Below are 1,153,433 nucleotides of genomic sequence, written 5' to 3'. Positions count from 1 at the left end.
ACATTGTTTACAATAAAAACCGTGTGCGAAACTTTAATACACGCATGTGCGGACGATTATGTCTTATGTTCTTATATCAAACCCAGACAGTAGAGAAAGTGTATTAGTGTCTACGTGATGACGAACAGTGAAAGAACGTTTGCTGTACGTGGAGAAGGACCTGAAACAACCATCTATTTTAATCCGCCAATCGAACTTGGTTATCAGCCGCATAGTCTTGGACTAGTATCGTTTGAAAGCTACAATAAAATCTATAATGTGCGTGATGGTTTAAACAAGTTCTATTACGATGAGTATGTGCTAACACTACCCTCAGGTAGTTATACAGTAGATGATATTCACGACTATATTGAAAGTACGTTAATTGATCAGTTTGGGGAAGATAGTTTTAGTAATCATAATTACAAGTTCTCAATCACTATAAGCAACATTACGCACAAATGTGTTATTGAATCATCATTTAAGATTGACTTCAAATCACAACCTGATTCGATTGGTCCACTGCTTGGATTTTCATCGAGGGAGCTCCTACCGAACGTACGTTACGAGTCTGATCAACCTATAAAACTCTTCGATGATTATAATGTGAACATTACTTGTAATATTATTACAGACTTGAATAGTAATCTACAACCTTCGCACGTCCTGCACGACTTTATTGTTACAGAGGAACGTGAATATACTATTTGTGAGAAACCAGCAGTAGTTCTTTATCATCCTGTGTCTGTAAAACACATTCGCAACATTACTCTTAGACTTGTAAATAAACATAATCAGCTTATTCATTTAGATCAGCACGCGTACGTAGCTTACAAACTACATCTTAAACCAGTATGAAAACCATCTATAAAACACGGTGTACATTCCGAAGGCATACTACATGTGTGCAGAGACTCATCGAGTTAACAGATACCCATAAGCAGATACTCCAAGATTTAGGATATACACTACTACAACAGAATGGAAGAAATGCTAGACATTACGAATACAGTAGAAAGTCGTGAAGGTGTAGTACGAAGTGAGCTTCATTCTTATCAACCTTTTACGTTTGGATTAAATAACAATGATGAAATTCATTTTATTATTAATCAACAAGATGTTTACACCTTACCACACGAAAGCTACCTCTATATTGAAGGACGATTAGAAAAGTCTGATGGAAGTGGACCAAGCACTTCACAACTAAACAACCATGCTCTAGCTTTTCTCTTTTCTGAAGCGCGATATGAAGTAAATAATGTTGAAATAGATCGAACGAAGAATGTTGGTATTACAAGCGCAATGAAACTCTACCCTTCTTTCTGTGATGAAGAAAGTAATCTTTTGCGGATGGCTGGATGGTGTCCAAAATCTACTAACAACTGGATGATTAATGAGGATGGAACTTTTACGGGTATGTTATCACTGAAACATATTTTTGGATTCGCAGAAGACTTTACACGTATTATAATCAACGTAAAACAAGAGCTTATTCTAATCCGTGATCGAAGTGATTACAATTCTCTTAAAGCAGTAGAAACACCTGTAGAATCGAAAATAACACTGCATCGTATACTGTGGCGGATCCCACATGTAACCTTATCTGATCGTGAAAAACTTCGATTGCTCAAGATTGTAGAAAATGATACACCATTACCTATACGTTTTAGAAGTTGGGAGCTGCATGAATATCCTGTGTTACCACCTACAAACAAGCATAGCTGGGCAGTTAAAACATCACGTTTTACTGAGAAGCCCTTGTACATTATTTTTGGATTTCAAACTAATCGTAAATTCAATCACGAAAAAGATAGCTCACTGTTTGATCACTGCAAATTAAGACACGTTAGACTATATCTCAATGGAATTACGTATCCCTACGAAAACATCGACATTAACTTTGAGAAAAATAAGTTTGGGATGCTCTATGACATGTTTTGTAAATTTCAATCATCGTATTATCAGAAAGAAGATCGTCCGCTATTTACACCTCAAGAATTTAAAAATAAAGCACCGATTGTAGTTATAGACTGCTCTTATCATGAAGAATCTATAAAAGAATCTCCAGTTGATATTCGTTTAGAATTTGAAACATCTGAAAACATTCCTGCTAACACAGCAGCCTATTGTCTTATTATTCATATGAGTGATGTTACTTACCATCCGCTAACAAATATTGTTACGAGACTATAAATAAGAATAGATCTTTATCATTTTCATTAGTGTGTGCTTCGACATCGTACGCTATGGAACAAAACTGTAAATGTGCATGCTGTTTGCATGCTCATACGCAACATCTTATTTATGTTTCACGAGTGAGTGAGGCTATTAAGATGTTCTATAAACGTAGATCATCGATGCCGAAACATCTTATTCAATACTTACCACCAGGATTTTTATATACGTACGCTGCCTCTTACGTACATAATTTTTGGGACATCCTTCCTCTACACAGTAAGATGTCAATCGAAGTAGCTTTATGCAGAACTTGTGAGCGACATTACAAGCATCGAGGAGAAAATGGTGATGATGATTGGGGTGGACCAAATCCGAGGATTGAACACTGTACACAGTGTATGAATGAACTTTCTCTAGTACTTCATGATGATGATGATGATTCCGAAAAGGAATAACAGCAAGGTAAGAAGTACATGATCTTCTCTGTAAAGCATAACATACTTAGTATAATATATTTCTAAATGCTTTGTTTAATTTGAATGTTGCAGGAGGCATTTCGGAAGCATACGTTGTTAAGAAGCACACCAACCTTGTCAGCAGCAAAAACGAACACTGTTGTAGTACATTTGTAAATAAATATTTGATCGCATTCAAAAAATGTTGTACTTATTGCATTGCTTTACACCGACTTACTCTTAAGAAAAACGATCAGGTCTAAACATGCACAATGACGTCATCACAACAGCACTTGCTTACTCTAGCTTTCCCGATGTATGTTTAAACTCGTTCGAATTTACCGCTACCACATTCCTTTACATCGTCTTACTCTTAAGAAAACGGACAAGTCTAAACATGTATGATGATGTCATCACAACAGCACGTGCTTACTCTAGCTTACCCGATGCGTGATTAAACTTGTTCGAATTAACCGCCACCACATAGAGTGCAGCAGCGAGGTAAGCGATGTAAGATGGCGGTAGCTAAAGATGGCAGCACGGTGCTCTGTTGATTAAAGATGGCTGCTTGTCAAAAAGATTTTTTCAAGTTATCCGCCACCACATAGAGTGCAGCACTGAGGTTTGCGATGCAATATGGCGGGTGACAGCTTGTCAAAGGTAAGTAGCTAAAGAGGGCAGCACTAAGGTTAGCAATGCAAGATGGTGGATGACAGCTGTGACGTAAAATATTACCCGCAAGATAGCACCACGATGCCCTTTTCATTAAAGATGGCAGCTAGAATTTTTCAAATTAACCGCCTCAAAGGTAAGTAGCTAAAGAGGGCAGCACTGTTCTCTCTGGATTAAAGATGGCAGCTTGTCGAAAAGAATTTTTCAAATTAACCGCCTCAAAGGTAAGTAGCTAAAGAGGGCAGCACTGTTCTCTCTGGATTAAAGATGGCTGCTTGTTGAAAAGAATTTTTTCAAATTATCCGCCACCACAAAGAGGGCAGCACGGTGCTCTCTTGATTAAAGATGGTAGATGACAGCTGAAGAGCGAGTAGAATTTGTTTCCAAATAAGAGCACGTAGAATTTGCCGCCACCGCATAGAGTGCAGCACTGTTCTCTCTAGATTAAAGATGGTGGATGACAGAAAAGCGCATAGGTTTGTAAAGCACGTAGAATTTGCCGCCATCGCATAGAGTGCAGCACTGTTCTCTCTAGATTAAAGATGGTGGATGACAGAAAAGCGCATAGGTTTGTAAAGCACGTGGAATTTGCCGCCACCACATAGAGTGCAGCACTGTTCTCTCTGGATTAAAGATGGCGGATGACAGCTGTCAAAAAAGCACGTGAGTATGTTTTCAAACAAGAGCACGTGGAATTTTTCAATTTGCCGCCACCACATAGAGTGCAGCACTGTTCTCTCTGGATTAGAGATGGCGGATGACAGCTGTCAAAAAAGCACGTGAGTATGTTTTCAAACAAGAGCACGTGGAATTTTTCAATTTGCCGCCACCACATAGAGGGCAGCACTGTTCTCTCTGGATTAAAGATGGCGGATGACAGCTGTCAAAAAAGCACGTGAGTATGTTTTCAAACAAGAGCACGTGGAATTTTTCTATTTGCCGCCACCACATAGAGGGCAGCACTGTTCTCTCTGGATTAAAGATGGCGGATGACAGCTAACGAAATTGCCCGCATGATAGCAGCACAGTGCTCTATTGATTAAAGATGGCGGATGACAGCTGTCAAAAAAAGCACGTAGCTTTGTTTCCCAACAAGAGCACATAGAATTTTTCAAATTGCCGCCACCACATTTCAAAGGTATCTAGCTAAAGAGTACAGCACTGTGCTCTGTTGATTAAAGATGGTGGATGGTAGCTGTCAAAAAAGCACGTGAGTTTGTTTCCAAACAAGAGCACGTGGAATTTTTCAATTTGCCGCCACCACATAGAGGGCAGCACGGTGCTCTCTTGATTAAAGATGGCTGCTGTCACGTGGAATTGTCTGCTACCACAGGTATCTAGCTAAAGAGGGCAGCACTGAGGTTTGCGATGCAATATGGCTGCTGTCAAAAAGCATTTTTCAAATTATCCGCCACCACATTTCAAAGGTAAGTAGCTAAAGAGGGCAGCACTGTGCTCTATGGATTAAAGATGGCGGATGACGGCTGTCAAAAAACACGTGGCTTTGTTTACCTCGCGCTAGTTAGGTTAAGTTGGTAGCACTAAGGTTTAGACCCGTCAAGATGGCAGCACTGCCGATGACAGGTGACGAAAGAGGGCAGCACGGTGCTCAAAGATGGCGGATGGCAGCTGTCAAAAAGCATGTGGCTGTCAAAAAGCACGTGGCTTTGTTTACCTCTCGCTAGTTAGGTTAAGTTGGTACCACCGAGGTTTATTCCCGTCAAGATGGCAGTACTGAGGTTAGCGATGCGTTGTTGTCTGTCAAAAAGCACGTGGCTTTGTTTACAAATCTGTCAAAAAGCACGTGGCTGTCAAAAAACACGTGGCTTTGTTTACCTCATGCTAGTTAGGTTAAGTTGGCACTACTGAGGTTTAGGCCCGTCATGATGGCAGTACTGAGGTTTGCGATGCGTTGTTGTCTGTCAAAAAGCACGTGGCTTTGTTTACAAATCTGTCAAAAAGCACGTGGTTGTCAAAAAGCACGTGGCTTTGTTTATCTCGAGCTAGTTAGGTTAAGTTGGAACTACTGAGGTTTAGGCCCGTCAAGATGGCAGTACTGAGGTTAGCGACGCGTTGTTGTCGATGACAGCTGTCAAAAAGCACGTGGCTTTGTTTACAAATTCAAATTTCGCGCTAGTTAGGTTAAGTTGGCAGTACTGTCGCGCTAGTTAGGTTAAGTTGGCAGTACTGGAAGAGGCCACTGGCTGAGGTGGAGGTGGCCACTGGGAGCCGGAGGTGGCGGTGGCGGCCGAACCATCCAATTATACTACTTTAATCATTGTCCCGGAGGAGTGCGACAGGCTTCGGCAAGAGGCACAATTCCTACCCTCGCCGCTAAATGGAGGCTTCATTCTTTCCATTCCTGACCCGGTCGAATGACTGGAAACAGACTGCGAATCACAATTTTCATTTCAGTTACTGGCAATGGTTGCGAGAAAACCAGGACCATTCACCTCTTCTCATTTCGATATTTGTTGACATTCTGACGAGAATTTGAAATCACGTTATTCTTGGTTGTTAAATGAACTTGTCTTTACCGTCTAGGCTAGGCGGACAAACTGTACATATTATCTTCATTCTATTTCAGAAGAACGGGCAATGTCTATAAATAATATATATATAAATATATAAATGAATGTATGTTCTCGTATGTATGTTTGTTTGTATGTGTGTATGTAAATGACACATCTCCTCCTAAACCACTGGAGCAAAATCAACGAAACTTGGTACACTTAAAACTTACTATGTGGATACGAGTACTATGGGGGTAAGCCATCCCCAGCCCCCTCAGGGATTGGGGGGTGAGAAGGAGTGACATATAAAAGTATTCGAAAATAGTGTCGAATCCATTGATTTCGGGGTCGCTGAGGTGAATATTCACACTAGGATATTTTTAAAAATCCAACTTCTCCCACCTTTGAGGTGGGGAGTGAGAGGGGAGTGATACCTAAAAATTATCGAGAATAGTATCGGATCCATACCTTCCGTAGTTGCTGAGATGAATAGTAACACTCCAGAAATTTTTAAAGTACAAGTTCGGCCCCCATTGGGGTGGGGGCGTAAAAATGGACTATTACCTACTGTCTGGAAAAAGTACTGCAGGGAAAAAAGGCTCCTAGAACCCCTAGGGAAGGGGGTGAAATAAAATGTACATTAATAAATGGAAGTCGTATTGGAACTATATATATGTATAAAAAATGAAAATTGACTTGAATTAATGAGGCATTTCCAGGCAAAATAAAAATTAAAACTTGGTACCAGAAGAGCTGATGACTTCAGGATCCGTAGAAGAATCGAAAATTCTCAAAATACCCTGAGGGGGCCTCGCTGGGAGTCTCAAATTTGGGGCTCAGCATAAGAACGCAGTCGAATATATTTATCCAAAACGATAACCTACAGGTCTCATGGGCTTACAAGTTTCCTGAAAGTCCTATATTATACTCCCTCCCCAAAAGCAATACGCCGGCACAATTTGCCAGAGGAGCTAGAAAACTGAAATTTGTCAAAATTATAACTTTTGGCCTGTAACCCAAGGAATAATTCTAACATGTTTAAATTATTTACTTTCTACCCCCGAAAAATGTAGAAATACGGAGACAAATTTAATGAAAATGCAGACATTCTGTTCGGATTATTTGGTGGCTAAACGGTAAGTCGTGTTACAAAATGGATGGCTCACACTTTGTTCAATTTTGAGTGATCTACGACTTTGGCCCTATAAATTTTTGTCATATCCCTATCCCTTATACGTTAAATTTGGCTGCATTTATGGATTGCACGTGAATTTTGCAATTTTACACGTATAATTGATGGTATGAATCACTTATGGGAAAGATAGCATCATAAAATTCTATACAAACATTGGCCCACCTGGTAGCTATATGTGCCAAATTCTACTGTATGTTTGTAGCTGTCACATAAGTATACGAAATGAATGCACAGTCAAAAATGCTTACCCATAATTCACCCTATTCAACGACTCTAACTCAGTCTTATCCATAAATAGATGACATACGAGCAAATGTCGCAGGACCAGCCATTTAGACCACTAAATGTGGAGTTTTATCGTACAATACGGTTGTCGATATGATGTACCGTTTGGCAGAAGTTAAATTTTAAATGGAGATAAACATGCATATATTTTCCTATGTTAATCAATATTTATTCATTGGAGTGTATTTGTAACGATCTATAAAGGATGTGTGTGCCATTGTAATTAATACTTTACAAATCGATAATTACTCTCAACGGTAGGGCGTCTGCTATTGTAATCGGTATTCCCCACATCGACTTTGACTGGCAGTAGGAATAGAGTCTTTCTCCAACTCATGCGTACCATTGTATCTAATAACTTCCTTCTCGATTTGACTGGCAGAAGGCTAGGAAACATGCAATATTTTTCAAAACTCCTTCACCTGATTGTGCTTGGCAGTAGGAAAGGGTGCCCGTCATCATAAACTAACTTACTCATCTAAAATGTGACTGACGTTAGGCATAGTGGCCTGCTATTACAATGGAAACTCATCAACTCGGTGTGACTGGTAGTAAGTTGACTGGAATTAGGAAAATGAGCCTGTGATTATAATGATAACAGCACAACTCAATTTTGACTGGCAGTCGGGAAGATGCCTGCTATTACAATAAAAATTCCTCAACTATTATCTATCTGGAGGTATGAAATTTGGCCTGCCATTGCAACTAAAACTCTCCAAATCGATTGTAACCGCGCAGTATTCAATGAGGCTTGCCAATATAATGAAATTTCCCGACTAGTTTGTGAATGGCAGTAATCAAGTCGAGCAACCGATATCATCACAACTCAACAACTCGCACTTAACATTGGATACAACGTATGTGGACCTTCCTATGCTGTTTCTCTAGTAACGCTAAGAGACGTAGAATTAAAAAAAAATCCTATTCACTGCATGCACAGTAGTTTAATTCGATACCCGTATACAATTTAGAATACCGTAGTGAAGCACGGGTATATATGCTAGTATAATTACGTTAGTCGTCAACATGCAAAGATGACAAATAAGATATTTCAGTCGTATTATTTGTTTTCATGCGGTCTCTGTATATATTGGTTAGATTGTCTTCAGATAGGTTTCAGTTAATCGGACGTCGAATGTATTGAGCGTAGTTCCTTACGAACTGAAATATTCAGTAGTTTGAAACATTAAAACAGAGTTCAGAGAGGGAACGTCCGCATACTGCGGTGCTATAGGTAAATGTCAAGGATCCACCCCCTCCTTCTGCAACAGCTTATATTAAATTACAACCGTGCAATGTGCCTGGCCTGAACGTTTAAGTTCAATATTGCATTGTATTTCTGCAGTTGGAGTTTTATGAGAAATACCCTCACAATGAAAGCCACATTAAAGCCCATCCTTTGCTCGGGTTTAATGGCTAGTAACACACACACACACACACACACACACACACACACATGCACGACCCGTATCTCCCAGACTCTCCCTCTACTCAGCTCCTTGGTGTGCCGGCCGGTCTGCAGCTTCCTACTGTTCGATGGACCTCAGAAAGTAACTCCCCACTGCATGAATCATCACCAGTAAAGCTCACAAACCACATCCTTACTCGGTATTGGTATTACATATCTCACCACTGTGATGTACTGAATTACATTCTCCCTATTCAGATCAATGATCTGTACGATAGTGAAGGTGCATTTGAGGCTGGAGATCGCAGAGTACAACAGCACAAAGGACATACTCGCATGTACAAATATACTTCTTGTACAGAGGTATTTAACATAAAATAAAACGTAGGATACAATTATTCAAGCCTTACGTTGTTGCAAATTAAAATCAAGATTTACATTTCATTAATTTAATCATATAGAAGTAATAATTTAGACACATTTTATAGCAGATGCAGCTGGAACAGTTGTGATTCAAGCTTGTTTTGCGTTTGTTTCCCATTTGAAGACTGGTTTATTCTTAAGATATCCCTAATTGTGTCCTATTAATTGCAGAATACAAGTATAACTAAATGAAGGATGCACATCCGTAGCTGTTGAGCTTCATTATGTTATATTGAGAATCGTGTAATTATAATACGTCTTACAGCGCATCCATCCTTCATTCGAACTTGGTGGATATCAGCTTATGATCCGAGACTTCTTCTTCCTCTTCATTCTTGATAGAGGCTCTGACGAACTCCTCTACGTGCCCTAGCCATTGATGGCTTTCTAATGCTTTTAGATTCGCCCCTTCGCCATGTCTACGTATTCTTCACATTTCCCGGGTTTCGGTACCATGATATCGTCGTTGCCGGGACAAAACCTCCTATGTGATAATATTTTTGGAGATATACTGACATGAAACACATACATCATCAAGTGCGAGAATGCTTTGACTATATTCACACAATGACAGAACCTTATCGGCCAAAGTTTGAGCAAAAATATTTCACATAGGAGGTTTTGTCCCGGCAGCGATGATATGATTTACGGGTGAGAAGTGAACGCGTGCTTGTTATAAAACTAACAGATCGTGGTTTATTATTTCTCGTAAACATACAGTAAGCTAGAGTCAACTGTTTCTTCAATATCAACATCAACTATCAACATTCAAAACTAAAATTCTCTATTTGGTAATGATCAGAATCTACAACAGTAGTGCACCAAGTTACCCTATATACAGTAACATCTTTTGCTGCTTGTATAAGTTACTAGGAACATTGTTCCGTTCACTGACATAGTGAACCTAGTCACTAGTTCATCTGCCGTCCCACAGTTTTCATCTTTGTAAAGAACAAATGTAGAGAGTTTTGGCTTTTTTCACAGCCATGCTAAAACTAGTCCATGTTGTATACTACAAATACAGTGAATCAAATAGCTAACGGAAGCTAATGTATCTTCTGGTGAAGAATATCTTCCCCACTCATCATTTGAATCCTTAACTGAATTCAATAACGTAAAATAACCTCGTATCCACATACTCTTACAGGAGGCGAGGTCCTTTTTAACCACCTAGGTGATCTGCGAGTTCGTTTCTTACCAGTACCACCTACCTATCAATCCAAAAACCCTGGTAGTATCTGGAATCGAATCCAGGTCTCCATGGACGACAGTTAATAACGATAATCGTTATACTACGTAGAAAACATTTATCATTTTAAGTGACATTATTTTAATTTCATTGATAAGTTAATTTGCACATTTCGAATATAAGGCAGTGAGGAATTACGATTTTCACTGCACATTACCATATTTATACTTTTCCTAGAAAATGTACCCGTGCTTCGCTACGGTATTCTACATTGTATACGGATATGCGTGCAGTAAATGAGATGGTTTTAAAATTGCTTGTATCTAGGCCTTATCCGAGAAATAGCATGGGGAGGTCCCCATACGTTGTTTCCAATGTAAAGTATGGGCTGAGGAGTTGCGATGATAACGGCAGGCTCACTTGCCTACTGCCATTCACAATCGAGTTGGCAAGTTTAGATTATATTTGCAGGCCCCGTTTCCTACTGCGCGGTCACAATCGATTTGGAGAGTTTTAGTTTCCTACTTTCAGACAGATTAAAGTTGAGGAGCTTTTACTATAATATCAGGCAACTTCCCTACTACCAGTCAAAATTGAGTTGCGCAGTTATCATTATAATGACAAGCCCTTTTTCCTGCTGCCATCCAGCTTACTGCCAGTCACACAGAATTAGTGAGTTTCAATGAAAATAGCAGGCCACTATGCCTAATGCTAGTTACATTTTAGATTGGAACATTTGTTTATAATAGCGGGCACCCTGGCCTAGAGACAATCACAATAGGATAGGAGACTTTTGAACAAAACTGCATGCTCCCTTGCCTTCTGCAAGACAAATCGAGAAGTGAATTATTCATTACATTGGAAGGCCCTCCTTACTAATGCCTGTTACACAGGAGTTGTGGAAGGATCACATTCCTACTGCCAGCAGTCAGAGTCGGTGTAGGGAGTACTGATTACAATAGCGGACACACTCTTTCTCGATCGCTACAAATCGACATCAATGAATATATACAGACGGACATACGAAACTATATGCATGTTTACAATATTGCAGACCTTCATTTACAGATTAACTGCTGCAAATCGGTACGTCATATCGACAAAGGATTGTACCGTAAGGCGCAGTATTTAGCGATCTAAATGGCTGGTCCTATGATATGTTCTCGCATCTCATCTATTCACGGGTCAGATTGAGTCAGAAACGTTGAATAATTTGAAATTTGTGTAAGATTATCTTACATTGCATTACTTTTCGGATAATTACATAGCATTTGGCTCACGTATGGGTATTTGGTGGGCCAATGTTCGTGTAGAGTTTGATGATACTATCTTTCATGTAAGTGACTGAAAGTATGAATTATGTAGGTAAAAAGTCCTAATATACTTAAAATCGAGAAATAGAGACGAATCTAAAGTATACGCGATACAGATACGACAAAAATTCATAAGACCAAGGTTGAAGACCACTCTTAATTGAACGAAGATTGTGCCATCCGTTATGTGATATGACTTCCCGTTTATCCCACGAAATAACTCAAAACGAAGGTCTGCACCATCATTAAAATTTTCTCCATATTTCGATCTTCTTCGGAGATAAAAAATTTTAAGATCTTCGAAGTTTTTTGTCCGCTACAGGCTGAAACGTATAATTTTGCCAAATTTCAATTTTCTTGCTCGTCTTGCAGATTATGCTGCAAGCTGTATTTTGGATGAGGGGGGTAAAAATTAGGACTTTCAGGAAATTATACAAAAAATATACAGATGATCATGATTATCCCTCAAAGGGGTAGCTATACGAAAATTTCATCAAAATAGTCAATGTACAGGCAGACACAGACGTTACGATTTTATTTATATAGATAGATAAGGAATCTGCTCTACGTACAACACCTTTTGGCTACGTCCGCTGGACTTAACCTGCAAAACCATCCGTTCATGTTATCTCACTTATTAATCCTCCTGTCGAAAAATTCACATGTGAAAAAAAGTTTTAGAAATGGATTTCCACTAAGGATTAATTGAGGATTAATTTCGGATGTGCATATTTTGAGGAAGTGCAAAATCATGGTTCCCATTTCGTATAAACCACCAGTAAATTTAGGTATTCAGAAATAATATTGGCCCTAAAACCTACACAAGGACAGGTGGATTCTAAATATCAAGTTTGGTAGAAATATATTCAGTAGTTATAAAAACTCATACAATCAAACCGACAAACAGACACCAAAGATAAGAAATATGCAGATGGTCATTATTACAACTGAAAAGGATAACTGTACGGAACTTCCGCCAAAATAGTCAATCTACAGACGGACGTTCGTTACGATTATATTTATATTGTAGATGACAGATAAGCACGGTCAAGTTTGTAAGTGCAAACCTTCATTTCGAGGTGTCCCTTTTATCGCTCTACATGTTTGGTGTTAAAACATTGTCTCGTATCTCAAATATTTATGGGTTCAATTGAGTTACGTTGTTTGAATGGGGTGAAATTTGGGTACATTTTTATCATTTTACATTATTTTTCACATATTATATGGAAGCTAGAATCATGAAATTTGGTTCTCATATAGCCATTAGTCGTGTCAAAGTGCGTGCCATATTCGATGACACTATCTTTCTTATATGTGTGTCAATCTAAGTAACAATCCTCTAAAAAGCACAAAATTTACGAACAATCGAAATATACAGATAAATCTACCCTATAAGGGAGAGAGAATCGACAAAATATCACAGGACCAAAGTTGTAGATCACAGAGACTGTGCCATCCGTTTTGTGATAGGACTTACCGTTTAACCGCCAAATACCTCGAAACGAAGGTCTGCACCGTAATTAAATTGCCTATATTTCGATATTCTTCGGTATAAAAAGTGAAATATTTAAAGATCTTGGACGTTTTCAGTAGGTTACCGGCTAAAGTGTGTAATTTTGCTTAATTTAAATTTTTCAGCTCGTGTGACAGATTGTGAGGCAGTCTTGATTTTAGGCGAGGGGGGCAAAATTTAGGTCTTCCAAGAAACTATAGCTAAAATATGCAGATGGTCATTATTACCCCTTAAACGGAAAGCTGTACGAAAATTTCACCAAAATAGTGAACGCACAGACACACGGTCGTTACGGTATGATTTATGTAAATAGATAAGGTATCTGCTCCATGTATAACACCTTTTTGGCTATGTCCGCTAGACTTAGGCTGAGAAACTGACCTTTCATGTTATCTCCCTTATTAATCCTCCTGTTGAAAAGTGCACATGAGAAAAAGAAATTAGAATTGGATTTCCAAAAGGTCTGATTGATTTCCAGTCAGGTTGGTCTTGTACTTTGTATATTGTGGGAAATTAAAATCACCATTTCGGTCCCCTACAAAACCCAAGCCCATTCCGGGAATTTGAAATGCTATTGACCTTAAAACCTACCCTTGGAGTGGTGGATGCTACATATAAAGTTTAATTCAAACATCTTCTGTAGTTTTCAAGTTGTAAGAAATACGCTTTATATGCACCGGTGGGACTAGTACCGAAAAACGGTCCATTAATGACAATTCCGTTATTAATCCTGGTATAGAAATGATGCTCATGAGGAAAAAAGGTTTAGAAATTAATTTCCAAAGGCAGATAGATTTCCATTAAGTTGGGTTGTATATATTTTGATGGAGGACAAAATCACGGTTTCTGTTTCGTATAAACCCCCAATCAGTTCAGGGATTTAGAAACAATATTTGCACTAAAACCTACCCAAGGACAGGTGGATTCTAAATGTGAAGTTTGGTGGAAATATATCCAGTAGTTTTCAAGTTATAGAAAGACAGACAATCAGACAAACAAACGAACGAACAAACATACTAACAGACACCAATGAAAACTACCCTTTGACAGATGGATGCTATATATAAAGTTTGGTTCAAATACCTTGAGTAGTTTTCAAGTTGTAAGAAATACGTTTTACACGCACCCGCTCTTGCGTTAAGTCCGCTGGGACTTGTGCCGAAAAACGGTCGGTTAATGGTATCTCCCTTATTAATCCTGTTATCGAAATGATGCGCATGAGAAAAAAAGGTTTAGAAATTAATTTTCATTAAGGCAGGTAGATTTCCATTAAGTTCGGTTGTGTATACTTTGAGGGAGTGCAAAATCACGGTTTCCGTTTCGTGAAAATCCCCATTCAGTTCAGAGATTTGGAAACAATATTTGCGCTAAAACTTACCCGAGGACAGGTGGATTCTAAATATGAAGCTTGGTGAAAATATATCTAGTAATTTTCAAGTTATAGAAGGACAGACAAACAGACAAACCGACAAACAGACACCAAAGCTATAAATTATGCAGATGGTCATTATTACACATGAAACGGATAACTTTACCTAAATTTCGCCAAAATAGTCAATGTACAGACACACAGTCGTTAGGATTTTATTTATATAGATTTATATATCAATGAGTATGCTTTCTAATAAAATCTTCTTGGATTCGTTTCATCGTATGTTCTTAGGGACATTTGTTTTTGAAGGGGATGTACTATTCACCACTGCCTTCTACACACACAAGAAGGAGATAGAAGGCATAGAGGTTGCAAACGTTCTCTGCCTGCTGTAGTTTTTCAAATTGTTATCACAAACTCTTCGAAAGTATGGACGTATTCTTATGGATTTTTTACTTTACATTACGAGTGCTCGTAATCAATAACGACGTAATCCGGAAATATTGCACCACATTTGCTGTTGCACTTACACCATCAAAATCTCATTCCTATTAAACAATGTCTACACTTTCAATACATATATGTATGGTGTTAAGGGTATACGTACAGATATTTTTCTAGTCCGTAAAGAAAAGTAGGCCTACATCTCACAACATATGCTATGTACGTTTTACCTTCTCCTGTTAGTTTTCCTATAAACGAGCCGAATATTTCAGGACCTAATGTGTTTTGAATTGTCGTAGCAGGAAACGCCGGTTATGTCGTACTGTCTTCGTGTCGTTGAGTCGCGTCTTCAACTACAGTAGCAGAGTATAGTGGTTGTCGAACCTCTTCGCTATACTTGGCCAACTCATTTTGCTGTGCTCTTCCCCTACTCGCTAGGGAAGGGGGGTGACAGCGCACGTGCGAGACACGGTTTTGCTGTACTCTTAAACTGGTCTAGCTTTCGTAATAATAATAATAATAATAATAATAATAATAATAATAATAATAATAATAATAATAATAATAATAATAATAATAATAATAATAATAATAATAATGGTATTAGGTTTTACGTCCCATGAACTACTTTTGAGGATCTGGGAGGCACCTAGATGCCATAATTTAGTCCCACATCAGTTCTTTTACATGCTACTAAATCTACTAAGGCGAAGCTGACGTATTTAATCACCTTCAAATCTCACCGGACTGAGCCGGATCGAACATACCAAGTTGCGATCGAAAGGCCAGCGCTCTACCTTCCAGGTCATCAACCTGGCATTAAAGTATCCATTTCACCATATTTAGGACAGTGTAAAACTCTTAAGATCCATAGTTATAAACGTTGATAAGTTTTTTCAAGGCAGAGCATGAATTAAGAGTACTCAATTCTTCTGTTCTTGTTCTTCTAATTATTATTATTATTACATATGACTTCGCTCCGCTGATTCATTCCAAAATGTATCACTGTCTTCATTTTAAATGTGCTATGCTTTAACCTCAAGACACTATTAACTCTACGTATACCAATCAGGTGTGGAAATGATCTGACGCAGCTGTTATGCAAGCAATTTGAATGGTGGTACACTCAGTGGTGGTGCGTAAACAAGCGAATGCAGCACTGGATGTAGGCTCCACGCTACCTGTTCCACTAACATTGCTGGCAAGTAGCCGCTGCCTGCCCCACAGTCATGGTACAGTTGTAGAGCTAACACAATTGTAGCCCAATTATTACATAATGGAAACATTAACATATGCAGAATTAGCTGATGTTCACCTCGTTCACAGAGCAGCTGAAGAAACTGCACATGCGGCGCGGAAGCTGTATTTCAAATAATCGAACGTTCGTCGATGTGTACAGGTGGCTCCGGGACTCAGGCTCGCTTCATCCACGGATCGAGTGTCGTGGACCGCATCGCGATCCATCGGAGCTTCGGCGGGAAGAAGGAATGTTTTTAAGACTTCTCGAAGAGAGACCGACCATAAGCACAAGGAGCTTGGCAAGACAAGTAGATACATCTAACGAAACTGCAAATCGTACATTTCGTGAACAGCTATTGTACCCGCAGCAGTACCAAAGAGTTTACCATCTCACCGAGCAACTAGCCGCATGGTTTGGATCACGTAGCTATTAGCTTTCGTTCGGGGGGTAGTGGATTCGAACCCCACTTTCGGCAGTCTTGATGTTTGTTTTCCGTGGTTTCCCACTTTTACACCTGGAAAATGCTGGGGTTGTACCTTAATTTAGGCCACAGTTGCTCCTATGTTCGTGGATCGCTAGAAGGCCGTTACCCCAATCAGTGGTTTGGTCGGTATAGTCGCGTCAGGTGGCTGGTCCTCTGATTAAAATCCAACAGATTTTTATTTCTATGGGCAGCTAAAAGACTCTAAGAGAACGTATTTGGGATGCTGTCGCAGCTGTAAGAGTGGTGTGGAGGCGGGTGAGGGTTTTATGATGTCACCATATGGATAACTGTCATCTAGTTAACGGAGGACATTTCGAGCATTGAAGGAACAGAACATTAACATCGGACTTCCATGTACATGTCCCAGTAATTTTGGAGTCATGTTCAGAGTGATGATTAATAATTCGGTGTTGTTGACATTTCACTATTTTCTTTTTCCGTCTATTCTGACAAATTAAAAAATATAAAGTTTGAGTGTGACGGTTAACTTTTAATTTAATAACAATAATAATAATGCTATTTGATTACGTCCCACAAACAACTCTTTTCGTTTTCGGAGACTCAGAGATGCGTAAGTTTGTCCGAACACTCCGAAGTTCCGGAATTTTGTTCCACATGTATTCTTCAACGTGCCAGTAAGTCTACTGTTAGGAAGCTGACGCATTCGAGCAGCTTCAAATACCACCACGCTGAGGCGCGATTAAGCTTGCCAAGTGCTTTAACCGTCTGAGCCACGCAGCTCGTAAAATTATATTTTGTTACGGTTAGAAGCACTGCAAGCGCAGCAGCAACTTATAACGGTTTATTTTACCATTATAGATTTTCTTTTAGTTTGGAATGACGAACTGTAGTTAGGATTAATTTATGTAGTTTAATAACATGTGCATAATCCGTTTGAAACAGAACGTTCGATGTGCTTTAACAATTCACTTTCAATAGTGCTCATTTGGATATTCTATCCCATGGATTATTTCCTTGACGCAGGGTACACTGTTTACGTACACGTCAGCATAATTTAGCCTTGTTCATTATCCCTTTATGCAATGCAAAACGTGGATAGTAGCATACTTCATGTCCTGGAGTGCCTATCCGAAACCTACGCCCAAATAATTATAATACCACACAATCTTTCACACCCTGTACCGACACCGATGGTCAGACCACTTGCACACTTACTAGAGCATGGGGCTTATGACCACAGATATCCCAATCCCCTAAAGGACCTAACAGGAACAACTGTTATTCGATGCATCTCCATTAACCGAGGTCAATGACCAAGGGTGTCTGAAGATCTTGAAACCGGAACAAAATGCTGACAATTTGTCGTGGAAATGCTGCCCGTAAATAAAACTGGTTTGGGAAGAATGTTATGTACTATATCATGAACCAGTAGCACCAGTATTCAGCTATTATCTTGGACTGGATGCACATATCCGTAAACTAAACCGATTTACTAAGAATTGTGCATAATTTTCCATGATCAAGTAGCGCCAGCCTTCAGCTGTTATCATGGAAAGGCTGCCCATATAGCCTACAGTACATAAACAAAGCAAAGCTATCAAGTTATATCAAAGAGGCGTATTAGCTTCTCTAAAATCATCATATACCTTTACACACGAAAGTAATTTCCGAAGATTACTAACATTTCGTCAAATCGTTCTCTCTTCCTACAAGGAATATCTGCACGTATACACCTAACAGCCTGTATATCAAAGACACACAGCAGCATAGTATTATAAAAACATTCGTTCAATTTATATAACTGTATAGTATCACGCATAACCTACATAAACTTTATCTGATTAATGTGTTCAGAAAGGCATTTAGGGTGATGATAGAAATTATTCTAGGCAGGAAATTGATAATTAATGCTACTGTAAACACAGTGCATCGTCTCTTACACTGCTAATGTTAAATGGTTCAAAATGATTTTGACGCGTTCAATTCATGCCAAGTGTAACTCAACACATCCCAGAAATTGAGTGAGATTTTACATTGCTAATAATATTAATAACACTATGCTTATGTCGTGCGGACTGAATGTAGCGCTGATACGCTGAAAGCACCAGTATTTATCCTAAATAAGTGATCCTGTGTTAACTTTATGTTCAAGTAGTATTCTGTATTGTTGGAATGCGGAGTTAATTCACTTAATAATTTGAGAGACACCGTCAGGTACTCATAAACAATTTTAGGGATCAGGCAGTTCAGATGACAATGACCCTGAGCGACAACACTTTTGATTTACAGTAAGTGCCACGAAGGTGCGTCAATTTCTAAATTCTCCCCTTTTCATCTTGATTATTACTTTTCTCTTTTATGATTATGCATCAGGATAATGAGAGTGTATCATACACACTTGTTTTTGTTTTCCCATTAGTCCCGTTCTTGACACGGGGTCGGAGATGTTGTGAGATATATTTATATGGCAAGATTTTGAGGCCGAATGCCCTTCCTGACGTCAACCTCAGTTCAGAAGCTAATGAAAATGAAATCGATGGCGAATGAAAATGGATAAGGAGGAGGTAGAAATCGGCTCCTTGGCTGAATCATCAGCGTCACAGCACTCGGCTCAGAGAGTCTCAGTTACTTTCCACGGTGGGTCACGGACTTAAGGCGCATTTGATCAATTTATCTGAATTGGGGACTGATTATGTTCATATGAAGTAAACGCACCACTAAACGTTACCAACCACCAGGAAACCATATAATAACTCCTTATGCAGTTGACGTGAGGAAAGTCACCTGGCCGGAAAATACAACCAATTGCATGTGTGCGACTCTAATCGGACACACAACCCCACAGCCTGTAGGAAACGCAGCAGAAAAATAAGGAGAGAAACTAAATAAACTTGTATTTACGTGCTGCCATTGATGCTTTCACGGCCCGTACTTATTGATTTGATACTTTCCCTAGTCTTTTGGGCTTAGTATACGCCGTGCCAAGAAAATCAGGTGAAATTCTTTACTTTTCGCAGAGAACTGTGCTCCTTATCATCAGAAGAAAATCTCGCCTGTCCATGAAAAGGCTTCTTGTTTAAGAAATTCACATTATTTTCTTGTATTTACGTGATTGTACATGTCGTGATCTTACACATAATGCCCCATTCTTACGTGGAATACTCGCCACAGGGATGTGACGTTTCATATTAAAGTCCAGAAATGTTGATAAGGAGCAAGCAACAATGGCAATCTGTTGTCATATCCCTAATAAAAGATAAATCTTTAATCACATACTACTGAGGAAATTTAAGAGAGTGGAAGTTTCTGAAACCTTATCTTCTGAAAATCAATCAATCAATCAATCAATCAATCAATCAATCAATCAATCGATCAATCAATCAATCAATCAATCAATCAATCAATCAATCAATCAATCAATCAATCAATCAATCAATCAATCAATCAATCACTACTGATCTGAATTTAGGGTAGTCACCCACGTGACAAACACCTTGTCAGTTGTTTTCCTAGACTTTTCTTGAATAATTTCAAAGAAGTTAGAACTTTATCGAAAATCTCCCTTGGTAAGTTATTTCAGTCCCTAACTCCTCTCCCTATAAACGAATATTTTCTCCAATTTGTCCTCTTGAATTCCAACTTTATCTTTCTATTGTGATCGTCAATTCCTTTAAAAACACCACTCTACCTTATTCTTCAACTAATGTAAATCCTCGCCTCCTAGGCTCTGACAGCTCGGAACATACCGCTTGGTCGAGCAGGATAGGTTCATATTAACTGCTACCTCACACTTAAGACTATCACTGCAAATCTTCGATGAACAAGGCAGAATGTGTAAAGGTTTTATATAAAATAACATGTCCTGACTGACTGACTGACTGATGCATCATCGCCGAGCCAAAACTCGCGGACATAGTGAAATGAAATTTTGGGGATACATTCACATTATAATGTAGCTGCTCAATAGGGGAGGATTTTCGGATATTCCGTCGCTAAGGCGGTTAAAACGTGGTTGAATTTTTAAAATGAATGTGTGTGTATCTCGAAAACTGAACAGTTTAATGGCATGAAAATAGGTATTCGGAATCATGAAAAAACCAAAGAAACACGTACATTTTGTTTTTGGAAAATTCTTTAAACAGGAGTGAAAACGAGTGAAAACGTGTTTAATACCTCTTATGGGGATACTGATATCTCAAAAATGATTATATAATCATGAAAAGTTATTGGTTAATGTATATATGTATATACAGTCGTTTACTGTTTTTCGTCTTTCATCGTTAAGTCTGCAAATATTTGTAAACTAACTAGGCGCCTCGAAAATCCGGTGCATGCAATCTGCAATGTAGCCTCCTTTAGTTTTACACCACTTATATTTCAATAATTAGAAGCTGATCCTAACCATTTTGTTTTCTCCGCGCTTCGGTTTACACTGAAATTTATTATTCAAAATTTTACATTTTGGAGAATCTACTGTAAGCTGAGCCTGTAAAATACACCCTCAGTTCGCACGTCAAACGGTCTTGGGGGAACGATTACTTACTTTTCTGATCTAACACTCATTTGAACCCTGCATCTCTTACCATCCATGTCCGAGTTAATTTCCAGGGTAACCTATTCTCCTCCACTGAACTTGCATGATCCTAAATTCTGAAACTGGCTTACAAGCACATTCGGCCATCAAGGCCATAATTTTTCTCTCCTCATTTCTTCCGTCTTTACAGCTGCTTTACCAAAAATTTCTCCTATTTTCATGTGTGTTACTTTCAAATTATCAGCAAGATATCTAAACGAAGCCAGCTTCCGTTCCTATTTACCATTCTAACATAATATTTACCATTGTGTAGACGTACAGTTTTATTCACTGAAGATGTAGTAAGGCACAGTGTAATGCACAACATCTAATATACAAAGTTATATATGTGTTTTGAACACAATATCCATATGGTTTGACCATATGATGAAATTTGATTTTCGGCACTTAACGTAAACAATCCTTACTAACTGTTCTGTACACACTGTCAATCTAGAATTTAATCACAGGAGAGTAGCAGCCTCTCGCCGAACATTTAAGCATTTTACAAAAACTCGTTATTTGATCCCAACACTTGCATTACAAACCACATGGAAAGGGAAATATATAACTGAGGATGGATGTGTTTCGAAAAGTTCGATGTTGGTTTTAGCTACACCAAATCCGCTATAACAGCAACAGATTATCAGTGCCGTACCACAGAATCTGGAGAAAGGAAGTTATCTGAAATAATGCGTCTGTGTTTGATAATATCGTGTATCCGATAGAAATGAGCATATTGATAACGCTAACTGCTTACAGAGCTGACAAAGAGAAGGATTACACGCACTATATAAAGCATTATCCGGATTTCACTGAGTTACAAGGTACGAAATCTGACGGCTTTTGTTCCACGAACTGTGATAGGTATTGAAATTATGTGACGAAGAGAACAGCTACTGAGCCATATCGTAAAGCTCAAAGGGTTTTGATTTTCTACATTAAAATAGCACTTTAGGCAATCAATACGGTCTTATTATAATGTGAATAACTACATAATACGTACATACATGCGAACGTACATACATACATACATACATACACACACACATACATAGATATTGTGACCATTTTGCGGTTCACTACACGCGAGATGTAACAATATGTCTATATGCACTGATAAGCTAGAACATTATGACCACCTACCTAATAGGAGGTATGTCAAACTTTGGCACGGATACAGTGGCGGAGCGTCTTGGCATGGGAGCAATGAGGCCTTGGTAGGTCACTGGAGGGAGTTGGCACCACATCTGCACATACAAATCACCTAATTCGCATAAATTCCGGGGAGGGGTGCGATGAGCTCTGATGCCACTTTCAGTGACATCCCAGATGTGTTCGATCGGGTTAAGATCTGGCGAGTTGGAGGGGGAGAGGGGGCAGAACATCAACTGTAATTCGCCACTGTGTTCCTAGAACCGCTCCATCACACTCCTGGCCTTGCGACATGACGCATTACCTTGATGAAAAAAGAAACTGCCGTTGGGAATAATGATCGTCATGAGGGGTGTACGTGGTCTGCAACCAGTGTACGATACTTCATGGGCATCACGGTGCTTTGTACGAACTCCAATAGACCCATGGACGCCCACGTGAATGTTTTCTAGAGCATAATTGAGCCGTCGCCAGCTTGCCTCCGTCTCACAGTGCAAGTGTCAAGGAGCTGTTCCACTGGAACACGACCACCAGCATGATGACGAAGGTATCGGAATTCATTAGACCACTCAACGTTTTGCCAATGCTCCAACGTCCAGTGAAGATAGTTAGGTGTCCATTTCAGTCATAGTTGCCGATGCCATGGTGTTAACATTGACACATGCATGGTTCGTCTGCTGCGGAGGTACATCCTTAGGAGTGTTCGGTGCACTGTGTGTTTAGACTCACTTGTACTCTGCCCAGCATTAAAGCCAGATATTAGTTCCGTCACAGTTCGCCGCCATTTTTTCTTTTCCGGTCTGCCTAGCCTATGACGTCCAACATCTGTAATGATGGGTGGACACCCAACTCCTCAACGTATGGACGTGGTTTCACCTTGGTTTCGCCACTTGTTGAAGATACTCACCACAGTATTTCTCGAACACCCTACAAGTCGTGCAGTTTCCGAAATGCTCGTGTTGAGTCTCCGGGCCATCTCAATCTGCCCTCGGTCAAATATAGATAGATCCCGTGCCTTCCCCATTCTACACACGGACATCACGCTCACTGATAATACATGCACCGTGCGTGTATCTGACTACCAGTCATTCCTCGTCAGGTGGCACTCCTAACGCCTGGACGGTTTTATATCGATAGCAGGTAGGTGGTCATAATGGTCTGGCTAATCAGTAATTTTAAAATAAGAGTTTTGTCTGTACATTGCTCATAATTTGAAAAGGATGGCATTTCCGTATCAGTTCTGATCACCGTAACAAGGAAATGCACTTTTTAAATTCCCGTAATGTCTGTCTGTCTGTCTGTCTGTCTGTCTGTCTGTCTGTCTGTCTGTCTGTCTGTCTGTCTGTCTGTCTGTCTGTCTGTCTGTCTGTCTGTCTGTCTGTCTGTCTGTCTGTCTGTCTGTCTGTCTGTCTGTCTGCACACGCATCACGGGAAAATGGCTGAAGAGAATTTAATGAAAACCAGTTTAAAAAGTCGGGGAATAAGTCGCTACGATCTAGGTCATAAATAATTGTATTCACGCTGACTAAACGGGTAGGCCTAAGATTTAATTCTCGAATAATTATATTATCAGTGGTCGTATCTTAACGAAAATAGGTAGGCAAAGTCGGGGAATAAGTTGCTATAATATAGGCCGTAAATAATTGTATTCACGCTGAGGCCTATAATTTAATTCTCAAATAATTATGTTATTAGTTATCGTATCCTAATGAGAAACAGTATGCGAATTCGGTGAATAGTCGCTGTTTTCTCGGCCATAAATAATTGTATTCAAACTGAGTCCTAAAACTTAATTCTAAAATATTTATGTTATTAGTGGTTCTGTCCTAATAAAATTCGGTACGCCAGTTCGGGGAATATGTCCCTATTATCTCGGCCATAAATAATTGTATTCACCCTGAGGCCTAAAATTTAATTCTCAGATATTTATGTTATTAGTGGTCCTATCCAAATCGAAATCGGTATTATCTAGGCCGTACATAATTTTATTCACGCTAAGTGAAATGGTAGTTTAGGGGAAGGCATAAAATATAATTCTCAAATATTTATGTTATTAATGGCCGTATCGATAAATACTACATAACTAAAGTGGTATAGTATTAAATTTCCGATAATATGGGTCTTACACATTTTACCGTACCTGCTATGATCACAGAGATATTCATGAATTTGTTGTTAACTAAGTCCATACCAGCGCCGAGTCACGAGAAAATGGGTAAGCAGAATTGAATGATAATCGTTATGTAAAGTCGGATATTTAGAACTACAGTCTACGCTATACATAATTTTATAAGACGCCCTAATATCACAGAGTCGAAAGAAAACTAAATGTGAAGGCCTACAATACAGGAAGTTCATAGAATTGATCAACAATAACATTACACTGACCATTGTTTGTTGTGATGTGCTTTGTGTCTTCTGTTGCCACTCACCTCCGATAAATAGGATTACTGCTGCGTACCGAGTATTTGTTTAAATATGCCTTACGTTGCATCGACACAGATAGGTCTTATGGCGACAATGGGATAGGAAAGTTCTCTAAGAGTGTGTAGGAAGCGGCCTTGGCCTTAATTATGGTACAGCCCCAGCATTTTCCTGGTGTAAAATGGAAAACCAAGGAATGTCATCTTCAGGCTACCGACAGTGAGGTTCGAATCCACTATCTCTCGGATGGAAGTTCACAGTTGCGCACCCCTAACCACACGGCCAACACGCCCGGTCGTACCGAGTGTAACAGCCTGCCTGAATACTGGCGGGAAGTAGCTGGGGAGTTAGCATACCGTCGTTGCCGGGACAAAACCTCCTACGTGATAATATTTTTAGAGATATACTGACCCGCAGCACATACATTATGAAGACCGAGAATGCCTTGAAAATTTTCACACAATATTGGACTTTAGATGACAGAACCTTACCGGCCAAAGTTCTAAGCTAAAACATTTCACATAGGCGGTTTTGTGCCTGCAGCGACGATAACTTTATTCTTCAGCATGCAATTCCTCTGGTACATAAATTTTCTGATACTACTGGTACGTAGCACACTGGTTCATCATGGCAATCGAGCTATTCAATATCTACTCTGAGGCAATGACTGGGATTAGCACTGTGCATATTTAACGGAATAACGGCAGAGGAGTGTTCACGGCTATCTGCGGTCTGGTCATTCCAGCTCTGGAACTTTGGACTGTTAAATCGGCAGCGTAGTGGTGTACGTTACAAGTGAGAAAATGCGCTGTTTTTAATTTGATCGATTATTTTATATGATAACATTGACTTTAACCGCTACTTTCCCACTGGCGTCTTTGTAATGACCTATGTTGACTTCAGTTAGGAAAACCACAAAGTCATTCTGAGAATCCCGTAGCGAAGCACGGGTACATCAGCTAGTACTGTGTACATAAGATGAGGGCCAAGCTTAATATCAATGCAGACAAACTTATAATGTATCTATAAGCATCAAGATCCTAGGGTGCATCGAAATTACGTGGTCAATACTCCACCACACATATGAGTGTAACAATGAAAAGTAGTGATGAAGTGGCCGTATCGCTCCAATCAAACACACATCATCATAGACTACTCAGTGAATACCGTTAGTTCAATCATACAGTCAAATACGAGAGCAAAGATTCCATCTCTAGGGAGTAAGATTCTTAGCGGTAGGCTACGGCAATCCCTGAATGATGAGCATTATAATTCTAATATAAAATTCTCATAACAGTGCTGATATCTACGAACAAACTTAAAAACCAAACAACAGTTCATCAACCTACTAAATAACAAATAACGTGTATTATTGTGAAGGTGGCTTATCTGCTTAGTCATTAAACGGATGTGAAAATGAATCTCCTTCTTCTACCGCTTTTCCGACACCTGTTGGGGTCGAGGTTGCGAACTGTGTCGCACTTGTGGATTTGGCCCTGGTTTACGGCCGGATGACCTTCCTGACGCCAACCTTATGTGGAAGAATGTAATCACTATTGCGTGTTTATGTGGTGGTTGGTAGTGTAGCGTTTTGTCTGAATATGAATAGGAAAGTGTTGGGAAAAACACCCAGTCCCCAAGCCAGAGGAATTAATCAAACACGAGTAAAATCCCCGGCCCGGGCGGGAATCGATCCCGGGACCCTCTCAACCGAAGGGCTCAACGCTGACCAGTCAGCCAATGAGTCGGACGAATGTGAAAATGAATGAGGACATTATAATTGCTTGTGTAACCAAGTATTTAACAATAACTACGGCCAGTGGGAATATCATCAATTCAGTCTGGATAAGACATTTAATATTTCAAATAAGAAATCAACATAAATTGTAAATGATAACTCACATCACGACGAAATAAAAATACACTGACGTGATGATAATGCTAAAATCTGTCCCACAAGGTCAATGCAAATATACGACATTCCATAACGTCAACCTAAAAACAATCTGTACCTAATATGTACTAACTAACCTGTATATTTATCAGTTATAAATACTCTCAGCAGTACTAAATTCCTGAAATACATCGACATTTCAAGGTATATAATTTCGTCTCATGGATGTTTCTTTGATATGCCCAGAATAATTTTTTCTATATAAATAAAATCGTAACAAATATAATAATGACCATCTGCATATTTGTTCGTTTTCTGAAGGTCCTCATTTTTACCCCCACCCTCCCTCCCCTCAAAGTAAGATTGCGGCACATTCTGTCAGACGAGCTAGAATATTGAAATTTGCGAAAATTATATTTCTTACCCTGTAACTGACGGAAAGATTCCAAGATCCTTAAGTATTCCACATTTTTACCCCCGAAATATATGGTTATATTAGAGCAATTTTAATGTCGGTGCAGACCTTTCCTTCGAAGTATTTCGTGGATAAACGGTAAGTATTTCAGAAAACGGATGGCATAATCTGCATTCAATGTGGAGTGATCTACAACTTTGGTCCTATGACGTTTTGTCCTATCCCTATTCCATATATGTTAGATTTGTCTCTATTTCTCGATTGTACGTACATTTTGCACTTTGTACACGTATAATTGATACTTTGAATTATTTTTATTATTCTCGTATCAGAAACATGCATGTTGTACACAGTTATAATTACTATATTCCATTTGCCCAAAACATGGACACTTCCAGTGGATTTTTTGATGCTTGATATAGTTCATCTTTGTGTACAGCAGGCTGTACATATTCAACATTGGAACATATGTTGGACGGTCTGGTCTTCTCTGCAGTCACATTGTTTGTTTTCTTGATCTATGTAGCCCCATCTTGCCAAATTAACTTTCGATCTGCCCACTCCAGATCACAGTCTATTCAGGGACTTCCAGATAATCCATTCGTTGTGGCCAGGAGGTAGAGTTTCAGAATATCTTATCCAGCCGGGTGAAAGCTAGAATGTAGCCTTCCATAACTGCAACTTGGCATTTTTTTTTATTGCTAGGGGCTTTACGTCGCACCGACACAGATAGGTCTTATGGCGACGATGGGATAGGAAAGGCCTCGGAGTTGGAAGGAAGCGGCCGTGGCCTTAATTAAGGTACAGCCCCAGCATTTGCCTGGTATGAAAATGGGAAACCACGGAAAACCATCTTCAGGGCTGCCGATAGTGGGATTCGAACCTACTATCTCCCGGATGCAAGCTCACAGCCGCGCGCCTCTACGCGCACGGCCAACTCGCCCGGTACTTGGCATTTTCAGCAGTGGTTCTAAGTTCCTTCGAAGTTCTAAGAAAACACTTCCTTGACATAATCGTTACAGATGCGGTTCATGCCCATGTAGAGAATGGGTCATTTCCTGTTCCATTGTATTTCCTTCCTTGTTCGCAGCTATTTCTCTTCGAACAGAAAGAAATGCTATTCTTGCAAGGTGGTAGAGCCATTCCACTGGAGTGGATTTCAAGAAACCTTTTATAATTCCGCAAGTGTCGTTGAGAGATATATCCACCTGTTTGGCATATGTTGAATTATACCAAACAGGACATGCGTAGAAGGTCGTTGTTTCGTTGTGTAGATGCTTGTACATCACAGGGTGTAAAGTTAATATATGAAAACCTACAACCTGTTTTCCAGTCATTGACCGTGTCAGGGATGGAATGAATCAAGAAGATATAGGCTATTAGTACGATGGGGTCGCCGCTCCCAAAGTGCTTTATTAATGACTGATGGATGCTATGAAATGAGAATGGAAAGTGTTGCTGGAATGAAAGTTGACAGGGAAAACCGGAGTACCCGGAGAAAAACCTGCCCCGCCTCCGCTTTGTCCAGCACAAATCGCAATGGAACGACCGGGATTTGAACCACGGTATCCAACGGTGAGAGACTGACACGCTGCCGTCTGAGCCATGGAGGCTCTTAAAGTTAATATAAAGGGAATACATTATATTAAAAGCTTCTATATTAAACTCATAATGTAATGAAATGAATTTATAGTAGGAAACATGAAGTTAGATTTTACCATGCATTCGTATGAGTGTTCACTTCTTTTACAATATTATGTAAATACTTCCGCTTTCCAACCTGCTAGGCACGTAATAACGTTAGTTTAATACTTACCTCAATCTTATCCCATGTCCCAATGACCCAGACCTGTCCTGTTCACCAAGAACAAGTTTATCGTTTACATATTGAGCCCGGTAGTTGAATTTCCATCTCCCGAGTCCAGGTTTACTTTGCATACCAATTCTAAATGCCATGCCACGTCAGCACATTATTTAGAATGTTCACATCCTCATAGAGGTCCTCGACTGATGGATATCTCTGCACTCTTAAAACTTGCTAAAATATAGTTCTAACTGCTTATTCATTATTGAGTTTCTGCTTCTTATTAACTCGTACACTTATTGTACTGTAGTTTCAAAACAATGTCATAGTTCCGTCTCTCATAAAAAGTCTACTGTTCTCGTGCAAAATGTCGAACATTTCTATGATAATAAAGTTCTCACCCTAGAAAGTTCATGCACCTTGATAATGCCGAATATTTTAATTATACGCACCAACACAAGACTTCTGTTCGCGTTCACGGAAAACACTCTTCACAATATAAAACATTCCCTGATTCAACTCATAAGACATAAGGCAGAATCAGATTCAAAGCACAAGAAATCAGACGCTCCCTAGTTCTAAGCAAATGATATGACACTCCCTGGTTCAAAGCGTGTGATAAAACTCTTTGTCGTTCCGTGTTAGTGCTTTTATTAATTGACATACGTTGTCTTATCACACTCGATCGGGGCACCAAGTTCGTCCTGGTCAAATCATTTCTAAATATTGGTATGACGCTAGACGATTATTTGAAACTGGCATATGTACCCGTGCTTCGCTATGGTATTATACATTGTATACGGATTTCTCCGTTAATTACTGTAAAGACAGTATGTAAGATTATGCTGAATTGCCAACAAAACAGGGAGGACACGATACGTCGTTCCCGATGTAAGGTAGGTATTTGGGAAATTTGTTGACAATGACAGGCCACATTTCCTGCTGCCAATCACAATCGAATTCCATAGTTTCTACCCTAAAGGCAGGCTCACTTTGAAACTGCGATTCATGGTAGAGATGGAGAGTTTTCATTATAACCGAGAAATTCAGTGCTATATAACGTCCTATGAGATTTTCTCCTTTCTCCTACACTTACGTGTTATGTTGAGTTGGAATCATTGACTAGGATGAAATTAGGTACAGTTTCCATATATATTACTTTATTTTTGGATACTCATGTGTCAGCTGGAATCAAATAAATATAATAAATGCGAAAAAAAGGAATAGGACCAAAGGTGTAGATCTGCACAAACTGAACTGCGATTGTGCTATCAGTGTTTTGATACTATTTACCGTTTAGAGACCAATTATCCCGAAACGGAGGTCTGCACGAACATTAAAATTGCATCCATATTTCAAAATGTTCTGGCGTCGGAAGTAATACATTTGTACAACTTGGAAATTTTCGTTATACAAATGAGTTTACAGGTTTCAGTATTAGAACTCGCACACATACGGAGTAATTAAGGAAGAAAGTAATACTGTTATGGAAGTTAAAATCAATAGAAAATACGATTATAACTGAGGACAGGCGTATAGGACAAATATGTAAACACCAACTGGATATATTTGAAAAGTTACGGACATAAGAATGCGATAACCGAGAAAAAATGTAGGTGCAGGGATTCTTAGTTAAACATGTAAGAAAATGACTTATGGAGTTATATAAGCCTAAAGAGGCAAGGCAGAGGCAAGAAATTAAAGCGGAAAACAGAAGTAGAAGAGAAGTACAGTGAAATTTATAGAAAATGCCAGAAAACACCTTACGGTGTTAAATAATGGGCAACATTCCCCGGTACTGTTCAAATATTAATAACGCCCCTTGGTGCTATTTCCAGGAAAATTGTAACTTCCAACGAAATTCCGCCAACATACCGCAGAATGGCCGATCCATACCTCTCTTGATTTCTACCCAAGGAACAACTACGAGTTTAGAGGAGTGATGACGAAAATGGCAATACGCTATTTCCTTGCTAGCAATCAGTCAGACACGTTGGCATGGTGATCTGCACGTCCGTTCTTGGTCTGTCGGTCTCTCAATGCAGAGCATGAGACCCGCAGACAATAGTAATTTTCTCCGTCATATGAAGATTAATCGAAACTAGGCCTATGTACCTAACAAAACTTATTTAAAATATAGGGTCGTTTCACATATCGTCCACGGATTTTACAGAAAATAAATAGCATACCAGAAAATGGAAGAAAACTGCTGTAATTTTCCGATAAACCCCCGTCTATTCAGAGATATTAAAATTTTGTGCATATCAAAGCTTTTCCCGGGATGAGTATACTCTAAATATGAAGTTTGATCAAGATCTATCCAGCCATCTCGACGTGATGGCGGAACAAACAGACAAGCAGACACGAAAAATAAAAACCACTGATACGGTCTTGAGTTGACCTAAAGCGGATAAATATCCGAATAAATATTAAAGCAAGCGAACAAAAACTTTATGTATATAGATCCAGTCCCTCCGCATTCTGTGGAATCAGATCAAGTTTCTCCAACAACTAGCCTCCTACCAGGAGTCAGGAGCGTGGCGACGCATTGGTTCCGCTGTTATTCCGGGCCTCTCCCCTCGCTTAAAGTATAGCTTCCTCGAGGTCACGTCAGCTTGAGCAACAGCTCCCAAAGCCTTTCTCTTGTATCAGAAATACACTTGCCTAATCCTTTCGCTAGATATTAGGCGCCGTCCATATCATGCCAAATTTCAACATTTGCCACAGAATGAAACAAAATTATGAAGGCAATTTTTTAAAATATTTTGGTAAGTTACCATTCAATTTTTCCATACTAATTGGCATGGGCACTGAAAAGGAGCTTAATATCACTCGTGGGTTGCAATAGCGTCACAACTCAATAAATACGAATTTGGAGTTAGTGCACACTCCGACATTGCATATTTGTCTTCCTTCCAGCAGCAACAGCTGCATTACCTTGTTGCTCAATATAGCACCAACAAAGGGCAGAACTGCTGCTGTTGCAATCTCTGCTTTGTTGTTTACATTGGCTCCAATACTGGTTCTTCTCAGCTTGCTTCTAGTGTTCGACAGAGGCGTAACGCATTCTGTTCATCAATAGTGACACACTGTTAGTTGTGCAAGTGCTGGGGAAGAATTTATTTAATGTCTGCGTTCCGTCAGAACATTAAACACCTATCTCAGGACTTTTTAAATTGTTTCAACTTGTAATCCTGTCCGATCTATTTGGCTACCTCCCATAATGTGGTAACTTGTATGATATGATATCAGGCTGTCTAGTTGTCTCAGCGAGTATGGCCACACGATTAGAAGGTTGATTCACCAGTGAAAATCACTTCCGAAGAAAAATCCATCTCTCGTGAACATAATTCAACATAACCTCCTAAACTCAAAGCTTAAACTAAAGCGCGGCTTTCAATGGATGACATTTCGTATGCTTGAATTTAGCCTTCCTAAACGTTCTCTGAACCAGTTTCTTGAATCCTTTGTTCTGCCGAACGCCTGTCTTTCGACTTGTCAGATAGCTCTACTGCTTATTGCGATATTATATACTTGCTGTGTTCACTAACAGATGCGACTGGTCTGTTTCCATTTCTTCGAGACAATGTGGAAGAATGTGCATATAATGCTGGCGGGGAATTAAAACGATTGTTCAGTCCGTTCATATCTTCACTCTCAACTCCATTTCACCATAGTGTCGCTGTCCACGTAGCTGAGCATACGCAAAGCATTGCCTTACATTACAGCCCCACGAAAAGCTATCTTCAGTGCTTCCACAACGGGGTTCTAACCCACTACCCCCAGAATGCAAGCTATAAGTTACGAAGCTCCCCCCCCCTCATTTGAATATCCGTCTTTTTCATTTACGAAAGTAACCAACCTAACTCCGAAGAAAATAACAACAATGCCGACATGTTACTGACAATTATATTCTTTCTGGCCTTCTCCAGGAACTTTGTAGAATTTTTCCGAGTTTTACGGTCAGATACCTTTCCTGATTCCGACCTTGTGTGGAGAGATGTATTCACTAATGCGTGTTTCTGTGGTGGTTTGTCGTGTTATGTGCTATATATGTAAACGAATATGTATTAAGAGGAACGCATGCACCCACTACCTCAACTAAAGGAATACACAACATTCTGTATAAGGGAAAATGAAACTGAACATCACCATACAGTACTGTACTGCAGGTGTGCTTGTTTGCGTGACGTATTTACACACTCCTACAGTATACTGTAAATAAGGTTAATTTTCCTTTACACCAGACAAAATTAAAATCCACGACCTAGCTGGGATTTGAGCCCGGATCCCTCTGAACTGAAGACCACTAAGGTGACTGGGAAGAAAATGACCGTGTCCTTAATTACGATAAAGCCCCAGAATTTTCCAGGTGTAAAAGTGGAAAACCACGGGAAACAACCTTCAGGTTTACCGAAGTGGGGTTCTAACTCACCATCCCTAGAATGAAAGCTAACAGCTACACAGTTCGAACCGCGCATCAGCTTCCTCGCACACATAGATAGACACTTATATTCCTGCACAACGTATTACACATTTTTCAATATGATATTATTTTCAGACTGATGAAAACAGCACATGAAACAAGTGCACAAAGGACGATGTTTGAACAACGATGCCAATAAGGTTTGAGAAATTACAACGAATAACAAGAACTCGGGCGTGAATTCTTCAAACCTTATTGGCATCGTTGTTCAAACGTCCTTTGTATACTTGTTTCATATTTACGTTTTGCACATCTGATCGGGAAGTTTAGGGGAACGCGCTAACTATACGCAGCATGGTAGCTGGCGCAGCTCGTTACAGCCTGGTTGGTTCACGTCCGCTGCTTCGCTCCTCCCTACCTCTCCGCCACACCCCGATACTCCCGCGGCACTTCTAACTTTACGGCTATTTATTTGTTCAATTTTGGCGTTTAAACTTGCGCTGGGCACATGCAGTTTTCACCTTAGCATTATACTTCCTCCCACGAATATTCCTACCAAATTTTAACCGAATCCCAGTGTAACACATGTATGTGTTCCCTCGTAAGAAACGAGTAGACAGTAAAGAGACTGCTAGGCGGACGAATTGCGCGGCAAGTCGGTGAATCAGTGTCCATGATCTTGGCAAAACTTTATACCCCTGGTACCCTTTCTCACAGCTTATGCGAGGTCCCCACTACTTGCTGTGGCGCTATGAAAATCAGTTAGCCGCGACGAGCGACATTTTGTGCGTATTCCCGCTAATAATTAACGAAAATAAAGTAAAGAATTAGCTGATAAGAAAACAGGGCTTGTACAAAGTACTTTTATAAAAAAAAAGTTACTCCTATATTCCTAGTTTCAGACGGCTAAAATGGAATAATTTTTTCTACACGAAGTGGGGGGCGACTGCCCCCCTCCCCCCACTCGCCCTCCTCCCCCCACTCGCCCCCCTCCCCCCACTCGCCCCCCTTTGTCGCCGCTACTGCTCTGATCTTCTCAGCTCGGAAGTTAAATCCATCGGATGTAAGAATATATGGGGTGAAATACTTACACCAGTATGCTGGTGATACTTTAAACCGTCTAGATCTAATCATACATAGAAAATAACTACATTTTGGTCGATGTTAGTCAGCACCTTACCCTAGTAACTCCCTCTGTGATCTATCTGGATTCCTATCTCTCTCTCTCTCTCTCTCTCTCTCTCTCTACATATATATATATATACACTTCAGTAATGAGTATGTATTAATAGCAAGGTAATTAACGTTGCCGCAGAAGAGAGCTTCAAATAACCCTGCGGTGAACCTCGCACACCTTCACGAAAGACGTACCCGCCAGGAATGTGAGCTATGTCAACAAAGTGAACACTTTGTCACAAGAGAGTGGGGTTGGGATAGGAGATAAATCGCAAAGAGATTCCTCGATCAGATCGGCATCTCTAACCCTCCAACGCCCCGCCCCTGTTGGCCTATTTGATGACGCTGGGGAACTACAATGCGGCGAGCTATTTGAAGGAAAGGTTGTAATGGTAGCATGTCACAGGAAATTCCTAACTCACTGTGAAGAAATAACTTCATTGGACAGCAAGTTAAGTATTGCAACCACAGTGTGTTAATTTAGAAAGAGACGTAAATAAAATAAACAGAAAATCGAGCATCCTGTGAGGATTAGCATGACATTTGACGAAGGTTCATTCTGATTGGGCAAAAGCTGTATCTGCAACTACCTATCAGAAAGGGACAGGAATAATTTCAGAAAGTATAGAGATATTTCATTTACCAGTATACCAGTAAGGTGATTACAGGCATTCTACTGTAGAAAAGAGACCGCAATCAATATTGGGGATACTGTTGGATGAAAATCTTGTGGTTTTAGACCAGGAGTGGCCGTCAGGACCAGATTTCCAGTATACGTCAACTACTTGAGAAAGTTCACGAGACGAATAGATAGTTACGCTCATTCTTCGTAAATCTAGAGACGACGTATGGCAGAGTAACAAGGGAAATGACAATTTCCACACTAAATGAGTATGCAGACAGCAGTGTAATATAATAGGTAACAAACGTATATTTCTGTTAGCTGTTACCTTGCAAAAATCTACAGTATTTGTTAAATGCAGACTTATACAATTAAGTGAACACTCTTTATTTTCCTTTCGCTGTTTATCCGGTATTTATATTACATTTTATAGTTTAATTGCTGTGATATTATATTATCAATCAACTCACTCAACTAAATAACTAAAGACCACCCTCCCTGAATTCTGATATCTAGGGTTGGATTTGGACTTTTAAGGCGGTATCGCTGTTATCAATCATGACTACGTATTTCCGCTATTATTTGGATGTGACCACGTGACCTATTGTGGTTTAGTTGCACTCGAATGTTATTATTTGTTATTCGGTATTTCCTAGTTCTTCGTGAAGTCCAGTTAAAGTATATAGGCTGCACTGGGCCAGAATCAAGTTAGTTACATTCAGCGACTTAATTGTTTGCTTCGGCAATATATTAAAATGGCCGAGGTCTGAACGATCCTAGTAAATCCGTTCCTTACACAGCCAGTCCCTACGAAAATATGGCTTGTAGGATCGGTACGTGGATACGTTTTAGTGAAATTTGTAGGTTGTTAAAGCAATGCCTCCTTTATTTTCAGTGAAATCACTAACGGAAATACTTCAACCCAGGCCCTCGTATGGGGAATAATGTTGGATGTTGATAATCCAAATAGCCTTCCTGCTAAAGTCTGGAGATTCATTAGGGTATGTGTGGTTTCTTGTTAATTCAGTTATTAAAAGACTTCTACGTCCCTAGGTGCACGGCCTTTTGAGTTTAGCCATAGTTTCCTCTACCGCTAGTATCAATGTTTCTTTAATGTTTCCTTTTTCGACTGTAGTGAAACGTCACACTAACTTATGATTGCTAATGTTTTACAAGTTGTTTTGCGTCGCACCGACGCAGATAGGTCTTATGGTGACGATGGGACAGGAAATGTCTAGGAGTGGGAAGGAAACGGCCGTGGACTTAATTAAGGTACAACCCCAGCATTTTCCTGGTGTGAAAATGCGAAACCACGGAAAACAACCTTTAGGGCTGCCGACAGTGGGATTCGAACTGGAGTACTGGATTGGAAAGACACCGGACATGGGCTTAATTGAATAATTTATTTCATTTATCCACTCTTTTGTGACTGTATGAGGTACGATGATTAAAGACGAATAAAACTACCTTTATGGGAAGAAAAAACATATCTAAAATTATCTATGATTTATAGACTCTTTCAAAATTTCAGTTTGCGTCTGTATTCACGAAAATACTAGTAACTCGTGTACGTTCAAAAAGTGTAGAAGTGCCCTTTATGAAACAAATGATTATTTTAAGGTACAGCTCCAGCATTTTCCTGGTCTGAAAATTGGAAGCTACAAAAAACCATCTTCAGGGCTGCCGAAGGAGGTATTCAAACCGACCATCGCCCGAATGTAAACTCACAGCTACGCGACCATCTCCGCGCGGTCAACTCACTCGGTACTGTTCATCTGTCTAATATCTTCATAAATTCTGAATTTGTAGCTTCCACAGATCATTATCCATATCAAACCATCACTGTAACGTAGAGTTACTGTTACTACTTTTTATTCTATTTCACGATCTAATTTTATTTCAAGAATCCTTGTCCAATCCGACCTTCCCGTACTAATTATTGGAACAATATCAGAAGATTTGAAATGTTTAATGATATTATTACTTCCAGGTATCATCTCACCTTCACTTCAAACTTGCTATTGATTCCCAAACGTAATGGTACACAATGTCTCTAAATTATATGATTAACACTAGGCCTGTGATAATTTGGAACCATCACAATATTCTGTCGTGGCCGCAATGTTATGACCGGATACCCTTCTTGACGTCAACCTCATCAGAAGAATTAATGAAATGAAACGAATGATGTGATATATGTGCCTCGTGCCGGTACATAGCCTAGTCCTCTCGAATAGCACCAAGGGGCCCGCTCAAGCTTTAACGTCACCATCCGACGGACGAATCACCATCAACAGCGTCATTTGTCCTTAGCCTAATCCATATGAGCACTGTGGAGAGGTTTGAAATTTAATCCAGGCTTTTGGAACGCAATAAAGTGATTGCCGGCCAACATTCTGACGGTGAAGTTTTTTCGACCAGCGGAACTCGAACCAGCAAACCATGGTGCCAGACCGTTTAGACTTCAACGCCTTAACGATCACGGGCACCAAGCGGTCTCCATTACAATATTCTGGTTTGATAAAATTGAAATACGAGGTACAATAGCTACCGGCAACTGTAGAAACCTTCAATCAACTACACCATAAGGCAAAATTTGTAGAGAACTCCATTATAAAGCATGGCATTCGTAATTCCTAGAATAATTATTACTAGGAATATATTAAAATTCAAGTTACAAGGGCAATTGAATCCTTGTTTCTACATACAAACTATGGCCTGAAACAGTACTTATAGTCAATGTAAATTATATTTCCAAATTCTGGTTAGAAGGGCTTTGTGTCTTTTGACAATTGGCTTTACGTCGCACCGACACAGATAGGTCTTATGGCGACGATGGGATCGGAAAGGGTTAGGAGTGGGAAGGAAGTGGCTGTAGCCTTAATTAGGGTACAGTCCCAGCATTTGCCTGGTGTGAAAAAGGGAAGCAAGGAAAACCATCTTCAGGGCTGCCGACAGTGGGGTTCGAACCCACTATCTCCCGGATGCAAGCTCCCAGCTGCGCGACCCTAACAGCATGGCCAACTCGCCCGATCTTCGTGTATTTGTTGACGATATGTCTGAGTAATGTAAAGTAATGTATTGTGTTTCCTTTGTAATCTTAACACTGAGATAGTTCTGGCTTTCTTGGCTGAAGTTGATGGAATCGATCCCTATTCATTCAGTGCAATTTGAAGGTGCTCAAATATACCATCCTCATGTAAAAGAACACGGAGAAAAATTTCCGGCACTTCGGCGTCCCTGAGAACTCTAAAATAAATTAGTAGGATGTATAATCAATAACAATATTCATTTTTTCGGTGCCGGGTTGTGTAGCTCAGACGGTAGAGCACTGGCCTTTTGAGCTCTAGTTGGCTAGTTCGATGCTACCTCAGTCCAATCATACTTGAAGGTACCCAACTGTATCCACTTCATGTCGGTAGATTTAATGCCACGTAAACAAATCGAGAAAATATTCCGTCCGATCTTTTTTCTGCAAAGGTTGTAGAATTAATTCGTAGAATCTAAAACCTTTATTATTATTATTATTATTATTATTATTATTATTATTATTATGCATTGCAATTCCTCGATAAAAGAGGATCATGTGTAAAGTACAATGACATGGGTAGGAACGTCGCTATAGAATTTCCTACTAAAATTCACCACGGCAAAGTTTGTCTACTAGTTGTTCAATGACGTACCAAGACACGCTGGGAAGGAAGAGAGCTAGGACTGAAAAGTAAGTGTCCCTGGCCTTCATTAGGGTACATATCAAGTAGATCCCTGGGGTGAAAGCGGAAAACCATGGAAGACCATCGTCAGAGATACCGAGGATGTTCCTGGAATCTATCATGCTCCGAATGTAAGCTTAAAGCTGCATGGCCTATGCTCCGTAGACACTTTTTTTGCTATTTGCTTTACGTCGCACCGACACAGATTACGGCGACGATGGGAGAGGAAAGACCTAGGAATGGGAAGGAAGCGGCCGTGGCCTTAATTAAGGTACAGCCCCAGCATTTGCCTGGTGTGAAAATGGGAAACCACGGAAAACCATCCTCAGGGCTGCCGAGAGTGGAGCTCGAACTCACTATCTCCCGATTACTGTATACTGGCCGCACCTAAGCGACTGCAGCTATCGAGCTCGGTGAGACACTTTGTTCCGTATGGCCGACTACTTTCCATTTCCAACAGAAAGTATTGGTAAATGCGCACATCATTATTCATTATACGGAGTTGTACAGCTGCCTCTATTCATCATCATCATCATCATCATCATCATCTGTTTACCCTCCAGGTTCGGTTTTTCTCTCGGACTTAGCGAGGGATCCCACCTCTACCGCCTCAAGGGCAGTGTCCTGGAGCTTCAGACTCTTAGTCGGGGGATACAACTGGGGAGTATGACCAGTACCTCGCCCAGGCGGCCTCACCTGCTATGCTGAACAGGGGCCTTGTGGAGGGATGGGAAGATTGGAAGGGATAGGCAAGGAAGGGGGAAGGAAGCGGCCGTGGCCTTAAGTTAGGTACCATCCCGGCATTCGCCTGGAGGAGAAGTGGGAAACCATGGAAAACCACTTCCAGGATGGCTGAGGTGGGAATCGAACCCACCTCTACTCAGTTGACCTCCCGAGGCTGAGTGGACCCCGTTCCAGCCCTCGTACCACTTTTCAAATTTCGTGGCAGAGCCGGGAATCGAACCCGGGCCTCCGGGGGTGGCAGCTAATCACGCTAACCACTACACCACAGAGGCGGCTGCCTCTATTCACTCAGCGTTATGCAACACGCAGATTAAAGTCTAACCTAAAAGCATTTAACTTGGCTACTCACAGCGATGTCTGGTCTTACTACGCTTTCTATAATTCGTTTATCCGTGTCAACAAAATCAGCATTAATGATAAAATACCGAATGATACTAAAAAAGCGTGAAAATTCTGTATCAAACAAACTTCATCTACAGAGAATAAATGGATAAATAGGTAGAAGTAGCGTTGATACAACATCAGCAAATGACAGATAGTGATAGCCGTGTGTGCTTAAAGTTACAGGAGGTAAGCGGTGCTCGTTAGTCGGAGGTTCGAGTCCGATATAGGACGGCTTTTTTATTTCGTTGCTAAATGTTCGTGTGAGTCGTGTTCTTGAAGACAAACCTAAATCATGTTCAGTTCTCATGTTGCAGGTACTCTGTTTTCGTTTCTAAAAAGAGCTATTCGCAGTAAAATAAGCTATTACCGACAGAGGAGCAATGGGCTTGTGAATGGGGATCCGATTAATGAAGGAAATATTAAAAATGACCACCTCCTTTGTTAATGCAAATCTGAGCACGCCAGAGATGAGTCAATCTTGCTTTCTGCAGCGTATGTAGTGGAAACTGCCTGCACTTTGCTGTACATATTACTATGTGCTGTTTCATGTTCCGTACGTATGTAGTCCAGTCGTGCTTCGAGTCGAACTTGCACAGTTGATTCGTTGAATGGGTGTATCATAATGCTGAAAATAAATGCAGCGCGCTTCATACGTTTTAGCCGTTTTCCATGAAGAAAGTCGCATATTATTATTCTAGTATCATGTATGTTTTCGTTTTAAAGGTGAAAAATAACTTCAGAGACTTAAGGGAGTTAAAACATAATAAGTTAAACCTTAATTATGAATGCCTTTAAGAGTATAAACGAAATGAATAGCTTGTAGCATGATTCGAACTCTGAATATGGCGAAAATACAACATGCTGGCTGCAATTAATACCATGTATCCACTACAAATGACTAGGAGGAGGTCTTGCATCCTTGTACTAATGGAATTATCTACGCTATTTCTTCGAATATGATCTTGTATGTTACAATTTCTGACATGCGCAAACAGGTTTACTTTGATGAAAACACCAGAGTATGTTAAAGAATAATGTCTCTTTTAAGCCTAGATAGTTGCTGTTATTCTTGCTAGTGGCTTTACGTTGCACCGACACAGATAGGTATTATGGCGACGATAGGATAGGAAAGCCCTAGGAATTGGAAGGAAGCGGCCGTGGCCTTAACTAAGGTACAGCCGTAGAATTTGACTGGTGTGGAAATGGGATACCGGCAGTGGGATTCGAACCCGCTATCTCGCGGAAGGATGAATCCACCTGTATGGACACCTCGCTCGGTAGATAGTTGCAACTATTCCCTACGCGTAGAGTTTGTACCTATTACTTGGTTAAATGAGTCCAGCAAAATGTTTCAGGTGATATTCACAATAAAGTTGTCCGTAGTCGGTGCTTCCGTGGCGATCATTATCATTTTATTATAACGTCCTTGGAAGAAGATATCAGACTTCAGAAAAGTCTATTATTCGTAAAACTGAGCTTGATAGCTGCAGTCGCTTAAGTGCGGCCAGTATCCAGTAATCGGGAGATAGTGGGTTCGAGCCCCACTGTCGACAGCCCTGAAGATGGTTTTCCGTGGTTTCCCATTTTCACACCAGGCAAATGCCGGGGCTGTACCTTAGTTAAGGCCACGGCCGCTTCCTTCCACTTTCTAGGCATATCCTATCCCATCGTCACCATAACACATATCTGTGTCGGTGTGACGTAAAGCAAAATAGCAACAATAACAACAAAATTGCTATAAGATGTTGCGTAAGATAATACTAAGATACGTTTAATTTCTAGCTGGTTGTATATGTTCGGAAAAAATAGGTGCAGCTGTACCACCCGGTAGAAACAATGATTACACCGATTTTTTTATCTGGGAGATTCCACAATTCAAAGTCACTAAAATGAAGCTAAAGCACCAAATACTACCGTCTATCATCTATTCTTCTTCTTATTATTAATCTGTTTACCCTCCAGGGTTGGATTTTACCTCGCACTCGGCGACGGATCCCACCTCTACCGCCTCAAAGGCAGTATCCTGGAGCGTGAGGCAACTTGGGAGAAAAACCAGTACCTCGCCCAGGTGGTCTCACGTGCTACGCTGAATATGGGCCTGGTCGGGGGATGGGAAGATTGGAATGGATGGACAAGGAAGAGGGAAGGAAGCGGTCGTTGCCTTAAGTTAGGTACCATCCCGGTGTTTGCCTGGAGGATAAGTGGGAAACCGCGGAAAACCACTTCCAGGAAGTCTGAGGTGGTAATCGAACCCACCTCTACTCATTTGACCTCCCAAGACTGAGTGTAACCCGTTCCAGCCCTCGTACCACTTGTTTAAGAATTTCGTGGCAGAGCCGGGAATCGATCCCGGGCCTCTGGGGGTGGCAGCTAATCACACTGTCCACTACTCCAAAGAGGCGGATCTATCATCTACTCAGGGTTCAAATTGAGGAGGGACAGAGGGAGGAATTGCTCCCACTTCTCGAAAAATATGTCCCCGTCTCGTCATAGAAGAATTCCTTCCCTAACAGAGAAATGTATTTGCCCTATCACCGGACATATTTTTTCTCGAAAGAATAGCCTACATAACGCAATTCTACATTGTATTAACAAGCATTTCGGTACTAAGCATGTGACCGAGATGAAACAATGGAAATAACCTTTTAAAAATAAGTAAAGTGCACCTTTTCAGTACAAGTGGAGAGATTTAAGCACGAAGGTTAGCCAAGTACTTAAATTACACTATGTAAAGAAAAGCTCACGCCGCACAAGTTGCATACATAACTTTATCTATTTCCGTCAGGGAAATAACAATTCTATGGATAGAATCATTAAAATCCCGAGCTAGTTGACCGTGCTGTTAGGGTCGCGCAGCTGTGAGCTTGCATCAGAGAGATAATGGGTTCGAACCCCACTGTCTGCATCCCTGAAGATGGTTTTCCGTGGTTACCCATTATCACACCAGGCAAATGCTGGGGTTGTACTTTAATTAAAGCGACGGCCGCTTCTTTCCCATTCCTGGGCTTTTCCTGTCCCATCGTCGCCATAAGATGTATCTGTGTCGTCGAGACGTAAAGCAAATAGCAAAGAAAACATAAAAAATGGAAGTAAGTTTGTATAAAAGACAGTGGAATTGCTGGGATTTCTTCCTTTACAAAGGTATAGTAAGTATGTTGTCCTGGGTATTACGTATTAAAATTATGCGATTTTTGAAGCACATGGAAAAGGCTATGAAGAACATTAGACCATGAATTAAGGAGGGGAACAGAAAAATTATATAAGTTCTGAGAGCCGAGGGTAAGATTTTATGTATGAGTTGTGAAGGCCGTGAAGTGTGCGGTAAAATTATTTTATCGCACATTTCACAGTGTCCAGTAAAGTCATACTTATCAAACACAAGCCAACGGCCGTAGCCGTGTTGAAACACCGGATCCCGTGAGATCTACGAAGTTAAGCAACATTGGGCGTGGCCAGGAGTTGGATGGGTTGCCACGCGCTGTTGGTGGGGGGTAAGGGAATGGAGGAGCGGAAAGGAACTGGCCACCCTACCGCACGTAAACTCCGGCTCAGGAACACCTCTGCGGAGGTTCGGATCTGCCTTCGGGCAGAATAACACTTACCTACCTATCAAATACAAAACTGTTCAGGAGACGCAGCGCTCTTGTTGCATTAGTAGATAAAATAAGTTTATTCCTCACTGTTCTAAAAAGGTCTAATTTTCAGAGAATTGTCCGTTTAGAAGACGCCTAGTTTTGTGATACGTAATGCAGGTCTCTCTGAATTTAAGTGCGTACCAGACTTATTTAGTAGTCCTGAATATAGTTTCTCTAGTGACTTGATGAACGTTAAAACGTACGCATTTGCGATAAAATAACATAAAATGAGAGTATCGAATGGTTTATCAACTGAATGAACGTCAGCCGTCATTCAACAACAGGCGCTTCAGAGGAATTCACACCAGGAAAATATACCTTAATTAAGGCCCCGGCCACTTCCTTCTCACTCATACCCTTTTCCTATCCCATTGTCACCATAAGACAGTGTCGGCGTGACGTAAAGCAACTTGTAAAACTATAAGTAGCAAAGAATGTAAAGAAATATCATCACATCAAAACCGACCATTCCAGTAGATTCGGCATGTGTATCGTATTTTCTATTACCGGTTTTTACAATATGTACAGTGATTCAAAAATATTTATATATGCTAGCATTCCCTAGGCACTTGGTATTTTTCTTTTTTTTTTTTTTTTTGTTAGTTGATTTACGTCGCACCGACACAGATAGGTCTTATGGCGACGATGGGCCAGGAAAGGCCTAGAAAAGGGAAGGAAGCGGCCGTGGCTTTAATTAAGGTACAGCCTCAACATTTGCCTGGTGAGAAAATGGGAAACCATGGAAAACCATATTCAGGGCTGCCGACAGTCGGGTTCGAACCCACTATAGTCCTATATTGCGCGCTTGTAACCACATGGCTAACTCGCCCGGTGCAACTGCCATTGTTTATTTTTATATATGAGTTTAAAAATGAAATGAAATGGAATGTCGTATGGCTTTTAGTGCCGGGATATTCCAGGACGGGTTCGGCTCGCCAAATGCAGGTCTTTTTATTTGACGCTCGTAGGCAACCTGCGTGTCGTGATAAGGATGAAATGATGGTAAAGACAACACATACACCCAGTCCCCGTGGCTGGGAAATTAACCAATGATGGTTAAAATTCCCGACTCTGTCGGGAATCGAACCCGAGACCCCTGTGAGCAAAGGTCAGCACGCTAACCACTCAGCCATGGGACTGGACAGTTTAAAGATAATTAGGTTCGTTTATTGTCATTAATACTTCAATTGGTCCCCCACCCTGCCCCACCAGGAGAGCATTTGGCTCGAAGCCCGGATCTAACGTTTTTATCATAAGTATATTTCTAGGGACTAGGCTATACGTTCCCTAAATGATACGAAGTAATTCCATGAATGCTGAAATGTAAACCTGAATGTTTGATAAAATGTCCACCTGCTCGGACTGCGAGTTTCTCTATAGGGGTGAAAGGTGACACAATGTTTACTCGGTCCGTGACAGAGCGAGCTGCGCCCTTCGCGTTCTGGCTGCCGGTATTGGCCGGATGGAATGTCACTAATAGGATGAGGAAGGCGATCGAACAGCCACACGACTCTGCTGAATGGGAGATCCGTGGAGACCAGGAGAGTAAAAGAAGAAAAAATTCCCAGCCAGGGAAAAGAAAAGGGAAGAGGTAGTAAGCGAGGGAGGGAGAAAACGCAGGAAACACACGGATAAATCAGGATCGTGTCCGAAGCAAGAACAGCTCGCGACCAACCACGTTCAGATCCATATCTCAACTGCACGGAACCAATAACAGATGGAGTCAATATGATTTTCCTGCTCCGATCTACACAAGCGTAAAGCTAGAGCTGTATATCGCGAAGTGGTGTGGTGTGGTGTGGGGTGGGGTGGGGTGGCGAGAAGTATCTGGTCTGCACCACAAACTATATACATGGAGATATAAAAACAACTGAACTAGAGTGGCATTGATAGAGAAATGATACATTTAACTACTCCCGTATGGGGAACCTAAAGACAATAGTTCGACATAAATTATGTCTTGGGAATGAAATCTAGGCACCAAAATATGTCAATAGGCAACTACGTGTTTAATGAACACTGTTGACAGGATGATAACAGTTCTTTACTTTACTGATGTACTTTGAGGCTCGTATGCAAAACTAAAGACTTCGTGTAAGGGGAGCTCAGTTCATTTGAAGTTTAATGTACACAGTTGAACAATACTTTAAAATTACAGACAGTTAAATCACGCCATTTGTTTCTATTTAAAATTTCGTAGAAAGAGGAGAATTATTTAAGATCCTTACGTAAAAGTGGTTTATGCTCTATTTGTTTGTCGTCTATTAATACCGACTGATTCCCACCTGTTTGTCATGATAATTCCGGCGTCGAGTCTGAATGATCTGGCACCATGGTTAGCCGGTTCGAGTCCCGTCGGTGGAAAAATACACCATCATAATGTAGGCCGGTAGGGTGAAAGTGGTGCCCGTATACAATTTCTAATCTCTAGATTGCGTGTCAGAAGCTTCGATTCCATTACATACCTCTATGCAATGTTCATATGTAGTGAGTGCATATGACGTTATTGATGCTGATTCGTCCGTTAGATGGGGACTTTAATCTTTGTGCAGATCCCTTGGTGTTATTCGACAGGAGTAGACTATGTGCCGTAAACCGACTTCAACCTCTCTCTACCTGAATGATATCATAATCGCACATCCAGAATGGCAGGTTACCCACGGGAGTCAAATATATTATTATTATTATTATTATTATTATTATTATTATTATTATTATTATTATTATTGGCTCACGCAACTGTAATTTGGTGCGACACGAGGCTGACATTTTTGAACTAGTGTTCAGAAGCGGAGCGTGTAAGTTGTTCAGTGTTTCGGGTTGTCTACGCACGCAGCAAAGTGTTGTTATTAGTTGCTATCTTTTGCAAGTCTAACGCAGCGTTGAAGCCGTCGCTGGACTTCATCTGTAGAAAGTGTTTCTTTCTGGATAGGTTGTAAAAAGTTTTCGGCTGACGTGCTCTGTTGGGTGGAGTCCAGAGCAAAAGCAAGTTCAAAATGCTCGGTTGCTACTTGAAAAATATTGTCAATTCCGTTAATAAAACCTCCTATGGTTTGTAGTTTTCAGATGAATTTCTCCTTTACTTCCACCGTTCTCTTTGGCAATGTGGTATAACGACAACTTTTCGTCTTCTTCTAAGGAACGAATACGTGTGCGTGCCTGTACAACCTATATATCGTCGTTGCCGGGACAAAACCTCCTATGTGATAATATTTTTGGAGATATACTGACCCGCAGCACATACATTATGAAGAGCGAGAATGCCTTGACCATATTCACACACAGGGCCTCTCAGGGTGCATGCGCGTGGTGCATGCACTGTGCACGGTGCAAAAGACGACTTGGCTTGGTTGACCAGAGTGCAGACCTCCCACTCCTCGATTTGGAGCATTAGCGCTTACTCTCTCTTTCCTCACGCCTGTCTCGCTCGCTCCGCCTGTCTCCCTCTGCCCCACTTGCGCCGTAGCGCTCCAAATCCGGGCTGACTTGAGCCGAGCTTAGCCGAGTAGCCCAGAGACGAAGCGTTGATCCGAGCCATGCCGAGCGGCAGCGATGCACAGTGCATGAAGCTCTTGCGCCTCTATCTGCACGCGTGAGATTTTGGGCGTTTGAGAGGCCCTGTTCACACAATATTGCACCTTAGATGACGAACCTTTCCGGCCAAAGTTCTAAGCTAAAATGTTTCACATGGGAGGTTTTGTCCCGGCAGCGACGATATCTTCTTCTTTCATTTGACAGAGTACATGTTTAATTTCTGTTCATTTATTCTGTACGTCATGTCCATGCTGTTGCGCACGACTGTAGTCATATAAGGGTTGTTTGCAGAATTTCCGAGTGTGCTTTCGTTCCAGAGATTTATGAAAATACCAATTTCGGAAGAAACACAGTATGCGAGGTTTAGCCGCATGAATCCACCAGAGGAGTTGTGAGGAATAATTTCTTTTCCTGTCGACTATTCGTTCCCACATCGTGTAAAATTCTTCTGTAGCATCTAGAGTCTTTAAAAGTTTATTGTTCAACTTCCAATATCCTCTTCCTATCACTGGGACATACACGTCAACACGTAATTTAAAGAGTACTGTATGGTGGTCAGAGAAAGGGACAGAGATGACGGATACTCTGTGTGTAATTGTGGACATTGAATAAGAGAGGCAAACTCTGTCAAGTCTGAATGCTGAATTATGGCGGAAAAATGTGAATTCAACACAAATCTCGTGTTTCATTTCCCAAGCCTCTCTTAAGCGGAGCTGCTGGACGAGTTCAGAGGGCACTAGCGAGTTCTTAATGTCGGTTCTGGTTTGATCCTTCGGGTGGAGGATTCAGTTGAAACCACCTGCAAGTGTAGTATTCTTTCCCCGTGTGAGACGGATGTTGAGGTCTTCTAGAAAAAATCTTTTCTCGTTTTACGCTCCTGATGGACTGTATATACTAATGAGTACAAAGTGTTCATAGTGAGTGGAGAGCACTTTACCGTTTGGATGTGCAACCAAGTCGTGAATGTCAAGACCAGGTCTATATACAGTACGTGTTCCTCGAGTATCCTCTCCTAAATTAACATAGTATTCGTATGGGCTTAACATATCTAAATTTTAGGTACACACTTCTTGGAGAAATAAAATATCGATGTCATTGTCTCTGAGATAGTTCTTCATGAGTAACCACTTCGTTACACTCAAAATGAGACTGATCTTTGCCGTAGCAAAAGTACGCAAAATCAAGTGTACGAAGTAGGCGTCACATGTGCTCTGTACATGAGTAACGTCAAGATGAAATCGTGAATCAGTCGTGTTGGTATACTAGTGCTTAAACGCCATGGCCAGGAGGCTGAAAAGCGCGAACAAATGGCAGATCCCAAACATAGTGAGACCTTGATGATTTGAAAGGTATTATTCCTACATTTTACAACTATTAACTGTATCCAATTCTTCAAGTACCGATCCTTGCGTGTCCTTGGTCGTAGGGCTTTTGGTGGGACTAGATTTATTTCGAATCGCTGAAGGTGTATTTCCTTTATATAACCGCGGATCTTTAGGATGTTGCGATTGTCATTTACTAGTTTGAGTTGTTATAGTGCACCCTTGCAGAGCTCCTTCGGTGTAGATTAGATGTCAACGTTGCCTCGGCTGCCCTAAAAAAAAAAAAAAATACTTACCGAAGGTGGTGAGGTCCTCTTCTCAGGCGCGATCAGTCCCTGTCGTCGAATCAGGATGCATAGGGATAGCGCATTCGGTAAAACTATTGACTACAATGACTTATGACTCAGACTGACTTGAGTTTAAATATGTATATAAACTTTCATTTATAAATCAAAAGAGAAAAGTAAATAAATTTTATAAATGTAAAATAAGATTGGTTAATGTTACATTATTACCTTATGAGACTGTACAACTAGAATTCACAATAATGACACACATGACTACCTCATTAATCCCTAAAGAATAATATTTATAATTTTCCATAAAATTATGTTTTAAATGATGTTTCCCATATTAATTCATCCAATTATATAATGTCTGTGTAACTGTACATATATACTAGGATAATGTTGTTTATAAACCAGGTGGATCAATTGAATAACAATATAATCATGAGAACTCTTAGTGATAATAATAATAATAATAATAATAATAATAATAATAATAATAATAATAATAATAATAATAATAATAATAATTGAAATAATACGACGATTTTGCGCAGATCAAAATCTAGGAATGTCACTACTAACTTCTCAGATATGTGAAATAAGTTTGCAAACAAACATACCAAAAGTTACCATAATATAATAATTAATTAATTTTACTAATTTGATTGTACTCAAATTTATTAATTACATAATTAATTGCCTAACTGACCACTGGAAATCATTATCTTGTGACTCAAATCCTCCAATATAGTGATATCAGTGAATTTACAATGCATCGAGATGATAATAATAATAATATTGTAATAACAATAATAATAATAATAATAATAATAATTGAAACGATAATAGTAATATCACTTAATGAATGTTATTTCTATGTTGGATATCATAAAAAAAATCCTAAAGAATTTATAATCGCCTACCAAAATCCAATACTGTTGTTAACCAAATCGTAGATAAATTGAATTAAAAAAATATAAAATGTAAATTATTTAATTAATTAATAAATCCACAATTGATTGACACAAGTGATTAATATGGTATTCATCAAGACTCCCTAATTGCTTGTGAATTGCATTGGTAAAATGTTAAATAATAATATTCAATATTAATATTAATAATAATAATAATAATAATAATAATAATAATAATAATAATAATAATAATAATAATAATAATAATAATAATAATAATAATAATAAATAATAATATCTTAACATGACCTGTAATTACGGTACTCTTGATCCACCATCCTGATAAATTGTAGTATGTTTATGTCAGTTATCTTAGAACATTCATTTGCCATGAGTAACACCATTTGAATAGAATCTTTCTTAACAGTGTTTATTGGGTTTTCTTTATCTATAAAACCATATTTGCCATAATTTAATGAAATACCTAATCCACTGTGTAAAGGCATAACCATGAAATTCTCATAATAGAGTTCACCAATATTAATAATAATAATAATATTTCTCTTATCAAAACCGTTACTGAGTTCCCATAATTTCAATATCTTCCTTCTAGGTGCAATAAACAATACTTGCTTTAACCTGAGAATTCAGTAACTTTAACTCACATAATGGACCTTGGTTGTTGTTGCACACAAATCTAAAGCTTTACTTTCGATATATGCGAGTGACCCTTACTTAGATATCGTAAAATTAATCTAGAAAAGACAGACTCTCCTACTTTAAATAAACATACACTAATTTATGCTAATATGTACACCGAGCGAGATAACGCAGCCAGAAATCCTAACCTAATACCTAAAGTTCCACTAATATATACATATATGAACCTTGTCATCAGCACACACCACACTTTTGGCTTATTTCAGCGTCTCAACATATTATAATTCGCTGAAATATAGCCATGACCCATTGCAAATGTTACTGTGGTTTCTTCAGAATAAAATGCATAGACAATGCACAGACAATAAGAGAATGTACCTAAATGATGGCTAATACGAGGCAAATAAAGTAATAAATATATTTAATATTAATAATAATAATAATCATCTTTTAAAACCAATAAAATAGTTCCTACTGGCAAGCATCCACACCAGCCCAGTTGTGTGATCCATATTACCAACCTAACTTTAAATTATCATTCAAATGCGTACTATAACTTTCTCTGAATAAAACGATATTGTGTCACGGCTAAACCATTTACATGTATCATCTGGTCCTTCTAACTTGTATACCTTCTTTAACTGGCTTATTTATTTCCTCACATTTATTCATTTACGACGTCATCATCATTTCTTATTCTGCACGAATTCTATTACCTCTCAGCTATCACGCTGATACTTATATTTCCATTTTTATTGAGAATATGTTCACCATACTCTTTGTTCTCCATAATTATCTTCAGGTAAATAACCTCATGTGTTACCATATACTCTCAACTACGGACCTTCAAACATCTCAAATAAATTACCGTTGCTCAATATCGTTCTCATCATTTGACAACACCTTGTTTTACCTGAGCCAAAATAAATCCTTTTATTTAGCATTGTTCACTCAACTGTCCAACCGCGTTACTTGCCATAGCAACCAATATGTGGATGTATCAGTGTTACTGTCGTCCCAACAGAATTCTCGACAGTAACTATTGAATATATATATATATATATATATATGTTTTATTATCATTAATTGACTTCATCACTCCCCCACCACGATAACTGTGCTTGCGTGAAACAAAAAAATTCCGCCTAAATGCAATACTGACAATGCTACTGATAATAATAATAATAGTGCGGGTATATGCGAAACACCATTATAATTGCCTCAAAAATATAACTTGTTCGATACTAACAGATCAAATTTAGTACACACACGATTAATAACAATAATAATAATAAATATTTACACTACTCATAAACAGAATTATCCTAATTTTCTGGCTGTGTACTCGGGTTTACAGTTACATCATCGTCACTCGCATACCTATCTAAATAAAGATACCATTATCAAAGGAAAGCTTTAGATTTTTAAATCAAACATGAGATTGTGTACTCACATTGATGCCATTTCGGGATCACCAGGACTAAAGGCAGCCATGTTGTCTTACAGATTCATGACCATCATGTTAATATCATTGACCATTCTTGCTGTATCCGGCATTGGCTTATATTACTACTTTCCACTCTCGCTTGACACTTTGCACACGTTTATTTCCTACCCATAATATTAAACACGACAACTTGTTTTAAAACTAGACATTACACTGTAATACATATATACACACATACGCAGTACTCAGATATTTTGGAACTTAGGCCGGATTTTACGTACTCTGCTTTAACACACTGCTGCTTCTCACGAAGCGAAGTCTTGCATGGGTTCAACGGTTTCCTTTGTAAAGCCCCAGCCGCGGGAGAAAGTGTCCACCCCCACTCGACCTAAATACTTATAGAGAGGGAGAGTATTTCCTCCGCTCAAATGTTTCAAACATACTAACAGCTCCGCGGTAGCAGGCTAATTGTTCTCCACCATTTACGGCTTACACATATATTTTAAACTGTTTGGGTTGCTCTGCGGGCTACACACTCTAACTGCGTCACCTAAGATGCAACCACTGCATAATTCAAAGTTTCGTCTTCGCCCTGCATAGACTGAACACTCGTAAAATCTGTCAATTTAATACTCCACTCACTTGGGTGGTTTTAAATACCTTAACAGCCCAACTACTGTTTATAAAGCGTATTTCCACCTCCACTGTAGTAATAAATACACACAATTCTGTACCTTTGTACTTGAATACGGAGCAAAGTTAAGACACGTCTGACCGCCACAGGACTCTTGATGATGACTGACCCGTGAGAAGCCACTACTCGGGGATGTTGGCGCACTAATCGGCGTAGGAACGATAATTCTTGCCACTAAAAATCCCATCCCAAAGGAATGCTGGGTAGCTCCAAAACAAAGTTACCAAAAACATGAAATGCTTTGTACACACAAATTGCATCAATTCTTGTTACTGCCATGATGCATCGTGACTCTAAAATTGTTCGTAATTTCTTTTACAATACAGTAGGCGTTAGTTGGACTATATCTTCTGCCGCGCTGATAAACCACTCTCCACGCTGGCAAGGGGTTCCCACTGCCGGTGATAACAAACATCTGGATACACAATATTCCAATCCATTTGCCACAAACCAATAAGTTAGTTCAGAATTACTATAATAATTACTGACATCTCCTCTTAATATAATCTTCCTTAAATACTGACAGGGATTAATTACAAGCCACATATCATTTGGTCGCGCTAATTTTGAAATTATTTAAATGCAGCAATCTGATTGGAGCACATACTCCGCTGTTCATCTATATGGACGAGTTCATTCCAAAATAAGGGGATTCGGGTATTTAGAACCATGATTCTCCATCTCAGTCACTCCTGCCAGTACTTTTCCATTCTAACTACGCAGTTCCAAAAGATGATGTAATAACAGGTGTCCCAATAATTTATTTTTAGCAGAGAAAGAAGCGTGGGTTCCTATCAAGGCTTCATTCTCACGAGCTTGCTACCATTAATTTCCAATGCTGTCCCTTTGTTTAAGAACGCTGGCTATTACTATTTATTAACAAATACAATTATTAAAATGTTGCCAATCAGACTCATCCGATGGGTGCAATAGAGCTATCGGAATCTTCTGATAGATGAGCTGGTGTATTTACCGTGGCGGTGTTAACTTCCTCCACCAATTTAATTTTCTTGTTTGTGACGTGCTCTTTATTTTATTGGGAAGTATTCTAAGGGTGTTCTTGTATTGCGGAATGATCTACTTTCATTTGTGTACCTGCATGTTCTGTAACTTCCATGTGTTGGTCTGTAGTTTGTTGTGGTACGAGGCTTGAAGCGGACTCTGGTGTGGTGAGCGTGTGAATTTCATCTCTTGACACATTAAGAGGTGTCTCCGCTGTCAGGTGCGAGTTGTTCCCCAGGTTTACTCAGGTTGCGGCTGTGAGTTCAGTGTGGCAAGGCCATCTGTGTAAGACTTGATCACGAGTTGAGGCAACGTTCCATTCATCTGCTCTAAGTCAGATTGGAGAGTGGTTGCTGTTGTTGTGGGTACACAGGGGCGAAATAGTGTGGCAAGTGATACTGGATGTCTCAAAACACTGCCCGCAGGCAGGGACAGTCAATTCTCAGGTGATCCGGGGCGTTGCATATAGCACAGGTTTCTTCGTGTCCTCATATGTAACTTGTCCTCTGTACCTCTCTGTGGTTACGAAGGATGGAATCTGATGTTTTAACTGAATTTTTGTTTGCCGAGTACCATTTGAAACTGGTAGACGGTATAACTGAGACCATGATTCATCATAAATAGCTTTATCATGACCGTATTTCGTGGAATAATTTCGGAATTTTTCATTGGGCTATTCGGGGGGAATATAATACAGAAGAACTCTTGTCGCCTCACTTCCAGCTGCTTCAATAATTACCGGTACTGTCCCCCCACTAAAATGTTTGAGTGTGCAACCTGTTTCAAATTTATGTAATATTGTCTCCATTGTGGTTGATGATATTACCTTGATATACTGTATATAGCATTAGCTGGGGTATCCAGTTGGAGAACTGCTAGCTGGTCGATGTATACTGGTAGTGTTTCAGAAACCCAGGTGTGTATTTCCGCTGCTGTTGAAATGTCGTATGGCTTTTAGTGCCGGGATATCCCAGGACGGGTTCGGCTTGCCAGGTGCAGGTCTTTCTATGTGACTCCCGTAGGTGACCTGCGCGTCATGATGAGGATGAAATGATGATGGACAACACATACACCCAGCCCCCGTGCCATTGGAATCAACCAATTAAGGTTAAAATCCCCGACCAGCCGAGAATCGAACCCGGGACCCTCTGAACAGAAGGCCAATACGCTGACCGTTCAGCCAACGAGTCGGACTCCGCTGCTGTAAATCTTGTGTGACTTCGCCGGAAACTGAATTTCTACGTGATTTTTTAAGTGCTTTTCATGGTTGCATTTAGACTTAACAGTTAACTAAATCAAAACACTAATATCTCAGAGAATATTAGAAAAAGTCCGTAGTAAGTAGTCACTGTTCACTGCTGTGTTCTGAGACAACACTGAGACGTCTAACTCACACCGCTCTCTGTGGACAACTGTACCTCTTGCAACTGGCGCTCGTATTCCTTACCCATGCTGAACATGAAAGTCGTGTCCAGCGTGTAGCAGTGATGCCGTGCTTTCAGCTACGACTTGATAGGGAAGATCATTGCATACTACAGTACAGTGACTTGTGTTCTCAATTTGTATAATCATATGTGGGGGCATAATGTTGATGATAAGGCCGAAACCGTGGATAGTGTGATGTACAATTTACGCGATGATGTTGATTCAATTACAAATATGGGTCAAATGACAAAACGTAACACGTGGAAATTTTCTGACGACGTAATAGATACTTCAAATAAAAAGCGTTAACAATTTTGAAGATATAAACGAACAACTTTATGATTTCAGAAATGATTAAAATGATAGTACATTTGTACTTGAATTCAGGAGAGAGTGAGTTCGTTCCCTATTGTCGGCAGCCATGGAATTGTTGTCCCTATTTTCCTGTTTCCTTACCAGACAACCGCTGGGGCTGTACATTAATTAAGGCCGCGATCTTTTTATTTCAGTCACTGTCGTATCCCGTCGCCACCGTAAGACCTGTCTGTGTGGCTACGATGTAAAACAAGTAGGAAAATCTTCTTCTCCCTTAAAAAAAAATATTGTTAGTGTACGTTCAACGTAAATGAATGTTTTTTTCTTGCTAGTTGCTTTACGTCGCACCGACACAGATAGGTCCTATGGCGACGATGGGGCAGGAAATGGCTAGGAGTGGGAAGGAAGCGGTCGTGGCTTTAATTAAGGTACAGTCCAAGCATTTGCCTTGTGTGAAAATGGGAAACCACGGAAAACCATCTTCAGGGCTGCCGACAGTGGGGCTCGAACCTACTATCTCCCGAATACTGGATACTGGCCGCAATTAAATTAATGTTAAACAATTTAAAACACATGGAACATAATAGCATTTAAAATCAAAACAATTAAATAAAATATCTACACATTTTTCGGTGTCGAGGATGCGAAATCAAAAAGAAGGTGAATAAGTAATATAATATTCAAGGATTAACTCATTGTAATTATTTCCTAATCTCAATTATAAACAAAGATCGTCAGCTAGAACATGTTTACTTATTCAGGGAGTCCACGGGTACACGTGCCGACCATTGTGCTTTTCCCCTCTCCACGCGGTTCAGAACGCATTCTACCTGTGTGGTGAGTGCAATTCCAGCGTAGTATACCTGCACAGGGCGAGAGGCGAGTCGAGACTTCGCGGGTTTTGGGAATGAACAAGTTCGGTGAGACGAGTATTTATCCATCTGGCAAGATTTTGGCGTGTAAAAAGAGCTGGTTTTAATCTCTAATTTTACCGGGCGAGTTGGCCGTGCGCGTAGAGGCGCGCGGCTGTGAGCTTGCATCCGGGAGATAGTAGGTTCGAATCCCACTATCGACAGCCCTGAAAATGGTTTTCCGTGGTTTCCCCATTTTCACACCAGGCAAATGCTGGGGCTGTACCTTAATTAAGGCCACGGCCGCTTCCTTCCAACTCCTAGGCCTTTCCTATCCCATCGTCGCCATAAGACCTTTCTGTGTCGGTGCGACGTAAAGCCCATAGCAAAAAAAAATCTCTAATTTTAACATTTTCAGATAGCACTGTATTTAGTCAGGACTGAGCCTGCCGACTTGTCCTGCGTCCGGACTACACAGTCTGGTATTATTATTATTATTATTATTATTATTATTATTATTATTATTATTATTAGTAGTAGTAGTAGTAGTAGTAGTAGTAGTAGTAGTAGTAGTAGTAGTAGTATCCGACTTTTGTGACGAATGGTTAACATCGAGGCCTTCGGTTCACAGGGTCCCGGTTTCAGTTCCCGGCGGGGTCGGGTATTTTAATCGGTTCGGATTAATCCTTCTGTCTCGGGAACTGGTTGTTCGTGTTTGTCCCAACCCTTTCCTCTTCATATTAAGGCAGCATGCTATGCAACCAACCACCACATAAACGCGCAATAGTTCTTACATCCATCGATATAACGTTGGCGTCAGTAAGGCTATACGACCGTAAAACAATACCAAATCCACATGTGCTACACAGTTCGCATCCGCGACCACATAGATGTGGTAAAAGTGGTAGAAAAGTACCGAAAAATGTATACGTATTTGTAACATCTGACATTCTTGATTTTAGTTGGTATTATATTCTATGTGTTTCAAATTTCATTCATTCATTCATTCATTCATTCGTTCATTCATTCATTCATTCATTCATTCATTCATTCATTCATTATTTATTTACCATATACCTTTACAGTATCTATGGAAGGCCAGGCGAAAAGGACAAGCCCCCTACACGTGGTGCCCCCTGACCTTTGAAATAATTACCTAAATCCTAAAGTAAAACAGTCATATACACTATTTACGGTTAAAGTAACAAAGTATAGCCTAATATATCGTCGTTGCCGGGACGAAACCTCGTATGTGAAATATTTTAGCTTAGAACTTTGGCCGGTAAGGTTCTGTTATCTAAGGTGTAATATCGTGTGACAGTTGTCAAGGCATTCTCGCTCTTCATAATGTATGTGCTGCGGGTCAGTATACCACCAAAATATTAACACATACGAGGTTTCGTCCCGGCAATGACGATATACATATTTCTCATTTATACAACCGTTCACTCCCTCGTTCATTCTTCCACATATTCACATGCATTTTCTCACCGTATGTGCTTCCTAACATAACATTTAACTATATTTACATTTCTACATTTAATGTTATCTTTTATATTATTATTATTATTATTATTATTATTATTATTATTATTATTATTATTATTATTAATAATATTATTACGTATAGATGTTGATCAGTTAAAACACTGATATTTAAGGATATCTGAAACGTTAACATGGAAAAATTAGTTTCTAAGCACCTTCTGTTAATGAACAATAATTTTCTGTATTCATTTCAAACTAATTAATAAAATCTAAAATATTCCTCCTCCTCCTGTGGCATTTATGAATACCATTAAGAGCCTTAAGTTATCACAGCAGGATCGTCTACAGATATCGGAGTCTCAGGTGAGGAATGTATGGACAAACGTAAGCCCTATTGGCTTGGCTTTCTTGATCGAGTGCATTGCCTCTCGTTTCAGACCGTTCCTCAGTTGACCTCAGGAGACTTTGAGTTGCCCATTCGAGCCCTCAGTCTATAATTGCAAACTTTACTTGTAACAAACAAGAATCCAACCAGGGGCATGTGGGTAGAAGGTAAACTAATATAGATATTCTTAATCTAGGGTATATACTGACAACTGAATAAGAATTTATTTATATATACTGTAGTTCCTTAAAACACAGGGCTAGGAAACAGTATCAATAACATTATATACGTCTACATCCGGTCTTGAGTAGCAACCAGTCTGGTTCAAATTTAATTTTCCCTTTAACGAAGAAATTTTGTTTCATAATTTTCCTTTCATCCGGATGTGATTATGGTGATCATGGTGTAAATGAAGTGGGATTAAATGAGCTTGAATATTTTAGAGTACTATGTACGTATGTTGACGTAGTGGTACAAGTGATTTCCAAAAGTAATTTACTTTAACGTGAAGACATGTCTATGGCCACAGGCATCTCCCATTATATTATTGCCAGCTGACCGGGTTGGAAATCGGCCCACAACGTTGAGTACAGTTAGCGATAACGTACCCAACAATCGGGGCTTCTTTTTTAAAAGCAGGCATGCTACCGCTATATCAACTATCTGGCTCTTGTTTTTCACAGGTGTTGGTTTTTATTAACAGAGTTATAATGGACTAGCGTTAATACTACACAGACCTGTAATCGTCCGTATATAGTACACCGATGGCTTGTTGTGAGGGATATAAAACATTTTGTTACGAAAATATGGGTAACAGAAAGGTCATAAGTTATGATTTTCATTTCCTTGTTGACGTATAACTGATATAATATGAATTAATTGAGGGATGTTCCTCCAATGCTAGGACGTTCTGTAAATATTCATGTGTATTACGTCATATAAGCCATGTCAAACATTGCAAATATATTTAAGGGCAGATTTCATATTGATTGTTGTGAAGATGGTTTGATTTATTTATTTACCGTGAACTGATGATGATTCCAAGGGAATCGAAACCGGTTTTCACTTAATAAACATTATGTATTATATATTTTGTTGAATGGTGGAACATCGCTCAATTAATTCCTATTATATAGCAGAAAGAACCATCATATTTATATATTGTTAGACTCATCTTATTATGACTCCTGGAAGGCATTGTGTTATAACGGGATTCTTCGAAATAAACTTTTACTTTATTATGATTGTATTGCATTTTCGACAAACTCAGAAATGTCTGATATTAATTAAGTTTGATCAATTGGTAGTTAATGTTATCAAAAATAAGCTGTTTAAATCATCTTTATATACAGTAGACGCTGAGATATTACACGATATCGAAGCACATAAGGAAAATGAATGAACACCTACAACCTGGTTTCCAGTCAGTGACCGGGTCAGGAATGGAATGAATAAGCCCCACCTTGCGGTGAGGATAGGAATATGTACCGGCTGCCGAAGTCCGTCGCAGTCCTCTGGGGCAATGATTAATGACTGAAGGATGAAATGAAATGATAGTGGAGAGTGTTGCTGGAATGAAAGATGACAGCGAAAACCGGAGCACCCGAAGAGAAACCTGTCCCGCTTCCACTTTGTCCAGCACAAATCTCACATAGAGTGACCGGTATTTGAACCACGGGACCCAGCGGTCAGAGGCCGACGGGCTGCCGTCTGAGCAACGGCGGCTTATATCGAAGCACATAAGCTCCTATTTTAAGTCGGCTCTAACTCCAGGTCCGGTTTTAGGCAACCCACCGCATCATCGATCCCTTTTCAGCACGCATGGTGTGAACTGCTACCCTATGGCGTTAGTTTCCTGCACAACAATTTCATAGTAGACCGAGATAATAATCATTTTGTGGACTCCTATGTCTTTCAGATAATGATCCTCATGAATTGTATTGCTTATAAATATCTCCTGTTCTGAATATTTCTTAAATTTAGATTTAAGTCTACCCGTGCAAGTGGAGCAATTCTGAAAGTATTTAGAAAACGTCTAGAATTCATATCGAGAAACGGAATTAATTCCGTACATCAGCTTGAGATAGTATCTCCCTGCGACGAAAAGAAAAAAGAGACGAAACTTTTCTAGTCAATATTCTGACGACATATCTCACAGATGTGGCGTATTTGACACATTAGTCTAATAACGTAAAAATGAGAAATTAAATACTTTCATGAGAACTTATGACTCCATTCGTAATTGTTTAAATTCAATTTAAATTGTGATCATTTTCACGGGTGCCAAAACCAGCAGAGTTCGTTGTGCTAATTGAAGCGGATTGTCCTCTGTCTACGATGAATATATGACGTAGTTGGTTTTATTTTACAATTACAGTTTTTACAGTTTTAGAATATACATGGCACCGGAATTTCTCCCCGCAGTAATGCTTCAATATTAATGTACAGCCACGAGAAACGTTTTAAAGTATCACCGGTTTTAATCGGTGCCAAACGCGCTAAACTGAGCTGGGAGAAATAGCATTCACCTGCCTAAATCACTCCGACTAAAATTGTCTATACAACCACGCGTTGAAGGTAATGGTGGCCTTTCGAAGGCAAATCGAGTAATTACTTCGTAGTATGAAGATAATTATAAGAAAAAGAGCAGAAAAGATGAAGTGATGAATCAATTTTAATAAATAAGATGTCGCGAAAACAAACAAAATGGCTATAAGAGATGAGGAATGCCTTTCATCGTCCGACTCGTTGGCTGAACGGTCAAAGTACTGGCCTTCGGTTCAGAGGGTCCCGGGTTCGATTCCCGGCCCGGTCCGGGATTTTAACCTTAATTGGTTAATCCAATGGCACGGGGGCTGGGTGTATGTGCTGTCTTCATCATAATTTCATCCTCATCACGACGCGCAGTTCACCTACGGGTGTCGAATAGAAAGACCTGCACCTGGCGAGCCGAACTTGTCTTCGGACACTCCCGGCACTAAAAGACATACGCCATTTTTGTTCATGTCCTTCTACCACTTGGAATTTATTTACATTCTTACAATTTACTTTACGTCGCCGCGACGCAGATAGGTCTTATGGCGATGATGGGTTAGGAAAATGCTAGGAATGGGCAGGAAGTGGCCGGGACCTTGCATAAACTACAGCCCCAGAATTTGCCTGGTTGAAAGAGGGAAACCACGGAAAGTCATCTTGAGGGCTGGCGACAGTGGGGTTCGAACCCACTATCTCCCGAATGCAAGCTCACAGATACATCCCCCTAACCGCACGGAAAACTCCCTCCGTCACTAGGATTAGGAATGTTAGATCAGGCATGAATGACGATGCAAACATACGGAATCAATTTCAGACCGATTTGGTACGCTGTGAATATCTCATACGTCTCAATATACGTGGACCCCTGAAGAACAATTTAGATACATAATAATCGGTTCTTTCCAGCTCAGGTGAGTAAAAATCATAAGATAAGGATGGGCACTGCTGTTATTTGGTGAATCAAACACTTGTTGAAAAGCTTACAAAATAGAACTGTAGTCCAGTATGGGGATGGTAGAGACGTTGACGCAGACACGAGCTAATGATCCTATAGGTCTCTTCATAAATTCCAGAACTAAGATCTCATTCTCCAAGATATCAGTACTCGTTACCCACTCTGATATACAAAGGTGCCGGGCTGAGTGACTCAGACGGATGAGGTGCTGACCTTCTGACTACAACTTGGCAGATTCGATCCCTGCCTCAGTCCGGTGGTATTTGAAGATCCGCATATACGTCAACCTCTTGTTGCTAGATTTACTGGCACGTAACATAACTCATGCGGGGCAAAATCCCGGCACCTCGGCGTCTCCGAAAACCTTCAAAAGTAGTTAGTGGTACGTAAAGAATATAAAATTAATTTATATCAATAGGGAATTCCAAACGAACTACGCAAATATTTAGACCAAATTCTCATCGATCCATTCCGACCTCGAAGAAAGAAACTCCTACCACCCACTCAAACGTTCAAGTGGACTCTATCCGCGAAGAAACATACCTCATATACAACATAAGGGACCATAAACATGTCAGATGCAAAAACAGCATTATTTGTGTGACAACAGTACAGTGAACTAAGCAGAAATGCAGCCTGATACAGGAAGGGGACTGGTAGAAAGGTACCCGTCCTAGGGAGCAAGGCTTACACAGCTGAGGTACGAGAGTAAGACCGCTATGTCACTCTCAGTCAAAGGTAGACATCCGATTAATTTTAGGGGTGCATACATAAAATGATATAATCTGCGAAATTTAAATTAATTTCTTCCGCTACCTGTTTAAATAATACGTCCACCGAAGTAATGAAATTTTGAGGATATTAAGAAAGTATAACTGATTATCTAAATAAAATGGTTTTTAATATGATGACCGGCACTGTATATCATTTGGCCACTTTTGTCAAAATACCTCCTTTTGCCAAATAATTTGTTTTTAAAAGGAATTATTCTTAACCTTTCGGAACTTGGAAATAGAATGGTGTGGTCATCTGATATTAATCTTATATTTAACCTATCGTTCGGCTATTTTTCAAAATAAGATTTTAATACATTTTCATCAAAATCTGGATGAAACGCTCAAGAGCTAATAAAAATAGCTGAATGTTTTGTCGCATGAGTTTCTTGTCTGTGAAGGGTGTTTAAAATACTCTCACCGATCTCGACAGCTGCAGTCGCTTAAGTGCGGCCAAGTATACAGTATTAGGGAGATAGTGGGTTCGAACCCCACTGTTGGCTGCCCTGAAGATGGTTTTCAGCGGTCTCCCATTTTCACACTAGCTAAATGCTGGGGCTGTACATTAAATGAAGGTAAAGCCCTAGCAATCGCCTGGTGTGAAAATGGGAAACAACGGACAACCACATTCAGGGCTGCAGTCGGTGGGATTCGAACCCACTGTTTCCCGAATACATGCTCGTAGTTGCGCGACCCTAACCGCATGACCAGCTCGCTCGGTTAGAAGGATTTCCTTCGCTCATCAAACTCGAAATATTGCCAGGCAACCGAGGAATTTCTCAGCATACCATTTAATATTTCAGTAAAATAAATGCAGGAAATGAAAAGAAAAACGCGAAACTGAAATGCAGAATAAAATCAATGATAACGAAGACAATTAATTCAGAATAAATCGCAGAGTTTTGATTGTGCTGAATTTATGTGTCAACCCAAAGAGGATGGCATACTACATTCCGCGTATATTTTTCGAATGCTGCTGAACCTACGACGAATCTCCGATTGAACATGAGAGATCGGTTGAATATAGGTGTAATTTTAGGTACTATATTTACTACCGGCTCACACATGGCAGCAACAACACCGAATCACAACACTACGCTCAAGGCTAAACTCAACAGATTGCGTTCGCAGCTGATATTCCAGAGCTAATACAACTGTGAGTGGTTACAGGTCCAATATATTTAGCACCGAACACCACCACTCAAAGTGTGAGATACCTGAACAGAAACTTACCTGGGTAAAATACAAAGGTAGCCACGCAGCCTCATTTCCTGGCTATCCCTACATCAAGGTGGTAATTAGGAGGGAAAAGGGGACTACGCATCCCACCACACGAAGTAAATAAAGACATACCCCGTCGGCTGGACATGCTGATCTCTAAATCACCCACAGACAACCATATAGAAACGATGTCACAGGTCCTGAAACTATAGACCAGTCTCATCAAAATGTAGTAGAATCAAACCTGTATCGAGGTGGGTGTAAAACATTTTAAAAAAATCAAAATTAAGGACAAAATAATTGAATTGAAATTATAACCACAGTTAATCAGCACTATATTTTTATGAATGAGTGTGTGTCAGTGTGTCAGCACATTCTGATAAAGCTGTAGCAGGCTCCTGACTTCTCAGACAGAGCAAGGATGCCGCCTGGCTCAGAAAACTGCTAAGATAGTCCCGAAACACCATACAGATATAAGGACTGTGAGCGAGTACCAAACACACGCTTAGAAGTCAGATACTAAAACTAGTAATAAATTCTAAACTTCATAACTCTAATTAAAAGCTGAAAATACGGTTAGTTTGCTGCATTGGGTCACCTCCATTGGAATCTCGGTAAGGCAGAAGTGTTTTCCATTCAGCAAGTTCTTCCCATTGTGGAAACAGGGTGTAGTTAGATGCTTCGAAAGAAAAGTAACCTCAAATTCGGGCAAAACATGGACCGAAATTGGAGCACTTTATTTACCAGCTACAGTGAACAACTTCCAACACCTCTGGGTAGTGCGATTGTTAGGGTTAATGCTATTAATATATGGTGTAACGAAACAAAAATCAACATGATTACCACTTTATGAATTCAAACCGTCAGCTATGTAAACAGAGGTTACTGAAAATATATATATCGAAAGTAAGCCTGTGAAATACAGGGTGTTTAAATAAAGGTGTCCGATATTGCGACAGGGGTAGGAATTGGCCAAAAAGAGAAGAAATGTTCTTGTAAACATATGTCCATAAATTGATCCCCGTTGAGATATGAGCCATTTTATTATTTGTATTGCGTATTTATACTTTAGGCAATGGAACGTCATCCTACCAGATACTTCTAATGAACACATGACGGTCACACACGTTGCACAGAACACGCGTTGTGCAAAGGGCCACGAACACCACCAGCCAGGAGCTGTGATGATGTCAGGCGGTCTGTCCGCGGACACCATCTACACGTTACGGGAGATGCTCCACATGGTTGCCACGCATTTGTACACATGCTTTGGCACTTCTTCGCAAGGAATCCCGAACTCGTCCAGTCACGCCTGGTTGTTCGCGTATGCATTGGTCACACGCTCCTGTAATATCTGGACATTGTGTATGTGTGTGGCATATACCGATATCGTTAAATGTTCCCATAGCCAGAAATCCAATGGATTGAGTTCCCGCCATACTACTGGACCTACTACTGTCCAGGAAAAGTTTGGTTTAAGTATCGTTGCACGATACTTATAAAATGGGGTGGTGCCCCGTCATGCATTAGATTTCTAGAAGCACAACGTGCTCCAACAGTCCGGGTAATTCACCGCGCAGGAATCGATGATAAACAACACCTGTTCGGTAAAATGCATAGCTCTCTTATTTATCACCCACAGTTCCTGCCCGCATATTGAGGCAAAAACGATGCTGATGCTTCGACTCCTTGACATCTCGAGGATTTGTATCCGCCCACACGTGCGTGTTGTGGTAAATTACGATGCCATTTCTGGTGAATCCTGCCTAATCCGTAAATAAAATTCAGGCTGTAAATTGTGGATCTTCTTCCCCCTGGCGTAAAAGCCATTGAAAGAATTGTGTTCTGGCAGGGTGGTAAGGAGGCCGAAGAACTTGCACACGTTGTACATAGTACGGATACAATAAATGCTGATATAGTACAAATTATGAAAGAGCATGGTCGATAACTTCAGCGGCTGCAATTCTTAGTACGAACAATACGTGGTCTACAGCGATCCGTTATCCTGGCGGGAAATGAACCCGTTTCTTCCAGCCGCTGGAATAGCCGAGCGAAAATTTTTTCCGATGGAGTGTTGCGGTTTGGATGTCGTTGTGCAAACATGATACGGGGCTGTCGTCCACTACCGATGGATACTCCATAGCAGATGGCCATGTCTTCCATTTCCCTCGAGGAATACCCCATCGCACATCGTCAACAGAGCACGGGAGTCCGGTTTGGGTACAGCACTGCAATACCAGCACAACCGCATTCTATGACGCAACATCAGAATCGTGCAAAGTTCTTCAATGAAAAGACGCACTGCCAGCACTACCACATACGATGAGTGAACGTCCGACACATACAAAGACCTTCAACCACCGAACACATCGCTCCTCCAAGCGGGTACAATGACGCATATCTCAAAAGGTATCTGTTTTCGGACATATGATAGGAACATTTCTTCTCGTTTTGACCAATTCCAACCCCTGTTGCAATATCGGACGCCTTTATTTAAACACACTGTATGTTTCGTTTCCGAGTCTGTGGTTCTTTTTAAGGACATGTAGTATACAGACTCCTTTAGCATGCAATATGACACAGAAAATCCTTATTGCCAGCCACTTGTTTAGGCGTAACGCGTCTGCCTCATGTCCGGAGGCTCCATTTCCATTCATGGATGGTACAAGAATGTTAATACTAGTTTTATTAATGGGATGGAGTTCACTCACAAGAAAAAGTCACGCTTATGAGATCACCGTTTTCGTTCAAACATTCAGGGATTGATCTACGTCAAAAATAAACAAGCATGTGTCCGAGGATTTGCTCCGTTGTCCACTATTTAAACAAATTAAATGGCCTTCAAATATTACAACATGCATGAATGTGGGCAATTTGGGTGGCAGTATCTATGGCACCGCTGATCCAGAGGTCAGCATCCATGATTTTAATACGGGCTTCTCGGGCTCGGGATCGACCAGTGCCTCATTTCTTGTTCCTTTTCTTCCCATTATATTATATCTGTATTTTTCTTTTTCTATGTGAACTAGGAATTGCGCGGGATAAATGAATGGATGAAAACCATAACGGTATAAGTAGCATTTTGGTCATTCAGAGAAAAAGGCATTTAAACATCTTCAACACTCATATAAAGCATGCTATTTGTAGTTATACCACCCATCACTAGAGCGCAGAATATCACCGCTATCACTTGCATCTGTTTACTGGTGAAAGGATACATCCTCCCGGAGTTATATCCTGCACTTAACTCATTTTTTAAAAAATGTCACTTATACCGTTATGGTTTTCATCCATTCAAATATAAAACTGCATCATAAACTCGTTTGCTTTCACACTATCTTGTCACTCCTGGTTGAAATTAATTTTATAGCCAATACTGACTGGAGTTATGGTAAGAGATGGAGAGGGAGTGAAAGTGTTTACATTTTACGAAATTAATTAAAAAGCGCCTCTGTAGGCTAGTGGTTAGTGTGATTAGCTGCCAACCCCGTAAGCACGGGTTCGATTCCTGGCTGCTCTGCCACGAAATTTAAAAGTGGTACGAGGGCCGAAACAGGGTTCACTCAGCCTCGGTAGGTAATATGAGCAGAGGAGGGTTCGATTATCACTTCAGCAATCCTCGAAGTGGTTTTCTGTGGATTCCCACTTCTCCTCCAGGCAAATGCCGGGGTGGTACCTGACTTAATTCCACGGCCATTTCCTTCCCTATTCCTTGTCTATTCCTTCCGATATTCCTATTTCCCCACAAGATCCCTGTTGAGTACAGTAGGTATGCCACCTCGGAGAGATACTGGTCCTTTTCCCAGCTGTATCACCCGAATCCACTCACGCCCCAGGATACTGCCCTTGAGGCGGTAGAGGTGGGATCCTTCGCTTATTCCGAGGGAAAAACTAACTCTGGAGGGTAAAATGATTAAGAAAGAAGAAGAAGAAAATAAGGAGAAGAAGAATTCAAAGTAGGACGAAAAATACTGTTTTCGCATTTCATGACAATAATTTATTATGGAAAAACGGTCACATATAACTTTAAAGGAAATAAGAAATTAAGAGTGAGGGGTGCCTCGAACACGATGCGTCCATGCGGAAATCAGCGTGCTGCACGCACTCACATACAAAATTGCAGAAATTTATTAACGCTGTTAAATTTAAAGATGTACGGGCTAATAGCACACAACTTAAGACACATTTCCGACGTAGATCAAGCTCCCAAATTTTGAACTAAATAATTGATTCCATAGTTGTCGTTTCCCCGCGTTAGACACGCGAGACCAACTGAGAAGCAGCTGACTCCATTAAAGGATCTAAACAGTGTCGCTGAGCTTGTCATAACTGACCACACAGCATCATAAATCTGCTCATAACCTGCCTGAGAAGCTCTCTTCTTTTCAGGTAAAGTCACAAGCCACAAAACTTTCTTTCGTTTGTTAAACACACAATACTGACTGTGATATTTACTCAGCACACATGTTATAGCCATACAAGGTAACAGTTCTTAATAGTAAATTGGGCCAATGACATTAGATGTTAGGCCTATTTAAACAACGAGCATTGTTACTAATGAAATGCTATTCAACTGCATGGCTGGATCTACTAAAAATTTTGAATGCATGGGTCGATTTCCTGGCGTATTACACCGATACTGACGACTGAAATGTGAAATTAGTGCCACTAATGTGTCTTATGCTCAGTCAGTTTATGACGCAATGGAGCTTCACTACCCGGTAATCACATGAACATTAAGCATTCCACTCAGTCACGGCACAACACTGGACCATGTCACTTCTCGTAATGACATAGAGTGGAATCAGATATACATCACAATCTCACTTCCCATCTGCGCAGGAGTTACATATTCTCCCTGTTTACTCTGTATTACAAGCTATAAATCTAGAATTATGAACAGTGGTAACTTTCTTATCCAAACCTAAAGCTCACTTAGAGTGGGTGTGTTTACTGAGGGTAGAATTTAAGTGCATAATCTGTCTGGTTGTATTCCAGAATCACTGTGAGGAAACAAATCTCAATTGTTGATTCTGTTTGACTATTCAGTCATTTCCCGCTACTTATGTGCACCATATAGATTTCCCCTTAGATTTAGCTTAGACATTTTCATCGCTTCCAGGAATACAATCAGCTACTTATGAATGATTTTCGTTAGAAATTTTCTTAGTTGGAACACACAACAACCGTAATAAGAAAGACAATTTCATCGATGCGTGCCTTGAAGTGTAATATTCACTACATGCGTAAATTGCTCACAAAAGTCTTAATATTCCCAGTTATATACTATGGATTAGCTGTGTAAAATAATTTATCTGAAACATGTAATATTAAATTGCAGAAAGTTCAAACTGTCTGTGTTCATTACCTTCTGGGACTTAGACGTAATGAATACATCGTATTTTATTGTGTACAGCTTCAATGCTTATATTTTCAGGTGGTAGGCAATTCTCAATTATTGAGCAACTTTCATACTAAGATCCTATGATCTCTCTGTAACCTATTCCGAATTATTAACATATCCATGATAGAAATAACGGATATACAAAATCTACACTTCAGATTACCATACATCCTACTGTTAAGTACAATAAATCTTTCCACTACACAGAATCACGGCATTATGATACCATTGACTTTATCCGATTTACGAAATCTACCAAAACCATGTCTCACAAAAACACTTAATGAGCTGTTTTCTGGATCAATACAACAAAATACGATCACTAACGAAGGACAATTTTGCAATATTAGACACTAAATGATCTCATTTTTCATAAGGAACTGACGTTCTTCTTAGTAGCTTCTTTCCCTTTTAAATAGATTCCTTACGTTTTGTCTAACTCTTCATTAGTAATCATCTTAAACCCTCATTGCAAACAAGTTAACCGATTTTAATTGTCTGCAGCACTGTCTATTATTTTGTGTAGTTTATGCTCTAACTCATTTTCTTCATATTTCGAATTTAATTTAATATAATGTATTCTTGTAATTGGTTAATAGATATTTCCAGTTAAGTCTCTCCATAGTACTTTTTCTTGTAATTATAGTGTTCTGTTCGTTGTTTCCTATGTGCATACTACATAGAGGGGCTCGTTAACCTCAATGGTACGCTTGAGAACAAGAAATTCAATTCACTTCAATAAAACTTATATTAAGCAGTAATAAACAGTAGTATCCTTATCTTAGAAATTTAAAGCATTCTTGCTCGTAATAAAGCATAATGTCACTTGGTTCTTAACCACTTCCTACGAACCGAGAGAGATGTTTGCCGGTACATGCTGTTGTAAGATATTAGGGAGGTGATCGATTCAGTCCATGCAAAAGAGGTATCAATCACGATGTTCACGAAATGGATTAGCGCGAAATTTCTATATATATATATATATAGGCCATAAATAAATTTATTTTTCCACGGATAAATTACTTCCGTCGGCACCTTACAAGTTACTTATATGCGGGGGTAAGTTTCCCTGCGCAATGCAAAAGGATCTTCAGTCAGTGACTAAAGCCCTTTCTGTTTGGAAGGATGTTCAATAGAGTCTTATTGAAGTACAGTGCTGATAGAAGCGCACAAACTGAATGAATTATTATAAGACAGAGTGCAGTTTAATTCCGAATGTGTCAAAGTTAGAAGAACGTGTCATTTGCCTTTTGGATATTTACTCCATGCAGTTTGTAGTGAAAGATTCGTATAATTAATTAATAATTTTCCTCTTGCGTTAATGATGGACACGAATGAAAACAGCGAAGCAAAGAAAAGAGATGGTACTCTAAACCAGTGGAAAGGAACTCGATTTAAGTTCGACTTCCAAACAAAGAGCACTTGGGCTATAAAAGTAACGTTGTGTCATCTAAAACAATTGCATCTACTCGCAGGTAATAACTTAAATGAATAACTACTGGTAATGGTAGCAGAAAATACAACTAATATTAGCATTATCCGGATCCTTGACTGAATGATCAGCGCAGTGGTAATCGGTTCATTGAGCCCCACGTTCTGTTCCCGACCAGGTCGTGTATGTTATTCGCGCTTTGGTTAATTTCTCTAACTCGAAGCTGGTTATTTGTGACCGTGTTAATTCATATATTCATTTACATACAAAATGTCACACAAGCAACCACCACAGTAACATGAAATGTCGAATGAATACATCTTTCCATATCAGGCTGGTATCAGTAAGGACATTATTTCGTAAAACTATGCTCAATCTAAGAACGCAGTATTAGCATTGTTATAGTTAGGCAACATTTCCTGCAATCTTGTTACTGAAGAAATGAGGTGCTTCTAGGTAGCAATTTATTGAAAGTGCATATTTCAGCAATTGTTATACTAAATGTAATATTTTAGCTTATCCTCATCTGCCTATTAGAACACACCATTGCATCTCAGCCTCCGGGGAGCTAACCTATCAAGTGAGCCGTGTAACTGCCCTAAGCGAGAGAGATATGACGGTGTAACTGAGCAGCAGGTTCAGGCAGTCGTTCACCGCAAAGAGAAATTGTCTCTCATAACATTATTCAGATAAACACATATATTTAAACATAAAGTGAACTTAAAAGCGTAAATCAAAATATTTCTTCCAAAATCAAAGTAAATTTTCAATATTTACGATTTGAACACATGTATAAACAAATTAATCTTTTTATCCCACAAAATGATTGAAAACTTGTTTTAGAATTTTAAACAAGAGAAATTATTTAAAGAAGTATATGAACGGAACTGATTATATCTCACATATTGAAAAGAAATTCAATATTTAAAATTGAACACAAACAAGGGTAAATATTATTTTTTCTCTCACACACAATCCCGCCAAAATTTGGGTATTTTTGAAGTAAAACTATCTTCTTTATCTATTTGAAGCAAAAAATTAGCACCGCCTGGGCATTACCAGTTTAGTTACGTTGAAACAAAGGTTTACGCTGATTGGATGCGTAATAAAGTGTCCCCGTTTATATAAAATTATAATGTGCACTGGATGAGACCTGACTCCAATTGTTCCCGGTACTAGAATTTCCTTAAATTTGTCGAGGATTCCTACACACGGGAAATATATTTTCGGATAAGGAAAGCCCAGTGGCAGACTAATGTCCAATATGTGCAAGTGTAGCCCGTACTAGAAACTAGATGGACGGATTAGCCTGGTAAAATTTGTGATTTCGCTATTGAATGCATATAGGGCGTAGGATTCTCTCGTTATGTATGTGTTTATTCCAGGAATTACCGATTTGATATTCATTTGATGTTATCAAGGAGTGTCTTTGATGTTTGGCCTGTATTATTGTGGTGCCTTTAGTTGTATTTACTCATCCGAGGAAGATCGATTGTCACAGTGATTATTTCCTACTGCAGTGATTCTATAATTTTGTTTTGTGTTGTGTATGTGGTAGATGATTTAATATTTTGGAAGTGACGTTCGTGATTTATGATTTGAATAAATGATTTGTTGACTTTCTCATAATTACTATGTTGACATTCTTTTTGATATTTTGTTATTCGTGCATACTTTTTGGTGTCGAAAATTAATTGAGGTACGTCAGTGTTAGTTACGTTACAGTCAGGTGATTTAAAATTGTGTTAAGTTCGAATACATCGAAATTTTAGTTTAGATTAGTGGGTTGAAAAATAATTTATGAAGTCCTTCTAGTTACATTTTCTTTGATTTTTAATTATCTTCAAATTCCGAGTGCTTGATAATTTTCCTTCCCTTCCAGAGTCACGGGATGTAATTTGTTTACATTACAGTTGCTCTTTACATCGACTATTGTTCGCTCTGATGCGATTTGGTCTTGGCCAGCATGCATGCAGTAGGTTAAGTCCCATGGGATTTTTCGTTCATTTGTTTCGCTAGTTCCCTTATGGGAGTTGCCATGTACTGGCGGACATGAAAACGTCAGTTCGTTTATTAAAGCTGCCAGCAGTGAAATAAACTGAATGCCAGACACACACGGGCATGCTTATAATGTCATTAGGATCATCTACCTATTGATGCAGTGAATGTGGCTGACTAAATTCTGGTCATTTTTTGCTATAGGATAAAGTTACAGGATATCCCAATTTTACGGGGAGAGCCCATGGATTTTGATTTTTGTTCCAGGGGAAATTCACCCCAGAATTTCTCCGGATTTTGTCGTAAGAAATCCAGGAATTTCCAGTGTACATTATTCGTAAAGTTTTTGTGAGCAATAACTTTCTAGAACTTTTAACCCGTCATGCTTATAAAAATACACGGTGAGCATTTATGGCGTCCCTTCAACGTGTTCTCTGATTGCGCTTTCTTTGTCTATGCCTTGGGATAATGTTTAATGTGTTCTTTCGATGCAAGTGAATATTGGTTCAGCAGCGTGTAACTTTCGTTTAATTCGCAGCAGTTTCTCGTGTCTGTAAGCACATCGTACGGATGCATGGCGATGAATTCTAATATAGTATTTTATGTAGAGAGAACATTTCTAAAAATTGAAAGTATTCAGTAAACATTTCGATGCTGAAGGAGTTTCTCATCATTATCAGCATCATTACCACTGACTTGCGTTTAGTGCTGTCGTTCAGGTTTCACTTCTCCTGTTTAAATATAAATGAATCCGCTGACGTTTCTTCTTTATACAAAACAAACTTTAATGATGGGAAAGGTGGAAAAATCTCCGCTAAAGAGCTAAGTGAGACAGAAAAGCATGAAAGTTAAAGTGATAACATGAAATAAGTAATTAAGGTGTAGTATGTACATATTTTCATCCTTTGAAATGTGAATAAAACAATGTAAGCCCAGCACAATACAATAACATATTTTAATTTCGTTTATATCTTTTCCCAGAAATGGTGAAAAATTTGGTAACCTAACTCTAGGACTTTCAGTATTCATTGAAACCAGAGAGTTAGGAAGTTCAAAGCGCTAGCTTATATTCCAGCCTCAAACAAAATTATGCACCGCTAAACGAAATCTGAAGCTAGTGTCAATATCCATTGAGGGAAGACCGGTTGAGTCACTTTGAAGATGCCAGCCAAGCTAGTTGAGTGAATATGAGCGAATATTAAAGCTATCCATATAACCTATTCTAGTGAATGTGTAGGTGGCCGTCGAAGCCTATATTAAGACATACACTGAAGTTCAACATTCCTTGACCATTCCATGACATCTTTCTTCATATATTCATTTTCTGTGATCAATAAATAACAATACTATAACTACAACTATGGTTTCGGTAGACGTCAGGGAGCCAGAATATTGTCCCACTGAAGTTCTTTTAAGTGTCAGGAAATCGACCCTTTTACGGCTGGCGTACTTGGGCACCTTCAAATGTCATCAGCAACTTGATATCAGAAGACGTGCACTCTTTCGCCTTAGCCATTCATTCCGCCATAAACCATAGCCATGGCTCAATACACTTCACATGGTAAGATGGCATACCTAATTTGCTTGCGAACCTATCATATATTTTATTAACAGAGCATGTGTAGGACCATTAGAGATCGTGGTCTGACAAAACAACTGCTGCTCAGAGAGTTAGCCTGCAGATATTTGAGGTATATGTAAAAGCATGGCGACGTCTTCCACTGCACTACCTAGCTTTCGTGACAAGGTATGCTGACACTTGAATTCAGTCAGTATGCCTCACAAAGCTGACTGAACCCTGTTCGATCCCTCAGTCCAGAATTGTAGACTTTGGATGAGTCAGGTACCGCTCTCGTGGTATTCGGTTAAGAGACAAGAGCCCTGTATAGATGTTTTAAACATACACTTATAAATAGATCTGAATCGACGAGTTTATTACTCATTCTATTTGAAGAAATTAACGAAGTAAAATATTCACTGTGGTTCTTCCATGGGAGTTTCTATTCTTCCTCTGAAAATAATTTAGTACAACATTATATCAATCTATTGCCTTTTACAACATGATTAACAATACTATTCCCAAGAAGTTACAGGGCTACTTCATAGTGCAAGGATCGTTTGTTGTTAATTGTTATTAAAAGGGGCCTAACATATAGGTCGTCGGCTATAATGCAAAGACTTAAGACACGAGACACTATCATAACACGTATTTAATACACAAAATATATGACCAGAGTGTCCATACCTCAGAAAACAAGAACCTATGAAGGAGATGCCGAGCACAATTAAATAATGTTGATGATGATAATAATAATAAGAAGAAGAAGAAGAAGAAGAAGAAGCAGAAGAAGAAGAAGACGAATGTACGTGCGATCACGTCTAGTTCCTTGGTTAAATGGCCACAATACTTTCCTTTGGTTCAGGAGGCCCCGTGTTCGATTCCAGGTAGGGTCGGGGAATTTAACTTTATCTGTTTCATTCCCCTAGCTTGAGGGCTGTGTACTACTGTGTGCATATCTTAATTTGCATTCAGCGTATCATACTACTGTACAAACAACCAGCGAAACACGCAGTAATGAATACTTATCTCCACATCGAGTTGACTTCAAGGAAGGTATCTGGCCGTATGAAATGGATAAATCCATACAAAGTGCCTTCCATGTATTTCAGGAAAATCCAGGAAGAAGAGAAAAAAGAAGAAGAACCTGCTTATGTTCATATCGTCACCTAAGAAACAATACTGAATATCTGTCAATGCTCTTCTTGTCCATTATTCTCCTTAAATCTGGTCACCCCTCCCAACCACATGTCCATCAGAAAAACGTTCATTTTCCTGTTCCATAGTGTAAAGGAAAATGAACCTTACCGTACCGTACGGTGAGTTTTCATGACGAATTTGCGAACTCTTACAGCAGAGTGTATTTACGATTCGTTTCCCTTTATAATTACGCAGAAGAAAATGGCACAACGAAATGTTGTAACTGTGATTCAATCTATAACCCATGATCGTCACTGGACAAATATTTTTCTGCATACATGTTGCAGCAATCCTTGTGTTGGCAGTGCAAATGTAATATTTATTTTGTTGTCGAGAATATTTTCAAGTATATGAATAACATTCAAGTCCCCGATTTAGAAACGAATATGTATCTTTGTTTGTTTCTTGCGAATGATCTGCCAATATTTAATCAATATGGCTTTTCCAGTCGACTGCTAAACTTTCGACATTCTGGTTTGTTCGTATAGGCGCAGTACAAAGTACGTATATTCGACTTCTTTCCCACTCGTGATAAGCAACTGCCACACAAGCCACTCTAAATTTCTGGTATAAACGACCGATGTTACTTTAAGACTGAGAGAAGTGAATAATACATTTCATATTGTCTGGGAAGTAATAACCATATATTCGCTTCATGCAGCTTTCTGTTTGAAATTGAAAACATGAACCGAATGAAATTTAACTAAATTATCGCATGAATATCCCCTTCTAGGAAAATAGAAAATTTAATCAATTTTGTAAGTAAGCAAATTGCAATTTCTTTATGGAACATATAATTTTTTTACTAATGTCGTTGTCTGAATATTCAGTAACTCTGATTCAATCTATAACCCAATGGTTTATTTTTCTGCATACATGTTGCAGCAATCCTTGTGTTGGCAGTGCAAACGTATTATATATTTTGTTACAGAAAACATGTTCAAGTCTATGAATGAAGAAAGTGTTGAATTACTAAACAAGTTAATTATGAAGTTTTACATGCGGGAATAATGCCTTATTTTTAATAGTTATTTATCTTCGTGTTCTAAAATAGCTGCAAATCATATTACCGACAGTACGTAGAAAATATGAATTTGTTTCCTGTAGAATTTACAAGTCCTTAAATATAGTAATACTTTGTTTTCACAACTGATTTCCTTTTGCTGGAGGACGGGATTGAGCCGTCTCTTGTATGACATGTGAACTACGTGAAAAGGGCTGTGTAAATAGGTTTCAATAAGTTCGTGGAGAGAGTAACATTTTGCGCTGATAATCCTTTGTTCACACAACATAAAACGTACAGATTGTGAAGTTTATTAGTTCAAACGTTCAGGGTCCCCCGTAGAGCATGCATTATGTAATGTGCAGTGGAGTGAAGTTGCTCTGAACTGATCGTAAGCTACTGTTTATGCAGTGCATATTGTTAGAACATGAGTTATAGCCTTGTGTGAAGACGATAATCTCCTCTATAACAGCATTAATTAATTATGTTGAATTTGTTTAATTGCCCAAAGGCTTGTACACGTACAATGACACGTGCTAAACAATTAGGTCACTTGATCATGAGGATTACGCGCTTACTATATGCACCTGCAGTGCCCAAACTGCCGATTAAATTACCCTACATGTCAAGTTCTCATATCGCCCCACCAATCATCGTTGCATTGCCAAATTTGAACGTACCCATTTTCCAAGTTCATTATATATTACCTACTTCTAGTGGTGACTTAAATTCTTGATATGAGAAAGACCTTTCAGTGCACTCTGGCATAAAAATACGTTCAAATTGTCTGAATCCGACTACGAACGGAATTATTAAAACAATTAAGTTATTTATGGTAAGAATTGCGATATAAAATAATTTGCTATGCTCTGTAGCTGTTGATGTTATTTTTGAATTTCTATGGTTAGTATATTAATATATCGTCGCTGCCGGGACAAAACCTCCTATGTGAAATAAGTTTAGCTTAGAACTTTGGCTGGTAAGATTCTGTAATCTAAGGTGCAATATCGTGTGCATATTGTCAAGGCATTCTCGCTTTTCACAATGTATGTGCTGCGGGTCAGTATATCTCCAAAACATATTATCACATAGGAGGTTTTGTCCCGGCAACGACGATATCATGAATAACATAAAATTGCCTGTAAACCAAAATTTTTATGCAGTCAATATGTGTGTGTCCTTTAAACTAGGAACTAGGATGTGAGGAAAAAGGCCTGACAGCGAAATTTGAATTCACAGGAAACTAATAACTCTGGTATAGCCTGTGATGGTATAGGAACCTAACTCACTGTAGATGTTTGAAATTTAATCTTAAAGGAAATACAAAAATGATATCCTAGGGATAACCAGCAGCTAATAATGGATTTTTTTTTACTAAATACATTTTACACTTTATCCATAAATTACTAGAGAGAGAGAGAATGTCACTACTAATTTTAGGACAGTTAATCAAATCTCCAGAAAATGTAATTATTTTTATTAATATTACTGTTAATAAAATCAGTAAAAATACTCAATGATTACTTTTGCTATAGGGTAACTCGGTGGAAGACAATATATTGGGGAAATGCAAGCCTCACACAAATACCACTGATTCATGTAATGTGCAAATCCACAACAGACTGCGAGGTAGCACTGTTTACATGTCATTTTGTACAAAAAATTTCATTATCCGATCAATAAAACTGTCCAAATCTCCAACAAGCAGTTTTACAAGTTCATTTTTGTAATCTATCTTACATATGTTCACCACTAAGGAATTGTTAAAAGACGTATTCAAAGAAAGAATTATCTGAATTGTCGTTTTTCCCTTATTCCTTTCTGATGAGAAATCATAATGTTTCATAAAATTGAAATATTTATTGAAATTATTTACTTGGTAGTAATGCCGCGGATGATAATGATGATGATGATGAAGATAATAATTTTTGTTTTAAAGCGTCTAACATTCTGGTTATCGGCTTCATAATAGCAACTGTAGTACAAATTTAATAAAATTGTACCAATATTGAATTACTGTCTGTCATTGTAAGGACATAAATTATTGCTGGGCATACCGTAAGGCTGCGAGCTCGAAGTTGTATTACGTCGCACCGACACAGGTAGGTCTTATAGCGACGATGGAATAGGTCAGGGCTAGGAATGTGAAAGACTACGTCTAACATCGATGCCTTCTCATAATAGGTCTATAAAATGTTAAGAGTCAAATTTCCCTACAATACTTCCAACATATCAAAAATCGAGCCAAAGAATAAGAAAGAATACATTTTGCTATAAGGAATTAAATTAATTAAAAACTTTACCTCATACAGGGACACCGGTGTCCCAAAATTAAAAAACCACATTTACGAGTAAATGAATATTTTGTCTTAAAATTGCAACTCTAATAGTTTTATTTAAGCCTATGATACAAAATATTCGTTTCAGTTAAAACATACAACAGAGTAGTCGGGATACACGTTTCTGAAGGAAGCACTCCAAAAATGTGAAATAAGCGCGCATTCAAGAAAGGCTAGCTATTGGCTTTACGTCGCTCCGACACAGATAGGTCTTACAGCGACGATGGGACAGGAAAGGGCTAATACTGGGAAGGAATCGGCCGTGGCCTTAATTAAGGTACAGCCCCAGCATTAGCCTGCTGTGAAAATGGGAAACCACGGAAAACCATCTTCCGAATACTGGTTACTGACCGCACGTAAGAATATCCTTGTATACATAGTTGACTGCAATAACAACCGCTCATTAACAGCATAGATACTTTAGAACACATGTGCATTGTTTTCAGAGATGTCATAATACGTGCTTGGATAAAAGAACCAAGCAAATTGTTGGGACATATGCGTCAAAGTGTTAAGGTACAGGTCTAGCATTTTCCTGGTGTGAAAATCATAAATGACGGAAAACCATCTTCAGGGCTGACGACTATCTCACGAATGCTGGATACTGGCCGCTCATAAATGACTGCCGCTACCGAGCTCAGTCGGTACAGTCTCTGCTATAATGAATCTATGATCTATTTTCATTTAAGTGTGTTTAAGAACCATAATATGGGACTTAAAGAAATGGAGTTATTCGTGCTACGAATACTGTATAACAGGCCGTATGTTCCATAGTTTCCATAGTTAGTGGTCAGCATTGCGTAGTTGCAGGTAACTAATGAGTCCTTTCACTAGTTTTCTAACGTTGCAGTAACACAAGTAATTTAAGGACAGGCCCTGGATGGAAAATGTTAAGACTCTGAGCGTAATTATCGTGACCTTGATATTTAAGTATGGCTTCGGTATTTATCTGGGATGAAAATCGGATGTCATGCAATCCCATCCTGGTCTTCCAAGGACGAGGTTCCAACTAATCATTCCCAGAATGAAACTGCACTTGTAGTAAAAATGTACTTAAAAACATGTAAAATTAAAATACCTTGCTGAACTTCCGTTGAAATAATGATTTGTACTTTCACTTGCATGAGAAGTTTAAGTGCCAGTAACAGGACATCTCGTCTTCGTGTCAACGGTTTCAGTTAAATCCTATGAGCAATTAAAGGTTTTTGAAACTCTGTTGCAAAACGACATGTTCCTGATTCCCCAAACATGATTTAATTCACCGCTAATTTAATCAGATTACAGAAAAATGTAGAAAAGTTAATATGGTCGACCTGCAGTAAGTAACTGTTCGGTGAGTAGGTACACTTAGCATAGAGCCAGTTAAGATCCAGTTTCATGTACAGGAGGTGGAACTAAATGCAAGGTATTCTGGGTCAGTATGCAATGTAAAGTGGCGACAGAGCTGTTTTGAACGTTCGGAGAAATATGAGGTAATATTATCGAGCAATAAATGCTATTATTAGTACTTGAATGTAAAACAGTGTAAAACTTTGACAACTGTATTTCTCTTCGAAGTTTGCATCCAGTAACATGCACTGTAATACAGAAACCTGTCTTCATACACATCCCGGATGCATCCAATGGATATGAGATTACTGTAAACTGTTGTGTTTGATCATCGTACTCATCTTTGGAAATAGGCAGTAGTCCACAGTGTTTAAAACCACTTCTAATTGCATTTTGATAGTCCGCGTGTGGAATAGATGCGGTCACTCTCCCGTTTTCTGTGAAGCTCGTGCCCCGAATGGTGTTCTTGATACTAGTTGACACTTTGATGTAAAATACGTCTACAGATTCTTTCCAATACTGGTTCCCAAGGTACAAATCCACGTGCTCCAATAGAGTGTACAATAGACTTCCTTCAATAATTTCATGACTATAAAATATAGCAGAAGTATAAAAACTGGCCTGAAAAGATGAAGTTCTGATGGTATAAGATCAACGAGCGCACCCGCCACTTTTTGGAGAAATCACAGCAGCCGGAGTGCGCCAAAATTAGCACAAATCAGGACCACGATGTAATAACACGTAGTATCACGGGATATCATTAGTTCCGTCTATACGGTAACCATCGATGTATGTAATACTATATGTGCGGAAACTTTTCTAGCAGAGTGAAACATTGTGAAGTAAGTCAGAGTTTTGTGAAAATTTTCGAAATTTCCAAATAGTTTAAGGGAAGAAAAAGGTTACTGAAAATGAAAACCAGTAGAAATAATTAATGAGAATAATGCAAGTCCAATATAACCGAGACTGGACGTAAGAATGCCTATGTACAAACAACCGGAGAAAACATGGCCGGCAAAGAAATATTTAATTTTATATATTTCCCAAACGCGACGATATTCGTAATCTGTGGATTGCCGGCGGCCGAAGAGATGATACTTCATGTACAATGTAATCATTATGTTTCAAACAAGACGATTTTTAAGAAAGCAATCTTCTGCGACGGCCAAATGTTATACGTTTGTAGAGCGGCCAAGCGCTACGAGACGGTACTGGGTAGATCTTACCTTACTGCTTCCGTCTAGTCTATGGAGATTAATAAGCCCGAAAACCCTAAAAAGATTCTATCGTTTCGTAGGTGATCAGATATCGAATACACAACATTCGCAAGGGAAGACTAGAGTCTGAAAAATATATGCCCCTAAAGCTCAACTCCACGCATTTCTTTGTATCACACACTTAACACCCACGTGACGTATTTTACGCCCAAAAACCTACGGCCGTAGTTCCAGCACAGCATCCTAACATCTATTCCCCTTTTTTAAATGCTATTTGTTCGTGGCGTCGACCTAGAAAGATCTTTTGCACCTACTTGCACCATATGTTATGAACCTGCATGTATTTTGAAATTGCGGACCTGTAAAGTGTTGAATGTGGGGAGAGGAACGTTAAGGACAACACAAACGTCCAGTATCCAGGCTAGGGATATTAAATATTTACAACTAAAAACCACTGAACCGGCCGGGAATCGAACCGGACTCATTGCCCCCTACGCCGCCGGGCTAGACTCTCTTTCGCTTAGGATACCAAAAGGTGCTCCCTCGCATCTTGCACTGGTATCAGTTGCTGTACACAGACGCGATATGCATGCTCGTAGAGACCACCGAACTGAACTGAACTGTATACGTTTCTTCCCGCTTTATTGTATTTGTCCGTGGTATTACGTAGACATGAAGAATTCTTGAGCATGGTGAGCACATTTCAAGGTAATATTCATACGTATTGGATCATGTCTCCAATGCGTGTCCATGCTAATCTATTAGATGGCAACATCGTCTTATTTTCTCCGAAAATGAACATGAAGCGTCTATACTGCCTTGTCTTCAAATACATTTGATAGGAAATGATTACCCGCAAATTTCAGTGGCCGAAGAAATCCAGATATCCCCTTTCTGTTAGACGGAAGAAGTTGTATGACTTCATGTTATATTTAATATAATCCATTCTATAACAAACACTTTGGCCTCATTTACTAGATACAGAGCTTTTAAGAATTACTAATTTAAAATTAGCTCAATTTTACCATACTTATAATATAAGAATAAAATGGTTGTAGGTTTCATTCATAGACTATGGAAATGAACTAATCACTTTAGGAGCGAGAGAAGCGGTATGGATCGATCTGAAACTCGGGGGGAAGTCCCTGTGAGAGCTGGAGCTCGGCCAGCTGTTCATTACGGGAGCGCAATTATATTTTACAATTGCATAAATCACACATGATAATACGGATAATGATGGAGTAATGATGTCTTATTTGATAGCGGTTTTCTCTCACGGTATTAGCGGACCATCTGCAGCTCATTTCATTAACAGTTCTTTACGACCTTAGCGATAGCACAGCCATCTACTAAATGCATATATCATTTTGTTATAATACAATATCGTTATTAACCTGCTTCTGAAGAGATATTCCGGTTCATAGAGAAATTAACTGAATCATTATGGACAAATACATTAGAGAACTGTATTAACTAAAACTGAGACGTCATTTTCGGGATCAAAATTTCTAGCGTACTCTTATGGTCATAACAGCTCTGCACCTAGCGTCAAGATACTTGGTAAGCGTTGACATTAATACACGTAATACTTGAAATGACAACTTACTCTCACGTTAAATCACCCGTTTGTGTCTAAAATACATCCCCTTTCTCATTATGAGCCACATTTTCAACTATTCTGCGTTTTGTTAAAGTCGTTATCCTTTGTCTTGTTCTCCCAAATAATTTTATTATTATTCTACTTGTCAATCTTACTTTTCTCTATTTATCATACTTATTTTTCCCATTGAAGACGTGATAGCCAAGTGCATTTGTCACTAATTTCTCAACAAGGTGCCCACGGTTCGAATCCCGACAAATGCTTGTGGCATTCTGGTAAACGTGTGGTAATTTTCAATTGAAAATTCATATTATTGTGATTCGTATTCAACGCAAATTTGGAGGTGTCGTTGCTATTATGGCGACACTAACAGTCACCTAAACATAACTACTTGCTTCTGTTCTCTTTTTCTACTTCTTCATCCCTTCTTATTACTCTGCTTCCTCTGTTTCCGCTTCGTATCCTCTTCTCCCCAAATTTCTAATTTTTCTACGGAAGCTTCAAATTCTTTCTCTTCCTCTTATTGCTCCCCTTTCTACTCCTCCTTATGGGCATCTTGAAAACTACAATCATACACTGTTCAAAATTTGAAAGACTCAAATCAAAAGCAATTAACAAAATTATTATGTACCCATGCCGTGATCCACCAACGATTACAGATTGGAGGACACTCAGCAATAAACTGTAGGACAATTGAGTCGTCCACTTTCAAACTGCCGTTCAGCAATTTTTCGAAATTGAGATATTAGTACCAGCGAAAAGACCTTAGCGCGCTGTGGGATTTTTCCACTTGCGAACAATTAGCTTAAAACGGACAAAATTAAGTTCCATTGGCATGCAAAATCTGTTAATACTCAGATGGATGCAGATGCAAAACCTGTTAACCTCACGAACAAACATGTTAATGTTATTAAATCTAGGACAAGAGTATATTCTTTGAGACTGGAGACACTGGTCAGAGAGTGTTTTTAAGGTATCCGGACAGTGGATTTCCAGTTTCTAAAAGCTATGGAACTTATGATAACGAAGGAGTAAAGTAGGACGCTTTGCCTCGTAAAAGTAGAATCTATATGATGGTATATTCTTTTTTGTTTGCTAGGGGCTTTACGTCGCACCGACACAGATAGGTCTTATGGCGACGATGGGATAGGAAAGGCCTAGGAGTTGGAAGGAAGCGGCCGTGGCCTTAATTAAGGTACAGCCCCAGCATTTGCCTGGTGTGAAAATGGGAAACCACGGAAAACCCTCTTCACGGCTGCCGATAGTGGGATTCGAACCTACTATCTCCCGGATGCAAGCTCACAGCCGCGCGCCTCTACGCGCACGGCCAACTCGCCCGGTATAAAATTCTTAATTCTGTCTGTGATTCTCATCGACATCAAGAAAACGAAAAAACTCAACAGATGAAATTGATGCCAGCTATAGATTTCTGTGTATTCTTTACAAGAAAAATGAAATGAACCTCTCGCAACCAATACTTTTATAGTTTTTTGAAGAAAAATACCATTCGATCAGCGAAGTCGTGGCATATTCGCCATGATAGCGTAAGTACACAGCTATATCCATCGGCATGGTGTTGTGGTTAGTGTGATTAGCTCCCATCACCCCCTAGGCCCGAGTTCTATTCACGGCTCTGCCACAAAATCTGAAAATAGTGTGTTACGTGGGCTGGAACGGCGTCCGCTAAGCCGCAGGAAGTCAACTGAGTACAAGAGTTTCGATTCCTACCTCAGCCTTCCTTGAAGTGTTTATCCATGGTTTCCCAAATCTCCTCCACGCAAATGCCGGGGTGGTACCTAATTTACCACCTTGTCTATCCCTTCCGAACTTCCCATCCCTCCACCAGGCCCCTGTTCAGCATAGCAGGTGAGGCCGCCTGGCTGAGGTACTTGCCCTTCCCCCTAGTAGTATCCCCGACCCAAAGTCTCACGCTGCACGACACTGCCCAGGAGGTCGTAGAGGTGGTATCCCTCCCTGTGTCCGAGGAAAAAACCAACCCTAGTGGGTAAACAAAATAAGAATGAAAGAATGATGTCGAAATTCGTATAACCTGGTTTCTGTTATCTTCCGCAGATGTATTCAATGGTACCAGACAAGGATTACAAGAACAATGAAACTGTTTAGTGAAATATAATATCTTTCAGCGAAATGAATGAATCCTTTTTTTAATTCTTTGTTTCTTTCTTTCGTTCCGAAGTTTATCAATAACACTCTGTAGACCATCCCGCCTGATGGCCGTGACCGTTAAGGCGTCAAATCTCTATGGAAGGACACCGTTGCTACAAGTTTCAAGTCCCATCCTTTGAAAACATTGTTATCATCAGAATGTTGGCTGGCCGGGTAGGGGAGGTTGTGTTGTATAATTTAAAATCACTAGGATGCGTGCCAAAAGCCTGGTTTAAATTCCAGACCTTTACGCATTGCTCGTGTGGAGTGAAGTCATATAACGCTGTTAATTGTGATTCATCCGTTGAGTGGAGACGTAAAGGTTTGAACAGACCGCTTGGCGCTATTCGGCAGGAGTAGGCTATGTGACGGGCAGCAGGCTCCACCCTCTCCCTTCCTATCTTGTATCACGTCATGCATTTTATCTCATAAAATCCTCTTATGAGGTTGACGTCAGGAAGAGCATCTGGTCGTAAAAATTTCCTACGAATATTCATCTCACTTCATAGCCGACCACGTAGAGAAACAGGACAAGTATTGAGCACGTACAGAAAGTTTTCCGCTGAGTTTGAGGAATGACATATTAACCCTGGACAGGTGGTGCTCGTTGGTGCAACGTGAGAGCTGGCATGGGGTACATTCTGACCACTATGTTTGAACTAGCTTTAATCACAAAATTACTAATTTTTATTCAACATATAAAAGTATTCATATATTAGATTTATAAACTCCACTAGCTGTAGTACCGGACGATGCTCGGGTAGGTTATGAATGTTTAGGTTTAATACTTGTATTATCATTTACTTATGTATGAAGTGAATTTTTTAACATTCCTTTTTGATTTGCTGATTAATATTTCACGATATATTACGTACTAGCAAATGTACCCGTGCTTCGCTACGGTATTCTACATTGTATTCGAATATCCAAGTAAATACTGTACAAGCAGTAAATAATATTGTTTTAAAATTGCATGTCTCTTAGCGTAATCCGAGAAACAGCATGGGGAGGTCGCCATACGCCGTTTCCAATGTAAAGTGTTTATTACGGATTTGTGATATAGCGGCAGGCTCACTTGCTATCTGCCATTCGCAATCGAGTTGGGAAGTTTACATTATAATTGCAGGCCCCATTGCCTACTGCGCGGTCACAATCGATTTGGGGAGTTTTCGTTACAATATCAGCCTCCCTTTCCAACATACAGACAGATAACAATTGAAGAGTTTCTATTATAATGGCAGGCAACTACCCTACTATCAGTAGAAATTGAGTTGTACAGGTATCACTATAATGTCAGACCTCTTTTCCTACTGCCATCCAGATCACTGCCAGTCACACCAAGTTGGTGAGTTAAAACAAAATAGCAGGCCACTATGCCTAATGCCAGTCACATTTTAGATGAGGACATTTGTTTATAATTGCGGGTACCCTTGCCTACTGCCAAACACAATCGGGTAGGGGAGTTTTAAACAAAACTGCACGCTCCCTTGCCCTCTGCAAGTCAAATCGAGAAGTGAGCTATTCATTACAATGGTAGGCCTTCCTTACTAATGACAGTTACACAGGAGTTGGAGAAGGAACCCTTTCCTACTGTCAGTCAAAGTCGGTGTGGGGAGTACTGATTACAATAGCAGACACACCCTTTCTCGATCCCTAAAAATCGACATCAGTGAACATACATAGATCGACATACGGAAGTATATGCGTGTTTACAATATTGCAGACCTTCATTTACAGATTAACTGCTACTAAACGTACGTCATATCGACAAAGGATTATATCATAAGACACGCCGGATTTAGTGGCCTAAATGGCTGGTCCTATGATATGTCATCTATTCTTGGGTCAGATTGAGTTAGAAACGTGGAACAGGGTAAAGGTTTTGTAAGATTATCTCACATTACATTACTTTTCGGATAATTATATGACAGCTACATACATAGCATTTGGCTCACATATGGCTACTGGGTGGGCTAATTTTCGTGAAGTGTTTGATGATTCTGTATTTCATATAAGTAATTGATAGTATACATTATGCATGTGAAAATTCCAAATGGACTTAACAACGATTAATAGAGAAAAATCAAACGTAAAAGGGATACAGATACGGCAAAAAGTCATAAGACCAAGGTTGTAGATCATTCCAAATTGAACGGAGATTGTGCAATCCGTTATGTGATAGGAATATCCGAAGGTCTGCACCATCATTAAAATTGCCTGCATATTTCGATATTCTTCGGGGATAAAAAGTGAAAAATTTAATGATCTAGGATGTTTTCCGTTCGTTAAAGGCTAAAACGTATAATTTTGTCAAATTTCAATTATCTTCTTTTTCTTCTGGCAGATTATGCCGCAATCTGGATTTTGGGCAAGGCGGGTAAAAATTAGGACTTTGAGGAAACTAAAACAAAAATTATGGAGATGGTCATTATTACCCCTTAAACCGAAAGCTGTTCGAAAATTTCACCAAAATAGTCAGTGTAGAGGCACACAGTCGTTACGATTTGATTTATATAGATAAGGAATCTGCTCCATGTAAGACACCTTTTTGGCTATGTCCTCTTCACTTAACCTGCAAAAGTGACCATTCATGATATCTCCCTTGTTAATCCTCCTGACGAAAAAATGCACATGAAAAAAAATGGTTTAGAGGTGGAATTCCATCACGTTTGGTCGATTTCCAGTCAGGTTGGTCTTGTTCTGTATATATTCTGGAAGAGTAAAATCACCATTTCGGTACCCTATAAACCGTTCCGGAACATGAAATGTTATATACGTTTAAAACCTACATTTGGACTAGTGGATGCTAAATATAAATTTTTGGTTCGAATGTCTTCAGTAGTTTTCAAGTCGTAAGGAATACGCTTTAAACGCACCCGCTCGTGAATTAAGTCCGATGGGACTTGTAGAGAAAACCGGTCAGTTAATGATATATCCCTTGATAATCCTCGTATCCAAATGATGCACATAAGAAAAACGGTTTAGAAATTAATTTCTACCAAGGTAGGTAGATTTCCATTAAGTTTGGTTGTGTATATTTTGTGGAAGTGCCAAATCACTGTTTCGGTTTCGTTTAAACCCCCAGTCAGTTCAGGGATTTAGAAACAATATTTGCCCTAAAACCTATCAAGGAGAGGTGTATCTATATAAATAAAATTGTAGGGGGTCCGCTGTCTGTAATTTCTTTTGTTTTGCCAATTTTTCAGATATTTATCCGTTTTAGGTCAACTCAAGACCGAATCGGTGGTTTTTACGTTCCGTGTCCGTTTGTCTGTCTGTTTGTCTGTTCCACCATCACGTCGAAACGGCTGAATAGATCTCAACCAAACTTCATATTTAGAGTATACTTATCCCGGGGAAGGTTTTGATATGCATATCGTTTTAAAATCTTTGAATACACGGGGGGTTTATAGGAAAACCAGAATGGTTTTTCCACCATCACGTCGAAACGGCTGGATAGATCTCAACCAAACTTCATGTGTAGAGTTTACTAATCCCGGGAAAGGTTTCGATATGCATATCATTTTAAAATCTTTGAATAGACGGGGGTTTATAGGAAACCCAGAAAGGTTTTTCTATCATCACGTCAAAACGGCTGGATAGATCACAACCAAACTTCACATTTAAAGTACACTCATCCCGGGGGAGGTTCTTATATGCATATCATTTTAAAATCTTTGAATAGACAGGGGGTTTAGTGGAAAACCTGAATGGTTTTTCCACCATCACTTCGAAACGGCTAAATAGATCTCAACCAAACTTCATATTTAGAGTACATTCATCATGCGGAAGGTGTCAATATGCATATTGTTTTAAAATCTTTGAATAGACGGGGGGTTTATAGAAAAACCAGAATGGTTTTCCTCCATTTTCTCTTATACTATTGATTTTCTGTAAACATACTTTACCGTACGTGAAACGTCTCTTCATTATAAACAACTTTCGTTATGTTCATAATTTACCTTACTCTTCACATGACGGAGAAATTTACAATTTTCCGCTGGTATCATGCTCTGAATTGAGTGACCGACAGACCGGCAACGAACTTACAGGTTACCATGGCATCGTCTCTGACTGCATGCCAGCAGGGAAGTAACGTATTGCCATTTTCCTCATCATGCTGTTAAATTCGTGGTTGTTCCCTGGGTAGAAGGCAAGAGAGGCGTCAATCGGCCTATCTGCGGGATATTGGAGGAATATTGTTGGATGTTATAACCGCCCTCAAATAGATTAAGTAATGACACCATTAGTCATATTATTATTTGTTTACCTAGGCGGTTTATAGGGAATCGAAATGGTGATTTTACTCTTCCAGAATATATACAGAACAAGACCAACCTGACTGGAAATCGACCAAACGTGATGGAATTCCACCTCTAAACCATTTCCTTATGTGCATTTTTTCGTCAGGAGGATTAACAAGGGAGCTATCATGAATGGTCACTTTTGCAGGTTAAGTCGAGCAGACATAGACCAAAAGGTGTTTTACATGGAGCAGATTCCTTATCTATATAAATCAAATCGTAACGACTGTGTGCCTTTACACTGACTATTTTGGCGAAATTTTCGTACAGCTTTCCGTTCAAGGGGTAATAATGACCATCTCCATAATTTTTGGTTTAGTTTTACTGAAAGTCCCAATTTTTACCCCCCTCGCCTAAAATCCAGATTGCGGCATAATCTGCCAGCTCGTAACGAACGGAAAACATCCTAGATCATTAAATTTTTCACTTTTTATCCCCGAAGAATATCGAAATATGCAGGCAATTTTAATGATGGTGCAGACCTTCGGATATTCCTATCACATAACGGATTGCACAATCTCCGTTCAATTTGGAATGATCTACAACCTTGGTCTTGTGACATTTTGCCGTATCTGTATCCCTTTTACGTTTGATTTTTCTCTATTAATCGATGCTAAGACCATTTGGAATTTTCACATGCATAATGCATAGTATCAATTACTTATATGAAATACAGAATCATCAAACACTTCACGAAAATTGGCCCACCCAGTAGCCATATGTGAGCCAAATGCTATGTATGCAGCTATCACATAATTATCCGAAAAGTAATGTAATGTGAGATAATCTTACAAAACCTTTACCCTGTTCCACGTTTCTATCTCAATCTGAGCCAAGAATAGATGAAATATCATAGGACCAGCCATTTAGGCCACTAAATCCGGCGTGTCTTATGGTATAATCCTTTGTCGATATGACGTACGTTTAGTAGCAGTTAATCTGTAAATGGAGGTCTGCAATATTTTAAACACGCATATACTTTCGTATGTCGATCTATATATGTTCACTGATGTCGATTTTTAGCGATCGAGAAAGGGTGGGTCTGCTATTGTAATCAGTACTCCCCACACCGACTTTGACTCGCAGTATGAAAGGGTTCCTTCTCCAACTCCTGTGTAACTGTCATTAGTAAGGAAGGCCTACAATTGTAATGAATAGTTCCCTTCTCGATTTGACTTGCAGAAGGCAAGTGAGCATGCAGTTTTTTTTAAAACTCCCCTACCCGATTGTGTTTGGCAGTAGGCAAGTGTGCCCGCTATGATAAAGAAATGTCCTCATCTAAAATGTTACTGGCATTGGGCATAGTGGCCTGCTATTTTGATGGAAACCCACCAACTTGGTGTGACTGGCAGTAAGCTAGCTGGCAGTAGGAAAATGGGCCTGGCATTATAATGATAACTGCACAACTCAATTTCGAGTGATAGTAGGGTAATTGCCTGCCATTATAATAGAAACTCCTCAACTGTAATCTGTCTGGAAGTAGGAAAGGGGGCTGCCATTTTAACGAAAACTCCCCAAATCGATTCTGTCCGCGTAGTAGGCAATGGGGCCTGCAATTATAATGTAAACTTCCCAAAGCGATTGTGAATGGCAGTAGGCAAGTGAGCCTGCCGTTATATCACAAATCCGTAACAAACACTTTACATTGGAAACAACGTACGGGGACCTCCCCATGCTCTTTCTCGGATAACGCTAAGAGACATGCAATTTTAAAACAATCGTATTTACTGCATGTACACTATTTACTTCGATATTCTAATACAATGTAGAATACCGTAGCGAAGCACGGGTACATTCGCTAGTTCTAAATATGAGTCTTGGTGGAAATACATCCAGTAGTCTGTAGCACTCACGTACACTGACTGACAGAGCAAATGCAACACCAAGAAGGAGTGGTTCGAAAGGGATGAAAGTTGGGGAAAAAACAGAGACGGCACGGACGAATAATTGATGTTTAATTCAAACCGATATGCAGGTTACACAATGCGCACGGCATCGACCTAGTAGGATGTAGGACCACCGCGAGCGGCGATGCACGCAGAAACACGTCGAGGTGCAGAGTCAATAAGAGTGCGGTTGGTGTCCTGAGGGATGGTTCTCCATTCTCTGTCAACCATTTGCCACAGTTGGTCGTCCGTACGAGGCTGGGGCAGAGTTTGCAAACGGCGTCCAATGAGATCCCACACGTGTTCGATTGGTGAGATATCCGGAGAGTACGCTCGCCACGGAAGCATCTGTACACCTCGTAGAGCCTGTTGGGAGATGCGAGCAGTGAGTGTGCTGAAACAGAGCATTGGGCATCCCCTGAAGGTACGGGAGTGCCACCGGCCACAGCACATGCTGCACGTAGAGGTGGGCATTTAACTTGCCTTGAATACGCACTAGAGGTGACGTGGAATCATATGCAATAGCGCCCCAAACCATGATGCCGCGTTGTCTAGCGGAAGGGCGCTCCACAGTTACTGCCGGATTTGACCTTTCTCCACGCCGACGCCACACTCGTCTGCGGTGACTATCACTGACAGAACAGAAGCGTGACTCATCAGAGAACACGACGTTCCGCCATTCCCACATCCAAGTCGCTCTAGCCCGGCACCATGCCAGGCGTGCACGTCTATGCTGTGGAGTCAATGGTAGTCTTCTGAGCGGACGCCGGGAGTGCAGGCCTCCTTCAACAAATCGACGGGAAATTGTTCTGGTCGATATTGGAACAGCCAGGGTGTCTTGCACATGCTGAAGAATGGCGGTTGACGTGGCGTGCGGGGCTACCACCGCTTGGCGGCGGATGCGCCGATCCTCGCGTGCTGACGTCACTCGGGCTGCGCCTGGACCCGTCGCACGTGCCACATGTCCCTGCGCCAACCATCTTCGCCACAGGCGCTGCACCGTGGACACATCCCTATGGGTATCGGCTGCGATTTGACGAAGCGACCAACCTGCCCTTCTCAGCCCGATCACCATACCCTTCGTAAAGTCGTCTGTCTGCTGGAAATGCCTCCGTTGACGGCGGCCTGGCATTCTTAGATATACACGTGTCCTGTGGCACACGACAACACGTTCTACAATGACTGTCGGCTGAGAAATCATGGTACGAAGTGGGCCATTCGCCAACGCCGTGTCCCATTTATCGTTCGCTACGTGCGCAGCACAGCGGCGCATTTCACATCATGAGCATACCTCAGTGACGTCAGTCTACCCTGCAATTGGCATAAAGTTCTGACCACTCCTTCTTGGTGTTGCATTTGCTCTGTCAGTCAGTGTACATACGGCGTAATTAAGGAAGAAAGTAATACAGTTAAGATAGTTGAAAGTAATAGAAAATGGATTATAAATGAGGACAGCCGGATAACGACAAATATGTAAATGCCAATTGAATGTATTGGAAAATCAAATGCCCCTCAATAAATTATGCTAGTGTGAGTTATGGATATAATAAAGCGGTAACAGAGGAGAAATTTAGGTCCAGTGGTTCTTAGGTAAACAAATAATAAGAAGATGACTAATGGTGTTATTACTTATTCTATTCGAGGGCGGTTATAACATCCAACGATATTCCGCCAATATTCCGCAGATAGGCCGAGTGACGCCTCTCTTGCCTTCTACCCAAGGAACAACCACGAATTTAAAAGCATGATGAGGAAAATGGCAATACGTTACTTCGCTGCTGGCATGCAGTCAGAGACGTTGCCATGGTAACCTGTAGGTTCGTTGTCGGTCTGTCGGTCACTCAATGAAGAGCATGATACCAGCGGAAAATTGTAAATTTCTCGGTCATGTGAGGAGTAAGCTAAATTATGAACATAACGAAAGTTGTTTATAATGAAGAGACGTTTCACGTACGGTAAAATAAGTTTACAGGAAATCAATAGTATAAGAGAAAATGGAGGAAAACCTTTCTGGTTTTCCTATAAACCCCCCGTCTGTTCAACGATTTTAAAATAATATGCATATCAGAACCTTTCCAGAGATGAGTGTACTATAAATATGAAGTTTGGTTGAGATCTGTCCAGCCGTTTCGACGTGATGGTGGAAAAACCATTCTGGGTTTCCTATAAACCCCCCGCCTATTCAAAGATTTTAAAATGATATGCATATCGAAACCTTTCCCGGGATTAGTAAACTCTACACATGAAGTTTGGTTGAGATCTATCCAGCCGTTTCGACGTGATGGTGGAAAAACCATTCTGGTTTTCCTATAAACCCCCCGTGTATTCAAAGATTTTAAAACGATATGCATATCAAAACCTTCCCCGGGATAAGTATACTCTAAATATGAAGTTTGGTTGAGATCTATTCAGCCGTTTCGACGTGATGGTGGAACAGACAAACAGACAGACAAACGGACACGGAACGTAAAAACCACCGATTCGGTCTTGAGTTGACCTAAAACGGATAAATATCTGAAAAATTGGCAAAACAAAAGAAATTACATACAGCGGATCCCCTACAATTTTATTTATATAGATTAGGTAAGGATTCTGCTCCACATAAAACACATCTATATAAATAAAATTGTAGGGGGTCCGCCGTCTGTAATTTCTTTCTTTTGCCTATTTTTCAGATATTTGTCCTTTTTAGGTCAACTCAAGACCGAATCGGTGGTTTTTACTTTTCGTGTCTGTTTGTCTGTTTGTCTGTCTGTCTGTTCCACCATCACGTCGAAACGGCTGGATAGATCTCAACCAAACTTCGTATTTACAGTATACTCATCCCGGGGAAGGTTTCTATATGCATATGATTTTAAAACCTTTGAATAGACGGGCGGTTTATAGGAAAACCAGAATGGTTTTTCCACCATCACGTCGAAACGGCTGGATAGATCTCAACCAAACTTCATATTTAGAGTATACTCATCCCGAGGAAGGTTTCGATATGCATATAATTTTAAAATCCTTGAATAGACTGGGTTTATAGGAAAATCAGAATGGCTTTTCCACCATCACGTCGAAATGGCTGGATAGATCTCAACCAAACTTCATATTTGGAGTATACTCATACCGGAGAAGGTTTCAATATGCATATCATTTTAAAATCGTTGAATAGACGGGGGTTTATAGAAAAACCAGAATGGTTTTCCTCCATTTTCTCTTATACTATTGATTTTCTGTAAACTTACTTTACCGTAAGTGAAACGTCTCTTCATTATAAAAAACTTTCGTTATGTTCATAATTTACCTTACTCTTCACATGACGGAGAAATTTACAATTTTCCGCTGGTATCATGCTCTGCATTGAGTGACCGACAGACCGACAACGAACTTACAGGTTACCATGGCAACGTCTCTGACTGCATGCCAGCAGGGAAGTAACGTATTGCCATTTTCCTCATCATGCTGTTAAATTCGTGGTTGTTCCTTGGGTAGAAGGCAAGAGAGGCGTCAATCGGACTATCTGCGGGATATTGGCGGAATATTGTTGGATGTTATAACCGCCCTCGAATAGATTAAGTAATAACACCATTAGTCATCTTCTTATTATTTGTTTACCTAGGAATCACTGGACCTAAATTTCTCCTCTTTTACCGCTTTATTATATCCATAACTCACACTAGCATAATTTATTGAGGGGCATTTGATTTTCCAATACATTAACATGGCATTTACATATTTGTTGTTATCCGGCTGTCCTCAGTTATAATCCATTTTCTATTACTTTCAACTTTCTTAACTGTATAATTTTCTTCCTTAATTACGCCGTATGTACGCGAGTGCTACGAACTACTGGATGTATTTCCACTAAGACTCATATTTAGAATACACCTGTCCTTGATAGGTTTTAGGGCAAATATTGTTTCTAAATCCCTGAACTGACTGGGGGTTTATACGAAACCGAAACAGTGATTTTGCATTTCCACGAAATATACACAACCAACGTTAATTTAAATCTACCTGCCTTCGTAGAAAATAATTTATAAACCTTTTTTCTCGTGTGCATCATTTCGATACGAAGATTAATAAGGGAGATATCATTAACGGACCGTTTTTCTGTACAACTCCCATCGGACTTAACTCACGAGCGGGTGCGTGTGAAGCGTATTCCTAACAACTTGAAAACTACTGAAGACATTCGAACCAAAATTTATATTTAGCATCCACCTGTCCAAAGGTAGGTTTTAAACGTAAATAACATTTCATGTTCCGGAATGGACTGGCGGTTTATAGGGAACCGAAATGGTGATTTTACTCGTCCACAATATATACAGAACAAGACCAACCTGACTGGAAATCGAACAAACATGATGGAATTCCACATCTAAACCTTTTTTCATGTGCATTTTTTCGTCAGGAGGATTATTAAGGGAGATATCATGAATGGTCAGTTTTGCAGGTTAAGTCCAGCGGACATAGCCCAAAATGTGTTTTACATGGAGCAGATTCCTTATCTATATAAATCAAATCGTAACGACTGTGTGCCTCTACACTGACTATTTTGGCGAAATTTTCGTACAGCTTTCCGTTTAAGGGGTAATAATGACCATCTCCATAATTTTTGGTTTAGTTTCCTGAAAGTCCTAACTTTTACCCGCCTCTCCCAAAATCCAGATTGCGGCATAATCTGCCCGAAGAAAAAGAAGATAATTGAAATTTGACAAAATTATACGTTTTAGCCTTTAACGAACAGAAAATATCCTAGATCATTAAATTTTTCACTTTTTATCCCCGAAGAATATCGAAATATGCAGGCAATTTTAATGATGGTGCAGACCTTCGGAAATTCCTATCACATAACAGATTGCACAATCTCCGTTCAATTTGGAATGATCTACGACCTTGGTCTTATGACTTTTTGCCGTATCTGTATTCCTTTTACGTTTGATTTTTCTCTATTAATCGATGTTAAGTCAATTTGGAATTTTTACATGCATAATTCATACTTTCGATTACTTATATGAAATACAGAATCATCAAACTCTTCACGAAAATTGGCCCACCCAGTAGCCATATGTGAGCCAAATGCTATGTATTTAGGTGTCACATAATTATCCGAAAAGTAAGAATGTGAGATAATCTTACAAAAACGTTACCCTGTTCCACGTTTCTAACTCAATCTGACCCAAGAATAGATGACATATCATAGGACCAGCCATTTAGGCCACTAAATCCGGCGTGTCTTATGGTATAATCCTTTGTCGATATGACGTACGTTTAGTAGCAGTTAATCTGTAAATGAAGGTCTTCAATATTGTAAACACGCATATACTTTCGTATGTCGATCTATATATATTCACTGATGTCGATTTGTAGCGATCGAGAAAGGGTGGGTCTGCTATTGTAATCAGTACTCCCCACACCGACTTTGACTGGCAGTATGAAAGGGTTCCTTCTCCAACTCCTGTGTAACTGTCATTAGTAAGGAAGGCCTACAATTGTAATGAATAGTTCACTTCTCGATTTGACTTGCAGAAGGCAAGTGAGCATGCAGTTTTGTTTAAAACTCCCCTACCCGATTGTGTTTGGCAGTAGGCAAGGGTGCCCGCCATGATAAAGAAATGTCCTCATCTAAAATGTGACTGGCATTAGGCATAGTGGCCTGCTATTTTGATGGAAACTCACCAACTTGGTGTGACTGGCAGTAAGCTGGCTGGAAGTAGGAAAATGGGCCTGGGATTATAATGATAACTGCACAACTCAATTTCGAGTGAGAGTAGGGTAATTGCCTGCCATTATAATTGAAACTCCTCAACTGTAATCTGTCTGGAAGTAGGAAAGGGGGCTGCCATTTTAACGAAAACTCCCTAAATCGATTCTGTCCGCGTAGTAGGCAATGGGGCCTGCAATTATAATGTAAACTTCCCAACTTGATTGTGAATGGCAGTAGGCAAGTGAGCCTGCCGTTATATCACAAATCCATAACAAACTCTTTACATTGGAAACAACGTACGGGGACCTCCCCATGCTCTTTCTCGGATAACGCTAAGAGACATGCAATTTTAAAATAATCTTATTTACTGCATGTACACTATTTACTTCGATATTCGAATACAATGTAGAATACCGTAGCGAAGCACGGGTACATTCGCTAGTTCTGGGCTATGACTGCTGGACTTAACCTGCAAAAGTGACCATTCATGCTATCTCCCTTATTCATCCTCCTGACGAAAAAATGCGCATGAAATAAAAGTTTTAGAGATGGAATTCCATCACGTTTGCTCGATTTTTAGTCAGGTTGGTCTTGTACTGTATATATTGTGGAAGAGTAAAATCACCATTTCGGTTCCCTATAAGCACCGGTCCATTCCGGGAACATGAAAAGTTATTGACTTTTAGAACCTACCTTTGGACGGTTGGATGCTAAATACAAAGTTTGGTTCGATTATCTTCAGTAGTTTTCAAGTTGTAAGGAATACGCTTTACACGCACCCTCTCTTGAGTTAAGTCCGATGGGACTTGTACGGAAAAACTGTCCGTAAATGATATCTCCCTTATTCATCCTCGTATCGAAATGATGCACATGAGAAAAAAGTTTTGGAAATTAATTTACATTAAGGCAGGTAGATTTCCATTAAGTTTGGTTTTGTATGTTGTGTGGGAGTGCAAAATCACGGTTTCGGTTTCGTATAAACTCCCAGTCAGTTCAGGGGTTTAGAAAAAATATTTGCCCTAAAAGCTACCCAAGGACAGGCGGATTCTAAATATTATGTTTGGTGGATATCCAGTAGATTCTAGCACTCGCGTACATACGGGGTAATTAAGGAAGAAAATAATACAGTTATGAATGTTGAAAATAATAGAAAATGGATTATAACTGAGGACAGCTGGATAACGACAAATATGTAAATGCCAAGTGAATGTATTTAAAAATCAAATGCCCCTCAATAAATTATGCTAGTAGTAAAAGGGAAACGAGCATAGTTGACGATAGCAAAGACTAAACCGCTTCGAGCATCTGTATATCGCAGTACGTTTTGTGACAATATTTCATGCTTATTTTGTAACCTTGAAACCTATTGTTGTATCCCATTATATGGCCATCTGGCTGCAATAAATTCATATTAATAAAACGATAACAGAGGAGAAATTTAGGCGCAGTGATTCATAGGTAAACAGATAAGATGACTAATGATGTTATTACTTAATCTACAGTATATGAGCGCGGTAATAACCTCCACCGGTATTCCGCCAATATCCCGCAGATAGGCCGATTGACGCCTCTCTTCCCTTCTACCCAAGGGACAACCACGAAATTAAAAGCATGATGAGGAAAATGGCAATACGTTACTTCCCTGTTGGCAAGCAGTCAGAGACGTTGCCATGGTAACCTGTAGGCTCACTGTCGCTCTGTCGGTCACTCAATGCAGAGCATGATACCCGCAGAAAATAGTGAATTTCTCCTTCATGTAAAGAGTAAGTTAAATTATGAACATAACGAATGTTGTTTATAATGAAGAGTTGTTTCACGTACGGTCCACGGAGTTTACAGAAAATCAATAATATAAGCGAAAATGGAGGAATACCGTTCTGGTTTTCCTATTAACACCCCATCTATTCAAAGAGTTTAAAGTGATATGCATATCTAAACCTTCCCTAGGATGGGTATACTCTAAATATGAAGTTTAGTTGGCATCCATCCAGCCGTTTAAATGTGATGGTAGAACAGACAAACTGACAAACAGACAGACACGAAAAGTAAAAGCCACCGATTCGGTCTTGACCTAAAACGGATAAATATCTGAAAAATTGGCAAAACAAAAGAAATTACAGACAGCGGACCCCCTACAACTTTATTTATATAGATTTTTAGAGTTATTTAGATTTGACTTCAAGTTTTATATTATTTCATTTTCAAGTAAAAACATTGTCGTTGTGGAAGCAAGAATTGACTGAGTAGTATTTGATCCTTTCAAAAAAGAATAAGTGATAACTGTATATATTTACCTATCGCGGTTTGGATATAATGTGCACGATTTCAACTGTTATTGAGACTGTCACCAATCAGCCTTGCGATTCCAAAATCAGTGGATTCAACACTACTAATTTCTTTCATTTTAGACTGTTTACTTTTAAGCCCCTCTCAGCCTACATTATTTTTTTCAGATAGTAATACATATGTGTAACAATTTTTTATGAGGGCTATGCTGGAAGAAATACACATCTTCTTCTTCTTAATCTGTTTACCTTCCAGGGTCGGTTTTTCCCTCGGACTCAGCGAGGGATCCCATCTCAAGGGCAGTGTCCTGGAGCTTCAGACTTTGGGTCGGGTGATACAACTGGGGAGAATGACCAGTACCTCGTCCAGGCGGTCTCACCTGCTATGCTGAACAGGGGCCTTGTGGAGGGATGGGAAGATTGCATGGGACAGGCAAGGAAGAGGGAAGGAATTGGCCGTGGCCTTAAGTTAGGTACCATCCTGGCATTTGCCTGGAGGAGAAGTGGGAAACCACGGAAAACCAATTCCAGGATGGCTGAGGTGGTGGCAGCTAATCACGCTAACCACTACAGCACAGAGGCGGACAGAAACACACATACATCGGCAATTTCTATCATTTTGAACATTTTATTTTCCACCACTTCTCATCTGCATGCCGACGGGTGCTGAACAACGACATCTGGTGTATCATTATTCGCCTCAGCGACTCCACAAGCTATGAACTGTACATTAATATTTGTCGTTGTCTACTATTTTATATTTCACCCATCTTTCTGTGTTCTTTCATAATCCATCCCCGCCGCTGTGGGTGCAAAGTGTATCTTACCCCATAGGTATGCTACAATACACACGTACGTCCTTAAACCCCGTCACTTTGGACAGTTTCTTTTCTTCATCCGTTCTCATCCCCCTGCCGATTGCGACTGAATTTTATTTTAAACGGCTACCAGAGTATCACAGTTCGTCTCAGCGGCCCCGAAAACTATGGATTAGACACATATATCGGTCGTTTTCGGTTAAATTATACATTTCGCCCCTACTTTAGTTTCTGGGGGTCTCTTACCAGGAAGGTATTTTTTTTAAGATAGTAAGTCCAATTTTGTTTGAGCGATGTGCTGGAACGTGCGCACATACGTCCATTATCCATGTCATTTTCGAAATTTTTATTTTCACTTTTTCTCTCCCCTACGTGAAAGGAGGCTGATTTGGACTTCTGTAGGCCTACAAGATTACTTGTACAATCAGTACCATCCAATTAAGATGTATAGAAGCGCGTTCAGTGGGTCTACAGCACGATGCAAAGAGGTAAGAGGAGTGAATACTAGGCACACAGAGATATACTATTTCCAGTACAAATACTCACAAATGAGAATAAATACTTTTCAACATGAATATAAATCGATTTCGAGTAAACTAAGAATTTTATTGGTTTAGTTCTAAAAGCTTATTACCGGGCGAGTTGACCGTGCGGTTAGGGGCGCGCTGCTGTGAGCTTGCATCCAAGAGATAGTGGATCCGAATCCCACTGTCGGCAGCCCTGAAGACGGTTTTCTGTGGTTTTCAATTTTCACACCAGGCAAATGCTGGGGCTGTACGTTACTTAAGGCCACGGTCGCTTCCTTCCAATTCCTAGGCCTTTCATAACCCATGGTCGCCATAAGAATTATCTGTGTCGGTGCGACGTAAGGTCACTAGCAAAAAAAACCGCTTATTCTTATAACTTCATTGACTATTAGTATTCTGTAATCGATCCGTGTCCCGTTAACTAGGGGCGTGAGAGTCTGACGCCTGGAATACAGAGTGCCGAATCCATCGACTAGGAACACCGGAGTCATTTTGCACGAAGCTTCGCGACTCCTAGCTGGACAGACGCATACCGTGGAGCCGGGCGGAAATATTACTCGAATAATACAAGGAATGTTTTTGCTTATTTTCACTATGGGATTCAAAGAGTGTTGTAGAACAAACTATTGTTAAAAAAGGCGACGAACATAATGTTTAAATACAACGAGTCATGTCAGAAAGTCGGCCTTTTTATACCGAGATCTGGAAAAGGGTAAATAGATATCGATGCTAAATCATCAAGAATTTAACATGGTTGCAACGACTAGAGATGAAAGTAAATCTAACCTGGCTAAATCCATGAAAAATAAACAAAATTCTAATACAGACAAAACCATCAAAATTAAACACAGCGGTTGAAGTCTTAACCAAGCACGCCATTGTTGACTCTCATACATGCTGGTGACTACACACTGTCCAATAAATAAAATTGCGCCGAGTAAGTGGCTGCGCGGTTTGAGGCCATGCAGCTATCAGCTTGCATTCGAGAGATAAGGGGTTCTAACCCCCTATAATAATAATAATAATAATAATAATAATAATAATAATAATAATAATAATAATAATAATAATAATAATATAGAGAAGTGGATGCGCGGTTTCAGTCACGTAGCTAATAGCTTGCATTCGGGAGATAGTGGGTTTGAACCACACTGCCTTGAAGATGATTTTGTGATATTTCTCATTTTCACACCAGACATAAGATGGGATATACCTTAAATAGAGCCACGCTTCCTTCTTTCCCACTCCTAGCCATTTCCACCTTTGACATAATAGCTGTGTCGCTTCTACGTAAAGCATGTCGTAAAGTAATAATAATAATAATAATAATAATAATAATAATAATAATAATAATAATAATAGACTATATTAATTTGCCTTGTTTCAAATGGTGAAGTTAGGGCGTCTGGTCCTTTCTTACACTTAATGTTATTGGCTTTACGTCCCACTAACTACCTTTACTGTTTTCGTAGGCGCCGAAGTGCAGGAGTTTTGATGTTTTTCCATGGTTTTCCATTTTCACACCAGGCAAATGCTTCGGCTCTACCTTAATTAAGACCACTGTCACTTCCCCCGCACTCGTAGCCCTTCCCTGCACCATCGTCGTCGTAGCACTTATCTCTGTTGGTACGACATTGCAAAAAGTAAATAAATGTATTAATAAACGAATTGCAACAACGAACACCATTAATTTTCTCCCCATAAGAGAAAATACGCGAATGATCAATATGAATGACACCCAAATTATCATTTGTGCATGTTCCACATTTGATAGTAAAGCACTTCCAGGCTATGAAAGTTACCGGGTTCATCTTCTTCTTCCTCTTCTTCTTCTGATTATTATTAACAATAACTGATACACAGTTATTGTAATACTATAATTTATGCACTCGCCAGATTTTCCGTTTTTGAGAAATTGAAGTTCATATTTGCCATTACTTAATGTGATTATTTAATATAAAAAGCCTCATTCAAGTCAGTCGACTGGGTCATAAATGAAATGAATGAAGCCGCCATGCAGCGGCAAAGATAGGAATGGTGCCGGTTGTCGTAGTCTGACGCACTTCTCTAGGGCAAAGATTAATGACTGGCAGGTGAAATGAAATTGTATTGGAGAGTCTTGTGAGAATGAAAGATGACAGGGAAAACCAGAGTAAGCGGAGAAGAACATGTGCCGCCTCCGCTTTGCCCATCACAAATCTCACGTGGAGTGACCGGGATTTGAACCAAGAAACCCAACGGTGAGATGTAGGCCCGTTTCCGCCTGAGCCGCGGAATGTTATTAACTACAATTTGTCAAACATTTGTCGAGATATTATATTTAATGCAATCACCGATTTTTGTCCAGCTCCATGGCTGAATGTTTAGCGTCCTGGCCTTAGGCCACACGGGTCCCGGGTTTGATTCCCGACAGGGTCGGGAATTTTAACCTTAACTGGTTAATTTCCCTGGCACGGGGACTGGGTGTGTGTGTCGCCTTCATCATCATTTCATCGTCATCAAGACGCGCATGTCGCCTATGGGTGTCAAATAAAAAGACCTGCACCTGGCGAGCCGAACATGTCCTCCGACACTCCCGCCACTAAAAGCCATACGCCATTTCATTTTATTACCAATTGTTTGTTTTACGTTCACATTAGCGCTAATTTATGATTTTTCTGTAAGAATATATTATTATTGTTATTATTAATGAGCGAGTTGGCCATGCGGTTAAGGGCGCGCCGCTGTGATCTTGCATTCGGGAGACAGTGGGTTTGAATCCCGCTGTCGGCATACATGAAGATGGTTTACCGTGGTTTCCCTTTTCTAAGTACACGGCCACTTCCTTCCCACTCCTAGCCCTTTCCTATCCCATCGTAGCCGTGTGACCTCTCCGTATTTGTGCGATGTAAAACCAATTGCAGAATTGTTTCTATTATTAATATAATGTATATATGAAATAACATGTCCTGACTGACTGACTGACTGACTGACTGACTGACTGACTAACTGACTGACTGACTGAGCCAAAATTACTGGACATAAAGAAATGAAATTTCAGGGATACATTTATATAAGGGTGTAGGTGCTCACTAAGGGAGGATTTTTGGATATTCCGGCCCTAAGCGGGTGCAATGAGGGGTGAAATTTTAAAATTAAGACGTTTATCCAATACAACTCATGGACAAGATACACATCTAACGATATATTAATAATAATGCCATTTAACCCTTCCATACCAAAGCCACAAACATGCGATGGTCGGGGATGCATTTAGTTCCGGCTTCATATTTCTCGCTAGCCAGTTCAAACCTGTACTGCAAGTTTCTGTAGGCTTTGCAATCTCGTTTTCAACTGGCCAATATTCCAGTAATTGCCAAGGAGATGAAAACATTGATTGTGAAATGTTGAGATAATAATAGTGTTATTTGCTTTACGTCCCAATAACTAATTTTTTACGGGTTTTGGAGACGTTGGGATGCCGGAATATAGTGCCGCAGGAGATCTTTTACGTGCCACAAAATTTTCCGACACGAGGCTGACGTATTTCAGAACCTTCAAATACCACCGGATTAAGCAAGGATCAATCCTGCCAACTTGGGGTCTGTAGACCAGCGCCTTAACCATCTGAGCCACTCAACTCGTCATGAAAAGTTGATGTGTATTGGTCCCTATCAAGTGGTGAAGAATGTTTCAGAATATTTCAATGAAGCACGGTATTCAAGATGTCATTTAACTGTCAAAATATACATTAGTGTGTATTTTAACTTTCAAACACATGCATACAGATATTAAAAAATCTCATGTAGTGAATTAAATTGTGTGTCACACTTTAAACTGATTGACTTACATAATATGCGCCATAAAATTGTGAAAATATTGCTTAATCGAAATTAAAATGAACCTATTTTAAAAACATGAGACATATTATGGTTATGATCCACATGACAATACCAATGATTTACAATCAAAGTTGGCAAACATATCGTCGCTTAAGAAACAATACAGCATGTGTGACGATGCCCTTCCTGTCTATTACGTGCCCTAAGAATGGTCACGCCTCCCAGCCACGCATAGAAATGCAGTCTATCAAAACTCTTTTCGTTGTGTGTATTCTCCTCTGCCTACTTGTAAAGGAAGATGATCTTTACCGTATCATACTCTAGGAATGTACGTTCGCATGATGTATTTATGCACCCCTACGGTATATTGTATTTAAGTTTTGTTTTGCTTTACACACACGCGTAGGAAATTGAACACAACGAAAAATTGTTCTGATTAACGTCTGTATGTGGCTGGAAAGCGAAGAAATCTTTGAGAAAAATAGTGGATAGGAAGAGCATTATCACACAGGTGGTGCTGTTGCTTAACATATGATATTGTATTAAATTAGTAAAATATTTTTCCTCTCTGATTTTTTCGAACATGAAAATACAGGGTGTCCCAAATACACCGAGTATGCTTAGTATGTTGTGCTAGAAATCAAACAGATCTGTTTTCATGAAGGAACCCATATCCAGAAACGCACGGCTCGTTCGCTGTAGCGCAATCGAAATGTGAGATGGGTGTGCGTTCCGCATGTCGTCAATAAACCTAACATGAGTAGCAAATAGGGCTCATTACAAACGAGGTTCGAACTGTGTACATCCTACGTCATTGCATAGCCTAAATCAGCGGTGCTGAACCTCACGCACATGACCTAATACGTGCGTTTTTCTTTGAAAAGTCCAATCGTTCCGTGAACTCGAGCAATAAGGTCCTCCGCTGACATTACAGGAGTGTCATACACCATACTCTTCATACTCCTACGTGGAACTGTCCGGCATCTCTTAGTCGTCTGTTTGTAAAACGTTCCACATACAGTCTAGCAACAGCTGTACCACTGCAATCCGCTTTGCCGTATGCAAGCACCATGCCGGTCATTTCCGCAACTGTGTATGGTACATGTCGCACGTTACTGCACTGGCAGACTACAGTACACAAGTAAGGCAGTAGGATGAGCATCTAGGACTCTGCGGAGAAATGTAGCGCATGCGCAGGAATGTTATTAGGCTGAAGTCGTCCATCCGCAGTACACAGATGGCTAAGGGATTGTATACCTTTTGTATTAAGACACCAAATCGGAACTCATTTTCACAACCGTCCTCAGACTTCGACGCTCTCCAGCGCCCAAACCGTGCATTTCCGGACAGGGGTGAAAACCGATCAGTCCGCCATCCCGCACAACATACTAAGCCTTGTCTGTGTATTTTGGGGACACCCTGTGTGTAACTCATACTTTTTGTAAGAAGTGTTCACTCGATTCTTAAGTGATTAAAATGTTCAAATCTATATTTGTGTGTTTTTATCTGTGGGTGCTCACATTGAACGTAAGAACACACGCTACTTTTCTATACATAAGTTAGTCGTTTGCATTATCTTACTATACTCTCACTTCTCTACGCTCAGGACTTTAATCTTAAACCATGTCACTCTGTAGAAAGAAACCTCCTCGAACCCCACTTCCATAATTCTCTTGGAAATATTGACATCATACGTGGCAGTTTCATTATCAAAATGGTGAACTTCTCTTCACGCAACTTTATAAATATTTCAACATTTTCTTTGCAAAAAAAACAAAAAACAAAGTAAGATGGTAGCAAAAGCTCCGCTATTGTTCTTTCCAGACGAATGCTCTCTTTGTGAGCCTTGTGAAAGGAAAAGAAGATCCTTTCTTGTCAGCAGAATAAGACGAATGTCCATATGGGAGATTGAGGCTAGAGAGAAATGAATGTCAGGGACAATGGTTTGGGTAGCTGCGATTAAATCCAATAAAACCTTACGCTTCCCTAAACTCTTCCCTCTCTAGTGCAACGAATCGTAAAATAAAATGCTCTTTTCAGAATCTGTGAGGCAGCCAGTCATTTTTATCTGTTACCTCACTAAATTCTACTTCTCCAATATCGAACAAGGAAATGTCATAATACGGAACAGTTATTGCAAAAGGTAATGTTACCTTACCCTTTATATTAGGAAGCAAAACCCTTCTTACTCGCTAGAGGCCAAGTACGACGATTCCTGAGGATGATGTTGGTCTAATCTGCATAACGTTCTGGCTCAGACTCCTTTGACCGTACACTAGGCGTGGCGATTCTCTTGATACATATACTTTTTATAGTAGGTAAGTGTGTTCCTCATGTAATGAGGCGTTGTACTATTATTACTCAATGAACATCAAACCCTGAATGTAAGGTATGCATATGTATTGGTACCATATTGCGGAAATGGTATTGATATACAGCCTAGGTTGCTAGAAGTTATTCATAAATCTAGTTAAAAGTAATTAATTTTGTGTTGTCCGTGTGGTCATCAGCATGGAAGATGAATATGTTCAAATTCACTTGACATTAGCACCCATCTGAAAATAATAACTTTTTTCGAACTCAGAATATCGTACACTGTTTGAGAAACAGTGATATTTGAATATATCGTCGATGTACCTAGAGATACGGCTATGTGATAATATTTCAGCTTAGAACCCTGACCAAGAAAAGGTTCTTTCCTCTAAGGTTCAGAATTGCATGATTTAAATCAAAGAATTTCCGTTGTGATACGTGTGCTGCAGGGCAGTATTTCTCCGCTTAACATTGTCACCTAAGGGTATTTTGTGACGCAATGATGATATCCCCTAACAGGGACACTGAAATCAGAAGCACAGAATCAGAAGTGGAGTTTTAAAAAAGTAGCACCATAAGAAGTGTCAGAAAATACTTCGTGTCATAGGTAAGGAAGCATAATTGAGAGTGGCTGACTGCTGCTAAAGTTTTATGGGTGTATTAATTGCCTTGCAATACTGGCTTTGTTGAGATGGTTTTGTTGGTAGTATTATGACGCTAATAATATGCGTAGCCAATAATCAGTTCATAATATTAAGGGTATTAAGTTACTTATTGAAAATGGAACGTATGTTGCCTATCATTACGAACACCAGCTGAGAGTTAAGGCAGGCCATCACTGCATCGTCTCCAAGGGGGTTTAGTTGATATGCAATGAATGAATGATTTTTCGATAATAATTGTTAAATCTATGTCGTATGTTGTTCAAATACTCTTCAAAATAAGTGAAGAAATTAAAAACTTTGTAAAATTGAAACCTTGCTTGCTCCCTTTCATATTTTCAATCCACAAGATAATGGCAAATAATAGCAATGAGTCCACCAAGGGTGATGTACCTTTTCAGTTCGTTTCAATAATATGTGATTCTCATACGCAAGTTATATTTCTAATTTATTATGATAATATTTAATGGTAATTTGCAGTTTGTTTACCTTGTTTCTCCTTCTGGACAGTCTTTCAGACAAATTAGTATGCCTGGATTAGGTCATATTTAGTCTAGTGAAGAGATTCCTTGAAGATAATCCCCTCGTTCAAAAATTCTCCAGAAATTCGTGCCGCTTCATAACTTGATTTGCAACTAATTATCTCCTAGTTGAAGGAATAAAGGCATTTCACTTTTTATTCCAATAAATAGAAAATAATTATTTGACTCACGGGGTTTAGGCCTAAGTTATTAACAGGTGTATGCATACGTCTTTTCCAGTTACAATAAGAGATGGCGCCAGCGAATCGTACGCAGCGTATGAATTTTACATATCGATGGCCTAGAATGAATACCTCGTATCTCACAAAGTGCTTCCAATCCATTATTGCACTTAAGACTGGTCACGCCTTCCAGCCACATCCGGGTATGCAGTCCATTAGAACAATGTTCGTTGGGTTTATTTTCCTATGCTAGCTAGTAATGGAAAATGAACCTTATAAAAATTATACTCTAAGAGTTAGTAAATAAGTCACACAAACATACTTTCCTATAGTACGGTAGAGTCAGGTTCATTTTCCTTCAGACACCGGCATAGGAAACAAGAACTCAACGTACATTGTTCTGATGGGCTGCATATCTATGTGTGGCTGGGAGGCGTGGCGAGTCTTAAGGGAAAAATTGGATAGGAAGAACTTTGTGAGGTACGAGGTATTCATTCTAGGCCGTCGATATATGTCAGTTTGCTCGTCTGACATCATCCTATCAACGCACACAAGTTGAGTCCGCCAAACACTATCGTCTGTGTTGTATCGTTCAATTATCACGTTGACGTTTGTGCCTGAAAACGATCATTTGCGGCAAGCATTACTTTTCTTATTTAACCCAAAGAGAAAGGCTGTGTAAAGTCATCGTTTGCTGGTAGAAAAATATGGTGAACACGCTCGTCTATTAGAACATGTGAGACTTGGTTTCGACAATTTAGAAGTGGTGACCGAGACGAGTAGTGCGAAGACGAGAAATTGTAGGCGTTACTGGATGATGATCAAATTCAAACTAAACAGCCACTGGCACAAGCATTAATTGTGTCACTAAAACAATTGTCAGACGTTTACGAGCAATGGGGAAGAACAATAAACACTGTAAATACGTCCCACGAGATTTGAATGAACGGCAAAAGGAAAATTGCAGTCACTTGTGAAATACTGCTTCAACACCGCGAAAGAAAATAATTTCTGTACTGAATTGTGACGGGTGACGAAAATTGGATTTACTTTGAAAACTCGAAGTGGAGAAAATCATGGCTGTCTGGGCAAAGCCGGTCCTTCAACACCAACGCCAAATCGCTTCGGTGGAACCAGAGCAGTATTTTGTATTATGAAATCATGAAGTCCGGAAAAACCGTTAATGCACTACTCTTTCGCCAAAAAATTATTCATTTAAATCACGCATTGATTGAAAGACAACCGGAAGAGCCATAAGAAAAAACAAAGTGATTTTGTTACACGAAAATGCACCATCTCTCACAGCAAAACCAATGAAACGCACCTTGAAATCACTTGGATGTGACATCCTCCGCACGCGCCGTACTGCCCCGACCTGGCGCCAGCTATCACCTCTTCGCATCAATGGGACAGGCTCTCACAGAGCAGCACTTCAGCAATTTCGAGGAAGTTGGAAAATGGCTCGAAGAATGGTTTGCAGCAAAAGATAAGCAGTTTTCCTGGCATGATATTCATAACATACCTGAAAGATGGGCGAAGTTTGTGGAAGAAGAAACCAAGATTTTGAATAAACAAGAAACGAATATCCCTTCAACATTACGTGTTTTCCTTGCCACAAAACTGGCGAAAACTTATGCATACACCTGGTATCTATTCTTCCCAACAAGAGAAGCAAACAAACGAGCCCATGGCATTTAGATAATAATACAAGCGTTTGCCTGCCAAGACGAGCGCTGGTTACAAATATTGGAACGTCACGTGGTCAACGTGCAACGGATGCTGAGCACAGGCTAACCGGGAATTCACTTGCTGCATCCCATACGAAATTTGGTGACTCCTTCGATGTTTGGCTGTGGCGTGTAACTGCTGTGTGATTCGCAATGAAAGGCTCATACTGCACCCATCAGATGACTCTGCAAGGGTGCAATACACCGAACCAGGCAGACCACTCGTTTTACTGCTGAGTATGTATCGAAAGCACCTGGTACACGACACATAATATCAAATACTCGTAGCCTTCGAAATGTTTCAACGGTATCATCAATATGAAGTATTATTATTTGTATTAAAATTCCAATCCACGCGTGATGAATGTTAATTAGTTTGATTTGAAATATCGTGTGCAGTAAACAGGAAAATAATTATATATTTGATTATGCTGTATAAGTACAGGATTGATCCGTATGGATGTCTGATTGAATGCGTAAATTAATGAATAAGTGATAGGATGGTAGTAATCTTCAATAATGAAATAAATAATAATTGATCATGGAAGGAAACTCTGTCCGATATTGATAGAGCGTAATTTAATAAAGAGCTTTTTTTAAATTAAAAAAGAGTTATAGGTATTAGTAGGTAAATAAATAAGTACAGAAACGTAAATTGAAAGTATAAATTATAACCCTATAATCCGATCTCTATTGAAAATTGCTGCAGTGAATTAAATTTTAATCGTAGAGAGCACTTACATAGAATTAACGCCAGGATTTTTAATACGTAAAAGAGAAAGAGATTTCAATGGCATCAAATTCGTCGTTTCCAATGAACATAACCCTTTTTTGTAGCGTATAAAGAGACACCTAATTTCAAGCTTTCTTATTTCTTGGCATCATTTAAAGAAGTTAGTAATTTCATATTCTAGACGTCAATATTTGGAACGAGTTCCGTGGAATAAAACTAGTTACTAATGATTCTGAAGTGTATATCATTATAGGACCGTTTGGAATCTGAAGCGAAATGGGCACAGGATCAGACTAAGACTGAATTGTGTTTTTCAAGTTCACAGAGCCCAAGTTGCTTGTTTTGCACAAGACTTAATATGACAGAGTGGTCCTGGTACATATCGTCACTGCGGAGCCAAAACCAAGAATGTGACAATGCTCTTCCTATCCATTCTTTTGCCTAAGACTATTGACACCTCTCAGCCACATATTAATACGCACTCCATTAGAAAATAAAATCGTTGTGTTAATTTACCTGTGCTAATGTGTAAAAGAAAGTGAACCACAAACATGTTTTAATTGGTGATGGTATTGGGTGTAAACTCAGATAATGGTTTGTGACATAACTTGATTCAAATAGCCCGAATTCTGATATATTACTAAGTACCAAAACAACTAAACCCCATGGCGCAACAGCCTCGAAGGACCAGGGCCTACCAAGCGACCGCTGCTCAGCCCGAAGGCTTACAGGTTACGAGGTTTCGTGCGGTCAGCACGACGGATCCTCTCGACCGTTATTCTTTGCTTTAAAGACCGGGGCCGCTATCTCACCATCAGATAGCTCCTCATTTGTAATCACGTAGACTGAGTGAACCTCGAACCAGCCCTCAGATGCAGGTAAAAATCCCTCACCTGGCAGGCACGCGATCCCTTCACCGCGGGGCCGGCATTAACTTAGTACCATATTTTAGAGTAGTGAGAAATTAAGCAATAATAATAAGAAGAATCAATAAGCAGATTTCGAGAAGCGTGTAAAAATCTAAATTAATAGCCCGTATACAAAGTATATTGACCCACAACTGAATACCAGCATGCTACCTGACATACGAAGATCCAGTGCTCTTATTCGAGAGTAAAACAAGATCTGCAAGAATTCTCTGCTACCCGTTCTAAATAACATAACAGATCTTAGTCTCCAAAGACTGAAATCACGACATCCACCCCTTTGTGATGCTGCTTTGTAGGCGTCCACTAACTTCAATGCTTTGGAGGAGTGGAAAGGCCGCTGGAATAACTCTCCTGACTTGCCTCTGGATAACATCTACAGAGGGGGGAAAATGCAAATGGATCCCAACTGCCACGTGCAACTTGGTCCAAACTGAACAGAATCAGAACAGGTCATGGAAGGTGCAGGAATTTTGTGCCATCTCCAGAATGTGACTGTGGAGTCCCTCGCCAGACTATTCCCCACATTGTAAGCGGGTGTCAACTACGGTAGATTGGAAGACTTCCTATTTCCAACAGCGGAAGCACTGCAGTGGATTGCAAAGTTGGACATTCAGATATAACAGATAATACTAATGCCTGAAGTGAATCAATGTTTTTGTTATTGTGTATATATTGTATATTATGTATATATTTTCCTTGCCATATGCTATTAATAATAATAATAATACCTAACTTGACCTACATCTCTTGTTTCCAAGTACCTTCCTGCCATTGTCTCTTTTTCTTTGTACTTGCAGTCATTCTTGGCACTTTCATGCACGTTACTAAATTGTGGATAATGTAAACTTTTACTCCCATGCACCAAAGTTGGTCTGAGAACAGACTGCTGTAGAGAGTGTTTAATTAGGGAGCTGACTTCTTTCTTACAGAATAGGGGTGATTACTGTTGCGAGCTCACAGCTTTAGCATTGACACACCTTGATACAACTTCACATAGTATTCTATAACCCTAGAAGAATATAGGCTACATCCTAAGTACTTGAAGTGATTAATCATTTTAAGTTTAATCTCCAACCTGACATTTAATCATCGTAGCTGTCTCCCATGCTGATACCATTTTAGTCTTAGAAATTCTAATTTCCATCATACTCCACTTATTTTCAAGTTCCAAAATATCGGATTGCAGTAATACTGTACAGTCTACCAATAAGATCAAATCGTCGGCATTGACTAAGCAGCTTTAAATTTCCACATAACTGGATCCCTCCCGGTCATCATTTCGGTGAATTATCCATGCATCACCACTCGGCCAGGATGGCAACATCGTTATAAACAGCCTATCGTGTAGGTCAGATAAGCTCCTAGGAAGCAATATATATGAGATAGACCAAGAGGCACTATTACGAGAAATAGTGGGTTTGCTGGTGATTCGTGTGCACAGATAATAATTATAATATATATGATTTTTGTCATTCCTCTTTTAGAGGAAATTCAAATTATCCTAAGTACTAAAAGCAAAGCAGAGTCACCTCCGTACAGGCCATGAAGGCCCTTGGAGGAGTGGAAGGTAAAGGCTTCCACCATTGTTAACCTCGGCTCGTGAAGTGGTAGAGTGGTTAGCTCTACGCCCGGCCGCCTTTGCCCCCAGGAATTAACCTGGTACTAATTTTTGGTGTAGGCTGAGTGAACCTCAGGGCCATACGCACCTCCGGAAGTTTCTTAAATTTCTTTCGTGTCTTAAATTTTACGACTTCCTGACGGGGATTCGAAGCCACGTCCTTCCGGGCGAACCGAGCACGCCCTTACCGCCTCAGCCCGGCAGCCCCTTATCCTAAGTACCAGACAAGGGATTAAGCCCGGACGTTATTGCTGCATTAATATTTCACAATGTGTTATTAATTTATACAACAATTTTATCGTAATGGACAATCGTTATTTACCCTAACAGATTATACAATTCTCAAACTTGTAAACAAAAACAATTATAATATATACAGCAAAAAGGGTTATGAATTACACTCTGACGTTATATGTAATAAAATGTTAATTATGGCCATGGTAGAGTTCATGCATGTTATAACACTGTCCGTGTGTCTTTTTAACGAAATAGGTCCTCCCAAACACAGCATTTTAAAAAGGATTTGATCTGATTGCAAAGGGATTAATGTACGCGTAACTTTCTGTCCATATGTCCAGTGACCAACATGTGAAGGTGATCGTTCCTTAAGGCATCCAAGTGTGCAATATGATAGACGCTGTACTAGTTCAGACTGGTAGCGTTTCCCTACCGCCACGTATCTTGTGTAATCTGTCACACGGGGATATTTATGGCCTGGACCGTAACACAATTAACAATATATCTGTGTTGCATGGTGGACTCACTTGGCCACGGACATGTGTTGGGTGAGATATATAGAGGGAGTGAGTGGCGGGAGTATAATGAAAATAATATGATGACAAAATGTTGTTAGCTTCGTTACAAGCTTCCTTCACTCATAATATATTGACAAAATTGAGCGGCAATATACCGGCCTTCATGATTCCGCTAAAGCCTGGCTTACAATGGTGATCATAATAACGGTGAGGGTAATGATGACCAACACATGGTAAGGTAATACGCTGCTGTTCGAGGGCACCTGGATTCGATCCATTGATATGTCACTTGTTTTGTCATATAAAGTAACAACGCTCTTTTAGAAAAATTATATAAAACTGCGCGGCATTCCACACTGCATCAAGGCATGATCATCTTCTTTCTTTCTTTCTTTCTTTCTTTCTTTCTTTCTTTCTTTCTTTCTTTGCATAGCTTACTGTAATTACAGACGAATACAGCTTTTGTATGGAACGCGATTTGTTTTCATATCTGTGTCTGGTAACGACATGAAAAGGTGAGTGTGTTTCTCCCTTTTCCTTTTGTTATACACCGTCAAACAGGTCTGCCAGCATTCCCGATAATTAGCCAGCGTCATATCTCTGAATGACTGGAAAATGTTTCTGTGTCGTGTGGTTAATTCTTGAGTGGATTCAAGAGCAATACGCGAATTGATGTGGCACACGTTTCTAGACGGCAACCATAGTACTCTTCTTCATTTGCCCGTATTTTGCGCACAATGCTTGTAGTAGTATCTAGAGTTGACGACCATTAGTAACGTGTAGAAATTGCACCAACTAACAAACCCGGGACACAAAATATGCCCCTCCCCTTTAAATCAAGATTTAAGAGGCTGAGATGGTAGAACGCCAGAGTTTTGGGACAAGGTTTATAGGTTACAATGATATTTGATTGTGCATAAATATGCTGATCTCGTGACGGTAAATTCACTGGCATGTAAAACATCTCTTGGCCAACTTCCAGCATATCAGTATCTCTAAGAAATAAAGTAAAGGATAGTAGCACGAGTAACGAATTACAACAGAATTATTGTCTTTAATGACTGTACTATATAAAAATACATTGCAAGCTAAAAGCTGATGAACATTATCTATTTGAACAAGTTGTTAACGAATATATCTTCCCTTCTAGTCTGTGTTGGAACATACGCTCTACGATAATGTAAGCATTTTACTGTCAGAGCTACACGTTTTGTGGCAGAATTCGTTACCATGCGTGAACGACATCCAGTCGAGTTTACAGTGCTTCGTTATCACACGTAAATAAAATGCATTTAAGCTGTGCTATTTATTAGACACTGTTACACCATCTCAGCGGGGTTCTCTCTTGACAGTGGGTTGCAATACTATAATTGGATTGTAATGCAGGTTTAGATTTCGGGAACAAATTAGAAAAATATTTAATTTGAGGTTAATGGTTTCTGCACTATCTGACGAGAGAAGTAAAATTATTCTACATGGGTTAGGTAAGTATCCTTCACTTATAGGAGAGTTATTTAAACATACGATTCCTCAAGGGTGGTGATGATTGTTGTTTAATTGTTCCTAACATCTAACGAAACCATCCTTTCTTTACATCAAACAGACGAAGAATGGACGAGATCCGACCTCTAAAAGAAGAACGGTACTGGCAAAAGTGGGGGACGAATAACAATGGACGTTATAAAGTGAGGGACCCTTTGAGGCTTTTGAATTTAATATCGTAAAAATATGAAGAAAACGAGAGTTTACCAAAGGAGATCGTTTTGCAGAAGTAAGTGAAGGACATGCCACCAATATGTGCACGTAATATCAGACAAAGCTACAGTAATTACCCCGTGGTTGCCAACCTACACTTCCAACGTAAAGCCCTCAGGAATTTTCCTTTGACACCTATCTTCTGACAGGCAGGGGATATCTTGAATTTACTCTGCCACCCCTACCCACAAGGAAAAAAGGAGATCTTATCGTTGGGTTATAGTACAGGACAACGGATGCTTGCAAACGGGCCTGTAAATGACTTTATAATGTTTAATAAAAGCGTGAATTTATTGTTATGGACTTCAACCTATTCCATCTGAGATATATTTGTTCTGTTCGTCTCTGAACTAGTCCTCCTAAATGAACAAATAGCTATTCTTGATTTCACTCCGTAATTCTACTCTGAAAGTTGTGCTTCATTGAACTCACCTGTAGAGCACTGTCCAACTTTTCTGGGGCAGACCATATTAAGCAGCCGGCGACAAAACTACAGTTCCGAGTTCATACTCTGGAGCCTCACCTGTTGCCTTCAAACTCCCAACAGCCATTACAGCACTTCCTTGTTCTCTTCTCGAAGTTTACATCTCTCCTAATATAACAGTAAAGAAAACGTTGTGAAATGAATCTCAAACTAGTGTAATGGCTGCTAGTAAGAGTTGGAGGAAGTTGGTACGAAAATAACTTTTGTAGGAGGACATTAAATCGGAACATCTAAAACAACTCTTCTCTTTTCGATGATAATGTCAAGCACCGGTTCAACAGCAAGAATGTTGGTATTTCTATAGAAATATGAGCATAAATATCTCAGGATTTCTTTATTGCATTAAGTGTCGATAAGTAATCCAGTCTGTAGATAATTTTCGACGGAAGAAAATGATTTCAAAAAGCTTTTACAGGGAAAGACATGAACTTAGTGAGCTAATTGTGCAACTTCATTTCACTACCGGCCCCACGGCTTAATGGTTAGCGTGCTGTCCTTTGGTCACAGGGTTCTTGGGTTCATTTCCCGGCAGGATCGGGAATTTTAACTAGCATTGGTTAATTTCTCTGGCACCAGGGCTGGGTGTTTGTGTAGTCTTCATCATCATTTCATTCTCATCACGACGCGCAGGTCGCTTACTGGAGTCAAATCGAAAGACCTGCACCTGGCGAGCCGAACATGTCCTCGGACACTCCAGGCACTAAAATCCATACGCCATTTCAATTCATTTACTACCACTTTATTCATCAAATGCAATTCCGGTTTTAGGTCGTGTCAAGGAAATATAATCAAGGGTATGGAATGTTGCCGATATAGAATCGGTTGTCTATATTGGTAAAGAAATGCTACAACACCTCTGCCCAAAGCAGTGACAATCCCTTCTGTGATACTAGCAGTTCTCTTTTGTTGATTGGTAGCCTACCACATTCTCCGTTCGCGTTCTGCAGATACAAGTTTCAATGACTATCGAGGAGAAGAGAGCTAAAAGATCAAGTTATGACAACTTGATAGGCTGGAATATTTAACCAATTTATGAAATCGTATATTTTCTTTTAATTACATTGCGGGTTGTTTGCTAGAAAAGGAGTTGAAAGCGAATATATCAATCCGTTTCACTCAGTGAGAAATGCTTTTTTGTCAGCTTTCCATTGAGGAGTTTAGACCACAAATACAAGTAATATACACAAACAACATTAATCTAAATCAATTCAGGTATATACAAACATTGGCATAAACTAAAGAAACTAAAAGTAATGAAACTGAAGTCGTAACACGAAGAGCAGGTGTTTAGGTATCCCGTTCCGCAGGTCTAACGTGGCCAATTTACAATGCAGGGCATTTCTACATCTCAGGCTAACTTGTATTTTACTCCTTCGCTTTCACTTCTTACTTATAGCTGACCCGTTTTCATAGAATGGTGTTTATCTGCCAAAATTTACTTTAAGCAATAAGAGTCAGGCCATTAATGAGTTCGTGTGGTCGACAAGTGATAAACAGCATGTGAGTGAGAATGCCGGAAACTATAAGAGATGCATCCATGATTCTTACTAAACATGCTTAAGTACTGAGCAAATACGACCTTCCGAAGGTCGGAGGGACAAGACCTCGCAGGCACCACCAAACTACTGAAAGACTGTTTGAAGAAACGTGGTTGTATAAGCTGTATATCCTACTATAATCGTCACACAGGGCGATCGGAGCGCTGTAATTTTTTTCTAATGTTAGTACGAGACATAAAGCTAAGGTAAGATCCTAACACAGGAGAAATGGCGTAGCTCACTTGGTATGGCATCATACATAAAAGCCTATGGCTGTAATTTTGGGTTCCACTGGTCTCTACTTGGCTACTTTGTTCGCTAATTAACATTCCTGAAAAGTAATACCCCGTATGTTACAAAGCTCTTCCTGTCCATGATTTTCCTGAAGACAGGTCACTCCTCCCAACCCCGTATTGAACCCATAATTCTACGATGATTCTTGTTTTTTTCAATATATATTTCAAATAAAAGTTACTTGTTTGAGAGCGGCCATGTTTGCATTTCATGAGTCTGGCTGTCTAGTGGGAACGAGTTCACCGTGTCGAGCCGGCCGCAAGCTCGTAAAACGCCGGGACACTTCGGTGGACTTCGAATATTCAACAATTTTTCAAATTCAAGTAATTCTTCGTAACTAGAGATTTTGGCAACACAGTAAATCCAGAAATAAAGAATCTAAATTATTCTTAAACCCTACGTGAATACAGAACCCACGGGGTAAATATAAATGCAGTTAAGCCTAGAGACGAATCCGCGTCCGACCCGCGAACTAGCGACACGTACCAAGGTCGAGGGATGAACAAAACCCGCGAAACGCCCGGGGAGAAATAATTAATTTCGCCTGTTGTGAGTATGGGAAAATGAAGAAATTAACACCAAAATAAATCGTACGTCTGTCCGAAGTTATGGAACAAATTTCTGGAAAATCGGTCTATTGGATGCTGAATTAGCATATTACATAACCAAGCTTCATGGTGTGAGTAGCGTCATCCCATGGAGTATAAAAGAAATATCCCTCCGTATATTTGACAGTCTCTGTTTGGTTACTGCAGCGGCGGAGCCCGCGTCATTCGTCAGCAGAAAAGTGTGAAAATTTGGTCTCCAAATAACTTATTACATGTTCGTGGCTATGGTTCAAATATACTGTTAGAAGCGGAAGATGATAGAAATTTTCTGAGCTGCTGCTAATGGAAACTTTGAAGGTTTAGAAGTAATTGAATTTCTCTCGGTATTCAGTGTGTGTCTGTTAAAGAGGATTTTGAAGTTAGACACTGTGTCTGGTTTCTTATCTGTTGGAACACCTGGCCGTAGTCGGGCGAGAAGGGGACAGTCTTGCGAACGCAATGGACGTGATCATTTGAGAAGAATGCTCGTCGCCTGGTAAACGTTTGAAAGTGCGTTGTAGAGTGTTGTGTAATTTACGTTATCTGTGTAAATATAAGAAGAAATCCCAGATAGCCATGGGAGGCTAAAATAAACGAGGTTTGCTGGCTAGATGCAGCCAGAATCCAGGACGATGGCTACGATCGCAGGTCTGTGAATATTTTGTATCAATGTTATAGTTAGATTATTGTTTGTCCCTACCATTTTTCATTGCGTGTGTTGGGTTGATATTTTGTGATGATCAGCAAAACGTATTATATTTCTGGTCAGCGTGTGAAAATCTTTAGGGTTGTAAAATTCACATAAAGAAACTATAAAATGCGACGTTTAAATATTGTGTTAATATTATTTGAGATATTGTCCGAAGTGAGGAAAATTATGAAGGTGATAATGATAACGTAGTCGTGGAGAATGTCTTAATTTCGAACATCGTTTGAATTCATAAAATGTTTGTCGAAATAATAATAATAATAATAATAATAATAATAATAATAATAATAATAATAATAATAATAATAATAATAATAATAATAATAATAATGTCTACCGCGGGATAAAATTTTCCTAGGTTAAAAAGTGGATTTAACAAGTATGTTCTACAAGGTTTGTAGGTGTCTAGAAAATTCCAGTGTAATCAGATAAAGTTATGTTTTGTTCACGGGAAGTAAAAAGTTTGTGACGTCGTGTATGTCGATGATATAGGAAATCACGGTGTGTTGTTGTATTCTCGAGGTCCGAAAGTTGTAGTAACAGTAAAATAAAAAAGTATATTTTTATAAAAGTTGTTTGTCACGAGAGGATCTTGAAATATAAGAAATGGATTGAGAGCGAAGAATTTATATATGTGGAGATAAGAGTTGTAGAAATGTTGAAGGCAAAGGGAGTCTGGATTTTACGTAATACCGCCATGAGAAGGCGCTGAGAATGAACTTTTGAGACAGGCTATATTTGTAGAGGAAGAATTTTTGAGATAGGCTGTATATTAAATATGAGATTTATGTGGCAGGCTGTAGTATATTCCGCTAACAATCCGAAAGCTGGGACCTGGAGAAGATTGGTTCGAGAATTATTGTGTGAGGCACAGTAAATTTCAAGTAAGATCCCAAGTGAAACACGATTCTAGTGAAGATTGTAAATCTTAGTAGTAAAAATCAAATGACTAGTTACGTAAAGTCAGTATAATTAAAGCTAGAATAATATGACGTCGAGGATAGAATAGCATTTTGAATACACGGTTGGTGTTATTTGACTGTAATGACAAGTTTCCAATGAGTAAAATTCATAAATTACAAGGCGGTAATTTATCATTAAATCGGAAACATTGTGGGATGAGATATTGGACGTTATTAAAGCGAGATGTTTGTCTGTGTAAATTTATTGAATTTCGTTTCACTGGATAGTCATGGATACGAATATTTGGAAAATGACGGTAGGCGATTAGAGGGCTTCACCCTAAAACTGCAGTATGGATTTTTGCGATTGTGATGATTATTTTTGGGCGATAGTCAAGTAGTGTCAGACGTGTGTTGGAAGACATTATTCTTTTCTAAACTCATTGGGCATGCTGAGATCGTGCTTGAGTTGTGGATTGTTCGCCAAGCGATATTTATATTTCAATTTCACGTTTTAGTAACAAGATAGGGGCTCGTTGCATTTTCCCGACTTGCGTTCTTTCTGTGGCAAGATTTGTTTCGTTGTGTGCTATTAGTTTCGACCAGATTTACAGCGTAAAATATCAGAGTGTGTTTGAAATTACGATTTTGCCTGATATGCTACAGGAAGCGTATACGACCCAGTTTCCGCTCGACAATAGATTTAGGACGTCACATGTTATCCTAGGAGTATACTGATGATGAGACGTCCTAGTTCACGCTCAACGATAGAATTAGGAAGGTATGTGTACATAGAAGTTATTGTTAGGGTGTACAGACGTTAAGTAGGCCCGACGATAGGTCTGGGATGTCAGCTGTACATACTCAAGTCTTAGATTAGATGTTTTTACGAAGTGCCCTTATCGAAGGTAATGTCTGCAGTAGTATACGCAATGTGAAGAGGGTTAGCTCGGTAATAACGAGGCCAAGCTTGTGTGCAGCCCTCAACAGCTGGAAGGTGTTTACGTAAGTTTATGGAACCACTATCGGCATATGAGTGTTGTCCAATATTGGATACTGAGCTAGCGGTGATTTAATACTTGTTGCAGTTTGCCATGCGTATTTGAGTTTAATTAATTTCAGTATTTTATTTTACGGACCTAATATTTTTGTCGTTCTGATGTCCGTTTTTGCTTTGGCAGCATGCGTGTTGACACTCATCGTATGTGTGTGAGACTTGAGTTACGAATGCGGATTCGATTCGTCAGCCGGTAATATATTTAATTTCAATCTTTTTCGTTCTTTCCTTTTGTATACGGAGTTGAGTTCGATCAATTGATAACTTTGTAGGTAATGTGTTGGGACAAATAATAAGTAGATGGGTCTGTGATGGTAGTCATTGTTAAGTAGGAAAGAATTCTGTAATTTTGTTTTATTTTACCATGTCGACTTGTAATTTTATTAAGCGTAACGTAACCATTTATAACCTGAAAATCGGTTTGATAATAATATTTTTCAAGTGATTTACCACTTTTTAATTAACTTCAGTGTTTGGCATTTCTTATAAATGCGTAATGAATAAGTGTTTCCTGCATTTCGCAGTTTTGTTCCATCAGAACGACGTAACGTAAGATCCTCGCGGATCGTGTTGTTGTTGGTTCCTTCTGAACAGCTGTTTGGGGTGATCACGTTTAGCATCGGGATTATTTTATAACTTAAGGGTGTCATGAAATGACAAATACATGGTGGAATTTTGTTTCAATTGAGAATGCTGCTGTCAACACTTAGTGAACACCATGCTTTGCAAAAATATTTCGCAACCTATCCAAAGCAACTGATAGTCAATTTGGTTCGATTAAGGGCCATTCGGCGGGTGTTCCGTATCCGAAAGTGTATTCGACTGGTGGATAACCTTAATTAAGCGTAAACCACGCGTTCGACTAGCTGAAGGTCAGATTTTCCACGGATCGTGTGGATTAATTCTCAGTTATCGTTTGGATTAATAGGTGCCTGATTTTTCAGGTTTTCCTTTCTTTCTTTTTCAGTTTCGCTGTCCACTAATTTATGAGATACCTATGTTCTCCGAAGAAAATTCTTCGATATTATGATAAATGAATTAACGCTATGCAATGTGACTGCGTTTGAAACATTTAATAATTAACAATTAACTTTTTTATATAAATAAACTTTTTCTTGTGCCATTTAGAATTTAATAAAAGTTAGTAAGCACATATTTGCTCCTCATTTCAAGTAGTTAGACTCTCTTCTGAACCCCATCGTTTGGTTAAGATCGTGACCGAAACATTCCCGCAACGACCCCAAGATTTAAGAGTTCAATATTTCTCTGCTGTAGCAGCTGTGGCCGACCAACGATGGAATGGTAAGTCAAGGGTTCAGTATGGATATGCAGTCAAGCAGAACAATTTTCGTTATGTTCATTTTGGTATGCCTGTGTATAACCGAAAATCAAGATTACTTGCAGTGTACTGTAGGAGTGCGTAAATACGTCATGCAAACATACATCACTAGGCCTCGAATTCTCTAATACCGTCGGCGTCCGAAAGGAACAGGTGTTGACCATCAGAGGTCGGATAGGATTGATGAAAATGAGGAGCCTGTAGCAAGTGGAAGCAATGGCAGGACTCAGCTAAGGTTCCCGTGGTCATCACCGCACGCTCTCAAGTGATTTGATTATATGCACTTGATAAGATCAAATTCCTGAAATAATTTTTGAACAGTATGCGGCCAATATTTTACTCTGTTCCGATCTTGGGTTGGTAGAAAGAAGAAATTATTTTTTTTTACTTAAATATCGGTAGATCTGTTGATAGAGTGCTTACTAAGACATGATATCGTTGCTGAGGGAACCAAACCTCGTATGTCACAATGCTCTTCCTATCCATTATGTTCATAAAATGTGGTAACGCCTCCCAGCCACATGTGGATATGCAGTCCATGATAACAATGTTCGTCGTGTCATTTTCGCATGCGAAAGAGTAAAGGAACTGAACCCTAAATGTAGTACAAGTTAGTAAATGCGTAGCGCAAACTTGTATTCCTACAGCACGGTACGGTAAGGTTAATTTCTTTTTACCCATAAGCGTAGGAATATGAACACAACGAAAATTGTTCCGATGGACTGCATATCCATACGTGATTGAGTGACGCGACCAATCTTAAGGAAAATAATGGATAAGAAGAGCATTGTGACGTACGGGGTTTGTTTTCTTGAAGGACTGTACTAAAAGGTGTTGTGACTTCCGCAGAGTTTACATTCATACAGGAAATACACCGCGTATCTCCAAAATAAATTCGCCGGCTCCACCTATCACGAAGGAGTAATTTCTGAATATAATACGATATCCTTGTAAATTGTATTTGAATAATGAAAGTCAACTGAATTTATAGTATTTCATTGGCGAAATAGTTTACAGTCGTTGTATCGTTATCGTCTATTGTCGCTTTTCGTATTTTAATATTGCATTGTTAGGTACATATGGTTGAGGACACAGGATATAGTGTAGTCAAGAAAACAAAAATAATAATCAACTGGTTCCTGTATTCCGATAATTTAATTGTTGTTCTGAGTAGGTAGTTTAAGTCTCTGGCGTAGTGTATACTTGCGCTCTCCATTTTTCGGCATTTAAGAGCAGTTTCCATTTCTGTTAGCTTGTAGAAATAAAACGAAAATGCTTTCTAATAAGGATTCAGTATTAATAACATTTCTGTCGTTTCAATTAACCAATTTTATTTAGGATACGTCTAAACGCAGTTTAGAATCCTTGAAGTGCAGTTATACTTTTATAACTCACCATGCTTACTGTACCATTGCGTAATATTTGTCTAGTAGGATGAAAATCTCTCTTCTGTTAGTGCGTAGGTTGAAGAATAACCGGACTAAGTACAAATTGCTTTAGTATTAAATCCTGTACGATTGTTTCATTTAACCAGTTATAAATAGGATACGCCTAAGTGATGTTGAGAATTGTTGTGTAGTCATTTTACTTTGCCTTCTATATTCCTGCGTTGTCCCTGTGTACGGTAGCGCTTGCGATATTTCAGTATTTAAGTACACGGCAGATTTCATTTCTTTCACAGCAGAGTAAGGTAAAATAATAATAATAATAATAATAATAATAATAATAATAATAATAATAATAATAATAATAATTCATTCGGAATTCTGAAATTGTCTGCTACGGAAGTAGACAGCATACAAAGAAAACCGAGAACATTGCTCATCACCTATAGATTACATCATCCAAATTCATGCATGGAAAGGGTCACTCTTCCATGAAAATTAGGAGGCTGAGGAGCACTGGATCTTCAAGTCATGCTCCTGAATCAGATAATGAACCTAAGGAGATATTTCCATAAAAAGCAAGAAAGCAGCATTCTCCATAAAGCTGTAGTACATGCTGACAAGTACTCTGTTCTGTATCCATACAATGCCTATGAACCTTATACAAATCACCAAGTACCCCTGCAGGATAAGAAAGGACCTGGTGAGAGAAGACCTTCCACGGAAAATACTACAGCAAACAAAAACAACAGAGCATAGACAAGAATGCGTCGTGCATGTGGTTACAAAGTGGGCGTTTATTTGGTGATATAGAGGGATTTGCAGTTGCTATAGAAGACCAAGTAATAGTTGCAAACAATTACAAAAAGTACATCATCAAATATACCAGCGTACTCTCCGACAAATGCAGACGATGCCCCGTTCATCTCGAGACCATCGACCAAATCACTGCGGGCTGCCCAGTACTTGTCCCCGTGGAATACACGTGACGACACAATCATGTCTCGGGAATTATACACCAGGCACTTGCTCAGGGAAAACCAACTAATTTAGGAGCGTATCCCTTATTACAAGTACCATCCGACACCACTCGTGGAGAACTAGTCGATTAAGCTTTATTGGGACACTGCTGTAGTGACTGACAAAACAGTAAACCATAATAGACCACACATCATACTGGTAAACAAGATAACTGGGACAACTTTCGTTATTGACATGGTTATCCACAATGACACCAACATTGACAGGAAGTACCAGAAAAAATATACAAGTACCAAGAACTTGCAGAAGAGATCAAGAGGATCTGGAAGATGAAACTGGTACGGATAGTTCCTGTGATTCTGTCAGTCAAAGGCCTCATTCCACACACACTTCACAAGAATCTGCAAGAACTGGGCCTTCCACCGAACATCTACAAAATTATGCAACATTCTGTCCTCCTGTCAACATGCAACATTTTGCGATCGTTCCTCTCGCAAGAATGAAGATCCCGTGATCTATAATTTTGTACATCAATATTTGTACTATAATGTGTAAATACTTAAATTATTTTAAGGCAATTGGTGCATCCCGTGCCCCGTTACTACCCATATTTCCTGTGGAGAAGTGTATGAATAATAATAATAATAATAATAATAATAATAATAATAATAATAATAATAATAATAATAATAATAATAATAATAATAATAATAATAATAATAATAATAATCTGTCTATAAATTTAGATTTGATGTGTAATCCTTGAGTAGTTCTTACGAATTTCAAATTTCAATCGCAATTTTCGTTTCTGTTTGCACCTAATGATAACGAACTAGGCCACATTTTAATTAAGGTCCGTTTGAACGCAGTTCAAAGTTCTTGTAGTGCAGTTATTTTATTACAAATTATCGTGGTCATTTTATTATTACGAAATATTTGTGTAGCAGGAGAAATCTCTGTCCAGAAACTTTGATCTTTCTAGAATCCTATAGTTGTAATTAGGATACGTTTAACTGCAGTTTAGAGTTGTGTAATTCTTGTGTTTTCCTTTATACGAATAAGGAATATTGTAGTATAGATAGTATATTAATTACGTTATTTTCATTTGATCTATGTGTACTATCCTAGATATTATTTCTTTTTTTGATATTTTTTTCCACAGAATAAGTTATTTTACCGGGCGAGTTGGCCGTGCGCGTTGAGGCGCGTGGCTGTGAGCTTGCATCCGGGAGATAGTAGGTTCGAATCCCACTATCGGCAGCCCTGAAGATGGTTTTCCGTGGTTTCCCATTTTCACACCAGGCAAATGATGTGGCTGTACCTTAATTAAGGCCACGGCCGCTTCCTTCCAACTCCTAGGCCTTTCCTATCCCATCGTCGCCATAAGACCTATCTGTGTCGGAGCGACGTAAAGCCCCTAGCAAAAAAAAAGTTATTTTATCCTTGCCATTCTTCGATTATTCCATAAAGAAGAATAAGTACTATTTAATTTAATTTCCGGGTTGAACCGTGTTGTAATGTACGCACAGTACAGTTTGCCGACGTTTCGAATACATTTCAGTATTCTTTGTCAAGGCGACTGAAATACCCCTACTCGATCCGAGGTAATCAGTCTCCCAGGCAGAAATTACACCAAAGAGGATAGAATAGAATAGAGATGAAACTCAATGATAAATTTCGGTTCCAAGTCACTTGGCGCTAGTAGTTTTAGTCTCTTTTCCGAGATAGCGCCACAGTGTGCATTCTGCTGCAATACCTTAGTATTACTATCAACAGATAGCGCGGAGAATTAACATCCGGCGCAGTGACGCACATCCGGGTATGCTTACGGGTCCTCCCCCCTCCTTTCCCTGCCCCTCGCCTACCCCGCAAACGGAGATAATAATGCAGTTCTACTACTTCCATGCCCAATACATTGTAATTCATATATTTTTATTTCCAAGTACTTACTACGTTGTAAATAATGATCTGATACCCCTAGTTCGTATGGCATACTATGTTACTGAGAACATAACCACACACCTCAAAGCAGCTTTAACTTCAAATGAATGATTGACACATTAACACAAAGCTGATATTATAACAAATTAGAAATCCCTTCGAAAGCAAGACAACAGAGCACACCATATGCAAGACAATGGGGTATCACATCAATATCCAAGTACCACATGAAAATAAAAGTAACAATTAAATGCACTGAGACAGGAAATATATAGAACTACATTAATAGAACCATTCAGCTTTCAGCCCCTGATGTGTACTCAAACAGGAAATACAGGATTTCAGGAGGACTGGCGAAGATATATTTCAAATAAACAAGCACAAGGAACTAAGATTTACATCACAAGCACATGAGCACTTGGAATTCAAACAACACAAGTACTGTAGCATCATGGGAACTATCGATTAAAATCGATATAAGTTCGAACAAGGTTAATCGATTGGGTAAAGTCGAATTCGATGCAATTCAGCAATATTATCTCCACAATGCTTGACGTTTTATGACTAATTAATTTGTGAGAAGTGCCCACTGATTGAGGTTAGACTTGAAATACTTTAAATACTTCACTTCGAGACAAACTGCCTTTAATTATTAACAACGCCCATTTCATGCTTACTTGCGTGCCATCTACAGAACGTGTATATAACTATTTACACGTTATGAATGACCTCCAGCGCCATCTAGAAAAAGAGACTGAAACTACCTGAAGCTAGCTACAGATTGGAACCAAAAGCCCTATTAGAGTTTCACCCCCCTGAATTACACTACTAGAGTGGCCTTGATCTTGGCCTTTTATATCCTTGCCTTTCTGGCTGACGTAAGTCCAGACTGTCTCGTGAGAATTCTGGAAAGTATGTGTCACAGGCAGGTAGTGGGGTCTTGCCCGCGCTGTTATGTAATAGGGTTGCGGCCCGTGTTTTTATGTTGTGGTCTGTATGTCTTAAAATATGAATGATAGGCATCCAAGAATTACTGATTTTATATCCTTCTTCTAAATTTATGTTGTTCGGATGTTTCTTGATTTCGATAGCCTCGCGAATTTTCCTTTCCAGATTCCAAGGGATAGCTGCTAGGATCTTGGTCTTGTCAAATGATATTCCGTGCCTAGTTTCGTAGGAATGCTTGGCTACTGCTGAAATATATGTGGTTTGGTTCTTGGTGTGACGGATATGTTCTTTTAGGCGGGTGGAGATCAGACGTTTTGTCTCACCTACATCACAAGCTCCGCAGCTACATTCAATGTGATACACTCCAGGGGCCTGTAATTCTATTGTGTCTTTTACTGGTGGTAGATAACGGGCTAGCTTCCGGTGAGGTTTATAGATAGTTTTTATGTTGTATTTGTCCAGTATCTTGCCGATCCTGTCTGTAGGGTTTTTAATGTATGGCAGTATCGCTGTTTTCTGGCGGGTCAGTTCTTCTTTCCCGTTGTTTTCTCCTGCGGTGGTCTTTTCTTTGTTCTCTTCTGATTTTTTAAGGACTCGTCGGATGTTATTGAATGAGTAGCTATTTTTCCTAAGGGTTTTCGTGAGGTGTTCTGTCTCTTCCTCGAGGTGTTCTGCGTCAGATATCGCTATGGCCCTGTTCACCATTGATGTTAGGACAGCCTGTTTTTGTGATGGGTGATGATGAGACGAGGCGTGTAGGTACCTGTCTGTGTGAGTGGGTTTCCTGTATACTGCGCGACTCAGCGTCCCATTGGAGTTGCGTATTACTAGCACATCCAGGAACGGTAGTTTTCCGTCTACTTCTATTTCCATGGTGAACTGAATATTTACGTGTATGGAGATGAGATGGTCGAGAAATAGCTGTAGGTTATTGCTCCCGGAAATACTTCTGTTAGCGGCACCTTGGTGAAAAGTGACGTGACGTCAAAGCTTACTAATAGGTCCGTACTTTCAATTGATTGGTCCTTAAGGAGCTGGATGAAATGTCGGGAGTCCTTCACGTATTAGACCAGAAACTTCCAGAATACCTGTCAACACTAGCTAAAGAATGCCTTAGCGCCACTTATTTCTATTTCAACGGGGAGTTCTACGAAGAGACAGAAGGGGCCGCGATGGGGTCGCCACTCTATCCTATAATAGCAAACATGTACATGGAACACTTCGAACGGAAAGCCTTAGCTACATCTGCCCTGAAACCGAAATGTTTTCTCCGCTTTGTGGACGACAGTTTTGTAATCTGGCCTCACGGGAGCAATAACCTACAGCTATTTCTCGACCATCTCAACTCCATACACGTAAATATTCAGTTCACCATGGAAATAGAAGTAGACGGAAAACTATCATTCCTGGATGTGCTAGTAATACGCAACTCCAATGGGACGCTGAGTCACGCAGTATACAGGAAACCCACTCACACAGACAGGTACCTACACGCCTCGTCTCATCATCACCCATCACAAAAACAGGCTGTCCTAACATCAATGGTGAACAGGGCCATAGCGATATCTGACGCAGAACACCTCGAGGAAGATAAAGAACACCTCACTAAAACCCTTGGGAAAAATAGCTACTCATTCAATAACATCCGACGAGTCCTTAAAAAATCAGAAGAGAACAAAGAAAAGGCCGCCGCAGGAGAAAACAACGGGAAAGAAGAACTGACCCGCCAGAAAACAGCGATACTGCCATACATTAAAAACCCTACAGACAGGATCGGCAAGATACTGGACAAATACAACATAAAAACTATCTATAAACCTCACCGGAAGCTAGCCCGTTATCTACCACCAGTAAAAGACACAATAGAATTACAGGCCCCTGGAGTGTATCACATTGAATGTAGCTGCGGAGCTTGTTATGTAGGTGAGACAAAACGTCTGATCTCCATCCGCCTGAAAAAACATATCCGTCACACCAAGAACCAAAACACAGATATTTCAGCAGTAGCCAAGCATTCCTACGAAACTAGGCACGGAATATCATTTGACAAGACCAAGATCCTAGCAGCTATACCTTGGAATCTGGAAAGGAAAATCCGCGAGGCTATCGAAATCAAGAAATATCCGAACAACATAAATTTAGAAGAAGGATATAAAATCAGTAATCCTTGGATGCCTATCATTCATAGTTTAAGACATACAGACCACAACATAAACACATGGGCCGCAACCCCATTACATAACAGCGCGGGCAAGCCCCCCACTACCTGGCTGTGACACATACTTTTCAGAATTCTCACGAGACAGCCTGGACTTACGTCAGCCAGAAAGGCTAGGATATAAAAGGCCAAGATCAAGGCCACTCTATTAGTGCAATTTCTGCCTGGGAGACTGATTACCTCGGATCGAGTAGGGGTATTTCAGTCGCCTTGACAAAGAATACTGCAATGTATTCGAAACGTCGGCAAACTGTACGTGATGTGCGTACAAGTACAACACGGCTCAACCCGGAAATTAAATTAAATAATTCTTCACGCCGTGGAAGCTTCACTTCTAAAATAAGAAGAATAAGTAATGGCTAAGGAATGCAAGTGTAGGAATTGTGGACATGTCCACGCATTACGGAGGATGAGCGAGGAGTTGGAGAGCTTGAGGGAGTTAATTACTATTCTCACGGAAGAAGGAAGGAAGGAAGGAAGGAAGGAAGGAAGGAAGGAAGGAAGGCCACCTTCAAATTATGTACGGGATATAGTAGGAGTCCAGGTGGAAGGGGGAGGGGAGGGGGTTGTGAAAGGTAGGTGGTCTATTGTTTTCAGGCGAAGGAATTTGGAGAATAAACGCTGTGTTCAGGAGCAGAATTCAGTGAAAACTCGGTACGAGTCACTGCAGTAATATGCAGCCGTACATTATTGTTACTTCCTGTAGCCTCTATCCCACAAAGGCCGTATACACAATACACTGAGCCTGTATTTCTTCTTTATATACATCCGTTTGTCGTCGTCCTGTTCTACACTCACTTATTTGCCACACATTCTGACTAACCTATCCTCCTCCATTCACCTCACTTGACCCCAGCAACAAAGCCAGTTTATGCGTGCAGCTTCTACCATCGAGTTCATTCTTAACTTAGCCTTCATTTCCCTATTCCGAGTACCCTCTTGACATTGTTCCCATCTGTTTGTACAGGCAATCATCCTCTCTACATAACTAACTATAATTTATGAATAATATATTAGAGGTCCACCCAGCTTTCACTCCCATAAAGCAAAGTTGGTCTGAAAACAGACCGATGTAAAGATAGTTTAGTCCACGTGCTGACATCTTGTTCAATAGTTATTAATAAAAATTAATATCATACAAACTTTACAAAGGACAAAAATATACAACTCTTTTTCATATTTACAGTGCACAGATAATAGGATATGCAAAGGAAAGTTCACTCAAATACAAGAGAAGATAGAGAAGTGGAAAAATTAAGAACCTGAAAGAGAAAATGAAGTTAAGGATACGATAGCAAGATATCTGGGTTCCTGTTGAGAGATAAGGTATTAAAAATTCCTGGAATAGAATTCGTTAGAGATTTACCTTTGGATGATATAAAGTTAGGAGTAGGAATATGGAAAAGGGTCTTCATTCTGTTACTGTGGGAAGGGACGTGGATGCGGAAGAAGGTAAATATTTCAGGTCACCTAAATAGACCATTAACTGCTTTGTATTATAGTATCTTTAATTCCGCTATTTTTCTCCGAGATGAACGTGTTCTGAGGTTTAATTTCCCAAGCACTTGAATAGTGCTCAAGTTACGACAGACAGGGACTCTGGCTCTGACGGTTGCAAAGAACAAAGATTGCATACGGTCAAGGTGGCTGAGATTTAAAGAAAAAGAATGAGAAGAAGATGCAGAATTGGACTGGACTGGAGAAACGTATTTGACAACCGGTAAGACACATGAAACTTACAATGCCTTGAGAGCATTTACAGTATGCTTGTGACGACAGAAAACCTGTATAGTAAATTAAGGAGTGAAATCGCAGGTCAGGTAGGGTAATTCCGGGAGAGTTGCCGCACTTTTTATGTCTTTTGTTATATCTCGGTATATTTAGTTTAAAAATTGTTGCAAATTCATCGAGCATAATTTGAAAACATGTACATTTGATCAGGGATGAACAAAATATTGCCAATTGAAAGTAAATGGGAGAAAGGAGTGAACATAGGAATTGTTGCATCTGCGGCGTCTCTCCCTGGATCCCGGTATAGATGCCGACTTTGCTCGGGCGAGATGCCGCGAGTAAAATAATTAATGACAAAATCAAATTTAAGCCAATTTCTTCAACGTTAATATAACCGAACACTAGAACGTACTATAAGACAATTATATCCACATAATATAATCATTCAATGGAAAAAATCTATCTGATAATTTACAACATTAAAATCATATTTTAATTTCGATTTACTATAAATGTGCATGTGCAATGGATTCTTCACTGTGTTATATAAAACCCCATGGCACTTAACACCCTTGAAATGGCTTTGGCCTGCACAGCGACCGCTGCTCAGCCCGAAGGCCAACTATCAGGGAGAGACGCCGCACCCTCTTGTTTTCATACCTCAAGGCTATCATGGCCCAAAATTAGCTTACTCTCAACTACAGTTATGTTTCTGACGTCTACTGTACTAAAAACGTCTGATTTAAGCATTTGAAGCCAACTTAATATACAATAAATTAACACACGCAAAAACTTTGTCAGGAGGAAACATGTACTCACCTCATGATATCGGCTATAATTGGCGTAATATACGAGCAAATTTCGTCACACTCGCAGACAGTAGTTCTTCCTTAGAAACTGAAAAACCACACATATTGCCATCTAGCTGTAACGATGGGAACCTTTAGCTACAGTGTATGCGGCATCTCTACCGGGGCGGCATCTGTCCCGGATTTACCTTCACCCAGTTTATATGGAAAACAGACAAAAAATTACTATTAAAATGCACTCCCAAGTCTGTTTTGGTTTTCAACATTCGAAATCAGTTGGTTCATCGAAATAAGTGGAATTCAGAGGACTTGAAGTATGAACGAACAGTTGGAATAAATGGAGGGCTTGGGATTATGACGCCATGTAGAACACCAATGTGACAGTGAATCAGATGCATTTTTCATATAGATCGTATCTGTAAGAGAATCGGTCTTCCTGAATATTTTACAATCATCTGCAAAGAGAAGAATTTCACATGAATTGTGGTAAACAGTACCTATAAAGTCATCTATAAACAAGGGAAGAAAAAGAGGACCAAGGGCACTGCGCTGCGGAACACCAAAGAGGCTGTGGTGGAAGAACTAAATCCATCAAGGACCACGTGCTCTAATCATTCACTTAGAGGCTTCCCATAAACGATGAAACCTTCAGAAAGTTTGTGTGAGCGAAGTGCGTGATCCACTGTATCGAATACAATTCAGTATTGCATACATGAAGAAGAGAGCCCGCGTGGATGGCAGACGTGGTATGATGAAGTAGGACAATCAAGTTAGTTACGGAAGAGCTTCCAGGGAGAAAACAATGCTTCTGGGGGGATGTGTATGAAATGGTAAACGGAGGTAAAACGCTGAAGGAAGATCCTTTCACGAATAACTGATAAAGCAGGCAATAGCGTGATCCGGCGATAATTTGTGATATTCGACCTCTTTCCACTTTTATGTACTGATGTGATATTTTTCAAGTTTGCAAGACCTCTGAAAGTAGCCGACTGCGAAGCATCGATTGCACATCACACTAATGGCGTATAGATTCCTAATGAATATAGTACTGACACCATCCGAACAGGTGGGCTTATTTTCTAACAGAGGCGTAAGTATAGAGGAGTAGAAAATGTTACTGAGGCTACACTAGAACAATATTCCCATTAAACTTCACATAAGGCTGATGTTATGCTAGGATGTTTCACTTTAATATGACGTGCAAGACTATCCCGTCTTGTGAACGTAGCCTCACACTGACCGCAGGGGGATATAGTGTGACTGTATTCAGCACCATTATGTCTGGAAATACTGTCACTCCTTACAAAGGATTAGTCCAGAGATCACACCTAAACATATTTGATACTAATGAGTACTTTAGCTAACTGCCACAGCTTGTTGAACCCCTGCAAAATAAATAAATAAATAAATAAATAAATAAATAAATAAATAAATAAATAAATAAATAAAATGATTGTTCGAAGGCTTCCTTACGGATGAGACTCCTAATAATACACTTTATATTCTTTTTCATACCTAGCAAAGTAGAAGCACTCTTACAGAAAACGATGGACGAGGATGTGCCGCTGTCAACTTGAAATAATTTCAGCTAACTGCTACGATACAGTTGGAAACTCCGCTCTTGAATGTCCTTCAGTCGAGGTGCAAGTTTAAACTAGAGGAAACCAAAAGTCGATCAATAAGATTCAGACACAGTTTCATTTTGAAGTTAGAAGAGTACAGCAATTAATCAATAGAGATTAGACGTGCGAGTAAGGAGTCAGATAATTGCAAACTCAAAATTAGGAGAAAAACAAAACTAGATAAATAAATGTAGGAAGTTGTTGCGAGTTTGAAGTTAGTGGATAACAACAATTCATCAATAGGGATTAAACCTAAGAGGCAAGAGTCAAACATAGTTGCAAGGTTAAGACTATGGTCGGACATAGTTGCGAATTTGAAGGACAACAGTTCATCAATGGAGTTGAAATGAAACAGTAAATATCCCAAACATAGTTGCAAAGTTAAAATAGTAAGTCACCAAAAGTTGAACAATATAGGTCGGACTCAGTTGCAAGTTTTTAAGTTAAAAAAAGAACAACAGTTCACTAATATAGGTTAAACGTAAGAGTAAATATTAAAACTAGTTGCAAAGTTAAACGAGGAAGAAACCAGGAGTTGACCAGTAAAGTTCGGACATAGTTGCGAATTTGAAGTTACAAAAGTACAAGAATTCATCAACTGAGATTAACGTACGAGTAAATAATCAAAAGAGTTGCAATGATAAAATAGGAAGAAATCAAGAATTGGCCAATAAAGGTCGGACATGCTTGCAAGATTGAAGTAACAAAAGAACATTAATTTATCAGTAGAAGTTAAGCGTAATAGTAAATAATGAAAATTGTTGCAAACTACAAATAAGAAGAAAGCAAGAGTTGACGATAAAGGTCGGACATACTTGCGAGTTTAAATTTACAAAAGAAAGCAATTCGTCAATAGAGATTAAAGTAAGAGTAAATAATAACAAATGGTTGAAAAAGTAAAATACGACAAAGCCAAGAGTTGACCAATAAAGTTCGGACATAGTTATGAGTATGAAGTAACAAAAAGGAACAATTCATCAATATAGCTTAAACCTAATAATAAAAATTGTTGCTAAGCAAAAATAGGAAGTAAGTAAAGAGTTAACCTGTAAAGGTCGAAGATAGTTGCGAGTTTGAAGTTACAAAAGTACAATAGTTCATCAACTGAGATTAAACGTACGAGTAAATAATAAAAATTAGTGCAAAGTTAAAATAGGTGGAAACTGTGAGTTGACCAGTAGAGGCCGGACATTGTTGCACGTTTCATGTTACAGCGGGACAACAATTCGTCGATAGAGATTAAACCTAACAATATATAAATTCAAAACAGTTGCAAATTTAAAATATGGAGAACCAAGATTTGATCAATAAAATTCGGACATAGATGCAAGGTTTAAGTCACAACTAGCAGTACAATTTATGCCTCGAGATTAGTCGTAAGAGTAACGAGTCCATGTTAGTCGCAATGTTAAAAGCGTATAGTATGATTCAGTAATAATAATAAGAAGAAGACGAAGCAGAAGAAGAACGTTCCTCATCAATTATTCACGACGAACTTCCTGGTGAGTAACAACAGACACACAGTAGATAGCCGCCGTCTTTATATACCAACTCAATGTTCAAACGTATGCATATTTTGTCACACGCAGACCGTGGCGATGTCATGTACGAACACCTGGCTAAATATTTAAAAAGCTACAGTCGCAATTTTTTTCTAACAGTTCTAATGATTTCTGCGCACATCTAGCTTGTGAGGTACGAAGAAAGACGTAACACGAAACTTCCTCTTTGGTTGTCAGCATTACGTTTGCGAGCCTAGTAGTTAGAAATAGAGTTATCCCCTTCGTCTCTGACTATGGAGTATATAAAAACGTATTTGGTTCAGAACTAGCACTTGGCTTGGTAACGATTGAATATAACAGAAATGACGTGCGCGCGAGCGTGTGTGTGTAGGTGTATAATCTAGACTGATTTAAATACTCTAGATTTTGTCATTCCCTGCTGGGTTCGGGATTTTGTTCTTTATTTGGTAATTCTGATAATACGCGAACTCCTGCGGAACTAAAATCCGGTGCCACATATTTTCTTATTGGTACGCATTTTGTGCATTCAGTACGAATTGTGCATTACTGTTATCGATATTATTATTATTCTTATTATTCTTATTCTTATTCTTATTCTTATTCTTATTCTTATTCTTATTCTTATTCTTATTCTTATTCTTATTCTTATTCTTATTCTTATTCTTATTCTTATTATTATTATTATTATTATTATTATTATTATTATTATTATTATTATTATTATTATTATTATTATTATTATTATTATTATTTTATTACGCGAATTCCTGCGTAGCTAAATTCCATCATCAAATTATTTTTCCTTATTTGTTACGCACGTTTAGTATTCGCTATACGCAAATGCTTCCAAGTCTAATCATCTTGCTCGTGCATACAATTTTTTAGCTGAAATGCACACACTGTCTAGACCTTACTTCAGCCGCATTCTCACTTCGTATCCTGCAATTATTGTTATGAATTCTAACTTTTGTGATTCCCAGCTGGGTCGGGGATTTTTATTTATTCGGTAATTCGAACTCCTGAGGGACTAAATTCAGGCACTGGATAATTTTTGTTATTGGGTACGAATGATGAGTATTCAGTAGGACGATAGGTTGGATCCTGCAGTTTATTATTACTGTTACTATGCGAACTCCTGTGGAACTAAATTCCGGCGCCACATTATTTTCTTATTGGGACGTATGTTGATTATTCAGTACCAAGGTGGGTTGGATCCTGCTATTTATTATTATTGTTGTGTATGTGTGTGTTCGGCACTTAATAGTTCAATTTTGGGGCTGGGTACCTTAGTTGGTTAAGTCCCTGGCCTTTTTACCCCTACTTTGCGGTTATAAACTAATTCATGGAAACAAGTGAAAACTACGTTGAGGATGGCGCGCAGCCCATCTTAGTAGATTTACTACCACGTAAAATAACTCCTGCAGAACTGAATTCCCGCACTTCGGCGCGGTGGACTTACTATCACGTAAAAGAACACATGCAGGGCTAAATTCTGACACCTCGTCGCCATAAGACCTATTTGTGTCGGTGCGACGTAAAGCCCCTAGCAAAAAAAAAAAAAAAAAAAAAAAAAAAATTCTGACACTTCATGTCGGTAGATTTATTGTCACGTTAAAGATCACTTGCGAATCTCACCACGTGAGCGTCATCGAAAACTGTTTGAAGCGGGGATTGCAATTTCAGCACTTAGCAAATTAATTGCTGAGCTGAGTAGCTCAGACGGTTAATGTGCTGGCTTTATATTTTTTACTGGGCATGTGTGTTGAGTATTCAGACTGAAGGCACGTTGGATCTACAAAATTATTATTATTATTATTATTATTATTATTATTATTATTATTATTATTATTATTATTATTATTATTATTATTATTATTATTATTATTATTAGCGGCTGCCTGGCCGAGACGGTAAAGGCGTGCTCGGTTCACCCTGAAGGTTATGGGTTCAAATCCCCGTCAGAAAGTCGTAAAATTTAAGAAACGTGATGTCCACTTCCGGAGGTGTACATGGCCTTGAGGTTCACTAAGAGAACACCAAAAAATAAGTACCAGGTTATTTCCTGGGAGCAAGGGACGGCCAGGCGTAGAGCCAACTACTCTACCTCATCAAGTGCCGAGGTTACGGACAGTGGAATCCTTTACTTTCCACCTATCCAAGGGCCTTCATGTTCTGTACAGATATGACTTTGCTTATTATTATTATTATTATTATTATTATTATTATTATTATTATTATTATTATAATAACCCCACCTCGAACGTAATTTGAAATTAAGGTGTTTCAATTAAACATAAAAGATTTTAGTGTATGTCATGGTGGTTTGCTGTTCAACTAAAGGAGCCACCGGTTCGATTGCTACTCGGGTCTGCGTCTCGCGCAGTCAAGATTTTGCTGATATGTGCATACTATTGGTATTTCATGTCTACACAAATACTTTCAAGTCTAGTGAACTTGCTCGTGTATACATTTTATGCCGATGGGCACATACTGTCACGACTTCACATTAGCTGCATTCACACTCCGTATTCAGTTAGGCCCTATCGTACTTTGAACTAACACTTCACACTTAGCCTTCAGTGAAAGAAAAGCTCGCCAACGAAACGTTGAGTGTTTTTGAATTAAACAATAGCACTTCAGTTTTGTGTCCAAGTAATCTCCAGGTTCGAATCCCAATTCTGTCGGTGATTTTTAATTTTGTAGTGCAAGAATGTGTTGTTCCAATTAAGCACACAACCGTTTAACGTACACTCATGCCGGTTTGCTGCCCAAGTACAGGAGCCACGGGTTCGATTACTAGTCGGGCCTGCAAATTTTTAAATTTCTTGCAGTTCGAATGTTGGCTGTTTTGAATTTAGCGCACAATTATTTCGTTAGTATGATAGTGGCTGTCAAAAGGAAAGAGTGCAAATTTCGATTCCCCGTCGGGATGGATATTTTTTATTTCAAGAAACTCAAACATTACTTGTTTTGAATTGAACGCACGCTTTCAAAGCTCAGTTATTTACTTAGCATGATACTCAGCATTCCAAAGGTAAGATCCCGGGGTTCCATTCCCCGTTATATGTAACGGGAAATTTTTTTCAGTTCTGAACACAAAATTTAATCTCTAAGTGTTGTAAACAATATTTCAAGCTAGTATAAATCTCTGAGGTTCAAATGTATAAGCTAGAAATGTTAAAAATAAAAATTAAGTGTTCCAAACACTGAAGACCAATAGCGCGTTACGCATCATTTCTCACTCCAGCGTATTGAACTCCGCAGTCCCTTAGCTTCGAGCCTCAAAATGCTTCCCAATATTACGTATATAGGATTAAAGCATATGTATTACGCCTTAGGCCATCTCCTTAGTCCAATTAATACAATGTTTATAGCCGCAAACTTGTGCCAAGCTCAGCTCCTAAAGCAACTGGACCATGTCTTATCTTGTCTAGTTAGGTTAAGCCTGGGATCGAATCTCAAACATGAGACTGTAACGCCCTTGTAAGGTTAAGCCTGGCGTCAAATTCGTGCATGTTAGTTTAAGCTAGCACTCTTGTCTATAATCACGCTTTCAGTTAGGCTAAGCTAGCATTCTTGGGTAGCAAACTAGGGTCTGTAAGGCTAACATCCTCGTAAGATTAAGCCTAGGGTCTAATCCAGGGCCTGTGAGGTTAAGCTGGGAGTCGAAACCATGCCTGTTAGATTAAGCTTGCACTCTTGACCACAATCGCGTTGGTAGCTTAGTCCAGCTTGCACATTTTTGACACCAAACTTGGGTCTGTAAGGTTAACGCCCTTAAGCCTAGGGTCGAACCCGGTGTCTGTGAGGTAAAGTTTGAACACGTAGCCATTTGAGGTTAATGGTGCACTCTTAGCCAACTGCCTTACATTTTAAAACGCCCGCCAAGTAAAATCGTGTGAGGTTAAGGATGCACTCTTTATCAGCACATTCCATGTGGAGGAGGCCTCTGTCAAGGGCGTGTTGAGGTGGTGACCGCGGAACCATCCAATTTTATCTACTCGTGTCAACTCTTGGTGTGCGAACAGTTGAGGTACACTGGAAAAAATCATTACTGCTGAATACATCAAGCTGAGTGCTGACACCTGCAAAGTGTCCGCAATGGCATAATGAAGATTCAGATTGAAATATCTGAATCCATAGCGGTTTTTAAAACAATTTAAAAGTATAATTGCTTATAGATATCGTAGGCCATATATATTTTTTTGTCTAGAGTTACTTGAAGTCTAGTTGCCCTTGTGGAAGTAAAATACGTAGGTAACATTACCATTCAAAGGGTGTGAAATAATGTTCCTTTATGGGGATGGTTCATCCCATACGCCCCCCCCCACCACCACCACCACCCCCCACACACCCCTATTTCAAATCGCACTCTGTTCAAACTTTATGCTGTACTTCAATCAGTCTCATGAATAAAGGTGTTAGAAAGCACTGCAGTTCATCTAGAGAACTCCACGTCTGAAAAGGAATTGACGGTCGAGTGCTAAGAGCATCATGAATGTATCTATTAGAGGACAGAACAGCTTATCTGATCTTAGCCATTATCAAATAATTAATTACCTTCCATTTGGGGAGTTATTCGGTACAAAGTGCTTCTTTTCCCCGCATCCCTCGATGCATTAATAGTCGTCAAGTGTGATAGTAACCTGAGTGACGTATAAATGAGCTAAAGTTCGTAATAACTCGATCACTGTATATAAAACCAGGGGAAATTAGAAATTAATACGTTATTTCTTCTGTTTTGAGAGTAAGGAGAATAACATTCATGCTTCTTTCTACGTTTAAAATAATTTACCTCTACTAAGTTGACTATTGATAGAAAACAGAAGCTACCAGGTATTGACCTAGAGAGTATGTTACGAACTGAATTAAGGTATAACTGTTTCGAGCATGTGGCCATGAGGTTAGGGGCGTACAGCTGTGTGCTTGCATTCGGGTGATAGTGGGTCCGAACCCAACTGTCGGGAGCACTGAATATGATTTCCCGTTGTTTCCCATTTTCACACCACTAAAATTCTGGGGATATACTTTAATTAAGATCACGGCCGCTTCCTTCCCACTCCTAGCCCTTTTCTCTTCTATGGCACAAGACCTGTCTGTGTCAGTGTGGTGTAAAGCGAAAAATAAAATCAAAAACCTGTAAGCAATCTTGCAGTTTTATTTCACTACCGTTGATATCGATATCACAACGTCGCGGCCTCCACTTTTACGTGGAATTCCACCGCGAATCCTTGATTTTCCCCGTGAAATAAAAACGAATTCAAGCTTTATACCTAATAATTCCTCTCAGTTCTAGGCCCTGTCTCACGCCATACTTCATCTGCACGCTTCTTCCAACATATTTGGGCTGATGACCTAGATGTTCGGCCCCTTTGAACAACAACTATCATCGAAAAAATTTGCGAATACTACGCTTGTGGAGCTTTTCAATCATCAACCATAAATGATACGCATTGGTGCTGTTACCTAGGTGGCTAATTCCTATCCATTGTTTACCTAGACTTTCCTGAAATGCTTTCAATGAACTTGGAAATTTATATCATGGTGTCCAGACTTCCATACAGTAAACTACAACAACAACTACTACTACTACTACTGCTGGTGCTACAACAAAAAATGAACTTTAAAATAGGTGTATTGCAAAGGTAATCTCAAACAATAAATTTTAAATAAATGGCATTAATTGTTGTGACTCTCAATATTTGAGGACCTAAGGTTAGAATTTCCATTTGAAGTATTAACAGTACATGACATCAGGAAGGACATTCAGCCGTATACACTATATTAGCTGATGACGAACTAGGTTTGTTCCAACGAACTCATAGTTACGTAGGATAAGCTGAATGTAATAATAACAATGTTATTGACTTTATGTTCCATTAAATATTTTTATAATTTAAGGGTATGTTGAGATGTCACAATTTCGTCTTACTGGGGTTGTTTTAAGAGCCAAAAATTATCGAGCAACTTCATATACTATCTCATCGAGCCGGGATCGAATCCGGCAATTTGAGGTCCGAAGGCCAGCGCTATAGTGTATGAGTTACTCATCCCAGCCCTTATAATATAATATAATATAATATAATATAATATAATATAATATAATATAATATAATATAATATAATATAATATAATATAATGTAATGTAATGTAATGTAATGTAATATAATATAATATAATATAATATAATATAATATAATATAATATAATATAATATAATATAATATAATGTAATGTAATGTAATGTAATGTAATGTAATGTAATGTAATATAATATAATATATAATATAATATAATATAATATAATATAATATAATATAATATAATATAATATAATGTAAGTACATCTAAATATATAATGTATATGTATTTTGTTTGTTTGTTTGTTTGTTTGTTTGTTTGTTTGTTTGTATATCTGTCTGACCAAGCTCGATAGCTGCAGTAGCTTAATTGCGGACAGTATTCAGAAGATAGTGGGTTCGAACCCCATTGCCCGCGGCCCTGAAGATGGCTTTCCGTGGTTTCCAGTTTTCACGCTATCCATTTAATCTCCCATCATCGCCAGAAGACCTAAGTTATATGTGTCTTCTCTAGGCTCATTAGTTCCCCCCAAGATTTAGACCATAAGCTATCATGTAAAATCTAAATTTTACTGAGGAGTTATTCTAGAGAAAGCTAGCATAAGATCGCATTCGTTACTTTTCCCATTGATCCTATTTTTCTATTATCTATCAGTACGCTACTCTTACTGAAACCTGTGTTATAAACAACACCAGAAGTGACACCTTCGTACTTTTTACCATGATGTGATGCTTGTTGTTTCAAGGGGCCTAACATCGAAGGTCATCGGCCCCTTTTTACCATTTGACTGGCTCCATAACGGACTGCCGTAATGGTACCCATCATACCTCATCCATTGTCTTAATATCGAAACAAAATATAAAACTAAAACTAGTTATTTAAAGTGACACACTTGTCCTTTATCACACAAATAGACGTACGGCATTGCTAACATTGTTTTTCACCAGATATGGGTCAGATCTTCATTCATATTTGATTTGTTGTAATGCTGTGTTATCTAATGTTATGTGATGATGATTTGCATAAGATGACAGATCACCAACGCTTCTCCAACGGTTCGATGGTATCCTGTCCCAACGTAATATAAAAATGAAATAAATGTAATAAATGAAATAAGGTCCACATGGAATATATCCGTACGAACAACAGGAGATCTTGTGGGCCAGGCACTAACATATACAGTATGTACCTATTCTATTCGTACGGTCTGTTTACTTTAGTACCTCAACGCACTGCCGGAAAATAATAAACTGTACAGGATTTTATTCACTGAACATATATTCAACAAAGCCTTCAAAAAACATATACCCTCTATATCTGTTTGCAACCACGTCAACAAAACATACAGCTTCTAATAAAGAAATGCGCGCCCATAAACTGGTATCTTTCCTATTCGTACAAGAAAACTGAATACTTGAAGTAAACAAAAAGTAAAGGGTTCCTGGAACATGTTAGTATCTAGTGGAACGGCCCCTAGCCTTTGTAACTGCCTTACACGGTCGCCTCATAGAACACGCTAATTTCTTGAACAGAACTGAACTGATATTCTGCCATTCCTGAAGAATCACACATTAATGTTCCTCCTTTGTACGCACACTTTGGGCTAATCGCACGGTCCTCGTACTGACAACGCATCTTTCGAATGTCTGCCTTATCAACTGTCGATGGTAGGTTCTGCACCTACCATGGTTGTAACGGGTAACGGGAATCAGGGTTCGATTCCGGAGAAGAAGCCTGAGAATCGGCTACCACATCCAAAGAAGGCTGCAGGTGTGCAAATTACCCACTCCCGGCACGGGGAGGTAGTAACGAAAAATAACGAACGACATGAAGATCTTGGGGAAAAGCCACTAACATATACAGCAACACACTGTACACCACCGTATTTTACAGTTGGGAGTATTTTTTCTGGCACTCTGCTTCACGTTTGCCCTGGGATTGCATTACAGTCCTCCTTGTTCATTATACCGTCAATGAAATACATCGTCCCAGTTCTGCCAAAACGGCGAATGTTACAATGCTCTTCCTATCCATTATTTCCCTTAAGACTGGTCACGCCTTCCAGCCACATATGGATATTCGGTCCATCAGAACAATTTCCGTTGAGTTCATTTTCCTATGTGCGTGTGTAAATGAAAATGAATCTTACTGTACCATACTGAAGGAATGTATGTTTGCATGATATTTACCCACTCCTAGAGTGTGTTGTATTTAAGGTTCATTTTCCTTTACACACGCGCATAGGAAAATGAACTCAACGAAAATTGTTCTAAAGGACCGCATATCAACATGTGGCTGGAAGGCGTGACCAGTCTTAAGGGAAATAATGGATAGGAAGAGCATTGTTACATTCGCCGTTTTGGCAGAACAGGGACGATATGATACCCACACCTCTGGCTAACATACAGCCCCAAATCATTACAGACCCACCACCGTAGTTTACAGTTGGGAGTGTAGCCATGCCGATACAGGATCCAAAATCTTCGATGGGATTTAAATCAGGAAACTTGGGAGGCGTTCCTAGCTGCTTAGGAATGTTCCATATCATGTTTTGGGTCATTATCATGTTGGAACATATAAACAGGTGGCATCCCCATTTTTGGAAGTGTATTTGCTACATCAGTGTCCGTACCAATTTTTCTCCATATTCTGTGGATGCCATCTGACCCGAAAAAGGTTCATTTTTGTCTCATGCCAGATAACGTCATTTCAGAGTTCGTTCTGCTTATTTATATGCTCCTTATCGAATGTCAGTCTAAGCCGTCTTTTTTTTAATACTTACGTATGGCCTTTTTCCGTGGGATTCTTCCACAATACCCATGCCGATACAGGATCCGACGGATGGTGGAGTTGCTGGTTTTCTTTCCAGGTCGTTCTTCCGTGAGTTGCATCAATACTGGTGCACTTAGTTTTGAGTCTGATTTTAGCAGCCGAACAAAAAATGTTCATCCCTTTCAGTTAAACACTTTCTACTGGGTTTCCTTGGAGTGTTCTTAATAGTGTCTATTTAAATCTATCAACCACATATTGCACCGTGGAGTGTATTCTATTGACCAGCTGTCCAATTTTTCATTATGAAAATCAATTGAAGTGGCAGTTGATGTATAGTGTTCTTAAGGTCGGTACTTAACTCTTCGTTCCTACCCATGTCCACCACAGATACACTAGGAAGGAGACTAACACACTTGACTGGTCGTACGCCGTCACTGAAACTTTTCCGTGCATCGCAAACAAATGGTGCGCATCATCCTGTCCATGTTTACGAATACAACTGGTACACATGTTTGTCGATTCCGGCATATTCATGTAAAATCTTACTGCCTGTATGTAGACAAGTATGGTTTTGACTAACGAATTATCATTGACAAATCATGTTTTTACCCATAATGTACGTTTTATTTCAGTTTTTCAATCGTTAATGTGAATATACGAGACTTGATAAGAAATGAAGCCTGTACGAATAACACAGCCACATACTGTATAAAATAACAATGGAATAACGCACTGTAATGAGACAAAATGATTACCACCGCTGATAGCGGCTTATCGTAAACCATTGGGTAATTAAACTACATTAGTACGTAAACACTGACGAGGGGCAATTGTTATGCGGAGATGCTATCGAAATAAGAATGTCTTGTAAGTCACAAAAAAAAATACTAGGCAGAAGCTGATTATTTAAAAGATACTGAACTTGTTGCAGACACAGTCTACTGATAACTTACCGCAATTTCTTAAGTAGATTGTGAGAACGATTACATCTTAATTGTTTGTGCTATTGAATTTCATTACAGTAACTTCGTCGTAATTTTTGTGTCATTCGTTTATCTTGACATGAAGGAATGGGCTCATGACAGACACATTGGGTTCTCTATCAAAACCTGTTTACGAAATATCTCAAGTCCCCTAGATGGGCCTCAAATTTACATTGTCTTTCCTAATGCGAATATCGAATGCTTTCATCACATACTGATGTTAAATGCCACAGCAAAGTATTATGACTCTGTAATTCCCTCATCGGACCTTGGTGCATCATTTCACCTTGATATTTTCATATGAATGTTTAAACGTAGCTTATCTTATTCATGTTAAAAGTCACAGCTGTTTAAGATATCAACAGACCGCATATTGGACGTTGACGTAATATTTGGCCTACTGTACTTTCAGGACGAATGAGCAAGATTGCGTCAAACAGCACAGTAGTTCGTAACGAAGTGTCGGAATTTCTCACGTTAGGCGATGATGTTAGATTGAACCTGTTCTCGATTGAGAATCAGCCGATTTCTACTATGATAATGGATATGGGCACGGTAGTTTCTATATGAGAGGAAATATCTACATATCCCATATTATTGTGAAGTGAAATAGTTTTCCTCGCACTGGTGGGGTCACTGGTTTGTACTGTGCTACACACATATGTGGATTTGACCCGATGTTACGGCCAGATATCCTTCCTGGCACCGACACTTTGTGAAGCGGTGTATTGATTAATGGGTGATTCTTTGGCGGTTGCTAGTGTGATGTCCTCAGTCAATATGAAGAGAAATGTGTTGGGACAAGCAAAAAAGTGCAGCCCCCGAGCAATGGAAATGAACGATACGTGGTTATAATATCCGGCCAGGCTGGAAATCGTACCCAGAGCCCTGAACGTTCAGCCAAAGAGCCAGACTCCAAGGACTAAGAGTATAAAGGTTAAAATGACTAGGGACAGCAAATTAAGGAGGGAAGAGACACGTATCCGATTGCCTATGTCTGGAAGCTTTGCTAGTAATATGAGAGTTACTAGCAATTTCTATTATTAGAAATCACAACCATAAAATCGTAATTCTATTTTATTATAAAAATCGTGGATGTTCCTAATTGGTGTTTACTAGCTTGAATAAATAATCGTATTGTAAAAATATGAGTCGCCCGCCTCTGTGGTGTAGTGGTTAGAGTAATTAGCTGCTATTCCCGGAGGTCCAGTATGGTTTGCTGCACTGCTAAGAAATTTAAAAAGTAGTACGAGGACTGGAACGGATTCACTTACCCTCGGGAGGTCAACTGAGTAGATCGGGGGTTCGATTCCCGCCTCACCCATCTTCGAAGTGGTTTTCTGTGGTTTCCCGTTTTTTCTCCGCACAAATGCCGGAATAATACTTAACTTAAGGCCACGCCTCCTTCCTTCCATCCTCCTTGCCTATCCCTTCAATTTTCCTATCCTCCCACAGGAACCCTGTTCAGCATAGCAGACGAGGCCACCTGGGCGAGTTACCCATCCTCCTCCCCAGTTGTATCCCCGACCCAAAGTCTCACGCTCCAAGACACTGCCCTTGAGGTGGTAGAGCTGAGATACCTCACTGTGTCCCGGGGAAAATCCAGCCCTGGAGGGTAAACGGATTAAGAAAGAAAGCAAGAAAAGAAAAAAAATTGAGTTCCTTCATGGGATGTATAAAATTAAAACTTAATTTATCATTCTATAATAATAATAATAATAATAATAATAATAATAATAATAATAATAATAATAATAATAATAATAATAATAATAATAACAATAATAATAATATAATTATATATTATTAGATTAGATTAATATACTATATTATTTATTATTATTATTATTATTATTATTATTATTATTATTATTATTATTATTATTATTATTATTATTATTATTATTATTATTATTATTATTATTATTTAACGTTCCACTAACTACTTTTACGATTCTAGCAGACACCGAGTTGCCGGATCTTTGTCCCGCAGGAGTTACTTCATATGTCGATAATTCTACCGATATACAGGAGACATATTAGAGCACTTTCAGATACCATCGAACTGAGCTAGGACTATAAAATTATGTGTTCAAAATTGACTTCATTACACAGTTACAGATATTCGATATTTCCAATATCCCGCCTGTTAGGCCTACTATATGAATCTGAATATAAACCTCGTTTTACTATTTTCAAAACTATATATCAAATCGTTACGGTCGTACTTCTGTACATTGATTCTTATGACGACATTTTGTTATAGTTATGTAACAATGACCATATAGAGATGTTTTACTAATTGTGACTACTTGTTTGTTTGTCTTTTTTGTTTTTGTTTCCGTATTTGAGTACTTATAACTGTGGTTCATCGTGTACGTTACTGTAGTCACGTGCTAGTTCATGAACCAGGGGCAACGGCTGAGTGGCCCATTAAGTGGTCCTAAGAGTCGGGATACCAGTTGCTATGGAATGGGAGTGGGCATCTCGGACATATTCTGAGTCATGTGCTCAGGCGGTTAGGGCAATAAAATCCACCGGTGATACCTAACCCGTTAGAGGAGAGATCTTCAATTGGACTATATGCAAGTAGGGTAGCATCCTGCTTCATGATCTTACCGAGTTCAGAAAATTTAACCAAGCCTCGGACTTATGGGAGTAACGGACTCCCACTCCCATTTGACAGGCGAGGGACTCCTTGGAAACAACTTGGCGAACGAAATCGAATTTGATGGGGAGTTATTAATATTATTGGGTCTTATGGAAGAAAGAATGTAAAATTCGGTGAGTCAGCAAAGAGAATGCATCTGGATGTGCTAGGAGTAAATGATATTCGGGTAAGGGGAGATAACGAAGAACAGATTATAAAGTGTACTTGACGGGTGTTAAAAAGGGAAGGGCATAATCTGGGTTAGGGCTGTTCATCAGAAATACTATTGTACGCGACATAGTTTATTTGGCACGTAAACGAGCGAATGATTTGGGTAGATTTGGCAGTTGGAGGAATTAGGACGAGAATTATCTTCATGTATTCACCATATGAAGGTGGAGATGAGGATGGATTTCACAGGTTTTATGAAGCATTGAGTGGCATCGTAATCAGGGTCAACAGCAAGGATAGGATATTTCAATGGGCGATTTCAATGAAGGAGTTGCAAATAGAAATGAACGATACGAAAGGGTGATTGGTAAATGTGGGGAGGATATGGAAGCTAAAGGGAATGGGAAGCGTCTGCTGGACTTCTGTGCTAGTATGGGATTAGCAGTTACGAATGCATTCTCCAAGCATAAGGCTATTCATCGCTACACATGGGACGGTAGGCGTACCACATCCATAGTAGACTATATCATAACCGACTTCGAATTCAGGAAATCTGTTAGGAATATACGGGTTTGTCGGGGATTCTTCGATAAAACAGACCACTATCTGATCTGTAGTGAACTAAGTATCTCTGGGCATAGGATAGAGAAGGTGAAATCTGTCTGAAAACGAATAAGGATGGAAAACCTTCAGAAGGAGGAAATTATCAGAAATACATGTATATAATTAGTTAGAAGATCCGAACAGTTGACAGTAAGTAGGTTCACGGGAGAGAAAGAGAATGGGTGGCATAAAGAGATGCTGTAGTAGCAACAGCAACGGAATGCCTAGGAACAACAATGTCTAAAGATGGGAAAAAGAGAAAATCTTGGTGGAATAATGAAGTGAGAGCACCTTGTAAAAGTAAAAGGAAGGCTAATCAGAAATGGCTCCAAACAAGTGTTGATTCAGAGGGAAGTGTACATAGTGAAAGGAAGAGAGCGAAACAGTTGTTGAATCCAGAAATGAGTCGTGGGTTGATTTCGGTAATAACCTGGAAAGGCTAAGTCAAGCAGCAGGGAGACCTTCCTGGACAGTAATAAATAATCTTAGGAAGGGAGGGAAAAAGGAAATGAACAGTGTTTTGGGTAATTCAGGTAAACTAATAATACCTTCCCAGGGAATCACTGGACAGGTGGAGGGAATATTTTGAAAATCTTCGCAACGTAAAAGGAAATATTCATGGTGTGTCACGAACAACGGGGCTCATGGGGAGGAGGAAAATTATGTTGGTGAAATTACGCTTGAGGAAGTGGGAAGGGTGGTAAATAAACTCCGTTGTCATAAAGCAGCAAATATAGATGACATTAGACCTGAAATGGTGAAGTATAGTGGGAAGGAAGGGATGAAATGGTTTCATAGAGTAGCAAGGTTAGCATGGAGTGTCGGGAAGCTACCCTCAGATTGGAAAAAATCAGTAATTGCACCTATCTATAAGCAAGGGAACAGGAAGGATTGCAACAATTATCGAGGTATCTCTTTGATTAGTATACCAGACAAAGTATTCACTATCATCTTGGAAGGGGGAGGGATGCTATCATTGGTTGAGAGGAAGATGGATGAAAACGAATGTGATTTCAGACCACAGAGGGGCTGTCAATTTCAGATTTTCAGTATGCGCCAGGTAATTGAAAAATGCTACGAGAGGAATAGACATTAGTTCTGTTTTTATGTTTCCTGGATATAGAGAAATCATATGATATGGTACCGAGGCAAAAGATGTTCGCCATGCTGAGCAACTATTGAATAAAGGGTAGATTATCAAAATCAATCACAGGCATTTATGTTGACAATTGGGCTGCAGTGATAATTGATGGTAGGATGTTTTCCTGGCTCAGGTTTCTTACAGCGGTTAGACAAGGTTGTAATCTTTAATCTTTGTTGTTCGTAGTTTATATGGATCATCTGCCGAAAGGAATAAAGTGGCAGGAAGGGATTCCGTTAGGAGGAAATGTAGTAAGCAGTTGGTCTATGCTGACGACTTGGTCTTAATGACAGATTGTGCCGAAAGCCTACAGTCTAATATATCGCAAGTTGAAAATAGGTGCAATGAGTGTGATATGAAAATTAGCCTTTCGAAGACTAAATTGATGTCAGTAGGTAAGAAATTCAACAGAATTGATTGTCAGATTGGTGATACAAAGCTGAAACAGGTAGATAATTTCAAGTATTTAGGATGTGTGTTCTCCCAGTATGGTGTTATAGTAAATGAGATTGAATCAAGTTGCAATAAAGCAAATGCAGTGAGCTCGCAGGTGCGATCAACAGTATTCTGTAAGAAGAATGCCAGAGACCGGACGAAACTATCTTTACATTGGTCTTTTTTCCGACCAACTTTGCTTTACGGGAGCGAAACCTGGGTGGACTCAGGATATGTCATTCATAAGTTAGACGTAAACAGACATGAAAGTAGCAAGAATGATTGCTGGTACAAACAGGTGCTAACAATGGCAGGAGGGTACTCGGAATGAGGAGATTAAGGCTAGGAATTAACTCGATGGATGAAGCTGTACGCATTAACCGACTTCGGTGGATGGGTCATGTGAGGCGAATGGAGGAGTATAGGTAGCCTAGGATAATAACGGACTCTGTTATGAAGTGTAAGAGAAGTAGACCAAGACGTCGATGGTTAGACTCAGTTTTTAACGATTTAAAAATAAGAGGTATAGAACTAAATGAGGCCAGAGCAATGGTTGCAAATAGAGGATTGGGGCAACATTTCGTAAATTCACAGAGGGTTGCACAATGAATGCTGAAAGGCATGTATGATGTATGTATGTGTGTATTTCTTATAACTGAAAAATAAATAACTGAATATATTTGAACCAAACTTCGTATTTATATCCACCGATCCAAAGGTAGCTTTTCAGGTTCACATTATTTTAAAATTCCTGAAGGGCTGGGGCTTATGGGAAGAACGAAACAGCGACTTTACTTTTCCACATTGTATATGTGACCAACCTCAAGTAAATCAACGAATCCAAACTTCATTGTCATGTTCTGTTTTTCGATAGGAGGATTAATAAGGGAGAAATGATTAGCGGAATGTTTTACAATACAATGTAAGTGTTAGTGGACCTAGCCCAATAGCGGATGCGCGTGGATTTGATTTCATATAACTGGAAAAATATAGCGCACATTTCAGCTACCGTCGTACTGTGTGTGGAAGGGGCTGCCTTGCCGAGACAGTAAAGGGGTGCTCCGTTCACTCGGAAGGACGTGGGTTCGATTCCCTTTCACAACGTAGAAAAATTTGAGGAACTAGATTTGCACTTCCGCAGGTGGTTATTGCCTTGAGGTTCGCTCATTCTACACCGAAGATGAGTGCTATGTTAATTCCTGTGGGCAAAGTAGGCCGGGCATCAAGCTGACCACTCTACCCCACCAGGTGCCTAAGTTACGGATAGTGGAAGCCTTTGCCTTCCACCACTCCAAGGGCCTTCATGGCCTGCACGGAGATGACCTTGCTATTCTCATATTTGGAGTCCAATTATCCAGAGGTAGGTTTAAGCGTCTATATCATTTCATAATTCCTGAATGGAGAGCCTCTGTGGCTCAGACGGCAGCGCGCCGGCCTCTCACCGCTGGATACCGTGGTTCAAATCCCGGTCGTTCCATGTGAGATTTGTGCTGGACAAAGCGCAGGCGGGACAGGTTTTTCTCCGGGTACTCCGGTTTTCCCTGTCATCTTTCATTCCAGCAACACTCTCCATTCTCATTTCATAGCATCTATCAGTCATTAATAAATCACTTTGGGAGTGGCGACCCCATCGTACTAATAGCCTATATCTGCTTCATTCGTCCATCCCTGACCCGGTCAATGACTGGAAAAGGTTGTAGGTTTTCATTTTTCAATTCCAGAATGGACTGGGTGTTTACTGGATGACCGAAACATCCTATTTTACTCTCTCACAAAATTTGCATGATCAGCAATAATGGACATCTGTTACTAAAACATTTCAATTACTCTTTTTCGATAGGGAGATTAATAAGGGAGATATTATTGCCGGTATGTTTTACAATCAAAGTCCTAGAAGATATAGCCCAAATGCGGTTGCGCGTTCAGCTGATTCCTTATAACTTAAATATAAATCTATTCGATACACAATATTTCAACGAAAGTTAAAATTTAGAATCCACCTACTCCAAAGGTAGCTTTTAGGTTTTATAGGATTGCGATTTATAAATTGATTGTATAGACTGGAGCTTTATAGGAAGACCAAAACCGTAAATTTCCTCCCCCACAAAATATCCAAAGCCAACTTTAATGGAAATCCAACAACCATAATAAATTGAAATCTATTTCTAAAACTTTTGCCTGATGCACACTTTTTTCGATAGGCTGGAATCAACCAACAGAAGGAACTCCACTACGTGCTTCGCAATCTTGGCTTGTCTGGAAGACCCTGAATAGGATAAGAATTGGAATGGCTAGAACCAAATCTACACTCAAAAGACGGTGTTATACACCTTTAGACTCTACAGTAGACAACAGAAAACTAACTGACATTATTTCTACGCACTTTTTTTTACTGTAACTGTACTTTCATTCTGATTAACCCTTCATACGGGTAGGTGCAGTTAGTTTCATGATAAACTTAATTATTTTCATCATCCACAGCCAATTAAATCATTATACTTCAGTTCTAACTTGATCTCCAAATCCGGGTAATTTAAACAATAATGCACAACAATATTACGGTCTAATAACGTACCATTCAATGATATAGGAATGGATTTTCTTAACCCAGAATGCTATTACATAATATTTTGAATAAGAGAAGTTCTCCCTTCTAAATATATCTACCATGTTTGACCTTACCCCTTAACGACAAGCAGGCCATCGGAGTTATTTCTCCAATCGTTCATTCATTACTTGATTTCTTTTGCCAAATTGTTTCTCATATAAGGCAAATTTCCATAAAATTTTGGATATGAATTTCCTTTTTTGATAGATGTTTAATTATGATATACAGTACTTGCAAAGTTTGTTTGCTTTTCTCACAGAAGATTGCACTCTGATTTATTTGTGGGCTAAAAATAATACCTATAATGTCTGTTGACAATTATGACAATGTTGATTTTTAAGGTCCTATGAAATACAAAACATAGGACTATTTCGTTACAATGAACAGTAGCAAGAAAACTAATATATAAAACCTTCATAATTATGCATAGCTCCTTTTGCAATTGAAAATGAGTGTCCCAGTTTCGATTAACGATAATCATAAGATTTCTTTGTTTGAACAACGTATATATTTTGTGTTTTTCTGACAAACTGCAGGTATATTGCAACTTCTTGTGAATTAATTGATTGCCTTACAATTTATTGGTGATTTCTTTAGAAACTTCGGAGATCTCTGGTGAATAATCGTGCACATTCCTGTGATGATTTTGAAGGGAAAAAACAACGACGTTGTCAGCTAGAGCTATCCTTTGTGGAATGGTGAATATGAAGATGTCCGACACCACGAAGAATAAAGGCATAATTTAATGCAAGAAAAAGTGTCATAAATTTCTACCTCGCAAATCTTATGCTACCAGGCTTGAATAGGAAAAAAACATTGAACAAGGGAGGCCAAATAGGAACCCTAAAGTGAAACGCCTAGCAGACATCAGCGTAATAAATACTAATCTTAGCTGCAAACTCGTGGTCGACAAACATGTACGGTTTAGTGTTTTTAGTGATTTCTTTACATGTTGCTCTATGTCGCATCGACACAGATAGGTCTCTCGGCGACGGAGGGATAGGAAATGTCTAGGAGTGGGAAGAAAGCGACCGTGGTCTTAACTAAATAACGAAATAACTTACTATGAAAATAGGAAAACATGGATAGCCATCTTAAGGGCAGCCGAATGTTTGGCTCTAACTCAATATATCCCGAATGCAAGCTCACAGCTGTGTGCTCATAACCATACGGCCAACTCGCTCGGTTTTTAGTGATACAAACTTTATCAGTATATATACTGAGCTTTTGGGGGCGAGTAATAAGAAAGGATATGAAAGATCTGAATGAATCACGAAGATACTTGCAACAGAGATAAACTCAGCAAAAGGAAGAGAACTGCGGGCCCGGTCGGATGAGAAACAACGCTAGAACACACACACAGCATTGGGAAGTTCCTAGTGACAGTGGTAGCGGAGTGTGAATTGGAAACCTAGAAAAGGCATCTCCTAGGCTGTCAACGGTGAAGTTCGAAGCCAGCCTCTTCCGAATCGAAGATAACAACTCCAGTATACTTAGTACGTAGTGAGACCGCTTGGTAGGCTCTAACTAACGAGGACTGATGCAGTGTTGGTCTCTGTTTACCAGCATTACGACTTCATTTTTTTACAAGTAGCTTTACGTCGCACCGACACAGATAGGTCTTATGGCGACGATGGGATAGAAAAAGAGTGGGAAGGAAGCGGCCGTGGCCTTAATTAATGTACAGACCCAGCTTTTACCTGGTGTGAAAGTGGGAAACCACGTAAATCCATCTTCAGGGCGGCCGACAGTGGAGTTCGAACACACTATCTCCCGGATGCAAGCTCACCGCCGACCAGATTACGGTTTTAAACCCGGAAAATTTAACCTGGTTCGTGAAGGAGAGAAGAAATGCCATTGAACATGCTATGCCGTACCAAGTTGTAATGTGAAAGAGCTGTGCTGATACCTCTGGTGTTTACGGAGATTAAGCCACGAGTCTCCCAAGAGAGTTCCGCTTTTACTGCTAACTGGTAAAATAAAACGGAACGTTTGAAACAAAGACGACCTAAATGGTATCGAAACTAAATACTTGCACTCGGTAGATAAGTTAATTATAATAATATAATCTTTGAATTCTTCAGGAAGAAAAAGACAGAGCTGAAGTGAGGTTGGACTTGATGAAGTTGACGGTTTTGGAAAATTATAACATGGACAGAAATCAGTTTAGACAGCTCGTCAAAACGATCCGTGGTTTCCTGGACACCGGAGAAAAGCTAGTGTCAAAAGGGAGGTCCTGTAGAGAATGGCATAGACTAAGAAGGAAGTAGGAGAAATGATGAAAAGATACTGGCAGCGAGTGAAGGCAGAGAAAGCTACAAAATACTGCAAAAAATGTCAAACGTTGTTCATAGACGGCTGAAACGTAAATTAATAATAATAATAATAATAATAATAATAATAATAATAATATACTATGAGCTGTCTCCAAAATAATGTTTACAATTGTGAACGTATGTGTATGTGTGTATTTGAAGTCTATGTTTAGTGTACGTAGCTATAATTACTTCGTCCTCAAATTGAGAATGATATCTGATGTCTTGAAACAAATTTATGTTGGATATATAGACTAGATAAAACCAACCACAGAGAAAATGCTCTCAATACTGCGAGTGAAACATCGAGTCTTCAAATTGTCTTATTGTGGCTCAACATGCTCTCCAAAGGGTTAGTGAATGTGAAGCTAACTCCCCTGATTTAGTCACAATTAGCAATGACACTCATGTATGGAATTTTCTGCAATACTCTTTTCTATTCGAATTAAGGAAATGCTTTACAGGGCTTTTTCTTCCATAATGTCTGCAAGAGTTTTCGTTGGAGATGTTAGCGTGCGGCAGGGACACCTTGCTGCCAACACTTTTCGCGATGTATGGCTGGTAGGCACGCGGCCTCTTAACGTCGATACGGCTGCACCCAAATAAAATATGATTTATTGCGACGCCCTTATCTCGCTGCTGCCTGCATACATTTACACGCCGCATTGACCGCAACATTCCCAGCTTTCTACATCGCGTATAGTCTTGCTCTCTTCTGTCTATAGTGACCTGAAGCAATTGCGAGTAAATTTCAAACGGAACTGAAACGTATTCACCAAGTATACAGAGCGCATTAGAGTGTGGTTGCATAGCTGTACTCTGTCCAAACGCGACAATCACCATAACCGTACAGTACATTAAAACAACGTCTATTCGGACTTCTGAACTATGTGAATCATTTCTCAGTTTTCTGCCCCACAAACAAAACAAAGCAAGACCGCTACTGCCCAGTTAGATCGCCTTCAGTATTCGAGTTCGAGCTGGTCAGTGTGGCTTATCAGCCTAATTGCTTAGACAACTTAGCCAAAGGCACATGGTGTTCGCAAGTGGTCTCCGTTTTAGGTACTGGTCATGCCCTACGGTACTGCTGATAAGATGAGAATCAGTATATTGAACAAGTTATGCCTGCTGGCATCCTGTTCCACAGAAAGCCATACTACCATCCAGCTACACTTTACTGCAGCTATTGGGAGTACATTTCGGACAGAAATTGGTAGGCCTATAGTGTGAGCTACAAAGTGTACATAATATCAATATTTGACCGATTATCTTATACTTATGGTGGTGTTGTTAGTAATATTGTTAGAAGAGGAATAAACCACTTTCATAGAGGTTCCGGAAGGCCCTCTAGGGAGAGGAAGATAATAATCTCCACCTCTCATATCCTCCGCACTATGTGGGATAGGGTGGTTAAACTCTATGCCCGGCCCAGGAATTAACCTGCTTCTAATTTTTGGTGTGGGTTGACTGAACCCCAGGGAATGGTGTATCTCCAGAAATTGATATCTCGCATCTAAATTAATGACGTACCTGACGGAAATGCCTTTGCCGGCGAGATGTAGTGTTTACAAGTGCACTGTATCTTCTGACATGGGCTGGAATAAATTTGTTACTTTCATTGACCTGTCTCAGTCTCCTCCTTGGCTTTGACAATATGAAAGTGACTGAGGTACGAGCGTTGCTAGTAATACTATTCCTTATGCAGCAAGTCCCTGTCATGAATGGTGTGAAAATATCGCGACATCGGTTGGTGCATTCATTTCAATGGGCTTGGCAGGCTGATATGGAATAGCAACTTCTGGCTCAGTGAGGAAAGAAACGGGAAACTTACCTCGCTCCTCATTTTCCTGGTATGCCTCTTCACTGACACCTAGGCTATCTATGACAGCTTTTGGTGAAGCTGTGGAGGATCAAACCAGCCTTCGGGCTGAATACCCAACATGCACAGCTGACGGAGAAGCGAAACCACGTCATTCCGGGTGAACCGAGCAGATCATTATTGCCTTGGTTCGGCAGACCCCTGTTTTAATTACTTATTAACACCTGTCATAGGAGAAAGGCGAAGATGAATAATCCTTCAAAGAATGAAGAAAACTGAAGGAATGGGTACGAAAGGGGTGTGATTGCAAACCTTCCAAGGCATCCCAAACGTAAGTACCGTTGTATCAGGTCAGAACAAGGGAAATGCAAAAGTCATATTCGAAAGATGAAAGTAAATAAGGCAGCACGCGAAGATTTATGCTCCGTGAGGAGGTTTTTCTCAATATTTTCACGTGATAGTAGTTTCTACAAAAAATAATTGATTCAATCAAATACAGCCGACGTGGCTTAGATGTCCACTGTTCACATCATGTAAAATTCACACGAGATCAGCGAAATACAACTTCACGTTCCTCTTGCTGAAAAGTAGCTGTGAAATGCTTATGTGATGGTGTTTTAAATGTCAATAATAATGAATGATGAAGAAATGACTTGCCATTTTGAAAACTGGTTTGACCGGGCGAGTTGGCCGTTCGGTTAGGGATGCCCGGCTGTGAGCTTGCATCCGGGAGATAGTGGGTTCGAATCCCAATGTCGGCAGCCCTGAATATGGTTTTCCGTGGTTTCCCATTTTCACACCAGGCAAATGCTGGGGCTGTACCTTAATTAAGGCCGCGGCCGCTTCCTTCCAACTCCTAGGCCTTTCCTATCCCATCGTCGCTATAAAACCTATCTGTGTCGGTGCGACGTAAAGCCACTAGCAAAGAAATGAAACTAGTTTGTTATTATCTATGACACCTCGTTTGCACTTCAGCTACTAAATATTGATCCATTTCTATCCTTGCTGTCCTGGTGCTTGCAGAGTTTGTTGATTTAAAGGACGAATTCGCGAGATTATGTTCACCAACTTGGCTCCCGATTGGATATCAGTCTTTCCTCATTTGGTAATATGAGTTTTGCTATAGATGAAAGTACTCAGAACTTCTGGAGGTCAGTGCAGTTCACTGCACGCACGTATAGGCTAACACTCAGTTGGTTTACTCTCTTGTGAAGACATCCGATGTAGAGCAAGATGAACGCACGATATGTAAAATATGTCTATTTCAATATTTTCAACTTTGTTTTAATACATGGATCTTCCTTCGAAGGAGGTGAGTAATGATCTAGTAAAGTTTGCCCGTCATTTTTTTCTGTGTATGGTGTATGTGCTAGGGCGTATGGCCTCCGAAGAGGCCTGGTGCAGGTCTTTTTCTAGTAGACGGCCTATTAGGCGACGTGCATGTCTGTGAAAATGAAGATGAGGGCCCTACATAGGATGATTTCTAATGTTGAATACGCCACACTCACCCAGCCCCCGAGCCATGGGAATTAACCAAGTAATGTTAAAATCCCCGACCCGGCCGGGAATCGAACCCGGGACCCTCTGAACCGAAGGCCAGTACGCTAACCATTCAGCCAACGAGTCGGACAGAGAATTCGGTAATATTTGTTGTTTGATCATACCTTTATCAAGTTTTTACTGTATGTCGCATCTCATTCTCATCTGGGAGGGTCATGCATACCTCATATCAGAAGTTCGAGGAGTCGGATTATGGTTAATAATAATAATAATAATAATAATAATAATAATAATAATAATAATAATAATAATAATAATAATAATAATAATAATAATAATAATAATAACGTGGCTGGCTGGCTGGCTGGAGCAGAGATACAACACGATGTAATGTTTGTGCTTTGTGCTTTGTTAATGATCATAACAATAGCATGATGAACATGGAATTGCGCAGGAATTCTTAGGTTATGCCATGTATATCATATTATTATTATTATTATTATTATTATTATTATTATTATTATTATTATTATTATTATTATTATTATTATTATTATTATTATTGACCCTCATCAGGCTTCATGAACTTTTGGCATGAGGTTTACATAAACATTTTTAATACCTATCTATGCAGTCTTCATGCGATATACGTGGCATATGCCTGCGTTACAATTTGGGCGCTCCACTTTGCTCCACCAGATAGCAGAGAAACAGATCTTTGTTGAAAGATCTACGACTGAATACTTTCTATGTAACTAATCAAAGGGTCAACGAAGATCTTCCACAAGCGGATATCGTACGGCATGGAGGGTCGAATAGCCACGTTCTGGCGTTTTAAAGTATAACTATATCTGCTAGGTTTATACCAGCGACCTTAATATCTGAGGGCTGGCATTGTGCCACTGATCAAGAGAAGGGGCTGCTATTTGTATAGACTACTAAACAATTGTAGCTATAAACAGATAATAATAAAATATTAAATAATAATAATGTTATTAGCTTCAAGTTCAAATAACTACATTTCAGGAGACGCCGAGGTGCCGGAATTTAGTCCCGCGGGAGTTCTTTCACGTGCCAGTAAATCTACCGACACGAATCTGCGTATTTCGGAACCTTCAAATACCACCCGACTGAGCCAGGATCGAACCTGCCAAGCTGGTGTCAGAAGGCTAGCGTTTCAACAGTCTGAGCCACTCAGTCCGGCTTATATATTAAATGTTGGCTCTGTATCCTAATAGAAATTTCGTGTAAGTCACGCGCCAAGAAGTACATTGTTTTTTATTCGTATTTTCGGTTCACTACTGGAAACTATAGGCATATTTGGCCTACTTAATCCTGATGTCACAGTTCTATATTGTGCAAAACACATTTTAACCCGTGTAATAATTAACTTTTAAAACCTCAACTAGTATATGGTATGACGGAAACATTCCACTTCGCAAATTATGTACTGTTGCAGTGGGGACTGGCTTCTACATACAATATATGTTATACAGCGCATTTTCAAGACATTAATACCCTTTCGGTATCAGCGATATTTTTTATTACATGATGCCGCTTTATTCACATATCGTCGGGACGAAACCCCCTATGTGATAATATTTTTGGAGATATACTGACCCGTAGCACATACATTATGAAGAGCGAGAATGCCTTGACAATTGCCACACAATATTACACCTTAGATGACAGAACATTGCCGGCCAAAATTCTAAGCTAAAATATTTCAGACCGGGCGAGTTGGCCGTGAGCGTAGAGGCGCGCGGCTGTGAGCTTGCATCCGGGAGATAGTAGGTTCGAATCCCACTATCGGCAGCCCTGAAGATGGTTTTCCGTGGTTTCCCATTTTCACACAAGGCAAATGCTGGGGCTTTACCTTAATTAAGGGCACGGCCGCTTCCTTCCAACTCCTAGGCCTTTCCCATCCCATCGTCACCATAAGATCTATCTGTGTCGGTGCGACGTAAAGCCCCTAGCAAAAAAAAAAAAAAAAAAAATCACATAGGAGGCTTTCTCCCGGCAGCGACGATATGTTAGATTTCAAACTAACAATGCGATGTTTTAGAATTGAGAAGGATGGCCGTTGTTGAAAATTTAGCCTAGTTCTCTTCTTCCTGTTCTCAAGAGCTGAATACAACGCATACCAAACCATGAAACCTGATTTAAAATTGTGACATTTAGGATCGAATTCCAATCAATCAAATCAACCGAATGGCAGTCGTAATTACATTGGTTGGCGTGATATAGTCATTCCTTCACATCGTATTCAATGTTTACTCATGTGAAACTACTAATTTTACAGTAGGCTATGACTTTAATGACCGGCTCCTTGACAGAATGGTTGGCCTCGGAGCCCTTCGGTTCAGAGGTTCCCAGGTTCGATTCTTACCCATATCTGGGATTATAACCACGTCTGTACCCTCCAGAGGCGGTAAAGGCGTGCTCGGTTCGACCGGGGAGGACGTGAGTTTGATTCTCTGTTTGGGAGTGGAAAATTTCAAAAAACGAGATATCCATTCCTTGAGGTGGACAATGCACTGAGGTTCATTCAGCCTACACCAAAACATGAGTATCAGTTCAATTCCTCGGCCAAGGGCGGTCAGGAATAGAGCTAACCATCCTATGCCGCTTAGTGCCGAGGTTACGGATAGTGGAAATCATTACCTTACATTCCGGCAAAGGCCTTCATGACTTGTACGGTGATTACAATTTTCTGGCTGGTTAATTGCTCCTCTTCGAGGACTGGGTATTTGTATTTGACTCAATATACACCACGTAATTTACGCACAACATATACTAATCACCACAGGTATTAGCTAAGGGAATTTTTCAATTGGCTTTACGCCCCACCGACACAGCTTGGTCTTATGGCGACGGGAAAGGCAAGGAGTGGGAAGGAAGTGGCCGTGCCCTTAATTAGCCCGGTGTGAAACCGGAAAACACCGAAAACCATCGTCGGCTTTGCCGACAGTGGGATTTGAATCCATTATCTCCTGAATGCAAGCGCAAGGCCAACTCGCTCGGTGAGATCAAACACCATGAAAAGTGTGTAAATGAAAGACTCACTAGAACTCTTACATCTAATAACGTCGGAAATGAAGCTTGTTTTCCAAGGGAACTCACATTATGATTACGATTGAAGCCATGGGCATTTATAACCTAACATTTATGAATACCGTCCTGTTAAGTATTGTGATTTATTACAGCAAGTCATTATTGCCTTACTGTTTCGAATCCATTATTTTTTAAATAACTGAGCTCGAGGTTATGGGCAGAGGAAATCCAGATTAGAAAGAAAGGACAAATACGTGGATTTTGACTGACTTCATTGAATTAAAATGAATTGAGAACAGATTTTGGATTTTGTCTAATGTCATTAGATTGAAACGGATTGAGAACTCTCTTAGACTATGATCTCCGAATAAAAAGATCAGCTCTTGGATCTCATTACTTTATCAATCTGTAATTTTTAAGGAATTGTCTTTGACTGAGTTCTGAGACCATATTAACAAGGAGTTTCCAACTTTGAACGAAAAAGCATGGATGTTCATGATTAATTTCACAAAATATTATTAGCACGAATAAGGCTTTCCTGTTTTGGAAGTAATTAAGTGAAACTGTCGTTCAAAATTAAATATTACAATATTTGTTCTCAAAAGGAGTCCCTCCCTTTAAGCTGAATTTTGGTAATTTAATATTATTTTTCCCAACAGACGGAAATACATACTACTTTGAATCAATTTGAGTAGGTTTATGTTGGGCAAGGACAAATGTTAAAACGGATTATATATTTCAGTTATAATATTCGATTACATAACCGATATCTGTAAAAAAAGAAAGCAAATTAGTTCTGTTTCCGGACTGACTTTGTTGTACGGGAGTGGTATCTGAGTGGACTTGGAATTTCTTAACTGTAAGTTTAAAATAACAGACCTAAACACATCGGAAATTATTGCTAGTACAGCCAGGTGAGATCATAGGCTGTAAAAGGCAAATTAGGAATAAACGTAATGGATGAAGCTGTACGTGTATACCGTCCTCTATGCTGGAGTCCCGTGAAACGAATAGGAGAATAATGGACTCGGCCGTGGAAGGGAGGAGAATTAGAGAAAGGCCAGGTTGTCGATTGCTAGACCCAGTTTTACATGATTTGTTGTAAAAAGTTGTGGAACTAAGCGAGGGCACAGCGCTAGATGAAGATTGAGAATTTTGTAGGTGTTTTATTAATTCACAGTGGCTAGCAAAACTGTGCGCTGAAGACATGTCACTCTATAACGAATATATATATATGTATGTGTGTATGGATATATGTATGTTGAATCTTGAAGAAAAGTGAATAAAGTGTAAAACTACGACTTCCGTTCCGACTAGAAATTAGGCTGACGAGAGGAACCGTGACAGAAATTTTCGAGCCAGGGTCGAGTGATGTAAGGACAAATGTGTAAGATCTATTGTCCTATACGAAAAACCTGTGTTGTCATTGCCTGGATGTTATTACATTAACTACTCACCCACTTCAGACATGGGTAACTTAAAATAAGTCTTGAAATGGCATGTGCCCAAATTCTGGATTAAAACCATAAAGACACATAGATTCGAATCCCAGTCTTGGTTATCCGTTGAGTGATTTCCGGCAGTAACACCCTTAGATTCCCGTGGAATGCTGATATAACTCTTAGAATACAGACCAAAGCTTTCAAAATCACGCACGCACATTCCATTCCAAATGTTATAAGGTGAACTTCACATGCACTACAAATTACGGAATTCTCTCTCTGTATTATATTGTCCTGAAATACCTCTCTGTATTCATATATTTATGTATGAGGAAGACAAGTATAAAATGAGGGAGACAGAAACAATGAGATAGAGAAATTAAAATAAAGGAAGGAAAATAAGCATAGAGGGAAGACTGATGTAATAGCTGAAGCAAGGATGGAAGTGCCCCTTTCCCCAATCTGATGGCACTGAGTACGGATTTCACTGCAGGCTCAGATCACTAACGAGTGCGCTCAGCAACGGTAACAAAGGCACTTACCGTTTTTCTTGGAACACCCACTGCATTGATATGGAACGAGCTATCGATTTACATCAGGGAGAGCACGCTCATTTTAATATTTTAAAATTTTCAAAAGGATGTTGCAGCATATTAAGTTGGGCCCCTGTTTGTTAGTATCCATTAATTATTAGACTCCCTGCGGCACCCAAGTAGTCTTTGTGCCGAGAGCAGACGCGTCGGCTTGAGCGTTGTGTGGCCACTGAGTGACGTTCGTTTTGACATACATTCATTAGTATCTAGTACACGTGGTGCTGTCAAAGACTCCTTATCCTCCATAGGTCCTCCATGATTCACGGGAAATGTACAGGGTTGTCGGATACATGAGCGTTAGAGTGTTGGTCATACTGATCGGAAACTTGAAAAAAAAATAGATCGATACCTCGCATCATTGTCATTTTATCAGCAGCTGAATTAGCCAATCAGACTGATCCGCGGGCACGGGCTTTACAAGGCTGTGTTGCTAAGTTTGCACATGGCTTGGTTGAACTTGAGAGCCATGCCGATGAATGAACATCAAACACCAACAGACTGTGTGTTCCACCCAATGCCACCGTAAGGTAAGGATACCAGTTTATGACAGGGTCACCATTTGTTGATACTTAAGCAATTTATTAAGTGTAATAAGCCAAATGACGGCATAGAGGTCTCTAAAACTTTCTGAGGAGCTACAGCAGAACGCCAGAGTGGCAGTAACCAGGGGCCCAAGGCACTATGGGTTGATTTACGAGGCAGTTTTGTAATGGCTTTCATTGTTTACTGCAGGAATTTGTTGTTTTCTTTATCCAGTTTGATAAGAAGGTATGATTCAAATAAATACAAGTGTTCCCTACTGTAAGTCATTTTGACACAGCCAGTGTTGTATATTAGATGTTAGATAAGTATGTCAGATATACTTTATTCATTTTTTGGTAAATGCATGCATTTTGGTAGGTTACTTGGGATGTTGAAAACTGGTTCACCAAACTTTTTGTTCCACCAGATATTGACAACCCTGTCAAAAACTGGTGTTTTACTAAATAGCTTATATTTATGGCCAGGCGACATCTTTCTTTCATATGCTGCAGTTTGGTAGCGATTTCGTTAAAATCAGATGACTACTACCAGTTGTCGACCGTGGTTGTCAAGAACTGGTGTGTCTAGATGTCAATAAATGGTGAAGGATTCATGCCCCAATTTAAATTATTTTCATTATTCGTTTAGGTTACTACCAATTAATTACACACCATTAGCGTATACCTTTTGTGATTAGTGTTATTTTTTATTGCTTAGTAGGTGGTAGAAACTGGGACCAAAGTTGAACAGAATACTTAGTTATTCTCCTGAACAGATGGTACAAACACTTGAAGATGTCTGTTGCTTCAGCTGCTAAACGACATGGCATTCCGAGAATTAGTCTCTTATATCCAAAAGGTCTTAGCAACTAAAGGTGACATGGAAGTGTGCCCGAAAGATAATCCTGATGAGGAGTGCCTAACTGTTTTGACCACAGCTAATGCAGATAGTCTCTTAGCCCCTCTTCTATTTGTATTTAAGTGTGAGGGTATTCCCAATGATATAGTTACCAAGCCTTCCTGAAGACAGGGGAATTGGAAGATCTGAGAAGGGTTGGATGACAGGGGCTCTGTTTTACGAGTTCATAACAAACATTTTTACCACTAAATCTTGAGAAACAAAATCATATTACCAGTAAACTTATTCTTGGATTGGAACTGCTCTTATCTTACTGTGTACACTAGCAAGTTCTGTGCAATGAAAGGAATAATACTGATAGCACTTGTTCCCTATGACACATTTTGCAACCCATGGACGTTTCAGTATTTCGATCATTAATGGGTCGTTGGAAAGATGAAATTCGTAAATGGAGGCTGTAAAATATTGAAAACCCAGTGTTGGAAAAGAAAAAATTTGCCCCCATTATGAAAGAAGCCGTTCAAGATGGTTTTTTGAAATGTGGCCTATAACCGTGGGATTCCGATGCCATTCCTGTTGGCTCTACACCCATAGACCAAAGTACAAATGAAAATAACACGAAGGAGGATCACACGAAGGAAAATGACGTGCGTGAGATCCAGATAGGGCTGACGGTAGTGGAAGACATTACCGGAAAGGAAAAAGTAGAAATATTTGAAAAGGGTGCTGTTTAGAGTGGAGAATTTGAAGATACTTCTTTATTCAAGATGTGGAAAAATGAGAGGCATGTGCAGGGAATTTGGATTTGATGGGAGTCAAAATCGTTCATTAGAGTCTTAAGCTGCTTTAGTGAGACCGCTCAATGGCAACTTCAGTACGGAAAACCCCGGATATGAAGGGAATTTCCAAGAGAACGATATGCCTTCTACAAGCGGAGCAAACACGTCTATGAATATTCGTGGAATTATACCGATCCCCTTTAGGAAAACCTTCTTTTGGCCGAAAGATTATAATGCCAAAAAGAAACAAGAAAACGAAACTCTTCCTTCGGTTGTGACATCGAAATCGTGGAAAGATTACTATAAAAGTAAAGCAAATAAGAAACTTGAATTAGCAGAAAGCAAATAACAAACAGCTGCAGAGAGACAGATAATGAAAGATCTTAAGGAAGAACTAGAGTTAATGAAAGAGAAAGAGGGAAAGAAAAGGAAAGCAGGAAAATAAAGGAATGCGGAAATATTTTCTTCTGAGGAAGATGAAAATTGGGTACCTTCATGCAATAACATGGACAATGTTGTCAAGCGATTCAGATAACGTAAATTTCGATGTTGCAGCTGAAATGAACGGAAACACTAGGACTAAAGTTCCTGATTCAGATAACAGCAACAAATACCAGGAAGACAATAACCGTATTCGCCTGGTTCAAAACAGGATTCGCATTCATGAAGAAGACACTGAACAACTTAAGTCAGATGACTCATACAAGCATTTGGAAAGTTCAACAACCTGTCAAGAAGAAAAAGATTCCAGGGTAGTTCTAAAGAAATCTGAACATTTTAAAGAAGGAGATGTTGCGTTGTGTGGTGTGAAAAAGCTGAATCGTAAACGGGCAATAAAACATGCTGTACATGTAACCGGAGTGCACAAGCCAGATCGTGTTCTCGCCGTTACACGAAATTTTCTAAGTTGCTACACTATATCTTTCAAGTCACTTAAGAAACTTTTTAATAAAACACGAGAATGACATCAGGATAACTTTGGTGACTGAAATCATTGAATTTTTTACCATCACCACTGATTTTTGCTTCAAATTCAGGAAGGTGGTGCCAGTTGCCTTGCTCACTAGATATTAATTGGTAATTTCAAAGTCTCATTAAAACTCCTATTAAAACACAACTCAACCACACCATCAAGAATGCCTCTTATATACCTATATGTTGCCCGGCCAGGCATCTAGAAGAATATGTGACAACATATCTTCTCGTAAATTCTAGAGTACCTAATAGCATATTTATAATGTAAAGAACTCTGTACAACTATCTAGTGTCAAAGATACGTTATTCCGGATATGACAGTACGTTATACAATGTTACTTTGGATTATACGTGATATACAGAGGTAATAATAAATTATATACTGTTAATTACGTGTTCCTACATTAACTAAAGTCATATTAATATATATAGCATATGTCTCATGACATCACCTCACAAATAATACGATCGTCCGACTACGTAAATGATAATAACACTAATACTAATAAATGAATGTAAAAACTTCATAGCCATACATCAATAATAATAATAAGAAGAATAATAATAATAATAATAGTAATAATAATAATAATAATAATAATAATAATAATAATAATAATGGTTTTGAATCACTATTGCTATTTTTAGCAACCGCTCAAAGGTCAAATTTTTCTGCACATAAGTTATTTTACATGCCGACAAATGAACAGTCACGAGAGTACCGTACATGATTACCTTCAAATATCACTGTACCGAGTAGGGATCAAATTCGCCAACATGGGTTCAGAAATTTACCGCTAGACCGTCTAAAACAACAATCACTACCATCATCACTATTTTTTTAAAACTTGAGTTTGGTCGCACTTATATTCGCGATATAGTGAAGTGATGGTAACAAGGAAAGCGACTTTCCTGGAACTTCGTTGACGGTATGGATAGGAACACTTTGTACCAAAAATCATCTGGAAGTTTATAACGGGAAATCGCGGAACCGAGGCGGTAAATATCGAGTGATACCGTGGCTTGTGAGCAGCTTGGAGACTAGAGGTCGCTTGGCAGAAGTATTGCAGACAGGTGAGGTCAGGTCTTCGATTTACATCGTTTATTCGGGCATGAGAAACTGAACAGGTAACAAATATACTGACTGACAGAGCAAATGCAACACCAAGAAGGAGTGGTTCAAAACGGATGAAAGTTGGGGAAAAACAGAGACGGCACGGACGAATAATTGATGTTTATTTCAAACCGATATGCGGGTTACACAATGCGCACGGCATCGACTCAGTAGGATGTAGGACCACGGCGAGCGCCGATGCACGCAGAAACACGTCGAGGTACAGAGTCAATAAGAGTGCGGATGGTGTCCTGAGGGATGGTTCTCCATTCTCTGTCAACCATTTGCCACAGTTGGTCGTCCGTACGAGGCTGGGGCAGAGTTTGCAAACGGCGTCCAATGAGATTCCACACGTGTTCGATTGGTGAGAGATCCGGAGAGTACGCTGGCCACGGAAGCATCTGTACACCTCGTAGAGCCTGTTGGGAGATGCGAGCAGTGTGTGGGCGGGCATTATCCTGCTGAAACAGAGCATTGGGCAGCCCCTGAAGGTACGGGAGTGCCACCGGCCGCAGCACATGCTGCACGTAGCGGTGGGCATTTAACGTGCCTTGAATATGCACTAGAGGTGACGTGGAATCATACGCAATAGCGCCCCAAACCATGATGCCGCGTTGTCTAGCGGTAGGGCGCTCCACAGTTACTGCCGGATTTGACCTTTCTCCACGCCGACGCCACACTCGTCTGCGGTGACTATCACTGACAGAACAGAAGCGTGACTCATCGGAGAACACGACGTTCCGCCATTCCCTCATCCAAGTCGCTCTAGCCCGGCACCATGCCAGGCGTGCACGTCTATGATGTGGAGTCAATTGTAGTCTTCTGAGCGGACGCCGGGAGTGCAGGCCTCCTTCAACCAATCGACGGGAAATTGTTCTGGTCGATATTGGAACAGCCAGGGTGTCTTGCACATGCTGAAGAAAGGCGGTTGACGTGGCGTGCGGGGCTGCCACCGCTTGGCGGCGGATGCGCCGATCCTCGCGTGCTGACGTCACTCGGGCTGCGCCTGGACCCCTCGCACGTGCCACATGTCCCTGCGCCAACCATCTTCGCCACAGGCGCTGCACCGTGGACACATCCCTATGGGTATCGGCTGCGATTTGACGAGGCGACCAACCTGCCCTTCTCAGCCCGATCACCATACCCCTCGTAAAGTCGTCTGTCTGCTGGAAATGCCTCAGTTGACGGCGGCCTGGCATTCTTAGCTATACACGTGTCCTGTGGTACACGACAACACGTTCTACAATGACTGTCGGCTGAGAAATCACGGTACGAAGTGGGCCATTCGCCAACGCCGTGTCCCATTTATCGTTCGCTACGTGCGCAGCACAGCGGCGCATTTCACATCATGAGCATACCTCAGTGACGTCAGTCTACCCTGCAATTGGCATAAAGTTCTGACCACTCCTTCTTCGTGTTGCTTTTGCTCTGTCAGTCAGTGTACAATGATTCACCCAGCTTGTCTGTCGGGTGTGCACGATCTATTGTACACAGTCCGGACTTTACTTGGACTAATCAAGCCGGCTGATACAACTGTCACTTCTTATCTTGCATTTTTCCACATATTTCGATGTCAATTTCGAAAAATTCCAGTTAAAATTTGCTACTAACTTTAAGTAGATATCCGTTTCATGGTACGTAGATATTATGTGTAATATTTCAGGTAAAGGTTGTTGTGATCTCTCTGAAGCTGCACTTGCAAGATTTTAATTTAAGTGACATATTAAACAAGTTCATGGTTTAGCTCGACGAAAGCATGACCGTGTCAATGAGTCCCTGTTGAAATCATTACACATCCTGACATCAAAATTGGTAATTTAACAGTTTACGTACGAATATCTTCATCATATGTTTGATGGATTGAAAGCGGTTCATGTGTAGAATTAACCCAGTTGAGACTAACTTTCTGAGTTCGAACCTGTTTGATAATTACTGAATTTTGTTTGCCGAGGAGTCACGGGAAATTTATAATGCCGGCGATAATGTATGCCGGACAGCAGCGAGCAATACAGTACTGCTGATGAATTATTTAGAGTTGTAATAAGGAAGCTCATAAAAGAAGCTAAAAGGTGAATAACAGTAGAGCAGGCTTTCAAAGTGATCTGAAAGTGGAATATACTTGGATCTCCCATTGACGAATGTTAGGACTGGAACAAATGAGTGTCAGTCAGTTTTGAGTGAGTCAGCGCGAATGAGTGCATGCAGTCACGAGTAGATATAGAATCCGTGACGAGTCATTCAGTGAGTTCAGTGTAGCTTGTTGGAATGTGAACTGCTTTAAGTACAACTGTGCTCTGGGAGAGACCGGTTGGAGAACATGAGTTCAATGCTCCAGAATGCTATGGGTTTGAGTGTGTGTGAGAAAAGAATATTGCTGAGTGTAAAACTCAGATGTGAGTTAACTTGCAAATAACTGCAAATAGTAAATTACATCTTCTTTGACTCGTTGGCTGAATAGTCAGCGTTGAGGCCTTCGGTTCAGAATATCCTGCGTTAAATTCTCGACTGGGTCGAAGATCATAATTATCTACGATTAATTCTTCTTACTTGGGGACCTTATGTTTGTCCCAACACTCTCCTATTCATGTTCAGACAACACATCACACTACCAACCACCACAAAAGCACGCGATAGTGATTACATCCCTCCACACACAGTTGGAGTCAGGAAGGGCATCTGGCCAAAAGATAGTACCAAATCCACTTGTGTAACGCAGTTGGCAGCTCCCCCTAGTAGCCCATCAGAATATATTTAAGCGGTGTTATTCTTCTGAAGCATTTGGAATTATTTCATTTTATTATTTTGACCTATTGAAAATCTCTCCTGCAGTCTCCTATGTTTTGTTCTCTATCTTCAGGATCATACTCTTAGGAGATGTGTTGTTTTAGTAACATCGTTAACAAGGTGGCTGCGGTTCGACTCGTGTCAATGTACGGGGGTCAATTCATAAGTGTTCCACATCCGATAACGTTACAGCACGGGAAATACACTATGCGTGTTGGAAGGTCAAGGCTTGTACGCTTGAATCAAACAAGGGACAGGAGCTCTCAACACGATGACAATCGAATGATAAGCGCGTGGAAAGTAGTGTGATGAAATGTCGTATGGCTTTTAGTGCCGGGATATCCCAGGACGGGTTCGGCTCACCAGGTGCAGGTCTTTCTGTTCGACACCCGTAGGTGACCTGCGCGTCGGGATGAGGATGAAGATGATGATGAAGACAACACATACAACCAGCCCCCGTGCCATTGGAATTTACCAATTAAGGTTAAAATTCCCGACCCGGCCGGGAATCGAACGCGGGTTGCTCTGAGCCGAAGGCCAGTACGCTGACCGTTCAGCCAACGAGTCGGACAGTAGTGTGATAATGTTTTATTACGCACAAAATTAACACAAATTTGGACTACAAACTACTAACATCCTCCGAAATAGACTTAGGACGTCAGAATTTCGTATCGAGCGATGGAGATGACAGCGAATTCCACCGGCGATGATGGTTGCAACAATGTGTGCCAGCTGTCTCCGATTTGCCGTTAAGACGGCTAACTTGTCTGCAAAGTGCATCTCACGTAACAGCTTACCGAGTGGGTTCGAACACCACTGCAGGCAGCTCTCAAGGTGGTTTACTGTGGTTTTCCATTTTTTACACCAGGCAAATGATGAGGCTGTTCCTTAGTTAAGGTCATGATCCATTCCTTCCAACTTTTAACCTTTTCCTATCCTATCGTCGCCATAAGACCTACCTGCGTCGGTGCGCCGTAAAGAAAATTGTTAAAAAAAAGTAACTGGTTCCTTCGTTCGATCATATAGAGTGAGATCTGGTGAATACGGAGGGTGTTGGTGGCCTTCGGCAGTGTCTAACACATAGTCTTCCTGATTTACTGCTACATGTCATGACGATATTAGAAAGCTTCCATGACCTATGCAGTAAAATACGTATGATTGCAGTATTTACAACATAGGATATCAGGTCTTTACGATTCAAATTTTTCCGAAAACCATAAAAGTAGTCAGTGGGACGTAAGGCAAATAACACTATTTTTCGTGATTCAAATTAAGGACAAAGTTAATTCGTACCCTCGTCCTCAGGTGGTGCAGCTCTTTTCAGGAGCTTCCCCAAAGGAGGTGAGTTGCGTGTACCATTTTAAGCACATGATACACCTCCTGCCATTTTGAAATTTCTGGCAGTACCAGGAATCAAACACGGGCCACCGAGAGGACGGGAGCTAATGGTGATAATCATTGCGCTACGGAGGCAGACAAATTCCAGGTAAGTTTGGATGTTACATGAACAGTCAACTCAAACTACATCTTGCTTCTTTGCTTGTTTACTTGCTGGATACTCACATTACCATATCACTCAGTAACCGAGCTTGTACTTTTATATGAAAAACCGTTGTTTCTACATAAATGTACTTTTATATCTATACGCCTTTTGGAACTTTCATCAAATAGCAATAATTACTAAGAATCATGCGTATGGAGAATTTAAATTAGCTATAGAATTAAAGCCCAGATTCGTCCGGCTCATTGGCTGAATGGTCAGCGTCGAGGTTTTGGGATCAGAAGGTTCCGAGTTCGAATCCAGTATGTTCGGGATATTTTAATACACTCTAGTTAATTCTTCAGGTGGGGGCTAGGTCTTTGTGCTTGTCCCAGCACATTCTAACACACCACACGACAAATCATTACAGAAAGCGCAATAGTGTGAGACGGACCAACTACCGGATAATAATATCCATCAATTCACACAATTAAGCAGAAGAAGTGATCACAGGCACAACAGAAGAAGTAGACTAAGGCACTGTCAGAATTTGAACTCAGTTATCCCTAGTAAATAAAAACATACATACATATATATATCTAGGGGAAGTCAAGCTACTACTATATGAAAGAGGAAGATTTAAGCATGAAGTTTATTAAAAATCAAAGAGGAGCAGGTTATATCAGTCCCATAAATTAAGTAAACAAAGTGGATAGGTCTCAGACAACTCGTAAAGAAGTATACAGAGTTACTCACAGCAAAAACAGTTTGTTCCGTAAGATGGTGGAGACACAAACGCACATCCGTATTATCGATGTAAATTTAGGTCTACGTGCAGTACCCTCAGACGCCAGCAATTTCCCAAATTGGTTCGATTCTAACAACAATCACGTAATCTGATGAATCCAGAGAGGATCTAAAAATGTATAAAAATTCGGATGTTGTACAAATTTCACACTATTCCGTGCAACACCCACACTGGAAAGTGAATAAGGCCTCCGCCAACAATTAATTTCCCTCGGAATGTTAAAATAACATTATAAGACAAACGAAAATGGAACATGATGCAAAAACAGGGCAAATTGAGGACAAAAAATTTCGGCCTGCGCTGATGAAAGTCATAAAATTGGGGTCACGTGAACATAATAAAGGAAGTTAACTAAACGAAGTTCCATGGTGTCCAGCATAAGGAAATAACGAGAATAATGTAATACAGAGCTAGAGGAAAAGACTAAAATATAATTATAATATGTCCGCCTCTATGGTGTAGCGTGAATAGCTGCCACCCTCACAGGCCCAGGTTCAATTCCCACCTCAGCCATCCTCGAAGTGGTTTCCCGTGGTTCCCACTTCTCCTCCAGGCAAATGTCGGGATGGTACCTAACTTAAAGTCACGTCCGCTTCCTTTCCTCTTCCTTGCCTGTCCCTTCCAGTCTTGCAACCCTCCACGAGGCCCTTGTTCAGTACAGCAGAAGACGCCACCTCGGCGAGGTACTGGCTCTCCTCGCCAGTTGTATTCCTGACCCAATGTCTCGCGCTCCAGGACACTGCCCTTGAGCCGGTAGAGTTGGGATCTCTCGTTGAGTCCGAGGGAAGAACCGACCCTGGAAATTAAACAGGTTAAGTAAGAAAGAATAATTCTAATATGAGAAAAAGTGAGAAAGACAGCAAACAATTCTCACCGGAGGGCGAAAAGGCATAATATGATTTTAATATCAATAAAAATCCACTCACAACTAAGGAATTGCTGTCATCTGGTGGGAAAGATGTGACGCAGGCCTACATAAGGAAAGGAGCGTAGCAATGCAAAATAAGAAAGTTACTTAGAATTGAAACTAACAAAGCAATTTTCAAATCGAGACCGCAGAACACAAAACACTGAGTCAGTTGAATCCATTCAAACAGAATTACCATCAGGAAGGACATTTAGCCACAAAGCATGGTCAATATCCTATGTTTGAGACAGTTTGCACGCGCAACCCCACCATGATGTGGGACAAGTGATAGAAGAAACAGAAGAAGGGCCAGACCTGCACCTGTTGTGACTGTAGTGTTTACCATGCATTGCACCTCATGAATAGCATGGTCCAGGGCAAGTTTGTTGCTTTAATACATCGGTTACAGTCTCAATTTAGCTTTGATGATGTGAAAGTGACTGAGTAAATGACATGAATAGTGCGAATATGACACTTACAGGGAGATTCTGTTGGTGTAGGCTTTTTACTGCATTTCACCATATAGATATGTAATAGTGACTCGCTACTATTTCCGTAGTAGACCCCTTCAATTACGTCTAGGATAGATATGATAGCTAACGTTCAAGCAGTCTTTGGGTGTGCATACTTGACCCATATGCAGTATAAAGCTCTTTTTTATGGACAAAGTTCACAACAATTTTACATTCTCTTGTCGAACGTTTTACCATGTCTTTCCCTTGCAGCAGCAATCACTATTATCACTATATTCTATTTAGCTGTTTATTAAGGGAGTAGACATAAGGTGAGCTCGATATGTTGAAACACTTACAGTCCAATCTCCCTTCCGTGAGAGGAATCACTCTGGGAAACACGCTATCGTACATGACTGCAAGATTACAGCGTGCTCTTAGACAATGAAGAATAGCACACTGTAGAACATACACATTAATGCATAGAAGATCAATACTTAAATGTCTAACGGAATTTTAAGTAACTATTCATAACGTGCTAATTTATTCAAGTAGGTCCAAAATGTTCAGTAAGATACCACAACCTAAAAGAAGATATGTTTTCCAAGTTGTTTTACGTCGCACCGACTCAGATATGTCTTATAGCGACTATGGGACAGGAAAGGGCTAGAGGTCTGAAGGAAACGGCCGTGCTGTGAAAATGTGGAACCACGGAAAACCATCTTCAGGGGTGCTTACAGAAGGATTCGAACCCATTGTCTCACCAATACTGATTACTGGCCGCACTTAAGAAGTGCTACTTAGCGTCCCTTCATTGAACAGTGGTATGCCTAGCAAGTGCTGAACTCTGATTACGGTACCAACTTTAAACACAATCTGTTAACATGAATATCTAAATGGAATTTGAAGTTATCTTCCGAAACACTTTAATTTACACCAATTCTGTCCAAGATGTTTAAGAATACATTCACAGAATAAACGAAATCCTTGTAAGCATTCCTAAATTCAATTGGCATGTGATGCTCTCTCAGCTTCAATATCAATCTGAAAAGTCTCTTGTGTACTTTTCATCGAACGAACATGTCTACAATACAGCAACATGAATATGACGATATTTCTTTATAACAGAGAACTTAAGAATTCATTAAAATTGACAATAAACCTTCAGTGAATGAAATAATATCAGTAAGCTGCAAACGTTCGCAATAAATTCTAAATTTTCGGACACAAAGTACGGAACATGTGAAGAGAATTGGGATCACTAGAAATACAAGTCACTTACTAACAAGAGTGTGTTGGGAGGAGGATGCAGGGCGACGTCGCAGCTATGGGGTTATCGATTTAGTTTTCAATTTGGTAGATTATTCTAGGTCCAAAAGTAAACAGTTACATTTCCTAGAATTTGTGCCGTTGGTTCCTATTTAGTCCAAATATGGCCCATTAAATTTAAAAGCCTTCATGCCTATTGGTATTTGGTGAATTAGTTTCAGTAACATCACTGGCCTTGTGGTCAACTTCCAGGTTATCACTTGGCCGTCAGGGATTCAAGATTTATCTCTTATCTATGATATCCTTCTCCATGCAGTATAGAAAATACACAGAAATATACAATATATACCATTACAAGCACTTTTATTTTTATCCTAAATTGCGGCATCATTTTTAATTCCCTACCCCCAACCCACTACTTTCTCTACTTTTTGAACAATAATATAAAAGGCAAAATATCTCTTTTAAAATTCTGCATTCTTCACTCCACTAGTCAGCTCATTCTCTCTGCAGTTTGCGAATCGCTGACTTACATACAGAGAATCAACTCATATTAAATCAATCAATCAATCAATCAATCAATCAATCAATCAATCAATCAATCAATCAATCAATCAATCAATCAATCAATCAATCAATCAATCAATCAATCAATCAATCAATCAATCAATCAATCAATCAATCAATCAATCAATCAATCAATCAATCAATCAATCAATCAACTTTACAGCGTGCTGAGTAGCATTAGTCTTCTTAACTCAAGTTCGTGCGCTCGATCTCAGCTCGAAAAGAAATGGAATTTGAAGGTGCTCAAATACGTCAGCCTGTCCGGCCCCGCGGTGTAGGGGGCAACGCGTCCGCCTGTCACCCGGCGGCCCTGGTTCGATTCCCGGCCGGGACATGGGTTTTTAATTGTAAATTATTAATATACCTGGCCTGGTACCTACGTGTTTGTGTCGTCCTTAATGTTCCTTTCCTCACATTCAACACTTTACACTTCCGCCATTTCCAAATACACGCAGGTTCACAACATAGGGTGAAAAGTAGGGGCAAAAGACCTTCTTAGGTCGACGCCCCGAATAAATAGCATTTAATCTACGTCAGCCTTCTATGGTGCGGTCTTTAGAGGGCACTTTATAGCTGACGCCTATCGGCGACCTACACGTATGTGATGTGTACTGTATGTGTGTGTGTGTATGTGGTAAAAACGAGGCAGGGAGAGGGTGGTACCCGGTGTCGGTACATAACCTACTCCTGTCGAAGAACACCAAGATGTCTGCGCCTTCCGACAAAAGAATCGTGATCACCACTATGTCCGAATCGTTGGGTGAATGGTCAGCGTACTGGCCTTAGGTTCAGACGGTCCCGGTTTCCATTCCAGGCCGGTTCGGGGATTTTACCCTTCATTAGTTGATTCCATTGGCCGGGGTGCTGTGATTTGTGCTGTCCCTAACATCCATGCAACTCGCACGCCAAGCATAACGCTACCCTCCAAAACAATAGCACGCAATTACCTACATATTGCAGATGCGGCCCATCCTCATCGGAGGGTCTGCATTACAAGGGCTGCACTCGGCTAGAAATAGCCACACGAAATTATTATCACCAGTATCATACACATTCACTCCATATGAACACTGCAGACTATTTAATTTTCACCCCATATCAGCTCCTGTCCCAGTGGTGGCTGAACGTGGCTTAAACAGTATCTGGAGAGCCGCAATTAATCTCACATAAACAACGGATTCGAAAAAATATAGGTTACCTCACATCCATAGTACTTTTTCTCTTTTTCCTGCGTTTAAGTCATATGTGTACCACGTTTAGTTGAGAACTATGCCGGAACATACATTTTGATCATTTTGGATGTTTTCAGTCTCATCACCTCTCACTTCCCATCGGGATTGTACTTGGAGTTAGACGGCATCCGGAATGTCACTGTTCATCACAAAGACTACGAAGACAACGGGAACGAAAACAATATTGTTCATTTTCGATTATTCTTATATGTCATCCCCTTACAATCCCCACCCCTAGGGGTGCTAGGAATATCTCACACCCACATAAATTTTTTTGTAGATAGTAAGTCAAATGTGTGCCAAGTTAGGTTGAGAGCTATGCTAGAACACACTCACACAAACATCCATAATCTTGGCCATTCGGGACGTTCTATTTCTTCTCAAACCCCATGCCTATGGGGATAATCCTTTACTTAAGCGGTAACTCGAGTGTCACTATTCAGCACCCGCGAGAACTATGAATTTGGCACCAATGTAGTTCGTTTTCGATTATCTTTACATTTTTTAAATGTTCATTACGTCTCATGGATACAGACAGGGACTACCCCCTAAACTATGGATTCTACACTGATATCGGTCATTTCCGGAAAGGCCTTGGAGGGGGAGGGAAGCGGCCGTGCCCTAATCCAAGGTAGCCTACAGCTATGTTGGAACATACACATGTCCATAATCTTTATAATTTTTGGTGTTTTCCTGATGTGAAAATGGAAAACCACGGGAAACCATCTTCAGAGCTGCCGACAGCAGGATTCGAACTCATCTCCCGGATGCATGCTGACAGCTGCGCGCCCCTAACCGCACGGCCAACTCGCCCCGTGACTATATTTTACATTTTACTCCCTCCCCCAGGGTCGCTAAGGGTATTTAACCCCCACAGTATTTATTTCCATATAAGAAGTGATATGTGAACCAAGTTTGGTTAAGAGGTATACCGGAACATACACCGATAATCCCGGTTAATTTGACATTCATTTTTACCCCTTCCCAACGTCCATTCCCACTGCGGCTGAAGTATAACTTAACCGGCCTCCAGAGTGTTACAGTTCAACTCAACCATCTGGAAAACTACGGATTCTATATATATATTTCTTTTTTTTTTTTTGCGAGGGACTTTACGTCGCACCGACACAGATAGGTCTTATGGCGACGATGGGATAGGAATGACCTAGGAGTTGGAAGGAAGCGGCCGTGGCCTTAATTAAGGTACAGCCCCAGCATTTGCCTGGTATGAAAATGGGAAACCACGGAAAACCATCTTCAGGGCTGCCGATAGTGTGATTCGAACCTACTATCTCCCGGATGCAAGCTCACAGCCGCGCGCCTCTACGCACACGGCCAACTCGCCCGGTAGGATTCTATATTAATCTAAGTCGCTTTCGATTAATTTTATATATCCCCCCCCCCCCCCTCCCTATGGATGCTTAGTGTATTTTACCCCCACAGTAGTTTTTACCAAGTTTAGTTCAGAGCTAGTCTGGAACATACACACATACAGACTTAATCTAGATAATTTTGGATATTTTCTCTTTCGCTCCTCCTCAACCCCCATGTCAATGGGGACTGAACTTGTAGTTAAGCGATATCCGGATTGGTAGTATTCATCTCAGTGGCTCCGGAAACTGTGGATTCTACATTAATATGAGTCGATTACTATTATTTTTTTTATATTTTATCCCCTTTCCACTCCCGCCCATACGAGTGTCTTACCCACAGTTTTCTTTCCCGAAAAATAAGTCATGTTTGGTTATGAGCTTAGCTGGTACATACTCAAGTACATCTATAATCTCGGTCTTTTTCGAATATTCTTTTTCACCCCATCTAATCTTCATCCCGATAGGGAGTTAATTTTGACTTAAACGGCATCCGAAGTGTCACAATTCATCTCAACTACCTCCAAAACTATGGATTCTACACTAATATCGGTCATTTCCGGAAATTTTTAAATTTCACCCCAATCCCTTAGGAGTGCTAGGAAGGCTCCTACAGTAATTTCGCCATATAGTAAAATATATGTGTATCAAGTCTGGTTGAGAGATATACTGGAACATACAAACATTCATCCGTAAACTATGTAATTTTCGACATTTTCTTTTTTCATCCTTTCTCACCCCCTATATCGATGGGGACTGAACTTGGACTTAACGACATCCGGAGTGTCACTGTTCATCTCAGCAACAATGAAAACTATAGATTCGATTATTTTTATATGCCACCCCTACCTATCCCCATCCCTAGGGTTGTTAGGGGTGGCTTACCCGCACCGTGTTTTTCTCCAGGCATTAGTGTACGATGTTTGGTTGTAATTACTCCAGTTGTTTAGAAAGAGATGTGTAATTTATACTCATAGCCTCCATACTTCCATTTTTATATTGAATCGCTCTTTGTGATGGGGGCTTCGCCCCAAACCCCCAGTTGCTCTTCGTTAGGAGCGGCTGGTAACTCAACATTCCACTGACGATATTCTACATTTTTCACAGTTTCTCTAATATTTTCTCACATGTAATGCACAGATTTATTCTTCAAACTTGGCAGACCAATCAAATTTGGTCCTATGACATGAAAGTACATAAATATCACGGCATTTCGATTGTTATTTCCAAATAACAAGCATTACCATGAATATCGTATGAAGAAAGGTACTTCTTAAAACATGACGGCGTGTTCCATCCTCCTATATACAGCGTTTCTCACTGGACTATCATGATACAATCCGTCCATCAAGTCGACTCAATTTTGGTGTGGCTTCGCAATTAAATTCAATGCATAAAATACTACCCTTCGGATTTAGAACAAACGACTTCCTAAACAGTCTCAGCAGTAATAAGGAGAAAAGTGAAAATTTCTGCGAAATCGGTCCTTGCGAGACAAACACACAGTATCATTTTTAATATGTAGTTACTTAAGTAGTAGAGTTACCAACTGCAGCATCTCAAAATGTGGTCTTCCTGCCACAAAAAAGGAAATTTCCAATAAGAAAATCACCTATTTTTAATTCACTCCCTCTCTTTTACACCAATAGGGCTTGAATTGTCTTGAAAGTTGAAGGTTTCCTAGATGTTACTTACAACATAAGAGAAAATCTCTCTCAAATTACACTGTGATTGGTTTGCTGGTACAGAGAAATCGTCGTGCTTGAGCGGTAATTTGCAAATTAGTACTGCACTATTATGTGCGTCATTGCCGGTAAAATCACTTATCATGCGGGTAATTACATTTTTCACGACCCCTCGAGTTGATTCTCAAACTCGGAGGTACATATATGGACATGGTTCTCCCTTCACCGGCTTTTGACTTAATCCAATCCTGTTTCTCTCTGTCCTTTTGCTGCTGATAATTTTTTGGAGTAATTCTGCTCTTTTATTTGATCTGTTTCTTTCTATGGATTCATGGATAAGTGGTTAGCTTACTGGTCTTTGGTCACAGGGGTCCCGGATTCGAATCTTGGCAGGGTCGGGAATTATAACCATAATTGATTAATTCCCCTGTCACGGGTACTGGGTGTATGTGTCGTCTTCATCATCATTTTTCCCTCGTTACGACGCGAAGGTTGCCGGTGGGCGTCAAATCAAAAGAGCAGCACGTGGTGAGACGATGTCCTCGGACATATCCCGGCACTGAAGGCTACTATGGCTTTACGTCGCAAGAACACAGACAGGTCTTACAGCGACGATGGGACAGGAAACGCCTGGGAGTTGGAAGGAAGCGGCCTTGGCCTTAATTAAGGTACAGCCCGTTGTGAAAATGAGAAACCACAGAAAACCATCTTCAGGGGTGCTGACAGTGGGATTCGAACCCAATATCTCCCGGATGCAAGCTAACAGGCACTCGCCCTCAACCACACGGCCAACTCGCCCGGTGGCATTAAAAGCCATACGTCATTTCATTTCATTTTCATCTCTTCCTTTCAGTATAAAAACCAAGTATCAGGTTAATATTGAAAAAGTAGACAACAGACGGATTGTAGAAAATCTTCACAGCGATGATCGCCATAGCGAATCTCCATGAAGGTAGTTATCGGCTCTGATATTGCCCTTATGTTTTACTTTACATCGAAAAGTGTTAAAGTAATTATCTAAATACAATTTGACGTGAGTTATTTTCCTCTAACACCAACCATGAAGAAGATAAACTGAGTTGAAAGTTTAAGGACCCACGCACACACACACACACACACACACGCGCGCGCGTATAAAGGGAGAGATAGAGACATACACAGGCAGGCAGACAGAACCTTACATAGGCTGTTATTATCTCTGTCTGGTATATAAACCAAATATCAGGTTAATTTCCAAAATGTACAGCTGGAAATATAAATAACTACTGTGTTTTTAATGTTGAAAATGTAATAAGATCATTTTTAACCATGATGCAAATACTTAAATTAGCATAACGTCTGTGATCAATATTATTGTAAAAGTTTTTTTTAGAAATTATTTAAAACTGAGGGTCAAAACGACAATTGTTAGAACCATAAATAATATTCCTACATTGAAATGGAAATGGCGTATGGCTTTTACTGCCGGGAGTGTCCGAGGACATGTTAGGCTCGCCAAATACAGGTCTTCTGATTTGACACTCGTAGGTGACCTGGGCGTCGTGATGAGAATGAAATGATGATGAAGACGATACATATTCTACACCCAGTCTCCGTGCCAGCGAAATTAACTAATGGTGGTTAAAATTCCCGACCCTGCTGGAAATCGAACCCGGGACTCCTGTAACCAAAGACCAACACGCTAACCATTTAGCCATGTAGCCGGACATATTCCTACATTAACTGATACTGAAAGGCGATATTCAACACTGTCACGCACCTTCTCCAAGTAAGACCTAAAGGAGCGTAAACAACACTCTCGACACTCATTCAATTATCTTGTAAGATATTGATGTTGTGGAAGAGAAATTGCAGTAGAGTGACGGATAATTTCAGATCGGGTAGTAGAAGTGCCGTCGTGATTGATAGCGTGGCGATGCCGCTGCGGCGCTCTCAACTCCATTAGCTCTCACTTCATCTGTGTGATGAGATAATAGGCTGGCCCCGCAACAACATCTTACATTCAACACGCATAAAGAAACCTTCATTAGTTCCATATGCAACCCTCGGTCTCCGACAGTCTGCCTCGTAAGTACTATTATGCCTAGTACTCCCTTGTAAATAAAGTTCAAGGTATCCTCCATTGAACTTGAGCCTCATTGTCCGTCCCACTCTAGACGGCTACGAAAAGAGTATAATCTACTGTTTATTATAATTTGGGTCAAATGAATACAGACGCTGCTGCAAATATGACTATATTAATCATACTCTGTTTTGCTTAACCCTCATGTGTATGAGTGTATTTTCTCTATTAATCAAGAGTCTTTTCAGGAACTGACGTAATTAATATCTTTCGTGCCGACTAAAATGATGTCACTGTCATACCAATAGGCTGCTTCACGGAATAATAATAATAATAATAATAATAATAATAATAATAATAATAATAATAATAATAATAATAATAATAATAATGGTGTTCTCCCGCTATTTGATTTACGTCGCAGAGACACACACAGGTCTTATGGCGACGATGGGAGAGGAAAGGCCTAGGAATGGGAAGGAGGCGGCCGTGGCCTTAATTAGTGGTGTTCTTCTTACCAATAATTCTCTCACGATTTTGGAGGACAGAGAGGTGTTGAAAATTGTCCAGCAGGAGTTCAGTTACGTGTTAGTAAATTTAGAGTCAGTAAATTGCCTCTGGACTGAGGCAGGATCGAACCCGCCAACAGAGTAAAGAACGTTTTCCTTTCTTGGTATTTATTTTACATCGCACCGACACAGACATTACTTATGGTGACGAAGGGATAGGAAATGGTTAGGACTGGTAAGGATACGATCATGGTCTTAATTAAGGTACAACACCAGCATTTGCCTGGTGTAAAACCACGGGAAACGATGGGAATCCATTTCAGAGTCTCCGAAATTAGCGTTTAAACCCACTTTTTCCTGAAGCTGACTGCCACGGGACCCAATTTCTGTTTTTTTTTTTAAATTTCGTGTGGCTATTTCTAGCCGAGTGCAGCCCTTGTAAGGCAGACCCTCCGTTGAGGGTGGGCGGCATCTGACATGTGTAGGTAACTGCGTGTTATTGTAGTGGAGGATAGTATTATGTGTGGTGTGTGAGTTGCAGGAATGTTGGGGACAGCACAAACGCCCAGCCCCCGAGCCACTGGAATTAACCAATTAAGGTTAAAATCCCCGACCCGGCCGGGAATCGAACCCGGGACCCTCTGAACCGAAGGCCAGTACGCTGACCATTCAGCCAACGAGTCGGACATCTCTGTAGTAAACGGATGCGATGATCTCAGAAGCCCAGTACTTCAGGGTTTGAGCTATTCAGCCCAGCGATTCTATGTATTCTAGCATGTTATTTACAGTATGTACTTATTTCTTGTTTTAACGTAAGTGATTTTAAAAGGGCCAGTAGCAAGTAACTTGGTGACTACAAGCTTACATACCCTACAGACATGAACCTTGCTCTATGCTGATATAATGCTTGCCAAAAACTCCAGCCACAATATTGAGGAAGCGTTAAAGTAATAGAAATGGTGGCTTGAAAAATTATGCCTACTGCTTAATTTTGCAGACAATGAATACGTACAGTGTGATGATGAAACAGACAGCGTGATCGAAATCGACGGAACCGGACTTAGGAAATCCTAAGGCTCGTGTCCGTTGACGGATTTTGATGGACCTACCTCCTGTTATAATAGGACATCGGCTACAAATGACTGGTACAAGCCATTGTGCTCAGGATGTTATATCATTTAGTTTCTCTTCCTCTATGAGGCATTCCTAACGAGTACACGGTGCAGAACATTAATCGTAATTATTTAATTTTATGCACATTTTAATTGAAATACTATTTGCAGATTGTCACTTGTACTCTGCCATAATGTTTCACCGCCGTGTCCTATTACATTTTATATATCTAAATCTCACACCGAGCTCGATAGCTGCAGTCGCTTAAGTGCGGCCAGTATCCAGTATTCGGGAGATAGTAGGTTGGAACCCCACTGTCGGCAGCCCTGAAAAAGGTTTTCCGTGGTTTCCCAATTTAACACCAGGCAAATGCTGGTGTTGTACCTTAATTAAGGCCACGGCTGCTTCCTTCCCACTTCTAGCCCTTTCCTGTTCCATCGTCACCATAAGACCTATCTGTGTCGGTGCGACGTAAAGCAACTAGCAAAAAAATAAAAATCTCACACCATGAAAACGCCTTTTAAATGACACTTTAATTAAACAAAAAATCCCCTATGCCAATTGAAATTTCTTGACCTTCTGCTGATGAGTTGAAAGGACATACACATTTTGTATTCACGTTATGTCGAAACAGTTATAATAACTACCAATGATTCCATATTTTTACCTTAATACTCACTAAATCATTAAGTAGTAGTTGTTTTCCTTTTGAAAATATTTTGCGAAATGACATATACTTTCAGCATTTTTCATGGTATGGATAAGGTGCAGATTAATCAATTATGATACCCATACGTCCATCTCCATTATTTTATGCTTTATCTTCTGCAAAGGACCGTAGGTGAGCTCCAGCAGGCTGAGAGAGGGAAGGCTAAATGCTTCCGGATTCACTCGGTGGAAAGTGATGAATTTTGTATGATGCTGCCAAGTGCTGCTTTCCATTTTTGCACTATTATTATCATAGTTATGATTAATTTTATATTAACGGATTTCTCGGATAACGGTACACATTACATATACCTCACACCTTCATCTGATAACATACATTTGGAATTATTTGAGATTTGACGAAGGAATCGAGAAGATATATTATTAAGAAAATATTGATATGTTGAGAATATGGTTATGGCCAGAACGAGATCTTTTTGTTTCTAAACTATATGAACTTCCGCATAATGAATACACTTCACATGAATTTCTTCCCTGGTGTACTGATTCTTTAATATTAGCGTCTTCTTACTACAGGCATTGAATTGTACTAAAATACATATATTTCATTCATCTTCGTGTTTTTCTTCAAAATCGCCGCACAGTTTGTTTGTGAGGTACTCGTTATGTAGCTGTAAGCTTTATATCTGGAGACAATGGTTTCGAAACCCACCATCAGCATCCTTGCATACACGTATATCTCGCCCCTCCTTCAAACTCTTCTTGATATTCTGCTTCTATAAATCACATATCAAATCTTTTACTGAACTGTTAATGATTATACGTCCTGGTAACTCATCTCATATTGTTTAGAGATGATGAGGTCCCTGGCCTTTTGTCCCACTTAAGTTATGTGCTGGTATATCTCTGACACGAGCCCGGCGTATTTGAGCAACTGCATATACTGCCGGAATGCCAAGCAATAATTTTGAAAGGGTCACATAAAGAAGTTAGTTGTTTATATGTAATCAATAAGCTTCGGATAATTATACATTTGCATATGCGTATTTGGAACACTTTTGCCTTTACAGTGCATATTTTGGGGTTTTCTCCTGTTCAAAACTATTTTTCGTCTTGAAAGCAGACATCACATCCTGCAGGACACCACTGGAAAATTTTACATGTATGTGAGATAACTGAAGGTCAGCAGCGTGTTTAAATTGAGCAGCACCACCTCTACATCCGGTCAGCGATTTGTGTACCTGCAATGCAATTAGGTGGGTACTGATTCTTGGAATTTTCCTTAGAGCACGTCTATCTTTCCCTCATTTCGTACTAGAAAATTTCATGCACTATTGGTTCTTGTCAGTCTTGCTTTGGTTGAGTTGAAACAACTACTATTTAATGGAACATAATTAAAATAATTATTCCCTACTTGTTCAGTTTGAAAAGATGTGAAATTCATGATATTCTCTATCTCATCGTCCATCTCCATGGCTAAATTGTTAGCGTGCTGGCCTTTGGTCACAGGGGTCATGGGTTCGATTCCCGGAAGGGAATATTAACCATAATTTGTTTATTTCGCTGGTACGGGGGCTGGGTGGATATGAAGTCTTCATCATCATTTCATTCTCATCACGACGCGCAGTTCGCCTACGGGCGTCAAATCAAAGGACCTGCACCCGGCGAGCCGAACATGTCTTCGGACACTCTCGGCACTAAAAGCCATACGCCATTCCATTCCATCTCATCGTCAGATAATTCATATATTTTTCTTATTTTAGCTGAGAGGACCATGGATCAGCCTTCAGATCCTTGTAAAATTTAATGACCTGGTTGAGAATCGAACTCGGTGGCTCTGGGTAAGAGGCATACTTGATTCCCCTTAAACAGTGGGGTCTGTATAATATACAGAAAAATCGTTAGCTCAGAGGACCTCAGGCCAGCCTTCAAATCCAGGTAAAATTTTCTGACCTGACCGAGAATCTAACCCGGTGTCTTCGATTAAGCCGCAGACTCCATAACCATGGACGGCAGGGTGAGTATAATGCTCAGACACAATGTAAATTATATATGCAGATACGGCTTATTAACTGCGCACCAGAAATATAATCTAAAAATTATTTTTCTGATTTCGAAATGGTTGTGGCTGTTATGTTTACATTAACTAATGCTGAAACAAGGGATATATGGAATTAACTTTGAAATATATATTCTATTTACACTGTTACTTTTCTTGTCTGCAGACCTGTTCGTAGATAACGAATCCAATGATTCTAGAAAGGAAACAACGAACTAAATCATTATTGAGTCTCATAGAAGAGGCCATTTTTCTACTATGAGTACTAACAACATGCGGATAATCGCCCACAACTTCACATTTGTTCGCATCAAATTACATAGCGGCCCTCGCTCGATAATCGAATATAGAATTCCCGCCGTAATGGCATTGACGGCACACAAACATCTGCGTCCATAAATACGTAATAAGTTGTAATTAATTAATAATTCATTGTAATTACCCTCATGCAAATGGGTAATGGAGTTACACCATGAATATCATGAAGACTGTTTGGAGCTAGTGTGATATTCATACTTGCAAACAGCCACAGCAGTTCCATGTTCAGTTCTAACAATATCGCCAAATTACTTCCTATTGCTTGGTATTCTTATCGAGATTATAAGCCTACTCAGTTTCCTTAGTAAACACACTAACAATTGATTGATATTTTCCCAGAGTTTATTGTAATTCAAGGGGTTTGTCATTTACATTAGACAGACAAAAATAATTTGAACTTGAACAATACCAGAAATACAGTAACTCTTCATAGTACGCAACATAAATCTTCAACGAGAAGAATTATTCTTCAAGCTACCGTTACAGATCTAAATATGGTTCTCTGTGATTTTCCACTTTCATATCCGCAAAATACTAGGGATGTGCCTTAATTATGGCCACGTCCCTTACCATCGACGAGTTAGTGTGACGTTGAACTCTAATATCAAGTATCTGCCTGTCAAATTCATATCGTCAGCTTACTTCTAAAACCTCGTATGTCCCGATGCACTTTCTACGCATTATTTTCCTTAAGACTGGCCACGCCTCCCAGCCATATATAGAGTTGCAGTCCATCAGAGCAATTTTCATTGTGATCAATTTTCTATGCTGTTGTATAAAGGAAAATGGACCTTGCGATACGGTATAGTAGAGATGTTGTTTTCATCACGTATTTACTCACTCCAAATCATAATGCATTTAAGGTTCAATTTCCTTTACACATTAGCACAGGAAAGTGAACACAACGAAAATTGTTATGATGGTCTGCATATCAATATGTGGCTGGGAGGCGTGACCAGTCTTAAGGAAAATAATGGGTAGAAAAAGCATTGCGAAATACGAGGTTTTAGAAGTAAGCAGTCGATATGTCAGTTTTCGATTTACGTTCTCTTTCAGTTATTTTCTGTTTCCGACATGAACAATTTCATTATGCAGGTAGAATTTCAGTTCCATTATGAAGCAATATACTTACCACTGTAAATTGTACACTTAAAGGCTTGGCATAGTTGTTTAATGTGAAAAATTATATATCTTTTAGGTATTTTGACCGAAACATTATCATTTTAGCTCTATTTCCTTTGAGGAATTTGAAGATTTACATTTCCTTGTGAGAGGTACACGTGCAATCAAAGGAAGGTCAGATCTAAATTGCTCGAATATACGAGTTACCTTCCCCTTAAATTTCTCGATTTACAGCCTACTTCTAACACAAGTAACACGATCATCCGCGGTCGTTTAGTAATCTCTGGTATTTCACCTAGGTGTTGTGAATGTCACTTGCAGGCGATAGTAGGCGCTAGTGCTAGATTGCTTTATAACAACAAGACCATTGTCAAAATGTGCATTGCTTCAGTAAGTTACATAATACATTGGTCTGTCAAAAGAAAAGGGTAAGACGTCGTGCAAAATCAACTCGTATATGTAGTGGGATATAAAGGTAATGTTTAATACGTTGATAGATAACCATAATTTGGTGGGATTGCTGCAACCCTTGTAAAGTGGACATTGTGACGAGCGTGGGTGACATCTGCCGTGTTTAGGAAACTGCATGTTTGTGTGGCGGAGGATAGTGTAGTATATGGGATGAGTTTCAGGAATGTCGGAGACAACATGAATATCCATCCCCAAGTCAAGTGAATTAACGTTATAAGTTTTAAATCCCTCGACAATCGAATCCGATCTGGGTCCTCAAGGACCGAAAACTAAGACTCTGATCGCTCAGCCATGGTGCCAAACTGAAGTCATGTACTCGGATTCATCGAGGAGGTGCAACTATTTTCGGGCTCATTCTCAATAGAGGTAAGCTTTGTATTCCGTTTTTAAACATACGACAGCTTTTCTGACAATCTTAAATCTCTTGAAGTACCAGAAATCGAACCATTACACTACGGAGGTGGACGGTATAATGATGTGAAGCTGAAGTGACTTGACGAAACAGTGGCAGATGTATTTTAGCAGGAAAAATTCGTGTGATGAACACTCAAATGCTGGAAGTTTTACGGTCCACTGGAGGTCGGAATTCAATCAGAGAGTAATAATAATTATATCCACATTCGGAGCTACGATGAACAAACGCATTACTGTTTGTGCCATATTTATCCGGTATGATGTCTTTGTATTGGGATAAGTAAATTTACCGCCTCACCCAATCGGTGTATGGCCTTAGCGGTGATTTTTCCATTCCTTCACCATGTACTTAACAAACGAGTACTTTGAAATGCTCTTCATTTACAGTGAATTAGGAATCTTTACCAAGGAATTTTTTTACACACACACGTCAACAGATCGAAAATATACTTACAACTGTTTAACGACAGTTACTTTAATAGCGTCATTTGCCCAAATACCTCTTGTTAGGGAGTCTCAATTGACTTCTGCTGCTGTTGCAAGACGCTAGTTACGCTATCTGGGATGATCCTCACATGAGCATACGTCAGGGCACAACAGACTAATCGATTCAGCCGTTCTTAGCACGAATCTTGCAGTTCATGCTTATTGCTTGCACCCTTAGTACAAGGATCTCTGTGGGGGTGCGTATTTCGAAGCCCGAGTAGATTTATTTTAATAGATAGAGGCAAGAGAAAAATGATAGGGAGATCACAATTGAAAAAAAAAATGGCGCCGTGAATCACCGTAATATGAACTGCAATGGGTGAGAGAGGCAGAATTTTACATACGACGGGGAGTTAATGTATCGTAACTACCGAATTGGCCAAACTTTCCTTGAGGTCCAGGTAACACGTGCTCACTTGCTAAATTTTCCCCTTAATCTACCACCACTGTTGTTAGAGAATTTGTACCTGGGATAGCGTGCCAACCGAGCGAGTTGTCTGGAATCGAATTCAAACATCGACAGCCCATAAATCTGTAACGATTGTGAAAAACCGGGTAAGTACTAATGCATTTCCCAGCCATTATTTTCCTTAAGACTGGTCACGCCTCTCAGCCACGTACGGACATGCAGTCCATCAGAACAATTGTCTTTGTGTTAATTTTCATAATTCTTACGTGTACAGGAAAATTAACCGTACGTACCTGGTAGCATAGGTCTGCTGCGGAAATGTATGCATGATTCCCTCCTACAGTATAATTCCTGTAAGGTTCATTTTCCTGTACACGTTGGCATAGGATTATGAACACAAGGACAATTGTTCTGATGGACTGCATATCGGTACCTGGCTGAGAGGAGTGACTAGTCTTAAAGAAAATAATGGTTAAGAAGTACATTGTTAGTTATCCGGTTTTTCACAATCGTTACAGAAATATGACTTTAATTATTTTCCCATTTCCACACTAACCAAAGACCACGGTCACTTCCTTCTCAACCCGCGATCACTCGCGCATCGTCAAGTCATGCGATCACTCGCGTTGTTAGGTGGAACCCAATATCTGTATTTCTGTTATAAAATCATTAATTCCGCATGTCTCTTTTCGCTCTTATTTTATGTTAATGCTTTATTTGCATACTGATAATTTTAACATGTTTTATTATTTATTATTGAATACGACAGACAGTTAAATATTACATTTATTTCTAATGAAATAGCACCAACTGATAAAAGTAGCCTATAAACGTATCGGCTTACTTACTAAATCACAAGTACAATTTCGAATATTAATGACGTCTACAGTATATTGGTTTACGGTCTAAAAGGTAGGTTACATTATCCTATGGTATTAATGTCATTTTCAGCATTTTCACACAAGCAACACATATTTATTCCCAGGAAAACTCATGTGATCAACGTAATTTTCATCTAACAACTAGCTAATAATTTGCTGTCTTTGACTTACACTGATATTGCCTGTTATAACAACAAATATCAATCAAATTTTTGAAAATCAGACACACATTATCACTCACGCTGTTAGGTCTCCCCTAACGCTACTCACTGGTTACACAAACACGACCTCTCGCGCTGTGAGATAGCAACTAACACAACGCATGACGCGCTCTTTCTCCCACTCTTTCCTCTTGTCCAAAATAACACAGCTACTACACAGATACATCACGGCGTGCTCAAAGGACCGAATGAGGCATTTTCAAGTTGTCATCGATTCAAAGCTGAAGGACAAACGAGTTGTAGCAAAATTTGTATAAATGTTAGATATAGCGCGAGTGATAGCGGGTTAATCTCAGGCCTTTCTATTTCTATCGTCAGCCGTCGTCCACAACGACCTGAATGAAAGGAGTAAAACTAATTTAAGAGCATCATTACGATATATGTTACAGTTACAATGCTCCAACTCACCAGCGTGCCCATCCTGCTACGTACCCTGACTGGCATTAATCGAGTGTGTCATCAGTCCGATCCCTTACATCGGCATTGAACTCGTGATCACATACCTGTGTTCCCTTAAATTGTCTATTCTGTCCTTTCCAGCCCTGATTATCGAAAGAAAGTTATGAAGATGATATATAACATTCAGCCTATTTGCGACTCTTGTGAAATAAAGGGAGATAAGTAAATGCATAAAACTGCCTCATCGGGGAATCGAACTTGAACCCAATTGCCCTAGTCGTTCACTATCCATAATCCCGTTCCAATGGAGGCAGCTATGGACCTGTGGGCTATTGACTGATTAAAGATCCAATACTCTACGCGTCGACCCAATATATAGGCCTAATTCCCCTTATACAAGCCTTTCATCCGTGGTCTCGATAAGTTAACATGTGCAATTATTCCAAAATTCACAGCATGAAGCCTCCCGACACCTAGATCCCTGAAGATAGTAAGTACTTACAAACTAGCAGAACTCTATGTTTGTAGGATTTATATACATTGTATGGCCCTGAAACTGGGATATATGGGTCAGTAGACTCATGGGATATAAATACTGTTCTTTGTCAGTGCTCAATATAGAGGTAGCCACCAAATTTTACGCCTTCATCCATTGAGTAACAATGCGACATTTAAAACTTCGTTTCCCAATTGTAATGAGAAACGTTTTTAAACAGGGAACCTTGGGAATCAAACAGCCGATGTGGTCATTTATTTCACCAGTAGAAACGTGTACCCTCACGTTGAACATTAGGTTTATATCGTCCCCGCAGGAGCAACGTCGGTTATCTCACAATAACCTTACTATTCGTTGCTGTACATAACATTGTTCACGCCTCCCAGCCACATATGGATTTCAGTCCATCAGACAAATTTTCATTTTTTTTACTTTCATATGCCGGTGTGAAAAGGAAAATGAACCTTACCGAATCGCACTGTAGGAATGTATATTTACATGACTTATTTATGCAATTCTACAATATAATGTACTTACGATTCATTTGCCTTTACAATCCAACATAGGAAAATGAACACAACGAACAGTTTTCAAATGGACTGTATATCCATATGTGGCTGGGAGGCGTGACCAGTCTTAAGGAAAATAACTGGTAGGAAGAGCATTGCCACATTCGTGGTATTAGAACTAGGTCATCGGTGTGTATTTAATTTGCGCGTGTGTGTGTGTTTATGTGTGTTTGTTTGAGCTATATAAATGTACGGTACACGATTTTAGTTACTTTTTGCAAGTCATAAATACATTGTGTTAGCATAAGGGAACTCTGATAAATTATATGTTATTGTATCAGCAGAAAGTGTTGTAAATATGGTTAAGTGCAATAGCGGAGCGGGTGCCCTAACTTCACATCTTGAAATTAGTTAAATAAATAAATAAATAAATAAATAAATAAATAAATAAATAAATAAATAAATAAATAAATAAATAAATGATGCGAAAGGCCATGTACTGACCTTTGGACACTGGATCTGAATGAGCTGACGTGAAAGATATTTGAAACACAGTTTTGATAACATCTAGCCACAGTATGCTAATAAGACACAATTGAGAATTTCTAGGAATATCAAATAAGAGCATCAGACTGTTATATTGAATATTGGTTGAAATGAATTACTGTTATAGATTCGAAAGAGTGCAGTGATTTGTCCTGTTTTGCTGTAAACAACGTACTGTGACTAGCGTGACGCACGGTATAAATCTGTGAGGAGCAAGAGAATGACTTCTCCCTTCTTTGTGCAGCGGAAAGACAAGCCTTAATCTTATCACAGACGGAATATTTCATTGGGGATGCATGGTGTCTTCTCTCCTTCCTTAGCGACCATCTATACTGTAGTAGCAGATGCTACCCCAAACTTGGACTTAGCAAGCAGAGAATCTGTCCTGGATACTGCAGAATACACTTCTTAGGCATTTTAAATGCAGATGGCTAGAATTTTACGTAACTACCTTCATGATAGACTGTTATGCCTTTCAGCGTTGAGGGGGCAAACCTATGTGAATAAACTACGCAACTCGATAATCCTCTATTTTCAGCTTACTATGTGGTCTCGTTTATCTCTATACCTCTTACCGTTAATTCTCCGAAAACTGAGTTCGACCATGGTCATGTTCGTTTCCCTCTGTTTCTCATAGCACCATAGCCGAGTCCATTTTTCTCCAGGTAATGTGTCTTCCTCCAGTTCGCTCACACGAACCAAACACCCACAACATTTTATAAGAACTGGTTCATAATATGAGTTTTTCAGTAACTTAGTTTCTATCTCCTCATTTCGATTTCCCTCTTGCTGTTGTTTCAACCTGTTTGCCCAGCAGTCATTACCGCTGCTATCCTTACTGTACCGTACTGTAGGAATGTATGTTTGCATGATACAGTTACCACTCCTAGAGTATGATGTATTTAAGGTTCATTTCCCTTTACACACATGCGTAGCAAAATTAACTCAGCGAAAAAAAAATCTGATGGGCTGGAAGATGTGACCAGTCGTAAGAGAAATAAGGATAGGAACACGACTGTCATATTCGTGATCTTGGCACAGCAGAGACGATATGTGAGTGTATCATCTTGTCTGTATGGTGATACATTTCGATGCCGTGCAGTTTGGCGGTGGTGGTGGTGGTGGTGCCGGAGAAGAAGGAGAAATACAACCTGATTACAATCTTCTCTTAACACCAATCAAAACCAAAAAGTAAGCTGTTCAAACGTTCGATGAATGAAATCATCGGCGAAATTAAGCGAATAGCCACATGAAGCGTGAAAATAAGTCTTGGCCTCACGAACGTAATAGAATCGGCGCCTCCGAGCGAGTCGGATGCACGATTCGGACCGTGCACTTGTTTTTACTCGGATTATTGTGGGTTCGAACAGCGCCGTCCGCTGCACTGAAGATGAATTTCCGTGGTTCCCCATCTTCACAGCAAGCAAATGTTGGGGATGTACGTTAATTAAAAAATTCTCTTGAATTCCACTCCCAGCCGTGTTGTATCCCATCGTTCTCACATGTCAACAGCAAAGAGAAGCAATCTAAGTAGCAAAAACAAAAAAACAAAAAAAAAACTAAAAACACAAGAGCCCAAAGATGAAAGTGATGAGTCTTGCACAAGTAAGAGGATGAATACATGCCAGACTAGGATAGTGACCTCACGATTGTTGCCCCACGCTCTCAAATAGAAAGTTCCTGGAGGGTTACAACGTTTAATGTCCTCCTGCAAGAGAGCGGGATATCGTGACTCTGTACTATTCCCCATCACAGAAGTATTACGTAGGTTCCATTGAAGTGTACTAGTCTACATCTCCGTGTATCTGTTGTCTGTGTTAATTCTATATAATTTTATGGTTTTGTTTATTTCTTGGTTTCATTTCAAGAGTCTCTTTCTATTTTATTGGAGCCACAATAGAAAAACTGGAACATTTACTCTCCATCGTGCTTGAAACGCTGACTGCCTTACCTAGAGGATATTTTCAATTCTTCATTAGTGCATATTATGACGGTTCACAGAGCCATTGTTTTGAAATCGTGCCTCGACCGAAAATTAAATGTGATAAAAACGCGGGATCATTTGCCACTTGCCTCAGTATCCACGCACAGAAATGAACACGAGTTTCGAAATCTCGTCCGCGGAGTTCTTGATGTATTTGCAGGTGATACGGACGATGAAACCTGAAATGCAATATTCTTACAACAGACGATTGGCTGATGTTGTCCTGTTGTGCTACTGCCCGGATACTCGTGTGAGGATTCTCCCGGAAAGTGTCCAAAACCATCTCAGCAGTTTCAGACGTAACTGGTGCCTCTCTAACAGAACCTGTTCGCCATCAGTTTGCCACTTAGATTTATAGGGAAACTGCAAAAACCAATGGCAGAGCTCAAATGAGGCGTACTAGGCAAGATGAGGAGTGAGGTTGTTTGCCATTGCTTTCCTCACTGCACCAGAAGGTGCTACTACAGCACGACTGACCCTATGAGCAACACATTTCATAACACTCAGACATACTGGTCGTGTTCTGACTGTCATTAATCAGCACCACTCATACCCCAGCAGCTGCCATATTTTCACAACCATGGATGAGACTGGGACTTCGGTGGAAGCTACATTTTGCTCCGGCCTGTCTCAAGAGACGGATACAAAAATACTGCATCCATCAAGATAAGGCAACAGGCGGATGGGCTGCTTATGTGGATGTTTTATAAGCAGCGCTGGACGAGGAGAGAGTGGTTGGGGAGTTTGAATCCGCTTGACTGAACAACAGCTGTTAGTGCAGTATGTGTACGAAAAGATGGCCTTCTGCAGTAATGCACGTTTCAGCACGCCGTTGAACTGTCTCGGGCTCATTGCAGCATTGCACGTGTTACGGATTCACAGGCTTCCGCAATAAGTTTTCGAAGGCTTTGTGGATTTTCCGGCTATTGATCGTACACTACATCCTTCAAATAGCTCCAAGGGAATAAGTCCAGTGGCGTCAAATCAGGCGATCTAGTAAGCCAGGAGACAGGTCCTCCCCTTCCTATCCATTGATTGGGATGTGTAACATTCAGGTGGTTGCGAAAATCCACTAACATGTGTGGGGAAGCCCCGTCGTGTTGATTCCACATGGTTAGACCCTCATACAGGAGTACATACTCTAGCAGCAATGATAGTTGGTCTTGAAGAAACTGTAGGTACCGGGATCATGTCAAATGATCCTCAAAGAAATGTGGTCCAATTAGGTGAACACCGAATATACCACACCAGGCATTTACTCTCCACCGTGCTTGAAACGCTGACTGCCTTACCTACAGGATATTTTCAATTCTTCAATAGTGCATATTATGACGGTTCACAGAGACATTGTTTTGAAATCGTGCCTCGACCGAAAATTAAATGTGATACAAACGCGGGATCGTTTGCCACTTGCCTCAGTATACCCGAACAGAAATCAACACCAGTTTCTAAAACCTCGTCCGCGGAGTTCTTGATGTAGTTGCAGGTGATACGGACGAATAAAACTGGAATGCAATATCCTTACAACAGACGACTGGCTGATGTTGTCCTGTTGTGCTACTGCCCGGATACTCGTGTGAGGATTCTCCCGGAAAGTGTCCAAAACCATCTAAGCAGTTTCAGACGTAACTGGTACCTCTCTAACAGGACCCGTTCGCGAAAGTGACGAAGTTATACGGAAACGTCGCTCCACCCTCCTAAACGTATTTACGTTTGGTTGTTGTCTGTGTCGACATCTTTCCTGATACAGGCGCTGTGCTTCCTGTGCGTTCTGTCTTGCTTCGCCGTAGACGAGGAGCATGTCAATATGCTCATCTGATGAATTCATAGTGAAGAAATACCCAGGACTACTGAGCTACACCAGGTGTCCGGCCACCACATGTTCAACATGCATGTTATTGGTCGAATGTGGCACGAATGGCCTCTTATTTGATCCTCAAAAATTTAAAATACGAGTAAGTTATGTAGCGCTCGTAGGATTCAACTCACCTACCAACGCCACATGTGTTAACATGTCTATGGCTAGTCCACTACACCACGGTGACTTTTGCCTCCAGTTTATCAGAAAGCTCACTTGGTGTAAAACTACGTCCCGCTTCACAAACTCACACACGTTTTCTATCAGTATGCCATCGCTTTTAGCGATAATTTCGTAACCAATCGAAAGTTTATAACTGGCACGTACATTTTACATAATCATATAACAGTTTGATGTATTGTGTAAATACCTATCGCACAAATGTTTTTGCAAAAGTCGTGCAGTGATGACGCAGTAAGTGTTTTAAAGCGACTGTAGCTTGGTATACGGCAAAGACAAATCGACCATCACCCCATTGCCATTCGTTGGGATGCCTAAAAGCAGGAACGTCAGGCGTGGCTGGCTCACCCGGTATATGAAATCATTTCATGAAACCTTTCCACTATAATTCATCATTTGAGGTCAAATTTCAACTATTCCTACAGATTTATGACAGTTGTATTTATTTACCACCCTTTACACTTCCTACAGCGTAATTTCAACACCATCGTCCGCATGAGCTCGTACGTTCGTGACGTCACCGGGAAGATTTTCTTTTACGTTGAGAAGATTTTCAAACAAATTCCCTGTATCCGTCCACTAATTCCCTGGGGTCTATCGTGAGTTCACCTGATTACCCAAATCTGTGTTCATTTTCTTTTTCCCTTCCGTTTCTGTTTCCGTTTTCCTATCAATTACTGTCTAAAAATATTTCCTTGCCGCTAGACCACACCTTTCCAGGTTATTACCGAATAATATTCCCATGGCTTCTTCTTGGATTCAACAATTATTTGTTTTATTCCGTTCCTCCCTTCTGCGTACAGTTCTCTGTATACATCAGCCCTTGTTTGAAGCCATTTAATACCCCTTATTTTCATATTTACAAACTGCTGTCACTTCACCATTCCACCATGATGTTCGTTTTCACCAGTTTTACACACAGTTGTTAACAGGCCTTCCTTGCAGTTTCTACTGCAGCATCCCTGTATGCCACTCATTCTCTTTTCTATATCCTGAATCTGATTTCTGTGTAAGGTTTGGAAATTTTCACGTATCATATCGTTGTACTTCTGTGAAATTAGCTCGTCTTAGAGATTTTTTACGCTTGTTCATCTGCACGCATCTTTCATTTTTTCTGTCATAAGCCTAGAGACACTTAACTCCCTACTGATCAGATAGGTCTGTATCCTCAAATAATACCCGAAATATCCGCAATTTTCTAATAGATTCCTTGAGTTCAAAGTAGGTTATGATATGGTATATTATGTGCCTGGTACCCCTACCCTCCCATGTATAGCTTTGAATAGTCTTACGCTTGAAGAATGTGTAATTAACTGATAATTCCATATTAGCACCGACGTCCAGTAAACACTTATCATTCCTGTTAGCTTCCATATATTTCTCACATTTAATAATCATTTCTACTTCTACTTCTACTTCTACTTCTACTTCTACTTCTACTTCCAACTCCAGCATTTAAATCGGCTGCTTGCACTATCCTGACCTTCGTGTTGACTCTGACTACGATATCATTCAATGTTTCAACACAAGTGTGAACTTCATCCTCATCTGCACCCTCACATGGTGAGTAGACTGAGACAATTCTCGTTCCATTTCCTCCAACAGCTTAATCTAACACATCAATTGCTTATTTGCGTGCCTAACAGAAACTCTGTTCGTTGCAATAATATACCTGAAGAACAGTCCTATACCACAATATGCTCTTCACTATTTTAATAACTGTTTAAAAAATTTGTAATCTGCAACCTCTTCCAGACGCCTATTATTTGCTTACACAGTCAGTTCTTAATTTTTTTCCTTAAGCCCCAATCACATCGAATTCCGTTTGATTCGCTAATTTTATTTCCAAGGAGTCCCTTGCCAGTGGAATGGAAGTGGGACGCCATTACTCCCATAGGTACGAGGGTTGCTTAAAATGTTCTAAGCGTGCTCGGTAAAAATTATGTGAAACAGGATGATACCCTGCTTTCACATTTTCCCTGTCAGGATTTCTAACGGTTTAAGCACCACTAGTACTAGCCACCTGAGCACAAGGAGTGCCAGGTCTCAGAATATGTCTGTGATGACCACTCCCATTCCATAGCAACTGGTATCTTGACAGTCAGGACCGTATTCTAGGTCACTCAGCCATTGGCCATGGTTCACAAAGCTATGACGTAACTACAGTAACCCACACCGGGAAGGAACCTCCATACTTACTAATATATAAAGAGACACTGTGAGCTCGTGGCTATGTAAAGGGTAACTACTGGACAGATTTACAAATTTATTTCAACCTTTTGAAATATAATTGCAGTTCTCAGAAAAATGTTTCTAAACATTCCTTAGTAATTCTAACAATATTCCAGAAAAGGGTACTTTTCTGTGTTTTACTATCACCCTGCACTGAGTAGCCAAAAGTCACAGGAAGAGGTCTTCCATGAGAAAATGTGCCGCGTACGACCCCTGAGCGTTGCAGCTAGCAACGGCTGAGCTGTGCAGTCTGCCACAGTCACCAGTGTCGTGAAGAAGGCAACACGTCACGAGTTAACCGACTTTGATGGAGGGATGATCATCGGCACACGGTGCACGGGAGATAGCATTGCGGAGATTACACATGAATTAGGGTTTCCGAGGTCAACAGTGTCGAGGGTGGATCTTCAATATCGCAGAGAGAATGTTACCACCCGCGTAAACCACCGCATAGGAAGACCACAGGTGTTTAACGAACGGATATCACGTCGCCTCCACAGAACCATACAACTGGGCGCACGACGTGCTACTATAAGTCAGATCACCACCCAGTTGAATGTTGGAAGTCAGGAACCCATTTTTACCAGGATTGTAGGGAGGCAAGTGCACCGCTTAGGTTTCACCGCCGACGACCAACTCGTGTCCCTTTGCTGACACATCACCGCTGAGCTCAACGAGTTGAATGGGACCGGGTACATCGGCAATGGACCATGGAACATTGGCGGCGTGTATGCTATGGCCCGATGAATCCCGCTTCTACTTCTATGAAGCTGATAGGCGCCTGAGGGTGTGGCGTATGCCCCATGAAGTTATTGATCATGCGTGTTAATAAGGTTGTATCCAGGAGGGAGGTGGCTAAGTTCCGGTCTGCGCGGCGTTCTCATGGTCGCAATTAGGCCCAATTGTCCGGCTGCAGGGATCGCTCCAATCGTGCATTTATGGAATGCTGTCGAAGTTGGTGTACGCTCCATGTACCAACTACACAAGACCAATGTTGGGTAGCAGTGCAAGATGCGTAGGTCCAGATTCCTCCAAGATGTCTCGAACACCTTGTAGAGTCGATACCTCACCATATTGCTGCCGATTTGAGGGCTCTCGGAGCAGCTACTCATTACTAACAGTGTCATTCCATGACGTTTGGCCACTCGGTGCATTAACTAAGTGGGTCATGCAGCGAAAGAAACTCATTGAAGCAAGTCAGATAAGAAAATAAGCCTGGATACTTAAATGTGAATAATTTACCTGAACTTTTTTTCCAATTAAACACGTTAACAGACCAGGTGTACTTAAGATTCGATTTCCCAGAAGAAATGTGTATACATTTTTTTCATGATTCAGATGTTCAAAGAAAACCAGTGGTTTAATACACTACTTGTTGGCACGACTGATATTATAGGAGAATTGTGTGCTGATAGGGTGGATACTGTAGATATTCAGTGTTTTCTGAAGATATCAATCATTATAATTGATATACTTTTATAGTTAGGCCTACTCCATTCGTGCCACTTTTGACATTAGACAGAGTGGCCCACAATTTGATACAAATATCCTGGGAACATGGGAATCTAGAACTAGGGAGTCTTAACATGTTTTGGCGCACACTTTTCACGATTCGAGTGTGATTTCCTTACTTTGAACGAATAAAATAAGCCAGAGATTAGCAGAAACTGTACGAGTTATTTCTATGATTGTTACACGCAGTCGTGTGTAATTCACGGCGCTCACTCATCCTCTCGCCTTTTCTTTATTTTTCGCAGTAACTAACTACAAGCAATACACAGTCCAACTGACTTTGCTTCAATTTGAAGACAATACATTAGCATCACGTGCGAATCAATCTTATTTTGAATGTCTGTGATTTACAAGAAACGTGAATAGATGAAACAAATGGCTAAACTAAAACAGAAACACAATCGGTCAGCTGTCACGGCATGGATGTTCACTGCAAGGTACAGCACTAATATAATACAACAGAAATTGTTTTGTTTCTCGCTCAGTTGCAGCCTTCCTTAGTCTTAATATTTTCCAGGTTGTTACGGCAAATTTTAGCGACCTGTCTTGGAAAAATACTGGTCTTTAACCCAGGAGAACTCGCACTGATATTTTTTCGCCAGAACTCGCGCGCGGTCTTTTCGACCGAACAGAATCCATGGGCCATTATTTAATGCACAAATTACTTTTTCGAAAACAATACATCGAAATGTCATATAATAGCTTTATTACGCAAATGTATGTCTAATCAGCTGAGAAAATATTCTACAAGACATTTCAATTGACTACTTTGAACATCTGTCCGTCAGAACTTATGGCTGCCGATGTTCAAAAATTGAACTCTGGAAATGTAAAATGTAAACAATAATAAACATTAAAGAATGAAAACTCACTCAAGTCCCAATGCACCAGTCATTAGTAATTTTTATCACCTATGGCTGCTTCAAAACAAATCTCGGAACTTTACACTGAGTTACAGCCACTATTCTCAGAGGTCCCGGGGGACCAATGAGTGATTATAGCCCTTCGACCGTTATTTCAGGCCTTGAGTGCTATTTCGTAAGCCAAAGGTAGTAGTAACATAACGGAAAACCGTTCAGAACTTGCCAGATCTCACAAATGCTGAAGAATTTAGTCATCATCCCCCTCCTCCTGTACGATTTCAACACTTTTCTCCGCGCACTGGACATGATGGCCATGTGTGCTCTTTACATATGAAACGTGAACGTGAACATGAAACGCATTTAGTAATGGTTTTCCGATTCTTCTTTCTGTCACAATAAGCACAGCGACCATTGTCTGTCTGATTTACAGTTTGGTGATGTTGGTCCTCTTTTTCAATACCCAAAATGCTACGCAAACGTATCTTTACGGAACACAAACAAAAGAACAACGACAAACGCAAGGCCTCGCGCGCGGTGGAAAAGACCGCAACTTCCGTCGAGGTAAGAGTTTGTTCCTCCCTGTAACAATGGACAACAAATTTAGATCAACTGTTACTGCACTAGCGTTGTCAACTCTCCAGCGAAGGATAACAGAAGCAAGAGCAAGACGAGATGTAAGTTCATTGCAGATTACAAGTGAATAAATGAATGTGCGGTCGAAAAGACCGCGCGGCGAGACCTCGCGGGTTATAGAAATTTTTTACACGATAGCTATTTGCAGGCCAATTATCCTATCTATGTATTCCAATGATAAATTAATATAAATTATTCATATTTTCTTTGAATTTGTGCTTACGAATACGCGCATTAAAATGCGCTTTTTGTGTTAATATTGCTGTTCGTTTTCTGTCCGTTGGCAAGTCCTTTCAGACATTGAAGAAAGCACAGGGAGAGCTTTTATGGGAATGGGAAAAGAAGGCAGGTGTAAAGTGAGTGTTTACCATTATAGGATTAAAGTGCCCGATTCAGTTGTGACTGGCAATAGATATGTGGGCCTACCATCATAAAGGAAACTCTCCAGCTCGATTGTGACTGGCAGTAGGCAAGGGAAATTGACAATAAAATAAAAAATCCCCAAACCCGGTTTTCGCATGAGAAACGACCGGACAAGTAGGCCGTGCGTTTAGGGGCGCGAAGCTGCGAGCTTTCATTCTGGAGATAGTGGGTTCGAACCCCACTCTCTGCAGTTCTGAAGATAGTTTTACGTAGTTTCCCATTTTCACACCAGATAAATGATGGGATTCTACCTTAATTAAGATCACGACCACTTCCTTTCCTCTCCTAGGCTTTCCCAATCCCATCATCGCCATAAGATCTAAATGTGTCGGTGCGACATAAAGCAAATTGTAACAGCAAACAACATGAGAAAAGACGTATGGCGACCTCTCCATCATGTTTCTCGGGCAACGCCAAGAACTATGCAATTTAATAAAATCTTAGTCAAAACGTGTAAGTCTACACTATTTCACCTACAATTCTGTATACAGTGTAGAATTCCGTAGTGAAGAACGGGTACATCGGATGGTATGTTAATGTAAGTGAATAAAACAGATCAAATACAGATTTGTTTGATTATTTTATGTCAAGGCCAGGCTGTTACCTGTTCAGAGAACTTACGGCCACATTCTGTCAATATGTCGGCTAACGTCTTCATCACAATGACAGGGTTACGTCCCTTAGATTGTGCACTCCGTGGTAAAATGTATGATCGAAGACAAGTTATGCCCAGGTCAAAGAAGCTGTAAAGGAATCTCAGTATGGTCCTGACAAATGTATATAAAATAAGGACAGATAAGTGCTATAAATGAAAGTGATAAAAAAATATGTGTCAAAATACAGGCAACTGTGATCGGTTGAAATTCTCTACATTTTCATATCGGATTGTTTCATGATAAGTAGTCCGTCAAAAACCACAATGAGCGGCTACTATATCTATTCACTTTATTTACGATAGGTTTTATTGCTGGGAATGCCAGAGGCTAGCTTTGTACAGGCCTGCGCGTCTGGTGTAATATAATTATGATAATGAGCTGAAACGTTATGTTGGCACATAGCGTGCTCCTGTCAAGAGACAGCAAGGGGTCTGCTCGAGCCTTATGGTTTCCGTTTGACAGATGAAACACTATAATTCCAGCAACAATGTCATATGCCCTCATTACAGATGAATAGCTCATAGATTTTTGGAATTGAATGTAAGCTTTTTAACGCAAGCTAGTGGTTATAAATTGTATACCAGCACCTCTCCTACCCTGCGAGGCAACATTCTGATGTTAATTCCTTTCTTCCACAAGCAGCACTCGAACCGGTGAACCACTTGATCATGTCCTACAGATTTCATGCCTTAATGCTCATAGCACCAGGTGAGCAGGGGCTATTATTATATGAAATCATTGATTTGTTTTAATGACTTCCAGTGCAAGTAGGTCTAAGAATTTAAAGCAGATACCAGCATGTTGAAAAACAGAAGTAATTTCTGACGAAGTTTTCATTAGCTGTTGCCTAACATGCAGAAGCAATTGTAGTTTTTTTGCTACTGGTTCGTAATGACATTGTGTTAATGAGTAAGGCTATCGATCTTGTCTTCATTACGTTTTTGTGCTCTTCTATCCTACCCTTCGCCTCAGGCCATTACATAAACGACAACAGCACTATCACTGGAAATCTTAAATTCTATTACGACTTTGTGGAGAAATTTAGTTTAAGATTAGTAGACAAGCAAGCAACTTCATCTATATAAAGCCTCCATTTCGTTTACTGCAATGGCTTGGTCTCGTTGGTGGAGACAACAACCGCAGACCCGTTAAGAAGCTTAGCTTCCGGTATCTTCACAATACTTAAAAAGAAAGAGAATCTATGAATAAAGAAGGAACCTTAATCTTGTATACTTTAATTTTATCTTTCTTTTGTATTCCCTTCCTTAAACTATGTAATCCACGATTTTAAATGAAGAGACTGCGTAAATTTACTCTCCATAAAACTCAGTCTGCTAATGAAATTAAAAGGAAAATGCAGCCAATTCACTGCGAGAAAGTACTTTTCGAGATTAAATCCTCCTTCCAACTTTACTCTTGTATGATATATCTAACGAGGTATCATTTTCTATGAGAAGGTCGTTCTTTATCATATTCCATAGAAATGTCTGCTCATTACTTTAAGTACGCCATATATCATACTACCAGTATTCAAAATCTAAATTCTGTTAGTGATTCTACTCTACACCTTGAGTGATTTTCCTGATCAGTTCTCTCGTCATATACGAGTACGTTCCTCATAATTCTCTAAAGAAGGTATTAAATAAAATTTTCTATATAATAACACAAGATGTAACACAAAAAATGTTTACTGTCTGTCACAAAGCAATTTCAATATAAATTATAAAACTATAAACATATCTTTAAAAATACACACTATTATACAAAGAATGACATGTTTTGATCCACAAGAACGTCCTCAGATTCTAAAAAAATCACTTAAAACATGAATTTATATGTATAGTATTGTCTCGTTACGTACGTCTTAAGTGATTTGATAGAATCTGAGGATGTTCTTGTACGAACGTCATTCGTGTACCTTTTACAGATATGTTTATAGTGTTATAATTAAAATTGAAATTGCTATGTGTTTGACAGACTGGAAAGTGTGTACGTTACATTTTACTATGTTGACACTGGATAGTATGGCTTCCTTCTTAAAAAATCATTACAGAATAAGCAATATATTTTCCTATCATACCTGCATTGACATTCCACTGCGTTAAGTATCATACGATGGATAGTCTCGTTGAAGGATAATAATGATATATCATTCACGTGACGTATAAACAACCACAAATGATATTGACCATTGAATTTTCATGTACTGAGTTGTTCTCACGAACCATTTATACAGTGTCCTTAGAGCAAGAAGTGTAGGAATTACGTCCTGCAGGAGATATATGACTGTCGATATCATTATCATAGCCATATGACTTACAGATTTACGTGTAATCCATCCGAACCATTCAATCAACACAGTAATGTGACATTCGATTACAAGAACGCCACTTGCATTAGCCAGTAATTCGAACCATGGATGCCTTGGTGAGTCACTGTCACTTTGCCATCTGAAATACCACTTGACATAGCCGGAGAGAACCTGCCAACATGGGCTTAGGACACCAGTGTTCAACTGCCTGCGTCACTCAGCCCTGCTTTCAATGTGCATAAAAATACACTCGTAAAATGCAGTACACAATATGTATATAGGACACAATTGTTTCAATTGGTCGTATTCCTGCACACTAGGTTGCTAGGTTAGGCTGGTTTGGAAACAGAGTTTATCCCGTGTGGTGAGTTCTCCATGATTTGAAAACACATATGGTTTTTGTATTTCGAAACACCGTTATGCGACAATATTGAGGGGATAAATGCCGATCCGCAGCACACGTATCACTTATAACGTTAATTCGTTTATATCTAATGTTGGCATTGATGCTTTCAAGGCCCACGCGTAGCGAAATTCTCTGCGAGACGTCAAGTTTTTCATCTTGTTTCCTTGACACGGCATACGCGCAAAAGCATATAACATGTATATTCGTTTATAAGTTTAATGCATTTATGTATCTTAGATGACAGAACCTTTTTGGTCAGAGTACTAAGCTGAAATATCACCCCATAGCGTTTTTTCTAGGCAAACGACGATTTCGTCGGTTAAGAATAATTACCTCAAATGCCACAATGCTATTCCTATCCATGATATTTCTCATAGGACTAGTTACGCCTCCTAGCTACAAATGGAAATGGTGCTCTTCAGAAAAACTCAGTCTTAAGGAAAACAGTGCACAGGAAGAGCATACGAGATTTTGCTACTTCAACGACGATGTATACCTGATACATCATATTCTTGCTTTAACACTGCGAATTGAGACTGTGAAATATGGACAAAAAGTAAATGCAAAGTAATAAAGACTTACGCCATAGACGTACATGCTCTCGAACACATCTTAAGCGAACACAAGGTAGAGATACAATTCGTTACTTAGAAACTGACTAGGTAGCAAATATAATAATAATAATAATAATAATAATAATAATAATAATAATAATAATAATAATAATAATAATAATAATAATAATAATAATAGAATTTCCTGAATACTGTGACCCCTGGTAGAGACTTACTTCAATTTCTGTTAAAACAATAGGCAATGACGGCGATAAAATAAGTAACGTTATTTCATAAAAGTCAGATGTTAACAAGAATAATGATTGAAAGTCGTAGAAAATTATTAGTGTTAGCAATAATAATATCGAGCTGCCATGTGTCAAAGTCCGCCGATCTCTCCATGGACCAAACACATTATCTTGAAACAGAAGGGAAGCGACCAACATACTGCGACGCTAATGTCACTAGAAGTTATATCTCATCCAACTGTCTAACACCAGTCTATGAATGAGAGGGAATATAATAGGTAAGCTACGACATAGGAATGGACAGCAGTAATGTTAAAGAAAACAGCTAACATTAATATGTGCCCTATGCTATGAAAACATAGTTTGAACTAACCATCCTTATACACATTGCAAGAAACCTGTGTGCGTTGATTGCTCTCTAATGTTGAAGAACATGTTTGTCCTTAAAGCACCAGGTATTTTATCACCTTGCACTTCATACCTCTTCCTCTTTTCTAGTAATTTATTAGTATCGGTGCGTTCCTTGTTTGTTAATTATCTTAAAAGACTTCTGTATTTCAGTTACTAGTCAATACAAGTATTTTACAGAGGAAATGAATCTCGTACATTAAGTTAATTACTGTCTTCTGGCACTATACAGAAAAAAAGTGGTGAAGTTATGAATGATATGCAACATTCCTTCGATTTAATGAAGGGAAGTCTGTAGCGTGAGACGTCTGTCAGAAGAACTGGTTCTGCGACGATAAGTCAAAAAGTAAGCTCTCCTGTTTTATTGCTCACCAGCTGCATAATACGGCGCTGGCCATATACTTTACTGAATGTTTAATTTTAGGAATTGTGTTGCCGGGCAATTATTGGGGAAGCGAGATTTTGTAAATTTCTTTATTGTGACGTTGATTGACATTTGATGAACTATTTTATAGCTTTAGGGTTATTGTTAAGTGTTTCATTTCAAGTTTTAGTTTTTCGTTGTTTCGTTTTATGTTTGTTTTTGCTGCAGCCCAGTTTGTCTGGGAAGTGGATTGCTGTATATATTTACGCGTCGCGCTAAGGATGGGATGTACACGATTCCAACTGTCACTGTGTCTGTTAATAATCAGCTTAGTGACCACGGAAATATTAGATTTAACACCAATATCGGTCAGTTTGGACATTTCCTTCTTCACCACTTCTTACCCCGATGCCGGCGGGGCTGAACTTGTAACTGAGACGACATCCAGAGCATCGCACTTATCTCAACGATACCAAAATATATGGATTCGTTACTAATATTGGTCATTTTCGGTAATATTTATGTCATCCCCTCCGCTAATGTTGCTTGGGATGTCTTGTTCCTCAGTGCTTGTTTCGAAAAGTAAGTCATACGTGTACCAAGTTTGACTGAGTGCAACTTTGGAAACTACACCCACACATGCATAATCTCCACCATTTTGGACATTTCCTTTCTCACCACATCTCACGCCCCCATGTGGATTGGGGATGAACTTCGACTTCAGCGGAGTGCGAGTTATCCCGAAAGCTTTGGTTTCGACATTATTATTATTATTATTATTATTATTATTATTATTATTATTATTATTATTATTATTATTATTATTATTATTATTATTATTGAATTTCCCATTACAAACACTATTTTACAAGTAGTATGTTAGGGCTATAGATAGTGAGACTAATACATAACAATTGAATTAAAATAGAGATGACTTAAAAATGAGATGGCGAAATTTAACAAACACTTTAAAACAGCATCTTCTCTGAAATACCATAGTAAGAGGTGCTTGGTATTCTATATTACACATGTTTAAATGCATTAATAATTCATATCCACTCCTGTTAAAAATCTGACACTCAAATAAAAGATGAGGAACAGTTTGTTGCATCACAGGTAAAGCAATAGGGCTTGTGAATACTGGTTCCATACCTCTCGAAGTATGATCCAAACGTTCCATGTCCTGTCAGAAACTGAGTTATAATATGTTCATGCTGCAAAAACCTACTTTGTAGTCTGTCTTGAATATTTGGAAAGAACAGCTCCCTTGTTAGCCGGCCATTAGAGCTCGTGATCCATTGGTTGTTCCACATACCTTGTGTATACTCCCTCAGTTCTTTTTGTACATGAGACATAGGGGACTTTTCATATATCAACAAGGCGTCAGAAGAAGTAGTAGCTTCATCAGCTCTCTCATTTCCTTCTACTCCGTCATTACCTCGGACCCATTTCATGCAGATATGGTTACTGTAACCCAATATGTGTGATCTTTTAACAGATACCGGATGAAAGTTATATTTTTCTTGGATATTGGTCGTTTTCATTTACTTTTACATGTCATCACAAGCCGTAGGAGTGCTGAAGGTGTTGTACGCCTACAGTATTTTTCCTGGTAGTAAGTTATATTTGTACATAGTTTGGTTGAGAGAAGTTCTGGAACACACATCTGTAATTTAGAACAATTTGGACGTTTTATTTTTCATCGCATTCTCACTCCATGCCACTGTGGTCTGAACTTGGACTTACATGACATCCGGAGTGTCACTATTCAACTTAACGACTCCTAAGGCTACTGATTCCACACAATTATTGGTCATTTTTGATTATTTCGATTTCGCATCCCCACTCCTAGACGTGTTAGAAAAACTGTTCTTGATTAGATATGTGAATAATCTGTCTAAATACCACGTTCTAAATCCCTACCAATCTGGCTTCAATAAGGGCCATAGTACTACTACTGCTCTGCTGAATGTTTCAGATGATATACGCGCGGCCACCGATAAGAGGCACCTTACTATCTTATGCCTCTTTGATTTCTCTAATGCATCCTATTCCGTTAATCATGAGTTGTTTCTTGCTAAGCTGAAGTCGATTGGCTTCTCTCAGGGTGCTGTGTCTTGGTTTGAGTCCTATCTGTCAAATAGATCTCAAAGAGTCACGTTTGTTGACGGGCGATCCTCTAGCTGGGAATCAATACACTGTCGCGTACCATATGGATCAGTCCTCGGTCCTTTAGGATTTTCTTTTTATATTAATGACATATCTGAGTCTTTAAAAGCAGTACCATTCACATGTATGCTGATGACTTACAAGCTTACTTTCACTTTAGTCCCACTAACGCACCTTCTTGTGAGTTACAATGCTTTTAAACATGACATCTCTCGATTGATCGCATGGAGCGCAAATCTTAACCTTCAATTGAATGTGGCAAAAACCCTCTTTATTTGCATAGGTTACACAAAACTCCTGAAAACTGTTGATTTCAAATTCTAGATACAGGTATCCATTATAGTGATACCGTCAACGATCTAGGTCTAATATTCGGCAGAACCCTATCCTGGTCTGATCATACGTCAAATGTGATCCGAAAAGTTGTGTCATCCATGCATATTTTGAAACGTAACGTGTCATTCACACCACCTTTCATGCAAAAACTACTTATTCAAAGTCTTGTATTCCCAACAATTGACTATTGTTTAGTCGTATACAAGGACATATTGAACATAAAGCTATAGAGGGTACAAAACGCATGTGTTCGTTACATGACAAGTGCCAGACGTGACGAACACATAACACTCTATTGCGTACAGCTGCAGTCGTTGAAACACCATGAACGTCGAGATATTTCAGTAGCTGTTGCTACGCACAAAATTCTCAAACTGAAAACCTCATCCTACCGTTATTTTGTGTAAACCTAAGATCGAAAGGGGCGCAAATATTAACCTTCTATTAAATGTGGCTAAAACCCAGTATATAACATACCAGAGATAATAGGATTTAAAAAACCACTCTTCAAATTCCTCTTCAAATTTAACAAATCGCAAATGACACGAAATATACCCAACTAAAGCAGTCCTTAACATCTATCTTCTTGGAGGAGTACGCAAGGGACTGAGATCAGTCATTCATTTGTCTAACATTCAGAAATATACAGATATATTTACCCAATAAGAAAATTTTTTCTTCGTTTTAGCTTTATAATCTTTAGATTCTTCTAGTCTAAAATAATACATAGGTTTAATGATTTACTTTCTTATTTTTGATATAATGTATGTTTTAATTTTACTGGATTTGGTATCTGTATTTTAAATGTTTAAGTTTAATGTTTAATCTGATATTTTAATATTATAAATATGTAGCTAGTGTGTTAATAAACCTCTATTGTATCATGGGAAGAGGCTACATAAAGCGGCATCCCGATCGTCACTTTTCATCTGTGAGACCCAGACAGCTGTGGTTCGACACTAATATTGGTCGGTTTTATTACGATTTACATATGAAATTCCCCTCGTTAGATTTTTAAGTCGATGTTTTGCCCCATCGGCATGGGAGCGTGAGAAGGGCTGAAAATGAGGATGTCAACAGTGAGGGATATTATACACACAAATTTGTAAGTTCCAGAACAGCTCTCAATCCTACTTAGTACGAATATGACCTGCGAAGTACCAAGGTGCAAAATATCCCAAACAACCCTAGTGGAGGGGATGACATAAACATATTCGAAAACAATCAATACTAGTACCGAATCCATAGTTTTTGTGATCTCTGAGATCTAAACCTCCACTAGAATGTCACCCGGAGTGTAACTATCTACATCAGCGACACCGAACATTATGGAATTTTTACTAATATTGGTCGGTTTCTATTATTTGTGTATGCCCCCCTTTATACTAGTGTTGCTACGGGTGTCTTACCCCAGAGTATTTCTTCCAGATACTAAATATGAACAAAGTTTGATTGAGAGCTCATCTAGCACATACACACACATCCATAATCTCGTTCATTTTGGAGATTTTGTTTTACACCCCTTCTCATCCCCCGTGCTGGTGGGGGCTGATATTCGACTTTACGGCACCTGGAGTGTCACTTTTCATCTCAGCGGTCACGATAACTACGGTTTTATCATTAATATTGGTCGCCATCGATTTTATTTGTATATTTCACTCTTCCATATAGTCAGTTATATGTGTAGCACGTTTTCTGGAAATTACACGCATATATCCATAATCTAGGTCATTTTGGACAATTTCTTGTTTACCTCTTTTCATCCCGCATGGAGGTGGAGCTGATCTTAGAATTAAATGACATCCGGAGAGTCAGTGTTCTTCTCAGCTGCCCCGAATGGCCGTTTTCATTCAATTCATATACACATCCTCTCCTAGGAGCGTTAGGGATGTCTTACCACCACAGTATATTATCTAGATTGTAAGCCGTAAGAATACCATGTTTGGTTGGGAACAGTTCTGAAACACAGAGACAAGCATCGGTATGTCATAAAATTATCGTTCAAGACATATTATTTTTCCAGAACTTCTGATCAACCATGACAATAGAGACTGAAAGTCTTATGAAACGGCATCTGGAGTGTCGCTATTCATTTCAGCAATCTCTAAAACTACTGATTCCACAGTGATACTGGTGTTTTCAGTTATTTTATATGACATCTCTTCTCCACCCCCACCTATGTTAATGCTAGCGGAGTCGGGGGCTGAACTTCGAAATAAGCGGCATCAGCTATTTTTAAATTGTGGAATCCACGCTAACATTGTTCGTTTTCATTTAATTTTATATGTCATTACCTCTCCACCCTTTTTCCTAGGAGTGCTGGGGGTGCCTTCTATCCGCAGTAAATTTTCAGTTAGTAAGTTATTCATGTGTCAAGATTGGTTGAAAGCTATGCTGGAATATACAAAATACATTCATAAAGGGAGTGATTTGGACTTCTTTTTCACCCCTTCTCACATCTCCCCCATGCCAATGGAGGTGGAACCTATACTCAACCGACATCCGTTATGTCACTATTCATCTCAACGACCCCGAGAGCTATGACTTCAACGTTATTTTTGATTATTGTTATATGTCACACCCACCCAACCCAGAACTCCAGAGATGTGAGGGTGTCTAAACCCAACAGAGTCCGGATCTATGGCTAAATAGTTAGCGTGCTGGCCTTTGGTCACAGGGATCCCTGGTTCGATTCCCGGCAGGGTTGTGAACTTTAACCATAATTGGTTAATTCCTCTGGCGCGGGGGCTGGGTGTGTGTGTGTGTGTCGTCTTCATCATAATTTCCACACTCATCACGACGCGCAGGTCGTCTACGGGAGTCAAGTAAAAAGACCTGCATCTGGCGAGCCGAACTTGTCCTCGGACACTCCCGGCACTAAAACCCATGCGCCATTTCATTTTTTAACCCAAACATAATTTTTTCAGATAGTAAATAATATGAGTACTAAGCTATATTGAAATCGGTCCAGTGTTTTAGGAGAAGATGTGAAACAAACCCTCATACATACCCACCCACGATGACTTATAAACAAATCGACGGCGCTCGCTCGACATATAGGTTTATCCGATAGTTTGTAGTCCCACTGATAGATTGCGCATAAATGCACACGCCGGTAAACCAGAACCTTGGCACAGTGACAGTTTCTAAATGGTGAAATTATTGAGTGCATGGTCATAGGCGGATGACCGTAGAATGATCGGTGAGAAAATAAATGGACAATTGAACATTCACTGAAGGCCTGTGTCCGTATGCCAAGTGAAGGTGATGGCTGCCCAACTGGTGTTGAAGTGGTTCCGGGAATTTGCAGAGGATGGGATGGCTGAGAAATAAGAAGGGTGGCGTGACCGTCAATTAACAACAGACTCATTCGTTAATGCCGTTGATGAAATGGTACGGGGTAACAGTCGTGTAACGCTGAGTGCTCTGCGAACAGAACACTATTTTCTATCGCCTGGTAAACGAGTTGGCTACGCGGTCTGAGCCGGTAACCTATTAGCTTGCATTCGGGGTATGGTTGGTTCTAATAACAATTTATTCGCTTTACGTCCCACTAACAACTTATACGGTTTTCGGAGACGCCGAGGTGCCAGAATTTCCCGTGCGAGTTCTTTTACGTGCCATTAAATCTACGGACAAAGAGGCTGACGTACACGAACCTGCCAAGTTGGGGTCAGAAGGCCAGCGCCTCAAGCGTCTCAGCCTGGCATGGTTGATTCTGCCTCCACTATCGGTAACCTAGAAGATGGTTTTCTATGGCTTCCCATTTCCACACCTTTTAAATACTGGGCTTTGTCTGAGTTAAGGCCACGTTCACTTCATTTACAGTCCTAACCCTATACCAACTCATCGCCACCGTAAGACCTGTCTGAGTCAGTGCGACGTAAAATGGACAGTAGAAATAAAGACATGCTAATTTTACGCTGTGACAATTGCTTAAATAACTTCAGTGAATACGTTGAAAAATTGAGGAGAGATGGAGAAATAAGGGCGGTATTCTTCACAGCGAACTATCTTTAGTTGTCCATCTATAAATCATAGGGAAAATTATGTTACTACTTACCCTCGTAATATGGCAAAAAATCTACCTTGAGCTACACTACTAAAATCTCTTAGCTGAAAAAGTGGCTAATCCTACGAAATCGGTTAACAACGCCGGACTTAGGGGCATTTTGATTTCTAACACTTATCTTTCTAATTGTACTGGTTTTATATTCTTATAACTTTACCCAGGCGTGACAAGCAGGAATACATTTTCAGCCATATTTAAGTTCTAGCAAGTATTCTTCTCCTCGATAAACCTTCACTATGCGTAATCAGTATGTCTTGTAAAGAGTTGCAGAAAACTTTGATGTGCCGTTGCCTCACTCCACCCCCAGGCACTTGCGGAACTCACGTCTCCTTCAGCCTGATTGCCGACAACTTTCTACCACACGACCTGAGCTAGCTGGGACACAACTCTTGAATATAAATTAAGTCAGGGTTTAAATAAAATTGAACCTGAAAGAAGCAGTCCTTTTCTCCATTCGATGTCTGACAACTTGCCTCTCCTTTCCTTTATTTCCCCTTCACTGTGCGGGAAGATTTTGTTCCTTAATTGCTTAATGGATATCAAGTTTAGGAGCTGCCTTAACACTAACGATTATGTGTTTCAGTTTAATGAATAACTCAAGATCCAAACCAAATCAATTCCCATTCGAATTTTTTTGCCAGTGGCTTCATGTCGCACCGACACAGACAGGCCTTATGGCGACGATGGGATAAGAATGGGCTAGGAGTGGGAAGGAAGCAGCCGTGGCCTTAATTAAGGTACATCCCCAGCATTTTCCTGGTATGAAAATGGAAAACCACGGAAAACCGTCTTTAGGACTGTCGACAGTGGGATTCGAACCCACTATCTTCCGGATGCAAGCTCACAGCTTCGCACCCCTAACCTCACGGCCAACTTGGCCGGTAAATTTTTTTAGAAAAGTTTTTATTCTACTTCCTCTTCGCATTCGTATTATTATTATTATTATTATTAGTAGTAGTAGTAGTATAGGAAAAATACATGATATACACTGATCAGCCAGAACATTATGACCACCCACCTAATAGCCGGTATGTCCACGTTTGTCACGGATAACTGCGGAGAAACATTTTTGTATGGAAGCAATGAGGCCTTGGTAGGGCGCTGGAGGGAGTTAGCACCATGTCTGTACACTCGAATGACCTAATTACAGTAAATTCCGAGGAGGGGGCGATGAGATATGACACCGCGTTCAATCACATCCCAGATGTGTTCGATCGGGTTAAGATTTGGCGATCTGGGGGTTCAGCAGATCAATTGCAACTCGCCAATTTGTTCCTCGAAACACTCCATCACACTTCTGGCCTTGTGATATGGCGAATTATCTTGCTAAAAAATGCCACTACTGTTGAGAAACATGATCTTCATGAAGGGGTTTACGTGGTCTGCAACAGGTGTACGGTATATCTCGGCCGTCATGGTGCCTTGCACGAGCTCCACTGGACACATGGATGCCCACGTGGATGTTCCCCAGAGCATGATTGAGCCGCCGCCAGCTTGTCCCCGTCCCGAAGTACTGGTGTCACGGAGCTGTTCCCCTAGAAGACGATGGATTCGCACCCTCCCATCTGCATGATGAAGAAGGTATCGTGATTCATCAGAGCATGCAACGCCCTGACACTGCCCTAATGTCCAGTGTCGATGGTCACGAGTCCATTTCAGTCGTAGTTGCCGATGTGTGGTGTTAACATTGGAACATGCATGGGTCTTCGCCTGAGGAGGTTCATCCTTAGGAGTGTTCGGTGCACTGTGTGTACAGACACGCTTGTACTCTGCCCACTAATAAAGTCTCATGTTAGTTCCGCCACAGTTCGTCGCCTGTCCTGTTTTACCAATCTGCCCAGCCTACAACGTCCGACATCTGTAATGAACCACCCAATCTCTCGACGTTTGGACGTGGTTTCTCCTTGGTTTCCCCACTTATTGAAGTCACTCACCACAGCACTCCCCGAACACCCGACAAGTTTCCGCAATGATCGTGCCGAGCCTCCGGGGTATCACAATATGTCCTCGGTCAAACTCAGATAGATCGCGCTCCTTCCCCATTCTACACACGGACAGCACGCTCACTGATACTACATGCACCGTGCATTTATTCTGACTAGCAGTCATTCCTAGTCAGGTGACGCCGCTATCGACTGGATAGCAGGTACGTGGTCTTAATGTTCTGGCTGATCAGTGTTCAATTTTTGAGGTAACACACTGTTATTTAACTACTACTATGGGAATTAAACAGACTGACTGACTGACTAAGTAATATGTTATGTAGGCTAAAGAAGGATAAATTGAACATAATGGAAGTTGTACAAAATACATGGTAAGTGAACTCGCTGCTACTTCAAGAACAGAATGACTTATCGAAATCATTTTTCTGAAATAAGGTAATGCAGAGATATGGACAATAGATACGGGGCTAATTGAGGAGTACTAATTTGAATATATTTATATTCTTTCCTCCTACCTATGAACCTATGAGTACTTTTTAAACCCAAGTACTAAAATTCTGCTCTAGTTATCGATAAGAAATGATCAATAATGTTTAAATACTGGATATCCTTTAACTGGAATATTTTAAAATATATATGTGGACGATATATAACAAATAAAATAATTTTTAAAAACCTTATAGCAACGTGTTTCAAAGGTTGACTTGCAATAATAAACTGAACGTTCCAGTTCCTTCAATATAATAATTTAATAATTGAGTAAGTATTTTCATTTTTATATATTCCTAAACTAATTCGTTCAACTTTGTCTTTTGGAATCCATACAAGTTTCATATTCCACAACCTATTTCTCACATTTTAGCTCTAAGCTGTTTGGACGTATCTCCCCTGGTTAAAGTAAATGAAATAAAATTAAAACACGACACACAGGTGACGACTTGCCTTGGCCTAGACACTCGAGGTTGTTCAAAGCCGACCGGCTGGACAGGTTTCTCTCACGCGGCGGAGAAAACTACATTCTCACTGGTCCACACCGCCACTGTAATTCACGTACTTAGTTAATGTGACGGCGACAATACTGTACATACATACATACATACATACATACATACATTGGTGGCGGAAGTAATAAGAACGTAGTCAATTCTCGCACTTATAGTTTAATTGGAGTTATGAATATAAGATCAATTTATTTGGATCTGACGGGAAAGCGTACATCAGAAGGCCTAAAAATGCCAAGTACCACCCCAAATATACAAAGAAGGCCGTTAAATTTGGAGGAGGAAACATCTTGGTTTGAGGTTGCATTTTCTGTAATGGAATAGGTCCCATACCTTAAATTCAAGACGTGATAACAAAAGAGATTTTCGGAGACATTTTAAACGATACCATGCTATCATATGCGAGGGAAAATATGTCAACTTTTTTTTTGCAGGATGGCAATCCGAAGCACTCACTGAAGTCGGTAAAGATATGGTTTGAATAAAACCGGTGTACATTATACCTTGTTTAGCACAGATGCCTGAAATTTCCTTTAAGTTTTTACTATAATTCTTTTTCAATGACTGATGCTTTTCATGTTTTTATCATTCTTTCATTTTTTGTTAATTTTTACTTAAGGACGACACATCACACCCAGTTCCCGAGCCAGTGGAAGTAACTGATTAAGGTTAAAGTCCCCGACCCGACCGGGAATAAAACCCGGGGCCCCTTGAACTAAACGCCGGCAAGCTAACAATTTAGCCAAGGAGACAGTAAATCTTAAACCCCATTAAAATGTATGGGGGTAGTGAAAAATCTCTACCGATTGCTAAAGTTACTAGTCAAAGTCAGTTGTGGCAAGACCAGAACACTTGGAACATTGATGCAAAGGAAATTATGCGAGTGTTAGGTAGATTCCATGAATCAGAGGTGCAAGGAAGTGGTATAAAACAGGGAAAGTGCTACCAGCTTTTGACTTGAAATAAATGAAAATATTGTAGTCAAATTTATTTTTCGCTCTTCATCATGTTTGTGTCAGTGTTCTTACTTTTTCAGGCTGGCACTTGTAAAAATCCATGATTTTTTAGTTGCGAAATATGTTGAACAAGGTATACCTATTTTCAATGAATCATAGTAGTCGCTTTATCAACCTGCAAGTTGAATCGCTGAGAATGTTCCCCAATTTCTTGCATCGTTTAAAAAATTGTCTATATGTCGTCGTTTTTATTATATATTATGCCAACACTATATAGCTCCATTTTGTGGTTTTATGATTTCAGCGTTATGTCTACAAGCCTCTATAATTAACGATTTGCCTCCACATACCTAAATTTACAACGAGCTTCATGGCCTCGCCTAGTTCTACACATCGTTCACTCATTAAAATCAGAGTCTATTCATCGTCCTCTTCTAAATACCCTAAACACCAGCATTTGCCTTACAAAATAACACCACTTTTCTCACACCTGTGGGGTTCGCGGGTATGAGCTGCGTCACACATGTGAATTTTTCCTGTTTCACGGCTGGATGCCCTTCCTGTCGCCAATCCTATGTGGAGGGATATAATCACTCTTGCGTGTTTCTGTGGTGGTTGGTAGTATGGTGTGTTTTCTGAATGTGGAGGGGATAGTGTTAGCACGGACACAAACACGCAGTTTCCGAGCCAAAATAATAAATCAGAAGTGATTAAAATTCCCGACCCTCTGAACCGAAGGGCAGTACGCTGATCGTTCATCCAAGGAGTCAAACCAAATTAAACTTTCAGTACATTTAGCACAATTCAGTGAGATGTTAATACAGAACAAATATGACCCACTGGAAACAAGTGGGATCCGAACTCACAACCTTCTCTTCGATAATATGTTCTTTACGTACTGAACACGATCTAATACAATGAAAGTTTATTTCCAGTATCGGTCGTGAAATCTAAGAATTTAACCTATTGAATAAGGCCAAAAACGGGAGACTTGTGCCCACTGGATAGTTGTGATGTTAGCTGTGCCTGACTCGTAGCTTACATCATTTCCTACAGAAAGAAAAATGACGTAGGCCACCATACCTCAGTTATAAAAAGCACCCGATGCGAAACCGGAAATTTGTCAATTTGGGTTACACTGGTGTTTGATTGGTCAGTTTTTGTCTACTTAACATATATTTAATATGTCTTGTATGTTTCCAGCACGAACTAATTCATTGAAAGTTTATTTTGAGGATAAGGCGGTCGCGAAAATTAAGAAACTAAAGACACATGTATGAGAAGGATATGGATACTTGGGATTCTTTTGAGCCTATGCATATAACAATGATCTCTAAGGACAGACTTTCCCACTGGATGAGAAATGCTTACGGTTGCATACTTACGCTGTTTCACTTCTGAGCTCCAACCACCAACACAGTTCAATCATTTGGGTACTTTCTGTTATCTATTATCTATTTCTCTGGAACATATTACACATTCCGTATGCCAGGGAGAACCTCGTTAACTTTTGTCTATTTTCAGTTGTATACCAGCATCAGTAAACTCTAATTTCCATTTATATATATATATACATTTTTTTTTACTATTGGTTTCACGTCGCACCGACACCGATAGGTCTTATGGCGACGATGGCATAGTAAAGGGCTAGGAGTTGGTAGGAAGCGACTGTTGACTTAATTAACACACAGCCCCAGCATATGCCTTGTATGAAAATGGTAAACCACGGAAAACCATCTGCAGGGCTGCCGACAGTGGGGCTCGAACTCCAGTTATTAACTGAGGCATGCAATCTCGATAAACTTCAAATATTCCTCTTGTTCTCAAACAGTTTCTTATACACGGGACTGTTGAACATAAAGTTCGAAACGTCGTACATCAAGCAACATCAAGTACAGCAACCACCTATGATGAAATATCGTTACATGAAAACACTTATTTCTTAAATTTGACTGGTGAATGAAATTCAGTATCACGTATAAGCGAATATAGTGCATTTCTTACGGTATACTCACGATCCAGGACATTCAAAGTAATCTTCTTTGCTTTATTCTTAGCATAACAGAAAGCTTTTGTTCAGAATGTATCCTTTGTTTAGCTTTTCCCACATTGTTTTCCGTATCAGTTACATATATCCACAACTACTCTTCCCAGCTCCAACGGAATGCTGATATACACAATCCTTTATCTCAGTTGGTTTCTCAGGATCTAATGTTTTCCACGCTTATCATAGTTTCAAGTTTCTCTTCCTAACTTTTGTGTAAATCAGCTTGCGTGATAGACCTTTGAAAGCGAGTGGTTAGATACGCACCGCAAGTTACAATGTTTATGGATAGGAATTTCAATTTCCATTTTAGATGTCACCTATATTGTGTTTACTTTCTTTGCGTTAAGTTATACCACATCTTTTTCAAGCAGATTCCTTCACATTGTCTCATTGTGAATATTGGAGTTTCCGTATTGAACCTGTGTCTAATGATACAATTAGGTCAGGTACTAGAGCTCTAAAAGGAAATCTACCAATGGACTAAAAAGATTTATCCTCGCAATGCGCTGACGACCAAAGGTGTGGCCATTTTTTGGAAATGAAGTAGGTCAACAAATTAACTACAATAAAATTAGCAACCGAATTTTTTGGCGTTACTTATTTTAATCAATTTTTAATACTTTAATATCACCGTTGTTATTTCCTTTACATTATAGTTAAGAACAGTATATCGGCGGCTTACTTCTAAAACCTCGTATCTCGCAATACTTTTTCTACCCATTATTTTCCTTAAGACTGGTCACGCCTCCGAGCCACATATTGATATGCAGCCCATCAAAACAATTTTTTTTTGTGTTCATTTTCCTATGTTAATGTGTAAAGGAAATTGAACCTTAAATGCATTATAGTGTCGGAGTGCGTAAACACGTGATGAAAACAACATCCCTACTGTACAGCATGATAAGGTCCATTTTCCTTTACATTTCAGCATAGGAAATTGATCACAATGAAAATTGTTCTGATGGACTCCATATCCATATGTGGCCGGGAGGCGTGGCCAGCCTTAAGGAAAATAATACGTAGGAAGTGCATCGGGACATACGAGGTTTTAGAAGTAAGCCGACGATATACAAAGTTGTGTACCTACTTCAAGTAACTGTCCACCTCTTACATAACGATTAAGTTAAAAACATCATTTAGTTCCAATACTGATACCAAACTAAAATACAAGTAGAATAATGTTAGAGGTTATAAAATACATAGTGCATATTGAAGAGGTGTATAGTACAGAACAAATATGCCCAATCGGACAACATGAGGTTCCGAATTCACAATCTTCTATTCTTTGTGTATGGCTACTATAGCAATGAGTTATCACTTATCTAAAAAAGGCACGGATTAAAAGCAGGACGATGTTAGTAAACTGTTGTCTGTGAACTAACATTCTCAGTAAAAAAAATCATTATTTATTTTACGTGGTATTTTTAAAATAGTGTCTAATAAGCAATTAGTTATCTCTGACCTCATTCATAACTCACAGTGACATTGTAAGCAAAACGTCGTAAAGGGCGGAAATAACACTACAATTATTGGTCATCATCATCATTCCTTGTCCGGTCAGCATTTCCAAAATGTAGCGACTCCGATGGCCTTGTTGTTCGCCTCGATCAGGTCCTGTGTAGTGCAGGGATGTTCTAGTAGGGGACAGATGAGCAGGTGGTTCGGATTTTGTGTTACACCACACTCGCAGGATGCGTCTCCATCAGCTGGAAGTATGGCCCATTTTTGCATGTTGGTCTTGCAAAGAGGTACGCCCACCCTAAGACGATTAAGTGATCTCCAAATAGGGTAGGGCAGGTCATTTCCTGGAGCTAGCTCTTCCTTTGCAGGAGTATCAGGCGGCAGCACGCTCTTCCACCTGGTGATGCGGTTAGACTCAGGTGTTCCTACCAGTGGTTGAGTCCTGGTGATGAAGCTCTTTCTCGACTTCAGTCGACAGACTACAGCCTGGTGATCATGCAGTGGGTGGCGAGAATCATTAGTCTGTTTTGTCCTCTCCGCATCAGCAGCAACAACCCTTCTGATAGCGGGGGGAGCTATTCCAACAATCGGGTAGAATTTGTCAACTGGGGTTGGCTTCAGACATCCCGACAAGATACGTACAGTCTCGTTGATTGCAATGTCAACCTCCTTGGTGTGAGTGGATGCACTCCACACAGGTGAAGCGAACTCTGCAGCGAACACACACAAAGCAAGAGCAGAGGTTCTCAGGACGTGAGGGCTTGCTCCCCAGGTGGTGGCTGTGAGCTTTCTCAAAATATTGTTGCGTGAACTAACTTTCAGCCTGGTGTTGTGGCAATGTTTCTTGAAAGACAGTGTTCGGTCAAGAGTAACACCTAGATACACAGGTGTTGGACAATGTTCTAGTCGTTTGCCTTGCCATATAATGTCCAGTTCCCGCCGAACTTCTCTATTCCTTAAGTGAAATGCGCACACCTGAGTCTTGTTGGGATTTGGCTTTAGATGACTGTCTTCATAGTAAGAGCCAAGAGTATCTAGTGCAGAAGTCAACTTTTCCTCCACCTCTTCAAATGTCTTTCCTTGGGCAGCCACTGCAGTATCGTCGGCATAGATGAAAAGCCTGGTGTGTTCCATTATGGGCTGATCATTAGTGTAAATGTTAAAGAGCACAGGGGCTAGCACACTGCCTTGAGGTAAACCGTTCTTTTGTACGCGCCATCTGCTCTTCTTACCATGGAAAGAGACTTGGAATCTTCTATTCTGCAGGAGAATGCCAATAAGAGATGTTAGTTCATAATCATTAGTGAGGTGGTAAATTTTCCTCATTAACTTCCTGTGGTTGATGGTGTCATAGGCAGCTGTTAAGTCAACAAAGGCAACTCCAGTTACCTTACGCTGTTCGAAACCATCCTCGATGTGTTGAGTAAGGTTCAGGATTTTACTGCAGCATGACTTTCCAGGTAGAAAACCAGCTTGTTGAGGAATGAACTTTCCTTCGAAGATGCCACTAATTCGGTTAAGGATAAGGCGCTCGAAGATCTTGAAACAATGACATAACAATGATACTGGGCGAAAGTTTTTAGGATCGTTTGGCTCCTTACCAGGCTTAGGTAGTGCAACCACTCGAGCTTTCCTCCAGAGCTTGGGAATATAAAGCTTATATACACACTCATTAATCATTGTAAGCAGCCATTGCAGAGTAGTCCTGCCGAAGTTCTTGATCTGTTCTACTCTGATATCATCGATGCCAGCAGCCTTATTTAATTTCAAGGTGGAGATGACAGACTCTAGTTCATTCAAGGTGAAGGGTTCTTGGAGATTATGGTTCTCACTTCCTGGGGTTCGTTCCAGTTGCTCCCGTGTACTCCGACCTTTAATCTTCCCGTTCATGAGTAACCGGGTTGCAATCTGGTCTGCTGTAATTGTGGTGAAGTTTCTAGGTTTTGTTGGGTCACCGCTGAGGTTTTTCAGGAGATTCCAGGCTCGCCTACTATTCAACTTCATGTCCAGATTCTCTACCAGTGAGGTCCACTTTGAGATTTGCTGAGATAGTTTGCAGCAATTCCTCACCAACCTGGATAGTTTCATCAGCAAATGGGTCAGCCTCAAAAAGATCTTTGTAATGGTTCATCAGCTGTTTGCTGTCATCAGTCATTCCTGGTATGTAATTTGTTCTACAACCTCTTGGAATGGTCCTTCTAGAGGCTGTCTGGACGCATTTGACAAATGCCTCGTACATCTCAGGTTTCGGTGGGATCTTGGCAACTTCTATATCAAGCTCGTTTGTGAATCTCTCCCAATTGGCCTTCTGAAAATTAAACCTTCGCTTGAAAGGTACCTCCTCTGGCACTACCATGGCATTCACTTTGCAGATTACAGGTCTATGTTGGGTAGATGGGATGGGCTTACCCATCATCTTCACACAACTCCCAGCAACTTTTGATGACACGAAAATATTGTCAGGGTTATAGCCTCTCTTCCACCGACCGCTATTGAAGGATGCTGGTAGCTTTGGATCATGAATTAGATGAAGATCATGATTCTCTGCCCAGGTTTCCAGTTTATCTCCATTGGTATCTGAATCTGGGTATCCCCAAGATGTGCTTCGACAGTTGTAATCACCAAGGATGAAATTTACGCCCTGGTACTTAAAGTTAGTAGGTTCTTCAAACGTGAAGTCAACGTTAGGAGGCTTGTATACAGAAGTAACACTAAAGTGTGGCGTACATACAGAAAGAATCTCGAAGTCATCCCTTTCAGTTAGTGAGGTTGATGTGATATTTAGGTTTGGTCTGGTGAAAATGGCACTACCATATTTATCATGGGGCCTTTCCAGAACAAGCTCCATGCCTGCGATTTTGGGTTGATGGCTGTTGTAGCCCCGGTGAGTCTCTTGCACTAGAAGAATGTCACATTTACATTCCTTACACAAGTCAGCCAATAAGGTCTCTTTGGCACACGAAATACCCTCAATGTTTATCGAGACTATAACAAGTGGTCTTAAAAAAGACCCTTTAGGAGGATTACTACTTCTGTGTTGACCGGTAGTGGAAGAATCCGCCGCTGCTAATTTGCAACGTTGCCCAGGGTGCGCCGGATTGTACTGATTTTTCATAGCGTTATTTATACAATCTTCGGGGAGGCTTCTTCCGTGCACCCCACAATTATTGGTAGAAAAATATGTTCATTCCGAAAGTCGAAGATGGATGGTATCGATAATGTATTTTGTAGTTTTAATCATTCAAAGAGAACAGGGTCGTGTCACAAGCCAGCTGCGCAAGAAGTCTTCCACATTCTCGTCATCTTCAAGTCGTTGCTGTCCTAGAGATTTTTTAAGCGGTCCTAACAAATGGAAATCGTAGGGAGATAAGTCCCAGCTCTAAGGAGGGTGATCAGGAGTAGTCCAGTGCATTTCCTGTAGCTTAAGGACAGAGTTGCAGTATGAAGCCGCGCATTGTCGTGGAGGAGGATGACCTTTCGATTCGGTTGGTGTCCTCTTTTGCGGCGATATGCAACCCTCGCCTGGTTCAACAGCTCGCAGTAGTAAGCAGCATTGATTGTGCGTCCCTCACGCAAAAAATCTGTCAGCTATAATGTCCTCCGCACGAATGTTTTCGTCTGTAATGCTGGTCTGAGGACGGCGATCGTGTTGGCGGTTTTCCACACATTCTCGTCTTTCCCTGAAATTTTATGCCAGGCAAACAAATGCGTCCTTGAAAATGTTCGATCATCGAACTGAGCAGTCAATCTCTGGCAAATTTCCTCCGCTGTAACTGCTTTACGAGCAAGAAATTTTATAATACTGTGTTGCACAGTGGAGGGATGCACCTGTTGCCCCGATATCGTGAGCGTTGCTGAAGAAACGTCGAGAAATATCTAACAGAACGTTCTCCACTTTCCTAACGGTCCCGCCTAAGCATAGGAGGAGAGCGGGGCCAGTCCTACCAACTGTTGATGTTCAGGAACAAAAATCCCGTTTACATTTTATCGAACCTCGTAAAAATCAACAATTACCAACTCCCTAGGTGGATACTTGCTTTCACGCTTCGTATCCTGAAGTAAATATATACGTAGCCTCGTTGCATATAGCTTCTGCCAGTATACACTGACTGACAAGCAAATACAACACCAAGAAGGAGTGGTCAGAACTTTATGCCAATTGCAGGGTAGACTGACGTCACTGAGGTATGCTCATGATGTGAAATGCGCCGCTGTGCTCCGCACGTAGCGAACGATAAATGGGACACGGCGTTGGCGAGTGGCCCACTTCGTACCGTGATTTCTCAGCCGACAGTCATTGTAGAACGTGTTGTCGTGTGCCACAGGACACGTGTATAGCTAAGAATGCCAGGCCGCCGTCAACGGAGGCATTTCCAGCAGACAGACGACTTTACGAGGGGTATGGTGATCGGGCTGAGAAGGGCAGGTTGGTCGCTTCGTCAAATCGCAGCCGATACCCATAGGGATGTGCCCACGGTGCAGCGCCTGTGGCGAAGATGGTTGGCGCAGGGACATGTGGCACGTGCGAGGGGTCCAGGCGCAGCCCGAGTGAAGTCAGCACGCGAGGATCGGCGTATCCGCCGCCGAGCGGTGGCAGCCCCGCACGCCACGTCAACCGCCATTCTTCAGCATGTGCAAGACACCCTGGCTGTTCCAATATCGACCAGAACAATTTCCCGTCGATTGGTTGAAGGAGGCCTGCACTCCCGGCGTCCGCTCAGAAGACTACCATTGACTCCACAGCATAGACGTGCACGCCTGGCATGGTGCCGGGCTAGAGCGACTTGGATGAGGGAATGGCGGAACGTCGTGTTCTCCGATGAGTCACGCTTCTGTTCTGTCAGTGATAGTCACCGCAGACGAGTGTGGCGTCGGCGTGGAGAAAGGTCAAATCCGGCAGTAACTGCGGAGCGCCCTACCGCTAGACAACGCGGCATCATGGTTTGGGGCGCTATTGCGTATGATTCCACGTCACCTCTAGTGCGTATTCAAGGCACGTTAAATGCTCACCGCTACGTGCAGCATGTTCTGCGGCCGGTGACACTCCCGTACCTTCAGGGGCTGCCCAATGCTCTGTTTCAGCAGGATAATGCCCGCCCACACACTGCTCGCATCTCCCAACAGGCTCTACGAGGTGTACAGATGCTTCCGTGGTCAGCGTACTCTCCGGATCTCTCACCAATCGAACACGTGTGGGATCTCATTGGACGCCGTTTGCAAACTCTGCCCCAGCCTCGTACGGACGACCAACTGTGGCAAATGGTTGACAGAGAATGGAGAACCATCCCTCAGGACACCATCCGCACTCTTATTGACTCTGTACCTCGACGTGTTTCTGCGTGCATCGCCGCTCGCGGTGGTCCTACATCCTACTGAGTCGATGCCGTGCGCATTGTGTAACCTGCATATCGGTTTGAAATAAACATCAATTATTCGTCCGTGCCGTCTCTGTTTTTCCCCAACTTTCATCCCTTTCGAACCACTCCTCCTTGGTGTTGCATTTGCTCTGTCAGTCAGTGTATATACGTAGCCTCCTTGCATATAGCTTCTGCCAGTATATATCTTCATAAATTATCCCTTACTACTTCATTATTGATACCTCCCTGCTATAGCTAGAACCAATTTGTACCATTCATGCTGGTTACATGTGTTTTATAACTATTTTGTAAGTGCAGTTGGTATTGGTAATGCTAAAAAGCAGACCAGTGTAAACGAAATTTTGCCTGGGAAATCATGTTCTTCAGCGCATTTGTAACCTACTTAGCAAAATGGCTACGAGGTTTGGCCGCGTAGTTGCGAGCTTACATCAGGGAGATGGTGGGTTTGAATGAAACTGTCGGAAGCGTTGAAAATACGATTCCCGCTTCCAAAGAATGCAAATGCTGCGGCTGTACCTTGGTTAATAACTTAGTCGTTTCATTCCCACATCTATCCCCTTCCTATTCCATCGTCATAATAAGACCTATCTGTATCAGTGTTATGCAAACAAATAGCAACTGGATTATTGATATCTCTGCGTAGGCTTTCTATTTCTCGATTAGGTCTCTTCTCTTATAGTTACGGATGGCATTCCGGCCGCGATGAAATCTTTGTTTGGTCACTTAATATAAATCAATCAATCAATCAATCAATCAATCAATCAATCAATCAATCAATCAATCAATCAATCAATCAATCAATCAATCAATCAATCAATCAATCAATCAATCAATCAATTGTTTGCATTTAGGGCAGTCACCGAGGTGGTAGATTCCCTACCAGCTGCCTACTTGGCCTCTTCTCAAATGGAAATCTATCAATTATTTTCCATGTAAAAATATTCCAATCCCTTCTTCCTCGTGCTACAAACGAATATTTGTCCCAGTTTTTCCTCTTCAATTACTACTTCTTCTCAAGCTGATTCGTCAACTAATGTCAGTCAACTCTTTCTGTCCACTGACAACTCGAAATACACCACTTAGTTGAGCAACTTCTTTCCTTACTTCCAAATCTTAGATTTTCGTAAATCTAATATTTTGTTGGAAATCGCCAAGAACAAATAGTGCAGTGCTCCTTTCGAACTCTTCCAGTTCTCGTAATAAGTAATCACGGTGGGGTTCCCATACTGTAATTCGCGTTTTATCAGGGACATAGGCCTACTCCTTTACATCCTTAATACAACCCCTAAACACCCCCCATGGCACTACAGCCCCGAATGGCGTTGGCTACCAAGCGATCGTTGCTCAGCCCGAAGGACTGCAGATTACGAGGTGTCGTGTGGTCCGCACGACCAACCTCTATCCCGTTATTGTTAGCTTTCTAGACCGGGGCCGCTATCTCACCGTCAGATAACACCTGAAGTCTAATCACGTAGGCTGAGTGGACCTCGAACCAGCCCTCAGATCCAGGTAAAAATCCCTGACCTGCCCGGAAATCTAATCCGGGGCCTCTGGGTAAGAGGCAGGTACGCTACCCCTACATCACGGGGCCGGCTAATACAATCCCTGAACACCCTCATAATCACGTGCAGAGATCTGTAACCTTTCATAAACAACTTCGTTATTGTGATTACCACAGTTAATATCATTCCTTAAGTTAACACCTCGGTGCTATCACCCCTTCAACACTAATTAAAACTGAGAGAACATTTCCTTTTGGTGAAACTTACAATCTGACTTTTCATCCATTTGGCCATCATAACATTGTCTGCTCTCGATCTCATAACAGTGCCTACGTCTTTTTTAGTTGCTCAAAATCCTGTAACTTATATTCTACACAGCATAACATTATCCGCAAAAATCCTTAGCTGTGATTCCAGTTCTGTACTCATACCATGCCTGTCTGTCTGTCAGGTCATCAGCTCAGAGGCTGGGTGGATCCTCAAATAGCATCACCCAAGGCTATGCAGTTATAGGGAAACCACAAAAACCAATGGCAGTTCCAAAATGAGGCGTACTAGGCAAGATGAGGAGTGAGGTAGTTTGCCATTGCTTCCCTCACTGGGCCAGACAGTGCTATTGTAGCACAACTAACCCTATGAGCAACACCTTTTTTGACACTCCTACACAGAGGTTGTGCTCTGAATGTCATTACTCAGCACCACCCATACCCCAGCAGCCTCCATATACTCACAGCCATGGATGAGACTGGGACTTCGGTGGAAGCTACACTTTGCTCTGGCCTGTGCCAAGAGATGGATGCAATAGTACTGTATCCATCAAGAAATGACAGCAGACAGAACTCATACCATATATATAAAAATTGTAAACGTCCAATAACGCTGCCCGGTAGGACACCCATCGTAATCATTACAGAATCAAATACAGTTTTACTAACTCTAATTCTGTAAGTTCTACTTTCTAGAAATTTAGCCACCCATTAATACATTACAATTAGTCCATTAGCAATAATTGTTATCATTATTCTCCCATTAACCACCCTAACAAAAACCTTGTTTCGGTCAATAGCGATACGGTCAATACAGACCTCCTGAATCCTTCTGCAATATCTTTCTGGAATTCCATAAGTTCAGCATCACTGAAACAACCTTTCCGAAACCCGAAAAGCCCTTTATAAAACCAGTTAGTAATTCCGCAAATGTGCTTAATATTATCATGTATTGTTTACGAACAATACATGCCATGCTGACTGACCTTTAATTATCTGCTAAATGTTTATCAATCTTTCCCTAATACTTTTGTAACTCTCCATTTATTTGACATCGTCCCTTATGAAAACAGTTATCAAATAAATATTTCAGATATGGCACCATAACCCAATCCATTGCCATTTTTATATTCGCGGAAATAATATCATATATTTTGATTTGTTATCTTGAAACTTTTGTACCTTTTCACAAATGTCTTTTTTACCACAGTAAAATTTCAGTAATACGCTAGTATTAGTAGCCTCCTCTACCTGAAAATTATTCTTCTATCCAGATCATTTTACATATTCCTGATTAAATACTTCTGTCTTCTGTATGTCTTCACATATACACTGCCATTGTTCTTATATTGATTGTCCTTTCTGGAACTTGTTTCTGCAAAGTATCTATAAATGATCAGTTCTTTTACTACTTCCGTTACAGATTCAAAATTATCCAATCTCATAATCAAAAAGTCTTTCTTTATATAAGTCATGTATCTACGTCTCAGTAACCATACCAGCAAGGAAAAGACCTCGACGAATTATAATTTTATACCTATAATGGGTTCTTCTGGTTGCAGTGTATAGTTGTGTGCCTTCTAGCCCATAGGTCGATGGTCAGTCCAAAGTGTCAAACGTAGGAATAAGTAATGGAAATGTCAAAAATAGTATATGAGCTAATTGATCTTGAAGCTACAGAGGTAGATGAACGAAGAACCTCCTTTGCACCATGAGATATCGGTGACTGTGGTAATGTTAACTTAAGTACAACCCCTCTTTTCAGTGACCGATTTTTAACGAACATGGTTTGGCAAGATTGCAGGGTCTTGACCCTCTGAGTTGCCATTTTAAAACTTAAGAAGTGTGTAGTGGCATCATACCGTAATTCCCTCGACGGCCTGCCTACAGGCGTCCCTTTTTTGGGCATGGCGGATTGCTAGCAGTAGGCCCATTCCAGTAAGTCACTTGATCTCGATCATCCATTGCGATAATGCATGTCCTCTGATTTACTGGCCGACTATATTGGACTATATTTTTTATAATTCCATTATCACTGGTCTCCGGGAAGTGTGACTAAAGGTGACTGAACTGACAGAGTATATTTTGGCTGATGACGGTCAACTGATTTGTTCTGACGACTGGCATGTTTAAGAATTGGTTAATTGTTCGTCCGAGGCAATCGGAGTAATGTTCTATAGCACCGCATTTTAGAGTATCAATTCTTCAATGATTAGTCATCTTCATCATTCATGTTTCTTCCACATAGATCACTAAACGGAAGAACAACTGGTATTTTATCATTGTCCGCAATATGATATTGTATGAAGCCGTAATTTGCATAACACTAAAAGGACGTAATTAGATATTAATTAGACACCTCCATATCCACATTCAAATGTTAGCTCGACTTTGACTAATATAAATGGCCCCTCTGTACGTCGTATGCACTGGAAACATCGAAATTGAAGGTGGTCGGGATCAGATACCGAGAAAGAAATTGTATCTACAATCGGCACAAAATCAGTATGCAGAGATAAGAATGAAGGCTATGAAAAAAGCAACAATCCAGAAAGGCGTAAAACAATGCTGCAATTTGTACCCTCTCCTTTTCATTGTTCATATAGAAATGGAGTCAAATGAAATCAAAAAAGAATGTGGAAACTTTATCAGAATCCACGGATAGTAAATCAAAACTCTGAGATTTGCCAATTATATTGTTGTTTTGTCTGAATTGGATTTGTTCATTCGGTATTTGAGGAAAGTGTCGGTGGTAAGAACATTATTATTATTATTTTCTTTTTTTTGCTATTTTGCTTAACGTTGCACCGACACAGATATGTCTTATGGCGACGATGGGATAGGAAAGGTCTAGGAAGTGGAAGGAAGCGACCGTGGCCTTAATTAAGGTACAGCCCCGGCATTTGCCTGGTGTGAAAATGCGAAACCACGGAAAACCATCTTCAGGGCTGTCGACAGTGGGGCTCGAACCCACTATCTCCAGATTACTGGATACTGGCCTCACTTAAGCGACTGCAGCTATCGAGCTTGGTGTAAGAACCTTAGAGGTGAATCAAGAAATGGAAAAGGACAACCAGAGTAGCGTAGGGCAGCATAGATGGCTGCATCAAAGCAATCTATGGACTGGTGTCCCAATCAAAAGCATATGTACAAAGCGAATGATTAATTTTATGCAGAATATATTAAGATATTTAGACGATGTAAAATGTGCAATGAAACAATTAAATAATTCAGTTAGAAGAATATGTACCCTGAGTAATAAGCTGGTTGGTTAACAATTCCGGTGTGTTTTGTTCATACCTCCTAAACACATGTTACATGGTCGAGAACAAGAGAATAACACATATGACAGTATAATCTATGAACTTTGTGAACGGGAGATGAGCGTCAAGGTATGTCACAAGTCCAATCAGCCGTAAGCTTTGCAGATATCATTCATTGGGCTGTTATTATCACAATTATTGTCATTTTCCTAATCACGGCATTTAGAATACATCAATAGACATCATAATTATGCACCAATGTTCAACAGTAATTACACGAAAGGATAATGCCACAATTTAAAACAGTTAATTAAGCTTAAACAGAGCACAATCGATCGCATGAACTGTTCAAAACAGGCCACACTTTTTCCTCTCATATCGCTAGATATTACATAATTTCAGCAAATTTTTCATTGAATGTGTATTGATTCGCTACATTTACTTGCTGTGTTTTTGTGTATCGCGCTGAGTTCGTAACTTTGATAACTCAAATTTAATGAGTGGAAGCACCTTCATTGTTAAGGCTACATCGATATTAATTTAAACGTTTGTATTCATAATCCGATGATAAAACATTTTTGATATTATGTCATAGTATCATATAAAGGACGTATAATTGAAATATTTCCGTATGTAAAATCATTGCATTGCGTGATGTTCGACAGCGTAACACACACAATATAACGAGTGTTACTTCAGATTACATGAGCGCGTGCGTGTGTGTGTGTGATATTCGGAATACCACACTATAATATGTGATAAGGTAATTCGTTGTCGAGAGTTCCCCTGGTCAATTGCATGGTTTGGTTCCAACGATCCATTTAGGATCTCGCATATATTTCTTCTACTGAGTGTTATTTAAATGTCAATCATGTACATATATGCTGACCTCTTAACCAGTAGACTGCTTGGTTCCCCAAAGATTGAGGACGTCGCTTGAAAATCACTTCATCGTGTAATTTTATTTTTGTCGACCACTTATCGGTTTGGTTCATGCCTCTGGTAGGACGTGTTACGTTCATCGGTTATTGAGAAAAATGACAAAAATGAATGTATTCAGTCATTCACTTCTTCAATGCAGTTCTTACATATATGTATCAGGGAATCATTGATGCTAGTAATCATTCCTCAAATAATGTGGTGGTGATGGTGGTCGTGGTGGTGATTATTGTTTTATGAGGATATACGACTGGACAACTATCCTCTTTTAGCGCTAATTAGAGAGAAAATAGAGGAGGCCTGACATTTCGTACAGTCAAGGTATCGGCAAAAGAAGGAGAAAATCTAGAAAGGGCATGGAAATGATGGACACCCTAGACCTCGGGAACCTATTGTAATTCGCCGATCTTTGAACTACAGAAACTATACGTACAGTAGATCTGTTGTGCTGTGTCAAGAATAATTCTCATAATTTCCTTACTCATATCCCCCAGTGAGATATAAAATATTTAGAGCCGGTTTCAAGGTATGAGTGAGGGAAATTTATCTGGATTTTGTATAGAGTATCGCAATGAATATTTGAGAGTTGTGAGTCAATCCACGCGATAAGAGAGTGACATATTATTTATTCAAACCTTTTCGTGGGCTACTTGCGAAGCTCCAGTGCCTCTGTCCTCAGCAGCAACAGTTTATGGTTAATGCTCGAGCCGAGTCTTCCAATCCAAGGGCGTATCATACTCGGCGATGTTGAATGTTTAAATAGGCATGCCTGTGTGGAATAATGGATGCCACTCGCAGGTAGTGTGAGCTTAGAATTCTATAAGGTGAGAGAGATCCCAGTAAATAACACATTACTTTACATTACAAATAGGAGGAAAACACAGATTTCGAGACTGATGGGTTCTATATTTTAAGTGTACTGTCATATTGTTGTAATACTACATGCCGCACCAGAATACAGAGACATTTGTACGAGATATACCCAATTCCTCCTGTTCAAGCAGAGGATTTGTGATGTACAGTTTTGTGTATGTAAGGGGGTAGAAACACATTTTTCTATCTTCAGCTAAGTAAGACTTACGCTTTTTATTGTACTGCATTTAAAAATGTACAAAAATGTTCATGCTCAAAACATTAATTCATTACCATTCATGAAATAGTGTTCAGAATTTTATGAAGTCTGGTAATTTCCTGGATATATTGTACCCGTTATGGGTGAGCAACAGCGATTGAACAGTTTTCTTTTATTTATAAGCTGCGTTACGTCAAACCGACACAGACGGGTCTTATAGCGACAATGGGAGATGAAAGGGTGAGGAGTAGGAAGGACGCTGCCGTGGCCTTAATTAACGCCTGGTGTGAAAATGGAGATGGGGTTCGTACCCACTATCTCCCGAATACTGGATACTGGCCGCACTTGAGCGGCTGCAGTTATCGATCTCGGTCGATTGAACAGTAGGACACCTCAGGGGTGCTCAGTAAAGAAGTGACAAGGCTCAATAAAGATCATGTGGATCCAGTGGAAACGATAGAAGTTAAAGATAAATAAACGGCGCAGTAAAATTTAAAATGAACTACACAAAATCATTAACCATTTGTCATCCTGGAGAACTATGGTAATGTTCATGATAGCTACGTTAAATTTAAATATTCCATTTTACATAAATGAGGATAAACAAATGCGATGTTATAAATATATTTACTAACCATTCTAACAAATTCTCCATAAAGACATCAGTGGTTTTGAATTTAAGTTTAAAATGAGAATTTTATCTGCAAACACTCGATGTTAATTTAAATTCTTGTTACAAATCTGGAAAATATTAAATGTTATTTAATTAAAATGTATAAAGTAATTCAATCGAAATGACCAATTTTCTAGTTGCTTTACGTCGCACCGACACAGGTAGCTTTATGGCGACGATGGGACAGGAAAGGGCTAGGAGTGGGAAGGAAGCGGCAGTGGCCTTATTTAAGGTATAGCCCCAGCATTTGTCTGGTGTGAAAATGGGAAACAATGGAAAACAAGCTTCAGGGTTGCCGACAGTGGGGTTCGAACCCACTATCTCCCGGATGCGAGCTCACAACTGCGCCCTCCTAACCGCACAGCCAACTCGCCCGGTAATGACCGATTTGAAGCTCATTAAATTTACCATGACAATTATCTTGAACTGTAACAAGAAAACACAATTGAAATTAATAAATTGTGAATTAAATGCTTTTAATTTAATCTGACTCGACAAAATTGTCTAAAATCTGTTAGGAACAAATTCACCTTTCTCTTCTAAACATGGTGACTTAGAGAAAAAATAAAATATTTCAGCTCTCGCCCTTAGAGAAAAATCCCAGTATTCAACGCCGAAAATAATCCAGTGACGTCGGTGACATAAAATACAGTAAACCACAAAATATGGAAATCGTATAAATGTCACAGTTCACTGCTAAAAGAAAGATACGTTACTTGGCTCGAATATAATAACACAATCGAATAGCTACACTCTCACCAACTATCGTTTAGTGCATGGAAAAAATATGCAAGAAAAATATATCTAAAAGCGTAAGGGGAAAATATCCTGAAAATATGTACACGACGCGACATCATGAACCGCCATAAACATCTGTTAGAGATCGATATACTCCAGATAAGCTGTAATTTCTTCATGAACGTGAGGTTTTAAAAATGATGATGGCAAATGTTCGTGGTAACATAAACGCCAATACTGTGACTTAACATGAAGAATCTGAACATAATTAGGCATCTCCCTCGAGAACATACAAGGAAAGACACACACATAAGGTAGAAAAATATGACAACTCATCAAACCGTTCATTCTTACGAGAATACATTTTACTACATCACAAGATCTCTTAATTCATTCAGATTCCTTCTTAATTACTTCATTACTTCGCATAAACTGGCCCATTAAATGTATGTTTGAAGGCTAGTAACACAAACAACACACCACTAATTTCCTCAAATATTCATCATCAACACACTAAGGTCAACTGTACCATATTACCGCGTGAAACACACATCTAGGATACCGTATCATCAACACAAACGGATCTCAACGAGAAAATAGACTTTTAATATCTGTAAATATTCGTCATCAAAGACACTAACGTTATCATACATAATACATCACAACGTCTCTCAAAGACAAATGCAAAACATCACGAAGCATAAACCACATAGATCTAGCACGATTTTTATTGAGTCCTCTAACGAAGATTATAAATTATGCATGGCTAATCAATTATCATGATGATTTAAATGCCGATAGATCGTCCCACACTAAGTCGAAATATTTACATTATGATGATCCTCTAATCATTACACACCACGTGGTAACATATTTTGAAGATATTATTCAATTCATGAAATCGAAAGAAAGAAAGAAAGACGGAAAGAAAGAAAGAAAGAAAGAAAGAAAGAAAGAAAGAAAGAAAGAAAGAAAGAAAGAAAGAAAAGAAAGGTAATAAATAATAATGTTATTTGCTTTACTTCCAACTAACTACTTTTACGGTTTTCGGATACACCGAGGTGTCGGAATTTAGTCCCCCAGGAGTTCCTTTACGTGCAAGTACATCTACCGACAAGAGGCTGACGTATTTGAGTACCAGCGGACTGAGACAGGACCAAACCTGCCACTCAGCCCGGCAAAGAAAGAAAGAAAGAAATATAGAAAGAAACAAAGAAAGAAAGAAAAAAGGAAGAAAGAAAGAAAGAAAGAAAGAAAGAAAGAAAATGGATGGCAACAAATTCAGCATAGTTAATTAAGTTATTATTCTCAAATATATAGCGGATGGACTTATAATTTTTATTTAACGTATCTCTCTCTCTCTCTCTATCCTATCGTTCCTTCAGTTCTGATGACCGTGATGTCCGAGGAGGCTATTGCTCAGTTGTCTCCATCTCTTGCGGTCCTCGCCAAGACGTGCTGCAACAAGGATTTTCTACCCATTTATATTCTTGACAATGTTCGACCATCGAGTGGGAACTCGTCCACTACCTCTCTTGCCGGGAACATTTGCAAGAATGATATTTTTTTCTATATTGCCATCCCACGTCAAATAGCGTGTCCAAAGAATTGCAAAACTCGTCGTTTACATATTTGATGATAAATGAATTCCGAGGTTTAAATGGTTTATAACGGAGTTACTGGTGCGAAATATTGCCCAAGGTATGAGTAACATTTTTTATCAGCAGAACATTTCAGAATATCTTTTTTCTTCACATCTTCAGCACGAAGGGTCAACTTCTCGTCTCCATAGACGAAAACGGAAATACTAGACTGGATACTGTTCTCAGTTTCGGTGGTAACTATACAGAGCGATCTTTCCATAAACAAATTCGTTAGTTTATTTTTTCCATACCTGTACTTCTCTTAATCACAGGAGCACAGCTTAATGAAGGAATAGAATTTCTGAAACGTTCTCCAATTCCTTGAAGATGTCTCTGCTGGCTAATTTCTCGGCTCTATCAACAATCATTATTTTAGTTTTGTTCATGTTAATTTGGCAGTCCCATTCGAGCACTGGCATTTTTGAAATGTTCTTAGATCCCATAGTGCGCTTCGAGTGGCAAATTGTCCAGGCCGAAGAGGTGGATGCCGATGGTAAGTCGATTTACCAGACAACCTTCAACAGTTATAAGTGCAAATATCACCTAGACAACACCTGCGTCCATGTATTCATGATAGGCGCTCGAGGCAAAATCTCTAAATTTATAGGACATTTATGGATCTCCCTTGGTCTCAACCACGCACGACTTCACGACATCGCTAACGCCGCAATACGATGTTCAGTATCCATACTCCGCATTCATCTATATAGCAACTGACGAAACGTACATCATGCCATATTTCAAATTTATTTCTGAACATCGTGATTGTTGTTATTTCTATTTGGCACACTATCAAATTCACCAATGACTTGCAAAGACATAATATTGTTTAGTGGATATACTTTGTCCTTGTGGCAGCCTCCTCATGGGGGTAGTTTTATTAATAACGTCGCTTCACCGGTAAAGGGTTGTAATCCACAAAGCTCTTCCTATCGATTATTCTCCTTAAGACTGGTCACGCCTCTCAGCCACATATGGATATGCAGCCCATCAGAACAATGTCCGTTGTGTTCGTTTTCCTATGCCGACGAGTAACCGAACCTAACATGCATTATACAATAGGAGTGCGTAAATACGTAATGCAAGCATACATTCGTATAGTACGGTACAGTAAGGTTAATTTTCCTTTACACATGGGCATAGGAAAATGAACACAACAAAATTTGTTCTGATGGACTGCATAACCATATGTGGCTGGGAGGCGTGACCAGTCTTAAGGAGAATAATCGATAGGAAGAGCTTTGTGGATTACAACCTTTTACCGGTGAAGTGACGATAAGAAATGATCTCTGCCATTTCTTTCTCACCACTAGCTATGAGTTCAGTATCATCTTGCGTAGGATTTGCGAAAAAGGGTATACAAATTCACCACTCCTGTTGTCGTTGGATGAATGGTGAGCGTACTGGTTTTCGGTTCAGGGGGACCTGGGTTCGATTCCCGGCCGGGTCGGGGATTTTAACCTTAATTGGTTAATTCGAATGGCAGAGGGGTTGGGTGTATGTTGCTGCTTTCTTCATCATTTCATCACGACGCGCAGGTCGCCTACAGGCTTCAAATAGAAAGATCTGCACCTGGCGAGCCGAACCCGGTCTGGGATATCCCGCCACTAAAAGCCATACGACATTTCATTTTTTTACCAGACCTATTGGTCAAAATATTTCTACCATGACAATAGAAAAGCATTTTTATAATTTAAAAGAGATATTTACGACCTACTGTCATTATTCAGTATAATCCTCATATTAAAGCGTATGTAAAACTTTCAGTGTAATATGTGTAATAGTTTCTTTTTTATAAATAGTCCTTGGAATCATGTCCGTGTAGCGCGAGTCTATACACACTGCCAAATCAACTTAATATTATTCCCTGAGAATCAGGAATTAGGTTTATCGACCACTTCACTATACATTGATGTAAGATATTTCGAGTAGTGTTGCACTGTAACGACTTGTCTAAGAATATTTGCAGAATCGAGATAATTTAAGAATAAAAACCACGTCAGTTTGTTAGACTTCCAACAGCATTCTACCTATCATGCAATATTACAGTATTCTCTAGTTCTAGCTTCCGCGGAAAACAAGGTGGTGGCATAATATTATAATGATGGAGACTACGGTTCGATTTCTATCGTAACAAGGCAATTTCAAGTCACGCCAATGTTCTTCAGATTTGAAGATGCTGGTTCTATTATTGGATGTGAGCACGCGACGTTTCTTTTCCTCTCAATTGTCAAGAGGAGACCACGGTAAGTGCACGTTTAACATGTCCTGGAGTGTTCAGCAGTATGCTAACACAATCAGAGTTGTATAACGATTACGTACTTGTAAAATTGCTTCGTTTTCTGAATCGTAATAGTTTAAAGTAATCGAAAGGGTGTAGCAGCCTTTCGGAAGTTGAAGGGCGGCAGTCTGTATGAATGACTGATATGGCCTTGTAATAATACTCAACATGGCTTAGCTATGTTGATAGTGCTACAGGCTGAAATCAACGGGAAACTACAACCATATCTAACTCCCGGGGACATGCAGCTCTCTCTGTATGAATGATGTACTGATGATGGCTTCCTCCCGGGTAAAATATTCTGGAGGCAAACTAGTCCCCAATTCGTATCTCCGGGTGGGGTCTACACGGGAGGGGGCGATCATAAGGAAGATTGATACTGACATTTCGCGAGTCGGAGCGTGGAATTTTAGAAGTTTGAATCGTTGTGGTAGAATAGGGAATCTGAAAAGGGTGATGGATATTCTAATGTTAGATGTTGTTGGTATAAGTGAAGTACGTTGGCAGGAAGAACAGGATTTTTGGTCAAGCGACTACCGAATTATCAACACAAAATCAAACCGGGTAAATGCAGGAGGTGGTTTAATAATGAATAAGAAAATAGGGCAGCGGAAAAGCTACCACGACCAGCATAGTGAAAGAATTATTATCATCAAGATAGACACCAAATCAATGCCCACCACAATAGTGCAGGTCTATATACCTACTAGCTCAGCGGATGTTGAGGAAATCGAAAGAATATATGAAGATATAGAAGATTTAATACAATATGTAAAAGGTGACGAGAATCTAATGGTTATGGGAGACTGGAATGCAGTGGTAGGCCAAGGAAGAGAAGGTAATACAGTAGGAGAATCCGCATTGGGACAAAGGAACGAAAGAGGGAGTCGGCTGGTTGAATTCTATACTGATAATAATTTAGTCCTTGCCGATACTTGGTTCAACACCACAAACGACTGCTTTATACGTGGACGAGACCTGGAGACACTGGAATGTATCAAATAGACTTTATTATGATTAGGCAGAGATTCGGAAACCAGGTGTTGGATTGCAAAACTTTCCCAGGAGCTGACATGGACTCTGGCCACAACTTGTATGTCTTGAAATGCCACCTGAAGCTGAAGAAATTGAAGAAATGAAAGAATGCAAAAAAGATGGGATCTAGACAATTTGAAAGAAAAGAGTGTGAGGGATTGTTTCAAGGAACATGTTGCACAAGGACTAAATGAAAAGGCTGAAGGAAACACAATATAGGACGATGATGATGATGATGCTTGTTGTTTAAAGGGGCCTAACATCGAAGGTCATCGGCCCCAATATAGGACGAGTGAATAGTCATGAAAAATGAAGTTAGTAGTGCTGCTGAAGAAATGTTAGGGAGGAAGAAACTATCAACTAAGAATCAGTGGATAACTGAGGAGATACTAGACCTGATTGATGAACGACGAAAATGCAAGAATGCTAGAAATGAAGAGGGCAGAAAAGAATACAGGCGATTAAAGAATGAAGTGGATACAAAGTGCAAGGTAGTTAAGGAAGACTGGCTGAAGGAGAAGTGCAAGGATGTAGAAGGTTGTATGGTACTAGGAAAGGTCGGCTGCACACAGGAAAATAAAGGAAACCTTTGGAGAAAGGAAATCTAAGTCTATGAATATTAAGAGCTCAGATGGAAAGCCACTTCTAGGGAAAGAAGACAAAGAAGAAAAATGGCAGGAACATATCCAACAGTTGTATCAAGGTAAAGATGTAGATAATTTGGTTCTGAAACAAGAAAAGGCTGTTGATGCTGATGAAATGGGAGACCCCATTTTGAGGTCAGTGTTTGACAGAGCTGTGAGTGACCTAAATAGAAACAAGGCACCTGGAATTGATGAGATTTCCTCTGAATTACTGACTGCCTTAGGAGAAACCAGCATGGCAAGGTTATTTAATTTAGTGTGCAAGATGTATGAGACAGGAGAAATCCCATCCGATTTTTCCCAAGAAAGCCGGTGCTGACAAGTGTGAAAACTACCGCACCATTGATTTAATATCTCATGCCTGCAAAATTTTAACACATATTATTTACAGAAGAATGGAAAAACAAGTTGAAGCTGAGTTGGGAGAAGGTCAATTTTTTCTTCAAAAGAAATGTAGGAACTAGTGAAACAATCTTGACTTTACGTCTAATCTTAGAGTATCGAATCAAGTAAGACAAGCCCACGTACATGGCATTCCTAGATCTAGAAAAGGCATTCGATAATGTTGATTGGACCAAGCTATTTAAGATTCTGAAGGTGATTGGGATCAGATACCGAGAAAGAAGAATTATCTAAAATCTGTATAAAAATCAGTCTGCAGTGATAAGAACCGATGGCTCTGAAAAAGAAGCAGAAATCCACAAAGGAGTGAGGCAAGGCTGCAGTTTGTCCCCTCCTTTTCAATGCTTATATGGAACAGGCAGTAAAGGAAATCAAAGAGGAATTCGGAAAGGGAATCACAATCCAAGGAGAGGAAATCAAAACCTTAAGTTTTGCCGATGATATTGTTATTTTATCTGAGACCGCAGAAGATCTCGAGAAGCTGCTGAATGGTATGGATGAAGTCTTGGGTAAAGAGTACAAGATGAAAATCAATAAGTCCAAAACAAATGTGATGGATTTCAGTCGAACGAAGGCAGATGATGCAGGAAATATTAAATTAAGAAATGAAGGCTTAAAGGAAGTAGATGAATATCCTTACTTTGGTAGTAAAATAACTAACGATGGCAGAAGTAGGGAGGACATAAAATTAGCACAAGCAAGGAAGAGCCTTCTTAAGAAAATAAATTTCCTCAATTCAAACAATGATATAGGAATTAGAAAGATGTTTTTGAAGACTTTCGTGTGGAGTGTGGCATTGTATAGAAGTGAAACATGGGCGATAACTAGCTCAGAACGCAAGAGAATAGAAGCTTTTGAAATGTGGTGTTACAGAATAATGCTGAAGGTGAGATGGATAGATTGAATCTAGTTGGCGAGAGGAGATCGATTTGTCCAAATTTGACGAGAAGATAGAATGATAAGACACATCTTAAGACACCCAGGACTTGTTCATTTGGTTTTAGAATGAAGTTTAGGCGGTAATATCGGTAGGGGTAGACCAAGGTGTGAATATGACAAGCAGATTAGAGCAGATATAGGATGCAATAGTTACGTAGAAAATAAAAGTTTAGCACAGGATAGGGTGGCATGGAAAGCTGCATCAAACCAGTCTGTGGACTGTTGACTCAAACAACAACATTTATATTGCCATAAAGTGTTATGTGGACAATACATATCTTAATTAATTGTGCGGCTCCATAGCTAAATGGTTAGCGTGCCTGCCTTTGATCAAAGGTGTCCCGGGTTTGTTTTCGGTAAGGTGGGGACATTTAACCATTATTGGTTAATTTCGCTGGCACGGGGGCTGGATGTATGTGTCGTCTTCATCATATCATCCTCAACACGACGCGCAGGTATCCTATGGGTGTCAAATCACAAACATGAACCTAGCGAGCCGAACACTTTCTCAGACACTCCAGGCACTAAAAGCCATACGCCATTTGTTTTCCATTTCTTAATTTTGGTTTCATGTTGGCCCCCGTAGGAGGTAGCTACTAATAATGGTGTGTGACCCCTTGAGAGGCCTGTTGCCCAGAGGCAATCTGTGTATCCATGAGAATGGGGCCGTACCTGTGATGAAATATAATGTTGATAACACAAATCACCAGTTCCCGAGCTAGAGGAAGTAACCCATTAATGAAAATATCACTTCCACGCAGGCAAGGAGATGGGAAAGAAGGTAATGCAAGGTATTTCATACTTCGGGACTAGTTCCTATGTCAAGGGAACATTTTACCGTGTGTTCAACATCGCTAGGTGTTTGAAGGGAGAGTGGATGGAAGGAAGAATGTTCATGGATTAGTTTTCTTATTTTAACCCACCTTCTTCTTCTTCTTATCCTTCTTCGTCTTCTTCGTTTTATTTTGTCTTCCTGGCCATTTCCCAGTTACCTAAGCTCGGCACTTTGTGTATATTTGGTCGAGTTTTACGGCGGGTTGCCTGTCCTGATCCAAAATGAGCGTAATTCCACAAGAATGGGAAAGCCCACACAGGCCAAGAAATGAAAGAATATCTAGGCCTTGCAAACATTGTACCATTATAACTGAAGAGAACTAAGGGAGGTCGAACAGGAGAGATGAGTAGCCTGATACAGCAATGTTAGAATAAGCAAGGTCGTCAACTCACACTCCGAAGTAGAAACCCTTGACGGTAAAAGGAAGGAACTTACGACGTGGTGACCGTTGTTTTAAGATGAATTACAAATGGCCAATCATCTTCTCTTAAGACCAGTTCAAACACGAAAGATGAAAGGACCGAGTGAGTTGGCCGTGCGGTTTGTGTCGCGCAGCGGTGAGCTTACCTTCGGAAGTAGTGGGTTCGAAACCCACTGTCTGCAGCCCTGAAGATAGTTTTCAGTGGTTTCCCAATTTCACACCAGGCTGGGGCTGTACCTTAATTAAGGCCATGGCCGCTGCCTACCTACTGCTAGCCCTTTGCTATACCAACGTCGCTATCAGATCTACTTGTATCGGTGCAACTTAAACAAATTGTAAGAAAGAAAGGAAGGAAGAAGAAGATGAAAATGAGGGGCGTGATATTTGTAAGTGGAAGCAATGACAGACTTAGATCGGAGCTGTGTGATCGCCAACTCATGGTACCATTGCCGTCAAGTTGGGTTGATACGTCCTGGAAGTCACCTTTTTTGAAAGGCAGGAGAAAATAGGGATGAATCCTAGCGCCTCCAACAACTGATGACACCAAGCAAACGCACGTTATCGGACATACTTATGCAGACAAACACTTTAATCATCTTATTCCAAGCTCATTACGCGAAAGAACACGCGACTTCGATGTTGTTGAGTATTGAAGAGTGTCAGCGCCTTAATCGTTTCTATACGTTTTGTTCTTGTTTTGGTTTTATGTTCTTTTGCTAGTGTTTTATTCTCACCCTAACACATAGAAGGTCTGACGACGAAAATAACATACCTTTCATGGTTAAGGTGAGGCACTAGCTGAAATATTACAGAATTGTCCCTATTCCAACATCATTCCCCATTTATTCAATTACTGTATAATGAAAATGTATACACTTATTTGAGGCAGCTCAGTTTATAGGATGCAGTGGTTAACTTCCAAAGAAAAACATCCACCACTCTTATCTACCTTGTATTAATATTATATATTAATTAAATATTAAGCAGGAGACTTCAAATTAATCACAAGCAGAGAATAATGTACACATTAAAACCCAACAAAATTTTCTTTGTCTTTAATTTAATTTTTTAATTTCACAATGAAGAAATCCGAGTAATTTATTGTTCCTTCATGTTCTATGAAGAGTGTAATTCTATTGTTGATCAATTCAGTCCACAGCCACCGATCAATGTAACATAACAATTTCAAGTTGATTGAAGCAGTTCTTTTCTTTTTGATATAATGTTTCGTAGAATGTTAGTAACCATTTTGATATTCTGAATGGTTCACTAGGAAAATTGGATGAGTTATCACCGAAAGGTTACATGTCCACACTTTTAGCAAATCGAGTTACGACAGCCATCATATTCGTCTTAGTGTGACGCACCGTTTGCTGAAGAAAGGGCACAGTTACTTGCATTCGTCTCTGTGTGAAAGCGTAAACCATTTTCACGTTAATATTGAAAGGCCATGTGTCCAGGTCATGTGACTCATCAATAACAAAGTTCCTTCTTCTCACATCATTCCTTGCAAACCAGACAAACCCCATGGCACTACAGTCCTTGAACGTCCTTGTCCTACCAAGCGACCGCTGCTCAGCCCGAAGGCCTGTAGATTACGAGGTGTCGTGTGGTCAGCACGACGAATCATCCCGGCCGTTATTCTTGGCTTTCTAGACCGGGGCCGCTGTCTCACTGTCAGTTAGCTCCTCAATTCTAATCACGTAGGCTGAGTTGACCTCTAACCAGCCCTCAGGTGCAGGTAAAATCCCTGACTTTGTCGGGAATCGAACCCGGGGCCTCCGGGTAACAGGTTGGCACGCTACCCCTACACCACGGGGCCGGCCATCATTCTTTGCGTTAGGTAAAAAGGAAAATCCAAAGCCAGTTTCCAGTCATTCGACAAGGTCATGAATGGAATGAATGAAGCCCCTTATCTAGCGACAAGGATAGGATTTGTGCCGGCTGCCGAAATCTGTCATATTACCTTGGGGCAATGATTTTTTACTCAACAGCACAAATCTCATATAGAGTAATCGGGATTTGGGCTGCGGAAACCAGCGGCGCTCCGCCGCCTGTGAAACGGAGGCTTCTTTGCGTGAGGTACAGTATGGTAATCCATGATATCATTGTTTGCTTGGAGCAGTTACAAAATGGCGAGTAGTGCATCTGAACAAGTGTCTTATGAAGTAAACCATAACGGTAATATCAGTGAGCCTAAATGTGAGACAGGAATCAGAAACATGGAAAACTACAAACCGGAGAATATAGAAAGGTAAGGCTTGAAGGAAACAACTATACAAATTACAAATGACTGCATATTATCAGGAAGGAACTGGCTTCCACTTGAATGTTGGCTCGGCGTCATTAAAGCGTGTTTGTTACGTCGAATATTTACATTTTGTTTTGTTCCTTAATAATATGCACTCAATAATATGTTCATTAGGCCTAAGCTATAACGTGTTGCTAATAACCACATGACTGAACAATGTACTAAGCATACTGTTCTGGTGTGTAGACTCCCTCTGTCTTTCTGAGAAAACGTTTCATTGTTCCAAAAGTCATATCATAAAGGGGAAAATTAAGCCCCCGCACTATAAAATACTGAAAATTATTTGAGAATATGCCTGTAACGCTGAACACAGAAAGAAATCTAGCAGAAAAAACATACTGCATTTGATTAAACATTTGTAAGAACATAAAAATGATTAACTTCCCGTTTATTATTAAAAGGGCACCAATTCATCATAAAGATTATTATTTTAAAATTTCGTTTTAGTAATTTTACCATTATCTCATGCATGTAAATGTAATTTTACGCCTCTGTCGTCGAAGAACAAACATCTTATTACAGTACAGGGTAAGTTTTACCAATTAAGGAGCTTTTTCTTCTTCTATTGTAAAATTGACAAACATTGACATGTGGCCAATCAAAGATAACCGATCCAATTATATTATTAAAAATTAGAATCACTAGTGAGAGTCCGTGGCATAAAGTTAACAGGGATATGTTTCATCTAAATTGGAGTTTGGTATCTAAATCCGATTGTAATCAAAGCGATTACATCTAGTTATCACGCCTATACCTAATAATTCATCATAAAAATAATCAAACTAACTCATATACAGAAAAGTAGAGATGAGCTATTTCTCGTAGTTTTCAGAAGTTGGATTACTTCGCTGTTCTTTAATCGTGAACACACATTAAATTAAAAATAGGAATATTACGCTGATTTTATTATGAGAAATTCCTCTTCCCATTAACCAGTAGACGTCTAATATTTCTCCCCATAACTCCTAAACCTTGCATATGGCATATCTCCAAGCCAACCCATAAATGTATTTTAAACTCAGTTTATAAGTTTAACACCTGTTTTAATTACTGTGAAAACGGAGCGACAGCTCTTTTGTTCTCACTTGTGAACAATGTGTCAGCTGGAGCGGAAATAATTATATTTAAATTATTGTTTCTCACCATTTCAGGGTAATAGCTTTTTAAGTAGAAAGGTCTCCACAGTATACTCTGCAAATCCGATATTATTGCTGCATGTGTTGTGTGAATCTAAACAGCTCATTGCTAATTGAAAAATGTTAAAGTGCTCATTCGGCTCTATGTTTCTTCCACTAATTTCCTTGTGATATAAGATGACCAATATTTGGCCACAACATATGTTTTGTTAATGCGCTACGGCTATGGATCCATTCTTTACATTCGGGAGATGAGTGGGTTGTAACCCCATCGCCAGTTGTCCTAAAAATTGTTTATAGTGGTTTCCTATTTTCACTTCCAGGAAAATTGTGGGTAAGTCCTCTTTATAGCTCACAGTCTCTTCATACCACTTCATTTCCAACCCATTTCATTATTGGCTGGATCGAGGATTTAAGCTACGTCTGTTTAATTCCTCTGACATATGGAGTGGGTGGGTTTACCTCTTCATATATATAAAACAAATAACTCCACCAATCACCACAGAAACACGCAATTAATTTTCCCCACATAGGATTAGAGTCAGGAAGGTCATCCGATGGTAAAACAAGTTCACGTCCATATATGCGACAAAGTTCACTCCTGCATCTTTACCGATATTTGTGAAAATCATCAGATGAAGAAGATTAAGAAGAATATATTATTTATTTTTAGTCCTTGCTTACTTGTGGCTACTACTAGTACGTCAAATCAGAGCCATAAAGGTATTTTCATTCTATTCCTCTACATCAGTACGTTCATGTTGGCAGCCTGTACAAACTCCGAATCAGGAAAGTATATTAAACTATATTAAGTTGTAGTATAGTAGTGTTTAGTATTGAGAGCAATGGAAGTAACGAGAAAGATTTTTCTCCTCACCTCTTGGAAAATATCTTCAGAAATATGCGATTTATTGACTGAATAGGCCCACTAAAGCTTTCATCTGGTAAACAAAAATGAAGACGTTTGAACAAGCACTTTGCAGGCAAAGATACTGTCGTCACAAAGGAGATGCATGTTGGCTCGTTTTTTCATGGTTCGAATTCAATTCTGCCCGCAGTCGTGTGGAAGAGGAAGAAAGAGACGGAGAGAGAGGAAAAAAGGGAGGGTTTGTCTAAATCACTCACATCACCCGCCAGCTTTGCCAGCGCCACACACAAGTTGAGCATTCAAAATAAGGTTATTACGTTGTGTACCAATATCGTCGCCAGTGAGGATCTCGATGTTACATCAACCTCTTCATGTAAACAAGCCGATTAACCGTTTCAAACGTATGGGATAAGAGTTTCACACCGAAAATAAAAAGGAACTGAGGCATGCGACATTGCAGAGGACAGTCGTCACTGTAGCATTGAGGGCATTATCACGAGAGCTTTATCATCACGTAGTTATGCAGCTACAAATACTACATTTATCTCACCGTTAACTATGCGATAGAATGTAAAAAGTGCAGTATACTGCGTGGTACATCTGCCCCTATACACTCAGTTTTATGCAACCCGCATAGTATGGTCTAAAGAAGAAATATTGACCTTTGCTACTCACACCAATGTTTCGTCTTACTATTCTTTCTTTCTTTCTTTCTTTCTTTCTTTCTTTCTTTCTTTCTTTCTTTTTTGCTTGCTTGCTTCTGCTCCAGGGTTGGCTTTTCCCTCGAACTCAGCGGGGGATCCCTACACAATTAGTTTATTCGTGTCAAACAAATATGCATTAATGATCAAGTACGGCTGAGTGAGTAAATGTAGTATAGACATAATAGCGCTCGACGACAACTCGTGATAGCCGAGCATAGTTGAAGTTAGAGGAGGAAATCAACGCTCGTTAGTCCAAGGTTCGAGTCCATTGTCGAACGAATAATTTTTATTTTCGTGTGAGTAGCGTTGCTTAAAACAAAACTAAATCATGATCAGTTATCATATTGCATGTACTCTTTTTCTTCTTCTTCATAATCTGTTTACACTCCAGGATCGGTTTTTTCCTCGGACTCACCGAGGGATCCCACCTCTACCGCCTCAAGGGCAGTGTCCTGGAGCTTCAGACTCTGAGTCGGGGGATACAACTGGGGAGGATGACCAGTACCTCGCCCAGGCAGCCTCACCTGCTATACTGAACGTGGGCCTTGCGGGGGTGGGAAGAATGGAAGGAATAGACAAAGAAGAGGGAAGGAAGCGGCCGTGGCCTAAAGTTAGGTACCATTCCGGCATTTGGCTGGAAGAGAAGTGGGAAACCACGGAAAACCACATCCAGGACGGATGAGGTGGGAATCGAACCCTCCTTTACTCAGTTGACCTCCGAGGCTGAGTGGAGTAAAATTTCTTCTTCTTCTTCTTTATCAGTTTACCCTCCAGGGTCGGTTATTCCCTCGAACTCAGCGAGGGATACCACCCCTACAGCCTTAAGGGCAGTGTCCTTGAGCTTCAGATTTTGGGTCGGGGATACAACTGGGGAGAATGACCAGTACCTCGCCCAGGCAGCCTCACCTGCTATACTGAACGTGGGCCTTGCGGGGGTGGGAAGAGTGGAAGGAATAGACAAAGAAGAGGGAAGGAAGCGGCCGTGGCCTAAAGTTAGGTACCATTCCGGCATTTGCCTAGAGGAGAAGTGGGAAACCAAGGAAAACTACGAGGATGACTGAAATGGGAATCGAACCCACCTCTACTCACTTGACTTCCCGAGGCTGAGTGGACCCCGTTCCAGTCATCGTACCAAATTTTAAATTTAGTGGCAGAGCCGGCAATCAAACTCGGGCCTCCAGGGGTGGCAGCTAATCACGCTAACCTCTACATCACAGAGGCGAACGAATTAAAAATTTTAATTTTCTTTTTGGAATAACTGTTCGTGATATCTCTACTTTCATGCAGGTGATATTCACACAAAGTTTCTTGAAAATCGATGCATTTAAAAAAATATCTTTTATCTCCGGAGTGTCACCTTAATAGCATTCTACTTTTACGTGAGATCCGATTTATTGGGACATATTTCATTTAAACATTCCATACGTTTTTCTGGGTTTGAACAGTTGCACTATTGATGAGGAGCCAGTGACGAATCTAACAGAACTATTTTGTAATTCTATATTAAGTGTATTATTATTATTATTATTATTATTATTATTATTATTATTATTATTATTATTATTATTATTATTATTATTATTATTATTGAATTATAATCTGTATTAATCATATACTTATGTTACTGTCATAAATCTCTGATTTTACGTACACGTTTCCTTTCATAATATATAATATTTTAACGTTTGATGTTTGTAATAGGTAGCTTTGAGAATGGTGAACTTACATTTAGAGAAATGATTTCACTTAGAATGACAAATGTACATAAAATGACAATAATGGTTTAATCCAACTATACAGCGCCGTGCAGGACAATATTAATTATGCTTTGGGGGTTGAGATTAAGCAGTGAATATAAGAACAACACATCTCACCTGACATTGAGGATGTTTATACCAAAGTAGTTAACACTCAAAATGAATGATGCCATGAGAATGGATATGAAATTTCCATTATCCCTGACTGATAACAGCCGTGTTATTGAGATGCTACATGTGTCATTTTCATTATGCCGTTAATTACCAATTGCCTTATTGTCTACTATCTAACCGTAATGATGATCGATTATCATTCAGAATGGATGAGCCCAATCATGAAGTAGGCGGCTATTTGTATCAATATCAGCGATGACACCCTTGGTGATGTTGTTAATTTGGCTTGGGTCATCCAATCACGCAAGCACACTCGAGCTGGTTTGGAATTCATAACGGTAAACACCTGATAGGCGAGAAACGTTATACACGTATCAGCATTTCGTGTCCACTCGCACAGAATCTGATTTAAATATTCCCAATTTTCAGATTGGATTATTGACTTTATATTGTTCAAACCATGAACATGCCATAATCTAAGTGTGATACTATGTAAATCTTGGAAAATGTGTAGGCATATTGTTACTATGGTATAAAAACAACCATTTAGAGGACTAATGTGGAATAACTAATGAGGATGTCCTTTTAGAAGATTAAACACCAGGTCCAAATGGTTTAATTTTAAGGAATGAGCTATTTCTTCTTTGTTGGGTTTAGAAACGTGTTTAATATGTGGTGGTGTTAATGATTATAATTATGTTGGTAAATAATAAAAGAATCATCCCTCACAACTCTAGTCGTATCAGGATGAAGAGATCTGATCCATCAAGAGCTAAAGGTACGGAAAAAGAAATGGCAAAGTTTATGACCGGCATAATAAGTTAAACAAAACCAAGGTCTCGCAAATCTAAGTGTTAACCAGGCCAGGCCAACAGAAAAACTCAAACGGAATTTACATTCAACAGTGTTATTGCTGTACACCATGCTTTCAAAGCTATCTTGTTGTACACAAACGTTAGGGGACTCCAGATAACTTATTCAAGAACTGAAGGTAACAACAGCGTTGATTGCCTACGAAGTATTGGTGTCCACATGAGAGGGTGACTAAGTATAAACGTAATTTAAGTACTAAACTATTTTTAGGACGAAACACGTAGACGTAAGAAATCCATAGTTCAAACACAGGATCTCACAGAATGAATATTGGAAGCTTAGCAGGAAATGCACTCATGTATGTATGTATGTATGTATGTATGTATGTATATTCGTCGTCTTTATCACAAAAAGTTTTTTTTTTTTTTTTGCTAGGGGCTTTACGTCGCACCGACACAGATAGGTCTTATGGCGACGATATATCACAAAAAGTCAAATAGAGTTTGTTTATTGGTAAGACTAACGACTTTCCTCCCAGCTTTCATGAAGATCCCTGTTGTGTAATTATTAACACGTAGGCCTATATAGTCTAGTTAAATTGGCCTTGGGGTAGATGCATCAGAACATCAAAAATTAACAAACTAATACTCCACCTAAAGGACGTACGAATAAAGGATAGGCCTAATCACGTAACTAATCAATGTATGTGATAAATTATCAAATACGGAAAACGATTGGAATAGTAGTGAAGGGTTTCTTTAATTTCACAATGTGAATGTGCGTGTATGTAAGAGGTCAAATGCGGCCTTGCGATGGACTAACCAGTCTATCCCACTTTGTACGGATATTTATTTGCCTTTGCTTGTACGTACTGTATATTGTTCTAATATTACCAGGGATTATGATCAACTGAAGACGTGTAAGAACAGTCAGAAACGTGAAAACTAAGACGTGGTAGTGATTATTGATTTAAGGTGAAGAATAAGATTACTCTCCCTTCATAATGCTATTCAGATGTTGAAAACCCTCTAAAAATGATGGTTTCGGCAGAAGACGGGAAAGCACATAAATAGTGTGAACATGGAAGATATCCTAGTTCTCGTAAACCTAATTCCATCGTGGTCGGAAGAAAACAAGGGGTGACTTAGGGGGATCGGTTAGGAAAAAGCTAGGAACTTGGAAGAAGTAAATCACACTCATCTATGGACCCCATGGTCGTCAGCCCACGCTCTACAAGCTGAGAGACCCTAAGGGTTACTCTTTTTAATCGCCCAGTATGGCAGACAGGGAATATCACGGATTTATCACTCACAGGACATAACAAAGTAAATAGTGTTAAGGAAGTTGGGTTGAAAGGTATAGCCTTAAAATATGAGTAAAGGATGAGGATTATGGTCAAATATCACATATTACAGATTGTTTGCACATAGGCGTTCTGTTTGTCATCTTACGAAATAATATAATGATGTAAAAGAGCTAATTCTTGTTTTTCAATTATCGTTATTTAAATTTCAGGGAATATATATACAAAGAGCGTTTGGAAAAATAATCGTTGCATTACGTACAATATATCCATGGAACTGTAGAAATTTTCTGAATAGGGCCTGAGTAGTGGTAGTGATTACTGTTCTAAGAGGAAGGATCCTTCAGCTGGGCGTCAGCTTAACCGTAATTAGGAAAAGAAAAAAAGGAGGAGGTCATGTAGGGAGTGGGAATGAAGGCCTCCCTAGGCTCCAATCTTAATACCGTCGAAGTAGCAAGAGGATAAGCATTGACAAAGGGAGATCGCATAGAAGAGTTATAAGCAATAGGTTTACTAGAAGAGGATAGATGAAATATCGGACTCAGCTATGGGGCCCATTGTCGCCATGCCATGCTCCCAAGGTGAGAGCCACACCAGTCTCCGATTTTATTCACCATTTATGACAGGTAGGGGATACCGTGGACGTGTTATACTATCCACATCTGAAGAGAAATAGGACCTGAGTAACTTGCTCAATGAATTCTTTGCTTAAAATGGCTTCCGTAATTACCTTTGAACTGGAGATAAGAAATGGTCAATTTCTTCGTCTGTGCTATTGACTTTTGTGTGTTGGTTGTGCATGGTACATGCACGGTTAACTCCGTCCGTCGATTTCAATACAATCCTTGTCTTCGCGACGATGACACTTCTAACCTAGAATATATACGATCTATGATATCTGAGATTGCGTAATATCAAGTGATTTGAGTACAGAGAACGTCCTCGCGTATATTTTTGCTAAGTGATATTCCAACCTTATGGAAACTCATATGAGGAATAAGATGAAAGGGAAAATATTATTGAACGGACCTGACAGTTGGAATAGAGATGCTAGGCAGTATTTGCTTCAGAATATCTTTCTAAATTTGGTGCAATATTGATTCTGAGAGCTGAGTCAGCAAATGTAGAAAATAGGATTCTGTGCTTGGTCAGTGGTTGTATGAATGTGTTCAGCACTGTATTGTGGAGAAGAAGTATCCGCACTATTTCTCCTTTTCATCATGCCAAAAGCCACATGCGACCCGCAGCAGCTTGCCACTGGACTTCATCCAGCTGACATTTTTTGTTGCTGTAACGCGGCCCGAAAGCGCTGCGCTTTGTTCTTTCATGCCACCCACCACTGCAGTACAGTGCAGCCGGGTTGGGTTCGTTTTAAAATGCTGATACAGGATTATATCCTCAGCATTATTTACAATGCAAAAGCCACAGTTAAGAATGCATTATGTAAAAAGAGTTTTATTATGCACTAAGAATGAGATGCTCTTTAAGAGAATTGCATTGAAATTTCTATGCACAAACACAAGAATAAATTGAAGATAATGGTACATTTCTTCCTTTCGAGCGTCTTACTATTACATCCGTGATATAATAATAATAATAATAATAATAATAATAATAATAATAATAATAATAATAATAATAATAATAATTGTTACGGAGCTTTCCGTGGTAGGTAGAGGTGAAAGAAGGTGCGGGTGTGAACGGGTCTCGAGCTACGAAAGTAAAATTAATTTAAAATTTAACAAGGTTATATTTTCTTTTCAAAATAAGGAAATAACAAGCATGGCAGGTACAAAGTAGCAAGTCAAAAGGGTAGTTACAATATTTACAGGATTTGGGCTTCGCGCCCAGACTTTACAATGCTTGGGCAATCAGCTCAGTTTTACCCCAAACACAAGTTTCAACAGAGGGGCAGAAAACCCCATTCATGCCTAGGAGCCCTTGCTCCAAATTACACTGAAAAGCCTCCACGAGGCATACAACACTCAATTTTCAAAAAGAGCCACTCGCTCTCAACTCTAAGCCTCTCCCAGGCCACACCAAACTCCACCTTCAAGTTGTCCTCACTGGACATAGACACAGGGGTAAAATACCCAACCTACTGAGGTCTATTAAATGAAAAGAAGGTTGATTACATGACCTCCAAAATAACCATTTGAGAGGAGGCGATCTGCACTCCTAATACACTTTATTTTTAAAACCTACTTGGCACTAGGCCATTAATGCAAGGGCTAATCCCATACTACAGAGGTGACTTCAGAAAAGAACAATTTACATTATATTAACGAAGAATAGGTTGAGAAAAATAAGTTCACCTCAAAACAATATGATTGGGAGCTCGAGAGGGTTAAGCACTCTCTATCCCCATATGCAGTTCAAAAGATGAAATAGATACAAGTTTCTTTACATTTTAAGGAAGGTTACATAATGGAAAAAGCTTCGGACCCGCCCCGAGAGTTAAACTGCTGAGCAAGCAAGAAAATAAGTAATTAATCGGCCATTACCTGGTGTTGAACAGCTGGAGAAGAAAGAGGCGCTTCCCGCCCCCTGCTATGTACTTTACACACTGAAAGATGGACCAGAAGTGGCCCAGAGACCCTAAAATGAGCAGTTTACATACACTCGCGGAAGGTTCTAGGCGTTAGGGGAATGAGAACACCCGCCCACAATCACTTTATTGGAGAATAAAGAGAAACCCCTACACAAGATGAAGAAGAAACACATTATTGGTGGAAAATTAATTTCAGAAATTCGGGATTGGCTAGTTTTAAAACAAGGGGAAAGAAAGGGGTAATATTGCCAACTTAACCAATGACAGAAAGAAATTTAACAAAGAACAAACTTTTGAAATAAAATTTTCTCCAAAGAACAGTTCTTTTTCTTCGCACTAGGGTGCACTATTGTAGTTCTTCAGTAGTGTCCTCTAGAAGAGAAAGTTCACACTTCTTACTTCAAGCAAAACAAAAACACATCAAAAATGACACAGTTCTAAAATTCCGAAATTTACAGGTAGTGACATCTTCTGAGAAAGTAGAAAATTAATACCGTCAATAAAGTTCAGACTTCCTCCAGCAGAGGAGTTTCAACTGGCGCAACTTTTAAATTAGCGGCGTGGAGGTGTACCGCCCGGTACAATAATAATAATAATAATAATAATAATAATAATAATAATAATAATAATAATAATAATAATAATAATAATAATATAAGGAATTACAAGTTGACAGAAAAGCAAGGGCGTTAATCAAATAACCTCTAACCAACACAATAGCTGGAGACAACTTTCTAGGAGACTTTCTCGAACCATTCTAAATGGTGTCTGAGCAGGAGACGGTTTTTCTCCACTCCTATTCAATCTGGTTTCGAGAAAGAGTGGTTTATGAATGGGAAAGAGATAAATCTTTCAAAGTTCTTAAATACAATATTCACATGGAGTGCCTAGCTTTTTCATATGTCCTTAACATTTTTCCATGAATAGACAATAAGTTATTCAGTCCATAGAATAAATTCTTGAGATAGCGGAAAAAGTTAAATTTCATTCGTAAGGACACTGTAGTCTATATGAAAGAATTAATTAAAGATCATACAACCAAGCGTTATCTCCGAATAAGGAAAAATCATTCCAAGTACCTAGGCGAAATTATTCAAATAGCAATGATAACTTACAAAGTAAACAAACATGGAATTGCCAAATTACAAGTCCTTAAAAACAGATGGAATGAATACAAATAAGAATCTATGTTAATGACGAAAAATTACGACACAACAACACAGTTATCAATCCAACGGCACATTAGACATTCAAAACTCTGATAACTGGTGGCAGGTCATAATTTAAAAGCATTGAAATACAAGAGAGGAGAATTCTCAGAAACTTCTTAGGAAAAAAATGCGAAAATTGAATTTGGGTGAAGAAAACGCAGGAGATTTATCAATATATAAAAGAAACGAAAGATACACTTAGGAAAAGGTGATTGTAACTGTACCTACAGTTACACATACTTACTTACTTACATACTTACTTACTTACTCCATGGCTCTACGGTCCTTTAAGGACCTTGGCCTCCTTGACCACAGCTCTCCAGTAGTCCCGGTCTTCAGCACGCCTACGCCACATCCTGACTCCAACGGTCCTCAGATCAGTCTCCACATCCTCCAGCCATCTCATCCGGGGCCGACCCCTCCTTCTCCTGCCCCCAGGGAAGGAGTGCTTTCCTTGGAAGTTTTCCCTCCTCCATCCGTTGTACATGCCCCAGCCATCCACAGTTACACAGAATTAATAAAAATAGACTAAAAAAGATAAACATAGCTTTGTTCCAGAAAATCTACAGCAATTGGTTAGTAGAAATAAAGAAAGATCTAAAAGAAATTGCTATCACCGAAGAAATCATTGAAGATAGAACAAATTTTTGGAGCAAAATAAGCAAACGTGCATTTCCTGGAAAACGAAATATCGTCGTTGCCGGGACAAAACCTCCTATGTGATAATATTTTTGGAGATATACTGACCCGCAGCAGATACATTATGAAGAGCGAGAATTATTTGGCAACATTCACACAATATTGCACCTTAGATGACAGAAGCTTATCGGCCAAAATTCTAAGCAACAATATTTCACGTAGGAGGTCTTATCCCAGCAGCGACGATATACAGCATCGACAGAATAATGGGAAAAGAGACGCAATGAATGATTGATGAAAATGGGAAGGAAGGTAAAAGCATTGCACTCAAAAATTTCAAACATACACATGACATTACCTCCATTGATAAATTATTTCCCTTATTTTTTGCTTTATCGTAAAGATAAGGTATGCTGGCCCCGAGGTGTAGGGGTAGGGTGTCTGTGTTTTACCCGGAGGACCCCAGGTTCAATTCCAGGCCAGGTCTGGGATTTTGATCTGGGTCTGAGAGATGGTTCTAAGTTCGCTCAGCCTACATGATTACAATTGATGAGCTATCTGATGGTGGGATAGCAGCCCCGGTCTTGAAAGCCGAAAAGATTCGGTCTTGCCTACCGCACGACACCTCGTAATCTGCATTCCTTCGAGTTTAGCAGGGGTCACTTGGTAGACCATGGCCTTTCTGGGACTTCGCACCATGGGGTTTGGTTTTGGAAAAGACATGTGCTTTTTTCTTGTAACACTATAATAATGATATATTGACATTTATGTTTTGGCCCGTTTTGAAGCTCCTCTCCTGGTGAAACGTTTTGAACAACTTCAGAGTAAGGCCAAGTAGGACTTAGATACTGGATATAAACCGACTGGCATGTCGTGCTTGAAAGCAATGATATAATATGAAATGCTCCATCAAATGAAAAAGCACATTTTCTCACTTTTTACGTTCAGAACTACGCTGTTGTTCTATCAGGTCCAAGTTCCGGAGTTTGGGAAGAGCCTGCCACATATAGCGTTGAACACTGTTCTGCCGTGTCCTACATTTCCATCAGCGACTGGAATACTATGATTAACTTACGTGTCTCATACCAGTATTTACGATAAAAACAGTGGAATGGCATGCTATAGAAGAAACTAAATGGCGTATGGATTTTAGTGCCGGCAGTGTCCAAGGACAAGGTCGTCTCACCAGTTGCAGGTCTTTTGATTCAACGACCGAGGCGACCTACGCGTCGTGATGAGGATGACATGATGATGAAGACAACACGAACACCCAGCCCCCATGCCAGCTCAATTAACAAATTATGGTTTAAATTCCCGAAACTGCCAGAAATAGAACCTAGAAACCCTGTAACCAGAGGCCAACACGCTAAACATTTAGCCGTAGAACCGGACGCTATAGAAGAAAGACTGTGTAATAAAAAACGATCTGCAGTTGTGTTATGTATAACAGATACTTTCCGGAGATACCCTGGCAAGCTGTTCTATTCGGTTGGGTAACTCCCTTAGATCACGTAGCACGCAGTTCTGTTAAAATTATCAAATACCGCTATAAATATGCCTACGAGGGGCATAATTCCGCATCCCTTAAGTGGCAACATGAACATAGTAGCCAAACTTCGATTCTGATGACATTCTAATATTCGTCAAGTAACGTGGAAATAACGTGGAGATCCAAGGAGCAAACCATGCTAGAGAAGCGCCAGTTTATTATCTCGACGACAAAATGTTTCACTAACAAGAGGAACATCAGGTTATAGCAACAGCTTCTTCAAAACATACAGTGCTACCTGATTGGTTTGAACTTAAAGTTATGAATAAAGGCATATCCACACGTACACAGACATACCAAATTACTGATTATGGTCGTTGCTTAAAGAGTATGCTTATAACATCCAGTTGATCGTTTCCATACCGAATTAATATTTGTACAATAAAATGGAAATGGTAAAACCGTATATGAATATGAATTGGAAGAATGGCATTAGACAGTATGCAGGATAGAGAATGACACCTTCTGTGAATGTTGTTAACAAGGGAGAAGGGAGATAAATGATTACGTATGGGGTGTTATACAAGACCTATCTAGAAGCATGTAAACAACGTGGAATTATATTAAAGAGAAGTTGTGATCATGCTTTATTTAAAGCAAAGTTGTTTCCAACACTCTGTGGTTTAGAGGAACCATAAAACATTACCATAATGGGGTGCCAAAATTGAAATACAGCATCTGAAAATTTATACACAGATTTTCTGAAGAAAATGGCCGGTTGCAGGCATCCATGAACTCTCTGATTCTGATCTGAAGAAATTTAATTTACCAGGCGTAAAGCAGCAGGTGTACAGTATAGCAGCGTACCCTTCTGATACCGTACAATAGCAATCTAGGCCAACATAAACTCAATGAAGAACTTAGTCCGTGATGAAAAATAATTATGAAAACCAAATACACACATTGAAATAGAAATATGTCTTTCTAGACTGACGAACAGGTAAAAGTCAAACGTTACTGTTTATTCTCCTTTCCTACATACAATCAGACGAAAAGGGTTTCAAGCTACTGCATTAGAGTGCATCGAACTAGCAGCTGCACTTTTATATTGTGGTGAAACCACTCGGTCTGTTCACAAAATACTATTGATTTTGAATGCCAATTCTATCTGCAACGTACAGAAAAATATATCTGAATAGAAAATCCACCCGTATAGAAAATTAATGGCGTGAAATGAGGCTCCAATGATGCACCTGAACTTTTTTAGCAGTAGACAGACTTCACAACTCTAACGAAACGTGTCGAAGTTTTCGGTGATAATACCGTATGTCGTCGCTTAATAAACATTACCACGTATCGATATACAGTGTAGAGTAGGAATGCGTAAATTTGTCACGCAAACATAAATCCCTACAGTACCGTACGGTAAGGTTTATTTTCCTTTACACGTTGCCATAGAAGAATGAACACAACGAAAATTATTCTCATGGACTGATTATAAATATGTGGCTGGGAGGTTTGAGCAGTTTTAAGGATTATAACGGGTAGGAAGACCATTGGGGCATAGGAGGTTCTAAAAGAAAGCCATCGGTATATGATTTATCTATTTCCCTGTATACTTTTGAATAGGAAAATGAACACTACGAAAATTATTCTGATGGACAGCATATCGTCGCTGCCGGGACGAAACCTCCTATGTGAAATATTTTAGCTTAGAACTTTGGCCGGTAAGGTTCTTTCGTCTCAGGTGCAATATTGTGTGAATATTGTCAAGGCATTCTCGCTCTTGATAATGTATGTGCTGCGGGACAGTATACCTCCAAAAATATTTTTACATAGGAGGTTTTGTCCCGGCAGCGACGATATCCATGTGGGGCTGGGAGGCGTGACGAATCTGAAGGAAAATAATGGATAGGAAGAGCGTTGTCAGAAGGGCAGTATTGTTTCTTAAGCGAAATATCCTACTCGGTAAATATTTCCGTTGAAACATGCCAACAGTAGTGAAAGGTTCACGTTCTTTGTTTGTTGCCATCTGTTTGTAGAAGCGTAAACTTTGAAATGAATTCAGTGTGCTGACAAACACCCGAAACATGCCTGTCTGAATTTTGAGAAATATCTTTCAACATTGCCCTTAGAAGTAGGAGAAGGTACGATACCTTTAAAATTCTACCCTCAAATGCAAGATTTATTTCAACGACTACATGGTGATGTTGACTTCATAGTCGTCAACGCTCATCAACATGAAGGATGAGTGTTTCTTACTGTTGCTATTGAATAAAATCAATCGCGTACTTCAAACTTTATCAGCTTTACCTGAAAATGAGAGAATCTACAGATGTGTAGATAGCACTTTGTGCTACCATAGAGAAGATCATCTTGCTTACACTTAATAATTTCGTATCGGTTCAATACCAGCAGGAATACCTCCACGCAAACTGAGAGTAAGAACGGTGTTTTAATCATGTCAATATGAAATTTAATATCATTCAGAGATGTCTGAAATGGTAAAAACATACAGTACAATGTATAACACAGGAATGAGAAAAACTGCTTTTATATTCAGAATAGCAAAATCACTGACGAATGGATGTCTTCTCAATTTAAACGAATACAGTAGGGTTAGCTTCCTGACTAAGTATCAAGGTCAAACGTTTAATGCTTATGAACACACAAAAATTCCGTGGAATATCATAGGACTTCGACACTTCTGAAGGATTCATTCGACTGGATCTTCCAGCATTTTCTGCTTCCACCTTCTTTCTATATCCCAACTCACATTTTAGATGTCTATAATTATTATGCAGCAACTAAAACTACTACATTTAAAAGTTATTTGTAAAATTTAAGAACTTTCCTGTGCATTATAATCTGATCAGAAAATATGTCTTTATAAGGGTATGGAAGAACAAGTATAGAAGAATACTTAAAATAGTTTATTCTGTTTTATAAAAAAATGTGCAAAAAATATAACCGTGTGTACCGTGCTAATCAAAAGGGAATACATTCGCCACACTTCTAAAAATACCCAAAACAGGAGGAGATTGCTAACACACAACTCAACACACATAAAATATGACGTTAAATGTCAACTATTGAGGGTGTATTCCAAAATACATGTTATTATTATTATTATTATTATTATTATTATTATTATTATTATTATTATTATTATTATTATTATTATTATTATTATTATTATTATTATTATTATTATTATTCAACAACCGAAGTAAAAGTAACCTGGCATTAAATAATAATGACCATCAGACACTTAAGTGTGTTTGATTAACCTTTCCTATGGAGATAATATCAGTGCTGGTGAAATACTTATATGCCATATACGGGTGGGACTACATCGAGCACATTTCCTCGCAATGAAATAACAATTAATTGTTTTCCTTGATTAAAAAAAACAGAGTAGCCAGGATACTTAATCACAGGAAAACATTGATCAGTTCCCGAGAAAATGCCAATCGAGTAAGAGTGACGTGTTAGCATCTTGCAAGTGCATGGCATCACATGCTAATCCTCCTGGAAGACGAACATATGTGACGTTGCCCTGTTTTTCTCTTCTTGTTCAAACGTTAACTTATTCCCATGTCATGCGAAATTCTAATGATCGTAAGTATACAAATACTTTCATTCTTACGGATACAGGAACGTTAGCTGGTTACGAGGGTTTTTGTATGATTTTAGCTGAACATTAATGATAATAGATAATAACAGGGAATTTATTAAACCCGAAAATGGCTTGAAATTATTACTGTACATTTATTTCAACAGTTTTTCAAGCACTTTTCCTTTATGTAAATTTACCACGAATTTGTTAACTTTGAATATTCGTAGGCACGTCTGAATACATGAGTAATTAATGAAAGCATTGCAACAGCGTGCTAAATGTGCTTGAACATTTGTTTAGCTACTGAGTTTTCACCCGAGATGGCCGAAGATTGAGCTTAATCGATATTTGCAGTTGGAAAACCGCGTGGGATCAGTACAAGTATTCAGCTTTACATCAGCAGGCAAAACTCAAAATTATTCAAAGTTGCTAAAACATTCCGAAAAGAGTCTGCGATAATCTGATGCAAGTTTAAATATATATGGTAGCAAGAAACAACTAGGTGATACATTCTGAAAATCACGATTTTGTTGCTGATGCTTGCTGTTTTAAGGGGCCTAACATCGAAGGTCATCGGCCCAATCATGATTTTGTAACGCTCACCGGCCGTAGTAATGTTCCAAATTTATTCATGTATTCTACGCGCCTAAATATTTCAAAAGTAACATGGTATCACGGATTGTGTATCAATCTTCTGCTTTCCCTGAGTGACATTATACGTTCAACACCCGGTATGTCTACATTAAACTCTCATATCGTGTCCATGGGAGGACCGTCATAATTTGAAAATTGTATAGTTCAGTGTGCCGATTTAACTGGAATTTCAGTTTGTATCAATATAGTTCAATGCATTTTAATTCTTTCATAGAAATCCGTATCTGTTCCATGTGAGTGAGGAACTACTTTAATTGATGCTTAATTTATAGAGAAACCTGGCGAAAAGTGATCGTGCGCTGAATCCCTACATACATAGGTTATACAATGAGCATGCACATATCTAGGGAGTTGTAATCCCAACAATGGAAGTCTGATCTGTGTTAAACAGGGCAGAGGAAGAGTAGGCATGGCAGTGATCACGAAACAAGAAAAGTGCATAGTGAGTCAAATCTGACGATTCACATTTTCTCCACTGCTGAAGTCGATTTTGATGATGATGATGATGATGATGATGATGATGATGATGATGATGATGATGATGATGATGATGTTTGTCGTTTAAAGGGCCCTAACGTACAAGTTCATCGGCCCCGAATGTAGATTTTAACGTTGGAAATATTTGTATTTTACGATAATATATTTACTTACCGGTATTTCTTTTGTAGCGTATTAACAGGTGATTTACTATGATATATCGCGCTGGCTCCAAGATTTAGGGGTAGCTTGCAAGGAACGGAAATGATATATTCTTAAACGTTTGTTTTATACAGTATTGTGACACTCTTAACGAATATACTGAGAATGATCTTCCTACAAATACCAACTCCATGTAATTACCATGACATAGTATCCATCTGATAACACTATTCTGAGTGAGCAGAATCCAAATAAGTAGTATACGTAGTTTGGTTGAAATAAGACCAGCAGTTTTTCGCTGTTAGAAATGCGCAGATACATAACGGGACAGACAGACATCAAAGGGAAAGTTTCTACCTCATGTTACCTCGGCGATCAGATAAATTAGGTGGGGGTAAACTTAAAGGCGAGGGAAATATGATTTTTTTTTGCTATTTCCTTTACGTCGCACCGACACAGATATGTCTTATGGCAACGGTGGGATAGAAAAGGCCTAGGAAGTGGAAAGAAGCGGCCGTGGCCTTGATTAAGGTACAGGCCCGGCATTTGCCTGGCGTGAAAATGAGAAACCACTGAAAACCATCTTCAGAGCTGCCGACAGCGGGGCTCGAACCCACTATCTCCCGATTACTGGATACTGACCGCACGAAATATGATCCATCCACTGATTTTCTCCTGTTATGGATCCTTCAAAAGACTACGTCTGCGAGGGTGTCCTTCACCGGCTGCAGAGCGTGAATCCCGTAAAAAATAGTATATTTCTCTGTCATTTGAAGAGTAAGCGCAATTATGATCATAACAAATATTGTTTCAAATGAATAGGTGTTTCACATGCAGTATACAGATTTTACATATCGTCCCTTAAGAAACAATACCGCCTATCTGACAATGCTGTTCTCTTCCAATCGACGGCTTACTTCTAAAACATCGTATCTCACAATGCTTTTTCCACCCATTATTTTCCTTAAGACTGGTCACGCCTCCCAGCCACATATTGATATGCAGCCCATCAGAACAATTTTCGTTGTGTTCACTTTCCTGTGCTAATGTGTAAAGGAAAATGAACCTTAAATGCATTACACTGAAGGAGTGAGTAAATACGTGATGAAAACAACATCTCTACTATACAGGATGGTAAGGTCCATTTTCCTTTACACATCGGCATAGGAAATTGATCACAATGATAATTGTTCTGATGGACTGCATATCCATATGTGGCCGGGAGGCGTGGCCAGCCTTAAGGAAAATAATGCGTAGGAAGTGCATCGGGACATACGAGGTTTTAGATGTAAGCCGACGCAATATTTCCTTTAAGTCTGGTCACGCCTCCGAGACACACATGGTTATGCAGTCTGTCGGAACAATTTGCGTTGAGTTCATTTTCCTATGCGCTTGTGTAAAGAAAAACGATCCTTAAATACACCATACTCTAGGAGGGTGTTATAACATGCGAACATATATTTCTACAGTTCCATACAGTAACGTACATTTTCCTTTACACAAGCGCATAGGAAAATGATATCAACGAAAATTGTTCTGATGGAATGCATATCAATATGGGGGGTGGGAGGCGTAATCAGTCTTAAGGAACATAATGGATAGGAGGAGCATTGTCATATACGCAGTGTTGTTCCTTAAGGGACAATATAATCAGTAGTGTAAGAGAAAATTGGACAAAACTCCTCTTGGGAGCTTCCTATGAATTCCCAGTCTATTCAGTGATTTTTCAATGACATGCAGATCGAAACCTGCTCCTGGGTGAGTAGACTATAGATATGAAGTTTAGTGGAGATGTAATCAACAATGTAAGAAAATGGAAAAAAAAAGATAACTTCTGGTCTTCGTGTGAACCCCCCAGCCTATTTAGTGATTTTTAAACGATATGCATATTTGAACTTTCTCCTGGATGAGTAGACTCTAAATATGAAGTTTGGTCGAGATATGATCAATCGAGTAGGAGGAAATAGAAGAAATGTATATTGTAGTCTTCCTGTAAACCCCCAGTCTGTTCGGTGATTTTAAAATTATATGCATATCGAAACCTAATCGTTGATTAGTAGATTATAGAAGTGACGTTCGGTTAAGGTATAATCAATAATGTAAGAGAAAATTGAAAAATCTCTTCTAGTCTTACTGTAAACCCCCAGTCTGTTTAGCGATTTTTAAATTATATGCATATCTAAACCTGCACTTAGATAAGTAGACTATAGTTAAAAAATTTAGTGGAGATTTAATCAATAGTGTAAGAAAATGGAGAAATAATTCTTCTGGTCTTCGTATAAACCCCCAGTCTATTCACCGATTTTTAAGCGATATGCATATTCAAACTTTCTCCTGGATGAGTAGACTCTAAATATGAATATTGGTTGAGATATAATCAATAGTGTAAGATGAAAATGAAGAAAAATGATTCTAGTACTTCTGTTAACGCCCAGTGTGTTCGGTGATTTTAAATGCTATGCATATCGAAACCTGCTCCTGGATTAGTGGACTCTATGTATGGAGTTTGGTCGAGATATATTAAGCAGCTTACCAGTGATGCTGGAACAAATAGACAAACAGACAAACCAACAAAGAGACATGAAAGCTAAAAACTGCTGATGCCATCTTGAATTGATCTGAAAAGGATAAATATATATGAAAATACAGACAACGGATTCACTAGAATTTTATTTAAAACATTACAGAAGATACAACAGTTTGACGGTAATGTTCTGGAGGGTTGTTTTCGATCTCTGGTACCAAATCGTCTCTTAAGAAACAACTCTGAGTATCTGGCCATGTTCTTCCTATCCATTATGTTCCCTAGGACAAGTTACGCCTCTCAGCCACATATGGGTATGCACGCCATCAGAAAAATTTTCGTTGAGTTTATTTTCCTATCACGTGTGTAAAAGAAAATTAACCTTACTGTACCACAATGTAGGAATATATGTTTGCTTGTTGTAACCCGCTCCTAGATTATGAAGTATTTAAGCTCCCCACCCCCTTTTTACACAAGCGCATAGGAAAATGAACTCAACGAAAAGTGTTCTGCTGAGCCCGGGGGCGTGACCAGACTTAAGGCGAGAATTGGACAGGAACATAATTTTCAGATACGCTGTATTGTTCCTTAAGGGACGAAATATGACTTTATTCCTACCACACGAAATTCTTGTCTCCATCACCGACTATGTTCTATTTGTTGTCGCGACATATGAGTTTTCTCTCTACACCACAGCTTCTATTAGAGCAGCCCTTTTTAGTGCAGTCATGATCAAACATTTCACTCGTATTTAGAAGGTTTTCCATTGGTCATCTGTAATACCAGGACGCCACTTTCTCAATGTCGTTTCCGAGAATCAATAGACAAAAACATCCATGAAGGAGGCAACAGGAGATTTTTATTGGAATGTCGTGCAAAGGAATATCACGTATTCCTGCTTCCTGTTTCCTGCTCCATTATTTCCAGTAATACGAGAGTTAAACTAAAATGTGACTGGAAGCCTTATTCTGATGAATGCAGGCTTTTATGTGTTCGTGTGTCAGAACTTCAAGCTAATAATACAGGGAGTTGATTTGGGCGCTCGTAACTGCGCGTGAATTGTCACTTTCAAATTCTAATAGTAATCGCGATGACCGTAAATTCCTTTGAGAAACTTTCCTTGCATTCTGTATCCCGTAAATTGTATGGGGTTTGATGAAGTAAACATAAGCCTCTTTCAATGTTACAACATTTTTCCCAATTTCCCCTGTCAGATGGTTTTCATACAATTTCTTACTGTTTGTGTGGCGTAATGAAATATGACGAGTCAATAATTTATTAACTCAACTCTTGTAAAGAAATTTCCTGTGAAATTCCTATTTTTATTGGTACGTACAGATTCCGGTTAAGTGCCTCCCCCCAAAATAATTGTGAAATTTATTTTGAAAATGGAAGTGTTCCATAAACTTACTTGTTACATCATTTCTTCGGTGTTGCAATTACATTTTAGCTTTCTGGCGCCCATCTTGATTGTGAAGAACACCTACGTGTCAGAGTTAAGAGCACATGTTTCAGCAGCAAAATATGACGAAATTACAACAACAACAAATAGAAATATAAATTTTTGTGCAGAACGTATGTCATTTAACTGCCAGTACATGGCAGTGAAATCCATAAATGTGTTGAATAAAGAAACACCAGTTATACTGACATTTGCATTAAGCTTAAGCTGGAACTATCACAAATATAGACTCTTGATTAATATTGAGTTATCCTGAGCTTTTCCAAGGCCATCGAAATCCTTTCATGTTCATTTCAAGGCACTATGCGCTACAAATCTTGCCCCCACAGCGGTGTGTTTATATTATATCCCCAAACTGTATACTGAATTATATCTCGTTCAAATAGAGTATCTTCTATTTATTCAACCCCAAATATTCTAGTACTCCACCATCAGGATACAAAATGAAAGCTAGCCGCGAACAGTCAGTCATTGATGGGAATAGTTGGACTGCAACGGTATAAGTGTTGTCGTAAATGTCCCATCCGATTCCGAGTTTTAGGAGTTGTATCGTATTTTCGGGTGAATAGTTCGACTGGGACAGCAGTAGTATATGTGTACTGCCTTGGAGTACAATGTGTGTGTACTGCCGTGGAATGTAGAACGACTTAGAGACTGTGCTTTGAACGGTGATGTGAGTAGAATTGCGAGGGTGTTAATTGGTATTGTTGCGAAGAATATTGTATTGCTCATTAGCACTAATGAGCTATTGCTCTTTGGTTGTCATAGTTAAATAATTCACTGCGTGGAGCGGCCGCGTGAATTGCTGTGTTGACCATGAGAGTGCGGACTCTGTCTGGGATAGAGCCAAGGGACAGTAATGTGTTGTGGTGGCCAGTAGCCCTGTGTCTTATCTGTCTGTGTACAATTGCTGCTGAAGGGATTGAGTGTGTGACATAATGCGAAAGTTGAAGCCTGTTAATAAGGAATATAGCCAGTCCAGGCAGACCCCCTAGATGCACGCCCATTGTGAGGAAGACAGAGAAATTTATACATACAGCATTAGTGGAGTGTGATCATTCATGGTTCAATATAACTACGTGCGTATATACGTGTGTGTATCAATTTATTTCATGATAAAATTAAATTAGGTCGTTAAAACCAGACAGTGTTTTATTCGTAACAATATATTTTCCTGTTTTATTTATTTTTCTATCCTAACATACTTCCCGCTGCTCGAGTAAGGTAGCTGCAGTGTAGCAAATGTCAATAGCAAGGAATATCGAAATATCAACATAGGAGTTCTCATTAAAGTTTCGTGGCTCGTTTGCTACGCATTGCCTCTCAGACTTAACTACAGTAAAAACAAATAAAATACACCATTATCAGCTGCTGCAGAGACTCCGGGAAACTTTTAGTATGGATTCCATCCTTCGTTGCGTTTCAAAGTGCGCCCAAGAATTTCCGTTCTTCATAAGATTTTGTGAATGTTTACATTCCTCTGTTTGAGCGGAGTACTGTGGACTAAGAAATGACTGTCATTATCAAATGTAAATAATCTGATCTGTTTGGATATTCACAAGCGGAAGGCCTATTCGGTAAACATTGTTGTATTATTCCCTCCTTACATATATATTACTTGTTTTACGAAGCTATGTAGAGTGGATAACGTTTTAAGGACTCTAGTTTATTTCTTTGATGTTAATGAAATTCTGTTTGTAGTAAGCAATTATTTGTTGACTGTTCATTATTATATAATTTCACCCGCGAGCTGACTTCTTTCTCACAGAACACTGCTCATCGTAACCACGAGCTCTTTGCATTGGGTTTGCTGCACCTTAATTCAATCTCACTTACTACCTTAGGGAGAATATACCTGAAATGAGATACCTGTACCAGTTTTGTATTCCCAACCTTACATATAGTTGCCTCAGGTTGATTCCCTACTCATACCTATTTACTCTTCAAAATGCTAATTTTTATATCACACTCACTGCTCCTATTTTCATTTTCCAGGATATTTGATTTCAGGCTTTCATCACTGTCCGTCATGAAACTCAAGTCGTCGGTAAACTTATAGGCCAAACTGCTTCCTATATTTCCACCAAACTGAGTCCATTCCTGCCAGTTTATACCTATTATTAGATAACCGAGGTAAACTGTTAACAGCAAAGTTGAAATAATAGAGATTTTTCTTCAGAATCCCTAAGTACTGGGTACATTAACGGGCGAGTTAGTCGTGCGGCAAGGGGCGCACAGCTGTGAGCTTGCATCCGGGAGATAGTGAGTTCGAACCCCACTGTCGGCAGTGCTGAAGATGGTTTTCTGTGGTTTCTCATTTTCACACCTATATGAGTCGGTAGAGTAAAAAAGAAATACATTGAACCAATAGGTCACCACCAATTCTCACTATAGCAAAAGTGTCAACATACATATTTTAATAACCCTCCTTTAATCCCATAGTCCCTCAGTACTGCTAATAAAGGTACTTTTTCATAAGACTCTGTCATAAGATAAAAACAACTGCCTACTCCTCTCGTAGCGCTTTTTAATTACGCGGTGTACACAGAAAATCTGGTCCTTACAGCCCCTTTATGGTCCGAAACCAAACCGGTTTCCATCCAACTTACTTTCAACCATTAATCGCATCCTCTCTGCCAAAATGCTAATAAACATCTTGCCATGTGGGTCGGCAGATGCTAAGTGGGTCACGGCTTATAAATGTCCACAACTGGTCCGTGGTACACCAGCTCTGCTCTCTGACCGGGCAACCGAGCAGAGGAGGGGTGGCCACGGCTCTACCGTGGCTCTACGCCTCTGCATTCGCGAGACGGTACAAGGCTGGACCTCACGGCTGGCACCAACCGTCGGCTGTACTGACAAAGGTTTTGCGTGATTTTCCATTCTCATGTACTAAGGCGAATACCGGGACAGTTCCTAATAGGCCTATAGGCCACGTCCGCCAACCGTCTCACCTTCTCCGAGCATCTCCTCCACCGTAACGAATCTCTCGGCCTGAGAGAAGGGGCCACCTTCTAGGAGGCCCGCCTCCCACTTCAGGGAAGGAATGAAAACTTTTTTAGTAATAGTAGCTTACTTGTGTGCTGATCATCGTAATACCTCGATATTTGTTGCAACCCTTCCTGTTCCCTTGCTTATATATAGATGATATTACAACTGTCGGAAGGTACATTACTAATATTCCATATTCTGCGAAGCTATTTCATCTCTACAATCCCCCTATATTTCACTATTTCAGCTCTAATTTCATTTCGACGGCTTACTTCTAAAATCTCGTATCTCACAATGGTTTTTCCACCCATTATTTTCCTTAAGACTGGTCACGCCTCCCGGCCACATATTGATATGCAGCCCATCAGAACAATTTTCGTTGTGTTCACTTTCCTGTGCTAGCGTGTAAAGGAAAATGAACCTTAAATACATTATACCGTAGGAGTACGTAAATACGTGATGAAAACAACATCCCTACTATACAGTACGGTAAGGTCCATTTTCCTTTACACATCAGCATAGGAAATTGATGACAATGAAAATTGTTCTGATGGACTGCATATCCATATGTGGCCGGGAGGCGTGGCCAGTCTTAAGGAAAATAATGCGTAGGAAGTGCATCGGGACATACGAGGTTTTAGAAGTAAGCAGACGATTTGTTCCTCCTGCTTTATGAAAGTGGAATATATTTATCATAATTTCAACCTCCTCAAGAGTAATTTTGCTGTGATCATTGTTCTCGTCCAGATATACTCAGTTGTCCACGACGTTAACACAGAGATTTCTTCTTACATTGAGAAGATTTTCAAAATATCCATCCACCTGCCCAGTAATTCCCTGGGATTAACTATGAGTTCACCTCATTTGGCTCAAACAAGTTTCTTTTCCTTTTTCCTCCCTTCTTAAAGTGCTTCATTACTGTCCAAAACTATTTCCCTGCCACTTGACCTATATTTTGCAAGTTATAACCGAAATCACCCGATAACTTCATCAACATTTCAGCAATAATTTATTTGGCCCTGTTACGTTAAATTCTCTGGCTGCATCAGTACTCCTATCAAGTCATTCTGATACCCCTTATTTTCACGATTACAAGCTGCCTTCTCTTCATCATTCCACCTAGATATTTGCTTTTCCAAACTTTACACACACTTGTTTCTAGGAGTTCCCTTGTTGTTTCGACTAAAGCATCACATATGCCACCCTCCCCCTTTCTATATTCTGAAAAAAATTACTTTCTATTCTTTGAAACTCGTGTTTGGAGTATTCATGCTTGTCACCTGTCGCAATAGTCAAGAACTGAGTAATGTGAATCTATGTAGAGTATTTCTAAAATCTATATTCCTCTGTGCATGATCATTTAGTAATCTGCGATATACCTGGTACAACATTAATGGCGTTTCATGAATATCAATATTTTGATTCCAGGGTTGTGTACATCTCGTCACGAGTTATTTCTTATAAGGATAGTTCGTTTTTCGACTTTATCAACGAACTCCTTGATAGTAGGCTATACACACGGTCTATTGCACTTAGAGCATTAAATAACGATTGGGGTCGGTGAATGTCGAGTAGGTTCCGGCCTGGAAATGGTCATGGTTGGTATTTGGTCCAACATCTCTGTACTCCGTCCGACCAACCGAGCAGAGGAGGTGGGGGGACTCTAATGTGGAACTACGCTTCTGTATTTAGGAGACGAAGGAGGCCGATCTCCACCGTCGGCTGTCCTGAGGGTAGTTTTTCGTAGTCTTTTATTCTACTGCACTAAGGCGAATGCCGGGACAATTCGTAGTTTAAGCCACGGCCAGCAATCCCCTTATCATCTTCGCGCATCTCCTTCACCGTAAAAAGTCTCCTGGCCTGAGAGACGGCATTACCCTTCAGGGGACTTGTGTAGTAGTAGTAGTAGTAGTAGTAACGAAAGGAATGCGACATACATACATACATATATATAAGTAGTATATAAATTAAAAGCTTAGACATTTAACAATTGTCGAAAATCTGCGTACGAATCTTGCCTAGAATGGTTACAAAGCCACTTGTAATAACATATTTGTGAATTTGTACATTATGATACTGGATTTAGAATGTTAAAGTAGTAGTATTTCATGTAATATTTTATTACCATGGAATTGCTTTTTGTACATTTGTTGTTGTAAGTTAGTTGTTGTGTAATTATATTTTAACTTTACGTTATTAACAAACTACTCGAAGTGACCATTGCCACCGAGATCATTCCAGAGATACTTGCGATGTATTTGTTAATAATAATAATAATAATAATAATAATAAGAATAATAATAATAATAATAATAATAATAATAATAAAATTTGCGTCTTATTAAATTACATTATATGCTCGTTGAAAAATATCGCCGTTGCTGGGACGAAACCTCCTATGTGTTAATATTTTTGGAGATATACTGACCCACAGCACAAACATTATTAAGAGCGAGAATGCCTTGACAACTGTCACACAATATTACACCTTAGATAACAGAACCTTACCGGCCAAAGTTCTAAGCTAAAATATTTCACATAGGAGGTTTTGTCCCGGCAACGACGGTATACTATTATAGATCTGGTCCCCCTACAACCCCGTCCTCCGACCATATGTACCCGTGAATATCCGTATGCTTGAAGAAAGTATTCTTAACTGCTAATTGCATACTGGCCCAGAAGTTCAGTAAAAGATTCTTCCTGTTAGCTCCGTATCTTCGCTTACACTTACCCTTCATCTTCTCAAACCTTCTCTTCTGTTGGCAACAGAGGCATTGAAATCACTTGTTAGCACTATCCTATCATTGCTGTTGACCTTGACAACTATCTCACTCTGTTATTCATAGGAATTATCAACATCATCCTCATATCTACGCTATCAGGTGAATTCCCTGATACAATTCTCATCCTAGTTCCTCAAAGTGATAAATTTATGCACACATTTCGCTCATTTACGTGCCTGAAATTATGTTACGTGCAATAGTATTCCTGATGGACGGTCCTATCCCACAATCTGCCCTCCCTTTTTTTATCAACTGTTAGGAACACTTTATAATCTCCTACCGCCTCCGCGTAATCACACCTTACCCGAAAATCATTAATGCTTAGCAGATCCAGTTACGTCCTCTTTACTGACTCACCAGTGTATCTACTATAAGCTCCATTAATGTTCATAAATCCCCATCGAATTCAATTTCGTTCAACAAGTTGTTCCCAAGGAGTCCCTTGTCTAAAAATGGAAGTAGGACAGAGTTTCTGAGCTCAGTAATTTCGGTGAAGCAAGATGCTATCCTACTTGCACAAAATAGTCCCAGTGAGAATCTCTCCTTTAATGGATTATGGACCACCATTAGATTATACAGTCCTAACTGCCTGAGAACAATGTGAAACATGACTCAGAATATGTCCGAGATTCTCAATCCTATTCCATAGCAACGGGTTTTCTGAATCTCAGGACAACAATGTTAAGCCCTCTAGCCGTTGCCCATGGTTCACAAACAAGGACGTGACTACATTAACCGACACCATAAACCATTTAATTAATTAAATTCGAGAAAAATGACATTTCAGGTATTAATCGCCTGAAAATAAGTATTACATTTCAATTTTACGTTAAACATTCTGTTAAATAACATAAATAACCATTAATAATGCTTCATATATGATAAAAATAAATATCTTATTGCCACGTTAAATAATACATCTAAGGTTTAGATCAGTGAAACACGCCCGATTTTAACATCGGTTTTCTCAAAACCTACCTTTGCACAACAACGGTGAATTATTCCAACAATATAAGTCACAAAACTCGCCATTACAGTAAATGATCCAAACATTTCAATACATGCCAAAACAACAATGAAAAGTATCACACGATAGGCTGGAATAAGCTGCATATGACGCATAATTAGCGCATCTAAATATATTAAGCCAAAAAATAATTAAATTAAATTAGGTACCCTCATTTATTCTTATCATCAAAAGTGAACAAACAGATCGTCAAGTCATGCAAAATCTAAGTCTCGAATGTTCATGGTATGATCAAATTAAGGCTATACTGTAGTAATCGAGTTATTTGCCTAGATCTGAACTAATCACGAACTGTGGTCATAATTTTCATAAATTATTTATTATTTAGCGTATGGCTTATACAGAGATAATCACTAATATATATACATATTTACAGCTGAAAAACAAAGTAATTTGTGCTTCACAATTGAATATCAAGTTTTTCAATACAACGTAGAGATAACAGCAGGAAGTCATCTTCATCACTGTGATAGGCTCGAATCTTACATTCCCTGACTATGTGACAAATGGTCTGGAGAGGAGATCCGCAATCACAGTCTGGATTAGGCAGCTTTTTCCACTTATGGAGAGCGGCTCTGCACCGGCCATGTCCTGTTCTGATTCTATTCAGGGCACTCCAGGTCTTGCGTGGTAGGTGGGATCCACTTGGAAGTCTAGGACCTGAGAAGAAGGTATGAAGACGCACATCCATTGCTGCTTCCCATCTATTTTCCACTCATCAAGAGATTTAAAATTCTTAGCATCCATGTTATCAGCATCACGCAGAGTTGGATGGCGTGATTTTAGTGTATTAAGATTCAGAAGTGGCAGGTCACTATTCACGAGTTGACTAGGATTTCTTGAGTTCTTGTGGAATTCCTTCATAAGGGCATTAGATCGGCGTAGATCAGGTGGCATTATACCAGTCAGCAGTGGAAGCCTATGAACTGGAGTAGATGTGATTGCGTCAGATATGATGCGCATTGTTGTATTAAGATGGGTGTCAACAAGCCTTGTATGATGACTGCTCACCCAAACAGGTGCACAATACTCAGAACTTTAATACACCAAACCTAGGGCTGAAGATCGCAACGTGGTTGCTGAAGATCCCCAGGTAGTTCCACACAGTTTATGAAGGATGTTATTTCGAGACTTCAACTTTTGTGCTAAGTTCAGGAGGTGTTGTTTGAAGGATAGGGTACGGTCCAAGATGACACCAAGGTATTTTGGGTTCCAGATATGGCAAAGAATTCTCCCTCTGAAACTAACATTCAGTTTCACGTTCGCCAAACGATTATTTAAATGAAAGCAAAACACTTCTGTTTTACTTGCACTGGGTTGAAGTCTCCAGATCTTGAAGTAATTTTTCAGTAAATATAGGTCTTTGATGATAATCTCTTCAGTCGTCTCCATTACCTGATATTGTACAGCTAGAGCCAAGTCGTCGGCATAGCAGAATTTCCTGGATGAAGTGTCAGGAAGGTCAGAGAGATATAAGATGAACAGTCATGGTGAGAGAACTGATCCTTGGGGCAATCCGTTGTTTAGCTTCCCCTCCTTGCGTATCTTGCTTCCAGTGATTACTTGGAACTTCCGATCACTTAACATTCTGTTAATCAATTGAGCCATTGTTCTGCATGGTATGATACGAATAAATTTGTAGATAAGGCCTCCCCTCCATACAGTGTCAAAGGCGGCAGTGAGATCAACAGAACAGCTTCATTTGATATCCTGCCTCAATGAAGGATGTAAGAGACAATACTTGGTCACAGCAGCTAAGTCTTGGTCTGAAGCCTGCCTGTTCAACTGGAATAAGCTCAAGGATTGTGCTACTTATTCTGTTATATATGAATTTTCAAAACGTTTTTAGCAGCAGCTAAGAAGGGCGATGGGTCGATAGCTTTCTACCTTGTTGCTGGGTTTTCCGGGTTTCAGAATAGAAATTGTCTTTGAATTCTTGAACTCCAATGGAAGTTGACCAGTCATCAGGATGTCATTGAAGAACTCTGCCAACCATTTCTTAGCATATCCTCCAAAATGAATCAGAAATTCTGGATGGATGCCATCGAAACCAGGTGACTTAAAAGGTTTAAGGTCCTTCAGTCCCATGTTAATGTATAAAAGTGTGAAGGGGCGTGAATATTCAGATGAGGGATATGTTGTCTTCTTCAAGTCACGACGCTGTCGTGTGATATGTTTGGTATGTTTCTTTCGGGAGGCACGCTTGATGTGGTAATGATGTGGGAAGCAATTTGGTCAGGTGTTACTCCTGAAGGTTTTCTGCATACTGATCCACTTCCTACCAATCTACTCAGAAGGTTCCATGCTTCTCTGCTTGAGTGGGTAAAGTCCAGACTTTCAACTGTGTCTGTCCACTTCTGGGTTCGAGATAAGTTTAAGCTGGTCAAAAGTTCTCTAGCTATCTCTTTGTCACTACTATGCTGGAATTGTTGGTACAGTGTTTCACTTTCATCACTCCATCCTGGGATATATTTTTTCGATATGCTCTTGGTATACACTTTTTAGCTGCTGTTGTTACTGCACCGATGAAATGATGTTATTTCTTATGAGAAGGAGGGATCCAGCGAATGCACTTATCCAGTTCACTTGACAACTTTGCCCAGTCAGCTTTCTGGAAGTTCCATCGACCATGTGGAGTTGATCGTATGACAGGGACCGTGCAACCAATTTGTATTATTACAGGTCTGTGCTGGCCGTGGGGGAAGGCTTCTATCACTTTTCTTGTGGCATTGATCGGGGGAAACCTCTGTCATTGCAGGCAACAAAACATAAGTCAGGATTAAAATCCTTTCCCCAAGCAGTTGACCTGAAAGTACCTTGATCTTTGGCATCGAACACTAGATGAAAATTGTTCACTTCAGCCCGTTCTGCAAGCATCCTTCCATTTTCATCATTGTCAGAGTATTTCCAAAATTCATGGTGTCTATTGAAGTCCCCTATATAAATTGCAGGATTTTCTGCAGTTTGAAAGACAAAATCTGGCCAGGGTGTCTTAGGTGGCTTATAAACATTTGTTACAGTGATATCATGCACTTGTATGACAACCGTATGTATATATGTATTAACATAAATTAGTGAAGCCTCATTTAGGTTGCTCCGAACATACGTAGCAATACCATATACTTCGTGATAAGTTGCACCAAGAGCAGTATATCTAGGAATTCGACCTCTGCTTTGGAATGCTTCTTCGTTGGAAACATGAGTTTACTGAATGGCAATATTGTCGATGTGATTGTCCAACATAAATTTGGACAAATAGTCACACTTTGCTTTCTTAATGCTCTCGACATTCAGTTGTAAGAGTCTGATAGATGGACCAATGATTCTCGTTAATGAGTTCTGAGAAGAACTGTTTCTATCATTTCGTCGAAAAAATGTTATTGCCAGGAGATCCTGTGGATAGTCTGGCTGCCTGTTTTCACTGTTGCTCAGTTAGCACCACCCAGGAGGCAAGTGTAGTTCAATTAGAGGTTAAACCTACGGACAGTAAGAGAAAATCATGTGAAACTTTGAAACTGAACAGTACGATAAGCTCATTAGTAAATGTCATCATAAATTCGTTAATTCCTCTTTGAATGAATAGACACTAGTCCCTATAGTATCCTATATGCAATCCCATCTTGTACAAACGGGACAATATTAATAAATTAATGATAATCGCAAATTTATACTCAAAATATCTCCATCTGAACAGTGTAATAGGCTTGAAGATTTAACGGCGAGTTCCGATTTATTAAGATATTTCTAAAATCGACACAGAATACGAAGTGAGAACAAGTTGCAAACTGTCTGTGATTATGTTCCGGTTATCTTTTATATTGTTCGTAATGGTGCGTGATTTCTTTATTGTCTTCCCCACTGGTTTCTACACATTGTGCCAAATTTGAACTGAACACACAACGCCAAAGTACGGTAGTATTTTCATTAAATATTTACAGTGAGTCAGACGAAAGCAAGAAAGGTGAAACTAATCGGGCGATGAATTCACAACACCCGGAGAATCTGAGTAGTAGGCCTACAAAGAACACACAAGCCTAGCTGAGTGGCTCAGACGGTTAAGGCGCTGGCCTTCTGACCACAACTTGGCAGGTTCGATCCTGGCTCTGTCCGGTGGTATTTGAAGGTGCTCAAATACGTCAGCCTCGTCTCGGTAGTTTTAATGGCACGTTAAAGAACTCCTGCGGGACTAAATTCCGGCACCTCGGCGTCTCTGAAAACCAAAAAAGAGTAGTTAGTGGGACGTAAAGCAAATGACATTGTTATTATTTAAGAAACACAAAATTTTCAGCAAGTGTGAAATTACGGAAATGAAAAGAAAAAAATTCTCGCCATGCGCAATGTTTCTATGGTTAAATTATGGGCAGTTTACATCTTCATGGAACGATCTAGAAATGCGTTGGTTCGATTGCTTTACAACAGTACAGATTACGCAGATAACTGTACCTAGATGGAAGGAAAGTATTAGCCTCACATTATGATAATAGGTAGGGAAAATGAGGGACCTACCACTCTTCGGAGAATTATAGTATCAGCTAAAAAGTGGATGGAGCATGGAAGGCGATTATATCACTTTCTGAGGTTCTAATAAATCTAATAAATAAATCTTGTAATAAAAATGGTTTGAGAAGGATCGCAAAAGGATGTGTATGGTAAACGGATGTGTAGTAACAGACTAATGACTGTAACTACATCTTGTATTAAACTTACACGATGGAATAAGCAAGTCCTTGGAATCCAGTAATAACCATGAACACGGATTTGTAAGACTAGATTTCTAATAGGATTATATTTAAAGGATCACCCTTCATTTTTTTAAATATACATTCAATGCTAATGAACTTATTTAGTGTATCTGTAACTAGCATTGTAAAACAGACCCATCGACGATGGTGGGCAGCATCTGCCGTTCACTGGAAAATTCGTGGTGGTAGGGGATAATGCTGTGTGTGGTGTATGAGTTACATGGAATATTATGGACAGAGAACAGTCCCCGAGCCATGGGAATTAACCATTTACGAATTTGTCGGATATCTAGCCCAGAGCCTCTGAACCGAAGTCCACTACGTGGACCATTTAGCGAAGAATGTATATTTACGTCGTTGTCCTGAATTGGCCCAGCTCCTTTTAGGCACAGTCTGAATAGATTTAAGCAGCGTATACCATTTGACCATACACAAGGCCGCCTGCCAATCTTAAAATTCAGCCTGTACCGGGAATCAAGCCCTATTTCCCCGAGAGTGTCAGTCAATAGCGATAACCGTTACACAACGAAGGTGGATATTTATATTGATGATGCTGAGAAGGATCAGTCAAAAAAGTTAGCGTTCGTCTTTTCAGACATGAGAAATACATACGACCTAACTGAATGTGGCTAAAAGCTCAGGTCCGATTGTAAGACTGCCAAATAGAGAGCCAGATAGATAGATTTTAAACTGGATTCATTATCGCTCCTGAATACGTTACAAAAAGAAATGGCTGGGATTATATCAAAAGTAAATGTTAATAAAGAGGAATTTACTGCAGTACACTCGATATACGTGTGATGGAGTTCATGTCTCACCAAGAGAGAGTGATCCCCTTAGTTCGACTCAAGTGTTTGCAATTAAATGTATATTCTAAAAAGTTGATTTCCACTTAATGCATTCATGCTTAATAACGACCTTGTACTTTATGAACAATGAGACAATTATTATTCAAGTGGCATTACTCACAAAGTAACTTGTCGTTAGTAGATACGGGTCGAATAAACCATTTAAAAAGCAATAAAATAATGCGATTTTCTATAATTTACTCAGAGTAAAGTGCATCTGTATCATATTTCTCTTGACGCTCGTCTAATAAGCACGGGTATGGATAAACCGAATCTCGGCACTTACGATAGTTCAAGTGCTGGAGACCCGTGTCAGTATAGTTTCTCATCTCGTTGAAGGCTCATTTTCAGAGTATGATTCCGGTACTCATAAATCACTTAGAATCTATACAATAGGAAGAATGTTTTAAAAATATCAGATTGCTTCACACTGCCTCTAAATTTGTAAGTGAATATTTCAGCCTGGATGGTAGCATCATTCTGATATTCACTATCAGGTCACCACAACTAAGCTCTACCACGTGTCAGGAGGCGCCGCTCAGACGGTGAATTATTGCCCTTATGACCACAAGTATGTGGGTTCAACCACGGCTCATTCCAGTGGTATCTGAACGTGTTGAAGTATGCTAGGTTCGTGTCAGTAGAAATGCCAGCACGTAAAATAAGACCTGTGGTGTGTAACTGCCTAACCCTGGCTTTCCCGAAGACCATTAAAGTAGTTAGACACGAAATTAATAACATTATTATTACAGATACTGCCAGGTAAATTCTAACCTTAGTAGTTATATTTCACGCAGAGTCACTAATTCTATAGCCTTTTGTTGATTTTAGGTGCCTCTGGAAACTGATTACGTCGGTTCGAGTTGAGGTCTGTCAGTCACCTAAACAAAGAATATTGCAATGTATCAGAAACGTCGGCAAATTGTATGCAAGTTACATAAAACAACAACGTGTGTCAAGCCCGAGGAAGAGCTAAATAATTCAACAGACCTTGGAAGCTTAACATCTAACATCAACAATTCGCCAAGTGACATTTGACTTTCTGATTCCACTGTTGCCCGCAGTGTCGTCCACACAACTGAAGTGATATATGCCGTGAGACTTCCGGAGAGGAATGGTGCAGGTCTTGCCATTAGACACCCATGGGCGACCTGAGCGTGTGGGAGTGTGGTGAAGAGGATAGTGATCTAAGGATAAGCCTACTCCTGCAGAAAATCACAAAGTGCTCTGATCAAGGTTCTCATCCGACAGACGAATCATCATCAACAGCGTCCTACGTCCTCACAGCATAGGAACATTGGGGAGAGGTTTGGAACTGAACCCAGGATTTTCGCACGCACCTAGTGATGAGAAATTGTATACCAACACCTCTCCTAACCTGTCGGCCAACATTCTGATGGAGAAAATATTTTCCGGCAGCTGGACACGAACCAGCTAACCAATGTTTCAGACCACGCACACTTGACGGCTTAACGGTCGTGACCATCAGGCCGGATAAAATCGAAGTTGGTTTTGCTGTAGGTACTCTTCACGCACAAGAAATAATATAAATCTCTGGTCATCTGAAGTTAAAGTGTTACAAACCTTCAATGCAGGCATATCTTCTTTAACATGATAAATTCCACACCAATCTCTCCAGCAGGTTCAACCGTGAGATTCAGGCCAAAGAGCGAAGAGTTTTAAATCTCGGCTGGCTGCACTCTAGAGACGGCTGTAAGAGGATTAACTCGGGCTTAAGTTGTCACAAGATATGTCCTCCGCCTAGACAACTTCTCCGTTATTTCTATAATTGTTCGAAATACATTTTCTACACGGAATGGGCTAGTGATCTAACCGCAATCGTAACTTGGAAAGGATGTATTTGTACTACCACTACTACTAGGCTTTTTGCGTCAAGCGAGCTTACTTTCAGAAAATGGTGGACTCACATCCCAACATCGACAGGTCTGAAGATATTTTTTGGTGATTTCTCATTCTCACACTAAGCACTGTACCTTAATTATAGTCACGGTCACGTCCTTGTGAGTATTAGACCTTTCCTAACCCAAAGACACCTAAACACCTGGATCAGTTTCACGTAAAAACTATTACTACTAACAGTAATAACAATAATAATCATAACCAAAATAATAGCGTATCAAATGTATTCAGATACCCGGTTTCAGACCTTATGGAGAGCTCTAATATACGTGGTCTGTGCATCAATCTCATGGTTACAATTTTGCTGTCATCTAGTGAACAAAAGGGACTCTACTGAAAGCTTTCCAAGAATGAGTATGTGTTTGTCCACTGGATAAGGATTGCACAATGAGAGGAGTGTACTCCACAATGAATGGGTACATTGCCCAGTATCAAAATACTGAATTATGCGGGAGATGCCACAAATTACGTACAATGAGGCAGACTACGTTCCCTGTACCTATAGTGGCATATGTACTGTGACTGTTAAATTTAGCATCATTAAACGTAATTATCGATCTATCTCTTGCTTTACAATTTTTATATTTACTTATCCATTAAAGAAACTGATGGGCATCGTGTTAATAGGCCTTGAAGTTAGTAAAAAAATAGCGTAAGCTGTGTATGCGACTCGCCGCAAGTTTCAGGCCTGACAAAGTCACCATGCAATGTCTAGTGAAATGAAACGCATGTATCGAATGTAACAAATGAGTAGTCCGCTTGCAAACCCGGCCAACCGACATTTCTTTTAGAATTGGAATTATTAATACTAATGGAAAGCTTTCAGCACCCGCTATATGGCTGTGAAATTTGCCATTTGCAAACGCTTATAAATATCATGAAATAGCCTAAAAAATATTCCGCCAAATCGCAAACCCCGCAAAAGTTTTGGTGGATGCAGATGCAAAATCTGCTTTATATAAAACCTTGTAAAACCTGCTAATTTGCATTCACAACATGGCCGATCATTATAATACATATGAAAAACCTACTATTTCTTTTTTCATTTCAACATAGTCGGAACACAACGTACAGCACCTTAATGCCTGTATTAATGTAATGAAAAAGCATGCTAAGGTTATAAATGTAGGAAGAGAATGTATTGTTCGGGGCTGAAAACACTGGTCAAATAGTACCTTGAAGGAAAACGGACAGTGCCATTTCCAAATTCGAAAAACTAAGAAAATGATAACAAAGAACAAAAGTAAGGCTGTTCGCCACCCGGTGGCCTCGGGTTCGATTCCCGGCCGGCTCAGTGTTTTTAATTTTAAATTATTAATATCCCTGGCCTGGGGACTGGGTGGTTTGTGTGGTCCTTAACGTTCCTTTCCTCACATTCAAAACTTTACACATCCGCACTTCCGCCATTTACATAATACACGTAGGTTCCTCAGATATGGTACAAGTAGGGGCAAAATATCTTCATAGGTCGACGCCCCGAACAAGTAGCACTTTTACAACAAAAAAAGAAAAGACCTTCGCCTCCTTCAAGGAAAATTGCATTATGATTTCCAATCCGGGCATTCGAAGAGAGCAAACAAAAGAGGGGAGTATATTTGGAAGAAACTTCTTCTTAATTCCATCCCCAAGGGCATCGTTCTGAAGATCAAAATATGCAATGCCTTCCAAACGTCACTCAAAACATAGTACGGAGGCAAATGTGAGAGCTGGAATATCTCTAGTTATTTTTGGACATTTCCAAGGAATAGGACCGTCTAGTTGGAAATGAAGATAACGAGTGCGGAGACATGTTTGCTTTGATGGACGCTGAATACGTTGAGATTACTTGATCATTTTGAACATTGTCAGTACGACTTTAATATGAAGTTTCGACTGTTACAAAAACGTCCTTTGAATTGAAATTTGATAGGCGTTTCAAGTCAGAATGTGATCAAGATGGCCGTCAATGTAGATGCAAATCCTGCCAAATTTTACTTCCACTTGCAAAACTTACAATCTGTGAACTCTAAATGATTATAATTCGAAAACATTTTGGTGAGATTATACAGATCTTAACATTAAAATAAGCTACTACTTTCTGACTTATAGACGTTTCTGACAATTTCCTCCCGTATGTTTAGGATGTGATAGCAGGGCTTCCAGATGGATGACTCAAATTTCACGGAATAAATTGAATGAAACCCAAAGTTAGCCCTCTATAGCTGAATTCCCGTGGCCACACTGGATAAACTAGGCGCGTCACAAGATGTCGGTGCAGGAAGCGTCATATAAACGTCGGACGTACTGTGATCATATTGTTGAGTAAATAATTCTTGAATGGACTGAGATATCTCGATTATTCTTTGGGCATAATTTTTTAATTCATAATGTCTACATATATTCGGTAATTCGTGATATGCAGTAGGAACGGAAACATGGGCCTTGACGATCACTTTCATCCTAAAAATTCAATTTTCACGTGGAATTAGTAACACAATATTGTAGAAAGCAGCCTACCGTTTGTGGATATTATGTATACTTTGGTTAGAAATGATACCTGTAACAAATCAAACAAACGCCATATGAGCTAGAAACAGCAAGTCAAACGGTGCTGAGTGGACGCTCACACCACGTATCGTAAGCGACGGGTCACTCCCACACCTGTGGGAGTAAATGAGCATGTTTCAAACAAGTGAGTCATCGAGTTAAGAAGAGTAGCTACGTAACGGCATGGAAACAATTGTTCTGAGGTTTATAGAAACAGAGGAGTAGGCTGTTATGTTGAGATCCCTTTCATTGCATGATGTTTCAGTACGTATAATCTTTCGGGTGAATGCGAATTAAGTCAAAACAATGACGAATAATTAACTCCGTATTTGCCAATACAACGGATGCTGCAAAAGGTAGCTTTCTCCTCCTTCCCTATTAACTGAACTTTCCCACTAAGGCTTACAATGTAATTGATCACAAACTGATGGCTGACGACTTCCGTCAGTAGTCTTAAAAGATAAAATGAAGAACGTAATGAAATGTTGATTTCTGGGTTATTTCTTGTCAGATGAATATTTAAAAAACAAATCCTTCTCCAAAGATGGAGCCTCCGTGGCTCAGGCGATAGCGCGCCAGCCTCTCACCGCTGGGTTCCGTGGTTCAAATCCCGGTCACTCCATGTAAGATTTGCGCTGGACAAATCGGAGGCGGGACAGGATTTTCTCCGGGTACTCCGGTTTTCCCTGTGATATTTCAGTCCAGAAACACTCTCCAATATCATTTAATTTCATCTGTCATTCATTAATCATTGCCCCAGAGGAGTGCGTCAGACTTAGGCAGCCGGCACAGTCCCCATCCTCGCCGCTAGATTGGGGCTTCATTCTTCCATTCCTGACCCTGTCGAATGACTGGAAAGAGGCTGTGGATTTTCATTTCTTCTCCATAGAGATCACGAAATCTTGTCCCTTGCTCATTTCTCACGTAAGCTAAGTTTATTATGGGGCCATGTACATATCCAGAAGCAGACATTTCATTCATTAATGTTTTTATTGCCTGAGAGGGAATCCAACCCATGAACTGAGCATACCCTCATCACCCTGATTAAACATCTTCCTTTGCCAGATGAGTAAGACTGTTAAAAATGGATATTAAGTCATATGAGTATTTCTTCCCGGTTTTGATTTAATAGAATGGGAAGTTGGTCAGATACACGGTTAATTACACAAGATTACCAGTAGCTATAAGAGGGAGAAACGAGAATAATGAATAGTTTATTGGGATGTAGGAATTTTAAAATAGTCCGAGGATGGGGGGTATTGGCTGTAATGAAACATTCCGTATTTAAGTATAAGTATAGTAAAACACATTATCAATTCTTAGACATATTGCATATTTAGGGTTCGTTAAGTGGATGGATTCCATGTTCCGTCTTTGATTGCTCTTGAAGCAAAACACTTTTGGAAATTCTAACAACACCTTGTACAGTATTTAAGGGATTTGGTCCAATTAATTTGAATTCCCTTTCATTTCCCAGTTCCCACTGGGTAAAGTTAAGAGACGTGTGGAACCATGATCGCTTACACACATACAGACGCACGCGGTGGTTCTCTTGTCCTACGATCCGTAGTCGGGGAACAGCCTGCCCATAACTTCTCTTCGACTACCACAATTTTCATATAGTTCGTATCTGTTATTTCCATGCCCACATTGAACGCAACCTGGTCCTGGTACGACAATTGATGCGTTTTTAAAGTAAGTTCTTTGCTCTTATGGGGAGAATGTGATTTTTCTAGTGGAAGACACTACAGGAAACACAACAAGAGAAATAAGGAGGTAAATCTGTTCTAATTTGGTTCGTGTTCATAGTGGAGCGGAGAGCAAAGGGGCGAGAAGTTCACAGTCCAGTAGTGAACAGTGGACGAGTTGTTGTTACTGGAAAATTCTGAATTACAAATCGGGTATTTGCTGCAAAACGCAGATACAACGAAATTATTTAATTAGTGAACAAAATTTAACCTCCAGCATTCTTAAGTATATCTGTCAGTGACTAAATAGTCTGGTGAAAAATATTAGATTAGCTGCCCCACCTATACGTATTCTTGGAATAAATTGAAAGGAATACTTATTTGAGATCACCGTCACGGGATGTTCAAGGACAAGTCAGAATATAAATTTATGAAACATATTCCTATGTTTCCTCGTACATATGTGCATATCAGTGACAAAAGAAGCCGGGCGCGAAAGATTATCCAACAAGCCTGAATGTGACTCCACATCCGCGGCGTCTCAATACAAAAGGATTACCGAAAAGGAAATCAAACGTGGGCTAATTATGTTTTAAATGTTATTCTAATATTATTCATTAGACTGACCTAGTTTACCGTGCGGTTAGTCCTGTGCACCTATGAACTTGCATTCGCGAAATAGTGGTCCAAACCCGACCGCCAGCAGCCCTGAGCATGTTTTTACGTGGTTTCTATTGGCACGCCAATCAAATGCTGGTGCTGCCATTGATACTTTCACGGCCCGTACTTATGGACATGATATTGTATAGGCTTATGGGCTTATGCCGTGTCAAGAACATTCTTTAAGTTTCGCAGAGTTGCATAGTGAGGGTGAGAACTGTGCTCTGCGAAACGTAAAGAATTTCCCCGTATTTTCTTGAGACGGCATAAGCCCAAAAGCCTATACAGTATCATGTCTAAATGCTGGTGCTGTACCTAAATTAAGGTCACGGCCCTTACCTTCTCATCCTTCCGGCACGGTAAACCTTCGATTTGTCAGTGCGACGTTGAACAAGTAGGAAAAAGTCTTTACTAATAACGTCCATGTCCTTAGTGTAACGGTTAGCACTATTAGCTGCCGTCCTCGGGAGCCCAGGTTCGATTTCCGAAAAGATAGAAATTTAAGATTGGCAAGAGGGCCAGTATGTGGTTAAAACGGTACATGAAACTCACCTTTATTGACGGTATACCTGAAAATAACTGCACCACTACAGTAATAACACTAATACATTAAAACGATTGCAGTTTCATCGTTGTTCAGCAATTAAAATACACACATTTCAGTAAATACGCGCACTTTAGAACTGCTCACCCAATGAATGTGAATGAATAGCGTATGGCCTTTAGTGCCGAGAGTGTCCGAGGACAAGTTCGGCTTGCCAGGTGCAGGTCTTTTGAATTGACACCCGTAGGCGACCTGCGTGTCGTGATTAGGATGAAATGATAACGAAGACGAGACATGCACCCAGCTCCGGTGCCAGCGAAATTAAGCAATTAAGGTTAAAATTTCCGACCCTGCCGGGAATCGAACTCGGGACCCCTGTGACCAAAGGCCAGCATGCTAACCATTTAGCCATGGAGCCGACTGCTCACCCAATAGATGATTGTAAGTGATTTAAATCCCTGCCCTTAAAAGGTTGTGAAGATAAGGAAGAAGAAAAAGAAGAAGGTGGAGGAGAAGAAGAAGAAGAAGCTCTGTTTGGTTGTTGTATGGCGTAATCTGTCCTACTCGTTGGCCGAACGGTCAGCGTACTGGCCTTCGGTTAAGAGGGTCCCGAGTTCGATTCCCGGACGGGTCGGGGATTTTAACCTTAGTTGGTTAATTCCAATGGCACAGGGGCTGGGTTTATGTGTTGTCTTCATCATCATTTCATCCTCATCACGACACGCAGGTCACCAACGGAAGTCAAATAGAAAGACCTGCACCTGGCGAGGCGAACCCGTCCTGGGATATCCCGGCATTAAAAGCCATACGCCATTTCATTTCATAGCGTAATCAACTTGTATTCTACATAAAATATGACACGCAATTACTTTATTTTTGCTATTTGCTTTACGTCGCACCGACACAGACAGGTCTTACGGCGACGATGGTACAGGAAAGGGCTAGGAGTGGGAAGGAAGCGGTCGTGGCGTTAATTAAGGTACAGCCCCAGCATTTGCCTGGTGTGAAAATGGGAAACCACGGAAAACCATCTTCAGGGCTGACGACAGTGGGGTTAGAACCTACTATCCCCCGAATACTGGGATGCTGGCCGCACTTAATTAAGCGACTGAAGCTGTCGAGCTCGGTCACGCAATTACTAGAGATGCATGTGTTGACCTTAATAACTCCCATTTCATAAATATACTTTTACCAGTCATTGTCGCATGATATGATACATTACAGATTTTCAATTCACGTAGAAGAACAAGCAATTAAAGCCCATTATGTTGGATTTAGACGGGTTATCCCCTTATGATTGTATTAAGTTACCTTAATTTCATGGCACATGCAAAATCATTGAATAAACACCGCAGTATTTATTTTATACCGTACTTATTTTCCTTTCTGCAGTAACTTCTTCATCCCTAACCTTATCAAAAACAAAGCGATTGTGGTGTTGTGCATCCTTCTGGTTCCACAGAATATTATGAATTAAAATGACACTAGTCACTAATTAATGGATATATACAGGGTGTCCCACTTAAACCTTTCACCCCAGATATATCTGGAACAACAAGAGATGTTGAAACATGACTTTCACAGGCATGAAGGCAGGGAAGGGGCTAATTAAAGTAAATACTATGAGCCAGTCAAAAACGTAGGAAAGTAGTATTTTCAACATCAACTTACGTTTTTTTAAATGGATATCTTTACTATTTCGTGCGCAATCGTTAACATGGAAAATCACATAAGTAATGGCGTTTCTTTCATCGTAATAGATCAATTACATCCAGAGATATTGCAACGTGAAGTTGACGCTTGAGATAAACGAAACGCGCAGCAGTTGCACATCCCGAGAGTCAAGCGCGAACCTCACAGTCCTCTTACTCACGATATAATTGCCGTACTACGATGCGACAGGCGCTGTACTTAATGCTATTTGCACTGTTATCAAGAGGGGTGAAAATAAGAGAAGGGTTTCCTGCCACAGCAAAAGGATATGTAAATAACTGTTTCTGCCTTGCGTGTTTTATTTACCTACACAGTACATTGCAGTACCCTGTACTGTACTACTTCAGAATGTACATAATTCGTACAACAAAGTTACTGTAACGAAATTCTCTTATTTTCATCCCTCTTGATAGCAGTGTCGCATTGTAGTACGGCAATCATATCGCGAGTAAGAGGACCGTGAGGTTCGCGCTGGAGTCTCGGGAAGTGCAACTGCTGCGCGTTTCGTTTATCTCAAGCGTCAACTTCACGTTGCAATATCTCGGGATGTAATTGACCTATTGCGATGAAACAAACGCCATTACTTATGTGATTTTTCATATTAACGATTGCTTACGAAATAATACAGAATGTCCATTTTAAAAAAACGAAACTATTTTCCTACGTTTTAGACTGGCTTATAGTATTTACTTTAATTAGCCCCTTCCCTGCCTTCATGCCCGTGAAAGTCATTTTTCAATATCTCTTGTTGTTCCAGATATATCTGCAGTGAAAGGTTTAAGTGGGCCACCCTGTATATATTATTTCCAAGGTAATGGAGCAGCGATAAGTGCAGCGAAATAAAATTATTTTGAACGCTCTGCTTTGCTCTCTGCTCTAGACAGAAGTGACGCTCTGCTCTCCACTGCACTATGCAAGCTCCAACATACAAGCATGAGTTTGATTCCGATGTTCCCCCCCCCCCCTCCCTGCTCGCCGCTCCACTATGTTTCCAGCCGTACATGAACACGTGGCATTCCCACTGGCTGTTCACCATTGAGGGACTTTCTGTTCGAGCTGTGGGAGTCATGGAGTGACTATAGTTCATTCCATGTTAAGAAAAAGGTATTGGTCTTACGACAACAGGTTTGCCATATCGAACGGCATGCTTAACACCATCACGGAAAAACGGAGGCACTTAAATTTATGAAATTAATTATTTTAAGCTGAAGATAAAAAGCGGAAGACACAATGCTGCATTTTACTTTAGAACTAAAGGGGATGGAGGGTTGGTTTGTACGGAATCAGAGGTACACTACACCACATAAAATCTCAGTATTGAAGTGTAAGACAAATTGGGGAAGAAAATAGAAAAATTTCCCCAGGCAACGGGGGTAACTATGTGTGCTCACAAAAACAATAGTAAAATTTAAATGAAGTGGTAATATTAAAACGTGCTTAAGAAAGAACAGCTAAATAACAAAACAAAGCCCAAATAAAACACACGGCATTTTTTATCTGTGCAAGTTATGCCATGGCGTATCGCTGCACACCACAACACCAACATTTTCAGTAATAATAATAATAATAATAATATTCGTAGGCCTCAGCTACCGTGTTCAGATATTTCAATTTGACGCCATCTGCCTGTCTGCTCGTCAATTTCGATGTTCCGTTTTGCTCTAGGCCCACTAGATGGCAGACCGAGTAAACCGAAACTCTCTTGGATGTCTATGGCTGAGATTTAATGAATTTTGTCGGGCAAACACCAAATGTGTCACTAGAAACAGTTTGCATGCCGACATCGTACGACATGGAGTGTCGAATGGACTTAATTAAGCCCTTAAAAATCCCACTACCTCTGCCGGGTTTGAAGCCCGCAATCCTGAGATCCGGAGGCCGACACTCTACCACAGATCCAGAGAGCTAGCTAATTTTCAGGAACAACTTATGTACAGTATGAAAATGGAACACACACAAATAGTGCGCAATATACAACTAACTCTCACTCAACAAAAGTAAGCACAGATTTAACGCCTAAAAACACACACGCAACAAATAAATACTGTAGATGACGGAAGTGAGCGGATTACAGAGTGAGGGACTACGCGATGCTTGTACCAGAGCTACACAGAAGAAAAATGAAGGAAGGCAACGAAGCGATGGCTCTTCTTGCCATTGTGCTTTCTCCTTGCGAATATATTTATGAAAAAGAAAATGTTATGTAGTTATTTTAATAACTCAGGGCAAAAATGTCTCATCCTTTTTATCTGTCTTTTACAATACATTGAAAACTAAAGTATCATGTCCCTTAATTACGAGGAATTATGGGTGTCTCAGAGAGGGGGATGTTCACTCTTTGTAGGTCCGTAAGAGCAATAGTGTTTTCTTAACGTGGAATGAGCTATAACGATGAGAGGTCCGTGACGTTGATCTCACATGGGCATGGACTAACCACACTCTATTGTCAACCATTTCTTCAATATAGCCCAATGTACTCTTGTTCTTTTCCTTCTTCCTGACGTTATTCCGATTTTCTTGGGGTCTGCGCTTGATCTGGATTGGGCAGAGCTTTACGCCGGATGTTGCTCCTGACGCCAACCCTACGTGGAGAGCTAATTCACTATTGCGTACTTCTCTGAGAGCTGGCAGTGTTGTGTAACGTGTAGACGAAGAAGAGTGTATTAATAAGAACACAAAAATACCTCATCCTAGATGGAGAGGAATTAACTAATCGCAGTTGAAATCCACCGGGACTATTTTCCAATGTGCTGAGCTTGTAAAAATAAACCTTATAGCACAACTTCGGTTAGGCGTTCTGATTTTGGTGAAAAATGAGCGTATAGTCATTGGATACAACATCCTATAATAGAAATCAGCATTTCGTCGTTGCCGGGACAAAACCTATGTGAAATATTTTAGCTTAGAACTTTGGCCGGTAAGGTTCTGTCATCTAAGGTTCAATATTGTGTGCAAGTTGTCGAGGCATTCTCGCTCTTCATAATGCATGTCCTGCGGGTCAGTATATCTCCAAAAATATAAAATAGGTTTTGTCCCGGCAACGACGATTTGTAATGTGGAACTTTCGGTATTTCAAATTACATTCCTCTGAAAAACTTTCTCAGTACCGAATGTCTTTCTGTATTATGAGCCGTACTGCTACACGTACAAATCCAATGAGTTTTATTAACAAAATTGACGGTTAAATGCAAGCTGTAAATTGTGTTACGTAAAAATAGGCTTAATAAAGAAACAGGGGAAATAGTTCTTCGAATTAAAGGTCCAATGTACGTTCCACAAGTTATGAACATGCCCACATTACTTTTCTCTATAGACCGAGAAAGATGGCTAAGCAGTTTGAGGCGTGCTGTTGTTGGTTTACATCTGGAAGATAGTGGGTTTGCACTCAACTCTTCCTCTTCCTGAGTCGAAGCAACGTACAGTAAAAGAAACCGAAAAATGTATTTTCCATAGGTTTATTTTATGTTTGCGTTATTTTAAGGGTCACTACTCGTGATTTTTCCTAAGAGTATGTACCTTATTAATTTAAAGTCCTACTGAGTGAATAAATGCTTACGTATGCTCTTTTGCTCCTGAGCAAAGGAAGGAGCTTATCACAAATATGTAACGGGTGTTCCAGATTTTATTAAAAATTTCGGGAACAGTGATGTTACGTAAATGTATTACTGAAGAAAACTGACGCATTACAGTAAACAGGTACCTAGAAAGATATCTGAGTGCGCTATTCTGATGAAACAGAAAATTTATTTAATTTCGCTGATACAGTATGTGATGAAAATGAGTGCCATCACATCCAACACAGTGTTCATTACGTTTCTGAAGATTATTGAATATGTCGATGAATAGAGGTTGTTGTTAGGACACAAAAAATGACGCAATATTCTCGTGTGAATTTTTTCAACATGCCCCATACGCAGGCATCTGGGTCCGTGAGATCGGGGTAAGAGGAAGGTTATGGAAATGGAGTTTCACAAGAAATTACGTGAAGTCCAAAGTGTCTTTGCAGAAAAGTTACTGATTTCCCGCGGTGAGGGGTGTAGATCCATCTTTTAGCATCCATTGTTGTTCCTGGCGCCAAAAAAATCCGCTCCAATCCTGCATTAATTGGGTAATAATTAAGTCTCTGTATACTTCCTTTAAAAATTCCGCTGAACAGACCTATCACTCAAACCGCGTTCCGGCGATGGACGTCGTAGACTACGCGTTGGAGATATTAAAATCTGTTAAAGAATTCCAACATGATTCTCATTGGTGATGGCGGTTCATAGGCGTACTGTTGTCCCCTATCTTTGACGTAAGACTAAGCCTGTATGACGGAATTTGTCAATGATACCTAGCATTGTTCTGTTATTTGGTACGCATTAATGCGAAGCAAACTCGGCACATTCTGACAACCCTTTCCGAATGACCTGAAATAACACTCCTGGCTAAACACCTTCTCCTCTGCAGTGAGAATCGTAATGTCAAAAACCAACCAAACAGCGAATAAAATTTCAAACTATTACGTAGACCTATAAATAAATATTTGGTTATACTAAGGAAACGTGGACAGCAGATGAGCAATAATTTCAATGTCGTTTGTTTTTCCACATACCGTAAAATGGAAGTGCACGTAGGTGCGATAATTAGAAATAGATCAATTTATCGCTCAATACAGCTGTTGATTGACTGACGTTCCTGATTTTCTTATACGTTTGGTTATTTGAGCCAAGAGTCAAATACTCTTCAGTAGCTATCTCCAGTTTTTTCCTCGGCATCCCCTCATGTTTTAATGTTGAACTCTATTTGAAATTTCAGGATGAATTTACGCCCACTGAAATTATAATATTATCGCTTTGGAGATCAAGTTTCCTGCTGGGTGGTTAAATTATTATACTATTTTGCTTCCAAACCACAATTTCAAACACTCCTCTCCTTTTCCCAGTTCAGTCCCGGTAGTTTTAGAAATTTTCGACATTTCACAGTATTCTGCGTCTATCAGGTTCACTTAAACGAAGTTTGCAATTATATAGGATGTCTGAAAGTACTCCATCATCACACGTATACAACAGGAACTCCATATTTTATCAATAAGTGTTGGTTAGTGTGTGAATTTTAGTGAACTTGTCTAGCCGAGTGGGGAAATCAACGATAAGTTACCCACTGTTCATTCACATTTATATCTACCTAATGCTTGGTCAGTTTGACAGGCAGTAATGTTACGTTTAGTTTTCTAGTTAGATATTGTTTATAATGAGGTAAGGCTTCGGGTATGGACTACACCAAATCTGCTACATTGACTTGACCCAATCTCAAGCCTAGCTTTAACAACGAATGAATTGACTGAGGTATGAACAATTATAGTAATGGCATTCCTTATGCAGACAGTCCCTCTTGTGAATGGTGTAAAAGTATCACCCTTAGAATTGGTTAGTGTGTGAATTTCAGTGAACTTGTCTAATCCAGTGGGGAAAGCAACGGTAAACGATATTACTGCCTATTTTCCTAGCACTCATTTTCAGAAACGCCTGGGCAACGTGTCGAAGCCGATGGTCGAGCTATTGGAGATCCCATAATTTTCCAGATTAATGAATAATCATTCATTAGTAGATACATATATACATACATACATCGGCACGTTTTGACTTCCATTTGTTGATACAGATAAAATTGTTTGTGTTCCAGCCTTCTCTTTCTAGCACTGCACCACAGAGTTTAATGGGAACTGAGTTAGTTCAGTAATTAAGTTGCTGGTGAAAATGATACTCATAGTGAGTGAGAATCTAACTCAAGACTGCCTGGTGCATAAACTCCTGATGGAGACTATTTGTGTGCGAGCACAGTGGCATCCGATAGAGGGTCAACACATAGGCTGGGTCCGCCGTAAATGGCAAGCGTCGAAGTGTAATGAATTATCTAAGGCTTTCCCGGGAATAATTCATAGCTTGCGCGTGAAGTTGACTGACACTTAGCAGGCGAGATTGGAGGGACCACGGATCGATTCGAGCGTGCTCGAAAGTGATCCCTTTGCTCACCGGCTCAGAGCATTAAATATGGCTGTGTCATGGCACTCGAGAATTTCGATGATAGTCTTTATTATATTTTCAGAGTGATATTTGCTCCAGTATGGATTCAAAGTTATTATTATTATTATAATTATTATTATTATTATTTGAGAATGAGCCCATTAGGACTACGCAAAGTACTTAGAAACACGCATTTGCCTTTCTTTGTGCCCACACTTCCTTCATTCGTTTGCTGTGTGTTTCTTTTCTTTCTTGAGACCATGTTGTTCCGGTCCTCTTCCTTGGTTCCTCCTCTTGGTCAACTTGCCACTTATGAACTTTGGCTCTGAAGATAACCTGGCTTTGGATGTCTTCAGGTGTAATTCCTGCCAGTTTGAGATCTGTTTTAATTTCGCCAATCCATTTTATTGTGTCCGTTTTCGCTTTACTTCGGTTTTCATAAAATTCAACTATTTGCTTGGTAAGTCTATCTGGGTTCATCCTTTTTATATGTCCAAAGAATCTTAATCTGCGTTTTCTGATGTCGCTGTGAATGTTAGAAAATGGTTTGATTTCCTGTTTCCCTCTAAGGCGGTACTGTTCATCTACGAGTTGTTATTATTATTATTATTATTATTATTATTATTATTATTATTATTATTATTATTATTATTATTATTATTATTATTATTATTTCGATGAGGCCTGCGAACGACCATGTGACAATTTCAATTCAATTCTTCATACTTTGCATTTTTTCTCCTCCATTCCTTCCAACATTCTTTCATCCTTTCATTATGCTGATTCTTTTTTTCCTCGGTCCACTTCGCACCAGGTTCCTTGTTCAATTTTTCTCGGAATGCTTCCATACTTACTACTCTCTTTCTAAAATCTCTCTGTCCATAGTTTCTACTTCTCTTACATTATTTATTTCTAAATCTTTCTTTACTTCTTGAATCCGGCTAGTTGTTGTCTTTTTGTCCTAAAGGTAATTGAAAATCCTTTTTGTTAATCTGGGATCACCCATTTTTTAAGTATATCCGAAAAATAGTGAACTACTTTTTCTTATTGTTTCTGTTATGTATTCTAAGTTCCTATATATTGCATCATTAGGTATTAATTTCCATACTTCTGTCGTTTTCACAGGGCCTAAGATTTTTCTCATGATTCTCCTTTCTAGTACCTCAAGTTTATCTAATCTATAGTTAAGTACCAGGCATTCAATTGCATTCCGGTTTCACCACTGTCGTGTAGTGCCTCATTTTCAGATTTTTAGATAGACAATTTTTGTTATAATAAATTCTTTGTGTTACCTTATGCTCTTTCGATCTTGTGTACCTTCTACTGCAGGCATTCTATTGCAGGTACCATCTACTGCAGGTTTGTCTAAACCATTTTCTCGAATTATTTTTCCCAGATATTTTAATTTCATCACTCTTTCCACTGGACCAATATAGGTTGCCAAACATTTTGGAGCGTTCCTGATGTTCGCAATCTATTTTCTTCTTTCTACGAAGATTCTCACACCTGTCTTGTTGGTTATTTCTTCAAAGATATTGATTGATGTTGTTGCACTTGTTAGGTTTTCTAACAATATAGCAAAATTGTCTGCAAATGCTAGGCAATTTATTCAAATTCCTTTGTCTTTTCTCCCCAAAGTTACCGGCATAATATTATGTTCTTTAAGGTTTATATGTCAAATTCTAGAAATTTTCTCTAGAGCACGGTTGAATAGAGGGAATGACAAACCGTCACCTTGCCGTACCCCTGTATTTATCTTAACACAATGCTGTCCGCTCACGTATCAGTACGTGTTTGCAAGCATGGTGCTCTGCAGCCGATCACGTATGAATACGTGTTGGTGCAAGTCTGTCTTCTGGTGCCATCTAACGGTTATTGAGGAACTATTTCGAGATTATCGTTGATCTACCTAAATGGTAGAAAATCTCCGCTTCTTTTAGTACTGGTTTTGCCCGTTTTAGTCCGTCAGTGGCATTTGTTTTTGCCTTCGAATATCTTCCGTGTATCCATCAATGCTAGTAAACAAAAATGGCAGTGCCGGTAAACAAAACCAATGGACTGACTCCTGGTGATATTATACATGAATTATACCCTGATAATTTGTCATATGTTTTCCGTGATTGTGAGAAGAGTGAATATGAATTGTCTAATGATAATTCTAGTGCCAGAGAAAGTGATGCGGTGAATGACACGTTTCTTGCACCATGTGAACAATGACCTGTTCCTTCAGATTGCAAAGATGGTCTAGATATAAATACTATTGATAATATTCTCCCTATTTCTGGCAGTGAGTGGCCTAACGGGATATTATACTGTTTTTGTAGTCTTTCTCGTGGACGCCTGGCGTTAAAATTTCGCCGTGTGAACCTGAAAATATAGCTAGGTTATGATGTCAAGTTGTTCATTTGTAATGATTTATTGGCGTATATGGTGGAGGAATCAAACAGATATCATTACCAGAATGAACCGAAATATAAAATCTCACCAAAAACATTAAAGTCGACAGATATAACTGTAAATGAACCCAAAATTATTAAATTATGATACCCTGCAATAACTCCATGTCTCTGCCAAAAACTTCCGGCCACAGGGGCCAGTTATACGTCAGATGGGCCGGACAGCAATGTGTTAATACGTTCCGATGGCTCATTCATAAATTTCACCCTTGAAATTATGTCAGTAAGTGTTTCACCTATTGGGATAGCAAATTTAGTTTTCACTCCAAATTCACGAATTATTCTATCTATGGTTTCTCTATTAACCGAGTCAAAGGTATTTTTTAAAATCTAAAAATGCCACAACAATGTCTTTTGAATTCAATATCCAGTGGCGAATTATGGATTTTAAGTTAAATATTTGTTCTGAACAAGATCTACCTTTTCGGAATCCAGCTTGATACTCACCCAGTTGCTTGTCAAGTGATATTTCTATTCTATTCAGCAAGATTTTTGAGAATACATTGTATGAAATTTTCAGAAGAGAGCTCTCTAGCTATAAACCTTTTGTTTGTCCCCTTTTTTATGCATAGAGCCACTTTCCAATCTTATGGAATCCTCTCTGTTCTCCGGATGTCTTCGAAGGTTACCTGCAGCTCTTCAGTGATTTTTGAATGAGACCATTTCAAAAGTCCAACTGTTATAGAGTCTTCTCCACTAGGTTTTTTATTTTTCAGATTGTAAATTGCTTGTTTAATTTCTTCAGCAGTGGGTGGTAGGCCTATATCATCTTGCAGTTTTTCAGTTGTTTGAGAGAATTCCAAATTATGGTCGAGTTAAGGGCAGTTTAAAAGTTGATCAAAGTGCTTCGCAAGTATTTCACAATATATTCTCATCATTGCTGCACGATGCGCAGGTCGCCTACGGGAGTCACATCAAAAGACCTGCACCAGGACTCTCCGGTGGCCACACGCCATTATTATTTTATTATCGTTGCTTAGGCCAAGTCTACAATTTTCATTCTTAAAGCATATGCTAGGCTCTTGATGCCCCTTTCATTTACTCTTAACAGTCTGGTAGAAGTTTCGGGAGTTATTTTTAATAAAGTTGTATTGCAGGTCAATAAATTGTGATTTTTCCAAAGGTATTTTAACTATCCTTAATATTCTAGCAGTGTCTGTCCATTTCTGTTTGAATTGGTCATAGTGCTCAATCTTTCCAGAGGATTTCCACTTCATCCATTGTTTTACTCTCTCTCTTGTAACGCATCCTCACATGTTTGATTCCACCAAGGTTGCTTTTTATGTTTGACTGTTCCCAATGTTTTCCGGGCTGCATTGGTTATTTCTTTAGATACATCTTGCCACTTCCTATGATGAGATACTTTTATTTCTTCCTGAAATGTTTTCAACGTCTCTCATGTAATTTAGCAGTCTATTTGTGTTATATTTGTTTACTCTTTCCCCTCTTTTGTGATGTCTGTTGGGTAAGAATTTTAGTTTTATTTGAGACAAGTAGTGATCTGAATCAAATTCTCTGCTTCTTACTACCTTGACATTCATAACTTTCATGTTTCTAATGGATATAGCTACATGATCCAGTTGAAATTCACCTAGTAATGGATTTGGAAAAATTCATGTTGTAGATTTTCTTGGCAATTTCTTGAAGAAAGTTGATATTAAATTTAGGGAATGCTTTTACAGATTGTAATTAATCTCATTCAATTGATGTTTGTCCTTTCGTGTACAGTATATTCTCCCAATATTAGTCTAGGATTTATCTCTCTTCCTGCTTGAGCATTTAAATCTCCAAGCAAGATCAACACATTTGATTTTGGAATTTCAGATAATATATCATTCAGGAGTGTCCAGAATTCCTCTACTTTATTTGGGTTCCTTTTGTCTTCGTTTATTGTTTTAGGACAGATAATAAAAGTATAATTTTTACTTTTGTAATTCATTGCTAAAAGAGATATCCTTTCTGAGAGGGATTTGGATTCAGTGACATTGTCTAACAACCTTGTATGGACATGGCTGTCCCCAAGAGCGGCATTCCTTTCATAATGGTAATCGCAGGTTTACTTCTAAAGATTTGATAATATTTCTTTTCTGCCACATTCTCTTTCAAAATTACTAAAATTTGAACTTCGTTTCAAAATGTTTCTGTTTACCAACCTTCAACAAAGAATTTACATTCAAAGTGCCTGGAAAGAACTTCTGTTTAAACTTAAGTCTGGACGGATTCCGAGGATACTCCGCCTCATCCTTATTGCAGAGTTTGGAAATCCCCAAAACCCGATACATTGCATAACGCAATGGTGGATTACTCTTCCGAACTGCCTCCTGTGGTAATGCTTTCTTTGCTTTCCATTTTGAAATTGAAATTTTGTGTTTAAAGGGTAGGAACATCATTCAAAAGTAAGATCAGCTTGTTAGTCTGAAAAGATTTTTCTTTTGTGGTTGAATCCACTAGGTTCTTTCGCCCTCTCAGCCGCTGAGAAATGAAATTCTTCTTCCGCCTTTAAGACTGTTGGCCATTTTTCTTTTGAACCTCAGTTGATCCGCGGGTGCTTATTTGGCATTGCCTTATTTACACCTGTCCCGCATATCTAGAGGAACTTCCTCTATCAGCCATATGGGACGCGCCGTGTCGGAGTTGAAGTCCCCCACCCCAGTGTCTTGTGCAGGGTTATATTTAGCCCCTAATCAATTCAGAGCCGAACCCCCACACAAACTAACCAGGCATTATTATTTTTGCCGGACTGAGTGGCTCAGACGGTTAAGGCGCTGGCCTTCTCACTCCTACTTGGCAGGTTCGATCCTGGCTCAGTCCGGTGGTATTTGAAGGTGCTCACATACGTCAGCCTCGTGTCGGTATATTTACTGGCACATAAAGGAACTCCTGCAGGACTAAATTCGGCACCTCGGCGTCTCCGGAAACCGTAAAAAATTAGTTACTGGGACGTAAAGCAAATCACATTGTATTATTATTATTATTATTATTATTATTATTATTATTATTATTATTATTATTATTATTATTATTATTATTATTATATTGTTGTTGTTGTCTAAAGAAGTAGCAATTTGTGTAATATTCCATATGAGGAGATAATGGCTAAGTTAGGAATGCGAAGTTGTGTATGTAAACCAGTTACGGTTGTAGGAATATTTGAGACAAATGGAAGAGGAGAGGCTACCTAGAGGAATAAATGATTTGGTTATAGATAGTAAGAGAATAATAGCAAAAATGATGACAAACGAGGCCACAATGCATGTTGGAAAACGAGGATTTTTGAAGTGCTGCATTCATTCAGGTGCTTGTAAACTAAACTCTGGAAGGTACTACTGAGTGTAGTGAAGTAGACATGTATACCGAGTTGCAGAGAGACTGAAATAGCCCATTGTGAGAAAGAAGTAGAAAAACTTTCGAATAAGAACGTATAGGTAAGTTCGGAACGAAACTCTGCATCAGGGCAAGTTTAGGAATGCCAGAAACGGCAAAATAGGAAATGTATTTGATATATTTTCCAAAATGCTGTATATTCCTTTAAAGGAAGAACTGACAATGATTTTATAATCTTTTGCTCACGTAGAGAGGTTCTACACTGGATAATGATTGTTATTAAGCCGACGTCATGTGTAAAGGAGAATGAACCTTACCGTACCGTGCTGTAGGAATGCACGCTTGCGTAGCGTATTTACGCACTCCTTCAGTATACTGTATTTAATTTGCATTTTCCTTTAGACTTCCACATAGGAAAATCAACGCGATAAACATTGTTCTGATAGAATCCTTGCCTATATGTGGCTGGGAGTTGTGGCAAGTCTTAAGGAATATAATGGATAGGAAGTCATACCGACGATATGCTACTGATGAAGGCGATCAAAACTCAGATACCGTGTGCCAGAGTTCAGCCCATAACATCCTATTACTGGAGGATGAGTTCGTTAAAGCCCTTGAAGAGCTAGTTGAACAGATCGAGGACAGTTACAAAACCAAGAATGGTGATGATCTGCTTGACGACGTGGGTAGCTGTGTAGCTTTTATGGTAAAGGAGAAGAAACTTGGCATAGAAGGGTATTACGGAATGAAAACAGATCAATCTATAACAAGGGGTAGAAATTGGATTTCAAAGAGGTCTACAGGCAATTTAATGTAGCCTACAGAGAGATGGTAGAACAAAAATGTAAATACTTCGGTGACTGGACTGAGCCCATTTTGTCAGAGAAAGCAGCCCTCTCCGCGAGAGTTGCCAAGATGTAACTGGCTAAGAATACCTACAACAAGCATTGCCCGTCATTAAATATCGTCGCTTCACCGGTAAAAGTTTGTATTCCACAAAGCTCTTCTTATCGATTATTCTCCTTAAGACTGGTCACGCCTCCCATCCACGCATGGATATGCAGTCCATCAGAACAAATTTTGTTGTGTTCATTTTCCTATGCCCATGTGTAAAGGAAAATGAACCTTACTGTACCGAACTATAGGATGTACGTTTGCATTACGTATTTACGCACTCCTAGTGTATAATGCATGTAAGGTTCATTTTTATTTATTCGTTGGCATAGGAAAACGAGCAGAACGGACATTGTTTTGTTGGACTGCGTACCCATATGTATCTGGGAGGCGTGACCAGTTTTAAGGAGAATAAAAGATAGGAAGAGCTTTGTGGAGTACAACGTTTTACTGGTGAAGCGACGATATGAGTATGATACACTACACAACAGGCATGCACCCGGAAGACCTGTGTGTCAAAGAGTTTATGTAAATAATTAAAAAAGTTTAATTCAAGAACTTGCAGTCAGAGAGAGGGGAATTCTCGGAATGATCCAAGGCCCAGTACTGGAAGATGGGAATACCGGAGATGTGAAAATTCAGAGTTCAAATTCCAGATAGAGACGCTCTCTGACTGTTAGAAAAATGAGTACAGCCTTGAATGGTCATGTGCTAAGGTTTTCCCCCCAACAGCCTGTCAAACAGCCTATTTACCTTCTGGAAAAATGAGAATGGCCGTACTACATGGCAGACGGACAATAAGAAGGATTTTTATTAACTGGGGCAGACAAAATAGACAGCTGTAAGAGAGATCCCAAAACAATTTCTGGGTTTTCAGTAACAATTTCTGAAGAATAAATGCACCCCCTGATCGGAGGAAAGAAGGAGTTACACACGGAGAAAGTGAAAAAATTCCGAATTAAGTTTAAATCCCAACATGAAAATATAAAATACAACAATATAACAATATAAAATGCCAAAGTCTAAAACTGCCACTGCCACAAACACAAGTGTGCCAAGAATTGTACTGCGAATGTAAGCGAAAGAGTATGGGAATTTTGGCTGGAATTCTATAGCACAGACGTCATATCCAAGGAAGCAAACTACGAACTGAGGCAGGTTTTCAGTACACGTGTTTAATCAGAGGGTAAGTCGTATCGAGCGTTTCCATGAGGCATCGGTGGGCTATACGTACTGTCCATGTGGCGAGAACCCCAACAGATACCATGTTATCGATTGCGCAATATGATCTTTGTCGCTACTGCAGTGGCGGGATTTGAACAATGTAAAAACACTAGCTTGATATATTTTATCACTCTCTTCACTTCTTACGATTTCTATATATATATTGTCGTTGAAGAAAGAAAATCTCGTATGTCCAAATGTTCTTGTCCATTATTTTCCTTAATACTAGTCATGCTACCCAGTCACATTTGGATACTCAGTCCATCAGAATATTTTTCGTTGAGTTCATTTTCTTATGCATATTTGTAAAGAAATTGAACCTTAGCATACCGCACTGTACGAATGTATGTTTGTATGGAATATTTACGCACTCCTACAGTGTACTGTGTTTAAGGATAATTTTCTTTTACACCTCCGCACAGGAAAGCGAACACAACGAACGTTGTTCTGATGTACTACATATCCTAATGTAGCTAAGAGGCGAGGTTTTGACACAACAGTGACGATATGTAGATAACTGCTTAGTGATACGTAAATGTACTTATGCTCGACGATGCAGAAATATAAATATGATATGCCAGAAAACTGAATCTTAATTAGGCTTAATATAGTTCAAGTTCAAGTTGTCCATCAATCAGAGTTCAGATTTTTATTAGGATACAGGTTCTCCACCTATCACAGTTCAGATATTCATTACGATACAACTGTTTGACCAATTAGGTAAGGATAACATCGTATCTGGGCTCAACGCACTTGCATCGCACTTGTTTCCAAAATCAAACATGTCGGACACACATATTAACAATGCACCTTCTACTTCCAATATTCCACAACCACACGGCACCTTCCCGCAAATTCACTTCACCAATTGTAAAGTATACAATTTGTATTTGAAATAAAACTAGGTTATGATAAACTCCTATCAAAGATTTTAAAACATATGACATTGTCACGGTCTCTGATCCACTCATGGAAAATCAATAACCCAGCTCATGCGCTCTGAGCTCTGTTCAGTAAACTCAACTGTCTAGCCACATCTCGACATAAATTTATGCAACTCACCTATAATCGTAATTAAGACACTCGTTTGGAAATTATAAAACTCGCTTCGCTCGTTTTATAAACACACTCTTGTCTTAAAGCTTGTTGCATAGTTTACTATGTGTCTGTGTGTGGAGGTAGGTGTAAGTTAGGATCATAGCATTCTGTATAGTATTTAATCTTGGTTTAGCGTAGGAGAGGGCTTTATAGCCGTAACCGCGCCAAGTAAAAAATACATGATAAGGAAAATAATAAATAAATAAATAAATAAATAAATAAATAAATAAATACATAATTAAACCATCAGGCTATTACTATTAAGCTTGATAAACAAGATATTCTACATATTTATTAAAAGTACCAAAAGTTGTATTTTTCATGTACCTGTTCATTGATATTTTATACGTAGATACGTCTTTCGTAAGGAAATATGTCATTGGTGACCAAGTAGCGTACATTCAACGCAGCCTACCTGCTTTGACAGGGTTATAAGGTTGCCAATGATACCTGAAGCTAGACACCTTTGAAATGAGCCTAAAGCCACAAGGTTTGTATTTATTACAGTGGAGCTAGTGTTTCACACTGTGCAGAGTCTATGAACACGAGTTCGTAATGAGGTAGGTTGCAACCCGGCTCTTTAATGGTCGAGCAAGCTCACATTTCCACCCTAATGAAACTTTAACGTGCGCATGCAACTGGAGCAGTGGTGTTCACCGTCGTGCCTTACATGCAAATATCTGTAGGGACGATTGCTTAAACATCGTTTACCACCATCTCCTCTCACTTTTGTGCAAGTAACACTCAGTAAAACGGACCACAAAGCGAAGAGGTACATGTGTTAAATCTCCATTGGCTCATATTACCAACCTCAAGCTTCAAACAGATAGCATAAAGTGAGAAAAAGTCAGGTCCTGAAAGCTACAATCACCATACCTCCAAACTGCGAAATCAGCACAAAAATATAATTTATTGCGTACGTGTAATATACTCGTGAAGTAGCACAGTGGTAAACAGCATTTTACTTAGCGAAATATACATTTTTCAAGACCTGTTTCGAATGAGAGTCCTGATTTTTACATGGTTACTCGTGCCAAGGAGAAAAAATATTTCCAGTATTAAAATATCCTAACTACAAATCAAAGCTTGTGTTGCTTCAGTGCTGATGGACTTCGGGCATTATTCTTGGCTTTCTAGACCAGGGCCACTACCTCACCGTCAGAAGGCTGCTCATTTGATCTCATATAGGCTCAGTGGACCTTGAGCAAGTCCTCACATACAAATAAATATTCATCAACTGGCCAGGAGTCGTATCCAATGCATCCGATTATGAGGTAGTCCCACTATGCCTAGACACTTGATAATACTAAGTACTGTTTTATCCATTCTTTAAAAAATACAACTAGTTTGAAAACATTGTTTCTGATTTTTATTTTCATACGGCTAGTGTTTTATTTCATTGTTTCACGATTTTGATGTTTCTCGGGCTATGTGTATCCTAGCATCCCATTTCGGATTAATTATTTCTGGATAAGATGACTCTTCTAATTCCCAAACTACAAACATTTTGCTGCCAAAATATTCAAAACAATGGTTGATGACTTTCTTGCGCATTTGGAGTGTCCAGAATTGTAGCAAAATTACCGAGAAAGTGGTCATGTGGTTTGGGTCACGTAGTTCCCAACTTGCATTCAGGGGATAGTCGGTTCTAATCACGCTGACGGCAGCCATGAATACGGTTTTGGGTGGTTTCTCATTTCACAACAGGCGAATTCTGGGACCATACATTAATTAAGGCCATGGTCGATTCCTTCCCACTCCTAGCCGTAACCAATCCCATTGTCACCAAAAAACCTATCTATGCCGCTGCGTCTGTATCAGATTGTGAAAATAATTATAGAAATTTAGGATTATTTTTCACATTCTGGCACGAAAGTCTCCATTTTCCAGATTCGTTCCACTAAATTAATAACAAATTTATTAGTTTCCTCAGTGGATCAGCGGTTGAGTATCGGACACAGGATTCCAAGTTCAAGGGTTCAATCTTTATTTTTCTGAAATATGCTCCAAAATTGCGGCACTTCGTACCATGGCTGTAAACAGATTGTAGACCTCTCTTCGTTCACTAACTCTTAACCGACAAATTAATACAGGCATATAAACCATCCAGTAAAATTACATATCGTGTTTAAGAAACAATACCATATACCCCGGTCACATCTCCCACCTACATGTAAATATGCAGTCCATCACAGCAATTTTCATTGGGTTCATATTCCTACGCAGGTGTAAAGAAAAATGTTCCTTACCGTACCGTACTCTGGGAATGTATGTTTGCATTGTATGTTTACACATAAGCATAGGAAAATGAACACGACGAAAGTTGTTCTAATGGACCACATACCGTGCATTACTGAGAGGAGTGACTAATCTTAAGGAAAATAATGGATATGAAGAGCATTATCAGATAAGTGGAATTGTTTTAAACAGAGATATTCACTCCTAGATAGGAATATAATCGGAATGCATAGATTGGTAGGCCGACGTTCTGTGTGGATGTCATAATTTCAGATTGTATGCAACTTGGTAGCTGAGACCATGCAATTGCGATTATTACTGGTTTAGGCACTGATATAAAACAGGAGGTTTAAACATTTCACTAGCAGTGTGCTGATTCAAAAACTCGATATGGGTTGAATTTTTAAGACACGCTACGTGAGTTTGAGTGATAGATAATTAAGTCGAATCTTAGATCTCGTACCGGCAGTGAGATGGATAGGCAGTCTAGAGACATATGATGGTAACGTGACAGCGCACAAGCGATGCGATATGGAGGGGCTGATCCATTCTGTTCAGTTCGTTGCCCTGTTTATAGTTAATTGTTTAGACAAGTCAAGTGAGAAGATGAACGTCAAAGTATGAGACTGTTATTAAACAGAAAATAATAATCACAATTTCTTCCAGTAGAATGCACATGTTTTCATCTCTACGTTCATATAAACATCCACACAAGAAACCTAACTCAGACGTGTCCTCTAACATATTTTCACTTACACTGACTGACAGAGCAAATGCAACACCAAGAAGGAGTGGTCAGAACTTTATGCCAATTGCAGGGTAGACTGACGTCACTGAGGTATGCTCATGATGTGAAATGCGCCGCTGTGCTGCGCACGTAGCGAACGATAAATGGGACACGGCGTTGGCGAATGGCCCACTTCGTACCGTGATTTCTCAGCCGACAGTCATTGTAGAACGTGTTGTCGTGTGCCACAGGACACGTGTATAGCTAAGAATGCCAGGCCGCCGTCAACGGAGGCATTTCCAGCAGACAGACGACTTTACGGGGGGTATGGTGATCGGGCTGAGAAGGGCAGGTTGGTCGCTTCGTCAAATCGCAGCCGATACCCATAGGGATGTGTCCACGGTGCAGCGCCTGTGGCGAAGATGGTTGGCGCAGGGACATGTGGCACGTGCGAGGGGTCCAGGCGCAGCCCGAGTGACGTCAGCACGCGCGGATCGGCGCATCCGCCGCCAAGCGGTGGCAGCCCCGCACGCCACGTCAACCGCCATTCTTCAGCATGTGCAAGACACCCTGGCTGTTCCAATATCGACCAGAACAATTTCCCGTCGATTGGTTGATGGTGGCCTGCACTCCGGGCGTCCGCTCAGAAGACTACCATTGACTCCACAGCATAGACGTGCACGCCTGGCATGGTGCCGGGCTAGAGCGACTTGGATGAGGGAATGGCGGAACGTCGTGTTCTCCGATGAGTCACGCTTCTGTTCTGTCAGTGATAGTCACCGCAGACGAGTGTGGCGTCGGCGTGGAGAAAGGTCAAATCCGGCAGTAACTGTGGAGCGCCCTACCGCTAGACAACGCGGCATCATGGTTTGAGGCGCTATTGCGTATGATTCCACGTCACCTCTAGTGCGTATTCAAGGCACGTTAAATGCCCACCGCTACGTGCAGCATGTGCTGCGGCCGGTGGCACTCCCGTACCTTCAGGGGCTGCCCAATGCTCTGTTTCAGCAGGATAATGCCTGCCCACACACTGCTCGCATCTCCCAACAGGCTCTACGAGGTGTACAGATGATTCCGTGGCCAGCGTACTCTCCGGATCTCTCACCAATCGAACACGTGTGGGATCTCATTGGACGCCGCTTGCAAACTCTGCCCCAGCCTCGTACGGACGACCAACTGTGGCAAATGGTTGACAGAGAATGGAGAACCATTCCTCAGGACACCATCCGCACTCTTATTGACTCTGTACCTCGACGTGTTTCTGCGTGCATCGCCGCTCGCGGTGGTCCTACATCCTACTGAGTCGATGCCGTGCGCATTGTGTAACCTGCATATCGGTTTGAAATAAACATCAATTATTCGTCCGTGCCGTCTTTGTTTTTCCCCAACTTTCATCCCTTTCGAACCACTCCTTCTTGGTGTTGCATTTGCTCTGTCAGTCAGTGTAATAACAATAACACATATCTGACAAAGTTCTTCCTAACCATTATGTTTCTTACGACTGGTCACTTTTCCCAACTTTTGTTCTGTTTATTGCCTATTCTTACGTGTAAAGGAGAATGAACCTTACTGTACCGTACTGTAAGTATGCATGTTTGCATTACGTATTTACGCACTCCTCCCGTACCGTATGTTTGCATGACGGATATGTATTCAATGCTCAGTTTCCTTTATACTTCAGTATAGGAAAATTAACACAACGTAAATTGCTCTGATGGTCTGCATATCGACAAGTGGCTGGGAGACGTGACCAGTCCTAAGGAACATAATGGATAGGAAGAGCATTCTCAGATCCAAACCAAAAAGGAACCCCCATGGCACTACAGCCCTTGAAGGGCCTTGGCCTACCAAGCGACTGCTGCTCAGCCTAAAGGCTTGCAGATTAAGAGGCGTCGTGTGGTCAGCACGACGAATCCTCTTGGCCGTTCCTAGACCGGGGCCGCCATCTCACCATCACATAGCTCCTCAGTTCTAATCACGTTTACTGAGTGGACCTCGAACCAGCCCTCAGGTGCAGGTAAAATCCCTGACCTGGCCGGGAATCCAACACGGGGCCTCCGGGTAAGAGGGCAGGCACGCTACCCCTACACCACGGGGCCGGCGCATTCTCAGATAAGCGGTATCAGTTTCTAAGGGACGATATAGCCGAAGATGTCGTGTTCGAAGAAAACACTCATGGTGGAAAGCCTGGCGTGAGTGGACAGGTACCGATCATGCAGCATTCATGAAAATGCCGAACAAAAATGAATCCTTGTTGTCATGTCATAAAATACTGAACATGGAACAGTGCACTTAGTATGTGTTCAGAATGTTTTGACTTTAACCAGGTAGGTTTAGAAGTCGTATTTTCCATATATCTTTAGTTAGGCTTAAAATAGCCAGGTTTTATATTTCCTTGGGCGGTAAAATGAAATGTCGTATGGCTTTTAGGGCCGGGATATCCCAGAACGGGTTCAGCTCGCCAGATGCAGGTCTTTCTAATTGACCCCCGTAGGCGACCTGCGCATCGTGATAAGGATGAAATGATGGTGAAGACAACACATACACCCAGCCCCCGTGCCATTGGAATTAACCAATTACGGTTAAAATCCCCGACCCGGCCGGGAATCGAACCCGGGACCCTCTGGACCGAAGGCCAGTACGCTGACCGTTCAGCCAACGAGTCGGACGCCTTGGGCGGTGATCAATTTGAAGAAGTAGTATCAGGACTCTTTCGAGAAAATTAAAAGCGACGGCATAAGTAAACTGGTAAGAAACTATAATGAACGATGTGCAAGAGTGCAAAATAAAATATCATAAACATGGAAGAGAGAGACGTTAGTCAGAAGGAGGATTTTATTTGATAACCTATTTATTTTTCTCTTGTTTTCATCACTTGGTTTAATATTGGTAGACAGAATATATTTAGAACCCATATTTAGCAATTTTTCCTGCTTGAAGCTTTAGTTGGTGGATACAGATGGATTTGAACGTTGTAAGATATTCAAAGGCTAGAAACGAAACTAAAAATAAAGTCGATTGCATAGGATGTTTTAAGAGACTGAAATTGTTGAAATTTTAAATTAAAAGGAACGGGCACGTAGTCGAAATAGATAGAGAGATATTATAAGAAATACGTTAAAATGTTAAGCTGAAACATAGGATAGCTTACAAATTGGGAGTCTTTTAAAAGACTGAACTGAACACATCAGGTTATTTGGTCGGTATATGTTTCTAAATTCTTAGACTAGTAAAGTTAAAGATGAATTACAGCTTCAGAGCATGCCTTAGAATGTATAGTTAATTCATCCCGGATGCACTCAATCCGCTGCAAAATTGTGAATTTTAATCCGTATCCCTATGGTTAAAGTAATAGTGTATTTTGATTAACATACCACATTCCGATGATGTCTGTATTTAGTAAATTCACTGCCACTCTTTCGGGAAATGTCAGCTGAACACAGCCTTCATAATTTTTAACAATATTTTCCCCTCAATTTTCAAATATTAGGCCATAATGAAGGTGTAGGCGAGCTAAAACTAATGCCGTGAGATGGCAATAGTGACCAAATGTCTTTTACTCACAGAAAATAACGCCGATTTTGACGTACAGGTCCGAAGGCTGGTTATACTTCGGATATGTTATTTATGAGTAGGAAATAACGGCATGCAAGTAACGCTAATGATTGCTGTTTAGAACAAGTGCGCACTATTGTAGTAGGGCCCTCGCAATGTGTTGAGAATGCTACGTTAAGAATGAACTTCATGAAGGGATATGTCTATCTACTGGCTTTGATGATATGGGTGTATAAGATGACTGGGTGAGAATATCGGCAGATAATCTAGGAAAATATTGTATTCGGCTATGGGGAGGTGGAGGGAGGAACGGAGGGAGGAAGACGCGATTAAGGTTAGACTAAGGTATTCAATTTTTCAGAGTGAGGAGTGGAAGCAAGTTAGGCCAATGAGTTAGTTGCAAATACAGTTAACACTCCTTACTCGGAATTTCATTTATTCTGCATTCGCGAAAACTCAGACTGCTTTTCATCACATGGTAAAACATTGCAATACTGCACCTGCCTTCGAATTTGTCTCAAGGTGAAAGAAGAAGGCAGATGTTTGCAATAAAAGTAATAGAAAATTTAAAACTCTGAAGTATAAGAGAAAATTCGTGTCTCTTATAAGTTTTACTGACATTAATTCAGACTACGAAAAGTATTACCTTACGCAAAGAGAGATCCAAAAATAAATCATTGCTTAAGGAACAATATCGCGTATCTGACAATGCTCTTCTTACCAATTATACCTGTTTAATATCCCATTGAATATTGTAATATTTACTGTGTATAATATGTGTGATAACATTTGTTGCCTTTACATCAAGTATATAGTGGTTTGTGCCAGCCTTACATTTTGGGAAAAGGCTAGAAGGAAGGTGAAGAAGGCACTGTGCTGTGCTATAAAGCATCCTGAAGAATATTACGTAGCCTTTTATAACCACTACACACATACATATATACATACTAACGTCATTATAAATTAATTTTTATAGCTTCAGAAAACGTTTATATAATACGCACTTTTACTCATTACGATCAGGTATCGCCCCATTTGTCCTAAATAATGAGTCTTTACTGCAGAGAGGCTTAGTTAATTAATTATGGCTTGCAGGCTGAATGCAGAAACGCGTACGACCATAAAGAATGAATTATACATGTAGAGATATGCACTGAGACTGGCAAGTATAGACACTACACACGTGGTCGATTCTCCTAGAAGGATGTGGTTTCGATTATTCTATGGATGTAGGAGAATTTATGCAGATCCATTTTGAAGAGGCAAAATGCACTCTAGTTCTCTGAGCCTTCATTACAAACGTGTAAGGGGTTATTTCGTGGGAGAATAGGTGGCCGGACATTGAGCAGAATACACTATCCTAGTTAGGGTTATGTTTAAGGATAGTTAAAGTCTTTACTTTCCGCTCTTCCCGAAGTCCGCTATGGCCTCTGCGGAAATAACATTTTTTTTATGTATATGTATGTTTAGATTTCAGATCTGTCCTCATGCAGTTAGATTAGATTATATTGTCGATGAAGAAACAATACCACGCATCGCACAATGCTTTTCCTACACATTACTTTCCTCAAGAATGGTCACGCCTCCCAGCCACACATAGATAAGCAGGTCATCAGAACAATGCTCGTCATGTTCATGTTCCTGCGCTGGTGTGTAAAGGAAAATGAACCTTGTATGCATTATACTGTAGTACGTAAATACAAATTGAAACCTACCACCTGTTTTCCAGTCATTGACCGGGTCAGGAATGTAACGAAATGAATAATATATAGGCTATTAGTACGATGGGGTCGCTACTCGCAAAGTGATTTATTAATGACTGATAGATGCTATGAAATGAGAATGGAGAGTGTTGCTGGAATGAAAGATGACAGGAAAAAGCCGGAGTACACGGAGAAAAACCTGTCCCGCCTCCGCTTTGTCCAGCACAAATCTCACATGGAGTGACCGGGATTTGAACCACGGTATCCAGCGATGAGAGGCCAACGCGCTGCCGTCTGAGCCACGGAGGCTACTCTGTAGTACGTAAATATTTCGTGGAAATTTATACACTCCTACAGTACAGTAAAATAAGGTTCATTTTCGCTCACTAGTGGGCATAGGAAAATAAACACAACGAACATTGTTCTCATGGACTGCAAACTCATGTAAGGCCAGCAGGCATGACCATTATTAAAGAAAATAATGCATAACAGCGTTTTCAGATACGTTGTATTAGAACTAAGCCACCATTAGTTTCTTCAGTAAGTCGAAACTAATTTACGACTAAACTTAGAAATTTCAAAATTAATAATTTCCCCTTTTTAGTATAATCCTACTGTAATATACTTTTTCATGTAGTTTCTAAATTAATTTCGACAGACTGAAAAACCTAACAACTATAAATTAACTTGGCCGGGCTGGGTGGCTCAAAAGTTTGGGACTCTGGCCTTCCGATCTCAACTTAGCAGGATCGATCCTGGCTTAGTGCGGTAGTACTTGAAGGTGCTCAAGTAAGTCAGCCTCATGTCGGTAATTTTACTGGCACTTAAAAAAATTTCCCGCGGGACAGAATTCCGGCACCTTGGCTTCTCCGAAAACCGCAAAAATGTAGTTAGTGGGAAATGAAGGCAATAATATTATTATTCATTTAACTGAGTCGGAACTGAAAAGAATTGGCTTCAATTATCACAATAGTCTGTATATGGCGTGTTCTATGTGTGTTAATATTTGAAAATATCAATTTGAAATGCCATTCGAAAATAAACGTAAGCAGACAGATTCGGTATCTTACGAACGGAAATCATTATTTGTTGATTACGATTTCAGGAACAGTTACGTACATAAAAACGGCTGATATGTAGGTACATTACTGTGAGAATTATTTCCAAGGCCTGTCCCGTTAGCGAGAATCTGCAACACACCAACTTGTTATTTCATGGCATAACTTGATTTATTTTATTCTGAGCCTACGCTCTGAACATATCAGAAATGCACAAACCACGCAGTGAAGCGGAACATTCATTGAGCAGGAGTTATAGATTCTGTTACCTGTGAAGTATAAATTGTATTCCATTGTAAGTGATTTTATACATGCAGGGTAACAGATTATCGAGTTACCAACAAAAATGTTTCTCGCTCAGGTTGTTTAGAAACTTTACACTGTGTTTATGTTGAGGATACTGCAGAAAATATGGCTCATTAAAAGTTTACTTCAGCATTTCACAATAGACTTCAGAGTATTTTTGGACCATAATTGGCAAATAACTTTATACCTCTGCTTCATTAGTCGAGTATCTTTACCTATACCAGAATTAGTTCTGCAACGGGATCATAAATCCATTCGTAACATTCCATATCGATGGCCTACATTGAATACCTCGTATCTCACAAAATTCTTCCTATTCATTACTTCCCGTAGGACTGGTCACGCCTTCCAGCCACATTTGGGTATGCAGTCCATCAGAACAATGTTCGTTAGGTTTATTTTTGTATGCCTACTAGTAAACGAAAATGGACCTTATAAACATTATACTCTAGGAGTTAGTAAAACGTACTTTCCTATAGTACGGTACGGTAAGGTTCATTTTCCTTCACACACCGGCATAGGGAAAAAGAACACAACGAGCATTGTTCTGATGGGCAGCATATCCATGTGTGGCTGGTAGGCGTAACCAGTCTTAAGGGAAACAATGGATAGGAAGAACTTTGTGAGATACGAGTTATTCAATCTAGGCCATCGATATATTTCATACCGATCTAACAATAAGACTTGTTTTCACTTTTCTATGGTGAATCCAAAGCCCAGATTCATCCCTTGTGAGGAACAGTGTCAGGATAGACCATCATCATCTTGTATGCGCCTGCGAAAACCGCTATGTGATAATGGTTTGCAAAAATTCCGACTCGCAACTGCATATCCATGTATTCCTGAGAGACGTAACCAGTCTTAAGCAAAATAATGGATAGGAAGAGCACTGTGGGAACCGAGGTATTGCTCGCTCAGCGGCGATATAGTAACAGAATTATACTTGAAAAAGGAAACAAACCGTAAAACAATTAAAATTGAATTACATAGCTTTATTTATTTATTTATTTATTTATTTATTTATATATTTATTTACTCAAAATTAGTTTAAGCAGAATGCAGAACATAACAGTTATAAATCGGTCTTGGATCACGTAGCTGTCAGCTTGAATTCGGGAGATAGTTGATTCAAACCCCGCGTTGGCAGACCTGAATAACTTTCCCAGTGGTTTTCCATTAACAGAAAAGGGAAAATGCTGGGGCTGCGCCTTAATTAAGGCCACAGTCAGTTCCTTTCTGATCATAGTCCATTCCTGTCTCATCGTAAAGGAAGGATTAGCAAATTTATCTGAATTAATGAGGAACTTCCACGTACCATGGAAATATAATACTTAGTGCTAGAGAACATTATAGCTATAATATCCCTCGATAAATTCTAAATATTCTCCGAGGAGGCGGAACTGGTGCTTTGCAATTGAGTCTGGGAAGGAAACCAGCGATAAGATGCTACAATATGCACTCGGAACGCATCTGATTTAATCGTGTGAGCTGGCCGTGCGGTTAGGATCACGCAGCTACGAGCTGGCATTTCGGAGATAGTGGGTTCGAATCCCACCGTCGGCAGCCCTGAAGATGGTTTTCCGTGGTTTCCCATTTCCTCAACAGACAAGTGCTGGAGCTGTATTTTAACCACTTCCTTTCAACTCCTAGCCCTTTCTTATACCATCGTCACAATAAGACCTATATGTATTGGTGCGACGTAAAGCAAATTTTAAAATTTACATGTGATTTACTTTAATCAAAATCACGTTATCGTTTACATCATTGCATGAATATAAAACCGTTTCAGGTGAGCGTGATTCACTAAAAGAACGATACCAACGGCGAAAGCTTTTAACAGTAGAATATTCAGAGAAGAAGAGAGTGTTATTAGCATTTCAACGCTGCATGAACTACAAGAGTGTAGGGTTTGAAAATTACATGCTATTGGAGATAATAAAGTTTGATGCTTCTGCATGCTGATGTAATGTGAAAAATAACGGGAATGATAGCCTTAACATTAAATGCCGGAGAAATACTACGAGGTCAGACATTTCACGAAGGAAGGAAGGAGGGAAGGAAGGAAAGAAGTATCGAGAAAGAAAGGGGAAAGGCCAAGAGGGACGTAGCAAATCGAATGTCGTCCTGGCTACACACTGGAATAGGAAAATAAGCAAAACGAAAATTGTTCTGATGGACTGCGTATGTGACTGGGAGGCACGACCTGACTTAAGGATAATAATGGACAGCAAGAGCATTGTCAAAGAGGTGGTATTGTTTCTTTAGAAAAGACATGTCTGTGTAGATAAGAGGTCGGGTACCGTAGGTACAGTATAAATAACGATAATTGGACATTACATTACTACACTTTTTAATTTCGTGTGGCTATTTCTAGCCGGGTGCAGCCCTTGTAAGGCAGACCCTCCGATGAGGGTGGGCATTACTACACTGAATACGTACGTCAATATGAAACCTCTTTCTAACGTCAAGCATAAAACTAGTATACACTACATGCAAGTGAAAATCCTTCCGATATTTATGGCAATGGATTGAAGAATTAAGTGACCACCTGGAACTTGTGAGTTTGAATGCTCATCCACCAGCAATACAATTCTGCGCCAAAAAAAACTGCACTCTTAAATGACTTAATTCATTTCCTTCTTCCTCTTCAATCTTCTTGATGTGGAAACTGTTCTCCCAGTAACTTCATCTCTCATTTCTCTCTCAAACTGCTTCCACCAGGTCTCGGCCGGCGGCAGCACGTTTGTTTCGAAGAGCACAACTTGTAAAAGTTTACAAACAAGATATGAAGTTCCATAATATAACAGCAGAGTTCAAATATTTGGATGTAGGACACAACAGCAGAGACAATGGAAAAGGAAGGTAGATAAATGATACTAAGGATATAGAATAATTATTTGTAGGCTATCCTCGACACATTTACTGAGCTCTGAACATACTGTATATATCAGTGGTAAACTGAGGAACCAAACCAGGTAAGAAGTATTACGAAATGTGTAGGATAAATGGTTACCAATAATAACAGCTCTTGATAAACGGAATAAGGACAATTAAAGTGGGAGGGGGATATTAACTAACCCTGTAGGTTGCAATATTCATCCAGTTTCGAATGGGTTCATTAATGTAATATCGTTCTGGGCCATGGTTGCGCCGAAAATGAACAGGAAGGAGACCCCACGACTTCTTAAATCACAGCGATGTTGCCAAAACCATGTATTTAGATGTCTAGTGATAATTAAATGTCAGTATCCGTAATAAAGAACGTGGTAGGCTGTACTAGGTATAGCTACTAGAATTAGGTACGTGAGACGCCTCATGTGTATTGCGATTAGTAGAGGACGTGTAATCAAGCAGTTATAATACAAAATAATAATAATAATAATAATAATAATAATAATAATAATAATAATAATAATAATAATAATACATACTGGTAGGAAGTGACATTAAGCCAGCTCTTCCACAATGCATAGAGAGAAACATTATTTCTAGGGTTTGTACTAGGACTTACCCCTAATATTTATGAAAATTTCATAGCAGAAACGCTTTGCAGGCTACAGGACAATTATTACTAGCTTCGGTAGGTTTGCATTCTAACCTACAGTATTACCACCTAAACCTCCGGGCTCTACTGATTAGGAATGATTAACAAATTCGAAATTTACATCGTTTATTCATTCATTTATAACTTTTTACTTCCACAGTGTTTAACGATCATCAAAATTTGATTGAACAATTGTGAATTATGTGAGAAGAAGTATATTATACAGGGTGTTAGGTGTATACGTGCAGATATTTATTGTAGAAATAGAGAACGATGTGACGAACCACTATATATCAAACTTTTAGTAATCCTCGGAAGTTATTTTCGAGAGCAAAGGGGTACGATGTTTTTAGAATAGGTAGTATGCCTTGTTCTTGTGAATGAATAGCTTTTCTTTGATAACAGGCAAGTCACGCGCCATCCCTGCCAAACTGGTTTCTGTTCTGTTTATGTTAAGAGCAGCTACTGTGACAGCTGAGCGCTCCCTAATCAATGCCACGAGATGTTACGTAATATACTTGCCAAACTGGTTTTATGTTTACGAGCAACTGACCTACGGTAACAGCTGAAGGCTACCAGTCTACAACATGTTACGTTACATTATCGCCAGACTGGTTTGTTGTTGTTAGTATTTAGTTTCCGTCTTAGGGGTTTCAGACAACACTAGTTATCGGTTTCGGACCCTGGAGATGTATTGAATTCTCAGCGTTAATACTGGTTCATTTGCTGTTACGTCCTTTAGGGGATAGGGATATCTGTGGTCGTCAGCCCTGTGGTCTAGTGAGTATGGAAATGACCTGAAAACCTGTGCCGGTGCGCGACCTGTACGAGCGTGTGATATAATTATTGGTTGGGATACGCACGCCGGGACGTGAAATGCGGTACGATCCCCGTTGTGCATTGCGTAAAGGTAGAAGAAGGAAGACAGTTCCTTGCGCCAACGAACAAATGCATGGCATAGGATATCCATATGAGTAGAATCAGAATTGAATTATCGAAGCACATCGAACGTTTTGTTTCAAACGAAAAATGGACATATTATACAACTAAGTAAATTAAACGTACCTACATTTCGTGCTTCCTGCCTGGTTGAGTGGCTAAAACGGTTGAGGTGCCAGCCTTTTGACTCCAACTTCGCATGTTCGAACCTGGCACCGTGCAGTGGTATTTGAAGGTGCTGAAATACGCCAGCCTCGTGTCGGTTTATTTACTGGTACGCACCGATACAGATAGGTCTTATAGGACGATGGGATAGCAAAGGCCTAGGAGTTGGAAGGAGGCGGCCGTGGCCTTAATTAAGGTACAGCCCTAGCATTTGCCTGGTGTGAAAATGGGAACCCACGGAAAACCATCTTCTGGGCTGCCGACAGTGGGATTCGAACCCATTATCTCCGGGATGCAAGCTCTCACCCATGCGTCTCTAACCGCACGGCCAACTCGCCCGGTAATAATAATAATAATAATAATAATAATAATAATAATAATAATAATAATAATAATAATAATAATAATAATAATAATAATAATATTTTTTGCTGCCGGGCAGAGTGGCTCAGACGGTTGAGGCGCTGGCCTTCTGACCCCAACTTGGCAGGCTCGATCTTGGCTCAGTCCGATGGTATTCGAAGATGCTCAAGTAAGTCAGCCTCGTGTCGGTAGATTTACTGGCGCGTAAAAAGAACTCCTGCGAGACTAAACTACAGCACCTCAGCGCCTCCAAAAACAGTAAGAGTAGTTAGTGGGACGTAAAGCAAATAACATTACCGGTATTATTATTAACAAGTCATTAGGAGCTGAAAGGCAGGGAAGAAAATAGTAAAATATGCGTGGTGTAGGAGGAAACAAGGTGAAATATACTTCACCCGTGCCTACATCGCTCGCAGTAGTTTACTACAGGATAGTATGCGTAAGTCCAGAACCAGGTCTCTTTGCGATGAGTCAGGTGTATTTTCGTATTGTGGTTAGCACTAGAGGACAAAGTGTGACAAACAGGTTTTGTGTATAAACATCAAACATACACACGCAATGTACCCAAACCGGTACAGTGTAGAATGAAAGACTGCCATGCTGTGTTCAAGGTCAATATCTAGCGTTTTAACAAGCACGTCTTCCGTGTGTTGTGTTCAGCTTGCGCCACGTACAAGGCAATCGCGAACTGAAACTCTAGATTTATAATTTTTGTTAGCGGTACTTCAATTTTTCTGCTCGGATTTATGAGAATATCGAACTATCGAGACTCAAAATACTACATCGATTGAGAACTGAACTCCCAACTCAGTACGCTGCAGAAATGGTGTAACATCTGACATAGCAATGTGAAACACGTAGCAATTGTTCAAGTTACCTCCCTGGACTACTCTGCAGGCTTCACTTCTCCGTACCCGGCGAGTTGGCCATGCGGTTAGGAGCGCACAGCTGTGAGCTCGCATCCGGGAGATTGGGGCTTCGAACCCCAATGTCGGCAGCCCTGAAGATGGTTTTCCGTGGTTTCCCAAGTTCACACCAGGCATTGCGGGGGTTGAACCTTAATTAAGGCCACGACCACTTTCTTACCATTCCTAGGCCTTCCTTGTCCGATTGTCGCCATAAGACCTCTCTGTGTTGGTGCGACGTAAAGCAACTAACAAAAGAAAATCACTTCTCCGAATCCAGTCTTCCGTAATATCCATTGGAGATCTGGCGGGCCAATTGATGGGTCCATGTCGTCCTATTCGCCATAGACCAAAGGACTGATCCAAATGATCACGCAGTAAGCGGCTTATATCAGGTGGTGGACCATCGTGTAAAAACCACATGTTTCGGCGTAGTCGAAACGGAGCATCCTCTGAAAGCTCTAACAACGTACCTATGAGGAACTCCAGGTAAGATACCCCTATGAACTGTGCAGGTAAGATGATGATAATAATGTCATTGGCTTTACGTCCCACTAACTACTTTTCACGGTTTTCGGAGACGCGGATTTGCAGGAATTTAGTACCATAGGAGTTCTTCACGTACCAGTAAATCTACTGACACAAGGCTGACGTATTTGAGCACCTTGTCAAGACTGGACTCAGAAGGCCAGTGCCTCAACCGTCTTCCCGCTGTGGGTGGGGGCGGTAGAATAACACCCACGGTATCCCCTGCCTGTCGTAAGAGGCGACTAAAAGGGGCCCCAGGGGCTCTGAACTTTGGGTCGTGGGTTGGCGACCACGGGGCCCTCAGCTGAGTCCTGGCATTGCTTCCACTTACTTGTGCCAGACTCCTCACTTTCATCTATCCTATCCGACCTCTCTTGGTCAACTCTTGTTCTTTTCCGACCCCGACACTATTAGGTTTGCGAGGGCTAGGGAGTCTTTCATTTTCACGCCCTTCGTGGCCCTTGTCTTCCTTTGGCCGATATCTTCATTTTTCGAAGTGTCGGACCCCTTCCATCTCTTCTCTCTGATTAGTGTTAAATAGAGGATGGTTGCCTAGTTGTACTTCCTCTTAAAACAATAATCACCACCACCACCACCTCAACCGTCTGAGCCACTCAGCCCGGCAAGATGATTGGTGGAGCACTGCGTAAAGTGCTGGCCTTCTGAACCCAACTTGGGAGGCTTGGTCTTGGCTCAGTCCGGTGGTATTTGAAGGTGCTCAAATACGTCAGTCTCGTGTCTGTAGATTTATTTGCATTAAAAAATACTGCGATCAAAAAATTCTGGCATTTCAGCGTCTCCAAAAACAGTGAAACGTAACGTAAAGATATTATTATTATTATTATTATTATTATTATTATTATTATTATTATTATTAGTAGTAGTAGTAGTAGTAGTAGTAGTAGTAGTAGTAGTAGTAGTAGTAGTAGTATTTTTACCGAAGTTCTAATTAAACGGGTCCATTACAGTCATCATTTTACCTATCGGTACTTACTGTTCAGTAATAAGCCTTCCGTCCGCCTCTGCGGTGCAGTGGTTAGTGTGATTAGCTGCCACCCCCGAAGCTCGGGTTCGATTTCCAGCTCTGACAAGAAATTTGAAAAGTGGTACGAGGGCTGGAACGGGGTCCACTTAGCCTCGGGAGGTCAAATGAGTAGAGGTGGTCCGATTCCCACCTCAGCCATCCTGAAAGTTGTTTCCCGTAGTTCCCCCCTTCTCCAGGCAAATGCCGGGATGGTACCTAACTTAAGGCCACGGCCGCATCCTTCCCTCTTCCTTGTCTATCCTTTCTAATCTTCCCATACCCCCGCAAGGCCCCTGTTCAGCATAGCAGGTGAGGCCGCCTGGGTGAGGTACTGGTCATTCTCCCCAGTTGTATCCCCAATCCAATGTCTCACGCTCCAGGACACTACCCTTGAGGCGGTAGAGGTGGGATCCCTTGCTGAGTCCCATGAAAAACCAACCCTGGAAGGTAAACAGATTAGGAAAAAGAAGAATAAGCCTTCTATTAGAAATGCCCGGCGGCAATTCCACAGTAGGTCTTTTTCCTTCGAGCAATGTTCACGATGATGCAACTGCGGTTTTTGAAATTTGTCTCATTAATAAAAATTTCACTGAGTACTTATAGCCTTTTCTTTCAGTGTCCACCGTCCTTTCAATGACCTAAAAAGTTTATGAATAAGCATAGACAACCCGCATTATCTATTGCCAGAAATTCATCGTAGACTGTCGCAATAACAGCACAGAAATGTTGCGCCCATATTTCATTTACTTATTAACCATTTCCTTTCATTTTGTCAGCTTGGATCACTGAGTAATGCCATTGACGTCTTAAAAATCGCACACAAATACACAACACTTGATTCGCACGTATGTGCTTGTACGGATCTTCGACGTCACTGTAAGGATTCTGTGTACTTTTCACACAGAGTACCCTACACCGGTTTTCGAGTACAGGAAGTAACCTGGCACGTGAGTCATCCTCTTCTACTTGCCAAGCCTTCAGGGGAAGTGCACAACAACATGTGTTGGCCTGCGATAAGAAACAGGTTCAACAAGCCCTATACTCGGCTACTGTACTTCCGCTACGCGTGGACAGAAAGACATCACCGGCGTATCCTGCTATGGCCGTTCAAAACACATTAGGTCCTGAAATATTTGGGTCAGTTATGGGCAAACTAATAGGACAAGATAAAAAGTACATAGCATATATTATGAGATGTATTTTTCTTAGCCGACTAGCTTAATATCTGCACGTATACACCTAACACCCTGTATAAGATATTTTATGTGCCAGGCCTTTGGTAGCCTATTTCGGTACTTCGAGGAGAGGGCTAGTGACTGACGGGACCTGAGATCTCCCAGCCGGCCTGAAGGGCTAGACCGACATTTCAGTGTATTGTCGGCTGGCTTACCTGTGAGATTCTAGGTGATTCAACGGGAATAATCCGCTAGCCACCTCGCGAAAATTCTGACTCAAATCACTTGAGCTATAAGAATGGAGGATAGCCGCTAGCAGTTAGTCACAGTGTCGGGCTCCGTTGTGGAGTCAGAGTTGGTGCTGGACTGGGGGTCAGTATAGTGCTCCGTGGTGGGGTCAATGTGAGACTCAGTGTATTAAGGTTCGCTGGCTGAGCTGAGGGCGACGGAGGTGCTGGCTGTCGCTAGTGACACACCGATCTCTGAACGAGGAGCTGTTGTGGTGGTGTCCGAGAGACCAGTGAGTGGGTGGGCTGGAGGCGACGGAACGGAAGAATGTACTGTGTGTTCGTGTTTTTTTTTTTTTTTTGCTGAGGTTCGGCGTGAGTCAGCGAGGGAAGCCGCTATCGTGAGTGTTAGGATGAATGGACCTGTTAATATTTGCTGTTGTGAGTATTATCCTGCTGTTACCGTTGAGTTTTTTATTTGTTCACTGCATGCGACTGTGTGACTGATGGACTGGCTGTGGACAGTAGAACCAACGAACCGTCGTCGTGTGTCGAGTGGCCCGTAGCCCTTTGTTCAGATCCAGCGGTCTACATACAGCTGCTGTATGAGGTGACTGGACCTGGCGAAGTGAAAGTAAGGATTAGAGTCCCAGGTATAGCAACGGGCTGGATCGCCTGCTGTGCAGTGAGGAAAAGGAACTTGTAAATCTACAGTAATTAGTAAGTGTGATCATTCATATCTAACGAGAACTGTGTGGGTGTGTGTGTGTGTGTGTGTGTGGGTGTGCATTTATTGCGTCATCCTGAAATAAAATGGAGTAATGAAACAGATGGAGTTTTATTTGTAACCATATTGTTTGAATTGCGACCACTGTAGGCTCAAGTTCTTGATGCGTTCGTAGCCGTCTCGTTCGTTTCACAGTTGAATTTTTTTCCTATTCGATATCATATTGAGTCTAGTTTCGTTGTGCATATGTTTTACATATATTTTTATACGTATAGTTGGATATTTTAGTGATGCATGGCGAAATTCGTCAGTTTTCAGTCAAAACCTCTAATATTTTGCTTTGTTTACGATGACGTTCTATTTTTTGATGTTTTCTGATAGATCTCGCTCACACACACACCAAATAACACCGTATTTGACATCGCACAACGTATACTCACCAAGCTGCATTGGATGGTAAATATTTCGACTGCCAAAAATATACCTAAAATTGGCGGCCTTCCTGTGATAGCGTCAAATCAAGTCAAAATCGATTTGTTTACAAATGAGATCTCTACCTCGTTGGCAAATGATACATAAAAATTCATTATTATCAAGTACTAAATTTTAAAATTGAAAAAGAAGTACTTTTGCTAAAATGCAATTGGCCTACTAAAGAATTTAAATTTACAATGTTTTGTATTAAACACACAGCTCATCCTCAATAGGTGTGGCGTGGTGGTAGGTAGTTGTGCGGCGGTGAAGCTCCCTCAAATTTTGTAATTTCAGTGTGTTATACCGTGTGTATGCTGCTAGGTAGGTATGTACTTTTAACAATTAGCATTTTCATATCAGATTTACAAATACGTGTGCATCGAAATTCTGAAGGAACAGTAAAATTCCAAATAAAGTGAGTACGAATTGTGTAGGTTAGATGTAAACAAAGAGTAGTGAACGCACTGTTACCGACAGACAACTTCAAACTTAGGAAGTACTATCGCTCTTGAACCGTTTCGCAAATTCTCCACTTTGAATTCATGTGTCAAATGTGGTAAAACTATTGGGAAACCGAATAGTTCGCAGAAAATTAAGTGGAGAGCATGCCAGGGTTGGTACCATAGTAAATGTGTTGATTTAACAGAACAGGACGTGGACATAATAGAATCAGAGGGACGATTATGGAAATGCAAGACATGTCAGGTTGTAGCCAGTTGTGATAAAGCGCAGGCGCCATCTGTTAGTGATATCTACCAACTAATAAGAATAATAATAATCGTATGGCCTCAGCTATCGTCTGCAGACATTTCAATTTGGCGCCATCTGGCTGTCTGCTCGTCAATTTCGACATTCCGTTTTACTCTAGGCCCAGTAGATGGCAGACCAAGTAAACCGAAACACTCTTGGGCGTCTATGGCTGATATTTTTAATGAATTTTGTCGGGTGAACACCAAATGTGCAACCAGAGATCTTTTACATGCCGACATCGTACGACATGGAGTGTCGAATGGCCTTTCTTCCGCCCTTCAAAAATCCGACTACCTCTGCCGAGTTTGAACCCGCTATCTTGGGATCCGGAGGCCGATACTCTACCACTGATCCACAGAGGCAACTATCTACCAACTACTAACTGAGTTGAAGAATGAAGTAGTGAAAGTTAAAACAGAGATGAAAAGTGTAAAGACTGAACTAGAGAACGTGAAAATAAAGAACATGGAAACCGAATGGGAACTAGGCAAGAGTTTAGAATTAACTCATGAGAAACTTGATACCGCCGCGGAGCTAATTAAGCCACAATCAAAAGAAATAGCGCTGTGCTTAGAAAACATTGACAAACTGAAAGAGGAGAACCTTCAACTTAAAACCCAGCTTAATGATGTCCCATTGCAGCTTGACGATTTAGACCACTTTGGTAGATGGAATTCCATTGAAATTCATGGAACTCCGGAAACGAAAACAGAAGACACTCTGGAATTAGTGAAGGTGTTAGGTCTAGCATTGGACATCGAAGTGAACAACGAAATGATCAACACCTGCCACAGATTAAAGAAACAACCCCATCAGTCTTCAGAGGGAATCATTGTGATGTTTGTGCGGAGAACAGATAAAGAAAACTTTATACGGAGACGTAAAGTGAAGAGGAATCTGAACTCATCCCAGCTTTGGTTTCCAAGTAATGGAATAATCTACATAAACCAGAACTTAACTCCTTATCGTAAGAAAATTCTTGGGCATGCGCGCAGATTGAAGAATGAGAAGAACTACGCGTATTTGTGGGTTGATCCTTCAGGCAACATAAAGCTTCGCAAGCGGGAAGAGGACCAGCACGTATATAACCTAAAAAGACTTGGAGACGTCAGTTAAATTAAAATGACTTATCTTTCAAAAACACGATGGATTCGAATATGATTTCTATTTATTATCAGAATGTGAGAGGACTCAATACCAAATTAAATGAATTTTGCGTAAATAGTACCGATTCAGAACATGATGTATTGTTAATTTCCAATACATGGTTAAGTAGTAACGTCAGCAATAGTAAACTCTTAGATAATAGGTCTAATGTATATCGTAGATATAGAATGGGTACCAAGAGGGTGTAATGGGATACTTATAGCTGTTAATCAGGAGATTATGTCACAGGATTTAAAATTTAAGGATATTGAGGCAGTATGTGTTAAAATAGTGTTGCACCATCATGCATACTACCCTGTATCTGTATACTTTCCACCTGCCAGTGATCTAGAAACATACATAACATTTTATAATTTATTTGAAACTAATGAAAAACTTCAAAGCCAGGATATCATACTTGTAGGCGAATTCAACCTTCCGTTAATAGTTAGTTCAGATTATGATATGTTAAATGGTGTAATCGCATACAAGTCCCTAGCTAATTTTATGTCTCTGTGTCAATTGAAATCTCTTAATAATGTTTTGAAATTTAATGATGGAACTCTTGATCTCGTTTTAACTAATATGAGTGGTGTAACTGTGAGCAGAGAGCAATATCCGTTAGTCCCAGAAGATGCACACCACCCTGTACTAACAATTATTCCAAAACCAAGAGATGAACGTGACCGAATAAAGCAAAATCGTACTATATCGTATGATATTTCAGAAACCAATATAACAGGTTTGTCCCTAGTGGCATAATTCACTACAAAGATCTGCTGAAAGAATTTAACTTCACTTCATTATTAAATAGACGTATAATAACTGATCAAAAATACCTCCATAGAGTTATCAATAATGTGGAGGATAACAGTTACTTTCTACAACAATTCTCGTTCAATACCAGGAAAGGAAGTTTAGGATACAAACAGCATTTTATAGAAGCTCACCGCTGTTCAGAATGTACACTACATGTAATGTCACAGTTCATAAATTTCCTGATCTTGATTTAGACTTTGCTGTAAGATACGATTATTATGTAAAATTATTGAAGAAGGCACACAGTTAAAGTAATGGTCGCACTATGCTCGGCACCATTTCTGAAGGTTTACCCTATAGATGTATATATGCACTATATTTATACTTATTTCTTGGTTAATTTGTGTTTCATTTTAGTATTTTATTTGAATTTATATAACGTAAATGTAAATAAACAAAATGTAGGGAAAACTGCAAACAAATTGTCTACTAGTGTCTATTTGTACTTAAGATTTGGTGTGCTATTCATACTGATTGCCACAACTCACGTCTTACCAAACATATATATTTCATGCCTTACTTTCCATGATTTTCTTTTTATATGTCAGTTGCTTTAACTGGAGTCATTTCAAGATTAGAGTTATTTCTTTTGTAGATACTAATTCTTAGTTTATTTCATGTTTCTGTATTTCTACTTTCATTTTATTCATTTTTAGATATTAAGTATTTTAGGTCATAAGTCCACTTCGAACTTGAAAAAGTATTAATGTGCTGTAAATTCCGTTTGCTACTTATTAATAATGTTGTGTACTTTTGTTTTTAGATATTAAGTCCTTTCTGACATTTGTTACTTTTAATAATTAATGTATAGTGACTAAGCCACCTGTAATTGGAGAAACATCTCTGTTGGTGTAAATAAATAAATAAATAAATAAATAAATAAATAAATAAATAAATAAATAAATAAATAAATAAATAAATAAATAAATAAATTCTACTCATAATATCTTATGTACTTACGCAAATAATCAACTCATATAGAGTACGTAGAATCACTTCAAATAATACAATGCAACTGCTGTAAGATTTAAATGTATTCATTTAAGCAGTTTAGGTACCTACAATGCACAACGACCTGTTGCATCTTAACCAGATCCCCATTTTTCCACTGCTTTTAAGAGTTCTTGAAGGCTCTACACAGCTAACGTAGCGGTCCCTAAGCCCTCGAAGTCCCCACTGTACTTCACCCATACAGCCAGTTCGCTAGTTCGTCTAGTCAATCTCCATAGACAAGGATCGCTGAGAGACACCAAACAACACCGTATTCGACATCGCGCAACGTATACTCGCCAAGCTACATTGGACAGTAAATGACTTTAGACTGCCAAAAATAGCTAATATATTCAAAACAATTCCTTAAATACAACAAACTGCAGAGGTCCGATTTCATTTTTTTCTCTGTTGCTGTTTATTCTTTTCTTTATTACCCGTGCAGGTTTTGGAAAATGATCATACATTTCCCCTGGTAAACTGTTCCACTCATTCACGCCCTTCCTGATGAATTAAATTTACCTCAATCGCTTCTGTTAAAATCAAGACTAATTGAGTACTTGAGGTCAGTCCTGCCTATATAATTATTTTCCAACTGAAGCATACGGATTTCACCCCCGTGCTTCCTTCCCCATGCGTCATAGACATGACCGTGTTCACGTATTGTGCATTAATTTTTCTACTTTCAAATAATATACAAATCAGTTTGATATATCTAATACTTCCTGAGCTATATTTTTGAAGCGTTCCATGGAAAGTGTTTAATCAATTTTTCACTTGCGAGCTACAAATCTGAATTTGAAAGACGTTTCACGTCAAAACCGACGTCACATTATTGCACCAATACAATACCATCGTCACCCGCACCGTTGTTCGACAAAGTAAATCGCACTGAGACTAAGCAGAACGATCGTGGGAACTCCTGCCCAATAAATGATTCTTGCAAGACGACATTACCTCATTTTAAATAATTACGTGAATTTTAATCAATTTGCAAATATTAGATGGAACATACCTTGAATCTAAATTCAGCATAAAGTACCACCCACGTTTCTTTATATCTCGTAAATTTAATTCATTAAAACAGAGCGTAACGAACGCCGCCTGGTCTGCCTCTACTTCTCTTACCCACCAAGGCCTAAGCCATTGATCCTCTACGTACCACATCCCCTCCATTCGTCTTGCATGGCCCCCATTGTCGAAGCCACCTGATACGGGCAACATCATCCATACAGTTTTGGTCACAATTTACCCTTTATCTCCTCATTTCGACTACAGTCGTCTCCCCCGAATCCCCCTCCCCCCACGTATTTTACCAACAATCATTCTTGCTAATTTTATGTCCTTTATATTTTCAGTCCACCCAGGTTTCACTCCCACACAGCAAGTTCAGGATAGAAACAAACCGATGTAAAGACAGTTCTTTTTCCGATAGAGTAGCAGCTGCTTGTTTGTTTTATGTGTGTATAAAATGATCAGCCAAAATCTGCAACTATATATGTAAGGATTCTATAACGCTTTTAATCTGGATAGCTTCAAATTCTACAGGTACCGGTATGTGCTTGGTATCACTATTTTCAAAGTTTAATATACGAGAGATAATTCGTATCGCACAATGCTCTTCCTATCCATTACTTTCCTTAAGACTGGTGGCGTCTCCCAGCCACACATGGATATGAAGTACATCAGAGCAATGTTCGTTATGTTCATTTTAGTGTGCCAGTATGTAAAAGAAAATGAATATTACCTTACTGCACTGTAGGAATGCATATTTTCGTGTATATGTACACCTACAGAAAAATGTATTTAAGGTTAATTTTACATTTACACTTTAGCACAGGAAAATGAACGCAGTGAACAGTGTTCTGTTGGACTACCTCTATGGATTGACAGAAGGCAGTTTGGGTTTAGGAAAGATAATTCCACTGAAGGTCAACTTGTAGGATTCCAGCAAGATATAGCACATACTTTGGATTCAGGAGGTCAAATGGACTGTATCGCGATTGACCTACCAAAGACATTTGACAGGGTAGATCATGGGAGACTACTGAAAAAAATGAATGCAATTGGACTTGACAAAAGAGTGACGGAATGAGTGACTGTATTTCTAGAAAATAGAACTCAGAGAATTAGAGTAGGCGAAGCTTTATCTGACCCTGTAATAATTAAGAGGGGAATGCCTCAAGGTAGAATAATTGGACCTTTATGTTTTCCTATATATATCAATGATATACGAAAGGAAGTGGATTGAGAGATACGGCTTTTTGCAGACGATGTTGGTTTGTACAGAGTAATAAATAAGCTACAAGATTGTGACCGACCGCAAAATTACCTCGGTAATCCTGGTAGATCGACCGTAGGCAATGGTATGACGATAAACGGGTTTAAAAGTCAGGTTGTGAGTTTAATAAATAGGAAAAGTCCTCTCAATTTTAAATACTGCGTTGATGGGGTGACAGTTCCTTACGGGGATAATTGTAAGTAGGTGTTAATATAAGGGAAGATCTTCATTGGGGTAATCACATAAATATGATTGTAAATCAAGGGTACAGATCTCTTCACATGGATGAGGATGTTTAGGGCTTGTAGTAAGAATGTACAGGAGAGGAAATATAAGTCACTGGTAAGACCCCAACTAGAGTATGGTTTCAGAGTATGGGACCCTCACCAGGATTACTTGATTCAAGAACTGGAAAAAATCCAAAGAAAAGCAGCTTGATTTGTTCTGGGTGATTTCCGACATAAGAGTAGCGTTACAAGAATGTTGCTAAGGTTAGACTGGGAACACTAGGAAGAAAGGAGACGAGCTGCTCGTCTGAGTGGTATGTTCCGAGCTGTCAGCGGAGAGATCGCATGGAATGACATCAGTAGACGAATAAGTTTTAGTGGTGTCTTTAAAACTAGGGACGATTACTATATTAATATAAATTTGGAATTCAAGAGGACAAATTCTGGCAAATATTCGTTTATTGGAAGGGGAATTAGGGATTGGAATATCTTTCGAAGGGAGATGTTATATAAATTTCCAATTTCTTTGCAATCATTTAATAAAATATAGGAAAACAAATGGGGAATCTACCATCTGGGCGACTGCCCTAAATGCAGATCAGTAACGATTGATATCCATGTCTGGCTGGGAGGCATGACCAGTCTTAAGGAGAATAATACATCTGAAGAGGATTGTGAGATAAGAGGTATTGATCGCTCAGCGACGACATTCATATAGCATTTTGAAGTTATAAATGACAAATAACAGGATTTGATCATTTTAAATTTCATTTTTTCCAGACTTCAGTGAAGTTTAGGGGCTTTACGCACTCTTTGAAATTTCTTTGTTAGGAGTCTGAGTTCAATTCGGAAGGATAAATTACTAGTGAGTATTTCTGGGGTATGAAACATCTGTACAGGTAAACGTACTTTCACAACGCTCGGCGATACACAGACACCAATATGTCGGTCTTCGCATTCATATAAATTAACAAATGTCATTGCTATTGTTCCGTAACAATGGTACTTGGTCTTGGAGTAAGCTGTCGCGCGACTTTTAGGTAAATAATGGCAAAAAACCTACTTTAATGTCTACATTTTGAAATAAAAACATTTTCAATCATGTTAGAGATCCATCAGCTGCCTCTGTGGATCAGTGGTAGAGTGTCGGCCTCCGAATCCCAAGATAGCGGGTTCAAACCCGGCAAAGGTAGTCGGATTTTTGAAGGGCGGAAAAAAGTCCATTCGACACTCCATGTCGTACGATGTCGGCATGTAAAAGATCTCTGGTGACACATTTGGTGTTTACCTGACAAAATTAATTAAATCTCAGCCTTAGACGCCCAAGAGAGTTTCGGTTTACTCGGTCTGCCATCTAGTGGGGACCTAGAGTAAAACGGAACGTCGAAATTGACGAGCAGACAGCCATATGGCGTCAAATTGAAATGTCTGCACCCGGTAGCTGAGGCCATACGATTATTATTATTATTTATTAGAGATCCATCGAAGCATGTTTGTGCGAAACTTCTTGAAATTCCGTCCAGCGGTTTTGACGTGATACCATTTTTGAAGAAAGATGGACAGACGTCATTTCATTTATACTGTATCTATAGAGAAGTAGTCCGACTCGTTGGCTGAACGGTCAGCGTACTGACCTTCGGTTCAGAGGGTCCCGGGTTCGATTCCCTGCCGGCTCGGGGATTTTAACCTTAATTGGTTCATTCCTACGGCACGGGGGCTGGGTGTATGTGTTGTCTTCATCATCATTTCATCCTCATCACGACGCGCAGGTCGCCTACGGGAGTCAAATGGAAAGACCTGCACCTGGCGAGCCGAACCCGTCCTGGGATATCCCGGCACTAAAAGCCATACGACATTTCATTATAGAGAAGTAGAAGTTAGAAAAGAAATTAAATTAACAACTGGAGACTAGATACGTGGGAATGCACTCAGCAGTAATGGTTGTCCTAGGCGTCACTGAAGATTCTCATAACGGAAATGAGTTAGGTAATCTTGCCTCGCTTTCCTTCTTGAGCAGTAATGTAGTGTAATCTGTAAGATATATTTTCGCATAGTTAATAAGAGGTACTGGTTTCATAGGGAATAACATTACTAGCATGTCTCCTACGTCAGTCACTTTCATATTTTCAAAGTCAAAGATAAGGCTGAGAGAGGCAAATTAATAATTTATTCTATTCAATACCAGAACACAAAGTGCACTATAAACACTAGATCACGCCAGCAAAGGCAGACTACACACACTACAAATCGTCGCTTTTCGGGTAAAAGCTTATATCTCACAATGTTCTGCTCATCCATTATTATCCTTCAGACTGATCACGCCTCCCAGACACACATGGGAATTTAGTCAATCAGAACATTATTCGTCGTGTTCACTTTTCCTTTGCGTGCGTGTAAAGGAAAATGAACTCTACCGTACCGCACTCCAGGAAATCATGTTTGCATGGCTTATTTAAGCACCCCTACCAATATCATGTAATTAAGGTTCATTTTCCTTTACACATTAGCATGCGAGATTGAACACAACGAAAATTGTTCTGATGGACTAAATATTCTTATGTGGCTGGGAGGCGTGACAAGTCTTAAGGGAAATGATGGATAGGAAGAGCATTATGAGATATAACCTTTTTCCCGATGAACGACGACATATCGATGGCCTATTTCTAATAACACTTATATGAAACATCTCTTCCCATCAATTCTTTTCCTTAAGATTGGCCATACTTCTCAGCTACATACGGATACGCCGCCAATCAGAACAATTTTCTTTGTGTTTATGCCGTCGAGTAAAGCAAAGTGAACCCTAATGCATTAGGTGTGCGTAAATACGTCATGCAAACAAATATTCCCACAGTACGTTACGGTAAGGTTTATTTTCCTTCACAAGTAATCATAGGAAAATGAACACAACGAAAATTGTTCCGTTGGACTTCATATCCGTATGTGGCTCGGGAGCATGACAGGTAATAACGAAAATAATGGCTTGGAAGAGAATTGTGAGATACGTGATATTAGATCTAGGCCATCGACATGCATATTTGTCAAAGGATATCAAGAAGTTTAATGGGTATATCGAAAATAATATTTTGAAAATAATTTTCAAATTATGGTAAGGAACATTACAATGAAGTGCATCCTAGTTTGTAGCTCTTCCTGCCTGGTATCCTTTACTTATAGGCCAAAGACCTATTTGATGCAGAGCCTTCGGTGAAATGACCTATTGGTATTTTCCTTTACCTTCAAGCGTTTTCTACTCAGCCGGCCGGAACCTTCTGCTGTTTAGCTAACAAAGGCGATATCTTCCTCCTTCTTGAATGAGATACACAACAGGCTTCTATCGATTGCTTATTGACTCTCTATGGTCCTGGACGTGCGTGCGGTGTGGGTCTGTCTTCATTTAAAATTGACTTAGAACTCTCGCCCCTCCTCACACAAGCACTCCATTAAATCGATTCCGTCTAGCGAGCGGGGATATACCTGCAACAGGTCTGCACATTGCTACTTCTCTTTTACCAATCAGTTGATTAGGTTCAATTTTAATCCTTTTCACGAGGGAAACATTCTTCAATCCCTTCGCAGTATTTAGCCCGAAAATGAAAAATCCACGCTGTCAACTCAAAGAGTAATTTTAGGAAAATTCGATTTCGAACGGGAAGTGACACTTTCAGTGTTGTAAGTTAGATCTCTAAGTGAATCGTAATTTAAATTTCACTAAAAGGTGCGGTGATGCATCACATTTTCATAAATTCTGCTTGAAGTACCGAAATGACTGCTTAAAATATGTGTACTCGAAATAATATTTATAACACTACGCTAATATTAAAAGTGAATAAAATGAATTCTTACTATGTTAAGGAAATAAAGTTCCTAAAGCATTTAGAATTAGGTGTTAATGCATACAATGAACGACAACTATGCTAAAGAATCGAAGCTTATAAATGAAATCTTATACAAAAGAGCGTAAACTCTGTTTCCTCATGAATAGTTGACTTAGTGCCTTAGTATAACGAGAATGACCCTGTGAATTATAATCATTATAAAATATCAAAGCTCACTACGTAACCCTGAGGTGACGTAACATCATGTGCTTGCAGTGCGGTTCCGTACTAAAGCTGAACGCTCGTTAGTACTCGACCAACAGCCTGAGCACGAAGGAAAGCCAGCCTTAACATGGTATGTCCATAATTTTTACAACAACATTGTAAGTTTACATGTATTGATTTCATAATTTTAACACTTGGTTCCTTTTTTCTCATTTTACAGTTGATGTCAACAGGACTACAATTTTATACTCATTTTTAACTCATTTTGACGACACACTTATGTGAAATTAAATTTAAATATTAACACTGATGATGGACCTTAGTGTCCGAAAACCGGTTATGTTTTAAAAACGTGTGTGCTGATACGACTGTATATATCAATAATAATAATAAAATGACCCTGTGAAGCCACAAAGTATGAAATTAATCTGGTAGTTTGTAAGAAGCAATTTTAAATATAACTCGCAAGATCTTTTAGTTGTTTCTGTTGTACATTTAGTTACCCATAACACTGGTTATGCAATTACATAAGTGAATATAAATACGATACTGAAATAAAAAAGTAACAAGACATTCAAAGCATGTTTGGGTAAGCAACGTTCAGAAAGACTAAGATGAGAAAACATGCAAACACTTTCATAGAAACTACTACGAAAGAACCGAATTTCACCCCATTGCAAACGCACCAGATGTATTAATATTTTACACATACGACTCGTGATATTGACTTCCTCACCGTGTTGTATATTTCTTGCTTAGATTTGTAATTTGAAGTAGAAACCATTCTATGTATTACTTTCCGTCTAGATAAGTAGTCATTGATTGTGTAGTTCAACTTCGGATTGGTTTACCGATTATCTACAACAAATAAACAGATAGTAAGAGGTTTAGTTTCACCATGACGAATATAAGACCAAGTATGAGGACTCAGCCATTATAGCATGGTAGTTAGTGGTCCTGCCAACACGTGCGAACACTTCCATTAAGCAAAACTTTTCGGTTCAAAATACAGTAAATATCGAAGTTCGGAAAAGCTCTGTACCTGAGTTTGATAGCGAGGTTCGAAACTCTTCAACTGAGAAGTGTTTAGTGTACCATTTGGCTGGGTACATTGTTAATCACGCTTCTAAATTCATTTAGTGTTCGCCCTGTGCCCATTCTCTACGTGAGAATAATCAAAGCAAATGTTCAGTTCTCACCGAAATAAAATACAACGGTTCAAGCAAAAATGAAGTATTTTCAACACGTTCTTCGAAAAGTGTATGTTACATTCTTTTCCAAGCCGAGAAAGTCATTAATGGAAAATTGAACTCAAAATCGATGTGGAGCGAAATATTTTTTGATGGGATCGATTCCATAGAACAAATTCAGTTGATCATTCAGGAGCTGGCTGTTGTCTTCAACATGTTATGGATATAATCCCCTGACTTTTTATCATTATATAAAGTGCCGATTTTTTCAAAATGAAGGAAACCGGACATCCGCCAAATTTACACGCAAGCTTTCGGAAGTCCAGTAACCGACAAACTGAGTTGTTAAGTAGAGTATTACCTTTAAATATTTCATAGGTGTTTGTTTTCATATGCTGGGAGTTATGTGCTATACATCTGCATATGTACACTCCAGTAACCTGTGCTTTTCCCAACATGTGATGACGGCCGTAGCTCTCATTTCCATGTATGACTTTTTTCCATTGTACCCTGACGTGGTATTTTAATTGTAATCCGTCATTGTTTTTATAAACACAGCATTTATACGTATCAGTTACTCTGCATCATTCCTAAGACAGGCTGATCGGTACTGTGGAGCTTGCCCGCTCTAGCGCTGCCTGGCGGGGCACGCTTGAACTCGAGGAGTCCTCACACTTGTTCTTTTATTCGTCATGGTTCATGAAAAATTGTTGTGGCATTATTTAAAAACGTTTAAACGTCCGACTCATTGGCTGAATGGTCAGCGTCAAGGCCTTCGGTTCAGAGGGCCCCGGGTTTGATTCACGGCCAGGTCATAGATTTTAATCTTCTCTGATTAATTCTTCTGGCCCGGAGACTGGGTGGTTGTGTTTGTCCCAACGCTTTCCTCTTCATATTCAGACAACACACTACACTAGCAACCACCAGGTAAACACGTAATGGTGATATATCCCTTCATATAGGGTTGGCATCAGGTAGGGCATCCGTCCGTAAAACAGAGCCAAATCCACATTTGCAACAATGTTCGCACCCGCGACCACAGGTGCGGGAAAGGCGGCAGAAAAAGAAGAAGATTTAAAAATATAAACCCTAAGAAGAAAGAGACATCTGGGCACGCATACGAGTCACCTCATTATTCATCTACAATTACCTTAAATATCTAATTTCGTTACTGAAAGTAAGGAAGTTGGCTAAGTAAACGAGAGTAGTGGCCACTCTACGAGGTGCACCTTAATATTAAAGAGGAGGTGAGAGGCAAAATTTTGCTCTATACTACTTGTCATGTAGAGAATCGGGCCACTAGTGGGAGTTTCTAGAGCTATATATAAACATAACAGCCTGTGCAACAATTACTTGATCCATCCCATATAATGTAAACTACATATTAGACATTATGTGTGTTACACATATTAAACATAGTAGATATGTTTGCCAAATTAATAACCGATTTGATAGAAGGCAATTCCGGTTAGGAAAGCTTATTCCATTGAAGCTCTACTTGCAGCATTCCAGCAAGATGAAGCAAATATCCTAGATTCAGGAGGTCAAATGGACTGTATCGTGATTAACCTATCTAAGGCATTTGATAGAGTATATCATGGGAGACTACTGGCTAAAAAAGTGCATTTGGACTAGACAAAAGAGTTCCATGAACCTAACTATGCCATAGTGTAGGAATATATGTGCGCATGATGTATTAACTTTGCTTTACACGTTAGGTCCTATCATTTATTTATTTATTTATTTATTTATTCATTTATTTATTTATTTATTTATTTATTTATATATTTATTTATTTATTTATCGATCGATTCAAAAAATTGAAATATAAATAAAGCAATCCAAACAAACTTAAACCATTTTATGATCATTGTCTATTTGTTTTTTAAGTTTCTTATTTTTGTTTATTGTGGCTTTAATTTTGGTAATTATAGGATTTTTACTGTGAAGGGAAATTGAAAAAGTTGAAAATAAACTTTTAGAAAAGTAAATTGATATTGTACCTTGTGTATCAGGGTTTATTAAAATTGGAATAGAGATTGATTGATTGATTGATTGATTGATTGATTGATTGATTGATTGATTGATTGATTGATTGATTGATTGATTGATTGATTGATTGATTGATTGATTGATTGATTGTAATTATGAACGAATATCCTATATATGACAATAAAATCCAAGCTGCGCTGCTCGCATGGCTTAAGGAACAATTAAATAATGATTATCAATCGAACTATGGTTCTAATTGCTATTGGAAAGCAAGTTTACTTCCTTAGACGTAAAATTCTATAGAAATATCTGTATCAAGTGGAAGGTGCTACAGCTGAAGATGGGTGGAAGGGGGAACATGAACGTCTGGTTTAAAACTGAACATTTTGCCCAGTGCTTATTAGATGCTGTGGATCATGTTGGTCGATAGCTTCAACAATCATTACAATAATCGCATGGGTGTTTCTTGTCCCAAGACCCGGTGAGAGTACTTGTGCCATTGTTAATGCTTAGTTTCTTGTATTATGTACGTTAATTTGGTAATTACCGTCACAAGATAGCTATATATTGTGGTTGAGTATGTAATATTCATTACTGGAGCCGAGATTGCTGCTAGCCACCCTCCAAGTGTTTTATGTCCAAGTACAGAACCCTGTAGGTCGCGCCCTATTACTTCAGCGCCGCTACATCTGAACTACAATACACATAGCTCACTGCTGAATGCCAGAATGAGCAATAACTTTACTGCGTGGGGCACAAGTTGAATACAATGCTGGGAGTTTACAAAACAGTAGCACAGATAAGCTAACAGAGATGTTGGTGATGCTCAAACCTTGGAAAGTCATAGTCAAACGTCACATGTACTCAGTTGATCCCTCTCGATTTAGTGCGTATATGCACTTGTTAGTAACAGTGTTGGCAATTTTTGTGAAGTAAACAACGATTGTATCATCGCTGCGCGAGCAATACCGCGTATCTGACGATACATTTCTTATTCACTATGACTAGTCACGCCTCCCAGCCACATGCAGATTACAGTCCATGAAAACAATTTTTCTTTTTAGACAAGATATGGGCTTTTGTGCTTATGCCGTGTCAAAGAAAATCTCGACTGTTCACGAAGAAGATTTCTACAACAATGAGTGATTGAATTAAAAAATGCTTGATTGTTGGAGCTGCAGTGATACGCGTCACCAGGTGGCTGGGTGGAAACCGTACGGCTCCATAGGACATACTGTATATCGTAAGCCTACCCACACAAATCGTTATATCGATGTGGATTCTTACCACCATACAGCACAATAATAGGGCATTCTCACGACAATCACCACTAGAGCGACGTGAATTTGTGAGCCATCAGGAAGAGAGGAAGAGGTGGACACAGTAAAAGTCACGTTCAAGGGTAATTGGTAGAATGTACGGATTCATAGAATATTGCATCCCTGGGGGACAAATAAGCAAAGCTCATAGAAAGAAGAAGTGAAGGGAACTGCCGATCTGCCTTACATTCACAAAACCACAGACCGAATGTAAAAGGTTTTCCAGAAGCACAATATAAAAAAACCGTATTTGACACCGTCAAAGAAATTGCTCACAGTTCAGGTAAAAGTAGGGATAATTTGTCCCCATTATTACACCCTGGAGTATACAAACTTCCCTTTATTGCGATAGGGTATACATTGCCGAAACACGCCGGTCCATTGGGACTCGCATCAAGGAACACCAAAGAACTCAACCAGCTAGGCAAGTCAGCAATAGCTGAACACGCCCTATCGTCAGGTCATGACGTCGTGTTCCAAGATGTTTGAGCTCTTATACACACTAGACACTACAGGTCTAGGATTATACGGGAAGCTGCGGACTTATGTAAAAATCCTAACAATTTCAATAGGGCACTGGCTATCAACTAAGTAATACGTGGTTGCCAGCCATAAGGATTTACGTAGGTAGGACTCTTCCCTGTCCTTTCTATATTGTTGATTCGTTAGGTGTTTTCCAAATTCGTATGTTCGTACTCACCAGATGGTTCATTCCAGGCTATATGTTATGTGTTACGTGTCATACTTTCATAACGTTTGTACACCGGTTATGATCCCCCCCCCCCCTCCCACATCATTATCATCCTCTGGTTTTCTCCTCATTCTTCCTTTCCATTCTTTAGCTCTGCTCTCTTCTATCCTGGTGCCTTTCGTTACATTTTATTTTATTAATTTCTATTTATTTCTTCTCCCTGTTACTTCTCACGCACACACGATGTGATATAACATCCTAATTGGAGCTTAATGTCAGCTCCCGCTTGGAGCGCTGTGCCTGCACACAGCAAGCCACCTGGTACGAATGAGCGTACCACTACTCTAAAACTCCAACAGTAAAGCATTCTTAAATTCCATCCCTCATGATCGTAGAAGTCTTCCTCGTGAACAGCCGAGATTTTCTTCTGAATACGCGGACCAAAGTTCTGTGCGAAACGTTTTCTTGACACGGCATAAGCCTAAAAAGCCCATATCATCTCTCCAAGTACGGGCCGTGAAAGCATCAATGTTACAATTTTCGTTTTTTAGTTCATTTTCCTATACTGGTCGGTCGGTAAAGGAAACTGAACGTTAAGAACATTAAACTGTAGGAGCGCGTAGATACGTCGTACAAACAAGCATTACGGTAAGGTTCATTTCTCTTTTAGACATGAGCATAGAAAAATGAACACAACCAACATTGCTCTGACGGACTGCATATTCATATGTGACTGGGAGGCGTAACCAGTTTTAAGGAAAATAACGGCTAGGAATTGCCATATACGCCGCATTGCTCGCGCAGCGAACTTATACATTATGCCTCTCCCTACAAATACGTCATGGAAACATACGGTATTGTAAGTTCATTTTCCTTTACTCGACGGTATAGAAAAATGAACATAACGAAAAATTGATTTACGTCGCAGCGACACAGATAGGTCTTATGGCAACGATGGGGCAGGAAAGGGCTAGAAGAGGGAAGAAAGCGGCCTTGCCCTTAAATTAATGTGCAGCCGCAGCATTGGCCTGGTGTTAAAATGGAAAACTACTGAAAACCACCTCCGGGGCTGCCGACAGTGGGGTTAGAACCCACTACCTCCCGAATACTGGACAATGACCGCACTTAAGCCACTGCAGCTATCAAGATCGGTGAAAATTGTTCTGATGGACTTCATACCCATGTTTATCTGGGAGGCATGACCAGACTTACGGAGTATAATGGACTAGAAGAACATTGTGAAATGCGTGGTATTATTTCTTAAGTGGCGGTATACATTCACCGTGATTCGAACCGTAGTCATCTTTGCCAGAAGCCAGTGAAGTGACTACTCGGCTTTCACGCTGCCCATTTCTTTTAACTGGGAATACACACATTTTGTTGGAGCACATGCACAGTCCTATGTTCTATCATTGCCATTCAAAAGTAAATTTTGGCTAACCTGCTAAATTTACGTCGTATCTCGTTCATATATTATATGTGTTAGGCAATATATCTACTTGATAACCAAAGCAATTACTCTAAAATGGAACAAAAATGGGTAAAGAGTGTTTTTATTGCCTTCGAGAGAACCACAGTTTGAAATAAATGTGGCCTATTGGCGGGTGTTTTATTGCTCGACCAAAGCTCGGTTCAACCGCAAGGCACTAAACTTTAAACCTCGATGAAGCACTTTTTTGTTTTGTGTGAATTTCTCTGAAGGTTTGTGTTCACGAGATAAACTCTTCAAGGAGGAACACTCGATTTGGATATGACACCAGCGCCCATGATCAACTGCTTCTGATCTGCTTAAAGAACGATGTTTGTCATGTATGAAAACAGAGTTAAATTCTTCGAGATTTAGTGGTATAAGTTACATGATATCCGAGGCTAACGGACTGGGGGAGAGTATAAAGTTTATGTTAAATGACAAAACTAGTTAAATATTGAAAATTTGAATGTTTGAAATATTTTGTTGTGTACAACATTCACAACAAAATCAGCACTTTGTCACGCAGTAAGAGTGTACTAGGGAAGAATTCATCCCACTGCATCGAATAAGCCAGCATATATGTCAGCGGCACATATATTAAACAATTTCATTCACATGTATACGAGGTATGAGATCATTCGTTGCCACATATCGTCACTCCAATGCCGAAACCAAGAATGTGATATTGTTCTACCAGTCCATTATTTCCCTTAAGACCGAGATCGATAGCTGCAGTCGCTCAAGTGCGGCCATTATCCAGGTTCGAACCCCACTGTCGGCAGCCCTGAAAATGGTTTTCCGTGGTTTCCCATTTTCACACCAGGCAAATGCTGGGGCTGTACCTTAATTAAGGCCACGGCCGCATCCTTCTCACTCCTATCCCTTTCCTGTCCCATCGTCGCCGAAAGACCTATCTGTGTCGCTGCGACGTAAAACAAATAGCAAATATATATATATATATATATTCCCTTAAGACTGGTCACGCCTCTCCAGCCACATATCGTCCCTTATGAAACAATACCGCGTATCTGACAATGCTCTTCCTGTCCAATATTTTCCGTAAGTCTGGTCACGCCCCCGGGCACGTGTAAAGAAAAATGAGCCTTAAATACATCATACTGTAGGAGGGGTTATGTCATTCAAACTCGCATTACTACATTACGGTAAAGTAAGATTCATTTTCCTTTACACCCGCGCATTGGAAAATGAACTCAACGAAAATTGTTCTGATGGACTGCATACCCATATCGATGGCCTAGAATGAAAACCTCGTATCTCACAAAGTTCTTCTTATCTATTATTTCCCTTAAGACTGGTCACGCCTCCCAGCCACACATGAATATGCAGTCCATCAGAACAATGTTCGTTGTGTTCTTTATTCTAAGCCGACGTGTGAAGGAAAATGAACCTTACCGTACCGTACTATAGGAAAGTATGTCTGCGTGGCGTATTTACTAACTCCTAGAGATAATTTTTATAAGGTTCATTTTCCTTTACATGTCAGCATAGGAAAATAAACCCAACGAACATTGATCTGATAGACTGCATATCCAAATGTGGCTGGGAGGCGTGACCAGTCTTAAGGGAAATAATGGATAGGAAGAACTTTTTGAGATACGAGGTATTCAATCTAGGCCATCGATATGTAGCTGAGAGGCGTGATCAGTCCTAAGGAACATAATGGATAGGAAGGGCATTTCGAATACGAGGTTTTGCCGATACAGTGACTATAATTTTTCAGGAATTATTTAGGTTATAGAAGGGTTCTTCAGCCTATAAATAACAACTAGGGTTGACTTTCATTGGAAGGAGATTCCGATTTAATGATAATAAATACCAAATAAAGGAACATAAGCTCTTTACAACGTGGGTAGACAATTAGTATAAATTATCCATTCCCATTCCCTCAAAACTAAAATTATTATCGCATAAATGGGCGATTCCTAATTAGCAACCTGAGCAGACAAAACAACCAATATTTACAACGTTGTTGAACCTGTAAACGGAATGAAATAAACCCGTAAACCAAAACAAACCCCATGGCACTACAGTCCTTGAAGGGCCTTGGCCTACCAAGCGACCGCTGCTCAGCCCGAAGGCCTGCAAATTGCGAGGTGTCGTGTGGTCAGCACGACGAATACTCTTGGCCGTTATTCTTGGCTTCCGAGACCGGGGCCGCTATTTCACCGTCAGATATCTTCACAATTCTTATCACGTAGGCTGAGTGAACCTCGAACCAGCCCTCAGGTCCAGGTAGAAAGCCCTGACCTGGTCGGGAATCGAACCCAGGGCTTCCGGGTAAGAGGCAGGCACGCTACCCCTACACCACGGGGCGGGCGAAATAAACACATACACAAATAAATCGGGCCCATGTGCCAGAATACTCCATAAGTTCCATCTAGATTGCCATTATGACACCCGTATCCAATGCGGAAGAGTAATGCATTAAATTTTCGGCAACAGCTTCCTAAAAACAATTACATTTTACGAACCAAAATATAAACAACATGGTCATATAGTTCCGTTTCTATGAGTTTCGACATGACAGTTAACCGGAAGTCAGACATTGGTGCCAAATTGTTACGAGTACCAACAGCTGATTCACAACACACAACACGAACGGAAATGTATACTGGAATATAAGCCCAGAATTAATTATTCGTTGTAGCAACATACATAACTCACATAACATATTCAGGATAAGTCTACAAGATAAAAACGGATCAAGAAATTGAAATTTCTACTCACCATCTAGAAGAGCTTACGTTTCTTATCAATTCAGTTCCTCCTAAGGAAGGAGAAATTCCTCCAAAGGGAAATAAGGGAATACACTACTCATTTCTGAGTCACCATCGGCTGTCATCGTCTGTTGATGTTTCACTCTCGCTTGATCGTAACGAGTGGCAATGGCATAGTGGAAGGCGAACTACGTTATGTCCATGCCTTCTGGCTGTTACATCCGCCACGTAAACTGGGTATTAAGGCTTGTTTTTTTTCACAAGATGCATGGGATTCCCCATTCCTCATGTTATCGCCAACCAAAATATTGTGCTCCTTCAACCACTCAATCAACTAATTATTTCTAGCCGCCAGTGTTGGTGTTTTGTTAAGAATGACCGAGTGAACTTGACAAAGGCGGCGAAAAGAACTGAGCACAATAAAACACACAGCTGATAGCACGTGGTTATAGTAAACGACACATCGACAATACTGTTAACAGGAACTAGAGTCTAACGCGCTCTGTCTGAGGGATCTGCTAACTATGATTGGCTGTTTATTAATTCACTTAGCCTCCGTCAAAAGGCAGCGCTCAAATGTCAAGTAGAAACTCACAGGAACTGAACTCTAGAAATCGACATAATTATACATTGAATCTGAAGATCTTCATCGTTCGCCTACCTTCTCTCTGAATTCAGACCTACATGAAATAACACGCACAAATACCACAACTACGATTACGGAAAACAAATTGTACATCGCTGAAGACATGTACCGTAATTGTAGCCTTAATCTCGGGCTACTTTATTTTATTATAAATCTTTGTTTGATGAGGTTCTCACTGTTCATATGTTCAACTTTGTTACAGAAGATCAGTACAGTAACTACATTTCACTCATAGGAATCTGGGAGAATCATTTCATTTGAAGACTTCAATCATTTCCTATACCAACCACGATGCCTTTAAATTTTTATCCTGCCTGACTGACACAAAATATCACACATGAATCATATAAAAGACACATTTTTCCACAACATTTACTAAATAATATCAATCTCGAGATTTGTCGGAGATCATACCTTTTTCTGTAACGTGTGTACTCCCATAAATAACTCCTGTACCATAGACCTAGCCTTCATTAACCTGGGTTTATTTACGACGACGTTAACTTATCAAACAAACCCCTTGGTCCTCAATAATACAGTTACGCAAATACAATAACATCCTCAATAAATGCATAGGCTCTCAATATGAACATTAGAAGAATCATTCTCTCCTTTCGTCATCGCACTTACACGACTGTCCAAAATAAGCCCGTACTCTTAAGGACCTTATATTTAGAAAACATGGCCAGGCCATTGTGTAATTCTGGGTCTTCTAAAGATATCTTAAATCTCCTACAGCATAACTACACATGCATAGTGTTGCATCGATAAGACATGAAATTGAAATAACATTGAGAATATCAATTCATACACACAATTAAGGTTACTCGTACATTATGACGATCGGCTATAACCTAGCGAAGCTTTCTAATGTGCTATCTGCAATTTATAATGCGTAAATTCATTTACGATGACCTCAGTTTCACTGATGATTAATTAATTCTTTTAATGGTACTATGCGTCTTAGGCCTTTGAAAATAAATTAAGGTGACTCTGTGGTTATCGCTAAAGTTACACCTACACAATAAGATAAATCACTCATAATGAAAAGGAAAACAACATCTAACGTACATTCTACAAGAAATAGTTATAAAGTGACAATACTTTGTACTTAGCTAGTGGTGATACACTGCTACCTGTTATTGTTGGCTGCTACATCCTTGTCGACCTCAGCATTACATAATCCACACAATGCTGGGTTAATGGATTCCTGTCCGTCTTCCAAACATTTTAAGAATCCTTCACTTTTATTGCCTCATGTTTGCAGTAATACACATCCCCACAGAATAAGACTTCGTCACTTCCATTTTGATTGCATCTGAAGTTGGGAGAACAAATATAAATCTCTTGCTACAACCATCGGAATGGACAAGAAATATTCTGAATATACACTCGCAGTTATAGATATCTAAATTTCACACCCAAATGTTAATTTAAATAATACTGTCTAATGGCAAATTTAGATTGCTTTTAATTTCAAAATGTACAGCTTAAACGACATGTTTCACATTTTCGGCCGGGCCGATGTCCTAGATGTTAGGCCCCTTTAAACAACATGCAACAAGCACAGTTCCGGCCCCTTTTTCGTCACTTGTGCATTGTTGAGAAATGCTTGGCTTCCTCACGGCAACTACTTGAGGATATGTGATATACAGCTTCACTCTACGACGGCATATCAATGGGCAATGCGTCGTTTCCTAACGTTGTGAGATTGAACGGTGGAGGACCTTGCCAACAATGGAGCGCGAGAATAACACACATCCGTTCTCACAACACTTCAACTCGCAGTCGATCTCGAACGCGGCGGCCTGCTGTTTATTTCATTGACTCGTTCACACTAAAATATGGGTTAACAACTATGACATGGCTCTCATTCTTTAAAAAACAATCAATTTTCAAATATTTCAAAAACAACGTCATAAATTCAGCCATAAGAAGCAGCATTTCGTAGTACTACCCAAAATCGTTTCCGTGTCGTCCAGCTCCATGGTTAAATGGTTAGCATGTTGCCTCTGATCCAGAGGGTCCTCGGTTGTATTCCCGACCGGTCGTGGATTTTAACCATCGTTGGTCAATTCCGATGGCTCGTGATCTTAGAGTGTGTACTGTCTTCACCGTTAGAATTTACCATAGTTAGGGCCGCATCCTCACAGCCACGCATGTCTTCTATAGAGCATCAACTCGAAATACCTGTACTAGGAATCATCGGGGACCACACGCCATTATTATTATTATTATTATTATTATTATTATTATTATTATTATTATTATTATTATTATTATTATTATTATTATTATTATTATTATTATTATTATTATCACTATTTCCCTGTCATCTAGGATTTTATTGTCTACCTGAAGTATCACATAAATTTCAATTTCACCAAAATTCCAGTTCGTTAATTTAATATAGACCACAAGATTCTAAGCCGAGAAAATTTTCATATTTAAAAATCTTTCTTTTCATTTAAATACACATTTGTACAGATTGTTCGGAATATCTATTAAGCTTACTTCCGTGTATAGGGCCTATAACTCGAATGTTAAAATGCCATCTGTGACAACAGCTGACCTTAACGGAGGTACGACGGAATCATCAAATGCCGCCTTGGATTTAATAATCCTCGCATATCTGACCGCATAATATAGTAAAATGTTAGAATATGAACTAGACGTTGTCAACATATTAGAAAAATCGACGGTAAGCGAGAAATACCTTGTATCCCATAATGTTCTTCCGATCGATTATCTTCCTTAAGACTGGTCACGTCCCCCCAGCCACACATGGATATGCAGTCCATCAGAATTACGTTCGGTGTGTTCACTTTCCTGTAATACCGTGTAAAGGAAAATAAACCTTAAATGTATAATACTGTAGGAGGGGGTATATATGTCACTCCAAAGTATATTCCTACAGTACGGTACAATATGGTTCACTTTCCTTCACACGCATGCATTGGAAAGTGAACATAACGAACATTGTTCTGATGGACTGGATATCCATGTGTGGCTGGGAGGCGTGACAATTCTTAAAGAAAATAATCGATACGAAGATCATGTTGGGTTACACGGTATTGCTCGCGCACCTTCGATATCGTTCATTAAAGGAGAAAATATTTTGGACCCAGCACAGAACATCGAGAGTCTTCAATAGGTACATCACTCCAGAATGATAAATAATCGCCCAAATTTACTCTCTGATACCTATTCAAGAGGAAAGAATTGAACCACTGCACTATATCATTGGCCATGTTGAGGTTTCTGTGCTTTGAAATAAGATCATGAACTACGCTGTGAAAAGCACGACTGAATTCAATTACGGACATTAGAGTTACTTTCCTCTAATCTATACCTGTGTCTGTTTTGACGTAAACAAGGTCTATGCAAGTACTATGTTTGCGTCTGACCTCCGCCTTGAAGAGGTCTAGCATATTGCCTAATTCGGTAGAAATTGTCACATTTGTGCATGGTAAATCCGTTTTAAAACTTTGGAGGGAGTGGATTCGTTATTAATAGATCGATAATCTGAGAATGTCTTGGGAGTTTTGAACGTAGGTATGGGATGAATGATAAAATAAAATACAACAGAATACTCCCCTCCCCACATTTCTGGATCTCCAGAAACTGAGGAGAGAGTATTCATTTTATTGGCAAATAGGCGTTAACCTATTACGGCCAAAACAAAACCAACCAACATTAGAATAAATAAACTAACATAATTTCAAAGTAATATACATGAAAATAAATAATTTCCAACTATTAAGCGCCTAACGTCCGAGTATTACGTATAGTTCATTCATATAGATTATGTTAATCTCGTACATTAATGTTCAGCACACGAGTCTAATAGGAATTACAAAGCCTCTTTCTCAGCACGTATACAAATGATAACGACTATCAAGTTTTGTTCCATTGTTGTATTCACCCGGCTATACAGAGCACGGTAAATGTTCAACTCAGTGTCTATTAGCTGGCAGACAAACGCAGCTGATTGGGTGAGCTGGACCGAGTTCAGATTGCCATCGTCGGCTAGGCTTCTCCCAGGAGCTTTCTGTTCCAGAGAAAGCGCCGTGGCTGAACGCTTGTGGCATGGCGTCGAAGAGCGTCGCTCTCTTGGGAGTGACTGCTGTACGGCCGTCGCTTCTCAGCCGTCGAATGACGTCATTGGGTCTCGTGAATATTCTATGTCCGAGGTACGATCGTCTTAACTGAGTGGTTGCACTTGAAGCGGATCGAATTGACGACGCGCACATTGGGATATATCATGGCTTGTTTCAAGCCATCAGAATCACAAATTGCTATTCTTTCCACACTCGGCACAGATGCCGTATTCTGTATTTGGAGATGCACTAGAGAGTATCAGAAGAGTATGAATACTGCAGGTGAAGGTTAGAAATGCAAGAACGTGAATGTCACTGCGACATTGTCAATACATGTAATTTACTATAGGTAACTCGTTTCAACCATTCCCCTTGAATAAATGAAGTGCATGTTAACGCCTAAACAAGTAAATGTAAACATACTATACAAGCTGTTTTTGAACAATTATACCACACATCACTATGTCCTCCATTGTTCTTCCTTAGAGTTTTCTGAACCTTTCATTTTACTGAACGTCGGAAGTCTTCTTTATCGTCATTTCTGGTTTAATAAACTGAATATCATTATCTCTTTAACTATATTAATAGTAATAGCAGCACCACCATCTTTAACGGGATTAGTTTATCAATTAATAAGGACGATTTCACCGCAGCTTTCTTTGTAAACAAATTAAGTTGTCGGAGTGCTCTCAACCGACGGTATGCGGCCATCTTCAACAACTTGTTAATGCAAGTACTACAAACGATGGAAGTTCTCAATATCATCCCTTAGTAATTCTAGCCATCAATATGCATTATACGTTATTACGGAAGAACATGATTTTTTGTTATTTGATATTTATTTATTTATTTCTATTTTTTCTGCTACTTGTTTAACTTCGCACTAACACATCGAATATTTTCGGAAATGAAATGATGTGAATGGGCTTTGATTGTTGGGGTAGTGGCCCTGTCTTGATTTAAAACATAACCCAATAATTTGGCTGGTGGGAAAATGGGAAAGCACTGAAAATCATCTTCAAGGCTGCCGACGGTGGGATTCAAGCTCAACGTTTCCCGAATTCAAATTCAAAGCTGCATCCCCTAGACGAACGGCCAATTCGCTCGGTAATTTTGATTTTTCCCTTAAGGGCGTCAAGACAGTCTTCAATATCATAAAATGAAATTTCGCAATATTTTCCCATCGAAAATGATAAAATGCCAGCAATGTGTACGTGAAAAATATTAAAGAAAATGAATTCAAATATCTGCTAACTCATTTCAGTCCTGTGTCCTATTATGAAGACAGTATAATGAAGATGAGCGAGAATTTGAAGCAACCTGAAAGCATTTCGCGGGAGGGACAACCTGAAGTGTATAATAACAATTGAGTCTAACATTACATGTTAGATTTGCGTGGACGAGGGAGTCTTTCACATTCACGTAATTCAGGATGCTCTCATTAATTTCCCAAACCCGTGCATTATTTGAAGTGATTACAACTTGATTCTTCCTGTTTGAACCAACAGACTCATGTCCACAATGGGGATTGAGCTGAGCATAACATTGCTTCCACTCACTTGCGCTGTGACTTTACACTGTCTTCGAGACTACTTCCCTTTCTGCCCTTCAAATTTTTTATCCTACATCCTCATTATTTGACTGTTTAGAATATTTCTCTTCTGCTTTTCCTTAATAATATTGTCCCTTATAGTATATCATCCTTAAATGCCGTAATAAAACATTTAAATAATAGAATACCAGATAAGAATATGAGACTATCCCGAAGGCATCAAACACTTACTCCCCTTCGTCTGAGTTGATTTAAATAATAAATTAGGGAAAAATGTCGTTGGTGAAGAACGGTACGTCGTATGTCACAATGCTCCTTATATCCATAATTTTCATTAAGACTGCAAAGGCGTAAAGGAGAATACTATAGGATGCGTATATATATCATGCAAGCATACATTCCTACAGTATGGAACGGGAAGGTTCATTTACCTCTGCAAAAGTGCATAGGGAAATGAACACAACGAAAATTGCCCTGAGGAACTGCATATCGTCGCTGTCGGGACAAAACCTCCTATGTGAAATATTTTAGCTTAGAACTTTGGCCGGTAAGTTTTTGTCATCTAAGGTGTAATATTGTGTGAATGTTGCCAAGGATTCTCACTCTTCCAAACATATATTATCTAAGGTGTAATATTGTGTGAATGTTGCCAAGGAATCTCACTCTTCCAAACATATTATCACATAGGAGATTTTGCCTCGGTAACGGCGATATACAAACGTGGATTGGAGGCATGCAAGCCTTAAGGAAAGTAATGGATACGAAGAGCTTTGTGACATACCAAGTTTTTCTTCAACGGTGATGTTTTCCCCTTGATTCTGCAAAATAGGACGAGCACTTGCATTTTTGGATAAGCAAATATATATTTTCGGTATTTGAAATGTAGTTAAGAATTATGACAGGGTACAAAATAGAGTACAAGCTCATGTTGTAATATCCAGAATATAAGTGCTCTGTTCACATTCGCTGCCATCGACGATTTAGTTCTTCAAATTTCCGTGAATTCTTACAGGCCTACCGGTAAAATATTATTAGAAGGCCGCAACAAAACATATAAAATTCAAGTTATTATTGATTTATTAAATTTCTTCAAATAATATAAATTAAGTAAAAACAATCGTCTGAAGCATTATTATTATTATTATTATTATTATTATTATTATTATTATTATTATTATTATTATTAAAGTATCAAACATTTTCGTCTGTCAGTGCACTCACATTATATACGAAAAAGATAAGAACTTTCCATATGAAACCCAAGTTTTTGTGTACGATATCGAAATAAAACTAGTGACACACAAGTGGAAGAAACAGTTCATGATCCAACCTGATCTTTGCATCAGGGTACAATAATGCCAGACAATTACAGTAAAACATTTTATCAATTTTAAGATTTACCCGTCATATTATCTATTCACTGACATTCAGTAGTTTGAATGTATTTCTTCAGCTAAGTACACGAAACCCACTTAGTGCTAAAGATCAAAATTTTTGACAGTCCCGAGGTCTTTAGATTCTGTAGACTTATAATCATACTTATCGTTTCGTCGTACAATGGCACTTAAGCATGTGTTTTTCTCCTTTGAGTGTGATGATCTTCGCAACGTAGGTGGCTATGAGGAGGTTAAACATTCCTTACTGCGGTTAATAATGTAAAACTGCTCTTTTATTCACAATTGCTTCTTTGCAAAATGCATTTCAACTTCTCTGAATGGCCCCTGTGTATAACTTACGCTCAGAGGATTCTGGGTTCAATTCTCGGCCAGGTAGTGGATTTTGGCTATTTCCTCCAGCGTAGGGACCATGTGTTCATGTTCGACTTAATACTGTACCGCACTGTAGAAAAGAATCGACGGCCTAGTTGTAATACCGCGCATCTAATAATGATGTTCCTATCCACTATTTTTCTTAACGTTTGTCAGGCCTCCTAGCCACATATGGATATGCAGTCGATCAGAACAGTTTTCTATCCTTAGGCTCTAAAAGAAAATGAATCATAAATATATTATTATGTAGGAATGCCTAAATACGTCATGCAAACATCACTTCCTACTGTACGGTACGGTAGGAAAATGAACACAACGAAAATTGTCCTGATGGAATGAATATCAATATATGGTTGCCAGGTGTGACCGATCATAACGAGAATAATGTGTAGGAAGAGGATTTTCATGCTTTGTATTAGAACTAGGCCATCGGTATGCTCGCATAACGTATTTATGCACTCCTACCGAATAAAACATTATTGAGGTTCATTTTTCTTTATGGGTCAGCGTAGGAAAATGAACACACCAAAATTGTTTTGATGGGATGCATATCGTCGTTGCCGGGATAAGACCACCTATATGGTAATATTTTTGGAGATATACTGACCCGCAGCACATACATTATGAAGAGCGAGAATGCCTTGACGATATTCACACAATATTGCACCTTAGATGACATAAAGTTACCAGCCAAGGTTCTAAGCTAAAATACTTCACATAGGAGGTTTTATCCCGGCAGCGACGATATTCATATATAGCTAGGAGGCGTGACAAGTCTTAAGGAAAGTAATGAATAGAAAAAGCATTGTGAGATAAGCGGTACTGTTTCCTCAGCAATTATATGCTGTTTGATTAGCACAAATAAAGAAACTGCCCAATTTTGTTCGAAATCACTCATATTATCATGTTGTTTACAGCCTATCCAAAGAAAGAAAAAAAGATAGCGCAGGCACGCAGTGATGTTCTGATTTCCAAATTGATCACCCTAGTAATTCTCTGCAACCGGTTAGGACTAATATCAACATAGTGAGAAACTCAAACTATGTGCGAATAACTGAGTCAAGTTGCGATTTATAACGCCTAAGCGAATCAAGTATTTGGGCTGATGTCCCAGATGTTAGACCCCTTTATACAACGATCATGATCATCATCAATTATGAAATTTTACATTTTTTCTACATTAGAATTGAATTAATTTATTTCATATGAGATAGTATTAACGTATTTAATCATAGTACCACATGTCCGGCTCCATGGCTAAATGGTTATCGTGCTGGCCTTTGGTCCTAGGGGTCCTGGGTTCGATTCCAGGTAGTGTCGCGAACTTTAACCATCATTGGTTAATTTCGCTGGCACGGGGGCTGGGTGTACTCGTATGTGTTGTCTTCATCATCATTTCCTCCTTATCACGACGCGCAGATCACCTACGGGTGTTAAATGAAAACCTGCACCTGGCGAGCCGAACATTTCCTCGGACACTCCCAGCACTAAATGCCATACGCTATTTCATTTTCATAGTACCTCATAACTTAAAATTTTAATTTTATTTCAGATTACTGGGCAGAATTTACTCTCATAGTAGATGGGTAGCTTGTATTACGAATGAAGAGATGCTGATTTGAATTATGGGAAGAGAACGATTTGATGAAATTTGACCAGAAGAATAGATATAATCTTGGGTCATATCTTAAGACTCCCAGGAATTGATCAGTTAGTTTTGTCGGAATGTAAGTGGTACGAAAAGCAGGGGTAGACTAAGGAATTCATATCATCTTTGAAGAAACAAAACATCGTATGTCACAATGCTCTTCCTAAACATCATTTTCCTTAAAACAGTTCAGTCCTCCCAGCCTCGTATGAATATGCAATGCATTAGGACAATTTTCCTTGTGTTCATTTCCTATGAATGGGGTGTAGAAAAAATGAACCGTACCGCACCGCACTGTAAGGATGAGTTGACGTGACTTATTTACGCACTCCTACATTGTTCTAATGGACTTCATATCCATATGCGGCTGGGTGACGTGACCACTCTTAAGGGACATAATGGATAGTAGGAACATTGTGACATACGAGGGATTGTTTCTTCATCGAAAATATTACAAACAGGTCAGAGTAGATGTAGGGTGTAGCAGTTACCTAGAAATGAAAAATTTAGCACACAATAGGGGACATTAATATGACGAACAGGTTATAGTAGAAATGGGATGTACTAGAAATGAAAAAGATGGTGCACGATAGGGTGGCGTGGAAAACTGCAACAAACAAGTCTATGGAATTATGTCCTGTAAAACATGTACAGGGACTTAAGATTACGGTAAACTGAGATTCATTGAAAAATAATAATTATACGTTGAGTAACGAAGTGAATTTACTTCAACACAATTTTCTGTCACCGGTGGTAGAAGACAATTTATAAATCATTATCCTGTTACAGTCTTATATAAACAATTTCTATTTTTATTTTCATCCCAATTTCATCTATTGGGAAACAGTTTACAATGGCTTATGTTACCGGTTAAGAAATATTTGTTACTTTCCTAGATCTGACTCCATCTCGTCCTTGTCTCTGTCGATATAAAAGTGGCAGTAGTATGATAAGCAAATACAGCCAGTTACTGTGATGAGTTGTGTGGAGTTGTCATTTGTATATTCAACTGATGTATGAATTTCAATTGACTTGCCAGAGTGGTAACACAAAAATTCTTCCAATTTGGTGTGAAAAGCAGCTATCAAATACCTTACTTCTCTTTTCCCTGGTACGTCATTCCAAGATGTTGTGAGTTTCTATGGCTACAGATGATAACACTGTTGTAACGAACGGTACGATCAGTATATGAGTACATCGAAGTTATATGTTAAAGGAGAACACACACGTGCCAGCTTTGAGTGTACATGAATGCAAACATTCAACCCTGTTCTTCTGATTTCCCTAGTATGTCTTTCCATGTTGTTGAAAGTGTCTGTGGCAGCCAATGATAAAACTGTTCCACGAACAGTACCATCAATGTATGAGTACGTTAATTTAGATGTTAAAGGGGGACACACACGTACCAGCTCTGCGTATATCTGAACGCGATCATTCAGCAGAGATTTGGTTAATTATGCCATTCAAATGCCATTCAAATTTTATTATGAATAGCATCCTTTCCTCTCTAAAATACATCCACCTCTTCTACTTTAAGGCAGTTTACGAAATTAGAGCTCCTGTATGATATGCAGCCTGTGTCCCTCGACTAGGTTATCGATTGTTCTGACATTCTCTAGCAGTAACGATGTTTCGTTACGGTTCTCGTTAGCCTTGCGCTCCTTGACGGTCTCCTCTCGCTTGGCACGTGCGTTCTCGTTAGAACATGACATCCCCATCGGTAAGAGAAGCACGCTTCCTTTGTGGTCCTTTACGTTATAGCGAACGGAGGATTATCGCCTATAAGGGAGATTTTTACCTTTCCACTCAATAAGTGGCTTATAAAGTAAGTTTGCAAGATACGTTGCGCCCAATGACGGAGGAAATTGATTTATTGTGTGAATGGCAAAACATTTGCAAAACAAATATTAAAATACATTTTACTTCTTCGTTTGTACTATTACTGTATTTTAACCATTATTTTTTTTTACTTAGGCCTATTCTATAATTATTGCTAAGAATATTTCTTTTGCTTCCATTGTTTTAGGTTCGTGCCTTTTCTAACGACAATAGTATCCATTCCACTTGGCTAGATGAATATTCTAAGGTAGTTTACGATTTATAGGGATATGAGGTAGAGGGTAAAGAAGTACGGCAACATTATTTTACTCAACCATCGCTCTTGCTCGCGATGTTCTGAGGAATTTCCCTGAAATATGGTAGGAAGAATGATCATAAAATCCCAGCTGGGTCTGTTTTCCATCCGCTCGTACGTTTTGCCTGAAATTTGCGAACCTTCTGAATATCAAAGGAGCCTAAACTGATAACGTTTGCGAGGGGTTATGGATGCATTTACTTTAGTCTTCAGCATCTTACACTGATCAGCTGCCATAGATCGCCTAAATGACAATGACTAAGCGTACGAGGGATATGTGGAATGATGTCATTTTCGTAGAGTTCGTTTTAGAGCCAGCAGGTGCTTATACACCTGATTGTGCACAGAACAAGGAAATACATAAAACAACCAACCTTATAATCATCACGTTCACACCATGTCGGTTTGAGTGTATTGAGAATCTTGTTACTGTCATAGCTCATACCTCAGTCATGTTCATATAATCAAACTCAAGAACAGACTGATACAAGTCAAAGAAAGGAAGAAATTTGTTCTTCTCTACACCAGAAGATAGAGCGCATTGCGTTTTTTTTTTTGGTGATATTTGCCTTTGCTTGAGACCTTATGTATTTTGAGCATTTGCTACTCTGGTATTTCCTTTATTTTGCACCTGCATCTTAATACCTCTCATCCGATACCATGAAGAAATACAATTCCTCCATAATATTCGCGAGGCTTCTCCTAGCCAATACATTTCAGCAGGACAGCATTAGCAATGCGGCCCATGTTACATGTTATATCTACCGGCATGCAAATGAGTACTTTAAAGAACTGTGTGTTAATTTTATTTACAAGTTGCTTTACGTCGCACCGACAGGGGCAGGTCTTATGGCCACGATGGGACAGGAAGGGGCTAGGAGTGGGAAGGAAGCGGCCTTAATTAAGGTACATCCTGGTGTGAAAATGGGAAACCACGGAAAACCATCTTCAGGGCCGCCGACAGTGGGGTTCGAACCCACTATTTACCGAATACTGGATACTGGCAGCACAAGCGACTGCAGCTATTGAACTGGGTACTGTGTGTGTTAAAACATGCTCGTCGAAAATCTAAGGGATACCTAAGTAATTTCAACATCAAAAGGCAAACTATTATTAATAATTTAATTTCCGACGGCTCATGGTCCAGGTATTAGTGTATGGCAGGTGTGCGTATCAGCAAATCATTCTATCTCACTTACAGCTGAAAAGTGAATGAAAAGTGGAAGACTACCCTTCATGTATCATAGAGCCTCCATGGCCTGGCACGAAGTAGGAAGTTTAATATTCCTATCCATATACTAATGCATCAACCCCTCCCGTGGCCCTAGAGCCCTGATGGACCCTGGACTACCAAGCAACCGCTGTTCTGAGTAGGAGCCTACAGATTACCTGTGATCAGTGCGACGAATGCTCTCGGCCATTACTTTTGGCTTTATAGACCGGGGCCGCTATAGGACCGTCAGACAGCTCCTCAAATGTTCTGTCATAAGCTAAGTAGACAATGAGCCAGCCCTGATATCCAGGAAAGTATGGATAAACAGTCCTTGAGAGCAATTTTCGTTGTGTTCATTTCATGAATTACAAATCAACGGTGTAGTTTCTAGTAAATGAAATTAAGATTTCTCTCATCTGGTTTTCACCTTATATCTTGAAATAATGATAGAATATAGCAAATTCTCTTTTGTAAAGAGGTCTCATTAACCTACCTATATTACATTCATTAAAATTAACCTTTCATCACTTAAATATTACAAAGAAATTAACATCTCTGGAAGACTCTATCATTGAAAATATTCTTTCCGTAAACTGCCTGCAACTGCTACTTCTACATAAGTACTCTTAATAACGTGAAGGAAATACTGAACAGCGATGAAAAATACAAGCCATAAACTTTGCTTCCATCGTCGCTCTAATGACTCCCTCCTTTACTATGACTGCTACTTGACATCCGTAACGGTGCCACGAATTCAAGTCCTCTCTTCTCTTCTTTGTTTAAAATTAGCTTATTTTCGAATCAGCACAAGTCTGCTTGCATTCTCCCGCTTCAACCTATCGTTACCTTTTCCCTACAGCCGCTGCACTGAAATGATGTTCAATAAAATAAATTGGTTTTTTCTCTCTCTCTTTCAGAGGCGGCGCTGCCACGTTTTGCCGAGCCCATTCCCAATGTGACGGTAACCATTGGTAGAGACGCCCTCCTCGCTTGCGTCGTAGACAACCTACGAGGCTACAAGGTAAGAGATGAGATCACGTATTTGTATAAGTATTCACAGGTGTTTCACAAGCATGACAATCATGATCGTTAATTTTAACGACCATCACATCAAAGTGCCCGGAAAGAACTTCCAATATTTTAGAAAATTTCTGACTACAAAGGTTTCTGAAGACATAGAAAACATAAGCAATATCTATCTTCCGGAAGAAGAGAAGACAAAATTATGTTACATTTTTTATGTGAAAATAAAATAATATACTTAATTGAAAATAGAAAGTAAAGAAACGTACAAACAAACGAACAAACAAATCGAGCAGAAATCTGGCAATGAGCGGTTGGAAGAAGTTGAGCTTATAATTATACCCTAATGGTGGAATCCTGCAATGTGTGGGAGCGGAGTAGGTATGTACGTAATACATTGGTAGAAGAAAAAAATACAATACAAATATTACTCTAAGGTATTTAATAATGTCCAGGTAATAGGCGTGAAGTGAGAAGGGTCCTATTTTAGGAACCTGAATGCACACTCCGAAAGAGTAAAGGGAACTTAATATAACGAGTTTAGGAGTAAATAATAATAATAATAATAATAATAATAATAATAATAATAATAATAATTCTGCAAACGAACTTCTTACACTTCCTAGATCAGAGGCTTTTTTTCCACTGTAAATTTAGACCCCAATCAGATATCAATCTACAAGAATATTTCCACTCCATGGCTTAAAGATGAATATGGAAGCATGAAAGTAACATCTTCTCCATGGGAAATACCACCACGAACTGGATCAGCCCCAATCAAGAATCCAGCGGCAAACGCTTAGCTGACGAACTCTGGTGTTTTCCCAGAAACAGACGGATTTATTTTGGCCACCCAAGATCAAGTAGTCACTACACGGAACTACCGTGCATTCATCATGTATGATCCAACAGTTTTAATGAACAACTGCCACTGGTATTCCAGAAATACATAGAGCATACAGCACGCCATCGCTGGGTGCCCACACTTGGCCAACACTTATTATTAGCACCAACATGATCAGGTAGCTAAAATCATTCACCCAAAACTTTGTGTAAAATGCGCATTTCTCCAGTCATCAACTGCATATTGGAAATACACATCCGTACCCGTTCTCGAAAACTCTTCATACAAGCTTCTATGGGACCGAGAAGCCATACCGATGTCACGCTCAGCAACAATAGGCCAGTTACTATTCCAATCGATAAATCAGAAAGATCCCCACCCCTTATACAAATTGATTGTCCAATCACCTCCAATCTGTAAATAAGAATAGCCACAAAGTTATCAAAATACACAGACTAGCCATAGAAACAACGTCTATGAAAACAGTTCCAATAGTGATATGATATAGTGGTGTTTTTCTGGATAGCTTGTACAGCTCTCTGGCCACCTTGAACCCGTATAACCACACGTACGTTGAACTGCAGAAAGCCACCCTCGTCAGTACCAGTCATATTGTGAAAAAGTTTCTGAGAACGACTTTTCCTTTGAGCTACATTAACAGCAAGAAATTTCAGATGCCAGTTCCAGTGATACTGAAGGACAGATTCCCAAAAATCGGTAGATGAAAAGAGTGTTATGTGACATAGGCATCATTTGTGCATATTGGTTTTATATATGCACGCTGTAATTATTTATTTTGTAAATATATGTAAATATCTCTAAAATGTCATAATATAGAGGGAGGATTCTTGCTTAACCTAGTCTGCCTATTTTGTTACCGGCTCAAGTCTAGCCTTCATAAATTGATGTAATGAGAAGGAGAAGGAGATAATAATAATGAACTTTCCGTCAATTTCTGTAAGTTTTAAAATACAGTTGAATTTGGAATTATTGAAATGATGTTCCATAATATGCCAGGAAGCCTGCCCAAGAAGCTCTCTCGGGTTTCAGTAGTATAAAATGTCAACCAACTGTATAAGAATTTTACGCCGCTACCTCATGCACTGAATCATTATTGAGCTTACAAGAAGGTGCTAAATGTACATGTACTGCAATTTCTTTCATATTTGAATAGATATAAACATGGAATTTAAGAATTTAAAAAATATGAAAGTAAACTTTACTACTACTACTACTCAAATAATAATAATTTCGCTTAGCTCTCGCTAGCCTGTTGCAACCCCTGTAATGCAGACCCCCCGGTGAGGATGAGCGGCAGCTGCTGTGTATGGAAAACTGCGTGTTATTGCAGAGGAGGGTAGTGTTGTTTGTGTTGCTGGAATGTAGGGAACTGTAAAAGTGCCCATTCCCGAGCTAGTGGAATTAAACATTTAGAATTAAAATCTCCTACCCACTCAGATATCGAATCCGGGGCCCTCCAAACCGAAGGTAAAGCTGAACATTCAGCCAAGGAGCCGGATGAAAATTTACTGGAAGTCACTTTCAAACTAGTTTCGTCGATTTACCTGAATTGGTTAACGAGCGATATAGAAAATTACGGTGAACATACGGAAACGTCGTGTAAGAAGAGTCTTTATTCGACCTTCAGGTCCAGAAATTTTAGCATCAATAATATAATAGTATCTCTGATTGGTATCGCCGGCCCCGTGGTGTACGGGTAACGTGCCAGCCTCTCGCCCGGTGGCCCCGTGTTAGATTCCCGGCGAGGCCAGGGATTTTTCTCTGGACCTGAGGGCTGGTTCCTGGTCCACTCAGCCTACGTGATCAGAATTGAGGAGCTATCTGACGGTGAGATGGCGGCCCAGGTCTCGAAAGCCAAGAATAACGGTCGAGAGGATGCGTCGTGCTGACCACACGACTCTTCGTAATCTGCAGACCTACGGGCTGAGCAGCGGTCACCTGGCACGCCAAGGCCCTTTCAAGGGCGTTAAGTGCAGGAGGCGGGGGGCGAGGATTGGTATCAATATAGCCAATTATGGACTAAAAACCGATAAATTTGACTAGTGAAAGAAACAGGAAACAAAGATTCTTCCTAAATTATTTTTCAGAGAAGAAGATTCTTGACCTGTTACGACCCCAGAAATTGTTCAGTCAACCAATTCTTTTGGATAATCTAATTGCAACCGTCTTCTTGTACTTGAACTCTTGGAATGTTTTTTGAGAGAATAACCAGTCAATGACCATCAGAAAATGTTATAAAGAGAATGTTCATCACTGCGAATGATGCATCTGCATCAGAAGGTACCGGGCTTCGGTTTCCAAATAATAAAAGTATTTACAGGTTATTTAACTTTTACTATATTATTATTATTATTATTATTATTATTATTATTATTATTATTATTATTATTATTATTATTATTATTATTATTATTATTACATTGTGGGTGAGACGTAGTATTTACAGCTCAATATGTATTCTAATGTGAGCCGCAACAAATTTGTTGATATCATTGTCCTGTCTCAGTCATATCCTTGGCTCTGACAATATGAAATTGACAGAGGTGTGAGCGACACTAGTAATGTAATTCTTTGTGCAGCGACTCCCTGTTTTTAACGGCAGAAAATATTGATCATAGGGTAGATTTGTGTGTGTTTTTCAGTAGACTTGCCAGACTGATATATAATGGCAACTTCTGGTTCGGTGAGGGCTACAACAAAGAACAGTTTCACTTCTCATTTCCTTGGTACTGTTCTAGGCCACCTATGACAACTGACGGAGGATCTCTTGAGGTTTCAACCAGCCTTTTGGGAAAGTATACAATGTAAACAATTATTATTATTATTATTATTATTATTATTATTATTATTATTATTATTATTATTATTATTATTATTATATCGGATCGTGTCAACTACCTGAATACAATGAATCTTGTACCTAGTGATTCGACTGCATTGTATAGGTCGCATTCATTTAATCTTTCATTCTGGAGATAGTTGTTTCGAATCTTATCATCGGTGATGCTGAAAACGGTTTACCGGGGATTTAGATTTTTTTTTGCAACCTATTCTCTATTTCCTCTACCATGGTCTCTAAAAACCAAACCATATAAGAGTGGCTTTATACAGAAGTAGAGTTGAGTTCACAGAACAATTTATCGTTACGTTCCTCAGTTTTCAGGTAGCATTCGCTCTTTACGTGTGAAAATTGTTTGACTGGAGAAATTTTATTCATAATGTGGAGGTAGTTGACATACATGTGTGAAAGATTGCCGGTGCTGATAGATGAGAGTAATGATTGTAGGATATTTCGTCGCTGTTCGAGCAAAAGGTTATATCTCACAACGTTCTGCCCATCCATTATTTTCCTTAAGACTGGTCACTCTTCCCAGCCACATATTGATATTTAGTCCTTCAGAACAATATTCGTTGTGTTCATTTACCTTTGCGTGCGTATAAAGGAAAATGAACCTTACCGTACCGCACTCCAGGAATGTATGTTTTCATGACTTATTTACGCATTCCTACAGTATAATGTACTTCAGGTTCATTTTACTTTACACGTTAGAATACCAAATTGAACACAACGAAAATTGTTCTGATGGACTGAATGTTGATATGTGGCTGGGAGGCGTGACCAGTCTTAAGAGAAGTGATAGGTGGGAACAGCACAATGAGATATAACCTTTTGCCCGAATATCGACGATTTGGGATGAAGATGTGTATAAATGTCGTTAAGGTTCTTACTGCCAATCGATACTGGTATTGTTTAATGCTTGTTAATTATCGGGATTATATCATGTTTTGTGAGTTCTCGTACCTGGCTCTATATGCATGTGGCAAAATAAAAATAATGTGAATATTTTGATAGATTTCTGTTTAAACCTCGTATGTCTCAGTGCACTTCTTGCCCATTACTGTATATTCCTCAAGACTAGTCACGCCTCCCAGCCTCATATTTGTATGCAGTCCATCAGAATAATTTTCGTTGTGTTCATTTTCCTATGCTGGTGTGTAAAGTAAAATGTATCTTAAATCCTTTATACTGTAGGACTGCGTAAATTCGCCATGCAAGCAACTTTCTTTCGATACGATATGGTAAGGTCAATTTTCCTTTACACTACCGCATAGGAAAATGAGCACAACGAAAATTGTTCTGATGAACTGTATATACATATAGTCGTTGGGTAAAGAAAATCTTGTAACTCTTTGAGAGTACACATAATAGAATAATTCAAAAACCGAACGGTCAGCAACGACCGAAGAAGTGTTCCTGGCATTTTCATCGTTCAATAATAGCCCAGTTATTCGACCATTCGAGTCTTCTGTTCCCTTCCCGGACAACGTAGCATGCCTTCACAAGGCAGATGGAGAAACGTGCTTTTCCTGTGAATGAAATTACGCTTTCTTCATTGCCTACCAACGATATGTGGGTGAGAGGCGTGAGCAGTCTTAAGGAATATAATGGGCAGGAAGAGCTTTAGGACATACGAGGTTTAAAAAGAGTGCCACCGATTTGAGTAATTTGGGATGTGAAGAATTCGCTAAACATTTCTTTCGTTAAACGTGAAACAAATTGGCAATAAACGGATTCAAAATATCTGAAAAAGCTTTATAGGGAATACAGCAGTTTGTGAGAATTATATTTTTTTCAAAATAACTATTTTTTGGCGTAAAACGGCTAAGCTTGCTTGTTATTTAACGGGTCTGATATCGAGGTCATCGGCAGAACGGCTAAGCAAAAGCGTCTGAAAATTATGTTGGCTGAGAATCGCAAGGCGATTTCCGAGTGCTGAGCCACAGCCGAGCACATTTTACTGGGGGGGAAAATTATTTGAGGATGTGTTAGTTTGTTTAGAATTACGAAATAAAGTGTTAAAAACATTTCAAACCTATTATTTACTTTATTTTCCCGGTTAAACCGTGTTGTTGTTGTGTGTACATCAGGTACAGTTTGCCGACGTTTCGAATACATTGAAGTATTTTCTGTCAAGGCGACTGAAATAGCCCTGCTCGATCCGAGGTAATCAGTCTCCAAGAATACTGCCATGTATTCGAAACGTCGGCAAACTGTACGCGATGTACAGACATCAACAACACGGTTCAACCCGGAAAATAAACTAAATAGTTCTTCACAACGTAGAAGCTTCACCTCTAAGATTTGAAAACTATGTGTGGTCCGGTGAGCACAACAAAGCACGTATGTTTTAAAGTCGAAATAAATTCGAGACAAAACGTTGCATTGTAAACATAAGAGACCATTTTACCTAGTCACAAGAAACTTAGCTCAGTATGACGTCACCGGGTGGATAAATTGCGCCGTCAACTTAAGGAACCAAAACCGCCGTGCCGCGTAGCTAGGAATTAATGTCGATCTGGACTCCGCAGTGGCGATATATCTATGAGATATCGTTTTCTTTGGGTCATTATGTTCTAAAAGTAGACGGGAAGAAAAATGAAATAGTGAACCTTTTAGAAAATTGTGGTGCGAAGAATTGCGAAATCATACTTCTTCCACAATATGTTGCAACACACAAATAAATGGCGTAAAAAATATAAACTTACCCATACCAGAATATATCGTCGTTGCCGGGACGAAACCTCCTATGTGATAATATTTTTGGAGATATACTGACCCGCAGCACATACATTATGAAGAGCGAGAATGCCTTGACAATATTCACACAATATTGCACCTTAGATGACAGAACCTTACCGGTCAAAGATCTAAGCTAAAATATTTCACATAGGAGGTTTTGTACCGGCAACGACGATATAGCGGCTGATCAGAACACAGAAATAATCCAAAATCATCAACGGAGTGCGTTAAGAGGTTTACTGGGACCGTCTCAAAGTAAATGTGGCGAGTCTCAACGAATATTTCAAAACCCTGCCGGCTCGATATTTTTCCGATAATACCTATCATGTAGTCGTATTCTACGTCGAAACGTGCTATTGTGATCCCGACACATCTCAATTAAATTTTTTACACGCACATGTTTCGTATTGTTAAATGTCTTCTTAAGTGCTTAATTCTTTGCATGAATACCACAATAGTTAAATGTAAAACAACTTCCATAATAATATACAGAAGTTTACTCAAAATAACTTCGTACATTCTAATAATCCTAGCATCAAATTAAAATTTAAATGTAAGAAAATTATGCCAAGGATTTATTAAATCGGAATATAATTCAAAATAAACCTAAAATTATAAACAGGAGACTTAAGGGATTTGCCTTTTAAACTTAGATTTGTCTGTCCAAACTAGCATATTGACAATGCACCTAGAAAATCAGCTATGTGATAATATTTCAGCTTAGACCTCCATTCAATATTTCATGAACAATTTCAACGAATTTTGATTGTAAGAGGTACATGTGCTGCGAGTCAGTATTTCTCTCTTCAACATTGTCATATAATGGTATTTCGCGGCTCAATGCAGATATATTGACTGTATATTGCATATCATCACTTAAGAATCAACTCCGCCTATCTGGCAATACTCATACCACCCATTAACATTATTCTTAACATACGTCATACCTGCCAGCCAAATGTAAACATGCAGTATATCCAAACAACCGTTATCTTCATTCTCCTATGGATGCATGTCATGGAAATTGAACCATACCCTTCTGTACTGCAGGGATGTATGGTCGCTGCTTGAGCAATAACTCGTACCAACAATATTCTTCCTATCCATTGTTCCCCTTAAGACCGGTCACGCGCTCCAGCCACTCATGGATATGCAGTCCATCAGATCAATGTTCATAGTGTTCATTACCCTACGCCCATTTTCAAAGAAATATGAACCTTACTGAAGCGTATTGTAGAAATACATATTTTCATTAAGTATTTACGCACTCCTACAGTGTATTGCACTTAAGGTTCATTTTCCGTTTCACATCAGCACAGAAAAATAAACACAGCGAGCGATGTTCTGACGGACTGAATATCCTTGTTTGCACGACGTATTTACGCTTTCCTACAGTATACTGTATACAATGTTCATATTCCTTTATAATAATACGAAAATGAAAACAAAAAAGTTCTGATGGTTTGCTTTCCCATATGGGGCTGGGAGGTGTGACTAATCTTAAGGAAAAGTAACGAAGCGCATTGCCAGATAAGTGATATTGTTTCTTACAAAATCAAATCATTCTTTTTTGTCAAAAGTATGAAATTAGTAACTTAAATCGGTTGAATATAATGATTCTTGATTGGAATTTGTTACGTGAATGAAGGAAAATGATCAGTCATTATTAATACTGAATATCAGGTTTGTTTCACTGGTGGAAATTGAATAAGTCTTGGTGGATATTTTGAATCAACATTAATCTATACCTGAAGTCTAATTATATAATATTGTAAATTAGTGGCATATGTACCCGTTCATCGCACAGGAATTGACAACAGATTTAATGATTACTTCATGAATTGATGTGAAGTTACATACCTGTATTCAAACGTTTATTACGGCATGCAAAACTGGTATTCTTCTACAAAAGCAAGTGGCAGTAGTCTAACGTGAAGTACGATAAAACTGGACAAAGCGGAGATAGAATGACGATGATTACAGAGTTTATTGAGTGGTACAGGTCATTGTCTGAAGTTTTGCTTAATTCTCCCTATGTCTCGATTACATATTGTTGTTCATCTGATACCGGGAGTGGCTGTGGCTGAACATTCATGAAACCAATCGTTGACGAAAACCTCTCTTATTACCAGCTCTATCTAAAAGAGTAAAATGGCTCTTTACTTAAGATGCATACCACCAAATAGAGTTCTATTACGTTTGTTTGTGTGTACTTTGCGGGAGTGCAAAATCACGTTTACATATAAAGCGCCAGTCATTTCACGGTTTTAGGAAGAATATTGGCCTTACAACCTGCCCAAGGACAAGTGGATTCTAAATATGGAGTTTGGTAGAAATATATCCAGTAGTTTCCAAGTTATAAGAAATCAGACAAACAGACACCAAACCGAAAAAAATATGCATATGATAATTATTACACCTGAAACGGATAAGTGAATGCAAACTTCGCTAAAACAGTCAAAGTACACACGGCCGTTACGATTGTATTTATATAGATAAGGAATATGCTTCACGTACAACAACTTTTGGGCTGTGTTCACTGGACTTAGTCTGTAAGACCGTCAGTTAATGATATCTGCCTTATTTCCTATATAAAAAGTGCATATGAGAAAATGTTTGGAAATTGAATTCCAACAAGGTTGCTTAATTCCTAATCTGGTTGGTCTGGTATATTTTGTGGAATAGTAAACTCACTGTTTCCAGTTTCCTGTAAACCCCCAGTTCACTCCAGTAATTTGAAATGCTATGAGCCTTAGAACATACCATTGGACACTGGGATGCTAAATTTGAAGTTTGGTAAAAATATTTCCCGTAGTTTTGCAGTTATAAGCAATATGCTTTACATGCACCCGCTTTTAGTCTAAGTCCGCTCGAACTTAAGAATGAAAAACGGTGCCTTAGTGAGATCTCCCTTATTAATCCTCGTATCGAAATGTATCACATGAGAAAAAAGGTTTAGAAATGTATCTCCATTAAGGCAGGTAGATTACGTTAAGTATGGTTGTGCATATTTTGCGGCAGAGCAGAATCACAGTTACGGTTTCGTATAAAACACCAGTCATTTCAGGGATTTAGAAACAATATTGACCCTTAAACATACCCAAAGACAGGTGGATTCTAAATATGAAGTTTGGTAGAAATATATTCAAGAGTGTTCACGTCAAAAGAACTCAAACCAACAAACAGACACCAAAGCCAAAATTATGTAGACTAGCAAGATACCCGTACTTCACTAAGGTATTATACTGAAATTTATAATTGAATGCTGAACATTTTATATATAATCCACCAAAAATCCTGATCTGATGGCAAAGTTCCTCCCATTTTTCACTCTTTCTTTCAGGCAATCGACAGGTATACCGCCCGGTCAATTGGGTCCCTAAGTCTTTGCCATCTTTTCCTATAAGCATTTTTAATATGGATCAAATCCTTGAGGAGATTCGGCGTGGTGTCGTCTTGGGTGCCTTGGCGGTACTAAACGCGCGGCCGGACTGCATTCGTAGTCATTATCCGGTCCGCACATTTTGACGACAGCCCAAAATATTATTATTATTATTATTATTATTATTATTATTATTATTATTATTATTATTATTGTTATTATTATTATTATTGATATTCTTGACCCCGCAGCAAGATACAAGGCCGCTACTTGGCGTTAAATTATATCTGCTGCCATTGTCAGACAATGTGACCAACACCATTGTCGTGCGTAGGCAAGTGCGCGGGATTTCTGGCGATACGAATGATATACTTCCGTGCATTATTGACCTTATTATAGTGATGAACAATTGCACAGTCAATATCATTCCTATCGTTTATTTCAAATGTGTCAAAATTTTTATTTATATGCCAGGAGAATCTACTGTAATCTAACTTTAAGTTCTCCAAAGGAAAAGATGGCCCTTGAAAACGAACCCAGGAAAGATTAAAAATGATCGGATTATGATCAGAATCAAGTACATTATGAAGAGAAAATCAATTGGTTTCAAGTCCTTTTTCACCCCACCGCCCAGTAAGTTGATTCGCCCACCCACCCACCAACCCGTAAAGAAGGCGTGTTACTTTTCGTTTAAAGGATTCACCTAATACCAATGTTCACATCTGTTACCTTCAGTTTTGAAATACATGTATTCCCATAAATGGAGTTCACTTTCTTCGCTTTCTTTCACACCCACGCCTTAAGTGAATTTTCCGAAAAAGAAATACTTGTTTCTTTATGAGCAAAGGATCTTCAAAATATCTATTATCATGACTGTAACATCTTCAGTTTTTGAGATATGTGTTCTCATTAAAGGAATTGAAATCCTTATCTCTACCGCACCCCTCCCCTACATGATGATTCTCCCCAAAAAATGCATTTTTCTTTGTTTTAAAGGAGATCCAAATACCAATTTTCGCTTCTGTAAAAACTATAGTTTAGGTTAGGTGTAAGTATCCTCATACTATTAATTCAATTAATTTTTCAATTCGTGTACCCCCTCCCCTCCTTTCATTGGATTTTCCCAAATCAACTTTTAAAGCAGGCTCCAAATAATAATTTCCACGTCTGCAACATCTTTCGTTTTTGAGATATTAGTATTTTCATACAAATGTGTCAATTAATTTTTAATTTAAGTTAATTCATTTTTCATTCCCCTCCCCCCTTTAAGTGGATTTCTGAAAACAAAAAAATCGTGTTTCTTTATTTTTAAAGAAGATTTTAAATACCAAATTCCACGTCCGTAACATTTCAGTTTTTGAGATATCAGTACCCTAATAATAACAATTCAACCCCATTTTCAGTCATGTTTCTTTATTTTCAATGGAGATAGAAATACATTTTTTCACTTCTGTACTATAATAAGTCTTGAGTTATACTGTAGAAATGCATTTTAAAATTTCATCCCGTTGTTAGTTCCACTTAAGTGGAGTTTCCGAAAACAAATCACCTATGTTTCTTTGCATTTACAGGAGATTCCAATTACCAATTTTTACTTCTGTAGCATTTTACGTTTCTGAGATGTACTGTGGATATAGGTAGTCTTTCTAAAAATTCACGCCATTTGTCACTCCCGTTTAACCCCCATTCATTGGATTTTCAAAAACAAAGAAATACATGTTTCTTTATTTTTAAAGGGGAATCAAAATACACATTTTCAGGTCTGTAATATCTTCAGTTTCTGAGATATAAGTATCCTCATTAAAGGCATTCACCCCTCCTAGTGAGACGTTCCGAAAGAAAAACAAAAATGTGTTTCTTTATTTTTAAAGGAGAGTTTTGAGATATAGATGCACTCATTTCAAAAATTAACCCCCCCTTTTTTCGCCTTCTTAGCGACGGAATATCCGAAAATTCTCCCTTAACGAACACCTACATTGTAATATAAATGTATCCTTAAAATTTCATTTATTTATGTCGAGTAGTTTTGCCTCGACGATGATGAATCAGTCAGTCAGTCAGTCAGTCAGTCAGTCAGTCAGTCAGTCAGTCAGTCAGTCAGTCAGTCAGTCAGTCAGTCAGTCAGTCAGAGAGGACATTTCCTGAAGTACCCGTGCTTCGCTACGGCATTGTCAGAAAGGCTGACTTTGTGGTTTCCATAACTGAAGTCAACATAGGCCATTACAAAGACGTCAGTAGGAAAGTAGCGATTAAAAGCAATGTTATCATATAAAATACACGATCAAAGGAAAACCCGCACATTTTTCACTTTTAGCGAACAGTACTACGGTGCCGATCTAACAGTCCAAAGTTCCAGAGCTGGAATGACCAGGCCGCACACAGCCATAAACACTCCACTGCCATTATTCCGTTAAATATGAACACTGCTCATTCCAAGCAGTGCCTCAGAGTAGTGTGTTACGTACCAGTAGTATCAAAAAATCTATGAACCGGAGGAATGGCATGCTAAAGAAGAAAGTAATCTAACTCCCCAGCTACTTCCCGCCAATATTCAGGCAAGCTGTTACACTCGGTACGACCGGGCGATTTGGCCGTGTTGTTAGGGGCACGCAGCTGTGATCTTGCATCCGGGGGATACTGGATTCGAATTCCTCTGTCGGCAGCCGTGAAGATGGTATTCCGTTGGTCCAATTTTCACACCAGACAAATGCTGGGGCTGAACCTTAATTAAGGCCATGGCCGCTTCCTTCTCAGTCCTAGCCCTTTCCTATCCCATCGTCACCATAAGTCCTATCTGTGTCGGTGCGACGTAAGGTAAATTTAAAAATTCTCGGTACTCAGCAGTAATCCTGTCTATCAGAGATGCGTGGCAACAGAAGACACAAAGCACATCAGAACAAACAATGGTCAACGTAATGTTATTGTTGATCAATTTTATGAGCTGTCTATATAGCAGACCTTCACATTTAGTTTTCTTTTGACTCTGTGATATTAGCGCATCTTATATAATTAAATATAGCGTTTACTGTATTTCCTTATTCTCCGAATTTACATACCGATTTCACTACATTCTCTTTACCCTTTTTCTCGCGACTCGGCGCTTATATGGACTTAGTAACAAAATAAATTAAATTCCCTAATATCTCTGTGATCATAGCCGGGATGGTAACAATGTATAAGACGTAAATGATCGGATATTGAATACTATATAACTTTAGTTACGTGGTATTAATCGATACGACCACTAATAACATATAAATTTGAGAAATCAATTTTAGGCCTACCCCTAACCTACCATTTCACTCAGCGTGAATAAAATTATTTATGGCCTAGATTATAGCAACATATTGCCCGACTTTGGATACCGATTTTCATTAAGATAAGACGAATAATAACATAAATATTTGACAATTAAATTTTTGGCCTTTCCCTAAACTACCATTTTTTCTCATCGTGAGTACACTTATTTATGTCCTACAGTCTAGCGACTTATTCCCCAACTTTTCCCACCAATTTTCGTTAATTTACGACCACTAATAAATATTTGAGAATTATTATTTGAGGTCTTCCCCTAAACTACCATTTCACTCAGCATGAATACAATTATGTATGGCCTAGATTATAGAGACTTATGCCCCGATTTCGCATACCGATTTTCATTAAGATATGACCACTAATAATATAAATATTTGAGAATTAAATTTTATGTCTTCCTCTAAACTACCATTTCACTGAGCGTGAATAAAATTATTTATGGCCTGGATTGTAGCGACTTATTCCCGGACTGTGCATACCGATTTTCATTAAATTCTTTTCAGCCGCTTCCTCGTGATGCGTGTACAGACAGACAGACAGACAGACAGACAGACAGACAGACAGACAGACAGACAGACAGACAGACAGACAGACAGACATAAATAACGGAAAATTAAAAAGTGCATTTTCTTGTTACTATGGACACGAATGATACAGAAATACCGTTCTTTTTAACTTCTGAGCAATGTACAAAAAAAACTTATTTTATTCTATTCCGAACAACCGCGCCGAAAGCGCAAGTGTAATAAAACAGACTATAGAGATGAACGAGCAAAACAGAGACCAAATAATCGGCAGTCTTTAAAACTCTAGTGTGATTAGTAAGAATTCATGTGTCAGCAATGCAACGCGAGTTTAACATTTCTGGAAGCGTTATATGTAGCCGTCTAAACACCCATAACAGGAAAATTTAATGTACTTAGAAGGTAACTCAGCGTACATTTACACAGTTTAAAATAATCACCGTTGGCTGCCGTGCACGTCTCTGAAAGTTGCTTAACCTTTTGAAATAACTCCTGAAGATATTGCCAGTAAGATCCTGTAGGCCTACATCTGTTCTCATGGAAATTGTGATCCTGTAGGCCTACATCTGTTCTAATGGAAATTATGATTTCCACTGCGAAATAGAAATTCACCCAAGTGTGCTTTCAACTGGGGATATATATTAATCGCATAGTGCGAGATCAGGTGAAAATAGAAGTTGTGGATAAACGGTAACATGTCTTATCAGCTCCACTTGGACAAGTAGAGAGCTATGTCAGGGGCGCTGTCGTATGGCAACGGCCTATGCTCAGAATGCTACGAAGAATTCAGTCGCGTAGATGGTGAAGGATCTCCTTTCAGTTGTTATTATTTACAACTGTTCCTTGTGGGATGAACACCACTTTGTATGTGCACAGTTTGCAATAAGTCAACGCAGCACATGCACCATGTTGCCCTTTGAATTTTCTTGCGGTTTAGTTCAATCATGGCGAAATATCTTAATCATGGGTAACGTTTCGCTACTGATTTGCCTAATTTGTAGAAGGAAGTGACGTTTTCTCGTTGCTCGAACTGCTATATTCTCGTGTTCCGCAGATCACATTCATCTATATGTTGCGACGAGAGCAGCTGTGTTACAGCGCCATCCTGTGTTGCAACCTGTCCACAGTAGTAAACGGTGACACTATGTGGTTAGCCCTCGAGGATAAAAACTCTACTATGTATTTGTGTGTGTACAACTGGAATGGCAAATACTTCGTGTCCATGTCGGAAATAAAATCACATCTTAATGACACGGATCGCATAATCTTACTATAGAAGAGAAACAACGTGGTACAACTATATCGATGCAAATTTATTTACTGACTACTATGATAGACGGAAAACGATATTTACGGGTACGTATATTACAATGCTCTTCTTATTCATCATTTTCCTTAAACTGTTCACACATTCCAGTGACATACGGATATGCATTCCATCAGAACAATGTTTATCGTGTTCATTTTCCTATACTTGAGTACAAAGGAAAATTAATCTTACTGTACCCTAATGTAGGAATACATGTTTTTCTAAAGTATTTATGCACTCCTACAGTATAATGCATTTAGAGTTCATTTTTCTGTACATAACAGCACAGGGAAATGAACAGAACGAATATTGTTCTGATGAGCTGCATATCCTTATCGCCGTTGCGCCTTGAAATATTTCTGTGAAACAATGTTATCGGGAGAAATACTGACCCGTAGCACAAGTATCACTTAGAACGAAAACTCGTTGATATAGTCCATGCAATACTGAACCTTAGATGACATAAACTTCTGGTAGAGTTCTAAGTTGATGTGTTACCGCATGGCTGGTTTTCTAGGCGGAACAACGATATGTGGCTAGGAGGTTTGACCAGTCTTAGGAAGAATAATAGATAGGACGAGCATTGTGGGAACGTGATTTTCCTTGCACAACGACGGTGTGGTTTTCTATGAAACCTTAGTGGCCCCATACCATGTGAACGGAAATCTGTATCCACAACAAATGTGCGTGAAAAAATGGTGGAGATGTAGGTATGGATTTTGACAAACCCTGTGAAACGATCTACTCAATTTAGATGAATTATACACTACGGGCTGCCTGGAACCAAACGAATGTCAGTGTGCTTCATTGCGGCCCGCACCTGTGACAGACTATCTAAATGGTGTACGCTGACAAGCCGAATAATCCACCATTAAAGTAACGAAAGGAACAGATTATTTTAGTTCAAGGATATTTCAGTAATGAGAGTGAGAGACCGGGTATCTGACAATTCACTTCCCAACCATTATTTTCCATAAGACTCGTCATTCCTCTCAGCAACGTATGGAAATTCAGTTCATCAGAACAATTCTTTGCTATTCGGGAAAGAGGTCATAGCTCACAATGCTCTTCCTATTCATTATTTTCCCTAATACTGGTCACGCCTCCCGGCCAAATATGGATATACAGTATATCAGAACAATTTTCGTTTTCATTACCATATGCTGATGGACTAAGTATATATACAGTATGTGGCTGGGAGGCGGACAGTCTTAAGGGAAATAATGAATAGGAAGATCATTTTGAAATACAATATATTCCTTGCGCCCCGGTGATATATTATATTAGTTTGATCATTGAGTTTGCTTAACGATACATGCTCCAATATCGTAATGTGAAAGGTATAATGGTACCGGTGCTCCATGCTGTGGAAATATTGCAATAATATTTACGTGAGTAGGAGGACCCAATGGGGAATTAATACAACAGTTAACTAATTAATATGTAACTGCGAGGAAAGGACTAAATCTTGTTCATTCCTCGTATTCATGAAACTTCGAAATATATCGCGCTTCCTGGTCAGAATGTATTCATTCTTAGTTAATGGGGTAGATGGTGGAGGTTTCAGACGCGTTGACGTAAAGAGCAAACTACTTCTGGCAATGCTAATTCCACATACCCTACGATTTTCTTCCTCTGCCGCTGTTCTCACAAGCTGATGTAGTCGCGGGTGCGAACTGTGTCACTTATGTGGACTTGGTTCAGTTTTACGGCCGGATGACCTCCTTGACGCCAACTTAAATGGATGATTGTATTCACTTTGTCATTTATGCTGTGTTGTGTTGTGTTGTGTTGTGTTGTGTTGTGTTGTGTTGTGTTGTGTTGTGTTGTGTTGTGTTGTGTTGTGTTGTGTTGTGTTGTGTTGTGTTGTGTTGTGCGTGTTGTGTTGTGTCGTGTTGTGTCGTGTTGTGTTGTGGTGTGCTAATATGAAGAGTGGTGTATTGGGACAAACGCAAAGAGCCAGTCATCGAACTAAGAGAATTAACTAAATACAATTAAAAGCCCCGACAAAGACGTGAATCAAATGCAAGGCCCTCTCTACTCAACCATCAGAACGTTGACCATTCATCCGAGTAGCTGAACGCGTCACCTACAACTTTATCAACTCAATCCATTTGTCTTCAAGGTACATTAAATTAACAAATTTTGGACGGAACCATATATTATCTTTGTTGCGCCTGGAAAACCGCTATGTGATAAAATTGTTGCAGAAATAATGACCCGTAGCACACATATCATCAAGAGAGAGAATTCCTTGAATATACTTGCACAATATTGAACATTAAATGACAGAATCTTACCGGCCAAAGTTCTAAGCTGAAATATTTCGCATAGCAGTATTGTATTCATGTATGGTTATTCATTTACACAAACTGAAGACATGCAATCTAACAAATGACAATATAGAAACCATACGGCCCCTTGATCATTATTTCTGTAAAAACAACACTGATTAACGTGTACTTAATCTGTGGATTACTAAGCAAAGGGGGCTTCTCACTTGTTTATACTTTTCAGGAATATCAAGTAGTCGAGAACACCTCGTATGTCCCAATGATCTTCCGATCCATTATAATCCTTAGGACTGGTCACGCTTCCTAGAGACATATGAATATGAAGCCCATCAGAACAATTTTCGTTGTGTATATTTCCTCTGAATATGTGTAAAGGAAGGAGCCTCCGTGGCTCAGACGGCAGCGCGTCGGCCTCTCACCGCTGGATACCGTGGTTCAAATCCCGGTGACTCCATGTGAGATTTGTGCTGGACAAAGCGGAGGCGGGACGGGTTTTTCTCCAGGGTACTCCGGTTTTCCCTGTCATCTCTCATTCTGGCAACACTCTCCATTATCATTTCATAGCATTTATCACTCATTAATAAATCACCTTGGGAGTGGCGACCCTATTGTAATAACAGCCTATATATGTTTCATTCATTACATCCCTGACCCGGTCAATGACTGGAAAACAGGTTGTAGGTTTTCATTCATGTGTAAAGGAAAATGAACCTTAAATTCATGTGTAAAGGAAAATGAACCTTAAAAAACTGGAGGCGTTCGTACATTCGTTTGACCGAGCTCGATAGCTGCAGTCGCTTAAGTGCGGCCAGTATCCAGTATTCGGGAGATAGTGTGTTCGAACCCTACTGTCGGCAGCCCTGAAGATGATTTTCCGCGGTTTCCTATTTTCACACCAGAAAAATGCTAGGGCTGTACCTGAATTAATGCCACGGCCACTTCCTTCCCACTCCTAGACACTTAGTGTCCCATCGTCGCCATAAGACTTATCTGAATCGGTGCAACGTAAAGCAACTTGCAAAAAAAATCGTTTGCAAACAACATCCCTACAATACGGTAAAGTAAGGTCTACTTCCTTTACGTGCTAGCACAGGAAAGTGAACACAAGGAAAATTATTCTGATGGGCTACATGTTAGTATGTGCCTGGGAGTCGTGAACAATCTTAAGGAATGGGTAGGAAGAGCATTGCGGCCTACAAGGTTTTAGAAGTAGTAGGACCCTATTTATATTTGAGGTAAGCAATATGGTAATACGTTTTGAACTGTTTTACTCTAACTTGAAAGCATGGGTTGAAATAAAAATAGGAGATAGACCTTACAACACAGCTTAACGTTAAAAAAAATCAGCGTAGTGGCGGGTCTTTGATTTGTTCGTCTTTTTCATATTCAGCCGTATCATTTCTCATTATTTCCATGCTTAGGGATGTGCGGAGATCGTGAGAGGGTTGTCGGTCCTATCTAGGAACTGTCCCGGCGGTCTTCTTAGTGCAGGAGAATGGAAAACCATTCTCAGGACAACCGACCAGCCCCTCACCGTCTCCCGAGTGCTGCGTCGTAGAGCCGCGAAAGTGACGCAGCCACCCTACCTCTGCTCGGTTGGTCGGTAGGAGTGCAGATCTGTCGGACCATGGAGCGGCCTTGACCACTTGTAGGACAGAGCCTGCTCTACAAACGCCCCCAAACAACACACTGAGAAAATTCTTAAGTGACCAAAGTTCTCGTAGTCCCCCTTGATATCGTTATTCGTAGAAATCATCTACACTTTTCTTCCATTATTTACTGAATCTTCAAGCCGTGTTTAGAGTTAAGATCATATTTTATTAATTTATACGTGTGTTTATCTCCTGGTTTCATTCTCACAAGTTGGGACGGATGAACACACAGGTACGTCGCTTAACATATTATTAAGTGGCTCCATTTGTTGATGAGAGGTACAGTGCCTCCGGATACCTAACAACAAGAACAACAAGAACAACAAGAACATCAACAATTTCATAAATTATTCATAACTATTTCGTTCACTGACATTTAAACGTTGTTAACATTTCTAACGTACACTGAAAAGTTAAGATGGTCTGTGGTATTATCCACTCTTAATTTCTTACTCTGCATTATTTAACATTCATCAAAAATATATCGTCGCTTCACCGGTAAAACGTTGTATCCCACAATACTCTTCCTGTACATCATTCTCCTTAAGGCTGGTCACGCCTCCCAGCCACATATCGATACGCAGTCCATCAGAACAATGTCCGTTGTGTTCGTTTTCCTATGTCGACGATTAAACGAAAATGAGCCTTACATGCATTGTACACTAGGAGTGCGTAAATACGTAATGCAAACGTACATTCCTACAGTACGGTACTGTAAGGTTCATTTTCCTTTACACATGGGCATACGAAAATGAACACAACAAACTTTGTTCTGATGGACTGCATATCCATACGTAGCTGGAAGGCGTGACCAGTCTTAAGGAGAATAATTGATAGGAAGAGCTTTGTGGAATACAACCTTTTACCGGTCGAGCGACGATATATTAAAATAGAACTATTCTGGAACCTGTCTTTTCATATGAGGGCACATGGTGAGCTAAGAGAGCTGTTATCTGAGAGATACGTATCATTGCTCTACTTCGTGTATTCAGTTTTGTATCAAGCCTTGTTACCTTCATGGCGTGCTAAGAAACCTGTAATTACTTCATCCTTTCAACTCCATGCGGACAGGAATCGCAGGCTCAGATGTTTCATTCATGAAATTTGATTAACAAATTAATGGACGCAATATATCATTACCTGAATAAATATTTACACCAGTGCCGTGATATAGCTGCCCTGAGAGAAAGAAATATATCACTTGTTGGAACGTGCGTGCTGCCATTTATTTTGAGTACGTGCATTAGCGTTATTCGCAAAGTGAAGTGCGATTGTTGGTTCAACACAGGGAAATCAAAGTTGCCCACGTTTAATTTGATAACCATTTTCCCTTTAACGTAATAACAATTTTACAGGAAATAAATTTCAATTTTTGAATTTAATTTTTCCTTGATTTCGGTAGTCTATCCACAAACATAATCGATATTAATTAAGTTATGAAATGTCGTATGGCTTTTAGTGCCGGGAAATCCCAGGACGGGTTCGGCTCGCCAGGTGCAGGTCTTTCTATTTGACACCCTTAGGTGACCTGCGCGTCTTGATGAGGATGAAATGATGATGAAGACAACACATACATCCAGCTCCCGTGCCATTGGAATTAACCAATTAAGGTTAAAATCCCCGACCCGGCCGGGAATCGAACCCGGGACCCTCTGAACCGAAAGGTAGTACGCATACCATTCAGCCAACGAGTCGGACATTAATTATGTTGAAAAGAATAAAATGATATAGGTAGCTGTGTCTAATTTATTTATTTTGTATATAGTTGGTGAGGAAACAAAACCTTGTATGTCTAAATTTCCTCCTGCGCATTATGTTACATAAGACTGGTCTCGTTTCCCGATCGTATATTTATATGCAGTCCTTCACAATAATTTTCGCTCTGTTCATTTTCCTATGCTAGTGTGTAAAGGAAACTGGACCTTAGCGTACCGTAATGAACGGATGTTGTTTCATTGGCGAATTTACACACTCCTACAGCATAATGTATTTAAGGTTCATTTTACTTTATACAACAACATAGGAAAATAATCATAACTAAAATTTGTCGCTGTTCGGGCAAAAGGTTATATCTCATAATGCTCTTCCTATCCATCATTTCCCTTCCTTAAGACTGGTCACGCCTCTCAGTCACATATGAATATTTAGTCCATCAGAACAATTGTCATTGTGTTCAATTCCGTATGCTAATGTGTAAAGCAAAATGAACCGTAAGTACATTACACTGTATATGTGCGTAAATAAGTCATGCAAACATATATTCTTAGAGTGCAGTACGGTAAGGACTAAATATCCATATATGACTGGAAGGCGTGAACAGTTTTAAGGAAAATAATGGATGTCCAGAACATTGTGAGAGATAACATTTTGCCCGAACAGCGACGAATTATTCTGATAGACTGCATATAAATATATGATTGGATGGCGTTACCAGTCATAAGAAATATTATGAGTAGGAAGAGCATTGGGACTTACGAGGTTTTTAAAAAAGCCATCGATATGAACATGCAGGCCATCAGAACTATTTTCGTTGTGTTCAATTTCCTATACTAATGTATAAAGGAAAATTAAACTTTACATACTGTACTGTAGGAATGTATGTTTGCGTGATATATTTACTCACTCTTACAGTGTAATATGTTTACGTTCATTTTCCTTTACACGCTCACATAGGAAATCGAACATTGTTCTGATGGACTGCAAAGCCATACGTCGCTGTGAGACGTGACTGATCTTAAGGAACAGAATGGATAGGAAGGGAATTTGACATACGAGGTACTGTTTCTTCACCGACGATACATCTTTATCTGTAGTGAACTTAAGGCACACGACCTCGTATTTCACAGGGTAATGCAAGTCATTTCGATATCCAATTGCAATGAACAAGTTAGCTACGCATCCAACGGAGAACTGTGCAATAGTCGCCGGAACTCTCAATGATAGAGTTTAAACCGGTGATGGGTTAAAATGAAACAAGTGTAAAATATTACTTTTTGCAACCGCCCGTAACCCATGAACAAGGACGAATCATCCGGAGAGTGCGCGCAACTACAAATAGCGCCATTCACGGTAGAGCCACCCTGTAGGAACGCTTTGGGTCTTGTTGTGATAGATTTCGATAGTCATTGTGTTGACCTGGTTATTCTGTGTTACCGTCTGAAGTAGCGAAACGCTTAACGTAAATTTGTGCTCATATCATGTGTTCATCACTGCGTGAGATTGCTGAAACAACTTCATAATGACACAAAAACCAACACCCACACACTGTATGCGTTCCTTTTGTACACTTCCAAGTTTCGTTTAACCAAACATAATATATCGGTATTGTAAATAGTATATTCGATAGTTGGTTGTATATACATTATAGACACCCTGAAGCCCAACTTGCGATCTTTGCGCCGGGAGCTGCGGGCAGTTGCAAAACTTAATACTTAACATACTGTATACTGCGCTGGAACCATAATGGTCCTGAACTACAAGTTTCGTCTAGATTTTCGCGGAACACTGTTCAACTCTCCCATGTCATCAACAGACTGAAGAATGGAAATAAATGCAATGCATAATAAACAAAGAAATATCAAGTGCCTTGGGATGTAATCCAACGTTGATTACACCCTGTCTTCGAGCCTCAAGAAATAACCAGTTACGATTGAAATCTCCTAACCGGACAAGAGTCGAACCCGGGACCCCTTCAACCAGGGTTAGCATTCAGTTTGCTACAGAGTGAGTCGGACAATCATAATATTCTATATATCACAATATTCGCAATGAAAACAAATAAAATACGACAGTTCATGTGCGAAAATAATACATAATTACGAAAACAAGCGTGAGGGAAAACTTTGACATTTTGTACTTACATTTTGTACAATTGACGTATAAGCTAAACATCGTATTCGTACACGAAATGACAATTAAAATATACATAAAATATCAATGCTACTCATCTGTGTACCGTAAAAACACAATCACACATCTTACAATATATCACCGGTCACAAGAAACAGCGGTAATCAGCAGGTAATCTCTACATACAATCTTACATTGTTTTAGAATCCCTGCCGTCTATTGTACACGGAAGAAAGGTTGATGGGAATAGTGAGGGAAGTGACGGATTTGAGTTACAGAATTATGTAATGAGGACAACATGAACATCACTTAATAGTCATTAATGCACCAGAGTCCACTATTAAGAAAAGAAAAAGATTTTCATAGCAGTTTGAAATATGCTTGCCAGTGAATACATAGTATTTTATGGCAGATGTAAGAAAATTACTGTCATAACTTATCTATTGCCATCCTTCTTAAATGTTTGTTGATAAATGGTTCTAAATATCCTTATCAGTTCTAACATAAGTAATAAGTAATATTAATCGAAACACAAGTGTTTTCATGGATATGAAATTGTAGAACAGACTCATGTAGCTAACATAATGAACTCTCCATCCCAAGTTCTACAGTTGTACTACTGGGCGAGTCATGATCACATTTAAACACAACGTCGGCCTCTTCTTCTGGCGCCGTTTATTCACTTGAATTGATAATTGAAAATATCAAAGAAAAGGAGCACGATTTTTCTGGGCGATTTCCAACAAGGGTAGTAATGTAAAATGTTACAAACTTTGGACTGGGAAGACTTGGGAGTAAGGAGACGAGCTGATCGACTAAGTTGGGTATTCCGAGCTGGTAGTGGAGAAATAGCGTGGAATGACGAATAAAGTTGAGTGTTATTTTCTAAGTAGGAAAGGTCATAGTTTTAAGATAAACTTGGAATTCTAGAGGACAGCTTGGGGTAGATATTCGTTCGTACGGAAGATGAAATTGGGATTGGTATAATTTACCAAAGGAGATGTTCTATAAATGTCTACCTTCTTTGAAATTATTTAAAAAACGAATTGGTAAACAACTACTAGGGGATCTGCCACCTAAATTCACTACAGTGGTTGATTGATTGATTGATTGATTGATTGATTGATTGATTGATTGATTGATTGATTGATTGATTGATTGATTGATTGATTAAGTTGACCAAGTCTAGGATCCTCCTAAGCCAATCCACGTTTAATTCATCAACACGAACCAAACAACACCTCACATGATGCGTTACCCTTGCCAAAGTCCAGAATTACACCTTTTATTAGATGAGTGGAACGGCAATATTACAGTACCTCAAGATGGCGGCAATATTGCACCATACGACGACATCATATCGAATTCAAACATTTGTTGCTGGATGCAATGGTCCTTCTTCATTACAATGAGGTATTTCCACACTGGCAACAGACTTGTTATCTAGTCATTATTTTGATTTCTTAAAGTTCACGTTTTTTAACGGTCCGCGGCCCAAGGACGGTTCTGGAACTTTAGATGTATTCTACGTCAGATGTAGTCGAAGGAGAATAAGAATAAGAGTAGTGTGTCAAGAATTTTGGTGTTAACCGATGCCACCTAATTACATTCGTATTGGATGCAATAGATATTTATTGAGAGCCCTGTCATCATGTTGTAGTAGGTGGCAAAGTATTTTCGTCTGTGACTAGATCGTTGCTGTTATGGCAAAAGATCATATCTCATAATGCCCTTCCTATCCATTATTTGCCTTAAGATTGGTCACGCCTCCCAGCCACATGTGGTTATGCCGTCTCTCAGAACAATTTTAGTCGTCTTGAATTTCGTATGCTAATGTGTAAAGGAAAATAAACATTAGGTACATTGTACTGTAGGAGCGCGTAAATAAGTCATGCAAACATACATTTGTTGAGTGCGGTACAGTACGGTACATTTTCCTTTACACGCAAGCATAGGAAAGTGAACCAAGTGAAAATTGTTCTGATGGACTGCGTTGTGAGATATGACCTTTTGTCCGAACAGCGACGAAATATTACCATCCATGACTACACATTTGCCGTCTTTCTCTCTGTCTGTCTGTCAGTGTGTTTACTCTCTGGTAGTGTTTCACGGCGTCATCTTATGAGTGGAACAATCGGACAAGCCCCACACGTCCTGATCAAGTTAGACTCGACTCGACTGGGCGTCACAGAGAAAAAGAAAGAAAAAGAAAAACACAACACAAGCAATGAATTCAGTTCACGGAGACTATCGTCCTCTCCTCTTTCTACTTTGTTTTATCTTTCTCTCCAGCCTACTCTTTCTAATGTAATGACATTACTTTTTCGTCTATCTATGTAATCGATTCCAAATACAATCTTCGACTAAAACGCGTTTTTCTTTTGCTTCTTTTTGTCGTAAGCGAAAGAGCCTCTGCAGAGGTCAAGTTACGTGCAGTCACGTCAGAGAGCTTTCCACTATAATTTTATGTCCTCTTAATTTTAGAGTTTTATTTTATTTTCCCTCTCTCCCAAGATCTCCACTCAACTTGGATTGCTCGATAATGGATGTAATTTAATTCAAAATTCATCTTCATTTAGCGAAGTTCATCATTGTAATTCCACATCGTGAGAAAAGTTCTGATTAAATTTCAAGTACACGATTTCCGGTAATCATCAAAGATTTTCATTGAATATCTGACGATGAAGTAATCGATTATTCCAAAGTTATTACTCTCGTTGTCAATAAAAGTTCGCTGTGTTTTCACTGCTTTATGTTTCCTAGGGAGTAATGCGACAGTAACACATTTTACCAAGTAATAATACTTAAGTTTACAGAAAATTGTTTACATATCACTGTTGATTTAACTAAACATCGCATGTCACATTGTTCTCCTTATCTATTATTCTCTTTAAGACTGGTTATACTCCCAAACCATATATTGACATGACATCTATCAGAACAATTTTAATTTTATTCACTTTCCCATGCAAACGTATAAAGGAAAAATAATCTTTCTGTACCGTACTGTAGGAATGTGTGTTTGCAAGATGTACCTAGGTGTTTAAGCACTTCTACACTTTAATTTGTTTAGGTTCATTTTCTTTTATATGTACACGTAGGGAATGAAATTAACGAGCATTTTTCCGACGGAATCGCTCCACGAGTAACACTTCGTATCCCACAATGCTCTCCGCACTCCTTAAGTGGTCACACCTCCCAGCGACACATCGATACGCAGTCCATCAGGATAACTTTCGTTGTGTTAATTTTCCTGTGCTGTTGTGTAATGTAAAATTAACATTAAATGCATTATACTGTAGAAGTGGTTAAATACTTCACGAAAATATACAATCCTATAGTACGGTACAATAAGGTTAGTTTTATTTACCCAGGGAGGCTTTGAAATAGAATACTGTAAAATGAAATAGTCTTCAACGAAGATATGTTGTATGCATGGATATATAATACCAGTCGTCTCTCCTATGCCAAAACTACGAATTTGTCAATGCTCTTCCCATCCATTATTTCCCTTAAGACTGGTCACGCCTCCCAACCACGTATGGACATGCAGTCAGGACAATTTACGTTGCGTTAATTTTCCTATGCTAATGTCGAAAGGGAAAGAACTTCACCCTTCGGTTCTGTAGGAATGAACATTCACATGACGTATTTACACACTCCAACAATATAACATATTTAATGTTCATTTCCTTTACACCTGTGCTTGGAAAATGAACACAACGAAAATTGTTCGGATGTAAACCATATCCATATGTGGCTGGACGTCTGACCAGCCATACGTAAAATACTGGTCTGGAAGATCATTATGGGATACCAGGTTTCGCTTTTTAAGTAACGATATTTATGTAGACATGTTACAGTAATTCTGATTTCTGAGACTATGTACATGAAGTTAGAAATAGGTATATTTTAGATAGAATAATACTTGTAACAATTATAATATTTCGAAGTTTTTCGTTTTATGAATGAGCAAAGTGCAATTTACTACAGTACAGCCGAGGTACTATATCTCATTACGCGAATTACATCAAATATTTCCCACAGCCATCCATCATCGGTAATTCAACAGCTGACGTTTTGATTTTTCTTTTTTCTAAGTACATCCCCCTTTTAAAAATGAGAGAACTAGGATCCTTAAGTGTCAGTTAAAGGCAATATTGAAATCCAACTTCTCTAAAATTATATTTCCTGATAAAAATACCGTAAATGCTCAAGCAATACCGCGTATCTGACAATGCTCTCTATATCCTTTATTTTCCTTAAGACTCGTTACGCCTTCCAGCCAGATATTTTCCTTACCATACAGAATTATAGGAATATATTTTGGCACGACAAATTTACGCAGTCCTACAGTATAATGTATTTTAGGTTCTTTTTTACTTAGACTTCAGCATAGGAAAATGAACACAATGAAAATTGTTCTAATGGACTACATATCGTCGTTGCCGGGACGAAACCTACTATGTGTTAATATTTTTGGAGATATACTGACCCGCAGCACATACATTATGAAGAGCGAGAATGCCTTGACAATATTCACACAAAATTGCACCTTAGATGACAGAACTTTACCGGCCAAACTTCTAAGCTAAAATATTTCACATGAGAGGTTTTGTCCCGGCAAGGACGATATACATATGTGTCTGGGAGGCGTGACCACTCTTAACGGAAATGACCGTTAGGAAGAATATTTTCAAATGAAAATGAAAACCTACAAACTGTTTTCCAGTCTTAGACCGGGTCAGGAATGTAAGAATGAAACATATATACGCTAGTACTACAATGGGGTCGCCACTCCCAAGATGATTATTAATGACTGATAGATGCAATGAAATGATAATGGAGAGTGTTGCTGGACTGAAAGATGACAGGGAAAACCGGAGTACCCGGAGAAAAACCTGTCCCGTCTCCGCTTTGTACAGCACAAATCTCACATGGAGTGACCGGGATTTGAACCACGATATCCAGCGGTGAGAGGCCGACGCGCTGTCGTCTGAGGCACGGAGGCTCTCAATATTGTTAAATATGTGGTATTAATAGCATAGGGACGATATTACTTTAAAACTACATAAATTAGAAGATGAATGTATCCACAAAGGATTCTATAGATGTACCTCAATATTCTTCAATGAGTCGGACTTTGAGGAATGAGTCCCTGGAGACATTTTCTCGAAGATAATAATGCCAAAAGAAGGGTATTGTTCCCTTCGAGACTGTACAAAATGTTTAGTGAATTTATAAGAAAGAATAATAATTTCTTCACACATACATGGATATATGGTTTATCGATATCAGGAGAACATGTACTTCTCAAATTCAGGTTACTTAAAAATAATATAACCAGAGGTTCATCGGGTGTAGTGTCAGTCTTGTAACAATCCTGCAAGCCCGATGCCACACTACACGAAAAGCTATTTGTTTGACAATTGAGTAACCTGGTCTTTTAGGTTTGAAGAACTATATCGTGGGAACTATCAAGAAATCTCCTACACTAGTAGTATACTCGGTTAGCTGTTACTTTTCTATTCCAAAAATAGAGGGTTCGAACCCGGATGAAATCAAAGTTACGGAATTTGAAGTTTTAACGTCTGAAAACTCCGTTTCTAGAGCATTATAAAACTCCAGCCTGACAACGATAAAATATCCTTGAGTCTAGTAAAATGTGTATAGATTCAACGAACATTAATTTATTACTATTATTATTATTATTATTATTATTATTATTATTAAAACGATCATTATTATTGTCTCTAACAAATAAGCTATTCATATTATTATAATATATTGTAAGGGAAGTATTACGTTTTCTTTCAATGTTTCTTCGTAATTTGTATTTCTAATTAACCCTGAATTATTTGCTTCCAGTCCGCAGCACTGGTCAGTATGTTTTCTGAAATAATTGCCGTATTAAGGTGTATTATCAAGAGGCACCAATGTTTCTCCAAACTACGTTTCGTTGTCGCTGTTAATATGTAAGCGAGTGTATCGTAGGTACAACTCAGGTTAATAGTTAATCAGCATCACGGCATGCAACGAACAGTTAAGTGCTTCTTCCCTAGCCCCTCTCCAGCTCACCAGCTGACCCGACTACCAGAGAGGTCACTTGATACAGATTAATATTAATAGCGTTTGTGCTGTAATCCTGGCCATTCTGAAATTATCCTCGGTGTCCACTTCCGGTTCTCCTTAACACAGGCAATCACCGGTGACCTAAGGTAGAGGATGTTGGAAAATGAGCTTAATTATTTGCGGCTATCAATTAGATAATTTTAATGATACTCAGATGAAAATATGCAGCAGGAGAACATTTCTCACCTTTGAGAGGGCAGAAATCGACTCAAAGAAGAATTCTTGATAAAATCAACTGTTAGAAAATTTAACGCTCTTGCTACTACGACGTAAATACGTTGTACATACTGTGCCAGTCCGGGGCTTCAGTGCATAATAATAATAATAATAATAATAATAATAATAATAATAATAATAATAATAATAATAATAATAATAATAATAATAATAATAATAATAATTCGTGAGCGCATCGGCCGAATGGAAAATACGTGATGAGATCTTCGGCGAACGGCCCTAGAATCGAAATCTCATCATCATCCCTACTTCAGAATAACCACGGCTATAATATTAGAGCATTCAGGTCAATGGTACGTTCGGACTAATAGGCATTAATAAATTATTTATAAGTAGGGATCTTAATATAGAAGAGGAATACAACGTCACTACAAATCAGAAGAATGATGTTTTAAAGTTTTATGAATATCAGATTTATTATCAACTGAGAAAGAACATCCATAACTAAAACGAAATGTGTCGTATAACATTTGATCACCAATTTAAAAAAAAGAAAACAAAGCGGGATTCATATTAATGAAATTATCATTTAATTGTCTTGTGGATTTAGTATTCCACGCCAATAATCCCGACATTTAGAAGCCTTTCACTTGTTACTACCTCTATTATTCACAACATTGTTATTAATTAATTAATTAATTAATTAATTATACATAATAATCGGCACCATAATGATCACCCTTTTGATATCATCCCAGCTTTCTATACACGAACTGGAGTTTTGAAATATTATAATTTCTTGTGATCATATTATTACGCGATCAAGGATTAAGACAGTATGTTAATTATGACAAGCACATTCCAAGATATCTGAAAGTCATGTTGAGCCCTAATAACTAACTTCATTATTATTTACAAAGGTGTAACTAATCGCATAGGCATGTTTCGCCGGGATTAAAATAAAATACCATTTGATCAATTAACATATAATAATACTGGGCTTATGGATGACGCGTGGACAATAACATGACATTTTACATGTAATAATACACTCAACTACTTCCAAACATATAATATGACCCTTTATCATATATACAAGATTATATGGAGGGAATTACCGAAAATAATATCAATGATACCCGTTGCCCTGGATGGGGGTCGAACTCATAGTCTTCTCACTGCAGGATGCATGTTTTAAATTTCTAGATCGGATAGAATGAACAAAATAAATTGGGAGGAAGTCTATTGTTCCTACTATATTAATTCAGTCGCGGTGACAATTAGCTACTCTATGCGTAAATGTCCGTCGGATATTGTTAAAAAGTAAATATCCATCGAACACTCCACTGTCAAGGCTTTTAACGTGCCCACAGATTCCTCAGCCTTTGTATCCAGCTGGCACTTTCTCTAGCGTAACGGTACTTCCGCACGCCTCCCTTTCTACAGTCGGGGTAAGGTATCTCTCTTTAATAAGCTGCCTCGATATAAATTCGGGCCAACACGGCTTCTTCAAGCTCAACGCTAACATGTTAATTCTCACATGGTTCTATTCAACCTAATCTCAATATAACTAGCGTGGTACAATTCTTCACGCTTTGTATAAATTATCTCTGGCACATATTTATATTGCCTTGATTATCAATTGACAGATATTCACCGACCATCACTTCCAACTCAATACCACGAACACTCGCATATAATTACATAAGGGATATTAATTCTATCCACTCTATAAAAAATTTACATATTAAATTCACGATCTAGAAATTATACTCGCATCTAAAAACACCATTTGAACTCCTCATATGCTCCGTCTTATACATGACATACAAGTCATCCTCGTACTTTTTTGAAGAGGCAGAGCATTTCATTTTATCATAAGATCTGGGGTTACCTAGATGGATACCATTTCCATCCATCATAACACTTTTTGAAGACAAAAATAAATTATTGCAGGAATCTTATAACTAACATGCATTACTTTCCAAGGGGTTTAAATTAACTGCTGGTCATCATTGCCAGTACAAACTTCCTATTACACAAGCTAAAAATTTTAATCCCTTCGAACAGCCCGCGATCATCATTCACATTTTTAATCTACTTGACATGCTAATTCTAACTATTTACAGGAGGGAAAATGACTTTCAAACATAGTAAACTTGAAAATGCACTTATCTTAGGGTGATCATTCTTGTCCGAGGCAGCACACTCATAACAGCTTAAGCCATCATCTTGCTGCCTTTGATGTCGTGAGGTCCTTGGTTCGTTTCCGGGATGAACTCCATCTTGTAGACTTCACCACGCATAATAATCCTGGAGGTATCCAACACAATGAGATGCTGGATAGGTAAGTGACTCGTTTATCCTCTTCCCAGACCAGCGATCACTCGTTCCAATATGCAAAGGGGAAAACACTATGGTTATAATTGGGTCAACTTGTAACACGCACTACATTCAGGCATGGTTAAATTTATCCCAGTATTGCTGAACTATCACGTATTCACTTGCACTGTAATCCAACGTTAAGGGTCACTAACTTGCTTATTTCACATCCCCTCACAATGTAAGACAACTCACATCCACGTTTGTACTTTCAGCAGACGCTGCCCAAATTATTATTATTATGCGTGAATCGCAATTTCCTGAACCAATTCACTTTTTCAACATTCTAATTGTAATTCGAATTGGGCTCCCACAACACAACACTGTATTTGACTAGTAGTGAATTAATCCAGCCACACACGAATCCATCGAACATATATTACAGTAGCTTGAATGCTACGCAGCTCATAACAGGTGGGTTATTCCTCGTTCACTATCCTCGTTGATTACACCATGATACAAAATGTTATAAATACACGAAATTTACACAATAAGTGCACGTCAATAATCACTGCGCTTAAATAATGATTTATGCAGTATTTCTGCTAGTTAAATCTCACAATTGCAGAACTTCATCACTTGATGAAAGTATTACACAATCTCACAAGTCGTGCAAAATATTAATACGTCTGAACAGCACGGAGACACAGTAGATAATGGGTAAGTAGTCTCCTGTCCGATTTCTTTTGTAATACAGAGGAAAAAACCAAGAGTGGGGGTAACTACGCCCTCATGTCGGGGGTCGCTTCCGTAAAAAGCCGTTTGTCGGCGTTGATCTGCATATCAAAAGATAGCTCTGACCTTCCATATTTTACTGATCGAATCTTATTCTCTTAGGATCGGCGGTTTAATTATAATCGTCAAAGCGTCATTTACCACTTGTGCAATGATTGACTTACGTCTTGCCAAACTCCAGGATAGGCTCACCTCGCCAGACCTGTGACGACGTTCTGTAATTCTCTGCACCGATTCAAATCACGTAATCAATGATAAGTTGAATAACTGGAAGATGTTTCGTTGTCATCTTTAACTAAATAATTCCTTGATCACGGCAAGCTCTTATTCATGAATATTAGATGCGTAAGTCAATAATCACATGATTCTTATTATTGTTATTAATATTGAAAATTCTGAAACAAATGAAGGTTTTGGTTGGTATCACTAAAATCGCCAACAAATATTTAGGGAGTTACTTCTCCCTAAGTTAACCCGAATTATGAAGCATGGCTCGCGGGCTGTCACATGACCTTCTACTCCTTCCAACTCACTCGCACAGGAGAGAGAAACATCCTAATTGCTGGCTAGCGTATGACTCGCCCTTGTCATTACGCGCACAGAGCCTCTTGTCCTCTAAAGTAGCAGCGCATCGTTCGTATACCGTGCAGCGCTGTGGTCTGCTAGCTTTGCGGCTAAACGTCGTAGAATGACGCGGAAAACGGCATATTATTGATATGGGATGTCACGATATGGTATCTAAAGTACCGTGAACGGTCACAATATATACTTCTCATGTTTCCACTAATGTTCACTCAGCTAACTTAGCTTCGTTCAGGGATATAATTCGCTCTATGGATCATTGGTAGAGTGTCGGATACCATATCCCAATATTGCAAGCTGAAGCCCAGCAGAGGTAGTAGGATTTCTGTGGGGCAGAATAAATCCTTTCTATATACCGTGTTGTACTATGCCGGCATGCTTTGATCAAAATCAATTGAAACTCAGCCACAAGTCGGCTAACAGAGTTCTAGTTTCCTCTGCTATGTGACATAGTAAAATGGAATTGCTACGCACGCAGTCTAAATTGCTTCAGAATGAAATGGCTGAACACAGTAGTTGAGGCCATGCGTATTTACCCTGAACGTCGTTACCTTGTCTAATGAAATGAAAGGCCGTATGGCTTTTAGTGCCGAGAGTGTCCAAGGACAATTTCGTCTCGCCAGATGAAGGTCTTTTGATATGATGCCCGTAGGCGACCTGTCAGTCATGAGTATAACATGATGATGAAGACGACACAGACACCCAGCCCCCGTGCCAGCGAAATTAGCCAATGCTGGTTAAAATTACCGAACCTGCCGGGTATCGAACCCGGTACCCCTGTGACTAAAGGCCAGCACGCTAACCATTTAGCCCTGGAGCCGGACGTCTAATGAAATGAAGGGGCCTATGGCTTTTAGTGCCGAGAGTGTCCGAGGACAATTTCGGCTCTCCAGATGCAGGTCTTTTGATTTGAGTCCCGTAGGTGACCTGCGCGTCGTGATGAGGATGACATGATGATGAAGACGACACATACACCCGGGACCCCTTGTGACCAAAGCTCAGCACGATAATCATTCTGCTATAGAGCCGGACTCCACTTGTCTAATATATTTATTCTTATTATCATCTAAAGATGAATTCATAAGACTTTCTGATGCACATGGATACCTCCACACAATCCCAGCACCAAATTATGTTATTTAAGTTAATTGGTTTACTTCGATCAGGGCTGCACGATTATCTCTTCATGCACATTACCCTTCGAATATTATTTCCCCTGATGTTACTGGAGAGTGGCCTCACTATTTTGCATTATATCCCTCAGCCTACACTGCAAATTATCTGTACAAAATTACAAGGACTTACCAAGGAGCTGAAAACTTCTCACAGAAATTTCAAAGCAGTACCGGTATATAATTAATTGCCATTCAATCTATGTACTGTACATGATTGCCTAGCACACTATTGTATTAAACTGTGCTTGTCTTCTAACTAGAATACTGTCATTCCTATGTATGCTAACTTTATTACCCGTAGGGGAAAAACTTAGCAAGTGCGTGATTACATGTTTTTCACGCCACATACTGTACTCCCAGACTTTGAGACACATGCCTCTACCTGTTAGCGACTTCTTGTGACGTACTCGTTTCCTTGCTCTCTGTGGCCCTTTGCACTTTCATGTTCTTTGACCGGGCGAGTTGGCTGTGCGCGTAGAGGCGCGCGGCTGTGAGCTTGCATCCGGGAGATAGTAGGTTCGAATCCCACTATCGTCAGCCCTGAAAATGGTTTTCCGTGGTTTCCCATTTTCACACCAGGCAAATGCTGGGGCTGTGCCTTAATTAAGGCCACGGCCGCTTCCTTCCAATTCCTAGGCCTTTCCTATCCCATCGTCGCCATAAGACCTATCTGTGTCGGTGCGACGTAAAGCCCCTAGCGGGTCATGTTCTTTGCATTATTGCCGATCTTGATCTGATCCCTTCCATTCTGTATAAAGGGTTAAAATTTAAATACTGTTTTAAAACGTTGCCGGGACGATCAACATAGCAACCATCCTTGCAGTCTGTAGAGTTAGATACCTGCTCTTGGACCCAAGAATTCACACGATTGCCACTGATATTCCCTTACGTTTGGTTGTACCGGAAAAACTATAAAACGAAAAATCGCCATGAGCTTCTTTCGTCTAAAATCCAACTTTGGGAGAGATACATCAAATTTTATACTTTAGGCCCCTTATGAAGCACCCACTCTGCTGAAATTTTTAAACAACTATTAGCTAAGGTCACTAAAAATCCACAGCCTGTTTCCATTCATTTTACCGGGTCAGAAATGTAATGAATGAAGCCCCCATCTAACGGCGAGGATAGGAATTGTGCCGTCTGCCGAAGCCTGTCGCACTCCTCTGGGTCAATAATTAGTGACTGACAGGTGAAATGATGCTGGAGAGTGTTGCTGGAATGAAAGATGGCAGGGAAAACTGGAGTACCTGGGGAAAAACCTGCCCCGCCTTCGCTATATCCAGCAAAATTATCAAATGGAGTGACCAGGATTTGAACCACGGAACCCAACGATGAAAGGCCGAAGCCACGGAGGTTCACTTAACCTCATTCTAAACCGAATACCAAGCTTCATTGAAATCTACGCATCTGTCTTTCCCGTGATTCTGTAAAAGGCACAAACAAACATTAAACTGAATTCGACATCGGTCATTACAATCGCAACAGTATTCGTGTCAGAGTACAATACTATATCGATTGGAACGTCGTGTTTACAAGCGATACAGTTTCCCTTTCCACGTTGTATGTACAGTCTAAAATACACAGTCGAGAATCTCCTTACTGATGAAATGGCATCCTGTTGACAGGCGGAAAGACGCCAGCGCTCGCAGCGACCAGCAAGCTACAACTGTTAGGAACAAGGTCTCTACCGAACAGTTGAGTGTACTTCTCACGTAAATTGTAAATTGTAAATACACGAAAAACTCTATTAAACGTACATTTTAACAAAACATGTTTATACAAGGGAGTACTTTTTGCTAAAAACTGGTAATAATACAAAAGGAAAACTACAATATTTCATTTTCTAAGGACCAGCTGATCACACCAATATAGTTAAGGCCATAGCCTTTTTTGAAATCTTGTGATTGAGCTGAATTTGGTAATTTCAGATATATAAGAAAAATAGTAATCAACTAAAATCAATTAAAATAATATTCAAAGATCTCAGCAATCAAAATGATTGAATTGTTTTTTTATATGGCAGTGAAAAGTTTCATTGCAAAACTTGAAGATTTAATATAAGTTTCACAAATAATTTCGACAATAATCACTTGGCACCTCTCAAAGCATTTATGTGGAAAATCAGGTATTTCCTTAAGGGAATCAACAGTGAGCTTTTGAGCGTTCTCCTTAAACATACCTTACAGGAAAGCAGTAATAACAGCCCCTATTCTTTCAGCGTTCCTCGACTTCATACAAGACAATTTCTGCTCCTTTGACAATAACTTTCGTTGTGAATAAACCGGCGATTTATTTGGAATGATACTCCATTCTTCTCTGCTGACATAAACTGGCTGTCTTCAAAATGATTCCAACATCGCTTTATGATATTGTACAAATAGTTCAAATTTATCTTCATTAAATCAACCTGGCTACTATTTACAAGCTATTTTCTACACTTGAAGAATTAAAACACCACTACGTGTTAGAAGCTGCGATTGCGTTAACACGTTATATTATTTCTTTCTTTCTTCTTTGTTAAGCTGCTTACTCGCCAGGGTTGGTTTTTTCCTCGGACTCAGCGAGGGATCCCACCGCTACCGCCTCAAGGGCAGTGTCCTGGAGCGTGAGACGTTTGGTCGGGGGATACAACTGGGGAGGATGGCCATTACCTCGTTCAGGTGTCCTCACCTGCTATGCTGAACAGGAGCCTAGATGGGGAAAGGGAAGATTGGATGGCATAGACAAGGAAGAGGGAAGGAAGCGACCGTGGCCTTAAGTTAGGTACCATCCCGGCATTTCCCTGAAGGAGAAGTGAGAAACCACGGAAAACCACTTCCAGGATGGCTGAGGTGGGAATCGAACCCACCTCTACTCAGCTGACCTCCCGAGGTTGAGTGGATCCCGTTCCAGCCCTCGTACCACGTTTCAAATTTCGTGGCAGAGCCGGGAATCGAACTCTGGCCTCCGGATGTGGCAGCTAATCACACTAACCACTACACCACAGAGGCGGACTCCATTTCATTTCTTAATTAGATGAATTTCCCATTGAGTTACATTTATGGATCATTGAGAAACCAAATAACTCCACATCTTCACAATCTTGTTCTAGTATCCAAAAATGTAAACAGTAGTTCAAGCTTTACCTTTAAGAAACCTAAAGAATGATAGCTCTGGTGTCTTCTTGGAATTGAGAAGTTTATTGCATTATACAAATCTTCTTTCGTAAATACCATGTTAATTTGATAGGAAACCAATCATCTGTAATGGCATTACCTCAGTTACCACACGATTACCTCACTGAACGTACACCAACGTTCACATCCAAGTAGACCAGTAGCTTGTTGACTACGCGCAGCGCTGTAGTCGCATGGATGAAGAAAATTAGCCGAGCTTCGCGACTGTGTATATTAGACTGTTGTGGTTAAGTTTCAGAGCTGGAAAGACCTCTACACAGACAGCGGTGAACACTCTTATGGCGTTTCCCATTAAGTGCGCAACCGCCCATTCCTGCCAGCGCCTCATAGAAAGAATCGAATAGCCGGAACACTATGACGAACCCATGTGTCACTTACCAGTAGCTATCGGAACGTGTATGAAGCAGAGGAATTGTATGATATAAAATAAAGTTAACTATCTCCCCATCTACTTTCCGCCAATATTCAAGCAGGCTGTTCTACTGAGAACGCAGCAGTGACGCCATATGTCGGAGATGAGTGGGAGAAGAGGAGAAAAATCACATCACAACAAGCAATGTTATTGTTGAAGAGTTATATGGACCTGCGATTTTTATTTTCCTTCCGACTCCGTAATATTAGGATATCCAATATAAAGGGCGTAATTCTTCTTGCTTTCATGATTTCCCTCCACAATTTTTCATAAATTTGATAGTCATTTTTACAATTTTCCCTGCCGAAATGGGCTGTTGACCTTGCAGTATCCACCTTAAGATAATCATCATCAGTTAATGCGGTTGACCAATGCGGTGCGATGCAATGTTAGAAACAAAAGTCTAAATTACGAATATCTCTGTTATCATAGCCATACGGTAAAACCGCATAGGAAATAAATAATCGGAAATTGTATTATCTGTAATTATCTATTTTCTATAACATTTGTTCTGTAGTATTTATAGATTTGAGCACTAATAGTATACTGTAGATATTTGAGAAATGCACTTTATAACTTCCCTTAAACTACTAGGTATTTTATCTATCGTAAATAAAATAAAATAATTTTAGCCTTACATTTAGTGACTTATTCTGTGACATTGTATATAATTTTTTATAAAATGTTGTTCTGTCATTATCTCGTAGGTCAGCGTTGATACGGACTTAGCAACAAAATTCTAAATTCATGAATATCTCTGTTATCATAGCCGGTACAGTAAAACTGCATTTGACATAAACGGTAGCAAATTGTTTTGCTATAACTTTTCTAATCGATCGGACAACTAATAATATATATATTTGAGGTTTAAAACGTAGTCCTTCCCTAAGCTACCATTTCATCCAGCGTAAATACATTATTTATAACCTAGATTTTAGAGCCTTTTACCCAGAATTTACATACGGATTTTAATTACATTGATCTTAGCGCTTTTCTCGTGATGTGTGATCATACAGGCCGACCTACGTCATCATGCGAACAGAAGACATGAACTTCGCTGACAGAAACGTATTTTTCTTTAGAAGTCGTGGTTATGAGCTGTTCGTTGTATTTGTCTTGTGGACAAGATATAACTGTCTATATGTGGTGCCAATTTTAGCTGTTAAAACATTCTTGTTTTCTCAATAACGATTTTAATGACATCAAAAATAGGGATTTTATATGGCGTTGTTGTTTGGCTCATCACTCCATAAACTGTTCTGATGAAGCACTCCATGCCGACCTATCCTATTCTAATAATTTCTTTTGTATGTAACTATTGCATTTTATATCCGCTCTAATCTGCTCGTCATATTCATACCTTGGTCTATCCGTACCGTTCTTACCTCCTACACTTCCCTTAAAAATCAACTGAACAAGTTCTGGTTGTCTTCAGATGTGTCCTACCATTCTACCACTTCATCTCTTTAACTTTAGCCAAACCGATCTCCTCGATTCAGTATCGCATCATTCGTGATTCAATCTTCCATCTCACCTACAGCATTCTTCTGTAACACTACATTTCAAAAGCTTCTATTCTCTTCCGTTCTGAGCTAGTTACTGTCGATGTTTCATTTTCATACAATGCAACGCTCCAGAAGAATGCCTTCTAAAACATATTCATAATTCCTATATCAATGTTTGAAATAACTAATTTTCTTCTTAAGAAAGACATTCCTTTCCTGTGCTAGTCTGCATTTGATTTTCTCCTTACTTCTGCCGTAGTTAGTTATTTTACCATCCAAGTAACGATATTCATCTACTTCCGTTAAGACTTCATTTCCTAATTTATTATTTCCTGCATCACCCTGACTTCGTTCGATTACATTACATTACATTTCGTCGGCTTACTTCTAAAACCTCGTATGTCCCGATGCACTTCCTACGCATTATTTTCCTTAAGGCTGGCCACGCCTCGCGGCCACATATGGATATGCAGTCCATCAGAACAATTTTCATTGTGATCAATTTCCTATGCTGACGTGTAAAGGAAAATGGACCTTATCATGCTGTATAGTAGGGATGTGGTTTTTTATCACGTATTTACGAAATCCTACAGTGTAATGCATTTAAGGTTCATTTTCCTTTACACATTAGCACAGGAAAGTGAACACAATGAAAATTGTTCTGGTTGGCTGCATATCAATATGTGGCTGAGAGGCGTGACCAGTCTTAAGGAAAATAATGGGTAGAAAAAGCCTTGTGAGATACGAGGTTTTAGAAGTAAGCCGTTGATTTGTTTTGGACTTATTTATTTCCATCTTGTAGTTCTTCCCCAAGAATCTGTCCATAATATTCACCGATTTCTCCAGCTCGTCTTCAGTCTCAGATAAAATAATAGTATCATCGACAAATCTCAGGGTTTTGATTTCCTCTCCTTGGATTGTGATTCATTTTCCAAATTACACTTTGATTTCCATTTTCGCCTGTTCTGTATAAACATTGAAAAGGAGGGCAGCGGGCATACTGCAACCTTGCCTCACTCCTTTCTGGATTGCTTCTTCTTGTTCAAAATCCTTGATTAATATCACAGATCTGTATACAGATTGTCGATAATTCTTCGTTCTCAGTATCTGCTCCCGGTCACCTGCAGAATCTCAAATAGCTTGGTCGAATCAAGGTTATCGAATGCCTTTTCTAGACCTACGAACGCCATATACCTGACCTTGTCCTTATTAATTCGATCCTCTAATCTCGGACGTAAAGATAGGATTGCTTCATATATTCCTGCGCTTTTCCTGAAGCCAAATTAATCTTCTCCCAACTCATTTTCCACTTGTCTTTCCATTCCCCTAAAGGGTAAGAGAGAGCCATGAGCCCTAATTTCATCACCAAATAAAATTTTAAAAATTATAATACGTGTTAAAATTTTCAGGCGTGTGGTGCTAAACTAATGGTGTGGTATTTTTGACACTTTACACCACCGGCTTTATTTGGAATAGGTGCACCAATATTCTGACGAAAATCAGATGGCACTACTTCTGAATCATACATCAGTCACTTTAAATGGAATAACCTCGCCATACTAGTTTCTCATAAAGCAGTCAGTAATTCAGAGGGAATGTCCAAATACATTTATTAAATATTATGTTACATTAACTTATCCCTTGTATATCATGATTCAACTGTGGCTTACGGACCCTGGGATGCTCATTAATTTACCTCCTGAACGAGTGCAGGATATCGTCCCTTAAGGAACAATACCGCGTATCTGAGAATTCTCTTTGTAGGCCTACCCATTATGTTCCTTAAGACTGGTCAAGCCTCTCAGCCACATATGGATATGCAGTTCATCACAATTTTCATTGCGCTCATTTTCCTCTGCTGATGTATAAAGGAAAATGAACCATAAATACATACTAATCTAGGAGTGCGCAAATACTACATGCCAACATACTGTACGGCATGGTACGGTAAGATTAACTTTCCTATAAACAGCGGTATAGAAAAATGAACAAAACGAAGATGGTTCTCATGGACTACATGTCTATGTATGGCTGGAAGGCGTGACCAGTCTTAAGGAACATAATAGATAGGTAGAGCATTGTCAGATACGCGGTACTGTTTCTTAAAAAAAACGTTATAATATGCATGTATGTATGGAGTTGCATATAAAGCAGGGCCGAGTAGTTCAGACATCAGATCACCAGGTTTCTCAGTCCAACTTGGCAGGTTCGATCCTGGATTTACCGGGCGAGTTGGCCGTGCGGTTAGGGGCACGCTGCTGTGAGCTTGCATCCGGGAGAGAGTGGGTTCGAACCCCACTGTCGGTAGCCTTGAAGATGGTTTTCCGTGGTTTCCCAATTTCACATCCGGCAAATGCTGGGGCTGTACTCCTAGCCCTTTCCTATCCCACCGTCGCCATATAGACCTATCTGTATCGGTGCGACGTGAGCAACTAGCAAAAGATCCTGGCTTATATCGGTTGTATTTGAAGGTGCCCAAATAGGTCAACCTCGTGTCGGTAGATATATTATTAATAAAAATAATTCCTGCGTGACAAAAATACGGCATCTCGGCGTCTACATAAACCATAAGGTATGTATTGATGTATTGATACTTATAAATGTACACTCAACAACATGAGATCTATGTCCAAATATATCCCAATCTTCAAACATAATTCATCAACTACAGTACTTTATTCGAGTAAACTGTTGTAGAAAAGTTGTTATCGGTATAAAGAAAAGCAAGGGTGATAACTCATTGTCTCAAATTTGTGATATAATTTCAGGATATTTGAATATATAGAATTAATATTACTTTGTGTGTGTTCTGTACTGTTTCATAAAGAACGAATTGAAGCTTTATAGGATACGCGCTTTCCTACAAATTTGAATGCTTTGCAGGGAAGTTTTGAACATTTTATATATCTCAACGAATTCTCTGCAGCCAAATGGAAGTTTCTCCAACTCCTAATTCATCCTGACGTGAGGTCTGTTCGAACCAGTCAGGCCGCGTTAAATAACTGGGAGAACATTTCTCTGCACTGCCTTCAGCTCCATTCCGAGGCAGGGAGTTGTTAGGATATTACGTTCAGTTCCTTATTTCGCACGTAGCTCCTGAATTACTAATAAGGGAAACAAACACGTCGTTTGCCAATGACAAGCAACAGTGTGAGTCCAAGGAATTTCATCTCAAGTTTGAGATTAATATCACACCTTTCATTATTAAATTACATTCTCCGAACAATGTTGTCTCGATGCCCAAAGTCTGATCTGAAGTCCACTGACTCGATCTCCATTGAGTAACATATACATACATACATACATTATCAGTATAGACTGTTATGCCTTTCAGCGTTCAGTCTGCAAGCCTCTGAGAATTTACTAAACGTCGCCACAATCCTCGATTTGCAACTAGTGTTGTGGCCACATTTAGTTGTGTACCTCTTATCTTTAAATCGTTAGAAACGGAGTCTAACCATCGTCGTCTTAGTCTACCCCTACTACTCTTACCCACCATAACAGACTCCATTATTCTCCTGGGTAACCTACCCTCCTCCATTCGCCTCACATGACCCCACCACCGAAGTCGATTTATGAGTACAGCTTCATCCATCGAGTTCATTCCTAAATTAGCATTTATCTCCTCATTCCGAGTACCCTCCTACCATTGTTCCCACCTGTTTTTACAAGCAATCATTCTTGCTACTGTCATGTCTGCTGGCCTTTGGTTACAGGGGCCCGGATTCGATTCCCCCCAGGGTCGGGAATTTTAACCTTAATTGGTTAATTTCGCTGGCCTGGGGGCTGGGTGTATGTGTCGTCTTCATCATCATTTCATCCTCATTAGGACGCGCAGGCCGCCTACGGGAGTCGAATCAAAAGACCTGCACCTGGCGAGCCGAACTTGTCCTCGGACACTCCCGGCACTAAAAGCCATACGGCTTTTTTTTTTTTTTTTTTTTTTTTTTTTAAGATCCACGAAACATAAACACAACTGCCTATTCTTCTCATAGCATTTTTCAATTACCTGGCGCATACTGAAAATCTGAACCTGACAGCCTCTCTGTGGTCTGAAACCACACTGGTTTTCATCCAACTTCCTTTCAACGACTGATCGCACCCTCCCTTCCAAGATGCCAGTGAATACTTTGCCTGGTGTACTAATCAATGAGATACCTCGATAGTTGTTGCAATCCTTCCTGTTCTCTTGCTTATAGATAGGTGCAATTACTGCATTTTTCCAATCTTCAGGTACCTTACCAACACTCCACGCTCATTTTACTACTCTATGAAGCCATTTTATCCCTGCCATCCCACTATACTTCACCATTCCAGGTCTAATTTCATCTATTCCTGCTGCTTTATGGCAGTGGAGTTTATTTACCATCCTTTCCACTTCCTCAAGCGTAATTTCACCAACATCATTTTCCTCCTCCCCATGAGCTTGGGTGTTCGCAACACCACCGGGATGATTTCCTCTTACATTGAGAAGATGTTCAAAATATTCCCTCCACCTCTCCAGTGATTCTTTGGAATCTTCTGTGAGTCCACCTGTATTACTCAAAACACTGTTCATTTCCTTTTTCCCTCCCTTCCTAAGATTCTTTATTATTGTCCAGAAAGGTTTCCCTGCTGCTTGACCTAGCCTTTAGAGGTTATTACCAAAATCTTCCCACGACTTCTTTTTGGATTAAACAACTATTTCTTTCGCTCGGTTTATTTCATCTACGTACAAATCCCTGTCTGCCTCGTCCCTTGTTTGGAGCCATTTCTGATAAGCTTTCTTTTTACGTTTACAAGCTGCTCTCACTTCATCATTCCACCAAGATGTTCGCCTATTCCCAACTTTACACACAGTTGTTCCTAGGCATTCCCTTGTTGTTTCTACTACAGCATCCCTGTATTCCACCCATTCTCTTTCTATATTCTGAGCCTGCTTACTCTCCACTGTTCGAAAATTCTCACTAATCATATCCATGTACTTCCGTCTAATTTCCTCGTACTGGAGATTTTCTACCCTTATTCGTTTTCAGACGGATTTCACTTTCTCTACCCTAGTCCTAGATGTACGTAGTTCACTACAGATCAGATAGTGGTCTGTGTCGTCGAAAAATCCCCGAGAAACTCGTACATTCCTAACAGAATTCCTGAATTCGAAGTCAGTTTAGATATAGTCTATTATGGATCTGGTACTCCTAGCCTCCCATGTGTAGCGGTGAATAGCCTTATACTTGAAGAATATATTCGTAACAGCTAAACCCATACTAGCACAGAAGTCCAGCAAACGCTTCCCATTCCCATTAGCTTCCATATATTCCCCACATTTACCAATCACCCTTTCGTGTCCTTCAGTTCTATTCCCAACTCTCGCACTGAAATCGCCCATTAGTACTATTCTATCCTTGCTGTTGACCCTGACCACGACGTCACTCAATGCTTCATAAAACTTGTGAAATTCATCCTCATCTGCACCCTCACATGGTGAATACACGGAGACAATTCTAGTCCTAATTCCTCCAACTGACAAATCTACCCACATCATTCGCTCATTTACATGCTTAACAGAAACGATGTTGAGTGCAATGGTATTCCTAATAAAGAGCCCTACCCCAGACTCTGCCCTTCCCTTTCTAAAACCCTTCAAGCAAACTTTATATTCTCCTATCTCTTCCTCGTTATCTCCTCTTATCCGAATATCACTTACTCCTAAAACATTCAGATGCATCCTCTTTGCTGACTCAGCCAGTTCTACTTTCTTTCTTCCATAAGCCCCATTAAAATTGATAGCTCCCCATCGAATTCCATTTCGTTCACCAAGTTGTTTCCAAGGAGTCCCTCGCCTGTCAAATGGGAGTAGGACTCCGTTACTCCCATACATCCGAGGCTTGCTTAAAATGTTCTGAGCTCGGTAAATTCATGAAGCAGGATGCTACCCTACTTGCACATAGCCCATTTGAGGATCTCTCCTCTAACGGGTTATGGACCACCGCTGAATTGTATAGTCCTAGCCGCCTGAGCACAAGGAGGGCCATGATTCAGAATATGTTCGAGATAACCATTTCCCATTCCATAGCAACTGGTATCCCGACTCTCAGGACCACTTACTAGGCCACTCAGCCGTTGCCCATGGTTCACGAACTAGGACGTGACTACAGTAACCCACAAATATGAACCATTGATTAAGAGGGCAGCGTAAAATGTTGTCTCTTCATATCACTGTTGTGTGAATGTTTATGTTCTGTGGACGAGCTGGGTGGATCAGACGCTTACTGCAGTGGCTTTTAGATCCCAGGCTGGCAGGTTCGATCCTGGTAGAGTAAAATGTTATTTCAAAATGCTCAAGAACTTTACTCCCATTTCGGTAGATTTACTGGAACATAAAAGAACTACTGCTTAAAAGATGTCGGCACCTTTGTTTAGAAAGTTAGCGACCATATCCTTAATTAAGGTAGAGAACTAGCATTTCGCTTAGTGAAAACGGTAAATGACAGAAAACTTGAAAATAACAATTGAGGAATACTACCTTAAGGGCTGCCGAATGTGGGAATCGAACCGACCATCTCCCGAAAGCAAGCTCACATTTGCGCGGCCATAGCCGCATATCTGACTCTCTCGGTTTGTGTATTTAAGGACATATTAGATTTCTTATGCTGCTGGGAGGTATAAGTCTGGACACGAAATCCGACGTCCTGATCACTCGCAATGGATCCTTAATTGATCGAAGGTACATTCATGAAATCGTAGTGCCACATGCGATTCTTCACGTGAGGCAATTTGCAGGAAACGCAGTGTTCAAGCATGACAATTCTGGAGTACATGTTTCCATCACGTCTGGAGATCCCTGTAAGAGCACCAAGTATAACGAATGGACTGGCTATCCAGAAGTCCGGTCGAACAAGTCTGCAACTAACTGGAGCAACACATCCTTGCGAGAAATCCAACAGCCGAAACACTTCAAGCCCATGAAGACGCCCTTTCAGAAGAGTCTTCCTCAACTGAACTCGACGCAAATGCCAGAAATAAGAAAATACGTTGTGAAGCCGTTGTCCATGCTAGGAATAACATATTTTATTACTATGAAACTCACTTACGACGTGGTCAGTTTGGTATACGACCAAGGACTACTTTGTTTGAGACACGTTGTACAATGACGTCGTGTACTGAATGTGCGAAGAACGATTTTCATTTCAAATTGAAATTATTGCAAAGAAGAAGTGTTCTTATTGCGTCTTTTCTTTCATTTCAGTATGTATGTGTGTAAGTGAGATATGAACAAATGAAAAAGTGGAAATATTTCCTCACTGGGCAGAATTTTAACTAATTTTGCTCTGAGAGCTGTTAAATTTATGAAACTATTATTTATACAGTCTTGATTTAGAAGCCTTTCTATATTTAGTTTTAAATGTCCGCAATTTTTAAAATACAAAGTTGATTTTCTGCAGTTCTCTGTCTAACTTGACATAGAATCTCTCCAGATGGGTAGCGTATCTGTGGACTGTTGTGGAATCTCACGTTATCTTTTACATATATATAAAAATATTCGCTCTCTGTGAATACATAAAAGAGGGTGAAAGTGTTATCGAGTGACTGAATTCCTGTTCGAGTGAAAATATGTGAATAATGTAATCATTGTAAATATTGCCTTAGTGGATCTGTGAAACAGCTAATGTAGGTGGGGCTTCCCCTTTTCATGTAGGCCATGCAAAAACTCTGTATAATGTATATAATAACATACATACATACATACATTATCATTATAGACTGTTATGCCTTTCAGCGCTCAGTCTGCAAGCCTCTGAGAATTTACTAAACGTCGCCACAATCCTCGATTTGCAAATAGTGTTGTGGCCTCATTTAGTTCTATACATCTTATCTTTAAATCGTTAGAAACAGAGTCTAACCATCGTCGTCTTGGTCTCCCTCTACTTCTCTTACCCTCCATAACAGAGTCCATTATTCTCCTAGGTAACCTATCCTCCTCCATTCGCCTCACATGACCCCACCACCGAAGCCGGTTTATGCGTACAGCTTCATCCATCGAGTTCATTCCTAAATTAGAATTTATCTCCTCATTCCGAGTTCCCTCCTGCCATTGTTCCCACCTGTTTGTACCAGCAATCATTCTTGCTACTTTCATGTCTGTTACTTCTAACGTATGAATAAGATATCCTGATTCCACCCAGCTTTCGCTCCCATAAAGCAAAGTTGGTCTGAAAACAGACCGATGTAAAGACAGTTTCGTCTGGGAGCTGACTTCCTTCTTACAGAATACTGCTGATCGCAACTGCGAGCTCACTGCATTAGCTTTACTACACCTTGATTCAATCTCACTTACTATATTACCATCCTGGGAAAACACACAACCTAAATACTTGAAATTATCGACCTGTTCTAGCTTTGTATCACCAATCTGACATTCAATTCTGTTGGATTTCTTACCTACTGACATCAATTTAGTCTTCGAGAGGCTAATTTTCATACCATACTCATAATAATAATAATAATAATAATAATAATAATAATAATAATAATAATAATAATAATAATAATAATAATAATAATAATAATGTTTTATTAGTCGTGGTAACAATTATTACTGCATATGCGAACATTGGGATACAATATTCAATGAGAGGATTCAAATCCCCAGGTCTATTAAATCTCGTTTTCATCTGTCTACCACGCTGAAAGGCCAACACTTGATTTCTGAGCCCAAGTTGGCGGGATCGATCCTGGATCATTCTGACGGTATTTGAAAACCAGCCCTATGCCTGTACAATATATTTACTGGCTCGTAAATGAACACCTTCGGGGCATTATTCTGACCTCTCTGCGTCTCCGAAAGTCGTAAATGCATTTAATGGGAGGTAAAACGAATAACATCATTGTATTATCACTTCTACATAAGTTGTGTGACACAATCCTAATGCCAGAAGTGATGATATCAGACGGAAGTTAAGCAAGCTTGTGGACGATGTGTAATGAATTAAAATAAATTTCATTGATCTCTTAATACCTTAATAATGATATTAGTTGAACTTTTCTTCAGCAACCATAGTTACGGAAATCATTGGGCTGAAACAAATTTACTTCATTAGTGCCTTAATTTTGTGAATCATCAAAGCAGAAGTACAAAGATTGTGTCACTGAGGTTGGTTGTGTCGCATAAGTTCCCTTGAAGACACGTTTGCATGATTCACAGGCCTAAACACTATTGAAAACGGCATATTGCTTCATTGAGACATCCTTCAGCATGATAGTCACGTATTTTAGTAAGAAGGCGCACTGGACTGGGTTTTGTAAATAGTTTAGTAAATGAAAATTTGCCGTACTTTTGTGTGGATCCTTAACTGAATGGTAGGTTCAGAGGGTTCGGTTTCGATCCAAACGAAAGAAGCGGGATTTGTCTTTGGTGGTTAACGAGAAAGGTACAGTGTTACTAAAATTTTGCAAACTTTGGTCTGGGAAGACTTAGGACAAATTAGATGAACTGCTCGACTAAACAATATGTTCCGAGCTGCCAGTGGTGGTGTGGAGTGACTTTAGTAGAAAACATATGACTAACTGGATATTATAAAAGTAGTATGAAGAAAACGTGGTAATTTAAGGGGATGAAAGTGAAATGGCGTATGGCTTTTAGTGCCGGGAATGTCCGAGGACATGTTCGGCTCGCCAGGTGTAGGTCTTTCAATTTGCTGCCCGCAGGCGACCTGTGCGTCGTGATGAGAATGAAATGATGATGAAGACAACACATACATCCAGCCATCGTGCCAGCGAATTTAAACATTGATGGCTAAAATTCCCGACTCTGCCGGGAATCGAACTCGGGTCCCCTGTGACGAAAGGGCAGCACGCTAACCATTTAGCAATGGTGAAGGACTTTAAGAGGATAAACTTGGGTAAATACTCCTTTATTGGAAGGGAATCAGACATTAAAATAATTTTCCAAGGGAAGTTTCCGATAAATATCCAAGTACTTTGAAATCATTTAAGGAAACCAAGGTAAACAACTAACATGGTATTTGCCACCATGACGACAGCCATAAATGCAGATTATTGATTGATTGATTGATTGATTGATTGATTGATTGATTGATTGATTGATTGATTGATTGATTGATTGATTGATTGATTGATTGATTGATTGATTGATTGATTGACATACATTTCTCATATTGTCATTCTGGAATTTTCAACGAAACAATCCATTTTTGATTTACAAATTTGCACACAATTTGAAGTTTTTTATTCGTTCGTTTAATTGTTAATTTTTCTGTGCTTCTTAAATAGTTATATTCCTATTTGTTGCTTGAATCAATGCCTAAGGAGGTTTTTTACATTGGGACGTAGGCCTAATTATATTTTCAGGAGACTGAAATGGCTTAAATTGAGCAACGTTTCAATATTGTCATTTATTCCAATGATTTCTGCCATTAAGGTGAAGGCTAGTAATTTATGAATATCCTTTACACTTGAAATTCAAAAGTCGGTTTCCAGTCACTCGACCGGGTGAGGAGTGGAATGAAGCCCCATCCTGCGGCGAGGATAGAAATTGTGCCGGCGGCCGAAGCCTGTCGTATTCCCCTGGGGCAATGATTAATGACGGATAGATGAAATGATATTAGAGAGTATTGCTGGAAATAAATATGATAGCGAAAATCGGAGTAACCGAAGAAAACCTGTCCCTCTTCCGTTTGTTCAACAAAATTCTCACATGGAGTTACCGGAATTTGAACGACTGAAACCAGCGATGAGACGCTGGCGCGCTGCCGCCTGATCTAGGGAGACACCTTCATGTACAGTTACATAATAATAGAAAATTGCCGTGCTCTTTGGATTGTTTTATGCATCATGGCCTGTTTATACGCTTATACTGAAATAGTTCCTCTATCCTCACCTCTTCACAGCATATGCATACTGTGTGCTCCTAAGCTAAACAATGAAATCGGAGAATTGGGTGCAAGTTATAAAAATCACGTTATTGTTTCATTTCAGGTTGCGTGGGTGCGTGTAGACACGCAAACCATCCTCTCAATCCACCACAACGTGATCACGCAGAACCCGCGCATTTCGCTGTCATACAACGACCATCGCTCTTGGTATCTGCATATCAAAAATGTGCACGAGGCCGATCGTGGCTGGTACATGTGCCAGGTGAACACGGATCCCATGCGTAGTCGCCAGGGATATCTTCAAGTTGTAGGTGAGTATTTCATTTCCGTATGATTGTTATGTAATTTGTTATTTATCATGCTTTTCAATGTACACTCAAAAATAGTGTGTGAAAATTTTCCTGTAGCTCAAACATAATTAATAAAATCAATACGAAATTAAAGAGCTTAACAAATACATTACTTAACATAGAATGTCATGTTTCATCAATCATTTATATTCTCTTAAATTTATTAAAATATCTCATTGGAATATATGAGGTAGTTGAAGCCAAAATGGTGTAAGTCAGATTATAATTGTTCTGAGAAATAGTAAATTGGGCCTTTATTTGAATTGTAATAAAATCATTAAAATACAGGTGTGGACAGGTAAGGAACTGTCGTGCCTGGTTTTTGTGACAACGTCGTGCGACGAAATCTTACCTAGAGTGAAATGAAGGACACGTCAGATAGTCAGTTCAATGGAATTTAAATTGCAAGTGTCGAATGATAACTGCTGTGAAAGAGGAACGCCGTCGCAACGGGTAAGATGCCCCTTGCGATGATGTAGATGAGCGTCATTGGACACCGTTTGACACGGATGGCTAATTAGACCCTATATGGCCCGAACATTCGTGAACCGTATCACTCCATATTATTCCGTACCTGTTGGCGCGTGGGTTCAAGTAAATCTCATTATTCCGTACGTTTACAATTCGTGAAGTTCAAGTCTTAGAAGAGTTACGATGCTACAGTTAAATCTTATTCGAATTTTCGTGTCTGATAATACAGAACACCATGCAACGTCTGCCCTAATTTTCCTAAATTATTGACATGTTACAACTACTTTCATAGCGTGAGATCCTCTCCTTAATGATAAACACACATAATGAGCTAGAATTTACATTCAGAAGCCGGTAGGCTGTGAAGAAAATTATGAAATTCACACACTTTCATCCCCTACATAACTTTATTCTTAATAACTGCAAAGCAACCATTGTGGTAACACGAAGAGTCAGAATTGGTATTTAGGCCGTCAAATTGCCTATTTTTCAAAACATTTTCCAACAAATTTAAAGCCACACTTTTATCATTTTATTACTTTATGTATCGGACCATTGCGTTATGCAAATATATGTTCTTGTTTGAGTCATCAGTCTATAGACTGGTTTTATGCAGGCCTCCATGCCACCCTATCCTGTGCTAGCCTGTTCATTTCTACATAACTGCTGGACACTACATGTGTTCTAATCTGCTTGTCTCTCAAAACCCAACTGCATTCTTCTACAACCACTTTTCCCACACAGGTGGGGTCACGGATGCGAACTGTGTTGCACATGCGGATATAGCCTGTTTTACGGCCGGATGCCAAACTTATTTGTAGAAATGATTTTACTATAATCTGTTTTTGTTTTGGTTGGTAGTATGGTATTGTGTGAATATGAAGCGGAATGTGTTGGCATAAACACGAATACCCAGCTCCAGAGCCGTAGAAATTAACCATACACAGTAAAAATCTCCAGCCCCGTCGGGAATGGAACTCGGTAAGCTATGAACCGAATGCCAGTAGGCTGACGATTCAGCCAAGGAGGAGGACAGACAGATTTATTGCATTTTTCCTCAAATATTTGACGTTTCCAAAGATATATCGTCGCTGCTCGAGCATTACCTCATATCCCAAAATACTCTTCCTATCCATTATTCTCTGCTGAAGCCTCCCAGCCAAACACGGATATCCTTCATGAGTTCATTTTCCTGTGCATTTTACTGTAGGACTGCGTAAATACTTTATGAAAATATGCATTCCTACACTGCGGTGTAGTAAGCTTCATTTTCCTTTAAACATTCGCATAGGAAAATGAACACAACGATCAAATATTCTGAAGGACTGCATATCCATGTGTGGCTGGGAGGCGTGACAAGCCTTAAAAGAATATTGGATATGAGGAGGTTTATGGGATACGAGGTACTGATCGGGTAGCTACGGTGTATTCCCAGGGTCATCAGACCTGACCCCTTCATAAATCCTGCGAATAAGTGAATATATTCCTTCGTACATATTGTCGCTGTGTGAGTAGTACCCCGTATCTGGCAATGCTTTTCCTATCCATTATTTTCCTTAAGACTGGTCACGCCTCCCAGCCACATATGGATATGCAGTCCATCAGAACAATGTCCGTTGTGTTCATTTTCCTATGCAAATGTGTTAAGGAAAATGAAACGTCATACAGTATACTGAAGGAGTGAGTCAATTCGTAGCACGAACATACTTTCTTACATTGCAGTACGGTAAGGTTCATTTTCCTTTACACTTAAGCGTAGGAAAATGACCACAACCTAAATTGTTCTGATGGACTTCATGTACTTATATGGCAGGGATCCTCTAAATGTAAATGATGGATAGGAAGAGCAATGTGACAAACCGGGTTTGATTTCTTCAACAATGATATGGATATGCAGTCCATGAGAATAGTTTTCGCTGTATTAATTTTCCCATTCCTCTGTGTCAAGGAAAATGCACCCTACCGTACCGCACCGCACTGTAAGAATGCATGTTTGCATGACATACCTGGGCACTTGTACAGTATAATGTCTTTATGGTTCATTTTTCTTTACATGTCAGCATAGGAAAATGAAAACAACGAAAATTGCTTTAATGAGCTGTTGGGAAGGAGCGACCAGTTTTAATGAAAATAATGGATAGGAAGGGTATTGTCATTATACGTGGTATTTCTCGCGCAGCGAAGAAAATATTTTTTCTAACATGTCCGTCTACAGGTTTTAATTTCTATTGTTAACACGTGAATTGCGAGACATCCTTTTTACGGAGGGTGATGGCGAAGGTATTTGTTAAGTAATGTTCTACAGTCTTATACCTACGCCGTTTAGTTCTTCCCATTTTGCATCTACGATTCAGTTTTTTACAGGCCTTGTGGCAATCAAGTGTTAAACATGCCGACAGTTAAAAAAGTATCTGTGTGAAGTTAAAACAGATTGTTTCGCAGTTCACGACGCTGTGCTTTAAAGTGATTGCATTAATTATTTGTGATAAAACGTTGCTGTATAAGGGAGATTCATTGTTGACTAGCATGTAAATAGAGGAAAATACATGAAAGCATGGACAGTGAAATATGCAACAGATGCTTCTCGAGCAGCTCAGCGATACAAAATAATTAATTTTACATTTTTATGAAGATGTATGTTAATCCTTTTCCTCTGGAATGTATTTCTTTTAATAAAATTAAGGACATTACATGGCAGCGTTTTGTGGAGAAGTATAGGCCTACTGAAAATTCTATTCCAGATGATTCGACAATATGATCAAACCTTGAACGGCATTAAGACCCAATCGGAATTAGAATATAAGTGGACAAGAAAAATATCATGGTCTCAATTGACGGGACTACAGTTTCTCCATATCGCTGAGTCTCGAAGATAATTAACTGAATAATGAATGACGAGAGTAGTTGCAAAGTTTTCTTGTAAATTGTGAGACCTTGGAAAAGGCAAACTACTCTACTATAAGCGAATTGTTTGTAAAACCAATTAATTACCTGTGGCTTTATGGTACCCAGCGCGATTCTGTGCGGAAATCCTTTTTTAAGAACTATTTAATTAAAAATAGAAGAACGATTCATTTCGGCGTTTTCTAGAGAAGTACATGGAAATTTCTAGCATTTTCTGACCTTAACTCTTCACAATTTCAGGAAATACGTAAATACTTTCCTTGCCTACATATTTTGTTTCTAGCATTGAGTGGTCCGACTACAATTTAGCAGTCAACACCCTTAAAGGCGGCGCAGTCAAACATTGTTCGAAACCTAGTTGATTACACGCCTGCCATAGTGTTGTGGAATAAAATAGCAACAACCTCCTATATGTAGGCAATTTAATAGAAAATATGAAAAAAATATGTATGAAATTGCCTTGCTGTTAAAGACGAAGCCCCTAGGATTCTCCTTACATCAACCCCAGAGCTCACTGGTGGGGGAAAATGACTGGCTGCCTCCAATTATTATCGTTAATATTTTGTAAAAAACCCTCTTATTTCATATTGATAGTGCAATATCCATAAAAAGTGTATTCCTCCTAATCTGAAATGGAAAGCGAATTGTCATTTGTGCCTGGTTTCATAATGTCCATGGAACAAGCTGGTAGCACGATTTCAAATAAACTAGACGGACTAAAATCAGATGAATGGAAATTTGGTCGTGTAGAAGGTAAAACTGGTGAACCTGCGTATCATAAAATGTCAAGAGTTTGGAAAAACTTTCAATTTTCCATTTCATCGGAAATCCCAGTCTTTGGACAGGAAATAATATCTAGCTCAAGTGAACTCCTGTTCAATTATATTCATGTAATTGTCATCGATGTCACCGAACAACACTGCTTTCATTAGATTTATGGCAATATTTCAAATCCTGTTGGGACTAGTACGAATGCTGCAATACATAACACATTTTTCTCTTGGAACTCTCTTCTTTTTCTTACGGGTATTCCAGAAACACTGCAGGGTTCGCTACTTAGCAAGCCATTCTCCATTTGGTCCTCTTAAGGGCATCGTCAGTTCTGACAACCACGATCTTCATGTCTTCCTTCAGACGACCGTTCCTTGGTATGGCCGCTTTCTTCTGGGTTGTACTGCTTGTTCTTGGAACTCTGCTTGAACATATTTAATGATTGTGGACGTAGTGATTTCTCGTGAATCTCTAGACATGATTGCTCTCATGAACATTTGTTGATCATTATTGATTGTATTATTGCTGTTATACATTAATATATTTTAATTACACTATACTTACAGATACCCACTAGCCATCACCCCAAACCTCCTACTTCACTTTTCGTAAATCTTTCTTTCTTTTTTGATAATGTTTTGATAATTTCACATAATTTCCGTCATGTTATTTTGGTGCTAAATACCTATATTTCCCGATATCATTTGCTCTAATAATTAATTTATTACACAATGTCTTCGTTTTGAATCTCTTTATCCCAGTAATCTTCCATATTCCATGTCGCATTCATTTCACCTTACAGTACTTAGCGTATAATAATCCTGTAGATGTTTCATCGAATGTCAGTGGAACGTAAAGCAAATAACATTATTATTATTCATCTAATGTTGGCATATCCTTTGAGCGTAGGAAACCCTCTATGAGATAATATTTCAGCTTTGAACTCTGATCATAAACGTTCTGTCATGTAAGGTTCAGTATTGGACGAACTACCTCAATGAATATACGTTCTAAGAGATGCTGCGACTCAGTATTTCTACCCTCATGATTGTAACATAACGGTAGTTCGAGGTTCAAGGTACATATGCTAAATTTAATATTTCCCCTGTTAATATAAAACAACATTTACCTACTTATATATATATATATCAGATTGTATACTTATAACACACAGAATTCAAACCGCACTATTGTCTGTACAGTCTATAGGGGCCTATTCAGCATTTGGCATATTCCGCTCCAAATAACTCGAGCTAGATAAGGCAACCAGTCCTTTCACTTTCGCTCGTCTTACTTACTCGTTCTTCCACTTGTCATTAGTTCATAGTATTATTCATACATAATTTATTGACTAAATTTAATTCTACACCTTCTATCCACAATAATTCATTTTTTCTTTAGTCCGGTTCCATTTATTAGTTACCATAACTTTTTTTCTTATCGTCGCTTCATCGGTAAAACGTTGTTTTCCACAAAGCTCTTCCTATCAATTATTCTCCTTAAGACTGGTCACGCCTCCCAGACACATATGGGTACGCAGTCCATCAGAACAATGTCCGTTCTGCTCGTTTTCCTATGCCAACGAGTAAATGAAAATGAACCTTACATTCATTATACACTAGCAGTGCGTAAATACGAAATGCAAACGTACATCGTATAGGACGGTACAGTAAGGTTCATTTTCCTTTACACACGGGCATAGGAAAATGAACACAAGAAAATTTGTTCTGATGGACTGCATATCCATGCGTGGCTGGGAGGCGTGATCAGTCTTAAGGAGAATAATCGATAGGAATAGCTTTGTGGAATACAACCTATTACCGGTGAAGCGACGTTATTATTTGTATTCCAATTTGTATCAGCAGTTCTGTGACGCTTCATTACATACCATTCTATGTTAAAGAGAACATAATAATTTCGACTGCAAAAACTAGGTCACAAATATATTTATTGTTGAAACACGGGCTTGTCATGTCCTTATATCCTTCATTTTCCCGAATGTCGTTAATAAAATATATGAAGAATATGGGTTCTGATTTTCTCCCCTTCTCTCCCTCCCTTAAGTAATATTTTACTTTAATGGGACATTTAACCACTGAACACATTCATTTCATGGCATTAACCATTTTTATTGACACCCCCTAGTTTAACTATCTTCGCAACCACCGTCTTTATGCTTATAGAATCCAAAGTTTTCTGTAAGTCTATGTTACAGCATGGAGTCGGAAATACTATTCTTCCGCCCTTTAAAACTCCAGCTACATAAGTCAGGTTTGAACTCGAAAGTTTAGGATATGCATGCCTATGCTCCACCATCGATTCACAGATGTAGCTTAGAAGCTCGGAATAAACTTATTTGTACAGTAATTTTAATGATCAGTAACGGGAAGAATGCAGATGTAGATGTTTGATCTCATGTTGGCATCGTCGTAGAGCGTAGAAAACCCGCTATGAGATAATATTTCAGCTCAGAACTCTGACCAGAAGTTATTGACTATACGTTAAGTAAGAATGAAATACATTGGTTTATAATTTCCATCCTCTAAAGAAACACCAATTCCATTTAAATAAAAACATACGCAGACAAATGTCTGTAAAGGTCGACTGGTAAGGAGTCTGTCCGTCGAACAGTATGTACTATCGTAATAAATTTTGCCACTCAAACTACTTAACTGTACTATTGAACCCATAATTCTACGGTGAGAAAAATTTTTATTTTTCCCAAATATTTATTTGGTATTCAGAAACTACTGTATGTTTGAGGGCAGCCATTTTGCGCTCCCAAGAGCCCGATGTTGCGTGGGAAGGTTCCCGCAAGGCGAGCTCGTGGATTGCCGGGACACCTCGGTGGAACTCGAGTGCCCGACAATTTTCTAAATTAATGAATTCTGCACAACGAGGGATTTTGACAAGATAGTAAAGGAAGAAATAAATAAGCAAAATTATTCATACACCCTCTGTGAAGGTAGTGACACCAGGGACAATTTTAGATGCAGTTAAGCCTAAGTGTGTGTTAGCGTGAGAACAGCGAGCTAGTTACACGTGCCAAGGTCGTGGGCAGAAGAAAACGCGCGAAACGCACGGGCAGAAACAATTTATTTCTCCTGTTGTGGGTGTAGGAAAATTATAAAATTAACACCTAACATAAGTGCAAGTCTGTCCGGAGTTCTGGGACAAATCTTATCAAAATTGGTCTATTAGAAGCAAATTTGGCAGATTTCACAACCAAGCCTCATAGAGGGGATAGCGTCCTTCTGGAAATTATAAAAGAAACCCCCCACCGTAGATTTTTCAGTGTCGATCTGGAACTTGAAGCCGCGGGAGCTCGTGCCCGTCGTCATTAGAATTTCGCGCCAGATTGACCGACAATAATTCAATACATGCTCGTGGCTAAAGTCCATATATTTAGTTAAGAAGAAAAGTGATTGGAGAAGCTGTGAACGTTTGCAGACGAACTGGGAAGGTGTAGGCTGGTTGAAAAATACACAGCAGAATTTATTTTTATCATTTCCTGTACTCTTGTAAGTGAAGAAGGTCTGGGGGAAGCGATTCAAAATAGTTCTACTCCCTTATCGGCCGAACACCTGTTCTTGTTGAAACAACGGGGAGAGAAACCACTCTGGGAGGCGCATCAGGCAGTTAGAGTCGACTGCAGAACGAGGGAAGTTCGTGGTGCAAGTTACAAAGAAAGTGCATTATTTATGGTAATTTTAATCTCGTGTGTGTGTGAAGGGTAGTGTTTGGATGAGTGAAATGTTGAAAATGAAAATGTTGTCTGTGAAAATGAGTGGTTAAGTACGAGGTTGCTGGAGATGATGTAATCAGAATGCTGAGAATGTCACCAATGTGCAGGTCTGTCTATTTTACATTATGTTGTAGTTAGTTAGTTAGTTCCTGTCTGTCCTAACAAAATTTCCAGATGATTGTCGGGTGATATGCGTATTATCAGGCGAAAGGCGTTGTAAATTTTGGTCAGCGTGTGAAAATTTCAGTGTGTAAAGTTCATGTCAAGAACGGTAAAATGCGACGCTTAAAATTTTGTGTTGAGATGAGATATCATTCAAGTGCGGATTGGTGAACGTTATAAGTGTAAATTTGTCGTGGCGAATATTGTAATTTCAGGTGTCAGTTGCATTCAGAAATGTTGGTCAATAATAATAATAATAATAATAATAATAATAATAATAATAATGATAATGTTTACCGCGGGATAAGGAAATTCTTCTCTGTTAAATTACATTTAACCAGTTATTTCTACAAGGATCGTAAGCATATTTAGATAATGTCAATAAAATTTGTTAGAGTCACAGTCGTTAATGGGAAGAAACTTTTGAGACATCGTGTATACCAGTATTGCGAAAGGTCGAGGTGTGCTCTTGGATTCTTGAGGTCTGAAAGTCTTAATAATAGTAAGGTAAGAGATGTGTTTAATGATGGTTGTCGTTTTCATCAGGGGATCGAAGTATGAAAAAGGGTCGTGAAGGAAAAGGGATTGAAAGCGATGGATTTATACGTACGTGGAGATGAGATGGAAGTAATGCCGCTGGGATAAAGCGAGGAGAAAGTGTGTTGAGACAAGTTGTATTTTTGTAGAGGAAATATTTAGAAACAGGCTGTGTGAAACAGGCTGTATTGTTTTCCGCAATCAATCCGAATTTGAGATGACTATGATGTGAAGCATTGTGAAATTTATAGAACGATTCCAAGTGAAAACGACTCTAGTAAAATGTAAAGGTCTGGGTAGTAAACATCCAGTGATTTTTGTTAAGATAATGAACGATCTCCAGGATTAAAGAGCACTTTGGACACACGGTTTGGGTTATATTTAATTTGTTCATTGGGGAGGTCATGGATAAGACGGTTGGAATTGATGATAGGCGATCTGAGAATTTCGAACGCGATGGCGATGATTATTATTTTGAAGGCGTCCACTAAAAGGGTACCCGTGTGTTGGGAATTTTCATTTGCTTCCCTGATACGTCAGTGCACAGGCTGAGATTGCGTTCGAGGTGGAGAACCGTTCGTCACGTTTATTTATTTTTTTGAGTTCACATATTATAATGATGTAGACACTTACTGTATTTTTTCGAGAGGTAGACACTTGCTGTATTTCGACTTGCATTCATTTGATAATAGAGACGTGGGTTCCGTCGTGCGTATTTGTTTGACGAAATCTAGTGTTAAATATCAGAGTTGTTTGAGAATTGCATTTCGCCTGATATGTTAAGGGAGACGTAGTACGACCCACTTTGACGCCCGACGATAGATTTAGGACGTCACGTGTTTATTCTTGGAGTCATTGATGATGAGACGTCCTAGGTCACGCCCGACGGTAGGATTTGGAAGGCATCATGTACATACTGATTAGGTTTAGGGTGTACAGATTTCAAGTGAGCCCGACGATAGGTCTGGGATGGTGGCTGTACACACTCAAGTCTCAGTTTAGATTTTTTTTCTTCTTTTGTTTCTTTTGTGAAGTGGCCTGGTTGAAGGTAGCCATTACAGTGCGATATGATTTATTGTAGAGGGTCTATGCGAAGCTCCCATTGAGATAACGGGACTGCTGTTGACAAACGAGGGCTGTCCAAGTGTGGGACATCGACCCGATCTAGATTATATTTTTACTGTGTTTCTTCGTGCGTGTTAAGCTGTATGACTTCGAGATGTTAATTTATTTTTTTACGGACTTTATTGTTTCCTCGTCTTGACGTCCGTTTTCATTGATAGTGTGCATTATTGACACTCAGTGTTTTAGAATGAGACTTGAGTTGCGAATGCGGTTTCGATTCGTCAGCCAGTAATTTTATTTTATATTTTAATCTTGTCGTATTTTCATTCGTATTCATAGTTAGAATAAGTAAGTAATCACTTTACAGGTAGTGTGTTGGGACAGACAGTAAATAGAGAGATCTGTACTGGTAGCATTGTTGTCAAGGGAAAGAATTCCTTAAATTTGTAGTAAATTTCTAACCTGAAAATCGGTTCAATAATAATATTTTCAAGTGACTTTTCACTTTTTGATTAACTTCAGTGTTTGGCATTTCTTCCAAATGCATGATTAGTAAGTGTTTCCTGCATTTCGCAGTTTTGTTCCTTTAGAACGACTTAACGTAAGATCCTCCCGGATCATGTTGTTGTTGGTTCCTTCCGAACAGTTGTTTGGGGTGATGCACGTTTAGCATCGGGATATCGTATCACTTAAGGGTGTCATGAATGACAAATACATGGTGGAATTTTATTTCAATTGTGAATGATGCCATTAACTTGTAGTGAACACCATGCTTTCCTATAATATTTCGCAACCTATCCAAAGCAACTGATAGTCAGTTTGGTTCGATTAAGGGTCCATTCGGCGGATGTTCCGTATCCGTGAAGGGTATTTGACTGGTGGATAACCTTAATTAAGAGAAAATCAGGCGTTCTACTTGTTGAAAGTCAGATTTTCCACGGATCGTGTGGATTAACTCTCAGTTCTCGTTTGGAATGATAGGTGCCCGGTTTTCAGGTCTTCCCTTTTTCAGTTTTTCAGTTTCGCTGTCCACTAACATATTAGCTTCTCTGAAGCAACTCTTCGACATTGGAAGAAACGAAGTGACGTTATGTAATGTGACTGTGTTAGGAACTTTTCAAAAATCAATAATTAAATGTTTTTATGTTTTGTGGCAAGAATGCATATTAAATTAACGATGTTATCGTGCTCTTTCAGTTTAAATAAAAGTTAGTAAGCACATTTTTGCTCCTCATTTCAAGTAGTTAGGCTTTCTTCTGAACCCCATCGTTTGGTTAAGATCGTGACCGAATTTATTCCCGTAACGACCCAAGATTTAAGAGTTCTAAATTGTTCTACTATAGCAGCCGTGGCCGACCAACGATGGAATGGTAAGTTCAAGGGTTCAGTAGAAGTGGCGCCATCAACTTTGGGGCCTTAATGTCACGATAACGATGAAGAGCCCAAAGTCACGATAACGATACGATGCCACGATAACGATAATGAAATTATCCATTGAAAATAAATGTTAGAAAAATATAAAATAATGTTGAGGCCTAAGCCACATTATAAATAATACAAGCGGGTGAGAACTATGGCTGAGCCACAGTTAAACGAATTATGCCCAATGAGAGTGCTAGATATTAACACGTTTAATGAGGAGCGTAACTACTTGGTAGATAATAATAATAATAACAGTCACAATGCATTTTAGGAAATTAGTAATTTAAAGCTATATTGAAGCTTATGTCATGTTGCCAATATAAATTTTGGAAGTGGTAACGCTGAATTACATTCAAAGTTTATGCGTTAACATGTTCTTTGTTTAATTAATTTACGGAAGCGAAACTATTTGGGATATTTATCCAGAGTAACTTATTAACTTTAGAATTTTCTTTTCATTAAACAATTTTGTGATACCAGCCATGTAAACAAAATTTTATGAGACAACTGTTGGAATGTTGTCAGTTTCGGTATTAAATTATAATAGCGTTTGTATGTGAAAACGCAGTAGATAGTGAATTCTTTCCTTGGTAGTTTGGAGTATTCTGGTTGCATCAACAGCCAGCGTACTCATTATTGTATTCTTTGTGGTATTGTGACATGGAGTGTCAGGCGATGTTGGATCTGCTAATGCAGAGGATGGAAGAAATGAGTAGCAATATGAAAGTCCAGAATGAGAATTTGAGGGAGGATGTGAGAAGTCAGAGTGATAGTTTGAATAGTTTGAGGGAGGACACGAAAGCCCAGAGTGATAGTTTGAATAGTTTAAGGGAGGACACGAAAGTCCAGAGTGAGAATTTGAGAGAGGACATGAAGGCTCATAATGAAAGTTTGGATGGTAAGATTGAGGAGTTGCAGTCGAGTTTGAAAGACACTAGTGACGAGTTAAAGAGTAGTATTGAGGATACCCAGGCTAGGTGTAAAGAGTCTAGTGATGAGTTGAAGGCTGGATTGAAGAACGTAGTTCAGGAGACACACTATGTGCACCGAACTTAAAGAGGAAGTTAGGGGTGAGATAGGTAAACTCAACCAGCGTTTTGATGATAGCCGAGTGGAAATTAGGGATGAAATTGACAAACAATTTGCGGAAGTGCAGGTCAGTTTAAAGAACGATTTTGATAAACAATTTTCTAAAATCCATGACAGTTTAAAAACCGATATGGACAAGCGTTTTGACGAAAGCCACGACATGTACAATAGGTTATGTGATAGTCAGGATGAGATGAGAAAGGAACTTGACAAGCATTTACTGGAGAGCCAGGCGGCGCATAAGCAGCTGATCGACAGTCAGGTTGAATTTAAGGACGACATTACACAACAGGTCGTAGAGATGCGGATCTCCAGTGATAAGGAAAAGGGGAAAACGCTAACCATAATAAAGGAACAACGTCAAATATTATCTGCGGACATTCAGTCACTGAACAACAAGGTAGATAAAATTAGTGCGGAATTGGAGAGTCAGGTATTGTCAAAAACCGAAACCATGGAGAAGAAACTGTTGCAAGTTAATGAGGAAGCAATTAGTAAACTCCAAGTGGCTAATGAGGACTCCGAAATTTTAATTAAAGACATTCAAGAGGAGTTAGTTGAAATGAAAAATGAACATACCAGGGAATTCAATGACAGGCAAATTAGTATAGAACAGGACTTAAGGGAAATCACGTCAGCCCAGGAAGAGACAGACAAGAAAGTTGGGTTCATTAAGAGCGAAGTGAGTAGTTGGATTAGCAGCGTGGTAGATATGCAGTCCAAGGTGGACAAAGTATTAAGTCAAACCTCGACAGCTGTTAACTCTGACCTCAGTGGTCAATTGCCAAATATCAGTCATGTGAATAGCAACAGTCAGAGCTCAAATGTAGATACCAGTCGATCTCAAAGCTCAGGGGTCACCAACGTTATTAACATGATCAAGTTACATGAGGACCAGCCCAAGAAATTTAATGGAGGTCCACATACCACGCCGAAGGGGTTTCTTAAGGATCTCAGGGAGTACATCCGGGACGCCAAGATTCCTGAGGAACGTCAGTTGAGGGTAGCTGAAAGATATTTAGAGGGGGCACCACTTTTATGGTTTAAAGGCTTCCGATACCACTTTGATACCTTTGATGAATTCCAGAGGGCGTTTCTCAATAAATTTTGGAGTACGGGAATTCAGCAGAGTCTTAGATTAGAGCTATACTCACGTCGGTATAATGCAATAGGCCCTACAAAGTTCAGTGAATACTTTATTGCCCAAATGGTAAAGTTCAGAGAACTTGAGGCGCCGCCCTCGGAGCAAGAGTTGGTGCAGGCCATCCAAAAGCAGCTACCTCCCGAAGTACAAAGGATGCTCATTGCATCAAAGGTAGAGACCCCAATGCGGGCAGAAATGATCCTTAGGCAATTGGATCATACCCATAATCAAATAGCACCCAGAGGGGGACGATCGCACGAGCAACATGTAAACACTGTTAGCCAGGTCCCAGAGGGAAGTCAAGAGGTACCTGAGCAGGGGAAACCACAGCCGACTGAGCGGAGGCGTGAGTTTCGGAATAACTGGGAACCCTCGCATCCACGAAATGAGGATTGGAAAAGGCGTAGGGGTAATTGGAATTATCCACAAAGGAGGAACCCTTACTGGAGGCGATACGATGGGGACAGAGAAAACCAGAGGAATTTCAGGAATGGACTTAATAACCGCAGGGACTGGGGAAATAATCGAACCCAGAACTTCCGCCGTGATGAGGATGAACGGTACCGTGAACGTGTTCAGTACACCGACGGGTTAAGGAAGGACCACGAAAGAAAAAAATGGCAGGGGGCTATACAGCGCCAGGACGTCAACACCGATTGTTTCGGGGCTGAAAGTTTGGAATTCCAGAAGGCACATAGGCAAGACCAACGAAACTCCGGTCTGAACCCGTTTGCGTCGAATTTCGAGCAAGAGTCAATGTCGACTCTTGATAAAAAAAAAAACTTCAAATTCCCAGTAGGAGATTTTTCAGAGTCTCTCATCCCAGATTCTGAAGAAGAGACGTCAGATGAGTGGGTGGTCGCACAGATAGATTCGTGGATCATTACCTCTGATGACTTGGTGGAAGACCACTTAAAACAGGAGAGCAATCAAGTAAAGAAACTGCCTTTAATAAATGTCCGCATCTGTAATTTTCATGTCAAAAGTTTGGTAGATACCGGGGCCAGTATTAGCATCATCTCCCAAGCTCTTTTCGACGATTTGAGACAACGAAATAAATTGCCAATTATTCCGGTGTCAAATGTAAAAATTCGAGGGGTCATTCCTGACAAAATTGCTGTTTGTAAGGTACAAACTTATTTGGACGTACAAATTGGAAATTCCACTTTCGCTCATGCATTCGTAGTCATGTCTAAAATGCACTACAATGTGATTTTAGGGGCTGACTTTATCCGTGAGACCAACGCAGTCATTGATTTGAGCAGGAACCAGATAAAGTTCAGGAAAGAAGAGGGAGCAGAAGTCATTACACTAAACGAGGAATTGGGAGAAGATAGAACATTAGAATATGGCGAAGAGGAGGCCCAATGTGTAGACTTTGTAAATTCATTAGAGGGAGTGGCTGGTGAAATTGACAGTGTAGATGACGAAGGGATTCATCATGAAGAGTTACATGACGTTTTGGAAGCTGAGGTCGACACTGATTACGAGGCCTTAATTGGGTTAAAGGTCGCGGAATGCCCTGGTACTGTAGAAGAGAAGGAAAAACTTAGAGCTCTCTTAATGGAATATATATCTGTGTTCGATTCCAAACCGGGTCTAATCCCTAATTTCACATACGCACTAGCTGTTACGGATTGGACACCGTTTAAGAGGAGACCGTACCCTATACCGGACAAGTATTATGCTCAAGCTGCAAAAATTATTAAGGAAATGGAGGAGAACGGGCTAATTTCCAAGCAGCCCACTCCATATTTGAACCCGTTGGTCGGGGTTCAAAAACCGGACGGGTCTCTGCGCGTGTGTTTGGACGCTCGTGCCCTCAACGAACGCCTAGTCCCCGAGCATGATCATGCCCCTCCTATTAAAGAGGTTATTAAACGTTTTAGAGGAAAATCACGTTTTATTAGCGTTGATTTGACGTCCTCATATCATCATATCGGTTTGGAACTCAAGTCTAAATTGTTTACTGGCTTCCTTTTTGACCAACAGACGTATGTCTTCAATCGTCTCCCATTCGGGTTGAAAAATGCCGGTGCAGCTCTCATACGCGCCCTAGATCGATGTCTAACTGATGAAGTTAAAGCCGCTACAACTCGGTATGTCGATGACATCTTGCTAGCTTCATCCAGTTTTGAGGAAAATATCAGGGATTTGAGGAAACTCCTGGAGAATTTAAGGGCATCAGGTTTTAAAATCAACTTGAAGAAGTCACATTTTTGTCAAAAGGAAGTCCTATTTCTCGGCCATGTCATTGATGGTGAGGGAGTTCGCCCGAACCCGGTGAAGCTCCAAGCCATAGACAAGTTCCCAAGACCGCTCAAAATTAAGAATGTCAGGCAATTCCTTGGAATGTGCAATTTTTTTTCGGACCACTGCATGAATTACAGGAGGTTGTAGCCCCACTTCAGAGCTTGCTTCATAAGAATAACAGGTGGAAATGGAGTCCCGAGCACGAAGAGGCCTTTAGGAAGACCAAAGAGCTCTTGCTAAACAGCGTTAAGCTAGGGTATCCAGATTTTGAGAAACCCTTTATCGTACAGACTGATGCATCGACCGTAGGAATCGGGGCACTCCTATATCAGGAATGTTTGGACCAGCCTCATAACAGGAATTATTTATCTTTCTACAGCCGAAAGTTGAGATCACACGAAGTCAAATACAGCGTGACCGAATTGGAAATGTTGGCTATTGTTCAGGCATTGCAACATTGGAGGAAAATGATTTATGGTTTTCACATAATCATTAAAACCGACCACAAGGCGCTGACCTTTATAATGAAAACAGCTGTCGCTAGTGAACGAGTGGCTAGGTGGGCCCTGTTCATACAACAATTTGACTTCGAAATTGAGCACTGTTCCGGAAAATCAAACATCTTGGCAGACCTGTTAAGCCGAAATCCTAATGAGGAAGAACACGCCGTGAATCATTTGGACTTAGTTCAGGAAGACCACGATTTCCTATCAGAGTTGAGACAACTGGGAGACTTGCAATTGAGAGATCCTTTCTGCGGAAAAATGATTTCTTTCCTCCGAGGGACACTTCCGGCTGACGATCCACGGTATTTTGCCATCCAGAAATTGTCAAATAACTACTTGTACGTGAATAACATGTTGGTAAAATTCGTGGACAGCGATCACGTGAAATCCCGAATTTTGGTACCACCGCAGCTGCGGAAGGGATTAATCTGGCACGTACACAGGGTTATTGGTCATGGAGGGATTGATAAGGTTGTGTCAACCATCCAAGAAACGTTCACCTGGGTAAATTTGAGGGAAAATGTCAGAGACATCATCATCACCTGCGATACATGCCAACGGGTCAAGGCAAACCCTTATCTGATCAGGCAGGCGCCTATTCCTCTCTTACCTTCACAACCTAAAGAGCTGTTCGCGATGGATATCTATGGGCCGCTCGTGAAAGGAAAGCGTGGGAACAAGTTCGTGCTGGTAACCATCGATGTTTTCTCCAAGTATACGACTCTGTTTCCCATGCAAAAAGCTAACACCAAGCTAGTCTTGAGGTGTATTTCCCGAAATATCATTCCGGAAATGGGCACACCGAAATTCCTTCTAACAGATCATGGTCCCCAGTTCACCTCTGCGCAGTTCAAAACTGCCCTTCAGAATATGGAAATTCATCACATCCTGAGCAGCGTGAGACATCCTGAGGGAAATCCTAGCGAAAGGGTAATGCAAGTAATTGCAAAATTCTGTAGAATTTATTGCGCCCAAGAGCATTTCAAGTGGGTTGATGTGTTACCCCTAATAGTAACTTGTGTAAACAACACCATACACGAATCTATTGGGAGGATTCCATCTATCGTGCACTTCAATAGGTATCCTGTGAGATCTTGGCATGGTGTCATCCAGTGTCCCATCGATCCCCGCCCGTCACAGGAATTATGCATTCAAAGTACGGCAGAACATCTACGTCGGCAGGCAGACCGCAGGTTGCGTAGGGTGAGGAACCGGAGATTCCACCGTCCCTTAGAGGAAGGCGAATTGGTGCTTGTTAGGAGACCCATGATGTCAAAACCGCAGGAAAACATCTATGCTAAATTTGCTCCCTTGTATGTTGGGCCTTTCAAGGTGGTCAAAAGTTTCAGGAATAATTCCTACAGAATTCAGAGTCTGGATGGCAGCAGCGAAGCTATATTCAATGCCGCCAACTTAAAGGTCTATCATAGAGCCGAAGAAAGAATTCCACTACAGGATGACGCAGCCTTACCAGCTGGGGAAATGGTCACCGAAGAAGAAGAAGAAGAAGTACAACCCGTAAATATGATCGTCACGTCGAGAGAAAGACAGGTCGAGGCACCACTCCAAGGACAGGCAAGCAGTGGGAGTAAAGAAGAGGAAGACGCTGAATGTTTACAATGTTCATTCTTAAGAGAAGACTTTGTTGATGACATCTGTAACGCAATTCTATTGTTGGAAGAAGAAAACAGGGAAATACGTGAAAGTAACAGAGCCCTACGTCAAGAGTGAGATCGGCTGGGAAATTTTACGTAGAATCATGGTTCATTTGTATCAAAATTCCCATGTATAATTTAGAATTTTGAAGGAATATATCTGTTTAAATATTTCCCCTTTCTGGGTAAATATTTCGTCGTTTGTAGGTGGATTATGAACCCATAATTCTACGGTGAGAAAAATTTTTATTTTTCCCAAATATTTATTTGGTATTCAGAAACTACTGTATGTTTGAGGGCAGCCATTTTGCGCTCCCAAGAGCCCGATGTTGCGTGGGAAGGTTCCCGCAAGGCGAGCTCGTGGATTGCCGGGACACCTCGGTGGAACTCGAGTGCCCGACAATTTTCTAAATTAATGAATTCTGCACAACGAGGGATTTTGACAAGATAGTAAAGGAAGAAATAAATAAGCAAAATTATTCATACACCCTCTGTGAAGGTAGTGACACCAGGGACAATTTTAGATGCAGTTAAGCCTAAGTGTGTGTTAGCGTGAGAACAGCGAGCTAGTTACACGTGCCAAGGTCGTGGGCAGAAGAAAACGCGCGAAACGCACGGGCAGAAACAATTTATTTCTCCTGTTGTGGGTGTAGGAAAATTATAAAATTAACACCTAACATAAGTGCAAGTCTGTCCGGAGTTCTGGGACAAATCTTATCAAAATTGGTCTATTAGAAGCAAATTTGGCAGATTTCACAACCAAGCCTCATAGAGGGGATAGCGTCCTTCTGGAAATTATAAAAGAAACCCCCCACCGTAGATTTTTCAGTGTCGATCTGGAACTTGAAGCCGCGGGAGCTCGTGCCCGTCGTCATTAGAATTTCGCGCCAGATTGACCGACAATAATTCAATACATGCTCGTGGCTAAAGTCCATATATTTAGTTAAGAAGAAAAGTGATTGGAGAAGCTGTGAACGTTTGCAGACGAACTGGGAAGGTGTAGGCTGGTTGAAAAATACACAGCAGAATTTATTTTTATCATTTCCTGTACTCTTGTAAGTGAAGAAGGTCTGGGGGAAGCGATTCAAAATAGTTCTACTCCCTTATCGGCCGAACACCTGTTCTTGTTGAAACAACGGGGAGAGAAACCACTCTGGGAGGCGCATCAGGCAGTTAGAGTCGACTGAAGAACGAGGGAAGTTCGTGGTGCAAGTTACAAAGAAAGTGCATTATTTATGGTAATTTTAATCTCGTGTGTGTGTGAAGGGTAGTGTTTGGATGAGTGAAATGTTGAAAATGAAAATGTTGTCTGTGAAAATGAGTGGTTAAGTACGAGGTTGCTGGAGATGATGTAATCAGAATGCTGAGAATGTCACCAATGTGCAGGTCTGTCTATTTTACATTATGTTGTAGTTAGTTAGTTAGTTCCTGTCTGTCCTAACAAAATTTCCAGATGATTGTCGGGTGATATGCGTATTATCAGGCGAAAGGCGTTGTAAATTTTGGTCAGCGTGTGAAAATTTCAGTGTGTAAAGTTCATGTCAAGAACGGTAAAATGCGACGCTTAAAATTTTGTGTTGAGATGAGATATCATTCAAGTGCGGATTGGTGAACGTTATAAGTGTAAATTTGTCGTGGCGAATATTGTAATTTCAGGTGTCAGTTGCATTCAGAAATGTTGGTCAATAATAATAATAATAATAATAATAATAATAATAATAATAATAATAATAATAATAATGATAATGTTTACCGCGGGATAAGGAAATTCTTCTCTGTTAAATTACATTTAACCAGTTATTTCTACAAGGATCGTAAGCATATTTAGATAATGTCAATAAAATTTGTTAGAGTCACAGTCGTTAATGGGAAGAAACTTTTGAGACATCGTGTATACCAGTATTGCGAAAGGTCGAGGTGTGCTCTTGGATTCTTGAGGTCTGAAAGTCTTAATAATAGTAAGGTAAGAGATGTGTTTAATGATGGTTGTCGTTTTCATCAGGGGATCGAAGTATGAAAAAGGGTCGTGAAGGAAAAGGGATTGAAAGCGATGGATTTATACGTACGTGGAGATGAGATGGAAGTAATGCCGCTGGGATAAAGCGAGGAGAAAGTGTGTTGAGACAAGTTGTATTTTTGTAGAGGAAATATTTAGAAACAGGCTGTGTGAAACAGGCTGTATTGTTTTCCGCAATCAATCCGAATTTGAGATGACTATGATGTGAAGCATTGTGAAATTTATAGAACGATTCCAAGTGAAAACGACTCTAGTAAAATGTAAAGGTCTGGGTAGTAAACATCCAGTGATTTTTGTTAAGATAATGAACGATCTCCAGGATTAAAGAGCACTTTGGACACACGGTTTGGGTTATATTTAATTTGTTCATTGGGGAGGTCATGGATAAGACGGTTGGAATTGATGATAGGCGATCTGAGAATTTCGAACGCGATGGCGATGATTATTATTTTGAAGGCGTCCACTAAAAGGGTACCCGTGTGTTGGGAATTTTCATTTGCTTCCCTGACACGTCAGTGCACAGGCTGAGATTGCGTTCGAGGTGGAGAACCGTTCGTCACGTTTATTTATTTTTTTGAGTTCACATATTATAATGATGTAGACACTTACTGTATTTTTTCGAGAGGTAGACACTTGCTGTATTTCGACTTGCATTCATTTGATAATAGAGACGTGGGTTCCGTCGTGCGTATTTGTTTGACGAAATCTAGTGTTAAATATCAGAGTTGTTTGAGAATTGCATTTCGCCTGATATGTTAAGGGAGACGTAGTACGACCCACTTTGACGCCCGACGATAGATTTAGGACGTCACGTGTTTATTCTTGGAGTCATTGATGATGAGACGTCCTAGGTCACGCCCGACGGTAGGATTTGGAAGGCATCATGTACATACTGATTAGGTTTAGGGTGTACAGATTTCAAGTGAGCCCGACGATAGGTCTGGGATGGTGGCTGTACACACTCAAGTCTCAGTTTAGATTTTTTTTTCTTCTTTTGTTTCTTTTGTGAAGTGGCCTGGTTGAAGGTAGCCATTACAGTGCGATATGATTTATTGTAGAGGGTCTATGCGAAGCTCCCATTGAGATAACGGGACTGCTGTTGACAAACGAGGGCTGTCCAAGTGTGGGACATCGACCCGATCTAGATTATATTTTTACTGTGTTTCTTCGTGCGTGTTAAGCTGTATGACTTCGAGATGTTAATTTATTTTTTTACGGACTTCATTGTTTCCTCGTCTTGACGTCCGTTTTCATTGATAGTGTGCATTATTGACACTCAGTGTTTTAGAATGAGACTTGAGTTGCGAATGCGGTTTCGATTCGTCAGCCAGTAATTTTATTTTATATTTTAATCTTGTCGTATTTTCATTCGTATTCATAGTTAGAATAAGTAAGTAATCACTTTACAGGTAGTGTGTTGGGACAGACAGTAAATAGAGAGATCTGTACTGGTAGCATTGTTGTCAAGGGAAAGAATTCCTTAAATTTGTAGTAAATTTTAGCGTGGACTGGTAAATTTATTAAGCATAATAAACCCATTTCTAACCTGAAAATCGGTTCAATAATAATATTTTCAAGTGACTTTTCACTTTTTGATTAACTTCAGTGTTTGGCATTTCTTCCAAATGCATGATTAGTAAGTGTTTCCTGCATTTCGCAGTTTTGTTCCTTTAGAACGACTTAACGTAAGATCCTCCCGGATCATGTTGTTGTTGGTTCCTTCCGAACAGTTGTTTGGGGTGATGCACGTTTAGCATCGGGATATCGTATCACTTAAGGGTGTCATGAATGACAAATACATGGTGGAATTTTATTTCAATTGTGAATGATGCCATTAACTTGTAGTGAACACCATGCTTTCCTATAATATTTCGCAACCTATCCAAAGCAACTGATAGTCAGTTTGGTTCGATTAAGGGTCCATTCGGCGGATGTTCCGTATCCGTGAAGGGTATTTGACTGGTGGATAACCTTAATTAAGAGAAAATCAGGCGTTCTACTTGTTGAAAGTCAGATTTTCCACGGATCGTGTGGATTAACTCTCAGTTCTCGTTTGGAATGATAGGTGCCCGGTTTTCAGGTCTTCCCTTTTTCAGTTTTTCAGTTTCGCTGTCCACTAACATATTAGCTTCTCTGAAGCAACTCTTCGACATTGGAAGAAACGAAGTGACGTTATGTAATGTGACTGTGTTAGGAACTTTTCAAAAATCAATAATTAAATGTTTTTATGTTTTGTGGCAAGAATGCATATTAAATTAACGATGTTATCGTGCTCTTTCAGTTTAAATAAAAGTTAGTAAGCACATTTTTGCTCCTCATTTCAAGTAGTTAGGCTTTCTTCTGAACCCCATCGTTTGGTTAAGATCGTGACCGAATTTATTCCCGTAACGACCCAAGATTTAAGAGTTCTAAATTGTTCTACTATAGCAGCCGTGGCCGACCAACGATGGAATGGTAAGTTCAAGGGTTCACTATGTTGGACCGAAAAATGTGGTAGACTTTAGCTTGAGGCACATGGTTGTGTAATTTGACCAAGTCTGAGCAAATACGTCTACGAAAGTTCTCCAACTCATTACATTCAGATAGCTTCCGCTTCTATTTAACTAGATCAGAACATCTCTTGTTGCGAGTTTCCAAGGACCAGAAATAACCGCAAGTGACTGGCTTGAAGTGGCCGAAACACTGCCTTAAGGTATTAAGTATTCTTGCATTCACGTAAAACTGTAAACTGAACATTTATATTATTTTGAATATCACTGAGCATTGCAGGTTGTGAATAATAAATGCTTCTGGCGAAATACAGTTAAGAAATTTCTACAATAGTCCGGTAAGCAATGCAAATCAGCCTAAATTTCGCAAACGTGTATTTGCTCAGTATATATTGTTATTTTTTTCGTAGTATTTTCAGATGTAATCTAAGTTAATTAACCTACCAGCTTTCTTCATCTGGTAAAAAGTAAAGTAAACTCCTGTCCTCAGCCCGAGGTAGTGCAGCTCTTTTCAGGCACACCCCCATTGGAGGTGAGCTGCGTGTACCATTTAAACCACATACCAGCCCTCCTTCCATTCTTAAATTCCGGGCAGTACCGGGAATCGAACCCAGGCCCCCGAGGACGGCAGCTAATTACACTAACCGTTACGCTACGGAGGCGTACTCTTCATCTGGTAAACTGAACACATCTTTACCAAGTCTATCGGAGCACGGAGTGAATGGCTAAACATCACTGTGTAAGGCCTATGTGAAATATAATAAATGGTTAAATAGCTGTCAAAAAGAGATATGATGAGATTATTTCACAGTTTGGATACAACAGGTTGGGTGGTCTTATCTGAATGAATGAGTGAATGTATCACCTACGGTCGTAGGATAATTAAACATCGATTACTTCTAAAGTATGAATTTCACAATGGAAGTTGACAAGGCCAGTAGCTTAAGAGGGGATTGTTAGACTGATTTTTAAATAATTTGAAGGTAAGAGAAATAGGACAAGGATAATCTATCTTGGAATGGAGAATTATTAAGGCGAATTGATCTGTAACAGAGGCTAGGAGACAAGACTGAAAGACAAAAGATACTAGGGTTTATTCACCCTACACTTTCCCCATTAATCAAAGTATAATATTTAGTTGTTTAAAATTGTGAGTATTCATCAGTCTGTTTGTGTTATTTCTGCCCGTTCCTCTCAGGAGCTGTTACTTCTGAAGACGTAGACCTCTGAAAGCGATGACTGCAATGTTTCATAAGACACCAGTCTGTGGAGAAAAAATCCTCCAGAAACCCATGAAGAGGCAAGACACGGTCCTACGCACTTCCGCTCTTAGAATGATGACTCAGATTTTTTCTAAAGCGTTGTTGCTCTAGTAATATGGATGGCACGAGGCTGCCGACTGGGGTTCGAACTAACTCCCAAATGCTAGTTGTTTTACGTCGCACCGACACAGATACGTCTTACGGCGACGACGGGACAGGAAAGGGCTAGGAGTGGGAAAGAAGCGGCCGTGGCTTTAATTAAGGTACAGCCCCAGCATTTGCCTGGTGTGAAAATGTGAAACCACGGAAAACTATTTTCAGGGCTGCCGACAGTGGGGTTCGAACCTACTATCTCACGAATACTGGATACTGGCCGCACTTAAGCAACTGCAGATATCGAGCACTCCCAAATGCAAACTCACAGACGCATGCCCCTAACAGCACGGCCTGCTCGCTCGGTACAGTACGTTCCGAAATTGACCGTTGAGTATATTATGTGGTCTAATGAAGTATTATATTTTATGGCAAGTTTGTCAGTCCTTCGCCGGCCCCGAGGTGTAAGGGTAGTGTGGCTGCCACTTGCTCGTAGTCCCCGGGCTCGATTCCAAACCAGGTCAGGGAATTTTACATGGATCTGAGGGCTAGTTTGATATCCAATCAGCCTACGTGATTACACATGAGGAGCTTTCTGACGGCGAGATTGCTGTCCCGGTCTGAAAAACCAAGAATAACGGACGTGAGAATTCATCGTGCTGACCACACGGCACCTCGTAAACTGCAAGCCTTCTGGCCGAGCAGCGGTCGCTTGGTATGCCATGGCCCTTCGACAATGGGGTTTCGTTTCTTTATGTTAGTCCATCTGCTACTGCCATTTGTTGCCAAGCCGTGCATTTCTTTGTCAGTGCTTAGGTTATTGTTGACCTAATTTTGTGCACTGTACGAGATAATCTAATTTTGAAAGAAAACTTCTTTTTTTAAAACAAGCTCAGAGGCAATTATAAACAACAACAGTTATGTCTATATGTGTTTTGCATGTTCGAACTCAATTTACTCTAACTGCATTCAGGTGAAATGGGAATAGGTTCAAATTATCTCAGTGGTATACTTGTCTTCAATCGCCGGTTCAATTATATGGACTCAACTGAGGGGATCAGTACCATAACAAATAGTAAAATCATGTCACGTTTCATTTACTGACATACTGGATGATGAATTTATTCGTAAGGATAGTTATGTTTTCACTGTCCTTACACTATACTCGCGGTCCAGGGAGCCAAGAATAACGGCCGAGAGGATTCTCGGTGCTGACCACACGACACCTCGTAAACTGCAAGCCTTCGGGCTGAGCAGCGGTAGACCAAGTCCCTTCAGGGCTGTATTGACATCGGGTTAGTTACTCTACACTAGTATTAGCTTGTTTTAAAATATTTTAATACCAGCACATGCACCCGTGCTTCGATACGGTATTCTACATTTTATACGGATAACGAAGTAAATTACTTTACATGAAGTGAATAAGATTTTATAAACTGCATGGCCCTTGGCGTTATCCAGAATCAGCGGGGGAGGTTCCCATACGTTGTTTCTAATGTAAAGTGTGAGTTGCGGAGTTATGATGATAATGGCAGGCTCACTTGCCTACTACCATTCACAATCGAGTAGGGAAGTTTTCATTATAAAGGGAGGCCCCATTACCTACTGCGCGGTCACAATCTGTTTGGGGAGTTTTCCTTATGGTGGCAGGCGTCCTTTTCTACTTTTAGACAAATTACAGTTAAGTAGTTTTTATTATAATAGCAGCACCTCACCTACTGCCAGTCAAAATTGAGTTGTGCTGTTGTCATTATAATGACAATCAATCAATCAATCAATCAATCAATCAATCAATCAATCAATCAATCAATCAATCAATCAATCAATCAATCAATCAATCAATCAATCAATCAATCAATCAATCAATCAATCAATCAATCAATCAATCAATCAATCAATCAATCAATCCTGATCTGCATTTAGGGCAGTCGCCCAGGTGGCAGATTTCCTATCTGTTGTTTTCCTAGCCTTTGCTTTTCGTAATGTCTGTCAAACCGAGTTGGTGAGTTTCCATTATAATAGAAAGCCGCTAAGCCAATCGCCAGTTACATTTTAAATAGGTAAATTTGTTTATATCGGCGGGCACACTTGCCTACTCCCAAACACAATCGCTTAGTGGAGTTTTGAACAAACTTGCATGCTCCCTTGACTTCCGCCAGTCAAATCGAGAATTGAATTATAAGTACAATGATTACAATAGCAGACGACCTCCTGCTCAGAGTCACTCTCGATGTAAAATATTAAGTATTATGGAAAACATGGCCTTTCAGCATCGCTAACATCGACTTCAATGAATATATAGATCGATATACGAAATTATATGCATGTTTACAATATTGCAAACCTTCATTTACAGATTAACTGCTCCTAACGATACATCATATCGATAAATGGATTGTACCAGAAGACGCCACACTTGGTGCTCTAAATGGCTGGTCTTAAAATATTTTCCCCTATATAATCTATTTGTGAGTAAAATTGAGTTAACAACTTTGAATAGGGTGAAATTTGGGTAAGGTTTTCTTACAGTGCATTACTTCTGGGTACTTATGTGACAGCTACAAACATAGAATTTGGCTCACGTATGGATACTGGGTGGGCGAAATTTCGTGTAGAATTAGGCGATCCTATCTTAAGTATAAGTGATTCGAACTATGAAATATATGTGTAGAAAGAGTAAAATGTAGGTCTAATCGACAAATAGAGACAAATCTAACATGTAAGGAATGGAGATTCGACGAAACGTCGTAGGAACTAAGTTGTAGATCACTCCATATTGAACTGAAATTGTGCCGTCCGTTTTGTGATACGACTTGCCGTTTATCCACGAACTACCTCGAAAATAAGGTCTGCACGGACATGAAAATTGTCTCAATGTTCCGATGCTTTTCAGGGGTAAAAAGTGAAATATTTAACAATGTTGGAATCTTTCCGTCGTTACGGTGAAGGACATATATTTTTTCCCGAATTTCAATTTCCTAGATCGTCTGGCAGTTTGTGCCTCATCTTGCTTTTGGGGGAAGGGGGGTATAAATTAGGAATTTCAGGAAACTGAAGTTAACACATGTGCAGGTGGTCATCATTACTCCTGAAAAGGAAAACTTTACGAAAATTTCGCCAAAATATTCAATGTACAGACACACGGTCGTTACGATTCTATTTATATATATAAGGAATCTGCTCTACGTACAACTCCTCTTAGGCTATGTCCACTGGAATTAGCCTGCAAAACAGACCGTTCATGATATCTCCAACGTTATTCCACCTATTGAAGAAATGCACATGGGAAAAAAGTTTTTAGGATTAGATTTCCATCAAAGTTGATCGATTTCTATTCAGGTTTTTCTTGTATATACTGTGGGAGAGTAAAATCATCTTGATTCTGTATAAAACCCCAGTCCATTCTGGGAATTTGATACGGTTCGGACCTAACAACTTACCTTTCGACAGGTGGGTGCTTAATATGAAATTTGTTTGAAATATCTCCAGTAGTTTTCATGTTGTAAGAAATAAGCTTTACACGCGCCCGCTGTTGAGTTAAGTCCGATGTGGCTTGTGCTTTAGAACGGTCCGTTAATGATATCTCCCTTATTAATCCTCGTATCGAGTTGATGCACAAGGGTGAAAAGGTTTAGAAAATGATTTCCATTAAGGCAAGTAGGTTTTCATTAAGTTTGGTTGCGTATTTTTTGTGGGATTTTAAAAAGACTGTTTCGGTTCTTATAAAAATCCCCAGTCATTTCAGGGATTCATAAACAATATTATCCTCAAAACCTAGTTTTCATGTTTTAAGAAAACAGACAAACAAACAGACATCTTAACTAAGAAATATGCGGATGGTCATTATTACACCTGAAACGGAAACTGAATGAAAATTTCGCTATAGTAGTTAATGTACATCACACGGTCGTTACGATTTTATTTACATAGATTCTTTACAATATTATACAAACTGCTACCGGTTTTACTACAATACTTTTTATGTTGGCGACAAAGTCTCTGTACTCCTTATCATCTTGCTGTGAAAAGGTAGCATGCTCGAAAAATTTTGAAGCCCCCTGCAAAATTAAAATTAAACAAAATATTAATTTTGTACGAATAAAGTTTCCAAAATGTATTATAGTATGCACGTTATGCTTTGAAATGAAGTTGTTGTTGTTCTTACCTTGATGCCACACTTGTGTTTAGTTCCTTTCAGAATCGTCATCAGGCACTGTAAAGAAGGGTAAAAGTTCACGCATACACTGTCTACAGTTAACAATATTCGGGTTAGGTCCTTCCCAATCAACACGATGTTTACTTTGGTCCTTGTAATATCGTCGACAGAGTCTGCATGAAACTACATCGATCGACATCTTACTCAGGAGAGGTAGAATGTCCCAGAAATCATCTACGAAAGCAGCAGCGTACGTAGATAAAGATCCTGGTGGTGAATCAGATGTTTCGGCATCTGATATAAGGTTCTATGTAAATAGAACATCTTAGTAGCCTCACTTACTCGAGAGAGGTGTATAAGATATAGCGTATTAGTTTCGCTGGTAGGAAAACTGGTTGCATATTCACAGTTTAGTTTGTTATCAAGACGATTGTCTTTAAGCGTGCAGACTTTATCTTCTTTCCGCTCCATAGTGATCGGTGTAGAAGTACACACTGATGATCATGATGTAGGCTTACCTTTATTTATAGTCTTGTAACGATTTTCGATATTTCATGGTGACGTCACTCATGTGAATAATAAGACAATAGAATGTGGTGTTAGCAGGAATAATTTCAGATGTTTCAAATTCTAAACGAATATCGACAGTAGATTCTTTTGTAGATTCTTCATAATAAGAGCAGTCTATAACTGCAATCGAGGCTTTGTTTTTAAATTATTCAGGAAAAAATAGCGGTCGATCTTCTTCCTGGTAATACGATGATGTAATTTATATAACAAGTCATAGAGCAACCCAAATTTATTTTTCTCAAAATTAATGTCCATGTTTTCATAGGGATAATTAGTTTCGTATTTACATAGTGCTGTTTACTGGACTAGCAGCATTAGGGTCCCTGCTGGGTGGGGCTAGTGCAGTATCAAGGACTGTTAAGGCTGTTTGGGAAGCGAAGCAGCAGTTGAAAGAGAGTGAACGCCATAACAAGACAATAGAGGCAATTGCATTGCGAGGCAAAGGCGTACACATGAACCTAGCGCCATACAAAAAGGTTTCGTATCTACATATCACCAAAAAACTTCTATTTCATGCACTGACACATCGAGGTCTAACCCACGAAGAAATTTTTACGTTTGTTAAACAACTAGGAATTCATTATTTTCGCGGTGTGTATATGCGTAATCAACTACTAACATATCCACCTGAAAGTGAAAGTGCGGTAACCAGCTTAGACAACAGTCGCGGACCCGGAACTAATTACGTTGCCTACGTAAAACGTATATCTAAAGTATGGTATTTCGATAGTTATGGACACGTTCCTCCTCCATTTGAGCTCATACGTTATTTCGGAAGCAGTGCAGACATTGTCTACAATAAAACCGCTTTCAAATATTGAATACACGCATGTGTGTTCGATTATTTCTAATGTTATAATATCAAACGCAGACAGTGGACAAAGCGCATCAGTGTGCACGTGATGACCAGCGGTGCAAGAACGTTCGCTGTACGCGGAGAAGGACCTGAAGCAACCGTCATCAGTAGTATAGTCTTAGGTTAGTGTCGTTTGAACGCTACAGTATCATCTATAACGTGCGTGAAGCGATAAACAAGTTATATTAAAATGAGTATGTGATAACGCTACTTTCAGGCACTTATTCAGTAGAAGATAATCATGCCTACATTGAAAGTACCTTAACTGAACAGTTTAGCACTAAGAGTTTTAGTAATAATAATTAAAAGTTCTTAATTACTGTGAGCAACATCACACATAAATATGTTGTTAAGTCTACATTCAAAATTAACCTTAAATCACAACCTGATTCGATTGGGCTATTGCTTGGATTTTCACCAAGAGAGCTCATACCGAACGTACGTCATGAATCTGATGAACCTATAACACTCTTCGGTGATCATTATGTAAACATCTCTTGTAATATTATTACAGACTACAAATGTATCCGTGCTTCGTTACGGTATTCTACATTGTGTACGGATTTCTCCATAAATTACTGTAAAGGCAGTGATGAATATTATATTAAATTGCAAGTCTCTTACCGCTATCCGAGAAACAAAACAGGGAGGACGCCATATGTTGTTTCCGACGTAAGATGGGCATTGGGGAACTTTTGAGGATAATAGCAGGCCACAATTCCTACCACCAATAGCAATCGAGTTTGGGTGTTTCTACTACAACGGCAGGTTCACTTGGCACTGCCATTCACAATAGAGATGGAGAGTTTTCGTTATAAATACCTAATGTCAGTCACAATGGAGTTGGAGAGATTCGATAATTATAATCGAGAAATGCAGCGCAATCTAAAGTATCGAAAATCGAGACATGAAAATTAGTTGTAGGACCAATGTTTCAGATCTATGCAAATTGAACGGCGATTGAGCTATCAGTTTTTTAATACGACTTCTATTTAGCCACCAATACCCCGGAACGAGGGTCTGTACCGTCATTGAAATGCATCCATATACAATTATTATACATTTGAACAGCTTGGAAATTTTCCTCAAAGAAAAGAATGTACAGGTTTCGGGATTAGCACTCGCATTCATAAGGGAGTAATTAAGGTAGAAAGTAATACAGTTAAGAATGTTGAAATCAACAGAAAATAGGATTATAACTGAGGACAGTCCGGCAGGAAAAATATGTAAATACCAAGTGGATGTATTGAAGAAAAATTCCCTCAATAAACTGTGATGGTACGAGTTACGGATATAAGAATGCGGTAACAGAGGAGAAATCGCAGGGATTCTCAGATAAACATATAAATGACTTACTGTGTTATTACTTAAACCTTTACTGCATTAATTACTTTTTTGTTTCCGTTTGTTGAAGAAAATTTCAAGCTTCAAATTCAACTTTTGTTCAATGTTGTTGATGTACCAATAACGTTTAACTGGAGCTAATACCTTAGCTTAGACTTTAAACATTCGGAGAACGAGCATTACTGCCTACTGGCCATTGGTACGTAAATGCAAATAACAATAATACTTGCACGACTGTAGGTCGGTAACGTCTTTGAGGTTGAGCCAGAGGTACTATTGAAGTCTGTGGCAATGTGATGGGGAGGGCTCAGGTAAAAACACACGGTGGTTGGTACGCGTGGATGTTGATGGGGTGGAAGGAGTTCATTCGGTTGTAGGGGTGTTTTGTCATCTGTTATGTAAGAAAAAAAATGCACCACTGGTATATGTGTTAGATTGAGTGTACAGTTCCATGTATATCATAGAACTACCTCTGTCCACAATCTCCATCCATTTACACAGGTGAAAAGTTTTATGCCGCCTAATGGCAACACTTGGAAGCAGAGGTCCTAAGAGGCAAAGCGGAGGCAATAAAGTAAAGCGGGAAACATAAGTAGGATTGAAATACAGTAAAAATGATAGCAAATGCCAGAAAACAATTTGCGGTGTGAAATAATGGGCTACACTCTGCTATACTGTTCAAATTTTAACAACGCCCCTTAGTGCTATTCGAAGACGATTGTAACCTCCAACGGTATTCTATCAATATCCCGCAGAATTGCCGAATAGCGCCTCTCTTGCTATCTACTCAAAGAACAACCACACGAACTTACAGGAATGATGAAGAAAACGGAAATTCGGCACTTCCCTGCTGAAAATCAGTCAGAGACGTTTCCAAGGTAACCTGTAGCTTCTTTGTCGGTCTGTCGGTCACTCAATGCAGAGTATATTACCCGTAGTAAATAGTAATTTTCTCCGTCATATGAAGAATAAGAGAAATGTTGAATACAACAAAAGCTACTTATAATGAAGGGATGTCTCACACACAGTCGACGGATTTTAAAAACTCAATATTATAAGAGAAAATTGAAGAAAACTCTCTTGGTTTTCCTGTAAATCGCCTGTCTCCTCATAGAATTTTAAATCATATGCATAACAAAACCTTTACCGGGATGAGCAAACTCGAAATATTATGTTTGGTCGAGACCTATCCAGCCGCCTCACCGTGATGGGGCAACAAACAGAAACAGACACGAAAAATAAAACCCACCGATACGGTCTTGACTTGACCTAAAACGGATGAATACTTGAAAAATTGACAAAACCAATGAGACTGCAGACAGCCGACCGCGTAAAAATTTATTTAGGTGTATAGATATGCATGGACACGTCTTTAAGTGCAGACATTTATTTCGCAAGTTACTGCTTTGAAATTGTACCACATATTGCTTGATTGACAAACGAATTTCACTAACAGACTTCTCATTTAGTGTTCTACAAGGTTGGTCCTATGACATTTTCTTGTATATCTATATTTATGGGTTGGATTTTATTAGAATCGTTGAATAGGGTGAAATTTGGTGCAGTTTTCACATATTATTTTGTTTTTTAATACTCATGTGACAGCTAAAGTGAGTGAAGTGAGAGCAGTTTTCAGAAAGAAGGCTTATCAGAAATGGCTCCAATGCATTGTCCGATGCAGACAAGGAACTATACTTATATGAAAGAAACAGAGCAAAACAAATAGTAGTTTAATCCAAAAATAAGTTGTGGGAAGATTTTGGTAATAACCTGGAAAGGCTAAGTCAGGCAGCAGGGAAAGCATTCTGGACATTAATAAAGCATCTTAGGAAAGGAGGGGGAAAAGAAATGAACAGTGTTTTGGGTAATTCAGATTAACTCATAATAGATCCCAGGGAATCACTGGAGAGGTGGAGGGAATATTTTGAACATCTTCTCAATGTAAAAGGAAATCATCCTGGTGGTGTTGCAAACAGCCAAGCTCATGGTGAAGAGGAAAATAATGTTGGTAAAATTACGCTTCAGGAAGTGGAAAGGATTTTGAATAAACTCCATTTTCACTAGACAAAAGAAATAGATGAAATTAAACCTGAAATGGTAAGGTATAGTGGGAAGGCAGGGATGAAATTGCTTTATAGAGTAATAAGATTAGCGTGGAGTGATGGTAAGGCATCTTAAGATTGGCAAAAGCAGTAATTGCACTTATCTATAAGCAAGGGAACAGGAAGGATTGCAACAACTATCGAGGTATCACATTTATTAGTATACCAGGCAAACAATTCAATGGCAACTTGAAAGGGAGGGTGCAATCAGTTGTTGAGAAGAAGTTGGATGAAAACCAGTGTGGTTTCAGACCACAGAGGGGCTGTTAGGGTCCGATTATCAGTCTGCTCCAGGTAAGTGAAAAATGTTACGAGAGGAATAGACAGCTGTGTTTATGTTTCGTAAATCTAGATAAGTATATGACAGGGTACCGAGGGAAAAGGTGTTCGCCATACTGGGGGAGTATGGAATAGAAGGTAGATTATTGAAATCAATCAAAGACATTTACGTTGACAATTGGGCTTCAGTCAGAATTGATGGTAGAATGAGTTCTTGGTTTCAGGGTACTTACAGGTGTTAGCTATAAAGTGGCAGGGAGGGATTCGTTTAGGTGGAAATGTAGTGAGCAGTCTGGCCTATGCTGACGACTTGGTCTTAATGGCAGATTGTGCAGAAAGCCTGCAGTCTAATATCTTAGAACTTGAAAATAGGTGCAATGAGTATGGTATGGAATTTAGCCTTTCAAAGACTAAATTGATGTCAGTAGGTACGAAATTCAACAGAATTAACGTCAGATTGGTGGTACAAAGTTGGAACAGGCAGATCATTTCATGTATTTAGGTTGTGTGTTCTCCCAAGATAGTAAAATAGTGAGTTTGAATCAAGGTGTCGTAAAGCTAATGCAGTGAGCTCGCAGTTGCGGTTAACAGTACTCTGTAAGAAGGAAGTCGGATTCCAGGCGATACTATCCTTAAAGCGGTCTGTTTTCAGACCAACTTACCATTGTTCTAATCCTTATGTGGCTGGGTGGCGTGACCAGCCTAAGGAACGTAATGGATAGAAGTGTACTATCAGATACACGGTACTGCTCGCACAGTGACGATATAGGCCTAGCTCCCTTGGTAAGGTCACTCGCAGTAACTCTACATAAAACGACACTGTGGGGATATAAACGTTGCCTATTTAAACTTTCACGTCTTTAGTCTTCCCTGTATGATTTTCGAGTCGGATGGTCTAGTCAATTATGTAGCCTTTGTTGTTGTTTTGTTTGTTGGTGTTGTATCAAGACATTATATCAATGCGCCTTGCGCTGCTGGCTGATTATATATACTGTGGACTTCATCGTGCAGGTGAAAAACCTTCTTCTGTAGTTCATTAGAAATTAAAGGACGGATATTGTTATTCTTATTTTAGTAAACGTTAGTAGCTATAGTAAATCATCGTTGCCGGGACAAAACCTCTTATGTGGTAATATTTTTGGAAATATACTGACGCGCAGCACATACATTATGAAGATCGAGAATGCCTTGACAACATTCACACAATATTGCACCTTAGATGAGAGAACATTACCGGACAAAGTTCTAAGCTAAAATATTTCACATAGGAGTTTTGTCCCGGCAGCGACGATATATTCTTAGTTCAGATACGTAATATTTAGTTATATTCGGCTTGAAAACTTGTTCTTGAAGTGGTTATGTATGTTAAAAGACGACATGGGTCCTTTTGTGAACTGAATTCACCACTCAGCGGTGAGTAGGATTACTTTTACCGGGCGAGTTGGCCGTACGGTTAGGGGCACGGAGCGTGAGCTTGCATCCGGGAGAGAGTGGGTTCGAGCCCCACTGTTGGCAGCCCTAAAGGTGCTTTTCAGCTGTTTTCCCATTTACACACTAGGAAAATGCTCTCACTGTACCTTAATTAAGGCCACGGCCGCTTCCTTCCCCACTCCCAGACCTTTCCTAACCCACCGTCGCCATAAGAACCGTGTCGATGAGACTTAAAGCATATTGTAACAGGATTACTTCTGAATTCTATTAAGTGCTCCTATATTGGTAATACTAAGAGTTTACTTGTTCTAATTGACTTCACATCCATTTGTGGCTGGGAGCTGTGGCCAGCCTTAATGGAAACAATCTTAGGAAATCATTGTGACATATGAGGTACTGTTTCTTCACCGACGGTATATAGGTACTATTAGTAAGTATGGATATGAATTCAGATATATTCCCTATAATACAACATATGTCTCCAAGGCATCAGGTTAATATCATTGCAGGAGGGCTGGTATGTGGTTGAAACGGCACATGCAGCTCACCTCCATTGGGTGTGTGCCTGAAAAGAGCCGCACCAGCTCCGGATGAGGACATGAATTTAGTTTTTGTATTGACCATTGTAAATTCTGTAACTTCTTGAGTCTGGAGTATAAGGTTTAATTTCTCCAATGAACTTGTACTTAAGCCGATACGCATTATAAAACGCTTTTATTGCGTTGATTTTACTGTCATATTGGTTTTCAGTCCGTTGGCAGATCATTTAAAAGTTCGGGAAAAGCACACAGACGGTCTTTGTGAAGATGTAAAAAGGCCAATGGAGAAGGAGGGCCTGCCATTTTAATTAACTGCCCAACTCGATTGTAACGGGTAGTAGGCAATGGGGTATGCCATTAAATTGACAGTAGGTATGGCGGCGTTCCATTACAATGATAACTCCCCAACCCGTTTGTCACGTTAGAAACGACGCATGACGAACTCCCCATTGTGTTTCTCCGGCAGAGGCTAAGAGCTATGCAATTTAATAAATTAATCTTACTCATAATGTTTACACTATTTCACCTAGAATTCTGTATACAATTTAGAATTCCGTAGCGAAGCACGGATACATCAGTTAGTACAGAATAAATAAATACTTGGTTAGCGGAAACGTGGACAACAGATGAGGAATAATTGAGCTATAATTTCACTATATTTGGTTTATATTGAATATCGTACTTCTTGGAAAGGAAAACGGGAAGCGGCAGAAAGGATGCAGATATATACGATGACTTGGCTGACTTGTCTGAGACTACATACAGCCGTACTAGCAACCTAAAACAGAGAAGCCTGGAGAATCACCGCCGAGGCAGCGACGTCATTATGCCACTATACTTCACGAGATAATGGAAAGAGAGAGTATATGCGATTAGTACCTTACATATCGTCGTTGCCGGGACAAAACCTCCTATGTGATAATATTTTTGGAGATATCCTGACCCGCAGCACATAGAGGAGAGTCGTATAATATGGAATACCATTTACTTTTGGCAGTATAACTTCTTACCGAAATGAGTTATGAAATATAAATAAATATGGTTTGAAAATTCAAATAATTAGCCAAGATTCTCTATTTTTTTAAACTGTAAATTGTTAATGTCTTCAAGTCAAAGTTATTTCTTTCAAAAAGTTGCACTTGGTGGGTAATACGGAATAGTCGGCTAATATGGAATAGTAGAGTAAATAATACGTAAATTAAAATACAGCTTCAATAAATTCTTTCAGTTATATTTAAGGAACGTTCTTACAGGTGGACGTACAGAAATTTTAAAAAATCGAAAGAATAAAATTGGTAATTAACTTAAATGATAATCTGTATACACTAATTATTCAGAGTTTTCTTTTTACAGTCACTTGTTCATTCAGTGACAAAAGTCACAGATGCAGAAACTGAGATCTATAGGTAGTTACATGTTATAATATACCAGGATTAATGCAATTATTTTTAATTAATTTTAAACGTCATTTTACTTTGAAACTAAAACAGTATTCCATATATCCCGACACACCATGTTTGAATCAAAGGATTCGTCATGCCATAAACTTTGCACAACAAGGAAGTGATACTGGTGTAGCAATATAAGCAACTCTTGTACAATATATAACATTGGGTTTCCCAGGACTAAACTCAGTGTTGGTAATTAATACAAGCTTTAAAAGAATTACCTGCAATAGCTTTTCAAATATGAAAAACAAATATTCTTGCTCCACGCACTAACCTCACTCACGAGCATGTCGAAACTGAATACAAAGCATCATGAGAACATTTACCGTAATTCGACGAGTTTCCACCTGAGAGGAGTACGTTACAGGCAAGATATTGTGGTATTCCTTATTGCCCGACTATTCCATATTACCCGATTCTCCTCTACATTATGAAGAGCTAGAATACCTTGACAACATGCAAACAATATTGCTCCTTACATGAAAGAACCTTACTGGCCAAAGTTCTAAGCTAAAATATTTCACATAGCTACGATATTTTCTTAGGGTGGTGATTGCTCAGCCACGTTTGTTGTGGTTAAAGTAGAATATTATTGATAAAAACAATGGTAGAATATTTATGTTACGATGCAGGCAGAAAATGTGGGCGAAAACAAAACTCCGCACTCAGTGTAGCCAAAAAATTTCAGTGGTACTTTTCTGGATGTAGTCACTGACTGTTCGCACCTTCGTGAAAAAAAAACGTTTATCAGTGCACTTTTTCTCAGCCACACGTTTGAGATCTGTATCGTCATTCCTTGACATGAATCGCCTCTTGGCTGAAAAAATTCCTACACCGACTGTAAAGGAGAAAAAACAAATGCTGGAATGTTGTACATACGAGTGTTATAATGACAGATATTATAAATCACCTCATTCCAGACATTGGTCCTTTATTATTATTTCCGCCGTGTCTTTGTCTAAAGTTGGTAAATGGCTGATGTTGATTTTTATATAGAGTGTGTGTGCTGATGTCTCCAATACTGTATCGGAATATTCTCCAGTATCTTCGTTCGACTGGCTCTTCAAAGCTACCAATTAAATCCAGCCCCAAATACTATCCTTCAAACGCAACGCTATCAGCTACACTGGATAGTAGTAATCTCTCCCTTTCTGATGAAAACGATAATGAGGTGGCTGATAATCCATGACAGCGAGTGATGCGTGTTAAAGGGACTGAGGGGTGAACACGCTGATAGTAGGATGTCCTGTAGTAAGAGCCTCATTTAATGGCCTGGTTATTGTATCCAGCTTTTGAATAAACCAACACATCGCAACAGTGCTGGTACCAGAGACTCTGAAACAATCTCAGCCAAAATGACTCATAACTGAAAATATAAGTTGTAGACCAACGAATTATTAATCATTTAGTTAAAACTCAAGTGATCTCTAAAGTAACAATAATTTGGAAATTTGGAAACTGCTGAGGTATGGGTGGTGATGATTGATGTCATTCGGGGCACGAGTAGTTTTATGAAAGGTGCTATTCATAGGCCCCATCATGCTGCAATAGCACTTTCCTGTGCAATGAAAAAAGCAGTTGTAAACTGCACCATTGCTCATCATGCACCGCCATCGGTTTCTGAGGGTTTAATTAAAATTACATACAATTGCTATTTGGGGATCCAACCAGCATTTAAGCTGAAGACTTAACAGTTAATAATAATAATAATAATAATAATAATAATACCGGCCGTAAAACAGGACTTGATCCGAATGTCTTGTCGACCCCAAGAATTTAGCCCTAAAAACATTATCCCTCACAGGAATGTACAGTACGTGCCGTGTGTAGATACTCCGAAGTTCCGCCAATTATGATGCTTGCCAGTCACTTCTGTTTTTCTTCTGACAAAATTGGAACTCCATACAGGGGACAACTTATTACTCATTTCTTAACTGGCTATCCCAATCAGCACTGAATGTTTCACCAGAGATATTTTACGTGATAACAATGTACGGCAAGAAGGACACTGCAGGAATCATTAATGTACAAGGAGAGTGTGTCTGGGAGAATATTCAGAAGGCAGAACTATTCAGTCAGACGTGTGTAAATATTGTTGATTACGGTGATAATGCCCAGATAGAGGAAGTGGCTAATGCTAAAAAGGTATTAAAATTTATCTATGATAAAAATGACATTTACAATAGGATACAAAAGATGAAAAGTAGAAAAGGGGCTGGAATTTGTATGATTTCTGGGGATATACTAAAGTACACTGACTGACAGAGCAAATGCAACACCAAGAAGGAGTGGTCAGAACTTTATGCCAATTTCAGGGTAGACTGACGTCACTGAGGTATACTCATGATGTGAAATGCGCCGCTGTGCTGCGCACGTAGCGAACGATAAATGGGACACGGCGTTGGCGAATGGCCCACTTCGTACCGTGATTTCTCAGCCGACAGTCATTGTAGAACGTGTTGTCGTGTGCCACAGGGCACGTGTATAGCTAAGAATGCCAGGCCGCCGTCAACGGAGGCATTTCCAGCAGACAGACGACTTTACGAGGGGTATGGTGATCGGGCTGAGAAGGGCAGGTTGGTCGCTTCGTCAAATCTCAGCCGATACCCATAGCGATGTGTCCACGGTGCAGCGCCTGTGGCGAAGATGGTTGGCGCAAGGACATGTGGCACGTGCGAGGGGTCCAGGCGCAGCCCGAGTGACGTCAGCATGCGAGGATCGGCGCATCCGCCGCCAAGCGGTGGGAGCCCCGCACGCCACGTCAACCGCCATTCTTCAGCATGTGCAAGACACCCTGGCTGTTCCAATATCGACCAGAACAGTTTAGATTTCAAGAACATATCGTACTCCTTAAAATATCACCGTTAATATTCCCGTAGCTGCACAGCAAGATGTACGGAGTAATATTTGAACAAATATTATTTCAGACCTTTTATATTCCATGCCTGTGCCTATTTACTGTAGAAGGAGTTATAACGACGATATTTACGATTGTTACATATTTCTCAAGATTTCAAACGTCTTCAGAAATATAGCTCTAGCTATACATATGATCAAAAATATATTCTTCAGTTTTATAATACGATCTGGAATAACGGATATAATAAAGAATTTAGGTGCTTGACACCAAGTCCAAGGAGAGGTAGGTAACATTCTGAGGTATACGCGATGATGATTTTAGTTATTTTATCCAAGTCTGCAGAGTGTTTGTAGAAATTGTTGGGTGTTATGGACAGAGTCTAGGTGATAGAGTACAAGATTAAATAAGTCCAAAATAAAAGGTAACGTAGTGCGTTAGAACAAAGTCGGGTGATTCAGGAAATATTAAAAAAGGAAAATAAATCTTAAAAGAAGTAGATGAATATTTTTACCTGGGTACTAAAATACGAGGGCAAAAAAATGCGGACTAGCACAAGCAAGGAAGGCCTTACTTTAGAAACGGAACTTGCTCAATTTGAATATTGATAGTGGATCTTTACAGATATATTTGTAGATTTTCGTCTGGATACTGGCATTATATGGCCCTGAATCATGGACGATGACTAGCTCAGAGAGAAAGAGAATAGGAGCTTTTGAAATGTGTTCTTAGAGAATACTGTATGTAAGATGGAAAGGTTGAATCACGAATGAATAGATACAAAATCGAATCGATAAGAGGAGATCGATTTGGTTTTTTGAAGAGAAGAAGGGATCGAATGATAAGTCACATTTTAAGATACCCAAGATTTCTCCTGTTGGTTTTGGTGGAAAGTGTATGTGGTAAGAACGGTTTGGGTAGAAAAATATATGAAGATGACAAGCAGATTAGAGCACAAATAGGATGTAGTAGTTGCGTAGAAATGAAAATGTTAGCAGAGGAGATTGTCTTGAAGAGCAGCAGAAAACCATTCTATTGACTGACAACCTAACAACAACAACAACAACAAAGACAACAACAACAACAACAGGCTTACCCACTGGTCACTCGGCATCATAATAGACTTCCTTGGGTTGGAGGAGATTGGTGTGATCATTACAAGCAGTAAATCTGCGTTATCATTAGCGCCTATAGATCAGTAAGATAATAAATATGGCTACAGAAATGAGAAGAATATGATGAAATGGTCACTCGAAGGATTAGTTTTTATTATTGAGCGTGTAGGTCTGTGTACTGGGAGTGTCCTAGGACATGATTGGATCACCTTGTTTTTCTACTTGATGTCCATACGCGACCTCTCGTCTGGATGTGACACGATTAGAGTTATGTGATGGGTTTAGGGTGAAATCCTGTGTCAGCACGTAGCCTTCTCGTGTCGAATAACACCAACAGTCTCCTCAATGACTTAACATCCCAATTCAAAGGAGAAATCACCATCTATAGAGTCATATGCCCTTATTCAATCTGAACGCTGCGGAGAGATTTGGAATTGAAACCAGGCTTTCGATACGCAATCTATTGATTAGAAATTGTATACCACCACATCTCCTACCCTGCCAGCCAAAGATGGGATTGTGAATTTTTTCCACCAACAAGACTCGAGCCGGCTAACCAAGGCGTCACACCACACAGACTTAACGTCTTGACGAGTATGGTCACAAGGCGGACTCAAGAACGAGGTTGAACGCTATAAAAAAGAGGGGGTTGAAAGTCTAGACCTCGAATGTTTTAATATGAGAGGGCCAACAATATCTTGACTTCCAAATTCTTATCAAAAAAACATTACAGACACTGAATACTGCCGTTTATTGAGGTGTGCTCCTATTCCTCTACGAACAACAATCCCCCGTAGATAACGTTAATGCTGCTATTATATGAACAAAACTAGCAAATGTACCCGTGTTTTAAAATTGCATGTCTCTTAGCGTTATCCGAGAAATAGCATGGGAGGCCCCATACTTTGTTTCCAATGTAAAGTGTGGGTTGCGGAGTTGTGATGATAACGACAGGCACACTTGCATATTGCAATTTATAATCGATTTGGGGAGTTTTCGTTACAATGGCAGGCCCCATTTCCTACTTACGGAGAGATTACAGTTGAGGTGTTTTTATTATAATGGCAGGCAACTTCACTACGACCAGTCAAAATTGAGTTGTGAGGTTATGTTTAAAATGACAGGTTTTTCCCTCCTGCCAATCAGCTTACTGCTAGCCACAGAGAGTTGGCGAGTTTCCATTAAAATAACAGGCCACTATGCCTAATGTTAGTCACATTTTCACTGGGTACATTTGTTTATAATGGCGGGCACCCTGGCCTACAGCCAAACACAATCGGTAGGGGAGTTTTGAACAAAATTGCATGCTCCCCATCCTTCTTCAAGTCAAATCGAGAGTGAATTATTCATTACAATGGTAGGCCCTCCTTAGTAATGTCAGTTACACAGGAGTTGGAGAAGAAGCCCATTCATACTGTCATTCAAAGTCGGTGTGGGGAGTACTAATTACAAAAGCAGACACACCCTTTCTCGATCACTACAAATCGACATTAGTGAATATATATATAGCTCGACATACGAAATTATACATGGTTACAGTATTGCAGACCTTCATTTACAGATTAACTGCTGCTAAACGGTACGTTATATCGACAAAAGATTGTACCATAAGACGCAGTATTTAGCGGCCTAAATGGCTGGTCTTATGATATTTTTTCGTATCTCACCTATTCATGGGCCAGATTGAGTTAGAAACGTTGAATAGGATGAAATTTGTGTAAGATTATTTTGCATTGCATTACTTTTTGGATAATTGTGTTACATAGCATTTGGCTCACATATGGGAACTGGGTGGGCCAATGCTCGAGTAGAGTTTGATGATTCTATCTTTCCTGTAAGTGATTGAAAGTATGAATTATGCTTGTAAAAAGTCCGAATTTACTTCAAATCGAGAAATAGAGACGAATCTCTTGTATAAGGGTTGAAGAACACTCCAAATTGAACGGAAATTGTGCCATTCGTTATGTGAGAGGACTTTCCGCTTATCCCACGAAATACCTCGAAACGAAGGTCGCACCGTCATAAAAAATTTCTCCATATTTCGATATTCTTCGGGGATAAAACTGAAAAAAATTTAGATCTTGGAAATTTTCCGTCCGATACAGGCAAAAACGTATCATTTTTTCAAATTTCAATTTTCTTGCTCGTCTGGCAGATTATGCCGCAATCTGGATTTGGGTGAGGGGTGTAAAAATTAGGACATTCAGAAAACTACACCAAAAATATGCAGCTGGTCATTATTACACCTCAAACGGGTAACTGTGTGAAAACTTCACCAAAATCAAAGTACAGGCACACGCAGGCTTTATGATTCTTTTTAAATATATATAGATAGGTAAGGAATCTGCCCCACATACAACACCTTTTGGTCTACGTCCGCTTGACTTAACCTGCAAAACCGACCGTTCATGATATCTCACTTATTAATCCTCCTGTCGCAAAATGCATACGAGGAAAGGTTTTAGAAATGGATTTCCATGAAGGATTGCAGAATACCATTAATTTCGGATGTGCATATTTTGAGGGAGTGAAAAATTATCGTTTCATTTTCGGATGAACCCCTAGCAAATTTAAGTATTCAGAAATAATATTGGCCCTAAAACCTACTCAAGGACAAGTGGATTCTAAATATCAAGTTTGGTAGAAGTATATTCAGTAGTTTTAGAGTTATAAGAACTCATACAATCAAACAAACAGACACCAAAGCTAAGAAATATGCAGATGGTCATTATTACACATGAAACGGATAACTGTACGGATAATCCGTCAAATTAGTCAATGTATAGACACACGGTTATATGTATATAGATGGCAGGTAAGCATGGGCATATTTGTAAGTGCAAACCTTCATTTCGCGATTTACAGCTCCTAAACAGTAGACCATATCAACAAACGGTTTTCACCATCAGACGTTCCTTTTATCGCTCTACATGTTTGGTCTTAAAACATTTTCTCGTATATCCCATATTTATAGGTTCGATTGAGTTAGAATATTTGAATGGGGTGAAATTTGGGTACATATTTAATATTTTACATTATTTTTCACATACTTATGTGAAAGCTAGGATAATGGAATTTGATTCGCATATAGCCATTGATCGTGTCAATTTGCGTGCCAAATTCTATGACTCTATCCTTCCTTTATGTGTGTCATATTAAATAACATACATGTAAAAAGCACAACATTTACGAACAATCGAAATATACAACCAAATCTACCCTATAAGAGAGAGAGAGAGAGAAAGAGAGACGACAAAATGCCACAGGACCAAAGTTGTAGATCACTCCAAATTGAACGGAGATTGTGCCATCCGTTTTGTGATAGGACTTGCCGTTTAGCCACGAAATACCTCGAAACTAAGGTCTGCACCGTCATTAAATTGCCTCCAAGTGAAAATATTAAAGATCTTGAAATTTTTCCGTAGGTTACCGGCTAAAACGTACAATTTCCTTAATTTCAATTTTTCAGCTCGTGTGGCAGATTGTGAGGCAACCTTGATTTTGGGCGATGAAGGTAAATTTAGATTTTCCAGTAAACTATAGCTAAAAATATACAGATGGTCATTATTACCAATGAAACGCAAAGCTGTACGAAAATTTCACCAAAATAGTCAGTACACAGTAACACGGTCGTTACGATTTGATTTATATAGATAGATAAGTAATCTGATCCACGTATAACACCTTTTGGGTTATGTCCGCTGGACTTAGCCTGAGAAGCCGACCTTTCATGATATCTCCCTTATTAATCCTCCTGTTGAAAAAATGCACATGAGAAAAAAATTAGAACTGGATTTCCATCCACTTTGGTCGATTTCCAGTCAGGTGGATCTTGTACTTTATATATCGTGGGAGAGTAAAATCATTCCGGTTACCAGTCCATTCCGCGAATTTGAAATGGTATTGATCTTAAAACCTACCTGTGGACAGGTGGGAGCTAAATATAAAAAGTTTCGTTCAAACATCTTCAGTAGTTTTCAAGTAAGAAATACACTTTACACGCACCCGCTCTTGCGTCATGTCCGGTAGGACTGGTACCTAAAAACGGTCCGTTAATGATATATCCGTTATTAATCCTGTTGTCGAAATGATGCACTTGAGAAAAAAATGTTTAAAAATAATTTTCATTAATGCAGGTATATTTCCAGCCGGCCCCGTGGTGTAGGCGTAGCGTGCCTGCCTCTTACCCGGAGGCCCCGTGTTTGATTCCCGGCCAGGTCAGGGATTTTTACCTGGACCTGAGGGCTGGTTCGAGGTCCACTCAGCCTACGTGATTAGAATTGAGGAGCTATCTGACGGTGAGATAGCGGCCCCGGTCTAGAAAGCCAAGAATAACGGCCGAGAGGATTCGTCGTGCTGACCACACAACACCTCGTAATCTGCAGGCCTTTGGGTTGAGCAGCGGTCGCTTGGTAGGCCAAGGTCCTTCCACGGCTGTAGTGACATGGGGTTTGGTTTTGGTTTGGTTTTAGGTATATTTCCATTAAGTTTGGTTGTATACAATTTGAGGGAGTGCAAAATCACGGTTTCGGATTCGTATAAATCCCCCAGATATTTCAGGGATTTAGAAACAATATTTACCCTAACACATACCCAAGGACAGGTTGATTCTAAATATGAAGTTTTTTGGAAATATATCCAGTAGATCTCAAGTTATAGAAGGACAGACAAACAGACAAACTAGCAGACACCAAAGCTAAAAATTATGCAGATGGTCATTATTACACCTGAAACGGATAACGTAAATTTCGCTAATATATTCAATGTACAGACACACGGTCGTTGAGATTTTATTCATATAGATAATAATGAGTCTTATACACAAATGTATGTCTCGAATGGACTCAAAAACTACTGGACCGATTTCGCTGAAATTTTCACTATTTTCCCTATTTGTTCTTATTACGCCTGGGAGGTTTTAGGAAGTAGTTTGAACGAAATGCGATGTTTGGTTTCTTATGATGAGTAATTATATGTAATTTAGTTAATTATTGCACGCCGAATCAAGATTGGATCGACCTGATGGACATATTGTCGCTAGCTGACAGCAGCTTACGCTATTTCATGATAATCCGGTGAGAAAAACTGTATATGGGAGGATAGGAACACGCCGCCATGTTTTATAAAGTACCTGTATTGCCTGGAGGTTCATGACCCTGCCTGTTATTTGGAAATAGCAATCCAGCATTCCGTCATCGAGATGTACATTCATGTCATAAGACTAACATTGATAGCTGCATGATGCGTGATTTTTTTAAGAAAGTGTGAAAAATATATCGTCGGCTTACTTCTAAAACCTCGTATGCCCCGATGCACTTCCTACGTATTATTTTCCTTAAGGCTGGCCACGCCTCCCGGCCACATATTGATATGCAGTCTATCAGAATAATTTTCATTGTGATCAATTTCCTATGCTGGTGTGTAAAGGAAAATGGACCTTATCATACTGTACAGTAGGGATGTTGTCTTCATCACGTATTTACGCACTCCTACAGTGTAATGCATTTAAGGTTCAATTTCCTTTACGCATTATCATAGGAAAATGAACACAATGAAAATTGTTCTGATGGGCTGGATATCAATATGTGGCTCGGAGGCGTGACCAGTCTTAAGGGAAATAATGGGTAGAAAAAGCATTGCGAGATACGAGGTTTTAGAAGTAAGCCGTCGATATGGAAAGTGGAATGACACGAGTTATCACCCACTCCTAACGAAGAGCAACTTCGGATTCCCAACAAGCAATGTCGAGTCTATGTAATCTCTACATCTCAATATTAAAAAAAACCATTGTATATATATAGAGAGAGAACAAGGGTTGGACAAGGGATACGTGACAAGGGTTGAACAAAAAACACAAAGAGGCCATTGTATGTTCGTGTGTGGGTTTGTACCACATCTCCTCATAAATCACTGGAACGATTTCAGTCAAACTTCTTACGGTTACGACTTAGTATCAGGACACAAACCGCGTGTGATGAACGTACCCCAAGCACCCGTAATGGTGGCGGCGAGGGGTGAGATATAAAAATAATTTAAAATAGTGTCGAATCCATACTTTCGGGATCGCTGAGATGAATAATGACACACCGGTTAATGTATCCCTTAGGGGGCGGGGAACGTGCGGCAGATATGTGAAAATAATCGAAATTGGTATCGAAAACATATTTTTCGGGGTCGCTGAGACGAAACGTAACACTCCGGATTTTTTAATCCCTAAGTGGTGGAGCGCGAGGGAACTGAGATATAAAAGTAATCGAAAATAGTGTCGAATACATATATTTAGGGGTCACTGAAATGAACAGTGACTCCTAGGATGTAGTTTATGTCCATGTTGAGCCCTGATCAGCAGGGGAGAGAGAAGGGGTTAAGAAAATAAAGTCGAAAATGACCGAGATAATGCATGTTTGTGCGTAGGTTCCAGCATAGTTGTCAACTAAACAGCACAAATATTACCTATTATCTGGAAAAATACTAGACTATATATACACTGACTGACAGAGCAAATGCAACACCAAGAAGGAGTGGTCAGAACTTTATGCCAATTGCAGGGCAGACTGACGTCACTGAGGTATGCTCATGATGTGAAATGCGCCGCTGTGCTGCGCACGTAGCGAACGATAAATGGGACACGGCGTTGGCGAATGGCCCACTTCGTACCGTGATTTCTCAGCCGACAGTCATTGTAGAACGTGTTGTCGTGTGCCACAGGACACGTGTATAGCTAAGAATGCCAGGCCGCCGTCAACGGAGGCATTTCCAGCAGACAGACGACTTTACGAGGGGTATGGTGATCGGGCTGAGAACGGCAGGTTGGTCGCTTCGTCAAATCGCAGCCGATACCCATAGGGATGTGTCCACGGTGCAGCGCCTGTGGCGAAGATGGTTGGCGCAGGGACATGTGGCACGTGCGAGGGGTCCAGGCGCAGCCCGAGTGACGTCAGCACGCGAGGATCGGCGCATCCGCCGCCAGGCGGTGGCAGCCCCGCACGCCACGTCAACCGCCATTCTTCAGCATGTGCAAGACACTCTGGCTGTTCCAATATCGACCAGAACAATTTCCCGTCGATTGGTTGAAGGAGGCCTGCACTCCCGGCGTCCGCTCAGAAGACTACCATTGACTCCACAGCATAGACGTGCACGCCTGGCATGGTGCCGGGCTAGAGCGACTTGGATGAGGGAATGGCGGAACGTCGTGTTCTCCGATGAGTCACGCTTCTGTTCTGTCAGTGATAGTCACCGCAGACGAGTGTGGCGTCGGCGTGGAGAAAGGTCAAATCCGGCAGTAACTGTGGAGCGCCCTACCGCTAGACAACGCGGCATCATGGTTTGGGGCGCTATTGCGTATGATTCCACGTCACCTCTAGTGGGTATTCAAGGCACGTTAAATGCCCACCGCTACGTGCAGCATGTGCTGCATGTGCTGCGGCCGGTGGCACTCCCGTACCTTCAGGGGCTGCCCAATGCTCTGTTTCAGCAGGATAATGCCCGCCCACACACTGCTCGCATCTCCCAACAGGCTCTACGAGGTGTACAGATGCTTCCGTGGCCAGCGTACTCTCCGGATCTCTCACCAATCGAACACGTGTGGGATCTCATTGCACGCCGTTTGCAAACTCTGCCCCAGCCTCGTACGGACGACCAACTGTGGCAAATGGTTCCCAGAGAATGGAGAACCATCCCTCAGGACACCATCCGCACTCTTATTGACTCTGTACCTCGACGTGTTTCTGCGTGCATCGCCGCTCGCGGTGGTCCTACATCCTGCTGAGTCGATGCCGTGCGCATTGTGTAACCTGCATATCGGTTTGAAATAAACATCAATTATTCGTCCGTGCCGTCTCTGTTTTTTCCCCAACTTTCATCCCTTTCGAACCACTCCTTCTTGGTGTTGCATTTGCTCTGTCAGTCAGTGTACACAGTAAAGGTAGATCGCTAGAAACCGACTTCCATTTATTAATATACGTTATACTTCACCCCCTTTCCAGATATTAGATAATATGTGTACTATGTTTAGTTGACAGCTATTCTGGAACCTACACACAAACATTTGTAATCTAGGTCATTTTTGACTTTTTCTTTTCTTCACCCCTTCTCTCCTCCTTGACGATTAGGGCTCAACTTGGACTTAAACGACATCTGGGGAGTCATTATTCATTTCAGCGATCTGGAAAGGGGATGTCTGTTATTATAATTAATACTTTAGAAATCGATAGTGACTGACAGTAGGAGAACACCTGTTGTTGTAATCAATACTCCCCACATCGCGTTTTAGTAGCAGTAAGAATGGTCTGCTTCTCTAACTCCTGTCTAACTGGCATTAGTAAGGATAGCCTACTATTGTAATGAATAATTCTTGATTTCACTGACAGAAGGCAAGGGAGCATGCAATTTTGTTCATACTTCCCTTACTCGATTAAGTCTGGCAGCAGTCAAGGGTGCCCCCTTTGTAAAAAAGATGTACTCATCTAAAATATGACTGGCGTTAGGCAAAATGGCCTGCTATTTTAATAGAAACTCGCCAACTCGAGTGTGACTGGCAGTAAGCTGACTGGCATTAGGAAAAGAGGTCTGTAATTATAATAATAACAGCATAATTCATTTTTGACTGGTAGTAGGGAAGGTGCCTGCCATTATAATAAAAACAACTCAACTCTAATGTGTTTGGAAGTAGGAAAAGTGACTGGTATTGTAACTAAGACTCCCCAAACCGATTGTGTACGTGCAGTAGGCAAGGGGGCATACCATTTTAATGAAAACTTCCCGAATGCCAGTAGGCAAGTGAGCCAGACGTTATAATCACAACTCCGCAACTCGCACTTTACACTATATAAAACGTACTGGGTCGTCCCCACGCTGTTTCTCGGATAATGCTAAGAGACATGCATTTCGTCGCTGCCGGGGCAAAACCTCCTATGTGAAATAGCTTAGAACATTGGCCGGTAAGGTTCTGTCTTCTAAGGTGCAATATCGTGTGCTGTTTGTCAAGGCATTCTCGCTCTTCATGATATATGTGTTGCGGGTCAGTATATCTCCAAAAATAATATCACATAGGAGGTTTTGTCCCGGCAACGACGATTTTTAAAAGTAGTTTTCACTGCATGTACAGTAATTTGCATCGATATCTGTATACATTGTAGAATACTGTAGCGAAGCACGGGTAAATTTGCTAATAAACACATAAACGACTACGTGTACTACAGCTAGTTCTTAATATCGGCGGTGAAGGAACAATACCTCGTATGGCACAATGCTCTTCCTATACATTACTTCCCTCAAGACTTGTCAAACTTCCAGCCACACATTGATAGTGTAAGTCCATCAGAACAACGTTCGTTTGTGTTCGTCTATCTATGCGCATGTATAAAGAAAATGATCCGTAAATATAGTACACTGTAGGAATATATACGTTACGCAAACACACATTCCTGCAGTACGCCACGGTAAGGCTCATTTTTCATTACATACGTGCACAGGAAGATAGTTTTCAGTGTCGACTTAGTTAATATCAATTTAAGACGTTTCAGTCTGTCGATAACAATAATTATAACGCTAAAACATACCCGTAAAAGTGCGTATTGTTATGCATATGTCATGTAGATTTCTTTCTTCTTCTTCGACGACATATTGTCGCTGCTGTACCAAAACCGCAAATGTGACAATGCTCTTCCTACCCATTATATCCCTTAAGACTTGTCAAGTATCCCAGCCACATATTGATATGCAGTCCATCAGCACAATTTTCCTTCAGTTTATTATGCCATGTGAGTGTTAAAGGAAATTGAAACTTACTGTGCCGTACTGTTTGCATGACGCACTCCTAGAGTATAATGTACACTCCTGCCTGGAGAAAGCGAAACACTCAGAAGCAATGGTCTGAAACACACCAAAATCAGAGGTGTGTAGAACAGCAGAACCATAAGAAGTGATTTAAATTGCAGAGAGTTGGCGTGCACGTACGCCCAGCATTACCCTCCTGTGGTGACCGGCCAGGGCAGTGTTACGCAACGCTCAGTTGGTACGGAGCCATCATACGAAGTGGAAACGTGTACCCAAGTGCCGCTATGCCTAGCCGACATTACAGGGTGGGATAGCAGCATGTGAGTGCGTTCGATGGGGCAGAATGATTGGGCTCGGGAAGGTGGGCCTGTCGTTCCATGACGTTGCGGCTCGTACAGGGCAGGCTGTTTCAACAGTGAGGTGTATATGGAACCAATGGGGACAAGGGCCGTACACAGCGCCAACCGGGTACTGGACAACATAATGTGACCACAGCGCGAGATGACCGCCATCTTGTCCGCTTGGCCATAACGGATAGAACAGCTTCTTCCACAGTGTTGGCTCGACGTCGGTACACTGCAACGGGTGTGGACATGTCTTCTGAGGGCTAGATTGGTTGCACCAATTGCCATTTCATTGACCAGCAACCACCAACACCTCAGAATGCAATGGGTACGTAAATACGACACTGGAGTGCTGAGTGGCAAAATGTAATTTTTTCGGACGAGTCTCACTTCAGCTTGTCCAACAGCGATGGAAGCATACGCGTTGGACGCCGCCGGGGTAAATGTAATCGGACAGACTACATTGTTGAGTGGCATAACGGACAAACGCCAGGTGTGATTGTTTGGGGCGCCATTGCCTATAACACGCAATCTCGCCACCTACGTCTTGAGGGCAATCTGAACAGCTACCACTACGTAGAGAAGGTTTTACAGCCCGATCACTTCCCCTCCTGCAGGCAGTTCCACACGCTATATTCCATCAGGACAATGCCCGGCCGCATGTGGCGAAGAAAGTGCAAGCCTTCTTCGAAGAACGACGGGTAACAATTATTTCCCTAGCCTGCCCGTTCGCCTGACATATTGCCCATCGAATATGTCTGGGATATGTTCGATTGGCAAATTATTCGTTCAGGTCCTCCTGCAGCCACTGTTGATGATTTCTGGACGCGCCTACAAACCGTGTGGCGGAGTGTTTCCCAGCAGCATATTCAGGTGCTCCTTGATTCCATGCCACGACGTCTAGCGGCTCCGATTGCAGCGCGTTGTGGCACTACGCCGTACTGAAGTTCCACAGTCACCGTGCATGTACAGGTCGGTAATTGTAATCATTTGTGTCTTGTCATGTCCCTAATCTGTGCAATAAATTGCATTGCGAACACAGCTCTCGGTCTTGGGTGTTGAACGTTCTCCAAACAGCAGTGTATTTAAGGTACATACATACAAAAATACATAATGTGAATATGGTATGTCAAAAAGACTCATCAGAATACGGTTCATAGATTCGATGAAGGAGATATGCCCAATAAGGAGTCATTAAAATTATGAAAAAATGAAATGAAATGGCGTATGGCTTTTAGTGCCGGGAGTGTCTAAGGACAAGTTCGGCTCACCGGACGCAGGTCTTTTTACTTGACACCCGTATACGAGCTGCGCGTCGTGATGAGGATGAAATGATGACGAAGACGTCGCATACACCCAGCCCCCGTGCCAGAGAACTAACTAATTATGGTTAAAATTCCTGACGCTGCCGGGAATCGAACCCGGGACCCCTGTGAACAAAGGCCATCACGCTAACCATTTAGCCATGGAGGCGGACATTAAAATTATGATTTACAGTAATTATGTGAAGCAGCACTTCCATTTAGGATATTTCATTCTGTTCGTCCGCTCAAGAAGGCTCAGAAATTAAATAGAGAGTGTCACATGAATTCAAACATTCGTCTTGGTTATTCTTTATTTCATATTTACATATTTATTTATTCCCGTTTCTATATTGCTCAAACTTTATTGCTCACCTTTGTTGGAAAATGAGTGTCACGAGATGAGCAGTTTACCACAATATGGCTTTTGTATCCTATTCTCAGTTATTTATATTAGGCTCCGAAGAATCATGTCACCGTTCGCTTTGACAAATTAATTCTAGAAATATATTGATTACAGGGTCCAGTTTACAATATCGGATAAAACTATTAAAAGCTGGGCACGTCCTAGACACGCGTACTGCTGAAGCGTTTTTCTCAATCATTATTGCGGTGACATTTATATTATATTATATTATATTATATTATATTATATTATATTATATTATATTATATTATATTATATTAGATTATATTATATTATATCGTCGCTGCCGGGACAAAACCTCCTATGTGAAATAATTTTAGCTATGAACTTTGGCTGGTAAGGTTCTGTTATCTAAGGTGCAATATCGTGTGCATATTGTCAAGGCATTCTCGCTCTTCACAATGTATGTGCTGCGGGGCAGTATATCTCCTAAACATATTATCACATAGGAGGTTTTGTCCCGGCAACGACGATATTATGTTATATTATATTATGTGGAAAACATTGGAAATTAATATAGAGAATTATTGGCATGATATTTGAGTATTTTCGTCAGGAGCTTAGCGATGTATGGAAGTGGAACAAGGACGAAAGGGAGAAAGAGAATAGGAGCTTTTAAAATGTGATATTTCAGAAAAATTCTGGAGGTGAGGTGATTAGGTCGAATCACGAATAAAGAGATATTGAATCGAATTGGTGAAAGAAGAACTCTTTGTCGAAACGACTCTAAAAGGAGAGACAGAATATATTAATATATTTTAAAACACCCAAGACTTCTTCATTTGGATTTTGAGGGAAGTGGAGGTGTTATGAATGTTAGGGGTATACCATATTGGGATATGATAAGCAGACGGGAGTAAATGTACGCTATAGCAGTTACGTAGAACTGGAAATTAGAGCACCGGATTGGGTTGCATGGAGAATTGCATCAAAACAGTCGATGAACTGATGACTTAACAACAACACTTCCTTTATATTTTATTTCAATTCCATAGAAGCCTGTATAAGTTTTGAGTTATTTCTGAATTCAATATAAACAGGTAATCCAAACTAATTGGTGCTAGATTTACTCAGATTATAAATCCATTGGGATTATAAGAGTGCATTTTTGTGTAGATAAATACAAACTTATATACCGTGGTCTGAGTTATATCTGCATTTAATTGGTGGTACATGGATATAATCAGGATATCAATAGTCAATTAAAATACTACATGCTTGCTTGATTTTGAATTGACTTTGCTTTAAAATCGCCATTTATACTCTAAATCTGCGACTGGTATCTCGGTGGTTAATGGAGTCCGGCACTGATTACTGTTTATTTTCTCACAAATTCATATTAATTATATAATTGTCGGTTCCCTTTTTTGTGCTAATTATTTAACATCGTGCAACGCAGTTAGGCTTAATGCGTTGAAATGGAATGGCGTATGGCTTTTAGTGCCGGGAGTGTCCGAGGACATGTTCAGCTCGCCAGGTGCAGGTCTTTTGATTTGACTCCCGTGGGCGACCTGCGCATCCTGATGAGGATGAAATGATAACGAAGACGGCATATACACCCTGCCCCTGTGCCAGCGAACTTAACTAATGATGATTAAAATACCCAAACCTGCTGGGAATCGAACCCGCGACCCCTGTGACCAAAGCCAGCACGCCAATAATTTAGCCATGGAGCCGGACGTTTACTGAGATAGAATAGGAAAGCCCTAGAATTAAGAAAATAGCGGCCATGACATTCATTAAGATAGAGTCCAGGCGTTTTGCCTCTTTCAATAAGAATTTTCACAAAAAAATCCGTCTAAAGACCGCCGAAGTTGTGGTACTAACTCGAATATTTCGGCGTAAACTGTACGGGTCTTATTGTGCGTTATGTTCTTAAATAAACGATCTGAATGATTGACACAGGCAGGTTTTATCAACTGATATGATGTTAATGAGATGATGGTAAGATCAACACGCCGGGTGGCCTTAATCTTTATGACGTCAAACATATTCCTGGAAAAATTGCGGTGTGATAATTATGTGGCAGAAATATTGACCCGTAGCAAATACATCGTCGCTGCACGAGCACTGATGGACTTCATATCAATCTCTGGCTGGCAGACGTGACCAGTCTTAAGGAAAGTAATGGATAGGAAGAGGATGTCATTAAGGGTAAGAGTTGCTTGAATATACTAGCACAATACTGAAACTTGAATGACAGAATCTTGCCGGACAAAGTTCTAAGCTGAAATATTTCACATGGAGCTTTTGCAGGCGGAACGACGATATGTTTTGGCACCTTTATTAGCCGGTTCAAATACTGTTGATTTAAAAATGTTGCCATCAAACTGTTCGTCGTATAGGTAGGAGAGGTGGTGGTATACACTTTCTATTCACTAGATTGGATGCCGCAAGCCTGGATTCAATTCCAAACCTCTCAGCAGTATTCATATGGGTGAGGACATATGGCACTATTGATGGTAATTCGTCCGCGGATGGAGACATTAAGCCTTAAACAGACATATTGGTTCTATTGGACTGGAGTAGGCTATGTGCCGACACCAGATAGTATCCTCTCCTTACCTATGTATAGTAACCACCTAACACCTGGAGGCCCAGATCACCCGTAAGCGTAAAATGGAAAGAACTGCGGCAAGTTAGCCGAACATTTCCTCGGACAAACCCGGCACTAAAATAAATACGCTAATAAATTTTAAAATATAAATAAGATGGCCAGATATTGACATCTCTTCATGTCGTTAGAGTTTATTTTAATCATACGGAAATACTGTGTGATATTTAGCTCAAGACGATATCTGATGCAACTGAAAGATTCGTAATTTTCTGCGATTTTTGGATTCGTTTCCTCAGTTTTTAAATTGTACATGTCCGATTCATTCACACACCTAATATTCTACTTAGTTTTAACATCTTGCATATTCAACTGATATCTGAACTATGTCATTATTACTACGGCACTGTATGCTTAGGATGCAAAATTGTATTTTCAGTGAGAAGATACAGATATTTCTCCAGCAGAAATCCGAAGAGCATTACGCTGAACGTCCAGCTAAAGAACCGGACAACGATGAGATGAGCCACTTGTTCATTTTACAGAAACATTGAAGGGCCAAGGTTTCCATTGCTGTCTGGGTCGGAGATATTAACTTTTATTGGTAAATTCCCTTGGCTCGGGGGTTAGGTATTTACGCACTATTCTTCTCCCCATATATCTCCGAAACTCACAACACTATCCTCGACGACAACACCACCACGCAGTTTCCTGTACACGGCAGATGCCTCCCACCCACATCGCGGGGTCTGCTTTTCAATGGTTGCACCAGGCTAGGAATACTCACACGAAATTGTTATTTCATTAACTGTCTTTTGGTCTTTTTGCAATCGCTTATGCTTGGCAATTTCTTTCTATTTTCCAAGTTCTATGGCCAGGTACCGTTTCTGACCACAACCCTATGCGAAGGAATCTATTTTCTACAGCTGATTATTACGGTGGTTGGTAGTGTGGTATATTTTGTTGAATAGAGGGCAGTATATTAAGGTGAACAAAAGCACACATATTCAACAAACATAGCTAAAATCCATGGCCCAGTGAAGATTAAAACTGAAGGCCACGCTCGGCCAACTGATAATTTTATATTTACCATCCATCCATGAGTACAATAGACACCGCGGTATTCAGTACTGTGTCGCAATGTCTATATTGTATATGAACCATAATACGATCAGCTCGTTGTTAGTGTTTATATAATTGCGTCAGTAATATCATCAAGCAGAGATGAGTGTCAACAGACTTAATAACAATAGTCCGTCAGGGTGATATTATTGTTGATTAGTTTTAGGGACTTGTGACATTTAAGGTCATTACGTTCTGTTTTGTTCGGGGTCGGTGATTTAGATCATTCGAGATCTAGGCTTCGAGCCACCTCTTCTTTTCATTATATTATATTATATTATACTTCAATCTTCAAGTTATCTTTCGCAGTTTCCTTTTTATTTCAGTCGTCATCATCACCATATTCGTGATTTGTAATGGCTAATGACCACGAGTGTGTGTATGTACAACCGTTGTCCAATTTGTCTACGGGGTCGGATATGAAGTGAAATTAACCTTTGTAACGATTTTTTACGATGGATGCCCGTCCTGACATTAACTGCATCAGAAGAGTTGGGGTGTAACCCGGTTTTGGCAGATAGCCTATCCTGCCCAACAAAACCAAGTGATCTGCACATGGTTAAACGTCACGATTCGATGGTTGAATCGGGATAAGAAACCCCATATGCCCTCACTTCTTATAAACACTGCAGAGAGATTTTTAATTGAATGCGGGCTTTTGGCACGGAAATTGATGATTATAAACGATATACCACCACCTTCCCTACCTGCCGGTCTACATAATAATTGTAACATTTTTTCGGCCAACTGAACTAGAAGTGGCTAACCACCTTGGGAAAACCTATGGTCTTCACTCCTTAACGATCATGGCCACAAGGTAGTTTGAATAATGACCACGTGTATTTGCAGCTTATTAGAACAATAACAACAACAAATTACCTTTGTCAGCAGTTTGGTTACCGTGATAACTGAAGCAATATTTTCCTGTCAACGAAGCTTATGTTGTTGGACTTAGTAATACGAATTGAAATTCATTAATTTCTCCATAATTATAGCTCATTCTATAAAATGTATAAGAACTGATGAATCATATATAATATTTTTATCCTTTTTGTTTAGGTACGCATTTTAAATGGAATCAATATTCTCGTAGATATTTCAACTTTCTTGAATAACTCTGGCATTATTCCCCGTGTGATAAAAGAAAACGCATGGAATATAAAATATCGAAAAATATATTTTGTACATTTTTATTACGTATAGTTTTCGATGCAGCTGATATTTGAAATTTCCTATTTTAATTCCCATCGTATTGCTACGCCTCTCTATGACAATCAACGTATGAAATCAGTATATATATTACAAACTGCATTCTAGACTTTTCCGATGTTTCATACAACTAACAAATTCACGATGCTAAAGCGTGCAATTTGTTAAAAGTAAGTTTTAAAAATAGAAATTGCGATACTTAGTGACATATGCGATATACTTTACCCCTGAATACGACCTAGAGCGATTTCTTGATATCCCTGAACTTGAATATCGACAGACCATAAAGTACTGTTGACAAGCCATTCTCCTGTGCTGTTCAGGAAAACCTCCATACAAAAATTGAAGTGAATACAAATTCTTTATATATCTTTATAATTAATTCGAGAAGAAAACAAAAAAATTGAAGAGTAATGAGCAGAAAACGTAGATTAATGTGGTAAATGACACTAGTACTAGTATAACAGTTTTTCTAATTCAAAATTTGCAGTAATGATTAGATGATAAATACTATAAAACATTAGTTGAATTCTACAACCTCCTCTTTATAACACTATTCTGTGCTACTCAGTGCAAGTATATTCATCGGCAGTTTTCAATGAATGAATGAATGAATGAATCAATCAATCAATCAATCAATGCTGATCTGCATTTAGGGCAGTCGTCCAAGTGGCAGATTTCCTATCTGTTGTACTTTATTCCTAAATGATTTCAAAGAAATAGAAAATTTATTGAACATCTCCATTGTTAAGTTATTCCAATCCCTATCCCCTACATATAAACGAATATTTGCACCAATTTGTCCTCTTGAATTCCAATTATATCTTCGTATTGTCACATTTCCTACTTTTAAAGATATCAATCAAACTTATTCGTGTACTAAAGTCACCCAACACCATCTCTCGGCTGACAGCTCGGAACGTACCAATTAGTCGAGCAGCTCGTCTTTTTTCTCGAAAGTCTTCCCAGCCCAAACTTCACAACATTTTTTTAATGCTATTCTTTTGTCATAAATCACCCAGAAAAATATCGAGCTGCTTTCCTTTGGATTTTTCCAGTCCCTGAATCAGGTAATCCTGGTGAGAGTCCCATATACTGGAACCATACTCTAGTTGGGGTCATACCAGATACTTATATGTCCTCTCCTTCATATCCTTACTACACAACCTAAACACCCTCATAATCATGTGGATAGATTTGTACCCTTTATATACAATCCCATTTGTGATTACCCTAATGAAAATATTTCGCTATATTAACATCTAGGTACTTACAATGATCCCCAAAAGGAACTTTCATCCCATGAAGTCAGTAATTAAAACAGGGAGGACTTTTCCTATTTGTGAAACACACAACCTGACTTTTAACCCCGTAAATCATCACATGTTTGCCTGTTGTCCATCTCACAACATTATCGAAGTAATTTTGCAGTTGCTCACAATGTTGTAACTTTTTTATTACACTATACAGAATAACATCATCCGCAAAAAGCCTTATCTCTGAATCCACATTTTTACTCATATCATTTATATACATATGAGAACATGAAGGTCCAATAATACTGCCTTGAGGAGTTCCCCCTCTTACTGATTAGAGGGTCAGATAAAAATTCGCCTACTCTCATTCTCTGTAATCTATTTTCTAGATGAATAGCAATCCATTCAGTCACTCTTTTGTCTAGTCAAATTGAACTCATTTTTGCCACTAGTCTCCCATGATCCATTCTATCAAATGCTTTAGACAGGTCAATCGCGACACAGCCCATTGGACAACCTGAATCCAAGATATGTGTTATACCTTGCTGAAATCCTACAACGTTGAGCTTCAGTGGAATAACCTTTCCAAAACTCGAACTGCCTTATATCGAACCTGTCATTAATTTCGCTAACATGTCGAATATAATCGGAAATAATACCTATCCCAAAGCTTCCATGCAACGCATGTAAAACTTACTGGCCTGTAATTTTCAGCTTTATGTCATTGACGCTTTCCTTTGTACAAGGGGCTACTATAGCAACTCTCCATTAATTTAGTATAGCTCCTTCAAGCTAACAATAATCAAATAAGTATTTCAGATATGGTACTATATTCCAGCCCATTGTTTTTAGTATATCCCCAGAAATCATATCAATTCCAGCCGATTTTCTAGTTTTAAAGTTTTTTTATCTAATTGTAAATGCCCTTGTTATCACATGTAATTTTTAATACTTCTTTAGTATTAGTCACCTCCTCTATCTGGACATTATCCTTTTAACCCAAAATCTTTACATAATGATGACTGAATACTTCTGCCTTTTGAAGATCCTCACATATACACTCCCCTTGTTTATGAATGATTATTGGAATGTCCTTCTTGGAACCTGTTTCTGCCTTAAAGTACCTATACATACCCTTCCATTTTTCACTAAAATTTGTATGATTGCCATCACATTATAATTAGCTGGTTTCTTTGCTGGTTTCGTATCATCCATCAGGAGAGAATGACTGCAGTAGATTAAAGCCTAGGATGGATCTAAAGATATAAAAGTTGATTCAGTGCGATGTATACAACCCTTATCAATGGAAATCACTTCACTGTTGAGACTTGGATCCTTCAATAAATACTATATCTATGACGCGTGGCATCCAAGGAGCCCTGGCGCAGATCATCCGAGCTGATGCCCTGTAGGTGACCTACGGTCTGAATCAACTGAAGTGGGAAGTATTATTTTGTGAGAGAGATAGATACTTTACTAATTTGCATGGATACAGCAAGTACTAGGCATTTCATGAATTATTGCCGATGGAAAAGCGTGAATACTTTCTAGTTTACTTCGGATTTCCTCGCAGAGGAAAGTTCTACGCTGTGCGATAGAATCGTTAAAGAAAATGTTGTGGGAGATGTAACAATAACGTTCAACGGGTGATTGTTTGGTCCGCCCTGTCAATATATTTTAATATTTGAATAATTTATACGTACATGTTTCAGGAGCCGTAACTCCATTCGTCAGCGTACTTACATCAAAATCTACCTCACCTAAGTCTCAAGCTATTACATCTTATCACATTAATATTAAGCATTATCCTTTCTAACCTCAACTCTAGATACTATATGTACACTTCGCATTTTTGTATAATAATGCCTGTTGTAGCCCTACGTGTAAGGCATGGGACATTTCAATAACACTCTTGAATCGTCCACTCATTCCTCCTGTCTTTTGCACGCATCCAACGTGTATCATTACCCTGGATGGATCCACTAGCTGTGTCGACTACTGATAAAATAGTACTTGTCACTGCTTGCATTGTGTTGTCACTATGAAGCTATTATCTTACGTCCAATTTGACATCCTTGGAAGTAATAACACTTTGTTGCACTGAATATGGTCATCGTTGTAATATATATTACAATATTACAATAATATATATTACAACGATGACCATATTCAGTGCAACAAAGTGTTATAACTTCCAAGGATGTCAAATTGGACGGAAGATAATAGCTTCATAGTGACAACACAATGCAAGCAGTGACAAGTAACATTTTATCAGTAATCGACACAGCTAGTGGATCCATCCAGGGTGATGATACATGTCGCATGCGTGCAAAGGACAGGAGGAATGAGTGGACGATTCAAGAGTGTTATTAAAATGTTCCATGCCTTACACGTCGGGCTACAACAGACTTTATTATACAAAAATGCAAAGTGTGCATATAGTATCTAGAGTTGAGGTTAGAAAGGATAATGTTTAATGTTAATGTGATAAGATGTTATGGCTTGAGACTTAGGTGAGGTAGATTTTGATGTAAATACGCTCACGGAAGGAGTTAAGGCTTCCGATACATGTACGTATAAATTATTCAAATATTAAAATATATTGACAGAGCGGACCAAACAATCACCCGTTGTACGTTATTGTTATTACGAGCCAATACGGACCAATTAAGGACCGATATGGTCAAGTTCGTCGACTGCGGGAGATGTGCCGACGAATGTGCTATCTTGCAGGAGAGAGGGCTGTGAGTTCGCTATATATGTTACAAACTGCATTCCAGTATTTTCCGCTGTTTCGTACAACCAACACATTCATGATGCTAAAGCGTGCAATTTGTTAACAGGAGGTCTTTGGAATAAAAGTTGCGATTCTTAGTGAGGTATGCGATGTACATTACTCCCGAACACGACTTAGCGTACTTAGTACGCTGCCAGTAATAGGTAGTGAAAAATTGAGACACCGAGATGGGGAAACGTAACGAAGGAAATCTTACATTCACAAAGCAGGAAAATAATTTATAAAGATCTAAAACTTTTAAAAGCAGATAAGAAAGAGTGGGGTTTACTTTTCCTGTTAATAAAATAAGTGCACTGGTAGCAAAACCTGTGATCATGATTGAGAGAACTACTCGAAATAATAATACAAGGCCCAAAACAATGAAACACAAGTAGAAAGCTCGCAGAAGTGATCAACACAGTTCAAGAAAATCGATCTTAATGAATTAGGTAAATCAGTTGCTTGGAGATCATTTCTGAATAAAAAATTCTGTCCAGAAATTAATTAACACTGTGAAGTAGGGTATAAATTTTGCCAGAAAGAAAGTGATAGTTCGAGAATATTGACGGGAACGAGGAAGAGTTATCACTAATTGTATTTTCAGAAGTCCATAAAATTACACATTTTTCAAATTGACAGCATTTTAATCAAACAACCTTACGAGTACCAGAAAGAAAAAGAGAAATATGCATGTCCTTTGTTAACTGACTGTATGAGAATACAATTCTTTCATAACGTTCTCCCTTCTCTACAGGAATTCTATGAGCTCCGACTCATGACATGCACACATCGTACACTCTGTTATCAGGAACTTATCAAAATTATCAAAAGCTTAATCCGTATGAATCAATCGGAAAGAACTGGAAATGTAGACACATACCTAATTCACAACCTCCCATCAAAACGGCAATGATTCCTGAAATGGTTAATTCATATTTCGTTATCAACATACCTTCCTGGTTTCATTTCTAACTTTTTATCTTATTCGGTTCTGTTAACGTTTGTTTATCTCCTATATCCACCCACAAAATATTATAAACTGAAAGATTGAAACGAATTCTATACGCAAATGTACTCTCTGCGATTCAGTTATAGATGAAAACCCCGTGATTAAAATTACGAATCTCAAATTTTAACTTTGAAATTCTGGATTGATTTAGGTTTGAACCCCAGGTCATTAAACGCTTTCAACTTAACATTGTTAATTTTCCTCGCCAATGTGTAAAGGAAAATGAGCTTTGAATATATTATACAATAGCATTGGTAAATACTTCATGAAAATACTCATTCATACAATACGGTACAATAAGATTCATTTTCCTTTACAGACAGGCATACTGTAGGAAAGTGAGCTCAAAGATCATTGTTCTGACGAACTGCATACCCATGTGTGGCTTGGAGGTGTGACCAGTCTCACGAAAAATAATGGATATGAAGAGCATTGTGGGATACGAAGAACTGGTCGCGCAGCGACGATCTAGATATCATGTCGTGGGGTACACTGACTTCCTATTTAACCTGTCTGGAAGAAATTTAATTAAAAAAGGACATACAAAACATAAAAGTACAGAAAATTGAAATTATAGTACTTAGTTACAATAGCCAAGATATAAAACGTGGCGTCAGGAAGAGCATCAGGCTGTAAAAGCATGACATATAATTCCATCTCTTCTCATCTGCAAGCTCGTATCAGGAAAGTGAACTAAGGGTAAACACACACTCAAGTATAAACTAGCCTTTTTTCAGCGTTGCCGAAATATTTTAAACTTTCTCTTAAATATGGTGTTACGTGGTCTAACATTAACATGATTTCTGCATTAATACGTATGTCGTGGAATTCAACTGGCATACGAGTAATTTATGGTGGATTAATTTAGTTTGATATTAAATACCACTCTATAACTTGAATACTCTGTAGAAGTTTAATCAGGTGAATGCACATTACACTTATATAATTGAACTCGATTTTAAAATACACATTTTTGAAATGCTTCTTTTATGAGTTGCTACGTTCAAATCCAGTCAATTTCATTTTTTCTTATCCTTCTACGTGGTGATAATTTTAGGGAGACATGAGATACAAAGTCTCATAAGTTCAACATGACTGATTCTGTGTTAGCATAAACTTTTCTAATTATAATACAGAAATCGCAAAGAGTAAAGTATGTGATAATACATAATGAACCTCGTCGAACATTTTTTAACAGATCGGACAAAATTACACCCAAACCAAGTATAGGAAATGTAAAGAAACTTACAAAAAGCCAGATAAAAACATTTATTGTAATGAATGGATGGCTGAGATAAATATGAGTTGATATTTTCAATGCTAACTGGATACCTGGGGTATATAATTGTTTAGATGAATTTATGCTGAGTTTTCTGGTTCTAAGAAAATGCTTTAACCACGATAAACGCAATGCAATCTCCTTATATCTGGGGTTAAAAAATACCACGCATCTGACAATGCTCTTCCTATCAATTTTTTTTCCTTAAGACTGGTCAAACCTCCCAAACACATATGGGTACACAGTCCATCAGAATAATTTTCCACGTGTTCACTTTAGTATTCGGATATGTAAAGAAAAAAATAACCTTAACATCCTGTATAGTACTCTAGAAATCAATAAAAAGAAAAATATTCTGATGGACTGAGCAATTAGGTGTTAGGAAATCTTTCCTGAGCCATTCATCTAAGAAATGACAGTCATGCTGGATACCTGAAACTAATTCATAATCAGAATTTTATGAATATAGCAGTGAAGCATCATCTTCCAGAAGTGATATTTTACCCTTCAAAGACCACAAGGCTTTGCCGTTAATATACAAAGGAAACCAAACTGTACCGAATATGCAACCCTGCGGTACACCAAAGGAGATCTTTTTAGTTTAGTTTTATGTATGCCGATCTCAACATATTGTAGTCTATTTGACAAGAAATCCTTAAACCACTGCAATGAGAAACCTCTCACCTTTTCCCTTTCTAGTTTGTATATCATACGTTCATGGCTAATGTTATAGAAACTCTTTATAAAATCAATAAACAACCCAGCAATCTCGTAAATTTTATCAATGTGAATTTGAAGTTCAGTTATAATACCCATTATAGCAGGATTTACCACAGCCTCCTCTCTGAATCCATTTGAAGTTTGGAAAAGTAATTGAATCTTTCGAGATAGCTAACGAGCTTAACTTTAACAAGAGTTTCTATGATTTTAGACCTTTCAGGTCGTACTGAGATGGGTCGGTAATTTTTCCCAGGTGTTAGCTGGGTACCCTTATAGAAATGTTCGTCTACTGAAGTGTATATCGTTGTTGAAGAATCAAAACCTCGTATGCCACAATGTTATCCCTATCCAAACCATTGTCTTGCTTAATACTGGTCACGCTTCCGAGCCACAAACGAATATGCAATCCATTACAAAAATTTTCGTTGTTTTAATTTTCCTACTCTAATGTGTAAAGAAAAATTAGCCTTCATTACATTTTACTATAGGAGTGCGTAAATACGTCATGGGAACGTTCATTCCTACAGTGTGGTACGTAAGATTCATTTTTTACCCGTAAGCATGGGAAAACATGAACTAGGAAAATTGTTTTATTAAGCTGCATATCCATTAGTGGCTGGAATGTCATTGCCCGAAATGAGGTATTTCTCGCACAGCGACGATATGATGCCATGGACTGAAAACACTTGTTGCATAAGTTGGTTGGGAAGCATTGAATGATCCAATACATCAGATACGTTGGAGCAGGACTGGAGTGTGGAAAGTTACGGAGAGAGAGGATGAGGAATAAAGGATCGACGTGTTCCTCTACCTAGTTCCTTCTGCATTCGAAATATTGATTACGGTGAGCAAGAAATATGAATATTTGTATAATTTCAAAATGTGTTCTATACACCGCGCGAATGAAACACTTCTTAACGGAAACACAGTAAGTTAGAAACTCTTCCTCATTCTATTCTTCTGAATGTATCAAAGAAACACATACTGTATATACATATATTTTAATGTTCCTTCAGCAAAATTTATTCAGGCGTTGTCTATATTGTAGCTATCACCTGCGAGTGACAGCCTGAAGGGAACCTACATATTTACCAAACCTGTCAACAAGTGTACAGAGAGAGAAAGTGAGATAGATAGAAAGAGAGATTGAGTGGGAGGGGGAATGGGGAGAAAGGAAGAGAAATAAATGGAAAGAAAGGGAATGAAATTATCAAAGGAATAAATGCTGTTCTTACTGCAATATCTCTTCATGCAATTTTTACATAAAATAGATACCTACAATATGAGTTAGAACAAAGAACATAATCTAATAGATATCTGATATATCATTGATAAAAACTAATTTTACTTAATTCTAATGTACATAAATGCATCTATATTTTTTATTCAAGTGTAATATAAGGCCCCTAATTCGTAACGAAATGTAAATGTAGGGTTTTTAAGAAAATCCAGACAGCCCGCCTCTGAGGGTATTTCACATCGAGGCAAAAATTATTTCGATATGTTCATCAATAAAATTATTAGGAATAGCAATTTGTAACACTCTTCAGAGGAACACGCACACGGTGGAAATAAAATGCAAGAATTTTATGATCCTTGGAATCATCCGGTGGAGTCTACATAGATCCAGGATTCTTGCCCTCCACTTCGTACACATTTCAATGGTAAAGTTCATAGTGTCGATATTACTACCAAACACCCCACCAAACTTGTCGATATGAACAGGCTGTAAACAATTCAAGGACGAGCAGAGCGACTAACCTTTAAATCAGATAACGAGGTTAGAAGATAAAAATATACTCCGAAAACCGTAAAAGAGAAGTTAGAGGGACGTTAAGCCATTATTATTATTATTATTATTATTATTATTATTATTATTATTATTATTATTATTACGATAAATGTCACTTATTGCATGAATATAGATACTAATTTCAACAGTACATCGATAGTCAAATTAATTAACTGAACTGTCTCACTTTCATCGCCGCAGGTTATCTCACCGTCCTGCACAAATGGGAAAGGTATACCCGTCTTATATCCTTCCGCAAGAACTGGACGTATTTTCAAGATTTGACTGTCAGAGCGTAGGTGCGTGCTTGCTTGCGTGTGCATGAATGTGTTTGTGCTGCGCATGTAAGGAAGAGAATGCTTCAGTGATTTATATTAATTGTCCAATAATGCATATAATCACTAACTTAATGTTGATGACGTATTTGTGGTATGGACAGAAGGTCCTGAGAAAATTCATCTATTTTTAAACCACCTATAGCAGCAACATCCTTTAATTACATTTATTACGCGAATGGAGTCGGATGAATGCCTTTCTTTCTTGGATGATCTAGAAAGAAAGAAACCTGACGGTTCCTTAGGTCATTCCGTCTATCATAAGCCTACCTACAAATCTCACTATATTCATGCAGTTTCTTACCAACATCCAGAACAAAACAAGTCATTCTCACGACACTCGCCAAGAGGACGATATGAATTTGTGAGTCATCAAATATCTAGGAGGAGATAGACACACTCATAGTCACGTTCAATTGTATTGGATACAGCGGTGTTCAGATTCATAGATCCCTGCATCCGAGGGGGACGACCAAGAGAACCTCACAGATAGAAGAAGTGAAGGGAACGGCCTACCTGCCTTACATTCACAACATTACATTTCAAATTGCCAGGGTCATCCGCAAATAAGATATAAAAACCGTGTTTGGCACCGTCACTAAAATTGCTCACAGTCTAGGAAAAGCCAACGACCCACCTTCACATTTTGGGGTATACTTGCGGCAAGTTATACATTGGCCAAACATGCCGGTCCATTGGTACTCGTATCAAGGAACACGAACGAAATATTCGTCTCAAAGAGACGAACAAATTACCACAAGCTGAGCACGCCCTATCGTCGGGCCATGATGTCGTGTTCCACGATGCTCCAGCTCGTATCCATACTAGACACTACAGGTCGAGGATCATACGGGAAGCTGTGGAGATACGTGGAAATCCTAAAATTTCAACAGAGACACTGGCTATCAATTAAGTAATACGTCGTTGCCAGCCATTCAAGATTTACGTAGTTAGTTCCTCATCATCAGATGTTTCATTCCATGCTTGTGTTAGTGTCATACTTTCTTAATATGTGTACACCTGTGATGTGATCCACTCTCAGACTGATTCTGTTGGTAACGTCAAATTCCGCTTCGAATCCTAGCGCTGTTCCGCATACGGTTAGGTCATCTGGTGACGAATGAACGTACCACTACACTTCTATTAGTAACATCTAAATTCAAACTCATTCTTGGAGAATTCTTCGCGGTGAACAGTCGGGATTTTCTTCTGAAGTCGCAGAGCAAAGTTCACTGCAAAACGCAATGAATTTCACCTCTTTTCTTGACACGGCATAGTACGGGCGGGAAAGCAACAATGGTAACATTAATAAATCTTAGTACGCAGTTTATTCACGGGCTCACCCTTTCTTCATCTTATCATAATTTTCCGTATATAAATATATGTATGTTAAATCTATCAAATTATGTTTTCATTGTTCAATACAAATGTTAAATCTGACATTCTAACTAATTAATAATGTCCTATGCTTTCCTCATTTGCATCATGTCTAAAATAAGTATATATCGAACTACGACATCGAATTTTAGACAAGTAACCTTTAACTAGACAAGGAGTAACCTTGAGGACGTGTAAAATACCTAACACAATGTCGAAATGACACTGATTGTTCTTAAATGCGGTGCATTGGTGTATTAAATAGAGTGATAAAACCAAACCAGAACCCATGGCATTACAGCCCTTGAAGAGCGTTGGCCTACTAAGCGACCGCTGCTCAGCCCGAAGGCCTGCAGATTATGAGGTGTCGTGTGGTCAGCACGCCGAATCCCCTCGGCCGTTATTCTTGGCTTTATAGACGGTTAAATATAGTGAGAGGAACCTTTATAATCGATTTTAAAACAAATAGATATGTTCTGAGGATCACTAACTTGTAAGAAGTCTTAAGCAGAAAATTTGTTAATTGTAGGATTTTACGCATTTTGTGCGTTTATAGTTGTTAAAATCTGAGTAAAAGCATAATATACAATTCATATTAGAATTTCAAACAATCGTAGCATATGACTGATATACGATCACTGACAAGTAATATTACATTTCCAACAAACGGCTTTCGTGTGTTGATAAGAGTAGGGAACAGCTTTTGACTATATTCCAATCGAGGCTGCGTCAAAGTCAGGCCGTATGTTCTGATGTAGAATACGTGTAATGTGTTACTTCACCAATTGCGCAACAGAACCGAAGGCGTTGGCTTACAATCTTCGTTTTATTCACTTTATTATGATAATGCGTAAAGGAAAAGTAACATTAATTACATTATACTGTACGAGTGTGTGAATTCGCCATGCAAACAACATCCCTATATTACGGTACGGTAAGGTACAGCCCGAAAGGTTGCAGATTACAAGGTTCCGTATAGCCAGTTATTCTTGGCTTTCTAGACCGGCGTTGCTATCTCACCGCCATGTAGCTACCCAATTGTAATCACGTAGGCTGAGTGGATTTCGAACCAGCTCTTTACATCATATCGATAGCATTATTTTAACACCTCGTATGTCCTAAAACTCTTCCTACCCATTATATTCCTCAAGACTGGTCACGCCTCCCATCCACACATTCAGAACACTTTTCGTCAAGATGTGTGTTACGTGCTGAAAAAAGTGAAGTCACCACGTCAAAACATGACCAAAAGTGAACTTAAAGAAGCTGATGTACTTCGAGAAAACGATAGTATAATGGTAATCCCGGCTGAGCCCCATCGTTACATATGCGAGTGCTAATCCTTAAATCTGGACACTCTTTCATCTGAGGAAAAATTCCAAGTTGAAACATGGAAGCAATTTTAATGACGGTACAGAGCTTCGTTTCGGGGTAATTGGTGGCTAAACGATAAGTCGTATCAAAAAATTTCTTCCGCTTTTGTACACTGACTGACAGAGCAATTGCAACACCAAGAAGGAGTGGTCAGAACTTTATGCCAATTGCAGGGTAGACTGACGTCACTGAGGTATGCTCATGATGTGAAATGCGCCGCTGTGCTGCGCACGTAGCGAACGATAAATGGGACACGGCGTTGGTGAATGGCCCAATTCGTACCGTGATTTCTCAGCATACAGTCATTGTAGAACGTGTTGTCGTGTGCCACAGGACACGTATATAGCTAAGAATGCCAGGCCGCCGTCAACGGAGACATTTCCAGCAGACAGACGACTTTACGAGGGGTATGGTGATCGGGCTGAGAAGGGCAGGTTGGTCGCTTCGTCAAATCGCAGCCGATACCCATAGGGATGTGTCCACGGTGCAGCGCCTGTGGCGAAGATGGTTGGCGCAGGGACATGTGGCACGTGCGAGGGGTCCAGGCGCAGCCCGAGTGACGTCAGCACGCGAGGATCGGCGCATCCGCCGCCAAGCGGTGGCAGCCCCGCACGCCACGTCAACCGCCATTCTTCAACATGTGCAAGACACCCTGGCTGTTCCAATATCGACCAGAACAATTTCCCGTCGATTGGTTGAAGGAGGCCTGCACTCCCGGCGTCCGCTCAGAAGACTACCGTTGACTCCACAGCATAGACGTGCACGCCTGGCATGGTGCCGGGCTAGAGCGACTTGGATGAGGGAATGGCGGAACGTCGTGTTCTCCGATGAGTCACGCTTCTGTTCTGTCAGTGATAGTCACCGCAGACGAGTGTGGCGTCGGCGTGGAGAAAGGTCAAATCCGGCAGTAACTGTGGAGCGCCCTACCGCTAGACAACGCGGCATCATGGTTTGGGGCGCTATTGCGTATGATTCCACGTCACCTCTAGTGGGTATTCAAGGCACGTTAAATGCCCACCGCTACGTGCAGCATGTGCTGCATGTGCTGCGGCCGGTGGCACTCCCGTACCTTCAGGGGCTGCCCAATGCTCTGTTTCAGCAGGATAATGCCCGCCCACACACTGCTCGCATCTCCCAACAGGCTCTACGAGGTGTACAGATGCTTCCGTGGCCAGCGTACTCTCCGGATCTCTCACCAATCGAACACGTGTGGGATCTCATTGGACGCCGTTTGCAAACTCTGCCCCAGCCTCGTACGGACGACCAACTGTGGCAAATGGTTGACAGAGAATGGAGAACCATCCCTCAGGACACCATCCGCACTCTTATTGACTCTGTACCTCGACGTGTTTCTGCGTGCATCGCCGCTCGCGGTGGTCCTACATCCTACTGAGTCGATGCCGTGCGCATTGTGTAACCTGCATATCGGTTTGAAATAAACATCAATTATTCGTCCGTGCCGTCTCTGTTTTCTTCCCAACTTTCATCCCCTTCGAACCACTCCTTCTTGGTGTTGCATTTGCTCTGTCAGTCAGTGTATTAAGTAATCCCCAATTCGTCTTTAACTGGCAGTATGAATGGAGTCCTTCTCCAACTCCTCTGCAAGTGGAATCAGTAAGGAGGGCCACCATTGAAATGAATATTTACCCTCTTGATTTCACTTGCACAAGGCAAGGGAGCACACAGTTGTTTTCAAAACTCACCTACCCGATTGTGTTTCGCTGTGAGCAAGTGTGCCCACTGTTATGAACAAATATATCCATACAAAATGTGACTGGAATTGGACATAGTGGCCTGCTATTTTATACGGAAACTCACCAACTCGGTGTGACTGGCAGTAAGCTGGGTGACATTAGGAAAAGGGACCTGTCTTTAAAATTGTAACAGCTCAAGTCAATTTTGACTGGCAGTAAGGAAGTTGTCTGCCATTATAACAAATGCTCCTCAACTGTAATCTGTCTATATATAGGAAAGGGGCCTCCGATAGAGACTAAAACTTCCCAAGTTGATTATAACCTCGCATTATCCAATGGTGCCTGCCATAATAATTAATCAGTCGATAATCATCTTAATTTAGGACAGTCGCCCAGGTGGCACATTCCCTGTCTGCTGTTTCCCCAGCATTTTATTACATGATTTCAAAGAAAATGGATATTTATTGAATATCTCCGTTGGAACGTTGTTCCAATACCTAACTCCCCTTCCTATAAACGGATCTTTTCCACAATTTGTCCCCTTGAATTCCAACTTTATATTCTTATTGTGCTCATTCCTACTTTTGAAGATAACACTCAAATGTATTCGTCTACTGATGTCCTCCTACGCCATCTCTCCACTGACAGCTCGGAACATACCACTTATACGAGTAGTTCATCTTCTTTCTCCCAATTCTTCCCAGCCCAATCTCTGCAAAATTTTTGTAATGCTACTATTTTGTCGGAAATCACCCAGAACAAATCGAGCTGCTTTTCTTAGGATTTTTCCAGTTCTTGCATCATGTAATCCTGGTGAGGGTCCCATACAATCGAACCATCATTTAGTTGGGGTCTTACCTGAGACTCATTATGCTTTCCCCTTTACATCTTTACTACAACCCCCAAACACCCTCACAACCATGTGCAGAGATCTCTACCCTTGATTTACAATCCCATTTATGTGTTTACCCCAATGAGGATCTTTCCTTATATTAACACCTAAATACTTACAGTGATACCCATAAGGAACTTTCACCCCATCAATGCAGTAATTAAAACTGAGAAGACGTATCCTATTTGTGAAACTCACAACCTGACATTTAACCCCGTTTATCTTCATATCATTGCCTGCTCTCCATTTCACAACATTATCGAGGTCACGTTGCAGTTGCTCACAGTCTTGTAACTTATTTATTACTCTATACAGAATAGCATCATCTGCAAAAAGCCTTATCTCTGATTCCACTTCTTAACTCATATCATTTATGTACATAAGAAAAATTAAAGGTCCAATAATACTGCTTTGAAGAATTCCCCTCTTAATTAATACAGGGTCAGATAAAACATCACCTACTCTAATTGTCTGAGATCAGTTTACTACAAATATAGCTACCCATTCAGTCACTATTTTCTCTAGTCCAATTGCACTCATTTTTGCCATTAGTCTCACTTGATCCATCCTAGCAAATGTTTTAGACGGGTCAATCGCGATACGGTCCATTTGACCTCCTGAATCCAACATATCTGAAATATCTTGCTGGGTTCCCACCTTTCCTAAACCCGAACTGCCTTCTATCGAACCAGTTATTAATTTAGCAAACATGTCTAAGATAATCAGAAGGAATGCTTTCCCAAAGCTTATATGTAACGTATGTCAAACTGACTGGCCTGTAATTTTCACTTTATGTCTATCATCATTTCCTTTGTACACAGTGTCTATTATAGCAACTCTTCATTCATTTGGTATAGTTCCTTCATGCAATCAATAATCAGATAAGTACTTCATATATGGTATTATATTCCAACCCATTGTCCTTCGTATATCCACAGAAATCTAATCAATTCCAGCCGCTTTTTTAGTTTCCAAATTTTGTATCTTATGGTAAATGTAATTGTTATCATATGTAAATTTTAATACTTATTTAGCATCAGTCACCTCCTTTATCTGGACATTATTCTTGTAACCAACAATCTTTACATACTCCTGACTTAATACTTCTGCCTTTTGAAGATCCTCACATACACACTCCCCTTGTTCATCAATGATTCGTCGAATGACCTTCTTTGAGCCTGTTTCTGCATGAAAGTACATATAAATACCCTTCCATTTTCCACTAAAATTTGTATGACTGCCAATTATACTTGCCATCATGTTATCCTTAGCTGACTTCTTTATTATATTCGGTTTCTTGGTGAGTTCCTTCAATTCCTCCTTACTTCCACAGCCATTTCTCACTCCATTTCTTTCCAATCTGCACCTCCTTCTTAGTCTTTTTATTTCTCTATTATAATAAGGTGGATATTTACCATTCATTACCACCTCTAGATGTACAAAACATTTTTCACATTCCTCAACAATTGCTTCAAACCAATCCCAGAGCCTTTTTACATTTTTATTTGCCGTTTTTCACCTATTATATTTACTTTTCTTAAACTCCTTCACGACTGCTTTATCTGCAATTCGGTACTGCCTAATAGTCCTACTTTCAAGACCTTCCTTTCTATGACATTTATTTTTTACTTCGACAAAAACACCTTCATGATCACTAATAACATCTATTACTCGGTTTCCCTATAGAGCTCATCTGGTTTTACCAGCACCATGTGCAGGTTATTCTTCCCTCTAGTTGGTTCCATCACCTTCCTAATCAGCTATCCTTCTCATATTAACTAATTTGCCATATGCTTATCATGCTTACTGTCGTTCGCATTACCTTCCCAGTTGACATTTAGTAAATTCAGTTCTCCCGCTACAATCACATTCCTTTCCATGTCGTTTCCCACATAGCTGATTATCTGATCAAATAATTCTGAATCAGCGTCAGCGCCTCACTTTCCCGATCTGTACCCGCCAAAGACATCAATAATGTAAACTTCCCAACTCGATTGTGAATGGCAGTAGGTAAGTGAGCTGCCGTTTTCATCACAAGTCCGCAATTCACACTTTACATTGGAAACATTGTTTTTTTTTTTTTTTTTGCTAGTTGCTTTACGTCGCACCGACACAGATAGGTCTTATGGCGACGATGGGACAGGAAAGGGCTAGGAGTGGGAAGGAAGCGGCCGTGGCCTTAATTAAGGTACAGCCCCAGCATTTGCCTGGTGTGAAAATGGGAAACCACGGAAAACCATTTTCAGGGCTGCCGACAGTGGGGTTCGAACCTACTATCTCCCGAATACTGGATACTGGCCGCATTTAAGCGACTGCAGCTATCGAGCTCGGTGAAACATTGTTTAGGGACCTCCTCATGCTGTTTCTCAGTTAACGCTAAGAGACTTGAAATTTTAAAAAATGTTATTAAATGCATGTACAGTAATTTACTTCGATATCCGTATACAATGTAAAATACCGTAGCAAAGCATGGGTATATTTGCTAGTCAAACATAGAAACGCACCTGACCATGGGCATACACTACAATTGGTCACTTACAACCATGTATTTGCAATACTGTTTGCGTTGTTTAACTTATCAATTACTGTGAATGGGTTATATTATTAATAATTGTGATAAATTATATTAAACGTTAACATCTGTTATTGACATTTTAAGAAAAGTGGGAACATATGCTATAGTTTAAGAATTCTCCGACTCCACATGATTGTTATGTCCAGTGTCCAAATCTGGACTCTGTTATCAAAGTGTTTTTTACTCATGTACGTTGTAGTGTTCTACGTTTTACATTTAGTGCTTCGAGAGACCGATAAACGCAAACGTTAAATTCATTAAGTCGATACTGAAAGAGAATGGATTTTTTAGCAAATCTAATAATTATGCTTCATTTTGATTCAACAAAGATCTCCACCACCATAACACTTGTCATCAATCTGCATTTATAAAAGTATAGAATCATAATAAATTAACGTAATAATTCCCCTATCCGTACATCCAGAAGTCGCTACCTTTCCCACAACTCCTTTGGTTCACAATCTACTTTAACCTACACTGTCTTCCTCCTCGTCATTTTACTGGGCACTAAAGCGTGATTTACTCACCATTAGTAATTTCCTTGTACAGCTGTTAGTTCTCATCTGCTATTTCGGAACTAATGATCCTTGTCTCTCTTGTAATTTCGTCTCGCGAGATTCAGATAATCTCAGTTAATGCGGCTGTCACTTTCCAACGAAATTGTTAGTCTAAATGTGGCTCAGAATACTGAAATTATGTCAACGTTCTCCGTTCAGTTCTTCTCTTTTGTACAGAACTTGAATTTGTATCTCAGTGTTTGCTATACATTTCTCCTTTGAAAATTACTTAGAATTTTAGAACCAAACATGTCAAGATATTCTACCATTAAATTACAATATCCGCTGTTGTTATCGTCCTTCCAGAACTTGAAATAACGTTTCTAAATGTCCATACTTCCTGTCGGATGATCGAAACAATATCCTAGTGGGTAAACTAAGTTCATAGTCAGCATTTCGATCAGGCTTCCCACAATTAGGTAAATGCAGTTAGGGTACATTCGTAACCAATGAAGAGAAAGGCATTTAGAAGCTCTAATTAATTAATTATAACGTTTAATTTTATTCCGTAAGTTTCTGAGTATGGAAAGGGAACAGCGTAAATTTAAAATCCTACTCGCTCCGGTAGGCCTATTTGAGTTAGTTTCAAGTAGTTCATAACATTTATGCCTAATTTGATCGCCATTTTCAATTTCTTATCGTTCATGTGTAAATTTCTGATTATATTTCCTTTTTTTCAACTCCTTTCAACATCTCAGTAAGCTCAAAAAATCATAATACTAAACTTTTGTATTTTCTTTAAACGCCGCAAATTGATCAACAGTCTATAATATATTTGTTCAAGGACTATGGCGGCCACGCGTGTACATTTCCTTCAACTCTGAGAGCATATTGGTGATGTATTCTATGTTATTGTCTGCCCGTTGCCTGGCAGCCATGGCTATGCTGATATGGCGACGGGCACAGAACTCAGCTTCCGTGGTCAAGTATTATTCGCAATATCATTGAAGCTCCGTGCTCATGAGGACCCACTACAATGAAGGTTCAATCCTCATTTCTTAGATATCGCATTCCACAAGCAGTAACTCCAATACATCACATAGTACTTGGTTCAGTACCGGAAATTTATGCATTAAGACGATTAAAATATCCATCAGTCTAACCTAGTCAGCGATCGGGGACGGACGTGCTGAGTTGAGGTGCCGGCATAGCCGGTGTGGAGTGTGACCGATGAGTGGAAAAGTAAGACGGGAGGGAAGAGGAATATGATTGGTGTGGATCAACATCGGGTAGTTATTGGAAGATGGCAGGGGAGATGGAAGAAGGAAACAGCCAAGAATGAAGGAGGTAAAGTGGAAACAAGAAAGATGGGCGAGATGATACTGGTGGCAGCGGTGATTATGGCACTGCTAGCTATAGGGGATGTGGAGGTAAACCCCGGCCCGACTTCCAGTGGCAACATGAACTGGGAATACGTGGAGGTCATAAGAAGAGTTGTTAAAGAAGTTGTGGAAGAAGTATGTCCGTTTGAGCAGATTAAAAATATGATGAAGGAACTAGATAAAGAATTTGAACATATGAGGCGTTGAATACAGGGAAAAACAGACGAAAGAATGAACAAAGTTGAAATCAACGGGAGAGAAATTATATCACTCAAGGTAAAAATAAGGGAGATGGAAGAAGTGGTGAAGCTGAAGGCAGAAATTGAAGACAATAGCCAAGAACGCAGGAACGCTTATTTATATATGGAATGCCGGAAGAAACAGGTGAGGACAAAGTGTTGACAACCTACAAAGTTTTGGAAGTCATCCAGATAATGATGAAAAAACTTTAGTGAAATAGATATTGATGATGTGAAAAGGATAGGTAAAAAACGGGGTAATAGGCCGATAAAAGTGAAGCTGTTTTCCACCCTGATGGCGGAAGAAGTGATAAGAGGCGCAAACAGTATACGGAACACAAAAATTTGGATTAAAAGAGACATAGGAAGAGAAGGGATAAGTAATATAAACGTTCTGAAGAAACATTTGGTCAGGGCTAAAATGCAAGGGTTAAGAGCCTATATTAAGGGTCAACAATTAGTGGTAACCAATGGACTATGGACCAGATTTTGGACAGCGATGAAGTTACGAGAAATGGAAGAGAATATGAAGAACGAAGTGGTAATGGGGAAGAGAGTGGACGAAAGGCAATTTAGATACAGTAAGGATGGTGAAGACGGGTATGGTGACAAAGAAAGAAACAAAGAAAATGGGGTATTAGAACAGAGCTTGCAGCAAGAAGGAATTAGCAGGACAGAGGAAGGCGTGCATGCTGTCTTCGAATCGATCGTAGAAGGAGCCAGGGAAGCAGCAACTGAAATGAGGAGGGAGATAAGGAAGGAGACCAGGGAGACCAGGACATTAGTTAAGGAGCTGAGGACGGAGGCCAGTATGAGAGGACAAAGGAAGATACAGGGAGGGATTGTGGGGCGGAAGCACAAGATGTGACAAGTACACTTAAACGAAGTGAAAATACGGCTTGGAAGCAGGAAGAAGAAACAAGAGTTGCCTTGGCGAAAGAGAGAAGATTGAACCTGAGAGAGATGTGGGGTAAGAAGAACAAATTGGAGGAAGGCATAGTAACAAAAAAAATTAGCATTAGTAAGTAAATTGTTTAAACACATGAGAATAGTGTAGTGTGTGTATTATTCGTAACAGTGACAAGAGCGATTAAGTATTTAAATTAGTAGGCGGTAAAGTGTGTCCATTAAGTTCTGTCATTAGATGGTATTGGAGGCTGTAATTAAGATGAGGCGGGTATTTGGTTAGTGAATAAGGAAGAGAGTGATTGTAAAATGGATAGGTGGTAAGGGTAAAAGCTGATGGTAAGAATACAAGTGGTTGCAGGATGATTGGGATTCAAAGTTGCAATGGCATGTGTGGTAACTGTGTAAAAATCGTGAGCTTTCGTGATAAAGCTAATATGTGGAGGTGGATGGTATATGAGCTTATGGCCTAAGTTAACGGTGAGTGAATAAGGTAGTAGAGTGGATGTAAAAACTGTGATGAGTTAAGTCTGTCGGATGAATAGGGAGATAGTGATGTTTGGTTGGTAATGTATGGAATGGCAAGAGATATGGTTTCATTTAATGTGGAGAGTTGTCTGGAATATTAAAAGATAATAAGTGTAGCGGACAGTGGACAATAGCAATGAAACGTAAGGAGAATAATTGCACACCGGCACTACAGTGGATGAAACACGAAGCCAGGTTTGCAACTTAAGTAGAGCAACAGAGAGATCAGTGCTCAGGAAAGATTGTGCTGAGTTGCAATCCCGGCAGGAGGTGATATACACTTTGTTTAAAGTGCAGATGCCGTCTGCCGACACTATTGTACTCCACACAGTAATATGGTATTGTTTTAGTTTCTTATTATCATACTGTATACTGCCTTATGCCATGGCCAACAGACCACCAATAAGGGTTGATCCTGGGCCAGGCGACAGTGTTTATTCTGCCTCATTGCCATTTTATTATTATTATTTATATTATCATTGCCTTTTTCCCTTGTGTTCATTTATTGCTGTATTATCATGGCTATCAGCTTTTCGTGAGGGAGATGTTCGTGCGTCAATTGGCAGCAGGTACAGATCATGTCAGTTCTATTTATTTTACGAGAATTATTCTATGTGTATGTCAGCGTAAGCTGTCTAGGTTGGACATTATTATTTTTCTCCTTTTAATAGATCAATAAGGTATCAATACTGTAGATCTGGAGGAAAATATAGATGATATGATATGATATGATATGATATGATATGATATGATATGATATGATATGATATGATATGATATGATATGATATGATATGATATGATATGATATGATATGATATGATATGATATGATATGATATGATATGATATGATATGATATGATATGATATGATATGATATGATATGATATGATATGATATGATATGATATGATATGATATGATATGATATGATATGATATGATATGATATGATATGATATGATATGATATGATATGATATGATATGATATGATATGATATGATATGATTAAATATCCATGCAATTATGAACCAAAATGCAGCAAATGTGAATTAAAATTGAAATATATGCACTTAAGAATAAACAAATTTTAATCACTCGCGTTATACATGTATCATTTACTGCGGAATGAAGCATCACAATAGATAACTGCAAGTTTTTAAATGTATTCTGGAGACAAATTACGTCTCTTGCCTATCAAGATATATGTATAGGCCGAAAATACATTTCAACGTTAACTGAAGTGATGGGAAAACATGTATACACCGACGCCGAAGGTACCGAAAGTTCATCTGACAAAGAGAACCTGATTCCACTCAAGAACTAATTGTTTGAATCTCTTTATTCCTGGGATATTATGGTTTACACATTGTTTCTTCATGAAAGATTGTAGAACTGACTTTTTAAATTTATTCCGCAGAATATTTCTGCATAATAAATCCCTATAAGATCGGGTGAAAATATATCAAGTGGGGGCTTCGGTTTTACATGCTTAAGTAAAAGTTGTAGGTGTTCTGCTTTCCTTCCTTTGCCGAATTACACGCAGTCGTTTTTGCTTTGTTATTCAAGTTGAAATTTGTTTTCATATTTCACTTCCTTCCGGAATACTTAGCAATAAACGGCAACGCCATCAGTTAAAAACTCACTATTACCTGACACCCACGGGTTTAATAATAACTTTCTGCTGATCTCCTTTTGGTTTATTTTGAATAAAGTATTTGCAGACTCAGAATAAAGTAACACACTAACTCAAGAAACTCCTCAAAAAACTAACCCCGGGCTACTTGTTGCCCAGATGGTAAAAAGAATGCCCCAACCCATCCCTTGTTTGAAATAACCAGGCAGTGTGCTTGCGTAAAATACTGTTATATCATTATCTGTTACATAGTAAGTTGCTTACCAGGGATGACCAACAAGCAGGCGAAACCAAATTTGTTCGAGATATTTTCTATTTCAAATATATATGCTGAAATATGCTGTTATGTTTCGAATATCGACAGCCTAATTCCAACACCACGTACCCCGCAATGCTGTTCCTATCCAATATTTCACTTAAGACTAGTCATGTCTCCCAGAAACATATGGATATCGAGTCCATCACAACAATTTTCGATGTGCTCACTTTCCTATGTTAGTGTTTAAAGGAAAATGAATCTTACCGTACCGCACTGTAGGAATGTTTTGTGTATGGTTCATATGCATTTTCAAACAATCCCGTAACTATGTCAGTAGATTCCATGTGAAATAAAATGAAAAATTGACCTCACTGAATAAGACGTATTCCATCGAGAAAGAACCAAGCATGCGAAGAATGTCGTAATCACATTTCTACCACAGAAATGTTATAATGAAGCACCCACGATTAACATTTGTTAGTTTAACTCCCCGATGTTTGTGGCAAGAGTTCTATCGCGTTATTGTTGGCTGAGGCCAGTATCATTGCGTGTGGAAAACTTTTTTACTTCATTGCGAGTTGGTATTTTTCACTAAACAATTCAAAAATAATGTTTCTCAGTGTATTGTTTTTGTGACCTATGCCTTGCGTAAATATCACCCTTCCAAATGTTCTTGTTTTCTGAGAATTACTGCTGAGGGTGACAGAACTCAAGAAATGACATAGTTGGACCTCATGCAGGTAGGTGAAACTGTGTGTGTCAACGAAGTGAATATGGCGCAATCGATTTATCCAATGAAACGTAATTTTTAATCAAAGTAAAAACAATGGTGCTGTGAGAGTCTTTTTTAATTCAGCATATACAAGAGAGAGAACAACCTGTATCTGGTGCCGGTTTCAGCTGTTGAACATCGGCATAGGAAAATTAACCCAACGTAAAATGTTGTGATGGACTTTGTAAAAATATGTGGCTAGGAGGCGTGACTAATCTTGAGGTAAATAATGGATATAAAGGGCATTGGGAGATACGAGGCTTTCTAATTAGGCTGGCGATATGGATACACAGTCCGTCATTAAATACATTATTCTGTAGACTGAAGGATAGAAATGAGTTACGGCTAACGACCCATAAAACAGTTACCTAGCTGTTAGATAGATTCTGTAGCAAGCCATGGTTTTCGGGATAAAACAATGAAGAAGAAAGGTATCCCTTAAGCCGAGGAAAGAATGCAGTTACACCTTGAAAAGATATGACAATGCTGGGCAAATATAAAAGATCTAGGTTGAACAAACGACGCCCCAATAAGCCTATTCACACTAATAAGAATAGTTGAATAACAATGGAGATAAATATATCGACACCTCCAACTAATAACATCGTATCTGTATGAAGTAATTTTTTGAGGAGAGCAGTTTCAAATTTGAAATTTTCCAACAAATTATCGATTATGGGCGGTATGCAATTAATTTCGTGCCTAGTTTATTTTACCCCATGAAGGGTGATTATTTTATTAAATAACCCGTTTATGTGTAGTTATGTAACTCCACATACGACGTTCTTCATTGGTGGTGTGTGAACACCTAACTTTGTGTCAAGTTATGATGTTATTGTTTGGACATTGCAATCCAATAATGACCACAAACTTCAAGTTATAGTGTTTACTTAAATTTAAATTTCATTTTTACTCCTTAAAATGAGCTGAAAGAAAGAAGTTGCTGAACTGAATACTCTTGAGATTCTTGTCTGTAAAATCATAGAGTTATACATCGACGCTCCACCGGTAAAACGTTTTATTCCACAAAACACTTCCTATCGATTATTCTCCTTAAGACTGGTCACGCGTCCCAGACACGTATGGATATGCAGTCCATCAGAACAGATTTTGTTGTGTTCATTTTCGAAAATGCGATGAAATTTCATTAAGGAAAATGAACTTTCAATACATTATACCGTAAGAGTACGTAAATACGTCGAGTAGACATACATTCCCACAGTTCGGTGAGGTAAGATGCATTTTCCTTTACACAGAAGTGTAAGAAAATGAACAGAACGAAAATTGTTCTGATGGGTGCATATCCATGTGTGGCTGGGAAGCGTGACCAATCCTAAGGAAATTTCTGTATAGGAAGAACATGGTCTGATACGTGGTACTGCACACACAGCGAAGATTTATTGATTGAACTGCTAACAGGGTTTGTGGTCTGTGCTTGTGCACTATCTGAAATTTTGTCTTTAGTTGCTTGTAGCCTTTATTCGTAATTTTTTCTTGGCAATTTCAACGAGTTGAGGCTGGATAATTGTTGTTGTATATAAGTTTTAACACAATATTTCTGAACTTTCTTCTTTTCCATAATGTTTCTCATTTCCTTCTTGTTTTCCTCTTCTCCATACACTAACCTTCTTCATAGTCAGGATACCAGTCTGTGTCAAGTTCAAAACTCTAGTTCATTCTGGCAGGAGTTTGCAGTACTACGTTCAGGTTTTGTCGAGTTTGAGAATAAGTTTTCTTGTTCAACAGTTACTCTAGTTTCACCATTATTATTCCTCTAAAAACTGGTTTCGTATTCATTATTCATCTTGATGTTAGCTACAGACTTTTAATTTCTTTTTCTACCTCTTTCCTTATTCTTATCCTGTGATTTTCGATTATCTTCGCTACTGCCTTCACTATGAATTTTTCACACACTTTTTAACATCTCCTGTCCAACCCACTGCGTCAAGCCTGGTTACTTCAAGATTTTCTGATAAACCCAACACATTCCTTGTAATTTCTATTACAATACCGTTGCCGCGCGAGCAGTACCTCTTATCTCACACTTACCTTCTTATCCATTATTCTCCTTAACACCGGTCACGCCTCCCAGTCACTTACGGATATGCAGTCCATCAGGACAATATTGGTCATGTTCATTTTCCTTACCAGGGTGTAAAGGGAAATTAACCATAAATACAGTAGCCTACACTGTCGGAGTATATAAATACGTCATCCAAAAATACATTCCTACAGTGTGGTATGGTAAGGTTCATTTTATTTACAAACATGCCGAGGAGGATGAACACAACGAAAATTTTTCTGATGTACATACATACGTACATACATACATTATCATTATAGACTTTCATGCCTTTCAGGGTTCAGTCTGCAAGCCTCTGAGAATTTACTAAACGTCGCCACAATCCTCGATTTGCAACTAGTGTTGTGGCCTCATTTAGTTCTATACCTCTTATCTTTAAATCGTTAGAAACCGAGTCTAACCATCGTCGTCTTGGTCTCCCTCTACTTCTCTTACCCTCCATAACAGAGTCCATTATTCTCCTAGGTTACCTATCCTCCTCCAGTCGTCTCACATGACCCCACCACCGAAGCCGGTTTATGCGTACAGCTTCATCCATGGAGTTCATTCCTAAATTAGCCTTTATCTCCTCATTTCGAGTACCCTCCTGCCATTGTTCCCACCTGTTTGTACCAGCAATTATTCTTGCTACTTTCATGTCTGTTACTTCTAACTTATGAATAAGATATCCTGAGTCCACCCAGCTTTCACTCCCGTAAAGCAAAGTTGGTCTGAAAACAGACCGATGTAAAGATAGTTTCGTCTGGAAGCTGACTTCCTTCTTACAGAATACTGCTGATCGCAACTGCGAGCACACTGCATTAGCTTTACTACACCTTGATTCAATCTTACTTACTATATTACCATCCTGAGAGAACACACAACCTAAATACTTGAAATTATCAACCTGTTCTAGCTTTGTATCACCAATCTGACATTCAATTCCGTTGAATTTCTTACCTACTGACATCAATTTAGACTTCGAGAGGCTAATTTTCATACCATACTCATTGCACCTATTTTCCAGTTCCAAGATATTAGACTGCAGGCTTTCGGCACAGTCTGCCATTAAGACCAAGTCGTCAGCATAAGCCAAACTGCTTACTACATTTCCACCTAACTGAATCCCTCCCTGCCATTTTATACCTTTCAGCAGATGATCCATGTAAACTATGAACAGCAAAGGTGAAAGATTACAGCCTTGTTTAACTACTGTAAGTACCCTGAACCAAGAACTCATTCTACCATCAATTCTCACTGAAGCCCAATTGTCAACATAAATGCCTTTGATTGATTTTAATAATCTACCTTTAATTCCATAGTCCCCCAGTATGGCGAACATCTTTTCCCTCGGTACCCTGTCATATGCTTTCTCTAGATCTACGAAACATAAACACAACTGCCTATTCCTCTCGTAGCATTTTTCAATTACCTGGCGCATACTGAAAATCTGATCCTGACAACCTGTCTGTGGTCTGAAACCACACTGGTTTTCATCCAACTTCCTCTCAATGACTGATCGCACCCTCCCTTCCAAGATGCCAGTGAATACTTTGCCTGGTATACTAATCAATGAGATACCTCGATAGTTGTTGCAATCCTTCCTGTTTCCTTGCTTGTAGATAGGTGCAATTACTGCTTTTTCCAATCTGAAGGTACCTTACCAACACTCCACGCTAATTTTACTACTCTATGAAGCCATTTCATCCCTGCCTTCCCACTATACTTCACAATTTCAGGTCTAATTTCATCTATTCCTGCTGCCTTATGACAATGGAGTTTATTTACTATCCTTTCCACTTCCTCAAGCATAATTTCACCAACATCATTTTCCTCCTCCCCATGAGTTTGGCTGTTTGCAACAACACCATGATGATTTCCTTTTACATTGAGAAGATGTTCAGAATATTCCCTCCACCTCTCCAGTGATTCCCTAGGGTCTATTATGAGTTCACCTGAATTACTCAAAACACAGTTCATTTCCTTTTTCCCACCCTTCCTAAGATTTTTTATTACTGTCCAGAAAGGTTTCCCTGCTGCTTGATCTAGCCTTTCCAGGTTATTACCAAAATCTTCCCATGACTTCTTTTTGGATTCAACAACTATTTGTTTCGCTCTGTTTCTTTCATCTACGTACAAACCCTGGCTGCCTCGGCCCTTGTTTGGAGCCATTTCTGATAAGCCTTCTTTTTACGTTTACAGGCTGCTCTCACTTCATCATTCCACCAAGATGTTCGCCTTTTCCCACATTTACACACAGTTGTTCCTAGGCATTCCCTTGATGTTCCTACTACAGCATCCCCGTATGCCACCCATTCACGTTCTATATCCTGAACCTGCTTACTGTCTACTTTTCGAATCTTCTCACTAATCATATCCATGTACTTCTGTCTAATATCCTCGTCCTGGAGATTTTCTACTCTTATTCGTTTGCAGACAGATTTCACTTTCTCTGCCCTAGGCCTATAGATACTTAGTTCACTACAGATCAGATAGTGGCCTGTACCATCGAAAAATCCGCGGAAAACTCGTACATTCCTAACAGATTTCCTGAATTCAAAGTCTGTTAAGATATAGTCTATTATGGATCTGGTACCCATAGCCTCCCATGTGTGGCAGTGAATAGCCTTATGCTTGAAGAATGTATTCGTAACAGCTAAACCCATACTAGCACAGAAGTCTAGCAAACGCTTCCCATTCCCATTAGCTTCCATATCTTCCCCACATTTACCAATCACCCTTTCGAATCCTTCAGTTCTATTCCCAACTCTCGCATTGAAATTGCCCATTAGCACTATTCTATCCTTGCTGTTGACCCTGATCACGATGTCACTCAATGCTTCATAAAACTTGTCAACATCCTCATCTGCACCCTTACATGGTGAATACACGGACACAATTCTTGTCTTAATTCCTCCCACTGACAAATCTACCCACATCATTCGCTCATTTACGTGCCTAACAGAAACTATGGTGCGTGCAATGGTATTCCTAATAAAGAGCCCTACCCCAGACTCTGCCGTTCCCTTTCTAACACCCGTCAAGTACACTTTATAATCTCCTATCTCTTCCTCATTATCTCCCCATTTCTGATGCCCTGCTTATTAAAATGTAGCTGGGAGGCGTGACCAATCTTAAGGAAAATAATGGACAGGAAGAGCATTGTGACATATGAGATTTTGTTCTTTCCCAACGATATTGCGAATTAGGATGGGCAAATTTTCCAGTTGATAGATAAGCGTACATGAGTACATGATTAGCGAATAATATCAAAATCAGAAAAATGTCAGTTATGATGTTCTTAATTGGAGTGTTCAAATATTTCCTATAATTTGCAGTGTTTGCATTACGGCTCCTTTAAGAAAATTTGGCCCAAAATTAGTCCTATGAAAATTAAGAATCAAGTCTTTGACCGATTAACACTGACAAAAGTTGGTATTCATATTATATTTTAGATATCTGCAATTGAAATCCATATCTTAAATCTTAGAACAGACGGCTTTACATAAAAGCATGATTGAAATAACCCCACAATACCATTTCATTTTAATCGATGTCTGGTGAATTGAGGTGAAATAGCCGAGACTTCATTTCCTAAATGGTGTGGCTTTGTGCCTGCATGCACAGGGGGTGAACCTTAGAAAGTTGGAGCGTGAAGTAACAAAGCATAATGAAAACGCAGAGCAACAGTCGTATTGGGGGCGAGAAAATTAAAACGCATTTCTCAAAGGAGATGCTGGGACCTGAAAGATATTTCAAGCCTTACTTATTAACATTTCCATTCTACGGGCTACAAATGAAGTACAATAGCTACTTATTCCACACGAATAAAGGCAATGTAGAAATAAGGGAAGATAATAAACGAAGGAAGAGTTCTCCACAAATCCAGACAGCTACTTGACGTTCACTTTATTAATTAATCCTATCTTTCTTGAGGAATATTTCGCATTGTATCATAGCAGTCATTAGTTCTTCTTCATAGCCCAGCAATTATTCTAAATTATAGAGAAAGTTATAGTTACTTAATTTTCTAAAGAGGAATGATGAGTGCGAGTTTGGTCCTAAATTACGAAATTGAGCTTCACGTTTAACTACCGAGACTTCTATGAACTGCTTACAAGGACCTTTGAATACTCCTCTTGATTACATGTGACGCATTAAACTCGTAAAATACGTGGTGTCTTAAAACATACGAGCTTCCAAACACACGAGTACCAAATCATACGAATTCCATTTAGAGGTCTAGTAACTGTTGGGTTATTTATCTGAACAAGTTTCAAAACACACGAGCAGGCTGACACTCTTTTTAATGAGTAGATGTTCCTACTTTTCACATGGTTTAACATGTGACCTTAAGGTGAAACAACGATCCCTACACACGTAATATAAAGTTAAGTTTTAAGGTGATACATACTGGTTAAGCAAAAGTACATTTTATAAACACGGTTAAAAGTTAAAATTAACCATGAATATTGTGAACATGGCTCTTAATGCCGTCAGTCGGAAATGTGAGCCCTCTTGTAATTTGCATCGAGACGTGGATATATGGTATAGCTTTGCACATTATGTACGTGGCAGGGGGTTGAGGTATACTACACAATTTACATAATTACAAACTGATCTCCAAATACAAACTTAGATATGTTGCCCCTGAAGGGGTTTAATCTATCTTAAGGATGAAAGCATTTAAAGTTTCAACGAAATCTCCAATCTCCTCTTACTTTCTTCAATTTTGTTCTATTCGATAGCTAAGTCTGGAGATTTTTCTTTTTGTAAACCCTTGAGTATTTATCCTCATTCTATAAATTATGATGTAGGGGGTCTGCTGTCTGTAATTTCATTTATTTCGCAATATTGTCATATGTTTACCGATTTTAGGTCAAGTAGAGGTCGTATTAGTAGTTTTTATCTTTCGTGTCTGCTTGTTGGTTTGTCTGTTCTTTGTTCCACCATCACAGTTAAACAGCTGAATAGACTTCGACCAAATTTCATATTTATAATTTACTCATCCAGGATCAGGTTTAGATGTGCATCTATATAAAAAAATTGTAGGGGGTCCGCTGTCCGTAATTTCGTTTCTTTAGCCAATTTTTCAGATATTTATCCGTTTTAGGTCATCTCAAGGCCGAATCGGTGGTTTTTATTTTTCGTGTCTGTTTGTCTGTTTGTCTGTTTGTTTCAACATCACGGCGAAACGGCTGTGTAGATCTCAACCAAATTTCATATTTAGATTATACCCATCCCGAGGAAGGTTTTGATATGCATATCATATAAAATTCTTTCCACAGATGGGGGTTTATAGGAAAACCAAAACGGTTTTCCTCCATTATCTATTATACTATTGATTTCCTGTAAACTCCGTGAACCGTATGTGAAACGCATCTTCATTATAAACAACTTTCGTTATGTTCATTGTTACCGTGTTTTTGCGGTAGTTATGCGTGAAAGAAGGTGCGGGGTGGTGAACAGGTCTCAAGCTACGAAAGTAAAATTAATTTAAAATTTAACAAGGTTATATTTTCTTTTCAAATTTAAGAAATAACAAGTACGGCAGGTACAGAGTAGCAAGGCAACAAAAGGTGCAATTACAGTATTTACAGTATTTGGGCTTCGAGCCCCGAATTCACACTTCTAGGGCAATTAGCCCAACTTTACTCCAAAATAAGTTTTACCAGAGGGGCAGAAAACCCCATTCATGTTCAAGAGCACTTGCTCCAAATTACACAGAAAAGCCTCCTCGAGGCATACAACACTTAATTTTCAAGAAAGAGCCACACGCTCTCAAACTTTAAGCCTCTCAAAGGCCACACCAAACTCCACCTTCAAGTTGTCCTCTTAGGACATAGACACAGGGGTAACATACCCAACCTACTGAGGTCTATTAAATGAAAAAGGGTAATTACATGACCTCTAAAATAACAATTTGAGAGGAGGCGATCTGCACTCCTAATGTATTTGTTTCAAAACCTAATTTGGCTCTAGGCCACTAATACAAGGGCTAATCCCATACTACAGAGGTGACTTAAGAAGGAAACAATTTACATTACGTTGAAGAAGAATAGGTAGAAAAAAAATAAGTTCACCTCAAAACAATATGAGTGGGAGCTCGAGAGGGTTAAGCACTCTCTATCCCAATATGTAGTTTAAAAGATAGAATAGATACAAGTTTCTTTACATTTTAAGGAAGGTTACATAACGGAAAAAACTTTGGACCCGCCCCGAGAGTTAAACTGCTGAGCTAGCAAAGAAAGAAGTTATTAATCGGCCATTACCTTGTTGTTGACCGCTGCCGACGAAAGAGGCGCTTCCCGCCCCCTGCTATGTACTTTACACACTGAAAGATGGAACAGAAATGGTCTAGAGACCCAAAAATCAGCAGTTTATATACTCTCGCGGAAAGTTCGAGGCGTTTTAGGGAAGAAAACACCCGCCCAAAATCACTTTATTGGGTAGGATACAGCAACATATTCAAGTTGGGGGAAGATACATCAGATTGGTCAGAAATTAATAAAAGAAATTCGGGATTGGCTAAATACAAAACAAGGGGAAAGAGAGGGGTATACAGCCAACTTAAACAATGACTGAAAGAAATTTAACAAAGAACAAACTTATGAATTCAAAATTTCTCCAAAAAAACAGTTCTTTCACTCCGCACTAGGGTGCACTATTGCTGATCTTCAGTAGTGTCCTCTAGAAGAGAAAGTTCACACTTCTTACTACAAGCAAAACAAAAATACGTCGAAAATGACACAGTTCAAAAACTCCAAAATTTCCAGGTAGTGACATCTTCTGAGAAAGTAGAAAATTAATACCGTAGATAAAGTTCAGACTTCCTCCAGCAGAGGAGTTTCAATTGGCGCACATTTTAAATTCCCGGCGTGGAGGTGTACCGCCCGGTACATTCATAATTAACATTCCTCTTCAAATGATGGAGAAATTTACTATTTTCTGCGGGTATCATGCTCTGCATTGAGTGACCGACAGACCGACAACGAACCTACAGGTTACCATGGCAACGTCTCTGGCTGCATGCCAGCAGGGAGATACCGCACTGCCATTTTCCTCATCATGCCTTTAAACTGGCGGTTGTTCCTTGGGTAGAAGGCAAGAGAGACGTCAATCGGCCGTTCTGCGGGATATTGGCGGAATATCGTTGGAGGTTATAACCGTCCTCGAATAGCTCAAGTAATAACACCATTAGTCATCTTCTTATCTGTCTACCTAAGAATCTCTGCGTCTAAATTTCTCCTCTGTTACCGCTTTCTTATATCCATAACTCACACCAGCATAATTTATTGAGGGGCATTTGATTTTCAAATACATTCACTTGGTATTTACACATTTTTCGTCATCCGGCTCTCCTCAGTTATAATCTATTTTCTATTAATGTCAACTTCCTTAGATGTGTTATTTTGCACCTTTAATTACTCCTTATCTATGTGAGTGTTAATCCCGAAAGCTGGACACTCCTTTCTTTGAGGAAATACTCTAAGCTATGAAAATGTATAACTTTAGGTCCCCGAAAATTTCGAAATATGGATGCAATTTTAACGACGGCGCAGACATTCGTTTCGGGATAATTGGTAGCTAATCGGTAAGTCGTATCACAAATCAGAAAGCAACATCGCCTTTCATTTCGGAGAGTTACAACTTTGATCCTATGGCATTTTTCTTATTTCTATCCCTTATACTTTAAGTAGAGCTGTATTTTCTCGATTTCAAGTTAATTTTGTACTTTTACACGTGTATGTTATCATTTGGCACACTAATAGGGAAGGACAGAATCATGACATCCGGTTCGCACATTAACATGACCAGTGGCCATGTGATAGCCAAATTTTATGATTCTGTCACATGAGTATCAAAAATATAAAGTAGTTTATGAAAACTGTACAAAATTTCACCCCATTCAATGAATCTAACTCAATCAGACCATAAATATAAGAGATACGAGAAGGCGTCATGGGATCAGCCATGTAAAACACTGAACGAGGCATCTGATGGCGAAGTCCGTTTGTAGATATGTTGTACAGTATCAAAGCAGTAACTCTCGAAGTGAAAGTCTGCACTGCTCGACGTGTCCATACTTATCTATATAAATACATTTGTAGGGGTTCCGCTGTCTGTAATTTCGTTTCTTTTGCCAATTTTTCAGATATTTATCCGTTTTAGGTCAACTCAAGACCGATTCGGTGGTTTTTATTTTTCGTGTCAGTTTTCCCGTTTGTCTGTTTGTCTGTTTGTTCCACCATCACAGCGAAACGGTTGGATAGATCTCGACCAAATGTTATATTTAGTGTGTACTCATTCCGGCGACGGTTTTGATGTGCATATCGTTTTAAAATCTTTGAATAGACGACAGGATTATAGGAAAACCAGAACGGTTTTCCCACATTTTCTCCTACACAACTGATTTCCTGTAAACTCCGTGAACTTTATGTGAAACTCACCTTCATTGTAAACAACTTGTGTCATGTTCAAATTTACCTTGCTCTTCAAATGAAGGAGAAATTTACTATTTTCTGCGGGTATCATGCTCTGCTTTGAGTGACTGACAGAGCGAAAACGAACCTACAGGTTACCATGGCAAAGTCTCTGAAACATGCCACCAGGGAAGTAAAGTATTTCCAATTTCGTCATAAATTCTGTAAATTCGTGGTTGTTCCTCAGGTAAAAGGCAAGAGAGGCGTCAATTGGGCATTCCGCGGGATATTAGCGGAATATCGTTGGAGGTTATAACCGTCCTCGAATAGCTCAAGTAATAACACCATTAGTCATCTTCTTATCTGTTTACCTAAGAATTCCTGCGCCTAAATTTCTTCGATGTTACCGCTTTCTGATATCCATAACTCACACAAGCATAATTTATTGAGGGGCATTTGATTTTCAAATACATTCACTTGGTATTTACATATTTGTCGTCATACGGCTATCCTCAGTAATAATCCATTTTCTGTTAATGTCAGATTTCTTAGATGAATTATTTTGCTTCCTTAATTACTCCGTATGTATGCGAGTGCTAATCCCGAAAGCTGGACAGTCTTTTCTTTGAGAAAATATTCTAAGCTATGCAAATGTATAACTTTTGCCCCCCGAAAATATCGAAATATGGATGCAATTTTAACGACGGTGCAGACCTTCGTTTCGGGATAATTGGTGGCTAATCGGTAAGTCGTATCACAAATCAGAAAGCAACATCGCCTTTCATTTTGGAGAGATCTACCATTTTGGTCCTATGACGTGTTTCTTATTTCTATCCCTTATACGTTAAACAGAGCTGTATTTCTCGAATTCAAGTTAATTTTATACTTTTACACGTATATGTTATCATTTGGCTCACTTATAGGAATGATAGAATCATGACATTCGGCATGCATTTAATATGACCAGTGGCCATGTGATAGCAAAGTTTTATGATTCTATCTGTCACATGAGTATCAAAAATATAAAATAGTATGTGAAAACTGTACAAACTTTCACTCCATTCAATGAATCTAACTCAATCAAACCATAAATATAAGAGATACGAGAAGACATCATGTGACCAGCCATATAAAACACTGAACGAGGTGTCTGATGGTGAAGTCCGTTTGTAGATATGTCGTACAGTTTCAAAGCAGTAACTCACGAAATAAAGGTCTGCACTGCTCGACGTGTCCATGATTCTCTATATAAATAAATTTATAGGAGGTCCTCTGTGTGTAATTTTGTTTGTTTTGCCAATTTTTCAGATATTTATCCGTTTCAGGTCGACTCAATACCCAATCGGTTGTTTTAATTTTTCGTGGCTGTTTGTCTGTTTGTCTGTTTTTTTCCACCATCAAGGCGAAACGGCTGGATAGATCTCAACGAAACTTCATGTCTAGATTATACTCATCCCAAAGAAGGTTTCGATATGCATATCATATTAAAATCTTTGAATAGACGAGGGGTGTATAGGAAAACCTGAATGGTTTTCCTCCATTTTCTCTCATACTGATGATTTTCTCTAAACTTTGTGAACCTTATGTGAAACGCATCTTCAATATAAACAACTTGTGTCGTGTTCAAATTTACTTTACTCTTCAAATGACGGAGAAATTTACTATTTTCTGCGGTTATCATGTTCTGCATTGAATGACCGACAGACCGACGACGAACCTGCAGGTTACCATGCCAACGTCTCTGACTGCGTGCCAGCAGGGAAGAACCGTATTGCCATATTCCTCATCATGCATTTAAATTGGTGGTTGTTTCTTGAGTAGAAAGCAAGAGAGGGGTCAATCGGCATTCTGCGGGATATTGGCGGAATATCTTTGGAGGTTCTAACCGTCTTCGAATAGCTCAAGTAATAACACCATTAGTCATCTTCTTATCTGTTTACCTAACAATCCCTGCGCCTAAATTTCTCCTCTGTTACCGCTTTCTTATATCCATAACTCACACCAGCATAATTTATTGATAGACATTTGATTTTTAAATACATTTACTTGGTATTTACATATTTGTCGTCACCCGGCTGTCCTCAGTTATAATCCATTTTCTATTAATGTCAGATTTCTTAATTTTGCTTCCTTAATTACTCCGTATGTATGCGAGTGCTAATCTGGAATCCTGAACATTCTTTTCTTTGAGAAAATATTCTAAGCTATGCAAATGTATAACTTTTGGCCCCGGAAAATATCGAACTATGGATGCAATTTTAACGACGGTGCAGACCTTCGTTTCGGGATGATTGGTGGCTAATCGGTAAGTAGTATAACAAAAGATCTCCTTTTAATTTGTCATGTGTCATGTTCAAAATGTTCAAAGGACGGACAAATTTAGTATTTGCTGCGGGTATCATGCTCTGCATTGAGTGACTAACAGACCGTAAACGAACCTACAGGTTACCATGGCAAAGTCTCTGAAGCATGCCACCAGGGAAGTAAAGTATTGCCATCTTCGTCATAATTCCTGTAAATTACTGGTTTTTCGTTTAGTAGAAAGCAAGATAGGGGTCAAATTCTGCGGAATATTGGCAGAATATCGTTGGAGGTTGAAACCATCCTTGAATAGCTTAAGTAAAAACACCATTTTTCATCTTCTTATCTATTTACATAAGAATCCCTGCGCCGAAATATATTTTCTGTTACCGATTTCTTATATCCATAACACATACCAGCATAATTTATTGAGGGGCATTTGATTTTCCAATACATTCACTTAGAATTTACATAGTTGTACTCATCCCGCTGTTCTCAGTTATAATCCTATTTTCTGTTAATTTCAACTTTCTCAACTGTATTACTTTCTTCCTTAATTACTCCGTATGTATGTGAGTGCTAATCCCGAAACCTGGAAAATCTATTCTTGGAGGAAATACATCTTCCAGGGCATGGAACCGTATAACTTTTGGCCCCGGAAAATATCGAAATATGGATGCAATTTTAACGACGGTGCAGACCTTCCTTTCGGTATAATTGGTGGGTAAACCGTAAGTCGTACTACAAAAGGTCGCGTTTCAGTTTGGAGATATCTACAAATTTGGGCCTATGTCATTTTGTCGTATCTCTATCCCTTATTCGTTAAGTAGTACTGCATTCCTTGCGTTAAAATTAATGTTGTACTTATTACACGTGTATGTTATTGTTTTGCGCACTTATAGGAAAGTGCAATCATGACATTGGGCAGGCACATTGACATGACCAGTGGCATTTGATTTTCCAATACATTCACTTAGAATTTACAAAATTCGAAAAATTTTATGATTCCAGGGTCACATGAGTATCAAGAAAATAAAGTAGTACGTGAAGACTGTACCAAATTTCACCCCATTCAGTGAATCACTGAATCTAACCCATAAATATAGGAGATATGGGAAAATGTCACAGGACCAACCACGTAGAACACTGAACGAGTCGTCTGATTGTGAAGTCAGTTTGTAGGTGCAATTTAATATGGTATTACTCACTGTATTTACGGTAATTTACGGAGAAATCCGCTTAAAATGTAGAATACCGTAGATAAGCTCGGGTACATTTGCTAGTATTATATAAAAACTGTCTGGGGGGGTTTATAGGAAGACGATATATTTTTTTTGGTTTTCTCTTTCACTATTGATCATATCACGACCGCAGTTCACATTTAGAATATACGTATCGAGGAGCATGTTTCTACATCCATATCATTTAAAAATCACTGAACAGACTGGGGATTTATAGGAAGACTGGAAGAGACTCTTTTCAATTTTATCTTTCACTGTTGACTATATCTTGACTAAACTTCATATTTAAAGTATAATTACCTAGGAACAGGTTTCAATATGCATACCATTTAAAAATCACTGAATAGGCTAGAGTTTATAAGAAAATCAGTAGAGGTTTTTCAATTTTCTTTTACACTTTTGATTATATGTAAAATCTGTAGACTATATATGAAACACACCTTATTTTTTTTTTAATGTTACGTACATAATTTCGCTTACTCTTTAAATGACGGATAAAATTACTTATTTGCTACAGAGTTCATGCTCTGCAGCCAGTGACGGACATCCTCTCAGATATGCAGTGAATCTACGGGTTGCCATGGCAACGTCTCAGTCTGTTTGCCAGTAGGGTAGTTACGTAACACAATTTTTGTGATCATTCCTGTAATCACGTGGTTTTTGTTTTTGTAGTAGCCGGGAGATGCGTCAAACTGATATTCTGGTATATATTTGCGGAGTACCGATGGAGGTTACAGTCGTATTCGAATTGTGCTAACGGTTGCTCTCAATATTTTTATAGTACCGCGGAGTGCAGCCCGTCATTTCGCACTGTAAGGTGTTCTCTGGCATTTTCTATAATCATTATTGTATTTGTCCTCTACTTCCAGTTTCTTATTTAATTTCTTACGTTTTCCTTGCCTCATTAGGCCTAAGAAATAACACCGTAAGTTATCTACTTATATGAATACTTAACATGCCCTCCGCCTAAATTTCTCCTCTGCTATCGCTTTGAAAAATCCGTAACTCATGTGGTCAGAATTTAGTGGAGGACTTCTCATTTCTCCAATACATTCGCATGGTATTTACATATTCTTCCTATATGTCTGTCCTCAAATATCATCCTGTCCTCAGTTATAGTCAACTTTCATAACTATCCTAACGTCCTCCTTCATTTCTCCGTATGTATGTATGAGAGTGCAAATCCTGAAACCTGGACTCTCCCTTCTTTGAGTCTTATTATGCACTATTTCTTTCATGCATGTTTCCTTCTCAGGAAACTTATTTAGTGCAGTGTTGATTATGACACTATTGAGAGTTGGTACCTTTTACTATGGCTGCTAAAATTTGAGCTGGCCTTGGTAAATCATCGTTCAACGCTTATAAACACCACTTCGCGTATAGGGCGTCTCAGAATGCTTCTGAACGCAAGGCCGGTTGGAATGTAATCAGATTTATAAACCTCTTCAGAGAGCGATGCTGATAGCAGGCCAGGTTTAGCTCGCAGAGAGAACGTCATTGTAAATCTACTGCAGGGCTTCCTAGGTTGCTTTAATAAGGTTGATTTATGTCCCAAGGTTTGCGAAGGCGCGGAGGAGCCGGGTATTTTGTGCGGCAAGAGTACATTTATGTACAGGTAGATCTAACGACATGAGATTTGCAGGTTTCCAAGAGCGGCACCACTTCATATACCATCGAACTGAAGCAGGATCAAACTCAGTCACCTTGGGAACAGCTAGCCAACTCTACCTTGCTCAGCAAGAATACTTCATAGAGTGAGGCCTGGCTTTTTCCCCTACCGATCTAAGGAGAGCGCTGATCGATATTCATTGTGTGATTCTAATCGTAAACCAAATTTATGCTCTCATAGGATAAGGTAATACCGATTAAGTGAACCATCGTTGGATGTATTCAATAAAACTGGTACGTTCTTTTAGACGAGAAGACCAAACTCCTGTGGATTATTTCCTGGCGTTAGCAGAACGACAAACTAGTTATACTTCGGCAAACGAAATACATATTGAGCAGCAGAAATAGGAAAGGAGTCCAGCTCAGTAACGCAGATCAGAGACCATACTTGTAAATCACACACGTTTAAAAGGAGACAGAGCAAGATTTGCAATTTTTAGAAAATGGAGCTCATCCCCAACTGAAGTTAGATATCTTGCTGACCAATGGTGCGAAATGCATAGAGGGTGAAAGGAAGTTATCAATCACTACTGATCTGCATTTAGGGCAATCGCCCAGGTGGCAGATTCCATATCTCTTGTATTCTTAGCCTTTTCTTAAATGATTACAAAGAAATTGGAAATTTATTGAACATCTCCCTTGGTAAGTTATTCCAATCCCTAACTCCCCTTCCTATAAACGAATATTTGCCCCAATTTGTCCTCTTGAATTCCAACTTTATCTTCATATTGTGATCTTTCCTACTTTTAAAGACACCATACAAATTTATTCGTCTACTGATGTCCTCCCACGCCATCTCTCCACTGACAGCTCGGAACATACCACTTAGTCGAGCAGACCGTCTCCTTTCTACCAAGTCTTCCCAGCCCAAACTTTGCAAATTTTTTAACGCTACTCTTTTGTCGGAAATCGCCCAGAACAAATCGAGCTGCTTTTCTTTGGATTTTTTCCAGTTTCTGAAACAAGTAATCCTGGTAAGGGTCCTTACATACAATGCAAGCTTTGGGAAAACATGCAGCCAAGTTCATTAGCATATTACCCTCTCAAAAATGGCATTCAGCACCTCAAATTAGATCTCTAAAGAAAACATGAGTCAGAAGTAATTTTCAATTTCTATGGCAAAATTAATTGGATTCCATGACGGATTCATCAGAATCTTAAATTTATCTACAAACAAAAGTTCCTTCAGTCTGTGAGATCCTACAATTGCACATCCCATTGCATACATGGGAAGTAGCGGAAGATGGCTAGAAACCATGCAAGTTGAACAACTAGTGTTTATTTCGTCAAGTGTTTGATCATTCCTGGGAAGACATTTGTTTGAAGATAAAATCAGTAAGGTCAGTCCATACAAGAACTCACGAAATGTGCTGAGCAATACCTTCACATGAAATATCTTATAAGTCAGGACTGCAAATTTCCGTGCGATGAACGATTACAAATGCTAGTTATTTAATATTTCTGCTTATTGAGCGAGTGGCTATGAGTTTTGTACCATGTAGCTGTCAACTGCTTTTCGGGAGAAAGTTGTTACGAACCCCACCGTCGGCAGCCATGGACGTAGTTTCCTGTGGTTTACAATTTTCCTACAAATAAAATGCTAGGATTGTACATTAATTAAATTGCCATTGCTGTTTCCTTCTCACTTGTATCTCTTTCCCATTCCATATTCGAATAAGTACTCTATTTGAGGTTGAGGTCTTCCAAGAACATTATTGCCACGGTGATTCCATCTTCTGACAGAATTGATTGTTCTGTGTCGTTTTATAGCAATTCCGCATTTTCTGGGAGACTTGAATTCAATAGCCATTGCTCCACATAATAGTCGAAGAACTTTTCAGGGTGTTGCTGTGGATGTAGACTCATCCTTATTATATACACTCAGGTGACAGAATCCACACGTATTCCAATTGTAAGTCGGATTTCTCGATTAATCATACACATTTCAGTGAGGCAGACTTCCCGAACCTTTCGCTAGAAACTTTCTGTTAAACGGAGAAAAGCATCTCTGCACTTCTAATCTTCATTATTTGATGCAGGTTACCTAAAATTCGATGTCAGCTTCAGTTGGGACGAATTCTTGTATCTCTAGTTTTTCAACTGTATTGAGCAGTCTGATGTATGTACAAACTGTATTTTTTGGGAAGAAGGGCAAATGCAACAGGCGTTTTATTTGTCTCGGTCCTAGTACTTCAAAGATGTATGGTATATAGTTGTGAAAAACTTTCTTCTGGAACTTTAGGCCTCCCGTCCGTAATAAATTAACTATCTGTTTTGAGGCATTCTCTTCCCTTTGTGCTGTAATTCTCTCAGAGAAAGTTATTACCATTAGTCGCACCTAGAGTGTTTTCGTTTAAATTAATATCTTCTCCATGTTTTGGTTCCTTTTAGACACTCTGTGATTGATTTCGGTGTCAGTACAGGGTTGCTTTAAATTTAAGAATTTCTTTTAGCACTATTTAGGGTTAGTTTTTAACTTTTGACCGTTAATTAGAAAATTTATTTCAGTTAACCAGTTAAATCGACACAGCAAAATATGGCTTCATTCTAAATAAATTAACCAGTGTGTATCGCCTTAAACCAGCGTTCTAAATCATCTGGATAGAGGTCGACATGTATCATCTTACACACACCTTATAAACTTAGGTAGGTTGAGTATTTATTCACTGAAAAGAGTAGCCTGGCCCGAGGGTTTCGAAGCTAGCCCAAGTAAACCATCCAACCTTTACTGACCGCGAATGTTTGACTTCTGTGACTTAGAGGCTGAGCATTTTCCCTGTGCTTGCAATTTCTGTAATTCACAGACAACATGATTCCTTTGCAGGGCGTTTTCTTCTATAGCAAATGTCACGCATCCTCATCGTAGTGTCTGCCATACAAGGTCAACAGCGATACAAAATTATAAAATAATTGTGTATTGGTGTGGAATAAAATGTTATTCCTGAAGAAATTGAATTAATTAGAGCTCTATAAATCATTACTGCAGTGGAGTGCAAATGGTTTATTATTATTATTATTATTATTATTATTATTATTATTATTATTATTATTATTATTATTATTATTATTATTATTATTATTATTATTATTATTAATAATATTAATGTAAATTTTATTAATATATGTACTATTCTTATTTCAACGTAAAAATGCAGGCTACTTATGGTATTTTCTCATTCTGTATAGGGTATGACAATAAGCACACATTATTTACACTAATGTGAAGATAATATGTTATTTCTATGATAGAAATCATTTTATTCAACCATATACAGTACATGTATCATGTGAAACCCACGAGAACAGAACGTACCAGCATTTCTTATATGAAATATTCCAAATGTCCTCCGTTGGCACTGTTACATGCAACAACCCACTGTCGAATTGACACCAGTGCGCCCGAGATTTCTGAGAATGGCTACTGGATATTTGGTAACTGTGGATACAGTATGGTTCTCAAATGCATATCGTCACTGCGCGAGCAATACCCCAAATCTGGCAATGAATTTCTTATCTTTTATTTTCCTTAAGACTGGTCACGCCTCCAAGCTATATATAGATATGCATTCCACGAAAAAAAATCGTCGTGTTTATTTTCCTATGCTTACGTGTAAAGGAAAACGAGTCTTACCGTATTGCACTGTAAGGATGTTTGTTTCGATAATGTATTTATGTATGTATATTTCAGGTTCATTTTCCTTTACACGTTGGTATAGGAAAATTAACACTACCAAAATTGTTGTAATGTGTGACTGGCAGCCGTGACCAGTCTCAAGAAAAGTATTGGTTGGGAGGAGAATTGCCAGAGAAGTGGTACTGCTCGCGCAGCGACGATGTGATATTTTCCAGTGAACGAAAATTCGTATTTATTCCGTTCGAGATATAAAGCAGACCAGTCACTTTTATATCTTTCATCTGAAATGTATCAAAGTAGTACAGTATAGTTGGCTGATAAATCTTCTGCTTTGAACTGTCCACATATTTCCGTTTCCGAGTAGAAATTTGTGATAATGTCAACTCGTTTGTTATTTCAGTTACATTTGATAATGAACTTCAAATTTAATATAGGAAGTGTTTTATGAAACTAAATTAACCAACGTAAATTAAATTTTCTATTTCCTTGTGATATTTGTCATCTTTTTACAAACTCGGCCGTGGTTCAGATCCCAGTCTTTGTGTCAGAGATTTGGATAAAGAAACTCAACGTCCTTGTAGTAAAGATTCCGCTCAGTTTGTATATATTGTGCCTGGCGTAGTGAAATGAAATGAAATGAAATGAAATGAAATGAAATGAAATGAAATGGCGTATGGCTTTTAGTGCCGGTAGTGTCCGAGGACAAGTTCGGCTCGCCAAATGCAGGTCTTTTTATTTGACTCCCATAGGCGACCTGCGCGTTGTGATGAGATTGAAATGATGGTGTAAACGACATATCGTCGTTGTCGGGACGAAACCTCCTACGTGATAATATTTTTGGAGTTATACTGACCCGCAGCACAAACATTATGAAGAGCGAGAATGCCTTGACCATATTCACACAATATTGCACCTTGGATGACAGAACCGTACCGGCCAAAGTTCTAAGCTAAAATATTTCACATAGGAGGTTTTGTCCCTGCAACGACGATATACACCCAGCCCCGTGCCAGTGAAATTAACTAATCATGGTTAAAACTCCCGACCCTGCCGGAAATCGAACCCGGGGCCCCTGTAACCAAAGGCCAGCACGCTAACCATTTAGCCATGGAGCCGGACGCCTGACGTAGTGTGATTAACATTCACCTAGACCTCCAGGCTTGTTTGAGTTTCACCATGGGAATGAATGAAGCCATTTGTATTCTCAGCGAACGCCCAATTCAGTTTCTAAACGTGCATTTGTAAAGCTCCCCCTTAAAGCACCACTCTAACGTGCGTATCGCTTTAAATATAGAAAGTGACGGTAAAGAATGTGATGCATTTTCACATATATATTTCTTGCTGCATGATTCGAGATATCCATTTAAATTTCACGCTCCAGAGCTGGAGTTAGAAGACACTTTAGTTCCATTTTAGGGAGGTAGCCTTTCTGACAGTGACTAATAACATATCCATGCTCTCTCATTGAAGAATCAGACGATAAAAACACATCTATCAATTTGAGAGTGTTTTGCTGTGAGAATGAAACTGTTGAGATAATATATTAAATACATTATACGAAACTGTTACAATTGATATTCTATTGAATGTATGCCAATCATTGTACTATTTACTCTCATTATGTGATATTACTTCATCATCTTCGGGCATACTCGTCACGTACGGTTCATATTGCAGTGCTGTTGTGGATGTATACTCCTTGTTCAAATGCCTCAAATGGTATATCATGTAGAAGAATTCATTCATTTAATACAAATTGGTCATATCTTCTCGTAGATTTGTGTTAGTTATGGTTACAATGTGCGACCTTTTAGGGAAATACCAATTAATTGTTATTATTATCTGATTGAACTATCATCAATACCTCTTAAATAGGAAAGTCTTGTTCATGACCAACATGTATGTTACAAACGTTAAAAGCAACTTGAAACGAATAGGAGTAGAACATAATTGTTGTTAACTTGAGTCAAGAAGGAGACAGTAGCTTGTGAATAAAAGCTTTTTAGCGGAAGTTATAGCACATAACGATTTCTATTGTCTGTGAAGATGGATAAGTGACGCTGGTAATTTTAGATATTGAGTGTTTTAGGCACTTATCTAAACTGCTAATAACTCCGTCGCCTTTAACAACTGCTTCCGGACTATGGTCGTGAGGTTGACATGTAGGTTAAGTACAGAGACATTTCCATAAGTTAATAAGGTGACTGTTGAATGCCACTACAATCGTAATTTGTAATTACTTGTTAATAGTATCATCAACTATCAGTTATTAGCACGTATACTAAACCTATACAATATTGTACATGTATAGTAATGATTTAAAGCGATGTTATAGATTCTGACGAAACATGTCATTCTTTGTTTAGTACTGTGCATTTTTACAGGTATATTACTGTGTTATATGTGCTTTTAGTACTCTAGGCATACTGAAAATCCTTGAAGTTTGGTCAGCTTCGATACCAGGTACTGCACATGTATTTCATTTTAAGATGAAGTGTATGTATTCAAAGGTTAGCCTGGTTTGGAGAACCATCCTGATATTAAAGCTGGGAAAATAGTGTACGTGGATTCCGTATAGCAAGATTTCAAAAAAGGTTGTGGCTACGCTCGCGATGTCAACGGTCTTTTACAACAAAGATATTACTTTTGTTCCGAATGGAAAATTAGTCAATAAATATAAAATATTAGTTCATCCTGGTTGGAAGCTGTAGTCAGAACACCTAAATAAAGGAAAGGCAAAACCTGCTTTATTAATAGTGAATTTAGGACATATTACGTAGAGGAAACACATCGAAGAAGTAATTGTTGAATTTAGAAGGGTATTGTTAAAGTCCCTCGGAATAGTTCTCGAGACGTTAGGTGAAGAATCACGGAAATTATTATTGAGGGTTATAACTAATATTACATTTTGAGGATAAAGAAATAATCAGCTTTATTTAGAAAACGAGTTAAATCTCCTCACACCTAAAAAGGACCGTAACGATGGAGTACATATTATACGAAATTAACATACTAGATGTAAACGTTATATCAGAGAACTATGTTAAATGTAGACGAGTTTAGAAATATAATCAAAATTTGGGATGTGTATAGCACCGTACTAATGAACGGTTGAGTTCTGGAAGAGCACGGACTTCAATTGGTATATGATTGTTTGGCACCGACTTGATAAAAATACATACAAATTAATTTACGGTATATTTTAGATCCTTGAACAATAATTAAATTAGGAAGATGTTATAATTATGTAGTAACCATAGCTTTTTTTCATACGTGCCCCTTCTACAAGCAGAACGATAACACGGTACAATAACACAGTACCGGTACCTCATACTTCGCTTCTATTGCATATCACTAGCAGTAATTTTTTAACCTAAAATATAGCCACTGGTATGCACCTATAACTTTCAGGGGAAATTTAGTAATTAATAACACGAATAAATATGAAAACTGAAATAACTGCATTTAGTTTACATTGGGGGCATACATTTTAGTAGAAAATGAAAAGTACGAGAAAGGCGATGATTGCAAGTTTTGTGAAATAAGAGTATGTGAGTAGTGTAAAATTTACGGAAATTCAGTGTGTTAAGTACCATGTTATCTTAAGCTGTTCTACTTCAAAAACTGGAAGTTCTATTTAAGCAGGACTTCATATAAACCTACGGCAGGACAAAGCAAAATTAAGAATTTTCGAAGACCGTCTCGGTTTTCTAAATATGAATAATTAAATCATGTGCGTCTCTCTGTTGTATATGCATTAGACTTATTGACATTGTGACTGGTGCGGGATCCTCAGTATAGGATTAAAGTAGGTGCAACGGCTATGGAAAAACGTGAATGACTTGCTGCCCTATCCTACAACAATATCAGTGAAAGAAGCTTATACATATGGCTCATTCATATGGTGTAAATAATGGCACACAAAATATAATGAACGCCTTTGCGAACATGAGGTCAATGATTAAAAACAAATTTCTTATTTAACTCTTACTGTTCACTTCGTTGGTGTGAACTATACTTGGGATTATAAAGTGCTCTTACAGTAGAATTTATGCATGATTGTAAAACGTCCTCAAACATATGATCCGAACTCAATGAACATTAATTTCACAATGATTGCAACAATAATTTGCCTGAAGTAGTGCCTGTAACGGGCCGGCCCCGTGGTGTAGGGGTAGCGTGCCTGCCTCTTACTCAGACGCCCCGGGTTCGATTCCCAGCCAGGTCAAGGATGTTTACGTAGACATGAGGGCTGGTTCGAGGTCCACTCGCCCTACGTGATTAGAATTGAGGAGCTATCTGACGGTGAGATAGCAGCTCAGGTCTAGAAAGCCAAGAATAACGGCCGAGAGGATTCGTCGTGCTGACCACACGACACCTCGTAATCTGCAGGCCTTCTGGATGAGCAGCGGTCGCTTGGTAGGCCAAAGCCCTTGAAGGGCTCTAATGCCATGGGGTTTGTTTTTGTTTGTTTTGTGCCTGTAAAGGAACGAGGTTGTAACATATTCAGTGCCTTTCAGAGCAGTACTATCAATATCTCGTCTGCTTACTTCTAAAACCTCGTATGTCCCTATGCACTTCCTACGTATTATTTTCCTTAAGGCTGGCCACGCCTCCCGGCCACATATGGATATGCAGTCCATCAGAACAATTTTCATTGTGATCAATTTCCTATGCTGATGTGTAAAGGAAAATGGATCTTATCATGCTGTACAGTAGGGATGTTGTTTTCATCACGTATTTACGCACTCCTACACTATAATGCATTTAAGGTTCAATTTCCTTTACACATTATCATAGGGAAATGAACACAACGAAAATTGTTCTGATGGGCTGCATATCAATATGTGGCTCGGAGGCGTGACCAGTCTTAAGGGAAATAATGGGTAGATAAAGCATTGTGAGATACGAGGTTTTAGAAGTAAACCGTCGATCTGATGAACTCAAGTAGGAGCTGTTGAAAGAACGACTTTTACACATTAAAATATTGATAACACAGGTTAAACAAGTGGTGAGACACATGATACAAGTGAAAAGTACAAATATTTTGATGCGAATTACCACGATATTGATAATGTGCTATTGAACGCCAAGATAAATCATAAATTCCAAATATTCAGCAAGACACACTGACAGTTCTCATCAACTTCATTGAACCATTTACGAATGAAAACTGGTATTTATCTCGTATGATTTCAGATGAGCCCGAAGACATTTCCTAAGAGAAAAAAATTGTCATCTTATTAAGGCACACACTACTCGCTTCGAATATTCTTTCTCCGCATCTTGAAGTTTTGCCATCTGACGGAAACTAGGCCAATGAAATCAAAGAACTTTATTGAAAGAATGAACATAAAACGCTAGTACAATATTATTCAACCGCTCCGCATTCTCTTTTCCTATGGGATTACCCTGTTCAAATGTGGTTAGTGAATTGTACCACAATATCAGCGAAATTGCAGTGCAGAGTATGTGCCTGCTTCTAGATGTATATCGATGGCCTAGTTCTATTACCACGTATCTCGAAATCTTCTTCCTCCCCATTATTTCCCTTAAGACAGGATAAACTCTTTTCTTGTTAAGGATCACACTACTCGCTTCGTATCCTCTCTCTCCGAGGCTTGATGTTTTGCCAACTGATGGAAATTAGGCCAAACAAAGCAAATAACTTTATGAAAAGGATGAACGTAAAACTTTCCTTTAAGGAACGCTAGTCCAATATCCTTCAACTGCTCTGTGTCCACTTTATCTATATGATTACCCTTATAAAATCTAGTTATTAAATTGTACCACAATGGCAGCAAATTTGCAGGAAGATTATGTGTCTGCCTCTAACTGCAGGAATTAAATTCACTCCCTTACAGCTTAGTCTGGATCGATGCTCTTGAATCGCCAATCCCGCTGCACTTAAATTTCTTTCATCACTGCTTTCGCTTGATGCTGGTACACATAAATGTTTCCTGGCTCGTCTTGACAAACAAGTAAATTTCTCCATTAATAGATGGATTTTATCGATTTAGGAATGTCCTTATTTTTCAAGACTAGCCAGAGAATGTTTATGTATACCTGCATCAAACTAAAGTAGTGAATGAAATTGAAGTACCTCAGGATTAGTGATTCAAGTATGTCGAACCAGTCTGAGCCGCAAGAATGTAGATTTAATTACTATTTTCACATCGATTTGAGTCAACAATAAGCACTGAGCACATACTTTTGCCACTCGGCCTGGCCTGTCCGTTTTACTAAAATTTTACTCGAAATACGTCTACATTTTAAACAAAATGTTTATCGATTGGAGTTTGGTCATTATTTTAATTATATTGTTGCTATGAAGGCACGTATTTATGCGTCTCAAGAAGAAACAATTGGTAATAGCTTACAGTTTATCCTCACTGCTTGCTGATGGATCAAACTGATGTGAAAATATGATTTAAATTCACATTCTTACAGCTCAGACTGGTTCGACGTTCTTGAATCACTAATCCTGCTGCATTTAAATTTCCTTCCCTACTTTCGTTTGATGCTCATATACATAAACATTGTCTGGCTAGTCTTGACAAATAAGGGCGTTTCTGTGCGTAATTTTATCACCATTACAGAAGATAGATAATGTTCACAGATCCATAACATTAGTTTAGTACTTCAGCAGGTGGTTTCTGATTTCACTTTTTCCAGTATCCTCACCTTCAAAGTAGATAAAATCCATCGAGTAATGGAAAAATTCATTAATCTGCCACGAATAGACAAGAAACATTTATATGAAGCAGCAACAAGTGAAAGCAGTGATGAAAAGAATTTTAATACAACAGGGTTGGTGACTAAAGAGCGTCGAACCAGTGTGAGCTGCAAGAGTGTGGATTTAATTCCCCCAGATCGAGGCAGACACATACTCTCCCTGCAATTTTTCTGCCATTGTGGTACAATTTATTTAGCACATTTGAACAGGGTATACGCATAGGTAAAGAGGATGCGGAGCAATTAAAGAATAATTTACTTGCTTTTCTTGAAGCAAAGGTTTTATGTTCATTCTTTTAATACATTTCTTTGCTTTCTTTGGCCTAATTTATATCAGTTGACGAAATATCAAGACTCGGTGAAAGAATATACGAAGCGAGTAGTGTGTTCCTCAACAAGAAGACAGTCTTTCCTGTTATGAGGGAAATAATGCGGAAGAAGAACATTGTCAGTTACGTGGTATTAGAACTAGGCCATCGATATACTTGCTAAATCATTCAAATCATGTGTATGTTCCAATTTATTAATTCCAATTTCGGGTGTAATTTTCTCGTTATGCCGCAAAACAAACATATATCTTGAAAATTGATATTATTCTTGTCATTCCTGCTGCAGTTCCCATCAAAATTGAACATTTTAGGCACTGTACTTTATCATCATTATAACATAAAAGTCATAATATCACTAGAATACAAACTGATAACTGGACTATCCAAAAAATTAATCCAATTGTAAGTAATATATGCAAAAATTGTTTAGTATGGGACAATGCTATTTACTTTCAGATAAGAACTCGTTGTGGCATCAACTCTCATTACAAAATGATAATTAACCCATGGGGATTCCTATAGTGATACCAGTGTTGCAGTAATCCATCAATACAACCAACTGCCTGCCATTCATCTGGATGATATATTGTACCAGGTATCTAGATGTATAAAACAAAGTATGAAACAAGTAACCATGCTGTGATATAAACAGCTCTGCTTTTCATACATATAATTATCATAAACTAGTTAACTCGCCATATTTCTCGTAGATACCTTACCTAAAATACTAATCAATAAAATATGTCCTTATTTTTTAATTCTGTAATTACCGATATCTTATAAAATGTTTTCATGATGACACACTCGCATCGCACCATGTCGGTAGGTAGATAGCAGATCCAATGAAGCATTGTTTATAGTTTTATGCCATCACTAGTTGCTGGAATTGCCCTCTCCTTCAGTACAGGTGCGTCCTTGCCCATCGGGATATCCAATCCAGAAACAATTCTCTCACATAAATACTTGAGATATTTGACCAGCTTACAGATTTGTTCTGAATACTGATCATTTCTTCGTCCTGGTTGAAGTGTCCTGGAAAAATGTCACCGGAAAACTTCATTTTCTTCATCGCTCCCAAATAAATTTTCTAAATTCCTCACAAGGATGATGGTACTGTAATCTAGAAACTCATGCGGGAACACCTCTCCCACTGGAATTAGTTCTCAAAAGGTGTCAAAAGTTTCAGTTTTGAACATTTCTGCCTTGTGCACGTACGGCTCTGCATACAGTCTGATGCAGAACACTTCAACTCTCCCCTAGTTTCTAGAAACGTGCTGAACAATACTGGCTCATATTTCTCACTATGCGTGACAGCAAGTAAGACAAAGTGGAGAGTTACATTCTGAATCGCACTCCTACAGTATGATGTATTTAAGGTTCATTTATCCTTTACATGTAAATATAGGAAAATTAACACAGCGAAAATTGTTCTGATGGACTGCATTCCCATATGCGGTTGGGGGACGAGACCAGTATTAAGGGAAAAATGGATAGGAATAGCATTGTCAGATACGTGGTATTAGAAGTAGGCCATCGACGAACATCGTAGATTATTCAAATTATATGCATATTCTAATTAGTTGATTCCAATTTCGGGTGTCGTCTTCTCTTTATGCCTAAAGAAAAAATAAATATCTTAAAAATTGATGTTATTATTATCATTCATATCATTCATCAATCATAGTATCACTATAATCCAAATTGATAACTGGACAACCCAACATATTAATGCAACTGTAAGTAATATCACAAAAGAATTAAGCACGGTACGGTGATTACTCACTTTAAGCAAAGAACTTAAACTCTCATTGCAAAATGGTAAAAAATGTTGGGGCTTCGATTTCCTATAGTGATATCCTTTGATGCAGTAATCCATCAATACAATTGCCTACCATTCATCAGAATAATATAGAGTTTTCTAGTTGTATAAAACAAAGTACGAAACACATAACCATATTGTGATCGGAAACAGCTGTGGTTTTCATACATATAATTATCCTCAACTAATTAACTCACCACATTTCCAGTAGATACCTGCCCTAAAATACTAATCAATGAAATATGTCTTTATATTTTATTCTGCCTTTCCGAAATCATATATTAATTTTTAATTTGGCCCCAGTGGAACCCGGTAATAGGTTTTATATACTTTAAGCTATTATTGCTTGCTTTTTCTTAAGGCGAATACATGAAAGCCTTCACTGCAACAGTTTAATTTATAAAATTGACCACAATCCATTCCATAAGCATTTGATTAAATGCAGACATATATCGTGTAAAATGCTAGACAAACGGGCAGGCGAGGCCGAGTGAGTAACTAAAACTTATTACCGGGCTCCACTAGAAGAAAAATGAAAACACAAATAATCGTCACTACAACACTGTCATCAAAGCAGTATCGCTGTGTGCATCTGAATGCCTTATCCTGTCAGAGAAATATTTGCTTGCGGATTTAGAGAGGAAGGAAATAAAGATCCTACACACCATATTTGGCCCAAACTACAAAAATGGTATCTACATTAGAAAATCCAGAGGTATAATCTAATATAGAGAAGATCACGGACACAATGCGTAAAGGCAGAGTTCGCTTCTACGGTCATATACGACGGACGATCGACTCTCGATGGACGAAACCTATCTTCAGTATATTTGACTCAAAACCGAAAACGGAAATGGAATTGTACGTTAATGTCAAGAGAGACCTTAAACAACTGGTCCTACAAGCAAAAGATGTACAAGACCAAAATCTTTTCACAGCAGCCATCAAGACTGTTGGGACTTTCCGAGACGAAAAACGGGCAACTGGTGCTAAATGGACAGAAGAACGTCGTGCTAATGAAGACGATGTGGATCAAGCGAAAAATGAACAAGTAGCAGAATGAAAAGTGAGGCTTATCGTGGTCCCTAGTTGGCCGATTAATGAAGTTGAATGAATGAAACTATCAAAAATAATGGAAATAACAAATAATCGAGGCATGACTCGAACTGTAAGTTAGGTGACGCAAGACTTTAGACTAAATCCTATTAAGATACCACCGACTTGATACATTTATCATGCACTTTATCCTATACGGTGCCTTGAAAATAAAAGATTTATCACTAATCTTCTAACTTAGGCAAAATAAAATATCTCCAAAACACTTCCCGACCTTACGTATATTCATTAAGTAAAATTAAGAAGTGTTAATCATTCGCTTTCTTTCATTGGAACGATATCGAGGTGGCAATGATCTCACATCCATTTAATGACGCATGGTGCTGAAACACCGTTCCGTTTTACAACACTTAAGAGTTTTGAAGTTTATGGTTGAAGTGTGTAAATGTATTGGAATTAGCACTGTTATTTATGTTTATGGAAGTCGGCTCGTACAGCTGGAGCTATAATAGTCCGTCCCAATGAAATTACTTAGTAATTTAGACCATTCTAAATAGACTTTCAAAGAAATTATGCGATATGATGAACGTCATATTTACTTCGGTGTGTGAAATGAGCTGCATCTTCAATTACTCAGCTGAGCTACTCCTGATGATACTGAATATATGCGTTATCGCATAATGGGTATGAGTTTCTAATTGAGGCGTATCAGTTTAATCGACTACTGATTTATGTTCCAATGGGGTAAAACTTGCCATTATTTTTCTGCATTTCCATGCCTTTCTCACGATAATAGCTGAGATCAAATTTGGACTTCTTGTGCTAATTTCGTTTATGAAATAATACAATTACTGAGGAGATCGTACTTTTATTTTGTGAAATCGTGTGGGCTACTTGGTTTAGTTTCCCAAGGCACGTAGTACTGATGTTGTGTGAATAGAATGGAGCTATCAACAGTGAATAATAATCCTGATTTGGATTACGATACATCCAAGGAAGTAAGAGATCGATAAGCAAGGCGAATTTTATCAAGCATTTACTTTATTCGGAAACAGACTTTTCTAATAACGTTGTATGATCTCAGTTAAGAAAAGAGTTGTAATAATTTCCACCATAAAATTAGTTTCCTTTAAAGGACCAAATTGGATTGTTAGTTATAGTTTACTTAATGCAAAGGGACTATAATGATTTAATGATTGCATCTTTTAGACTTAACATGTTTTACTATTCCTTTCTTGAACCTCAATGCCTTCGCACACCCAATACCGATCCTGAGAGAGTCGTTGTAACGGGTTCAACACACATGGTGGGGAAATCAAAATTCTGGACGAAGGAATTTACACGGGTTTTCAGGTTTTCTCAAATAATCTCTTCCTGTTCATTTCAAAGAAATATTATGCAATTCCTTCCATTTAAAAGTTAAAAAGTGAATCAGAAAAAGTATCAAATTTGTATTTCTTTTAGAGGAATATATAAATGTTTCATCTTAGGGTTGGGGTTTTAGGTCAATATATCAATGGTCCATAGCTTTTTGTTGGATGTTCAGGAATACAAATATCTTGAAAATCTTCAAGAAACTGTTAGTCCAGCTATTTTCAATATTGGAGACCAGCGTCGTTGACACCAACAAAATAGCTGATTGTAAGAAGGGTTGCTTTCCGCTGGTCTGTCCCTTAATGACCATTTTCTTATGGTGTCATTTGCAAACAAAAAATGTACAGCCATAATGAAGCCTTCCAAAATATTCATGTTCTAAAGTAAACTTTAATCACATTATTGCGTCCCATAATATTACCAAATGTGAATACCAAAAATTAATGTTATAACCGATTAGGATATCGTTTTGGTTCCGAATGAGGCTTACTCGAACATAAAAGTAAAATCATCTCCAAGTATAATTAAAATTTGCTGTGGTGCTGAACTTAGATTATGCATATCTCTGTCACAGAAAATTATTGAAGTTCTAACATTTTTATGGCTCATTTTTACGTTCACATTTTGCTCAAAGTAGTATTTGTGTATAGTATTTTATAAGAATTTATTTTGTGTTAAATTTCTATTACCAGAGTTTTAATTTTCACGCTGCATATGTTGTATCTTCCTTCATTGTAAAATAAAATAATTGAAGACTGGATGACTTTTAAACTGACTTTCTGAATAATTAATTGCAGTTCAAAGATAATTAGGGCATTGTGTCCTCTAAAGAGTTGAAGTTCCTTACGGTAATTATAACCAACGAGCGAAATAAGCCCAAGTAATAAAAAGTTTTTGGTCTTTTCTGCCGTGAAATACGCTCGAAGGAACTTGGTAGCTGGAAGAGACATATTTGAGGATTAATGTTTCTCCCTTTGTTTCGTAGAGCAGCAGGAAACAGGACTCGAACCAACCAAAAGAAGTGCAAAGGAGAGAATATGAACACGCAAGATTAAGTACCATAATTACCATGAATCGCCTTTCTCCCGGTCACACTTCGCAGTAAGACAGCCGTCCTTGTCACCAAGTGTATACTTTCGTTCAAATATTAGGATGAAAATATATTATTTACTCCATAAAATACGTGGTATTGTCTCATAACCCTCAATATGTATATATATATATAATTTTGTTGTGTTCATTTTCCTATCCTAAGGAGTAAAGGATAATGGACTTTACATACACTATATTCCAGGAGTGTGTAAATGTGTCAGGTGAACATACATTCCTAAAGTACGGTACGGTAAGGTTCATTTTCCTGTACGGAGCAGGATAGGAAAATGAACACAAGGAAAGTCGTTCCGATGTTCTGCATATCCATATGTGGCTGAGAGGTGTAACCAGTCTTAAAGGAGAAAATTTGTAAGAAGAATATTGTCACATTCGTGGTTTTGGCTCCACAAGGACGGTATATAAATAAAATCATCACGTAATATTATTACCATTACTACTATTGTTATATTATTATTATTATTATTATTATTATTATTATTATTATTATTATTATTATTATTATTATTATTATTATTATTATTATCATTATTATTATTATTATAGTATAAAATTTGGTATTCCTGACAGCATTACTAATTGCGTTGACATGTTCTCTATTTGAAGTCAACTCCTTAGAGGTGGTTTTATTTCAGAATATTCATCCTACTGTTTAATGAATGGAAGGAGGACATTTCCGCTTGATAGGTGCTTGCGCCACACCCGTTATTGTGCCGTCATCACGTCCCCGTCCCTGATAACATCTGACGCTCGACGGTGTCACCTGCCGTCCCCTCGGAGCGTTAAAGTAGGGAGCATACAATTTAAAAATAAATTGACTGGCATTCGCATAAAAAAGGCATATAGTTTTAAAGTACATTATGAACCGCGCTCAAGGGGAGAGAGGAGTGGTGTTTCTGCTTCTGACATCCTCTATTGTTCTTCATATGTTTTTTCGACGCTATCTCCTTTGTCATTTCACGCGCTTTTGTATCTAAGTAGCATTTAACCTGAAATCCGAGAGGCAGGTTTTGTTTTTTCTCCAACAAGAGAAGTTAAACTCCCATTTTCTGTCTCTATCTCAACTGTACTGTTCTTTTATGAAGTTCAGCGCACGTTCAAATGACCAAGATTATCTCACGGTCAGAGCTAGTGTATTGGTAAACTGGCTGGCTTTAACAAGTGAACTATTATTTAACTGGGCATGTTCAACAAACATCATCAACTAATGTTGGAAACTATCGAGTTAACGTACTGCAACGTGACCGTACGTTGTAGAAAATAAACCCAAATGTTAGAGAAATAAGACCAAGACATGGCTGGAATTTAAGCTGACAAAAATACTCTCTTGAGTTGAAGGAGATATGAAATTTCCTGTTTCACCAATGATAAAACTGCCAAATGAATATAATTACTTGTATTCATCTGCAGGTAGACTTTTGACTGCCGGGAGAGTTGGCCGTCCGGTTAGGGGCGCGCGGCTGTGAGCTTGCATCCGGGAGATACTGGGTTCGAATCACACTGTCGGCAGCCCTGAAGATGGTTTTCCGTGGTTTCGCATTTTCACACCAGACAAATGCTGGGGCAGTACCTTAATTAAGGCCGCGGCCGCTTCCTTCAAACTCCTAAGCATTTCCTACCCCATTGTCGCCATAAGACCTACCTGTGTCGGTGCGACGTAAAACCACTAGTAGTAGACTTTTGACTTTTAGGGTTGATTTGTACAAATGTTCTAAATTCACAAGTGTCAGTTATCATTATGATTAGAATAAGATTTACAACTTAACTTGTTTTCACAGTGCTGTATTTCAATTACCTTCATTACCTTTGTGTTCGATCATACAATGTTATGCTAATAACATGCACCGTTACTGTATCTAAATAATACACACCAAACTATGTCCGATATCGATTAATATCGAACGCGGAACCATCATCGAGCCTTGAAAACAGCAAGAGCAAGAATCCAAAATGTCAATGTGACACTGATTTCAAATCACTAACACTGCCAAAAATTGCGGCAGACACCTTGAATGTTAGTTGCAAAAGTCAAGGACGATGTATGAAACGTTCTATGTGCGTCATTTTTTTTTATCTGGTGGATATGATTTAACCTCTTCAGGCACAAAATCATACTAAATGAAACAAAAATTATTTTAAATTATAGCAACCAAAATTAGCTGGTTAATTGAAGCGGAAAAAGCATGCTCAGTTCACTTTGAAAGAGAGTAGTTCGATTCCCTGTCAGGAAGCCAAAACATTTCAGAAACGAGATTTGAACTTCAGGAGAAGCACATGGCTCTGAGGTTTACACAGCCTCAGTGACATGCTCGTACGCTGAGCGTCCCCGTTGTTTTTGTGTGTTTAATTGTTCTATAATAACTTTAACGCAGGGCAGGTACTTTCTTTAGCCAGTTACTAGTGTTTCTTCATAGGTCGTTGTGCTGTCCAACAGTAATTACTTAAACTAGCAACGTATACTTTACAAACCAGTCCGTACGTTCCGTCTTACCTGCGTGTGATGTGACTTCCCAGTTCCCTACCACGAACCCCTCACCTATCGCCCCTGACATTCAATTAGACCATACGCTAACATACGCGGGTAGTGTGAGTGGGTTTCTGAATCAGTGGTACTGTTGTGCCGAAGTGTCAGTGTTTCCGCGCGTTTGAATTACTTTTGTGGTGTAGCAAAGTGTTATTCATTTCATAACAACGATTGGCATTCCTGAAATATTAGATTTATTAAGCATGTTACGTTAAGACCTCTATCAAATACCAATCTAGTTGGCCGTGCGATTAGGGACGGTCAGGTGTGAGCTTGTATTCGGGAGATAGTGGGTTGCAACCCCACTGCCGGCATCCCTGAAGATGGCTTTCCGTGGTTTCCCATTTCCACACCATGCAAATGCTGTGGTTGTACCTTAATGAAAACACGGCCGATTCCTTTCCATTCTTAGCCCTTTCCTACTTCATAGTCGCCATAAGACCTATCTGTGTCGGTGAGACGTAAAGAAACTAGTAACACAAAGAAAAAACTCTATCAAATTACACTAATGAAGAACGACGCGAGTTTAAAGTGGAAGGGCCTACTCCAAAATTAAAAATGAAGGAGCTTAACACAGACCAATAGGTAAATTTCAATCGTCGTAGTATGAGAGGTTCTCCTGGCTTATCAGCAGTTGTGAAAAAAGCAAAATATGTTGCTACCTTTGCATCATATTCGATGAAAAATTGTTAGATTGGTGTACACCAGACATATTTCAAGTAAACTTACTAAAATACAATCAAACATCAAGAATCAAAGGTGAATTTGTTAGATACTGAGAAATTTTAGCTCCTCGGAACACATCGGTTTAAGCATGTTATTTTACATAAACCGCATGTCTTCAGACAAATAAGCATAATTAACAGGTAATATCAAATAGTCAGTTTTTGGGTGTATAATTCTAAACAATCACTTTTCTCTAAACAATAAATGCCGTTAGGTGCCCACGGAGATGATGACGTATTAAATAACAGGGGCAATTATTTAGAACTTTTAAGTTTATTTGCTCAGAATGAATGGTTTTGGCGAGACAATTTACAGCCTGCACCAACAAAGGGATTTCATTAGAGATTCAAAATGAAATTGATGAGATAATAACTTCTGTTGTTAAGGAAGAAATTAAGTCTGATATTTAATAGTGCTATCTTGTTTTAGTATAAGCCAACGAGACCGTAGACGCGTCTTGCAACAGCCAAATATGCATCATTTTCGAGTACTGTGTTCAAGATACGATTAAAGAAAATGTCGTAGATTTTTGCGATGTCTCAAGTGATAAAATCAGCGCAGGCATGTCAGGTATCATTCGTATGTTTTTTTACTAGTAGCTTCACGTCGCACCGACACAGATAGGTCTTATGGCGACGGTGGGATAGGAAAGGCTGCCGACATTGGCATTCGAACCCACTATCTCCCGGATGCAAGCTCACAGCAGCACGCTCCTAACCGCACAGCCAACTCGCCAGGTCGTATGGTTTGGAAGAGTCGAATATAGATAAAAGTAAAGTAATTACCCTGGTTTACTGGGTAATAGCAGGCCAGCAAAGGGGTTTACAAAATACTGTAAAGTGGTTTAGCCCTCACGCGATCTTTATTCACTGCTACCTACACCAGTTGAATCTAGTGCTTTTATATGTTTCGAAAACAAGAAAACACGTACGTTTATTTATTTTTGATTTAACGGCGTTTCAGTGTGTTTATTCCAGCGGGTCGTCCAAGCGCACTCTATTGTTTCCTGAAAAGGAATTTAAGGTGCCGCAGTTCTGTTTTACTAGATGGACCTTTCACTCGAGGGCCGTCATAACTGTATTAATTTCAAGGAATTGTATCATGATTATAACGCAAATGTCGACGAAGAACATTTTCACCGGGACTACAATCGTGGAAGAAGACTGATTAAGTAAAAAGATGACGCAAATGTTTTGTGCCTTGTGTGCGTTGCGAGGTATGCTTTATTCACATCGACGCTTTGTTAACATTTCTGCAGTCAGCAGTTAATATAACTTGGCATAATAAACTACAAGTTGCAAATTGCAAATATAAAAACCCTAATGCCGAAGGCTTCCATTAATGAGTGTATGAACAATTTCGTCGTATTTAATGAGAATATAAGTACGATTTTAAGTGCACAAACACGAGATTCAATTATATGGGTGAGTCACACGTTTAACCGGAAGAGGCTGTAAGTTCAATCAAGACTTCACTTATGCAAGGTCCAATGACGAGAATCAATTGTAGAAATCTCAAGATTCGTATCAAGGAATAGCATGCAAGTAGTGTCGTAGAGATTCATTTTGAAGTCTAGATTTATATATAGTCCGCCTCTGTGGTGTAGTGGTTAGTGTGATTAGCTGCCTCCCCTAGAGGACCTGATTCGATTCCCGGCTCTGCCACGAGTGTGTCAAAAGTGTTACGAGGGCTGAAACGGGGTCCACTCAGCCTCGGGAGGTCAACTGAGTAAAGGTGGGTTCGAATCCCACCTCATCCATCCTGGAAGTGGCTTTCCGTGGTTTCCCCACTTCAGCAGCCAAATGCTGGGATGGTACCTAACTTAAGGCCACGGCCGCTTCCTTCCCTATTCCCTGTCTACCCCGTCCAATCATCCCATCCTCCGCAAAGCCCCTGTTCAACATAGCAGGTGAGGCTGTCTGGGCGAGGTACTGGTCATCCTCCCCAGTTGTATCCCCCGACCCAGAGTCTGAAGCTCCAGGACACTGCCCCTGAGGCAGTAGAGGTGGGATCCCTCGCTGAGTCCGAGGGAAAAACTACCCTGGACTGTTAACAGATTAAGATGATGAAGGAGAAGTAGAAGAAGGAGATGATGATGATTTAAATATATAATTGCTAAATTATCCCGAAGATTTTTAGCATCATACCCAGTAACCTAAATAATCTAAAGTATAAAATTACCTACATTGTACAGATTGTCACCGATTATTGTTATTTACTGGCGTTAGTAAAATATTATTCTCTTAATTAATACGCATTTTATGTGTACTTGTCTTCAAGACAATTTGAATGAACTAAATCATTATGAAGAACTGAAGATCAAGAGGTGCTGTCCGCAGTCAGCTGTAGTGGCACGACCTGGTAGTGAAAACGGAGGATCAGAAATGATACTCAAGTAGTCCAGGTGGCATGAATTCAAAAGTCTTCAGCTGTGGTTACAAAATATTTATATTAAACATTTATAATCTGATGCCTTCAGTACGTCACACCTCACACTGTTCCATTTTTTGTACGTCACCATTTCATAATAAATATCAAAGTAGCTTTTATACCTACGAAACCTCTCTTGGAATAAACTCAGTTATCATATACATGATTAAACTGATCTTTATAGTGTTTATATACCTTATAAAATGTGTAACCTTATGTTAAACTGAGGGCTATCTGGCCTTAACCTTGCCATAAACTAAAATTCAGATCAAATCTCCTCTCCAGCTGCCATTAACTCTATTTTTATAATAAATGTACAGTATGTGTTTCTTCGTGTGTGCAGTGCCGCCCAGTATCGTGGATCGTGAGACGAGTACGGATATGGTAGTGCGTGAGGCAGCCAACGTCACCCTCAATTGTAAGGCGGTAGGCTACCCCGAGCCCTATGTTATGTGGAGGAGAGAGGATGGCGAGGATATCAACTATAACGGCGAAAATGGTAAGTCACATTTCATGCTCTCTTTCAGTACACTACTGACTTCAAAGTGATCTTGTCTTGATGGTGAAATGCATCATAAGTAACGAGATGAATGTAAACTTGTTTTTGTTCTGTATTGTGCTCCTTACCTATGCTTAACTGCGAACCGAAGAATTTATACAGTACAGGAAGATACAGATGACATAGAAGTTCTAATATAATTTCCCTGGTTCACTTCTTAACGCAAAAGGACGATAACGGTGCCGTAGTCGATTGTGACCTTGCTTCATGCTCTACTCTTTCCTACCCGAGTTGCCTTGTTCAATTTTTGTTCTTTTGCAGCACTCGTTGTACCGGATGTGTGATGAAGTTGCTCCTCTTCCCAACTTCCACGGACCGTTGCTTTCTTTAGCTATTGCTCTCATTCTTCAAGGAGTCACCCATCATCTTCTTCCTAAGAGCAGTAATTATACGGTGAGCCTCGCCTCTGTGGAAAATAATGAGGATGTGATTCTGTAGGTTCTAAACAAGTTAGCAAAGCCAAGATATGGTCTATTTTATTACCGTCCCTGTATTACAAATGCACGTGCTGCGAACACAGCAATTGCGAACCCAGGCCTCTATCTGACGATGCCTGAAACTGACAGTCCTTAGTAATATTCATAACCTACAGTAGGTCACAATTTAAGCGTAAGTGTGAATAGTGGGTGTATACGAGATTTTCGTACCGCAATCTGTGGGCAGGCTGTTGATTGTGTGTTTGTCCAGTCTACACTAGGCTGGCCGAACAACAACGTCACAGCAGTTGTTCGAAGTGACTACCGCCGGCAGCACATAAACTTTAAAGCACCATCGGTTGTAGAGAACAACGTTTCTTACCGCACCTGTAAACGTTGATGATTGATATTGCCTACAGAATTGCGTATAGGCTATGATTGAGAAAGTCTTCACGGAAACGAACTTCCGGGACATGGATTGTTTCACTCATAAAATTCCAGCGAAATTAATCCAAAGTGGTTAAATCAGGGGAGGGGACAGGCCGATGTTCCATTTTGGTAAATTCATCTTCCTGGAAAGTTCACGATCAGCCATTGACGAACATCGCGGGAGTGATTGGTAGGTGCACGGTCATGTTGAAACCACATCCGAGTGCGTACATTGAGAGGAATCTCCTCCAACAACTTCGGCAATATCTCTCCAAGAAAGTGAAGATAGTGTTTACTTTTTTGTTTTTGCTAGTTGCTTTACGTCGCACCGACACAGATAGGTCTTATGGCGACGATGGGACAGGAAATGGCTAGGAGTGGAAAGGAAGCGGCCGTGTCCTTAATTAAGGTACAGCCCCAGCATTTGCCTGGTGTGAAAATGGGAAACCACGGAAAACCATTTTCAGGGCTGCCGACAGTGGGGTTCGAACCTACTATCTCCCGAATACTGGATACTGGCCGCACTTAAGCGACTGCAGCTATCGAGCTCGGTGACAGTGTTTACTAGAGAAGTAATTTTCATATAAGGGAGGAAAAGGCTCTGAGAATATATATAAATAAAAGTGCACAGATGTATTTCTGTAAACATTTTATTAAGGTTTAAAACATTTACATAATCTTCTTTACTCCATTTAATACTGGTTTCTTGTAATTAATAAAGATGTTATATTGGATTGTACACAATACTTCGATGTTTTTGACAGCATGTCGCTGGCGCTGTGATTTTAGCAGATCCTTATGGAGGCTACAACTAAAACATTTTTTTCTTTCCCAGTCCGTTTACCTATTTAGTATTAAAAGCTTCATTTTTTGTCGGTATTGACTCAAGCTTTTCAATGCTTGGTAAAGCTAAAAAATAGGTGGAACCTTTAGCTTTACCAAGCATTGTAAAATACAGTCCGTTTACCGCCCAGGGTTGGCTTTTCCCTCGGACTCAGCGAGGGAGCCCACCTCCACTGCCTGAAGGCCGGTGTCCTGGAGCGTGAGACTTTGGGTCAGGGGAATATAACTCGGGAAGGGGACTAGTACCTCACCTTCTATGCTGAACAGAGGGCTTGTGGGGGATGGGAAGATTGGAAGGGTAGACGAGGAAGAGGGAAGGAAGCAGCCGTGGCCTTAAGGTAGGTACCATCCCGGCATTTATCTGGAGAAGAAGTGGTAAACCACGGATAACCACTTCGAGGATGGCTGAGGTGGATATCGAAACCCCTCTACTCAGTTGGCCACTCGAGGCTGAGTGGACTCCGTTCCAGCCCTCGCACCACTATTAAAATTTCGTAGCAGAGTCGGGAATCAAACCCGAGCCTCCGGTCAGGGCAGCTAATCGCACTAACCACTTCACCACAGAGGCGGTCGTATCTAAATTATACCGACGGAAAATCAGGGATGCTCTTCGTGTTATATGAAGAAAGACTGCGCAATCGGATTGGCGAAGGAAACGTTTTATTTTTTAGAAAATGGTGTTACATTTTAACTTCCGGGCGCGCGATTCAAATTGACGAATTCGCCGTAGTATTTGCTGTTCCAGAAGGCAAATCGATGCCCGCTGCTGCGCTACGGGGAAGGAAGCGAAGGTAGAGTTTATGTTAAACGGGGAGAGAAATAATGTTCCGAACGAATGCCCAAGTTTCTTTAGATTTAATTCGAATCTGTCGTTAGCAAATCCATAAAGGTTGTCCCTAACACACATCAACTTATTCCGCTGCTCCTCCTTTTCCATGTCTTCCTTTTCTTCTTCCAAAAAAATGAACCAAAACAGGCAAATATTTGTTGCCATGCAGTGCAAAAAGTTTCAACTATAGGTCTTTGTTAAGCAATTGTAGGTGGATATGCTCGATGGTTGCTGCATCTGTAAAGTCTAGGACACATATGAAGCGTTTGATTTTATAAAATTGTTCATATCGATGGCCTAGAATGAAAACCTCGTATCTCACAAAGTTCTTCCTACCCATTATTTCCCTTAAGACTGGTCGCGCCTCCCAGCCACACATGAATATGCAGTCCATCAGAACAATGTTCCTTGTGTTCTTTTTTCTATGCCGACGTGTGAAGGAAAATGAACCTTACCGTACCGCACTATAGGAAAGTATGTCTGCGTGACGTATTTACTAACTCCTAGAGATAATTTTTATAAGGTTAATTTTCCTTTACGCGTCAGCATAGGAAAATAAACCCAACGAACATTGTTCTGATAGACTGCATATCCAAATGTGGCTGGGAGGCGTGACCAGTCTTAAGGGAAATAATGGATAGGAAGAACTTTTTGAGATACGAGGTATTCAATCTAGGCCATCGATATGCGGAAACTGCGCATGTTATCCAAGTACCAAAACTTGTAGTGACAGGAAATTGTGGAAGGTGGAACCCAATCACTTTTTGGTGCATAACTTGATGATTGGGAGCCTTTACGAGAATATTTTTCAGGGCAGAAATTAAGTCTCTCACCCTGCTGTAATTCTCCCTGATACTTTCACATACACGGTGTAGTCGATGTGAAATATATGTCACATGGCTGAGGTAGGAGTAGGTGACTAAAGTCGAAAGCATGTAGCGTGCATGATTAGTCACCACAAGCCTGACATTTTCGTATTGTATGCCCCTGGCCGTTAAAAAGCCTAGGTTTCACCCATACCCGAGATAATGGAAATACCAACACATGGAAACAATACCTTCGCAGTTCGTCAGTAGTTTCGCCTAAAATGAATCTCACCTCATGTTTGCCGAACACCTCTTTTATTTTTTAAAGATGTTATCATAAATTGGCTGCATGCTTTTTTCTCGGAGTACTCTCATCCGGTGTTAACTTTTGTGTGTACTTCTCAAGGAATTATTTTAATGCAGGATCGTTTATTTTGCGGAATGGAATTCTTCTCTGGATTAATGCCATGGCATGATCCACAAAGAACTCGTGCAATCATCGCTGATTTTTGTCCGGCTCCATGGCTGAACGGTTAGCGTGCTGGCATTTGGTCACAGAGGTCCCGGGTTCGATTCCCGACAGGGTCGGGAATTTTAACCATCATTGGTTAATTTCCCTGGCACGGAGAGTGGGTGTATGTGTTGTCTTCATCATCATTTCATCCTTATCACGACGCGCAGGTCGCCTGCGAGAGTCAAATCAAAAGACCTGCACCTGGCGAGCCGAACCCGTCCTGGGATCTCCCGGCACTAAAAGCCATACGACATTTTATTTCTTTTTTTTATCGCTGTTTTTCAGATCCTGAAGCGAAGTTTGTTTAGGTTCCGACTTGCAAAGTACAATGTTTTATAATAATTATGTTTGCTGTACTGGATACGGTAGTTTATTCTGTTTCTTTGGTGTTTGAAAACGACTACAATATTTACTCGTAGACGGAACATCGAAGAGTGATGCCATCTGTTCCGATAAACGGCGTCTTGAATTCTTCTGAAAGTGCATGCATCTCCTCTTTCTTAATTTTAGGCATAATTTGTGTTGTGAAATATACGTTCTTGTCCGGAATAGTAAATCACTAACATGGCCAACAAGAGAGTACACAGTGGATGGGAATAACCATTAAATTCGTGATATTATCAATTAAGCTTATTTTAAACTGTTGCAGCATCCTATTTAAATTTAAATTTTATTTCACAGCTGCAGATTGGCCTTCTTGCTGGTGGTTTCTATAAATCAAACTTTAATGTTTATTTCTTGGCTATTTTTGACTTCTGATTAAAATAAAATTTAAAAATCCGTTCATGAAGAGAAGAAAAATATGTCTGATTTATTTTAAAACGCAGATAAAAGTGGGGGAAAAAGTGCTGAAGTATGAAATAAAAGGGGAAACATGTCAAAATTTAAGGTATTACAAGAGGGTGAAAAAGATGCAACAAAATATGTATATTTCGCTTCATTTCATGTCCCCAAATACATGTATTTATCTATCTGTATGAAAATAGATATATTTCTGGAAAGGTCATTGACCAACATTCCTCTTACTAATGATCACCGTGGGACGTCCTTCCAGTACATATGGTCCAATCAAAGTATCCCTCCAAGTATTAACTAAAAAACATTCCTAGTTTGTGCAACATGGCTATAGCTTCCAAAGTAGTCAAATTCAAGTTCACCTGTTTTGCTTGTTAGAGTCAATGCAATGCGCGTTCTCTTCGAACATTGATAAACTATAATTAACAAACGATGTTAGTATACTGAACCATACTTCTTGGCTTACTGTCCTCTTAATCATCGCCCTGTTCACCTCGCTGCGTCGTTTTGCGAAACAGGTCTTATTAAATGTTCCATAAAATTAATTGATTAATTCAATTATAAATATACGTGAATCGGCATGCTATCATTTAACACAGTTGTACGGAAACAAATGACGTATTTAATTTCGTGAAACCTTTAGGTACTGTGTCTTTAGTATATAGGTGTAAATAAAGGAACTAATTTAAATGAGTCAGTGGATGTTTCCGGTTTAGCCAATTTTTCTCTCTTCGATTTTATCGTAATTTTAAAAACAATGTTATTGTTTTATAATTATAATCATCATATTGTTCATACTCTAACTGCTGATACTACCACCCTATATTTCCTGAAATTATGAAACCAGTGATTTATTATCTAAATTGAAATAGTTAAATGCACTCTGTTATAACCAGTGCTAGTGTGTGAAATATAGCGCCTCAAGTTCATGAGATGGATCCTGGAAAATGTAGTCGGATTTTTGGGGGGTTGTGTCGTTCGATCTAAGCATGTATATGATCTCTGGTAGGGGCTTCCTTGCTGTGGCAGCTTGGTTCACCAGGAAGGACATGGGTCATTCATAGCCTGTATGGAAATGACTTTATCGTTTTCCTCTGCTACAAGATCTCGGGGATGTATTTGGTGGTAATCCAACAAATCAAAATAGTTTAAAGCGAAAGAAAGTGTTTATTCAGTTTGTATACCGCAAGAGGAAGATAGGCCATTTTAAGTTTTGTTCGAAAGATTAATAAAAAAAATTCGAAACATAGTGAAAGCCAGTAGTGATATATAGTAATCTAGAGCAATTTTGTTACTTTCATTGATCTGTCTCAGTCTTATCATTGGCTTTGACAACATGAAAATGACTGAGGTATGAACGATGCTAGTAATGCCATTCCTTATGCAATGATTCCCTGCTATGAATGGTGTGAAAATGTTGCTCATAGGATCAGTTAGTGCATGCATTGTTGACTGGCAGCCTGCTTTGCAGACTGATATGTAAGAGCAACTTCTGGCCCAGTGTGGAAATTAACGGGAAACAGCCCCACTCCTCTTTTCCATAATACGCCTCTTCAGAGATACCTAGGCCATCTATGACAGCTAACTGTGGAGCTGTCAAGGATCCAACCATACTTCGGGTTGAGGTCTGAATATACATCAAGTAATTCATTAACACTGTTAGTAATAAGCTCGGAAACAATGGGATAAATAATATTTATATGTATTATTAAACGAAATATTTAGAGAGCATATTGATATTGTAAGAAATTTTATTAGGTCCGCAATACTTGATTACCTTGATATTCGAACATTAAGTCATTTTCCAGTGAAATCAACAATGCGCTGCGAGAAAGAGTATCATCGTATGTTATCTTAAGGTTAGTGGTATAAAGAACTAACACAATTATAACTTTGATGTTGATGTTGAGATCTGTACTAAATTTTAACACTTAGAATATACACATCACAACTTTTAAAATTATGTTTTCTTCAAATGAATTTAAGTCTAGTGGTAACCAGGGATTATTCGGTGGACACAGCTACTGAGCTCTCATTATACTCAACGTAGAATACAGTTGGTATAATCCTTCACACGTAATAAGTATCATTATCATTGTTTGAAATTAGTGAATAGGAAGAAAGGAAACACTTGTTTCAATTCCCTGTGTATGCATATCCTTTCTGTTCGAATCAAAACAGAGAGTAAATGGTATCAGAGAAGTAGAATCCCCTCTAGTTGAGTCCAGCAGTGTATCTCCAACCAACGGGAGGCCCGTGTCGTTTGGACAGGAAGCTGCGACCAGGGAAAGCTTGCATTCGATCAAATCCAATCGCTTCACTCATCCTGCCTGTCCACACGGTTGACTCTCAATACCTTTCAGCAGTGCCGCAAATAGCCAAATAAATCACTCTAGCATGTTCAACACCCTAGCACATCACAAGTAATTTCCTCATGAATCTTATAAAAATAATACGTCTATAAAATATGTATATATCGTCGCTTAAGAAACAATAGCGTGTATGTGACAATGCCCTTCCTACCTGTTATTTGCCGTTAGACTGTTCGCGCCTCCCAGCCACATATGGATACGCAATTTTCGTTATGTTCATTTTTGTATGTGGATGAATAAAGGAAATTGAACCTTAAATACACTGCGCTATAGGAGTGCTGAAATACGTCATGCACACATCCTTTCCTAGAGTACGGTACGATAAAGAAGTTAGGCTTCTTGGCAGAATTGCCGGCATAGTGCTCTTTGGTTCAGAGTGACTCCGCGTTCGATTCTCAGCCGGTTCGTAGATTTTGACCTTAAATAAATTCCTTGGGCTCGGAAACTATGTCTTCCTCACATATTACAAAATGATAATGACAGATAGTTCACTGTTGGTGTTATTAAGGAGTGTATTAACATGTTGCCACACTCCGAGGCACAGGCTGTATTGCTCTTAGGGATTTCACAAAAAAGCTTGGCTTATTATGTTCGTTGGCTTTTGTAATACTGCGTTTTACAATTTCGCTGAAGAGCGCAAGCCATATCGTCGCTCGACCGGTAAAAGGTTGTATCCCACAATACTCTTCCTATCCATTATTCTCCCAAAGACTGGTCACGCATCCCAGCCACATATGGATACGCGGTCCATCAGAACAATATCCGTTGTGTTCGTTTTCCTATGTCGACCATTAAACGAAAATGAACCTTACATGCATTGTACACTAGGAGTGCGTAAATACGTAATGCGAACGTACATTCCTACAGTGCGGTACTGTAAGGTTCGTTTTCCTTTACACATCCGCATAGGAAAATGAACACAACAAAATTTGTTCTGATGGACTGCATATCCATACGTGGCTGGGAGGCGTGACCAGTCTTAAGGAGAATAATTGATAGAAAGAGCTTTGTGGAATACAACGTTTTACCGGTCGAGCAACGATATTATAGCAAAGCTAACGTTTTCTGCTTTAAAGACGAACCGACGTTTTTCTACAATAATACCCTGGGACGTATACCGGATGACTCACCTGCCTTTATTTCTTCGGTGTAAGTATATGGCTTGAGATACGTTTACTCGTTGCTGACAAATAAACAATAAGGGGACGATAATTAACTAAAGCATAGAACGATAAAATGAACACTCAGGTGATTTCAGTATCAAAACTGATGACAGTAGAATTATTTCTATGCATGTATTTCAATCCTACTACATGATCCGTAAGAATTAAGACCAATAGCGCTCATCACCACATACCACGTTCAATTGCACAATTTTTACCATGCAATATGCTCCTTACAGACGCCTGGATGATATTCATGTCATATCGTCGTTGCCGGGGAAAAACCTCCTATGTGATAGTATTTTTGAGATATACTAACCCGCACCACATACATTATGAAGAGAGAGAATGCCTTGACAATATTCACACAAACCTTAGATGACAGAACCTTGCCGGCCAAAGTTCTAAGCTAAAATAGAGGTTTAGTCCGGGCAGCGACGATAAGCTGTGACTCCTGACTTTCTGAGCGGATTGTTCTTAATTGCATTATGTGCAACTCCTCCGTTATTATCAAACGACAGCGGTGCTCTCCGAAGGACATCGTTTCACCCTGGCACCTCTAAACCCTTTCGAAACGTACCCGAAAACGGTAATATTCGTCCATGCAATTGTTCATTGCATATGCATTGAGCTTCTAATTTATGTATGTCTTGCTTCTCCGTCAAGTAAAATCATACTTACGTTCTCATCACATTTCGCGTAGTGGTTGCCTGTACAATAACTATAACTCAAATGTACAGACACTGTCCTGACCCTCTTATATTCTTACGTTATAAAATTAAAAAAAACCTTCTATGTGTAAGTGCGACGTTAAACCACTACCGAAAATAAAATAAACAGTCAGATTTTCCTTCCATCAACCACAGTGTGTTGAATCATTCCCCTCTTAATGCCTTATGCTGGTAACCATTCTCAATGAATGGAGTAAGTCGCTCAAAGAAAAAAAAATGAAGAAGCGTAAGTATATCTACGCATGCGGTAGTCCATCCACGCGGTTTATACGCTCCTGAAAACAGTTTCGCTGTATGTATAACGTTTTTCGATTGTTCTGGAAAATTTAATTACTTAATGTAAGGTATTCAGGTTCTCGCTAGCTCTTGCCGGGCTGAGTGGTTCAGACGGTAGGTCGCTGGCCTTCTGATCCCAATTGGCAGCTTCGATCCGGACTTGGTCCGGTGGTATTTGAAGGTGCTGAAATGCGTCAGCCCTGTAGCAGTAGATATACTGGCACGTAAAAGAACTCCTACGGGACAAAGTTCCGGCACCTCGGCTTCTCCGAAGACCGCCAACAGTAGGCCTAGTTAGTGGGACGTAAAAACAATTACTTATTAAGTTATTATGATCGCATTAGATCTGACTAATCCGCACAACTCAGGAATACACATGTCGCCTGCAATTAGGTTTATCTCTCCTACACCGAGCTCAATAGCTGCAGTCGCTTAAGTGCGGCCAGTATCCAGTATTCGGGAGATAGTAGGTTCGAACCCCACTGTCGGCAGCCCTGAAAATGGTTTTCCGTAGTTTCCCATTTTCACACCAGGCAAATGCTAGGGCTGTGCCATAATTAAGGCCACGGCCGCTTCCTTCCCGGTCCTAGCCCTTCCCTGTCCCATCGTCGTCATAAGACCTATCTGTGTCGGTGCGACGTAAAGCAACTAGCAAAAACAAACTGTCTCTCCTAGGTTTGTAGTAGTATCCACAGCTGACAATTTCCTATATGTGATAAGTGGCTTAGACGGCTAAGTCATAGCTAGACATAGAGAGATCAGAACATAGCGAGTTTGATTCCCGTCCATCGCATATGACATACTTACAGTAGCTTAACAAATCATAGATTTGGCACGACATCTGATACCAAAGCGCACACAAGAATATGAACAGAAAGAATATTTCAAATATACTTACCTTTTTACAAGGTCCTAGTCGTGCATCAAATGTATCAAAGTGAAATTAAGTCACGCCAGAAGGAGGTCAAGTGGATCAGGGAGACTTTATAGAAACGAGAAAATGCAGCTGATCTGAAACGGGAAGACCAATTTAAGGATTAATTTTTGAGTAGAATACAATCTTAGGCAATATAAATATATATTGCACCTGTCCAGGGCTCTAGTGCATAATGATTTATTTTGAGTCTGAAACGCGATGGCTGAATGGATTGTCTTGGAAGAGATAACACCGTAATCGGTCCCATCACCCTACTTGACTAGTATGCACGGCCAAGCTCGTGAACATACGGGTCAATAGTCTGTCCGTAAAAATGGGCACTAAAATAATGTTGCAAGAAGTAGGGGAATTTAATTGTGAGAGTAATGCGACTTCACTACCAAATGACAAGAATGGTTTTCCTTACTTTAAGACACATACTTTAATAAACTGAGAACACGTGTTAAATTCCGCGCGAAAGATATGCTTTGAAATGTATACATAGAAAAATATATGACTGACTCATGATAAGCGAATCAATGTCTTTCAGTCTCTGCCTGACTCTGCATTCTTCACTTCCTAACTTCATAACATCAAAAGGGCGTCCCTTTTGAGATTAATTAACATTCGCTGACACTCATTATATAACACACTGTGATAAATTAAACAAACACAGTTAATGAAAATATCTTACAACGGTTCATTATTCTTATATCATGATTTTATGTCGAACGATTTACAGACAGCGGACCCCCAGCAACTTTATTTATATAGATAGGCATGGACACGTCTAGAAGTACAGACCTTTATTTCGAGAGTTACTGCTTTGAAACTCTACGACATATCTACAAACGGACTTCACCATCAGACGTGTCTTGCAGTGTTCTACATGGTTGGTCCTATGACATCTTCTCGTACCTCCTATATTGATGGGCTTGATTGACTTAGAGTCATTTAGTGGGGTGAAAATTTGCATAGTTTTCACATACTACTTTAAATTTTTGATACTCATGTGACAGCTAGAATAATAAAATTTGGCTATCATAAGGCCACTGGTATGGCAATATGCGTGTCGAATGTCATGACTCTATCTTTCCTATAAGTGTGCCAAACGATAACATATACAGTACGTGTAAAAGGTACAAAATTAACTTAGCTCGAGAAATTCAGTTCTATTTAATGTACACTGACTGACAGAGCAAATGCAACACCAAGAAGGAGTGGTCAGAACTTTATGCCAATTGCAGGGTAGACTGACGTCACTGAGGTGTGCTCATGATCTGAAATGCGCCGCTGTGCTGCGCACGTAGCGAACGATAAATGGGACACGGCGTTGGCGAATGGCCCACTTCGTACCGTGATTTCTCAGCCGACAGTCATTGTAGAACGTGTTGTCTTGTGCCATATGACACGTGTATAGCTAAGAATGCCAGGCCGCCGTCAACGGAGGCATTTCCAGCAGACAGACGACTTTACGAGGGGTATGGTGATCGGGCTGAGAAGGGCAGGCTGGTCGCTTCGTCAAATAGCAGCCGATACCCATAGGGATGTGTCCACGGTGCAGCGCCTGTGGCGAAGATGGTTGGCGCAGGGACATGTGGCACGTGCGAGGGGTCCAGGCGCAGCCCGAGTGACGTCAGCACGCGAGGATCGGCGCATCCGCCGCCAAGCGGTGGCAGCCCCGCACGCCACGTCAACCGCCATTCTTCACCATGTGCAAGACACCCTGGCTGTTCCAATATCGACCAGAACAATTTCCCGTCGATTGGTTGAAGGAGGCCTGCACTCCCGGCGTCCGCTCAGAAGACTACCATTGACTCCACAGCATAGACGTGCACGCCTGGCATGGTGCCGGGCTAAAGCGACTTGGATGAGGGAATGGCGGAACGTCGTGTTCTCCGATGAGTCACGCTTCTGTTCTGTCAGTGATAGTCACCGCAGACGCGTGTGGCGTCGGCGTGGAGAAAGGTCAAATCCGGCCGTAACTGTGGAGCGCCCTACCGCTAGACAACGCGGCATCATGGTTTGGGGCGCTATTGCGTATAATTCCACGTCACCTCTAGTGCGTATTCAAGGCACGTTAAATGCCCACCGCTACGTGCAGCATGTGCTGCTCCCGGTGGCACTCCCGTACCTTCAGGGGCTGCCCAATGCTCTGTTTCAGCAGGATAATGCCCGCCCACACACTGCTCGCATCTCCCAACAGGCTCTACGAGGTGTACAGATGCTTCCGTGGCCAGCGTACTCTCCGGATCTCTCACCAATCGAACACGTGTGGGATCTCATTGGACGCCGTTTGCAAACTCTGCCCCAGCCTCGTACGGACGACCAACTGTGGCAAATGGTTGACAGAGAATGGAGAACCATCCCTCAGGACACTATCCGCACTCTTAGTGACTCTGTACCTCGACGTGTTTCTGCGTGCATAGCCGCTCGCGGTGGTCCTACATCCTACTGAGTCGATTCCGTGCGCATTGTGTAACCTGCATATCGGTTTGAAATAAACATCAATTATTCGTCCGTGCCGTCTCTGTTTTTTCCCCAACTTTCATCCCTTTCGAACCACTCCTCCTTGGTGTTGCATTTGCTCTGTCAGTCAGTGTATAAGGGATGTAGATACGACAAGAAGTCATAGGCCGAAAGTTGTAGATCTCTCCAAATTGAAACGCGATTGTGCCTTCTCTTTCGTGATACGACTTACCGTTCAGCCACCAATTATCCCGAAACGAAGGTCTGAACCGTCGTTAAAATTGCATCCATATTTCGATATTTTCCGGGGCCAAAAGTCATACATTTACATTGCATAGAATATTTCCTCAAAGAAGAGAGAGTCCAGGTTTTGGGATTAGCACATGTATACATACGGAGTAATTAGGGAAGAAAATAATGCAGTTATTTAAGTTGAAATTTATAGAAAATAGGTTTATAACTGAGGACGGCCGGATGGGACATATATGCAAATACCAAGTAAATGCATTGGAAAATCAAATGCCCTTCAATAAATTATGCTGGTATGAGTTATGGATATAAGAAAGCGGTAACAGAGGAGACATTTAGGCGCAGGGATTATTATGTAAACAGATAAGATGACTAATGGTGTTACTTAAGCTATTCGAGGATGGTTATAACCTCCAACGATATTTTGCCAATATATTGCAGAATGGCCGATTGGCGCCACTCTTGCTTTCTACCCAAGGAACAATCACAAATTTACAAGAATGATGACGAAAATGGCAATACGCTACTTCCCTGCTGGAAAGCAGTCAGATACGCTGCCATGGTAACCTGTAAGTTCGTTGTCGGTCTGTCGGTCACTCAATTCAGAGCATGATGCCCGCAGAAAATAGTAATTTTCTCTATCATTTGAAGAATAAGGTAAATTATGAACATAACGGCAGTTGTTTATAATAAAGAGACGTTTCATAAAAGGTACACCTAGTTTACAGAATATCAATAGTATAAGATAAATTGGTGGAAAATCGTTCTGGTTTTCTTATAAACCCCCCGTCTATTCAAAGATTTTAAAATGGCATGCATATGAAAACGTTCCGCGGGATGACCAGATCCTTAGAAGCAGGTTCTTGAAGTGTGACACCCTGGGTTGCCCTCTTCCTATTTTCACGGTAATTTCTCCCTCAACGATGTTAGAAATGAATTCCTCATGCCGCAGAATGTGAGCAATAAATTTTATTTTCCGTTTTTATGTTCCATTTTCTTCCTGTCGCTCTGCACACTTCTGTATTGCTCTTCATGTCAGCACAACTTATCATCTGCACTCTCCTACAGATCCACATTTCAATTGTCTCTAGTCTTCTTTTCCTGCTCCCAAGAAAATGGCACAATACAAAGGTTTTTGTAAAGGCCTTCCGAGTTTGAATATCTATATGTTTGTTGGCCAGCAGATGCTTTTTATCTTGGAAGCCCCGTTTTGCCATTGCTACCCTTTTCCTGACTTCTGAGACGCTCCGATTATCACTCGTGATTATGGTCCCTAGGTAGCAAAACTCTTTTACCTGTTCAATTTTATCAGGGTCAATTCTGATGTGCGTTATATGCGTTTTCTTGGATTTACATGTTGTCATGGTTTTGGTTTTCTTCACATTAATTTTGAGATTCCATTTGCCTAAATTTTCTGCTATGTTGGTCATTCTTTGCATGCTAGCAGAAATAGGAAAAAGTATCAGGAGACGGCTGGCTATGGGACTCAAATCACTCAGCATCCGATTGTAGCTAACATGCCGTAATAGCACGCTACTGAGAATTGCGCATTAAGAAACAATACCATAACTTGGACACAACTATCCACCCTTGAGGATACGAGTGCGATCCCAATCCGGGCGATGTACTTTTACACTAACAACTGCATTCTCATGGCACGGGGACTAAGTACTTCTATCATCTTCAAACTTGTACGAATGACACTCACCACCACCACATTAATATGCAGCATTTATTTTCTAATGGTTGGCGTCAAGGAGGGCATCCAGAGAGACCTATTATTTAGAACTAAACAGGCATATTCCACCATTCAGACCTTATTCACTATTTTCAATTTTATACATAAACTAGAAATTTTTAGTCATGAATTGTGGAGAAATAACCAGTTAAATCGGTAAATATCATACAACCCCTGACCCCACAGAAGAAAACGGGATAAAACGGGTGTAATGGAAAAAATCCAAGTGCTATAGCTGCTCGTTTTTCACCAAGTCATTTCGGGTTTCATTGCCGGTCAAAGCATATGGAATTTACGGAAGGAAATGCCACATTTTATGGGTGGGATACCACATAATATGGAGATCCCGTGAATTATGATCACAAAAGTAAAGTTCACGTAAAACTCTAAGAGTAGTTTACCGTTTCCAATAGGAAAATGAGAACAATGGCAAAACATTTGTATACCTTTTGGAACTACATGTGTGTTGGATATAGAGTGGAACATTCTCTAGTAGTAGTAATAGGCGACATTCCAGAAACTGTAAACAAGTTCAGTCATCGTATGGCGTAATACCGCAGGTCCTGTGATAATGTCTCCCAACATCCTTATACAAACATTAATGGAAAGCTTAACTTGGTGGTGGGATGAGGATTGTTCTCCGACCACGCGTGAGTTTTGTGAAAATTAAAGATGCCACTCCTCGTAAACGAAGCCTCTCGGCAAAATGTGATTAATGAATTCTTCGTGTTGACGTCGGACCCATTCCCAAACGGCCATCCGTAGAGCATAAATCCTTTTCGATAGCTACTGAACACGTCAGACATGTCAGACTATGAGCTCGGACAGACAAACTCTCACTGAAAGGGACTAAATGAAGGGATGGGAAGACTTGAGGGTGAAGAGACCATCTGATTGACTGTTCCGAGCTGTTAGTAGAGAGGTGGTTTGGATTCACATTATTTCGACGATTATACTTGAGCTGAGTTTTTGAAGTAAGAAAATTCATAACTATGAAGATAAATCTGGTCTTTAAGAGGGCAATATTGGAGGAAATATTCGTTTATAAGAGAGGAATTAGGGATCTATCTGTTTCGATGTGACGTAAAGCAAATTATAGAAAGAATATGTTATTTTCTTTACGTCCCAGTGACTACTTTTACGGTATTCGAAGACGATGAGGTGCCGAAATTTAGTCCCGCAGGAGTTCTTTTCCGTGCCGGTAAAACTACTGAACCGAGGCTGACGTATTTGTGCACCTTCAAATACCACCGGGCTGAGCCAGGTTCGAACCTGACAAGTTGAGGTCAGAAGGCCAGCGCCTCAACCGTCTGAGCCACTCAGCCCGACCTACACCACTGATAGGCAATTTGCCACCTGGCGACAGTCCTAAATACAGATCTGTGGGACCTAACTGAATGATTGATATTTACGTAGGAAAGATAAAGAATGAAAATAAAGTTGGGATTCGTGAGGACAAATTGGGACAAATACTCATTTATAGGAAGAGGAAACGGAGTGGAATAATTCATCAAGGGAGATGTTGAATAACGTTTTAGCTTCTTCAATTAAGAAAAGTGCAGGTAAACAAATGAAAGGAAATCGTTACCTGGGCGACGGTATTAAATGCAGATCAATGGTCACTGATTCACTGTACGCTGATATGGAGAATTTCTTCGTGGAAATCGTTCAGCATACATCTCCACTGCTGCACGAGCATTCTGTCCTACTTCGTCGTAAATTAAAATCATCTCCAAATATTACCTCTATGTGAACTCTGCAATCACACACCAGTATTTCCCGGATTTTAAACATTACGCCATAGTTTTCTCCACCCCTCCCTACGAGGCTGCCTACCTCGTATCATCGTAGCTGCGTTGCAGCATTTTCTTTGCTACGCTTAAAGTCTAGGGCCCTATTTAAAAAAGGCATATCCGCATATCGATGGCTTTCTTTTAAAACCTCGTATGTCCAAATCTTCTTCCTGCCCATTATATACCTTAAGACTGGTCACGCCTCCCGGTCATATATTTGTATGCAGTCCATCAGAATAATTTTCGCTGTGTTCATTTTCCTTTGCTAATGTCTAAAAGAAAATGGACCTTACCGTACCGTATTGTAGGGATATTGATTGCATGGCAAATTTACACACTCCTACAGTATAATGTGCTTAAGGTTCATTTTCCTTCGGTCCCACGCTCTGGGGTACGTGACGTCAGCCACACGTGTCAACGGCGGAAGAATCTCAAGTCATTTTTGTGAACTATTTCAAAGCGCGTGTACATGGCGTGATCCAAGCCAAGTCAAAATATATAGTGCCTATCAAAGGAGGTCAATCATCTCGCAAATCGAACCCGTAAAAATTTTAAATGTCCATGAACAATACCGCCAGAAATGTAGCAAGCATGTAGTCACTTTCAAAACCTTTGAAATTACAGTTTAGGTAAGTCAGAAAATTTATAGAAATTTTCTTGGCGGCAAAGGGAGAGATCCGAAGAGAGGGGGTAACTGCTATAAATATGAAGGGACGCCATGCCGAAGTCTCCTTCTCCGGCATTTGTGATACAAAGCGGACGAAAAATTGTTGAGCTGCTCTGCGAAATCAAACCAACAAAAGCAGACTGAGTTCAACTGCAGATTTTAGCCATTATGGCTAGGTCTTGACTCCATGAGGAGATAGTTTTCTTGAGTGAAATAATTGTACCAGATAGGACGGTCAAAGTACTGAATAAATTCTAATGTGATTAAGTAATTCGTGTGCCGAAATAATTATAGTCCATCGTGTGCGCCCAGCAAACAAGTGAAGGGTATTTTCTTTTTTTATGCTTTATTCCAGGAAACCTGAAGAAACATAATGGTTTTAAAGCCATGAATGTAAAAATGGCTAAATAAAATGCCAGGGTCGCAGGTGAGCCCTATGACGAACACTGGCTTGACTACTTGTGGTAGGTGACTTTCCATCTTACTACCTCTTATATCTTGTCTCATGATCTCAAAAACTGTATTTGAATGGGGATATACGACGCAGTGGTCATCCCTACTAAGTTTTGTAAATGTGAGAATACGACTAAAAGAGTCATTTGTTTTATTTTCCACTTGGATAAATTTTTGAAGTCTTGCGAGTGCCGTATAATGTTGTAAAAAGTAATTGAATAGGGTTTCGAAGTGATATCACGTCCCATGTAGATCGTCATCCGTGTGAGTGTACTGCCTATATTTTGTGAGGTCAAATTAAGATGTTCATTCGACGTAAAATTTTTCTGTCTGCAATTTGACATTAATAATAATAATCCATGGTCACTCATTTTCAATCGAGTGGAAGCGCGCTGTCGGGTGAGAACCTAGGGTGATGAATTTGGTCACGGAGAGAAACGTTTTTTCTATGCCCATTTTAAACTGTGTCTGACTGACAATAAAAAGATCTAGTAGAATGTTTCAGTCATTTTGTTCATAAAAATCAAGTTATTAAATACGATCTCATTTATGCGAGGTTATTCATGAGTAATGCATTGTGCCATATTAGACGTCGAGATTTCTAGTAACTATTTTATTCCAGTTCTTTGTCGATGATAATTGTGGAGCTGGGAAACAGGGGTTAGTTTTGTTGTTATGAGATTTGTGAATCAGGTTGGACCTGTCATTGAAGCCGGGACACGGAAGCCCGAGGAATGTTTTATATGAGTTGAGATGAGATGTGCGAATCAGGTTAGAGTCCTGTCATTGAAGCCGGGACATGATAGCCCGAGGAATATTTTATAATGTTGAGAATGGAAAGAAATTCATAGAAATCCATAGCGGTATTAATAGGCGACGCGTATAATTAGTGTGGGCATCTTGAAGCATAATCTGTGCCTTTTTTTGGTTAGAATATCGTATTTGTTTAATTATGTCGGCAGAGTTTAAAGGGAGCATTTTGAGAAGTCAGTCAGGTAGAACGAACCGGGTGTTTCATGTAACTGCCAAGCGAACTTGGGGGGTGAGAGGCCTCAACTGTGGTAACGGGACAGGCGTGGAATTAAGATTGTATTGTATTTCTCGGCCAGGGAGAACGTTAAAATGCTGGATTTAGTTGAAATTCATAGCCGGTAATGATATGAGTATTGTGAAATACTGTAATTGGGGACGTAATGAACATTTGAAATCACGAACTTTGAGTATAAGGAACAGAGTAACCAAAGTCAGGGTTGTCCAAAATATAGAGCGATGGTTGTGATGATCGGTTTGTCTGTGAGGGGTGTGCAAAATTCATAAATGGTAATGACGAGATATGACATCGCAATTATATGGCGAGTTGTTTGGTTTGTACGTAGATTCATAGGATATCCAAGTTTTAATAATGGTTAGGACTAGATTAGATTTTAAAGTGTGAAATCACGAGACAAGATATATAACTGGACATGAATTATGTAACAATTCTTTTCCAGCCAGATAAACATCGCAATATTGAATTTACATCACAGCTGCGTAGAAATTTGTGAAGAAACCAGAGTCCGCGGAGATAAGATTTGTTGTTCGTTAACATTTCGTCAAATCATTTAAATTTATTTAATTATTAAATTCAGTGAAACCGCATTTTGAAATAACTTTAATGAAGCGAATAACTTGGAGATGCATTCTGGAAATTTTAGTTTGTTTTCTGGGGAATAAAAAAATAAAGTAACGATTAAAGGGACATATCCGAAGGAAATGGATTTTACTGCCACAAAGTTTGTGAGCGCAGTGAATGTGCTGGGATAGTAAAGTGGAAACTTTGGTCATCAACCGATGTAACTTAATTGTGTTTAGCCTTCAGCCTAGAAACTTGGATGGTCAGGGGGTCATCAACCTCGGTGACTTAGATTAGGGCCATATGCCATTGTAGCATCATTTCCTTGCGGTCATCATCCACAATGACTTTAAAGTAACTTAGAAGATTAGATGTCGGTCCATGACATAGACGCAGGTCACATCGATTCAATTAAGGGTCCATGCCGTAGAACCAGTGTGTGGCACACACCGATTGGACGGCCTTAATCATACCCAGAGTCCAGAGTTCGTGTTATGAGGGCTGGACCATAACGAATCACTATGATGGTACATGTGGTCTCACATGGAAGCCGAATTTAAGGATTTCCAGACTTTCCTTTCTTAAATGATTAATAATTGAGACAATGGTTTCTAGTATGAATGCCCGTCAGGCAGTTACGTTAAAGTCTCACACCAGTGTTCTGACGTTTATGTAAAAATGATTGTGGTGTCCAGTGGACACAATTGACTTCTATGACACCTTTGACATATCTGATTGCTTCAGAATTTTCCTGAATAAATAGGAATCTTTTAAATAGACCTTTCATTCCAGTACATAGATTAGAATTACTGAACCCTACCTTTACCTCAGCAAGTGACGAAGAACCCGATACGACCCAAGAGACAGATCTCATGAACTTTGCTGATAGGTAAGGAAGGTAGGTATCCCTCAATATGGACCTGAAGGGTTCAATATATAGATATATTTTCTCTTATGTGCGAACGATTATGTAAGATTTTTGAATGAAATGACAAATATAATGAACTCTGTATATATTTTACATCTCTTGGCAACACAAGAAGTCTCCCCTGATCAAGGACAGTGCTTCCAGTGTCGCAGACGGATAATGACCCTTTCCACAACTACCATTTCCTTCTTTCTGACAATTCCAATCCATAAGCAACAACATAAGTAGAATCAGGCAGTCTTTGCCAGAATAATGTTCCAAGCAATCAGTGGCAGTGTACAAGTATTGCCTAGTTACGTGCGTCGACGTACAACGATCATTTTCAGCGTATAAATTAATTCTGTCCATCAACAGAAAGTCATTGACCGCTGAAAATATTGGAAAACTATTAATAACCTACTACCATGAATCATTTTACAAGGAATGACACATGTCTATCAATTTAACACTGAATTAAAATTAAATAATGCGTTTGGTAAGTGTGTTTTGTTTTATTTCAAGTGCATATTTTCGTGCATATTTTCAAAATTTTTAGTGCATATGTGCATGCATATTTTTGGAGATTTTAGTGCATATGAATTCGGGCCCTGGTCATAACCTTTGAATTTTTATTGCTAAACGCATCGGGATACGTAATAAATTACAAATAATCATTTGTCGTTACACTTATTCCTAAGTGTTTGTACAATCCATCGTCTTGAGATTCTGGCCATTTATATCGCTGATTTCTTTTTGATAAAATAGCATGAGAGTGCAGGTTGCAGATATGAAACTTGCAACGATGTCATCTTCTTTCCAAGATCTACTATTCGTGTTAACTTTGTACATCAGTTACCTATAACCTATAACCTGTAAAAGGTCTCTCTAAATCGCTGATTCCATAACATCCTCCCAAAGACGATGTCAGTGACAAAACTTTTAGTTAACTATAGAAAAGGAAGAATACGAAACAATAAAATGTTAATGAATCTTAAGTGACAGGCAGGATAACACTGTACAGAAAGACGGAATGGGGCACGCTAATGGACAAGACGGAATCAATTTTAAGAAAACGAAACAGTAAAATGTTGATGAAAATTAAGTGACAAGCAGGATTCTACTATGCATCAAGAGTGAATGGAATACAGTAATGAACATAGGGAACCATGAACTGTACTGAGGTAGAGGAGTGGTGTGTCTGATAACTGAGAAGGTAAAGCTACACCACTCACTTTCGCTTCCCTACTCGTGTGACTTACCTTGGCTCACCTCAGCCCCCTGGATGAGTGGGGAAATGCCGTCCAGATGTCACTTTCACGGATATTCAATCAAATGTTGCTCAGCTTGCCGATTTAACTAGTTATTTCGCCACAGTTCATGACCACAAATTTCCAGTTTATGAACAAAATAGTGGATGAGGTCTCATTGATGAAATATGCCTGTTTACATCTAAATAATTCGTCTCTCCAGAATAGGTGCTAACTTCCTGAAATACTCGAAAGTTCGCCCGAAAGCTACTTTCTGAGCCCTTGTTAAATTATAAAGTGAACCTTTAAAATTCATTTAAATGTAACTTATCTTATGACAAATGTGACCTAGCAGCCAAACAATACAAGGAAATATGTTTCCACAAAACTGACCTATAAGTATAAAAACGATGTTTAGGTGCTATCTTGAGTTTATATATTTTAGCTTTCTAGTTTTTTTTCAATTTACCGTATCATAATGTTAATAGCAAATTTCAACTTTTCGTCCAATAGCACTTTGCCATAGGCTATCGAGTTTCGCTGACGTAATAATAATAAAAAATGAAATCTGACTTTATTAGCAGCCATCTTAAATTTGATGTTTTAACTTTATCAAATGGTGGATGAGAGTTTAAGACAGACTGACACTTATTAGCGCTTCACTTAAAAGTTTCAATGAAATACGCTCAGCCGTTTTGTTGCAAAGGAATTAAGTCTTTGTCCAAACAGTTAATCATGTTTTGGAACGTCCACCATTTTTTCCCGAGATCGCAGATATCAGTTGAATGTTACTGGTAAACATTTCTACGGGTATAAATGACAACAATAAAAAATTGATTTAGCCGTTTGTCTGTGAAAAGCGAACAAGATCAGAAAAAGTAATAAAATCGGTTTTTGGATCCTCCAGCATTTTCTTAGATGGCGGATGACAGTTATATTGCTGAAAGCCTCTCTATAACAACGGAAAAAAATTTCATTGAAATCGACTAGGCTGTTTTATTGTGAAAAGTGAGCAAAGTTAGATCTGACAGCGTAACAAACTTAGAGGCGGAGATTTGGAAGCTACCGGTGCTTAATTCACCAAACGTAAAGATAAAGTTAAATTACTTGATTCTAAGCCATGAACAGAGGAAAGTATTAGTTTATTTATAGGATGATCGGAGAAGGAGTAGCCTCGGTATATAGTCAGTAGAGGAGTAAGAAGAAAAATCGCAATACACGACAAACAAACCTCTGCAACCATCTGGGAACAGATATTAATTAATTTTATAAAATCAGAAATTCGTCCTACAGTAAATACGTAAATCTTCATTGTACTCTATACTTTTCTACTGTTGAGTGTCCAGTGCAAGTTGTTGTGAATTAACTAACCGTCTCTACAACCCTCTATTTAGAACTAGCTCCATGACCTCGTTTTATTCCTCTCTTGCTACCGCTAAATCATTAACAACCTAGTATAACCGCTGTCACCGTGTTCTCCCTCTGATTCTCTTGCCCTCCATGTCCGATTCTATTATTTTTCTAGGTAACCTATACACTTACAGTCACCTTATGACCCCATTACCGAATGTGGTTTATGTGTACACTTTCATACATCGAGTACATTCATAATTAAGCCTTTCTCTTTTAATTCCGTGAACTCTCTAGCCAAAATCCCCACCTATTTGAACCCAGCATTCATTCACGCATACCTTCATGTATGATACTTCCATTTTAAATAAAATATCCAGAGTCAACCCAGCTCTCGTACACCTAAGTTGTTCCTGAAAAGAAACCCCTTTTGAAAAATGTAAGTTTTACTGTATTACAAAACTGCATCCTGATCAACTGTGGAATTCCACATGTTTGATAAGTACATCTTGTGTATATGAAGGGGATTTTACGGCACCGTTCTCTCCTTTTATATAACCAAAGTCTCTGTTAGCGCCGGTGTGTCCCGTGCGCCGGTCGTTACAGAACAAATGACACTTTGCTGCTTCATAACCCTCCAGTTGAAGGAGCTCTTCTTTTGAAAGCACTTCTTGTCCTCACGCCCCGTCCCATCACTCTCACCATGCAAATTGTGAGGTTCACTGTTTGCGCAGCCAGGCTCGTCTCCTGGTCTTAGCACTCAATAAAATATGTTCCGTACCCAGAACAGAGTAAATCATTAACTACCAGCTAACTTTAATAAAGAAGAAAAGCATGGTGGTGTAAGCAGAGGAGACCAGAGAATGCTCGTTTGTAAAAATATACAGGATGTTTCTGAAACTTCGTGTAGTCGTCTTTAATATGTAACTGACTGGCAGCAAACGTGTATGCAGCTCGATTTCATGACGTCCTACGTATATTTTTTAAGTTCTGAAAAACTTCATGAGATTAATGCATTGGTCGCTGTCTTCAGGGTGTCCGGGGCCATGACTGAGTGGTCAGATATTGGATTTTGTTTCATAGGATCAAGTCGGCTTTTTTAGCCACATAGGCCTATGGCTTGGGGACTGGGTGTTAGTGTCGACCTTAATACAAATCCCTCCATCTACACACAACATATCGCACTAACAACCCTACATACATAAGCAATACTGAGTACTTCCTCCATACTGGGTTGGCGTCAGGAAGGGCATTCAGCTGTAAAACTGACAAATCTGTATGAAGTATAGAACCCAATAAATTGGGTAAAAGACCACGAAGATTAGACGTCTGGGCCTTAATGATGCGCAATTGATGTAGATGTAATATCTCCGGACAATTAGATCTACTGTTTCAGATACTTTTTTGTCTTTGTATAAGCTCGTATTTTACCCTTCGGGACTATCTCACCAGGGAATTTTTCAAGAAAGACTATCCATGAATATTTTAAGGCAGGGACCACCCTATCAAAAGTTTTACATTTGCCTTTTTATGGGTTTAGCCAATATGAAATGCGGACTGCAAAAAGTAAAGTGTGTCAGAGGATGATAGTTGGACTAATATGAACAACGTACGGTTCAACATTGGTTAGTAATGCATGAGAATTTTTACTTTCTTATTTCACACTTGATGAAATCCCGTTATGGTTTTTATTTCTACATCCAATTTCCATTCTTGCATTAGCTAGCATCCTAATTAGGCCTGCTTTAATTTCAGTTTTATGTAATGCGCATATGACGCATGTATTATCATATAACATGTTAGGTTCTATGCGACAAAATGTATTCCTGTTTTTTATTTTCATGGCAGGATGTATTTCCTTCTGCTTGGGTATACACTGCTTCAGATTGAGGGCGTTAGTAACTTAACTAAGCCATTAATATATAACGTATATGTCCCACATATAATCCATTCTGGTAATCAGTAATATTTTTCGGATGTATACCAGTTTAATACTATGAAAATAGAGAAATGAATGAATATAATCATAAAATTATCACATATTTTGGCTTTAGGTAATGGATTAGCACTGCATAACGAGAATGGCCGGGCTGAGTGGCTCAGACGGTTAAGGCGCTGGCCTTCTAACCCCAACTTGGCAGGTTCGATCCTGGCTCAGTCCGGTGGTATTTGAAGGTGCTCAAATACGACAGCCCCGTGTCGATGGATTTACTGGAACGTAAAAGAACTCCTGCGAGACTAAATTCCGGCACCTCGGCGTCTCCGAAGACCTTAAAAAGTAGTTAGTGGGACGTAGAGCAAATAACATTATTATTATAACGAGAATGCAACTATAACTTTTTCATCCTGTAGGATACTTAATAAATTATACAGTAATAATCGTCATTTTAAGTGTTCTAAAGCATCTAATATTTTGTTAAGTATGCTCCCCGGCATACGAGTTTCAATTACATTTTTAGAAATTATGTTCAGTGAATTCAACATAGATTTAATAAACATAAATCGTGGCGCATCTTCTTACCAGCACCAGGTCAGTAGTCGTCAACCGTTATCATTCAACAGTCACAAACTACATAGAAAAGAAAGAATTTGGCATGCAGTGGAGTAATTGCAAACACCTCACATACCGTGTCGGCAAACAGTCGAATGGAGAAATATTTTACCAATGAGACTCGAACCGGCTAAGCACGATGTCAGACCATATAGACTTCTCGCCTTTACTATCACCGACGCCAGGTGGGTTATTTTAGGAGTGATCGTTCTATTACGTTTCTCTTCTCATTCTGACTGTGATCTTCTTAAATAATACTTTTGCAGCTTTTATAGCTTATAAACAGTCGAAATCCCAATTGGTGGGCTTATCAACAAACATCTAAATCTGTGAATATCTCCATCTTTATAACTTGTATTGTGCATTCTATCCTATGTAAAAGGTTTAAAATTAGATTTTCTATAAATTATGTTATGTGTAACTTCACATAGCCTATAACTAAATATTTACAAAGTTAATTGGAAGTCGGTGATATCTACCTGTCTATCCATCTATATCAAAATATATGTACGTATATGAGTGTCCCAGTTCTTTCCAAACCACTGGAGTAATTACAACCAAACCTGGTACACGTACGGCTTACTATCTGGATACGAGCACTGAGGATGTAAGGCACCCCTAGGAGTGAGGGTGGGGAGGTGTGCCTAATAAATTAATAGAAAATAGTGTCGAAACCATACCTTTTGGAGTCACTGAGATGAATGGATATCAAATCTAAGATCAATCCCCATCGGCACAGATGGTGAGAAGAGGTGAAAATAAAAGGTCCAAAACTGACTGATATTGTGGATGTGCTGTATGTGTATATGTTCCAGCATAGCTCTCAACCAAACTTTGTACAAATATTACTCATTATCTGTGAAAAATACTGTTGGGATAGGACATCCTTAGCACCCCTCCAGGAGCGTGTGAAACGTACACATAATCAAAAATCCAGTATGAGTGTCGAATCCATAGGTTTCGGGGTCGCTCAAAAGATCTGTGGTACTCTGACGCCGTTTAAGTCAAAGTTCATCCCCAACTGGAATGGAGGTTAGTTGAGGTGAGAAAGAATGTCCAAAATTTCCGAGATTATGGATGTATGCGTGTTTGTTCTAGCAGAGCTCTCAACCAAACGTGGTGCACGTATGACTTAGCATCGGATAAAAATACTGGGACCTTAAGACCCTCCTATCCACTCCTATTACCCCCAGGGATGGGGTGGAAACGGGGTGAAATATACAAATACTAGAATACGTCCAATGTTAAAATATAATCTGTAGTTTTCGGGGTCGGTAAGGTAGTGATACCCCGGATATATTTTAAGTCCAATTTCAGCCCCCAGCGGTATGAAGAGTTCGAAAATGACCGAACCGAGCTCGATAGCTGCAGTCGCTTAAGTGCGGCCACTATCCAGTATTCGGGAGATAGTAGGTTTGAACCCCACTGTCGGCAGCCCTGAAAATGGTTTTCCGTGGTTTCCCATTTTCACACCAGGCAAATGCTGGGGCTGTACCTTAATTAAGGCCACGGCCGCTTCCTTCGCACTCCTAGCCCTTCTCTGTCCCATCGTCGCGATAAGACCCATCTGTGTCGGTGCGACGTAAAGTATCTAGCAAAAAAAAAAAAATTGATCGAGATTATGGATGAATGTGTATATATTCCAGCACAGCTCTCAACCAATAATGGTACACAGATGACATACTATCTCAAAATGGTCTGCTGTGGTAAGTCGCCAGGGTAGGGAATAAAATGTAAAAATTATGGGAAACGACTTATATTCATGTCGAATCCATAGCTTTTGAGGTCGCTGAGAATAACTGTGACGCTCTTGATGCCGTTTAATTCCTGGTTCAGTCCCAGTTGGAATGGGAGTTGAAAAAGCATGAAAGGGATGTCGAAAATTACTGAGATTATGGATGGCTGCGGGTACGCTCCAGCATATCTCTCAACCAAACATGGTGCATAGAAGACTATCTGAAAATGATAGTCTGGGGATAAGAGTCCCTTAGCAGAGGTGACATAAAAATAATCAATAACGGCCTATGTTAGTTTCGAAGCCATAGCTTTCGGGGTCGCAGGGATGAATTCTGACATTCTGGGTGCTGGTGAAGTTATTCGTTTAGTCTCCATCGGCATGTAGATTGAGAATGGTTGAAAAAATATGCCCAAAATTACTGATATAAGTGTTGAATCCCCAGTTTTGGGGCCGCTAAGCTGACAGCCTGAATCGTGTACACCATACCTATAACGCAAAGCGTAAATATATAGGGTTATAGCTTACGTTCATTATCTATTTGAAGGAGTCATCTGCTTTCCAGACAATTTCGGCAGCCACAAGGACTATGTTTAACGCGAAACTAAATGATCGTAAAAGAAAACAAAAACAAAGATTTCTAAAAATATAAATCAATCTCACAATAAAGAAATCTACAAATATGCAATTCGAACAGGTAATAATATAATGGCGTATGGCCTCCGGGGAGGCCTGGTGCAGGCCTTTTTCTCGTAGACGGCCCATTAGGCGACCTGCACGTCTGTGAGGATGATTTCTAATGTTGAATACGCCACACACACCCAGCTCCAGAGCCATTGGAATTAACTAATTAAGGTTAAAATCCCCGACCTGGTCGGGAATCGAACCCGGGACCCTCTGAACCGAAGACCAGGTACGCTGGGTATTCAGCTAACGACTCGGGCATTTGAACAGGTAACAGAGATTCTTAAACTAGACATTCAGGAGAGTACGCGAGCTGGGTCGGCTATGGTAGGTAGTGAATATTAGTATTACCACTCGCAGTATGGTAAATTTGCATGAAACATAAAATATCAGAAATTATAACTTGCACTGTTTTCTAATGTATTGTTTGACGAAACAGCAAGTATCAACACCTTCTCTTTTATGGATCGAGTATTGTTTCTACGTCACGTATACTAATATAATGTAGAGATAAGTGGACAACCCGGCTATTCCCGAACTTAAATACTGAGGACAGAAACATTCGGTAGAGTCATTTTCCCCTGAGCTTCTTAGCCTCCCAGCCCATAAAAAAACCAACATACCAAATGGTCGACAGATTGATACATATTAAACTGAATTTATTTTCGAATTTTAAATATCAATTCGAAGATGGTAATAAAGTATGGGGGAAAATGTGTAATTTGATAAATTGATTTAAATTAGAATAAGAATAAGAATAAGAATAAGAATAAGAATAAGAATAAGAATAAGAATAAGAATAAGAATAAGAATAAGAATAAGAATAAGAATAAGAATAAGAATAAGAATAAGAATAAGAATAAGAATAAGAATAAGAATAAGAATAAGAATAAGAATAAGAATAAGAATAAGAATAAGAACAAGAATAATGCGAACTTACCGTCATTTACGGGCCGAATGACAAACGTCTGTTTTGTAAGTTGCTATTTTTCTTGTCTCTGCAATACGTAATTTAATACGTAAATGCAGAATTTCTTGGAAACTTACGAAGGAAATGTATAGGGCCATTCCGGTGTTAAACTGAATTCTAAGTCCAAACTGCGCCCTTCATTTTTATGATAGGGTTAACCGATGAGCCATTCTTTCGTTTATGTCGGATAAAATGTACACAAAATCGGCACTTACCTGCATATAAATGACCGTCATCTTGGAATGAACCTAGATATTGAAATGAAAATTGACTTAAATGTTAACCGAAGGTACCAGCTCTAAGCTTGAAAACTGAGCTTGATTAGTCAAGTCTTCTTCTTATGACGCAGTCTCCCTCCGAAGGTTGGCGATCCAATTGATTATGATTACAGGCGAAACGGCAGTACGGAAGATTTCTATCGACTTATGTCCATACCACCGCCGCAAGTCTTTCAGCCAGGAAATTCTCCGTCTTCCCACAGACCTTTTCCAATCAATCTTTCCTTGAATGATTAGTCGGAGAAGTTCGTATCGTTCACCTCTCATAATGTGCCCGAGGTAGCTGAGCTTACGCTCCTTGATGGTTATGAGAAGCTCTTTCTTCTTGTTCAAGATGTTGAGGACTTCTTCATTTGTCTTCTTTTCGACCCAAGATATTCGGAGTATTCTTCTGTATAAGTCAAGTAGCTTTAAATAAATATAGACAAGCAGATCAACATTCCTATATAATATTAGCCAGGGTACGCATGGGGTATCACTACAGATGTCTTAGAAACATACACGCTATAAAAGACTTAATAGTAAAGACACACAGCATATGAGATGTGGTGCGGCGACGTAGGTTATGAATACCTCTGTACAGAAAGGAAAAGGGATCAACTGCACATTCTGATACAACAAAGGTACAACGTTGATATCCCTGATTAAGGGAAAACTTAGGTGACAACGCATCCGTCTGTCAGCCGGCGGCACCAGGTTCAAATCCCGACCGGGTCACGGAATTTTTATTTGTAAATGATTAATATCTCTGGCCTGGGGGTTGGGTGTTTGTGTCGTCCTCAACGTTCCTTTCCTCACATTCAACACTCTACACTTCCGCAATTCTAATTACACGCAGGTTCCTATCATATGATGCAAGTAGGGGCAAAAGATCTCTTTGGGTCGACGCCCCGAATAAATACATTTTATATTTAAAAAAAAGGAAAACTTCTCGGCCACCTAATAAGACATTCCAAAGTGTGCACCACGCTAGTGGAAGAATGTGTAGAATGCAGACTAGCCAGAAAGAGACCCAGTACATCATAGCATAACACAACCTAATACAATATAAAACAAGGACGACCTTATCAAGAAAACAAACAACTAGCTGAAATAAGATAGCCATAGCAGTACTGTACTTACATATTTCCCATCAATCATTGGGTTGTGGAGAGTATGATGACGAGTAACCTCGGTAACAAATTTTTCCCAGTTATAGCACTGCGATTTAAACTTACTTGGCAAATATTTGAGTGACTATAATAACTGTTTCATAACATACTGTATGTACACTGAGATATGGTACCAAAAAGCATATGTTTCTCTCCGGAAGACACGCACGAGGAAAACTTATCGGAAGGATGGCTTGCTTGGGTTACGATAAATCATCCCGAGAGTTCGCTGACAGTGAAATGTGCTCTAGCCGGCAGTTCCGGTGGCTGACTGTGCTTGCTGACTTCTCACCTGCTGATTGATTAGATCCGCTTTTCCTGCCGGTCTGTCTAGTAATAGTCAAAGTGGTGGCCATTCCTTCTCCCAATCCAGACATTCATCCTTGCAAACAGTTCTCCATAAATTTATAGCAACATCTAAGGGAAGGGTCACAAGGGTGAATAGAAATGTACGAGAACTAAGTGGAAGGCATATCGAAACTCACATCCTGGAAATTTTCCATTGCTTCAGTTGGAATAGCGACTCAGGAAATCAGTCTAAATTAGTATTATTATCATCATTATCATAACTAATGACACGACATTTGACTTAATAACGAATTGTATATTCTACCTACTATCATATTTTCTCATACAGTGTAACCCTCCAATAGCGGACATCAGTCGTTCTTCCGAAAAACTGGCCGTTAGTAGAGGTTAACTCTTTATTAATGTAACGGAATTTTGAAATCGGAGAAAAGGTCTATTTCATCGTCTGATTAGCAATAATGGGACCAATGGTATATTATAAGGAACATATGCATGTGTTCCCCGGCCAACACCATATAAATTTTATGTATATTTCAGTAAAAATGCTTACGCATGTACTAGAAACTGGCAGTACGTTACTATGTATTTTAAATTTACTGCTGAACGAAATTTTCTCAGTTAATTTGATTTGAAATGAAATTGTTCAATGGGGATTGTTTTTTTAGTATTTCCACATGTCGTTTTCCGTGCACAAGTTTATTAAGGTTCTAAAGGTTTATAGAGGTGCAAGCATATATACTTGCTGTGTTGTCTATGTTGTAGCTCTATGTTGAGTTATTCACGTGTCACCTGGCGTATTTGAAACTTTCCGGAAGTTTATTTCAAGCAATTCCTTTCTCGATTTCTAGAATCACTTTTCATATCCCCTCCAATATTAAGGTTCATTTCACTTTACACAACAGCATAGGAAAATGTGCACAACGAACACAGTTCTGATGGACTGCATACCCTTACGTGGGTGGGGGAGGTGACCAGTAGTAAGTAAATGGATACGAAGATCATTGTCAGATAAGTGGTTCTGTTTCTTAAGCTGCAATATATTAGCACTCCAATTGCCACTAATTTTCACATTTGCTGTACTGTACTGATACTGTAATTTTTCTTGCATTAAGAAAAATCTATAGACATTTCGGTCATCGAAATATGTCCACTCAGTCTGAAGTTACTGCGGATACCAAATCAAAACGACGCTGCAATCGTTGCTATGCTGTGATCACGTGATCGGTTGATATAACTAATATGTTATCCCGTTGATAATTATGTTGCGTACACGATGATGAATATCACTTAAACCATGTCTGTAAGGGGATTTTGAAGAAATGTTAATTTTGATTGGAAGGTACGAATAACTGAAAATATTCATATTCATTTTAATATAAGAGCATAGAACAAAAAACACACATTCGCTCGTTGGTGGCTTATGCAGACTTGAAGTCATTCATCTTTGATATTTCACAGTTATGTTAACACCGATTTACACCCAGCCGGGAGCCACGTTGATAATTGCCAGAAAGTTTCTGTACAGGCGCTTCTGACCTGAGCAGTAAATTTAACCGACAATAAGGATGAAATCGATTGTATATGCCTATATTTATATGTGAAGATGGCAATTTTATTTCCTTAAAACGAAACTCTTATTATCATGAAGATTCGTTTCAATGGTCGAGTGCATGAGCACTCTCGGACTTCCTTGCTTCGTTCATACGCGAGTATTTGAGAGAATTTTACTGTAGAAACTTCGCCATGCATTCCATATCCTTCGTAATATTTTAACAAGTACTAATCTGAAATCTGAATAAACAAAGCTCGAAATAAAACATAATATTACGCTAGATCACAAGTTGTATTCATTGTTAAACGCTCTCGGTTGTATCCGATACAAAGTAATCCCTATTTTTAAGGCATTGATTGTTCGATATGTGATATTTTCTTGTGGCATTTATTTCCTAAAAAGAGCCGTAAAGCTTTTACTGTGTTGATACCGGGATATTGTTCGGGTGTTTCCATCTCGCGACGATATTTTTTGTTTATTAATGCCAAGTGTCCGAGGCTGTGTGCTTGTGTTGTACGTAGTTGTATCTTGTTGAAAGGTGAATGTCTTCACGGTTATGTAGAGATGAGACAATCATTTTAATTTCTGCTTCAAATTTTAAATAGTTAGCTTCATAGTAACAAGCTAAATATGACGGTTATGTAAAATCATAAAATATTTATGTAGATTATATTTTTATTTATGTACTATGACTACGTTTAATCCAATATAATTTTAAGAAAATGTAGTGATATTGTAAAAATTGCATTCATTAAGCGTGTAAATTTAACGGGTTTCTCCTCTAAATATAATCTATAAAATCCCCCAACTATTTTGGAAGGTGTTGATATCATTTGTTCGCATTTTTGTAATTAATTTGTCTAATGTTATGACTCATACTCGTGACGTTTTAATAGCAATTATTACTAATGCAGTTTTATCCTATTGGAAATTCCACTTTCCTTTGCATAGAAACATTATAATAGCAAATCTATAAACATTTTGAAATGAAATTTGAAAATCTTGAAAATCTTTCAATATTCAGTTTATTAGGTAATGTTCATATCGGTCCTTCGTGGATGGCACAGTTTAGGAAGATGCTAATGTGATTCACAACTGATATTAATATACCCCATTCAACAGTCGAGATAATGGCTCCAGGAACAGGTTATAACAAGAAGAAATGGTACAATCATTATTTGTTATCTTGGAAGGGGTTGACAAGCAAGAAAGACGGAAGGAAGCGGCTGTGGCCTTAAGTAAAGTACCATCCCGGCATTTGCCTGGAGAAGAAGTGGTATACTTCGGAAAATCACTTCGAGCATGGCTGAGGTGGGAATCGAACCCTCCTCTACTCTATTGACCTCCTGAGGGCGAGTGGACCCCATTCTAGCCGTCGCACCACATTTAAAATTTCGCGGTGGAGCCGGGAATCGAACTCGGACCTCCGGGAATGGCAGTTAATCGCACCGACCACTACACCACGGAGACTGATAATAATAATAATAATAATAATAATAATAATAATAATAATAATAATAATAATAATAATAATAATATTGTGCCCCAGCTATTGTGTGCAGGCATTTTTATCTGACGCTGTCTGGCTGCCTGTTGGTCAATATCGATGTTCTACTCTAATTCAGATTCAAGATGGCAAATTGAACAAAATCTCTCTTGGTACAAGTTATACAATATCCATATTTTAAAAATTAAAATGCTGTAAGTTTGAACGTAAATTTTATCCATGACATTATAGATAAAATTACAACATTCAGCTTTATATGTTTTGGACAGGCTGGCTACGGTATTCTACATTGTATACGGATATCGTGTGTGCAGTAAATGAGATTGTTTTAAAATTGCATGTCCCTTAGCCTTATCCGAGAAATAGCATGAGAAGGTCCTCATACGTTGTTTCCAATGTAAAGTGTGGGTTGGGGAGTTGTGATGATAAAAGGAGGCTCACTTGCCTACTGCCATTCACAATCGAGTCGGCAAGTTCACATTATAATTGCAGGCCCCATTGCCTACTGCGCGGTCACAATCGGTTTGGGGAGTTTTAGATACAATGGCAGGCCCCTTTCCTAATTTGAGACAGATTACAGTTGACGAGTTCTTATTATAATAAAAGCCAACTTCCCTACTACCAGTCAAAATTGAGTTGTGCAGTTATCATTATAATGACAGACTATTTTTCCTGCTGCCAGCCAGCTTAATGCCAGTCACACAGAATTAGTGAGTTTCAATGAAAATAGCAGGCCACTATGCCTAATGCTAGTCGCATTTTAGATTGGAACATTTATTCATAATGGCGGGCACCCTGGCCTAGAGCCAACACAATAGGGTAGGGGACTTTTGAACAGAACTGGATGCTCCCTTGCCTTCTGCAAGACAAATCGAGAAGTGAATTATTCATTACAATGGTAGGCCCTCCTTACTAATGCCAGTTACACAGGAGTTGGAGAAGGACCCCATTCCTACCGTCAGTCAAAGTCAGTGTTGGGAGTACTGATTAAAATAGAAGACACACACTATCTCGATCGATACAATCGACATCAGTGAATATATATAGATGGACATTCGAATGTATATGCATGTTTACAATTTTTCAGACCTTCATTTACAGATTAACTGCTGCTAAACGGTACGTCATATTGACAAAGGATTGTACCGTAAGATGCATAATTTTGCGATCTAAATGGCTAGCCCTATGATATTTGCTCGCATCTCATCTATTCATGGTTAAGATTTAGTCAGAAACGTTGAATAGGTTGAAATTTGTGTAAGATTATCTTACATTGCATTACTTTTCAGATAATTATTTGACATAGCATTTGACTCACATATGGGTACTGGGTGGCCAATGTTCGTGTAGAGTTTGATGATACTATCTTTTCTGTAAGCGATTGAAAGGATGAATTTTGCAGGTAAAAAGTCCAATTTACTTAAAATCGAGAAAGAGATACGAATCTAACGTATAATCGATACAGATACGACGATACAGATTCGACATAAAGTCATAAGACCAAGGTTGAATTTCACTCCTAATTCAACTAAGATTGTGCCATGCTTTATGTGATAGGACTTCCCGTTTATCCCACGAAATACCTCGAAACGAAGGTCTGCAACATCATTGAAATTGCCTCCATATTTCGACATTCTTCGGGGATAAAAAAAGGAAAAATTTAAGGATCTTGGAAATTTTTCGTCCGTTACAGGCTGAAACGTATAATTTTGCCAAATTTCAATTATCTTGCTCGTCTGGCAGATTATGCTGCAATCTGGATTTTGGGTGACGGAGGTAAAAATTAGGACTTTTAGGAAATTAAACCAAAAGATACGCAGATGATCATTATTACCCCTCAAACGGGTATCTGTACGAAAATTTCACCAAAATAGTCAATGTACAGGCACACACAGTCGTTACGATTTTATTTATATAGATAGATGAGGAATCTACTCCACGTACAACACCTTTTCGCTATGTCCGCTGGACTTAACCTGCAAAATCAACCGTTCATGATATCTCACTTATTAATCCGCCTGTCAAAAATTCACATGAGTAAAACGTTTTATAAATGGATTTCCATTAATGATTGGAGATTTCGATTAATTTCGGATGCGCATATTTTGAGAAAGTGCAAAATCATCGTTTCATTTTCAGATAAACCACTAGTAAACGTAAGCGTTCAGAAATAATATTGGCCCTTAAACATACACAAGGACAGGTGGATTCTAAATATCAAGATTGGTAGAAATATATTCAGTAGTTTTCAAGTTACAAAAACTCACACAATCAAACCGACAAACAGACACCAACGATAGGAAATATGCAGATGGCCATTATTAAAACTGAAACGTATAACTCTATGGAAATTCTGCCAAAATAGGCAATGTACAGACAGATGGTCGTTACGACTATATCGTCGCTTCACCGGTAAAAGGTTGTAATCCACAAAGCTCTTCCTATCGATTATTCTCCTTAAGATTGGTCACGCCTCCCAGCCACATATGGTTATGCAGTCCATCGGAACAAATTTTGTTGTGTTCATTTTCCTATGCCCATGTGTAAAGGAATATTAACCTTACTGTACCGTACTATAGGAATGTATGCTTGCATTACGAATTTACGCACTCCTATTGTATAATGCATGTTAGGTTCATTTTCGGTTACTCGTCCGCATAGGAAAACGAACACAACGGAAATTGTTCTGATGGGCTGCATATCTATATGTGGCTGGGAGGCGTGACCAGTCTTAAGGTGAATAATCGAAAGGAAGAGCTTTGTGGATTACAACCTTTTACCTGTGAAGCGACGATATTATATAGATCACAGATAAGCATGGGCACGTTTGTAAGTGCAAACCTTCATTTCGAGACTTACTGGTTCAAAACGGCACATCATACTAACAAACGGTTTGCGCCCTCAGATGTCCCTTTTATCGCTCTACATGTTTGGTGTTAAAACATTTTCTCGCATCTCACATATTTATGGGTTCGATTGAGTTACGATATTTGAATGGGGTAAAATTTGGGTACGTTTTCACCATTTTACATTATTTTTCACATACTTATGTAGAAGCTAGAATCATGAAATTGGCTTCGCATATAGCCATAGGTCATGTCAATGTGCGTGCCAAATTCGATGACTCTATCTTTCTTACATGTGTGTCAATCTAAGTAACAAATGTGTAAAAAGCACAAAATTTACGAACAGTCAAAATATACAGCCAAATCTACCCTAAAAGGGAGAAAGAGAGAGACGACAAAATATCACAGGACCAAAGTTGTAGATCACTCCAAATTGAACGGAGATCGTGCCATCCGTTTTGAGATAGGACTTACCGTTTAGCTGCGAAATACCTCGAAACGAAGGTCTGCACCGTCCATAAATTGCCTATGCTTCGATATTCTTCGACCTAAAAACTGAAATATTTAATGATCGTGTAAGTTTTCCGTAGGTTACCGGCTAAAACGTATAATTTTGCTTAATTTCAATTTTTCAGCTCGTGTGGCAGATTGTGAGGCAATCTTGATTTTGGGCGAGGGGATAAAATTTATGGTTCCAGGAAACTATAGCTAAAAATATGCAGATGGTCATTATTACCCCTTAAACGGAAAGCTTTACGAAAATTTCGCCAAAATAGTCAATGCACAGACACACGGTCGTTACGATATCATTTTCATTTTGTGATCTTTCCATCCTTTAAATACACCACTCAAATTTATTTGTCTACTGAAGTCCTCCCACGCCATCTTTACACTGACATCTCGGAACATACCACTTAATCGAGCAGTAATTTTAAAATGAGTGTATCTATATCCCAAAACTTTAAAAGTTTACAGATGAAAAAAATTGGTATTTAGAATCTTCTTTAAAGATAAGGAAAGAGGGACTTATATGCCCTCTCCATTACATCTTTACTACAACCCCTAAATACCCTCATAACCAGGTGCCTTTGTTATTTAATATATATACAAATGATCAGCCACAGCTTCAAGACACCAAGATCGTCGCCATAAGACCTATCTGTGTGGGTGCGACGTAAAGCCCCTAACAAAAAAAAAGACACCAAGAGTTTTATCTATGCTGATGACCTTGCTCTCGCTGCCAGTCAGATAGATTTGAAGAGATAGAATGCACCCTGAAAGCTGCCCTAGAAGAACTCGGCAACTACTATGATCAAAACCAACTTGTGCCAAACCCGAGCAAAACGCAAGTTTGTGCATTCCATCTACGACATCGACAAGCCAACAGGAAACTCGCTGTGACATGGAATGGAGCTGCGCTAAACCACTGCTTCCATCCCAAATACTTGGGCGTCACTCTCGATCGCAGTCTAATTTTCAAGGTGCACTGTATGAATGTAAAACAAAAGGTCTCTTCCAGGAACACACTACTGAGAAAACTTGTTGGATCTACTTGGGGCACACACCCACAAACTGTTAGAACTACTGCACTAGCCTTATGTTGCTCCGCCGGTGAATATGCCTGTCCAGCGTGGTACAAATCTGCCCACGCAAAACAGATTGACGTGGCACTCAATGAAAGCTGTAGAATAATTACTGGTGTCCTGAAGCCAACTCCTCTCGAGAAAATCAATTATCTTGCCGGTATTGCTCCTTGTGACGTCAGGAGAGAGGTTGCTGCTAACAACAAAAGGCTTAAAACAAATTTAATGCCTTCATATCCACTCTTTGGATACCAACCTGCCCAACGAAGACTGAAGTCCAGGAAAGCACTTTTAACATCTTCAGAACACCTGGAAGGATCATCGGACAAAGCCAGGATTAACAAATGGAAACAAAAGACCCCTGGCACTTTGAAATGGATGGAACCACGGGAAGCGTTGCCTCCCGGTTATACCGATGACTGGTTGACATGGAGGTCCTTAAACAGACTTAGATCTGGAGTGGGTAGAACCAGAGCGACTCTACAGAAATGGAACTTACCCATCGATACGGCCTTTTGTGACTGTGGTGAACTTCAGACAACTGATCACCTGCTATGCTGTCGCTTGTATCCATCAAACTTCACCATCTAAGACTTGGTGCTGGCTAATCCAAATGCCCCTGAAGTGGCCAAATTTTGGGCCGAATCTGTATGACATATATTGTTGTAGACCTTTTACTTGAATATATTTGTGTATATAGTTTGTTTCTTTTAAATGTAGTATTATATTGTACTTCTGATTCGAATAAAGAAAGACCAGGAGCATAGATCTGTACCCTTTATTAACCATCATATTTTATGTGATTACCCCAATGAAGGTCTTTTCTTATATTAACACCTAGGTACTTACACTGATCCCCAAAATGAACTTTCACCCCATAAACGCAGTAATTAAAACTGAGAGGACTTTTCCTATTTGTGAAACTCACAACCTGACTTTTAACCCCGTTTATCATCATACGATTGTCCACCGTCCATCTCACAACACTATCCAGGTCACCCTGCAGCCGCTCACAATCTTGTAACTCATTCATTACTCTGTACGGAATAACATCATCTGCAAAGAGCCTTATCTCTGATTCCACTTCTTTACACATATCATCAATATATATAAAATCACTTGTCCTGACTGACTGACTGACTGACTGACTGACTGACTGACTGACTGACTGACTGACTGACTGACTGACTGACTGACTGACTGATTCATCATCGCCGAGCCAAAACTACTGAACGTAAAGAAATTAAATTTTGGGGATACATTCATATTAAGATGTAGGTGCTCGCTAAGAGAGGACTTTTGGATATTTCGTCGCTAAGAGGGTGAAGAGGGGGCTGAAATTAAAAAAAAGAGTGTATCTATATCCCAAAACTTTAAAAGTTTACAGATGTAAAGTTGGTATTTAGAATTTTCTGTAAAAATAAGGAAACACATATTTTTTTGTTTTCGGAGAATCCCAATAGGAGGGGTGAAAATGGGTGAAAAAGGGGTTGAATGACTTTAATCAGGATACCGGTACTTATATCTCAGAAGCTGAAGATATTACAGACCCGAAAATTAGTACTCTTGATCTCTTTTAAAAATAAATTAACACGTATTTTTTTTGAAAAATTCAATTAAGGGAAGGGTGAAGACGGGGGCAAATTTTTAAAATGTGTTTATCTATATCTCAAAACTTTGAAAGTTTACAGATGTAAAAATTGGCATTTAGAATCTTCATTAAAAATAAATAAACGCGTAATTTTTGTTTTCGGAAAATCCAAAAAGGAGGGGTTAAAAGGGGTGAAATAGAGGTTGAATGCCTTTAACGAGCATACTTATATCTCACAAACTGAAAATATTACAGACCTGAAAGTTGGTGTTCGGGATCTCCTTTAAAAATAAAGAAACATGCATTTTTCCTTTTTATAAAACACAATTAATGAAGGGTGAAAAGGGGGTGCAATTTTAAAATGAGTGTGTATATATCTCAAAAACTTTTAAAGTGTACAGATGTAAAATTTGTCATTTAGAATCCCCTTTAAAAGTAAAAAACACGTATTATTTTATTTCGGAAAATCCCAAGAGGAGGGTTAAAAGAAGGGTGAAAAGGGGGTTGAATGCCTTAAATGAGGATACTTATATCTCAGAAACAGAATATATTACAGACCTGAAAATTGGTATTTGACATCTCCTCTGAAAATAAAGAAAAACGTATTATTTTTGTTTTTGGAAAATCTAACTAATGGGGGTTAAACAGGAGTGACAAATTGGGGTGAATTTTTAGACAGACTATATCTACAGTATATCTCAGAAACGTAAAATATTACAGACGTAAAAATTCGTATTTGGAATCTCCTGTAAAAGTAAAGAAACACAGGTGATTTGTTTTTGGAAACTCCACTTAAGGGAAACTAAAAAGCGGGTTAAATTTTAAAATGAGCATATCGACAGTATGTCTCAAAAACTGAACATGTTACCGAAGTGAAAAGTAGTATTTATTATCTCTATTGAAAATGAAGAATCATGTACTTTTTGTTTTCTGAAAAAACACTTTTGTGGAGGGGTAAAAGTGACTGAAATTGGGGTTGAATTCTTTTAATTAGGATACAGATACCTCAAAATTTGAACATGTTACGGACGTAAAATTTGGTATTTGGAATTTACTTTATAAATGAAGGAATATGTATTTTTTGTTTCCGGAAATCCACCTAAAGGGAGGGGAGAATTTGAAAAATTAGCTGAATTATTTGTATGAGGATACTATTATCTCAAAAACGAAAGATTTTGCTTACGTTAAAATTGGTATTCGGAATCTGCTTTAAAATTAAACAAACACGTATTCTCGGAAAATCCAATGAAGGGGGGAAGGTGAAAAATTGAAAAGTTAATTGAATTAATTGTATGAGGATACTTACATCTAATAAAAACTAAAGTTGTTACAGACGTAAAAATTGATATGTGGATCTCCTTAAAAACAAAGAAAAACACGTTTTTGGGCGAAATCATTTTTTGGGGGGACTAGGGTGAAAAGGAGTTGAATTCCTTTTATTTGGACACATATATAAAAAACTGAAGATGTTAGAGACGTGATAATTGGTATTTAGAAGATCCTGTTCTATCAGAGAGACACGTATTTTAACGGGAAATTCACTTAAGGCGGGGGGGGGGGGGTGTGAAAGGAAGTGAAAAAACTGATTTTTTTTATGCGTATACTTATATCTCAGAACAGAAGGTAACAGACGTGAACAGTGGTATTTGGAATCTCCTTTAAACATAAGGAAACATGCCTTCTTTTTTGGGGGGAGGGGGGGATAAATCAACTTAACGCCAGAGGGGTGAAAAAGGAGTTGAGAACAATTTCACTGTTCATAATATACTTAGTCTGATCATAAACTGATCATTTTTAATCTTTTTGCTGAGTTCGTTTTCAAGAACCATCTTTTCCTTTGGAGTACATAAAGTTAGATTACAGTAGATTCTCCTGGCATAAAAATAAAAATGTAAACACATTTGAAATAAACGATATGAAGGATATTGACCGTGCAGTTGTTCACCTCTATAATAAGGTCAATAATTCACGGAAGTATACCATTCGTGTCGCTAGAAATCTCGCGCACTTGCCTACAAGCGATGATGGTGCTGGTCACATTGTCAGCAATGACAATGGCAGAGTATGTAATTTACCGCCAAGTAGCGGTCTTGTATCTTGCTGTCGGTTCCAGACTCTCAATAATAATAATAATAATAATAATAATAATAATAATGTTCTGGACCGTCATCAAAATGTGCGGACCGCACTGGAAACGGGTCTTGGTCGGGTAATGACTACGATTGCAGTCCGGCCGCAGGTTCAGTACCGCGAAGGCACCCAAGACGGCACCATGCCGGATCTCCTCAAGGATTCGATCCATATTAAAACGCTTATAGGTAAAGATGGCAAACATTTAGGGATCCAACTGACCGGGTGGAATACCTGGACCTAGCCCGGGAAGTACGAAATCGATTGTCTGAAAGAAAGATTGAAAAAGGGGGGAGGGGGACTTTGCCGTAATCTCTCGGAAAAAGAGTCAGATCACGAATTCTGGCGGATTCTCTCAGGAAACGATTTAGATTGCGAATTTCGGCGGATTATTTATAAAACGTTAAGCATTCAATTATAAATTTCATTATAATACCGTAGCGAAGCACGGGTACCTTGTCAGTTGATATATATAAGAAAACATAAAGGTCCAATAATACTGACTTGCGGGAAGCCTCCGTGGCTCAGGCGGTATCGCGCCGGCCTCTCACCGCTGGGTTCCGTGGTTCAAATCCCGGTCACTCCATGTGAGATTTGTGCGGGACAAAGCGGAGGCGAGACAGGTTTTTCTCCGGGTACTCCGGTTTTCCCTGTCATATTTCATTACAGCAACACTCTCCAATATTTCATCTGTCATTCATTAATCATTGCCCCAGAGGAGTGCGACAGGCTTCGGCAGCCGGCACGATTCCTATCCTCGCCACTAGATAGGGGCTTTATTCACTCCATTCCTGACCCGGTCGAATGACTGGAAACAGGCTGTGGATTTGCAATACTGCCTTGAGGAATTCCCCTCTTAATTATTACAGGGTCAGATTAAGCTTCGCCTACTCTAATTTTATGAGTTCTATTTTCTAGAAATATAGCAACCCATTCAGTCACTCTCTTTTCTAGTCCAATTGCACTCATTTTTGCCACTAGTCTTCCATGATCTACCCTATCAAATGCCTTAGATAGGTCAACCGCAATACAGTCCATTTGGCCTCCTGAATCTTGCTGAAATCCTACAAGCTGAGCTTCAGTCGAATAACATTTCCTAAACCCAAACTGCCTTCTGTCAAACCAGTTATTAGTTTCGCAAACATGTCTAATATAATCAGAAAGAATGCTTTCCCAAAGCTTACATACAATGCATGTCAAACTGACTGGCCTGTAATTTTCAGCTTTATGTCTATCACCCTTTCCCTTATACACAGGGGCTACTATAGCAACTCTCCATTCATTTGGTATAGCTCCTTCAACCAAACAATAATCAAACAAGTATTTCAGATATGGCACTATATCCCAACACATTGCCTTTAGTATATCCCCAGAAATCTTATCAATTCCAGCTGCGTTTCTAGTTTTCAACTTTTGTTTCTTACTGTAAATGTCATTGTCATCATAGGTAAATTTTAATACTTCTTTAGTGTTACTCACACCCCATATCTGGACGTTATCCTTGTAACCAACGATCTTTACATACTGCTGACCGAATACTTCTGCCTTTTGAAGATCCTCGCATACACACTCCCGTTGTTCATTAATGATTCCTGGAATGCCCTTCTTTGAACCTTTTTCTGCCTTAAAGTACCCATACATACTCTTCCATTTTTCACTTAAAATTTGTATGACCACCATCATGCCATCATGTTATCCTTAGCTGACTTCTTTGCTAGATTCAATTTCCTCGTAAGTTCCTTCAATTTCTCCTTACTTCGATAACCACTTCTAACTCTATTTCTTTCCAGTCTGCACCTCCTTCTTAGTCTCTTTACTTCTCTGTGATAATATAGTGGATCCTTACAATTCCTTACCAACTTTAAAGGCTCTATAGCTAAATGGTTAGCGTGCTGGCCTTTGGTCACAGGAATCCCGGGTTCGATTCCCGGCAGGGTCGGGAATTTTAACCTTAATTGGTTAATTTCGCAGGCACTGGGGCTGGGTATATGTGTCGTCTTCATCATCATTTCATCCTCATAACGACGCGCAGGTCGCCTACGGGTATCAAATCAAAAGACCTGCATCTTGCGAGCCGAACATGTCCTCGGACACTCCCGGCACTAAAATCCATACGCCATTTCATTTTCACCACCTTTAAAGGAACAAACCTATTTTCACATTCCTCAACAATTGCTTTAAACCCATCCCAGAGCCTGTTTACATTTTTATTTACCATTTTCCACCGATCATAGTTACTATTTAAAAACTCCCTCATGCCAGTTTTTTCAGCCCTATGGTACTGCCTAATAGTCTTAATTTAAATACCTTCCTTTCTTTCAGATTTATTTTTAAGTACTACAAGAACAGCTTCGTGATCACTAATACCATCTATTACTTCGGTTTCTCTATAGAGGTCATCTGGTTTTATCAGCACCACATTCAAAATATTCTTCCCTCTAGTTGGTTCCATCGCTTTCTGAATCAGGTGCCCTTCCCATATTAACTTATTTGCCATTTGTTGGTCATGATTCCTGTCGTTTGCATTACCTTCCCAACTGACATTTGGTAAATTGAGATCACCTGCTACTATCACATTCCTTTCCATATCATTTCCAACATAGCTGATTATCTTATCAAATAATTCTGAATCAGCGTCAGCGCTACCCTTTCCCGGTTTGTACACTCCAAAGACATCAAGTTGCCTATTACCTTTAGAGAAAAGCCTTACACCCAGAATTTCATGGTTTATATCCTTAACTTTTTCGTAGCTTACAAATTTTTCTTTCACCAGAATGAATACTCCTCCTCCCACCATTCCTATCCTATCTCACCGATACACACTACAGTTCCGTGAGTATATCTCTGCATCCATTATATCATTTTTTAGCCATGGTTCAACTCCTGTTACAATATCTGGTAAGTATATATCTATTAAATTACTTAATTCAATTCCTTTATGTGATTACCCCAATGGTCTTTTCTTATATTAACACCTAGGTACTTACAATGATCCCCAAAAGGAACTTTCACCCCATCAACTCAGTAATTAAACCTGAGAGGACTTTGCCTATTTGTGACACGAACAACCTAACTTTTAACCCCGTTTATCACCATACCATTGCCCACCGTCCATCTCACAACACTATTGCGGTCACCCTGCAGCCGCTCACAACCTTGTAATTTATTTATTACTCTGTACAAAATAACATCATCTGCAAACATCCTTATTTCTGAATCCACTTCTTTACACATATCATTGATATATATAAGAAAACATAAAGGTCCAATAATACTGCCATGAGGAATTCCCCTCTTTAATTATTACAGGGTCAGATAAAGCTTCGTCTACTCTAATTCTCTGAGTTAATTTTTCTACAAATCTAGCCACCCATTCAGTCACTTTTTTCTAGTCTAATAGCACTCATTTTTTCCAGTAGTCTTCCATATTCTACCCTATCAAATGTCTTAGATAGGTCAATCGCAATAGAGTCCATTTGGCCTCCCGAATCCAGGGTATCTGCTATATCTTGCTGAAATCATACAAGCTGAGCTTCAGTGGAATAACCTTTCCTAAACCCGAACTGCCTTCTATCAAACCAGTTATTAACACAATAATCGGCAATCATCCTCTCTTAATAATAATCAGAACGAAATTGGAAATGTTTCGGCCCTACGAAGACAGGAAGTATCTGCAAACGAAAGGAAAGTGTCGCTAAAGGCCATAAAAATTCGGTCGCATGCCTCACAAACGTAATACCGTTCGGTTCGGAAAGGAACAAGAGTTGACCTAGGGATGTCAGATAGAAATAAAAGTGTCATAAATAAGCAGAAACAATGCCAGGCTTACCTAGTGGCCGCGTTTACCAAACCACTCTGGCAAGCTAAGGGCCCCTGGGCCCCACCTTTAGTCAACTGTTACAACTGGTAGGGGATTCCATAAATTTGTTCAATCGCCCCTCTTCCACAGTCAGATACACAAGACACTGTTGACTACAATGAAAGGTGCGAATATCGAGGCGTATTCGTAATAATTGCCTCATACACACTCTACTGACGGCTGTGATTGTAAGAAAATATTGTTCAGTAAAATCGATATTCATAACATCTTCCTTGCAATAGCTTTAGAGCCGTAAGCGCTGTGATTGATAGTTCTACTTGTGTTCCGTCCGGAAGGTGCGCATGTTGTGGCCCACTTGTCATGGTAACAAAGGGAAACAAATGAGAGCGCAATCCCGGGGGCGCAATAAACACGGCCATCCAATGAGTGTAATTTAGCGAAGCGGCCAATCAAACATAGCGTCCGCCGGTGATGAAGTGCGTCCATTAGTGAAACAATCGCTACAATTATCTCAAGAACAGCAGATATTTTATAATGCTAGACAGACGTACATTTATCTGACAACTATTCATGGGGTTCAGCCTGCTTTTTTTAGCTCACTATTTTAAATGTTCTATAAATATTGTATAAACATGAGCGTACGCTCCAAATGTTAGGAAGCGCTAGGAAAATATTTCTTACACACACTATCGTTCACGACGTACCAGTTCTGACAATCAATCAATCAATCAATCAATCAATCAATCAATCAATCAATCAATCAATCAATCAATCAATCAATCAATCAATCAATCAATCAATCAATCAATCAATCAATCAATCAATCAATCAATCAATCAATCAATCAATCAATCAATCAATCAATCAATCAATCAATCAATCAATCAATCAATCAATCAATCAATCAATCAATCAATCAATCAATCAATCAATCAATCAATCAATCAATCAATCAGTCAATTAATCAATCAATCAATGAATCAATCATTACTGATCTGTTTTTAGGGCAGTCGCCCATGCTTTTCTAGACTTTTCTAAAATGATTTCAAAGATATTGGAAATTAATTGAACAACTCCCTTGGTAAGTGATTCCAATCATTAACTGCCCTTCCTATAAACTAATATTTTCCCCAATTTGTCCTCTTGAATTCCAACTTATTCTCCATATTGTGATCTTTCCTACTTTTAAAGACACCACATAAACTTATCCGTATACTAATGTCATTCCACGCAATTTCACCACTGACAGCTTGGAACATACCGCTTAGTCGAGTAGCTCGTCTTTTTTTCTCCCAAGTATTCCCAGACCAAACTTTGCAACATTTTTGTTACGCTTCTCTTTTGCCGGAAATCACCCAGAACAAATCGAGGTGCTCTTCTTTGGATTTTTTTTCCAGTTCCCGAATCAAGTAATCCTGCTGAGGGTTCCATACACTGGAACCATACTCCATTTTGGAGTTTTACCAGAGACTTGTATGCCCTCTCCTTTACATCCTTACTACAACCCCTATACACCATCATAACCGTGTGCAGAGTTCTGTACCCCTTATTTACTATCCCATTTATGTGATTACCCCAAAGAAGATCTTTACTCATATTAACACCAAGGTACTTACAGTGAGCCCAGTAAGGAACTTTCACCCCCATTATCATAGCAATTTAAACTGAGAGGACTTTTCCTATTTGTGAAACTCACAACCTGACTTTTAATCCCGTTCATCACCGTGGCATTGCCTGCTGTCCATCTCACAACATTATCGAGGTCATTTTGCAGTTCCTCACAAACTTGTGACTTGTTCATTACTCTATACAGAATAAGATCATCCTCAAAATCCTTATCTCTGATTTCACTTCTTTACTTACATCGTTTATATATCTAAGAAAATATAAAGTTCCAATAATACTACTTTGAGGAATTCCCCTCTTAATTATTACAGGGTCAGTTATAGCTTCGCCTACTCTAATTCCCAGAGATCTGTTTTCTAGAAATACAGCCACCCATTCAGTCACTCATTTGTCTAGTCCAATTACACTCATTCTTGCCAGTAGTCTCCCATGATCCAACCTATCAAATGCCTTAGACGGGCCAATCGCGATACAGACCATTTTACCTACTGAATCCAAGATATCTGCTATAGCTTGCTGGAATTATACAAGTTGAGCTTAAGTGGAATATCCTTTCCTAAGCCCGAACTGCCTTCTATCGAACCAGTTATTAATCTCGAAAACATGTCTAATATAATCAGAAAGAATGCATTCCCAAAGCATGCATGTAATGCATATCAAACTGAGAGGCCTGCAATTTTAAGCTTTATGTCTATCACGCTTTTCCTTTGTACACAGGAGCTACTATAGCAACTCTCTATTCATTCGGTATAGCTCCATCATGCAAACCATAAACAATAATTCAGATTTGGTACTACATGATAGCCCATTGTCTTAGTATATTTCCAGAAATTGGTTTAACTGCAGGCTACAATTGTGTAATTATTGGGTATCCCTTTCGGTATTCAGTTATTAACGGCAGATTTTATCCTGTTAAGGTGTTGTAGGATAAAAATATAGTGCGACTGAGTAGCATTGTAGTGAGGTAGTAAATTAATTACCTTATTGTCGTGTGATCTTTGTGTACTATCCTAGACAATGTCTTTCTTTAATTTTTGAGCACAAAGTAAGTTATTTATATTTTCTTTTCTTTTAATTTTTCCGTAAAGAATGGCTAAGGGGTGCAAGTATAGGAACTATGGGTGTGGCCAGGCATTAAAGAGTATGAGGGAGGAGCTGGGGAGTTTAAGGGAGATAATTAGGTTTCTCTTAGAAGACAGGAAGGAAGGTAGGCTTCTCTTAATCCATGTACAGGATACAGTAGGTATAAAATAGAGATGGGAAGAAAAGGGGAGAATTTTAGAGGACATAATACCAAAATAAATGGTCCGTTATTGGACATTAAAACTTTTCTAGCTAACTCATTCCTGGTTGCCAGCGTTTCGCCCCCGTGTGCTAAGTTGGGCTCATCAGTTGGTAAATAGCACACCCACCAAGACGCATGGCTAGTGCACACCGTGAAGGCCACTGCGTAGGCTATTTGGAGCCACTGGCATTGCCAATGCACTACAAGAGATTTTGCCTCATTACCAAATATTGATGCCTGCCTGGCCATCATATGATATAGATGTAGATTCCAATAGGAAACCTGAAATATTTGTCCCGAATGAGTAAATTTATAATACCAATAACAATAGTCCGTTACTAGTCATTATAAATTTTCCTCTAACTCATTCCTGGTTGCCAGCATTTCGGCCCAGTGTGCTAAGTTGGGCTCATCTGTTGGTAAATAGCACACCCACCAACACCCATGGCTAGTGCACACCGTGGAGGCCATATGGGAATCAACATCTGTATCACCTGATGGCGGGGTAGTCATCCATTTTTGGCAATGGAACAAAGTCTCTCAGAGTACATTGGCACTGTCGGTGGCTCCAAATAGCCTACACAGTGGCCTCCACGGTTTGCACTATCCATGCGTCTTGGTGGGTGTGGTATTTACCAACTGATCAGCACAACTTAGCGCACTGAGGCGAAACGCTGGCACCAGGAATGAGTTAGCTAGAAAATTTATAATGTCCAATAACGAACCATTGATATTGATTTTATAAATTTACTCATTTGGGACAAATATTTCAGGTTCCCTATGGGAATCAACATCTATATAATTTTAGGGGACAGGTAGTCGAGTGTTCTAAGCCAAAGGAGGTTGAACGATAAGGGCTCTATTCATGTCAGAATTTAGGACAGGTGTCTGCGAGAAATCGGTACGAGTCACTGCAGAACAGGATGAAGATGAGGAACAGGGAACTGTTGCTGAGAAGTGTGGCGGTAGGAGGAAGGGAAAAGTTTGGAAAGGAAAATATAGAGTAGTGGATAGGATAAAGCAGCTGGAACAGGGTCATTGGGGGAGGGGTGAGAAAAGAGAGGACGAGGTAAATTCTGCAGCTCCCAGGAAAGGTAGTGCTGACCAAGAGGGGAGGGTATCAGATGCGGAGGATAGGGTTGATGCTCTGGTCATGGTGGATTCCATTGTTGGACATGTGGGGAAAGTGTGTGGAGGATTGGGAACCAGGGTAGAGTGCTATCCAGGAATTAAGTTGAAGCAGATGTTGAAAAAAGTACAAAAGAAGTATGAGGGAAGGGAGAAGGTGGTTGTGTTTCACGTTGGTTCCAATAACGTAAGGCAAACAGGTATAAGTACCAACATAGTTGGGATGTGTGAGATCTGGTAAATGCAGCACGGACGAAGTTTACAGTAAGTAAGCGGAGATGGTTATCAGTGGAATACTGTGCAGGAGGCATACTGACTGGAAGGTGATTGGCGATTACAATGGGGCTATGCAGTGGGGATGTGGGAAATTATGAATGAGATTTCTAGATACTAATGGGTTGGTAGGAGATAGGGATCTCCGTTCAGATGGCCTTCCCTTAAACAGAAGTGATACGTGTAAATTAGGAAATAGGGTTATAGGGTTATAGGGTTATAGGGAAGTACATTCACGGAAACAGGGTGGTCTTGGGAGCTGTGAAAAGACTACTGGGAGCTTGAAATCAAGTAGGGATGACATAAAAATCTTATTGTTGAACTATAGAAGTAATGAAAAGAAAGGAATAGAATGAATTTAATAGATATATACTTACCAGATATTGTAATAGGAGTTGAATCATGACTGAGAAATGATATAATGGATGCAGAAATGTTCTCACTGAACCAGAGTGTGTATAGTAGAGATAGGATATGAATGATAGGTGAAGGAGTATTTATTCTGGTGAAAGAAGAATTTGTAATCTACAAAAAATTAAAGATGGAAAATATGAAATTCTAGGTATATGGCTCATGTCTGAAGACAATAGACAACCTGATGTCTTTGGAGTTTACAGACTGGGAAAGGTTAGGGCTGACGCTGATTCAGAATCATTTGATAAGCTATGTGGGAAACTACATGATTATGATTATAGCGGGATATCTCAATTTACCGAATGTCAGTTGAGAAGGTAATGCAAACGACAGGAAGCATTAGCAACAAATGGCAAATAGGTTAATATGGAAAGGACAGTTGTTTCTTAATGTGATGGAAATAACTAGAGGGAAGAATATACTGGATGTGGCGATGGTAAAACCGGATGAGCTCTATAGAAAAACCGAAGCTGTTTTGGTCGTCGTTAAAAATAAATATGACAGAAAGGCAGGTCATAAAATTAAGACCATTAGGCCCATATGGCTGATGAAACAGACATGAGGGAGTTTAAAATATGTAACTATTAAGGGTGGAAACCGACAAATGAAATGTAAACAGACTCTGGAATGAGTGTAAATCAATTGTTGAGGAAAGTGAAAACAGGTTCGTACCTTTAAAAGTGGTAAGGAATGGTAAATACCCACTTTATTATAGCAGAGAAATAAAGAGATTAAGAAGGAGGTGCAGATTGGAAAGGAATAGATTTAGAAATGGCTGTGGAAGTAAGGATAATTTGAAGAAACTTACTAGGAAATTGAACCTACCAAAGTAGTCAGCTGAGGATAACATGATGGCAAGCATAATTGGCGGTCATACAAATTTTAGTGAAAAATGGAAGAGTATGTAGAGGTACTTTAAGTCACGAACAGGTTCCAAGAAGTACATTCCAGGAATCGTTAATGAACAAAGGGAGTGTGTATGCGAGGAGCTTCAAACGGCAGAAGTATTCCGTTAGCAGTATGTAAAGATTGTTGGTTACAAGGATAATGTCCTGATAGAAGAGCTGACTGGTACTAAAGAAGTATTAAAAGCTGGAATTGATAAGGTTTCGGGTGATATTCTAAAGAAATGGGTTGGGATATAGTACCATATCTGAAGTACTTATTTGTTTATTGTTTACATGAAGGAGATATACCAAGCTCGATAGCTGCAGTCGGTTTAGTGCGGCCAGTATCCAGTATTCGGGATATAGTGGGTTCGAGCCCCACTGTCGGCAACCCTGAAGTAGGATTTCCGTGGTTTCCTATTTTCACGCCGTAATTAAGGCCACGGACTCTTCCCTCCCACTCCTAGCCCATTCCTGTCCCATCTTCGCCAGAAGACCTATCAGTCTCGGTGCGACGTAAAGCAACTTACTAAAAATAGGAGCTATACCAAATGAATGGAGAATTGCCATAGTAGCCCCTGTGTATGAAGGAAAGAGTGATAGACATAAAGCTGAAAATTACAGACCAGTCAGTTTGACATGCAATGCGAGCATGCTTTTTCATGCATTCTTTCTGATTGCATTAGACATTATTTCGAAATTAATAACAGTTCTGGTTTAGGAAAGGTTATTCTACTGAAGCTCAACTTGTAGGATGCCAACAAGATAAAAAAGAGATATCCTGGATTCAGGAGGTCAAATCGACTGTATCGCTATTGACCTATCTAAGGCACTTGATAGGGTAGATCATGAGAGACTATTGGGAAAAAAATGAATGCAATTGTTCTTGAACAAAGAGTGACTGAATGGATGGCTATGTTTCTAGAAAATAGATCTCAGAGAATTAGAGTAGACGAGGCTTTATCTGTCCCTGTAATAATTAAGAGAGGAATTCCTCAAGGCAGTATTATTGGACCTTTATGCTTTCTTATGTATTTCAATGATATGTGTAAAGAAGTGGAATCAGCGATATGGCTTTTTATAGGTGATATTATTCTGTACACAGTAATAAATAAGTTACAAGATCGTGAGCAACTTAAAATGATCTCGAGAATGGTATGCGATGGAGAGTAGGCATGGTATAATGATAAACAGGGTTAAGAGTCGGTTACAGATCTCTGTACATGGTTATGACGGTATTTAGGGGTTGTGGTAAGGATGTAAAGGAGAGGGCATATAAGTAACCGGTAAGACCCCAACTAGAAATGGTTCGTGTGTATGGGTCCCTCACCAGGTACTTGATTTAAGAACTGGATAAAATTCCAAAGAAAAGCAGCTCGATTTTTTGTGGGTGATTTCCGGCAAAAGAGTAGCGTTACAAAAATGTTGCAAAGTTCCCGCTGGGAAGACTTGGGAGGCGAGCTGCTAGACTAAGTGGTATGATCCGAGCTCTCAGTGGAGAGGTGGCGTGGAATGACATGAGTAGACGAGTGAGTTTGGGTGGTGTCTTTAAAAGTAGGAAAGTTCACAAAATGAAGATTAAGTTCGATTTAAGAGGACAAATTGGGGCAAATATTCGTTTATAGGAAGGAGAGTTAGGGACTGGAATAACTTACCAAGGGAGATGTTCATTCCGAATTTCTTGCAAGGCTAGGAAAACAACACATAGGGAATCTGCCACCAGGGCGACTGCCCTAAATGCAGATCAGTAGTGATTGACTGATTGATACAGTATATAGCAAGGAAAACAATTACCATTAAGCAAAGATTTTTCATTACAATTGAATACATTGTACAGCTACTGGACTCTCTTCCATGAATTCCTCTTGTCTCCCTTGATCTGCCCGAGTATCACATTCGCTGACAATGCGGTGTATGATGACGTGTAGCTCCACGGTCACACGTGAGTGTATGGATCTTCCTTCTTTTATACATCCTATCTTTGCATCTGTCATATTCTGCCCTGATTTTATTTACATAGCTGGAATCCACTTGCAAATGTTTTCTAGGTGAAACTTCGTTGTTTCTGGAGGACATATTAGCTCCCGTCCGTAGCATCCCTTAACACCTTACGTGCCACATATGCAGTGAAAAAAAATTCCATCCAGGCCATTCTTTCTTTTTTTTTACTATAGAGTATAAAATAGTGCATCTTATTACAAAAAAGTACCTTTTAGTCATCTTGGGCCAAAATTGTAGTCATAACATTGTGTTGAAATTGTGGTGACACATTGGTCTCACGCGGCCACTGACACTACCTTCCAGCTGTATAGGCCGCGTGAGACCAATGTGTCACCACGTATCCTAGCACAGTTTTCACCTTCCTGACACACTGGTATACGTCTGTCTCATTAGCTGATGAACTACTAAAGAATAAAACTCATATCTTTGGAACATTGAAATCTAACCGGAAGTATAATCCAACCAATGTTACTAAAAGCAAGTTAGCAAGAGGAGAGACAAGAGCCCGTGAAAGTATCACTGGTGTGGTTGTTCAGAAATCGCATGGTAAAAGAGATGTGTTAATTTTGACAACTAAACACACTGGTGAGACGGTCACTATTCAGAGGAGGGATGGTGAAAGCAAAAGTCACAAATGTTATGGAGTATAACAAATGCAAACCGTACATTCATTTACCAGATCATAAAAAGAGCTGTAGTACTTCCCTGAAACGGGGAGTAAAATGGTACAGAAAAATGGCTATTGAGACATTGATCGACACAAGTATAGTAAATGCCATATATATTTCAAATCAACTTGGGAATAAGAGTATATATGTTACCCAGTTCAAAGAGGACATTGTTGAACAGTATCAAAGATCTTCACATTCCCCAACAAGTACCAAAAATGGGTATTACCCCACCGACTGGATGATGTAGGCTGGCAAAGAAGACGAAAATGCAGTAAGTGTTATGAAGAGATACATCGGGAATCAGGAAGGCAATATGCCATGAAGAAGACTCTGCAGTCTAAGTTCAAATGATCAGCCTGTGAAAATTTCTTCTGTTTGGACTGTTTCTTCAAAGTGCACAAATTTGTAGTGTGATTGGGAAACACATTTTGAATTATATTTCTTCAGAAAGTCTCATTTGTTATACTTTAAATTCATATGCAAGAAGTGTACCAATTTGTGGTGTGATTGCGAATGACACAAAGTTACAAATATTTTTTCTAGAAAGTTCATGTAATTTTTATGCCCTATATTTTCAATTCGTCTATAGACCCTGATATGAGACAATGAACAATGAATACACTGTAAGTACAATCTTTTGTTATTTGTACACATGACACGATCTGAAAACAATAAAAATGTCATCATAATTTATTTACTGTGGTCGATATATTACAGTGACGTCCAGGCTACGTTGTGCCACATCGGACTCGCAAATGAACAGGCCAAGAGTAGATTCATGACGTACTGGCCACCTACATTCATTTAACATACGTTTACATGTCAAGTGTGATGCCAGTATGGTACCACGGGGCCTGAGACTTTGAGAGTGCGCGCGAGTCCACAGCGGACTCACGCGGCCCGACTGGCATTAAGCTCTGTGAGTCAACGTTGGTCTCACGTGGCACTCAAGGTGTTCAGCTACCCTTACCTCTAGGCTAGTTTTAAATGAGCAGAAGCGTCACAGGCAACTAGTCTACCCATAGGAACTCTTGGCAATTACATACAACCCTATTTACTGTCTTGTCCTCAGACATGATTTTAAAATGAGATCTCGGTAGTAATGCCGATGATGCTTACACACTTTTGATCTGACCTTAGTAGAGTCATAACATCATATACAGTACTGCCGTTAGTGTTTTAAAAATCTTCGGACGTATTTCTTTCCGAACGCTTACACTGGTATTCAAACTCCACCACGTTTCTAACGTCGCTCTTGATTGACGTCGTGTGGTCTCCGTTGAGGCCTGGAACAGTTCATTCTGACGCCCATAGGTGACCTGTGTGTGTGTTGCTGCTACTGACAAAAGATGTCCGACTCGTTGGCTGAATGGTCAGCGTACTGGCCTTCAGTTCAGAGGGTCTCGGGTTCGATTCCCTGCCAGGTCGGGGATTTTAACCTTAATTGGTTAATTCCAATGGCCCTGGGGCTGGGTGTTTGTGCTGTCCCCAACATCCCTGCAACTCACACACCACACATAACACTATCCTCCACCACAATAACACGCAGTTACCGACACATGGTAGATGCCGCCCACCCTCATCGGAGGGTCTGCCTTACAAGGGCTGCACTCGGCTAGAAATAGCCACACGAAATTATTATACTGACAAAAGATTAAACCCGGTGTCGGCACAGAGCCCACTCCTATCGAATAACACATAAGGGTTGCTCAAGGCTAAGACATAACATGTTGTGCGCAGTTACTGACGGGATGTACCACGGATTGCTGATAAAAGTATGCATTACACAATTCGAAAGTATAAATGTTAGTGTATTAACTATGTATTATTCCAATAAAACACACATTACTGAATTCAAATACATAACAAATATAAGCTGATAATAGCAACATTAAAACGCGAAAAATAATATTATTTGTAAGGTTGCAATTTTCTTATGGTAGGTTACAAAACAAGAAGCTTCACAAATATCTCAATATTCGCAGTCCATAACACTCATTTAGATAACTCCATCGTGAACGTTAGTGTTCACAAAATGAAACATATAGATTTTATTTAGAATATTAACCCGTCCGCCTCTGTGGTGTAGTGGTTAGCGTGATTAGCTGCCTCCCCGGAAGAAACGGGTTCGATTCCCGGCTCTGCCATATAATTTGAAAAGTGGTACGAGGGCTGGAACGGGATCCACTCGTCCTCGGGAGGTCAACTGAGTAGAGGTGGGTTCGATTCTCATCTCAGCCATCCTGGAAGTGGTTTTCCGAGGTTTCTCACTTCTCCTCTAGGCAAATTCCGGGATGGTACATAACTCAAGGCCACGGACGCTTTCTTCCCTCTTCCTTGTCTATCCCTACCAATCTTCCCATCCCCCGCAAGGCCCCTGTTCAGCATAGCAGGTGAGGCCGCCTGGGCGAGGTACTGGTCATCCTCCCCAGTTGTATCCCAGACCCAGAGTCTGAAGCTCCAGGACACTGCCCTTGAGGCGGTAGAGGTGGGATCCCTGGCTGAGTCCGAGGGAAAAACCGATCCTGGAGGGTAAACAGATAAATAAGAAGAGAAAAGAAAAATGTTAACCCTCAGCTGGCCACGTGGGGTATTTAGAGACCCTCCAATGGAAGATATAAAATGTACTTATAATATTAACCCTCAACTGGCCACATGGGGTCTTTAGAGACCCCCACCACACTTTTACGGCTTGTGTACACCGACATTTACATGCTAGGATCTAGGCTTGCTGTGATATCTCTCGTTGATTTAATATTTACTGTTGTTTAGAATATATAACGTAACAGGTCCCCCTCCCAAGGGCATGTGGGGCCTCCGCAAACCCAAATATATTCTGGTATGTCTGCAGTGTGCTACTAGAAAGTTTTGTTGTTGTTAGACTCCACGTTATCAGATGCTACTTTGTTGACATAACTTTCGATTCTTGTCAATTAACAATTGCAGTGAGTAAGTTAGGAATGTAGCGAAGGAGGTTTTGGTACAATGAATCAAATGGCAGACACATACAGCATAAAGCGTAACACCAAACGCTGGTTCCTTGTTTTGTTCTAGAATATGTCAGTTGTATCAGCCACAGCAGCTGTGATGCTGTAGTTGTATTATTATCCATAAACCAAACCCATGATGCAACAGCTCCAAAGAGCCATGGCCTACTAAACGACTGCTGTCCAGCCCGAAGGCCTGCAGATTATCAGGTGGTGTGTTGTAGGCATAACGAAACTTCCCGGCCGTTACTCCAGGCTTTTTCGTACCGAGGCCGCCATATCACCAGACAGCTCCGCAGTTGTATTCACGTAGGCTGAGTGGAACTCCAACCAATCCACAGATTTAGGTTAAATTCCTTGACCTGGCTAGGAATCGAATCCCGGGCCTCCGGGTAAGAGGAATTTACTCTATCCTACACCGCGGGGCCGGTCATTATTCACAAAGTCTAGGACATTCCAAGCAGAAAAGGAGATAATTCCTATTGCAGCTTGGAAGACAGCTAGTTCATCCCTACATAGACAGTCGGCTTCTGGAAAAAGATGTACTCCGAAGGATGCGAAGGGTGGCCTTCTTGCCCTTGAATGTAACCATGAACTGCCAGATGGATTTTCTTCTGGACAACAAGGACAAAACAAGAAAAATGCTCCATTATTCCAAGAGATTTAGACAAAAATATGAAAACTACATACAACAATTGTTCAACTATTATTTGTAATCTTCACTGGGACTCTTATTTTTATATGTTTGGAATGTTCCGATAATTAGTAGCCCGTAAGGTTTTCCCTTACTTAGAAGTTCGTTTTCTAGTTCTTCAGCAATTTTAGTGTTTGTAAGCGTAAGAGCATTGCCGAAAACCTTTGATCTGCCAGTGCGATGCTAAACTAGTAGTAAATTAATTAAATAATTAACAATGAATTAGTCAATTAATGAAGGATAATAGAACCTACTGCAGGTCTACGAAGCAATGCTCATCGATGGCCTAGAATGAAAACCTCGTATCTCACAAAGTTCTTCCTATCCATTATTTCCCTTAAGACTGGTCACGCCTCCCAGCCACACATGAATATGCAGTCCATCAGAACAATTTAGTTGTGTTCTTTATTCTATGCCGACGTGTGAAGGAAAATGAACCATACCGTACCATAGGAAAGTATGTCTGCGTGACGTACTTACTAACTCATAGAGATAATTTTTATGAGGTTCATTTTCCTTTACGCGTCAGCATAGGAAAATAAACCCATCGAACATTGTTCTGATAGACTGCATATCCAAATATGGTTGGGAGGCTTGACCAGTCTTAAGGGAAAAAATGAATAGGAAGAACTTCTTGAGATACGAGGTATTCAATCTAGGCCATCGTCATATTCTTACTCTGCCCACTTTCCGATAACGACTAAAGGGGGACCTGAAATAATAAATGTTTTGAAACCTCCAACAATATGAAAAATCCTGCGTGTGTATGAAAGGGATCAATACCTTAATTTTTCCAAATAAATGTTAACTGTGAATTTATTCAGAATATAGAATTATGCATATCCTACAATAAACATATGGGAGCTTGAAAGCCTCCAAGTGGCCTTTCACGTAGTTTTCTGACGTGTCCAGCCGAGGGATTTTTATAACAAGCAGGAGAAAAAATGTTCAAAATTACCTTTCACCTTAAAAATCAAGCTCATCTTCCGAGATAATTTGTAACACAAGCATTTCTGTACGAGTATTCACAAAATATTGTTGGATGGTCTAGGGTTATCATCCATATGTCAATTCGTTGCGACGCTGTTATATGAGTCAGTTCAAGAAAACACTGACAGCTTTTTCTTAATGGAAACCGGAAAGAAATGGAAATTAAGAAGCTAGACAGAGAAATGTACTTTTAAGGTTACTAGTACAGGTGAAGTGTGGAAAATTCTGGGCTGAACGACAATATTTGAGCGTCGTCGCTATCGGACGAACGAATCTCAGTTCAGCAGCGTCATTATGAAGTTTGAAATTGGAGACCGGCTTTTTGGCCTACAATCTAGTGATTAGAAATTCTATAACCTCACCTCTTCCACCATGTCGGCGAACAGTCTGATGGTGATTTTTTTTTCTTTCCACCGACGGGACTCAAACAGCTAACCACTGCATCAGACTCTACAAACGTAACACTTTAACGTTCATGGCCCCCAAGCGGACTTTATTTCACACTGACCAAATATGACTAACAGTAGAAGAATGTAAGTGGACGACTGTTTCACTCTTCAATGCTGAATCATTTCAGACTATGGAGGGATTTACCGCGTGCATGCAGTCTCCAAACCTCTGGATTCAATTTCGTATATAAACAGAGAGATGGTCCAATATACTTAGCAAACGCTTGGCTAGAAACAATCAGCTCTCTAAGAACAATAATTAATCTAAGATAGTGTGTTATGGTCATAGCGCAGCACCTGGCATATATTTTGTGCAGTGGACATCGCGTGAAAACTAAAGTAACCTGTACTTCATTTTACAACTCTCCTAGATATACAGACAGGGTTGCCACTAGGATGAAATATACTTCATTTTCCAATAAATAACTCATCATCACTGATTAGGAGATTATAAAATTTACAATTTAATAAATCTTATTAGCATGGGAAAATATAAAATGGGCTGCTGAACATTCAACATAGAAGGACACATGGTAAGGTACATTGAGATTTGCTTTAGGAGGAAGACAGTCGTTGTCTATATACTGACTTAGGCCTGCCTTCAGGATCTTTTGAAAGTATGTGACAAAAGATCAATATTGTCGGGATAACAGTTCCTATTGCCTGGGAGTGGGCATCTCAGAATATCACGAGACATGGTCCTCCTTGTGCTCAGGTAGCTAGCGTTATGCACTCCATTGTAGCCCCTACATGTTAGACGAGATATCCTTATTGAGACTATGTATATGTAAGGTAGCATTCTGTTTCACACAATTTACCGAACTCAGAAAATTTTAAGGAAACCTCGGACCAATGGGAGTAACATAGTCTGAATTCCATTGCACAGGCGAGTGCCTCTTTGGTAACAACTCGGCGAACGAACTGGAATTCGATGAGGGGCTAGCATTATTAATAGAGCTTATGGAAGAAATGAAGTAAAACTGAGTCACAAAGAGATAACGAGGAAGAAATAGAAGATCATGAAGTGTTCTTGACAGGTGCTTAAAGAAATGGGCAGATTAAGGGGTATGAATGTTCATCAAGAATACTACTGCACGCAACATAGTTTCTGTTAGGCACGTAAATGAGCGAATAATGTGGGTAGATTTCATGTGAGATTTTTGCCGGACAAAGCGGATGCGGGACAGGTTTTTCTCCGGATACTCCGGTTTTCCATGTCACCTTTCATTACAGCAACACTCCTCACCATCATTTCATTTCATCTGTCAGTCATTAAATCATTGCCCCAGAGGAGTGCAACAGGCTTCAGCAGTCGGCACAATTCCTATCCTCGCCGCTAGATGGCGCTTCGTTCATTCCTTTCCTGAGTGGAAACAGGATCTGGTTTTTAATTTTTCATTTCACCTTGGACAGAGAGCTCCAGAATTCTTTCACTTATATCTTACCGAACGAAAATAATGCGTAATTCATAATAGGTCATTTGAATGGGTAACGAAAAATGTTTGGGAGTGCCACAGGGTTCAGTGCTTGGAACCCTCCTCTTTGTTATATATATTAATGATATACGTCTAAGACATTGTGAATACCACTTGTATGCTGAAGATCTACAAATCTATTATCACTCCAAAATTTCGGACATCAATTAAGCAATAGGTTATATGAATTCTGACATAATACCTATACATACGCTCATGACAACTACATTTTCATTAATTAATGCATCAAATTCTATAGCTATTGTTGCTGGGCAGATGAAAAAAAATAGTGCGCTAAAAAGAAAAAATCCCCCACTAACTTTATCTGGTAAAATTATTCCGTACGGAATCTAGGTGTTATTCTAAGTGAGTGCCTTAACTGGGGAGAGCACATTACTAATGTCTGTAGAAAAATGTACGCCTCCATTCACTCACTAAAATATCATCAAAATATACTGCCCCTGAACATGAGAATTAGGCTGTTAAATAGTTTTATCCTACCTATAATTTTCTACTGTGACGTAGTACTATTTGATGCCACGAGAGAACAACTAAACCAATTACAACGCTATGACGTTCATGTTATCCCTTACTATCTTCAACGTTGTGAGGCTCCATGGCTAAATGGTTAGCGTGCTGGCCTTTAATAACAGGTGTTCCGGGTTCGATTCCCGGCAGAGTAGGGATTGACTAATTCCCTTGGCACGGCGACTTGGTTTATGTGTCGTCTTCATCATCATTTCATCCTCATCACGAAGCGCAGGTCACCTACGGAGGTCAAATCCAAAGACCTTCCCCTGGCGAGCCGAAGTCTTCGGACATATCCCGGCACTAAAAGCCATATGCCATTTCATTTTATCGTCAACGTTCCGTTCTAAAATTTGAACAGCATGGAAACTTCTACGTGGCAGTATTAATATTTCGAGTATTGAACGCGATTATCCCATACTACTTATCTCCACAACTGACTTTCCTTTCCTCCTTCCACTAGCATAACGTACGCTCCAGCAGCACACTTGCTATCCCTCTCAGCAGGTGGAGCTAGGATATAGAACTCTCTACGCCATAACATTAGAGCCATAAACTGCTTGAATCCCTTTAAGTCGTCTCGCCGTGAGCATCTCCTTCATGTGTGTCGCCAGACTGAATGAATCTTGGGGTGTGAATGTGTGTGTGTGAATGTACGTTTACTGTGCTTATGTAATATTAAGAATATGTATTGTGCTTATATTACGTCTTTTGCCTCATGTTACTTTAGTTTATAATGATAGTTTCTAAGATAAGATAAATAATGTTTGTTTTTCTAATATTATTTGTGTCAGGATACTTCTAGTTTGTCCGATAATCATTATAAATATTTCTCTCATATGTATAATGCTAAAGATTTGTGGTTAAGTGTAAGAGAAGACCATGAGTCCTAACTTCGCCACTATTAACAAAGGCAAATATAATAACAGCACTATTACTAGTACTAATACTAATACTAATAATAATAATAATAATAATAATAATAATAATAATAATAATAATAATAATAATAATAATAATAATAATAATAATAATAACAATAATAATAATAATAACCATATTTTGACAATTGGGCTGCGGTGAGAATTGTTAGTAGAATGAGTTCTTGGTTGAAAGTACTCACAGGGGTTAGAAAATACTGTAATATTTCACATTTGCAGTTCATGGTTTACAAATTTCATCTAGTGAAAGATTTAATGTGGCAGTTAGGGATACAGTTAGGTGGAAATGTAATAAGCAGATTGGTATTTGCCGACGGTTTGGTCTTAATCACAAATTGTGTTGCAAACTAGTAACTTAGAACATGAAAATTGGTACAATGAGTACGATATGAAAGCCTTTTCAAGACAAAAGTGATGTCAGCAGATAAGAAACCTAAAAGAACGGAATATCAGGATGGTAGTATAGAGAAACTGGATCAAGGTGCAAGAAATGTAGCGAGCCCGCAGTTGCTACGAAGAGTTTTTTTTTTTTTTTTTTTTTTTTTTTTTTTTACAAAAAGGTGTCTTCTAGTGGAATGTATCTTTACACCGGTCTGTTTTCAGACCAAATTTTCTTCATGGGAATAAAATGTGGGTGGTGTCAGAATTTCTTATTCATAAGTTAGAAGTAGCAGATAAGGAAGCAGTGAGGATTATCGCTTATACAGTCAGGTGAGAACAAGGCAGGAGGGTAATGGAAATGGTGAGTTAAATTCTTAGTTAAGAATGATCTCGACTGATGAAGATGTACGCATAAACTGGGTTCGGTGGTGAAGTTACGTGAGGCAAACTGGAGAGGATATTTTACCTAGGACAATAATGGACTCGGTCGTGGAGGCTAAGAGAAATAGAGGGAGAGCAAGATGACTATGGTTAATCCCAGTTTCTAATGATTTAAGGTAAGTAAGACCTGCCTATCTCGCTCATGTTAAATCTTCAAACTTTTGGTACACTTTACTCAAAATCTGTTTGGGTTAGCCACTTGAAATTTTCAAGGATTACTAGCTGGAGCATTATCTACAATAATAAGAAGGATTATTGACAGAAACCAAATACTTTCGTCAGTATGAATTTGTCTTAAGGTACGAGTTTTAAAACTAAAATAATGTCGAAAAATATTTATATTTCATTTTTTATTTTATTTAAAGGCATATCCCTTCTTATTACTGTTAATCAGGATGATGTAGATGCACCAGCAAAATTTAATGGACCTATCTTTATTAGTTTTCTTATAAATGGTACCAAAGTAGTGAAATATATTAAACTGATAAAAATGAGGTTGAAGTTTCTCATTATGATTTGTTAGCTCTGACAATTGTTAGAACATTCCTGCCACATAACTTGCATCATTTGTGTCCTCCTTAGTCCTCTTAAGGTTTCTCTTCAGTCTTCTTGCACTTTTACTCATTTTTTCCAACATGAGGTCTGCTTTCTTTATTCGGATGTCATCCAACTCCATTAGGATGTTCAGTGTATTGTACCGTCGGAGGATGTTCAACATTCGCAGCATCTTAGCCCTACCAATATTCCCATCGTTGAAGGATATAACAGCATCACATAGTCCAAACTCGAGTGTAGTATTACCAACAAACACTGTTCTCGGAACTCTGGACCACAGAAAATGATTGAATGCTTCATTAACGTTCTGTGGTTTTCCATGCAGGCACTTTTTTAAAGATATGGGCGTGCCAAATCCCAATATACTGGCTTTATAGCTTCAGCTACAACATGAGGTAACCCGTGGTGCTTATTATTTTGGTCTTTTCTGTTATATTTGCACCATGAATCATCTCCCTTAGGGAAACAGTTTTTCTTTTGATGAACATGAAGGAGATTCAATGACTATTTCAGATCCAGAAACACTACATGGCGAGCATACGGCAATGTCATTTTTAACCTCCACTACATTGGAACTAGGCCTATGTGTACTTTCACATGAACTAACAATATTTACACCGGGAGGTTTACGCATGTGTCGATTTCCCGTATTCTTCCTCTTTCAAAAAATTTCAAACGATCTATTCTTCAATACGTCTATGCGAAATCACAAGGATTATAATACTACAACAATGTTTAGTAACCACTCGTAATATAAACAAGCAATACCGGAAGTTGCCATGGTTAACAACACAAAGTCTATGGTCAACAGAGCAGACCCGAAGAGTAGTATAATTGGATGGTTCTGGCGCCGCCACCGCCACCGGGCTCCCAGAGGCCACCTCCACCACCACCACCACAGCCAGAGGCCTCCCAGATGCCTCCTCCACCACCACCACAGCCAGAGGCCTCCCAGAGGCCTCCTCCACCACCCGCCGGAAATTTGAATTTGTAAACAAAGCCACGTGCTTTTTGACAGCTGTCATCGACAACAACGCATCGCTAACCTCAGTACTGCCATCTTGACGAGCCTAAACCTCAGGAGTACCAACTTAACCTAACTAGCGCGAGGTAAACAAAGCCACGTGTTTTTTGACAGCCACGTGCTTCTTGACAGACAACAACGCATCGCTAACCTCAGTACTGCCATCTTGACGGGCCTAAACCTCAGTAGTGCCAACTTAACCTAACTAGCGCGCAGTAAACAAAGCCACGTGCTTTTTTGACAGCTGTCATCCACCATCTTAAAACTACAGAGCACTGTGCTGCCCTCTTTATCGTAGTAGATGTAAATTCGTCACCTGTCATCGGCAGTGCTGCCATCTTGGCGGGCCTAAACCTTAGTGCTACCAACATAACCTCACTAGCGTGAGATAAACAAATCCACGTGCAGCTGTCATCCGCCATCTTTAATCCATAGAGCACAGTGCTGCCCTCTTTAGCTACTTACCTTTGAAATGTGGTACGTCACAGCTGTCATCCGCCATCTTGCATCCGGAACCTCAGTGCTGCACTCTTTAGCTAGATACCTTTGAAATGTAGTGGTGGTGATTTGAAAAATTCTTTATGCTCTTGTTTGGAAACAAAGCGACGTGCTTTTTTGGCAGCTGTCATCCGCCATATTTAATCCAGAGAGCACCGTGCTGCCCTCTTTAGCTACTTACCTTTGAAATGTGGTACGTCACAGCTGTCATCCGCCATCTTACATCGCAAACCTCAGTGCTGCAATCTTAGTTTGAAATGTGGTGGCGGCAAATTCCACGTGCTCTTGTTTGGAAACAAAGCCACGTGCTTTTTTGACAGCTGTCATCCGCCATCTTTAATCAATAGAGCACCGTGCTGCCCTCTTTAGCTACTTACCTTTGAAATGTGGTACGTCACAGCTGTCATCCGCCATCTTGCATCGCAAACTTCAGTGCTGCACTCTTTAGCTAGACACCTTTGAAATGTAGTGGCGGCAAATTCCACGTGCTCTTGTTTGGAAACAAATCCACGTGCAGCTGTCAACCACCATCTTTAATCCAGAGAGCACCGTGCTGCCCTCTTTAGCTACTTACCTTTGAAATGTGGTACGTCACAGCTGTCATCCGCCATCTTGCATCGCAAACCTCAGTGCTGCACTCTTTAGCTAGATACCTTTGAAATGTAGTGGCGGCAATTTGAAAAATTCTTTATGCTCCTGTTTGGAAACAAACCTATGCGCTTTTTGTCAGCTATTATCCGCCATCTTTAATCTAGAGAGCACCGGGCTGCCCTCTATGTGGTGGTGGTAAATTCTACACGCTCTTGTTTGGAAACAAACCCATGTGCTTTTCTGACAGCTGTCAACCGCCAGAGAGCACCGTGCTGCCCTCTTTATGCCGGTGGCAAATTCTACGTGCTTTTTGACAGCTGTCATCCGCCATCTTTAATCAAGAGAGCACCGTGCTGCCATCTTTAGCTAGATACCTTTGAAATGTGGTGGCGGCAAATTCCACGTGCTCTTGTTTAGTAAACAAAGCCACGTGCTTTTTTGACAGCTATCATCCGCCATATTTAATCAGTAGAGCACTGTGCTGCTATCATGCGGGTAATTTCGTTAGCCGTCATCCACCATCTTTAATCTACAGAGCACCGTGCTGCTCTCTGTAGTAGCGGGCAATTTCAAAAGTTCTGTTACTTGTCATCCGTCATCTTTAATCAACAAAGCATCGTACTGCTATCTTTAGCTACATTCATTTAACATGTGGTGGCGGATAATTTGAAAACAAAAAATTCCGCTAGTTATCATCCACCATCTTTATTCAACAGAGCATCGTGCTGCTATCTCTAGTTACATACATTTAACATGTGGTGACGGCAATTTGAAATTCTATCTAGATGCCATCTTTAATCAACAGAGCACCGTGCTGCTATCCCTTTGAATTGTGGTGACGGATAATTTGAAATTCCGTTAGCTATCATCATTAAACATTAGTGCATTCGCTAACCTAACCTCTCATCTACTATCTTGAAGGAGATTATACGACACCTCCTCTACCTCCTGCTCTTCCTCCTCCTCCTACTCCTCTGTCAAGGCATAACTTTATCGAACACGCATCGCGAAGGCAAGAGTGTGCAGCGATATGCATGTTTAGACTTGCGGATTACGAAAGAAACATAACAAGACTTGAATCGAACACTGCACTCGATGTCGTTAACTTCAACATGTGATTAAAACATTGTCTGGTGTGTTCAGAACACTACATAAGTAGAATAGAACGCTGTACAACATGTTAGGGGATACCTTCGTTCTAAGAAGATCAGATCGAAACATAACAAGACTAGAATTGAACACTGCACTCGATGTCGTTGACCTTAACATGTGATCAGAACATTGATTGATGTGTTCAGATCACTAAACAAGTAGAACCGAACACTGTACGACATGTTAGGGGATACCTTTGTTCTAAGAAAATTAGATTTAAAAATAACAAGACTAGAATCGAACACTACACTCGATGTCGTTAACCTTAACATGTGATCAGAACATTGATCGATGTGTTCAGATCACTAAACAAGTAGAACCGAACACTGTATAACATGTCAGGGGATACCTTTGTTCAAAGAAAATTAGATTGAAACATAACAAGACTAGAACCGAACACTGTACAACATGTTAGGGGATACCTTTGTTCTAAGAAGATCAGATTGAAACATAACAAGACTAGAATTGAACACTGCACTCGATACAACATGTGATCAGAACATTGATTGATGTGTTCAGATCACTAAATAAGTAGAACCGAACACTGTACAACCTAGTTGATGCTGCATACCGTAAATACCAGTCACGGTTCGTTCATACTAACATCCGTTGAACACTATCAACATTAGTCAATATATTAACGTGGCGTATGGCCCAGAAGGAGCTGTATTCGATTCCCTGCTTGTTAAATGAATTTAAGCGCTGACGAAATAACGCTCCGGGATGACGGTGGGAGTGGTGGTGATCACTGTTTTATGAGGAAGTACAACTAAACAACCATCCTCTATATAACACTACTCAGAGAGAGAGAGAAAGTGGAAGGAATCCGACACTTCGAAGAATTAAGGTATCAAACAAAGAAAGGCAAGTACCAGGAATGGCATGAAAATGAAAGTCTCCCTAGGCCTCGGATGCTCTAATACCGTCGGGGTCTGAAAAAAAAAAACAATAGTTAACTAAGGGAGGCCGGATGGGTAGATGAAAGTGAGCAGCCTGAGACAAGTAAGTGGAAGCGATGCCAGGAGTCACCTGCGGGCCCCGTGGACTCCAACCTACGCTCCCAAGTTAAGAGAACATGAAGCCCCTTTTAGTCTCTCCTTACGACAGGCAAGGGATGCCGTGGGTGTTATTCTACCTCCCCCACCCACACAAGAATAACGCTCCGAGAGGTACATTTAGTTTTGGAGTCTACTTAAACTGAAACAAAATTGTACTGTAGCATAATGGCCGGCCAGGTATAGAGCTGATCACTTCACCACCGTCAGTATATATACAGAGGTCAAGTAGCAATACAGGCCTTAAACTTACTCTACTCCGTAGGACAACGTAGCATATGAGAGCAGGACTCATTCTTTCTCATGTTATTATTATTATTATTATTATTATTATTATTATTATTATTATTATTATTATTATTATTATTATTATTATTATTATTATTATTATTAGTCCGACTCGTTGGCTGAATGGTTAGCGTACTGGCCTTTAGTTCAGAGGATGCTGGGTTCGATTCCCGGCCGGGTTGGGGATTTTTATCGCTTCTGATTAATTCTTCGGGCTCGGAGACTGGGTGTTTGAGTATGTTATAACCCTCTCCTCTTCATATTCGGACAACATACCACACTAACAACTACCACAGATACACGCAATAGTGATTACATCCCTCCATATAGGGTTGGCGTCAGGAAGGGCATCCGGCCGTAAAACAGTGCGAAACCCACATGTTTGACACAGTTCCCACCTGCGAACCAAAAGGTGTTAGAAAAAGTGGTAGGAAAAAGAATTATTTACAGCTACTTTAAAGTATGCTTTCTTAAACACGGTGGCTATGTCAGCATCAAATAGTTCATCAATATTCTTAACAACGTGAGTCAACGCCTCCTAAACCTGAATATCTGGACAAAAACTTCAACGAACTTCAGAATAAATCCAGCTGATATGTCCAACAGACCACGGTGACTTTCATTAGTTACACCTTCCAATGGGGATATATTTCAGCAATGATATTTCGACTTCATGTGCAAACCACGGTGAAATTTAATCTATAGTTATAGCTGTTACTATTTGCAAGGGCTGCCGAATTGAAGGTTTAATAACATTCATTCATTATGCGGCAGAACTAAACTAACGATCACCGTTAATTGGACCCGCATAACGACGCTTTGCGGTGATGTATTACACACCACTCAATGTTATTTCCAATTAGCTTCAAGAAAAATAGTTTAGCGACGAACATTCCGCGGTGAATAATAACTATGTATCAGGTATTTTAACAGTTTAATAGTTTAAAATATTATAATCCTCTTTGATAAGAATGGATTTACTGATTCACTGCATTGTAAGAGGTTACAGCAATTAATATCTATTTATAAATGTGTTGGTGGATTTGCTAGGATGTAGAACGTCATACATTTAAATTCTGTCAGGATTAGAAACATAAATTATGTCCGCATACAAAAGCCTGTTGTGTGTGTTACGGGATTTTGACTTAGTGTAGTTACTAGCGTATGATATATTTTCATTTCATGAAGGGATAAACTGGTGGTGGCAGTTCAACTTTTCTTTTAGAACATGGACGAAATAAATCAAAACGCATTAGAATAAGAGTAAATATACAAGTAAACTCCTGAAATAAACATTAATTTGTCAAATAGACAAATAAATGAATAATGTCCCTGTTGTTATTGGCTTCTCTATTAGCGAACATGATGAACGCAGAGGCATAACTGCAGGATTTTCCAAAAATTAGCCAGGTTCGAATTCCACTGGAGAGCAATTTGAAATTGTCACGTAAAAATTATGTGGTGCTATAATTTGGAATAGGCCTAAATTGTAATTCTGGACCAGGTCATACTACTACTAATGGTACTAAGTGAGCTCCTGCCTTAAGTGTGCACACTGCTCATTCAAAACAGTGCACCAGAATAGGGATCGAATAGCCGGAATACTATGATGAACCAGTATGTTACGTACCAGCAGTATCAGAAAATGTATGAAGAAGAATGTGTTCTCGCTCCCCAGCTGTTTCCGGCCAATATTCAGTCAGGCTGTTATACTCGGTACGCAGCAGTAATCCCATCTACCGGAGTTAGGTGGAAGCATAAGAGACAAAGAACATAACAACAACAATGGTCAATGTAATGTTATTGTTGATCAATGTTCTGCGCTTTCGATATTGTAGGTCTTCACATGTAGTTTTCTTTCGAATCTGAAATACCACTCTTATAATAGTCGATATGATTAAAATGAATAAAACATTTAAAAAATCGAAAATTGTATTCTCTATACCTTTTTTATGTAGTACTTTTCGATAGGAGCAATAACATAGGTATTTAAAAAATAAATTTTAGGCGTCTTCCGCTAAACTACAATTCCACCCAGGCTGAATAAATTATTTATAGCTTAGAGTGTAGTATCTTATTCCCAGACTCTATATACCGATTCTCATTCAATTCTGTTTACCCATTTTATCGTCAGTCGGCGTTAATATGGGCTTGGCAATAAAAATACAAATTCATGAATATCTCTGTTATCATAGCCGGTACTGTAAAAATGTATAAGACATAAATTATCGGACATTTACTTCTATACCTATAACTTCAGTTATGTAGTATTTATCGATAGGGCCACTGATCATATCAACATTTGAGAATTAAATTTTAGGCCTTCCTCTATACTGCCATTTTACTCAGCTTGGATAAAATGATTTATATACTAGATTTTAGTGGCTCATCCCCCGACTTTATATACCGATTTTCATCAAATTCTCTTCAGCCGTATTTTTGTGATGAATGCACATACATACATACATACATACATACATACATACATACATACATACATACATACATACATACATACATACATACATAAAAAGTGCATTTTCTTGTTACTGTGAACATGACCGCTACAGAAATACTATTTTCAATTTCTGAACAATATACAGACATAACATTTATATACATATGTAGGTGCTATCTAAGGGAGGATTCTTGGGTATTCCGTCCCTAAGGGGGTGAAAACGGGTGGTGAATGATTAAAATATAAAAACTTGACAGTTTGAGGACGTAAAATTTGGTATTTGGAATCGCCTTTAAAAATAAGGAAACACGTATTTTCTTGTTTCCGGAAAATCCTTGTGAAGGGGATGAAAAAGCGGTTGAATACCTTATATGAGGATACTTAAATCTCAAAAACTGAAGATCTTGCAGCCATGAAAACTGGCATTTGGAATCTTCTTTAAAAACAGAGAAACACGTATATTGGTTTTGAAAAATCTACTTAAGTGGGCGTAAACAGGAATGACAAATATGGTGTATTTTAAAAATGAGTAGCCTATATCTAAAATATATCTCAGTGACGTAAGAAGTTACAAACGTGAAAATGGGTATTTGAAATTCTCTTTAAATACAGAAGCAAGCACTTTTCGTTTTCGGAAAATTCACTTAAGGGGGCTGTAAAAAGGACTGAAAATGAGGTTGAATTTTTATGAGGATACTCATATCTCAGACACTGAAGATATTGCAGGCATTAAAGTTTGTATTTGAATATTCTTTAAAAATAAAGAAACACATATATTTTTGGTTTCAGAAAATCCATTTACAGGGATGGGGTCAGGGGAAAGAAGTGAAGAAAGTGTTGTATTAATTTTATGAGGATACGGTATATATAAAATACTGAAGATGTTAAAACGTGAATGTTCGTATGTGAAATCTCCTGTAAAAGTAAAGGAACGCACATAATTTGTTTTCTGAAAGTCCACTTATGGGGAAGTGTAAAAGGGGGTGAATTTCAAAAATGAGCTTATCTACAGTATATCTCCAAAAACATACAGCAGACGTGAACATTGGTGTTATTAATATCCTTTAAATATAACGTAACAAGTATTTTTGTTTCGGAAAAACATTTAAGGGTTGAGGGTTGAAAAAGGACTGAAAAAGGGGTTGAATTCTTTTTATGAGGATACGTATATCCCAAAAACTGAAAATGTAACAATCATGAACGTGCGTATTTGGAATCTCCTTTAATAATAAACACGTATTCTCTTGTTTTCGGAAAATACAATTAACGGGACGGAGGGTAAATGAATAGAAAAATTAATTTAATTATTTCCTTGAGGATACTTTTATCTCGAAAACGAGAATATTACCGACTAGAAAATCGGTATTTGAAAACTACTTTAAAAATAAAGGCGCGCGTATTTTGTGGCAGGGGCAGGAGTGGGAGGAGGGTGGAATCAAATTAAGTGCGGTGTGATGTAAAAAGAGTTGAATTATTTTTATGAGGATACAAATAAGATGTGTACTTAAAACAATAGACCCCTAAGGGGATTTTGACTGGGGCCTGAGTAATGATGACAAAAATATGCATTAATATGAAGCCATTTTAATTATGAAATTAAAATTTCAAATGATGTCCTAGGTATTGTACCAGGAAAAGTTCGGGGCATAAGGCAGGAGAAGGATCTCAGGTAGTGGAAGTTGGTTTTTTGGAGCCGGTATAGAGCAGGATAGACTCGCAGGGCGAATAATAGATGGTTATACCGTTTTCAAACAATTTATTAATAATGTTAATTAATTCACCACCCTGCAATGTTGATATAGGATTCAAATAATATGTCGAAATCAAAAGGGTTAACGTAAATCTTCTTGAGTGCAATTTGTGAAAATAAATAAATCTCACAGATCCTATAGTCTTTTGGAAAAACACAAAGTGTCAGTTTTTCACCTAAAGTCTTTCTAAGTATTATGACATGACATGAACACACTTATAATTGAAAATAAGAATTTGAACTTCTGTTGAGAGTTTCTCAATTTGTTAGCCTTGAAACATAGAACACTTGAAACTCCTAAAGTCTTTCTTATGTGAAATAGATTTTGAAAATAGATTTATCATCAAGTATCGTCACACGCAGCACTGGGTAAACCACTGTTCAAGATTGGTAAGAAAAAAAAGTCAGTCAGTTTGTGACTACTCACTTATTAAAGAAAATTTGGCTTACAAATACTGATGAGAATCTCGAACATTCCGCGGGTGCGGATGATGACTCGAACTTGAAGTTCCACGAAGAAACCACGTTGACGTCATAGATGAAATGATGTTGAAGGTAGCTGGATCTTGTAGAATTTTCTCAAGATTCCTGCTGCTCGTGGACATGATTTTAACACACGGAACATGCAAGTAGTATTGACAGATGCTATCGTTCACTGTTAAACACAGTAAAATTCGTATGTTAATTTTAGGACGTCAATTGAATGATCACAGTCCTTGTTGCAAAAAAAACTATTTTAAATCGTCACTGAGAACGTCCAACACAGTGCAAATACGTAATATTTCTCATTACCGTCTCTGACCACAGTCTTTGAATCGTTATCCTGACAGATAACACTGATTCTCTAATTTTGATAGAACTATATTATTTTAGAAAAAGTTCTTAACTTTCACTAAGTTTATCACTGTAACACGTCATGTCCTAATATGGCACATAAATAAAGAGACAGTGTCCAAGGCTGTGCTATATTAGAAAATAAGTTCTAGAGTAGTTAGAGTTACTGTACACGACAGTTTCTGTTGGTAATTTAATATTGTGTGAAATTAATTAAGTCCACACGTCATGTTCTAGTTTGTGAATGTCCAATATATAACTTCGAACTTCACTGATTTCGTACGTGTTATACTTCGAAATGTCTGTAAATTATATCGTAGTCGCGGCACAATAGACTACTTACGGTGCGACGTTCTTTTTCAAGTACGATGGCGATTTACTATCCCGTAATTTCGTCTCCGCGAAACACGACGGAAAGTACTGTCTTCGAGACTGCACGAACATACTATGCGAGGGCCAGTCTCCCTTCTCTCTTACTCATACACATACTACACTGCTAGACTGGACTGCTTGCAATGAACTGAACTCAACACAACACAACCACCTGTTAGCCTTGACCCAGATTTTAAATCATTATAACTCAGCAACCATGGGATGGATTAATTTGAAATTCACAGGGATTAACTTTTATGACGTCCGCTACAATTTAGCGTTTGTTCCATTAAAATTGGTACAGGCGTTGAAAACTTGCGAAAAGAAAGATACTTTCGAGAAATATCTCTAGGGGAGGTGAGCTTTGAACGATAGGTGACGTCACTTGACTCCGCCTAGCGCACTCGTGGAGTCTGGTACATACTGGAACATTCTTTTACTTAGATGTTCATACGTCGGACGGATCTTATATGCTGGAACACAATTTCTTTTGATAACTATGGACCAGGACCTAGGCTTTCCTGGTACAGTATTAATTAACAGGAGGTTTGAAACCAATTTAACCGCTCAGAGAATTAAATGGGATAAAGATCCGAAAACAAATATATTCAGTCCTTCCGCCGTAACTATTTAACGTTTGAAAACAACATTCCAAATAGTGGTATATATTTTAAATCCTAGGTGTGAAGTAGGAAATATTTTTTAACTTTCCTCCCTTAGAGTGTTAAATGAGGTTAGCTACGTAAACGACATTAATCATCCCCAAACCCTTGTGACGTACAATGTTGTAATATTACGTGAAGAGTCTTCTGTTATGTCGTAAGTGTAAAATATCGTATATTTTAAAATATGTCTCTCGTAAGGTGTTTAGATGGTGGTTGACTCTCAAAAGTACAATATCCATTCTTCCGAAACCCTTTCAAACACGAACTTAATTCTTTTATGAAGGGTGGTCTTCTATATCCTAGATGTTAATAAATATTTAAAAACATTCACCCCTTAAAAAAGTATTCATTCCTCCATTACAGTTCGACGTACAAAATCAAAATTTGTCAGGTTGGTCACTTTTACATCCTAGACGTAAAATAAGATAGTGTTTAAAATAATCAAATTCTTCCGTATGGGGTTGAAATGACTGTTAGATCAGAAAATAAATAATATTTTCCCCAAAACTATTTTGACATGTGAACTGACGCCGTATTTTACAGGCTCAGCTGCCAGTGGACTCACCAAAAGGTAAAATTTTGAATAAAAACTTTCAGCATAAAACCGTAGTGAAGCATGGGTATCTTGCTAGTAACTAATATGGATGGATGACATTCCTCGAAACTTCAGGAGCAGAATTACATATAACACCATAAATGATACATTGCGTACTATTCTTCGCAATTGTGTATCAACCTTTAAAATGTACTTGTAAAATTTTAAATTAAAGGTAAAAGGAACAAAATTATTTTAAAACTGTAATTTTTTTCTAAATAGAGGAGAATTATGTTTTCTGAAAATAATGCATCATGCTCAATATATTGGATCTATTGTAAGCTATTATACGATTAATCAAGTTACAAAAAAAGCTTGATGGGTATTAATTCCAAACAACCTCCTTCTATAAAGTGAATAACATTTGAGATTTGAAGGCAAATATTTTATTCTTCACAGATTTGCATACAGCCATGTAAAACGAACTCGTGGGTGCATAAATCTGAGGACAGAAGCATAAAAATTATATTAGCACTGTACATCGTTGAAAATGGTATGAAATAAAATAAATTATTTTCTAAGAAATCGAAAATCTGCTTCCATAACATTTTGCTTGTAGCTATAATACGGTGCTCATAGTTACCGAAACACAAAAGTAAATAATACAGAAGCATATGATCGCAAATATTACGTGCAATGAGAATATCAAAATTGTGCTCTTTTCTCTTAGAATAATATCTCAATTACTAAAGCCTCTCTCGCTGGAATTGCTGGTGGGATGAATATAAGCATCGCTAAGTTTGCGTACTCATAGTCGTGTATTCCCCTGTAGTAAGTAACATATTTTTCTACAATATTTATGACAGTGACTGCAGATGTGTATGTGCTAAATTCACCGCTTCCTACTGGTGTTGGAATCCATCCGTCATGCAGACTTATTGTCTTATTATATGAACATTTTTGTCAATATATGAGTTATAGTAACACAGTCATAATTATAAAGTTGTTTTATATCCTATTTCGGCTATGTGATTTCACACTTGCCTTCTGAAATATCTTTTCTGACACTCAAACAAACATCCCTAAATCTCAGATGACAACATACTTAAATGAAGAAAAGGTAGCTACAGAAACTTTTCTGTAGTATGTGATGGTCACTTCAACCTGAAAGTCCAACATATACTTCCATTTACGGCCTCTTACAGCTGATCATCTCCTTTGGCTTTTAATATCATTCATCCAAAGGTTCTAAATTCTGCATTTTGTTTTGAATTAATGTCACTAAGGACACGTAATCTCGTTGTACAATCTTTCAATTTTCCTTCACATCTATGTAGACTAAAAGTAGGTGTTTTTAAAATAATTATCTATTAGGAATTAATGGACTTTTGGCGACTGAGTTGCTGTTAAATGAGGAATAGAGTTGCAATGCGGAAGAAGAACACAATAAGCCTGTTCCACGAGAAGAAATGTAAATCTTGTCCGGAATCTTCAGTTTTAACCACAGATAATAAATATGGTTGGATTGAATAGCACTGTGTTTGGTCACTGTGTGCGATCATTGGAATTCGAATTCGAATCCCTGCAATTTATTGACGTCACAGCGTCCGCATGCAAATCCCCTTATTCACGTTACACTGCCTTTCGTAATGAGATACTGGAACGCGACTAAAAATGATGACAATAATGAGAAGAAAGCTAGTTAAAGGAAGGTGGAAAAAAATATCTTTCGCTATCACACGTATACGAAAATTTCACACATGGTGGGAACAGTTGTAAAGCATACCAGTAAATCTCTTCGAGTGCTATAATGAGAAACTTTATGTTCGCTTTGAGGAAGCAAAGAAAGCAAAGACTTGTTCAAGTGAATCATGCAATGAGTATGATGCATTAATTTTATCTTACTTTTAATGAGAATATCCAATAGAATATATAACATTAAGTGTAGAAGACTGAAAAAAATTAAGCTGTACAGGAATCAGCGAAATGGGGAAAGTTAATGGTCGGATTCTGATTACTATCACATTCATGGCAGAATTATTCTACTCAAGGATATATCAAAAATTTAAACAAACTTGAAAACAGATCCCTTTGCAGAAAAGCGGAGCTAATTTCGAAAATACACTGATTGACAGAGCAAATGCAACACCAAGAAGGAGTGGTCAGAACTTTATGCCAATTGCAGGGTAGACTGACGTCACTGAGGTATGCTCATGATGTGAAATGCGCCGCTGTGCTGCGCACGTAGCGAACGATAAATGGGACACGGCGTTGGCGAATGGCCCACTTCGTACCGTGATTTCTCAGCCGACAGTCATTGTAGAACGTGTTGTCGTGTGCCACAGGACACGTGTATAGCTAAGAATGCCAGGCCGCCGTCAACGGAGGCATTTCCAGCAGACAGACGACTTTACGAGGGGTATGGTGATCGGGCTGAGAAGGGCAGGTTGGTCGCTTCGTCAAATCGCAGCCGATACCCATAGGGATGTGTCCACGGTGCAGCGCCTGTGGCGAAGATGGTTGGCGCAGGGACATGTGGCACGTGCGAGGGGTCCAGGCGCAGCCCGAGTGACGTCAGCACGCGAGGATCGGCGCATCCGCCGCCCAGCGGTGGCAGCCCCGCACGCCACGTCAACCGCCATTCTTCAGCATGTGCAAGACACCCTGGCTGTTCCAATATCGACCAGAACAATTTCCCGTCGATTGGTTGAAGGAGGCCTGCACTCCCGGCGTCCGCTCTGAAGACTACCATTGACTCCACAGCATAGACGTGCACGCCTGGCATGGTGCCGGGCTAGAGCGACTTGGATGAGGGAATGGCGGAACGTCGTGTTCTCCGAGGAGTCACGCTTCTGTTCTGTCAGTGATAGTCACCACAGACGAGTGTGGCGTCGGCGTGGAGAAAGGTCAAATCTGGCAGTAACTGTGGAGCGCCCTATCGCTAGACAACGCGGCATCATGGTTTGGGGCGCTATTGCGTATGATTCCACGTCACCTCTAGTGCGTATTCAAGGCACGTTAAATGCCCACCGCTACGTGCAGCATGTGCTGCGTCCGGTGGCACTCCCGTACCTTCAGGGGCTGCCCAATGCTCTGTTTCAGCAGGATAATGCCCGCCCACACACTGCTCGCATCTCCAAACAGGCTCTACGAGGTGTACAGATGCTTCCGTGGCCAGCGTACCCTCCGGATCTCTCACCAATCGAACACGTGTGGGATCTCATTGGACGCCGTTTGCAAACTCTGCCCCAGCCTCGTACGGACGACCAACTGTGGCAAATGGTTGACAGAGAATGGAGAACCATCCCTCAAGACACCATCCGCACTCTTACTGACTCTGTACCTCGACGTGTTTCTGCGTGCTTCGCCGCTCGCGGTGGTCCTACATCCTACTGGGTCGATGCCGTGCGCATTGTGTAACCTGCATATCGGTTTGAAATAAACATCAATTATTCGTCCGTGCCGACTCTGTTTTTACCCCAACTTTTATCCTCTTTCGAACCACTCCTCCTTGGTGTTGCATTTGCTCTGTCAGTCAGTGCATTTACAGTAAAATTAAGCACCAATATTTCTGTTTCAGGATGCAATCAGTCAAGAAGGCAACCATCACCATTCTAATACTTTGTCATAGATCTCCTTTATTGTACAAATAGGAGAGTTCTTTTGCTGATCACTGAGATTTATGCAGTTTTCTTTTTTCAATTTGCTTTACATCGCACCGGCACGGTAGGTCTTATGGTGACGATGGTATAAGATACGCCAGGGAGTGCTAAGGAAACGGCCGTGGATTAAATTAAGGTACAGCTACAGCTTTTTCCTGGAATGAAAATTGGAATCCACGGAAAACCATCTTCAGTGCTGTCGATAATGGGGTTCAAGCCCACTATCTCCCGGATGGAAGCTCAGAGCTGCATGCTCCTAGCCGTACGACCAGCTCGCCCGGTACTGATACAGTTGTAGAATATGTGGTGAATTCGATTTATGATTCAAAGAGCAAAATTGAATTATTGGAATGAAATTGATTTAAGAATATGTTTCGAGCATTTAGTACTGTATCAGAAGTTGATATACCATCATTTGCCAGTAATCAACCCAAGTTTATTTGAATGATTTTCGTGGTACAATATGTTCACACAATTTCAGAAATAGATTGATCCTAAAGAAATATAAACTCAATTTTGAAACATAAATCTGATATATCGTCGTTGCCGGGACAAAACCTCTTATGTGATAGTATTTTTGGATATATACTGACCAACAGCACATACATTATGAAGAGCGAGAATGCCTTATCTATATTCACAAAATATTGCACCTTAGATGACAGAACCTTACAGGTCAAAGTTCTAAGCTGAAATATTTCACATGGGAGGTTTTGTCCCGGCAATGACGATATATCCATTAACTATACACCTTACAGTCACCTGCCTACGTAAATGAAATGGCGTATGGCTTTTAGTGCCGGGAGTGTCGGAGGACATGTTCAGCTCGCAGTTCTTCTGACTTGATGCTCGTAGGAGACCTACGCGTCGTGATGAGGATGAAATGATGATAAACACGACATATACAGCCAGCCCCCGTGCCAGAGAAATTAACCAATGAAGGTTAAAATTCCCGACCCTGCCGGGAATCGAACCCAGGACCCCCGTGGCCAAAGGCGAGCACGCTAACCATTTAGCCATGGAGCCGGCCTGTCCCACTAATTATTGCCTTATGAATATTCATTTGTTAAATTTACTTGCGAAATAATCTTATGTTCCTTCGGTTGACGGGATGATATAAGGTGAAATCACTGAGTGTGGCATTAACAGAAATTTGTTTTTTTTTTTTCTGACGTGGCAATCGAATACAGATATCATTGATGGTGTTTGTACTAACCGTTACTGCGGTTTGCAATATTTACATTTACAAATAAGAAAGGTACAGAAGCACATACTGTACTTCCATTAAGTATACTGTCAAGATAAGTGATATCTAAGATAAAAACATTTTGCAATATTTCTCTTCTGGGAGCTAGTGGAATGAGGGTAAAACCGCGCAGCGGGTAATACCGCGCTTTGTGATATTTTCTATCTGGCCAGCAGAATTGAGCTCTAGTCTGTGCTGCCATCTAGTGCGTGGCTCTGTAATGATACCCTACTTCGCTCCCGCCATTTGATGTATACTAGGCGTTGTGAGAGGAGTGTATTGTGTTTTGCTGTTTCTGATGTAATTACGGAACATCAAGGAATTTGTGGTGAGTGATGAAATTTATGTTATTACGTAGTTGTTAATTCTTCTGCTAAACTAGGGAGTTTAGGCCTAAGTATTATTTTGCACCTAGTTTCATTTACTTCATGCTATCACAGACATTGAAGCCGTAAGTTATTTGAGGTTATGCGCTTTGGAGAAATACCGCGCAGTGGTTGTGGTAAAGCCGCGCAGTGGGTGACTCCGCTTTATTACCCTATCGCAAGAGACAGTTACACATGCATGCGGTTTCAAGTTATTGTTCTTTTTGATGCAGATGCCGTGAGGAAATCGAAGAGTTCCCAGTGATCTGGGGAGCAAATGACGGCTGCAATTCAAGCGATCCAATCAAAGCGTTCCATAAGCGAAGTAGGACGAGCCTTTGATATTCCAGAATACACTCTCCGTGACTGGTTGAAAAGTGGATCTACAGAAGCTTCAACTCTAGGCATAAATCCAATATTTAATAAAGAATAGGAAATGGAATTAGCTCATCACATGTTACTGTTATCGAAGCTATTTTTGGTTTGACACCTACTGAGCTTCGACGCTTGGCTTACGACTTTGCAGAAGGCCGTAATATAAAGCATAATTTTCATTCTCAATCCAAACTTGTAGGCAAGGACTGGCTACAGTTATTTCTGAAAGGTATTTCACAGATTATTTTGAGGAAACCGGAAGGTACCAGCATCAATAGGATTATGGCTTTTAATGAAGAAGTCCGGCGCTACTTATCAAATGTTATTTTTGTGCTAGATAAATACAAATTCAAGGAAAACAGAATGTTTAACGTGGATGAAACGGGCATTTCTACCGTGCTCAGACCTGGGAGGATACTGGGACTTAAGGGTCAAAACCAAATTGGCTCAGCCATTTTCCTGGGAGAGTGGAAAGAACGTTATAGTAGTCTGAGCAGTAAATGCTTGTGGTAACTTTATTCCACCCAGGATCATTTTTCCTAGGAACCGCATGATTCTCCAACTGCAGAAGTGTGGACCTATTGGGGCATTTTATGCATGCTCCAAGAAAGGATGGATCAATGAAGAACTAATTTTCGAAGGGCTCAATCACTTCGATATGCACGTGAAGGCATCTGTTGACGATCCAGTACTACTGATATTAGATAACTATGCTAGCCACATTTCATTGAGAATACAGGACTGTTGCAAGGAGAAGAGAATTGTTATGGTATGAATTCCTCCTCACACTTCCCACCGGCTGCAGCCATTGGACTTGGCATTTTTTGACCCGTTGAAAAATGCCTTCAATCGGGAATGTGATCTATATTTGAAGGCTCATGGGTACGAGAAAATAACTCATTATGAACTCCCAGAGATATTCAGCAGAGCTTACCTCAATGTTGCAACTATGGAGAAAGGAACCTCTGGATTTAGAGCAGCTGGTCTTTGTCCGCTGAACCCAGACAAAGTTTCTGAACAAGATTTTGTGCCCGCACTCAATACCACTAATGTTACAGTTTGTTCTGTTATTATAAATGTGATTGAAAATGAAAGTGATGAAGGACTGAACTCAGGGACTTGAGAAGTCACTCCTTTGAGAATCCTACCACAGCAGGGGCCTAACACTGGACCATCATATGAGCTTCATTCGCCACAATCTCTGACAAAGGAATCGCTGTGCTTAAAAGTACCTGATATTCTTCCTATTCCCCAAAGTGGTCCAAAAGTATCTGGTAGCCCTAAGTAGGGATGAAGGAAAAAACAGCATTCAGAAATACTGACCAGCAGTCCCATAAATAAAAGTTTACTAGATGTCAATTCGAAGCAAGAGCAGAGCTCATGTGACGGAAGGAAAAGTAAATTAGATATCTTAAAGGAAATAATTACGCCTAAAGAAAATAAATCGTGTCCAAAGCCCAAGAGTAGATGCAGAGGAAAGTTATGTTTGGACGAAACAGAATCCGATGAGTCAGGTGAAATTGATGAAGGGAAATTGTGTGATGACAATGAACTAGATGACGTTAATCCATTTGATGTTCACGTGTGCTTAGTTTTTTGTGAATATGGACAGGATAAGGAGCTGTGCTATCGCTGTGTATTGTGCTCCTTGTTGTCGCATTCAGAATGCAGTGCCTGGGACTCACCTAAAAATTATACATGTGATTTATGCCTACTTAGCGAGAAGAAGAAGTAATATAGTTATGTGGTTTCAACATACCTGTTTTATTGTTCAACATTACCAGTTTCCTTACCAGTGCTGATAAATAAGTTACAGACTCATTAATAATGCTATAATGTGTGTTAGGAAAATTTTCCGAAGTTTTTAAAGCCTAATTGGTATTTTATTTTGATATTTTTTTATTCCTTATATTTGTGGAGTGTTTCCTTTTTCTATTACATGTGTAATAAATTAATATTTCAGTGATTAAGAATAATTTGACGTAAATTATACGCAGTGATGCCCTGCTTCCTTCTGCGCGGTATTGCCTCACTCTCAGCGCGGTTTTAACCTGTGGGTGGGGAATACCGCCAAACGTACTTTCTCATATCTCCTTCAATATCGATATTATCATATGGCTGTATTCCGAAAAATGTATTGGTTCTTGTCGAGCAAATCTGATGTCATTAATACGGATAACACTTCAGTTGCTATTGATATATTTCCTTATATGTGCGGTATTTCTCCTCCTTCCCCTATAACTATAATGTTTTCGATATGTTCACCAAATACGTATGAAGACGGCAATGATGACAATCATATTATATCTTACATCACGTTGAGAATTCAATAACCGTGAACATATTAGAATCCTGTATGAAAAATTAAATTTCAGCAGTTAATTAAGTTATTTGTATTTAGCATAGGCCTATGTCGTTCATCATAAAGACAGAATATTTTGAAAGAAAACTCGTAAATACCAGTTTTGTGAAGAGTGCATTTTCGGGATTTCTATGGTATGTAGCTATTATGTCGCTCTTCTGTATTGTAAATTTTGTTGATGCTTTTGCACAGTTTATACGAGATTTAGTTTACTTTTCAATTACTTCGTAGATTTCCAAATTATGATGTTTCTTGACTGATTGTCTTCTTTATCGGTGAACGTCTTCTCCGTTGAACTTTGTCAGCATTTGCTTGTTTTGAAGATGTAGAATGCGTAATGTCTTTCCACAGATTTCGATTTACCCGCACTTATTGCTTGGATGACGAGGCATAATACCAGAATAATATAAAGTGAAATTTTTATTTTCAATAAACCTACATCCCATTTTGTCCAGAAAACTCTTTAGATTTAAATTCAAGAACTAGGGACAGTGTTACAATATTACTTGAAGATATTCCTACATATGCGACGGAAACTGATTTGATTCCTGAAGATAATGTAAAAAATAACAACCACTGGTCAGATTCTTTGCCCGGAAGTGGAAAGTCATTCAGTATCGCTTAGTAGAATTAAGAAATACCAAGAGATTGTTCGTGGCGCTATTCTGTACAGGGAGAGTGTGTATGATGAAATATTTTCTTCTGTGAGTTGCTATCCTTACCTAACCAATATAATATCAGTTGGAATTTGAACAAATTCTATATATATTCTCAGTGCCCCTCATTACATTATCTTTGGAAAATAATGCATGAAAATATGATCGCCTCTTTGTTTAATCGTTGCGCCACCTGAGAATGTGGCCGTAAGAACGATGAATTTATGTTATTAAATGAATCTTAATGTACGTATAAACCTCACACAGTATAATGATTTGTAGCAACAATATGATATCCCACGATTAATAGAAACAATAGAGAGAGTATTTTTTAATTTTCTGTATTTCATTTCGATTTTCCTACAGGCTTCATCATTCGATTACAAGACTTGATCACATTTCATTTGATATATAGGCGAATATCAAACCGTTTGAGTCTGAATTGTGTTTGTCTATGTATAGAAAAAGTGACCCTCTATAAACAGTGTTAACATTACTTTTAGAAATATTTTAACCTCAGTTCTGAGATTGTTATTTTCGTTGTGCATACCTAACGAAATATAAACTTGTAGTTAAGTGACAGTTTATATTGTGATAATAGCCTTATTCAATCCAGTTTTACATGGATTACGAATAATGGGATTGTTACCTTTAATTTCAAAAGCCACACATGCATTGTCTTGTATCTGACTCGGCTGCCTTAGTGAGAAATTGATCATTAATAACTGCACGTAAGAAAACATCGGTAGAAATACAGAGAAGAATTACAAGTGGAAACCGATTCTATTTCGCCTTGAAAAATGTGTTAAAAGCTAGAAATATCAGTGGAAGTACCAAGGCACAAATATGCAACGACTATGCTGAGAAATATAGTTATGCATGACTAGTTGATTTTTTTGCCATTACAAAGTGCGAAGTTTTCTCCTCGATATCTTAAATCAAACATAATAACAGAATGAAAGCCCATTAATATCTTAAAGATGAAGCAAATCACAATATAATGTAATGTTCATATCCCCTGGTAATTTGGAGAGAAAAACTAAACAAACAGGAACACATCAACGGCCAGAGATCAAGATTGGCTTTTAAAGTAGGATAGTAAATATTAAGGATATTTTGAGCAATGAAAGATAAAATTGACTGGGTAACGAGGACAAGTACAGAATTCCAATAAAAGCGTGGAAAGGCGAACATGTTGAAAATTAAGCTTGTGAGAATAAGGTGCTCTTGACATGTGTAGAGAATGCTTAGCACGTGGACTTTCAAGAGAAGATATACCGTAGAGCTCGACGTGAGAAGATGAAGAGTTAGACCCAGAAATAACATTGCTTGACGACGAGGAAGATGACCTCCAAAAATTAGGCAGTGATGTGTGGAGAAAGGAATAGAAGCTGAAAACCGTTAAGAATGAAGGCAAGTGACAAAGGAGACCAATATCCTGTGTGGACCGTAGCGTCAACTAGTAAGTACGTAAACAAGTAATAACGGATGTAAACACGTTTTTCCTCCCTGATTCTTGCTGCCCGATTACACCACTATCATATCTCATCACCTTATCTGCCTTATAATATTCTGAGCTGTCCCTTTTTCTTGTTAGAATTAACAGTATGATGGAGGTGATGTAGCTTGTGTTGATCAGCACGCGGTGGGTGCGGCTTAGGGACCACCCAAAAAAAGTAGTTATAAATCCACTCCGCGTTGATACTTCGATGGTGGCCGGAGAGTGACGCTCGCCTTTAATTTCCAAGTTTTGTGGGATTTTTATAGCATATTTAGAGTTTCTGCATACTTCTGGTGAATCAAGGGAATCAAGAGTAAATATAAGTTGTATTTTGTAAGGTTATGTTTTCTCATAATCTAAGTCATCTAAAATGTTTCATTCTCATCCCTGAGGGTGGGAGTGGGAGGGTCGGGTCACATCGAAGGTAACGCTTTCTCTTTGAACAAGAGATTCGCATCTCGCCAACATACCTGGACTGTAATTTCGTCTTGCGAGTGCTGGAAACTTTAACTAATACATCAGTTCACTAACACCGTCAACGGATTAGGGTATGCGACTTATAATGTTATTTTTTGCTTGTAAAATTTCAAATTAATGTAATGAAAATTTATGCACTGCTCATAAATGTAATTCAAACACCTTAAATGAGATTGTCTTTTGGTTCTCAAATTTTTTGGCATTAATTCATTATTATTATTATTATTATTATTATTATTATTATTATTATTATTATTATTATTATTATTATTATTATTATTATTAAGGATGCTGTAGTAGAAACAGCAAGGGAATGCCTAGGAACAAGTGTGTGTAAAGATGGGAAAAGGCGAACATCTTGGTGGAATGATGAAGTGAGAGCAGCCTGTAAACGTAAAAAGAAGGCTTATCAGAAATGGCTCCAAACAAGGGCCGAGGCAGACAGGGAGTTGTACGTAGATGAAAGAAACAGAGCGAAACAAATAGTTGTTGAATCCAAAAAGAAGTCGTGGGAAGATTTTGGTAATAACCTGGAAAGGCTAGGTCAAGCAGCAGGGAAACCCTTCTGGACAGTAATAACGAATCTTAGGAAGGGAGGGAAAAAGGAAATGAACAGTTTTTGAGTAATTCAGGTGAACTCATAATAGATCCCAGAGAATCACTGGAGAGGTGGGGGGAATATTTTGAACATCTTCTCAATGTAAAAGGAAATCATCATGGTGGTGTTGCAAACAGTCAAGCTCATGGGGAGGAGGAAAATGATGTTGGTGAAATTATGCTTGAGGAAGTGGAAAGGATAGTAAATAAACTCCATTGTCATAAAGCAGCAGGAATAGATGAAATTAGACCTGAAATGGTGAAGTATAGTGGGAAGGCAGGGATGAAATGGCTTCATAGAGTAGTCAAATTAGCGTGGAGTGTTGGTAAGGTACCTTCAGATTGGACAAAAGCAGTAATTGCACCTATCTATAAGCAAGGGAACAGGAAGGATTGCAACAACTATCGAGGTATCTCATTGATTAGTATACCAGGCAAAGTATTCACAGGCATCTTGGAAGGGAGGGTGCGATCAGTCGTTGAGAGGAAGTTGGATGAAAACCAGTGTGGTTTCAGACCACAGAGAGGCTGTCAGGATCAGATTTTCAGTATGCGCCAGGTAATTGAAAAATGCTACGAGAGGAATAGGCAGTTGTGTTTATGTTTCGTAGATCTAGAGAAAGCATATGACAGGGTACCGAGGGAATGGATTTTCACATACCAAATTTCTTATTGTTAGAATTTCCCTGAAGTAATTTTTCTCGTTGGAATTTTAGTATATAGTATTGGTCCAATTATTTATCCCCATATCGAACTTGCCCTAGTAATAATCATTTTCTCATATTTTTGAGAGTAATATATTTTGTTATTATCCTTAATAATATTTTAAAAACTTTTATCGGGGATCTGTACAATTCCTCGTTTCTTAAAGTGCCTTTTGTCAAGCGCTGTAAGATATTGTGCATTCTCTTCAACAAGAAACTCTATAAATGTGTCTCGGAATTTTACACAAAATTTATTAATTCTTGATGTATATTACATCGTCCCTGTTCTGCCAAAACGGCGAATGTAGCAATGCTCTTCCTATCCATTATTTCCCTTAAGACTGGTCACGCCGTCCAGCTATATATTGATATGCGGTCCATCAGAACAATTTTCGTTCAGTTCATTTTCCTATGCGGGTGTCTAAAGGGAAATGAACCTTAAACACATCACACTCTAGGAGTGGGTAAATGTCATGCAAACATACATGGTTCAGTAAGGTTCATTCTCCTTTACATACTCGCATAAGAAAATGAACTCAACGGAAATTGTTCTGATGGACAGAATATCAATATGTGGCTGGAAGGCGTGACCAGTCTTAAGGGAAATAATGGATAGGAAAAGTATTGTAACATTCGCCGTTTTGGCAGAACAGGGACGATATTCAGTTGTTTGGAATTTAAATTTTTCTTAGTAAGACCAACATTCCTTCTCAACTGTAATACTTCTTGTACCCTCCTCAGACCCCTCTTCCTGACCAGCATGCCATTTACGGAGATTTTAACCTGCGCGCTCTCGTATAAAGCTCATTCATTCATTCATATCCTAAAGGCAAGGCCTTGTCGCTGCAACCACATTTGTCTCTCATCTGCTGAGCGTTTCAGATCAACATATTTTTTTTCAAATTCAGCCTGTCCATCACGGAATCCAGATACTTCTTCCTCGGTCTTCCTCTTCCCTTCTTACCCAGAACTTTTCCTTTCATCAGAGTCGTGAGGAATGTGTTATTTCGAAGTGTGTGGCCAAGGAATTTGGTTTTCCTCTTTTCTACAGTGTTGATCAATTCCCTTGTTTCGTTTATTTCCTTAAGGACCCTATTGTTTGATTTTTTTTCTCTGTCCAACTAATTTTCAGCATCCTCCTCCATATCCACATTTCCATTGCTTCCAGGCGTTTTATATCCTGTTTTGCTAAGACCCATGTTTCGCAACCGTACAACAAAACACTCCAACTGTAATCCATTCACTAACTCACTACTATTATTCCATTGCTGGACAATAACGTTCGTGGATTATTATTAATAATAATAATAATAATAATAATAATAATAATAATAATAATTACAGTCATTGGTACCGATCATCTGTCCACTACATACCAAAATGTGCAGGTGTCTCTAGCAACGTCACAAATTGCTCAGCGAAAATTATTCTGATGGACTGCGTATAATATGTGGTTGCGAGGCGTGACCAGTCATAATGGAAAGAACGGATAGGAAGAGCATTGTCACATTCACGGATTTGGCACAGCAGCGACGATATAGTGTAACTCTAGTTATGGAGAGAGTAGAAAAGAACGAAATTTGCTGTTAATGTTTTGGTGTTTCACCATGTACACTAACAAATTACTGACTGCCTTGAAAAGCATTGGAAGAAGAAATGAAATTTCCGCAATAAATCCTTTAAAAACTCTGTATTTTTCTATCTATAGCGCTTGTTCTGTTTCTTTTATTGGCTGTTTTGTTTACATTCCGTCCTAGTTGTACGTCCAACTCAGCGGCATGGCTCTAACCAGACGTCCCAGGAGATGTCCCTGGGATGTGCTCCGGGCCGTGCGCCTTTCCTACCGCCGGCCTGCCTGAGTAACCAAGTTAGCAGCTGCCTCCCTGATTGCCCGACCGGCCAAAGAAACCGGAGAGAATGGGCGAGAGAAGAGGGCCAAATCGAATTTAAGAGAAACCTGATTACAGGAACAGGTGAATGTAAGGTCTCTCGATAATATACACGCAAACAGACTCTTTGATGGGAATTTCTCTGAAGTACATAACTGATATCCCTTTGAAAAGTTTAAAAGTATGTTGACGATGAATAGAGAAGCGTCTATTCCATTTATCGTATTCAATCTTATACCATGTTTTGAGGTAAATGATTTAACTAAAATGTAAGTGACAGGTCGTCAGCTAGTTTTAGTCATGTCACCGGAGATACCCTGAATTATTGTGAGTTTAGGATGGACGTCTTTCCTGGCATCATAGCCATCTGCTTGGGGGTGTAGTATACATCTGTGATATCCCTTGCCCGTCGTAAGGATCAAAAAAGGGAGGGAAGGAACCCGGGTTTTCTCAATAGAAAGCAAGGGTTTGGCTACCACAGGACATTCCCGTCTGCCAGGCACCTCTTATTAATCTAATCGAGTGCACTGACTACCTGGCATAGCAGTTAGTTGGTATTATGAAGACATACATTTTCGACAGCCTTGGAGGAGGTTTCCTGTGATTTAATATTTGGGTGAAAATTACATTCCATGTATTTACCGGGAGTAGATCCTTAGCTGCTATGGTTAAGAAAAGACAGCAGAGTCACCTTGGTAATCTTCCTCTGACCTGTAACTAATTCTTCATGAACTGCTACCGAGCTATATAAATAAAACTGTACGGTCTGTTGTCTGTTATTTAATGTATACGTGCATTTTGACATTTGTGTGCTATTCGACAGGTGTAGGCCGGATCAGGTTTCACCCTCTCCCTTCTTGCTGTCATATATCACGTCATTCATTTCATTTCATTAACTCTTCTGATGAGGTTGGCGTCAAGAAGGGCACTCGGTCGTAAAAACTCGCTACGAAGATTCATTTCACTTCATACCCGTCACCGTAGAGAAACGGTAAAATGGTTGGACATACATACATGCATACATACATACAACAATTTTAGGTCGACTAGTGACCGTGCAGTGATTTTTAGATTTCATGTCTGTATTTAGTCTGTTTGTTTTTCTGTTCTACCGTCGCGGAGTAAGGGCTGAATGCATTTATACCAAACTGCATATTTATAGTCTACACATCCAGGAACAGGTTGCGATATGTTTACAATTTAAAAATTACTTAGTCGTGGGGGTTCATTTGCAGATCATTAGATTTATTTAAGGTTTTCTCATGTTTTCTCTCCCATTTTCAACAAAATCTGCAGATTATGTGAAACGTTTAGTTTTGAAAACTATCTTTGTACTGTACTTAGGCTATTTTTGTTTATCATTCAAGTGATGGAGAAAATTACTGTTTTCTACGGTTTTCATGTTCTGCCGCGAGTGACGCACTCACTCCCAACTCGACAGCGAGGCTATCGGTTTCCATGGCAACGTCTTATTCTGCTTGCCAGCAATGAAATAACGTATTGTCATGTTCGTCATCATTTGTGTAAATTTGTTGTTGTCCGTTGGGCCTCAAGTTGAAGTTCTCCGGGCTACTTCCGGAATGTCATTGGAGATTACTGTCGTATTCGAATAGTGTTAACCGTGGTTGTTTATATTTTAACAGTGCTGTGGAATTGAAGTCCATTATTTCACAATCTAAGTTGTATTATTGCATTTTCTGTAACTGTAACAGCACTTTTCCTCTATCTCCTCTATTTGTTTTAATTTATTGGTTACCTGTCTTGACTCTACTATGTCTTTATTATGTATAAATAATAACTCCAATGAAAAATACGCGATATGATCAGAATTTATTGAGGGATACTTCAATTTTCCAATTCATCTACCTGATATTTACATATTACTTTTATCTGTCCATATCCTCAAATATCGTTCTTCAATTAGTTTCAACATTCCGGTTACCTGTCTTAATTTTCTCACATGTAACTTATGCGAGTGATAAACGGAAAACTTCGACTTTCCTTTCTTTGAGTAATATTATTCAGTATTTATTTCCTATTCTTTTCACAATCTATTCATTCATAGATTAATTTTTATTACGCACCGTTAACTGGAACATAGTGGGTGAGTTTTGATTCTTCTACACTTCGAAAATAATCGTTCAAAGCTTAAACATGAAATTATCATGGTGACTGAGACTATTTTTCAGCTCAAGCCCAGGGGCCCGGTTTGCAGAGAGAATAGCAGTGTCCACGTCTAGGGCGTCTGAGAACGCTTATGAACGTGAATGTGGACGGAGGAAGAAATTTGGAGAACGATTCTGACAGACAGGCCGGGTTCAACTCGCAGAGTGCACACCATTCTAGATCTAGGGAATCTGAGACTAATGCTCCTTTTTACATTCCACTAAGTACTCCAAGGTTTCCGAAGACTCCGAAGACCTGGAAATATTGTGCCGCAAGAGTTCATCTAGATCTAGAGACACGAGTTTGGCGCACAGAAGTCTCTCCAAATGCCACTGAAATTTGTCGAAATCAAACACACCATCCTGGTCACTGCTAGCCAGCGCTCGACTATCTAATCCATTCAACACAATAAGATCGCTTCGGAGCGTAGGGCCAGCTCCTTGCCGGCGGAATTAAGAAGAGCATTGCTCGAGTTTCAGAGGTTGAAGCAGATTGTAAGTATTTTCTATGCTTTCAGAGGATTAGAGAGTACCATATAGTGGGGATATTGTTGGATGGCTCCAATAAAATCTGGTAGAAAGCTCCTGTCACTCAGACGCGAAAACCAAACTGACGAGGAATATTTTCAGAAGTGGAAGGAACGGCGAAATAGCTATACGACATCAAACGAAATGGGGAATGCTTAAAATCACCGCCACTTAGAAGCAGGAGGAGGAAGACTTGCAATTGTTAGAAAATTAAGCTCAACCTCAGCTGAACTGAAGTCATTCCAAGATTACACGAAGTGAAAAGCTACGAAGTAACTTTGCATGCTCTCATCGATTATATTCAGAATCCCACAATGAATGAAAGCATGTTTTAGATGAAATTTGCTATTCTTCCAGCAAAATTGAAGAAGAGCAACTGCCGTTAAACTGGGTGATATCCACATCAAGCACTGACCAAAATAAATTGGAAAAAAAGACTAAAAGCAGAGGGAGAATAAGATTAATGCGAAGCAGACCACGAGTTGAAATATTATGAAAACTGAATTTTTGCTGAACTACGAAAGTTACTATAATGGGATCTTCATCTGAATGTAAAAATATTAGATATAATCTCGTAACATTAGTCACAAGTGGCGACAGCACTACACCTGTGATACACAGTCAACCTGTGGGCCAAAGGCTGTTGAAATTCTTCCGTTCTTTTTTTAGTTTCCACTTTTCGTCAGGGTTGTAGGCATAGCAAGTTTGCCGGCTCAAATGTCAAGCTCTCCTACATGCAGTGCATCCTGCTTTAGATTGACTAGACCCTGTAGACAGGATGACTCCTGGTAATAGAGTCCCCTCATCATCAACAGCCAACGTCGAATTTGAGGGAGGAGGAGGGGGAGGGATGAGCGGATAAACGTTTATGGCACTCCATTGTCCTTAGGATGAGTAATTAGCGCAAAATGTGGATGATTCACTAGCTGGCCGACGGTAAAAATGCAGAAGGCAATGGAAAACCACTGAATTAATCATCCTGATGTTTTGTTGGTTTCCTTTGCCGAAGACATGCAGTTCGATTTGTGTGGATTTTTGAACTGCAACAGAGCAGTCCAAGGACTAATGACAAGAAAACGAAATCTCCTCACGTTAATCATCTACCACTCCTCGGGTTCAGATATAGTGAGTATAAGGAATTAATAACGTATATTCATACAACAGTATCTTTACTTTTAATGTAATATTTTAACTCGAGACTGCCTGTACAAAATGTAAAAATGTGCTAGCTCGTGTTATCCCAGATGAAACTCAAAATGATTCTTTGATTGCTGTACTACGGTACCTACCGTAAACTGAGTGGCTTAGTGAGATGACTTTGCGGTTTGGGACATTTACTAGTAATCTTGGATTTTTTACCTTCGGACACCGTCAACTAACTCATGGCCGTTACATTCTCGGTCCTAGGCCTTTCACCTCCTATTGTCACGAATATCCGTAAACTTCAGTGCTACTTTGGACACATAGTATAGCCTTCTGCTTGTTCGTAAACAACACTTCGCTGTTGAATCATTCGTTACAAAGTATGATACAAGAATTAATGTTATCAAGGAAGTAGAGGTTTACATATTCCTCATAAATCTTCCTTACACCTTCCAAAGATTTATAAGCGGAATACATTAGACCAAATGTTAAATCTTGTTCACCGAGCGAGTTGCACGTGACGTTAAGGTGCGCAGCTGTGAGTTTGCTTTCGTTAGATACTGGGTTCGAAGCCCACTGTCGGCAGCCCTGATGATGGTTTTCCGTGGTTTCCCTATTTCACACCAGGCAAATGTTTTGGTTGTACCTTAATTAAGGCCACGACCACTTCCTTCCCACTCCTAGCCATTTCCTATCCCATCGTCGCTATAAGACCTATCTGTGTCGGTGCGACGTAAAGCCAATTGTAAAACAATAAAAAGGATATCCGGTTCCTGTAAGTGGATTTCTCGTAAATTCGCCCGGAAAAACGTCAGATTGATCGCTTGTCAGCTACAAAAGCTTTTAGAAACGATATTGCCATTCCTAATGAAGCACACGGCCTTGATGTTTACGATTCTACTTACCTCCAATCATGCATTAATTGAAATGTACTTAATATTAATTCATATGGAAAGTAATTTTCTAGAAATCCCAGCAAAAATAGGTTCCAGAGGTCATTAAAGAATCCCTCAAATTTGACAATAATGAAAACAGTAGCAGGACACTAAACTTTCATCTCAGACTGTTTACATGCGCTTCATATATAGTTTGGTTCCTGAAACCTCCTGAAAACCGTTGAAATCCACGGGAGCATGCAGTAAAGCTATTATGAAAGAATTTACGTGATAGACTAGTTACAGATATTCATAGAAAGATATACACAATAAGAACAATATTCCTAGAATTAAAACGTATGTATGTCAAAAATTAAAATAATTTCTATTTTCTACTTAAAATCCTCCACCACATGTCCTAGCAATTTATCCCCAGCAAGATAAGATTATTGTGTCTAATGGACTTCCTTCTTTCAATATCGTTCTGTCGTCCACGGCTCATCTCTTCCATTCCGCCGTCCCCTCTCGCATTACCAGCTGTATTGCTCTGTTCTAAGTGCTGAATCGCATCTCCAACTTCCTTGTCGGGATAAGAAATTCGCACTCATAAGCCATGACCAGTTGGCCTTGAGTTAGTTATGCAAAGTGCTTCAGACATATCGCAGGTTAAGGGACAATCCCACGTATCTGACAATGCTCTTCCTATCCATTATTGTCTTTAACCCATATGTGTCCGTATCTTTTTCTATGTAATTTTTTATGATATTCAACTTAAGTAGTCCTTAGAGGTACAGAACCCATACTACTTGCACTAAATACTGTTAGTATTTAATATGGGTCGTTAACGACCCGGTGGGCAGATACTGTGTCTACGGCTACTTTTCGGTTTATGCATACAATAATTGCTCATTTGACACTTTTTTTACTAATATTTCGTTTTAAAATGTGATTTAGCCAAACGTTGATCCAACTGATCTATTATTACTTACCACATACCATACAAAATAACAAGCTGTGTTAGAAGATGTTCCCTTCCTCCGAAATTGTATCTTTACAATTGTTTGGTTCTGTATCGGGGAAGTTAAAGAATTCAGTCTGAATCTTCTTAAGCACTATGGAATTCCAAAAATCATTTACCACGGAGTGCAATACCGCACTTTATACAGGCCTTTGTTGTCTTATTTTGACGAACAGCACAGTGTTGTCGTGATTGCTGCATCACACTGAGATGTTCTGCCTTTTCCTTTAGTACTGACGTAGGTATAATCTGAGGAGTAGCCGGGAGGCTATTTGGCCATGGAAGTGATCTTGGTGAGCCATATTTCATTAGAAGTGACCTTGCAAATTCTCTGCGGAACTTCAACATGTATGATGAGTATCCCATTGATTTTTCCTGTCGAAAGGCATTGTTCTGTGCTACGTCAAACATCCAGAAGTTTTCCTCTGATTGCAGTCGGGTAAGTGAAAATATTGCCATCCATATGATCAACAACCCCCATGTAGGTGTTGTACTTCTTAGCTACATTAAAACTACATCAATCTTCCTGTTAGTGGCAGCAGAATAGCGTCTCAGAGTTCCTAAGGGATACACGCCAAATTCATTGGAGAGGAGGGTAACAACCCTATTGTCATACAGATCAAATCTTGTTTGCTTCATCTACACAGCACTCATAAGAACCTTCTCCAAATTTTCATGTCTTTTCCATTCATTAGAAAACACTTACCAACCAGAGTATCGAGTTGCTCGAGTATTTCAAAAGTAGTCAGACTTCGTGAAGCCCTGAAAAACAACACAACATAATAAAGCCAAAAGCCATAAGGAAATAAAATGTAAGGAAGTAATTATATATTTATTTATAGCTATTTTCCAGAAGATAATGTTATTTTCAGCTTCATTGTACATGAAAATAATTGAAAACCGACAACTTTTAAAAATCCATGTGCTACGATATTTGTCCGCTGAGTCGTCAACGACCCAGACAAGTTTTAAAGCCAATAAACCCATGTTTATGACTCAACAGAGAACATTTTCTATATGGATACCTATTATGAATATACTTTTACCCAAACCAATCATTGAACTATATTGTTATGCCATTTGTGTACGGTACTTACATTTTTACTCAGTACTGCATCTTCTGTGGAACATGAATGAGAACATGCATCTGTAAGTAAGGAAACAACACGCACATTGTTGTCGAGAAAGGCGCCAATATTTCGATGTACAAACAACAATGCGTAAGGTAATACTGTGGAACATTATTGTAATAAGTCTGACATTGTACGGAACAAGCGTAAACCAACCCACACGGCGTGTATAAGAATTATCATGCCTCCCAAACAATACGGGTATACAGTCCGTCAGAACAATTTTTGTTATGCTAATTTTCCTATTCGTGTGTGTAAAGTAATCATAATATAGGAGTGCGTAAATACGCCATGCAAATATTCCTACAGTAATGTACGGTAAGACTCATTTTTCTTACACATCCGCATAGGAAATAGTTCTGATGGACTGCATGTCCGTATGTACTTGGGAGGTGTGATCAGTCTTATGGAAAATAATGGATCTGAAGAGCATTGTAAGATACACGGTATTGTTTACTAACCCGCGGCTTGTGACACATATTTAAACCGCAATATCCAAAACTAATGTTCAAAACAGCAAACCAACTAGCGACAGGAAAAACAGTGCCCTTATACCACACTCGAATCATGACCGTATATTATGTCCAAAACCATAGAACTCACGACCACCGACAGTATAGACTATAACTGTATAAGATACGCTTCCTTGTATACCCAATTTCATTTAAAATCAGTTCCCGTTTACCACTCTTCCTGGAATAATGACTGCAGCAGGTATTGCAAGAGTTGGAAAGATTACGAACAGTCATGTCTTGAATTCTCCAATTGAATCTCTCTTTACATAACTAAGATTATTTTCCGTTTGTAACTTGTGCCCTCATAACCCCAATAACCTACCTATAGTGACTGATAAATTCACATTATTTACACAAAATATGAGTATAATTACATCGAATAATCTCAACTTACCGATAATATGTTACTTTTTTGAATATAAATGTACCTGATATGAATTACAGTATATGGAGACGTATACGGAATCATTTCTTGTATGTATAACGTGTTACAGAGGTGTATATAGAAATTAATATCAGTTTACTTACCAGTGGCTACGGTGGTCGTTTATAGAGTTAACCGCTTACTATGAAAGATGATTTGTTGAGTCTTCACCTTCCAGTCCTACAAGGTTCTACAAGACATATACGTGAGAGCATTCTACTTTGAACTAATTTAATGTATTATTGTGTTTTGAACATTTACTGAATTGCTACGTTATGATACAATGTTAATTTTTTGCCTGTATTCAATGTGCTAGTTATTTTAAGATCTTCGCTAATTGGCTGATGATGACACTTAAAATGTGTTGAAACCGGTCCCATTAAACAGGTTGTAACTACTTTTTACCATCTTATTACGGAGTATTGAAAGGTGGATCCTGCCCTATAATATTGTACATCTTAATTTAATGTATACATACATAATCATTATAGACCGTTATGCGTTTCAGCGTTCAGTCTGCAAGCCTCTGTGAATTTATGAAACGTCGCCACAATCCTCGATTTGCAACTAGTGTCGTGGCCTCATTTAGTTCTATATCTCTTATCTTTAAATCGTTAGAAACCGAGTCTAACCATTGTCGTCTTCTTAGAATGTCAATGTTGTTTTTTGACTACTAATCAATGAAATAGAGAACACTGTTGTTTTCTGCCTCGCTCTCAATCAAGTAAAATCGTATGAAATTAGTTTGGAGAAGTCTTCTTGTGAGCTAATAATTATTTCGTGTGGCTATTTCTAGCCGAGTGCAGCCCTTGTAAGGCAGACCCTCCGATTAGGGTGGGCGGCAACTGTCATGTGTAGGTAACTGCGTGTTATTGTGGTGGAGGATAGTGTTATGTGTGGTGTGTGAGTTGTAGGGATGTTTGGAACAGCACAAACACCCAGACCCCGGGCCATTGGAATTAACCAATGAAGGTTAAAATCCCTGACACGGCCAGGAATCGAACCCGGGGCCCTCTGAACCGAAGGCCAGTACGCTCACCATTCAGACAACGAGTCGGACTTCTTGTGAGCTGATCCTGTAATATATAGACTTTTTTGAGTTTGTTGATCCCTCCATCCGCTGCGAAGAACCAGGGAGTTCGTACCTTTAGCAACAAAACCTAGTCAACATTCAAATAAAGTCATTAGTCTGCTCCAATGATGTGTACAGTTACTTTAACTCATTGTTAGTCAGTAGGCTGCAAACGTCCGTAATATTTGCATTTATTTGTTTTTCAGTGTGAAAGTGAGTCAACATATCTATTCATATTTTAACCAATTGCCAATGTTAAACTTGTAAACGAATTACAACTTTATGCCAGTAACCTACTACACAACAGTCCAAGTTAGAGGCACTTGCCATACAGGTACTCAGATACACGATCAACCAGTGTATTTAATATTCACGAGTAGATTTTTAAAAATTGTTTTTTCTATTTGTTCGGGGCGTCGACCTATGAAGATCTTTTGCCCCTACTTGCGCAATCTGTGAGGAACCTGCGTGTATTATGTAAATGGCGCAAGTGTAAAGTTTTGAATGTGAGGAAAGGAACGTTAAGGACGACACAAGAACCCACTCCCCAGGCTAGGGATATTAATCATTTAAGTTAAGAACCCCTGACCCGACAGGGATTCGAACCCGGGGCCGCCGGGTGACAGGCTGACACGTTGCCCCGTACACCTCGGGGCCGGACTTCACCTGTAGATACTCCTAAGACGAAACGCTGGTAAATAGAGCAAACGCCTGAAAAGCCTTACATCTGATACGTTTTTGACATGCTCTATTGGTGAAAGCTATCTAATTCCCTACACGGGAATTTAGAATTTTCATTTTGGAATTGCTAGGCGGGCAATAATTCCATTGTAGATATTTATCCCGTATGAAGTCATCAGACTGTGCCTCTTATATAGGCTTCTGATAAGCTTACCTGTATACACCCAGCGTCAGTGGGTAGGGTCAGACACATCCCACTCTGACGAGTCTAGTGTCAGACCTAAGACGAAACGCTGGATAATAGATACTCGTATATCTGAGTTCGTATTTAAAGTTCACCCCACGTGTACAGTTCCTTAGCCGAAAACAGATTTTTACAAAAAGGCTTTTCCGGTGACCCTGCATTGGTCTTCGATATAGCCTAACGCTGTTTACATTCTCACAGTACTCAGTATGTTTTCTCTGAACCGTAGTTATTTTCAATTCATTTTCTTGGACGAAATTACGAATTTCAATCGCACACTCCTTTTTCAATACCGTATCGTTTCGGGTCTGCTGTGTCAGAAGACCGTATTGATTTAAAGGTTGATCTCCAATCGAAGTGATGGAATCCTGGAGATATACCAGACAACGGTTTGATAGCTTGATTTCATCCACGATAATAGTTATCTGATTCCTTGGATGAATGGTCAGCCTTGAGGTCATCATTTCATAGGGCCCCGCGTTCAACTCCTGGGCGAGTCGGGATCTTGAATCGCGTCTGGTTGAATGTTCTGGCTCGGGGAATGGGTACCTGTGTTTGTTAAACACTCTCGTCTCCATATTAAGACAACACACTACCAACTATCACAGACACACGCAACAGTGATTACTTTCATCTATATAGGGTTGACGTCAGGAAGGGCATCCAGCTGTAAATCAGACCCATATATACATTTTCTATATAAACGCACCCGCGACCCTACAGGTGTGGAAAACCTGGCATAATAATAATAATAATAATAATAATAATAATAATAATAATAATAATAATAATAATAATAATAATAATAATAATAATAATAATAAGCCGGCCCGCGGTGTAAGGGCAGCGTCCCTGCCTCTTACGCGGACTCCCGTGTCGATTTCCGGCCTGGTCAGGTAATTTTACCTGCATCTAAAGGCTGGTTCGAGGTCCACTCAGCCTACGTGATTACAATTGAGGAGCTATATGACGGTGAGATAGTAACCCCGGTCTAGAAAGCAAAGAATAACGGCTGAGAAATCCATCGTGCTGGCCACACGACACCTCGTAATCTTCGGGCTGAGCAGTGGACACTTGGTAGGCCATGGCCCTTCGGGCCTGTTGCGCCATGAAGATTGGATAATAATAATAATAATAATAATAATAATAATAATAATAATAATAATAATAATAATAATAATAATAATAATAATAATAATAAACCCGTGCGGAGTCATACTCGCACGAGTAATTTACTAGAAGGGTGTGTAAGCTTTGATTCACGTTTATGCCCGTACTCCCTGATATCTACTCATAGTTTGGCTTTAACGTTCTACTCATTCCACTATCACCTGTCTTTGTACAAATCTGAGAGAAATCATTTTAAAATTCTACGTGAGTTTTTAGTGAACATTGTCACGAGCCGGATTGCTAAAACCTCCTCCCCTCCACTACTCTGGTTTTTAGACGACTAAAATATGACCTGTGAGAACAAAATTGTGCCCACTGCTGGTTCACCTATATTATAATAAATCTAACACCGTAAAAATACTGATATTCAACTTCCACTGTGCTAGAACATGTATCTGCAAATGGCTAACTTGTATTCATAGACAGTTCGATCTCGTAACCTATTGGAGAAACATGATTGCAATGCCATGTCTTGTATCATCTGAATGGTTTTTAACTTCGGCATATTACGTATATATTGTTGTGTTATTAATCTTGTCTGTATTACAGACATTATTTGATTGAATATTGATCATGCAGCGTTTCTGAAGTGGTGCCTTTGTACTTCGTGAGAACGAGGAAGTGACTCGCGTGCGTCATGGCCAACAACTTGCTATTCTTCCAGTTGTTCTGCATGCACTTCTTTTCTTTTTAGCACCAACTCCCATTTCCGCTTGGGAATATTTCCATCTCGAACATGCCACTTTCTATATTACACCTGCATTTCAATTACATCCGTAGACATTCGATTTCCGTGGCGTTATTGCGTACGACTGGAGCAAAAGTTCAGTTATATTACATGGAATTGAAAGGAAAAGTCTCAGAGTGAAACAGAACGTATTTAAGTAGACGAGTCAAAGTTAGAGTCCACAACGTTGATAATAAACTTCCTTTGCCAGTTCATAAATCTATGATATTGATGATGATTAACCTAACTACTCGTTACAAATATCCCACCGCATGAAATTGAATTAATACAATTATACTTCTAGTGGGGGTGAGATGGGTATATTATAAATGATAGGCAAGGAGGAGGGAAGAAAACAACCGGGGCCTTCAGTTAGGTACCATCCCGGCATTTGCCTGGAGAAATGGGGAACCTCGGAAAACCAATTCGAGGATGGCTGTATGGTGTGAATCGATCCTTCCTCCACTCAGTTGACCTTCCGAGGCTGGGTGGACCCCGTTCCAGCCCTCGTATCACTTTTCAAATTTCGTGGCTGAGCCGAGAATCGAATCCGGGCTCCAGGGTTGGCACTATTCAGTACACCACAGAGGCGGACGCGCTTTTATTTATTTTCGACATTTTTCAACCTTAATGTAGGGAAGTAGTCGAGCGTAAATTAAGATGAAAATTTACGTAAATTCCATAACTTCTGCCTTCACAATCTTCTAGAGAACGTTGTCCTACAGTGAAGACAATTTCATAATATGAACTTTTTTGATTGAATTCAGTGTTAATGAAATTACAAGGAAAAGTCAATGGTTTGCCATATTGTACTATACCTGGATTACTTATTTAGTCCGACTCGTTGACTGAATGGTCAGCGTACTGACCTTCGGTTCAGAGTGTCCCGGATTGGATTCCCGGCCGGCTCGGGGATTTTAATAACTTCTGATTAATTCTTCTGGCTCAGGGACTGGGTATATGTGTCCGTCCCAACACCCTCCTCATCATATCCAGACAACATACCACACTACCAACCACCACAGAAACACGCAATAATGATTACATCCCTCCATATAGTGTTGGCGTCAAAAAGGGCATCCGGCCGTAAAACAGGGCCAAATACACATGTGCGAAGCAGTTCACACCCGCGATCCCACAGGTGTGGGAATAAGCGGTAGGAAAAGAAGAAGAAGATATGGATAACTTATTTAATTACTGTTTGATGAATGAGCTATATGAAATTAATAGAGGGTTGTTATAGAAGACCCAGTATAAAAAATAAAAAGGAACGGGTGACGAACATAAAGCGGATAATTATAGTCCAGTCAACCTGACGTGTGCTGCATGTAATTTCTGAAAAATAATTCTCTCTGCTTATATACAGTGGTCGGAAATAACGTGAACCCAGTGAGCGTTAGAGAATCGGTCATGAAATTTTATCAGCAGCCGAAGTTAGCCAATGAGATAGCTTCGTGGGCGAATTCAAATGGTTTTTGAGAGGCGGTGTTTTTAAATCAGCAGGTGGCTTAGGAACGTCTTGCGAACACCTATGGACTGTGACTAGGCTTGCATTGCAATAAGAGTCCAAGTCCACTGTACGCATGCCACATGGCTAATTAACGCAAAGGAGATTAAAGAATGAAGTATATATAAAGTTCAGGACAGCTAAGGAAGAATGGCGGAAAGAGAAATTCAAGGATATTGAAGGTTGTGTGGTCGTAGGAAGGGTAGATGCTCCATACGGGAAAATTAAGGAAACCCTTCGACAAAGGAAAACTATGTGTATGGATGTTAAGAGCTCAGGAGGAAAAACACTTATTGGGTAAGAGGACAAGGCACTGATATTGGAGCAACATATCCAATAGTTGTATTAAGGTAATGAAGTAGATGTCAGGCCTAGTATTTTGGAACAAGAAGAGGTTAATGATGCTGATGAAATGGGAGACTCAATTTTGAGTTTAGAATTTAACAGAGCTTTTAGAAGCCTGAATGTGAACAAGGCACGTGGAATTGATGACATATCATAGTAGAAACCAGCATGGTGAGGTTATTCCATTTAGTGAGTAAGAAGTGCCAGACAGTATTCGTCATAATGTTGTGTTGCCCATTCCGAAGAAAGTCGGTGCTGAAAGCGTGAAACCTACTCCACTATGAGTTCAGTATCTCACTCCTGCAAAATTTTAACACACGAAATGGAAAAGCAAGTTGAAATTGAGTTTGTAGAAGGTCGATTTTGATTCTGAAGGAACACGTAAAGCAATCCTGACTTTACGTCTGATCTTAGAGAACCGAATTAAGAAGGACAAGCCCATATACATATATCGTTCGTAGATTTACAAAAGTCGCTCGATAATGTTGATTCGACTAAGCCATTTGGTATTCTTGAGGTTATTGCGATCAGATACATAAAATGAAGAATTATCTACAATTTTAATAAATAGTCTACAGAGATAAGAGTCGAGGGCTTGCAAGGAGAAAATCAATACGGAAAGGAGTGAGGCAAGTCTGCAGTTTGTCCCCCTAAATTGTTCAATGTTTGTGTAGAACAGGAAAGGAAATAATAGATGAATTTTGGAAAGGAATAACGATCTAAGGAAAAGAAATAAAATCTCTGAGATTTGCAGAAAGTATTGTTTTATCTGAATCTGAAAATGATCTGGATAAATTGCTGTGTGGTATGAACAGAGTCTTGGGGGAAGGAGTACAATAGGAAATTAAATCCAAAACAAAATTAATGGAGTTCAACGAACGAAGTTAGGTAATTCAGGAAATACTAGTTCACGAAATGAAGTCTTATAGCAAGTAGAAAAATATACTTGGGTATTAAAATAACTAACAATGGCAGATGAAAGGAGGACATAAAATGCAAACTAGCTCAAGCAAGGAAGGCTTTTATTAAGGAAAAGATATTGCCCATTTCGAACATTGACATACATTAGGCATTAGAAAGTATATTTTTGAATAATTTCGTCTAGAGAGTGGCATTGTATGCAGGTGAAACGTGGACGACAACGAGCTCACATAAAAAGAAAATATAAGCTTTTCAAATGTGTTGTTACATAATAATACTAAAGGTGAGATGGGTAATTCGAATCACGAATGAGGAGGTACTGAATCGAATTATTGGGAGGAGATATATTTGGTTAAGTTTGACGAAAAGAGGGGATGTAAGGATAGGTCATATCTTAAAACACCCAGGATTTGATCAGTTGGCTTTTCACGGACGTGTTGGTTGTAAAACCGGTGGAGGTATATCAAGTTATGAATATGATAAGCAGATTAGAACATATGACGGATGTATTAGTTACGTAGAAAGGAAAATATAGGGAAAAGCACAGGATAGGGTGGCATGGAACACTGCATCAAACCAGTCTATGGACCGATGGCTCAAGCAACAAGTATAGTCCTCTCCGTGTAAGGACGTACCCTAAGGGTGCAACCTTACCCTATCTCCCCTGTAATATTAAGACATTGATTTATGGTTACTTTTCTTGCTGTTGGGTCTTTTTCAGTGTCGGTAACCATACAGTTTAGGGACCCTACTTGCCGATACGACGTCTTACATTTACCGTTAATCTGGCACGTTGGCAACGTTCAATCACTGCTCTAGCGTGAAGTGCGTGTTGCCACCGCATCGCCGTTAAAGTCACTAGTGATACATTTGCGAGAATATTTAAAGCATATTTTCTTTTTCTGTGGGATTGTAAATCTATTTGGCTAATACCAGGTAAGTAGGATTGTGGCATGTTCGGATAATGCATTTAATAACATAGTTTGTGTGAAATGATGAAAGTGCTCAAATACGTCAGTCTCGTGGCTAGATCTACCGAACTCTTGCGGGACGAAATTTTGGCAGTAGAACTTATAACATTATTATTTTCAAATCCGCAGTGAACTTGAAAGCTGACTTAAATTCCGTTCACGGAGCTTGGCACATTAATATTCCTATATGTTTCCTGATAAGCTTGAAGATATAACCAGCCTGCAGGCTGAAAATATGCCCAATAATCTCTCTCCTTACTGGTTACCGGTATTGAAGAGAGAAGGAAATATTCGCGCAAAAGAAAGTGAAGTCATTGGATGTCTGGAACTTTCGAAAATCACACTGCAAAGACTTATTAAATAAATTGCATCGTTTAACACGCCCCTCTTTTCAAGAATATGGTTATAGTACGCCTACTGTATATCAAAATAAAGACAGATAATTTAAGTGAGAAAGTGTGTTTATTTCCTTAATTCCTCATTGAGGAGATATTCATAATTATCTTGATTTATTTCATCTTATCTTTTATCATTTACTAGGGTAGGGAAACATTCATTATCGGTGTTTACATTGAGGTTAGTTTGTTATGGTTATGTCTGATGATTTTAATATGTAACCAGGCAGGTTGGCAGCAGTGATCAGCCATTACAAAAAAGAGAAAAGAAGAGCATCGGGTGGCGATATTTACTTTCTGGGGTATTTCCTTACGTGGCAATTACTATAGACAGGTTGCGCCTCCCAGCCACATACGGATATACAGTCCATCAAAACTATTTGTGTTCTATTCTTTTTCCTATGGTTACGTGTAAGGGAGGATGAACCTTACTGTACTGTACTATAGCAATATACTGTATGTTTGCATGACGTATTTACGCACTCCTAAAGTATAATGTAAATAATGTTCATTTTCCTTTATACACGTACGAAAATGAACACAACAAAAATGTTCTAATGGATTGTATATTCTTGGGACATTTTTTGTTTATTGACTTATGTTACAACTTGGACATTAACGAACATTTTGGTGTATTATTATATGGAAATTCGTCCTAGAATTATCGTTTCATGTTGCACCGATTGGAATAGTCATTGATATATCAGGAACTTCTTGACCTAGAAGGCTGCGGTTTGGCTCATTTTAAAGTTCCGGAGGTTGGATATACTGTTGTGCTCTAAGATTCCTGCCTACTGTTGTTTACAAACAAATAATTGACCATAAAGTTATATGTTTATTGAATCCTTGTTGTCGTTTCACATTTCTTCCAGTTGTTAATAATATCATCTGGACCAGATTTTGTGAGATATACATTAACGTTAGGGGTCTCAGATGCTGTATTAACCTTAAATCATGAGAATTCAGGCAGACTTAACGTTCTTGAAGAACTAGGAGTAGAAGTAGGAAAGCATACAGCATCTGGATTGAAAGTGCTTGACAGGTTAAGGGAGCAAAAAGCAGAATTTGCGGCAAATCTGGCAACAAAAGATGAAAAGGGGAGCAAGTTAGCCAGTAAGGAGTCAGATTTTGGTGCTGGATGCTTCTAATTTGTCTAGGAATACGTATAGGGTAACTTTTAAGAAACTTTTTTACTCTTCAACTTTGGAGTTGATTTCCATGAAACTTCAAAAATCTCAATATATGTTCCTTTTCTTCAAAACTATACAATTTATAACCATGAAATTTTGACAGACACTTAATGTGCATACAATACAGCTGAAAATCTACAATCAGGTCCCTGTGACTAATACCTTGAACGTTATGCCTGATTGTTAATGATTTCTTTTATTGGAATATATCTTTCAAAAAAATCATTACTCCCACATTTATTGAACCACAGTTCCGATTGTAGATCCCAGCACTTGGTAAGAGTTGATAAATATATTGTAAAAATTTCATGCGTTTACATTTAGCAGTTTCTGAGAAAAAAAGAACATAAATTGTACAAAATTAGCACTGGCGAGATGGGGCTTTCGGTTTTACCTTAAGGAAAATAATGGATTGGAAGTTTATTGTCAGACGGGCGATGCTGCTTCTTAAGCGACGATATGTTCCTATTCGCTAATTCTCGCTCGGCAACAATAATTTCCAATTGGAGCAGTTACTAGTACTACGATATACAGGGCGCATTCATCGCTTAGCCAATTCCATCAAGCACGATCAATAAAAATACAAGCTTCGTTACCCATATTTCTGCTGCTGAGTGCTTCCTGGCCGTAATGCAGGAAGTGTTAGAACTGTGTCCGTTATACAACATAAACCAATGTAACTGACTTGTTGTACTAGCCACATTATCCGTACATCAATTACTGTGGACCATTCTATGGATCATTAATCACTGGAGATGAATACTAATAACGAAACGGCCTTAGCTGGTATTCTAGTTCTTTCAGTTGAATATTTAGAAAGTAATTTGTGATTAGTTGTTACATGAATTTCTTCTTCCTAGAAGAAGAATATCTTGTTGTACGAGAGAGAAAGAACATTCACAGAAATGAACTGTGACAGAAAACGTAAATTACACTAAGGTAAACGTTTTTTTATATCATTGGTAGTAAAATGCGTTCCTAAGCAACTTTCGTAAAATTCAGCATATGGTACTTAGAACTACTCGAATGAACCGTAAATACAGTATATAGTAGGATTGCCTAAATACGTCATGCAAACATGTGTTCCTATAATGTTGTACGGTAAGATTTATTTTCCTTTACAGGCACGCATAAGAAAATGAACACAACGAAAGTGTTTCTGATGGACTGCGTATCCTTATGTGGCTGGGAGGCTTGACCAGTCTTAAGGATAATAATGGATAAGGAGAGTATTGTCAGATACACGGTATTGCTCGCGCCGGTACGATCTGAACTGGCTGTATTACACTTCGTTGTCGGTGCAATGACTTAGCATGTGTATGATGACATTCCTTCCACCCTCACATTGTTCCCAGATTCTGAGGTACATAAAAGGGCATACATCCCCTGTCAGTGGCTTGTCGTGACGTAGTCATACCCTTATTCTCTCTATCCCTTTAGTGACAAACCACTTCGAGGATAGCGGAGATGGAAATCGAACCCCTCTACTCAGTTGGTCTCTCGAGGCTGAGTAAACCCCATTAATGACGTAGTTAGACAGCTATGGGCTTGAGGTCGAACTACGTACATCGTGCCTTCTGTTGCCTTCCACAGATAGTATATTGACCAAACGGGAACGCTCGAGAAACTTATATTCGTATCAGATATGGGTTACAAGAACAATGACCACCATACTTAAAATATTTAGAGAAAAAGTTAGAGAATTATATTATTGTTTCCATTTTGGTGTACGAAAGCACATGTTCTTCATCGCTAAGTACAATTCGCAGATGACCCTTACCATTATAGTGTGGAATACAGATGGTCCAACACAGTGGTTAGCCGGCTCGAGTCCTCTTGGTCGTCTATTTATTTACCATTAGAATGTTCACCGACAAGGTCGGAGACGTGGTGGTATTTAACTTCTAATCTCTAGATTGCGTGCCAAAAGCCTGGATTAAATTCCAAACATTTTCGCAGTGCTCATACGGCGTGAGGCCATATGACGCTGTTGATGGTGATTTGTGCGTCAGAGGGGGACGTAAAGCCTTGAACAGAACGTTTGCTGCTATTAGACAGGAGTAGGCTATGTGCCGGAATATCGCTCCACCCTCTCTCTTCCCACTATCATACGTCATTCATTTCATCTCATTACCATCTCTGATGAGGTTGACGTCAGGACGACTCAGTAAAAACTCGGTACGAAGATTAATTTCGCATGAAATCCGACCCCAAATGGGTTTGACATACAAGTATGGGGAGTGGTATCTTAACAAATCATCGCTCCAGGGACAAAACCTCCTATGTTTTATTATATTTGGAGATGTACTGTCCCGCAAAACATACATCATGAAGAGTGAGAATGCCTGGACAATATTCACACAATATTGCACCTTAGATGACAGAACCTTACCGGCCAAAGTTCTAGGCTAAAATATTTCACATAGGAGGTTTTGTCCCGGCAGTGAAGAAACGTCGATCTCAGATGCTTTGTTGTAGGCGTTTCTGTGGTAGGGATATGATTCGGCTGGGATGGAAAATGCTAGGTTCTTTCTCGACAATGTGCCACTCATTCAACAAGGTGAGATTGTCAGTTTGATGTAATGTTTGGTGAGATTAGCTGCCACCCCCTGCAGGCCCGAGTTCGATTTGCGGCTCTGCCACGAAATTTGAAAAGTGGAACGAGGACTGGAAGTGGATATTCTCAGCCCCGGGAAGTCAACTGAGTTGAGGGGTTCGATCCCCACCTCAGCCATTCCCGAAGTAGTTTTCCGTGATATCCCGCTTCTTCTACACGCAAAAGTTGGGACAGTACCTAACATAAGGCCACGGCCGCTTCCTTCCCACTTCCTTGCCCGTCCCTTCCAATCTTCCCATCTTTCACAATGCCCCAGTCCAGCGTAGGGGTTGAGGCTTACTTGGCGAAGTAATAGTTCTCCTTCCCAGTTGTATCCCCATCCAAATGTATCGCGCTTCAGGACACTGCCCTGGAGGCGGTGGAGTTCGTCGCTGAGTTCGGTAAACGGTAAACTGAAATAATAATAATAATAATGATAATAATAATAATAATAATAATAATAATAATAATAATAATAATAATAATAATAATAATAATAATAATAATAATAATAATATCATCATCATTAACGTTACTTATTGGCATATGAATGAACCAAGTTATATTCTCTGGTCTGATGTTTTTGAGTACTGAAAGCGATAACAGACAGAAGGCAATCGTTAATGTCTTTCATTGAATGCAGTGAGATTGTCATATTTGACCAAGTAGAAAATTTATCATCATCTGTGTGCATGAGACTGAACAAAGTCCTGCTGCCTGCTGTGACATTTTCACATTACAGAGAGCGATATTATCAAATAATAACGATTCAATGTTCAATATTATTTGCTTTCTGTGCATTTCACTCTCTGGGTAGTAGACATCGGGTGCGTTCTGTGCATTTAAATGTCTGGGCAGTAGAAATGGTATCTATTTGCTCGCACTACCTAAATAATAGATTTAATGAACTAATTGGACTCTGGAGTTGTTTACCGGGAGATTATGTTAACTATTTGTGTCACGATATTGTCTCTAGAGAAACAAATTTTAGGCCATAAAAAGCTTTTTTTTTAAATTTTCATTGGAGCTTTAAGCCTTGGACTTGCATTAGTTCAACTGGATGTATGTCCACAGAAATACGTCAGCGGAAATCCATCGGGAGAATATGACGTCCATGAAAGGAATTCCTCACTGTTACAGAACAGCTGTTAGCCAGTCAAATTTTAAGTATTGTAACTTACGGCTCAAAAATAATAATATTTAACTTCACTGGAGGGCTTCTAAATGTCGGAAACGGAGAACTATCGAGATTCAGGAAAACCGGATTTCAAACGATACTCTACGCAGTTTCACTTGGCTCTTCTTTTCACTTAAGTAAGAGTACAAAGATTTTCAATTCTGAAAAGAATTTTTGATCTTCAAATGTATGAATTTCGTGTGATAAAGCAACATATTTCAAATGAGCCGACCATCCAACGTAATAAAAATCCACGAGGAAGACAAAAGAGTTAACAAAGCAAAACTGGCAAAGATAAAATATTCGGTTACAGAGACAAGCAACACAAGCTGGAACGATACGTTTGGACAAAGATAAACTGTGTCAAGTTTTGTCACAGGAAAGAGAGAGTAATGGCTCTAAATTCGCAGACCTTACATAAGAATGTCAGAAGACGTGGAGTAAATAAGACAGGCTAAGTTAAGCCTTCTCCCTACTACGCTCTTTCAGCTGTAGGTCACCTATTTATAATCAGTCGATCTTGCCTGGTTCAGAATTCTGACAGTGCCTGTGAGTAATTCCTCACTGTTACAGAACAGATTTTATCCAGTAAAATTTTAAATATTGTACCTTATAGCTCAAAATTAAGATTTAAGTTCACTGAATGGCTTCTAAATCTCAGAAAAAGGAGAACTAGACCAAATAACACTACCGATATTCAACAAAACAGCATTTCAAAAAATATTCTACGAGATTTACTTGGTTCTTCTGTTCATCCAAGTGAGAGTACAATGTTTCTCAAAGTAGCAATTTGTTTCATAAGAAACAAACAATTATCATCATCAACCAATAGGTCCTGAATAGTTTAAAGGTGACCAAATAACGTACCGACTCCATAGTGTGCGATGGTGTTAATGAGGTTAATAAAGCTGGTTTGTGCAATGAAGCAAGATTGAACCTACGGAAGCTAGACAGAAATATAGGTTATGCAGAAATCCAGACAAGCTAGCTTCTGGAAGGAAGTGCTTTATTCCAAGAATACATTTGGCACTTGTGAATCTGGGTATATCATTCGTTCATAAATGGGGGCACTTTCCTCTAAATTTAGACTTCTGTGTCACGTCCTAGTCTATATAAAAAGCCTAATACCACGCACTGATCACGAAATATCTGATCCAAAACGCCTTGAAATTGGTAACGCAGCTTCATCTTTTACCTTAGAGTTGCACTGAAAAATTCAGCTTCTGCCCTATATTTACGCCCTTTGCCAATCTAGGCAAAAATCGCTTATTTTGTACAAGGACAAGACAAAGCACATTTGGATGGTGTTATGCAATAATAGACCAAGCGACAAAATTCATATTTCGAGAAAACGGCGTCTTTGCAAACGCTTAAAGAAAAGCTATCTACCTCGTGCATTTTTACATACAGTAAATCAAATCTTATTTTGTTCACGTAGTACCATATTTTGTTTTTCCAAAATAATATAATCATAAAACATATTTGAGTATTTAATTTTGATAAAAAAGCGTCTTAATCTACAAGTGATTTGAGAATTTCTATAATGCAATGAGAGTCCAAGCGCCAGGTTGAGTTTAGTCTACAAATGCGAAACAGATAAATACAAAACTAGCACAACATTTCCATAGGAAATGTCTGTCAAGCACAATATCACAGTACAACACTGTTAATATTTTATATTCTATAGTCAATAATAAATCTTTTAACACCCATTCCCATGTTCATTATAGTGTACGAACTTTACAACTAAATGATGCAAATTATAATAGTAAAGTCAACATAAGGAAAAGATTAAAATTCGCCTTCTCAAGCGACTTCAAAAGTTGTTTCGAAATCAGGCTTTCCTGAAAACCATCGATATCATCAGCTATGGTAGGAGAACTAACTAACTTTTGATGAAACTCCAAACAGTCTTTAAGGATCGAGTGAAACATGGACTTCAGATCACGTCGGTTTTCTGACCTTATTGGTTTTCCTTCAGGCCACAGTTTAAGCCGTTTTCTTACGAAATGCAGGCTGTCACCGACAGATTTTCTAACAGTCCTTTTTCTAATGTTTATGTCCGTGTAGGTTTCCTGCCTAAGATCACTTTTCATAAAATCTGACAGAGGCTCTAATCTCCTGTGTTGAATTTCCTTGAACAGTAACCAGTTTACCTTTTCACTCTCAACGCTTTTCTTCCTGTTGGTGATCGCGCCTTCTATTGCCAATGTGCCTACAAAATCTATCTTCACCATTTGGAAGACTTGTAAAGGATTTCTTTTTCTGCAAATCTTCATTATGTTAATGTCATCATCTGACACATGGAGATGTTACTGGAACTTCAATGCAGACTCAATATCACCAAAGCCCGAGTCATTTTTTCAGGAAACTGTGTCCATGAACTAGAAAGCGTTGTGTGATAGTCGGCTAGGATGTTCTTCTACATTAGTTTTAATCAACAAAGCTATTTTTATATTACGATTCTGGCCCCCACATGAATCTCACCAGAGTATCAAAGCTGTTTTCTTTAATACGATCCAATTTATTGGGCTGCTCTTCCAACATCTCCTTTCACCCGCACGTAACAAGATGCTTTATCCTTAGAATCATGAATACCGCAGTTATACAACCAAAGTTGGCGTTTATAAAACACTATATTTGTTGGTATTCTTGGGAGTGGGAATGGCTGAAGACTCCAATCCCGATGAATTCTCAATCCTCATGGTAAGAGCATCGTATGTACTGCATGTGTCTTTCTTTATTGTTTAAAACTTTAGGTTCAACTTGGTTAGAAATATATTTTATATAATGCTAATGAAACAGGATTCGCATAGTTGTCACAGTAGAGACCGTACATGACAGTGAGAGCATTACTTGGACTCAAATACACTGACTATGTTTGTGAACGACAATAATGTGATTTATACTTCGTAAAGTTTGAAATATGTTCACATACTTCACGGACTTTAGCTTCTGGTAGTTTATTATGTCCTCCAGCACTCCCTCTCCCATCCACGATTTTACATTGCTTCATTTTTTAAGGCTTTGTCAACAACACAACTCTACATTCGTAACGTTTGTAAAAATATTGATTTACACACTTTCCTATTGCACAGAAAATACTCTTTGGACGCATTCCGTTTCTCAAATCCTACTGCCCTCTTCCGCATAATACTGACCCCTCTAACCATTCGTTCTATAATTTGGCATCTAACTTCATAATAGCCAGCTATATGAAAAATAGTAAATATCGTTCGTCTCACCTCCACTGTAACTAATTCGTGGCATTTGAGCCAGTAATTACATTCGTAATCCCGAAATTCTTTACCGAATGTGACTATTCCCCTGGTATTGGTTTAGTCTTGATGGGTATTCACCTTCCTTAATTTGTCGCGTTGGATCTTTAAATTTTCGCTTTCTTCCTTTTCTTGGTCGACCACGTGAAATAGCACCGCTAGTGTCCGATTCCATCTCCACATACGATGTTCCAGTGTCTCCTTGTGGGTAGAATTATTGCAGGTGCCGGTTTCCAGCATTTCGTCACAATTTTGGCATAAAATTTTGCCTGACGTGCTAGGATATATTTCATTTATAATGGCCTATAAATATTCTTTTACAGAATACTGATATTTGAAAACTTATGGTACAAGCTTGGAATATCATCACAGTCTTTCTGAGGCTTTTCATTAGAAAACACTTCTTTTAACACAAGTACATCTTCGCCAGAGTGGCTGATTTCCCCAACATTCCCTAATTTTGTTTCAAGTAATTCACGCAACTCAGGGTCGGACACTTCGATTTCAACAGATTCCTGAGCTGTTCTGTCGGAACTATTACCGGCACTCAAATTGGACAGTAAATCATCAAATGTGACGAATTCACGCGAATCATTTACATTTGTTTTCCAACTGGAAGTGAAATATCAGAAGGCAGAAGGTCCTGGTTGGCTGAAGGTGAAAATGTATTACTTTCACAGTGAATCATGTCCATTTTAGGTCGATCAAATTGATCACGTAAATCAGAAACAACTCCGCCACGTCCTCCTCAGTAAAACCACCCGCTATCACTAGCCCTGTCTTTACATCTATATGTACAAAAGCAAGTCGGTCTGGAGCGATCAATATATATAAAGAAATAAGAGTGAAAATATACGTGAATTAATGAGACACTTCCAGACATACCAGCAACTTACAACTTGGTACCAGAGAAGCTGATGACTCCAGAATCCCTGGAAAAAAAATTCTCAACATTTCCTAAGGGGGCACGATGGGGGGCTTCAAATTTTGCGCTCAGCATAAGAACGCAGTCGTATCTATTTATCCAAAGCTATAACCTATAGGTTTCTTGGGCTTAAAATCTTTCACGAAATTCCTAATTTATACGTCTACCCCCTCTTGAATCAAGATGATGGCACAATCTGCCAGACGAGCTAGAACATTGAAATTTGGCGAAGTTATAGCTGTTAGCCTGTCACTGACGGAAAAATAACAAGATGTTTAACTTTTTCACGTTTCACCCCCGGAAAATATCGAAATATGGACGCAAATTCAATAACGGTGCAGACATTCGTTTCCATGTATTTCGTGGCTAAACGGTAAGTCGTATCACAAACTAGCAAAATCTTGTTCAATTTGAAGTGATTTAAAACCTTGTTCCTATGACTTTTTGTCTTGTATCTACCCCTTATGCGTTAGATTTGGCTGTGTTTCTCCATTGTACGTAACTTTGCAGGTTTACAGGTGTAATTAAAAGTTAGACAGACTTATATGACGGAGCTATCAAATTCGGCATGAACACTGGCCATGCCAGTAGCCATATATGAGCTATGTTCTATGTTTTTAGCTGTCTCATCAGTATCTGGAAAGTAATCCAATTTGTGAAAACCTCACCCAAATTTCTGCGTATTCAAAATTTCTAAATTAATATAACCAATAAATTGAGAAGATACTGGAAAATGTCATAGAAACAACCATTAGCCCGCTAAAAGGGGCGTCACATGGTCCAATCCGTTTGTCAATATCACGTACCGTTTAGCTGCATTTAATCCGTAAATGAAGGTCTGCAATATGTAAACATGCATATACTTCCGTATGTCAATCTATAAATATATTAACTGAAGTCAATTTGTAGCGGTTTAGAAGGGGTGTGTGTTCTATTATAATTAAAAAATTACAAATCGATAGATACTGTCAGCAGGAGGGCGTCTGCTATTGTAATCAATACTCCCCACATCGATTTTTAATGGCAGTAGGAATGGGCTCATTCTACAACTCCTAGATAAATGGCATTGGTAAGTAGGGTCTACCATTGTTATGAATAATTCCCTTCCCGACTTGGCTGGTAGAAGGCCAGGGAGCATGCAATTTTCTTCAAAACTCCTGTAACCAATTGTGTCTGGACGTAGGAATGTGGGCCTAACATAGTAACGTAAACTCCCCAAATCGATTTTGATAGCACAGTAGACAAGGGCCTACCCTTACAGTGAAAACTTCCCAAATCGATTGTGAATAGCAGTAGGCAAGTGAGCCTACCGTTATCATCACAACTCTGCAACTCGCACTTCACTTTGGAAGCAACGCATGAGGACCTTTCCAAGCTGCTTCTTGGATAGCGGCAAGAGACATACAATTTAAAAATCTTATTCACTGCATGCAATTTTCTGCGATATCCGTATGCAATGTATAACGCCGTAGCGAAGCACGGGTACATTTGCTAGTCACTTAATGTAATCGGTAGTTTTGTCCAGCGCTCTGCCAATGACGACACCGACAATGAATTTTCTTTCACTAATTATCATCCTCTTCCTAAAAGTATGCGTCTTCCTGTTGCACCTGCTGCTGTTATAAATTCCCCCCTCTAACTCCAGAAATATGTCGAAAGTTTCATCATTCAATGGCAAACAAAGTGGGGGAAAGCGCCGCGGTAGATTCACCGATTGAATGGAGATAAAACGTAGGGAGTCAGTAAAAACATTTACTGAAGGAAAACCTTATATTAATGGGGAGGTTGTTATGTACTACTCTAAGGAAATTTTGAAGTCAATCAAAAAGCTGTTAGGAGATATAATGAAATTAAACTGCTGATCACGTGAAAATTTTTCATATCGAGATTCAAGTACGACAGCAATACAGATTGCATTAATGGCATGGTTCTTGCTACTGGCCAGAAAGTCAATTACACGTGGTATCACGCAAAAATATGGGTAAATCCCAGTCTACGTTGTAGGAACGGACAGGTACATGTCCCTTCTATTGAAGAGCATCCTCACCCTTTACGAATATTCCTCAGCAATGTTCATTTAACTACACTCTTTAAAACTTGCTGGTGAAGATTTGAATTGTTTCTTTCCCATGGCCATTTATACGTAGCGTGCTCGCGTGTAATCTCTCCTGACAGCCTTGTGATTCTGCAGCCAGATGGGCGAGTGGAAAATGTACTCTAATATTTATAAAATCGGAACACCTTGGACGACTACAGAAAGGAATTTCGTATTCACGGGACATGTTCATTAGCATGTTCTACAGAAACGATTAGCATTTCAGTCACCTAGCTTCAGCATGTGTCCTGTTGCATAGGAAGCACTGGGTCCTCCATGGGCACTGATAAATTGCTCCATGCGTGATGGTATCGACGTGTATAAGGTGCGAATGATGTCCTGGGGTATAGCCATTCATGCTTCATTTTCCTGGTTTCACAGTTCAGCTTTGGTGGTTGGCATTGGGTCACAGCACCGCACCCGACCTTTCACCATATCCCACTCATTTTCGATTGGCGACAAGCCCGTTGATCGGGCGGGCCAGAGCAACAGTCTGACATCAAGACAACAAGAACAACAAGAATGTACGTGTCCGTGCAGCAACATGTGGTCGCGCATTGTCCTGGTGAAACGTGGCATCTGAGATGGCGTGTGGAAAGGGAATGGCTACGGAACGCAGGATGCCATTTATGTAGGTCAAACTGGTCACAGTGCCCTGGACACTCACCAACTGTGATTTGTATTTCTACCCAATAGAACCCCACACCCTAAGATCTTGAATTTGTGCTGTATACCTTGTGCGAATGCAGTCCGTGTGATGTCTCTCCGCCTGCCTGCAGCGAACAAAACTGCGTCCATCATTTTCAAACTAACCGAACCTGGATTTGTCCGAAAACACTGTCTGATGCCACTCCTCTTCCCAGTGACGTCGTTCGATATCTCGTTGCCGTCTAGCATGTTTATGCACATTAGTCGGTTCGGCTAAATGGCTAAATGGTTAGCGTGCTGGCCTTTTGTACAGAGGGTCCCGGGTTCGATTTACGGCTGGGTAGGAGATTTTAACCTTAAATGGTTAATTCCCTTGGCTCCGGGACTGTGTGATTATGCTGTCCCTAACATGCGTGCAACTCAAACACCACACATAACACTACCCTCCACCACAATAACACGCAGCTACGTACATAAGGCAGATGCCGCCCACCCTCATCGGATGGTCTACCTTACAATGGCTGCACTCGGCTAGAAATAGTCACGAAAGAAACATATTTTAAAATGTCAAAGATAGGCGAAAAAGTGGACAACGCGCCGGTAACCTAGACAGTAATAAACGGCGACGGACTGTCACTCCTGATAGTGTACGATGTGTTACACTGTTCCACTGTCCTTAGCCTACAAGTAAAAAACGGCCTATGGATGCTATATTTGCCGCTAGAGGCGCTGCAATTCAACCTCCCATGAACGCCTCGGTTGGCGGTATTTCTAAACGTTGTATGCTTACGCGTGACGTCGTATTGTTAAAATACGTCAATTATGCTACGAAGATGTACTGTTGCGTATCGTTTGTAAACAAGGCTCTAGAAATAAAGGTCCCGGATCTAGTTTCCATGAATTCCCTCCCAAGAGCCAACTAGGGAATTATGGATTAAAACAATAAGCAGAGAAAGTATGGTACAGTAAATACGCAGACAATGTGACGGCAAAGATTAGGTTACTTATTATTACTGTTCCAGTTCTATATTTTTGCAAGCTGTTTAGGTCACACCGACACAGACAGGTCTTACGGCGACGATGGGATAGGAAGGAGCTAGGACTGAGAAGGAAGAAACCGGGCCCTTAATTAGGTATAGCCCCAGCATTTTCCTGGTGTGATTCTGCAGCCAGATGGGCGAGTGGAAAATGTATACTCATGTTCATGAAATCGGAACACCTTGGAAGACTAGAGATAGGAAGTTCGTATTTACAGGACATGTTCATTAACATGTTCTAGAGAAACGATTAGCATTTCAATCACCTAGGTTCAACATGTGTCCTGTTGCAGAGTAAGCACTGGATCCTCCATGGGCACTGATAATTTGTTCCATACGTGATGGCATCGACGTGTATAAGGCGCGAATGGCGTCCTGGGGTATAGCCATTCGTGCTGCATTTACATGGTTCCACAGTTCATCTTTGGTGGTTGGCACCCTCTCTTCACAATATCTCACACATTTTCTATTGGTGACGATTCCGGTGATGGGGTGGGCCAGGGCAACAGTCTGACATCCTGCGCCAGATCCGAGGAATACGCAGATCTGTCCTGCAATGCCATTCGAGTGAGGTGTCGATCTTCTCGTGGGTACCAAGGATAAGTTATGGAACCCTAGTGAGCGCTCCATGGTGTGCAGTAATCACCTTTTGGAATGTTACTACAAACCTGAACTAAAGCTAAAGCTGTTAAAGCCTTATGCGTTGCCCAGCGCCTTTAATGGTTACCCGCCAAGTAAAGAAATGAAACTCTCAGTGCCAAGATGTATTGTAAAATCAATTACACCCTGAACATCATCCAATGCTGGTAATTTTCAAATAATTCTTGTGCTCCTGATGACGCCTACCCCAACTGGTATGTAGTGATTCAGCCAAGATAGACGTATCTACACAAACAAAGTTACATGTGCGACATATAAACTCGCGGAATAGGACAATACAAAAACTGCGTAGGTCACTTCGACCTTTCTATGTCGAGTGCAGCAATGGCATATATTGGAGGGTATTTGGTAAGAGTTGTCGGAGACCATATGCCAAGTCAAGAGTATTTTAGTAAAATTAGTAGTATCCGGAGTCCATCTCCACGAACGTCACTAATAGAAATCAAAGAAAAAGATGGTCTCAGGTGTCCAAAGCCAGGTTTTGTTCCACTGCTGATGAAACTCGGGCAAGTAACGGACGAAATTTTATCGGTAACGCTGGGCAGTCCCAAAATAACACAAACATTAACCGAAATACTGTCGCCACATGTCGCTAAAAATCCTATTATACAGTTTGGGAAAAGTGATCATCCTGAGGAACTAAGCAGAATAATACTTCAGAAGTTTCTGCGCCCCTCTGTCACTAACTACGCTAATAGCATGACAGATGAGTATCGCCGAGACTACTTTTTGAGAAGAAAAACTATTTATCAGAAGAACATATCAAGGAAAATGGTTAAAGTCGTTCATTTTCTCTGAAAATCTACGGTGCGGTTGTAAAAATATCTACTGCAGACCTTTTATCCTTTTAAATTCCAGACATTAATTTCGACAGTTATGTGTGCTATCTGAAATGAAAATCCACGGCTGAAATCGAACTCATAGGGGTAAAAGGTGAAAATGTATTATTTTCTACATTTTGCTCAGTGACGTATATAATGTACAGGAAGTATAGTGTAAAGGTAAATTCGTGCTGGTTTTAACTCCCATTAGCAATGCTAGTGAATGCTGATGTGAGGTGATATACTAGCGCTGCAGTGGTCAAGACGCGCACTGCCAAGCTGACACTGTTTCTGAAGAGAGCACTGCAAGTGAGCAGGATTTGTATTACTTGTAGGCTAAGCGCTGTTGCGCCAGAGCCGAGGAAGACGCAGATCTGTCCTGCAATGCCCTTTGGATGAAGTGTCGATCTTCTCGCGGGGTGGTCTGGGTGGTGTGACCATACCCATTTCGTCGTGTACTATGGCCTTCTGTGAACCATTCTGTACACACTCGTTGCACTGCCGACACACTTCGCCTCAAACGAGCAGCAATTTCCCGGATGGATTCATAACGTTCTCTCATGCCAATAACGCGCCCTTTTTCAAACTCACTAATTTGACTTTACGGTTCTCGCATACGTCTGCGGGGCATCCTGCACGTCTAATCAAGTCATACTGATCCATTACATTCGGTTTGTAGCGACAACGAGAGCCGCGGGCACATTTTACCAGTCGGTGGTGGTGTGCCGAGATTTCGATGTGGTCCGACACGGATCAAACGCTAATCGTTTCTTCAGAACATACAAATGCACAAGTCCTGTATATATGAACTTCTGGTTGCACCCAATAGTACCCCACACCATAAGGCACGGCATTGGCGCTATATGTCTTGTGCGAATGCAGTCCGTGTGATGCCTCTCCCCCGGTCTGCGGCGAAACAATGTGTTCTGGTTTTTATAAAAATTAGTGCAGTGTACAAGGAAGTTGTCAAACCAACCTGTCTTCAACAACAACCTCGGGCAACAGAATTTTAACAGCAGGAGCGACTGGCTGTAGGCAAGGGAACCAGTCATTATAATTAGAACGTCCCAAGTAAATTTAACTGGCAGAAGTCAAGGTGGTCTGCTATTATACTGAAAACACCTCAACCTGATTATGACTTCCAGTAGGCAAGACGACCTGCCATTATAGGTAAGACTCCCCAAACACGATGGTGACCGTCAGCAGGAAACTGGGGCCTGCCGTTACAGTGAAAACTTCCCAACTCGAATGGGACTAGAAGTAGGAAAGGGACGTGCCTTTTTAATGGAAACTCCCCAGATCGATAGTGACTGGCAGTAGGCGAGGAGGCCTGCCATTATTGTAAAAATTCGCCAACACGATTTGACTACTGTAGAAAATGGGGACCTGTTATTATAATGAAAACTCCCCAGATCAACTGTGGCTTCAACAACATACTTGGACGACATTATTTGAACGAGAGTAGACAAGAGGGTCTTCCAGTGTAATGAGAACTATGGAATTCAATTGTGTTTGGCTGTAGGCAAGATATCTGGCATTACAAAGTAAAATTTCCAAAGTCGATTATGATGGGCAGCATGCAAGGGGATCTGCAATTATAATGAACACTTCTCAACTCGATTGTGTCTGTCAGTATTAAACGGGGGTCTGCATTTATAATCTAAACTGCCAAACTAAACTGTGACTGGCAAAAGGTAATGGGGCTGCCATTAAATTGAAAAATTATCAAACCGAGCTTTTCATGGGGAAACTATCTATGAAGATTTACCCGTGGTGTTTCTGGAGTACCGAGCTCGATAGCTGCAGTCACTTAAGTGCGGCCAGTATCCAGTAATCGGGAGATAGTGGGTTCGATCCCCACTGTCGGCAGCCCTGAAGATGGTTTCCCGTGGTTTTCTATTTTCACATCAGGCAAATGCCGGGGCTGTACCTTAATTAAGGCCACGGCCGCTTCCTTCCACTTCCTAGGCCTTTCCTATCCCATCGTCGCAGTAAGACCTATCTGTGTCGGTGCGACGTGAAGGAAATAGCAAAAAAAAAAAAGTTTCTGGAGTAACGCTAAGAGCAATACAATCTAGTAAACTCTTACTCACAGTTTGCAGTATATTTTCCCTAGAAATTCATATACAATGTAGAATTCCTTCGAGAAGCACGGATACATTAAAATATATATTAATAAATTACCCATCCATGAAGGAAACCGTTAACATGGACACGTAAATAGACGCCGTTTCGTATAATTTACTGAGAAATTCTAGTGTAAACGTCTATGTTTTCATTTAGATTTCATTATTGTAATGTACTAGAGGCCGAGTAAAAAATGGTCTACATTGGGCAATGTTTGAAAGTTGTAATATGCAGCATTACAATCGTTTTAAATAAATGAATGGAATTCTCAAATTACAATAATGTTAAACTGTCCTACTAAAGCATTTATTAACACCCCAGACCTGACAGTTAAATGCAATGTCACTTCCTCTATTTAAAAATTACGTCAGAAGAACTGCAGAAAACTATTGCGTGCTCTTGTTAATTATCTGCGTGTTTGTGGAAGTGGCTTTCACAAAGAAATAATTGCTACCATAGTACGCGAGAAAGGAGATTTATGCCGTCTGTAATGTTCTTTAGAGTTCCACAATTCTTCTAGCGTATTCAACTACGCAGTAGACATCACTTTTTTCTCGTCTTAAAGCAACCTTGATTATAATTGATTTTCATTTAGAACAGCTTTTCCTTATTAAACGTCAAAAATATATATCTCTTTATGAAACCAGTCTGAAGTTGTTAACTTAAAAAGAAAGAGACGAATCTATGAAACTCACCCTTGTATCCATAAGCATCACAGGCCTCACGATCGGTGCCCGAAGGATCATTCTCCGACTGCTCCTGGACTTCTTGAATCGATTTGTACTAGGTATTTACCCTCTCCACTGAATTGTGACAACCGCATTAAAGTGTTCGATAGCGATCTTCCGAAACTACACCTACAGACCTTTTTAACCTCCTTGAAACCCTGTCTTTATTTTACCGAAAAATTGAAAGAAATATCTATCGCTATAGTGCACTTCGTCCTTGTGGCAGCCTGCAAATGCTGTGATGATGATGATGATGATGATGATGATGATGATGATGATGAGAATGTTTGTTGTTTAACGGGGCCTATCAGCTAGGTCATCGGCCCATAATGGTACGAGGTGCAGTGAAATGAAACAATAATTAAAACTTCAAAATATTTCCACTAACTAAAATATAAAGCGAATGATGATGAAAAAATGACCATGGGTCCAAAACAATCATTGGATCCAACTCAAAACGTCTCATACTCGGAGATGATGCTTGTTGTCCAAAACGGTCCAAAATCCAGGTCCCCGGCCCGTCATCGCTGAGAAAGCAGAACCGTGGTGTTCCTCCTTTAGTGGGACTAATCACAGGTAACGTAGACTCACCTGCCCCGCGGTGTAGGGAGCAATGCGTTCGCCTGTCACTCTGTGGCCCCGGCTTCAATTCCCGGCTGGGTCATGGGTTTTAAATTGCAACGATTAATATCCCTGGCCTGAGGACTGGGTGTTTGTGACGTCCTTAATCTTCCTTTCCTCACACACAACATTCCACACTACCGCCATTCCAATTACACGTACGTACAATATACAATTGGGCAAAAGATCCACATGGGTCGACGCCCCGTACAAATAGCATATTTTTAGAACGTAGACTCATGGGTGTTCCTCGCATGGTTTTACTAATCACAGGTATTGCAAACCAATGGTATGTCACACCTAATGGCACCACTCACAGGTAACACAGACCAATGGTGTTCCTTATATGAGTACTTCTCATAAGCAACGCAGATCCATGATGTTCCTCACTTAGTGGGACTAATCACGATAAACGGTATTCCCGTTGTGTTCCTCACGCAGTGGAACTAATCACAGGCCACGTATACTCTTGGTGTTGCTCACATAGTGGTACAAATTATAGGCAATGTAGACCCACGCTATAACACATGTTATCAATCAATATCAATGTCCGACTCGTTGGCTGAATGGTCAGCGTACTGGCCTTCGGTTCAGAGGGTCCCGGGTTCGATTCCCGGCCGGATCGGGGATTTTAACTTTAATTGGTTAATTTCAATGGCCCAGGGGCTGGGTGTTTGTGCTGTCCCCAACATCTCTACAACTCACACACCACACATAACACTATCCTCCACCACAATAACACGCAGTTACCTACACATGGCAGCTGCCGCCCACCCTCATCGGAGGGTCTGCCTTACAAGGGCTGGACTCGGCTAGAAATAGCCACACGAAATTATTATTAATCAATATCAATCAATACTGATCTGCATTTATTCGCCCAGGTGGCAGATTCCCTATCTGTTGTTTTCCTAGCCTTTCCCTAAATGATTTCAAAGAAATTTATTAGACATCTCCCTTGGTAATTTATTCCAATCCCTAACTCCCCTTCCTATAAATGAACATTTGCCCCAGTTTGTCCTCTTGAATTCGAACTTTATCTTCATATTCTGATCTTTCCTACTTTTATAAATGCCACTCAAACTTATTCGTCTACTAATGTCATTCCACGCCATCTCTCCGCTGACAGCTGGAAACATACCACTTAGTCGAGCAGCTCGTCTTCTTTCTCTCAGTTCCTCCCAGTCAAGTATGAAGGAATGGATCTATACGTGCAATCTAATTCACCACATCCGCATCGATGTCATATTTCAATATTCGGATGTTCACCTTATGTCTCTTTCATAATTATTTAATTCTTCCAGTGAATACTAACATGTTACCTCATTTACGCCGTTCCAACGTGGATATTCCAATAAACATTAAAGTATGTTTCACTCACCTTCGGAGCACTGCTCCGAAAATTAACCTACAGGATAATGTTCAGGAAATATCTTTGCTTACTTACTATCTTCAGTTCTTCGACCTCATTATCAGTTAAAAGGTTTTCTGAAATGCACGAACACTCAGTATAAATTGTATAACTTGTTATTTTGTATAATTTGTTAACATAGAATTGTTACATCATAGGTCTTCCGTATGATTATTGCTGTATCGGACATTGCACTCCGGGCCGGGCTGAAAGTCTTAAAGAGTTGAGGGCTGACCTTCTGAAATCTCCTTGGCAGGTTCGATCCTGGTTCAGTGCGGTAGAATTTGAAGATGCTCAAAATACGTCATCTTCTTGTTGGTATATTTATTGGCACGTGTAAGAACTTTGCGTGACAAAATACCGGCACCTCTGTGTCTCCAAAACCTTCAACATTAATTTTTTCTCGCATCCGGAAGATAGTGGGTTCGAACTCCATTGTCGGCAGCCCTGAAGAAGGTTTTCCATGGTTTCCCATTTTCAGACCAGGCAAATACTGGGGCTGTACCTTACTTAAAGCCACGGACGTTTCCTTCCCACTCCTAGCCCTTTCCTATCCCATCGTTGCCATAAGACCTGTCTGTGTCGGTGCGACGTAAAAGCAATTTAAAAAATATCAAATGATATACCAATGATGATATTGTTCAATAGATGAAGCATGTGCTAACCGATTAGTTTCGTTTTGCAGTTCGATTTTATGATAGTATATAAGAAACCCGCTCCTAGTCAGTATGATCGTGCCTGACTCGTACCCGAAGGCCCCCAAGTTCTATTCTCGGACAGTCCACTGATCCTAATTCTGCACGGAGAGATGGAAAGGGAGAAACTTAGCGTCGTGAGAGCAACTGAAGAGCTGTCTGATGTGGCAGGCAGCAGCCTTAAATATTTTGATATCACATTTTTACAAACAAATCTTCTTCTTCTTCTTCTTCTTCTTCTTCTTCTTCTTCTCCCTCCCACCCCGCACACAAAAGTAATGTATTTATTTAGGAAATGTGACGCTAAACCTATTTGAGAGGATGTATTCACTATTGCGTGTTTCGGTGGTGGTCACAAATGTGGTGTGTTGTGTGTATTAAGACAAAAAATCCTCACCCAGCCCACGAGGCAAAGGAATGAAATATAAGCAGTTAACATACCCGGCCAGGGGGCAAGTATCCTGACAATTCAGCCACGATACCGTGCAGTTACACAAAAGTGGTATCATTAATCTGTTAACCGTTTACGATTGTTGAGAACTTAAAACTTGTTCGTTCTCGGCGAATCTATGCAGAAGAGCTTTATCCGCTTTATGAACTTGATCTGCAGGACGATATGTGACGTGTTTTCTTTTCACTTATTATACATGATATTATACATAGCTCATTATTGGTGCTCTGCGTGTATGATATTGTAATATGGAATAGGCGTTTCCATTCATTCCTACCCTGGTACAGTATCATGGACTATTTGCCTCGCTACATTGTCATTTGTGGTCCAGTTTTCTGTTTGAATAATCCATCCTCTTTTATTAAAAGAAAGGAAATCAATGGTAATTCCCCTGCTTGTTTGTTATGTTAATGTGCCAATTCAGAATCAAGAGGCATCGTAAACACAACGTCGCCTGCATGAATTCTACCTGACATAATTGTGGTATAAATGCTACTATAGTACCGTAGTGTTAATTTGCTCGGAATAAAACTCGTAACTTAATACTATAGTCATTTGAAATGTTTCTGGACTGACGATATTATAGTCAATAATGTTACATACATTTTGTGAACTTGGGTTCGATTTTCTCTCAAGCATTCGGAAAATTTAGGAACAGGCCCTCCACTTCTTGAGAGGCACATTACCTTGATGTTTACTCAGTGTATACCGGAAATGAGTAAAATATTAATATCTGGTTACAAGGTGATTTGATAAACGGCTAACTACCCTATCCAGTATTCTGCCGATGTACGAACAGTGAAAACCTTCACCTTCCTCAACAGAACTGTATGGTAGGGTTCACTATCTTTACACATAATCATAGGAAAATGAGCACAGCGAGAATAGTTCTGATGGACTGCATATCCATATGTGGTCGCGAGGCGTGGCCAGTCTTAAGGAAAATAATGGATAAGAAGTACATTGTCAGATACGCGGAATCGGTCGCTCAGTGACGATATGCTTTTAGATTCCTGATCTCAAAATTGATACTGTGAGAAGTTAAAACTTAAAATGCAAAGAAAACCGTTCCATTGAAGGCGTGCGAATGTATTCGAAGCATCAGTAGCTTATGATGATGAAGTGCTCTTTAGTTAAACAATCCAGAGTTAAAACTGTCCTACATTCGGATCTCAGGGTGTAAACTACTCAATAGTTACTTTAAGTTATGAAGTATTCAAGCAGGAGGAATAGCTACCTGGAATGTTAGGTCTTTTGCAATGTGACAAAGTAGACAATTTGAAGCAAAATATGAAAAAATGATATATTAGGAATTTCAGAAATGAGATCACCGTCCCCTCAGGACTTCTGGAGTAGAGGCTCTCGAATCATAAATAGTAGAACTGCAAAATATCAACTGGGAATCGCAGGAGTCGCTATAGTCCTTAATAATCCCCTAGCATTAACAGAAAAAGGGTACGTGAATTTAACGGCAGAAAAAATACTGAAAGCTTGCAACAAAATTCCTTTACAAGAAATTGATGAAAAATGATATTGTAACGTATCCTCTCTTAAATTTCAGCCCAGTTCAGGATAGAAGCGCGCGGTACGTCCGGGTGTGGACCATACAATCTCTACTTACTAAAGTATACTAAAGTATATGGACAGAAAATGCGTACAAATAAATCTAGTGAATGAGAACGTAGGTTATCGGGTGGAATAGATTTATTTAACTAAAACATGAAATAAAATCGTAATGAATAAATAAATAAATAAATAAATAAATAAATAAATAAATAAATAAATAAATAAATAAATAAATAAATATCAAACAAAACAAAGAAACCGACCATCACGTTGGTTAAAGAAAGTGACACGCACATTTATATGAAATGACATTCTCAACAATCGCCTACAAATTAGAAAAACGGGTAACGAACCCGAGAAACTAGGGCACATGTTTAAACGGAATAGGTATGGGTTACGTTATTTCATTACGTTGACTGTCTCGTTACGTTCCTAGTTCTTTTTTCGAAGGCTCGATCTAAAACCGTTCACGAGGTGCGATAGTAATATCCGATACACTAGTAATTGGCCTAATTTACAGATGTACATTCCGAAAAGTCGGACACAAATATATAAAACACTTATTCAGGACTGGGTCTAAATTACCCATCCAAAACAAAACGTATTCTAATCATATGGGTAAGGACAGAACCTTACTTTCCAAAATTTAGCCATCGGGCTGAGTCACCCCGTTAAACAATGGACAACCTCACAACACAGAAATAAATACACTGCACACAACAGTAAACGACATAAGATATATATATAAATCACGCATTCAAAATAAAACACACTCCTATGCATTGAAGTTGATAGAAGCATTGGGGCTCGATCCCAACATATGCAGGCTCTAAAGACACATAGACACAACATTCCAGCATAACTCGACACGACAGGAGGAGATCAGTTGGTGAGCAACAATCATCTAAATAAATGGGGCTTTGTGATTGTCATTTTACGCAAGTAATGGTTTCCTTTGTAAACACATTCATTCTCTGCGCTTAGCCTTCAGCCTACAGATGATTCGAGGAATCCTTCCTATCTGGGAAGCAATTATCTCGTTGAGGCTTGGCCGATATACTTGTTGCTACATAATGGCACGAAATTCTTACTGACAAACATAGCTCACAGCCAAGCACCTTCTCTCGTAGAAAAACATGCTGGCTTACCAATATATATAAATCATGGCGCCAAATAAAGCACCATGGCTTCCATTGCCTCTCTCTTGTGATCTCAGCCCCGAAAATATGTAACGGCAATTCTAGCCTCACATATTAATGATCATTGGTTCGATGATCGATACATTCATGAATTTGCCTGCTACCATATTTGATGAACCTATTCTACTTTTGACGTTGAACGTTCTCTCTTTACGTCTTCTCGCAGCTGAAAATTCATGCGTCATGCACAGAAACATCCTGACCTATGCTGCCTCTAATCTCATCTGTTTAATGTCACGACGCTGATGGCTCTCGGCTCATTAGATATCATGAGGAATCTGGACAACAACTCTATCTAAAATCAACGCATACAGGAATAAAATTCGAATAACTAATGCACACACCTATATCTAACCTATTCTGTCCTTTGTTCCCATCTAATTTATATACAACACTTACCTCGAGGCCTTAATATGCATACAGCCCTGAACGTACTTAAAATGCATCACTGGCTTATATTTAACAATTAATTTACTTGTTTTAGAGTGACCTAAACTAGTGCATCAAAGTTAATTCACATGCTTATAGATAGAAAGGACATAGCAGCAACTTCTCCATCAGCGACGATACACACGACCGCTATGCTATGCGTGCCTAGCCCATGATGACGGCACACAGCATAGGGATGAAGGTCATCTGCTCGACTCCGGGGTTTTTCATGATTGTCGTCTCCTTTATCCTGGTCGTATATGGAACTGATGTTACGTCAGTACATCTACTTCACCACTTAGCGTGATCGTACACACGACTACAACCTTAGTGCTTGGCTACTATTGACTATAGCCTCCGCGCAGAAACTAGTCCTATCAGCGCGGCACAAATTATACGGAAATAGCCCGGTTGTAATCAGTCCTTAGCAGTGGTTATATCTTAATGACTCGCACACGTTATTACCACAATTCGCGTACGTATAGTAAATAATTACATGATTTGATATCGTCACTAGCTGTTGTGAGCTAACTCACGGCGATTGTACATTAGTCTGACACTAGTTTCACAAATAAATATGTCTATTAGAATCCCGAATTGCTCCACGATCCACTTGGCGTTTCAAAACAGCGGGTTAATAAGACAAAGTGACATTGAGTGCTCGACTGACAAAGACTCGTTGAGCGAACGTCAAGTGAGTATCAACTGAATGAGCCGACTGAGACACAAGTGAGCGAATGAGAATGCTTCCTTTCTTGCCACAGAATGTATAGCCTCAAGTTAGGAGGAACGTAGTTCCAATAATTACATGTAATCCATGAAATCCTGTTGCTATAAAGAAAGTTGATCCATATACGGCATCACTAACGGTAAAAGGGGCTTCAATATATTCATAGGCTTGTAGAATAGTAAAGTAAATACCTAACAGGATTGTGAAAAATAATCTTTGGGTAGCTTGACTATAATTTCCTTCCATTAAGCTATGATGTGCTCAGGTAACGGTTACTCCTGAAGCAAGGAAGATGGTGGTATTAAGAAGGGGGTTTTGAAGAGGGTTAAAAGGTTGAATACCTAAAGGTGGCCAAAGTCCCGTTTAACAAACCGTTTTCCTTTGTAACAGCCATCCAGATATCAACGGACACTGCTATAAATACGCACATCCCTCAATCCAGCACAAGTAAATACTATTATCTACTCCTGGTACGTACTCGATAATTCTGATCTTAAATTTTTGTGGTGACAGATCTGTGGAATTTAGCATAGTGGCGGATTAATTGACTGAAATTCAGATGATTCCAGCCCTGGGAAAGAGAATTTTGTCAACTTCTGATGATTGTTCTGTGCATCCCCTCGTTTAAATCTCACCCCCTCCAGGTTTGTTCTGGTGGTATAGAGGGGACTACGTGATTGAAATCACGGTGTTGGAGATTCACAGAAAAGGACTCATACACACTCTATCGGGTAATATATACTTGAATCTGTAATCTCTTTGTACAGGATTGTGGTAAGTAATAATAAAAAATGGCAGCCCTAACGAAGTGTTTTAATTTACGAGTGATATCCCCAACGTTTATGGTGCCTAAATAACCGATAGTGGGAAAGACTGATCGGCGTCACTAAGCGATGTCTGCGGAAAATACTTGGACGTTCCACTGTTGATGACGAAGGGATACAGTCTGTTTTGACCAGCATAGCAGCCGTATTAAACACAAGACCCTTGACGCAACATGATGACAATGGTGGTGCATTGACTCCAGCCCACTTCCTCGTTGGCGATCGACTCACCAGGATACCTACTGGACCAGAACCACCTAGGCGAGGCCTTGTTAAAACCTCCAAACTACTCCAGCGAATGACTGGCGACTTCTGGAAGCGTTGGAGGAAGGAGTATTTGCTACTATTACGGAATTTTCACGAAGTTCTCCAGCCCCGAGACCACGGCTCAAGAATCAGGGTCGGTGACGTGACGATGACAAGAGGATACATGCCCAAGACACATGTGGAATAAAGCATGAGTCGAAGAATTACTCGAAAGACGTGACGGGAGAACTAAAGCGGTTATTCTTCGCACCTCGGACGGAAACCATGTGACACGGCCTGTCCAGCTGGTCGTCCCACTCGAGATGGACAAGGGTGGGGAGCATGTTGGGGATTCATAGAAAAGACTCATACCACACTCTATCGCGGAATATGTGTACTTGAATCTGTAATCTCTTTGTACTGGATTGTGGTAAGTAATAATTAAAGAAATGCCAGCCGTAACGAAGTGAAGTGATTCAGTTTTTGAATTTACAAGTGATATCCCCAACGCACGGCTTGCGACTCTATTCCACGCCCCACGTTGGGCGCCAAAACTACATGCACCGCTCCCGCGTCCAGGTGGGGAAACATGAGTTCCAGACTAGCTCTTAATAATGATTCCATCTATCTAATACTGTTGGGTTGTGAGTTCCGCGTGAGAAAGTACACCGATGGCCTATGGTAAATCCCAACCTACGTAGAAGGACGTCTCCAACACGCTATCAGTCGGATACCAAACTCACATGTTACCAAAATTTATCGGAAAATCCAGGTTATTACTGCATTTAAGACATTCGTGCATGTTATCATCGAAATCGCAATTAGAAATAGTCATTGTAGGCTTATATCTAGCTCTTATTCTAAGTAGTCATTTAAAGTATGTTTATATTTTCACTACTCAGCTTTTATTAACAAATTCGTCTAAGTATGATTTGAAAATCACGTAGAGTATCGTGAGAAATTGTCTTATACAATGTAGATGTTTTCACACGCAATCAGCATCTCTAAGTGCCGTAATTATGTTGCATTGAGAGAAAACAGGTTTGGAAAACCTTTAACAAATAAATGGAAATCAGGCCTCATTCATCGATAAGCTAATCCTGGCCTGTCGAAAAATTATATTGTAATTAAGTAATATCCGTGAAAATTAAATGAAAAGGAAAAATTAAATTATACATAATTAAGTGAAAAATTATTCAATATAGTTGTAACAATCAGATGCATCCAATTAGTTTAAGTGAAAACAAAACTATACTCCCTACTATATACAATATTTCATATTGTGGTTACAATTAAGAATGTGAAAACGCATTGAAGATAGCCAATAATTAATCAATTAATTAATTGAGATCTGGAATCTTTCCTTATTGAGCTGGATTGCTCCTCAAAATTATCAAAAATTCAATCATTTGAATTTAAATTCACATGTAACTAGAGAAATGCATATCACTTGGCTGAAAACTTCACATCAATGTCCATGCACAGTAGAAAAATCGTGTGGGAAAATAATGTTTGTTCTTTAGGGATTTCCACTGGTTTAAGTTTGCAAATTTTCATAACGTTTCATATTTCATGTTGACTGACCTCCATATAAGCAAATTCAAGTCCACTTTAAGTCGTAAGTAATCCCAAATTAATTCTATCATAAGGCTTATGTGGCTAAATCATTCAATTATTATTTTAATTCATGGTTGAAATTCAATTAAAGTGCGTATCTGGCTGAATATAGGATTGCCAGGTGTATTTAACTAACTTTCCAACAAATAATACCATACGTGGAAAAATTAACATATTAGAAGACTCTACCTTCACCTAAGTCCATATATGAAAGACTAAGTTACCAGTGATGTGTCAAACTGCTCCCATAAAACCATAAATTAAGTTGCCGTATGTGAGAATACATGAAAACGACCGTAGATATGTCAGTGAAGGCCTAAATATTGACGTTATTGGCCTCTCGGCTCCTCTGATGATCCTACATACTCAATTAATTCTATATTGATGGCATTGAGATCGTATCCTAATCTATATTATATATATTAGGAAATAAAATATAGCAATTGAAAACAGTACGTTTTAATATATACTTTAGCATGTGCAATTTACACATACCATCATCTCTCGAAGAATACTATGACCAACTTTCTAAATAACAATAACTATCACCATCATAATCTACTATCAACTCCTATCAATATTTCATTCACCATTTATCACTTCAATTATCACGTAGCATTCATATTAGTGCGTCTCAAGGCACTCGTTTCATCAAATATGCAGCATATGTGCCATAACCTACACATATAAAACCATTATCATTACTGTCATAGTATCAAAGAACAGCACATCACAACATTAAACTGTGCTACTACATTTTGTCGTAAACATTCCCTAAATACGATCTCCACGTTTGTTATTTTGTTAAAGCCATCACGCATGTATATTAACCTCCATTTAATACTCTAACACTTCACTGACAACGATTTAAGAAAAATATCAATCACTTCTCTAACACAATATTGATAAACTTACGAACGGCATTCACTGGTATTTTACACCTATGTATGGGATTAACGGTAACTTCAGATGAATACCTACTTCCTTGTAACTACACTTGAATATTAACTACGCACACACAATGTCATAAAGCTTATCACATTTAGCCAAAAGAATAAAGGTTTCTACTTACGAAACGACTCATAGGGGACTTAACTTTGCTTATTGGGTAGTGACTTCCATCTCGCTGTTGTTCTTCGGGAATGGTAGGCCTCGCTCCATGGTTCGGCTTAGGTAATCGGGTCCATCTCGTCCCCTCAGCTGATTACCACCCTCCTGGGTCATCAATCTCGTGAAGCGCCACCATAGCCGGAGTAGTCTCTGCCTCAGCCTCTTAGAACATCATAGTGGTCTTCATTACGTCAGGGACAGAATAACACAAGGCATTAGTTGATTTATACATGCTGTAATCTGTTTCGTTGTGCTAATTATAAAGAAATATATGTGTTTTGGGCCGTCTAATTTGATTATAACTGCTCTAAATGTCCTCTTATTGTCAACTGCCTTGTTCGCCGAACAGATGTAAATTTTATGTGCTTTTAGAATTGCACTTTATATTCAGTTGAATTCCGCTCTCTCCACGTTGTGCAGTATCGGGCAAAAATATAATGTTTCCGAGCCCAACCGTGACGTAGTACTGAACCAACTTGACGTTTCCTTATAGCTGGTCTATAATTTCACGTATATGTGTCAACCTACAGCTGACGTTGAGCGGGCTGTCGCGGATTTAATCTCTTCTTCAATAATTGATTATAGAATTTGATAAGTAACTCGTTTCTTTACACGACTCCGTCCTTTCTTCGATGCAGTGCTGGATCGAGTTTTTGTTCTAATGGAAGTCTTTTTTTCAATAATCAGTTTAAATAATCCGCTCTCGTCATTCTTTCTCACCGCCTTCTAAGAGTGGTTCTTTCCGTGATTGCCGGTTGCAATTATTATCCTTTCGGCTCGTACCGCTGTTAATTGCTTTTATATCGATTCATTAATGGCTGGAACGCCATTTTTGTTCCTAATACTGCAACTATAGAACGGTGAAATGGCACAATCGGGGAAATCGTTCCTTCCGGAGAAATACGGGGTTCTTACGGCCTACGGCATGGCCATCCAGGGTTTCTTCCTTCAATCCCCGCTATTATATGGCGAGCTAAATAAAATTATGCCGCAGTGTTCTTATAAATAAATTGAAGCATATTATGATATGGTTCAGTATGAATGAGTAACTTAACGCGCAAAAGGCACATAATTTTTCTGTAATTTTGGCATGGCTGTACTCTAATTTAAAGGAGATATACGGCTAACTTACGATAAACCTCTTCGTAATATATTATTCGCAAACAAATTTTATTAACTTTTCTTCTGTCCAAGCAGTTGTGAATAAAATTTATCTACATGAAGTCAACTTATTTAAATGCCCTACGTTTAAATTTCGACGTATTGACAATGCTCTTCCTGTCCATTATTTCCCTTAATACTGGTCACACCTCCCAGCCACATATGGATATGTAGTCATTCAGTACAATTTTCGATGGGTTTACTTTCCTATGCCAACGTGTAAAGGAAAATGAGCCTTAAGCACATTATATTGTAAATGCGTCATACAAATATACAGTCCTACAGCGCGGTACTGCAAGGTTATATTTCCTTTATCGGCAACCGTAGGAAAATGAACACAACGAAAATAATACGGACATTGAGCAAGCACATAACAAGTTCCTCCACGGAGGAAATACTATCCTCGAAGCCTGACAAAGGATAAAGGTGTCATGTGCGATTAATTCTGTAAAATACCTCTCCTGTAACAATTCACAGCCCTGCATTCTGAATACTGAGATTACAACAGAGAGTAGGACAATGACTGATTGAGTGAAATAGCTAAAAAGAGCATTTGGGAGCCTTTAATGCTGATTTTCTCCGTTTCACTAAATTGTAAGAAAACAGCTTCATATGAAAACTCTCCTTTTGTGATTAACTAGAGGTAGTGTTGAGAAGACGGGACCAAGACCTGTATGATTGGCAATCGCATTGCAATTTCGGTGCACTATAACTGTCAACAACTTGGAGGAGAGTCAAGATGGAGATTTTGATCCATTATTCGTCTATGGTGTCTCCCTGAGAGTGATGGTAGACCACTCTATTTCTAACACTTGGATTTACATTCCTCATGTCAGAAAGGACAGTTTGAGTTTATGTGTTAATTAATAAAGAAAGGTTAAGAGGAAGCAGCCATCCCATTTCGTAGAAGCTGAAGTGGGCGACAATTGAAGACTCCTGTATGGATGAAAGGGGAAACTTTTAAAAATCCCCTATCCCCCGAATTTATGTATGCCATATATTCTGGTCAGTTCCATCTTCATAATGTGTTGGGCTGATAATACCGATATTTCACATCCTCAAACCTGTCACCTCGTCAACATATGTGAACTCTGTTTTTTATTTATTACATTTCCGCTGAGTTATGCACATATTAGAGCATGTTTATCCTGTATTAATGCTTTCATTGGTGGGATGTAGTGTTTATAGTGCACTAAGTCTTTTGGTATAGGCTAGATGAATTTTGTTACTTTCATTGATCGGCCTCTGTCTTATCCTTGGCTTTTGACGATATGAATGTGCCTGAGGTATGGGCGGTTCTAGTAATGCTATCCCTTATTCAGCCATTCTCTGTCATGAATGGTGTGAGAATATTGTTAATAGCGTCGGTTAGTGCATGCAATTCAGTGGGCTTGGCTCACTGATATGTAGTACCAAATTCCGGCTCGGTGAGGAAAGCAACGGGGAACTACTACACTTCTCATTTCCTTACTACGCCTATTCAGTGATGCCTAGGCTATCAATGACAACTGATGGCGGAGCTTTTGAGGATCCAACTAGCTTTAGGGCTGAGGACTAAACATACATACAAATACATCGTGTATTAATATTGTATTAAATAATGCATTGGAAGATGGGGAACTGGGAGATGTGTACTTGGGGGGTAAGGAGAAAATTTGTATTACACTTGTTGATAAGATGATATTACCTGCTGATAAAACCACTGTCTCTCCAAATGAATATACACAAGGTAGAAGATGGAATGGAAGGCTTAGAAATGAAAACACATGCTGAAAACGGAAGATCATGAGATTACACGATCGATGAGGTACGTAGGTGATGAAATCAGAAGGCAAATTTATTGAGGTTATACAGTATCGATGTTTGGGAAACATGATAAAATAAAATTGCACAAAAGATAAAGTGGTAATAATATGAATACCGGTATCAAAAGAAAGGAAGCATTTAAGAAAAAGGGAGTGCTTGTTACATTGGCCTAGTAGAGAAAGTGTTGTGAAATGTTTCGTTTGAATGTTTTTATACGGTTGTGAAACATGGCCTCTGAAGAAGGAAGATTAGGATCGAATATTTTGAAATGTGGGTTTGGTGGAGAATTGAAACAATCACGACGGGGCAAAGAGTGAAGATCAAAGGTCTGTTAAAAAATCTGAAACACAGAACTCAGCTGATAATTGTCTTACAGATTAGATAGATAATAGTATGACATGGAAAGGACTTCTAACAATGCCTCTCGAAGGTTCGTTAAAAGGATAAAATAAAATAGAACTGTGACAAATAACAGTGATGCCCGAAGCGAAGAGTACAGGATATCAGACGACCAATGAATAGGCCTAAGATAGGAGGACAGAAGGAGATGGAGGCAGCGGTGGTGTCTGAGACATGCCATATGACCATGACGATGATGATTATGATATACCAACAGATAATTTATCTTTTATACTGTGACCGTTCACAACGTCACCTATAGTATGTCATGATATCCAGGAGATGAAATATGCCGTTTTCCGCGTCATTCTACGATAAAAACTGCCCAAGTCAGAACTTTTCTGCCCGCTCCAGGACTCGAGTTGCAATATCCAGAGTCGCGCGACCCAGCTCTAGTTGCTGGTAATTAGCAGCAAGGCGGTGCAAGAGCGCTTGTACTCGAAACTCTCTCGCTCCCACCGCGAGCGAGATGAAACCATACGCGTTATCACGTGACAAAGAATCTAGGTCACTAACTGAGCCCAGAGAGTAGGTCCAACGTGAAAACTAACATTATACCATGTTTTCCTCGCTCATCCACCACTACCAACTTATCGCGTTCAGCTGTTTTATTTCTGTTAATTTTTATAAATCACAAAATACCCACTGGATAATTAAGCGCAAACATTCATTTGAATCAGGGAATTTTACGCATAATTATGAGACCGAGAAGTGCTCTACTTAACTGACAGAGAGATAACTGCGCTGTAAACAAGGGCGCGTCTTAATGACTAACAGATGTTGGACTCTAGCCGTGCCAGGGAACACAAGGAATCCCCTGTGCTCGTCATCATTCACCGCCAGAAAACTAAAGGACGCTTTTAAGATTGCTTCAGAACCTACGAAGTTATTTTAATAACAGTCACTCAGTGGAGATGGGAATACAAGAGCTACATTTTGATATCCTGCTCGTTACTGTACGTTGCGTATTAACGGACCAATGTGTGAGAAAGGATTGCATGTTTTCCCCCACCCTCAGCATTCGGGTCTCTAGCGTAGCGCGCCTATATATTCATGAGCTGAGAAGGAGACACCAACCAGTGCGTTCTTATTGTAATGCCAGTACGGTAGTATTTCGTCGTGGCTTGTGAGTGAGTCGTTTGTGAAGAAATAATCTTGTAATTTGAGTAGTGTAATACAGTGATTCATTAAATTCTGTGAGTATGTGGAAATAATCACCCTCTGAGTGAGATGTTAGCGTGTACAGTGTGCCGCAAATTAATAAATAGGAACGGTACGAAACCGTAATAACTGATACCCGTGTGTAAAAAAGGTCGTACATCAAGCCTCCTATGTGTCTAAGTTAATACGGCTCAGTTAACATATATAGTGACGTAGTTAGCGAAGTGGGTGGAGCGTACGTGCTTGATATCAATATGAATTACCAAGAAAGTCAGTGAACAGCTCAGTTAGACCTAATTGAGGACAGCGCCACGTTAAAATAACCCGCAGTACAGTGAGAGCTCGACTTACGGCTAAGTGCATTAGAACAGGCCTGAACTAGTGTCATGAATACGAGAATGCTAATACATTAGTGGCCTAACCACTGTCGTTTCTAGGGAAACTAGTGAAATTTCAGGGCCTATAATCGCTGCCTACAAGAAGAATAGATAAATGAGAAGGGATTAATGTCGGGCTTCTGGGACATTACCGACATTAGGTTGGAATGCTCGTGCTATTGAGCAAATCCAACCATATGTTCAAATTGTGGTGTGTGATAAACTAACGTATTCACTTGAGATAATTTCCCCTCATTTACATGTCTACGTGAACGCCGGAGTGAACGCCGACGCCCATCTGAATGCCAGAATTTTGCCTGCATATTAGAGAGAACCAGACGCCTAGCTGTCTTCGCCTGGTGTAGCAGAGAACGTCGAGAACGTCATACCAGATCAAGCCGTCATGTTCGTGACCTGCCAGGAAGTCATCATGGGTCTTCACATCACCGATGACGTGATGCAAGCAGTCTAAAATCCATGAAGTGCCTCCCTGTAATGCTGTGAACGTGGTATCCAGAAGGCTGAGTACATTTCCAATTATTTATATCTTTGAAGGTCGTGTCCCATTGTAAATATGTAAATTTTTCACTTAGATGTAACGTAGATTGCAAGCACGCCATTTCAGAGGGATAATAATTATAATTTCATTTTTATTTGGGTTCTTATAGAATACTTTCTTCATGGTTTGGGAACGACCATATTTCACTACCATTTTTTTTTTACAAGGGTTTGATAATGCATGACGTAAGTTTAAGGACCTCAGATTAATTATGTGTGAAGTACTGTCAAGTAAAGGGGCTTAAATAATTCTACGTAAACGACTCCAGTTATCATCTTTCTACAGCCAATAGGAGTCCTCAAAGATATCTCAGTAACTGATTTTTTTTTGTACTTCACAAGCTCTTAGGAAATCCTCCTTACTAGAAATTAAAACTGCTGGAACAACGAATGGAGCATGAGATTGGGGTATATATCTCACATCGCTAATTAGTTCGCGAATACGCAAGTTAACTTGAACTCTGATGGCAGGAGATCATCAATAAATCTGCATCGTAGTCAATGTACCGAGAGGAGAAATGAAATGGGTGAACAGGCGGTAGCCATAAGATATAGTGTGAAATGAGAATGTTAAGTTCCCTCGGAACTCTTTAGTAATGTACACGAAGTGGATCTCGTGATGTGAACATGTTGATTAGGCCTGATATAGGGCCGTGATTTATGTGATGCCATTTGTGGCTAGTATTGAAAGAAGTGAATAGATTATTTGCCGTGGAGCCATTGCCCGAGAAGGCTAGTAGACCGCTCGTTGGAAGGGTGTCACGGATAGCTCCCAGCTGGAGTTTTATGAGCCCCTTTAAACGGGGGAGTGAAGGCGTTTTTCTTCAGTGAAATAGAACAGAGACAAGTAGTGAGTTTCTTTCCTTTTCGGTACAAAGATTACGCGTGTTAATTTAAAAAGAGCCAACGTCGCAGAGATTCCAAATGAGCATTAAATGAAGGACCCCTCCAATTTATTTCTTTAATTATCCACAGCGTATAGGGAATTCCAGGTCAGATATACCCCGTCTCAGAAGGTCCTGAGTTCATCGCAGGAGACAGTAAGGCCTCCTGTCACAAGCGGCAGGTGAAATAAGACCACCTGCGGCCCATCGTGTGTATGTGAAATGTATATATTCTTGTCCATTGGTTGCAGGTAGTGCTATAATACTTTGTTTATGATGTCTGGTATTGAAGTCGCTAAATGCTTGTCCATAGGTAACATCGTTGTGTAAATAATGTCCTGATATATGTGTTGATAAAAATCCTAATGAAATGGGCGTGTTTGTCATACTGCATATTTGGCAGCGTATAACTTAAAGTACAGTTGTAACGCGACTTTCAAGGGATTGGGAGTGTAAATTGCCTATTTCAGTTCATACGATACTAGCAAACTTATATCATAATTTGATGCAAGTTGAATATATTAATTTTCGACAAACAAACAGAATTACAGCTGGGTATGCCTATGTTGAATAGATGTGTGTGTAAAGTGATTAGTGTAAGTGTAAAGTGAAATAATTAGAGAGAAAACGCCTCTCTAAGTCTGAGGTACCGGTAGTGTAATAGTTCGAGAGGGAGCGCCTTCTTAATTTTGAATATTTAAACGTATAATGAAGTGTAGAAAAGACTACCGAACATTTAAACGTTAAGATCACCCAAGTTAATATATGTAAAGTGTTTCTACGGCATACCCATGTAAATAATGTGTTTCACTAGTATAAGTAAAAATTTATTATACAAGATATTGTCTTTCTTCTCATTAGTAATGAAATGGTATTCCTCTCATAATTAACTTTTCCCCCTACTATAGAGATTATTACTAAAGGACTTACCGCCCCATCGGACAGTCCACAGACCCGAAAATGCGATACCGACTCGGCTAGCGAATTATTCTAGTAGGGGAGGGTGAGGCTTCGACAAACCGGGCTGAGTTCGAAGCTCACCGATGGTGCTCTATTCTAACGTCATATTTATGAACAATGGTAACTGGTTCATGTACTGATGCCTTGGAAAGGTTACATAATTGGCGCCCCGTAACGTGTGGCCTTATTGTTGTTTGGGGCGAGTTACATATTGTTCTCGCGACGCATAATTTAGCGTCCCGTTGTTGGGGCAAGTTTGTAAAGCCCTACGGCACCATAAATATTGATATAGCCAATATTAAGGCACAAGTTCGAATACCACTACTATAAAAGGAGTACCTAAGGTAGTAGGATTATCAAATTGATTCGGTTAGAACTGAACGAATGGAAATACCAAATTTTACCCGTATATTAAATTTGCTAGAAGAGAGGAATACAAAATAGAATCAGAGCGTGTGAACGTGATAGTTAATATGGATAATGTGTCGGATGGAGTGCGTAAGCCGCTACCATAGACAGTTACGTCACGCGCAACGATATTTGAATGAGTGACTGGAATAAATTAAATCCGACGGATGTAGGGAGAAGAATGAAGAGATCGTGTACCAGGTTAAGTGGAAATATACACGATGGTCACTCAGAAATATGGCGGACCTGAAAAAAAGTTATGGAGTTGTGTAACTTCAGGGGAGCAATAAAATGACCTTCCCATTGTGAGGATAAAATGACTGGACTGAGTTCTTCAAATTCTTCTGGTCACAGGTTCATGCCGAAGGCGATGCGTTTGTAGCAGGCCTTGGTAGTTTAGGGGATTCATCCAATGTAAACAGGGTAGATATCGCGGACAAGAGTGGAAGCCTCATCACTCTTAATTTTTTTTCTCAAAATGAACAGTGCAATGTTGTCAGTTCGAGACGGGGAATTGTCTGCTAAAGCATCTTCCAAATCTCGAGGCTGAAAACATCCAATGTTTATTAAGTGCATCACATTTCTGGCACACGTAAAGTACCGAGCCCATTTAGGTCGCGGATTTAGGTAATATTTATTTTTTTTAAAAAAGGGCTACATAAATTTAATTATAAAAAAAAACAATATGTCGGGATAATGTTATGAATTACGTAGGAAAATACTAGGGAAACACAAGTAATTATTAGGAGGTGTGACGCAGCTGTTTTGAAGCTAATTTTGGCATAAAACGACTTGGTCATTTTCAAAAATTGCACACCTTCCTAAGTTTAGGAAACTGAATCGTATGAACTGAAATACCACGAGCAGCTTAATTCAGGGGGGCACACATTTCTCAAGAAGTGAAGTATTATGGATGTGGAAGGTATTAAACAGTTGATGGCCGCCTTACTGGCCGAACAAAGTGAGAAGCAGGCAGAGCTTTTCAGGGAACAGAGTGCGAAGTTTGATGAGCGTCTTGCGAAATTGGAACAGGCTAATGCGGACAATAGTGAAAGACAGGCAATACTTTTAAAGGAGCAGTTAAAGGCTGATAGTGATAGGCAGGCAGAACTATTAAATAAACTAGGAAAGGCAACCACTCAAATTGAAGAACGTTTAGACCAGCACAATAGTCGAGTAGGTCAGCTCACTGCACGGTTAGACGGATACGAGGCGTCGTGTAAAGCCCAAGCTGCGGAGCTCAAAGAACATGTTAACTCTCGCATTGATGACGTGACGACACGCATAGATTCCCTCGCGTTGAAGCTAGAGCAAACCAGTCGCCGTCTGGATGAGCGTACAGCCGAAATAGAAATAAAAATGACAGCTCAGGAAAGCAAAATGGAAGAAATGGAATCGAAGGTTAACGCCAGCACGGAAGCCATGATAGACCTACAAACAAGATTTGAGGATCTGTCTTTAAGGACTGAAGAAATGGAAGGACAAATAACGCAGGTTCGGGACGGCACAGAGACTAAATGCAAGGAATATATTGATCAGCACATGGATCGGGCGAAGAATGAATTGAACGTTACCGCCGAGGGAAAACATCGGGAAACGCAGGGAAAGGTCCAGGAGTTGAAGGACAAAATTGATAAATTTGAACTGAAGGCTCATAAAGCTACCATTAAATTAGACGTCCACGAGAGGCTAATCTTGGAACTCCAAGAAGAAGTAGAGAACCTCAAGACGCAAGAATCTCGAGGAGACGACCTGTTGAAGTCCATCTTGGACAAGTCCGATAAGAAGGACCAGGAACCGCCAGGAACGCACAACGAATCTGACTTGACGGGAAAATCAGTTCCAACCCATGAGAACAATCAAACTCGCTTTATGTCAGGACGCAGCTCAACACCACAGGATCTTGGTTCGATCCCTTTTTACAACCTTTTGCGTTTCAGTCATGATGAACCTAAGAAATTCGGGTCCAATGCCCATATGACACCGAAAGGGTTCTTAAATGAGATGGACCAATATTTTTCCGACCACAATGTCCCCGCAGATAGGCGCCTACGGATAGTTGAAAGATATCTCGCGGACCAGCCGTTGATATGGTTCAAGGCATTTAAATACTGCTTTGACGGATACGAAGAATTCCGGCGTAGGTTTTTAGAGAAATACTGGGGGATCGAGACACAGCAAGGGTTACGTCTCGAGTTGTACTCACGGCGATACTCGGCAACTGGACAAACGAGGTTTTGTGAGTACTTCGTCCATCAGCTTCTTCGCATGAAAGAGTTAGACAGCCCACCTTCCGAGTTAGAGCTGATATCAGCGATCGGGAAGCAACTTCCGCCGGAAGTCCAAAAGATTCTCATTTCTGCCAATGTTAAGACCGCAGTAGAAGCCGAGCACATTTTGCGCCAGTTGGACCAGACAACAAGTGGAGGTCATTTGAGACAGAGACACCACGAGACGGTGCACACGATAGACGTGAAATCAGAAGGAGGATCACCGAAACGTCGAAATCAGGGCACGAGTACCGAGGAGAGAAGGGAAACTTACTCAACGTCGAGGGATGGTGATAGAAATCCTCCGAGATGGAGTGAGCCGTGAGATAGACGCCGTGAAGAGTGGAATTCCAGGAGTTATGACTACCAAAGGCGACCTGAACGGAGAAATAGGTTCAGGTATAGTCAGGTCGACCATTGTAGAAGGCCATACGGTAGATGGAGAGGAGAGAGTAGACGGTCATGGGATAGACCGAGGAATATGGACAACCAGATACGGGATCGACAGGCGGAATCGAAGAGGTACGTCGAACAACTCCGAAACCAGCCCGCAAGAACGGACAAATGGCAAAGGCCTATCCAAGAGATGGCATCATCTGAGGAAGTCACAGGAGCTGAGAGTATCGAATTTCAAGCTCAAAGGGAACAAGACCGAGGAAACCGGCTGAACCCTCATGCGTCAGAATACTTCGCAGGGGGCGGAGCTGTTAAAAAAAAGCAGAACTAGGTAGCGAGGAGATAGTTTCTCCAAACATTAGCAACCATCGAGACGATTCAGACTTAGTCATTGTCACGATTGACTCATGGGAAATTCAACCCGAAGATTTGTTAGAGGATCCAAGTCCATGTTGTAAAAAGATTATCCGAGAACCTCCGGTAATTTATATTCGTGTCCAAGAGTTACGCGTACGCTGTCTAATAGACACAGGAGCTAGTGTCAGTGTAGTTTCAAGAACGTTTGTACGTGAAATACAGTCAAAATTCAAAATTCCGACTTTACCCGTTTCCAAGGTGAAGGTGCGAGGCATCATTCCGGATCGCACGGCAGTATGTGACACGCAAGTGTATTTGGATTTACAAATAGGCAACGCCACACTCGCACATCCATTTCTGGTCATGGACCGAATGGAATACAACGTTATCCTGGGATCTGACTTTTTACGTGAATATAAGGCAGTCGTCGACATGGATCAAAACCATGTTAAGTTGTACATAAATATGATTCAAGAGAACGTGAAACTGAATGATAAACCAGAGACCATGGACGGAGAACGGATATGGACGACCCAGTTGTCACAAGATACAGCGGAAGACTACCACGAATTCTTGAATTGGGACGAACAGAAAGTTGAAGAAATTAGAAAACAATTCGACGAGATGGTTGCTAATCTGGAGAAAGTGGAAGAAGCAGAACCGAAGTTTGAGGATATTGTACAGGTCAAATTGAGCGAGGCGAAGATTGATGACGAGAGCAAGTGTAAATTGAAGGAAATTTTGGAAACTTATCGGGATGTTTTTGGATCTCAACCAGGGAAGATCCTAAATTTCAAATATAACATGGTTGTAACTAGTTGGGAACCATTTAAGAAAAACCCCTACCCTGTACCAGAGAAGCACTATCCTAAGGTGCGTGAGATCATCAAGGAGATGGAAGACAATGACATCATTTCAAAGGCTCCAACACCGTTTCTAAATCCATTGGTCATTGTTGCCAAACCAAACGGATCTCTGAGGGTTTGCTTAGACGCCCGGGCAATTAACGAGAGACTCGTGCCGGAATACGACCGTGCGCCGAATATCAAGGAGCTCCTAAAGAAATTTCAGCATATGCAGTTCTTTTCCAGTGTAGATTTGCGAGCCTCCTACCATCACGTAGAGCTGTCAGCCGAGTCAAAGGTCTTGACTGGTTTTCTGTTTGACCAGCAGACATACGTTTACAACCGTCTCCCGTTCGGACTGAAGAACGCTGGGTCAGCCCTCATCCGAGCACTTGATCGCAACTTAAGTGATAAGGTGAAGAAAATCACAGTCCAATATGTAGACGATATCTTGATAGCTACGCAAACTTTGGAAGAACACATGGAACATTTGCGTCTCGTTTTGGAAGATTTAGGCCGAAACAATTTCAAAATTAACCTTGAAAAATCCCATTTTTGTCAGCGCAGTATCCTCTTTCTAGGGCATGTCATTGATGCCGAGGGTATCTCTCCAAATCCTGTGAAAATCAAGGCGATTCAGAACTTCCCGAAGCCAACCAGAGTGAAGCACGTTAGGCAGTTCTTAGGCTTATGCGGATTCTTTGCGGATCACTGTCCGTCATATACCACCACGGTTGCTCCCTTGCAAGAGCTATTAAAGAAAAACAACCGATGGAAGTGGGATACAGCTTGTGAGGAAGCTTTCCGTAAGACTAAGGATCTGATGAGTAACAGCGTTAAATTAGGATATCCTGATTATAGCCAGAAGTTTATAATACAGACGGATGCGTCCATGATTGGTGTCGGCGCAGTGTTATATCAGGAGAAGGAAACTGAGCCACGAATAAATTACTTGGCCTTCATGAGCCGCAAGCTACGCGGACATGAGCAAAATTACACCGTTACCGAATTGGAGATGCTTGCGATCGTAACTGCACTGAATCACTGGCGCAAATACATCTATGGTTTTCCCATTTTATTACGAACGGATCATCGAGCTTTAACATTTGTACTCAAATCCACCATGGCCTCTGAAAGGGTAAATCGTTGGACCTTATTCGTTCAACAATTTGATCTGGAGATAGAACATTGCGCGGGCAAAGAAAATATCATTGCAGACGCCCTTAGCAGAAATCCTGATCCCGAGGGCGAAGCCATACATCATCTACAGCTAGTTGAGGAAGATCGAGAGACCTTGGATCGACTCAGACAAATTCCTGAAGAACAAGGAAGTTGGCCGGAGACCCGTCGAATGATTCAGTTTCTGCGAAAACAGTTGCAACCAGGAACGCCAGAATATCAAGACGCTGAGAGACATGCGCAAAACTATAACTACATTAATGGGATCTTGTACAAATATGTGGATGATGCGCATACTCGTCTTAGAGTGGTCGTTCCACCCGCTCTCCAGGTTGACTTAATATGGCTGACGCATCACTCCATAGGACACGCTGGTGTAGACAAAGTCATGGCGACGCTTAGAGAAACCTTTACATGGCCGCGAATGAGGAGGATGACTCGTACAATTTTAATGACTTGTGACATCTGTCAACGTATTAAGCCCAACGCGTACTTACTCAAACAACCACCGAAGCCGTTGATTCCTGAGAAGCCCCGTGAACTGTTTTCCATGGACTTCTATGGTCCGCTTCCAAAGGCGACCAGGGGGCTCCAATTCATTTTGGTGTGCATGGACGTCTTCAGCAAATATGTTATGCTGTGTCCAGTACAGAAAGCGAATACGCGTACCGTTGTCAACCAGATAAGGAATAAGATCATTCCCAAGATGGGCAAACCCGATAAACTTTTAACCGATCACGGATCGCAGTTCACATCAGCCGCGTTCCGTAGAGACATGGAACAGATGGCAATTCAACACCTCATGAGTTCGATTCGACATCCAGAATCGAATCCGTCTGAAAGGATTATGAGGGAGATCGGAAAATTTTGCAGAATCTATTGTCCGAGACAGCATTGGCGGTGGGTAGATGTTGTTCCAACCATCATGGAATGCATAAACTCAACCGTACACGAATCGACAGGGCAGATTCCTAGCGTCGTGCACTTCAACGAACATCCCGAGAGACCATGGACAGATGTCGTGCCATGTCCAGAAGATCCTAGACCATCAGTAGAGTTGAGGGTGAGAGATACGTTGGAATCTCTGAAGAAACAGGCAGAGAAGCGGTTACGACGATTGCGACGCAAACGATTCCACAGACCTCTACGTGTGGGAGAACTTGTATTGGTCAAACGTCCCGCAACTTCGGATCCACCACGGAAATTTTACCACAAATTTGCAGAGCTGTATATTGGGCCTTATCGAATAATTCAAAATTTAGAAAATAACGCGTACAAGGTACAATCCATGGATGGAACAACTGAGGCTATCTATAACGCCTCAAATCTAAAACTATACCATGTGCCAGGACAATTACCGGAGGAGAATCCAAACGATCCAGATGACCTAGAAGATGAAGGACAGCCTCCAGAAGAAGACGAGGACGACGACGGAGTGGACGTCGCGGATGAGGAGGATCCTGAAGAAGAGATGGATGGAGTAAACTACATGGAACTGGAAGATCAACATGGGATGGATGATAACACTGGCGAGTCGGGAGATGAAGATTGTCTAGCATGCACGGAAAGACGAGATATCATGACCCAAGAATACTTGCATATCCTTATGTCCAGATACGTTCTAAGACAAGAAAATGCCATCCTACGATACACTCACTTTTAATGATACGAGAACCATGTGATTGGTAAGAAAAATCCCTACCCGTGATTTTTCTTATTTTAAGCAGGGGAGGGATGTGACCGTTCACAACGTCACCTATAGTATGTCATGATATCCAGGAGATGAAATATGCCGTTTTCCGCGTCATTCTACGATAAAAACTGCCCAAGTCAGAACTTTTCTGCCCGCTCCAGGACTCGAGTTGCAATATCCAGAGTCGCGCGACCCAGCTCTAGTTGCTGGTAATTAGCAGCAAGGCGGTGCAAGAGCGCTTGTACTCGAAACTCTCTCGCTCCCACCGCGAGCGAGATGAAACCATACGCGTTATCACGTGACAAAGAATCTAGGTCACTAACTGAGCCCAGAGAGTAGGTCCAACGTGAAAACTAACATTATACCATGTTTTCCTCGCTCATCCACCACTACCAACTTATCGCGTTCAGCTGTTTTATTTCTGTTAATTTTTATAAATCACAAAATACCCACTGGATAATTAAGCGCAAACATTCATTTGAATCAGGGAATTTTACGCATAATTATGAGACCGAGAAGTGCTCTACTTAACTGACAGAGAGATAACTGCGCTGTAAACAAGGGCGCGTCTTAATGACTAACAGATGTTGGACTCTAGCCGTGCCAGGGAACACAAGGAATCCCCTGTGCTCGTCATCATTCACCGCCAGAAAACTAAAGGACGCTTTTAAGATTGCTTCAGAACCTACGAAGTTATTTTAATAACAGTCACTCAGTGGAGATGGGAATACAAGAGCTACATTTTGATATCCTGCTCGTTACTGTACGTTGCGTATTAACGGACCAATGTGTGAGAAAGGATTGCATGTTTTCCCCCACCCTCAGCATTCGGGTCTCTAGCGTAGCGCGCCTATATATTCATGAGCTGAGAAGGAGACACCAACCAGTGCGTTCTTATTGTAATGCCAGTACGGTAGTATTTCGTCGTGGCTTGTGAGTGAGTCGTTTGTGAAGAAATAATCTTGTAATTTGAGTAGTGTAATACAGTGATTCATTAAATTCTGTGAGTATGTGGAAATAATCACCCTCTGAGTGAGATGTTAGCGTGTACAGTGTGCCGCAAATTAATAAATAGGAACGGTACGAAACCGTAATAACTGATACCCGTGTGTAAAAAAGGTCGTACATCAAGCCTCCTATGTGTCTAAGTTAATACGGCTCAGTTAACATATATAGTGACGTAGTTAGCGAAGTGGGTGGAGCGTACGTGCTTGATATCAATATGAATTACCAAGAAAGTCAGTGAACAGCTCAGTTAGACCTAATTGAGGACAGCGCCACGTTAAAATAACCCGCAGTACAGTGAGAGCTCGACTTACGGCTAAGTGCATTAGAACAGGCCTGAACTAGTGTCATGAATACGAGAATGCTAATACATTAGTGGCCTAACCACTGTCGTTTCTAGGGAAACTAGTGAAATTTCAGGGCCTATAATCGCTGCCTACAAGAAGAATAGATAAATGAGAAGGGATTAATGTCGGGCTTCTGGGACATTACCGACATTAGGTTGGAATGCTCGTGCTATTGAGCAAATCCAACCATATGTTCAAATTGTGGTGTGTGATAAACTAACGTATTCACTTGAGATAATTTCCCCTCATTTACATGTCTACGTGAACGCCGGAGTGAACGCCGACGCCCATCTGAATGCCAGAATTTTGCCTGCATATTAGAGAGAACCAGACGCCTAGCTGTCTTCGCCTGGTGTAGCAGAGAACGTCGAGAACGTCATACCAGATCAAGCCGTCATGTTCGTGACCTGCCAGGAAGTCATCATGGGTCTTCACATCACCGATGACGTGATGCAAGCAGTCTAAAATCCATGAAGTGCCTCCCTGTAATGCTGTGAACGTGGTATCCAGAAGGCTGAGTACATTTCCAATTATTTATATCTTTGAAGGTCGTGTCCCATTGTAAATATGTAAATTTTTCACTTAGATGTAACGTAGATTGCAAGCACGCCATTTCAGAGGGATAATAATTATAATTTCATTTTTATTTGGGTTCTTATAGAATACTTTCTTCATGGTTTGGGAACGACCATATTTCACTACCATTTTTTTTTTACAAGGGTTTGATAATGCATGACGTAAGTTTAAGGACCTCAGATTAATTATGTGTGAAGTACTGTCAAGTAAAGGGGCTTAAATAATTCTACGTAAACGACTCCAGTTATCATCTTTCTACAGCCAATAGGAGTCCTCAAAGATATCTCAGTAACTGATTTTTTTTTGTACTTCACAAGCTCTTAGGAAATCCTCCTTACTAGAAATTAAAACTGCTGGAACAACGAATGGAGCATGAGATTGGGGTATATATCTCACATCGCTAATTAGTTCGCGAATACGCAAGTTAACTTGAACTCTGATGGCAGGAGATCATCAATAAATCTGCATCGTAGTCAATGTACCGAGAGGAGAAATGAAATGGGTGAACAGGCGGTAGCCATAAGATATAGTGTGAAATGAGAATGTTAAGTTCCCTCGGAACTCTTTAGTAATGTACACGAAGTGGATCTCGTGATGTGAACATGTTGATTAGGCCTGATATAGGGCCGTGATTTATGTGATGCCATTTGTGGCTAGTATTGAAAGAAGTGAATAGATTATTTGCCGTGGAGCCATTGCCCGAGAAGGCTAGTAGACCGCTCGTTGGAAGGGTGTCACGGATAGCTCCCAGCTGGAGTTTTATGAGCCCCTTTAAACGGGGGAGTGAAGGCGTTTTTCTTCAGTGAAATAGAACAGAGACAAGTAGTGAGTTTCTTTCCTTTTCGGTACAAAGATTACGCGTGTTAATTTAAAAAGAGCCAACGTCGCAGAGATTCCAAATGAGCATTAAATGAAGGACCCCTCCAATTTATTTCTTTAATTATCCACAGCGTATAGGGAATTCCAGGTCAGATATACCCCGTCTCAGAAGGTCCTGAGTTCATCGCAGGAGACAGTAAGGCCTCCTGTCACAAGCGGCAGGTGAAATAAGACCACCTGCGGCCCATCGTGTGTATGTGAAATGTATATATTCTTGTCCATTGGTTGCAGGTAGTGCTATAATACTTTGTTTATGATGTCTGGTATTGAAGTCGCTAAATGCTTGTCCATAGGTAACATCGTTGTGTAAATAATGTCCTGATATATGTGTTGATAAAAATCCTAATGAAATGGGCGTGTTTGTCATACTGCATATTTGGCAGCGTATAACTTAAAGTACAGTTGTAACGCGACTTTCAAGGGATTGGGAGTGTAAATTGCCTATTTCAGTTCATACGATACTAGCAAACTTATATCATAATTTGATGCAAGTTGAATATATTAATTTTCGACAAACAAACAGAATTACAGCTGGGTATGCCTATGTTGAATAGATGTGTGTGTAAAGTGATTAGTGTAAGTGTAAAGTGAAATAATTAGAGAGAAAACGCCTCTCTAAGTCTGAGGTACCGGTAGTGTAATAGTTCGAGAGGGAGCGCCTTCTTAATTTTGAATATTTAAACGTATAATGAAGTGTAGAAAAGACTACCGAACATTTAAACGTTAAGATCACCCAAGTTAATATATGTAAAGTGTTTCTACGGCATACCCATGTAAATAATGTGTTTCACTAGTATAAGTAAAAATTTATTATACAAGATATTGTCTTTCTTCTCATTAGTAATGAAATGGTATTCCTCTCATAATTAACTTTTCCCCCTACTATAGAGATTATTACTAAAGGACTTACCGCCCCATCGGACAGTCCACAGACCCGAAAATGCGATACCGACTCGGCTAGCGAATTATTCTAGTAGGGGAGGGTGAGGTTTCGACAAACCGGGCTGAGTTCGAAGCTCACCGATGGTGCTCTATTCTAACGTCATATTTATGAACAATGGTAACTGGTTCATGTACTGATGCCTTGGAAAGGTTACAATACATTCATAAAAATATCTTAAACATAATACTTAAACTTGTGGTCATAGAGCAAATAGTCGCTGAGCGAGCAGTACAACGTACTGACAATGCTCTTCCTGTCCATTATTTCCCTTAATACTGGCCACGCCTCCCAGCCACGTATTGATATGCTGTCCTATACCAAAGTGCAAAGGAAAATGTGCCTTAAGCACATTATATTGTAAATGCGTCATACAAACGTACATTCCTAGAGCGCAGTACAGTAAGGTTATATTTCCGTTATCGGCAACCATAGGAAAATGAACACAACGAAAATTGTTCTGACGGGCTGCATATCAATATGTGGCTGAAAGGCGTGACCAGTCTTCAGGAAAGTAATGGGTAGGAAGTGCATTGCCAGATACACTGTTTGGCTCCCGCAGTTATGAAATGAAGGCTCATAAGCAAATGGAAGGGGTTACTACTCAACCTGATTATCTGCAAACATCGGTCAATCGGCCATATTGCTTGGTATTTTTGGTCAGGTTCGCTCTGTCACAAGTATGCCGACCGCATGAAAGAGAAGGATTCCACTCCATCCTCCAGACTAGGGTTATATTCCTTGAATGAGGAAGAGTTTGAAATCGAAACCAAGTTTACGAATCCCAGAATGTAATGCTAACAATGCACCGCGGGACTAACAATACCAAATTTTATCCTGTGAAAATGTATGTCCATACCGCTCAGATTTTGAACTTCAACGAAACATCTGAAGTGACTAAAACATAAATTATCGGAATATTAAGCAAATAGTGGATATCATCAGGATATGTAGGATATTTTTATGGTATATTATAACAGATGTGACAGAGGAGTATAAAGAATAATGAAAAAAGCACGAAAGGAAATATTAAAGAAGAGAATACATGTTCCCTTCCTAGAATATATGAGGTGGTTGTACTTAAACTTCTCTTATCCAATAAAAAAATGAGTTCGAGTTAATATTACCTTCTTGGTTATGTTTGTCACAATTCCATCAGGAAAGTAGGCGTCAAAACTAGTATTTTCCCATATAAATCTGTCTCCATATTTAGTTTATTGTTCCATGAGTCGCCTTGTCCATTGCTGTTGTCGTTCCAAAACTCACCTTATAATGTCAAGCAATACAAGAGGACGATTTCCGCAGATTACTTCATTTTACCCTCAGTTTATGTCAGTTGTTCTTGACCTGCTGTGTGTATTTCATACAGTTTTGTGCTCTGGATACAGAGTATTAAGACGACGCAAATTATTACTTATTTTGTAGAAGTTTACGGGAGAACGAAAAGTATTACGAATTCCTGGATAAAAAATAAGAAAAGGGAGAGGGGTCTATAATAGTTACTTTCTAATATTTTAGTTTAGAATTGCCATCTTTGAAATACAGAGAAACATCAATGCATTTCTGCGGGTGACAATTTTTATGTTAATTTTGTCTTGTTTAGTTCATGATTCAACATTATTTTCTACAGCACAAATTTATCATCAGAATGCTGAATGCACGAACACAGGCACAAGGGGATAGGGCTCGGTAGCTCATTGGTAGAGCTCAGGCCTTCTGAACTCAGTTTGACGGCTTCGATACCGGCACAGCCCGGTGGTATCTTACGCAGCTCTAATACATCGGCCTTGTTTCGGTAGTCATACAAATAATTCCTGTGGGACAAAAATTCGTCGCTTCGGCGTCTCCGAAAACCGCAAAAGTAGTTAGTGTGACCTGAAACGAATAAGTTTATTATTACGAAGGACTCCAGTATTAGCAAAATCGAGGAGCTTCAAGAACGAGCTACTTGCTATCTCTTAACTTTCATCCGTCCCGACGGACATAGACGTAACCAATCTTATTGAAGAAACATAAGTTCCTTTTGACGAATCTCAAACATGTTTATCAACAACGAAGTTTAGTTTCATTGTTGCATTTTGTTCTATTGTGTGTTCAGTGTACCTTATAAAGTAAGAGTTTTCTTCAAGTACTGACAAGGAAACATCGGCAATGGGTAAGTCGCCAATCGCGATGAAACTTAGAAAACACATTGAGGTACAGGTAAAAATGATGTCGGCATCAATTTTGGGTGCCAACATTCATTAGAGCGTTAACTACGGGCCTAAAAGATGCGACATTTCAAATTCCGCGCGATCAGCGATGAATACCTGCTGGCCAAGATGCTAAGCTGGCACACTGCGTACTTGGAAACACGCCTCTGCACCTCCTCCCCTCCCCGCTCCAATTGGTTCGCCACCGCAGCCGTCAAGCGCGTGGAGAAGGGAAACGTGCGGTGGCGAACCAATTGGAGCGAGGAGGGGAGGAGGTGAAGAGGCGTGTCTCCAGGTACGTAGTGTGCCAGCTTAGCATTGGCCAGCAGGTATTCATCGCTGATCGCGCGGAATTTGAAATGTCGCAACTTCTAGGCCCCGTAGTTAACGCCCTAATGAATGTCGGCACCCAAAATTGATGCCGACATCGGTTTTACGTGTACCTCCATGTGTTCTCCAAGTTTCATCGCGATCGGCGACTTACCCATTGCCGACGTTCCCTTGTGAGTGTCCATCCACAAATGTAAATGTGATAAATCCACTGGAGTGTTTAATTTATTAGGGAATGTCGTTATACAGATAGGAGAATGGTGCATTATTGTACTAGCGTTCTTATTATAACATTACCTTCTGTTGTTTAAATAAGTTGTACAAGTTAATGTATTTGATTTTCATACTTGCTCGTCCAAAGTTCGTGTTTTCCAAAATGCCATTTAATTCATAAATATTGGTTGTTTAATGTAGTTATAGACACACACTGTAATAAACCAAACGCCATAGTGAAAGAACCAGGAAGGGCCTTGACCAACCAAGCGACAGCTGATCAACCTAAAGGCCTCCAGATTGCTAGGTGTCGTGTGGTCGGTCGTTATACATGGCTTTATACACCGTTAACTGTAATAAGTATTATGTAATAAGCATGTATCAAAACACTTTGGATTGAAATAAACAAACAGTCTCCGCTTGGTTTTGTGCTTCGAAACTGGAGGAAGGGAGTATTTAATTATATTCTAACACTCTAACAATAACGCATTTATTCTCCAAAAAATACTTAAAGAATAGGGTTATATTGGACTTGAAATTGTATGTACGTATGTATGTATGCCCAACCATCGTCCCGTTGCTCTGCGGGGTAGGGTATGAAGTGAGATGAATCATAATAGCCAGCTTTTACAAGCTGTAGTTACGTGTAAAGGAAAATGAACTTTACCATACACTACTGTTGGTATGTGTGTTTACGCACTCTTACTGTATAATGCATAGGCCTATAACATTAATTTTACTTTATACACAGGCATACCAAAGTGAAAACGGAAATTTTTCCTGATAGACTGTATATATATACGGGGCTGGGAGGCATGACTTGTCTTATGGAAAATAATGGACAGGAAGGCTTTGCGAGATACAGTACGAGGTATTGCTACATAGACGACGATAAGTAGAATCAGCTCTAAAATATCTGGTACTCATCTTTATAACCCCATTATGAACCACTTGAACAAATGGTACATCATTATCATTCCGATATCAACGCGTGTTTCTCGTCTAAATTAATTAAGATAATTGATCCTTTCATTTATTGTGGACCGGTAACCTGTTCTCCGCTTAACAATAATAGCATTCATTTTTCTAAGAAGTGTAAATAAGGTAAATGCGATAACATATTCTGTTTGTGTCAATTATCACACCTTACCACAGTCCGCCTCCATAATAGTAAAGGTTAGCATCATTAGCAGCTGTGCCCAGAGGCTCGAGTTTCTTTCCTTGTGCTGATAGAGAGTTACGAAAGGCAGGAGGCGGGTATATGGTTAAAATAGCACATGCAGAATGCATGTTATCTTCGTTGCGGATCTGTCTGAAAAGAGCTGTAATTCCTCGGGATGAGGACACTTAACCGACTAATATATTACAGTGTAACATGGAAAGCACTACTACCACGAAATTATTATTATTATTATTATTATTATTATTATTATTATTATTATTATTATTATTATTATTATTATTATTATTATTATTATTATTATTATTATTATTATTATTATTTTCGATGAGGCTTGCTAAGTACCACGTGCCAATTTCAATTCAGTTCTGCACACTTCGGTGTTTTCTCTTCCGCTCCTTCCAATATTCTTTCAGCCTTTCACTATGCTGTTTCCCTCTGTCCTCGGACCACTTCGCACCAGGCTTCTTGTTCAGTCTTCCTTGGAATCCTTCCATACTTACTACCCTCTTTCTAAAAATTTATCTGCCCATGGTTTCTTCTTCTGTTATATTATTTCTTTCTAAATCTTTTTTACTTCTTGAATCCAGCTATTTGTCGCCTTTTTGTCCCAAAAGTACTTGAAAATACTTTTTGTTAATCTGGAATCATCCATTCTGTAAATATGTCCGAAATATTGCAATCTACTTTTTATTGTGGCTTCTTTTATGTTTTCTATGTTCCTGTATATTTCATCATTAGATCTTAATTTCCATACTTCTGTTGTTTTAACAGGGCCTAATGTTTTTCCTTTCTAGTACCTCAAGTTCATCTAATCTATAGTTTAATTCCAGGCATTCACTTGCATATAAGCATTCCGGTTTCACCACTCTCTAGTATAGTGCCTGTTATTATTATTATTATTATTATTATTATTATTATTATTATTATTATTATTATTATTATTATTATTATTATTATTATTATTATTATTATTATTATTATTATTATTATTATGCCTTTGCTGGCAGAACCTAGTGTTTACAGTGCATTATGCCTTCTGGTATAGGCTAGAGCAATTTTGTTACTCTCATAGATCTGTCTCTGTCTTATCCTTGGCCTTGACAACATGAAAGTGACTGAGGTATGAGCGATGCTACTAATGGCAATCCTTATGCAGCCAGTCCCTGCTATGAATGGTTTTAAAAATGTTGCTCATGGGGTCGGTTGATGTGTGCATTTCAGTGGGCTTGGCAGACTGATGTGTAATAGCAACTCTGGCTCGGTGAGGAAAGCAACGGGAAACTACCTCACTCCTCAAGTCCCTAGTACGCCTCCTCAGTGATACCTAGGCCATCTATGACAGCCGATGGCAGAGCTGTTGAGGATCCCACCAGCGGAATCGCTGACGGACTGAACACACATTATTATTATTATTATTATTATTATTATTATTATTATTATTATTATTATTATTATTATTATTATTATTATTATTATTATTATTATTATTAGTATAGTTCAACCTGGTGTGATCCTATCGATCCTAAAGGGGTGAAAGTTATCGGAATACAATCGTCTCCAACCTGAGGAATGCCGCTGGAAGTGAAAGAGGCGGAACAGTCTAAAATACAGAGCAACAAGCAACATTAATACGGAGGTTTGAACGACTGCCAACTGGGTTTCGCAGCCTAAACATGATATCGTAGCAGACGACCAGATGTTCCCCGCTGACCCCAATAGAACGCAACTTTTTGTCTCATATTCCTGACAAAAATAAATGCTTTTTCCATTTTCGACGATAGAGGGAATTAAAAGAATAAACCTGAGATCATCTAAATATATTTTTCAGTCCTTCACCGACATAAAAAATGAACATAAGAGAAATTGTTATGATGGACTGCATATCCATAAGGGGCTGAAAAGCGTGACCAGTCTTAAGGAAAATAATGGATAGGAAAGGCTTGGTGTGATGTAAGGTATTGCTTCTTAAGGCGTCGATATGCAGTCCATCTGTAGAATTTTCGTCGTTTTCAATTTCTTATGCTTAAATGTAAAGGAAAATGTATTTTACCGTACCGAACTACAGGAATGTGTTTTCGCATGATATATGTATGCACTCCTACTCAATGATGTACTTAGGATTCATTTTTCTTTACACATTAGCATAGGAAGGTCAACACAATGAAAATTGTTCTGATGGACTGCATATTCCTATGTGGTAGGGAGACGTGACGAGTCTTAAGGAAAATAATTCATAGGAAGAAAATAGTCAGATACAAGGTTTTGCTCGTGCAGCGACGATATAACACTACATAGTATCTGTAACAACTTACACACTATTATATACTGTTTAATGCTATACTGTATATGTGTTATAATTAGTGTTTTTTGACAGATTAAAAGCTTCGAAGTTACATGACTTTTCTCGATCTCAAGTGCAAAATCATTATTTTGAAAGAGGGACCTTAGGTGTATACATTTTAAAAGTGAATTCTGACCGAGTGAGTTGGTCGTACGGTTAGGGTCGGGCAGCTATGAGCTTGCATTAGAGGATAGTGGGTTCGAGTCCATAAGTCCGCAGCCCTGAAGATGGTTTTCCATGTTTTCTTATTTTCACTCCAGGCAATTGCTTGGGCTGTATGTTAATTAAGGCCACGGCCCCCACATTCATGTTCCCATCCAGTTCTCTTCCTTCCATTGCTGTATACCGTCCATCTGCTTGAGTGCCGTTAAACAAGTAGCAGACCGGGCGAGTTGGCCGTGCGGTTAAGGGCGCGCAGATGTGAACTCGCGTCCCGAAGATGGTTTCGAACCCTACTGCCGGCAGCCCTGAATATGGTCTTCTGTGGTTCCCCATTTTCACACCAGGCAAATGCCTGTACCTTAATTAAGGCCGCGGCGGCTTCCTTCCTTTCCTATCACGTCGTCGCCATAAGACCTATCTGTGTCGGTGCGACGTAAAGCAAATTGCACAGAAAAACAAGTAGCAGGAAAGGAAGTTATGACACCAAATTGTATGCGCTGTGCAGTTGCAGATAATGCAAAACGATGCATAGATTCTGAAATATATGTCGGTTCTGTGCTCAGTGGTTCCCCATTTAAACGCTGTCAAACACAGAAACTGTAGAAACACGTAGATTGTGGAGGATTCTAACATAAAATTTCAAGGGCAAAGCTTTACAGGAAGTGGAAAGTGAAGATCTACAGGTACAGTAAATGAATGTTTTAATATTAGTGTTATATACGTTAGATGAAATGTAAAATTTCTCATCAATTCATATAATAAAATATATAAATTTTACAATTTCGGAAATACTATGCAAAAAAAAAAATAATAAATGCACTGAGCTAAATCTGACAACCATAATTCGTAACAGATACCTTGATTACTCCCTGCACAGTCGTAAAATATTTTAAATGTCTTAGAACAGGACACTAGTGTTAATTTATTTACCACCGTATGCGAGAAATTACACCGATTTTTCTCCTCAAAACAAGAATCTAGTTTAATTCCCTAATACAATGCCTGACAAAACATCTTTAGCGCCCAGAAGGAGTGGTCCAATATTATCCCGTTTCGGGATACATGCATACCATTGATGTGTGAGTAAATGGTGAGATATACAAGGATCCGTAATATGTGAAACGCCCACCAGAGTTTATTTGTGATGGCACCGTCTTGTTGATAAATTGCTGCCAATCCACTGCCGTGAGTCAGTTGAGCAAGACGTGTAGAGGGGACTACGTACAGTACGAAGCACCCGCGATGCCTCTCAGATGCGTTAGACAGAAGCAGGATTGCGGGACTGGATGAGGCTGGTTGGTCGTGTCGTGCAATTGCCAATCATGTGGGCCATTCAGATGTCACAGTGGCCGATGTTCGAATCAATGTGTACATGAGGGCACCCAATTACGTCGTGCAGGTTCGGGTCGATCAGGAAACTCCACCCCGAGGAAGGACCGTCCTAAGGTCCGCCAAACATTGCGGGATCCCATAACTTCGGCACTCGCCCTCCGCAAACATGTACTGGAGACTCTACAACAACCTGTGTGTTTCCAACGACTCGCATCCCCCGGATTGGGGCCCTCCCGCTAAATGCGTCGATTGCCATTGACACTAGATCACCAACGCCTGCGTTCTGAGTGTTGTCTTGCCCGGGAGGCATGGCCAGAGGACAAGTGGCATCGCAACACGTTCAGTGATGAGTCCCGCTTCTCCATAACCGCCGATGACCATGGTGTGCGGGTTTGGCGGCGTTGAGGGTAGAGGACAGATCCTGCACATATTGTGGAAAGACAAACAAACTTAATCCCTGGCATCATGGTGCAGGGAGCCACAAGATATGCGTTCAGGTCACCTCTAATAATGCTTCGGCAGACAGCGATACGTCACAAACATTCTGCGTCCGCATGTCCTACCCCTTAATGCACAGCACCCTGGGACAATGTTCCAGCAAGATAATGCACGTCCACACACAGCACGTGTGTCTATGGACTGTCTAGAGCATGTTGAGGTCCTCCTGTGGCCAGCAAGTTTCCCGTACCTCTCCATTACTGAACACGTGTTTGATGACATTGGAAGGGGACTCAGTCCCAGTACCAAACTGCGGGATCTGGAGGGACAACTGCAAACAACGGTTGACGAACTTGCCTCAGGAGGGGATCCAAAGACTGTTGGACACCATTCCTAATAAGGGCATGCATTGCGGCCAGCAGGTGTGCGGCAGACTACTGACCTGGTACCTACATTCCACTTGTAACTGCCAACGGTCTTGTTTCCTTCATCCCATATTATAATCCGTTCATTAAATGCACATGGTCTTTCAGCATATGTAGTTTCATTCAATTTCAAATACTCCTTCTGGGTGCTTAACATTTTTGGCCAGACAGTGTATGATAATTTTATTCTAAAGGTAGCATGCAAGTCAACGTCTAACGATTAATTTTCAATAAATTTAATGGCGACATCTTAGGAAAGACATATTCGTGGAACTTTTAGAATAATTTATAAAATGAAATGCATATGAGGATCTAAAACTTCAAAACTTCACTAAAACTTACATGATATGCAGAATAATATACGCCGCATATTTAAATAGATTTGTGTGGTCATAAAGAATATAACATATTTTAATAGAGACAAGCGTGCAACTTGCCTTGCAGGGATCACGCGTATGCCAGCTGTCCACCTCACTGTTTCGTTCACTTTACTCTCTGTCGAAGGTCCCTCACGTGATGGTATCCTTCACCAGAAGCGTGTTATTTTTCTATTCCCCTCTTCTCACGTGGAAATGGAGCTATTTTATTTCACTGGTTAGAAAAATAAACCAGCATCGTGGTGAAAATGCAATGTGCCTACTTTCCACCCGAAGACCTCATGTTTGACCTCCGGTCGATGCAAGCGCTTTTAATTTGAACTGAGGGCTTAAATAGCGTTCATTCGGCCTCGTGAGGACAACTGATACGCTGTCTGATAATAGAGAGAGAGAGAGAGAGAGAGCAGACTAGTTGAGGTAACCAACCAAAACGGCTGGGAAAGACATCACGCTCACTACGAGATACGCCAATACCCGCAAGCAATCTGGCTGACCAGCAGTTGTCCCAGTGTCCAAGGATGTTGTACCATGGATTACTTTGTTTGGATATAGAAATAGGTAAATTCGTTGTAGGCCTGAATTTCATGAAAAATAGTGATAATTTTTAAAAATAAATAGAACATGTAAGAAAACGTTTACTTAACCTGTAGACTAATAAGATCAAATCGCATTGCCTGTGAGATTTTTTTTTGCTACTTGCTTTACGTCGCACCGACATAGATAGGTCTTATGGCGAAGATGGGACAGGAAAGGGGTAGGAGTGGGAAGGAAGCGGCCATGGCCTTAATTAAGGTACAGCCCCAGCATTTGCCTTGTGTGAAAATGGGAAACCACGGAAAACCATTTTCAGGGCTGCCGACAGTGGGGTTCGAACCTACTATCTCCCGAATACTGGATACTGGCCGCACTTAAGCGATTGCTTGTAAGGAAATGTAGGCCTACTTGTTTACTATAACTGCCGCGAAATTGACTAGCGTATTTTACAACGTTTATGATCGATGTATGTAGGTCCTACACTTGCTCCGTTTGTCTACGGGGTCGGGTGTCAGATAAAACTTCGTAGTGAGAGTATACGATCAGATAATCTTCCTGACGTCAACCTCATCAGAAGAGCTAATGCGATAAAATGATTGACGTGATATATGATGGTAGTATGTGAGAGAGTGAAACCCGGTGCACCGAGCAAATGGCTGTGCGTTTCGCGTCACGTAGCTGTGAGCTTACATTCAGGAGGTAATGGGTTCGAACCCCACTACCATCTGTCCTGAAGATGGTCTCCCGTGTTTTCCTATTTACACAACAGGCTAATGCTGGGGCTGTAACTTAATTAAGTCCACGGTCGCTTCCTTCCAACTATTAGCCCTTTCCTATCTCATCGACGCTATAAGATCTATCTGTGTCGGTGCGATATAAAGCACATTGTAGAGAAAAAAGAAAAGAAATATGAAAAGAACCCTGGTGCATACACACAGTCTACTCCTCACAAATGACATCAACTGTGTAACTGAAGGCTTAACGTCGCCATGTGACGGACGAGTCACTATAAACCTCATTTCATTTGAACGCTGTGGTGAAGATTGGAACTGAATCCAGATTTATGTCACGCCGTGTAGTGGTAAGAAATTGTATACCACGATGTCTCCTACCCTGGCAGCAAACATTCTGATCGCAACATATCTTTCGACTTATGGGACTCGAACCCACTAACCATGGTGTCAGACCATATTGACTTAACAGTTCCTGTAGGAGCTATAAGGCATGATGTAAAAAGAAGGTTATTCAAAAATTTTCCCGTCGTAAATTCCAATCAGTACACTCGTTGCACTTTAACGTGGCAATATCTGCCCTATAACGTTCGATGAACAAATCCCACGTCGAAGTAGAATTCGGTAGGCATTAGCTACAACTGAATTTTATGAAAGAACGGAGAAGACTCGTAAATGAGTTAGTCTCCAGCGCTTATCTCGCTCGGAACTCTACTGCTGTCTAGCTAATTTAAGGCTGCAAGCATTTGACCTTCCAGAAACAGGAAAATATTGGACAGGAAGAGTATTGTCAGACACGCGGTATTCCTCGCGCAGCGACGATATGGTATTTCAATGGAAAGTGAGGTTCCATTTCTTTAGCACCTAACTTCTTCCTTTTAAAGCCATATACCTGCTATCCCTATTTTTAAATACCGAGTTTCCAAAATTTCGGTTTGGTTGTTTTCTTGCTATGATGAATTGTCGACAATGCTGCGAATCACCGAAAGCTTCATTCCAGAAATGAACAACGCAACAGCACCGATACTGTTCCTTCCTATCACACGATTACTTTTTTATAGAAATTCCAAAATATAATTTACATTAACAGACTCAACACTTCCCCATGTATCTATTCTGCACAAAACTGAAATATTGAATCGAGTCCACAAGCCGCAAAGTACAACGTTGGAAGTGTTACTTTTGCACAAAAATGTAGGTTTTCAATCTGTAATCGCGAAAATATTGGTTTTCTATATGCTGTCAAAAAGTGTAGAAGTGTTTCTTCTGAAATAAGTTATTAATTTACATAGATCATATAGCAGCCTCTAGAATATTCGTGACGATAAAAGACATGGATTCTCCACAACTAAATGTTAACCAAAGGAATTAGTGATGTCAAGACACAGATGCAGTCCTAATTTGTAAGCCCTTTTCTCGGCTAGCTGTAATTTATTGAAAGTCGCTGATTGCGTCGTGGGCAGTTACAAGTCTAGTTCATTAATCTCTGTCCGAGGCTGGATTAAAACCTCTGCCTAGCGGCATTATAGCCAGCTAGGATAATAATCTACTTAACGTTACTCCACTCAAACGGTCCGGTAAGGGATAGGTCGATTAGCACCGATCATCTGTCAACTATAGAATACCAGGCACTGACGCTGAAGAGTCTGTTACCGCTACCAGGATTAGTATCAGAAAATAACATCGAACGAGTGACATTACCTGAATAATGTTTCCAGGATTCCAGTGTTGTATGTGAGATAAATAATGGTGAGCACATTTTACCCCACTGGCCTTAGAGATATATTAAACATGAGATGGGTAAGATCGAATTGAATTTTCTTATATGAAGAGACAATGTTTTTGTGAGGTACATTAAAAACTTAAAAAAGGAAAATCGTCACAGAGTATGGTGTTCGAAATTAATAGGTAATAGAGAGGTAAGGGAAGGGTGTATTCTGCCCGAAGGCAGGTCCGAACCTCCGCAGAAGTGTGCCTGAACCGGAGTTTGCGTACGGTAGGGTGGCCAGTTCCTTTCCGCTCCTCCATTCCCTTACCCCCACTAACAGAGTGTGGCAACCCATCCAAATCTTGACCACGCCCAGTGTTGCTTAACTTCTGAGATCTCATGGGATATGGTGTTTCTACACGTCTACGGCCGTTGGCAAAACTGTTCCCGCCCGGGTAATAGAGAGGGAAAATTGAATTCACGATTCGTTATCATCAGTGCGAAATGTAAAATTTACAAAACAATAACAAATTGGACGGTGTTGGTGAGAGTATATTGATAGAAATAAACCAGCTAGACAATAAGATATAACGAAGAATTACATCAGCAACTGGCAACGATGAGTAAATTATATCAAGCAAGGCTGGATCAGAACCGTATGGTACTAGAAGTGTAATGTGCTTCCTAAAATAGCAAGAAAAATAATTCTTACCTGCTCAACACTTTCTTACAACCAACATCTTCGCCTCCAAGCAACCTGCTAACCATGCTGAGCTTCCATCTGCTTCTCTGACATGTGACTACTGACGTTGCTTCATGCCACCGCTGCTCTAGGACATTCCGTCTAAGCTCTTATATACATGCCAATAATTTCCCTCTCAGGTCAGTCCGGCTTTGATGCCGATCCTGTGTGGAGGGCCTCCGGCAGGCGTGCGTCTCTTGTATACGTTCGTTTTAATCCTAACCAACTGGATTTGTGCATCGTGAGTGAACTGTTATGTTTTATTGCAGCATTGAGCATTGGCAGCATGTCTCCCTTCACCCTTCAGATTCCAACTTTAACTTTGTTCTTGTCTTCATGTAATATCTCGTTCATTCCTCTAGAGCGAGAACTTAATGCTCAATAAGTTAAACCTAATTCTGTGGAAGATATAGTGCGACGACATGTGGACAAGGACTTGCTTTCAAAATTATTACACGAAATCCTAAACAAAGAACACTGTCCGATTGCTTCTCTCTAGCTTAAATTCAAATAAATGCCGATGCAGGATTCGACTTGCCTCCCCTCGCTTACCCATTCTCTGTTCCCTACATGTTGTTTTTAGGTAGTTCAGCTTTGTATTCATTTCTGCTGGCAGGAAATACTTTAATTAACCATCACACGCTTGGCTTTTATTGAACTGTAATTTTCCGTGGCCGATTTAACCAGTTGTGTAACATTTTCTTATATGAGGATACAACTCTCTGTTTTGATACATGTTGTACTCTATTGATATTCTTAATGCCTGTTGTCTTAAAAAGTCATGTTACTCGTATCTGTCGGTGTTGAGATTAGTGTATATTTTCTGATTTCTTCATATTTGTATTTTCCTGTACTTACCACACACCTCTCCGGATTTCCAGCACCTTCCTGTTACTCTGCTGCTTTATGATTTATGATGATTTGTACTTGTTCGAACTCGGGTCTTTGAACGACGGAGAATTGCACGTTAATGGGTTTCCGACTTTCGAGTTTGAAGATATAATGGCAGTTGATCTTCTATAGCTAAAAGTGCTTCCTAAATTGCCCCATACGTAACAGAAGATATGAATGGCCTCAAACTGGACTATGTGGAGAAGGATGTCAGAACAGTAGGAGCTAGAGGCTGCAAGACAAAGACATCGAATATTCAGGTATGGATAAGTATCGTTTGAGTGGTCAAGGCTTTAGAATCGAGTGAAGGAAAAGGGGAATAAGAAGAATTATAGAGGACACATTCATGTAATTGTAATGTTGTAATTATCCTGCATGCTGTGCACATTCAAAATCAACGAACCTAATTTCGTTCAGATTAGAGCAAAGTGAGTCAATAATATAATGTACGTAACCTCACAATATTTTGGCTTATTATGGCAAATGGAATATATGTTATGTACGATCACCATTATTCACTGCGGAAGAGGGACATTGCCCTTCGGTATGCTCATCCTCAACAATATCTGACGGACCAGCAGAATAGTTACAAGACCGTATCAGTGATTTTATGGGTCCGTGCATTGTAGATTGGTCCCCATCGAATTCATATACGGTACCATATCACATTTTTAGCAATGGAGTTGAAAATCTGAAACACCGCTCTCTGACAATGGATAAATCCATGCTCTCGCAAAGATACGAATGGAACTGACCCGTTGAAGTAATCCTTCACATGCACCAGTGTTGTACATATAGTAATAATCTAATATTTATTTTACTACATTTATAGAATAGAACGGAGTGAATGAATCAAATTGCCAGGAGTTGAAGAAAATAACATTTTAAACTTATCAATCGACACGAAACACATAGATGCATCTTCATGCAAATTCACAGTTATGACAAAGTCTGAAGTTTGTTGCGTTAGAAATTTTTCGCTGGGGTCGAAGTAGGAAAATTATCAAATAACAAGTTATGTTTGATATTTCCGAACTTCGATCTCCGACGTGGAAATTTGGCTCTCTCAGGGTGGGGTGTATAGGGATATTGAGGTTGCATCTTACCCCGAGGCTCCGGTTCTTGGATATTTTGTCTGGATCTGAGACCTGGCTAGAAGTACACTCAGCCAACTAGAGAACAACTTAGGATCCATCTCACGGTGAGGTTGTGACCCAGGTCTAAAGAGCCTAGCAAAATGGCCGAGAGAATTTGACACCTTTATCACGTTTTACTACGTCACTGCAGGCCTTGAAGCTGAACAGTGGTTCTTCGATAGGTTAAGAACTCAATAGTTTTATTGAAAGTATATTCTATAAATACTAGACCCATTTTAATCAGCTTTGTTAAATTCCCAGTATATTTTAGCTGAAATATTCTCTATATATAGTTCTTCCAGGATATTACTTCTGTGCTTAAATAGAGATAAAGTATGCATATTTGTAAAACTACTTCATTTTCCTGCCTATCAATATTAAATCAATATTAAATAATGAATTTCAAAAATTAAACATTCAATCGGAATGAATTCGAAAACGGGTAGAGATTACATATTTGAGAAAAAATTATGTGTTTTTTCGAAAATATTTCTTCCATAATAAGCTCGGTGGACCAAAATAATGAAAGTACTTTCAATCCCAGCTACACGCATGTGATATTTCTTAAAATGCCGTCGATCTGTAAGAATATGGATGGAGGAAATTTCCCTTTAAAAGGGTCTCACATACCTAAGCACTAAAATACGAGGCGTTGACATGGGAAACATAGTAACCAAAAAATAACAATCACACTTTTATTTTTTCATCGAGAAAAGAGTACACGCTCATGCCTCTGACATGGAAAAGGTAGAAAGTCAACTGGTATAACAGATTTGCTTCTACAGTTGACGCAAGATGGAACCTGTGTTAAATCCACGTGGTTTGGCATAGGGAAGGTAATAAGTCAGCCCGTGCCTCTGGTGGAATTAGGTGTAACCTTTGCCATTTGTTGACATTCAACTCCGTGTAAACATTGTTTGTAGCTATTATAAATCGTCGTAGTTATATTTGAATTGCCGGAATGCCACCGAAACCTGTTCCATTCAAAATGGTAAGTTGTTGTTGCCAGCGTCTTGACATGACTTTCAAAATAGTTCTTTGTTTTTATCAATAGATTTTACGTGTGTCCAACAATGCTCCCTAAAGAACTTGCAGGAATGATCAGAGAAGCTAAATATTTCCAACCATTTTATATAATCCTGACGAAGCCTGTGGATTTTTGTGTCTTCGCTATGGAGATCAAGAGATATTTAAAAACTCAAGCACACTAATATTAGCCCTGTGAGGTGGATAAGGATTTCAAGAACTGAAATTCCATCAGTCAAGACAAAGCAATCATTCAAATATAACCGAGGAAGGATCACAACATCTTCAAAAGAACGTAAGCCCTTACAGCCAGTTGGAAAGAGACCAACCATCAGCGAACCGAAATTAAAGGACTTATTGCTTTTTGCCGTGAAATTTGTACTTTATTACATACACATCATCTGACAAACAGATTAGACAGAGAATTTTCACAATGTATTTCATCGCATAATTTGAGCGTGAAACGTAACTAGCATAAAATTGTGTTTTAAACTGATAAATGGATAATATCTCGATTTTACATGAAATTTGTTCAATAGCATCTGCCTCACAATGCTGACAAGACTAGTTTTTCTTCTCCTGTAAATTTAACTTTTTTTAAATTTAATTCCCCTCCCACATCAATGACTCAAATGCTAATCATTTACATGGATTCCCGATTTCATAAACTTGAACAAAGGAGGTGCTTATCTAACCATTGTTCACGGCCAGAATCGCTTGCTGGATGAGGAAGGATTAATAAATTACTCTTTTCCACTCTTATGCTAGCCAATGAATCTCATTCTTCTCGTTCCTTTCCAAGCTTCTGGTTATCGATTAAGGTTCTTCACAACGAAGTGAAATTTTCATATAGACGGTGCTTTCGATATGAAATGTTTTACAAAATAATGATTTGATACATGTTAATAATATTTCCGCATACCATGAGATATAGACAAACAGGAAGAAAGCTCAGTGACACGTTGAGTACTCTACATAGGGAAACAAGGGCCCTAAACACATATCTGCTTATGATACCAGTGATTGATCTCAGTATTAATGCTTCAAGAAGAATTGCAATACTAATAAAATAATAATACTAATAATAATAATAATAATAATAATTTCGTGTGGCTATTTCTAGCCGAGTGCAGCCCTTGTAAGGCAGACCCTCAGATGAGGGTGGGCGGCATCTGCCATATGTAAGTAACTGCGTGTTATTGTGGTGGAGGATAGTGTTATGTGTGGTGTGTGAGTTGCAGGGATGTTGGGGACAGCACAAACGCCAAGCCCCCGGGCCAGTGGAATTAACACGACCCGGCCGGGAATCCAACCCGGGACACTCTGAACCGAAGGCCAGTACGCTGACCATTCAGCCAACGAGTCGGACACTAATTAAATGAAAAAATTAGAAAAATAAGTGGAGTGAAAATGTCACAAACAATCCCATAATCGGTCATTTCCTAGCATCATGTTTTCTACCCTAAATGTGCAGGTCACAAATGAAGACTACACCACTATACTGATAATGACCCACTTGCATAATAAAAATATCGAATTGCCTCACGTTGTTACGAAATATCCATGTCGATAAAACTTTACTCAGTCCAAGCCGAATGGTTGACAAAATATCGCCTTGGATTTCCTGTGGAGAATGTGTCACATAACAAGGGAGTGAGTTTGCCCCATATTTGAAATGAGACACAGCTGCTCTCAAAGCTACGGTAGTATTTAATAGAGGTAGGATCTATAATTTTTGATTATTGGGTGTGTCGCACTGTATTTCACTACGCTAAGCTCAGAAACATGTAGCGAGAACCTCACATTGACAGACTTATGCATAGTAAAACAAAGAGACTTTCGATAAGTTCCAAAAGCATTGCGCGTCACGCTATGGATTTCACAGTCTAGTTACGCTTACCTTGTTCAAACTTCAATACACACACATTCCATTATGCAATAAGTATCTTAGCGACCCCCAATACTTCGAGTTGCAGGGCGGTCTAAAGGACACTAATTAAATTATAGCTATCAGGAATCAGATGTCAGAAGTGCTGTCAACTACTGCCACTACTATTACTACTACTATTTTCTCTTCTTTTTTACTAGTCGTTTTTACGTCTTACCGACACAGATAGGTCTTATGGCAAAGATAGGACAGGAAAGGGGCTATGAGTGGGAAGGAAGTGGCCATGGCCCTAGATAAGGTACAGTCCCAGCATTTAATTGTTGTAAAATGGGACCACGGAAAACGATATTCAGGGTTGCCGACAGTGAGGTTCGAATCCACTATCTCCCGAATACTGTATACTGAGCGTATTTAAGCGACTGCAGCCATCGAGCTCGATGCTACTTCCACGAATAATAACAAAAATAACAATCGTTTCCATTTTATTGCATTCTTAGAATTGTTTAGGATCATGTAGTACATATTTTCTATTTGTTGCAGTATTTCATTACATTATTTGTTTATAATTCTGTCCTACAGGATGTTGTAATTTACTTTCATTTAAAGTTTACGTAATTTTAATGATCTTTCCTGTTTGACAGTCTCCGTAGCGTAAGGGTTACTACTATTGGCTGCCATCTTCGGGGTCACGGGCTCCATTCCATGTAATGCTAGAAATTAAAGAAAGGCAGGAGTGCAGCTATGTGGCTAAAAATGGTACATGCATCTCACCTCCATTCGAGTAGTGACCGAAAAGAGGAGGACGCGAGTATACGTAATATCTTAATTATTTGATGTTTATCTTAAGCTTTAAATTTAACTATAACCATGTCAGCTTCAATATTAATTTAGTTTTTTATTTAAATTCATTTAAATTACAATAATTATATTTTAATTTAAACAATTAAAAGAGAGCCTGAAGCCCAACTTTGCCACTGAACAAGGCACTAATAAATAAATAAATAAATAAATAAATAAATAAATAAATAAATAAATAAATAAATAAATAAATAAATAAATAAATAAATAAATAAATAAATAATGTGAGCAGTGTGATTACCAAGTAATATCACTCACTTCTCAACATCCCGGCCAGTGAATGCCGAGTTTTTGTATTGAAAATTCACGTCTGTGTGGTTTGGGTTACGCACAGAACCACAACCTACACTAAATAATTCGCTGTTACAATGTTATCTCCTTCCAGTGAACGTCAGGGGCATATCGTCGCCTAACAAGCAATACCTCTTGTCTCACAATGCTCTTCTTGTCCATTACTTTCCTTAAGACTGGTTATGTTTCCCAGCCTCGTAGGGATATACAGTCAATCAGAACAAATTCCGTGTGTTTAATTTATTGTGCATGTGTATAAAGGAACAGTTCGTAAATTTACTTGTGCTGGGTTATGTTACGTTGTCACGTGCATCAATTACGTTGTGACTTTTTTAAATATAGATTTATACACTGGTCTTTACTAGGTTATATTACGTTATCAACGCTAGTAGTATATTTCTATTCGGTCAGTCTTCCGGCTGGGAAATTTTTTCGTGGTCTGTTCGTCGATGATTCCCGGTTTTCGTATCTTCGTTCCCCTTAAATGTTATAAACCTTTTCCAACATGTTCCTTCCTCTCGATCTCTTTCAATATACCGTCCCTTCTATTGCATGTGTTATCCGGCAGTCTCTTTTCATACACTGCCCAAAACAATACAACTTTCACTCTCGGATCTTTTGTATCTTCCTTCCACTATGCTTCGTAGTACCTCTTCATTCCTTACCCTTTTTTAACTGACTTTCCTCAGTCTTTCTCCAAATCCTGCTCCATATATTACCACACTGCTAACAAGGCAGTTTGCCAGGCTCCCTTTCTAGATCTATTAAATCAATGAAGAGATATAAATAATTAAGGAAATCTCGAATTAAACCACAAACACTCCGGACACAGATACGTTAATTAAACAAAAGAAAAACACCCGGAAAACCAGACATGAAGGAGAAAATTCCATTGTTAGTGACTACGTTAACAGGAACACATACAGAATAGGTAATATTTTCAAGAAAAAAAGGTCTAAAAGTAGTTTTTAAATCGAACGTCACACTGCAAAGACACAGAAAATTCAGCCTAAACAAAAGATACCTGTTTTCCACTTCAGAATTTCAGGAATTGAAATGCCAAGAACCTAACTCCATTGCCACATATATAGCTAAAAACAAGACGTAATTTTCACACAAGCTACAAATAACATAACAAATAAGATAACATCGGCATCCAGTCAGCGGTAAACACATATGTAACAGTTTACACCATTTCAAAGACATAAACATAGATATAAACTTGCACACATCGAATATAAAAGCAAATATTTGAATATTACACAAGCAGTCAAGTCAAAATTTTCTTCGCAGTAAAAAACTAACGAAACCAACCTGCATGACCATACACATTTTAAAATTTCCCCCGTCCCCCTCTTCGCCGTTCTTATTTAACAACTGATCAGCATTTACTTTTTCTTGGAAAGTAGAAAATCTCTGATTTGAGTGTCCGGAATGTGGGTTAGGATATTCTTATCTGTAGTAAATTCTCTGAATTTACACACCCTTTTTCGCTACTTAATATGATTTTCTAATTTATAATTTATCACTTAATATTACAATATGCTCTATAATTCAATTCCATGCTTCATTTAGTGAAATTCTATACATTTCTCTAAGTTAATACGGTGATGGTTTAATACCAATACAATCATTATTTGTTAATACTTGTTGATATTATCACCAAATTATAGTAAAAATATTTTATACATACACGCACGATATAAAATGATCTCATAGAATCTGAAGATGTTCTAGTAGAACAAAATATGCCATTACTTGTTTAGTTGTGTGTATCATTTACAGGCATGTTATAGTGTTATCTCGTCGTTGCCGGGGGAAAACCTCCTATGGGAAATATTTTAGTTTAGAACATTCACCAGTAATGTTCTGGCATTTAAGGTACAATATTCTGTGCATATGATCAAGGCATTTTCGCTCTTCATAATGTATGTGCTGCTGGACAGTATACCTTCAAAAATATTATCACATAGTAGGTTTGTCCCGGCAACGACGATATAATATATTTGAACGTGTATGTTTGTCAGACTGAAACGCTCTCAAGTTACATTTAACTAAGTCGAGACTGGAAAGTATGGCTTCCTTCTTTAAAAAATATCGCGAAGAGCTCCATTGTATCTCGAAAAGAGGCAGTAAAAGGCATCTCGACGGGATTGTCATCAACCCTGAATCAAGAACAGGTACTACTATAAACCCAATCGTAAGAACAGATTCATAGCTCTAACAACCATCTCATGGGCACACCGAGAAATGATCTATCAACAAATCCTTGCTACAATTCAAAATATCAACTTGACAACATTCAGGTCATCGGTTTGATAATTGGTACGAAAGGTACGATCCCTGGATTCTTCACAAAGTTTTCCAAGGGCTTCAATCTGAATTTATTCTATGAACTTCAATTACCACTCTAAAGTGATAAATTTAAAATCCAAATAATCCCTTCAGCGGACCATACTGTAATTGGCAGTAGTATTGTTTATATCATTTAAATCCTCTTATTCCTAACATATGAACAGCCTTGAATATTCCCTCAAAGGGAAAAATGTCCATTGACAAACCTATCAGGGACATTTCACATGCAGTCCACGGATTTTACAGAAAAACAATACTATGAGAGAAAACGGAAGAAATCTGTTGTGGGTTCTCTATAAACCCCCGTTATATTCAGTGATGTTAAAATAATGTGCATATCCAAACCTTCCTCTGGACGGGTATACTCTGTAAATGAAGTTTGGTCGAGATCTGTCTAGCTGTTTCGCCGTGATGATTGAACAGACGGACAGACAAGAAAGCAAAAAAGCACTGATACTGTACTGAATTGACATAAATTGGAAAATGCAGGCAGAGGACCCCTAGGATGTTATTTAAAAAGGTAAGCAAGGCCAAGTTTATAAGTGCAGACTTTGATTTCGAGATTTACTGCTTTTAAACGGTAGGTCATATCCATAAAGAGATGCCACCATCAGACGCTCCTTTTAGTGTTCAACATGGCTGCTCCTATGAAATTTTCTCGTATATCCTATGTTTATGGGTCAGACTGTTAGGAAAATTAAATAGTGCGAAATTTGGGTACAGTTCTCACACATTAATTTATTTTTTGGATACTTACGTGGCAGCTGTAATCATAAAAGTTGGCTAACATATGACCGCTGGTCGTGTCAATATTTGTACAGAATTTAATATTTCTATCTTTCCTATAAGTGTGCCAAACGATAAGATATACACCCAAAAAAGGCAAAATTAATTTAAAATTGAGAAATGCAGCTCTATCAAACGTATAAGGGGTCGAGACTCGACAATGCATCGTAGTACCGAAGTTGTAGATCTCTCCACATTGAAACGCGATTGTGCTTTCTCTTTTGTGATACTACTTACTGTTTAGCCACCATTTATCCCGAAGCGAAGGTCTGCAACGTCATTGAAACTGCCTCCATATTTCGACATGTTCCGGGGCCAAATGTTATACGTTTGAACAGCATTGAATTTTCCCTCAAAGGGAAGAGTGTCCAGGTTTATGGATTAGCATTCGCATACATAAGGAGTAATTAAGGAAGAAAGTATTACAGTTAAGAGACTTGAAATTAAAAAAAATAGGATTATACCTGAAGACAGCCGGATGGGACAAATATGTAAATACCAGGAGGATGTAATGGAAAATGAATGTTCCTTACGAAGTTGTGATAATATGAGTTACAGATATAAGAAGGCAGTAACAGAAGACAAATTTAGCCACAGGGATTCTTAGGTAAACAGATAAGGTGACGTATGGTGTTATTACTGAAGCCTAAAGATGCAAGACAGAGGCAGGAAATTAAAGCGGAAAGCAAAAATAGGAGAGAAATGCAGTAAAATTTTTAGAAAATGAGAAAAAATACCTTACGGTGTGAAATCATTGGCTACACATAGCGGTACTGTTCAAATATTAACAGCCCCTTTAGAGCTATTCGAAGACGATTGTATCCTCCAACGGGATTCCGCAAATATATCGCAGAATTGTAGCATGACGCGTCTCTCGCATTTTACGCAAGGAACAGCCACGAGTTTACAGGAATTTTTACGAAAATAACATTAGCCTATCAATCAATCAATCACTACTGATCTGCATTTAGGACAGTCGCCCAGCCTTTTCTAAAATTATTCCAAAGAAATTGGAAATTTATTGAACATCTCCCTTGCTAAGTTATTCCAATCCCTAACTTCCCTTCCTATAAATGAATATTTGCCTCAATTTGTCCTCTTGAATTCCAATTTTATGTTCATATTGTGACCTTTCATACTTTTAAAGACACCACTCACGCCATTTATCCATCGACGTGCTCGGAACATACCAGTTAGTCGAGCAGCTCGTCTCCTTTCTCCCAAGTCTTCCCAGCCCAAACTTTGCAACATTCTTGTAACGTCACTCTTTTGCCGGAAATTACCCAGAACAAATCGAGCAGCTTTTCTTCGAATTTTTTTTTTCATTTCTTGAATCAAGTAATCCTGGTGAGGGCCCCATACACTGGAACGATACTCTAGTTTGGATCTTACCAGAGACTTATATACCCTCCCCTTTACATCCCTACTACAACCCCTAAATACCCTTATGACCATGTGCAGAGATCTTTACTCTTTACTTACAATCACATTTACGTGATTACCCCAATGAGGATCTTTCCTTATATTAAGATCGAGGTACAATGATCCCCAAATGGAACTTTCACCCCATCAACGCTGTAATTAAAACTGACAGGACTTTTCCTATTTGTAGCCAATGTTATTTTCCTACTGACAAGCAGCCAGAGACGTTGCCACAGCAACTGGTAGGTTTGTTGTCGGTCTGCCGGCCACTCCATGCAGAGCATGAAACCCGCAGAAAGTAGTCATTATCTCCGTCATTAGAAGATTAAGCGAAATTATGCTCATAACAAAAGTTGTTTAAATGATGTTTCAAATGTACTCCACGGATATTACAGAAAATCAATAGTATAAGACAAAAAGGAAGAAAACTCTTTTGGTTTCCCTATAAACTCCGATTCTATTCTGCGATTTTTAAATCATATACATATACAAACCTTTACCTTGATGGGTAAACTCTATATTTGAAGTTTGGTCGAGATCTATCCAGTCGTTCCACGTGATGGTGGAACAGACGGACAAACAGACACGAAACTAAAAACCATTGATACGGTCTTGAGTTGACCTAAATCGGATAAATATCTGAAAAACACACGAAATTACAGACAGCGGACTCTCTATTTATATAGATTGTGTCAGTGGATATTATAATACGGCAATCCGTAAATACAGGAAACGTATTGATCATTATCAATCATAAAATAAAATTAAGTTATTATATTGAGCAGAAATGTGGGAGAAATGATGGGATTGTAGCATTAGACGTAGTCGTCTGTACATTTTCCAAAGTAATAACGTGATTGCTTTTCTGTCCTGCAAAAAATGGAGTGAGAATGATAAGCGCGTGGTGAGAACACCAGCAGGAAAGAAAACAAAAAATGAAATACTGGTTGAGACTAAAATGAGGTGAAATTATAAGGATAGTATAACAGCACCGCCTGAGACATAAAATAAGGGATACAGGATGGGTGGGGTTGAGAAACTACGGGATGACATAGGAATAGCGTAGAACTGGGAAAGGAATTTATCAAGGGATCAAATGGAATTGAGTAAACATGTTTTCCAAGGAGTGAAAGACATAGAAATGGAAATCAAGCAGGACATAATTTTGAAAAAATATGTAAATGTATGGCGATAAGGACGGAAATGTTAACGAAATGGAAAATGAGATGGGAGCATATAAGAATAAGATCATAAAGCAAGATAACGAGAATGTCCGATGCATTTTATGCAATAAATATATGGATTATAGACACCTACTAAATACTGTAAAGACGATAAAGTATCAGAAAAAAAATATAGAGGTGGGAAATATATCGGCAAAATCGAAAATAAACCTTAAATTTACACTCATGTTAAGTTATTAAACAGAGAGTGGAAGACAGCAGGGAGAACAGCAGACTATGGTATGTAATATCATAAGAGAAATGTGGGAGAAGAAATCTAAAGAACGTGAAAACAGACAGGAAGCATGCATTTTATATTAGTCTGTTCACGAGCAAGACTTCTCTAATAATTTTCTTATGAAGACACTGAGGAACGTTTCTGAGAAACGTAAAGAATTTCACCTTGTTTTTGGACATAACGAAAATCCAAAAGCTTATTATCTTGTCTACACAATGCTTGTAACTAGTAGTATGAATATGTATGTGGAGATATCGTAGACTCTATGATTTGGACATAGAGTACGAAGTACCGCAAAGTCTAAGTTTATCTATCATTTATTAAAAAAAAAGTTCAATAAATATTTATGGGATACACTGTGTATTATGGAATTATACTATAACTGCATGTATTAATATTGTGGTTACAATTATTATGATACTCGAGTCAAAAACATACAAATTTACAGTTAATATACAAGTCAGTTTGAAGTACACCAAACATAACATCTGACATCATATTACATGCCCAGTATTTTGTAATGTCCAATGCTCTTGGAGTGGCTTGTAGGAGATCATCCTCTGTGTGAGAAGTCGGGCACGGATGGCACTGAAGCATGTGGCTCGTGGTTTGTTCTTGTCCACAATCACATCTTGTATCACTGCAGTAAATGAATGCAATCTCCTCGGCTGGTGGACATCCGTTACTAGAAGGGATTCTATTAATTCAAAGCTCCTTCGATGAGGCTTTTAAAGACCTACGCCTAATTCAGAATTACTACACCTAGGTTACGTATGAGGCATTTTAATTTTTTTTCTAGTTGTTTTACGTCGCACCGACACAGATAGGTCTTACGGCGACGATGGGACAGGAAAGGGCTAGGAGTGGGAAGGAAGCGGCCGAGGCCTTAATTAAGGTTCAGCCCCAGCATTTCTGGTGTGAAAATGGGAAACCACGGAAAACCATTTTCAGGGCTGCCGACAGTGGGGTTCGAACCTACTATCTCCCGAATACTGGATACTGACGGCACATAAGCGACTGCAGCTATCGAGCTCGGTCATTTTAAATTCCTTTCGCATGCAATACTATATATACAGTAGGACAGTGTCGCTTCCCGTTATGGTGAAGATGTTATAAATTCAAGGATACAGTTTTAAAGTATGAATAAACAGAAGTTTGCGGTGTTAATAACATTAGGTTTTGTAGGGATCTTGTTGAATCCAAACTAGTTAAAACCGTCATTATGATCGGTTTATATCATCTTCACGCCTAAGACATAAGCTACAATTTAATTTATTAATCTTGGCACTTCTATTATTTATACGAATCGTGAAATACTGTAGTTTGGATCTGTAATGTCGTCAGACGCATCTACATGACAAATAATTTATTTGTCTATTTTTAATCGTGATAAATCATAAACTATAGGTTTCCAACTCTATTTTAAGTTACAAATAAGAATTCATGAATAAGTAATAAATTATTTGTCCAATTGGAGGCTGCCGAAAACAAAGGATACACACAAAAAATCCATTCAAAAATAGTTATTAAAGTAAATTGTGTATTTGAGTATAATTGGTGTTTCAGTATCAAAAGAGAACCCCTGAGCACTTTCATCCTCCAGTCGATGAACTGCTTGGAACTTAAAGGTCTTCATCAGCTCTATCGTCTTCTCGGAGACTGTCCCTATCAAACTCTCACTTCTACGTCGTCCAGCTCGTATTTCTTCACATAATACGGCCTGTAGGCTGGTAGGTACACTTCTTTTCTCTGGGCACTTCGTCCGGCTGGTCTGAGTGTTACAAATATATTTGGTTTTATATGAATGTTATAATATGCCTGGCTGCTCCTAACAATAAAACCATGTTTTAGTGTAAATTTCTCAATTAAACTCAGACTACCAACCTTACCCTTGAGGGAAATTTTAATGATCGTGCCTTGTAAATCAGTGTTTTGTTTCGTTTAAATATCTAACTATTTTCTGTTTTGCTTGTTTCAGTGAATGTGGTGGATGGCGAGGTGCTGCATATAATCAAAGTGAGCAGATTGCACATGGGTGCTTACCTATGCATCGCCTCCAATGGTGTACCACCCTCCATCAGCAAGCGAGTGTCTCTAAGAGTGCAGTGTGAGTATTGAGATAATATTCTATTTTGTGTCTGCATGTCACCATCAACACGACTTCACATTGGTCGGATAAGGATGATTTTACACTCGCCATAACAGGACCCTGCTATAATTTAAAACAGGATACAACTATGAAATATAGGTCTACTACGCTAAGATTTTAACTTTCAAAGACCGACCATTGCTGCCTGCTGGTCATATGTACGTATTTCAAGGCGCAAGTAGGTTATACTTGCACGACCGTACGTCGGTAACGTCTATGAGGTTGAGCCAGTAGTACTCCTGAAGCAAGTGGTAGAGGGTTGGCGAGCGCCCACGTAATAGAAAACGGTGATTGGTACGCATGGATGTTGGAGGAAGTATAATACCTTTGTTTGCAGGACAGTTTTGCCGTTTGTTATGTAAATCCAATGCGTCACTGGTATATGTGTTAGACTGACTCTGTAGATGAATAAGTGATCGGGGAAATGTACTACTGGAATAATAATAATAATAATAATAATAATAATAATAATAATAATAATAATAATAATAATTATAATAATAATAATAATAATAATAATAATAATAATATCAATAATGATGGCTTTACGCTCAACTAACTACTTATACGGCTTTTGGAGACACAAATATGCCGGAATTTTGTACCGCAGGAGTTCTTTTACGTGCCAGTAAATCTACTGACACGAGGCTGACGTATTTGAGCAACGTCAAATACAAGCAGACTGAGCCAGGATCGAAACTGCCAAGTTGGTGTCAGAAGGCCAGCACCTCATCCGTCTGAGCCACTCATCCAGGCTTAAAAATAATAAATAAAACGTACAAATGCATGAGAACTCCAAACGACCTCATATGAGGTCTTCATACAGGAGAGGGTTAAGATATTGTTGCTGCTGTGCCAAACCCACCAATGGGACAGTGCTCCTCCTATCCATTACTTCCCTTAAGGCAGGTCACGCCTCCCAGCAACACATTGATATACAGTCCATCAGAACAACTTTCGTTGAGTTCATTTTCCTATGCGCGCCTGCAGTGGAAAAGGGACCTAATATACAGTACTGTGGAATGTATGTTTGCATGACAGTTTAACCCTCTCCTAGAGTATCATATATTTCAGGTTCATTTTACTTTACACATGTTCCCCTCATTACATGGATGTAAGTTCAATGTAAGTTATGTTGTCGATTTGCATACCTCGTACCGCACAATGCTCTTCCTCTCCATAATTTTCCTTAAGATTGGTCACGCCTACCAGGAACACATGGGTACGCAGTCCATCAGAACAACGTTCGTTGTGTTCAGTTCCTTGTGTTCATGTGTAAAGGAAAACGAACCTGCAGTGCATTATACTGTAAAAGTGCGTAAATATTTCATGAAAATACACATTATTACAGTGTGGTACGTTAAGGTTAAATTTCCTTCATGACGTCGCATACCAAAATGAACACGACTAACATCTTAAGGAAAATAATCTTATCACTGATGTGTGCCTCAGTGGCTCAGACAGCAGGACGCCGGCCTCTCATCGCTGGGTTCCGTGGTTAAAATCCCGGTCAGTCCATGTGACGTGTGTGCTGGACAAAGCGGGGGCGGGGCAGGATTTTCTCCGGGTACTCCGGTTTTCCCTGTCATATTTCATTCCAGCAACACTCTCTAATATAATTTCATTTCATCCTTCAATTATTAATCGTTGCCCCAGAGGACCGCGAGTGACTTCGGCATCCGGCACCGTCCCTATCCTCGCCGCTAGATGGGGGCTTCATTCATTCCATTCCTGACCCGATTGAATCTGGAAACAGGCTGTGAATTTTCATCATTGATGGCACCCTTGAGATGAATATACGCGCACAGCGATTTCTGTTTTTGTACGGTGGCCATTTTTCAATAACGAATGTCTAAGACTAAGCACGGAGTAAAATTTGTACTTCAAATTGAAAAAATCCACTGGCATTTGAAGAAATTGAAGTTTATTACGAATTATTCATGTCATAAAATGACTGAGAACATTGAATCTTCTCCGTTCCGGATTATAAACAACTCACTGAAGTGTTCTGTCATAAATATCTCTAAGCAATGCGTGAAGAAATTTTGGATGAAAAGGCTTGAATTTTCGTAATCTCTGCATTCTCCAGATGACACGCCTGATTAAACAGAAGTTTTCTTCGATTTCTTATGGGAACTTCCTACGAATGCTTGAACAACGAATTGAACATTTTTTTTCATTTTGGGCATTGTGTGTCCGACCAGAATTTGATGCAGTTGCACATATCAAATTTTTCGTACTTTTAAATTTGAGGTTAAGCTTCCGCAAATTATGCCGAGTACATCAGGAAATCTCGTACTAAAGTCGCTATGAATTCTTCAATTCTCTTTGTCATAACATCATAATTGAAACATGTACATTCTTTATTCATTAGTAAACTTCCGTGCCATTACAAAGAACGTTGCACAACACAACACAACAAAGCAGAACAGAACACCGAATCTACTCAATAATATCAATGACAACAACAACAATAACAATTGGTGATTCGTGATTGACGACCAACAAAATTAATGGGATTATGTAGCGCTGTCAACCATTGTTACCGAACTAATACAAAATATATGGAGGTCTTGCCTCCTTATTCATTTACTGAGGGAGGTTTTGTAGTACCTTGTATTCAGGAATTTAGTGCGGTAAATATTTTAGTCCAATTAGTAGAATGGTGAAACGGATGTTGCTGACGAAATCATGAACAACTTAGATGAAGCCAGACGGAACAAGTGGACAGAAACTATGGAGACTATGGATTTCAAACATTCTAGCAAAAAGGCTTGGAGCCTTTTAAAGAAGTTGGGGAGATCACCACACATTCAACAGCCCAAATCTGCTGTATCACCTGATAAAGTTGTCAAACAATTTGCTGGATTGTCTAACGTGAAACCCAAGAAAGAACTCAATCGGTTAATAAGAAAAGAACTTACCTTCGTGAAAAAACAAAATATTGGTTCATCAAATGTTTCTACCCCTTTCACCGAAGAAGAGCTTCTATCTGCTCTGAAGATAACAAAGAACTGCAAATCACCTGGTTGTGATGGTATTCAACCTGAGTTCCTCAAGTATTGCGGGAAGAACACAAGGAAATGGTTGTCACGGTTTTTCTCAAATATTCTGATTACAGGCAAACTTCCTCCAGAGTTCAAACGAACCAAGATTCTGGCTATTCTGAAACCAGGTAAACCTTCTGATTGTCCTGAAAGTTACCGTCCAATTGCTCTAATGGGTGTTTGTTACAAAATTCTTGAACGGCTCATCTACAATAGAATAAGTCCACTAATTTTACGATCACTCCCAGCAGAACAAGCCGGTTTTAGACCTATCCATAGTTGTGAAGACCAAGTTCTTGCGTTAACAACCCACATTGAAGCAGGTTTTGAAAAACGACTGAAGAGTGGTGCAGTGTTCCCATACCTTACAGCCGCTAATGACACGGTTTGGAGAGAGAGAGTTGTGTATAAGTTTTTTAAACTTTTTGGATGCAGAGTAATGTCACAACACATAAACAACAAGCTATCAGATAGAATGATCCAGGTAGTTATGGATAACAAATATAGTAAAGTTAAAAAGCTCATCAATGGTCTCCCTAAAGGATATGTGCTCTCTCCATTGCTGTTTAATATGTACATTGCCAATATACCTGGCACTACATCACACCAATTTGCTTATGCGGACGATCTAGCAATAGTTACTCAGCAATCCAATGTTAATGAGATAGAAGCAATTCTAAACAGAGACATTGGCATTTTAAGTGAGTACTTTAATTGTTTGATACCTAGCACCAGTAAAACAGTAGCCTGTCTCTTTCACCTTAATAACAGGCAGGCAAACATTAGTTTGAATGTTTCCCTCGACAACTCTCCCCTACCACACAATCCTAACCCCAATTACCTTGGAGTAACTCTTGATCCGACACTATCCTTCAAGAAACATTTAATGAATACCGCTGCTAAACTGAAGACCAGGAACAATAACATTCAGAAACTTGCAGGTTCTATTCTACATGGGGAGCATCAGCATCCACACGTAGGTCATCAGCATTAGAACTGGTATACTCTACAGCCGAGTATTCTTCTGTTTGGCCGAATAGCCCTTATGCTAAGAATATTGATGTTGTTCTGAATCAGACGATGCGCATTGTCTTCAGCGCTGTCAGATCCACTCCTCTTCTTTAGTAGCCAGTCTTGAGCCACATAACACCTCCAAGAATACGCAGACAAAACAACCTAATACGCAAGTTCAGGAAGATAACAATCAACCCAAGTCTTCCCATTCAGAAAAACATGGTTGTGAAGCATGGTCGTCTGAAATCAAGATCTCCGCCCATTCAGACTGCAAGGGAACTCATCAATAGGAACTTTAATGGTTCTGATGCATGGCAATTGGAGTGGACCAACACAGCTCCAGATGAATGGCAGACCCTGTTTAGTCTTCAACATCCACCACCTGGTTTTTATCTCCCCTGAAGAATTTGGGTTCTTCTCAACAGAGTCTCTACCAGTCATGGTCGATGTGGTTCATTATTACATAAGTGGGGTATGCGCTCCTTCCCTGAGTGTGATTGTGGTGAGAAGAAACAGACCATCCGTCATATTTCCATTGAATGTCCAAGGAGGTCATATTCCGGTCAGCTGAAGGAGTTTGTGTGTGCTTCTGACGGGATTGTACAATGGTTGGACAGTTTAGATTTGAGTTTGTGATCTGTTTTTGAGTTTTGTTGTTTGTTTGAAGTGTTATATTGTTTGTAATATTGTTTTAATGTTTGTATGTAGAGTCATGTACTAGCCATAAGCTAAATAAATAAATAAATAAGTAGAATATTTATCCAGACTAAAAGGAATTTCTCGTCTCATTTTACAGCCTATGAAATGCAAAATAACTAGGATTTAATTCTACGGTTATATTGAAGCGATCAATCAATCAATCAATCAATCAATCAATCAATCAATCAATCAATCAATCAATCAATCAATCAATCAATCAATCAATCAATCAATCAATCAATCAATCAATCAATCAATCAATCAATCAATCAATCAATCAATCAATGATCTGTATTTAGGGCTGTCGCCCTGGTGGCAGATTCCCTATCAATTGTTTAACTAGTTTTTCCTTATACCCGGAAAAATAAATGCTATTATTGTTTTGCGGAGAACAGGTTATCGGCCCAGTAAAAATGATCGGATCAGCTGTCATAATGAAGTATTTTTAAAGAACTCGGAAATGTACGGAACATTTCTCTTGTAAATATATACCATACCCGTGCTCCTTGCCCTATTAACGAACATTTAGGCCAAATTGCCCTCTTGAATTCTGACTTTACCTAACAACCGGACATTTTGTCCGTTCACTATCATGTAGTGTGCTATCTATCTCACAATGCTGTCTAGTCCCCCGCTGTCCCTCACAAAACCGCAACTCATTTATTACTTACTCTATACAGTATAAAAACAAACGCAAATAACCTTATGTGTGATTCCAATAGTCTACTCATATCATTTATGTAACGTCCGGCTCCATAACTAAATTGTTAGCGTGCTGACCTTTAGTCACAAGGGTCCCGGGTTCTATTCCCGGCAGGGTCGGAAATTTTAACCATCATTAGTTAATTTCACTGGCACGTCCTCATCATGACGCGCAGGTCGCCTACGGAAGTCAAAGGGAATGACCTGCACCTGGCGAGCCGAACATGTCCTCGGACACACCCGGCGCTAAAAGCCATACGCCATTTCATTTTTCATTTATATAACGAGTGTCATTTCTTGCGAAAACGTCACGAAATACAGAACTTTGGGGAACTTTAATTCTATTAAAATCGTCATCATCATCATCATCATCATCATTCTAATTTCTCCATCACTAAGTTCGGAATCCTCCAAGCTCTTAGATATATTCGCAGCACTTACTCGCGCGGTTCCCGCCATAACCTCACTACTCTCACTGTCACCGCCCGAACCATTATTCTCAGAAACGCTCATATTAAAGGGTAAAGAGTTCAAATACTGCACTAACTTGTCATCGTTCGCAAACGCATCACCGTCAACAGCATGCCTTGCTGTCATTTTCACTGGCACTTCATAAAACATACACCAAGTTCATGCACTGATTAAACGCGAACATAGACCGAGCTCGATAGCTGCAGTCGCTTAAGTGCGGCCAGTATCCAGTATTCGGGAGACAGTAGGTTCGAACCCCACTGTCGGCAGCCCTGAAAATGGTTTTCCGTGGTTTCCCATTTTCACACCAGGCAAATGCTGGGGCTGTACCTTAATTAAGGCCACGGCCGCTTCCTTCCCACTCCTAGCCCTTCCTTGTCCCATCGTCGCCACAAGACCTATCTGTGTCGGTGCGACGTAAAGCAACTAGCAAAAAAAGAAAAAAAAAACGCGAACAAGAAAACGTAGTGATGATCTGCATGCAATAATGAAAATTCTGTGCCTTTATTATCCTAAAACAACCAGCTTTTCCACCCATCAACGAAACAATACTCGGTAATTTGTGTTTATTAAGGCACTAGCCATAAGAGTGCATTTGCAATTTTAGCGGGACTCGGGAGGAGCTCCTCGACAGCTCTAAGTAAATTTTATTTATGATTTTTATTGTATATAATTTTTATTTCCTAACACTAGATCAAAGAGAGGGCCAGATGTCCCTAATAATCTCCGAAAAAGTAAATCTAATCTATTTCAGCAGTTTTCGGGCTGATGACCGAAAATATTCAAGTATCGTAATATGAACTAATAGCAAGAACAATAATCGAATTAAATAAATAATTTCGATAAATTATTTGAACTATCCAATTTCTGACGATATATTCTAAATAATAACACACAAAATATCCATTATGTATTCAGGGAACAAATACAAAGTACTGTAAATCGTATATATACCGCGTATCTGACAAAACTCTTCCTATGAATTATTTTCTTTAAGACTGATCACACCCCCAGCTACGTACGGATATGCAGTTAATTATAATAATTTTCCTATGCTTACGTGTGGAGGAAATTAAAGAGAACGAAAATTGTCCTGATAGACATATGTAGATGGGAGGCGTGACCAGCCTTAAGAAGAGCGTTGTCAGGTACGCGGTACTGAACGCGCAGCAATGTTATATTCGCTGAATTTTGCTTATTGGAGTAGACATACAAGCAGTAGTTTCATAAAATTGAAAAGTGGAGAATAAAGGAGGCATGGAGAGCTGCATAGAGACAGTGTAAGGGATGATGACTCAAACTCAAATTTTCAAGCATCTTACGTTCATTAATATAACAAAAATAATAATATAATACGAATATGCTCCCTATATAAATAGTGTAAATATGAAAAGTTATTGCAGTATGACGTGACTTTTTCTCTATAGGTCTAATGTATGTCATGAGCTAATTGGCTGCATGGTCCGGGTGGTGTGGCTGTAAGCTTCAATTCAGAAGACGAGGGCTCGAACCCCGCAGGCGATAGACCTAAAGAAGTTTTCATAGTTTTCCATTTACACATCAGAAAGATACCGAGGGCATATATTTTTCCCATATACTGTACGTTAGTTATTCTATTATACCCTTTAATTTTCTTAATTAATTATGTCGTAATATTCACCGTAAATGTTTCAGTTTCTGTTCTAGATGATCACTTCAGTTTCGGCAACATTGACTGAATAACAACAGTTCATTTTAACTTCAATACTTTCTTCGTACAAAAACTGTTTACGTCACCAGCACCAATAAAGTTATTGCTATCTTGCAAAGCACGACGTAGTTACTGTGCCACTTTGAAGCTGGGAGAGAAGTCAAGCCTTATCGTGAAAAGCACAATGAATTTGTTCTCTCCCCTCTTCTTTTCTCCTTTGGGACGATCGCGAGCACATTTTCTACTTCCTGTGGGAGGGAACTCTTCCAAAGCCCTCTGCAGGATTGTGTCTTGTCAGTCTTTCGAAAAGTTTGATATTTTCATCTGACGTCGCATTATTGAACAAAGAAATTGAAACGTAGAATTTCAGGATTCTCCTCCATAGGTTTATAAGCAGGTGAGTGCAGCATTTGTTGAGTCCACAGACGGCAGAATAAAACCCTATTTCATTTAACACTTCAGAATTAGAAACAAGTGGTCATTATTTCTGTCGGGAGAAACAAGGACAAATATGTCATACGAGGATATTCGATTCACAAAGATGATTCCATTTACTGGTTTCTCACTGTCCATAATTTCTCACCGCATTTCCCACTCACTGGCGGGTTCCAGGTGACAACTGTGTGACACATGTGCACATGGCATTGTTTTACGGCAGAATGTCTTTCCTTACGCCGACCGTACGTGGAGGGATTACTATTACTTGTCATGTTGATGGTTGGTAATGCGTATCAGGAGGAGAATGTAGGGACCCTACAGTTAAGGAGCCGGACAAATTGCTGACTCATAATATGTATAAACAAAGTTGTAGAGGGTCAGCTGTCTGCAATTTCATTCCTTTTCCAATTTTTGAGGTATTTATCCGTTTTTGGTCTACCGTATCAGCGGTTTTAAGCTTTTTTGCCTGATGGATATTTTGTTTATCCTACCACCACGGGAAAACGGTTGAATAAATCTCGATCAAACTCAACATTTAGAATCTACTCACCCAGGAGAAGATTCTGACATGTACATGATTTAAAATCACTCAACAGACTGGGTGCTTAAGGGAAGACAAAACGATGTATTTGTTATTTTCTCTTACACTGTTGTACGTTTGTAAAATCTGTAGACTCTACATGAAATGCCATTTCATTCAAATAATTTTGTTATGTACATAATTTTTTTACTCTTCAAAGGACGGAAAAAATACTTTCTTACGTCGGTTTCATGCAGCCAATAACGGATACCCCAGTAGACCGACAGCAAATCTACTGGTTGCCAAGTTTACGTCTCTCCTTGCCAGAAAGCAAGTCGCCCATTAAGAAACAACACCGCGTATCTGACAATGCTCTTCCTATCCATTATGTTCCTTAACACTGGTCACGCCACCAGCCACATATTGATATGCAGTCCATCAGAACAATTTTCCTTGAGTTTATTTTTCTATGCACGTGGAATCATCATCAAAGGAAAATGAACTTTGCTGTACCGTACTGTAGAAATGTATGTTTGCATGACGTAAACCCCTCCTAGATTATGGTGTGTTTAAGTTTCATTTTTCTTTACACAAGCGCATAGGAAAATGAACTCAGCGAAAATTGTTCTGATGGACTGCACAACCATGTGTGGCCCGGAGACGTGACCAGACTTAAGGAAAATGTTTGGCAGGAATAGCATTTCGTCGCTGCCGGGAAAAAAACCTCCTATGTGAAATACTTCAGCTTAGAACTTTGGCCGGTAAGGTTCTGTCCTCTAAGGAGCAATATTGTGTGAATATTGTCAGGGCATTCTCGCTCTTCATAATGTATGTGCTGCGGGTCAGTATAACTCCAAAAATATTATCACAAAAGATGTTTTATCCCGGCAACGACGATTTTCAGATACACGGTACTGTTTCATAATGGACGAAGTAATTTAATGCCATTTTAGTCATCTTTCCTGTAAACTCTCTGTTATTTGTTTCGTAGAATGCGAGAGAGATGTCAAATTGCTATTCTGAGGATATTTTCTGAATAATGATGGAGGTTATAATCGTCTTCGAATAGTGCTAAGTATGGCTGTTAATATTTGAAGAGTACCTCGTTATTTAGCCAATAATTTCACACTGCGAGGCGTTTTCTGCGAATTGTTATAATTCTTTCTGTATTTCTTCTCTACTTCAGTTTGCTTCCTTAATTTCTTTTATTTCAGAAGTCTGCAACTCTTAAGATTAGAATTCATATGGTATAGATACATATTTCCTACCCGGCTGTTCTCAGAAATTTTCCTATCTTCAGTTTTTGTCAACTTTATAACTGACTTAATATCTGCCTTAATTTCTCCGTATGTGTGGGAGTGCTAATCCCGTAACCTGGACTCACCTTTCTAGAGTGTTATTATGAATTATTTATTTCTCGCATTTTTCCTTCTCAGTCTATCGCTTCGCTGATTAACTAGTATAACCTACCGTTAACTGGAACTTATTTATAGTCAGTGGGTAGGTTGTGACACGTGGTGCCTTTTACCATGGCTACTATAAAAATAGTTGCCTTTGAAATATCATCGTCCAAATGTGAAAAATACCAGTCCATGTCTGGGGCGTCTGAGAATGCTTCTGAACTCGAGGCCGGTTTGAGTGTAGGGGATATAGAAAGACATTCAGAGAGCGATGATGAGAGCAGGCCAGGTTCAACTCTAAGAGATACATTCACTGTGAATCTAGGATGTCTGAGTCTACTATTAATAATAAGCGTTAAACATAATATATAGGTTTAAACACTTTCTGAGAAAAGTGTGCCCGAGAGGAACTTTTTCAAAACATTGGAATAATTTATTTATATTTCAGTGATTATACAAACTGTATGCGGGCGGATTTCTGTAACGATTGTGAAAAACCGGGTAACTGACAATGCACTCCCTAACCATTATTTTCCTTAAGACTTGTCATGCAGTCCATCAGAACAATTCTCGTTGTGTTCATTTTCATATGCTTATGTGTACAGGAAAATGAACCTAACATACCTTGTAGCATAGACCTGCTCTAGAAATGCATGCATGTTTCCCTAACGTAGTATATTGCATGTAAGGTTCATTTTCCTGTACACGTAGGCATATGAATATGAACACAAGGACAATTGTTTTGAGTGACTGCATATCCATACGTGGCTGAGAGGCGTGACCAGTCTTAAGGAAAATAATCTTTACAGAATTATGCCATAAAATCATAGTACACCGGCAGATATAATGAATCAAACTGGGAGAAATGTTCTGCTAATTGATATCAGCCTATATAAGCAACGACTTGCAGATCAGTTTACATAGGGAGCTGCAAAGACATCACATTACAACGTTACTGAAATTTCGCCAATACCTAGGAAATTTATGTAAAAGTAAAGGTTCACGCATAAAACATTTCTTGCGATAGTTTTCTGAAATTTTTCGATTTCAACATCGAAATATGTGGAAAACCGCAGCATAAGTTATCAGACGGATCTGTTACGGATATTTCCATGGTTTGCAGAGGTAATGAATTCCGAGGGGTGAGTGGCTGGACGAGGCACGAATCAGAGTATAAGTTAGTGTAACTAGACACTAAAAAATGTTCATTTATGGATTTATTTATTATCACACGGATTAAAAGCTTTAACACAACAACGGAAAGTTAACAAGATATTAGGGAGAGCAGCGGGCTCAGATAATAGCAAGAAGAATATTCGTGCTCAGTAATCTTTACAAACTAAAGATTTTGAAGTTTTTCAACATTTTCGACAAGAGAGCTCATCAGCTCAAAAATACTTAGAAAAGAGATTACAATTTAAAGAGGCATATCGTCGGCTTACTTCTAAAACCTCGTATGTCCCGATGCACTTCCTACGCATTATTTTCCTTAAGGCTGGCCACGCCTCCCGGCCACATATGGATATGCAGTCCATCAGAACAATTTTCATTTGAACAATTTCCTATGCCGATGTGTAAAGGAAAATGGACCTTACCACACTGTATAGAAGGGATGTTGTTTTCATCACGTATTTACGCACTCCTGCACTATAATGCATTTAAGGTTCAACTTCCTTTACACACTAGCACAGGAAAATGAACGCAACAAAAATCGTTGTGATGGGCTGCATATCAATATGTGGCTGGGAGGCGTGACCAGTCTTAAGGAAAATAATGGGTAGAAAAAGCATTGCGAGATACGAGGTTTTAGAAGTAAGCCGTCGATATGGCCCATGTTACTATGCCACAAAAGGAGGAAATAATTTACACTTACAAAAGGCCAAAAACGAAAATCGAATGGAGAAGGAATATAAAGCACTCCCAAAATATAGTTACGGGAAACACCTAGGTAGGCTTAAGACCTGATCACACGGAGGTTAATCCCATGCTACCGGGTGACTAAGTACGAAAACATTTAAACATTTAAATCCGAAAAGCAAGGGGTAAATTTAGAAGCATAAAAAAATTTAATCACCAAAATTATGGGGAAGAGTACTACGAGGATAACCACCTGTGCTGCCTTACATTTAAACTAGTTACCGTTTGGGAATATTATATTACTTAAGCGCGAAGACTGCGCAGATGAACCTACTTTGCCTTATAATAAGAAAGGAAACCCTTCATAACCTAACTATTACATACCAACAAGGACCTCTGAAATCTTCCCTAAATTTCACACACGGGAAGGTGCACACAGTTAATTTACTGCCATACCTTTTTTGTTGAGGCTCCCTCAGGTCGGATCCCGCCTCCCACCTCCGGAAAGAGATCCTCTCCATCCTCCGTCAGGTCGCACACACAAACAGCGCAGTTTACATAGGAAGATGGCAGAATAATCTACATGTTTTTTGTATCCAGCTATTTAATTGGGAAAGAGGATGTAAATATCGGAGGTTAAGATAGGTTGTTTATTTTACATTCTACCTTGTGATAGTTGGATAAAATAAAAGGTAGTACGGACTTCAGGGAAATACATATAAACAACAGAATTACATACATTTATCATCATCAAAGTGCGAACATTCTCAATGACTAGTAATGGAGATTGAGCATAACGGTGCTCTAATGAACAGATGGCAGATCCATCGAACCTTAGGAGGAAAATATCGTATTATTTTACAAAGTTCTTCTGTTTTTTTTTTTTTTTGCTAGTTGCTTTACGTCGCACCGACACAGATATGTCTTATGGCGACGATGGGACAGGAAAGGGCTAGGAGTGGGAAGGAAGCGGCCGTGGCCTTAATTAAGGTACATCCCCAGCATTTGCCTGGTATAAAAATGGGAAACCACGGAAAACCATCTTCAGGACTGTCGACAGTGGGGTTCGAACTTACTATCTCCCGAATACTGGATACTGGCCGCACTTAAGCGACTGCAGCTATCGAGCTCGGTAGTTCTTAGTTCATATCAGAGATGAACACAATAGAAAAATGGGCACAAAATGAACAGACGGAGATGTACACACGTTATAATATCAGTCGGTTATCCTCCGTGAATCACCGTATTTGTCAACTCGTTGTCCTCTCACCTCCGAAGAAACAGTGGAAAGTTAACAACAGACCTCAACTAACTGCTAGCAGTCTTCACCAGCGCACCCTCTCCAGTCACCAAGCTGATTGGGATGTCTTTTGCAGCTGAGAAGCTGCGTTATCTCGTGATATTTCCGGCCTCGGTTTCGGAACCTTGCAATAAAATCTTGCAGCCGGTTTTTTTTTCATTCTTACAACGATATTTCAGGTATGTTGCGATGTGATGTCACTGAAACTTCCCTTGTTAGCGCCAAAGTTGTTACGCCCTCGTTTCGTATCTTATAGGTTACAGGAACGATTTCCAGTTTAGACTGTTTCTATTTAAGAGTGCTTAATTAAGTATTACGGAATCGTGCGTTTCTATTCAATGGCACGTTAGAAAATCAATTTCAGTGCCAGTAAGTTGTGTCTTTTGGTGGTAGTTGAATTCACAGTAATTGAGCAGTTATTATCACTATTTTGTACTCATTGCTTAGATTTTCTACCTAAATAACTTACCTCATGACCTTGTCGGAGGGCACCCGTTCACACATTCCGTCAGGAACCACGTAGATTATGAAAATAATATCTTCGTGAACACCGTTACGTACGACAGATTAACTCTGCCACTTAACACTCAAGTTAAACGAGGTCAAACTCAGTCATTATAAAGTTTGTGTATCTGGATGAATGACTACGGGACGTCTTGCCCAAGTTGGAGCATTAATCACTCGGGTTATTGGCCCTGTGTGCTGAGACACAGTCTCGTTACTGACGCGGCCTTATTAATCGAGCGGTACGAGAAAGAACGCCATTTATCTCCGGACAGGGATCGACCGACAAAAGTTTGTTGGCGCTCACTTGTGAGCAATACATAGGACTAATTATGTTCCGAAGACGGTATCTGGGATTTCAACAGCTCAATGAAAACGAGACAAGAGCGTTACATCAAGTTTTAGAACATGGAAATTACTTCCGATATGAACGGCGACTCTGTCGAAGCCACTGCCGCAGGTCGTTTTGTTCGTAGAATACGTTGCGTGGGTGTTGGGTAGTAGTTAGAAAAGTGAATGAACAAGCTGTAGACTCAGAGATTTATCTTTGAAAGCGGGAGGGCATGATTAGCACACCTCTTGTGAATGTTTTTAGTCACATTATTTATAATCTCCCAGCGGTTCGATTACAGCTTTGTATGCGTTCGAGAGTCCTTTTATCTCCAAAGTCTTGACGGGAGCAAGTTATATGTATTTTGTTGTGACTCATGGTGCTCATCCGCCTCCACTTTTCACGTTGTACAAAGGCTATCCAACACACAGCTTTGGATATCTTTGAGTTTGTTTGGTTCACTTCGACTCACTATTCCAGATTTTTTCATTTGCGGTAGGCTTTTCCCTTCTTTAAATTAAGATACTGGTGTATAGAACACTTTTAAACAAAAGTCTCAAGAGTTCTACAAATTTTCGCGCACTTACTCAAGCTTCCTTATAGTCATTGAATATCGATACGTCTTGTGCGGACGAAACTGACGGCACTTAGTTCATGTCCTCACGTCGTAATCAACAGTTCTACTAATTTTGTCGCATGTTCCTTAGATCCAATTTCATCAAAAAAAGTATTTATATACCCGCTGCTCACTATTAAACCATCTGCTCTTGAAAGGTATTTGAGTATATTCAGCCTTTTCTCTTTGGAACCAGTTATTATATTTATACTAGTTTATATGATTTAAAACAAATTGAAGAAAATCTGTCAAACACATTTTCGCAATACATAGAACTCTACGATGTACTCTTTATCAAAATCGAAGATTCTAAAAAATACCGCTTGAAGTACGTTTGAAGACCCGGTGTGAAAATTGTATCCTGTCGTATATAAAGCGTGCTTAGCTAATGAAATAAGCGTTGATACACTTAAGATTGGTCACGTTCTGCAGTCTGTGCTTGCGTGGCGCCATTGGTGTGCTAAAAATGAATTGTAGAGAAGATCTGTCGCACCTCGTTTATGCACTTGTTTGTATTATTAATGTTTGTATAAGACGACGAATATCTAATAAATATGATGGACCTGTGATCCAGCAAACGTATGTGAATACGATAAAATAAATGGATTCAGATATAATGAAAATGGAATGAAGACGTGAAGATAAAAACGAATTGACATCGTGCAGTTAAATTGGAATAAACGCCCTCCTCCGTAGAGTAACGGATAGCACCTTTAAATTCCGTCAACGATAGTAATACTTCCCCAATTTAGAGCCTGCTTAAAAGGTGAGTTATATTTGTACCATCTTTAAATGTGTAATGGGATAATAAATAACATTCTACGGAATTTTTTGGAAAATTACCGATTCATGTTCGGTGCCGAATTCATTCATACGGACGCCCAATAAACGAAACCAAAAACATGAAATTTCCTAAGCTCGCTTCAGAGTTTTAATTTGAATTCTGTGGTGGAAAGTCATCATCAGAACTCAGACTAACACTGTTCATCAACTCTTTTCATAATTATCATTCAAAATTACTTACATTCGTTTAATCCTGGTTAATAAGTGGGCTGTAAATCCTGACACCTCATGATCACAGTGGTCGTGGATAAATCATGCCACTGAACATTGTAAAAATATGTGCAAGTCAGCAGAAATTTAAGAGTGATTTTAAATGAATCTTGAAGATGATGTAAGCCTATGTCGTTATGTAACGTCCAAAGTATGCTTTGACAATAATAACTGTAATTCTGGGTTTTGGTCCTATCCAGCACATGATGAGGGATATTTTCAAAGTGGTTGTCTATGAAGAAAACTGAGAAATTACGAACTTAATTTTGTGGTGAATTTGTACCCCAATAGAAAAAGACAGAATATCGCAATCATATAGTTCTCTAAGTTCTCGTGATATGTACCAGAGAATCAGTATTTACTTATTTCATTACAGTTGTAAATCTCGGGGGAGACGTGCAATAATCCCTTCAGATATAGGTAAATAATTCCTGTAACTGCTATCTTATTATTTTGCGATTTAGTTGAATTTAGTACCTATGTGCACTTAAATATTTAAGTTAATTTCCTGATACCTGCTGTCAGATGCAACGCCCCCTCTTTCACCGACTGTTACTTTTCATCTATGCTTAACTTTTTACATCAGTTTTATCAAGCAGTAGCCGGTATTACACTAGCGATTGTTGAAGAAGGCCGTCAAGTATTACGATTACCGCGGAAAGTGTGTTCTGATTTTAGAAATGTAGTGCACGTTTGTGTGGTGTGAATTTTTATTATTTATGAAAGTTGTTGCACTCTGTGAGTAACAAATACAATGGATCGTCTATTAGTGTGTTCAAGAACTCACTTGCCTACTGTCATTCACAATCGCGTTTGCAAGTTTATATTATAACGGCAGGCCCCATTGCCTACTGCGCCATCACAATCGATTTGGGGAGTTTTCGTCACAATGGCAGGCCCCTTTCCTAATTCCAGACAGATCACAGTTAAGAAGCTTTTAGTATAGTGGCAGGCAACTTCACTACTGTAAGCCAAAATTAAGTCGCGTTGTTATCACTATGACAGGCCCATTTTCCTACTTCCAGCCAGCTTACTGCCAGTAGTAGGCCACTATGCCTATGCCAGTCACATTTTAGATGGGTAAGTTTGCTTAAAATGGCGGAAACCCTTGTATACAGCCAAACACAATCGGGTAGGGGAGTTTTGAACTAAACTGCATGCTCCCTCGCCTTCTGAAAATCAGATTGAGAACGGAATTATTCATTACAATGGCAGGTCTTCCTCACTAATGTCAGTTACACAGAAGATGGAGAAGGACCCCATTCCTACTGATAGGCACAGTCGATGTAATGATTACTGATTACAACAGCAGACACGCTTTCTCGATAACTACAAATCGACATTAATGAATATACTATGTATAGATGGGCATAAGAAAGTATATGCATGTTTGCAATATTGCAAACCTTCAATTACAGATTAACTTGAGCTAAACGGTACGTCATATCCACAAACGGATTGTACCACAAGACGCCATATTTAGCGTCTAAATGGCTATCCCTATTATATTTTGTTGTATCTCAGCTATTCATGGGTCAGATTGAGTTAGAAACATTGAATAGGGTGATGTTTGGTTAAGATTGTCTCACAGTGCTTTACTTTTCGGATAATTATGTAACAGCTGCAAACATGGCATATAGCTCACATATGGCTACTGTGCGGGCCAATGTCCGTGTGGAATTTGATGATTCTATCTTTCGTATTTGTGATTCAAAATATAAATTATGTGTGTTAAATTTGCAAAACTTACCTACAATCGAGAAATGGAGACACATCTAACGTATGAGAGGTAGAGAGACGACAAAAAGTCATAGGAACAAAGTTGTAGAGCACTCCAAATTGAACTGAGTTTGTGCCATCTGTTTTGTGATAGCCACGAAATACCTCAAAACAAAGCTCTGCACCGTCTTTAAAATTGCCTCCATATTTCGACATTCCTCAGGGATAAAGAGTGAAAAAATAATCATCTTGGAAGTTTCTCTCGGTTACAGGCTAAAACGAATAATTCTGCCAAATTTCAAATTTCTAGCTCGTCTGGCGGATTGTGCCGCAAACTTGATTTTGGGGGATGGGTTAAAATGGGGACTTTCAGTAAACTAACGCTACAAAATATGCAGGTGGTCATTATTACCCCTTAAACAGATAGATGTGCGAACATTTCGCAAAATTTTTCAATAAACTGACACACGGACGTTACAGTGTTACTTATATAGATAGATAAGGAATCTGAGCCACGTACAACACCTTTTCGGCTATGTCTGCTGGACTTAACCTGCATAATCGACCGTTCATTATATCTCCTTATTAATCCTGCTGCCGAAATAATGCATATGATATAGTTTTAGAAATGGATTTTCATCAAGGTTAGTCGATTTCCAGTGAGGTTGGTCTTGTATAAATTGTGGGAGAGTAAAAGCACTGTTTCGGTTCCCTATAAAATACAACCTTAAAATGTACCTTTGGAGAGATGGATGCTAAATATAAAGTTTGGTTGAAATATCTTCAGTAGTTTTCAGGTTATAAGAAATATGCTTTACACGCATCCCCTTTTAAGTTACGACCGTTGGGACTTGTGCTGAAAAACCGTCCGTTAATAATATCTCCCTTATTAATCCTTCTATAGAAATGATGCATGGGAGAAAATAGGTTTAGAAATTTGATTTCCATTCAGGATGATATATTTCCATTAATTTCCAGTAGTTTTCAGGTTATAAGAACTCAGACAAACAAATAGACAAACATACAATAAGTTAAAAATATGATTATGTTCATTATTACACCTGAAACGGATAACTGTTCGGAAATATTGACAAAATAGTCAATGCACACACACACACACGGTTGTTACGATTTAATGTATGTAAAAGAAGATATAGTTGACTGACACAGTACTCTAAATTGTTGAATCAGTTATCAGATCAGGCCTACTACCAGCCTGAAAATTTCCTGGCCAGTTTAATATGTTAATAAAATTAGATTTATTGTTCTTCAAAATTTTGCTTTATAGTAGGAAAACAATGGAACACCATAACGTATGTAAAAGTGCAAGCAAGGTTTTATTAGTTTTATATCTCAACATCTGTACATTTGATATGTTAATCTATATAGGTATGGAGTGGAAAGTAACATTTTGTAAGCGAACCATCTCATCTAAATAATAAAACCACTGTAACAATATATCAATACGTATTTGTTTCATCATCATTGGATGATTTCATTTCTTTATTTACGCCCGTTAACGTTTATATTAATAAATTTATTTGCAAGTAAAAATCATGTCAGTTTTCTTGTAATGTAGTTTTCTACATACAATTTTCCTTCTTGCGTGTGTATCAAGATACAATATAAACTAATCACACCCGAGATCTACACGAGCTAGTAATCACACCGACTGTGCAGCATGGCTAAATGATTCCGCAAAGTTCGGTACAAGTTGTTCGTACCGTGTAGGCCTACATAGAAAAGAAAGCTGCTGATATCTGGTGAACGGACTAGTTCGTCGAGTTTTGTGAATAATTTCGACTAAGGCAAATTCTGGTCAATGATGTGACCACATCTTCTTTGAAGTATTATTTAAACTTTCTTCAAACCATACATATAACTGTGAATTCATATTCGGTTTTCTTTTTAAAAATATCACAAATTCATTTAATTATCGTCCTCCTACTTCGCTGATTGGTCTGCGCAGTGCCCTTTGATTCAGAGGGCTCCGGGTTTGATTTACGGCCGGGTTGGAGATATTAATCTTGAATGATCAATTCCCTTGTGTCGGGTGTTCATGATATCGTCAACGTTCCTGCGAATCACACACCAAAATATCCTCCACCACAAAAACACGCAGTTTCCTCTGCACGGCAGCTTCCATCCACCCCCGTCGGAGGGTATGCCTTTCAAGGGATGCTTCAGGCTAGAGTTATTATTATTAACTATCTGTAGTACACGGCATTGCACGGATAGTTTTTGAATGTTTACTGTCAAGATGTGTATTAGTAGCTAGTTATGTGTGAAGTGGATGTTTACAGAACTCGTTGTTTATGTTGATTTTACGACTTATTATGCAGTTTTAGGGTTATTCAGATGTGTTTCATTACAATTTTAGATGATTTAATATTCGGATAAAACTTTGTCCTTGTGGAAGCTCGAATTGATTGGGAAATATTTGATCCTTTAAAAAAACGGTGATAACTATATATGTTTACCACTCGCTCTATACATATGATGTACACGATCTCAACGGTCATTGAGACTGACACGAATCAGCCCTGCGACCCCGAAAGCTGTGGACATTTTAGGCTATTTACCTTTAAACTCCTCTCAGCCTCAATGGAGGCTGTACATGGACTTAAACGGTATCCAGACCGTCACAATTCATATCAGCGACGAATAAATAACGGGTTTGACATTAATTTCCGTTATTTTCCAATATTTGTAAAAGCCATCCCCTCCCATTCCCCACCCCCAGCGAGGGTTGGTTTGTTTCATCGCCATAGTATGTTTTGTTTCCCAGATGATATGTGTACCAAGTTTCGTTGAGAGGTACTCCATAACCTCAGTTATCTTTACACTCATTTTCACCCCTTCTTAACCTCCATACAGATTGTGGCTGACATATGGCTTAACCGGAATCCAGAGTGTCACGGTTCTACTGAATGACCTCGAAAACAATGTATTCCACATTATTAAGAGATATTTATATATATTTATATTTCACCGCCTCCCTTAGGAGAGCTAGGGGAACTTTTTCCCCAACTGTATTATTTTATATAGTAAGTCATACGTGTACCAATCTTGTATGAGGGCTATGCTGGAAGAAACACACATACATCCGTAATTTTTTGCAAATTTTGACATTTTCTTCTCCACCCCTACTCATCTCGATATCGATGTGACTGAATATGGACTTCAATGTCATGCGGAGTTTCATCGTTCACCTCAGCGACCCCGAAAACTATGGACTGTACAATGTTGTCTATTATTTGTATAGACGGGCGAGTTCGCCGTGCGCTTAGGGCTGCGCAGCTGTGAACTTGCATCCGTGAGATAGTGGGTTCGAACCCCACTGTCGGCAGCCCTGAAGATAGTTTTCCGTGGTTTCCCATTTTAAAACCAGGAAAATGTTGGGCTGTACAAACTGCCAGGGCAGCTTATTTCTTATTCCTAGGCTTTTCCTGCCAGATCGTCTAAATAAGACCTTGCTGTGTCAGTACGACATAAAACAAATTCAAAAAATATATTGCACTCCTCTTCCTGCGCGTTTTATAAGCCATGTCTGCCCCTACGGGTGCTAAAGGTCCTTAACAATTTAGTAATGTCTCCCATATAGTAAATCAAATGTGTACCAAGTTTATTTGAGAGATATGCTAAAACATACATCCATACGTCCTTAAACTCGGTCACTTAGAACATATCCTTTCCTTCACCCGTTCCCACCTCCCTGCCGATTGGGGCCCAACTTGGTCTAAAACAACATCCGGAAAATAGTAACTTTATAGACTCCTAAAACTGTGCATTCGACACTGATTTCGATTACTTTTTTATCTCACCCCCTTCAAACCCCACGCGTTTTATCTCCTGATAGTAAATCACAAGTGTAACAAGTTTGGTTGAAATCGCAACAGTAGACCCGAAAACTATTGATTTGACACCATTATTGGTCAGTATTTTTCCAGGTAGTAAGTCGATTTTGGTTTATAGCTGCGCTGGTATATATACTTACACTCTCTCTGTCATTTTGGACAATATCCTTTTTACACTTTCTGGACCCCTATGCCAAAGGAGGCTGGGCTAGGAGTTTTAAAGAATCCAGAATGTCACTATTCATCTCAGTGACCCCGAAAACGATGGATTCAATACTATCTTCGATTATTTCTATATCCCACTACCCCCTCACCTTGACCACAAAGAGGGCATTACTTGGACTTATAAAACATTAGGAGTGTCAGTATTCACCTCATCGACACCGAACACTATGGATTCCACATTATTTTCGATTATTTTTAAACCTAACCCCCTCGCCCCCCAATGCAAAGACTGAACTTTGACTTTAAAATACCCGGAGTGTCATTATTCGTCTCAGTGACCACGAAAACTATGGATTCTACGCTCATTTTGTATATTTTATACCTACATCCCCCTCGCCCCCCAACGAAACGGTGGCTCAGCATCGACTTTTAAAATCCAGAGTGTCACTCGCTCCCATCTAAAGGGGTGCAGAACTTGGAATTCAAGAAAATCGGGAGTGGCACTATTCATCTCAGTGACCCCGGAAACTACGGATTCGACACCAATTTCGATTATTTTTTAACCAAACCTCCTCGCCCCCCACCGTAAAGACTGAATTTGAACTTGAAAATATCCGGAGTGTCATTATTCATCTCAGTGACTCCGAAAACTATGGATTCGAAGCTAATTTCGAATATGTTATACCTACAATCCCCTCGCCCCCCAACAAAACAGGGCTCAGCAGGGACTTTAAAAATCCGGAGTACCACTATTCATCTCAGCGACCGCAAAAACTATGAATTCGACACTATTTTCCATTTTTTTAATATCTCGCTCCCCACCCACCCCCTCCATCACAAAGGTGGCTGAACTTGTACTTTTAATATTCGGAATGTTAATATTCATCTCAGCGACATCGACAACTATGGATTCGACAATAATTTGATTATTGTGATATCTAAAGCCCCTGATCCCCATCCCTAAGTGTTCCTTTTCTTACTAGTGGCTTTACGTCACACCGACAGAGATAGGTCTTATGGCAACGATGGGACAGGAAAGGTCTAGGAGTTGGAAGGAAGCAGACGTGGCGTTAAGTAAGGTACAGTCCCAGCATTTTCCAAGTGTGAAAATGGGAAACCACGGAAGACCATCTTCAGGGCTGCCGACAGTGGGATTCGAACCCACTCTCTCCCTGAAGCAAGCTTACAGCTGCGTGCCCCTATCCGCACAGCCAACTCGCCCGGACATATGTGTTCTAGGGATGTCTTGCCCCCACAGCGCTCGTCTCAGACAGTAGGTCATAAGTGTACCAAATCGGATGATATTGCTCCAGTGGTTTAGGAGGAAATGTGCCATTTACATACATACATGCATAGATACTTTCAAATATATAGAGATAATTTTTGAACTTGGCCAGTAAGGCATTATACGATTTTATTCTGAATAATACAGTTAAATAATGTGGTAGTAACGTAAATTAGTGTCTTCATATCGAGGCGGTGTAGATGTTTTCAGCCACGTCGTCAGTCATTGAGCAACTTTTTCCATCCAATTTTAAATTTCTGACAGTACTGAAGATCGAATCCGGGCTTTCAAGTACGAAGTTAATAAAACTTACCATTACGCTAATCAATGTGTGCATGGGCTTATCTTCAAAAAGAGATACCGTCACTCAGTGTACAATAATATCAACGTCCAAAGTAAAATGCCACTCAGTAACAAAAGCGTCATTACGGTAATTTATTTGAACATAGCCTGGTCGTTATCGATGTTACCACCAAGGTTCGTTGTCAGAAATACATATAATTTACTGTCCTTGGTTCTACAGGCTTGGAACATTAAGTGAATAACTACACGTAAGATATTATTTGCACTTCAACACATTTCATAGCTGGTAGCTCTTTTATCCTACAATAACACCGTGAGCCTTCAAAAGTCGTGAGTCGGGAAGCAGTTCTTGAAAATCTCCGACATATTGATTCATTGATTTTCTAAATTCTCAGTAACTTGAATTGGAATCATGAAATCTTGAGCACTGATTTCTCTCTCAAGGGCATATTGCCTCCAATCTAAATATTTCTCGACATGAACTTAGGCAGTACTTTAAGAAGGGAATTGCTATAGTTATTATTGATTCTTTACGCCTATCAGAGTTTAGACATGTCTATAGTCATTCAATGCTGCTAGCTGGATGAAATAAATATTACAGGCACTATTCAACAATATGTCATTATTAGCCTGGCTATAGTTATTATTGATTCTTTACGACTATCAGAGTTTAGACATGTCTAGAGTCATTCAATGCTTCTAGCTGGATGAAATAAATATTACAGGCACTATTCAACAATATGTCATTATCAGCCTGGCTATAGTTATTATTGATTCTTTACGCCTATCAGAGTTTAGACATGTCTATAGTCATTCAATGCTGCTAGCTGGATGAAATAAATATTACAGGCACTATTCAACAATATGTCATTATCAGCCTACATAGGACGATTAGTTAGATCATACTACTGAAGAAAATAAATGTGGCCTGAAAATATATTCACGGCTGACATGATATTAACAGCTAAGTTACATAAAAAAGGAAAGGATAAACATTTTTACAGACCATGTTACAGCATTTCCAATACAGCTTATGTTGAACTAGTCAGCTCTCTCCATGTATTAGCCGACCACAGTGGTATGTACTATTATTGCTAATTCTTCCGTTCCTCACAGTGGAGTACTACAAATGGACATTTGTGGGATAAAATTTTATACTGAAATGATTGTTGCACATTTTACACTACCTATGTTGTACGAGGCAAACAAAACATAAGGGTTTTTAAAGGGGTGTAAGGTTCTTCTTGAACGGTACCTAGAGAGGTATGTGAAATGACAGCATTTTTTAAATAAAATGTATTCCCTTCATAGAACACGAACGGATTTTACAAAGAAAATTGTTAGCTTTCGTTGAAATGATTGAAAGTACAATGTTTATCACGCACACAGACTTGTCAAAATGACGAACTTTTATCCAAGTTCTTAGAGTTTCTCTTAAATGGAAATAAGTTATGTCATAAGGTAACGAATTCTTCTGATAATGTCCTTCTTGAAAATAAGTTCGTTTTTAGTGAACAGAAATTGATTAAATGAAATATCTTTCATTCGTAATGTGAATTACATTTAGAGTTTGCAGCACTTGAGACACAAACCGTAGCTTACAGTTTATCTAAATTTAACACTAGAATTTGCAAAATTGTGAAATAGGAAATAAGGTTTGTCTTGAAAATGCAATCTTTCCCTTTAAACAATTGTATTAGACCCGAACGTTTTCCAGTTAAAAGTTTATAGTGTTCGTTGAGCTACCAATTCTAATGACTGATTATACCGTTCCACAAATGGAAAGTTAGTCTGGTGGAACCACAAAGTTTGTAAAGCACTTATATCACCTGTGTTATTGGAACACTGGACCGGACTGGAAAACATGTAGTTCAGCGAACCACATGTTCAATCTCCTGTAGTCGAATGTCGCAATGTCCACCATGTTACCACGTCTGATTCCCTCGTCGAACCAAGTCTTCTTTTCCCTCCTTGACAGGTGCAGGTGACTGCGATAGGCACTCGTCAGGTTTTATCGTATTCAAAATATAGTTGTAGAACACGAAAAAGTCCAACTGACTATCTTTAACTTTGGGAGTGTCCTATTTAACATAGCACATTATTTGATAATGTGCACACGAGTGGGTTATTTCAATCACTGGTAGCATATTTCAAGACGTTGTACCGGAAATCATAGTCCGTTACACGTCTAATTCTATATTCCGTTATTAATGTCACTCGAATATCACTGTTTATCTATAGCGCATTTCAATTGCTCGTAAGTAATTATACTCGGACATCGGAGTCTATCTGTAGCACAGTTCAATTATCCGTAAATCATGTCATTCGGAGATAACAGTCTATTGAAAGCATAGTTTATTAAAAATAATTATGAGTGTCGTTACTTGGGAACGAAATCAAATTTAAAAGTAGTGTCACTAGAAACAGAGTTTGTTAACGAAAGTGTATTTCACAAATGCTGTGGCAGGAGTCATATCTGATCGTAGAGTTCATCTCACGTAACCTTACAAGTGTCTGCACTCAATAACACAGTCTACTCAGGAAGATGAATTCTCGTAATATTTAGAAGACCGGGCGAGTTGGCCGAGCGGTTAGGAGTACGCAGCTTTGAGCCCGCATCCGGGAGATAGTGGGTTCGAACCTCACTGTCGGAAGCCCTGAGGATGGTTTTCTGTGGTTTTCCATTTTCACACCAGGCTGTACCTTAATTAAGGCCACGGCAGATTCCTTCCCATTCCTAGTCTATTCCTGTCCCATCGACGCCATAAAACCTATCTGTGTCGGTGCGACGTAAAGCAACTAGCAAAAATATTTAGAAGTATTAACACACGACAATAAAGTCCATTCGTGAACACAACAGTTCGAAAAGTTCAAATTTGAGCGTGAAGAAAAAGAATATGCAACTCAATGTCTCACAATCGCCACGAATATGTCACAATTCAACACAGTCAATAAATGCACGCCTAAAGTACAGTTGTGGAACAGTCTATTTCAGAGGGCTAAGTAGCTTGTAATTCTCTAAGAAATGTTCTCAATCCACACGCGAATGTTTGTATTAAAAGCTCTAAATAGCCTCAATTCGAACTGCCACTTGTTTAATTACTAACGTCTGAAACTGTAGTTAGAAACACAAATTTAATGGCTACAACCATCACAAGTCACTATGATGTTCAATCGAAAAGTTTCTAAGTGTCGTAGCACTCTCTGAATTTACAAGTCCATATTCAATCGAAAAGTTTATAAGCGTCGTAGCACTCACTAAATTCACAAGTCCATTTCGAAGATTCTTCGCGTACAGTACTGAGTTCGAACGCCGAGTATAAATTCACTCCCACCAGCTTGCATACGCTACGGCTGTGAGTGCTGAACTTAAAATGGTGACCCTGTGTTTTCTTGTTTTCCGTGGGGGGCCCCAGAATTCCGCTCGCCCCACGTGCCCATCGACTCAATATATATGCCCTCCGACATGCTAATAATTTCTAAGAAAAGAGATAGCAGGAAAGAGTGGGAAGTGATACAAGGAGTATCTGCCGGTTTCCGGGTTAGACTCGCTACCACGGCTAGAGTTTGTGTTGGTGAGGTGGTGTTAAGGTGTGGTATTAAGGGTCAGGGAAAAACCACATAGGCAGAAAAGAAAAGGAGCCTAACATGTAAAACCTGACATCTTTTGATAGCACATGCAAGGATGTGGGCTGGAAATGTCCAGAGGTTGTGTTAGTTAGGAATATGTGTCATGCAATCATAACCATTTCCTTGCCATTGTCTATTATGGGAATCAGTCCTTCTTGTCACTGGCGGATCTGCTCAGGTTCACTAGCGTTTGGGCTTTGAGCCACAGGTTCGGCCCATTGCCCAGCAGCCAGCTGTCCGTGGTGCCAAGTCTCCGTTTGGAGAAGGGGATTAGGAGCCAAGCCTTGTGTGGTGGAAGGGGCTATCTTCTTCCGCCTGGTGATGTCCTTCTTATGCGGTGCTGTTGAAGCACACTTGTCACTGCAGATCTGTAACTAACCTAAGGTTATTAATACAATATACAGTATATACAGATGTTCGTTGGAGTGCCGGCTTGCTTGCCTGCTCTCATGTCCAGGGTTCTACCTTTATAAAGAGTGAAATAACACAAATAAAATTCTATATTAGTACTGCTACTGCTGTCTTCGTTATAGGGCGCGGGCTGGTTTTTCTGCACCCGTGTCTCTGTCACGGGGCGGAGGTGGATTGATTCGTCCTTGGTCGTCTGGCTTCGTTGCCGTCGTCTTCTTGTGTTGTGGGGGTAAAGACAGTTGTAAGCAAAGGAACATATTTACATAGATATTTGTGTGGTGCGTAGGTGTCAGCTTAGGGCGGGGGGCGGCTATCGGCTTCCCGCCTCCTAACCCTCTGGCTGAACAGAATGTGTTTCGGTGTGGGGTATTTGGTGTAGAGATCAACGTTGTGGTGTCCTATCCCACTTACTAGTGGGTTGCCCTATTTAACCCATGACTTGGTGTACAATCTTAGCGTTTGCTTGCGTACGTTGTGCCTTATTGAGCTGACTTTTGCAATAGCACGTACGTGGCGTATTGGTGTGTCGAAAGGGAGTTTGGCCGCTGCTCGAATGAATTTGTTTTGTACTAGCAAATGTACCCGTGCTTCGCTACGGTATTCTACATTGTATACGGATATCGACGTAAAGACTGTGCGTGCAGTAAATGTGATTGATTTAAAATTGCATGTCTCTTAGCCTTATCCGACAAATAGCATGGGGTGGTCCCCATACTTTGTTTCCAATGTAAAGTGAGGGTTGCGGAGTTGTGATGATAACGGCAGGCTCACTTGCCTACTGCCATTCACAATCGTGTTGACAAGTTTACATTATAATGGCAGGCCCCATTGCCTGCTGCGCGGTCACAATCGATTTGGGGAGTTTTAGTTACAATGACAGACCCATTTCCTACTTTCAGACAGATTACAGTTGAGGAGTTTTTATTATAATAGCAGGCAACTTCCCTACCACCAGTCAAAATCGAGTTGTGCAGTTATCATTATAATGACATGCCCTTTTTACTGCTGCCAGCCAGCTTATTGCCAGTCACACAGAATTAGTGAGTTTCCATGAAAAGAGCAGGCCACTATGCCTAATGCTAGTCAAATTTTAGATTGGAACATTTGTTTATAATAGCGGGCACCCTGGCCTAGAGCCAAACACAATAGGGTAGGGGACTTTCAAACAAAACTGCATGATCCCTTGCCTTCTGCAAGACAAATCGAGAAGTGAATTTTTCATTAAAATGGTAAGCCCTCCTTACTAATGCCATTTACACAGGAGTTGAAGAAGGACCCCATTCCTACTGCCAGCAGTCAAAGTCAGTGTAGGGAGTACTGATTACAATAGCAGACACACCCTTTCTCGATCGCTACAAATCGACATCAGTGAATATATATAGATGGACATACGAAAGTATATGCATGTTTACAATATTGCAGACCTTCATTTACAGATTAATTGCTACTAAACGGTACGTCATATTGACAAAGGATTGTACCGTAAGGCGCAGTATTTAGCGATCTAAATGGCTGGTCCTATGATATTTTCTCGCATCTCATCTATTCATGGGTCAGATTGAGTCAGAAACGTTGAATCGGTTGAAATTTGTGTAAGATTATCTTACTTTGCATTACATTACGGATAATTATGTGACATAGCATTTGGCTCACATATGGGTACTGGGTGGGCCAATGTTCGTGTAGCGTTTGATCATACTATCTTTCCTGTAAGTGATTGAAAGTATGAATTATATAGGTAAAGAGTCCAAATTTACTTAAAATCGAGAAATAGAGATTAATCTAACGTATAAGCAATACAGATACGACAAAAAGTCATAAGACCAAGGTTGAAGATCACTCCTAATTCAACGAAGATTGTGCCATCCGTTATGTGATAGGACTTCCCGTTTATCCCACGGAATACCTCGAAACGAAGGTCTGCACCATCATTAAAATTGCTTCCATATTTCGATATTCTTCGGGGATAAAAAATGAAAAAAATTAAAGATATGTGAAGTTTTTCGTTCGTTACAGGCTGAAACGTATAATTTTGCCAAATTTCAATTTTCTTGCTTGTCTGGCAGATTATGCTGAAATCTGGATTTTGGGTGAGGGGGTAAAAATTATGACTTTCAGGAAATTAAACCAAAAAGTATGCAGACGATCATTTTTACCCCTCAAACGGGTATCTGTACGAAAATTTCACCAAAATAGTCAATGTACAGGCACACACCGTCGTTACGATTTTATTTATATAGATAGATAATGAATCTGCTCCACGTACAACACATTTTGGCTACGTCCGCTGGACTTAACCTGCAAAATAAACCGTTCATTATATCTCACTTATTAATCCTCCTGTCCAAAAATTCAAATGAGAACAAAAGTTTTAGAAATGGATTTCCATTAAGGATTGTAGATTTCGATTAATTTCGGATGTGCATATTTTGAGGAAGTGCAAAATCATGGTTCCGGTTTCGGATAAACCCCCAGTAAATTTAGGTATTCAGAAATAATATTGGCCCGAAAACCTACACAAGGACAGGTGGATTCTAAATATCAAGTTTGGTAGAAATATATTCAGTAGTTTTCAAGTTATAAAAACTCATATATCAAACCGACCGACACCAAAGTTAAGAAATATGCAGATGGTCATTATTACAACTGAAACGGATAACTGTACGGAAATTCCGCCAAAATAGCCCATGTATAGACAGACGGGTCGTTGCGATTATATTTATATAGATGACAGATAAGCATGGGCACGTTTGAAAGTGCAAACCTTCATTTCGAGATTTACTGCTCCTAAACGGTACATCATACCAACAAACGGTTTAAACCCTCAGACGTCCCTTTCGTCGCTCTAAATGTTCGGTTTTAAAACATTTTCTCGTATCTCACATATGTATGGGTTCGATTGAGTTACGATATTTGAATGGGGTGAAATTTGGGTACATTTTCATCATTTTACATTATTTTTCACATACTTATGAGGAAGCTAGAATCATAAAATTCGGTTCGCATATAGCCATTGGTCGTGTCAATGTTCGTGCAAAATTCGATGACTCTACATCTCCTATAAGTGTGTCAAATTAAGTATTACACGTGTAAAAAAGCACAACATTTACGAACCATCGAAATATACAGCCAAATCTACACTATACGGGAGAGAGAGATACGACAAAATATCACAGGACCAAGGTTGTATATCACTCGAAATATAACGGAGATCGTGCCATCCGTTTTGTGATAGGACTTACCGTTTAGCTGAGAAATACCTCGAAATGAAGGTCTGCAACGTCATTAAATTGCCTATATTTCGAAATTATTCGGCATAAAAAGTGAAATATTTAAGGATCTTGGAAGTTTTCCGTAGGTTACCGGTTGAAACGTATAAAGTTGCTTAATTTCAATTTTTCAGCTCGGGTTGAAGATTGTGAGGCAATCTTGATTTTGAGTGAGGGGGGGGATAAAATTTAGGACTTCCAGGAAACTATACATAAAAAATATGCAGGTGGTCATTATTACCCCTTAAACGGAAAGCTGTACGTAAATTTCGCCAAAATATTCATTGCACAGACACACGGTCGTTACGATATGATTTATCTAGATAGATACGGAATCTGCTCCACGTATAACACCTTTTGGGCTATGTCCGCTAGACTTAGCCTGAAAACCGACCTTTCATGTTTTCTCCCTTATTAATCATCCCGTTGAAAAATGCATATGAGAAAAAGAAATTAGAATTGGATTTCCAAAGAGTTTGATCGATTTCAGTAAGGTTGGTCTTGTACTTTATATATTGTGGGAGAGTAAAAAGTCACCATTTCGGTCCCCTATAAAACCCCAGTCCATTCCGAGAATTTGAAATGGTATAAACTTTAAAACCTACCTTGGAGGGATGGATAGTAAATGTAAAGTTTGGTTCAAATATTTCAGTAGTTTTCAAGTTGTAAGAAATACGCTTTACGCGCACCCGCTCTTGCGTTAAGTCCGGTGGGACTTGTACCGAAAAACGGTCCGTTAATGATACCTCCCTTATTAAATCCTGTTATCGAAATGATGCATATGAGAAAAAAAGTTTAGAAATTTATTTTCATTGAGGCAGGTAGATTTCCATTAACTTCAGTTGTGTATACTTTGAGGGAGTGCAAAATCACGGTTTCGGTTTCGTAAAAATCCTCACTCACTTCAAGGATTTAGAAACGATACTTCCGCTAAAACCTACCCAAGGACAGGTGGATTCTAAATATGAAGTTTGGTGGAAATATATCCAGTAGTTTTCAAGTTATAGAAGGACAGACAAACAGACAAACAGACAAACAAACGGACAAGCAGACACCAAAGCTAAAAATGATGCAGATGGTCATTGTTACACCTGAAACGGATAACTGTACGGAAATTTCGCCAAAATAATCAATGTACAGACACACGGTCGTTACGATTTCATATAGATTCGATCAAGTTTATCCAAGTTCGTCATTTCAGTAAACACCCACGCAGGGGCTGCATACATGATTGTTGGCCTAATTAAGGCCTTGCACATGTTTATAGCTACGTTCGTGTTTATACTGGACTTCTTATTCAGTATTGGGTATAGCTGGCAGAGTCTTATATGTGCTTTTATCTGGATGTCTTTGATATGGTAGAGCATGGTAAGCTTTTTATCGAGGACTACTCTTAGGTATTTAGCTTTGTCGTACCATGCTATTTCCTGGTTAAACAGCTTTAGAGGTTTAATATGGACTGGTCTGTGCATGAATCTGTTCTTTCTAGTGAACAGCACGGCTTGGCACTTGCCGAAATTGACCTTAATGCGCCATTTTGTTAGCCATGGCTCGAGAGTTCGTAGTGCTAATTCTAGCCTCTTCCGAGTACACGCTAGTTGTGGGTGTTGGAGTGTGATAGCAGTGTCATCTGCGTAGAGATGTGTGATCGTATGTTCTGCAGTTGGCATGTCATTTGTATATAGGATGAATAGGATTGATCCAATAAGGGACCCTTGGGCTACGCCCGCTCTAATCCTTCGGGTGCTTGACAGCGTGTTGTGCAAGTCCACTTGGAAATCTCGGCCCTCCAGATAGGATTTTATTAGTCTTATATAGCCTAGGTGGAATTCGAGGTGTATTAGTTTTGCTAGTAGGCTTTCGCGCCAGACTTTGTCGAATGCTTTCTGGATATCAAGGAAAACCGAACCCGTGTTCCTTCGTTTATTGAAACCTATGGTAGCTTGTTCAATGAATCGCGCGAGTAGTTGTGGGGCAGAAAGCCCGTTTCTGAAGCCAAATTCCTCAAATCATTTCTTTTCCCTTGATATGACCTATTAACCTTTTCAGCAGTATTTTCTCGAATACCTTACTGAGGGCGTCCAGAAGGCTGATGGGACTGTAATTGTTTGGCTCTGACTTATCATTGCCTGGTTTTCCAAATACGAGTATCCTAGCCCTTTTCCATTGTTCAGGGTAGTACTGGAGCCTGAATATTGCAGTGAAGATACTGGTGAGTAGTGTAAGGGCTTTAATGGTTAGTTTCTTTATTATAATATTTTGGACCTTGTCTGGGCCAGGCGCCTTCTTGGCGTTAAGATGACCTATAATCCACTTCATTTCGTGTATATTTGTCCTCTTAGCCTCCTGCTTAGGTGCGTTTTCGAGGAACTCTGCTACCTTTACCTCAGTTTACCTGGTTGGGTCAGATGGTATTTCGTTCGGAGTGAACGCCGCCTCGATCGAGTCGGCTACGACTTCCGCTTTATCATGGTTCTCGTATACCGCGCCATTAGGTCCTTTAATATTAGGGATCCTGTGTGTTTCTCGAGTGATTTGTCTGGCTAAGTTCCACAAAGGTCTGGTGTTTGTGTCGAATAGAAGAAGTTTATTGTTCCATTCTCGCGACATGCATTCCTGTAGTTTTATTTGCATTTCTGTGTTAAGTTCATTTTTCATAATGCGGTCGTAGCCTCTATAATGTCGTGCCCGGTTGCGTCTGTGGCTGTTACGCTTACGTATTAATTCCTTAATGTGGGCTGGAATTTCGAAATGAGGGTATTATTTGTGTTTTCTTACTGATATGCTCGCTGCTGCGGCTGCCTGAATTGCTTCTACTAGGGTTTTGACTGCTTCGTCGATTTTTGCTGTGCTATTTGATAGCATGCCCTCGCATTGCTATAGAATTGAGTCTAGTACGTGTTCGAATTCACCCCATTTGGCTGCTTTATAGTTGAGCCGGGGCTTGGGGTTCTTCTCATATTCCTCTGGGTTCGCATTTAGTGTAAATGTCACTGGTTGGTGCGTCGACCCAAGGTCGTTCACTACTGTTATGCTATGCCCTCGAGGAATATGTCGTAGTAGGGCTATGTCCAGAATGTCGGAGGTCTGTCCGTTAGGTTCTAGGAACGTTGGCTCGCTGTGGGCTGTTACTACATAGTCTTGGGTAATACAGCCTTGTGCCTGCTGAGGTAGGGCACAGGCAGCCCCAGCTGGCGTGTCTGGAATTTAGATCTCCTCCTAGTATCACGTTTCGATTTAGCCTTATTACTGCTTCTATGTCTTGTGTGTTTAGGCTTTTCGGTCTGGACTATGCCGCTATGACATTTATGAATGTCCTTGCACTGGCATGGGAATTACGCATAACTCCAGTTCGACCAGTTCTGTTATGTCCACCTCCATACGTTTGATGGCCTTTCTTACCAGAACTGCCACCCCTCCAACTCTGTTAGCCTTATCGCTTCTGTATATTTTGTAGCCTCTTATGTAGAACTTCTTCCCCAGTGGGATGAAAGTTTCTCTTAGGAGTGCTACATGTATAGTGTTCGTGACTACGAAGGGTTCAAGTTCGTGTTTTCTTGTCCTGACGCCATGGCAGTTCCATATTAGTACTCGAAGCCCTTGTGTGTTTTTATTATTGTTATTATTATCCTCGTTGGGTTTTTCAGTCATCTTGGATTAGGAGTTTGTAGATCACATTCGCCAGGTTCATCAGCCAGTGGAAAGGCAGCAATTTGGCAAGTATAGCTACAGAGGTTATGATTGCAGTGAGGTTCAAGTTCGGGAAGATTGTTTTCAGGATTTCTTCTATCCTTTCCCTGAACGTTCTCCCCGCCGCATCCCCCTTAGGCTGCTGTACCTGGGTCGGCGATTCATGTCCATGTGGTGAGATGGGACGGGTTGGTGTCACGCGGGGTCTGGCATTGGGGGCGGTGTTACAGATGTCAGTTTGCTAGTTGCAGGATTCCTGTAGGGGTGGAGCTGGCCTGGGGTGGGCCCTGTGGCAGCTCGAGTGGAGCTTGCGTGGACTTCACCTGCCTTTTGTTTGTTGCATGGGGCTGGGCCTTCTTCCTATTGTTGTTGGAGGTCTTGGCTTAGACGGTGGTAGGGGCTGGTTGGGCTGAGGGCCCGGGGTTGTGTACATGATCCGTCCGTGTAGGTTTGAAATTTAAGATGCCTCCGCCTGAAGGGCCTTGTTGCCTGAAGGGCCTTGTTTCCGGCCCTTTTTTGCCTGAAGGGCCTGCGGGACCTGAAAGGTCCTCTATGCCGGAGGGGCCTGATTGCTTTTTGCGTGAGGCGCCTCTACCTGAGGGGCCTGCTTGGGCTTTAGGGTTGCCAAGCTTGTCGCCCTTTTTCCCTTTGCCTTGATATGCGGCTTCGTACTCCCTGCCTCTGGGACATTCCATAAAATTAGCCGCGTGTTCCCACCCGCAGTTAGCGCACTTAGAGGACGCAGGGTCGGTGCCGTGAGGGCAGTCGCGGGACAAGTGGGGGGTGGCGCATCTGCGGCATCTGGGCTCCAATCAGCAGGCCACCCCTGGATGGCCATGCCTCTGACACACTCCACATTGAGGGCCAGTGGATGGGGGTCGGTACGGCTTGACTGACACCAGCATATTCGCGAGCATCCGCATCTTCCGCAGATTGTCCGTTCCTGGGGTGTCCGCCACGGTAACTAGGAACAAGTTGCTTTTGGCTGGCCTATTCCCTGTTCTCATCCGCTCTACGGAAAATGCGGGGATGATCTGCGCTTACATAGCTAGCTGGATTTCGTCCGCATTACTTCCGTTTATGGGGTCCTCACAAGAAATCGCTTCATAGTGCTGTTGGACAATAATTTTTCGGAATTAATATTCAGCACTTTAGCACGCCGATAGCAATTTCGTAGCTATCAAAGCTCATCGTGTGCAGCCGGATCGCTTCGTGCGCTTCAACTGTCGGCCTAGAGATGTATAGTTTATATGATCATGCGGTAGCTTTTTAGGAGCTCCATTTTGAGTGTCTTCGTGTTAGTGGTGTAGACCGTAAGGGGTAGGGGCGTTGTCCCCTTACGGGTGGTTGGTTTCGTTGTTTGTGTTGGTTGAGGTGGGCTCTACCGAGTCTGCCTATTGTATGTGGTGTGCTTTGGTTTAGTGGACATTAACTGGGTTGAGCCGATAGATCTTTCGGTGCTGCTATCGGCTCGGTTACTCGGATTGCGTACCCCGCCTTTCTGAGCCATGTGGCTCAGGGACTGGGGTACTTTGCCTTTCCCCTCTTCCTCCCTTTAGCCTCCCTCTAGCCGTGGCCCTGGTCTCCCTGGTGGGTGGCATGGTCCAAGGTTTTGGTCTCCACTCACTCACGCAGCTCTTCTCCCTCCGAGCTTTCAGGGTCGGCTTCCAGGGATGAACTTGATAAGTCCATCACCAGCCTAGCCTCGTCCGAGTCGGCGTCCGATTTGCTGGCTTGCTCGTGGAGAGAAGGATGGACTTTAGATGGCACCATACGCTGAGTCCGGTTCTTATTGCCCTCTTCCCTTCCCGGGGACCACCTCTTCGCTCGTTTGGTGGCACTCGGTATCGCTTTCCCAGCACCCGGCTGGTCAAACCACTAGGTTCGGTAGGAGGGGGTGGATTGCGTTGGGTGGTAGAGGTGCTCTCCGTTTTGGGTTTGGCCTCTTGAGCCACCGGACCAGACGGCACTTCGCCCTTAGTTTTCGCCACGCCGGACGTCGATTCAGCCATGCAGCGTTCGAGTGAGAGTTTGTGTTGTGTGTGTCTAGCATGTGTAATATGTAGTGTTCAGAGAGTGAAACACCATCCGTCACATTAATTCCCTTCTCTGCGCGGTCAGTGTCCGGAGCGAGGGTCGTCTGTGACCGTTTGGGGCTCCGCGTGCCAAGGCTACTTGTGTCAGCTTTGAGAAAGGCTGTCTTAATATTCCTTCAAGCAGCCATTGATGTGGACCTGCCCTCAAACTGCGACCACGGAAATGTGGTGTTGAGGTTGCAGCGCTGTGAGAACAGTGTCGCGACAGTCGATTAGAGAGATGAGGGGGGCCTCACTCTCCGCCATAGTGTTGTCGACCGCAGGATGGTCACATCACTGTGATAATAGCGGCTCAACCCTGTCGGTCGTCTCTCGACATTCTGGTTGCTCGGCGATAATGTCTGTAATGGTCCCAGGCTCACCGACAAATTGCTCCTTCCGAAGGGAATTATTGCTCTTTCAGGAATTGCGAGCCTGGTTCCGTGTGTATAAGTGTGGGGACATTCTAGAGCGAGCTTGTGGGTGCGGGATGATCCGTTGTTTAGCGGGTCACTGGACCACAGAGTTCCCTAACTAATCCTAGGTACCGAGAAGCGGTAACCGGTTTGGACAGGTAGTGTAGCTTCTAGAAGATTTCGGCGAGAGGAGAGAGACGGTGGAGCGAGAGGCACGTATGTCCTTCTGCTACGACAGTCAAGCTCATCCTCGGGTGACCGTGTCGAAACAGCTCTCTTCTGTCTCCTGTGCCTCGTGGAGAATTGTATTTCTATTTCATTGAATTTCTTCTAATTTCATGGGTCGATTTTCACCAAATTTACAGGGGTTGATGGTTGAACTATGAGCTACAAGGTGATGTGGATTATGAATCGAAATTCCAACGGGTTTAGTTTTTAGAAAATGTTCTGGCAATTTCTAGATCGCCACGATTTGTTCACGTGCTATTACGTCATCGGCAACGTGGAACAGGTGATGTGTACTGCACGCTGAATGCCTAGCCGTGCTGTGCCGTTGAGAACTCAAACTCTGGCCGTCCCGTTACACATACAGTACTTAACAAAATTATGTTAGAGGTGACCAATGGTACATGGTATTATATATGTGTTTTGTTTGTATGTCGCCCAGAATTTAAAAATAATGGCATTTCTGTATCGGTCATGTCCACTGTAACAAGGAATTGCACCTTTTAATTTTCCGTCATTTCTGTCTGTCTGTATGTATGTTTGCATCTAGCTTTCCGTCATGTCTGTCTGTCTGTCTGTCTGTCTGTCTGTCTGTCTGTCTGTCTGTCTGTCTGTCTGTCTGTCTGTCTGTCTGTCTGTCTGTCTGTCTGTCTGTCTGCTTCCATGAATGTATGTATGTATCTATATATGTATGAACATCACGAGAAGATGGTTGAAGATAATTCAATGAAAATCGGTATGTAAAATCGGGGAATGAGCCGCTGCAATCTAGGCTATAAATAATTGTATTCACACTGAGTGAAATGGTAGTTTACGGGAAGGCTTAAAATGTAATTCTCAAATATGTTATTAACAGTCCTATCGAAAATTACTGCGTAACAAATGTTATAAAAAATTAAATTTTCGATCATTTATTTCTTATACATTTTTACCGTACCGGCTATCATAACAAGAGATATTCATAAAATTGAATTTTTGTTGTTAAGTCCACATCAACGCTGAGCCACGAGAAAATGGGTTAAAAGAATTTAAATAAAATTGGTAGGTAAAGTCGGGGAATAAATAAATACAGTCTAGGATATACTGTAAATATATTCACACTGGATGATATGGTAGTTTAGGGGAAGGTGTCTAAAATTTAATTTTTAAGACCTTTTTTCGGTCCTATCCAAATGTACTACATCACAAAATTTATTAGAGAATTCAGTTCAGCCTAAGCCACTGGCGAGTGCAGACGTATTGAGCGGAGGGTCCCTGGAGTGGGAGAAGGGAGTGTAGGTGCCGAGTGCAAGAAGGTAGTGAGGAGCTGACGGACAATGATTGGTGTGGAACAATACAGGGCGATCATAAGAAGATGGCAGGGAAGAAAGACGAAATAAGAAGTGAAGAAAAAAGGGTGTAAAATAGAAATGGAAACGAAAGGTAAATTAATGCTATCAGCGGCGATGATTATGACAGTGTTATGTATTGGGAGGGGGTAGAACTGAACCCGGTTCCGACTTCCAATTGCAATATGAGCCGGGAAGACATGGAGGCAATCAGAAAACTTGTAAAAGAGGTGGCTGTAGAAGTCCGCTCATTTTAGCAACTCATAAATATGATTCAAGAGCAAACGAGGGAGTTTGAAGAAACGAAGGGATGGTTCCAAGAAAGGGCAGAAGACATAGCATCGCAAGTAAGGAAAAATGCAGAAGAAGTTGCAGCATTAAGAGAAAAAATAGGACAATTAGAAGAGGATACGCTGAAACTGAAAGCAGAAGTGGAAGCCAACACTCGAAATCGCAGAATGAAATGCCTATTTATATATGGCGTGTCTGAGGAGAAGAGGGAGGATAAACTGCTTACAATTTATAAAGCAGTGGATCTAATTCAGGGGAAAATGAAAATCAATTTTAGTGAAGTGGACATAGATGATGTACAGAGAGTGGGAAGAATTAGAGGCAACAGGCCTATCAAAGTACAACTATATTCTACGTTGATGGCTGATATTGTGGTCGGCAATGCGGATAACATAAAGAGTGAAAAAATATGGATCAAGAGGGACATGGTAACTGAAGCAGTTAGGAACCAAAAAATTCTTAGAAAACATACGATACGAGCTAGACATCATGGGCTCAGAGCATTCAGCAGAGGACAGGAACTAGTGGTGTCAAGCAACAGCTGGAGTTGAATCTGGTCTGTGAATAGACTGATGGACCTAGAAATGAAGATAAAACAAGACGAAGAAACAGAGAGAAGTGTAGCGATCAGTGGTAAAGATAGGCAAGTGAACGATAGTGATATAGGAGAAGAGGGGGAAGGCACTAATGTTAATACGAAAAGTAACAATGTACTGTGTGAAGAGAGTCAGGGAGAGGTGCCAAGTGAAAACAGGACCATAAACAGTGAAGAGGAAAAGCAGGGACGTGATAGCAGTGAAGTAAGGGAAGCGCGGGTTAGAAAGGTAAGGTCAGAGGCAACCTTGGGCAGACTCGATCTGAGTAGGAGCAGAGGGAGGAGCAGAAACTTTAGAGACCTGTGGGGAGTTAAAAAAAGTGGTGAGAGTATTGTAACAAGAAGCAAACACTATAATAAAGTTAGTAAGTAAGTTATTAAGGGCATGGTTATCGAAGACGTGTGTTTATGAGGTGGAGTTGGAGGTAGGTGGCGGTATAGGAAATTTGACTATGATGGTGGTAGTTTTTTGGTAGGGAATGAAGTGTGCTTATTTATTTCTGATGTTGTAACTGAAATGTATGAGTGAGGGGTGGAGTTAGTGTTTGTATAGTGAAGTTAATTGTAATATCTGGAGTGTATTGGGCTGACTGTAAGTAATCCAAGTGTTGAGAGGGATGAAAATTGAAAAGGGGTGTTTGTTTGTTAAGATTGTCTGTGTAGTGAACTTGATAGTAATGGTGGTATGTGTTGCTATAACAAGTATAGGGAAATAATGGAGTAAGTTGTAAGTGGTATATAGTGAGATAATTTAGAGTTGATTGGGAATGTTAAGTGTAAGTGAATTATTGTGAAGTTGGATGGAGTTTTCGGTTGGTAATGAAGTGTGTTTATTTATCGCTGAAATGTGGAGATGGAGAGGTGGTAGTATATGTAATGGCAGAATGTAAGTGTTGAGAGGGATGAGAATTGAGAAGTGGTGTTTGTTTGTAAATTTTGGTTTGGTGGACGTGATGGCAAATTTAATGTGGAATATTGCTTGGTATTTAAACTGATTAAGCATGGTTGAATATGATGTGCAGGAACAGATAAGTAGTACAAGGTTAAAGTTGCAACGTGAGCAGAATACGTAATGGCAGAATATAAGTGTAGCGAGGGCATTATGATGAGGTACACATACCCGGCTGGTGATGTAACGTCAGTCTGAACTCAGCAACCACGAGTGGGTCAAGGAAAAAAGGTAAGAGGAATGGTATGTGCAAGGGTTTGAGTGGCTATTCAAGAGGGACATGAAGGTCTTTGATATTCTTAATATCGCAAATTTTATTTCAACTTTATTATGTTTGTTAATTATATTTTATTTAAACTGCACATTCTGGAAAGACAATATAAATATTGAGGGGAGACGTTTGACATGGCATGAAAGAGCCGAGAATGACTGCCGTGATGATCCTCACTTTGGGGGTTACGTTTCCGGAGTATCCGAGGAATTTCATGGCATGTCCAAGGGGTACATTTGATTCTTTTTCTTCTTCTTCTTCTTCTTATTATTATTATTAATATTATTATTTTGTTTGTTCGTTTCTGTCTATTGGGTGTATTATTTTTCTTTTCTGCATCATGTATCAATTTATTAGATAATTCAGTTTCCGATCATTTATGACTTATTCAGTTTAACCATACCGACTATGATAAGAGTGTTGGCGGTGTTGTTTGTGGTGGTAGTGATTATTGTTTTAAAATGAAGTTCAACTAGGTAACCAACCTCTATATAACACTGACCAGAGAGAACAAGTGGAGGGGTTCGATACTTCGAACAATGAAGGTGTCTGCTTAAGGAAAACAAGAGCCAATAATGGCGTGGCAATGAAAGACTCCCTAGGTCTCCATACTGTTGAGTCAGAAAAGAACATTACTCGGTCAAGGGAGGTCAGATAGGATAGGACAGAATAGGATAGATGAAAGTGAGGAGCCTGGCACAAGTAAGTAGAAGCAATACCAGAAATGAGCTAAGGACCTCGTGATCGCCAACCCACACTCCTAAGTTCAGAGACCTCTGGGGCACGTTTCAGTCGCCTTTTACAACAAGCATAGGATACCGTGGCTGTTATTCTACCGCTCCCAACCCATGGGGGGGGGCGAGTGTAATAAGCGAATTAATTAATTTAGATGGATTTAAACTTTTCTTGTATAGTGCTTATCAACGCCGAGCATTGCTGACATAGAAATATTGTTCAATCGTGTTAACTGGCAATGGATTTTGTCATAATTACCTTAAGGTGTAAAAACGCATGGTGATATGTCCATATCGGCAAGGAAAATTGTGAAAATGATTATAAAGATGAGAAAACCCAGTAAAGTAACGATCGCTTGAAGAATATGGCAAGAGGGAGTCACAAAAGAAGGACTCCCTTTACAATAGATGCCCTAATATCACAAAGTCGGAAGTAAACTAAACCTGAAGGCCTATCATATCGAAAGCTCATAAAATTGATCAAAAATAGCATTACATTGGCCATTGGTTGTTGAGATGTTATTTCGTTCTTCTGCTGCCACTCGTCTCCGATAGATGGGATTACTGCCGCGTACCGAGTTTAACAGCCTGCCTGAACATTGGCAGGAAGTAGCTGGGGTTTTAGATAACTTTACTCTTTAGCATCCCATTACTGTGGCTCCTGAATTTTCTGATACTGATGGTATGTAACACACTGGTTCATCATAGTATTCCAGCTATTCGATATGTCTCATACCTACTCTGTGGCGTTGATTGGAAAGAGCAGCATGCATGCTTAACGGAATAATGGCAGAGGAGTGTTAACGGCAGTCTGCGGTCTGGACATTACAGCTGTGGAACTTTGGACTGTTAGATCGGCAGCGTAGTACTATTTATTAAAAGTGAGAAATTTTGTGGTTTTTAATTTGATCGAGTATTTCATACGATAATATTCTTTCAAACATGACATGCCTACTGACGTCATTGCAATGAACTATGTTGATTTCTGAGTATTTAAAATGGCAGGTGGAGAGTGAGTGTCTGCCATTACAATGAAAAGTACCAAAATTGATTGTGACTGATACAAGGCAAGAGGGCTTGCAATTACAATGAAAATTCCCTAACCCAGTCTTCACACGAGAAAAGACGTGTGGTGACTGCCCGACGCGTTTTGGGGATAACGTTAAGAACTTTGCAATTTAATACAATCTTACACATAACGAGTACACTGCTTAACCAAGAATTTTGTATACAATGTAGAATTCCGCAGTGAAGCACGGGTACATCAGCTACTTTATACACACTTTGATGGAAATAAATATCACTCCCAGGAGGAACACCGGCTTGATCAAGCACACCTTTTGTATTAAAGTGGCTCACTTTTACCAGTTCTCGCACGACACTTTGATGCGTACCGAACTTAGACCTTCCGGTCTACCATGGAACAGTACTTACCGCGAGCTGCACCTTGCGGGATATCTCCAAGAGAAAACATTTCCACCTGTTCATCTCGCCGATTGATACGTAAACTGACCTGCTATCTGATTTTCGTAAGTTTGGATGCTGAGTTCAGACAAGCTTTAATTCTTATTCGTTAACACACAACAGTTTCAGCGGTAGTCCGTACTTTGCAACAAATAGTTACTTGCGTGTGCCACGAAATAGAGGCTATGACGAACATCTTAATAACATAAAATAAAAGTTGACTTTCAGTTTTATTAGAGTTTCATATCATGACCAACAGACGTGGAGACTGACGCCGAATTCGAAGAAAGAGTGTCTTTTATGTCCCAGGTTCTGATCACTTCATGCATTTTGTAAGTGACACCGTGAGTGAGCTTGAAAACAAAGATACATTTTCTAATTCGCAACCTAAACCACCCCGCAGAGCTCGTAACATTTCTATCACGGGGTCTCATATAATATCATCGGTTAGTTGACACTCGTAAATATTGAGTTCATGCGTAGCACTACAGTGATGAATTCTACATTTTTGCTGATGTGGAAAACGTCATAGTACCACGTTCTCTCCACCTCAATGGAGATATTCACATTGTTTATCCGTCACTTGGCTTTACAGGCGCATGATGGGTAATAAAATATAAGCAGTAAGATGATGTTTCATAAGCATAGTTGGTAATTTAGATTAAATATTTCTTGAATTTATACTATGGTAATTTTATTTATTATCAAATAAATAGCGCTCTTTCTGGAGAAAATATAGTATTTTTGCACAGACAAACGGACATCAGCAACTCTTCCATAATATTGTCGGTAATCCCGGCAAGGAGAATTACATCTTGGATTATTTAAAACAGATCGATTAAAAGTAAATTGTTGCTGTATATCACTTACAGTCTACTAAGACTTGTGAAATAGTGAAATGGTGTAATAATGTATTGCTTCCTCTAGCTTTTTCTCCATAAACAATTGCGTGGAGTAAATTTTACAGCTCACTTAGGACCCGTTTGTATCGTTCATATCATAAAGAACTTATATAATAGTATATTTCGTTGTGTTGTTTTACTTCCCCTTAAACAATAATTTACAACTAACGCCGAAATCGATGATTGGCAATGTGTAACGAAACTTGGAGGCTATTTATTACTAAGCATAAAGAGTGTCTGAAATCTACACCGCAAGTTTGTACTTCGTTTTCAAATGGTGCAAAACTCAACATAATTAATTTCGTACATAACAACCAAGATTTAAATTCAGAAAAGTCATCGAATTCAATGAGATGGACCAGTAGACATCAGTGTCAGTGATGATGAAGTACGTAATCCTTGATTGTTTCGGGTATACCCCATTACTTTGTCGAAATTTTGGATTACTTGATTAGGAACGCAATTTCTTCGTGTCAGATTTCTACTAATTAGGAGATTCAAATGTATTTATGTTGGGTATTTGCACAAGCTAAAGTATAAGCGGTTCATGATAGAAAATATGTTTCAAAAGACACCTGCGATTAGAGAAGGTTGGATTGTGCAAGGTACTCCTTTGACTAAACGTAACCCATAAGTGATAATAATGATGATGTTGTCCACCTCTGTGGTGTAGTGGTTAGCGTGATTAGCTGCCACTCCCGGAGGCCCGGGTTCGATTCCCGGCTCTGCTACGAAATTTGAAAAGTGGTACGAGGGCTGGAACGGGGTCCACTCAGCCTCGGGAGGTCAACTGAGTAGAGGTGGGTTCGATTCCCACCTCAGCCATCCTGGAAGTGGTTTTCCGTGGTTTCCCACTTCTCCTCCAGGCGAATGCCGGGATGGTACCTAACTTAAGGCCACGGCCGCTTCCTTCCCTCTTCCTTACCTATCCGTTCCAATCTTCCCATCCCTCCACAAGGCCCCTGTTCAGCATAGCAGGTGAGGCCACCTGGGCGAGGTACTGGTCATACTCCCCAGTTGTATCCCCCGACCAAGAGTCTGAAGCTCCAGGACACTGCCCTTGAGGCGGTAGAGGTGGGATCCCTCGCTAAGTCCGAGGGAAAAACCGACCCTGGAGGGTAAACAGATGATGATGATGATGATGATGATGATGATGATGTTGAAGAAGATGATGATGATATCAGAATCTGTTCATAGTTTGAGATTGCTCTAGTATGAAACAGCTACTGTTGCATTGTTACTGAATGCATTCAAATCTTCACTCGCAAATGCCACAGGGCAGTTTGGACAATAGTACAAATTCCCTGGGTGCTGGAAAGCATTGCAGTCACAGGTACCATTATGCGTATGGCCTCATTTCATTGAAGTGGCCCTAATTATTTTACAAACATTTCCTAAAATATAAGCAGGGTTGCCTGGCCGATGCGGTAAAGGCGTGCTTGGTTCGCCCGGAAGGATGTGGGTTCGAATCCCCGTCAGGAAGTCATAAAATTTAAGAAACGAGATTTCCACTTCCGGAGGTGCATATGGCTCTGAAGTTCACTCAGCCTACACCAAAAACGAGTACCAGGTTAATTCCTGGGGACAAAGGCGGCCGGGCGTAGAGCTAACCACTCTACCCCATCACGTGCCGTGGTTAACAATGGTGGAAGCCTTTACCTTCCACTCCTCCAAGTGCCTTCATGGCCTGTACGGAGGTACCTTTGTCTTAAAATATAAGAGCTCTTCATACCTGCCATCGTTGAGAGGCATGATTTGGATTCTTTTTGTTGGCTTATTCCAGCCCGGTAGCGTCGACTATTGCTGCCAGTACTGGTTCCTTAAATCACTTGGTTCAGCTGTTGAAGGCTTAATGCTGTTCATGAAACTCTTTCGTGATCTGATATGTTACCTGACTGTTTGGTGGCCGTGCAGAATATGACAATTATCCATCCCTTGTTTCTCTCTTTTTTTAACTTCAGCCGTTAATTTCAGCCGAACAGTCACACATTTTCGATATTATTTCGTGTGATGGTGAACCATCAAGAGACAACATGACGGGCCTCATTCAAGGCAGTATCTAGTTTGTTGCAATGCACAGATTTAGCTTACATAGGACAAGCATATTCAGCTGCAGAGAAAGAGTGTGCCAAAATTGTAATTCACCGAGTTGCAGGATATGTTCACAAAGTGGACCTTGTTTACACCTCAGTAAACTGTCCCTGCATTCTAACTGAATGACAATGTCCTTTAACTGTGAGAGAACGATCTGGATGAACTCCAAGGTACTTAACGGTTGGGAAAAGTTCTTGATCTATTCATTCCTGATTTCCTTACCAATATTGATTCATTTTATGACTTTTCAGCACGATACCGAAGATGGGGCATTGTAACTTTTATTTTTCCACTATTTATTTTCAGAAGGATAAACTTGCAGTACTTCGATAGATAACCAAGGCATGTCTACACCCTGATTTTTATGTCCTCAAGTGATTTGGGCTATGAAGCATGACCGAAAACATCGGCATGAAAAATTAGGTTTATTGGTTCGTTCGCGTATACTTTGAAAATAATTGGTGCAAAGGCAGAACTGAGAAGGGGGACTCCTTTCGTCCCTCCAACGAATACCTTCCTACAGCACCCTTTGAGTGGTTCTTGTAATTTCGGAGTGTGCTATCAATTTAAAAGTTTGTGTAGAAGTAATCGATGGTTTATAGTATAATAATCAGCAGACAAATCTGTAAGAACAGTGCCAGTTGAAAGATATTTCTAAAATCCATCATCAATATAATGAACATTTCATGTTAGAACATGATCACCCTGGCTTCAAACACGTTTGCCGCTTAATCAACCTACAGTACCTTCCAAAGACGGGATGATTCTGTTAAGAATAAGGTGCTCGAATAGCTTGCAAAGGCATAAAGAGGCAGGTCTAAAATTATTGGTTTGTCTGTGTTATACATGATTTTAAGAGAGCTATAGTTTTGGATTTATACCAGCGCTTAGAGATCCTCTCAGACTGAATACACCAATTAAAGAAGTAGATGAACCACACCAACATATTTGTTCTTGATCTGTTAATTCCTGGAACCATCCATTCTGGCCAACTTCCCTGCTTTAAGCCATTTGCTGGTGTTGGTGACCTCGTGGGATTTAAACAGCATGTCCGGACAAAAAGGTTGAACACACTCAGGGTGGGACACATGAGGGAAGATTTTCCACCAGGACTGAGCGTGTTTCCCTTTTATGATGAGCTTATCGATTTTTCATAAGATATACCATGGTGCACAAGGTTAAAAAATTAAATGCAACATGTAGTTTGATTTCCTATATCCTGTCAAGAACCCATTCACAATCCTAACAAAGCAGGTATACGTTACCGAGCACTAAAGGACCTGAGCAGCAACAAACTAAGTTTAACAAATGTTAATTAATTTCACATAGCGACGAATTTATTTAAGTCAATTATGATCTATAAATTGTTACAGATATATGTTATCTTAACATGATCCTGATAAAATGTGAGGTGACGAATACACCTTTACGAACATTACGTGTCGTTTATCTTGCCAGTGTACCAATTATAAGCTTCAGCTTTCGCTTAACAAATAAGTGGATAGCATTCTTGAGTTAGAAGCGCACGTTGTATCGTCTAGCATACTTCATGACAGTCGTTAAACTTCCTGAGCAGAAGCCTTCTGAGCTATTCACTCGAGGCCGAAGGAACCCAATGCGATACTAGTTCTTACCTTTATGATTCCTATTTCATGTTTCTCATTCATTTCTTGTAATTACTATTCTTTATACACACTAAGGAGAAGACGATGGGTACAAGATTCAAGGCTGCCCCACTCCTATATAGGCAGTGCTTCCCTTTTCAAATTTTTTGCAATGAAGATTATGATATCTAACTAAAATTCTCATTTTAAAAACTCGTTCGCTTCTAGCGAAAGCTAAGAACTCTATATATTGGATTACCTACTCCCAATATCCTCAAAAGCAACACACCCAGAAGGGAAAATCCAGTCATAAGCGCTATTTCTGGAGGTGATTTCCATTTTGTTATGCTGTTGTTGTTTGAACCATCAGTACATAGACTGGTCTGGTGCAGTTCCACATAGCACTCTACATTTGGCACGTCTGTTCACCTCTACAAATTTCTTACATCACTATATATTATATTTATTTTACACATCATTCATACCGTCCGCCTCTGTGGTGTAGTGGTTAGCGTGATTAGCTGCCACGAAATTTGAAAAAGTGGTACGTGGGCTGGAACGGGATGCACTCAGCCTCGGTAGGTCAACTGAGTAGAGGTGGGTTTGATTCCCACCTCAGCCATCCTAGAAGTGGTTTTCCGTGGTTTCCCACTTCTGCTCCAGGCAAATGCCGGGATGGTACCTAATTTAAGGCCACGGCCGCTTCCTTCCCTCTTCCTTGTCTATCCCCTCCAACCTTCCCATCCCTTCACAATGACCCTCATCAGCATAGCAGATGAGGCCGCCAGGGCGAGGTACTGGTCATTCTCCCCGGTTGTATCCCCGGTCAAGAGTCTGAAAATCCAGAACACTGCCCTTGAGGCAGTAGAGGTGGGATCCCTCGCTGAGTCCGAGGGAAAAGCCGACCCTGGAGGGTAAAGAGATGATGATGATCATCATCATCATTCATACACCGTTAGCGTTCCCGCCAGAATATGCTGAAGCCATGAGTATTTCAAGATATGTCATCTCTTTACTCTCTTGGTTAAATAGAGCAAAGCATAGTCACCCCCGTACAGGCCATGAAGGCCCTTGGAGTAGTGGAGGGTTAAGCCTTCTACCATTGTTAACCTCGGCACGTGATAGGGTAGCGTGTTTAGCTCTACGCCCGGCCGCCTTTGCAGCGAGGAATTAACCTGGTTCTCATTTTTGGTGTAGGCTGTGTGAACCTCAGGGCCATATGCACCTCCGGAAGTGGAAATCTCGTTTCTTAAATTTTACGACTTCCTGACGGGGATTCGAACCCACGTCCTTCCGGGCGAACCGAGCACGCCTTTACCACCTCGTTCTGGTTAAATAGAAGAAAACTTAATTATTCTCACCAAATTCATGCAGTGGCCTATACCTTCAATTAGTGATCCGATCTACCGATCTAGCCATAAAAATCTTTTATGCTTTTCTGTACTATAATCCTTCTTTCTGCGATAGCTACAGTCCATGTTTCATTTCATTGCACGCAATTCCTGAGCTCAGATGTCTTAAGGTATATGTTCCTCACATGCTCATCTATATTTCCGGAAAGTAAATTCTTTTCTATTATCTGAACCAATTTACACGTCATATCCTCCTCGTTTACTTTTTGACTTCGTTGTTCCACCATCATCATCATCATCATCATCTGTTTACCCTCCAGGTTCGGTTTTTCCCTCGGACTTAGCGAGGGATCCCACCTCTACCGCCTCAAGGGCAGTGTCCTGGAGCTTCAGGCTCTTGGTCGGTGGATACAACTGGGGAGTATGACCAGTACCTCGCCCAGGCGGCCTCACCTGCTATGCTGAACAGGGGCCTTGTGGAGGGATGGGAAGATTGGAAGGGACAGGCAAGGAAGAGGGAAGGAAGCGGTGGCCTTAAGTTAGGTACCATCCCGGCATTCGCCTGGAGGAGAAGTGGGAAACCACGGAAAACCACTTCCAGGATGGCTGAGGTGGGAATCGAACCCACCTCTACTCAGTTGACCTCCCGAGGCTGAGTGGACCCCGTTCCAGCCCTCGTACCACTTTCCAAATTTCGTGGCAGAGCCGGGAATCGAACCCGGACCTCCGGGGGTGGCAGCTAATCACGCTAACCACTACACCACAGAGGCGGCTTGTTCCACCATACAAGTAGAAACACATGCCAAATTCCTTTACGACATATTTACCGCATCACCAGACTTTACTCAGCAACATTCTGTTACTTCTCTTTCAGTTTTGTTTATTGTTACCTTGTACTTCCTCACTAAGAATGTCTCCAAGCCATTCAGCAATTTCTCCAAATCACTTGTGCAGTCGGATATATGATTGTCGGAAAATGATGGAGCATTTATTTTCTTCCACGAGATGCAACTGTTTATCCAGCGTTCTCCTTAATATCATGTATAACCTGTTTAAATTTAGGTATAGCTTAAAGGCAGTGGAGACAAGCAAACACCCTCCTATATTTCTTTCTGGATAGTTGTTTCCCTTTCACAGTCTCAGTTTCTTACCCTGCAGTTAACGATAACAGACTCAGATATTCCTGTAATATAGCAAATTTTTTATTTGTTTTGAAAAGGAAGAACTCGTGTATCTCACCAATAACCCCCACATGCACTCTGTACTCCATTATTAATTCATGCAACTATAATAATAATAATTTCGTGTGGTTATTTCTAGCCGAGTGCAGCCCTTGTAAGGCAGACCCTCCGATGAGGGTGGGCGGCATCTACCATGTGTAGGTAACTGCGTGTTATTGTGGCGGAGGATAGTGTTATGTGTGGTGTGTGAGTTGCAGGGATGTTGGGGACAGCACAAACACCCAGCCCCCGAGCCATTGGAATTAACCAATGAAGGTTAAAATCCCCGACCCGGCCGGGAATCGAACCCGAGACCCTCTGAACCGAAGGCCAGTACGCTGACCATTCAGCCAACGATTCGGACCATGCAACTATGCAATGATATTTTTCCGATCATTTAAACTGCTGCTGAACTTCAATCCTACTCCCCCAATGGAACTCAAATCACCCTCTACGGCGTATTTACCAGTGAAGCTCTTCATGTATTTGGTCGTATAATAACGAGCCCGTTTACTATTAAATCCATGAAAGGGCCAAGGATTTTAATGTAATTTTTCCGCATGGTTGAGTAGATGGGGATTGTGTTTCCAACTTGGTGATCGTAATTATTGAAGTGTGGTATGAGTCTAACGCAGAGTGACACGCGTAAACTCAAACGATGTGACATTTCAACGATAATTCACATTTCATTATTTTTTGCAAACTCTAACCCAGAACATCACTCAGCGTAAAGTAACTCAATAAAATTGACAAATTGATAATCACAGCTTTGAACCTAATCTCAGAGGCGGAATAGGCACAAAGTCGTATACAAACCACATGGAAATCATATCAATGGCAGAAAAATGAGGAATGATAATCCTATTTAAATTTTTGTGCTGTACTGTATGGACAGGAAATTAAATATTTCATAATATAATTATGTAGTAATGAAGTTGAAAATTGTATTAACCATCAACCGCAGTCGTCAATAGTTCGCACACAAGTACAGTTGTGCGGTCCTCTGGACCACGTTTGGAAGGTGGGTTAAATATGTAAAAATCATCTTGCAATACATTTTGTTACATTTTAAACTAAGTTACACATTTATTCCTAAAAAACATAAAATACAACAGGTTTACAAAATTTAGTTTCATGGTTGTGAAGAAATTTGTTCATGTTACACCAAAAATTCGCTTCAAAATTTGTACATATGGGAACAAGTAATAATAACTGAAGGCATTTCCTTCATTAAATGTTGAGCAATGCAATTTAATCTTATACAGGATTTAATGATGTTAAAACTGATAAGTGTTCTCTATATTAAATTGCGCAAGAAATCTGTACTAATCAAATTGACCATATTCAACGTTACATTACACTCACTGTGGACAAATCTTATTCGAACATTCCAAACAAATAGGATCTTTGCACTTGCGACACAAGTAGCTGTTTTTTCTGCCACTTTGGTAGAAAAATTTGACTTATCTTCCTTGCATCCGTCGCAGTTTCTCCTCCTGGCCCAGGTCTTCATGGAGATGTACCTCGACTTCCGCAACTCGACCTACAGGAAAATCGAAGTTCTTGTGGAAGGCGTGTGTTCATAATTATTTCTCGCAGTGTAACTTCAATCAGTTGTTTCGTGAGAGGTTTTCTGCTAAGTACAGTTCTTTCATTGAAGGACTGGTGAACAATAAATGCACTGATAACCCTCATATTATGAAGGACACAACCATGGGCCAGCGCTGTCTGTGTACGAAGGCTTGAAATGTATTTGGCGCCCTCTTCATCGCCGGTATCAACAGTACCTATTGCGTTAGTATAGTGGGCTATAATTTAAGATTTTCCATGTCACCTTCTCTGCAAACATCAACTACGGAAAACAAATAAACACTAAAAAACGAAGAAAAAATGCTCAGCCTGTCATTGACTTACACACACATAGTCGTGCAGTTACCTGGAAATCGCTTTATCAGTACGAGGGACAACAAAGCACCTCCAACTCTGAATACCATGGTGATCGGCAGTAGACTGAGAATGATGAAGCTACTGACAAGCGCAAATCTCCAAGGCCGATAGTGTTAATAGAATTAGGGATGTGAAAAGTAGCGTGGTCACACAACTGTAGTTAAGAATTAAAAATGCAATGTAAAAGTTATTTTAAGTAATTTGCACTATTGAGTTTCAGGAATTGCAAGCCAATATATAATTGAACATAATGAATATTGAAACTACTCCTTCAATGACTCAATTATCAGTAACAAAGAACCTCGTATTGTACCGGTAACGGCGGTACAAACTAAGTCCCCGTCATGAAAATCTTAAACTTACGTGTTATGCTCCGGACCGCTTACGAAGGACTGACTAGGCAGCGAGCAACAGCTGCGCGCGTGTGACGTAGTGAGCGGGTGACGTCACAGCATGCCTCGCCGCACTACAGAGCCTGGACCGATGTAGAATGTTCTACGAGTTTCGACGGATCAGATATAAATACGTACTGTTTCGCTCAGCAGATCAGTGTGTGTTACAGCATGTTATAGTGAGCAGCAGTGCGCTGCAGAATATGATACCAGTTTGTGGCCGGGATTTCTATGTGCATACTAGACTGTAGTATTCGCACAGTCAGTTCGCGGGTACCGTGATCGAACGTGAAGCCGCTACTAAGTTTCAAGTTCGTGGACTTTAATCTAATTGTGTTGAATGTGGACTTATGCAGATTTCTTTATATTATGACAACCTTTTACTCCGATAGGACGTGAGGTGAATTGTGTGTCTTCTGGACATTATCTATTGACTGTTACTCTATACGAGTGTCCAAAACCCGCAAACGTTTTCGAGTGTTCAAAATTGAAATTTTATGGACTTAGAACTGATTGCTCCTCGCCGAGTACTAAATACTTTAAGTTATAAACTGTGTTTGAATCCAAATTTAATTTACCAATCCATAAACTGTGTCGACATTTTAGGTAATGAATTGTGAACTGTGCATTTGTGAACAGTGCATTTCTATTCTAATGAACAGTGTATTCCAATGCTACGAACATTTAGTTTACGAACAGTCGAACCAAGGACTGTCAGTACTCAATTAATTTCGTCTTTTGGTTTCATATTATTTTCAACACGTGAATGAGTTCTGATTCACGAGCAGAACATCTTTATTTCATTTAAATTGAACAGTGCTTCAATAAACTGAGTCATGTGACATTACTTTACGTTGTAATAGGTGCAACAAACTTTAAGTAACTTTAAACTCGACAATCAGTTCCGAGTGGACTTTATTTTATGAATATTTCTTTCACTTGACACATGACAAAATTAAGTGACATTTCACCGAATGGTGGTTCGCTGCTATGGAAAATGGAGCTGCCGGAATCCAAGGACATCGCCAGCCATAGGACGAGGAACGTTTTCGACTGTATACGCTGTACAGAGGTGATATTAATTTCAATTTTTTAATAAACTCTGAAACAAAAGTTTTTAGGATTTCTTTTAAACAAACCCTCTCCCTCTGTATGCACTTCAGCGACTGGTACACGCCCTGCGTCTCATCTCTACCGAAGTACCAAATTTACTGTTACAGTATTGACTTAACCTATTTCTACCCAGTGATACATGCAACATACATACTAGGCTCTTGGCAACAGCATGTCAATTTACAATATTTATTTTCCAATGAGATTTATTCAGTTCGCATTTCAGCAATTCCTTCACAATTGTATTAAATGAGATCGAGCTTTGAGAGCTTTCCGGATTATTCATTTACTACTAACAGTCGAATCTTATTACAGTGAGCTAAGAGAAGTATTATTTAATGGCTGATAACTGAATACCATTGTATATGTAACAGGTGAGGATTCTGTAATTACATAACATTTTGCAACATATTTTGTGCCGGGGATTAAGAGTTATGTCATAACGGCTCCCCGTAGTACAAGTCACTGATATAATTTTCAACAGTTAGCAGGGGAAAAGATGATTAAGAAGCGAATATACAATTTTCTGCAATATTTCGACGTATGCCTATTTATTTTAAACTCTCTGCAATATTAGTACTCTTTCTGTTTTTAAAACTTCAAACCTATGTCTTGAAATGCAGCTTCTTTTGGTTGTAACTCATACTCCTTGGCACGAAATATACATAAAATCAATATTACGCAAATAAAATGTAAAACATATTTTTGAAAAAATTCATGTTTATTACTATATCAACATCCAAAGGCTCTAGTAACTTCAGATACTCATATTTTCATGAAAATATTGACTTTCATAGATGTGTCGTGTACGAGAATCTTCGCCGACCTTCTCTCCCATATCCTAAAACTTTCCTCCTCATTACACAACATACAAATTTATCATGTCTTACCATGTGTCCAAACAATCTAGCTATTCTTCTTCCTATTTCACTGATCAAACGTCTCTTTTCCCTTGTCTCATTCTGTATTTACTCATTCCTTCTCTTCCCTCCGAAACTACAGTTTGATATCTTCCGTCATCATTTTTTCCTGTACACCTAATAAACAAGCCTCACTTATTACTTAATTTCACTCTAAATGTTGGATATTACGAATATCCTCCTTAATTTGATGCTCAAAATTTTGATCGTCAATTGTATCTGCTTGGATCTGAGCGCTTTCTCTGCCAAAGATATTCTTATTTCCATCCTATTTCTTTCACTAACACTGGTGCTAATGCTCCCAAGGTAGAATCAATTTATGTCCTGTAGTTAAGTATTATTCCCTATAATTATTTCAGGGCCGTTCGTTAGATTTTACTTACCACAATAGGTTTTGACTTGTTCATTATTGATTATCAGTTTCCATTTTTGAACAATGTTTCCAATCCCTTTAACTGTTTTATTTCTATCATGGTTTAAATACATTCAAAATTCAGGTAGTTAAGGATTAATATCTGATCAGTCTTGAAACTGACCCCTAAGCATTTTTAGTTTTTGGAATAGAGCGAAGAAGTTCGTACCCAACATATTTCTGTCACAAGTTGGGTGAAATAGTCACGAATATTGTTGTGGTATTACTCGTGTCAGACTCAATAACATTTATATAGTTTTAGTATAATTAACGTTTTGGATGCCTATACAATAACTAATGGGTTGTTGAAGCAAGTATTTTATGACTGAATATTCTTGGCAATTAAATCATATTCTGAACTGGCCTCTTCTACAATACGACTCGGTCTTGGGTTGTAACATTTCATAGGTAGTTCTTTATAAGTTTCAGTTTTGATAAAAACCTTTTTTCGAAATAAACAGGAATAATTAAAGTCTAAAAATTGAACCATTGGAACCAGACTTGACTGTTTCTTTAATAACAAATTTGCTCAGGTGTTTGTTGGAGAACGTGCCGCTTGTGTTACGAGAGACAGCCGCCTTAGACTCAATACAATAACAATATTTTGCAGGCAGATGCAACCATCCGACACTTACTCTGTATATGCATGATAAACACATTTTTTTCCGATCGGGCTGAGCGTCAAAGATGATATACGAAGATGTTAATAAAATACGCCCAACAAAAATATTACAATGTGTACCATAGTTCTCAGAACACTTGCAGGCGGTAACGTTACACCACTGACATGATGTATGTAGGTTTAAAGGTAAGGGAATGCAAAATAACGAATTGTGGCAGCAAATCATCCTCTTCAGAAAGTAACGTAGGAGCGCAGGTATTTTTTTTTCCGCCAGTGTTAAGCGGTGTCATTGAAAATGGGCTGATGTTATTAAAAACAGATCTTCATGTCAACATTTTAAGTTAGTTACTTTAATTCATTATAGCTGAGAAGGTCATTTTATCGTACTGGTGTTAGTACTTTGAGTTATTAATTTGTGTACTTCTTTGTGTACTTAACTTCACACGTCATGATTTACTGATAAATGCTGGAAAAAGTTTTTCACCGATAATGGTTTAGGATTATGGACGAAGGTCAGATATCTATTAAAGCTTTTAATACTTATTTTACATGCTGCAATAATATCATTTCGCGGTTTTTAATTATGAAAGCGAGCTATGAGTTAAATAAAACATTTTTATGGTTGTATTGTGAACATTATCAGTCATTTTATATAGCATGCCTTTCCAGTAATCTCACAAGAAACATAGAAACTACACTGAGGGCTATGACCCAAGCCCAGCGCCTTTTTGAATTCTTCAGTACGATCTGACAGATAATGAAGTTGGTCTCGCCGAATCTGTAACTTTACCGAGCTTGATAGCTGCAGTCGCTTAAGTGCGGCCAGTATCCAGCTGCCTTAGACTCACACAATAACAATTTATTGCAGGCAGATGCAACCATCCGAAACTTACTCTATATATGTATGATAAACACACTTTTTCCGATCGGCCTGAGTGTCAAATATGATATACGAAGATGTTAATAAAATACGCCCAACAAAAATATTACTATGTGTACCATAGTCCACAGAACACTTGCAGGCGGTAATGTTACACCACTGAGTTGATGTAGGTTTAAAGGCAAGGGAATGCAAAATAACGAATTGTGTCAGTAAATGATCCTTTTTAGAAAGTAACGTAGGAGCGCTCATTCCGAGTAGCATAGGCTGTGCACTATCTCAAAATATCAGGGTGTTTCTCGGGTAAGGCAAAGAGTCATGCAATTTTATTTTAAAATATATTACGCGGCCGCTTCCTTCCCAGTCCTAGCCCATTCCTGTCCCATCGTCGCCACAAGACATCTTTGTCGGTGCGACGTAAAGCCAATACAGAAACACTGTGTCTTTTATTCACACCATCGTTTATGATCACTGACACTCAGATGCCATGACCAAGCTTCATACAGATTACACACGTAGCGGACAAAACTGTTTGTACTGATACCCCATATAAAGAGAGACTGAGTCGCTTAAGTGCGGCCAGTATCCAGTATTCGGGAGATAGTAGGTTCGAACTCCACTGTCGGCAGCCCTGAAAATAGTTTTCCGTGGTTTCCCATTTTCACACCTTAATTAAGGCCACGGCCGCTTCCTTCCCACTCCTAGCCCTTTCCTGTCCCATCTTCGCCGTAAGACCTATCTGTGTCGGTGCGACGTGAAACAACTAGCAAAAAAAGGAGAGACTGTAAGTTTATTTGTATGTAACGGGAAATCTCAGAACTCACCGGATTTTGAAATTGATTTCACAATTTGAAAGATAATATCATTTCGAGTAGCATAGGCTATGCGCTATCTCGAAATATCAGGGTGTTTCTCGGGTAAGGCAAAGAGTCATGCAATTTTATTAAATATTACGTGTAGACTAGTTCACATACAGTTCTTTGGACAATACAGAATTCCGTATCGAAGCACGGGCATTTCAAGTAGGACATCATAAATCCCAAAGATTCCTTGTGTGGGTTATTTTAGTCAATTTTTACATCATGAACAGTGGACATCGGCTGAATAGCCAAGTAAGTGTTCCCGAGGATGCGGATACCGGTTGTTATGGAATGGGAGCGGACTTCCTGGACATATTGTGAGTCGTGCCGTCATATAGGACCGTACAAACCATCAGTAGTCACTAACCGGTAAGGGAAGTTGTTTTCAATAGGACTATGTGTAAATAGAGTAGCATCCTGCTTGACTTTTTTTTTTCTATTGGCTTTACGTCGCACCGGCTCAGAGAGGTCTTATGGCAACGATGGGACAGGAAAAGGCTAGGACTGGGAAGGAAGTGGCCGTGGCCTTAATTAAGGTACAGCCCCAGCATTTGCCTGGTGTGAAATGGGAAACCTCAGAAAACCACCTTCAGGGCTGCCGACATTGGGGTTCGAACTTACTATCTCGCGAATACTGGATACTGGCCGCACTTAAGCGACTGCAGCTATTGAGCTCGGTGACAGAAAACGTATCGAGCACGCCGAGGAAAATTCAGGCAAGTGTCGTACGTACGGGAGTAACGGAGCTCCATTTCGATTGGAAACAACTAGGCGAACTAAATAGAATTCGATAGGGAGCTACCAATATTAACGGGGATTATGAAAGAAAGACGGTAGAACATAAAAGAGTCAGCAAGGAAGATGCATCTGGATGTGTTATAAATTAACGAAATGAGCGAATGATGTGGATAAACTGAGCGGGTGGAGGAATTAGGACGAATATTCTCTTAGCCTATTCATCATGTGAGGGTTCAGATCGGGATTAAGTTGGCAAGTTTTGTGAGACATCGCAGTCAGGCTCAACAGCAAATATTTATTTTGACAATTTTGGCGCGCTGTGAGAATTGATGGTAGAATGAGTTCTTGGTTCAAAGTACTCACAAAGCTGTACTCTTTCAAATTATTGCTAATAATTTACATGGCTCATACACTGAAAGGTGTAAAATGGCAGGATATAATTCAGTTATCAGGAGATGTAGTAAGCTAATTCGCCTATGTCTAGAGAGTGTCCCATAAAAGCTAAGACTTTCGTTCTTTCTTTCTTTCTTTCTTTCTTTTCTTTTCCTACTACTTTTTTCCACACCCGTGGGGTTGCGGGTGCGAACTGCGTCGCACATGTGGATTTTGACCTGTTTTACAGCCGAATGCCCTTCCTGATTCCAACCCTATATGGAGGGATGTAATCACTATTGCGTGTTTTGGGGGTTGCTGGTAGTGTACTACGTTGCGCGAATATGAAGGGGAGAGTTTGGGGACGGACACAAATACCCAGTATCCGAACCAGAAGAATTAATCAGAAGCGATTAAATTCTCCAACCTGGCCGGGAATCGAACACGGGACCCTCTGAACCGAAGGCCAGTACGCTGGCCACTCCGCCAACGAGTCGGACTTACATGAGCTAAGACTGTCGAAGCATTTTTACTCTCCGATTCGTAAGCTGCATTATGCGAGGCGCGCGCATAATTCTTGACCTTGCAAGCAGCCTGCACGTGTTCGACCTGGCGAGCATCAGTCGCCAGTCTGAATCTCAGCTGTTAAGACGGTGAGACAGTTATCATTGCAACACCGTATTTTCGTATGTAAAATTTCTCGATTCATCTTAATGGTCGTGTAACAGTCATAATCTTCGCTATTGGTGCGCAGAAATGCCTTATGATGTTTATGAAGTCCCCTATTATTATAGGATGATTAGTGTTTGGTGTGCTGTTAGTGCAGGACAAATATGTTTTTCGAGGACGACAGTAAATCTAGCGAGGTACCAAGACATTTTGGCGCTGTTCTCCCATCAGTTAACGCAAGAAGAAAATCGGGTGAGTGGTTTCAACAAGATTTAGTCCCTGCTCAAATAGCAGAAGATTCCCTTCTTATGCCTATTGCTCACGGTAAAATGTCTCGTAAAATTTGTTGTACAATTAATTTTATAAAAATTTGGTGAAAACAAGTTGTGTTGCTCACGGTAAAATTATTTTATAAAATCCGGGGAAACATCAGGATGGCTATCTATGAACTTACTTCTGAACTAAGATGTGTATGTGCTGCCATATATCGATAAACTTTTAAACCAAGAATCAGCTGTTTAACTTACAGTGTGTTTGAGAGTATGGCTCAACAAACAAAGCAAAACTTGCTGCTTTAGCTGCAATTATATGCTGTACAGTGGTAAAAAGGAAGAAAAATGCTGGAGTCGGGATTGGATCAAGAGAAGAGCAGAAGGTAGAGGATTGCTGCCCTTGGTCGAAAATTAGTTCAGGTTAGAAGATCAGCATTCATATAGGAATTCGGCGATTGTGTTTTTTGCCTCTCTTCTTGCATTTCTATTGTGGTAAAGTGGCGTTTTAACTTCGTACAAACAAGGATATTTCTGGTATTCGTCAGAAAAACACTAACAGCTTCCTCAGTCCACCCGGATCCTGCCATTTTAGAAAGAAGTGTTTGTTTACAATCGAGCTTCACAATCTTCTCACGACGTAGCGCCAGCATCATCGTAATGTCAGCTTCGCTGATTGGTTCGTTTCGTAAAATTAATTTTACGGAATAGAACGTGTCCTATTTTATGACAAGTTTTATCAAAGGATTTATAAAACTTGAATTTGACCGTGAGCAACAGACATTTTATAAAATTAAATTATTGTACAATAAATTTGACAGAAAATTTTACCGTGAGCAACAGGCATTACAATCTCGGAATCGTTTGCAGACGGAGTGATCAGTGCTGGTCTGTTTCCCTCTCGTTCTCCAGATCTAACAGTGTGTGATTTTTACTTCTGGGGCAAACTGAATAAATCCTCACACATTGGAGATACTGAAAGGTACCATTACGAATGAAATCAGAAACATTACAGAGGCAGAACTCTCGTCAACCAGAATGTGGTTACCAGTTACAATGCAATGCCTCTATAACTCAGGGAGAAGGACACTTCCAGAATCTTTTATAAGGTAAGATTTCACATAAGATTGCATACACGCTTAAAGCAGTGCGGCTGCGCGCGCTATAAGTTCTGATGAGGCACCTGCAAAGTACAAACACCGTACGTTCGGTCTTAGTTTATATGAGAAACCCTGTATGACTCGTCTTAATGGCAGACTGTATTGAAAGGCTGCAATGCCATGTATTGGAGTCTGAAACGTATCAAAAGAGTACGATATGAAAACTGGCATTACCAACATTCAAGCAAAGTCAGTAGGGAAACATCCTAAGAGGCCTGAAGGCTAATAGGAAATGCGAAACTGGAACAAGTGTATCATTTCTAATATTTAGCTTCTGTTTTCTCCCAAGACGGCGAGACTGAATGAAGTTGCGGTAGAACTAATGTATGTATTTGTCAGTTGATATCAACGGTATTTAGTGAGAAATTAATTATCTCCCAGACGAAACTACTTACATCGGTGTGTTTCAAACCGACATTACTGTATGGGAATGAAAGATGAATGGCCTCAGGCCATTGGAAGTAACGGATGTGAATTTAGTGAGAATGTCTGCAGATGGAAACTATACCAGGCGAGTACACGGAATGTGGTGGATAAAGGATAAGTTAGCAATGAACTTTATGGATGAAGACTTCATTATAAGCCAGCTTTTGTGTTGGGGCCATGTGAGACGAATGGAAGTGGATAGGTTACAAGAGACAAACATAGACTTGAACGTACCAGGTAAGAGAAGTGTAGGGGACAAAGGTAGTGATGGTTAGTGATGTGGAGCTTAGCGATAGCACAGAAATACTTTTAAGAACAGAGGATTGCGTAGACGCGCAGTTAATTCGTATAGGATTTCAGACTGAGCCCTCAAAGACATAACTGCCTATAATGAAGATATGCATTACAACTCATTAATTTCAATAAACCATAACAGTTATTTGGTATTACAAATGTGAATATGAAACTTCAATCAAAATATAGTCATATAAACTTGATCATAAACATTACAAACAGAGAAAATATATTTTGCTTTCATTGACGTATCCTTCCTTGAACTCAATGATTTCCTCACAAATTCGAGGTATGCAGATTACCTATTCTTTTAGAAATTTAGGATCTATATGATTCCACATATCCTTATCAACGTTCCAGATGTGTTCATTGCTTGATATAAGAACTTCACGGATATCGCAGTTCAGTTCTTCCCACATAATTCCAGGGTTTGTGGACGGTTAGCTCACATCTTTCAAAACATTCCATTTTTTCTTCGATGCAGTATACTTCGTACTGTACGCTGAACTATGCTTTGCGTATTTATCGTATTGCAAGGCCGACTCTTCGCTAATTAGGCCGAATCCACGTGCTACTGCATTTTATTTTTTGCTAGTTGCTTTACGTCGCACCGACACAGATAGGTCTTATGGCGACGACGCGATACGAAAGGGCTAGGAGTGGGAAGGAAGCGACCGTGGCCTTAATTAAGGTACAGCCCCAGCATTTGCCTGGTGTGAAAATGGGAAACCACGGAAAACCAGTTTCAGGGCCGCCGACAGTGGGGTTCGAACCTACTGTCTCCCGAATACTGGATACTGGCCGCACTTAAGCGACTGCAGCTATCGAGCTCGGTACTGCATTTTATTAAAGTATGTGTTGGTACGACTACTGGACTATACGTCCCTCTATTTACACTATTTCTCGAACTTTATCTTCTGCAAAGCATTCCAAAATGATATAAAGCAAGCCCAACCTATTTAACTGTAAGTAGAATGCACTCCTGGGCCACACTTCCTCCTTCACATCGGCGAACAAATATCCTCGTTCTGGTACGAAAGACTTCAAACATAGAATTGTCTGTGAATATAATTTTCTTCCAATTTTTAGGAGTCCAATTAGGTGGTTTCCTAGCATATTCAAGCCTGTTGGTTTTATTTATCTGCTTCAGAAAAGGTTTCCTTGCTGTCACATATCTTTTCAAGCCAGCATCATCAGTCTCCTTTCTTTACTGTAGCAACAGATGATCTCCTTGTTCATTTCTATTAATTGTGGCGCAGTTTTAAACCCATTATGATGCTTTTATCACTACTTTTAGCTGACTTACGAGGTTATCCTGGGCGCGGTTAGCCTCATTGCTGCCTGTTATCTTCTGGCGGTGAAGGGTGCATTGCACATTAGGATAAGCCACATTGTTTCGCAATTTGACGATTTGAGAAACCTGCTTCTTTGGGTGCTAAAAGAGCAGTACGTTTTCCAGTGGATGTCTACATTCCTGGAGCCATACCAATGATGCACTGAATTAAACTGTAACTAAGATGCTTAAATGCAGTTCAAAATGTAGAATTTATCATAGGAATGCTTGATATTCATCGCGAACTTGGAAACGCTACAGGGAACAACATAGGTGTGTCTAATGTGCCTTCAGATGTACCGGATCAGCTTGCTATTGTTTTTGTACATACTATATGTTTTTATCACTCCATCTAGAAAGAAGCAGACTGATAAACCTGGTACTTATTTAAATATGTGTCACTACTTCTATACTTACTAAACCATAACCAGCAGTTTTATGCCGAATTTACAGGGAATTAGATGTAAATTGCTAGATTATTTAATTAATGAACGGTAGTGTATACATTTATGAATAATGTTATTTGCTTTACGTCCTACTAACTACTTTCTTACGGTTTACAGAGATGCCGAGGTGCCGGAATTTAGTCCCACAGAATTTCCTGTACTGTAAAAGTGAGGAGCGCGGAACTGAGTGTTGCCGATATAACACTGGGGAGATATGTAGATAAACAAGTGTCTACCGACACGAGGCTGACGTATTTTAGCACGTTCAAATACCACCGGACTGAGCCAGGATCGAACCTACCAAGCTGGGGTCAGAAGACCAGCGCCTCACCCGTCTGAGCCACTCAGCTTGGTTATATATATATATGTACGTTACATATTTTTTTATGCATATTTATACTTCGCTTGATGAAGTGCAGTGGCTCCATTTATATTTAGGATGAACCGTTTGTTGTCCATATAAATGCTTCATTATTATTAGATAGTTAGATTTCGTTCTGCGTTAATAAAGACTTTTCAGTATCTCTAGGTTCATCAAGCTTGCTTATTTAATCTTCCACACAACCATGATTCGCTGATGAAAATGTTGTTGTATTGCTTATTTAGACCAACAGCTATGAGTGTTTTATCACTATTTTCCGTTTTGTAGTAAGCTGTTAGTCGTGGCAAAGCTGTACTTATGAATGGTACAGGTGTGATCTTATTATATTCATATCCCCTAATATGCGTTGCACTGGTAGACATAACATGCAAATAATGAACGGTAAAGTCATTGAATTTCTACACGAGGAAGGGACAGAGTGAAGATTCAATGTCTAGAAGCAGTGCAGCGATTGAGTAGAAACAGAAAGGAAGAGGTGTTTTCTTTTTTTGCTTTTTGCTTTACGTAGCACCGACACAGATTGGTCTTATGGCGACGATGGGACAGGGAAGGGCTAGGAGTGGGAAGGAAGCGTCCGTGGCCTTAATTAAGGTACAACCCCAGCATTTGCCTGGTGTGAAAATGGGAAACCACGGAAAACCACTTTCAGGGCTGCCGACAGTGGGATTCGAACCTACTCTCTCCCGAATACTGGATACTGGCCGCACTTAAGTGACTGCAGCTATCGAGCTCGGTGGGAAGAGGAGTGACGAGGAGTTAAAGCAGAGAGTGAGGAGAACTGCGCGAGTGTACAACAAGAGAAACATGTCAGCGGAAAGATCATACTACAAAGCAGAAACGAGGAACGCCGAACTGTAGGTTGCCGAGATTGCACTGGGTAGACATGTTGATAAACAAGTGGAGAAAGAAGAGAGGAAATTTCTGAGAAATATACTGGGCGAAATAAGGGAGCGAGGACGAAGGGATGAACTGTACCGAAACATGAGTATACTATCGAAAGAAATCAGACTGAAGCAAGGTTGTTTTTTTTTTTTTTTTTTTTTTTTTTTTTTTTTTTGCTAGGGGCTTTACGTCGCACCGACACAGAGAGGTCTTATGGCTACGATTGAAGCAAGGTTTACTTGAAACGTGATTCGGACTGACATGAACAGAATGCTCAGAAACTTATGGATAGAAATGAGCAGGGCAACAAGAAAGACCTGAACCGAGTTGGTTGTCGAACTTAGGATTGACTGTACAAAGATGGTGATCAGAGAGAAAGGGAAGGAAATCTGGGAAAATCAGTATACACCAATCACCATGCCGTAGCTAAGAGACAGGTAAGTGTGTAGATGTTGGATAGAGAAGCATCTCCCAGGAAGATAAGTGAAGAAGTTACTGACATTACCAGAGGTAGAACGAGTAGGGAAGTGGGAGAGAATAATGGGATATGGAAGGGAAAGTTGAGGATACAAGCAATTACGGAGCTATCCATGGTACTGCACAGTCTGCAACGGAAGAATAAGAAGTTTTCTATGCACGGATGATAAAATATACCTTAAGTCTCGCATACCGAAATTAATTCCTTTGGAAGTAGGTAGGAAATGAACATTGAATCTTAGCTAGGTAATGAGAAAAGTAAACGTTGATTTTCTTCAGATACCTCTCAGAGCATTGTTGTCTTAACCCTGCCATTGTGGCTTCTCAATTGATCAGTACTAAGGTTTGCTCTATCATTAGTCATCAACTTAGAATTCCGATGTGTTTCCGGAAACTGCCTGGTGGCTTGTGTTTCAGTGCAGAGCATAGGAAAGGGTGTGGTATTTGAATCTATGATTTAAGTATTTCTCTAGAACATATGAGAGGGTAAATAAAATAAGTCTCAATAAAACTTCAATTATCCTCGGAGACGCAAGGATAGGAGAGGGCTAAATTGGTGAAGATACCGGCCGTGGCCTTAAATTAAGATATATCACCACCATTTTGCTGTTGTAAAAATGGTAAACCACGGAAAACCACATTCAGGGTTGCCGACAGTGGGATTCGAAGCAACCATATCACTTATGAAAGCTCACAGCTAAATGTACGAGCAACTCGCTTCGTAACGTTGAACAAATACATACTTAGTTTACGTGGAGAGATGAGGATTTGGTTTAATATCAAGAAATTGAAGCAAAATGTGAAGCAAAATATTGTCGCTCTAGAAATAGGAAAAATGCTAGGGCAATTCCAAAGTTCGTATCCTCCGATTACGGGAGTCCGTGTGATTTGTAGGAGGGAAACTTTTCATTATTTTCCGTGCTAATAATGAAATGAGTAACTGAGGATCTTTGATATGACATTTTCATGGCCTTGACTCGTACGCAGAACTAATCACGTCAGTCCCAGGGTTCTAACACAGAACCTTCAAACTGTACAGCTTCGCATTTTTATCTCTGATAATGGTTTATATTCAAAGGCACAGTGTGGCTGAATGGAAAGTTATTTTAACAGTGGACGTCATTTAAATTTGGATGTATTACTGTTTCGTGTGAAACCACATTCATCTTTGAATAACTCATACACATTTTGCTAGGAAAGAACTAATAAAATATCCTCTGTAGAAAATTCCGAGCTGATAACAGTTGCCCACACTTCTATACTCAAAAGGGGATACCTATCACTGAATTTGTGATTACTTCGTTTACACCATTGACTGATCTGGAAAGATTATTTAACAGATACATTGTGAGATGCCAGGTTCTAGAGTTTTTTCATTTTATCACTAAATTCATTGCGGATATACTGGATGAGCGTCACACTTCCTTTGATGTCATCGCGTTATAGCCAGAGGTAATCCGCCTTTGATCTTCGTCGTCGATAACACAGAATAAATTTACTGCAATTGAATTAGAGACGGATTTGTGAATTAAATCCTTTCAAAGCGTGTTCAGTTTTTTAATACAAAACTCTGTTATTACCTTAATTTTAGCTTAAAAGGCGTGTTTAATTTTACATTTGACTGGGGTATATTAAATCACGTCCAATATTGTAATCTGATAATATAAAAAAAAACAGCCTTTCAATAAATTGAGTTAGAGCGTTATCTGCATAGCATAAATATAGATAATGAAGTTCAGCATAGTATAGAGCTAGTGTCATTAGAAGATCTCGTCTAGAAAATTGAATTTTTGCTGTAAATGTAATTATACGGCTATGTCCCAGAAGGTCCTGGGTCAATAAGGTATATGCTAGGATTGTTGATCAGCTATGGTGCATTGATTGCAATTATGCGCTAATAATACTCTTCTAAATCACGCAAAGTAGTCACAGAAGCATAGGGTGTAACAATAGGGTGCGGCCAAACCTTCAGGGCTCATTCCTCACACGTAGGAGAAGAAAATGTTATATCGTCTTTGCTCGAGCAATACCGCGTATCTGACAATGCCATTCCTATCCATTATTTTTTCCTAAGATTGGTCACGCCTCCCAGTCACATATGTATTTGCAGTCCATTAGAACCATTTTCGTTTTGCTCATTTTCCTATGCTTATGTGTAAAGGAAAATGGAGCTCTAAAATATTATACGGGTATGTGAACGAAACTTATCCATGAAGTTTCATTATAATTTTTGCCCTAAATGGAAGATAATAGTTGCTTTTAAGCAAGTAAAGAGTAAAATTAGCGGTAAATTAATAAATACGATTATTACTAGAGAAATATGTACATACATACTTTGCTACATTACGACTATGAATTCTACAACGTCACAACGCTTCTGTATGCCATTTGTTCATGTAACATTTTCGTGTGTGAAGTCTTCGCTCACTTAACTTATTTGAACTTCTTTGCTTTGCTTAATTTTACTTGATGGTGCGAATTGTTGCCTTCTGCCAGTTTAACTCATTAATTAATATAATTATTGGTCCAGGAATCATGCTATTTTTCTTTCAACAAAACTCATTTTCATGTTACGATAAACAGTTTACCTCCATTTTCCCGTTTGTACTGCCCGCGCTGGCCAAAGATATTGAAAATTTAGAGACATAGCACTTCCATTTGTCTGTGTTAGCCCGGGACCTCAGGAAGGAAAGAAAAAACGGCAGGATGTAGCGGAATGCCACAGAAGAGACTCGTGTCTACAATGAAGTAGTCGCCGTAGATACATGTGTATATTTCTCCATTAATAACGGTATTTATTAATTCACCGCCTGTTTTATTGTTGATTTGCTTGAAAGCAAAATTACATTGAAATTTCACGGATACGATTCGTTCACATTACCCACTATACTGTAGGAATACGTAAATACGTCATGCGAATAAGAGTGCTAAAACATCCTGAAATGGAACACTTGTACGAATCACCTAACACAGCGACTCAGATAAAAACAACTAAAACCACAGAAAGTTGATTTGGATGTTGTGTGAGTCTTTTTAACCACAAGAATAAGGATGCCAATAGTTACAAGCAGTACCCATATCTGTTACCTGATATCAAGTTCTCCTACAGACGAAGGAGTGTTGTTCAACGTATCCAAGTGCAAAAAGTAATGAAATGAATTGGCGTATGGCTTTTAGTGCCGGGAGTGTCCGAGGACAAGTTCGGCTCGCCAGATACATGTGTTTTCTTTTGACACCGCTTGACGACCTGTGCATCGTGCTGAGGATGAAAGGGTGACGAAGACAACACGTACATCCAGCCCCCGTCCTAGCGAAATTAACCAATGATGGTTAAAATCCCCGACCCTATCGGGAAACGAACCAGGGACCCCTGTGACCAAAGGCCAGCACGCTAACCATTTAGCCAAGGAGACGGACACAAAAGTAATAAAATATCTAATTACAATAACATTGCCGAGAATATTTAAGAAGTCGCCAATTCTCCTTCTCACATCCAAAGCTCTTCACTGACAGTGTAACCACACTTGTCACATCTTTATCAGCATGTAGGTTATATATCAATAAAACATTAATTCCATTAGTAGTTGTAAACAAACCCGGAATGCAATGGCAGCTGACCTAATGGGCCTTGGATGATGATGCTGTTAAACGAAGGTGCTAATATTTAATAGGCCTATTTGAAAATGAAAATGAAAGTCCACAGTCCGTCTCCAGTCGTTTGACCTGAACAGGAATGGAATGAATGAAGCCCAAATCTAGCGGCCAGCATAGGAATTGTAACGGCTGCCGAAGCCTTTCGTACTTATCTGGGGTTTAATAGGCCTATTTAATATTCTCAGTCACACTATCCACACCTAGCTATGAATGAAAACCCTGACCATTCAAGTGTCCATTTCCTTTAACCAAGTCCAGCGAGATACCATGTCCATATAACCTATCATATGCTCAACGCTTTAATACTGGGTTATGTCTCGTATGTTCCACGTGTTTACAGATGAATGTAATCGTATTCTACGGTGATATGTGCAAAATTCCCGAGTTCGTAATTAATGATCATAATAACAGTATAAGTTAAGGTACTATATAAACGGCTATATTGAATACCGTGCCATTATTAATTCCGTTCTAGCGAATAAGAGTTATATAACATCCTGAAATGGAACCCTTGGACGAATCACCTAACACAAGGACTCAGATTAACACCGATTAAGTTGTTAACGCTACAGCCTGTCCATATTGTGGTAAAATCTATAAAAGGAAGGTAGGAGCGAGCATCTATATTAGCCGACCTCATCCACAAGAGCATAGAACTGCACTGTTAGCTAAGCAGCCCCAATGGAAATCAGCGAGGAGATGTAGCACATCCCTTTCAAATGATAATGATATCTTGCTTCCAGGTAATATCAACGAAAATATGAACACCCCAGACATAACGATTCACAGTATGTTTATTCAAAATCAAACACACAGATATACAAAGAAAGAATGCAATAATTTAAGTTCGAATTCCAGATTATTGGTAATGACGGCGACTTCTGTAATCATTTCAAGGAATTCATGGAATTCTTGTACAAAGCCGTGCATCAGCTTTCCGTTCCAAAACACCCGGCAGTAAAATTTTATGAGATACGGTGGAGTAAAAAGTTACTTAACCATCAACGTAAATTTACGCAATCAAGCAATCCAGAAAGGGCGACCAGAGAGATAGTACAAAGCGCCGTGTGAAGTATGAATACCAAAAAGGTCAATTCCTATTCTACAACCAGAGACGAAAAGCAGTACGTTCGGCAATCAATGACGCCTAAGTGGTGTGTAAGTTACATATAAATAAAATACACAAATACTTTCCCTCTCAATCTCTAATGATGTAGAAAGACACACATATGCTTCATACACATATGAAGTAGAATCTGAAAAATTGAAAGATACAATGAATACGATCATTTATAAACAAGGAGTAGAGTGTGCAATCAAGAAAATAGCCTCTGAATTGTTTCCTGGCTCAAACCATATATCGATGAGGGCACTTAAACGTGACATGGGTTAAGAAATTATAGCATTGTTTGCGACAACCATATTAACAAGAATACCGGTGCCCGAGATTTTCAAGAGAGCTAGAACCATGCTTATCCATAAAGGAGGAGACCCCATGGATCTAAATAATTGGAGACCAATAACCGTCTATTCACTAGTGAGAAGGGTAATAGAGCGCATATTAGATACACGTCTACAAACTATGCTGGCACTCATATGAGCACTTCCATCTTCGAATCTATTCTGACATCAGCCAAACACCAAAAGGTCGAATGTAACCTGGTTGTCCTGGATATCACTAAGGCCTTTGACAACGTAGGGCACAAAAATTTGAAGATTGCCCTCTCCTTCCTCGCCCTATCATCAAAACTGGCTGACCTAATAATGGCACTACAATCTAATAACACCACTCAAATAGAATCCCATCAGAAGAATAACAAACAAATTGTTTTAAAAATGTACAATGCACGGTTCTCCCGTATAGCTGGCGCTTTACAACATTGCAACTGACCACATTTTAGAAGACCTTTCATCAACAGTGTTACAGGAAGAACATGGATATTGTATAATGGCGGGCCTTCCTAACGTAACCATCCTAGGCTTCACTGATGATAAGTTGGTTGTAGCAAAAAACTAGACTTCAGCTAGAATGATCATTGAAATTGGCATCAAGATATTCGTCGAAATTGTCCTAAAATCAGCGTCAACAAATCTAAATCCATTTCAATTTAATAAGTCCTCCTCACAAATCTCTAACATTTGATAACATTACATAACTCCTGCAGAAACAATCCGCTACCTGGGAGTAAACTCTCACGATTCTACTGTATTTGATGCTAAATTCACTATGGGAAAACTTAAGAGTAAACTAGACGAATTAGCATCAACTCCAGTACTGAATGGGGCCGATGACCTACATGTTAGGCCCCTTAAAACGACAAGCATCATCATCACCAATACTGCAACCACACCAGATATGTAATGTGCTATCAACTTACATTTACCCATCTTTGTTCTAAACAATTCCACACTACATCTTTACATCGAATATCTGCAATATTCCTAACTGATACTGACGAACATCTTGAAATAATTTCTTCAACTTCCAATAAGATACACCATAGAGCAGGTTATACTCAGATAAAATGTATAAACGACTCGATCTTTTCAAGTGCGGTTGGGAGGCTTATCTACAACATATAAATGCATGTCAAATTCTCCATCGATCCAACAATATACATATTAACCATGCCAGAGATCTCTATACAGAAACAGAGACGTGCTTCAAAAACTTGTCCTATTTATGAATACTGAAAACGAATTAATCAAGGCCTCGCTCCTACGACAACAGCTCCTTGAGAAATAATTCGATGCCTGGTGAGCCTTACCACAAAGGGGTAAGGGTGTTATACAATATAAGGAATACACACCAGCTAATCAGTGGGTAAGAAAACGCGAATGTTTAACCAGCAGACGCTGGAGAATAGCTACAAAAGTGACAGCAAATATAGTTACAGTTGGGGCATTATCTGGCAGGTCCCAAGACAATAACCACCGTTGGCGTTGCCACAGTGAGATTGGAACATTTCGTCACGTTTTGGGTTTCTGTCCATTTAATGACTCCCTTCATAAAAGACCCTACAATTAGAACTGAGGCATCATCCACTCAACCACATGACGTACACAAGGAGCAATGTGATATATATGAACTTACAATTCTACATTACGCTGAGAAATATCATCTGGACTGCATAGGTGTTTTAGGATTCATGATAGGAGCAAGAGGCACCATTAATCACACATTTCACAACTTCTGTAAGAAATTTAATCTGGATTACCAATTTGTTCAAGACATTGTGTTAGCAGCACTTTTAACAACAGTCAAAAGTAATTTATTTTCTTAGAAATAATTCCCCATGTATATCAAAATTATTTACATAGTATACAAGATTTTTATTATGGAGGCTTTAATATGGTATACCAATCTATAATAGGCATATTTCATACAACCCTTGTAGTTATTAATTAACTCTTCATGCAAGCTTTGTCTTTTTGTCACCCTCCAAATGTGGGAAGCAGAAATAAATACATTTCTCTTCCTTCATTTTCCTTTAAGTAGAAACTTAAGAAAATGAACGCAAGGGACAGTGCTCTGTTGGACTGTGTTTTTATATGTTGCTGGGAGGAGTGGTCAGTCTTGAGGAAAATAAAGGTTAGGGTGTGCTTTTGTCAGACATGTGGTGTAGCTCAAGCAGCGATGATATGGACGTTGATCCGTAAAACTCTACACAATACATAAATCATGGAAAACACACACGAACGGAACGTATCAGCATATATCATGGACGTTTTCCATGCACGAAATGTTCAAAATGCCCTCCGTTAGCTTTGATACGTGCAACAACTCGCCATCACTTTGAATAGCAGATGCGCTGCTCTACAGTATCCTGGCATCAACTCGCCGTCGCTTTGAATCGCAGATGCACTGATGTACAATGCCCCGATATCAACTCGCCATCGCTTTCAAACGCAGATGCTCTGCTATACAGTATCCCCGACATCAACTCGCCGTCGCTTTGAATCGCAGATGCGCTGCTGTACAGTATCCCCGTCATCATTCGCTGTCGGTTTGAATCGCAGATGCACTGATGTACAATACCCCGATATCAACTCGCCATCGCTTTCAAACGCAGATGCTCTGCTATACAGTATCCCCGACATCAACTCGCCGTCGCTTTGAATCGCAGATGCGCTGCTGTACAGTATCCCCGTCATCATTCGCTGTCGCTTTGAATCGCAGATGCGTTGTTGTACAGAATCCCGAACATCAACTCGCCGTCACATTGAATCGCAGATGCGCTGCTGTACAGTATCTCAGACATCAACTCGCCGTTGCTTTGATTCGCAGATGCGCTGCTGAACAGTATCCTCGACATCAACTCGCCGTCGCTTTGAATCGCAGATGCGCTGTTGTACATAATCCCCGACATCAACTCGCCGTCGCTTTGAATCGCAGATGCGCTGCTGTACAGAATCCCCAACATCAACTCGCCGCCGCTTTGAATTGCAGATGCGCTGCTGTACAGTATCACAGACATCCACTCGCCGTTGCTTTGATTCCCAGATGCGCTGCTGTACAGTATCCCCGGCATCATCTCGCCGTCGCTTTGAAACGCAGATGCGTTGTTGTACAGAATCCCCGACCTCAACTCGCCGTCGCTTTCAAACGCAGATGCGCTGCTGTACAGTATCACAGATATCAACTCGCCGTTACTTTGATTCGCAGATGCGCTGCTACAGTATCCCCGACATCAACTCGCCGTCGCCTTGAATCGCAGAAGCGCTGCTGTACGGTATCACAGACATCAACTCGCGCTTGCTTTGAACTGCAGATGCGCTGCTGTATAGAATCCCCGACATCAACTCGCCATCGCTTTGAATCGCAGATGCGCTGCTGTACAGTATCAAAAACATCAACTCGCCATCGCTTTGAATCGTGGATGCGCTGCTGTACAGTATCCCCGTCATCAACTCGCCGTCGCTTAGAATCGCAGATGCATCGATGTACAGTATCACCGATATTAAATCGCCGTCACTTTGAATCGCCGATGCGCTGCTGTATAGTACCCCGACATCAACTCGCCGTCGCTTTGAATCGCAGATGCGTTGATGTACACTATCCCCGTCATCAACTCGCCATCGCCTTAAATCGCAGATGCATTGATGTACAGTATCTCCGACGGTGGATTGTTGAATGTATCATTGCTAACGAAAGGCATGTTGGAGATTTCTTGTAAGAAAGAATTTCATGTGTAATTAATGCCATGTTACAGTTATCCTTTCAGTTATAGAAATACCTGATTTTCCAATAAGGATGTGCCGTTTCAATGGAGTAATTTCCTTTTATTATCCACTTAATCCTAGTCTTCAGGCCAACAGAATTTGAATTTAGTGCCCAGGGTCACCGTCGGAGCTACTCATTCAATCTTCTCCTAGTTCAGATATATTCAGTCGGTATAGTATTTTGCAGATTATGCTGCCTGCCGATCTGCTTGTACGAGTTCATTAGGTAGGTCTCTTGAAACACGTAATTCTGTGTGCTGGTTCGTAAAAATGCGTTTCACTGGACAAGGTTCTGTCAAGATGGCTGCTGCCAAGTCAGATAACCAGTACATCCTCAGAAGTATTGTTTGTCTAAATTCTCCGCCATCACAGAACACGCATATTTAAACATACTGATCGTTTTCACCTGCATGCTGCATTCATGAAATGTAAGAGTCAAGGTCACTATGTCAAATGATATTTCCTTAATTCACTGAACTGAAGTTTTCCAGAGTATGTTGGATTGAGGGCATCTGCCACTACATCGTCGGTAAATAAACATTGCGTAGTATGTCCCAATGCTCTTCCTACCCATCGTATTTTTACACTTGTTATGTCTTCCAGCCACATATGGATATGCAGTCCATCAGAACAATGTACGTTGTGTTCAATTTCCTATTTAAATATGCTAGAAAAGTGTGTGTTCATTATATCCTTGAATCTTTCTAACTGTATAGCTTTGATGGCACAAGTCTGTCACTATGAAATCACTGTACTGGCGAACGAACAGTTCGTCGACGGTCTGCAAAATTCCACTCAGGTTTACAGTGACCTCTTATTTTCCTAAAAAAATTTTTTCGAGCACTGACTTTCTCCTTGACGTTATGTTAATATGTTTAAAAATTTTGAAAATAGCCCTACGTAATCGCTAGAGGCTTTGGAATCTAGCTGTGTTACAAAATGTTGCCATTCGGAAAGATTTTGTTTTTCCTTATGGCCTCCCAGTTCCTAAGTTGAAAATCAGTCTGTTGCTTTTTCGAGCATTAGGATTGAGGTGGTTATACACAGTGTGTGCTGGGCTGTTCTGAAGCTCTGCTGAGATATATTCTACCTTTTCAAATCTTCTACCTTAAGAAACCAGGGCGAGATAGCGTAGATGACGCTTCTTGTTTCGCAAGAGAGCGGAGGGGTATTTGCTTAGTTGTCGAGCAGAAATTAGTAAGCACGCTTCATTGCGGAAGTCCATTTGTCTAGGTTCACCACTTACCATGTTACCCATGAAATTCAGCAAAAATGCAATGATACTGCAACAGAGTGTGGATAAGTCTTGTGAATTTATGATCCTTGATTATAACGATTGACTGTACCATATGCAGCCATCAAGTCAATGAAGGGTACTCTCTTTACCTGACAATATTCAAATCAGTCCTTGATGTACAGGCTTAGAATCTACGGAACGCAGCTCTTGTCAGGTTCGAAGCCTACAATATGAATTAGTCTGTTGCATAACATCGTTTCGAAAATCTTAAATAGTCGGCCGGGAAATGTAATGGTGTGTAGTCCTTGGGATAACTGATGTAATTTTAGGCTTCATAACTGCTATGGCACGTGCATAGTTTTGCAATATAAGACCTCCGGAAGCAATACTTGAAGATTTTTCGTTACTTGTTGCACCGAACATCTTTAGTTGTTCCACTCTGGTATCACCGATACACTCAGATTTATCAGGATTACATTTGCTCACATCTCTTTTCAGTTCATTAATATTGAAATTCTGTGCAGAGTACATTTAGATACCGGTTCACTCATTCCTGGAGATAGTTTCCACATAGGCCTCCTGGATTTGTTCCGCTGTCCTGTCTTGCAATTCATTAGCTTCTGAAGCTGAAAGGTGATTTGAATTGCTGTAAAATATGAGTTTGTTGCTCATAGTCGGCAGGCTTTGTAAATGCTCTGTGACATATCTTGTCCTTCCGAGAGCTTAATCCAACTCCCTATCACTGTTATGAATCTGTCGAAGAGGTAAAGTAGTATTCAACTCTTATGTTTTTATTGCCCAATTGATTTACAGAAACAGTACACATTACTGCTCCAACAGAGATAATAATTCTTGATTCATACCTTCAGTATAATTGGTACGGCATCAAGATAGACCAAACATGCTGGAAGTCATCTTAACAGCATCAAGTAGGCCTATCGTCGGGGAAGCAACAATACCCTCGTCGCCATAAGACCTATCTGTGTCGGTGCGACGTAAAGCCCCTAGCAAAAAAAAACAACAATATCTCGCATTGTAAAAATGACCTTCCTATCCATTATTTTCCTCCCGCTACACATGGATATACAAGCCATCAGGACAATGTTTGTTTTATTCTTTTCCTCTGCGGGAAAGGAACCTTAAATTCAGTATACTGTAGGAGTGCGTAAATGCGTCATTCCTATAGTACGGTACAATGAGATTCATTTTAGATTTTACACACGCGTAGGAAAATGAACACAACACAACAAACATTCTTCAGATAGACTCCATATCCATATATGGCTGGGGGGGCATGATAAGTCGTAAGGAAGGTAATGGATAGGAAGAGTATCGTGACGTACGAGTGCTTGTTTCTTCAACTACAATATGATTCAGAGGATGTGATGATGTGTTGAATAACAGTGTCAAGCGTTGCAGCAAAGTTTAAGCAGCCTGCTTTCTCAAGGTTATACCTACCTCCGAATTGTACTCTCTGTGACCGAATAGCGAAGGATCTGACATATAATAAGGCTGGGTTTAGAGTTCTGTGTAGGGCTACATATTATTTTACATTCAGGAAGTCAAATGGACCGTATCGCTACTGACATATCCTAGGCTCCTAACAGGCCAGATGATGGAAGAATGTTTACATTTTTCACTTTTTACCTCTGGAAAATACGAAAATATGCAGGCAATTTTAATTACCTTCGTTTCGGTGTACAGTATTTCATGGCTAAACCGTAAATCGTACAACAAAACAGATGGCACAATCACAGTTCAATTTGGCATGATGTACAACTTTATTCCTATGCCGTTTTTTCGTATCTCTATCCCTTATACGATAGATTTGGATGTGTTTCTCGATTGTACGTAAATTTTGCAGTTTTGCGCGTATAATGCATAGTTTTACACACGTATGAAAGAGAGGATCATCATATTCGGTACGAATATTGGCCCTCCTGTAACCATATGTGAGCCAAATTCTATGCTTCTAGCTGTCATATAACTATCCGAAAAGTAATTCAGTGTGTGAGAAACTTAACCAAATGCCTCCCTATCCAAAGTCTCTAACTCAATCTAACCTATCAATAGAGGATAAATACGAGAAAATATCACAGCATCAGCCATCCTTTTTTCGACATACCGTACCGTTTAGCAGCAGTTAATCTGTAAAGGAAGGTCTGCAATATTGTCAACGTGCATATACTACCGTATGTCGATCAATGTACACTATATTCATTGTAGTCGATATGTAGCGATATAGAAGAGGTGTGTCTGCCATTATAATTAATATTTTAAAAATCTAAATTGACTGTCAGTTAGACGGCGTCTGCTATTGTAATCACTACCCCCCAACATCGAAGTTGACTGGCAGTAGGAATGGGATTCTTCTCCAACTCCTGTATAACTGTCATTGGTAAGGAGGGCCTACGGCTGTAATGAATAATTCCCTTTTCGATTTGACTGGCAGAGGGCAAGTTTGAATGTAATTTTCTCAAAACTCCCCTACCCGATTGTGTCTTGAATTAGAAAAGGGGGCCTGCAATTGTACCGAAAACTCTACAAATCGACTGTGATCGCACAGTATATAAGGGGCCTTCTATTATAATGGAAACTTCCCAACTAGATTCTGAATCTCGGTAGGTAATTGAGCCTGACGTTATCATCACAACTCTGCAACTCGCACTTTATATTGGAAACAACGTGTGGGTAGCCATATGTTGTTTCTCGGAAAAGTCTAAGAGACATGCAATTTTTAAAAGTTATACTAGGCTGAACCCCCTTGAAAGTCTACGGAATACTATGACCCTGGTTCGGTAAAGTACATTTTCTGGCACTTAAAATCTGTTGAGTGATAGCAGTTGCTACATATACAGCATTTTGCAATGGCTAATACAGACTCCAGAATGTAATTTATAGACTGAAGTGTGTAGTACCTATTTGCAGTGAAGTTTGGGTCCAATGTCTCTGAAATGTAGTGTTGTTAGATCACCTCCTTACACATTAAATTCATTGCCGTATGACTCCGCTCGCTGGGATTATTTGTACCTTCAAACGATCAAATGATCAAACGTCAGACATTGCTACGTACAACCAGCAATGGCTAAGTACAGGCTGGGATAAATGTACACCAATACGGTCTAAAGTCTGTTTTTGAGCTTTGTTAATCGTCATACTGGATATAAGGGGAATAGGAAGCTGGCGACGTTTAAAATTAAATGGAAGAGTAGTTCGGCTCCATGGCTAAATGGTTAGCGTGCTGGCCTTTGGTCACAGGGGTCCCGGGTTCGATTCCCGGCAGGGTCGGGAATTTAAACCAGCATTGGTTAATTTCGCTGGCACGGGGGCTGGGTGTATGTGTCGTCTTCATCATCATTTCATCCTCACCATGACGCGCAGGTCACCTACGGTAGTCAAATCAAAAGACCTGCACCTGGGGAGCCGAACTTGTCCTTGGATACTCCCGGAACTAAAAGCCATACGCCATTTCATTTCAAATGGAAGAGTAGTGTCGGATGGTGTTATATTTATTCTAGGTATCAAAATTATCTGTCCAACACTTAACCCCGTAACAATTTTGAGATCCAACAAACTGTCATGCATTTTTACTACAATTAATCTTGTTCCAGTTAGAAGCCACTGTGTAGCATTTGAGATTCTTAATAACATTACAATAATTGCTCCTGGTTTCAACTTAATGGCATGATGAACAAGCCAATTAATACTAAGCTGTTCAGAAACTCTATGGGAAACTGGAGAGTTTCATTTTCATCTTCAGTAATAAAATATTTACAGTGCTGTACGTTCGGGCCGTTCCGGGTAGAAGACTTGTAATTTTAGAATTGATTTTATCACAGTGTTCAATTTTAGGGGAAAGAATGACAGTTTTTGACAAACTTATGTCATCTTCTGGTGATTCGAATTTATTGCTGTAAATTTCGGAGACGATTTCTTGCTTCGCTTTAATAGAGGGTGGTAAATAAATAACAAATTGCTCTGGTTATTTGTGATTCACTGAAGGATAATCTCCCTTAAGAATTTTCTGGAAAATAACAGCAAAATCTAATTCTTCTGGTCTTGCTCGCATATTTTGAGACAGATGAAGTGTTTTAAATCCTGACAAAACAGAAAATGTAATACAGTTCTCAATAACAGCTTGTTTGGAAGCATGCGGGACAACAGACAAAACCTCTCTAAAATTTCCACCTAGAACAATAACTTTTCCTCTCCCCCATGATGTCATTCAAAAATCACCTAACGCTGATGCACATCAGGCAATGCGCAGTAGCCATTGGTGCTTCATCCCAAATAATTAGTCTTCTTGATCTGATATCATCTGCTACTTCACGGTTCATTTTTAAAAACGAGACAGAAGTTTCGTGTAATTTCAGTGGCAACTTAAATCTGCTGTGTGCCGCACGGCCGTTGGGTAATAGTATGGCAACAATTTCAATCCACGCCACTGGTGTCATTTGTGAACGCAGGTCAGTGCACTCTTTTATAAAACATTGGTACACGATTGTCTTGCCACTACCGACATGGCCATTTATAAAGTACGCATTACTTTAATTCGTATTGTTCTCTTGCACAGCATGAATAATTTCATCAGTGATGAATCATTGTTGTGCGTGGTAAGTCACGGATTGATAATTGGCAGCCCAAAAGTTGAAAGAGAAAAGTCATGTACTTTTTTTTTCATTTACTGATGTTGCGGATAAGCTGTTTCCTTAACGGTGTATAACGAAGATATGTGAATATATGTATAAATATAGATATTTTTCACCCACGGATGGTATTATATGAAACATAAAAAAGCTTGGTAGTCCCAGAATTACTGTAACTACAATGGGCTTGCAGTAGTAAAATGAAAATTATAGCATAGGAAAATACTCGATAAGCATCTTCAATAACGGTTGTTCAGGAAGAAAGATGTTTCATCATAGTGGAGTAAATCCTCTTCGGTTGTTATTTGTAGATTGGCGCACCCATGCCTTTTGTAAAAGTAATTGTGGTTATATTATATACTCTTAACACTTGCACAACTGAATTAGGTGATTGTTGAAATATACAAATGAAAGAAAATAATTGTCACAATTGAAATGGCATTTGAAAAACTGACGCTTCACGTAGACAACGATGCCATTCAACATAGTCCTGAATTAACCTAAGTTCCATCGCTGCTTCCTTGAATGTAGAATATTACATGTTTTTGAATGTCTTTATATCTTGAAAACATGTGGCACCTACTACCTGAACTAACAGCAACCGAGGATATTTTTCTGATTCCATCGGGAAATCGTTAAATATTCTACCTATTATTTTTCCAGACTTAACTCTTCTTGCTTTTCGAACGCGTTTATTACATTCCCAAAGGTAATGAATTGGGTTTTCCGGGTATATGCAGGGACTTCCTGTCACTGGATTATTATTTAAATTAAACCATACAATCAGTTCTGTGCGTTACATTTCCTCTCGAAGTAGATCTTGAGCGGCATTGTGATTACAAAAATGCACCTTCTGTTCATCTTGTAAATGAAAAAGTAAGCGAAGTACGGTATTAGATTGTTCGTGAATAGGATAGGAAATTACTCTACAAGCATCTTCACTCTGACTTACATATCAGGTGTTCAGGAAGCTAGATTTCTCATGATAGTGAAGTAAACCCTCTTCAGTTGTTATTTGTAGACTGGCGCAGTCATGTCTTTCGTATATACATTTGTGGATATATTACGGTATATACTCTTAACACTTGCACATATATTCTCAAACGTTCAATTTTCTTTCACAGCTCTTGCATACAGTGCGACCGCTAAACTTGCTTATGTGTTTACTCGCAGTCATGCCTGTTATGTACGGACATATTTCAGCCTGTCACATTCGATGCAACAGTAGTAATTAACAAACAATTATTTTTGAGTAAATTCTCCAGTATTAATAACAGGATTAAAGTCTTCTGTTGATGAATGAGCCCTGACTTGAAGTCTGTATGAAATATATTCTCTCATAGTGATATTCTGGCGGATTTTAATTTTCCTCTTTCCTCCAGCTGGCACTGAAATATGCTATCCTCTCCCTCCGCATGACCAAATAAGTACGTAGGTCATAGGAGCGCAATTCATACCGCCAACACACATATTTTAAAGTCAATTATTTTTATTATAATGTGTCTGTGAGTGGGTGGAACATCACCGGATGACTCGAAAACAGACACTACCTCCACTGTCTGAGATTCACGGTTGATGTGCATCAATTAATTTGCGGGTGCACGATTTTGCCTGCAAGCTATTTCTTGTTCGTCACGTATCTTTTGATGCACAGTCCGAACGTAAGGGTTACAGTGACTTAAAATCCGGTGTATTATTTCAAGAATACCTTCTCTTAAGAAGCTATTTGGCGCATTTCCAAGTCGGAATTGATTACCTGCGAAAAATTATAAAATATATCACTGCCAATAGAAAGGGATTATTGCATTGTGAAGGTATAAAGATGAAATACAATTATGTACTACGACTTGAATTTTAAAGGAATAACGTGCATGATCAGAAGGTAATTTTATATTTGCTGCAAAGGAGACAAAGGACATTACGTTATTATACTGACGAATGTAATCCCTGAAATTGCTGAACTTTTCATTATTCCCTCTGAATACGTCTCGTAAGTCATCAGGTATACGAATCTCAGGCAATTTCAAATTATTTGAACAGCATGGACTAAATTAGCCAGTTGACGTTTTATGAGCTGAGAAGTACAACGGGGAGCAGCAACTGCATTTATTACTACTTAAATACCCAAAATTGAAGGAATTTATTTCCGGTGTTGTACTAAAAAAAACACATACTGAATTTTTAAATTCTGTCAACTTTGGTAATGTATACGCCGAATTTTCCTTCTCCGCCCGGCCAAGGACATTTTGCAATTTTTCCCTTTTTCATAATGACCCTACGCTCCCATGGGCTTTATGTATTGCACAGTTGAGTTACTGACGTCCAGTCTATAGCTTGGAACATCTACAACAAAATCTGTATAATATTCTAATGCAGCTTTCATTGTCTGAACAACCTGTGAACGTATTTCACGATGACATTCCTGAGTACTGTACAAACAGTATGATACAGACCGAAATAAAGGTTTTTCTACCGTGGCTATTGGGATAATTCGGCGTTTCATAGTTATAACACGATGAAGAAGAACTTAAAATAAAACACTGTGTCTACCTTTCTAACCTCATACAGAACAATTTAATATGCAGAAATAATCACAACTAAGAGGTGTGATCGATAATAGCGGCAATGTGCTTATGAGACGGCGCATAATACAAACTCAAGTTTAAACAAAGTCGGAGAACAACAGTGGAAAACTCTCTCTAGACAGCAACACACGGCATGCTAGAATGCAATGCAAGGTTCAATACAGGTCAGAACACGAATGTTACTTATTGAGCCGCCATCTTTAGACTCGATGTGGGTTTAACACGTTACCACTGAAAACATGGCAGACATTCGATCAGTTAGCTTCAGCCAGGCAGCGCCCCTGCCTCCCTATCTTCTCCTTGCTCATTGCCAGATTCAACATCAATGTAACTACAGTGACGCCATCTGTTGACAGTCACAGAATGAAGTACGATATTTCTTTACATGTTGCTTTACGTCGCACCGACACAGTTTGGTCTTATGGCGACGAAGGAACACGAAAGGGCTACGAGTGGTAAGAAAACGCCCGTGGCCTTAATTAAGGTGCTGTCCCAGCATTTGTCTGGTGTGAAGACTGGAAACCACGGAAAACCATCTTCAGGCCTGCTGAGAGTGGGCTTTGAAACCACTATCTCCCGAATACTGGATACTTGCCGCGCTTAAGCCACTGCAGCTATAGCGCTCGGTAAGTACGGTATTGCAATCTCTTGTCAGTTACTTGAACTCATTGTAACTGCTTTCTGAAGCCGAGAAGGAGCTTTGTCCGAATAATGAAACATTCATAATAATATAATATCTATCAAGGAAGAAACGCAGTGATGAGCAAATAGCATTATGTGCAAATTAAATTCGTAAAATAAAATACTAATAATATTTGAAATTAACAAAGCAGTAGTTATGGCATATATATATATGAGTATCTTTCACCTAATCACATTTCATAAAAATCGCCCAGGTGAGGAGTTATTGGCAGATTTCAAAATAAACGCCTTGCGTTTTAAATCCAGTATATAGATTATTCACTGCGTGTACAGTAATTTACTTCGATATCCGTGTACAAGATAGAATACCGTAGCGAAGCTCGGGTACAATTGCTAGTATATACGGGTTTTTTCCGTAAGCACGTGCAAAAATTTTACAGGGCATAGAGAATGATCAACCGAACGGTTTGAAGTAGGGAATCTGGGGTCGGAGCTTAAGGAGATAATAGGAATACAATCACATTACTGTGTACTTATTTATGTACATTAATTGCAGTTAACTGCAAATACCATCATTAACACAATGATTGTACCATTAGCACTGTATCTTACAAAATCTGCTAAAATTGACGGCTATCAACCTCAATGCAAGCATGACATCGACGAATAAGGTTCTGATGCACCCTGGCAAATAACCCTGGTGTGTTTCGAATCACATCACAAAGCAGCTACATATCTGGCAACTCATTCCATCTCCGTAACCACTGGGGTCTCATACACAAGTGACTTCGGATATCCCGATAGCAAATAATGAAGGGGATTCAGCTCAGGTGACCTCATAGGCCATTGAATAGGACCTCCTCTTCCAATAGAGCGACCAGGAAATACAGCATTGAGATGGTTGCGGACATCCACATCTAAGTGAGGCGATGCACTGTCATGTTGTATCCACGTCTTCGCACGAACAGTCAAGGGTACTTCCTGCAACATCTCAGGTAGAACTCTATACAAGAACCTCAAGTACAGGTGGCCATTCAGACGGCCAGATAGAAGACATGGCCCTATGAGGTTGACGGCTACAATGACGGCCCAAATACTCACAACAAAATGCACTTGATGGTGTGACTCTACTAGAGCGTCAGGGTTTTCCACAGCGCACACACGGCTGTTCCTACTGTTCGAAATACCATTACGATAAAATGAGGCCTCGTCAGTAAACAGCAAGATTTGGAGGAAATCTGGTCGCTCAATCCATTGCTCGAGCAACCACTGACACCATGCAACCCTTGGTGCAAAGTCAGTTATAAGCATTGCACGGACTCGTTGTGGGTGATATGGATGCAATTGTTGTTCGTGGAATATTCGCCGCACACGTTAGAATGTGCAGCGCCCATTTCATGTGCAATACGACGAGTACTGGTAGAGGGGTGGTGAACCGCGTTCCAGCAACTCCTCTTGAAAATCGGGTGTGTGAGTGGTCCTCATGTTGCCAGGTCCCTCGTTTCTTCTTTCCAATGAACCAGTCCCCCGCATTCGTCGATCGAGAGAAATTCGTCGTGGTGGATGATGCCCGTTAGGATACCGTTCCTTGTACAGCCTTTAAGCAGCGAGAGAATTGCAACATACTTCCCCATACACAAGGTTCATGCCAGTGAGTTCTGCGAAACTGTACCGGTACCGCTCCATCGTACTGTTCTGTACTTCTCTGAATAGCACTGAGTAATGAATGGGTCTGTCGGTGATACATAGCGCGTCCCCCCATAGGGCAATATAAACACAATACAACAGACCCACCTTATGTACAGGTAAAGTAAACAAACCCTACATCATGAATTCCTAGTAATCAGGTTCGTTCTTGTTTCCTTGCAGGAAACCTACGTATACAGCACAGTACGAGTAAACTTGTACGCATTTTAGTTGTAAACAAGCTGGAAAACAGTAATGCGAGAATAAACGGTAAACTACTTCCATTTCTCCTTAAGCCGGCTTATCCGACCCCAGGTTCCCTAACTTAAATTATTCAGTGGAGTATTCTCTATGTCCTATTAAATTTTTTGCACCCTCTCACTGAAACACCCAATGTATAGAGAGCGTTTCACGATTATTTTAACGGACTTAAAAATTGCCAACCAGTGCTTGTTTCTCTTACTGTGACTTTTTAAACTCAACACTTAATTCGTGAAGACAGAAAATCCCTCATCATAAATAATGCCTTGACTTTGGACACGGCATTAATGCTACGACTTAAGGTTTAAATTACTGTTCTTTCTTCATTTTAAATTATTTAGCTGTTTAGTCCTGTTTTAAGTAATTATCCCTCTTCATCGGTCTGCTGCCAGCAAGAGTGAGAAGATCTCAAAGTAATCACTTTATCTGCTTTGATACATTGACAACAATATTGCTATAATTTCCAAGAACTCCTTACTATATACATTATTTGGCAGTATATTTAGGGTAAACATTTATGTTATATAATTTCATAAGTCGTCATTTTTTTCACCTTTACACATTTCGTTTATGTTCGATTATTTACTACACGATTTTATTTTTTGTTTCAGTTCCACCAATGTTGTCCATCCCAAACCAACTGGAGGGAGCGTACATAGGCCAAGACGTGACTCTGGAATGTCACACGGAAGCCTACCCTACGTCCATCAACTATTGGACCACAGAGCGGGGCGACATGATCGTCTCGGGTAAGAGTTACCCGTTATACAGACTAGGTTAGCATTCGCACTCTACTCGGGGCTGTCCACGCCACACTGATCACTTGTACCCTCTTACGCACCTGGTGTAGAGTTATTTTCTCAAGGATCAATAATGGTGCCATACAAGCAATAATAAAGAAAGTATTACTGACCATACACATTCAGTGAATAAACCAACGAACAGAAGTTCGTAATGATTTTAATAACATTTCTTCCCTTTTCTAGAAATATAGCTCAGAAATACAACCACTTTGGCTTTATGTTTCCTGCCATTAATTTCAAGTAACGTTAAGGATAGGAAAATATATCATGCGCACATTCAATCCTGAAATAGCATCATTCATCATGATCTGAAATTCATCAATGGATTAAAGTTTCCATCAGTTTACTTAAAGTCGCTTTAAAACAGAATTTCTTCCAAATATATTAAAAACCAGTTTACCACTTCATTCACTCTGTACCATTCTACTAAATGTGTACTTGAAATTCACCAAAAATGTATATGTAAAAGGTCATAAAAAATATTATCTGAATATTGCCATTGAAGAAAGAAAACACCGTGTGTCACAATGCTCTCATCCTATACATTATTTTCCTTAAGACTGAGCACGCCAGACAGCCATATATGTGTAAATAGTCCATCACAACTAATTACGTTGTGTTCATTTTCCTATGCTATTGTGTACAAAAAATGAATGAACTTTACCGTACCTTACTGTAAGAATATAGCCTATGTATCCGTGATATGTTTACGCACTCCTACATAATACTGTATTTAAAGTTCCATTTCCTTGACATGCCGTATAGGAAAATTGAAAACGACGACTATTGTTCTCATCCATTTGTGGCTGGGAGGAAAATAGTGGACAATGAGAGCATTTTGAGATACGAGGTATTGTTTCTTCACCGACGGTATGGTGACAGGGAGATATCAATTATATTTATAGGAAACAACAATCAAGGTTAAACAGAACTTAAAATAATCATGAAGGTAGCTTTCTCAATGCATCAGTACCGGCCTCAGGAAGCCAACACTCAGCAAATAAAATCGTATTTATAAAGGGAAGCTAAATGTCCATTTTACACTTTATGAAGTAAAAATGAAAACCTACAACCTGTTTTCCAGTAATTGAATGGGTATCAGGGATCTAGTTCAATGAATCATATATAGGCTATTAGTACGATGGAGTCGCCACTCACCAAGTGATTTGTATAATGACTGATAGATGCTATGAAATGCGAATGGAGAGTGTTGCTGGAATGAAAGATGACAGGGAAAACCGGAGTACCCGGAGAAAAACCTGCCCCACCCCCGCTTTTTCCAGCACAAGCTTCACATGGAGGGACCGGGATTTGAGGTATCCAGCGATGAGAGGCCGACGCTATGCCGTCTGAGCACGGAGGCTCATCAGACTCTATATCCCGTGACTTTTTAAATATAAGGCATCTCTCCGGACACTTTTGTTGTTTATCAACAAAATTAATTTTTAAAACCAGAGCCACAGGTTGAGCAACAGCTATTCGTACTCTGCCGTGTGGTAGAATATAACTAAACGTCAAAACAAACACACTTGCACCCTAGATAGCACCATGTAAAACTGGCAGTCAAGGTCATTCGATAATATTAATAATAATAATAAATTTACTGACCATACACTTTCAGAGAATAAACAAACGAACAGAAGTTCATAATGGATTTTATAACATTTCTCCACTTTTCAAGAAATAGAGCTCAGAAACGCAACCACTTTAACTTTATCTCTCCTGCCATTAATTTCAAATAACGTTGTGGATAAGAAAATATATCATGCTTATATTCAACCGTGTATAGGATATGATCTACATTTCACTCAAACCTAGCGGAAGGTAAACGTAAAAAGTGAACCAGTTTTATGGAGATTATGTTAAAGTAAGATATTAATTACTTTACATTGACAAATTTTTAGAGTTTTTGCTTCTGGAGTACATTCTTTATCTGAGTGTACTAGAAGTGTACACAGTTTTAATTTCTTTCGTGTGGTGTAGATTTTGATAGTTGAAACATTTAATGAGTTGAACTTTTATACATGTTACTTGTTATGTGATTGTCGCTTGTCATACGTTTTAGTATCCCGTTGACTTATTCAGAAAATCAAGTCGACACAGCAGTGATATTAGAAGATCGCGTGGTTCGTTTTATATTATTTTCTGGAAAATAGCGCATCTATAAGGATATTTCAATTATACATTAAGTTATATGGTCAGGTATACATAGGTGTATATACGTTTTCAGAGTATGGCTAATAATCTCTCGGACGAACAACAATCACACGGTGTACAATGCACGCCCTGTGGAAAATATTATCAATCTGATAGGGGTGTAAGAATACGCATTAGCAGAGCTCACCTTACATTGCACAAAAACCAAAGTACAATCAATAGTTTACGAAATTCCCCAGAGAATCATCAGTCCAATGATACCACAACCAACAACGCTACTCATCCAGCTCCGAATATGGAGGAGTACAACCGCGATCTGATGAAATGGAAATCAAATTTCTCTGGAAACCTAACAGACGACAACTTTGACAATGCTGTTAATGACTTTTTCAAATTCGTAGCTTCTGTGCCTCATATTCTTCCTGGGCTGATACACCCCGCTCAGAAATATTGTGAACTGTGAAGAAAAGGCCAACCTAAATCTGCCCAACGTTCGTATAGGACCTCTTCACACTCTGAAATATCAACGAAGAGGATATGAGAGAAAAGGAAGTACATGTACACATTTATTAACTCAGTTCTACTAATAAATCAGCGGCGAAAAGCCACGCGCAACGTGTTCACAAACGAACAACCTATTTGTAGACTGAAAGAAGAAGTATTGCACACACACTTTTCGGACACGTTTCCTAGGCCGAACAACCACAGTACCAGACCAGAGTACCCTCAAAAGTACACGGCAAGTGAACTCATGGAGACTAACGACTTATACAATCCGGTCATGTCTAAATAAAACATTGTTCAGGCAACACAAAAAAATCCTGATATTCGCAATCATCGCCACTAGAATGCTAGCAACATGTTTAGTACCATCGACTTTCAAGAAAGACACAGCAATTCAAGTTCATAAAGGAAGTGACGTAAATGATCCCAGTAACTGGCGTAATATTACTATATGTTAATTTATTAGACGAGTCATCGAGAATGTTCTGGATAAACAGCTTCGAAACTACATTGCGTTTCATTACAATAAAAGGGGATTAACCACTACACCTGGTTATTAAATAATACCTCAATTTTGTAAGCCGTTCTACAGCACACTAGCCAAGAAAAGAACGATGCATGCATTATATTTCTGGACGTTCGAAAAGATTTTGATAACGTCGGACATGCGCACCTCAAGAGCACATTGGAGTCGGTCGGAGTGCCCGTAAATCTGACGAGGCTGTCAATTGCACTACAGGACGGTAACGTAACGCATATGCAGACCCCAAAACAGGGAACAAAACCCATCAAAATTAATCGGGGTGTGCTCCAATGCTCTCCTTTGTCACAGGCATTACTTAACATCGCTACCAATCATATTGTGGAAGAACTATCTGAAGACTTCTTAGCAGTGAATTATGGTTACTCGATTGCAAACGAGCACCCTAACCTCACTGTAATGTGTTATGTCGACGATACGGTAATATTTGGGAAAACTCCGAATCTGCCGCTGAACTAGCCAGGGTTGATATAGAAAGATTTACGGAACTCGGCTTGGACATCGGCGCTTCAAAATCAGCTTGCCTTTCTATCAAGAAAGGCCAGCTAACGGAGGAGAAAATCATCATAAATAACGACTGTGAAACTAAATCACAGTACAATGGAAGTGCGGTTCGCTACTTAGGTGTGAACTTCATTAATGAACTTAAACTGGAATCACAAGCTGTACTTGAAAAGACGCCAAACAAGATTGACACCCTTGTTAGCTCACCATAGCTGCAATCCGACCAGAAATTTTCAATGTTAAATAGTTCAATATCGCCTACTCTTATTTACCCACACATAGTTACTCTCCTATACAAGATCCCTCAAACATTTCTATCAGGTGCGGATAAAATGTTAAAGAGTGGAACTAAAGAATTATTAGAACTACCAGCGGACGTTCCGGATCCCATGATGTACACCGAAAGGAGACATAAAGGCTTCGGATTTTTTCGCGCCACTTTGGAAGCCAAACGGCAGCATATTGACATCAGTAACAAATTAAACCTTGAAAATGGCGGCTATGTTAATGCAACTAGGAACTTGGAGCAAGAACGTATAATTTGTTTGAAAGACCTAAGCATACAAATGAATGATCGAGTTATGCCCAAAAGCAGCCATCTTCCCAACTTAAGGAGGGTCAGACAGATACTACGAGGCAGAGAAGTTCAGTCATGGACGAAGCTACCGCACAAAGGAAAGTGCGTTGGGCTCTTCCAGGAATACACGCCAGGGAACAAATGGATAATAGATCACCAATGCCTATCATGTGCAGAATTGAGAGAGGTCATCAAGATGACAGCGAATGTGTGCGTTGTTCGCTCCGTGTCGGGAAGGTCCCATGACAACTCCCTCTGTCGGTGTTGTCACAGAGAGCACGAAACTCCTGCCCATGTCGTGGGTGCCTGTCGTCACGGGGAGGAATTGAGAAATTCCGGCATCATACAATACGACACATGATCGTGACCCCGCTCAGGGATTTCGGTTTCAAGGTGCATGAAGAGGTTTCTGGCCTAGCTAGCGGTGGGAGTAACAGGCGTATTGACATGATATACTTTCAACCGTCCAGCAAGCAAGGACTAATCTTAAATCACACAATACGCTTCGAGCCGCAAGTTGGCCAGGCCGAAGAGGTGTACGCCGAGAAGAAGTCGATTTACCAGCCAACCGTGAACTACTATAAGGACTTATATCACCTAGACAGTATTTCCGTCCATGGACTCATTATCGGAGCTCGAGGCACAATCCCTGAATTTCTTGTACAGCTAGAGGATTCTCTCGGTATCAATCGGACACGACTTCACGACATCGCTATCGCCGCAATATGAGGTTCAGTAACCATACTCCGCAAACATCTATACAGTATAACATTTGAAGAACCATACATCATGCCACATTCCAAGTTCACTCAAATTTATTTCTGACACACTAGCAAACGCAGCAATAACTTAGAAGCCAAAACACTGTGTAGTCGACATACTTTGTCCTTGTGGCAGCCTCCTCATTGGGAAAGTCGTATTAATCGAACTCTCTCTTCCTCTCTCTCTCTCTCTCTCTGTATATATATATACTAGCGAATGTACCCGTGCTTCGCTACGGTATTCTACATTGTATTCGAATATCGAAGTAAATAGTGTACATGCAGTAAATAAGATAGTTTTAAAATTGCATGTCTCTTAGCGTTATCCGAGAAAGAGCATGGGGAGGTCCCCGTACGTTTCCAATGTAAAGTGTTTGTTACGGATTTGTGATATAACGGCAGGCTCACTTGCCTACTGGCATTCACAATCAGGTTGGGAAGTTTACATTATAATTGCAGGCCCCATTGCCTACTATGCGGACAGAATCGATTTGGGGAGTTTTCGTTAAAATGGCAGCCCCCCTTTCCTACCTCCAGACAGATTACAGTTTTTATTATAATGGCAGGCAATTACCCTACTATCACTCGAAATTGAGTTGTGCAGTTATCATTATAATGACAGGCCCCTTTTCCTACTGCCAGCCAGCGTACTGCCAGTCACACCAAGTTGGTGAGTTTCCATCAAAATAGCAGGCCACTATGCCTAATGCCAGTCACATTTTAGATGAGTACATTTCTTTATAATGGCGGGCACCCTTGCCTACTGCCAAACACAATCGGGTAGGGGAGTTTTAAACAAAACTGCATGCTCACTTACCTTCTGCAAGTCAAATCGAGAAGGGAACTATTCATTACAATTGTAGGCCTTCCTTACTAATGACAGTTACACAGGAGTTGGAGAAGGAACCCTTTCCTACTGCCAGTCAAAGTCGGTGTGGGGAGTACTGATTACAATAGCAGACCGACCCTTTCTCGATCGCTAAATCGACATCAGTGAATATATATAGATCGACATACGAAAGTATATGCGTGTTTACAATATTGAAGACCTTCATTAACAGATTAACTGCTACTAAACGTACGTCATATCGAAAAAGGATTATACCATAAGACACGCCGGATTTAGTGGCCTAAATGGCTGGTCCAATGATATGTCATCTATTCTTGGGTCAGATTTAGAAACGTGGAACAGGGTAAAGGTTTTGTAAGATCATCTCACATTACATTACTTTTCGGATAATAATGTGACAGCTACATACGTAGCATTTGGCTCACATATGGCTACTGAGTGGGCCAATTTTCGTGAAGAGTTTGATGATTCTGTATTTCATAAAAGTAATTGAAAGTATGAATAATGCATGTGAAAATTCCAAATTGACTTAACATCGATTAATAGAGAAAAATCAAACGTAAAAGGGATACAGATACGGCATAAAGTCATAAGACCAAGGTTGTAGATCATTCCAAATTGAACGGAGATTGTGCAATCCGTTACGTGATAGGAATTTCCGAAGGTCTGCACCATCATTAAAATTGCCTGCATATTTCGATATTCTTCGGGGATAAAAAATGAAAAATTTAATGATATAGGATTTTTCATTCGTTACAGGCTAAAACGTATAATTTTGTCAAATTTCAATTATCTTCTTATTCTTCTGGCAGATTATGCCACAATGTGGATTTTGGGCGAGGCGGGTAAAAATTAGGACTTTCAGGAAATCAAAAATTATGGAGATTGTTATTATTACCCCTTAAACGGAAAGCTGTACGAAAATTTCGCCAAAATAGTCAGTGTAGAGGTACACAGTCGTTACGATTTGATTTATATAGATAAGGAATCTGCTCCATGTAAAACACCTTTTGGGCTATGTCCGCTGGACTTAACCTGCAAAAGTGACCATTCATGATATCTCCCTTATTAATCCTCCTGACGAAAAAATGCACATGAAAAAAAAGGTTTAGAGGTGGAATTCCATCAGGTTTGGTCGATTTCCAGTCAGGTTGGTCTTGTTCTGTATATAATGTGGAAGAGTAAAATCACCATTTCGGTTCCTTATAAACCGCCAGTCCATTCCGGAACATGAAATGTTATTTACGTTTAAAACCTACCTTTGGACAGGTGGATGCTAAATATAAATTTTGTTTCGAATGTCTTCAGTAGTTTTCAAGTTGTAAGGAATACGCTTTACACGCACCCGCTCGTGAGTTAAGTCCGATGGGACATGTACAGAAAAACGGTCCTTTAATGATATCTCCCTTATTGATCCTCGTATCGAAATGATGCACATGAGAAAAAAAGGTTTAGACATTAATTTCTACCAAGGTAGGTAGACTTCCATAAACTTTTGTTGTGTATATTTTTTGGAAGTGCAAAATCACTGTTTCGGTTTCGTATAAACCCCCAGTTAGTTCAGGGATTTAGAAACAATATTTGCCCTGAAACCTATCAAGGACAGGTGTATTCTAAATACGAATCTTGGTGGAAATGCATCCAGTAGTTTCTAGCATTCACGTACATACGGCGTAATTAAGGAAGAAAATAATACAGTTAAGAATGTTGAAACTAATAGAAAATGGATTATAACTGAGGACAGCCGGATAACGACAAATAAATAAATGCCGTGAGTTATGGATATAATAAAGCGCTAACAGAGGAGAAATTTAGGTTCAGTGATTCTTAGGTAAACAAATATGAAGATGACTAATGGTGTTATTACTTAATCTATTCGAGGGCGGTTATAACCTCCAACGATATTCCGCCAAAATCCCGCAGATGAGCCGATTGATGCCTCTCTTGCCATCTACCCAAGGAACAACCACGAATTTAAAAGCATGATGAGGAAAATGGCAATACGTTACTTCCCTACTGGCATGCAGTCAGAGACGTTGCCATGGTAACCTGTAGGTTCGTTGTCGGTCTGTCGGTCACTAAATGCAGAGCATGATACCAGCAGAAAATTGTAAATTTCTCCGTCATGTGAAGAGTAAGGTAAATTATGAACATAACGAAAGTTGTTTATAATGAAGAGACGTTTCACGTACGGTAAACGAAGTTTACAGAAAATCAATAGTATAAGAGAAAATAGAGGAAAACCACTGTGGTTTTCCTATAAACACCCCGTCTATTCAAAGATTTTAAAATTATATGCATATTCGAACCTTTCCTGGGATGAGTATACTCTAAATATGAAGTTTGGCTGAGATCTATCCAGCCGTTTCGACGTGATGGTGGGAAAACCACTCTGGTTTTCCTATAAACACCCCGTCTATTCAAGGATTTTAAAATGATATGCATATCTAAACCTTCCCCGGGATTAGTATACTCTAAATACAATGTTTGGTTGAGATCCATCCAGCCGTTTCGACGTGATGGTGGAAAAACCATTCTGATTTTCCTATAAACCCCCATATATTCAAATATTTTAAAATGATATGCATATGGAAAACTTCCCCGCGATGAGTATCCTCTAAATATGAAGTTTGGTTGAGATCTATCCAGCCGTTTCGACGTGATGGTGGAAAAACCATTCTGGTTTTCCTATAAACCCCCTGTCTATTCAAGGATTTTAAAATGATATGCATATCAAAACCTTCTCCGGGATGAGTATACCCTAAATATGAAGTTTGGTTGAGATCTATCCAGCCGTTTCGACGTGATGGTGGAACAGACAAACAGACAGACAAACAGAAACAATTTTATTTATCCCCGCCCAAAGGAGTCCTATGAGTGCCTTACACAACAGTATATTTTTTCCCAGATATTAAGTCTTATTTGTACCTATTTTGGTTGACAGCTATGCCCAAACGTACATGCATAATCTCACTGCTCTAGAATCCTGGAGCTGACGTTGCCATGGTTACGGCAGTTCATTTCTTTATCCGATTCCTAGAGCAGGGGTAGTGTGGTGCCAATATCTCCGTAACGGTTGGTTTTAGGGCCTTAAAACATGGTTTCCGGGCCCGTAGGGCTTACCGAGTTTTGTTCTTTGCGTCAAGAGGATTAAATTTAGCTTTGTCTCGTCCTTATACGACAAATTCGATATTTTGCCTATAATAGTATAAGAGAAAATAGAGGAAAACCGTTTTTCCTATAAAACCCCCGTCTTTTCAAAGATTTTAAAATGATATGCATATCGAAACCTTCCCCGGGGTCAGTATACCCTAAACATGAAGTTTGGTTGAGATCTATCCAGCCGTTTCGACGTGATGGTGGAACAGACAAACAGACAGACAAACAGACAAACAGAAACAATTTTATTTATATAGATGACGGATAAGCATGAGCACGTTGAAAAGTGCAGACTTCCACTTCGAGATTCATATCTCCTAAACGGTTTATGATATTAAGAAACGGTTTGCGCCATCAGACGCCCCATTTATCGCTCTAAATGTTTGTTGCTAAACCATATCCTCGTATCTACCATATTAAGGGGGTAAATTGAGTTCAAATTTTGGAAAGGCTGAAATTTGGGTGCATTTTTAACATTTTACATTACTTTTTGCCTACTTATGTATAAGATAGAATCATGAAATTTGGTACACATATGTCCCTTAATCGTGCCAATGTGCGCACCTAACGCGATGATCCTATCATTCTTATAAGTGTGTCAAACAATGAAAAATACTTGTAAAAATCACCAAATTTACGAACAATCCAGAAATACGGCCAACTTTAACGTAAGAGGGAGAGAGATACGACAAAATGTCACAGGACCAAAGTTGTAGATCACTCCGAATTGAAGGGACATTGTTCCATCCGTTTTGTGAAAGGACTTACCGTTTAGCCAAAAAATACCTCAAAAGGAATGTCTGCAAAGTCATTAAAATTGCTTCCATATTTCGATATCTTTGGGGGTAAAAAGTGAAAAATTTTAACATCTTGGAATTTTCCCGTCGGTTAGGAACCAAAAGCTATAATTTCACCAAATTTCAATGGTCTACCTCGTCTGGCAGGTTGTGCCGCCATCTTGATTTGGGGGGATAGGGGATAAAAATGAGGAAATTCCCGAAAATTTTTAAGCCCACGAAACATATAGGTTATCGTTTTGGATATATTATACGACTGTGTTCTTATGCTGAGCCCAAAATTTGAGCCCCCCCAGCGTGCCCCCTTCAGGGAATTTTGAGAATTTCCGATTTTTCTAGGGATCCTGGGGTCATCAGTTTCCCTCGTACCAAGTTTCAAATTTCTGACATTTCTGGAAGTGCCTCATTAATTCACGTCTTTTTTCATTTTTAAATATTTATATATACATCGCTCCAGCCCGACTTGCTTTTATATATATAGATGACGGATAAGCATGAGCACGTTGAAAAGTGCAGACTTCCACTTCGAGATTCATATCTCCTAAACGGTTTATGATATTAAGAAACGGTTTGCGCAATCAGACGCCTCATTTATCGCTCTAAATGTTTGTTGCTAAACCATATCCTCGTATCTCCCATATTAAGGGGGTAAATTGAGTTCAAAGTTTGGAAAGGCTGAAATTTGGGTGCATTTTTAACATTTTACATTACTTATTACCTACTTATGTATAAGATAGAATCATGAAATTCGGTACACATATGTCCCTTAATCGTACCAATGTGCGCACCTAACGCGATGATCCTATCATTCTTATAAGTGTGTCAAACAATGAAAAATACTTGTAAAAATCACCAAATTTACGAACAATCCAGAAATACGGCCAAATTTAACGTATAAGGGAGAGAGATACGACAAAATGTCACAGGACCAAAGTTGTAGATCACTCCGAATTGAAGGGACATAGTTCCATCCGTTTTGTGATACGACTTACCGTTTAGCCAAAAAATACCTCAAAGGGAATGTCTGCAAAGTCATTAAAATTGCTTCCATATTTCGATATCTTTGGGGGTAAAAAGTGAAAAATTTTAACATCTTGGAATTTTCCCGTCGGTTAGGAACCAAAAGCTATAATTTCACCAAATTTCAATGGTCTACCTCGTCTGGCAGGTTGTGCCGCCATCTTGATTTGGGGGGATAGGGGATAAAAATGAGGAAATTCCCGAAAATTTTTAAGCCCACGAAACATATAGGTTATCGTTTTGGATATATTATACGACTGTGTTCTTATGCTGAGCCCAAAATTTGAGCCCCCCCAGCGTGCCCCCTTCAGGGAATTTTGAGAATTTCAGATTTTTCTAGGGATCCTGGGGTCATCAGTTTCCCTCGTACCAAGTTTCAAATTTCTGACATTTCTGGAAGTGCCTCATTAATTCACGTCTTTTTTCATTTTTAAATATTTATATATACATCGCTCCAGCCCGACTTGCTTTTATATATATAGATGACGGATAAGCATGAGCACGTTGAAAAGTGCAGACTTCCACTTCGAGATTCATATCTCCTAAACGGTTTATGATATTAAGAAACGGTTTGCGCCATCAGACGCCTCATTTATCGCTCTAAATGTTTGTTGCTAAACCATATCCTCGTATCTCCCATATTAAGGGGGTAAATTGAGTTCAAAGTTTGGAAAGGCTGAAATTTGGGTGCATTTTTAACATTTTACATTACTTATTGCCTACTTATGTATAAGATAGAATCATGAAATTCGGTACACATATGTCCCTTAATCGTGCCAATGTGCGCACCTAACGCGATGATCCTATCATTCTTATAAGTGTGTCAAACAATGAAAAATACTTGTAAAAATCACCAAATTTACGAACAATCCAGAAATACGGCCAAATTTAACGTATAAGGGAGAGAGATACGACAAAATGTCACAGGACCAAAGTTGTAGATCACTCCGAATTGAAGTGACATTGTTCCATCCGTTTTGTGATACGACTTACCGTTTAGCCAAAAAATACCTCAAAGGGAATGTCTGCAAAGTCATTAAAATTGCTTCCATATTTCGATATCTTTGGGGGTAAAAAGTGAAAAATTTTAACATCTTGGAATTTTCCCGTCGGTTAGGAACCAAAAGCTATAATTTCACCAAATTTCAATGGTCTACCTCGTCTGGCAGGTTGTGCCGCCATCTTGATTTGGGGGGATAGGGGATAAAAATGAGGAAATTCCCGAAAATTTTTAAGCCCACGAAACATATAGGTTATCGTTTTGGATATATTATACGACTGTGTTCTTATGCTGAGCCCAAAATTTGAGCCCCCCCAGCGTGCCCCCTTCAGGGAATTTTGAGAATTTCCGATTTTTCTAGGGATCCTGGGGTCATCAGTTTCCCTCGTACCAAGTTTCAAATTTCTGACATTTCTGGAAGTGCCTCATTAATTCACGTCTTTTTTCATTTTTAAATATTTATATATACATCGCTCCAGCCCGACTTGCTTTTATATATATAGGTGACGGATAAGCATGAGCACGTTGAAAAGTGCAGACTTCCACTTCGAGATTCATATCTCCTAAACGGTTTATGATATTAAGAAACGGTTTGCGCCATCAGACGCCTCATTTATCGCTCTAAATGTTTTTTGCTAAACCATATCCTCGTATCTCCCATATTAAGGGGGTAAATTGAGTTCAAAGTTTGGAAAGGCTGAAATTTGGGTGCATTTTTAACATTTTACATTACTTATTGCCTACTTATGTATAAGATAGAATCATGAAATTCGGTACACATATGTCCCTTAATCGTGCCAATGTGCGCACCTAACGCGATGATCCTATCATTCTTATAAGTGTGTCAAACAATGAAAAATACTTGTAAAAATCACCAAATTTACGAACAATCCAGAAATACGGCCAAATTTAACGTATAAGGGAGAGAGATACGACAAAATGTCACAGGACCAAAGTTGTAGATCACTCCGAATTGAAGGGACATTGTTCCATCCGTTTTGTGATACGACTTACCGTTTAGCCAAAAAATACCTCAAAGGGAATGTCTGCAAAGTCATTAAAATTGCTTCCATATTTCGATATCTTTGGGGGTAAAAAGTGAAAAATTTTAACATCTTGGAATTTTCCCGTCGGTTAGGAACCAAAAGCTATAATTTCACCAAATTTCAATGGTCTACCTCGTCTGGCAGGTTGTGCCGCCATCTTGATTTGGGGGGATAGGGGATAAAAATGAGGAAATTCCCGAAAATTTTTAAGCCCACGAAACATATAGGTTATCGTTTTGGATATATTATACGACTGTGTTCTTATGCTGAGCCCAAAATTTGAGCCCCCCCAGCGTGCCCCCTTCAGGGAATTTTGAGAATTTCCGATTTTTCTAGGGATCCTGGGGTCATCAGTTTCCCTCGTACCAAGTTTCAAATTTCTGACATTTCTGGAAGTGCCTCATTAATTCACGTCTTTTTTCATTTTTAAATATTTATATATACATCGCTCCAGCCCGACTTGCTTTTATATATATAGGTGACGGATAAGCATGAGCACGTTGAAAAGTGCAGACTTCCACTTCGAGATTCATATCTCCTAAACGGTTTATGATATTAAGAAACGGTTTGCGCCATCAGACGCCTCATTTATCGCTCTAAATGTTTTTTGCTAAACCATATCCTCGTATCTCCCATATTAAGGGGGTAAATTGAGTTCAAAGTTTGGAAAGGCTGAAATTTGGGTGCATTTTTAACATTTTACATTACTTATTGCCTACTTATGTATAAGATAGAATCATGAAATTCGGTACACATATGTCCCTTAATCGTGCCAATGTGCGCACCTAACGCGATGATCCTATCATTCTTATAAGTGTGTCAAACAATGAAAAATACTTGTAAAAATCACCAAATTTACGAACAATCCAGAAATACGGCCAAATTTAACGTATAAGGGAGAGAGATACGACAAAATGTCACAGGACCAAAGTTGTAGATCACTCCGAATTGAAGGGACATTGTTCCATCCGTTTTGTGATACGACTTACCGTTTAGCCAAAAAATACCTCAAAGGGAATGTATGCAAAGTCATTAAAATTGCTACCATATTTCGATATCTTTGGGGGTAAAAAGTGAAAAATTTTAACATCTTGGAATTTTCCCGTCGGTTAGGAACCAAAAGCTATAATTTCACCAAATTTCAATGGTCTACCTCGTCTGGCAGGTTGTGCCGCCATCTTGATTTGGGGGGATAGGGGATAAAAATGAGGAAATTCCCGAAAATTTTTAAGCCCACGAAACATATAGGTTATCGTTTTGGATATATTATACGACTGTGTTCTTATGCTGAGCCCAAAATTTGAGCCCCCCCAGCGTGCCCCCTTCAGGGAATTTTGAGAATTTCCGATTTTTCTAGGGATCCTGGGGTCATCAGTTTCCCTCGTACCAAGTTTCAAATTTCTGACATTTCTGGAAGTGCCTCATTAATTCACGTCTTTTTTCATTTTTAAATATTTATATATACATCGCTCCAGCCCGACTTGCTTTTATATATATAGATGACGGATAAGCATGAGCACGTTGAAAAGTGCAGACTTCCACTTCGAGATTCATATCTCCTAAACGGTTTATGATATTAAGAAACGGTTTGCGCCATCAGACGCCTCATTTATCGCTCTAAATGTTTGTTGCTAAACCATATCCTCGTATCTCCCATATTAAGGGGGTAAATTGAGTTCAAAATTTGGAAAGGCTGAAATTTGGGTGCATTTTTAACATTTTACATTACTTATTGCCTACTTATGTATAAGATAGAATCATGAAATTCGGTACACATATGTCCCTTAATCGTACCAATGTGCGCACCTAACGCGATGATCCTATCATTCTTATAAGTGTGTCAAACAATGAAAAATACTTGTAAAAATCACCAAATTTACGAACAATCCAGAAATACGGCCAAATTTAACGTATAAGGGAGAGAGATACGACAAAATGTCACAGGACCAAAGTTGTAGATCACTCCGAATTGAAGGGACATTGTTCCATCCGTTTTGTGATACGACTTACCGTTTAGCCAAAAAATACCTCAAAGGGAATGTCTGCAAAGTCATTAAAATTGCTTCCATATTTCGATATCTTTGGGGGTAAAAAGTGAAAAATTTTAACATCTTGGAATTTTCCCGTCGGTTAGGAACCAAAAGCTATAATTTCACCAAATTTCAATGGTCTACCTCGTCTGGCAGGTTGTGCCGCCATCTTGATTTGGGGGGATAGGGGATAAAAATGAGGAAATTCCCGAAAATTTTTAAGCCCACGAAACATATAGGTTATCGTTTTGGATATATTATACGACTGTGTTCTTATGCTGAGCCCAAAATTTGAGCCCCCCCAGCGTGCCCCCTTCAGGGAATTTTGAGAATTTCCGATTTTTCTAGGGATCCTGGGGTCATCAGTTTCCCTCGTACCAAGTTTCAAATTTCTGACATTTCTGGAAGTGCCTCATTAATTCACGTCTTTTTTCATTTTTAAATATTTATATATACATCGCTCCAGCCCGACTTGCTTTTATATATATAGGTGACGGATAAGCATGAGCACGTTGAAAAGTGCAGACTTCCACTTCGAGATTCATATCTCCTAAACGGTTTATGATATTAAGAAACGGTTTGCGCCATCAGACGCCTCATTTATCGCTCTAAATGTTTTTTGCTAAACCATATCCTCGTATCTCCCATATTAAGGGGGTAAATTGAGTTCAAAGTTTGGAAAGGCTGAAATTTGGGTGCATTTTTAACATTTTACATTACTTATTGCCTACTTATGTATAAGATAGAATCATGAAATTCGGTACACATATGTCCCTTAATCGTGCCAATGTGCGCACCTAACGCGATGATCCTATCATTCTTATAAGTGTGTCAAACAATGAAAAATACTTGTAAAAATCACCAAATTTACGAACAATCCAGAAATACGGCCAAATTTAACGTATAAGGGAGAGAGATACGACAAAATGTCACAGGACCAAAGTTGTAGATCACTCCGAATTGAAGGGACATTGTTCCATCCGTTTTGTGATACGACTTACCGTTTAGCCAAAAAATACCTCAAAGGGAATGTCTGCAAAGTCATTAAAATTGCTTCCATATTTCGATATCTTTGGGGGTAAAAAGTGAAAAATTTTAACATCTTGGAATTTTCCCGTCGGTTAGGAACCAAAAGCTATAATTTCACCAAATTTCAATGGTCTACCTCGTCTGGCAGGTTGTGCCGCCATCTTGATTTGGGGGGATAGGGGATAAAAATGAGGAAATTCCCGAAAATTTTTAAGCCCACGAAACATATAGGTTATCGTTTTGGATATATTATACGACTGTGTTCTTATGCTGAGCCCAAAATTTGAGCCCCCCCAGCGTGCCCCCTTCAGGGAATTTTGAGAATTTCCGATTTTTCTAGGGATCCTGGGGTCATCAGTTTCCCTCGTACCAAGTTTCAAATTTCTGACATTTCTGGAAGTGCCTCATTAATTCACGTCTTTTTTCATTTTTAAATATTTATATATACATCGCTCCAGCCCGACTTGCTTTTATATATATAGATGACGGATAAGCATGAGCACGTTGAAAAGTGCAGAATTCCACTTCGAGATTCATATCTCCTAAACGGTTTATGATATTAAGAAACGGTTTGCGCCATCAGACGCCTCATTTATCGCTCTAAATGTTTGTTGCTAAACCATATCCTCGTATCTCCCATATTAAGGGGGTAAATTGAGTTCAAAGTTTGGAAAGGCTGAAATTTGGGTGCATTTTTAACATTTTACATTACTTATTGCCTACTTATGTATAAGATAGAATCATGAAATTCGGTACACATATGTCCCTTAATCGTGCCAATGTGCGCACCTAACGCGATGATCCTATCATTCTTATAAGTGTGTCAAACAATGAAAAATACTTGTAAAAATCACCAAATTTACGAACAATCCAGAAATACGGCCAAATTTAACGTATAAGGGAGAGAGATACGACAAAATGTCACAGGACCAAAGTTGTAGATCACTCCGAATTGAAGGGACGTTGTTCCATCCGTTTTGTGATACGACTTACCGTTTAGCCAAAAAATACCTCAAAGGGAATGTCTGCAAAGTCATTAAAATTGCTTCCATATTTCGATATCTTTGGGGGTAAAAAGTGAAAAATTTTAACATCTTGGAATTTTCCCGTCGGTTAGGAACCAAAAGCTATAATTTCACCAAATTTCAATGGTCTACCTCGTCTGGCAGGTTGTGCCGCCATCTTGATTTGGGGGGATAGGGGATAAAAATGAGGAAATTCCCGAAAATTTTTAAGCCCACGAAACATATAGGTTATCGTTTTGGATATATTATACGACTGTGTTCTTATGCTGAGCCCAAAATTTGAGCCCCCCCCAGCGTGCCCCCTTCAGGGAATTTTGAGAATTTCCGATTTTTCTAGGATCCTGGGGTCATCAGTTTCCCTCGTACCAAGTTTCAAATTTCTGACATTTCTGGAAGTGCCTCATTAATTCACGTCTTTTTTCATTTTTAAATATTTATATATACATCGCTCCAGCCCGACTTGCTTTTATATATATAGGTGACGGATAAGCATGAGCACGTTGAAAAGTGCAGACTTCCACTTCGAGATTCATATCTCCTAAACGGTTTATGATATTAAGAAACGGTTTGCGCCATCAGACGCCTCATTTATCGCTCTAAATGTTTTTTGCTAAACCATATCCTCGTATCTCCCATATTAAGGGGGTAAATTGAGTTCAAAGTTTGGAAAGGCTGAAATTTGGGTGCATTTTTAACATTTTACATTACTTATTGCCTACTTATGTATAAGATAGAATCATGAAATTCGGTACACATATGTCCCTTAATCGTGCCAATGTGCGCACCTAACGCGATGATCCTATCATTCTTATAAGTGTGTCAAACAATGAAAAATACTTGTAAAAATCACCAAATTTACGAACAATCCAGAAATACGGCCAAATTTAACGTATAAGGGAGAGAGATACGACAAAATGTCACAGGACCAAAGTTGTAGATCACTCCGAATTGAAGGGACATTGTTCCATCCGTTTTGTGATACGACTTACCGTTTAGCCAAAAAATACCTCAAAGGGAATGTCTGCAAAGTCATTAAAATTGCTTCCATATTTCGATATCTTTGGGGGAAAAAAGTGAAAAATTTTAACATCTTGGAATTTTCCCGTCGGTTAGGAACCAAAAGCTATAATTTCACCAAATTTCAATGGTCTACCTCGTCTGGCAGGTTGTGCCGCCATCTTGATTTGGGGGGATAGGGGATAAAAATGAGGAAATTCCCGAAAATTTTTAAGCCCACGAAACATATAGGTTATCGTTTTGGATATATTATACGACTGTGTTCTTATGCTGAGCCCAAAATTTGAGCCCCCCCCAGCGTGCCCCCTTCAGGGAATTTTGAGAATTTCCGATTTTTCTAGGGATCCTGGGGTCATCAGTTTCCCTCGTACCAAGTTTCAAATTTCTGACATTTCTGGAAGTGCCTCATTAATTCACGTCTTTTTTCATTTTTAAATATTTATATATACATCGCTCCAGCCCGACTTGCTTTTATATATATAGATGACGGATAAGCATGAGCACGTTGAAAAGTGCAGACTTCCACTTCGAGATTCATATCTCCTAAACGGTTTATGATATTAAGTAACGGTTTGCGCCATCAGACGCCTCATTTATCGCTCTAAATGTTTGTTGCTAAACCATATCCTCGTATCTCCCATATTAAGGGGGTAAATTGAGTTCAAATTTTGGAAAGGCTGAAATTTGGGTGCATTTTTAACATTTTACATTACTTATTGCCTACTTATGTATAAGATAGAATCATGAAATTCGGTACACATATGTCCCTTAATCGCGCCAATGTGCGCACCTAACGCGATGATCCTATCATTCTTATAAGTGTGTCAAACAATGAAAAATACTTGTAAAAATCACCAAATTTACGAACAATCCAGAAATACGGCCAAATTTAACGTATAAGGGAGAGAGATACGACAAAATGTCACAGGACCAAAGTTGTAGATCACTCCGAATTGAAGGGACATTGTTCCATCCGTTTTGTGATACGACTTACCGTTTAGCCAAAAAATACCTCAAAGGGAATGTATGCAAAGTCATTAAAATTGCTACCATATTTCGATATCTTTGGGGGTAAAAAGTGAAAAATTTTAACATCTTGGAATTTTCCCGTCGGTTAGGAACCAAAAGCTATAATTTCACCAAATTTCAATGGTCTACCTCGTCTGGCAGGTTGTGCCGCCATCTTGATTTGGGGGGATAGGGGATAAAAATGAGGAAATTCCCGAAAATTTTTAAGCCCACGAAACATATAGGTTATCGTTTTGGATATATTATACGACTGTGTTCTTATGCTGAGCCCAAAATTTGAGCCCCCCCAGCGTGCCCCCTTCAGGGAATTTTGAGAATTTCCGATTTTTCTAGGGATCCTGGGGTCATCAGTTTCCCTCGTACCAAGTTTCAAATTTCTGACATTTCTGGAAGTGCCTCATTAATTCACGTCTTTTTTCATTTTTAAATATTTATATATACATCGCTCCAGCCCGACTTGCTTTTATATATATAGATGACGGATAAGCATGAGCACGTTGAAAAGTGCAGACTTCCACTTCGAGATTCATATCTCCTAAACGGTTTATGATATTAAGAAACGGTTTGCGCCATCAGACGCCTCATTTATCGCTCTAAATGTTTGTTGCTAAACCATATCCTCGTATCTCCCATATTAAGGGGGTAAATTGAGTTCAAAATTTGGAAAGGCTGAAATTTGGGTGCATTTTTAACATTTTACATTACTTATTGCCTACTTATGTATAAGATAGAATCATGAAATTCGGTACACATATGTCCCTTAATCGTACCAATGTGCGCACCTAACGCGATGATCCTATCATTCTTATAAGTGTGTCAAACAATGAAAAATACTTGTAAAAATCACCAAATTTACGAACAATCCAGAAATACGGCCAAATTTAACGTATAAGGGAGAGAGATACGACAAAATGTCACAGGACCAAAGTTGTAGATCACTCCGAATTGAAGGGACATTGTTCCATCCGTTTTGTGATACGACTTACCGTTTAGCCAAAAAATACCTCAAAGGGAATGTCTGCAAAGTCATTAAAATTGCTTCCATATTTCGATATCTTTGGGGGTAAAAAGTGAAAAATTTTAACATCTTGGAATTTTCCCGTCGGTTAGGAACCAAAAGCTATAATTTCACCAAATTTCAATGGTCTACCTCGTCTGGCAGGTTGTGCCGCCATCTTGATTTGGGGGGATAGGGGATAAAAATGAGGAAATTCCCGAAAATTTTTAAGCCCACGAAACATATAGGTTATCGTTTTGGATATATTATACGACTGTGTTCTTATGCTGAGCCCAAAATTTGAGCCCCCCCAGCGTGCCCCCTTCAGGGAATTTTGAGAATTTCCGATTTTTCTAGGGATCCTGGGGTCATCAGTTTCCCTCGTACCAAGTTTCAAATTTCTGACATTTCTGGAAGTGCCTCATTAATTCACGTCTTTTTTCATTTTTAAATATTTATATATACATCGCTCCAGCCCGACTTGCTTTTATATATATAGGTGACGGATAAGCATGAGCACGTTGAAAAGTGCAGACTTCCACTTCGAGATTCATATCTCCTAAACGGTTTATGATATTAAGAAACGGTTTGCGCCATCAGACGCCTCATTTATCGCTCTAAATGTTTTTTGCTAAACCATATCCTCGTATCTCCCATATTAAGGGGGTAAATTGAGTTCAAAGTTTGGAAAGGCTGAAATTTGGGTGCATTTTTAACATTTTACATTACTTATTGCCTACTTATGTATAAGATAGAATCATGAAATTCGGTACACATATGTCCCTTAATCGTGCCAATGTGCGCACCTAACGCGATGATCCTATCATTCTTATAAGTGTGTCAAACAATGAAAAATACTTGTAAAAATCACCAAATTTACGAACAATCCAGAAATACGGCCAAATTTAACGTATAAGGGAGAGAGATACGACAAAATGTCACAGGACCAAAGTTGTAGATCACTCCGAATTGAAGGGACATTGTTCCATCCGTTTTGTGATACGACTTACCGTTTAGCCAAAAAATACCTCAAAGGGAATGTCTGCAAAGTCATTAAAATTGCTTCCATATTTCGATATCTTTGGGGGTAAAAAGTGAAAAATTTTAACATCTTGGAATTTTCCCGTCGGTTAGGAACCAAAAGCTATAATTTCACCAAATTTCAATGGTCTACCTCGTCTGGCAGGTTGTGCCGCCATCTTGATTTGGGGGGATAGGGGATAAAAATGAGGAAATTCCCGAAAATTTTTAAGCCCACGAAACATATAGGTTATCGTTTTGGATATATTATACGACTGTGTTCTTATGCTGAGCCCAAAATTTGAGCCCCCCCAGCGTGCCCCCTTCAGGGAATTTTGAGAATTTCCGATTTTTCTAGGGATCCTGGGGTCATCAGTTTCCCTCGTACCAAGTTTCAAATTTCTGACATTTCTGGAAGTGCCTCATTAATTCACGTCTTTTTTCATTTTTAAATATTTATATATACATCGCTCCAGCCCGACTTGCTTTTATATATATAGATGACGGATAAGCATGAGCACGTTGAAAAGTGCAGAATTCCACTTCGAGATTCATATCTCCTAAACGGTTTATGATATTAAGAAACGGTTTGCGCCATCAGACGCCTCATTTATCGCTCTAAATGTTTGTTGCTAAACCATATCCTCGTATCTCCCATATTAAGGGGGTAAATTGAGTTCAAAGTTTGGAAAGGCTGAAATTTGGGTGCATTTTTAACATTTTACATTACTTATTGCCTACTTATGTATAAGATAGAATCATGAAATTCGGTACACATATGTCCCTTAATCGTGCCAATGTGCGCACCTAACGCGATGATCCTATCATTCTTATAAGTGTGTCAAACAATGAAAAATACTTGTAAAAATCACCAAATTTACGAACAATCCAGAAATACGGCCAAATTTAACGTATAAGGGAGAGAGATACGACAAAATGTCACAGGACCAAAGTTGTAGATCACTCCGAATTGAAGGGACGTTGTTCCATCCGTTTTGTGATACGACTTACCGTTTAGCCAAAAAATACCTCAAAGGGAATGTCTGCAAAGTCATTAAAATTGCTTCCATATTTCGATATCTTTGGGGGTAAAAAGTGAAAAATTTTAACATCTTGGAATTTTCCCGTCGGTTAGGAACCAAAAGCTATAATTTCACCAAATTTCAATGGTCTACCTCGTCTGGCAGGTTGTGCCGCCATCTTGATTTGGGGGGATAGGGGATAAAAATGAGGAAATTCCCGAAAATTTTTAAGCCCACGAAACATATAGGTTATCGTTTTGGATATATTATACGACTGTGTTCTTATGCTGAGCCCAAAATTTGAGCCCCCCCCAGCGTGCCCCCTTCAGGGAATTTTGAGAATTTCCGATTTTTCTAGGATCCTGGGGTCATCAGTTTCCCTCGTACCAAGTTTCAAATTTCTGACATTTCTGGAAGTGCCTCATTAATTCACGTCTTTTTTCATTTTTAAATATTTATATATACATCGCTCCAGCCCGACTTGCTTTTATATATATAGGTGACGGATAAGCATGAGCACGTTGAAAAGTGCAGACTTCCACTTCGAGATTCATATCTCCTAAACGGTTTATGATATTAAGAAACGGTTTGCGCCATCAGACGCCTCATTTATCGCTCTAAATGTTTTTTGCTAAACCATATCCTCGTATCTCCCATATTAAGGGGGTAAATTGAGTTCAAAGTTTGGAAAGGCTGAAATTTGGGTGCATTTTTAACATTTTACATTACTTATTGCCTACTTATGTATAAGATAGAATCATGAAATTCGGTACACATATGTCCCTTAATCGTGCCAATGTGCGCACCTAACGCGATGATCCTATCATTCTTATAAGTGTGTCAAACAATGAAAAATACTTGTAAAAATCACCAAATTTACGAACAATCCAGAAATACGGCCAAATTTAACGTATAAGGGAGAGAGATACGACAAAATGTCACAGGACCAAAGTTGTAGATCACTCCGAATTGAAGGGACGTTGTTCCATCCGTTTTGTGATACGACTTACCGTTTAGCCAAAAAATACCTCAAAGGGAATGTCTGCAAAGTCATTAAAATTGCTTCCATATTTCGATATCTTTGGGGGTAAAAAGTGAAAAATTTTAACATCTTGGAATTTTCCCGTCGGTTAGGAACCAAAAGCTATAATTTCACCAAATTTCAATGGTCTACCTCGTCTGGCAGGTTGTGCCGCCATCTTGATTTGGGGGGATAGGGGATAAAAATGAGGAAATTCCCGAAAATTTTTAAGCCCACGAAACATATAGGTTATCGTTTTGGATATATTATACGACTGTGTTCTTATGCTGAGCCCAAAATTTGAGCCCCCCCCAGCGTGCCCCCTTCAGGGAATTTTGAGAATTTCCGATTTTTCTAGGGATCCTGGGGTCATCAGTTTCCCTCGTACCAAGTTTCAAATTTCTGACATTTCTGGAAGTGCCTCATTAATTCACGTCTTTTTTCATTTTTAAATATTTATATATACATCGCTCCAGCCCGACTTGCTTTTATATATATAGGTGACGGATAAGCATGAGCACGTTGAAAAGTGCAGACTTCCACTTCGAGATTCATATCTCCTAAACGGTTTATGATATTAAGAAACGGTTTGCGCCATCAGACGCCTCATTTATCGCTCTAAATGTTTGTTGCTAAACCATATCCTCGTATCTCCCATATTAAGGGGGTAAATTGAGTTCAAAGTTTGGAAAGGCTGAAATTTGGGTGCATTTTTAACATTTTACATTACTTATTGCCTACTTATGTATAAGATAGAATCATGAAATTCGGTACACATATGTCCCTTAATCGTGCCAATGTGCGCACCTAACGCGATGATCCTATCATTCTTATAAGTGTGTCAAACAATGAAAAATACTTGTAAAAATCACCAAATTTACGAACAATCCAGAAATACGGCCAAATTTAACGTATAAGGGAGAGAGATACGACAAAATGTCACAGGACCAAAGTTGTAGATCACTCCGAATTGAAGGGACATTGTTCCATCCGTTTTGTGATACGACTTACCGTTTAGCCAAAAAATACCTCAAAGGGAATGTCTGCAAAGTCATTAAAATTGCTTCCATATTTCGATATCTTTGGGGGTAAAAAGTGAAAAATTTTAACATCTTGGAATTTTCCCGTCGGTTAGGAACCAAAAGCTATAATTTCACCAAATTTCAATGGTCTACCTCGTCTGGCAGGTTGTGCCGCCATCTTGATTTGGGGGGATAGGGGATAAAAATGAGGAAATTCCCGAAAATTTTTAAGCCCACGAAACATATAGGTTATCGTTTTGGATATATTATACGACTGTGTTCTTATGCTGAGCCCAAAATTTGAGCCCCCCCAGCGTGCCCCCTTCAGGGAATTTTGAGAATTTCCGATTTTTCTAGGGATCCTGGGGTCATCAGTTTCCCTCGTACCAAGTTTCAAATTTCTGACATTTCTGGAAGTGCCTCATTAATTCACGTCTTTTTTCATTTTTAAATATTTATATATACATCGCTCCAGCCCGACTTGCTTTTATATATATATAGATGACGGATAAGCATGAGCACGTTGAAAAGTGCAGACTTCCACTTCGAGATTCATATCTCCTAAACGGTTTATGATATTAAGAAACGGTTTGCGCCATCAGACGCCTCATGTATCGCTCTAAATGTTTGTTGCTAAACCATATCCTCGTATCTCCCATATTAAGGGGGTAAATTGAGTTCAAAGTTTGGAAAGGCTGAAATTTGGGTGCATTTTTAACATTTTACATTACTTATTGCCTACTTATGTATAAGATAGAATCATGAAATTCGGTACACATATGTCCCTTAATCGTGCCAATGTGCGCACCTAACGCGATGATCCTATCATTCTTATAAGTGTGTCAAACAATGAAAAATACTTGTAAAAATCACCAAATTTACGAACAATCCAGAAATACGGCCAAATTTAACGTATAAGGGAGAGAGATACGACAAAATGTCACAGGACCAAAGTTGTAGATCACTCCGAATTGAAGGGACATTGTTCCATCCGTTTTGTGATACGACTTACCGTTTAGCCAAAAAATACCTCAAAGGGAATGTCTGCAAAGTCATTAAAATTGCTTCCATATTTCGATATCTTTGGGGGTAAAAAGTGAAAAATTTTAACATCTTGGAATTTTCTCGTCGGTTAGGAACCAAAAGCTATAATTTCACCAAATTTCAATGGTCTACCTCGTCTGGCAGGTTGTGCCGCCATCTTGATTTGGGGGGATAGGGGATAAAAATGAGGAAATTCCCGAAAATTTTTAAGCCCACGAAACATATAGGTTATCGTTTTGGATATATTATACGACTGTGTTCTTATGCTGAGCCCAAAATTTGAGCCCCCCCAGCGTGCCCCCTTCAGGGAATTTTGAGAATTTCCGATTTTTCTAGGGATCCTGGGGTCATCAGTTTCCCTCGTACCAAGTTTCAAATTTCTGACATTTCTGGAAGTGCCTCATTAATTCACGTCTTTTTTCATTTTTAAATATTTATATATACATCGCTCCAGCCCGACTTGCTTTTATATATATAGATATACATACGTGTGTGCCCGTATATTTCGCCTTGCAGCCAAAACTAACCACCGCTGACCACTGGTGTTTGTATTCGGTAGTAGCCTTGATTCTCCCATCGTGCACTGTAGTAGTTGTATGTATGTATATATAGTGGTGTGGGAGACATGGAGTTTGAAATTGGCCAACTATATATAAAAATAGACTCGTGTATTCGTTCATTTCACCTTGCAGCCACAACTATCCATAGCAGACTATTGGATTTTATGCGTGATAGTAGCCTCCAGTCTCCCATTGTGGGAGATGTGGGGGATGAAGGTGGCCAAAATTTTATATAAATAGCCGTGTGAGTTCTTGTATTTCACTTTGCAGCCACAAGTACTCTTCGCAGACCACTGATGATTGTGTGTGGTGTTAGCCTGGAGTCTCCAATCGTACACTATAGGGGTTGCGTGTCTGCTGTATCTGTGGTATTGTGGAAGATGTGGAACTTGACATTGGTTGACTTCGTCCCTGAATGCATTAAACTGAATGAGAATGTACTAGAAGGATAGGAATGAGAACGTCATTTACAAGGCTGTGATGTGTGCTCCTTGGTTTTATATAACCACCTTTGATTCATCTCGTAGTAGTATGGATAGAGTATCCATGGGTATTTTCTGTAATTATTGAATGTACAACAGATACTGACGGAAACAGCTCCTTAACGATATCATTGAGGCAGTAAACCTAATCGGCAGAGTAAGGGGAAAATCGGTTTTCGTAACAAGAATTTCATTGATCTCAAATGAATTGTTATTTTTTTTCAAACGATTACAATTTCCAATGAGATTAGCTTATACCATGACTATCAATATTATTCGGCGTCAAACGTTCCACAATTGCGGAGTTAATTTTAAGGATTCCTGTTTCACACATGGTCAGCTCAACGTTGCATTTTCCTCAGTTGGACAAGCAGAAATTCGGTTTGTGGATGCACCAGGCAAAAAGACATCAAATGCAGTGTATACGAATGTATTTATATGAAATCTCTTGGAAAGTAAGATATTTATATACCCCGGAAGGAGGAAAACAAAAGAAGAAACAGAAGAAGGAGAAGTGTCAGTTAATGCACGTCTTCCGTATTATGTATATAAAACAACACGGATGTACAATAAACCAAGCGAAGCGGGTTGTCTTCAGCTATTAATAATAATAATAATAATAATAATAATAATAATAATAATAATAATAATAATAATAATAATAATAATAATATCGGGATGTTTACAAAACACTGAACGTACTAATGACGTTACGAAGTTACGGGGAAAATATTAACTTGAATTCATTAAATACATTTCAGGGAATAACTTGCTACATGGTTTGAGCTATGCAGCTTTTAATTTATATCCGTGAGTTACTGGATTAGAATTCTAATGCCGAAGTTTTACGTGGTTTCTCATTTTTACACCAGGCATATCGCAGATGCTTTCTTCTCAGCCCTAGTCGTATTCTATCTCACCTTCTCAGTAAAACCTGAATAAGTAATACAAGTAGCAAACGATTAGTTATCTTACACTGAATAACATTCTGTTTATACTTATTTTCACTGCCAACCTGTATAGTACAGTCGTTTATAATAATCTATTTGCCTTGACTTCCCTGTGCATAGCAAACCTTTAAATGGAACGATTATGAACATCTGAATATCACAGTAGAAATTTTTGCCTTCTTCGGAAATGCATAATTATTGACATATATCTTATAAAACGTAACTCAATGCAAAGACACTCATTTGAAGATCTTCGATTTTCTAATATTATCATTTTGGTAGAGATTTATGAATGTGATGGCAGGTGGTCAGTGCTTGGCGATGGAATGGCTCATAGATGTTGTGAATCTAGGGTTAGTTATTTTTAAGTTCCCCAATGTTAATAATGTAGATTAAGGGCGAAAGACCTGTCCATAACAATCAATCCAGAAATCATTAACATTCAAGTGTCAATTTAACCAAATTTTGAAGGTTCACACGCATCATCCAATCACTGTCAACAATGTTAAAGGCCATTCTATACCAAAGATTTACTTACAAATAAAAATTTCATTTTCTTAACTACGTAATCTGAATAGAAAGTAACCATAGTAATACGCAACGGAAAGTATGAGTACATCAATTTTCCTCTCAATATTGTGTATGCTGTATACTCTTCATAACATATCGTCGGTGGAGAAACAATATCTCGTATGTCACAATGCTCTTCCTATCCATTATTTTCCTTATGAGTGGTCACGCCTCCCAGCCACATATAGATATGCTGTCCATCAGAACAACGTTCTTTGTATTCATTTTCGTATCCGAGGGTGTAAAGGAAAATAAACATTAAATACAGCACACTGTACGAATGCGTAAATAAGTCCTGTAAATACGTCATTCCTGTAGTGCGGTATGGTAAGGTTCATTTTAATTTACATAGTTGCATAGGAAAAATAACACAACGAAAATTGTTATTATGCACTGCATATCGATATGAGGCTAAGAGGCGTGACAAGTCTTAAGGAAAATAATAGATAAGAAGAGCATTGTGATATACATGGTTTTGTTTCTTCAACGAAGATATATTGATCGAAGTTAGGATTCTTAGAGGTATCTCTGTATTCCTAAGTGTACACACCAACATCATGGCAGATTTCTAAAATAACCTCAGTGTTGCGATATCAGTGACACTGGCAGGGATATATTGGCTCCTGCAGAAGCGTATCACTTATAATTGAACGTGTTTTAAGTTTCAAGTCACCTGAATTATTTACCGCATCAGAATGTAAAATTCCATAGCAGATGGAACTTACGTAGAAAATTGCTACTATTAAGCGGGTGATGTTTTGGAACCTAAATTTATCACGTACTGGAACATCCGCAAATATCAGTTGTGAGCGTTAAGGGGTGTACACATATTTTACAATGTTTCAATAATGATGCAGAGAAGGGAATACTGAAATGTCAGTGTTCGTTTCGGCGTAAACTGTATATGGACATAGGTATGGACATAATTATATCAGATAAGGCTGTACTATTGCTACTAGAAAGATTTTATTCCATAAAATGATGACAGCGGAACTCCTAGAGCGTGACGTCGTCATTTAGGTCAAGCCAGGAGATGTATTGAGGTGATTATAGGTTCGCAAATGATATGTAATCAATACATACTGCCATCGAGCATACAAGTCGTGAAATTAACTCCTCGGAAACGGCCAGTGTTACTGTCATCTAACATACAAGTCGCGAAATATACAGTACCTCCTTGGACATGATCAGTGTTCTGCTGCCATTATTCTCTTGCAAATTTATGGTGGAAAATTTGCTTCTGAATGCTTCGGCGCTAATTTTAAACCGTGTAGCGAGGATAATAACGCCTGACAGGTAAGTGGAAATAGGTAATGCTATGCATGTTTTGTACCAGGAAGTACACGTGCTTCGTGCTTGAAGATCATGGGACGGATGGAAGGCGTGTACATTATACTCTACCCATCCCGGGCATATCAGGGCACCAATTACATAATTTGGCTTCACAAACAAATATATAAATGAAATTCCTGGATGAGAACCTTCGGAAATCACTTCTCGGAGCTCGAAGTCCCTTCCACCCTACTTTCATTGCGTCAACGGGTAAAGCTTAAAAGCATACGGGTAACGGAGTATTCATAAAAGAAATATGGGCACTACATTAAATAAAATGAAAGTAGGGTTCTCTATAATGTATGAGGAATACACTAATATTATTAAATGAGAAGAGTTTAGTTCCCAACATTTACTAAACATTTTATTAAACGGATAGAACTACACGACAAATACATGAGATAATATCATATTATTATATACACAACAATAATATTCAATAGTAAAGCAATCATATGCATACAGTATGCCTCAACGTCTTTGTCAGTTCGTGCATTGTTGTGGTTATCGCTTGGCATACTTCAAATCACCTTATTAGCGCGCCCTAATACTATATACATTTGCACAACACAACTTTATTTATCTCTGAGCAATGATACACGATGGTATCTATTATTTAAATCACCTTATTAGCGCGCCCTGATACTATATACATTTGCACAAACACAACATTATTTATCTCTGAGCAATGATACACGATGGTATCTATTATTTAAATCACCTTATTAGCGCGCCCTAATACTATATACATTTGCACAACATAACTTTATTTATCTCTGAGCAATGATACACGATGGTATCTATTATTTAAATCACCTTATTAGCGCGCCCTGATACTATATACATTTGCACAAACACAACATTATTTATCTCTGAGCAATTATACACGATAGTATCTATTATTTAAATCACCTTATTAGCGCGCACTAGTACTATATACATTTGCATAAACACAACATTATTTATCTCTGAGCAATGATACACGATGGTATCTATTATTTAAATCACCTTATTAGAGCGCCCTGATACTATATACATTTGCACAAACACAACATTATTTATCTCTGAGCAATGATACACGATGGTATCTATTATTTAAATCACCTTATTAGCGCGCCCTAATACTATATACATTTTCACAAACACAACTTTATTTATCTCTGAGCAATGATACACGATGGTATCTATTATTTAAATCGCCTTATTAGAGCGTCCTGATACTATATACATTTGCACAAACACAACATTATTTATCTCTGAGCAATGATACACGACGGTATCTATTATTTGAATGGGCTGATCATAAGGCCAGGATGGCACTCTCTCATTAAATCATATTATTAATTAGCTGTCATGGTTGTGGAATTTAGGCAGATCAGATTAATACATTTTTTTATATTTCCGTAGGAGATTACATCGTCGCATATCGAATACATGGTCGATTTGACCAAATCAATTACATATTATACTGAACACATACACGTATCCTGGGTTTACCTGACCCTGTTGTATTCAAAGCGAATTAACACAACTTTGGTATCCTACCCATCACCATAAACACTTGACAATAGCGGAAATCAATAAGTTACACAGAGAAATATTAAACATATAGCAAACAATACATCTTGAAAATATGGTCTAGTCAAGCCATATGGTATCAGGTTAAATCCATCGTTCTGACGCGGGTCGAACCCACGTTATCCAGCTTCCAATATGCAAAATCTAAAACTCCTATCACGAGCTAATTTGACAAATAAAATGGGGAGGAATATGTCCTTCGCAAAATCATAAAATTATCAACGCTACTCATAATATATCATTAGCATGGGATTGATATTGCAGTGGTGAATGAAGAGACTTACAAGGGCAAATATTCTGAGAACTCTTGGAGACAATTCGGTCCGCACGGACCGATCAAATCCCTTACAACATAAATCTCTCCCTCTGGTAGCGGCCAGTGCCCTACCTTGTGGCCACAAAGACACTTTCTATTTCCTTCTTTTCTTCTTTCTTTCTTTATTCTCATTTTGGCTCGTTCCCAAGTACACGTTTATTTAAGGGCCGCCATTTCTTATTTATTATTATTCCGGCATTATACAGCTTAATTCAATACTCGCAATAGCCATCATTATTCTAATTCTTTCTCATTCCGTCATCTCAAACATTTCACACGTCTCATCTTCCCTATTGTCACGCTACTACATCTCAAATCCATTTTATTCATTTATATAGAAGACTCTATTCCCAAAGGTCATTTAACTAATTCCATCTCATTCGCGTATATATGTAATTCACAAATTGCACCTCGGTTTGAACATCTTTAATAATCTTATTTTTTATTATGGGATTTATAAAATACATGCATTACCCTGTGAAGCGAACACATAATCAAATTATTATGAAGATCCTTACCAATTAGTAGCATTAGGAAGAAGTTATAAATTTAGCTAAAGTGCCATTCTCCCTTAAAATATATGCTTCACACTCTAAAATGTTATGGGATCTATGTACTAATGCAAGCAAATAAGCCCGCTGAAATATTAGCGATTATCCTTAGATCACAGAGGAAATCCTAATGAAATTAATATAATAATCTTTCCCAGTCACACGCGTATGGTGTTCCCTACATTTAATATTATTAATTACATAAAATATACAAATTATTATTTATGAATAGAAGTTGATATCGACATACAAATCTCATGGTTTAGTGTATTAAAAAGCGTACTTATCAATACTGCGTGTGGTTTGCAGCCATATCGAGGGTATATCTGGGATCTTTAGACTCTCATGACGACAGCTCCACTCGTAAATAGTCCTTGGTTCCTCTTCATCATTATACCGTCCATAACTCAAATTGTGGTCTTCTACTGTTGGAATCTCCAGACGTTCCCCGAAGAGATGAATGCTGGAATTAGGCGCGACTCTCGTTGATTACAATGTGGGTCCGACGATAACTCACGAACACACAGGCAAAAATGGGAAAATTGGTTAATGAACATTGTTTATGTGTTTTCTAAGAACCTACTGGTCATTAGATCCACTTATAAATTCAAATTGACTAACCCAAATAACGGTAAGTTTGTATAAATCACTATTCATTTCCCCTTTAATCACACAGTCTGACTAATTGTTACCACGAGTGTCCATGGAGTATGCAAACGTTTTTCTTATCACGAACACCGTTATTTTAATTTACTGAGCGTCACTCACTGTTTAAATGCTTTTAAATTGTCCACTATTAATTACTGAATGTAATCTGCTGTCTCACTAATTCTAAAGAACCTGATGCGTTTGCGCGTTCTCTGATGATTGCATCATAAGCCGTCACTGAAGTCACCAATATTTAATGAATTAAATGTTGAAATAACACCTCTATTAATCACTACTGTAATTTATCTCATACCACACGGCTTATTTCACAATGTTCACACCGCGCTGATATGTTTTTCCTTGACACAGCACTTCAACACTGATATCCATATTTCATTACTGACACGTAAGTACTGTGGCTACAAAAATTACAATGGGATCCCGCATCTAGGTCCGGGTATTATTTATAGTGTCTGGGCTGAGTGGTCGGAGAGGTGGTAAACCACGCCTCTAATCCAGATTCGGCTCCGCTAAACGTAATCTTTCAGCGACGTGAAAGTAATCAAATTATAGCTCCTGACCCCTGTTTTATACTGATTCAGTTTAAAGTCTATCAGGTCAGCGGATCGTTCACAATCTCAAAAGCGTCCTTTTATAAATTCACGCACCATGATTCATCCCGTATGTACTCCCAATCTTTTCCTCACGTTGCCAAATTTAAGCACTCGGCTTCAGTCTGCGCACCACGATACGGCATGCGTCATTACCGATCCACTATTAAAGTATTATGTTTATATGCATCAACAATTTGCATTAAATACGTCGATTCGAATGAGACCTGACTTATAAATTTCCATAGATTATCTCAAAAACCGGTATTCTTCTTTTCCTTTTTCTGAGTTAAATATGGTGGATTGGCACCAATGAATGCGGTATTGAATCAGTAAGGATTTTTATTTCTTGGGAGTTAACACACCTTAATTCACCCCAATCTCTGACAAGATACATTTTCACGCGTAGCGTAACCTCTCCTCCTCTCTCGCACAAAGTGAGAGCGCAGTTTCAAGGTTCCGCGGTAATACCCTATCCTTCTCTCGATACAGCACAGAAACGTGCTTCCTTCAGGCTTGCGTATCGCAACTCGTGTCCCGGGTCGGAACGTAGACTGCTGATTACGACATCATATGTCGCAGAATGTTGCGGAAAATGGCTTGTATGATTGACTAAATGTCCTAACATGCCTATGGCATGGTGATGAAAGGTTAACATACTATCTTGGAGCAGGTACTGTATATAGAATGAGATGTCTGAACTGTTCTTTTATTGAAAGGAAAGCAAATTCTATCATCACCTCAGTACAGGCGGAGTAATTGAGCACAATATCCCCTCGTACAGTTGTATTCATTGTCAGCATTGAAGCCTGGTCCTACTCGTCCAGGTCAGGAAATAGCAGCCAGAACCATGAAAACTACGGACGAATCTATCCGGGTCCAGAATTTCTTCAATTTCTCAGACGTTCTAGAACACCTTTTAGTTCACGTAAGAAATTCACTCACTAGATTAATTGAGGTGAACACACGGAAGAGTCACTCATACTTGTACTGTGGCTGGGTGATAAAGTGAACTCTGTTATTTACGTTAACATAGCTGCTATAATTATAATTCAAAATTTTCGAAGTGATTGTAACCTAGTGTGACAACTCGCAAATTCGCCTGTGCAGTGGACATTTAGATTACTCGTAAATTCAATCATCTCTGAACTTAATATTTCTCCGAGAACATATTGTGTTTCGAACACTTAGGTCATTCGTAAGCTGTAATATACGAAAGGTCCTGTGCAATAGCTTTACGTCCTGAACTGTGTAAATACCTGTATTCTGTGAAGTAAGCTTGTTATTTTATTTTACGAATTGAACTGTGTTATGATGGTCTTGGTGTGGAACAATTTCGCATTCTTTACTATGCCAAAAGAACTGTGCAATGATAGTCTCCATGTGAAATCACTTTAATATATTGTTTCCACGAAGTGAAATATGTTATAATAGTCTTCGTGTTATTTATTTCGTGAACTGTGTAATACTTGGATAGTGATAATTTTCTAGTAAGATTACTTCGTATTACTTCCACCCTGAAACATAGTGAACGGGACTAGAACTGGCAACTGTCGAATATTCGACACATTGGTCCCTGATGTAGTGGCACTGTCAAATATTTGACATGTTCGTACATCTTGACAGCGTACATCTTGTCGTTCTCGATGTTCACAACAGCTGTGAGTTCAGTTTCATTCAAATTTACAATCTCTTTGGGCTCAGTTTCACAGAAATAAATGAGTGCAGTTTTCCGACGATCTGTTTGAGCACCAATTTTTGTATTGTTTGTAAACAGACCTTCACGGGCTCTGCTTTGCTATTCTATTTAAGTTTAATTCCGAATTTTTCAGTACGGTGCGAGGTATTTACTTCTGTTTATATATTATTATTTGATTATGTACATTTTTTGTTTAATGTGTGTCTAAATATGGCATCTTCACTTCATTACCGAAAGTTAGTGATGAAATAGTGCGACATTTTGTGGAAGATCAAAGTGACGCAATTGGGTTTGAGGTTACTGAGAATGAACAGACAGATTCAGAGACAGATTTGGAATGTTTTTCAGCTGTTTCTTCGCATCAAATATAGGAAAGTGAACGTTATGGCGAACTTCTCCTAAAGCAAAATATTATGACAACATGGTCTAATGACACGCCTCCAAATTACTGCATACCAATATATTTTCCCAAATATTTTCAATAATTTACCTATTAGAGTGATTGACCTTTTAATAGTGCATTAATGATACATTATTGATAATCTGCATATTTTAGTTTGTTTGTGACATGTTCCAGTTTTGTGTACATATGATCGAAAATTGTATTATTATTTTGAACTTAGGACATACGTGTTTGTTGTTTGAATATGCACGGATGGATAATATGTTGTCCAAACGTCAACGGGAAAGAACCGAAATATGGAGCGTATTTTACTCCAAGGAAGCCATGACGACCAATGACTGGAAGCAAGCTAAATTCAACGTCAACCTCCGACAGCTTAAGAATTAACGATAAGAAAACAGTACAAACTTTCCTTCGTTTTTGTTTGCTGAGGCTTATTCGTTGTCAAGGTTTTTCGGCATGGCGTTTGGTGGCTAATGAGTAGAGTGGTGATCTTGTAGTCTTAGATGTGAAATAAATCTACAAATTTTTATATATCTACGTAAAATTAACACAATGAGAATTATCATGGTAACGAGGCATAAATTTTTGACTAGAAAATGTAAAGTGTATTCAAGAAGTGTAATCTGCGGATTGCTTTATGTTTTCGTTAATTAAGTGATCAGGGCTATCAGATTTCTGTTTTGGTTGATTTAAAAACTTCCGCCACACCTTTCTCACTAAATACTTGAGAATTATTATTTTCATTGTCATAAATTTGTATAGCGAATGCCATTTGGCTACCAGTGATGTTCAATGTTTGTTGATATGCTATGAGTAAGGAGCTTTTAAACAGATTTTTCAATTATTTTTGTCATGTCCGTGGAGAGGAAAGTCATTATGTTTTCAACTTTTTCATTCTGTTGACTGAAGGGTTCGATTTTTTCTTATGATCTAGAAGTTCAGGTTTGCAGTTTTCACAAAGCCATATAAGTCTACACTTTGCTCTGCTGATGATTTCAAATTCTTCGCTTGTGAGTTTTGCACATTCCCTGCGGAACCAGTTGCTGCATGGACCTCACAGTGATAACTGCACATTAGGATTCAAATATTTTATTGCTTATTCCAAACTTTCCTTCGTTTTTGTTTGCTGAGGCTTATTCGTTGTCAAGGTTATTCGGCATGGCGTTTGGTGGCTAATGCGTAGAGTGGTGAACTTGTATTCTTAGATGTCTGGTTGCTGGAATACACGTGAAGTATTTGTTGTGGAAATGTCCTGTTGGTTCTTGTTGCTGGATTGGTTTCGAGATTAGTGGCTGTGTTGTTCTCAGTCTCAAACTGAATTAAAGAAATGGATGATTTTCGATGGTATCCTTATAGTAATAAGATCTTTAGATTATTTCACTTAATAATTATGTCATTATTTTGACATTTAAATTTTAAATAACTCACTCGTGAATTCTATTGTAAAAAATGAAATTGCTTATGGCTTTTAGTGCCGGGAGTGTCCGAAGACATGTTCGGCTCTCCAGGTGCAGGTCTTTTGATTTGACTCCCGTAGGCGACCTGCGCGTCATGGTGGGGATGAAATAATGATGAATACGACACATACACCCCCAGCTCCCGTGCCAGCGAATTCCAGATCCTTGCGTGAATCGAACCCGGGACCCCTGTGACCAAAGGCGAGCATGCTAACCATTTAGCCATGCAGCCGGACACTTCTATTGTAGTGGAGGTTATACAGCATTTGAAACATTTCTCTATACTGAATGGCACACAAACTATCACACACTAAAGGACACAAATAACCACAGCTCTTCTAAAATTCACCCTTACAAAAAAACTTTCTGAAACAGCTTTTCTTACCTACACTTTTATACTGGTGAGAGTTTCGCTAAGGATAACTGAAAACTATAACACTATAGCACTTAACACTATACAGAATTCTGAACTTTCAAAGTAGAAGCTAAGGGAGGTATTCGGAGTACAAAGAATGGAACACTTTATGGACGATATGACGTGGATATGAGGTGGAGCCGGACGCAACGTCACTCGCCACATGTTAGCTGCAGCCGGCAGCACGTTAGCGCGCGCGGCACGTGTTTCGAAGTTTTAAAATGATTTGCGAAATGATTTCAGGACCATCGTTTCTGGTTAAATATATAGCTTTAGAATATCGTCTCTGCCGGGACAAAATCTCGTATGTGAAATATTTTAGCTTAGAACTTTGGCCGGTAAGGTTCTGTCATCTAAGGCGCAATATTGTGTAAATACTGTCAAGGCATTCTCGTTCTTCATAATGTATGTGCTGCGGGTCAGTATATCTCCAAAAATATTATTACATAGGAGGTTTTGTCCCAGCAACGACGACATATAAATATATCTTACGTAACACTGACATAAGTAAGCTCTGGTTTGGATTCTGTGATCTGTGAAAGATAAAATTGGGACATTATCTCAATTGTACTCACTTCTGTTTCCTAAACTGTACCAGTATTTTCGTTTGACATTGAAGAGAAAAATGGATATACCACTGATTTCAATTATGACCAAGGTCTGACAGGCAAGAAATGGTACAATATATTCATGAGAAACCCTAATTTGTTGAGTAGGCAGCCTCAAGCAACATCCATTGCTCTTGCGAGAGGACTGAATACGGAACGACTGTATGAATTTTTCGATGTTTTGGAAAAACTATTAGTTAGACACAACTAAGCCGAGCTGAGTGGTTCAGACGGTTGAGTCGCTGGCCTTCTGACCCCAACCTGGCAGGTTCGATCCTAGCTCAGTCCGGTGGTGCTTGAAGATGCTCATCTTGTCGATAGATGTACTGGCATGTGTAGGAACTCCTGCGGTACTAAAATTTGGCGTCTCCGAAAACCGTAAAAATAGTTAGTAGGACGTACAAACCAATAAAATTATTAACATAGACACAACATAGATCCCACCAGTACTTTTAACGTAGGTGGTATTCTCTAAGGCACGGAGTAAGGTAAGGGTTATTCTGCCCGAAGGCAGGTCCGAACCTCCGCAGAGGTGTTCCTGAGCCGGAGTTTACGTGCGGTAGGGTGGCCGGTCCCTTTCCGCTCCTCCATTCCCTTACCCTCCACCAACAGCGCGTGGCAACCCTCCATCTCCTGACCACGCCCAATGTTGCTTAACTTCTGAGATCACACGGGATCCGGTGTTTCAACATAGCTACGGCCATTGGCTAAGGCACGGAAAAGAACACAAAATGATGTTCTTCCAAATAGTTAAAATAATATGAAAATTGGTGTGATTGACAAGGGAAAAGTTTAGTACACATAAAAAAGTATTATTACCTCCGTTTAGTACATTCTACCGATGATAATTTTCAAGATTCAAAGAAATTATATCTCTCTTAGTGATCGACCGAGCAGCAAGGATACAATATACGAAAGAAGATGTATAAATTCGAAATACTTTGTGATATACCTAATTTGTACCGATTGTGGACTTAAAGTAAAGCGATATATAGATCTTCTAATAGCAACCACAGAGCTTTACTTTATTACATATTTCTCCTATCATAATAAAAGTAACTTTTTCTTTTTGAAATTCAGTAATGCATCATTAAAATTCAAAGATTCGGTCGCGAAAAAGAGATAGTATTTTGGATACCTGCCCCAATACAGGGCTTGGGAATACATTATTCCAAATACTGAAACCACAAGTAAATAGGAAATTTTGGGGTGAAAGGATTCAAAGAAATGAAACAGTCACCATACTTTGTAAAATATCCGTGGTCTTATATAATGATACTCTGGACGATTTAGATCCTAGGTGAGTTCTTTACGTAAATTATCTTTCTTAGAAAAATAAAATTCGTAGTTCTTCCCGATGTATGCACCTTGCATCTCATAAAACAAGTAGTTGGTGCAAACTACCTTCTCACTGAACGCTATTCAGAATCTAATATTGCAACATGTTTCTGTAACACTTCCAGCACAAAATGTTTTACAGAAAGGGAGCTAATTTGCACGCGAATTGTTTTGTCAAAGTCTCGCAGCAGCCGAAAACATTTCGTAGCGGAGAACGTTGGTAATTCTTGTCATTATGTTCAGAATTCGTGGAGGGATTATCCGAGTAACGAACTGGGGCAGAAAATGCGCTGCTACTCTTAATGCAATCCGCTGTTATGTCCCGATGAAAAGACTGACTCAGTTTGCAGGGATGGAATTGACCGAGGCGGACTGTCTCTCCCCCTCTCTCTCTATCTTCCTCCATTGAACGGTGCAGATCTCGTGTTCTCAAAGCAACCCAATAGATTGTCGACGGGCTCCAGTTACACGACTCTACTCTCCCTGAATTCTCCTAATTCACGTTGTATTATTTTGACTAGGCTTAGTGTGAACGTCCATAAAACACCCATTATTAATGTCGCTCGACCGGTAAAAGGTTGTATTCCACAAAGCTCTTCCTATCAATTATTCTCCTTAAGACTGGTCACGCCTCCCAGCCACGTATGGATATGCAGTCCATCAGAACAAATTTTGTTGTGTTCATTTTCCTATGCCGACGTGCAAAGGAAAATGAACCTTATAGTACCGTACTGTAGGAATGTACGTTTGAATTACGTATTTACGCACTCCTAGTGTACAATGCATGTAAGGTTCACTTTCGCTTAATCGTCCACATAGGGAAATGAACACAACGGACATTGTTCTGATGGACTGCGTATCCATATGTGGCTGGGAGGCGTGACCAGTCTTAAGGAGAATAATGGATAGGAAGAGCATTGTGGGATACAACGTTTTACCGGTGAAGCGACGATATAGAGATAAAGAAATTCAGATGGGGCTGTATCAGTAACAAAACTGCGAATTCTGATGTAGAATACGCATCGACTGATAGGTATTGTCGAAATAAGGTATCTAGTCAGTACGGGTTCTAAATATTATTCTTGATATATTATTTAATTCTAAACAATATATACATCTTAAATTCTGTGCATTCCGAATTATTTTCCACCACCGAGCAGTAGATATCCTCCAGTCCAGTAGCTCAGAATTCGCTCGACCTCCTAAATTTTGGCATGCACCCGAAGGCTTTTTGACACTGGACATGGGTGATTTTGAATGTTGTAAAATCCTGATTCCACTCTATCTTGTCGACTCGTTTTCGATAATTTCGAAGTATTTTGCTATACATACATCACCTTATTTTTTTAAAGAAATTTCTCAGAATTCTTCTCACCAACAATTTTCTCAAATGCCCACTATTTGATTTGTTTCCGACGTATAATTATAGAAATCTTTGGACGAATCAAACGGCAACTCACACGACTTGCTACCAACACTAAGTGTTAGCCACGTGGCAGGGCGATTTCTGAACGTCAATATGGCGGCGTTACTGTTTCACCCTATAGGGCCATACCAAGATCGGAATCATTCTACTAGGTACATTGGTCTGCACTCTTTGTAATGCGATATTACTTCGTTTTAAATTATTTTATGAATTTGTAAAGCTCGCCAGACCAAGTACGGTTCAGGAATTATCTATACTGGTATATATATTCCGAGTTAGAGTTAGAAGATTGCTGAAATCCTTGAATTGCAGCTTGTTGTGGAGCGATCTCAGTCAATAATTCAAAGTAAATCCGAGAAAACTAGAGATATGCTGCAAGATAACATTAAATGTTCTACAGAAGGAACATAATTAATAATTTCACATAGTCCGAATTAGATTTTTGTTTTTATTTTCTTCAAAGATTATTCAAAGTTTGAAGTTATTTTGTCAGTTAAGGTCCTCTTAGCCTGCATTTCCATGTTGCACACATTGCACCCTATTTTTTGAGTAAACGGATATGTCGCGGGTTAAGGGACAATGCCACGTATCCAAGAATGCTCTTCTTATTCATTATTTTCTATAATATTGGTCACGCCTCCCAAGCCCATGCGGGTATGCAGTCCATCAAAACAATTTTCGTTATGTTCATTTTCCCATGCTTACGTGAAAAAGAACCCGGCCCCGTGGTGTACGGTTAGCGTGCCTGCCTCTTACCCGGAGGCCCTGGGTTCGATTCCTGGCTAGGTCAGGGATTTTTACCTAGATCTGAGGGCTGGTTCTACGCCCACTCAGCCTACGTGATTAAAATTGAGGAGCTACATGACGGTGGGATAGCGGCTCCGGTCTAGAAAGCCAAGATTAACGGCTGAGATGATTCGGCCTGCTGAGCACAAGACACCTCGTAATCTTCAGGCCTTCGGGCTGAGCAGCGGTAGTGCCATGGGGTTAGTTACGTGCAAATGAAAACGAACCTTAAATACATCGTACTGTAGGAGTGCGTAAATATGATATACAAACATACATTGAGACAGTAAAGTAAGCCAAGGTTTTATTTTTCAGTACACATTCGCATAGGAAGAGTAACACAACGAATATGGTTCTGATAGGCTGCATATCAATATGTGGTTGGAAGGTGTGACCAGTATTAAGGAGAATAATGGAAAGTAAGAGCATTGTCCGGTACTTAGTATTATTTCTTAACCCGCGGTATATATGTATAGGGAGAGAGAGAGAGAGAGAGAGAGAGAGAGTTTTCTTTATGAACATGACACTGAAGGTATAAAGAAAATAAACGGTGGTTGATACTCGTGTGTGATGATGCTGTGGAAGTACTACCTGTTGATGTACGGCTGGTTTGCCGTGTGTTATGTGAAAGTAAAAAAAAAGAAGCGAAGCATCACTGTTGTATGTGTTTGATTGATATAGTTTGGAACAGGATACCAGAATGAAACTTAAGGAGAGGAATTTTTTTTAAAGATTTTGGTATGCCTATAACTCATTTTCTTACCGGTATGTTTAATATTTTACACAGGATTTTCTTCTTAACTTCTAATTTTTTAAGCTACATAAAGACGTGTTTTAAACATTGCTTAATTTAATCGTATGAACAACATTCAGGGGGCATTTTACATACTATGTGCCACTAATTTTTAAAAAATATTAATTTTTCTCTGAGTATCGGTAAGTTAATATTGTTAATAATAATAATAATAATAATAATAATAATAATAATAATAATAATAATAATAATAATAATAATAATAATAATAATAATTCTACTTGCTTTACGTCCAACTAACTACTTTTACGGTTTTCGGAGACGCCGAGGTGCCGGAATTTTGTCTCGCAGGAGTTCTTTTACGTGCCAGTAAATCTACCGATACGAAGCTGACGTATTTGGGCAACTTCAAATACCACCGGACTGAGCCAGGATCGAACCTGCCAAGTTGGGGCCAGAAGGCCAGGGCCTCAACCATCTGAGCCACTCAGCCCGGTATTAATATTGTTTACAGTGCGATTTCGGAGATACTAGTGCATGTTCAACATGTGTATTAAATTAACTAGAAACTAAGACTCATAAAATAAATAAATTAAAAAATAAATGGTGTATTTCGGATGAAAACGCAGAAGTTATCCCAGAAATATTTACGGTGTACTGATGAGCAATAGGTAGTATTTTTTACATTTGAATTTATTGTCAACGTACTAGTAGTAAATATCAAATCTGTGAACTTTTATAGAGATATCACGTAGGTTTGCTGAAATAAAAAATGAATATGCTTAAATTTATATTAGCGAATGGAGTACGTCAGCCTCACCCAGTCAAGACACCGCCTGATTGGTAAGGTATATACACAGGAAATTAATAGGCGTTCCCTAAGGAAATCCAGCTGAAAATGTGTTCGTACGGGTCGTATTATAATTTGTAAGTAAAAACCACAAAATCATCGTGTCATGTCTTGAAATATATAATCTAATTGTTTATTTCTGATATGTTTTTATTTATAACCCTTTGACCGCCATGATAGCCTTGCATTATAGTGTTTACAAGAGCTAAAGACTAGATTACTTACATAATTACTGAATTACGTGTTGATTGCCCATGCCCGCTTTTTATGGTAGAGACAAATGTGAAGAAAGGCATTTGAACACAAATTGCGGCAAAAATTCCTATAAAAACCTGATTTAGTGCTTAAGTCTGAAAACGTTTGTTATTGAGACCCTTTTGAAATCAGTAGATTCAAATCATTCATTAATACCATGTCCACCAATTATGTAGATTTGTATGTCACCCTTCCCTTTCCTGTTTCATGAAAATCTCTACAGTAGTACTGTATACTGCACATACTCTAAGCTGCTTTTTAAATTAATTTCTTGGTATCACATCCCCCCTCCCCTTCATACGATTGTAAGGAAAATGCACGACTCTTTTAAATGTCTACTGAAACGCCTGAAAGTGTCCTGTCAACGGGTGTTCACTTTTCACTAAATCCCTCCCCTATCACAAGCTGATTTAAGTGATTCCTAACAAGTGATCCGATGTATCATCTTCCTCTTCTGCTTTCAATATTCTTCTGTAATATCCTATTTAGAACAAAAATATTCTCCTTCTGTTATTGTTCACATTACACTTTCATACGAAGCAGCGCTCCACACAATAACGCCATTTTAATATGCGTACTGGAATATACATCTAAGGCGACTAGGCTATATTCAATTTTGTATGAGAAGCATTACTTCAACGAAAGGCTCAATAGTATATAAATGTGGGTATTTTAATTTAAAAAAGACTTAAAAACACCTCAGATGCGGTTGATTTCCAGAGTCACATCTATTTGGTTGAGATAGTCCTGGTCTCTGTGATGGAACTTCCTTGGCCCGTTCCAAACACCTTCTTATAGGATGTGTCTATATTGAAATGAACACGCAAAATGAACCTGGATAAGATTTATTGGTACAATAGTAAGTTATGAATGGGTGCTAGGAGAAAAAATTATGTCACTAATTTAATTATATATTCGCTGCGCAACAACACCGCTTATCTGACAATACGATTCTAATCCGCTATTATCGTTAAGGATGGCCATGCCTTCTAAGTTCGTATACATCGTACATTATATATTATACTGCAGGTGTTCCTAAATACGTCACGCAAACATACAGTGCGGTTCGGTAAAGCTCTTTTTTTTCTCGATACTATACCATAGGAAAATGAACACAACGAAAGCTGTTCTGATGGACTACTCCCATACATAGATGGGAAACGTGACCAGTCAAGGAACATAATGATTAAGAAGAGCATTGTCAGATACGCTGTACTGCTTGCGCAGACACGATATGCAAATAAATCTTACATTAAAAGTAAGGGATCAGTTAAATAAACGTCAGTACCTAGTGATGTGAGAAAATGAACAATTTCCATACCTTGTATACAGACAGATTTGGAAGAGGACAAGTGTTTATGAAGTGAAGTTGAACAAGGAATGTGGAAGAGAGAAAAGTGGCGGAAATAAGAAGAAACAATACCATATTCACCTGGAATCCATGGTCACCGATCCACAATTATTGTGACATTCTAAAGCTAAGGTGAATACTTGCAGAAGAAGAAGAATAAGAATAAGAGAAGAAGTCCACTGGGGAATTCATGAACTTTGAAGTTGGGAGCTATTCTGTATCAATACCCATCATGAATACAATGTTAGAAAAGTGGAGAACTGAAGGTTTTTTATTTTATAAACAGGAATATTAAGAAAATACACCAAAATAATAATTAAGGTTGTATCAAATTGTTCTGCATTAAACGACGTAAGTACGAAAACTATGCCCCGCAATGGAGCTCTTACACTATCTTGCTTATTTACTGACAGAAGTAACCCTCATTTGGACAGGCTAAATTGCAAATTGTTGCAAAGAGTGTCGATTACAAAACTTTGGGTGTAGGAGGCAAATGTCGAACCAACTACGACGAGCAACCAGCCGGCGTCGTATTTTAAACTTACAAGGTGGTCCTATAGGTTTTATCAGAAAGAGATCTCTTTTCTGGAAACCAAGTATTTGTATTGCAGATTTAAGTAGAGTGAAAAAGGAAGGGAAGTCATTTGTTTTGATTTGGCAATCCTCCGTCTAGGGGTTGCCTTTATAAAAGTAAATTGAACTGATGCAGTTACGCGTCGCTTTGTTTTCTGAAGATCGGAAGGAAGGAAAGCGGACTAAAGAAGAAACTGGGTAACACATAGAGTCAGCAACAGTAGAATGTACTTGTTTTTGTGACATGCTTGATATATATATATATATATATATATATATATATATATGCTAGATATATCTGACCATCAGCGTGACACATTTCTCACTATACTCCCATTAGTTCTGAATGAGCGCGGGATCATTGCAATTCAACTACAGGCGTTCTGTATTAATAGCCGAGGTTCGCATCACTGTAGATTCTGATTTGAAATTTTGAACTGGAACGTCATGTTGCATCAAGATGTGAATTCAGTACCAAATCCTCAGTCAAAACTCAGAATGAGCCCGGGTTGCTCCTGTAACACCGAATATAGCTGGGATAAGCAGACAGAATAGATATCTCGGATCCTTTGTAGGAATTCTAATTATAATGGAAATGAGTTGAACGTCATTCATTTTTTTCTTTTTTTTTTGCGATTTCTGGTTTTGTCGTATAATACGTCTATAGTTTTGGAACAGTACTTGAACCGGTAAGTGTTAAGAAAATAGACATTATTTCTCGAGAACTGCTATGACACTGATCAATATCTAATTTTAAAGTGAAGGGACCGATGTGCCTAGGAAGAAGCGTCCGATCTCGATATAAAGTCATCAGGTGGTGCAATAGTGCTGCTATTTTGAGATACTAAGATAATTGTGCCATGTGAGTATAAATCATTGCAGCTCTGGTAGAATTTCATTTGAGGTGGTTTTTTATTTGCCTCAGTTGATTATGTACGTACATGCCAAAAACAAAAGTATGGATTGGAAGAACATAAAGTTTCCTTCGTAAAGTGTCGCGACATCTTGATAACAAATGGATTCAAAGATACCGAAAACACATTCAGTAGAATGGCTTATCAGAATTCCCAAAAGTCAAAAATCACAATGTCGAGTTTCAAAAGGCTTTATTGAGAGCGTCTCAAAGTTAAAATGCAGGACTGAGTGGCTCAGGCGGTTGAGGCGCTGGCCCTCTGACCCTAACTTGGAAAATTCGGTCCTGGTTCAGTCCGGTGGTATTTGAAGGCGCTCAAATACGTCAGCCTCGTGTCAGTAGATTTATTGGCACGTAAAAGAACTACTGCGGACTAATTTCGGTACCTCGACGTCTCCGAAATCTGTAAAAGTAGTCAGTGGGATGCAAAGCCATTAACATTATTAAAGTTGAGGTGGCCGATCGTCTTGAGACGAGATCCGTGCTACTGGATCTACTGTCCCAATGGTAGAGAAAGATTTGGAGCTCATGATCTTGAAGATCTATTGTTTGGGACTAAGAACTAAAATATCAATAGAAAATGTTGAACCCACACTAACCAGATAATTTCCACAATACCTAGTATCTGGCACGTATTCTTAGTCACAACTTGCAGCCTGAAGCATTCCTGTTCGATTTCTTGTCCTTTCGAAAACATAACCATGATATACAGTAAATCTGGACCGATCCAATACAGTACTACCTGCATAGCAAGTGCAAAATCTTTCTCGCCACATGCTCTGTAGAAGAAACTCGAAAGGCCCATCTAATGATACCAGAGGATGAATATTTTCATCAAATTATCGTGGAATATTCAATGACTTGCGGCACGACACAAACTAAGTAGTAAATGTACTGTATTACAGCGAAAACTATGATATTGTAAAATACATGCATGAATATAGAGATAGAGGTAAGGAGCTCGGTCTGTGGATCAGTGGAATTGTGTCGGCCTTAGGATTCCAATATTACGGGTTAAACTCCAATAGATGTACAGTAATGGTATTGTATGAAGGGTGGAGTAGGTTCTGTTTGGTAATCCATATCGTACGATGACAGCATGGTAAATATCTATGGTGGTTCATTCAGTGTTTACCCAACAAAATTAATTAAAATTACAGCTCTGGTTTGGAACATCCAAATGGCCAGAAAGACTGCCTAAATAAGAACAAATCGAAGCGCCTTCTCTCACTAAATGAAATCATAGGATTATTATCGTTCCCATGAATTAGCACATAAGTACGTATACATAATTTTAACAGCCACGCTGTTCTTAGGTAATTGCAAGCATTTGAAGGGATGAACATAAAGAAACACGTAGACAATCTAGTCCGGAATTTTCCAATATGTTCTTATCTAATTGCAAGCATTTGAAGTAAGAGATTAAAGTAGGGAAACACGACATCAATCTAGTCCGAAATTTCTAGTATCAATTTGGATGTTTAAAGACATATATCAAACAATTAAACAATACGTTTTTAAGAATCATTCCACATGAAGAACGTCCACAACTTCTGAATAAGTAGTGAAATTTTAACTTTTTTAAAAATATACAGCTCAACAAGTAGACATTTCCCAGAAATCAAATAGTTCTTTACGATGACAGTTAAAGTATAGGAAGTATGTGCGTTACATGTGCCAGTGCAAAGCCACCTTGATATAGAATCCTACTACTATGACTTGTGACGTCACACGCTTTGTGCTAAGTGTTCGTTGTCAAGTGTAATTTTATACTAATGATGCGACACTTTTATCATAATATGGGAAAAGAAAGGCAATAATCCTATAAACACATACCATTGAAGAAACAATATTAAAAGAAATTACATACAAATTCAGAAATATGCACTGAACATATGTTGCATAATCAAAATATTCGAATGAAGACTACTCAACTGGACAGTACGATGATAGCCACTAGGCGAATTGTTCTTTCTAAAAGTAACGTAATTGTTTTACGCTTGTTGGAACACATGATACTGTTGCTAATTATTTATGAATAACTATACAAAGTATTTCCAAAAGTATGGCAGATCGTGGACACAAAACTGATTAATTCTACACCACACACCCACGCTTGTCACCAAAAATGATGAGGTTCTTCAAATTTTCAAAGCATTAAAATAAAACTCTCTATGCTTTCCAGTGTGTTGTGATATACATGACGACTGCCTAGCATCGTCAGTTAATTTTGCCTTTTCCCTGGATACAGTTGAAACTAACCCGTCTGGTCTTTACGCCATGTCTACACGAATTATATGATTTTCAGAAGAATGTCCAATACAGACACATTCATGTTTACGGGGTTCAAAATTAGTTCGGAGTATAGCGTGTATCCATTTATTTCATTTCGTTATCCTTATCGCTAGAAAACACAACTGTTGAGAAGGCCCCTTACTTATTTGAACGGCAATTGCAGTATACGTACAACGAGGCACACTGCACGTTCGTCCAATATAAAAAAGATGAGCCTAAACTAACACAGTATAATACCACTAATAATTAAATAATTAAACGATAAGCTTTAAAGTACGTAACCTATCACATAACCTAGCAATGCTTCCTAACATCAGCCTGCTCAAATTACAATGTTGCGGTAGAAAAAACATACTATTGCTGAAAACACATCTTTTATTGATGCTTTGTCGTACAGTTATCCCTCGAAAATAACAACGAATACTTAATAATGTTGAAATAATAACAGCGTGCTACCAAATCACCATAAAAAAGAGACTCATGCCCCATATCGATGCAATACAAGTGTGACGTCATCCGTGTGAACTGTCAAGTTTAGCAGACCGGAACTACCTCTCGAGGTGACCATGCCAGTGTCCTTAACTTTCTTTTGAAATAAGGGACTATTATTTTACTATCATGTCGTTTTGTATGTCTACCTCTTCCATTCTACTAGCATAAGAACAAATATTTTATGCCGCTGCTTTTGCGTGCCTTATGGCCATAAATGTAATAATTGTCATTTATAATAATAATAAAAATAATAATAATAATAATAATAAATTATTATAATAATAAATAATAATAAATAATAATAAATTATTATTATTATTATTATTATTATTATTATTATTATTATTATTATTATTATTATTATTATTATTATTATTATTATTATTATTATTATTATTATTATTATTATTATTATTATTATTATTATTATTATTATTATTATTATTATTATTATTATTATTATTATTATTATTAAATTATTATTATTATTATTATTATTATTATTATTATTATTATTATTATTATTATTATTATTATTATTATTATTATTACGCTTCGACCACAGTCGGTACAGGCAGGCGACTAACCAACTTCACCACTGGGAATGACTTCCATACACTAATAATGATTCAGAAATCACTATGATGGAATTTACTTCCAACAATAATTTGTTCTTAAACAAATGCGTCGTGTAGAAATCGAAAATAATACGTGACGTCGTGTGCTACGAACAGGACATGAAATACATTCTAGGATGGTCTCATCCATGACATCCATTTATTAAGCTTAAAGCACGAAGTTTACTATAATGCTACATACTTGTGACTTGCAAATTCTCAGAAATACAGTTTAACGTGAAACATTATAGCTTAGAAATTTCTGATGGTTCATTTTGCGAGTAATTTCAATGAATCCTGTCTGTTTTGGGGTGTGTGTTACAGGTCAGTATATTTCTCACTATCTTATTACTTAGCGGTTTTCGCAGGTGCAACTACGAAATGATAAACAGTGGTGATGACATATACGACTAATGTAGCCCAATGTCTACAATATTTTCAAAGGTAAGAGAGCTCCCCCTGTCGGTGCTCCATTCCTAAAACAAGAAAGTTAACTTGTTCCTGCCTACGGCCTAAATGCTGAACACGTCTCTGCCTACCACCACCACCAATACAAGCTTCAAACTTCACCGTTGGTAGCTTAGCTCGCGGCAGACTAAGTCAGTGATGGTATCTCTTCTGCCTTCTGAGCACAATTTCACGAACAGATGAGCAGTGTAGTTGAAGCTAAGGAATAAGTACATTTTTGAAGTCCTATTGTTAGTGTATTACATAAAACTGTTTGAATATGGAAACTCTCACATGATATACAGTCCGAACGTACTGTAAATTATTCGAAAAATCTTTCAAATGTAAGATATTGAGTTAAGATATTACGGACCAGTTCACACCAGGTATCCAGAGGAAAATACAGCCGGTCTTTTAAAAGATCATATCGATGGCCGAGTTCTAATGCAACGCATCTGACAATGGTATTTCCTGTCCATTGTTTTCTTTTTAAGAATGGTCACTTTTCCCAGTCACTTATGGGAATTATAATTTTGCTTTACACATGAGCATAAGAAAATTAACATAAAGAAAATAGTTCTGATGGAATTCATATCGACATATGGCAGGGAGGCATGACCAGTCTTAAGGAAAATATTGGGTAGGAAGAAAAGAGTCAGACACGTGTTATTAGAACTAGGTCATCCATATTTGTAACAGAACAGTACTTACGGTCATCTTCGCAACATAAATCTTGCAAGATGAAATTTAACTATACTATATTGGCTTTTACATTGACTACTGCCGGTTCTGTGACGTTAACAATTTAAAACTTAACTGTTTTATAAAAAAAACTCTCATTCGTTTGAATTTACTCTAATAAGGACCTCGAGGGTACAACTGCAAAACTTTCACATGTATGTTCTGCATCAGTACCTAATTTACAGCCTGAAATGCAATTTTAACACCGGTTATTATTGGCTTTAAAAGAGAGAATGATTCAGATTTCGTGTAAAGTGAAGAAAGTGTAAGAAAAACGTTGAAACTGTGGAAAATATTCATATGTATTTAGTCCATCAAAAAACAAAGCAAAGTCACCTCCGTACAGGCCAGGAAGGCCCTTGTGGGAGTCGAAGGTAAAGGCTTCCATTATTGTTAACCTCGGCACGTGATGGGGTAGGGTGGTTAGCTCTACGCCCGGCCGCCTTTGCCCCCAGGAATTAACCTGGTACTCATTTTTGTAGTAGGCTGAGTGAACCTCAGGGCCATATGCACCTCCGGAAGTGGAAATCTCGTTTCTTAAATTTTACGACTTCCTGACGGGGATTCGAACCCACGTCCTTCCGGGTGAACCGAGCACGCCTTTACCGCCTCGATTTAGTCCATCAAGCTCACAGTTATTTTTCCTTGTCTTGATATGAGATTTCCTATTATAAGTGTTGAATATATATAAGAAACACGCAGTCCATTTCTTCATACGTACATTTTAAGAATAATATTATTTACCCATAGATGTATGATGTAAACATTCAGTCAGATGTTATCAAATATTATTTCAAATGTGCTGAGTCAAACGTATATGAGTAACATCGACATCGATGACTAATTGTTCTAAGGGAATAGTCATGGCTGCACATGCTCTAGTTGCCTTGCTTCAATCAGTCTGAATGGGGAGGCGAAATAAACTATCGGTGCGATTTTACAATATTCCAAGTTAGAGATATAAGCAACTAACTATGTATTATTAAGGCAGAGGAAGTGCATTAACGTGGTATTGTATCTGGATTGTTACCGTATATGCCCACAATTATTTATGTTGTAATGCGTGCAGCAAATTCTGAAGTAGATAAAATCCCACACATGGATAAAAACTAAACTATCATCAACGATCGTTTGTCAGAAGCCATAAGAAAGAGATGTATGAGATATTGCTAAATTGAAAACATTCTCAAGTTTACTGTTCCTATAATTATATCATTAACTCTCCAGGGGTCGCACCGTGGTCTTTTAGACCGGGCGCATATATTTTTAATTTTACGGAATAGTTTCATGGTATAAAGTTTCGTCCTTTCCTGTACCTCTCAACGGACTCACCCACTACACTTTTTTACGTTCGCTGTTCCCCCTTCCATCACTAGTCATTCAGTAGAAAGCTTTGTCTACAAGCCTAGTCGATTCGTTTCCAACGTGCGCGACTCCTGGTGTTGCCTTATTACCCGGTCCTTTACCCAGTGCGCGACTACTGACGTTCGCCGCCCGCGGTCTTTGTTGTCGTATAGAACTGTTTTGTAAGTTTCACTGATATACTGTATTTTTCTTCAATAACACAATGATTTTTCTACAAAAACTGGAGCTTTATTTCACAAATATGCCTTTCCTTGGTAATACGATGCGTTTTGCTACAAAAACTATTATTTATTTTCGCAGATATATTTTTATTTAATAATACAACGTGTATTGCTGTGTATTTTGTTTCATTGATACATGTTTACTTAACAATTCAATTCGTTTTGCAAGTAAATTAATATTCATTGATATATTCTCATTAATAATACAATATGTTTAGCTATACAAACAGGTATTTTGTTCATGGTTATTATTTCCTTTAATGATACAGCTTGGTTTTCTACAAAAGCTGTTGTTTCATGGACATACTTTTCTTACATAATACGATATGTTTTGCATGAAAACTAGTATTTCGTTTCACGGACATGTTTTTCCTTAAAAATGCAATGCGTTTTGCTACAACTGGCATTTTATACTCCCCGGTCAGATCGACCGTGCGCGACCCATCACGCAATTTATTTGACGCCACTCTTCGCGGGTGAAACGTTTCGTAAAACAACTTCTTACTAGTTTCCGAAAATAATGACCAAGAAACAAAAAAGTAAAGAAATGAGTATATTACTTAAGAGAATTTGAATGATTACTTATTCACCACCATTTGTCAGGGCAACTAAACTTGCCTAAAAGGGAGATAAATACTTGAATAGGCCTATACGTGGTTAGTATGTTGAAATTTGGTGTATGAAGTTTTCAATTGAAGGTTTTTGTTTTGGTTTTCTACAGATTTTGTGAAAAAATATATATCTTTGTATCGGACGTAAATAATGCCGAGTACATTTTTCCGAAATTGAGGTTCTGACATATCGTCGCTGCGAGAGCAATACTTTAATCCCACAATAATCTTCCTCTTCATTATCTTCCTTGAGACTGGTCACGCCTCCCAGCCACACATGGGTATGCAGATCAGAACTACTTTCGTTTTGCTCATTCCCCTGTGTGATGTGTAAAGGAAAATTAACCTTAAATGCATTCTACTGTAGGAGCGCGTAAATACTTTATGAAAACACACATGCCTACGGTGATATTTTTCCTTGTATTTTCTGCATTTCTTGCCGGGGTGCAATACATTATCATTTAAGCGCAATGATTAGTCAGCTAGCCAGTTAGAGGATAAATGAACGAAGGACAGTATATAGTCCACGCACCTTTTAGAGATATTGCTTTGTACCTGGGTGAGGAGTAAGGAGGGAGCTCTCCCGGTTCAGGTTATACTGCTAACTGAATGGAAATGAAATCTGAATTGAATCTATAATATGATCGATCAATACGAATTTTCTAAACATTTATTATCTTACGCCAACAACTGTGTCACATACATTATTTAACATTATATATCATTTCTGGATGGGAATCTTGTTCCTAGCATGAATTCTGTAGTTTGGCTTTGCTGTGTAAACAACAACAGTACTAATACGTAAAGTGTACGCCAGATGTCGCACAGCGATGCATAAGCGATTCATAGTTTGTGTTTCAAAGGTTTTCAATACGAATCTCGAAGATAACCGAGGTCGACCGATTCAGCACTAGGGTGTGCATGTATCACTAAAAGGTGCGCGTACGGTACTTCAAACCCAAATGCAACGAACATTTGAAAACATCTTGAAAAATACTTAGGACACTTGTCACTAAAAACGTGGGCATGTGAAACAAACACTGGTATAATCTCCAGTGAGGTGTCATAAAGCAAGTTTCGGGTTGTAATATCTTCTTAAAGCAAAATAAAATAATTATTGCTACTTAGGGCCGAATTCATAGTCAGCACTTATATATATGTGGAACCCTTAAGTAATAAGGGATCACTTGTAATAAGTATTCACTTATGTGAGTTTACATTTCATAGACAACACTTAGAGTACACTCATTGATACAGTAAGTATCACTGGAGATGTGGCAATGCTGTATATTATGCCCATGCTTCCTGGATCGTATAGTTCTGGCTACCGAATAGTGGGATAATCTACTGTGTTTTGTTTACCAACGGACATCGAGCGTACGAGCGCGAAATTTTTAAGGTTAAAAGATCGTCTATATTGGATTTGATTATCAGAACGGATAACAAATCAGCGAGCTGAGACGGCACCTGCAAGAACTTGTGTCGAAGTACAGTACATGCACATAGTATAGAACAAGTAGTCCGACGCAGTTTCTCATCAGAATATGAATGACGTGAGAAAAACTTGTTGTGGACAATGCAAACTACGAAAATGTCCAGAGTCTAATTTTCTTCTTAATATAAGATGTTTATAGTTATCCAGGCACTCGAACCTATATAAATATTCATCCAAATGTAGAATATCTAGCCTTACAACGCTTTTAATATTTGATAAATATATCCGCAGCCGTTACGTTGTAATAGGCCTAATTACATCCCCAGTAAAATGTAATTAGTATGTTTTGATGTGCGATGCCATGATTTCAGAAACTTCTGATATATACCGGCAAACGATTGGTTGACTAACCTGATATAATTAGCATAAATCAACCTTAAAATAAATGGTAGTAGTGCAACAAGTTCATTTTTCTTATAACTCAGTACAGTTCCTTACTAATCCATTGGCCTACAGTCTTGGTAACTTGTCAACTTGTAACACATTTCCGGTTAATTAAGCGAAATACCGATAATGATGATGGTGATGATAATATCATTAATAAAAATAATAACCTGAAATTAAGAGGTGGCATAAAATCTCAAAACAATAACTTCATTAATGGTGAGATAGTGAGTCCTCTGGAGGTTATGTTCACTCTCTCAATCAAAGGAACAAGAATATTCAAAACTCTCACTTTACTAAAACGGAACCTTTTTTAAATTTTGGTCCTTTTACATTTCGACAGGATTTTCCATTTCTACTGTGTGCACGGAAAGTATTCTGTGAATGAAACGCAACATATTCAGCAAAATCATCCTCCATCTTGCTGCAACATAAGTTAGTCACTTAAGTGTGTGTGGGAGGTCCACTTATAGCAATAAGTGGGACACTTAAGTAGGTAATATGAAATGAAACCTGGCTTATAAGGGGCACATATGTATAAGTGCTGTCTATGAATTTCGCCCTTAGTAACTTATCGTACGAACTCTTTCATTTTAATTTCTTCTTTTCAATTTTTTTTCACAAAATTACTAAGTATTGCGTATAGTTTTCTCGCTCCACTAAAACTTCTCACAAGTGTATTGCAAATTTATTCATGTTAAGTCTTGACCTACTGTAGCAGGATTCCGCGTTGTAACTTTGAGCAAAGAAGACGAACACAAATATACCTACTATAGCGTACAGCTGACTAAAGGGCGATGTAGTGCCGATATACTGTATACCACTTTGATTTCTTTACCTTCAGCAAGTCATCAAAGTTTGTCAGCAGAATGAGTAACGGTAGTGATTTCTTTGAACATTCGGTTATGGAAATACTGTAGAGTAATGAATGAAGTAAATCATTTTAAGTACAACATATTTTTAGATATGTGTATTTAATATTGTTACGCACATTTCATATCAATATGAAAATAATATATATATCAATAATGTTCATGAAAAAATTATTTGGCGATTTTATGTCGACTAATTTTGTAAGAAAGTTTTCGTTCACGTTGATCCTTTGTTATTTCTGAGTCACCGCTCTATTTCAACAATATCTATAGCAATGAGTTAAAAGTGCACACTTTGCGGCTTTCGAATTAGCTTTGTGTTAACAGAAAGTAATCTATTCCAAAACGTTAAAAATACATAGCTCGCTTTTCTGCATTCCGATTTCTGTAACCAGGTTCAGAATTCACCACTCCATTTATCATTTAGAGCACGAATCCTGTTCAATGAAGTCGTCGCGGAAACACACACGAGCGGAATCATTCGTTATGCATGGATTCTGACTTCTTTTGCTTGAATATTAGAAATGTTGGAGCAGTAATTGCCAGGACCGAGTCAATCAGCCAGTCTGACATGTAATCATGCCCGATATCGTTTCATCTCTGCATATAAATGGTGTGTAGTGGTTGTCAAGAGAGACGTTTAATTACCACACGGAGTTGCCACGGGTTTAGCAGTTTAATACCAGTCTATAGGGAGATTTGTTGGCGTAAATCAGCTCTCACACACTTTTACTTACCCCTTGAGCCACTGTGTAACTCCGGTTCACATTTACGTCGCTGCAACCATTGAATGCCCCCTAACGCAAGTTATAACAATGTATTTGATGCTAGAATATTGCAAATAACTTCTCAAATACCAAGTTATCAGAAAATCATCAACATCATAATAAACATCGATTCTAATCTTGATCAGGATAATTTTGGAATAAACAAGCCTCCTCCATGAACTTATACCTCTATTAAGAGATTAATCTCTCATTTTGGGCTTCATTTTGTCAGGTATTTTTCTATCTGTATCATACAGCTTGAGCCTTCAAATTGGTTCAGTTCTCATAAGGAATTTAAATTATTTCGATTGTGATTCTACTAGAAAATCAAGCACACTCTCTTGTACCCCATCTTGAGTTGTACTGATTACTTTCTGATGTTGTTGCTTCTGGCTTCTGTATGCTCAAATTAAGGAAAATTATGTTGCTTATAGTCGACTGTTGTCCCGAAAGGTCAGTGTTGCAGCTTCCATTCTATATGCCAGAAAGGGGTGGCAAGTAGGTCTTAAAAGGTGAGTATTGTTCATTGATGTAGCACACGCATACAGTTTCGGAACTGCTCTTGAGTCGGTGATTTTTACAAAAACATGAAAGTTTTGAAATATAAATAATATCTGGATGACACACGTGATCACAGTGTTCAATATTTCATTGTCAATACGAAGGACAGATTTACCGAATTATGTCTGATCACGTTATGATATTATTGGATGATGCCAGCATTTCAACATAATGAAATCGCAGTGCAACGAGGATAATAATTTGTGTAGGCCTGGAGTGGTAGCACTTTGTGTAAGGTGCCATTTGATTCGTCTCAGTGAGATGTAATATTATAATATACGGCAAAATATAACCAAACAGAGAACATTTGAGAAAATTGTTTCAATGACTTGCAAAATATGTCCTTTATTTTCGCAAAACGACATAAAATACGAACACTCAGTGGCTTCAAAACAGGAAGGACAGATCGGCTTGCCAGAATTTCAAAGATTGTGACCTATCGGGAGTGTCTAAAAAGTAAGCTGGCCGAGCGTTTTGAGGCGAGTTCAACGCTATTTGAGCCAAAGCCGTGCACATTTACTGACATAATTTTGGAAAATGGTTTGTAACTCATGGATGTCAATGTTGATCACCCCGATGATGGAGATGTCCAGTGCTGTCATCTGAGCTCCCCCGACTTTGCTAGCCACAAATATTAATGTAATATTTGTGCGGAATATTGACGTCACCCCTTTATGTGTATTCTATTCCTCATATCACTGACCGAATGAGCATCGAATTTGACTTCAAAAAGTGTAAATCACTTTAAAATTAAGAAATAAAATGTCAACAGTAGAACTGCAAACCCATACTGATTTAATGTTTAATGAGCCCTGAAGAGGGATTCTCGTGGTTCCCCATATTCAACCTAAGCAAATCCAGGAGCTATACCATAATTTTAAGATAATGGTCGCCACCATAACGATCCTAACACTTCCGCATCCTTGCTTCGGGTAAACGTTTCGATGTGTTTGTGGGACGTTGAACTAGTTGAAAAAGGAACTTCCTTCAATTGTGATATTCCAGATGCAGTATTTTACGTTTACGAGGAGCACTAGTGCTATTCGCACTGCTATTCCTACAATATTACACGTTGCATCTAAAGTTGTTTATGGACAAGATCTGACTGACTGACTGACTGACTGACTGACTGACTGACTGACTGACTGACTGACTGACTGACTGACTGACTGACTGACTGATTCATCATCGCCGAGCCAGAACTACTGGACATAAAGAAATATAATTTTCAGGATATATTTATATTACAATGTAGGTTCACACTGAGGGAGGATTTTTGGTCACCCCGCAGCTAATGGAGTGAAAATGCGACTGAGATTCTAAAATCAGTGTATGTATACCTCAAAACGTAACAGTTTAAAGACGTAAAAATGGTATTTGTTATCTTTTTAAAATTAGGAAACACGTACGTTTTTGGAAAATCCCCTTAAGGGGGTGCAAAAGGGTGAAAAACGGGTTGAAAGCCTTTCAAAACCTGAAGATGATACCGACTTGAAAAATAGCATTTGGAATCTCCTTTAAAAGTAAAAAACACGTACTTTTTGTTTCTCGAAATCTATTTAAGAAAGAGTGAACAGGACTGTCAAAGGGGGCGAATTTTTAAACGAGAATATCTAAAATACATCTCAAAAACGTAACACGTTACAAATGTGAAAATTGCTATTTGAACTCCTGTAAATATAAAGGAACACACATAATTCGTTTTCTGAATATCCACTTAAAAGGTAGTGTTAAAGGAGGAAAATGTTTAAAATGAGGATATCTACAGTATATCTCAAAAAATTAAAATATTACATACGTAAAACTGGTATTTAGTCTCTTGTAAAAAGAAAGTAACACTTTTTTGTTTTCGGTAAACACGCTGAAGGGGGATGTCTCAAGAGGGGGGTTGAATTATTTTTATTAGGATACTGGTATCTCTAAAACTGAAGATCACAGACTTGAAAATTTTATGTGGAATCTCTTTCAAAATAAACACATGTTTGGTTTCGGAAAATTCATTTAAAGGGGATTGTAAAGCAGACTGAGAAGGGTTTGAACTCTTTATATGAGGATGCATATATGTAAAAACTAAAGAAGTTACCGATATGAAAATTTTTATTAGGAATCTTCTTTAAGAATAAAGAAGCACATGTATCTCTTTTCGGGAAAATCTACTTCTCGGGAAGGGGTGGATGTAAGGAAGCGAAGAAAGTGTTGAATTCCTTTTAAGAGGTTACTTATGCATCAAATACTGAAGAAGTTATAGACGTGAAAATTTATATTTCTAAACTCTTTTAAAAATAAAGTAACACGAATTTTTGTTTCGGAAAATCACTAAAAGAGTGTGGGTTGCAATAAGGATTGAGAACGGTCTTAAATTATTTTTATGGTGATACTTATGTCTCAAAAACTGAATATGATACAGGCATAAAATTTGTGTTTGAAATCTCGTTTAAAAATAAAGAAACACGTATTCTTTTGTTTTCGGAAAATCCAATTAAGGTTGGTGGATAAATGAATTTAAAAATGAGTTGAATTCTTTGTTTTTTATATCACGAAAACTAAGGATGTTACGGTCGAGAAAGTTCGTATTTGGAATATGCTTTAAAAATTGAGACACGCGTATTTTGTGGCGGAGGAGGGTGCGTTTGGAATCAACTTAAGGGTGGTGTAAACCAAGTTGAATTTTCTTTTATGTGGTTACAAATAAGAACTGGACTTAAAACAAACACCTCTGAGGCGTTTTTGATTGGGCAGTGAGGAATGATCCGAAACAAATATATTCATTCCTTCCTCCGAAACGGTTTAACGTACGAAGACAAAATTTCAAATATCTGTATATAATCCAGGGTGCGAAATAGGAAATAACTTTTAACGTACAACCCCTAAAGTGTTTAATGAGATTAGGTCCGTAAACGGAATTATTCATCCCTTAAAAATCGCTTGAAGTACAGAATTGTAATTTTAGGCGTGGGGTCTTCTTTTATGCCCTAGGTGTAAAATAGCGTATACTTCAAAATATTTCTCCCCTAGGGGGTTAGATGGTGGTTGACTCTCGAAAACACAATATCCATTCTTCCGAAAACATTTCAGGTAGGTACTTATGATTAATTAAAAACATTCACCCTTTAAAATGTATTCATTCCACCATTACTGCATGACGTACGAAATGAAAATTTCACTGGTTGGTATAAAACATTCAAATTCTTCCCTATGGAGATCTAATGAGTGTTAGATCAGGAAGTAAATACTCATTCTCCCAAAATCGTTTCACTCATGAACTGAGGGCGTATTTTACAGGCTCAGCTGAGAGTGTACATTCCAAAATGTAAAACTTTGTATAATAACTTACAGTTTAAAACCGTAGTGAAGCACGGGTATCTTGCTAGTTTAATATAAGTGAAATTCATTTTCGTCACGAGGAAGCGAACATAGTTTGTCCGCCAAGATAGTGAAGATAGTGAAGGTTCAGAAATGTACAATAATTCCTTGAAAACTCGTGACGATTCTAATTCTAATATTTAATTTACCTGTGCAAAATTGTAAAGGTAAATGAACATCAAATACGTCATACTCTAGGAGTGCGTGCATACGCCGTGCAAACATACATTCCTACAGTAGGTTATGGAAAGGTTCATTTATCATTGCACATCAATATAGGGAAGTGAACACAACGAATATTGTTCTGATGGACTGCATATTCATATACGACTGGGAGGCTTGGCCCGTCTGAAGGGTAGGAAGAGCATTGATACATTCGCGGTTTTCATCCGCAGCGACGATATGTTAACAGCGATTTTAGTACTCGTACCTATTATGTTCTGATATTTTTCATAAATTATGAATCTGATTTGAAGGTTAAAATTAGTACCTGACATTAGACAGTCTTCTCACAAGGTTATAATTTCTTTTATAATCTATTGTGTATAATTATGTGGCCAGTCAACTACGTAAACTAGGTAAACAAAAGAAATGAATGTACACACAATGACAAACGGACAAGCTTGCCACGAGACCTAGAATTTCACGTAGAATGTGAGCCACGGGGACGAGATTTTTAATTTCAGATCACGGCTAACTGTGTGAGAAGCCGGTAATTACACCACTCGGCTATTACGGTACTACAGACAGTTGATTCCTACAATTTTTCTTACGTAGATATGATTTTGATAATGCAAATAATAGTAATTAATTAATCATCGTATTAGGCTATACGTATTGGCTCTACTTCTCATCGCATGCAGATGGCTTAATTTTCCACGTGAGTATTGTAACGTTTAACTCCATTCTAAACACCCACCATCAAAATCCTTTCAATATACGTTTCTTGTAATATTGATTGATTTTATCCTTAATAAATAAGATAGACTAAGGAGTTTTCATCATGCCTTAACAGGTTGAATGATCTTAGTTGCCCTAGGTTTTTTAATCATTGAGATCATTATTATGTATTTTTTTGAAATCAATTAATTTTAATTTTTGCTTTTTGTATTAACTCTCTGCCTAATACTGTATACATATGCATGTATATAGAAATATTTCTGCTTCACATAAAAGAACCTCTAATTGTAATCATATAACATTGTAACACATATAAACAATCAGTATACAAAGAATTATTTGTTTATTAATGAGAACGTGAGTTTTTACAGGTATGTTTTGGTGCTATATGTGCTATGAATAAGTAGGATTTCCCACAGACTGAAAAGCTTCAATGTTTCTTCATGCGGAATGCGGAACTCACATCCTACTGTATATTTGATAGTGTGTTCATTTTAACTACTCAGAATATTGCTTCATATTTAGAACGGTTCTCAAATCACCGTGTAAAACTCTCTAGGATACTGCTATTCCCCTTTTTGGTAAAATAAATATCGTATTGTACGAAAATTTGATATTTAATAAATATATGGCAGCTAATCCATTCATTCCACATATTACCACAGTGCCACTCTCCGTAGCGTATCAATGCTAACAGCTGCAATCCACGAAGTTTCGGATTCGATTTAAGATTCTGCCAAAAATATAAGATCAGCAGCAGGGCTGGAATCTGGTTAATAATAGGTACACGAGACTTACAACTATTCGGGGTCCATGAAGGGAACAGCACCACACAGCGAAGAGAAAATGAACTTACATTATATTATCTTAATATTTTCAACATGAACTTATTTCAAAGGTATTACACACCGTTCAGGGATGTTATACATGACAACTGTCCTGTCATTTACACTGCCCTTTTATATTTACCCTGTGGTACTTGTCGAAAGCAGCTGAGTGGGGGCTGGTTTAGAGTAAGTAGCTCTCTTGAAGATTCATCGTTAATTAAATCCCCGTAAAGATCAGCGGTCTTCTGCCTTTGAAGTTCTAATGAGCTTATCTTGAAGGTAGCAAGCTGAGAAAAAGTTCATTATAAATAACCAGCATCCTATACGAAGGGTGCGGTGGTGGCACTGAAGTTGTTTTCAGGCCATTGTCAGTTACATAAAGCGAAGCTCTCCTTTACGTGACAGGGGAGACTTGCTGAGGGGTATTAACTTCATTATATCAGTTAACGTCTACCTCTATCATGGTACAGCTAAATACTGGATATTAACTGGACCGGAATTTGGCATCGTTATACTTCTGTTATTATACTGACCACTTACTGAATGAAACAGTTATTTTCACTTTTTGTTACGAAGCTCATTTCTTAATAATTAGCAAAGTAATGCAGTTAATTCGGAGGTGCGATCAACGAGTGCTCGAACAAAACTATCATTACATCGGTCGGTTTTCCGACCGATTTTCCTATACGGGAGTGAAAGTTGAGTCAATCACGATATCGTATTCATAAAATAAAGGTATATATAGCCTATGTATTTTTACAGTTGGCTTTACGTCGCACCGACACAAGTAGCTCTTATGACGACGATGGGATTGGAAAGCGTTCGGAGTGGGAAATAAGTGACCATAGCCTTAATTAAGGTGTAAACATGGCAAATACGGGATACCGATTTCATTGCTGCCGACAGTGAGGATCGAACTCACTATCTCCCGAATGCAAACTCACAGCTGCGCGCACCAGACAGCAAGGCCAACTCGCTCGGTAAATTGAAAGTAACGGCCGTGGTGTAGTGAGAATGATTCCTACTAACTTACAAACGGTGAGAACAATGGCATGATGGTACTCGTGAGTGGGAGGTAAAGAAATAAACGGGATGAACTCGGTGGTATGATAACGTGAGGAGAATGGAATTCTGCCGTTGACAGTAAGAAAATCGATAGAAGACTGATTCGACGATGTTTTGATTCATTTTTAATGATTTAAGGATAACATGTTGGGATCAAAGCGAGGCAACAGTGCTAGTTTCACACAGGTTTGTCGAGGCACTTAGGTAATTCAAGGAGGCTTGTAGACTGAACGTAGAAAAGGTAATGAATCCCAAATAGCAAATACCATTATTATAGAATAAGTAAACCACTTATGCCAGTGGTTATTATTTCGGATTAGAGGATTTTAACTGTATTCGAAATGTTGGCATTGTCAGTTTAGTGCATTCAAGCGGCATATGTAATAGCTCTTGACAGAAAAATGCTGAATTTTGCTACAATTGCTCCATAGATAAATTACTAAGAGTGTATTTTGGTTGCGAACCTTGCCCTAACAACCACCCACTCGCTAAATGCTCTTGGTCTCCAGAGATACTACCAACTAGATATAGGCTATAACTCCACTCTTCAATTGAGGCGTTTCTAAGGAAACAGATCTTTGCTTACTGCTGGGAGAAATCTTGGTGGTCTGCGATAATACAATAATAAGCTTACGGCTTCTGAGGCGGATGAAGATGGTTTACATCATCCAGCGGCAAAGAAGGCGAAATAACCACTGTGGGGAACATTGGTCTCCGTTGTAAGCCTGCAAAGGCAACGAGTCTAAGGGGAAAAACCCTAAATAAACTTACCGGAGCTCACAACCTCAGTAGTAACTATCAAGGGGTTTAACATCTGGTCACCTAAGAACATTTTCAACTAATAAACTCACTGAAGTAACTACCCCAGGTGGTATCACATCCACCTCCGCCTTAGGCGGTGTTAGTAGGTCTTCGGATTCTCGGGGCTCACACCAACATGCTTTGAGGACAAGTCGGAGCGTCCTGGAACTACTAGCAATAAGATCCGATATAAGGAACAGAACTATTTCACCACATTGAACATCAACTGACTACTTAAGCTAGGCAAACTGAAGCATTTAACTGACACTTTGACTCACCACAAGATACTACTCACAGCAATACAGGAACCCAGGTATACAGATGAGCATGCCTTTGATTCGCAGGGGTATCGTATTTTTAAGGGATAAGTAGGGCGCAGGAGAATGAAGTATGTGCCACACCTGGGGACTGAGTTCAGTGTAGGCCATAAGATACTGGACTCGGTAATTGACTTCAACTCGGCCAATAGTCGAGTATCCCATCTAAACTTCCGGTGCAAAACAAGATATACACTACAGTAAATGTTCACGCACCTATGAATGAAGACAATAAACGTAACCCTGAAAGTACCGACACATTTTGGGAAGAACTAGAGGACATCATCAACAAAGTCCCAGAGCGTTATATAATCATTTTACTCGGGGACTTCAACGCACAGTTAGGGAAAGAGCGCAAATTTAGAGACATTTTGGGAGAATACCCAGCTCACAACTAGAAATGGGGGCATCTAGTGGGACTCTGCAAAGCCTTCAACCTGGTAATGAAGTCAACGGCCTTTAAGAGACTACCAAAGAAACAGAAGACCTGGACGTCACCCAACAACCTCTTAGGAGAATTTCAGATAGATCATGTTGCCATTGCAAGGAAAGCTCATAGATAGATCCAGAATGTAAGAGTGTTAATAGGAGCAAATTTGGACTCCGACCACTACCTCTCCAAAATAAAGCTGAAAATTTTACCTAGGAACACTAAAAGAACCAAGTCAGTTAAACTTACTTAGTTTGATTTAGGAAAACTTGCAACTTGCAAACAGTTTACAGAGAAAATGGAAAGAATAGAGTGCAGAGACTGGGCTGAATTGAGGGAAAATGTAGTTAAAGTAGCAACAGAGACTGCGCCGTTACTAAAACAGAAGAAACATTCCTGGTGGACAGCTAGATGTGAAGAAGCGGTAATACAGAGGCAGATGGCCTGGTTAAAGTGGAACTCACAGAAGACACACCAGAGTGAAGTTCTTAGAGCAACGGAAGATAACTGCCAATATCATCAGACAAGTGAAACGGCAATTCACAAAAGACCAATTGACACAGTTGGATGATGACTTCAAGTGGAACAACACCAGAAAGTTTTACAGAGGCTTTAAACGGAACCTTAGTCACTACAGTCCACCCAGTCTCCATTTCCGTGGACCAGGTGGGAAGATAGCCTATAATGACTCTGGCAATTGCCACCTTCTCGCCAAGTACTTCGAGGATCTCCTTAATTGTGAATCACCTGATACCTCTCTTACTTACCAAGACAACATTAAGCAACCAAACTCGCAACCATCATCCAAAGAAAGAGTAATACAAATCATCCAATCTCTGAAAAACAACAAAGCATCCGGAGAAGATTCAATAGTAGCCGACCTTTGGAAGCAGGCTGGAGACAAGACTGTAAGCAAGTTGACAGAAATTCTACAAAACATCTGGGAGACCGAAACATTACCTAGTGACTGGACCACTGGATTGATTCATCCCTTACACAAGTAAGGAGACTTGACTGACATCAATAATTATAGAGGAATCTCATTGGTACCAGTCACATACAAAATTTTCTCTAAAGCCTCATTAAATAGGGCCTCAACTAGACCCACAATTAGGAGAGTACCAGGCAGGCAGGATTTCAATCAGTATTACATCAAGCAAAAATGGCCGGTAAGAAATACGTTGTCATTTTCGTCGACTTTACAAAGGCGTATGACTCAGTAGACGGACCTACTATTATGAAGATTTTGCAGGAACTAGGACTAGATGAGAAGACCCACAATCTAATCAAACAGACTTTACGGAACACCAGGTCACGAGTAAAGTTCAGAGGAACCATATCAGAAAGTTTTGAAATTAAATCAGGAGTGAGACAGGGAGATGGTTTGTCCCCTCTCCTCTTTAACTGTGCCCTGGAAAGGGTAATAAGAGAGTGGTGAAAGGAATTAGCTAGAAAGGAGATTCCAAGTGACATTTATCTGTGACATAAGCGCAATGAACTCAATGTTGACTGTCTGGCGTTTGCCGATGACCTCGCCATTATATCTAATTCAGTAGAAACTTCAGTGAAACAACTAAATGTTCTCAGACAACAAGCAGCAGAGGTTGGGCTACATGTGTCTCTTGAAAAAACACAATTCATCACGAACATCGGTGAATCTCCTTGTACGTTGCATCTGGAACAGGGAGAGAACAGGAAAACCAACAGGGTTAAGTACTTGGGAGAACTGTTGGAATCTAATGTCACTGAAGGAACAGCTTAGTCAACTCGAGTTAACAGGCTTAAAATGGCCTACCAACTGACGAAGAATACCTATAATAAAAATGTGTCTCTCTCGTAATACTAAGATGAAGCATAACCGGACAGTCATCTGCCCTGAAGCCTTATATGCTTCAGAATGTTTATCACTCAACAGGAAGGGACTTATGGAAAAACTTGAAATCCGGGAACGAAAGATAATGAGGAAGATTCTGGGGCCATTCAAGGAAGGTGACAGTTATAGAAGACGGCGTAACCAAGATCTCTGCAAGTACTGTGAAAAAATAACGAATGTAGCAAGGAAGAGACGCCTAGCATTCTATGGGCACATCTATAGGATGCATCCGTCCAGGTTGACCAACCGGATTTTCAGCTACTGGCAAAATAGGAAGACCAAGTCACCATGGTTGATGGAAGTGGATAAAGATATGCAGGAACTGGGAACAACAGAAGGAAACTTAAAGGATCGGACAACACTCAGCAAGATACTTAATCATAAGGAGTTCCAGGACATACTACCAACGAAGGAGACTGGCGCCCTTTGGACAAAGGAGAGGAAGGAGCAACACAGCGTGAGAATGCACAACTAGTGGGCAAACATCAAATCCCATTCCAAAATGTAATAGTTGAATGTGGTGGTCCTTAGCTGGCCTATACGAAACAAGAAGAAGAACACCGAAAAGTAGTCTTTACTGGTATCAGTATCATCTCTACTCAGTATAAAGTAAAGTCCCCGATCATATCTGTCTGCCTGTCAGTGACGGCTGATATCAAGAGCCACTGGATAGATTTCGATGCAGTTTTTTCCCTTCTATTAAGCATTTCTGGAGAAAATATTATGTATAGAAACAAATATCCATAATCAAAGGAAGGCGAGAAGTACCGATTTTAGTTAAGTCGAAGAGAAGCGGCTCGTTCCAGCGTCCTCTTAACTTACGCTTGCCCAAACTGTTATAGATGCATGTATACTGTGCTATGCAGAATTGACGAGGAGAAGAGCGTTCAACAACAGCATATATCTATCATTAACATATAGCCCATTATGTTATATTAAGGATTTAAAAAACGCAAGTCGAAGAGAAAACGATCTTCCGTGCTCTTATTCTATACCAGGGCCTTTCAGGGTGCATGCGCGTGGTGCATGCACTGTGCACGGTGCAAATGACCACTTGGCTTGGTTGACCAGAGTGCAGACCCCCACTCCTCGATTTGGAGCAATAGCGCTTACTCTCTCTTTCCTCACGCCTCTCTCGCTCGCTCCGCCTGTCTCCCTCTTACCCACTTGCGCCGTAGCGCTCCAAATCCGGGCTGAGTTGAGCCGAGTATAGCCGAGCATAGCCGAGCATAGCCGAGTAGCCCAGAGACGAAGCGTTGATCCGAGCCATACCGAGCGGCACCGAGCGGCACCGATGCACAGTGCACGGAGCTCTTGCGCCTCGCTCTGCACGCGTGAGATTTTGGGCGTTTGAGAGGCCCTGCTCTATACTGTGCAGGGAAGAATTGTTGAACACAATAAGTCCTACAAAAAGTCCGGGACAACATGTAACTACCTTTAAATCATAACCCACTATAGCAGTTTTTGTCTTTTAGTATAAAAAACGTCAAATTTAAAAGCAGCTTGTAAATTCATTAATTAATTGTTATCAAAGTAAATTGCTTATTTCCCTTAAGTAACTGATGCAGAATAAGATTTCATTTACAGAATATTATTTCAATATATAATTTCGTAGATGTAGTCGATTTCGATTTCATTTTTTTCACGCAATCTCCATTCTGAAGTATGGGAATGTAAATAATGGCCAGCTTAAAAGGGACCGAGCAGCGCGTGAGCTATCATTAAGCTCGGCCAGCATTCGTTGAACATGCTCCGATACAATAACTAACAGATTTCCAGTGATTTTTGAATATCAGTATAAAATCTGTAATAATCCATCCTGCCGAGACTGAAAGGGAGTATCCATCGTCGAACACTGCATTCAAGAAAGTGCTTTTATTTATTTCATTTACCTACTTTTTAATATATTTCTGTACATGGCGAAGCTCAGGCTATGAAGCCTGCTATTATGCTAAACCATACAATTTTGCACCTGCAAAAACATAATATTAATACATAAAATTCAAAATAAGTTTAGTATTAAACATAAAGCGAAATGCAATTTACCTGAAATTTAAAGTGTCATAAAATAATTTTAACATTTTAAAATGAATATATAGTATTTATTTTTATTCTTCTTCTTTTTCTACAGCTTTTACCCACACCTCTGTGTTCACGGGTGCGAACTGCGTCGAACATATGAATTAGACCCAGATTTACGACCGGATGCCCTTCCTGACGAAAACCCTACATGGAGGGATGTAATCGCCCTTGCGTGATTTTGGGGTAGTTGTTAGTGTAGTATGTTGTTTGAATATGAAGGGGAAAGTGTTAGGACAAGCACAAAAATCCAGACCTCGGGCCAGGAGAATTAGTCAGAAGTGATTAAAATCCCCAACCTGGCCGGGAATCGAACTCGGTACACTCTTATCCGAAGGCCTCAAACGCTGACCATTCAGATAATGAGTCGGAATATAGTACAGATCTGTTCAAATTATTAGACTCAAGATATAGGACAAGCACTTTTTTTACTTCTCTTCACAAAATCATTTTGAAAAAACATATTTATATTAAGACAACTAATATTTTAGCATAACATCAGTCCCTTGCTTAAGTTGTTTGCTATAAGGAGGTGTCTCCAGTTAATCTAGCCCACTTTATGTGGGGAAATATCTTTGCCTTTCCCCATTATCAAAAAACAATCCGATTATACGGTACACAGCACTAGAAGTTGGAAAGAAACAACTGATTGAATAAAACTGTATGAGATCTCTTCAGAATTATTGGTTAGAGGCAGCTACACTTCCCTAGCAACAGTACACTCCACGAAAAGTGTTCATAACTACACTTTTTCACTGTTGACTGAAGCAAGAATCCAACTGGACTTGCAGTCACAGAGCAGGCCATGACTCTCCCTCCGAAACAAAACAGCTGAACATCAAAACAGAGTTTCCAAGAGCTTGATGCATTCTTAAACTGTTTGGGAACTGATGTTTCACATGCTCACCAATAATCTGACAAGGAAAGTCCCTTTTATGAAGAGGCATTTTAAATATATTTCAAAATAGCATGAATTTGTCTGTTGAGTCTAATAATTTGAACTGATCTATATTTTCTATTATTAGAACTATATCTCGAAAAATTTAAACTGTGATGTTACTAACCTTACATTTGCTTGTCGCAACCAAAGAAATTCGTCGGTGAGCGCGCCGAAGGCCAGTCTGATGTTTGTCTTCCTACACATTACTCAAATATGACAAAGCATGAGCATGACTTGCCCACAGATAAGAGTATCGCTTCCTTGATTGAGCCAAGGGTTAGATGATCGCTTTAATCGAGCAGTATGTAATGAGGCATATCTGTCGTACAAAATTAAGAGATGTTGGTTTAAATGAGAAACTTTGTCGTGAATGGACTTTACATACTGAATTGCGTGCTATGGAGTGCTCAGAGCGTCCTCAATGAGAGCTTCTTCGTTCAAATTTTTGGATTCCCTGTATGTGATCATCTTAGGCTTGTGTTTTGGACACTTCAGAGAGTATGCAGCGTACATATTATCATGGTGGGAATGGTCTGGCACAGGCATCTGTCCATATGACAATATACGGTCATTATTGTTTAAAATGATTAGGTCGAGAAGTGTGTGCGGGGATCAAATACGGTGTGTAGGTTGTATGGGTAGAATTGTTATAATAGTCGCCTAGTCTCAGTAGTTTCATTTGTCAAGTCAGTGTTAATGTCTCCCATTAAAATCACATTTTTATACCTGGATATTAAATCCTGCAGCGCTTCCTCTAGATCCGTGATGTTTCCAGTTCTCGGTGGGCGATACACTACACCGAGTAAACACTTCATACCACGACCTTCAATTTCTACGAACAAGAACTCTGATCTCTGGAGTATTCACCTGGCCATTTAAATATTACCTTATATGTTTAATTATCATGTATGAATATTCTGACCCCGCCTCCAGGCTTTCCCTTTCTATCATTCCTAATTAAAGTGTATCTACTCATTTTAAGAGTAGTACTTTACATACTGAATTGTGTGCTATGGAGTGCTCAGAGCGTCCTCAATGAGAGCTTCTTCGTTCAAATTTTTGGATTCCCTGTATGTAATTGATGTAATTGGCTGTGTTCAAAGATTCTTAGTTCGAACTCTCTCCCACGTATGGAGCTATGCAGGGCTGTGTACGTCAATATTGCGTTAAATGTGCATTTACTTCGCTGAAAGAATAATTGAATTTTTCTTTTACCAGTTTCAGAAATCGTGGGCATTAGAGATCCATTGTATTATCCTATGTGAACTTAAATAACTTTTGCGTTTCTTACATTGCAGAGAGTCCACTCATGACAAGTGAATACTGTTCAAATCTGAACGGTTAGTTATGGCTATTTTACGGTTCCCCTGATTTACATATATGATCCAGTCTCTAGAACATACATTCTGGACGGTAAATTTTTCGACTGGGTCCTGGAGAGGTCGGAGTATTGCTGGAGTTAAGTTGTCGCACATGGTTTTGTTGGAGCCCTTGAGGCTCTTTTTGTTCCTGAACATAGCGTTTCTGTTAGGGTATGACTCTGAAATCATTATAGCATACAGATTACAGGTTGAAAATATTTCGGAGAATTCTGAGAAATGTTGAAAAATGCTCTGTGTATTGACGTGTGCTACTTGTAGGGAAGTACGGTCGGGCGCAAGAATGTCTTTGAGATGGTTCGCGGTATTCTGCGAGGGGGCTGGCCGGACGGGTTAATTATCGGCCTGGGAGAGTGGTGAAAAGAGTCTGAAATTAGAATCATTGGTTTCCTGGCTATTTAATGCTGTCAACTTGTAGAGTAAGTTAAATTATGACAACTATTAGTAAGAATTACCTACTACAACTACAAGATAAGTACCTAAATCAAAACTACAACTATGTGGAAAATTATCTTACGTGAACGTAAATAACTTTTGCGTTTCTTACATTGCAGAGAGTCCACTCATGACAAGTGAATACTGTTCAAATCTGAACGGTTAGTTATGGCTATTTTACGGTTCCCCTGATTTACATATATGATCCCGTCTCTAGAACATACATTCTGGACGGTAAATTTTTCGACTGGGTCCTGGAGAGGTCGGAGTATTGCTGGAGTTAAGTTCTCGCAGATGGTTTTGTTGGAGCCCTTGAGGCTCTTTTTGTTCCTGAACATAGCGTTTCTGTTAGGGTATGATACAAAATTGATAATTACAGGTCGCGGACGCCCGTTCTGGTTTTTCCCAACCTTGTGAGACCAATCAATATCTGTCATCCAGACAGACCGACCATGATTTCTTCCGCAATATGAACTAAGTTGTCAGTGTTCTCGTCCACATTTTCAGGTAGACCGAACAGACGTAGTCATTGCATTCTTTAATACTGTTCCAAACAGTCAATTGTATCCTGCAATTCAGGTTTTGAATCACTCATGGTTTTGTCCCGCTCATCCAGAGCTCTCATAAGTTCTCCAGTTATACACGTATTGAAATTAATAGTCTCCTTTAATTGTTGAATAACTGACTTTTTACGTGGTCCTGGATGAGGCTGCCAAACGTGCCAAGTGTCTCCTTGCTGCTCAGTGCTTCTTGTACGGCCTGCTTAACTATGGCTTCCATTGGCACTTGCTTCACCTTGCGTGGAATTATTAATTTCTTAAATTTTGCCTTTTGCTTTCACCAATCACTTCACTAACGCTCACTCGGAACCACTGCCTGATAGAGATAATGTAATACACTCTGAGCTGCCATGCTACGAAAATTCACTAGCTAAATTCACGTTCGCCATGAGCGTCGTATTCTGCGTTAATCCACTGTCCGCTATTACTTTGTTTATCACGTAACAATGAAACTGACCAACAAATGGATTGTCCAGTATCACAGGATATAGAAAGAACGGCATCTCAAAGACAAAGGGAGTCATCTTTCTCCACATTTACCGCCCGGATTCAAGTACACTGACTGACAGAGCAAATGCAACACCAAGAAGGAGTGGTCAGAACTTTATGCCAATTGCAGGGTAGACTGACGTCAATGAGGTATGCTCATGATGTGAAATGCGCCGCTGTGCTGCGCACGTAGCGAACGATAAATGGGACACGGCGTTGGCGAATGGCCCACTTCGTACCGTGATTTCTCAGCCGACAGTCATTGTAGAACGTGTTGTCGTGTGCCACAGGACACGTGTATAGCTAAGAATGCCAGGCCGCCGTCAACGGAGGCATTTCCAGCAGACAGACGACTTTACGAGGGGTATGGTGATCGGGCTGAGAAGGGCAGGTTGGTCGCTTCGTCAAATCGCAGCCGATACCCATAGGGATGTGTCCACGTTGCAGCGCCTGTGGCGAAGATGGTTGGCGCAGGGACATATGGCACGTGCGAGGGGTCCAGGCGCAGCCCGAGTGACGTAAGCACGCGAGGATCGGCGCATCCGCCGCCAAGTGGTGGCAGCCCCGCACGCCACGTCAACCGCCATTCTTCAGCATGTGCAAGACACCCTGGCTGTTCCAATATCGACCAGAACAATTTCCCGTCGATTGGTTGAAAGAGGCCTGCACTCCCGGCGTCCGCTCAGAAGACTACCATTGACTCCACAGCATAGACGTGCACGTCTGGCATGGTGCCGGGCTAGAGCGACTTGGATGAGGGAATGGCGGAACGTCGTGTTCTCCGATGAGTCACGCTTCTGTTCTGTCAGTGATAGTCACCGCAGACGAGTGTGGCGTCGGCGTGGAGAAAGGTCAAATCCGGCAGTAACTGTGGAGCGCCCTACCGCTAGACAACGCGGCATCATGGTTTGGGGCGCTATTGCGTATGATTCCACGTCACCTCTAGTGCGTATTCAAGGCACGTTAAATGCCCACCGCTACGTGCAGCATGTGCTGCGGCCGGTGGCACTCCCGTACCTTCAGGGGCTGCCCAATGCTCTGTTTCAGCAGGATAATGCCCGCCCACACACTGCTCGTATCTCCCAACAGGCTCTACGAGGTGTACAGTTGCTTCCGTTGCCAGCGTACTCTCCGGATCTCTCACCAATCGAACACGTGTGGGATCTCATTGGACGCCGTTTGCAAACTCTGCCCCAGCCTCGTACGGACGACCAACTGTGGCAAATGGTTCACAGAGAATGGAGAACCATCCCTCAGGACACTATCCGCACTCTTATTGACTCTGTACCTCGACGTGTTTCTGCGTGCATCGCCGCTCGCGGTGGTCCTACATCCTACTGAGTCGATGCCGTGCGCATTGTGTAACCTGCATATCGGTTTGAAATAAACATCAATTATTCGTCCGTGCCGTCTCTGTTTTTTTCCCCAACTTTCATCCCTTTCGAACCATTCCTTCTTGGTGTTGCATTTGCTCTGTCAGTCAGTGTATATAACACAGTAGAGGCTATAGAGCGGTCGATAGTGAAGACGCTGTTCATTAACTTACAGAATGCCTAAATTTCTCACACCCCTCCGGCTTGCCATCACACAATTTGATTTTGAAAGTCGGAGGTTGCTTATTTTGTTTCTACGTAATCTGCACCTGACAAAGTTATGCAATGGGTTGCGAATGGTAGTGAGCATTTTGAAAAAGTGTTTGATTGAATCTGCTGATGTAACTAGCTGCGGTAAAGGGGATGCGGTCTTAATACGGACAATCCCTATGATTCCTTCCGATTTACCACTTGATATCAAACGACTCCAATTACCGGTAAGAATCAGCTTTGATATGACAATAAATAAAGCACTGTGTCTTACACTTAGTGTGGCTGGATTTCAATATCGTTGGAGAATGCTTTTCTCCATGAACAGCTTTGCTTCTCCCTTTTGCGTTTTACGTCGGAACAAAACCTTTTGTGTGCATTAATGGAGGGAAAACGACTATGTCATATAGGCCTACAAGAAAATCTCATAATAAAAACTTTATTGCAGCCAATGGCCATAGGCAAACTCCCATAAATAAATACGTAAATACGACTGTTAGACAGTTGTCAGTCTGTATTTCTGCCGAGCAAAATTTCTTGAGCAACATACGCCGGTTCTCAGAGAAGAGCACGTGGGATCTTATAAGTCCTCGGTTAAATATAACCTATCGCCTTAAATTGATAACAGCTCCTTTGCGAAACCGGGGCGATGAGCTATCCGTAAACGATTTTTTAGTGTCGTACAACAGAAGAAATCACTGGAGGATGCTTTATGGTCTGGTATATTTCCGCTTTCAAGTTGTAGACGTTTCCTACTCCATCTGGCAAACTATTTACACATCCAGAATACACAAATGAGGAAAATGAAAATGAAAGCAAACGATATTTTCGTAATATTTTCGTAGTAATACGGATATCTAGCTTGGAAACTTTTTCCCGTGTAGGTGTAGGGAGTAGAGTGCATCCATGGCAAATCCTGCCTGTCGTAACAGGACACTGGAAGGGCTTACCGCATGGGTCCTCAGATTATGGCCGTGAATAGGCGATCACCAGGTCTCTAGCTGTATCTGACGCTACTTTCCCTTACTTGTGCCAGATTGTCCAATTTCACCTTTCACATCTGACCTCCATCGGTCAAAGATTGTTATCTTCCGACCTCAACATCGTTAGTTTTGTGAGGCCAAAGGAGTCTTTTTATCGTGCACATTATGAACCATCATTTCAGTTTGCCTATACCTTCATAATCTTAACCGATACGTTTTAACGTGGGTGATTGCCTAGTGGTTATATTTATTATTAGAACAAAAAATAACACTCATTGTGTTTTCCTTATAACTTTCACATTTTCTTTCAATCAGCAAACGACTAGTTTGCTTATGTCTGCATATAGGCAGCTGAAGTTCAGTACTCAAAATACGAAGGCGAGTCAATAAACCCTCAAACGTATATAAAAATTTGGAAATGTCGCATAATGGTTATTCACTGGCTGTATGGTTAAAAAGACTTTAATGAATACCCTATAAGTGGCAGAACCACGCAGACAAGCAGCGTAACAATGACCGCCCCACTTACAGATATGAACGAAAAAACAGAGATCTCTTATTCGAGTTTAGAGTAGTGAAGTTGTGAAATCCACTGAAAAAGAGGAAGAAGGCTTTGCACGAATGGCTGTACAGACAAACAAACGATTATTTCAATAGAAATCCATGATTGTTAGCACGGGAGAATTTGTGTTGAACGTAATAGAGACTACGTTGAAAATTAATCTAGATGTGTACCATATAAATACCATATAAATATAAATAATATAAACTGAAATAAATATTCGTTTTGCATTTGACTCATCATCGTATTCTGTACTGACTATATCAGGGTCTTTATTTCTAAATGTTTCATGTCACTTTACTTGCTATTCATTTTACAGAACTAAGGTTATCATAGAAAAATTCTTGTAGTAGACAGTCAAGAATTCCTTGCATCAAACTAAAGCATTTTTTCATTTGTAGGAAATCCGGTAAATAATTGAAACAACAAGAAAATTAACTAAACTATGAAATTTATACCCGTGGTAGGACTATGTACCCTCACTAATTAATACTGCATTATTGTGCATAGAGTATGTTTAACTATGTCCAGTTGATAACCTCCCAATTCATAATCACTAGTGTACAAATCTGATTTATGTGCTCACCTATTCTTCTTCTTCTTCTTATTATTATTATTATTATTTGCTTAAGAACACAAATTTATGTAGGTTTTGACGTCATTGAGGCTGAGAAGGTGGCAGCCGATACATTACGTCAGGTAAAACCCTAGTATTTATATCTTGAGAAAATTAAAAACCAAAATAAACTATATTCAGGGCTGCCTACAGGAATATTTGAATCCACCATCTCCCGAAGTCAATCATACAACTGCGTGCTTCACACCACGTGGCCAATTCTCTCAGTGAAATAATAATAATAATAATAAGAAAAAGAATAATAATAATAATAATAATAATAATAATAATAATAATAATAATAATCCATTTGAGCGTAAAAGGCGAAGACAGGAATTTGGCTGTGTTGGCGATAAAATAATTTAAACGCGGAGTTAAAAACGTGAAAATGAAATATTCTAGGATGATTATGCATCTGAATTTAATGAATGAGTGTCAGAGTTGACCTGACCATCAATTAAATGAGTGATGAACACTAGGAAGCTCAGAGGGGACAACTGGTCGTGAATCAAGGGGAAAAAATGAACTCGCTAATATGAGCATCCCCGCTGTGCGTGAACAACTCGTAGAAGCTGGCCATAAATATCCCAGTGTGCTGGGATCATGTGGTGAAGCTCAACAGGACGACAGATTGGACTGAAGGGCCGGCCACACATCGGTATTTACTTGTTTCTAAGTAGAGTTCAGATCACTTCCCTTGCGAGGTTAATTCACGATGATAATATAACCAGCTAACCTGGGTATTGATATCAGCTTGTAACTGTTATTCGTGCATCAGAAGGCTACTAATGTAGGAAGATTGTTTGTAAGCCTGTTCTAACGAGCCAAGATCACTGTGTGAAAAGTAATTTAACATTTTAAATGTACGTTTTAATGTGTGTTATGAATGAAACATAAACACGTTGGATAATCATAATTCCTGCTAGAGATGATGTTAATATTTGCACTTATAGCAAAATGACAGTCTCACCTCTTTCTGGATAAGAGACATTTTATAAAGTAAATCAAGTAGGCGTAATTGGAAATGCCTACAACAAAACACCCATAATCAAAATTTGTTAAGATGTCACTCCAAAACTCAATGGCAGAACGTATCTTTCCGCACACTGAAGCGGTACGTTGGGTCACATAGAGGTGCAGTAACGCCCGCTCTTTCTGTCCAAGAGATATGCAGTGATTTGTGATGCAGTGAAGCGAGGAATCGGCCGTGGGCTATAATTAGGAACTGCCCCAGCACTTACCTATAAGTGAGAGTGACAAACCATAGAAAACCATTCCCAGGACATCCGACGGTGGGGTTTTAAACCCTTAGCCTCTCCAATGCAGAGTTGTTAAGCCGTAGCGACTCTACTCATCCAAGAGATTTCTATCATGGTTGTAGATGGAGGTAATATCGTTGCATACACCAGAATAGTGAGGTCATTCGCTTCACTGCCAATAATGTACTTTTTTCTTCCTTAACTGCTTACAGATGATGGTTACTTGTCGCCATTGTATTTTTCATGTAACCTATATAATTGTGACAATTTCAGCCTTCCAAAAGTCGTCGTTTTCTTGGTATGGCTGTCGAAGGCGACACCACTCAGAGCACGGCCGACTTAATGCGTCACTGTCTTTAGCTTAACTTGATGTAATTGGCTGTGTTCAAAGATTCTTAGTTCGAACTCTCTCCCACGTATGGAGCTATGCAGGGCTGTGTGCGTCAATATTGCGTTAAATGTGCATTCACTTCGCTGAAAGAATAATTGAATTTTTCTTTTACCAGTTTCAGAAATCGTGGGCATTAGAGATCCATTGTATTATTCTTGTAAAGGTGAGGTAATAACGATACTTCAGCTGTTCAAACATTTTCATTTTCTCAGTATTGCTGTGAATCACGGGCTAAAATAGGGATCTTACATCGTTGCTACCGTACCAGAACCGCGTATTTGACAATGCTCTTCCTATCCAATATTCCTCATACGACTGTTCACACCTGCCAGTCACATACTGATATGCAGCCCATCAGAACCATTTTTCGTTGAGTTCATTTTCTTATATACATGTGTGAACGGAAATGAAACTGAAATTCATATTCCAGGAGTGGACAAGTATATCGTGCAAACAGACGTTCCTACAATACGGTAAGATTCATTTTCCTTCACACAAGAGCATAGGAAAATGAATTCAGTGTAAATTGTTCTAATTGACTGCATGTCAATACTATGTGGCTTTGATGCGTGACCAGTCCTACTGGAAATAATGTATAGGAAGAGCATTGTCACATTCGCAGCGACATACAATTACTTTTCCACATTTTCTAGTTTATTGCTTAAGGGATATTTAATAAATTAATTTCAGGGGCCAATGACCTACATGTCGGGACAATTTAAACAGAAGAAATCATCATCATCATTAACTGTGCAGCAGAGTGGTCGCCAATACCTCTCACTGCCATAGAGCTAATATATAAGTCATTGGGTCTTACAAGATAGGCATCTAAAATGGTTTTTCTCCTAGTAGGGAAGTCTACTACTTGGGAAAATCCATCTGTAGCTTGTTGTCTGCGACCTGGCTATATCATCTGCCGGTATCCTTTACAGACCAGTTAAGGCCAGAAAGATTTAAGTCACCCGCAATTATAAAACTTTTCTCAATACTGCTGCCTGCACACGTGACGTCGTACAGCCTTTAGACTTTACTAGGTGTTCTATATTATTGTAATTTTTCTACAGCATTGAACTTCCCTCGATCCATGTTTGCACACACAAGATTTCATGATCCTGATCAACCCATTTTAAATAACTACCTATGCTCTTACTCAGACAGATAAATTTTCCGCCTACCGAGTGGTCAGGGTCACAGCTGCGAGCTTGCATTCGGGAGATGAATGACTCGAATCCCACCCTCGGCAGCTATGAAGATGGATTTCCGCGAATTTCCATTTCTGATATTTCCCATTTTCATACCAGGCAAATGCTGAGACTGTATCTTAATTAAGACCATGTCACTACATTCCTAATCCTAGCTGTTTTCCATCCTTGCGTCGTCGGAAAACTTTGATATGTTAATGCGACGTTAAACCACTAGCTAGAAACAAAACAACACCGACACCTCAACTTCTTCTGTCTCTTCTGTATTATGGAAATTAGTCTGATTTACTTCGCTACTATTTACAGTCACGACTCCGTACAAATGGCAATATCTAATATCTTTCAGTAATATTGCAATGTATCTCTTACCTGAGTTCTGATTGCAAATTATGCAGTAGGCTACAAACCTTACAGCAAATTTTAGCAAAGGTAAATATAATTAAATTATACTGTATATATGCTGGAAGGCGAGTGAGAGTAACTGCGGATAACAACACTATTTAACTCTTCTGATTGGAACGTGGATGTTTTTTTTCTTCGTATGCCTCCTTTAATTGATTCTTCCTTATCTTAACCTAGCTCATTTTCTTCATATTCCTTTTTTCTATTCTCATTGCTGTCCCCTATATTGTACATAATGTCATATTTATGTCTTTGTAGTGTACTATACCGTTACTTATATTTATACCTGTACTTATCTTTCTGTGCCTAGCTATAAGTTCTTCTCTACGTTCTACGTTCAATCTTAAATTTTCCTCATAGTTTCCTTTGTCTTTATGTTTTATTGTTAATTGTTGTATATCTAGAGTTATCTTGTTAATTTTTAATATTCTTCCACTCTTTAATCACTGGAGTTTTTCCTCAATGTTATTCAACTTCCTTTTTTTTATGTTTGCATTGTGCTACTCCATTGTAAATATATTTTTCATTGCTGACCTCTGTAATTCGGCTTCTCGCTGTTTTGGTTTCACAAATAAATAAATAAATAAATAAATAAATAAATAAATAAATAAATAAATAAATAAATAAATAATCCTATATATATATGTGTCGGTTTTGACGAAACAGAAGTTATCAACATACTACGAGTTATATCATATAATATTATGTTATATTCCGCAATGAAAAATATATTTACACTGGAGTAGCACAATGCTTCTCAAACTTCTTGACAGGGAATCGAATCTCTTAATTGCTTTCTTGACATGTTGAAGAATTCTAGACTAAACTGCATTGTTCTGCTAATGAAAACTAAGATTAAACAAAGTTGTACTTCCCTCAATGTAAATAGTTTCCTTCAATAAATTGCATCGGTAAATTCATGAACCATATTGCAATTTCATTGAACGAATCATCCTTTTATTAATTAATTAAGTACATCAATTACATTATATTTAATTTCTCTGTTACACTTCCAATGCCCCAACCATACTTTTTTCAGTTCAACGAGCCTTTCCATTGCACTATTCACACCAAGTTATCAATTGCAGTTTCAATCGTCGAATCCTACGTTTTAAAATTAATATAGAGTCTTTAAATTTGATTTGATATCTCAGGTTTATCTATTAAAATTGTAATGAGAAAGTCCATATTTTTTTAAAAATTCTTCGAACGGTCACGATGTATTCTTAAAGTTAAATTCGAATCCTGGCAGGTATTACCATAATTTTAAATTTGTATACAATGTTAATTTAGAGTTGTCAAAAATTCCAAGAGTACCACTGGACTCTTTCTAAAATATGATTATCTATTGCCGCACTGGAAAAATACGAAATAATTCACAATAGTAGAACACAATTTGTAACTTTCGAATGCAATTTAAAATTCATTGAGTCTATTTCCATTGGAATGATCAATGAATACTTGGGCCTATATTATAGGTTTCTGCTGTCGACATAAAAGCTTGGAAGGAAGATTAAAACTCACTCGTTATAAGAAACTTCAGTATACAGTAGAATGTTTAATATTCGACATTTGGTTATTGGTTATGGTTTCCATCATATTCGACAGGAATAATAAAGAGAAAATGTGGCCATTACAATGAGAACACCAATTCCCTTCTCATGCAAAACGATTTTTAGAACTTGAGGCGGTTCATTTACAGTTTCGTCATGGAATGGACAGTAGAATATACATTCTTGTAGTTACTTCTCAATACGTAACAAAAAGCATCACAGCATTGCGCTACAGGAAATTAAACTCACTGTGGAGACTCCAGAGACAAGTTGCAGATTGCCTTTCTACCGCTTCGTCTTCACCACTTTTGTGTTACATTTTTATTGTTTCTTTTGAAAAATCTCTTTCCATCTCATTCCTTGTCGATCGAAAATAATATTCCGTGAGCAATGTTGGGATAATGAGCTGGCTGCCGTAACATATCTGGATATTCCCTAGAGCCACGTCTCTGACGGAGGTTTTCTGGTCGACTGCAATTATTTATTTGGTAGCCTTTTCACGACGAGACTCCGCTGCTCAGAGTTAAGCGTGGAAGGAGGAAAGGAGAAAGTTATATGAATATTTCGTGAATTTCTAAAGAAACGATCTATTTGCTGTATGCTTGGTTAGAACGGCTATATTATGTAGCTGACAATGCGAAAGATAGAAATGAGTGAAGCAGGAAGTTATATCTGAAGCAAATGAGACAAAAGAGTAATAATAGGAATCCGTGTTTATCTAATTTCAAAACTGTTCTGAGAGCTCCGTTTTACGTTTAATGGTCATCAGGTAACTTTCAATACACAAGGTATTTTCTTCCGATAAAGCAAGCCTAGGATCTATGGGATTAACCGAGTCCTACTGTCATTTGACTGCCGAAGGACTCCTTGGAAACAACTTGGATGACGAAATTAAATTCGGTAGATGGATATCAAAATCAATGCGACCTGTGGAAGAAAGAAAGCAGTTAAAATAAAGAAAGAAGTCAGCGAAGAGGAAGCGTATTGATATGTTAGGAGTTAATGTCATTCCGCGAAGGGGAGATTATGAAGTGTTAAAATAAATAATTAAATATGATTAACTTTTTTAAAGGCATTTATTTATTACTAAAAGCTTTCCTACAAAATACATTGGCCTTCATCACGGCATGGAAGATCTGCTTCTGGCAGTGATCATAGAAATTCCTCAAAGAACATGGAAGTCACGACCATCCTATCCATGGCCCCCGCAAAAACTGGACTCAGGTTTCATTGCGCTGTGCCATGGTGATTATGCATGTATTTATGGAGTACTTACCTTCATGTATTTGATAACTTGAAGCCATCTTCCCTGTTGAAGTTATTTGGGCGTAGCCCTATCTCTATGATGTCCCTCACAAGTCGAGCACAGATGTTTTACAGGCGCGATGAGCGTCGTTCGTTCAAAGAGGATTTCATGGTCTGTATTGTATAAATGTTCTGTTATGCACAAGATATATAAAGAGAAAGGGTGGAATACAACGATGCTGTAGTAGGAACGTCAAGCGAATGGTGATGATTTGGTGGTGATTTCTTTTTTAAGAGGAAGTACAACTAGGTAATGCCATTGGACAACTATGTGTGAAGATCGGTAAAAGGGAACATTTTTGTGGAATGATGAATGAAGGAAAATACATGCGTACAGGAACTATAAGAGAAACAAATACCTTTTTGAGAACGCTGTGGAATCAGAGGGACTCGGTATTTACAAGGAAACACTAGCGATGAACAACAACTCGAATACAACGATAGTAGGCACATCTTTCATTGTAACATTACTGAGTCCTTCATCAACTTCACCTCGGAAAGAAGGCTTAATTATCAACGCACACGCCCCAATAAATGAAGATAACTGGAAAATCCTAAAAAAATGGACGTCAGTTTGGAAATTCACGGGAACACAACCTACAAAATACCACAATATCACGTCAAACGTTTGGTCGAAGACTTCATTGGGTAGATAGGTAAGGAGTTGGTTTAGGAAAATTAGTAAAAAAGTTGAGGAAAGCCCCTAAAATTACTATAGATTCATTCGGTTTAACAATAAATAATTTACAATACTGAATAAATAGCCTTCAGAGTATCGAAAAAACTTCCAAGGTCTAAAAATGTACGGTTAATATGAGAACCTAGGCACAAGCCGATGATAAAAATGGCTTGATTTAGTAATAGCAAAAACAATAGTGAAAATACCAAGCCTGTTTACAGTCATTCGACAAGGTCAGGGATGGAATGAAAGAAGCCCCCATCTAGCGGCGAGGATAGAAATTGTCCTAGCTACCGAAGCCTGTCGCACTCCTCTGGTAAAATGATTAATAACTGACAAATGAAAGGAAATGATATTTGAGAGTTTTGTTGGAATGAAAGATAACAGGGAAAATGGGAGTACCCGGAGAAAACCTGTCTCGCTTCTGCTTTCTCCAGCACATATGGCACACGAAGTGACAAGGATTTCAACCGCCGAACCAATTGATGAGAGGCCGGTGCGCTGTCACCTGAGCCACAGTGGCACAAGCTGATGATGACAATGGCTCGACTGAATAATAATAATAATAATAATAATAATAATAATAATAATAATAATAATAATAATAATAATAATAAATTATGTTGACTACAGTATAACCTGGAACCGCTCAACATTTTCAATATTCTACTGTAGGTAGTTTATTAATACTGACTGCTATTCGATCATCTACGTGTTCATTACGGTAATAATCTCTTCTTCTTTACCTTCGTAGCCACAGCTTGGTGGGCTTGTCGTTGCGAACTGCTTTACAAATGACTCAATTTTACCGCTGGGTTCCCATCCTGAAACCAACCCTGTGTAGAGGGATGTATCCAATTTTATGCACTTCTTTGATGAATGGCAGTGTGGTGTGTTGTAAATATAAGTAGGTGTTCTAGACAAATGCAGCTAAAATAGCCGATCCAGCCAGGAATCGACTCCGGGACCTTCTAAAACGAAATCCATGACACCGGTCATCCTGCAAAGAAGATAGACGCAGAAAATATAAATCTCAACAAAGTAATTAATTATTTAATATCTCCAAATGTAAATTTTTCTATATAAAAGGGATCAGTGGTGGTGTGCTTTCGCTTGATATACTTACGGAACTGAATTAACTTGGGTGCACCGTAGAAGACCAGGAAGTTTCAGCTCTCAAGAAATACCTAGAAGATAAATTTTCATCTGATTCTCGAACTGCCTTATAATTTACTCTTGAAATAACTGACAATTTTGCTGTCGGTAATATTATCCGTAAGTCATAGAAAGGAAATACACTTTCGCTCGATTGGTGTGTAATACGTTTCTTTTCCAGTCGGTGGTAGAATCGAATCCTAGTGTCACATTTCCTTGAAAATACCGAAGACAAGAAATTCAGACCAAAGTAGTCCTGTATGAAAACTCAAAGAAAAGCACTTTCAGTTACAAATGAAAAACCGAACTAGAGGCAGCCACACTTGTTATTAGATGGAAGTAATCCACCTGGTAGTCGTCCCTATTAGACAAACAAATAGATTTGCCTTCCAATCAGTTAATATGAACGATACTTACTTACTTTTATATTCTGTTGTAATTACTTTCAAGAGGAGTTTGAGTTATGATTCAGAATTGAAATTGTCAACACTTCAGGTGGAATGTTTCTTTCTGATTACACTAAAGAAAAGGAAATTCCAACGCATGGCATTTCAGGTCAGGGAGTACAAATAATGTCTAAGAATCCCCAGTGATTTTTTCAGCACTGACTTCATTATGGTCGCGATGATGATGGTCGGAAATTTTCGTCTTAGTAAGTTTCCATCTGGTATCAGTCATAATCTCAATAATCTCATTATCTCAATGACTTTCCACTTTCAGAGATTGGTAGATGTAAATCTTTCTTCTCCTTACACGCCAACTGACGCCTGCTGCTCAACGCAACTTGTGGGTCAATTTATGAAAATATATCCAAATTCTTCATAGATATTCTATTGTTGATGTTTACGAAGACTTCCAGTAATCAATGAGTAAGCTACATTTTGTTTATAGATACTCACCAGCAGAACACTAACACGTCTCATCTACTTAAACGGAATGAAATTGCAGTTCATTTAAGTTGCTTCTGTTCAATTTCCGCATGTTATAGCTATCTTATTATTGTCTTATTATTGATCGAAGCGTTTCCTATCTTTCAATGGGAAAAAATATTATTCACTTGCCGTTGGGTGGTAATGCGAAGCAACTCCTACAGAGTATTCATGTAGTATTCTTTTGTTGAGCTTAGGCAGTAGGTTTTCGAGGAGTTCAACTTGCTATTAGCTAACCAGCAAGCATTGAGGATAATCGGCGATTTCAGTACGGAGCTCTCCGTTGGCATCGACGTACGTACTTCTCACATGTATTAAGCTTTTGCAAATATTTACATGCTGAAAGAAGGTTTCCCAATTAGCTTTGATAATTTTAAGTTCTCTAAGACTCCGTGTTGCGCAAACCATTGAATAATGGGTGTCAAAGGGTAGTACAACAATTTTATTAATGGAACTCCCTATAATTTTATTAATGTCACCAAGCTTTAAAGAGATGCATACTAGAACGGGTAAAGTAATTGTGGCCAAATATATCGACTGCGTATATTTATCACTGATACGGAATGCTATGATGGATTGCTGAAAAATATTAAATGAAATTTATTCTTGAAATACTAATCCACGGTACTGTATTATTTCATCCAGAGAAATGCACTCAACTATGTTCTCATCCAGAGTGGTGAGAGAAGAGGGGATCAACTGACTTTAGCATATCAATACTGTACCTTTCCAAGGCATCAGTACATGAACCAGTTACCATTGTTCATAAATATGACGTTAGAATGGTGTACCATCGGTGAGCCTCGAACTCAGCCCGGTTTGTCGAAGCCTCACCCTCCCCGACTAGAATAATTCGCTAGCCGAGTCGATATCGCATTTTCGGGTCTGTGGAATGTCCGATGGGGTGGTAAGTTCTTTAGTAATAGTCTCTATAGTAGGGGGAAAAGTTAATTATGAGAGGAATACCATTTCATTACTAATGAGAAGAGAGACAATATCTTGTATAACAAATTTTTACTTATACTAGTGAAACACATTATTTACATGGGTATGCCATACAAACACCTTACATACAGTAATTTGGGTGATCTTGACGTTTAAATGTTCGGTAGTCCCTTTTCTACACTTCATCATACGTTCATTTATTCAACTTAAGAGGCGTTCCCTCTCGAAGTATTACACTATCTCAGACTTAGAGAGGCGTTTTCTCTCTAATTATTGCACTTTACACTTACACTAATCACTTTACACACAAATCTATTCAACATAGGCATACCCTGCTGTAATTCTGTTTGTTTGTCGAGAATTAATATATTCAAACTATATCAGGTTGTGATATAGGCCTACGAACACATATGAACTGAAATGCACGATGGTTGCTTGTGTGTACACTCCCAAGACTTTGAAAGTCGTGTTACAACACTTCCCTATGTTAATCATTGCCGAATAGGCAATATAATAAACACGCTCATTTCATTAGCATTTTTATCAATACACATGACACGACAGTATTCACACAACATTGCTACCTATGGACAAGCACTTAGCGACTTCAATACCAAAACATTATAAACATAGCATTATAACACTTCCTGCAAGAAAAGGGGCAAGAACAAATACATTTCACATACACACAGTGAATCACAGGTGGCCATAGTCACCTGCCGCTTGTGACAGTAAGCTTTACTGTCTCCTGCAATGAACTCAGGACCTTCTGAGACAGCGTATATCTGACCTGGAATTCCCTACACGCTGTGAATAATTAAAGAAATAAATTTGAGTGGTCCTTCATTTAATGCTCATCTGGAATCACCGCGACGTTGATAATACTTAAATCAATGCACGTAATCGTTGAACCGAGAGGCACGAAATAGCTACTTGTATCTGTTTACGTTCAGTGTAGGAAACACTTTCCTTTGTCCCTACAGCCAGGCTCGTAAATCTACTCAGCTGATGGCCTTCCAAGACCCATTTCTAAAGGGCGGCCACTGGGCCGCCTTCATACAATGACTTCGCGGTAAACGACCTTGCTTTCTTTTTCTCGAGCCACAATGGCCTCACATTCAATATCGGCTATGTCCGGCCGTAATTAACATATTCACAACACGAGATCCACTTCGTGTACATTACTAAGAGTTCCAAGGGAACTTCACATTTTCATTTCACACTATATATTATGGCTACAGCCTGTTCACCCATTTCATTTCTCCTCTCGGTACATTGACTACGATGCAGATTTATTGATGATCTCCTGCCACAAGGGTCCAAATTAATTTGCGCATTCGCGGACTAATTCATTAACGATGTAATATACCCACAGTCTCGATGCCTTGTTCCAGGTGCCTTAGTTACTAATTAGGAGGGATCTCTACCAGGTGAAGCGCACCAAAAAGAATTTATTACTGAAAAAACCTTGATGACTCGTATATGCTATAGAAAGACGATAACTGGAGTCATTTTTCAGAATATTTAAGCCCTCTCTACTTGACAACGCTTCACACTTAATTAAGCCAAGCTCCTTATTATTACGTCATGCATTATCGAACCCTTATACAAGGATGGAAGTAAAATATGGTCGTCCCAAAACCATGATGAAAGTATTCTATAAAAGACTCAAATAAAAATGAAATTATAATTATTATCCCTCTGAAATGGCGTGCTTGCAGTCTACGTTACATCTAAGTGAGAAATCTACATATTTACAATGGGACACGACCTTCAAAGATATAAATACTTGGAAATGTACTCAGCCTTCTGGATACCACGTTCACAGCTTTACAGGAGGGCACACCATGGGCTTAAGCTGCTTGCATCACGTCATCGGCGATGTGAAGACCTTTGATGACCTCCCGGCAAATCACGAACATGACGGCTTGATCTTGTATGACGTTCTCGACGTTCTCTGCTACACCAGGTGAAGACAGCTAGGCGTCTGGTTCTCTCTAATATACAGACAAAATTCTGGCATTCAGCTGGACGTCGGCGTTCACTCCGGCGTTCTCGTAGACATGTAAATGAGGGGAAATTATCTCAAGTGAATGCGTTAGTTTAAGACACACCACGATTTAAATATATGGTTGGATATACTCATTAGCACGAGCATTCCAACACAATGTCGGTACTGTCCCAGAAGCCCGACATTAATCCCTTCTCATTTATCTATTCTTCTTGGAGGCAGCTATTATAGGCCCAGAAATTTCACTAGTTCCCTAGAAACGACAGTGGTTAGGCCACTAATGTATTAGCATTCTCGTATTAATGATACTAGTTCAGGCCTGTTCTAATGCGCTTAGCCGTGAGTCGAGCTCTCAACTGCACTACGGATTACTTTAACGTGGCACTGTCCCCAATTAAGTCGACAGTGAGCCGTTCACTGACTTTCTTGGTAATTCATATTTATATCAAGAACGTTCGCTCCACACACTTCGCTAAGTACGTCCCTATATATGTTAACTGAGCCGTATTAACTTAGACACATAGGAGGCTCAATGTACGACCTTTTCTACACACGGACATCGGTTATTGCGGTTTCGTACCGTTCCTATTTTATTAATTTGAGGCACACTGTACACGCTAACATCTCACTCAGAGGGTGATTATTTCCACATATATTCACAGACTTCAATGAATCACTACATTACACTGCTCAAATGGCAAGATTATTTCTTCACAAACGACTCACACACAAACCACGACGAAATACTACCGTACTGGCGTTACACTGAAAATGCACTGGATGGTGACTGTTCTTCAGCTCGTTCCTATATAGGTGAGCTGTCGGGATGCTGAGAGAGGGGGAAAATGCAACCCTTTCTCACACGATGGTCCGTTATACGCAACGTATCGTGACGAACAGGATATCAAATTGTAGCTCTGGTATTCCCATTTCCACTGAATGAATGTTATTAAAATAACTTCTTAGATTCTCGAGCAATCTTAAAAGCGTCCTTTTGTCTCTGGCGGTGTATGATGACGAGCACAGGGGATTCCTTGTGTTCGCTGTCACGGTTAGGGTCCAAGATCTGTTAGTCATTAAGATGCGCCCTTGTTTACAGCGTAGTTACCGCTCTGACAGTTAAGTAGAGCACTTCTCGGTCTCATAATTATGCGTAAAATTCCCTGATTAAAATGAATGTTTACGCTTAATTATCCATTGGGTATTTTGCGATTTATAAAAATTAACAGAAATAAGACAGCTGAATGCGTTAAGTTGGCTGTGGTGAATAAGCGACGAAAACAGGGTATAATGTTAGTTTTCACGTTGGATATACTCTCTGGGCTCAGCTAGTGACCTAGATACTCTGTCACGTGACAACGCGTCTCCTTTCATCTCGCTCGTGGTTGGAGTGAGAAAATTTCGAGTACAAGCGCTCCTGCACCGCCTTGCTGCTAATTACCAGCAACTAGAGCTCGGTCGCGCGACTCTGGATACTGCAAATCGAGTCCTGGTGCGGGCAGAAAAATTCTAACTTTGGCAGTTTTTATCGTAGAATGACGCGGAAAACGGCATATGTCATCTCCTGGATATCATGACATACCATAGGTGACGTTGTAAACGGTCACATCCCTCCCCTGCTTAAAATAGGAAATATCACGGGTAGGGATTTTTCTCACCAATCACATGGTTCTCGTATTATTAAATGTGAGTGTATCGTAGGATAGCATTTTCTTGTCTTAGAGCGTATCTGGACATAAGGATACGTAAGTATTCTTGGTTCATGATATCTCGTCTTTACGTGCATGCTAGACAATCTTCATCTCCCGACTTGTCAGTACTGTCATCAAACCCATGGTGATCTTCTAGTTCCAAGTAGTTTACTCCTTCCATTTCTTCTTCAGGATCCTCTTCATCTGCGACGTCCACGCCGTCGTCGTCCTCGTCTTCTTCTGCAGGTTGTCTCTCGTCTTCAAAGTCATCTGGATCATTTGGATTCTCCTCTGGTAATTGTCCTGGCACATGGTATAATTTCAGATTTGAGGCGTTATAGATAACCTCAATTGTCCCATCCATGGATTGTACCTTGTACGCGTTATTTTCTAAATTTTGAATTATTCGATAAGACCCAATATACAGCTCTGCAAATTTGTGGTAAAATTTCCCTGGTGGGTCCGAAGTTGCGGGACGTTTGACCAATACAAGTTCTCCCACACGTAAAGGTCTGTGGAATCGTTTGCGTCGCAATCGTCGTAACCGCTTTTCCGCCTGTTTTTTCAAAGATTCCAACGTATCTCTTAACCTTAACTCTACTGATGGTCTTGGATCTTCTGGACATGGTACGACATCTTTCCATGGTCTCTCGGGATGTTCGTTGAAGTGCACGACGCTAGAAATGTGCCCTGTCGATTCGTGTACGGTTGAGTTTATGCATTCCATGATGGTTCGAACATCATCTACCCACCGCCAATGCTGTCTCGGGCAATAGGTTCTGCAAAATTTTCCGATCTCCCTTATAATCCTTTCAGACTGGTTCGATTCTGGATGGCGAATCGAACTCATGGGGTGTTGAATTCCCATGTGTTCCATGTCTCTACGGAACGCGGCTGATGTGAACTGCGATCCGTGATCGGTTAAGAGTTTATCGGGTTTGCCCATCTTGGGAATGATCTTATTCCTTATCTGGTTGACAACGGTACGCGTATTCGCTTTCTGTACTGGACACAGCATAACATATTTGCTGAAGACGTCCATGCACACCAAAATGAATTGGAGCCCCCTGGTCGCCTTTGGAAGCGGACCATAGAAGTCCATGGAAAACAGTTCACGGGGCTTCTCAGGAATCAACGGCTTTGGTGGTTGTTTGAGTAAGTACTCGTTGGGCTTAATACGTTGACAGATGTCACAAGTCATTAAAACGGTACGAGTCATCCTCCTCATTTGCGGCCATGTAAAGGTCTCTCTAAGCTTCGCCATGACTTTGTCCACACCAGCGTGTCCTATGGAGTGATGCGTCAGCCATATTAAATCTACCTGGAGAGCGGGTGGAACGACCACTCTAAGACGAGTATGTGCATCATCCACATATTTGTACAAGATCCCATTAATGTAGTTATAGTTTTGCGCATGTCTCTCAGCGTCTTGATATTCTGGCGTTCCTGGTTGCAACTGTTTTCGCAGAAAATGAATCATTCGATGGGTCTCCGGCCGACTTCCTTGTTCTTCAGGAATTTGTCTGAGTCGATTCAAGGTCTCTCGATCTTCCTCAACTAGATGTAGATGATGTATGGCTTCGCTCTCGTGATCAGGATTTCTGCTAAAGGCGTCCGCAATGATATTTTCTTTGCCCGCGCAATGTTCTATCTCCAGATCAAATTGTTGAACGAACAAGGTCCAACGATTTACCCTTTCAGAGGCCATGGTGGATTTGAGTACAAATGTTAAAGCTCGATGATCCGTTCGTAACAAAATGGGAAAACCATAGATGTATTTGCGAAAGTGATTTAATGCAGTCACAATCGCATGCATCTCCAATTCGGTAACGGTATAATTTTGCTCATGTCCGCGTAGCTTGCGGCTCATGAAGGCCAGGTAATTTATTCGTGGCTCAGCGTCCTTCTTCTCCTGATATAACACTGCGCCGACACCGATCATGGACGCATCCGTCTGTATTATAAACTTCTGAATGTAATCAGGATATCCTAATTTAACGCTGTTATTCATTAGATTTTTAGTCTTACGGAAAGCTTCCTCACAGGCTGTATCCCACTTCCATCGGTTGTTTTTCTTCAACAGCTCTTGTAACGGAGCAACCGTAGTGGTATATGACGGACAGTGGTATTCACAGAATCTGCATAAGCCTAAGAACTCCCGAACGTGCATCGCTCTGGTTGGCTTCGGGAAGATCTGGATTGCCTTGATTTTCACGGGGTTTGGAGAGATACCCTCGGCATCAATGACATGCCCTAAGAAGAGGATACTGCGCTGACAAAAATGGGATTTTTCAAGGTTAATTTTGAAATTGTTTCGGCCTTAATCTTCCAAAACGAGACCCAAATGTTCCATGTGTTTTACCAAAGTTTACGTAGCTATCAAGATATCGTCTACACATTGGACTGTGATTTTCTTCACCTTATCACTTAAGTTGCGATCAAGTGCTCGAATGAGGGCTGACCCAGCGTTTTCGAGTCCGAACGGGAGCCGTTTGTAAACGTATGTCTGCTGGTCAACCAGAAAACCAGTCAAGACCTTTGACTCGGCTGACAACTCAACATGATGGTAGGATGCTCGCATGCCTACACTGGGAAAGAACTGCATATGCTGAAATTTCTTTAGGAGCTCTTTGATATTCGGCGCACGACCGTATTCCGGCACGAGTTTCTCGTTAATTGCTCGAACGTCTAAGCAAACCCTCAGAGATCCGTTTGGTTTAGCAACAATGACCAATGGATTTAATAATGGTGTTGGAGCCTCTGAAATGATGTCATTGTCTTCCATCTCCTTGATGATCTCGCGCACCTTAGGGTAGTGCTTCTCTGGTACAGGGTAGGGGTTTTTCTTAAATGGTTCCCAACTAGTTACAACCATGTTATAAGTGAAATTTAGGATCTTCCCTGGTTGAGATCCAAAAACATCCCGATAACTTTCCAAAATTTCATTCAATTTGCACTTGTTCTCGTCATCAATGTTCGCCTCGCTTATTTTACCTGTACAATATCCTCAAACTTCGGTTCTGCTTCTTCCACTTTCTCCAGATTAACAACCATCTCGTCGAATTGTTTTCTAATTTCTGCAACTTTCTGTTCGTCCCAATTCAAGAATTCATGGTAGTTTTCCGCTGTATCTTGTGACAACTGGGTTGTCCATATCCGTTCTCCGTCCATGATCTCTGGTTTATCGTTCAACTGCACGTTCTCTTGAATCATATTTAACATGGTTTTGATCCATGTCGATGACTGCCTTGTATTCACGTAAAAAGTCAGATCCCAGGATAACGTTGTATTCCATTCGGTCCATGAGCAAAAATGGATGTGCGAGGGTGGCGTTGCCTATTTGTAAATTCAAACACACTTGCGTATTACATACTGCCGTGCGATCCGGAATGATGTTTCGCACGTTCACATTGGAAACAGGTAAAGTCGGAATTTTGAATTTTGACTGTATTTCACATACAAACGCTCTTGAAACTACACTGACACTAGCTCCTGTGTCTATTGGACAGCGTACACGTAACTCTTGGACACGAATATAAATTACTGGAAATTCTCGGATAATCTTTTTACAACATGGACTTGGATCCTCTAACAAATCTTCGGGTTGAATTTCCCATGAGTCAATCGTGACAATGACTAATTCCGATTCGTCTCGATGGTTGCTAATGTGTGGAGAAACTATCTCCTCGCTACCTAGTTCTGCTTTTGTCAACAGCTCCGCCCCTGCGAAGTATTCTGACGCATGAGGGTTCAACCGGTTTCCTCGGTCTTGTTCCCGTTGAGCTTGAAATTCGATACTCTCAGCTCCTGTAACTTCTTCAGATGATGCCATATCTTGGATAGGCCTTTGCCATTTATCAATTCTTGCGGGCTGGTTTCGGAGCTGCTCGCCGTACCTCTTCGATTCCGCTTGTCGATCCCGTATCTGGTTGTCCATATTCCTCGGTCTATCCCATGACCGTCTACTCTCTCCTCTCCATCTACCGTATGGCCTTCTACAATTGTCGACCTGACTATACCTAAACCTATTTCTCCGTTCAGGTCGTCTTTGGTAGTCATAACTCCTGGAATTCCACTCTTCACGGCGTCTACATCTCGGCTCACTCCATCTCGGAGGATTTCTATCACCATCCCTCCACGTTGAGTAAGTTTCCCTTCTCTCTTCGGTACTCGTGCCCTGATTTCGACGTTTCGGTGATCCTCCTTCTGATTTCACGTCTATCGTATGCACCGTCTCATGGTGTCTCTGTCTCACATGTCCTCCACTTGTTGTCTGGTCCAGCTGGCGCAAACTGTGCTCAGCTTCTCCTGCGGTCTCAACATTGGCAGAAATGAGAATCTTTTGGTCTTCCGGCGGAAGTTGTTTCCCGATCGCAGAGATCAGCTCTAACTCGGAAGGTGGGCAGTCTAACTCTTTCATGCGAAGAAGCTGATGGACGAAGTACTCACAAAACCTCGTTTGTCCAGTTGCCCAGTATCGCCGTGAGTACAGCTCGAGTCGTAACCCTTGCTGTGTCTCGATGCCCCAGTATTTCTCTAAAAACCTACGCCGGAATTCTTCGTATCCGTCAAAGCAGTATTTAAATGTCTTGAACCATATCAACGGCTGGTCCGCGAGCTATCTATCAACTAGCCGTAGGCGCCTCTCTGCGGGGACATTGTGGTCGGAAAAATATTGGTCCATCTCATTTAAGAACCCTTTCGGTGTCGTATGGGCATTGGACCCAAATTTCTTAGGTTCATCATGACTGAAACGCAAAAAGTTGTAAAAAGGGATTGAACCAAGGTCCTGTGGTGTTGAGCTACGTCCTGACATAAAGCGAGTTTGATTGTTCTCATGGGTTGGAACTGATTTTCCCGTCAAGTCAAATTCGTTGTGCGTTCCTGGCGGTTCCTGGTCCTTCTTATCGAACTTGTTCAAGATGGACTGCAACAGGTCTTCTCCTCGAGATTCTTGCGTCTTGAGGTTCTCTACTTCTTCTTGGAGCCTCTCGTGTACGTCTAATTTAATGGTAGCTTTATGAGTTTTCAGTTCAAATTTGTCAATTTTATCTTTCAACTCCTGGAACTTTCCCTGCGTTTCCCATTGTTTTCCCTCGGCGGTAACGTTCAATTCATTCTTCGCTCGATCTATGTGCCGGTCAATATATTCCTTGAATTTAGTCTCTGTGACGTCCCGAACCTGCGTTATTTGTCCTTCCATTTCTTCAGTCCTTGAAGACAGGTCCTATAACCTTGTTTGTAGGTCTATCATGGCTTCCGTGCTGGCGTTAACCTTCGATTCCATTTCTTCCATTTTGCTTTCCTGAGCTGTCATTTTTATTTCAATTTCGGCTGTACGCTCATCCAGACGGCTACTCGTTTGCTCTAGCTTCAACGTGAGGGAATCTATGCGTGTCGTCACGTCATCAATGCGGAAGGTAACGTGTTCTTTAAGCTCCGCGGCTTGGGCTTTACACGACGCCTCGTATCCGTCTAACCGTGCAGTGAGCTGACTCACTCGACTATTGATCTGGTCTAAACGTTCTTCAATTTTTGTGGTTGCCTGTCCTAGTTTATTGAATAATTCTGCCTGCCTATCACTATCAGCCTTTAACTGCTCCTTTAAACGTCCTGCCTGTCTTTCACTATCGGCCTTTAAATTCTCCTTTAAAAGTCCTGCCTGTCTTTCACTATTGTCCGCATTAACCTGTTCCAATTTCGCAAGACGCTCATCAAACTTCGCACTCTGTTCCCAGAAAAGCTCTGTCTGCTTCTCACTTTGTTCGGCCAGTAAGGCGGCCATCAACTGTTTAATACCTTCCACATCCATAATACTTCACTTCTTGAGAAATTTGTGCCCCCCTGAATTAAGCTGCTAGTGGTATTTCAGTTCATACGATTCAGTTTCCTAAACTTAGGAAGGTGTGCAATTTTTTGAATATGACCAAGTCGTTTTACGCCAAAATTAGCTTCAAAACAGCTGCGCCACACCTCCTAACAATTACGTGTGTTTCCCTAGTACTTTCCCACGTAATTCATAAGCATTATCCCGATATATTGTTTTTTAATACTTAAATTCATGTAGCCTTTTATCAAAATAAATATTACCCAAATCCGCGACCAAAAATGGGCTCGGTACTTTACGTGTGTCAGAAATGTGATGCACTTAATAAACATTGGATGTTTTCAGCCTCGAGATTTGGAAGACAACATTGCACTGTTCATTTTGAGAAAAAAAATTAAGAGTGATGAGGCTTCCACTCTTGTCCGCGATATCTATTCTGTTTACATTGGATGAATCCCCTAAAATACCATGTCCTGCTACAAACGCATCGCCTTCGGCATGAACCTGTGACCAGAAGAATTTGAAGAACTCAGTCCAGTCATTTTATCCTCAACAATGGGAAGGTCATTTTATTGCTCCCCTGAAGTTACACAACTCCATAACTTTTTCCAGGTCCGCCATACTTCTGAGTGACCATCGTGTATATTTCCACTTAACCTGGTAACGATCTCTTCCTTCTTCTCCCTACATCCGTTAGATTTAATTTATTCCCGTCACTCATTTAAATATCATTGCGCGTGACGTAACAGCCTATGGTAGCGGCTTACGCACTCCATCCGACACATTATCCATATTAACTATCACGTTCCCACGGTCTGATTCTATTTTGTATTCCTCTCTCCTAACAAATTTAATATACGGGTAAAATTTGGTATTTCCATTCGTTCAGTTCTAATCGAATCAATTTGATAATCCTACTACCTTAGGTACTCCTTTTATAGTAGTGCTATTCGAACTTGTGCCCTAATATTGGCTATATCAATATTTATGGTGCCGTAGGGCTTTACAAACTTGCCCCAAAAACGGGACGCTTAATTATGCTTCGCGAGCACAATATGTAGCTCGCCCCAAACAACATTAAGGCCCCACGTTACGGGACGCGAAATATGTACCTTTCCAAGGCATCAGTACATGAACCAGTTACCATTGTTCATAAATATGACGTTAGAATGGTGCACCATCGGTGAGCCGCGAACTCAGCCCGGTTTGTCGAAGCCTCACCCTCCCCGACTAGAATAATTCGCTAGCCGAGTCGATATCGCATTTTCGGGTCTGTGGAATGTCCGATGGGGCGGTAAGTTCTTTAGTAATAGTCTCTATAGTATGGGGAAAAGTTAATTATGAGAGGAATACCATTTCATTACTAATCAGAAGAGAGACAATATCCTGTATAACAAATTTTTACTTATACTAGTGAAACACATTATTTACATGGGTATGCCATACAAACACCTTACATACAGTAATTTGGGTGATCTTGTGTAAGATGATCCTGACTCACTGACTAATTTTACAAACATAGAAATCTGCATTTATCTTGTAAAATCTGAATATCTGCATTAAAAATGGAAATTATGACAATTAACATTCATTAAATAAATTACACACTCGTCGAACCTTGCACTCACACTTACTTGTTACCTGCTTACTTACACATACGTTATAATGAGACTCTTGACTATCTCTAGGGTGTGGGGTAATAAGCTTACTTTTGACAACATACCATATAAGTTCTGGGAAAAGGAGATTGGCGTTCGGTTTCCCCATTAATTTTGAGGTTAAGATATTTTACTTTCATTGAAATAAAACGATGAATTCGTTTGATAGAACAATATATATTCTTTAAATAATATATCAAAAAATAGTGAGTCTTGTTGCGATAAAACAGATGAGAATATGAAATTATGACATTGCAACTGAAAGAAACTAGGCATGAATTTGAATTCTTCTTGACCGGACATTTAACAATTTATACGAAATATTTCCCTCACTGATTCACTTCACTGTACCTTCAACACTTTTAGTGTAATTACGACGTATTCCTTTGATCTGGCGTTTACTGTAGATGTGTCACGCCTAACTTGGTGATACATCCTTGTGACTGCTTCTTCTCCATCTCATCTGACTTCTTTGTAAGTCAATATGGTATTACCGCTTGGTAGGTCCTGGGTTGCCCTCTCTGACTTCATGGTAAGCCCTTGCGTCCGTGTCTTCCACCAAGTGACGGACCAACCATTTGGTCTCACTCTCTCAATGACCAATAATGGCTCACTGAGTCTTCACCATCTCTCGTTCACACTGGTTGACTGACCAACTAAGGCCTCTTGATCTAGTAGACTACTTCACTGTACTGCATCCGTATAACTAATGACTGACGCTACAATATGCACCCACCTTATATAGACGTTGGTTGACACAGCTACGTAATCTCCAGAAATAACCATGACATACTCCCACAACGCGGCAAATATTACATACAGTGGTGAAATAGCCCGGAGGCGGCTGACTCTCTGAGCGCATATTCTAACTAAATACGATGACATAGCCATAGCGCGGAGATGACTTGGCAGAATCGCCAGTCGTATAGCAATATAACAACCTCACTTCCAATCTCTGATATATACAACAATTCTCACTGTACAGGTATTGAGTGTTATTCTACACATTCGTATATATGTATACATCTATGTACAATCTTGCAAGCAACAGGCAATTGCAAAATCGAATTGAATAAAACGGATAATTACAATAATATCACAGATAAAATAATAATAATACTGACATAATAATAATAATAATAATAATAATAATAATAATAATAATAATAATAATAATAATAATAATAATAAAATACAGATAAAATCATACAATAATAAAAATACAGATATCATCTTGTAACGGGATTTGAACCGTTACAATTCGCCTCCCTCATAAATAAATCGAAGAACAAAGAATCGATTGATTTATGAACAACATAATATAAATATAACACCGACACATATAAACACTTTAAATGAGTATACAACAATAATTTTCTTTTTCAACATCCATACATTTTATAAAATATCAAAGGTATGAGAATTTTTCTCGCACATTGTCATCGCAATAACTGTCCAGTGTCCCATTCTCATACAAACTACAAGAGCATAGCCCTTAATTTAACACACACAAATAATTTTCAATCAATATACAACATTCTTCTCCTTTTTTTAACATATCAAAATATTTTGTGAAAATTCACTTATATGAGAACTTTTCTTGCATATTGTTATCGCAGAAAACTGTCCAATGTCCTGTTCTACGCTTTTGTCACACAGTACATGACAATGTAGCATTTATTCTTCCAATACACCAAAACGACACTTGGTTCACACGCAGATTCATATATGTTAGTTTTATTTTGCTAGTTTCTCACAAAATTAATCATATTATTACCTCAACAAATCTCACGTGAAGTACTTCTTTACACATACGTATGATACTATAAATAGCGACAATATCCCCTTCCTGAATTTATAAGAATATGCACACTCCCCGATACGGTTCACAATAGTGAACTACCCCTGATACAAAAGAATAACTTCAAGATATTTCCCGCCTCTGCAGATGATGAAATGGAACTCTGAGTAGCACTCTGTCACTCAAACTGAATCAATTTTGCCCTCATTAACTTACATATCTCAATAGATCACATCCTCCCTTGGCAACAATAATTAAAGAATCAATACTATGGCTACAAGATGGTTCAATTAATCCGTAATCCAGCACAATGTTTATTTGTTCTTAGACTTCACTATCATTTTTAAGTTGAATAGGGTACTTACCTCCCACAAATAATGAATGGTCATATACTACAAAGTTATGTTCATATACGTGTTCTTCCTCACTTACCACTAAATACCTCTCGATGCTTACCTAACATCGAACACAATTACTCCTCTGTAATTCACTCAAATTACCTCACGTCACTGCCTCATACCGACGATCCCTCAGATCCTGGTCGTTATAGACACGTAACATACCTCAACACATTTCCTCTCACTAGGAACAACTTCACTTACCTCTCATATATTTCAAAGAACACACGTCACCAACACACTTACCTCAGACCATCATAATTAACACGTACTTCTTTGCTAGTTTTATCCCAGAACAAACACACACTACCTAAATCAAAGTCTACTCTACTTCCATGATTTGCAACCAAGTTAGCTCCTAAAGCAACTGAATACACAAGCTTTGGTACAAGGCATGGTTGAAACTTACATATATCTTCAATTGACTGGTACCGCTATATTATTTACTCACTATGACTTACCCAACGGCTGTTATAAAATAGTACCTTCTTCACATCACAATTTCCATCATTGGAGTTACTATCTCACTACTTACGTCATATTCTCGGCATTAAAGTACTTACATCACTTATCAGAACACTTCTTACGTCGAACTTACTGCTACCATTAATTACTTCATTATTTATGACTACGTCATTACTTAAATATCTCACTTAACATTACTTAGGTCACAATCACGCTGTACTCTTAAATCTACTTTCACTACATACCAGTTCATCTTCTACCTTCGAACTGTTCGCTTAATTTATCCGATTCCCTGTGAATCTGAAATACTCTGGCTCGATAACGACACCTTGATAACCTTCATATTCGGCTTATCTTAATCCCTCTGATAACTCAAATCCGTACGCCTCCCATCCTCCGATTCTCTCTGGTTACTCCTCTGACCCTCTCTCTCACAACTCAAATCCATACGCCTCCCATCTTCCGATTCTCTCGGATTACTCTTCTGACCTTTTCTCTCATAACTGAAATACATACGCCTCCCATCTTCCGATTCTCTCTGATTACTCTTCCGACCACTATCACCATCAACACAACTATTATTCCTCTGCGGATCATGATCACTACCTCTTCTCTGATACACGGCTAACAATTTCCCCCTCTCTCTACTATACTACTTTTACCAGACATCATGCGGTCTCTCTCTCGCCCCTGTAAACATTCTTCCCAAAGCCTGTCAATGAACACTTTAAACTCTCCTAAATTAGACATATTATTCCAGTATACTCGAAACCATATTCTACTTTCACTGATAAAAACATTCGACAAGATTTTCAGTACGTATTCCCATTCAGTATTTTTATTCCTCAACTTACTAGCAAATCTTTTCTCAACTATTTTCACAAACTCTATAGGATTAAACTGTTTTCCAGAAAACTTGGTTAAATCACGATCCCTACTGAACAAATCACTCACTACTATCACCTCACCCGCCGACTTACCTCTACCTTTCTGCCGTATCACTCCCCGGCAGTTCACAACTTCTTCTTCTTCTTCTACTTCTTCTTCCGCTGCTCTTTCAGCATTCTCTTCCACTATTCTCACGTCTTCCTGCAATTCTTCCTCTCTCTCCCTCACCTGCTGTGAAAGCGTTTCCTGTTCGTTCTGTAGTTCACTGACTTCCACAAGTTTGCTTTCAATTTGTTCAATTCTACTAATCTGTTCCCTCCGCATTTTTCCCAACTGCATTGTAAATTTTGTCCAATCTTTTCTCGACTACCTCATGAATTTCTTCCCGATTACTAGAAATTTTATTCCTTAACAGTAGGATATTAGTACTGTCCCCTGTACATATTTCTTTGACTTGCTCGGTCGAATATGAAGACTGCTCCGATTCAACTTCATTTCATCTTCATTTTCAACACACTCTTCATTTGACTTACGTTCTAACTTACATGTTTGCTCTGTTACCTCCATTATCTTAGAATCTATATTACTAATGATCGCATTACACTTTTCGTTATTACTGCTAATTAATTCTTCCATCTGTTTCTTATTATTTTCATTAATAATACTACTAAAAAATTCTTTCATCTCTTATTATTTTCACTGAACTCGGTCAATTTGGCCAACAACAAAATAAGAAATTGTCGTTCCCTACCATCTGGGGATTCGTTTTGAGTTTCAACGTGCTTCTCAATTTCTGCACTTTTCTGAATTACCTCAGAAGTTTCCATTGTATTCATCTGTTCCCTACTCTGAATTTCACCTTGGATGTCCGCAGAAGCAATGACCTCGTCCTCACATGAGTTGTTATTGTCTTCCTTGTCCATCCTTGGTTCACTAGTGATAGTACGCGATCTCAAATTAATTTCCCTTTTCAAATCCCTTGACATATCCCCAAAATACAAATATATATCACAAAATTACATTCTTAATATTTACCGGTAACAATTCCGTTGGCTTAAATTTGCATACTCTTCCCAAAATGAACCTATGATATGCTGTCATTCAGAACAAATTCGGAATTTATTCGAGCCCCACGTTGGGCGCCACATTGTGGGATGATCCTGACTCACTGACTAATTTTACAAACATAGAAATCTGCATTTAACTTGTAAAATCTGAATATCTGCATTAAAAATGGAAATTATGACAATTAACATTCATTAAATAAAATACACCGTCGTCGAACCTTGTACTCACACTTACTTGTTACCTGCTTACTTACACATACGTTATTTGAAGGGCGCCAGCTGCCACTCAGTACAGCAATAATAGAATGAGACTCTTGACTATCTCTAGGGTGTAGGGTATTAAGCTTACTTTTGACAACATACCATATAAGTTCTGGGAAAAGGAGATTGGCGTTCGGTTTCCCCATTAATTTTGAGGTTAAGATATTTTACTTTCATTGAAATAAAACTATGAATTCGTTTGATAGAACAATATATATTCTTTAAATAATATATCAAAAATTAGTGAGTCTTGTTGCGATAAAACAGATGAGAATATGAAATTATGACATTGCAACTGAAAGAGACTAGGCATAAATTTGAATTATTCTTGACCGGACATTTAACAATTTATACGAAATATTTCCCTCACTGATTCACTTCACTGTACCTTCAACACTTTTAGTGTAATTACGACGTATTCCTTTGATCTGGTGTTTACTGTAGATGTGTCCTTGTGACTGCTTCTTCTCCATCTCATCTGACTTCTTTGTAAGTCAATATGGTATTACCGCTTGGTAGGTCCTGGGTTGCCCTCTCTGACTTCATGGTAAGCCCTTGCGTCCGTGTCTTCCACCAAGTGACGGACCAACCATTTGGTCTCACTCTCTCAATGACCAATAATGGCTCACTGAGTCTTCACCATCTCTCGTTCACACTGGTTGACTGACCAACTAAGGCCTCTTGATCTAGTAGACTACTTCACTGTACTGCATCCGTATAACTAATGACTGACGCTACAATATGCACCCACCTTATATAGACGTTGGTTGACACAGCTACGTAATCTCCAGAAATAACCATGACATACTCCCACAACGCGGCAAATATTACATACAGTGGTGAAATAGCCCGGAGGCGGCTGACTCTCTGAGCGCATATTCTAACTAAATACGATGACATAGCCATAGCGCGGAGATGAGTTGGCAGAATCGCCAGTCGTATAGCAATATAACAACCTCACTTCCAATCTCTGATATATACAACAATTCTCACTGTACAGGTATTGAGTGTTATTCTACACATTCGTATATATGTATACATCTATGTACAATCTTGCAAGCAACAGGCAATTGCAAAATCGAATTGAATAAAACGGATAATTACAATAATATCACAGATAAAATAATAATAATACTGACATAATAATAATAATAATAATAATAACAATAAAATACAGATAAAATCATACAATAATAAAAATACAGATATCATCTTGTAACGGGATTTGAACCGTTACAATTGACGTTTAAATGTTCGGTAGTCCCTTTTCTACTCTTCATCATACGTTCATTTATTCAACTTAAGATGCGTTCCCTCTCGAAGTATTACACTATCTCAGACTTAGAGAGGCGTTTTCTCTCTAATTATTGCACTTTACACTTACACTAATCACTTTACACACAAATCTATTCAACATAGGCACACCCTGCTGTAATTCTGTTTGTTTGGCGAGAATTAATATATTCAAACTATATCAGGTTGTGATATAAGCCTACGAACACATATGAACTGAAATGCACGATGGTTGCTTGTGTGTACACTCCCAAGACTTTGAAAGTCGTGTTACAACACTTCCCTATGTTAATCATTGCCGAATAGGCAATATAATAAACACGCTCATTTCATTAGCATTTTTATCAATACACATGACACGACAGTATTCACACAACGTTGCTACCTATGGACAAGCACTTAGCGACTTCAATACCAAAACATTATAAACATAGCAATGTAACACTTCCTGCAAGAAAAGGGGCAAGAACAAATACGTTTCACATACACACAATTAATCACAGGTTGCCATAGTCGCCTGCCGCTTGTGACAGTAAGTTTTACTGTCTCCTGCAATGAACTCAGGACCTTCTGAGACAGGGTATATCTGACCTGGAATTCCCTACACGCTGTGAATAATTAAAGAAATAAATTTGAGTGGTCCTTCATTTAATGCTCATCTGGAATCACCGCGACGTTGATAATACTTAAATCAATGCACGTAATCGTTGAACCGAGAGGCACGAAATAGCTACTTGTATCTGTTTACTTTCAGTGTAGAAAACACTTTTCTTCGCCCCTACAGCCAGACTCGTTAATCTATTCAGCTGATGGCCTTCCAAGACCCATTTCTAAAGGGCGGCCACTGGGCCGCCTTCATACAATGACTTCGCGGTAAACGACCTTGCTTTCTTTTTCTCGAGCCACAATGGCCTCACATTCAATATCGGCTATGTCCGGCCGTAATTAACATATTCACAATACGAGATCCACTTCGTGTACATTACTAAAGAGTTCCAAGGTAACTTCACATATTCATTTCACACTATATATTATGGCTACAGCCTGTTCACCCATTTCATTTCTCCTCTCGGTACATTGACTACGATGCAGATTTATTGATGATCTCCTGCCACAAGGGTCCAAATTAACTTGCGCATTAGCGGACTAATTAATTAACGATGTAACATACCCACTGTCTCGATGCCTTGTTCCAGGTGTCTTAGTTACTAATTAGGAGGGATCTCTACCAGGTGAAGCGCACCAAAAAAATGAATTACTGAAAAATCTTGATGACTCGTATATGCTATGGAAAGACGATAACTGGAGTCATTTTTACAGAATATTTAAGCCCTCTCTACTTGACAGAACTTCACACTTAATTAAGCCAAGGTCCTTATAATTACGTCATGCATTATCGAACCCTTTTACAAGGATGGAAGTAAAATATGATCGTCCCTAAACCATGATAAAAGTATTCTATAAAAGACTCAAATAAAAATGAAATTAAAATTAGTATCCCTCTGAAATGGCGTGCTTGCAGTCTACGTTACATCTAAGTGAGAAATCTACATATTTACAATGGGACACGACCTTCAAAGATATAAATACTTGGAAATGTACTCAGCCTTCTGGATACCACGTTCACAGCTTTACAGGAGGGCACACCATGGGCTTAAGCTGCTTGCATCACGTCATGGGCGATGTGAAGACCTTTGATGACCTCCCGGCTAACCACGAACATGACGGCTTGATCTGGTATGACGTTCTCGACGTTCTCTTCTACACCAGGCGAAGACAGCTAGGCGTCTGGTTCTCTCTAACATACAGGCAAAATTCTGGCATTCAGCTGGACGTCGGCGTTCACTCCGGCGTTCTCGTAGACATGTAAATGAGGGGAAATTATCTCAAGTGAATGCGTTAGTTTATTACACACCACGATTTAAATATATGGTTGGATATACTCATTAGCACGAGCATTCCAACACAATGTCGGTACTGTCCCAAAAGCCCGACATTAATCCCTTCTCATTTATCTATTCTTCTTGTAGGCAGCTATTATAGGCCCAGAAATTTCACTAGTTTCCCTAGAAACGACAGTGGTTAGGCCACTAATGTATTAGCATTCTCGTATTCATGATACTAGTTCAGGCCTGTTCTAATGCACTTAGCCGTGAGTCGAACTCTCAACTGCACTACGGATTACTTTAACGTGGCACTGTCTTCAATTAGGTCGACAGTGAGCCGTTCACTGACTTTCTTGGTAATTCATATTTATATCAAGCACGTTCGCTCCACACACTTCGCTAAGTACGTCCCTATATATGTTAACTGAGCCGTATTAACTTAGACACATAGGAGGCTCGATGTACGACCTTTTCTACACACGGACATCGGTTATTGCGGTTTCGTACCGTTCCTATTTTATTAATTTGAGGCACACTGTACACGCTAACATCTCAGTCAGAGGGTGATTGTTTCCACATATATTCACAGACTTTAATGAATCACTGCATTACACTGCTCAAATTACAAGATTATTTCTTCACAAACGACTCACACACAAACCACGACGAAATACTACCGTACTGGCGTTACACTGAAAATGCACTGGATGGTGACTGTTCTTCAGCTCGTTCCTATATAGGCGAGCTGTCGGGATGCTGAGAGAGGGGGAAAATGCAACCCTTTCTCACACGATGGTCCGTTAATACGCAACGTAGCGTGACGAACAGGATATCAAATTGTAGCTCTGGTATTCCCATTTCCACTGAATGAATGTTATTAAAATAACTTCTTAGATTCTCAAGCAATCTTAAAAGCGTCCTTTTGTCTCTGGCGGTGTATGATGACGAGCACAGGGGACACCTTGTGTTCGCTGACACGGTTAGGGTCCAACATCTGTTAGTCATTAAGACGCGCCCTTGTTTACAGCGTAGTTACCGCTCTGTCAGTTAAGTAGAGCACTTCTCGGTCTCATAATTATGCGTAAAATTCCCTGATTCAAATGAATGTTTGCGCTTAATTATCCATTGGGTATTTTGCGATTTATAAAAATTAACAGAAATAAAACAGCTGAATGCGTTAAGTTGGCAGTGGTGAATAAGCGAGAAAACAGGGTATAATGTTAGTTTTCACGTTGGATATACTCTCTGGGCTCAGCTAGTGACCTAGATTCTCTGTCACGTGACAACGCGTCTCCTTTCATCTCGCTCGTGGTTGGAGTGAGAAAACTTCGAGTACAAGCGCTCTTGCACCGCCTTGCTGCTAATTACCAGCAACTAGGGCTCGGTCGCGCGACTCTGGATACTGCAAATCGAGTCCTGGTGCGGGCAGAAAAATTCTAACTTGGGCAGTTTTTATCGTAGAATGACGCGGAAATCGGCATATTTCATCTCCTGGATATCATGACATACCATAAGTGACGTTGTGAACGGTCACATCACGAACATTCAGTTCGCATTATTTATTTGGAGTCCGATCTTCGCTAAAGAAATAGTTACCAGATCTACAGTATCAGACGTTCAGCCACTGTTTCGTTCTCACACATCAGCATTCAATTTTTGGCATATGCAAGCACTGTCAAGTTTTTCATATCCGGGATTAAAATGTACCCGCATTTCTCAACTATTTATTTTCTGTTTAGTTCGTTCAGAACATGATCAAAACATGATCTAACTTAATAGTTCAGGAAACAGGAGAACACAATGAGCGCATCTTTCTTGATAGGGCATGTTATAGTGGTTCTGTTAATTGATACACTGGTTGACCATTTCTTCAGGGGATTTGTAATAAGCGTTATAAATTTGGGTGAAACAGGAATGATGCTCAGATATCGTTCCACGTATTCGTGGGGGACATTATGATACGCTTAAGTAACGTCCAGGAACCTAGTACATAAATCTCTCTTCCTCACAGTTGTCTACAATAGATAAATTAATTAATTAATACCATTCTTATCAGGACTGAGTTCGACTCTGTCTCTGAATATTTTATATACCACCTTCTCCTTTCTTGCTCCGTAATATGGATTAGAATAGTATAGACTACCTATCCTAGAATTTGTTCAGTTCCCCTCCCTTGTGAATTAATATAGTCCTACCATGCGTAAAACATGATGGGGCATCTACCCTATGGGGCATTTAAGTGGAAATGAAACATGTAGCGTGGTATGCATTTTGGCCTTTTATTACTTTGACAGTACTTTACCTTTCATAAAGGAGGTGTATATTTGAATCCCTAGACGTTCAAATATATCACATCTTGTTTTGAGAATTTGTTTTCACTCTAGTAAGTTTAAACTAAAATCCTGTGTAAATGCATTAAGAAAGGAATTACGAACGGACTAATTTATATTAGTAAACGTAGGGGTCATTTTTTCCGTAACAAGCTTCCTTACAATTAATCCATTTAATTATTAAATTATCATGCTATTTGGCGGTGTGGAAATCTACGAATTCCAATATTGGCATATCAAACTGGCCTGAAGGTCTGCCTCGTTCTTCATGTATGGGTTACAGATCTACAAAGATAGTGCTGCATATTTTAAGGCACCGACAGTTTCTGGTCAAATTAGCTCTTCCCACTCGCTTGTCTCTTAACATTGACGTATATTCTCTAGTGTGCCAAAAACGCGAATGAGACAATGTTCTTCCTATCCAACATTTCCCTAAAGACTGGTCACGCCTCCCAGCCTCATATTGATATGCAGCCCATCAGAACAATTTTCCTTCTATTCATCTTCCTATGCTTATGTGTAAAGGAAAATATACCTGACCGTAGCGGATTGTAGGAATATACAGAAGTTTGTGCGGTGAATTTATTCACTTCTTTGGTATTGTTTATTTAACGTTCATTTTCCTTTTACAATTCCAAGCAGCAAAACAAACACAACAAAATTGTTCTGATGGACTGCATATCTATATGTGGCGGATAGGTGTGACCAGACTTAAGAAAAATAATGGATAGGAAGAACATATTGGCATACGAGGTTTGGTTTCTTCAAAGACGATATACTGTATAATATTGTACACAGAATACGATTATATTTTAATTATTACCGGCTAGACTAATTTGTTAATATTAATGATGTTTATTAAATTATTTATTTTTCTTCTCCTTTACGTTGTTCCATTGCAGTTATTACTAAAAAATAGTATATTATATTTGAACTGGCTAAGTGTGAGACATGTTATATTTCGTAAATGTTGCCAGAATAAACAATGCATCGTAATTTATTACAATTAAAGAAATCATTCGGCACTAATTATATGTTTCTTGACCCCTTTCAGATATTAATATGTCCTTTATATCTCTTTCGTATAACGACCAAGATTCGTCTGAGCCTCCTTTCACAGCCTCTTTCTTTTTCGTCCTACAGAGGAGGCGGTTTTGTGGTTTCTCAAGTTGTGTGCCTCTCTAGAGTTAGTTGACAAATTATGCCTAAGAAGAGTAATATTATCAACTTCTAAGTCCGGTTTAGTTTCAAATAGCTCCAGGATAGGAATTAGTTTCACAAGTTCTGTTTGAAACGCTTCACGAAGCCGCGGGGCAACTTTCTTTCATATTCGTGCCATTACAGAGCTGATGAAACTGCTAGTCCGCTGAACACATTCAGTGAGGCTCTAATGGAAGAAGAATGTCGATCACTCAAAATACAAAATTCTAAACATATATTTCAATGTTATGCATCAAATAGATGGAGCTGAGAACTACGTCTTACTAAATTTTATGTTAAAATTTTCAAGCTTGGAAAATTACTGTAATATGATGGTGTGAATGAAGAAACAATGCAGGTAGTTGTGTATTCTTATTACAAATAGACCTAAAAGTTGAGATTTGGCTGTGATATGTAGGATCGGTTTCCATCCTAAGCACCAATGTGATATCAAACTTAAAGATGAGCTCTCATCGTAACTCCACTTTTAGTGATTTTGAGGCAGATATCGAAAGGATTGTTAGAATTATAATTACCGGGCAAGTTGGCCATGCGGTTAGGAGTGCGCAGCTGTGAGCTCGCATCCGGGAGATAGTGGGTTCGAACCCCACTGTCAGCAGCCCTGACGATGGTTTTCCGTGGTTTCCCATTTTCACACCAGGCAAATGCTAGGGCTGTACATTAATTAAGGCCAAGCCCTCTTCCTTCCCATTTCTAGGCCTTTCCTATCCCACCGTTGCCATAAGACCTACCTGTGTCGGTGCGACGTAAAACAAATAACAGTAACAGAATTATAATTGAAGTTTAAGAAAGCGGAAATTGTTATTAGCGGAATACTGTGTAGAAGGGATACTGACTGGAGGGTGATTGGGGATTTAAATGAGATTATGGAGTGGGTATGTGGGAAACTGGGAGTGAAATTTCTGGATCATAATGGGTGGGTAGGAGATAGGGATCTGCGTTCAGATGGCCTTCATTTAAACCGCAGTGGTACATATAAGTTGGGAAATTTGTTTGGAAAGGTAATAGGGAGGTACATTCAGGGAAACGGGATGGCCTAGGGAGCGGTGATAAGGGAACAGGGAAATGGAAATCAAGTAGGGATGACATAAAATTGTTAGTGTTAAATTGTAGAAGTATTGTAAGGAACGGAATAGAATTAAGTAATTTAATAGATATATATTTACCAGATATTGTAATAGGAGTTGAATCATGGCTGAGAAATGATATAATGGATGCCCAAATTTTCTCACGGCACTGGAGTGTGTATCGCAGAGATAGGATAGGAAGGTTGGGAGGGGGAGTGTTCATTCTGGTGAAAGAAGAATTTGTAAGCTACGAAAAAGTTAAAGACGAGACACATGAAATTCTAGGTGTAAGGCTCATTTCTAAAGATAATAGGCAACTTGATATATTTGGAGTGTACAGATCGGGAAAGGGTAGCACTGACGCGGATTCGGAATTATTTGATAGGATAGTCAGCTATGTGGGAAACGACATGGAAAGAAATGTGATTGTAGCTGGAGATCTGAATTTGCCAGATTTAAATTGGGAAGGAAATGCGAACGACAGGAAGCATGACCAACAAATGGCAAATAAGTTAATATGGGAAGGACAGCTGATTCAGATGTCGTGCTGATAAAACCAGATGAGCTCTATAGGGAAACTGAAGTAATAGATGGTATTAGTGATCATGAAGCTGTTTTTGTCGTAGTGAAAAATAAATGTGAGAGAAAGGAAGGTCTTAAAAGTAGGACTGTTAGGCAGTACCATATGGCTGATAAAGCAGGCATGAGGCAGTTTCTAAAAAGTAACTATGATCGGTGAAAACGGTAAATAAAAATGTAAACAGACTCTGGGATGGGTTTATAGAAATTGTTGAGGAATGCGAAAACAAGTTTGTACCATTAAGGGTGGTAAGGAATTGTAAAGACCCACCTTATTATAATAGAAAAATGAAGAGACTAAGAAGGAGGTGCAGACTGGAAAGAAATAGAGTTAGGAATGGCTGTGGAAGTAAGGAGAAATTGAAGGAACTTACTAGAAAATTGAATCTAGCAAAGAAGGCAGCTAAGGATAACATGATGGCAAGCATAATTGGCAGTCATACGAATTTTAGTGAAAAATGGAAGGGTATGTATAGGTATTTTAAGACAAAAACAGGTTCCAAGGAGGACATTCCAGGAGTAATTAATGAACAAGGGGAGTGTGTATGTAAGGATCTTCAAAAGGCAGAAGTATTCAGTCAGCAGTATGTAAAGATTGTTGGTTACAAGGATAATGTCGAGATAGAGGAGGAGACTAAGGCCAAAGAAGTAATAAAATTTACATATTATAAAAATGACATTTACAATAAGATACAATAGTTGAAAACTAGAAAAGCGGCTGGAATTGATCAGATTTCCGGGGATATACTAAAGACAATGGGTTGGGATATAGTACCATATCTGAAGTACGTATTTGATTATTGTTTGGTCGGAGGAGCTATACCAGATGAATGGAGAGTTGCTATGGTAGCCCCTGTGTATAAAGGAAAGGGTGATAGACATAAAGCTGAAAATTACAGGCCAGTAAGTTTGACATGCATTGTACAGTATGTAAGCTTTGGGAAGTCATTCTTTCTGATTATATTAGACATGTTTGTGAAATTAATAACTGGTTCGATAGAAGGCAATTCGGTTTTAGGAAAGGTTATTCCACTGAAGCTCAACTTGTAGGATTCCAGCAAGATATAGCAGATATCTTGGATTCTGAGGGTCAAATGGACTGTATCGCGATTGACCTGTCTAAAGCATTTGATAGGGTGGATCATGGGAGACTACTGGCAAAAATGAGTGCAATTGGACTAGACAAAAGAGTGACTGAATGAGTTGCTATATTTCTAGAAAATAGATCTCAGAGAATTAGAGTAGGTGAAGCTTTATCTGGCCCTGTAATAATTAAGAGGGGAATTCCTCAAGGCAGTATTATCGGACCTTTATGTTTTCTTATATATATATACCGTAAATGATATGAGTAAAGGAGTGGAATCGGAGGTAAGGCTTTTTGCGGATGATGTTATTCTCTATAGAGCGATAAATAAAGTACAAGATTGTGAGCAACTGCAACGTGAACTCGAAAATGTTGTGAGATGGACAGCAGGCAATGGTATGTTGATAAACGGGGTTAAAAGTCAGGTTGTGAGTTTCACAAATAGGAAAAGTCCTCTCAGTTTTAATTACTGCGTTGATGGGGTGAAAGTTCATTTTGGGGATCATTGTAAGCACCTAAGTGTTAATATAAGGAAAGATCTTCATTGGGGTAATCACATAAATGGGATTGTAAATAAAGGGTACAGATCTCTGCACATGGTTATGAGGGTGTTTAGGGGTTGTAGTAAGGATGTAAAGTAGAGTGCATATAAGTCTCTGGTAAGACCCCAACTAGAGTATGGTTCCAGTGTATGGGACCCTCACCAGGATTACCTGATTCAAGAACTGGAAAAAATCCGAAGAAAAGCAGCTCTATTTGTTCTGGGTGATTTCCGACAAAAGAGTAGCGTTACAAAAATGTTGCTATGTTTGGGTTGGGAAGAATTGAGAGAAAGAAGAAGAGCTGCTCGACTAAGTGGTATATTCCGAGCTGTCAGCGGAGAGATGGCATGGAATGACATTAGTAGACGAATAAATTTGAATGGCGTTTATAAAAGTAGGAAAGATCACAATATGAAGATAAAGTTGGAATTCAAGAGGACAAACTGGGGCAAATATTCATTTATAGGAAGGGGAGTTAGGGATTGGAATAACTTACCAAGGGAGATGTTCAATAAATTTCCAATTTCTTTGAAATAATTTAGGAAAAGTCAAGGAAAGCAACAGATAGGGAATCTGCCACCTGGGCGACTGCCCTAAATGCAGATCAGTATTGACTGATATTGATTGATTGAGGTACAGTCTATAGTGCTACCACCCGGCTTTATTAACACCCTTCAGTGTGTACCTTCCCCTGTCCTCCATTTTGTCTTGCTCAGCGGAGATGCTGTGTGGTACGTTAGGACATAAAAGTATGGGTGGAAAGATATATCAAAAATTAACTTAAAATCATAGGCTAGGTTCTAGAATACATTATTCGTAAATGAGAACTCCAAGAAATAAATGGGTTCAAAGGTTTATTAACAATAAGCATGGGAGAAAATCTTCCCAAAAATAAAAAATAAATTACAAAAAAATTACAATAAAATTTGCCTTCAAAATTTGAAATAGAAACACGGGTCCTGAACAGAAATTACAAATGTTATTGTGGTATACGGTGGTATTATTGCGTTTTTGGCGTAGGATTCAAATAAATTAATCTGCGCTTGACACGTAACCTCGATCTGAATCGTCTCTTAACATGAAATGTAATTACAGTTCCGCATATCTCGGCCTGATTAAATAAATCCGAACTAGTTGTTTAACAAACATAATAAACATTGCCTTGGGACTGGCATCAACACTCAAAAGGACACTGAATTTACAATCACGGGATCCGCCCTGAACTAACTGGAGTGGTAAGAGAACCTCACAACCTCAAAATTAGCACGTACTGTAAATTCCTTCATCAACGATGCATACAATAACAATAGACAAAAGCACATCTGATAAACACACACAAGGTCAAGGTAAACACATCCTGGAAAATAAAACAGATATATACACTGGACGTCATCGTGTGGGGGATCCTTGGTCTCGAACGCAAGGTCGCGGCTCTGGATATCAACTGCCATTTATTACGCACGGTGGGTAATTGTCGGCTAACTTAACAACCCCTGATCAGCTGTGTAGAGAAAGTGAACGGCGGGATTTTTTACACGCAAAAAGGCCAACCTACCTCGGTCTGAATAACGGACTTGAGTGTACACCCAATTCATTCTTTGCAGCTCAGTCGGCCAAAATCGACAGTCATTACATGCGTTGGGGACAACATACCTTTCTCCTCTCGGCTTTCAGAATCATTCTCGTCTTTCAACTCATTGTCAGAGATGCGGCTCTCTGAGCTAAACTTACATCTCATTATGACACATTAATCTGTGTCCCAATATTGTGCCGCAATCAGGCCTCACATCAGCCTGTACTCTCATGTGGATAGCCTGTTCCCTTTATGGTTTCTCACGCCTCACATCTTGAATACACAGGTTCGAATCTAGGCTCTCTCTTGTCCTGTTCTCGCGTCTAAGCCTCCTTGGGCTACTTTCGCACATATCTCACTGTGGTATCACACACACATATCCCGGCTTCTTCTGACAACGCATTTACCCTCCCTAGGTTATCATCCCACACACGGGTACATATTAGTCTGTTGAGGTTTCATGTAAACGACCCTCTCTGAGTCACAACAGTGTAAATATCTCTCTGGTCTCCTTGTAAGCTGAAAAACATGTACCATACGTAATTATGCACATCCTAAAGCTGTTAACTATGTCGTCTCCGGTACTGGGTTCCGCGTTCAAATCTCTAGAAGTATGTTGATATCCAAATCATTTTGAAGGCATTGACATCAATATAACACTCATGGCGCAAAGAAATATTCATACCAAATCACGTAACAACCACTAAACTATCATTACCCTCATACCATCTAAAGCAAAGCTAATAAAACACATGGCTAGCGCCTGCCGTCAGCCCCAAGCTATTACTTAAGCTACACTTGAAATAAACATGCCTGTGGCATTAAAATTACATTTTTAAATACATTTTTAAATACTTACATTACTGAAAAACGCTGAGTTGAATCTGTAGCTACAGGTCATGCTTAAATACAGTTCAACTCATCTAAAATCCTCCGTTATTGAGTCAGCGCGCCGTCCAGGACTGCGTTGTGAAATTATCACTTTCGAGTGCTGTGTGAACTGGATCCTGAAGCCTGGCACTCGATTCCTGGGAACGCCATTACAGATGGCGTCTTCTTCTTTTTCGATCCTCGGCAGATCCTGGAAACTTGATGATGAAGTATGACACTCCTCTCCACTGCCTTGTATGCATTCGCGTAAAATGCCGCGACCTAGGACAGATGTTAGTAACTTAATCTGCTACTTATGATTTTAGTCCGAACATGAGTAGAGCCTGTTATGAGTATGATACCCGGTCACAACAAATCCGTATGGCAGTCAACATATTCTTACCGCACTAAACTGAAGAACTTGATCTCGTTACGATATTTATTTACTCCCATTAAATGCTCGGATGAGCTACTCTACTCCCTGACTGTAACTTTCTTATCACTTTGTTAGAGGCACTTTGTATCGAGGTTTGTACGATCGACACGAACTACACACCAGTCTTTCAAAATCTGGCCTCCAGCTCACATGGCTGTCTATGTTTTATAGTATCTTCCAGTTTCCCCTGGGCTTGGTACATCCCCGCTCTCACAAAATATTGTCTTTGTGTACCAGCTGTTCCTTTCGAACGGCTTTCTGGATTTAAGAAAAGAAACATTTAACATGCCTACTTGTCACCGCTATGGTGTAAATAGTTTTTCATAATTCCAATCAATATTTTCCGGTATTTTACATTCGCTGAAACTTGCATTCGTGTGGAAGTAACATCTCAGACTACAATGCTACTAGGTCTGTAGTGCTGAGATTTAAATACGTGTTGTTGGTACTACTGGCTTCACGTGACCAATTCAAACATCTCTCTCTCTGTCTCGCGATCTACTTTCTCTTACTGAGTCGCATGGGTACGCTATCTACAGGATTTTCACGAGTAAGTTCAAAATAAATATTGCATCCCCTTGGGGTTTCCATGAGTAACCGCAAGGACTGCAGCTTGCGCTACGGGCTTCGTCTCTCCTTAAAGCACGGATTTCGGGCTCTGCATGGTGCTATATTTGAATATTTTACTGAAGTAAAATGACGAAATTTGGACCGTAACATAGTGACACGGCACAATAGATTGTAAAGGGAAGTCGTATTTTTCACAACTCTTGGTGGTATAGAATAAAATACAAATTGATAATTGACAGATAGGACGCTAAAAATAATAAAATCAAATAACAACTTTGTTGAATATCCTAGATATGCACCAGTAATAAGAGCGCAATTAAGTGTACATATATTTTTATTTTCTCCTCTCCAGAAAAGTATAGGAATTGTGAGTTACGACTTTTGACCAGTGAGGTAGAAAGGCAATAAGAGATAACAACAAGTAATTATTTCAGTCTAACTGTTGCTACTTGTACTTTACCTTTTCGTGCGTGACTTCTTCAGCATTACATTTCATCATAGGAAGGGACCCATCATCACAGACGCGCAAGTCACTTATATGGCGTCAACTCGATCGAAATACCTGCACCAGGCCTCTCCGAAGGCCAAAAGCCATTATTATTATTATTATTATTATTATTATTATTATTATTATTATTATTATTATTATTATTATTATTATTCTATTATTATTATTATTATTATTGTTATTATTATTATTATTATCTTTTTGTGCAATAGCTAGCAACAGCATTACCATGTAGCGGAAGTGAGGAACAGCAGTAAAGGCAGAGCAATCCTCAATTAAAAACAGTAGTTCATCATTATGACCCGCTACTGATCTGCGTTTAGGGCATTCGCCGAGAAGTGGTTTACGAAGCGGAATTTCATCGAACATTTCGCTGGGTAAATGATTCGAGTCACTAATTCATTCCTCTTCCTATAAAATAATATTTACTCAAAGAGGCATCAACTCTCAAAATTGTCACAACCTACACATTGACTCTAACTTCTAATTTTTATATAATGACGCTGGATTTATAAAGTTAGACTAGTAGTATTTCTTGTCATATTTTCTTTTCATGGAATTGCTTGATGTATTCTTGTTGTAGTTGTTGTTGTTGTAGGGTAATTATGATTTAAATTCACTGAATTATCATTTATAATGTTACGCTAGTAGTAACCACAACTTATAGTATTGTAGGCCGGAGTGTTAAGCACTGGAAATACTTAAGTTGGGTGTGATTTTGTATATGATGATGCTGGATTTAGAATGTTAAACTAGTAGTATTTTTTGTAATATTTTCTTTCCATTGAATTACTTGTTGTACCTTTGTTTTCTTTGTTTGTTTGTTTGTTTGTTTGCTTGCTTGCTTGCTTGCTTGTTTGTTGTTGTTGGGTTATTATGTTAACTAAACTTTATTATTACACTACTGCAACTGACCATTGGCACCGGGATATTTCCTGTTTGCGATCTAAAATAAAAGTAAGTAAGTAAGTTATGCTACTTAATCAGCAAAATCATAGACTACGAAGGAGAAGTGTACGAAAGAAATAGTACATACTATTTCTCAAAGGAGAGAAATGAAGGAAGAAAGTAAGACAGTTAAGAAAGTTGAATTAATTGAAGGTCGGATGATAATTGAGGACAGTAGGATAGGACACATATGCAAATATTATGTGGATATATCGGAAAAAATGAAATATCCCTCTCTAAACTGAGATAATATGAGTTGTAGATTTATGAAAGCGGTAACAGAGGAGACATTTAGGTTCAGGTATTCTTAAGTATTCAGATAAGAAGACGAATTATGGTTTTATTACTTAAGCCTAAAGAGGCAAGCTAGAGACAAGAAATTCAAGCAGAAAATGGAAGTAGAAGAGAAAAAAAGGAAAATACACAGCCTGTTTCCAATCATTCGACCTTTTGAGGAATGGAATGAATGAAGCCCCCATTTAGCGGTGAGGATAGGAATTGTGCCGCCTGCCGATGCCTGTCGCACTCCTCTGGGACAATGATTAATGAATGACAGATACGAAATGATACTGGGGAGTGTTCCTGGAATGAAATATGACAAGGAACCCGAAGTACCCGGAGAAAATCCTGTCCCGCCTCCACTTTGTCCAGTGCCGCGTGAGCCACAGAGGCACACAAAGTAGAAGGGAAATACAGTAAAAATTATAGAAAATCCCGGAAACCATCGTAATGTGTGAAATAATGGGCTACACTCCAAGGTACTGTTGAAATATTAAGAGACACGCTTAGTAATATTCAAAGACGATTGAAGCCTCCAGCGGTAGTCCGCAAAAATTCCGCAGAATGGCAGCCAGACGTCTCTCTCACCTTCTACCCAAAGAACAACAACGACTTTAGGGAATGATGACGAAAATGGTATTACGTTTCTTCCCAACTGGCGAGCAGCCAGAGACGTTGTCATGGTAACCGGTAAGTTCTTTGTCTGTCTGCGAGGATGTCTGTCACTCGACGCAGAGCACGAAACCCGTGGAAAATTTTCTCCATCATTTGAGGATTAAGGAAAATAATTTTGTTGACAGAAAATATTTAATATGAAGGACCGTTTCATATACAGTCTACATACTTTACAAAAAATCAATAGTGTATGAGAAAATATCAAATAACTCATATGATTTCCCTATAATCTCCCAGATTATTCCGCGATTTTAAAATAATATGCATATCAAAACCTGCTTCTGTATAAATATACTTTAAATGTGGTTTGGTAAGGATCTTTTCAGCCGTTTTGTCGTGATGTTGGAACGTACAAACAGACACGAAAGCAAAAATCTGACTGATCTGACCTAAAACGGATAAATATCTCAAAAAAGTTGAAGAATAAAGGAAATGACAGACAGCGGGAGACCTATAACATTTATTTATATAGATACATTTAATTATTTTCTCATCAATTGATAATGGGGTTTGGTTACCAAGTGATTTAGGTTCTCAAAAAAGACTATCAAAACAATAATCGTTATTGCCTGTTCAGTTGTTAACAGGATGCCTCAACAATACAGTTATGCTCGCCTTCGGTGTGCTTAGCACAAAAGTCTAAATTTATAAAAACCTCCATTATTATATATTATAATACCCTTTCAGGTAAACAGGAATGGAAATGCGATTTTTTATATTTTTGTTATGTAGATTTCTTAGATAGAATCAGTATTTCGAGGATATTTAAGAAAAATATAATATTTGCGAAAATATATTATTATTCTTTGTGCGGTACAAACACGTGGAACATAAAAGCTTGTCATTATAATTTACATAACGATACTTATGTATACTAGTAGTTTTTCGACACAGCTAACATTCGCTGGCAAATTTGACATTTATGAGACAATTAAACTAGCCTGCGAATTTAAAATTTTTGTTGGTTACCTATAATAAAATATTATTTTATATAATGTCGATGTGCCTAATCCGAACTATCACTCCGTTTACTTCTATCACGTAAGGTTTTCTTGCTAAATCACTTTACAGGTATTGTGTTAATTACACGAAATTCATCAAAGACGTTTTCAGAATACTTTTCCATTTTAAATAAAAAACAATGTTCAATATACTAAACTTGCTGAAATTAATATGTATGGTTGTTAATACATGTCACTAGAGTATTTTTGCTTTATTTTATCTTGTTTACTTCACCATTGGAAAGTTTCACACAAATTTTACACTTTTTGCTTCTTATTGAGAAAGGCCTCCTGTTCTTTTTTATTTTATAATTGTCTTCAGGTTTTTCACGCTTTATCATCCAACAATAGTCTGCAAGCATACTAATGCTTCAGCGTCCCTGGATCTCTTTTCGAACTCCAACACATTGTGAAATCCTTCACCGTGCTGTTCCCTCAAAGATACTAGATTTTCAGGGAAATAATCTAGGTGAGAAAACCGGAAATTAATTTTCATACTCATACTACAAACGAGTTGCTTGTGTGCTTCAAGCTTGTTAGCCACAATGTTTCGGTAATTGGTATCCTTATTGTTACCTAGAAATTTTGAAACAACTTCACAGAACGATATCCATGCTGCTTTCTCCTTTTCATCCATACTGCTTTTAAATGCTGCATCTAACATCAATTTCCTTATATCAGGACCATTAAATGTACCTTTTATAATTTTGCTTCAGATATCATTGTAAATGTTCCCAAATATGTAATGAAACCGTATACTTCATTATTTAAGTCGTTTAAGAATGGTTTCATTAAGCCGAGATTAATGTGGATAGGTGGCACCAAAACTTTTTTTGAAGGACTCACAAGGCTTTGGCGCACAACATTTTTAGAACCGACTTCCAAAATTTCTCGAGGTGGCCAGTCTTCCTTAGTCCAGTGATCAGCTGGTGCCTTACTATCCCGTAGGCAAAGAAAACATGGACATTCTGTAAACTAGACTGTTGACCAAGTAGCGTAGTAAGAACTTTAAAATCTCCACAAACTTGCCAGTTGTGTTCACTGTATTTCACTCGCAATAACATCAGTTGCAAATTTGATTATGCTTCCATGAGGATCACTGAATAGGCAACAGGCACTGAACAAAAAGTTTCCATTATGAAGGAGAATACCCTTTAACTTTCGCTTTGAAGCATCAATGAACTTTCTCCGTTTACTTGGATCATAGTTTGGAAGTCCAAGTTTTAGCATCCTTAGTATTGGTTCTTTCACATTATTGCAATATACAAGGTAGCCATCTTCAGAGAAAAAGGATTTAAATTATACTTCGCGTTGTCTGTGTCAATACGAGTAAAATGATGTTTATGGAAGCAGATATTTTTCTTGGAATCTAGAACCCAACAACTCAGCTACCTCTTCATAGAGGACAATATCCCCAATTTAATTCACTCTGGTTAAACACCCACGTACTTCAGCGTAGGCTCCTGGTACGTGGTCACTGTCATTCGTCTCAATTTCCATCATTTCTACATCAGACTCAGATGAAAACTGTTCAAGATTTTCTGGTCGCACAGGGATTGGTACATCAAGCTCATGGGGGACAGGTAAAACGGTTGGCCGAACAACTCGATACACAATTTGCTTTTTGTTTCTAGAATTGTATCCCTTCATATCACACGAACATAAGTAGCAGTCATTACTATTGGTTTGACTGCTCTCTCCAAACCAACGGTTTTCCAAATGATAGCAACGGTCGTTTGACGTTGACCCAATGACGAAGATCTTCAATGCGTGCCTCACATACACAAGGTTTAATTTGGTCTCCAATTTTGATTCCAAAATAGGCAAGATATGATTATATTTACAAAATCTGTAATATTACGCCTTTGCTTAGGCAATCTGTATTTCCCACATGTGTAACAAACGTGGTCTGGATTATTTATAAATGAGCGATGCGACATGGTAAATATACTTTTGTACTGAACTACAAACTGAAAACATTCAATTCAAAAATACATTTTGAAAATACCCTTTTAGATGACACACACTAATGAAATGTGAGATAAACTAAGACAGGGTGTGTAAGTTTTCACAAAGATAAGAAAATAATGTATCTGACTATTTATCTCCCAAAAATAAACCTAAGATGGCAAGGGTGCACGTTATTCCGATCTAATTTCCTTGGGCACCTGCACCCCTTATCAGAGAAGAAACATCTGGCCCCCACGGAGTTTACTATAAACACGTTAAAAGCATTCTAAATACATTTGGTATTCAAATCCTGACATCATAAAACTGTACATGGTAAAATATTACAGTTTACATAATTACTATTTGGGCAAAAAAATTTACGCTATAAGGAGAATAAAATGAATTTTTTAAAAAATTAATGTCACGTGATAGGAACATTCAGGCTTTGAATTTGAATTCAGCATGCTAAAAATATCCCAAAAGCAATCAAACATCGGATAAAGCAATTTTATTGCAGACTAGTGTTAGTATTCCTACTCAACTATATACTAATAAAACAATGCATAGTCTAGGGCAAGACTCACCTATCTCTAAACTTAACTACTTCGTTTCCATAAACTCCTTAGGGCCCCTTGCCGTTATGTACGCAACAAACAAACAGAATATAAATAAAAAATTAAGCACAGACAGAAAATGAGTTGAATTTACTTTTGCCTTCTTCATGTCTAGTTCAGTATCCAAGATAAAAACAAAGTGTCAGACAGAAGTTGTTGAGTAGATGTAATATTATATTTTAATCAGTTATTAATAATATTAAAGTAGGTATCCGTGCGAAGAAATCAAACGCATTCATGGCTCAACCAGAAGGACGTGGATTGGATTAACCGTCATAAATCAGAGGAAGTTAATTTAACTGTAATTTCTCTGGATCCACATGACCCTAGAGCCTTACATTTATCCTGATGTAATATTGTCTCTGCTGGACAGAGAACGTATCCACTATATCCCACTTGAAGCCAAGGTTAGGTAAGCTGGTGGCATTTACCTTCTAGTCCTACAGAGAAATCCATGACCTGATGTAAGTTAACTTCAGCTTGCTAAGACAAAATAATGAAATGCTACGCCTTCAACGACACAAACAACTGCAAGTGGCCTTAATCACTATCACTATCAGCCATATTCAATCGTTTTTACGATGTGGCCTCTTTAAGTCCGAAGCAAGGTAGGTTTTCATGAGGTCTCTCCATCTGGGACGGTCTTGAGCGATGTTCTGCCAATTGATCCCAGTTATCTTCCGGATGTCTTCATCCCATCTGTCCGGTGGTCTTCCCCTTCGTCTGAGATGATCTTTCGGATACCACCCAAGCACAAGCTTTGTCCACCTACCGTCAGTTCTCCGAGGAACATGGCCTGCCCATTGCCATTTTAGGGTAAACACCCTTTCTAAAATGTCACTGACCTTTGTGACTGACCTGATGTAATCTGCTCTCTTCCTGTCTTTTTCGTCAAGCCTAGCATGAACCGTTCCATAGCTGTTTGGGTTGTTCTGAGTTTTTGCTTAATAAACTCGCTCAGTGTCCAGGTTTCACAACCGTAAGTCAGCACGGGGAGAACACTCGGGTCAAAGAGTGGGGTGGCATGTTGGATTTGAAGATTGAAGAATTTCCTCCGTAGGCTTGCCATCCTAGATTGATCCGTCGGAAGATTTCCGGTCTTAAGTCCCCTTTCATGTTTACAAGTTGCCCAAGATAGACAAATTCATTGACCTGTTGTAATGTGGTGTTTCCCACATGCAGCTTTCCTGCTGGGGCCCATTTGTTGAGCATTACTTTGGTTTTAGAAAGGTTCATGGATAGTCCCACTTTTTGACAGGCTGAGACAAGATCTTGTATTAGAGTTTGTAGTTCATCGATGATGTTGGCCAAAAGTGTAATGTCGTCTGCAAACCTTAAATTGTTCATCAACCACCATAATATTAAGATATGGGTTCATCGCCAGTTTGCATTTGAATTTTTCCCTAATAGAGAATAACTATAAAATACGATCTGAAATAGAGCCTAACTATATTGCATAAACGTGTTGTAAATGTTACGCGACTATTGAAGCACCAACGGTAGAAGTCGTCTTTATCAGCAATATAATTATGGCTCGAATCAATGCGAAAGCCCTTCCAGTATTTTAAATAAATAGTTACATCCCCGAAGTACATATTCCCCGCAAATCTGAAGATCCTCTGGTTAAGGGTCATAATTTCAGCTTTCACGAGGAACTGAACGCTTGTTGCATTATTCTGCTCACCAAATATCCAACAGTTTTTTCTACATACAACTCACAAATTTCTCAATGCTTTGTTATGTTCACTATATGCGTTTTCTGTTCATATATATTCAAAAACTTATGAAAACCACAATCTCTATATTTCGCGAATGAATTTCCTCGAGGAATGTTCTGATGTAACTTATTACCTTTCAGTTGGTTGCATTATATTATTTATCCTGACTCAACAACTACTACTACTACTACTACTACTACTACTACTACTACTACTACTAAACGCAGTCTGTGGATCATCTTTCTCACATATCTATGTTCATCTTTCCGTTAAAATTTCTTTTTTATCGTTATGTCAGTAGAAGCGGGACAGCCGGAGGATTGCCCTGAAAAGTTGTTATTTGACAGTACAGTAAGGGTCATTCTGTAAATATGTCTAAGAAATGACAGTCCCCTTTTCTTTTTGTTTCCCCTATGTTTTCCATATCCTTAATAGTGTATTTCTTAATTTTCACATTGATGTACATTTATTGGAAACAGGAGTTTTCCAAAGAATCTTTCTATAATTTCAAGATTATCTAATCTCTAGTTCAATAATAGGTATTCACTCGCGTATAGACATTCCGGTTTCACTACTGTATTATAGTCTGTCGCTAAAATGTTGGATTGTTTTGTTTGTAATAAATTTCTTTATTTATATGGAGGATCTTAAAACTGTTAATAATAATTTCGTGTGGCTATTTCTAGCCTGGTACAGCCCTTGTAAGGCATACCCTACGTGTAGGTCACTGCATGTTATTGTGATGGAGGATAGAATTAGGTGTGGGGTATGACTTGCAGGGATGTTGGGGACAGCACATACCCCCAGCTCCAAGCCATTGGAATTGACCAATGAAGGTTAAAATCTCCGACCCGGCCGGGAATTGAACCCGGGCCAGTACGCTGACCATTTAGCCAACGAGTCACACTTAAATCTGCTTTGTTGGATATATCATCCAAGTGGTTGATCATAATTACTGAAGGTGTTAAGTTTCTGACTGTATAGCGACGTCTGCATATGTCAAGGCAATTTATTTCGAAGCCTTTCTCCCTTCTGTTCCAATTCATTGGCGAAATTTTGTGTTCAATTCGGTTTCCAAATTCTTAGTTTTTCCGGGATATACTGTCGTTGAAGAAGATGGAAGTTGAACTGTCACCTTGAATTACACCTGTATTTATCCTGAAATGTTATGACATTTTCTTCCGAAATTTTATGTGTCATTTTGTGTCTGAAAGGGTTTCATGTATTAAGTTGGCCAATTTTGAATTAATTGCGAATTCCCCAAACGTTTTATCTGAGATTTCACTAACCGAGCCAAATGCTTCTCTTTTTTGTAATCTTTGGAAGTTACAACTATGTCCCTGAGGTTAAATAGTTTGCGGTTGGTTATGGATTTCAACTTCAATTATTGTTCCGGTCGGGATATACCTTTTCAAAATCCACACTGTTATTTACCCAATTGACTATCGAGTATTGTCTTTATTCAGTTTGACAGAATGTTAAATATTTACGATATTATTATTATTATTATTATTATTATTATTATTATTTTTACTATTATTATTATTATTATTAGTATTATGCGTGAATGGTCCCTTTCGGAACACACGAAGCTTTATTTATAATTTCTTTTGCGGAGGATCCAGGATGCTTTCATCTGTTGACTAAAGATACTCTTCTTTTCTTCCATCCACTTGGAATCTGCTCTTTTTGGTACTTCATTCTCTGAAGTTACTTCCCACTTGTCAATTTTCTTTCTCCTTCGATTCAAATTTTCCTCAGGTTGAATTTGTGCGTTCTTCTTGTTCCCTATTGTTTGTTGTATCCAAGGAAAATTCTTCAGTTTATTTAACTCTCAAGAACTTGGTGGGTTAGTCTGGTTTCTGGAAGACTTTTAACATATCCATAAAATTTTAGATTTCCTTCCCAGAGGTCTTCCCCAATATTAGATCATTTTTCCGTGGATTTCCGGGTTTGGAGTCGGTACCCTTCTTCCATGTGTCTTGGTACTAAAATTTTCCTCGTGACTTATTGGTCTTCTTTTAGGATATTTTCCTGCTCACCCTTTTTATGAAGCGTTAGATTTTATTATTATTATTATTATTATTATTATTATTATTATTATTATTATTATTATTATTTAAAAACCTGAATGAAATATGGTGTGGGAGAGAAAATGCAACTTTGAACTTCTTGAATATTTAATGAACCAGAGGATGTGACAGCGATTCTAGACAGACTGCTGGAATAAATTTGGCACTTACTGTGTTTGAATAACAAATTGATAAAGCAGATCATCCATGCAATCTCAGAAGGAGCTAGGAAATTTGAAATACCTGATCTCAGGTGAAAGAACGTGTGACGCAAGACATGCGAACCTTGGGAGTTTGAAATGAAAGAAACCTGGGAAGGGGAATGGTGAAATCGTGTTTAGAATGCCAGTACACACAATACCTGTCGAGCTAATGATGATGACGATGATGATGATGATGATAATAATGAAACGTAAGCATTTCCTTATTCATTTTTTGTATACCTTAAACTCGCAGTTACATTCTCCTACACTTAAATGAATAGTAGATAAAGCTCTTTGGTTTTGTAGTTAAAATAAGATGCTCTGAATTATTTGGTGTCGGTATACGTGTGTTGGTTACAAACTGAATTATTCATCACATCCTATATTTATTAACCATCGTCTCTCTTGTGACAACTTAGTGCAGTTTAAATTCTCATGTGGGTAGTGACGAGATGTTCTCATTCCACATATGTGTGTGTGCATGAATACTAGATGTGGTCATATCGCTGACAAGTGATCGTTAACAAAGCCACACATCATGAAACGAGCTAGTAAACACACAACAAGCTGGGTCTACGTTCTCACACACGCCCTCTCGGATGTGCAGCGCCATCTTATCGCAATAATTTAACTAGGACGCAGCTATGACTGCCTCTAATTTATAACTCTTATCGGAGCTTGCATTGTTCTTACAATTCTAAGAATTATAGTGTTGGTGGATAGGATAATTGCAAATAGCGTCTCTGTATTGATCTAAACGTTTCTCGTTTGTATTAGCTATTCCCATTACCAGTTCATATCTATGTCTGAGATCAGCACATGTAAGTTTATACGAGTTATAATAAATTCGTACTCCGTATGTGAGATTAATAACGGAAAATTTCAGTTTAATAAATGTATATTTCTTATAAGACCCGAAAATCATTGTAAATTTCTTTTACCCCTGATGTAGGTATTATTTCACGTACGTAAGATTTAAATAGTTATCAGACATTATTAGATTTATGGATTATTATTGTTTTATTACGATTCTTATTATTATTAATATTAATATTTACCGAGCGAGTTGGTCGTACGTGTAGAGGCGCGCGGCTGTGAGCTTGCATCCGGGAGATAGTAGGTTCGAATCCCACTATCGGCAGCCCTGAAGATGGTATTCCGTGGTTTCCCATTTTCACACCAGGCAAATGCTGGGGCTGTACCTTAATTAAGGCCACGGCCGCTTCCTTCCAACTCCTAGGCCTTTCCTATCCCATCGTCGCCATAAGACCCATCTGTGTCGGTGCGACGTAAAGCCCCTAGCAAGAAAAAAATAATAATATTACCTACTTTATATTAGAAAAGTTGACTAAAACAGCTGTGCCATGTCTGTCCATCAGTTGTTCCATTTTTTCTTTTATTCTCTCCGTAATTATCTACCGAAGCATCGTCAGAGATTGATAGGTCTGTAAGTTCATCAAAATTTGAGCGATCCCAAAATCAAATCGTCAAATGATCACTCCGATAATTTCAGGCGAAGGTTTACCCAAGCCAAAAATATATCAAACCTTACTTAGCGGGTTGCACATAGTTCAGGAGCAATATATTTACGAGGAGATATTGGTGAAGCTGAACGATTAGAAATTACGGCGACTATAGGTGAACCATCGTTTTCAACGAAACTTGGTATACATATGACTTAATACTAACTGGAGAGAAATACTGTGGTAGAGGAACACACCTAGCATCTATAGCGGTGGAGTGGGTAGGGAGTGGCCTCTAAAAATAATCGGAAACCACGAACATTATTTTGTAATCTACGGATTTCGGGGTGATTAGTATGGTTAATAACACTTCGGAAGATATTTAAGTCCAAGTTCAACCACTATCGGCATGGGAGTGAGATGGGGTTAAAAAGAAAATGTCCAAAGTAACCGAGATGTATGTAGGATTATGGGTGCAGCTTGTGTGTACGTTCCAGCATAGCTGTCAACCGATCTTGAAACACATATCGATGGCGTAAGTACAAAACTTCGTATCTCCCAATGCTCTTCCTATCTATTATTTCCCTTAAGACTGGCCACGTCTCCCAGCCAAAAGTTATGTAGTCCATCAGAACAAGTTTCGTTGTGTTCATTTTCCTATGCTCGTGTGTGAAGGGAAATGAACCTTTCCGTGTAGCGCTGTAGGAATGTATATTTGCGTGATGTGTTCACGCACTCCTACAGTATAATGTTAACTTTCCTGTACACATCAGCATAGGAAAATGAACACAATGAAAATTGTTCTGATGAACTACATACCCATATATGGCGTGACTAGTTTTAAGGTAAATAATGGATATGAAGCGCATTGGGATATACGAGATTTTCTAATCAGGCCATCGATATGACTTAATATCTGGAACAAAATACTGTGGGGATAAAAACATCCCTAACCACCATACGGTCGGTGGGTGGAAGATCAGCATGCATCGGTATGCGGGTTTTAAGGGGGCGAGAAATAAAATGTCCATTATTACCGATATTGGCACCAAATTCACAGTTTTGGGGTTTTCTAGGCTGATTGGCAATAGTTCCAATGGAAGTTGTAATCGTGTACTTCATTCTTACGCCGTTGGATATAAATACATACAGTTATCACCTATTTTATTATTTTAAATTACCAGTTACTCTCCAGATAATCTGGGCTGTCACAAGGACAAAGTTACGCCCGAAACACAACGTTCCAAAACCAAAACTTTGAATTAAACACACAACAATAACTCTAAAACCTGGTAATCATTCAGGGTCACATAGCTGTCAGCTTGCATACGGGAGATAGTAGGTTCGATACTCGGCATCTCTAAAGGTGGTTTTCCATAGTTTCCTCTTTCTACACCAGGCAAATGCTGGGGCTGTTCCTTAATTACGGCCACGTTAGCTACTTCCTTACTACCAGCCCTTTCCTATCCCATGTCGGTGTGACGTGAAAGAACTTGTAAAAGAAAAGGTTCGTAATATCATCGGCTTACTTCCAAAACCTCGTATGTCCCGATGCACTTCCTACGCATTACTTTCGTTAAGGCTGGCCACGCCTCCCGGCCTCATATGGAGTTGCAGTCCATCAGAACAATTTTCATTGTGATCAATTTCCTATGCTGATGTGTAAAGGAAAATGGACCTTACCATACTGTACAGTAGGGATGTTGTTTTCATCACGTATTTATTCACTCCTACACTATAATGCATTTAAGTTTCAATTTCCTTTACACACTAGCACAGGAAAATGAACGCAACAAAAATCGTTCTGATGGGCTGCATATCAATATGTAGCTGGGAGGCGTGACCAGTCTTAAGGAAAATAATGGGTAGAAAAAGCATTGCGAGATACGAGGTTTTAGAAGCAAGCCGTCGATATGTCAGTTAACGTTATAATAAAGAAACCTACAAGAAGCACTTCTTGCTGGCACCTGAATGGTTACAAAAGAATGTAATGCACTTTAGAAACTGAATCCGATAAGGTATTACCTTTATGATCTCTATTTATGACAATTTGTTTTGTGTGTTATTCAGTTCGGTAATTGTACCTATTTCAGTGCTGACCATGTTCTACAAAGTGTGTTTGTTGCAGGAGACAAGTACGAAGCTGTGTCCATGGACAATGGCTATAACAAGTATATGATGTTGAAGATAAGAAGCGTCAGCAAGAGTGACTTCGGGTCGTACAAATGCGTGGCAAAGAACTCACTGGGTGAGACGGATGGCGTCATAAAACTAGATGGTAAGTGAATTTTAAACCACATTGCAAAACAGTAGTAATATTTTAACACACACACATACTGAACCCTTCATTGATGACTCACAAAGGGCGCACAAGTTTGTAGACTTGGATGGGAATGTTAAAAAAATTGATAAATCAGAGTCATATTCACTAAGGCTATCGTACTGTCAAAATCTGTTTGACTTTTAAGGGACCACTTCTAAGAATACTTAAGCCACTTTCACTCTCATACAGTATTTATTTAGCTTACGATACAAGTTATGCCACGCACTAATTGAGTAACATGTGAAAGCAAAACATAATTTACAAAATAGAATAAATATAAAAAGTCAGACTAAAACATGAAGTAAAAATCGAGAGAGATATGTGCAATATAAAAGATAGAAAAATAAAATATAAAAACGATGTAACACAGAAGTAACTATTTAAATTACAAATGAAAATGAAACCTAAACTAGGATGTCCAGCCATTTAATAGCCATTGTAGAAGCTGTAAGGAGGTCGCGGATACTTCAGCGTAAGGCTCTATGTGGCAATCTGAAGGTGATGTGTCGTATTGTCTGGAGTTCGCCACCACAGTCACAGCTTGGAGAGGGTCGCAGGCTCTAAGAATCCATCTCAGAGCCGCTTCTTCCATGCTCAGAGCGTACTATGTTTAGTGGGACCCATACACTCTGCGGGAGATGAACCCGGGCGGGGGCTACGTAGCGTCAAAGATCGATCTTCATTCGTCGGGGGTCTTAACAGTCCATTCTCCATTCCAAGTTCGCAGTGCACAGTGGTTTTCTTTCATCAGCTTTTTAGCCAGTAGCAGAGGACTGTGCCTGGATATCAGTCGGTTTAAAGCGATTCTTTGGATGTCTTGATGAATTGGAAGTGATTTACTGGCCTGCATTTTGCTTGCTTCTCGGATGATATTGTTCATGCGCCGTAGATCTGGAGGAAGGATATTGCTAAGGACTGGAAGCCAGTGCAGTGGGGTTGCTTTTATGACACACTTGATAATCCGAATTGTCTGATTCAGGATAGTGTCAATTTTCCTGGTTTGGGCGCTACTCATTCAGACGAAAGAGCAGTATTCAGCTGTTGTATAAAACAGGTAAGGCATAAGTAGGTAAAGTTGCCACTGTTGATCCCCACGTGCTGTCAGACAGCTTAGATAAGATGTTGTTTCTTGTACATAGTTTGGTTGTAAGGTTGGAGAGATGCTTATTGTTTGACAGTGTCCCGTCCAGTGTTACACAGCGATATTTTGGATTTGGGTTGTACGGTAAAATGCTGTCATGGAGAGTCCTTTTCAAGGTAGTATGAGCCAATATGTTTATCAGATTTATGCAAGATGTCTCTGTGTTGGTTTTGCTTGGTTTTTTTGAAAGAAATTTGTCAGTAAGCAGAGATTTTTCGTTAGCGTGTTCCCAAGGCTGTGGAATGCTGTGTGTTGCGTGGCTATGCAAATATCATCAGCAAATTGTCTTGATACCGTTGCTGGGATTGTGGTGAGATAAACACTGAATAACAAATGGGCTAATATTGAACATTTCAGGAGTCCATTATTTAGTCTTCTTGGTTTATTCTGGGTATTGTTCATGACCACGTGAATTATTCTATCTGAAAGAATGCGATTGATAAGATTTGTAATGTTTTTACACTGTAAGGTTTTCAGGAGTTTATAAATTAACACGCCCCTCCATACAGTGTAGAAAGCAGCCGTGAGATCTATGAACACCGCACCGAACTTTAGATTCTCTTCAAATCCAGCTCCTATGAATGTAATCAGAGCAATATTACTTGGTCATGGTAAATCCGTTCCGGTGTAAAGCCAACTTGCTCAGCGGGGAGGATCTTGATGATGGCTGGATTGATTCTGTTGTAAATAAGCCTTACCAGAAGCCTGTAGGTTGAGCTTATAAATGCTATGGGTCAGTAGCTTTTGGCAACATTGGGCGATTTTCCAGGTTTAAAGAAAGCAATTATCTTTGATCTATGGAACTCCGGTGGCAGGTGTCCTGTGCGTGGGATTGATGAGAAGAAGTCGGCAAGCTATTTCCTAGTGTTTTAGCACAGTGAACTAGGAATTCATTATGGATGTTGCCAAAGTCTGGTGCCTTTCCCATTTTGCGGCTTTGAAGGGCTATTTTGACTTCATTTGTGGTTGGTGGTGATGCTAGCTCCGGTATAGAGGAGAATGATTTTCTTAGTTTTCACAGGTCTCTTCTGATTGGTTTGGTGTTTGCTTTGTGTGACCTATTCCTGGATATCTGAATGATTCGGTCTGCAATTCTGTCTGGTTTGACTTTTTGAGGTGTTTGTACATTGTGAGAATGGCCTCCTCGTACTTTCTCTTTTACTTGAATGCTTAAAATCTAGTCCTTCAAATCTTTTAGTCCATCTTTCCCTTCTGCCCTTATCCGGACTGCTAATGGGATCATCTACATCTTGTGTCTGACCACTCTGTAGAAATTCTTCATACAGAAGCTCACTGAAAATATCAACATGGTATGTTTTCGAATGCCTCTACGTATGTGTTTCTTGGCCATTGAGATTACCATCCTGACGAACTTCTAGTAGTTACCAGGGATGGGAGCAATCCATCGGGTATTTCTATATAGGTTTTGAGAAAATTGGTATCCGGTGATCGGTAGAGGTAATCCTGCAACGTCAGTCGTGACAAAGCTCAGGTCTGGAATTGTTTCACACTTCCGTCTGACTGAACGAAATGTGCGTTTGTCTTTAGGATGATGCACGAGGTGCAGATTGTGTGCTTCATCTCAGTTCATTACTTTAGTACCATGTGAATTATCCTGCCTGTATCCCCAGTTGGTATGATGAATGTTGAAATCTCCGATGATGAATGCTGGATATGAGGTGGTTGGCAGGAAACCACCAGGCCATGATGCATTTGGTGACTTGTGAATGTTTGTAATGCTGAAGTTACCCATTTTGATTGTTATTGCTGAGGAGTCATTGTGAGAGTTTATTTCAATGAGTTGGGCGTTAGGTGTTGACTTTCCGGCATACTTAGTTGTGCCATAGTGGTCAAAGGAAATGGCACCTATCATGTGATTTCCAGGGATTTAACCATATATCTGAAGCTGGTCTGCGTTTCCCACATGCGTCTCCTGCAATGCGGCAACATCTACTTCCTCCCTTCTAAGGATCTTGTGTAATCCTATCTTTGGGCAAGCCTTTGTGCTGCTCTCAGAAAAGCATTTGAACGTTTATGCGTATCTCTTCATCCGGTTGGTCAGGAGACAGATCCGCAAACCAATGCTGCAGAGTGCCTTTAGGAGCAGGTGATACCACTTCCTTTGGGCCTGCAGTGACTGTTCTTTAGCACCACCCAGGAGACACGTGAAGCTTAAGGAATATTACGGACGCGAACAGTCATTGTCTCCCAATCTCATACGGTAAAACTGGTCTGAAAACAGACGCACAAGAACTTTCTTCCAGAATACCGTTGATCGGAATTGCGAGCTCCCTATATGAGCGTTAGTCCCTGATTCAATTTCACTTTGTATGCTACCATGCTGGGAGAATGTACAAATTAATTACTCGAAATAATCCACCGGTATTATTTTTACGTTTCTTCCCTAAATACTTTACAATAGCCTTGAAAATTCTGATTTTCATATCACACTCGATACACCGTTTTTCAATCTCCAACACGTTAGGCTTCCAGCACTGTCTGCCATTAACACCAAGTGAGCCCCCTGCGATGTTGTAGTTTCCTACGATGAATACGGTATGTGGTTGTGTTAGAACAGCCACATGTTATTCTTCTCGCACTACCACGGCAGGGTTGGGCACGATGAGCACCGAGGAATAAATGACTGGAAAATATAACACATATACAGACAAAAAGATAAGGAAAAATGAAAAATAAAAATAAAAATCAGTGGAAGCTCAAATCAATCAGAGGTAACGGGGTGGTAAATAAATACTTACCTATCATATTCTCGCGGACCGGGTCGAATATGACCAGAGACAAAGTCATGAACTTAACTCGAGCCTATTATATCAAAAGGGTAAAATTTAAAAGAATATCCCTCCCACTCCTTCAATAATAACGCCAAGTAGAAAACAAACATTAGATGAAAATGAAATGGCGTATAGCTTTTAGTGTCGGGAGTGTTCTAGGAAAAGTTGACGCACGTCCATTCTTGATCAAAAGTAGTACTTACTTTGAAGAGCGTATGAAGCAAGGATTATGAGTGAGGCTTATATCTAACATATAGCTTTAAATTTAATATTATGAATTGTTTATAATGAACCTTAGTGATACCCGTAACACACTTGGACAATGATATATGCCGAAAAATAACGCATTCTAATACATTGCTTTATATAAATTTCGACTCGTTTCCATTTTGCTATAAATGCCATCTAAGGAATACAAAGATTCAAAAATAGGATGACCTTTCGGTCAGTGCTCACTGAATCTAGAAAATAGAGCTTTTTATTGTGCATTTTTATATTTTATGCTTCTCAATTGTTGTAGAAAGCTCAATGCACTCTACTTTTTTAAAGTGAAGGCATGGAACTTTGATATGTTAATATTTTGTAATAGTTCTTACCTACATACTCCAGTTGTTGTTCTTATTGTGAGCACCAAACTTTAACAGCAGGAAGTTACATTTTCCACGGACTCATTACCTTCAAGTCCGACTGATTGAAATGTCGGCGTACTGGCCTTCGGGTCGAAAGATCCCGGTTCGATTCACGGCCGGGTCGGAGATTTAAACCTTCATTGGTTAATTCCACTGGCTCGAGGCTGGGTGTTTGTGCTGTCCCCGACAACCCCGCAACTCACACACCACACATAACACCAACCTCCAACATGATAACGCGCAGTTATCTACACATGGCAGATTCCGCCCACGCTCATCGCAGGGTCTGCCTTACAAGGGCTGCACTCGGCTAGAAATAGCAACACGAAATAATTATTATTAGTTTGATAGTAAGAAAAATGTAGATACAGTACTTCGTAGTATAATTTATTCTATATCAGCTCACCACGAAAAAGTTAGTGACTGAAACTTACTGGGTGGGTTTATTTCTAGAAATAGGAGGCAAAGACTTTAAAAAAATTGAAAATACCATGAGAGTAGCATTTTTGAATGACAAAATAAGAGAGTAACTAGAGAAATATTCCTAGGTCGAATGGATAAATCCAAAAAGGTATGAGTTTAAAAGACTACAAAATTGTAACGTTGCTGACGAAGGAGTACTACATAACTTACATTTTTGACACGCAGATCAATACGATATATTAAGATATATGAAATAGAGTATTCTTTTGGAAAACAGCTACCATACATTTGCTTGAAATTATATATATTAACATATTCAGTGCTTATAGTGCTTATATGGTGTGTTGTGGCACTTAATTTTCTTACTCATCATCAAAGAGCAAATTTTGTGATTCAATGAAGCGATTAAAGAACATCGAATATGATAAATATGGATGGTATATCCGTACTATAGTAGTTCAATATAAAAAGTCACAATGGTTGGACTATCAAATGATGATACGTTCACGGGATTCAGCCGACTGATTTCTGCCCTTGTTAAGCTGCTAGGAGACCGCCTACGTAAGAGTTGATCTGAATGTGAAAATGGAATTTTAATAAAACAAGAGCATTTTGCGTCTACGTTACGTGACATCATTATGAAAAAATAACGTAACTGAGCTGAGGTACATACCGACGCATTGGACAGGAATGGTGATTGTGACGGTGGAGAAGTAACAGAATTTTTATATCTCAGTTCCAACAATTCTGACAAAAGAACTCGAGGAAAGGGAGGGCATAAATGTAGAAGTGGATATGGACTAACAACCCTAAGAGTATAAAGGCCCAGTTTGAAACCGTGTACTTGTGACCTAAATGTGGAAAATATATAGTAATAATTCATACACGGAAATTATGAAATGATACGACTGATTTCGTACTGATTGTACATCTCTGAAGTCATGAAGCTAGTACGCTGAATTTCAGATGGCGCTAGTGAACGACACGTAATTTAAGGATGAATAGCTTTAACAGGTAAGGGAACAAACTCGTTCCCAGTCGGTTTTAGCTGCTCGAACCATACCGCATTGTAGGAATGCATGATTGCACTCCTGTTTACGCACTCATACAATATAATTTAAGGCGCATTATCCTTTACGCACTAGCATAGGAAAATTAACACAACAAAAGTTTTCTGGTGGACCTTAGCTAGGAGACGTGATAGGGAGAGTATCGTCAGACACGTGGTATTGCTTGCACAGAGACGATATGCATATATGATTAACTGATACTCATAAAACTATTTCGTGCAGGATACCTAATATAAGAACGGAACAGACAGATCAAATTTTAATTACGTATATTATAAATTGCACATTATATTGCGGGGTGATTTAACATAAGGACGGGCATCATACGTAGAATCGCAACATGTAAGAAACTAATAATATCAATAATAAAAAATAACAATAATACGTAATAATAATTATAATAATAATAGTAATAATAAAAATCATTAACCCTCGAAGTGCTATCGTCTCACTACGAGACGATTCGGATCAAAGCTGAAGTGCTATCATCTCGCAGTAAAATCGATATAACTCCTAAAATCGGTATAACAAACAATTTTAGGAATATTCTCGCTGCGAAATTAAATTCTTACGAATTGTCTCACTGCGAGACGATAGCACTTCAGCTGGGATCCGAATCGTCTCGTAATGAGACGATAGCACTTCGAGGGTTAAGCTCATGAAGTCCCTTAATTATTCATAAGGGCATGAATTCATATTTCAATCAAGTACTATGTAGTTTTTGATGCAAGTAAGGCCTCGTAGTTTGTTGTTTTTAGATTGTATTTTACGTGATTGTAGACACCGTAATAATGTCCATGGATCCTCCAATTTTAGTTGTACCACGGAGATGTGACATTTAAACAATGTCCCATTCATAAATAATGCAATCACTTATAAGAGAATCTTGTTTCAGAAATTCCTGCTCCCTCGACTACCTCAACAACAACCGCCATCTCGGTTACGCAACCGACTGTCCCTCGGAAGAGAGGTAAGCATCTTAATATAGTTTATTAAACGATACCACGATTCATCATGTCGAACAATAGTGATTATTTGTATACCGCCGCTGCGCGAGGAATACATCACATCTACGGATACTCTTCCTATACATTATTTTCCTTAATACTGATCGTGCTTCCCAACAACATATGGATACGCAGTCCATTATAACAATGTTCATTGCGTTCCTCTTCCTGCGCTAATGCGCAAAGGAAAATGAACCTTAAATAGGCCAACGTTATACTGTAGGAGTGCATAATCACGCCATGCAAACACAAATTCCTAAAGAACGGTAAGGTGAAGTTCATTATTTACACATAAGCATAGGAAAAATGAACACAACGAAATTTGTTCTGATGGACTGTATGTACATATATGGCTGGAAGGCGTTACCAGCCTTTAGGGAAATAAGGATACGAAGAACATCATCAGATACGCGATATTGCACCTTCAGCGACGATATTATGCTGTCCAAACTACAATGAACTGGGAAATTATTATGTTGCATTAAGTCAAAATGATTCTCCCTAATCTGAGGGAAATCTAACTATTGTTCATTCTGATGTATTTATATTTCGACTACAACTCAGGATAAGTAGCGAGATACTTTTTACCACTATATCTTCTAAAATTGTCGATAAATACTTTGAACACTAACAGATGAGATTGGTAAGCACAAGAATTACAATATGAATCTTTTCTGATTACCTAACAACCGAGGGAAATCTATCCGCCAATAAGCCATCATCCACCGCCATCCTTGCTACCTGCAATTCTGGTATATATATTCTTGAAATCTGCTCTAAAATTTCCACTGTACACATTAAATATATTTTAGTAGACTTACTGGCAGGTATAATCATTCAGCTAATATTATGTGTGTGAATTTATCTTGTAAATTTTGTCCCTTAGTGTTGTCCAAAAAGGATTACAACAACGTGTTAAATCGGGGATTGTTCGAGTTATATGTTGCCGCTGAAAACTCGGTTGTTAAAACAATTCGTGCATTGCCGTCTGGGCATCGTTGACTGTATGAGCCTTCACAATGTTACGTTGAAAATGTATGAAACAGCATTATCCCCCATTCAATTTAATAAATAGAACAACTAAATTATATGTTCACATATCTTTGAAAAATGGGGTGTATTATGTTGTCACCAATAACAGTTCATCACATTCCCATTCCTTGATCATGAATGGAATTTTAGTGGAGCAGATTTAATTTTAAAGCAGAAAAAGTGATCATCAGTAAAAATGTGAAAACAGCAAATCAAGTTTCAAATGAGTGGTGGGTATTATTTGACACACACTACCTTTCAGATGGCTTTGATTCGTCACGTAAATCTTAGGTTAACCTGAACGAATCATGTACCCACAATGGACGATCTGGTTCATCTTCTATCTATATAAATAAAATCGTAACGACCGTGTGTCTGTACATTGACTATTTTGGCGAAATTTCCGCACAGTTACCCGTTTCAGGTGTAATAATGACCATCTGCATAATTTTTAGCATTGGTGTCTGCTTGTCTGTTTTGTCTGTTTCTCTGTTTTTTCTGTTTGTCGGTTTGTCTGTTTGTCTGTACTTCTATAACTTGAAAACTACTGGATATATTTTCACCAAACTTCATATTTAGAATCCACCTGTCCTTGGGTAAGTTTTATAGTTGGAATTGTTTCTTAATCCCTGAACTGCCCGGGGGTTTATACGAAACCGAAACCATGATTTCACACTCCCTAAAAATATACAGAATTAAACTTAATGGAAATCTACCTGCCTTAATGAAAATTAATTTCTAAACCTTTTTTCTCATGTGCATAATTTCTATAACAGGATTAATATGGTGATATCATTCACGGACCGTTTTCCGGTACACGTTCCACAGGATTTGACGCAAGAGCGGGTGCGTGTAAAGCGTATTTCTTACGACAAGAAAACTACTAGAGATATTTGAACCAAACTTTATATTTAACATCCACCTGTCCAAGGGTAGGTTTTAGGATCTATGCCATTTCAAATTCCCGGAATGGGCTGGGGTTTTATAGCAAACCGAAACGGTTATTTTACTCTCCACAGCATATAAAGTACAAGACCAACTTGAATGAAAATCGACCAAACTTGACGGAAATCAAATTCTAATTTTTTATAATGTGAAATTTTTCAACAGGAGGATTAGTTAGGGAGATATCATGAAGGTCGCTTTCTCAGGCTAAGTCCAGCGGACATAGCTCAAAGGGTGTTATACACTGACTGACAGAGCAAATGCAACACCAAGAAGGAGTGGTCAGAACTTTATGCCAATTGCAGGGTAGACTGACGTCACTGAGGTATGCTCATGATGTGAAATGCGCCGCTGTGCTGCGCACGTAGCGAACGATAAATGGGACACGGCGTTGGCGAATGGCCCACTTCGTACCGTGATTTCTCAGCCGACAGTCATTGTAGAACGTGTTGTCCTGTGCCACAGGACACGTGTATAGCTAAAAATGCCAGGCCGCCGTCAACGGAGGCATTTCCAGCAGACAGACGACTTTACGAGGGGTATGGTGATCGGGCTGAGAAGGGCAGGTTGGTCGCTTCGTCAAATCGCAGCCGATACCCATAGGGATGTGTCCACGGTGCAGCGCCTGTGGCGAAGATGGTTGGCGCAGGGACATGTGGCACGTGCGAGGGGTCCAGGCGCAGCCCGAGTGACGTCAGCACGCGAGGATCGGCGCATCCGCCGCCAAGCGGTGGCAGCCCCGCACGCCACGTCAACCGCCATTCTTCAGCATGTGCAAGACACCCTGGCTGTTCCAATATCGACCAGAACAATTTCCCGTCGATTGGTTGAAGGAGGCCTGCACTCCCGGCGTCCGCTCAGAAAACTACCATTGACTCCACAGCATAGACGCGCACGCCTGGCATGGTGCCGGGCTAGAGCGACTTGGATGAGGGAATGGCGGAACGTCGTGTTCTCCGATGAGTCACGCTTCTGTTCTGTCAGTGATAGTCACCGCAGACGAGTGTGGCGTCGGCGTGGAGAAAGGTCAAATCCGGCAGTAACTGTGGAGCGCCCTACCGCTAGACAACGCGGCATCATGGTTTGGGGCGCAATTGCGTATGATTCCACGTCACCTCTAGTGCGTATTCAAGGCACGTTAAATGCCCACCGCTACGTGCAGCATGTGCTGCGGCCGGTGGCACTCCCGTACATTCAGGGGCTGCCCAATGTTCTGTTTCAGCAGGATAATGCCCGCCCACACACTGCTCGCATCTCCCAACAGGCTCTACGAGGTGTACAGATGCTTCCGTGGCCAGCGTACTCTCCGGATCTCTCACCAATCGAACACGTGTGGGATCTCATTGGACGCCGTTTGCAAACTCTGCCCCAGCCTCGTACGGACGACCAACTGTGGCAAATGGTTGACAGAGAATGGAGAACCATCCCTCAGGACACCATCCGCACTCTAATTGACCCTGTACCTCGACGTATTTCTGCGTGCATCACCGCTCGCGGTGGTCTTACATCCTACTGAGTCGATGCCGTGCGCATTGTGTAACCTGCATATCGGTTTGAAATAAACATCAATTATTCGTCCGTGCCGTCTCTGTTTTTTTCCCAACTTTCATCCCTTTCGAACCACTCCTTCTTGGTGTTGCATTTGCTCTGTCAGTCAGTGTACATGGAGCAGATTCCTTATCTATCTATATGAATCAAATCGTAACGACCGTGTGTCTGTGCACTGGCTGTTTTGGCGAAATGTTCGTACAGCTTTCCGTTTAAGGGGTAATAATGAAAATCTGCATACTTTTAGCTATAGTTTCCTGAAAGTCCTAAATTTTACCCCCCTCCCCTCGTCCAAAATCATGCTTGCCTCACAATCTGCCACACAAAGTGAAAAATTGAAATGAGGCATAATTATACGTTTTAGCCGGTAACATACGGAAAACTTCCAAGATATTTACATTCTTCACTTTTTATGCCGAAGAATACAGGAATATGGAGGCAATTTAATGACGGTTCAGACCTTCATTTCAAGGTATTTCGTGGCTAAATGGTAAGTCCTATCACAAAACGGATTTCACAATCTCCGTTCAATTTGGAGTGATCTACAACTTTGGTCCTGTGGCATTTTTCGTCTCTCTCTCTCTCTCTCCCCCATTTAGGGTAGGTATGGCTGTAGATTTCGATTGATCGAAAATTTTGTGCTTTTTAAACGCATTTACTTAGTTTGACACAATTATAGGGAAGGTAGAGTCATCGAATTTGGCACGCATATTGACACGACGAATGGTTATATGCGAACCAAATTCCATGATTCTTTCTTATACGTAAGAATGTAAAATATAATGTAAAATGTTAAAAATGTTCCCGAATTTCTCCCTATTCAGATAACGTAACTCAATCGAACCCGTAAATATGGGAGATACGAGAAAATGTTTTCAGACCAAATATGTACAGCGATAAAAGGGACGTATGAGGGTGCAAACCATTTGTTGGTATGATCTACCGTTTAGGAGCAGTAAATCTCGAAATGAAGGTTTGCTCTTACAAACGTGCCCATGCTTATCTGTCATCTATATAAAAATAATCGTAACGACTGTGTGTCTGTACATTGACTATTTTGGAGTAATTTCCGTACAGTTATCCGTTTCAGGTGTAATAAAGACCATCTGAATATTTCTTAGCTTTGGTGTCTGTTTGTCTGTTTGTCTGTTTGATTGTATTAGTTCTTATAACTTGAAAACTACTGAATATATTTCTACCAAACTTGATATTTAGAATCCACCTGTCCTTGAGTAGGCTTTAGGGCCAGTATTATTTCTGAATACCTAAATTTACTGGGGGTTTATCCGAAACCGAAACCATGATTTTGCACTCCATCACATGCACATTCGAAATTAATGGAAAACTACAATACTTAATGGAAATCCATTTCTATAACCTTTTTCTCATGTGCATTTTCGACAGGAGGATTAATAAGTGAGATATCATGAACGGTCAGTTTTGCACGTTAAGTCCAGCGGACATAGACCAAAATGTGTTGCACGTGGAGGAGATTCTTTATCTATGCATGTAAATGAAATCGTAACGACTGTGTGTACTGTACATTGACTATTTTGGTGAAATTTTCGTACAGCTGCTCGTATGATGGGTAATAATGACCATCTGCACACTTTGGGTGTAGTTTCCTGAAAGTGCTAATTTTAACCCCCCCTCCCCAAGTCCAGAGTACGGCGTAATCTGCCAGACGAGCAATAAATTTGAAATTTGGCAAAATTATACGTTTTAGCCTGTAACGGACGTAAACTTTCCAAGATCCTTAAATTTTTCACTTTTATCCCCGAAGAATATCTAAATATGGGGGCAATTTTAATGATGGTGCAGGTCTTCGTTTCGGGGTATTTCGTGGGATAAACGTGAAGTCTTATCACATAATGGATGGGACAATCCCCGTTAAATTTGGAGTGATCTACAACCTTTGGTTTTGTGACTTTTTGTCGTATCTGTATCCCTTATTCGTTAGATTCGTATCTATTTCTCGATTTTCACTAAATTGTTACATGCATAATTCATACTTTCAATCTCTTATAGGAAATACAGAATCGTCAAACTCTACAAGAATATTCTTCTTCTTCATGTGCCATGTCCTCGCAGAACGTTGGCGATCATTAACATGATCTGTTGTTGGTTCATAGCTGTTCTGAACAGAGTAAGCTTTGTCACCCCATACCACTGGCTCAAGTTGCCGAGCCATGATGTCTTACTTCTCCCCGGACCACGTTTTCCATTAATTTTCCCTTGGAGTATTACTTGAAGAAAATGGTATTTAGAGTTCCGCATCATATGACCAAAGAATTTTAGCTTCCACCTCGTGATGGTAGTGAGAAGTTCTGGCTCTTTGTTCATACGGTGCAAACCGTCTATATCGGTCATTTTAGCTGTCCAAGGTATCTTCAGCATCCTTCGGTACGTCTACATTTCAAATGCTTGCAATCTCTTGCACATGGTCTCAGTTAGTGTCCATGCCTCAAAGCCGTAGTGAAATGGAAAGGTCACGGCTTGTCAAATGTTTTCTAAGTCTCTGAACTCGTGAGTAAGGTCCCAGATATCATTGATGTGACATGCCAGGTATTGAAATGTTGCCACTCTCGCGATCTGTTCCTTCGCTGTTGTGAGATTACCTCGAATGCAACATTCTTTCCTAGTTATAACCATCCATTTGGTCTTCTTTTCATTAAGCTTCAAGCCCATTGTGCTGCTGGCTTCAGTGACAGCATTAAGTCGTTCCTGTAGATCCTGGAGATTGGTTGCAAGTAGCATAGTTTCATTGGCGTACCTGATGTTATTTATAATGAAACCATTAACCACAATTCCTTGAGTCTTTCCGTAAAGAGCATCTCGAAAAATCTTTTCTGAATAGATGTTGAAAAGCATGGGGGGAAGAATACAGCCTTGGCGAACTCCTTTCATAATTGAGACTTCTTCCGAGGCACGACCATCAAGTCTTATGCCAGCACACTGGTTCCAGTAGAGATTACCAATAATACGAATGTCCCGTCCATCAAGTCCTAATTCTCGAAGAATGTCCATAAGTTCATCATGGCGGACTGTATCGAAGGCCTTTTCGTAATCGATGAAAGAAGCAAAAATATCGACATTGACATCTCGGCACCGTTGGACTAATCTCTGCAGACTGAATAATGCCTATCTAGTACCCAAACCATGTCTGAAGCCAAACTGCGATGTTCCGATATTCTCCTCACATTTATGATAAATTCTCGCATGCAGGACTTTTAGGAATACTTTCCGAACGTGGCTCATCAAACTAATTCTTCTATATTAATTGCAGAATATTGCATTGGCTCTCTTAGGCAATATTGCGAAAGTCGATTTGAGCCAGTCTCGAGGAATGGATCCACTGTGGTGAATACTATTGAATAGGTCAACTAATAATGAAAGGTATTTTTCTTTCTCAAAGAGTTTCAGTATCTCAGCATACATCTCATCAGGGCCTGGAGCCTTCCAATTCTTCGCTGTTCTTATGGCATATTCTACTTCTGCACGTGTGATATCCACACCGTCGTCTGCACAAACACCATGATCCACATTTCTGCGATCAAAGAAGAGATTTTGTACATATTCCATCCATTCCTTCAGTTTCTCTTCTGTGCTCGCTAATATGTCACCATTCTTATTAAGGAGGACTCCACTACCATTCCTGTTATATGCAGCAGTTACTTGTTTCACTTTCTTGCACATGTTGAAAAAATCATGTTTTGAATTCATTAATTCTATTTCGTTGCATTCCTCAGAGAGTTGTTGTTCTTTTGCATTTCTTATTCTTTGTCGTATTAAATTCTACAAATGTTGTACTTTACAGGATCTTTGTTTTTAAAAGACCTTCTCTGGCCCCTCAGCTTCAGGATTTCTTCTGTCATCCACGGCTTTTCCTTCTTCCAGCATTCATTAATTTTATTTGACTTACGTCGATAATTGCACATTTGATGTGATTCCAAGTGCCTTCAACATCATTTATATTAACGCTGTTTTTAACTATCGCAAGTTTAACACGTAGAACTGACTGAACTTCATCCTTCAGTGCTTGATCTTGAAGCTTCTGAATCTCAATCCGACTAAAACTCCCCTTTAAATGGCATTTATTCAGCCCGAGATTCATGGAAGCAAACAGTAGGCTATGGTCTGAGTTGATATCAGCACCAGGGTATGTTTTCACACAGTTGATGGAATTTTTGAACCGCTTGTTAATTGTGATGTGATCAATCTGGTTCCTGATAATTCTTTCAGCATTACAGGTCCACGTATAGAGGCGACCTGGAGGTAGATGGAAATACGTGTTTGCTATAATAAGGCCCTCCTCCTGGCACATCTGGACCAGTCGATCACCTCGAGTATTGCTTGTTCCTAATCCGTAGCCACCGGCTACATCAGCACGTCGACCATGGCAGACTTTACACGAACATTGGCCCACCACATACCCATACGTGAGCCAAATGCTACGTCACATAATTATGCGAAAAGTAATGCAATGTAAGGTAATCTTACACAAATTTCATCCTATTCAACGTTTCTAACTCAATCTGTCCCATGAATAGATGAGATACGAGAAAATATCATAGGACCAGCCATAATGGTCGCTAAATACTGCGTCTTATGCTACAACATTTTGTCGACATGACGTACCGTTTAGGAGCCGTTAATCTGTAAATGAAGGTCTGCAATATTGTAAACATGCATATACTTTCGCATGTCGATCTATATATGTTCATTGATGTCGATTTGTAGCGAACGAGAAAGGGTGTGTCTGCCATTGTGATCAACACTCCCCACATCGAATTGACTGGCAGTAGGAATGGGGTCCTTCTCCAACTCCTGTGTTACTGGCATTAGTAAGGAGGGCCTATCATTGTAATGAATAATTCACTTCACGATTTGACTTACAGAAGGAAGGGGAGCATGCAGTTTTGTTCAAAACTCCCCTAACCGAATGTGTTCGGCTGTGGACCAGGATACCCGCCATTACAAAGAAATGTACCCATATAAAATTTGACTAGCATTAGGCACCGTGGCCTGTTATTTTAAAGAAAAATCACCAACTCTGTGTGACTGGCAGTAAGCTGGCTCGCAGAAGGAAAAAAGGTCTGTCATTATAATGATAACTGCACAACTCAATTTTGACTGGTGGTAGGGAAGTTGCCTGCCATTATAATAAAAACTCATCAACTGTAATCTGTCTGGAAGTAGGAAAGGGGGCCTGCCATGGTAACGAAAACTCTCCAAATCGATTGTGACTGCGCAATAGGTAATGGGACCTGAAATTATAATGTAAACTTCCCAACTCAATTGTGAATGACAGTAGGTAAGTGAGCCTGCCGTTATCATCACAACTCCGCAACCCATACTTTACATTGGAAACAATGTATTGGGAACTCCGCATGCTATTTCTCGGATAACGCTAAGAGAAATGCAATATATTTTAAAACAATCTTATTTACTGCACGTAAAATATTTACTTCGATATCTGTATACAATGTAGAATACCGTAGCAAAGCGCGGGCACATTTGCTTGTTGCTGCGTCCCCGTTTTGCCAAAACGGCGAATGTTACAATGCTCTTCCTATGCATTATTTCCCTTAAGACTGGTCACGCCTTCAAGCCATATATTGATATGCAGTCCATCAGAACAATTTTCGTTGAGTTCAGTTTCCTATGTACGTGTGTAAAGGAAAATGAACTTTACTGTACCATACTGAAGGAACGTATATTTGCATGGCATTTACCCACTCCTAGAGTGTGATGTATTTAAGATTCATTTTCCTTTACGCACCCGCATAGGAAAATGAACTCAACGAAAATTGTTCTGATGGAATGCATATGCATATGTGGCGCGAAGGCGTGACCAGTCTTAAGGGAAATAATGGATAGGAAAGGCATTGTAACATTCACTGTTTTGGCAGAACAGGGACGATATATAGAGTAAGAAATCTTCTCAACTGTAGCTGTAGTGAATTAAAACAAACAACATGATGCATCGTCGCCGAATTTGCATTCATGGCATTCTTTATATCTGTGGAGTAATATGTGAGTGCTTCTGAACCAGATATAGAAAGGATGGACAATCTTGGTTTAGCTATCTGAGCTCCATTGGCGTAATGTTAAATAAATAATTGTTGAATTGACTCGTCACTTTATAAATAATAGTCTTGTTGAAACTATGCCCTGTGATTCCAAAATTGTGCTTTCGGTTACGGTAAAAATTCCCGTCATGATAATGAATATGAGTCACAATATGGACTCTTATTCGTGAAATACTCACTTGATCTAACTTTCAATGAAGCCAAATATGAATGTAGAAATTCCCTTCCTCAGTCTTACGGATACTCCAAAAGTGACCGAGATTTACGAAGGTTAATTCATTCGGATACATGTGGGAAATTTTATCACTTCATTTACACTTATATGAGTGTACATGCCTATTCCTTTTTATCCTGAAACGTAGAAACACATTCTGATTTCACTTTTTTCCCCCAGATAATCTTTATATCTGCTATTTTACACTCCTATATATAAGCCGCCTCTATGGCGCACTAGTTAGTGTGATTAGCTGCCACTCCGGAGGGTCGGAGTCGATTTCCAGCTCTGCCACGAAATTTGAAAAGTTGTACGAGGGCTAGAACGGGGTCCAATCAGCCTCGGGAGGGCAACCGAGTAGAGTGAATAGATTCCTACCTCAGTCAACCTCGAAGCGGTTTTCGTGGTTTCCCATTTGTTCTCCAGGCAAATGCCGAAATGGTACTTAAGGCCACAGCTGCTTCCTTCCCTCTTCTTCACGTATCTTTTCCGTTCTTAACGTCCCCCACAAGACCCCTGTGGTAGAGGTGGGGTCCCTCGCTGAGTCCGGGGAAAAACCAACCCTGAGCGGTAAACGGAATAAGAAAGAAAGAAAGAAAGAAAGAAAGAAAGAAAGAAAAAGAAAGAATGAAAGGAAGAAAGAAACTGTACAGTCGCTGAGAAAGTGAAAATGAACCCTATCATATCATACCGTCGCAATATATATTCGAATGTAGTATTCACGCACCCGTAGGGCGTGATATATCTTAGGTCCCTGTCCTTGCGAACGTTAGCATAGGAAAATATTTGCTCGTGATGGACTGCATATCCATAAGCGAACGGAAGGCGTGACCAGTATTAAGGAAAATAACGGATGGGAAGAACAGAGTCAGATACGCGGTATTGCTTCTTCAGCGACGTTATATCCTGATCTGATGAAGATTTCAGTACGTCGTCTTAAACATTGCCTCCAAATCGTTTTCAAACTGTTTACGTTAAACAGATCATTCATGTGCTCTTTTTTGATTAGAAATCTTGTACTTTTAAACGAGAAATTCTTGTATATTTACATATGTACAGTAATTGCTCTGTCGAAAAATGCTCCGACGAAAACCATTGACTAGATGTTTCTTGGGAATAGAAGCTGATTGGCAAGGGCCTCACATTCAGAAGAAAATAATTTATCAGACGTTTCGTCTAATCCTTTTTGAATACGTTTCAATCAACGAAGTGATCATACTTCGTCATATTCCATCTGCGGATTCCATCTGCCGGTAAGATTACGAATATCTAAGGTCTACGCAGAGCTAACACTCAAATATTGGAATACCTTCAGGCTCACTCTCTTCTTGACCCCCTGCAATCTGGCTTCAAGAAGGGTCATAGCACAGCCACTGCCTTACTCAAAGTGACTGAGGACATCAGACAAGCAATGGACAAAAGACAAGTGACAATACTCACACTGCTTGACTTCAGCAGTGCTTTTGACACGATAAACATCCAGACATTGCTGATGAAGCTCAAATCGTTCTTCGGTAATATTGCTTTAAGAGTTTTCACCGCATATCTCACAGATAGTATGCAACGTGTTACAGTACAAGATACTGCTTCTCAGTGGCGACTCCGGAAGGCAGGAACCCCCCAAGGTTCTGTTCTTGGCCCCATTTTGTTTGTCCTCTGTATAAATGATATCTCCTCTAAAATAAAGTACAATAGATATCACCACTTTGCCGACGACCTCCAGATTTACTGCCACGTTAATATAAATGATATATCGAATGCAATAAGAGATATTAACTCTGACCTTCAACAACTCAGTGTGTACGCCAGTGAAAACTCTCTCCTCCTCAACCCCCAGAAAACTCAAACAATTATTATCGGTTCTCAGAAATTATTAAACATCATGTATAAAAATTATGCTATTCCTCCGGTGACATTAAATCCACCGTAATCCAGTTCAGTAAGGAAGTGAAGAACCTAGGTATGACCCTAACTGAAACTCTTGACTGGTCTGCACATGTAAGAAATTCATGTAGAAAGATGTACGCGACGTTACACCCTCTAAAACGACATAAGAACATATTGCCACAAGACGTAAAGATAAAACTACTCCAAACTTTGATACTACCAATACTTGACTACTGCGACATTGTCCTCAAAGATGCAACCCGTGAGCAAACTATGAAACTTCAACGAGCATTGAATTCTGGTCTTCGATTTGTTTTTAACTTGAGTTACGATGCTCACATAACCCCTAGCTACACATTCCTTTCCTGGCTGAAGCCCGAGAGGCGGCGGAAATTCCATGTACTTACGTTGATATATCGAACTCAGAAGGAAAATCTACCCAAATACATCTCTTCAAAATTCCATTTATTATCCTCATTCCATAATTGTAACACTAGATCTGGCACTTCCCTCGCTATTCCCGTCAACCACTCATCAATATACACTGACTGACAGAGCAAATGCAACACCAAGGAGGAGTGGTTCGAAAGGGATGAAACTTGGGGAAAAAACAGAGACGGCACAGACGAATAATTGATGTTTATTTCAAACCGATATGCAGGTTACACAATGCGCACGGCATCAACTCAGTAGGATGTAGGACCACCGCGAGCGGCGATGCACGCAGAAACACGTCGAGGTACAGAGTCAATAAGAGTGCGGATGGTGTCCTGAGGGATGGTTCTCCATTCTCTGTCAACCATTTGCCACAGTTGGTCGTCCGTACGAGGCTATGGCAGAGTTTGCAAACGGCGTCCAATGAGATCCCACACGTGTTCGATTGGTGAGAGATCCGGAGAGTACGCTAGCCACGGAAGCATCTGTACACCTCGTAGAGCCTGTTGGGAGATGCGAGCAGTGTGTGGGCGGGCATTATCCTGCTGAAACAGAGCATTGGGCAGCCCCTGAAGGTACGGGAGTGCCACCGGCCGCAGCACATGCTGCACGTAGCGGTGGGCATTTAACGTGCCTTGAATACGCACTAGAGGTGACGTGGAATCATACGCAATAGCGCCCCAAACCATGATGCCGCGTTGTCTAGTGGTAGGGCGCTCCACAGTTACTGCCGGATTTGACCTTTCTCCACGCCGACGCCACACTCGTCTGCGGTGACTATCACTGACAGAACAGAAGCGTGACTCATCGGAGAACACGACGTTCCGCCATTCCCTCATCCAAGTCGCTCTAGCCCGGCACCATGCCAGGCGTGCACGTCTATGCTGTGGAGTCAATGGTAGTCTTCTGAGCGGACGCCGGGAGTGCAGGCCTCCTTCATCCAATCGACCGGAAATTGTTCTGGTCGATATTGGAACAGCCAGGGTGTCTTGCACATGCTGAAGAATGGCGGTTGACGTGGCGTGCGGGGCTGCCACCGCTTGGTGGCGGATGTGCCGATCCTCGCGTGCTGACGTCACTCGGGCTGCGCCTGGACCCCTCGCACGTGCCACATGTCCCTGCGCCAACCATCTTCGCCACAGGCGCTGCACCGTGGTCACATCCCTATGGGTATCGGCTGCGATTTGACGAAGCGACCAACCTGCCCTTCTCAGCCCGATCACCATACCCCTCGTAAAGTCGTCTGTCTGCTGGAAATGCCTCCGTTGACGGCGGCCTGGCATTCTTAGCTATACACGTGTCCTGTGGCACACGACAACACGTTCTACAATGACTGTCGGCTGAGAAATCACGGTACGAAGTGGGCCATTCGCCAACGCCGTGTCCCATTTATCGTTCACTACGTGCGCAGCACAGCGGCGCATTTCACATCATGAGCATACCTCAGTGACGTCAGTCTACCCTGCAGTTGGCATAAAGTTCTGACCACTCCTTCTTGGTGTTGCATTTGCTCTGTCAGTCAGTGTATAACAGATCCTTCGTTGTGGCTGGGTCACGACTTTGGAATTCACTCCCAGCTGCTGTCAGGAACTCAAACTCAATGTCGAAATTTAAGACTGCATGTTGAGATTACCTGTTGAATACCGCTGATTGTCTCGTGTGATTGTTTCGTGTGTATGATGACGTATGATAGGTTGTGTGTTTGTGATTTTTATTATTATTATTATTATTATTATTATTATTATTATTATTATTATTATTATTCTTTCGAATGGGCCACCAGAGGACCACGTGCCAATTTCAATTCCTTCTTCTTTGTTCTTTCCTTTTCTTCCAGTACGCTTTCATCTGTTCACTATGTTCCTTCTTTCTGTCCTTGAACAGTCTTTTTTACTTTCCTACCTTGGAATCCTTCTATTTTCAATACTTTTTCCCGAAAGCCTTCTCTATTATTTATTTCTTCTGTTGTTATATTGTTTTTTTCTAAATCCTTTCTTACTTCATTGACCCAGCTTGTCGTTGATTTCTTATCCCACAAATATCTGAAAATATTACTGGTTAATCTACTATCTTGCATTCGATATAAATGTCCAAAAAACATGTCTACTCTTCCTCATTACATCTGATATATTTTCTATTTTTTGATATATTTCAGCATTACTTCGTAATTTCCAACCTTCTGCTGTGTTTTGTGGGCCTAATATTTTCCTCACGATTCGCCTTTCTAGTATTTCTAGTTTATCTAAATTATAGTTTAATGCCAGACATTCGCTTGCATATAGGCATTCTGGCTTCACTACTGTGTTGTAATGCCTTATTTTTGCATTTTTGGATAGGCATCTTTTATTGTAGATATCTTTGGTGACACCATAAGCTCTCTCCATTTTATGTACCCTCACCTCTACTGCAGATTTTTCTAAACCATTTTCTTGGATTATTTCCCCTAGATATTTGAATTTTTTTACCCTCTCTATTTGGCCAATATCTGTTTTCAGAAATTTTGGTGCATCCCAAATATTTGTTAAAAATTTTGTTTTTTCTGCAGAAATTCTTAAGCCAGTTCTGCTGGCGATTCTTTCCAAGACATTTTCTTGGGTTATAGCAGATGTCACATTTTCAGAAAGTATTGCAAAGTCATCTGCAAATGCAAGACAATTTATTTCGATCCTTTTGTTTCCTCTTCCTAACCTTATCGGTGAAATGTTGAGTTCAATAAGTTTTTCGTTCCAAATTCTCACTATTTTCTCTAGGACACAATTAAAAAGAATTGGGGATAGTCCGTCACCTTGTCGTACACCAGTTTTTATTTTGAAAGGCTGTGATATCTCTCCCAGAAATTTCACTTTAGAGACTGTGTCTGTAAGTGTTTCACGGATTAGATTTGCCAGTTTAGACTTTATGCCAAATTCTCGAATTATTTTATATATAGTTTATTATTATTATTATTATTATTATTATTATTATTATTATTATTATTATTATTATTATTATTATTATAGTGTAATGTACGTAATTTTAGCTTCTTACTCATGTACATAGATCACTTTTAAGGCCATACTTATATTTCCATTTACTTTATAACTTACTGTGTTCTCTTTTGCATTGCTTTTTTTAGTTTGTATCTCACTCTTTCATTATGCCTTTGTCTCTCATTATCTATACGCTCCAAATTTTATTCTATATTTTTTGTTGAACTATGCTTTCTTTCTTCATAGTATGTTGTCCAAATCCGTAATTTTTAGCTTATCTTTGATTTTATGATAGAATAGTACATTTCTTTTATATATGTATTATCTGTAGATTAATTATGTGGTTAAGTGTAAGAGAGGGCCACGAGCCCTAACTTCGCCACTGTTAAAATCAATAAATATAATAAATAAGTTAAAATGGAATGATATATAACAATGTTAGCGGAATTTTATTGATTTCGACATGCACTCTAAGAAAAGAAGATAGTTTAGAAACCATACATCCACAGCAGATCAACTTCTCTTCCTACCACTTTTCCTACATCTGTGCGGTCGCGTGTGCGAACTGCATAGCACATGTGGATTTGGTCCTGTTTTACGGCCGGATTCCCTTCCTGACGCCAACCGTGATTGATTGATTGATTGATTGATTGATTGATTGATTGATTGATTGATTGATGGATGGATGGATGGATGGATGGATGGATGGATGGATGGATGGATGGATGGATGGATGGATGGATGGATGGATGGATGGATGGATGGATGGATGGATGGATGGATGGATGGATGGATGGATGGATTAATCAGAAGCGATTAAAATCCCCGACCAGGCCAGGAATCGAACTCGGGACCCTCTGAACCGCAGGCCAGAACGCTGACCATTCAGCCAACGAGTCGACCTAATATTAGCAGCAGAAATGGGTTAAAAAATACAGAGCTTTACATGAACAGTGTGTGCGTGTTTAAGCAAGGTATTTATTCAGCCAAAGGACGTTCATGAAAAACAAAGAACAGCTACAACATTCAAAATTTGCGCACTACCTATCATGACAAAACTAATCCGTTCATGATGCTAGTCGTAGTACCTCATGCTCATCCCTATTTTCTTATTCATTAGTAAACCAAAACCTGCATTCCCCCTCTTCGATTTTGTGTTGATAATTCCGTTGTCACCCGACCAATAATCCTGCTCCTTCTACCAACGTACTTATTTTCTGTCTACCAAATCTAACTCAAGTTTCTTTAAATACACCTCACATATCGTCACTGCACGAACAATACCACGTATCTGACAATACTCCTGATATCCATTATTATCCTTCAGAGTGGTCAAGCCTCCCCGCCACACAAGGATATGCAGTCCATCAAAACAATTTTCGTCTTGTTCATTTCCATATTCAGGCGTGTAAAAGAAAATGAATTTTGCCGTACCGTACTGTACAAATAGGACTCTATGTTTGCATGATCTGTTTATGCATTAGTACAGTGTAATGTATTTAAGGTTCAATTCATTTTACAGCTCCGTATAAGAAAATGAACACAACGATAATATTTCTGATGGACTGCATACCCATATGTGGCAGGGAGGCGCTACCAGTCTCAAGGAACATAACGGGTAGGCAGAGGTTTGTCAGTTAAGCGGTATCTCACGCCCAGTGGCGATATTCAGACAAATATAAGGAAACGTTTTTTTTGCTAGGGGCTTTGCGTCGCACCGACACAGATAGGTCTTATGGCGACGATGGGATGGGAAAGGCCTAGGAGTTGGAAGGAAGCGGCCGTGGCCTTAGTTAAGGTACAGCCCCAGCATTTGCCTGATGTGAAAATGGGAAACCACGGAAAACCATCTTCAGGGCTGCCGATAGTGGGATTCGAACCTACTATCTCCCGGATGCAAGCTCACAGCCGCGCGCTTCTACGCGCACGGCCAACTCGCCCGGTTATAAGGAAACTGGAACGTAAAGTAATATGCCAGTATTCCTATAGAAAACCATAGACTCATCATTTATTATTTATATGCGTTAAGAAGTATTTAGAAATGCATAACCAGGAATCAAATATCTCCCAAACGTGTAAATCTTCCGCCTCCATAGTAAAATATTTGTAATCTCGTCAAGTGAGAATTGCTGAAAAATTAATAGATCCTCTCCAAATTCAACGCACAGATTCGAGTTTTTAGTTCAATTTTTAATAGACAGAGTACCATTCGTTACCTGACAGAATTTATGAAGTCCTTTCATTCATTCAACAGTCCATCATATAAAAAGATATTTGAACTGGGAGTGCTATTATATCATTGTGCCTGTAAATCCATCGAAGTAATTCAATGTAACGTGTTTGCAAATGTAGCTTTGAAAATCCTTTCCATGGATACTACTATGTTAACTGAGAATTATTTTAATATACAGAATCACAATAATACCATCAGGTTTGTGAGCATTTAAACATGTCTGCTTTGGCATGACAGTGCATAAAGCGAAGTGTCAGATACTTCATTTGACTGGGTTTGAAGTAAGTTGAGAATATTTGCCCCATGAGTCGCATCAAGTCGAATCCCTTCATGCTGGCATCAAAAGGAAAATCTATCGATCACTCCTAAAATTAAATATTGTGATGTCTTAATTAGAAAATCATATTGCAAATGGCGCCCTTACGAAAGGCCGAGCCAATACTTTATGAATTTCTTCCTCCACATCGCAAATATGAATGCATTCCTTACAGACTTCATTGCACACTAGGAGTGCTTAAATACGTAATGCAAACGTACATTCCTACAGTACGGTACTGTAAGGTTCCTTTTCCTTTACACATGGGCATAGGAAAATGAACACAACAAAATTTGTTCTGATGGACAGCATATCCGTACGTGGCTGGGAGGCGTGATAAGTCTTAAGGAGAATAATTGATAGGAAGAGCTTTGTGGAATACAACCTTTTACCGGTCGAGCGACGATATGATAAGAAAAGATGATATCTATGCCAGAACTACAATCGCATGAAGACAGTCTCTGTGTTTAAAATTATTTCAAGGGCAAAAATTTACTACATTCTGACAAGCTTGACGAATATTTTTGTGTTTAAAATGCTTCCATATAATGATGGGTATCTACTCTCGAAATCATTTGACTGTATTTACTTTCGGAATATGCTCTTAGATTTAACTACCTAAGCTACGGCCATTAACCACCACGCTACTTTCATCACATCGTTGTTTAGGAAACAAAACGTACTATGTCACAATGTTCCTCCTGTCCATTATGTTCCTTAGGACTGATCACGCTTCCCAGCCACGTATGGGTATGCAGTCCATCAGAACAATTTTCGTTGAGTTCATTTTCCTATGCGCGCTTGTAATGGAAAATTGACCTTACTGTACTGTTATACTGGAATGTATGTTTGCATGACATAACCCCCTCCTAGAGTATGATGTATTTAAGGGTCATTTTTTCTTTATACAAGCGCATAGGAAAATGAACCGAACTAAAATTGTTCTAATGGATTGCATACGAAAATGTGGCGCGGGGGCGTGATCATAATTAAGGAAAATATTGAAAGAAACAGCATTGTCAGATACGCGGTGGTGTTTCTTATGGGACGATATAGGCTAGATATGCAGCCCATCAGAAAAAAATCCGTTATGTTCTTTTTCCTGTCCTATAAGGAAGCTGAATTGGGAAGTACGAGTCCCTCAGCTAATACAGATATTGCTTCAACTTAGTCGTGTCGGGCTCTTTACTTTCAGTTTCCTTTCCTGACCTCCCTCGGTCAATTTGATGTCTTCCGAACTCGGCAGTATTAGCTTGGTGATGCCTGAGGTGTCTTTAACTTTCACGCTCATCGTGGCTCTTCCCTTTCTCTTGTTGATACCTTCATTCAGTGGTGCTTTGGTACCTATTCCACATGTTTGATTTGTAACCTGTCTTTCGCTGGAAGTGTACCAAAGATTTACCCCTTCATTCTCCAAGGAAATGAATATTTTCATTCGTCTTTACTTGTTGGTATTAAAGGAGAATGGTTGCCTAGTTGTATATCCTCTTCGAACAACAACGACCACTACCACCACCGCCGCCACCACCACCAACACGTTTCTGAGGATGGGGAAGACAAGATGCCTTTCTAAAATGCTTCGCTTTAAATGGGTCTCTGCACATTCATTACTACACTGCAGACGAAAGTCTTTGCCTGTTACCACTCACACCACAACACGCAACCTAATAAGAGAATTTTATGCGAGGAAATTTTAGTATGGGGTGCGGCGTTGATTTTGGAAGCTAAACATATCTTTAAACTTACAACAAAGTGAAGCAATGCATTTTTATGCATAAGTAGTAATAAAATGAACCGACTCCCGTATACAGGCCCTAGAAGCTAGCATTATAATTCACAGGTTCGTGAATATCACTGCTTTCCAAGAAAGGGAAGCAAAAGATCAAAAATTAAAATAAAAGCAACTATTTTTATTTCAGAAATTTGTTTTCTAAACACCTCAGGCAATTAATAGGATACCGGGCGAGTTGGCCATGTGGTTAGGGGTCCGCAGCTGTGATCTTGCATTCGAGGGATAGTAGGTTCGAACCTCAATGCCGGCAGCCCAGAAGATGGTTTCTGTGGTTTCCAATTTGCACACCACGCAAATACTGGGGCTGTACCTTAATTAAGGCCACGGCCGCTTCCTTCTCACTCTCAGCTCTTTCTTATACCTTAGTCGCCATAAGACCTATATTTGTCTGTGCGACGTAAAGCAAATTGTAAGAGAATAACGGATAAAAATTTTTTACTTGTTAAACTGTGTATAATATCTATCTCTAATAGGTCATAAGTACAATGAATGTAGTACTACTACTCTTCGGCGGTGACGCCGTCTCTTATGCCATGAGATTTGCGGTGTTGGAGATGAGCGGAGAAGGTGAAAGAGTTGGCGGCCGTGGCCTAAACTAGGAACTGCCCTGGCATTCGCCTTAGTGCAAGAGAATGGAAAATCACGCACAACCATTCTTAGGGCAGCCGACGGTGGGGACAGCCACTCTCTGTCTTCCGAATGCAGAGGAAGAACAGTGGCCACCTGTCCTTTGCTCAGTTGGTCGGTCGGAGTGCAGAGCTATCAGACCGTGAACCAGCCGTTGCTAGTTGTAGGCCGAAGACTATTCCGCAACCGCCAACGTGCCTGCATTTTCGTAAAAGCCCTAGAAACACATAACGTTCTGTGAATATTTTGTGAAAATCCTACCAATTATTAAGAATTTCTTAAACTTTCTTTTAAGTTACACTAACTGGTACACTATAAAACAGCATTTTAGTGCTGTCAAAGGAGATTACGCGCGTCATAAACACGTACCTTCACGACATTTACCAACCTACGTCGAACATAACTGGCTCGTAAATTGTTAAGTTGATAGTTTCGTTTATTCTTCTGGCATGGGTAGAACAATTATTAATAACTTGGGCGTCGATTTTTTTTTTGCTATTTGCTTTACGTCGCACCGACACAGATATGTCTTATGGCGACGATGGGATAGGAAGGCCTAGGAATGGGAAGGAATCGGCCGTGGCCTTAATTAAGGTACAGCCCCAGCATTTGTCTGGTGTGAAAATGAGAAACCACGGAAAACCATCAGCAGGGCTGCCGACAGTGGGGTTGGAACCCACTATCTCCCGATTACTGGCCGCACTTAAGCGACTGCAGCTATCGAGCTCGGTAGGCGTCGAATTTAATGTAATATGTAGCACAATACAATGCACGTGAAATACAAAGAAGGATATTCTTCTAATTAATGGCCCATCGGGATATATTTCCCACAGCTTTAAAAAGTGCTGTTCCGGTGAACCTTTAAGCTGCTGTTATATACAGGTTGAAAAATACTAACTTTTACGTAAGGATAGTGCACGTGACTTGTAATCACTACCATCTAAAAGAAGGGAAAACTTTCTCCCCTTTAACGACCGTGCTCTGCACTCCCCTACGACATTACCTTAACGGTTTTTGCCAATATATTACGTACTGTTCCCTCCGCACAGTATTCGTCATCTTGTTATGCAAGAAATAATACCTCTGCTCGTAGCCGTCTGTTGTTACCCCAGTTTTGGGCACCAGGTGCATGTTTTCCCTCTTATGAAATAAAGTATTCTTTCCATCCTCTACATATTTCATTTCTTTCTTATTTTACCTGAGGGTATGCATATATTCCTTTACTGAAGGAATGAATGTTTGCACATCGACCACTAAGAATACTTCATGAATATATTTTAGTTAATGAGAGTTTATATTCTAAGACTATCTCATCGCTTTCACTAATTCTCAATAAACGCAAGATATTAGAAGAAAATTCCACTAGACACTATGTTCATAGTCATGCTTGTACCGTTGCATTATTATCTCCTCAAAGCGTTTAAATTATCCGTAATGTAGATGTATATGGCAAATATTCAGAATACGGTTGTACCGACTCATTCCGGAATCAGCCTGCAAAACGTCTTTGTTGATATAGTTCATGTTCATAAAGTTCCGTACTCGGAAAACATTTTGGCCTTGAATGTTACAAACTCATTTTGTGACTCACTACATCAAGATGCAGCATTTACTTCAGAGCACATGGTATGTCATAAATATTCCACAGATATCTCAAAACTTAAATAAACATTTAAATAAATCCCCCATGGACCTATTTTTTCCGAACGCACGGTGAAAACATGATATGAAGATGCGTGTTGGTGACGCACATACACAACATTGGCAATAATAGACGACTTTACAGTGTTTTTATTAAGAAGTTAGGCATGAAAATTAATAGGAAGAAGAACAAGGCAATGATCATGGGGTCAAAGAAGGACTCAACAGCTAAAATAATACTTTCGGTGGTGGAGGTCGAACAAGTGTCTAAATTCAAATATTTGGGAAGCATAATAAGAAATGACCTTTATTGCTTGGACGAAGGAAAGACTAGAATTGTAATGGCCAAGGAAGCAGTTATGAAACAAAGGTGACCGTTGAGTGGGGCTCTAAATAAGGACCTTAAGAAGAGGTTAGTGAAGTGTGGCACTTTATGGGCCTGAGATTTGGACGTTGAGAAAAGAGGAAGAAAGAAGATTATAAGCATTTGGAACTTGGATCTGGCGGAAGATGGAGAAAATCAGCCAGCAGGAAAAAGTAAGGAATGAGGAAGTATTCAAAAGAGTGGGTGAAGGAAGGAGATCGATATTGGAACGCATTCAAAGACGGAAGAAAAATTGTTTAGGCCACTGTTTGCGACGAAATTGCTTAATAACCGAAGCATTGCAAGGGAAGTTACAAGGAAAACTAAAGAGAGGAAGGAAGAGGTATCAGTTAGTAGACAGTGTAAAGGTGAATTGAAGGTATTGGAAGACAAAGTGAATGGCTGAAGACAGAACAGCGTCGAGAATTCATGCGAAGATCTGCCGATAGGTAGACCACCAATCATGATGATGTTATTAGAGTGAATGAATCGAATATTGGACGAATTCTCAATACGTGATAGGAGATTTCCAGCATATTTTCGAAATGTTCTTGTTTCTTAAAATGTCCTTGAAGAAAACCGACACCAGTTCTTTTAACAAATGATTTTGGTTACCCAGTCATTGAGGTAACATAGCTAATGCATACTGATAGTACGGTGCACTATATTTCACTTCCATCCAACGTATGGTGTGCACATTATATCAATATACGTACTGATGACGCACATCCTAGGCGTGCATTCATACACTGACTGACAGAGCAAATGCAACACCAAGAAGGAGTGGTCAGAACTTTATGCCAATTGCAGGGTACACTGACGTCACTGAGGTATGCTCATGATGTGAAATGCGCCGCTGTGCTGCGCACGTAGCGAACGATAAATGGGACACGGCGTTGGCGAATGGCCCACTTCGTACCGTGATTTCTCAGCCGACAGTCATTGTAGAACGTGTTGTCGTGTGCCACAGGACACGTGTATAGCTAAGAATGCCAGGCCGCCGTCAACGGAGGCATTTCCAGCAGACAGACGACTTTACGAGGGGTATGGTGATCGGGCTGAGAAGGGCAGGTTGGTCGCTTCGTCAAATCGCAGCCGATACCCATAGGGATGTGTCCACGGTGCAGCGCCTGTGGCGAAGATGGTTGGCGCAGGGACATGTGGCACGTGCGAGGGGTCCAGGCGCAGCCCGAGTGACGTCAGCACGCGAGGATCGGCGCATCCGCCGCCAAGCGGTGGCAGCCCCGCACGCCACGTCAACCGCCATTCTTCAGCATGTGCAAGACACCCTGGCTGTTCCAATATCGACCAGAACAATTTCCCGTCGATTGGTTGAAGGAGGCCTGCACTCCCGGCGTCCGCTCAGAAGACTACCATTGACTCCACAGCATAGACGTGCACGCCTGGCATGATGCCGGGCTAGAGCGACTTGGATGAGGGAATGGCGGAACGTCGTGTTCTCCGATGAGTTACGCTTCTGTTCTGTCAGTGATAGTCACCGCAGACGAGTGTGGCGTCGGCGTGGAGAAAGGTCAAATCCGGCAGTAACTGTGGAGCGCCCTACCGCTAGACAACGCGGCATCATGGTTTGGGGCGCTATTGCGTATGATTCCACGTCACCTCTAGAGCGTATTCAAGGCACGTTAAATGCCCACCGCTACGTGCAGCATGTGCTGCGGCCGGTGGCACTCCCGTACCTTCAGGGGCTGCCCAATGTTCTGTTTCAGCAGGATAATGCCCGCCCACACACTGCTCGCATCTCCCAACAGGCTCTACGAGGTGTACAGATGCTTCCGTGGCCAGCGTACTCTCCGGATCTCTCACCAATCGAACACGTGTGGGATCTCATTGGACGCCGTTTGCAAACTCTGCCCCAGCCTCGTACGGACGACCAACTGTGGCAAATGGTTGACAGAGAATGGAGAACCATCCCTCAGGACACCATCCGCACTCTTATTGATTCTGTACCTCGACGTGTGTCTGCGTGCATCGCCGCTCGCGGTGGTCCTACATCCTACTGAGTCGATGCCGTGCGCATTGTGTAACCTGCATATCGGTTTGAAATAAACATCAATTATTCGTCCGTGCCGTCTCTGTTTTTTCCCCAACTTTCATCCCTTTCGAACTCCTCCTCCTTGGTGTTGCATTTGCTCTGTCAGTCAGTGTATATTCGACGTTAAGCAGCGTCAAAACCCAGGACAGCTGGTTCAAACCTGGCAGAAGCAGTCGGATTTTTGAAGGGCGGAAAAAGTCAACTCAACACTCCATGCCGTACTATATCGGCATGTAAAAGATATGTTGGTGTTTACCGACAAAATTAATTTAAAAACTCAGCCATACATGCCCAAGAGTGATTCGTTTTACTATGCCATCTAGTAGGCCGGGAGTAGAAAGGAACGTCGAAGTTGACAAGCAAGCAGCCAGATAGCATCAAATTAAATTGCTTGCAGACGGTAGCCGAGGCAGTGTGATGATTAATATTAGCAGCACTGAACGCGATAGCCTTGGGATCCGGTATTCAAACTTGGCTATAGCACGTTGGCTGCCATCTCTATCAGATTGATACATTTGTTGTGTACAATGTGTTGCCATGTGTGATTTTCATACGCGCACAATTGCCTAGTTAACGTTCCATGACCGAGCTCGATAGCTGCAGTCGTTCAAGTGCGGCCATTATCCAGTATTCGGGAGATAGTGGGTTCGAACCCCACTTTCGGCAGCCCTGAAGATGGTTTTCCGTGGTTTCCCATTTTAAACCAGGCAAATGTTGGGGCTGTACCTTAATTAAAGCCACAGACGCTTCCTTCCCACTCCTAGAACTTTCCTATCCCATCATCGCCATAAAACCTATCTGTGTCAATGCGACATAAAACAGCTTGCAAGAAAAAAAAGGATCCCTGTGTAAACCATATACTCGCTTCCTACTTATCGAGGAGAGACGACCTTGGATGGACTCTGGTTGTAATATTTTGCATTTAGCTCTTAGACTTTCACGCCGCTATATGGGAGGATTATAACCAATAACAAAAGAGAAATAATGAATGGCCTGGGAGTGTAATATATCATATTTGGCGGAGAAGACATTCATAAAGAGTCAGCAACATGTGTTTTTTTTATCTTGAGCTAGTCATACAGTGATATAGGTATTTATAAGTTTTAACAATTTGGATATTGAAAGTGTCCTGTTAATTGGGGTATCCATATTATGTTCTGTGGAGGAGGAACTCAAAATTATTTGTCATCCCACCGCAAGAAAGAATTTGGCTGTTAGTGTCCGAATAGAGGTCTCTTGGCCTAGAAAGGGACACAACCATGCCACTGAATTCCGTGCTTTTTCAACTTGCATCACTACTTGAATACTTTCAGTATCATTCTTACTGGCTATGCCATTTTATTCATCTGCCGTCACAGAAACAAAAGAGATCAGGACGGATGATTTGGAGGTATGCATTCCAGGTAGGCCGTAAGATCTGAGGATCTTGCTGGCCATAATGGTTTACTAATTACTCTGTTGTCAAAAATTTCCTCATTTAAATGTAAAGATTCGATAGCCATATGCACGGTTGTCGAGTCTTGCTGGAAATATCCAGACTGGCATTCATTGTCCGTCAATATTGTTAAAAATTGGAACGCCAATGCCATTCCTATATTTGTTGTTGTCAGTAGATTTGGAAAGATACGATTTCTTTTCGTATGAATAAATCCAAATAATATCTCCCGAGTTTGGTTTCCGCTTGCACATTTTGAATGCATCTTTGTACAACTAAGCTATTTAGTTGAAGCAATTTTAAAACTGTTCTCGTTTTCAATACTTCCGTATTCTGTGACTGTGTAGTTACTTTACGGCGAGTATTGTTGAAACATGATGTTAGCAGCGAATTATAATACTTGTTTCACGTTGACAATAGGCAGGGCCTTTCACTCAAAGTGGGGTTGGCCGGCGCAGCGCAGCGGATAGATGGGCGAGCTGGTCAGACCAGCACATGATAACTGGCCGAGCTTGGGGCCGGGAGAGCGCTCGTATAAATCGCATGAAAATAACAAACACACATAATAACGCATAACCAAAGTTAAATAAATTCTCACCTTGTCACAGATGGTGAGGAAAATGTCTTCCACCTACATCTAAACATTTCTGGCTTCATCTAAGTAAATTTTCATTCATACGCATTAGTTCACCTACCGTCCGGCTCCATGGATAAATGGTTAGCATGCTGATCTTTGGTCACAGGGGTCTCGGGTTCGATTCCCAGTAGAGTCGGGAATTTTAACCATCATTGGTTAATTTTGCTGGGACTGGGGTTGGGTGTATGTGTTGTCCTCATCATCATTTCATCCTCATCACGACGCGCAAGTCGCCTACGGGAGTCAAATCAAAAGACCTGAACCTGACGAGCCGAACATGTCTTCGGACACTACCGGCGCAAAAACTGTACGCCATATCATTTTTCATTTCAGTTCATCTACCGAGATAGCCTCAATTTCTCTCGTAATATTTTGTTTGAGTTCATCTACAGTGTGAGAGTTTGTTGCATAAAACTTATTTTTCAATTCAATAAAGAAAAATCGCAAACCGTAAGATCTAAGGATCTTGCGGGCCACAATGATTTACTAATTACTCTGTTGTCAAAAATTTCCTCAATTGAACTTAAAGATTCGTTAGCCGTGTGCGCGGTTGTCGATTCTTGCTGGAAATATCCAGACTGGCATTCATTGCCCGTTAATATTGTTAAAAATGGTTCGAGAAAGTCATGATGAAGCTTGTCATTCCTATATCTCTTCCCAGTGATTACGGTTTCAAAATCTATAATCCCTATTATCCTGTCGCCAACACTCCCATTTGTTATTTACATGCGGTTCATACGGGCGCTCTTCCGGGCCCAAGCTCAGCGAGTTGTCGTGTGCTCGTCTGACCAGCTCGCCATTCTACCCGCTGCGCTGCCCCGACTTTGAGTGAAAGACCCTATAGTTGCAAATTTATTTCAATGCATTCCTTGCTGTACACTGTGTCCTCTAGGTTCTGCTAAGGTGTGTAGTGTTGATCCCGTGGTTTCAATTCATCAGTTCTAAGTCTTAACATAGTAACTTATTTCTGGATTGGTACATATTCCTTTACTGAGAACCTACACATTTACACTTCGAATGGGCTATAACGGAGTGTGTGTAGCTCCAGATAAGAAGATTTGTGCATTAAAATCTCATTCTTGACCAGTCTAGAAGTACCCATCACATAAACAACAGTCACAGACAGTGAGAGATAGACAGAGAGAGAGAGAGGGATATTTCCAAACAACATTACTTACGATAAAAACAAGGAGCTGATTATCAATGTATTCCAAACACCTTGCATGAAATAACATTAAGAGCAAGAAAATTAATCATTAGTTTTACGATGTAAAGGACTTGTAATACCCACTGTAGAAATTCAGATTGCTAAGGTACACTGTAGGCAGTAACCAAAATTCCTAGCACAATCATAACAGGAACCCTGGGAACATAATAATGTCCAGCCTACTTAGTAAAATATCCCCGGCTCAACAACCGCTGAGTCACATCATTTACGAGTAGTATTAAGTTTTACATTCTTCTTCCTCATCTGATTCGTTCAGTCAAGATGCAGGGTCAGTCTTCGGTTCAACTCTCCCACCGCTTTTTCCAAGGTATATCATGAGCGGAATAGACGGCTTTCCATAAGTAAATACATATATTTCATTCTAACAGACCTTGTGGTTTTCATTCATCTGGGCAGAGCATCAGCGCTCGTCTGGAATCAATTTCGACATCTGCTCTGGCCACATGACCATATTACAGCAGCTTTGATTCCATCGGCTTGTATGAGGTGGAAATAGTTCTGAAGGTGTTGCATACGGTTGAAATGTCTAATATGGTCCAGCGGCATTATTCCCATAGAATATCTCAACCTCAACACTCATTGTATGAAGCATCCGATCATGGACTTTCATCTCTGGTAGGCATTCATTCCCACAGATCACAAGTTGACTGAAAAACGTGTACCGGATTTTCTTCAGAGGCACTTTTGGACAAATAGGACGATCGTGACATGTCACAAACTTACCCAACTAGCACAGACAATGACGCGAGCAATCAGAGGGATGCCGCCATCAGTTCCTAAGTGGAATTCGAAGTAACGGGCAGCAGAATTCTTGAAAATTAAAATTAAAAAGGAAACAAGTTCTGCTACATACTAGCATCTGCCTGGTATATGTCAGATATTAGTGATTTTTCCTCAGAGTTTTCGACGCAAACACTGCCAATTTGTCGTTGTTCGTGCACTTCAGGTACCCCACGAGTATTTTCAATAATTGTTAAATTACTGATGGCTTGCAAATCGAATAATAAGGCTACGGTTTCAATATGTTCCGTTCTAGAGGTGCTACCTCTCACCGCTTCTCAATACAATCGATTAGTGTCTGGGTACATCACTCATGACGGATGACTTAACTGCAAGCTGGTTCATGTTTTGTGTTCCATATAAAACTTGCCGACTAATTTCGGAGTCAGAGTTTTCCATTCGTCATTATCAGGCTCGTATCTAATGATAATATGCAACTTGATGTTTTTGCGGTGAAGGAACTGGGCAATGTGGCTCTGATGCAAATTTACTTCATTAAGTACGTTAGTGTAAGACGATTCAGAAAACAACGTGATTGTAGTGGCTGATCTCAAATTACTAAATACCAATTTGGAAGGTAATGGTAGGAAGCAGAATCAATAAACGTGAAATAAGTTAATCTGGGAAGGACAGTTGAATCAGAAACTGATAGATATAACTAGACGGAAGAATATAATGGACGAAGTGCCGGTAAAATCAGATGAGCTCCATAGAGAAACAGAGATAATAGATGGTGTAATCGAACAAGAAGATATTTTTGTCAAAGTTAAAAGCACCCTTAAAGGTTGTAACGATGTGTAAATACCCATTATATTGTAACAGAGAAATAAAGGGTCTAAGAAGGAGTTGTAGGTTATACAGAAGTGGTGTTACGAATGGTTGTGGAAGCAAGGAGGATTTGAAAGTACATACTAGCAAATTGTGCGTAGCTAAGAAATCAGCTAAGGATAAAAATTTACGAAGAATAATTGGCAGTCATGTAAATTTTAGTGAAGAATGGAAGGGAATGTAAAGATACTTTAAGAGAGAGCAAGTTTCCTGGAAGGACATCCCTGGAATCACTAACGAACAAGGGGGGTGTTTATGTCAGGATTTACAGAAGGCAGAAGTATTCAGTCAGCAGTATGTAAATTTTGGTGGATATAAGGATAATTTCCGGGTAGAGGAGGTAACTAACACTAAAGAAGTACTGACGTACCTAGAATAACATATATATTTATAGTAAGGTAAAAATGTTGGAAACTAGAAGAGCAGCTGGAATTGATACGCTTTCTGGGGATGTACTCAAGGCAATACTTGGAGTATCTGTATGATTTTTGTTTGCTTGAACGAGCTATGCCTAATGAATGAGAGTTGCTACAGTACCCCATGTGCCCGATGGTAATGGTTTTTTGCTAGGGGCTTTACGTCGCACCGACACATATAGGTCTTATGCGGACGATGGGATAGGAAAGGCCTAGGAGTTGGAAGGAAGCGGCCGTGGCCTTAATTAAGGTACAGCCCCAGCATTTGCCTGGTGTGAAAATGGGAAACCACGGAAAACCATTTTCAGGGCTGCCGATAGTGGGATTCGAACCTACTATCTCCCGGATGCAAGCTCACAGCCGCGCGCCTCTACACGCACGGCCAACTCGCCCGGTTATGGTAATGGTGATAAATATAAAGTGGGTAACTAAAGGCAAGTCAGCTTGACATACATTGCGTATAAGCTATGACTTATAATTCTTTCTGATGTTATTTAGACATGCTTGCAAAATTCATAATGGTTTGATATAAGGCAGTTCAGGTTTAGGAGAGGTTATTTCAGTGACGATCAATTTGCATGATTCCAGCAAGATACAGCAGTTATTTTAGATTCAGGAAGTCATATTGACAGTGTCGCTATTGCATATCCAATGCGTTTGATATGGTAGACCGTGGGAGAATACTAATAAAAAACGAAGATTTTTGGACTAGACCAATGTGTGGTTGAATGGGTGACTGAATTTCTATAAAATATAACTCAGATATTTAGAATAGATGAAACATTATCTGAATCTGTATATATTAAGGCGGAGGTCCTGCAGGGCAGTGTTATTGGACCTTTATGAGTTCTTACATAATAACTAATATGCGTCGAGGACTAAAATCACTGACACGGCACTTTGCGGATGATATAGTGGGTACTGATTAGATGAATAGATAAGTTAAGGTTTTGCGAGGGACTGAAAAGGAAAGACCTCGACAATGATGTGAGGTGAACAGCAGAAAATAGTATGGTAGTAAATAGGATGAAAATTCAGATTGTAAGTTTCACCAAGCGGAAAATGTTTACTTTTATGACGGGGTTGACGAGGAGAAAGTACATCATTGCGATCACGCTTTGTACATATGTGTTAATATAAACGTACAAGTGTTGGAAACTAGGAAAGCAGCTGGATTTTATAAGATTTCTGGGGATATGATCAAGGATTGGGATATAGTATCACATCTGAAGTATCTGTTTTATTACTATTTGTATGGAGGAGGTATAACCAAATAAATGGAGAGTTGCTACAGTACCCGTATTTACAAAGGAAAGGGTCATAAACATAAAGATGATAAATACGGGTAAGTCAGCTTCACAAGCATTGCATATAATAATTCTAGTTCTTCAGTCATATCATTTTTAAGTAAGAAAACATAATGTTCCAGTGATTTTATCCTGCTCGTGCGCGTCTTAATCGTTACAGGATTAGATTGTAAATAAACGTTACAGATCTCCTCATATGGTTACGAGTGCATTCAGCGCTTGCAGTAAGAATATAAATGGGAGGGCATGTAAGATTACAATTATAGTATAGTTCTTGTGTATGGGACCCTGGCCAAGATTACTTGATTTCAGATCAGGAAAAAGTGCAAAGAATAACAGCACGATTTATTCCGACTGGAATAAGAGTGGTGTTATGGAAACGCTGTAAACTTGGGCTCGGGAAGACTAGGGAGGAAGAAGACGAGCTGCTAAGCGACTAAGCGGTATGTTCCGAGCTGTCAGAGATCGCGTGAAATGACACTGGTAAACGAATAAGTTGGAGTGGTGTTTTTAAAAATAGGAAATACCACAACATGAAGATAGAATTGGAATTCAATAAGACAAACTGGAGCAGATTTTCGTTCATAGGTATAGGACTTGGCGATTGAAATAATTTACCAGGGGATAGGTTCAATAAATGCCCAACTTCTTTGAAATTATTTAAAAATAACTATGTAACTGACAGGGAATGTGACACCTCGAAGTTTTCCCTAGATGCAGATCGGTGCTGAATGATGGATCATGACTGTGACTATTACTGGTATTTTGGTGGCCTAGTTATTAGTAATGCCAACTGAACTTTTAAAATGACCCTATGTGAGGAGAAACATGGACGATGACTATATCGTTGCCTTTCCTGTAACTGGAGAAAATGCCAGCATGTAGGACTTTGTGCGGAGGTAACTCATACTGGCTGTATTTTCAGATAAATAAATAAATAAATAAATTTATGAATGTCAGTGAAGTTGTATAGTATAAAAATAATATCCTCTGTGGTTTTATACCAGTGAAAATTAAAAAAGAAAGAACGAAATAAATAAATAAATACATAAATAAATAAATAAATAAATAAATAAATAAATAAATAAATTGCTAACTTTGTACAAATTTTAATCAAGATGATTGAAAAAACATAAAAGGGAAATGACTATATATAATTTTAGAAACTACAGGCATCCAGTAAGTCTACCAGTATGTTTGGAGATCTATGAATGCCAACCTATTTTTTTATTTTATTTTTTTATTTTATTTTAATTTTTTATTTTATTTTTATTTTTATTTTTTTATTTTATTGTATACCAACGAGGGAGGGTGGGTACTTTGTGACCACCACTTAAAGTCATGTTTCTGAGTACCTACGATGTTTATAATTGGAGATATTTATACAAGCAACATTCAACAAATTATTACTCATTCATTACAACCAACCAAATAGATCTATCAACAATGGCAGAGCTTATTTCAATTTGGTCACCTTATCAGCTGTTAACCGTTAAACGACTTGCCTGCAAATAAACATCTGACTGATCTATTGTTAAAATGCAGATTTTTAAATTGTTTTTTAGTCTAGTGACTCGGTGTGGTCCATTAGATTAAAATTTACCAGTTTTTGACACATATCTGAGTATAAAAATGCCACTGTCTGTAGAACGGACATTGTCATCTGAAAAAGGTATCTTCACCTTCTTAGTAAGAACTATCTCTTCTGTCTTAGTTCACGCAGTTAATATCCGCAGTACCATCTTCATTTTCACTTACAGTAATATTACTGTCGTCATCTTCATACGAATTAGCTACCTAGAGTATATTTCGGGATCCGTCAGGTGCAAATTACTCATTGTGAATACTCTTGGAATAAGCACAGAATTATGCACTTTATATCTAGTAGCATTAAACGATAAGTTCCACAACAAAGGAACTATTTAAATTTTACTCTGTGAGGGCAACATTACTGTAATGAAAAAGACCGCCAATACAAAATAAGACATTTGTTACGTAAAATACCGACCAGGGATCGAGGTAATTCATGCCCATTCGTGTTTGAATGTCTCTGTACTGACTTCAGATGGTAAAAATTAGCAAATCGTTTGGTGTGTTTGTTATATGATAAAATTTAAAAAGTCGAGGAAGAAATAGCTGGTGGTGGGTACGAAGTAACCACCCCCGCTCCGGTTGATATTACTAGGGTTGCTTAAGCAAACGCATGCTGAGAAAGAAGAGGATCCATTAGAAATACAGTGGAATACATTCCTCTTCCTTCTCCACTGCTTCACATTTAAATGGTGGCCAATTTGGTCTTAAGATAGAGTGGTTACTAAAGAGGAGCCGTAGCTTTTCATTTCTCTGTAAGTGCTTCAAGGAAAATTATTTCATTTCACAAGCACTTGGCAATTTGCCTGAAGTGCACATACTACAATGTGAGATATATTTGTTAAATAGAAATGCGAGGCCGTTTTACTGCTAACCATAGGTAAGCATATAACGACATACTCTCATTTATATATCAAGTTCACGTACTTCGTAAACGACAGTCAGTGAAGATTACTAGCATTTTAAGTAAACTGAAAATGTGATCTGTTTCCCTCTTTTGTAGAAATTGCGTCTCATCTCCTGGAATACTTGCCATGGAATTATCCCAGTTACTTTATCTGAACAATATATATTTTACATTTTCAGTATAAGATCAGGACAAATTAAAGGTCTTGACTGTTGATAATGCGATCATAGCCATGTGACCTTCAGTTTACGTGGAATCCGAACCACTAGGACGTGACTTTTCATTTAACGACACCTTCCACATTCTGTGTCCGGGTTTTGAACCGTGGCCTCCTTTGTGAGAAGCTAGTGACTGTGCTGCCTGACTGTAATGGCTGCCTGTAAGATCAGGAATAAATTCTGTTAGTCATATGTAGCTGATTGTTTTGACCCTCACCTTGGGGATAGGTGTCGTCCATGTGTTAGTGTGTGTGTTAGTGTGGAGCACGGTATCCCCTGCCTGTCGTTAGAAGCCACTGAAGGGGCTCTAAATTAGAAGCGTGTGTTGATCGTCATAGGGCCACTTGCTGAGACAGGGATTGTTTATACTTGCTAGTGCCTGCCACCTCGCTTTTTTCTTACCTATCCGACCTATTATGGTCAACTTTGGCTCGTTTCCTACCCCGACAGTATTAGGTTTGCTAAATCTAGGAAGTCTATCACTTTCACGCCCTTTTGCGCACCTTCACTTTCTTTTCCATTCTTCAACGGTTTAGAATTCTTTATTAATATTTCTGTCAACCCTATAATGCCCAAACCAACTGTATGACGATATAAAAATTATGTTTCCAGTAAAACTACTTTCTATAGCCTCAACTTACTCTATTATATGCATTTTTTACCATTTCAATTTTTTTTTACCCCTTCATTTTTAATGTGACATATTTGTCACACTGGACATTTACTAGGTACACGATAGATTCCAATCAAAAATTATTTTATTATTAACTAACTCCTTATGTATGCCCTGTACAGTCATTCTCTTCCTAAAGAGTGGCTTGATATTAATTATTTACATTTTAATAGAAATAGGCCTTAAAATTAAAATAATCAAGCATATAAAAATTAAAAATTCATATAAAAATTAGCATAAAATAGAAGCATTTTAGTTCAATTTCAGTTCAATTTTTACTATGATTATAATTTTCTAGTGCTATCTACACATGGAACCTTCTGAAGCAATTCTGGTCTTTGTTCAAACAAAGAAATACACTACACTTTTCACACCAAATGTGGGAGGCCACCTTGATGCATATCTTGCAGCAACCTCTTGTGTCTTTCCATATTGGCCAGTGCTCTTACTCGTCTTTCTGGTACTCAGTAACTGGAAGAATTGTTGTAGCTGCTTTCTTCCTAGATTTTTGACACATCGTCCCTGCTACCTAGGTCATCCTCGCTTTGCTTTACCTTTGCCAGCTGAAACAAGGGCACATGCAATTTCAGACTGAAACTTTCTCAATGGCATGTGTTGCTCTTGTAGACTTTTGCAATTCTCCCTTGTACTTGATCCAACTATTCACATATGCAATGCATATCAAATGCCAAAAGATGTACAGATACCATCATCTACTCGTTCTAGGGAAACCTGAAAATAATAGCAAATTATTATTATTACCCCATATTTCACTCGTATATGGCATACGTGATGGTCAATAATCACTCAATTTCAAGAGGACAGACAACAAATAACAGCAATACATAACACACGCCATTCATTGAAAACACCCTCCAATGGCCCTACAGCTACACACATTGAGCTAGTGCATTCCCAAAATACATCTTCTCTTCAATGAACATTATACTTTCTTAATACAACTTTATAAGTATGGAAAACACTAAATTATAGAAACAGTAAGAATAACAAACTGACCTTGCGTGTCATCTTCCTTCACAGCAGAGACCGGTTGACTTCAGTAAAATGGCGCGAACTTCCCGGACCACAGTTGAAGAAAATATCCACCAGAGTGTGTTCACGACTGTGTGACAAATGTGCTACACTGGGCAATAAGAATAAAAGAGATGTATTCTAGCTTCTGATAGCATCTGAAAGTCGTGTGACAAATTTGTCACGCCGGGCACTATAGGGTTAATACAAGAAGAATATGGTTACCCATCTGTACGCCCTGTTAAAACAATAATCACCTTCTTCGACCTTGGATATTGGTGTCTAAATTCCTTCATTCTAGTCATGCCAGTACCATCAATTACGTAATCCATTAGTAAATAAGGAATGTGCACTAGCATATAATATACTGTGGTTATTCCTAGCCTGGTGCAGTCCATGTTAGGTAGACCCTCCAAAAATGGTCGGTGGCATCCTCCATGCATGGGAAACTCCGTTTTATTGTGGTGAAGATTACTGTAGTGTTGTGTGTAGGGTGTGAGTTGTAAGGATGTAGGGAACAGCACAAACACCCAGCTCTCGAGGCAACGGAATTAAAAATTTACTATTGCAATTCCCTCCAAGGCCAGGAATTGCACCCTATGAACCACCAATGACCACTGCCCTGACAGTCTTCGATGACGGCAAAATCTCTAAAATATCCAAACCTTCCTGATTTTCACTTTACACCTGTCACACATTGAATTGAAAACCTCAGTTAACGAAATTTCGCGAAGTTAAACATTACCCTGCGCTTCGTTTGTAAATGTGCTTGAGTACGAATCGGAAATTATTTAGGAGGGGGGTTAGAACTACTAAAGAAGAAAACAAGAAAAGTAAGAGATACTTTGGTATTAAACGGCGTAAATATGGCGCCAACTTATGGAAATCTAAAATGTACACCCGTTGAAATGTTCAACACATATAAGCGTAAAAAATGGAAGAAAATCGGCGTTATTAGGTATCCGTAGTCAAGTAGGCACTAAAAATAATTCAATTATTAATTTTCAATTAATTTTCTATTCCACTCCCGTTGGTCTAGATTTCACTGGACGCCAGGGAGTGAGAATTTCTACCGAAGGAGTTCTTTGTCAAGCTGTAAAAGAACGACACTGAGTGTGTCCAACCCTAGTTCCGTTTATCTACGAGGTCGGCAGGAAGTGAGATGAAGTTTTGTAACAAAATTTTCCTGACACAAAGTTCTAGGAGGTGTTGACGAGGTGGAATAAATAACGTGATATGATAATCTTGGGGAGGGTGAAATGCGGTGCCGCACATAGCCTACTCCTTTCGAATAGTATCGAGGAGTCTGTCCAACGCTTAACGTCTCCATCCGATGGACGAAACACCATCAAGAGCATAATATATCCTCCCTCCGTGTGAATACTTGGAATTGAATCCAGGTTATGGGCACGCAATGTAAATACGAACGACAAAATAACGATACGGGGATAGGTGTCCATTTTAAAAAATTTCAGCCGGGGTTCAAGCGATCGTCTATGTCTATGGTCTATGTATGGCCATTGAGACTTACTCGTTCTTTTTTAAATAATTGTTCTTGGCGTCGACCTCTATAGATCTTTTGTCACTACTTTCACTATATCGTCGTTGCCGGGACAAAACCTACTATGTGAAAACATTTTTTGAGATATACTGACCCGCAGCACATACATAATGAAGAGCGGGAATGCCTTGACAATATTCACACAATATTGCACCTTAGATGACGGAACCTTGCCGGCCAAAGTTCTAAGCTAAAATATTTCACATAGGAAGTTTTGTCCCGGCAGCGACGATATGTTATGGACCTGCGTGTAAGTGAAATTGCGTAGGTGTAGAGTGTTGAATGTGAGGAAAGGAACATTAAGGAGGACACAAACACCCAGTCCCCAGGCCAGGGATATTAATCATTTACAATTAAAAATCCCCGGCCGGGAATTGAACCCTGGGCCGCCGGGGTGACAGGTGGACGCGTTGCCCTCTATACCGCGGGGCCGGACGACTTACTCGTTAGTCGCAATGTGGTGAAATGAAAGAAATGAGACGACATAATAGCATAATCGGTCTTATATAACGACAACGTCCTTACGCATTCTGAACATTCTAACGAGGAATATGATAATGATTATAACAACTATGTGGGAAAATTATACCTTTAGAGTTATTAACAAGGTGAGAGACGCATTTCTGTGAACGAATGAATTAGTTCAACTTGATGAGCAATTGGTTGAAAGCTATTGCATGCTTTGTTTTGTACGTGTTGGTATAAATAGGCAGCGTAGAAATAAACATTCCACCAGCAGAGCAGACCGGCTGGCAGGAAGTATATCCACTCATACAACGTTACGTAAACAGGGGGCGGGGGATGGGGGGCGCAGATTCCTCCACATGACAAACAGTTTGAGGACCGGACGAATCCAAAACTCCCTCTCACATCTGCATAAATATACACAGCAGCAGCAACAGGTATAGGGGCTATTCAAATTGTAGGCATATAAAATATACATAACAACCAAAGCAGTAGGTAAATATTATCCGATGGAATTGTTTGCCAAACATTTCTCTCTACTGATGTATTAAATCATATCCGTGTGTCGAGCGAGTGAGAGGGAAATGTTTGCTAACAGTGGAATACGTATACACACAGGGAAAAAAGGAATTAGTTCATTTGATTGGTACATCAAATATGGAGTGGGCAGGACGTAAAGACTTGGGAGATGCCAACAAAATTTTCCTTTGTACCATTAACAATATGAATGAGATGTGTATGTTCTTTGATATTTCATGGATTGAGGTGAATTTATGCTCTGATTTCTATCAGGCATCCGACTGAAATCTTCTTTGAGTATGACAGATTAGTTTAATTAACTAGAATTTCATTCTGAATATTAAAAATTGTACTTTAGTAGGGATATTATAATTTCCTTCGTTCAGCGTGTAACTGGTGAAAGGTAGAGGGAACTCTTGGAAGGTAAATAATTTAAAGCAACTATTTATGCAGCATATAGCGAAAGAAGTGCATGTGTAAGAGCGTATTAGCGAGGAAGAGCCATTACGAGTGGGGCTTGGACGGGGTGCTGTGTACCGTGTAATGAAGGCTCTTCATTCATGAGTACCCAGGTCGCAGATGAACAACGCGACTGGCTTGGCTTATAAATAGGAATGAGTTGAGTGAAATCCAATACCATCAAGTCGTGTAGTCCTCTAGTTAGTCGCAATCTCGACATTGTCGCTTCATTGAGTCCCTCCCCGCTGTGACACAACGAACCTTGTATCATGTAAACGAGCACAACGCTTCAAGCTACCACTCTCACATCTACCTTCTGTGAGGTCTGCAAAGTTATTTAAGTCCTCCTGCCATTTTCTGAACTTTAAGTTTATAAATACGAAGAGGAATTGTTGTTTAAAATTGATGTATGTAGCATTTCACGGTCAACTTTGTCGTCAAATTATTTCATAAATCTTTCTACTAATTGTTATGTAGAGAGAAGTATTGATGTTTAGGTTTTGAAGATTTACCTTCTTGTTTGTGGTCTCGTATTTGTTTAATTAATGTTAGAAAGGAGTGGCGAAATTTATTCCATATTTATCTCAGTTAAATTGAGATGAAAATCTACGTGTTGTCAAATATTGTATCAAATAGCTTGTTCATTTCGTATTCTATTTTAGTAAATCACTCGCATCAAACAGAAACTTATAAAATTGGATACAGTTATGACATACCAAGTATTGTTACTTCACCGACGAAGTGTAATAAATGAGTAGAAATTTTACAATGATAAATTGCCCATAATTTGATATATCGAATGATTGAACGCATATTGACAGTTATTCCTTCTTAATATATTTCCATAATACAGCAACTGTATTACTGAAATTTTGAATTCAATCAATTAATAAACATGAACCTTATTGAAATATAGACCAAAACCAAACCAAACCGCATGGCACTACAGCCCTTGAAGGGCCTTGGCCTACCAAGTGATTGCTGCCCAGCTCAAGGAAATGCAGATTACGAGGTGTCGTGTGGTCAGCACGACGAGTCCTCTCGGCCGTTATTCTGGGCTTTGTAGACCGGGGCCGTTATCTCACTGCCAGATACCTCGTCAAATCTAATCACGTAGGCTGAGTGGACCTCGAACCAGCCCTCAGGTCCAGGTAAAAATCCCTGACCTGGCCGGGAATAGAACCCCGGTCCTCCGGGTAAGAGGCAGGCACGCTACCCCTACACCACTGGGCGGGCTGATTGAAATATACTTCAGGTAATTCAAAAATATTTTTTTCAGGACTGATTGCTTTTAATATCAACGAATTTATGGAACAAAATGAACAGTATTTAAGATACAATCTTTTTACTTTACAGTTAAGAATAAATATATTCTATCTATAAAACTAAGGGTCTTCATTTCAGCCAAGTTCAATAATGGTATATCAAAAAAATTGATAAAATATTGGGACTGTTGCAGTCTCCAGAGAGGAAACGAAAGTGCTGGTTTGCTTTCTTTTATATACGCACTCCAAGCAGATAGAATCAATTTAGTTCATGAGCAACTCTTTCGTTACTCGTGTTGTTGGTCGTACATCCTGTTAAGTAATTACATCCCAAATAATGATCTTTCTCTTACCATTGGCTTTACGTCGCACCAACACAGATATGTCATATGGTGACGAAGGGATTCAAAAGGCCTACACTGGTGAAGGAAGCGGCTGTGGCCTTAATTAACGTACGGCCCCAGCATTTTCATTTGCCTGGTGTAAAAATGTAAAACCACGGAAAACCATCTTCAGTACTGCCGACATTAGGGTTCAAACTCCCTATCTCCCGGATGCATACTCACAACTGCGCACCCCTAGCCACACGGCCAACTCAAAGATTGATCACGGAAATTATTGAGGTGACTGAAAGGGCGTTAGAAATTTCCGAGAACATAATAAATGTACCTATTCACAATTTAATGGTGTGTTAATTTACTCTCCACAGTTCAACAAACATGTCGTTCCAGGAGAACGTCGCTGAACCCGTCAAGGCAATACTGGCATATACAAGCAAATAACGAGTTAGGTATTTGAATCTGGGGCACGTGATCCAGAGTTGCATGGACACTAACTTCTCACTGAGGCAACATTGGTTTTAATAATGACTAATACGTGTGGGATTTTGAGACTGAAATTCATGTTCCAGTAGTTTGCTTTACCCGTGGCTATCGTCATTATCTCGACAGTCACGTTATAGTGTAAGCATGACTTTTAGTTTTCCTGAAAAACAAGAATGAATTAATAGCACATGCACAGGCACTCGGCGTATGCTGAATATCTCAAACCAACACTTCCCATTAATCAGTACCTTCACTGTTGTCACAATATTATAATAAAGACAGGATAAAGAAAGAAGGTTAAACTTACTCTAGCCTCTGCCAACTGATAACTTAAAAACCATGTATCCTTTAATTAACAGTAACAAATAGTGGTATATGCCCAAAATCTATATTATTTATTTATTTATTTATTTATTTATTTATTTATTTATTTATTTATTTATTTATTTATTTATTTACACATTTACAGGCGGCTCTTTCCACACAGGGTGAAAGTAAATTTACAAAAATAGTTGTCGAAGTTCTCATTATCAAAGCAATTCAGTACACTTTATTATACCACTTATTATACGGTCCGTCTTCCTGAATGGTTAGCGTACAGACTTTCGGTCTAGAGGATTCGTCATCGATTCCAGCCTGGACATATAATTTTAAGTACACGTGGATAATTCGTCCAGCTCGGGGAACGAGTGTTAGTGCTCGTCTTAATCCACTTCACTTCATACAACATACTACCGACCACCGAAGTAACACTCAAGAGTGCATAAATACACCAAAAAGGGATTGGAGTGAGGTAGATCATCCAGTCGTAAAACAGGGCAAATCTACGTTAAGTCCCGACCCAAATAAATCGGGGAAAATCCAGGAATGACAAGAAAAATATGCACCGTACAATACGACTGGCGATCGGATATTGTCACTAAAGAAACAAAGCGTATATCACAATGCTCTTCCTATCCATATTATCTTCGTTATGACTGGTCACGCCTGCCAGCCACATTTGATGTACAGTCCATCAGAACAATTTTCTCTGTATTCATTTTCCTATGCATATTAACACATGATAAGAAAAATAACCGTACCATACCCTACTGTAGGAATGTGTGTTTGCACGACGTATTTATTAACTCGTACAGTGCACTGTATTTAAGGTCTATTTTCCTTTACACACATGCATAGAAAAATGAACACAACGAAGGCTGTTCTGATGGATTGCCTATCCATATCGTTGTTGAAGAAGTGATATCGTGTATGTCAACATGCTCCTTCCTGTCAATTATGTTCCTTAAAATTGATCACGCCCTTTAGTCACATATCGTCGTTGCCGGGGCAAAATCTCCTATGTGTTAATATTTCTGGAGATATACTGATCCGCAGCACTTACATTATGAAGAGCGAGAATGCCTTGACAATATTCACACAATATTGCGCCTTAGATGACAGAACCTTACCGACCAAAGTTCTAAGCTAAAATATTTCACATATGGGGTTTTGTCCCTGCAGCGACGATATGTATATATAGTCCACCAGAACAGTATTCGTTATGTTCATTTTCTCATGCCGAAGTGTAAAGGAAAATGAACCTAAAATACATTACACTCTAGGAGAGCCCAAATATGTCATGAAGATGCTTGTTGTTTTAAGGGGCCTAACATCGAAAGTCATCCCGCCCCCACCCCCCAAAGAAAAGCCATGCAAACATACATTCTTACATACAGGATAACAACTGACGGGAAGAGCATTGTGACATACGAGGTTTTGTTTCTTCAGCAATGATTTGCTGTCAACTTCCTCTGTTTTCAACACTGTCCCAGTCAGGAAGATCGCATCCAACTGTCTCTCACAAAATTTAGGTAGATTTCTATTTGAAGTCAATGTTCATTTGCTTTGTATTGACAATACTGACGATATACTATGTCTGTGCCGTTCACTGGCGTGAAACTTTAATTTACCTACACTTAACTCTCGAATAATAACATAGTTGTCTGAAGGAAGCAAACTGAGTTCTCGCACGAGATATGAATATTTATGTGCTGGAGTTGTGTCTCCACAGGCGGATTAAAGGACTTGCTTTCAAAAGGTCCCTGTAAAGAAATAATTACACATCAAGACGAACACATTTATTCTCCCGGACTAATTCCAGCCTTCACATAGAGCACACTTCTATACAATATATTCGCCCATTAAATGTGCAGTAAGCTACGACGATAAAGACATGATCAATAGCCATCCTGATGGTATTGAGTTCATAAAGCTGAAGGATTCTTTTATCCTCACGCTGTTGATGGGCCTATATGTTTTGTGTTCTTCGAGAGTTTAAATTTATTCCTCCTTCACTAGTCAAGGTGGTACGTTCTCGATATTAATTCCGCTTTAACTGAATAACCGTCTATGACATTCAACCTCTGCCTGCTGATCCATAGTCATTTAGCCTGCATCATCTACGCACCTTTATGCAACTTCTCGAGTAGAAAAACGGTTTCTACTTTCTCTTATATATGCTTTGTCCTCGTAACCTTCTTCCTTTAAACTCTCTTAATCACACATTGCCTAGGATTGGGTATTCTCAGTTACTTAGCTGATTATAAGAAATCTGTGATCGTTGATTTTTCTGAGGGCCCTAGCCTCCCACGATGACTACTGTGTACTCAGGTGGCCTTCAGATGATGATGAGTCACATAGTTGACGTGATGACTTCTTCCGACACATTGCCCGGTTTTAATGCCTTTCAAACCAGACAATTCTTCTCGTGTATGAGTGAATGGCAATCCACTTCTCAGATTAGTACCATACATGGATGAGCTAGATGATGATGTCTGTTGTTTAAAGATGCATAACAGCTAGGTCATTGGCCCCTAAATAGAAGACATAGACTCTATCACATCCCCTCGATGGTATCATTACACGCATAATAATTAAATGAATGAATGAATAAATGAATGAATGTTATTATTAAATCAGCCTTTAAATTCAATTCATTACCCAATATTCGATAGTAGTGGAATATTTCACCAACAAAGGAGACGGGGATATTGAATATGTATTGTAACATTTTGAAACTCCGAAAATCAAAAAAGTAGTTTGTGGGACGTAAAGCAAATAACAATTGCAATACAAATAATAAAGTGGGCTATTACATATCTTTGTCAATGACAAATATTATACAAATTAAAACTCGATAATATCGCCGCTGCACGGGCAAAACCTCGTATCCCACAGTGCCCTTTTTCCAACCGGACTGGTATCTTCAAGAAAAAAATTGTTGTCATGACTTTTGCCCCAACCCTCGTATATTTGATTTCACACATTTTACTTACCTATATTCATAAAATAGTTGGTTTATTGTTTCTATTATGTCTCTTGTTAGCCTAGTTAATTATAAGTGTGTTTTATGTGAATAATGATAACCAAAAACATAAGTGAGTCTCATCCGAATCTATTCGTAATGAACATCAACTCTGCTTGGTGTAATATGCACGAACGCAGTTCTTGGTCTCACTGAGACAAAGTGCAACTATACACGTGCTGCAATCCCATTTGCTGCGGTGTTGATTGTTTCTTGTGCTACACTGAAGAACAATATGGCATACTGCACGAAAAAATGAATGTAAATTATATTGAATTATTACAAACATCTACATTCGTAGTGATTTTGCACTGAAACATACTAACATTAGTCACAGTCCTGCCATTTCAATGTTCTACAGTTAGTATAACTGACAATTAGTCTGTGTAGGCTGCCAATAATTTTTTTAAATGAGTTTTCCTACTATTGCCAATGATCAATTAATGCAGCAAGATACCAATGAAGTGAAATCACTATCCAGGTAGCGTAAAAACTGACACTAAAATGTTGGTTTCCGGTACTCCTTGTGACCACTATACTTTAAATAGATATATGGTATGTAAATCCAGGCACCAGTGTGCTGTTACACACACACACATACACTCACTCAATCACTCACAACATCAGCCAGGATTCCTGAATGAAAGTGCGGTTGAAGTTACATCATAGGCAGGTGTTCAGTGATTGGCTCTAAACTGCGTTATCCACAAGTAATTGAATGCATCGGCTTTAGGATTAGCAGCCAGATAATGGGAACATTATCGTCGCTCGACCGGTAAAAGGTTGTATTCCACAAAGCTCTTCCTATCAATTATTCTCCTTAAGACTGGTCACGCCTCCCAGCCACGTATGGATATGCAGTCCATCAGAACAAATTTTATTGTGTTCATTTTCCTATGCCGATGTGTAAAGGAAAATGAACCTTACAGTACCGTACTGTAGGAATGTACGTTTGCATTACGTATTTACGCACTCCTAGTGTACAATGCATATAAGGTTCATTTTCGTTTAATCGCCGACATAGGAAAACGAACACAACGGACATTGTTCTGATGAACTGCGTATCCATATGTGGCTGGGAGGCGTGACCAGTCTTAAGGGGAATAATGGACAGGAAGAGTATTGTGGGATACAACCTTTTACCGGTCGAGCGATGTTATGATAGCTGACTACATTAATGTGGTTTCTGAGCAATCCTCTAAAAACTATTAGCACCCATCACCTCCCGAATGTAAGTTAACAACCACACGCCACGAGCCGCGCAGTCAACTCAATCAGTCTGGAGCGTATAATATACTGATGAATGTTTATGAGTATTATAGCATGTACTAACACACAAAAACGTGCCAATATGGCACCCCAACCTCATTATTAATCCTTTCAGGCACACCCACACTGGAGGTGAGCTTCATGTACAATTTCTACCACATACCAGCCCTCCTGCCATTCTTAAATTTCTGACAGTTCAGGGAATCGAACCCAGGCCACCGTGGACGGCAGCAAATAGCACTCACCGTTTCGCTACGAAGGCGGACGTTTCAAATGCAGAAATGAAATGAAGTGGCGTATAACTTTTAGTGCCGGGAGTGTCCGAGGACATGTTCGGCTCGCCAGATGCAGGTCTTTTGATTTGACTCCCGTAGGTGACCTGCGCGTCGTGATGAGGATGAAATGATGATGAAGACGACATATACACCCAGCCCCTGTGCCAGCGAAATTAACCAATGATGATTAAAATTCCCAACCCTGCCGGGAATCGAACCCAGGACCCCTGTGGCCTAAGGCCAGCACGCTAACCATTTAGCCATGGAGCCACAAAACTATCCGCGAAGCTGAGTAAGTCAACATTGTAAAATGACACCAATACGAGCTTATAGGCTTAAAATTACACTGGTGAACGATAGTGCAACACATTGTTTATATACTCCAGATTAATCTATTACATTTTAGCCAACAGGTAATGTAGATGACATACAGTAAACAGCTCTATTCAGGCACAGTTCAAGAATATATGGTGGGCCAATAAAATGCTGATATTTATCTCCTCTTCCGTTCTTAGATATTACATTTTGGGACGGTAAATGAACTAAGATATTCATGTTAAGTTACCATCAATTAATGTCAATCGCTTCGACACTTCATTACTTAAGACATACATTTACGGTTCCTCTTTTATCGTAGCATATTTCTGAAACATTTTTTAAGGTCAGAGTGAAAGTTCTATACCCTTATTTGTTACTAAACCTTCCGTTCTGAACTTGTCGTATTCTTACGCGCACTATTTCACATTACAATATCTTCCAGTGTGGATAAATTCAATGCGTTTACAATAATTATAGCCTACTGTCAAATATGTATGTATATGTAATATGACTGTCATTGAAAATGCCCCATCGTAGAAAGGGTAAATAATCTGATTATAAATGCTCTGTAAATTAATTTACATATTCTTCAAAAAAGCATTACATAGTTTCAGTTCGGATGTTATGTATTTACATATTCATAGTTATTGATTACGGTATATGTTTTCTTAGAATATCTTCACGAATACCTGTATATCATATCGTCACTGTTCGGGCATAATGTTATATCTCAAAATGCACTTCCTATCCATTATTTCCCTTAAGACTTGTCACGCTTGTCTGCCACATATGGATATCGACGGCTTACTTCTAAAACCTCGTATCTCGCAATGTTTTTTCTACCCATTATTTTCCTTAAGACTGGTCACGCCTCCCAGCCACATATTGATATGCAGCCTATCAGAACGATTTTCGTTGCGTTCATTTTCCTGTGCTGATGTGTAAAGGAAATTGAACCTTAAATGCATTATAGTGTAGGAGTGCGTAAATACGTGATGAAAACGACATCCCTACTATACAGTATGGTAAGGTCCATTTTCCTTTACACATCAGCATAGGAAATTGATCACAATGAAAATTGTTCTGATGGACTGCATATCCATATGTGGCTGGGAGGCTTGGCCAGTCATAAGTAAAGTAATTAATGAGATTTAACCTTTTGCCCGAACAGCGACGATATTACTCTTGTAAAAGGCAGACATGTTAAATAATACATATTACAGGTCGAAATCGGAGCAAACACAAGAAGCATCGACCGGTGGATACCCACCTCAGTGAAGAACTAGACATGGAGAGCTGGAATGGTCAAGGTAGGCCATTATCAACAGCTTGACGGCCGATGACTACTTCCCATTATCATTTATTCACTGCATTATTGACCGACTCGACGAGCTCCTTTTTATACCGTTGTATTACGTTACAACATACGACGTTCCACTCCAAAGACTAAATGAAACAAATGATTGAAAACATCACAATGACTTTGCTTCGCAATAACATTTGAAATATGCATATTGTTCGTAAGCCTAGGTGTGTACTGATCACAGTATTGTAGAATATATTTAATATAATTATGTTGTACTGTGCAATAGTACTTCATACCGTTAAATTACACCTTTAACTGTCACTGTTATTTGAAGGGAAATATGCAATGATTGTTCAATTGAATTATAGACAGCTGGCAACAGTTCAAGAAAGTTAACGGAACATCCGTGTTTTAGCAGGTTCATTTTAGTAACCGCAAAAAGCCTTATATTTCAAGATCCAAGGTCTGTCCATCCCCTGGCGACTATGAAATATTTGACCCGTTGAAGAACGCCCTAATGAATAAGTGATTCACCGTCGATCAAGCGGGTCGTGGAAGAATTTAAACCAGACCCAGCGTCCTTTATAATGAATTCAAAACCATTATTGGACCAGCTAGCCATAGACAAACCTACCTAGCATAGGTACAGGTGCAGGTGCCTAAATGGTGGGGTGTTTATCCGCAGTCTCTCCTGACATGTCTCACGTATGCTGTCTTTGAGACACTGTTTATGATATCTAACACGTACAGAGTTAATGTCTAGGCGCCAGTCCATATTTCAATTGAACAACCCTCATATGTTACTAAAATAATGAGTAAGTTAGGGTTTTTGGATTATCATTCATGTATTAGCATAACGCAGTGAAACAATACGACGTAACTGACAATGCCCCTCCTATCCAGCATTTAAGACTGTTCATACCTCCCAACCATACATGGATATGCAGTCCATCAGAACCATCCATCATTAACCTTAATGCATCATATCGACGGCTTACTTCTAAAACATCGTATCTCACAATGCTTTTTCTACCCATTATTTTCCTTAAGACAGGTCACGCCTCCCAGCCACATATTGATATGCAGCCCATCAGAACAGTTTTCGTTGTGTTCACTTTCCTGTGCTAATGTGTAAAGGAAAATGAACCTTAAATGCATTATACTGTAGGAGTACGTAAATACGAGATGAAAACAACATCCCTACTATACAGTATGGTAAGGTCCATTTTACTTTACATACCAGCATAGGAAATTGATCACAGTGAAAATTGTTCTGATGGATTGCATATCCATATGTGGCCGGGAGACGTAGCTAGCATTAAGGAAAATAATGCGTAGGAAGTGCATCGGGACATACGAGGTTTTAGAAGTAAGCCTACGATATACTAGGAGTACGTAAATATATAATGCAAATTGGCATTCCTACAGTACAGTGCGGTAAGTTTAATGTTACTTTACACAACAGCATAGGAAAATGAACACAATGAAAATGTTATGAAGAACCACATATATTTACATGGCGGAGAGTTGGCACCAGTCTTAAGGAAGATAATGGTAGGAAGAGCATTGTCACATTAGCAGTTTTTGCTCCGCAGCGACGATATGTGGTTGAGAGGCGTGACCAGTCTTACGGAAAATATTGGATTGGAAGAGGATTGTTAGATACGTGGTATTATTTCTTATGTATTATATAAATCATTTCTATTGATATCTTTTGGAATTGTTTAGGATTACCTCTAAACCATGTCATTAATAGGAAAGCAGAAAGAATTCGATTTGCTTTTGTGTGCAGTAAATTTTCGCCGTAAATGGTAAAGCGTCGTCATTTTTAAATACTATAGTATGCCGTGAAATCCAGATATTTGTGATCAGAACTATCAAGTACGTTGATTGGAATATCTTAGCTTAGAAATCAATACCGCGTATCTACCAATGTTCTTCACGTCCATTGTTTTACTTACGTCTGATCAGGCCTCCCATCTACACACTGATATGGCATCATGAGAACAGCTTTTCTTATATTAATTTTCCTAGTCGAGTGTGTGAAGGAAAATGAATCTTACCGTAGGTTGCCGTAGGAATGTATGTTTGCGTGAGGTATTTGGGCACCCTTGTGGTATAATGGAGCCAGGTTCATTTACCTTTACACTTGGGCACATGAAAAATTAACACAACGAAAAGTTTACTGATGGATTGCACAATCCTATATGGCTAGGAGTCGTGACCAGTCTTAAGGAACATAATGGATAAGAATAGAATTTTCAGCTATGCGGTATTGTTTTTTAATCGACGATATATACCTTTTAGTTGTTAATGGTTAGCCCTCTATTGCAGGTCGAAATCGGAGCAAACAGTGGAAACAGCGACCGCTGGATAACCATGTCAGTGGGGACTACGACGTGGAGAGCTGGAAGGGACAAGGTAGGCCGTCTATTTCCATATCACTCCTGACTCATCATAGCTTTGATGGTAATATTGATGATATGAATCCGCAAAATACGTTTTAGTGAGTGCTAATATAAGGCTTTCTTTTTTTTTAGGATTTACTCTTATCACTCTTACCTCAGTTGGCACCTCTCTATCACAGTTCATTTCTCCGCTTCACACAAATTAGAATTCACCATGTAAACGTATAATAATTAATTATTCATGTCTATAATTCATCAGATAACAAATATTTGCCAATCGGTGTAAACAATCATAAAGGATGTTTATAAGTAACGCATAATGCCAATAAATTAATACGTATAAACTAATTTTAAATTCAATAGCCTATTTTGAGAGAAATATTTAAGGTAACACACAACAGTCTCATCCCTTTTTCTGCAGGATTTGACGTTATTGCAAAATATAAATTGGGCCCTATTCTTCTTTTACTTTAGTTGAACGAAAAAAAAAAGAATTGTTTAATACACCAGGTTTGGCTGCTCTGGGATCTGTTTAATTCTATCAGTCAAAAGTAAAATACTTTTAGCAGAAAATGAAAGGATTCAGAACTTGCTGATGATTGGAGTTGGTAGCAAAAGACGTACGCACAAATAGTATCCATAATATTTATCGGAACTCATCCCAATCGGCAACATATTTCGTGAGAATGTGAGTAGAACGGCACTAAAGAAGAAAAATAACTCCTCGCCTATTTCCCGCCAATATTCAGGCAGGCTGTTACATTCGACACGCAGCTGTAATCACATCTATCGGAGATGAGTGGTAGCATAAGAGAAATAGAACATTACAAAAAATAATGGTCTATGTAATGTTATTGTTGACCAATTTTATGAGCTTTCGACATTGTAGGCCTTCACATATAGTTTTCTTCCGACTCTGAATTGCCACTCTTATCATAACTTGTACGGTAAAACTCAATAAGGGATAAATGATCTGAAACTGTATTCTCTACAACTTTTGTTATGTAGTATATTTCGATAGGACCAGTAACATAGGTATTTGAAATAAAATTTTAGGCGCCTTTCCTTAACTACCATTTCTTCCCAGGTGAATAAAATTAATGACAACCTAGTCTGTAGTTTATTATTCCCCGACACTACATACCGTCTTTCACTAAATTCTGTTTTCCTATTTATTCATGGCTCGACGTTGATATGGACTTAAGAACAAAAATACAAATTCATGAATATCTCTGCTATCACGGGCGGTACGGTAGAAATGTAAAAGACATAAATGATCGGAAATGTTATTCTATATAACTTTAGTTATGTGGTATTTATCCATGAAGATACTAATAACATAAATATTTGAGAAATAGATTTTAGGCCTTCGCCTGAACTACCATTTCACTCAGCGTGAATAACATGATTTATAGCCTAGATTGTAGTGGCTCATTTCTTGACTTTACATAGCGATTTTCATTAAATTCTCTTCAGCCGTCTTCTCGTGATGCACGTACATACATACAGACAGACATACAGAAATGACGGGAAATTAAATAGTGCATTTCCTTCTTTGTGTGGACTCGTCCGATACAGAAATACCATGCTTTTAAAATTGTGAGCAATGTACATACAAAACTCTTATTATATACTAGCATGTGCCTGCTGCTTCGCCCGCGTGTATTAATTCAACCACGTAAGATGTTTCTTTATCATTGATTTAAAAGCAGATTAAAAATATTGATTAACGCACATAGTTTTTACATAAATTATTTTATTCTTAAAATATTGTAACTCCAATGCTTAAGATAGGCTATACCAGTTTGGTGTATGGTATGTATGTTCAGTCCGTCAGCGATACTGCTGGTGGGATCCTTAACAGCTCTGCCATCAGCTGTCATAGATGGCATAGGCATCACTGAAGAGGCGTACTAGGGAAATGAGGAGTGAGGTAGTTTCCCGTTGCTTTCCTCACCGAGCCAGAGTTGCTATTACATATCAGTCTGCCAAGCCCACTGAAATGCATACACCAACCGACCCTATGAGCAACATTTTCACACCATTCATAGCAGGGACTGGCTGCATAAGGATTGGCATTACTAGCATCGCTCATACCTCAGTCACTTTTATATTGTCAAAGCAAAGGATAAGACAGAGACACAGATCTATGAAAGTAACAAAATTGCTCTAGCCTATACCAGAAGACATAGTGCACTGTAAACACTAGATCCTGCCAGGAAAGGCATATGTGGATGGTACGAACAATATTAAATTAATATAACAGAGCTTCCGGATAAACTATATAAATTGTCCTTGGATTTCACGCTAAGATGTATAGTACGTTTTCCTTTCCAACTCTTGAATAACCCACGCACAATTAATCATAAGAGAAGCACCATTTCCGATGTTTGATTCCTACAACTTTAAGTGATTGCCCTTGTGCCTTGTTGATGCACGTGACGAAACTCAAACAAATGGGTGAGCTGTATATGCGTAAATTGAAACGGGATGTCGGAAGAGATAATTTGAATCCGAGGAATGAAGAGTAATATTACACCCTCGGCATAACCAGTCACGATGGTGGCTTCAATAATATTCGGCATCAGCTTCTTGACTGAGAGTCATATTCTGTTGCAGAGGGAAGGAGGATTCATATTCCTGAGAGGAATAATCGGTCCCACAATCGTCCACTCCGAGATGTTCGTGGTACTCCAGGCGACCCCAAGTTGTTCAGAAACTCTGTCCCGTAGTTGGTAGCCTCGTCTGTATTACATGTTGTGTCCATAGACTTGGAAGTTTGATGAACACCGAATAATTATTACAAATTATTGATGAGGTTGAAACATTTCTAGGAGCAAAAAGAATTCTCTTTGACACAGCCATGCATGATCGGTGAAATGCAGCACCACGTATGACAAAAGTTTCAGATTTATGACATTCATATATCTGGCTGGGCAATGCATACATATGCACGGACAAAAACTTCCGGATATTACGGACTGAATTTGGATCCTCGTGTCGAGGTACGAAAATGGCTTCCTACGCGAAAGACTTAAGATGGCCCCTTGACTTGTGTTACCTGTTATGTGTATGTTGCCTAGCGATGAGGAATCTATGCATTTAATCCTAGTGACAGCACGTTGGATTACCATAACCCGACACGCGTTTTGCTAAATTAAAAATCCGGCTTTGAGGTGCATTTTTACCTCCTTCAATCCACCTATGTTAAAAATGTCAGATCTCTGCATGCCGTAGATTCGGCTTGGCATTGCACGCGCACTAACACACACACACACACAGATAGAGAGAGAGGGGCTATATATCAGATATCAGCAAGTTCATAAAGGGCAGCCATTCTTCGAGATGTCAAAAGAAAATGAGTTTGCGCGAGAACATATGATCAGGTGACAGGAAGATTGTATGTGGTGATTGAACGTCATGATAAGGCAATGGGAAAATTGACATGTCCCATACATTATCATAAATCATTAAGTTGAACAATTATAGTGGCACTTATGGTGATGATATACGTTTAGAAATATGATCAAGAATAAGGTGGGTTCCTTTTAATGTCGCACTAACACTTCGAAGATTTCGGTGACGGAGGGATGCGACAGGGCTGGAATTGAGAAGGTAGCGGTCGTGACCTTAATTAAGTTACAACGAGAACATATAAGATGGAAAAACACGGAAAGCCATCTTCAGAACTGCCTTCGGTGGGATCTGAACCCACTATCTCCCGAATTGAAGTTCACAGCTGAGCGACCGTTACCACACGGCCAACTCGCTCGGTGGAAGATTGAGGTCGTGACCTATCATAGAATCCTTTCGTTTTAAAGATTTCCGTCATAAATAACCATTACGTGGGGGGATTTTTATTGTAATTTACGCTTACCCTCAGCAGCCAGCTAGGATAACGCTCTTGATCCGATTTCGTGCCCAGTTCGTATAACACTGTACGACGATTCTCCTTATATGCATTTCGAACTACCCTACAATGAGCTGATCGCGATGTTGGCCTTGCGCCGCAACATGGATGGAGAGGCGGCATTCGCAATCTATTATTAATGCTCTACGCTTTCGGCTAATGGTCTTCAGTTTTGCACTAGTGATTTTATAACGCTTATTTTCAACATGTTTCATCATTCGAGAGCCACGCCCTCTTACCTATGTCAGTTTCTTGCCTGAGAGTCATATTCCGTCGCAGAGGGAAGGAGGATAATCGCTGCCCCAATCGTCCACTCCAAGATGATCGTGTTTCTCCAGTTGACTCCAAGTTGTTCAGAAGCTCTATAGTGTAGTTGACAGCCTAATCTGCATTACATGTTGTGTCGAAACACTTGAAAATTTGTAGAACACCGGTTAATTTTTGTAAAAGTCTCTTTTTGATGACGTAGATAACTTCATTTCTTGGAGCAAGAATTTCTCGATGACACAGCCCTGCGTGATCGCTGAAATGCTGTACTGACCTATGACAAATCTTTCAGATCTATGCATGCCATAGATTTGGCTGGGCAACGCACAAATACACACAAACACTTCCGGATATTACGGACTGAATTTGGCTCCTTGTGTCAGGGAACGAAAATGGCTTCCTACGCCATGGACTTAAAATGGCTCCTTGACTTGTATTACCTATCTTAAGAGGCGACTAAAAGGGGCCCCAAGAGCTCTGAACTTTGGAGCGTGGGTTGGCGACCACGGAGCCCTCAGCTGAGTCCTGGCATTGCTTCCACTTACTTGTGCCAGGTTCCTCACTTTCATCTAACCTATTCGACCTCCCTTGGTCAACTCTTGTTCTTTTCCGACCCCGACGCTATTAGGTTTGCGAGGGCTAGGGAGTCTTTCGTTTTCACGCCCTTCGTGGCCCTTGTCTTTCTTTGGCCGATATCTTCATTTTTCGAAGTGTCGGATCCCTTCCATTTTTCCCTCTGATTAGTGTTATATAGAGGATGGTTGCCTAGTTGAACTTCCTCTTAAAACAATAATCACCACCACCACCACTATTACCTATCTTATATACGTTGCCTAGCGATGGTGAATCTTTTTTTTTTCTCTTTGCTACGGGCTTTACGTCGCACCGACACAGATAGGTCTTATGGCGACGATGGGATAGGAAAGGCCTAGGAGTTGGAAGGAAGCGGCCGTGGCCTTAATTAAGGTACAGCCCCAGTATTTGCCTGGTGTGAAAATGGGAAACCACGGAAAACCATCTTCAGGGCTGCCGATAGTGGGATTCGAACCTACTATCTCCCGGATGCAAGCTCACAGCCGCGCGCCTCTACGCGCACGGCCAACTCGCCCGGTGATGGTGAATCTATGCTGGTGGCAGCACATTGGATTGCCATAACCCAACACATGTTTTCCGAAATTAAGGAAAACACACACACAGAAGCTGTATATCTGACATCAGCAAGTTCATAAAGGGTAGTCATATTTCGAGTTGTCAAAAGAAAGCGACTTGGGGTGAGAACATATGATCGGGTCATATGAAGATTGATTGTACGTGGCAACTGAACGCCATAAATTTGTAAGAAGTGAGAATTTACATTCTCACCTTCAAGAATGCCGGGCGTATGCTAAGCGTATGACCGCACTATTGGGAGTGCCTTGTGCTTGTGCATTGTCTTGATGTAGGCCAGTTCAAATCAAAAGTCCACCAAGCATACTAAATACAGTATTTTACTGCTTTTTGTGAAATTTATGAAGTGTTTATTGTGGATGTCAGTCACATTAGAATCTAAAATAAGGCTGCACATAATAATGGACAACTTTCATGGTTATATTTCAGCTAGTAAACCAAATGTGATAAGGTAATTGCACTAAACGATATTTGACCTACATTATAATAAATCCTAATGTTAAAAAATAAGAGTTGTACTTATGGGAATGCAATACGTTTAAAAATATGACCAGAATGAGGTGGATTGTTTTTAATGTCGCACTAACACTTCGAAGGTTTCGTCAAGAGAGGAAGGGAAAGGGCCTTAATTAAGTCAGAGCCCCAGCATTTGATGGTGTGAAAATGGAAAACTACGGGAAACCACCTTCAGAGATGTCGTCGGTGAGATTCGAACTCACTACCTCCCGAATGCAAGCTAACAGGTAGTGCGACCCTTACCGTATGGCTAACTGGCTTGGTGGAGGAATGAGGTTGTAACCTATCGTAGGCTTTTTTCGTTTTAAGGATTTCCGTCCTAAATACTAAGTTATGTCGACGGTTCTTTTTTATTGTAATTTACACTTAATCACAACAACTAAGCAGGTTAACGCTCTTGAATCGATTTCGTGGTCAGTTCATATGTTACTGTACGACGATACTCCTTAGAGACCTTTCGAACCACCCTACAATCGTGATGTTAGCCTCACGCCGCAACATGGATCATGTGGCGATATTCGCAATCTATTTTTATTAATGCTCTAAGCTTTCACGTAACGGTATTTAATTAAGCACCTGTGATTTTATAATGCGTTATTTCAACACTTTTCGTCATTCGAGAACCACGTCCCCATGCTTACTTGACCACTGTAAACATGGCACACGTTCGTACAGTTAGCTTCAGCAAGGCAGAGCTTCCGCATCTCTATGTTATTCTAGGTCGTTGCATCACTACAGGTTTCATTTCATTCCCACTTCACGTTTCTGAGAGAGGGATTATCCGCCATTTTGCCTGTCTCCAAGTGGCTCATTGTTCTTGTTTGGTAATAACACGTAGAGTAGTTCAATGAGAAATGCACACACGTGTAGAGAAAGATATTACAGCCTTTTAAATTGTGCTATAATTTGTGAATTTTTCTTATTTCTGTAGTTTCTTAGATGCTACGGTTTTCGTTACTTATGGCTGTAATTAATTTTTACCTTCTGAGAGTACCTGTGCCCGTTGGTCGCGGCGTAGGATATGTTTACATTGTTCCCTGACTGTTGTAAGAGGCCAATAAATGGAGTAAGGCTAGGCTCTAAACTTGAGACCGCAGGGCCCATAACCATGTCTGACATTGCTTTCATGTACTTCTACCAGCTTCACTGCATTCATCATTCAATCGGACCTCACTTTGTCAACCCTTGTAGTATTCTGATCAAGACATTATTTAGCTTGTGAGACCTAACCAAACTTCTTATTTTCTTAGCTCCCTAAACACGGTACAGCATATATATGCCCATTTCATACTATGTTCCGACCTCATAGTTGTTGGGTTTGTGAGACTTAGGGAGTGAGTAGTATAATGGGAGAGTTCTGCAGCCTCTTCCTCCTCGCGCAGCGCGGGAAATTTGAATTCTGGCGGGAAATTTGAATTTTGGCGGGAGATTTGAATTTTGGCGGGAGATTTGAATTTGTGAACAAAGCCACGTGCTTTTTGACAGCTGTCATCGACAACAACGCATCGTTAACCTCACTGCTGCCATCTTGACGGGCCTAAACCTCAGTGGTACCAACTTAACCTAACTAGCATGAGGTAAACAAAGCCACGTGTTTTTTGACAGCCACGTGCTTTTTGACAGACAACAACGCATCGCTAACCTCAGTACTGCCATCTTGACGGGCCTAAACCTCAGTAGTGCCAACTTAACCTAACTAGTGCGAGATAAACAAATCCACGTGCTTTTTGACAGCCACGTGCTTTTTGACAGATTTGTAAACAAAGCCACGTGCTTTTTGACAGAAAACAACGCATCGCTAACCTCAGTACTGCCATCTTGACGGGCCTAAACCTCAGTAGTGCCAACTTAACCTAACTAGTGCGAGGTAAACAAAGCCACGTGTTTTTTTGACAGCCACGTGCTTTTTTTGACAGCTGTCATCCGTCATCTTTAAACCACAAAGCACTGTGCTGCCCTCTTTAGATGCAAAATTCGTCACCTGTCATCCGCAGTGCTGCCATCTTGACGGGTCTAAACCTTAGTGCTACCAACTTAACCTAACTAGCGCGAGGTAAACAAAGCCACGTGTTTTTTGACAGCTGTCATCCGCCATCTTTAATCTATAGAGCACAGTGCTGCCCTCTTTAGCTACTTACCTTTGAAATGTGGTGGCGGATAATTTGAAAAATGTTTTTTGACAGCAGCCATCTTTGTGCACCATGCTGCCCTCTTTAGCTAGATACCTGTGGTGGCAGGCAATTCCACATGACAGCAGCCATCTTTAATCAAGAGAGCACTGTGCTGCCATCTTTAGCTAGATACCTTTGAAATGTGGTGGCGGCAAATTGAAAAATTTCACGTGCTCTTGTTTGGAAACAAACTCACGTGCTTTTTTGACAGCTACCATCCGCCATCTTTAATCAACAGAGCATAGTGCTGCCCTCTTTAGTTTGAAATGTGGTGGCGGCAAATTCCACGTGCTCTTGTTTGGAAACAAAGCCATGTGCAGCTGTCATCCGCCATCTTTAATCAACAGAGCACCGTGCTGCTATCATGCGGGCAATTTCGTCAGCTGTCATCCACCATCTTTAATCCACAGAACACCGTGCTGCCCTCTTTATGGCTACTACCTTAAGCACGTAGTAGCGGGCAATTTGAAAAGTTCTGTTAGCTATCATCCGCCATCTTTAATCAAGAGAGCACCGTGCTGCCATCTTTAGCTAGATACCTTTGAAATGTGGTGGCGGCAAATTGAAAAATTTCACGTGCTCTTGTTTGGAAACAAGCTCACGTGCTTTTTTGACAGCTACCATCCGCCATCTTTAATCAACAGAGCATAGTGCTGCCCTCTTTAGTTTGAAATGTAGTGGCGGCAAATTCTACGTGCTCTTGTTTGGAAACATAGCCACGTGCTTTTTTTGACAGCTGTCTTCTTGACGAACCCTAACCTCACTTTGAAGGACAATAGAGCGTCGCTAACCTCACTGTTGCCATCTTTACGACGGTAAACCTCAAGGCTGCCACCTTATGCATGTTATAGCGCGGAATTTAAAATCCAACAACGGAACATTGTTAACCTCACTCTTGTCATCTTTACGGCAGTAAACCTCAAGGCTGCCACCTTATGCATGTTGTAGCGTGGAATTTATAATCCAACAACAGAACATTGCTAAACACTCTGCTATCATCTTGAAAAGTTCAGTGTTCCAAACACTAGTTCGAAAAACGTAACTCATCGCACCTCGGGGATTTTATTAGGTAAGACGTAACCCCTAGGTTTCATTCCTTGTTCTGAACATGAAACCATTTACAAATAAAGATTAATTTTCTACACTTAACAAAGTACAAGCGTTCTTGCTGGTAGCGATCGATGAGGTTGTTGCTCCTTCAGCCCTTTAGCCCTTTAGCCCTTTAGCCCATTAGCCCTTTAGCCCTTTTTCACATTAGCCCTTTAGCCCATTAGCCCCTTAGCCCTACAAGGAATGTGCGGTAAGGAGAGGGAAGAGTCCTTTCATCCTTGAAACAATATGTTTCCGAACCGATATTTCATGTTACATATTTATGTAATAACTTGTTCAACAGCTAGGGAGTTAAATGTAAGCAGAGTATTTCTTATAGCACTAGCGTTCTGTTTAATTTTACTTCCCGCATAAGCTACATGCTTGTAACCTATGCCAACAGATTGACTGATATTTCATGTTACATGTTTATGCGATAACTTGTTCGACTGATTTTCACACAAGACGAATGATGAAAGGTAAATAATTTGAAGTTATACTTTGGCTATATCGTTTACCGAGCGAGTTAGCTGCGCAGTATGGGTACAGTGTTCTTTTTATTTTAACACTAGGCAAATCATTGAAGTTGTAGTTTTGCAATATTGCTTACTGAGCGAGTTAGCTATGCGATATGTGCACAGTGTGTTTCCATAGTTTTTGATTTTACACTAAGCAAATCATCAAAATTGTACTTTTGCTCTGAACACATCAAACAATGTTCTGATCATATGTTGAGGTTAACAACATCGATTACAGTGTTCGATTCTAGTCTTGTTATGTTTCATTCTGATCTTCTTAGAACAAGGGTACCCCCTAACATGTTCTAAACACATGTTGTATTGAGTACAGTGTTCGATTCTAGACTTGATCACTTATTTTGTGTTCTGAACACATCGATCAATGTTCTGATCACATGTTGTATCGAGTACAGTGTTCGATTCTAGTCATGATCACTTATTTTGTGTTCTGAACACATCAATCAATGTTCTGATCACATGTTGAAGTTAGCAACATCGATTACAGTGTTCTATTCTAGTCTTGTTATGTTTCAATCTTATCTTCTTAGAACAAGGGTATCCCCTGACATATTCTAAACACATGATGTATTGAGTACAGTGTTCGATTCTAGTCTTGATCACTTATTTTGTTTTCTGAACGCATCAATCAATGTTCTGATCACATGTCGTATCGAGTACAGCGTTTGATTCTACTCTTCTTATGTTTCCAAAGTCTAAACATGCATAATAATGTTATCGCTGCACACGCTTGCCTTCGCGATGCAGGTTTAAACTTGTTCGATATAAAGCTATGCCTTGACATAAGAGGCGGAGGAGGAGGTAGAGAAGGAGGAGGAGGAGAATGATAAGGCCTTAATGTTTAAAGATGATAGCTGTCAAAATAATTTTTCAAATTATCCACCACCACATTTCAGCTAAAGAGGGTAGCAGGGTGCTCTGTTGATTAAGCACATAGATAACAGCACATAGATGCATAACAGCAGCTGTTATCTTGCGCAGTAGCCTCTAAGCTAGCTTTCTTCATAAGAGTAGCTGCCATCTTGTGCGAGCACCCCTACGCTGTCTCATAAGGAGCTATGTATAGTCACCATTTTGTGTCCGCCATCCTGCGCAAGCATACCTAGGACTTCTCAAGCCATCTTGTGTCTCATAAGAGCAGCGACCATCTTGTAGAAATAGATAGCTGCCAATGCCAAAGGGCTTAAGTAAGAATCGAACCGTTGATCTCATCATTAGACTATGTTTTTTCTTGTTCCTGATACTACGAACCTACGTATTAGGCGGGAAAATTTTGTCCGTTTTGCTCTACGATGCACCGTTTTCGAGATATTTAACATTTTGCATTTAAGCCTCCAAATTTAATGAATCGAACCAGCACGGTACGTTATACTCTCTACCATAGTTAGACCTGATCATGTTACGAAGACTCTCTTCAATACAAGCTAAAACAGAGCAAATGTCAAAGGGCCTAAGTAGGAACCGAACCGTTGATCCCATCATTAGACTATGGTTTTCTTGTTCCTCATACTGCGAACCTACGTATTAGGCAGAAAACGTTTGTCCGTTTTGCTCTACGGTGCACCGTTTTCGATATATTTAACATTTTGCATTTAAGCCCTAAATTTAATGAATCGAACTAGCATGACACGTTAGCCTCTAAGCTAGCTTTCTTCATAAGAGTAGCAACCATCTTGCGCAAGCACCCTTAAAGCGTCTCATAAGGAGTTGTGTATAGCCGCCATCTTGTGTCCGCCATCTTGCGCAAGCATCCTTAGGGGTCTCAAGCCATCTTGTGCAAGGACACTTAAGCCGTCCCATAAGAGCAGTCGCTATCTTGAGCAAGCATCCCTAGGGCATCTCATAAGGAGCCATGTATAACTGCCATCTTGCGCAAGCATCCCAAGGGCGTCTCATAAGAACCTATGTATAGCAGCCATCTTGTGTAAGCACCCTTAAGGAGTCATGTATAGCCGCCATCTTATGCAATTAGCGTCGAGAGAAGGCTGCTGTAGAATTTCTCTTTTTAAATTATCCACCACCACATTTCAAAGATATCTAGCTAAAGATGGCAGCACTGCAGATGACAGGTGACGAATTTACATCTACTACGATAAAGAGGGCAGCACGGTGCTCTCTGGATTAAAGATGGCGGATGACAGCTGTCAAAAAAGCACATGGCTTTGTTTCCAAACAAGAGCACTTGGAATTTGCCGCCACTACATTTCAAACTAAAGAGGGCAGCACTATGCTCTGTTGATTAAAGATGGCGGATGGTAGCTGTCAAAAAAGCACGTGAGTTTGTCTCCAAACAAGAGCACGTGAAATTTTTCAATTTGCCGCCACCACATTTCAAAGGTATCTAGCTTAAGATGGCAGCACGGTGCTCTCTTGATTAAAGATGGCGGATGATAGCTAACAGAACTTTTCAAATTGCCCGCTACTACGTGCTTAAGGTAGTAGCCATAAAGAGGGCAGCACGGTGTTCTGTGGATTAAAGATGGCGGATGACAGCTGACGAAATTGCCCGCATGATAGCAGCACGGTGCTCTGTTGATTAAAGATGGCGGATGACAGCTGCACATGGCTTTGTTTCCAAACAAGAGCACGTGGAATTTGCCGCCACCACATTTCAAACTAAAGAGGGCAGCACTATGCTCTGTTGATTAAAGATGGCGGATGGTAGCTGTCAAAAAAGCACGTGAGTTTGTTTCCAAACAAGAGCACGTGAAATTTTTCAATTTGCCGCCACCACATTTCAAAGGTATCTAGCTAAAGATGGCAGCACAGTGCTCTCTTGATTAAAGATGGCTGCTGTCATGTGGAATTGCCTGCCACCACAGGTATCTAGCTAAAGAGGGCAGCATGGTGCACAAAGATGGCTGCTGTCAAAAAGCATTTTTCAAATTATCCGCCACCACATTTCAAAGGTAAGTAGCTAAAGAGGGCAGCACTGTGCTCTATAGATTAAAGATGGCGGATGACAGCTGTCAAAAAACACGTGGCTTTGTTTACCTCGCGCTAGTTAGGTTAAGTTGGTAGCACTAAGGTTTAGACCCGTCAAGATGGCAGCACTGCGGATGACAGGTGACGAATTTTGCATCTAAAGAGGGCAGCACAGTGCTTTGTGGTTTAAAGATGACGGATGACAGCTGTCAAAAAAGCACGTGGCTGTCAAAAACACACGTGGCTTTGTTTACCTCGCACTAGTTAGGTTAAGTTGGCACTACTGAGGTTTAGGCCCGTCAAGATGGCAGTACTGAGGTTAGCGATGCGTTGTTGTCTGTCAAAAAGCACGTGGCTTTGTTTACAAATCTGTCAAAAAGCACGTGGCTGTCAAAAAGCACGTGGATTTGTTTATCTCGCACTAGTTAGGTTAAGTTGGCACTACTGAGGTTTAGGCCCGTCAAGATGGCAGTACTGAGGTTAGCGATGCGTTGTTGTCTGTCAAAAAGCACGTGGCTGTCAAAAAACACGTGGCTTTGTTTACCTCATGCTAGTTAGGTTAAGTTGGTACCACTGAGGTTTAGGCCCGTCAAGATGGCAGCAGTGAGGTTAGCGATGCGTTGTTGTCGATGACAGCTGTCAAAAAGCACGTGGCTTTGTTCACAAATTCAAATCTTCCGCCAAAATTCAAATCTCCCGCCAAAATTCAAATTTCCCGCCAGAATTCAAATTTCCCGCCAGAATTCAAATTTCCCGCGCCGCGCGAGGAGGAGGAGGCGGCAGAACTCTCCCATTATACTACTGGAGTGTACTTAGCCCCGTTTTACGACCGAAGCCCTTCAAGACACACACCATGTATAGAAATATATATTGAATAATAACGTAATTCTGCAGTGGTTGTCAGTGTGCTGTGCTGTGTTTGTAATTTTAGGATCTGAAACAGAACCTCATAAACTAAATAATACTATTATTGATTTTATGCCCCAATAACTACATTCAAAGTCTTCGGAGATACGGAGGTGGCGTAATTTTTCCCAAGAGCAGTTCTTTTAGATGCCAGTAAATCTACCGCCTTTAGGCTTCGTACCGCAGCACAATGAAATATCGCTTCTACTATCTCAGATAAACAGCTCGACTCGCAGCTGAAGGCCATTAAGCTGGTTACTCAGTCACGAACTGTTTATCTCAAAGGTATTAGTGAATTACATGTATTTATTTATGATTATTTGATCTGTTTTTCACTTCTCATATCTCGGTTTTTCTCTCCTATTGTAATCCCTGAACAGTCCTTTTAATGCGACGCATCACGAATCGTCTTATATAGTCTATATATTTATTTATTTATTTACCATAAGTTTATTTATGCATCTTCACTTTTTACGTTTTCTCAAAGACCATTTTCCAGGACAAAGAAACTTCTCCGGATCCTGTCTGCCGTAGTTCACAGAATATAAGCGTTTGTTTACCTATATTCTCCAGATCATGTCTGCCGTAGTTCACAGAAAATAAGCGTTTGTTTACCTATATTTTTCATGTCGTTGTGAAGACACATATTTAGAACTCTCCGTTCTGTGGATTTTGCCGCGAATCGCACACGTACAGACAAACACTTCTGGATATTACGGACTGACTGAATTTGGCTCCTCGTGTCTGGGACAGAACATGGCTTCCTACACTGTGGACTTAAAATGGATCCTTGACTTGTATTACCTATCTTACGTTCGTTGCCTAACGATAGTGAATCTATTCACTCAATCTTGGTAACAGCACATTCGATTGCCATATTCCAACACGCGTTTTCCCATGGTTTTTCGGTTATAATTCACCAATTAAAGCGAAAATGAAAAATCCGGCTTTGAGGTGCATTCGGACTCCCTTCCATCTACTTATGTAAAAATTCAGATCTCTGCGTGCTGTAGATTTTACTGGCATCGCACACACACACACACACACACACACACTGAAAAAACACAGTCAAGCGCTCCCTTGTATTATTATAGATTGAAGATAGGTAAATATTAGCTAGATATATAGATTTGAATTTCGTTTCGCCGCTGAGAACGCAATACCGCGTATCTAACAATGATCTTCCTATCTATTATTTTCCTTGAACCTAGTCACGCTTCCCAGCCATATATGGTCATGCAGTCCATCAGATGCAACAGTATGATGTGTTTAAGGTTTATTTTCATTTACACACTAGCACAGGAAAATAAACACAACGAAAATTATTCTGATGGACTGCATATCCATATATGGCTGTGATGCCATGTGATTTCTAGTTCTAATACCACGTATCTGACAATGTTCTCCTTATTCATTATTTCCCTTAAGAGTTGTCACGCCTTCATTTTCCTTTATACATTAGCATAGGGAAATGAACACAACCAAAATCTTTTCCGTATTCATTAATGCTATTTCAGTGAATTAATACTTTTTAAATGGTACAGATAAAGTAATGCCTTGCATGCAAGGGGAGAAAATAGGGGATGATTTTACTTCTTACGACAGATTTTTCCCATTATCCACAAGTAACCCTCGGTTAATGTCGTCGTGTAGTATGCGATCATATAGTACTGCTCATTTAAATTCCAGCACTGGAAAGGATATAATCAGTTTATCCAAAATTTTCAGTGTGTGTCAATCATAGCAAGAAAACAAAACCGAACATCACATCCAACGCTCCGGAATGCAGTATAGTAAGGACAGTACAGTAAAAATATTTGCTCAGAGTGTTAGAAGGTCTGAACTGGCTGTACACAAAGGGTTTTCTGTATAACTACTGCTCTTTGGATGAAAAATGCAAGTAAAATTTGCAGCAAAGAAATTCATTATACTTTTTTTTAATCTCAGTGGTATGTTTCTAATTATGTTCTGTACATACAGTAACGTATTGTTGTTAGGGGTACAGCTTTTCAATGAATGGTCTGAAAAAAATTACTACATATTAGTGGCAGGTGTTTGACTTTATCCATTATACATAGTCAACCTACATTTACTGATTATGGTATTCGACGATAAAATAAAAGAATAGAAGAGTGGCTTACATTGTAACACATGGATTTCACAGAAGGAGTTTAACACGAGGACGAAAGAAATGAGGGAAGGAAAAGAAATAAAATCAGAAAGGGTGTATCGTAAAAATATATCACAATAAATGACAAATTTCTTGAATAAATTGTGAATTTGTGACTGCAATCGTCTTCTCTGAGAGCTCTTACGGAGAGATTTCGCAAAATTCTCCGTCCTCTTCCACACCATGTAAATCGAGAATCGATAGAGAACATTAAATTTTTCTTTAATTAATAGGCGGGAGTACATTTTCAGACAATTATCGTCGTAAATTTGAACGGGCGTCGCAAATGGGTACATTGGAGTGGTCATTAAGGGAAGGAAGAAGTTTCAAACGCTATTATAACAGCGGAACCTTCGCTTTCCTCCAAGATTTGAGTTTACGTTTATGTGCTCTCTTCATAAATGAAGTGATTCTGCTAAGAGTTTAACAATTCTCATCCTTCCCTCTGATCATCATAGTGATGTATATTGAACTAAGTTTAAGAAACAGGAATATCTCGGTATATTTTTCAATGCACCATACACTCCCTCGTTTTACGTAGAGAGAGAGAGAGAGAGAGAGAGAGAGAGAGAGAGAGAGATGTAGTCCAGAAATGGACAACTTTCTGCTATAGGAGTTACCATGCAACTCTAGTATTTACACATGCAATATGGGATTTTTTGTGAAACTTCAAAGAGCGATTAGTTAGTGCAGTAGATTATTACTAATGTAAAGATTCACTATTAACCATAAAATACATTTCCCAAAACGAGATACAAGTGCATTTATACCACTTTCCAAGAATTCTGAATTACTATGAGACAACGTCGCTCCTGTGCCAAAACTACGAATGTGACAAAGCTCTTCCGGTCCATTAATTATTTTAAGACTGGTCATGCCTCCCCGCCACATATTCACATGCAGCTCATCAGAACAATTTTTGTTGAGTTGATTTTCATATGTGCGTGTTTGAAGGAAATGAACGTTAAAATCGTCATACTTTAAGAGTGGGTAAATACGTCATTCAAACATAGCTTCATACAGTACTGTACAGCAGGGTTCATTTTCCTTTACAAAAAGGCAAAGGGAAATGAACTCAACGAATATTTTTCTGATGAACTGTATGCCCATATGCTGCTGGGTTAACATGACCGGTCTTAAGGAGAATAATGGACTGGAAAATCATTGTAGGGTACCCGTTTCTGCTCACGCAGCGACGATATAGGCCTATACAAGTGGTTAGGCTGAGCTTATTTTCAGTCTCTATCTCCATTAGATATATTCCTCAAATATCATGACCACAATACGACATCTGGCTCCTTTCTTACCATACCTGTTAACCGCACTACTGCTTACAACCGCTCCTTCATAATCTCTGCGTCCAGGTCATGGAATTTGCTACCTGCGAACATTAGGGACAATCCCTCTCATCGGAAGTTTAAGTGGCGTGCCAGCAGTATTTGTTGGGTAGATCCTGCTGACTTGCTCGATAATTGTTGAATGAATGAAAGAATGAATGGGACGAATGAACGGATTATTGCAGTTACGTCACGTAAGTGTATTTTACTTTGTGTATTTCCAAATTAAGTATACTTTTAATGGTTCATGGTGTGGGTTCCTGTAGTCACGTCCTAGATCGTGAACCATGGGCAACGGCTGAGTGGCCTAGTAAGTGGTCCTGAGAGTCGGGATACCAGTTGCTATGGAATGGGAGTGGGCATCTCGGACATATTCTGAGTTGTGGCCTTCCTTGTGCTCAGGCGGCTAGGACTATACAATTCACCGGTGGTCCATAACCCGTTAGAGGAGAGATCCTCACTTGGACTATGTGCAAGTAGGGTAGCATCCTTCTTCATGAATTTACCGACCTCAGAACATTTTAAGCAAGCCTCGGACCTATGGCAGTAACGGAGTCCCACTCCCATTTGACAGGCGACGGACTACTTGGAAACAACTTGGCGAATGAAATGGAATTCGATGGGGATTTATCAATATTAATGGGGCTTATGGAAGAAAGAAAGTAGAACTGGCTTAGTCTGCAAAGAGGATGCATCTGGATGTGCTAGGATTAAATGATATTCGGTTAAGGGGAGATAACGAGGAAGAGATAGGAGATTATGAAGTGTACTTGATGGGTGTTAGAAAGGGAAGGGCAGAATCTGGGGTAGGGCTCTTTATCAGGAATAGCATTGCACGCAACATAGTTTATGTTAGGCACGTAAATGAGCGAATGATGTGGGTAGATTTGTCAGTTGGAGGAGTTAGGACTAGAATTGTCTCATTGTATTCAGCATGTGAGGGTGCAGATGAGGATGAAGTTGACAAGTTTTATGAAGCATTGAGTAACATCGTGGTCAGGGTCAACAGCAAGGACAGGATAATGCTAATGGGCGATTTCAATGCGAGAGTTGGAAACAGAACTGAAGGATACGAAAGGGTGACTGGTAAATGTGGGGAAGATATGGAAGCTAATGGGAACGGGAAGCGTTTGCTGGACTTCTGTGCTAGTATGGGTTTAGCAGTTACGAATACATTCTTCAAGCATAAGGCTTTTCACCGCTACACGTGGAAGGCTAGGGGTACCCTATCCATAAGATAGGAATGTACAACTTTTCCGGGGATTTTTCGATGATACAGACCACTATCTGATCTGTATTGAACTAAGTATGTCTAGACCTAGGGTAGAGAATGTGAAGTCTGTCTGCAAACGAATAAGGGTAGAAAATCTCCAGGACGAGGAAATTAGACTAATAATAATTTCGTGTGACTATTTCTAGCCGAGTGCAGCCCTTGTAATGAAGACCCTCCGATGAGGGTGGGCGGCATCTGCCGTGGATAGGTAACTGCGTGTTATTGTGGTGGAAGATAGTGTTATGTGTGGTGTGTGAGTTGCAGGAATGTTGGGGACAGCACAAACACCCAGCCCCCGTGCCATTGGAATTAACCAATGAAGGTTAAAATCCCCGACCCGACCTGGAATCGAACCCGGGACCCTCTGAACCGAAGGCCAGTACACTGACCATTCAGCCAACGAGTCGGACATTCATTACATTAAATTTTAATAGACAAATTGACAATGTAATGTCATATCACATTTTATTTTTTTGCTTAGGTGCCTCATTTCTATGTTATGAAAAACGATATTGCAATGTGCCTACTCATCCAAAATATGCGTCTTGCTAAAGGAAATTATATTTATTCCGCGTGATGATGAAAGGTGCGAAAAAGACTAATAGACAGGTAACTCTATTTTAGTTAAAAATTACAAAAAAAATCTAGTTTCAATAATAAACCTTAGAAATGAGCAATGGATTCATTCTCAGTAAATATACCGACATGATGCTGAGGTATTTGAGCACTTGTAAATGCCACCGGACTGAGCCAGGATCGAAACTGCCAACCTCTACCCTACGAGCTACTCAGCCCGGCACGTATATAAATATTCGTATATGCTGTGTGTATTATATAGTAATCTTGAATGAAGCTACATCAAACTTTTCAAAGACAGGAACATTATAAAGATTGTCGCCAAAATTATGATTTTCATTGTTACTGTGGTGAGTGATGTAGAATAATCTTCCAGGTCTCGTAAGTGAAGCAGCCACGCTGATCGGCACTCTAACTAATAAGAACAACGTTGATAGGTATTACCACAGTGGTATCATTGAACCATTTGTACACTCCTCACAGAAGGTAATCGAAGTCAACCGTATTAAATATCAAAGGTATTAAACATATAAGGCGTCGAATGAAATAACAATGTATTAGCAGCTTTTACTGTACAAAGGACGTATGATGTAACCAGGTTACGATTTAGACCTAGTATCACGTGCTTCAAACACGTCAACCACCTTTACCTGAGAAATGATTCACGGTGGCAGGAAATGTTCTTGCATAACTTAGGATATAGAATATTACAGAGGTGTTGAATGTCATTATTGTAATTTAACAGTTCTGATTTCAAAATAGCGTGTATAAAATATTCAGGAGTGTCGAAACTATGTATACGCTTGTACATATCTAACTCATTTATTTACATTGACGGCTATAATTGTTATCATATATTTAAGTTTGAAAATATATTTGTGAAATTTTCATTGAAATATTATTCTCGAAGTTAACATTTTTAATGTTTGTCCGTAGCACTATTGCATTTATCTCGTAGAATTTCTACAATCCAAAAGCCATTATTCTCTAATATGTATTGCCTTCTTCTTCTACTTCTTCGCGTTAATCATCTCGTGCCTTATCCGGCCCGGATTTTAGCGTTCTTCAACCCTTGTTTTGTTCATAGATCTACAGAATACCTTGTCAGATGAGAGTACAAATCATTGTCGAAAATAAATGAAGTTTTTACCAGAATTATTATGAAATAAGAAGCCATTTAGAAAGTTCTATTTTGTTCTTCGAAACTCAAATTGAATCACAATTTGGGAAAAATATAATAATAATAATAATAATAATAATAATAATAATAATAATAATAATAATAATAATAATATCAATAATAATAATAATAATATAGTAAATGAGATTGTTTTTGTGCTTTTCCATGTATTGGAAACGATAACAAAAGTCACGAGAAGTGGTTTTAAAAGATAGAGGAAAGGCGATTATTGAGTGAAAATGATCACTTTTAAATTGCCGTGCCATCTTACTGTTGAACATTCCACGGTTTGTTGATCTGCTATTGCCCTCTTCATCCCTGTGGGACCACGTTATTGTCAGTCGTTCATACCATTCAGGATGTTGACCTTTCAACCGCACGAGGAACGAATATTACAGTGTTATCTCTATATCCGACCCCTCTTTGTCATCATTTGATCTCTTCTGATCCCGGTGATGTTATGAATATGAGGCCAAGAGAGTCTTATTTTTTCGCCTTTCCTGTCCTTTCAATTTCCTTGTATTGATGCTCTCATTCGAAAAGTTGGTATTTCATCTGTACTTGCCCCTAATTCTATCATCCCCACCACTAATAGTTTAATCCTTGAACTGTGTCGTAAACGTGATAACTGTATTAGACACTACGGGAAACTTTTGAAGAAACGATTACATTGCGGGGATAAGCATCATTCTCCAAATAAAGTTTTCAAGTGACGAAACGTCGAATATTCACTAAGATCTGTAACCATTGTATCAGTCTTTCGAAACAAATACAACTACTAATACGACTAAATACATGTAAAATAATTTATTTAATTGATATCAGAATAACAAGTTTCGTTCTTTTATTTAACTCTTTCCGGTCTAACTGCGAGCATAGCTCGCAGCGGCCGAAATTACGTTCAGGACGCGCTGCGGGCACAGACCGTAGTAAGGTTTGACAATTCGCCAAAAATCGAGAACGAGCTATGCACGCATTCTGGTGGTTACATCGTGTTTCTTCATATATTAGTTACGAGAGTATTTAATCAGATAGCAGTATTATATGTCAAAGTCAGAGAATTTACGATATTTTTGAACTGCATGCATCAGTAGATGCTGTCACTCAGTGAGCTCTAAGACATGGTTTCTCGCGGCGAACATGTGCTTGACGAAAGTGATATTTTCGATAGTTTATTATATTTATTATATTATTGACATAAGAATTCGAAACAACTTCTTGCATTTCATTATGATTGGTGATCGTTTTACGGCCTAGCGCATGTTCCCGCGTATTTCATATTTGCGTGAATACGTAAGATTGTCTACATATTCGTAAAGTTGTCTGTTTAGAAGACTTATTTTCTCCTGCTCAGAAGTATTTTGTGGTAAATGGGACAATAATTTTACATTTGAGTAAGTTTTAACAAAATTTATCAATTAAAATAAAATTTCGTAAGACCTCCCATTTTCGTTATTGTAATTATTATTATTATTATTATTATTATTATTATTATTATTATTATTATTATTATTATTATTGGAAAATTATTCTTTTCATATCGTACTCATTATTGTTGTTGTTTTGTAATTGCAATGCACATTTTATATTAGCGAAATAGGATAAATATAACTGTATTTCAGAAAACTGTACTTGCTTTAGTTATCAGTCAGACTTTTCTTCCATTCGCAAAACATGGTACAATATGTAAACAATTTTAAAATCTCAAGTTATAGTTGCCATGATACAAAGAGAGTTTTTGAAAATTAAATTCTCAAACAAGCACAAAGAAAAAAGAATCATGCCAATATCTACTACAGTTACAGAGATATAATGTTTTAAAGATCCTTAAAAATGTCCAGTCCAGAACGTTTGTTAGGGATATTAAGGCCCGGACTGGAATGGGTGGTGTATGTCCTAATGCAGGTGTTTCGAGTTCAAGCCGTTTGGTAACCAGTGTGTCTGTGAGGATGAGGTCCAGTGTCAATTGAATTATAATGCTAGGGATGACACTAATGCCTAGCTTCTGAGCCAGCGGAATGAACTAAGTTATAATCTCCGATCCGGCCATGAATTGAACCAGGAATTCATTGGACCAAATTCAAGCCTATTAACAATTCGACCATGGATCCAGAGAGATCCGTTGTTTATAGGAGGTCTTCAGACTCTATAAAACTACAGATATCTTAAGAATGGAAGAATTTTATGCACAAGTGTAAAAAGATTAGTTAAAATTATGTGCGCATTCTATACTAACGTATTAAGGAAGATCGTGGGTTTGCAACGGGTAATATTAGGAACTACCAGACTGATTTTGAAATTTCAATCATCATTTCAAACAGAATATCATTCCGGGTAACATAAGCTAGGATCATCCCGTAATATTAAAGTGATCCCCGGGAACCGTCATTTAAAAAAACACCTGGCAGCAATAATAAATTACAAAGTTCGTATGTTTCCCTGTCTGCGTATTTAGCGAAATAACTACTTGACTGAAGCAACTCAAAATTGGCAACATTAAAGCTGACACCTTTGGTTTACACACATGATATTACCTGTCATGCTGTCTTCTAAGCAGGCTACGTAGTGAAAGGAAATGTGAATCAAGTCAGAGGAAAATGTACTCCCGAGGTCCTGAAACTTGAATACACTGCCTGAATATTTAGTCTTAATGAAAAACTAGCTGTTCTACCCGTCGTTGACGGCGGTAATATTGAGGCAGTAAAGTGGCCGAACACCTCATCTAACAATAGTGAATCAATGTAATGTTATAGTTGGTGAGATTTGCGGAATTAAGACTTTGTAGGCCATCAGATTTTGATTCCTTAGAGCTCCATAGCAATCACCTCGCTTTTCCCACATTCTTCGAGTTTTCCCGTTTTCCTTCTCGTTTTGATGAAATTGAAACTCTACAACCTGTTTTCCAGCCATTGACCGGGTCAGGGATGTAGTGAATGAACCATATGTTGGCTATTAGTACGATGGGGTCGCCACTCCCAAAGTGATTTATTAATGATTGATAGATGCTATGAAATGAGAATAGAGAGTGTTGCTGGAAAGCAAGATGACGGGGAAAACCGGAGTACCCGGAGAAAACCTGTCCCATATCCGCTTTATCCAGCACAAATCTCTCAAGGAATGACCAGGATTTGAACCACGGTATCCAGCGGTGAGAGGCCGACGCGCTGCCGTCTGAGCCACGGAGGCTTCTCCCATTTTGATAGCCATTGTTAACCTCGGCACGTGATGGGGTATAGTGGTTAGCTCTACGCCTGGCCGCCTTTGCCCCCAGGAATTAACCTGGTACTCATTTTTAGGTAGGCTGAGTGACCCACAGGGCCATATGCACCTCCCTAAGTGCAAATCCGCTATAATTTCACTTAGTGTGATTAAAATTATATGTAGCCTAGACTTTACTATTTTTTCCCCAACTGTAGGCTGTAAATAACCTTAATCATTCAATTCTGTTTATCCTTTTTTTCTCGTGGCACAGCCTTGATATGACTGAACAAAAAGTCTAAATTCGGTAATATGTTATCATAACCAGTAGGGTAAAAGTGTATAAAACACAAACGACCAGAAATTATATTCTCTATAAAATTTGATATGCACTGTAGTATTTATCCTCACGACCTCTAATAACATAGATATTTGATAATTAAATTTTAGGCCTTCCACTAAACAATAATTTCACTCATTTTGTTTATGTATGTATGTATGTATGTATGTATGTATGTTGGGTATTCAGCCCGAAGGCTGGTTGGATCCTCAACAGGTTCACCATTAGCTGTCATAGATGGCCTAGGTGTCACTGAAGAGACGTACTAGGGAAATGAGGAGTGAGGGTAGTTTCCCGTTGCTTTCCTCACCGAGCCAGAAGTTGCTATTGCACATCAGTCTGCCAAGCCCACTGAAATGCCTGCACCAACCGACCCTATGAGCGACATTTTCACACCATTCATAGCAGGGACTGGCTGCTTAAGGAATGGCATTACTAGCATCACTCATACCTCAGCCACTTTCATATTGTCAAAGCCAAGGAAGAGACTGAGACAGGTCAATGAAAGTAACAATTTTATTCTAGCCCATACCAGAAGACATAGCGCACTGTAAACACTACATCTCGCCAGCAAAGGCATTCATTTTGTGTAAGGTTATTTATAAGCTAAAGTGTAGTTCCGCATTCTCCAACATCACATACTGCTTTTTATTAAAATCTGTTCAGCCATTTTTTTAATGCGCATACATACTTAAATAAATACATACATAAATGCATACTTACATACATACATACATACATACATACATACATACATACATACATACATACATACATACATGCATACATACAGTAGCTGACGGAACATTCTACTGTGGACACGACAGGTACAACAATGTCTTTTTTTAATCAGATAAATTACAGGTACAGCTCTTATTTTATTTCATATGGAGACTTCGAGTGTAATTAAACTTATATTTCCTGGAAAAATGTTTCTAACAGTACGGTATTACAGCAAAAAAGAGTATTTTCTTACCTTACTATCGCACTCTTTCATACCGTACGTTGCCATTGTAGCGAAAAGGGAATTATAAGTAAGTCACAGGGAAGCGTACGTCTGGGGCAATGAAATGTGAGCAATTTGCCCGAATGGTTAATTCTATTTAACCTAGGAGCAGAGCATGTGTACTGTACCAGTACTTAAAATCTGATTTCTTCTTTCCTTCTTAGTCAGTTTTACCTCCAGGGTCATTTTTCCCTCGGACTCAGCGAAGGATCCCACCTCTACCACCTCAGGGGCAGTGTCCTGGAGCGCGAGACATTTCTTTGGGGATACAACTGGGGAGGATGACCAGTATCTCGCCCAGGCGGCCTCACCTGCTATTCTGAACAGGGGCCTTGTAGAGGAATGGGAAGATTGGAAGGGACATGCAAGGATGAGGGAAGGAATCGGCCGTGGCCTTAAGTTAAGGACACTTCTTGAACCAATTATGGGCAAGGTAGACCCGATCACACGGTGTATTGTCCATCCATTCGGCCCTAACCATCATGCCCCGTTCGAAAGATGAAAATTCAAGTCGTCCACCGTTGTAGGGGTATGTGACGTCAACGAAGGGCTGCAAGTGGTCACCAAACAGATCAACTTATCAGTCGTTGGTCAACAACGTTCATGGTCATTAGCGGATCCAGTGCAAGCCATGTGAATATACCCCGCATCATTCTTAAGCTGCCACCAGCCTGTATGGTGCATTGTTGCTTACTGGGGCTCATGACTTCATGAGGACTGCGTCATACCACAAGCCTACCATCTGTTGGAAGCAATTCAAACAATGACTCATCGGACCAAGCTACATGTCATCAGTCATCCAGCGTTCAACTAACAACATCACGCGCCCAGGTGAGACTCTGTGCCCGGTGTCGTGTTGTTAAGAAGGGCACTTTGGTAGGTATTCTGCTCCCTTATCCCACCGAGCCTAATGAATGCTGCACTGAACTATTGGATATGCGTCTGGTACTCTGCATTGAATGTGGATGTATTTTGAGATATGTTGCATGTATATTACCACATACCAGGCGCCGCTAATCGCGTTTCGTAGGCGGCCACTGCACTGTTTGGTGTAGGTGGTAATGTCTTCTATGAGCTGTTCCCGATACACACGTGACTCCGTTTATTTAGGACACGACATCGTAGTGTTCCATCCATTAGGCACCAACTATCATTCCCAGTAGCGGCGATTGGGAAATAGAAGTAGGGGGGCAAAAAATGTAAAGACAACAAAGTACCCGAGTTTGTGGGATGTAGCGTGAGGGGGGGGGGTGTATATACTTTATACATTAAAACTGGAAAAGAAAGCTACTAAATGGAATTTCGACAGAGAGGTAAAGATTCTCAGCCTAACAACTTAACTGTGTTGATAATATTTCTTTGAGATTTTGATTCAATACTATACAATAAAACTTTGACAAGAGGAACAATATTACACATGTATTACAATTAAATAGACGTACGGCGTGATTATATAATTAAAAATCATTTAGTATTTGACTACAAACTAAAAAAAACTAACAGACACTAAAGAGACTGCCAGACTAACGAATGCGCGCGTACCCTTCCTCACAGCACACAAAATGTATCCACTGGCGCTATACAAATCGGTTAACCGCGTGAACGACTTTGTTGCGTATTTCCCCCCTATCCCCCCCCAATCGCCGCTACTGATCATTCCCCGTTCTAAGGACGATAATTCAAGTCGCCTTGCGATGGGCAGTGCAGAGAGTGCTTACACTTAATTTCGAGATGTCATATCTCATATGATACAGGTTTTAGCACATCCAGTCCGTCACGGTACGGTTTCACAATCGATCATTACCTTTAAATACTGCCATCGCATGGCTCTTGGCACGTCGTTGTGTGATGATGTTACAAACGGGCCTACTATGTAGTCATTGACTATGACTGCCCACACGTTGACTGAAAGGTTGTGCTGATGGCTCTTCACAACTCTAGCGTGGGGATTCTCATCGGCCCAAACATTTAGCATTCCGTCTCTGGAGAAACAGGCTTCATTTCTCAAAAGCACATACGCGGGAAGGTGGGGGTCGACTGCAAGGTGCTTCAAGACCCACTGGCTGAGCAATGCCCGAGGTGCAAAGGCAGGAGGACTCGAAGGCTGCACATGCTGTGGATGGTGGGGGTGTAGGTGCATTTCACGTAATACTTGCTACACAGTCATATGCGAAACATTCATTTCACGTGCAACTGCTCGATTGCTGATTGCAGGCGTCTCAAGCACTGCATCTTCTAAGTCGGAAGTCCGTGTAATCCGTCGTCATCCTCGGTCATTGTCCTGTACATAGTACCAATTGCCCAGTTTCACTTAATCGTCGGAACAGTCGTGGAAACATGGTGTGCGTCGGATGTTTCCTACATGGATATTTGGTCCTATACAACCGATCAGATTCTCTGCTGTTTTCATTTTCTTGCCCATACACGAATACCATAACTGCAAGTTCCGTAACCGGGTACAACTCCATTTGTATATGGCTGATAAACGTACCACTTCAAACCGTAAACACAGACTCAAGCCTACAATAAAGACATCGCACACCGATCACGTCAGTACACAGTACTCCATCTGCATTGGAGTCATTGAGTTACTCTCCTAGCCTCTTCCACTCGTCGGGATTGTCTCCCCATTATGCTCTTAGCACATGAAGTGTACAGTGCAGTTGCTATTACTTTTGACTGCCGGCCGCAGTGTTGTAGTGGATACGGCGTTGGTCTACTAATCCGAAATTAACGGGTTCAAACCCGACTGAGGTCGGTGGTTTTTAGGGGTGTTTAAAGGTGACAACCCCCTGTCGTTGGGTTCCGGCACGTCAATGAACTACTGCGGGACGAAATTCCGACACCCCGACGTCCGACGTCTGTTAAGAACGGACGGACGTTAAACATCTTGGATTATTAATAACCTTTGACTCAAAAGTTTCCGGACTACAGATCCATTTGCAGTCCTCCCTCATCCCTAAACATTTGCAACATCATCAGGGATAAACTCTGTATAGTACATACTACATGTACACAGCAAGATGATGGGTGCCGCTTAACACCGGGATGAATCAAGTAATCAATGTTTTCTATTACTACTGTGCTCTGTTATGAATTCATATCCCCACGAATTCTTTAAAGCACGTAATTACGTCCGGAAGTTGTTTAAAAAAGGCATCCTCTGGGACTTTAATTTCTTTTAAAATGGTTTGAAATTAATTTTAATGTCACTGAAGGAACACTTTCAACACAATCATGCGCTAGAAGCATTATTATTGTTTACAAGAACACGTCCATTTCATTGCGAGGGATAAATTGTGTTCTTTGTTTATTGGGCCTTGCCTCATTATCACCCAAACAGTCCGTTAACGAGTTTCAAACTCTAAAATGTTACGTTTCCCTGCCTTTGCTCTGCGTGTGGCCCATTGGAGTTTATGCTATACATGCACATAACCACACTGAATTCAGTTTTTGCTACATGATATAAATGGCAGTTCTCGATGGACTGTTCTGCGTTAGTGATGTGATTTAAAATGTGATAATGTGGATAGACATATTTGAAATAATTTTGTATTACAAGGAACGAAGAAGATTGGTTTCCAGTCTAACACACAAGAACTCTCAGTTCATATATTACTGAAGACATCTCGCGTAAATTTGATGGCTTTGATTCCCACGTCAGTCAACCTCCAATTGGTCTTTAGTGATTTACTCGTATAATTTCGGTTTTAGGTGGTTGTTCGAATGGCCTAACCTCTTCATAAGCCATGAAATTCTGCTTTTCTTCTCTCTGCTTAATCTGTTTTTATTCATGCCCCTATGAAGAATTTATAACCATTCGGAAACCTGGATGAAAAATTAGGTTGCATGCCCTAATTCAGGATACCCTTGAAAATCTATGGGGAAAAGTTTACCCGTCTGTTAATTAAGTCGAGTGTTTGTCAAAAATAATTCATTTGTTATCTTTAGGTTTAAGGATCTGCTGCAAGGAAATTGCTAACACGTCACGTTAATGTAAAGATTTTACTTGCGCTCATGGTGGGTGTTCGTTCCATTAGTTAAAGAGTAGGCAGTTTAATATGTAGAAGGTATTTTTTCTTTAGTGAAAGGATGGGAAATTGTTGATATGTGGTAAAACAATACCTAAATAATGATGAATGAGTAGCTTGTCTGCATCTTGTCTGGGGGTTCAGGGACCCATTGGATTGTAGTCAAAGTATTATATTCGAAACATGAGAACTGAAACAGGGCTCACTAACCTCGTGACACATACTGATGAGCTATATGATATGAGAGGTAGCGTAGCAGAATTTTAAAAAGTATGGCTCATGATTTCAGGAATCTGACCAAGTTCTGACCGAAATCCGCAGGAAGTCGTGTAGCAGTCGTCTTGGTAGACCAAAGCAAATTATCTTCAACAAATAACACTTTCTTTTTTGAAGAAATAAATGCACCTCAATGTGGTGTCATTCCAGTAAAATTTTGCGCCGTGGGACCTAGGCGGCATTTGTTCCTGACAACAATGAGTATATAAGAATCACAAAAATCTATGTACATAAAAGAAGAATTCTGTTTGAACATTCCTGAAATTTTAAAAAATGTTACTCCTGTATCGGTCATTCTCACAGTAAGAAGGAAGTACAATTGTCTGTCTATCTGTCTGTCTGTCTGTCTGTCTGTCTGTCTGTCTGTCTGTACGTTTGTATGTAAACCATGAGAAAATGGATGAACAAAATTAAATGAAAATGTGTAGGCCTATGCAAAGTCGGGATGTAAGCAACTACCAGGGGTATGCATAAGTTTTCGCGCATTTTTTGTAAAGAAAAATCTTAATTTTCAAGGGAAATTCATTTATGTTTATTCAAAATAGTGGTCATTGGCGTTTACACACTTCGCCTCTCTTTCAGGTGATTTATGAATACCATGCCAGAAAAAAATGCTTGTCTTCCGTGGCAAACCATTCGTCCAGCCGTTTTCCAACTTTCCAATATCCGACTTCTGTGAAATTGCTGAAGTGCTGCACTGCGAGCGCGTGCTTTTGTGACCCGAAGAGGTGATAGATGGCGCCAGGTCGGGGAAGTACGGCGGATACGAAAGGATGTCCAATCCAGGTGATTTCAAGGTGTCTTTCACTGGTTTTGCTGTGTGAGACGGCGCATTGTCGGGTAAAGAAATCAATTTGCCATGTCTTCTGTCCCATTCTAGTCGTCTTTCAAACAATGCGTGATTTCAATTAATGTCTTGTTGGCTATAGAATTGTGCATTAACGGTTTCGCTGGGCTTCAAGAGTTCATAATACGCAACACCGCTCTTGTCCCACCAGACACAAGCATGGTCTTCTTGCCGAAGCGATTTGGCTTTGGTGTTGAAGGACCGGCCACAATTTTCTCCGCTTCGGGTTTTCATAATAAATCTATTATTCGTCATCTGTCACAATTCGGTACAGAAATTATTTTCTTTCGTGGCGTTGAAGCAGCATTTCACAAGTGACTGAGATTTTCCATTTGCCGTTCATTCTAATCCTATGGGACCCATTTACCGGTTGATCTTCCCCCTTTCTCGTAAACATCCGCTGATTGGTCCTTGTGAAACATTATTAATGTCTGTGCCAATTGCTGTTGAGTTTGAGTTGGGCAATCATCCAGATCGCACACTGTATTTCACATTGAAATCACCAAGTTTAAATTGCTAAACCATGCCTCAAATATTCTAGTCGATGGAGCGTGTTCGCCATATGTTTCTACGAGCGAGCGAGGACTTTCCACAGCCTTTTCCTTATGATTGAATAAGAAAAGAAATGCGTGCCGCAAATGTTCGTTTTCAGGAACAAACGTCTACATGAGCACTGAACGATCAAACACAGACGCTAGTGTTTGGCGGACTCAACTTGTGTGTGTTGGTAGGTTAATGTCAGACGAACAAACTGACGTATGTGTCAAATTCAGACGCAGCATACTGTTTCCTGATGCCATCACTAAGTGAAACCGGAAAAGACTTGTGCATACACCTGGTACAATCTACAGTAGAATATCACCAATGTTATTCATGCTAAGTGAAATGGTAGTTTAGGGGAACGCCTAAAACGTAATTCTGAAATATCTATGTTATTATTGATCCAATCGATAAACTCTACTCAGCAAAGGTTAAAGGCATGAAATTCCCGATCATGTGTGTCTTATGCTGTTTCAGGTTACCGCTTCTGATAACGGAGATATTCGTGAATATAGACTGTACTTGCTCAGTCTACATCAAGATGGAACCATATAAAATATCTGAAAATCGGCATTTAATGTCAAGAAATAACGCACCGACATAAGCTAGAAATAATTTTATTCAAGCTGCGTGAAATGGTAGTTAAGGGGAAGACCTAAAATTTAATTTTCAGATATTTACTGTATGTTGCTATTGGCCTATCAATATATAATACATCAAAGATTTAGAGAGATTTATAGAGAATGTAATTTTATGAATCACTGGGTAACATTGTAGACATGGTCGACAGCAAGGGCAGGATAGTACTATTTGGCGATTTCAATGCAAGAATTGGAAATATAACTAAAGGATACGAAAAGGTGATGGGTATATTTGGGGAATATATGAAAGCTGATAGCAATGGGATGCGTTTTTTGGATTTCTGTGCTAATATGGGATTAGCTTTTACGAGTACGTTGCTCAAGTATAAGTCTATTTCCTGCTATACATTGGAGACACCACATCCATATTAATATAATCGACTTTAAATTGAGGAAATCTATTAGAATGTTCGCGTATTTCAGGTAAATTTTTATGATTCTAACCACTATCTAATCTGTAGTGAGCTAATTATCTCTACGCGTATTATAAAATAAAATCTGTCTGCAGAGGAATACGATTAGAAAATCTCCAGGAAAACGAAATTAGAGAGAAGTACACGGATATGAATAGTTCCAAACAATAGACAGTAAGAAGGTCCAGGACTGAGAAACAGCAACAGAATGCCTGGGAATGACTGTGTGCAGAGACGGCAAAATGTAGCTCCAGACAACGACTGTTGCAGTCAGGGAGCTGTACGTAGATGACAGAAACGAAGCGAAACAAATAATTGTTGAATCCAAGAAGAAGTTGCGGGTCAAGTGGCAAGGAAAACCCTCTGAAGATTTAAAATGAATCTCGGAATGTGGGCGAAACATGAAATGAATAGTATTTTTGTTTGTGGGTGGGGGGTAAATTAGGTGACACATAATTTACCCTATCGAATCACTGGACAGGTGGAAGGAATAGTTGACATTTGTTTACATTTCGTTTTACGTCTCACCAGGGACTGCCTGGCCAAGGCGGTAAAGGCGTGCTCGGTTCACAGGAAGAACGTCGGTTCGATTCCCCGTCAGGAAATCGGGAAGTTTAAGAAACGAGATTTAGACTTCCGGACGTACATATTGTCCTACGGTTCAGTCAGCCTACACCAAAAATGAGTACCAGGATAATTTCTGGGGGCAAAGGCGCCGTGCGCAGAGCTAATCACTCTCTCCCACCAAGAGCCGATGTTACGGATAGTGAAAGTCTTTAGCTCCCATACTTCCAACACCGACAGAGACAGGTCTTATGGCGACGATGGGATAGGAAAAGGGTTAAGAGTAGGAAGGAAGCGCCCTTAATGAAGGTAAAGCCACAGCATTTGCCTGGTGTAAAATTTGGAAACTGCGGAATACGGAATACCATCTTCAAGGCTCTCGACAGTGATTTTTTTTTTTTTTTTTTTGCTAGTTGCTTCACGTCGCACCGACACAGATAGGTCTTGTAGCGACGATGGGACAGGAAAGTGCTAGGAGTGGGAAGGAAGCGGCCGTGGCCTTAATTAAGGTACAGCCCCAGCATTTGCCTGGTGTGAAAATGGGAAACCACGGAAAACCATTTTCAGGGCTGCCGACAGTGGGATTCGAACCTACTATCTCCCGCAATAAAGCTCACAGGTATGTGCCCCTGACCACATAGCCACCTCGCTTGGTGGAACATTTTGAATATCTTGACATCGTAAAAAAGGAAATCTATAAGGTGACCACGTGAACAGCGGAGCTCATATGGAGCAGGACAGTGACGTTGGTGAAATTACGTTTGAGAAAATGGAAAGGATGGTAAATAAGTCCATTGTAATAAAGCAGAAGGAAAAGATGAAATTAGGCGTCAAGTGATTAAATATAGGGGAAAAGTACGTATAGAATGGCTTCATAGAATAATATTAGCTTGGAAGTTGGTTTCTGATTTAACAAGGCACTAATTGCACCCATATATAGGAAAGGAAACTGGAAGGATTGCAACAATTACCAGGATATTTCGTCGATCAGTATACCAGGCAAGGTGTTCACTCTGATTTTGAAAGGAAGGGTACGATCAGTAGTTTAAGGAATGTTGGACGAAAATCAAAGTGGCTTCACACTACAGATGGGCTGCCAGTATCAGATTTTCCCTATGTGCTAGGTAGTTGAAAGTGCTACGAGACGAATGTAGAGTGTTTATGTTTCGTAGATCGAGAGAAAGGATGACATAGTACCGAGGGAGTAAGTGTTGGCCATATTTGGGTAACTACTGGATTATGGGAAGATTATTAAAATCAATCAAAGGTATTTATGTTGACAGTTGAGCTGGGGTGAGAATTGATGGTAGAATAAGTTATTTTTTTGCATCCGGGAGATAGTAGGTTCGAATCCCACTATCGGCAGCCCTGAAAATGGTTTTCCGTGGTTTCCCATTTTCACACCAGGCAAATGCTGTGGCTGTACCTTAATTAAGGCCACGGCCGCTTCCTTCCAACTCCTAGGCCTTTCCTATCCCATTGTCGCCATAAGACCTATCTGTGTCGGTGCGACGTAAAGCCCCTAGCAAAAAAAACAGAATAAATGTTTGGTTCAGAGTAGTTGATGTTCATAGTTTACATGGATCATCTACTGAAGGGTGCAAAATGGCAGGGAGATATTCAGATTTGTGTAAATTTTGTAAGCAGTTTCGCCTATACGGACGACTTAGTCTTTATGGCAGATTGTGCTGAAAGCCTCTAGTCTAATATCCTGGAACATGAAAATAGGTGAAAAAAAGTATTATATGAAAATTAGCATTCCATGTCTAAGTGAATGTCAGTAGGTAAGAAACCTTACAGAATTGAATGTCAGGTTGGGAATACAAGACAGGAAAAGGTAGATAATTTCAAGGTTATATGTGTATTCCACCAGAATGGTGGTAGGCCTACATTAATTGAGATTGAATCAAGATTCAGCAAAGCTGATGCAATTAGCTCGCAGTAGCGATCAACAGTATAATGCAAGAAAGAAGTTCGAAACTACCTTTACACCGATCTGTTTCAAGACCAAGTTTTAATTACAGGAGTGAAATGTGAGTGGGCTCAGCGTATATTATATTTTAGAAGTAACAGACATGAATATAACGAGAACGATTACTGGTACCGAACGCGATCACAAGAATTCCGGCTGAAAAAGGAAACAGACAACGTTTGGGAGAAGATTTTGGCCGACCCTGAGGATGAAGGAGAAGTAACCAAGGCACGTCATATGTATTCGTCTTCCAATAGGTGTGGCTTGCAATGTTGCGAACTCAGAGGTCACTCCCAACACAATATTTTTCGGGGACTTATTAAAATGTTTCTATGATTAAACATTCTGCCTATACTAGCTTTTCCTAATCAAGGAAAACAATTAATTAACTGTAATTTAATTGCTATGAAGTGTGCACGATGTAATCCCACCGCAATATTTGGCATCTAATCGTTCGATCAGTGCTGACAATAACTTCATAGGAACGGTATTCTAAACATATTTGAGTCTCTGCTAATCATAATTATTTAATGCCAGATTATTTTCACTTTAGTGTTTGAGAATAAAACTTATTATTATTTTTACAGAGTATTCTGTGTAACGCAGAGGTGAAGGCAGGTGCTGGTGGGAATGGGTCTATCTACGATAGTCAAAGATTAATTTAAAACTTTAAAATAAAGGTTATTTTTGTTTTCAGATATTAAATTTGAGGTACAGGAGTAGTTTTGTACAAAATAGAAAAGCTGCAAATCCAAGAATAGGTAAATTACGATTTCAGCCTCAATCTCATAATTTACAAAGGTCCCAACATCACTAATGTTGCGATTAGTTAGTTAGGCAAGGAATGAAATCACCCAAAACACAATTTTCAGGAGAACTTTGCTCCAACGGTTACAAGTGACGGCCTTTCAAAGGCACCACTCAATATTACACACATATCTATTAGATTACATGAAATGAGCCTCTATGCTCTATAATTCAACCACGGAGACTGCACTACCAAACCCTAACAGCCAACTCAAGGTGAATTTCACCTTTTACACTAGAGATTAGAGCGTCTTCGCTCAATAAAATTAAACTTTCAGACCTCTCTAGGCACAACCTACAATTTACAAGACCATATCAATTGCTTTCTAAGTTTACACTTGGGTATCGAATACCCATTCTACCGGGCCTTTGTGGAAACGTACAGGTTAAAGTTACTGGCCCAAAAATCAAAACGTACGAAGGATGAAATTTGCGCTCCTCGAAATCAAAGATAAAACCCTACTTGGGCTAGTGGCTCGACGATGCAGAGGGCCACATTACTGAGGTGACTAGATGGATAAGTTAAGTTAGAATTTACAAGGCAAACGGTTACAAAATCATAGTCACCTCAAGATTAATTGAAGGGGAACTCGAGACGGTAACGCACTCTATATCCCCGGTTTTCCGTTCATGTACTTATATTTTACTTGAACTTTTACATGAGAAGAAAGAGATATTTACATGTTAGAAAATTGAATTTTACATAGTTAGAGATAGCAACCTTCTCCTCGAGTTGGTTTGCCGAGATAACTACAGAGATAGAAACTGGTGTCCGTTACCTCATATGATATTCTGCCTGCCGAATAATGAGGCTACCGCCTCCTCTCTTAACATACACACACTCAATAGCACTACGATCAATAGGGCAAGTTAGTTCGAAATGGCGTCAGATTTTATAACCGAGAGGAAGGTTCGAGAAGGCTCTGGGCTAAAACCAAACACACCCTCTCATTTTATTGGACAGTCGAAAAGTTAAAAGAAGCCTATGATTGGTTGAAAAAGATATACACAAAATTTATGATTGGCCACATTCCAAAGCTGGCGGAATGAGAAAGAAGTGTTGCAACCCTTGAAGTATCAAAAATAGGGAAAGTCAATTCAGTTCAGAAAACCTATAAACACAAAACTTCTTTAAATTTCTAATCTTTCCACTTTGCACCAGAGTGCATGACATCAGTTCTTAAATAGAGACATCTATGGAGGAAAGTCGAAACTTTTTGAAATAGTTGTTGCAACCTGTGACACATCAGAAATCCAGTCAGTTTAGGAAACCTAAAATAGCACATTACTCTATCACTTTAGTAGTGACATCTGTTGATCAACGTCTCAACTTCTTGCACTAGGTGTTTCAAGTTTTGTATGTTAAATAGCGTTCTTCAAGGCGCTTCATTTAAATGCACGGTTTTGAGGTGTACCTCCCGGTACAATTATTAATATTTTGATTATTAGTATTAGTAGTATTATTTAACATTGCCTATATTGACGAAAATATGGGTCATTCTTTCTAACAGTAGTTGAGTGCTAAGAAATTTGATAATGAAGTCATACTCGAGACCGTTAACATGTCAGCCAGACTTCGTACACAAGAATTACAAAGAAACAGGAGAATTTGAACTTCAATGAGTTGTCATACACATTACACCTGTTGCCTTGAAGAAGCCGTGTGGTTCCGCCCTTCATTCCCCTGTCCCTTCATTGTTGAGCCAGTGGGACGTGTGGGCAGGCGGGAAAGCAGTGCATTCCCCTCTGCGTGTGTTTTGTTCATGCTAGATATCCTTGAACTTCGTTTTCTCCACCTTCCCTCACCCTTCCGATGTGTGCATGTGTTAACGCGTCTAACGGATGTGACCAATGAGAGAGAGTGTGTAAGCAGGTACTATGTGTTGCTGAGGGCTGTACTGATTTCTTGCCTGAAAGGAATATATCTGGCCGTGAGGTACGGTACTAAAGATTCCTGAGTGTACAAACAAGTGGGAACAATGGGAAACTGGTGCTGCGAATGAGGAGATAAAGACAGATGAAGCTGTACGCCTAAACCGTCTTCGGTTCTGGGGTCATATTAAGCGAATGGAGGAAGATAAATTACCTGAGAGAACAATGGACTCGATCATCGAGGATGAGAGAAGTAGAGTGAGACCAAGACGACGATGGTTTGACTCAGTTTCTAGTTATATAAAGCGAAGAGTTATTGAACTAAAGAAGGCCACGGAGCCACATACAAATAGAGGACTGTGGCAGAGTTTTTCAACATTGCATAGGGTTGCAGACTGAACGCTCAGAGCCATAATAGTCTATAGTGATGATGTATGTATCTGAAGACATGCTGGTTTATCACTTTCCCTGAAGCAGAAGAATTAAACACACGCGATTAAAATCACGACAGAGTCGGGATTCGAACCCGCAATCCCTCTGAACCGAAGGCAAATATGCTGACGATTCAGACAAAGTGTCGGTCCAGAATGGTGATATATTCGGAGTAAGTAATGAATAATCTTCATACTGATACCATTCTACACGTTGACATAAGTGTATCGTGTAGCCTTCTCTGATTAGTGCATGAATATGAAACAATATTCTGCAACCAAACCTGCAAATATTTTATCAGTTATTAAGTCATTAGTTTACACAGTTCGTATTTTCAGCCTGCCACCATAAGATTAATTAATTACAGTATATACTTGAATACTTTTCTTCTCTTCAATGATTTTGTTATTATTTTTAAATTAAATGTATATTCAGTTATTATTTGTTACATTTTTACCTCTCCTTATTAGTATTCTTAATTTATTGCATTAATAGTGCTCTGCCGGAATTACTGTTGGAATAAATTCAGTTTACTTTTATGACTATTTAATTGGTTTGTCATTAAAATTCACATACAACAGGTGCCATTTTAATGTGCCCCAGTATCAGTGATGAGATATATCTATGGGACGTGTTGTAGAAGTAGTGACAAAATATTCTTTTCCCATTCCCATTATTTCCTATCACCATTTTTATTATTTTTTCCATTTACAGAGAGATTCATAAAATTCCTGTGCCAGGTATATTTCAGAATAAATATATTAAACGGAGTTGAAACTGATCATTTTAATCAGTAGCGCCATCAGTTTTGAAGTATTTAACAGAGTATAAAAGTGTTAATCCATTTAATTCTACAGATTGATTTCTTGAAGGTAAAAGCTGAGAACTGGAATGATACATACAGACTGAATATCACTTGTTATTAGATCGCCATCGGTACCGGTATTATTAAAGTCAATAACTTCATTATTAGTTACAATGGATGGACGTAATAATTATATAATATATATAATATATTAATCAGAAACTGAACAGCAAGTTATATACTAATGGAGATTCTTTTTCTTGTACAAGAATATCATACTTTCATGTGATGACTAGTAAATGAACCCGTGCTTCGCTACGGTAAATGAAATGAAATGTCGTGCGGCTTTTAGTGCCGGGATATCCCAGAACGGGTTCGGCTCGCCAGGTGCAGGTCTTTCTATTTGACTCCCGTAGGCGACCTGCGCGTCGTGATGAGGATGAAATAATGATGAAGACAACACATACACCCAGACCCCCTGTCATTGGAAATAACCAATTAAGGTTAAAATCCCCGACCCGGCCGGGAATCGAACCCGGGACCCTCTGAGCCGAAGGCCAGTACGCTTACCGTTCAGCCAACGAGTCGGACTTCGCTACGGTAATATATATGTATACCGAAGTAAATTACTGTACATGCAGTGAATAAGATTTTTTAAATTGCATGTCCCTCAGCGTTATCCATAAAATGCAGGAGGAGTTCACATACTTTGTTCCCTATTTAAAGTGTGAGTTGCGGAGTTGTTATATTAACGGCATACTCACTTGCCTACTGACATTAACAATCGATTACGGAAGTTTTCATTATAATGGAAGACCGCATTTCATACTGCGCAGTCAAAATCGATTTGGAGAGTGTTCGTTAAAATGACCGTCCCTCTATCTTACTTCCAGTCAGATTACAGTTGAGGAGCTTTAATTGTAATAACAGGCACCTTCCCTGGTGCCAATCAAAATTGAGTTGTGCTGTTATCATTTTAATTACACGCCCCTTTATTAATGTCAGTCACACCGAGTTAGTGAGTTCTCATTATCATAGCAGGCTGCTTTATCTAATGCCAGTCACGTTTATATGGGTAAATTTGTTTATAATGGCGGTCACCCATGCCTACTCTCAAACACCATCGGTTAGGAGAGTTGTGAAGAAACTTGCATGCTCCCTGGCTTTCTGCCAGTCAAATCGAGAAGGGAATTATAAATTACAATGGTAGGACCTCCTTACTAACGCCAGTTACACAGGAGTAGGGGAATGATCCCATTCCTACTGCCAGTCAAAGTCTATATTGTGCCCTATTCAAGGCATCGATATCGTTGGTCTGAGTTTCTCTCGTACTGTGTCTGTGTGTAATTTCTTCCGTCATCCCATTGTCTCCTTTGGTCACGGTAATATGGCCTATGGCCTCTCTCGTCCCATCTTCTCCTATCTCTGGACGGATATCTTCTACGATATGGTCGTCTATCTACGTAATTGTTCTGTCGATACCATGTGTTACAAGCCTCCTCATCCTGGCGTCTCAAGTTCACATCCCTGCGAGGTACGGCTCCTGAATTGACATTGTTCATGTGATTGTCATCACGAGTATTATCATTTGTGGTGTTTACCAGGTAAGCTCTGTGTTCTTGAGGCTGCCTGCTTATTCTCGGCGGAGTACTGTTATTCGTTGTAGCGTCCAACTCTCTCAAGATTGACTCAACCTGGACTGGATCTTCTACCCTCGCCATAATCAACATACGTTGTACGTCGGGTGGAAAATGTTTAATTACTGTTTTTACGATTTCCGCGTCAGATACCGGTGAGTCTAACAGGCGTAACTTCACTAGCTGACTTAAGAAAAAATCTACGTATCTCGTGGGTTGCGTGGAATTATATTTACGAGTATATAACTCCATTCTGAGCGCTTGCTGTGTCGATAATGACCAATACTTTTCAAGGAAGGCTTTCTCGAAATCTTCAAAGTTTTTTAATGTGTCTACGAATCCGTAGTACCACACTTTCGCTTGTCCTTCCAGATACTTCTCCACGATACGTAATTTATTTTCTTCGGGTACTTTTAAATCCTTGAAGTACTCTCTGATTTCTCGTAGATATACCTTAGGCGTAACTTGTGACGTCCTATTAAATTTTGTGGGCTGATCTTTACTCGCCCTTACTATGTTAATTATCTGAGTGGTATCTTCATTCCTCTGTCTATTCTCTGGGACTGTTCGCTCCAGGTTAATTACTTGTGTTGGTGCGTCACTCTCGCCGACCGGTTTTGGTCTGCGGCTGCAGTTTTGTTTCCTTTACCACCTGCTGTCCTAGAGTCCGTTTATCTACCAGTAACTTCACCAAGGTCGACAGGTTCTCTCCCTGGGTTTTAATCACTTGAAATTTACTATCAATAGTCTCATTGAACTCCTGCCGTATCGACTGATCATTGAGTACTATCTCGTTTTCTGCCTCTAATATCTTCTCCGATAACTCTGCAAGTTTATTAGTAACGTTATGAGTAAGTGTTTGTGTTTCTGCCTTTAAGGTTTAAATCTCTTTGCTCATTTTCTCCTGAGTTTCTTCAATTTGCACCAGTAATTTGGTAATCACCTTTTTAGTTTCGTCCTCAATTCCATCTATTCTCTCCTCCAGCATTATTATGCTGCTAGCTAGATCTTTCCCTTGGTCCTGTATCATAACAACCGTTTCCTTCATACTTTCCCTAAAAGTAGCGTTGTTTTTATCAAGCTGCTCCTGTATATCTGACTGTACATTAGCTAACTTTTTTATCTCATTCATCGTCTCCTGTCTATTTGTATTACACGCCTCCATTAGTTTGTCCTGGTTGGCCTGTAATTCCTTTTTAATCTCAATCTGACTCTTAATGAAGGCCTCAAATTTTTCCTCGCACTGCCTAAGCTCTAATGTGACCTGCTTTCATATCGCTTTTACGTCCTCTGTGACTTTACTTAGTGTGGCTTGACTCGCGTTTACCTTATTTGACAATTCATTGTGACTGGTTATGAGTTCAGTTTGGCTAGTTTTAAGTTCGTTTGCTAATTCCGCCTGACTATTTTCTATCTTAGTCAATAATTCAGCCTGACTGGACTTTAATTCACTTTGGCTAGTTTTAAGTTTATTTGCTAATTCCGCCTGACTGGATTTTAATTCACTTTGACTAGTTTTAAGTTCATTTTCTAATTCCGCCTGACTGGACTTTAATTCGGTTGCACTCACTCGCAACTCACCAATTGCCTGGATCAGTTGATCCCACTGTTCCTGACTAATGGACATATTTGTAATTTGAGAGACAAACGGAGACCGAGGATACAAACACCACCTCCAACACACACAAGGCATCTTAAACACCGGGCGAGTTGGCCGTGCGCGTAGAGGCGCGCGGCTGTGAGCTTGCATCCGGGAGATAGTAGGTTCGAACCCCACTATCGGCAGCCCTGAAGATGGTTTTCCGTGGTTTCCCATTTTCGCACCAGGCAAATGCTGGGGCTGTACCTTAATTAAGGCCACGGCCGCTTCCTTCCAACTCCTAGCCCTTTCCTATCCCATCGTCGCCATAAGACCTATCTGTGTCGGTGCGACGTAAAGTCCCTAGCAAAAAAAAGCATCTTAAACAACACTGTAAAGAAAAGCTTTACCCTAAATTAGGATAAATTATACAATAACAGTTATTAATAAATGCCACCACAACATGTCAAACAGTAGTATCACAGTGTTCATAATTATTAACAATTAATAAACGCGTGTTCATGGTTTTCAGTCTGGGTACAAAAATAAATCTATCACTAAGTGTTAAGTCCCCAAGGAAAGATAAACTAGCCCCTAAGGTTGGGCGAAAAGCTTTTTACCCCTCACCCCGGCCACTGTGCCCTTTTCAAGGCATGTGTGGCGGTACACGTCTTGCTCGACTGTTGCTCCGGCTGCTCCTGAAAATAAAAACATTTAAATATACGTACCGCTCACGTAGACTCCATCTCCTTGGTCGCTGTACAGTCCCTCAGCTTTCCTCGCGTTCGTCGGGCCACATAAATTCAGGGTGAGGAAGTAAAATATCGGCGGGTCAACTAACTACAAATAACGGTACCCAAAGACTGAATTGAATTTTAAATGTTGCAAAATTAATTTTCTTAACAAAGATTGGCAAAAAGGAAAACAAAACAGAATTTAATTGAATCGAAATCAATTGGAATAAAAATGAAGAAAATAACTGGGAGTAACAAAACTCAAGTCTACCTGAAATCAAAATCTACCTTACATAAACTTGACTGAAGGTCACAAATTAAAATAACACTCGCCACCATCGAACTAAAGACTCTAATGTCCATTGACACTCCAATAAACAAACCAATGGTCTGCGAAGACTTGCCATTTACAGAAAAATATCTCATGACTTATTTTAAAACAATAATTCAACTAAATGGGATTTTATAAATTATTAATTAATTAATCAAATACTCTCAAATCGCAAATGGATATCTTAAATTCATGATTCCAAATACTGATTGACTTGCCAATATGTCCAACTGTTAAATCAAAATTGTGTGAACACAGTAAGTGGAAAAGACAAGAAAATCCATGAACACATCGCGTTATGCTGAACAATATCTCGTTAATAATTATCTAACTTTACCACAACCAAAATACTGGTGGCTAAACCAAGAACATCACCAAGAAAAAAAATTATTATGAACCAATCAATTCATATGTCATTATTCTCCTCCTGCGATAGTTCTGGACACTGAAAACAAAATAAATTAGGCCAAGTGCCTCACTTATTACATTTATCAAATGAATTCGCCTTTTACAACATTAATTTACATTATACTGCCGCTGACTACACTTGTACTGAGAATAACCAAAGTGTGTTGCTCTACCGTTACTGGAGGTAGATTCTATCTCATTTAGTAAGTTTGCGGCGTTTATCACATAACCTAATACCAAAGGTTGAATCATTTGCATAATTAATCTGTAGGAGTGGTGTCCAATTTCATTTGTTTGTTACGGTGCCTTCATGTCTGTGTAAAGAACTTGTTTCAGTTGATTCTGACTATGAATAACACGTGGTCCCATTAAATTAATCCTTAAAATTCGTATTTACAAAATATACACAGTACTGGAGAAACAAATGTAATCCAAACGAAAGAGAATGAATCAAATGTAAACTACCCTAACTACTCCTACATTTAAATCAAACAAATACAATCAGATTCACGTACCTTCGGCAAATACAATATCAAAAAGGGAAAGAAAATAAAAGGAACAAAAATCTCAAAAATAACGTGACCGCTGCCCATTAAAAATTAATCAATAACTCGGAAATTTAATAACGCACAAACATCGCTATCAGAATGAACTTCCACTACAACTGAGTTGAATTTGGTGGCAATCCCAAAACATAAGACCTAAATGTCTGAAACCAATTCTCTCGAATTTAAAGAACAATGAATGGGGAATATGCGTCATCATGATTACAAATTAATTTTCAAAATTATACATTGCGAGCTTGCTCTGTTTCATGCCTCCGCTCGGACTCTTATTAGAATATCTCCGCGTGTTCTATCATCTCTGAAAATTATTCGCGTACTTAAACCTTCCGCCTATAATTGTCATATGTGCTGTCGCATATTTAACTCTACTATTCAAATCGATTATCATTCAATTCTCATATTTATCGCACTACTCTCAACGTAGCCTTTATTTGTCAACAAAGCCCCACTCATTTCCACACGGACTCAAATACTTTACTAATTCATCGTGTCGTTCTCATATTCATAAATACGACATTATACGAATTGGTCCTCAAGACTCTATGTTCCATCTCAAAATTATTACCATCAGGGCCATTACTGCATCTTTCTACTCGGTTTCTTCGATCTTTCATTTCATATTCACAAGCTGCCACGAATTTCAGAGCCGGCTTGCAAACATTCCTAACTCTAGTATTTAATATAATAAACAAGATTTTTGCCACACTCAACTGTTGAAAACTCGAAGCCATGTACTCACGCAGAATTAAAAATCGAGCATTTAACAACTTCCATTATCAAGACAAAGGAAGGAAAATCCAAAACCGGATGTCAAACTGTGATCACGTAAGAGAACAATAACACAGATACGCCGTAATTTCACATCAGCTGATTTTAAAATAACTCGGCAAACAATCACAGGAAAAAAATGTTACTATATACCTGTTATTATTATTATTACTATTATTATTATTATTATTATTATTATTATGCTAAGACTTGAAAATACATTATGCAAGAAAACCTACTGTAAGGTAAAATTCTAAATACGTCAATAACGTAAAACTCGTGTCCAAAATGACTTAAATAAGATTAACGAGATACTTAAGAGAACATGATTATTATTTAATGATTATTATGATATTACTGACACCCTGACATTTGCACCCCGAATCGTTAGATGTAATTGCCGTGGTCTCACTCCTACAAAAACTCAGCTCCCTTGGGTACGTGAATTTTATATATACAAGAATACATGATATCACTAACCTAAAATTGACCACGAATCATTCACGTCATCATCGATTACATATCACATAAATACAACATGCTCTTTACCTTAGGTGCCGGCAGGTGGGCTGGATCCTAGTCAGCCTCCGCTACATTGTTTTACTCCATCATGATCATCTTGCTGGGAATATCTGACACTTCGCACACACGGTTCGGACCCATTTTAATTATGTAGCACTCGTAAGATTTTGCCGAAGCACACGCACTCTTGAATTTCACACGTAAATATAATTTACACAGTATACACGGAGTTAGCACACATTGAGTTGGTGTTCATTGTCAGGAACAAATTGCCTAGCTTGTTGATGTCCTTGCCACAGGGTCTGCAAGGCTTGCCCATTCCGTTGTTTGAACAAGGGATTAAAAGTTATTCACCTCGCTCGGAAAGTAGAAAGTGTACACCCAGTCCTTCTTCCGTTACATTCCAATGCTAAGCAAGTCTCTCCCTCTAAAATAGCACGAGTAGTGCTTGGTCCAGCTGTCTCAAATGAAACAGTAATTTTTAGACAATGCGCAACTTTAATTGTAAGGTTTTTCTGATCAGTCACAGAGAGAAACTACATCAAAATAATATTGTCCTACAGACTGTAATGAGTTCTTCACTTAGTTACTAGTGTTTAAGTTACGTGAACTAGAAAACTGCTGTGAAACTAATGTTCTGGAAAGTCCCATAGTTCAGTCTGTGTTCTCCGTGCGGCTTACCACTTTAAGTGTTCATTTATAAAACGTTCTAGCAAATAAATGTCTTCAACCTTTAACTGTAGTAAGTGTGTCAACATTTTCTAAGACCTGATCTCCTAATATTACCAGAGTACTCCTAAATGTTCGTCACCTGATTAAACTCACAGATCACACTAAGCGATGACTAATATGAGTAGCAGGCTCACATACTATCACCCTGCGCTGCACTTGAAGACTTGACTGTAGGCTCGGAAATTGCAACTAAGACTGAGATATCGGCAAAGTGTCGCCACTAGTTTTGTAAATTCGGGAAGCTCCGCCTTCCGAATGATCCAGGTGGAGGGGTGTGGCGTAGTGATATGACACCTTGGATAAGTTTTCAACTGCCCGTAGATTTGATGTTCAGTAACTGTATTCTGATAATTCCAAAATTTGGTGTGATTCAATTGTTGCACTCCATTATCAGGAATGATCGTTGATTTATTTATAAATCGAAGCGCGTCATAGGGCCCATTTACCATCGCACCATGGCACTTTCCCGCCATGACAGTTATTGTCATGGGTGAAACCATTCTTCCACACAATGCTGATAACTTATTATTTACAGAACAGTTAATCACATATTCGCATAAATGATCCTCTAAATATTATTTCTAGAGTAGGACACGATATTTTGATACTTCTCTCGTCACTAAATCACGAAATACTGGATAAATATTCCCGCTGGACCAAGGCGGTTAAATTTTGGAATTTCTGATTGGCTAAGATCTTGCCGCGTGTTTTTGCTCCGGTGAAACCATTCTTCGTCAAGGGGTGACAGGTATTACCACTATCTTCTTCACACAATTGGGTGCGCCGCATTCCATTCTCCCGATTCCCGTGAGAAAACTCTGTAGAAAGTTTGGCACTTAGCGGTGTCATAAAGTTATAATTATTGGAGAAAGCTTTTAGCAAAACCTACTTCCGGTACGTGATTTTAACGAATTTCTGGAGATATATTTCCATTCTGTGAGGTCTCTGTGTAGAACTTTGTGAAAATGCTGGCTCTTCCTTGCCACTTGCAGTATTCACATGTATGATTTTTATTAATTTAATTATCGCATCCCTCAGGCTAATCGCCTTATAGGTGCAATATCGAGAGTAATAATTACAACAGTAGACGCCTTCCTGCAGGAATCACTACCGATTTGTAAAATATTAATTTTGATGGCAGACACAGCCCTTCTAAATCGCTACAGAACAATCTCAATGAATATCTATAGATCTACACACGAAGGCTGTGCATTTTAACGATATTGCAAACCTTCACATACATATTAACTGCTGCTAAACGATACGTAATATCGACAAATGGATTGTACCATAAGAAATCCAATTTAACGTCCTAATGGCTGGTCTTATGATATTTCCTTGTATTTTATCTATTACTTTTGGATACATATGTGACGCTACAAACATAGCATTTGGCTCACGCATGGCTAGCGCGTGGGCCGATGTTCTTTCGCATAAGTGGTTCAAATTATGAATTATACGTAAAAGTGCAAAACTTACCTACAATCGACAAATAGAGACAAATCTAACGTATACGTGATAGAGATAGGCCTATGACAAAAAGTCACAAGTTCAAAGTTGTAGATCACTCCAGACTGAACTGAGATTGTGCCATCCGTTTTCTGATACGACTTACCGTTTAGCCACTAAAAACCTCGAAACGAAGGTCTTCACCGTCATTAAAATTTCCTCAATATTGTGATATATTTCAAGGGTAAAACGTGAACAATTTAAGGATGTTAGAAGCTTTCCGTCGATTACTGGCTACGACATATAATTTTGCCAAATTTCAATATTCTAGCTCGTCTGGCAGATTATGCCCCGATCTCGATTCGGTGGGAGGGAGGGTAAGAATGAGGACTGCCATGAATCTAAAGCTAACAAATCAGCGGGTAGTCATTATTACACCTGAAACGGATAACTCTAAAAAAAATTAGCCAAAATAGTCAGTGTACAGACACGTGGTCGTTACGATTTTATTTATAAAGATAAGGCATCTACTGCACGTACAACACCTTTTCGGACATGTCCGCTTAACTTAGCCTGCAAAACCGACCGTTCATTATATCTCCCTTATTAATCCTCCTATCGAAAACAGCATCAAAGTTGATCGATTTCCAGTTAGGTTGGTTTTGTATATATTGTGGTAGAGTAAAATCACGGTTTCGGTTCCCAATAAGCCCCAAGCCAGTTCCGGGAATTTGACATGGTATGGATCTAAAAACCTACCTTTGGGCAGGTGGATGCTAAATACGTAGTTAGGTTGAAATATCTGCAGTAGTTATCAAGACATAAGAAAGAAGCTTTACACGCACCCGCTTTTGAGTAAGGTACGGTGGGACTTGTGGGACAAAGACATTGATTTCATTTAACAATGGTAGATTTCAATTAAATTTGGATGTGTGTATTTGTGGGAGTGCAAAATCGCATTTTCAGTTTCTTATGAACCCAAGTAAATTCACGTATTCAGAAATAATATTGGCCCTAAATCCGACCCAAGGACAGATGGATTCTAATTACCAAGTTTGGTAGGAATATGTCCAGTAGTTTTCACGTTATAAGAACTGGGACAAACAGAAACCAAAGGTAAAAAATATGTGGATGGTCATTATTACACCTGAAACGGATAACTGTACGAAAACTTCGTCAAAATAGTCAATGTACTGACACATGGAAGTTACTATTTTATTTATGTAGGCATAAGGACAATGTTTATTACCAGGCTAATAGATAAACGAAGATATGTCTGGGTAAAGAAATTCAATCTTTAGAACCGAGTGCTGAGGGTAAGTACTATGCCTCACTAACCTTTGGGAGAGGAGATGACTTTGTTCTCCAGTGCCTTAAATTATTAAAGCGCAAGAGGTGTTTGATGCGTATTCAATTTTGTCAGCCCATAAAGTCGTGAATCTGACAGAATTCACTTGATGTAGCAGTGGGTGTGTGTTATGTATACCAGTTACTGAATGATCGCGTCAGTCACTGGATCCCCAGGCTGAATCAAAGTAAGCGGATTTTTTTTGAAACTCGGCCTTACCCACTCTCCAACCTTCTAGGCCCAACCCCTTAGTGTTGAAGATGGTCTTCTAAGAAAGAATTTTACTGCCCAATACAGGGTGTTTGAAAAAGAACTCCCTAGTTTTGAATATAAATTTAATAGGGAAATTAATGAAAACTACCTCAGTGAGTACATACCATGAAAGAGATTTCCTTCAAGTTTTGTTTAATGTTAGTAGACTTCAACATGGGATCCATTTGTTGCCTGCACATGTACAGACGACGTTCCACTTCTCGCCACGTATTCACCAACATTTCTGGTGTAACTGTTCAAACGGCCGCGACGATACTTTCCCGTAAATGATTGATATCTCCGACATTTTCAGCGTGCACAACATCTTTTATGTGGCCCCAAAAGAAAAATTCGAGTGGGGTTGAGTATGGGCGTCGTGGTGGCCAAGGTATTGGGCCAGCCCTGCTTATTCACCTTCCTGGAAAGCGAGTGTCAAGAGCCGCACGCGCATGGTTACTGTAATGAGGTGGGGCACCATCTTGTTTGAAAAACACAAGCCCCTTTTCCGCCTCAATATCGTCCATTTGGGGAAAGATGTTCTCTGTCAACATGTCATATAGTAAATATCCCAGTTTTATTGTTTTTTCTACAAATATGAAAGGACCAATCACACGATCTTCCATCAAATCGCACCAGACATTAACTTTGAGAGAGTCACGTTGATGCTGAATAATTTATATAGATTATCTGCCCCCCCCCCCCCAAATCCTGCAGTAATGATGATTAACTGTTCCACTGGCATGAAATGTAGCCTCATCAGAAAAGAAAATATTTTTTTAATGTACATCATCAATTCTGTGTAGAAAGTCAACAGCAAACTCATACCTTTCGATTGTATCAGTAGGTTTTACTTCATGTAACAATTGCAATTTGTAGGGGCGCAACTTAAATCTTTTACGTACCTCATACACAGTACCTTTAGGCACTACTAATTGTAGACTACGTCTGACCAATGACTTCTTCGGGCTCCGAACACAGGAAACACGGATCTGTTCAACAACTTATTCAGAAATTCTCGGTCACCTGGTGATTTTGCTATTAAAACACTACCGGTTTCCTTGAAAGACTATAGCCAATGACGGATTGTTTTTGCTGTAGGTGGTTCACCACCATACTGACGCCTAAAATTATGTTGCGCTGTTATAACTGACTCAGTTTTTACAAGCCAAATAACACACTGCGATTTATGTTGCGGAGTACAGATTGCTACTGAGTTGGTTTGCACTGCACTGCACTGCACGCATGCCTGGACTGAACTGAGGGAACAGAGGAAACAAGCAGCACTGCCGCCGTCTCAAGGTCAAGCAGACCTGCCAACTGCAGGAGAGCCAAACTTGGAGAGTTGATGAATCACAAACCACAAACTACAATAGTTTAGTCACGTTGTACAGATTCTAGGACACATTAAATCTAGGGAGTCCTTTTTCAAACACCCCGTATATTTCCTCATCCACAGCGAGTTAAGTGTATCTTAGTATGTAAAACACTACGCGCATGTTTTCGTTCTGTGTAGGATTTTTCGTACATATGTCTACTGTATGACTTGACTAGAACAGAATTTATTTTCATTAAACAAGATATCGTCGCTGCCGGGACAAATCCTCCTATGTGAAATATTTTAGCTTAGATCCTTGGCCGGTAAGGTTCTGTTGTCTGAGGTGTAATATTGTGTGAATATTGTCAAGGCATTCTCGCTCTTTATAATGTACTAGAAAAAAAGAATCTCTCTCGGCTATATCTCCGGCTCAATGACCAAATGGTTAGCGAGCTGGCCTTTGGCCACAGGGGTGCCTGGTTCGATTCATGGCGGGGTCGGGTATTTTAAACATAATTGTTTAATTCCCTTGGCACGGGGACTGGGTGTCTGTATCGTCTTCATCACCATTTCATCCTCATCATGACGCGCAGGTCGGCTATGGGCGTCAAATCAAGAGACCTGCACCTGGCGAGCCGAAGTCCTCGGACACATCCCGGCACTAAAAGCCATAAACCATTTCATTTCATCGGCTAGATGGGAGCGGTATCTTACATGCACTCGGTTACGGCTCGTTGCACACGAATTTCTCACGTTGTACATGGGCTCTCTTACACTCAGCGTGTTATATTTTGGGCTCGTTCTACATTTCTTTACTAACTATTTCTACTCGTTTTTGTTTGTGATACGCGTGAACCTTCTTTGAATTAAATGTATTATTTCGGAAATTATCGCAGAATTCTGTATTATTTCAACATCTTTCGTGCACCTAGTGAAAGTTTTCACACGAATATTGTTACATATATCATTAAAGACTATCGGACTATCAGCATCATTACTCATGCAGCCAAGGTAATGGCCGAGGTGTTACTCAAACGGATATAGAAAGAAGAAAGCTGAGGGGAAAACGAATTTGTGTTTAGAAAAGGAAGTCACAGGGGACGCCAATGGATGTATGGGGAGCCTAATAGAAAGGGCACGAAACGTTAACTGAGAAATATATGTGTGCTCCGTGAACTGTGACAATACTTTCGATAGAGTGATCTAGAGCAATTTCTTAAACATACTGGAAGAGGAATAGACTGGAGGAACAGGCGCTGTATCAGGGAATTGTACAAAGAGCGGAAAACTGTAGTGAAAATCGCAGAGGAGTGAGGCAGGGTTGTTGTATGTCTCCAGCACTATTCAATTTATATACAGACTAGCTGATATACCCGTGCTTCGCTACGGAATTCTACAATGAACTCTATACAGAATTCTATGTTAGGTAGTGTACACGTTGTGAGCAAGATTGTATGAAATTGCATAGCTCTTAGCGTTATCATAGAAACGTGACGGGGAAGTCACCAAACGTCTTTTCTCATATGAAGACTGAGTTAGGGAATTTTCACTGTCACAATCAGGTTGGGGAGCTTTCATTATAATGGTAGACACTCACCCTCCACCTGCCTATTTACATCCTCAGAAAGTATGTCTTAGTGGTTTTCCCAATTTAAATGAAAATATATTACAATGACGTCAGTACGAATAGCGCGATTGAAAGCAATGCTTTCATATGGAATATTCGATCAAATGAAGAAACACACATTTTCTCACTTTTGACGAACAAGATTAAGCTGCCGAACTAACAGTCCAAAGTTCCAGAGCTAGTATGACCATGCCGCACACCGCCGTGAGCCATGAACGCTTTTCGTCCTTTCTCGGCGGGGAGGGGGTCGAATAGTGGCGACTGTAAGAGAAAAACTATGCGCTTTTACGATCTGTTTCCTAGGAGTACGCGATGAGTCAGAAAGTATCAATTCACTACATTGGCAGTGGAAAAATCTATCTTACTTTGAAGCAAATTTTTCCTCCAAGCCAGTGGAGAAACCCCCTCTTCACTGTTAATTTGAAATACAATGAACGTAGAATTTAATAAAAGTAAAGAGGAAAAAGCTTTTCTTAAGAAACGGTCTTTTTCAGGGTTGAATTTTGAATATCTGTGTTATCATAGCCGGTACGGTAAAAATGTATAACACATAAATGGTCGGAAATTTAATTGTATATATCTGTGGTGCTATAATTTGGAATAGCCCTACTTGTTATTCTAGACCAGGCTACACTACTACTACTACTACTACTACTACTACTACTACTACTACTCTACTAAGTGAGCCTCTGCCTTAAGTATGCCGACTGCTCATTCAAAACAGCGCGTCAGAGTTAGTGATCGAATAGCTGGAATACTATGATGAACCAGTGTGTTACGTACCAGCTGTATCAGAAAATGTATGAACCAGACGAATGGCATGCTAAAGAAGAAAGTTTTCTAACTCCCCGGCTATTACCCGCCAATATTCAGTCAGGCTATTATACTCGGTACGCAGCAGTAATCCCATCTATTGGAGTTGAGAGGCAGCACAAGAGACAAAGAACATCACAACAAACAAATGTCAATGTAATGTTATTGTTGATCAATGTTATGCGCCTTCGATACTGTAGGCCTTCACATTTAGTTTTCTTCCGACTCTGAAATACCACTCTCATCATAGTCGGTACGTTAAAACTGAATAAAACATAAATGATCTGAAATTGTTTTCTCTATAAATTTTGTTATGTAGTACTATTCGATAGGACTAATAACATAGGTACTGTACTTAAAAATTACATTTTAGGCGCCTTCCTCTAAACTACAATTTCATCCAGGGTGAATAAAATTGTTGATAGCTTATAGGGTAAAGTAAGGTAATTTGGTGATAATTTTCGTTTATAGCAACATAAAGGGGGAGAATACGTGATTTATTTCCTTTAAATTCCATGTATCATATAGAACAGAACATTGGCTAAATGTTTTGAGCATGAATGTATTCTTGCAATTACTTCACCTTGAACTCTTTATGATTTTATGCAACTCAATTGAGTTAGGTTATTTGGTGATACATATAGGTAATTTGGTGATAGTAGCAAGGTAATTTGGTGATAGTTATTCTAGAACACTTTTTACTTTCAGGAGTTGTATAACTACATTTCACAGGAGTTTTCGTCTCATGATGAGTCTTCACAACACACGTGACACATTCACATGATTATGTCATCAGTATCTTGTGATTGGCGATCTTCATGCATAGTATGTGTACAAAAGCTGCACTGAAGCCACTTTTCCAATGGTTTGCGTTTTGAATCATTATATTACGATTTTTTGCATATGACACATATTCAGTCATCATCTAACTTTACACCTGAAGGTCCAGGAATCAGTAGGTCAACATGAGCTCTGTTAGGTCATCATTCTTACTACTGTCGCTGCTCGGCAGGAGTGTGACACCTCTCGGAAGAGTCTCTTCTGTGTTTTGTGATCACGTCTTGGTTCTCTGGGAAGTTGAAGGAAGTGTTCAACATTGGAATTTGCGTCTGCGGGTTCATTTATTTCTGATAAAGATCTCTCAGTTATGAGAGATGAGGCAATAGCTGCAGATGACATCACGTTTTGGTTAAAATGCACTATTCCAGCCTTTCTAAATCCACCTGTTATGTTGGCATGGGAGAAATTTGAAATAAATGCAGCATTGAACAATGAATGGAAATTAAACTGGTTTTGTTTATCGCTGGGGTGATTTCGCATGTAATCCAAGTTTGGGTAAGATACCTTTTGCGATATATCTTTCTTCACTGTTTTGGAGCCATCATTTGAGAGACGATCACGGCCAACGTTTGAATGTTGAGGCTCGGTGCACTGTCATTTTACCTCCAGTCACTAATCTAGCCCCCTCCACAAAGTCTGCACTATTGTACTGCTTGTATACTTAAACGTTATCATCTCGTCGAGGCTTTCGTTTTATGTTTTTTTGTTTGTACTTTTTTGCATTTTACCGTAAGCTAGACGGTCTATTTTATGAAAATGATGATGAAATTTGTTAATCTACACTACCTACAACTGAAATATATATTAAATTCTCATTCCTTCAGGCATTTAATGAACCAATCTGGAAATAGAAAATAACATTATTGCGGGTTACCATCACCTGCGTAGAAACTGCTTAAATATTTCGGTATTTTCTTAAGGTTTGTCCCGAAAATTGTTACGGCATTAAACTTTTCTCTCAATGCAAAAAATAACTCACTTTCTTAGGAACAGTTCGACACCAATACTAACTAAAACGAACGGTTTATTGCCACAGTCTCTTTCACTTGAATAGCACACTGCATTTAATAAGTCTGCACTTGCCAAATCACTACAGCTGAGTGTTACAAAATCTCATACCTCAGTAAGTGAAAGAATCGAAGGATTATACCTGAGCGCGGGACAAAGGTAAAACCCAGGACACCCAGCTGACAACAGACGAGCACAAAAACAGAACAGATTTTGTGGTGGCATTCGTTTAAAACATTATCACCAAATTGCCTGTATCACCAAATAACCTTACTTCACCCTACTGTGGTTTCTTATTCCCTGACTCTATATACCGATTTTCATCAAATTCTGTTAACCCATTTTTCGTGGCTCGGCGTTGATATGGTCTTAGCAACAAAAATTCAACTTCATGGATATCTGTGTTATCGTAGCCGGTTCGGCAAAAATGTATAACACATAAATGGTCGGAAATTTAATTCTATATATCTTTGGTGATGTAGTATTTATCGATACGACCACTAATAATATAAATATTTCAGAATTACATTTTAGGCCTTGCACTAAACTACCATTTCACTCAGCGTGAAATACATCATTGATAGCCTAGATTGTAGTGGCTTATTATTCGACTTCGCGTACCTATTTTCATTGAGATACAACCACTAATAATGTAAATATTTGAGAATTAAGTTTTAGGCTTTCCCCTAAACTACCATTTCACTCAGCGTGAAAAAAATTATTTATTGCCTGGATTATAGCGACTTATTCCCCGACTTTGTGTACCAATTTTTATTAAGATAGGACCACTAATAACATAAACATGTGAAAATTAAATTTTAGGCCTTCCCCTAAACTACCATTTCAATCCGCGTGAATAAAATTATTTATGGCCTAGATTGTAGCGACTTATTCCTCGACTTCGCATACCGATTTTCATTCATTTCTCTTTATCCGTTTTCTTGTGATGCGTGTACAGACAGACAGACAGACAGACAGACAGAGACAGACAGACAGACAGACAGACAGACAGACAGACAGACAGACAGACAGACAGACAGACAGACAGACAGACAGACAGACAGACATTATGGAAAAGTAAAAAAGTACACTTCCTTGTTACTGTAGACATGATCGATACAGAAATACCATCATTTTCAAATTCTGAGCAATGTACAGACAAAACTCTTATTTTATATATAGGTGTGCTGCGGGTCAGTGTATCTCCGAAAATATTATCACACAGGAGGTTTTATCCCGGCAACGACGATACATTGTAACATAAAAATGTGCAGCAATTAATTCAAAATATCGTCGCTCGACCGGTAAAAGGTTGTATCCCACAATACTCTTCCTATCTAGTGTGTAAAGGAAATTGAACCTTAAATGCATTATACTGTAGGAGTGCATAAGTACGTGATGAAAACAACATCCCTACTATACAGTATGGTAAGGTCCATTTTCCTTTACACACCAGCATAGGATATTGTTCACAATGAAAATTGTTCTGATGGACTACAACTCCATATGTGGCCGGGAGGCGTGGCCAGCCTGAAGGAAAGTAAAGCGTAGAAAGTGCATCGGGACATACGAGGTTTTAGAAGTAAACCGACGATATACTCCACTATTTTATGCTATACCTACAAATAATGTATCTCCATATATTTACACATCCTTACTTACTTATGTGGAGGTTCGCCAATTTTTCTTCAAATTGCTGTATACTGTAAATGCTGTTTACCAACAGCCATCCGTTTAGAGTCTTTTGAAAGGCTATTACCGACATATCTCTTAAGTCCAATGGGAGCTTGTTAAAGATTATCATTCGTAAGTAATTATGGTCTATTTGCATTTTCTTTAATCTAACATGAGGTGTGTCTATATCATTTCTTCTTTTATTATGTTGATGTACCTCCTTCCTTGATGGGAAATTAATCAGATTTACGATCTCCATTATGCGCTGGTAAGTATATATTTAGGAAACAGTAATTATTCACAGAGTACTATTGTGAAATAGCCCTTTCTTAAGCTTCTTTAAGCAGACGTATTTCGGCAAAAACAGAGCATTCAAGAGTCAGCTTGGCAACAACCTGCAATTAGAATCTAAGTTACGCGCCGTTAATACTCTTCAGAGGTATGGAGAGACAAATCTTCCACTAGAACACATTGGATGCCTGCTAGTGATTCAATGGCCGTGATGACGCCATAATCATGGACAAGACTTACCTAATGTACGATGGTGAATATGGGAGGAATGTAAGGAATCGAAAATAGTGATAGTACACAACAGACAGCGCATATTAGGTGACGGCGAGATGGAAGGGAAGTCCAGTATCTCTCCATTCCATTACACCAAGTCTCTAATATAAATCACACATTCTATTATTATATTCATTTATTTATTTATTTATTTATTTATTTATTTATTTATTTATTTATTTATTTATTTATTTATTTATTTATTTATTTATTTTGCACACTTTTGTGGTTTTGATATTCAAGCAATTGTACAGATTTTAGGAAATCAAAGCACAATAAACCTTAATTTACAATAACTGTTTAACGTAGAATTCGAACTCATAAATTTCCGTGCAGTTCCAGTCGTGGCAATGACCGCCGTCTTCTGCATGGTCTTGTAGATGTTGGTGTTGACATCCAACTTCTTCAGTCCTTCCAGTAAAGTTTTTGGTATAAGAGCTGTACTCAAAAGTATGTTTGGTACAATTATCACCTCTTTCCTGGGCCGATGACCTCGATGTTAGGCCCCTTTAAACTACAAGCAAGCATCACCTCTTCCCAATGCCATAATCTTTGAATATGTTCTCCCAGTGGTGTGCATTTGTTGATTTTCTCAGTATACTTTTCATGGATGTTCCCGGTGTTATTATTTCTTTCTTTCTTTCCTTCTTTCTTTCTTTCTTTCTCCCTTTATTAATCTGCTTACCCTCCAGGGTTGGTTTTCCCTCGGACTCAGCGAGGGATCCCTCTACCGCCTTAAGGTCAGTGTCCTGGAGCGTGAGACTTTGGGCCTGGGGAATACAACTGAGTAGGATGAGAAGTACCTCAGCCAGGCAGCCTCACCTGCTATGTTGAACAGGGGCCTTGAGGGAGGGATGGAAAATTTGGAATGAATAGACAAGGAAGAGAGAACGAAGCGGCCGTGGTCTTAAGTTATATACCATCGCAGCATTTGCCTCCAGGAGAAGATGGAAACCTCCGAAAACAATTTCGAGGATGGCTGAGGTGGGAATCGAAACCACCTCTACTGAGTTGACCTTCCGAGGCTGAATGGACCCTGTTCCAGCCCTCGTACCACTTTTCAAACTTCGTGGTAGAGCCGGAAATCGAACCCGGTCCTCCGAGTGTGGCAGCTAATCATGCTAACTACTACACCAGAGAGGCGGACGTTATTATTATTATTATTATTATTATTATTATTATTATTATTATTGATTAAGCTAACGTACTGTACCTGCTGTACAGTACTTTATTGAATGGCTTCCGAGCACCGCTGCGCACTGTCAACTTCGATGTATCTCATTGTTCGCCATCGGCAAGAGTGCTTCGAAATGGGAGAAGACACTCTGTTATCAGTTAACTTTGAACTTATTTTTTTCCTGTTATAGGGCTGGATAATATCTTGTACCTAATCAGCATGTATGGATCATAACCCTAATGGAGCAAAAGGCAGACTCTACTCGAGTTGTGACGTAAATGATAAAGCCAGGCAGCTCGACCACGTTGTGCTGAACCAGCTCCCACACTTGTTGACTTGCGGGGCACGTAGTCCGGCCGCGCCTCTATAACCAGGCAGGCCCTGCCCAAATTGCGAGACGATTTCTAGAAGCAATGGTGTAACGATTACCGAGCACCTCTCCATAATAGCGATGTGTATCGCACTACCGAGCTTATTAAAGTGCAGCCCGTGGTTACAAAGTACGAATCTTATCACAGTACTTGCAGTCACCCTGGTTAAGTGTATAAAGGACAGAACGTGTCGACAGGTAGAATTAGTTTCTTCCTTTATTTTTGTTCTGTCTCTTCCTCTGTAACGTTTAGTCATCTATATAAATAAAGTTGTAGGGGGTCCGCTGTCTGTAATTTCTTTACTTTTGCCAATTCTCCAGATATTTATCCATTTTAGGTCACCTCAAGACCGAATCGGTGGTTTTTAGTTTTCGTGTCTGTTTGTTTGTCTGTTTGTCTGTCTGTTCCACCATCACGTCGAAACGGCTCGATAGATCTCAACTAAACTTCATATTTAGAGTATACTCATCCTGGGGAAGGTTTCGATTATTTTAAAACATTTGAATAGACGGGGGTTATAGGAAAACCAGAACGGTTTTCCTGCATTTTCTTTTATACTATTGCTTTTCTGTAAACTCCGTCGACCGTACGTGAAACGTCTCTTCATTATAAACAACTTTCGTTATGTTCATAATTTACCTTGCTCTTCACATGACGGAGAAATTTACTATTTTCTGCGGGTATCATGCTCTGCATTGAGTGACCAACAGACCGACAACGAACCTACAGGTTACCATGGCAACGTCTCTGACTGCTTGTCAGCAGGGAAGTAACGTATTACCATTTTCCTCATCATGCCTTTAAATTTGTGGTTGCTCCTTGGGTAGAAGACAAGAGGGGCGTCAATCGGCCTATCAGCGGGATATTGGCGGAATATCGTTGGAGGTTATAAACGCCCTCGAATATATTAATTAATAACACCATTAGTCATCTTCTTATCTGTTTACCTAAGAACCATTGCCCCTAAATTTCTCCTCTGTTACCGCTTTATTTTCTATTAATTTCAATTTTTTAACTGCATTATTTTCTTCTTTCATTACTCCGTATGTACGCGAGTGCTAGAATCCACTGGATATATTTCCACCAAGCTTCATATTTAGAATCCACCTGTCCTTGGGTAGGTTTTAGGTTAAATACTGTTTCTAAATCCCTGATCTGACTGGGGATTTATGCGAAACCGAAACAGTGATTTTGCACTCCCACAAAATATATACAACCAAACTTAATGGAAATCTACCTGCCTTGATGAAAATTAATTTCTAAAACTTTTTTTTCCCATGTGCATGATTTCGGTACGAGGATTAATAAGGGAGATATCATTAACGGACCGTTTTTCGGTACAAGTCCCATCGGACCTAATGTAACTCAAGAGCGGGTGCGCGTATTTCTTAAAACTTGAAAACTACTGAAGATATCCCAACCAAAATTTATATTTAGTATCCACCTGTCCAAAGGTATGGTTTAAAGGTCAATAACATTTCATGTTCCCGGAATGGACTGGCGGTTTATTGGGAACAGAAACGGTGATTTTACTCTTCCACAATATATACAGTACAAGGCCAACCTGACTGGAAATCGACCAAACGTGATGGAATTCCATTTCTAAAACGTTTTTCATGTGCATTTTTTTCTCAGGAGGATTAGTAAGGGAGATATCATGAATGGTTAGTTTTACAGGTTAAGTCCAGCGGGCATAGCCCAAAAGGTGTTGTACGTGGAGCAGATTCCTTATCTATCTATATAAATAAAATCGTAACGACTGTGTGCCTTTTACATTGACTATTTTGGCGAAATTTTCGTACAGCTTTCTGTTTAAGGGGTAATAATGACCATCTGCATATTTTTTGGTTTAGTTTCCTGAAAGTCCTAATTTTTAACCCCCCTCGTCCAAAATCCAGATTGCGGCATAATCTGCCAGAAGAAAAAGAATGATATATGACAAAATTATACGTTTTGTCCTGTATCGGACAGAAAACTTCCAAGATCTTTAAATTTTCACTTTTTATCCTCGAAGAATATCGAAATATGGAGGCAATTTTAATTATGGTGCAGACCTTCGGGAAGTCCTATCACATAACAGATTGTACAATCTCCGTTCAATTTGGTCTTATGACTTTTTGTCGTATCTGAATCACTTTTACGTTTGATTTTTTCTCTATTAATCGATGTTAAGTAAATTTAGACTTTTCACATGCATTATTCATACTTTCAATCACTTATAGGAAATATAGAATCATCAAACTCTTCCCGAAACTTAGGCCACCCTGTAGCCATATGTGAGCCAAATGCTATGTATGTAGTTGTCACATAATTATCCGAAAAGTAATGCAATGTGAGATAATCTTAAAAATCGATGGCCTAGAATGAAAACCTCGTATCTCACAAAGTTCTTCCTATCCGTTATTTCCCTTAAGACTGGTCACGCCTCCCAGCCACACATGAATATGCAGTCCATCAGAACAATGTTCGCTGTGTTCTTTTTTCTATGCCGACGTGTGAAGGAAAATGAACCTTACCGTACCACACTACAGGAAAGTATGTTTGCGTGACGTATTTACTAACTCCTAGAAATGATTTTTATAAGGTTCATTTTCCTTTACGCGTCAGCATAGGAAAATAAACCCAACGAACATTGTTCTGATAGACTGCATATCCAAATGTGGCTGGGAGGTGTGACCAGTGTTAAGGGAAATAATGGATAGGAATAACTTTTTGAGATACGAGGTATTCAATCTAGGCCATCGAAATACTTTACCCTGTTCAACGTTTCTAACTCAGTCTGACCCAAGGATAGATGAGATATCATAGGGCCAGCTATTTAGGCCACTAAATCCGGCGTCTTATTGTATAATCCTTTGTCGATATGACGTACGTTTAGCAGCAGTTGATCTGTAAATGAAGGTCTGCAATATTGTAAACACGCATATACTTTCGTATGTCGATCTATATATCGTCGGCTTACTTCTAAAACTTCGTATGTCCCGATGCATTTCCTACGCATTATTTTCATTGTGAACAATTTCCTATGCTGATGTGTAAAGAAAAATGGACCTTACCATACTGTATAGTAGCCTAGGGATGTTGTCTTCATCACGTATTTATGCACTCCTACAGTATAATGCATTTAAGGTTCAATTTCCTTTACACACCAGGACAGGAAAATGAACGCAACGAAAATCGTTGTGATGGGCTCCATATCAATATGTGGCTCGGAGGCGTGACGAGTCTTAAGGAAAATAATGGGTAGAAAACGCATTGCGAGATACGAGGTTTTAGAAGCAAGCCGTCGATATGCTGTCCATCAGAACAATGTCCGTTAAGTTCATTTTCCTATGCGGAAATCTAAAGGAAAATCAAGCATTTATAGAGTATACTGTAGGAGTGCGTATATAAGTCTTGCAAACATACATTCGTACAGTACGGTACGGTATACTTTATTGAAAAAAGAAATATAATGAAATGGTTTTCTTCTAAAACATGTATTTGTAAACCCAACGTTGAGGCAGATATTTTAGTTTCTGCCCCTTCCATACTACGAACCGTCTAAACAAGTCGTGTTTTTTAAATCGTCCCTCGACCGGTAAAAGGTTGTAATCCACAAAGCTCTTCCTATCAATTATTCTCCTTAAGACTGGCCACGCCTCCCAGACACGTATGGATATGCAGTCCATCAGAACAAATTTTGTTGTGTTCATTTTCCTTGCCCATGTGTAAAGGAAAATGAACCTTACAGTACCGTACTGTAGAAATGTACGTACCGGGCGAGTTGGCCGTGCGCGTAGAGGCGCGCGGCTGTGAGCTTGCATCCGGGAGATAGTAGGTTCGAATCCCACTATCGGCAGCCCTGAAGATGGTTTTCCGTGGTTTCCCATTTTCACACCAGGCAAATGCTGGGGCTGTACCTTAATTAAGGCCACGGCCGCTTCCTTCCAACTCCTAGGCCTTTCCTTTCCCATCGTCGCCATAAGACCTATCTGTGTCGGTGCGACGTAAAGCCCCTAGAAAAAAAAAAAGAAATGTACGTTTGCATTACGTATTTACGCACTCCTAGTGTACAATGCATGTAAGGTTCATTTTCGTTTAATCGTCGACAAAGGAAAACGAACACAATGGACATTCTTCTGATGGACTGCGTATCCATATGTGGCTGAGAGGCGTGGCCAGTCTTAAGGAGAATAATGAATAGGAAGAGTATTGTGGAATACAACCTTTTACCGGTCGAGCGACGAAATTATATACACCTAAAGGGTATACCTGTGTCGGCAGATACCAAATATAAAAGTTTATCGAAATCCTTCTAGTAGTTTTCCCGTTACAATCGTATAAACTGACAGATACACTCAGACGCAGACCAATAAAACGTAATAATTTTTCCAGTTATCCGACTTAAAGAGTCTGACACGTGTGAAAAGGGTTAAGTGTAGAGATAATCCTAAATAAACATATAAACATTGAATTTTCTTCATTTCATATATTTTATCAGCGGAAATTGTTTTTCGTGTCCTTTTGGGGTTCAATCCTAGAAAATTTTGCAATAACGCCAGCAGCTAATCGTGCCCCCAAGGGTTACTGAAAGCCTAGGATTAATTATAATGAATATATAAACATACTTATTGGATAATCTAAATTTAAAGCACCGCATTTTATGAACTAAACCCAACATCTTTAGATGTTTCCAATTAACTATTTAAAAATCGTTTTAGTAATTATTTAGATACATTCTAAGATTAAACTAAATGCTCTTGAAATTGCTTGCTTGTATAATTGACAGATATATTATTATTTCTCGGATTGTTTCTTAGAAAATTTCGTTGACTTCCGTACTTCTTTCGATGATAGTTTCGTAATTGTTAAAATGGAGGTTGACTTTGTTTCTGGTTCAGTTGTTAATTTCTTCTCGTGAATTTATTAGGAGTAAACCATGACGCCAAATTTTCCTTTCCCCTAGGCAATAACGTTTTTGATGAAGCCCAGAATCTCTCGTCACCTTCCTTCACTTGCCTCGCACAAAGAAACTTCGCTCCCATTTTGAGCCTTCGGAGAGCTGAAGACAATAAATACTGTCGAATGTTTCCAAGATCTGAAATGGTAATTACGTTCCTAAACTTTTCCTCCTAAGACATCTTTGGAAACAGGCTTCCAGGAACGGAGGATTGAGAGAGTTAGTCTTCCGGTGTAAGTTTCAAGAACTAGTGAAAAGGCTAACTAACGCGCGTTTCATCCTTTACTAAAACTCCAAGGGAGTTGTAACGAATATCACAAATTCATAGAGTGGATTTTATTGGCAGTGGAATTCTACACTTCTCATTATAATGTGGACTAATTTCTCAGTTATAACATTCTAAATTCACGCTCATTTCAAAAATTTGTTTCTAAATATCTTCGTCGTTAATTACTTTCTAGGGAAGTCGAGTTTATAAATGTTATGTATTATTAAGTCGTTGGAATTCGAACTGGAGGCACTCAGTTTCAAATAATAATAATAATAATAATAATAATAATAATTAGAGGACCCGTGCTCCTCCGTATCATTCGTTCTAAATAGCTCAGATAACCCGTAATAATATGCCTGCCGTAGTCATTATTTTTGCCTGCCATTTCAATGGTTTTATGAACATTTAATGAGAAGTGCGTTATGGTATACTGCAGTTCGTTCTCAGTATTCATCCATTCTGATGTCATCATGTCGTCTGTTTGGTTAAAATGTATCCATACATTCGCTTTTTTATCCTGCATTTCTTGATGTAAAGTTTTGTATTGTGTCGTAGAAGGCAATGGTATTTTTAATCGCAGTTCTTCTGCATAGAACAGCTGTCTTTTGAGCTCATAATTTAGTCTCGAAGGAACGCTTCCTTCCAAGCAGATAATTTTTTTAAGATACATGGCCTTCACTCTTCCTAGTGTAGTTATGCTGTCCTTCGATAGGTGTTCCCAGATAATGTGTGATGATGGGGTCTGTTTGTACGCAGACGTTCTTCTCTTAGTAGCATGTAAGTTGTCAGGAACGCCCTGTAATATATTGAATACATTTGGAAGCTGGGAAACGTTAGAGGATCAAAAAATATCTAGCAGGGAATTGTATTCTTCCGAGATCACAGGAAGTGTATATTCTCTGGCTTGACAGCCATTTGTACATTATCTTAAAACAAAAATCACCACCGCCACCTTCTGCCTCAGGTAGTGTGTTTGAACGCCCAGAGAGTTTATCCTCCCGAATTTCAAGCTTCCAGGTCTTGCCGACAGGTAAATGGCTACTGGGAAAGCCACTAGTGACCCACCCGTAGATATTAGGTGCTCTGGGGAGTTTTCAAGCGTTGTGTCATCATGCATCTCATCAAAGAGTTTTGTACTGTTTAGCTGAAGTACTAGGCACATAGTGAACCATTTAGCTACCCATGGACAAGTTTATTATCAAGATCAATGAGTAGGGCTTGTATAGTTTAGGACTAACTTAAAATACAGTAAATTATGTACATATAGATGCATTCAATCTTGAAATATGTACTGAAAACATGAAAAATTTTGGGAAATATGCAACACTGTACCAACAGCATTCCTGTCCTTATTTTCCTGTAGATGACTTGAAAGTAAAAAAAAATCTAGTTAAACCCTTAATTGGTTAATTTCGCTGGCACGGGGGCTGGCTGTATGTGTCGTCTTCATCATCATTTCATCCTTATCACGACGCGCAGGTCGCCTACGGGTGTCAAATCGAAAGACCTGCATCTGGCGAGCCCAACTTGTCCTCGGACACTTCCGGCACTAAAAGTCATACGCCATTTCATTTCATCTACTGTAGTTAAACATTGCGGACCACAGTATTATTTTAATTTTATGAACTGTTAGTTTTTCAAATTGTGATTTTTGTAACAACAAGGAACAAAGACGTGTTTCACATTGTCCAATATGAAACTTCTCCTATTATAGTGTAAGTTTCATCAAGAGCGGAAGTCCTCACGGTTTTAGTTACTGTGTTGATGGAGTGATATTACCTTATGAGGAACACTGTGAGTATCTAGGTGTTAATATAAGAAATGACCTTCGTTGCAGTAATAATATTAACAAAGTTGTTAAGGAAGGTTACAGACCTCTCCGCATGGTTATACGAGTATTTATGGGTTAAGGATGTAAAGGAGAGAGCATATGATTTTCTGGTAAGACGCCAATTTGAGTAGGGTTCCAGTGTATTGGACCCACGATAGGACTACCCGATACTGAAACTAGAAAAGACCCAAAGGAAAGCAGTACGAATTATTGTGGGTGAATCCCAACAAAGAAAAAGCCTGGAAGCCTTGGGAGTAAGGAGACGAGATGCACGACTATGTGGTATGTTTCGAGTTGTCATTGGAGAGATGTCGTGGAATGACATTAGTAGACGAATAAGCTTGAGCGGAGCTTTTAAACGTAGGAAGGATCATAATATGAAGATAAATTGGAATTCAACAGGACAAGTCGGTGCAAATATACATTTATAGGACCAGGAAAAGGGATTGGAATAAATTATCAAGGGAAATGTTCGATGAATTTTCAAGTTCTTTGAAAACGTTTAAGGAAAATCTAGGTAAACAATTGATAGCGAATCTGCCACCTGGTTGACAACCGTAATGCAGATAATCGATTATTGATTGATTGATCAAACATGTCTGCATGCAATGACAATACTAAGGATGAAAATAACATATATCAGAATATTACTGAAAGTGTTAGTAGCTTAGAAACCTGCTAAGTAGCCTACAGAATGTATTGCAGGATAGGGTAAGCCTTCGCCTGCAATTACTGGACTCATCATTTAATGACTTGATTTTACGATTACTCAAAATTGGCTGAACTTAAAGAGTTCATGATTCACCCACAGGTAATTCCGTAGAAAATCAAACAAAAATGAAGCAAATCGGTCCAGTAGAACGGGCGGACCTATTTTCTAAATCTGTTCTTAGTAAACTCTTTTAATATATAGAACTCAAATGCGGGAGGTAGTGGGTTCAAACCCCATTGTCGGCAGCCTTGAAGATGGTTTTCCGTGCTTTCCCACTTTCACCCCAGGCAAATGCTGTATCTTAATTAAGGCCACGGCTGATTCCTTCCCATTGCAAGCCCTTCCCTATCCCATCGTCGCCATAAAACCTTCTGTGCCGGTGCGGCGTGGTGCATATTGAAAATAATCCGTCAAGGCATAAAAGTCAATGGGGTGAATATCTATTAGAGGATTTACTAATATACGACATTCCTTGTACTTTATTTTTTACAATTTCATCTACGTCGCACAGACACAGATACGTCTTACGGCAACAATGGCTAGAAGTGGAAAGGATGTGACCGTGGCCTTAATGAAGCTAAAGTACAGCACTTTCCTCGTATGAAAAGAGGAAATCACGATAAACCAACTTCATGGCTGCTGACAGTGGGGTTCTAACCTACTATATCCCGGATGCAAGCTGACAGCTATATGACCCAAAGGACGCTGGTACATGCCCGGTGCATTCCTTGTACAATAACCTTGTGGCAATATTGCAACTTAAAAATATCGCCCTCTTTATATTGCAACATTTAACTGGCCATGGCTAAAAACTGGCCGAGGTAAATAAAGACCTTCACGTCCCTTGAGGTTTAATGATTGTAATACAAAATGCCGAGCGATTTGGAAATTGATGCCTCGTGAAGGAGTAATGGAAGTGTTTTATCGGGTATTAAGTTAATTAGAGGTATTAGAGCTCTCCGCCCAACTATATCTCCACTTATTACGTCCAAATCTAAACAATTTTCGTACATACTGTACTTCTTAAAATTAGGCCCTTATCTTGTTTCATTCAGAAGCCTTTGGGAAACGTTCAGATTTGTAAGGAGCATAAATATGACTAGAATTTTTATCATACGAATATGTGGAGGCAAACCATTAATACCAAAGAATTCAAGAATTGTATAATATGTTGAAGTAGTTAGCTTTCGTCCTTAGTATTAATCTGTTGACGCTAATGTATGGTTTTGAACTACCTGGTATAAGCCCAATGGTCTTCAGATTAATTTAATTATGAATGGCAAATTTCTGGAAAATGATATCATCTTTCGCTGAAGTGAAGGTTTTGATATAAATTTCAATCATTATATTATCATGTGGTAAAATTCTGGCTGGTAGTTCAATAACATTTGTTCCGTCACAACTACCGAGATGTAGTCCCCCTTACCGATTTCTTGCAAACTATCAGTGAATTCCATTTTTTGGTGGTTTTGTCCGCATAATTTTATATAAGTTGTGTTTTTGAAGAAAGGACCAAGAGGAGACTGTTTATTACAATTATAAGTAAATAGTTGTTTCGCGATATTCTTGTGGTGGAGCCTTTGTGAAATCTCCCACAAGACCTATGATTTAATTTATACCTTTTAGAGGACGATTCACACACATTAATGAATGACAATTTTTTGTTATGTTAGAACACGTCAATGATTCCATTAATAATTTGAACTTGTTCCGGGTTTGTTACGAGTACCATGGTGGGCAAATAAAACTTGAAAATTAGCACATTAGTATGACAGTGAGGATCGACACACTTCGCTAACTACCGGATTGGAAGAGGCTCACAGCCTCAGTTTTATACTCCTTTGTTGTGCTTTTCATTTCATCGCATTCAGAATCACTGGATGCTTCGTCTGCTGGAGGCAAAAATCATCATCTGATTCATATTTTTTTAATTCTTCCAGGATTTTCATCTTCACGCAAACGTTGACGAGACATCTCTCCAAAAAGCTCTCGAGAGAAGCAAACAAGTACCACATCATGCAAACAACAATGAATTGTTGCTTTTATTACATCTAATGCCATTGTTGACTGAATAAATGCGGTGTTGCGACGTATTTCACAATCACATATGCCAACGGTGAAACTTAAATCACTTACAAAGACGTGGATCAAAATAACCCGTGTTGGGCGTTTTGGGTAAACTGCTATTTGTTTCGAAAAGTTCAGTATTTATAAATCTAGGATTATGTAATTATAAAATATTCGTAAAGTGAGTAAAAGTCAAGAAACGATGTTCCCGTAATTGAACTTCAAAATTTTGAAAATAAACTCAACTTCAGCTCGGTCAAATTGACCTACGCTGGGCGTTCTAGTGTTATATGATGTGACATGAATGACCGGATACATGAAGTAGGAAAGGATAGGGTGAAACCGGCTCATAGCCTACTCCTGTCGAACAACACCAAAGGATCTGCTCTAGGCTTCACTTCTCCATCCAACGGACGAAACACCTTCAACAACGCCATATGCTTGCACTCCATATCAGCACTCTGCAGTAGTTTAGAATTGAATGCAAGCTTTTTGGGCGCAATTTAGTGATTAGAAACTACATAGCCCAGCTCTCCTACCCTACCGGCCAACATTCTGAAAGTGAAAACGTTTTCAACCAACGGGACTCTAACAGCCACCGGACGAGCTTATAATAATAATAATAATAATAATAATAATAATAATAATAATAATAATAATAATAATAATAATAATATTGCAGACCCTGCTCAGATTCCAACGCTACCTAGCAGCGATATTCGGATCCTAACTAATTCGTTCCTAATGCTGGGTAATTTGGCAGATGGATACTCAGAATTTTGACTCCCACTCAAAGATTAGCTGGACTTCAACTGAACTTACCGTCTTTGAGTCCTGAGTAGTACACTGAGAGAGATTGACGAGTGGCCATAATAGTGCGTAAGCACAATAAATGAATCTATGATTAGAGGAAGACTGATGATTTATGGAAAAATTCTACATCGTACATTTGTATTTACAACTTACGTGACAAAGGTGAAGCATGTTTGAACATTTATATGTGTGTATTTCGGGATTAAATTCCTAAAATTGACAATTTTTCCGGTATTGATCATCCATCCAACATAATATTTAAATATAATTCTCCTTTTTTCTACATTTCCTCTTAGTCTGTTATTTACTTTGAATATTTATATGATAATTACTTTTAGAATTTCATTTATTCGATAAATCTATTTTTAGTTGCCAGCATCTTCACTTTCGGAGACTGGGTACCCGGGTTCGAATGTCAAACAAAGCGAGGGAATTTTACAGTAAAAGGTAGATTATCTATGTTCGAGAATGAGTTTTTCTGTTGTCTCCAACAATCCCGCTACTCTCACACTATATACAACACCAATTTCATCCACACTAAGACACTGTTTCCTCTAGACGACAGATGTCAAACATCTCTCTGTAGAGTTTGTTTTACATGCGCTGAATCTTATTAGCAATATCCAAGCAAAATATTATTATTATTATTATTATTAATAATAATAATAATAATAATAATAATAATAATAATAATAATAATAATAATAATAATTTAATATAACATATTATATTATATTATATTATATTATATTATATTATATTATATTATATTATATTATATTATATTATATTATATTATCATCAGGAAAGAATGTTCATGCTAAATGGAGCATGATTTCTTAAACTTGTCCCTGAATTTTATGCTCCGGGAACTCAATAAACAACAGCAGTATCCTTCTGTAATCACATGTAAAATATTTGTCTTGGATAATCAGAGACAATATGAGTTATTTCTATAAAATTAATTTTGTCGTTTAACATATTCACTAATCTCCCTTCGTTGTTTTTGCTTCCAGAATACGACGACGAGTACACACTGGCGTCGTTTGCCCCACCACCTCGCCACCCTCCAGGAGGTCGCAGTGCCGCCGCCACCCGCAATGCCACCACTCAAGAAGCAGCGTCCTGGCTTTTGACGTTGGCGCTGTGCTGGGCCCTTCTGTACAGTGGCAGCTGATCACCGTATGTCGTGTTATTTCTCACCAGTCAGTGAGGCTGTGCACCCCAGCATCTTCTGTGGCAACACGTTGTTTAACTTCCCGATCGACTAGGAACTTCTCTGATTTACGGGCTTCAGTTTCATTATAGCAACTTGAGAGCTTACGTGCTTGGAGCAGCTTAGTATTTGTTAACCTATGAGCTATGTATTGTTTTAAAACTTGAAAATTATCTCTTTAAGCATATACACAGATCACTACGGTATACAATTTTAACAGTATTTGGTTTGATTTACGTTTATCTAGCATAATCACTCTCAATTTGTTAATTGATTAGCTACTGTCTTATGCATTCATGTTTGATTGAATTCAGATTTAGGTCTCTTCGAAACAACTAAAATCACAATGCATCCGCATTCTGTTCAACTGAATTTTTATCTTAAAAGATACAACTTCACCGACAATATTGATATGTCTGCATCGAATTCATACCAATGATAACAGAAATTGTAATAAGATCAACACACATAAACTATTACGAGTTTCAAACACGTTAAATAATATTTAGTGGCTATCTGTTATTTTCAGGTACTACACGAGCATTTTAGAATATTTTTATTTACTAACAAAGGAAGAAATTGTGAGTGAATTTTTAAGTGAATGTGTATATTAACTGGGTATATATTGGTTAATATGTGTTTCTTGCTCGAGACTTCATGTAAATTTTGAATTTACTGTACCCTTAGACACTGCCTAGACTGGTCATCATCTGCTTCCTGGCTCGAAATTGTTAGTTGAATCTAACGCAAGAGAGCTAATTGACCATCGAATGGCATAAGTGAGAGTCATACTTATCTAATTAATGTCTAGGTCTTTAGGTAACGCAATAGCTTGTTTTCCTTACTTTCTGCGTTGTTGGTCTTCACCCAAGGATTGCCCCTCTCGCGAGCTGATATACGTTACTCATTATTCCTCATTACATTATTGTGTAACATTTCGCGTACTGAAATTTTTCTAAGCAATAGATCAATAAAAATAAAGTATATGGAAAGAAATACACCATATAGAAACCTAATCTAACACAGAAACATATGAAGCCCATTGGGACCTGCCATTCATGATTTCGAAACTTCGGCAGCTAGAGACCTCCTTATTAGGAATTATTAGGAATTAATAAAGTGTCATTTGAAGCATTAACGATGTTAAAAATTGAAACGGAAATTCATAAATCGTATGAAAGATGACATAACAGATGTCACCTATCTACGTTCATGTCCAAGAAACCAGTTCCATAAGATGTGTACAACATTCTGTAGTTTTCTGTAATGGATGACGTACATTTCGTTACGTTTCCGATTTCTTTTTCCACCTGAAGAACTTAATAGAATTTATGACTGTATATCTATGCAATAACTGACGGAATACATGATGAGAATAATTTCCTTTTGGCTGCACTTGTTACCGAGCATGTTCACACGGTTCAACTTCGTAAGCAACAGCTTAGTGCATATGAACCGAACTTTCTGTGTAAAATTCTTTTAAAGTCTTTTCATTCCATATACAATAAATTTACACTCCATTCCGTTTTTTCCCGATAACGTATCGGACTGCCGCACATTCACGGCTATATAACACTGTAACTACAAAAAAAAAAATCAAAATTATGTTTTTTGAAAAATCAGCATGTCAGGCCAAAGTAATGCAGCATTATGCACCGCAGGCTACAGATAAATCAAATAATCGACAATCTGAAAGGTTATTGAATATTCATCCATAAATTACTCCCTCAAAGCAAATTAAACTAAATTACTTATTATTAAGAAGTGATTATGACAATGGAATAACATTCATACCTCTAGGGGTTACGAATACCGTCAATGCTCAAATACACCAAGTAAGACACACCTGTGAGAACTACAAATATGAAAAACGTTTGTAAAATTGACTTTACACATTCAAAGATTAAGCAGTACATTGATATCTGGATAGGTCGGTTTTCAAATTGCCACGATATTTATTAAGTATTCAAAGACATAAGGACCTTAATGCAGGAAGTATACAAAAGAGAACCTGAATAAATTAAAATATTAATGTAATTAATTGATTCTATAACTGCTAATTTTAGATGCCAAATGCTTCAAAGTTTTAAACATCCATGTGTCTTATACGGAAGAATAAATGGTAGATTCATTACTGAATTATTGAAAAAAACTATTTGAATTACATGAAATCATGACTACACGTAACAAACTGAAATCTAAGCAATGAAGATTTGATAAACATAACAATCACAAATTCTTCCTTTAATAAAATGATACGTACTCACTGTCGAATCACATGAAATAGCATCTCTTTCTGAAATACTTCACTTGTGCGTATTTTAATAATCTAAAAGCTGTATTGCTTACCCTTGGTCAAAATATAATTTCATCGCTGCACGAGCAATATCACGTAACTGACAGTACTCTTCCTATCCATTATTTTCCTTAAGCCTGGTCACGACTCCAAGTCACATAAGGATATACAGTCCATCAGAACAATTGTTGCTGTATTCATTTTGCTATACTTGTAAAGGAAAATGAAACAGAGCCGCAATGTAGAAATTTATGTTTGCATGACATATTTAAGCACTCCTATAGTATAATGTATCAAAGCTTCATTTCACTTTACATACGAGCATAGGAAAATTATCACAATGAAAATTGTTTTAATGGACTGCGCATCCATATGAGGCTACGAGATGAAAACAATCTTAAGAAAAGTAATGGATAAGAAGAATATTGTCAGATGTGCGGTAATGGTCACGTTACAATTTGTAACCATTGTGAGGTTACGTTTCTTTACAAACTTATGTAACTTTACAATACTTTAGATTAATGTGTGCGTGTTTGCGCGCGCGCGCGCGCGTGTGTGTGTGTGTGTGAATCTCGATTACCATTGTTTCAGTTACCAGCTCATTATAGGCATACGTATTATTCCTCAAGGTAGTACTATATCATTTAGTTTGTATATCACAATTAGCGGTTTCGATGTGGTTTTTAGTTTTTCATCACCTCATTAATTTAAATTAACTTCATATACGTAATGTAATTATTCGTGTTTATTTTGAGATATTCATGCATACTTTGATCATATGCAGAATTTCTCCTAAAATTAAAAAATGGTATACGTGACATATTTTGTAAATATTATCGCTGGTTGTTAGACGATATGTCAGCCATAGACAGGTAACTGGTGTGCACAAGTTCATAGTTTCATGGTGTCTGAACTGTTGATAGACAAATCGGTACTGAAAAACCCACCTTTCGTAATAATGAAGGACTTTAGCAAGTGTGATTATTGGAATGTGCTTGGTATTACTATCCCTTGTTCGTATCCCTAAATACAAATGCACAGTGAAATTTTGGAAATGACCTGTTAAATTGGAAGGTGATTGTACTGACGGATATACACTTGTGTGAAGATGTTCCATAAACTTTCTTGTGGTCGAAGAAGAGTGCCAATTAAAATATATATGACTTAAGTGAGGTGAATAAGTATACTAGTAACTTCCCCTGTAATCCTTGTGTATTAGTCAAACAGAGAGTGAAAAAGAAAAAGAAAATGAGAGAAGACCTTAACTTTATTATACGCATATCTACTAAGAAGGTAAGACGTGAAAGGCCTTGGGAACATTTGTGAGAGTGTGAGTGTTTATAGTAAAAATTGTATATATGTGTGTGGGAGTGTACTAGACTTGTACGCTATGCCCCCTTCTTTTCAGCTTTCATACGGCTCACTTATATGACAATAACCATGCTGTGGACATAAGTAAACTGATAAGTTTCTTCATGAAGATAAACACTAGCAAATGATACTTACATTTTTGGTCGCTTTATGATTTGTTAAGCTTATACATACTGTCATATCATTAGTAATTATGCTCGCAGGTAGAAAAAATAACCATCGTATGACAGTTAACTAATCTTTGGTGAAGAGTTAATTTGATATTAAACAGCAATATACTTAGTAATAAACGTGGCAAGTAGTCCTGTTATATTTAAGCTGCCGATTCGGAAGGTAAAATGATACGATAGAAAGTAATAATATTAGTAATACAATTTTATTCATTGTCTCTTTAAAAATTGTAGAATTATAATCTTAATATTATTATTTTTTCTATTTTATGGGCTTCATTTTATAAACAAACGGGAAAATATCATCATGCTTCATATTACGAACAAATTAATCAAAATGTGTATTATGATGTAGAGTAAGAATTCATCCACTAAAAACAATGTACTAACTGACAGGAAATTCAAGATATAATTTTCTAAAATAAATTAATATAAGCAGCTACAATTGAACGGGTAAATACTCTATAATACCATAATCGCTAAAGTACGGATAATCATTAGGAAATAAGTTTGTACATCGTTTGTTGTGCCCTAAACACATCCGGTTCGAACGATGAAAAATACAGATCAGTTCACTTCATCAGAGAGTGCCACCAATAATTATTATATACATCATAATAATTGCCTGCAACTTAAGAAAACTCTGTTTCAGTACAATAATTTTGTAAGTTAAAAATTCGAATGCTTTGTTTACTTTTCATATAAAAGTTATTACTTTTTCAAATTACGAAGTTTAGGTAAATAACTACCAAGAAGAATGTGCAAAAATGTTCCTTAATTTGGCTTCATCAGTAACAATGATTCCCATCGAAAATTGAAAAATTATGATAGAGAAATGCTGCACAATTCTCTTTAATATGATGTCATTTGTATTGATGTTCGATTTCATAGCGTAACGATTTGCGCAATTAGCTGCTACCGTTGGAGGGCCAGGTTCGATTTCCGATACAGTTAGATATTTAAAAATGTCAGGAATGATGGTATGTGGTGAATAAGGTTCATTCAGCTTACCTCTGTTGGGGGGTGTACCTGGAACAAGCTACAGCACCTCGAGGTATACGAAGAAGCGAGTTTACTTTATATTTAATCAGGATTGTTGTAATTGTTCACTTGAAGGTAAATATACCTATAGACACTCCAAGAGATATTACGGGACTTTTTCGATGTAATCGTTTTTGACATTACAGTACATTCTAGTATACTCCCTTATAACATTTATTTTGATTACGTTACACTTATAGATACACTTGGCTTGTACATTAGCGCGCTAATCCTTGAAAATTAGCTTCACGTTAAATAAAATATTTATAAATCACCTTTTTCATACATCCACAAATTTTATCTATCTTCGTGCGAATAAACCTTTCCTTGAAGGAGAATGATACATAATACCCCATTTTGTATGAGGAAGAATGGTAGATTATGCGAGTGGATCCAGTTATATAAAATGCAGAAACTGCCTTGATGCACTATCGGCATTAATTGAAGTTAACATTGCTTATAAATTTTATTAATCTAGGATGGGATTAGGACTTACGTAATTCTATCGAATTCACATATAGCAAACAGTTTCCATAGTCAGATCAGAAAATATTTTTGTGAAGTACGCCAATCAGAACAGATGGTCAGTGAATAACTGTCAATAAAACGAATCACATTCTTGTTATTACTAAAATAGTTTCCCTATATTTTTGGCCTTTACTTAAATATATCATGATGGTTCTTCGGACGTGAATTATGTAATGATTCTTATTTTTCATCCGATTATTAACTAATTATTTCCAGTGTTTTCATCAATGCAATTATTCTTGTGTCGACGAAAGGAATCAGACCAATATTGTTAAGCTATGATTCAATATTTTGATGTAAATGTTTCTTCATGACTTATATATAACTCAAATTTGTGTCGGTTAATTTTTATGGAACCTTTATTATGATGGCTCATATTATTGTACACATAATTTTATATATTTTAAAGAATTGGTTTGGAGAGTTATGTTACACATTTGCTTTATGATTCAGGATACACTTAGAATACCTCTATATTTTATTTCAGAAATAAATATTTTAATTGACCCATCTGAACTAAGGAAAACTTTATTTTATATGATGTTGATCGAAATGACGTTTTGATTTTTATATATGCCAGGTTTTGAACAAACTTATAACCATTGAATATTAAGGCAGCTCTGCTTATGCTGTTACATGATGTTTCTGGAAAGGTACATTTATTACGTAGTGGACATTCTAATATATAGACTTTTGATTTGTGATCTCTTACAATTTTCATTTTTCGTAATTTTTTATTTGCATCCTAGTATATTTTGATTTTCAAAGGTAGGTGTGGTTCTAACGGCAATGCTGAGTGTAACCAGCTTTCTAACGTTACTCGTAGAATCATATGTTATTCCGAAATGATAACCTATAATTTCCCTATGCCAGTAAGTGTACATTTTTTTTTCTGAGAACCGATGATTAACATGTTGAAAGATATTTGTGACTTGCTTTGATGGCCTTTCCAATATACTGTATCACACCTATCTGAATTTTGATATTAAGGTCAAATTTCCCCTGTGGTTAATCCAATGTGTATACATAATCAATACCATTTCCGTCAGAAGGCAAAGAAGATTATCTCCCATTTGAAATAACACTTAGATGCATCTCACATGTATAATCGTTTCCTTTATTAGAAATATACACTGTATATAGAGAAACTGAGTCGATGTTTATGAAACCATAGCATCTAAATATGAGTACGACGAAGAGTAAGACAAGGATCACCAACCATCTAAAACAGTATTTATTGTGACTAAAACTGAAGTGTCATCCGAAATGATTTATGAGTTATAATGCAAAAATATATGCCGAGAAATAAACACTAACACACCCTGAGTTTCAGCCAATTCTGCCGTAGCGTGCTTACTATGGTCCGATCCTATCAGTAGGCAGATGCTTGTTGAAGTCTCTCCCCTGGAGAAGTTCATTTCTCCCATCGGCGCTCGCAAGCCGATCACAAGCCAGGTGCAGATATAGCAATACTGCCTCGCAAAGCCCATCTGAAACCGCATACGAAGTGATCTGGTTGGCTAACTTCAACAGCTGATGATACAACAACAGCGTGGGATATCGACGTTTTTCTCAAATTACATATCAGTGCGACCAACGCTCTAACACTCTACAGTATACCCGGTTCGCGTTATTTCCGACAACCCTATATATTCTCTCCATCAGTTGTGCAATTGTAGATATACAGACAAGTCAGTTAGTACATTTTACGAATTCAATGAAGAAAGGAGTATATCAGGACGTAGATGTTTGTATGAGGAAACAGGTTCCTTTTACTGCATAATTAGATTAAGGATTACAAATTATCCACAAGGTAACAATCATAGGCCATATGAATGTTTATTTACGCTTACAGCATATATTTGCCCCTCAAACAATACCGCGTATCTGAAAATGTTCTTCCTATCCAGTATTTAAAATTAAGACTGGTCACATATTCCAGCAACATATGGATATTTAGTTCATCAGAAAAATATTCGTTGCGTTCATTTTCGCATGCTCTTCTGCAAAGGAAAACGAACCTTACCGTACTGCACTGTAGGGATGTATGTTTGCGTGACGTATTTACGCACTCCTACACTATAACGTATTTAAGATTTATTTTCAACATTAGCACGGGAAATGCACGCAACGAATAGTGTTCTAATGGACTGCATAGGCCTATCCAGATGTGCCTGGAAGGCGTGACCACTCTTAAATAAAATAATCGATAGGAAGAGTATTATCAGATAATCAGTATTGCTTGCGCTGCAAGGATATGGCTTCATCTGCTGAAATAAATGAAGTAGAATATGTTATTATGTATGCACGGTCAGCCACAGAAGGAAAAAGCAAAAGTGTTTATATAACTTAATAAATTGATTTTACAAGATCGATTCACATTTATACACCATTTCGAATAAACAACGGCATTTATTTCTTCACAATACGTCACTCCCCGGCTACAACAGCATGTTTTTTTACCAAAAGAAATAAATTACTTTTTCGTTATCGTCGCTGCAAAATCTCGTACCTCCCAATGCCCTTCTTATCCATTGTTCTCCTTAAGGAAGATCACGCCTCCCAACCACATATTGATACGTAGTACATCAGATCAACTTTAGTTGTGTTCATGTTCCAATGGTTACCTATAAAGGAAGTTGAACTTTACCGTACTGCACTGCAAGAATGTATGTGTGCAAATCATATTTACGCACTCCTACAGTATAATGTATTTAATGCTCATTTTCATTTTCACATCGGCATCGGAAAATTAACCCAACGAAATTTGTACTGATGGACTGCAGTTCCATATGTGGTTGGGAGGCATGACCCTTCTTAAGGAGTATCATGGATAGGAAGGACATTGTGCAGTTCGATGTTGCTTTTTTCTGTACCAACGGCGATATTTTCAACAGCATTACCATCCATATTTATACTTTACATTACTTACGTGTTTAAAATGAAATTTTCTTTCAGAACGAACTGTTACATGTTACGAAAACTTTTCCCTTTTCAGGAACATAACGGCGTTTCTAGATGTGAGTGTATTGTTATGAAAAGGAGTTATGAATTTGGTTATATAGGCCTATATGCAAATACATGGTCTATGTCTTGTTACATAGGCCAAAAATATATTTTTTGCAGTGAGGGCGTGCTTTGTACATAATTGAATGTAGGTGAGTAAGGTGTCTATATGTTAAACGTTGAGTAATTTTCATATGTAAGATAAATATATATTTGAAGAAGCTAAACAGAGAATGATGTGCAATGAAATGTTTTGTTCTAATGCATTACAATCCAGAAACCACTGAGGTCGTGGGAAAGAAGGTATCCAATAGTGTTTACAGCCATTGCTGATAAGAAACTTGTAACTCTTAGGAAAAGTATCGTCCCAATAAAGAAAGTATTCAAAATTAACATAGAATTTTATTTATTATCCTGACATCCTCTGGTATGAACTCAATTTAAACCTGTGACCATCACGTTGTGATAAAAATGATATAACTCATATGCAATTGTTTTATGGACTTCTTCTTTACACTTTCCCTGCTGCTCCCACGATCTTCGAACCTTACAAAGCCCACCAATTGTCTATATTTCATATATCAATTTGGAGACGTGACATATAATTTGTGCCTTCACAGATCTATTAACCGTATTTCTAAATGATTTCTCTTTAAATATATTTCACCGATAATGTTACAAGATTTTAACTTCATATTTTTATTGCGATAATATTTAAATGACTGGCTGTTCTGTAGATATGTACAAATAACCTTACAAAAGGTAGAGGTGAATAACCGCAGATTCTAAAATATGATTTCTTTTTTTACTTTAGCGAATTGTTTGTCCGAATGAAGAGTTTGAAATAGAGTAGGCCTACTATGTTTGTGAGATAGGTAGTAGCTTAGCTTGCCTCTCGGCTTATACTACCCGCCGTATCACGATACAGACAGTACGGATGTGTAAGGTTTATGAAGAAATTCCAAGTACAGTATATCAATGCACTGCGGTTTTAGGAGGCTTGTTTGCGTAGATAGTATGGAAACGTTCTACGTACAAGGAGTGAACCTTTGCACAATGGAAAATAATGGAATGAATGTTAGCAAAACCGTAAGTCATTTATCATAAATACTGCCTGAGCTGTAAACATGAAACGTTCTAATTAATTTTTTTGAAATACGATATCACCTGAACGTCTGTCCGACTCCTTGGCTGAATGGGCAGCGTAATGGCCTTTGGGTCAGAGGGTCCCGGGTTCGATTCCCGGCCGGGTCGGGGAATTTAACCTTCATTGGTTAATTCCATCGGCCCGGGGGCTGGGTGTTTGTCCTGTTCCCAACATCCCTGCAACTCACACACCACGCATAACACTATTTTCCCCCACAATAACACGCAGTTACCTACACATGGCAGATGCCGCCCACCCTATCGGAGGTTCTCCCTTACAAGGGCTGCACTCGGCTAGAAATAGCCACATGAAATTAATTAAACCTGAACGTCTTATGCTTTCAGAAAAATATCTGCACGTATTTCCCAAACACTCTGTATATAGCGTTTAGAGTCTAATGCAAAACAGAGTAAATAGTTCTTGCTGAATTTGAGTCATTATTTAAGGGAACTTTTATTGGAGTAGTGCCATCTCCACAAAGAAAATGAATCAAATTATATTCTAAATGTAACACAACGATTTGTTCTTGAAATGTATCTATTAATTTCATTTCATTTCCAAAATTCTACAGTTCAATAATCATTTGGGCTTGAATATGACAGAACTGAACATCGTGACAGTGATTCGTTAACAAGAGTACCCAGCTCGATAGCTGCAGTCGCATAAGTGCGGCCAGTATCCAGTATTCGGGAGATAGTGGATTCCAACCCAACTGTCGGCAGCCCTGCAGATTGTCTTCCGTGGTTTCCCATTTTCACACAGGGCAAATTCTGGTGCTGTACCTTAATTAAGGCCACGGCCTTTTCCTTCCCACTCCAAGGCTATCCCTGCCCCATCGTCGCCATGAGAACTATCTGTGACGGTGCGGCGTAAAGCAACTTTCTTTAAGGGGAAGTACCAGAATGTATCGCCATAAGACCTGCATATGTCTGTGTGACGTAAATCAAATAGAAACAACTAGGTAACCATCCCCTTACTGTTTTCAAAGTACGAATTTGCATATTGGAGAACATCTGGTATTAATGGGCGACTTCAATTGCCATGTTGGATTAGCGATATATAGCTACAGTCAATGTCTTTGTGGAAATGATTTGAAACTCGTAATGACGATGGGAATCCGCTTGGACTGTACCGAAACACGTGAGCTCGTAGTGATAAACACGTCCTTCAAGGAGAGGCTCGTATATCTCATCACATACGCCATCGGTTGGCACAAATCTCAGATTGATTATTTGCTTGTGAAACGATGGGACCTGAAGCAGGTGACCGGTGTGAAAGTGAGCCCATCCGCATGAATCGCTTCTCAGCACCAGCTCCCCGTTATGGACATCTGGTTGGAATTTCTAGGTTGAAAGCGACCCAGAATCACTGGAATTGAACGACTAAAATTATGGTGTTTACTGGGACACAGAGATAAATTTATGGCTACCCTCGGTCCCATCACTGTGGACACAGACCAGTCTGTATCATCTATATGGGAAAAATTCGTCGTCCTAGTCCACTATGACGCCACTGCCGTGCTTGGGAAGACGACATTACGGAAAGGGTCATCAACATGTAAGTCTGGTAGTGGATTGAGGAAGGGCAAGGTATTAAGAGCGTTTCTCCAGTCCCATACCAATGAAGATTTTTGGCATTACAAGGTAAAAAATCAGTTGCCAAACGAGCAGTTGGGACAGCCAATGCTGCTTACTACATCCCTGTATATGATGAACTGCACACGCCCGGAGGAGATAATAAAGTCTACCACCTATCTGAGGCACTTAATATAGCCACTCAAGATATCAGCCACGACAAGCACATAAAGGAAGAAGACTACCGACTGTTCCGAGATCAAACCATTATCCTTCACCTTTGGAGCAATTACTACTCAGAGATCAGTATTGAGAAATTTCACGATCCTCCAGTCCAGTGAGCCGATGCAGTCTATGATCCTATCTTCCCAGTTACCATCGAGAAGGTACAAACAGCGGTGATGAAGATGAAAAATCTGAAGGCAGCTGGCCTTGATGACATCTCAGACGAAGTGTGGAAGATCCTTCGACGTCAAAGTGCTAAGATTCTCACTTGCCTCTTCAACCGAATCATCGATGAGTCTACAGTCCAGAACGTTTGGATAACCAGGATCACAGTGACAGTTTGGAAGGGAAAGGGCGACGTCACTAATTGCTCACAATACCAGCCGATACGGATTTTATGTCACGTCATGAACATAGATGAACTGCCTATTGATAACAGGCTCCGCAAGATATTTTCTCTTACACCAAACCAATGTGACTTTGTCAAAGGATTTATAACGATGGAAGCCTTTCACGCTGCTTGGTTGCTTTTGGAGAATCAACGTAAGAAGGGTTTAAAGGGTTTATAACGACGGAAGCCTTTCACGCTGCTTGGTTGCTTTTGGAGAATCAACGTGAGAAAGCCACACCTGTCTCATGGCATTCCTCGATTTGAAAAAGGCATTTGATCGTGTCTCTCATGGGCACATTTGGCAAGCCCTACAATGTTCCTGAAGCACACATCCATTGAATTCAACTGTAATATCGCAATGTTTCCAATAGGATCAGATGCATGCTCGGTATAACTCCTCCTTTTGCCATCAATGTCGTAGTAAATCAAGGATGTATGCTTTCGCCCGTAGTGGTCTACAACTACAGGGACACAGTGACACTTTCACCTCATGCATAGGCGCTCCTCTATGCCGACGATGTACTTTTGGCGAACGCACAAGGTGTGAACCTCGGAGGGCAATCGCAACAATGAAATGATCAGCTCAATCAATTCGGACTTCACCTGACCTCGGATCCCTTCTATGCATTGACGGTGGCAGTGTTCCGGAACTTCGTGCAGGTGTAAACACCACTTGGATGAAGTGGTGCCAAGTAACTTGTGTCCTGCGTGATCAACGGATGGCCTTACGTCGTAAGTCGAAGATATACAGAATTGTAGTGCGCCCAGTCGCCCAGTCAGAATTTTTGCCAGCAACAGCAAATCACAAGCATGTTCCACACGTGATGATAATACGAATGCTCCTGTGGTATCTTGGACTAATGCGATTTGAACATGCCGTGAACAGTGACGTTCGATGGCGGACGGGAGTTGTACCGATTGGGGTCAAACTTCAGGTAGCCAGGCTTAGAGGGTATGGAGTAGTAGACAAAATAAACGGTGAATAGCTCGCATCAGAGAGGACATGCAATATGTGGGCGTGACCAATGGGGATGAATTGGATCGGGGAAATGAAGGCGGATGCCACCGCCACAATGCGGGAATAACGCTATGAAGAAGAAAACTAAAAATAAGAAATTGTACATTGACCGCAAACTCTAACCTTAACTTAGATCTAATTTTATTATTCCGTTGGTGCACCATAGCATACCATACGGTACTGTAGGGAAGTGTGTTTGCATGACAAATGTACGCACTCCTACAGTATACTGTATATGTGGTCCATTTTATTTTATACACACGCATACCAAAATGAACTCAAGAGAAATAAGCATAAGATTGTGAACACAACGCATATTGTTCTGATGTACTGAATATTCATATATGGCTAGAAGGCATGACCAGGCTTAAGGGAAGTAATGGATAGGAAGAACATTGTCAGATACAGTGCGAGGTTTTATTGTGCAGGTTCAATTTCCTGTATAATACAAGCGTATTTTTAATAATTTTTAAGTAAAATTGGTGCAACAAATGATCTCATCCTTATTAATAATTGATCACGATGAACTAATGTTCACTGAATGTCACGCTTGATGATCGTAATAACACCATAAAATGTCTTATGAATCAAGTTATTCATACATTTCCCTAATTATCGAAATGCATGTAAAGAAACATGACGGAATCATATTTTTTACTAACTTGCTAACATAGTTCATGATGGTTCATGGTGTGGGTTACTGTATTCACGCCCTAGTTCGTGAACCATGGGCAACGGCTCAGTGGCCTAGTAAGTGATCCTGACAGTCGGGATGCCGGTTGCTATGGAATGGGAGTGGGCACCTCTGACATATTCTGAATCATGGCTCTCTTAGTGCCCTGATGGCTGGGACTATACAATCCACCGTTGGTCCCTAACCCGTTAGTGGAGAATCCTCACTTTGAATGTGTGCAAGTAGTGTAGCATCCTGCTTCATGAATTTAACGAGCTCAGAACATTTTAAACAAGCCTCGGATCTATGGGAGTGACGGAGTCATACTCCCATCTGACAGGCGAGGGACTCCTTGCAAGTTACTTGCCGAACGAAATGGAATTCGATGGGGATCTATCAATATTAATGGGGCTTATGTAAGAAAGAAAGTAGAACTGGCTGAGTCAGCAAAAAGGATGCATCTGGATGTGATACAAGTTAGTGATATTCAGGTAAGGGGAGATAACGAGGAAGAGATAAGAGAGTATAAGGTGTACTTGACGGGTGTTGGAAACGGAAGGGCCGAGTATGGGGTAGGGCTGTTTATCAGGAATACCATTTAAGGCAACAGGGTTTCTGCTACGAACGTAAATGAGTGAATGATTTAGCAGTTGGAGGAATTAGGACGAGAATTTTCTCAGTGTATTCACCATGTGAGGGTGCAGATGAGGATGAAGTTGACAAGTTTCATGAAGCATTGCGTGTCATCTTAGTCGGTGTCAACACCAAGCATAGGATAGTGGTAACGGGCGAGATTTGGAAATAGAACTGAAAGATATGAAAGGGTGATTGGTAAATGTGGGGAAGATACGGAAGCTAATGGGAATGGGAAGCGTTTGCTGGACTTCTGTGATAGTTTTGGTTTAGCAGTTACGAATATATTCTTCAAGCATAAAGCTATTCACCGCTACACATGGGAGGCTCGGGGTATCAGATCCATAATAGACTATATCTTAACCGACTTCGAATTCAGGAAGTCTGTTAGAAATGTACGAGTTTTCGGGAATTTTTCGATGATGCAGACCACTATCTGATCTGTAGTGAACTAAGTATCTCTAGGCCTAGGATAGAGAAAGTGAAATCTGTCTGCAAACGAATAAGTGTAGAACATCTCCTGGACGAGGAAATTAGACAGAAGTACGTTGGTATGATTAGTGAGAAGTTTCGAACTGTGGACAGCGAGCAGGTTCAGGATATAGAAAGGGAATGGGCGGCATACAGGGATGCTGTAGTAGAAACAGAAAGGGAATGCGTAGGAACAACTGTGTTTAAATATGGGAAAAAGCGAACATCTTGGTGCAATGATGAAGTGAGAGTAGCTTGTAAACGTAAAAAAGGAGCTTATCGGAAATGGCTCCAAACAAGGGCTGATGCAGACAGGAAATTGTACATAGATGAAGGAAACAGCGCGAAACAAATAGTTGTTGAATCCAAAAGAGAAGTCCTGGGAAGATTTTGGTGAAAACCTGGATAGGCTAAGTAACAAAGAAAATAATAAAGAATCTTAAGATGGGAAGGAAAAAAGGAAATGAGCGGTGTTTTGGGTAATTCAGGTGAACTCATAATAGATCCCAGGGAATCATTGGACAATTGGAGGGAATATTTTAATCAATTTCTAAACGTAAAATGAAATCTTCCTGGTGATGTTGCGAACAACCAAGTTCAATGGGAGGAGGTCCGACTCGTTGATTGAATGGTCAGCGTACTTGCCTTCGGTCCAGAGGGTCCCGGGTTCGAATCCCTGCCGGGTCGGTGATTTTAACCTTCATTGGTTAATTCCAATGGCTCGGGGGCGGGGTGATTGTGCTGTCCCCAGCATCACTGCAACTCACAAACACACCACAATAACACGCAGTTACCTACACACGGCAGATGCCGCCCACCCTCATCGGAGGGTCTGCCTTACAAGGGCTACACCCGACTAGAAATAGCCACACGAAATTATTATTATGGTGAGGAGGAAAATTATGTTAGTGAAACTGCGCTTCAGGAAGTGGAAAGGACGGTAAATACATTCCATTGTCATAAAGCAGAAGGAATAGATGAAATTAGCTCTGAAATGGTGAAGTATAGTGGGAAGGCAAGGATGAAATGGCCTCATAGAGTAGTAAGATTAGCATGAAGTGTTGGTAAGGTGCCTTCAGATTGGACAAAAGCAGTAATTGTACCTACCTATAACAAGGGAACAAGAAGGTTTGCAACACCTATCGAGGTATCTCATTGATTAGTATACCAGTCAAAGTATTCACTGGCATCTTGGAAGGGAGATTGCGATGAGTGGTTGAGATGAGCTTGGATGAAAATCAGTGTGTTTTCAGACCACAAAGGGGCTGTCAGTATCAGATTTTCAGTATGTGCCAGGAAAATGAAAAATGCTACTGGAACAATAGACAGCTGTGTTTGTGTTTCGAAGATCTAGAGAAAGCATATCGTCGTTGCCGGGACAAAACCTCCTATTTGGTAATAATTATGTTTGGAGATGTACTGACGCGCAGCACATACATTATGAACAGCGAGAATGCCTTGACAATATTCACACAATATTGCACCTTAGATGACACAACCTTACCGCCCAAAGTTCTAAGCTGAAATATTTCACATAGGAAGTTTTGTCCCGACAACGACGATATGACAGGGTACAGAGGGAAAAGATGTTCGCCATACTGGGGACTATGGAATTAAATGTAGATTATTAAAATAAATCAAAGGCATTTATGTTGACAATTGGGCTTCAGTTAGAATTGATGGTGGAATGAGTTCTTGGTTCAGGGTACTTACAGGAGTTAGACAAGGATGTAATCTTTCACCTTTGCTGTTCGTAGTCTACATGGATCATGTGCTGAAATGTTTAAAGTGGGAGGGAGGGATTCAGTTAGGTGGAAATTTAGTAAGCACTATGGCCTATGCTGACGATTTGGCCTTAGTGTCAGACTGTGCCGAAAACCTGCAGTCTAATACCTTGGAACTTGACTCTAACCTAGCCAAATTGCCTATAGATATTGAAAGATCAGTGAGTATGGTATGAAAGCCTTTCGAAGACTAAATTGGTGTTAGTAGGTAAGAAATGCAACAGAACTGAATGTCAGGTTGGTAATACAAAGCTGGAACAGATAGATAATTTCAAGTATTTAGGTTGTGTGTGCTCCCAGGATGCGAATATAGTAACTGAGATTGAATCATGGTGTAGTAACGCTAATGCAGTGAGTTTACAGTTGCGATCAACAGTATTCTGTAAGAAGGAAGTCAGCTCCCGTATGAAACTATCTTTATATTGGTCTGTATTCAGACCAACTTGGCTTTACGGAGAGAAAGCTGGTAGTATTCACGATATCTTGTTCATAAGTTAGAAATAACAGACACAAAAACAGTGAGAATGATTGCTGGTAAAAACAGGTGGGAACAATGGCAGGAGGTTATTCGGAAAGAGGAGATAAAGGCTAAGTTAGGAATGAACTCGATGGATGAAGCTGTACACATATACCGGCTTTGGTGTTGCGCTCATGTGAGGCGAATTGAGGAGGATAGGTTACCTAGCAGAATAATGGACTTTGTTATGGTGGGTAAGAGGAGAAGAGCTAGACCAAGACGACGATGATTAGGCTCTGTTTCTAACGATTTAAAGATTATAAGTATAGAACTAAGTGAAGCCACAGCACTACTTGCAAATAGAGCGTCGTTTAATAAATTCACAGAGTCTTGCAGAGTGAACGCTGAAAGGCATAACGGTCTATAATGATGAAAATGAAATGTCGTATGGCTTTTAGTGCCGGGATATCCCAGGACGGGTTCTGCTCGCCAGGTGCAGGTCTTTCTATTTGACCCCCGTAGGCGACCTGCGCGTCGTGATGAGGATGAAATGATGATGAAAACAACACATACACCCAGCCCCCGTGCCAGTAGAATTAACCAATTAAGGTTAAAATCCCCGACCCGGCCGGGAATCGAACCCGGGGCCCTCTGAACCGAAGGCCAGTAGGCTGACCGTTCAGGCAACGAGTCGGACGTCTATAATGATAATGTATGTATGTTGCTAAATATCTCACCGTAATTCCTGCGATGCTAAGACAGTCAACATGAACAACTGCATTGCTTGTAAATTATTGGCCTTGACCTGCCGCCGAGTTGAAAATGGCCTTCCTGAACGAAAAGTATACCGGTACTTAATATCCTTCACTTCCATTTGGATAGTTTATGAACGAATATTCAAATTATCCGAAATTAAAATTATCATCACATACATTCCAATGAAAATAACTGGAACGGTAGTGCATTTGTAAGCTCTTGCGAGATAGCCAAGGTGAATCTTGCCTAGCCGAATTGCCTATAGATATCGGAAGGTCATATGCTCAGCGCAATGACATCCTCTGCCGTACTGCTAGGCCTTATTGGTCAGATCTGCTGACGCCCATGTCGGACAGTTCATCAATAGGTCTCATGAGGCTTAGTGAACCTCATTTCTACCATCCGTTCTGAATTAGAATCGCTATACTGGTCGGAAAGAGAACCGTGGGTTTCCCGACTAGGGGCAGTCAGGCTAGTTATCGATCATGGGGCTGGCAAAACGTAAGTACATGAGGCTAATCATATTTTAAATTTAGCCTCTAAATCGAGAAATATACAAAAGCAGACTTCGAAATTACTTGTAGACACTTCTACTGCACAAGTTATATTATCTACGCAGAGGAAATTCTGGAGTGCGACCCATTAAGGATCGATCATATATATATATATATATATATATAATAGCGGTGATATATGTGCAGTAGCGATTGTGGCGCACTTTTCCTTTTGTTGGAAGATACATATGGAGACTGGTAGTTAACATTACTCCATCCCTTCGCAGCTTTCTATAAGCTATTATCGCTATAGTATAGAGTTTATGAGGGAGCACATGAGTATAAAAACAGGAAGAGCATGATGTATGATTTGGCGCTGTATCAAATGTGGATATATGGCAGTTTCAGCCACGCCCTATGTCTGGTCGTCCCTTTCGGCACGTGCGGAGAGCACACATTAACGCTATCCAAACTAACACAAATAGAGAAATAATTGTTTGATATATTTGATACACAGATAATGAAGTATCCGATCATCTTCGTAGTATTCCCCCAGTAGATTTTGTGGGAGAATTCATGTACGGTATACCATGCATGTCATGAGAGACTACTTAACGAGGAACCCCCAGGGACTGTCAGCTTGGGAGTGTGCATTGACGGCCATGGTTCGCCTTTAATTTCTGCCTTCTTGCTCAATTCTCATGGCTGTCAAATTTCCTATCTGTCCTTTCTTGATCAAATATTGCTCTCCTCCGATCTCAATTGTATTAGACTGCGATGCCTAAGAAGTATTTCCTGGTATTTCTACATTTCACGATATCCTCGTACTTTAAAAGGTCAGACCTATTTCGCTCTTTTCACTTTGTTAAAATAAAATGTTTGTCCAGTTGTAGCCTTTAAAAACAATAATGACCTTGACTGTCACCTTCATATTGAAATTGTTAGTACTACTGAATGCCGTCCTGACGTCCTGGGTTCATTTTCTTGCCCCTAAGAGCTTTCAGATTGGTATCTGTTTGAAACGTTACGAAAGTGTTTCGTCCTGTGACTTAGGTTCAGTCCCCGGCCCCAACAGGGCTCGCCTGAAGATTTCATTTCTGGTCTGTTAGAGAATTGAAGATTAGTTGAAAATGTATGTACGGATATCATTCCAACAGTGAGTTAAATTCCCGACTCTATCAGAGGTTTAAGATTCACAGGGGGGGTCGATATATCGCATACCGTGTAAACTGTTATCCTCCTTCCGAATTGGTACAGTTCTTTTCGGCTTCACCCCCAGTGGAAGTGAGCTGTATGTACTATTATAACCATACACCAACACTCCTGCCATTTCTGGTAGTATCGGGCACCAAACCCAGGCCTCTGAGGATGGTATCTAATAACGCTAAGTGCTATGCTACTGAAATGAAGTGGAATATTTTGAAAAGGGAACATAAACATCTCTTTCCCATACCAAGGTTCATTTCGGGCTCCGTCAGAGATTCAAGATAGGCTGGGTATGCTGGTACGGTATGCTCGGTAAATAAGAAGAAACCGTTAATGTTTACTTCATTTTACTGCATTACTTCATTTCGATTCTTGAGAGGATAGTATTGTAAATATTTAGAGTGTAATACGGGTCGTAATTTACAATAATATATTATTGAATATTTCTCAGCTGATTTCCTATATCTGTATAACTAATGCCAGGGTTCAAGTAGTAATATTAATGTGATGAGATCGTCCTTCCGTGATGAATTTTTTCACATTTCATAGCACCAAGAATTAATTAATTGATTGGATACCATACCTTTTGGTACTGCCTTGTAAAAATGGAGAATCGAAGGGTAAATAGATAATAATTTATGGTGCAAATGAAAAGACACGAAATGTGTAACAAATGTGTATTTTCAAATCAAAGGGACATTTTAAGGTACTATTCAACTCACTGTGAAAAAATGACAGTCACATCTTCACGAACTGTCAACTTAACACAGTGCTGGTAATTAAATTCCAGTTACAGTAAATATTACAATCTCGACGTTGTTTCACTTAAGCTTAATCTGCTGTCCTTGTTCAATATTCTCTCGCTGTTCTCCGCTTAACGCTGCACTGAAAACTCTAGAATAGTATACGTACTCCGACTATGTATCAGCCGTACACGATATCATACGTATTTCCGTACTTATTTATTTATTTATTTATTTATTTATTTATTTATTTATTTATTTATTTATTTATTTATTTATTTATTTATTTATTTATTTATTTATTTATTTGTTGATATCTGGACGTCAGAGGTATAATATTGTAAATGCAAAAATGATGACTTTGAGGTTTTTATAGTAACTTATTTGACTTGTTTTAGTCGTGTCTTCTTATGAGTACATTATTGAATGCTTCTCTGGAATTAAGGTAAAGTGCAGCCATTCAATACCGCTCCGGATGACATCCATTAATAAATTGCCAATCGTTTTCCTCATCAGCAAGAGGAAGCCTATAGGCCTTTTCGTTGCTGTGAGTTCAGTTTTGTTATCAACAATTACGCTTGAATAAAGAAATATATGATGGACTTAAGATCGTCGCTGCCTATTCCCTTTGAATGAACACAAGGGAAAAGAGAAGAAAGGGTGTGGGCGAAACAACAGTTTCTCAATCGATTGAATGACTCTTATGTGACCTCCATGCACCAGTTGTCATTGGAACCAGAGGATTGGTGAAATTATATGAGAATGGACGAACCAACATATTTTCATTCGCAGGAGTTAGTTACTCAGTTTATTAAAAAATATTCTCATTTTTGACAGCTTATGGACATCTGGATGTACATATCTTCGCTGGAATGTTCTTCATTTCCGATACTTTCCATAAGACTGGTTGCGCCTCCCAGCTACATATGGATATGCACTCCATTACAACAATTTTATTTTCCTATGCTAATATGTAAAGGTAAATCAACCATAAATGTATTATAGAGTAGGAGTTCAAAAATACGTCAAGCAAACGTTAAAGTAAAGTGACGAAATTAGGGAGCCCATTGGTAGCGTCGGATACCACCCTTGAAATAGCACCCAGAAAAAGCACGCCACCAAACTATTTAGCACAAATAGGAACTACCGTAGGTTTCAAAGGCCACGAAAGTTTCACCAAAAGCGTTACTAGCAACTTCTCGATTTCCATGTTGTCTTTTATGGGAGATTCCAACTTTTGGCTATATTGTACATATCTTTGTTGGGTTTTAACATCAGACCCCCTGTAGATGGAAGTGGAAAAATAACATCCACGGTATTCCCTGTCGGCTAGAGAATTGAGTGAAAAGGCCCCAAGAACTTAGGAGCGTGGGTTGGTAACCAGGGCCGTTAGGTGAGTCCTGGCGTTACTTCTACTTACTTTTGCCAGGCTACTCACTTTCATCTTTCCTATTCAACCTCCCTTGTTGGCGAAGCCTAGGGAGTCTTTAAACTTAATGCCCATCGTGGCTCTTGTGTTTGTTTGGCCGATACCTTCATTTCTCGAAGTGTCAGACCACTTCTGTTTATTGTAAATACAGGATGGTTGCCTACTTGTACTTCCTCTTAAAACAATAATCACCACCACCACCATCACTTTTTAACGTCGGCCGCTTGACTCACTTACTGTTGGAAACGCTTATAACCAAGTATGCTGTAAGCGCATGCTCTGACAAATCGCAGCCGATACCCATAGGGATGTGTCCACGGTGCAGCGCCTGTGGCGAAGATGGTTGGCGCAGGGACATGTGGCACGTGCGAGGGGTCCAGGCGCAGCCCGAGTGACGTCAGCACGCGAGGATCGGCGCATCCGCCGCCAAGCGGTGGCAGCCCCGCTCGCCACGTCAACCGCCATTCTTCAGCATGTGCAAGACACCCTGGCTGTTCCAATATCGACCAGAACAATTTCCCGTCGATTGGTTGAAGGAGGCCTGCACTCCCGGCGCCCGCTCAGAAGACTACCATTGACTCCACAGCATAGACGTGCACGCCTGGCATGGTGCCGGGCTAGAGCGACTTGGATGAGGGAATGGCGGAACGTCGTGTTCTCCGATGAGTCACGCTTCTGTTCTGTCAGTGATAGTCACCGCAGACGAGTGTGGCGTCGGCGTGGAGAAAGGTCAAATCCGGCAGTAACTGTGGAGCTCCCTACCGCTAGACAACGCGGCATCATGGTTTGGGGCGCTATTGCGTATGATTCCACGTCACCTCTAGTGCGTATTCAAGGCACGTTAAATGCCCACCGCTACGTGCAGCATGTGCTGCGGCCGGTGGCACTCCCGTACCTTCAGGGGCTGCCCAATGCTCTGTTTCAGCAGGATAATGCCCGCCCACACACTGCTCGCATCTCCCAACAGGCTCTACGAGGTGTACAGATGCTTCCGTGGCCAGCGTACTCTCCGGATCTCTCACCAATCGAACACGTGTGGGATCTCATTGGACGCCGTTTGCAAACTCTGCCCCAGCCTCGTACGGACGACCAACTGTGGCAAATGGTTGACAGAGAATGGAGAACCATCCCTCAGGACACCATCCGCACTCTTATTGACTCTGTGCCTCGACGTGTTTCTGCGTGCATCGCCGCTCGCGGTTGTCCTACATCCTACTGAGTCGATGCCGTGCGCATTGTGTAACCTGTATATCGGTTTGAAATAAACATCAATTATTCGTCCTTGCCGTCTCTGTTTTTTCCCCAACTGTCATCCCTTTCGAACCACTCCTCCTTGGTGTTGCATTTGCTCTGTCAGTCAGTGTATTTCACATAGGAGGTTTTCTTCCGGCAGCGACGACATACTAACAAACATGTGTTTTTTATGTATAGTCGGTCATTTACAACCCCCACATCTCCCACACCACCACAACTACCGACACGCAACTTTATATTTAAAGGATGGGAGATTCGATGCCACTACCAAATACAATGATCAGTGGTCTGCGGTGGATAGTAGTGGCTGCAAGGTGAAATATACGATCACACGTGTTTATTTTTATACATAGTCGCCTGCTATTGACCCCTACGTTTCCCACATCATCACAGCTACCGACACGTAACCACTACAGTGCACGATGGGAGACTCGATGCTACTGCCACACACAAACATCAGTTGTCTGCGGTGGATAGTTTTGGCTACAAGGTGAAATATACGGACACACACGTCTATTTTAATACATATCGTCGGCTTACTTCTAAAACCTCGTATGTCCCGATGCACTTCCTACGCATTACTTTCCTTAAGGCTGGCCACGCCTCCCGGCCACATATGGAGTTGCAGTCCATCAGAACAATTTTCATTGTAAACAATTTCCTATGCTGGTGTGTAAAGGAAAATGGACCTTACCATACTGTAGAGTAGGGATATTGTTTTCATCACGTATTTATGCACTCCTACGGTATAATGCATTTAAGGTTCAATTTCCTTTACACACTAGCACAGGAAAATGAACGCAGCGAAAAAAAGTCGTTCTGATAGGCTCCATGTCAATATGCGAATGGGAGGCGTGACCAGTCTTAAGGAAAATAATGGGTAGAAAACGCATCGCGAGATACGAGGTTTTAGAAGTAAGCCGTCGATATACAGTATATAGAATATATAAATTGACAGTTTAACATCAGCACTGAAATAAGGGCTTAGTACTGTAAGGTTCGTTATTGGAAAATGATCAGAACGAGAATTGTTCTGATGGACTGCATATCCATATGTGTCTGGTAAGAGTGACCGGTTTTAAGAACGATACTGGATGGGAAGAGCTTTGTGACATACGAGGTTTTGTTTCTTCGATGGCGATATGTAAATATTGTACATAAAGGGACATGTTCTTTCCCACGTTCATAAAAAATATTCCGATATCCAGATCTAGCTGAGATAGCTGCGAGGCTGATTCTTTGGATACGCTCTCTACGTCATCCAATATACGGTTGCGTCATTTAAAGGTAATCTGTACCGCGACTTGCAGCATTTCTCCACTGTCACAACAAGGCGAGGTATTCCACTTCCACTTTTGCAGTATGGTACGGCGTCTTCCCTGGCTAGTCGCTATCTTTTAGGAACAAACGTCTGTGATAAATAAATGCACAGAGTACCCACAATTCCGTCATATTATGAAGCTCATTAGCCTTAGATATAATTTAGAAGGCCGTATAGAATGTGTTCCATATCTGCAAGGAATTCACAAAAATGTTCAAAAGAAATGTAGCTTTGCAGTTCATAACTTCAAGATATGAAATTTAAGAATAGACAAGTCGGAATTTAAAGACCCTGGTTGAAGTTTATCACATACTGTTATACTGAACCATACCACTACTTCATTGGTTCGTTTTGAAACAACTTCCAAACGGATATTTCCCATCAGGATGGAAGTACGGAATCATGGATTCAAGTTAACGTGTTCGGTCGCTGTTATTCATTATTATTGAAGAAACATCTTTACTTTTACCGATAAGAATGACTAGTTCATCGCCGAAACAATTCTCACAAGGGGGCCGTAGTTTTAGAGGACCAGAATGATAGCAAAAACTCAGTATATTGACCAATGACGATATTTATTTTAATTTGCAAAAGCAAAGCAAAGTAAAGTCATCTCCGTACAGGCCATCATGGCCCTTGGAGGCGTGGAAGGTAGAGTCTTCCCCTATCGGTAACCTCAGGACTTGTGGGGTAGAGTGGTTAGCTCTACGCCGGCCGCCTTTGCCCCCAGGAACTAACCTGGTACTCATTTTTGGTGTAGGATGAGTGAACCTCAGGTCCATATGCACCTCTGGAAGTGGAAATACCGTTTCTTAAATTTTACGACTTCCTGGCGGGCATTCGAACCCACGTCCTTCTGGTAGAAACGAGTACGCCTTTACTGCCTTTACTCCTGCATACTAGCATTAGGCAAGAACATTATACTGTGCCCAATTTTTATGTATCGACGGCTTACTTCTAAAACCTCGTATCTCGCAATGCTTTTTCTACCCATTATTTCCCTTAAGACTGGTCACGCCTCCGAGCCACATATTGATATGCAGCTCATCAGAACAATTTTCGTTGTGTTCATTTTCCTATGATAATATGTAAAGGAAATTGAACCTTAAATGCATTTAGTGTAGGAGTGCGTAAATACGTGATGAAAACAACATCCCTACTATACAGTATGGTAAGGTCCATTTTCCTTTACACATCAGCATAGGAAATTGTTCACAATGAAAATTGTTCTGATGGACTGCATATACATATGTGGCCGGGAGGCGTGGCCATCCTTAAGGAGAATACTACGGAGGAAGTGTATCGGGATATACAAGGTTTTAGAAGTAAGCCGGCGATATGGTTTTAATGCTACTAACATATAGTGCCGAGGAGTAAAACATATCCGAACAGCATCAATCCGGATAGTTCAGAACTACTTTCAGTCATCATAGGAAGGTAGTGTATTACTAGTGTTGGGTGAAAACAGTCACTTGATATTTGATTTCTCAAGCCAAACTGGGCACGCAGGTGAAGAGATAGCTTCAAACCAAACATAAAATCTGTCATAAATTGCGAAGTTTCAGCGAAAAGGTGAGAAGCTCTCCCCCACACAGATACCCTAGAGTACTGAGTGTTTTATGCAGTATCATGAAGGTTATATTAATCTATCCATATATCGTCGGTGAAGAAACAGTACCTCGTACGTCACAATGTTTTTTCTATCCAGCATTTCCCTTATGACGGGTAGCACCTCCGAGACACATACGGATATGGAATCCATCGGAACATAGTTCGTTGCGTTCACTTTCCAGTGCAGAAGTATAAAGGAAAATGAACGTTATCGTACCCTACTGTAGGGATCTGTATTTGCGACACTTATTTACGCCCTCCTAAAGATCACTGTATTTAAGGTTAATTTTCCTTTACACGCATGCATAGGAAAACTGTTCTGATAGACTGTATATCCATATGTAGCTGGGAGTCGTGACCAGTATTAAGGAAAATAACGGATAGGAATTGTGTTATATGAGGTTTTGTTTTTTCAGCGGCGGTGAATAAAAATGGGCACGTGTGTATATTCCACATCTTCTCCTAAAGAACTCGAGCAATTAATTTTAACCAAACTTGTTACACTTATGATTTACTATCTGGAGACGTACAGTGAAGGGGTAAGCCACCACTACCACTCCTAGGGCTGCGGTTGGGGAGGGAGTGATATATGAAAATAATTTAAAATATAGAGAATACATAGTTTTCAGTTTCGATGCGATGAACAGTGACCCTTCGGATGTCATTTATGTCAAAGTTCATTTCCCATCGTCGTAGCGGGGCGAAAAGTGATGAAAAAGAAAATATCCATAAATGACTATGCAACGACTACCTGGAAGAAACTACTTTGGGGGAAAGACACCACTGGCACCCCTGCGGGGTGGGATGAAATATAAAAATAATCGAAAATAACCGATATCATTGTCTAATCTGTAGCTTTCGCAGTCGCTGAGATGAACTGTGACACTCCGGATGTCTTTTATGTCATAGTTCAGCCCCAGCCGAAATGAAGGTTGAGAAGGGTTGAAAGAGAATGTCCAAAGTAGCCGAGATTATTGAAGTATGCGTATGTTCCAGCATAGCTTGAAGGACGTGCATGTTACCTACAAACCTTAGGGTTGCGGAGAAGAAGAAGACGATGTTACAGTATAACTCTTAACTGAACTTTGTACATATAAGTTATAACTTACTATCAGAAAAAACGTACTGTGGAGTAATATACCCCTAGCATCCTTTCGAGGGCGGGGGGCGTTGTTTGTGGAGGAGAGTGTTAAATGTAAATAATAATAGCTGAAATCGGCAAATGCTAATTTCGAACCCATAGTTTAATGGGTTACTGAGGTGTACAGTGGCCATCCAGATGCCGTTTAAGTCTAGTTTAGTCCCCATCGGCATAAGGTATGAGAACAGATGGAAAATTTTGTCCAAATGGCCGAGATTGTGTGTGTGTGTTCCAGAATAGCTGTCAACCAAACAAGACACCACTAGCAGCCCTAGGAGGGTGTGTGGTGGTGTTCGACATGGGGTGAAATATGTAACTATTAGAAAATAACCAAGGTATAATCCATAGTTTTCGGGGTCTCTGAGATAAATAGTTACCCTCTGGATGGCGTTGAAGTCCAAGTCCATCAACCGTCGGCGTGGAGTTTGAGAAGGCGTGAAAGAAGGAAATGTCCAAAATGACCGAGATTATAGGTGTATAAGTGTATTCGTACGCATAGTTCTCAACAGAACTTGGTACACACGTGAAATACTATGTGAAAAAATAATCTGGGGATAAGTTAAGACACCACTAGTACCCCTAACATGTAAATATAAGCGAAAATAGCCGATATTAATGTCGAATCCATGGCTTTTTGGGGGTAGCTGAGAGGAACTGTGACTCACTGGATGTTGTTTAAGTCCAAGTTCATCCTCCATCGGCATGGTGGGAGGGAGGGGGGGTGAGGTGTGTGAAAATATAATGTGCAAAATGATCGGTATTTGTACTCGATGCACAGTTTCCGGGGCCCCAGCCTGATTAGTGACTGTCCGAATAAAGTTGGAATTGTGTATATCATATCTATAGCACGAGGCATAAATACACACATTTGTTGCTTACTTTTATTATTTGCTTAAAATCAGTAACTCCATCCCAGACAATCTGGAATTCTTCAAGGAAATAGTATAACGCGAAATTATAAAGTCAAATTAAAACTTAAAACTAAATATCGGCACGTACATAACAATCTCTAAATCTACAAAAGAGTTCATCAACTATCAGTCATTGTCACGATAAATAAATCTACAATAATTCACTTCAAACAGTTCGTAAAATCCTGAAATTAAACATTGAAGGAAAATGTCCGAGCAGAGCAAGGTACTACAATAATAATAATGGCGTATGGCCTCCGGAAAGGCCTGGTGCATGTCTTTTTCTAGTAGGCGGCCTATTAGGCTACCTGCATGTCTGTGAAGATCAGAGCTCTACGTAGGATGATTTCTAATGTTGAATACGCCACACAAATACTCAGCCCCCGAGCCGTTGGAATTAACCAATTAAGGTTAAAATCACCGACCCGGGCGGAAATCGAACCCGGGACCCTCTGGACCGAAGACCAGTACGCTGACCATTCAGCCAACGAGTCGGACAAGGTATTACAATTACAGCATTTAAAAAAAGCAGTGCTCCAAGTAGTCACAAAAATGTAATAAATTCATGTCGCGAAAGTTTTAATATTGGAGTGGGGCTCAAACCCTTAGCCGATAATTGGATTGAGCCTCAGTGATCACAAGGAAAGATTTTTCTTGTATTTGGTTAGTCTTGAACTCCATCACAGGTAAGAATCATATTATTTTTAACTGAGAGTTTGTCCTAGTACTCCCAAATTGTTTTAGGCGTAGGCTTCTACAGTATATGCGATATTTCTTTATTCAGAAATGAATCTGACGTAAACAGCTGGAGTTACGCAGTAATATTTGGGCTTCTGCCTTGTGCCTGACAAGACAGAGTGAGAGAGTTTTGATCTCCATCTGCTAGTTATTCTGAATGTTTCGGTCGCGTATCGGAGCAGCCAGCAGAATCAATCTAAGGTTGCTACGTGCCAGCACTGCTCACGACGTTATTTCGTATCTTCAGCTTCTGCACGGCCAGGCTTACAGGCTGGGAGTGTGAAGTGATATTTATGCGATATGGAAAGTACTCACTGCGCAAACTGCTTCCCAGCTGGTTCTACGGGCGAGGTTAACAATCTTCACAAGATATCGAGCGATGCGGCATTGCCAGCACTAAATGGCACTTCGCGCCAAATTTATCTCTCTACAACTCTATGTTAGCACGGTACGTTTCAGCATGAACATTGGCTATCGAATAGAGAACAAATCAGTGCTCAACACCTCTGCACCGAGCTCGATAGCTGCAGTCACTTACATGCGGCCAGTATCCAGTATTCGGGAGATAGTAGGTTCGAACCCCACTGTCGGCAGCCCTGAAAATGGTTTTCCGTGGTTTCACATTTTCACACCAGGCAAATGCCGGGACTGTACCTTAATTAAGGCCGCGGCCGATTCCTTCCCACTCCTAGCCCTTTCCTGTCCCATCGTCGCCATAAGACCTATCTGTGTCGGTGCGACGTAAAGCAACTAGAAATAATAATAATAATAATAATAATAATAATAATAATAATAATAATAATAATAATAATAATAATAATAATAATAATAATAATAACACCTCTGCATACTTCTCTTGCAGTAGATTGATTACTTGAATACCTTTAGGTACTTGTCAGCGGCGCGATGTGAACAGTAGTCAAGTATTAAATAGTAGAATAATTTAACAATACAATACAATACAATACAATACAATACAAACAATACATCGAAGAATAAAGTTTAAGGTATATATTTCCTAATATTATTGATCTGTAATTACATCTTGAAAACTCTCTATCTATATTTCTGTCTATCTTCTTCATTTCATCAATCTCAATCATTTTTTAAATTCTACTATAATTCGCCTGTTTTTCCTTGTAAAATTTGTTAATTATCATTTGGTGTCCAAAACTGCGCTGCATCCTTCAATTAGCACTTTACTTCTCCACACAGTCTCCGTGGCGATTGAGGAATTCCTCTAAACTTGGAATAAACTACTCGATGCTACTCCAGTACATTGGCACCGTTTCACCGCAGTACTCACATGATCATCATCACTTTAAAATGTGTTCCCTACAAGATATTCCATCAAAGGTGGAAAAGATGAAAATATAAAATAAAAGTCTGAAATATTTACATAAATTATAGTAAATATCAGTGAAATATGTAATTAAATATGCAATGTTCATAATTTATTTAATGAAATACTAAAAAATATGCAGTAGTATTAATGCATTAAAGCATGTTATGGCTTACGGTTAAAATATGAGCCACCGGGCGGGTTGGCCGTGCGGTTAGAGTCGCGCAGATATGAGCTAGCATTCGAGAGATAGTGGGTCCGAATCCGACTGTCGGCAGCCCTGAAGATGGTTTTCCTCGGTTTCCCATTTTCACACTACGCAAATGCTGGGCTATATCTTAATTTAGGCCACGGCTCCTTCCTTCCCACTCCTAGGGTTTCCCTACCTCATCTTCGCCATGAGACCTATCTGCTTCGGTGCGACGTAAAGCCAATAGCAAAAAAAAAAAATGAGCCAAAAATAGTTTTAGACTCTATGTTTGACGGCAAAGTTACCGTTGCTGCCTTAGATAGTCTATATATACGTAGTAGTCTACTGTTCTCTAATATTGACAGTAAGTATAGTTACTTATATTCAAATTAAAGACATAATTGAAGCTTTCGTGGCTCAGACGGCAGCGCGTCGGCCTCTCACCTCTGGATGCCGTTATTCTACTCGGTCACTCCAAGTGAGATTTGTGCTGGAAAAACCGGAGGTGGGACAGGTTTTTCTCCGGGTACTCTGGTTTCCCCTCTCATCTTTCATTCCAGCGACACTCTCCATTCGCATTTCATAGCATTTCTCAGTCATTAATAAATCACTTCGGTAGTGGCGACCTCATCGTACTACTAGCCTGTATATGATTCACTTCATTACATCCCTGATCCGGTCAATGACTGGAAAACAGGTTGTAGGTTTTCTTTCATAAAGATGTGATTAAAATAGTAAAAAAATTGAAAATAATGTTATGCACTGTAAATCGCGGAATGGACATCCAACCCTTGTCCCCTTTCCCTTAGGGGTCGAATATGAAGTGAGATGGACGGTCGTAGCGAGATTAACGAGATTTTAAGACTAGATGCTCTCCCTGACGTCATTCTCAGCAGATGACTAAATGAGGTGAAATGAATGACGCGATATGTGATAGTAGGAAGGGAGAGGATGAAATTCCGTGGGGCACATAGTCTACTCTTGTTGAATAACATCAACGGTTCTGCTGAAACTTCTCCATCCGACGGACGAATCACCATGAACAGCGTCATAAATCCTCACTCCATAGGAACAGAGAGGAGAGGTTTGGAAATGAATCCTGGCTTTTAGCACGCAATCTAGTGACTAGAAATTGTATATCACCACTCTCCTACCCTGCCAGCCAACATTCTGATGGTGAAAATATTTTCGACCAAGGAGACCCGAACCCCCTACCCACAGTGTCAGACCATATAGACTTGACTCCTTAACTATCATGGCCAACAGGCTGGCTGCACTGCAAACCGTGGAGTGTGTTACACAATTTCTTGTTCTAGCTAAGTTCCACTTGCCCTCATGCCGTAAAAATGAAATAAGTAAGTGCTACTAAATAATTATTTATTTGCAAAAAATGTTACATTCTTGACATAATATATAAAATATGTAATATTCCTAACAATACTTATATAAAATCGCACCAAAGTATCACCATACGAGAACCGCAATTCGTCGACCTTATCTTTATTTTCGTCCGCCTCTGTGGTGTAGTGGTTAGCGTGATTAGCTGCCACCCCCGGAGGTCCGGGTTCGATTCCCGGCTCTGCCACGAAATTTGAAAAGTGGTACGAGGGCTGGAACGGGGTCCACTCAGCCTCGGGAGGTCAACTGAGTAGAGGTGGGTTCGATTCCTACCTCAGCCATCCTGGGAGTGGTTTTCCGTGGTTTCCCACTTCTCCTCCAGGCAAATGCCGGGATGGTACCTAACTTAAGGCCACGGCCGCCTCCTTCCCTCTTCCTTATCTATCCCTTCCAATCTTCCCCATCCCCCGCAAGGCCCCTGTTCAGCATAGCAGGTGAGGCCGCCTGGGCGAGGTACTGGTCATTCTCCCCAGTTGTATCCCCCGACCAAGAGTCTGAAGCTCCAGGACACTGCCCTTGAGGCGGTAGAGGTGGGATCCCTCGCTGAGTCCGAGGGAACAACCGAACCTGGAGGGTAAACAGATGATGATGATGATGATCTTTATTTTCAGTATTCCACAAGTAAAGGAATGAAGTATGTAAATATATAAGAATCCGGGCTGTACTCATGACTCTATGAGGGATGTTCCAAAATCTCGCAACGTAACTGAGAGTACCACTGTACCACACGCTGATGGCTTCACAGTTCCGCCAAAGGCTTCCACTAATTCAATTCCTCAGATGGCACATTTTTATATTTGTTACTTTTTGGGTTCAGAAATCGAATAACACCACGAACTTTCTTCTTCGACCATTGTTCCAGTCGGTGATTATATTTTCCTACAGACAAAAGTGGCACATAGCTTTTAGTGCCGGGAGTGTCCGAGGACATGTTCGGCTTACCAGGTGCAGGTCATTCGATTTGACCCCGAAGTCAACCTGCGCGTCGTGATGAAAATGGAATGATGATGACACCCACCCAGCCCATTTGCCAGAGAAATTAAACAATGTTGGTTAAATTTCCCGACCCTGCCAGGAATCGAACTCGGGACCCCTGTGACAAAACGCTATCACACTAACCATTCATCCATGGAGTCAGACTTTCCGCCAGAAATTGATTTGTACGAAAGCTTTTCACATATTACTCATGGTAGTTGCATAATTTCCAGGTGAGGAAAATTGGGAATGATGACGAGAATGTCCATCAATTTTAAGGCGGTATTTAACGAAGCTGTGGAGATTGTACTTGTCCATTGGAATTTTTATGTTTGTCCTCGACTCAACTTCCTGTTACCCTCCTCTATACTAACCTGCCATCTTGTTGTTCTAATAGTGCGCCGTCTCGTTTTACTCTTTCTCTCTCTCCATGTCATACGACTTAATTTGACATTCGTATCTTCCTTTCCATTACTTCTATCGAAGCGTTAATATCCCTTTCTCTTTTTGTGCTTGATGTTTATTCTTAGCATTTTACTTAATTATTTATTATCGTCTTGTTTTGTATGGCGTGGCTCAGGCTATAGAGAATGCTATTATGCCCCACCATAATGCACGGTTTAATTTGTGTTAAATTATAGAACATACTCAAGTTATAGACTTGTCGACTAAATGGGAAAACTTATCATCTAGTTCATCAGTCCCAATTTCTCTCATCTGGAAATTATGCAACTAGCAACTAGTAATTATCTTGCATGTGTGGTCTAGTTATGTTTGCAACACCTTCTTTTGAACAGATGAGTACTAGGAATGTCTCTAACTTCAGCTGGCAGGTAATTCCTCAGGCGGACAGTAGCGGGCATGAATGAATCACTGTTACTAGCACAGGGTAGTGTCATGGGTAGGGAAGCTTATCAGGGAGTTATATAATGACATTGCTTGGTGGCTATTTCGGATGATAGGTACTGAAGGTCATCTCTCAAGTAAAACGGTTTTTTCGTTCCGTAGAACACTATATGAATAACTGACACAGAGTGCAGCTTTCGTCTCTCCTCTAAATACAGCCAAGATAACTGATTCAGGTAATTTGGTACTGATTGTGCTGTTTAATCTGTTGTATATTTCGCCTACGTACAGTAGTCGAAAATGGGTAGAATTAAAAGTATAAGTATTCCTTTAAATGGGAGAAGAACTCTTAACCTCTTAAATGAGTGTAGTCTGTAGAAAGTTCGCTGACAGATTTTTGTTGCGTGTTCAGACCAGGTTAGTGTTTTGTCAATATTAGGCTAAGATTCTTCACGGAGTCTTTCAGACCAATTTCTGTTCCTTGGAACATAATCGGAGGAATGTTTCTCCTCTCCAGTTTACTCTGGTTATTTTCAGATCCTACTATAATGACTTGTGATTTTTGGGGGTTAACATTAAGAGAATTACAGTACTGTATTAACATTCCAGTATCGAATTCTGTTTAGTTCTTCGTTCATGTTATTTATGGCCAAGTGAATGTCTTTTGGGTCCGTGTGTATTTATAACTGTATGCCATCTGCATATAAGTGATATTTACAATATTTTAGATTTCTGGTATGTCATTTAGATACGGGGAGAAAAGGAGAGGTTCCAGGAAACTGACATGAGTTACATCTGCTTCTGTTAGTTCCCTCTTTGAGGTATTAGTGCCTACTGATACAGATTGTTGACGTCCTGTGAGATATGATTGCATTCAAGATAAAGGTTTAGGTGAAAATTAATAGCTTTGAATTTGCCAATAATATGTCTCTGTCTACGCAGTCCAATGCTTTACTTAAGCCTAATAGTATGAGAACCGTCATTCGTCCTTTGTCCATTTCTAATTTAATGTCATTGGTAATTTTCAGTAATGCTGTGGTGGTGCTGTGGTTAGGTCGCAGTCCTGAGTGATATCTGTCCAGTAGGTTGTGTTTTTGAAGATAAAATAGAGAATTGTTTCTGTACGATTTTTTCGAGTATTTTACCTAGGTGGGGTAATTTACAAATTGGTCGAAAGACTTCTGGGTTGCTTGGGTTCTCTGTTTTTTCTAAGTGTTATGGCACACTTCCATTAGAAGGAAAAATCCCAGTCATGAGAGAAGTGTTTATAAAATGTATGATGGGGCCGATGACCTTCGATGTAAGGCCCCTTAAAACAACAAGCATCAAAATGTATGATTGTGGAGAGAAACATTTCCGTAAGTTTCTTATCTGCGGCAAGTTTATTCTGTCACAACCAATTGCGTCCGATTTTATTTCAGATATTACGGTCCTAACGTCATGAGGTGTAACGTGGGAAAACTTAAATGGATCGTTCAAATGTCTCTGTTTAGACATAATTCTTTCTATTGCTTCTTTTTTGGCTTGTTCGTATCTGTGCTGATGATTGAGCGCTAAAATGTCCGTTGAGGTCGTCCAGTGGTATGTCTATTTTTAAATTGTTTCCTTCGTCCTCCCACCCAGACCAATGCTGCGGAGAGATTTCCACACCTTGGTGGACTTGTTGCTTTTTTGGATTTCATGCGTGTGTCGTACTTTTGCGTTTCTGATCGCTTGAGTTTTTTTGCATTACGTAGTGTTTTATATCTTTCAACATTTTCGGTCGGATATTTATTGGAGGGTTTATAGGCTGCGTTTCTGACACACATTTTTTGTCTGATGTCTTGTGTCAGCCATGGTGCTGGTTAACGTTTTATTCTAGCTGTCCGAACTGGGGCGTGTTTGTCGTAGGGAGTCGTAAGTAATTTGTTGAAGAGGGTAACTTTATCGTCTATGTTGTGTAAGTATTGGATTTCATCCACGGTGTGTTGAATGCGTCTGATATAAACTAGTCTCCGTTTATGTTATTAATATCTCGGCATTTAATCAGTTTGAGTTCCTATTTTCGGCACTTGAGTGAGTAGGCACCATTAATGAGGTTATGGTGTTATAATCCAGGGGCGGGCAACTTCCCGTGGGTCCGAACTCTGTCTGTGTTATTGGTTATGATTAGATGTAACAGGGTAGGGGATGTGGCTGTGTGGTGAGTAGGGTTTAGGGGTAGGATTGACAAATTAATGGAAGTAAAGATGTTTTTAAATCGTTTAATCTCCAACGAGTCATGATTTGTTAGGTCAGTATTAAAGTCTCCCTTTAAAATTACTTGCTCATACCTAGGTAGTAATTCCTGAAGAGCTCCTTCCAGGTCTTCCATATGTCCAGTCTTCGGCGCAAGATACACTACACAAAGTATACACTTCACACTACGAATTTCCAATTCAATAAAAAGGAATTCGTGTATTCGTGAACTGATTCGGCGTTTTAAGAATTATTTTAAACTTCAGGTCATACCGTATGACCATTGCCACACCTCCCCCTCCCTTCTCCATTCTGTCGTTCCTGATTATAGAGTAGCCTTTCATAGGGTAAACTTGGCAAGTATGTGCACCACAAGACGTATCTTTAAAAAAGGAGCACTAAAACAACTTCCACTTTCCTGGTAAAAACATCCTTGAAAACTCACAACCATTCCCATTCTAATAAAGCTTGAACCAGCCTCCAATCCATAGTGGTTTACGTACTGTGCAGCTTCGCAGCAAGCCCTGCAACTGCCCGTATTTGCCAAACTCTTAAGGTAATATGGGCATATTTGTTGGGAATATGGTCACATGTTATTAAATTATAATTAGAGTAACAGACATGATTACATTAACTTTGTATTATAAGAAGGTGGTTCAATTGAACACACATATATGAAAAAAGGGGTAAATATATTGTAGGGTGTTGGCGGGGTAAATAAGTAAATAAACGAGTACAGCACTTGGTAGCGTCCTATTTCTAAGATTTATTAACTTAGCACTACAATTACAGATTTACACACTCACACAGACGGTAGTCGAGATTACAAGTTACACAAGTACACGGTTACACACACGATTCGCGCTCTCTCTCTTAGTTTTTCATGTCCCATCTACAATGACACATACACACAGAGTCCCCGATTATTTATACTACACTCACTCAGCCACTCAATCACACTCGTTAGCGCTGTCACAGTCCACAGCCTAAACGTCAGTCTCGCAGGTCGGGATAGTATCCGCTGTTCACTCAATTCGTCGAACGCCGTTCGCAGTCTACACACGTCGTCATACAGTGTTCCCTTCTTCGCCGCTCCAGAACACCCAAGGTTCTTCTCCAGCAGCCAGCCACAAGGGACGCGCACACACACACGACGTCAGGGGAACAGGAACGAGTCCTCGGCTCCAACAGGCAGATAATTCATCAGGCTGCACTCTCCAAGGCCATCACCGACTGCGCTCCAGCGAACTCAATTTCGCTCTCACTCACTCTTACTCACTAACTCCGTCTCTCACTGACTGACTCTCACTGACGCCAGGCAAATCTCTTCTCTCTTATATAGCTGCGCCGACCCTTCTGGAACAGTCTGGATGCTGGATGTATCCAAGAACGTCGCGAGATGGAAGACTCCAGATTAATCGTCGAGTAATTTCCGTCGTCCCATGCGGCACGACCACGGACAGACAAGAGAAGGGCCCACCCAGCACTTACATGTTGCTCGCGATTGGCGCGCTCGAGCCGAAGGGGGTGGGGCGATGGGTGACGAGCTCGGCGCGTAGCGACTTGGCATAGCGGACGCTATAACCATTACAATATATTAAGCACGGATCATGAACAAATACTGCCTGTACCAAGGAAGTACCATTATTAAATTATCAACTAGGAATCACTTGTACTGTACTAGGAAATATAAATGACATAAAACTAGCCAAAAGTGTATGTAATATAAAAATAAAACGTATTAATCTAACAAAATTAATCACATGGGAGCATTATGAGTCATAAATATTGACAAAGTTTTGTTAACTACACTCGTCACAATAGAAAGAATCACGTTCCGTCTCTACGCAGTCCTCGTGGAACCACTTAGCACACAAACCACAACACTTAGCCCACTTCTGGCCATCATTTTCATCATAAAAATTTCCCTTACGTACAGAACAAATACAGGGAACTGTGTTGCTCCTTATAGCTTTACGCTTTGCCGCTATACCTCCTTTACTGGCTCCCGCGATAGGCCTGCGCTGAAGCCAGATTTTCTTCACTAGTAAGTTATCTTGCAGAAAACGTACGTCTTCCCCAGTTTCTAGTCAAAATCTTATGTCCTGGAACTGCACAATTTCCTTTAAAAGGGCTAGGTACTGCTCTAACTGACGAAGAGATAGGGTTAGATGAAGGAAGTTAGGATGGTCCCTAAATTGAGATGATCCGCTCATCTTTCGACAAATACCGCTGCAAAGTTTGTCTATCCACATTATAAGTTCTAGATGGTTGTAACTGGTTTCAATCGCCATATCTTGCATCTATTACAGCACGCAAAATATCCTCTTTATCCAATTTCTGGCGGATATCCGCTCTTAATTCCTAATTTGCATCATCATCCGGAAAAATATATATAGTTTTTGTGAAACAGCTACATGCTATAGGGTATATTAATCGATTAGCTTAAAAACGTAAATATTGCGGTAAAATTAAAGAATAATAAGTCTCACTCGGAGCGTGTCACGTAAATACAATGAAATTTGATGATACTCACATTATCTACAATGCCACTGCCCATTTTTGCCCTAGTGACACTTTCCAGAAGATGGCTTTACTGGGAAAGGACTAACTCCCAAGCGCCCGTCCACTCGCTACAACATACAGTATGTTACACTAATCTTGAAAGCAGCCCGTAATAACATTTGTTGAAAAATAAACGTATTTTGCGGGTAGTGCCTTAACTTATTTTAACTGAGTTATTATAACAGCTCAGTTTTGTAAGAGTCGACTGTTTCCAAGACACTGGCCGGCTAGCACGCCGGTAGCGACATCACTGCAAGCCATACATGTGATAAGCACAATGCAGCGCCGACGTACTAGGGGAGAATTGCATCTCCACTTGCTATATTGCCCTCCCGGGCTAGCATGACCAAATTATGGCTTCCGATTGAGATAGCTAGAAATAAACTTCAGGGAACTCAACTGTCAAATGTTACCAGTGTTTCGCCCAAAATGTCTTGGAAAAGTTGCGGTATCCAACTGATGAGCGCATGCCGCACTCTGGACGAAACACTGGTAACATTTGACGATTTAGTTTCCTGAATTCTTTTTCTATGCCCATATTACCTTAGTGCCCATATTTGCCAAGTTTACCCTATGGACAAGCGAGACGGAATTGATTCTTTAAGCCAGGACTCAGATACCACTATTACATGAATGACATTTCCGGTGAATATATCGGAGACATCTGTGAAGTGGGGAACTATGCTTTGTGTGCTGACATGGCCAACAAACAAGGAAACTGGCGGCTTAGATTCAAGGTCTGCCAGGCAGTTAGCGGTACCAGCCCTACAGGAGGGTAAGGGTTGGGACTGGTTGTGCTCTTCCTAGAGTATATAGGCTGCGATTAGAGACATTTGCTTCCCTATATCTCTGCGTTGCCAACTTCACCTTCACTAAGCTAGCCTAAACTTATATAGTAATTAAGTAAAATTTAGAAGTGACTAACCTATTTTAATTACTAATAACTGTGCTACTCTATACCTACGCTATATCTACTTAAAATATTTTTCACGAAGTCACATCCTTTCTCAAAGCTTTGGTTGGTGTCAGCGAGTGATTTTAAGTCTTCTTCGGTTGTGATATAAAACTTCCTATCATGATGTTTAACTGTAATAGTCCCGTCCATGGTCCACGTCTGTGGGTTACCAAATTTGGAGATGGCCTCCTGGAGAAGCTGCGAACGGGCCTGTGTATGGTCTTCACCGATCGTTTTGTTCGTTTCTTTCAGTCATTTCTTATTAATAAATACTTCATTCCTCTTCCTGTAGGAAACGAACTTCGCTATGATGGGTCTCGTCTGTCCTGGTTTCCCATTCCCCACCCTATGTGACCTATCTCTGTCCTGCAGATTGAGGTCAACTTCTACATCTCTAGCCAAGTAAATGTTAGTGACGTCTGTGTTTTTTTCGATTGGACTCAGGCACCCCGAACACTCGAAGACACTGCCTCCTCGAGTACTGCTCCAGCTCGTACGTCTTCTCGTGCAGCTGGGTCTCAACGTTCTTGACATGAGAGTCTCCCTCAATTAACGCCCCCTCCAGTTCTTCAATCACTTTTGTATCGAAGTATATAGTTTCAGTTTCTCCACTATTCCATTGGTTACCTGTTCCAGAATGATGTTGGCTAGACTGTTCAGCGTGTCCTTGTCGCTCAGTGCTTCCTGCACGGCCTGCTTTACCAAGGCCTCCATTGGAACTTGTTTATCTTCGGGTGGCATATTCTTTATCCAGTTACTAGGGAATGACTGCTCAGAACACTTGTTTTAACACACCACAGTTTAAGACGTCACATCGCACAAGTTTTATTTTTCACACTTCGATAATAAACATGCTTAATTCACTTCTACCACCAGCCGTACTTTCGCGTGACTATTCACTATCCGCCATCTTTTTATTTTATCACCTGCACTCATATTTCGTTTGTCTATCTTCCTTTTCCTTTTGCTTACCTTACGTTCTTCTTATCCTGTTTCCCGCATCAAGTCTGAAGGCATGGTAAGATGCCCCCGTAAAGACCACTGATCCGAACCTTCGAATGTATACAGAAGAACTGAAATCGATGAATCGAGAGCTTGTCTTATTTGAAGACGGTGGGTATGAAGATGTGGAGGTTATAGTTGTCCGTTTTGTATTTTATATTTGGCCCGATATCTTCTTTCTGTTGGTCTATCTCCCGTACTGAATTGTCATTGCGTTTATCTCATTATGTGCACCTTTTCTTATTTCTCTCTGTATTTGTCCTCTCCGTCATATTCCTGATGTAAGATATGTTTTAGCACTCAGTGAAACATAACGACTATTTTCCCATGTATAAAGATTTTCCCTTCGTCATGTTCCCGTTATGCAATTACAGCATCTGGGTTCCTTCTTTAATCCATTCTATCCACTTTACGCAGTCTCTTACAAATTTCATCTCCTCATTTACTTCTTTACCTATTTCTATTCCGAGTCCTTCAGTTGATTGCAAGTATGTATCCATGGGACTGCCGTTATTTATTCTTCCTCCTGGTCATACATCGTGGGTTTACTTCACCCTCTTTCATCATCCACCCGTACAACATGCCCTAAACCATGCCCATTGTATCTTGCCAATGTTCCTTATAAGTGGGACAAATACTACCTATATTTTATCATTTCAGTCCCGTTATTACTAGTTTAATCAATATCTTCCGGTTATACTGTATTTCAGAAGGAGTTACTTTACACTAATATTTCTTGAGCATTTGCTAACATTTACTTCAATATGTTACACCTAATCTTCAGTTTTATTTCGTATTTTTCACTCTACTAACGTAACTTTCATTAATAGGTGAAGGACTCCATTCGCTTTCACGACTCCGTTCATAATTGTTTCACCAACATTTCCATTCTCTGTAAAAATCGTCACTCGGTATTTGTACATATTGACGAGTTCTAGGATTTCACCTTTGCACAATAACATCGCTGAAGAAACAATACCTCGCATGTGACAATGCACTTCGTATACATTATTTTCCTTAAGACTGATCACGCCTCCCAGCCACGTACGAATACGTAGCGCATAAGAACAGTTTTAGTTGCGGTCATTTTTCTATGCTTACGTGCAAAAGGAATTGAACTTCACCGTCCTGTCGAAATGTATGTATGCATGTCGTATTTACGCGTTCCTGCCGGATAAAATAGATCTATTTAAGGTTCATTTACACATAAGCAAAGGGAAAGGATTGACTGTAAAAACTTACTTAGCTTGGATGCGTGACATTATGTAAGGCAAATCTTGGAAGGAGCAGCATTGTTAAACAAGCGATATTGTTTCTTCAGCGGCGGTATAACATCTTTTCTGTAGTTCTCATCCTGTCATTTGTTCACCCTTTTCATATTATACTTCCCTACATTTATTTCTGTTCCTTATTTTCCCTTTCCATTTTTACTGTCCGTTCTGCTATAGCCACTGGAATTTCCCCTTGGAATTTGCAATGCTCACAATTTCGTCGGCGAAGAAACAATATCGCGTCTCTGCTGTGCCAAAACCACTAAAGTGACAATGCCCTTCCTATCCATTATTTACAGTAAAAATAGTCACGCCTCCCAGCCACGTACAGATGTGCAGTCCATCAGAAAAATTTTCTTTGGGTTCATCTGCCTATGCTCTTGTGTGAAGAAAATGAATTTTGCTGCACCGTACTATAGAAGTGAATGTTTGAATGACATATTTACCCCCTTCTAGAGCATGATGCATTTAAGGTTTATTTTCCTTTACCCATGCGCATAGGAAAGGGAACTCAACGAAAATTGTTCTGATGGATTGCAAAACAAATTGTGGCTGGTAGGCGAGACCAGTTTTAAAGAAAATAGTGGATAGGAAGATCATTGTCAGATATTGAGTTTTGTTTTTATCGAGGATATTATTTACATATTGCAAGACTTGTAATTTGATAGCTAGCATATTCCAGGTTTCTATACTTCTTACTTCCGTTGATATTTTCTTAAAGTAACATTCAGATAGAGGCAGCATGCGAAACCGAGACATAATAGTGTGTTTCCTGTTTTGTATTTTGTATTCAGCCCCAGTGAAACAATAACAATTGGTAAAGTGATGTCTGAAGTTGACGGGAATCACCCTCGGAACGATGATTATAAGAGAGCATGAGAAAGTAAATGTTAGAAAAGCACCTATTGACCTGTCGCAGGACCTAGTCACGGTTTATGATCTCGTGCTAATGTACTAAGTTTCTTGCTATGCTTCTGTTATCTGATGATAATGGCAAGATGAAGTTCGGAGCGAGTAGAGCAACAAAAGTGAACAATTGAGGCTGCTGGCCGCCACTACCACAGTGAATCGGTCTGATGAGAGTAGACTGCTACAACGTTATTATTGAATTAGGTGAATATATCACTGGAGGAATGAATGTGATCTTTTCACTAGTAAAACTGTGGACATTCACAGTTAAAATTTAGTACACGTCTATATAATATTTTTAATTCCCTCGATGGTCCCACTTGTGTATTATATATATTAACACATTTCTTCTTTACATAAGTTAGTTCTGCAACGTGAATGATTTTATCATAAGGATTTCTATTCGTCGTACTTGCATCATCAAAACTTTCGGCCTATTTTTGTCTGCCTTTTCTTCTTTCAGTCTTCTCAAAAAATATTTTGCATCTAATTGTATATCGTCACTTCCTTACCGTGCAGTATTATAGGAATGCATGTTTGTATGACGTATTTACAGAATCCTACAATATAATATTTTAAGGTTCATTTCCCTTCGGGGCCGATAACCTAGATGTTAGTCCCCTCTAAGCAACAAGGATCATCATCAGCAGCATTTACCTTTCCAACGTTGGAATAGAAAAATGAACAGAATGAAAATTGCTGTAATGGACTGCATATCCATACGTGGCTAGGATGCTTACCCGTCTGGAAAAAAAAAATGATAGGAAGAGCATATTCATGTACATGGCGTCACTTGTCATTTTTACCAACGTTCAATATTTGGTGTCCAAAAGTATCTCCGTAATTATTTTTGAACTAACTGCCTATTCCGCGTATTTTTTAATAATTAAATCAGAAATTAAGTATCGTGAGTACTGTAAATTACTTTATGTTGTAACCTCCAGTTGTGGATCTGCTCAGATTTAGACCGTGGTAGTGATTACAGTGTGTACAATGTATTTAACTAAATATAAATAATTAAAATACAGTAACTGCAGGCATCATTTATGCTACAGCTGTAACCCTTGAATCTTAGAAAGAGGTATTGTTGGGAGATCAGAAGAATGCACATGCTGGGTGAGGCACGGGGTGAAGGGGTTTTCACCAGCAGAACCAGTGACGCAGTGGTTACCATAGCAACTCCGCTACTACCCAGTCGAATTTACATTATCTTCTACTGTCAGCTCTTCGCTCTTGTCAGTTGTAATATAGCAAACTGGGAAGTGTGAGTCAATGTTTTCGTGTAGCAGATAAGAGCAGATGAGAGCCGATCTGTCTGGGCAGAACAAGAAGTTCGTGCTTGCAGGCCACATTCCTCATTCTTGCATTCTTCTCATCTGTACACAATACTGAAATTATTCGCTAATGGCTGACCATGAAAGACTAAAAATATTTTACGTTTGGATTCTTCGGTGGGATTTGACCAGATGAAAAAGAAATATATTGTCAACAATTCCTTGTTCCACCGGAATATCAGTTCAAAAGTAAAACGTAGTAAAAGCGAAAAACTTTAATGTAAAACTAGAACACAGAGACGCAATGGCGTATGTTGTTAAGATGAAATATTGCAAGAAATATTTTACTATCTATTGCGGGAAGAATGATATGCAGAATTTTGAATGTAGCACATTGAAGCTTAGCTGATCCATTATGTACTAGCTGGACGATATGGTTACATTGAACAAGTTAGTGGTCTTATGTCATTTCTGTAGGTCATTTTAACTTTGGATGGGTGTAACTGTTACTGTAGCTTATATCATGTTGGTGCACAGTAACTGCTTCGTCATTCAAATGTTTGCAAGTAATTGCTGATGTTACTGATGGAGCGGACTAACGTGTAGCCCTATATTATTTTCCGCGTTTCTAATATTCATGAAATATATACGTATTGCTTTGGCATTCATAAAAAAGGTGTTGAGGGATTAGAACTTTTAACAAAACGTTGTTAGCTAGCTGACACAGGCCCTTTAAAACGTGAGTTACCGTATGATAACTTACGTCCAATGCGGCACATATATATTTATTTACTCTGCGGTTTATAATTACTTTTAGTGTTTGTTTTAAAGATATGATTGATAGAGAATGAAGGAAAGTTAGAAATATCATTTAAATATAGCCTTCTGTACAGTCTCAGAGCGTATAATGGAGATTTAGTATTCGAGGATGATGATGGCTTATTGGCTGAACTCACGGGCATTCAAATATGGATTCCAAGCAACACTGTTTTCCGATTCTGCAATTGGAGGTGATTTGGTAGAGAAGAATGAAGAAAAGTGACAGGTAAGTACGAAGAAGGTATTCTCTGAAATAATAAAATAAATTATGCAATTAGATAAATTAGAGTAATGAAATGGCGTACCGGTATGGCATACAGTGCCGGGAGTGTCCGAGGACATGTTCGGCTCGCCAGGTGCAGGTTTTTAGATTTGATCACCCGTAGGCGAATTGCGCGTCGTGATAAGGATTAAATGATGATGAAGACAACACATACACCTAGCACTCGTACCAGTGAAATTAATCAATGATTGTTAAAATTCCCGACCCTACCGGGAATCGAACCCGAGGCCCTCTAGACCAAAGGCCAGCACGTTAACAATTTAGCCATGGAGCCGGACATAAATTAGAGTAATAAGAAGGAAATGTGGTGTAGTGATTAGTGTAATAATTAGCTGCCACCCCCGGAGGCCCGGGTTCGATTCCCGGCTCTGCCACGAAATTTGAAAAGTGGTACGAGGACTGGAACGGGGTTCACTCAGCCTCAGGCATCCTGAAAGTGGTTTTCCGTGGTTTCCCCACTTCTTCTCCAGCCAAATGCCGGGATGGTACATAACTTAAGCCCACTGCCGCTTCCTTCCCTCTTCCTTGTCTACCCCTTAAAATGTCCTCCCCCCAAAAAGACCCCTGTTCAGCATAGTAGGTGAGGCCACCTGGGCGAGGTACTGGTCATCCTCCCCAGTTGTTTCCCACGACCCAAAGTCTGAAGCTCCAGGACACTGCCCTTGAGGCGGTGGAGGTGGTATCCCTCGCTTAGTATGAGCGAATAAACCCCGACCCTGGAGGGTAAAGAGATAAAGAAGAATAAGAATAAAGAAATAACTAAATTTGTAAGAGTGGTTTCTTTCAAAAATCATAAAACTTGACAAGACAATATACTGAATGGAAGAGAACTTTTCAAAATTATATTTCAGATGAGAAAATTAAACTTAAAAATACCATAGCGGTAGGTAGAGTAGATTAGGCCTATTGTCTTCTATATAGCATAAGCGAGTAACAGATCGTGTGTGATGACTTAAATATATGATCTAAGACGAAGTGAAATGTATGATGCCACCCTAGATGATTATGAAAAACTAAAAATATGAACTACCTTACAAACACAATGTTCTTGCTGATCTGAAAGAAAGCAAAATGAAAATCCATTAACGCCGATCTGAATTGAGTAATTTTGGTGAATATCACGGAAACGGTTTGTAGCAAGTAGAATCAGTAGAAGCCAGTAGAAACTGGATGCCCTTCCTAGCACCAACCTCAGTTGAGCTAATGAGGACGAAGTAAAGGATAATGAATTAAACTGGGTAAGCAGGTCAAAGAAATGGACTATGGCCTATGGATAGGAACTGTCCCGGCATTTGCCTGAAAGTGAAAATAGGAAACGGCAGAAGATCATTCTCAGGACAGCTGATGTTGGGTATTGAACCCACTAGTCTCCACAAATGGGGAGCCTAAGCTCATTGCCTCAGTTCGTTTAACAAGTTAGTGGTCACGAAATTAAAAATTAAAAATTAGCTTATCTCCAGGTTTTCCTGATCCGTAGCTACATGGTAAGTGTGCTGACCTTTGGTTCTGAGAGCCACGCGTTCGATTCCAGGCTGGGTCGGGAATTTTAAAATTAATTCGTTATTTCATCTGGGTCGGGGGCTGGGCAAGTGTGCCATCTTCATCACTAGAAATCACCTTACGTAGGGCGCCATCCTTACAGACATGCAGATGGTCTGTAGGCCGTCGGCTAAGATAAAGACCTGCACCAGGCCTCATCGCAGGCCGCACGCCATTATTTACATCGAGTTTTACTTCATGTATATCCAGTTTCACGACTCCAAATTTTCAAATTTTTCCACCAATTACACGTGTAATTAATATTTTTCTTTCTTCTTCTTTGTCTGTGTCCCCTCCAGGGTCGGTTTTCCCTCGGACTCAACGAAGGGTCCCACCTCTATCGCCTCAAGGTCACTGTCCTGGAGCTTCAGACTTTGGGTCGGGGGATACAACTGGGGAAGATGACCAGTACCTCGCCCAGGCCTTCTCACCTGCTATGCTGAACGGGGGCCTTGCGGGGCACGGGAAGATCGGCAGGGATAAACAAGGAGGAGGGAAGGAAGCGGCCGTGACATTAAGTTAGGTACCATCCCGGCATTTGGCTGGAGAAGGAGTGGAGAAACCACGGAAAACCACTTCCAGGATGGCTGAGGTGGGAATCGATCACACCTCTACTCAGTTGACCTCTCGAAGCTAAGTGGACCAGGTTCCAGCCCTCGTACCATTTTTCAAAGTTCGTGGCAGAGCCGGGAATCAAACCCAGACATTAGAAGCTAATCACGCTAAACACTACACCGCAGAGGCGGACAATATTTTTTCTGTTCCCTGAAAATGTGCTAACACCACATGCGAAAATTATTTCAAGTGGAAGATTAAATTGAATGCAACTTTCGAAATTCAGAATGTAGAACAAATATCGTCGCTACGCGAGCAATACCTGTTCCACAATGCTCTTCCTAAACATTATCCTCCTTAGGACTTGTCAGCCTCCCAGCCACACATGGATATGCAGTCCATCAGGTCAACGTTCGATGTGTTCATTTTCCTGCCTTAATATAAAGGAAAATGAACCTGAAATGCATTATACTGTAGGAATGGGTAAATAATTCACGAAAATATATATTCCTACAGTACGGTACAATGAGTTTCGTTTTCCTCTACTATCTCGCATAGGAAAATGAGCAAAACGAACATTGTTCTGATGGACTGCATACCGATAAGTGGCTGGGTGACATGACCAGTCTTAAGGAAAATAATGGAAAGGGAGAATATTTTGGTATACAAGGTAATGCGCGCGCCACGTTAATACATAGATTCAAGTAAATCATCAAACTGTATTGGGTCAATACCTTCTTCTACTATGACACTGTCAGGAAATGGTTGTAAGTCACGAAAGTTAATTTTTAGGTGAGAAAAGAAGACATTTTGAGAATAACATTAAGAAAATTTTATAAATCGCAGTAGGCTGTTTCAGATACACAACTGCAAATATTGCCGTGGGTGCATCTGTCACGTACATTCTTTTTTTGCTATTGGCTTTACGTCGCAGCGACATAAATAGGTCTATTTTTGCTAGTTGCTTTACGTCGCACCGACACAGATAGGTCTATTTTTGCTAGTTGCTTTACGTCGCACCGACACAGATAGGTCTTATGGCGACGATGGTACAGAGAAGGGCTTGGAATGGGAAGGAAGCGGCCGTGGCCTTAATTAAGGTACAGCCCCAGCATTTGCCTGGTGTGAAAATAGGAAACCACGGAAGACCATCTTCGGGACTGGCGACAGTGGGGTTCGAACCTACTATCTCCCGAATACTGGACACTGGCCGCACTTAAGCGACTGCAGCTATCGAGCTCGGTATAGATGGGTCTTATGGCGACGATGCGACAGGAGAGGGCTAGGACTGGGAAGGAAGCGGCCGTGGCCATAAAACGTATATTTTATATAGAAATCAGTGGTAATGTAAATAAGCCCTTTTTATCGTAACCATCTGTCCAGAAGGTACTTCACATTACGATTGAGTAGATAGCATTTGTAGGAGTTGCAATGCGACAATCTGCTTCGCTATTATCCAGCGTTTTAATAAACTCCTACGGTACAATAATTAATTCACTCCACAGTCTCTCAAAATCTGTATCAATACAGGAGGATTTATAAATATTACAATATTATTTATTGCTTTAACCTTTTCCACATAGTTTATTATCACCTATATGTTAACAAATTATCGTACAAACTTGACTAATTCTTTCAGACAAGGTCAAGTAGGTTGCATGCTTATATGAGCTTATGTTATTCCTTTATTGCCCGATATTACATCTTTGGAGAGTTGATGGACGACAATGGGTCTTAGATAAGTCTGGTATTGTTATACGTGCTTGTGTTAGACTCTGGCTTTCCATATTTGTTATCCGACCTCCATAGACAACTTTGATTTCCTTACAACGATATAAAGTGTGCTAGGTCAAGAAAGTTTCATTTAACTAATATAAATTGATACATTTTATATAGGCTAGTATTCTTAATGCACGATGTGAAGACTTCACGCTGTTCTCAGGTTAGTCATTCAGTCGGTGATCATATCCCTTTCACTGTCCCAAATTATTGACACTAAGAGAGACTGACAATTCTAGGTTTGAACTTTAAAATAATTCCTACAAGCTACCAGGACTTCGTGCTCATCTTTGAAATGAGTCCTACAAGTTATGAAACACCTTGTATGCCTGGTGTGCTTATGAGTCAGGTATTTATAAATGTCAATAACTTTTAACACCAGGTTCATGCAGAGCCAAAAATGTATGTTTAGGTTTAGGAAATTGGTGGTAGTCTTTCATTAAAATGAATAAATATTGGATAGCATGTTCATTGAATGAATATAATAAAATTAAGTACTATTTTAGTATTCGCTGTGATTAAATTAATATTTAAAAATATACGTAAAGCTCCTATACATCACCAAAAAGGGTCTTAAATATAAGCCCTTCACAGTCCCGCTCCATGCCTAAATGGTTAGCGTGCTGGCCTTTTGTCATTAAATAAATGAATTTACGATCACTCCCTCAATTTCTGATTCTTAATTACTATACATTAATATAGGAATAATTACATGAAAATCTGTGTGTTTTTGAGTCATTTGTACTAATATTGTATTATAGTAGTAGTAGTAGTTGTTGTTGTTTATAATGATCTTCGTCATGTAGATAATAATGAAGTCGAAAATCATACAGGTAAGGAAAAGTTACCTACTTAATTTTGTAACCTAGAATCAAGAAAACTTGCCTGAGACAAAATATTTAATGACTCGTTATAATGAAATTGACATTGGTAATGATTTAGGTTGAAATTATTGCTAGAGAATTGCTTAAGTATAAGTATCAGTGACCCACATTCCAACTCTCTTTTGTTCATTACTTTCGCTTCCTTATCACCTGCAAAGACTGAAGGGATAAATTCCACCACGTTCCTCCATCAATTCTCACGCTCAATCTCCTAATGCAGACTTAAATTCTCAGAAAAAAGTATGTCACGGACAATAAAGACACTTGTCCGATGTATTTTCTCACGAAGAACATTTGAGACATAAACATATCCGCCATGATTTTAATGAAATCATGTTTATTCAAAGTTTATGGGTCTTGAATATTGCAAGAGAAAGAGCAGCTGCGACATTGAGGTTTTTTTCTCGAAGAACATTAAATTAACAAATTGATTTAATTCCCATTTTGTCATTTTGTCGGAAATATATCCGTGTGAAAGGAAAATGTTTGCAGTCAGGTGTACAATAAACAATGTTTTACTAGCCGATCTGTGAAACATTTTTGTTCTGTCTTACAAGTGTTATAAGGTATAAGAAATGTTTATGTTCAGCAACTATGTATTGTGCTTTCTGAGAAGCCGAGATACATAAATATTGTCCCACAGGAGTTCTCGTACGCGCTAGTACAGTAAATATACCGAATCAAGGCTGGCAAATTCCATTATCCTCAAGTAGACTGAGATAGGGTTGATCCCGCCTACATGAACTGAGAAGACCAAAACTCTACCATGTGATCTACCGAGCACGCTCCTAATATTTTTCTGACCTCGTTTTACAAGTTTGTAAACTTTAAAAGAAAAAGTTGGATTTGATCTAAATGAGCTACTAGTAGTCGGATATTATTCTAAATTCATCATATTTTAAATTATACAAAAAAATTACAATGCGAACATTGAAAAATTCAGAAAACTGACGAATGAAAGAGGCAAACAAATAAAGAAACTTAAACCTTTTGTTAAATGTCTTACCTTGCTTGTTGTTTATGGAGCCTTATGAGTCTAATATGCTGCCTTAATACTGATGCACCTCATAGTCACAGACATGATATTGAAGAATGAAGGCTCCATGTCTTCTGAACCACACTCATCGCACCCATACATAAATTTAGTCCGAACTTCACGTTGCAATACGTAGGCCATGAGTACTTTTCTTCATATCTTTTCAATCAAATGTCCTTACAGCTAATTGTACACTTGTCTCGATGCAGGCAATATCTTCATCTGTAATTATTCTTCGAGCACTAGTTCCAGGAGTGTCCTCCACATGTTCTAATGCAGTAGAGTCCAGTTAATCCGATCTAATTGGGACCAGAGCCTTTTCGGATTAACAAACTTTCAGATTAACCGGAAAATATTTTCTAATAATAATGTTATTGCTTTTACGTCTCGCTAACTACTTTTACGGTTTTCGGAGACGACTAGGTGCCGGGATTTTCTCCGGCAGGTGTTCCTTTACGTGCCAATCTCGTTGAAATCGTTCAACAACTTCCTAGTTCTAAGGAAGCCAATGAAAATGACATTAGCGAGTGGATGGAAGCTGATTGTCATCAATTACAAACAGATCAAGAAATTGTAGCTATGGTGGAGAAAGAATTTGGAATTGATGAGGAACAGAGTGACGACGAAGACCACAATGAACAACTATTGTCACATTCAAATGCCGCGGCCGACTTACAACTTATCGTACGCTACGTCGAGCAATACTTCGCTGCTATGCCCACTGATGTGATGTTTATGAGACGCTGGTTTAACACTGCATCTTCGAGTAGGCTCCAATCACTACGGCAAAAGAAACTAACAGATTTTGTAAAGATAAACCACCAGTGATTGATGGTTTGTGATGTGTAATTATGTTTACACTAAGTTATTCTAGTAAAATATGACTAACAAAATGCAAGTAAATCTTCAATCTATATGTTCTTTCATTTCAATAAGGATAATTTAAAAAATGAATATTTCACTTCGGATTAACCGGACTTTCGGATTAACGGGGTTCGGATCAACGGGACTCTAGTGTACGTTGACCAATAACAGGTGTGTGAATTGTTTGAGGTCTGCCAAGACTGCCAGTTCGTGGTGCAAAGAACTCCGTTTACGAAACACGCTGGAACAGGGTACTAAATGACATAACAGATGGTGTGCGCTGTGTTGGGTTTTGTCGGCATATAAATTGCGTGCCGGTAGGTTAACAGATTATATCCGCCATTTCCCATCTTGAATAATAGGTCTCAATTATGTGGTGAAAGGCCGGGAATAAAAGACAAGGTAACAAATTACAGTCCTGCAGTATCACAACAAAACCTGTGTCATTTGAGACTACCGTACACCTGAATAAATTAACCTACCTAACTGCTAGTGCAATACGGTCTGTAGTACACAGTGGAATTCTGTGCTTTGACTAGTGTGCTTCGTTCTTGCGTGATACAGCACAAATACACACACACACACAGCCGATGCACAATATACTGCATCAATTGTCTACGTACAATGGTTTCGTATTTGTTTCGTAACAAAGTACTCGCAGTGAAAGATATGCTCCTCTTAAATAATAAGACCATAACACAACACACCAGTGGGATACGAGCAAGGTTTAGGTAGGGATGTATTTCCATCTTTTACTGCATACAACCTTCCGTAAATTATTTGAATATCGTGATCGTTCATAATAGTGGCAGTGGACCATAACTTGTAAAATATTAGTTTTGAGACCTATTTTATAGGACAATTTTTCCTTCGTTTTTTGCGTGCTCCCTCCGCTGTAAATATTGGAACCGTTTTCAAGGATCCACAGTACACGCACTTTTCAACAGCCACAAATTGCTCTAGAATTTTGTCAACATCGGGCGAGTTGGCTGCGCTGTTAGGGCTTACATCCGGGAGATAGTGCATTAGAGTCCCACTGTCGGCAGCGCTGAAGATGGTATTCCGTGGTTTCTCATTTTCACATCAGGCAAATGATGGGGCTGTACCTTAGTTAAGGCCACGGCCGCTTACTTCACACTCCCAAGCCTTTCCCAATCCATCGTCGTCATAAGACCTATCTTTGCCGGTGCGACGTAAAGCAAATCGTTACTAAATTAAAGGAACATTTCAGCAATGGAAATACAATGATTCTACGACCCTTAATTCGTATTTATTTCGTTTCACGATAGGTAAATGCATATTCACCGGATTTACTTTTTTTCCGTGTAAGTATCGTTCCTCAAACACACCGGCAAAATTAGGTAACATCGAAGCATTGCTGTCAGAGATTCTCCATAAATGTCACTCAATTTATATAGCATTAGAAGTACTTAATATTCCGCAACGCACTACTCAACTCAAATCCCAGTTAACTAGGCAAAACCATCGATTAAACGTAAATCATGTGTAGGAATGAGGTCAACCCATTGACATGCTAACGCGAGCTTAAAGCGATATTTTGTTAATATCACTGAGATCGCTTGGAGACAGATGAACTCAGTAATGGGCCGTTTAGAGGGCGCCATATGCGCGGATTGAGCTCATGATTAGCGTTATCGATACACAGATACGGCAGCATCTAGAATGCTCAATGGCCTATCCATTGACACCTGAGGCAGGGCATTAAGTACATAGACTACATTATACCATCTGTCAAGGAATCATGAGGGAGCCATCAAGAGCATTAATGGCGTGGATGGATATCCGCCTTGATGATTATGATGATGATCTAACAAATTCAAATATTTCTTGCGTGGTACTGGACAATTTTACCACATGAACGCTATTATCGTTTCACTTTTACAGCAATAATATTGGCATAGGTGGTTGTAAATTCCGAGTATTGAAAGTAAAACCTAACTGATTCACTTTTTACAAATTATTCTCGTTTTATGAAAGATAACCTATCTTACTTACAAATTGTCAGTAGAAGTATCATCATCTTAATCTATATCTGCTTTTATTACCGGTACTCATGTACAACATTAACCTTTGACTATATATTCTTATTAGGTTAAAAACGTTTTCCTTCACTGATTGCACTGCCACCCACTCCACGTGACGATTTAGGTAGTAATATGCAACTTTAATGGGTAATACCTCCAACAGATTAAATTATTTAAAAATGCTGTGTCAAATTACACTGAAAGTCATTTACTAAATTTATCTGTAAAATATTGACTAAGTTCCCCAAAATTTTTGAAGATTAAAATGATAAAATATACGGTATAACGGTATAACTATCTGAAAAACCTCTTAAACTAGTTGTCCATTATTTTATGAAATGAGATTAAAAGTTCATGACACCTATTGCATGCCCCAATACTTGACTGCATTGCAATAGAATAACACGTCCGTGTCTAGCACACTTTGCTGTAGCCTTCCATATTTCTCCTCGGAAAAATCGAGGCTCGTTATTTGGTCTTGATCAATACGTAATACATATTAGTGTTTAATAACATGATTATGGGCATAACTTAGGATATCTACTGTATTAACTGAATTTCGACACCAAAATTTGTACACGCTTCAGACAGTGTTGAGTGAAGATTGCTTCAAATAGGACCCTCGCACTAGCTTCCTCATAATAAATACAATTTTAGGGCGTAAACTGTCTGCAATGTCATTTGTTTCGGCAAATTTTAATACATTTATCCGTTTTAGGTCAATTCAAGATCGAATCAGAAGTTTTTAGCTTTCGTGTCTGTCGGTTTGTCGGTTTGTTTCACTATCACGCGTAAACGGCTGAACAGATCTGAACCAAACTTCATTTTTAGTGCTTACTCATCCAGTAGCAGGTTTCGATATGCGTATTATATCATTTAAACATCTCTAAATAGACTGAGGGTTTATAGTGTAACGATATTTTAACATTGGAATTTCTTTAACCATGTCCCTCTTAGTATGTGAGCAGAACTAGACGGATCCTTTTTCGTCGAGTCTTGTGTCGTGCTCTGCACGTGACTGGTCTATCTCCTCCCCCTTCTTGCTCTTACTTTCGGGAGTGCGGACGGCCTTGCTGAGTGTCGGTGGTAGCCATTTGTGCGGTTGATCTCTGTTCTTTCTACGAGAAAGACGTATTATGTAGGCTGCGATATATATTTCCGGGATTTATCCCGATTCTCCCCCGGGAGAGATGTAACGATATTTTAACATTGGAACTTTTTTAACCTGTCCCCCTTAATATATGAGTAGAACTGGACGGATCTTTTTCCACTGTGACATGCAGTTAATATAAATGAAAACACTGAGACGTGACCGGTAATAAGAAACACAATAACTTAAGAGGTGAACATAAATGTGCTACCAAGTACCTAGATCATGTTAGGTAGAGATTCGTACACACAGTACACGTACACAGACAACATATCGTCGCTGCCGGGACAAAACCTCCTATGTGAAATATTTTAGGTTAGAACTTTGATCAGTAAGGTTCTGTCATCTAAGGTGCATATTGTTTGAATGTGGTCAAGGCATTATCACTCATAATGTATGTGCTGCGGGTCAGTATATCTCCAAAACATTATCCCATTGGAGGTTTTGTCCCGTCAACGACGATATATACCACTGCAGTGTCACTACACACCAAGTCAAAATAAGAAGAGGAAACTATGAAACATGCAAGAACGAACGATGACAATTTTCCTCGAATGGGTAAGTGAGTGGAGAGTAAGCTCAGAGTGATCATGCAATGGTGACCTCAGTATCAGATAAAATCTAGTAAATTTTAGAGGTTAATTACCAAACGATGTCATGAAAGCTTAAGACCAAATTTAGAAAAGGTAAAATTTAATGACAGTGAATAATAATTACAGATTGTTTAATTGATCTGGTCTGTTTAAGAACTAATAGCAAAGAACAAGAAAGAACAGTGTTTTAAACAATTAAGTGAAACCAATATTTTAGAGCGGTAAAAATACAAGGGCACAAGAAGAGAGTACATTAATCTTACCCAGGGGCAAGAATCAGGAAGCGAGTGTCCACCCAAAATAATCCACAGAGAAACCACCGTACAAGGAATGCAGGGGATAATACCCAAAATTCATTAAGTTAAAAGGGAAGTTTAAACAAGGTCAGTAAATATCACTACTGACACCTCTAGACCTTTGCATTTCAAGGAGGAATCACTCCATAATTCAGTGAATCAGGTGAATCACAAGGGTTAACACAATAAATCAACCATGAAGTGGTGAAACAAATTCAGAATCAGTAAATATCACCACTAAGTCTTCTAGGTCAATGTATACTCTAGGAGATCACACTCATTAATTCAATAATTTACAATAATAAATATGCAGGAGAATAACAAATGTCGACGAATGAATCAACCATGAAGTGGTGAAACAAATTTGGAATCAATTACTATCACCAGTAAGTCTTCTAGGTCAATGTTAACTCAAGGAGACCACACTCCTTAATTCAATAATTAACGTTAATAAATATGCAGGTGAATTACAAGGGTTGACAAATAAATCAACCACAAATTGGTGAAACAAATGTAGAATCAGTAACTGTCACCATTAATTCTTCTAGGTCAATGTTAACTCAAGGAGACCTCATTCATTAATTCAAACATTTCCATTAATAAACAAGCAGGTGAATAACAAGGGTTGTCAAAATAAATCAACCATGAAGTGGTGAAACAAACATGAAATCAGTAAATATCACCACTAAGTCTCTAGGCCAATGTTAACTAAAGGGGAGAACACTCCTTAATCCAAATATTTCGTTAATTAAATGCTGGTGGATAATAAAGGTTGACAAAATTAATCAACCATGACGTGGTGAAACAAATGTGGAATCAGTTAATATCACCACTAAGACTTCTTGACCAAACCGAGCTGAATCATTCACCAACCTTCACCTGATCTCAATCAAATCAGACTCAAGTTTTCTCAATTCCACAAAAAAAAAAAAAAAAAAAAAAGGTCCTCGATAATGGTCATCAAGACGATGAGCAAAATAATACGATCGAAACATGTTACAAATCACCATAATGGTGGTGGGTTTATTTTTCTCATTACATACTTGGTTACAATTAATGATTACCACCACAAGATGAATTACGTTAAAGGTTAGCTTTGAGAACAGAGAGGCATAATAAAAAGGCCTACGATTTTAAAATCAAGGTTAAATAATACAATTGAGGAAAACGGCCGAAAACGTCCCATTAAAGGTAGTATTACACGGATAATATCTGTGACATTAGGAAAATTAGGTACACCTCAATAAAAGGAGACGTTGGAAGGATAACCAACGGATACAGTATTACCCATAGATAAGTACAATTTTGAAGCCCTTCACGGGAAGGAGTGAATCAAAATTACTGACTACCAATATATTAAAATCACAAACCAGAAGAAGAATTCGATTTAGAAAAAGAGTCAGTGCCGAAGTTATGAAACAGAAACAGCTATAATATAATGTATATTTACTAACGAGAATGCCGGTAGTCCATTTGAAGTTTGGAGTGGATATCCAGATCAAAAAGGTAAGACACCAATTAGATTTACATACCAAATTAGCTGAAAGTAGCAGACGGAGTAAATTAAAGCACTACAAAATTTCCACCCATAAGCAGGGAAGTGGGGTGAAGAGGAGGGGGAAACCGGGATAAATCCCGGAAATATAAATCGCAGCCTACATAACACGTCTGCCTCGTAGAAAGAACAGAAATCAACTGCAAAATGGCTACCCCGAACACTCGTCAAGGCCGTCCGCTCTCCCGTTAGTAATAACAAGAAGGGGAATAGATAGACCAACCACATGCAGAGCACGGCACAGGACTCTACGGAAAAGGATCCGTCCAGTTCGGCTGACATATTAAGAGGGACATGGCTAAAGAAATTCCAATGTTGAAATATCGTTACAATGGGAAGGGCAGCAATTATATTTTTCAATTTCCTTTTACACTATTGATTATCTCTCGACCAAACTTAAGAGTCTACTGATACAAGAGCAGATTTCGATAGGCATCTCATTTAAAAATCACTGAGTGTACTGGGGGTTTATAGGATTACCAGAAGAATTATTTTCAGTCTTCTCTTACGTCATATATATTATATCTCAACTAAATTTAATATTAAAAGACTACTCACTAAAGATCAGCTTTCGATATGCATATCATTTCAAAATCACGGAATAGACTGTGCGTTTGTAGAAAGACCAGAGGAATTTTTTTAATTTGCTTTAACAGTATTCATTATACCTTGACCAAATTTTATGATCAGAGTGTACTCATTTGGAGCAGGTTTTGATATGCATACCATTTTAAAACATCTGAATAGAATGGGAGCTCACAGGAAGACCAGAAGAGGTTTTCCAATTTTTTTTAATCTATTGATTATATGTAAAATATGTAGACTATATATCCAACGCCTCTTCAATTTAAATATTTTTTTTATGTACACAATGTCGCTTACCGGTTCTCCTCAAATTACGGAGTAAATTACTTTTCTGTGCGGGATTCATGCTCTGCAGGCAGTGATAGACACCCTTGAACACCTACAGGAGAAAATCAGAGGATGCAGATTTCAATCGGCTTGTAAATTAACTCCACCTATTGTAACTGAACAGTGAGGAAACATGAGGAAGACATTTTTCCTTCAGTGTCTGTCTGTCTGTCTGTCTGTCTGTCTGTCTGTCTGTCTGTCTGTCTGTCTGTCTGTCTGTCTGTCTGTCTGTCTGTCTGTCTGTCTGTCTGTCTGTCTGTCTAATTAGCTGTCTGTTTGCATATTCCAAAAGTGTAATTCTGCTGGACTTATTTCAAACAAACTATGTATTCAGAATCTACTCACTCAGGATTGTGCTATCAGGACCACCAAACAAGCGCTGAGAGCAATAGTTAAAGGGGTGATACCTAAAATGGGTAAACGAAAGGAAATATTAACATATAGAGGTACCCAGTTCATATCAAGTGAGTTCCAAGAGACAATGCGTGAGGTGAAAGTTGGTATTTGTAGGAAGATTATTCTCAGGTATTTGCGTTAAATTTAGGTCTATCAAAAGATTGTGTGTAATAAACGTTTAATAATTCCGACCTGTTGGCAGAATGGTCAGCGTACTGGCGTTCGGTTCAGAGGGTCGGGGTTTTAACCTTCATTGGTTAATTGCAGTGGCTCGGGGGCTGGGTGTTTGCGCTGTCCCCAACATATCTGAAACTCACACACCACACATAACACAATCTTCTACCACAGTTATCTACACATGGCAGATGCCGCCCACCCTCATCGGAGGGTCTGCCTTACAAGGGCTGCATTCGGCTAGAAATAGCACAAAATTATTATAACGTTGTCCGACTCGTTGGCTGAATGGTCAGCGTACTGGCCTTCGGTTCAGAGGGTCCCGGGTTCGATTCCCGGCCGGGTGGGGGATTTTAACCTTCATTGGTTAATTCCAGTGGCCCGAGGGCTGGGTGTTTGTGCTATCCCCAACATCCCTGCAACTCACACATAACACTATCCTCCACCACAATTACACGCAGTTACCTACACATGGCAGATAACGCCCACCCTCGTCGGAGGGTCTGCATTACAAAGGCTGCACTCGGCTAGAAATACCCACACGAAATTTAATTATTATTATAACGTTTAAGAATATGTTATTTCTGATACTTTATGCCAAGTACGTATTTATCGCACGACGAATAATAACACAGGTAGTTATGAAAAATTGTATTTTTAGTCCAAATCCCATGGGACATGTCGTGCACGTCACTTCAAGGTGACTAACCGGAAAAAACTAAAGAGCCATTTCACTCTCTTCGTTAGGGATTGTATTAAGGGAGATATTATCAACGTCTAGTGCCTCGCCAGTAGTCAGAGAAACAATATGTAACCTGAGAACCATGGAAAATTTCGCACAACTTCGGAGCAGGAACTGTACCTTACAATAAATTCGCAAACCATCACCATTCTCTCTCGACTTTCTTCAGCTTCGTCATATTTCACTTTACTGACACGCGCCTTCGTAGGAAAATACCATTTTAAAATGTCGTATTGAACGTGTGAATAGAACCTATTACTTCGCATAATTTCCTGAAGAAAATACGTAATCCATTGCAAATTCCCGTCCGATGAACAGGTATAAGTGCTAGTTGCCAATGCCGGTAGAGCTCTGGTCTTCTGATCTTAGGTTGGGTGATTGGATCCCAACTCATTCCAGTGTCCATTCTCGTGTCGGTAGAGTTACTGACACATGTTAGAAATCCCGCGGGACAGTATTCGAAGACCTCAACGTTTTCGAAAACCGCAAAGGGTATTTAATGGGATTTAAACGACTATTATTATTATTATTATTATTATTATTATTATTATTATTATTATTATTATTATTTAAGATATATTGGAAACCCATGCAACATAAGTACGGGTTTTTATTGATGGCCGTGAAATGATTAATGTAATGTTAAATTGAGGTCAGCATGTCGACGGCTTACTTCTAAAACCTCGTATCTCGCAATGCTTTTTCTACCCATTATTTCCCTTAAGACTCGTCACGCCTCCGAGCCACATATTGATATGCAGCCCATCAGAACAATTTTCGTTGTGTTCATTTTCCTATGATAATGTGTAAAGGAAATTGAACCTTAAATGCAATATAGTGTAGGAGTGCGTAAATACGTGATGAAAAAAACATCCCTACTGTACAGTATGATAAGGTCCATTTTCCTTCACACACCAGCATAGGAAATTGATCACAATGAAAGTTGTTCTGATGGACTGCATATCCATATGTGGCCGGGAGGCGTGGCCAGCCTTAAGGAAAATAGTACGTAGGAAGTGCATCGGGACATACAAGATTTTAGAAGTAAGCCGACGATATCTTGATATTGTGCCATTTCACCGTTCTATAGTTACTATATTTGGAACAAAAATGGCGCTTCGGCTATTAGCGGGTCAGAATAAAAACAATTAACAGCTGTATGAACTGAAGAGATGATAAATTCAACCGGCAATCACAGAAGGATTTTTTTTTTTTTAGAAGGCAGTGCGAAAGAATGACGAGAGCGGATTATTTAAATCGATTATTGAAAAAAAAGTCTTCCATTAGAGAAAGGATTTTTATTTGAGCACTACACCAAGAAAGACGGAATCGCGTAAAGAAACCCAGTAATAATTGGAGATTTTGGTCTACTGTTAGAGATAAGATCAAGTCCACGATAACCCGCCGAACACCAGCTGTAATTGACATATACGTGAGATAAAAGACCAGCTGATAAGAAACGTCAAGTTGGAGCTTCACTACGTCACGGTTGGGCTCGGAACATTTTATTTGCCCGATACTGCATAACATCAAGAGAGCTGAAGTAAACCGAACAGAGTGCAATCTTTAAAGCACGTAATATTCACAACGTTTCGGCGAGCAAGGCAGTTTGAAACAAGACGATATTTAGAGTCTTATAGGCAAATTAAGCGGAACAGAAAACAAATATACTGACCACATTAGCATTACTAAGCAGATTACCATGTATAAATCCACTAATGCCTTGTATTATTCTGTCCTTGATGCAATGAAGGCCATCATGATCTTCTAAGAAGCTGAGGCGAGGACTACTCTGGCTATGGTAACGCTTGACGAGATGAATGATCCAGGAGGATAGTAGTCAGCTGTGATGACGAGATGATTCCTTGTTACTTAAGCCGAACCAGGGAGCAAGACCTACCATCCCATGACGATCAACAGCGAGATGGAAGCCAGATCCAATAAGCAAAGATAAGTCCCCATTTAAGTCGTATCGTAAGTAGAAAACCTTATTCTTTGGGTTAATGTATAATATTTGTAGTGACATTTTGTGTGCGTAATTAATATACGTGTGTGTGTTCACAAGGAAATAGGTATTCATCCAAAGTTACCGTAAATTCCAAACATAGGCGTTAAAGTACCAGTGAAATGCCGTTCGTAAGTTTGTCAATATGATAGTGGAGAAGTGATTGATATTGTTCATAATTTGTTGTCAGTGAAATATTAGAGTAATATGAGGAACCTAATATTTATATGCATGATGGTTTTGACTGATAGCAAGCGTAAAGATCGTATTTAGGGAGTATTACAAGGAAATTTGATGGCACAATTTTAAGGTTACAGTGTACTATTTATTTGATACTATGACAGTAATGGTAATGAATATATATATATGTGCAGGTGATAGTACATATGTTGTGTTTTGATGGAATGAGTGCTTCAATTATAAATGCTACGCGATAATGGAAGTGTTAAATAATGAATATAGTTAGCATATGAGTTGCTAGTGTATTTTGATGGTGATAGTTACTGTTATTTAAGGTGTCGGTCATAGTATTTCTTCGAGAAATGGTAGTATGTGTGGGTTGCACATGCTAAGGTGTCGGTAGTGAAATGTACTGTTTCTGATTGCTATTTTATTCCCTAATATATATGATACGGTTTAGGATACGATCTTAATGCCATCACTAAAGAATTAATTGAATAAGTAGGATCTTCGAAGAGCCAAGAGATCACTTACATAAACATTTAGACCTTCACTGACATAATTACGACTGTTTTCATATATATTCTCACTTACGGCAAGTCAGCTTACGATTTATTTATTTTCTTTTGGAGCAATATTAGTCATCACTGGTAACTTAGACTTTCATATGTGGATTTTAGATGAGGATAGAGTCTTCCTATGTGTCAGTTTTTCCACACATGGTATTTCGTTGGAATAGTAATCGTAATGTACTTGGAAATGTTATGGTAAGTCATATACGCACTTTAGCTGGAATTTAACCATGAATTAAAGGAATAATTGAATAATTTAGCAATGTAATCCTTACGATGGAAATAATTTGAAAATGCTTACGACTTAAAGTGGACTTAGTTTTGCTTATATGGAGGCTAATTGATACAAAATATGAAACATTGAACAAATTGAAACTTCGAATAGAGTAAATACCTAAGGATCAGACAGTAATCTTTTCACACGATTTTTCTATTGTGCGTGGACATTGAGATGAACTGTTTTCAACTGAGTGATATACATTTCTGTAATTGTATGTGAATTTAATTCAGGCAATTGAATCTTGATGATTTCGAGAAGCAACTTAGTATAATATTCAGAGATTCCAGATCTTAATTAATTAATTAATTAATTAATTGAGTCATTAATTATTGGCCGATTTCTTTGCGTTTTCCTCATTTTCCAATTGAACTTTAATTTGAATTGTATATAGTAGGAAGATAGTTTATTTTACTTAGAGCTTTCGGATGCATCCAAATAATTCTTTCATTACAAACATTATAATAATTATAATTATTGCAATTGTCCAACTTTTTCAATTATGTTGAGTAATTTTACTTATTATGTAATTTAATTATTTTTCTTTTCATTTCAATCCCTTGGAAACTACTTAGTTAGAATACAATTTTTCGATAGGCTAAGATTATGAGTCAGATGAATAAGGCCTAAGTTCATTTATTTATTTATTTATCAGAGGTTTTCCCAAACCTATTTCTTCAAGACAACATCAATATATTATTGAGAAACTGATTGAATAGGAAACCTGCTATACTGTATAAAAGATTTTCAAGGTAATCAACGTTTATTCCAATTCATCCATAAATCAATTTATGAATAAAAGCTGAGTAGAGTAATATTGAATTCTTTCAATGTCTGCTTAGAATAAGTACTAGATATAAGTTTGGAATGATTAATTTTCATTGCGATCATGATGATATCATGTAGGGTGTTCTTGGCAAGCCACGATAATCTGATTTTTGCGATAAATTTTGGTATCAAAAATATACGGTAACCGACTAATAGCGTGTTGAAGACGTTCATCTACGTAGGTTGGTATTTACCGTAGGCCGTCGGTGTTCTTTCTCACGCGGAACTCACAACCCAAGAATTTTCGGCAGATGAAAGTATTATCAAGAGCTAGTCTGGAAACTCGTGTAGTCAACCTGGACGCGGGATGGTGCAATATCAAGTGGCTATATCTCTGGAAATGAAAATGAAAATCCACAGCCTGTTTCCAGTCATTCGACCGGGTCACGAATGGAGTGAATTACGCCCTCATCTAGCTGTGAGGATAGGAATCGTGCCGACTGCCGAAGCTTGTCGCCCTCCTCTGGGGGAATGGTTAATTAATGACAGATCAAATGATATTGAAGATTGTTGCTGGAATGAAATATGACAGGGAAAACCGGAGTACCCGGAGGAAAACCTGTCCCGCCTCCGTTTCGTCTAACACAATCTCACATGGGGTGACCGGGATTTGAACCACGGAACTCAGAGTTCAAAGGCCAGCGCGCTACAGCCTATGCTACGGAGGCTCATCTCTGGTAAAAACATTGGCAAATTATCCACCCCGGTAGCGGGGACCCGGGTTTGATTCCTGATATGCTGGCCTCAATTTAACATTATATTAGTCATTTCACGGCCATCAATAAAAACCCTTACCTATGTTGAATGGGTTTACAATATATCTGAAATAATAAATAATCAATAATAATAATAATAATAATAATAATAATAATTGGATGGAGGGCTGGTATGCGGTTACAAAGGTATACGCAGCTCACCTCCTTTTCGGGGTGTGGAGGAAAGGAGCTGCACCATTTCGGGATGAGGACAGGAGTTTACTTAATTTTAGAAGTAAATTATAACACTCCATATATTCTAATCATTTACTTTATACGATGTGCTGAATTTGTATCTAACCAGAAACGTCATTCTGATTCATATACATATTCACAGTTTTTACGAAAAGATCTCATATTTACTCTATAGTTTCTAATATATTCCAGAAAACTGCATTATTATAGGTTATAAACACGTCTCGGTAAACTCGATTTTGGTTGCTTGCTAGGAATAATCTAGAATCAGGACTATAATTCATGCAAATCCAAAATGCGTTAACGACAATGTTATCCGTCCTTGGTGTAAAGCTCAATGGGCTTTATATAGCAGCGTATTACGTTCTGTAAAAATTATTATCATACGTAATTTTTTTTTGCTACGGGCTTCATGTCGCACCGACACAGATAGGTCTTATGGCGATGATGGGATAGGAAAGGCCTACGAGTTGGAAGGAAATGGCCGTGGCCTTAATTAACGTACAGCCCCAGCATTTGCCTGGTGTGAAAATGGGAAACCACGGAAAACCATCTTCAGGGCTGACGATAGTGAGATTCGAACGTACGATCTGCCGGATGCAAGCTCACAGCCGCGCGCCTCTACGCGCACGGCCAACTCGCCCGGTATGTGCGTAAATTATATTAAAACATAACTACATTCATACATACATATATACATGTTCGTCATAGACTTTAATACATTTCTCTATTTAGTTTAAAAGCATCTGTGAGTGAACATTGCTTCTCCAAAACCATTCGAAAATAAAATGAATAGTAGAATTCATTTTAGGAAGTTAACATCTCTTGGAGAACACAATGCCGTCATAATTCCAAATGGTGACAGAAAATAAATACCCTGTAGGTTAGTATAATGTTCAGGAAATGTATATTTAATCCAAAACTTTAGAATCCATTACGTTCTATATTCAAATTCATGGTCCTTATTTATCACCCTGCGACAGCGTTTTGAAACCTACGTCTTTAAAAAATTAATAATTTATTTTATGCCTATGGCTACATGTCAGTTAGGTACGTTTAATTCTTGATTCTTCTACGGTACAAGTTTTCAAACTTTGCATCGTGATGTTAAGGAAGAAAGTACATGCTTATGCGTCGTAAGTGTGTGACTACTGAGTACCTATCAGAAAAATCAATTGTAAATACAGGAGGATCTTTACATCACCTATGCAGAGCTCTCAATTCAAATAAATGTCCCATAGGGACGTGCTAAAGGATTTCTACGAAGGGTATTTTAACTGTTGTGCGTAACACGAAGGAAGAACAAGGAAATCTCTTCCACTATATCATCTTCGCAATAAAGAATCTTACACCTCCAGTGAGCCCTTTGGGAGTAGATGGAGAATGATTTAGAAGGGGACAAACCGCAGGTAGACCATTGCCTTGTCTCTTGAAAACATCTATATAAAATATGCTCCGGACCATTGACGGTGAAGTGGACAATAGTATTTTTGGATATGGTATCGATTCTACATTTCTCAAGTCATTCTAGCTTAATTACCTCCGCCTCAAGCACTTCAGATATTGGTACAAAAAGGGTCATTTGTAAGGCAAGGGGAATGTTCAACCAGAACCCTCTCTCATAAATAGTAGGCAGCTAACTCTCACCTGGGATGAAAAACTTTGAGAATGGTTACGAAGAGAAATAAATCTCCCACTCCGGTGCCTCATTTTTTTCACAAATTGGTCGTGGATGAAGGAAGGAAGAGGTGTTAGGAGCAGCCTCTCTCTTCTACCCCATCCTCTTTCCCCCTCACAGGTCCTGTGATATATATTTCCTCCGGGTGCTTTTTTTCTCCACCTTAGTATCTGTATATGGCGATCGAGATCTTTGAAATAACATCGGCTTGAAAAATCGAAGATTTTCATCAGAAGGTTAGAGTGAGTGCAAAGAACGAGAAGAAAACTTTTCCATGGCTTCAAAGGGATTTTCTAGGATCATCACTCGTCTTAAGCCTCAATAATTGCCGTAGCACCTTGTAAGAGTTGGAAGGAATAAAAAAAAAAAGTGTTTCACAAGCGCAAAAAATTTGAGGAAAGAAACTTGGAAGATTGTTGGTCAAATCCCAAGGAGTTTGTACAGGACGTGCACCTGGACTAGCAGGTGAAGTTCCCAGAGGACAGGGGGAGTCGGCTAGAAATGTACGAGGGTAGCATTCTATATCGGAGGCGGCTCTTCGGTCACAGCCACAAAGAACAATAACCTCCAGTCACATCGACAAGTGGCGAGACAAAGAGAGGCAATGGCCGCATCATGACAGCACATGACAACGAAATATTGCATCACAAGTTACTCGATTACTTGTTTGGATAAAATGTACAAATAATGTACATGAATTGAATAGCGACTAAGTGTGAATGGATGGATATCCTAAGTTACCATTCTGAATAATTACAAACAATTATATTAAGTTGCAAGCCTCGCCGCGTGTTGGGATAGAGTGCCGGCCTGCCTCTTACCCGGAAGCCCAAATCCAATTCCCGGACGGTTCAGGAAATTTTACCTGCATCAGAGGTCTGGTTTGAGGTCATACCAAGCTACGTGATTACTATTGAGGAGTTAACTGACGGTGAGATAGTGACCCCGGTCCAGAAAGACAAAAATAACGGCCGAGAGGGTTCCTCGTGCAGAGATCGAAAAGGGATAAATAAAACTAGTAGGCCCATACAATACTTTTTCTTTCCATGCACGGCAGGTTATCCCTCTAAAACCCAAGAACAATATATTTTTTAGAATGTAGGGAATGTAAATATCACATTGAAATCAGGTACGCACAGCAGTCTGATACTCTCTATGCGGCGTTTAGAAGGTACTATTTACGTATTAGTCCCAGATTCGTTCCTGGATATGGTAAAGTACATATAGTGCAGTACGTCGTCTAGAGATTATTAGAACAAATATGTTACGTTCATTGGCCTGTGACAGTCTCAGTTTTGACTTCGACAATATAAAATTGACTGTGGTTTGAGCGATGGTTGGAAACATCTTTTTCGTCTTTCTATATACGACCAGTCCCTGGAATGACTATGGTGAAATCACTCAGAGCTCCAGTTGGTGTGTCACTTCCGGGCTCAAAGAGGAAAACAACGAGAAACTATATCGCTCCTCATTTCCCTAATACGCATTTTCAGTGCACCTAGACCAGGGATGGCGAACCTATGCCACGCGTGTCACTAGGTGATACGCGAACACGATTTCAGTGGCACGCCCCATGAACATAATATTATTTTATATATACGTCTTGTACTACGGACAATGCATATCTTATAGTGTTTCACGTGTAAGAAATAAATATCGAAAATCTAAATCCTAGTTCCATTCGGACGTGCAATATGGCAACACGGCTACACTGATAGGTCCGAAAGTCAAGTGAGATAGTGTCGTTTTCTGGTGGTTTTGTATACGGACATCGCAAACATGTTTTCGGTGCCGAAAAGAACAGAAACTTAACAAAGGTGGTGACCGTATGTTTCAAGAACTCTGGCCAAGAGAATTCGGCCAGTTAAAGGGATGTGTTGCCTGTGTTCGAAAACAATAATTGTATCCCCTCATTTAATGTAAAGCGCAATTTCGAGACTGGTCATTCAAATGTTTGTTGCACTTCAAATGAAAAAAGAAGAGAGTTCGTTTCACAAAATGTCGAACATTACACAAAAAAACTAGTTCTTTTGTATCATCTGTACGGCCAAGGAATAATATCAGTGCGGCTGTTTCTATCTGTCTCACTGCATAGTACATACAGCATGCATGGGAAACCGATTTCTGATGGTGAGTTGATTTCTGATGGTGAGCTGTTGAAAGAAAGTTTCTTTTTGACGTCCAACACATTATTTGAAAACTTCCCTAACAAACAACTAATACTTAACAGAAATAAAGGAATGCCAGCCAGCTGAACTGCTGTCAAGGATAGAATAATAAAAATCAGTGAAGAAGTTTCGGAGCAGTTGAAAGCTAATTTGGTTAACTCTCACTTGTACGCAGTATGTTTTGATGAAATCATGAATGTGGCCTTACAAACAACGATAGCCGTTTCTTTAGATATCCTCATGGAAATGTGATCAGGGAGAAATTAGTTTAATTGTGAGCGTACAAACTACAACCTGGAATGGAGAAAGTGAAGTCCATTCGCAGTATTAGTACTTTTGATTTTTATATCTAATGATATTTTTTTTACAATTTGTTTTACGTCACACCGACACAGATACGTCTTGTGGCGACGATGGGACAGGCTTACGAGTGGGAAGGAAACCGCCGTGGACCATAATTGAAGTACAGCCCCACGAAACATGCAATCAAATGTATTCACAAGATATATGTATAATAAATAAATAAATAAATAAATAAATAAATAAATAAATAAATAAATCAGTGAATGAATAAATAAATAACATATTATGAAACATAATCGGGAATTTATAAAGGAATTCGCCGGGGGGGGGTCGTAGGTTGTAGACATCCCTTAGTGGAAAACAAGTGGCACAGTCAACAGATGAGAATAATAAACCAGACTTAAAATGGCACACTAGTTGGAAAAGGTTCGCCATCCCTGACCTAGACAATCCTTGGTAAATAATGGTGGAGTTGTTAAGCATCCAACGAGCACACATTGATGTATTCTGAAAACACTCGAACAATATTTTGTCACGAGGGAGACATTTGGATGTCCGTCTGCGGGTTGTCAGTATATATGGATTCCACTTGAGCAAATAGTTACCTACTGTATGTAGGGATGCTGAGAAGCTACGAACCTTTGTGCAATATTGGAGCAGATGAGTTTAATAGTTACAAGATCTCGCCAGTAAGTGTGCCTTAGGCAAAGCAAACTTGATGGGAACTCGGTGATAGTAAGACATTGTATGTCCCATCTTGTCATTCATAATATCGCAGGTAAATATGCCTTTTTTCCAGATAAGAAATGAATGAGGGACAAGAAGTGAGTTTAACAACTCAAAGATTTACCAAAACCGATGTAAAGATATTTTCGCCCTATATACCGACAGCTGCGTGTTGCTACTGTATATGGGTACCCTTTTTAATTTCGTGTGGCTATTTCTAGCCGAGTGCAGCCCTTGTAAGACAGACCCTCCGATTAGGGTGGGAGGCATCTGCCATGTGTAGGTAACTGTGTGTTATTGCGGTGGAGGATACTGTTATGCGTGGTGTGTGAGATGCAGGGATGTTGGGGACAGCACAAACACCCAGCTCCCGGGCCATTGGAATTAACCAATGAAGGTCAAAATCCCCGACCCGGCCGGGAATCGAACCCGGGACCCTCTGAACCTAAGGCCACTACGCTGACCATTCAGCCAACGAGTCGGACATATGGGTACCTGAAAAGATGACACAAAATGACTAGTACCTTTATGTAACTTCTTGTAACGGTTTAAATTTAGGATAATTTTAAAAATTCTACAAATGTTTCCTTGGTATCAATATTTTCCAAATCTTCCCGAGTCTAATGTACGAGTATTATGGTTCGAATTAATATTTCCTGTTGACTTTTAAAATTATTAAATTAAAAGTATAACGGAAATCGGAAATTTCAATTTCAACTTCTCCCAGGCTTTTGAATAGCTTTGTAGGTTTTGGCGCTCCTGAATTAGCCCGTTAGAAATGAGTTACTAAAAGTTTTAGCAATGAATTTTGAAAATAACATATTTTGATACCTATACATTTTTATACAAAATCACGTTCACGCCACAAAACTATCCGAGAATGTATGTAAAAATTTTATGAAATATCGTCGAGGGGTTTACACGTGATATCGTTTCGGAAGTCAGACGAACGACATTACATTTTTGTATATTACATATTAGCTGCTATACCCGTGCTTCGCTATGGAATTCTACACTATACAGATTTCTAGGTTAGGTAGTATACACGTTGTAAGTAACATTGTATTAAATTGCACGGATCTTAACATTACCTAAGAAACACGACGGGGATGTCACCATACGTCCTTTCTCATGTGAAGCGTGGGTTAGAGAATTTTCAGTGTAATGGCAGGTTCTCTTACCCACTGTCAGTCACAATCAAGTTGGGGATTTTTCATTACGATAGTAGGCCCTCTTGTCTACTTTGCTAGTGGCTTTACGTCGCACCGACACATATAGGTCTTATGGCGACGATGGGATAGGAATGGCCTTGGAGTTGGAAGAAAGCGGCCGTGGCCTTAATTAAGGTACAGCCCCAGCATTTGCCTGGTGTAAAAATGGGAAACCACGGAAAACCATATTCAGGGCTGCCGACAGTGGGATTCGAACCCATTACCTCCCGATTTGTCTACTGGCAGTCGGAATCAATGTGGGCAGTATTCATTATAATGGCAGGCACTATATTTCCACCTGCCTTTTTTACATCCTCAGAGAGAGTGTTTCTTGGTTCCTCCAACTGAAGTTAGAAATGACTTCTGTAGGAATGTCGCGATTAAAAGCAATGTTATCACACGATATACGGTACTCGAACAAATGAAAATCCGCACATTTTCTCACTTTTAATGGATAGTACTACGCGGCCGATCTAACAGTCCAAGTTTCCGAGCTGGAAAGTCCAGGCCTCAAATAGCCACGAACACTCCTCTGTCATTATTTCTGTAGGTGTGCACACTGCTCATTCCAAACAGTGCCACAGAGTAGATATTGAGTAGCTGGAATACTGTGATGAAGCAGTGTGTTATACGTACCAGTAATATCAGAAAATTTGTGAAGCAAAGGAATGGCGAGCTAAAGAAGAGAGTAATCTTACTCCCTTGCTACTTCACGCTAACATTCAGGCATGATGTTTTACTCCGTACGCAGCAGTGATCCCATCCTTCGGAGATGAGCGGTAGCAGAAGATATAAAACACAACATAACAAACAACAATCTATATAATGTTACTGTTGATCAATTTTACGATCTTTCGATGTTGTTGGCCTTCACATTTCCTTTCGACTGTGTGATATTAGGGCATCTAATGTAAAGAGAGTCCTCTTTCTATTCGTCACTCACTCTTTTTTTATTATTCAAGCGATCGTTCCATTACGATTTCTTCTCATTCTTATAATCATCTTCACAATCTTCTTTGTTTAAACGGACCGATGACCATGTGTTTTTCACCTTAAGGTAATTATGATAAAATCCATGGCCAATTAACACGATTGAACAATATTTCTATGTCAGCAATGCGCGGCGTTGATATGAACTAAGCAACAAAAGTCTAAATACACCTAAATTCATGAATTCTTCTTAAAACAATAATCACCACCACCACCAGGCTTATCATAGTCGGTACGGTAAAACGAATAAGACATAACTGATCGGAAATTGTATTCTCTATAAATTTTATTATGCAGTACTTTTCAATAGGACGAATAACATACCTAATAAATAAATTTTAGGCGCCTTCCCCTAAACTACAATTTCATCCAGGGTGAATAAATTTATTTATTGCCTGGACTACAGTTCCTTATTCCCCGACTTTACACATCAATTTTCAATAAATTCGCTTTACCCGTATTCTCGTGGCTCGGCGTTGATATGGACTTAGCAACAAATATCGAAATTCATGAATATCTCTGTTATCATAGCCGGTACGGTAAAAATGCATACGACATAAATGATCGGAAATTAATTTGCATGTAACTTTAGTTATGTAGTACTTATCAATATGACCACTAATAACATACTTGTTTGATAATCACATTTTACGCCTGCCCCTAAACTACCATTTCACTCAGAATGATTAAAATTATTTAAGGCCTAGATTGTCGTTACTTATTCCCCGACTTTACATACCGATTTTTATTTAATTCCCTACAGCCTTTTTCTCGTCATGCGCGTACATACATATAGACAGACAGACATACATAAGACAAACAGACAGACAGACTTTACGGAAAATTTAAAAGTGCATTTCGTTCATACTGTGGAAACGGCTGATCCAGAAATACCATTACTTTGAAATTCTGAGCAATACCAGACAAAACTTGTATTATATATATATGTATATATAGATATATATATAGATAGATAGATAGATAGATAGATAGGCAGATAGATATATTATGCATAAAATGCATACAAAGTAGTAGAATGACGGAAAAAATATGGTCGTGATCTTATTTCTGAATTTAGATGCTCTTCCTTCGGCGTAGCAGAACTTTTCCCCTCTCATTTCAATCAACATTAATCCCATTAGCGACCATCCGTCTTCCCCATCCTTTTTAATTTGGCCACCCCTTACTTGATCCATCAATCACATCCCTTTCCGTTAAAAGGAGCTTGTCTGGAGTTAGTGACAAGTTATATTGTAATTAGAGTGGAGAGGTCCCTGGCACGTAACAGAGGGGCTCCGCAAGTCGAGGTCCCTTAACCTGACATGGTACAGTACATGTTACCTATTCACAATTTTCCACCATCATTATTGCATTCATGTCATCCCGAGTTAGTGACATGCTAATTGCGGTATGCAAAGATTCTAATTTCAAAAGCAAATGTTTGATACATTTTCAGGATTTAGACTTTATTTGGATGAAAAAATGGAATGGCGTATGGCTTTTAGTGCAAGGAATGTCCGAAGAAAAGTTCGGTCCGCCAGATGCAGGTCTTTGTATTTGACTCCCGTAGGCGACCTGCGCTTCGTGATGAGTATGAAATGATGAAGACGACAAATACACCCAGTCCCCGTGTCAGCGAAATTAACCAATTATGGTTAAAATTCCCGAGCCGTCCGGGAATCGAACACGGGACCCCTGTGACCCAAGGCCAGCACGCTAACCATTTAGCCATGGAGCCGGACTTTATCTGAATTAGAACGTGTTTGTTCCAAGAGGGTGGGGAAACATTACGGAGGAAAAGTTTGCTTTTAAACATTTATTTATTTATTTATTTATTTATTTACTTATTTATTGAATATCCTTCGGTTTCCTTGGTGGAAAAGATAATTAACACCACTAAATCAAAATATGATTGTACATTTCACGTCCTACTTTGTCATAATTTACTTTTGTGGCTCATGTTTCTTCACCTTCAATTTTACTCATTGTTTTCATTATAATTAAATATTGCTGAAGACACTTCCATGAAATTGTGGGTTGTAGTGTATGTGGTTTTCTTTCAACAACATAACATTCCTTCGCTGAAGCAGAATATTTTCCCTGTTATTTAAATCAACGGATGTCCCATTTTAAATAATAGTAAAGAGAAAATTGGAAAAATTGATATGAATCGTAACGGTTAAAAAAAAGGAATATCTAGAAATATCTTAGGAATTCTAGACTAGGTTGCCTTGTTTCACTACGGTACCTGCTTTTACTTCTCACTGAATCAGACAGTTCTCATGGCCACGGTGGGATAGGAAGCGACTTTGGTCTTAATTAATGCAAAAAAGTCATCTCCGTTCAGGCCATGAAGGCCCTTGGAGGGGTGGAAGGTAAAGTGCTTCCACTGTCCGTAACCTCGGCACTTGATGGGTAGAGTGGTTAGCTCTACGCCCTGCCGCCTTTGCCCCCAGGAATTAACCTGGTACTCATTTTTGATGTAGGCTGAGTGAACCTCAGGGCCATGTGCACTTCCGGAAGTGGAAATCTCGTTTCTTAAATTCTACGACTTCCTGGCGGTGGATTCGAACCCACTACCTTCCAAGCGAACCGAGCACGCCTGTACCGCCTCGGCCAGGCAGCCCCGTCTTAATTAAGGCACAGCCTCAATATTTACCTGGGGTCAAAATGGAAAACCTCCTTCAGAGCTGTCAACTGTAGAGACTGAATCCACTATGTCCAAAATGCAAGCTCACAGCTCCATGGCCCAATCCACGTAGCAAATCGCTCACTCACTGGAGCCCACACTGTGGATACAAATCATCATGAATCATTTCAACAAACAAATCATGTCATCGCTTCACCTGTAAAAGGTTGTAATCCACAAAGCTCTTCCTATCGGTTATTCTCCTTAAGACTGGTCACGCCTCACAGCCACATATGGTTATGCAATCCATCAGAACAAATTTTGTTGTGTTCATTTTCCTATGCCCATTTGTAAAGGAAAATTAACCTTACTGTACCGTAGTATACGAATGTATGCTTGCATTACGTATTTACGCACTCCTATTGTATAATGCATGTTAGGTTCATTTTCCGTTACTCGTCAGCATAGGAAAACGAACACAATGGACATTGTTCTGATGGGATGCATAACCATATGTGGCTGGGAGGCGTGACCAGTTTTAAGGAGAATAATCGATAGGAAGAGCTCTGTGGATTACAGCCTTTTACCGGTGAAGCGACGATGTAATTACTCAATGATCTGTAGCAATTATTTTTTGCAAATCTTATTTAGCTGCAAATAAATTAATATTGTTATGAATAAAATTGCTGCTTTATTGAACTAATTGAATCTAGAATAATCCACTCTGCACGCACATGTATAAGTATACTCCACATTGAATGATTCTTGATTTTACAACTTGCTGTACCTTGCACCACACAATGAATGACAACACTTCATTAATTACTGGCTGAAAAGTTATTAAACTTTATAGTTACGGTACTATAATATGGAGCACTTTCAAAAATGTTGTACATAAGTTCATGAATGGCAGTAGTTGTATGTGAAGTATGCAAAATATTAAGTAGTAGTTGTAACTAATGATTTTGTGAATTTTACAACATTTTAACGATTGAAAAGTGAATAGACTGCCCGCTTTAAACGATGATTATAGTGAGTGCTATTTTCACGGGCGTTACACTAGAATGATGGTAGGTGAAAGGGAGGCGTTCTCACCTTTTAAAGAATATAACGATGGTCTAGTTCTAACACCATGTATGCGACAACGCTCTTCCTGTCGATTATTTTCCTTAAGATTGCTCACGCGTCTCCCAGCGTCATATGGATATTGGATGTACATTCCACTAGAACAATTTTCGTTTTGACTATTATCCTATGCTAACGTTGTAACCGTCCAGGCTTCTCCAGCCCAACTAATTTAATATAATAACATTTTACGCGATATCATTTGATATCAAGTTTATCCGCCATCGGCAATTATTTTAATAACATATTTATTCAACATCAATCATTTGTAATCAAGGCATTTTGGAATCATATTGTATATATAATAACATCGTTTTATTATTTAAATTATTATATTAGGTAGGATAAGAATTCAGAATGTTGTAAATACGGTCAACATGTTGAGACATAGTTGTTTTCATTTCATCTCATATTTGTGTATACGGAGGGTTATTCTTGAAGCTTGGGATTTTGCGTGAGTCATGGGTTTATTGTATGACAAAGGCTAGTAAACAGCGACCCGTGCGCGAGGCTTACAAGCTGGTCAGCTATATCATCGCCACGCCTTCTGGACTTGTCGAGGAAGAAGAGAAAGGGAGTTGATGCTTCGATCTATCGAATCAGATACTTCGTTGTATATGAGTTTTGAGATTGAACTGTTACCAAGAGTGGGGGTGAGCCCGGATATATACTGATTCTCAACACGAGAACGAGACCTTACAGCTTTACAACCTTACGACCTTACAACCTTACAACCTAACGAGATACTCCATCACTACTACTTCTACTGTGAACATCTACTTTGAACGACGTGATTTGATTTTTGAAACAGTGTGTGGTCGCTCCGCGACATAGTTATTTTTGTACAATGTGTTATCGCTTCGATACAGTACTTAGTTTCGGTTATGTTATCGGATCTACGAGAAACGAAACAAGCTTATGGCTTGTGTGATAGTCAGTAAATATTGTGGACGAAGAACTATGTTTAGTTCAAGTCTACGGAATTTTGGTACAAGTCTGTACCGTATAAATAGTATAGCTCAGTTTCATATCTCTGAATTTTCTCCTCTTACGATCAACGCTGATCAGTTTTTACAAGTATAGGGCCAATGTCTAATTTAAAGAGTAGGCAAGTAGGGAGTGTTAGTCCAGATAGCCCGTACCATATCAGAGAAGGAAGGAAGGATGTCCATGGAGCAAATTCTACATCGAGAAGGAGAGAACGAGTAACCACGGAAACCAGATGACTTCAACGGAAGCTGCAATTGGTGAGCTTCAATTAGATAAAGCAAGCAATAAGTAAATTCAGTAAATTAAATTATAAATTCCTCCACGCTTTAAGGAAACTTTTCCGATTCATCTCATTTTTTGTATAATAAATTCATTTGTATTTTATTTGCGTTAATTTTCTTTCTTAAGCGATACTTGATGGTTAATTATTTAAAATCCTACCCCTGTGATCTAAGTATAAGTCTCTATGCTAGTAAATATAAATTTTGGTTTACAGTTTTGTTTAAAACTGTAACCATGGCGCCCAAACATTACATAGAGAAATGGGGAACCACAGAATGTTTATTGTTTCTATTTGCGTGGCAATTTGCGGGCAAGCCACAAATAGTTTATTTAATATTCATGTGTCCCAAGATAATAACTTTCATCTCTCCAGGTGTTATGAAGAGGAGGGAACAGTTACAACATGTAAAAGAATATGAAACTTACCGTAATGTTCTGTAGGAATGTATGTTTGTATGTAGTATTTGAACACTTCTACAGTATAATGTATTAAAGCATTTTCCTTCACACATTATCGTATGGAAATGAGCAAAATGAAAAATTCTTCTAATGGACTGCATATTCATATGTAGCTGGGAAACATGACCAGTCTTAAGTCAAGTAATGAATAGGAAGAGCATTGCCAGATACGTGGTATGAGACCTAGGCCATTAACAAGACGATAGTTATAGAATTTTAAGAACGGTGAAGTGGGCAAAAAGTTTAGACTCTTTAAACCCATGTCGTAAACGAAGAAAAATTAATCTAGAGAGCTCGCTCGGGTAGTATAGGTGAAACTGGAATCAGTCACAAGTTAAACACAAAAATGTGTGATCATCGATAGCTTTTTTATACCTTACGCCATTTTGATCTACCTGCTCTTCCTTAAGTTTACTGGAAAATAAGGCGTTGTTAAAAACTTCTCCCTGGGGTTTCTGGGCAAATTGCTTAACACTGGAGCAGTAACGAAAAACAAATAGGCTATTACTTTTAAGTTACTGCCAATGTTATGATCATAGCAACGGAATCTTCAATTTTACGCGAAATCTAAACCACTAGAATGTGAAGGGTTCATTTTGTACAATTTTATGACATAACTGAACTGGATATTTACGAAATATTTCACATAATAATGTGTGCTTCACTTCAGGCAAGGTAAGGGTATATTCTGCCCGAAGGCAGGTCCGAACCTCCGCAGAGGTGTGCCTGAGACGGAGTTTACGTACGGTAGGGTGGCCAGTTCATTTCCGCTCCTCCACTCCCTTACCCCCACCAACAGCGCGTGGCAACACATCCAACTCCTGACCACGCCCAATATTGCTTAATTTTGGTGATCTCACGGGATCCTGTGCTTTAACACGGCTACGGACGTTGGCTGCTTCACTTTAAACCATCTTAAATACTATATTGTTTATGTACGGAAGATATATTCGGATATATTTCCACCAGCAGCTTCCATATTATGTTAATGAAGATGTGCACTAGGGAACGGATGTGCGACATAGTTTCCGCCGATTTCGACTCTCACCAAGAATGTTCACTATAGTGTAGCTTGCCAAGCATAGTAAAACATATACTAACCGATACTGCTAGTTGCCGATAAGAAACTTCCTTTGATGCTGATGAGTCTTAGTATGGCAAAAGTCATTCACTTCGTACACTATAATCCATATCCTTCGGGTTCACGAAACGAGGGCATGATTGTTTATTCCTTCTTCTACAGATTTCAATCTAATGCTCCTGATAATTTGATGCTGAGGGTAATGATAATATGTAAATTGATTAGATGTGAGTTCTCGATCCTTTGGTTAACTCGATATTCTCGATAAACTCGATACTCAAAATGTATCCATTTCAAGCAATATTACTACATGTGAACTCGATGCCCATTCAATATTATTTTAATAAAATACTAAAATTTTATTGATATTGGCAACATGCCAGAATTATAAAATTTCAAAGTGGTCACAAGGAGCATGTATCCAAAGTCGTAAGTTTCAAAATTGCACGATGCAGGTACAGGAAGTAATAAGGCTTTATTGTAGCCCTAACATTCCCATTACAAAAGCGGATTTCATCCAATATTATGCAGATGCTCTGGTGCCAGTATACCATCGTTGAATAAACAAAACCTCGTGTGCCACACTGCTCTTCCTATCCATTGCGTTCCTTAAGACAGCAACGCCTCCCAGCCGCATATGAATATCGTCTTGCCGGGGCAAAACCTCCTATGTGAAATATTTTAGCTTAGAACTTTGGCCGGTAAGGTTCTATCATATAAGGTGCAATATTGTGTTATTGTTATCAAGGCATTCTCGCTCTTCATGACGTGTGTGTTGTAGGTCAGTTTAGCTCCATAAATATTACCACATAGAAAGTTTTGTCCCGGAGACGACGATATACAGTCCATCAGAACAATTCGTCGGCTTACTTCTAAAACCTCGTATGTCCCGATGCACTTCCTACGCATTTTCCGTAAGGCTGGCCACGCCTCCCGGCCACATATGGATATGCAGTCCATCAGAACAATTTTCATTGTGATCAATTTCCTATGCTGATTGTAAAGGAAAATGGACCTTACCATACTGTATAGTAGGGATGTTGTTTTCATAACGTATTTACGCACTCCTACAGCGTAATGCATTTAAGGTTCATTTTCCTTTACACATTAGCACAGGAAAGTGAACACAACGAAAATTGTTCTGATGGGCTGCATATCAATATGTGGCTTGGAGGCGTGACCAGTCTTAAGGAAAATAATGGGTGGAAAAAGCATTGTGAGATACGAGGTTTTAGAAGTATGCCGTCGAATGTCTGTTCTGATCATTTTCTTATACTTAAATGCAAAGGGAACTGAACTTTACCGTACCGCAATGCAGGAATGTATGTTTGCCAGACGTATTTATGCACTCATACAGTGTACTGTATTTAGGGGTAAGAATAGCATTGTGACGTACGAGATGGAATGGAATGGCGTATGGCTTTTAGTGCCAGGAGATCCCAGGACGGTTTCGGCTCGCCAGGTACAGGTCTTTGGATTTGACGCCCGTAAGCGACCCGCGCGACGTAATGAGGATGAAATGATGATGAACACAACACATACACCCAGCCTCCGTGCCAGTGAAATTAACCAATGATGGTTAAAATTCCAGAACCTGCCGGGAATCGAACCCGGGGCCACCATGATCAAAGGCCAACACGTTAACCATTTAGCCATGGAGCCGGGCACATACGAGATAATAATTCTTCACCGACGATATTTAAAATATGTATTTCATTAAATAACATGTATCAGGGCAATGAGACGTGCCGAATTGTAACTTGAGGTAGGTACTGTCTAACGTGATAATGTGTTCATTTATAGCAATATTTATTTTCAATTTGGACGGCAATGTAAAACCAACACTCCATTCATAAAACAACTTAGTTCTGAGTGTGAACAAAAACAGAGACTTGGAGTAAACAAATACTGTGGTCTATTTATGCTATCAAATCACAAGCAAAGAAGCAACTAATTGTAAAATAATTAAGCACATTTAAGCATAACAATGATTTTTATTGTATAATATTAATTACAAATTGCAAGTAGGCTTTTATTTTGAAGTGAAAGAAGTCGACGTGTTCGGTAAATCTATCACTCTTGAATAATGTGAGTGAAGTGAGGAATTATTTCCAATTGTATTCTGTCAATGATAACCGTGAAAATTGTAACATTTATGAAAGGAGTTTCTCGCGAGGGTGAATATATCACAACACCAATAACCTGAATAAGCATGTCTCATCAGTTCAATGAATTGTTGATACTGAACATAAAAACTCCAACCAAAAAATATTGAACGATGGCAATGTAAGAAGTGATGAAATTAAATTAAGTTTCGAAGTCGTTGTCTTTGTTATCGACGTCACCACCTTCACAGTACTCAAACACTAGCCAGCCTACTCTCGCATATATTCTGAGCGGTAAATCGTAATTGATACCAGGAGATAAATAATGGAATGCAAGTCCTAGAAAAATACCCTACGTTATATGCAAAGTCAACCAGATATTTAGCACTATAGAATATCGTCAATTGCGGGACAAAACCTCCTATGTGATAATGGTTTTTGGAGATATACTGACCCGCAGCACTTACATTATGAAGAGCGAGAATGCCTTGACCATTTGTTTACACAATATTGCACCTTACATGACAGATCCTCACCGGCCAAAGTTCTAAACTAAAATATTTCACATGGGAGGTTTTGTCCCGGCAGCGACGATAATGTATTAAAGCTGTCAATTCTGGAACTTGAACCTAGATATACTACGACTATTCGTAAGCACATATCAAATGGCACCCTGGCATAGCTCTGTCAAGAAATTAAAACAACAGTTAAAGATGAGCTCCGAAATGCTGATAGCTTAGTTTTTTCGACATATTTGTGGACACCAGCAGTAACTGATTACTACCTCAGTATCACCGTTCACTTTGTAGACCAGGGCTACAAACGTCAGAGTTTAAGTAATACTATTTGAAGAAGTGAGACACACAAGTTAAGATGTTGCACATTTCTTGAAGAAGACATTGGAATCCAGGCTTTAAGAGGATGAAATATTGGTTGGGATTCATGAAAACAGTCGTAATAATGTAGTATTTGCCATGAATTTGGAATTTTGTTTTTGCTATGTGGAGCCCATACATTAAAAGTGTACTGTTCTCAGGGACTTTTCAGTTCAAATAATATTGAGAATCTCGTCATTTTACGTAGAAAATTAGTAGGAATTTCAAAAATTCCTTAAAATTCACAGAAATTCTTTCAGCTGCACAGACACTCCTTTATATCCCACAGCATTGCCTGATGCAATATGAACCTACACGACGGAATTAAGATCTTCATATGCTGGAGAAACATTAAAAAATAGAAGAGAACCATTGCATTCACCTCTGTCAATATCACCCTCCCGATAAAAACAATGATGGGAAAAATTGTTTTATTGATAATACATTAAACATTTTTGATCAACCAACACTCACCCTATGTTCTTTTACAGTGAAATTGCTCAGGACGACCCCCATTGTGAACAGTGTCATATCTCGTCTTCCGAAGCCATCATAAAGTGGTTGAGAAAATGTGATAGAAAGACAGTTATTATCCGGTGAAATCAATATGCGGTACAAAGACACCGAAGAGAACGAAATATGTTCCATCGCAACGCTGTTGTACACTCGCTATGGAGTATGAACTTTTCGCAGTTTTATTGGTACTACTGCTGCTAACAGACAAATTGATATAACTTGCTAATAAACATCAAGGTCCTGAATCTACAACTGAGCAGATACGTTTACTACTCCATTTCAGTATGCTGTGTATATATATATTTTTTTCACTGGTGAAATTATAGGTTTGCTTGAATACTCGATAAAATAGTATAGTGAAGGTTTTATTTAAAATAAATACTTCAGCTGCGCCATTCTTCGGAGCCAGCAGATTTCCTGATATATTGTTCCCCTATGGCAGAATTATGCAAGAGAAAGATAAAAAAATAATTATCAGGCAATACTTCTAAAGATTAACAAGTTGTATTATACATGAAAGAAGATCTGTTATCCCCGTCCTTCAAGTGTTCACAACTACTAGATAAAACACAAAGTATGCAAAGCTGCGAAAATTAGCTGTGAAGTACATATTTTTGTATACCACCAGCATTTTCTGAGGGAATATTTATTTATTATTTATTTATTTATTTATTTATTTATTTATTTATTTATTTATTTATTTATTTATTGAGATAAAACATAGAGCTGGATTACAAATCTCCGTCATAAATCTCTCATGTACAATAGTTATTTTAAAATGGGAAATTACATTTACAAAGAACACACATATACAGAAAATAAATTGTACAAGCTTAAAACAACCGAAGCCCTATATTTACGTAAACAAAAATATAAATAAGAAAAATTCCCCTAAAACAACGGAAGAGACAGAAAATGGAAGCTCAGGGAAGAATCGAAAGGAGAAAATTGAAGCTATGATACCGGTATGCAAAGTATCATTGCCAAAAGAATGGTGTGATGGACCTTTCGGTAGGGGAATGGCGCGAGTAAGGAATATGGAAGCGGGTACTCATTCTGTTACTGCAGGAAGAGACGTAAAGGGTAAAAAGGAAACTCCTTCATCTGACGTAAATAAACCATTAATTGCTTTTTATAGGTTTAGGTTGGCTACGTTCCTCCGATCTGAAATTATTACTGCTAAAGTTGTGACACACAGGGACCCTGGCTCTGAAGAAGGACTCTTATGTGGCAGAGAAGATCTAGGCTCGAACCAGGTAGGTTGAGAAAGCGTGTGTTTTTGTAGAAACTATTTACTGTTTTGCCATGCATTTGATTTTTCTAGATAGTATCGAATATTTTTAACACTATGTTTGCTGAAATTTGAGTAACTAACTATATACTGCAATATATTTAAAATTAAAAATATGCATATAATGATGTGTTCATATAAAATGCATATTATTTAAGAAATAGTATATTTAGAAATTTGTTATCTACTCTTTCGTTTCAAAAATGAAAATTTCAAAGTATCGAGGGAGGAAACATATAATCGTATCGAGGTATTGAGTATCGGAAAAATTTAAACCAATCCATCTTTCAAACTGATATTAAATTTTAATCCATCCGATCGTCCATATTTATAAATAGTAATCCTGGAATATGGATAAAAGAAATGCCACTGTCGATATTGCCATTTTAACCATTCCTTTGTGCATGCATTTATTCTAATACATTCGTCAGGGGGATAGCTTCATGAGGGAGGATCTAACTGATAATTTTTCTACTTCAGTCTCTTTCTTCTTTTACGCAAACTACGACACCACCAACGCACGCTTCTTTCTGGTTCGTTACCATATCAAACTTCATTATCAATCCGTTCGTGGCATTGTTCACAATATTATTCGTTAAGTAAATATTGATATCTGTTACTTCTAGTGTGTGCTGATAATGCTAGGAATCCATTCCGATTTATCCTTAGTACAGAATCATCGACCTGAAGCAGAGAGATGTAAGTGTAATTTGGTTTGTGAACTCACTGTCCGTTTTATTTTTCAGAATTGGTTGCCACACCTTTTCACTCGATCGGCTTTTCTGCACTAATTTTAGAATGTCTCAATCTAATTGTGTCCCACGGGATAATACCGTACAAAGTGAAGGATAGAGTGCTACTTTACATTTGTGATTCTTAATATTTCTCTTCTCAGCACTCAAACAATTTTACTTTAAGATCCAAAGTAGAAGGTTATAAGTGTTCCGTATATTCGAGTCTTACAACCAAGCTCTCTACATAAGGCAGACTGCTATTAGGATTACAACCTAACTGTATCTAACTAGGAAATATGACGTCTTTCAGAAATGATGCGTATCAAACATGAAAGAAACATTAATTTGAAATTGATGTGCCTTATTATGCTACACTATAATACAGTCTTGAATATATAAAACATGAGTATGACTATTTGTTCTTCCCTCAAAAACTTTCAGTCTGTCGATACTGAGAATCTGATGCTGACAATACGTATATTGTGTAAATTGTCATTACCTTTTATAACATCTGATCCTACATACCTCTAAACTGTGATCCTGGAATATTTATAAAAGAAATACCACTGTCGATGTTACCATCCTACCTGTTCCCTGTTAATAGATTTATTCAGTTATTGCTTTCATCCAATCGGAAGGTATACACACAGAATCCATGCTAATCCAGTTAGTCGACAAGGTCATTTTATACCTGCCTTGCCACAATACTTCTTCATTTATAGCTTAATTCCGGTCATTCCATATGTTTTATGACACTGCAGTTTATTCACCGTTTGCTTATTTACCTTCAATCTTGATTCCCATTCCATCCACTTCTCATTCATACGTAATTCTAATTATTCAGAGTCGCCATAAGACATATCTGTGTCGGTGCGACGTAAAGCCCCTAGCAAAAAAAAAAAAGATTCAGAAGATTAATATATGGATTTTCTTTTCCACAGAACATGATTTATGTATCCTTTGTAGTTAATAAGTTCTCCCCAATGACGAAAGTGATTTCATTAGCTATCTACACATTCATTTATTTATTGTGATGTCTATATTTTATTTCGAAAGGAATCATCTGGTATATGATAGAACATTTTCATAATACCGCCATTGTGCCTCGAAATAACATTACGCGACAATGTCGTCAGGGATATACTGACCCGCAACACATGTATCACTTAGAACTACAAATTTGTCATGTAGTTCATGTAATACCGAACCTTAGATGAAAGAACAGTTCTGGTCAGAGTTCAAAGCTGAAATATATCACATAGTGTTTTTTCTATGAGCAACGACGATATCAATCAATCAATCAATCAATCAATCAATCAATCAATCAATCAATCAATCAATCAATCAATCAATCAATCAATCAATCAATCAATCAATCAATCAATCAATCAATCAATCAATCAATCAATCAATCAATCAATCAATCAATCAATCAATCAATCAATCAATCAATCAATCAATCAATCTATCTATCTATCTATCTATCTATCTATCTATCTATCTATCATCTGAATTAAGGGCTATCGTTCAGGTGGTATATTCGAGATGAATTGTATACCTAAACGTTTCTTAAATATTTCAAAGAACTAGGAAAATTGTCTAACATTTCACTTGATAAATTGTTCCATTTCCTTAGTCCTCGTCCTATGAATGAACATTTGTCCGAATTTGTCCTCTTGAATTCCAGTTTTAATTTCACATCATGATCGTTTTTACCTTGAAAAGCTCCATTCAAGCTTATTCACCTACTAATGTAATTCCATGCCCTCTCTACACTGACAGCTGGGAACATGCTGCTTATTCGAGCAGCCCGTCTCCTTAGTCCCAAGTCTTCCCTGCGCAAATTTTGCATCATTTTCGTAATAGTACACTTTTCCCGGAATTCACCAAGAAAAAAATTGTGCTGCTTTCTTTTGCTATTTGAAATTTTCGTTTTATACCGGTATGGGTCCCATACGCTGCAACCGTACACTAACTGAGGTCACACCATAGACACATAGGCCCTACTCCCTTTCCTTTACATTGTTACTAAAACCTTTAAATCACTGCCCCAGAACTATACGTCACTATCTCAGAAAAAACAGTTTCTAGCTAAACTGAAATTAAATCTTTAATGTTGTTTTAAAAATATTAAATGATCAGAGGCAGCTGCGATACTTTTACAGTACCTGCAGTTAAGTAAATCGTGCAAGTAGTATTACTATAAATATCTTTCCATTTTAAATTTTAAGTTTCATCATTGGTTTCATCAAGGGGTTGGAATAAGTGCTTGCAAATCGAATATTGCCATCATCAGATCCTTTGATTGCCTTCTCAGTGTTAAATCATTTCTTATTCGTTTCTTCAAATGTATCTCATTCTTTTCTAGCATTATGGCTTTGTCTTCTTTGTCACAATTTTAATACTTTTGCAAAGACTGCACTGATCAATTTTAAGGTTGGAAAAACTGTATATTGAATTCAGACTTGAATATCATGTATAAAGTAACAATTTTCTTCCAACATGCATATATGCATACCTCAATCATCTATACATGATTGCAATGTGCGAACTCTCATAAATGAATTGTCCTTTATTGTCTTCCCTGCAGTAACTAAATTTTACTTTCGTAAATCAATTTGTGTGTGCGCGTATTCCCTCCTTTATCTTGTTTTCAACTATACCGCTATTCCCATATCTACCTCGAAAACCTCCTCCACTTATTCCATAATCACCTTTCGTTTTTAGTGCCGTGATCAGGAATGTATTGCTGGTGTTTAGTGATGCCAGTAGGAAAGTTTCTCACACACGAATTTTCTTACTACTACTTTCTACATAGTATGCAAAATTGAGCTCATTATGGATTCCTCTAAAAACGCTAAATAATGTCACGTGTATGTTTACTCCGAACACACACACATAGAAACACTTTTAACGTAGTAGTCATAAAGACGTTATTGTATGAACTGTATTGTATATTATGAACAATAAAGTCATACCATGGAGTAATGTTTTGAGAAAGTCACCTCCTTGTGTGCCATTGTCACTGTTATTGACAGTAATAGGCTGCACTATTGAGAAATAACGCCATAACTCATTAGGCTATTTATAAAATTGAAAATGCTGTACGACACTAACTACAAATAGTGCTGTATTGTTCCAGCGATTCGAAATATTTCTTTAAATTCCGAACAGAATTATCTTACATAAATCAGTTTCCGTGTTAATCTTCTGCTAATGCCGTATTTCACCCTAATGTACATCAAATGGAGCTCCTAGTATTGGCATTATCTCAGAAATATAATTTTGTCAGTTCTGGGCAGCGAAATACCCTCACAACCATAGTGAATAGATCTGTATCCTTTCTTTAAAACCTCGTCAACGCGATTACCCCTATGAAGATCATTCCATATGTTAATACCAAGGTACTTGCAGTGGTCCCTATGAGGAACTATCATCCCATCAACGCAATAATTAACACAAAGATGACTTTTATTATTGATGAAACATACAACCTGACTTTCCATGCCGTTTTCCATCATACATCATACATTTGTCTGCTGTCCAACACTGTAACTTATTTACTTCCGTGTACAGTAAAACGACGTCTGCAAGTAGCGTCACATGTGATTCCAGTTTTTTTACTCACATATCTATATAAATAAGTTCGTAACGACCGTACATGGACTATTTTGGCGAAATGTCCGTACAGTTACCCGTTTCAAGTGTAATAGTGATCATCTGCATATTTTTTAGCATTGGTGTCTGTTTGTCTGTTTGTCTGTTTGTGTTACTACTCATAACATGAAAACTACTGTATACATTTCTGCCACCTCTCCTTGAGTAGGTTTTAGGGTGAATATTATATCTGAATACCTAAATTTACTGGGGGTTTATCCGAAACAGAAACAATAATTTTGTACTCCCACAACATATACACATCCAAAATTAATGGAAACCTACCATCCTTAATGGAAATCAATTTCTAAAACAGTTTCTCATGTGCATCATTTCTGTAGAGGGATTAATAAGGGGGATATCATTAACGGACGGTTTTTCAGCACAAGTCCCAAAAGGACTTAATTCAAAAGCGTGTGCGTGTAAAGCGTATTTCTTATAACTTGAAAACTACTGAAGATATTTCAACCAAACACTATATTTACCATCCACCTGTAAAGTGGTAGGTCTGAAGGTCCATACCATTTCAAATTCCAGAAAAGGACTGGGAGTTTATAGGAAACCGAAACAATGATTTTACTCTTCCATTAATTTTTTGCTACTGGCATTACGTCACACCGACACAGATAGGTCTTATGGCGACGATGGGATAGGAAAGGCCTAGGAGTTGGAAGGAAGCGACCGTGGCCTTAATTAAGGTATAGCCTCTGCATTTGCCTGGTGTGAAAATGGAAAACCACGGAAAACAATCTTCAAGGTTGCCGACAGTGAGACTCGAACACACCATCTCCCGGATGCAAGCTTAACTCTCTCACTATATATACAAGACCAACCTGAGTGGAATTCGACAACCAACATGGAAATCCATTAATAAAACTTTTCCCTGTTGTGCATGTTTTCGACAGGAAGATTAATAAGGGAAATATCCGGAACGGTCGGTTTTACAGGCTATGTCCACCGGACATAGCCCAAAAATGCCGGAGGTGGATCAGATTACCGACCTCTTTATGTAAATAAAATCGTAACGACCGTATGTCTGTACATTGACTATTTTGGAGAAATTTTCCTACAGCTATCCACTTAAGGGATCATAATGACCATCTGCATATTTTTTAGCTTTTCTTCGTGAAAGTCCCGATTTTCTTCACCCTCCCCCAAAATCCAGATTGTGATACAATCTGACAGAAAAGCAAGGAAACTAAAATTTGGCAAAATTATACCTTTTACCCTGTAACAATCTGAAAAATATGGAGGAAATTTTAATGACGGTGCAGACCTTCGTTTCGAGGTATTTCGTGGCAAAATGATAAGTCCTATCACATAAAAATGTGGCACATTCTCCGTTCAATTCGGAGTGCTCTACAACATTGGTCCGATGAATTTTGGTCGTCTCTCTCTCACTTATACGATAGATTTGGCTGTGTTTCTCGAGTGTAAACTTTGTGATTTATACACGGATATTTCATAGTTTAACACACTTACAGGAGATATGGAGTCATCAAATATGGCACGCACATTTACACGACACGGCTATATCAGAGACAAATTTCATGATACTAGCTTCAACATAATTATACAAAAATAATGTAAAGTGTTAAAAATGTACCCAAAGTTCACCCCTTCCAAACAAACTTACTCAATCGAACCCATAAATATATGAGATACGAGAATAAATGTTATGACTAATCATGTAGAGCAATAAAAAAGGAGTCTAATGGTGCAAATCGTTTGTGGATATGATGTACCGCTTAGGAGCAGTAAATCTCGAAAGAAGGTCTGCACTAACAAACGTGCGCACGGTCATCTATTTTATAAATAAAGTTGTAGGGGGTCCGCTTTCTGTAATTCCTTTTGTTTTGCCAAATTTTCAAATAGCTATCCGTTTTAGGTCAACTCAAGACCGAATCGGTGGTTTTTACTTTTCGTGTCTGTTTGTCTCAACCAAACTTCATACTTAGAGTATACTCATCCCGGGGAAGGTTTTCATATGCATATCATTTTAAAATCTTTGGAAAGACGGGGGTTTTGTAGGAAAACCACAACGGTTTTCCTCCATTTTCTCTTATACTATTGATTTTCCGTAAACTCTGTGGACCGTATGTGAAAGGTCTCTTCATTATAAACAACTTTTGTTATGTCCATAATTTACCTTACTCTTCAAATGACGGATAAATTTACTATTTCTGCCGATACCATGCTCTGCATTGAGTGACCAACAGACCGACAACGAATATATGGTTTACCAAGGCAACGTCTCTGACTGCTTGCTAGCAGGGAAGTAACTTATTGCCATTTTCCTCATCGTTCCTTTAAATTCATGGTCGTTCCTTGGGTAGAAAGCAAGAGAGTCGTCAATCGGCCGCTCTGCGGGATAATGGCGGAATATCATTGGAGGTTATAACCGTCCTCGAATAGCTTAAGTAATAACACAAATATACATCTTCTTATCTGATTACCTAAGAATCCCGGCGCATGAATTTCTCTCTGATTACCGCTTTCTCATATCCATAACTCACACCGGCATAATTTATTGAGGAGCATTTGATTTTTCAATACATTCACTTGGTATTTACATATTTATCGTCATCCGGATGTCCTCAGTTATTATCCGTTTTCTATTAATTTCAACTTACTAAACTGTATTATTTTCTTCCTTAATTACCATGTATGTATGCGAGTGCTAATCCTGAATGCTGGACACACTTTTCTTTTAGGAAATATTCTAAGCTATGCAAATGTATAAATTTTGGCCCAGGAAAATTCCGAAATATGGATGCAATTTTAACGACGGTGCAGACCTTCGTTTCGGGGTAATTGGTGGCTAATCAGTAAGTCGTATCACAAGTCAGAAAGCAAATGGCGTTTCATATTGGAGAGATCTACAACTTTTTTCCTATGGCTTTTCGTCGTATTTCTATCCCTGATACGTTAAATACAGCTGTATTTCTCTATTTCAAGTTGATTTTGTACTTTTACAAGTATATGTTATCATTTGGCACACTTATAGGAAAGGTAGAATCATGACAATCGGCACTCATATTGACATGACCATTGGCCATGTAATAGCCAAATTTTATGATTCTAGCTGTCACGTGAGTATCAAAAATATAAAGTAGTATGTGAAAAGTGTACAGAATTTCACCCCATTCAATGACACTAACTCAATCTAACCCATAAATATAGGAGATACGAGAAGATGTCATAGGACCAACCATGTAGAGCGCTGAAAGGGGCGTCTGATGGTGAAGTCCGTTTGTAGATACGTCGTACAGTTTCAAAGCAGTAACTATCGAAATAAAGGTCTGCACTTCTAGAGTGTGTCTGTACATTGACAATTTTGGCGAAATTTCCGTACAGTTAACCGTTTTATGTGTAATAATGACCATCTGCATATATTCAGTTTTGGTATCTGTCTGTTTTTTGTTTGTCTGTTTGTCTATAACTTGGAAACTACTGCATATATATTTCCACCAAACTTTATATTTAGAATCCACCTGTCCTTTGGTAGTTTTAGGGCAAATATTGTTTCTAAATCCCCGAATTGACTGGGGGATTATACGAAACCGAAACCGTGATTTTGCATTCCCACAAAATATACACAACCAAACTTAATGTAAATTTACCTGCCTTAATGGAAATGAATTTCTAAGCCTTTTTCCTCATGTGCATCATTTCAATACGAGGATTAATAAGGGAGATATCACAAACGGTCCGTTTTTCAGGTTAAGTCCAGTGGATATAGCCCGAAAGGTGTTGTACGTGGAGCAGGTTCCTTATCTATCTATGTAAATAAAATCGTAACGACTGTGTGCCTGTACATTGACTATTTTGGCGAAATTTTCGTACAACTACACGTTTAAGGGTTAACAATGTCCATCTGCATATTTTTTGGTTTACTTTCTTGAACGTCCTAATTTTTACACTCCTCACCGAAAACCCAGATTGCGGCATAATTATACGTTTTCGCGTGTAACGGACGGAAAACTTTCAAGATCTTTAAATTTTCCTTTTTTATCCCGAAGAATATAGAAATATGGAGGCAATTTTAATGATGGTGCAGACCTTCGGGAAGTATTATCACATAACGGATGGCACAATCCCCGTTCAATTTGGAGTGATCTACAACCTTGGTCTTACAACATTTTGTCGTATTTCCATCCCTTTTACGTTTGATTTTTCTCTATTTCTCGATATTAAGTAAATTTGGACTTTTCACATACATAATTCATACCTTCCATCACTTTAGGAAAGAATCATCAAACTCTACACGAAAATGGGTCCACCAAGTAGCCACATATGAGCCAAATGCTATGTATGTAGCTGTCACTTAATTATCCGGAAAGCAATGCAATGTGAGATAATCTTACACAAATTTTACCCTATTCCACGTTTCTAACTCAATATGACCCATGAATAGATGATATGTCATCAGACCAGCAATTTAGGCCGCTAAATCCGGCGTCTTATGGTACAATCCTTTCTCGATATGATGTACCGTTTAGCAGCAGTTAATCTGTAAATGAAGGTCTGCAATATTGTAAACAAGCACATACTTTCGTATTGCACCCTTGCAGAGGACTCATCCGATGGGTGCAGTATGTCGAACTATATATATTCAATGATGTCGATTTTGTAGCGATCGAGAAATGGTGTGTCTGCTATTGTAATCAGTACCCCCAACACCGACTTTGACTGTTAGTAAGAATGGGATCTTTCTCCAATTCCTCCGTAACTGGCATTAATAAGGCAGGCCTACCATTGTAATGAATAATTCACTTCTCGGTTTGACTTGCAGAAGGCAAGGGAGCATGCAGTTTTGTTCAAAACTCCCCTTGGCTGATTGTGTTTGGCTGTAGACAAGCGTTCCCGCAGTTATCAACAGATGTACCCATCTAAAATGTGACTGGCATTAGGCATACTGGCCTGCTATTTTGATGGAAACTGACCAACTTGGTGTGACTGGCAGTAAGCTGTCTGGCAGTTGGAAAAGGGGCCTGTCATTATAATGATAACTGCACAACTCAATTTTGACTGGTTGTAGGGAAGTTTCCTGCCATTATAATAAAAACTCATCAATTTGTAATATGTCTGGAAGTAGGAAAGCGGGGCTGCCATTGTAGCGCAAACTCCCCAAATCGATTGTGACCGCGCAGTAGACAATGGGGCCTGAAATTATAATGTAAACTTCCCAACTCGATTGTGAATAGCAGTAGGCAAGTGAGCCTGTCGTTATCATCACAAATCCGTAACAAGCACTTTACATTGGAAACAACGTATGGGGACTTCTCCATGCTGTTTCTCGGATAACGCTAAGAGGCATGCTATTTTAAAACAATCTTATTTACTGCATGTACAGTATTTACTTCAATATTCGTATACAATGCAGAATACCGTAGCGAAGCACGGGTACATTTGCTAGTCTTCAATATAAATAAAATCGTAACGACCGTGTGTCTGTACAAACAGATTGTAACATTGTGTGTCGAGAAGTGCCCTTGGCGGAATTTTCGTACAATTATCCGTTTAAGGGGTAATAATGACCATCAGCATATTGTCTAGCTTCCTGAATGTTTAAATTTTTACCTCCTTCCACCCAAATCAAGATTGAGACACAATCTGCCAGACGATCTGGAAAACTTAAATTTGGCAAAATTACATGTTTCAATTTGTAACCGACGGAAAACTTCCTAGATCCTAAAATTTTTCACTTTCCATCCTCGATGAATAACTAAATATGGAGGGAATTTTAACAACGGTGCAGTTTTCGTTTCGAGGTATTTAGTGGCTGAACGGTAAGTCCTATCGTAAAACGGTTGGCACGACCTCGGTTCATTTTCGAGTAATCTACAAATTTGGTCCTACAACTTTCTGTCGTATCTCTATCCATTATACTTAGAATTATCTCTGTTCTCGATTGTAAGTATATTTTGCAATTTATACACGCATAATTCATACTTTGAATTACTTATACGAAATATAGAATCATAAAATTCTACACGAACATTGGCCACTCCTGTAGCCATATGTGAGAAAAATGCTATGTTTGTAGCTGTCACGTGATTATCCGAAAAGTGAGACTGTAAGACAATCTTCCTCAATTTTCACCCTATTCAACGTTTCTTACTGAATATGACCCACGAATGGATCAGATACGAGATCATACAATAGGACAAGCCATTTAGACCATTAAATTCTACGTTTTATGTTACAATCTGTTTGTCGATATGACGTACCGTCTGGCAGCAGTTAATCTGTAATGACGTCGATTTGTAGCCATCTAGAAAGGATGTGTATATTATTGTAATCTGTACTCCCAACATCGACGTTGTCTGGCAGTAGGAATGGAGTCTTTCTCCAACTTCTGGGTAACGGGCATTAGTAAGGGTGCCTAACATTTAAGTGAATAATTTCCTTCCCCATTTGACTTGCAGAAGGCGAGGGATCATGCATTTTGTTCAAAACTCCCCCTACTCGATTGTGTTTGGTTTAGTTAAGGGTGCCCGCCATTATAAGGGAATATGCCCATCTAAAATATGACTGAAATTAGGCACAGTGGCCTGAAATGTTAATGGAACTCACAATCGCGGTATGATTGGTAGTAAGGTGTCTGGCAGTAGGAACAGGGACCTGTCATTATATTGATAACAGCACAACTCAACTTTTACTGGCTGTATGGAAGTTGCCTGCTATTATAATAAAAACTCCTCAACTGTAATCTGTCTGGGATTAATAAAATGGGCCTGCCATTGTAACAACCGCGCAGTAGGCAATGGGGCTTGCCATTATTTTGTAAACTTCCCAACTCGATTTTGAATGACAGGAGACATATGAGCCTACCGATATCATCACAACTCCGCAACTCACACTTTACACTGGAAACAACGTATGGGAACCTCCCCATGCTGTTTCTTGGATAACGCTAAGAGACATGCAATTTAAAAGAAATATTCACTGCATACACAGTAATAATTTAATTCTATATCCGTATACAATGTAGAATACAGTAGCGAAGCACGGGTAAATTTGCTAGTATTTTATAAATAAGGAAACAAAAATTCCTGTAATACTTCTCTGAAGCTCCCCTCAATCATTACACAATCGGATAACACTTCACCCACAGAAATTCTCTGAGTTCTATTTTCTAGAAATTTAGCTACTCATTCAACCAATCTTTCGTTTTGTGTCAGTAGTCTTCAATGATCTACCCTAGCAAGAGCCTGCGATAGGTCAAACCGATACAATCCATTTGACCATTTGAATATAAAGTTGCCTTCTGAAGTCAGCTATAAAACTTATTCTGACCTTCGCAAACACCATAATCAACTCCTAAAATGAGATTACCAGGACTACACAAACTCTTCCTGTTTAGAAGTGAGACGTAATAGCAAGAAATTCTGGTCTCTGGTAAACAACAGGAACATACAAAGCGTGAGCCAGATATTGTGACTTGGGGTGATAATTAAGCCAATGGTAGTAGTAGACCGGAAATATTCAACGATTACTTTGCGTCTAATTTTGTTGCACCCGTTCATTTCCAGATTTTCCGTGTATTGATTCTGTTCCTTCTCATAGTCTCAGTAATATTAATACCGGTTTTCAGCTGGACGTGTGCTACTTTCATATTGCAAGGGCTTTTGATACCGTAGACCTCGCACTTCTTTCCTATAAAGTCCCACAACGTTTTAATATCCACGGTTGCTTCCTAACTCTCCTGCAGAGCTTCCTGAATACCAGAACTCAGCGTGTGTTTCTTTATGGGCTCAGTTTGACTCTTGTTATGGTACATTCTGTCGTCCCACGGGACAGTGTCCTAGGTCCTTTTCTTTTATCCTATTTACTGATGATCTCTTTAATACAGTATCTTCCGTTTCTTGCGAAATTCTACTATTTGCAGGTGAATGTAAAATATGCATACAAACTTATTCTTCATCAGACGTAAAATTCTTACAGAGCGGGCTTAACTCACTCTCTGAATGGTGCTTCACATGGCGTCTTAAGCCTAATCCTACCAAGTGTTCCTCTATTTTAGTCACTCTTCGTTAATCCCCTACTCGTAAATCCCCCTCGTTAGCCCGTTTCCAACTCTTACAGAACAAAATGACTTAGGAGTGTTGTTTGACAGTAAATTGTTAATTGTTCCCATATACAAAAAGTTACCTCACGAACAATTTCACTTCCCTGTTTGTTGTATAGATTTCCTTACGTAACCGATATCTATGCTATCAGAGCCTACTATGTATCTTGTATCCTACTGATCATTGAATTCGCGTGTCCCATTTGGTTTACCTCTTCGCCCACTAATCTGAATCACATTGACCACGTGCAGTCATTCTTCTGTGCCGTTGTTACAGCCAGAGTATCTGATTGTCGAAAATTGAGCAGTAATCAGATACTGGATAAGTTAAACCTTCGGCCGTTATCTAGTCACAGAAAAGTAGCCGACCTTAGATTTCTGTACAACGCTATTAACGTTTAACCTGCATGCTTATTTTCCCTACACGTGCCAATTCGCAAATCCAGGATTAATCCTCCCCTTCATATTCCGTGTTCCCGTCTCTCTCTTGTTCAAAGAACTTTATTTATCCGCAGATACCAAGCCTATTGAACTCTCTATATTCTGACAGGAACTTGGAGGTTTATTCTTCATATGTCTACTTTAATCGATTATTCCTTAACTCTTTCCGGTCTCTCGCAGCGGCCGAAATTACGTTCAGGACGCGCTGCGGGCATAGCCCCTAGTAAGGTTTGACAATTCGCTAAAAATCGAGGACGAGCTATGCACGCATTCTGGTGGTTACATCGTGTTTCTTAATGTATTAGTTACGAGAGTATTTAAGCAGATGGCAGTATTATATGTCTAAGTCAGAGAATTTACGATATATTTGAACAGCATGCATCAGTAGATGTTGTCACTCAGTGAGCTCTAAGACATGGCTTCTCGCGGCAAACATGTGCTTGACGAAAGTGATATTTTCGATATTTTATGATATATTATAAGTTTATGCGCAAATGAACATATTATTGACATATGAATTCGAAACAACATCTTGCATTTCATTATGATTGGAGTTCGTTTTACGGCCTAGCTCATATTCCCGCGTATTTCATATTTGCGTGAATACGTAAGATTGTCTACATATTCGTGAAGTTGTCTGTTTAGAATACTGTATTTTCTCTTTCTCAGAAGTCTTTTGTGGTAAATGGAACAATATTTTTACATTTGAGAAACTTTTAACAAAATTTATCAATTAAAATAAAATTTTGTAAGAGCACCCATTTTCATTATTGCAATTATTACTATTATTATTGAAAAATTATTATTTTTATATCGTACTTATTATATTTGTTGTTTTGTAATTGCAATGCATATTTTATATTAGCGAAATAGGGTAAATATTACTGTATTTCAGAAAAATGTACATGCTTCGTTATCCGTCCAAACTTTCCTCCATTCGCAAAACATGGTATAATATATAAACAATTTTAAAATCTGAAGTGATAGTTGACATGATACAAAGAGCGCTTTTGAAAATTAGATGCTCAAACAAGCACAAAAAAAAAGAATCATGCCAATATCTACTACAGGTACAGAGATATAATATTTTAAAGATCCTTAAAAATGCCTAGTCCAGAACATTTGTTAGGGATATTTAGGCCCAAACTGGAATAGGTTAACGTAATCTAGCTCACTTTCTTCATAATCCTTTTCTCCTCTTCTCATTGCTGCCCCCTCTATTGTACATAATGTAATATCTATTTATTTATTTTTAATGCACAATACTGTTACTTATGTATTATATATGTATTTATCTTACTGTGCCTGGCTATAAGTTCTTCCCTTCGTTTCACGTTCTATATTTAATTTTCTTCTTTGTATCTTTTGCCTTTATGTTTTGCTGTTAATTGTTGTATCACCACAGTTATTTTGTTAGTTCTTAACTTTTTCCCTCTATTTTTATAATTAGATGTTTTTCCCGAATTGTTCTTCAACTTATTTCTTTTTACGTTTGCATTGTGCTACTCCGCTGTAAATATATTTTTATTGCGGAACTCTGTAATTCGGCTTCCCGCTGTTTTGGTTTCTCAAATAAATAAATAAATAAATAAATAAATAAATAAATAAATAAATAAATAAATAAATAAATAAATAAATAAATAAATAAATAAATAAAATAAATTTTAAAGAATATATTGGCTTGTGAATAATACTTCAAATCTTTAATGTGAAAAGACATATTTACGTTGAACCAAGACTTCTCTAGGTGTTATCATTCTATCGATGTCTCACACCCGTCCACCGTACACACTTGAATCGTTATAGAAACACACTTTCATGGTGTTGCAGTTTCTGTTTTCGCTTACGTAGTTAGTTACTAGTCACAACGTGACACCTTTTGTGTTTGTTTGGACTTCAGGTTGAAGCATTGTGTAAAGGAGACAGTACGATATTACGTTATCCCATTCGTAAGTTTTATACAGTAACTTATGTTTGGAGGAAGTTTAAGTCACTCATTTTCAAGTCAACATAACCTCTTTTATAATTTTAATGCATTTTTTGCTTTACGTCGCACCTACACAGATGGTTATTATGGCGACTATGGGACAGGAATGGCCTAGGAATGGGAAGGAAGCGGCCGAGGCCTAATATAAGCTACAGCCTGGTGTGTAAATGGTAAATCACGGAAAACCATCTTCAGGGCTGCCGACAGTGGAATACGAACCCACTATCTCCCGGTTGTGAGCCCACAGCTGCGTGACCTTGACCGCATGGCCAACTAGTCCGGTAATTCAATTATTAAGGCCTACTTTCGGGTGTTGTGGTAGTAGAGGAGATGGGGCTCGTGGGGATTATTGTTTTTCAGGGAGAGTAATAGACAAGAGGGAGAGGGAAAGAAATGCATATATTTATGCTTCACCATTTGGAGGCCTCCAAAATTACAAATCTTACATAATATGTTGATTGACAGCTACAAGTGGCGTATAAATGTGCCTATAAATGATTGGTATACCATTTTAGAGCGTACTAATTACATAAATAAAATTCGTATCACTCAATAATTTTGAAATCCATAAGGAACACCATATAGGACAAAGGCCAAGAGTAATTTCTTACTATTGTTAAAGATCCTTTTAGAGCTGCTAACCCAATGTCTTTTAATAATCTGGTTATCCAAATTAAATTTCGTACAAATTTTGTGAAATACGTGGGTAATGGAGGCTCTTGCTCCTATCATCAATTCTAAAATTTCTATGGATTCCAAATTACATTTCTCAGTGTAATATCGAATTGAAAATTCATACATATCACAACTCGCCTTGTGTCCATCATGTGGTTGAGTGGATGATGACTCGGTTCTTATTATGGGGTCTATTGTGAACACTTTACTTGAGCCCGGGGGTTTAGCTATCATGTCAAACCGGCGGCATGATGCAACCTGACACAATAAATGTACCTCCTCGTGGACTGTATAATGCTTTCCCCTTAGGGCCCCCGCAATCATAGATCGTATATGACGTTATGCTGTTACGTCTGGGCTGGAGGAAAACACTGTGACATTTAAATTACGACTGAATCTCCTTTACGTCACTAGCGTGCAGATGGTGTAGATGGATGGGCGTTTTCTAGATAACCTTGGTAATAAACATATGATGTTGCATTGTGAAGATTACTAGCCATGCTACGTATGTAATTATATGGAGTCACCGTTAACATGAATTAGTAGTGGTTTAGTTTCTAATTTTACTTCTCCTCAGAAGAGTTCCAAAAGGAGCTGTTTTTTGTGGTTAACTTTAGAAAGCGTGAAGGCAGCAAACTTGATGAGACTGGTGTAGCTAAATGAGTCTAGAGGGTGGATAATGAACTGAGAGAAGCCGCAGTCTTCTAATTGATTGCTGCTGCACATTGCACACCAACTTTTCTGTTGGCGTGGCACTTCAAATTGAAGCATCTTAGCTCTCAGCCACTTACAATGTAAGTTGTGTTCGCTGCACTAACTAAGAAGTGAGCTGAGAATGTCCCGTGCACCCTTAACTCAGAAAGTTGACCAACCAGCGATACGTCCCTGAAGCCTCTAGCATCTCGATAGCTCAGTTCTAATACCGCGTATGTGATATCCCTTTCTTATACATTATTTTCCTTAGTGATGGTCAAACCTCTCAGCCACAAATGAATATACATGCTATCAGAATCACTTTCGTTATGTTCATTTTCCTATGCTTCTCTCTAAAGTATAATGATCCTTCAATGCATTACACTGTAGGTGTAAATACGTCATGAATACGTACATTCCTACAGTACGGTAAAGTAAGGTTCATTTTCCTGTACACATTAGCATAGGAGAATGAACACAACGAAAATTATTCCGATGGACTGCACATCCATATGTGGCTGGAGGCGTGACCAGTCTTAAGAAAAATAATGGATGGGAAGAGCATTCGTTATGTTCAGTTTCCTATGCTAATGTGTGCAGGAAAATGAACCTTATTTACCGTACATTTCCATGGCGTATTTACGCATACCTATAGTATAATGCATTGAAGGATCATTTTACAGAGAAGCATAGGAAAAAGAACACAATGAAAATTACTCTGATGGACTGCATATTCTAGTGATGGACAGAAGAATGCCCTACTCTTTGGAGAAAACAGTTTTCTGGTGGAAGACGAACCAACTGTTTTTAAAAGTTACACCAAACACTTTTTCCTTCAATACGAGTCCACCGTTCCTCTTTCACTGTTCGCTTAGTGAGTCGACACTGATGTAACCTTGAAGGGAACCTACCTGCGCTTTCGGAGCAATTCGGGTGAAATCGGCATTGTTCGGTAGTTAAAAACTCCCATTCCCTCGCTGTCAAATCGACTTTTTGTCTTGTATTTAGCAGGCAGTGAGGCAAGAGCTGTTTGGAAAAGCAGGTTTTAGCCGAACAGTTCGTCGCCGTTTTCGCTTATTGCCGGCTGTTGGCGGGTGATATATCGGTATTCTCAAAACAGTTTTAAAACCTAGCGGTGTTATGTTTGCCGAGTGCTGAGTTGTTTTATAGCGAGGTGTGGAATTATTTCACGAAAAGTGAAAAATGATAAGGCGCTTTGAACCATCTACAAGCAACGTATTTCTTTCAAGTCAACTTACCAATTTGAAAGGACATGTGCAAAGAAAACGTACAGCAATATCACTGAACTAACGTCTCATAGTGTTAAGGAAATACCGTCAGTGCAAAAACGACCAAGTAGGCCTACAGATGATAGAGAGGAACCTAGTACTAGCAACAACAGGCCTGATAGCGAAGCCTCGATGTCTGATTCATGTGTCAAGCCTAAAAGACAAAGATTAATTAGGTCGTACGCCACCAAAAATGTTTCACCTGCCCAAAAGAAACCGTATGTATGTGAAACCGTATCGATGAGCAGAAAGGTCGATTTATTTATTTTACATTGTCAGCCCTTTAGTACTGTTTGAGGATAGAGGGTTTTCTAAACTTATGAAGAGGATCCCTGGCTATGAATAATTACCTGGTAGAAAGACTATTTCAAATGTGATGGTTCTAGAACTCTTATCATCAACAGTTTGATTTAATAAGAGACAAAGTGAGCAATGAAGCGGAGAGTGTGTGCATAACAACCGATTTGTGGACATCGTTAGTTGCAGAGAGTTTGACTGCAGTAACAGCGCATTGCATTACGAAGGAGTTTTCCTTCAAAACTGTTTTACTGACATGTTCTAGTTTTTCTGGAAGCCATACGTCTGTTGTGTTAGCAAACGAAATTAAGTGCATACTAACCAATTGGAAGCTGAATGACAAAATGATTTTTTCCATTTCTGATGACGATAGTAATATAACAAACGCGTTTGAGGATATTTGAAATGGGAACACTATGGCTGCTTTGCTCATAAATTGAATTTGACTGTCCAGGGTTCACTTCAGGAAATGCAAGTCACCATTGAGAAAATAAAAAAGGAGAAATATCAGATACTTCAGGAGAAGTGCACTAGCAAGACCCTGTGGTCTAGATAACTTAAAAAAAAGTCTCTTGGTGTAGTAGTGGACCTAATAGGGAGGAACGCCCAGACCAGCGAGAAACAGAACAGTGATATTCCGTCCTCACATCCATCTACAACTGGTGCATTTCAGCCCTCTTGTCCAATAAGCGCTTGAGACATTTTCAATGGCTTTATTGTAGATACACATCCACAAACCAGCCCTCTGTGATAAGCCATCAAGGAACTGGATTCGTGTCTGAAAGATGACATTTTACCTCGTGTAAATGAATCAAGTGAATCTAATTGTCCCTTAGACTGATGAAAAAATCACCAACCATTTAGCATAAATGTTCATTAAAAAGTGCAATATAGTGGCCACATCAGTGCCGTGTGAAAGACTTTCTTCCCGAACTGGACTGATTGTTAATGAAAGGAGAACGAGCCTGTCATCAAGAAAGGTCGAAATGATGATGTTCTTCAATGTAAATACGAAAAACTTATGCTTGAGTACTTTTCATAACGGGTATCATATGAACAAAATAATAAAGTGTAGCATAGTGATCATATCAGTTCCATACGTAAGACCTATTTTCCCAAACTGGACTGACAATTAATGCCAAGAACTAAGCTCACACAAAAACAGGTAGAAACATCAGTGTTCCTTAATGTAAATATAAATAATTAATTTCTAAGTGTTTTTCCAATATTGGGCATCTTACGAATTCCGTACTCTTGTTTTGTGTGTGTGTATTTATATTATCAATACAATACTTAAACTGCTATTTCTTACAGTAGTTATCGGTGAACAATAATCTAATAGTGTTATATGAAGAGCATGGATGCTGTATAATCATGCTACTACAGATAATTCAATAATAACAGACTGGTTAACAACAACTCCATGTATGTGAAACCGTATCGATGAGCAGACCACCGCGATCACGAAACGCTAATGTTTGTTGATTGCCTAATGATAATTACATGTCTTTGATATTTCTATTTTAAAGTGGCCACATCAGTGCCGTGTGAAAGACTTTCTTCCAGAACACAGGTATTTTGTCAGCCATCAGCCTGTGCTGTCTGTCCAGACACTACGAAACATGTTAGAGCGAAAAGTGGTGAAAGATCTCCTTTCCTATCTCGCAGGCCCCGTGTGCGTGTGGCTCACTCGTCTTTCACCGAGTCCCGTTATGAAAGAATGACCTGTTGTTTTCAAACTGTTTTGGAAAACAGTTGTTTTTAACAAACAAACAGTTCGTTGGCGTTTTCCTAAAAGAACAGGAATGGCCACCACTAGAATATTCACATGTGGCTGGAAGGTGTGACCATCACTAAGGAAAATAATTTATAGGAAAGGGATATCACATACGTGGTATTAGAACTAGGCTATTGATATGCTAGAAGTTTCAGGGACGTATTGCTGGTTGGTTAACTTTCTGAGTTAAAGGTGCACGAGACTTTCTCAGTTCACTTCTTAGTGCAGCGAACACGTACGTGGTGTTAGGAGTAGGTCATCGACATAACTATTACGAATAATAATACACATGAATAGATATAAAAGGAGTAAAAATCCCATTTTCAAACAATCAAGAGACGCGTAAACAAGAGATAAGTGTAAAACGTAGTTTGCCCTGGGTAGTTTACGACATATAATCTTGCTGTAGGAACTTGCGTACATTTCATGCTTTCAAATCACTGGATGCATACATTCATATACTCGTATTCACTGCTAAACGTTTAAAAATCGTCTCCACAACTCATTCCATGCAAATACCTGAACCATTAAAACCTTCTATGGTCATAATTTTGCGATCCATTCTCAGTGAGTCAGCTGATATTTACGAGTGCTGCAATGTGAAATACTCGTGTTGCTAGACTTCCGTAAAGTCGAAGCTACCCATGTGGCTCTGTGGTGCCAAATAAATAGAATGACTATAAATGTACAGAAATGTAAATATATACGCTTAACGAGAGCAAGATCACAGTTACAACACCAAATTTCACTATGTGGTAAAAACTTGATGCCCTGCACCTCAATAAAATTGCTTGGCATTCACATCTGCAGCAATTTAAAATGGAACAAGCATGTAGAGAAAATACGGCGCAAAGCATACAGAGTCCTGGGATTCATCCACAGATCTCTACTGGGAGCCAGGAAGAAAGCAGTTCAGACAGCCTATTTGTCACTAGTACGACCAATACTGTTCCTGGCACCCTACTACAGTGGAGAACATGACGAAACTAGAGAGAGTTCAACGCCGAGCAGAACGACTTATTACTCAACACGGTCATTTAAATACAGCCAGGTCACTGTCCTCCATAACATCCCTCTGTAAACAAATAGATATTGCTTTCCTGAGAAAATCCCTCGCAGCTAATATTCATATAAACCCTTTCAACCGCTTAGAGCTGAACTATCGTTCCGCTCAAAGAGGTGTGTCCCTTTTCCCTCCATTTGCAAGAACAGTATCATATCAAAGTGGCTTCTTTAATCGTTCTGCTCGGCTGTGGAATGAACTCCCACCACAGATGAAAGAACTAACTCCAGAGAAATTTTGTAAATAGGTGAAAAGGATGTATATATAATGAAACCTTCCGTGCATAATATAATTTTTCTACTGTGTGAATTTTCAGTATGAGTGAGAGGACTGATGAAAGTTTATGTGATCCCGAGTGAGTGAGACTGTACTGTATGTGGGTATGACTGAGCCGGCCTAGCTAAAGTATATGTGGGGATGAGAGAGAGACAGAGAGAGAGTGTGTGTCAATTTACTGAAATGTTGAGCATGTCTTGTGAGTAGTATGTAAATATGCCTGCAAATACGGTAACTGTATATAAGCACACTATGTGGAATGTAATTGTATATTTGAATATTGTAATTTTAAGTGGTGATGGTGGCACTTTCGTGTATGTGGGGCTATGCTCTTTCTCCATTCACCATCCATAAATTGTACCTACAATTGGTGGAAAATAAATAATAATAATAATAATAATAATAATAATAATAATAATAATAATCCCAGCGCAAAATTGAACAGTACTTACTTACTTCCTATTCATGGATTAAGCTAATAGCCTGTTCCGAACTCAGATTTTATTCCACCTCTTCATAGGACGACCAATATCTTTTCTTACCGTAGGACGGTATTCCAGGACAAATTTTGATATTCTGTTGTCATCCATCCTCAGAACATGGTATATCCAATTTACCCTGTTTTGGAATATTCCTTCATTAACTAAGAATAGATTTAATTGTTGTCTTATCTCTTCATTTCTTGTTTTATCTTTTACGGAGTATCTTTTCACTGACCTTAGGAATTTAATTTCAGATGATAGTATTTTATTCTTATACCTTGTTTGATCCACCCAGGTCTCACTTCCATATAACAAAGTTGGTACGGCCGTAGTCATATACAATTTAAGCTGAGTATCCTCTCTTACTTTTTTTCCAGCGTTCTGTGAATTGTCCCACACATATGTTGAAATCGATGAAGATTCTTCTTCACCTCGACATCATCGTTAAAAATATTTCACAACCAAGGCAATTACAATTTGGGACTTGTTCTAGTGGTTGATTGTCAATTACTATCTTCTCTCTGATGGTATACTTCCCTTGCCATGTCAAAACTTTCGTTTTCGTTCTGGACTAACGGAGATATTTACCCTTACAAATAGTGTTTAACTGATGTATTCACTTCTGGAGTTTATTTTCATAATCCTGCAGGATAAATTAATCATCTGGAAAGAGCATAGTATTTATGTATGTGTCTGTGTTCAATTTCATTCGAGAGTACATAGTTCGTTTCCAGTTTCTGATTACTTCATCTGTATATATATTGAATTGTGTTGGAGGGAGGCTGCATCCCTGACGTACACCTTGATTAAATATTTCTTCCGTTAGTTTGTATCCTAAATCTAACACAATTCCTGCCCTTTGGTACAGACTTTGGTTAACTTGAATAAGATATTTAGGGTATCATTTTTTTAACATTTTATTCCATAACAGTTCCCTGTATACCCTATCAAAAGCCTTTTCATTGTCGACAAACGTGACATAAGTATTCAAGTTCAATTCCCTTCTCCAGTATCTGTTTGAGGTTAATATATTATCTGTAGAGGATCTGCCTTTTCTAAATCCACATTGTTCTTCCCATGAGAGGTTGTGTGCAATAATCTTGTTTGTTTTAGCATATGCAGTATTTTATATCCAGTATTCTTCTATGGCTACTGCAAAAACTTCGATTTCCTTTCTTGAAAATTGGTATTATTTTAGCTTTCCTCCATTCTTCGGGTATATTTTTTCTTTTCCAACAAAGATTAATTAAATGACACAATATAAATTTAAGAATCATCGCACCGTATTTCAACAACTCCATATTTGCATTTTCAAACCCTAGTGAAGCTGTAATAGGAAGTGTAACTGAGGTGTCCAATATTTTACTGACCAGTATACGACATCGTGAACTTTACCAATTTCAGGTAATTCTGAACTGTGATAATATTCTAAGTCATTGCGTGTGGTGAACTGAAACCCTAATTTGAGACCATTTCAATCTAAGACGTATGTATCCTGCGATAGTATAACAGTGATAGTATGAGGCATTATTTCACTCGACATTCGTCCCATAACAGGGCTAAATTTGACTATTTTTGTGTGCATTTTTTCGATCTTTCGATCGCCACTGTGAGAAACCCAGTGAACATTAAGGACATTTTGTGACTATATTAAGTAGTATAGACTAGTGTGGTATAAATCCAGCCATAAAATCGCCCTGATATGTGAATAATATTATTTCAGAGACTGTGGTAGGGACTGTTATAAATAACATTTTTCAAGTGCTTATGGACTGTGTTCATTATTTTACAGTCGAATCACAGACAAAATTATTTACAATTATGAACTGTGTTAAATATCTATTCCTTGAACTGTGTATGTAAAAACTGTGTTTTCCGTACCATGGACTGTGAATTCTAATTCAACGACGTAAATTTAATATAAGAATAGAACTGTGCATTACAACGTATGTCGGTGTGTAGTATTAATATCCGTGATGTTTGTGACCTTAATAGTGCCAATTGAACTTTCCTTGTTCCGACATTGCCTCCAAGAACAACGGAAATCTTGGCAAAGTGCTGCGAGGTTCTGCTACATCGAACGTAGCTTCCAACGTGGGACGTCGACGAGGGAGATTCTTCACTGAACATCGCCAGTGCTGAGTTCGATCCTCGGCCGCACGCTACGGAATGTTCCGGACACCAAGTCGCCGTACAGCACAACTCCAACACTTGTAAGCAGATCTTCTCGTATTCTGAGTGAGTAATCCAACTGACTGACTTTTTTGCAAAGCACTTAGTTCATTACAATGCTCTAACAAGTGCTTCGTGTGAATATCAACTCGTAACCTATCATCAATCAAAAGAAGTTCATATTTTTCTTTTAAACTATAAATTATTTTTCAAAGTAATTTATTAATAGAATTTATTTCACCTAGATGAACTTTAGGATTTACAAGTGCACTATTAATTTCATTTTTCAACTCAAATGAACTGTACTGACATACAGCAAGTGATCAAATATTTTATTTAATCTATCAAATTTTTCATGACAGTGTGTGTTCATTTTATGCTCTAAATGTTAGAAAGACTGTAGGTCAGCGCTATAAGTGATGAACTTGATAAAACTCAAGGTGCTAAGTGATACTTTTGTGTTTGAATTAGTTGAACTCTAGGTTGTACATGATCTATGAAAGAGTGATATTTATTTTGGACATCCTCAAGCAAATAGACGTCACAGAAGATAGTAACATCGATCTTTTATTTTGCACATTTTGTAAAATATTAGCTGGAAATTTGAGTTCAAAATTCCAATTGCAGTGTCATTTTATGTGAATATTTTTAATAAATTCTATCAAAAAGGTTTACCATCTATTATTCGCCCTGCGATACTATCCGTCCCTGTACCTGATCCAAAATAAACCGAGCACTACCTGTGTTCCTTCCCATACTCTGGCCCTGCAATCATTTCCCGCACAATATATTAAGCCCAGTTTTATTCCTATATTTTTTCTTCCTTCCGATGGTTTCATCTGCTGTCCTCTGAATTGCTGAGATTATGTTTCCCCATTCTTTGTTAATATCAGTACATGCTGCAGCCGATTTTGATATAAGTATTTTATTCCATCATCCTGTAGTAAACAGGCATTATAGATTTCTTGTTTTCTCTGCATATTTCTATTCAGCCTTTTTCTCCATTAAGCAATAATTCTGATTTTTTCAATATATAATTCGCTGCCTCTACGTATTCCGATATCTGTTACATCTGGGCCTAAGTTCTTATTGACCATTATATAGTCAATAATTGATCGCTGTCCTCTTGCAGTCCATGTAAATTTATGTATGTCCTTCTTCTCAAAGAAGGTGTTCTTAATTTTTTTTTGATTATAGGATGCAAATTCTATCAATAACTTACCATTGTCATTTAAAGTTGGTTCACCCTCATTTCCCACTATTTCTGCAATTGGTTTGTTCCCTACTCGAACATAGAGATCACGAGCTAGAATAACAAAGCCACTTTTAAATTCGTTATCTAATACTGATTGAAGAACTTCATAAAACAGTTCAGATTCATTTTGTTTGTTTTCTTCAGGAGCATGCACGGCTACCACGGTTAATTTTCCTCTCTCTACTTTCAAACTCAGCACTAAAATCATTTCATTTATAATGGGGTAGTTTTCTGTTTTGTTTTCCCACTTCCTATCCATTAATATTGAGACCCCTGCTGCAGCTTTTTATCCTGTGTAACTCCGCTATAAATCATAGGGTATTTATCAATTTCTGATTATAATAATAATGCTTGTTGTTTAAAGGGTCCTAACATCGAAGGTCATCGGCCCTATCAATTTTTTTTGTCCCTTGTAATTTATTTCTTGTATCAGTAACTACTGCAATATTGATTTCTTTCCTAGCCAGATCTCTATCCAGTTCTTCTTCTCTTCCTTTTCTGCCTATCACGTTCCAAGTTCCCAACTTTAATGTGTCTGTAATTCCAAATCGTTTGTCCTTTGACCTAGCCATTTTCTTCATCATACAATCCGCCCGGTTATTCATCTGAGATTTATGAGTGAGGTAAGTTTTTAACTGGAAGAGTTACCAGCCCTTCGCACAACCCCCAACCTGGAGGACTAGTGACTCTTCTGTTTTTGGATTACGATAGCTTAGCCGAGGGACCCAGTGTTCTTTTATTATTATTATTATTATTATTATTATTATTATTATTATTATTATTATTATTATTATTATTATTATTATTATTATTATTATTATTATTATTATTATTATTTTTGCTATTTGCTTTACGTCGCACCGACACAGGTATATCTTGTGGCGACGATGGGATATGAAAGGCGCAGGAATTCGAAGGAAGCGGCCGTGGCCTCAGTTAAGGTACAGCCCCGGTATTTGCCTGGTGTGAAAATGGGAAACCACGGAAAACCATCTTCAGGCCTGCCGACAGTGGGGCTCGAACCCACGACCTCCCGATTATTGGATATTGGCCGCACTTAAGAGACTGCAGCTATCGAGCTCGGTGGACTCAGTTTTAAGGCGCCATATACTCGCCCTCACCCACCCCGATGAGGGGTAGGATTTGTGGTTACATTAACAGATGGACGGTGAACTAAATAATATCTTGAGTTTTAATGATAGCACGTACTCGACATCAGTGCAACCGCCAAGCTGAACAACCAGGCATTGACCCTCCTCCTTTACCCGGGATTGGGACCGGTACTAGGGAATCCGAGTCTTTCCTAGTGGCGGAGAAAACTGAACAGTGTCTTTTACAATTAGTAGCAATTTATTATTATAACCTGTACATGCAGGTTGGCACACCAATTTTTTTACGTCAAGTATTTTTACAGCAGTTTAAGTTAGCTATAGGTAGTTTTCTCCTGGATATTTTTTCTTTTTTTTTACTAGTGGCTTTACATCGCACCGACACAGATAGGTCTTATGGCGAAGATTGGATAGGAAAGGCCTAGTAGTTGGAAGTGGCCGTGGCCTTAATTAAGGTACAGCCCCATCATTTGCTTGGTGTGAAAATGGGAAACCACGGGAAACCATCCTCAGGGCTGCGGACAGTGGGGTTCGAACCACTATCTCCCGGATGCAAGCTCACAGCTGTGCGACCCTAACCGCACGGCCAACTCGCCCGGTCCCTACATAAATAGCAATAATGGATAGGTGAACAATATTTCAGGGCGTGTCCTGTGTTTTAATAAGCACCAAGCCAGCGACGCCATTCCTTTTCTTACGTCACCCTGCACCCGTTTCTGACACACTATTGGTGGTAGACAGCCATATTCAACGTTGCAATCATTTCCATATTCACACCTGTATTAAAGTGTACGGTTATGGAACCAAGCTCCGCTTTCTGCAGGCGAGTGGATTGGAACCACACCGTCGGCTGTCCTGAGAATGAATGGTTCTCTGTGGTTTCCCATTTTCACTTCCTGGCCAATGCCGGGCGAGTATTGTATTCATAAACAATAGTCGATTCCTTTCAACTCCTTACTCAACTTCATTCACCATGAACATTATTCCATGCGGTGTGCAATAACATCGCTCAAATGAAGGGGTTAGAAAGTGCGTACAAAGAGATGACCACATTACGCTGTAACACGCCTCTGTACGGTCCATCACAGATCTATGATCTGATTTCTGAAGCTATTTAAACATATGGAGTGGCATTAATATATTTCGGAACTTCGGAAGTAATAGGTATGTGCAGTTCCTCAAAGAAAGGATGAGCACGTGGTATGGTATATGTTCCTCACAGGTACATTTTTCTCAGGAACAATTGAACATACACGTTAAATATAATGTCTATTAAGGGTATTCAAAGTGTTTGTAGCCGCATGGAAGCTGAATTACATTTTGATAATAATTAAAAAGCAGATGAAGTATTAAATGCGGAAAACATGTAATTCCATATGCTCATTGCTTTGAATTTTTGTCTTTTGAGCGTCTATACACCGGTGAGCCTCTGCATTGTGACCACCCCAGCCTGGGAATATTTAGTGCGCCTACAGCTGGGAAAATAACACTTTACATGCTGGTAGCATGGTATACCTAAGACAGTCCACAGGCTTTCTGTTAGTGGTGTCTCTGGCATCAGAATGGGAAAAGCGGCCGATCACTCCGCCTTTGATAAAGGGCAAAATATATTAGCAGGTGCTTTGGTACCAGCATCTTTGAAATATCGTGGCTTGTGAGCTACTCTAGTGCCACTTTTACAGAATGTGATGAGAACGATGGGCAAATAACTGTGCGTCGCCCAGCTGTATGTAGAGATTGGCTCATTGTTGCCAGAGACCAGTGGACGCTGTCCGGCATTGTTGGGAGGGACCGCTGGGGCATAGTTCGATAAATCGCTAACAGATACAACTGTGATAATCAGGACATTGTTCCAGCAAACGGTTCACCGAACACTGTTGCTCATGGGATGACTGAATGCACTCCACCGAATTCAGTGCATGAGATGGGCACAAGTCATAACCATTAGACTCTGGATGATTGGTAAAAGTTCACTTGATCCGATGAATCCATGTCACTGATTCATCACAACGATGTCGGAGCGCGTGTACGCTATGACACATGGTTGAACGGAAGGTCGGAGGCAGGTGGTAGAGGAGGTGTGATGATCTGAGCGATATTTCTCGTTGGACACATTGGTGGCTTACTCTGGTACACCATTCCTTGAGAGCTGTCCGGTAACTGAATGTTAATGCGATTCATATTCTTCTGCTCATGTCAACAGTTTCACTGATGGTGGCGGTGGCGCCACACCAGCAACCAGCAAGTGAATTTGCCTTAGTGCTGTGGCCCCCAGTAGCCCCTATATGAACCACATTGAACATTTCCGGTTCGGTTTGGAGAAACGCCTTCACCATCATCCAGCAGTGTCCGCCAACAGGATGACCTGTTGTTTGCAGCTTGTGGTACTAGTACCCCGAGATACCTTCCGCCACCTCATCGAATCGATGCCATTCGATTCCCAGAAATTGTGTTGGCGAAAGTTCGTCCTTTTTTTTATTATATTTGTAGGTCATAATCTAATGGCTCATCGGTATAGGTCATCCTTCACGTCTATCGTCAAGGTTTGGAACGTTGAGCATGTGGGAAGGATGATGTTTCGATGGTTGCTTGTGTGTTCACTCTTCCAAGACATATACGAACGGGGTACGATTTATCCGTAGCCCTCGTTGCCTTGACCTTTGGACTAATAAATTCCGATGGTGCCAAATTTGAGGACATGCACCCTTTGACAATTCATTTCGTCATTCCTGACCGTAGAAATTATTGTACCGCTGAATATGGTGAAAACGGCGAAATCTTCATGTGACAGAATTTGGTACGATTCCACGTAAAGGAAATGTTATCGCTACTCGGTACTTATTAAAAAAAGAGAAAAACATTGTACTGTCTTTCATTTCCCCATTTATGTTAATAATCTTGGTGAAAACCGCCTATCACTACATTTAATTAGAATATATTTTGAGGGGGAGTAGTGGACTAATGCTTTTCACAAAACTAAACCTCGCGAACTATAAGGAAATACAAGTAGTTACGAGTTGTGGTTTGCAATTCAGTGTGAATAAAGCAGGAAAACCC

General features: G+C 39.4%; 1 protein-coding gene across 1 annotated transcript; it reads left to right on the top strand.

Moving 5' to 3' along the window:
- Window positions 1-356,105: 356,105 nt before the first annotated feature.
- LOC136858799 (lachesin-like) lies at window positions 356,106-1,042,160 on the top strand. The gene is made up of 10 exons (XM_067138618.2): window positions 356,106-356,112; window positions 357,079-357,182; window positions 407,209-407,416; window positions 525,544-525,699; window positions 702,834-702,962; window positions 787,635-787,772; window positions 916,395-916,544; window positions 923,540-923,614; window positions 972,792-972,878; window positions 1,042,000-1,042,160. Exons 1-10 carry the CDS (start codon window positions 356,106-356,108, stop codon window positions 1,042,158-1,042,160), a joined length of 1,215 nt encoding a protein of 404 aa, XP_066994719.2.
- The last annotated feature ends 111,273 nt before the right edge of the window (window positions 1,042,161-1,153,433 follow it).

The sequence above is a fragment of the Anabrus simplex genome, chromosome 1, assembly GCF_040414725.1.
Source record: "Anabrus simplex isolate iqAnaSimp1 chromosome 1, ASM4041472v1, whole genome shotgun sequence".
Classification (NCBI taxonomy): domain Eukaryota; kingdom Metazoa; phylum Arthropoda; class Insecta; order Orthoptera; family Tettigoniidae; genus Anabrus; species Anabrus simplex.
Note: the sequence above shows the minus strand (reverse complement) of the source record. Positions and strands in the feature narration are given on the sequence as shown.

Excerpts from the sequence above, each read along its gene's own strand:
- LOC136858799 (XM_067138618.2), top strand. Across the intron at positions 357,183-407,208 it reads ACAACCTACGAGGCTACAAG|GTTGCGTGGGTGCGTGTAGA; the intron begins GTAAGAGATGAG and ends GTTTCATTTCAG. Across the intron at positions 407,417-525,543 it reads GGGATATCTTCAAGTTGTAG|TGCCGCCCAGTATCGTGGAT; the intron begins GTGAGTATTTCA and ends TCGTGTGTGCAG.